Source organism: Lissotriton helveticus, chromosome 12 (genome assembly GCF_964261635.1).
Source record: "Lissotriton helveticus chromosome 12, aLisHel1.1, whole genome shotgun sequence".
Lineage (NCBI taxonomy): Eukaryota > Metazoa > Chordata > Amphibia > Caudata > Salamandridae > Lissotriton > Lissotriton helveticus.
In genome coordinates, this window is record NC_136073.1 from 525,710,474 (window position 1) to 526,863,906 (window position 1,153,433).

Consider the following 1,153,433-nt stretch of genomic DNA (forward strand, 5'->3'; position numbering starts at 1 on the left):
AAACATTGAAAAGAAGATTCCCTGAATGCTATAACTGATGTATTCTGATGCTTACCCTTGCAAAGCAAAGTGAGGTCAATTTGAATGGCCCTGTTTTGTAATTGTACTAGATGAGGATAGCTTCCTGAAGAGTGGAAGTGTATTACCTGAATTCGGATAGCTGGAGGGAGGATACTAAGACACTGAGGTGAGAAAGAAGAGATCAGGCTACATTTAGAAATTCCGAGTGGCCTTTTGTTTATCAAGGAGTTACAGAATACTCCTCCCGAGCAAAGTCACCTGGTGGATGGCTGTGACAAGGGTTGGGACACCAACTTCAGCTTTACTAAATAGTTATAGCTTCTAGGACAGACCTGTTGGCAGCCTGTCCCAAATTGCTGCATCAGGAAGATCCCAAACCACATTTTGTCCGCGGTGTGGGTGTTGAAGCTGAGAGTCACCTCCTTGTTTCCTATAATGAGAAACATCGTCCTATACAAAGGCTGATTCTCCACAGTAGTCTGAGAATGATACAATGTGTCATCCCGCCAGCATAAGACCATAGAAAATAATGTCCTGGTAAGTTTTAATCTGAGAAACATAGGGGATAACAAATATTACAGCTCATTGGTGACATTATATTTGGTATCACCTAAAGGAACCAGATGTGATAGTTTGTGGAATGATATTAAAAGTGCTAAACTATACTGTAATCTGCTGTCAAATAAAAGTCAATTTGAAAGTGGTGAAATGGTAACCCTTGAAAAAGAGGGTAGACAAAATATAACAGCAATGCTTAAGCCATAATAGTGGGTATCCCCATAGAATGAGAGAATGGAAAAGAAAAGGAAGGGTGCATAGTAACAGAAAAACAGTGTCTTCAACCTGCCAACATTAGGCCATGAGAAATTGTGTCCATGCTAATTTTAACCCTTAGAAAAATAGGCAATGGAAAATGTTATACTTCTATGAGGGATTACATTTGGTATCCACTCAAGGAACCAAATCTGAAAGCTTGTGAAATAAAAAGTGTGTAAATGCAACTTGAATTGGTCAGCTGCTAATAGGTAGCCATTGAAAAGTAGGGATACCAGACATTACAGCAATGCCGGAGCTGTAATGTGTGGTATCACCATAGTAAAGGATATTGGAAAACACAGGGCAGGGTGCTATTTGGCAGTAAAGTACTGTGTTCACCCGGCCAACAGAAGGCCATGTCAAACGGAAACCTTGTAATCTCTACCCGAGGAACATAGAGGATACTGAATGGTATATCTTTTATAAGGCAATATATTTTGTATCCCCTAAAGGAACCGGATGTAAAAGCTTGCAGAATGAAATTACAAATGTGAAAATGTACTCTAGTCTGCTATCAAATAAAGGCAACTTCAAGTGGTCAAGTGGTCAATGGCTAAATGGTCACACATGAAACGTAAGGGAAATGAGATATTAAATCAATGGTTGAGCCACAATATTTGGTATCCCCATAGTAAACGATGTTGGAAAGCAAAAGAAAGGGTGTTATTTGGCTTAGAAATACTGTGCTCATCCATCCCATATAGGTCATTATATTTGGTATCCCTTAAGGGAACCAGATGTAAAATGTTGAGTAATGATTATTATTTTTTTTATATATATTTTTATTATTTTCTCAACAAAACAATTGCAGTTTACGACATGGGCAACTGTACATTTAGCAACACATGGTGAAACACCTTTTCCCGGATACTACCTCTTGCTTCCGGTTGCACATCAGAAATGTATAAGAATGCTACCCATGCCAATTGACACTTCTTTACACATCATAACATCAATCCGAGTCAATGGAGATAGCATCCTCGTCTAGGTCATACAGTGCAAGCTATCCACTTATCATTAGTTCAAATAACACAAAGTGCAATCCTATTCCCTCCCGCTTATCCCTCCCACCTCAATGGGGTAACAAAAATGTATCAGCAATGATAACAACAAATCACATTAGTGTGTCCAACTCAGCTGTCCAGAAAACCATTCTGCACTGACAGGGGTAATTGCATGAGTAGCAACAGTGGAGCCGTCCTCTTAAAGAGGTGCAATTTCTCGAGGTGGAGTGTCTAACCCCGACGTGCCCGAATCGTCATCAGAGTCAGAACGTGGTGCCCTCAACAAGTGTACTAGTGCCTCCCTAGCCCTTGCCAGCTCCAGCACCCTATGACTTTTAAGGCGTGTTGCTAGCTGCAGACGCGTGGATGCCTCGCATTCTGCCCATTTAAGAAAGTCAGTACACCATCTCTGAAAACGAGGGCCCTTCTTGGCCTTCCTGTGGGCCGTGATTTCTCTCTTTGCCAATACAAGCCCCAAATTTAGAAATTTACTTGATATCTTATTCCGAGAGTTATGGTTAAACCAGTGCAGCAAACAAAGGCCTATAAGGGCTTTGATGTCCCTGTCTGTAATAGCCCGCAGAAGAGCAACCACCTCCTCCCAGAATGTGCCAAGTTGAGGACACAGCATGTGGCCGAAATCCGCTCCTACCCTACCGCAGCGCGGGCACATAGCCAAAGGCACATTAAAATACTTGCCCGATGTAGAATAAAAAAATTTACCAACTGGAAGCGCGCATTTCTAGTGCTTTTCCATGCACGTTCCACTAGCCCCGTGCATTTCCTCTCAGGGATTTCGTCACCTAAGTCCACTTCCCACCGCTGCCGAAGCACTACCAATGGAGTTAGTCGTTCAGTGGTCATTCGGCGATATAAACATGTGACTGCCTTGATGGTGCCAGCGGCCAGGACCACATATTGGCAAACCATGGAGGTGGCCGGTTCACTGAGTCCCAATTTCCAATGCGCCTGGATGGCTGTTACGAGCGCTAGGTGCAATAGATAGTCTCCCCAAGCCAGATCATATCGATCCTGCAACATCTCATACGGAATCACGGATCCATCTTCATGTAGATCTCCCATGGTGGCCAGCCCCCTCTCCCCCCAGTCCCCCAGCTCCGCCCAATTTCCGCCGTGCGGTAGAGCACTAAATATCGCCAATGGGAGTTCAGGGGCATACAGATGTTCTATTTGTGCCCGCCGTTGACTTCTATTCCAGGAGAGCTTAAAGGTCCCCATCTCTCGAGTCAGAAAGGAGGCTGGAATTGGCAATTGTAATAATTTTTTGGAAAGTGTTTATTTATTGAACTGAGTCCTTTTCCCCTCATCATCACCACAAAATGACCATGCCACTGCTTGAGTGAGCCACAGTAATTGCGCTACCAAATATTACGATTCAAAATCAGGGACCGCCAGACCACTCTCCAAACGCGGTCTCATCAGTGTGCTGAGAGCCAGTCTCCGTCGCCCCCCAGCCCAAAGTAACCCAACCACCATTGACTGAAGTTGCTGAAAGATCGACGCTGGAACCCAAATCAGCAGTTTTCTGAAATAGTACAACCATCTGTGAAGCGCCACCATCTTAGTATGGCCACGTACCCAGCTACTGATAGTGAAGGTGTGCCCCAGAACTCAATACTATCCTTAAGTGCTCTAATGGTCCTGCCTACATTGCCCTCCAATAAGTCAGTATGGGTATAATAAATGCGAGTGCCAAGATATGTCAGACATTGTGGCTCCCATTGTACCCCCTGCGTATAATCCCAGCTCTCAGGCTGCAGCGCTGCAGGGAACAGGCAAGTCTTCACCCAATTTACCTTCAGACCTGCAATTTTAGTGAGGTTCTCCAATAACTCCTTCGTGCCTAGAAGGGCACCGTCACAATCAGCCAAAAACATACGGAGGACGTCAGCATATAACGCAATATGGTAAATTTGCTCTTGTACTCTTAACCCTGGATAGTGCGAGCCCATCCTAGCCCGTGCCGCTAGTGGCTCTATGGCCAGAGTAAACATCAAAGGAGAGAGAGGGCAACCCAAAATCTTTGTAATGATGTATAAAATTTGAAAAGTTACTGTAGTCTGCTGTCAAATAAAAGGCAACCTAAAGTGGTCAATGGCTAAAGGGTAACACAATCTTGTGGAACAATGTAAAAAATGTGAAAAGATACTGTAGTCTCTCATCAAATAAAAGACACCTTTAAGTGGTCAATGGCTAAAATGTAACCCATGAAACATAGGGGATACAATATATTACAGCAATGCATGAGGCATAATACTTGGTATCCCCATTGTAAACGATGTTGGAAGCAAAAGGAATGGTGCTCTTTGCCATACAAATACTGGGCTCATCCATCCAACATAAGACCATGTCAAATTGAATCCTGGTAAGTTCTAACCCAAGAAACACAGGGGATACTGAATATTATAGGCGGTATGGGCCATTATATAAGGTATCCCCTGAGGGAACCGGACATACAATCTTGTGGAACAATGTAAAGAATGTGAAAGGTTACTGTAATCTGCTATCAAGTAAAACACGACTTCAAGTGGTCAATGACTAAAGGGTAGCCTATGAAACGTAGGGGATAAAAGATATTACAGTAATGAGTGAGCCATAATATTTGGTATCCCCATTGTAAACGATGCTGGAAAGCAAAAGGAAGGCCGCTATTTGGTATAGAAGTACTGTGCTCACCCATCCATCATAAGACCATGTCAATTTGAATACTGGTAAGTTTCTAACCCCAGAAACAAGGGGATACCAGATATTATAGCCCGTATAGGCCATTATATATGGTATCCCCTAAGGGAACCGGACATACAATCTTGTGGAACAATGTAAAAAATGTGAAAAGTTACTGTAGTCTGCTATCAAGTAAAAGGCGACTTCAAGTGGTCAATGGTTAATGGGTAACCCATGAAACGTAGGGGATACAAGATATTACAGCAATGTGTGAGCCATAATATTTGGTATCCCAATAGTAAATGTGTTGGACAGGAAAAGGAAGGTCGCCATATGACAAGGAAATACTGTGCTCACCCATCCATCATAAGACCATGTCAATTTTAATACTGGTAGGTTTCTAAACCCAGAAACAAGGGGATACCAGATATTATAGCCCGTATAGGCCATTATATATGGTATCCCCTAAGGGAACCGGAAATACAATCTTGTGGAACAATGTAAAAAATGTGAAAAGATACTGTAGTCTCTTATCAAAGAAAAGACAACTTTAAGTGGTCAATGGCTAAAATGTAACCCATGAAACATAGGGGATACAAGATATTACAGCAATGCATGAGACATAATATTTGGTATCCCCATTGTAAACGATGTTGAAAGCAAAAGGAATGGTTCTCTTTGCCATATACATACTGGGCTCATCCATCCAACTTAAGACCATGTCAAATTGAATCCTGGTAAGTTCTAACCCAAGAAACACAGGGGATACTGAATATTATAGGCGGTATGGGCCATTATATAAGGTATCCCCCTGAGGGAACGGGACATTCAATCTTCTGGAACAATGTAAAGAATGTGAAAAGTTACTGTAGTCTGCCATCAAGTAAAAGGCGACTTCAAGTGGTCAATGGCTAAAGAGTAACCCATTAAACGTAGGGGATACGAGATATTACAGCAATGAGTGAGCCATAATATTTGGTATCCCCATGGTAAACTATGATGGAAAGCAAAGTAAGGTTTATAATCAGCATAAAAATACTGTGCTCTTCCATCCAACATAAGACTATGTCAAATTGAATACTGGTAAGTTCTAACACCAGAAAAACAGGGGATACCAAATATTATTGCCGGTATAGGCCATTATATATGGTATCCCCTAAGGGAACCGGACTTACAATCTTGTGGAATGATATAAAAAATGTGAAAGGTTACTGTAGTCTGCTATCAAGTAAAACATGACTTCAAGTGGTCAATGGCTAAAGGGTAGCCTATGAAACGTAGGGGATACTAGATATTACAGGAATGAGTGAACCATAATATTTGGTATCCTCATTGTAAACGATGTTGGAAAGCAAATGGAAGGTTGATATTCGCCATAGAAATACTGTGCCCATCCATCCAACATAAGACCATGTCAAATTGAATACTGGTAAGTTCTAACCCCAGAAACACAGGGGATACCGAATATTATAGCCGGTATAGGCCATTATATATGATATCCCCTAAGGGAACCAAAGGTAAGTCTTGAGGAATGGTGCACAAAATGTGAAAAGTTGCAGTAGTCTGCTATCAAGTAAAACACAACTTCAAGTGGTCAATGGCTAAAGGGTAACCATTAAAACGTAGTGGATATGAGATATTACAGCAATGCTTGAGCCATAATATATGGTATCCCCATTGTAAGCGATGTTGGAAAGAAAAAGGAAGGGTGCTATTTGCCGTGGGAATGCTATGCTAATCAATCCAACATAAGACCATGTCAAATTGAATACTGGTAAGATCTAACCATAGAAACACAGGGGATACCAGATATTATAGCCGGTATAGGCCATTATATGGAGTATCCCTTAATGGTACCGGCTGTAAAATCTTGTGGGATTGATGTCCAAAATCTGAAAAGATACTGTAATCTGCTATATAATAAATGGTAACTTCAACTGGTGAATGGCTAAAGGGTAACCTATAAAAAATAGGGGATACAAGATAATATAGTAATGTGGGAGCCATAATATTTGGTATCCCCATTGTAAACGATGATGGAAAGCAAATGGAAGGTTGATATTTGCCATAGAAATACTGTGCCCATCCATCAACATAAGACCATGTGTAATTGAATCCCGGTAAATTCTAAACCAAAAAACACCGGGGATACCAGAAATTATAGCCGGTTTAGGCCATTATATTTGGTATCCCTTAAGGGAACCGGATGTAAAATCTCATTGAATGATGTAAAAAATGTGAAAGGTTACTGTAGTCTGCTATAAAGAAAAAGGCAACTTCAAGTGGTCAAAAGCAAAAGAGTAACTCATGAAACGTAAGTGATACAAGATATTACAGCAAGGCGTGAGCCATATTATTTGGTATCCCTTTGTAAACGATGTTGGAAAGCAAAAGGAAGGGTGCTATTTGCCATAGAAATACTGTGCCCATCCATGCAACATAAGACCATGTCAAATTGAATACTAGTAAGTTCTAACCCCAGAAACACAGGGAATACCAGATATTATATCCGGTATAAGCCATTATATATGGTATCCCCAATATGAACTAGATGTAAAATCTTGAGGAATGATGTAAAAAATATGAAAGGTTACTGTAGTCTGCAATCAAGTGAAAGGCTACTTCAAGTGGTCAATGGTTAAAGGGTAACCCAAGAAACATAGGTGATACAAGATATTACAGTAATGAGTGAGCCTTAATATTTAGTATCCCATAAGGGAACCAGACGTAAATCTTCTGGAATGATGTAAAACATCTGAAAAGTTACTGTTGCCTGCTATCAAATAAAAGACAACTTCAAGTGGCCAATGGCTAACGGGTAACCCATGAAACGTGGGGGATACGAGATATTACAGCAAGGGGTGAGCCATAATATTTGGTATCCCCATAGTAAACGATGTTGGAAAACAAAAGGAAGGTTGCTATTTGGCATATAAGTACTGTGCTCACACATCCAACTTAAGACCATGTCTAATTTAATCCTGGTAAGTTCTAAACAAAGGAACAATGGGGACACCACATATTATAGCCGGTATAGGCCATCATATTTGGTATCCCTTAAGGGAACCGGATGTAAAATCTGGTGGAATGATGTAAAAAACTGTGAAAAGTTACTGTAGTCTGCTAGCAAGTAAAAGGTGACTTCAAGTGGTCAATGGTTAAAGGGTAACCCATTAAATGTAGGGGATACAAGATATTACAGCAATGCGTGAGCCATAATTTTGAGTATCCCCATAGTAACCGATGTTGGAAAGCAAAGGAAGGGTGCTCTTTGGCACCGAAATACTGTGCTCACCCATCCAACAAACAACCATGTCAAATTAAATCCTGTCAAGTTCTAACCAGAGACACCCAGGGGATACCAGATATTATAGGAGGTATATCTAATTATATATAGTACCCCCAAAAGGAACTGGTTGTAAAATCTTGTGGAATGATGTATAAAATGTGAAAAGCTACTGTAGTCTGCTGAATGGTAGTCCATGAAATCTAGGGGATACCAGCCAGATATTACAGCAATGTGTGAGCCATAACATTTGGTATTCCATAGTAATCAATGTTGAAAATCAAACGAAAGGGTGCTCTTTGGCATAGAAATACAGTGCTCACCCATCCAACAAACGACCATGTCAAATTAAATCTTGTCAAGTTCTAACCAGAGAAACCCAGGATACCAGATATTATAGGAGGTGTATCCCATTATATATAGTATCCCCAGAAGGAACTGGTTGTAAAATGTTGTGGAATGATGTATAAAATGTGAAAAGCTACTGTAGTCTGCTATCAAATAATTGTCCACCTCAACTGGTCAATGGCTGTATGGTAGTCCATGAAATCTAGGGGATACCAGATATTACAGCAATGTGTGAGCCATAATATTTGGTATACCCATAGTAACCGAAGTTGGAAAGCAAACGGGAGGGTGCGTTTTGGCATATAAATACTGTGCTTACCCATCCAACATAACACCATGTCAAATTGAATCCTGGTAAGTTTTAACCCAAGAAAAACAGGGGATACCAAATATTATATGTGGTATTGCCCATTATATATGGTATCCCCTAAAGGAACCGGTTCTAAAATAGAAATATGTTATCAAATAAATGTCCACCTCAACTGGTCAATGGCTGAATAGTAGTCCATGAAATCTAGGGGATACCAGCCAGATATTACAGCAATGTGTGAGCCATGATATTTGGTATCCCATAGTAATTAATGTTGAAAAGTAAAATAAAGGGTACTATTTGGCATGGAGATACTGTGCTCACCCATCCAACAAATGGCCATGTCAAATTACATCCTGTCAAGTTCTAACCCGAGAAACCCAGGGGATACCAGATATTATAGGTTTTATATCCCATTATATGTAGTGTCCCCTGAAGGAACCGGTTTTAAAATCTTGTGGAATGATGTATAAACTGTGAGAAGCTACTGTAGTCTGCTATCAAATAAATATCCACTTCAACTGTTTAATGGCAGAATGGTAGCCCATAAAATGTAGGGGATAAGAGATATTACAGCAATGCGTGAGCCATAATATTTAGTATCCCCATAGTAACCGATGTTGGAAAGCAAAAGGAAGGGTGCTCTTTGGCACAGAAATACTGTGCTCACCCATCCAACAAACAACCATCTAAAAATTAAATCCTGTTAAGTTCTCACCCGAGAAACCCTGGGGATACCAGATATTATAGGTGGTATATCCCATTATATATAGTGTCCCCTGAAGGAACCGGTTTTAACCACTTGGATGCTAATGACAAGGGTAACTCGTCATGAATAATGGGGAAAATGAAATCTTAGCATCCAAGTGTGAAATGATGTATAAACTGTGTGAAGCTATTGTAGTCTGCTATCAAATGAATGTCAACTTCAACTGTTTAATGGCAGAATGGTAGCCCATGAAATGTAGGGGAGACAAGATATTACAGAAATGCGTGAGCCATAATATTTAGTATTCCCATGGTAACCTATGTTGGAAAGCAAAAGGAAGGGTGCTCTTTGGCAAAGAGCTACTGTTCTCACCCATCCAACATAACACCATATCTAATTGAATCCTGGTAATTTTTAACCCGAGAAACACAGGGGATACCAAATATTATAGGTGGTATTGCACATTATGTATGGTATGGCCTAAAGGAACCGGTTCTAAAATGTTGTGGAATGATGTATAAACTGTGAGAAGCTACTGTAATCTGCTATCAAATAAAGGTCCACCTCAACTGGTCAATGGCTGACTGGTAGTCCATGAAATCTAGGGGATACCATATATTACAGCAATGTGTGAGCCATAATATTTTGTATCCCCATAGTAACTAAAGTTGGAAAGCAAACGGGAGGGTGCTTTTTAGCATAGTAATACTGTGCTTACCCATCCAACATAAGACCATGTCAAATTGAATCCTGGTAAGTTTTAACCATAGAAACACAGGGGATATCAAATATTATAAGTGTATTGGAAGGTATATATGGTATCCCCTAAAGGAACCGGTTCTAAAATAGAATGATATATAAAATGTGAAAAGCTACTGGAGACTGCTGTCAAATAAATGTCCACCTCAACTGGTCAATGGCTGAATGGTAGTCCATGAAATCCAGGGGATACCAGATATTACAGCAATATGTGAGCCATAATATTTGGTAACCCCATAGTAATCAATGTTGAAAAGCAAAAGAAAGGGTGCTCTTTGGCATAGAGATACTGTGCTCACCCATCCAACAAACCACCATGTCAAATTAAATCCTGTTAAGTTCTAACCTGAGAAACCTAGGGGATACCGGATATTATAGGCGGCATATGCCATTAAATATAGTATCCCCTAAAGGAACCGGTTGTAAAATGTTGTGGAATGATGGGTAAAATGTGAAAAGGTGCCGTAGTCTGCTATCAAATAAATGTCAACTTCAACTGGTCAATGTCTGAATGGTAGTCCATGAATTCTAGGGGATACCAGATATTACAGCAATGTGTGAGCCATAATATTTCGTATCCCCATAGTAACCGAAGTTGGAAAGCAAACGGGAGGGTGCTTTTTGGCATAGTAATACTGTGCTTACCCATCCAACATAAGACCATGTCAAATTGAATCCTGCTAAGTTTTAACCATAGAAACACAGGAGATATCAAATATTATAAGTGTATTGCAAGGTATATATGGTATCCCCTAAAGGAACCGGTTCTAAAATGGATTGATATATAAAATGTGAAAAGCTACTGGAGACTGCTGTCAAATAAATGTCCACCTCAACTGGTCAATGGCTGAATGGTAGTCCATGAAATCTAGGGGATACCAGATATTACAGCAATATGTGAGCCATAATATTTGGTATCCCCATAGTAATCAATGTTGAAAAGCAAAAGAAAGGGTGCTCTTTGGCATAGAGATACTGTGCTCACCCATCCAACAAACCACCATGTCAAATTAAATCCTGTTAAGTTCTACCCCGAGAAACCTAGGGGATACCGGATATTATAGGAGGCATATGCCATTAAATATAGTATCCCCTAAAGGAACCGGTTGTAAAATGTTGTGGAATGATGGGTAAAATGTGAAAAGGTGCTGTAATCTGCTTTCAAATAAATGTCAACTTCAACTGGTGAATGGCTGAATGGTAGTCCATGAAATCTAGGGGATACCAGATATTACAGCAATGTGTGAGCCATAATATTTCGTATCCCCATAGTAACCGAAGTCGGAAAGCAAACGGGAGGGTGGTTTTTGGCACAGAAATACTGTGCTTACCCATCCAACATAAGACCATGTCAAATTGAATCCTGGTAAGTTTTAACCATAGAAACACAGGGGATATCAAATACTATAAGTGGTATTGCAAGTTATATATGGTATCCCCTAAAGGAACCGGTTCTAAAATGGAATGATATATAAAATGTGAAAAGCTACTGTAGACTGCTGACAAATAAATGTCCACCTCAACTGGTCAATGGCTGAATGGTAGTCCATGAAATCTAGGGGATACCAGATATTAGAGCAATATGTGAGCCATAATATTTGGTATCACCATAGTAATCAATGTTGAAAAGCAAAAGAAAGGTTGCTCTTTGGCATAGAGACACTGTGCTCACCCATCCAACAAATCACTATGTCAAATTAAATCCTGTTAAGTTCTAACTCAAGAAACCTAGGGGATGCCGGATATTATAGGTGGCATATGCCATTATATATAGTATCCTCTAAAGGAACCGGTTGTAAAATGGAATGATATATAAAATGTGAAAAGCTACTGTAGTCTGCTATCAAATAAATGTCAACTTCAACTGGTCAATGGCTGAATGGTAGTCCATGAAATGTAGGGGATACGAGATATTACAGCAATGGTTGAGCCATAATATTTGGTATCCCCATAGTAATCAATGTTGAAAAGTAAAAGAAAGGTTGCTACTTGGCATAGAGATACTGTGCTCACCCATCCAACACATGGCCATGTCAAATTATATCCTGTCAAGTTCTAACCCGAGAAACCCATAGAATTCGAGATATTTTAGGTGATATATCCCATTATATATAGTATCCCCTGAAGGAACCTTTTGTAAAATCTTGTGGAAATATATATAAAATGTGAAAAGGAACTGTAGTGTGCTGTCAAATAAAAGTCAACTTCAACGGTTTAATGCCCGAATGGTAGCCCATGAAATGTAGGGGATACAAGACATTACAGCAATGCGTGAGCCATAATATTTAGTATCCCCATAGAAACCGAAGTTGGAAAGCAAACGAGAGGGTGCGTTTTAGCATAGAAATACTGTGCTTACCCATCCAACACAAGACCATGTAACATTGAATCCTGGTAAGTTTTAACCCGAGAAACACAGGGGATACCAAATATTATAGGTGGTTTTGCCCATTATGTATGGTATCCCCTAAAGGAACCCCTTCTAAAATGTTGTGGAATGATGTAAAAATGTGAAAAGCTACTGTAGTCTGCTATCAAATAAATTTCCACCTCAACTGGTCAATGGCTGAATGGTAGTCCATGAAATCTAGGGGATACCAGCTATTACAGCAATGTGTGAGCCATAATATTTGGTATCCCCATAGTAACTGAAGTTGGAAAGCAAACGGAAGGGTGCGTTTTGGCATAGAAATACTATGCTCACCCATCCAGCAAACGACCATGTCAAATTAAATCCTGTTAATTTCTAACCTGAGAAACACATGGGATACCAAATATTATATCTGGTGTAGCCCATATTATATGTTATCTGCTAATGGAACCTGATGTAAAATAATGTGGAATGATGTAGAAAATGTGAAAAGCTACTGCTGTCTGCTATCAAATAAATGTCCACCTCAACTGGTCAATGGCTGAATGGTAGCACATGAAATGTAGGGGATACGAGATATTACAGCAATGCGTGAGCCATAATATTTAGTAAACCCATAGTAACCGAAGTTGGAAAGCAAACGGGAGGGTGGTTTTTGGCATAGAAATACTGTGCTTACCCATCCAACATAAGACCATGTCAAATTGAATCCTGGTAAGTTTTAACCAGAGAAACACAGGGGATATCAAATATTATGAGTGGTACTGCAAGTTATATATGGTAACCCCTAAAGGAACTGGTTCTAAAATGGAATGATATATAAAATGTGAAAAGCTACTGTAGACTGCTGTCAAATAAATGTCCACCTCAACTGGTCAATGGCTGAATGGTAGTCCATGAAATCTAGGGGATACCAAATATTACAGCAATATGTGAGCCATAATATTTGGTATCCCCATAATAATCAATGTTGAAAAGCAAAAGAAAGGGTGCTCTTTGGCATAGAGATACTGTGCTCACCCATCCAACAAACCACCATGTCAAATTAAATCCTGTTAAGTTCTAACCTGAGAACTCTAGGGGATATCGGATATTATAGGAGGCATATGCCATTAAATATAGTATCCCCTAAAGGAACCGGTTGTAAAATGTTGTGGAATGATGGGTAAAATGTGAAAAGGTGCCGTAGTCTGCTATAAAATAAATGTCAACTTCAACTGGTCAATGGCTGAATGGTAGTCCATGAAATCTAGGGGATACCAGATATTACAGCAATGTGTGAGCCATAATATTTCGTATCCCCATAGTACCCGAAGTTGAAAAGCAAACGGGAGGGTGCTTTTTGGCATAGTAATACTGTGCTTACCCATCCAACATAAGACCATGTCAAATTGAATCCTGGTTAGTTTTAACCCGAGAAACACAGGGGATACCAAATATTATAGATGGTATTGCCCATTATGTATGGTATCCCCTAAAGGAACCCCTTCCAAAATGTTGTGGAATGATGTATAAAATGTGAAAAGCTACTGTAGTCTGTTATCAAATACATTTCCACCTCAACTGGTCAATGGCTGAATGGTAGTCCATGAAATGTAGGGGATACGAGATATTACAGCAATGGTTGAGCCATAATATTTGGTATCCGCATAGTAATCAATGTTGAAAAGTAAAAGAAAGGTTGCTACTTGGCATAGAGATACTGTGCTCACCCATCCAACACATGGCCATGTCAAATTAAATCCTGTCAAGTTCTAACCCGAGAAACCCATAGAATTCCAGATATTTTAGGGGATATATCCCATTATATATAGTATCCCCTGAAGGAACCTTTTGTAAAATCTTGTGGAAATATATATAAAATGTGAAAAGGAACTGTAGTCTGCTGTCAAATAAAAGTCAACTTCAACGGTTTAGTGCCCGAATGGTAGCCCATGAAATGTAGGGGATACAAGACATTACAGCAATGCGTGAGCCATAATATTTAGTATCCCCATAGAAACCAAAGTTGGAAAGCAAACGAGAGGGTGCGTTTTAGCATAGAAATAATGTGCTTACCCATCCAACACAAGACCATGTAACATTGAATCCTGGTAAGTTTTAACCCGAGAAACACAGGGGATACCATATATTATAGGTGGAATTGCCCATTATGTATGGGATCCCCTAAAGGAACCCCTTCTAAAATGTTGTGGAATGATGTAAAAATGTGAAAAGCTACTGTAGTCTGCTATCAAATAAATTTCCACCTCAACTGGTCAATGGCTGAATGGTAGCACATGAAATGTAGGGGATACGAGATATTACAGCAATGCGTGAGCCATAATATTTAGTAAACCCATAGTAACCGAAGTTGGAAAGCAAACGGGAGGGTGGTTTTTGGCATAGAAATACTGTGCTTACCCATCCAACATAAGACCATGTAAAATTGAATCCTGGTTAGTTTTAACCCGAGAAACACAGGGGATACCAAATATTATAGGTGGTATTGCCCATTATGTATGGTATCCCCTAAAGGAACCCCTTCTAAAATGTTGTGGAATGATGTATAAAATGTGAAAAGCTACTGTAGTCTGTTATCAAATACATTTCCACCTCAACTGGTCAATGGCTGAATGGTAGTCCATGAAATCTAGGGTATACCAGCTATTACAGCAATGTGTGAGCCATATTATTTGGTATCCCCATAGTAACTGAAGTTGGAAAGCAAACGGAAGGGTGCGTTTTGGCATAGAAATACTATGCTCACCCATCCAACAAACGACCATGTCAAATTAAATCCTGTTAATTTCTAACCAGAGAAACACATGGGATACAAAATATTATAGCTGGTGTAGCCCATATTATATGGTATCCCCTAATGGAACCTGATGTAAAATAATGTGGAATGATGTAGAAAATGTGAAAAGCTACTGCCGCCTGCTATCAAATAAATGTCCACCTCAACTGGTCAATGGTTGAATGGTAGCACATGAAATGTAGGGGATACGAGATATTACAGCAATGCGTGAGCCATAATATTTAGTAAACCCATAGTAACCGAAGTTGGAAAGCAAACGGGAGGGTGCTTTTTGGCATAGAAATACTGTGCTTACCCATCCAACATAAGACCATGTCAAATTGAATCCTGGTAAGTTTTAACCAGAGAAACACAGGGGATATCAAGTATTATAAGTGGTACTGCAAGTTAGATACGGTATCCCCTGAAGGAACCAGTTCTAAAATGGAATGATATATAAAATGTGAAAAGCTACTGTAGACTGCTATCAAATAAATGTCCACCTCAACTGGTCAATGGCTGAATGGTAGTCCATGAAATCTAGGGGATACCAGATATTACAGCAATATGTGAGCCATAATATTGGGTATCCCCATAGTAATCAATGTTGAAAAGCAAAAGAAAGGGTACTCTCTGGCATGGAGATACTGTGCTCACCCATCCAACAAACCACCATGTAAAATTAAATCCTGTTAAGTTCTAACCCGAGAAACCTAGGGGATACCGAATATTATAGGTGGCATATGCCATTATATACAGTATCCCCTAAAGGAACCGGTTGTAAAATGTTGTGGAATGATGGGTAAAATGTGAAAAGGTGCTGTAGTCTGCTATCAAATAAATGTCAACTTCAACTGGTCAATGGCTGAATGGTAGTCCATGAAATGTAGGGGATACGAGATATTACAGCAATGGTTGAGCCATAATATTTGGTATCCCCATAGTAATCAATGTTGAAAAGCAAAAGAAAGGGTGCTACTTGGCATAGAGATACTGTGCTCACCCATCCAACACATGGCCATGTCAAATTAAATCCTGTCAAGTTCTAACCCGAGAAACCCATAGAATTCCAGATATTTTAGGGGATATATCCCATTATATATAGTATCCCCTGAAGGAACCTTTTGTAAAATCTTGTGGAAATATATATAAAATGTGAAAAGGAACTGTAGTCTGCTGTCAAATAAAAGTCAACTTCAACGGTTTAATGCCCGAATGGTAGCCCATGAAATGTAGGGGATACAAGACATTACAGCAATGCGTGAGCCATAATATTTAGTATCCCCATAGAAACCGAAGTTGGAAAGCAAACGAGAGGGTGCGTTTTAGCATAGAAATAATGTGCTTACCCATCCAACACAAGACCATGTAACATTGAATCCTGGTAAGTTTTAACCCGAGAAACACAGGGGATACCATATATTATAGGTGGTATTGCCCATTATGTATGGTATCCCCTAAAGGAACCCCTTCTAAAATGTTGTGGAATGATGTAAAAATGTGAAAAGCTACTGTAGTCTGCTATCAAATAAATTTCCACCTCAACTGGTCAATGGCTGAATGGTAGTCCATGAAATCTAGGGGATACCAGCTATTACAGCAATGTGTGAGCCATAATATTTGGTATCCCCATAGTAACTGAAGTTGGAAAGCAAACGGAAGTGTGCGTTTTGGCATAGAAATCCAATGTCACCCATCCAACAAACGACCCTGTCAAATTAAATCCTGTTAATTTCCAACCAGAGAAACACATGGGATACCAAATATTATATCTGGTGTAGCCCATATTATATGTTATCTGCTAACGGAACCTGATGTAAAATAATGTGGAATGATGTAGAAAATGTGAAAAGCTACTGCTGTCTGCTATCAAATAAATGTCCACCTCAACTGGTCAATGGTTGAATGGTAGCACATGAAATGTAGGGGATACAAGATATTACAGCAATGCGTGAGCCATAATATTTAGTAAACCCATAGTAACCGAAGTTGGAAAGCAAACGGGAGGGTGGTTTTTGGCATAGAAATACTGTGCTTACCCATCCAACATAAGACCATGTAAAATTGAATCCTGGTTAGTTTTAACCCGAGAAACACAGGGATACCAAATATTATAGGTGGTATTGCCCATTATGTATGGTATCCCCTAAAGGAACCCCTTCTAAAATGTTGTGGAATGATGTATAAAATGTGAAAAGCTACTGTAGTCTGTTATCAAATACATTTCCACCTCAACTGGTCAATGGCTGAATGTTAGTCCATGAGATCTAGGGGATACCAGCTATTACAGCAATGTGTGAGCCATAATATTTGGTATCCCCATAGTAAATAAAGTTGGAAAGCAAACGGAAGGGTGCGTTTTGGCATAGAAATACTATGCTCACCCATCCAACAAACGACCATGTCAAATTAAATCCTGTTAATTTCTAACCAGAGAAACACATGGGATACAAAATATTATAGCTGGTGTAGCCCATATTATATGGTATCCCCTAATGGAACCTGATGTAAAATAATGTGGAATGATGTAGAAAATGTGAAAAGCTACTGCCGCCTGCTATCAAATAAATGTCCACCTCAACTGGTCAATGGCTGAATGGTAGCACATGAAATGTAGGGGATACGAGATATTACAGCAATGCGTGAGCCATAATATTTAGTAATCCCATAGTAACCAAAGTTGGAAAGCAAACGGGAGGGTGCTTTTTGGCATAGAAATACTGTGTTTACCCATCCAGCATAAGACCATGTCAAATTGAATCCTGGTAAGTTTTAACCAGAGAAACACAGGGGATATCAAATATTATAAGTGGTACTGCAAGTTATATATGGTAACCCCTAAAGGAACTGGTTCTAAAATGGAATGATATATAAAATGTGAAAAGCTACTGTAGACTGCTGTCAAATAAATGTCCACCTCAACTGGTGAATGGCTGAATGGTAGTCCATGAAATCGAGGGGATACGAGATATTACAGCAATGCGTGAGCCATAATATTTAGTAAACCCATAGTAACCGAAGTTGGAAAGCAAACCGAAGGGTACGTTTTGGCATAGAAATACTGTGCTTACCCATCCAACATAAGACCATGTTAAATTGAATCTTGGTATGTTATAACCAGAGAAACACAGGAGATACCAAATATTATAGCTGGCATAGCCCATTATAATATGGTATCCCCTAACGGAACTGGCTGTAAAACGTTGTCGAATTTGTATAAAGTCTGAAAAGTTAATGTAGTCTGCTATCACATAAAAGGCAACTTTAACTGGTCAATGGCTAAAAGCTGACACATGAAGAACTGGGGATACGAGATATTACAACAATGCATGAACTATAATATTTTGTATTCCCATAGTAGGAGATGTTAGAAATCTCAAGGAAGGGTGCCAGTGGGCAGACAAATACAGTCGTTTCCAATCCAACATAAGACTATGTCCATTGTAATTCTGGTATGTTTTAAGCCTAAAATCTTAGGTGATATTAAATATTATATTCTGTGTTAACCATTATATTATGTATCCCCAAAATTAACTTGTTATGAAAGCTTGTGAAATACATTCGAAAGTACTAAAAGATACTGTTATTTGGTGTCAAATAAAAGACATTTTCAATGTGTTAATTGTTAAAAGGTAAACCATGAAAAGTAGGAGATACATAATATTATAGCACAAAAAGATCCGCATGGTGTCCACATCGAAAGAGACTCTGGAATACACATGAAAATGCTGTGATAAGGCAGAAAAACACTCTGTTCACTAAGGACATGTCCACTTGTGTCCTGGTAAGCTTTAACCCTAATAACATATGGAATAGCAAGTATTTGTAGCCCATGTTGGCCATTATATGTGTTATCCTCAAAGAATAAGTTGAATACTATAACATAGGGGGCGTGGGAAATCCCACGCTGGATCTTGAGGAGCACCAGAATGTCTTAGCCTTAAGAATGTCAAACTTTACTCAGGTTTGAATCTGAAATTTTTTTATTGTTCCAATTGTGTCCAAGTAGTTGTATATTATAAATCATATAAATAACCGTGGATGTATCATTGGTGTCAACATTTAAGTTTCAAACTGTAGTTGATCCCGTAGTTAATCCCAATGCATTTCGGGACATAGCGTCCCTTCATCAGGGGATCTAAGAGGAGATAGACATCGTATTAGAGGGGGAGCAGGGGAGAGAACCTCATTTCAACATTCATATGCGAAAGGAAAAGTGAGTGCTTCCCATGGTGATATAGCGGGTGACTTCGCGGGTCGAAAACGGGAACAGACTATAACGCAAATATCAAGTGAAAGATTGTGAACATGCTGATTATGCAAAATAAACGACTGGGTGATGTGACTGAGCATAAATGAAAGTCGGCGGAAAACGTGAAGGTGAAATAATTACGAACATGCTGCTGATGCAAAATAAATAGCTGGATGATATGACTGACCATGAAGTAGTCGGCGGATAACGTGAGAGACGATTGTGTTAGTGAGGTAACCAAGCGTAAGTGAGAGCCGACATGTTGTGGTGTTGGCATATTAATAAATCGGTAACATGCGTGTTAAGCGGAGGTTAAGTACTAAAGTGAATACACTGAAATTAAACCATAAAAGAACCACTAACAGTGCATAGAATCCGGTGTGGAGTTCCTGGTAAAGACTCACCCGAAACCAAACGTTCTACAAGTGATCTAGCGTTTCCGCGTTCAAGTCGAATAGTGGAATACGGTGGCATGCAAGACGGGTAATAACATAAAAAACGGACTCACAGGGAAGTTCGTACGCCCAACATAAACAAAGGACTCAAAGTAATAACGTGACAAACAGGCTTACGGGAAACATTCGTCCTGATAAACATAAACAAAAGACTCAACCTTGAGTCAATCCATATTACAAGTATGGGAAACCACATGAAAGAAAAAATAAATGATGGATAATTGATGAATAATTAATAGTGTTGTGTCAATGGTAAGAATGGAATGTGCTTTGAATGTGAATAAAGGTAAGAGAATTAAAACGGTGAATAAACAGAATTAATAATGAAGGTAGTCGGATGATGAACATCGATAAGGGAAGAACAAATTATAAAGGGTAGAGGCAATGGTGGAGAGAAAACAGAAGACAGTATTGGAAAAGATATTAGAAAAAATATTCAAAGAAAGAGTGATGTGAATGTAGGAGATTCGTTAGGATAAAGAAGAGCATGATAGACATAAGAGAAAAATATAATTATAAGAAACAACTATATTCAGTACGATCATTCAGTCCAAAAGGTTGGCAAGAGTCCAGTATTTTCATCCATATTAGTTCACGTTGCAATAATCTCTTGTGATTATCAACCCCCGGTCTCATGGGGACAACCTCCAGTGCAAGGAATCTCAGCTGGCTGATATTGTTTGAAGCTGATGTGAAATGTGCAGACAAAGGGGATTTCAAGTTCTGAGTTCTGATGGTGCTTTTGTGTTCCGTTAAGCGGATTTTCAGTTTTCTCTCTGTCTTTCCCACGTATGGTAAACCACATGGGCATTTTAGTAAATACACCAAATTCATGGAGTCGCATGTGGCATTGGTTCTGAGGTGTATTGTGTTTTCCAGTACGGGGATGATTGATGAAGTTGCCTCTGATTATATTGTGGCAATGACTGCAATTGTGGCATGGTTTAGTTCCAGAAAAGATTTCAGCTCTGTGTGGTGAAGTATGTTCTAGCATGTTTTTCAAATTCTTCGCTCTTTGATAGGCAAACAAGGGAGTGCTGTTGAAAATTCCCTGGAAATCAGGTTCTAATTGTACCATTGACCAGTTGTGTAAGATAATCTTTTTGATGTTTGGGCTGTTTGAAGAGTATTTAGACACAAATACCGGTCTCTCAAGTTTTTTCTGACGGGAACTCAACATTAAAAGTTCATCTCTGGTTTTCATCTTTACACGTTCTTGAGCAGCAGATAGGATTGTGTCAGGGTATTTTCTGTCTCTGTATTTGTGTATGATGTTGGTTTCGAATTTGAGATAATCTTGTGGATCTGAACAGATTCTTTTGGCCCGTAGTAGTTGGGAATACGGTAAATGTTTCTTCAAAGAAGTTGGGTGACAGCTGGTGTACAACAAGGCATTGTTGCGATCAGTTTCTTTGATGTACAAACTGGTTTTCAAACTGCCGTTGTCGATGGTAACCTGAATGTCTAGAAAAGGCAAGCTGTTGGAATCAATGTGGTGAGTAAACCGTATGTGGTCATCTACCTGGTTGAGGTAGGTCAGAAACTCAAGGATCTCTTCTGAGGAACCAGACCAAATTAAAAAAATATCGTCTATGTATCTCCAGTAGGTCTGTATTTTGCTGCACCTTTGGGGATTATCCAAGATGTTATCGATTTCTAGCCGATGCATGAACAGATTAGCGTAGCTAGGCGCTGCGCAATTTCCCATCGCTGTTCCGACTGTTTGGAGAAAGAAATCGTTGTTCCAACAAAAATAACTGTGATATAGCATGAAATGCATCAGTTCTAGAATGAGGACTTTCATTTATCCTCAAAGAAACCAGCTTGGAATGCAATTAAAAGTGCTTGAAGATACTGTAATCTGCTGTCAAATAAAAGGCAATTTTAACTTGTCAATGGTCAAAACGGCAGCTTTAAAAACTAGAGGATAGCAGATATTGCATAACTGCATGTTCCCCAATATATAGTTCCCCATTTAAAGAGATAATGGAAAACATAAACAAGTGTGCGATGTGTCAGAAAAGCATTGTGTTTCCCACAACATTATAAGACCATGTCAAATTGTATCCTGATACGTTTTAACCCAAGGAACATTGGATACCAAATATTATATCCCTTATAGGTCATTATATTTGGTATCCCCTAATGGAACCAGAAGTGAAAGCTTGTGGAAGTGTATCAAAAGTGCTAATAGATACTGGAATCTCCTATTGAATAAAAAGCCATTTCAACTGGTAAATAACTAAAAGATAAGCCTTGAAATGTATGGAATACAAGATATAGCAATTAATGAGCAATAATATTTTGCGTCCCAGTAGAAGATGATATCGGAAAACACAAAGAAGGGTCTGATTTGGGGGGAAAATACTGTAGTCAGCAGGCCAACATAAAACTGTTTCAAATCTTATCAAGGTATGTGTTAACTCTTGAAAAGTAGGTGATACAAAATATTATAGCAGAATACAGGTACATATATCCTCCACATGAACTAAATGTGAGGGTGCATTAAAAATGTCAAATGTAGATAGACCTGCTGTAATCCCCTGCCAAATAAAAGGTAACCCTAGAATAGAAGGGAATACGTGATACTATAGCAATGTATAATCTGTAATATTTGGTATTCTGATAAAATAGAGTGGAAATTACTAGGAAGGGTGTGATGTGACAGAGAAATACTGTGCTGAATTAGCCAACAAGTGAAGATCAGGCCATATTCTATGCCGGAAAATGTTAACACTTGGTACGTAGGGCTACCATATTTAGCCAGTATGGCACATTATTTTTGGGTACACTGTTTACTTTGCTAATATTGCCATGTTGTATTATCTACCATTTTGTAATTTTTGCAAAATGTCAAATACACAGTGCTATAGCACAAAGTAGGTGTGTGCTATAATCAGTGGCAAACCAGACTTTACTGCCATCAACTAACACAACACCATAAGCAAATGAATAGCCAGTGCATCCAACTGCAAAGTCCAACAAAAGATCTAGACTAAGGTTTTTCTAATTGAATTTGTTTTTTATGTAACAATAGTTTCCTAAATTTTGAATGCACTTTTCTTGGCTCTTTAAGAAGTCATCTAGTCCATCGGTGCATGTAACAATCCAGAGGTGTACTAGTGTACCAGACTGTAGCAATTCTCTGTTTGACTGAGGCTTGCACTGCAAGTGGCGGGAAGTACTGATTCTGTTCCAATTGTTGAATATTGCACTGTTGATGCCCACACATGATATTTAGTGTCCTTCTCATTTAGCCATATCAGTACTTTACGTGCTATCATTTTTCAGCTGTACTATCGTAAAGAGAAACTTTTCCCATCCCAGAATACAACATGATGTAAATTAAGAAGTGAAAGATGCTATCTCACATGACATACAGCTACTTGATAATCGTGTTACACAAAAAAAAATCTTGTTTGCTTATGTTTGATATTTTGGAACAGGCGAGACCTGGTAGGTGAAAACAAATGTGTGCAAAATGCTTAGCCCACATTGGTCATAATAAGTCCTCTGTTTCCTTTAATAAGTATTGAAAAATTAGACGCTTTTGAATGATTTATTTGCATACTTGCTGTTTTAGGTTTATATTCCAAAAGACAATATACAGAATTGTATGCCTTTACTTTGTTGGTCTTGCCTAGGCAGAAAGGAGCTGTGAATTAGAGATCGTTTGTGTTCTAAGAGTGGGCTTAAAGCCCGCTCATTGCTTAACATTTTTTGGCTTCAGTGTCACTCTCATTTGTTTATTTTTACTGGTAAAATGCCGTAGACTTCCTTATTTTTTAAGTGTTTGTCGCTCCACTTGAGCATAGGTACATTACCTTTATCTTTCCACTGCTAATGTTTTGTAAGCATTACTTTTTTTGCCATTAAGCACTATACTAGAGTGCTTATTGTTCAGCTGGCTCCCTCATTTACTTCTCCCCCTCAGGGTTCCTCCCTCATCCATGTTGTGTAGCCACAGTCCCTCCTTCCATTTGTCCATGTTGTTGCTTGCCCCAACTATCCAACTTCCTTTTGTTCTTGTCTGTGTTTTTGCTTGCAACACACCCGTCCCTCCTTTCGTTGTTGCCCATGTTGTTGCTTCCTCCACCCATCCTCCTTTCTTCCTTCTAATTCGCATGGACAAGTTCTACATCCAACTATCAGGTGTGGCGATGGGCAACTGCGCCGCGCCAGCATATGCAAACCTGTTTATGCAGCAGTTCGAATCAGAACACATCACTTCAAATCCAGCATGGCAAGATCATCTCATTTGTTACCATCGTTACATTGATGACATATTCCTCATTTGGGACGGTTCCGAATCACAACTCTTGACAGCCATCAACCACCTGAACAATGTTGACACCCTGATACAATTCACACACACCATCAGTTAAACTCACATATAATTCCTGGATGTTGACATCAGGATCAGGAACAACAATTTGGAAACCTCTATCTTTATCAAACCAACCGACCGCAATAATTACTTACATTTCAATAGCTTTCGCCAGTTGAGCCTCAAACAACATTTACCATACTCCCAACTGCTCAGAGCCAAACGCATTGCGTCTACTGACAACAAGTTTGAGCACGACAAGTCTGTCATCTTAAATAAATTCCACCAAAGAGGCTATCCCACCAATATCACTCAACTCACAGAGTCTTGAGTACGGACTAAAGAACGCACACAACTACTTACCAAGAAAGTCACTACTGAACCTGCGGACAGTCGCTCTGTCTTTGTTTCCAAATATTCTACTATCAGTGCTAAAATCAAAGCTGTTATCAAAAAACATTGGCAACTTTTACAATTGGAACCGGATTTTAATAACATATTTCAAATCTCACCGACTTTTGCCTACCAACGATCAAAGAACATCCAACAGATGTTGAAACCACGGAAAAACCCGACACATACTACGTTCAAGGGGACAGTACCCTGCCATAACTGTGGCAATTGTCACAGTATAATCAAAGGCAGAGTTATTCAACATCCTACTCAAGGCACGCCCATCAACATCCGTGTCAATGCCACATGTGACACTGCCAACGTGGTTTACCTATTGAAATGCCTGTGTGGCTTTCCTTACGTAGGCAAGACTGAAAGAAAAAAGAAAATTCGACTGAATGAACATCGCAGTAACATCCACACAAAAAATCTAAAGTCTTGTGTGGCTGCTCATTTTACCACCCACTCACACAATGTCAGCCAACTAAGGTTCCTGGTTTTGGAGGTCGTGGATAAAGCAGTGGGTAGAGATAACAGAACATTTCTACTCCAAAGAGAGCTGCGTTGGATGCATAAACTGAATTCAATTCACCCAAAAGGGCTCATTGAAAGACTTGAATATAGTTGCTACTTATGAAATCCTTTTTCTTGTGCCTCGCTGTTCTAACCCTGTGTTGAGACCCTTGCTGGTCTTATCAACCACTTGCCTGTTCTCCCTCTCACTTGTTCCTTTTTGTTCGAGCAAGGTTGTATAATTTGCGATATTTACCCACTATTCCGTTTGCTTTTGTTCCTTAACCTACCTGTATCTTTCTTTCACTTTGTTCCAGTTATCTGGCTCTACATTTGTGTTCCGTTTTGCCAGCCATTTCCTACTTACTTTGTATTAACACTATGCCCTCATGGCCCCATCCTTATTTTCTCACTTCACGTATCACCGCTATTATAGGTGCACTTTCCTTGCCACCTCCTTATTTTACTTATTCCTCGTGTTTAATCACACTCATCTCTCTTTTGGTCCTTTTTTTATTTTATTTTCTTTTCACACATAACTTGGTGTGCCAGTGCCCCGCTTAATTGCCTCATTGGCTCACATTGAAATTTTTCCTTTTGCCTTCAGGACTACCTCATTGTTCACCGAGCTCATCTATTATTGTTCCTTCCCCTTTTTTTATTTTATTCTTCACTCAACTTTATTGTTCGTTCAGTCTTACACACGTTTACCTCTCATCCATTCACCCAGTTTCTCTAGTCTTTCTTCTATTTTTACTTCTCATACTCAGATGACGCTGTATCATCGTCTCGTTTTACTGTTTGATGGTAATAATGCCTTTTCTCCACAGGTTCTAATTGTTTACTTTTTTGGCACGTTATGCAGAACTTTCTCAGCTTTTATTATGACTCTTGCTTGTGTTCGCTAACCCTGCTGTGTTAGCCCACGCCACAGTCCTCTTTCTATTTTCATTTTCGTCCCGTAGATAACACCGTCTCGGTGCGTCCACTTCGTTTGAATGCTTTTTTCACATAGCAGCACCCGGTTCTGTTCTTCCCCACTCACGAATGCGGTAAGATTATTATTTTAACCTTCTGATTACCCGCTATTCACTTTTGCATTATAGTCACTTGACAGACCTCAAAGTTTTCCGCACTTCGCTCTTCACTATTCAAGCCCGACTCCACCCTCAATCAGTTTCACACTGAGCACGTCGTGCTTCACTTACTATCGGATATTTGTCGTTTTCTTTCGTTGCACACCGCATTTTGCGTGGATTGTTTCATCACTCCTTGAAGTTACATGCGAGCATTAATGCACCCGGACCCCTCACACAGCTGTTTACACGTGCCACTCACAGCTGTACTTTCCTAGACGATTCATTTGGGACCTTTATTTACACCCTGACTTTTCTGATTTATTTTGTTTCTTCACATCACTGAATTTCACACCATTGCATGAGTGCTCTTTCATGCTTTGTTGCTTCGTCTTTCTTGGGCACCATTGTTTTTCTTGGGCATCATTAATTTGAGTTGCTACAGGCACCACTTTGTAATTACTGCGATACTGATTCCTGTACTTCGCATTACACCTGGATATCCTTGTGTTTTCTTTATACAACTTTCTCCCTGACGAAGAGCAGATGCTCGAAATGCATTGGGGACGCATTGACTGAGTTAACGGATACTTGCTATGTATGATTGTGATGGTTATACATTTTGACTTTGAAGAATGATATTTCACTTATGAATATATTCAACATATGACTACAATATGAACTGAATATCAGCTTATGATTAAAATCGTTTGTACCAAGAAACTTACCCAGCGACTACCTGATTATCTTTAATACTGTGAGGTCCTCGCATACGGTGAACTCAAGGTTATACTTTACACTGTGTAAGGTTACCCAATTCGATATTCCTTCTAATGTTGCCAGTGTTGTTGCTTCCTTGCCCCCACACTCCCTCATTCCATTGTTGTCTGCGTTAATGCTTGTTTCTACCTGTCCACCATGCTTCTATTGTTGCACTTGTTGCTTGCAACATGCAAACTCCATCCACAGTCTATTGTTGCCTATGATGTTGCTTGCTTCCACCCACCCTCCCTACTTCCATTGTTGCACCACTTAATGTTGATTTCACCCACTAACTCTCTTCTTCAGTTTTTTCCTGTGTAGTTGCTTTCAACGCCTAGCCACATTCATTTGCTGCCTGTGGTGTTGCTTACCTGCACCTATACTAACTTCTTCCATTGTTGCTTGTGTTGTTGCTTGTAAGCCCCCCCTCGCTCCTTCCATTTTTCTTGTGTTGTTGCTTACCCCACTTACCCATCTCAGTTGTTGCCTGTATTGTTCTATACCTTACCCACCCTCCCTCCTGTTGTTGTCTGTGTTGTTGCAAGTGTTTGCATGCACCAACCATGCTTTATCCATGTACTTGCTGTGAGCACTTGCCTTCACTCATCCATTGTACATGGTGCCCGCCTAATTCAGTCACTCACCCATGTTGCCTTCATAGCAGCTTAAGTGCGGCTTGTGTGTGAAATTTCCATGGTTTAAGCGTATTTATGAGTGACATTCAACAACCAAAGATGAGATCTTGTGCAGTGAAGAGCTCTACAACAATCTTGAAACAGCTGCTAAAATGGAAGGTCACTATCACAACCACTCTCCATTATAAAAATATGAGAAAATCCTGGACCGGCCACTCCTTACCAAGGGTGCCTTGAAATCTGCATTAATCATCAGAACCACAATATGACATACAAGCATGATCACTCCAAACATCACTGTGACAGGCAGGTCACTTTTTCTTTCTCTTAATAGTTATCCTGCCTGCAACTTACCCACTTTCTCTGCTGGCCCTCTGTGCACTGATGATCATGATATACCTGTGTGTGTACTCATACTGGCTGTCTTTTAACATTCAGCTAGTGCAGAGATGCTGCACTCTTGTCTTCTGTCATGCTTTACTGCTCACTGCTGCTGGTGCCGATTTGGAGTAAGAGTAGATGGAGACCGTACACTCTCTTTCATGGGCGTACACGGGGACAAACTCCCTGCCCATTGAAACTCTGCCACACTTTGCAGCCGCAAAAGCTTTTTAAAACATGGCAGCGTGGCACCTCATTACCATGACCGGTCACAAGCAGACAGCCATCCTGTGCCCTCCCTCTTTTGAATGCTTGTCCAGAGTAGCATGTGTGACACAAGTCACTTGTCATTTTTCTCCTGCGAGCAGGTTTGCCCTGTAGGCCCTATCCACTGGCAGCGATGCTGCTATGATTAAATGCAGGAGACAGCAGGTGACAATCTTCAAGTAGGGTTTATTTGATCGGAGAAAGCCCCCAAACGATGTCCTTGCCAGACACAGCTGGACCAACTGTCAATGATGCCACTAAAGTTAAATCATGCTGGAATGTAGAGTACATCACAGAGATGTGCCATTCCAGCCAGCATCTCAATACAATATAACACATCACCCCATCTTACAGTAAAACAATTAACTAAGAATGAAACAGAAGAAAAATAAAAGATACATCAAGCTATATGTAAAAAATATAATGAATAACAAAAAGAATGAAAAACACCCATCCTCATCGCCAAAATTGTTATGATTAAATGCAGGAGACAGCAGGTGACAATCTTCAAGTAGGGTTTATTTGATAGGAGAAAGCCCAAACGATTTCCTTGCCAGACACAGCTGGACCAACTGTCAATGAGGCCACTAAGGTGACATCATGCTGGAATGTAGCGTACATCACAGAGATGTGCCATTCCAGCCAGCATCTCAATACAATATAACAGATGCCTTCCTCAGGGTTGGCAGCATTCTGGTGCCAGTCTGTCAGTGTGCCAACACACTAGCGCATAAGGTAATCCAAGTACAGCACTGCCAAATTAGTCTGAGGGTCTGTAGCGCTGCATGGTCTGAGAGGTGCAGGCCCCCCTGCTCACTCTAAACTAGCGGGGGAGCATATGGCATGCTGTAACACAAAAACTTAGTTTTGCCCACCAGTTGCTAGGTCAATTGCCAATTATCCCACCAATATCACTAACCAGAGAGGATGAATTGTCAGAGTCTGTTTGAGAGCCTGAGCCATGGCATGCCTCGTGGATGAATTCCTGAGGCAAAGCTTTATGGTGCACTGTAGACTGAGTCTGAGGGTGGCACTGGGCCGTGTGATGACAAATTGTGTTCTTTATTGTGAGTGAAGAAACTCAACCTTGAGGGCAGCACTGTATAATGCAGGCTCACTGGCTGCACAGTATGCACACTACTGCCAGAAGGGATCCTGCTGCTCGCGCTTTTGCAATGGCCTGGTTCTATTTGCAGTTTCTTGTACCTCATAGTGCCGTTGTGTTCGGAGGTGCTAAAAATGCATGACCGCATTTTAGTGCGTGTTGAGGACAACTGCACTAAACTGGATTGGTCTTACCACTGATGCATAATACTAGGCAGAGCTGTGCCTCCAAATTGTTTTATTCCCCACACCTTCCATTGTCCATCTTACCCCCATACCCATCCCTTCACTCCCTCCTTGTGCCCCCTGCCTTTCCTTCTACTCCGCCAGCAATAAAAATTAGAGTTAAGACCATATCCTATCTCCTTTTCAAGTTGAGCATAGAGTCCACGAGCATGTGCTGCTCTGTGAGGCAGAATGTATCTACAATATGAGCTTTAACCAAAACCATTGATTGCCTTTCATTCTTTTTGTGCCTTTCAGAAATGTTGGCTTTTTATTGGTGCATTGCTTGTAATTGTCACTCCTATGCGTGCTTGGTTCACATTTAGGCGATTTCACTCATATTCCTTTGGATAGGCCAAAACGTGTTCTTGGTTCCTCCTGGTCGCCAATCACAATGTGCGCTTCCTCTGCTCTTTCCCCGTTGATCAGTGCGGCACGCAGCACTTTATGCATTCTTCTGCATGGCACGTTGAGCTTTAACTTTAAGCATGGGCGCATTTGCACTATAAACTTCATGCTTCAAACAGACGGACATCTTGACCTCTGCGTGTTTCTCTGTTTATTAGGCATGTTTCTGCTGAAGCGAGCGATATTGCAAGTTAGACTTACTTTCGTTGTTCACAGACGGAGATTGAGTCACGTGGGGGAAATTTGACATTGTGGTTGTTAGACTTGGCATCCTTGGCGTGGTATTCCCTGATATTTTGCCTCTATCTCCTGTATTTTTTGTGCTGTGCTAGACTTAGCTTTTGCTGGCTTAGATGCTTTGGGAACTTTGGCCTTGATCAGTGTCAAAAGTGCATGTGCTCCCTGTATAAATAGTAATTGCAATTGGTTATCCCTGATTGGTATATTTGATTTACTGGTAAGTCTCTAGTACAGTGCACTGTGTAAGCCCAGGGCCTGTAAATCAAAGGCTACTAGTGGGCTTGCAGCACTGATTGTGCCACCCACACGAGTAGACCTCCACTACAGTGCCTGTGAGCAGTTTAAACCTGCCATGTCGACCTGGCAAGTAAAACCACTTGCCAGGCCCTAACCCTCCCTTTTCTTACATGTAGAACCACCCATCTGGTAGGCCCAGGTTCCCCCATGGGTTGGGTGCAGTGTATAAGAAAGGTAGGCCATGTACTGCTGTGTTTTAAATGTCCTGAAATACTGCAAATTTAGTTTTTCACTATTGAAAGACTAGCTGTCACATAGGCTAACATAGGAGTTGCTTTATAACATCTCACAAAAATCAGGAAAAAATTATGGTTGATATTTTCATGCAATGTACACCAAGATGTGGTTGAGTACTCTGTGAATAAATAACACTGTGCTCCAAATCTACGTAACCTTTTCCTAATTTTTTCCTGATTTTTGTGTTTATCTGTCCTCCCGTTCTGGGACCCCTCTTCCTATATTACTGCATACCCAGGTCCCAGTGACTTCTTTTTGGGTTGACCCTATTTTGTAGCGTTATAACTTCTCAATCATAACTTTCCAATGGGACAAGAAATAGAAATGGAGTTTAGGCTCTAGAAAACTCTGAATTTAATAACACATCTTTTAGTAAATATGGTTTTTAAATTGTGTGTTTGAAAATGCCACTTTATTAAAGTGGCGCAAACACAAAAAGATGGACGGAGAACTGAAACTTTTTGGACACTAACCCAAGTCACAGATCTGAGTAGAATCCATCATCGTTCTTTAATTCACTTTGTGTAGCGATCGCGCATACAGGTGCAATGAGGAGAAAGGGAATCCTTGTTGGGCGTCCCACTCGGATGCACTACATCTACCAGAAGGCCGTGCGGCGCCAGAGGTCAGGGAAGTGGGCGGAATCCATATAGCCACCTCCCTCATCCCAGAACAGTGCTTGTCAATATGGATTCCTGAGCACTTCTCTTGTTTCCCGTCTTTGCCTTATGAGCGTCTCCAGCCCGTCGACGAAGAGCCTGCGCGGTCAGACCCAGCGTCTCCAGCCTGTCGACGAAGAGCCTGCGCGGTCAGTCCCAGCGTCTCCAGCCCGTCGACGAAGAGCCTGCGCGGTCAGACCCAGCGTCTCCAGCCCGTCGACGAAGAGCCTGCGCTGTCAGTCCCAGCGTCTCCAGCCCGTCGACGAAGAGCCTGCGCGGTCAGACCCAGCGTCTCCAGCCCGTCGACGAAGAGCCTGCGCGGTCAGTCAGGGATCTGCCGGCACAAGTCGAGTTCTGCACTGCAAGTAGTTTAGGGGAGTGCCGGCTCGCCTCCCAAACTTGTTTTTTGTTCTTTTTCGTTTTTTGGTCGTTTGGCATACAAACTGTTCTGTTTCAAATATACTTTGTGGCTTTCTCTAGGTCTCACAGGTCTTTGTTTGCGCCTCTTAAGTGGCGTACTTGTACAGGACTATAACCTTGAAACTTTTTGTACCGCAAGGAGTATTGTGGTTCCTACTAGACGTGGAGTATTAACGTCTAGTAGTCGGATAACTCGCTATTGCATCACTAACATAAAACATAAAAGGTGGATGTTGATATTGAGAAGTGGAGTCAACTTCTCATACCCTGAGGCTATCATCTCCTTCCCAAATCTTCCTGAATTCGTCAAGGCATTAGAAGTAGGGGAAAACGGTGAGTACAGCGACAGGGGGGAACTGGAGAACCAGTTATCACGATCTGTGGTACTAATAGACTGTCCTCTGTCTTCTACCCTACTTGCAGTGCTGTGATACCAGTGCATTCCTGTGTAGCCTTTTGCCTGAGAGCTCCGAGAAACACCATAAGTCCTTGTTGCCCATCCACCTCGCGGCCTCTTTTCTCACACACGCAGACCGTGGTGTATACACACTGTTTTGGTGTTTGTGTGAAGAGGTCGGGAGGACTGTCATCTCATCGTCTCTGCTGACCCTCCGAGTAAGGTTAGTGGCGCGTGCATGTTCTTGCGCTGCTTTCAATCGCGACAGATTGACAAGCCCAAGAATACTGTTCAGCCTAGACGATGGATACAAACACATTCCTAGCCTCCTTATTGGAGAGTTTATCAGAATTGCAGCATGAAGTTCAAACCTCTCGAGCAGAGAACCCAGCCCTTTACAAAGAAGTATCTGACTTACGTAGGGAGATGTCTGATCTTGCCCATAAAGAACCCGTTGTTAAACCATTGATAAGACCAGCCACATTGCCCCCTCCCCCCTCCTTCCAGCCAGGGGGTTCTTGTGCTGCTCCTTCTACTTCAACTGAGACTAATCCCACCATACACGTCATCCAGAATCAGGGTATACCCCTGGCTCCGCCGGAGAGATACTATGGAGACCCTAAAAAGTTTGAAACTTTCCTAAACCAATGTCGTCTCCATTTCTTATGCAAACCTATGGTGTTTCAGGACGAGGCTGCTAAAACAGCATTTATGATGTCCTACATGGGGGGGAATGCTTCCAGTTGGACGATTCCTTTGCTTGAACGGGACGATCCCGTGTTACGTAATTTTTCTGAGTTCTGTCTTGAATTAAGGAAATTATTTGACAGGAAGTATCACATGATGTCCTTGGACCGTGAATTGATGACCTTACGTCAAGGATCACAAGACCTGTTGTCCTATATCACCACTTTCAATCGCCTCATAGTAGAAACGGATTGGCCAGCACAGAAAAGAATATTGTTATTTTATCAGGGCCTGAGGGGAGAACTGAAGGATGTGCTAGCTCAGGTAGTGCAATTGCCTTCTACTTGTGAGGAACTCATCGATTTAACTGTCCAGCTGGACCATAGATTGATGGAACGAAAAGGTGACAGAAACAGGGGAGAATACAGGTTGTCGTATCCGATGGTCTGACCCCGACAGGGAGGAGAGGAAAAACCCAAGACTACTGAAGGCCCCGAACCAATGCAGATAGGAGGAATACGTGGTCCTCTCACTAAAGAAGAGAAGGATAGAAGAAGAAGACTCAAGCTGTGTCTGTATTGTGGTAAAGGGGGTCATTTCGTTAACGATTGCAGAGCTAGGAGTTATGTTCCAGGTCGGAATCCCCCCTCTAGAATACAGGCCACCATGAAGATGAATGAGCCGGCGGAAAACTAGTTGTCTCAGATCAGGTTGAGACCTCTGATTTGAGACCCCCGATATCCATGGTCTCCCCTGTCTTGGCGAATACCCTTCACCCTGCCGTTGCCCATATGAATGTTCGCGTGTCTTTATGGGTGACTACACAGAACTCTTTGCATGTTGATGCCCTGTTGGATTCCGGGGCTACAGGAAATTATATCGACCAAGACTACGCGTTTCGTATGGGCATCCCTTACGAAAAGAAACATACGCCTGAAACAGTCAAGGCCGTGGACGGAACGGTCCTTTCTTCTGGTCCTGTAGTGTATCACACCCTTCCCTTATTGATGGAGTTTGGAAAAGACCATTGTGAACATATTCAGTTTGATCTTATTGACGCTCCGCAATTCCGTCTGATCTTGGGTATGCCCTAGCTTACCTTACATGACCCTGTGGTGAGTTGGACATCAAGAACAGTCAGTATGACTTCCGAATATTGTAGAGAGCATTGTCAGGATATGGAAACTGTAGCTCTCCGCTTGACCCATCACCTGCCACATATCTTGCTGGTGCATGTACTGGTGATTTGTTTTGTTGTGCCACGGTATTACCGGTAGAGTATTGTGAGTTCACCTCGTTGTTTGACAAACAGAAAGCCACCCAACTGCCTCCGCATCGCGCATATGACTGCCGCATAGATCTTGTCCCGGGAGCAGACATCCCATGCAGTAGGGTGTATGCTTTAACGGAGAAAGAGACACTGTATCTAAAGACATACATTGAAGAGAACCTGGCTACGGGATTCATAAGACATTCCACCTCTCCTGCCTCTTCACCCATGTTTTTTATTCCAAAGAAGGATTGCGAAGAATTGAGGCCCTGTATCGACTACAGAGCCATAAACAGGGTGACAGTTAAAAATCGATACCCTCTTCCCCTGATTCCTGTCTTGATGGACCAGTTAAAAGGAGCCCGGTTTTTCACCAAACTAGATCTCCGTGGGGCTTACCATCTCGTACGTGTAAAGAAGGGAGATGAGTGGAAAACCGCTTTCAGAACCAAGTTCGGTCTCTATGAATACAGGGAGATGCCCTTTGGGCTTTGTAACGCCCCTGCCGCCTTCCAATACTTCATGGATGAGGTGTTACGGGGGTGTTTGGAATCCTTTTGCATAGTGTATATAGATGATATCCTGGTGTATTCAGCATCATACTCGGAACACATAACACATGTAAAGACCGTGTTGGAAAGGTTGCAACAGAACTCCTTATATGCCAAGCTAGAAAAGTGTCTTTTTCACGTACAAGAGGTGGCCTTTTTGGGGTATGTTATCGATGCCCAAGGATTCAGGATGGACATGAGTAAAGTGGAGGCCATTCTGTCGTGGAAGACGCCAAGAAACGTCAAGTCAGTGCAGAGCTTTCTTGGCTTTGCCAATTATTATCGACGGTTCGTTCAGGACTTATCCAAGACTATTCATCCTATTACGGCCCTTCTGAGGAAGAACGGTCCCTTCATTTGGGGGGAAAAAGCTGAAGAAGCATTTCAACTTCTTAAGGAGAAGTTCACGCAGGCTCCTGTTCTGAGGCATCCAGATCCTCAAATGCCGTTCATATTGGAAACTGATGCTTCCCAGTTTGCCCTCGGGGGAGTTCTGTCACAACGACACCCATCCACCGGGCAGCTACATCCGGTGGCGTACTATTCCAAGAAACTCTCACCCTGTGAAGTCAACTACACTATCTCCGATAAAGAACTACTCGCCATCAAAAGAGCATGCGAGGAGTGGAGACATTATCTTCTAGGGGCCTTACATACAGTGGAAATATATACGGACCATCGTAACCTACTGTTCTTAAAGACAGCGAAAGCATTGACTCCCCGTCAGTTGAGGTGGACTCTTTTCTTTTCTGACTTTGATTTTGTGATTAAGTACAGACCCGGTACACGCAATGGAAAGGCGGATGCGCTTTCTAGGCTGGGGAATGATGAGACAACAACCTCCACAGAAACCCTTCAATCCTCACAGAAACAGAGCCTTCGATCAAGTCTGTTGCCTTGATCACTTCCGAGGACTTCCTAGAGGACGTCAAAGTTGCCCTATCAGATCTGGATATTCCCTCTTGGATCCAAGAAGACCCAGCACATCGATGTGAGAAAGATCAACTCGCATACCATTACCACGCCATGTATATACCTCGGATAGAGTTACAACAACAGGTGTTACGCTGGGCCCATGATTCAGTTTTAGGGGGACACATGGGCATCTATAAAACCACCGCCTCTGTAGAGCGGTCTTTTTGGTGGCCTGGTATCCGTGCAGACGTGAAGGACTACGTAAAGAAATGCTCTGTTTGTGCCCAGGGTAAATCCAGGCATACTAAACCTTCGGGTCTGCTACGCCCATTACCGATTCCGCCCAAACCCTGGCATACCTTGTCGATGGATTTCATTGTGGAGATGCCCCCCTGTGAAGGCCAAACCGTTATCCTAGTGGTGGTTGACCATCTCACAAAAATGGGACATTTTGTGTCCTTGCCCGGTCTGCCGTCCTCCTGGGAACTGGCTAGAATCTTTTTGCAACACATAGTACGAGCGCATGGACTCCCGAGTGTCTTGATTACGGATCGTGGCACGCAATTCACGTCCCGTTTCTGGAAGGCTCTCTGTACCATCCTCCAAATAGATGCACGCCTATCCTCTAGCTACCATCCTCAAACCGATGGTAAAACGGAACGTTTGAACCAAACACTTGAACAATACCTCCGTTGTTTCACGTTGCAAAACACCACTGATTGGACCACCCTTTTGTGGTTGGCAGAATTTGCCTACAATAACGCAGTACACACCACCTTGGGGTGTTCTCCTATCTTTTGCCTTTACGGATTTCATCCCAACATGCTTCCCTTTGAGTGGCCTGTTGCCTCATTGGTCCCTACTATTCACGAACATCACGCCCATCTCAGAGCGATCCTTATTGACGCTAAACAATGTCTGGAAACGGCCCAAGCTGCCCAAAAGCATGTTGCTGATCGGAGAAGGTCCGAGGAGCCTGAGTATAAGGTTGGGGACAAAGTCTGGCTTTCCACCCGAACCCTGCGTTTGAAGGGGGTCAATAAATTGAGGCCTAAGTTTGTTGGCCCTTATGGTATCTGTGAGGTGATCAATCCTGTGGCCATGAAACTCTCACTTCCTGTGTCCTGGTCTATACATCCTGTGTTCCACATGTCACTCCTTCGTCCATGCCTACCGGGTGTTCGTCTGCCGGACCGCCCTCTGCCTCTGGAGATCGAAGGCCATGACGAGTACGAGGTCTTGTCTATCCTGGATTCCCGCATTGTGCGTGGGAGACTCCAGTATCTGGTCGATTGGAAGGGTTTCGGCCCTGAGGACCGCTCTTGGGAACCTGTGGGCAATCTCCATTGCCCTGACTTGGTGGCTCAATTCCATGATGCTCACCCTGGCAAACCAGGTCGACCGCCGGGACGGCTGTCCTCGAGAGGGGGTACTGTAGCGATCGCGCATACAGGTGCAATGAGGAGAAAGGGAATCCTTGTTGGGCGTCCCTCTCGGATGCACTACATCTACCAGAAGGCCGTGCGGCGCCAGAGGTCAGGGAAGTGGGCGGAATCCATATAGCCACCTCCCTCATCCCAGAACAGTGCTTGTCAATGTGGATTCCTGAGCACTTCTCTTGTTGCCCGTCTTTGCCTTATGAGCGTCTCCAGCCCGTCGACGAAGAGCCTGCGCGGTCAGACCCAGCGTCTCCAGCCCGTCGACGAAGAGCCTGCACGGTCAGTCCCAGCGTCTCCAGCCCGTCGACGAAGAGCCTGCGCAGTCAGACCCAGCGTCTCCAGCCCGTCGACGAAGAGCCTGCGCGGTCAGTCCCAGCGTCTCCAGCCCGTCGACGAAGAGCCTGCGCGGTCAGACCCAGCGTCTCCAGCCCGTCGACGAAGAGCCTGCGTGGTCAGTCTGGGATCTGCCGGCACAAGTCGAGTTCTGCACTGCAAGTAGTTTAGGGGAGTGCGGGCTCGCCTCCCAAACTTGTTTTTTGTTCTTTTTCATTTTTTGGTCGTTTGGCATACAAACTGTTCTGTACCAAATATACTTTGTGGCTTTCTCTGGGTCTCACAGGTCTTTGTTTGCGCCTCTTAAGTGGCGTACTTGTACAGGACTATAACCTTGAAACTTTTTGTACCGCAAGGAGTATTGTGGTTTCTACTAGACGTGGAGTATTAACGTCTAGTAGTCGGATAACTTGCTCTTGCATCACTAACATAAAACATAAAAGGTGGATGTTGATATTGAGAAGTGGAGTCAACTTCTCATACCCTGAGGCTATCATCTCCTTCCCAAATCTTCCTGAATTCGTCAAGGCATTAGAAGTAGGGGAAAACGGTGAGTACAGCGACAGGGGGGAACTGGAGAACCAGTTATCACGATCTGTGGTACTAATAGACTGTCCTCTGTCTTCTACCCTACTTGCAGTGCTGTGATACCAGTGCATTCCTGTGTAGCCTTTCGCCTGAGAGCTCCGAGAAACACCATAAGTCCTTGTTGCCCATCCACCTCGCGGCCTCTTTTCTCACACACGCAGACCGTGGTGTTTACACACTGTTTTGGTGTTTGTGTGAAGAGGTCGGGAGGACTGTCATCTCATCGTCTCTGCTGACCCTCCGAGTAAGGTTAGTGGCGCGTGCATGTTCTTGCGCTGCTTTCAATCGCGACACTTTGCCACACCAGTTCAGACCCAGCCATATGCAAATTAGTCTTGACCCTGTCTTTCATGGGATCAGTCCAGCCCGAAATGCCAAGCCAGGTCTTCCCTGGATGGGAAAGAAGCATCCTTGGACCAGTTTTGGGGTAACACCCCTCATCAGCAAGGCTAGTTTGAATCCAGTGGCAAAGTGGGAAAGGGACCCATGTCTGGGCCTACCTAGCCAAATTAGGGCGAACAAAACAAGCACAAAAAGATGATGGACAGAGCACTGAAACTTTTCTGAAACTCACCCCAGTCTTAGATCTTGGTTGTATTCATCATCGTTCTTTAGCTCACTTCACTACCCCAGTTCAGACCCAGCCATATGCAAATCAGTCTTGACTCTGTTCCTCATGGAAACAGTCCTGACTGAACTGCGAAAGCAGGTCTTCCCTGGATCGGAAACAAGCATCCTTTGGCTGGTTACAGGGTAACACCCCTCATCAGCCAGGCTTGCTTGACTCCAGTGGCAAAGAGAGCAAGCGACCAACGTCAGGGCATACCCTGCCAACTTAGGGCGAACAAAGGAAGCACAAAAAGATGATGGACGGAGCGCTGAAACTTTTTAGACACTCACCCCCAGTCACAGAGCTGGGCTGAATTGATTAACGTTCTTTAGCTCACTTGGCCACCCCAGTTTTTGCACTTTTAGAAAGTAGGCATTTTCTTGTTTAACCATTCTGTGTGCCTCTACTGGTTTGTGTATTGACTGTCTGGTGTTGGAGTGACAGGGGCTAGGGATGTGCTTTCACTTTAGACAGACACCAGGAGGGGTAGAGGAGTGACCTATATTTTCCTGGGAGACTCATTGCTGGGCTGAATAAACTTTGGCTGCCTTTAGAGTGGTGGGAAGAGTTTCCCTTGCACCTAAATAGGCAGTGTCTCCTTTGCACAATGCTGTCTCCACTTCCTGTGGGCCTGCTGCACCAGAGAGGACAGAATTGGTTTAGTCTGGGCTCAGAGACCCTTCTTACAAAGACAACATGGGGTATAAGTAGTGGACCTTACACCCCAGAGAATTAGATCACTCTTGGACTCAGGAGGAATCTCAAACGTTAAACAAGGCAATTACAGATTAAGAATGCAGCAAGGAAAATGTCAGTATTAACCCTACTCTGTGCGGCCAGAAGCAATGATGCATGTGTCTTTACTCTTTAATGGGACATAAATGTTCATGCTTGTTTTTTTACCTCACACAATAGCTCTCTAATGCTCAGGCATTTAATATGTTTACAGTTTCACAAGCAACCCACTCACTGCCTGCTGAGAAGTGAATGGATAAAAAATCCCATGAATCACATACACATCTATGGGTGCTTTGTTTGTACAATCGAAATCAGAATTCCCATCACAAATGTGCAAAGCTAAGTTTAGATGAACATAGCCCCGCCACAGATATGCAGCGCCCTAGCACCATTAGCAATCAAAACAGCACTCCACATTGTTCAAGCCCTCCATAAAATTCACCAACACAAATGTCACTGGGGATTCGATATGCATGTTTTATTTGAGATATTTGGACAAGTCTTTGCATAATATAAGGTTTTGTAAATTTGTGTGCAATGAAAGGCCGCTTTTCCTTCTAATTATGTGTCATCATTTTAAAACTTTGTAACACAATCCACACAAATAAACTCCATGCCATGCAAAATAATTCGAATCAGTATAATTTCACCCAACACCAGTCACTTCCACATCACACAATTCAGCTCGACACATTTTCATTCACCACACATAATTCGACAACAAGCCACATATTTCCTCCCAACAAAATTACACAGCACACTACATATTTATTTATTTGCGGGTTTATAACGCGCTTGAATAAACTCCCGAAGGAGTATCTCCGCGCTCCAGAAACAACAGTGGCAAAAAAAAAGGGGCAGTTAATCCTGAACAGAGAATCATATATGATTAAATCTCGGCCTAACTGGCTAGGCCTGAAACAAGAAGGTTTTCAATTTCTTTCTAAAAGCAAAGTGGTCCGAGCACTGTCTCAGCAGAAGAGGAAGTTTGTTCCATAATGTTGGGCCCACCACTGACAGTGCTTTACCTCCCTTTCTGGCCCTTTTAATCATGGGCACCCTCAAAAGGAGCTGGTTACTTGACCTTAGGGCGCGTGTGGGGACATATGGAACAAATTTCTCTGCCAGATAAGAGGGTCCTAAATCATGTAGTCCCTTATGTACTATACAACATATCTTGAAGTTCACTCTTTGGCGGACAGATAGCCAATGGAGTTTTTCTAGCAGAGGTTTAGAAGGGGATCTGGAAGGAGCATTGAGGACCAACCTGGCCACAGTGTTCTGTATCACTTGAAGTCGGTCCAGTACATCTTCATTTGCAGATGCCAGAAGGCCATTGCAATAATACAGCTGACTGAGCACTAAGGCCTGGACCACAGTCTTTCTAGTGGAGTCAGGGAGGAGCGGAAATACCTTACGAAGGAGTCCTATCATATGAAAACAGGACCCCACTGTGTAATTTCCATGTTGTTTCAAGGACAACTCCTGTTCAAGGCGGACCCCAAGGTTCTTGATTACTTGCTTTGGTTCAGGAACTGGTCCCAGAACTAGTGGCCACCAGTCAGGGGACCATAGTATCTTGGCCTCACCGAAAAGCATAACCTCAGTCTTACCAACATTACACTGAAGAAAGTTAGAAGACATCCACTAGGATACCGCTTTCATCCCTTCGGAGAAAGATCGCTTAACCTCCGAGGTCAGAGATTTAAATGGGAAAAGCAGCTGGGTGTCATCAGCATATGACACTGGACAGAAACCAAAGGCTCTCATAATATTTGCCAGGGGGGCCACATAGATGTTAAAAAGGGTCAGGCTCAAACAGGAGCCCTGTGGCATCCCCTTGGTGATCCTAACCTCATCCGATCGGAACTCACCCATGGTGACACATTGAGTGCGGTCGGAGAGAAAGCTCTTTAGCCAAGCCAGTGCCATGCCCTCCAGTCCGCTCTCAGCCAGTCGTTCGATCAAGATTTTGTGTGATATAGTATCGAAAGCTGCCGATAAGTCCAACAGCAGCAGGACAGCTGAGATACCCTTGTCCAGGTATATACGGAGATCATCTGTAACCGACAGCAAGGCCGATTCTGTACTATATTTCCGCCTAAAACCGGACTGAGAGGAATCCAGGCTTCCAGATTGTTCCAGGAAGTTATACAGATGTTCATTAATGTGCTTTTCGATGAGTTTACCCAAGAAAGTGAGCAGGGAGATCGGTCTAAGGTTGGACAAATTGGTCCATGGGACGGAGGCGTTCTTCCGGATGGGTCTTACTATAGCCTTTTTCCAATCTCGTGGGACACAGCCCGTGCTAAGCGAGAGGTTGACAAGGTTCTGGATTTCAGGACCAAGTACCCTGCCCACAACTCCCATAATTCTTGCTGGTATCTGATCTGATGGACTCCCACTCTTGATATTGTCAATCAGCCCCTCCACTTCCAACCGGGTGATATTAGGAAATTTGAGAAGTATGTCTGAATTTGCACCTACTCTCACCTGCGTGTGAACTATATGACTACTTGTAGGTAGGATGGACGCCCTAATTTTTCAATAGATAATGTCAATCTTATCAGTGAAAAAGCCTGAAATGTCGTCGCATAGTTGTTGCGATGACATATCCGTACTTTCACACGCCATCGGTTTTAAGAAGGTGTTTAAAATCTAATATAAAACTTTAGGAGCTTTGCCTGCCACCTCAAGTTGCAAGGTGTAGCATCCTACCTTTACACGTTCTATTAGAATTGTTATGGTTCTTTCTTACCTCAACATTCTACATACTTGGAGATGTACAGTTAGACTGAGTACTTGTAGTTGGTGGTTGTATAAGCTGTCTCCTGCCAATAAACTACTTCCAAACTTCTACCTGCCTCCGCTATTTACAACATAATCTTGGCGACGATCGGGATATAGAAGCAAGAGAAGCAAGAAAAGTAAAGAACTCACTTCTACAAGATTTTTTTTCTTGAAATGAAGTTTGGAGACAGCGTTCACCGTGTCAATTAAGGTACTTATTTTATAAATATTCTTCTCTCTGTGTAAATCGATAGCACCAGCGGCAGCTTTCTGTTATTTTATGTGCCCTGATTGCACCTGCGGCTGTTTAACTACCTGCATTTCATTCATAATCTTACTGTTGAAACGCCTAAAACGTGGTGTTGACTTCTCTGTCACTTCGTGTGAAACTGCTTCAAAATCCCTATTTTTTTTCCGACTTTCACACTATTTTTATAATTATTTTAGAGTGTCAATCTAATATGCATTTTTTTAAAACTTACTGAAACTGTTCAGCTCGTGTCTTCAACCTCGAGCTTGGAACTCGTTGTTCAGCGCGCCTGGATTTCCGCTCTTCTCAATGTTCCATGACTTGTTGTGTCATCACGTAGCGCAATCGTCATTTGCCACGTCCTCACGCATATTCCGACGTTTGCGTTCCAGCGGCCATCTTCAAGTCTTGGTATCCATAGCAACCTTCTCTAGCAAAGGTCGGAAGTCCGTGCAAGAGCGCTAAAGATCGAAAGTCCGCGCAAGAGTGCACTTTATAATCAGACATCACAACTAAAGCGTTTTCCCACAGTATTTCTCCACAAGTAGAACTTGGAACATCGTTTTCTTCAACAAACTCGCTTTGAAGCAGATTCGCAATTTGCATCTTCGACCTACATCAGACTTTACCTATTGCCTAGACATCGGTGACTACTTTTATTGTTTTTGTTCATTATTTTACTCATGTACTTTAAAAAAAAAAATGTCTAATAATATTACCTCACCTACACATTTTTTACCCTCAGCTGGTGATCCCAAGGTAGAATGGGATCTTTGGTTTCCAACATTTTTGGCATATGTAGACGTAATAGAGGAGGATGGTTGTTCTCCAAAAAGAAAGCTTGCTTTATTAAAGAACTGTTTAGGTGGTGCAGGACTAAAAGAATTAGAAAATTTGCCTCCTGTTGAGAATATAGGTTCTGGTGATTTAAATATTTTTGAAATTGTTGTTAAGCAACTTAGCATCCATTTTGGAAGGAAAATCAATATTGTCATGGAAAGATTTAAATTTTATTCCAGGGTACAAAGAGATGATGAATCCATTGAAAGTTATGTAGCTGCCTTGTGCACATTAGCTGGTTCTTGTTATTTCGAGACTATAAATTTTGAACAAGTCTTGAGAGATCAAATCATGATGCGCACTAAGAGTAAAAAGATACAAGAACGGTTGTGGATGGGCACCAAATCCTCCCTTAGTGCTGTGTTAAACATTGCCAAGGGCATTGAACAATCCGAGTTATTCGTGAATGAAATAAGAGGTCAAGATGTAAAAAGTAAAGTAATAATTCCTGAAGTTTCATTAGTAAAAAATACTTCCAATTATAGGAAACCTACATTTTTACCTTCTAGAAAAGAAAACTTTGGGAAAGATAACAGATTCTTTAATAAGAAGTCTCAAATTATATGTTACAGATGTGGAGCGAATGACCATGTAGGAAACTATAAAGGTTGTCCTGCATTGAACAAAATATGTATTAAATGTAAAAAACCAGGCCATTTTAACAAAATGTGTAAGTCTCCACAGAAAGTAAATTATTTGTCTTATGACGAATGTGATGATCTTGAACAACCATCTGATATTAACACTATGTTATGTGTGGGTGATACTGAATGTAAGGGTTTTCCTAGTGATATTATTTTCATTAATGGAGAAGAAATATCCATGCTTATTGATTCTTGTGCCTGGTACACCATTATAGGCAGAAATATTTTTGACAGATATTGGAGCACAACAAAGTTGTTACCTCCTGATATACATCCTGGGGGATATACTGGAAAGAAAATTGATCTTGAGGGTTACATGTTGGCTGACATTAAATTTAAAGATAGAACTATTAGAGGAAAGGTATATGTTGCCGCTAAAGGTGCATCTATCTTGTGTTGGCCTCACCAACATGATTTAGGGATTAAACTTGACCCCAATGCCTCTCCTCCTGTTTATGTAGTTCCACCTGAGAATGATTTTGTTGCTCGATTGAAGAATGAATTTCCCTCTATTTTTAATGATAATTTGGGGGTTTTTGCCAATTTTAAACACAGTATTGTCCTTAAAGAGTCAGCCATTCCCATTCGACACAAGGTCAGAAATGTACCTTTGGGCTATCGCGACAAATTAAAAGTGATCCTGTCGGATCTTGTTGCCAAGAAAATAATTGAACCCGTAGAATCATCTCCTTGGGTTTCGCCAGTAGTTTTATCGCTTAAAAGTAATGGCGAACTTCGTCTATGTGTAGACCTTCGCAGTCTAAACAAGGAGATTTGGATCGATAGACATCCCTTACCCCATATACATGAACTAATCTCCACTCTTTCAGGCGCGTGTATTTTTTCCACACTTGATTTAACCAGCGCCTATCATCAGGTAGTTCTGCACGAAGAATCAACATTTCTGACCACGTTCATTACACCTGAAGGCATGTTCCAATATTGTCGAATGCCTTTTGGTCTAGCCAGTGCAGCATCTGTGTTCCAACGGCTCATGAAAAATGTATTAGAAAGTTGTGAGGGAGCGATCGGCTTCCAGGATGATATCTTAGTACATGGGAAAGATCTTGAGGATCATGGTAAAAATTTGATAAAAGTTCTAAAGAGTGTTCAAGAAAAAGGTTTGACATTGAAATTGTCCAAATGCAAATTTAGACAAAGTAAAGTTGAATACCTTGGTCATGAAATTTCTTCTTTTGGCATTAAACCTAAACTCAATCACATCAAAAGTATATCTAAAGCACCAGCACCTTCGAATAAGGAACAACTTGTTTCATTTTTGGGTCTCACCGAATTTTACAGCAAATTTGTTCAAGATTATGCCTCTAAAGTACATCCTCTTAGGCTGTTATTAAAAAAAGATATAAAATTTTCTTGGAACAATGATCAACAACATTCATTTGATTTACTAAAACAGGAAATTACCAATGCTCCTTTCTTGAGGCCATTTAATCTTGGAAAAGAATGTATAGTGTGTGTCGATGCAAGCAACGTAGGCTTAGGCGCTGTTTTAATGCAGAAAGACTACTGAGAAGAATATGTAGTCTCTTATGCTTCAAGGACTTTGCGGGGAGCTGAGTACAACTATTCTACCATTGAAAAAGAGTTGTTAGCATGCACTTGGGCCTCCGAGCACTTTAGACACTTTCTCTGGGGAACTAGATTTCGTCTAAGGACTGATCATAAACCTTTAATTAACATGTTAGCGGCTGGTGGTGGTAGAACTCTAACTGCGCGTTTAGTACGCTTAGCAGCAAAGCTACAAGAGTTCCAATGTGTGGTTGAGTATGTCCCCGGTCGTTTAAATGTTCACGCCGATTGCATGTCCAGGTTGCCATTAGTCAACTCCATTTGCTCTGACGAATTAAAAGATGATTCCGATGTTGTTTTTAACATTGATGATGTTAACGAATGCAGTGCTGTAGGTTCTTCTGATAGCATTTCTGAAACTGATTGGATGGAAGCTATGGCAAATGATTCTCTCCTGCCTTTAGTTAGAAGGTATTTACAGTATGGTTGGCCCCAGGAACGAAATTTGTCTAGTGATATTCTCTCTTTCTTCAAGGTAAAAGATGAGCTTATGTTTGATCATGGTTTCATAATTAGATGCAATAAGATTGTTCCTCCTGTTTCCTTAAGAGTAAAAATCATTTCTATGGCTCATGAAGGCCATATGGGCATGTCAAGCACCAAAAGACGCATTCGTGAATTTTACTGGTGGCCCGGTATAGATAAAATGGTCGATAAATGGGCTCCTTGTGCTAAAAGCGACAAAACTGTCAAACCTTTAGCTGTAGATGTTTCTCCCATTGAATTTGTCTCTTGTCCCTGGAAGAAGGTAGGCATTGATATAATCGGTCCTCTTGATTTATCCACTCACAAAAATGTGTTCGGGTTAGTTCTAATTGACTATTATTCTAAATGGCCGGAATTAAAGATTGTTGACAAGGTTGGTTCCACTCAGGTGATTCAATTTCTAGATGAAGTTTTTTGTAGGGAAGGCATTCCAGCAGAGGTTGTGTCGGACAATGGTCCACAATTTGTTAGTGAAGAATTTTCATCTTTTCTTCAGAGGTGTGGCATTGTGCACAAAAGGGTGTCTAATTACAACCCCCAGAGCAATGGTCAAACTGAACGCTTCAATAGAGTCATCAAAGAGTCCATACAGTTAGCTATCAAAAGCAATTTAGATTGGAGGAAAACTTTACGTGCAACGTTACTCTCATATCGCACTTCACCTAATTCCGTTACTGGTTTATCTCTGTTTGAACTACTTAGAGGTAGGAAGCCTGGATCCAAACTACTCCCCTGGTGGATGAAGGTTAAGCTACCATGTGAATCCTCTTTGGATCCTGATAAGGTTAAGGATAGAGTTTTGAAATATCAGGAAAAAATGAGGGCTACATTTTTGTCATCAAAAAGTGTTTGCAGGAAGGTCAAAGTTGGGGATTTTGTGCGTGTCAAGTTTGGTAGGGTGTTCGGTAACAGATGGAACAAGTGGTCTGATCCTTGCAGGATTACCGAAGTGTTCTCCAAAGCTGTAAGGGTTGATGGGGGCAAAATATGGAACTTCAGGAGGATTTCTTTATGTAAAGAGTTGAATCCGAGCACAAAATTATCTCCCAGTTATCTTCCCGCCGATGATCATTCTGTCTCTAACCCTAATGGTCCTGTTGAACAAAATGATGACTCTTACTCACCTCTGTTAGACACTTTTGGATGTGAGAGTCATAATGTAGACAACCCTATTCCCATGTCTGATAATTGCGATCATGGGGAACCATCTAGTGGGGTAGACAATGTAAATAGTGACAATGTTATCATACAGAATGCTGACTTTTCCAATGATTTTGCTTTAAGAAAAAGTGTCCGTGTTAAACACTCTCCTGTAAAGTTGCGTGACTATTTTCATTGATTTTTTTTGTTTTATTTGTTTTTTTTCATTTCTTTCTTATTTTTTGGTTTTTTTTTTTAGGGGGGAAGGTGTGTAGCATTCTACCTTTACACGTTCTATTAGAATTGTTATGGTTCTTTCTTACCTCAACATTCTACATACTTGGAGATGTACAGTTAGACTGAGTACTTGTTGTTGGTGGTTGTATAAGCTGTCTCCTGCCAATAAACTACTTCCAAACTTCTACCTGCCTCCGCTATTTACAACACAAGGTAATGTGATTCTTACGTGCAACTCGGATGGCTTTGTGAAAAGTACTCAAAGTCGTCTGGTAACTGGATTTATCCACCTCCAGGTGCGATTTTCTCCAGGCTTTCTCAAGATTCCTGGCGGTTCGTTTAAGAACCCGCAACTCTTCGGAAAACCAGACTTCCTGTTTTTTGGCAGGTTGATTTTTAAATAATTTAAGTGGGCAATACGTTCTACCGCTGTATGTATAGCAAGTTCATATTTAGATAGAGTGGAATAAATATTTTCCGTGGACTGAAAAATCGGCGCAATGTATATCTCCTTGAAAGCTTCCTGGGATATTTTATGCCATTGTCTTCGCCGTACCGGTATCTGCAGAGAGCGACTGAGAGGTGCATCAATTTTGGGCATGGAAAATTCCAAAATAAAATGATCTGTCCAATTAGCCTGTATAGGTACAGAACACTTAATAGCAGGAGAATTAGAAAGGATCAGATCTAAGGTGTGCCCCGCCTGATGGGTGGGCCCGATGTTACACTGTTTTAGACCTAGCAGGGAAAGGTCATTCAAGAAGGGCTGGGCATCCATGCTATCCTTTAGCTCGCTGTGGATGTTAAAGTCTCCGAGCAATAGGAAATCTTTGTCCATATTGACATACGGAGCCAATACGTCCACCAGGGAGCTAGAGACTTTTTTTGTAGGGCCTGAAGGGCGATACACTAATGCTCCCTTCCTGCAATACTTGGCAGAAGTACCAATTTTAAAAATCATCATTTTAAAATCAGAATTACAACATTGATCTAGAATGCAAACGGCTATGCTACATTTATGAACAATCGCTATGCCCCCTCCTGCTTTAGTAGGCCGATCCAATCTGATGATCTTATACCCTTCCGGAATACCAAGGGTAATAACAGGGACCGAGTAAGGCTTAAGCCATGTCTCAGTGAGGAAACAGAGGTCAGGTTCATAAGTAGAAATGAGATCCCAGACATCAGTGAAATGTTTGGCCAGAGATCTTACATTGCACAACAGATTCCTCCGTCCCTGTGTTGTTTCGACGGTGATACCTACAGTCGTATCTTGAGGGTGTTCTGTGTTACATGGAATTGGGTAGCCTAGTGCCTGAAAATGACAGCGCCTACATGAAAACGGCCCCTCTGGAGGGGCTCGGTCTTCTGTCCCACATGTAGTCTGTGGAGCTTTCCTTATGTGCATCAAGGCTTGGGAGGAATAACTCACCCTTACCTTTGGGGCCCCACTTCCCCTTGAGGATGTTAGTTCCATGGCCCCTGGCCCCGTCCTGTCGCGGACGGGCGCAGACGGGCTTCTCTTAGGCTTGTCTTTGGCACGTCCCTTGGCGCTCCCCTGCGCGCGACCTCTGCGCGCTCGGTACGATGGGAGGGCTAAATAGCCCTGTCAGGCAAAGAGCTAGAGCGCTAACCGCTCGTGCGCTGAGAGGTCCCTGGCTCTGCCTGTCCCGCCCTCCGCTCTACGGTACTGGGTACCGAGTCGGACCGGGGCGGGCAGGCTGAAAAGACGAGCACAGGCTGCTTCAGGTAAAAAGAACCCCCAGTGACCCCTCAAGAACGATATCAGAATGTCAGGAATACTACATTTAAAATATCTTCAGAGAATGTGCACACAATTAAAATGCGGCAAAAATGTTTAAAAGCACTTGAATAATACAAATTAGTAAGCGTTTCTACAGGACATTCGATTTGCACAAAATAATCAATGAGTGGAGTAACGCTCCAATGTAAATAGCACTGGCCTCAGAAGTGGATCAGGAAGACACTGCCATCATCCTCCCTACCGTACTGGGCCGGCAGTTCTTTCCGGCCTAAATAGCCCCGTCAGGCAAAGAGCTAGAGCACTAACCGCTCGTGCGCTGAGAGGTCCCTGGCTCTGCCTGTCCCGCCCTCCACTCTACGGTACTGGTTACCGAGTCGGACCGGGGCGGGCAGGCTGAAAAGACGAGCACAGGCTGCTTCAGGTAAAAAGAACCCCCAGTGACCCCTCAAGAACGATATCAGAATGTCAGGAATACCAAATTTCAAATATCATCAGAGAATGTGCACACAATTAAAATGCGACGAAAATGTTTAAAAGCACTTGAATAATACAAATTATTAAGCGTTTCTACAGGACATTCGATTTGCACAAAATAATCAATGAGCGGAGTAACGCTCCAATGTAAATACCACTGACCTCAGAAGCAGATCAGGAAGACACTGCCACCGTCCTCCCTACCGCACTGGGCCGGCATTTCTTTCAGGCCTAAATAGCCCTGTCAGGCAAAGAGCTAGAGCGCTAACCGCTCGTGCGCTGAGAGGTCCCTGGCTCTGCCTGTCCTGCCCTCCGCTCTACGGTACTGGTTACCGAGTCGGACCGGGGCGGGCAGGCTGAAAAGACGAGCACAGGCTGCTTCAGGTAAAAAGAACCCCCAGTGACCCCTCAAGAACGATATCAGAATGTCAGGAATACTAAATTTAAAATATCATCAGAGAATGTGCACACAATTAAAATGCGGCGAAAAGGTTTAAAAGCACTTGAATAATACAAATTATTAAGCGTTTCTACAGGACATTCGATTTGCACAAAATAATCAATGAGCCGAGTAATGCTCCAATGTAAATACCACTGGCCTCAGAAGCGGATCAGGAAGACACTGCCACGTGCTCCCTACCGCCCTACCTGCATCCAAACCACACCACAGAATTCCACATCATGCCACAAAATTCAACAGAACACCACATAATTAAAATTCACAACATTCAACTCCACAGCACAAAATGTCATTCCACATAACTGCACTCGGTGACTCAATTACACTCCACATAATTCTAGTACACTCAATACACCACAAATCCACTATACACCACACAATTCCAACCCAACCCATATAATTCCACTCCACACCACATATATCCACTCTACTCCAATCGAAAACAGAAGCGTAAAAGACATTGTCAATTATAGCACCAATACCTCTAACTCTCACAAATGAAAGACCGATTTGTATTGTTTCTCCCGATGGTGCCGGGCACCGAAGGGCCCAGAGGAATGCCAACTGTGAAAGGGGGAGGAGGAGCCACGCGATGCTCGATGCCGCAAACCTACCTGGTATGGGGAGGCCTGACTGAACTGAGGAGGGAGCCCCGCGACACTCACTGCCACAACAGATCCCCGCGGGCATGCTGTCTCCCAAGAAGAGACCAACATGCGCTGTACCCTGTACCGTTAATTCAGGGGCGTGCCACACTTATTTTTAACTAGGAGAGGAGCCACACTCATTAAAATGGTTCTGAAGGAGGAGCTACGCTACCAACTAAGATGGCCGCTTAGACGCCCGGCTCCGCCGAACTCCGTCTCCAGCCGGATAATCCTGCAATCTATCCTGATCTCACTCCCGGCTTCCGTGAGGATGAATCCTTGCTGATTTGATCGGTTCAACCCCGAGAATTTTGTCGATTGAATTGACGGAGCTACATCGTTTTTTGGATTTCGGCCGACCTCAGCTTGTGAGCCGGGGCCTAAAGTGCGAGCCTAGCCAGGGCGTAGTTGAACAATGTCGGCCGTGGGACTAAGACAGGGTCCGGTCTCTGCTGTGGAGGTTCTCTGTGCATGATCAAGATGGCGGTCAAGGGGTCCTGTTGATATTGTCAGACGATAGGCCTGATACGTCGGTGGCTGTGTGGGGACTCCCGTCCCGGGGACCCGGTTAGCCACCGCCGGGGTCTGCTGGGGTGGGGCCCTCGCTCGCCGCTGCGGAGTATAGATCACTGCCATTTTTATTTGCAAGGCACCCTCTGTTGCTGTCCGGTCTGCTCTCGCCTATTCTCCCACGGGAGGGCCGGGCTCTCCGGGGAGCATGAATATGTCTGAGACCGACCGGGCGGAGACGGACCAGACGAACAGTCGTTGAGAACCGTGTTGGCCGCCGTCATGGAACTTCACGTGTATTTTGAAACCAGATTTCACAAGGTGCTCACTGATGTGTCCGACAGAGATTATATGAGTCCGGGCCCTGATCATTTATTGCAGAGATCAGGATTGACGTGTCCCGCTATGTTGGCGATAACTGATGACGAACGCCCTATGCTTGGTGATTTTGTGCAACCCTCGGATTTTGTACTATCGGAGAGTCGTGGACCTTGTCCTCCGGATGGCTTGTTGCACCCGCCATTGCTGTTCCCTGGGGTGGATCTATCTGGCCCCTTACTTCTTGAGTCTTTCATCGGAGCCGACTATACGGACACAACATCTTCTTCCCCCTTGGCTGTTTCTCTACTTTCACAGAGGAAATCATACTTGGGCTCAGTGCCGATGAGGGGAAACTTGTCGATAGTCGCAGACGGTAATGACTTTGTTTTCTGGGCCTTCCGTGGATTGCCGATTAGTGTATTCCTCTTGCATTCTGAGTCTTCAATGGCTGTGGTGTTTCTACTGGATGGTGATCGCCTAGAAGATCGGACGGGCCAAGGATGAGACTGATTGTATGGCTCTGGGCCTAGATGGACTTGGGACGGGAACCTTAGTTTCGATGAGAGGTCGGGAGGTGTTTAGTGCTTCCCCAGTCCTTTTTCTGTGTATATCTCCTGATACTGTTTGGGTTACTGCAGGGGGGGCCTGTGTCCGGCTGGGAGGGGTAACCCGGGGCTTATACGATTTCTCCTCCTCCCCTCTTTTCCTACTTTTAGGGCTTAGTTAGCTGGGGCGACAGGCACACTGCTAGTGGGGTTAGGCTGTAGCCATCTGCAGGGGTGCAGGGTGGGGGGATGGTTTTTTTTGTTTTGTCTTTATTTTGTTTCTATGGCCTTTTCTTCTTTCCCTTTTCTTTTCTTGTACGAGATGTGGGTGGATTATCCTGAGCTGATCTGTTTTCCAGATCCGGGTGTCATGTGTTCTGGTTTTAATTATCCTGATTTTGTGGGTGGACAGGCTCTGAAGGCTTCAGCCTAGCGGGGTTGTGGATTGTTATGTCCTTGTTCCTGTCAAGTATTTGCAAGTGTTGATGTCTCAGTCATCGTTTGATTGATATGTACCTCTTTAGTCTATTTGCCTGTTCACCTCTGTAATGTGTTCTGTTGTACGATACCCGATATGATTACTTCTTTCTCTTGTTTTTTCTTCAACTAATATAAATATATATAAAAAAAATTGTTCTGACTGGACTCCTGCCTCCTATTTAAACCTACACTCACCAGGTCTCTCACACGCACTGCACATTACAGCAAGGAACAAAAGATCTCCGCTAAAGAGCCCCTTCATGGGTGCCCTTCGGGTATTGCGGTACAAAAGGGGGTGGTGATGGACGGAGCATCTGAACCAATCAAACACTCACACCCAGTCAACACATCTGGGTTGAATCCATCACCGTTCTTTAGCCCACTCTGCCACCCCAGTTCAGACAGCTCTGTGACTGGGGGTGAATGTTTTGCCATTGTGCAACATTCCGTCCATTATATTGTGTGTTTTGCTGTTATATGTTATGTTATGTTATATTGTTTTGTAAACGCACAGCTGCCCCAGCGAAGGTGCGCCCCGGTGCTAATCCTGAAGAAGAAACAGAACTGAGTTCAGGGAGAAAGAGAAACAAAAGAAGGTTATTTCAAGGGAATAAATTAGTTTTAATGGCTTTCCTAAATTGGAACAGCTCCTCCATTTCCCGAAAATGGACTGGTAGAATGTTCCATAATTTTGCTGCTAGGAGGCTTCCTATGTGGGAAGGGTATCCCCAGACGTGGGTCCCGTGCTCACTAGGCCACTGGAGACAAGCTATCCTGGCTGAAGACGGCTGATAGCCAGAAAACGGTCCTAGGATGCTGGATTCCGGTCCAGGAAAGACATGGCTTGGCAGTTCGGGCTGGACTGTTCCCATGAGGCACAGGGTCAAGTCTGATTTGCATATGGTCATGTCTGAACTGGGGTGGCTTGGTGAGCAAAATAACGATGGATTAAACCCAGATCTGTGACTGGGGGTGAATGTTTTGCCATTGTGCAACATTCTGTCCATCATCTTGTGTGTTTTGCTCTTCGAGTATTGCAGCGCAGACCCGACGAAGAGCAGACCCAATAATGAAGCATGACACCTAGCGGTCTGGGCGTGTGAGGGTCCTAATACCGATAAGAGGATTTCCCTCCTCTTACTAGATTTCACTTTTTTTCACACCCTGTTTTTGACTGTCAGGAACTGCATACCTCTTTTGTAGTTATGTCTCGCAAGAAGCACCTTATCGGAAGGGGGGAGAGAGCTAGCAGCCGCTGCCCCCCCACCCGCAACCTCAGTCCTAACCGGGCCGGAGCCCGAGCCTTGGTGCTGATGCACACTCTGCTCATTCTTTACAAGAGTTGTGTCGGACTGCCCATTAGCACAGCTTGGAATTCCTGAGCCGCAACTGTCCGGCAGCAAGACACAGGGAACCCATGATAATGTAAGGGAAGAGGGAGCACCACCACGCCGCCCAATATCACTCTTGCTCCGCGACCGCCCCCCCCAATGAGGCACGCCAGAAAGCCCTGCCCGCACCAGGTCGCAGGCTCTGGCCCATGCTGACCCCCAACAGCACACCTCACCATGCCAAAAGAGCTCGCCCAGCTCGACCAATGCAACTAGGTTCCGACAGCCATAGCCCGAAGGGGAAAGACCTAAGGGGGGGGCCATGCCCTCACACTCACCGGAACAAAAACGAGGCTAAGGATAAGACTGCATCACCAGGATGAACTAAACAGCTTCAGGGTTGTGGGCAAAGAGGATTCCAGGTGGGCGGGAGAGGTATTTGTGCCCCGTCCTCCTCGCACTCCTGCCCGGATGTAATGCTGGCGCGCACACCCTGAGGGACTCCTCAACACTGGGCAGCTGCCTCGTGTGCCCTCATGTGGCACTAAGGCGGCCACCCTCTTAGGAGGGTCCCCTTCATGGACCCCGGGCAGCCTGCAGTGTTCTAACCACATATAGGACCTTTTTACAGGCAGTTTCAGAATCCCCCTTTCAATTCGAAGAAATTCTGTGTGTGTTGAGAAAAGGCAGTACTTTATTTCAGCCTTGAGACATGATTCAAATACATGCAAGTACCATTGGTGCTCAAGAGGGCTAAGATTTCAACTTCTTTCTAAAATTTAGTGTGCATTATGAGTCGAATGCCTGTGTCTTCAGAGTTCAAGCGCGAGACACGCCTTCTCTTTGCTTTCTCTAATCACCATGAATCAGTTTCTTACATTTAATAGATGTTTTTTATTTTACTGTTAAACTTAAGAATGGAGAAAATAAATTGTTTTATCCAGAATTCAGTATGTGTTTTTAAATCTGCTTTTGGGGATGTTACAAGTATTTATTATGCTAAAAGTGTAAAAAGGCAGAACTGTCTGAACAGACACTTTTCCTAGTGCGATCTCCCTCCTTGCCCAGGCCTGGAGGACAGGCCCTCTCCCCATATGGGGGAGTGAACTGTCGCGCCAGCGCCTTCCTAAATATCTGGACTAGGCAAGACAAGGATCTTGATTCTAGCACAGAGGGGGGCTGAAGACTGCCATCAATGTCACCATACACCAGGCACACTCTCCTTCTGAACTATTCATGAAGGCACTCACTAGTCTGAAGCGTGTAAAGCATCTTCCTAGCTCAACTGTGCAAATACCATCATCGACTCCCTCTCCCGGCAGATAATTCGCCCCAATGGCTCCATTGTAAGTGGGTGGGGTCAGCACAGAGTGCCCTTTTACGAAAGACTGCACGAACGCCCAACAACAGGGTGTGCCTAAAATTATTTTTTAAAAGGTAAAGATGAACTGGCGCGGAATGATGTAACTACTAACTAACTTCGTGCCATTGAGGTCAATATTAGACAATCTGAGCATTCTAACCAATAGCACTCTGGATGCTGGGACTTGTAGTTTTGCCTTTGCCATAATAAACGGGGGCCTACAAATACTAGCATGCTAGGTGCTTACGGCCAGGATACTAAGTGGCTGGAGGCCACCTTGCACCTGAGCGCTGGAAGAAGCATACTTCCTAACAAGTGCAATCAAGGGCAAGGTCTCTTAAACATGTACTGGTATTTGGAGATCATTTATAATCAAATAACACAGGCCAAGAGGGTCCACAAGGTGCAGCAAGCCAACCACATACATGTGTATTTTAAAACCAACTATACTTTATTTTATGATATCACTCATTAGCGTTTGGCGTTACAATTGCTACTTTGTGCAAATACATTGCTTTGTCGGTAAAGAGTCTATATCTTGGCACCACACGCAATTTGTTTAAACAATAAACTTGTGAATATAGCTAAGTGACATTACACAGCAAATAACTTGCGTGGGAGGAGTTGTCGAGTGCAGAGATCAAGTGCCTGTTTTCGTCAGTTACATTGCGTAAAATTGAATCTTTCTCTGGATGTTTTTCATATGCCAGTCTAGCGTGCATCTTGTTAAACAGTGTCCAAGTCAAGACGCCTTGTGCATTGCTCAACATATGCATCCGAAAGCTTATGTTACAGTGGCTGGCGGAGCATCAGGAACTATTTCAATCACATCCACTGTCACTCCTCTGCAGCCACCGGGTTCCCATAGCTGTGTCATTACTTAGAACAGCACAAAATAATTAAATGTAAATGAACTTAAGACAGTTTGTTTAATTATACTGTACTGGCGCCATTTTTCACTGACCTTTGGATCACTTGACAAATGCAGACACAACATTTTTCTCAAACTGACCATGTAGTATGTTTCAAATTGCGACGTCATCAATGTAATAATGTTACTAACAATGAAATCGACCTGGGCAACAGAGTAACCCATCTAGGGGACATCATAATTAAGCAAGCATTACATATTTTAGTTCTCTCATTTAACTCAATCACCTTATAAATGTTGCACTGTATTGGGCCTTATCTATGACCAGAGACCCTGAAATAATGCGATTTTTCGGCTGCAGCGATTTTCGCCTAAGTATAGATTTGACACGTGTCACATAACTCATTGCTGCATAATCAGCAGATGGTAAAAAAAAACTTTGTTTCTAGCTTAGACAGTTCAAAAGTTAGTAAAACAAGCATTTGCAAAGCAATAGGTCTCACAATTTTCGCAAGTTTGAGCTATTGTCCTTGTAAACGACAATGCCTTTTTTTGTTTTGCTTTTTAAAACAGAAATTAAAGGCATTGTCATTTACAATACCTTTTGTGAGACCTATTTCATTGCAAACGCTTGTTTGTTTGTGCTACTCACGTTTACTTCCTGTCTCTTTTTAAGTAGCATTTACTCCAATATTAATGAAACGTCGGGTAATTTAATTAAGAGCCTGAGCTCCGCGCCTGCATGCCTTTAACTTTTATGTATTTCAACTTTACTCGCGTTTCCTTCCTGTGGCCTCTTCAGCAGCATTCACTCCAATATTAATGAAACGGGGATTTTAGCGCCTGAGCTCCTCTCCTGCATGCATTTAATTTTGTATTTATTTCACCTATACTCGCGTTTCCTTCCTGTCACTTCTTCAGCAGCATTGACTGCAATATTAATGAAACGCCGGGTAATTAAGAGCCTGAGCTCCGTTTCTGCATGCCTTTGTGTTTTTCATTTATTTCACGTTTACTCGCGTTCCTTTCCAGTCTCTTGTGTAACTACTAGCCCGAGCTCCGTGCCGTCATGGTTCCCGTGAAACAGTGTATCCCTGCACTCAGCCCGAGCAGAGATCGACTGCTTCTGTCTGATCCTGCCCGGGGCTGAGTGTATTCTCCGAAGAGAGCCGAAGGCCAGGGGATACCTGATCCCAAGGGGATACCAGATAGTACACAACGCGGGGTTTCTCGTTTCCGCGTCGCCTCGGAACGCGCGGAACGCGTCAAATGCATGAAGTCCCAGGAAAGTTGGAAAATTGAGTCTCATACTGGGGTTTAATCTTGTTACGTGTTATGTTCGTGGCCAACTATTTCGTCTTTTTGGCCTCAGTACAAGTTGGTCAGTAGTCTGGGATATCATAGATATCTCAGGAATATATCATTGTTGTTCTACACGTTTTTATACATTATGATCAGTAAAGTTGAATTTGTTAAAAATACTAATCTGTCAAAGGGGAAATGTCACACAGACATTTTCCAGGAAAGTGTTCTCAATCAAACTATGTGTGATTACTTATTTCTTGTTAGCGATGGTGGGACTAACACAATTGGATCAATATGGTTTGTTTATCCCAAAGGACATGTTTCTGCGGTCCAGTCAGTTTGTAAACTGTCTTGTTAGTGGAGGTAGATGTCTAGGTCAAGGAGATTGCATTATGGTGTCACGCTTGTGTCCCACTTCTTCATGGTGACATGTTTGACATCTTAAATCATCTCTCAGCACTCAATAGTCTATTGTCACTATATTTCCAATATCAAACCGCAGGGCCATCATAGATGTTTTTCTCGTGGTGGTCCATTTGTACAGGAAAATGTGCTCATTCGTTTTTATTTTATTTTTTTCTGGCAGGTTCCTTGTCACTTAATGGCTCCTCCATGCCATCTGTTGAGGGGGTGTCTTTATGATTTTTATGTCTAAGTGGCCGCATCTTGTGATGGGTTTAAGCTACATTTTGCTATTCCCACGGTGGATGTTAATGATAGTGACGACCAGGGAATTTCTTCATTCAGTCATTGTGTGGTGCTGGAAAGCCTATATCCATCTCTCTTCTAATTTCCGTAGCTTTTGTCCAGCTTGACTTTATCTAAGAACTAAGAAAACACAAAGAGCCATTGTATGACATTGTTCTACATTCTGTCCATCAATTGTTCTTTTTGCACTTGTCACCCCGAGTGGGACTGTTATGCCCAGACATGGGTCCCGTGCTCTCCATGCCACTGGAGTCAAGCTATCCTGGCTGATGAGGGCTGAAAGCCTGACACCGGTCCTAGTATGCTTGTTTCCAGTCCAGGGAGAACATGGCCTGGCATTTCGGACTGGACAGTTCCCATTGGTCGAAAGGGTCAGGACCGATTTGCATATGGGTGGGTCCAAACAGGAATGGCATGGTGAGCAAAAAAACAATGCATTTAGGCCCAAATCTCTGTATTGGGGCGAATGTATGACATTTTTCTGCATTCCGTCCATCAATTGTTCTTTTTGCATTTGTCACCCTGAGTGAGACAGGTATGCACAGCCATGGGTCCTGTGCTTTCCATGCCACTGGAGTCAAGCTATCCTGACTGATGAGGGCTGAAAGCCCGAAACCAGTCCTAGGATGCTTGTTTCCAGTCCAGGGAGGACGTGACCTGGCAGTTCGGGCTGGACTGTTTCCATTGGGCACATTTCAAGACTGATTTGTATATGGCTGGTTCCAAACTGGAATGGCAGGTGAGCAAAAAAACAATGGATTTAGGCCCATATCTCTGTACTGGGATGAATAATTGACAGTGGTCTGTATTCTGTCCATCAATTGTTCTTTTTGCATTTATCTAAGAACTCCCATTCCATCTATGGTTGAGCCTGCCCTGGTGGTACCATCTGCCCAGGGTGTGGATAGGCTCAATGATGAAGCATATCTCGATAAGTGAGTGAGGCGTCTACTCCAATATCTTTGGATACTCCAATATCTTTTAATACTGCAGAGGTTATAACTAACATTCTAAAATAGAGAGGATTTCTTTCCTTCCTCGGTTAGAATCCTTGATTAATTGGTAGTTCTTCTTGGTGTCTGTCCTTTATACATACAAATTTTCCCTTTATGTTGGCTGTGAAGTATCAGTTTAGGGTAGGCCATCTTCTTTCTAAATCCATTTTCCTCTTTCCTCCATTCATTCTATAAAATGGTACTCTTTTTGTCAGCAGTATGTGTCATGTTAGTGTATCTTTCTTCTAAAGCTAATATGTAAATTTGTATAGGTCTCAGTAAACAGGTTAAATTGTCTTTATAAGCCTTTACACTATCTATGGGTCTATGAGGGTAGAAATAGTACCAGGCAGTAAACATTTCCTTTGCTTGTGAGTGTAAGGTTATGCTTTATATTAATGGCACACTGGAAAGTATTAGGTCATGATTAGAAAACAAATCCTCAAAACATCCTCTCCTATAGACTAACGATAATAGGATACTACAAGAAATAGCACAAGATAAAGGCACGTGATAGTGTGTGACCTCTTCTGACACTGATGTAGGTAAGTGTACGCAAACATAGCAGTCTTTTCTGATCATGACATTAGTGTATTCTTCTACTAACCTAGAATAGGCATTAGCTGAATGTAACTGAAGAGATCTTCTTTAGTGTTGTAAATATGCAAATTAGTAATGTTCTTTGCTTTAAACTCTAATTCTGATGTTTGGTAAAACCCCGTCAGTACTATAGTGATTATTATTATTGTTACAGCGACAATTTCACCCATATTATATTTACATTTATGTCTAATGCAACACATTCTCTGAGTCAGTTCAAAGCACTTAGTTAAATGGCTTGTGTTGAGGGGTAGTAAATAGCTTCTAGTTTTTGTTTGACTATATGGCCAGTGGCTTTTTGTTTTGTGAAGGAAGTGGCCCTTAGGGGCAACCCGGGTTACTTACAACCACCTGCTATGCCTTCCCAAGAATCGGTCAGACAGTAGAGAATACAAACTTACATCTTTATCAGTAATACTCTGCAGAGGAGTCCATCATTTGTATTTTTTTTATTGTCCTCACTTTGCCATCTCTCATGTTGAGTCTCCTCTTATCTCTCTATACTGAGTGTGAAGACCATCAGAGAGAAGAAGGAGTACTCTATATGGAAAATGCAGTTTCTGAACCGAACTCCGTTCTCTTTGTACTGCCCTTGGAGAGATATATAGAGACCCAGAACCACCGGCACATTCAGCATTAATCATCGGACCTGCTTTTACTTCTCCATTCCAACATCGGAGCCCAGATCTTATCCCTACTTCCTGGATCGCAAGCCATATCCGATTCACTTGTTGATATCACATTCTTTAGGCACTCTGCAAAAGATGGGGGACTTTCTGGTTTCCACTTCTTACAAATCTCACGACTTGCAAGAATGACAACATAAAAAATAAACTTAGAACCAAAGTCCTTCCCCAATTCTTCATCTTGCAGAAGCCCGAAGAATATCAAGTGTGGGCTTACTTTAGTTTGTTTACCTCGGACTTCTCCTAAAAAATTACAAACCTCCAACCAGTATTGTGTAATCTTTGAGCATTTCAACATGTGCAAATCATCCGCTTCATCATGTTTACAACTTGGGCAGCAATACTTATTGTCTGTGAACTTAGACAGTTTCTTCGGAGACCAATAAACTCTATGTACAGTAAATAAATGATTATGTTTGAGTGAAGCTGGTTTTACAACTGTTCGTAACAAGTCAAAGGAATTGGCCCATATGGTATCTACTGCTTCATCCTTAAACTCATTACACCATAGGTTTTTGATGTCAGTCTCTATCATGTCCTCTTCCTCTATGAAGGCCCTATACCAGTAAGCAATTTCCTTCCTCCACCGGTCAGTTCTTGTTAGCAGATCTAGCTTAGGGTCTTCCTCCTCCAATACCCAACATTGTTCTGCCCACCATCAACCCAACTGGTAGTATTTAAACCTTGTTAACTTCCCTCTGGTCAAAGAGCTAAGTATTTCCCAGCTTACTAGTTTTCCATCTATCATAAGGTCTGCCCAGTAAATGATACCCCCAACTTTTAGTGGTTGACTCAGTTGATCCTTTAAGCACTGGGGGGTACCCGGGGATTCCCAAATTGGAGCCTGTGTAGAATAATATGGTGTTCGTAGTTGTTTCCGAACGTATACTCAAGTTCTTAATGCTGTACTCAAGATCTTTAATCTGACCTTTTTAAAGAACTTAGGGTCTCCGTATTTAAATAAGAAAAAATGCTCGCCTTGGCTCACCTCTCCCAACAATGCCGAGAACAACAAACCCAAAGATGACCTATCTGGGATACTTGCAAGCATGCGGAAATTTTAAAAATGGAATGCATAATAGTAAACTAGCAGGTCTGGCAGTGCCAGTCCCCCTACCCCCAGCTTCCTCCTTAACTTCCTCCAGGATATCCTTGGCCCCTTGGAAGCCCAAATAAAACTACCAATTTTCCCATGTAACTTAGCTATATCTTCTTTTTTTAAAGTTAAAGGGATGGAATTAAAAAGTTACTTTAAGAAGTATGATCATCCTTATAAGATTTACCCTTCCATAAATATTCAATGGTAGGTTCGCCCATTTCAGCAACAATGCAGAGATTTCATGACTCACTTTCTTCCAGTTTATTCTTGGGCTATCCTCTAACTTCTGCATAATGATCACCCCCGGGAAACATATTTGTGTTTTAACTCCCTGCATACTTATTTCTTGGTAATGTAAGCTTTCTAGGGCTACTTCAACTTAAAACACTCCTTTACAATTAATTAAAGGAAAACATTAAAGTGACACTCTACAAAGATGGTGATGTTTTAGAAAAATACATTTACTTTATTCATATAATATTCTGATTATAAATGTGTAAAACACAATAAATTTACATAGAGACAATCACCTTAACCACACAATAATGATAGAGACTTTTACAAGCGCCCAACATACATACCACATTCATACTATCCCACATAGAACTCAACTCATACAAAAAAATGACAAAATTATGACAAAATGTGCATATATTAATGTTATACAATCTATATAGATCGATACTTATTTTGTTGGTTCCACTTCATGATCTCAATTTTGTCAACATTAACCTTATATCCAAATATTGACCCAAAGGCCTCTGCTTTTCTCATCAAACAGGGTATTGCCTCTTGGGGATTGGTTGTATAGAGGATCAAATTATCCGCATATAAACCCAATTTTACCTCAAACACATTAAAGATAAAGGGGAGAATCGTGGTATCTGCTCTGATCGAGAAAGCAAGAGGCTCTATGTACAAATCAAATAAAAGCGAAGACAAAGGGCTTCACTGTCTTGTACCTTTGCTAAACCAATCTGATAACTCTCCATTAACCAACTCCTTAGCTCTGGGACTCTGGTACAAATTATTAATCGCCTTCACCATATTTATCGGAAAATTAAAACCAATTAGAATCTCCAATAAGTATTTCCAGTTAACCTGATCAAATGGTTTGGCAGCATCCACTGCCACTATAGTCAGAGGGATCTTTCGTACTTCCGTCATGTCCACTACTCCTATCAACTGAAATATTAACTCGTTTAACTGCCTCCCAGGGATAAAACACTTTTGATCAACATGTACCACTTTTATCACCTTTGCTACTCGTGACGCCAAAATACCCGAATAAATCTTATAATTAACGTTTAAAAGGGATATAGGTCTGTAGGAGTCTACTTTCTATGGATCTATATTAGGTTTTCAAATTAACGTGATCGTAGCTTCAAACCATGAACCGGTAATATATTCTCCCAGGCTATATAGCCTATATCTAGCGTACACAATTTATTTATTTAAACTTTATTGTTTAGTTAATTAAAACCATAACAAGTTTCCATTCCAGTTCACAACCAATGTTTAAAGATAAAATTTCATGAAAAGAAGGATGTTCAGAACTAAGTTGCAACAAAATAAAATCCAAATGATCATATTCCTCAAGAAAAATAAAAATAAAAGTCTTAAAATGGAAAAGAGTTGGGAAACCAGAAAAACATAATACGATTTAAAAATATAAAATAGCTTTCAGGCGTTTTTCAAAAGCAAGCAGGAACTTTATAGTCTTACAGTTTATTTGTGGGTCCATTGAATCCAAGCAGCCAATGACCGCTGTCCTGCAAGTGCGAAATCTCTTAACCAGAAAGCAGTTCTTTAAGAAGAGGGTTCGCTCCTGATTCAGCTTCTAACAGTGACATATGATGTGAATTAAGTCTTCCTTAATGTGACCACAGAGACGACAGGCAACGGATGTAGGATGTTTCCAGGCAGGCTCGTCGGCCAACGTTGGATATTTACCAAATCTTAGAGCCATCAACCTTTTTTGAGTAAGTTGAATCCAAATCGGACGCCGGAGTAAGTAATTTGTAGCTGTTAATCACAACCCATGAGTGGGAGCGATGGGAAAAGATTTCCTTACCAGTAAGTGAATGAAATTTGGCAGCTTTATTTATTGCCTGTTTGATTGAAATAAATGGCAAATTTTTATCCCAAAGCTGTGCAGTACATGTTAATTCCAGTGCGCTGGACAGGAATTTGTTTGCCTCTGATTTTTTTGTGTTTCCAATTCCTGCCATAAAATTTTGTTTAGATTATTATCGATGGCATTCATCTTAATCCGGTACCATACCTTAATGCATGTATACAGTCTTCCCACTGACTCATTCATAAGTCCAAATTCTAGGCGCGTTTGCACTGGAGAAGCAGAGCTGGGAAGTTGAAAGACCCTTTGTAGATTTTGGTAATTAGTTTGTTTAGAAGAGCGCAATCCTTACCATGCATTGCTACACTTGCAAAAGCTTAGGTGGGAAGTGCTTTGCTGGCGATTACAGTTAGTAATGGTTTAAGAGATGGACCCTCCAATTTTTTGACATGGTGCTAAATGCAAAGATTAAGGCTCCAGATCTTTGTGTCAAGTAATTTTTCTGGTCTTTTAAATGTATCTAGCGTACACAAGTATACCTCAATTGGAAGACCATCCGGTCTGGCTGCTTTTCCCCCAGCCATTTTTCTACACTGCATCCTGACCTCCTCTTCTGTTATCTCCGCTCCCAAAGCTCTCTTCTGTTCATCAGCCAGCTGTGCAATGTTTTCCTGCCTTAACCAGTTATTAATACACTCATTGTCTGGGGAGGAAGTCTCATCATAGAGCTCACTCATAAACTCTCTAGCCTCCCGACATATATCTGTATTTGCACACAACTCCTCCCCATACTCTACTTTTTAAACTTTTTATTGTATTTCTGGCCCTGTTCACTTTCGCCTTCCAGGCCAGTATCTCGCAGTTAATTTTTTATCTAATTGGGCTTGGAATTTAACCTGTAAGTCTTCTAATTCTTTAGCCAAACTAGACAAGTTGCAGGCACCTTCCAGGGAGGCTATCTGTAAATATCTCTCTTTCATCTTAATCTCTCATATTTTATTTATTTTCCTCATCCTGCTTTGCTTTCTTTCTTTTTCCCCCAGCTACAGATGTCAGGATTCCCCTTGCATATGCCTTAAAGGCCTCCCAAACCAATTGTTCATTTGCAGTACCTATATTTACCTGAAAATACTCCTCAATTTTTTCCCTAAATTCTCCTACCACTTCCTCATCCATTAATATAGACCTATCTAGCGTCCATCTCCTTTGCCCTTCCCTTTGGTGAAGTTTCACAGACATTATTACTGCCGAATGATCCGATAAAATTGCTGGAATATGCGACACTACTTGAACATCCATCTATAAGAAAGTAATCTATGTGGGAGTGATGTCTGTACTTTTTGCTATAATACGTGAAATCTCTTATCCCTCCATTCATACTACGCCAAATATCTACCAAATTGAATTCACTAATCATGTTCTTAAGTCTTGCATATGCTTTTGGAGGGGTGACATATTTTGCACGTAATGTTCTATCTAATTCCTTGTTTAGGACCAAGTTAAAATCTCGTCCTAAAATTATGGGAGCATCAGTTTTGAATAGACAAGTTTCAAGCTTTACTAAAGGTCTCTGATTATCCTCGTTTGGAAACTGAGCATACCAGAGGCCTATCTTGTATCAATATAGTGACCACTAACCATCTTCCTGTATCATCTGTCTCATATTTTACCACCCTAATTCCTAAATTACTCCTTATAGTTTACTAAAGGTCCCTGATTATCCTCGTTTGGCCCATAGGAAACTGAGCATACCAGAGGCCTATCTTGTATCAATATAGTGACCACTAACCATCTTCCGGTATCATCTGTCTCATATTTTACCACCCTAATTCCTAAATTACTCCTTATAATGATGGCCACCCCTCTAGTGCTCCCCCTTTGGTCTGAACTCAACACCTCTTGGTCCCAACCTAAATTACAAAAACACTTTCTACATTCTTGCCTCTCTAAATGAGTTTCTAGTAAAAGGATGATTTGTGCCTCACTATTCTTTAGGAATTCTAATACCCCATGCGTCTTCCCCCCCCCCTTAAGCCATTAACATTCCAGGTTAAAAAACTTATTTTCTTAAACTTTTCCATAGTCTCATCTATTTCCCCCACTCCCTTCCATCTCCTTTAACCTGAAACCAAAATTGGATGTATTTGCCTTCTCCTTCTCTTTCCTAACCATATTAGGCCTTTTGAGGACAATTCTTTTTCTTCCCCTTTTTTCCCCTACACTCCCCACAACCTGTGCCCCTCCACCAACCTGGGAACCCCCTATTTTTTTTCTCTTGGCGTTTTACCCACCCTTTGTGACCCCCCCACGCGAGGCTCCTGCCCTACCATAGCAAACTACAGTGTCCCGGGGGTGGGCACCCCGGGACACTGCATGAGCCGGCCCTGGGGGGTGGCGGTCCCTAGAGCTACCACAAGGCTCCAGGATGGGGGCCGCGTGGCCCCCCTTTCAACATTTAAAAGCCCTGGAGTGGTGGTCTCTGGGGCTGGGGGTCCGTCACGGACCCCCCTATTTTGAATATTAGAGCCCCGGGGAGGTGGCGGTCCCCGGGGCGTGTGGGGGCTTGCACCCCCACACAGGTTTTTTTTATTTTACTAAAAAAGAGGCCCTGGGGGGGTGGCGGTGCCCGGGGCTGCGGGGGGCCATGAGCCCCTGCATACATAATATTAAAGTCCCGGTGGTGGCAGTCCCCAGGGCTGGGGGTCCCCTCTGGGCCCCCCATTATTATAACTAAAAGAAGCCCCGGGGGTGGCGGTCCTCGGGGCTGCGGGGGGGCCGTGAGCTCCCCTGCATACATAAGGTTAAAGCCCTGGGGGTGGCAGTCCCTGGGGCTGTTATAATTAAGAAAATTACCCCCACGATTTGGCCCCCCCGGGGGCTAATCACCAATAAAGCGGCTTCGGGTTTTTTTTTTTGGGCGGGATACGCATACCCTACGCGTATCCTGGGATTTAAAAAAATAAATACAATTTTGTGGGACCCCCTCAGCAGGCCTAGGGGGTCAGGGTGTTTCTACCCTGCCCCCTTTTCTTGTTTTTTGCGTTTCTTTTTCAGTTGTCTTGTGCCTCTGTTCCTCGTCCTCGCCTTTTTAAACCTAAGAATTTGAGTTGTCGAAAAACGTTTATGAATAACTTGTCCTCAAATGAGATTTTCTGTATTTTGTGTTTCCCTTACAAGTGTCTTCCATTTAATATGTCTTGGCTTGGGGAAGACTCGCTAGGTCTCGCGTCTCTAAACCGAGAATTTGGTTGTCGAATAACGTGTATAAATACTGATGCTCAGATTGTCTATGTGTTATGAAATAATTTGTTGTTGCGCATGCTTCACATCGGACAATTATATTATCATCGCATGCTCACACACGCACTATTTTGTCCCTTTTTAAGGAATAGAATCATTTTAATAACGTATATTCTCCCTTTTCTTCAGATTCGCCTGCAATTCTTAAGCTCTTCTCACCAAATTTTTTGGGGGTTTGCTACAATTCACATTAACGACTAACAAGTGACTCCTTTTCACGTCACCGTTCACTTTCTGACCGGAGTTCGATATGCCACATTCTAAACATTAGAGTTGACGTTCTAGTTCATTAACCCGGCACCGGAAGCCTACGTTATACATTAGGGTTAGCAGTCCAGTTATTTAAATACGGGCCCAGTTGCGACCCCCGGGGTGGGTTATTTATTCTCTATCCGGCCGATAAACTCTGTGACCACACCCGGTACACAGAACGAGAGGCAGTGTTCAGACGTACCCGTCCGACATTACAGTAAGTTCCTCTGATCAACTGACACCCGTAGGTTCACGGATCTTGCTTCAACCTATTTGCGTGTTGGCTTACTTTGCCTTAGACGTTTCTTTCATTTTACTTTTAAAGCACCCTCGTTTGGACACGTGATCTACGTTTTCACACTACATCCTGGATAAACTCGATACGGATATTATTAGTAAGTTCATGCCCCCTCCCGAGTGAATATTGCACCATGTCCTCTTTTGTACTGAGCTAGAACAATCGCCTTCTTAGTGTCTACCCTCGAACTTCGGTTTACCAATTAACATGTAGAGTGACCGTTAGTTATCGCACTTCAAATTGGGCCCCTTCCACTAATGACGTGTTTTGAAATCCCTTACAACCACTTATGCGCTGCTCCAAATGAGTCTTGCCCATAAGTTCACTTCAATATATCAAGCATGTATCCTGTTTGGGCCACACGTTATGCTACGCTCATTGATGCCCCCTTGCCGTACTTCTATAATGTTTTTGCATGATCACCATACAGAGTGTGAGACCCATTACTTGGGTACTCTCTTTGTTGTTTCCGAATTATTGACGGTCATCCAGCTCTGTCTTGCATGATCCCTATACAGAGCGTGAGACCCACTACTTGAATACCCTCTCTGTTTTTTCTGAATTATGTATGATCATCTAGCTCTGTCTTTTCTAGTAGCTTGAGTTAGGCACATTTGTTCATTACTTATACTCCTTTTTGATTTCCTCCTTGTTGATTCCCTCCTCTTATGTTTCCCTTCTCCAACAGGACTACCACATTTTAAAAAACTGTCAAACCTTGAAGTGTCTCACTTAACGACTCACCACTGTTCATTTAATAGGATACCCGTTGCTAGGTAAGCATTTGTTGACGCTTATTGCCGATGATCTGTATCAGTGCCCCGATCTCCCGTACCTTTACTATTTACAGGGCTCCTCATATATAATATGTGTTTTATTCCAATAGAATTTGGTTATAACCCGACGCCTTTCACCAGTCCAGTGCACTGTTGAGTCGGAATTATCACCGACAGAGGGGTGAGCATTTGTTCCCTTTCATGATACCTTTTCTGTTTATAGAAGTACACTAATTCAGTATACAGTGGACTGATTATTATAATATGCACACCAATTATGTCTTCCAGACTTTTCTACGTCAATCTACTTTAGTACAGATACAGTCTGGTCATAGAAATACGCCATACTGTTTGAACACTTGCACGTTTTTCCACATCACAACTCACACCACTGTTCATGTCCCGATGCTGTCCCTTGCCTGATGCGTTACCTAGATCACCTTCGTAATCACACAAATATATTCTTCATACCACGTGTGTTATCACTTAGTACGCATGCCGTTGAGTATGAGTATCCAAATGTTCACCTATGGATACACCATTTGGTCACACCACCCAAACACGCCATTCACCAGTGTATCACCATTTTCTACACGTGTCTCGTGGTTTCCTTTGGTATCGGTCCAACCCAGGATCAATGTGACAAACAAACAGAAAGTTGATATATGTTGTCATACTTCCCATTACTTTTCCTTGTATCCTCACCCAGCCATGAAGAGTCGCGGGAAGATTGTCCCATACGCGACGAAACACGTGTCGGGTGGTTTTCGTGTTAAGAACATAAAAGACACCGTACACCAATGCCTGAATCTTGAATTTAATTATTGTTGTTTTTAATCAGAGGCTTTGTCTCCTCTGCCTCATATGTCGACACTGACATTACTGTTTATACAATATTAGAGTGTGCCTGGGTATTTGTTGTTTAATATCCACTCAATCACCCTTTAAGGCTCTCACACACCCAGTCACTCATTAATACAGCCACTAACATATCCGCTCAAAAACCTATACAGCCACTCACACACTGAGTCAGTCAGCCATAGTTACTAACACACCTGCTTACTTACCCATACAGCCAATCACACAGCCAGGTACTCACCCATACAGTTATAAACACACTCACTCACTTACTCACACAGATACTAACACATACTCACTCACCTATACAGTCACTGACAGAAGCACACAATCACCCATACAACAACTCTTACATTCACTCACTCACCCATACAGTCACTCACATACCCTATCACTCACCTATACTGCCTTTCACATACCGGTCACTCACCCATATACCAATGACACAGACATTCACTCACCGACACAGCCATACACACACCCATAGAGCTGCTGACTCACCCATACAGGCAGTCACACACACCCTCACCCACCCACACAGACACTCAGACACCAATAGAGGTATTCAGACAACCAATCACTCACCCATACAGAAACTCACATACCCTCTCACACACCCATACAACCACTTAAACACCAACTGACAGACAGATACAGACCCACTGAATAATCCAATCAGACACTCATACACCCACTGATTCAACAATACACCTTGGTGTGTATATATACTTTTAGCAATCGTAAACCTATTTTAAAAAACTCACAATCACTGCATGATGTCATAAGAGATGTCATTTGAGATGTTAACTGTCCATGTCATGAGGGATGTAATATGTGAGGTCATAAGCAGTTCAGCAGTGCATTGCGGGGGTGCAAGTTATAGTTAGCTCAGCTACCTATAACTGCAGCTAACTGTATCTGCTGAATTTCTCTGGATTTGTACAAATGAAAGGAAAGCCTAACTATGTTATTCCTTTAACCTTTGGCCCCCGCCATGCACACTTTTCTCATCAATAATTTTACAGAAAATGTACCCGTGAAATTATCAATGATTTCATAGAAGCTGTCATAAATGATTACAAATGTGTGGTAATTAGCAGTGCATGGCAAGGCCACACGTTATAATTACCTTAGGGCAGGAGTTATAGTTACTTGAGATAACTCCAACTACAACTGCTGAATTTCAATGGTTTTGTAAAAGTGAAACATGAGCCTAACTAACAGAACGGTAACCTTTGGTTTTTTTCAGTAAATTTCTCAGGTTTTTTTAATTTTATTTCCTAACTACAACATCCCTGTAACCTTTGGTTTTTCAGTGAATTTCCAAGGCTTTTAAAATTGTATTTCCTAATTATAACATCCCTGTAACCTTTGATGTTTTCTGTGAATTTCCATTTCTTTAAATGTTATTTACTAAGTATATTGTCTGTGCAACATGGGATTGTGAATGGGTGTGAGTGTGAGGGGTAATTAATTGGTTGTGTGGGTGTGTAACTGCGTGTGTGAGTGTGTGGCAGGTTTATGAGTGTGCACGTGACTGGCTGTGTGGGTCCATGAGTGGGACTGGCTGCGCAGGTGTATGAGTAGGTGTGTGAGTGGTTGTGTGAATAGTTTGAGGGTCTTTGAGTGGGTGTGTGAATAGTTGTATCGGTGTGTGAGTGGTTGTGTGGTTGTGTAAGTGAGTGTGTAAGTGGGTATGTGAAAGCTGTGTGGGTCTGTTAGTGGGTATGTGATAGGTGTTTAGGGTCTGTGAGTGGGTGTGTGAGTTCCTGTATGAGTGGGTGTGTGAAAGCTGTGTGGGTCTATGAGTAGGTGGGTGAGTAGTTTTAAGGTTCTGTGAGTGGGTGTGTAAGTTGCTGTATGGGTGTGTGAGTGGTTGTGTAGTTATATACGTGAGTGTGTAAAAGCTGTGTGGGTCTGTGAGTGTGTGTGAATCATGTTTGAGGGTCTGTGAGTGGGTGTGTGAGTGCTGTATGGGTGTGTTGGTAAAAGTCCACATTTGTAAAGCGCACAATCACCCGTAAGGGTCTCTAGGCGCTGGGGGCCATCGGGAAGATTAAGCGAGCTATTGCCCAGAGTCACATGGTGCTGGGCTAACCTGCCACCGGAGCCGGGGATCGAACCGTGGTCCCCAGATTCCAGCGTCAGTCGCCCTGGCCGCGGCGCCACACCTCTTGCCGTTGGTGGGTATGTGAGTGCTGTATGGGTGTGTTAGTGGGTATGTGATGTGATGTGATGTGAATGGCTTTTATTATTTACCACACCAGGAGTCACGAATCCTCCTGGATTCAGGTGGATTCAAGGAAGATGCAGGAATCCAGACCCCAAAGGAATAAAAACATATACTTGCTCACAGATCCACTCACCTACTCACACACTCACACATCTACTTACACACCCACACAACAACTCCCACACCCACTCACACACCCATAAAGCCCCTCACACACCCACTTACTCACCCACAAAAGCACTCATGAAGTCAATTATAATGATACGGTTACAGTGAGCTCTCTGCTGTACGTCTCTCACCTGTCTCATTTTCTTATTAAAACAATATTTATGGTATTTTATGAAGTATATTGAAGTTTAGTTTTTTGGGTCAGTGATGTCATGGACCATGTCATGAGATTTGTAGTATGTGAGGGTATAAGCAGCTAATTTGTGGTGGGACATAAGTTATAGTTAGCTCAGATAACTTTAGCTGCCAAATTTCTATGGTTTTGTGTGTGCAAAATCTGAACCAAGCTATAAAGTTCCTTTAACCTTTGGATTTTTCAAAGAAAAAAGTCTATATTTTTTCAATGAATATGTAAATTTATTATTTTTATACAAAAAACGTTGAACTTTAACTACTTTTCATTAGTACCATTGGTGTAAATTATACAATTGGGATAACTAATGCAACACAATTTGCTGTAGATTAAATGGCATTTTTTCCAATCCACACACCAACTGTTGACTTTTCAGTACCCTGTAATTTATTAGCTGCAAAAATATTTGATAGTCAATTAGGATATCATGGCAAACTTACTGAAACACAACAACATACTCCCACACTATGTGAATGAACCAGGTGTATCACACAGTTCTGATGATTTGTAGATATTAATCATTTAGCCATATGTGTATGATGGGACTTTCATATTGCCCTCCATGCAATATGAACTATGCGGACACCCGCATGGATATTTACAGGTTCACAAGGAAACTCAAACTTAAAAAATTCTTTGAACTACATCCGAAAAAGACTACTGAACCTGAAATTCCATCCAGTCCCACTTTTTCCAGCAGCCAAAGCCAGGCCAACTTTAATACAATCTGGGATTTACAAAATCAGTCCTCCTTGGGGAATCTGAGGGATGTTCCTCTAGAATCAATTGAACAGGGAGTTACCCCTTTTAAGCCGAAATCCACCTTTCAACCAATCATGGTTCATGACAATCTGGACACATTTCAGGAAAGTGTGGTCCGTGACATTAAACATCTTTATACCGCCATCAACAAGAAAAAGTTTCACATTTCTAAACAAAATCAATGTTATAAACAACTAATTGTGAAACTTAAAAAGAACAATAATGTCATCGTCAAGCAGGCCGATAAGGGCGGCAACGTGGTCCTGTGGCCTTGGGACATGTACTTACAACAGGCGGATTCACAACTGAATGACATATCTTGTTACCGCAGAAGTAACATACAGATTGTTAAGAATACATGGACAGCACAACATCAAAAATTACAAGTGTGGAGAAGTGTGGGGTTACTCACACATGAGGAATTCAAATACCTTAAGAAAGATTATCCTGTCATTCCCTCTTGGTATTTACTCCCCAAGATTCACAAAGATACCCATGTACCACCTGGCCGTCCGATCATCTCGGCCATAGACAGCTCTCTGGAACACGTGTCTAAATACATCGACTTTTTTTTGCAAAGCCATGTTAAAAATCTTCCTTCCTATGTCAAGGATTCCTTTGATTTTCTTGAAAAAATTGAACACTTCATCTGGGAGGACAACATGGTACTCATGACTTTGGATGTTTCATCCCTTTATACCTCAATCAGACATGAGGATGGACTCAGGGCTTTGGACCATTACCTGAATAAAGACTTACCTCTCCCCACGGCACACAATAAAATGCTGGTTGACATGACCAGAATGTGCCTAGAACAGAATTTCTTCATTTTCAATGGCGCAATTTACCATCAGGTCAGAGGTGTGGCGATTGGGGCCTGTTTCTCACCTAGCTACGCGTGTCTTCACGTTGGGCTATGGGAGGAACAGGTCCTAGTCGGTCAGCACCATGATTTCTTTTCTTACAATATTGTTTTGTATTTGCGTTATATTGATGATGTTTTCTTGATTTGGAGGGGTAGTGAAGATGAGGCCAGAAAGTTTGTTGATTTGATTAATTTAAACACCATTAATCTTAATTTCACGGCGAACTTTAGCACTGAGTCTATCTGTTTCTTAGATGTTGAGGTACTTGTGGAGGGTACTAATCTTAACACCAGACTGTACAGGAAGCCGAGTGCAGGAAATACCATCTTGCACTCCAACAGTCAACACCCAGCACACTTAATTCGGAGCATTCCCTTTGGGGAAATGCTCCGAATAAGAAGAATCTGCAGCACAGATGCCGAATGCGCGGCTGCGCAGGAGGCATGCAGATTACGCTTCCTGGCTAGAGGCTATTCCACTGAAATTTTGGCCAAGGCTATCATACGTTCCAACTCAGTGGGCAGGCAGTAGGCATTAATACCCAGAATGGGGAATGCTCAACTGAATAATGATGTGACCAAGGATGCTCAAACTTGTTCCTCCAGAGCTATTTTAACATTTAACCGACAACACGGGGCTCTTCGTAAAATTATCAATAAAAATTGGAATTTAGTTCGCAGTGACCCTGTGATTGGTCACATGGTGGACACTAAACCGATTCTTACTTTTAGAAGATCCCCCTCAATGTCCAAGGCTCTGGTTAACAATACTTTAGAACCCAAGATTTCTACCACCTGGTCAGCATTGAAGAAGGGTTTTAAGACTTGCCCCCAATGTAAGGCCTGCCGCTTTGGCAGCAATAGGACACATTTTAAAAGTCCTTTTTTTGAGCATCCTACCGCCATTTCTAAGTGGCTCACATGCAAAACAGAATATGTCGTCTATGTGTTGGAGTGCCCATGTGGGCTACAATATGTGGGCAGCACTAAGCTGCCCGCCCACAAGCGGATACTCCAACACATACGGGCAATTTCTGGACATGACCAAAATTATCCGGTTGCCAGGCATTTCCAGGACAAACATCTAGGTGTCCCTGATTTACTTCTATTCTTTTTAATTGATTGTGTTGAGGCCTTGAGGAGAGGAGGTGACCGTGAGGCCAAGCTCCGTCTCCTGGAGACTCGATATATTCTGGAATTAAACACCAAATATCCGAATGGCCTCAATGACAGGGAAGACCTTTATACTTGCCTCTAGAATCAACTTATATGCCTGCCCATGCCTGTCCGGATATTTTAATAATCATTGAACTGTTCCCTGTAAAGTTGTTTCCTGATGTACATATGATGAATTTTTCTCTTTTTTATCTTCAGTATATAACCGTTTCTGATTTTAACCTTGGAATCACCAATGATTAATACTTTGCACTTTGCTAAACTTTGCACTTTACATTATGCACTTTATATGCCTATGACTATTATTGTGACTTGCCCACTTGGGCCCAATTCTGAATGCATATTTTTATTGTGTCATCCATTTGCTGCTATCGGATTCTCATTATTTGCACTATTTGTAAATATTATATTCTTTTATACATATCGGAATATTTGGGTTTTAACACTTCAGAATGTACATAGATGAATTTACTTATCGTGTGCATATATATGCTAGTGTTTCTTATTGATCAAGTTTTGCAATTTCCACATGTTTTTATCTTGTATTTATCAATTTACATATATAATTGGTTGAAAATATGTAAGTTGCTTAATCTTGAATCATGGTAGCCCACTAGGGCTTTATCCACTATTCCGTTGTATATGTTTGCAGCAATCACGTTATGAAGTATTTCCTTCATTTCTATGACACAATGTAATGCACTGTCACTTTAAAAGTCCAGCTCGATGCACGCTGTTTGTCATGTGATCAAGCCTCCCTGGAGGCGAAACGCGTCATGGCGGCAGCGCTGGCTCCTACGAAATAAACACCGTTCACCAGCACCTTTTGGGTCGGCTCTTTGTTACAAGCATTCGGACTTCTGTTGTTCTGTGTGACAAGATTCGCCATATATATATATATATATATATATATATATATATATATATATATATATATATATATATATATATATAGAACCGCCCCCACTTGGGGAAATATGTGGAACTACCAGTCCCAGCAGGCAATGGTTTGCTCACCTGAGCGTGTTGCTGATTAATTTGAATATAAGGCGGGATAATGACTGGTGGCTGTTGTTTCCTGTTTTGTGCACGAAGGAGGGTCCATGATGAAGGGCGTTGGCCCAAAACGCGTCGGACCAAGAATAATTTGCAAGGAGTGTGTTGGCAACATCTGATCCTGTAATTGTGCTATACCTACCTGCGAGTGTGGTCCTACCGCGGAGGACAACCTGTTTCTTTGCTTTTTGTGTGGCCAGCCTGGGACACAGGACTGCACCGCTACAAGATCTGAGCAGGTCCGCTGTGGCTGATGGCGGTTGCAAGTGCGGAGCAGGTGGGGCACTGTGAAGGCAGGAGGAATGTTGCGGGACGCTTGGCAACCTCATGATTAACTTTTGAATGTGTCGACAGGAACAGCCCCCACTTGGGGAAATATGTTGAACTACCAGTCCCAGCAGACAATGGTTCACTCACCTGATCGTGTTGCTGATTTATTTGAATAAAATGTGGGATCATGACTGGTGGCTGTTGTTTCCTGTTTTGTGCACGCAGGAGGGTGCATGATAAAGGGAGTTGGCCCGAAACGCGTAGGACCAAGAATGATTTGTGAGGAGTGTGTTTGCAACATCTGATCCTGCAATTGTGCGATACCTACCTGCATGTGTGGTCCTACCATGGAGGGCAACCTGTTTCTTTGCATTTTGTGTGGCCGGCCCGGGCCACGGGACTGCACCGCTGCAAGATCTGAGCAGGTTCGCTGTGGCCGATGCCGGCTGCAAGTGCAGAGCAGATGGGGCACTGTAAAGGCAGGAGGAATGTTGCGGGACACTTGGTAGCCTCATGATTAACTTTTGGATGTGTAGACAGGAACAACCCCACTTGGGGAAATATGTGGAACTACCAGTCCCAGCAGGCTTTGGTTCGCTCATCTGAGCTTTTTGCCGATTAATTTGAATAAAAGGTGGGATCATGATTGGTGGCTGTTGTTTCCTGTTTTGTGCAGGAAGGAGGGTCCATGATGAAGGGCGTTGGCCCGAAACACGTCGGACCAAGAATAATTTGCGAGGAGTATGTTGGCAACATCTGATCCTGCAATTGTGCGATACCTACCTGCGAGTGTGGTCCTACTGTGGAGGGCAACCTGTTTCTTTGCATTTTGTGTGGCCGGCCCGGGCATGGGACTGCACCGCTGCAAGATCTGAGCAGGTCCGCTGTGGCCGATGGCGGCTGCAAGTGCGGAGCAGGTGGGGCACTGTGAAGGCAGGAGGAATATTGCGGGACCTTTGGCAGCCTCATGATTAACTTTTGAATGTGTCGACAGGAACAGCCCCCACTTGGGGAAATATGTGGAACTACCAGTCCCAGCAGGCAATGGTTCGCTCACCTGAGCGGGTTGCCAATTAATTTGAATAAAAGGTGGGATCATGACTGGTGGCTGTTGTTTCCTGTTTTGTGCACGAAGGAGGGTCCATGATGAAGGGCGTTGGCCCAAAACGCGTCGGACCAAGAATAATTTGCAAGGAGTGTGTTGGCAACATCTGATCCTGCAATTGTGGGATACCTACCTGTGAGTGTGGTCCTACTGCGGAGGGCAACCTGTTTCTTTGCATATATAAATTGCAACAAAGTATCGATAAGTCTTCTTCACCAAACAGAAAGCACACGCGGGAGCAATTTCTCAAAGTATAAATACTGTATTAGTGCAGACCCACCGCTTACTAACAGACGCGTTTCACCTTGCGGCTTTTTTGATGTCCAACATAAATAAATAAATTAAAAAAATTAAAAAATGTTTTATATATATACACACACACATGCACACAGACACACTAATACAGAACAAATTTATCGATATGTAATTCTGAGGTATACAGGCAGATTTATCATCTAAATTTACAAGAATCACATTAACCTTTAAATAAATATTTTATTTTCAATTTCCTGTGTTTTCAGAACCTCTAGTCCGAATTTTGAATTGTCCAAATAAGAGAGGTCAAATGAGCACCGCAACGTTACTGTCAGTATGTAATTGTATACTTTCTACATCTAGAGAGTCAATAACTTTGATGGTGTTGAGATTACCTTATCTAACCTCTTTTCCATTCTAGTATCATGTCTCTGTTCTGTCAAAAATCAGAATTCTTAATGAACAGATTGGTACTCCCACAGGCAGGGAAGAAAAACATGCTCCTTATTCTCAGAATTCTTTATGCCTCCAGGCATTCTCCTGCCAAATGAGAACTTGTTTTATGAAAGTTGCCCACAAATCTATTCAAAGAGTTGTCATGTAGTACTTTATATTAATGATTAGAAAAAATCAAGTACAACCAACTCAGCTGTGTTTTATCGGTCAGTCTAAGAATAAAAAAAAGAAAATGAACAGGCTGAAAACTGTTGCAAGTAGAATCAACATTGATTCTTCTACATTAAGCTGGACTGTTCATGTCATAAAAGCACACAGGGTTTTAATGAGATAATTCCTTCTAAGACCAGGCAGCTTTTATTATCATAGACTTCTGCGTGAAAATGTTTCTTACCAGATGGCTTCCTGTACTGATTGTAACAATCACGTTTCAGACACGTTCCAACAGAAGCAACCTGACCATGTTGTTTGTACAGCACGTACACTTCAGATTTCAGGGTTACCAGGAGCAGAAACATGACATAGGTGTGTTTTGGCATTATTCTGGTCAATCAAACTTGGATTGGTTCTTATAGCTACTGTTTTATGGGTGGAAATGATTCATATAAGATTGTTTCAGCATTTATTAGAAAAACATGTTTTGATTTGAAATATAGCATAAGTATGCACCAAACGCACACGCATGTCGAGTGAATAGAGTACTTTCTAAAATCTGTAAAGTGGTCTGTTTTCTTTGATTCTGCCTAAATAGTCTACTATTAAGGATGATCATATTGATGGATGTTAAAACTAAACTGATTGCAAAAATTTCTAGTAGGAACATTTACAGCCCTAAGTAAAAGCCCCCATAGGCGGATGAATAAGCTTAGATTGTAAATTATTGAGCAGGTACACAACTGCAAATCAAAACGAAAATCCACTGACCAGAAAGGGTATCTTCAGGCATCTAACAAAAAGTCTAACACTTTGGTTATGAATCTGTGTGTGGGCGGGGGAGTAAATTCCATATTCTGCACACAATCCTGTTTGATCAGAAATTTGGATTTTGCATTAAACACCAATTATTACAATTTCTCTCTGACACACTGTAGCAGTGCAAACTTGCTAAATTTGTACATGGAGAAAACATGCCGGAAAACTTGATGAAGTGACACAAATTCTACATATAAATTCCCACTCGGAATGCACCCTGTATATCGGTATTTACTGGGTGCAGAAAATATTTCACCATGAACTTGTCCACTCAGATTCCAAAACCTTATTTAGAAGAAGTTAATTCTTACTTCTGTCTTAGATGTCAGTTAAAAGTGGGCATTCAGGCCTTATTCACAAAAAATGTTGTTAGTAGTATCCTGGGGTAAGACAGTGTTACTCACAGAAACCATATATAAGCATGCCTCACTCGAGCATATTCATGAGTATTTCACACCTCAATCTGAAGTAAGACACACCTTACTCTTTGAAAATGATTTGTGAACCAGCCCTGGATATTCAGGTGTAATACATACCTAAGCCTGGGCTAAGACATAGCTACTCATAGAAAAGGTTGTGTTAGTCAGATCACGCTTCCATCAACAAACACTTGCAATTTAAAATTGATTGCAATAAAAAGAAACCCCAACAAAAGCAAGACACACTAGATCTATTGTTAGTATTAATGGATGGATGGATGGATTGATGAATGGGTGGATGCATGGATTGTTGGATGGATGGATGGGTGGATGGGTGGGTGGGTTTAATGGATGATGGATGGGTGGGTGGATGTAAGGTAGGAACAAAGGAAGGAAAAACGCAAGTGTTATATTCCCAAGTTAAGCCCATATAGCAGGGCAGCTTATTCCTTACATTGTCCTAGAAAATAACATTTCAGCTGGAACCTTGTGCACACATTTGCTTGCACAACAATGATGGATTAGTTTCTCAAAAACTACTTTGTTTATACATCCAGCTTCGCACAACATTGTGACAATGCCCTGAACATCATGTACTAGACTTCTCTATGCCCTAGGTACAAAAGTTGTACTATATTCATCCATGGGGCGACAGCGCTATCCACGTAATAATATGACTAATCTATTGCGCACATTGTGAATGCTGCTTTTTATTATTAATAAGAGGCATCCCAATAGATTGGTACAGGAGGCACTTCTGCTGACACCGAAGGTCCCTGAATTCTGAGAAATCATCATGCACCGGTCTGACATTCCATGAAGGGTGTTCAACTCGAGACCAAGATAGGGGTCCTTCACTCTCTCCCATCACATATTGGGTTTGGATCATCCCTAAGGGGGGGATTCTTGGCTCTACACCTACACACACTCTAGGTACACTTTGAATAAGGGTTGCATCATAGAAGTACCTTAGATTACCATTTTGCATATATGCCTGCATATATCCATTGCTTCAGCATCATGGTAGAAATGTATCTAATGTTTACTCTTTTGGTGCTTGTAATGTCCTTTATTTGTTTCTGTCTCCTAATAATTGCAGAACAAGTATCTTATGCAAGAATAATGTTTGTTCAATAAATATTATTGAAAATGCCCCACTGTGTATTCTCTGTATATTTCTCTGAGAACAAGTGAGCAAGAGTGACTGAGCGAAAGTTTCCATACTCTTTCTACAATTCCGTAGGAATCAAGGTTGTCATGTTCAGTGGTTGTCAGAAACTGTTCGCTCCTTGGTAAGTTAGGGGAGCATGCAGTGGCACTGTGAGCTAGCTGGTCTATAGGCCAACATATCCTGCGGAGGTGTCCGGAATCAGTCGAGGCACCATATCCGTAGTTTATGTTGTCCAAACTATGTGCTGGTCCTATGGATTATTAGGAACTACACAACATGGCGCCGCCAACGTTGGTTAAACACTTATTTAATGATCAAATCTGAGTAGGTCAGTTGTGCTTTCTCAGAGACCCCTACTCACATTTTAACCGGAGACCTCCATAGTGGGAAGGGAAACAAATCCGCCTCAGCTGAGTAGGCATATCCTATGTATTAGCTGTTGGTTAGTTCAAGCTTGGAGGATTAGAAGGTTCCCACATTGTACATACCATATCTCTATTAAAAACAAATGTATACAACAATACTACTGTGACAATGACAGAACCAGATGATGATATTGGAGAACAGTTATTAGGACTATATATTTCAGACAATTGCAGACAGGCAGTTAATATGAAACTGTTACAACATGGCCTCCCAGCGATGGGTGGAGATTTTACCTTCGTGGTAGAGGCACAAAAAAGCTTTCAGAACAGAGGTAGTCCATTTATGGGTTAAATTCCCAGCTGCAGACGCATACACAAAATTGTTTCACACTTACATTGAAGATGAGACACCAGATGTGTACTTACCATACATGGACATAGAAGTCCTGTTAACTTACCAAGAGCACATAAATTGGTTTAATGGCACCCTCCACCATACCGTAGCAAATGTGAGACTCGGTCCGCTCAGTAAAGAAGGAGTGACCTGGTCGGTCTAAGCTTCGTATACAACATACCCCGATCTTCATAGATTAGGTGCAGCAGAAATGCGCACACTATAAGAAGATTTGGTGGACATTTACAGAAATCTTACACAATACATAATGCGAATACTTGGAGTTCAACCTGTGCAAGCTACTCGGGCTCCACAACCTCAATTGGCTACTATGGGTATCAGCCCTCAAACACTGAAAAACATATTGGGAAGAATTCCCACCAGTCAGGAATAAGTACCGTTCTGGATAGCACAAAAAATAGCACAGCTTGGAGCGTTTTTCCCCATACTGGCCTACAGTAAAAACACAAAATGTTAACAATTTGCTTGCTGATGGGGATGCCTCCCCCAATAGAAGATTGTGCCACTTGGGGTACAGTCTTTACTGACATCTACACAAGAACTCATGGTACCCCTCATATAGCTGTAATATCAGATGGGGAAACAACCTTTACAACGCAACTTTTACAGCGCACTACCATTACAACGAAACTTTTACAACGCAAAAACTTTTACAACGCATACCATTACAACGCATGTTTTTACAACGCAAGTACTTTTACAACGCATGCCATTACAACGTAAGTATTGGTAAGTATATAATTATATTTAATATTTTATATGTTTTTTTTTTTTTACGTTTTCAGTTTTTGGGTAAAGGGGTATTTTTAGGGTTTAGGGTCAGTTTTCAGTTTTTGGGTAAAGGGGTATTTTTAGGGTTCAGGGTCAGTTTTCAGTTTTTGGGTAAAGGGGTATTTTTAGGGTTTAGGGTCAGTTTTCAGTTTTTGGGTAAAGGGGTATTTTTAGGGTTCAGGGTCAGTTTTCAGTTTTTGGGTAAAGGGGTATTTTTAGGGTTCAGGGTCAGTTTTCAGTTTTTGGGTACAGGGGTATTTTTAGGGTTCAGGGTCAGTTTTCAGTTTTTGGGGTACAGGGATATTTTTAGGGTTCAGGGACAGTTTTCAGTTTTTGGGGTACAGGGGTATTTTTAGGGTTCAGGGACAGTTTTGGGTTTTTGGGGTACAGGGGTATTTTTAGGGTTCTGGGTTAATTTGGGTTTTTGGGGTACAGGGGTACAGGGTAAAAAAAACGACATTAATTAAATTAAATTAAATTAAATTATATTAATTACAATTAATTAAAAAAAAAATATTATATACTTACCAATACTTACGTTGTAATGGCATGCGTTGTAAAAGTACTTGCGTTGTAAAAACATGCGTTGTAATGGTATGCGTTGTAAAAGTTTTTGCGTTGTAAAAAATTCGTTGTAACGGTATGCGTTGTAAAAGTATGCGTTGTAACGTCATACATCCTATCAGATGTATTGTGGAAAAGTAAATTTTGCCATGTTCTGTGTCCCTACGCTTCATCCATCATATGTTATGTGTGCATGACCAATATGCATATGTTATTCCCCATGCCTGATTAATGACGCAATTCCAGTTGTGTCCACCTCTAGTATGCTATTTTCCAGTCCTCGTGAATACTACGAATATCAGGCCTATGTAAAGTAATGTTGCCACGTTTCTTAGTGTGCACGTTATTCCATTATAAAATCCCCGTTTCTAGGCCTCAAAAGGGCCCGGACCACAGATTCAGCTCCTGTCTCCTGAAAGCCTCGCTGAGGAGCGATACAACCCCCACCTGTATCCTCGACCCTTCACTTACTTCCTGCCTCGCAGTGCCCGGTGCAGCTTGGCTCTGCCTCTGAGTCTGCCAAAAGTATGTTATAGTTCCAGTTATCAGTTCAGTCCTCCTCCTCTGCATTCCTAAGCTACTGAACTGCATCAATAGTTTCCGTCATTGTCTAGCCTTCTCGTCTCCATGTTAGAGAAATACTGTATTTAATGGTCATTTAATATTCTTCATCACGCACTACATGTAGAATAATGCATGGTCCAGTCTTAGAATCAAGTTAGCTTTTCCCCTCATGACTTCTAGTTTATATCAACATGTTCCCTAAACATCAGACACCAGATAGGGTTTAGGTACATGTCGCTCCGACCCTTCAGACTCTAGTCTCTGCTCCTAGCACAGAGTTCATAGCCCCCAGCTTCTCCTAGTAACACGTCATTGCCAGTTTTCGCGCACCATTAGGTTAGAGGTCCAGGCTCCTTAGGTAGCCCCCTCCAAAGTTTCCGCCCATTCATGACATATTCTGTTACGTTTGCACCACATGTCTATGTATACTCCCAGTTACACCTCTTTTTACTGTTATCTCTCGCGACTGCTACGCGTCACGACTTCTGCTCCACCCACTGCTACGCCTACTGCAATGTAATGCTATGTGTTTGCGCTATGTATATAAGTCAATGTTTTGTTATTGAATGTTAGCGCGCTCATCCCAGACCCAGCCCCGGCAGCTGCCGGGCCTTATTGTCCTATTCCCATGCAGGTTGTCCTGATCCTGTCCTTATGCTGTAATAAACCTGCAGAAACTCCTACTACCTCGAATCTTGACTCTTATTTTATTGAGCTATCTGTTATGCTATAAGTCTAGTCAAAAATAGGGTATTATTTATTTATTTACCACATAATGGCGCCCGAATAGGGACTTGCCCTTTCCCCACGCGTCGGTGAAGCCACGCCGACCCCCTGACCCTCTGCAGTCGTGACGGAACCATACCGTGCACTGGCAGATATTTCTGCTCCAAGTATCCCTCAGGCCCACGGAGGAGACGGAGGAGGCGGTCCAGCATCCAAACGAGACGGTGGAGGAACGCGGCGAGTCCCGACCAGAGCCCAAGCCGAGAGTCCAAGGTCCGAGGTATCCGGAGGCCCACCCGTAACTGAAGTCCGAAGTCCGAAGTTCGTCGTCGTAGTCCAGTCCCGTTCGAGGTTTTCAGTTCCGTGCTGCCCGGTGAGTACCATTGCTGGGGTAGTATCTAGACAGGACCAATCTAAATTGACTCCTGGTCCGTGGGTTGGTGGTACCCAAGCCCACAAACGAAGTGTTCACCTAGGTGGATACGGGTCTTGATGCGTTCCTTTGTGGGACCGGTATGTTCCGTACTGTTACAGCAGTGCATCCAGTAACTCTAGTCTGTTCCGTTCTCGAGAATTCTGTTCTGTTTCTGTTTTCAGTATTTTCAGGTAGTATTCTGTTCGAACTGTTATGTTATGATATTGTTTAATGTATTTTCAATGTCGTGGTATGCCTGAATTGTTTTCCCAATTGTTATTGTTTTTCGTGTATTGTATTGTGTTCCGATTCAAGTTTAGAATGCCGCTCTTTTCCAAGTTACGTCAGTTAAAAACTAGAAAGGGTCTGTTAGAGGAAGCAGTTCCTGTCCCGCCTAGGGACAGTCCAGGTCATTTTATGTATCAGAAACATGGCATAAGCGCCATAATGTATCTAGATTTATGGGTAGAGTATACCAAACAGTTAGAAGAAAAGTATAGATGGCCCGTATCGGGTACATGGGATGCCGAATGTATCATGCGAGTAGAAGAAGCATTATGGAAAAAGAAAGCCAGACAGTCACAGAAAGATGCCATCGAGTTATGGCGCAAGGAAGCTCATAAAAGAACGGAAAAGGAAGTCAGAAAGTCAGAGTTAAGTAGAGAATCCCAAGAACGAGCCCAAGAAAGAGAATTAATCGAGATAGGTGAACAAGTCAAAGCCGAACAGTCAGACAGACAGAGGCATGCCCTTATTAAGGGTATGTATCCTCTTCTTGCCGAGGGCCTGCCAAAAGCGACCCCAGAGGCATCCAGTAATTTCCCGCCGCCATTAGTTCCGACCAAGCTACGTCACAAACCGACCGCAGCTGATATTTTTATTTCGTCCTATTTGGACGACACAGTCCCCGAATATGCAAATCCTGTTCGTGCTCCGCCAGTCCCTGTAAATCAGGCACTTCCCGCTTCTCCAGACCCCGGAGTACCTGTTACGGTGCCCCCGGTCCAGCCTACAGTTCCATTTCCCACTCTGCCAGGACGTAGAGCCTCAGTAGACGACTCCAGTCTAGGGGCCGCAGGAGGAGCTACTCCTCAAACCCCGCCGCCACACAAGCGTTTATCGGCACTCGAGTTACATGCTCAAGCATCACAGCGCACTCCTAAAAGTAATAAGTCTGTCACAGAAATCAGGCAAGCCCTTAACGAATGTGTCTATGATCCAGTTCCAGGCGAATATACTATGGTTTTATATTCCTTACGTGTAAGGAGAGTGACCGAGTATCTAGTCACCTTACCGAATATGAAAGAAGATCTAGACAGAATATATCGTTTCATCCGTACAGGGGATGATCCAGAAAGTATTGGCGAGATTATGTCTCAAAGGAAAGCCGAGATTCAGCTCATGATATTAAAGTTCCTGATCAATTGTCTAATAAGAGAACAAGATTACCCGTCTAAAGATCCCGCCGAAATGAGAATCCTGACAAGGTGGAGTGATAATATAGCCGAGGGTAAGCACAAGACCGTCAGTGCCATGGAGAGTATGTACAAGAAAATTCGTAAAGAAATAATAAGGTTACACGACCAGCGTAAAGCAGCACAAGTAAGCGAGAAAGAAAGTATCTCTGATCCTGAAGAGGAAGAGAACGAGAATCCCGCCAGAATAGCGTATGTAGGAAAATCCAGATTTCCAGATCGCCATTTACGTCTAGAACCCAAGTCTATTTTTCAACATCTAGCACCAGAACAAGGTTCCCTAGAACAAGTATTTCAAGCTACCGATCACATTCTGAAATCACGAGTCGGTTACAGTGAACTAAGTACTATGCATGAACAAGGACTAGCCCGATCAGCAGTCCGATGGATTACTGATTCTACCACTTTTCCAGACGAAATAGTGGCACAAATGTTTCTGAAATTGCCCCCAGCCGAGCAACGACTGGTGGGTATGTATATGATCCAGCACCTCATTACTCTGTATGAGGGTCAACATTCTGATCCAGGTCCGTTACATGATATCCTGAACGAGTTACTCCAGTATAGATGGAGAGGTCTAGGTACCGATTTAATTAGTGTCATTCTAGAACAGCGTCACAAGTATAGAACGTTTTTGAACCCGCATTTTGTTCATGTCTCACCCCCAGAAAGTAAATCATTCTACATAGACAGACAGAATCCGTTACGAGAAGTCCACCCAGTCCAAGGGGCGGGTGGCGTAATGCAACGAGTGTTTGTATACACTCCAATATCAAAGATGGAACTTCTTGAAATGAAGAAATTAATTCCCTGTCATGACAAAGATCCAGCAGGGTTCCATAGAGAATTAAAAGACATGCTCCGTATGGGAGAATACACGTACCCAGATATCATTAAAATGTTAAAGGTCCTGCTACCCGCAGGGGTGTATGAAAAGTTAAAGGAAAAAGAATGGGAGGTGGGAGAGAAAAAGATCGATTGGGCAGCTCTAGAAGCTGAAGACAAGGCACGAGTACCAGGTACCGGTCTTGGAGATAAATGTAAAGAATTACCAGAATTATTGATTCAAGTTTTACCCAGATTATTGACAACTAGGAAAGAAGACTGGGATGCAATCTCAGCCTGTAAACAGAAACAAGATGAAGACATTAGTGATTTTTATTCTAGATTTGAGAAATGTTTCAGTATCAACAGTGGTCTCAAGACAAGTAGTGAGTCATACCCTCATCTTTTCGTTACTAAATTAGTCGAGAATTCAAGTCCACAAATTAAAAACCGAGTTTTGAAAGTCGAAAGCACCTGGCAAGCTAATACTCCGTCCCAGATGCTCCAGATGCTCCAGTATCACCAGAATAGAATCAGGGAAGAGCAAGAACACGAGAGAAAACGTATGAAAGACACGAAAATGAAAGTGCTAGTTGCACAATCTGTTCCTCAAGACAGTCAGAAGAGGGGTCCGAATCAAGCCAGTCATCCTGCAGCTCCCGTTAAAGGGAACTGCAATTATTGTAAACAGCCAGGTCATTTTATAAACGAGTGTGCAGTTCTGAAACATAACATAGCTACTGGTAAGACTAAAGAAAGACCACGTCCGCCTAGACAAGAACAAGTTTCACAGATTCCTCAGCTACAGAATGCACAACAGACCGTTACAGTACCGCAGCCCATTGCTGCAACACAGCATGTTACATCACAGATGTACCAGTATGCACAGTCCGAGTATCCAGAGTACCAGTCATATTCATGAAACAGCCTAGAGAGGGAGGTAGGCTTGCCTCTCATCGAGATACCTGTAGATCAAGAAGGTCCCTATGTTCACAGTCAAGTATTAGGGAAAGACAGAAAGTTTTTGATCGATACAGGGGCAAGTAGGACCACAATTAGTCATGCCGAAGTTCCAGGGGCTCCGCTCTCAGGCTCAAGAAATGTTTCCCTTGGATTTTCAGGAAAACCAATAGTTAATGAAATATCTAAGCCAGTTACTCTAGAAGTAGGTCCATTGTCCCGTACTACTGATCTGTTACTTACTAAGTCATGTCCAGAAAATCTATTAGGTATTAAGACACTGAAAGAGTTAGGTGCAGTTATTTGCTGTTCCCCAGAGGGAATACGTCTGTTCCTACGTGACTTTAAGGGTCACTATGTATTACGAGATTTTGATTCAAGATTGTCTAATGTTCCGCAGCATTTATGGGCGCAAGGTCCAACTGATGTAGGTTACATGCAAATCACACCCCATCGTGTGACTCTCAAACCAGGTGTAGTGTTACCCCGAATCAGACAGTACAGATTGCCACCTGAGGCTGTAGCAGCCTTATCCAAAATTATTGACGAGCTCATGGCTCAAGGAGTAGTTGTAGAAACTGACTCCAATGTATGCAATTCTCCGATCATTCCAGTCATGAAACGTACTGATCCGAATGCACCCCCAGTATATCGATTAGTGATTGATTTACGAGAGCTTAACAAATGTATTATTCCTCAGTACCCAGTTGTTCCAGACATTTCTTCCCTGTTAACAGCCATTGATTCCGAAGCCATGTTTTTCACTGTCATAGACCTCAAGAATGCATTTTTTTAGTGTTCCAATTCATCCAGACAGCCAGTTTCTTTTTGGATTCTGTTTAAATGGAAGGAGCTATATGTTCACACGCGCTCCTCAAGGTTTCACAGAAAGCCCTAGTATTTACAGTCAAGCACTCAAGAGACAACTAGACAATATTCACATGCCAACTGACACTGCCCTGCTCCAGTATGTCGATGATCTACTGATCACAGCCCGTTCTGAACGTGCTTGCGAGCGAGCATCCCTTACAGTTCTGTATTTTCTAGCCGAGATGGGGCACAAGGTGTCACCTTCGAAGCTTCAATTCTGTGTCCAGCAAGTGGTATACTTAGGACACTTGCTGTCCAAGAGGGGTAGGCAGTTGACACCAGACCGTATCCAGTTAATAGCGAGTCTTCCCCAGCCCAGAACCCAGAAGGAGGTACGTGCCTTTATCGGCCTTACTTCTTATTGTAGACAATGGATTCCCCAGTATGCATTTCTAGCCAAGCCACTGATACAGTTAACGACACAGGAGGCAGCCGTATCGACTGTCCTCCCTTGGACATCTGAACATACACTTAGTTTTAACGAGTTAAAGAAAGCCCTATGTCAAGCTCCAGTTCTAGCTACACCGAACTACAGTAAGCCTTTTACACTTTTCGTTACTGAACGGGAAGGTACAGCATTATCTGTTCTCACACAAGATCAAGCAGGTCAATACAAGCCCTGTGCTTATTTTTCGAGCACACTAGATCCAGTCGCCCAGGCGTTGCCTGCGTGCCTCAAGTCAGTTGCAGCCACAGCACTAGCTATCAGACAGAGTGATTCCATAGTTTTAGGACATTCCCTGACAGTACAAGTCCCACATTCAGTAGAAGTTCTTTTAAACCGAACACAAACACAGCACTTGACAATTGCACGTTTAACAGGTTATGAATTGACACTGTTCCAGCCACACATAGAAATTAGACGCTGCAACGTTCTGAATCCTGCTACACTGTTACCATCAGTTAATTCAAATCCAGACCCACATGACTGTGTGGAAGTAGTTAACATTACGACAAAGCCAAGACAAGACCTGACAGACATTCCGTTACCAGATCCCGACCTGACACTTTATGTGGATGGTTCATGTATGAGAACTAGTACAGGAGAACTAGTCGCCGCGTATGCAGTGACTACTGATACTGAAGTTATTGAAACACACCGTATTGATACCCTGTCCGCTCAAGCAGCGGAGCTAGTCGCTCTGACACAAGCCTGTATACATGCCAAGAACCTGAAAGTTAATGTTTACACAGATTCACGTTACGCATTCGGAGTTGTACACGACTTCGGAGTGCTCTGGCAGGAGAGAGGTTTCATGACCTCTCATGGAACCAAGATTCAGCATGGTCTCCTTATTCAAGCCCTGTTAGATGCCATACATTTACCGACATCTATTGCTATTATGAAATGCAAAGCACATACGAAAGTCACTGACATTATTTCCCAAGGTAATGATCTAGCAGACCGCACAGCCAAGCTTACAGCACAGACTCCAGACATTCCAGTTAACATGACACATACTCCAGATCTGACTACATGCATGACAGTTAAGGACCCTACACAAGATGTCATAGATATTCAGTTACATGCTACCCCCGATGAAATCAAGAAATGGTCCGAACAAGGAGGGGTCCAGACAGATCAAGGATGGTTAACGAAGGGTAGAGCCACATGGTTTCTCCCCGATTCTATGGTTCAGGTCATTATCAATACTGCACATAGTCCAGCCCATTTAGGAGAAAAAGCTATGTTAGACAGTATCCAGAACATTTGGTTCAACAAGCATTTACGAGCTGCAGCCAAGCAGAAAGTCCGTACCTGTATGATATGTTGTCAGTTTAATCCAGGTAAAAGTGTCCCGGTGGAACAAGGTGGTTTCCAGCCCCCTGACCACCCTTTTGAGGTCCTCCAGATGGATTATATTCAGATGGAGCGATGTCGAGGTTTCAAGTATGTCCTTGTAGTTGTATGCGCTTTGTCCAGGTGGACAGAAGCATATCCAGTCCCAGATTACACAGCCGCGACCACTGCCAAGCAGTTGGTTCGTGAATTTTTCCCTAGATATGGACTCCCTAGAGTCGTATATTCTGATAACGGTCAGCCATTCTCCTCAGAGTTAATGAAGCACGTTTCCCTTTTGTTAGGGTACCAGTGGAAGTTTCATTGTGTACGCCATCCTGAAGCAGCCGGTCTTGTAGAGAGACATAATCAGACTCTAAAAATCCGTATTGCAAAAGTCTGTAAGGACAAAGGTGTAGACTGGTTAATAGCTCTGCCAGTCGCTTTATTTTATATGCGTATGGTCGCACATTCCAGATCAGGTCTGTCCCCGTATGAGGTCGTATTCGGCCGCCCCCCTAACATGTGGGGTACTCCTAGACCCCGAAGTATTACCGATGTTTCATGTAATATGCTGACAGATTACCTAGCTTCCTTGATGTCTGCCCTCAACTCATGTCGTTCACAGGTTGCCGCCGCATTTCCAGACAATACCGAGGTGGCACCGCACGAGATCGTTCCAGGCTCCCTTGTGATGATCAGAAATTTTGACAGATCAAGTCCGCTGGAACCACGTTGGAAGGAGCCACGCCAGGTCCTCTTGACCACCCGAACTGCCGTCAAGTTGGAAGGCAGGAAGGGGTGGGTCCACCTTTCTCATGTAAAACTTTTCAAAGGATTGAAACCAGCGTCTAAAAACATTTTCCAGGATTCAAAGGACTGCCAGAATATTGCTCTTAAGGACTGTCCCGCACAAGACATTATTACAACCCCTCCCTTGTTAGAGAAAACCCCGCAACAGGAGTATAAGTTAAAATTAAGGTCTAGTAAAATAAGTCAGTCGGTTTGATTGTATAAGTCCTCCCCTAGGTGAAACGGTTAAATTGTTTCTGACATGTATAAAATAGACCCCCATAGTGAGAGAGTCAGTCAAAGTTCAATCAAATGTATCGTTTTTCTGAGTTTCATATTATTTCTCAGCATAATGATTTCCTGCACTAGTTACGCACTTTTCCTGTGTTTTCCAGTCCCTCATGTAAATATGTCTGCTAATGCTACAGTAGAGCACACGTTTAGTGATCTGCCTCCTCACGAATATTCTTACCGCCTCGCTATGCGCAACAACACATTTATCCGTATGTTACATTATTCACACCAGACCAGCAATGCTACTAATTGTTGGGTGTGTGGTCGACTCCCCCCTTTTCAGACACCGAAGGGAGTTCTGCCACTCTTTCCTTATCCATTCTCACACAATGGTTCGTGTGGAGCATGGTCCACGTTAACGTCATCCTCAACAGATATGTTTTTTCTTAACAGTACATGTTTTCCAGACAAGCAAGGTCTCCCCCACAGAACAGGTTTAGATCTAGAAAATGAAGTATATAATTTAGGTAATTATTCGTCGAATTTCATGGTCCTGAATGTTCAGTCTGATACTACTCCAGACTTACCTGCTATTTCAGTACTACCTGTCAAAGGCGAATTATGTGTCCGTAGTTATGGTTCTGTACGCATAGGTCATAGTGAATGTACTACTGTTGTCAAGTATAGTGACAGTGGGAAATCTATTTTCAAAGCTTCACGTCATTCTTATTTTATTTGTGGTCAAACTGCATATGTCCGTCTGCCCCTCGATTGGGAGGGAACCTGTTACATTGCCTTCCTACTGCCACCTGTTTTCCTAGCCCCACCTGACTATCATAGGAATTCCTTCCTAGTACATACCAGACACAAGAGAAATCTCCCGATTGTCGATTATACTGAAACTGCTGCAGAGCAATTCATTGATATTGATAAAGGTGTGTTCCCTTATTTAGGCACAGTTGTAAACAGTAAGCTAATCCGTAGGTTAACAAAAACCCTTGAAGCAGTAGTAGATGAGACTGCCTCTGCTCTAGGTAACCTAACCGAAGAACAATCTGCTATGAGATTTGTCGTTTTGCAAAATCGTCTCGTCCTTGACGTCATACTGGCCGATAGGGGCGGGGCCTGTAGAGTCATCGGATCTAGTTGCTGCATTTTCATTCCAAATAACGCGCCGTCTGTTTATTCAGCTATAACCAGACTCCATAAAATTGCCCATCTGTTACATCAAGATCCAGGCACCTGGACATGGTCCGGTTGGTTCTGGAATGTAATTTCCGCATGGGGATGGAAAGTCCTGTCCTTTTTAGGTATTGCAGTAGCGATTATATTTAGCTGCTGCCTCTGTATACAATGTGGCCCTGCGATTTGCAGCATGTGTGCTACCTCTTGTATTCCTAGTCCCAAGCCCCGTTCTAAATCCCGTTCCAAGACAATTCGAGACGAGCAAATGGTACTGTATGAAATGATAGATGGTATCATGAAAATTGATGTTTCCTGATGGAAACGTAGTGACAAGGAGGGAATGTGGAAAAGTAAATTTTGCCATGTTCTGTGTCCCTACGCTTCATCCATCATATGTTATGTGTGCATGACCAATATGCATATGTTATTCCCCATGCCTGATTAATGACGCAATTCCAGTTGTGTCCACCTCTAGTATGCTATTTTCCAGTCCTCGTGAATACTACGAATATCAGGCCTATGTAAAGTAATGTTGCCACGTTTCTTAGTGTGCACGTTATTCCATTATAAAATCCCCGTTTCTAGGTCTCAAAAGGGCCCGGACCACAGATTCAGCTCCTGTCTCCTGAAAGCCTCGCTGAGGAGCGATACAACCCCCACCTGTATCCTCGACCCTTCACTTACTTCCTGCCTCGCAGTGCCCGGTGCAGCTTGGCTCTGCCTCTGAGTCTGCCAAAAGTATGTTATAGTTCCAGTTATCAGTTCAGTCCTCCTCCTCTGCATTCCTAAGCTACTGAACTGCATCAATAGTTTCCGTCATTGTCTAGCCTTCTCGTCTCCATGTTAGAGAAATACTGTATTTAATGGTCATTTAATATTCTTCATCACGCACTACATGTAGAATAATGCATGGTCCAGTCTTAGAATCAAGTTAGCTTTTCCCCTCATGACTTCTAGTTTATATCAACATGTTCCCTAAACATCAGACACCAGATAGGGTTTAGGTACATGTCGCTCCGACCCTTCAGACTCTAGTCTCTGCTCCTAGCACAGAGTTCATAGCCCCCAGCTTCTCCTAGTAACACGTCATTGCCAGTTTTCGCGCACCATTAGGTTAGAGGTCCAGGCTCCTTAGGTAGCCCCCTCCAAAGTTTCCGCCCATTCATGACATATTCTGTTACGTTTGCACCACATGTCTATGTATACTCCCAGTTACACCTCTTTTTACTGTTATCTCTCGCGACTGCTACGCGTCACGACTTCTGCTCCACCCACTGCTACGCCTACTGCAATGTAATGCTATGTGTTTGCGCTATGTATATAAGTCAATGTTTTGTTATTGAATGTTAGCGCGCTCATCCCAGACCCAGCCCCGGCAGCTGCCGGGCCTTATTGTCCTATTCCCATGCAGGTTGTCCTGATCCTGTCCTTATGCTGTAATAAACCTGCAGAAACTCCTACTACCTCGAATCTTGACTCTTATTTTATTGAGCTATCTGTTATGCTATAAGTCTAGTCAAAAATAGGGTATTATTTATTTATTTACCACAGTATTGAAACAAATACAGAATGAGTACGGGGCAGAACCTGCACTGGACTTAGGGATGAAACTAATAAGCAATTTTGCCCAGGTTTCTGCAATTATTTTAAGCAACATAAAAGGGGAGGCAGCACCGATGGCTATATGTCAACGCCTAAAGGAACTCACTCCTATACAACAGGAGAGGGAGTTACCTAAGATTATCTCAGAAACATACGTTTCCTTGGTGAGGGATAACCTGGGAGCCAAACTTGGAAGATCAATGGTCAAGGGTAATTCTGAAAAGGATAACTCCAAACAAGCACCCTATTCTTCTAAAACAAATGGGATAATAAACAAAAAAATAATAAACAAAATAAACAATCACAGAGTCGGTCTCCTTAACAGGATCAAACTGAAAATAGATATAATCGCAGAAACCGTGGTAACATTAGAAAGTCTGACAGATATCAGGATAATGATACATGTTCCTCTAGTTCCTTTCATGATCAATCTGAGAAACGCTCAAAGAGAGAGGAGGATGGTCAGAGCAAAGATCGAAAAAACCAACAAAGCCGAAAAGGAAGACACATCGCGCCTCAGACTACTGCATCAAACAAGATGATAAACAAAAATCTACAAAACCTCAATTTAAGAATAAAAAAGTAGCTGAGATAAAGATCAGAGATGCCCAGGCTGATGAGGACTCTGCTTCGGAATGGGGAATGGGCAGTGACGATGCTTGCCAGTGCAGCAGAAGTGACAAAAGCTCGCCAGAACATAATTGATTTTCTGGAAGTAGTAGCACTGAGTGTGTATTTCACGGTGAAAAAATTGATACAAAAGTGAGTGTCAGTCCCACACCATTTACACAGAATAACGCTTCAGATAGAAGAGGACATACAAAGAGAAGTGAAGAGTCTGTTTTGGAGGACCTGACATATGTTTACAACAGTCTTTTGGCTGAAAAGGATTGGCCACCTGAGTTCATAATATATTGCCCGATGGGGGAAGAAGCAATTTTACCTGCTTTCTCTGACCTCATAGCAGAATCATTTAAAAATGTATACAGGCAGAAGTGGGCATCAGCGTTAGCACCTGCTCTATACCCTCTCATGTTGGGTGGGATATTGAGTCTCCTCATCATGAGATCCATTAAAAACGATCCCTCAACTGCAGAGACAATAACCAAATAAACATGAAGCAAAGAAACAATCAGAGAGATCTTAGATCAACTTGAGTACCAAGGTTTAAAAGAGACTTGCAGCTCATTGTTGAACAATCCTTTAGTTTCCAGTAGTGAAACCTGACAATTCATATTGTTTAGTCTTAGATTACAGATAATTGAATGCATCCACAAGCACATTTGCAGTGCAGAGCACACACAGTGCGGCACTGAAGAATAACGTTATGCAGGGAAAAAAACAACACTAGACATGTCAAACGTTTTTTCTGCCAGAATATAGCACTTGGAAGTAGATATTTGACCACATTTTCAGCGCTAGGGTCTCAGCGTCAATTTTGTCATTTTCCACAAGGGTATAAGAATAGCCCTGGGTTTTATACAAGAATAACGTTAGTTCAATAAACATACCACTGTGTTTTCTCTGTCTATTTCTCTGAGAACAAGAGAGCATGAGTGACTGAGCGAAAGGTTCTGTACTATTTACACGATTCCGGAGGAATCAGAGTTGTCATGTTCAGTGGTTGCCAGAAACTGTTCGATACTTGGTAAGTTAGGGGGGCTTGCAGTAGCATTGTGAACTAGCTGGTTTATATGCCAACATATTCTGCGGGGTGTCTGGAATCAGTCTAGGCACTATGTTGACCAAACAATGTGCAGATCCTATGGATTAGTAGGAACTACACGACAGAAGAAAGGAAGGATGGATGGATGGATAGATGGATGAATTGATGGATGGATGACTAGATGGATAGATAGATGGAGAGTAGGATGGATAACAAATTAACTGGAAATTGATGTGCGAAAGGCAACATTTGTTCACATTGTTTTGAAAAAATTCCTCAGAGAAGCAACCACTTGAGTGTCTGACTCATTCACCTCGTTTACTCACTTAGTGCCTTTTAGTTAATTTCCGAAAGAGGGATTATTTTCTTTTACTGGCTACTCCTTTGCTAGATAGATGCCTGGATTCGTTCTTTGTGCCCCTTCGGGTAACCTTTAAGGGGCATATATACCAGTAAATGTCGGCGTGAGGGCTGCAGCAAATTTTGCAGCACCACGCTCCGCCATTTCCAAAACACAGGTATGCGACACATTTGCAACAATATGGTGCACCCCTGTGTTTTTGCTAGGGCTGGTGCCAAAAATAGTTGCCTGGCGCCAACACAAGCACCCTTACGCCATAGTGCCAGGGTGCCTCTGTTGCACAGAATGATTGTTTGTGTGCTGGAATGTGTTCCTTCCTGCACATAAACAATTAATAATGGCACCCACAGAAGTAGCAAATCATCATTATTTAATGATCATTTTGTGCAGGAAGGGACACCTTCCTGCACATAAACCATCATTAATGGTGTTTTGCTATTTCTATGTGAGCTGCAGAATGCAGCACACACAGAAAAAGAAAAATCAAGGCGAAAGAAAAGTATTTCTCCTCGCTGTTCCATTCTAACGCCTGCTATTACATGGTGCTTCGTTTTAACACTGCTTCAGATTTACAGATACATGTAAATCTGGGGCAGCATCAAAAAGCAATGGGTTTTGCAATGAAACAGCAACACTCATTGCACACCCCTTTCACGCAGACAACTGCGTGAAAGGGCACAATATTTACACAGTGGCGTTAAGCCACAAAACGTGGCTTAATGCCACTTTTTAAATAGGAACCAGGGCATTACACCAAAGAAACGTCGGTAAAAGTGGCTTTTCTGGGGCACAATCTCCTTGTAAATATGCCTTTAAGTTTCTTTGAGAAAAGGGAAAAGAGCCCAAGATATTAAGAAGGGCCTTCTTCACAAAATTCAGAGTCGTAAAGCAGAATTGTAGGGCATTTTCATTGAAGTACAACATGTACAGTCATTTAACATTTGCCTGTAGGGACCACTAATACAGCTTTTTTAAGCCACCCCCTCCTTACTTGAGCCACTCTTCCTGAGTGAGATCATTTATTTGAACCTTGACAATATCCTTCATAGATCCACTCTTTCTGAATCCCATTCTCAATGTCCCAGTTGAATCCACTGTGTATCAATCCTCGAAGAGGGATTTTCAATAACACAACCAAGCGGCAAGCTCCCCTTCCATCATTGCTCTTTTTTCCTACTCTGAAGGGAAATGCATACCTGAATCCCTCTCACCATGAGACTTCAGGGCAGATAGTATCCCTTCACCTAACAATGCACATTTAGCTTCAGTGGCCTTCTCAAAGAAAAGACACTTGGGATATTAGGATTAAGGGGCGGGCCCCTCCTCTGTTGAGCATCTTCTTTAACCCATGGGCACCTTTGTGCTCCACATAACCAGATGTTGTTCTTTCTGGGAGAGCGCACATCAGTTTTACCATGGGAATTAACACTGATAATTCCTCATGCATTTCAACTTGATTGTGGTGTTATTTGTAGGTGATACGGCGCCACTTACAATATTAACACAGTATATTTACATACATTTGCTATCATACAGTGCTATAAGGTAAAGAGAACCACAAATCTTCTTTAAAACAGGCCACTGCCTTCTAGAATTATACCACTCCTTAGCACACGTAATAGTTTTGTTAGACTCAAGTTAGTGAGTGTTTTCACATGTATTCAGATGTAATAAAAAACATGATATTTCTTGTCATTCTTTGTTGTCCACTTTTATTCCTGTGTAATTTATTCAGGAGATTGTTTCACAGCCAACACGTGTTTCGTCGTAACGGGAAATCTTCCCACGACTTTTTCAAGGCCATTACTTGTACGGTTCAGTTGTTTTTGTATGCGGTGATAATTCCAACCCGCATAGGGGTTCTGTGGTAGGCGTCTGTGTCTTTAAGTCTTGTATTCCTAATTGTGAACAGCCTTTAATCGGCTTCTTCTTTGTTGGTAACGCTTTCGCGTGTGTTCATATCGGTATGAAGACGTCTCCCGCCAATCTCAAAGCAAGTTCCTCATGCACAATGGACAATTCAGCTAGAAAAGGTGGTTATAAACCTTCCAAAGAGGGTGTTAAAGGTCTCATCATCATTTAAGGACCTCAGGGCAGTCGCTTATTAGAACCATTGCCCATACAACACCCTCTCTCACTGCCAAATTGTTTCTTTTAATTCACATTAAAACTAATCCGTACACTAAATGAAGAGAGGTGTTCCAAGAAATGCCTGTATTTCTGGCTAATCATAATGTTGCGCTTAGCGCGAATATCTCCAAAAGTTGGTAATAGGAGATAGCGATGTTAGCGACTGTTTCCATTCGCTAACATCTTGGCACGCCCACTTTGCATGTCATTAGTGATAAATATCACTGACATGCAAAGTGGGGCCCAAGACGGTCGCTATCTCCTACTAGCGGTCGCTAACTGGTGTTAGCGACAGCTAGGTAATAGGGAGATAATTTTATCTCCGCTTTCTTGACTTTTAAAGCCAAAAAAGCGGAGATAAACCCCCTTGATAATATGCCCCTGTGTCTTTCTAAAACAACATTTGTGGACTCTTTAAAATGACATCTAGTTTATCTAATATAGTTTGGAAAACATTATCTTCCTCTTCTTCAACACTAGCTTCATCTCAGTATTGCTCAATAATATCTTCGTACACTTTCCTGCCTTGAGCTCCTAAATTATGTATCAAAATGTGCTGTTTTCTCAGGGAAGGTCCCCCTGGTTGAGTGCCCCTCCACCATAGAGGCTGGGGGATAGGGGGGCTATTACAGCTGAAACATTTGCAGTGTATCTGAACATCGCCAGATTTTTGGGAGCTCGGGGCATTTATCAATGTTTGGGTCTGCCATGTGATAAACAGTACTTTAATATTGGCTTATAGCAAACAGTTTGCTAGTCTTAGGTGATAATGGCTTTGAACAGGAACCAAGCCAAGGGCATATGCTGCTGCCTCGAGAACTGAACTCAGAAAAGCAGCAATACTAATAAGGCTGCACATTCCTCAGAAGCTCTGACCAAGCCTGGGTCCATGTGTCAGTAGCTCATCCAGCCAATTTTTTTCTTTGCATTCTGGGACTTGCAGTTTTGATTTTTATATTAGTATCAAGTGGATTGCTAGTTGTGGTGTTGGGCCTCGGGCCCACATGGTGAGGAATAAATGACACAGGCACCTGGGGTATACTACAGTAACTGGCCACGAGCACGTGCACCCGGGCCCTTTTATTAGCGGGGTCACGTCACTTGTAACACCCGTGATGGATGGGTGTGGGGGTGCAGTGTGCCCAGCCCTCGAGGGAGTGGCTGGCATGACAACTTCCCTCGGGACACTAGAATGTGTCTCGCAGGATACTACACTAGTCTCCGAATACAAAGAAAAAAATGCAATGTATGAGTAACTCAGACATGGAACTGGAAAACCTAAGTTGACAACACTCTCGTAGGAGGGCAAGGAAAGGACAAAATGATTCATAAAGGACTAATAACCTGGGCGACAATGGTGGAGGAATTGCTGCTGTCTTTTGAGTTGAAGTTACCACTACTACTTTTGGGGCCAAGAGCCATTTTTAATGCTGTTGTTTTCCGGGAGAGGGGTACTTCAGATGCTGGGAGAGTCATGTTCACTGGTACCATCGGCTCAGTGGTGCTTCAGATGTAAGAGTGAGCCATGAGATTGTATTATTGGTCTGGCCATGCTGAGGAAGAAAGAAGCCGGAAGACCAGGCTCTCTGGAGCAGTTCACAAAGCAGAAGCCTCCTCTATTCTTTGTTTGGAACGCAGGTTTGAAAGTACATGTACAGTGGCAAGAACATGTTGAATGGCCCTCTAATGGCAGTACCTCGCCCAGCAGACTTCCCTGTTCTTACTTGTGCACACAGAGTTTTTGGCTACTGTATGCAGCTGGTATCTGTGTCAAAAACACGCACATGTGAGAATCGTCATGGAAGCCCCAAATTCTGGAATTATAAGGAACCCCAGAAATGTTAATTCCTGGGTAGAGAAATAACAGTGATTTTTCTGCATCACTTGTAATACCAGCAATATGAACCATTAAATGAAGTCATTTTTAAGGAAACCCCATTTTTTTTCTTGCTCCTATTGACTTTTCCATGCTTCTCTTCCTCCCTTGTGAGCTGACAATTGCAGTAAATATATATTTAAAGGGAATAATTTGTTTTTCCTTTTACAACACAACAAGTTCGTTTTTTTTTCTTTAGGATAAATGCTCCTCCTGCATGTGTATTTTTCTTTATGTTGCTGGTAAATGAGCCTGAACATTATGGTTCATCCATTGCCGGTCATGGGGGGGGGGGAGGCAGAACCTGTATGCCTTACACAACCCGTCCACCTGATCCGTCACCCTCCCTAAAGCCCCATACTCTTCCTTTGCTGGTTAAGCTTTATTGGTGCCCACGTCTCCATCTCCAATCCTCCTCCCCTCATATTTAAACTACCCTTCTAGGTGCTTTCAGTAGGCTTTGAAAGTAAAGAGTGACTTTCTTATTCGAACAGCTCAGCAGCTCTAAATCCTGTTTAGGCAGCTCTACATCCAGCATGACCCAGACACAATTACATATTACTGCTTATGCAATACTTTCCCTCTACAAAATAAAACTCTTTTTAGGGCCATTTTGTAGCTCTCTGGCTCCCCCTAGTGAACACGTATGGTGGCACTATCAAACAGCTGCCTGCAGTGGCTTTAGTACAAGACTACTCCTGACTAAATCAAAACTCCATATCACATATTTGCAGCTGCCACACACAGGAAAGCAAATGCTCTCGAATGTACTTGTGTTTCTCTCTCAGGTAGCTTGGGCAAGAACAAACTCTAACCTGCAATAGTTCATGTAGGTTTTAGAAAACCACAACTGCAATGCGTTTACAAGAATAAGGGAGTGCCCCCAAGAGGCCTAGTTGGTCACAGGGACTGACCGGTCATCGCACATTCTGTTGTAAAAGTGTACCTTGACCTGGACACTTGTCTGGTTCCATACGCCAGAAGTCAGAGTTTCTGTAAAACATCAGGTTCGGTCTTCACATCACCCAGTTATCTTCAATGTACCAACCAGTCAGGCTGACATGCATCTAGACTGAAGTAACAGAGTCCCAGCATGAACACAGAATACTTTTACAAAGATGTCTTGTTTCAGGGGATATCTCATGCCTTATTTGCCAGAATCACTGGGTAGGCTAGGCCTTGCAAACCAGGACTTTTTATCAGTGTTAAAACAGCTGCTTTTCGGGCCATCGTGGTGCAAAATACAGGATTTTACTCCATTTTTGTAAAAATATTCCGAGAAGAAGAACCTCCCATCCCTGGAATCCTCCTGCTTGAGCAGCCAGATTCAGAATTTGGTATTATGCAATTTCAAATTTCACCACACCTCTATTTAAATATTGACTTCTGTTAAAATTCAAAACCAACCTACTTGGTGGATGGCTCTCGCATCTCAGCTCTTTTTCACATAACTTATTGTGTAAATGAATTTGTATAACCCTGTACACGCATCCCTTTCTTTTTGAGGCATAATCCCACTTGAGACACTCTTTGAGACCGCATTTTATCATTGGTGAATTATATATGTTTATTCTACCTCTGCAAGATAAAAAATTTGCACTGGTGGAACAGACAAAACAATCTGTACTTTCAAGCACTCCTTCCAATACCGTACTAATTGATTGAGCGACTGGGAGTTGTTCTATAGTCCTTGCGACACTCATCATTAGATGTAGGTAGGTATTTGTTTTGGATTAAGTGCAAGGAAAGCATCCATGGACAGCTGTTGAGAGAAGGGAAGAGGCAGGCTCCTGGGGTAGGCATATTCTTAGGTCACTTGGGAAGTTTAATAAGAAATCAATGGGTGCTGGGATCTCTCTGGAGGTAATTGGATGCTGCTAGAAAATGTGTGTACATAGCCATCCTTACTGTTAGAAGTCACAGCTGTCTCTATAGACCCACTCACCTTAACCACAGCCTGCATAGAGATGACAGAGAAATCAGCAATAGGTACAGGGCCCATAACTCTGATAAGACCAACGGAAACAGATAATTCCACATATGATATGTGGGCAGGTAGTATTAGCAGTCACTTTTTTAGGGACACCATACTCAGAGAAGACCTTAGAGAGGCTCAGTCCAACAGTGATAGAGGGGGCCTTGGACAGACCCTGCACGTGACTGATAAGCACTTGAGCTCACAACAATAACATCTAAGGTCTCCTGAAATGTTGACATGATCATAATCAACCCTTCCTTGGATCCAGTCCCAACTTTTTGCTGACCAAAACACTAAAACCTTCATCTGTTCCAACATTTATATAGCCCAGCCAGCACTATAGCCAACAAATACCCAACAAATACCCAACAAATACATTCATTGATCAGTGGCTGCCTTTTATTGGATTGTGTCGTGCTGATTTCACTTTCTCTGGTGTGCTTAGACTCATGCAAATCTGCCCATCCTGCTGCTGTAAGTGCTTCACTGACTCATGCCAATCATGTAGAACATGTTGCTACTGTGAACTGGCACTCATCACCATTTCTATCTGCAGTATCACCATCAAACTTTGCCTGGGGTCAGCGACTGTTCTCTTTCATGCCTACTTTCAGTCTTCTCTGTGTGCTCCTCCAGGTCCTGAACTCCAATCATCTCAGCTTTTGCACTTTCTATCTTAGATGTTATGTTATGTTAAATTATTTATAAAGCACAAGGAATACCCATTAGTGTCTTGGCGCTGAAGCAGTAAGCAACGGGAGGGGTGTGAATGACCTATTGATTGAAAAGCCATGTTTTTAAAAGCTTTCTGAATTAAAATAGGAATGGAGCTGATCAAAGGTTGACTGGAAGGAGAGTCCAGGCTGTAGCAGCTCTAACCACAAAGCTGTTGCCACCCCATTTAGATTTTTGGAATCGAATGGTGTTTACTCTGAAAGAGCCTGCTGATCTTAGATTTCTTGAAAGAGTGCACCATGGTAGGGCTTTCTTGAGAAACAAGGGTCCTGAATCAGGGAGGGCCTCGTACATAAGTCAGAGGGTCTTGAATTTGATCCTGTTTTTGACTCGCAACCAATGGAGATCCTAGAGAGCTGCGGAAACCGAATGATGCCTAGGCAAGTCAAGGAGGAGTCTGGCCACCGAGTTCGGAAGAATCTGCAACTTATTCAAATATTGAGCTTGCAGGCTGATATATAGGGTGTCAATTATAGATAATAAAAATGTGGAAATAACAGACTTCCTGACTGAGATGGGCAGCAATATTTTAATTTGTTTAAGGATTCTCAAGGTGTAATATGAGGAGGAGACCAATGCGTTAAGTTGATTTCCCAAGAGTAAGTGGTCGTCAATCATGACGCCAAGACTAGGGTTATTGCAGAGTAAGATCACCTCAGTCTTTCCCGCATTAAGCTTCAGTAAATGATTGTTCGTCCAACCATTAATACCTTTCATGCAGTTATGTATGCTAGCACCAGCATTGTTGGCATCATGGGCGTCTGATAGCACGATTTGCATGTCGTCAGCATACGAGGTGAGGGAAACCCCAAAGGATTCGACCAAGGGGGCAAGGTCTGTGAGGTATTTATTGAAAAGAGTAGGGCTAAGCAAGGATCCCTGTAGAACCCTGCAGGGCAAGCGAAATGAGCCTGATGAGAAGGCATCAAAGTTGATTGTGTTTTCCCTGTTTGACAGGAAGGATGAAAGTAATTTCAAGGCAAGATATTTTATGCCTTTTGCTTCCAAACGGTGTAGCAAGGTGGAATGATCCACAGTGTCAAATGCCGCGGATAAATTCAGCAGGATTAGAGCTGCTGATCCCCCACAGTCTAAGATGGATTTGAGCTTGTCGGTGGCCTTAATCAGAGCAGTCTCTGTACTATGTTCAGATCTTAATCTGACTGGAGTGGGGTCAAAGCAACTGTACTCTTTGAAGAACTGATTTATTTGGATGTTCATAACTTTCTCTACAATTTTCACTGGGAAAAGGGCGCTAGGATATAGGTCGGTAGTTGGCTGGGTCCTCGGGATCCAAGTTAGCTTTGTTCAATAGAGGCAGGATGGAGGCACACTACCACTGAGAAGGGAAAATACCAGTTCTAAACATATTATTAAATATGTCTGAGAGATGGGTAGCAATAATGTCAGGGACTAGCTTTATGATTGATGGCGGACATGGGTCATCTGGGGAGCCTGACTTGTTTGCTAAGATAAGGTATTTTATTGATACTGAGGAAACTGGGAAAAAAAACAATTGAAACTTTTAGTGGACAAGTCCTTATTGGAAACTGAGTTCACTTCATCTTGACCGGTGACTGGCAAAGAGTTAGCCTGGGGCCCAAAAAATAAAAAAATAGAGTTGATTTTGTCCCTGAAGTGTAAAGCAATGTCATTGAATAAGGACTGGGTAACCCAATCTCTTTTTAGTTCAGGTTGTTTGGTTAATTTATTAATAACTTGATAGAGTTCTCTGACAGAGTTTTTGGAGGATTCAATTTGCGAGGAGAAGTAGGCTGCCTTTTCTGTAACTAATAGAGCTTTGTATTTAGCTAAAGAGCGTTTATAGATTTCTCTCTCATGTAAGTCATATTGGGCTCACCATTTCCTCTCTTGATGTCTGCAACCTTGTTTTTCTATTCTGAGAGCCTCAGAGAACCAAGGGGCGGACAAACACGTTTTACTAGGGCCAACTCCGTTTATTGGAGCGAGTTGAGAGAAGGCAGAGTTGAGCCAGGTGGAGTAAGTCTCGTTGCCAAATCGGGATTGTCCTCCACCGAGGTTCTTGAACTAATAAGAAGTTGCTCAATGTGAGCTTGGTCAACTTTTGCCAAAAATCTGTGCTGGGAGGCTTTAAACCATGTATTTGGGGTTGTATGGGTAGCACGACAGTTGATCTTAAAGAAGACGGTGGAGTGATCGAACCAAGTAAGAGAGAGCACTTCAGGAATTTAGATATCTTTGTTGTTTGAGAACAGTGCATCCAGCGTGTGACCCCCCCCAATGAGTGGAATCAGAACTAAAAAGTTTGAGATCACAAGCATCCATGACTTCAATTAATAAAGCTGTATCCTTATCTCCTATTTGCTCTAAATGAAAATTAAAATCCCAGAGGACCGTAAAGTTAGAATTACAGATATCTGCGTCGAGTAAAGAGCTAATGGAGTTTAGGAAGCCGGCTTTAGAACCTGGAGGATGATAAATTAAATAGCCTTGAAAAGTGTAATTATTTGTGAGGCCAAACTTGAACGACAGAACTTCACAGACTGTAAAGTTGTAAAATTTGCTCTAAATTTATCATGGTAAATGATCGCCAAGCTCCCTCTTCTTTTCAAAGGACGATCTTGCCTATGTAGCAGATAACTAGAGGGTGTGGCTATAATCAGTTCGGGTGATGAGGTATTGGTGGCCCAAGTTTCCATGATGAATAAAATGTCTGAATTGTAGGAATAGATCGGATCTGCTACTTCATAAGCATGTTTCATTAGAGAGCGTGCATTTATTAAAGTGCACAGTATACCCCTGCTGTTCTTTATGTCGGATAATATCTGGCTAGATCCAAGTGTTCTGGTGGAAACTACTCTATCATAAAGCCGAGAGCCACAGGAGGTACAGGAGCAGTGACAGTTAATCCTCTGCTTGTTCAATGCATACAGTTCCTTACTAGTGTAAGAAATGTTTTAATTAACACTGACAGGGGGTATGGCACTGGGTGCAGTCCAGGTGCTGATGGGCGCAGACGGGCTGGCCTTTGGCACGTATTCAGCACGCGGGCAGCGCCTGCGGCTCGCATCCAGTGCTCGTCCGCTCCCACATGCCTCCTAAATACTGTGGCTATGACAGCTGCTCGCCCCTTTCCGGAAGTGCGGGGAGCCAGGGGGGAGGAGTCGTATCCCTCAGCACAATCGGCAGGAAATGCCGTGGCGGACCGGGGACTAACGATCAGGAAAATGCAAGTGCCCTTGAGTCACTGCAGTAAGAATAGCAGCAACATGGTTATAAAAAAAACTGGGCGCCCTAGAGATAAGTCAGTGGTGCTGTTGTCATGCACATCTACACTCTCTCATTGTATCTGACCTCAAAATGACTGTCACTCAAATGTGTTCAATTGATAGTGTTTATCCCACACATACAATCTTGTTCACCTACACCTACATCAGAACTCCATCATCCAGCAGGGCCTCAGCATTACTGCACTCCCTTATATTTTGTCCTTTCTTCATCTAGAAATATTGTTGCTATGGGTTAACTTCACCCAGTGGAGACATGCTGACCTTGACAGCAGGCCCAGCATGTTCAAACATTGGAATTAGAGAAAATGGGTGACATATCAAAAGACATGCCATTTGGACAACTAATGGTATTCAACGGGCAATTATGTGAGGGACAATATGAAAATTGCCAACTGACAAATAGATCATTCAGGTGGGGAAAGTCATGCTCAAGAATAGATGGCAAATACCCATGATACAGTGACACTATTGTCTTACCTCCCTAGAACTTGACCTTTACTCCCATTCAATATACTTGGGGCAGTGGAAAACCAAATCATGAGGAAATGGTAGATGGAATTGAGAAAAATTGCAGGTAAAATATTTTGTGAATGGAAAAGGCTATGTAAGGGCTAGATGTGTTTCAAACAGATAGTACTGTTTTCCAGTTGTAGAGATGACCAGAGAATAGAGAGGTTGCAAATCTGATGTTACCACAGGAAAAAACAACATAAAAACATTAAGGAAGAGGGGATTGGTGAATGATCTGAGAGTAAAAACGGACACTCAACACAACAATGAGCCTTGCTAGAGAAAGAAGTGAGAATCTGACTCCCAGAAAATACTGCTCTGTCCAAAATGACTCAGAAGTTCAATGCAAGTGTGACTCTGAAGAGATTTCCTTGACTCATTGTGTGGTTTTCATCTCCAAATCACCAGTGGCACAAACGCAACATCTGAATGGATCGCTTACCTCCAACCATTGGAGAAATTGCACTGGATGGAGTTCTCAAGATTTTCCTAAATAGTAACAGTCCTGTGCACACATACAGTATAAGACTAAACAATGTAGGAGTAATTCGAATACATTTGAAACAAAATTCAAGTTAGGTATCTTAGGTTTCTTTAATTAGTCACAGCACAAAACAGCCAGCTGACACGTGATTTGTCAGAGAAACAGTGGTCTACCACTCATCAGGGCTGGAAATGATACAAAAAAACGACCTGAGAACAAGGTATATATGATAATGTCTAAAGAACAGACGTTCCTACATTCGTGGAAAATGGCATCACCCAACACTCATGGAAACCACTTAGCAAATAAAACCCAAACTTCTGGTGTGGGGTGAACTCCTTGCTAAGCTCAGGAATAAAAAATTAGAACTCTCAAGAAAAATAATGTACGCAAAAGAGACCACATATCTTTTTTGTAATGCAATGGTCAAGGGTAAAAGTGCCATCCAGAACACCAGTCTTCTAGCTCAAGGTGATAAACACACAATTCAAATCCACGCAAGTGTCAACCACACATGCCAAAGTGCAGAAAGAGTTGAGTATCCAAGGTGGATAAAGCACCGCCCGTCTAGGTTTGTCAAATACCTTAAAGGTTAATTCGATGGTATGTGATGTCTAGAAGACAAGTAAAGAAGAGGGGGGTAGGGGGAAACAAGGGATGGGGAAAGTCATTGCGTGCCATATAGCTAAAGAAGGAAATTATGAGACACAGAAAATTAGGTCAGACATAGGTAACACACTGGTATAATAAACTTACCCCTAAACAGGTGATAATTCCAACCCAGTAGGGTGCAAGTAGAAGTATGAACAGTAAGTATTGTCACGAGTTGATAACAGGAGCTAACAGTATAAAAAGAAATGAAAGGGTGAAGCTACATCCAGATCGTAATCCTTGTTAGGAATCATTATTTAATTAAGAAGGCATAAGGCAATACCTGCAAATTGAGGCCATAGATGGCGAGAACTGTAAAAAGGGGAAAAGAGAGACTGAGTCAGGATGGAGCCATGAACATCGGGGGCAATTGTCACAAAGTCAGATATGAGCAAGAAGAAGTGAGGGATAGAAAAATGGACGCTCACCGGGATGGCGGTGATAATTACAAAACAGCATCCACGTTGGTAAAAGTAGGATTATAATAAAGTGCAAATAATCTGTAAAGAAAGTAACAAAAATGCTGTGAGTCAAGAGGCTCTAACGCTATAGTACATAATATATGCACACAGAAAGGAAACGAGGCACACCGGATAAAAGGGAACCTCACCTTCTGTTAATAAATCAAAGCTATGCCGCCAATAAAAGCACACCATGGGACAAATCCTCCCAACAGCAACAAATTCCTACGTAATTTAAAAAAACATATATATAAGAATCAAGGTATTCACGATGATCTGGTGCAAATCCCTACCCGTGGCATACAGTTCTCAAAAGGTGCAACAGGTAATCAACACTTACGTATGAAATCGCACTTGAATCTGTGCCACTCAAAAGCGACACGTGTGTGTGCCTCTCATCTATCTGTGGATTACAGCAGGGGAAGGAGAAACACACGAAATGTCAGCATCGCATAGTACATAAAAAGTCTGGCAGTTCAAAGAAAACATAGGCGTGAGGGTATCAAAACGGCGTTTAGGGAACCATGGACTAACTAGGTATCGGTGTAGTGCTCACGTTTTGGCGGCTCCGAAACAATCAGGAAGTAAGCCTGCTGCCAGTATCAAGACCGAAGTGGGTTAGAACTCGTATATGAGATTGTCTCGGCTATGCATGAGATAATAGTAAAACCCGCAAGTCATTGCACGTCAAAACATAAAAACAAAAAGCCTTGCCGAACCAGGACCCGAAAAAAATGTCATCCTAGTACGGTGCCCTCAAGAATTAGAAGGCTTAAGACGGCGCAATAAAAATCATATTAAACAACTAAATCTCAACATGTCCAAAGTGTAGGAGAGTAGGGTCTGCGTCCTATGGTTACCCCCACTTTTTGCTGTGTTTCACTGTTTTTTCGACTTTAGTATTGCTGTGGCCCTGCTAATCAGGCCCACAGACGTAGCTGTTCTCTCTCTAAATTGATACCATGTACTTTAGGTACATACCAGATTGGTTACTGGGTCACCCTTATGAGTCCCTGTATATACTTCCTTAGGTACCCAGGGCATAGGGACCCCAGAGACCTACCAGGGGCTGAAGCATGTATTGTGCCACCCATGGTTAGCCTTCCAAATTGACACCACAGGTCTGTACTTGCAGCCTGGGTAAGGTGGTGTAAGCACCCCTTACATAGATATAGTATACCTATATCTACCTTTATATATAGACACATAGTAACTTATAAGTCACTCCTATGGCAGGCCTTGACAATCCTGAAGGCAGAGTGCTTGGTTTTGTGTGAGAGGGTGCCCTAGCATGAGCTGAGCCCCTCTGCAGCTTTCAGAACCATCTCCTTATAGCTGTTCTATGATATAGCCATACCATATACTCTTAAGTGCATTATAATGCGCGTGGTTAATGCTAACTTTGGTTTGGCTTTATCAAACATGTCGTGTAAGGTGTCAAACACTTTGGAAAACTACCCCCCAACAGTCTGTTGGTGGGGGTAGAATTCCACTCTTCTAGGGGGAGAAGACATGTACACACTGGTAAACCCGGTTAAAGTTAAACAGAGCCCCAGCATCACAAAATGGATGCTGCTGCCACAAACACGAGTCTGCCCTCCTCCTGCTGGATGAAACTCTGGCAGGGGAGGCCTGGACAATATGTTTCCTGTAGAGGGAGGTGCTAGCACCTCCCCAGACAGGCTTTAGTTTATTGGGGCAGGGTGGGTTGGATTCAGTAAATGATTTCCAATCACTGTCTGGGGCACACAAGATGCTCCATGCATTTCCCATTTCAAACTGGTTGCTGGGGCACTCAGCCCCAGCTCTGGTGCAAAACTGGACAAAGGGGAAGGGGTGTAACTACCGCTGCCCCAGGTCCACCCATAGGAGGGACCTTAGAGTTAGTCCAACCCCTAAACTTGCTATAAGAATATGATCCTATTCCCTAGGACTTTAGATTACCCTGGACGAAACTCTGCAACATATATCTTGGACCTTCGATATTCCATATCTACTGGAAGACGGAAGAAATCTCCCTTGTGGTCGAGGAGTGACCACCCTGTTCAAACAGGCAATAAAAACATCTTTCTGCCCGAAAATCCGCAAGATGGCGACGGATTGAAATGTACCTTTGTGTCCCTCCGGCGCCACGGTTTACCCAGCATTGAGAAGCTGCCTCCTGGGGCCAATATCAGGATCGATCCTGTGCCTGCCGATGCCCATTACCTATCGGGAGCGAGTCGTGTGATTTTTCGGCCTCCCAGAACGAGAGAACAGGCGATCCGCGGAAGAGCGGGAAGAGGCCTGGCTCGGCGGCCGCTGTTGCTTCTGCCCGATCCGGCTGCTTCTGCCTCTAGCGCCCGGCTATACTGCAGCGACGGGGTTCGGGCAGCCGGAAACTGAGCACGGACAGCTCGGGGCCCTTGCGGTGGGGCAGCATCACGCTTCGGCCGGAGCCGGGGCTCGCGGGCCCCCTGGTGTGGTGTAGGGTCTGGAGATCGGACAACTTCCGGGAGCCGACGCCCAATAATTGAGGCCGGCGCTTTTGGGTCTTTCCGGGCCGAGCGCCCCGCCGTGACTCACGGCCCTTCCGCGCCCCCGGCGGCGGGGTTGGCTGTGCAGAGGCCCTCTGATTGGATGATCGTCAGGAGCTACGTGGGGTCCCCGATTGGTTCGGGCGACCTCGGGCACCAGTGTGGCCGCAACTCCTAGTGGTGCCGGGGCCGGCCGACGAGGGTGCAGCGGTGTTCTGTGAACTGGCGGAGGGGCCACAGGGTCTTAACTGGCCGGTGGAGGATCGGGCATTGAGGGATCGGCCACTAACGGGAGAGCAGGGTGTCCTGTGCCTGGAGAAGGGCTGCCCTGGTGTCGGTGCCTGGACTGTTTCGTAGGGCCTGGCCCTACCACCGACTGCCCGAGGGAAGAAGTGGCGGCTGAGGCGGACAGTACCGACCTGTGGTAACACTGGGGGCCTTTACCCGGAGTTGCCAACCATAGCTGGTAGTGTGGTTCGGTGTGGTGGTTGGTGGCGGCCGGATTCTGCAGCCTGACGGATCTGCGCTTTTTGGGCCCTTCCGGTAGCGGCAGACTGGGGAGACTTGGATTCCGGGCCCCGACGACGAGTGCAACCGGAGTGAGTACCCGCCACGAGATCCCGGCTGCAGGTTGTAGGGGTATGGGCAGCGTAGCATCAAATTGCTTGCGGACAGCTGATTTCTGCCCCCGGAGTGTGCTGTGTAGGGGGGATCACTGAAAGAATATCGACGGACAGAATATCGACCATCAAAAATATCGTTGAGAAAATATCGACAGTCAAAATATCGAGTTTCTATCTACAAACAGGTAAGTACAAAAATATCGAGTTAAAAATATCGTTTACAAAAATATAGTTGTAAAAAATATCGTATTTACTAAAAACAGTGTTAAATTAAATTAATATTAATAATTAATTACTAAAATATACTTAAAATTACTTAAATTAACTTATAATAATTAAATAATTAATGAAAGTTACATAAATATTTTTTTTTTCCATATTTATTAAACATATACATATAGTAATAAAATATAATAAAATAATACCCAAAAACTGAAAACTGACCCTGAACCCTAAAAATACCCCTTTACCCAAAAACTGAAAACTGACCCTGAACCCTAAAAATACCCCTTTACCCAAAAACTGAAAACTGACCCTGAACCCTAAAAATACCCCTTTACCCAAAAACTGAAAACTGACCCTGAACCCTAAAAATATCCCTTTACCCAAAAACTGAAAACTGACCCTGAACCCTAAAAATACCCCTTTACCCAAAAACTGAAAACTGACCCTGAACCCTAAAAATACCCCTTTGCCCAAAAACTGAAAACTGACCCTGAACCCTAAAAATACCCCTTTACCCAAAAACCCAAAACTGACCCTGAACCCTAAAAATACCCCTTTACCCAAAAACCCAAAACTGACCCTGAACCCTAAAAATACCCCTTTACCCAAAAACCCAAAACTGACCCTGAACCCTAAAAATAAAAACGATATTACTTCACTTACCTTAAAAACGATATTACTTCACTTACCTTAAAAACGATATTTTGGCTGTCAATATTCTGTCCTGTCGATATTTTCTCCAAACGATATTTTGGAGTCAATATGATGTCCAAACGATATTTTGGAGTCGATATTATGTCTGTGTACCGTGTAGGGCGGGTCCAGGCTACTTCTCCTGTCTCCGGGTGGCTCTCTGCACTGGAGGTATGATGACCAGACCCCGCAAGGATAAACCGGGCAAGGATGGAGCGCCGAAGGGCCCGCCGCCTGCCTCGTCCCCTGGACCCAGCAAATCGCCCCCGCGGGGAGACGATGACGCACCCGCCACCAAGGCCTTTATGGTTGAACTCTTTACAGCTATCAAGGAGGACATTTCGGAGCTTCGCTCCCAGCTGGCATCGGATCTGCGTGATGTGAGGAGAGAGGTGGATGGCATCGGAGAGAAGGTGGCGACCTTGGAGGAACACAACCTGGGGCTAGCAGGTGATGTGCACCAGCTCCGCAGGAAGTGCTTAGGTTATCGGAGCAGAATCTGGACCTCTAAGCCCATGCGGAGGGCTTAGAAAACAGGTTGCGCCGAAACAATATCAGGATACGAGCGGTGCCCTGGGAAGGAGGGTGGGGGACTTGCGAGGCTATGTGGAAGCCCTCTTCCTGCAGATCTTGGCAGTAGACGACCTCAAGGAAATTCGTATGGACAGGGTCCACCGGGTGGGCTTGCCGCGAGGCCAGAGAGCACCACCCCCTGACATACTGGTCTGTGTCCATGACTGCCAGCTGAAGGTGCGCATACTTAGGAAGGCTCGAGGAATTAACCCCCTGCAATTTCGAGGCCACCGTCCTCAGCTCTTTCAAGATCTGGCTGCTTCGACACTGCAGAAACGGAGAGACTTCCGCCCGGTGACCGCATTCCTATGAGATCAGAATGTGGCCTACTCCTGGGGCCACCCTTTTCGCCTTATCTTCCGTTGGCAAAACAGACTTGTCCAGGTCAGGTCGCTATCGGCAGCCAGAGAGCTCCTTGGCCTAGATGACACCACCACGCCCCCCAGGGAGGGGGGCTCCCCTTCAAGACGTCGATCGCGCTCGCCGGCCTGGCAGAGAGTGGGTCGACCTGCAGCAACAGGGGGGCCGGACCTATCGGCTCGCCTGCACGAGAGAGGTACGGCGGTTGCCTCGGTTGCGCTGGCGACGGAGGCGGCACGATCTAACAGCTCGTCGGTGGCATGATGCCTCAGGATGGAGCTTCGTGGGAGCCGGAGGGGCACATTTCCATCAGGTACCACAAATGATCTATGAACTCCCTGGTGCGTCACCCCGGAACTGTGTTTTGGGTGGACACTGCCTGGTCTCGCCACCCCGACCCTTGCGGTCATTGCTGGGAGGCCCCCTGGCGGTGCCTTGCATTGTTTTCTGTTGCATGGCTTTTTCAGACTTGTTTTTTTCTAAAGGTTGGGGGGGAAGGGGAATGGTGGGAGGGGGAGAAGGGGTGGGAGGGTAGTGGTGGTAGCGGAGAGCCTTGTGTGTAGGTCTCTTGGTGGATGGAAGGTGTTGTTTGTGCTGTGCGGGGTGGCCTGGAGGGAGGGGGATGAGGTTCGGTCATTGCACGACGTGGAGCGGACATGGGCCTGAGTTACAATGCTCTACTTACACTTGCGGTGGTGGGATTGCTAAGAGGCACTGGTCCTGGCTGGGGAGGGGGGGGCTGCTGGACTGATTCTGATTGTTGAGCGGGGGGAGGTCCTAACTCCGTGATGCCTCTCACCTTAGGTACTTGGAATGTGAAAGGTTTGAACTCCCTCCAGAAACGCCAGAAGGTATGGAAATATATCCTTGACCATCAATTAGACATGGTGGGCCTTCAAGAAACCCACCTGGCACGAAAGGATGAAACCCGCCTTAAGCATAAGCAATTTCCCATTATTTATAGGTCCTCAGCCCCCACGAAACATGGGGGAGTAGCCCTTCTTTTCCGCTCGGCCCTACACTTCCAACCCATGGGTGTGCGTAACGATAGAGAGGGCCACTGGCTTATGGTTAAGGGTATGCTCCTTGGCAAGCTGAGCACTTTCTTGGTCCTATATGCCCCCAATGTGGGTCAAAATGGGTTTGTTCGGGACCTGCTGCGGATTGTTGAGGACTTCGTCGAGGGGGCCTTGATTGTGATGGGGGACTTTAACCTGGTATGGCATAAGGAATTGGACAGCTCTCATCACCAGAAATCCGACACTGGCCTTTTCGCCGCCGAGACACAACAGAGGACGGGGGATATGGGTCTTATAGACAGTTGGCGCTTTCTCCACCCCCAGACTAGGGACTTTACTTTCTTTTCCCACGTACATCACTATTATTCTTGCTTAGACCACATTTTTTTGAGTCAGTCCCTTCGGGGGAACCTGCGCGATGCCAGGATATTTCCTTTGTCTGTCTCTGATCACAGTTTGCTTACGCTTTGCTTACACTGGGCGGCGGGATGCACTGTCCAACGCAAGTGGTTGTTTACGGCCTCCCTGTTCCGGGATGACCCGTCCTGTAAGGCGATACGGAAGGCTATCCGCGACTTTTTTTAATTTAACCGCGAGGACGACACCTCTATTTTTATTAGGTGAGACGTCTTCAAGGCTTCGATATGGGGCAGGTGTTTGGCATTTAATGCCACCCTTAACAGGCTGAGAAAGACGGAACGAGAGGAGCTGGAGAGGGAACTCTCCGCTCTTGAGCTGGCGCATAAACAAAATCCCTCCAGACAGACGCTGAGACCGCTAACTGCTGTCAGAGGCAAACTCAGAGCTCACTACAATAACAGAGCGGAATTTACCTTGTTGAAACTGCAACGCCTTTCCTATTCGCAGGGGAACAAAGTAGGGAAACACCTGGCCCGCCAACTCCGGGACAAGAGAGAGAGGGAATATATAGGGGGGATCCGAGATGCGGCGGGGACCTTGGTACACAATGATGAGGCCAAGGCTGGCCTCTTCGGTGATTTCTACGCAGCACTGTACTCGGGGGATATCCTTGACCCCGAGAGGCAAATAGATTACTTAGACGCACTCTCGCTCCCTCGGGTATCCGCGGAATGGAACGAGCTGCTCACTGCTCCCTTCACCAGGGAAGAGGTCATGACTGCCATTAAAGCTCTGAAGCCCCATAAGGCTCCGGGAGCGGATGGCTTTACGGCTCTCTTCTATCAGACCTTTGCCTCTGAAGTGGCTGACTTTTTGGTGCAACTTTTTAATACCATGGCGGAGACAGGCAGGACTTCGGGCTCCATGGCGGAGGATATCATATCGGTCATCCCCAAGCCAGGGAAAGACCCCTCCAAGTGTTCTGCGTATAGACCGATAGCCATACTTAACGTGGATGCCAAGTTATACTCTTCCCTTATCGCTAACAGGCTACAGGACCTGATGCCGGCACTCATCCACCCGGACCAATCGGGGTTCATTAAAGGACGCCAAACTCATGATAACACCAGGAGAGTGATCCATCTAATAGAGAAGGCCAACAGGTTCAAGATCCCAGCGGTCCTTGTAGGCCTCGACGCTGAGAAGGCCTTTGACCGGGTGAACTGGGGCTTCTTGTTCCAAACTTTGACGGCGTTTGGCTTTTCGGCCAAATTCTTAGCGATGCTCAAAGCAAACTACAGCTGCCCTCGGTCTAGAGTGATGGTTAATGGGCATCTATCGGCATTTTTCCCACATTCGCGTGGTACTAGACAGGGCTGTCCCCTTTCCCCCCTGCTTTTTGCTTTAAGCATCGAACCTCTGGCGCTCGCTGTGAGGGAGAACCCGGATATTCGGGGACTGCCCTTCACTGGAGAACAACACAAGATCACCCTGTTCGCCGATGATGTCCTGCTTTCCCTTTCGGACCCCGCTCACTCCCTTCCCTACATTCTAGACGCCCTATCGCGCTTTGAGGAGGTGGCGGGCTTTAAAATCAATCATGATAAATCCTATATTCTCAACCTCACGCTCTCTTCTGCAGAGGTGGACCACCTCCGGCCACTCACACCTCTGCTGTGGACCCTCTCCTCCTTACTGTACCTGGGGATCCATCTGACTCCCACGATTGGAAAGCTATACTCTGCCAATTTCCCTCTCCTCGTGGAGAAAATGCAGGGTGACCTGGCCTGTTGGCGGCCACTGTACATATCTTGGTTGGGGCGGATCCATGCGCTCAAAATGACCCTTCTCCCTAAGTTCTTATACCTCTTCCAGGCGCTTCCTATTGTTCTTGACAGGGACTTCTTCCGCCGTATTAAAACACTGATGCTTCGCTTTATCTGGCAGGGGGGTCACACACGTTTTTCGTTTAATATTCTCCAATGCCCGAAGAGGGAGGGGGGGTAGGCCTTTCCGACATGCACTTATACTACAAGGCGGCACAACTGCGGGTATTGGTGGAGTGGTCCCAGCCTACTTCGGAGAAACATTGGTTGCACATGGACAGGAGTGTCACGGGGAGAACGATATGGGACTTGGTGTGGAAGCCCAAAGGTGACAGGCCCCTGAACGCTTACATTAGTACCCTCACCGGCACTACTTTGAAGGTGTGGGACTCGGTCTCTGGTGATGAACGTTGGACGTCATTCCCATCCCCCTTTACGCCTATACACTTTAATCCTGCCTTTCCCCCAGCTGCAAGTGAAGGTTCCTTTGATGCCTGGAGGAAGGGGGGCTGCCTGGCTCTCACGCACTTATTCCATGGCTATGCCCCACTCACTTTTGACAACTGTATGCGGGATTACAGGATCCAGCGGTCGGAGCGGTTCCGCCATGCCCAGTTACTCCATTGGGCACTGTCCACTTCGGTCAGAGATGCGGCCACCAGACCGTTTACCCCCTTCGAAACCTTCCTTACTAAGACTTCCACCATGCGGGGTGCCATTTCCTTCCTCTATAGCCTCCTGCTGTCTACAACCATTTCCCCTAGACCGCGTTATATGGCCCTCTGGGAGGATCTTCTTGGACGTAGTATCTCGGATGGGGAATGGTCCTACCTGTGGCATGATATAGCTAAACACAATCATTCGGTTGAGCTTAGGGAGGCCCATCTTAAAACAATGATGGACTGGTACTTATACCCAGCTAAGTTGAGCCGTATTTTTCCGGGCTCCTCGGATAGATGTTGGAGGGGCTGTGGTCTACTGGGAGACTTCAGAAACATATGGTGGGACTGCCCTGTCATACGTCCCTTTTGGGAGGAGATTCTATCCCACATTAAGGAGATTCTGGGCTACCCGATCGCGGATTCTATGGCCAACATATTGCTGGGCCTTCGAGATCCGGATCTTGAACACCAAACCAGGGCAGACAAAAAGATACTTTGACTTTGTATTGGAGCGGCCAAACTGACCCTAGCAGCGGCCTGGAAGAAGAAGGAAGCCCCAGCGCTTTCCCTGTGGCATGCGAGATTATGGAAGTTGTTGAGCATGGAACGGATGGCTGATATCTTCCTCAGCGACTTTCGGAACTTCACATTTTGCTGGGGCCCCCTAGTTCGCTTTCTCTCTAAAGGCTTGCCATCTGCGGTTTGCCCGCCTACGGTGCGAGCTCTTCATCTATTTCAAGTGTAAGAGCTCTTCGTCCAGTTGACTGTGTATGTGTGAGTATGGCTACCACCACTGGGGGGGGGAGGGAATGGGGGTGGGTATGGGTGGTGTTCGTTCATGTTCTAGCGACGTCCCGGCACATGGAGGAGGCGGAGAGATGGACAACGCTTACAAGACTGCAGGCCTTCTTCATTGTTCTGATTATGCAGTGGCACCTACTACAGCCGCTAGCCCTGACTATGTACTGCCTTATATCTTATTTGGGCTATGCTGCACGTATTTCCCCTTGACTCGAGGCCTCCTAAGACCTAGGTGCAAGTGCTGCCTTTGATCCATGCCATCTCTTCCGCCTAACTTAATATATGCCCCCTGCGTGGGAAGTTGTGCGGGACTGACGCAGTCTTTCTTTTTCTTCTGTTTTATAAACTATCAATAAAAATACCTTTGACAAAAAAAAATCTTTCCTGGTCTGCATTTTTGAGGCTCCCGCCAGATCCCGAAGAATCTGTGACACAGAACATGAATTTCCAGACATCTCTGAGGCTGACCAGAGGTCCCAGCAAATCTGAGACCCGTAGCTGACACAAGAGACGTGGGACTAGAACTCCTGTATATCCTGCATTTTTGCACCTGCACCTACTTCCCGAGGTATCCCAAAGTTGTGCATTGGCGTATTTGAAGCCCCTTCCCCAAGCACCTTTTGCACTGAAGTATAGAGGCCAGCACTCCACAAGTGACCCGTGAGTCTCCTTTCTTCTCTTCAGCTTGAGGCCCCTTTACAGTTCCTAGTCTGTTGGCTAGTGAGCCCCCATGAAGGCCAATCCTTGATTTCTTGAGCTTTCCTGATTGCTCCAGACGTGTTCTGACTCTCCTCCAAAGGAGAAGTCCCCCAGTCCTTGCTGGTCTGAACCGAAGCCAATCTTGTCATCTTGCATGGGTTGCTGTTGCCAAGGCTTGTTAGGTCCAATCCAGATTCTGATGCTGCAGCACTCGACATCCTTTGTGGGACAGCTCAAAGACAGCTCCTGGTCATCGGTGACACCTCCTGGTCCTTGAGGCTGAAGAGTCAACCTTCACCTCCTTCACCTGAAATCACCCGACATTGGTTGGCATCTTCCTATCGCCATCCTGGACACTGGCTAGTGACCCAGACATTGTCACCTCTGCTTTCAGGTTCTTCACAGCTCCGATCCACTCTTGGATCCACCCGGACACCTTTCCTCTGGTCGTCTGCAGCATTTCTTTGCAGCTCTCCATAGGAATCGACAACGAAACCCGACACCAAAAGACACCTATGCACCCGGCTTCCCTGGGTGAGGTAACACGAGTACTCGGGTGCTCCCATGGATATTGACTCCCGTGTCCTAGTCTAAAAGGGTTCCATCGTAGTTCACCTCTAAGAGCCCTTAATCTTTAAAGTTGTAACTTGTTCGTTCTCCATAGAAAGTCAATAGTGATCCACGGCTGTGCTTAGACACTGCACGCGTCCCCCCGTGGGCCTCCTGTGTCCCTACCTTGGGTGGTTCCTGGTAGCCCCAGCGGTTCTACAGGCCCTAGGCCTGCTTTCTAACCCTCACGTGGTTCTTATACCACTATTTTAGTATATGTTTTGTGAGGCCCCTAGGGCATAACGTATATTGTGCAACTTATCGTACGCTAATTAAGTTCCTTGTATTGTACTTTTATCCCTGACCTCATAAAGAGTCCAGAGGGGTTGTGTTTAGAATAAATACATATATATTTGATATATACCTTATGTGGTGTGCTTTCATTTGATCATTCAAGAGATTATAATTGGTAAAACAACTAGCTTAACTCGCCTCTAAGTCTTAGCCTGAAGGCTGCTCTCCACAGCTACCACTAGGATAGCTTTCTATAAAGGTTGACTTTAAACCTACCATCAATAAGGGTCACTTGGAATGGTGCAAGGTGCCCACTAGAAGAGTGGACTTCATATGCCAGGCCAACTTCTTACTCAAAGGAAGAGGGGGAACAACAATATGAGCCACGATAGTAAGCTCACTGATTTCTGGCTCTGAGTGACCTGTAGCTAAATATGAATCAGGAAATCCTATACTGTGTAAAAAGGGGGACATTGTCCACATCTGGTGCTTAAGAAAATGATTAGTGCACTGTAGTTTACATATAGAAAGACACCTGTGTATGTGTCCTCAAAGTAGTATCAGGGAAATGTGCAGCACATACATATATTAATGGGTTACAAGTAAGTGCTCACATGATGCATGCTCAACAAAAATAGGATAAAAACAAAGTCCAGTGTCTGGTGGATGCGCATCTTGTATCCCATACTGGGAAGAGAACAGGAACGGCAAGGTAGGAAACCATAATACGAGTATGTCGGGCAAAACTTTCCTTATATCTCTCTAAAGCCCGGTAATTGGCTTTACTACAACAACAACGTTCCTTGCTTGCACCTGAGGGGAATCTGAACTAAGACACATGTTAAAATAGGGCATAAGGAAACCCAAAGATGGAAACACACATCAGAAATATTAAGTCAGACAGCAAAGTCATGACATATTTCTCATAACTTGAGAGGACGTGAACATGACTGGGGCCAAGAGCAATCTTGAATGTTGTTGGGGGCTGCCACGACATTGTGGACCTGGTATTCTTTGTATCTAGTTTGAAAAGTGAAAACAGGAGTAGCAGCTTACCATTCTCTCCTACATTCCTATGGTGTCCAGATACTGTGGTCCCAAACTGATTGTCCATATCATTAGAAAGTGTGCCTACAAGCAGAGCATTAGAGAACATGTCAGTGTGTCAGGTAGTTCATTTTTTCCCCAAATTTGCATTATCCAGCTAGATCAAAACATCATTACCCAGTGAACACAATGAAGTACTTTTAAGAGATAAAATTCACTGTTGTGATACAAGCACAGGCTGCTTGGAGCTGTTTCTCCCACCACATTAGCATTGTAATTGGGAAATCTCATGCCACAGACCTCATTTGAATATTCTCAGTCCCTTCCAGGCACCATGACGATGAAGTGAAACCTTTCACAGGTAAGCTGTCAGATATTCTTCAATGTTTTATATTATCGTTGCCATGCTACCACAGGCCATGGTTTGGCCTGTGACGGGCAGATGCTGAAACTGTCACCAGCACATGGTGACACATTTGAAATTTTAGCCGTAGCTTACATTGTTGATCCATATCAATTGTAGACAGAGGCCGCACAGACTCATATCACCTGCATGTGCTGAAGGCTACAGGGATGCACATTAAGGGGCAGATTTATGTTAACTGGCGCATCCCCAGGGATGCGCCAGTTAACATGCGCCACAGTGCGCCACAGCTCCGCCACCCTTGGTGCGCCGCATTTATGATGCGGCGCACCATGGGGCAAAAACGGCACAGATGCGTGACGCATCTGTGCCGTAAAGGTGACGCATTGCTGGAGTTGCGTCGCAAGCGCGACGCAGCTCCAGCAAGGCTCGGGGGTGCCCCATCTCCACAATGTTGCGTCAAGACCTACGCCTGCTTCAAGCAGGCGCAGGCTTTTGACGCAGCATTGGCCTGAAAGTGACTGAGTGAAATCTTATAGATTTCACTCAGCCACTTTTGCGAGGCGCACCTGCCCCGGAACGCCCACCCTGCGCCGGAACGCCCACAAGCGGCGCAGGGCTTTACAACGTGACGCATCTGCCTAGATGCGTCACGTTGTAAATCGTTCGTAGGGATGCGCCACGTTTACGCCGCCTTGCGTGACGCAACAGCGGCGTAAACGTGGCGCAAGTGCCTCATAAATCTGCCCCTTAGTCTTCACTTGGCTTGCTTGTCTGCCTTTTGGCAAAGGCAGACTAGCAGAGCAAACAGTCCTATTTTACTGACCATTAGGTCTACTGTGGAGCCGAGGTATGCCTGTGTGAACCTTCTTTAAAACTCACATTAGGCCCTTTCGTTGCTGCTAAGATCATTTTAGTTACCCATAGAGACAAATGTAGGATTGTAAACACTGACATGAAGAAGATTTTCTTTTTTACCCCCATTACGTTACATTATGATTTGCTATTTACACTTCCTGTAGATTTTGTCACTACTATATTGTTTGTATTCATATTAGTTATTCATGATGTGTACTAGGATTTTGGTTTTAAAAATATATCTTTGAAAAATATACCTGGTTTTCTAGGATTCTTGAGTTTGTCATGCCATAATTAAAAATGATTTGAGTTCCATTATTTATCCTTGTGATAGCTCATAGAATTGATTGCTATTTGAACCACATCTCGCTCAGATATTGCTCAGAGGGTTGTGGATTCGTTGCAGTGCAGTTGGCTTTCTATCTCTGGTTGGTATGTTGACGAAGCCTGTATTGCCCTGAGGCGAAGAAAGACTACCCCCGGGCCACTGCCTGAAGAAAAACCTAGTAGCCTTATCAGACAGGTGGTACACACACCTTTTTGGCGGGGTTCTTGTTCCATTTTGTTATTGTGACGATGCAAATATTTATTGTTGCCAAAAATGTTTCATCAGATTTTTGGCCAATTGATCATACGCTCTCTGGAAGTGGGTTTTGGAAATAACTTGGTTGAGAGCTCAGTTCAAGTCAAGTCAAAAATTCTTTATTCGGCTAATAGTTCAGGTAATTCCAGTGTAACACTGCCTATTGGGACATTGTTATATTATCAATTTCAATACACAGTATTCATGTGTGTGTGTATGTGTGCGTGTGCACATTGTCTGCTGTGTTTAAATGTTTGTTGATTGTTCTTTTGCTTTCTATCTAGATGTAGATGTGGTTACAATGGTGCATTTTCAATGGTTCCAGAACCACTGAGAGTTTTTTGCATTTTCTTCACAGGAAGCTTACACAGCCTTTATCATTTAGTTATTTGCACAATTGAAGCACACCAGAGTTTAGATTGTTTTTATTTTTATTGATAAAGATTATATTCGGATTCTTGGATGCTCTAACACCCGAATCTTCAACTTGATAAATCAGACCATTTTGTTCCTAATCCACTTATTGCCACCAGATTCGTACTGGGACAGAAACTAGACCCGGGAACCAAAACAAAGATGAGCCTCTTTTAGCTAATCTGACATTGGAAAGGCGGGCAGCCAAACATGTATACCACCTACCTGTAACCATGGCAAAAACAGCCAACTCGGGCTGATACCCTGTAATGGTAAAGCACGCTTACCTCTCTGTAAAATTTAATAAAATACGTTGAAATAAAAAAAAACAAATAGCTAAAAAGGTGGGCCACATTTGCAAATCATGTCAGTTTTGAACTTGTAAAGATACGTTGTACACTTTTTTTTGCATGGTGTGGCCAACTGCATGCATTTGTATGTTCTACCGAATGTGTGTAGTAATATCTTGGAAATCAACATTAAGAATCCGCCTATTGGAGCTTAACCCCTTCTAAGCTGATGACGGCCCCCGTCCGTCATGCATCACGGTGGGCGTGTGGTGATGATGGCTGGGGGCCGTCATGATCCCCCCCACTCTTAAAAACGGCCACACAGGCGCAGAATCGCGGCTGCGCCCAAGGGGTTAAAACAAGCCCACAAACAGGCTTAAAAACTGTCCTGTCGGACAACCCTTCTGGCACTTCCAGATTGCGCTATAGGCACGTCGACCCTGTCAGTGGCGTAGCTGATGGGGGTGAGGGGCAGGGGGGCTGTCTGATGCGTGCAGCACTTAATGGGGGGCAGCGGCACTTCAATTTGAGGTGAGCAATTTCAGCAAGCGCAAGGTAAGTGTTTTTCTTTTTTCTTTTCTTTTCCTCGTTGTCATCTGTCAAACCCCCCCTTACCTGCTCTAGCTGTCACTGAGCTGCAAGCTCTAGCTAAGCCACTGGACCCTGTAAACCAGTATGTATGGGGTAAACAAGAGACCTTCAAGGATTATGCTAAAATATGTCACTTAGCATCAGATTATGTATATTTGTGCTTAATACCAGGTAAGTGAAAGAACTTCTAGCACTAAATATATATATGTATGCAGTTTATCTATCTTATACGTTCACGTTAAAGATCATCGCTCTAATTATTCTCTGCATCCATTTACTTGTCTTGTTCTTTTTTCCATGTTCGGTTCCTAGAACAGATTAAAATGTGAAGCTTGACATAATATCCACTACAAAGGAGATCTCGTGAATTCCAAGCCCGCGTGATGGAAGAAAAGTAACACATTAGCACTTTGCTTTCATAAACCATTCTCTGGCCCTCAGCATCTACATGAGATTGGTACTGAAATAGAGCTCAATTTGCTGCTCTGAATTGTATCTCAGCTACAGCTGAAAAGATACACGTTTCCTGCAAATCATATATTGTTCTTGTGAATAGGGTGGTAATGCGCATAAACTATAGCAATCAGAATAAAATACGTTTTAAGTTGAAGCTATGACTGGGAGGAAGGCAAATTGAAAAGCAAAAACCGGAAAAGGCACAAAGATCTGTGCATTTACTGCAATGTTAAATGAAATAGCTCCTAGCAGAAAATGGTGGAAGCAATAGCATGCCCCTCTTCACTATAGAATTGGCATGAGGCTGTGTACCCCAAAATAAGTATATTAGTTTACATGAATTGCTAATTATGTCATTTCGTCATTGTGAATTTGATAAAAATACCAAACGATTGGCTGTTTTATTTAAGAAAATGCAGGCTCGGGTTTTATTTGCTCATAGTAAGGTTGTGGGAACATCTGTCCTGAGCGGAGTGCGGTCGCGATATCATAATAAGCATGGTGGGCGTTAAGAGTTGACCTGAGTGAACAATCTGTCACAAATCATCAGAGGTTGAAGACACTATAGGAGCCATTTTCATATCAGTAACAGAGAAACAGAAATAACCTAACTGTGGCTCTCCAATCCACAAAATGAATAATTGCCATTTGAAAAATAATGCTTGGCACATGGCATTTACTTGTAGGTTTTGTCATTCTTCCAAACAGTATTCCCGTGACAAAGAATATTTGAAAGTTTACTGTTGGCCGTAAATATTGGTGTCCCCAAGCGATAACACCAAGAAGTTGGAGATATTTGATCCATAATGGTATTTCAAGTGGGGGAAGAAGCACTACAGTTAAATCGGCAAACACACCGACAAGTAAGCAAGTCAGGAATGAGGACGTCTCATTCGCAAAGGTAAACACACACCTACTCAATGAGTACTCCAGGGCTAGCTTGCTCAAGGTTACATATACACTTCGTAAAAAACAAGGTATGTTCAGAAATATCAGTGACGGCGTGGATTTTCACTCAAAGATGCAATGAGAAAAATGGCAAGCAAACTGGAAGTTGATTTATTAAAAAAAAAACGCAAAAAACCATTGAGTGGGAAATATCACAGCAGGTATTAGATAAGGCGGGCAACAGAACAGCAAAAACGAAATTATAAAAATCACATGTTACACATAATACACATATGTCAAAAGACCTTGTTGGAGGGATTCTGCTCTGGACCATAGACCATCAACCTCTAGGGACTGAGTCACTATACCACCTCGACTAGCTATAGTGTCTCACTAGCCCCCCCTAACCTTTCCAGAGAAACAAAGTATTTGGCACCCCAGAACATAACACCCTTGACCATCCCAGGGATCCTAGTAACAGGACACATGCTTTCGCTCTGTCACTCGTGCTTGTCCACAATAGGATAAAAAACACACACAAAGGAAGTTTACAAAGTTTATTTAAAACATTGTGTTCTAAAATGCAGCATTTGCACCACAATTAGACAACACATGCATTGGCATGGTTAAAAAACCATTTACCATAAAAAGCCTTGTCATGTTATAAAACAGATTAGCCTAAACCCCCTCTTTTCTACTGAAGCTAAGTGATTATATAATATAGATCTCTGGGATTAGTGGCAGACCCCGTACCTTAGCATACATAGGTGGATGCTCTTCATCTTGGCTGGTGTAGCCCTCTTGCTTCGGGACATTCGCTTAGTGTGTGTTTTTTCAGAACCCCTATCCTCAGTTACATGACAAGATATGTGTACTCACAAACAGAAGCTCCATTTTCTTGTTATGTCTGGGTGCTAGTGTCTGATCAGAGAGAATAACAAAGAGAAATGCTGTTTGACCTTGTCTAGGGTGTTCCTAATAAATCCCAGTAAAAACAATAAAACATGAAAACATGTGCAGGTTCTGTGTGAAATGACAATGTAGCATGAAGGCAGCAAGCATTTTATATAGTAGCATGTGCTAAATAAAGGCGGCCTACAACATGCACAATTAGGCTAACATAGGGAAAATGACAATGAGTCATGCAAGAAACACACGATGACCTGGAATCTCCAAGCATGTCATGAATAGTTAAAAGTCACGTTGCAAGATTCAAATCACTCATAAAATATCATAATACACATTATTGGCACACAGTTACAAAAAGCAGATGCCAGCAACCAGAGTCAAAAGGGGAAGCACTGTTGAAGCCAAGGTCCGAAGCAAGCACTAAAAAAAAGTCTAGATGGGGAACAACGATATTGATGCACAACGTCAGTGACCACATCCCACCAAATCTGCAGCACATTCCTATATGCGGTACAACAAAATCAACATTTTAATATTAAGCTGCAACATTATCAACTGCAAGAAATAGACTCATGGTGAGCATTTACTCCACTTGTAACTATCTTGACGATATGAAAAGTAAATCTACATTTATGTATATATATATATATATATTCACTGAAAAAACCATAGATTATACACCATATATAGTTAGGAATTAGCATTTACAAAACCTTATTTTACTCACACAAAACCATTGAAATTCGCATATATAGTTAGTTGCACTAACTATATATCGCGCACCCGCAATCCACTGCTGATCATGTCACATATTACATCATTCATGACATGGTCAGTGACATCACTGATGACATCACTGATGACATCTCAAATGACATCACTGATGACATCTCAAATGACATCACTGATGACATCACTGATGACATCTCATTTGACATTACTAATTACATCACTGATGACATCATTCATGTGATAATACGATGAACCTCTTCAGAATCTAATATAACCTTAGATACACTCAGTGTAAACAGAGACTCACAGACTGTCACTCATCCATGAAGTTACACGCACACCTAGTCAGTCATGCAAAGAATCAATCACACCTCCATTTTCTCAACTATACAGTTATACACACCTTACGTATTCAAACATATACTAACACATATTTACTCTCTTATACAATCCTGGATACAAGTTCACAATGATCCATACAGCCACTCACACATTCACTGGCTCTTATGCACAGTTATTTATATATGTCAACTCTCACATGTACTGTGTTTTACATATGTACTTACTTTGACATGTAGCACTGAGATATCCATTCACTCACCAATACACTCATGCACACAGTCAACCACCCATACAGCTGTTTCCACATGCACTTTTGAACCCATTCATCTAGTGAATCAACTGCTCACACATCTATGCACAGAGTCATACACCTCCCAGTCACCCACACACACACTCAGTCTCCTATACAAATACTTGGGCAACCAATCAATAACTCATATAGTTACTCATATAGCTACTGATCAACACATGCAGCAGTTTACAGAACAACAGACATAATGATGCACAAATTAAAACAGTTTAGTCACTAACCCATGCACTCAGTGAGACACATTTAATCACTCACTCATACAGTCAGTCATGCACCTACTAAATCCTTCATCCAGACACTTATACATCCACTCATTCTTCAATATGTAAGACATATTTTAACTTTACAGAAACATACAGTCACTGGATGTAGTCATCAGTGATGTCATCAGTGATGTCATTTGAGATGTCATCAGTGATGTCATCAGTGATGTCATTTGAGATGTCATCAGTGATGTCATCAGTGATGTCACTGAGCATGTCATGAATGATGTAATATGTGACATGATCAGCAGTGGATTGCAGGTGCGCGATATATAGTTAGTGCAACTAACTATATATGCGAATTTCAATGGTTTTGTGTGAGTAAAATAAGGTTTTGTAAATGCTAATTCCTAACTATATATGGTGTATAACCTATGGTTTTTTCAGTGAATTTTCAAGGTTTTGTAAATGCTAATTCCTAACTATATATGGTCTATAACCTATGGTTTTTTCAGTGAATTTCAATGGTTTATTAATAGCAAATATCAAAAGCTTTAAAATGTATACTTCTTTAAATCGAAAAATATATTTTATATGTTTTTAATATAATTTTTTTATGTATTTTTTTTTTAATTATTTTTTTTTGTTGCGCTACCGGTCCGCGAACCGGGTAGCTTTCCGTTAGCTCAATTTGGTGCCGCGACTCGGTCCGCGAACCAGTAAACGTTCCGTTTGCGCAACTGCCGCGTTAGAAAACAACATTGTGACGCGTCGCGTAAGCGCGACGTATCGCGTTGTCGCGTAATGCGTCTTATGACGCGCCGCGTTAGCGCACCCGGAAGTGCTCCGGAGCGCGAACTAAGGCGCGAAGCGCAGCACCCCGGAAGCGATCCGGGGCGCGGCACGGAGCGCGTAACGTAAGCATAACAGGTCATGTGACTTGTTAATAAAACTTTTCATTGGTTCATTTCACTTTTGGTTTCCTAATGATGTAAGGCTAGGTCATGTGACCTAAAAATAACACTTTTCATTGGTTTAGAACATTTTTTTTTCACAAATGATGAAAGCCCCCACCTTTTTTTCTCACTCTGACTTTCATCTTTGAGAGAGGAAGACCTACTTTCAATATTTGCAAAAATGGCAAGTCTTGTAGCTGCAGCTGCTGGAGCCAATCCACCACCACCACCACCACCAAAAAAGGATGGACCACCTCCTCAGGTTATCCTTCATCAAGAGGAGGAAGAAGAGGAAGAAGAGGAAGAGGAGCAAGAGACGAGGCAGTTTTTGCCTGAAGAGCCAAGGAGGTCCCATGTGAAAGAAAATTACATCTGGCAATTTTACACATTTCCCCGGGGCCAAAAAAAAGTAAATGCCCGCTACGTTACCTGTCTCATCTGTAAAAAAGATCTGTCCAGAGGGACTGATAAGAAGTACAGCTATGGCAATTACACCATGCATCGGCACATGGAGAGGTGGCACCCTATAAATTATAGTGCCTCGCAGGTACGTGACCTGCAGGATAATCCCCCTCCTGTGGCCAGTACATCAACTGATCAGGCAGTGACGGGCCTAGAGGCGAGGGAGACGGTCCCAAACATTCAGATGAACTTCTGGGTCGTGAAGCAAGTCTGCATTTTTTGCGGCAAATTAATTTGCTATAGGGAGAGTAGCATAAATCTTATCAACACAGCTATTGAAAATCATAAATGTCCCAAACGCCCCAGAAAGTAAATTATTAAGCATGGGCGGATTTTGCGGATTGGCAATCCGCGGATCTGCGTATTTGCGTATTTGCGGATTGCGACAATACGCAAAATCCGCGGATCCTAGCGTATTTTTTTTTTGCGTGTAGGCACGGGTTTCTGCAAGTTCGCGAGGGTTTTATTGTACAAAACGCTCGCGAACGTGCAGAAACACGTGCGAACACAATGTGCCTACTCATGGCCAAACAGACGGGGCTTCCATGCGAGTGCACATGCCTCTTGTGTGTATAAAAGGTCAGAGACCGATCAGAGCAGCAGATCAAGAGACAGAAGCTCCTGGTCACAGGAACAGCTCGAGGATTGCTTGCTGGTGAAAGTCAAGGATGCATAGGCCTCTATCCAGCATCACAGCTGATTTTCGACGGTAGATTTGGGAAGAAGGCACACCTGCCCTGCCTCCACGACGCTCACGATTGTTTCTGGGCTGATGAATGAGTCACTGAATTTAAGCTTCAACTAGGGCACATGCTTTATTGATATCTGTAAGTGCTTCCTCGTTGGGTAAATGTATAGTGCTTTTACTACACTACAGCTGCCTAAAGTGCCAGAGAGTTGTCTACAGCGACCATGTGTGTGTTACTATACAATCGCGCCGAAGGGCGCAGGGGTCACTATTTACAATGGCGCCAGAAAGCTGCCAGCGCCGTTGTAAAATAGTTACAAAGTTAGCTTGCACAGGAAGCACTTAGATAAAATAAAGCAGCACCTGCTTCGTTTTATCTAGTGGTTCCTGTGCAAGCTAACTTTGTAACTATTTTACAACGGCGCTGGCAGCTTGCTGGCGCCATTACATGCGTGGGTGGGGGTTCAACTTTTGAACCCGTTATATCCGCTGATTTTTCCGGATTTTTGGGAAAATACGTAAAATACACGGATTGCGTATTCACCAAAAATCCGAAAAATCCGCGGGCGTAACGGATTTGCCGCCCATTTTTTTTTGCTCCTGTTGAGCCCTTTATAATGAATGATTTTCGTGTCCCCCCCCCAAAAAAACAACAAAAAAAAAAATCGTTCAAAAAATACGAAACAAGTAAAAAAAGTTCAGAAAAATAATAAAAAAAATATAAAACAACAAAAACAATAAAAAAAAAAGTTCTTTTCAGAACTACCTCCCATTTATAAAAAATTGCTAGAATGTTTAGCACTCTGGCAACCTCTATTTCTTTTGATTCGCTTCCCGGTTCGCGCGCCACTACGCGAACCGGAAGCGAAACAAAACATTTTTTTTTTTTAAAAAGGAAGAGTGAGTATAAGGGAAGGAAACAGAGAGTAATGTTAAAAGAAAGACAGTTAGAGGGAGTAACACAGAGATACTGTTTAATAGATCTATTTACCAAAGAAAAGATGTAAGAGGGTATAATTGAAAAAAACAAAATAGATAAGGAAGTGAAATAAAAAAAGGAGAGTAGAAGAATATTAAACAAGAGTTTCTTAGAGAATGTGAGTGAATGTTCAAATTAAGAAGAAAAACAGTAAAGGATGTGGAATGAGAGGTAGGGATAGAACTGGACTAAAAGAACAACCCCGAGGGAAAGTGTTAAGAAAACAGTGAGCGAAAGTAAATAGGAATAAAACAAGATGTATGACAGTGACTAAGGTTAAAACATGTGGAATAACAGAGAGAAAAAACAGAAAGCAGAAAAGAAGAAGTGACAGAAAAGGAATAATTGAAACAGCAAAGAAATGTAAATAACATAGTGTGCTTGAACTACAGGGAGAAAGCATAATGAACAAGTAGTGAAAGAGTGATGAGTCAGAGACAGTGAGAGTAATAGAGACGGAGTGAGTGAACAGGAGTGAGGAACTTTGAGAACAGAGGGACTGAGAAAAGGAGTGGAAGGAGTAGAGTAAGTAAGTAATAGAAAAAGGAATGAGGGAAGTAGCAAAGGCAGGAAACTGAGGGTTAAAGAAATGAAGCAGTGGAACTAATAGAAGTTAAATGTGATAGAGATGTAACGAAAAGAGTACAAAACACTTACCTTATAATTGTCGTTAACTTAGTCACTTGTTATTTTTATACTTTCAATCTGTGAAAGAAAGAACAAAAATTTGAAAAATATTAAAAAATGTATTTGAAAATTAGAAAAGACAAGGGAAAAGATTGAAAATCATCCAATTTTACAAAGAAATAAAGTTAGAGATAAACATGCAGAAAAAAAAGAGAAAGAAACGGTGATATACAGTCAGAGACAAAAAGAATTTGTAATTGAGTAAATTACTAAGAGAAAAAAAAGGAAGATACTTTCAGTGACAGAAAAGAAGGATAGAAGAGAAAACTAAATTGAAGTTGTGTAAGCTACTAAAAGAAAGTGAGTAAGGTAAACTATATAAGTGTGGTATATAAATAAATAATACCGGATCTAGGTTTGAATAGGCATAACAATAACAGATAGCTCAATAAATAAGAGTCAAGATTCGAGGTAGTAGGAGTTTGCAGGTTTATTACAGCATAAAGGACAGGAACAGGACAACCTGCACAGGAATAGGAGGACAGGGCCCGGCAGCTGCCCGGGGCAGGATCTGGAATGAGCGCGCTAGCTTTTAATAACAATACACGAACATATATACTAAAACAGTTGCATTACAGTACATAGGATAGGCGGAGCAGTGGGTGTGGTCAATAGCAGTCGCGAAAGATAAGGGTAAAAGTGGGTGTAACAGGAGGCGTATACATAGACATGTGATGTAAACGTAACAGAATATGTCATGAATGGGGTGGAGACATGGAGGGGGCTACCTAAGGAGCCGGGACCTCTAACCTAATGGTGCGCGCAAACTGGCAATGACGTGTTACTAGGAGAAGCTGGGGGCTATGAACTCTGTGCTAGGAGCAGAGACTGAAGTCTGGAGAGTCAGGGCGACATGTACCTAAACAGTATCTAGTATCTGATGTTTAGAGAACATGTTGATAGAATCCAAAAGTTATCGGGGTAAAGGCTAACAGACTCTAAGACTGGAGCATGCATTATTCTACATGTGGTGCGTGATGAAGAATATTAAATGACCATTAATACAGTATTTTCTCTTACATGGAGACGTAAAGGCTAGACAATGACGGAAACTATTGATGCAGTTCAGTAGCTTAGGAATGCAGAGAAGGAAGGCTGGACTGATAACTAGAATCATAACATACTCTTGGCAGACTCAGAGACAGAGCCAGGCTGAGCCGGGCACTGTGAGGCAGGAAGTAAGTGAAGGGTCAGGAACACAGGTGGGGGCTGTATCGCTCCTCAGCGAGGGCTCAGGAGACAGGAGCTGAATCTGGTGTCCGGGCCCTTTTGAGGCCTAGAAACGGGGACTTTACAATGAAATAACGTGTACACTGAGAGACGTGGCAACGTGACTTTACATGGGCCTGATATTCGTAGTATTCACGAGGACTGGGAACAGGCATACTAGAGATGGACACAACTATAATTGCGTCTTTAATCGGACATGGGGAATACATATGCATATTAATCATGCACATATAACATATGATGGAGGACGCGTAGGGACACAGAACATGGCAGAATTTACTTTTCCACATTCCCTCCTTGTCACTACGTTTCCATCAGGAAACATCAATATTCATGATACCATCTATCATTTCATACAGTATCATTTGCTCGTCTCGAATTGTCCTGGAACGGGATCTAGAACGAGACTTGGGACTAGGAATACAAGAGGTAGCACAAATGCCGCAAATCGCAGGGCCACATTGTATACAGAGGCAGCAGCTGAATATGATCGCTACTGCAATACCTAGAAAGGACAAGACTTTCCATCCCCAAGCGGAAATTATATTCCAGAACCAACCGGACCATGTCCAGGTGCCTGGATCTTGGTGTAACAGATGGGCAATTTTATGGAGTCTGGTTATAGCTGAATAAACAGACGGCGCGTTATTTGGAAAAAAAATGCAGCAACTAGATCCGATGACTCTACAGGCCCCGCCCCTATCGGCCAGTATGACGTCAAGGACGAGACGATTCTGGAGCACGACAAATCTCATAGCAGATTGTTCTTCGGTTAAGTTACCTAGGGCAGAGGCAGTCTCATTAACTACTGCTTCGAGGGTTCTGGTTAACCTACGGATTAGCTTACTATTCTGGATAGGTCCTATAAAGAAGAAGAAACCTCTATTGAAATCTGTATACTGTTCTAGAGCAGTTTCAGTATAATCGACAATGGGGGACTCGATCTCCCTTTTGTGTCTAATGTGTACTAGATGTGTGTTTCTATGATAATCAGATGGGGCTAGGAAAACAGGTGGCAGTAGGAAGGCAATGTAACAGGTTCCCTCCCAATCGAGGGGCAGACGAACATATGCGGTTTGACCACAAACAAAATAAGAATGACGTGAAGCTTTGAAAATAGATTTCCTACTGTCACTATACTTGACAATAGTAGTACAATCACTATGGCCTACATGTACGGAACCATTCTTTCTGACACATAATTCGCCTTTGACTGGTAATACTGAAATAGCAGGTAAGTCTGGGGTAGAATCAGACTGAACATTCAAGACCATGAAATTCGAAGAATAATTACCTAAATTGTAAACTTCATTCTCTAGATCTAACCCTGTTCTGTGGGGAAGACCTTGCTTGTCTGGAAAACATGTATTGTTAAGAAAAAACATATCTGTTGAGGATGACGTTAACGTGGACCATGCTCCACACGAACCATTATGTGAAAATGGATAAGGAAAGAGTGGCAGAACTCCCTTTGGTGTCTGGAAAGGGGGGAGTCGACCACACACCCAACAATTAGTGGCGTTGCTGGTCTGGTGTGAATAATGTAACATGCGGATAAAAGAATTATTACGCATAGCGAGACGATAAGAGAGTTCATGAGGAGGCAGATCACTAAACGTGTGCTCTACTGTAACATTAGAAGACTTATTTACATGAGAAACTGGAAAATACAAGTAGAATGCATAACTGGTGCAGGAAATCATAATGCTGAGAAACAAAACGAAACTTAGAAAAACGATACATCGGATTGAGTTTTGACTAACTCTCTCACTATGGGGGTCTATTTTATACATGTCAGAAACCGGTCTAACCGTTTCACCTAGGGGAGGACTTAGACAATCAAACTGGCTGACTTATTTTACTAGACCTTAACTTTTTCTTATACTCCTGTTGTGGAGTGTTCTCTAACAGGGAAGGGTTCGTGTCAAAGTCTTTTGCGGGACAGTCCTTAAGAATAGTACTTTGGCAGTCTTTAGAATCCTCGGAAATGTTCTTTGAAACAGGTTTCAGTCCATAAAATTTCTTGATATGTGAAAGATGCACCCAGCCTTTCCTTCCCTCCAACTTCACGGCTGTACGGGTGGTGAGGAGGACCTGTCGGGGCTCCTTCCAGCGAGGCTCCAGCGGACTTGAACGATCAAAGTTCCTCACTAGGACCATGGATCCGGGAACGATTTCATGCGGTGCCACCTCGGTATTGTCTGGAAATGCGGCGGCAACCTGTGAACGACAAGAGTTGAGGGCAGACATCAAGGAAGCTAGGTAATCTGTCAGCATATTACTTGAAACATCGGTAATACTTCGGGGTCTGGGTGTACCCCACATGTTAGGGGGGCGGCCGAATACGACCTCGTACGGGGACAGACCTGATCTGGAATGTGCGACCATGCGCATGTAAAACAAGGCAACTGGCAGAGCTACTAGCCAGTCCACACCTTTCTCTTGACATACTTTTGCAATGCGGGTTTTCAAAGTCTGGTTATGTCTCTCTACGAGACCGGCTGCTTCAGGATGGCGTACACAATGGAACTTCCACTGGTACCCTAACAAAAGGGAAACGTGTTTCATCAATTCAGATGAGAATGGCTGGCCGTTGTCAGAATATACGACTCTAGGGAGTCCATAACGGGGGAAGAACTCACGAACCAACTGCTTGGCAGTAGTCGTGGCTGTGTAATCTGGGACTGGATATGCTTCTGTCCACCTGGACAAAGCGCATACAACTACAAGGACATACTTGAAACCTCGACATCGCTCCATCTGAATATAATCCATTTGGAGGACTTCAAAAGGGTGGTCAGGGGGCTGGAATCCACCTTGTTCCACCGGGACACTTTTACCTGGATTAAACTGGCAACATATCATACAGGTACGGACTTTCTGCTTGGCTGCAGCTCGTAAATGCTTGTTGGACCAAATGTTCTGGATACTGTCTAACATAGCTTTTTCTCCTAAATGTGCTGGACTATGTGCGGTATTAACAATGACTTGAACCATCGAGTCGGGGAGGAACCATGTGGCTTTACCCCTCGTTACCCATCCCTGATCTGTCTGGACCCCTCCTTGTTCGGACCATTTCTTGATTTCATCGGGAGTAGCATGTAACTGGATATCTATGACATCTTGAGTAGGGTCCTTAACTGTCATACAGGTAGTCGGATCTGGAGTATGTGTCTGTGTTGGATTAACTGATATGTCTGGAGTCTGTGCTGTAAGCTTGGCTGTGCGATCTGCTAGATCATTACCCTGAGAAATAGTGTCAGTAACTTTCGTATGTGCTTTGCACTTCATGATAGCAATAGATGTCGGTAAATGTATGGCATCTAACAGAGCCTGAATAAGGAGACCATGCTGAATCTTGGTTCCATGAGAAGTCATGAAACCTCTCTCCTGCCAGAGCACTCCGAAGTCGTGTACGACTCCAAATGCATAACGTGAATCTGTGTAAACATTAACTTTCAGGTCCTTGGCGTGTATGCAGGCTTGGGTCAGAGCAACTAGCTCTGCTGCTTGAGCAGACAGGGTGTCAATACGCTGTGTTTCAATAACTTCAGTGTCAGTAGTCACTGCATACGCGGCTACTAGTTCTCCTGTACTTGTTCTCATGCATGAACCATCCACATAAAGTGTCAGGTCGGGATCTGGTAATGGAATATCTGTCAGATCTTGTCTTGGCTTTGTCGTAATGTTGACTACTTCCACACAGTCGTGTGTGGCAGGATTCGAATTAACTGACGGTAACAGTGTAGCAGGATTTAAAACGTTGCAGCGTCTGATTTCTATGTGTGGCTGGAACAGTGTCAATTCATAACCTGTTAAACGTGCAATTGTCAAGTGCTGAGTTTGTGTTCGGTTTAAAAGAACTTCCACGGAGTGTGGAACTTGTACTGTCAGGGAGTGTCCTAACACTATGGAATCACTTTGTCTGATAGCTAGTGCTGTGGCTGCAACTGACTTGAGGCACGCAGGCAGAGCCTGGGCTACAGGGTCTAATGTGCTCGAAAAATAAGCACAGGGCTTGTACTGTCCTGCTTGATCTTGTGTGAGGACAGATAATGCGGTACCTTCGCGTTCAGTGACGAAAAGTGTAAAAGGCTTACTGTAGTTCGGTGTTGCTAGAACTGGAGCTTGACATAAAGCTTTCTTTAACTCATTGAAACTAAGTGTATGTTCAGATGTCCAAGGGAGGACAGTCGATACGGCTGCCTCCTGTGTCGTTAACTGTATCAGTGGTTTAGCTAGAAATGCATACTGAGGAATCCATTGTCTACAATAAGAAGTAAGGCCGATAAAAGCACGTACCTCCTTCTGGGTCTTGGGCTGAGGAAGACTCGCTATTAACTGGATACGGTCTGGTGTCAACTGCCTACCCCTCTTGGACAGTAAGTGGCCTAAATAGATCACTTGCTGGACACAGAATTGAAGCTTAGAAGGGGACACCTTGTGCCCCATCTCGGCTAGGAAATACAAGACTGTAAGGGATGCTCGCTCGCAAGCACGTTCAGAACGGGCTGTGATCAGTAGATCATCGACATACTGGAGCAGGGCAGTGTCAGCTGGCATGTGAATGTTGTCTAGTTGTCTCTTGAGTGCTTGACTGTAAATACTAGGACTTTCTGTGAAACCTTGAGGAGCGCGTGTGAACATATAGCTCCTTCCATTTAAACAAAATCCGAAAAGAAACTGGCTGTCTGAATGAATGGGGACACTGAAAAACGCATTCTTGAGGTCTATGACAGTAAAAAATAATGCTTCTGAATCAATGGCTGTCAATAGGGAAGAAATATCCGGGACCACTGGGTACTGAGGAATAATACATTTATTGAGTTCTCGAAGGTCAATCACTAATCGATATACTGGAGGTGCATTTGGATCAGTACGTTTCATGACAGGAATGATCGGAGAATTACATACGTTGGAGTCAGTTTCTACAATTACTCCTTGAGCCATGAGCTCGTCGATAATTTTGGATAAGGCTGCTACAGCCTCAGGTGGCAATCTGTACTGTCTGATTCGTGGCAGGACTACACCTGGCTTGAGAGTCACACGATGGGGTGTGATTTGCATATAGCCAACATCAGTTGGACCTTGCGCCCATAGATGCTGCGGAACATTAGACAATCTCGGATCAAAATCTCGTAATACATAGTGACCCTTGAAGTCACGTAGGAACAATCGTATTCCCTCTGGGGAACAGCATATAACTGCACCTAACTCTTTCAATGTTTTAATGCCTAACAAATTCTCTGGACATGACTTCGTAAGTAACAGATCAGTAGTGCGGGACAATGGACCTACTTCTAGGGTAACTGGCTGTGATATCTCGTTCACAATAGGCTTTCCTGAAAATCCAAGGGAAACATTTCTAGAGCCTGAGAGTGGAGCCCCTGGAACTTCGGCGTGACTAATGGTGGTCCTACTTGCCCCTGTATTAATCAGAAACTTTCTGTCTTTCCCTAGTACTTGACTATGAACATAGGGACCTTCTTGATCTACAGGTATCTCCATGAGAGGCAAGCCTACCTCCCTCTCTAGGCTGTTTCATGAATATGGCTGATACTCTGGATACTCGGACTGTGCATACTGGTACATCTGCTGTGTAACATGCTGTGTTGCAGCAATAGGCTGCGGTGCTGGAACTGTCTGTTGTGCATTCTGTGGCTGAGAAGTCTGTGAAACTTGTTCTTGTCTAGGCGGACGTGGTCTTTCTTTAGTCTTACCGGTAGCTATGTTGTGTTTCAGAACTGCACACTCGTTTATAAAATGACCTGGCTGTTTACAATAATTGCAGTTTCCTTTAACGGGAGCTGCAGGGTGACTGGCTTGATTCGGACCCCTCTTCTGACTGTCTTGAGGAACAGATTGTGCAACTAGTACTTTCATTTTCGTGTCTTTCATTCGTTTTCTCTCGTGTTCTTGCTCTTCTCTGATTCTATTCTGGTGATATTGAAGCATCTGTAACATCTGGGACGGAGTACTAGCTTGCCACGTACTTTCGACTTTCAAAACTCGGTTCTTAACTTGTGGACTTGAATTCTCGACTAATTTAGTAACAAAAAGGTGAGGGTATGACTCGCTACTTGTCTTGAGGCCACTGTTTATGGTAAAACATTTTTCAAATCTAGAATAATAATCACTAATATCTTCATCTTGTTTCTGTTTACAGGCTGAGATTGCATCCCAGTCTTCTTTTCTAGTTGTCAATAATCTAGGCAAAACTTGTATTAACAATTCTGGTAATTCTTTACATTTATCTCCAAGACCGGTACCTGGTACTCGTGCCTTGTCTTCAGCTTCTAGAACTGTCCAATCGATCTTTTTCTCTCCCACCTCCCAATCTTTTTCCTTGAGTTTCTCATATACCCCTGCGGGCAATAGGACTTTTAGCATTTTAATAACGTCTGGATACGTATATTCTCCCATACGGAGCATGTCTTTTAATTCTCGGTGGAACCCTGCTGGATCTTTATCATGACAGGGAATTAATTTCTTCATCTCTAAGAGTTCCATCTTTGTAATCGGGGTGTAAACAAACACTCGTTGCATTTCACCACCCTCTGTCTTAATTGGATGTACTTCTCGTAACGGATTCTGTCTATCTATATAAAAGGGTTTACTTTCTGGGTGTGAGACATGAACAAAATGCGGGTTCAAAAACATACTATATTTGTGGCGCTGTTCTAGAATGATACTAATTAAATCGGTACCTAAACCTTTCCATTTATACTGGAGTAACTCGTTCAGGACATCATGTAACGGACCTGGATCAGAATGTTGACCCTCATACAAAGTAATGAGGTGCTGGATCATATACATACCCGCCAGTCGCTGCTCGGCTGGGGGCAATTTCAGAAACATTTGTGCCACTATTTCGTCTGGAAAAGTGGTAGAATCAGTAATCCATCGGACTGCTGATCGGACTAGTTCTTGTTCATGCATAGTACTTAACTCGCTATAACCGATTCGTGATTTCAGAATGTGATCGGTAGCTTGAAATACTTGTTCTAGAGAACCTTGTTCTGGTGCTGGGTGATGAAAAGTTGACTTGTGTTCTAGACGTAAATGGCGATCTGGAAATCTAGATTTTCCTACATACGCTATTCTGTCGGGATTCTCGTCGTCTACCTCTTCCGTAGGAGAGTCATTTTCTTTCTCGCTTACCTGTGCTGCCTTACGTTGATCGTGTAACCTTATTATTTCCTTACGAATTTTCTTGTACATACTCTCTATACTACCGATAGTTCTGTGCTTACCGTCGGCTATATTATCACTCCACCTTGTCAGGGTTCTCATTTCGACTTGATTTTTGGTCGGATAATCTTGTTCTCTTATTAGACAATTAATCAGAAACTTTAATATCATGAGCTGGATCTCAGCTTTCCTTTGAGACATGGCTTCGCTAATACTTTCTGGATCATTCCCTGTACGGATGAAACGATATATTCTGTCTAGATCTCCTTTCATATCTGGTAGGGTGTCTAAATACCCGAGCACCCGTCTTACACGTATGGAATATAGAATCATACTATCATCACCTGTGACTGGATCATAGCGACATTCAGTAAGGACTCGTCGGATATCTGCAGCGGACTGATATTTGGGCGTACGCTGTGACGCACATTCATGTAACTCGGCCAACGTTTTACGTTGGTGTGGTGGTGGGGTACCAGGAGGACCTCCCCCTGCGGCCCCTAAACTGGAATCGTCGACTGATACTCTTCGTATTGGCAGAGTGGGAAATTGAAATGCAGGCTGGACTTGTATGGCGGGCTGGACCGGGGGTACCGTAGCAGGTACTCCGGTGTCTGGGGGAACAGGAATTGCCTGATTTACAGGGACTGGTGGAACAGGAACAGGATTTGCATATTCCGGGACTGTGTCGTCCAAATAGGACGAGATGAAAATATCAGCTGCGGTCGGTTTGTGACGTAGCTTGGTCGGAACTAATGGTGGCGGGAAATTACTGGATGCCTCCGGGGTCGCTTTTGGCAAGCCCTCGGCAAGAAGAGGATACATACCCTTAATGAGGGCGTTCCTCTGTCTGTCTGACTGTTCAGTTTTAACTCGTTCACCTATCTCGATTAATTCTTTTTCTTGGGCTCGTTCCAAGGATTCTCTACTTAGTTCTGACTTTCTGATTTCTTTTTCGGTTCTTTTATGAGATTCTTTGCGCCATAACTCGATGGCATCTTTCTGTGACTGTCTGGCTTTCTTTTTCCATAATGCCTCTTCTACTCTCATGATGCACTCGGCATCCCACGTACCTGATACGGGCCATCTATACTTTTCTTCCAACTCTTTGGTATACTCTACCCATAAATCTAGATACAATATGGCGCTTATGCCATGCTTCTGATACATAAAATGACCTGGACTGTCCCTAGGCGGGACAGGAACTGCTGCTTCTAGCAGACCTTTTCTGGTTTTTAACTGACGCAGTTTTGAAAATAACGGCATGACTGAACTGTAACTTAGACACAATACGTAATTACAATACACAATGAACACGATAATTACTCCACACTCATACCACGACATTAAAATACATGAAGAACATTTAAAATAACAGTTCGAACAGAACACTACCTAGAATACTGAAAACAGAATACATGAATTTTCTCGAGAACAGAACTGGCTAGAACAGAAACTAGATGCACTGCTGAAACAGTACGAAACTCACCGGTCTCATAAAGAGACACGTCAGGACCCGCATCCACCGAAATGGACACTTCGTTTCGGGATATGTGTACCACCAAACCCCACGGACCAGAGTCAATTAGATTGACCCTGTCTAGATACTACCCCAGCAACGGTACTCACCGGGCAGCAAGAACGGAAAGCCTCGGACTGGACTGGACTGCTTCGACGCCGGACGGACGAACTTCGGACTTCTGTTACGGGTGGGCCTCCGGATACCTCGGACCTTGGACTCTCGGCTTGGGCTCTGGTCGGGACTCGCCGCGTTCCTCCACCGCCTCGTCTGGATGCTGGACCGCCACCTCCGTCTCCTCCGTGGGCCTGAGGGATACTTGGAGCAGAAATATCTGCCGGTGCGCAGAAGAGTTCCGTCACAGCTGCAGAGGGTCAGGGGGCACGCGTGGCTTCACCGGCGCGTGGGGAAAGGGCAAGTCCCTATTCGGGCGCCATTATGTGGTATATAAATAAATAATACCGGATCTAGGTTTGAATAGGCATAGCAATAACAGATAGCTCAATAAATAAGAGTCAAGATTCGAGGTAGTAGGAGTTTGCAGGTTTATTACAGCATAAAGGACAGGAACAGGACAACCTGCACAGGAATAGGAGGACAGGGCCCGGCAGCTGCCCGGGGCAGGATCTGGAATGAGCGCGCTAGCTTTTAATAACAATACACGAACATATATACTAAAACAGTTGCATTACAGTACATAGGATAGGCGGAGCAGTGGGTGTGGTCAATAGCAGTCGCGAAAGATAAGGGTAAAAGTGGGTGTAACAGGAGGCGTATACATAGACATGTGATGTAAACGTAACAGAATATGTCATGAATGGGGTGGAGACATGGAGGGGGCTACCTAAGGAGCCGGGACCTCTAACCTAATGGTGCGCGCAAACTGGCAATGACGTGTTACTAGGAGAAGCTGGGGGCTATGAACTCTGTGCTAGGAGCAGAGACTGAAGTCTGGAGAGTCAGGGCGACATGTACCTAAACAGTATCTAGTATCTGATGTTTAGAGAACATGTTGATAGAATCCAAAAGTTATCGGGGTAAAGGCTAACAGACTCTAAGACTGGAGCATGCATTATTCTACATGTGGTGCGTGATGAAGAATATTAAATGACCATTAATACAGTATTTTCTCTTACATGGAGACGTAAAGGCTAGACAATGACGGAAACTATTGATGCAGTTCAGTAGCTTAGGAATGCAGAGAAGGAGGGCTGGACTGATAACTAGAATCATAACATACTCTTGGCAGACTCAGAGACAGAGCCAGGCTGAGCCGGGCACTGTGAGGCAGGAAGTAAGTGAAGGGTCAGGAACACAGGTGGGGGCTGTATCGCTCCTCAGCGAGGGCTCAGGAGACAGGAGCTGAATCTGGTGTCCGGGCCCTTTTGAGGCCTAGAAACGGGGACTTTACAATGAAATAACGTGTACACTGAGAGACGTGGCAACGTGACTTTACATGGGCCTGATATTCGTAGTATTCACGAGGACTGGGAACAGGCATACTAGAGATGGACACAACTATAATTGCGTCTTTAATCGGACATGGGGAATACATATGCATATTAATCATGCACATATAACATATGATGGAGGACGCGTAGGGACACAGAACATGGCAGAATTTACTTTTCCACATAAGGAAAGGGTGAATAAGGAAAAGAGAGTGAGGGAGAGAGGAGACAGAGGAAGTGAAGGAAAGAGTGTCAGATACAGACTGAGCGAGGCAACAAAGAAAGATAAATGAGTGAGGGTGAGTTATACTAACTGATTGCACCAAAAAAGGAGAACCCAAAAATATTTAATTTAGAAAACAAAGGGAGGAAAGATGGAAAAGACAAGCGAAGCAGAAGGTCTAAAAGCTGGAAAATGGTGCAAGGGAGAAAAGAAAAAAGCAGAGTTGGAATAGGGAAACAAAGGTTGAAAGATAAGTGGAGTTAGAGAACAAGGGTGAAAGAGAATAAAACAAAAGGCAATGTGAGTATGTAAAGAGGATTGATAGAAGGTAGTAAAAGACGAGTGAGCATGAGACAAGATGAGTACAAATTAAAATTCACTATACAAAGTACAGAATTAATTATACATGTTAAATGGTTTATTTTTGCTGTTCTCAGAATATATCAAATTTCACTAAAAACAGTGAGTTGAATGTATTCATCATATAACAGCGGGGAAAAAAAACACAATCAAAATGATTGTGTTTAAAAAACCCATATAACATAACCAATCAGAAATCAGAACTCCTTAAAAGTAACTTACTTCCCATGACGTCGAAGGATGTCCTATGAACAGCTTATACTCTGTTGTGCTGTTATTATTTTCTGCTCACCACTTTCTGAAAGAAAAGCTCCATCGTTTTGACAAATATGTTACATACAATAAATGACTTCTCGCTCTCAACCGCACTTCTCCTCAAGGCCAAATAGTGTAAGAGCCATTTATAACTCTTGGAATTCTTCTAAGCAAATCCCGTCATTTTCTTTTTCCACAACTTTCAGAAAGAAAACGTCCAAGATCACTTTCACAATCCTGTACTAGTAATATCTCACCCTTCTTGCTCACTCATGTTCCACATTAACTTTTCACTCTGTACTACACTTATCCTCAAGGCCAAATAGTGTAGGAGCCATTAGAACCTCTTGAAATTCCTCAGAGCAAATCCTGAGATTCCTTCCCTAAAATTTTGGTTGTAAAAACACCAGGTAAGAATTTTTAAGGTCAAAAGGCAATCTTTTTTTCAAAGTTAAAACAGAATCATTGCAGAATGACCAGCCATTTCCAGACTTCAAATAAGCTGTGTAATGTCCTGATGTTGTTGAAGGACCGTCATGATATATAATTGCTGCAGTTACAAAAGTCCTTCCTGATATTGACAACTGCGAAGCCACAACATTTTTAATTAAAGTTGTCAATTTTGTTCCATCAGGCCTACATCGTTGGAACATTAAAATGACATACTGGCCATAACTTCTTATAAATAATGTGGACAGCATTGCAGACTTACATTGGCTACACTCCATGTTTTGATCGGCTGCTTTTACTAGCTTATTAAAGGACACTGATTTACTGTCTGGCAAAGTTAAATATATAAATCTTTCTGAGTCTACACTAGTAGTACTTGATACCATACAGTTCTCGCAGTCATGCTGCCATTGATAAGAAAGACCAAACAGATGATCTACATCTACACCTTCATCTTGCAATACATCAAGCATATACATTAAAAACTCCTGACAATCTTGCTGAATATTTTGAGAGAATGGCATTTGACCTGAACATTTGTCTAACAGATTTCGAATTTCAGACACACTTTCTATTTTTGTTCTATCAGTACTACATTTCTCTAACACAGAATTCAACAAACAGCAAAAACTTTGATCCGAATTGATCACAATCTGTTCTTTTAAAGTTTCTAGAGAAAAGACAACATTAACCACTATATTAGCATAGCAATTGACACCAGAACTATTTTCATATTGAAAACCAACAACATCTTCAACAGAATCCATTTTCTTTCTGCTTATAATTTCGGGTTCATCGTTTTTTCGTCTTTTTGCTACAACCTCCCTATTATTGGTCACATTTCTTCGTTTCCGGCCTACCACACGTTTCTCAAACAAAGGATATTGAGGTAAATGTGGCGCATACTCTCTTCTTAACCTATTGTATTCCTTAACACAATCTAGATCCGCACAAATGTTTGTGACATCACACTCAATCAAGTACAATCCCGATAAAGTTCTGACTCGTGACAATGCCACATATGCCATACCCTCCTTGAACACAGAACTGCCAATATTCACCAATGCACTGTCTACACTTAAACCTTGCAATTTATGGATTGTCACCGCATATGCCAAGCAAACAGGAAACTGCTTACGGCGAACATATGTCTTTTACAAGCAAAAACCTAGCAGAGCAACGACCAATTAGCTGTACTTCCTCAATGCCATCAAATTTAATTTTTAAAAATTCAATTCCATCTCTATTTCTGTATTTCTCAAAATCAACAACATTACCCATTGATCCATTTACCAGACCTCTTTCAACATGTAAATTCCTTCTCAAAATGATACGGCAATTTAAGCACACATTCAGAGTCTTTTCAAAACCAGCAGTTTTAGATATAGTCTTCTCCAATGAATCCAATTTAGATTTCAAATTCTCAGACAAAATAATTGTTGCTCCCATATGCTCTATTCTGTCAATAGCTTCCAGTTTCACAATCTCTTGGTTTTCTAAATTCAACATTTTGTTGTTGAAGATGGCACATTCTGCAAGAGTTGGCATCAAACATATTCCAGATTTCTTCTCAGTAATTTTCCGAAAAATATTCTCTGGCAGAATGTCTTCTTCTGGATACAAATTTGACAGTAATCGTGCATGTAAAGCTTCTTTCCCATGCTCGGTCACTTTCCCGATTCTAACATCTTGTAGAATATTCTTGTAATCTTCAACCTTCGCCTGACGCATATTTTCACGCAGCTCAGCATAATTGAAGTTTAACCATGTGTTAACGTTGCCAATGCTCCCTAGGCACTTCCTGGTATCTTCATGCGTAAGCAGTTTAAACACTGGTTGTCCTTTCACTGGTGACAGCTGCAGAAGATCACCGAAAACAATGATGTGTTTGCCACCAAATAACACATCATACTCTGTTTTAAGAACTTCCTGCATTCTCAAATGCACAAAGGCAAGCATGACATTAGAAACATGCTTACTTCGTCAATGATAAGAAGTTTCATCTTCTTCAAAATTCTTGAAACTTCACAACAAGCATCTCCAGATAACTTGTGGTATTGTAATTTGTTATCATGCTCCACTGGCAGCATCAGTAGATGATGTAAAGTAATCCCTTTAATGGTATGTGCTGCCAGCCCAGTTGGAGCGGTGACAACACAAGACAGCGATGACTCGGTCCTTTTCTGCAGATAACATGAAATTGCTTTAATGAGGAAACATTTTCCAGTTCCTGCTTCTCCACTCACGTACAGTCAGACAGGCTTCAACGACGTACATGAGCACTCTTTCTTCTCATGACTTAATCCATGATCAATTTGGTTGGTAACTTCGTCATATATTTTCCTCTGCTCAACGTTGAATTGTCTTTCCAAATCTTCTAAGTTAACCGCATCCTCCTGAGCATGTGCCATGGCTCTTTCCACTTCAATCATGGCAGTGGCAGCTACATTTTCGATAACTGGTCCTCCTAGTGGATCCTAACTCAATGAAACAGAACTCTGACTGTCCTGAGAACTGTCTCTAGCAATCTCGGCTACAATTGTTGCTTCCTGCTCGATTTCCGCATTCAACATTTCTAGATATTTTGGAAAAACAGGACATTCTATGGTCTCCTTGGCTGCATTGAAAGAATCTCCGTATTAGAGGAAATCTCCAAGCAGTTCCTCTTCTGCACGCCAAGGCTTGAAAAGTTGCAAAAGAGCTAAATAGAAAAACTATTTTCTTTCAGGAGATTCGCCACTCAATTTTCGATGATTTACCAATTGGCATTTTCTTTGCTTGACCAGACATCCCTCACTTCCAATTACAGCATACACTCCTTTATCAATATCTTCCTTGATGTTCCTCTTGAATATGTAATTTTGTAGAACCTCATACAGACAAACATTCTCGAGGTGACTGCTTCTATTTGGATAATATGTATCCAACATTTTGGTCTTCAAAATATCTGTACTGTTTGGCTCCTTCTCCGCCAAATACTCAATTTCCCATACAGGTTTCAGAACTAGATTACGCGTTGCAGCAAGACCAAGACTCTCCCAAATGATACTCCTAGATTTGGCATAGAGACTTGCTGAAGATAACCGGTCAGAACATTCGTAAGCTCCGATTTCTCGATGCGACAACATCTTCAGACTGAAACTGTACAACTTCTTACTGAGGCTCTTTTCATGGGAAATGTCCTCCCACATATCCTTCAATTCTGTCTTTTCTTTTTTTGTGATGTAAGATGTCACATACCGAGCCACAGCCATACAGTTATCAGCCACAAACTGTATATCCATGTTAGCATTCCACATGGACAAAATCACTGGGTTGTAGTCGTTGATGTACTTGGACTCTTCGTTTCTTTTCAAATTGTATGTATTTTTGGGTGATTTCCTCGTCACATTATGTCACAGCGAAGACATCAAACTGTTCACTCTTCCTTTAGAAATCACCGGTCGTGAAAAGCCGAAACGACATTTTGTGTAGAACTTGTCCTAGTTTCTGAATTTACGACGACAGTACTTTCCACAACGATGGTTTTGAAAGCGTAAAACTTGTACTCTTAGGCTTTTGTCTTCCTTTGTCTTTGGAACAGCACATGTAGAATACTGTTCTATGAAACTCATCACTAAGTCATCCGGATCTGTTCCAAATTTGGGTGCATCTTTGATCCATAGCAGCATATGTATAAGAGGAGCACCTCTTGCTTGATACTCCTTTCTCCAGAAGAAATCCAACACCTCTCCAAGAGGTGGATTTTTCTTGTTCATGATGAAAGACATCATAGCTTCAAATCTATGATTGAAGTACCTGCATACATTCACTGGATCCAAAGAGCACAGTTCTCCGGGTGTCTTGAATTCGATATTTTCAATGTTTCCATTTGCCTCTCGTAGAAATTCAAGTAGGTCTTCCCAGCCATACTCGGCACAGCTGAGAGTGAGGAACCATGTGGGAGTTCCTAAGTTCCTCAGCATACATTTTAAATCACCATGACGATGGTACCAGTACTCATTAGTACCACGCTGACATGCCATGAGATTAATCAGGTGAGAATCCAAAATACTGTCTTGCACATTGACTTTATCCATAAAGTCCCTTGCCGAGATATTTTGCATCTGTACACCACTTTTCAAGATGTGGTTCACTGCATATGACAGTCCAGACAGATCACTTTCAAACAGTAGATGAAACAAATAGGGAATGCATTGACGAAACCTAGGATCTTCTGCATACAATCGTAAAGTCTGGTATTCAGAAGCAGGAATTTGATCAGGTCGCTCATCATATCTTCCTCCTTGACCTGTTGGAAATAGCTGTGGGAAACACCGAGCTTCCAAACTTTCCTCCCAAACACTAATGGGACTCCCTTTGGCTTGTTTCATTTGAAACCACTCAATAGCATTCCCCATGACTTCCTTGGAATGCAAAGGATGAACACTATAATGTTCATATATTTCTTCAATTTAAGAGGCTTCCACTTTCTCAATTTGTCCAGCACACAAATCGCTGTCCTCTTCTTCACTTACTTCCTCTTCTGCAACACATACATTCTTGTAATACTTATTGTTTTTCATCAAATACAATGTTGCCTTTTTGACTTTCCTAACATCCACTAAATCTTGCCAGATTTTCTTACTCTTTGTCGGAACCCCATTAACTAAGATAACCAGAGGTTCCTCTTCCACTTTCTCTACTCCAATTGTATTAATGTTTTTCTTCAAATCTAGAGGCAAATAAACAACTCTTCCCTTTAATCCTCTCTGTAAATCTGATGGAGGCAATTTCCCTGTCTTTGGCTCCATTCGTACAATAGCCTGAAAGGGATGGACACTTTGAATCAAAATAGATTCATAAGTATTTAAATCCTTCAATTCAGAAGGAATGTCAACCAATTCCAGATTATTATGAACCGCTCTAGCAGGCATCCGGTTTTGATTTAATTTGTTACAACAATAAGTACACACACGTTGATCCGATCCCAAATCAAAACAATTTTCTACCATCAAGTATGTTGCGAAATCCTTCCATTCACTATTATTTTCCCTTTCACTTTTTGCATATAAATCCACTAACTTAGTCTGATTCTTATAATAAGTGCGTCGACAACACACACAAGTGAAATTAGGCCTCTCACTTGATTTCACCTGAAACGTGGCAATTTCCTTCTGAAAATTATCTGTACTGGAAATCTGTACACTCTCTTCCACATTACCTTCTTCTTCTGGGTTAATTTCAACATTCTCCTTTTTACTTGCAAAGTAACAAAACTCAATTTCTTCACAAATATTCTTCACATCTACTTCAGAACCATGCAAAAGAGCACTGCTTAATTGTTTAAGCTTAATTGCTGGACTCTTAGCAAAATACAACATTCTCACTAATTTCCTCACTTTATTATGATGGACTGCTAGCATCCTGAAATGATGAAAAACACTCTGGCATACTCTCCTGGAAAGACAAGCCAGTGAATGACCATGTAAACCTGTCACTTCTCTCACTCTGCATGGATCTAATTCCTGCAACAACTTCATTTTCTGTTTTAAACTTGATGGAATCCTGTCGCACACTGCAAATACTACTACACTTCCAGGTGTACACTGGACCCTTAGGACGTCTCCCTAAAACTTCATCACCTAACACCTCTTCTGCCTCTGTTGACACAAGTTTTTCTTTTTCAACTGGACAACCGTCTTTCACCTCATATGCTCGACCACTGGTGTCAACTCCATGCACCAAATCATTGTCCTGGAAGTAACTCTCCTCATTGAAAAATGCCTCACAACTTGAACTATGCATCCATTCTCCTGAAAATACTTCACAAAAATGTGTACGATTAACTATTCTCTTCCATCTACTATTTGTTTTGAATGTTTCTTTTTCTTATAAAAAGCCAGTTTCTGTTGACCTTTCTTTACATTTTTCATCAAATTTACAATTATCCTGTTGCGGAACATTCGTGTACGAATGTCCCTAAATTGATTGTGCCTTCTACTGGCACTCAAAGAGTTTTCTCCTGCTCTACGCCTGGGTCAAATTCTTCAGTGAACAGTATTCTACTGGGGATAAGTCTGTAAATAGTAATTGCCCTACCTATTTGTTTGCTGAAGACAACATCTTCGCACAGATCGAAGTATTGTCTGCCCTTAAAACTGTACATAGTGGCCGAGCTCCTGGCATTGATAGGGTCCCAGCGGATGTTTTTTTAAATGATACTGGAAGGTGGAGTAAATACATTTATCTACTAATAAATAACATTGCCAAGGGTGCAGAAATCCCGGTATCATGGCGGGGTGCTGTAATCATCCCTGTATATAAAAAGGGTGATCGTGCCCAACCTTGTAATTACCGCCCAATCAGCTTAATTGATACTGTTCAAAAAATTGTGGGGCGAGTGATTATAAACAGTTTGCTTGATTGGGCGGAGGACCACAATATTTTATCTGCTTTCCAGGCTGGGTTCCGCAGGGCAACTAGCACTGTGGACCAGGTCTTTCGTTTTCAAATGATCCAGTGGAGGACCGTGGTGCTGGGTGGTGGCTGTCTCTATGCAGCATTTGTTGATCTGCGGGCTGCATTCGACCTGGTACCACGGGCAAAATTGTGGGAAGTGCTTGCGGCTCTGGGGGTTCCAGGGGCCTTGCTGACCTTGATCATGAGATTGCATGAAGGTACTTATGCCAAAATTCAATGGGGTGGGTACGGAAATGATACTGTCGAATTTCCTGTTGAGCGCGGGGTTCGACAAGGATGCTCAATGGCACCAACATTGTTTACCCTTTTTATTAATGGCATTGTCCCCCGCATGCAATTACAGGTAGTGGATGCTCCCTCTCTCGCAGGCGTAAAAGTTCCTATTTTAATGTTTGCCGATGACACCTTAATTTTATCTAAATCCCCAAGCGGTCTGCAAAAGGCATTGGCAATATTTGATAAGTTTTGTGGCGATCACGGTCTGGAGGTGAATGCTTCCAAGACAAAACTCATGGGGGTATATTACCAATAACTAGCGAAAAATATCGCAATCGATATTTAGCGGGAAAATTTTTATCGCGCAGCATCGCCTGGAAATATCGCCGCCGGAGCGAGGTATTACCAATACCCCGCAAGGCGGCGATATTTCCCCCTATATGCGATAAAAGCATGCGGTTAAAGCAGCGTGACGACGCTAACCCGACTCACGCTAACGTGAAAAAAATTCACGCTGGGCCTATCAGCGATGATTATCGCTAAACCAATAGGCCCAAGGCTACCATATAACGCGTTAGCGGGACGAAAAAATGCCCGCTAACCCGAAAATCGTTGCTAAGAATGGCAAATAATGAAAATGATGGTGAGCAGCCAGGGACTAGTGCAGAGGGCACAAACAACACCCAGGAAGGCCAGGCAGACACCCAGGGAAAAGGCAAGAGGAAGAGGAACCCAAAGTTCACTCCAGATGAGAACCAGGTACTGGTTGAAATGGTGACGCAACACCAGCAGGAACTCTTTGTGAGTTCCACCGTCACCATGGCAAGGAAAAGGGACATATGGCTGGACATCATGTCCAAGGTCAATGCCGTGGGGGAGCACAAGAGGACAGTGGAGGAGTGTAAGAAGCGGTGGCACGATACGAAAAGCAAAACAAAAAAGAAACTGGGGGCAAACCTAAGGGCAGCAAGTGCGACGGGAGGCGGTGGACCAGCTCCACAGGAGGAGCTGGATGAGCTGGAGGCGCAGGTGGCGAATGTCATCAGTGAGGAGACTGTTGTAGGAGTCACAGGCCAGGATTCTGCTGTACTGGACGTCACACAACAACACCAGGGTGAGTGTCAAAAAGGAACAGGTGGAAGTGGGTGGATGGCAGCCACGGCCGGTGGCAGGTGTAACTGCAGGGCGGTGACTTAGGGAGGCGGAGGTGCAGGGTGGGGGGTCATAAAGTATGGATTACGGACTTTCACAGGTAAGTAAACATATAAATTAATAAAACAATTTTTGTTGCGCGGACTGCATCGCATTTGGCGATGCAGTGCACACAACGAAATTCGTTAAATAATTTTATATGTTTACTTACCTGTCAAAGTCCGTAATCCATACATTACTACCCCCCACCCTGCCCCTCCCCCTCCCTACATCACAGCCCTGCAGTTACACCTACCACCAGCCGGGCTGGTGGATGGCCACAGTGGCACTCATGTACCATGCAAGTCATGACATTGCATACCCTCATGTACTGTACAACAAGTCCTGGAGAGCCCTGGTCATGCTGGCATAGGGACACATCACCAGGAGGATGAGGGCAGAAGTGTTGCTGTTGCACAGTTGGCTCATGATGTCGTCACTGGCGGACATGAGTTCTGGCAGGGTCCTGTGGACTTGTATGATTCAGGCCTGGGATGGGTACATGATGTTGTTATCTACCAGGTGTTGGGCCAGTTGCATGTTGACCAATTCCCAGTGATTGGCCCTGGAAACAGGAGCAGGGAAAAACGCTGGAAGCACATGAGGTCCTTGTGACCTGGCTTCGGCTAGTTGAGGAGGGTGTAGATTTAGTTGTGTTCCAAGCACCATGGAAATGTTGTTGTACTGTAGTCAGCTCAGATAGCAGCATCTGCCATGTTATATACGTGGTGTGGGAATAGGTGTGAAAGGGAGTGTGAGTGGATGGAGTACATAACCTTGTGTATCTTGTTGCTGTTGACATTGGCCTGGGAGGTCAGGTGGCATGCGCTGCTGGTGTACACAGGGGAGGGGGGCCCTGGCATAGTTTGGGTGGGTGTCGTGTTGAAGCTGTCATGGATATCAGCGAGCTAGCAGTGGAAGAATATGGCTAGTGAGTAGCACTGTTCTACTCAGGGAGTCATGTTGTTGGTGTTGGTGCTGGAGTCCGAAAGATCCCTTACGATGCAGAAGAGACCCTTGCTCCCGTGTGTGTTGTCTTCCAGTTAGGCTTTCAAGGAGAAACCCTTGGCCAATCACAAGAGGTGGAGATGTATGTGTATGGCATCCCTGTGGTCTGCGTGTTAGTCTGGAGTGCATATGGTGACCAATATCCACTCCTGTTTCCCACATCCAACTCTGGATACACACCAGCACATTGGTGAAGGTGGCAGCTGGCCTGCTGGTGTGGGGGTTACAGGGTTCCTTGAGTGGCATAAGTGTGTTGTCACAGTTGCACATACACTGCCTGAGGTGGCGGCCTGCAGCGTTGGAGTTGGTGGAGTTGTTGTGTGGCCTGTGGGTAAGGGTGGTGAGTAGCTGGTCTACAGTCACTCACCTCCAGCAGTGGTGAGTTACCCGTGGTGTGTGGTGGTCTGTGGACAGTACATTGAAGGGGGAATGGATGCAGCACGGTACTGTCCTGTGGAAACAGGTGGTGTGTACAGAAGTTACGTGGGTGCCTGTGTAGAAGGTGGTGTCCAATGTGTGACCAGCGGCGTGGATGGAAGGGTGGGTGGGTGGGTGGGTGGGTGGGGGGGTGACGAGTTGGCTGAGGCAGAGGTTGGCTAGTGTGGCCGAAAGGGTTCTGGAGTTGGTGTTGGTGTTGTTATTGTTCCTGAGCTGGAATGTCAGCTCCACGAGGAGGATGTAGTCTGTGGAGGTGACTGCATGGTTGCAGGCGACGTAGGTGAGGGATTTGCTGAATTGACAATGTGGTCTGGGGGTGCTGGACATGAGTGTACGTCTGAGGGTGGTGTTGGGGTCGGTGTGGATCTGGAAGTGGAGATGTGTGGCAGTGTTGAGGAATACATCTGTGTGGGTGGTGAGCTTGAGGGTGGCAGTGGTGACCCTGAGGGTGGCAGTGGTGAACTAGAGTGTGGCACAGTTGAACCAGAGGGTGGTGTGAAGAAAAAAATGGTGCCAGGTGTGAACCTGAGGGTGCTGTGAGGAACCAGAGGGTGGTGCAGCTAAACTGCCTGGGAGACCTGTGTGTCTGAGCCCCTTGCAGCAGAACTGCCCCTGAGCCCTCCCAGTGTGATTATATTATTTAGCACAATTGCGGGTAAGCCCTCAGGGTGTGAGCACATATTGTGCCAAGGTACCCCCTGCCCCCAGTACATATATACCTGTAACGCACAGCACGATCATGTTCTTGCACCATGAAGTCTTGTGGCTGGATACTCCATATCTGTGTAGGTGGTACCACCGTCAGTCCAGTCAAAATGTTAAGTCACAACGACCTACACAGCACCAATAAACATCTGTCCCCCTTGGCACAAGTATGTGCATGTACCATGTGTGCAGCACCTGCATGCCACTGCACCCTACTGCCCAGCGCCAGCATAGTCCTGTATGGGGCATTTAAGTATGAGATGGGATATTGTCCAGCAGCAGCTGCATGCGCATGAACACACTGAGCAGGATCAGAATGGCTAGTTACCAACACGTGCAGCAGAGCAATCTTGGACATCCGAAGGATTCTGGGGTCCAGACCAAATTTATATTAGCATCCATTACTTTCCCAAGCGCCATCCCTGTGAAGCTCATGTGACAAGGTGCCTGCACTCTCCGCACCTGATGCTCTGCTTGGTCTCTGACCCCTCCTAAACAAGATGCATGTGAAGTCCCATAGAAGCTCTCCCTGTTTGGCAAACTCCACCACACACTAGCAGTATGAAACATCTTGTCGGCCGTCCCCACTATAACGTCCAGTTCACTAAAGGGACCTCGTTGCATTATGGTGTGCTGCCAAAGTGACAGCCACATGCGGGCACATATTTTATTAAATAGCTACACAAGTACGCCAGCAAATTTGCTAACATGTGGACTGTCTTGCCATCTAGTGCAAAATAGCAGAATGGTAAGTTGCAGATTTGGCCCATACACAAATAATTCTATGTAATCTGTCAACCATGCAAGTCAACAGATACCACAGCTAAGGTTTACTTAACACTATACATGCATCCCAGTAACCGGTTGCATCCAAAGTCACACATACAGGGATCACAACACTGATGACCTGAAAAACATACTATGTGTGAAGACACACACTCAGCAACCAACCTGACACCAATGCAAGTAGTAACAAATTCTAAAATATTTATTTTATAACAAATTACCTATCTAAAACTACACTAAAACTAACACTATATCTAAAATCCCTACACACATATAAAACTAAACTACACATGTAATACTACCTAAACCCTACTACACAAACTAAAAAACTACATCAACCCCCCACCCAAAGAGAAAATAAACTTACCCCCAACACTATCTTAACCTAACAACATCTCACTACACTAAACTAACTATACATAATCTAACACTAATCTACATCAAAATACTAGAATACAACAATCAACAACAAAACAAGTCATAACAAGGAGGGAAGGCAGAAGAGGGGTGTGGGGCAGAAGAAGTCCAGCTTCATGGAATGCCTAGTTTCTGGCAAATGTCATTTACCCGCCGGCTCAGGTTCAGATAATCATTCCTGAGATCCAGGAGCAAGTTGTTGTTCCTGCCCAGCTCCGTCAGGATGTTGTTGAGAGTGTCTGTCATTCCCGGCGTTGTGGTGGTTGCCCCCAGATCCTGGCTTGGAGTGGCCAGGGCTGGTCCCTGGCTGGGTGCAGCTTGACCCGGCCCCTGGCTGCTTGTACCTGGAGTAGGTGCAGTGGATGGGACTGGAACAGGTGAGGCCATTGTGGCTGTGTGCCTGACTCGGCCAGCCTTGCCAGCAGCCTTGGAGCTCTTAGCTGCTGTCTTGTCCCCCACAATCTCTGGCATTGCGCGCCAGGTGCCATCCTGTCGAGCTGCCGCGTATTTACGGGCCATGGCTTGGTAGCCCTTCTTCACCCGGCGGATGTGGACCCACCGTTCCTTGGCCACATTGAACGCATGGGTCTCCTCTGCATTCATGTTGTCTGGAAAAAAAAGGAAATGTCAATCCCAAAACAAGGACACTGGGTCATTTGCCTATCATCATATTACTTGGCACTAATCACATACCACATGGGAGGCAACACACATGTGACATCCTGTAACGTCTCAAAGTGACCTGAACACATCATTGACAAGCCCTACTTTCCACAACACAGGCCCTGGGACGTGACATGACAGGCCATGGCAGGTGTGACGTAATGAACAAATAGATGCCAAATGAGACAGTGATAACATGTCACCATTGTGCATCCTGAGAGTGTGCAAGTAGACCAATTAACATCAGTAGTGTGGCACTACCCCTCCATGGGCAGCACCACCCTCATCTGACCCAGTGACACACTGCTGCTACTGCTGTACATTGCACATGTGCAGACATGTGTGTCTATCTGAAAATCTGTACAGTTCATGTAGTCACTGACAAGACTGGCACCCTTTTACATGGTTGCCAGTGTGGCTGTATGTATATGCCAATGGCAAGTGAATAGAAGCTCAGCCTACATGCACGGGAAGAAGACCGGGACACCCCTAGCAACAACAGCTGTGAAGAATATCAAAAAAGTACTCCACAATATTGCAGCGTACATCGGCAGGAAACAGATGCAAAACACGCTATGAAATCCTTGACAATATGCACCTGAGAAATCACATAGCTGTCCTGGTCATGGGGTTAAGGATCTGTCCTAAGTCCAATGCTGTTCAATGTATACTTGAGCCTGTTGGGCAAAGTTGGGAAATAGTACGGCTCATCTAAGCGTATTGTATGCTGGCAATAACCAGTAACTGAGTACGTGTGGGACAAACAACACTGACACATGTCTCTGTTGTACAAACAGCATGTTTTACATTAGCAACTAGAAGGGCATCAACAAACTCTAACTAAACAGTTGTGAAACAGACATCATTCAGTTTGGCAGCCCTGAGGTATCTTGGTCACCTGAAAGGTGGCAGCTGGAACTGTGCTCCAGTCCCCCTTGCAAACATGTGATCTTAGACATACGAATAACAAAACTACGGGGCATATTACCAAGGGCATTATCGCGGCATTAGCGTGAATATTCTCCGCTAATGCGGCGATAATTATCTCGCCCTATCACCAAGCAGCCCCTATCACCAGTTAGCGACAGCTTGTAGGCGATAGCGGGCATTTAGGGGCCCACTTTGCATGTCAGCGATAAATATCGCAAATGACATGCTAAGTGGGCGTGCCAAGATGTTAGCGACAGAAAACAGTCGCTAACATCTCTAACTCCTATTAACAACATTTGGAAATATTCGCGCTAAGCGCGAATATCTCCAAAAGCTAACGCCTGCTAAAAGCTGTTCTTAGCCATGTTATCCAATGGAAGGTGGATAACATGGCTAAGAGCATTGTCACGATAAAGCATGAATATTGCTGATTTTGCTGGGAAAATCATGCTTTTTGCTGGCTTTTTACGGCTTCAGAGATAAAGCTTGATAATATGAAGGTATCTCAGCTGTAAAAAACCTCGGTGCTCTGCGAAAATATTTTCCCGCTAACCAAGCTATAGCGATAATTATCGCAATTGCTTGGTAATATGCCCCTACATTCCCTGTCCTGGACAGAGGTCGTCTGCCAGGTAATTGCCACCTGCTACGGGTTCATGTGTAAAATATGGCATGTCTTCAAAACCCATCCTATTGAAGCAAGGAACCCTTTGCTGCAGGGCGTGCCCATCAGCCACACCGATGACAGCAATCCTCAGATTTCATTAGTAAAAACTAAAATGTGTGTTAAACAGCAGACCCTGCTGAATTTGGCAGACACACTGACTCACAACCTCTCGCCTATAACCCCTTCCACACCTACATAGAAAATACACCACATGCTCATCATGCGGCAGAAAAGGCAGTGTAACAATCAGAGTTGCATTCATGACATCCTGTCTAACCCTGGACCTAAAGACCTCCTAAAAGAGAAGAACTGGGATGGGCCAAATAGACCCCTTAGATCCTGGTATCAAACATTCATGACCCAGTCTTTTGTTAGACCCTCTCAACATGGCTACGCTAGTTAACTGCTCCAGCCCCTTGGCGGTGTAATGAACTTCCCCCTCAACCATTATCCATCTATCAACACAAACTCTCCTGTGAAAGTTGGTAAACTTGACTGTTCCCAATATGTGGTGCAACATTGCCAGGAACCTCTATGGCACAGTTTCATTTGATTTACACTGCTAAAGGACCTTCAAACCTTGTGTGGATGAAAAGTGATAGATTTATACCTTACACATGACATGACCTTAACCTGGCATGATATGGGAATGTCCAGGGCATATTAGTAAACCTCTATGTCTGCTTCACTGCCAGTGTACTGCAGATGAAGCCTGGATACCTCTTCTGGCTGGTATTGATAATATGTAGCCATGTGTGAGAATCCTGTAATGATCCCTGGCTCATTGCCTATTTTGCTATAATCAGTGCTGGATGTCATGCACAGGAAATCTGAGCTGTTGCATTGTCCCTTCATGGACAAAGTCACTACTTAGATAGATAAGCGTCTAACCACACTCTTATACATATTTTCTGAATTATAACCGAACAATACTCTGCACCTTGTGGCCTCGTGACAGGCCAAACACACCAGCATTGCTAAACGAGCGTGTGTTGCATTAGTTAATGACATCCTTTACATCACACATGGCAATTTACATAACAATTACTCACCAGTGGCATTTGGGTCCCTGAATCGATCCACGTCACCCTGTGTGAGGGGTCGCCGACCATCTGCAGCTGAAGGCAAATAAAATATGTGTCATTGCATGGCATCCAGAAACGTTACATACACATGATGAACAACTTTTCTGTCTCAGGAAAAGCTACATCACTTTGTAGGGGATTCACACATTGAACTACTGACTCTGTGCACTTTGATTGGCATGCACACATGGGCTAGCTAATGCAGTGGTGGGCAAACATAACATTACCGCGGACATACATGCACATAACATTTGGATTATGCCATTTCTAAGACCCATGTCCACACAGGCATCATGTCGAAGTAGTCCTGCGTATGATGGTAACTATGCATTTAGTAAGAGGCAGATACACAGTCCATTGCGATGTAAAACACTGTGCAGCTGGCAAACTCACACATTGCATAATCACCTGCCAAGGATATATCTACACATGACCCATGTACAAGGACCGTGTAGATACAGTCCTGCTGCTCATGGATTTGAGCATCTGTCATACTGTGTACTGTCCTGCACATAGGTCACACACACACAGACGCTGCTCAGATATGTACAGTTACACATACTGGCCACACACACATCATCCTGCACACAGTCACTGCTCACATCTCTGACTGACTACAGCCGTGATGGTCTCCTAAATGCAAACATCCTCTGTGTCTTGCCACCCTTACTGCCATGTGGTCATTCACCATCACATAGTAATGTGAATGAAAGTGACACACAGAAAACCTCTTTCCCACATCTGGTCTGCATACAGCTAATATGTATTCACACCTCAATGATAATGTGACTACTCACTCCAAATGTCAAATCATGGAGCTATACAAACCGGCGCATTTGCATTGACTACTCACACACCTACTGTACTGTAGCACACCAAGGGACAGTATTACAGGTAATGGTGCATCCCACAAAAAAAGCATGGAGGCAAGAGTAAATGTGCACATAGGAAAAAATACCTATGCGTAGGGTGGGATTAAACACTAACACACTAGGGATGTGTTTGACATGCTAACCATATCTATGTGTATGGGGGGGGCAACACTATTTGTTTTTAGTTAACCTCACACACCCTAGTGGTGTCATGCTTCATCATTGGGTCACCCCCGACTCCTACAGGTCGGGGTGGGCTCAACCACAGTGTTGGGAAGCTCTCATGATAGTGAAGGCAAAGCAGCCACAATCCGGGAAGCGAGACTGTTAATTCCGGTAGTGAGCGTCCTCCAAATAACAGAGTATGCCCAGCGTCCCGCTTACTGAGGTGCCTGCGCCCAACATAATTTTTATGGAGCCTTGCATTTCTCACCAATATTACCACACATACACGAGGAGAAGCTACTCTTCCCTCGACACATTGATAGAGTAGGGAACTCCCCCTCTTTAGCATCCCCACACATAAGGGGGTCACTGAATCTTGCCATGAAGAAAGTCTGGGAGCTTCATGGCCATACAAGGACTGAAACATGTTGGCACTTCACTAGGGTAATAGGACCATAAAAATCCTACTTGACCACTTTTTTCACTCCTTCATTTACAACCCAACCACACCCATGAATAAAGGAATACCAGGGGTCCGATTGAGGTTTCTCATATATACCCCTTTGCCTTCACTATCATAAGAGCTTCCCAACTCTGTGGTTGAGCCCACCCCGACCTATATGAGTTGGGGGGAACCAATGATGAAGCATTACACCACTAGGGTGTGTGAGGGTAACTAAAAACAACTAGTCTTGCCCCCCCCATACACATAGATATGGTAAGCATCTGAAACACATCCCCAGTGTGTTAGGGCCAGATGTAGGTAGGCGTTTACCGGGTGGTAACGGCCGAAATCGGCCGTTACCGACCGGTAAAAGCAATACCTGCCCTTAGGGTAGGTATGCCTGCCACATGGCACACGAGCCTCTTTTGGGGGTGCCAGAGGGTGTCAAAGTGACACCCCCTGCACCCTTGTGACAGTCGGTATTTTCCGATGCGGTAAATACCGATCGGTAAATGCCCAATCAATCCTATGGGCTTCAAAGCCCATAGGAATGAATGGGCATTTACCGGCTCGGTATTTACCGCATCGGTAAATACCGACTGTTTCCGATTAGTTAAATGCACATCTGTATTTACCTACATCTCGGTACTTTTATTTTACCACTTCTGAAATACCGAGTCGGTATGATGCGGTATTTAAGAGGTGGTAAAATACATTTTATCTACATCTGGCCCTTAGTGTTTAATCCCACACTACACATAGGTCATTTATCTATGTGCGCTACCTACACTGAACTATCAGTTCTCTCTGTAGGTTTCCTTTGGAGTATTTTTAGTAGTAACATATTCGCTGGGAGGACGTACTCCATATACCCTCTCATATCACCCAGGACCTCTGGATTAAGTTACAGTGGTCCCTTGTTTAGCAAGAGTAAAACTGCACCATGGGCCAACTCACATGATGAGCTGCATTTCCCATGCTGTGCACCATGCGGCAAAAATTGCACTTATGCTTCAGGCATCTGTGCTGTAAATGCAATGCAATGCAGGAGTTGCGACGCATGTGCGGCGCAGCTCCAGCAATGCTCCAGTTGGCCCTATCTTGGCAATGTTGCGTCAATCCTCATGCCTGCTTCAGGCAGGGCAAGAGTGAAGACGCAGCATTGCCATGACAGTGAATGACACAAACTTGATATATTTCACTCTGTCACATTACAGAGGTGTTCCTGTGCATGAATGCCCTCCCCTGCGCCAGAACGCACCCTAAAGGTGCAGAGCTTTACAATGTGAGGATTCTCCCAGAATAGTGATATTGTACATACCCTGCACCATGGCGCAAAACCTGCACTGACGCTTTGACACATAAGTAATGCAACTGCGCCGCAACATAACCACAAGTGGCTTGTAAATCTGCTAAAATGTGCCTGGAAGTGGGAGCCCAAATTAATCTTAACTGAAGCGAATCATGTGCAAATCACATTGGGAGCAATGTATCAACATTCCGTTTAGCGATTACTAAATAGCGATTTAGAAGGATTTGCAATTTTGCAAAAGCTAAATGCAAAGTATGTAGGAAAAAGCTTTTTGTTAGGGATCCATTAATATTCCATAATAGCGATTAGCAAATTCCTAATCTCAAACTTCACAATCATTTCTATGTGGCAGGAGGCCCATAGGAATTAATGGAAAATTAGCGAATAGCAAATTGCTATTTGCTATTTGCGTATATTTTCTAGGGTGCAGGTGTGTCATAAGAACACCCTGCTGCACCAGTGAAAATTACATGTGTGCGTATATGGCGCACATACATGCCCTAAGGGCATGTATGAGCGTCACATGGCACCTTTTGATGATTACAAAAAACCTACATTCTAATATTTTGCTACTTACCACCAACTAGAAGTAGGTGGCAATTTGTGAAACCTTAATGGCTATTAGGAATGTTATTAGCCTTGATACATTGCATATAAGGAATTGCTAAAGTAGCTATTCCTCAAATGCTATTGCTAAATAAGGAAAGTAAAAAGTAGTGAAGCCTTACTTTGCACCAAAAATGTCTCATAAATACCATTTAGCGAAAAAGTGTTTGCTGACGCCGGAAATCAGCGAATGTCTGCGTTACCGAACACATTTTGGCTTCAATCACATGGCCCATAGGGAAATGACATTGTCATCAACACTTAGTTACAGTATCACAGTAAAGAGTCAGCATGTACATGCCATACTCACATGTCAAACACGTAACTTACATTACATTTGAATATTAAAGTGAAATAATGGCTTTGAGACTTACCACCCTGGATGCCTGCCATCACTCCGGTGTAATCCAGGAGGTCCGCCTCCCGTGCAGTCATGTCCTGCCAGCGGTGCTTCCACTGCTGCACGGAGCGTACAATTTCAAAGTAGTGCTCCATTTGGAGCCTCACACGCTCCCAGCGCACATTCCGTGCCCCCACAGCATACCCCTGCAGGATCCGGCCCCCCGCCTCCAACATATTTGGCAGATAAAATTTTATCAGCCATAAAACCCCCCCCCAATGCCTCCTCACTCATCCTCCCTGACCTCCCAACAGCAGGCATCTCCCTGAGCCCCTTAACCCACTTAAAAGTAAAAAATAAAACCCCAATTAACTAACTAACTATAGAAAATTACAAACTAACCCCTAAATAAACTCTACAAAACACAGGACACTAGACACTCAAACTGTGTAAAATACTACAAATACAACAAACAGACACTGCAGACAAACCAGAGGACAGGAGACACACAAACAGTATAAAATACAACAACAACTATTAAAAGACACTTCTGACAGGACACAGCACACAGCACCACTCTCTAAAACCAACTTTCAACACACCAACTACCATACACCTCCTTCCCTCAGCCCATGCACCAGCAATGTGCTGAAAAGAGAAAGTGAAAGCAAAAACCACACCCATGTGACAGGAAGCAGTAATACACCACTTCCTGTGTTTGCTGCAAAAAATCCCGCCTTAGCGACAGAATTAATCGCGTTAGCGACGAATAGCGTGACATTAAACATCGCTATGGTATTTATATACAAAATCCATCGAAATGCTAGTCGTTTTTTTGAATTGCGACGAAAATATACTCGCTAACTGTCGCTAAGCATCAAAATATTAATATTGGAAATCTGCAATTATAAAAGTCATGGATTTCATGCAAAATATATTAATAAATAGCAGAAAACATAGGAAAAAATTGCAAATATTTTTAACACAACCAAAAAATATTTGGATGATTAATAGGTGTAACCACTAATGAGAATATTTAATAAATTAGAAAAATAAATATACACAAGATATAGGGGTCAGGGAACGTGATCATGCACAGATTTTCTACAGGCAAAATATTTACAAATAATGCTACAATACTGTTTCATCATGGTTCTGTGGAAAACTATGGCAGGACGTTCAATGATTCACGTCAAAATGCATTTAAATAGACGGGAATGGTCCAAATCTTTGTTTTGCCTCTACATGTCATGCATTGCGTGATAAGTGAAATGCCATCATGCAGACGTAGAAAGGCAACACACAATAGGGGAGATCAGCACACCACAAACCATACATCATGGTGCAGAGTTACTAGTTCCTTGCACCCCTGAAAATTAGCATCAGAGTAACTTTTAGTGCAGCTGCTGTGGCGCAATACATGTGCGGCATATGTGGTGCAAATGATACCCAATGCTGCGGCAAATCCTCAAGGTCTTGCCTCATAAGGAGATTTGACATCACTAATGGATGCCACCGGGGGTGGCACAAATGCACAGGAGGTAGTGTACTGGCGTTGCTATGCGTCATTCCATTGGCTAATGTAATATAGAATGATACCAGCCACTCACTCTTGGACCAATGCTGCGTCCTATCCCTGCACTTTCTTTCAGCATGCGTGATGCTTCATGCAGGGCGGTTGTGGGGTCACATGGTGCAGTCATTGATATCCGTGTGGTAATGTACATGTCTTGGGCCTCTGGTGGCGCAGGCTCGCACTGGTCTAGTGTGTGATTGTAGCCGAGGCCTCATGTATATCCCATGGTTGCTTAGTTTGCTCTGGGCTCTTACTGCCTTTGTACCTCCTGAGGATGTTGATGTTCCGGTCACACTGTGTGATGGTGGTGTGAAATGCCATATGTGTGCGTTCCCACAAATTGCACATGTTTTGTGGATCTTGCTGCAGGTTGGACGGGCTCGAGCCTGCTACGTGGGGAGGCATCGAGTTTGTTTGGGGCGGGTCTGACTCCCTACATTGTGTTTGGCAGTGGGGCCTTGCTGCCAGGCCCGGACTGACCGTTGTGGGCACCGGCCAATCCCCCAGTGCGCCGCTAGGGTAGTGGCCGGTTTAGGGCCCCTGGGGTCCGTTTTAGCTACAGGGCTGTTGATGCTGCATAGCTGCACACTCCTCCCTGTAAGGATTTTGGACGAATACCGGCCCTGGAAAGGAGCTCTGTTGCACCCCCAACCTCCCCAAGTGGGGCAGCCAAGCACTTTGCCTGGCCCAGTTTTGGTTCCCAGTCTGGCCCTGCTTGCAGCGGCTTGCCGGAGGTCCCTTGCTGTTTCACATCTCGGGGTGTCTGCTCTGCTTGTGGGGTGGCTGTGGTGTGTCTGGACCTCCTTGCATTAGCCTGTCCTCCTACTATGGGTGAGTTAGGACCTGGGTTTGGTAGCCCTTGGCCCCTAGGGTCACATGCCAGTCGTGTGGTCATTTTACCTGGAGTGCTGTCCGACACAGGGTGTGTCGGCATTAGAATCCGGGATGTGTGTAGGATTACGTGGTGTTTGGCTTCAACTAGGGTTGGGCTCTGTCCTCCCTGCAAGCTCTGTGTGTGGCCGGATGGCCCTTTGCCGGTTTGTGGGTTGAGTATGTGAGCCCCTTGTTGTCCCGATGGACCTTGAGTAAATTCCTCCTGGGGCAGGATTTTACTTCCTATGCACATTGTCAGAGTATATGGTTGTAATGTTGGTCTGTCGTGTACTGCTTACTGATGTGTATGTGCAGGTGCTCAGTTTGGCGTTTGTGCACCCTCTGGAGGTGTGCCTCATTCATGCTGTGCCTTTGTTGTAGGGAGGTTATCCCTTTTGGTTCCCTTTGGCCTGGCTGGTCATTAACTGTGGTATTCTGTGCCTACTCTCCATCAGTGGCTGTGTTGGCTGTGGGGCCTGTGTTTGGCCTTGTGGTGTGTTGGCACATGGGCCATTTGGAGGTTGCTTGCGTTGGGTGTGGCAGATCATTGTGCTTGCTTCTGGAGGGATTCCCTGGGCAGGTTGTGCATGGATGCTGTTGGGTGTTCTCAGCACACTCTAATGTCATGTGGACATAGGGTGATGTGTGGGACTGTGTTTCCTGGCTTTGGGAACGCTGTGTTGTTTAATGCTTGCGTAACTTGCTGCTTGTACTGCTTCTGTCTGTTTTGCTAATGTGTCAATCAAAATCTTGTTTAGCTATCTGCACAATTGTAAGGACTGGTACGTGGAGGGCTATGACTCCGAGTAATGTTCATTTGCATAGAGTCACCGACAATACTACTCCCCAACCTGCATATGTCAACACCCTGCACGTACTACCACTTGCATCTGTACCTGGCTGACTTGCACTTGCAAACACACTCCAGCAATGCCACACATTTACGGCATAGATGGCTCACACATACTGTTATTTTACGGACCAGGCTGCAGAACATTAAATACGCATCACATCCATGCTGGATGTTGTGTTCTGCCCAATTACTGTGGCATCCCTGCAGACATGCAGGGAGCCAACAGGTTTTGGAAGTCTGGGCCTCATTGTCGGACACTGTGGGGCATAGGCGACATGTGGTACGCCATAACATAATGCAGACAAGCATGGCATGGGCATTGTGGCTAGCTGGACACATAGCAACTCCCCTATTGGAATACTGATTTTAGAATGGGTGGTAGGTTTGCAGTAATTCATTATCACACCAGGACATGTATCAGACTTCCATTACTCTGTCCACACTAAGGATGTGTCTGGTGCGTCGAGATAGGTATCTTTTATCCAAATGACACACAGCATGAAATAAAAGCAGAACTAAGATGAGCCACCCACTAAGGGGGAGGTGATGTCAGTGACAGTATTGTGTGGAATGATGAGCATATGAGATGAAGTCCCACAAGGGCTGCCAGATAGCCAGTGTATATATGCATCACAGTCCAAATAATCAAGCATTGTGTTAACATACACTCCACACTCATTAGTCTATTTCCTAGTGCAAAGGCAGAGCCATTTTTGTATGTCCTATTGAAAATAGGGCACTGTGAGACCACCATGTACCACTACTACTTCTCATGTGACATCTTCTCCCATCATTTGCCATTTGTCAAACACAAGTCCTTACCTCTAGACAAGTATGATCAGACAATGGCATGCTGTATCAAGGTGTAATGAACAAATGCATGATTGTATGTGACAAACAGTGATGTAATTCATCTCCCATGTCACTTTGCAGAGGTCGAGACTGCACCTCCTGAAGAGCAACCTGGCTTGGCACCCACTGATGACACAGACGCCTATCCTACCATCAACATTGACGACCTGCAACTCCTGTTCAATGTCATTGCCTCCCCAGACTCCGGTGCAGGGCAACCCAGTAGCCCTCCGCAGAGCCCACACCCTGCTCACACCAACGAGCAGCAGGCATCCACCACCCCAACCACCACCCTGGGGCCAGATCCATTCCAACTGCGGATCATAGAGCTCCAGGAACGGTTGGGGGATAGGGTGGAGCAATTGGTAGCTGAAGTTGCAGGCCTACGTGGGTGGCTTACTGACACCCACGGCCCCCTCCATGGTCTCCACCAGTCCATGGCTGACATTGCTGGAGTCATGGTCCAGAGGCAGCAGGCTTTGTCTGCTCAGGGTGATACCAGCAGTGTCAGCAAGGATATTCACGACATCAAGAAGACCCTGGAGACCATGGGGCAGATGCAGGCCCAACATCTGGCTGCCAGGGCTGAACACATGCGCCAGGTTACTGGGATCTACACTGCCCTGCACCTTCTTGTTGCCTCCTTACTGCCACAGGGTTTGGCGCAGATGGATGCTGCTGCAGCCTCCACATCCTCAGCTCCAACACCAGGTGTGTCAGTGCCTCACATGGCTGCTGCCACAACACCCACTGACACCTGTGAGGCACATGACACCGATGATGATGGAGATGAGGATGACAGCGGATTTCTGCTGAGGAGAAAGCGGTAGTATCCCTCTGTGCCAAAGCCCCAGTTTCTTATGTTTTGCTGCACTCGGATTCGTGCCACCCATGAACTTCTTTCACTCACTTTCACTGTCCCCCGGAACATCCTTGGACCCCCACCATGGACTGCCATATGAACCCATTCCTTGCCACTTCAACCAGCCTGTGGAGTGAACTATGCCTCTTCCCTTGGACCTGATAACAACAATTGTCTCTGTCTGGCCATCCAACGGGCACCCTCTGCACTAGCCCTATATGCTCACCATGTGTAAATACTGTAAATAAATATATAATTTCGGTTTAATACGTGTGTTTTTCATATGTTGCTAAGGATCTAACTAGCTTTTTAGGGTCAAGAGACTGATACCTTAGGAATGTACAACAATGTCAATACGAGCTGTGTACATGTTGATACAGATCCTGAGAGGGTGGAAACTAATGTTGAGATGTGTAAACATGTGGAGCCAACATTGCACCAATGCTATGCTATGACATTGTCACAATGTAAATGGGCCATCAGGTAAGGTCATCTATTGGGACATGCCAGTGAACATACATTTGATAATTGTGATAGGAGAACGCCCCCTGGCCCATGTTTGGATGCAGCAAGGCAAGTACTACTGTCCTCATGTCTTGTTTGCCATGCACTGCTACATACCACTGGTTGACCTCCATATTGGCATCATACATTAGAAAGGATACACACTGTCTGAAAGAATATTAGTTCCTCTCCTGCATACACAGAGTATTCCCTGCCGTCACACTGTTATGTGTGTAGTCTGTGAATCATGAGTCTGTGGCCCTTAGGTGCAATGAGCATGCCTTTCATCAACATCACATTTGTAGAAGGGTTGCAGCAGGTGTGTAGTTGGGCCACAACTTACCAACATGGGCAGCAGCTCTGCATCCTACAGGTGTAGGTACAATTAGGAAGGTAGCTCCAGGCAGCCCCAAGCATGTCAGTACTATTTGTACACTTAGCCACCACACATGCCACGTCATGTTGCCATTGCTCACAAGTGCTCCATGAGTGATGATAGCCTCGTCTAACATGTGCTACTCCCCCATGGTGGACACGTGACATAGGATCATCACTTCCATGAAACATTGTGGTGTGTGCACCTGCATGTGTAATGTCAGATGTTGATGTTACGATGTCACGTAGTGGTTGAAATGCAATTACAGAAGTGTCGAACTGGTATCTATGAATGACCCAGGGGTCTGTGGGGCATATAATCAACACAGGCGATAAAATTATCGCTGCTTTTATCGGCAGAAAACTGCCGCTAAAGCCGCTTTAGCGGCAGACAACTGCCGCTAAAGCCGCTTTTGCTGCAGTTTTCTGCCGATAAAAGCAGCGATAATTTTATCGCCTGTGTTAATTATATACCCCGGTGTGTATACACATATACTAGTCTGTCCAGCTGTAGGAGGTGTCTTCACCAAGCCATGTTAAATATTTTGGATGTTGCAGTTATGCATGTCATGGTGATGGTAATGGTCCATCGATTCAGCAAAGTATCTGGTCAGCATAGTGATGTATGGCCTTGTGGATCTGTAGCTGGTACTTGTTTCCAGGCTGAGGTCTTGTGACAGACAACCTAATGTTGTACCCACATGAGACGCAAAATCAACTTGTTACTCTAATTTGTCCCATTACTTTTAAAGTGGTCTAATTCATAGTCCCTTTCCCCTGTTCATATGGCGCCACTTTTCACCGGCCATAGCTACATTTCTGGCCATTACATGACCTTATAGCAGCTCTTATCACATTCCACACATGGATCTTTGAGGCATATGTTCATGAACCTCATTGACAGTATGGCCATCTGTGCAGATATGTACTTGACATTATACATCAACAATGAGCTTGGTAATATTCTGGATATGTAAGTTCTACGGGCCCTGGTTATTTATACGGCACTTCTTGTGGCTGCTACAATGGGAAAAGAAATATGCTGGTCATCCGGAACATAGTTCACATCTTAAGGGTCAATTTACGGCTGCTACGACGGACATGGTTTGGACATGTGTCTTGATGATTGGCACCATTGTGTATTGGGATGTTGCTATGACTATTGGCATCCTGTACACCATTTCACACACTCCAAATTTGTGTGATTGACACAACATGCCCAATCCATCATACATGGATTGGGGAAATGGACTCAGAATAGGAATGAAATCCTCATCACACACAGCACCCTGGTTTGCTAGTATTTGAAGCATGTGACACAACCATATGACATAGTGTAGCCTACGTAGTACCTTGACAAGTAGAGTGTGATACATTAGACACAGTGCAGGGCATAACTGTACTGCGTACACATTCCCAAACTCTATTGAAATTTGTCTCTTCTGACCACTCATTGGGACACGTAACTGTTTAATGGGTACAGTGCCCATGCCAGACACTAACACATGAACATGTTATTTATGTGACTATTTTATTTAACAAACACCACGTGACAGACTCAGACAAAATAATTGTTGATGATGCGGTTCCTCCGTGCAAGTCCTGCAGCATTTGGTGTGGGGTGTACAGCACCAGCCTCTTCTTCTTCCTCATCCTCATCAGGTGGGTCTGGCACTTGGATCCATGGTGCTTTGGTACGGACACATATGTTGTGCAACACACAACATGCCATGATAATTTTGTTCACCATTTCGGGACTGTACCGCAGGCTGCCACCTGTGATATCCAAGCACCTGAACCTGGACTTCAAGACACCAAATGTCCGCTCTACAATGGACCGTGTGCGTATCTGTGCCGCATTGTACTGCCTCTGGCCAGGGGTGGTGGGGTTTCGTACTGGTGTCATCATCCATGGTCCCAGTGCATATCCTTGGTCCCCTGTGACATACAAGGGAAAGCGGAATTAGTATTTGGTTGTGCTGGATGTGTTGTTGATGAGCATGGATTTGTGTGTTGGGATGGATGTCAAGTCGTATATCAAGTTGCCCATCTGTTTAAGCTGGATTCTGTAGTGCATGTTAGCATGTGATCAAGGCTCACTGCTGTGACTACATCCAACATCATTTTAGTGTGCAGTTGAGTTGCATGTGTGGCTCTTTTCCCATCTGCAACAGACAGTGATCCACCTACTGCACTGTGATTTACCTTAGCTGTATAGGTGGCAAGATTACACACAACACACACTTGACCTACTGTGCGGCAGCATACAGCAATCGTGCTGTAGAACGTCATGGTCTGAACCGTCATGGTCTGAAACAAATCACCAGGCAGCTACCCGTTACATGCATGGACCATTGGGCCCTTGTTAGGTTCAACAACAACATCAACTCCAGCATGTGCTACACCATCCACTACCTGTACTGTGTGCTCCTTCCTGTCCTGGACTCAAAACCAAATGACATGAGTGCTCAACAGACATTATCAATGTTGCTATGTCACATCTCTTATGTTTCTGATCTTTTACTAATAAGACTTTTAGTTAATCTTAACACCATACTAAACAAAACTAAGGGCCTTTATGAATTAAGGCCATACACTTTCCAAGTTAAGACTGGACAAGTATGCTATAAGTGATAAAGCTTATTAATCACCCTCAGTCTCCGGGAAGGTGGCGGATGCGAGGGAGCTGTTAATGATGTCCCGGAGTTGGGGTGCCATGATGGAGTAGGCTTTGTTGAAGATGTGTTGTGGACAGGGGTCCGTTGCCGAGCCGGAGTGGATGGTGTTAATCATGCGGGTGGTGTCTTCTGAGCTGACCGAGGTATAGGTGCAGAGGGTGGTGGGGGTGGGGCAGGTTTTGTGGTTTGCTGTGTTGTCTGTGTGCTGATGCTGTTGTGTATGTCGGCAATCTTGTGGTGGAAGAACGAGGCAAGTGAGGCGCTGAGGTCTTGCGAGTGTGTGATGTCATTGTTGCAGGCGTAATGGTATGAGACCTCTTTGACGATGCTGAAGAGTTCCCTGCTGGTGTGGTTGTTGTTGTCTAGTAGTTCTCTGACTCTTGTCCTTTTGGTGTTTGTGATTAGCTGGTGTTGTTTGCGGGCGGCGTTCTTGAGGGCTGTCATTGACTCATGTTTCCTGTTGACTGGTCGTGGCGCAAGGCTTTCTTGAGGGTGCTGCAGGTTATCTTTGGAATCAGATTTAGTAGTACAATGAGGATTTGTTACTGCCAGGTCTGCTGGGAGGATACTTCATCTGTGCAAGCTCATTTGCTAAGTTGTTGATCCACTGTGTGAGGTTTGGGTCAGATTATTTGGTGTCCGTCGTGTTGGTGGGAGGGTTCTAGCTAAGGGAGGTGCTGAGCTGGTCAGAAGTGATCTTGCTCCGGCTTCTATGGGGTACCTGTTGCAGGTGGTGGTGAGTCGTTGTTCTCCTGAAGTAGAGTGGAAGCATCTGTGATCTGTCCAATTTAGTACGGTGGAGTGGTTGAAGGGGATGTGCTTGTTGGAGGAGAAGAAGGGGTCAATCGTGTGGCCCGCATAGTGGTTGGGGGTGTTCACCAGTTGCTTGAGTCTGGGGTTGGCGAGGTTGGCCAGCAGGGTGGTGGTGGTGTTTTTGGCATTGTTGTTCACCAGGTGGAAGTTGATGTACCCAAGGAGGTTGTACTCTGAGGGTGTTTGGCCCAGCGAGCTGACAAAGTCTGCGATGTGTTTGCAGAATTGTGTGCGTGGTCACAGGGGTCTGTAGATGAGAGTGCCTCTTAGGGTGGTGTTGGGGCCATCCAGAATGTGTATGGCGATGTGGGGGGCAGAGGAGGCATTCATCCATTTTAATGTGAGCATGGCAACATCTGGTGATGTTGTGTCCAGGAGGTTCCAGAGTTCACCAGTGTGCCTGTGGACAGAGCGGGTGTTGAGCAGGATGCACTTGAGGTGGTTGTTTCTGTGGCCTGGCCAGGCGGGTGCAGTGCTGGTCCAGAGGCAGGTGAACTTGCTGGGTTGCCAGGTGAAGGGTCCGTGTGTGCATTTTGTGCTGGCTTGGTGGCAGGTGTTGTTCAAGTTGGCGTTGAGTGTGTGGAGGGTGGTGGCATCGTTGTTCAGACCGGTGGCCTGGTGTTGTTGAGGGCAAGGGGTCCTGGCGCTGGGCACCATCCATGCGCAGACGGGCACAGACAGGCTACCTTTGTTGCCCCTTCGGCACAACAGCAGTGCGTCCGCTGCACAACAGCAATGGAGCAATAGTGTATGATGAATAATACCACTCAACACTCACACGAGGTACAAAATGAGAAGGGATGAGAGCAGGCACACAGGGACCCAGAAGGCAAGGGGCACAGGCACTCAAGGGGGGCCATGCAGCAATGACACAGGCGAATCAGCGTCGATCTGAGGAAGGGTCAAAGCTGGAAGAGCGGACAGGGCAGACAGAGCTGCAGCATTGGGTAACCGACCTATCCAAGGGTCAAGGGTCGCTGTCACCACTGCGCTGCAGCTGCGAAATAAGGGGATGAAGGGAGGAGGGGTCAGCTGGGAGGCGTGAGGCGTGAGCCAAGGTCAGCCAATGGCATCCAGGGTGCTGTGTGGCACGGGTAGCAGCATGGGGATTGACAACCCCGGAGGCGCTTGCACCGCCAAAGTGTGCCATCGGACAAGCTGCCTCACCCCCAATGTCAACTTTCTGATCATTACTTTACAAACTGGCCACCAAACATGCCAACCACCCGTGGGGCTCCATAGATTGGTTCTCAGGGGAAATGATCATTGCAAGTGCTGTGAACAATCCGGGCCAGTGTTTATTAATTTGTCCTGGGTCTGTATTCATGGTCACCTATGCTGGGAGGTAGTATTGAGATACTTGAGAACCACGATGGCTTAGCAGTTTCCGTGTACACCTCTGTTTGACTACTTCATCATACTCAGCACATTAAGGGACAGTGGCCAGGTTGGTCAGATTTGCTCTCAGACTGGATATACGCCACATCCTATTTACATGGGATGGTAGGGCGTAGGCAGGTATGGAGTGCTGGCTGGAAGACTTGGATTACTGTAGGGATCCTGTCAACTTATGCTGTAGAACTGGCAAGGACTTCAGTACCCAAGTACAACTGGGGTCAACTGCAGAGTTGCCTTTCTCCTCCATCACCTGTAAGTGTCACCATTCATTCTTCCACGACTCATACTTTCCATAGTTAATAGTCAACAGTGGTTGATGCGTCACCTATATCATCAGGCAAGCCATAATATGAGGTATGAACCTTATGTTTTTGTGCATGCCCGTGCTATATTATCCACTGACGTCTCTTGTTTTTCAAGTATGTACTGCCGTAGAGTGCAGTATTACTGTGTTATGTTGTAAATAAGTAAATTGACTATTTAATGAGGCAACAGTCCTGTATCAGATCCATATTTGAGGCTCAGTCTCCATATACCTAGAGGTGTACCAGGTAGTCTGCATCTGCCTCACATGTGTCGGCGTACTCCATACAGCCTTGGCAAATATGCACACATTGTAGTGTGCTACTGGGTCACGGACGGTAAGTGACATGCAGCAGTACTACACTAGCACACTAAATGGCAACATGTCAGTCTCTCCTGTGGTATTCATCATGCCTGTCCAGCACAGGACATGCACAGTGAGAGTTGTGTTGCAAGTTTGCTTGTGAGTGATGTTTCTCCGTCACACATGCATGTTTCACACATCTTGCAACTTTGGGGAGGGGGACAGGGATGTACAACTTGCAGTGATTTTGGTCTATGTATCTGGCAACAATGACCACAGTTCATGGTGTCAATGTGTCTGGTGTGGGCTGTTGTTTTTGGACATCTTGGGGCAGATTTAAACACCCCTTGCGTCTCATTTGCAACATCGTTGCATCACTTTTGTGCAGGAGTACTTACAACCTGAGGCATCTGGGAGATGCGTAACATTGTAATGCCCTGCACCACATGTAGGCCGAAGTCATCGAGTAAGCCGTCAACAGTCAGCTCACTGCCTTCCTAGAATCCAACAAATCCCTCAACTCCTCTCAATCAGGCTTCCGAGCCAAACACAGCACCGCAACCGCCCTCATCGCTGCAACAGATGACATCCTTACACTACTGGACAATGGAGAAACAGTTGCTCTCATCTTACTTGACCTCTCCGCAGCCTTTGACACAGTCTGTCATAGCACCCTCATACAACGCCTCAGCAACATCGGAGTACAAGGAAAGGCATTGGACTGGATCATATCGTTCCTCACCAGAAGAACCCAGAGAGTCTGCCTCCCCCCTTTCAAATCAGAGGCCACCGAAGTCTTCTGCAGTGTACCACAAGGATCCTCACTCAGTCCCACCCTCTTCAACGTATACATGAGTCCCCTCGCATCCATCGCGCGCCTACACAACCTCAACATCATCTCCTACGCAGTCGACACCCAGCTGATCCTCTCCCTCACAAAAGACCCAAACACCGCCACAATCAACCTACACGAAGGAATGAAAGAAGTAGCCGAATGGATGAAGAACAGCCGTTTACAACTAAACTTGGACAAAACAGAAGTCCTCATCTTAGGACCATCCCCCTCTGCCTGGGACAACTCATGGTGGGCACCAGCCCTCGGAACCGCACCCATACCTACGGACCACGCACGTAACCTGGGCTTCATCCTAGACTACTCCCTCTCGATGAGCAGACAAGTCAACGCCATCTCGTCATCTCGCTTCAATATCCTACGAATGGTAAAAAAGATTCTTCCGTTGGATACCCACCACAACAAGAAAGACAATCACCCAGGCACTGGTCACAAGCCGATTGGATTACAGCAACACCCTCTACGCCGGAACCACAGCCAAACTACAGAAATAGCTCCAACACATCCAAAACGCCTCAGCCAGGCTCATTTTAGACATCCCTCGGCAAGCTCACTTTTCCGACCACCTGAAAGACCTCCATTGGCTCCCTGTCAACAAGAGAATAACGTTCCCTCTCCTCACCCACGCACACAATGCCCTCTACAACCTAGGACCCAAATGCCTCAACACGCGTCTATCCTTCTACACCCCCTCCCGCCAACTACGATCGTCAATCAAGCCTTCGCCGTTAACCCGCGCATCCACAGATCCACCATGGGGGGGAAGATCCTTCTCCTACTTAGCTGCTAAAACCTGGAATTCTCTCCCCACCCACCTCCGCCTCACTCTGAACCACCTCTCTTTCAGAAAGCAACTAAATACCTGGATATTCGATTAGGAAATTCAGCTCCGTCCCTCAAGCGCCTTGAGACCCTCTGGGTGAGTAGTGCGCTATACAAATTTCTGAACTTGAACTAGGCGTTCCTGTGCAGGGGGGGCCTTCTGCGGCTGGGACACCTCCTAAAAGTGGCGGAGTGAACTCCTACAGATTTCACTCAGTCACTTTTAGGCCCATGCTGCGTCACAACCCTGTGCCTGGCTGAAGCAGGTATAAGGATTGAGGCAGCATTAACTAGATGGGGCCCACAGAGCATTGCAGGAGCTGCGTGGTGCTTGTGACGCTATTCCAGCTATGCATCACTTTGACGGCACCGTTGCGTCACACATCTGTGCTGTTTTTGCACCACGGTGCACGGCTTCGTAAATGAGGCACATCCATGATGTTGGGGCTGTGGCGCACAGTAACTGACGCATCCCTGCAGATTAACAGGAATGCGCCAGTAATTGTAAATGTGCCCCCTTGTATGTGATATGGTGACATAGTAATTGGTACATTTCTGTAATGCATCTATGTGCTGTAGATGGAAGTGGTATGTTGGATTACTACTTACCAACTAGGACTGCATTCCCATATTGTCCATCCTGGAAGCGCTGGTTGATGACTGACTGCTGGAAAATATAGGAATCATGCACACTCCCTGGGAACTTGGCAATGACATTTGTGAACATTCCACGGTGGTCCACTATTGCATGCACATTCATTGAGTGAGTGTGCTTTCGGTTTCTATATATGTGTGCCCTGTCCGCAGGAGGCACTAATCGGATATGTGTGCAGTCTATTGCACCCAGTACTTGTGGGATTCCAGCTATGGCATAGAAACCCTGCTTGACCAGGAGCTGTTCACGCACAGTATTGGGGAAGTGTAGTTCCTGAGGTATCAGGCTGATTATGCCATCCAACACAATTGGGAGGAATCTGGAAAAGGCTGCCTGTGAGACTCCACCCACTCTGGATGTTGTGGGTTGAAATGTCCCTGAGGCCAGGAAATGCAGCACAGCGAGTAGCTTTGTTTGCGGTGGAATATTGGTTATCCGCTGGGTTGCTGGTGTGAGCCGGTGGCCAATGTGGTTAAGTATATAATCAATGGATGTCCGTTTGAGCCTGTAGTGGAGTATGATATCCTGGGGTTGTAGATCTCCAAGGACAAGTCGTGTGCGCATTGGCCGCCGTCGTCTTTGCTGCTGCCTTGGTGGTGGTCCAGGAGGAGGCGGTGGTGGTGGTGGTGGTGGTGGTGGTGGTGGTGGGGGCTGTGGCCTTTGTCGGACTCCAACCTGTGTGGAAAATAAATAAATAATTACCGGTACTATTTTTCTATACATTAACTAAAACAGATAGCTCAATAAATAAGAGGCAGGATCCGTGATATCTGAGTCAGAATGGCTTTACTCGGATGGCTCGAGCCTAAAGACCATGAAGTGGCATGCAATGAAATGGAATGGCAGCTGCAACGTCTCATTAACATTACATAGTATATATAGAAAAACAGTACAATTGCATTGCATACAGTAGGCGTAACAAGTGACAAACGTAAGATAGGAACATATGGGCGTACAAAGAAGGCGTGCACAGGGCGTGCACGTAGACATGTGATGAAAACGTCACAGAAGTGTCATAAATGGGTGGATACATGGAGGGGGGTACCTAGGCAGCTGGAACCTTTAACCTAGTGGTGCGCGCAAACGGGCCATGACGTGTAACTAGGGAGAGCTGGGGGCTCTGACTTCTGCACTAAAAGAGGAGACTAAAGTCTGGGATGTCAGGACGACATGTACCTATAGCATATCTGGTATCTCGTGTTTGGAGTACATGTTGATAGAATCTAAAAGTCATCAGAGCAAAGGCTACTTGACACTAAGACTGGTGCATGCATATATTCTACATGTATTGCGTGTGCTATGAATCTTCTATGGATATTAATTCAGTAATTCTCTTACATGGAGACAGGAAGACTAGACTATAGCTGAAGATGTTTATGCGGTTCGTTAGCTTAGGAATGTGAAGCCGGGGAGCTGAACTGATAACTAGAGGCATAACATAATCTTGGCAGACAGGCAGGCAGGCCAGGCCGGCCACCGCGCTGCTTGGCAGAAAGTAAGCGAAGGGTCAGGGATGCGGGAGGGGCAGCATCGCTCCTTGGAGTGGTTTCAGGAGACTGGAGCTTGAATCTGGTGTCCGGGCCCTTTGAGGCCTAGAAACGGGGACAACTCGATGAATTAACGTGCACAATGTAAAACATGGGCAACATAGGCCTAATACTCGTTGCTTTCACGAGGACTGGAAACTGGCATACTAACGTTGGACACAACCATAATTGCGTCTTTATTCGTCAAGGGGGAACATATGCATATCGATCATGCACATATAACATATAATGGGGAACACGTAGGGACACATAACAAGGCAACATTCACTTTTCCTCACCTGTATGATTACTGCTTCCATGACGTCTGCAGGTCCTCAGCTTTGTGGTGGGTCTGGGCTGGCCTATGTCTCCTTTTATGGAATTTTTTATCTCCAGTTTTGATGTTTTAGAACTGCTTTTAGCAGTTCTTATTTATCTCCTGCTTAAGGGCATTAGCGGGGATTTTTCCCCTCTAAGCAAGTCCATGCGTTAGTTGATATTAGTGCGATATCGTTTTAGCGGGAATTTAGGTGTCATTTAGCGAGGGTACGCCTACCTTGCATATCATTAGCGATATTTATCGCTTCCGTGTATCGCGGTAATTTTTTTGGTTGCTAACGCATGGTAACAGTCGCTAACAGTAGTTAGCGGCCGCTTGGGCATAGCGCGATAGTTTTATCGCCGCATTAGCGGGAAAAATTTCCGCTAAAGCGGCGATAAGGCCCTTGGTAATATACCCCATGGTTTTTAATCCTCATAGAAATTTTAAATCCAAAATTACCATGAGTGGACGCAACCTAGAAGTTGTAAAATCCTTCACATATCTGGGGATCCTTATCTCCAATGATAATAGATGGAACCAACATCTAAATATTGCAGTATTAAGACATAAGCAACTAGCTGGTACCATCATAAAGGAGCATAGGAAATCGCTGACCAAACCGATTAAACCACCCTTGATTATATATGAGGCAAAAGCAATTGGGTCAGCATTGTATGGGGCTGAGTTGTGGGGGCAAGAAAACCTGCAGAAGCTCCAAACATCTGAGAACAACTTTCTAAGGAAACTTACAGGCACCCCACAGAGCAGACCGCTTTTGCCTCTGAGATACGAACTTGGCAGGAGAGAAATCTCGGAAATGGGTAAACTACGACCGATCTTATATTGGCGTAGGCTTTGGACTACACCTGAGCTCTCCCACTACGCGGATGGGTTTGTTGATGTCATTAAAGCGGATCGTTTTAATAAAATTAGATGGTTTAAATCACTAAAATTAGCATTATGTGAACTAGGACTGAAGGAACTATGGTCTGATCCAGCTGGGTCATCATTCCCCTCTAAGTCAATCCTAAAAAATATATTTTGGGAACGGGTTGCAAATAAGAGTTTGCTCAGTATTAACAACGGGTCCATGACTACCACCTTTCTCGAGGTTAAACTGTTCCCTATATATGAAATGTATTGGGATTACATATCGAAACCCATGGATAGGAAACTGTTTTTTCAACTAAGGGCTTGCTCTCTCCCTCTCCGCAATTTAACATCTAAGTGGAGAGAAGGAGGACCAGCTACTTGCCCAGTTTGTTTGGAAGGAAATGAAACCCTTGGTCATTTTTTTGTTTTCTTGCCATGTATATTCCGCTCCAAGGCGAGTTTGGTTGGCACCTATGTGTAGGAACTTGGGTACTAAAAGTAGTATGGTAGCTTTGCGTATTGTTAGATCTACTTCTTTGACCTGGATTATAATTGCGACTGCAAAGTACCTGGGGTGGGCGTGGGTAATTAGGCAGAGATTGCTAGTAGGGTAACTACTCTCTGCCTAGTTGATCAGAGACTGCTAGATTATCTATTCTCTGTATTGGCTCACTTTATGTGTCATTTCGGATTGTAATTGTAATGATTTTTAGCATTGATATTGTATCTGTTTTTAACCTGATTCTTAACAGTAATGAACTTTACACCTGTGATTATGCAAATTCTGCTGAATTATAATTGTTTTTTACTGTGATATGTGCTTATGTCAAATATGACCTCTGTAATTTAATTGTTTTTTATTATGTGTTTGTATGTCTGCTTTTATGAGTAACTCTCGAATAAAGCACTTTTGAAATTGAAATTGAAATTGTAATTCATCACACATATCTCTCATGTCACCCAATCAAAACTCTTCCCTCACTTTTTTCAAATCAACACCCTTCCCCCTCTACCCTTTCTGCCTTTTTTCCATAGCAACTACCTCCTGAAAGACCTCTCATGTTTACAAGTTCACACAACAATGTTTCAATTGAACTCTGAACTCTCAGTACACCTGCGTATCCAGTGCATTGTTTCTTAAAATGTTTTTTTCTTAACCATTCAAATTTCATCTTTCAAAGAACTCATCCATGCACCCTAACTTTCTGTTTTCAGCAATCAAAATCCACCAATCACTGCTACTGAATCATTAGCACTGAAACTCCACAGTTTTTTTCATTACAACCTCCTACTGTTTCAACTGCCATTTCATTCCCACACTTCATCTGATTGCAGCAGAACCTCCTCTCACCATGTTTTCTGTCTGGATTATTGGACATAGTTATATCCACTGGGCTCAAAGGTATGCTGATAACAGAAATTTACACAACCTCAATTTACAAAATGTGGAAATTAAATGGATTGGCCACAGAGGATTGAGATGTCACCAATTGATACCATTGGTGAAAACCTTTTTGCATTTGCCAAACCCTGATCTGTTAATTGTGCACTGTGGAGGAAATGATTTGGGCACTTTGACTGGGGTAGGTCTGGAAATGCTTTTAAAGGACACCTTTGAACAATTGATGGCACTTTTTCCTCAAACTGCCTTGGTATATTCAAATATATGCCAAAGACAGAAATGGAGGTGGTCCAAGCAATTTTCTCCACAAATTGAGAAATCGAGGAAGCATGTAAATAAGTCTGTTTCAGCTTACATGAGAGACCATGGAATGGGCTCCATCTACAACAATAACTTGCGTTACTACATGCAAGATATCTACAGAGGAGACGGAGTTCACTTCTCAGATGAGGGGAACATCCTGAATTTAAGACTATGTATTGGTACCTACTTATAAGTACCTAAATCTACCACAGACCCAAAAGCTCTTCTCAGAGCTACCCTAACTATGATCACTCTAAACAAATTTTAAATGTAACTTTTTTTTAAATAATTTTCATGATTTACGCTTTCCGGAGCGCTACCCGGTTCGCGCACCGGACGCTAACCGCGCGAAAATTTGAAAAAAAATGTGTTTTTTTTTCTCGCATATATGGGCCTCCTCAGCCACCCTCAGAAAACCTAGGGGGTCAGGATACGTCTTATACCCATTTCCCACATTGTCGCCAGTAGGTATATATAGTTAGGATTTTTTTCTATGGGATTTTTGAAAATTCTATGTCAAATAACTTTTGTGTTTGAGGACAGAATTGGCTGAAATTTTCAGGAAAATGGAACATTTTGTTCCTGAGCAGCCCCTGAAAATTTGGGGGGGTTTCGTCAAGGGGGGGCCGAGAAAAAAGGGGGGTCCCATAACGCATTTTTCCCATGCAATTTTCCATAGGGCGGTTGGACTCACTTTTAGCTCGAACGGCTGAATGGATTTCCACGAAACTTGGCAAAATTGTAGATATTGTTTTCCCGATGTGCCTTTGCTAGGTCTCAATATATGTGCTCCAGTGGATTTTGAGAAATTAACGTTCAAAAAAATATATATATCTGTGACAGCGTCCCGGTTAGCGCCCCGGTTCGCGTACCTGACGCGTAACGGAACTTTGCGAGGAGAAGCGGATTGGTTCTCCGGTGACTGTCAACATTCTAAACAGTCCGGTGCGGCCGCCATCTTGTCTCTCGGTAGGATCGAGAGACAAGAGGTGGAAATAAACGAAGGGGGAAATGAATAAAAGGGGGCAAGGTAGACCCCTCCTGATCCCCTAGGATTGATGTGGGGCCTATTGAAGGGCCCCGCGGGGCAAAAAAAAAAAAAAAAAATTAAAAAAAAAATGTTTTCGATTTTTCGCGGTGGAAGCGCTACCCGGTACGCGAACCGGGTAGCTTACCGGTAGCGTAACGGGAGTCCGCCATCTTGCATTAAGGTCTAATTTGGACACAAGATGGATGCTAAACAATGCTGGGAATGTGTAAAAGGGGGCAAGGGAGACATATCCTGACCCCCTAGGTTATGTGAGGGTGGATGAGGAGACCCATATATGTCCCAAAAAAATAAAAAATAAATCACATTTTCACGCGGTCAGCGTCCGGTGCGCGAACCGGGTAGCGCTCCGGAAAGCGTAAATCGTGGAAATTAGTAAAAAAAAAATTACATTTAAAATTTATTTAGAGTGATCATAGTTAGGGTAGCTCTGAAAAGAGCTTTTGGGTCTGTGGTAGATTTAACTGTATGGCTGTGGCTCGGTATGTGACATCTTACATCACAAAAAAAGAAAACACAGAATTGAAGGATATGTGGGAGGACATTTCCCATGAAACGAGCCTCAGTAAGAAGTTGTACAGTTTCAGTCTGAAGATGTTGTTGCATCAAGAAATCGGAGCTTACGAATGTTCTGACCGGTTATCTTCAGCAAGTCTCTATGCCAAATCTAGGAGTATCATTTGGGCGAGTCTTGGTCTTGCTGCAACGCGTAATCGAGTTCTGAAACCTGTACGGGAAATTGAGTATTTGGCGGAAAAGGAGCCAAACAGTACAGATATTTTGAAGACCAACATGTTGGATACATATTATCCAAATAGAAGCAGTCTCCTCGAGAATGTTTGTCTGTATGAGGTTCTACAAAATGACATATTCAAGGGGGACATCAAAGAAGATATTGATAAAGGAGTGTATGCTGTAATTGGAAGTGAGGGATGTCTGGTCAAGCAAAGAAAATGCCAATTGGTAAATCATCGAAAATTGAGTGGCGAATCTCCTGAAAGAAAAGAGTTTTTCTATTTAGCTCTTTTGCAACTTTTCAAGCCTTGGCGTGCAGAAGAGGAACTGCTTGGAGATTTCCTCTGTTACGAAGACTCTTTCAATGCAGCCAAGGAGACCATAGAATGTCCTGTTTTTCCAAAATATCTAGAAATGTTGAATGCGGAAATCGAGCAGGAAGCAACAATTGCAGCCTAGATTGCTAGAGACAGTTCTCAGGACAGTCAGAGTTCTGTTTCATTCAGTCAGGATCCACTAGGAGGACCAGTTATCGAAAATGAAGCTGCCACTGCCATGATTGAAGTGGAAAGAGCCATGGCACATGCTCAGGAGGATACGGTTAACTTAGAAGATTTGGAAAGACAACTCAACGTTGAGCAGAGGAAAATATATGACGAAGTTACCAACCAAATTGATCATGGATTAAGTCATGAGAAGAAAGAGTGCTCATGTATGTCGTTGAAGCCTGTCCGACTGTACGTGAGTGGAGAAGCAGGAACTGGAAAAAGTTTCCTCATTAAAGCAATTTCATGTTATTTGCAGAAAAGGACTGAGTCATCGCTGTTTTGTGTAGTCACCGCTCCAACTGGACTGGCAGCACATAACATTAAAGGTATTACTTTGTATCATCTACTGATGCCGCCAGTGGAGCATGATAACAAATTACAATACCACAAGTTATCTGGAGAGGCTTGTTGTGAAGTTTCAAGAGTCTTAAGGAAAATGAAACTTCTTATCATTGACGAAGTAAGCATGGTTTCCAATGTCATGCTTGCCTTTGTGCATTTGAGAATGCAAGAAGTTCTTAAAACAGAGTATGATGTGTTATTTGGTGGCAAACACATCATTGTTTTTGGTGATCTTCTGCAGCTGACACCAGTGAAAGGACAACCAGTGTTTAAACTACTTACACATGAAGATACCAGGAAGTGCCTAGGGAGCATTGGCAACGTTAATATATGGTTAAACTTCAATTATGCTGAACTGCGTGAAAATATGCGTCAAGCGAAGGATGAAGATTATAAGAATATTCTACAAGATGTTAGAATCGGAAAAGTGTCCGAGCATGGGAAAGAAACTTTACATGCACGATTACTGTCAAATTTGTATCCAGAAGAAGACGTTCTGCCAGAGAATATTTTTCGGAAAATTACTGAGAAGAAATCTGGAATATGTTTGATGCCAACTCTTGCAGAATGTGCCATCTTCAACAACATAATGTTGAATTTAGAAAACCAAGAGATTGTGAAACTGGAAGCTATTGACAGAATAGACTATATATGAGAGCAACAATTATTTTGTCTGAGAATTTGAAATCTAAATTGGATTCATTAGAGAAGACTATATCTAAAACTGCTGGTTTTGAAAAGACTCTGAATGTGTGCTTAAATTGCCGTATCATTTTGAGAAGGAATTTACATGTTGAAAGAGGTCTGGTAAATGGATCAATGGGTAATGTTGTTGATTTTGAGAAATACAGAAATAGAGATGGAATTGAATTTTTAAAAATTAAATTTGATGGCATTGAGGAAGTACAGCTAATTGGTCGTTGCTCTGCTAGGTTTTTGCTTGTAAAAGACTTATATGTTCGCCGTAAGCAGTTTCCTGTTTGCTTGGCATATGCGGTGACAATCCATAAATCGCAAGGTTTAAGTGTAGACAGCGCATTGGTGAATATTGGCAGTTCTGTGTTCAAGGAGGGTATGGCATATGTGGCATTGTCACGAGTCAGAACTTTATCGGGATTGTACTTGATTGAGTGTGATGTCACAAACATTTTTGCGGATCTAGATTGTGTTAAGGAATACAATAGGTTAAGAAGAGAGTATGCGCCACATTTGCCTCAATATCCTTTGTTTGAGAAACGTGTGGTAGGCCGGAAACGAAGAAATGTGACCAATAGTAGGGAGGTTGTAGCAAAAAGACGAAAAGACGATGAACCAAAAATTATAAGCAGAAAGAAAATGGATTCTGTTGAAGATGTTGTTGGTTTTCAATTTGAAAATAGTTCTGGTGTCAACTGCTATGCTAATGTAGTGGTTAATGTTGCCTTTTCTCTAGAAACTTTAAAAGAACAGATTGTGATCAATTCGGATCAAAGTTTTTGCTGTTTGTTGAATTCTGTGTTAGAGAAATGTAGCACTGATAGAACAAAAATAGAAAGTGTGTCTGAAATTCGAAATCTGTTAGACAAATGTTCAGGTCAAACACAATTCTCTCAAAATATTCAGCAAGATTGTCAGGAGTTTTTAATGTATATGCTTAATGTATTGCAAGGTGAAGGTGTAGATGTAGATCATCTGTTTGGCCTTTCTTATCAATGGCAGCATGACTGCGAGAACTGTAGGGTATCAAGTACTACTAGTGTAGACTCAGAAAGATTTATATATTTAACTTTGCCAGACAGTAAATCAGTGTCCTTTAATAAGCTAGTAAAAGCAGCCGATCAAAACATGGAGTGTAGCCATTGTAAGTCTGCAATGCTGTCCACATTATTTATACGAAGATATGGCCAGTATGTCATTTTAATGTTCCAACGATGTAGGCCTGATGGAACAAAATTGACAACTTTAATTAAAAATGTTGTGGCTTCGCAGTTGTCAATATCAGGAAGGACTTTTGTAACTGCATCAATTATATATCATGACGGTCCTTCAACAACATCAGGACATTACACAGCTTATTTGAAGTCTGGAAACGGCTGGTCATTCTGCAATGATTCTGTTTTAACTTTCAAAAAAAGATTGCCTTTTGACCTTAAAAATTCTTACCTGGTGTTTTTACAACCAAAATTTTAGGGAAGGAATCTCGGGATTTGCTCTGAGGAATTTCAAGAGGTTCTAATGGCTCCTACACTATTTGGCCTTGAGGATAAGTGTAGTACAGAGTGAAAAGTTATTTTTGAGTTTTAAGAAGTTCCTGAAAAAAAAGAAGGTTTTCTTACAGAAAGTGGTGGGCACGGATTAGTTAAAGGACAACAGAGTATTTCCCAAAGCAAACGGTGTTCTTACCATAACACTTGACGTCATGGAAAAATAACTGCACTCTCAATGAGTTCAGAAAAACTGTTTCTTTTAATAAGCTAATTCAAGCAGCCAATCAAAACATGGAGTAGAGGTAATGTAAGTCTGCAATGCTGTCCACATTATTTGTACAAACTTTTGGTTATAATGTCATTTTAAAATTCCAACTATATAAACCTGATGAAAGTAAGTTTTCAACTTTAATTACAAATGTTGTGGCTACACAGTCGTTGATTTTAGGAAGAACATTTGTAACTGCAGCTATTATATGACATGATGTTCCTTTCACAACATCCGCTTATTACACAGCTTATTTAAAATGTAAAAAAAAGCTGGTGTTTCGGAAATGATTCCATTTGACTATGAAACAATGTTGCCTTTTGACTTAAAATATTCTTACTTTGTGTTTTCAGAAGAGAGAATTTAGGGTAGGTAACTGGCCTATAATGATTCTAGGAGTTGATATAATTTTATGTACTGTTTTAAATTGCTTTGTGATTAACAGTGATCAAGAGAATTAAATAATTGTAGTAGTCATAGAGGTAGTGTAAGTGCCTCATAGTAAGCAGTATCAGTGTCATAGGAAATGTGGAACATGAGTGAGCAAGAAGGGTGAGATATTACTAGTACAGGATTGTGAAAGTGATCTTGAATGTTTTCTTTTTGAAAGTTGTGGAAAAAGAAAATGACGGGATTTGCTTAGAAGAATTCCAAGAGTTATAAATGGCTCTTACACTATTTGGCCTTGAGGAGAAGTGCGGTAGAGAGCGAGAAGTCATTTATTGTATGTAACATATTTGTCAAAACGATGGAGCTTTTCTTTCAGAAAGTGGCGGGCAGAAAATAATAACAGCACAACAGAGTATAAGCTGTTCATAGGACATCCTTCAACGTCATGGAAAGTAAGTTACTTTTGAGGAGTTCTGATTTCTGATTGGTTATGTTATATGGGTTTTTTTAAACACAATCATTTTGATTGTGGTTTTTTTTCCCCGCTGTTATATGATGAATACCTTCAACTCACTGTTTTTAGTGAAATTTGATATATTCTGAGAACAGCAAAAATAAACCATTTAACATGTATAATTAATTCTGTACTTTGTATTGTGAATTTTAATTTGTACTCGTCTTGTCTCATGCTCACTCGTCTTTTACTACCTTCTATCAATCCTCTTTACATACTCACATTGCCTTTTGTTTTATTCTCTTTCACCCTTGTTCTCTAACTCCACTTATCTTTCAACCTTTGTTTCCCTATTCCAACTCTGCTTTTTTCTTTTCTCCCTTGCACCATTTTCCAGCTTTTAGACCCTCTGCTTCACTTGTCTTTTCCATCTTTCCTCCCTTTGTTTTCTAAATTAAATATTTTTGGGTTCTCCTTTTTTGGTGCAATCAGTTAGTATAACTCACCCTCACTCATTTATCTTTCTTTGTTGCCTCACTCAGTCTGTATCTGACACTCTTTCCCTCACTTCCTCTGTCTCCTCTCTCCCTCACTCTCTTTTCCTTATTTACTCTTTCTTTATATAGTTTACCTTACTCACTTTCTTTTAGTAGCTTACACAACTTCAATTTAGTTTTCTCTTCTATCCTTCTTTTCTGTCACTGAAAGTATCTTCCTTTTTTTTCTCTTATTAATTTACTCTATTACAATTTCTTTTTGTCTCTGTCTGTCTATCACCGTTTCTTTCTCTTTCTTTCTGCATGTTTATCTCTAACTTTATTTCTTTGTAAAATTGGATGATTTTCAATCTTTTCCCTTGTCTTTTCTAATTTTTAAATACATGTTTTAATATTTTTCAAATTTTTGTTCTTTCTTTCACAGATTGAAAGTATAAAAATAACAAGTGACTAAGTTAACAACAATTATAAGGTAAGTATTTTGTACTCTTTCCGTTACATCTCTATCACATTTGACTTCTATTAGTTCCACTGCTTCATTTCTTTAACCCTCAGTTTCCTGCCTTTGCTACTTCCCTCATTCCTTTTTCTATTACTTACTTACTCTACTCCTTCCACTCCTTTTCTCAGTCCCTCTGTTCTCATAGTTCCTCACTCCTGTTCACTCACTCCGTCTCTATTACTCTCACTGTCTCTGACTCATCACTCTTTCACTACTTGTTCATTATGCTTTCTCCCTGTAGTTCAAGCACACTATGTTATTTACATTTCTTTGCTGTTTCAATTATTCCTTTTCTGTCACTTCTTCTTTTCTGATTTCTGTTTTTTCTCTCTGTTATTCCACATGTTTTAACCTTAGTCACTGTCATGCATCTTGTTTTATTCTTATTTACTTTCGCTCACTGTTTTCTTAACACTTTCCCTCAGGGTTGTTCTTTTAGTCCGGTTCTATCCCTACGTCTCATTCCACATCCTTTACTGTTTTTCTTCTTAATTTGAACATTCACTCACATTCTCCAAGAAACTCTTGTTTATTATTCTTCTACTCTCCTTTTTTTCTTTCACTTCCTTATCTATTTTGTTTTTCTCAATTATACCCTCTTACATCTTTTCTTTGGTAAATAGATCTATTAAACAGTATCTCTGTGTTACTCAGTCTAGCTGTCTTTCTTTTAACCTTACTCTCTGTTTCCTTCCCTTATACTCACTCTTCCTTTTTTTTTTTTTTTTTCTGTTTCGCTTCCGGTTCGCGTACCGGCGCGCGAACCGGGAAGCGAATCAAAAGAAATAGAGGTTGCCAGAGTGCTAAACATTCTAGCAATTTTTTATAAATGGGAGGTAGTTCTGAAAATAACTTTTTTTTATTGTTTTTGTTGTTTTATATTTTTTAATTATTTTTCTGAACTTTTTTTTATTTTTTTGTATTTTTTGAACGGTTTTATAATTTTTTTGTTTTTTTTGAGGGGGAACAACGAAAAACAGCCATTAGAAAGGGCTCAACAGGAGCAAAAAAAATATATATTTTTTGGGGCGTTTTGAGCACTTGTGGTTTTCAAATGCTCTGTTTATCAAATTGATACTCATATTTGCACATGAGAGTAGGTCACCACAATAAAGGCACAATATCTTCATGTGCACAAAATTCTGTTGGATGTTTGGGACCGTTTCCCTCGCCTCTGGTCCCGACAGAGTTACCTGTGCCGATGTACTGGCCACAAGAGTTGGTGGGTTGTCTTGGAGGTGACGCATCTCTGCAACGCTGTAATTCAGTGGATGCCACCTCTGCATATGACGGTGCATAGTATAGTTACCATAACTATACTTTTTGTCTGTACCTCTAGATAAAACATCTTTACAAATGAGGCATGTCACATGTCGGGCCTTCACTTTTTTTTGGCCTCGAGGAAAAGAATAAAACTGCCAAATAAAACTGTCTTTGTGGTGGGATTTCCGGGGCTCTTCACGTAAGAACTGCCTCGGCTCTACTTCCTCTCCCTCTTCTTCTTCCTCTTCCTCCTCAGGGTTGGGAAGGAACTGTGGAGGTGGTCCTTCCTTCCTAGGTGGTTGTGGTGGTGGTGGGGGTCCACCAGCTGCAGCTACTACAGATGCCATTATTTTAATAAGCAAAACAGGTCTTCCTCTCACAAAGATGAAAGTCAGAGTGAGGAAAGAAGGAGGGGTTTTCATCATTTGTGAAGCCCGGCGCACTTCCGGTAAGCTGTGCTTCGCGCCTCGTTCGCGCACCGGAGCACTTCCGGGTGCGCTAACGCGGCGCGTCATAAGACGCATTACGCGGCAACGCGATACATCGCGCTTACGAGACGCGCCCCGGATCGCTTCCGGGGAGCTGCCCTTTGCGCCTCGGTTCGCGCTGCGGAGCACTTCCGGGTGCGCTAACGCGGGGCGTCATAAGACGCATTACGCGGCAACGCGAAACGTCGCGCTTACGCGACGCGTCACGATGTTGTTTTCTAACGCGGCAGTTGCGCTAACGGAATGTTTACCGGTTCGCGGACCGGGTCGCGGCACCAAATTGAGCTAACGGGAAGCTACCTGGTGCGCGGACCGGTAGCGAAACAAGAAAAATATATATATATATATATATATATATATATATATATATATATATATATATATACATAAAAAAATTATATTAAATACATATAAAATATATTTTTCCTTTAAAAAAAGAATACATTTAACAGCTTTTAATATTTGCTATTAAAAAACCATTGAAATTCACTGAAACAACCATAGGTTATAGACCATATATAGTTAGGAATTAGCATTTACAAAACCTTGAAAATTCACTGAAAAAACCATAGGTTATACACCATATATAGTTAGGAATTAGCATTATCAAAACCTTATTTTACTCACACAAAACCATTGAAATTCGCATATATAGTTAGTTGCACTAACTATATATCGCGCACCTGCAATCCACTGCTGATCATGTCACATATTACATCATTCATGACATGGTCAGTGACATCACTGATGACATCACTGATGACATCTCAAATGACATCACTGATGACATCACTGATGACATCTCAAATTACATCACTGATGACATCACTGATGACTACATCCAGTGACTGTATGTTTCTGTAAAGTTGAAATATGTCTTACATATTGAAGAATGAGTGGATTTATAAGTGTCTGGATGAAGGATTTAGTAGGTGCATGACTGACTGTATGAGTGAGTGATTAAATGTGTCTCACTGAGTGCATGGGTTAATGACTAAACTGTCTTCATTTGTGCATCATTAAGTCTGTTGTTCTGTAAACTGCTGCATGTGTTAATCATTAGCTATATGATTAACTATATGGGTTATTGATTGGTTGCCCAAGTATTTGTATGGGAGACTGAGAGTGTGTATGGGTGGCTGGGAGGTGTATGACTCTGTGCATAGATGTGTGAGCAGTTGATTCACTAGATGTATGGGTTCAAAAGTGCATGTGGAAACATCTGTATGGGCGGTTGACTGTGTGCATGAGTGTATTGGTGAGTGAATGGATATCTCAGTGCTACATGTCAAAGTAAGTACATATGTAAAACACAGTACATGTGAGAGTTGACATATATAAATAACTGTGCATAACAGCCAGTGAATGTGTGAGTGGCTGTATGGATCATTCTGAACTTGTATCCAGGATTGTATAAGAGAGTAAATATGTGTTAGTATATGTTTGAATAAGTAAGGTGTGTATAACTGTATAGTTGAGAAAATGGAGGTGTGATTGATTCTTTGCATGACTGACTAGGTGTGTGTGTAACTTCATGGATGAGTGACAGTCTGTGAGTATCTGTTTACACTGAGTGTATCTAAGGTTATATTAGAGTCTGAAGAGGTTCATCGCATTATCACATGAATGATGTCATCAGTGATGTGATCAGTAATGTCAAATGAGATGTCATCAGTGATGTCATCAGTGATGTCATTTGAGATGTCATCAGTGATGTCATCAGTGATGTCATTTGAGATGTCATCAGTGATGTCATCAGTGATGTCACTGACCATGTCATGAATGATGTAATATGTGACATGTTCAGCAGTGGATTGCGGGTGCGCGATATATAGTTAGTGCAACTAACTATGGGGCCGATTAGGATGGAGGATTTTCCGCCTCCTCCGGGCCGGCGGAAGCCACCTCTGGCCCGGAGGAGGCGGAAAAGCCTCTGCGGAGTCACCAAAGACCCACCGCCGCATTACGATGGCTGATGGGTCTTGGTTTCTGTCCGCTGCTTTTCCGCCGCGGTCGGATTACAACCGCGGCGGAAAAGCTCTCATTTGGCTGGCAGTGTCTATCAGACACCGCCAGCCAAATTAGGAAACATTAGTAAACATGCTTTTCCGCGGCGGTTTTTCCGCCGTGGAAAAGCATGTGTACTTTTGCTTCTGGGGGCCCGTTGCGGGCCCCCAGGGTGTGGACGGGTGGGGGGGTGCACATGGGGGGTACCTATGGTACCCCCCAGCATTTACATGCACAAAGCGGCAGGCACCGCGCGGTGCCTGCCGCTTTGTGCATGTAAATGTAAAACATGCACTTTTAACATTGCGGCGGGTGCTGCTTGAAGCAGCACCCGCCGCAATGTTAAATATCCAGGATGTGACCGCCAGGGTGGCGGTCACATCCTAATTTGCACGGAGGGACCGCCGCAGCCCATGCGGACGGTCCCTCCACCTCTGGGATGGCGGACGGACTTGCGTCCGTCCGCCATCCTAATCAGCCCCCATATATGCGAATTTCAATGGTTTTGTGTGAGTAAAATAAGGTTTTGATAATGCTAATTCCTAACTATATATGGTCTATAACCTATGGTTTTTTCAGTGAATATATATATATTCACTGAAAAAACCATAGGTTATAGACCATATATAGTTAGGAATTAGCATTTAAAAAACCTTATTTTACTCACACAAAACCATTGAAATTCCATATATAGTTAGTTGCACTAACTATATATCGCGCACCCGCAATCCACTGCTGATCATGTCACATATTACATCATTCATGACATTGGTCAGTGACATCACTGATGACATCTCAAATGACATCACTGATGACATCACTGATGACATCTCAAATGACATCACTGATGACATCATCCAGTGACTGTGTGTTTCTGTAAAGTTTAAATATGTTTTAGATATTGAAGAATGAGTAGATGTATAACTGTCTGGACGAAGGATTTAGTAGGTGCATGACTGAATGTATGAGTGAGTGATTAAATGTGTCTCACTGAGTGCATGGGTTAGTGACTAAACTGTCTTAATTTGTGCATCATTATGTCTGTTGTTCTGTAAACTACTGCATGTGTTGATCAGTAGCTATATAATTAACTATATGGGTTATTGATTGATTGTCCAAGTATTTGTATGGGAGTCTGAGTGTGTGTGTGGCTGGCTGGGAGGTGTGTGACTCTGTGCAGATCAATGTGTACTTGTATCAATGATTGTATAAGAAAGTAAGTATGTGTTACTATATGTTTGAAAATGTAAGGTGCTCTATGTTTAACTGTATAGACAAGAAAATGGAAGTGTGATTGATTCTTTACAGGACTGACTAGGTGTGTGAGTAACTCCATGGATGAGTGGCAGAGTGTGAGTGTCTGTATAGGTGTATGAGTGCATATGATAGTGTTGTAAAGATGAGTGATTGTATGTATGAATGATTGTATGGGTGAATGAGTGAATGTGTGTGTAGACGTAGGAATCAGTGAGTACGTATGTAGTAACTAGTATTGGTGTGTCAATGGTTTCAAAAATTATACTCTGTATTTAACACTGGGTGAAACAGAGGTTATATTAAAATGTGAGGAGATGCATTGTATTGTCACATGAATGATATCATCAGTGATGTGGTCATTGATGTCAAATGAGATGTCATCAGTGATGTCATCAGTGATGTCATTTGAGATGTCATCAGTGATGTCATCAGTGATGTCACTGACCATGTCATGAATGATGTAATATGTGACATGATCAGCAGTGGATTGCGGGTGCGCGATATATAGTTAGTGCAACTAACTATATATGGAATTTCAATGGTTTTGTGTGAGTAAAATAAGGTTTTTTAAATGCTAATTCCTAACTATATATGGTCTATAACCTATGGTTTTTTCAGTGAATTTTCAAGGTTTTGTAAATGCTAATTCCTAACTATATATGGTCTATAACCTATGGTTTTTTCAGTGAATTTCAATGGTTTTTTAATAGCAAATATCATAAGCTGTCGAATGTCAAGTACGTGGTAAGTGAAAACATTTTCGTGTTTATGCACACTGATCTGCTTTGAATGGTGCCCCCCCCCTCATTTCTATTAGGAGTACTCTCTCTTTGCAGATAGTGAAAGGTAGTTAACGCAGGCCTTTGCCCCCGTTGTAATCCGTCGTGCCTGCTTCTCTCTCCATTTGATTGATTGTTATCCAAGTATTTACTGTTTTAGAATTAGTTCTCTTTGGTTCATTCTCTATTTACAAACAAACACAGAGTCGCAATACTCTGTTTAGTCTTTGCAGATAACGAAAAATCGTGTAAAAAAAAAGAAAAGGAATCGAGCAAAATCAGTAGGCCACTAATGGGATCTCTTTTTGACCTCGCTAAAATAGAAACATTAGGAACAACCCCTCATGACAAATACAAAACTAGTGAGATGAACTGAACTCCACACAATGATGGCTGCAAAACAGCTCGGCTCCGCCACCCACCCCGCCCAAAATAACGATAAAGAGCGGCTGCCATGATTGGTTGCGGAATGGCCACAACGGAGCTACGAAATGGTGCTGCTCTCATGCTAACCCCAGCTTCGGTCTGAAACATCCAGAAACACTGTAGACTACCAATTCGATCAGTTCCGGTAGCGCCCCAATGTAACCCGGTAGAGAAGAACTAGCCCTCCCCTCTTTGACTGATGGTTCTTGTTGCCTGTCCTTTCTGTTGTCATTTAACAGAACTATTTAGCCTGCTGAAAGGGGTTGTGTTTCGACCGCTGGTTGGTGGAGACATTTTGACTATATTCTGGACCTGCGTTGTCGCGTAATGCGTCATATGACGCGCCGCGTTAGCGCATCCGGAAGTCATCCGGGGCGCGCAGCGCGTAACGTAAGCATAACAAGTCATGTGACTTGTTAATAAAACTTTTCATTGGTTCATTTTACTTTTCTTATTCTAATGATGAAAGCCTTGGTCATATCACCTAAAAATTACGCTTTTAATTACTTCCGAACATTATTTTCTCTTAAATATATGTTATAATGTTCCAGGCTAATGTACTTTCCCGGAAATTTTACAACTGTCCTGCAAGTAAAATATATTCTTTTTTCGAGAAAAAGAGCGTTTCTTCGTCCCATGACGGAGCCGTTGAGCAAAAGAGGGTCGACCTGCTGTCTTAGTCGCCGATACGCCTGAATATGAGATTCTTATCGATCACTTTATGTTGCAGGAATAGAAAACACAACAGCCCTTGACCATTTATCTTTACTGCGTTCCTTCGTATTATACCTTTTACCCTTCATGTAATTGGTCTGCTTTATTTCACTTGCCTTTTAATGATTCTAAAACAGTGACTATTATTAAAAACTTTACCAATGTATACACTACTACCATGTTTTCTTTTAAAAACCTTTATTGTGAAAATTTCATTATACAAATACGAGCCTATAACCACGTGGGCCTGCCACGGAGCAAACTGTAATCGTATATGATGAATAGACATTTACACTGTAGAGGAACGTAACGGGCGGGCCATTAGGTTGCAAAAACTAAGGTGTCTAACAGTTACGGAATCGGTGGACGTACATTTTATAATTAAAATACGACAGGGCCAGTTACAATAAAATTATCTAGATATACATTTGCGGGCAAGTACCATGGGTGACGTTAATTCGAATTTTCAACAGTACAGTAATCAATAACACATCAGAACTTAATATCAATAGGGATGTCGAAATATTCAATCAATTCTCGTCCCCGCCCGCCATGTGCTTCAAAACTGCATACGTATCTCGTGATTTCAAGGTTCTGCAACCAGTACACAACAAGGAGTTACGAGTCCCATTTATTCCGGCGCCATTTTGGGCGAGGACGGGCAGGTCCAGGATATAGTCAAAATGTCTCTACCAACCATCGACTATGATGATGTTCATATGCTGTATTTATTAGAGTAACACTCATCTGCCCACATGAAATTAATTTACCACAATCTAAACATGTCATTTTAATCTTTCCAAAGTTCTTCTAAATATTTGGGACCGTTTCCCTTGCCTCTGAAGCTCTCAGTGCCACTTCTTTGATGAATGTACTAGCAGGTCAGGGGTTCTCCTCCAAATCTCTCTTTTATGCAGCACTATAATTAATTGGTGCCACCTCTCCATATGACGATGCATGGTATAGTTACCACAACTATATATTTTTTCGGTTCCTCTGGAGAGTTCATCGTGGCAGATGAAGCGTGTAACATACCGGGCATTTACCTTTTTTTGCATGTACAGGAAAGGAAAAAAAAATCGAGCGTTCGAGTTCTTAGGTGTCCCAGGGCCATTTTAGTGGACCAGGCCCAAATCCAAAGAACAGCTATCTCACAGGCTAATGGGGCGACCCACGCCGAGTTTCAGCATTGTAGGATGACCACACAAGTACAGCAACTTGCTAGACATCACCTCGGTGCCATCCGGATCTCAGCGCCCCACTGCAGATGAAGTGCCTCTCAACTATGAAACCACCACGGTGACATCCGGATCTTGGCGCGTTGTGCTGCCTTCGGCCTATTCGCACATCGGTCCGCTACTGACGCCATCTCACAGGCTAATGGGGTGACCCACGCCGAGTTTCAGCATTGTAGGATGACCACACCAACTTGCTAGACATCACCTCGGTGCCATCCGAATCTTGGCATCTCAACGCCTAGTGGTATCTTCCATACAGAAAATATTGTTACGCTGCCTTTGGCCCCATTCGCACATCAGTCCGCAACTTAGACATCACCTCGATGCCATCCGGATCTTGGCATCTCAGCGCCTTGTGGTGTCAGTCAGAAAATATTGTTGCGCTGCCTTTGGCCCCATTCGCACATCAGTCCGCTACTGACACCATCTCACAGGCCAATAGGGCGCCCCACGCCGACTTTTACCATTGTACGATGGCCACACCAGTGGCACAACTTCCTAGACATCACCTCGGTGCCATCCGAATCTTGGCATCTCAACGCCTAGTGGTATCTTCCATACAGAAAATCTTGTTACGCTACCTTTGGCCCCATTCGCACATCGGTCCGCAACTTAGACATCACCTCGGTGCCATCCGGATCTTGGCATCTCAGCGCCTTGTGGTGTATTCTCTTCAGAAAATATTGTTGAGCTGCCTTTGGCCCCATTCGCACATCCGTCCGCAACTTACACATCACCTCGGTGCCATCCGGATCTTGGCATCTCAGCGCCTTGTGGTGTCTTCTACTCCGAAAATATAGTAGAAAATATTGTTGCGCTGCCTTTGGCCCCATTCACACATCAGTCCGCTACTGACACCATCTCACAGGCCAACAGGGCGCCCCACGCCGACTTTTACCATTGTACGATGGCCACACCAGTGCCACAACTTGCTAGACACCACCTCGGTGCCATCCGGATCTTGGCATCTCAGCGCCTTGTGGTGTCTTCAAATCAGAAAATATTGTTGCGCTGCCTTTGGCCCCATTCGCACATCGGTCCGCTACTGACGCCATCTCACAGGCCAACGGGGCGCCCCAGGCCGACTTTCAACATTGTAGGATGGCCACAGAAGTGCGACAACTTACTAGACACCACCTCGGTGCCATCCGGATCTTGGCGCGTTGTGCTGCCTTCGACCTATTCGCACATCGGTCCGCTACTGACGCAAACTCACAGGCCAACGGGGCGCCCCACGCCGACTTTCAGCATTGTAGGATGGCCACACCAGTGCGGCAACTTACTAGACACCACCTCGGTGCCATCCGGATCTTGGCGCGTTGTGCTGCCTTCGGCCTATTCGCACATCGGTCCGCTACTGACGCAAACTCACAGGCCAACGGGGCGCCCCACGCCGACTTTCAGCATTGTTGGATGGCCACACCAGTGCGACAACTTACTAGACACCACCTCGGTGCCATCCGGATCTTGGCGCGTTGTGCTGCCTTCGGCCTATTCGCACATCGGTCCGCTACTGACGCAAACTCACAGGCCAACGGGGCGCCCCACGCCGACTTTCAGCATTGTAGGATGGCCACACCAGTGCTGCAACTTGCTGGACACCACCTCGGTGCCATCCAGATCTTGGCGCGTTGTGTTGCCTTCGGCCTATTCGCACATCGGTCCGCTACTGACGCCGCCTCACGTGCCAACGTATTTTCTCCTAATTTTACACCCTATGCCGCATAACAGGTCATGTGACTTGTTTATAAAACTTTTCATTGGTTCATTTTACTTTTGGTTTCCTAATGATGGAAGGCTTGATCATGTGACCTAAAAACAACACTTTTCATAGGATGAAAACTTTTTTTTTTCCCCAAACGATGAAAGCCCCACCTTGTTTCTGGATGTTTCAGACTGAAGCTGGCGTCAGCATGAAAGCACCACCATCTCGTAGCTCAGTCGTGGTCATTCCGCGAGCAATCATGGCAGCCGCTCCCCACCAGAAGCCTGCAGGAGTCGGAGCCCCCAAAACTTTTGATGAATTCTCAAGGCGGAGGGGACGCTTTCGAGAATGAGGTCCAAGACCTAGCAGACAAGCGTCCGATTTCCAAGGTGTCCCAGGGCCATTTCAGTGGACCAGGCCCAAAAAGGAAACAGCCTGCCGCCATTTTGAGAGTCCTGTGACAGCCGCCTATCGCTGCACCGCAAGAGTGGGCGCAACTCAGCTGAATTGCGGCTTTTGACACAGTGGACCAAAAACGGACGGAATGGCAACTGAAACGGTAAAGGGGCGCCCCACTACAACAGATGACACTCCACCTGGAGAGGCCCGTTCACGCCGCCTCCCCCGGGGCGCTCCACGCCGTTATTCGGAGCAGCATTGTAGGATACCAAAACCAGTGCGGCAACTTACTGGACATCACCTTGGTGCCATCGTTCTGCTGCCTTGGAACTATTCACGCAACAGTTTGCTACTGATGACCCACCCCCCGCGACGCCCCATGCCGTTATTTGCTGGGTGGCAACTTACTAGACATCACTTTCGTGTCATCTAGATTTCAACGCGTTCTGCTGCCTTGGAACTATTCGCACAACAGTTTGCTACTGATGACCCACCCCCCGCGACGCCCCACGCCGGAAATCTGGATGTTGTGCTGCGTTGGGACTATTCGCACAGCCGACCGCTACTTCGTTGTTTTTCCCTAAAAATGTTTATATGTTATTACTATTTTTGTTTTCTTGTATATATTTATAAATTATTAAAGTTTTATAATCTTACTACTTTGTCGGAGTGCTATATATTTTTAATGTGACACATAATTGTAAAAACTTTGATGTACAAACAGTCATCCCTGGAATCTTCCGCTTCAGGCTCGGTCCCCTCCCCAATCACAATACAGGATGGTTTTCAGATAATAGCAACGCTTCTGCTGTGACGAATCTCATCGAGTGTGGGCCTTGATCTACTATAACTCCTTTGAAGAGGGGTGATTCTTTACAGCTGTGGCCATAAACTACATCTGCAGGGCTAGCTGATACCCTAGGACCAGCCTGGACAATCGGACACAGAGGAAAAGGAGTGTCAGAGGGTGCGGTAGTGAATAGGGCGAAAGGGAGGTGTCGGGCGGGCACAGGGTGTGATTCTCAGGGAACAGCAGCGCAGATGGGGGAGGTTTATTACCCATGCATAAGACAGAGAGCGGGGGTGACCACTGCCTGGGGGAGATGTTTGCGAGGGTGGGGAGCCATGCTAAGGATCGACAGCGTGCACAGAGTGGGTCTGGTCAAGGCATCTAAAATGGCTGCCGTGCACGACAAAAGTGTGGCATTTGAAAAAAGACAAGATGGCGCAGACAATGTTTTTCAACACTTCCTGATTTCCTTCGAATCGAACGTTAACAGACGTTGGGGCATATTACCAAAGTTAAGCGATATTTATCCCTAACGATGCTTAGCAACGATTTTTTTACCGTCAGAAATTATCGCAGATAAACCTTGCTATTATCAAGGTTTATCGGAAATACGATAAAAAACGACCGCAATGCATTAATATCGCTGAAAACTCAGCGATATTCATGCATTACCGAGCTAATGCTCTTAGCCATGTTATCCACCTCCCATTGGATAACATGGCTAAGAACTGCTCAGGGCAGGTGGTAGCTTTTAGAGATATTCGCCCTTATCTCGAATATTTCCAAAAGTTGATAATAGGAGATAGCGATGTTAGCGACTGTTTCCAGTCGCTAACATCTTGGCATGCCCACTTTGCATGTCATTAGTGATAAATATCACTCACATGCAAAGTGGGGCCCAAGATGGTCGCTATCTTCTACTAGCCGTCGCTAACTGGTGTTAGCAACAGCTAGGTAATACACATATAATTTTATCTCCGCGAAGCGGAGCGCTGTTACAGATATATATCTTGTTTCTGAACGTTAATTTCTCAAAATGCACTGAAGCACATATATTGAGACCTAGCAAAGGCACATCGGGCTACCAGTCCCTACAATTTTGCCAAGTTTCGTGCAAATCCATTCAGCTGTTCGATCCTACCGAGAGACAAGATGGCGGCCGCTACGGACTGTTTGGAATGTTTACAGACACCGGAGAGCCAATCAGCTTCGCTTCGCAAAGCTCCGTAACGCGAAAAGTACGCGAAGCGGTGCGCTGTTACAGATATATACCTTTTTTTGAACGTTAATTTCGCAAAATCCACTGGAGCACATATATTGAGATCTAGCAAAGGCACATCGGGCTACCAGTCCCTACAATTTTGCCAAGTTTCGTGCAAATCCATTCAGCTGTTCGATTATTATTATTTTTATTTTTTTTTGCCCCGCGGGGCCCTTTTAAAACCTCCACATCAAACCTAGGGGGTGAGCGACAATGTACTATGCCCCCTTATGGTCATTTGCCCCTTCGCTTCGGCCTCCTCTTGTCTCTCGATCCTACCGAGAGACAAGATGGCGGCCGCTACGGACTGTTTGGAATGTTGACAGACGCCGGAGAACCAATCAGCTTCGCTTCACAAAGCTCCGTTGCGCGAAAAGTCCGCGAACCAGAGCGCTGCCCGGTCCGCTGTTACAGATATATATCTTTTTTTAAACGTTAATTTCTCAAAATCCACTGGAGCACATATATTGAGACCTACAAAAGGCACATCGGGCTACCAGTCCCTACAATTTTGCCAAGTTTCGTGCAAATCCATTCAGCCGTTCGGGCTAAAAGTGAGGCCAACCGCCCTATGGAAAACTCAATGTTAAAAACCCGTTTTGGGACCCCCCTTTTTTCTCGGCCCCCACTGGACGAACCCCCCCCAAATTTTCAGGGGCTGCTCAGAAACAAAATGTGCCATTTTCCTGAAAATTTCAGCCAATTCCGTCCACAAACGCCAAAGTTATTAGACATAGAATTTTCAAAAAACCCATAGAGAAAAAATCCTAACTATATATACCTACTGGCGACCGCCAGTAGGTAATATATATATATAACCATGAGGACATAGTGATAGATGATATTCTGCAGGCAATGTTACGGCAGCTTAATACATTTAGTTTCTATATTTGACATTTAACTATCCCAGGTGATGAATTTGCATTCCCTAGTGTGATTTTCAGGTGCTAAATCTCCTCCCGGTGAGATTTCTCAATGCGGGTGGTCGCGGCAGATCACAACAGGTTGCAACCGTTCATGTTGAGAAAGCTGCCGCTCAAGTAGAATATCTACTCGAGCAGCAGTGAGAAGCAGTGCCTTCTGGTGTGCCACATGGTGCCGTTTGCACTGATTTTACAGCACTTAAGAAGCTCCCAGACCTATACATCAGCATGAGCAGAGTAACGTGCCGATTTTGGCACACTCGCAGGACTAAATGGAATCTCACTGGGTTTTTATGTAACTCAGTAGAATTCTGCAGATTTAAACTCTGCAAGTTCTGCCCAGCCCTAGTAACTAAAGCCTTGATTATGAGGACAAGTCAGATGACAAGAGTGAAAATATACACAGTGACCATACCCTCTGTAATGATTGGGGGAGAAAAATTGTAGAAATATCACTTCCTTCCATGTCTGATCCTGGACATAGTGGTAACAGGAACTGGAGACAATTTTACAAAGAGTTCAGACCTATGACATCCTTTCTCATGTAAAGGTGCTCTCTGCACTGCATTTCCTGATACTGGTTCCTTCCAGAGCATTATGACAGGGATATCTCAGGCCAGACAACCCAGGGATCTGTGCTGGACCCTGAGATGCTTATAAGACTATGTACAGCATAACAAAGCAATGGGCATTGTCATCAGGATAGGAAATGTGTTTTCAGAAGATTTATCATTTAGCCCATTCCACAAATACACTTATTTGTAATGTTAATACCTATTTTACACTGCCATCACCTTATTCAATGCACACGTGTATCATAACAGCACTGTTGTCCCTCAATCCATGAGCAAGCCGCCTTTGATTCCAAGAAAAACTTCACAAATCTACATACATTATCCCTGAGTGCAACAGATGACAATGACATATTTTGACAGCTAGAGATAACAGTACATCTGTGTCCCTGGTGACTAAGTTAACTTGTGGGTCGTTTGTGAGAATCTATCTTAGTACGCGATGTCCATGGTCATACAGTGCATGTAAACCTGTCAACAGAAATAATTAGCTTAGCACATACTCACATGTTGAAATGCATTTCTAATGTTGTCTCAACCATTTTTCCTTTTCTCTTCTTAGTCTTTACAATCCACCTGTTATGCACAGAGGTGATTCTGCATATCCTCAATCTCTGCACACCTTAACAGCCTTCCATCATACCATCACATTTCTGAAATAATATACAACAGAGCATACTCAGAAGTACGTGTCATTTTAGAAAGGTCTTTTGATTTTCTGAAGTCATGCTATAGATGTCTATATCAGGGAGGGGATTTTTAATTTTTTACTGTGATGTTTTACATCCCTATCTTCAATGATTTCTTTAGGAGGGTGTTGCAGTACCGAAGTTTGGTCATGTGTGGTCGTGGACTTATTTTAGATCTGAGTTGCGTTAGTTTACTACTATTACCTATATTCTCTGTAGTAACTTTAGAAGAGCAGTTTGTGTACAGAAGTGAGCTCTTTTGAGGGTGGGTTCAAGCCCCTCGCTAAACCTCTTCTTAACTCTTAACACATTCCTCTTTTCCCCCAATCCCTCCCCTTTTATTCATAAGTATTCTTCATTTCGAGCCACTCCCCTTTTGCCCCGCCCATATTTACTGCTAAAACTTATACTTGCACCTGCAGAGACTCCACAATTTGCAGTGATCTCTGCAAAGAAAAAAATGGGAAAGGAGGAGGCGTAACCACTGCATGTATGTTTGTGAATAGAATTGTTTTTAGTGCATTTGTAGTACTATTTAAGCACTGAAAAACAAACTATAAAATGCAGGTTATGAATACGCCCCGATATCTTCTGTCTGGATAAATGCAGATTATGAATACGCCCCGATATCTTTTCCTGTCTGAATTTTCAAGGGAAAAATATTCTCCTACATCCTGGAAAGATATGACTCTATAACCATGAAGCAACTGACCAAATTCTGTTACATTTCTCTCAACCCACTCCTCCCAGTTCAGAGTTCTAAGGTTGAACCCAATATCTGGATTATTCCAGAAAAGTTACAAATCACCTCCACATAAAATGACTCCATTCAATAGAATCAAAATATGGACCTCGTTTCTTGTTTAATAGCAAACTCTGAATAATATGTCCTCTTTATTTTGAAAGGTTACCTAAAAAAGAAGGATGGAAATGAAATTTTAACTATATAGTATTTCACAGACACAGCCACAAAATAAAGTCCCCATTAGTTTGTAAAACTTGTTAGATGCCTGTTGAATCACAAAGCATGACCAATATCTTTAAATTCGGGAAACCAAATCCACACTTCCTCACTGGAATGTCAAGCTTTTTTGAGGAGATGAGAGTTTTCTTACCTTTCCAGAATAGATCTAAGCTGATTTTTTCAAATTCTCAAAAGTATTTTACACGTTTGATGGTCAATGTAACACGTAAGTCATTTTCAGTAACACCATCATTATAATGAGTTTAGTTTTTCCTAGAAGCTTAGATTTAACAATGTGTGGACTTCTTCTCTCAACTTATTTAACAAGAACTTTCTGTGATATTCAAACATTTTTATATTTTCTCTGTTAATCTTAATGGTAAATTGTTATGTAATATGTCTTCAATTTAAAAAACGTCTTTGTTCCTATTTTCTAATTATATCGACATCTAATTATATCATGTAAATCTAAGTTTTCCCAATCAATTTTACAGTCTAAGAGTTTCCTCAACCTTGATATTGATTCAACCGGAACAGATTTTGTTTAGGTCAAGATAAGAACTAACAGAGGTGTAGGAGATTTTTATTTGGAAGATGCTTTTGTTCTTATAGCCAGTCACTTATAATCAACTCAGAAGCTCATTTCGGGTTGACATTTTACCTCGTTTAGTGTGAAATGCTTCCTTTTTTTAAAGAGGCATTGTCATTAAGAGTCTGGCTGCTATACCTATAGTGTCACCTTCCTCTTCTCCATGTGTTTTGTTGAGTACTTACCTGCTCTGCAATCTCTACTGACTGTCATCATCCACCCTGGGAAATCAAGTAAGTTCAGTCCAGTACAGCAAAAAGTGTGAAGTTTGAGGGAGAGTAGGCACCACCATTGTTCACTTTTTGGGATTTCTTTTCTCATTTTGTTTGCTGCTTGATGTCCTGGATTTTGGAACAGGAGTGCAGGGCATGCCCAGGTGGTGATTAAGGGAAAGTGGTGCAAGGGCAATGAACATTTTGGGATGGTGGAGACCTTCATTTATATTACTCCTTTGTTTTTCCATTTTTGTCCAGATTTATGATTAAATTATGGGGCCTTATTGTTTCAGGGACCTAGTGTTCTCGAGGCATCTGATTGCTCTTAATAGAGTTTTCATATTCTCACTGCTGTTATTCTAGAGATATAAAAGGTGCTCATGAAGGCAGGTGATGTTTATCTCATGGTAAAGTATAAAGTAAAGTGATACTATCAACAATGTCATTTAAAATGTCAGCAGTGATTTAATATGTGAGGTCAATAGAAGTGCATGGCAGGGCGCAATTTATAGTTAGCTGAGTAAACTATATATGGTGAATTTCAGTTTCTTTTTGTCTTTTAAATATTGGATTTTTATTATTGCAGAACCTAACTGTAATGTCACTTTAAGCTTTTCTTGTTCCTGTGAACTTCTAGGGTATTTTTAATGTAAATAAAAACCGTATTACCTTACCTAACAATAACACCACTTTAACCTTTGTTTTGTTCAATGAATGGCAGAGTTTTGTTAATGTAAGGTAAGATTATATTACCATACCTAACTATAAGGTCATTTTAATCTTTGATTTTTTACAGTAAGTTTCTTGGCTTTTTTTCAATCTAAAGTAAAATCGTAATACCATAGCTTACTATGTCACATTGACCTTTGATATGTGTTTTTCTTTAAATTTCTGTTTAAAAAATATATATTTTCACCCAACTATCAAACTGCCCCCCTGAGCATTCCATATGGCAGTATGCAGTTATGTTTTGGACACAGGGCCGGAAATGGGATTGGTATCAGCGTTGGTAAAAGTGCCTTGTCAGTGCCCAAATATCATGCAGCAGACTTTCCAGCTTCCTGCTCATGAAGACATTATGAAAAGATGCTGGGGCTGGATAGGTCACACCCTCCGCAAGCCTGCATCTATCACAAATAGGCAAGCCATGACTTGGAACCCTCAAGAGAAAAGGAAACGAAGAAAGCCAGGTAACCCCTGGTGCTGAGGCCTTGAGGCTGACTGTAAGGAGATGGGTTACACCTGGAGTCACACTGAAAGAAATACCTAGGACAGAGATGGCTGGAGAGTCCTCGTTGATGGCTTATACACCAGGAGGGTTAGTAGTCATCTGTGAGTAAGTAATGGGTGGGTTGAACACAAGGCCTGAAATGGCATCTGCATCATGGTCAGTAAAAGGGCCTGGTCTGTATCCAAATCTCATACACAGGCTTTTGTTATGCAAAGCATGAGGTTTGACATAGTACCGACCTTCTGTGAGCAGTTAAACCCTTGTCATTTTCGGCCTTTAACTTTGCATGAAGTTGGTCTAAGGGGTGGTCTCTGGCCAGGCCCTGCGCCCAACCCCCTCTGGTTGGCCTGCCCTCATTGCACATGGTTGCTGTGCACTGCAGGGATTGGCCGCAGGCCCTGGCTTTGGCTACACTCTGTGCCCAAACCTCCAAAGGCACATTCTTCGGTCTTTAGCTGTGCATGACAGGTGTGGACTGTGGCCAGACAATCCCCACAACCGTCTATGGACGGGCAACCCCCACCAGGCACCCACCATACTATGAAGGCCCTGCAGCCAACCCTGCTGATGCCCAATCTCCTGCTATGCACAGCGCTAAGCCATGCATGGTGTGGGTTTATCTGCAGCCACACTTCCCAACACCATTCAGACTCTTTCACTGTGTGCAACTTTGGGTTAGAAGCAGGCACTGAAATAAACAGCATGCATGCTCTTTGCCCATGCATGGCAGGTATTTGTCACAATGCCTAGTGTGTAAACGCGCCCCATGATTAACCTCCAATGGATGGCCAACACCATGCATGGTGGGGGGTTGACGTCAGGGCCTGGCCTGAAGCTGGTCCCTCTGCTTAAATCCCAGAGGGTTTCTAATCCCCTGCAGCACACAGCCTTCAGCCATGTATGGGTGGGGTTGACCACAGGCACTTAACCCTTGCCATGAACACTCTTCAGATGTTATTTGAGATGTCATCAGGAATGTCATAAATGATGATATAGAACATGTCATGAGTGATGTCATATGTGAGATCATAAGCAGTGGATAAAGGGGCGCAAGTTATATAGTAGAGGCTGCTACCAGGCAGTAGTGGTGAAGCAGAGAATGGGGGTCAAAAAAAAGAAAAGTGGAAAAGAAAAAAGAAACACTTACCTTCCCAGTGGCCCCCTTTCCTCCGTTCTCATCCTCTTCAGGCCACAAAACAGGAAGCACCCAGGCTTCTGACTTCCGTGGCCAATCACAACGCTTACTTACAGCAGTATTGTGATTGCTCTGAGCGCTGTGTTTCGGTGCTCAGAGAGAGACTGGGAGGCTCCTATATGCAGGGAGCAGCATTGTTTGTGCAATCTTAAGTGACTGTCATGAGTCGGTTCGTTCTTGTCCTCTTCTGTTGAGTCTATGGTTCCCCCTTTAAATTACTATGAATATGCAAATAGGCAAAATCACCTGGAAGCGGCACCCATTTGGCTCCTCCCCGTCCACCTTAGTAGCATACAAAGGTCTTCCCTTACTTTGCCAGGATGATGGCCAGCTTACTAAAAGGTCCGCCAGTGAGTTTCCGGTTTATATTGATGACACCTTCTTGATGCCATGAATATGAGGACATCTTCACCTCTTTTCAGTCTTGTTATCTTCTCTATAGGAGAATTCATGTTATCACAGATTAGTTGAAGAAGACGCATGAAAAATTAACAGAAGGTCTCTGGAGACATTTCCTCCTGGTCCATTATGCAGCTGTCATGTAGAATATGCATTAGACATTTACCCAACAAGTTAGCACTTACTAATTAACCAGTAGAGAGCGCTCCAATTGGGATGACATTTTGTGCAAAACTGTGGACTCTTGTTGGACAAAGGGCCAGTGGGGTTCCTTTTTGGCACAGTCACTCACACAGTAACTGACACCCACACAAATACTCAGACAGCCACTTCCACACCCATTCACCCACTGTCCGATCCACTTAAAGACCCACACAGCCACTCACACACCCATACAATCACTCACACACCCACTCACTCACTCAGAAAACCACATACATACCCACTCACAGACCCACATAACCATTCCCATACATACTCACAGACCCATATAGCCACTCACAAACCCACTCACAAACCTACTCACGGACCCCCACAGCTACTCCCACACCCACTCACAGGCCCATGGAGCCATTCACACATTCACTCACTGACTCACAAATCCAATCAGATAGCCACTCACATTTCCTCACAGCTACTAACACACCCAGTCATACACTCATGCAGACATGCACACGCCCACACACAGACCCATACATCCACCTACACTCCAAGTCATTGACCCATAGAGCTACTCACACACCCATTCACAGACCCATACAACCACCCACACATCCACTCACTCACACACCCATACAGCTACTCACACACCCACTCACCTACCTATAAAACCATTCACACACCCGCTTTAAAAGGTTACAGGTTACAGCTATGAAATAAAATGTAAAATACATTTGAAATTAACTGAAAAAACAATGGTTACAGGGGCATTAACGTTAGGAAATAAAATTAGAGACAACCTTAGTAATTCACTGGAAAAAACAAAGGTTACAGAGACATTGTAGTGAAGCCCAGCTTGTACACACAAAAAACTTTAGAAATTCAGCAGTTATAGTTAACTGAGCTAACCTTAACTTACACACCTGCAATGCACTGCTTATGACCTCTCAAATTACATCACTCATGACATGGTGTATATAAATATATAATGCAATTTTTAACATCTATCAATGACAATCAACTCAATCTGCACTTCACCAATACTGTGAGTGAACATAGGGTAGAATTTCTTGATGTGGAAGTCTATATGTGTGAGAATAGCATTCAAACAAAGTTGCACAGGAAGAGTACCGTTGGGAACTCTACATTACATGCTACCAGCTCCCACCACCAGCACTTCATATGCAGTATAGCGCATGGGGAGTTTCTTCACCTACATCGTATCTGTAGTCTAGAGTCCGATCTAAAACAGTGCCAATCAGGGGCCCTTGATTGTTTCCTGGGACGTGGATACAAGCAGCCGGATTTACAAATAGCCTTGGACAAGGCTAACTCCCAACCACGTGAGTACTACTTGAAAACTAAAAGTGAAAACAATATTGAGAAGTGGAGCCTTCATTTGATGATGAAAATACTGAGACACAACCAATCAGACTATTAACAACTTTTAGCAAGCAGGAAAAGCAAATCTGTAAGATTATATATGCACATTGGCCCATTGTGCTAATGGATTTAACACTAAAATCTCTCTTGCCGTCACTTCCTGCCATTACTTGCAGTAGAACACCCTCTATGAGGGATGCTCTGGTCAAATCGAGTCCTGAATTGAAACCAAAATCCACCTGGCTTTCTAAATCTGGCTTTTCAAATGTTCATCTTGCCGGGCCTGTAAATCTGGGGACAATAGGTTTGAATATCTGACAGCTTTCAGCGTTACTCCTGTGCCGTTAACAGAACATTATACATGCCGTACAGAGTACGCAGTATATTTGTTTGAGTGCAGGTCACTTTAAATACATAGGCAGCACCAAGCTCCCGGTGTTCAACCGGATTTTACAGCACTTGCAAGCATTAATCAATTCTGAGCCTAACTATCCAGCTGCCCGGCATTTTAAAGCTATTCACCAGAATAAAGTCAGTGAGTTGCAATATTCTGTGATTGGGGCAGTCCCTACTTCCATTCGAGGGGGTAATAGAGAAAGGAAGTTGCGACAGTTAGAGTCTTTCTTTATCATGACTCTTGATACAAAGATGCCCAATGAGCTCAACACAAGCGAGGGCTTAACTTTCTATAGCACTGTCAGACACATGGCTGTACTTTGGGTTTGTCTTTGACGCTATATGGCTTGCTTCTGTGTCCCTGGCTCATTGTCTCTTCCTTTCATCTACACAATGTTGACATCTTCTTCAGGTTTCACTGTCCTTCAAGAATATCTTAAGTGATTAAGTGTGTTTTCTTTTATGATTAGATGGATATGTACTGTAGATTCTGGCACTGACTCTTTTATTTAGCACTGGCACTTTGATTACAACCTATGGGTTGTTTTTCAATAGCATTTTTGCGCCTTTTGCACAGCCCCCACTACACTTTGTTTGTATTAACTAGTGTATATTGGGCAATTAAATATTTTCTTGGCACTATTTGCACAGTCGTTTTGGATGGATTAATGCAATGGACAATCAAATATCTTGGAGATATTAGATTGTTGGGTAAATTGGACTTTATCATTCATTGGCACTGACCATGAATTTCCCAGTAACGGTGCCCTAAAATCGCTTTTACTCTTTGTGCAGATATATATGTTGTAGATAATATATTGCACACAGAATGATTTTAAAATCTCCTGTTAACATTAACCTATTTTTACCATGGGCAAACCTATTTATATTTTCCATCAACAGCATTTAGGTATTTATGTATTTATGTGCGCACATTGTGTGTATACTACTCTATTTCAGTCCGTTTTCCAACCAAGAGTCACAACTACAAGTCTTTTATCTTTATCCATGCACTGATTTATGACCAGTCCTGTGTTCTGATTGGTCACACTGAATATTTTAGTAGTGAGTCGTCACTGGCGCATCATGTGATCAAGATAGCCGTGTGCGATCGAAACACGTCTGGGGCGGACACTTGTCTGTTTCATTTTGTGGTGATATAAATATAAAAGAACTGCAAATCCTTTTTCTTGGACTCTGTGGAGATTTCTTTGCAGTCCATACCTGTGGTGAATCCCCCCTCAGTGTAGAAGGAGGGACAGGACTGTGGATTTAATATATATATAAAAGCAATTCTGAGCAGGTGAGCCCCGCCGCCACTAGGAGGGAGGAGCCAGAACACAGTATAAGTGAAGTGCATTCACAGTTTAAGGATGATAGCACGTGAAGAAGGCACACGCTGAAACCTGTAATTAAAGTACCAGTTTTTAAAGCCCGCAGTGTCCGGAGTGATCTTCTTAACAAAGAGGAACTTTGATTTTATATATATATATATATACACATATTTATATATTTAGTTTTAGAGCTCTATATAGAGCGAATTTGACCCGAAGTTACCAGAGGGCTTTACATGAGCATCAGTTGCATTACAGATGGACACATTCATTTTGTTAGGCACGGGAAGAATAAGTGCTTTGCCCAGAATCATGGGATTTTGAAAGTACCTTATTTCTTTTTTACATAGGAAGAGCATTTATTATTCCGGCCAATCACTTTGGCACTGTTTTATCAATCCTCATGAAACTTTTCCCAATAAAAAGTTCAGTCACATCAGCTACTTCTTGGAAAATTTTGATATGATAGTCAAGCAGGGACCAATAAAAAGGTGCTCCAAAACACAATGGATCCATGTAATTTTCATAGGGATTTTTGAACAGCGATACAGAGAAAATGGATGAACAGAATTGCACCAAATATGGCCGATAGATAGATATTTACTCAGAAATTGTGTCTTTTGTGATCTGATGTATGTCTATTCAGTAGGTTTTTACCAATGAATGTTACAAAAATAGAAATATCTTTTCTATATATGATCTGTTCGGTAACTTCAAAGGGTACTACTCAATCCCGATTGGTCAGTCACAACCTAAACAATGTTGTGTCATTTATTAAAGGACTCGGGCCATAGTCCCTGTGTCCTGAAAATAAATAAAAATATACATATATGTGGCAAGGTCAACACACTCTGACCCAGAGAGCATGTGGTGGGGGTCCCACAAGGACCTCCCCGTTGAATTGCTGTCCACAACATTGAAAAGATGTTTTGTGAGCCATTTCAGGATTCTGGGACATGGAAATGCATTGTAGAAAAAGCCTGGGTTGAGGGTCACAACAAGGAGCACAAAAGAAAAACGATTTTAGCCACAAGATAAATCATTTGTATGTGATCTCATACTAATTTTAGGAATTGTGATGTATTTACCCTGATCTTCTACTGCAATTCGATGACCCATGTTTGAGAGAAAACTGTTTTTGCTAATCATTTTCACATAGAGGTTATGAAAGATGCCACAGGAGCTTAATGAGAGCATACTTCCTGTAAATTCAAGCAATATTCCTCAGCTAAGTGAGAAAGAGTTCTGACATACTGTTAAAACATGCACTTGCAACAGAAGCAGCAGCCTGTCAGCTGATTCCCTAGAATTCTTATGCTGCCTCCTACAGTATTCAAAAGACTAACTAGCGCACTAACATTCTAATTTATTCCAAAGGTGTTGTTAACCTGAAGCCATCTTGATTGAACTAAAATGAGGTGTTTTGTTTTGTCATAGAAAATATGGTAAGAAATCGAAATTAGAACCCATTTTCAATGTGTTTTCAAATATCTTCCTCTTCCATTTCAGTTAAACATTCTGACATGCAGACTTAAATATAAACTTTCAGCACCAGCAGCACCCTGCCAGTTAACTTCCTAGTGACCAACTGCAGTTTTACTACTTTGTCTGATGAAGCAGGGGATTCCATATTTCAGAATTTGAGTATAATCATTAAATAACCCCAGCCACTTGTCATATGGACTTTTGTTGGTCAACAAAGAGAAATGAGGATCCAAAATATCCATAACAATGAATAATTGAAGACTTTAAATTCAGTTAGTAAACAGTTAGTGTGAGTTAAAGGGTTTTATTTACAGATCTTTTAGTCCTTCATATATGTATACGTTAGGCATTCATATTTAGATTTCAGCATTGAAATGAATTTGTTGTTAAGAAAGAAAAAGGCGTTAGTTTAAAAACCCAAAGAAGAGTTCTGATAAGAGAGAGATGAATATGCAAGCATAAAGCCTTCGCAAAGCACACTGAAAATTATTCACAGTCATAAATCTGCAGACATACAGAATTAGGCTAAAAATCACTCTGCAGAGAAGTCTAGAAGATAAGAGATGAGTAACTTGCCAGAATGTAGGGGAAGGAATGCCCAGCTCTTGTAACACATGCTAATATAAAAACACAAATATTATGTTTCAACATTATTTTCTTTCGGCTTATTCATCTACCAATAGAATATCAGCAACTCCTGGGAATATCCAAACTTTCCATTCTCTCTTCAAGATATAATAGACTTTCAGACATTTGTCCTTGAATAGTTACTGTGTTATTTTCTTATGATCCAAAATGTTGTTATCGTCTGCTTACCCTTAGTAACATCTGCAGCAAATGTTTTTAACAAAAAAAGCAACTATTTGTTGTGTCCATTTTTTGTTATATTGAATGTACTATTCGTATTTCCAAGAAGATTTTTTAACTGGCGTTTTATGAAATTATAATAAATATACATATTAAATATAGTCAGGACTCTTGGTGATATTCGGTGAATTTAGTATGAATGGTGTGTGATCTCCGTTTGGGCTTTGTCTAACATATCCAAAGGGAAGTTTTTGAATTTTGACTGAATAATAACAGTGTCATGATAGTGTACTTACAAAGTGGAATTGTACGCAATGTGGTCTCCGAGAAGCTAATCCTGCACTGTCATGCAAGCAAATGTGTCTAAAGTAATCGTTTGGAAAAGAAGGCAACTTAAAATACACATAAATTTAATATGGCACTGTTTCTTCCTGGGCCTAACATAGCCATTTGACACCCACTCCTTGGACATAAGTTGCTAAAGCTATCTAATAATAAGAAAGCTATTAATAGCAATGCTACAGCATGTGTTCATATAAAAAGTGCTAACATCTAAAAATATTTTAATAGCCATTCCTATATATTGAGAACCACAGCATACTGAAAGCCATTATTAAAAACAAAATAAGATCTAAAGTTAAAATGGATTTAGGATGTTAAAACAGGCTGAATCAAACTTTTCTCACAAAACAGAATAGCCAATTTTGTATGTGTTCCAAGTGGTAGATGAAACATTTCTGTTCCAAGTTCCCAGCAACCCAATCCCCGAGGAACAATTCAGAGCATATTGATGGAGCAAGCGTGTTTTCATCCAAGCCCCAGAGCAGCCACTGACGAAGTGATCACAGCCAGTGGAATGTCCGCAGAGACAAGATCCGACTCACCAGGAGCAGAAGCATACTAAGAAGGTTAGTAGAACACTTTCAGAAGCAATAGTCTATGTAAAGGACAGCAATACAAATGGGCCTTTAAGGAGGTTCACCAGTATGTCCATTTCCAGATGCTGAACCGATTGCATTCCTAGGCACAAGCCCAAGACACACTAAAAAGTGCATAGCAGACAGGGGAATACAGGCTGTGTGCTGTGCAAGCACACAGGCCGAACCAATGAAGCAAGGGTGCACAGAAACATTGTACCATGCAATCATGGCACAGGAGCACATGTGGTAGTGCAATTTCCCTTTCATCTCAAAATGCATGCAGAGCACAAAAATTAAAATTTTTGGAAGACCTCCAAAAATGCTTACGAGCACAGAGTGAATAAATGATGGAATGACTCCAAAGACTGTCTGGAAGCTACTAACCAAACTGGAGTCTACGGATTTAAAAAGTGTGCTACCCACGCAGTACGAGTCATGTTAAAAATGTTGTGCACCAATAGTCCAACATGTTTTAGGAATTTAGTATGGAGTAGCGACTATGTCTCAGAAGAAGACCTTGCAGCTTGCAGATGCTAAGGCCACACCTTTCTGACATAATAAGGCTTTCAGTCTGCTCAAATCATCAAAGCGCACATTTGAAAGCTTATTCGAAAGCCACAGTGAGACCTCCCTATATATACAGGCAGGTGTAAACAATATTTGTGTACAACAAGTAACCACGGAAGAAACTGTGACAAGATAGGCTATCGCTGATCTCATCCCACAGCAACCATGAAGGTTCAACATCAAATAACTCTCATTCAAGAGCAATTTAAAAGCCAGACAAATCATGGCAGCTGGGGAACCTTTCAAGTAGCAAGATAAGTTTGCTGCAGAAGCATTACAGGCCCTTTGACACGAAATGTCCTTGCACACTAAGGAACCATTCAAAGTATTATTGCAGCAGGAATCGATGAGAAAAACTTCAGTTTCTTTATTCCAACACTGGATTATGAGAGGTAATTCCCAATACTCATATACATATCCTTCTCCTAATGCTTCATATCTGCCTATTTGATGGTGCTCTAAGCAGTTTTGGCAACAAAATGTATAAATCAGCTGAGTAATGAACCTGTGGATTATCCAATCCGTGGAAGGTGTTCAGCAGCAGTGAATGCCAGCCTCTCTAATCTTTCTATGTGTATCATAGTGTATGTTTCATGCCATGAAAGCTATCTGTTTTGTCAGTAGGTAAAATGAAAACAGGCTAGTGGCATTGATATGTCATCATGGTATACACCAAGAACGAAGTATCTCAAGTGTCCAACTCAATAGCATGGTGGATCTAAGCTGAGCTTGCCCATGTTGTAATGTGGACATGACCTGTTGCATAATGTCTATTGCCGATGACACTATATTATTTAGGGAGTACCTTGTAGAGGACAAGTTAGTCAAGGCTTTGTCAACTACTGCTACAGCCTTTTCTAAATGTTCCCTGTCAATGTCATGCAGTCTTTCAGCAGCTTCCTGCTGAGAAACCTTCCATATTTAATTGTATATTGCATACAAGAAGCATTTTTGACGTGGCCTTGCAGGACCTATCAAGAAGTATCGTAATTTCAGGTCATTGGAAAGAAGGGACAATTGTTGTTTCACTCGGGACAATGTTGACGTTTTTATCAAATCAAGGTACAACTTTCAAACGATGTACATTGTTCCCACTCCGAGTGTTCTGTCTACACACAATGCAGGTCAAGCCTGCTGATTTTAAAGCCCTCAATGTTACCCAGGAACCATGTTTGACATCCATTAGTGTCTAACAGCCACAAAAGTCATCCTCTCCAATTGGTGTATGATGTATTGTATGTTCCATTACGCAGCATTATCTCAAGTGTTGTCTCCCTGTATTTTGCAAAACATGAAATGCGTGGTGTGTTCAAATCTTTTATCTCTAAACCAAGACATGACGTTTGTTGCACTGTTGAGGTCATGGAATATCATTTGTTGTGGTGCAAGGCATGCTCTAAATAAAGCCTCTTTCCCCTGAACCTGCCAATTCTTTGTCCCCCAAATTATTTTACATCAATAGTGTTCCTCCAAATCTCAAACCCTTGTGTGGACAGCTGGGAAAGAAAATAAGCAGAATAAATCACCTTAGTGTTTTTCTTTACAGGTGATGGTGGAAGCTTTTAACATGCCATAACATGTGTATTTGTAAAGCGCACATTCACCCCAACGAGGTCTCTTGGCACTGAATAAAAGATGTGTATTGTTACCCAACTCAATGGTACTCATTTTATCAACCTCAGATGGATAAATGGCTGAGTGGACCCACCAGGATTTGAACCTAAGATTATGAGGTTGAACACAGGCCCTGGTAGTGGATGCATTAGTCCACTGAGCCACCAGATCCAGCAGGTGATGGTGTAAGCTTATGATAATAAGACACTGGGTCTAATGTATCATAATCAGAAAAATAAACAAACTTCTTCGCAAATGTCTTTTTAATACACATTGGTGGTGTAGGGCAATGTTCCCATTGCCTGTAATTAAAAACTGCATATGGAGTAAGGCCTGGAAAAGTAACGCAATTGTAATGCAAAGGTGTGACCATGGAGGAACAAAGTATATTTTTTTCAGCCGAAGATAGAAAACCCGCAGTCTCATCTGAAACGATAGAGTTGGTTGTGCTGATGGATCAGATAAACCAGAGGACAAGTCATTAAAGTCAATGAAGCAGCTTTGCAGGTTTTGTAGAACTGAGAGATGACTTGATCTGTGGTACATTAATATAAACAGGATGCGTGTCAGGATTCTGAATTCAAATCTGTTTCTGTGTCAGTTGAGTGCACAGTTTGTTTAGTAACTGGTAGAAGGTATAATTCATTGTTGGTTACTGCAATCTCCCATTGGGGAGAGGATGCTTCATCAGTTATTAAATGTCCATCTGAATTTCCTGTTTGGTAATGAGAGAAGTCAGGTACCTACCCAAGAGCCCACGTGACCTACTGTTGAGAATAGGACACATAGTGAGGTTTAAGCCGATCAGTGGAGGAAGAAGTACAGTTCTGGTACCTTCTATGACGGTACAGGCACAGGGACTCGGTAGGATGGCCCAAATTCTTTCTTGTCTACAAATTCCTTCCTGACCAGATCCCCAGTCCTTGGGATACAGCCAGGCCTCACCGGTACCTTCTTCACTTCACCAGTGGTGGTGTGCTTTACTTTGATGCCACTTTGTTCATTCTGGGAATTGTTAAGTTCCTGTAAAACAGTCAGCTGTTCATTTAGATCAAATGGTGTTTTTGCTGCCACTGTGCTTGGTCTGTCAAGTTCTGGGACACAAATCTTTACCCCAAACAGTATTTCATAGGGAGTCCAACCATCCAGAGATTTTCTACTAAACTGCGACAAGCCTAGTACCCTAGCTGTTAAAGACTGCTTTAAGTCCTGTTTATTCCTCTCCACAACCAAATTGGGAGAAATACCGCAGGGTCACACCCATATTTCCCATGGCATCTTTGTAAGCCCTGGAGGCAAATGATGGTCTCTGGTCAGAATGTAGTGTGCTAACTGCATATGTCCCGATAAAGTTTTGCAGATCCTTTATAACAGTTCAGGCAGCAACCGACCGCTGTGGCCACACGCATAGCAATCAAGAGCAGGAATCCACTGCAACTAATATATATTTGTAAGCTCCAATAGATGACAATGGGCTGCAGCGTTCCAAATTAACACAAGCCAAAGTCTTGTTTAAAATTAGTAGAGGTGTCTTTGGTGTGCATGCCATGGTGGAACCCTTAAACCACTGGCAGATGTTGCATTTAAGGACAAAGGGCCTTATTTATGAAGGTTTTGCGCAGCCAGTGCGTTACTTTTAAAATGGGTAAAAGTGACCTACTAGTGGCTCAAGGCCTTCATAAATGAGGCCCAAAGTCCTTGTCCTGTTTATAGAGACAAGGTTACCAGAAGCGCTGCTGCAGAAGTTTAATTGTAGCAGCCACCCCTGCATGTGCTGATGCAAAACCCTGTGCAGCTAGAATTAAACCTAATCTGTAGTCTAAATTTGGTGGTATTCTATCTCCTACTCCAAGAATATAAGCAAATGGTATGTTTTGCACATCTAAATTGCAAGAGTACTTGAGTGGAAAACCTTTTGGCAAGTGGGTGTCACTGCGGGCAGCATTGTTAGCCGCCATTATGTCACTGTGTATTCTCGTACTAGAAATAGTTATTGCAACGACTTCAGCAGTTTGCACTGTTGCTTTTGCGGCTTCATCAGCCAATGAATTCCTTGCATCGTGTACACCAACAAGCTGATGACTCAATGTGTGGATTACATGAGTCCATGGCAATTAATATTTCAGCTTTGCTACCTGTTTCCAAAGCATCTTGTGCTTTTTTGAATCTCTGTATCCGTTCTGGCTGCAGTTGTGTAAATATTTATTATAAGACTGGACACAGTAAAACAAATCACACACTATGAGTGCGGGGAACCCAAAATCCGTATTCTCCAGAGCCAGTATTAGAGCCCTAAGTTCAGATAACTGAACAGTGCAGTCACCAAAGGACTGTGTGTAGGTTTTCTTGGAATGGAATTCTGCATCCTGCATGCACCCCTTCACGATAGCGCACACTGCTGAATATTGGAGCTTTGTACCTAAGGCAGGCTGGTCAGAACTATCAATTTATATGATGTAATCATTCTGATCTAGAAGCATGATTTGATTAGGCAGAGGATATTCTTCTTCATATTACAGAAAGGCTTGTGTTTGTAGTGTAGAGTCAAATTTGTGGTCTGCGTCTGTTGCAGTGAGTTAGTCCATTGTATCAAATGTGGGTACAATTTCTTCGCATTTGGAATGCTTGCTCTTGTGATGAAGTCGGCACTGGGGTCATGCCAATAATTTGTTTTCCCTGAGCCAGTGCTCTCCCACTTACCTGTACTGCTGTACTGCTGTCGGTGTCTTTTTTATCCGTGAAAATCGCATTTCGGCATTTGTGTGTAGGTGCAATTTATATGCAATAAGTACAGTGCACCTTCATTAAATGTAATGTAAGTGTACCCTGATCACCCCGCAATCAAGTGGATCACCAGGTTTGAAACTAGCATATCATCTTGTAGTGAACATAATATTTGTGTGTGTTCAGTGGCCCAGTGTGTGCTTGAGGAATATGGAAGGATCAGGACTTAGAATGGTTTAACACAAGTTCTGCCAAAATGTAGGAGTCCTAATATGGATTGTAATATCTTTAACATGGTTGGAGGTTGTAGAAGCACCCACTTCTCTAAGAAATATGTTGCAAGGCTTTTGCCTTCACTTGACAGCTTGTATTCTAGAAACAGGACATTAACCCCTTCGACGCTCATGACGAGCTGGGCTCGTCATGAGGTAGCCTCCTCGCACGCTCATGACGAGCCCAGCTCGTCATGTAAAGTGCGATATGAAAAATCTCAGCACAGGAGCGGAAATCATGCCGCACGCATGCGGTTAAGATGAGCAATTTCAAATGTTAGCCCTTGTGAGCAAATCCCAGAATTATGTGATCTACTCTTGTCAAGTGTACAGAAAGTTCCTCATCCATCAAATTGATGTCATCAACATAGAACAATGCCTGGTCATCAACATTTTCTAGAAGTCTATTCTTATACCCCTGTGGCAATCAACAGCACTGTTTGTCGAGAACCTAGAACACTGAATCTTGCTTCCAGTCGCTATATTTTTACACAAATATTAATTTCAGATATCTAGTGTACTTTTATATTTTTCTACATTATGTTGTTCATTATTGACACTCTATTCATGTTTTGTACTTCAAATGTGCAAATAGCTGTGTTTTGGTGTCTGTAATCTAAAACTAGACAATATGAACAATCTGATTTTATCATGGGAAACAAGGGATTATTCATTGAAGAGGTGCAACTTTCTATTCAACCCTGATATTCAAGTTGTTCTTTAATCTCTCTAACTTAATTTTTGGTCTAATTTTTGAAGGAGTTTTGTCTTTGAGGTTGTAGAGCAGTCCTCAGTGGTATCTCATAATAAAGGAAACATTAATTCCTCCCCACTTGGTTGCGGTATAACGCAAGACAAAGTGCTAACACTAACTCCCTGGCATATGAATGTGTAACTATTCTGGAAAAAGGTCGGAAAAGGCAGGTAAATTACTGTTTCTCCATTTGGGCAATCCATTGTAAATTTGGGGATATCATATCCGTATGTTAAGTCCTCCCAAATGAGAACATTAATATTCCTAGGTATGCCCCCAATTACAGTTGCATTTCCTATAAATGATGCAGGACGCTTACCCGAGTATCCTGTGTCTCCACCTCGATATATTCACTCCGCGCTACTCCCACAAGATAATCCCTCAGGTGAGCATGGTCCAGGTGAGGTGAGGTCCAGTCCCCTGTCATGTTGGGTGAGCAAACAATATTTTAAAACATTCTTTTGTCGATTTGTTTTCTATAAATATAAGAGAAGATGAGAGCTCGAGAGTGATAAGCTTTGTTACTAATATGAGTGTAACACATATGTTTTTCTAGATCGCGTTGAGCACCTACTGACAAGGAGGATGAGTAAATAACTGTAGATACAGGTTGTATCGTCCCTACTCTTGCATTCTTTTTCACTGATTTGTCAGATATATTATTGTTTTCAAACACATACAACAGTAGCAACTATTTTAGAGCAGTGGACCTGACGAAAGCCAAGGGACGTGTTGCCCGGTAGGCAGAAACATGTTGGCCCTAATTGCGACAGTCATTTGTTCCATACTGTCGTTTGCGCTGTTCCTATCTTTTAATTAGGGGATGTGCCTGGTTTCTATTAAAGTATTTGTTCAGACATATCACCCTATTTTAGACTCACCACTTTCTTGTATGTTGCACTGTATTTTCACCTTTCTCTACTGACCATCACAACCAGACCAACAACTGGAAGTACACTGTGGACCGCATCCAGTACTTACTACGACTGTGTGGCATATGGTCTAGATGATCTAAGGACCCGCCAGGTCACAGTGTGGATGACCAAATGATAGGACTGATCATTTGGTTTGTTTGATGGTTATCCACAAAATACACATGTGCTGGATTTGGTTTGACCAGTTTTCCAATTGATTACTAGATATCACCACTCCCTTTTTCTCCTCTTTCTCTTTATATATTGTTACATGGTGACTGCAGCACCAACTGACATAGAGATAGACCTGCCCGTTTTGCCAGCGATTTGCTTGGCCTAGGCTGTTGTTACTGGGGAAGCGAACCAGTAGTAGGTCTTTAAACTTCTTCCCTGTGACCCTATTCTCCCTGTTTGTTTTTGACAACATGGTCACTGCCCATTCAGAAGCAGTGTCCTTAATATACACGCATGCTTGACCTTAAGTCCAGCCACCTTCTTCCTTTTTAATTGAAGTTTGGATGTTTTTACATTTGTCTTCCGGTTTAATGATGTAGTCAGATAAGAGTGTGACTCCTTCTTCAGTTCTCCTCCAAACTGCGCTCTGACCATCCATCTCACTCCGGTAAGCTTCAGCGCGCTGACTGAGATTGCCAGCAATCCTCTTTTTAAATTATTTTAACCTGTGTGACCTAGTATTAGTTTTAGTGTGTTTTTACTGTGGTCTTGCTCGTCGTGAGCTGCTCCCCTACCTGCACGCATACTTTACCCTAGCTTGTTCCCGGTCCGCTGCGGCTTTTACAGCTGAACGACGCGGAGGGACGTGGCTCCACCTCCCAGCCTCCTCACTTCTGGATTCTAACATACTTATTCAGAATGCCAAAACGTCTGCACCCGTCTGCTTCCATTCGGGCCAGGGGCCGATACCCCTGCATCTCTCATCCCAAAAGGACTACACTACGAGCTAGAGGAGCTGCTGCAATTGTCAATATTCTATTCACCCAGATAGCAGCCCAACCAAATGCCCACACTGCTCCTTCAAATTGTCAACAGCTTCACATTTGAATCTACGCACACCTAACTCATATAAAATGTTCTTGCTAAACTGTAGGTCACAACCTAAGCATGTGGTGGAAATTTCCATCCTTTTGGAGGAAGAGAGGCCAGAGGTCATGTTCTTGACCGAATCCTGGCTAAGTACTGGCTTGGAGCCTGATCTTGTCAAGACACTCCCCTGGGGCTATACCATCCAAAGGCTTGATCGCACCACAGGGAAAGGTGGCGGGGTTAGCATAATAGATCAAAATCATCTAACCTGTCGCATTTCCGAAAGTCCGATATTGGATTGTGAGAATCTCGCCTTTTCTATAGGGTTCAAACCCTTGCTCACTTTGTCTGGTATTTTAATATACCGGCCCCCAGGGCCACTGGGACAATTTGGTTATTCCCTACCTGACCTAGCAGCCAACTCGGCCCATATCTCAGCTAATTTTACTGATTAGGAGATTTCAAACTACACTTTGATGATCTTTCACAGATGGCCGCAGTAGAGATTACAAAGAATCTAGCTGCCTATCAGCTTCACCAAAAAGCTAATCCTACTGACACGAAAGGGCACTTACTAGACCCTAACTTCTCCAACGTGGAGGAATTAGTAGGGGGGAATACGATCCCAGTACCATGGCCTGACCATTTTCTTACACCATTTTTCTGGACTCCCAATTCCACTGTATCCCTTGCTAAATCGACCAGCACAAGATTACGACCCACGTCCAAACTATCAGTGGAACAATGGACTTTAGAGCTAGAAAAAACAAAACCAGCACCAAATTCTGATGCCATCACCACTAATGAAAATTTTAACAAGTGGATAGAAGACTCCCTAGATCTGCTAATTCCCATAAAATCAATCCAGGTGGAAAAAAGTAGTAATAGAATGGCATGGTACTCTGCAAAACTTCGGGAACAAAAACAAACTTGTAAGAAGTTAGAAAGAACGTGGAGGAAAGATTTCTCTTTAGACAACAAACTGAAATATAGGGAGGCTATTAAATTATATAAAGCCGAAATCAAATCGGCCCAGGTGGCCTTCTACGAAGAAAAAATATCATCAGCAGGCAACTCTATGAGATCTTTCGCATCGCAAAAACTCTTCTTAGAGTTCCCCCTCCTCTAGTGACTCCTGACTCTTCAGGTTCCCGCTGCAATAAACTTGCAGATTTTTTCTGCAATAAAATTCAGACCATTTACACCTAATTTCCCCAGATTGAGAGACAAATTTGGGATCCTAGTCTTTACAGCATTGACTCCTACTTGAAAATCATTTCTCTGATGGATAATGAGACATTTGATCGCATCTTGTCTCAGGTGAAAAGCGGATCACCCAAAGATCAAGCTCCTTTAAAAAAATTGAAACAAGTGGCTGGAACAATTTCTCCTACCATTGTGGAATTGAATAATGCTTCTTTTGAATCTGGAGTGGTTCCCCCCACCCTGGAAGGAAGCAATGGTAAGGGCACTCCCCAAAAAACCCAGCCTAGACCCTGACTCTTTAGGAAATTACCGGCCCATTTCACTTCTCCCACGGATCAGCAAAATAGCTGAAAAACATGCAAATTCTGTGTTGTACACCTTTTTGGAGACCAACAAACTTCTTCACCAATCTCAAACAGGCTTTCGACCATCCATAGGCACAGAAACTGCCCTACTCTCAGTTGTAGAAGAGTAAAAAAAAAAATGTGGATTCCGGAGTCATCACCGTGGTTATACTCCTGGACCTCAGCGCAGCCTTCGACACAGTAGACCATCAACTCCTGGTCCATAGACTTAGGAGACTGGGGGTGAGTGGGGTCGCGCTTGCCTGGCTGCAATCCTTCCTGAGTGATACACTCTTTCAGGTCTTCGACGCTGGTGCAGCCTCAAAACAATAGCCTCTTGGCTGTGGGGTTTCCTAGGGGTCAGCCCTGAGCCCCACTTTGTTCAACGTTTATATGAACCCTTTAGCGAGGCTGGTGGTGCCGTTTGGGGTACACATAGTGACCTATGCAGATGATACCCAACGAGTGGTAGGACTCAATCATGCCGACAGCGCATCCCCAACATTCAACAGTGTTTGGAAGAGACTGCTAAATGGATGGATTACTCCTTTTTTAAGTGAAATCGGGTTCCAGTCATTCATTGACTTCAACGTTATATGGCCAAATACACTGGGTCATGTCCCTAATCCCAAGCCCCAGATAAAAAGCCTTGGCATCTGGCTAGATCAAGACCTGACCTTTAAGGCTCAGGCATGCAAGAGATAGACTTAACAAAATGGCGGATACTGGGGCAAAATTGCCCATCAGTTTCATACCCAAATGCAGGACAGGTGCTGCCCTGTACTCATTCTGGATCTGTTTAAGCACCTCCGGTAAAACAGGTAAAGAAGGGGTACCATGTGTTCTGGTATATACTGCAGCAAAGACTGTACCCCATGTGGTCTAGTCTTCCACAGGGGCAGCCATCCCCATCAGCCAGAAAATTGTTAATACTCTGTGTTTCTGCTGCAGTGCCTTTAGGGGAAACATCTCTTCAAGCTGACTTGTTCTTTTTGTAATCCAGACTGGAATCTCGTCCTGTCTGGTGGAAAGCTTGCCCATTACTGCATTTAGTGATTGTGGGCTGATGCCTGGGGTAGCCAATTATGGTTGTGAAGCTCAAGCAGTCAGCTCAGGGTTTAGTGTCAATGTTTGCATAACAAACTGTGTCAAACATCTGTAAATCATCACAGAGTTTTTGTATAATCTCTGCAATTACACTGCTAATAAATTGTCAACTTTATGATGTGGTCTGTATCTGGCTAAGAATGGCCATATTGTTCCCGCCTTGCTAGGGGGACCTAGTCTAATATCTTCTGGTGCGTGTGGTAGGGTGCCATCAAACCAATTTCTGTGTTCTTGGTACATTAAAGGTATTTCTATTTCTTCATAAAGCATATAGGTATTTGGAATTTCATCTTCTTTGTATTTGTGAAATAGCCCTGCTATGTTGTCTGCTGCTGGGAATGTAACCCATGAATAGAACGCCTCTGTACAATATGCTTTATGAGCCTCAACCACGAAGGTAACATCTTCACCAGTAAGTGTGAGACCATGTTGTAACAGGTTCTGAGTAACCACATGTCTGCAGTTATCAGCAATGTTAAGTGCTCCTGGGTCCTCTGTGTCAGATTTATTTTGAAATGGAATTCAGAGAGGATACCACAATGGGGCTGATAATTTGAAAAGTTGAAGCTTGAACAACCTACAGCCAATACAAAGGGGTTACCTCCTCAACTGAGGAGGATAGTCCCTACCACAGCAGACGACCCTGGTTAGGATGTATGTAGGGATTTTTGTATAAAATATATGTGCTGAAATGATTACTAGACAAAAGCAGATAAAAGAAGTTAGCAATATAAGGAAGGTAAAAAGTGTGAATGATTCCATCATCATGCTAAAACATTGTATAAATGCTGGCATATACGTACTGGGTATAGTTTATTCCTACTATGTGTTCCCTAACCGAGTTATCTAAGGTGCATGTTCTGCCAAGAACCCTCTACTGGATGATAAAAATCCCCATTACCTGAAGGCAAGGTATGTAGGTCCCTGTCTTGGTCACAAGTTGGACATCCCTCCTCACAAAGGGTAAACAGTAATCCGCTGAGCTGAGAGTCCAACACTGCGATGATCTCGTAATGACAGCAGAGTGCATTTATAACAACAGTATCCCTGCTGCAGCATCGAGGCTTCAGCCGAGCTGACATTGTTTATTGTCTCTGTGATAGCTCTGTTGTCTCATGGACGAATAATAAGCAACAACATTTGCACACACTGTGTTAAGGCCTTGTACTGAATGTTCAAGGTGTTGCGATGGTGTACTTACGGAGTGGAATTGTAAGCAATATGGTTTCAGAGAAACAAATCCTGCACTCTCACACAAGCAAATGTGTGTCAAACATCATTGTGTGGAAAAGAAGGCAACTTAAGAAATGCGTACTTGTAAAATGGCAGTGTCTCTCCCTGGGCCTAACCTAGCCATGCCAAATTACATGCAGAAAGTGAGAAGAGTCTCTGGTAACAGACTTCCCGGGGTACTAGGCAGTCACCATGTGTCCCTTGTAGACATCACTTGAAAAGCTTCTGCATCAAATGGAGCATCAGATTTTCTTTTCCGCATCTGGCAGATGCACTTGATCACCTCTTTTGAAGATAATATTTTTTGCATGTTGTCTTTTGTCAGCATGTGCTTTTATCTTTTGTTTATGAACAAAATCCTTCTCACAAGTTGCGCTCTCATCTTTCTCTCTCTGATTGGTCACTGAAGGATCTTAATTGTCATTGCTCTCCCGAACATCAATATTGCAGGACTTTCACCTGTGGCCGAATGAGGTGTTGAAAAAGAATCCCTTAAGGTAGAAGGTAACACAGTTTTTTTTAAAACAAGCTTTCCAAGAGTTGCATGATGCACTGCTTTCTTTAGCGTACCCATAAAGTGCTTGACAAGTCCATTGGCCTGTGGTCTCAGAGGTGTGCTCTGAAGTGGACTGAAAAAGTCAATGGCTTCTCTCTTGCAGCCATGCTATGAGAGTTCTGACATATTCAAGGTGTGCTCAGTAACTTTAGTAGAAAAGCAGTTGCACAGATGACAAGTCTTTAATTTCTTTTCACCAAGCTCACCGAGATTTGGAAACCTTCATGGGTCACTTCAATCACTTTCTATTGCAGACTCTCCGGAATCAGCATTCTTGACTCTTGCATTATAACTGCTTCCTGAGTTATGAACAGTTCATCTTTTACATTTTTGTATTTTTTATATTCTCCATCACTGGTGAGAGGTGGAGGGTGTTGGTTCCATGACTGATGTGTGATTATATCTTTCAACTTTAGCATATCACTTTCATCGTTCCAAAAAAAAAGGATAATCGGGGCTAGCGAAATGACAGCTGGTGTGGTTACAATGACATTTTATAGGCTTCAGCCATGCTGAATGAAGTACCATGACGATGTATGGGTACTTTGAAAAAGCAGTCAACAGTGTTCTGCTCCTTCCTTCCCTAGATGATGTACAATGTTATAATTGTAGTCTTGTAGTTGTAGTCCCCTAGGTGCAATAGGAGGAGGCATCTTGGCCTTTGGATTTTCAAATATAGTTAGTAAGGCTTGGTGATCTGTGACCAACATAAAAGGCTTTCCGCACAGGAATACACGGAAATGTTCACAAGCTCATACTATTGCTAAACTTTCTTTTTCAGATTGTGAATAAGCATGTTCTGTTTGGTACAAACTCCTACTTGCATACACCACAGTATTTCTTCGAGCATCGGGTGTCTACTGTTCTGTACAAGGATAGCACCTACCCGACTGGGCTAGCATCGACAACAACTTCTGAATGAAACCCTGGATTCAAATATGCTCTTTCAATAGCATTCCCACAACGTCTGTCATGTTCATGCGACCAATGAAATGAAAGATTATTTTTTGTTAACTCTCTCAGTGGGCATTACAGTAGCGAAGTCCTGTATACATCTAAAACAGTAGCTGGACATGCCAAGAAATGAATACACCATAGAAACATCTTGTGAGGGATCAGCATTTGACAGAGCTTGTACTTTCGGAGGATGAAGTGCCAGGTCCCCATCAGCAAAGATATGGTCAAAGAATTCTAACTTTGACTTGTGGAACTCACCTTTATCTACATTCCAGGTCAAACCTGCATTTTCAAGTAAATGAAATACTTGTGTGAGAGCTTCATCATGCTCTTTTTCTGTAGCTCCTAAAATCAATGTATCATCGCTATAATTGAATGCATTCATGACAGGCTGTATGGTACTTAGTATGATGTCTTGAAAACGTTCTGCATCTGCTGACATGCCAAAACGTAGTCTTTTGTATCAAAACAAACCAACATGTGTTTGAAAAGGTTGTAATGTACCTGCAATTATCTTCGAGTTCCAACTATGATAACCTTAATACAAATCAAGGTTAAAAAAAGACTTTCGCACCATGTACCTGCGTTATCATTTCAGTGATGTGTGGACCTAGATGTTGTTCTCGTTGAACGGCCTTGCTTGCCTGACAATGTTTGAATGACTTTGGTGCTTTAGCATGTCGACTTTTCTTTTACTGACATTTCTTTTCAACATCGACATGGCACAATCATCTTTTCTCTTTCACTTGACACTGCTATAGAGGAACCGTTTGGCAATAATTTAGATGACAATTCAACTTCGTTTAGTGTCAATTTGTCTTAACTAATGTTGTAGCTTGACCATGTGAGTGCACGTTGAACCTTGTTTGGAGTAACTTTCCTGTGGCTATTTTTTCTTCCCGCCATGACATACTTCCTTTTTCCTTTACTTTGCAAACCATCACAAAATGGTTCTCCATGCCATAGCGTTACATATCTGTCCAATGGCAGGACATTTACCTTATTGGGTAAAACAAAAATCTACATCTATAACACATCTTCTTTTTAAGTGTAGACATCGATGTGGAGAAGAAACAGCCCTTACCTCCCCAGGGCGGCGTCCGAGCCTGGGGTCCCTGACCTCCAGGACCGGTCATGCAGCGTCCCTATCAAACAGGACTCCTCCTCTCTCTCTTCCCCTACAGGAACCGGCAACAACAGCCGAGCCCGAAGGACCGGAAGCGATCTCCCTTGACCCCGGAAGTAAGGCGCCATTTGAGGAACCGGAAATGACCGCCTCTGACCCCGGAAGTGCTTTTCCGGAAACCTGCCCGGAACATAGAAAAGCCGTCAGGAAGGAAGGAGAGAGGTTCCAAGCAGCGGACTCGTGGCAGGAGGCAGCGGCAAGCGAAGAACCACTGACAGTGAACGGAGCGGAGCAGAAGAACCGAGACGAGGAGGAGGACGTCTGGACCGAAGACTGGTGTCGTCCTCAGGAGGTGGCTGGCGAGCGGCCGCAGCTCGCAGGAGAGTTGTGGCGGGGCACGTGAGTACACTCTATCCTTTCTCCTTGTTCCCCCTGTATTTAGCTGTAAAATACTGTAAATAGAGCCTCACGAGCACGAAAGCACTGTATATTAAATTCTATCACTGGCACTGTAGAGAAGACCCGAGCACCGTTGCCCCGCCACACGCAACACCCTCTTCCCGTTCCCTCTCTTGCTTGCCTTTTCCCATCCTACCCTACCGTCCCTTCCTCACATTCGGTTTTCCGATTCCCTCACTCCCCGGTGTAGGTGGAAGTACTCGTAGTGCTTTTTGCCCAGGACTAACAGCCATGTACTCTTCTCTCCCTTGTACACCTCCGAGGAGTACCGGTGCCCTACCTTGGAAAGACGACATCGCCCCTGCAGAGGATCCCATCCAGACGACCCCACCGCGCCAGACCCTCATCCCAGCTACCCCAGCCCTGCACATCCACCCGGGACTCATCCATCACCACTTCGATCCAAAAAGTCTTTTGTCCTGGACTTTCAATAAAAGCCGCTGACCAAAGCACACTATATCCGGCCTCCCCGCCTGTTATTCCGGTCCACCCACACCCCTGCTCCACAGTTGGTGTCAGAAGTGGGATACCCCGGAAGCATGGAGGCCGCAGTCAAACAGCTGGCGGAAAGCCAGGAGCAGCTAGGGAGAATGATGGAACGTTTCCTCAAGACGGCCGAAGACGATAGCGGACAGCTGCATGATGTCCTGAAGGGCCAGGGCACCGCGCAGGATCAAGCCCTTGAGAAACTTACCAACGTCATGGGGCAACAAAGACCGGTTACGTCCCTTCCCTCTGTGGTCTTGCAAAAATATGTGTCCGGTGAAGATCCCGATTACTTCTTCACGAATTTCGAGCGCCTAACCCAGGCTGCTGCCTGGCCTGCCGACCGCTGGGGCCACTACCTTGGTCCTCTTTTGACGGGTGAGCTGCAGGCAGCCTACCAGCAGGCCAACATCCAGGGACAAACCCCTTACAATGACATAAAAGCCTGCATCCTGGAGCGTCTGGGGATTGACGACGAGACGTGCAGGGTTCGTCTGCGTCAGGCACGGGAAGGACCCCAGGAAACGCCTCGGGCTTTGTCGTTCCGTATACAGGACTTGGCCAATCGATGGTTGAAGCCCGCCACGGCCACCAAGGAAGCCATCCTATCAAAAATTTACCTGGAGCAGTACCTAGCGTCTTTACATCTGGCCTCCCAGAAATGGGTGCGCCAACACGCTCGCCTGACGCTCGACAGTGCAGTGGAAATCGCCAGCGCCTACAGCAGAACCCAGGAAAACAGCGAACCAAAGATGAGCATCCTCCTCGCATACCACATGGCAGTCATCCCCGGGCCCAAAGGCCCCCTCCCGTGGCCAGGAAACCAGATCCTGTTCCCTTGTTGCCCTACCCTGTCATGCCTCGGCCAACCCTACCCGGTCCTCAATGTTACCATTGCGGTGGGTACGGACATATAGCTCGCATATGCCCACAAAAGGAAGAACCCATGGACACAGGACTGGCCAGGAACTATGTTTGTCTCACCGCTGAAGCCACCCCTCCGCCTTTTTGATGTCCAGTACGGATTGATGGGCACCGAATGATGGCACTTGCCGACACGGGGTGTCGGCATAGCGTTCTTCGACCGCAGGAACTGCCACATCCTGTCGGACCAGTGACAGGTACCGTGGCCATAAAATGTGTCCACGGTGATACTAAGAATTACCCGACAACCAGAGTGCGTGTGCAACACCCCACCGACGAAGGAAGCCTGCTAACGGTTGGTCTGGTACCCAATCTCCCAGAACAAGCTATCCTGGGTAGCGACTACAGTGGTCTTCCCCACCTCCTTCAGGACACTACAGACTCCCTGAAGAAATGGTGGGCGGAAGCCCCTTTTCCCCATGTCTCTCCTTCTTTGGACTCTCCGTCCAAACCGATCAAGTCTAAAAATCAAAAGAAGAAAGAAAAAAGGGACTTTACCATTGCCTACCCCGCTCAGGTAGACAACCATCCGTGGGAAACTGATAGGGAATTCCACGCGACCCAACAAGAAGACCCTGTGTTACAAGAAGCCTGGGGCCGTGCCCTGGACAATGAGGACCCACTACAAGTAGGTCCTTACTTCTTCCGAAAGAATGGACTCCTGTACAGGAAGGGAGGGCCCCAGCAATCCCCGAAGTTGGTTATCCCTGGACTATTCTGTGACAAAGTACTGTTTCTGGCCCACAGCCATTTACTAGCAGGGCATTTCAGCGACGAAAAAACGGGACAAACGATCCTGGAGAAATTTTATTGGCCTGGCGTGCACGGGCAAATACAACGGTATTGCCGGGAATGCCCGGTCTGCCAGAGAAACAGCCGGTATCGTCCACCGAGGGTTCCTCTCCAACCCCTCCCTCTCATTGATGTCCCTTTTACCAGAGTAGGGATGGACCTTATAGGACCCCTGCTACCCTCAAGGAGTGGGTTTAGGTATGCTCTTGTGTTGGTGGACAATGCCACCTGTTTCCCGGAAGCAGTCCCCTTGCGCCAACCCACCACCCAAAACATAGCTAAGGCCCTCATCTCCGTCTTCTCTAGGGTGGGTTTTCCCCGCGAGATCTTGATCGATCAAGGGACACCTTTTGTCTCCTCCCTCATGCGCCAAGTATGTTCCCATCTGGGTATCAAGCAAATAAGAACCTCGGCTTACCACCCCCAGACTGACGGGTTGGTGGAACGCTATAACGCTACCTTAAAAACCACCCCTAAGAAACTCTTAGGCTTGGAGAGCAAAAGGTGGGAGGAGATGCTTCCCCTTGCTCTTTTCGCCATCCGGTGTAAGGTTCAAAGCAGAACCGGATACTCACCGTATGAGTTGTTGTATGGGCGAGCACCCCGGACCATGTTAGACATGGCACGGGAGGCCTGGGAAACCGAACCGGACCAAACCCGGCCTCTACCCGAATATGTAGACAATCTCAGGACCCACTTAGGACAGATAAGGGAGATCGTGAGGCAGAACCTGGTGGCCGCCCAAATCACGCAGAAACATCAGTGCGACAAAGGAACCAAGGCCCGTTCTTTTGCCCCTGGGGACCTTGTGTTGTTACTCTTGTCGTCTTCTGACCATAAGCTGCTAGGGCAGTGGCAGGGCCCGTTCCCCGTCCTAAGACAAGTGACTCCTGTCACCTACGAAGTCGAGACGGACTCCTCCCGAGGGATCACCCAAATCTACCATGTGAACCTCCTAAAAAAGTGGGAGGGGCCCCGTCCTGTCCTGTCCGGTATGCAAACACTTCCTTTTGAAGGTTGCCTTGACTCAGACCTGCCTGAAAGAAACAAACAGGACCTCAGACTGTCCTTGTCCTCTGTGCAAACAGTGTTTTCCTCCCTACCGGGACACACCACCGTGGTGGAACATGCCATCCACACGGAACCGGGAAAAACAGTGAGACAAAGGCCCTACCGTATCCCTGAAGCTCGCAGAGCCATCATTAAGGAAGAGACAAACATGATGCTAGAATGGGCATCATAGAACCCTCCAGCAGCAGCTGGAACTCGCCCATCGTCCAAGTTCCTAAGCCCGATGGCTCTACTAGATTCTGTATCGATTTCAGAGAGGTGAATAAGATCTCTGCCTTTGACTCCTATCCCCTGCCCCGCGTCGATGAGATGGTGGAGCGCATAGGCAAGGCCAAGTATATAAGCACCCTTGACCTGTGCAAGGGATAGTGGCAGATCCCTCTAAAAGAAGAAGACAAACCAAAGACTGCGTTCTCAACCCCTGAGGGCTTGTTTCAGTTCCAGGTAATGCCCTTCGGGCTTCACGGAGCCCCGGCTACGTTTCAGAGGGCTATGAACCTGGTGTTACAACACCATTCACAATACGCCAGGGCATACCTAGACGACATCGTCATATATAGTGACAGTTGGGAACAACATCTACACCATTTGCAATCCGTTGTATCCTCCCTTGGGAATCATGGCTTCACCATCAACCCCTCCAGGACCACGTTAGTGGCACAGAGTGTGAAGTACCTCGGATACCTGTTGGGAGAAGGGGTCATCCATCCGCAGGACAACAAGATCAAGGCCATTCAAGCCATACCCTTCCCTCAAACCCCGGAAAGAGCTCCGTGCCTTTCTTGGTTTGCTGGGGTATTATAGGAGATTTATCCCCAATTTCTCCCAAACCGCGGCCCCATTGACCGACTTGTTAAAGAAGGCCACAAGAACAGAAGAGAAACTACGACATCCCTCTCCCCTGCTGTTACACGCATTCAACCTACTCAAACAATCCCTGATATCCGAACCAGTGCTAATCAGTCCCGATTTTACACAACCCTTCATCCTGCAGACTGACGCCTCCAATCAGGGCTTGGGGGCTGTCCTGTCACAGAAGGATCCGAAAGGGGTCGAAAAACCGATCCTATACCTCAGTAGGAAGCTCTTCCCACGAGAATTGAACTATGCAGTTGTCGAAAAAGAGGCACTAGCAATTAAATGGGCAGTAGAAAGCCTTCGGTATTACCTGGAGGGTCGTGAGTTTCTCTTATACACTGACCACGCCCCGCTAGAATGGATGGCCCGCAACAGGGGCCACAACGACCGAGTCCTTCGGTGGTTTCTCTCTCTACAGCCCTTTCGGTTCAAAACGTTACACCGAAAGGGGCTGGAACAGGGTAACGCGGATTACCTCTCCCGTTATCCACCTCCATCAAACCCAACAAGAAAGACTGCTAGGGAAAGGGGATGTGGAGAAGAAGCAGCCCTTACCTCCCCGGGGCAGCGTCCGAGCCTGGGGTCCCTGACCTCCACGACCGGTCATGCAGCGTCCCTATCAAACAGGACTCCTCCTCTCACTCTTCCCCTACAGGAACCGGCAACAACAGCCGAGCCCGAAGGACCGGAAGCGATCTCCCTTGACCCCGGAAGTAAGGTGCCATTTGAAGAACCGGAAACTACCGCCTCTGACCCTGGAAGTGCTTTTCCGGAAACCTGCCCGGAACATAGAAAAGCCGTCAGGAAGGAAGGAGAGAGGTTCCAAGCAGCGGACTCGTGACAGGAGGCAGCGGCAAGCGAAGAACCACTGACAGTGAGCGGAGCGGAGCAGAAGAACCGAGACGAGGACGAAGAGGAGGACGTCTGGACCGAAGACTGGTGGCGTCCTCAGGAGGTGGCTGGAGAGCGGCCGCAGCTCGCAGGAGAGTTGTGTGGTTCTCAAAATCCGGACCCCGTTGTTTTCCCGATATCGAGGTCCAATAGCCGTGTCACAAAATCTCAACGTACCAAGACGATTTTGGTGTCTATGAACCGATAATGATTAGGACATCATTCCTATGTATTTGCGTTACAATCGAGGGTTGCCAACACCCCTAAATCACAGTTTCCGTCCCATCCCTTAAACTCCATTTTGTGAACGGCATCAATCTTGCATCTTGCCCTCATGATAAGTCAATTAAAGGTCGAGCTTGATCCAAATAGACACGTCCACCTTTCGTGACTTTCCCCTGACCTGTCCCAACTGACTCCACTGTCTTCGGCCAAACCTGTTTAGGCAGCTCCTCGCCCAGTGGCCGAATGCGATAGCATCTACGCATAACATTCCACGAACCATTCACTACATACAGACCATGCTTTCTGCAAACATGCACCTGTCCACGTTCCTTGTTTTATGGGCAGGTTTATGACTGGGTTACACCTTTCTTTATTAAGGTTTCATCGATATCTGATGGGAGTTCCAGGCCTAACTGGGTAATCTATCAACGAACTGGACATCTAAAATATGGGCTTGCTTACATGACTTCGCTCTTTGTATTATTGTAGAAATATGTATATTGCCGTACCATAAAACTCAAGAATTCTTGCTTGAAGCCATATATCTTGTATATAAGGAGACTTCTGGTTCTGTAAAAACGAACAGTCTCCCAAAACCTACTCTCCGTGTGGTGTACTTCTGGGACACGTGTTACTTGGTAGCTACCAATAAAACTTGATCTTTGACTGCGATAGAAGACTCATTGTTTCTGTGGTCCGGAACAAGGGAACTCAGAGGTCTTCGGGTGTTATCCCCTGACACCAGCGGGTTCCAAAAAACCCGTTACCTCAGTTGGCGCCCAACTCGGGGCGATATCAAGCGGTGACGGTCCAAGCCAGATGTTCGTGAGGAGCTTCGTGTGAAAATTCCGGAGGGCGGACAGCCACTTCAGCGACCCCTGTATGTCGACGTGGTTCAGAAGGTCTTTGCTGCGAGGTTCCCCGCGTCCCGACGGCTACGAAGGACTGCTGCCCTGACTATCGCCTTGTTTTGGACACAGTGATCCTTGGTAGAGCGAAACGATAGACGAGTCTTCTAGCGACGTCACAGATCTTCAAATTCAGTTAAGTATAAGTGGAGCGTCTCCAAGTTCTTAGTTTGTCCTTAGTTTTTGGTATCCTTGAGATACGACTTGATTTGGTACTTGCAAGCCCCAAAGCCGAAGGACTCGTGTATTCACGAGAAATATCGTAACAGATAATCCTTTGAAGTTTGAAGCTAGACTAGTGAGCGAAGATGCCTGGTTTTAGCAGACTTGGAAACTTGTTTTGTCTTGGTTGTAGTAAGGACTCCCAATTGGAAGATTCTTGTCCGGTTCCTCCAATTGGAACTCCAACGTATGAACTCTATGTAAAGCACGGCGTAGGTCCTATAACATATAACGAGGTATGGATAAAATACACCCGCAAGGATGGTGTCTTGAAATGGCCCCAATATGGTAGTTTCGACTAAGAAATATTAGATAACTTAGAAGTCAAATTGTTCAAGAGGAAAGCCCGGCCGGCGATGTTTGACTCTTTCCGCTTATGGCGCAAAGAAGCCAAACAGAAAGAAATAAGATTAGCAAAAAAGAATAAAAGAGGTATGTCAATGGTGCAAGCTGCCGTTGCATACAGAGATAATGAGGAAGAGCAGGAGAGCGAACAGATGCTTAGGAGCAAGAAACTAGCGATAGATAAATGTTACCCGATGCTGCCAAAACAGAGGAAAAGGTCAAAACGAAGGATCCGAGAAAGATCCATTAATGTCCCACCTATTAAATTCTCCGCCACCCTATGCACAAAATGCCACAGCACCTCCGCAACCTTTAGTTGCACCTTTGGTAGCTGTAATACAGGCTCCTTTACCGCACCCACCGGCTACTCTTCAGCTGGCTCCTGTTTCTTTGGCGCAGCCTCCTCAAGGCTCACCGATCACGTCTACTTCTCCTACAGTTCCTTCTAAAATTTCGCCTAGCGCACCTTCTAGTCTCTCTGATACTCGTTCTACGAACATTTCTGTTTCTGCTTTGCGTGACTCTGTTCTACTACCAGTTATTCCTCCACTTTCACCTTCCGTCTGGCATAAAATGGCCAGCATTGTTACTAACTTTCCTTCACCACTTTTTCGGTCGCCTAAAACGACCCCTAACACGGAACGAAGACAATTACGAAGCCAAATGCCTGATTATCAGGAAAGGGAATCATTGAATAAGTTAGCACGAAATTGGGCTATGGATACAGCGAGATATGATGTAGAGTCTGTCATGAACGTCTTCCGTCAATGGGATGAACCAACGCAAAGATACGTCTTTGAGCAGATGTGTGTTTTCCTGTGTGAGGATTTGGAAGATAATGGTCAGAAGAGCAGCCAGCAAGAGTTGTGTAGTGTGCGATTTAAATTTGGGGAGGGTATGATAGTTGGTCCCGATGTTGAAAAAGCAGTTGAGATATTATTATCACATCGAAGTACGGGTGGTAATTCTGGGTCATCCTCTGACAGTGGTACGTCTAGTAGGAAAAGAGCGAGACAGTACCCCATGAGAGAGGTTCCTCCGGTTTGGAGGGAAGGTGATGCAAACGCAGTTCCACCGGTTCTGCCTCATTTCCAGCGTGTATGGGTACATGTCCCCTGGAAAAGATCCGAAGTTCTAGCGCTCAAACAGACACTACCCGATCCCCGTAAAAACCCGACTGGGTATTATAAGGAGTTGTCCCAAACTTCAAGCTCATGTATAATGAATTTAGCGGATATAGACATGTTGTTTGGGAACGTTGTTCCACATCCTTTATGGAGTAAGATACGTCATACGGATCATGACCAAGAATTAGGTGACTCATGGGCGAACATTGCGACTACAGATGCTAGACAAATCGGTGGTTTCAAGCCTGAGCCGTTAATAGCTGAACTTCCTGGTAGAATTATTGCGTACATGAAGACAATTATGCCTGAAGTACGCGTAAACTGGGACAAGCTATCCGCGTGCAAGCAGAAGAAAGACGAGAATGTGTCTGACTTCTTCACGAGATTTGAGGAAACTTTCACTGACCATAGTGGTCCGGATATGGCTACCGAGGGTGGCCAAAGACTGTTTGTAGACAAGTTTGTACACAATTTGCATCCTGAATTGTGTGCTAAACTAAAAGACTCAGAAAGTGCTTGGGCTGTCTCTACGTCAGCGCAGATTCTAGCAACAGCCCAGTACTATGAAAATAGGCGTAAAGACGAGTTAGACAAGGCAGACAAAAAGACGAAAGATTTAAAAACTAAAGTTCTTCTCCAACAGGCTTATCCGCCTCGTATGGCTAGCCAGCCCAATTATCAACAGAATCAGCAGTACTCTAGAGACGCGCAAGGAAACGAGCTTTCCCATCAGCGTCCTACGTATGGCCCGAATCAATGTGCATATTGCAAAGAAGAGGGTCATTTTAAAGGTAATTGTCCGGCTCTTGCACGACTTTTAAACGGTGCCCAAGGAGTAAGGGGAAGAGGTGTTCAGCGTGCCTCTAGAGGTAGAGGCCGTGGAAATTTCACTCAGAATATAACTTCTTTTCCGCCTCAGAAATCCATGAATAGCTTTGATCAACAGAGTAAATCATCGTCCAAGTCAGCTCAGTACTATGCTGACGACTATTACACCGAACACGATAATGAGGGTAACGATCGCTAGGACAGCCATGGACAAAGAGAGGGAGTTGTTTCAGTTCCAGTAGATCAGGATGGACCTTATGTCGAGGTAATTACCTCAGGAGTGTCAGAGCCATTTCTGCTGGATACTGGTGCTACAAAAAGTTCTATTATGCACTCAAAACTTCCTGGCGCACCTTTGTCTGGCGAAATGAATGTCTCAGTAGGCTTCTCTGGCGCCCCTGTTAGAAACCCGATCTCTAGTCCTGTTTCCCTTTCTGTTGGCCCCTGTGAATTAGAAGCACCCCTCATTCTTACAACAGGTTGCGGTGAAAATTTGCTAGGATTGGATTTGCTAAAGAGATTGTACGCGACTTTGTACTGTTCTCCCTCGGGAGTACAGCTTACTTTAGGGAAAAAAGTCATTTCTCCAATGTACTTGTCAAAAGAAGGTATCCCAAACGAATTGTCATCACTTCCGGATATACTGTGGGCTAATGGTTCCAACGATGTAGGTCGTTTAGAGATAGCACCGTATGTCATAACTTTGAAAGCCAACGTCAGATTGCCACGTATTCCCCAATACAAAATATCTAACGAATGCGAGAAGGCATTATTAACGATCATTTATGATTTGATCAATAAAGATGTTATCGAAGAAACAACAGGAAACATTTGTAATAGTCCAGTTTTACCGGTCTTAAAACGTACTGATCCTTCACAGCCCCCTGTGTATAGGTTTGTGATTGACCTCCGAGAAGTAAATAAGGTAGTTATACCGCAGTTTCCAGTTGTCCCCGACATTACTGCTTTATTGACAATGGTTCCAGCTTCAGCAGCTTGGTTCTCTGTGATTGACCTGAAGAACGCTTTCTTCAGCGTCCCGATCGCTGAAGAGAGTAGAGACCTTTTCGGCTTCAATTTAGGAGGACGAAGCTTCCGCTTCAAATGCGCTCCTCAAGGCTACTGCGAAAGCCCATCAATATTCAGTCAGGCTCTGAAAACACAACTAGACACAATTGTACTGCCAGATGGGTCAACATTGATTCAGTACGTAGACGATCTACTGATCGCTGAAGAGATTTGCAAGGAAGCTACGTTGTCGCTATTACGTCACCTATGTGACATGAAGCACAAAGTCTCCCTTTCAAAACTGCAATTTTGCCGACAAGAAGTAACCTACCTAGGTCACATCTTATCGAAGGAGGGAAGGAGACTGACACCAGAAAGAATACAGGCAATTGCAGAACTGAGTGCCCCAAGGACACAGCGAGAAGTTCGAGCCTTTTTGGGCATTACATCGTACTGTAGACAATGGATACCGAATTTATCACTACTAGCCAAACCCTTACTGTCACTACTCCGCAAAGACACGCCTAAACCTATGCCTTGGTCTGAAGATTGTCAGACGAGTTTCCGCGAGTTGCGCGATGCATTGTGTTCGGCTCCTGTGTTGGGAAACCCCAACTACAGTAAGCCTTTTACATTGTATGTCCACGAAAAAGAAGGTTGTGCATTATCAGTCTTAATGCAACTCTTTGGGGACAAACAGCGCCCATGCGCGTATTTTTCGGCAACTCTGGATCCAGTGGCTAAGGCACTGCCAAGTTGTCTAAGAGCAACAGCCGCAGCAGCTGTCTGCATTCGACAGTCTGCTGGATTAGTCATGAATAACACTCTGATCGTTATGGTTCCGCATGCAGTTGACATTTTGCTAAATAGGACCAAGACAGAACACCTTACTAGCGCTCGACTATCCAGTTACGAACTTACCCTGCTAGCAAGTCACATCCATATAAAGAGGTGTGATACACTCAACCCCGCTACGTTATTACCCATCCCGACAGAGACAGACAAGATTGACAAGCATGACTGTTGTTTCAGGACAGAGGAAGAGACAAAAGGGAGAGTAGACTTACAAGACACTCCCCTTCCCAAATGCAATGATACTCTATGGGTTGATGGTTCATGTTTCAAGTTGCCGAATGGTGATACGACTACAGCATATGCCATAACGACATTACACACCATTGTAGAGACTGCACGCATTTCCCACGGTTCTGCACAAGCCGCCGAACTTGTAGCGCTTACTAGAGCATGTGTGCTGGCGAAAGGGAAGCGAGTGAATGTGTACACTGACAGCCAATATGCCTTTGGTGTGGCTCACAGTTTTGGGAGATTATGGCGTGAACGTGGGTTCCTTACGTCCCATGGTGCAAAGATACAACATGGCCAGCTAGTTAATGAGCTCCTTGAGTCACTCACCTTGCCCCTACAAGTCGCCATTATAAAATGCAGTGCACACAGAAAGATTCAGGATGATGTTGGCCGCGGAAATGCATTTGCAGATGAGGTTGCGAAAGGAACTGCAAGGAACACAATGAGTCGGATGTATGTCATGGGTCCCGCTAGATGGATTGCTGATGTGGGAATGTGTGAGGACACCATTGAAAGCGTAAAATCGATACAAGCCGAGGCCACTGAGAACGAGATGAATGAATGGAGAGGAAGCACAGGTAGATTGGATGCGAATGATTGTTGGGTCGAATTATCGGAACACCAGCGATGGTTATTACCTAACGCATACGTACTTGCAGTAGTAACGATGGCTCACGGAATGGCACACATCAGTTTGAGAGGAATATGTAAACTCTTGGCCCCAGTATGGCAGAATAGCAATATCCCAAAATGTGCAAAGAATGTGGTTGAAAAGTGTATGGTATGTTTGAAGTACAATCCCGGTAGGGGAACCCCAACTCCAGCTGGTCATTTTGCGCCTCCAACGTACCCGTTCGAGGTTTTGCAGCTCGATTTCATCCACATGGAGAGGTGCAACAATCTGAAATACGTTCTCGTTGTTGTTTGCGCCTTTTCAAGGTGGGTGGAAGCGTACCCCCTTAAGGACAATACCGCCTTATCAACGGCCAAAGCCTTTGTCAAAGAGTTCTTCCCTAGGTTCGGTATGCCTAGAATCGTCTGGAGTGATAACGGAAGTGAATTCGTAGGATGCGTGATGAAGAGAGTGTGTGAGTGTTTAGGCATACACCAAAAATTCCACTCTGCAAATCACCCCCAATTAGCTGGATTAGTAGAGTGCTACAATGGCACTCTAAAACTCAAACTAGCCAAGATCCAAGCCAGTACAGGTCTTAAATGGCCTGACGCCCTGCCTCTAGCACTTTTGTCAACCAGGACGACTGTCCACTCCAGGTTAGGACTTAGCCCCCATGAGATCGTGTTTGGCCGCCCAGCCAACGTCTGGGGCGTGCCAAGACCCAAGAAACTAAGCGAGATAGAACACCCCGTACTGCTTGACTATTTGTGCGAATTGACAACTAAATTGCGTGTTTTACACCAACAGGTTCACAGTTCGTCTCCACCAGCCTCTGACGATCCAGGTCACCTCATCGAACCCGGTTCATGGGTTTTGGTGCGGAATTTTCAGCGCACCAACAACGGACAGCCGAGGTGGACCGGACCATACCTGGTGTTGCTTTCAACGAGATCTGCTGTTCGGGTTGAAGGCAAGAAGAACTGGGTACATGGGACCCACTGCAAACGAGTCCCTCTACCCCTTCCATACGACCGGTGGGTCAACAAAGGACTTGCCGACTCTGAGACAGAATCCGTACCTCGCTTCATCCCTTTCAGCGATGCCCGTTTGAAAGAAACTAGTACCGAAAAGGAGAGTGATCATATTTTGCAAGGACTTGTGTCACCATCTATGCAATTGGACACTACTGAACCTGAAACGCTGTTTGAAGATCACACCTTACCTGGGAAACGACGATACAACCTGCGGTCTAGACAAAAGAACTAATAAAAGTTTGATCTAATGTAATTTCCTTTTCCCCTAAGAACTATTTTTGGATTTTCAGCTCTCTCGTCCCAAGGGAACTAGCTCATTTTTGATTTTTCGAACCGCCATCCGGTTCTGCTGCTAGGGTCGCGGTTGAAGTCTGGGGAGTGCAACTGGGAAGTTCTAGGTCCACGGTTCTGATTGGTCCACGGGAGTTACCCCGGACTGAGCAGAGCGCGCTCCCTGGGAGAATCAATCAACCACCGCGGGCAGCAACTAGAGGATGGAGTTTCCAAGGGTAGAGAGACCTGTCAGGCTCACGAACTTCGAAAAACAGTTGTGCACGATACTGTCCAGAAGAAGATTCCTGATACTATGTGTTTTAATGTTATGTAGCATACTTGTGTTTTTTACTAGTTATACACTATTCGTTTTTAAAGTTACCTTTTCGAATGACACCCAGACACCACCTCCTCCCACTATTTCTCCACACTACTTTCACCCTTTACCTGAACACGAGTCTGCCCGAAGACTCGAATTTGTAAACAACTCTTTCATCCAGCTTCTACACCAACACCAGTCCATAATGAACACGTCAAACTGTTGGATATGCGGACTTATGCCACACACAACCGATAAGGGGGTCCCATACTTCATTTTGCCATTCAGCTACTATGGTTCTCTGTGGGCGTTCCAGACCTTGTTCTTATTCGCCCTTGAACCATACCCGACCCGTTCCGCTGCGAGCGATTCCAGTAACAAGGCACTAATCGCAGGGATAAGGAACATGAGTAGGGATATCGACACATATCTGACAATGCCCAAAGATGAACTGAGTCCCTACACCCGTTGGAATGTGACTAAACATGGGGTTTACCAGGTCAAGAGCCAGGCAGCACAGAAATCTCGCCCAGTTTGGATAGTTCCCCACCGAGGTCACTTATGCTTACAGGGTATTGGTAGGAACCCCACAGCGCAGTTGGGAAAGAGCGTTTGCACGGAAACATATGTATTTGCTTCCCGAACTTCCCCTATACTCTTGGCAGCCAAAGGCACGTATTTCGTTTGCCACGACCAAGCCTACACGTGGTTGCCCCCTGATTTCTCAGGTACATGTTTTATTTCATTTCTGCTGCCTCCTACCTACACGGCCCGAGCAGATTACCATCGGACAAGGACAGCTAGAGGTGTCGTGAGTAAAGACGACACCGCGGGTCAGGAATTCGCTGACTTCGCAAAGGGTTTTCTGCCATTTTGGGGGCCTATGGTGAACAGCAGAAATATTCGACAGTTAGCGAGGATAGTTGAATCCGCCGTGACTACGACGGCCGGAGCACTTGGCAATTTGACAACAGAACTTCAGTCGGATCGACTTATGACCCTTCAGAACCGAATTGCCTTAGATATCATACTCGCCGATCGTGGTGGTGTGTGTAGAGTCATCCAATCCAGTTGCTGCATTTTCATCCCTGATAACGCACCGACAGTATACCAGGCCATCTCCAAATTACACGAAATATCTGGTTCCCTTCACGTTGAGAAAGGGGATTGGTCCCTGCTGGGGTGGTTCTGGGAGCTGATCACTGCCTGGGGATGGAAAACCTTGATCTTCATTGGGATGATCTTGGCACTTCTGTTCATGTTTTGCTTGTGTATACAGTGTGCTCCTGCACTATGTGGCCTCTGTGCTACCTCGTGTGTACGGAAGCCTGTGTCGCAGGACGAGCTGAGTAACAGAATGATGCTACAGCAACATCTCCACGAATTTCTTCATACCGATTTGGACTCAGATTAGCATGAGTTATTGCCTTATATGAGGGCAAAAGGAGGGTCTGTGGTTCTCAAAATCCGGACCCCGTTGTTTTCCCGATATCGAGGTCCGATACCCGTGTCACAAAATCTCAACGTACCAAGACGATTTTGGTGTCTATGAACCGATAATGATTAGGACATCATTCCTATGTATTTGCGTTACAATCGAGGGTTGCCAACACCCCTAAATCACAGTTTCCGTCCCATCCCTTAAACTCTATTTTGTGAACGGCATCCATCTTGCATCTTGCCCTCATGATAAGTCAATTAAAGGTCGAGCTTGATCCAAATAGACACGTCCACCTTTCGTGACTTTCCCCTGACCTGTCCCAACTGACTCCACTGTCTTCGGCCAAACCTGTTTAGGCAGCTCCTCGCCCAGTGGCCGAATGCGATAGCATCTACGCATAACATTCCATGAACCATTCACTACATACAGACCATGCTTTCTGCAAACATGCACCTGTCCACGTTCCTTGTTTTATGGCCAGGTTTATGACTGGGTTACACCTTTCTTTATTAAGGTTTCATCGATATCTGATGGGAGTTCCAGGCCTAACTGGGTAATCTATCAACGAACTGGACATCTAAAATATGGGCTTGCTTACATGACTTCGCTCTTTGTATTATTGTAGAAATATGTATATTGCCGTACCATAAAACTCAAGAATTCTTGCTTGAAGCCATATATCTTGTATATAAGGAGACGGCTGGTTCTGTAAAAACGAACAGTCTCCCAAAACCTACTCTCCGTGTGGTGTACTTCTGGGACACGTGTTACTTGGTAGCTACCAATAAAACTTGATCTTTGACTGCGATAGAAGACTCATTGTTTCTGTGGTCCGGAACAAGGGAACTCAGAGGTCTTCGGGTGTTATCCCCTGACACCAGCGGGTTCCTAAAAACCCGTTACCTCAGTTGTGGCGGGGCACGTGAGTACACTCTATCCTTTCTCCTTGTTCCCCCTGTATTTAGCTGTAAAATACTGTAAATAGAGCATCACGAGCACGAAAGCACTGTATATTAAATTCTATCACTGGCACTGTAGAGAAGACCCGAGCACCGTTGCCCCGCCACACGCAACACTCTCTTCCTGTTCCCTCTCTTGCTTGCCTTTTCCCATCCTACCCTACCGTCCCTTCCTCACATTCGGTTTTCCGATTCCCTCACTCCCCGGTGTAGGTGGAAGTACTCGAAGTCCTTTTTGCCCAGGACTAACAGCCCTGTACTCTTCTCTCCCTTGTATACCTCCGAGGAGTACCGGTGCCCTACCTTGGAAAGACGACATCGGCCCAGCAGAGGATCCCCTCCAGACGACCCCGCCGCGCCGGACCCTCATCCCAGCTACCCCAGCCCTGCACATCCTCCCGGGACTCATCCATCACCACTTCGATCCAAAAAGACTTTTGTACTTTTTAGGGGGGTGGGAGCACACCCGACACGCCCCAACGTAATTACCTCTTGCATGATGGTTCATGTAGTTCATTATTTCTCGCTCAATTCAATTCAAAGTGTTCATAGCCAGTGCTGTATTATTAGTTTCAATTCGTATCCGTAGACACGTGTTTCTTGAATCTCAATCGTCAGTAGGGAAAAAAGCAAAGTTCATAGGTTGCAGGGCGTGCTGCCTCATCTCTCAGGACCAGTTCCACTCACAGCATGAAGGCGCAGGCTCCCGAGCTCGTCAGCTCACAGGAATTTTATACTTTTTAGGGGGGTGGGAGCGCACCAGACACGCCCCAACGCAATTACCTCTTGCATGATGGTTCATGTAGTTCAATATTTCTCGCTCAATTCAATTCAAAGTGTTCATAGCCAGTGCTGTATTATTAGTTTCAATTCGTATACCGAGATACGTGTTTCATGCCCCCCTAAGACCAAAAAGACTTTTGTCCTGGACTTTCAATAAAAGCCGCTGACCATAGCACACTATATCCGGCCTCCCCGCCTGTTATTCCGGTCCGCCCACACCCCTGCTCCACAATCAGCTTGTGTCCTTCAGTCTTTGGCTTACTTTCACACTCATGACTTATTTATTTTGGGCACCTCTGGCCTCCATGTCAGCAGCCTGTGTATCAGCATGCTCTTCAGCTCTGGCAGCCATTAACACTCGCTCCAGACTAAGAGTTTCTCTCAGCATTGGTCGTCTGAATTAATCTGACAAGCATCCCCCAATAACTCTAAGACATATAGCTACTTCAACATTAAATTCATTGAACTTACAGTGTTTGATGAGTGTGTCGAATCTCTCCGCAAATTCATTAATGGTTTCACCAACTTTTTTGTTATTCTTGCCTAGAAATATATTTTTCATAATTTACATTGAGCATTGGACTGAACTTGAGATTCAAAGTTTCTTTAATCTGACGGAATGTGGTTTCTTCTGTAGTTCACAGCATATTCCTTATGACTATGTTTACACCATTACTAGCAAGAGTTGTGAGGTATTTGCTTATCTTTTTGTTTTCATTCTCTTCAAGTGCATAAATAAAATAATCAAATGTCTCTATCCAAGCAATCCATCTATTGCTTATATTTTTCTTATGTTATCAACAAGTGGTGGTGGTTTTGGAAGGCAGCAGCATTGTAACTATTTATGGGAGTGACTGACATTGAGAGTGGAGCTCTCTCGGAGATTGTTGACTGTCCACTAGGACCTTTGTCATCTGCACCATTTCTGAGGCCCTGCAATGAACCGGCCTCCGGATTGTCTTGGACAGTCCGTGGTACAGTGACCTCCTTCTTGGTCTCCATTGGAGTCCTTCACTTTATGGAGATCTCTGAAGCTGTTCTGTGCCACTACCTGGCAGCTTTGGTGGAGTACCACTTCAAGTATGAACATCTTGGTAAGCACAACCATGCGCACATCTCTTTGAGCCACTTCACTGAATGCAGCGGTAGTATGACTCTCTTTAATGGTTTTGGCAAGTTAACTATTTCTTCTTTTCTAAATGCCAAGTTGCACTGTCTGGCACCTGCTTTATCCTCGCCTTGCAGTACTTCTGTTCACAGTGTTATTTTGAAAAATGTTATTATCAACCTGGTTGTATTTGCCTTCAGCATTAATACTCCATATGATGTATAACTTTAGCTGGTGTGAGGTACCTTTATGTATGGCCAACCAAGTGTAGATTCTCTGCAATGCTTTTATTGTCTTCTACTGCTTCACAGCAGCTGCAGCTGCGGTTTGACTCCACATGCATTAAGCATCAATTCTGTAATTCGAGGACGGCACACGTGGCAAACCTGAGCTGCTTGCTTGAACCATGGCAAACTGTCTGGGAGAGCACTATCAATCTTTGGGTTATTTATCCCCATCTCATCACCATTTGTAGCGTCTTTAGCAGCCTGGGTACCCGCCAATGACTATGCCACACAAGGAGCTTAGTATTGCACGCTCTTATTCTTCTGTGTGTAACTGCAAACGCAACATTCTAAATACGCCTTCCGCTCTAACACATCACAGCTCTACGGAGTCCATCAGGAGCCAAAAGTGTTTTGTCATTACTAATTCACAAGACACTTCAGTGGTGATGTGACCAAGAAGAAATCAATATTTCATGTCCTCATGTTCCCAGTGCAAAGTAAAAAGGCAGAGCATTGCATAATTAGGGTCCTTTTATAACAAACTAATGGGAATCTTCATGGTAAAACCACTCATCCTAATAAGTTTAGGGGTCATGCTCCCACACCTTTTGGCCACCATAAAGAGTGTCTGTCAGGCTGAGCAAAATTACTATGATTTTCTTTTTAATGTTTGGTGCATGTGCACATGAATATTTGGGAGTGAATGTTGGGAATCGATGTGTGTGTGTATAAGTGTGAGTTAGTGACTATATGTACATTTGTGCCTAACCGTCCCCTCCCTGATAAAAGTACAGGCCCCCACTGGGCAAGGCAGATGCATGGTATTATTAAAGACTTGGGGGCATATTACCAAGGGCATTATCGCCGCATTAGCGGGACTTTTTCCCGCTACTGCGGCGATAATTTTATCGCCCTATTACCAAGCTGTCGCTAACATCAGTTAGGGGCCCACTTTGCATGTCAGCGATAATTATCGCTAATGACATGCAAAGTGGGCGTGCCAAGATGTTAGCGACTGAAAACAGTCGCTAACATCTCTAACTCCTATTAACAACTTTTGGAAATATTCGCGCTAAGCGCGAATATCTCCAAAAGCTAACGCCTGCTAAAAGCAGTTCTTAGCCATGTTATCCAATGGAAGGTGGATAACATGGCTAAGAGCATTGTCACGAGAATGCATGAATATCGCTGATTTTTCAGCGATATTCATGCATTTCGCTGGATTTTTACCGCTTTTGAGATAAACCTTGATAATATCAAGGTATCTCAGCGGTAAAAATCCTCGGTGCTCGGCGATATTTTTTTCCCGCTAACCAAGCAATAGCGATATCGCTATTGCTTGGTAATATGCCTCTTGGTCTCTCTTGCCCATTTTGCAAACATCACTTATGACTGACAATGCACTAGAGGAAAATGAACATCCATGTTTACAGAGAAGAAAGCTAAGACCTCCAGCACAGGGGTGCCCACCTTCATAAGATACATTTAAAAATTCCAGTCCTTTTAGTTCCTCTTGTCAGCACTCCATCCATTCACCCAAAGGAAAAACTGAATAACTTTTACTTCATAAATGTGTATTGAATGTGAAGAACACCTTCAGCAAAGAGATTAAGTCCAAGAAATAAAAACATTCTCTTTTGCAAGAAATGATAGATCATACAGAGCAGGGTCTATAGGATTTCACCAGTAAGCCTCTAGAGAGTCCTAATCCAATCCATGATCATTGACCAAATAACCATTGCTTCATTTGAAGCAATGGTTTCTGGTGCTCGACTCCTGCAAATAATTGTCAACACTGGCACTTATGATGGTCTTCCACATGGTGGCAATGTTTATTTAATTTAGAGATGAGTACAACAGTTGTTTATTCATAATAATTAAAAATGACGAATACCTGCCACCTAAGTCATTCTTATAGCTTTGGGGTCCTAGAATAGTCCGAATTGTCTCACTTGTAGGAGGGTGATGGTTAGTCGTTGTGTTGATACTGTCATTAGAGAAGCTGGAAGGGGCAATGAGTGGTGCAAGCTTTAGTGGCCTCCCGAAGAGGGCCCTGGCACTTACCTTTTTCTCAAATTAAGAACTGCCAAAAACAGTCCATAAAGTTGAAACCTAGCTAGACATTTTACACAGTTTGACATTCCAGACCTGTACAAAAATCTGCAGCCACTGAACAAAACACCTTATCCTTCTCCGATGTCGGTTTTTCACCTTCACGGAGTAGAAACTGTGCTTCGCACATAGTGGGGTGGACAGGACACTTCAGGATTTAACATTTAGATAGAAAACCTACTCTGATGATGTATGACAACATCTGGGGCAGTATCAAGGATTGCTGCAGGGCCTCAACGCAGAGCTAAGCACCTGTGAATTTTCGAGAGCTAGGTGTCTAAAGTTCAAACATATGACTTGGAATTTCTCTGAGTTAATGCATGAACTTTAGACTCTAAAAGTCAGAAGGAGAGAGAGGCAATTTCTGATCACTGTTTCTGAATGGTTTTGTTTAAATGAAGTAATGAAACTTAATCCTGCGTCATATCTGTAAACTGTAGACTCTTCCCATGCAAAAACACAGGCACTTGACTCTGCCCTGAGCCAGTGCAACCTATCACGATACAGCCCGTATTGTATACCAAGAAAGCTCTATGATCTGGGTTGGGAAAAAGCACACAGAATTGTGGTGGAGTTGGTTACAAGCGGACGAAGCAGGGTTTTCTCGTTGATGTGTTTAAGACTGAAGTCCACATGTGTACAAAAGTTGAGCTACAGGTATAAGCAATTCAGATTTGCATGGTAATTGGCAACTTATATGCTATTGCCACAGTGTACACATAACTAGCACAAAGTAAACAAGAACAGGCATGTCCTGTGTATAGGTTTATTAAAAGTTGTGGAAAAAGTGCACAGATTCTTTGAGGGGTATAGAGATACCGGAGGAAGGACCATGTGGAGGACTGAAGACCAGGACCAGCCTTAGGGCAGTGTGACTGGTGCGGCTGCACTGGGCGCTGAACTGTGGAGGGGGCGCTTCCCTCAGGGGATGATGCTGTGTTTAGTAATAAATTATTATTGGAGAGATGAGGCGCACTTTTACCCAGTGGTAGTGAGAGAATCCGAGCAGGCAGTCATGGGTGTGGGGGGCACCAAAAGTATTGTAGCACAGGGCGCCACCAGCACTAAAGCCAGTTCTGCTGCTAGACTGTGGATACAGTGCATTGGAACCTCAGATCAGAGGGAGAGTACAATGATATCTCACAGACTGCAGTTGCTCTTTACAGACATTTAACAGACTATGATTGAACAGCATACACGCACCTTGCATGCTGTGGGAGGGTCACTTTCTTATATGGAATACAAATCTGTGACCTAACAAATACTGTTAATGTTTCAGAACCAGACTATGCGGCATTAAGAGTTACTATATAAACAAATTATCACTCACAAGGCTACTTAAGGATAAAACCATACCTGTTTCTAGGTGGGATCACATACAGGTGCTGCTAAAATAAAAGCCCTTGTTCATGCACAGGGCACTATGGCGTACAGTGCAGGGACCGATAGATGGCATGCAGCAGAAGAGCCTGAGAAATGCCAGTTTGAGCAGAGTTTGGGGGTTTGGAGTCAGGATTAGGAGTCTGTGGCCCTCTGTTGTACACGCTGTAGGAGCCTGTGCTCACCAAAATGAACCAGTAGCTTAATTTTGGGCGCATTTCTGAAGTTCTGTGTTGTTCATTGGGTCACTGGGGTCAGTATAAGAATGAGAGTGACAGACACAAGGAAAAACACAAATTTAGATCAGGCACGTGCCATAGCCTTTCTGGGTCCTGCCTGCTCCTCACAGACCTATGTGAAAAGTAAGTAACTCTCCAACTAGCATGTTACTACCAGACCTGACCATCACTGGTCGCTGTGACCTGCCTTATAGGGGCGGGAGTTCCACCTACATCCCCCAAAATACACCTTAGCAGACTACGCTCTATTTCTAGTCAAGCAGAAGTGGAGACAGTTGGCCAGGGCATTCCTGATATGTTACCATATCTGTATGGGAGCCCAAAACCCTGCAGAGCCAGAGAGCAGACCGAGCGATTAGGCGATGTATCAGTAGGAAGTGCACTGCACTGGGCTGTCACATAAAGGGGCAAAAAGGTCAATAAGCTCTTGGACTTGTCCAAGAGCTGCTGAGATTTACCCACTTTCAAACCAAACATCTGGCCTGTATCACCCTACTGTAGCAGTAGCGGCTCGCATAGGTAAGAGTGGCGACGTAGGGCGGGCTGGGGTAGGGGAGGTGGAAGTCGACAGACAATGGGATAAATAATATTAAATAAATAAATAAAACCACTTACCTTGCGCTTGCCGCATCGCCGAGTCGGCGATGCGACGATTGCACGGTAAGTGGTTTTATTCTTTGATGACTACTAATCCCGTTGTCTGTTGATTTCCACCACCCCCACCCCACCCCCACCCTACTGCTCTTATCTGTGTCAGCCGCTACTACATTGTAGAAAGCAGAATATGCTCAGCCCCACATCTTTTTTGTGCCTGTCTTGATCATTGCCAAAAGTTATCATAGACAAGTAATACTTATCCACACCAATGGTTAGGATAGTGGATTTTTTAAGCAGAAACATTCTAAAAGATAATTGATAATGGGAATATGAAAATGTTAAGACAAAAAATGAAAAGCAGTATAACTGATATTAGAATTACAGTGAAAATTAGATTGTCCTACACTCACCATAAGAAAAAAAATAAGTGTGATATGTCAAGACCCATCATTGTGGAGAAATGACATTAATATGGCGCACTAGCACTACCAATACCATAAAGAGCTGAGCATTATCTTCATCTTTGTAATGAATTATCATTCTTTGTAGATTGTGCTATTTGTTTGAGATATGAACAGCTTAAGCGTTATTCACACTTCCAAGCTGGCACTCAAATCAGTAACCTGTGAAACAAACGTGAATATATCATACATGGATGAAACATACTTTAATTTGCTGCTAATAATTGAACGAACCAGCTGTTATTTGAAGAGATTTTACTAATTCAATCAACTCATTTGGTTTACAAGTCTTTGCACTGCCAACATTATCATTAGCATTGTTAGGTATGTAGGTCGCTTATAAACATGTGAACAGTCTTGTTAAATAAATTGGGTGCTGCACGTTCACTGATAAATGTTATATTTTAAAGAGGTCTGCATTAAATGTAAATTATGCGTAATTTCCTTAAGTGTGGGAATTGTGTGTTACACTTGTTACATGAAATTCCCGAAATCGCACCGAACCGCCATATAGCGCAATTACATGCAATTTGTGGTAAAGGTTTAAGGCAAGGGCTCAGAAATACCATGAATGACCGGAATTTGACCAACTGCTACTTTGCCACTTGTGTTTTTTGCTTTCTTTTTTTACAGAAACATGTATCCTTGCATCAACATTTGATGCAAGGGTGCGTTTTGCTTTTAAATGTAGCTCTAAATGATGGCTTGCAAAAAGGCATAGAATTAGATTATAGAATAACTTGCAGACATCCATGCTGTAGCAGTGGTATACCTGCGGTGAGTAGCCCCACTCTGCTATATGCCTGTGTCTGGAGAGCTGCTTGGATAGGAAATCTGAAAGGAGAACCATCCTATATGAGTTCTGAATGTGCAGACAGTTGATCCACATCTCCAGTCAGCATAAAAGTGGGACCTACTAACCTACTTGTTTTTCACCTTCTACCTTGTCTATGACCAACAAAAAGTGTGCTACCCATAGTGCTCAGAGGACTGCTGTGCATTCAGAGCCGTTATCTACCTATTAGGCAGCTTCCCATTGTTGAAGAACAATAACCTTAATTTACTCTTTGCTGCAAGAGCTGATTACCTTCTTTGATGCACCTAGAAGCCACCCTGCCTGCTGGTAGAGGGAAAGAGCCTACCAACCTCGCAGGAGGAGTGTCAGATCAGGAAGAGCAAGGTTCTTATGCAGTCCATCTGTAGAAACGGAAGACTTCTGAGAGCATTATGTATGCCCTGGTGTGTCCCAGACTCACCTCTGCATTTCCAGCTGGGAATCATGAAGCGTGGTGTGGCATGACCAGCACCTGTGGACCAAAGACATGATGCTGCAGCTGGTCATGAGTTACTGTGCTCAACATGTGAAGCTGTGGCTTGTCCTTTGCTGTTGTGCCAAAAATGTGAGCCTGTGGTGTATCCTGAGTTTCTGTGGCCAGGTTATAAAACTTAGATATTTTTGACCTCCAGTGCTCTAGATTCTACTCACTGTATTCTAATGTTTATGTTTCTATTCATGTATGCTGTAAAGCGCTCCGATACCCCCAGGTCTTGTAAGCATTATATAAAACTCCAAAATAAATAAATACAACTGTGGTGTGACTTGAGCCTGACACTTGCCTGACGCGAAGTTGTGATGTGACCAGAACCATCAGTGACATCGCATTACATGAGCCGTAGTCTCCCAAGCAACTAGTGAGGCCTTCCTAACACCTTAATTGCTGGAGGAACCCGGTCTGTGCACGATCCAGATCTGAACAGCCCGAGGAGAGCTGTACCACCCGACCAGCCATGAACTGGCACCTTGTCAAGCAGCCTTCAACAGCTCAGACTCACCATGTTCTTACTGACATGAATTCAGAGGAGGCTGGGATGAACTCCTGGCTCATACTTAGCCCCACAAGAAGGTGAGGTGCTGAGTCGGTAAGGTACTGGGCATTCATTTGGATGCCGGCTGAATCAACTGACTTAGACTTGCTTGGTTGAGAAACTGTAACTAAAGCACATACTGAGTACTGTTACAAGAGTGCTTGGAGTAATCTGCAACTAAATCTAATCTTGTTACCCGTTTCCCAGGGGGGGGGGGGGCGGGGACTACCTTGACCATGAGGTTGATTGAGGCTAAAGCGGGTAGAAGTGTCAAAATTGTCTGTGCCAGAACACTAAATTGCACCTTCTGTGTCTAGCAATTAGCTTCCATTGAAGTTTTTTTTTCATGGTAGTCAAGTGCTGGGTTGGACGATCATTCATACTACTAATGTGTGATTGTTGAGTGTTGAGCTTGAGCACTCCAACACTACCTCCTTGAGAAGCTTATTACTGGTCACCAATACTACCGCTGAGGGGTTGTACTTCACCCTGTTTGCAGAGCTGTAGTAAAATGGACACCACAACAATAGAGGCAAACAACCCCACACACTATGGCTGAGGCCCAGTAGCCATTACTTCCCTTGTAGATTCCTGAATGGGGTCTGACCTATCTCACTCCGGAATAAATGAAAACAGTGTTATTGGTACAGCTGGATGTGGAATTACTGTACCTCAATTACTGCAGTGGTCAATATGAAGATCAGGGGTGGTTGAATACAAAATAATTTGCAGCAGTTTGACCAATTTAGGAACTTCATCAACAAAGCTCTACAATGTTTTCGGAAGCCACTGACTCGCCAATGCAAACTTTCCTGCTCGCAGCATGGACCGTGGTTTCCTAGCCGCAGAATGCAATTGATCCTGCAGGTGGGAATGGGAAATGATGGATTAAACTGAGAAGGAGAGGTAGGCAATGTGGTGGGACCAGTGTGTTGGGGATCTGGTGCCTTAGGGGATGGTGCACATGGGGATACCAGAAAGGGTACCTTTTTTAAGTTCAAAAGATAAGTTTTATTGATAGAAATAAGATAACAGTATGTAAGATATAGTTACAATATCAATAAGAAATAACATACAGTACAGTAATTGAAATTAAAATTGGCAAGCACATTAACCAGTAAGAAAAAACAGAATAATATGTCAGAAAAGACTGGTATCAAGTAATAATAAATTAAATATATTTAAAATGATAAGTGGAGTACAAAAAATAGTATCAGAAAAGTATCAACTTGAGGGAAGTCATGGGGGTTTAGGTACTTCTTGCTGAAGGGGGATTTGAGAGAGAGAGCGCCGAGCACTGGTATCAATGGAACAACGTAACTAGGTCCCAGAGGTCTTTTCATTTTGGTGCTAAATGGAGTGGATAAACAAAAGTTGTGTCTAGGCGGTGGTTATAGCAAACGGCGTACCACCACGCCTGATATGACAACTTGGTGAAATTTTTCCAATTGGTAGTTATTTGTTGGAAAGCTACTGATAATAGCAAGTCTAGTATTTTAATGTTAAAGTCACAAGCTGTCCAGAAAGGAGAGATGCTACCTAAGAAAATATGAGGAATAGAAAAAGCATGTTTAGAAGAAAAAATTGAATTAATTTGAGACCACACTTTAATCCAAAATTGACGAGTGAGGCTGCAATTAAAAAGTAGGTGAAATAAGTCTGCATGGGGCGAGGAGCAGGTCCAGCATTTGTCTGAGGTGTCAGGGTGTCTTGTGTAAAGAGCGAGTGGCGACAGTAGGAGTCGATTGTATACATAGAAGAGTGTTTGAGTGGTGTTTGCAGCTCTAGCGGACTTACGTAACTTGAGCCAGATTTTATCCCAAAATTCCACAGGCCAAGAAACTGCTGAGTATTCTTCCCAAGCAGTTTCAGTCTTGGTTTTAAGTCTTGGAATAGGTGAGCTGTTTAGGAACTTATGAATCTTAGAAGCACTAATATCATGGAGTAATAAGGATCGTTATGCGTAAGTTCAGGGCAAGAAGCCGAGGAAGGAGTGATGTGATTTGTATGAGCTAGTTGAAGTGTCTGTATTAACCTAAGATATTTGGAGCAAAAACTGGATGGGAGGTGAAAGGAAGTTGCAGCCTGAGAAAAATAAATAATTTGATCTTGAGTTTGGTTATATAGCTTCTGTACCCAAACAAGGCCACATTGTCTCCAAGATTCCCAAAAGATTGGCTTATTATTTATTAAAATAAAAGTATTATGCCATATAGGATTATCAAAGAAGGAGAGCAAAGAGGGAGGTGGGAGAATCTTAGATGTATGCTTAAGGATATGGGTAGACAAGGATTGTGGCTTGAGAGAGAAGGAAAGATATTCCTTAAAAGAAAATGGAGAAATAAATGATTGTTCCAATTTAATCCAGAGAGGATGATCAGCTAAGGGTTCAGAAATCCATTTTGATGCTTGGTTTAATAAGAATGATCTATGATATAGGATGAAATCAGGAAAATTGACCCCCCCCTCTGTTTTTGGCCGAATTAGTTTTGAGATGGACATCCGCGATTTCCTATGACCCCATAAAAAAGCAGACAAGAAAGAATTAATTTTCTTAAAATACTTTAAAGGAATGGAGAACGGAATTTTGGAAACGTATATAGGACGATAGGTGAAAGCATCATTTTAATAGTCTCCAATCTGCCCCACCAGGATAAATATAAAGGGTGCCATTTCATAGTGAGAGTAGTTAGTTTTTGTATGCAGTCTTCCATACATCGGGCAACTGTACCGGAAAGTGAAGGTGTAACGTGGAGACCTAGATATTTGAGAGATTTGGAATTCCAAGTAAAACCCAAATTTGCTAAATCTGTTCTAAAAGTGTATTTGGTGAGAGGCAAAATTTCACATTTGTCTTTATTCAATTTATAACCCGAAACATATGCAAAAGAATTAACCTCATCTAAAAAGGCAGAAAGAGATGATTGGGGTTGAGATATGAATAATAAAACATCATCAGCGTATGCTGCCATTTTGACTTCAGTTTGCTGAAAAGTAAAGCCATGAAATTTATCATTTTAGCGTTGTCGTAGTAGGAATAGTTCTAGGGCAAGATTAAAGAGAAAGGGAGAAAGTGGACACCCTTGTCGTACTCCTCTTCCAAGAGAGAAATATGAAGAAATGCCCCCATTCGCCGAAATCGCAGCTCTAGGATGGGAGTACAAAATAGAAATTAAAGCAGAGATTTTTCGGCCAAAACCGAACCAATCTAATGTACTGAAAAAATAGGGCCATTCAACTCTGTCAAACGCTTTCTCTGCGTCAAGATCTATGGCTGCCAGAGGATGAGAGGAATGTGAGGTCTTAGAGGATATAAAAAAAAGACGAGTATTATCCGTAAGCAATCTACCTTCAACGAAACCAGATTGTTCCTTACCCAACAGATCGGGTAACAGTGATTCCAAGCGTAAGGCAAAAGCTTTAGAGAAAATTTTGTAGTCAATATTGACCAGGGAAATTGGTCGGTAGTTCTTACAAAATTGCGGATCTTTACCTTCCTTAGGAATGAGGCAGATGAGAACATCCGAGAAAGAACCAGAGGAGGCACCAGATAGTAAGAAGGTGGACAAAAGCGTGTGCAGTTTAGGAATGAGTAAGTGTGAGAAGTGAGTAAAGAATTCTACCGTAAAGCCGTCCGGTCCAGGAGCCTTGTCCTTTTTAAGAGTTTTCAATGCAATGAGAAGTTCTTTCTGTGTAAGATCAGTTTCCAATGATAAAAGATCAGGACGGTCTTCAGGGGGAGCGTTGGATCTTGGAAAGAAATTGAGATATGCATGAATCAGAAGAAAGAGTTTCAGAAGAGTAGAGCGATTTGAAAAAGTGAAGGAATTCATTTAGAATTTCATCGTCATTGCGTTTCAATGAGCGGTCTTGGCCATAAGCCCCAGAAAGGGTACCTTGCAGAGGAGAAATGAGTGGCTAAGATAACTAGAGGCAGGGAATGAGTCAAGGGATGTGACTCAGGTTGGGCCACCCTGGGAGTATGTCTGTCGACCAGCACCAGTCACCTAGACGCCTGATCACTTCCCCTCATATTTCCTTATTTTAAACCTTGTGATGTTAGAAAATCACAACGTCCTCACTTCAAAAAACATTGTGAAGTTGTGAGTTGCACTGGTTTGCACTCCCATGTAAAATCAAGCACATTTTATCAACACTGTCAGAAAGAAAGCTTGGGGCGATGTCTCTCTATAAGGCGTGTTATGTGCATGTAAAGTATTTTACCATTGACAATTGGGTATATGGTGCTTTGGCTAAAGGCTTTGTGAGGGGCCATTGGATAAATATTTATCATTCCATTCAGTGGAGGGGTCTGATTCGATTAGTGCAGCTACTAATTCTTCCTTGAATGTTACTTGAGTTTTTCCTGTCGATCAATTATTGAAAAAAGCTATTCCCCTTTAATTAAAGACAAGTGTTTTAAAAAAACGTGGTTTGTCACCAACTTGTTTCATTATGGTGTTGTGAGCATAACATTAATAAAGCTCGCAGCCAGACAATATGTCTGCTTGCACCAACTTTGTTTAGCGTTGCTCTAATATAATTTCAATTGTTTCCTAAATAGCCTGAAAATGAATACTCCGAAGCTAAGTGGACTTTAGGCTGCTGCACTGTTGGTTGTGTGTGATACAGTACCAATACTGGATATTTAAATTACTTGATGCAGCGTTCTTTAGAGATTGGCCAGGGCAATGTGAATAGTTGATGAGTAATGCAGATGTGAGGCCGCAACTGATGACTGATCAGCTATTTTCCCAAACTCACTTTGATCCTTATTAACTCACTAGGCTGATCTATGTTTTGTTTAATTACATGTCTAACAGGATGAGTGTATCCTAAGGGATTACTCTACTGTATAAGATATATAATTGTCAGATCTCTATAGCCGGAGAGATAGCTCTGCAGTATGAGGCGTGGGAATCTTAAATAGGTGCACTGTCTGAAAGCTGAAGTTGCAACGTCTATCCCTTGGGGGATAGTTAGTCTGTCAGAGACCTGAAGCTGCAAGTTCTGTGTAGCCTGAGAGCTAGCTCTACTGTCTGAAGCCTTAACTTATACCTTTGGTATGCCCTTTGAATATTGAATCAACAATATGGATGGGACAGACTATCGAGGACAGGATATCGAAAATAAATGATAGAAACGTAAGTAAATCTAGACTTTCTAATCTTGACTCTACATATGTGTACCTAGACGGTACCTATGACTTCAACGTACGTAGATGTGGAGTTAGAAATAATCTATACTTCCCTATTTGCTCTTACTTTTGATAGTTTGTCCCTCAATATTGTGTCTTCGATATTGTTGGAGTCCATATTCAGTGCAATCTTATTGCTTTTGTGTAGCTTTACCTCAATTAAAAAGGATTTATATTGTGCTGCTAATCACCCACAAGGTATCCATACGCTTGTGTCTAGTATGTTTTTAGATCAAAACTGTGTCACTTAGATGTTCGCAGCAGGTGCATTGACGCACCAAGAGGTGTTGCTGCACAGTTTATAATGCGTTCTCACCTGAATAACATGTATAGTACTCACTTCTTCTCTGCTAGTCCCTTAGGTTTTCCTGTCTCTCACTCTCTCTCTATCCCTTTCTGTAGAGTTTACTACCTTGAGTTTATAATTTGTATGCGTGATGCTGCGTGATGCTGCCTGATCCTTCCCAACCTAAATAAACGTACAATTGCCTTTCAGTGGCAAACTCCCTTAGAAGATCATCAATGTTCATGAACCAGCGTTAAACTGTTTTCCTGTGCATTTTATAAGTACCAGATTTCTTTTTCTTTTTAGTAACACAATGAATTTTAATCTAGTTTAAGAATTGTTTAGGAATATTTGTAAGCCCACAAACATATAAGTTGCCGGGTGCTGTTGGAACAAAGCACTTCAAATATTTAAGCAGAGAGTGCACTCACTCTTCAGTGGTCTTAAACAAACTTGAGAAATATCCATGAAACATTCAATCATGCATTTTAAGCAAAGTATACCCTAACCGTTAACTTGAGGAGCTGTTTGTGCAGCACTGATAAAGTCACAGATCACACTGCTGGGAAATAGAAAAAGAGGGAACCTAGTAATGACGAGAAAGAGGGGAACCCAGTGCAATCAGAATTACAGATAAGTACTTAAGTCACAATATTTGCAGAATGAGGACATACAAATAAATAATAAAATAATAATAAGTGATTGATAAAGCACTTAAGAAATTCCAGTTTTGTATATTGTACCTTTTCACATTGTTGACTATGAAATCTCTTTTTTTATTTCTACCCATAAGGATATGGCATTCAGTGTGCATTATAATAAGGGAATTCTTTAAGTGCAAGCTTAAGGAACTGTATAGTAGAAATCACAAACTGGCAGAATCTGAACATGCTTCAATCACGGTCAACAGAAATCAGCAAGAGGTCATTGGGTTTCTGGACAGAATCAATCATACTCAGGTTTTCCAAATGTACAAATGATAGGTGTTGGTGGACACAGAATTCAGCATCAGACCCTAAACTGCTAAAATAAATGGTATCTTTGTAGCTGGTGGGTGTTACCAGGATTCACACATAATTTTTGTCAGGACTCAATTTGAGCTGTGACACATACCAAACCAGTGGTTTTACCTAGAGGCATGTGTGATTGTTTGTGCTCTTTTTAATCTTATATAGGGTGGACATGATCCCAAAATATTGTGTTGAACGTCGTATGAAGATAGGAAGTTGAGAACTCAGTTCTGATAGTCTTTTCTTCTTTATTTGAAGACACATACAAAACAAAGGATAGCCGACACGTGTTTCGCCAAAGGGTCAACAGGCCAGGGCTTTTTCAAGGCAGATATTATTCTCTTCGGTAGGTTGAGTATAACAATTTAGTATTAGATTCCATATAATCGCAACAAACGACCTCTTCGAGTCTTGACCGCAGAGATAACAAGACGCAGGTACAGAATAGAATGCACCATATGCTTCTCAAATTTTAAAACTTAGACTGATTCTCTTCAGCATACATTCATTATTCAGATGGCACACGTCCAAATTAGTAACTAAACACTAACCATTACAAGAAAGTATACTAAGAAATATTAACCTTACCTGCGATACTGATGATCCTTCTGAAAATGTATTCCAAGAAGAACATAAAATGCATCTGGATTAATCTGAAAATTTAATGTAGAGAAGACACAGATGGCTTAACAGACTCTCTTTCAAGCAAATACAACTTCTACACTTAAGTTTAGAAGTACTCTAGAATTGAACATAGAGGAAGAATCAATGTGATGTCAAGAAGACACCTTTACCATACGGAATAAATAACAGAGAAGATTCCACAAATCTACCTTGGTTTTTAAACCATTGTGATGCAGATAATGAAAGAGTGAAACTCACTCATTAGAAATAAAAACAGGTCTAATGGTCTATTTGCACAGTAATCATGTTGTAATATGTCACGAAAAACCTGCAAGAATGCGATGCGTGACTACTGGACCTATGCACTATAGGGTCTAATCATGCCTCTTTATATACAGGTAAGCTTATACAGCCTCTGTTTTCCCAAAATCAACTGTATCCTTCAGAGAACTATTTATTTTTTCAATATCACCCATTACACATTTCGCAACTCTTCCCAGGCTTCAGAGTCTTCCGTCGTCCATTTTAACTGAATTGTGGAATACTTTCACAGCTTACATGGGTTTTGTGTATTTCGACCAATTATCAAAACAGTTGAGGTTTTCATTTTCAACCAATCACCAATTCTAACTTCGGTATAACCAGTCTTATTCATGAAATTATATTCCTCTTTCTGTTATTTTTCTGTAACCCTTCTGCCATTTCATCCATTCAGGAGCAACTTTATAGTTGAACTTTCTGCCTCTAAACAACCCAAATGGTGATTTACTTGTAGGTTGACATGGAGTTAGTCTGTGAGCAGAAGTTGCTTCTTTAACACTTCCTTCCAAGTTAAGTCACTACTCTAGCTAGTTGAATGCACTCTTTGAGAGTTTTGTTGACACTTTCAACAACAACATTAGTTTCCAGAGGATGTGGAGCACAACAATGTTCTATTCCATTATGCTCAAGAAACATTTGTATCTCTCTAGAACAGAATTGTACCCCTTAACTAATTAAAATAGCGATAGGAAAACGTATTTGAGAAATACTTCCTCTAAAATAAAGATTTCATGACACTGCAAGTGCAAGTGTCATTAACAAATCTAACTTCTGGCCACAGCGAAAAAAACAAGACAATTAGATGAGAGGCATTGCCCTTACCCCTTAATGATCTCAAAATAACCATTGCCCCTTTTCCCAAGGTCCTGTTGGAAGTTTGTGATACTGGATTGGGGTTTCTGTGTATGCAATATTGTTATCAATGTTACAGCATTCCGGACACTCTTTGATCAATCTTTCCACTTAAAGATCACTACTTAGCTAGCAAAAAAAAAATCTTACTTCAGTCTCTTTGATTTTAATGGTACCAAAGTGTTCCTTAGGTGGGGTTCTCAATCAACTTCTCTCCTAATATCACTAACAGAATCATTTTCATACCCCGAAGTAAGTATGCATCCACTTCTGCAAGTTCCTTCCTCACAATCTAAGAAAAGTTCACTTGATCCTACTTTTGCTCTAAACCTTTCTTAAGCACCTTGTTGACTCTTACTACAACTTGATCACTTTCTAAAGCATTTCACAACTTATCCTCCCTTACTGCTCCACCATGATCACACATACTTTATCTATGAATGGCTGCTCATCATTAAGCATTACATCTGTTCTCCTTATCACTAGTTTCCTCTACAAGCCTAAACAAACAATCCACAGCTTTGTTTGTTCACACAATATACTCAACAGCAAAGGTGTATTCCTGCAACCAATTTACCCATCTTCTTTTATACTAGAGACTGCTTCCAAACTTTTATTCGTGAATACTTCCTTCAATGGTTTATGACCCATATGAACACAAAACACATTTCCCCATAGTAAGTATTTACATTTGTTAACTGCTCAGTGTTTGGCCAGTACGTCCTCAATCATGGAAACATTTATTTCTAAACTAAGAAAGGACCCAGACTCAAAAAGTATGGTTTCTTCACAAGCTCCCCCATATGTAAAAGTCCCTCTCCCAACCCTCTCAAGATAGCATCTACAACTACTACTACATCTCCTCCTGGCAGAAACACCTATAATTGTGGTGCTTGTGTTAAAACATTTTTACATCAGAAGACTCATGCTCACACAGTTCATTCCACTCAAACAGAATTTTGTTTTTCAACAACTGTCTCACTATAAAGTCCTGCTTGAAAGATTTTCTATAAACCTACTTAAGAATTCAACCATTCCTAGGAAGGCCTATAGCTCATGTTTTCTCATTTGGGCTCCCAGCTCAAAAATCATTTCAACAAGTTCTCTTTTTGACAGAGCCCCTTTAGATGTCACCAAGTGTCTGAGTGGAATGAATTTTTTGCAGTCAAATGTGCAATTCTCAGCCCTCACTGTCCAACCATACTCTTGAAACTTTCTCAGAAATATGATTACTCTCTCATCATTTTCAACCCCGGAAATTTAAAAAACAAGCATGGCTTCTTGAAAATACAATACACCTGTTATGCCCATCAGCATTGACAACATGGCGCTCTAGAAAACAGTGGCTGAAGAGAAAAGCCCAAAAGGCATTCACTTGAAATTGAATACTCATTTCAGTGTTTAAATGAAGTTTGTTCCTGAGACTCTGGATGTAATCAGATCTGATGGCATGCTGACGCCAAGTCTAATGTTGTGAACATCTAGGCACCAGCTAACATGGCTATCATCCCAAAGATGTTTGGTAGTGGAAACATCACTGCCATGTTATTGAGGACATATATATCTACACTTAAATGTATGTTTTGTGTGCAAGATAAAGCCCTTCTGTTGCTTTTGCCTTCATTGCGCCTTCCTTACTCAGTTGGTATTTTCTTACACATGAAACAAGTAGAATAGCACATCTTTTCAGTCTAATCTTATGCGCATAAGGTTTCAAACAAACCAGTTCCTTGCAGACAAATCCTGAAAACTCCCTCACTAACACATTTTTTTCCACTATTAGTTCTGCTTGTACCTGTGGCTCAGCATTCGGATCTAGATACTTCCAAATCTCTTTGAACAATTTTCACAAAGCTGAAACATACTCATCCACAGTCTCTCCTTCTCATCACATTCTGTTGCCAACGTGATATGATTCCAAAATTATAAAATGGAAGAAGAATAATATACTGCATTGTTAAACAACATTAGAATTACAAACTACACTAATATATCACCATGGAAACACCTTGAACAAGAAAACAATCTTTGTATTTACTTTGAAAAGACAAAAAACTTTTTGGAGAAAACATGCAGATGTATCCTCCAGTGCACATGCAAAAAGGTGTGTCTGTCACTGAATTTATAACAGGCAATAATTATGTGTGTCTGTCACAGATTTGAATATGGTCAAACTATATGTGGTTGTGAAAAGTTATTTTCAAGTGCATACAATAGAGGTGTGCCTGTCGCCGAAATCTCTTCCCTGAAGCTTGTGGTTTTACGGGCGATGACCAGTGCGGCCTCTTCGCACCTCTTCTACTTCATTCCTCTTGCTTCATGTGTAGTGTCCCTTTGACTACGAGTGCAGCAAAATAGCGGCATTTCCTAAAATACTATTGTGCCAGGTAGGAAAAGTCTCTACGTTGTTTATTTATCTTTTCCCAAAAAAAAACATGACAGGTATTTTGCTTGAATTACCTCTGAGAGCAGTGTAGAACTGTAGAATTCGTCCAGTTCATCACAATTCAATCCTTTCAATCAAGGTATGCTAGGGTTTCTTCTCTAGCTAGACATGCTTGTTGCCAATTGAAAAATGATTCCAAGAAGACCAGCAAATACATCCAGGTTAATCTGAAGATTTACCGTAAATGCACAGCTGTATTCCAGAATAGAACCTAGAGGGAGAATCAATGTGATGTCAAAAAGACACCAATTACAGAGAATAACGCCCAACACCACCCTTGATGGAGCATAAACACGTATCTACATAATACACGATGAGATGCAGAACTGAGAACATGAATTTGGAAATTACATGTTGCACCTTAGATAGGGACACATGTGAAAGAGTCAAAAGTAGCAGATGCACTAAAAAAGAGTGCTTTTAAACATAATATAGAGATACACATGCAAATTGACACTAATACAGCTAAAAAGGGTGGGATGTATTGCTATATGTGAAATGGCCTAGTGCTATTGAAATGTTTTTGTGAAGAATCCATTGTAAAAAAACATAGGTGTAGCTAGTAAACAATTAGATATTACCCTGAAACTTTGCAGACTAATCCGCGTGATTATATAGCTAATGTTAAAACATTTTTTATAGTATTAATTTGGGTGATCATAATGATAATTATTGTCTTATAATAATAAATGTAATTTCTTATGGTCACTATGATTTCTATTTAAATAAAGATGTTTTGGAATGAATAGAGCAATGTAAATGTGAAGCCAATTTACAGCTTCTTGTTGAGACATGTTTCTAGTATTTATATATTCTCTAAATTTTAACCGTGGCTCAGTGATTTTGTATATTGCTGCATTTCATGTACCTCAATTGTACATTCTTCTACTTTTCTGAAAGCTATTACCATGGGAATAGCAGGACTGAGAACTGTGATTTGTACGGTCCTATGTATTGATATTACGTCTCTTTTTCTGTATCAATAACTGGTGTGGACTTATGAATCTGTTGGTTCTCATGACAAGCATGGAAAACCATGTCGATGTTGCGACTATCTAGGTGACTTAATGCACATCATAGTCTCATGATGGTCTTTCGATGGTAGCGTGATGCCACATGACTCGGACATTGTAGAATGAACTTATAAAAGAAGAAACCCCAAAGGAGGGGTAACGCACTCAATTCTTTTTTGCTTCGTGAGACACTCAATTTATTTTTTCCTTTTGTTCTGACTAATTTTGGAGGTATCAAAACATCCTTAAGTTTTTGACTATTTGTCTATGCTACAATCTGTAGCAGATTGCTTGAGATCTTTCTTTCCAAAGTAGAACATTTCTCTTTGCTTAAGCTTTATGCTTAATGGACTCGCCCTTTGAGACTTTTAAATTGTACTTTCGCCTCGTCTGATAGGATACATTCTGTTAGTTTGAAGAACCATCCAACTGCCTTATAAGGTAGCAGGACTTTGCAACTCTGTAAGTGGATTTAGAACCACTCTTGCCCAAAAGCTGGGTACTTTAATTACATCTGCAATATTGTTATCTGAATTACTAAAGAGATTACTTTTTTAAAATATATTTCAAATCTTTAATAAAATACCAAACACATTTTAATTTGCCCGAGACTCCTATTGTGTCCTAATTGTTGTATCTTGAAACTGTGCAATTTGAGAAAGATTTAATGTGGGACCTTTTGGAAGTTGGCTGTCAATTAATGGTCCTCATTGAGCAGCTGACTGATGTGTCTGGAAAACCCTAGTTTTCACCCCTCCTATCTGTGGAAAAATATCCATTGGAAGACACGCACCTCTGGGTTAGATAGACTGAGAACACATTAGAACAAGAGAGATGCAAGGTGAGTTTACTAATTGTAGGAGGGCCCAGTGCGGCCAGAGTAGACCAAGAGGCCATGCTTCAGAGCACCAGCACCCTTAGCCATGGATAAACAAGCAATGATTGAGCCTCTGTTGCAGATGGAAGACTCAATGAGGGCAACAGAGATGAGACAAGTAGGTTCTAATGATCCCTCGGAGTGAGACTGCCATCTTGGATGTGGGCTCAGTGCCCAATCATAGGCTGACCCCAGTGGTTGATAGCTCACTGGAACTAAGAGAGACCAGACAGTGGACACCATGACACTCTAAGGCAGAGGTCTTCAAACTTTTGTATGCCGAGACCCCCCTGTCAACATTTTCAGACGTAAGGACCGCCTCCTGACAAACATTTCTAGAACTTGATGCTCCTCATTATCGATAACCACACACACTCCCAGTTCCCACAGAAAATCATTTTTACAGTGGGGAAATTTTATTTAACAGTGTTTAGCAAGCCAAAAGTTTGTGGGTAACAAATCAACAGTAAAAACAGTCCACCAGACCATAAAACAGGCCAGCAAGCAGCCACAAAAAGCCCACACACGGACCTGCCTGGCCACCCCTTTGGGCACTGCCACTGTCCTGTAGGCAGGGCTACTGGAATGATGAGGCAAGGGAGGACCAAATTATGTGGCAGTTTTAAACTTGTAAAAGTCGAGCTGTATAAGTGTTTTGCAAGGAATGGGAAACTGCTTGCATTTGTGCTTTCTGCAGACAGTATTTGTGGTCACAGCACAGAAATTAACAGTAAAAACAGTACACCAGACCATACAACAGGCGAGCAAGCAGCAAAAAAATAAAAGCCCACACACTGGCCTGACTGCCCATTACTTTGGGCACTGCCAGCCTGCAATAAAGGCAGGGCTACCGGAATGATGAGGCAGGGGAGGGCCAAATTATGCAGGAGTATTGATTGAGTTGTGTGGTAAGAAAATGTAAATAATGCTATGTGATGCAGCATATTTTGGGATAGTATTGTTTCATTATTTTGAAATTTTTATAAACACGGTAAAACTAAGCAAAGATTTTACCTCATCAGTACCAGTTTATTACCAAAATACAGCTATAAACAACAGAAAGCTGTCTAGTCATCCTTTGTGAAGGGCCTTCCACTCCGCAGTGTTGCCACATTAGAAGCTCACCTGGCCCTGGCCGGGAACAGCACGGGTCCCTTAAAACCCTGGCCGTCTTGTGCAGAGTCAAGCAGGTTCACACACACCTCTTTCCTCCCACCCCGTCCCCTTTCTCCTCTTGCAGGCCATTTTCTTTCACCCCTTTTTACAACTTCTGAACAATCCCCATTCAACCTCTTACTGCAAGTTTAATCATCAATCCCTTCATCTCTAACAGACTCTCTTATTTATCTCATGACCTCCCTGGCCCCATCTCCTCTCTCAGCCCTCAGCACTTCTCATTCACCTCAAGTCTCTCCCTTCAAATTTCTGTCTTATCTATTTGTATCTTACACTTCTCCAGTCCCACCATTCATCGTTCCCATCTCTCATTTGTTCTTCCACACCTTCTTGAACTAACGTTCCTGCCGCACTTTGAAAGAAGACTGCTCTGTATGCATATAGGACTGGTCCAGTCCCCGGGCACCAGCACCCCAAACTGTGCATAGTAATAAGGTGGTCTGTGTATCTACATCTACCTGGAGGATAGACTGGAGGCCCCAGATGGGAGTATCAGTACCAACTACAAAGTGCAGCTGGATACAGGGACAGGTGAAGTAGCCAGGGGAAGAGCTGAAATCTAAAAGAACTCCCCCCAGGAAGAATTTGCCCACTGAGACATCTCTCTGCGGACACTTTGGTGGGCTTGCTGCAACAGCAAACCACAAAGAAAACAACTTCACAACCTCCTAAGATGCCTTGAACATGGCAACCAGCAGAAGCTGCCAGGACTCCTCCATAAAAAACATACTGGCCAACAAAGGGGGACAAATTGGAAAAACAGGAGAAGATGGAGAAATACTGGATTTTCAACGAGAAACTCATGAAACCAATGTCAAGATGCGTAATATAAACCAGGACTTCCTTTTGCTAGTTCCTGAGGAAAATCAAGGAAGACGTCAATACCATTAAGGGGATTTGAAGGACTATATCAAATAAATGAAGCATGACTTAACTGAATTAGAGTGAACAAACTAGTGTGTTCCCGGAAGAAATATACCACATACTAGTATATTGAGAGTTGAAGATCAATATAATGAGCAAGCCTTAAAACAAAGAGTCCTCAAAAACAGCTCACAAGATAACATAAGAAACTGGGGTCTTCCAAAGGGAGCAGAGGACATACACACTTTGATCCAGGATCTTCTTCATTATATACAATGGGGCAGATTTACAAGCCCCTTGCGCCACTTTTGTGTTACTTATCCCATGTTAAAAGTGACGCAAATGTGGCGCAAGGGGCTTGTAAATCTGCCCCAATATGTCTCAAAAGAAACTTAACCACACATCCAAACCTGTGTATACTTCTTCCAAGAAAAGAATGAAATCATGTCATTGGTGAGGTCCATGGATAAGATCTCATACCAGAGCAACCAATTGCTCCTGTAGAACAACTTGGCTGCTTTGACTTTTCAGAGCCAGAAGGAAACATAACATTTCATATCAGTGGAGGCACCCTTTCAGATTACCTTCCACGTAGAAGGATCTGGTTCAAAGCTTGGTGACTTGATCCATAGCCCATAATTGGTCAGAACTGAGATGACAGTATTCACAAGCTAATTCACCATGAACCTGAACTTGACATGCCTGAGCTTGGATGACTGCTTAGGAAGCTAGCATTAGGAAAGTATTGTTCCTCTTATTATGAATAATATTTTTGTTTAGGGATTACTTGAGAAGAGATAATTTGTAAACAGATAGACATTCAGCCAATCAACCAATGTGCAATTTACAATATCAACGTTGTATTTTGCCCAGTGCAAATAATTAGAAATATGAATGATCATATGCTAACAATGGAATAGTATAAAGAGTGAGTTTTTCCCTTTTGGATTTAAGTCAAACTTCAGAGTCACCTATTCAGAATACATTTTTCTTTTGAGAATATTAAAATCCAGAGTCCAGAGCAGTCACAGACTGGGCCAACATGCTTCTGGAAAAGTGAAAATTAAAGTAGCTGCTACTCTTGTAGGAACATGCTGCAAATTCAGCTTCGGAAAGTGACCAGAGAGAGCATTCTCTTCCTCATTGCAGTCAGCGACCACAAAGTGGCAGACTGTTCTAATTTACTAGCATGCTCTCAGCACCTCTTGCAACTCACCTACAAGTTTCCACTTGCTGTGGTTGGGGATCAGTGTAGGGGACAACCACAGGTTTGAGGCAAAATAGGAGGTATATGGCTGCTGTGACCATGAATTGTGCAAAATAGTAATAACTGCTGTGGCTCAACTAGAAATTGAAATGAGTCGATTCCCATCCTGCTCTACCCCGCTCAAGTCCACGCAGGCTTCCTAGCGTTCCCAGTCATCTAAGTAGCTGCAACTATCCACAACCACCCTTAGAACACATGGAAACGTGTGATAAATAGTGAATGATGAGCATGATTAGACCTGTAACCTCAAAATTGTGGATGGGGCCTATATTGCATTGTGGCTGAGTTGAAAATTGTGCTATATTGGGCTGGGTGCAGCATCGAGCCCCATAACTGTTAAGCCCCCATCCAGTGAATTTCAACAAACCTTAATTGAGGGAAGTTAGAATATATTGGGCTAGATGGAGGGCAGATTTACTTGTTTCACATGACTCTATTTAAGAAGCCATGGGTGTTACATGGAATGTTTACACTCCCAGGTGCACCAGGAATTTAAACGCTTTCTTTCATTTATGTTATCATTGCCGCTGTTGGTGTGCTGTAGTATTCCTCATTATACCCAAGCATCAAGGTTATGGGCAAGACAGCATATCTACTAAGAGATCAAGGAGAGTAGCCTGGAAGTAATTGTGTGGCCTAAACTCTGCCTCTATGAAAAACTAGCAGCCCGTCCCGACGTTGTCCGGGTATGAAATAGAATGTCTGTAATGTGTGTATTTGGCAAGGGCAATTTATTTTAAAATCTCGCGGTAGACAACATTTTTTGTTTCATTAGAATAGGGACGGAGAAGGGCCAGCTACAGCCCTGGTTGATGTTAGCAGGCGCGTGTAATTGGTGTAGTGATCCGCCGCCTGAGCCCGGCTACAGCCCTGGTTGATGTTAGCTGGCGCGTGTAATGTCGTTGAAGGAGAGAGAGATCAATCGCGGGTAAATCCGTTTAATAAGAGAGTTCAGTGACATCGAGTAGGAGAGGCTGCAGTAATTGTCCCAGCAGACACGCTCATTTGCGTGTTCCCCCGCTTGAGGCCCAGCTGCAGCCCTGGTTGATGTTATCAGGCGTGTGTAATTAGTGTACTGATCCGCCGCCTGATCCCCGACTAGAGCCCTGGTTGATGGTAGCAGGCGCATCTAATTTCGTTGAATGAGAGAGTTCAGTAACAGCGCGCAGGAGAGGCTGCCGTAATGTTGCTTATCAGGCCTCCAGCTGAACGCGTTTGTCATGCCCCCAGCACACGGCCACAGCAGATGATCTTCTGATTAATGTACAACCCACATGGCATGAAGGGCGGAATGTAGCACATGCCCCCAGCATTTCTCACGCCCCCAGCGTGCCCCTTGATGCAGCGCAATTGCGTTCACATGGCATGAAGGCCGGACACACGCCCCCAGCGTTTCTCACGCCCCCACCGTGTCACGCCCTCAGCGTGCCCCTTGATGCTGAGCAGCAACGTAATTGGCACTTGTATGTACGACTCACATGGCATGGAGGGCGGACACACGCCCCCAGCGTTTGTCACAACCCCAGCGCTTTTCACGCCCCCAGCACACGCCCACAGCCCACCATGTGATGGCCGTACCACACGCCCCCAGCGTTAGTCATGCCCCCAGCCGACGCCCACAGCACAACGCAGACACGCCCACAAGGGACTACTTTGCTGGCACGGTTCTTTTACCTTTAAATGTATATGGTGTCCTACGGTACAATTGTATGTCTTGCACTGTATGATTGTGATGAACACCACTGTTTCTTGAAAAGTTAATAAAAACAATTAAAAAAAATGTATATGGTGGCCGTCTGCATAGCCTATGTCATTCTGCTGCAACTGCCCTTTCCAACGCCCTATTGAGTGTTGTGATTGGTGCTGTGGTTCCAGAGATTACCCGCCTCAAAGGTTTGGGATTTCTCTTTATAATATTAGTATGGATGGATGTGTTTAAATTGCAAGTATATATCATCTGGAGAAAATAGATATTACCAGTCATCAAATCTCTTTATCCGATTCAAAAAATCATTAGTGCATACAAACACATCCTTTAAAACATTTCAGTTTTGACCCATCTAATACAAATATATAAAACAGATTTTCAAGAATAAAATATTTAAGAACAAAACATAAAATTATACGTTTCTCTGGGCTAAAGCGTTACACCAAGATCATGACTTCTTTCAGGAATGTTGTAAATGCAGTACATAGATTACTATTCAATTGTCACATACAACTCCAATTATGTCTCAAGTGCAGAGAGAAAACTTTTGAATGTTTAAAATATTTAAGAAAATGTAAAAAAATGTGCCCTTATTTACTCCTTATAAGGCTGGCAGCCAAAAGAAATGTACTAACGCCCAGTACCACAAGTTGGGAGCTATAAGATTTTAATATTCTTAGTACCTCTAGATAACTTCTACTATTCAGTCTTCTTCAGAGGGGCTTAGTTTATTTTCGTCTAGGTATTGCATAAGCTGTGCAAAAAAAAACAAGACGTGCGCAATATCCTCGTTCATGCCTAATAGGCATGACGTGCATTTAGAGTCCCTTTCGGTCAAGTCAGATTTCACCCATTTGGCTGTGAAGGTATTGACTTGGGGGGGACTTGAATTATCCCATACCTAAATTTCAGGTACAGTGATTTTGCCAATTGCGGTTCGATCTCGTCTAAAAAAGGCTCAAAACTCGGATTCATTTTAAAAGACAGAAATTGTGATTTCAGTCTCCCTGCCTCGGGATTTAAAGTCATTTCATGTAAAATAAATTCCCAATATACATTCCTGATCTCTCTCTTTGAGTCGGGAATCAACAAGTTCGGGTTTGCCCAATACCGGCTCATGCCTAGTTCTAGAAGCCATTTACGGACATGGGCCAACCAGGGCAGGGTAACATATACATCCAGTTGCAGGAGCTCCCTCAGAGTCTGTCTATAAGTCTCTAGTTCTACTGTTAACCAGATTCTAATCCAGTAGGCCAGAAGTCTCCAAACAGCAAGATGATCCAGCCTTTTTATCCCAATATCGTATGTGAGTGGGGTCATTGGGGTATTTTTTGGTAAGCGTGTAAACATTCTCAGGATTTTATTTTCCCCAATAATTAATGACTGCAAATTGTCGCATCCCCATAGCTCCGATCCATAGAGTGAGGCAGTTTACGCTCTAGCTTTATAAACTTCTAGCGCAGGAGTAATGGCCTTAGATACAGTCGAATGCTGCTTCTTCACGATAGGGATAGAATTCTGCATTAACATGGTATTAGATTTGTTTATTTGTGTTTTCCATGTGAGTTTTGAGTCTATTGTGACGCCTAAATATACAAAATACACTCCAAAAGCTCCCCATTCAAAGCTAATCTTTTTTGGAAGATTTATGTGGTTTGATAGCCATGTACTTAGTTTTGGTAGGAGTTATCTCTAGTCCTTTTATTTTACAATATTTGTCAAGGCTATCTAGTAGGTTTTGAGGGCCCCTCTGGGTTTGTGACAGCAATATTGTGTCATCAGCAAATATAAGAGCACAAATATGCTTGCCTCCAAGCTTGGGTGCGTCGTGTAAGGCCAGTTGCAAGTGCTCTACCATATCATTCACATATAATAAAAACAGTGCGGGCGCCAGGACGCAGCCCTGGCGCACCCCTCTCCTAATCGGGATTTCCTCTGTGAGCTCCCCTCCTACACCCCAGCGGACCATTGCGAAGTTCCCCTCATGAAGCCTTCTAATCTGGGTTAAGATCTCCTCTGGGTCTCCCTGCTTCTGCAGAGATTTCCACAAACAGTCTCTCGGCATGGAATATAAAGCTGCCTTCAAGTCAATGAAGGCGACATATAAGTGTCCCTGGTTTATTTTAGTGTACTTCCACTCTATACAATAAAGTCTTGCTTATTTTCTGCCGAAAGCCGGCCTGGCATGGTGAGAGGATGTCTTTCTCTTCTATCCAAGTATTTAGCCTAGCCAGAATTTGTTTAGCATACACCTTTTGGATGTGTCTATCAGACTAATAGGTCTGTAGTTTGCGGGGTGGTCTCTGCTTCCCTTTTCATGGATTGGGATTTATCTCGGCCCCCTTCCAAGAATATGGGATAGCCTCTTCCCTAGCTATAGCATTACATAAACGGTTCATATATGGAACCCACACGTCTAGAGCGTGTTTCAAAAGGTCACCTGGGATCTTGTCAGGCCTAGGGGCCTTTGCTGACTTTTCTTTTTTAAAGAACTTTATTCGTGATCGTACTTGTTCAGCATGGTATACATTCAACAGAAGCATGGCATACATCACGGTTTTCATTTTTCCCCCAACCTACAGATAAATTCAAAGCGTTAAACATTTACTTTCAAGGCTCAGCATCATTTCCAATAGCTATAGATTCCGTGTTCTTCATATATTGCCCCCCTCCTCCCCGTACCCTCCCCAACCAGCCTCCCCCCACCCATCCAACTTTGGTGCTTCAGTCCTTCTGTCCCTTCGATCCGCGCTCCCCAGCTCTGTTCCTTCACTACCAGGATTTGCAGTGATTCATTCTCCGCCCAACCCCCACACATCTAAATGCCTTTCTCATGCTATCAGAATTCTTCCAGGGCTCAGTGCGCCTAAGTGACCTGGGACTGGGGCTGATCAATGTCCTCCAATGCTAGAAGCATAGTCTCCCAGTCCAGGGCCACCGGGATTTTCCGCCTCCCCCCTTCTTCCTCCTTTCTAAGGGCAACACTCTCTGCTCTACCCCATTTCGCTACTTCCGTTCGCCATTGCTCCACCCTAGGCGCTCCCAGGGATTTCCACTGCATTGTGATTTTCCAGACCGCTAGGAGTAGGGCCAAGTCTATAAATCTCAGTTTGGGCTTCAACTTCTTAGGGCGAGGCCTGGCTCCTATCAGGCAATACAATGCACTATCCTTCACTTGAATCTGGGTCACCTCTCGTAGCGTCTGACACACCTCACTCCAATACCCCCGCAGTCTCGGGCATGACCAGAGCATATGGAGGAAGTCCGCCTCATCTGTTCTACATCTCGGGCATTGATGGGAGGCATTGGGAAACATTTTATGTATCCTCTTCGGAGTAAGGTATGCCCTATGAAGGATCATGGCCTGAATGTATTTAAATCTAGCATTTCTGGAGAACCTCCTCGGGTGTTCCAGAGCCACCTGCCAGGTCGTGTCCGTGAGTTCCTCCCAAGTATCCCGGGACCAGAGCTCTCTTAGGGTATCAAGGGAGATCGCGGCCTGGGCCCTGATCCCGGTATACAGCCATCGAACCAAGTGTCCACCGGTCCCCATGTAGTGCAGTAGGTGTACTAGTTCGTGTTGCTGTGGGCGGGTGCGTTGGGGCGCCCATGTCGTCCTAATGTAGTGAGAGATCGTGGCGTGTAGTAAGTAGTGTCTGTTCGATGCCCCGGTCACCTGCACGAAAGTACGGTGATCTAGTAGTAAGTCGTCCCCAAAGAAGCTGCCCACCCCTTCAATTCCACTCGCCGTCCAGTCCCTAAGGGCATGTCTAGTGAGTCTTCCCTGTGGTGTCGGGATGCCGAGCAGTGGTATGTTGTCCGCGTATGGCAGGGCAGCGGACGTATAGGCCAGAGCCTTCTTCCAGCACAGGAGGGCAACGCGGAGCAATGGGTGGCACTCACGCGGAATTCTGCTTTTGGGTAGCAGTAAAGCGTGTAATTCCCCTCGGTCTAGACGGCCCGCCGTCCACCCTATCTCCTGGAGGTTCCTCCCCGCCAGCCAGTAAGACAGCCATTGAAGTTGGCTTGCATAAAAGTAGCCTTGGAAATCAGGAGCCCCCAGTCCTCCCTGTGAGGTACTGAGTTGTAGTTTCCGCAGGCCAACCCGCCGTCTACCCGGCCCCCATATCAGGGTAATCAGTAGGGATTTCAGGGACTCAAAGGTACGGCGCGGTACGCATATGGGTAGATTCACAAAGTAGTATAGCAGGCGTGGTAGCATAACCATCTTGGCTATCGCGACGCGGCCTATGACCGACAAGGGGAGCGAGGTCCAGAAACCGATACTACACCGGAGGCCAGTTATAGCCCTAGAAATGTTGCCCTCTAGTTGGTCCTCTGGCTTCCGGTATACATGTATTCCCAGGTATTTAAAGCTTATTCGGGCCACCTGAATTATATAATCGCCAAATGGCAGAGAGGGCGGGCGGGGTCCCTCATGGAAGTAAAACCCCGTTGATTTGTCCGGGTTGATAGCCAGCCCCGAGGCCGCTTCGAATCGGCGGAAGGTGTCGTATAGTATTGTATGGTCGGCTTCCAGATCCCGGAGGTACAGCAGCATATCGTCTGCGTATATTGAGAGAAGGTGATTCGAACCCGCCACCAGTATCCCTCTCTCCTCCGCGTGTTGGCGTAGGACAATTGCTAATGGTTCCAATGCCAGCACGAATAACAGTGGGGACAGGGGACAACCCTGCCTGGTGCCCCTGTGAACTGGGTATTTGTCCGACACATGGCGTCCCGTGCTCGCCCTAGCAGTGGGACCGGTATACAGCAGCGTAATCCATCGTATAAGTGGGTCTGGGAACCCGAATCGGTGCAGGGCCTCGAACATAAAGGGCCAAGAGAGCGAGTCGAATGCCTGCTTTAGATCCAACGCGATACAACCCGCTCGCGCCAGCATAGCCGGCATCGCCGTCATGACAGCGTGCAGGCGTCTCGTGTTGAGGGTAGTGCTACGTCCTGGGAGGGACCCGCATTGGTCGCAGTGTATAAGTGTGTTCAGGTGGGGCTGATTTCGGAGGGCAATGACTTTACTCAGTATTTTGTATTCCGTAGCCAACATGGACAACGGTCTGTAGTTCGCGAGCTCCAAAGCGTCCCTATCCGGATTAGGGATAGATATCACCATGATTGAATGAATGAAGTGGAATTTATACGTGCGCAACTTAGCCCAATGGGCGTCAAGGCGCCTAACTCAAAATCTAGCTGAAAACACCAGGTGACAGGAGCTTACTGATAGGCCTTAATGAAACACCAGGTTTTAAGAGCTTTCCTAAAGAGATCCAATGAGGGTTGTGATTTGATCTCAAGGGGAAGTGTGATCCATAATTGGGGTGCCAAGATGGAAAAAGCCTTACTCCCCCATCTAACCTTCCTAGAGCGCGGGACTACCAGTCTCTAGAGAGCGTAGACATCTACTCGGAACATACCGAGTAAGCAGGTCAAGTGTGGCAAGTGACCTTTCTCGAAGGCCTCCTTATAAATTCGTTCCAGGACCGGCACTAGTATGTCGGCATAAGTGGAGTAGAACTCCACCGGGAGTCCATCCATGCCCGGGGTTTTGTTTCTATTCAGGTGTTTGATTGCGGCGCGTATTTCGTGTTGGGTGATAGGGCCTGTTATAGATTCCTGTACTCCTGCCGTTAGTTGGGGAAAGGGGAGGTCCCGCATGAAATCAGTTAGAAGGGCAGGGTCTTCCGGTCCGGGTCGGGCATACAGGGCCTGTAAGTGGTCATAAAACGCCCGGTTTATGCCATATTGTGTGTCCACTAAATTGCCCCCTGGGTCACGTATCCGGGTAATAACTGGGGTGTCCGGTTTATCTCGTATGATGCGGGCAAGCAACGCCCCTGAGCGGTCTGCCTCTGTATGTTGCCGTTGCAAGTAGGTCTTGTAGTCTATATTACGCAGCGTTTCTAATGTCTCAGCGTGTAAGATATGTTGTGTCTGCAAAGCTAGCTTCCTCCCCGGGTCTTCCACTGCTCCCCGCTCAAGTTCCGCTAGGCGGTCCTCCACCGCACACAGCGTCTGGTGGATCTCCTGTCTGGCGCCTACTAACTTCCTGATCGCCTCTCCCCTCACTACCACCTTCATCGCATCCCAGACTATTAGGTTAGAGGAGGCTGTATCCCAGTTAATCTCCCAGTACCGTGACAGGGCCTTCGAGAGAGCTGCTTTAAACGGGCCGTCTTCTAAATGTCGGGGGTTGAGTCGCCACGTAGGAACGGGAGTCGGGATCCTACCCCAGGAGATAGCGCACCTGAGGGGTCTGTGGTCCGAGAAGGTCTTTGCTAGGTATTCTGGGGCGTTCATCAGTGAGATCAGTGCTTGGGAACATAGGAAGCGGTCTATGCGTGCGTGCAAGTCGTGTACAGGGGAGTAAAAGGATTATTCCTTATGTGTGGGATGTGCCTCCCGCCAGACGTCCCTGAGTCTCCAGCCGTCCACCCATGCTTTGAATGTGTCGGTGCGCTTAGTCGCGCCGGCCGCCTGTAGGGGCGGGTGCGACCTATCTAGGGCCAGGTCCAGCACAGCATTCCAGTCCCCGCCAAGCACCCAGGGAATGTCTGCCCATAGGGAGAGAGCCCTCCCGACCCTCTGTAAAAATGAATCCTGATCATAATTCGGAGCATATATACTACCTAGGACTATCAACTTGCCATCCAAGGCCCCTTTCACCAGGATGTACCTGCCCTGATCGTCCACTTTCTGTTCAATGGCAGTGAACGGTGTTCCATGTCGCACCCAGATGGTGGCCCCTCTGGAGAATGCAGAGTAGGATGTTGTGTATATAGTCCCTCTCCACTTTTTCCGTAGCTTCTGAGCCTCAGATACCGTAAGGTGTGTCTCCTGCAAGAAGGCGATTTGTGTATGCTGTCTAAGGAGATAGGCATGGACCCGGTGCCATTTGTGCACGGCCCCCAGCCCACGCACGTTCCAGGTGACTACCTTATATGTGCCTGTTCGGTCAGCCATGGTCGACGTGTGGGGACGTCAGTCTCGGGGTTTAGTCTATTTCGGGAACATCTGGGAGCTGAAGACAGAAGTGTGCACCTGTAAAAAGTGTTAACAGTTTTAAACCAAACCTGGCGCAGCCATACAACCTAGCTGGGCCCAACGTTAACAGTAACAACTTATAGAGCCAAAGGTATGTGCATTCGCCTTGGGGGGGTGGGTCCAGCACACATACAGTCATTTCATTATCAGTTCCGGTCTCCACCGGCTCAACTGTGGCCCGGCCGGGCACTCAATGTAAACAGCTTGTGTTCACGGACAGGGTTTCCATAATAGACCAGTATCGGCCATGAGCCGCGCCCCGGGGCTCCACTGTACAGTACCTGTTCTAGCAGTGTTTTGGTGGGGGGGACGAGTTCTTGTGTGTCCACCCTGCCCCTCCACCCCTCACCCGCCTCCACCACTGCTCCTTCGGGGTCCAGCCCCCGGGGACTAGGCATAACAGAAAAGGATACTCTTGGACATTGTAGGAAACTTGCTGCAGCTGCCGTAGAGAAGTCTATTTGGGGTAATATCCGGCAGGTCAGCTGTCTATGAGATCATCTGCAGCTCTCAGCGTGATGGTAGGGAAGAGCAGCACGCTGTTGTCTGAGTCCGAGTGACCGGTGGTGCCCTCGGAATCCGAGGTTATTTTCGCTGGGTCCTCTCTGACGGTGCCGGCAAGCGAGACGGCCTCCCGTTGTCCGTCCCTCTGATGGTTCCTTGACGGGCCGCGTTCAGTGTTTCCTTTTCTGGATCCAGTTGGGGATCGGCGGCTGGCGCCTTTGCTGACTTAATGGAGGATATGGCTAGTGCAGTCTCCTCTAGGCTAAATTGGAGAAATGTAATCTGTGCTTGCAGCGAAGGCTCCATATCGGGTGCTCGATGATCTTGGGTGAGCACATCTAATACAGCATAAAGTTTGGAGAAATATCTGTGCTATGTACCGGGGTCCAAGAAGTGATCAGTAGTCACCTTGTTTCCTTTGTTTCCCAGAGCTACTAATTTCCAGAACATAAACTGATCTCTTGTTTTTGCAGCTACAATCAGGTCACTCCAACTAGCATCCTCCCATTCTCTCTGTGCTATCTTTTGTACTTTGTTGAAGTCAGCTCTTTCTTTTTGGATCTCGCTTATATTCTTAGATTTGAAAGCACAGAGAAGTCTATGTTTAGCCCTGGCACATTCTTTATCGAACCATGGGTTTGAGGGCTCTAGTCTTAAGTTTGCTATATTAGTGCTCCTCTGTGTTTTGGTTAGCTGTTTTTTTTATAGTCTCAGCCATTCTTTGATGGATTTGAGTAAACAGTATCTTCCCCTGGCTTGACTCTATGTGACTCGATAAGAGGTCGCAGCAGTCACTATATATGTTGGTAAGGGGTTCGACCTGATCTAGTATTGTTGGCCATTTGACAGTTCTCCGGTTATTACTAATTGATGATGCCTCTCTCTTCATCATTGGGAAAAATAGATGATTCGTACCCCAACACCCCACAAGGTCTAAACACAGTGGGAAGTGATCGCTCTCCCCTCTTTTGTCAACCTTAAAGTCCAGAATGTATGCCCAATGTGCTGTGCTTTCATTCACGTAGTCAATGCGGGAGGAGGCATTTCCTCTTGAGAAGGTGTTTGAGCACTCAATATCTGCAGGAAACTGCCTGTTACATGCCCTTAGCCCTCTCTCTATCGTAAAATTAAAGATTTGGGTTGCTGATGTCGTACACGTGACCTTTTTGTTTAAATCTAACAGGGGGATTCCTCTGACTAAATCTTCCTCTTGGAGGACCATATCCATTCCAACCATTGGTTCGTAACAACAATTAAAATCACCCCCCACACTGACCATCCCATTTGGCACACTGTTATCTAATAAGTACTCTAACTGCTGAATGCCCACTGCTTCTTTTGCACGCTCCCTTGGCCTTAAATATATATTAAAAAGATATACATGTATCATGTTTTAGAATGTCATCTTTATCCCCAGAATATCTTTGGAGCCCGTGTCTATTGTCTCTGTAGTGGTGTTTAAATTAATTTTAACCCAGATAGTCAGTCCACCTGAGGCTCTACCTCTTTTTGATGGTATTGCCCCTGTATTAAAAGTTCTATAGCCTAGTTTATGTAAGGACTCTATCCCTCATGTTTCCTGAAAAAAGCATAGTCATGCCAGTCAGGCTCCGAAAGTTTTTGAGAAAGTCCAGTTATATTCCAGGATAGCATCTTTACGCTGACCGGGACTTGATTGGAGGATGGTGTGCCAACGGCCCTTCTTAAAACACTGTTTTTGTGGTTCTTTATGCACATAGATATTGCTTGTGGATCTTGTGAGTGAATATTCAATTCTACTTTGCCCTTCACTCGGGTGGGGGGTACTGCATCATTATTATTGTCAATAGTTACTATGGTAGCAGAGTAATCTTCCAGGTGGTGTTGATAGGGTGACTGGGGGACCATCAGTGGTGATTGTCAGTCCTGTGCATCTAAATAAAGAATACATTAAACCTGTTGGTTGACGGAAGCAAAGTGTAGGGATCCCTAGGGGGTTCAGAGGGTGGCTTATAAAAGTAACCCAGGGGGAGCGCACTAAAGTGGGTGTTTATTAAAAAGGGTTGCTCAAAAGTGCTTAATAATCGGCAGACCATCTGGGGTCTGCGAAAGTTAAGGACAACGCAGTCACCGTCTTTTCAGAGTGACCGACCCATCCTACTCTTCAGGCCATGAAGATATCACTCATGTTTGAGGGAGGGAACCTCTTATTTTTACAGAGCCAGTCTACAAATTTATTACGAAGAACTGCCCAGGATTCCCTTTGGTCTCCGACCAATTCGGGGACCCCAGCCAGGACTAACACATAAGGGCAGGAGGCGGAAGGTAGACTTAATACATGAGTGTTTTGTCTCACGGAGGTGTTTCTGGGACGGATTGGACAACCCCTGTTTGTGGCAGTGTTATTTGCGAGAGGATTCACATGTTTGGAAGTAGGGCTACTTCTGTCTAGGACCGGTGCTGTGTATCCCGGGGCAACACCCTGACTCATCCTATGTTCGGTATGGGAATTTGGCCCATCCACTCCATTTCTATTACTGTAGGTCATATGCGAAGTTGCAGGAATACTCTCCTCATTGGAAACAGTACCTGGGTGTGGTGCCAAACCAAGTGTGTTGCTCATGGATAATGTGGACAATCGATCCCTATCTATAATTTGAACAGGATTAGTGTTACAGCACAGGAGGTTAGGCAGTTCAGAGTTTAAAGATTCCATTTTCCCCCACAGCAAATTAAATTTCGTGTTGATTACGTTCCTAATGTCAGTCAAAGCATTTTCAATCGACTTCAGGGCCGACAAGGGAACAGCAGCGTCATCCTTGATACCAGTGAAGCTGGCATGATTAAAGATAGCATCAGTCTGTGTGCCTACTGCGACAGCGTGAGTAACCGCCGAGTTTGTTACATTACTGCATGGTGGACAACCTTTAGATTGTTTGGACTTGGTCATTCCAACAACCCTCTTCCTTTTTACAGCCCGTGCTCTGGTGCTAATGCCTGGTGCATCTAAAACTACCGAGTCAAGGGCTTCAGGGCACTGCGAAGATAAGTCTAGGGAGCCAGAGCGTGCTCCAACTGGGATTGATTTGTGGAGGGTTTCATGTATTGCACAATCATTATTCAGGCCTCCCAAGGATAGACGAGAGTGCAATGTGGTTGGGTCCATGGACAGACTGCGCTCTGTCAGTTCGATTTCATGCATGAGCAGGGACTCTGCCCTTACGATGAAGTCGTCTAATGTCCCGCCAGCTCCTTTGCGTTTGCTCATCATGACAATGGCATGGAGTGCACCAATTATTCCCACAAAATAAACACTAATGTGAAATTGAGCAATACCACTCGCTTTACCTTAAGTCTCAAGCTCTGTCCTTGGTTGGTAATATCAGGGGGATGGCCTAGTCCGGCCCCTGACGGCCGCTGACGGGCACAGACAGGCTTGCCCTCACGGAGCGGGAGCCGCGCTCACCTTTATGCACCTCTGGGTGCGGAAGAGTGGCGTCAGCGCCTCCTGGCGCCATAATTAGCAGTGGCAGGCAGTGTGGGCTTAGAAGTCTAAAAAAAGGCGGTTCCAGCAGAACGGGAGCCGCGCGCATCTTTATGCACCACGGAGGGGGGAAGAATGGCGTCGGCGCCTCCTGGTGTGATAATTAGCAGTGGCAGTGGCAGGCAGTGTGGGCTTAGTAGTCCCAACAAAAGTGGTGCCCGCGTAGCTGGAGCCGCACGCACCTTTATGCGCCTCCGGGCGCGGAAGAATGGCGTTGGCGCCTCCTGCCGCGATAATTAGCAGTGGCAGTGGCAGGCAGTGTGGGCTTAGAAGTTCCAACAAAAGCGATTACCAGTCAAAAGCACAAGCTTTAAACCACAGTCCATAAACAATGAGTTAAGATGGATTGTTGAGGCCCTAGAGAAACAAGCAATAATATGGCTTAAAAACCACAGGTAACTGTGCCCCAATCTAAAGAAAAGCTATCAGAAGCAACTGGTGCTAGCTTTCAAATAGGGAACATGTGCTAAAACTAAGATGGATTATATGACGTCTAGTGATTAAAATTGAGGATGAGATTTGGAAAGTGATCAATGGGAGGCCTAGTGATCTGGATATCAACAACCTTTATTGTCATTGCTGAAACCCTTCCAGTCATCAGTCCCAATGTTCAACATAGGCTGCATGTTGTTTATGTGATAATAATCCTACTTAAAATGTATATCACGACTGGAAAACCAATTGAAAAACATTATGTAATGAGACTACTATAGGATTATGTATTGAAATTAAGGTTCGAGTGCACATTCTTCTTCTTCTTCTTCTTATTATTATTATTATTATTATTATTATTATTGCTACTTGTAGAGCGCACGGCTACCTCCAACTGAGGTGTCCTGGTGCTAACAGCGGGTGCCGAGTGGAAGTAACTGGTGGGAAAAGCTCTAAGGTACGCCAAAGAGCCAGGTCTTCAAAATCTTCCAAAATAAAGGTTCTGATTTGGCCTTTCGTAGGGGCTCTGGCATGGAGTTTCAAAGAGAGGTGGTTTTAAGAGCGAACGATCGGCCACCAAGCCTGGATTTTGTGAAGTGTGGGATGACTAAGAGTTCCAGGTGATTTGACCTCAGACTTCTAGTCTGATGGTATTTGGGGAGTCTGTGCTTCAATTATTGGGGGTCAGTATCTCTGGGACCCTGTAGGCAAGGGTTAGAGCCTTGACTCTATCCTGCTTTTAACAGGCAGCCAATGTAGGCTACGCAGATGGAGAGAAATGTTGTGGCGGAGTGGCACCTTTCTGATGAGCCTGGCCTCTACATTCTGAATGACCTGCAGTATCCTGGTCAGATAGATTGGGAGACCCATTTACAGACTGTTGGCATAGTTTAGCTGTGATGTGCTCAATGCGTGGACCACCATTTTCCTACAGTCCATTGGAAGGAGATGAAGGAATATCCACAGGGTTTTCAGTTTCCAGGAGCATGAGGATGAGACTTGGCATATCTGGGCTTCGCCCAAGAGGGTAGAATTAAATTTAAACCCCAGATTTCTGGCAGTTGGGACTGGAAGAATTCCATTGGTCACCAGAGATCAGCTAGTGCAGGGGACGTCTGATTAAGAAACAAAACTTCTGTTTTATCCGTATTTAGCTTCAAACAGTTGTAAGTTATCCATGATGAGATGTTACTCAGACACTGTTTGAAGTTGGTGAAAGTTGCCTCGGAGTGATCCCTAAAAGAGAACACAAGCTGGGTACTGTCAGCATATGAGCCAACCTTTACACCAAGTGAGGCAAGTGGAGCGAGGTAAACATTAAAAAGGGTCGGGCACAGGGCCGAGCCCTGAGGAACTCCACAGACAAGAGGGTGGGGGGCAGAGACTGAGGCAGAGGAGAATTTTCTGGGAGCAGCCCTCAAGAAAGGAGCGGAACCAGGCTAAGGTGGTACCCATCACTCCCATCTGCTCAAACCTATCTAGGAGGATCCGGTGTGAAACTGTGTCAAAAGCTGCAGGTAAGTTCAACAGCACTAACAGTGCATAGCTACATGGTGGTCAAATCATATTGATATGTGGAGATTTTATCGTTAAACCCAAGCACGGAATGAAGTATTATGAGGTCGCCAAAAAAGAAAGTACCTGGAGCCGACCAGAGGCAGATATGCCCAGAGGAAGAACTTCCAGGAGAGGGAGCCAGGTTGCGGCTGGACTAAAAGTTCAAATGGCCACACAAGATCTGATGTGCCAGTGATGATTACTTTTGGGTATGTTTATCAGTCAAATGTTCTATTTTGGTGAATATTAAAGCCTGGTCTTATGTATTTGATATGTAAGTTGGCCAATGGGTGGAAAACCTTTGTTAACATACTGTTGCTAAAAAATTCACATCCAACTGTGAACTGGTTCGCCCTATGTCCCGACTACTCCATCTCCATCTCCTATATACAAGAGTCCTGTTAAATAGAGGCCTAAACTTTATGGAAAAGTGGCACCAAGCGTAAAATTACTAGCAGAACATGACATTTCATATATATTTAATTCTTTTTTTCTGTTCTCGAAGTGACTGCTGCTGTTGTAGCTCGAAAGCACCACAAACTCCCTGGTCCAGACAAATTTCCAATGGACCTATATTCCGCTGCCCCCCAAATGTGTGGTCCAGCGCTCTCCTCCATGTTTAACGTAATTGCCAAAAGTGTCAATGTCCCTAAATCCTGAAGGTCGGCAATATTAGTCCCTGTTTTCAAAAAAGAAAACCATCGCGCAGCCAACTATCATCCCATTTCTCTCCATACTAAGTGACATCCTGGATGGATAAGGAGCAGGGTTATGAACAATTTAATGCGGGTGTATCACATTTGTGTCAAGTATACTAAGCTTCATGACCTTTATTGACCTAGGGATGGTCTTTGACACTACTTAGAAATCTCTAGTGGCACTGCAGAGTCATGGGATGCCAGAGTGGATGACTGAGGCCCTGTGCTGCTTGCGGGAAACAACCTTTACAACACAACTTTTACAACGCACTACTATTACAACGCAGTCATTACAACGCAACATCCCTTACAACGCATGCCATTACAATGCAACCATTACCACGCATGACACTACAACGCATACAATTACAACTCATGTCATTACAACGTATACCATTACAACGCATACCATTACAACGCCTAGTACCCTTACACTATCCAACACATACCCTATTGTTGCACCCCCACCGGAGTAAGAATAGTAATTTTTACCCCTACACTATCCAACACTTACCCTACTGTTGCACCCCCCGGAGTTAGAATAGTAATTGTTACCCCTACACTATCCAATACTTACCATACATGCAATGTAATGGTATGCGTTGTAATGGTATGCGTTGTAAAGGTAGTATGCGTTTAATGGAATGCGTTGTAAAGGTAGTTTTTAGAAAATTTGTTGTAATGGCATGCGTTGTAATGGAATGCGTTGTAAAGGACGTTGTGTTGTAAAAAATGCGTTGTAAAGGTATGCATTGTAAAAGTATGCGTTGTAACGTCATACATCCCTACTTGCACTCAAGAAATGTAACAAACAGAGCGTTCTGGCAGGGCTGTGCCATGGCTCAGTTAAGGTTCTCTTTTTTATGAATGATGTAGGGGCATAGCTAGCCACCATACATTTAGACACACTAAAAATAGGAGGTGACAAGAAAGCTATCCTATTTCTTTCCGATGATGCAGTTGTATTATCTCTACAGAAAATTCGATATTCTCTCTATTGAAAGGTTTGAGACATACTGTTGCAGCAAGGATCAGACTATTAAATCAACCGAAGCTAAATGAATAATTACAAATTCCCATAGGTCCTTTCAATTGCACTTTCTCTGTCAGTGGCAATTTCCTCAAGGCAGTGAACAGGTTTGATCATATTGGCATTAGATTTGACTACAAGCTGTCGAGTCCCTACCAAAATTAGAAAGTAGTGTGTTCCTTAATTCAGAATACACGCATAGTCTTGTCTTACTTCTCAGACATTTCAACGTCTTATGGAATTCATATGTTGACAACAGTGAACTCTACTTGAATGTTTTAGTGCTCAATTCCACTCTCTCATTCTAATACATTTGTTATGGTCTGGATGACTATCATCTATTTCAAGATGAAAACCTGCAAAAAAGGTTTTACTGATTTCTTCACATTTTCAGCCGCTTTCTAAATCTTTGTTAAAACGTCGTGTAGATCCCTAATCAATTAATGCAGCAGATCAGTTCATTTGCATTCATTCATTCTTGAGAAAAATGTAATTCATCAGCTCATATCAGCACCCCAGTCAAAAGCGCCTGCATCAATTTCAGCTTCTTTGAAGACATAAGCCTTCAATCATTGGATCTTATTTTAAAACGGTGCTTAATTTTGTGTTAGAACTATGGTAACTCCATACACCTTGCACCTCTCTTTTTGGTGTACATGCTGCAGTGAAACCCGGGCCCAGAGAAATCACATTAAAATGGTTGCCTATCTAAGCAAAATGTATTTTGAAACTTCATGTATTGTCCAAAAAGTCCTCCATTCGAGAACCTCTAATTATTTAGCACAAACATTGATGACCTCGGAGGGCATTTACTTTCTATAGATCTCTAATTCGGTCACATTAGAAAGGTCAAACTACCAAAAATATAGTACACTTGGGGCCAGATGTAGGTAAATCTGATTTACCTACTCTTAAATACCGAATTTTACCGATTCGGTATTTAAGAGTAGGTAAATTAGAAGGGGTCAGATTTAGGTAATTCAAATTTCTGAATTACCGAATCTGTAAAAATCGGTATTTACCGATTCGGTAAATACCGAATCGGTAATGCCCATTGATTCCTATGGGCATTGAAGCCCATAGGAATCAATGGGCATTACCGATTCGGTATTTACCGAATCAGTAAATACCGAATCCTGCAAGGGTGCAGGGGGTGTCACTTTGACACCCTCTAGCACCACAAGTACAGGCTTGTGTGCCATGTGGCACACAGACATGCCCTAAGGGCATGTCTGTGTGCCACATGGCACAGGTGTGCATGCACGCATGTGCATGCACACCTGGATTCGGTATTTTACCACCCAATTGGATTGGGTGGTAAAATACCGATACTTAAAGCCCTGTGGCACTCTGACATGTGCCAGCTACATATGCATTTACAGAATCGGTATTTTACAGAGTCTGTATTTACCGATACGGTAATTTTACCGAATCGGTAAATACAGAATCGGTAAAATACCGATTCTGTAAATGCATGCCCTACATCTGAAAACCCTAATACCGGTCGGAAACGGCCAAAATCGGCCGTTTACGACCGGTATTGGGGCTCCTACATCTGGCCCTTTGGCTGTACGTCACAGCAAGAGTCTTGAACATCTGGCGCTCTGCTCCCCCAGAACTATGTATCAAGCTCTCATCCAGAAGTTTCAAGAAAGGGTTAAATCAGCTATTTCCCCATCATCATTTCCTTATGAAAATCCTCTTTTTCCCAAAGGCCCAACTATAGTGTATTTGACCTTTATATAATTGTTGAGTGTTTGAGGCATGCACAGCTATAAATATGGTTTCTCCTCTCATTTTCAAGTTTACCTGTTGTAAAAAGCTCTGACATTCATCACACTTGACACAAACTCGATAAAGCTGCTACTAAATAAATAATAAATAAGCAGGCAGACTGCAGCTAGTCTGTGCCTTTGACTGTTATGCTTTAGAGTAAGCATCTGTTTGATTCAGATCACTGTTTGCTTTTGTCTGGGCTCGCCTGCAAGAATGCCGTGAATAATTTCACTCAGGGAACATTCTATTGGCAGACAGAACTGAGGAGTGCTGGTGATGTCATACAAGAAGGTTGGGGCTGATTCAAACACTGTGTGTCCCAGCTTAGCTAAGGACTGGGAAGCAGGTGCTGATCCTGGTCCCCTAATAAGCCTTTAATATATTAGCCCCATGGTAGTGATATCATTTAAAAAACCTTCTGAGGGCCGCTCTCTTAAATCAGTCAGAAAATGGGCTGCAGATTCCTAAATTGGCTGGATTTCGTAGAAGCGAATCCTTTTAGGCAGGTGCAGTGAGGTGAGGGGTGGACCCATCAACCACAGCATCACAGGTGAAATATCACAATCCTTATTTAATCTGCAGTAATAAAAGGGTCATCCCCTGATCGATTGGCTAGGAGGTAGGAGAGAGTGTTTGAGTGATTAATTGTTCACTTAGAGGCCTGAGCCATTTAATAGCGCATAATCTGATCAATATGAGCCCCATGTGTATAATATAGTCTCATGTTTAGCAGTCTTCAGTGGAATGTGAAGTTCAGATCAGCTAGGCTGCATGCAGTAACTAGACAATCATTCATATGAAAGCCTCTCATACACCATTAGGGATACCGTTCTAAAGTTTAACCTTTCCAGAGAGTACAGGACTGCTGATTCTGTCAGCTGACTCATAATTTAAGTAAGAAAAAACATACATTGAAGGAGTTGTGGTTGTTTTCAAATTTAAACCCAGACTTGGCGTTATTGCATAAACAATTAAATTCAAAGGAATTACATTAAGGTCTATTTGAAGCTGGGAATAGTGATGGTTCCATTGAAGATGATGAAGCAGCAGCATGCTATAAACACTGGTATAAGAGACGATCTGACTTGTCAGTTAGAGCTGGACTGATCTTATTGGAGCAGGGCAAATACTGATTGACATAGTGTTAAAAAAAATGATGGGCTGTGATGCACCTCCAAATAATCCCTAGTGACTTAGATTAAGTCAAGCCCTCAACAATCATTTTTTTGCATTCTTCAATGTGACTCCCCCATGTGCAGCGAATATGCCCAAATGCGGGTCCAGTTTTTACTATACCACTGAAACCAAACTGCACCGGATTGGAGAAACCCAGATAGAGGGAAGCCCAGTAGCGGCTGGAAGGGAGTAAGGGTGGAGGGGGAGGGTGCGGGGAGGGTGCAGGAGGACAATATAAAAAAAAATGCTCTGAACCTTTTCCATCTCTCCTCCTCTTCTCCAGAGAGACCCGGAAACAGGAGGCACCCAGGCTCACCATAGCCAATCCAAACGCTGCAATGCATGACTGTGCTTTGTTCCCCTAAGCCAATCACAACACTGCAATGCCCAGATCTGGGACTGGGGGTGAATGTTTTGCCAATGTGCAACATTCCGTTCATCATCTTGTGTGTTTTGCTGTTCGCCCTATGTATGAAGGGTATGCCCAGACGTGGGTCCCGTGCTCACTATGCCACTGGAGTCAAGCTATCCTGGCTGATGATGGCTGATAGCCAGAAACCGGTCCTAAGATGCTTGATTCCGGTCCAGGGAAGACATGGCTTGTTAGTTTGGGCTGGACTGTTCCCATGAGGGACAGGGTTAAGACTGATTTGCATATGGCCATGTCTGAACTGGGATTGGATGGTGAGCAAAATAACAATGGATTAAACCCTGACCTGTGACTGTGGTGAATGTTTTGCCAATGTGCAACATTTCATCCATCATCTTTTGTGTTTTGCTGTTCGCCCTATGTGGGAAGAGTATGCCCAGAGGTGGGTCCCGTGCTCACTACGCCACTGGAGTCAAGCTATCCTGGCTGATGATGGCTGATAGCCAGAAACCGGTCCTAGGATTCTTGATTCCGTTCCAGGAAAGACATGGCTTGGCAGTTCGGGCTGGACTGTTCCCATGAGGCACAGGGTCAAGACTGATTTGCATATGGCCGTGTCTGAACTGGGCTGGCGTGGTGAGCAAAAAAATGATGGATTAAACCCAGACCTGTGACTGGGGTGAATGTTTGGCAAATGTGCAACATTCCGTCCATCATCTTTTGTGTTTTACAACACTGCAATGCAGCATTGTGATTGGTCTTAGAGCTGTGGATCGGATCTCAGATGGGGACCAGGGGCCTGAGCATTTTCCCCACCAGGCTGTGTAATGCAGTCTGGTGGGGAACATGCATAGTGTGCATGACTATTTGGCTGGGCCAAGACAGCCAGCCAAGTACTCATGTGCACTTGGAGTGTGCAAACCATTCTTCTCCTTGTGCCTCCACACCATCCCGCCCTTACCCAGCCCAAAACCAGCAAAAGTAAAATTAGAATAACTATGCTATTATCATTTCATTTTTCCTACTCAAAGAGCAGTGGGGCAACGCTCCTCCGCTTTAGCGGAGGAGCCGCCCCTGCTAAAACCATTCTTGGATTCGTTCGTAGAGGACCTGACTTGGCAGTAGGAGCTGGACTATTCCTATTGGAGCAGGACCAAGGTTGATTTGTACATGGCTATGTATAGACATTGGGAGAGGCTAGCGGCTTTGAACTTTTCAATATTCTATTCTGCAGCCCCTGACTCTCCTGCTCCCCTGTGTCTCCATGATATGTTGATTGTGCATGGGAATGAAAGAAACAGAAGCTGTAGCACAGCAAAGCACCACTCTGTCTGCCTCTGGTAGCTCACAGTGTCATTGGAGCTGCAGACGAAGGAAGAGGAGAAATCTCCTCTGCTTCTGTCTCTTCAGCTATACCAAAGTCAGAAAATAAGTTTGGCTGAGCACGGGGGAAGATTATGGCTGGCTTCTGCCTCCTTTCATGGCTCATCCTGCTTATGGTTGATATTTGTAGTTACTGCTGTGGACCTGTATGGGTGGCAGCTATTGTCAAACACACACAGCTGGAGCTGGAAAAGGCACTGAAAATTTGGAGCATTAAGAGGTTGTAAACTCCCTGTGCCTCCCAGGAGGTTGCTTTTTTAGTTAGGACACTCCATCTTTGGCTTAGGCTTTAACCAGAATAGGGATTCTACCATGTATTATGTGAATATATATGCACCCATGTGTGTGCTGCCATTTTTATTTGTATTTTTATTTGAAGTGTTTAGTCATTCGTGAAAAATGGTGCAAGGTTCCAATGAGCCACGAGAAGGAACTTCCTTTGGTGATCGCGCTCCTTCCAGGATTGTATATTTGAAGTCGCTCAACAGCGATTGTGTGAGCTCATGGAGCGATAACGATTACATTCTAAAGTTCTAAAGATATACAAGTGGTATATTTTTCTACTCCCATAAAAAGGGAACAAAGGACGGTGTTTGTGACTATCAGGCATATGTACATTTATTCTATCACCCATTGAGGTGTAACACGGATCGTTTTTTTGGTACTGAGGAAGAAAGTCAAGTGGATGGCTTCTGAAACATGTCGACCTTGTAGCAGGGGACTCATTATAGTATACCATCTACACCTCCCCACTTGTACTATTCTCAGCCAGGGAAGACAATAAAGTATTTTCGATCCACTAGCCAGAGCATTTTTAACCATCTCACATTTTCTTTTCACGGTCCAACGCACTACACATACTCACCAATCCATGAATAAAGTGCTCCTGCGTCTACGTAAGTCGTAGCACGCCCCGTCCCCTAGAGTGGCGGGAAGACCCCAATGATGAGGCATGACACTGAACCAGGTTTCAGTGTGTGAGGGGTATTTTACAATTTTTGGAAACATTGCCCTGCCCACAAATTGAGAGAAGGAGCTCTGATCCTTTTGCACTATTTTTCACATATGACCAAACACTTCAAATAAAAACAAAAATAGCAGCACACACATGGTGCATATATATTCACATAATACATGGTAGAATCCCTATGTTGGATAACAGTATCTAGAGGAGGACGATTTTACCTTTTTCCTCTTCACTCCCTCCTTTGATTTTTTGTTTAACCAGAAAAGCCTACTACAGCAGACTATAAGTCTATAATATAGAATCGTACTTTGAATATGTGGAATTCCCGGAGTTATATGGTGGCGTCATTGCTCCAGGACTTTCAGAGCAGGTGGTTCACATGTGATACATTTCTGCAGGAATAAAAATGTTTCTTTATTTTTCATTAAGCCTAGCACAATATACTGTTCACTTCATCTAATTTTTCAGAGCATTTCTTCCTCAATCTCGAACAGGAATGCAGGTTGTTATTAATCTGTGAGATTTTAACTGAATGATCACATGATTTTAGCCAAATATTCAATTATACTAGGGATCCTGTCCAAATCCAGTCCAAGAAAGACAGGGCTGGTAAGAATGATGACAAGAAAACATGAAGGACAGGACAATTATTCTCTGTATACTTTGTACAGTACAAGGTTCCCAGGCATCTTACTAAAATAGAATGCCTCACACTGAAAGGTATGAAGTGGGAATTAATTCTTCTGAGTCTGCATTTTATTTATTGCAGCTCATGATAATAGTTCTCTATTTTCTCACATTCTCTTTATCCAGTAGCTGAAAGAGCGGGTGCAAAATACATTACATACATCGCGTTATAAGATTCATAATATCTTCTCTTGAATTTGAAATTCTAACCTCCATCGGGACTGAAAATAATTATATGCATTTGTTCAGAAGGACTCATTTCGCCCAATCCTTGAGTGATCAAGAAATTGAAATTCCCCCTCTGTTGATACATTCTCAACAGCACCAAGGGACACATGTATCAAAATCCATTTTGCATTCTTTAAATAGCTAATTTTAGGTAATCGCTATTTAAGGAATGTTAATTGGTATGTAAGAAAATGGAGATTACCTAATAGCAATTGCTAAAATTTCACAATCACAATTAGATAATCGCTGTTAGGTAATAGTACTATATTCGTTCCCATGAGCCTTAAAGGCCCAAAGTTGTGAATAGTTTTGCATTACCTAATTTGTGATTACCTAATTGGTAATTGCAAATTAGATAATCCAATACCAACGGTGCTCGGTGGTCTAAGGCCTTCCTGAAGCAGCCCAAAGAATAAAGTCTGACTCACACGCACTCCTGAGGCGGAAGCCGGGAGCTTTTTAAACTGCTAAAATTGTTTGTGTCACCTGATTTACTTGTGTTTTTTAATTCACCACGCGCTAGCAAGGCGCCAGGGCACTCACCTTCTTCAAAGCACAGCGAGTAGCGGATTTAGCGCTGACTCGTTGACAAACAATTCCCTTGACAGAACGCCAACTCGGCGAGGACTGAGGCCACGCCCCCTGAAGGCCACACCCCCCTACCCCTTACATCATGTGCTGTCACCGGAAGCGCAGTTTGCGCGCCGAAGGCGCGCCTAAGGCAAGCCCGTCTGCGCCCGTCATCGCCACGACATCGCCATTCGCCAGTCCCCCTGGTCCTACCGGGTCCCACACACCTATACGGTACGACCGCGAGGAACTCCTTGCCTTGAACCTTAATCCAGGATGTCCTGATGCTACAGGGGTCCTTGGCCATTCGCAACTCCAGTGCAACTCCTGCCATTTTTTTTTCGATAATCCAATTCGCGTTCGGGGATACCGAGGCACAACCACCACCCCGCTCCTTACGATACTTCAACTTAATGTAAGATCACTCACTAGACACCATCTTGAGGTAAACTCGCTCATATTGGATGAAAACCCAGACATCCTCTTTCTCTGCGAAACGTGGTTACGAGATGGCACTTCTACCATCCCCAACCTTACACTCCCAGATGAGTATCTTTTGGCCACTTTAAACCGCGACTCGCGTGGCGGCGGCATCACAGTAATTTATAAAAAGCACTATAGCTGCTCGTTCACTAAAGAAACTCTCCCTGACTGTGAATCCGCCCAATTTAAAATTGGCATTAGTCCTCAATTCACAATATCAGGTCTGTATATCTACCGCCCACCTGGCCCTTCTTCCAGGTTCATTGACGCCCTCCTCGAAACCTCTACCGCGCTCATAACCAAATCCGCCAACTTTACTATTTTGGGCGACCTCAACCTGCATTTTGATCTTACTAACGATCATACCATTACCAATCTTCTCGCCGATCTCTCGGCTCTGCAGCTTAATTCTCTCATTCAGGCTCCCACCCACTTAGCTGGCCATACTCTGGACCCAGTCTTTACCAACATTCAAGAGGCAGTCACAGAAGCCCCCACACCCATGGGATGGACGGACCACTACCTCATCAAATTAACCGTCCCAGTTCCAGGACGTCAGTATAAAACTGAATCCAACCGTCGCCTCAAAAGACCATGGCACAAACTCTCCACCCCTATTTTTCATGAAACCCTGGGAGTATTTCATTGGAAAACCAATCAAGATATTGACACGACCTACACCTCCTTCAATAACTGGATCACTGGTGGACTTGACACTCTCATTCCAGCCAAATTAACCAAAGGTCGATCCACACCTTCTAATCCTTGGTATAATGACACTCTTAGAGCCTTGCGCAAGGACTGTAAAAGAGCCGAGCGTCAATGGAGAAAAAACTTTGACTGTCAGGAGAAACTAACTATCTATCCAAACTTAAAACATATCACAAAACCATCAGCACTGCCCGCGCAGCTTTCTATGCTGACAAAATCAGCTCCAACCCGAACCCATCTAAAATAATTTTCAAACTTGTCAAAGATCTTCAAAGTCCCAGATCACCCCTTCCCAAAATTGCATCTAACGAACAATGCGAACAGCTGGCTACATACTTTGTAGAGAAAGTCCAGAATATCTATAAAACCTTTTTGCAAAATTCTCCACACCCTGGGGAACCCTATAACCCAACAGCCACTATCACCTCTCTTACCCAAATCCCTGCCATCACGGCTACCGACCTGATCAAACTCTGCAAAAAAGTGAAATCTGGCTCCCCTGGAGATCCCATGAGCCCTTTTCATTTTTTGAACTCGCTTGACTTCTTCCTACCCCCCATGATCGATATTCTCAATCTTTCTTTTACATCTGCCACGGTACCTATAGCTTGGAAGCAAGCTTGGGTAACACCCATAATCAAAAAACCTACCCTGGACCCCTCAAAACCAGATAGTTTTCGACCCATATCCCTTCTCCCCTGGATATCTAAAATAGCAGAAGCCCACGTTAATGGCGTTCTCTCCAAACATGTGGACCGAAATGGGATTCTGGACCCATCCCAAAATGGCTTCAGACCGGGCCACAGCACCGAATCTGCCTTATTGGCCACCACCGAATATCTCCGGACGATTCTTGACTCCGGTCAAAGTGCTGCGCTGATTCTTCTCGATCTCAGCGCAGCCTTTGACACGGTATCTCATAACATTCTTCTGAAGCGTCTGGAGATGGCAGGTGTGTCTGGCCTCGCCCTAACCTGGTTCCGTTCCTTTCTTAAGGACAGATCTTTCCGGGTGTCGGCCCCCCCTTTCCTCTCCAAACCCTATCCGTTAGAACAGGGAGTTCCCCAGGGCTCAGCGCTGAGCCCCTCTCTCTTCAATCTATACGTTCAGCCTCTCACGGAAGTGGCCAAAGAGTGGGGGCTCACGTTGGTATCCTACGCTGACGACACCCAGTTGGTCGTCACCCTCACTGAAAGCCCTTCCAGTGCTGCGTCCAGGTTCAGAAATGGCCTGGCAGCAGTGTCTCAATGGATGACGGACAATTACCTCCAACTGAATGCCGGGAAAACCGAGGTGCTCCTTCTCGGCAGAAACACCAGCCAATGGAACGAGCACTGGTGGCCATCATCCCTTGGCACCACCCCACTCCCTAAAACTAGCGTCAAAAATCTGGGAGTCTGGATGGATGCCAACCTCAGCTTCCAGACACACACTAAAAAGATGGCAGCCACATGTATGGGCCTTCTGAGAAATCTCAGGCCCATACTTGGCTTTTTCGACTCAAAGGTTCGCCAGTTGATTGTCCAGGCAACCATCCTATCTCGCCTGGACTACGCTAACGTCCTCCTCCTAGGTGCAAATAAAGCAGAAACGGCTAGGTTTCATCGAGTCAAAAATGCGGCGGCTAGAATGTTGGTCGGTCTGCCCCGTAGATGTTCAGCCAGATCCACCATCCGCAAACTCCACTGGCTGCATGTGGAAAACAGAGTTAAATTTAAAGCTCTCATTACGATCTTTAAAATTGTCAAACAGGGAAACCCCCCTCTACTACAAAACCTGACATGCCCCTATGTTCCTAGCCGCGAGCTGCGCTCCTCCAACCAACTTCTTCTGAAAGTTCCCCGAATAAAACTAAGTCGCACTGGAGGCCGTTCCTTTAAGGTCCTGGGACCCAAGATGTGGAACGCTCTTCCTCTTCATATTCGCTCCATAGACTGCCTCTCGACCTTCCGTAAGGCAATTAAGACCCTCCTATTTCCTGCCCTCTAGAGTTGCTCCCTGATTCCCCCCCCTTTTTTCCCCCTCTGGGCAGGGTGTGTGCTGTCTCTTAGCGCCGGGACGCCCCATTGCTGGGGTAGCTGTTGCGCTTTACCAAACCCAGAATAGAATAGAATAGAAATGCGCACTCGTAAAGTGCACAAATACCCTCGGGCATGTGTGCTCTTCCTGGCACTTTGAAACATGTATTTTTGTGCATTTTTCAAAATGTGCACATTATTACCATGGAGTTAATTGTAATAGCATTTCCTAAATGCACAGAATGCATTTAGAAATTCTTGGCAAATGGGTTAAGGGAATCGCAAATTGCGTTTCATTATTTATAGTCGCAATTTTACGTAATTGCAATTTTTGCTATTACTTAAAATTGCATCTACAAAGCCTTTCATACATCTTGAAAGGCTACATTGCATTTGCAAATGGTCAAAATTACCAATTCACACTGTTTGCGAATGCAAAATTGTTTGATACAAGTTGCCCCAAATGTTTTCATATAAAAAACAAACACTTCCAAAAGAAGTTGTGAGATGGGCATATAGGGCCAGATGTAGGTGGTCCAATTACCGAATTTCGGCCATTACCGACTGGTATTGGGCCTTTGGGATGTAGGTGGCCTAAATTGCAAAATCGGTAATTTACCGATTCTGTATTTTAAGGAATCTGAAAATTACCGATTCCTTAAAATACCGAATCGGTAAATTACCGAATTTGCAATGTAGGGAGCACTCAAATGAGTGCTTTTCCCATTTTAGGATTCGTTATTTACCACAAACTAGGAATACTTTTGAAAATGCAAATCAGTGCATTTTCAACTGTGCCATGTGGCAGACATACATGCCCTTAGGGCATGTATGTGTGCCGCATCTGCACACAAGCACGATTCAGGGGGGCAACAGGGTGTCAAAGTGACACCCTGGCACCCTTGTATGTGTCCCCCATTTTACCGAAGGCCCATAGGAATGAATGGCAATTACCGAATCGGTAAATACCAATTCGGTAAATACCAATTCTTACCGATTCGGTAATTTTTACCAAATTTTTTGCTACATAGCATTTACCGATTCTAAAACACTGAATCTGTAAAATACGGTATTTTAGAATTGGTAAATGTACTTTACCTACATCTGGCCCATAGTGCCTAGAATGTAGTGTCACTCTGCTTCTAAAGGGAAAAGTATGCAAGCTGCAGCATGCCAGAAGAACGAAGGTGAAGTGTAATATACAACGAAAGTGTTGAGAATTTAGAAGGGTGTATTGCTTCAACCGAACAATCCCCTTTACTACATTAAACTACAGAAAAAGGCAGAGAAGAGAAAAAAGGAATGTCTCTCAGAGGGTGAGAAACTCGCATAATCTGCTTTTGTGTAATTATATGAATGTTGGAAAAATTAAATGAAATTATATGTAAGTAAGCACATTTCATAACGTGAATGTTGCGCTAACTTTTAGCACAAAATGCATCCTGATGTACATTTTAGATGCGTGGACACACTTGCCCCTAAAAATAGTGCATAAAACAAAATGACTTCACACATAGCAGCCTCTCATTTCCTGGTCGTTCGTGTTGTTCTCATGTGCTTGCACTGAATTTTTGACGTGAATGGTCATTCATTACACGATGTGATGTAATAGCAAAATTTCGGGAATTTAGCATAGCAAGAATAATGTGAAATTACGAGTATTATGTGAGATTACGCCTGTGTAGCAGACATTTCGCCCAGGCTTTGACTATTATGAAGGAGGAGGAAAACTAGCTCACCCTCTGAAAATGAGACCTAAAACAGGGTGTTGTTTTTTTCATCAATGCTTCTTAGAGAATGTGATGTATTCCTAAATTAAATGATTGCATGACTATAGACAAAAAGAATGTGATGTATTCCTAAATTAAATGATTGCATGACTATAGACAAAAATGATATAGTAAATTGGTTACCATTATATAATCCTACATTATTTGTTAATAAATACTAGAGAAATCTTGTTAGCAATCTGTAAAACACAATTTATTACTATTTCTCCATGCACTATGTTTGACATTGTAAATCTCTAATATTCACAGAGTTCATCTGATTTTATTAACATGGACAACTCTTAATAATTATGATAAACAGAGATTGCCTTTAAAAATCAGTAGAACTTTGATAAGATTAGGCATAATGCAATAAATCTCCTTTGCCCGAGGAATCTGCTCAATAAATTACCCTTAGGGCTCGGAAAGAGCAATGTGTAATTGAGCAAGATGAAATACGTGTTAAAAGTTGCTTATTTATATGCAAAACCGACTTTTTTGAGAATGATAAACTTGATGAAAACCCATCTTTCACTTTGAGTTATAAACTGAACACCGTCGTTCACAAACCACATCGTGCCTCGCAGTACAAAACATTTTGCTTAGCAATGATTGGACAGGCAAAAGTGACCTGCAAACGCAAACTACATTAATAGCTAGGAATCATAGTCAATTATATACTGTAAAACTGAAAAGTGCACTGAAGATCAAAGGGTAGGTCTGTCTTAATGTATTTGAGGTGAAAAAAAACAAATGGGGCTAAAACGTACTCTTTTCACTGATATGGGGCAAATTCCGACTAGCGGGCAGTGGTATCCCTTTAGGGAAACACTGCCACACCGATTCCAAACTTTACCGGTCGCGGGAATGCACTCAGAAAATAAAATAAATGTGTGTCCGCTCACATTTTAAATGTGCACAGAATCAAGCCTAGAATCGGGAGAAAATTCGCAGAATTGGATCCGGTTATTTTCTATCCTCCGTTTTCCTCTATTTCAGGTCCAGAAACTCAGAATGACTTGATACTGACAGTGCTTAATTTGTAAAAATGTAAGTGCCAGGGCCCTTCTCGGAAGGCCACTGAACCACCCATACCCTGCCAGCACTGCCAATGGCAGTACCATCATAACACCTAACCATGGAATTCATACAAGTGTGACAATTCAGACTATTTCAGGCCACACAATGCTATAATAATGGCATGCGAGGCCAGTATTGTTCATTGTCAGTTTATATTGACTTAATAAACACGGTTGTTGTGCTCATCTTGAAATTAAAAGCCGATGTTGACAATTAAGTAACGGTGCCTAGCATCAGAAACCACTGACCCTCGTAACTTTTGGACTGGAACTCGTTTGCGCCCCGCCATTTTGAGACCCTCTCCTGTTGTCGCTCTTGCCCTGGGTGCATCTTGCCATGTTGAGATGCTTTCCATTGATGCCCACGACCCAGGTCCGCCATTTTGTTGATTCCTGTCCTTTCCTTTGGTCCCATGGATTCCATCCTGCTGACCTTCAGACATTTCACTTACGCTGGACAGCCTTATCTCTTTCTCCCCCTCAGGCCCCCCTCTCTCCTCTCACCAATCTCAGCCTCCAACTCTTCTCCCCCACATACCGCTCTGTACCCCTTTTTATTTTAATTTAATTTAATTTATTTTTTATTTTTAGTTCTCTTTTCACTCTGTAAATATGTGATATATACTTGCCCAAGCCAAATCGCTGGTAAAATGGAATCCTGAGAAAATCCACTATTTATATATATATATGTATGTAGAGATAACTCTAACCACTAGTATATGTAGTAGACCTTTGTACTCACTACCATTCCTATGTGATTCTTAGAGTTCATCCATTTGTATCTCTTCCTTGAGTGACTTTACAACTTGTACATTTTCAATTTTCTCTATGTGTATCTCTTCCCTGTGTGACTTTAAAACGTGTACATTTGCAATTTTTTTCCTATTGGTATCTTTTATATAACTCATGTAATCCTAAGTCCTTATGTATAGATAGGTCGCCATTGATACTATAGCTGGAGGCCACACAATGCTATAATAATGGCATGCGAGGCCAGTATTGTTCATTGTCAGTTTATATTGACTTAATAAACACGGTTGTTGTGCTCATCTTGAAATTAAAAGCCATTGTTGACAATTAAGTAACGGTGCCTAGCACCAGAAAACCACTGTCCCTCGTAACTTTTGGACTGGAACTCGTTTGCGCCCCGCCATTTTGGGACCCTCTCCTGTTGTCGCTCTTGCCCTGGGTGCATCTTGACATATTGAGATGCTTTCCATTGATGCCCACGACCCAGGTCCGCCATTTTGTTGATTCCTGTCCATTCCTTTGGTCCCATGGATTCCATCCTGCTGACCTTCAGACATTTCACTTACGCTGGACAGCCTTAGCTCTTTCTCCCCCTCAGGCCCCCCTCTCTCCCCTCACCAATCTCAGCCTCCAACTCTTCTCCCCCACATACCGCTCTGTACCCCTTTTTATTTTAATTTAATTTTTTTATTTTTTATTTTTAGTTCTCTTTTCACTCTGTAAATATGTGATATATACTTGCCCAAGCCGAATCGCTGGTAAAATGGAATCCTGAGAAAATCCACTATTTATATATATATATGTATGTAGAGATAACTCTAACCACTAGTATATGTAGTAGACCTTTGTACTCACTACCATTCCTATGTGATTCTTACAGTTCATCCATTTGTATCTCTTCCTTGAGTGACTTTACAACTTGTACATTTGCAATTTTCTCTATGTGTATCTCTTCCCTGTGTGACTTTAAAACTTGTACATTTGCAATTTTTTTCCTATTGGTATCTTTTATATAACTCATGTAATCCTAAGTCCTTATGTTTAGATGGGTCGCCATTGATACTATAGCTGGAGATCAGGATGACAGTGTGGACCAGTGTGAAAAAAGTGTGCACATTATGATCTGTTGAACACCCAGATACAAATCCCATCTAATCTGGTCTGACGATAAGCGGCAGGAGACGTAGCAATCTTGAGGCAATCAGCTTGGCAAGAATCTTGTGGTAGAGCTTAATCATGGAAGTGGGCGATAAGACTTGCACTTTTGGGGGGTCCTTATCTGGCTTAAGTATTGTGACAATCAAGGCTTCATGAAGAGAGAGAGGCAAGGTACCAACCTGGAAAGACATACAGTGCAAGGAGGTGATGTGCAAGGTTCTGGCCATATCTTTTGTAGAGGCTGTGGTTAGACCATCTAGGCCTCTGCTCTTGTTGCCTGGTATTGCATTGATAACCTGTATGGTCTCCTTGTTAGTGATCAGCTCGTCAAGATATTGCCTGTCTGCTAACTATCCAAAGGAGTTGCAAAGAAGGTAAATAGGCAGTAAGGTCAGAGGAGGGCTGTGTTTGTGTGGTCGCATAAAGGGTGGAACAAAGCACGGTCATCTCCCTATGCACGGCTACCATGTCGACATGCCAGTGATTCATGTTGTCATGCAATTCAGTGACATAGTCACTGACCAAGAGTTTACACAATAGGTTGCCAAGAGTCTTGCCCGCCCTGTCACCCTCACCATCTCTTAAGGTGCATGCCTCTTCACCCAGGATAGTGGGTCTTTCCCTGTGCCGCTTCCTCATAGTCCATGTCCCTGATGTTCGCTAACATGTCGGGTGAGCAGTGCTGAAAGTATTGAGTCTAAATTGTGTGGCTTTCAAAGCAGCTTATTTCAGCCTGCAGCAGCCACAACACACTATAGCCTGCTTTGCAATTCAGACAGCGTAGATCACTGCTTTGAAAGCTCCCAAAGTGTAGAGGGGGAAGAGGCAGAATTGTGCTCGAAATAGTCTGCAATGGCATCTGTGTCTTCTTCCCTAAAAACGTGGTCCGCAAGTCTCCTGGAGGGAGCCAACATGTGAAGGCACACCCAGCACAATCTGATGGCCGCAGTTCCAGCAAAACCAGAGCATGGTCAGATAGCGTCCCAGCCAAATGCTTCACCTTAGTGGTCCAATCATGAACATCATGCGTCGCCATCCGGTAGTTGATGCGTGACCAAGTGGAATGAGTTGATGTGATACAAGTGCCTTCCACGTCTCGCACATGTCTGGCACGCCAGGGGTCCGAATGGTGATTGTCCTCTATGAGACTATGTAACTGAACAGCTGCGTTTGGGTGGAGTCGCCGGTTGTAACTGGAGTGGTCGGTCACGGGGTCCAGAATCACAATAAAACCTCCGCCCCACAAAATTTTACCTGGGCCCAGGGTGCCAGCAAGCCTCCAAACGTCAGTGAAGAAGGAGGGGTTGTCAATATTAGGGCCATAAATTGACAGCAGCTTCATTGGGGTTCCCTGCAGTGTGCCAGCAAGCAGTACTGGCTTAAGCGGTCACATAAGATCCTGCAAGTATGCCACGGGAGCCCTTGTGGAGTAGTATCGCCACACCTCTTGCATCACAAAAGCAGCAAGCTACAGGGTCTTCCAATATCTATCCCTTTCGCAGGTGCGCCAGAGTATGTTCAGCAAGGTGTTCCTCATGCAATATGTATCTGATGACGCTGCTGGTAGGCCAGCATTTGTCGTGCTTTACGTCTATAATTGAGGCCTCATACGTTCCACGTTAAACACTTAAGCGCATGTATAGAAGAAAGAGAGCAGGAAAAGAGAGCACATGATGTTGAGGGTGAGGGCTATCAGTTTGGGCATTCACTAAGTTGTGCTGAGTGGTCAGGGAAAGGAAAAGGAGAAAAATATCACATAATAAAACAACTGTGTACAGCAGTATTACCCCAACAGACCACCTCTCTATCACTTTGACCCCTGAAAAGGGTCGATTCTGCCCGACACTCCCACCTGACATTCCCAATATAGAGAACATGAAAGAGAAACCGTAACTCATTCCATGAGGGCACGCTAGAGGATCAACACCCTCCCATCCATGGAGTAGCCGGGAGACCAGAGTAGAGACAGGAGCCTGGTTGGGCACACCAGGGCAGGCCACCCACCTGGTCTGCAATTAGCATTGCCATCATAGAGTTTCAGCATGCCCAGCCGTGAGGCCTACAGATGGAGTCAGGACTGCATCACAAGTTTTGTCCGCAGATGAGACGTCCAGACTCAGAGTTTTCTGCCGCCGGGAATGGTCACGAGTATATGAGCAAATATTTAGCATCCGTCTGCCTCAGGGAACATTTGATTGGAAGGAAATTCCTCCAGGCAGACTGTACTGTAATTGTGAAGTCTGAGAAAACTAAGACCATGTTGTCCTGGTATTGTCAGGACTTTTGCTCTCCGGTCAGGCGCAGAATCATGTTACGGTCTTGGTAATTGAGAAGGCAAGCAATGATGGGTCTCGCAGGTGCCCTGGGGACAGCCTCTGTCTGAGCGATCGGTGGGCCCGCTTGACAATGAGCACATGGGAAAGAGCATCCCTAAGCATCTCCCGCAGCATTGATTCAACAACGTTTTCCATGCTGCCCATTGCCGTTGATTCCAGGATTCCTATGATCGGTATGTTGTTCCTTCTAGAACACTCTTACAAATCTTCGTTTTATTATCAATTACTTCCAGAAATGTTTCCATTTGCCAGAGTCTCTTGCCAGCAACTTGGTGGTTATCTTCTATGTCTGAGGTGCAATGTTCCAACTGGTTGATTGGTGGTTATCTTCTAAGTCTGAGGTTCGATGTTCCAACTAGTCGATACGTTCATCATGTTTGACTACCTTGTACTATAGGCGGTTGAATCTGTCTGTTAATAAATTGATTTTAGGGTTAATAGCTGTAAGCCTATGCTTCTATTCTAAGAACATGGAGTGGATGTCTGGATCTTGTGTGAAGCCATTAATTTGCGGTTGGCTTGACTGAGCACCGTCAGGATCCGAATCAGCAGCACGCTTCTGCTGCCACAGGTTAAAAAATATTTTAGGTAGTTTGGTGTCGGCTTTCCCCATCTCTGCTGGATATCTCAGTGGGGCAGTCCAGGGGAGAGTCCCACAGTAGATCTTCTCGCCAGTTGTCGCCACCAATCCTTGAGTCCCCCTCACCCCGAGAGTAGGAGATGTGAGGGGGCTCGACCAGTCCCAACATGGCAGACAACAGCCAGTGGGTTGTACAGCATGGTCAACAAGTAGGCAGGATTCAGGATCTCATTAGGGAGAGATTGTTGTTGAACAATATTTCCCAGAGGGGATGAAGTTAACCAAAGTTCCAGTGCCATGGGTTTTTCCCGGCCATGTGTAATCACAAATCATGCATGGTGCTGTTTGCCACACAATATAACTCTGTGGCCCAAGGGGGAGCACTACTGGCCCATTTCTTGCAGGATAGTCCACAAGTTGCACTGAATAGGACCCGCCATACCCTGTGGGGCACTGCAGGGTGCACGAAGAGGCCTGCTACTGCGTGAAGCACATGTGCTGTAGCTGCACCTTCTAGAATTACAGATGTCTTCTCACCATATCCACCTGATTTCACCAACAGGAATGGCAGCATTGCTCTGGGGGCGGGGGTAAGAGCAGGTGACCCTTCTGTTCCCATACAGCCGGCATCCTCCAGCCAGGGGCCACCTCTCAGGGTCCAGACCACTGCTATGGGTAGATCAATACAGTAAGTGGTCAAAGGCGGACACTGCCTCCAGCAGGCCTTCACCAGAAGCACCGGGGCTCAGTGAGGTATGACAGCCGAACCCCAGGGTTGTTGTGCGAAAGCAGCATGGGCAGGGGGAAGGAGAGGGAGCAGGATCCCATATGGAAGGAGAGCCTGTAGGACCAGTCCAGCAAAGATGTAATATGCCTCAGTGTTGAGGGTCAAAGTGCTCCCTACACTACAAGGGGTGGCAGCAGTGAGGGCCCTGCTTTGCCCTGAGGGCTCCTCAAGGGGCATGAGCAAGTCTGCCATGCCAGTGTCCCAGTGACCGTTAGTGCAACCCTACCACTTGTGCAGGGCTCCCCAACTCCAAGATGGTGAGTCCAACAGGGCCACAAGAGCTAGGCATCCAGCCATTTAAGCCAACAGGTGAGGCAGGGTTGAAGAGGTCCCGCCCTAGGCCATCAGTCAGAGGGCTAGTCTGGGCCTGCAAGGCAGGACACTTGGTCAGTAGCGTGCCCCACACCTACTGCTGAGACAGTGATGCTCTAGGAATACATTTGGCAGCAGAGTTGGAAACAGGCTTGTTAATTTCACTCTGCACACTGCCAGAAAACAGGCAATATCAGCTCCATCGGACCCCAGAAATGTGAGGGGCAGTGCGCACCTCCCACCTCCTCACCTGATCCTGCATTCTTACTGAGGGCAAGCAAGTGCTGAAATTCCTCCTGGCATCAAAGGTAAGCCGTTGGGCTGAAATTCTGTATTCGGGGGGCGGTCCATAAGGCGGTCAGCGCCGCTCTCTTTCACATCCAGCTGCAGTTCCAGTAGCAGGAGCAGCTGTATTGCGTTGCACTCCCAGCTGCCTCAGGCTGTGCAACCCAAAGCCACCAAAATCGAGACACCAACGCCATTCTTCGCAACCACAGTGGTCCAGTCCAACACACTTTCAGGGACAGCAAACCGCTCCCCTGTGCTCTTGGTGGCAAACACTCTGGGATGACAATGTTCAGCAGGGCATCATGGATGTGGGCAGCTTGAAACCAGTCCAAAGATATTCCCTCTGTTAGTGTATTGCTTCTCTCCAAAGAAAGCACAGTCTTCAGATGAAAGTTCCCAGACCAGGCAAAGATGTGGGGTGTCTTAACTGGACCACCCAAAACAGAAGCACATCCACTCATGAAGATCTTTCACCTGGCAGCCATCAAACTTTGTGAGTAGCACTTCAGCAAGAATCAAAGGGCCAAGAACTGCTTTGATGATTCCCTCACCACAACAGAGGTCCCCACTTCTGCACTGCCTCCATCAAGACAAATGTTATTTGGGAAAAGACAATCAGAAGGCCTCTGCTAAAAATGCCAGTGCTGCATAACTAAAGCAGCCCTGTCTCCACCCCACTCACATCACTTTTTGACATGAAACTTAATGCTCAGGAATAACATTAAACAAAATTCCAGTCTGGGTAGGCTCTCCGTCACAATCCATCATGTGTCATGATGTACCAAGGTTATTCTAAATGGATCCCATTGGCCTTGGATTCACACATTTGCATTCATCAAGGTGTGTATGTATCCCAATCTTCAATGAGATGAATAAGGCCATTCCTGCACTGCAGATTAAAAGAAAAATGCATTCTGTCACCACTGCTTCATGACTATGTACCGAAACACAGACTGTAGTCCTGTGTAGGAAGATGGAATATTTGTGGTGAAGCTTGTTAGTCTTCACCATGCAATACTCTCACAATACCCCAAAGACAGTCCTTGGATTCACAATAATAAATCCTTAGCTCAGTCCTGGTGGAGTGGCAAAGAGCAGTGAGGCTTTATTAGGAACATGTGTTAAGCATTTCAGAGTACTAACATGGACAATAAGTAATTGACACGACTTGAAAGAAATCCTACAAAAATTTATAATTAAAAAGCTTATTTTTATCTTAGTTTAGGCATCAAATGAATGAGGTCAGATACATAGAACTTGAGTTATGGATTTGATAGGAAAATAAAAATAACAACAATTCACTACTAAAGGACTTTTGCATTACGGTCAAAGGGTAAAAACGTGATAGTGACAATCGGTCACTTGAAGGTCGAGATGCGTGGAACTCAAGAAGAGTAAAGGTGATGCGGGTCTCCTGACCAAGCCAAGACAGTCAGTGCAATTTTACCTGACTCGAGAAGTGCAGGTGCAGAGTTGTCCTGCCTGTCCTTGGTGCTGAAGTGAGAGCTGCTGGTTTTACCTCTTACACTGTGCTGGTAGGGAACAGGATGCAAAAAGTAAATAACGAAGCCACTGTTGACATCGGGATGAAAGCTTTGTGGAGTTCCCTCAAGGTATAGTGTTGAGTAAAGGGGGTGGTTATCGAACTGAGAACCCACAAGCCTTGGCAGTGGTAAGCAAAGCAGAACGTTTTTTAGACGTCTGGGAGTCCTAGAAAACATAGTGGCTGCCTGAACCTTCATGGAGGTCAATACTGTGTTTCTCACAATGCACTGGACCATATAGTTCTAGGTGATTTCTCAAAGGGTCCTATGGCCAGTGTTTATTCGGTTCTGGTACATTGCTTTTACCTGTGGTTGCAGGGGACTAGCATAATATACACGTAGAGGGGTGGAGAGGAAAGAAAAACATATAACAAAGCGTCCAAGCAGTAACACAATTGTGTATTATGAAAAACTGCCCTCACTCACACACAATTTGTGGGACATGCTTCATCATCGGGTCTGATACAACGCCCAGGCGTAGCCACGCTCTGGGTGGAGCATAGGGAGGGGAAAAAATACAAAATATACAAGGACAATGTACAACACAAAACTGAAAGTGACAACAATGTTCAAAGCAGGAAGTGACAATCCAGGACTGGGTACAGTGACAGAACAAAAAAGTGCAGTCAGAAATAGTGTGGTTAAAACTGGCTCCTGGATACCTAATGTAACTTTATTGGTAGGTTCCAATGTCAGGATTACAACTAAATTACGGATGGAGGTGTTAAAGTAGGAAATTAGGAACCCCTAACACCCCTCCTTTACTGCTAAAGTCAACTTGTTTCGACCTAAGCGTACCCTCAAATGGTCTGTCACATCTGTCTTCTTCAGGACGTCTGGCTGTCCCAGTCTCATATAGTACCCCCTTACCTTAGTATGGTGCTATAGAGGTACTAGTAGATTTCTCAATCAGTTAGGTCCATGTGGAGGGAATTCCGCCAGGACGGACAACATGTACGAGTTTGTTAGGAGATTAAACCCGACCTGACGTCTGGGGGGTGGAGTTCCAAGGAACACAAATGCTCGGGCGGAAAGCTCCGACACCACTTGTGCCCCTCACAACGACGCCGCGAGGGGACTAGTGCCACTATTCCAGGGGAGTCTGGTGATGCCTTTGGCTCTCAAAGGGGTCCCTCTTTCTGGAGGAACCAAGCTTTGGGACAGGAAAAGACACATTCGTTCAGGTCCAGGAAGGTTGCCATGGGTGCAGCGTATCATGCCTTTGGTCTGTGCAGCTCCTATTGTGCAGACACAGGTGTCTTCTTTTGGCCTTCTTGCAAGTCAGATCAGAATTGAGGTTCTGGTGTAGCGTTAGCCCTTGAAAACTAGATTTAGGGGCTCTAGAAGAGTGGTGAAAGTGGCCAATGAGCTACTAGCCCCAACAGCTAATCCGCTCCTGAAGTAAAAACATCAGGGGGTGTACGTTACCTTTTCTTCTCAGAACCCTCTATTCTACTATTTTAAAAAATGGCAGAAGTCTTCCTCAGCTTTACGGAGGTTTGTCAGTTTTCTGGGGGAGAACACCTCCTGAATACCTAGTTTTCCCACCTGCCTGCGTCGAAATACGCCTGGGGACAGGGGAAAGGCTGTTTCCTCCTTTGGAAGACATTCTGGTTGCATGTCACAGGCGAGGCAGCCTTTGAAGCTCACCACCTTGATGAGCCATTCCACTAGCTCGACTGTCAGCGAGGGAGGTGTAACCTCCTTCCTGTCCAGGCCTTTGTTTCTGAAGCCTTAAAGAGATCACAGCTCCTAGCAGAGTCCTGTCTTGGCAGCAGCAAGTGTGGGCTGTCAGCCAGAGCACAGGAAAGGCTGGAGCAACCAGGTGGGCAACATCTTATGTAGCCACCTGGGTGCATGCCACATCTCCCTCGACACAAGATTCATCACAAGGGTGATGCGGCACGTTGTTTGATACCAAACATGACACATTTGGGCAGTACCATAATGGAGTTGCCAACTTCAGGTTTGCCGTGGTTCTAGCCTATGTTATCCTATGGACCATCTATCACTTATAGTGCCCTTTAATGGCAAAGGCCACCATGGGGACATATAAGCTTTCACTTCCATGTCCACACTTTTTAATATAATGTAATCTGCCTCATGGGCTTAGAATACCTTCCTTAGGGGTGACTGGTATGTATCAAGGATAGTGTAGTGACTTTGCCTCACATTGTGAGGGCAAAGTCAAGTTTCACCAATTTGCTCTGCTCCTTCATTCTGCAATGGCAGGTTTGCTGTCAGTAGTTTCTTTGAGTCACTAAGGGTGGCACAAACAGTGCTTCAAGCCCTAGGGACCCTTTTACCACTCATGTCCTGGGTACCACTGGAAGCATGTGCCAAGGAGTTGTGAGGGGGTAAAGTCCTTCTCAATTGGGATTGCTAATTTACACAAAACTGTTTTAGGGAGAGAACACTGGCACTGAAGCCTTGGCAGCAGGCTCCAGTACACTAACAGAGTGATAACGATCAGCATTGAAAAAAAAATGGGGGGGGTCACCATCCAAAAAGGGCCCTTTTTGCTACAAGGGTGCCCAAAGCTCTGTTTAGAAGCCCATGGCTGGTGCTTTTACTTGTCAGTGGGCCAAATACCAATGCTACATAGTTGTAAATTCACCTAAGATTACTTTAACTACCAAACACCCCTTTATCTAGCTCTTGCAAGTTCCTGCTTTCTACCGTTGTGATGTTTTTCTGTATTTCTCTTCCTCTGTCTTTCTGCTGTCTATGCTTTTCCCTCTCGTGCACTCAGTAAATGCCTAATTCAGAAGAATAAGGGGGTTCCCCAAGAACGAGTGCAGCATGTGGCCCCGACCGACATCCACCCGTTGAAGTTAAGAAATGACGATTAGAAATCAAAATCCAAGACTGCATCTCCTCTGACTTAGAGGCTCTTCGGTGAAGTCAGATAACACATCCATACTCATATTGATTTACTACTCCTCTGGTGAAACACTTCATCTGAATTCCTTATAAGTCTATAGGTTCTGCAGATTCAGTTAGAGATATCATTTACTGAACAAATTGAGGTTAAAACATCTGAAGTAACTCCACAGGTTGGGAATATTTCATCTACACACTTCACCTTCCCAAAGAAGATGAAGTGCCCAGTTGAAATGCAAGGCAAAAACATGTACAAAACACTTTCTCTTCCATCAGTAATTCCACACGGGATAGGAAATAACGAAAGAAAACTGCTTTCCTGATAATGAGACACATAACTGTTGTAAAGCATGAAGTATCCACACAAGGTTTAGTCTTCATCTGATAGGTTTATTTGTAGGCAAGGAACAGCTTAGACAACCACCAACTGCCCAACAGGACAGTCCAGCTCCAACTGACCCATAACAGCGTATGAACATTCCACATTCTAGAAGCTTGCGTGCTGGGACACACGCAAGCAGCATACAACACACCTCCCCCCCCAAAACACCAAAAAAAAACTAAGAACAAACATAATCTTTCATTTTTTCAGGTGGCCGCGAGACACGCACACTCCTTCTGGGTACCACGTCTGCATTTCTTTGCACAGACTCATCTTGAACCACGGGTGCCAATTCAACGACATCAACTGAGCCATCTGAGTCATTGAAAATCTCCTGCGGGCCAAGGGTGGTGACAACAGGTACACCAGAATTCATAGGCAAAGACACCTGAGAGTTTTGCACAGTTTTGAAATCATCCAAAAACAATTGAACATTATCCTCAGCATAAGAATGAGTAAGACATTTCCTAGGATCCATCAACAATTTGTCAGATCTAACAACAGAGACACGTCTGAAATTCCAAATTTTCCCCCCTTCAACACGTACAGCCTTACTAAATACCTCAAGCACTCTGACAGGATCCGACCACTTAGCCCAATTCCTAACAGACGAACTTCCAAATTTCACACGCACCAAATCGCCAACTTTGACCTTGTGGCGTGAAACATTTTCCACAGAACGTTTGCCCATTTTTTCTTGATAAATCTTGATTCGTTCTTCCATTTCCTTGGCATTGAAAACAGACACACTGGGGCCATTGGATTTCAACCACCAAGGTAGCAACCTAGATCCAGGTTTGCGACCTCTTAACAATTCGAAAGGGGAACACCCCGTCACCGAATTGGGTGATGTACGATATGTGAGCAAGGTGGCACTTAATGCTCTTTTCCAATTCAAATCGTTCCTGACCGCTAACTGAATAGATTCCTTGACCACTCTATTAAAGCGCTCGGTCTGGCCATTGGCTTGAGGATTATAATTGGAAACCCTCTTGTGAGATATGCCATGATCTTTAAAAAATGTTTCAATCTCAACACTAGTAAACTGCGTTCCATTATCTGATATAACCTCAGAAGGGAGGCCCTCCCGACAGAAAACATTGTTAAGAAAGTCAATGACCTGCCTGGAGGTGATTCTTTCAACAATTTTGACCTCTGGCCATTTCGAAAAATAGTCTATTAAAACTAATCCATAGACTTCCTTGCAGCCAGGCAAATTTAAAGGACCAATGATGTCAATGCCTAACCTTCTCCAAGGTCCTTCAGCATACTCAATGGGAGTGATCGAGGAGGACAATGGTTTCACACTCTTGTCACTGTTGGAACAAGAAACGCAATTCCTGACCCATCTATCCACAACAGCATCTAAAGAAGGCCACCAATAGTATTCCCTTAACCTCCTCTTGGTGGTGGACATGCCCATATGACCCTCGTGAGCAATCTTAATTAATTTCTCCCTGACTGACAAAGGAGGAATGATTTTGTCACCCCTGGTGATAATGTTGTTAAAACACATGAGCTCATCCTTAACCTTAAAAAATGAACTTAAATCACCCGACAACTTCCTTTCTTCAGGCCACCCACATTTAAGATAAGTTTTGACCAAACTCATAGTATTATCCTCAGACATTGCCTCCACCCAATGATCTTCACTGATGACCTCTGAAACATCCACATTAATGTCTTTCATGGTGTACGCTACGTCACACTCATCAGATTGTTCAACTTCGTGATGAGGTAAAGCTAACCTTGACATGCAGTCGGCATGCACATTGAGTCTACCAGGGATATACTCCACCGTGCATCGTTACTCCTGTAGTTTGGCCGCCAATCTGGCCAATCGGGCTGTAAGAATCCTTCCACCACCCGCAGCCAACATACTCACTAGCGGCTTGTGGTCGGTTCTAAGCACAAATTTTGTGCCCCACAAAAACTGCCGGAAGTGCTGGGCTGCCCAAGTGCACGCTAATAGCTCCTTTTCAATCGTCGAATAGTTACACTCAGCACCTTTCAATGTCCTTGAAGCATACAAGACAATACTTTCTTCACCCATACCTTTCTGCATCAGAACTGCACCCAATCCAGTATTACACGCATCAACAGAAACAATACATTCTTTACCCACAACAAATGGTTTCAAGAAAGGAGCAGAACAAATTTCCTTCTTTAACACATCAAATTGTAGTTGCTGTTCGTTTCCCCATACAAATTTTGCACCTTTCTTAAGTAACAGTCGAAGAGCAGCCACTTTGGAAGCATAGTTCTTCACAAACTTGCTAAAATATTCAGTTAAACCAAGGAAAGAAAACAATTGATCCCTATTGGTAGGAGGAGGAGCCTTTGAAATACTGGACACATGATCAAATTTGGGTCTTATTCCTTCCTTGGAGATCTCATGTCCCAAATAATCTACCTTCTCCTGTCTGAATTTGCACTTAGCCAACTTGAGGGTCAACCCTTTAGATTGTATCCCTCCCAACACAGCTTTGAGATTCTTATCGTGTTCCAGAACATTATTGCCAAAAACCAAGATATCGTCCTGGAATGCAATAGCTCCTTCACATTCATTCAACACCTCCTTCATTAAGCGCTGAAACACTGATGCAGCACTGGCAAGGCCAAACGGCATCCGTAAGTAGCGAAACATACCCTCAGGCGTGACAAAGGCTGTCAGATTCCTAGAATCCTCATGCAAGACAACCTGGTGGTATGCACTAGCAAGATCTAATGTTGAGAAAACGCTTGCACCAGAGAGGGTGGAAATAAGCTCATTGATTTTGGGTAGGGGATGCATGTCAGACCATATCTCCTTATTAAGGCTTCGAAGATCCACACATAAGCGGAGCTCGCCATTGGCCTTTAAAGATAAAACAATAGGGGAAACCCAAGGAGAAGACTCAATAGGTTCGATGATGTTGGATTTAACTAGATCATCAAGGATCCCTTTCATTTTGCTTCGATAGGCTAAAGGTACATTCCTAACCCTATGCCTTACAGGTACCGCATTGTCCTTAAGGATGATCTTATGTTTGAATTGGGCATACTCGCCTAACTTCTCCTCAAATACTTTTGGGAATTCTTTCTTGATGCTATCTACAAATTCACTGTCATTCGGGGCTACCATGCAAACTGGCCATGGAATGGTTGGGTCAATATATACAGGGGGTGAGGCATTGGGATCTAGCTTAATGCCCATCTCTTTCTGATGGGGCCAGCCTAAAAGCGATTCCCCTTTATTGGCAATATATATTTTAGCTTGAGTGAACCTGTCTTTAAATTCAACCTTTGCCCAAAAGAAACCAATTAATTCAATCTTGTGGCCAGAATAGCTGCCAGGTTTGATATCAGGACTCGTGAATTCTCTATTTGGCCACAATTCTTCAAACAAATCTCTCCCAATTATGGAATACCAGGCACATGAATCTACTAGCATGGAAATCTCTTTTCCGTCTATGTGAAATAAAGCAGAAGGAAAACTTTTGCATTCATCAGAGGATACACAAGAAATACAGTTGAACTCACTAAATTCTGCATCAAACTCTTCTTCGTCTACAGAAATACAATTAACTTTTTGTGGTGAACGACACATCTTCCCAAAATGACCAGTCTTTTTACATTTAACACAGATCTTATTCAAAGCAGGACAACTTTTAAAATTCCCCACATGCTCAAAGCTTCCACATCTGTAACAGATTATGAAAGAGCGTCTACTGTTGAACCTATTTTCTTTCGTGAAAACTTCATTAGACCTGTTATCTCTCGTAAAACCTTCTCTCTTAAAATTGGATGCAACAGGTTTCTTTTGAAATGCTTGACTTCTGACAACGGAAACTTCAGGTACGGCTTCTTGGATCTTGACTGAAATGCCCTGACTCTGACCTCTAATTTCAGACACGAACTTTTCTGACTGTTCGATCCCTTTGGCTATATTGACTACTGCTTTTAGTGAAGTTTCCGTCCCCAGCCACAATCTTTCCTGTATCTTCTTGCTCTTTGTCTTCATCATTATCTGGTCCCTAAGCACCTGTTCATAATTAATTGTGTCGAAGGCACAGGAACCAGCAAGAGCACGTAACGCAGAAATGTAGTTCTCTATAGTTTCATTTTCCTTTTGCGCCCTTGAGTAAAATTTAAAACGTTCCATTACTGTGTTTACTTTTTTCCCAAATCTGATGGTAAGTTGCTTGACTGCAATTTCAAAAACATCTGTTTCAGAGTCAGAATCTTCCAAGGGAGGCAAATCAGATAACTCCTTTAGTCCTTGTCCACCTAAAGACAAGCGTAATAAATCTAATTTTCTTTTGGCCGAACAACCTTCCTCCTCTAAAACACTGACATAGGCCAGAAACATGGGATACCACAAATCCCAATCCATTTTCGGTTCTCCTGCCACTGGTAAAAAATGTGGTGGAACCATAATATTAGACATGGCTTTTAGGGTTAAAAACCCAATTAATTCAATAAATGTCCCTTAATGTAGGTTAATATCTATTTTCCCCCAAAAATTATTATTTTGCACAAAATATTGTACTTGTGAAAAAAAAAAATTAGCGTTTTGTCAGTCTTTCTATATATTTTCCTCAATATGCTCGTTGAACTCTCCCTAACCAAGATGGCCGAACCATAAAGGAGATGTGAACCTTCACTCCCAGAATGCACTGCGATCTGACCCTGACGTCAGTGCAGCAGAGGGAGAGAATGGTGGACCTCGACGTTCTACTGCGCAGTTGGAATTACAGTGCGCTCGCGTAAGTGGCCTTGAATACCACAACGTTTTCCCAAAGTCAAACGTTTATTCTTAAAGTTCACTTCCCTTCATTTGAGTAGTCCTTTGTGTTTCCGCACTTAAATATCAGCCGCGGGTGCCATCAAGTGCACAGACATAAACCGCCGCTGAGCAGAGACACGCAGAATGCTTGCGCTCGCACAATATTTAAACTGAGGCGAAGGTCCCACACTGCCGCAGGTGCTATCAAGGCACAAGGGGTTTTATTTTAAACCTGCCGCTGGCGCTTTCAGTGCGCATACATGAAATAAAATGTAAAGTCTTACTTTTTGTCAGAACCGACGTGAACGCTGTTTCCTTTTCGAACCTGAAGACTCGTTTCCTTCTAGGGTTGCTCCCGCTGTCGCCAGTATGTTGTAAAGCATGAAGTATCCACACAAGGTTTAGTCTTCATCTGATAGGTTTATTTGTAGGCAAGGAACAGCTTAGACAACCACCAACTGCCCAACAGGACAGTCTAGCTCCAACTGACCCATAACAGCGTATGAACATTCCACATTCTAGAAGCTTGCGTGCTGGGACACACGCAAGCAGCATACAACAATAACCTACTAGACCAGAGTATGCAACGGGAACAAGGAAGGATCAAAAGAAAGAAGGACAAAAATAAGTTAGAAAGGAGTGAAGGGAGAAACAAAGAAGTAATGATGGCAGAAAGGGATATTGTATTAATAGGTGGACAGAATAATGGATGTAGTGGTGAATGAGAATATGTGAGAATGATGGGATTGGTTAGATGAATGAGTGAGTGACCTGCATATTCTTATTAAAGGATGTCTTTCATATTCCACAGAGGACACCTAAACAGCTGAGGGTTAAAGATAATACATAGTGGGATTAACATAACCCTCTACTCAATGCCATCCACTGCTCTACCTAAACCACTATGTATGTCATTCTCGCCTGCTGCCTATCACTAGGGCTGATGTGAACTGTGTGACCCTTGAGTATTTTAACCCCCCCCTTCCTTGTCAGGTCCACTTACTGCGGTCCTCATACTTTCCTCTAACAGCAAAGAAGGTTGTATTTATGAGAACTTGAACATTTACTAATGAGCATTCATTCATTTTTTTCATTTTTGTAAACCATAGTCCATTGGGTATTCTCTGTTCAGTTTTATTGTCAGCTATCAGGACCTGATGGTCACATCCAAACACTGTATGTTGTGGTCTAAGGTTACAAATCTTTTAGGAACAGTCAAGGTGGTAAAAAAGGATTCAGATTGATGTCATCGACATGGCATTAAAATAGAAGGCAAATAAGTTGTCCCATCATGCATATTGCTTAAGCACAGAAGGGAGAACATTTACCTGCTATGCTCATATCAGTGAAACTGAGGGCAGATTAAGCTACCCCTTAATCGCAATGGCCTTCTTACAGTATTCATCTCACTCATCACAGTCATGTGGGATGTTCTGAGAAAGTTAAATTAAGTCACTGAACACCATTTTAGCCTTAAAGGAATAGAGTAACCAAATCAAATTTATTTTTCCTATTTTTAACTGTATTTTAATTGCATGAATAGTATCTTGTGTGGAAATTGTTTTCTTTGACTACGTAGATATGACTACATTTGTGTAATGCATACCTCTCCACTTTTGTCATTGGAGAGAACCGATACTTTAAATCTATCAGCGGGCCAGCTGACGTCTATATTTTTCTCCTGCATTTTATGTTTTATTGTATTTGCAATTATATAGCAATTCGCACACCAGGGAAGTCTAGGAAGTTCATTTGTCAGACAGACGGTACACTTCAACATAGCTTGTAATTGCTTGATATGATAATTAATCTGAGCGAGGCTTATGTGACAAATGTTTTGGTGTTGTGTATGATGATCAGATTATGCTTTCATCCTTCCATCTGTTGCCCCATTTAACTTTTTTTTTTTTTGCTGAGTTTTATATAGCGCGAACTTGACCCAAACCGAATCGGGTATCAGAGCGCTTTACATAGCACCAGTTACGTTACATGAGGACACACATTCATTTTTTTTGTTAGGCACAGGGAGATTAAGCAATTTGCCCAGAATCACAGGATGTTTGGTGGCGTTACCGAGACTCGAACCCAGATCCCCAGGTCCGAGGTCGAGCGCCCTAGCCGTTAGGCAAAGTCCTTGACAAAGTAAAGCAGATTGGAGTATTTGTGTCTCAATTACTGAGTGGGCTAATACAAAACTAGGTCGGTGAACAGTCTTGCAATGATCCTGAAGTGTACCAGTGACTGACAGTTCAATATTTGCATGTTTAACTCTCAGAGCTAAGGCACTACTGAGGTAGGTTGGGGACTGGAGCCCAAGTCTAAGTCGTCTCAGAATATAATAGAGATTGACTGTAGTAGTAGTACTGTATTACTTTATGTGGATGCATTGGTTAAAGCAACATGTGCTCCTCATCCACTTGATTTTTAGGTTGAGCCTGGGTAGTGCATGCACTGCTCTGCGAGGCATGCTGTATTGAGGTAAGGACTAGAAGCTCTGCCCACTCTCTGCCCATATTTTTCATTGACTTGTGTCATTCTCCACTGTAAACTGTGGCTGCTCATTGGTCAAAAGGCTTAGTAGTCACTCCTTAGTACCGCCTTGTCCTATTTTGTAACCTCCCAAGGCGACACCCCTGTTACATGTGTTATTACTCGATAGGCTTTAATTACAACCTCCGAGCACTATTTTCTCAAACAGCAGGACACGCTCTCGCCTAACACATTTTTTATTTTTATAGCACACATTTGCAATGGAATAGGTCTTGCATTTGCGAGAGTTTTAGCGAGCGGCATTGTAAATGACAATGCCTTCCATTTATCTGTTTTAAAAACAGCACATAAATAAAAGGCATTGTAATTCACAATGCCAATAGCTCAAACCCTCGCAAATGTGAGACCTATTGCATTGCAAATGCTTGTTTTCCGAGACTAGCAAGGACGGAGAAGGAGGGCGACTGTTCAGGGACAATCAGATTTTGTTATGGTGGGAAACTAAAAGCTCAATAAAAAAAAAAACAACAAGATTGAGGAACTTTCACTTTGACCTAAAATATCATAAAAAGGCTACTGTGTACATCACTGAAATCGCAGACCTCTATCTCGCTTTGACTCGCTGAGCTTTACTGCTCCAGGACAGAATTTACTGTTAAACATGCAAAACTCATTAGGCCGAGGGTGAAACACTTCATGCGCTGACTTTTTATTTAAGTATTTTAGCTGCCAATTCACTTCACTCTTTAAGTGAAGTTATCCCCTTTATTTAGTATTTTCACTTACTCACAACACCACCTCAACATGCTCCACTCACAAGCAAGGCGACCAACAGACTTAGCATCTCAGGAGGATTAACATTCTGAGGTTTTCATGGGGTGAAGGCAAATAATTCAATGTCTCGGCAAAGCCTTGATGGCCAAGGGATGGAAGAGGAGTGAGTAATAAATATTTTAGCTTCATGGTATTTTGTTGTGTATGGTTAGAAGAATGCAGGCTATGAGTGGCCAATCTGAGAAGGTTTTGGTTTCTTGAATAATGATTAGAAGACTGCACTTCCATTCATGTGATAGTGTAGCTATACTTGGGAGTAACATGGCAGATAGGTGCCCCTATGGGCATGCCTAGGATCCTTGTGGTGGCATTAGGTTCTGGTTCTTTGCGTTATTGGCAATAGTCATCTGATGTTCAGGTGTACATTGTGTAGGCAATTTGATCTGTTAAGTGATCAGTGCCATTATTCAGCATCTCTTGGAGTAATGACCAGTCTAGAACGCAGGTTTCTGTTACTTCAATGAAGCATGAAATCTATTGGCACTGTGGGCAGTGAAGACAAGGGATCCAGTCAAATATTGGGTCAAAGATGGCATTTATTCCCATGAGCAAAAAATTAGGATCAGTCTTGCTGCAACGCTGTGGTGTTGCACGGTTTCCACTTTTCAGTAGGGAGTGTTTGTTATTGGACAACATAAACGTTGGGATGGTGCCAGACTGATTCAGTGCACCCCCTCAGGATACGTTGGCCTATATACATTCTTGCTCACAGTGCAACTATAAGCACCCCTAAGCCTAGTAAGGTAGCAAATGGTTTGGACAACCTCATAACATGACAACTCTGACCCCCCTAGGAATCACGGTAACAGATCTAGAACCCTTTGGCTCAGTAACTCGTGCTCTCACAGAGATGTACAAGAAATACACAAAGGGGCGTTTTCAATGTTTATTGAACCATTGTGATTCTTTTATAAAAAGAATATGTGCTGCAGTGATTATTAGACAGGAGCAGACAATTGATGATATAAATATGAGGACAGTGAGGAGAATGAGCAATTCCACCATTGGGTAATGCAGGTTATATATGCAGACATTCTGGGTAAAGTGTACTACTTATGCATACCCTAACCTAGATATCTAGTGTGGGTGTTCTGCCAAGTATTCCCTACTGGATGATCTAAATCCCCATTACCTGAAGGCAAGGTATGTAGGACCCCATCTTGGTCACAGATTGGACATCGCGTCTTTCAGAGGGTAAACAAGGAATTAGCTGTGCTGAAACGCAAACGATTACAATGACCTCACAATTACAGATGAGTGCTCCTCTAATTAGAGTATAGAAATGTGAAGGTAATTATAACAATACATTCAGTCTTCCGTGTTGAGGCTTCAGACAAGCTGACATTGTTTATTGTCTTTGTGATAGCGCCATCGCCTTATGGATGAATAATAAACAACACCATTCACACAATGTATGTTCAGGCGTTGTACCAAACGTTCAAGGTGTCGAGATAGTGTACTTATGAAGTGGAATTGTAAGCTTGTCCTACACTTTCAAGTACACAAATGTGTGTCAAAAGTCAGTGCATGGAAAAAGAAGGCAACTTTCGAACGCTTACATGTAAAATGACAGTGTTCCTCTCCTGTTCTAACCTAGCTACGTGAAAATCACTCCTTTAACATAAGTTGACTGAAAACTATTACAAAATAAGAAAGCTATTTATAGTGATGCTATAGCATATATTTAAGCAAAATAGTGCCAAAAAGGTATAAAAGATTTAAAAAGGCAATCATACAATTTGAGAACCAAAGCACGCAAAAAGCCAATATTAGAACTATAAAAGCTATAATAAAAAGTCAATTTAAGGTGTTCAAAGAAGGCCAAATCAAACTTTTCCCCCCAAATTGAATATGCCAATTGTTTTTGTGTTCCGAGTGGCAGGCAAAACATTTCTGTTCCCAGCAGCCACGGACAATGATCCCAAAGGCAAACCTTGGAGCAAGTTTATTGAGCAAATGTGTTCCCATCCAACCCCCACACCAGCCGCTGATGGAGAGTTCACAGCCAGTGGAAAGTCTGCAGAGCCAAGATCCAATTTACCAGTGTCAGAAGCATCTCAGGAAGGATTATAGAATGGATTTCGAAGCAACAGAATGCACAGAGGACAGAGGTACAAGTGGTCTTTTAAAGGGTCGACCAGTACATTTATGTCCAGAAGCTGAATTGATTGTGTTTCTACGCACAATTCCAGGGCACACTTGAAAGTGCACATCAGACAGCAGAATACAGGCAGCATGCAGTGAAGACACACAGTCCGAAACAATAAGAACCACTGCTTATTCAAAACTGGAAGAAAGAGCGTGCCAAAACATTGTACCATGCGTTCACGGCACAGGAGCACATGTGGTAGTGCCAGTTCTCTTCGATCATGAAATGGGCCATCCAGTGCACAGAAGGAAAATTAAATTCACAGTCCCGATTATAAGGAACAGGACCAATTGAAGACCTCCAAAAATGCTTCAGAGCACAGAGTGAATAAATGATGGAATGACTCTGAAAAAAGTGTGCTACCTGTGGTATGAGACATGTTAAAAATGTGGTGCACCAATTCTCCAAAAGCTGTGGGAAATTAGCACAGAGTATTGATTGTATATCAGAAGAAGTTAAATCTACATCTTTCTGAAACAATAAGGCATTCAGTTTGCTCAGGGCATCAAAATGCACATTCGAAAGCTCTATCAAAGGCCACAGCAGCGCCTCCCTAACTGTCTGGCCAGGTGGAAACAGTACTTATGAACAAGTAACCATGGAAGAAACCATGACAAGATAGGCGATGCCCGGTCGCATTCCACAGCAACCTTGAACATTCAGCATCTTTACTTGTGTTCGAGAGTAATTTGAAAGCCTGATGAATTATGACTGCTGGGGAACCTTTCAAGTAGCAAGATAAGTTGGCTACAGTAGCATTGCAAGCCCCTTGGAGTGAATCTTCCTTGCACAATTAAGAACTTCTTAAAACCTACTCGTCACCTGGAACCCCTGAGAAAGACTTTTTTTTTCTTATAAATATTTTCATTAAACAGACTCAACAGAAAGCTACAGTTCCACAACGCTCAATACAAAGGGTACAGCGAGAGCAAGTATACATACAAATACAGTAGTATGGTGCATTGGAAATCACGGGGAAGGGGGGTCATCACTGTTCAGGTCACGAGGAAGAGTACAAATGTTGCCAGGGTATGCATTCCAGGGGGCCCATATCTTGGACGATTTTCGGGGGCAGCCTCGGGCCATATATAGAGTCTTTTCTCTTAGCATACACCAATCAAGGTCTTTTTCCCAATCTGCAATTGTGGGTGCATGCAAGGTCCCCCAAAGCTGCGCGATATTCCTCTTAGCGATCATAAATATGAGTGTGACCCACTGTGTGATGTGTGTTTTGAGGTCGGTCGGTTCCCAGATATTAAGAAGGCATCTGGGCGCTTCTGGCTTGATCTCGACCTCCAATGTTTCGCTGATGACTGTGTGTATTTTACGCCAATATTCCTAGATTGGTTCACAGTGCCATATAATGTGCATGAATGTACCTAGTTGAGTGAATCCCTGTCTACAAGACCTGTCTGTCTGCCCACCCATGTGTACCAGTTGGGGACCTGTTACATAGATTCTATGCAGGATCTTTAGCTGCAATAGCCATAACCGCGCCGGAATAGCAACTGTTTTGGGGGAGGAGACCGCCGTTTGCCAACTTTCATCGTCCAAGTCGATGCTGTCTCCAGTCCATTTCTCACGTAGTGATAGTAGGCGATAATCCATATTGTTGATGAGTTTTCGATAGGTTAGGGAGATAGCGCTTTTGGGTAGGTGGCCATCTAGCAGTCTGTCCTCCAGTTGGGAGCTATCTGGTGGAGAGAAGTCACTGGGCAAAACTGTCTGTAGTGCGTGACAGACTTGCAGATATCGGAAAAGCTCCATACTCGCCAGTGAGTATTGACTTTGGAGAGTTCCGAAAGGCTTCACGCCCCCTGTACCTCATAGGTCCCTAATGTGGGAGATGCCAATGAGGTCCCATTTATCGAAACCTTTGGAGTTACCCATGTCTCCTAGCTTTTGTGAATCCCACAAGGGTGTGGCGAGGGTCAACCTATTGTTCCAGCCAAGCGATTTGGTTGCAGCATGCCAGATTCTAACTTTGTGATTGGTAGGTCCAGTAAGTGGGTATCTGTCAGGTTTGGAGTATAGTGCACAAGTGTAGGCCCCATTCGGAAGGAGCCAATTATCCATATGGAACCCCGGGTCGTCAGGTCACCCGTAAGTGCCGTGGTTTATTGCTGTCAGGTGTGCTGACCAGTAGTATTTTTTAATGTTAGGTAGTACGATTCCACCATCATACCAATGGAGCGTGAGTTTTGGTAGAGCAATGCGTGGTCTATCACCCCATAGAAGGTCCCGTTGGAGCCCTTCAATTTCTTTTAAGTTATAGTTTGGGCCCGATCAGCCGAGTTTTGTAGGGCATAGAGGATACGGGGCAGGGACATCATTTTAAAAAAGGCCGCCTTGCCTAATAGAGAGAGCGGGAGTGACTTCCAATTTGTGATGTCAAATTTGAGTCTCTGCAGGGGGGCACGATGTTATGGGCGTATCTGACCGAGGAGTCGAGAGAAATAAATATGCCTAGGTATTTGAAGTCTTCTGAAACTATCGGTATGGGGCAGTCCAGGGGTAGCGGAGGAGGGCCCCCACAGAGGACATATAGGACAGATTTTTGCCAGTTGACACGAAATCCAGAATATCTGCCGAAAACGTCTAGGATGTTGAATACGACAATCAGGGATCTCTTGAGGAATCTGAGATAGAGAAGGATATCATCCGCATATAAAGAGATATGGTCTTCCCAGTCTACCGACCATCGCATCCCTTTCACCCTTACAAATCCATGCTACAAGGGGTTCGAGGGCCAAAGCAAATAGTAAAGGAGAGAGCGGACACCCCTGGCGGGTTCCTCTACTAGATGTGAAGGTCTCAGATTTTTGTTTGTTTACAACTACTTGTGCCATGGCCGCGCTGTATAGTAAGCGTACCCATCGGCTGAAGATCGATCCAAATCCAGTACGGCAAAAAGATACGGCCATTCAAGTGTGTCGAATGCCATAGTGGCATCAAGGGAGACAATGACTGCGTCTTCACGTATGGTCGGTGCCCCTCCCAGTACCCCATGCACTATGAGCAGATTTAGAGAAGTATTCCTCCTTGGCATAAACCCTGATTGATCAGGTTGTACCAATTCCCCTATTATCTTAATTAGTCTAGTGGTGAGTACTTTAGCTAGGATTTTGGGTTCTGCGTTCAGCAATGAAATGGGGCGGTAGGAGGCGCAGTCTGTTTTGGGTTTTCCTTCTGGTCGCGATTCTCTGACCAGGGGGCAGTGATACCTGTTCCAGGCTGTTGTTATACATGGATTTCAAATATGGGGCTAATTTGTCAGGACAGAGTTTGTACAGTTGAATTGGGATACAGTTTGGGCCAAGGGCCTTACCTCGGTGGAGCCCTCCTATCGCTAGTTCTATTTAGACAGTGGTGAGGGCGCTATCCATAAATGTTCAGTCAGCATCAAAGAGGGTGGGGAGGGAGATATCTTTAATAAGGTCTGAGGAATCTGCTTCTGTGTCTGGTGCCACCGAGCTATAGACTGAGTGAAAGTGGGCTGCAAACTGATTTACTATATCTTGTGGGTCCATTATGGGGGACGTGTCAGCACCTCTAAGCTCCGGGACGAGCCTACTAGTGTACTCACTTATATCAAGCCAGGCAATAAGCTTTCCAGCTTTGTCTCCCCAGTCATAGATCCGGCCCAGTCTTTCCTGCCCCATTAGTTTGGCATGGTCGGTGACCAGAGCCCAGTATTTGTCCTGGCGCAAACGGAGTGAATGAAGGGCTTCAGGCATGGCATCAGAGTTCACGTCTTCTTCAAGACGATAACTCTCTTGTTCAACGTCAGAGATGTCCTTTATCCTGTCTGGTTTTGCTCCTGCTATTAGGGAAAGGGCTTGACCCCGGACCACTGTTTAAAGGCTTCCCATAATATTTGAGGGTACTCGACGGTGTGTTAATTTTCCACAAAATAGTTATCAATAGAATTAATCAAGTCTTTATGTATTTTTGGGTCTTTGAGGTGCCAAGGATGTATTGGGGCAATGCATCCTACCTGTGTGTGATCTAGAACTATATGGACCCATAGTGGGAATGGTCGGAAATACCTCTGGCAAGATGTTGGATCTCGTGGACGTCTGTGACTTGTGAAGCTGGGACAATTATGTAGTCAGGATGGGAGAGACTGTTGTGTGCCCCAGAGTGAAAGGTGTGCTGGATCTTGTCCGGGTTGTACGTTCTCCATCCGTCCACTAATCCCATTGCCTCTAAAAAACTAGAAAAAGATTAAGCAGCCTGGGGCATTGTGCGAGGGGCAAGTCTATCTAGCGAGCCCGATAAGACTCAGTTAAAGTCGCCGCCGAATACTAGGTGCCCATCCGGCAGCGTCAGCAGCATAGCACTGAGGTCAGTGAATGTTACAGATTGTGGCCCTAGAGGTGCATATACCAACAGGAAAGTAATGGTTCGGCCCTCCCAAGTGCATGTGACCCCGACATATCTCCCTCGGTCATCTACGTAGGTGGACGTAATAGATAAAGGGAATGATTTTTTTGCATAATGCCCACTCCTCTTGAGTTAGATGCAAATCCCGCGTGTGCCACCATTGAGTATCCCCATCTGTGCGTTGCTTTGCACATATTGCCTATAAGGTGAGTTTCCTGAAGCAATACAATGTCCGGTGATAGTCTCTTAATATATTGCAACACCACATTTCTCTTAATTTTGTCCCCTACCCAATTTAAGATTTTGACTTCTTTTTTCCGCTGTATACCCATTGACATATATGTAGAACGCGACAATTTGCCTCACAAACAGGGACTATACCAGCAAGAGAACGCAAAAAATAAGAAACAAGAAAAAACAATCCCTCCCAACAACCCCCCACCCTGCTTCCCTGCACTCTGGGCTCAGAACTGCCCATATTAATAAAAATGCAGAGTGCCTGTCGCCCAACAATATTTCAAAAAGAAGAATGTGGGGGAGGCTATAGCACCCCGTTAACCCCCTTCCTACCATTGCAAATTATTGGTGCATTTTGTGGAAGAAAGCCAAAATAGAGAATATTAGGTACTGCAGTATGAAGGTGTATAGTTCGGCATCTTCAAATGTCAAGAGGCCGTGAGTGGAGCCCAGCTAGTGGAGAGAGAAGATGGCCCGGAACCATCAAAAGACACCCGATGAGGTTTTACTATCTGTTTCAATGGTCGCAGGAGCTTCTTTCCGGCGAGCCTCTGCAGCTGTCCAGCCAGCCAGATGCCACCTCTGGTAAGTCGAAGAAGGGGGTTTTTCCATCGGCCTCGACACGTAGACACGTAGGGAACAGCATGGCGTATTTTAGACCTTTGTCCCGCAACCTTCGTTTGACATCCAGGAATGAGCGTCGACGCGTCTGCACTGCCTGAGTGAAGTCAGGGAAGAAGGTAATGTCTGAACTGTCCAGTTGGACCGGAGGAGCGACCCTGGCGGCTTGGAGAATTGTATCCCTGTCTCTGTAATTCAGCAACCGGGCTAGTATCAGGCGGGGTGGAACTCCCGGCTTCGGGCGACCTCTGGGTACCCTGTGTGCTCTTTCAATCACAAACAGCTTGGACAGTCCCTTCGGTTGTAGTTTTGTCGTGATTAGGTTTTCAAGGAACAGGTCTGCGGCCCTCATAATCGTCCAGCTTGTCCTCTGCGAATTTACGGAACGCTTGGAGGTCTTTGACGTCAGTCTGCACTTGCGAAGTGTCTTCTACAAAGCTTGCAGTGGTGAGCTAAAGTTGATTGAACTTTTCCCTATATTTTGTGAGGTCTGCCCTGATTTGTGTCACTTCAGAGGATAGGGCACGATGGATGTGCGAACCCCTGTGATTGCCGCCATTAAGTCTTTCATTATGGGCTCAGAAGGATCCTGCTCTGCGCTGCTATGAGGCTTGTTGCTTGTTCCCTTCCATTCGGGTAGGTCCGCCTTTGGACTGGTGTAACGGTCAAGCCTGCTTTGTTGGGATGTCTTTGAACCTTTTGCGTTTGACATGGTGAGGACTTTGGTCACGCGTCAGGCCAACGACGCACTGAGTGATGAATACACCGGGTCAGACTCACCGCTCCCAAGCACCAGCACAGGACAATGTTCAAAGAATCACTTGAGGCAGGGCACCCAGTGCGTAGCTAGCAATTGAGGCACCTTAAAACGGGCTCTCATAGTGATCCAAGAACTCCTTGTAAGTTGTGGAGGCCTCCTCACCTCCAACCAGCAAGCTTGACGTGACAAGCGTCCGGGAACCGGAGTTGGTGTTGCTCTCCTCAGCGTGGGCCAGCTGCAGAGGCTCAGATGGAGGAGCAGGAAAAAGGCAAGGGAGGGAGGGGGGCAACACAAGGGGTCCAAGGTGATGGGCGCTTGGTCTGCCCATACAAGCACAACCTGCACGAAGAGTAGTCCGCTTCGCCCAAAGGAGCCCAGTCAGATGAGGTCCCAGGGTCATGTGCCGCTAACGTCATAGTCCAGGCGCTTTACTTGATCTCTGTGGCCCTCCCGGGATGGCTCAAAGGTGGCCCGTCAGTCCTTTGAGGGTCTGCTGCAGAGGATACAGCCGCACCGGGTATCGACCCGGACAGCTAGGAGGCCCCGAGCAGCGTGCCCCACATCCTTGGTTCAGGCGAGTCAGCTAGTGCATAGCAAGGTCTGGCACCGCTCCGATTGTAGCTTTCAGGGCCGCCACTCCGCTGAAGGTCTCATGCAGCTACTAGGTCTAACGTTGGGACCCCGCTCTGTCACGTCCAGCTCGCAGGCTTCAGGCCCTCAGGTGGGGTGCGTGGTTGCAGCACCGCCATATTTGAGGTGTTGCGAGGCATTGGTGAGCCTCGCGTACACGAGCAGCTGCCCCCTGGGGATGGAGGCATGCCGGCACCATCTGTGTCTGTAACGGCAGATGCTACTAAGCATGGCCCCGGCATTTCCACGTTGTCGGGCCCAAGCGCCAAGCAGGAGATCTCCGGCCCACGATGGCCGTTTCTGGTCAGGGTTGTGGCGCTGGGCACCGCTACTCCTCCGGTTTTCAGATTGGCAGCGGAAGTCAGATTTATGCGGCGGATTTATGGGGTAGGGAAGGAGGGCTCCAGAGAAGCCCTAGTAAGCAGCCATGTTGGTTTGCCACAAAGCCACACCCCCCCTGAGAAAGACTTTAGTTTTCTTATTCCGACACCGGTATCTCAAAGGTAACTGCCAATACTCAAATACATACCCTTCCCCTAACACTTCATATCTGCCCATTTGATGGTGTTCTAAGCAGTATTGGAAATAAAATGGCAAAATTGGCATAGCAATGAACCTGTGGTTTATCCAATCCACAGATGGTGTTTCAACAACCAAGAACAGCAGCCTCTCTAATTTCTCTATGTGTAAGAAAGTGTATGTTGCATCTTTGTGTGCCATGAGCATTCACTGTTTTATTATTTGGTAAGGTGAAAATAGGCTTGTAGCATTGATGTGTCGCCAATGTATGCAACCAGATCAAAGAGTCTGAAGCGTCCAACTCAATAGCACTATGGATCTAAGTTGTGATTACGCATTTTGTAATGTAGACATATCATGCTGTATGATGTTGATCGCTGATAACACTATGTAACCCAGGGAGAAGATTCTAGATGACAATGTGGTCAAGCTGTTGTCATCTACTGCTAAAGCCTTCTCTAAATTAGCCCTGTCAATCTCAAGAAGTCTTTCAGCAGCTTCCTGCTGAGAAACTTTCCATATTTCAATGTATAATGCATACAAGAAGCATTTTTGGTGTTCAGGGACCTAACAAGAAGTCCTGTATTTTTAAGGTCATCCGAAACAAGGGTTAAGTGTTGTCTTACCTGGGACAGCATTGAGGTGTTTAGCCAATCAAGGCACAATTACCCAACACTGTATATTGTTACCTGCTCAACATTGTACGTTGTTACCTCCCCGACTGTTTGTCAGCACTTAACGCTGGTTTGGCCTATTGATCTTAAAGCCATTGATGTTACCCAAGAATAGTGCTTGCCATCCGTAAGTATCTAACAACCACTCTAACCATCCCCTCCAATTGGTGTCTCTTGTATTTTATGTTCCATTGTGCGGAATTATGTCAAGTGTTTCCTCCCTGTATTTTGTAAACTGCTGCTAATTTGCAAAACATGCAAATGTGGGAATGTGTGGTGTGTTCAAACCTTTAATCTTAGTTAACCCACGACAAGACGTTTGTTGCACATTTGCATTCAGGAAAATCATCTGCTGTAGTATTACGCATGCTCTAAATAAAGCCTTGCTCCCCTGAACATGCCAATCTTTTGTCATCCGAATCGATTTTACATCAATGGTGTCGCTCCAAAAGTCAAACCCTTGTGTAGACAGCTGGAGAAGAAAAAAAGCAGAAAATATCAGCTTGGTGTTTATAAGTATTTTTTTTCCAGGTGACGGTGCAAGTTTATAATATTAAGACAATGGAGGAAATATATCATAGACAGAAAAATAAGCGAACTTTTGTGCAAATATTTTTTAACTACCTTTTGGTGGTGTAAGGCAATGTTCCTATTGTGTGTATTTGAAAACAGCACATGGAGTACTTGCCTTATGCAGGAAATGATGACCGTAATGTTGAATAAAAAACATTTAATCATAATTAGATGTACGTTCATACAGTTCCTCAGACGAAAAAACAGTAGAATGCACTAGATCTTCTAGCATTTCAGGTACTGTGTTTACATCCCAATCATCAGAGATAGTACTTGGGATAATAATGTTATTTACGATACTTTAAACAACGATAGAGTTTGTAAAAGTTCTGTGGGGCCATACACATCACACAATACCCTATCTCAAATAATCCCGTCAGGAATTGAAACCTCTGAAATGTTTACCAGGGAATGGTCTCTACGCTTTTTGTGTGATGACGAGTATGGTTTGCAAACCAGATTCACCAGTTGCACAGAGGAGCATCTGGGAGATAGTGTCCCTTGAGAAGCAGGATGAAGACTGTCACAAAACCTCTCCAAAGTACCAGGCAAGGGCTAGGAAAAGTAACACAATTGTAATTCAAAAGTGTAACCATGGAGGCACAATGTAAGTCTTTTTCAGCCAGAGATAGAAAACACGCAGTCTCAACGGAAAGGGTAGAGGTGGTGGTGCAGGTGGATCTGATAAATCCAATGAGAAGTCATCAAAGTTGATGAAGTAACCGGAGGCAGTCCAATTTATTTGGCAACTCTACAGGTTTTGTAGAACTGGGAAATGACTCAATCCATGGTACGTTGACATAAACAGGAGACATGCCCGAATTTCGTATTGAGATCGATGTTTCTGTACTAGTTTAGTTTACAGTGACAGTATGGTTACTGTAATCTCCTGTCGGGGAGAGGATGCTTCATCAGTTATCAAGACTTCCATCTTAACTTCCTCTATGGTAGCAAGAGGAGGCAGGTAACTACCCAGGAGCCCACAAGGTCTGCTGTTAAGAATCAGTCATATAGTGTGGTTTGATCAGATCAATGGAGGCAAATCTCTTGTTTTTGCAGCCGGCAAGGAAAGTAGAAGTACAGTTCTGGTACCTTCAACAGCCAGGACAGGTACAGGTGCTATGTAAGATGGTCCCGTTTAGTTTTTGACCACAATTTTTTCCCCTGACCAGATTCCCAACCATCGGGATCCAGCCAGGTCTCGCCAGTATTACTTTCACTTCTCCAGTTTTACTTGGACCTTGCCTTGTTCGTCCTGGAAGCTTTTCAGTTCCCATTTAGCAGCCAGATGTTCTTGTAGGTCAAATTGAGTATTCACCTCCAATGTGCTGGGATTGTCGAGGTCTGGGATCCACATCTTTATCCCAAACGGTATTTCATAGGGGTCCGCCCATCCACCCAGGGATTATCTAAGCAGATAGTTGAGTGCTCTTTGGACCCCACGTAGATGATGGACCCAACTGCTACCTGAGCTTAATTGTTAAATACTCTTTTAAGTCCCAAATTGTTTCTCTCCACTGATGAATTTCCCTCAGGATGGAATGGGGAGGAATACAGCAGGGTCACCCCCAAAATGTCTATGTTCCGTTTGTTAGCCCTGGAGGGAAACGCTGGACCCTGGTCTGAATGTAGTGTTCCAACTGCATATTTCCCACTAATGACTTGCAGATCCTTTATAACAGTTTGGGTGCCTGCTGATTGCTGTGGCCATACCCATAGGAATCAAGAGCAAGAATCCACCTTCACCAAGATATACTTCTAAACCTTATCGGATGACAGAGGGCTGCAGTGGTCCAAATAGACACAGTCAAGTGGCTTGTTTGAGATTAACAGAGGTGTCTGTGGTGGTCGTGCCACCGTGGAGCATTTCATCAGCTGGCAGATGTAGTGTTTAAGGACAAAGTACTTGGTCTGTTTATAGAGACCTGGCCACCAGTTGCATTGCTGCAATAGTGAAATTGTAAAAGCCACCCCGGCTTGTTCAGATACAAGACCCTCACATGTAGCGCGATTTAATCTTCATCTGCGGTCCAAATTTGGTATCACTCTATCCCCACCCCAGTAGTGAGCATATGGTATGTTTTATGCATCTAGCTTGTGGGAGTACTTGAGTGGAAAACCATTTGGCAGATGGGTGTCATTGCATGCCGCACTGACAGTCGTCATTATGTCATTGTCTATTCTCATGCTGGAACAAGTTATTGTAGTGATTGTAGCAGTTCACACTTTTGCGGCTTCAGACAGTGAATTCCCAGCAACATGTACAACACGCTCCAGACTCTTGGTGTCGATTACATGAGTCCGTGGCAGGCAATCTTTCAGCTTTGTCACCTTTTCTCAAAGCATTCTGTGCTTTATTGTGCACCCTTTTGAATCTATATATCTATTCTGGTTCCAGTAGTGTAAATATTCATTATAAGACTGGACACAGTAACACAAATCACACACTAGGAGTGTGGGGAACCAGGATCTTTATTTTCCAGTGCCAATATCCGAGCCCTGAGTTCTGCCAACTGTGCTATGCAGTCACCAAGTGCGTGTAGGTTTTCTTAGGACAGATTTCTTCATCCTGCATGGGCCCCTTTACTATGGTGCACTTCGTTGAGTATTGATACTTTGTCCCTACAGCAGGTTGCGCAAAACCATCAGTACATATGTTGTAATCATACTGTTCTAGAGGCAATATTTCATTAGGCAGAGGATATTCTTGTTCATATTGCAGAAAGGCTTATGTGCGTAATGTAGAATAAAATCTCTAGTCTGCATCTGTTGCGATGAGTGAGTTAGCCCATTGTATCCAATGTGGGAGAGTGCTTTTGTGTTTGAAACGCCTGCTCATGTGACAGCCTCTAGGGTCGGCACAGGGTCACGACTAGAATTTGTTTGCCCTGAGCCAATGTTCTATCTCACCACGGCAGTCTGTACCACTGTCAGTATTATTTCACTAGGTGCAGAATGCATTTCAGCATTAGTGAACAAATGTTACTTATATGCAGTTGGAACACTTTCACCTTCATTGAATGTCACGATGGTGCACCCTGATGTCTCCATAATTATGTGGATTACCAGGTTTGCTGTGTTCACAAGTGTGTGTAAATGTTTAGATGCTAACATGTCAGCTTGTCCTGAATGCGATATTTGTGTGTGCTCAGTGGTCCTGTGTGCCCCTGAGAAGTCTGGATGAATCAGGTTGTAGAACTGTTTAACGCATTCTGCATAATCTGGAATGTAAATTCTGCTAAAATTTAGGAATCCTAAAATGGATTGTAACCCAACAATGTTGTTGGAGGCTTTAGAAGTGCACACTTCTATAAGAAGTGCGTCACTAGGCTTTTGTCTTCACTTGATAACTCATATCCCAGAAATAGGACATTGCGGCGGGCAATTTTTGATTTTTTACAGTTACATTTGTATCAAATGTGAGCAAATCCCAGACGGGTCCTCGACCATCAAATAGATTTCATCAACATAGGACAATGCCTGGTAGTCCACATTTTCCAGCAGTTCTGTTCTTTGCATGATCCAATGGTATTGGAAGCTTGCTTCACCATCCATCTTGCCAAAGAGCGAACACAAACCAATGGTATTAGAGCACTTTAAGTACTCAACAGTTACATTACACAATGACACATTAATTTTTGTCGCTGATCCTGCTTCAATTAAGGGGTTATTTTCCCATTGTTTCTTGCCATTCTCCCCATCCCCTCCTACCTCCCTGCTTGACCTATCACCCACTACCTTCCTGCATTTCTTTACTCTGCACGAACTGATGGTATTGGGGCACTTATTCTGTCCTCCATCTTTCCATAGTGGTAACACCAGCCAATGGTATTGGAGCGCTTTAACCCCTTCGCAGCGGGGGGTAATTCCCCTGCTGTGCTGGGGGCGCGCACAGCGCCCCCATGCTCATGACGAGCTCAGCTCGTCATGAGGCACAGAGCTCCGGTGCTCATGATGAGCTGAGCTTGTCACAGCTGCACCTGTTCCCGTGGAACGCTCAGCACAGCAGGGAAATTATCCCCACGTGTGAGCGTTCCACGGCTCATGACGAGCTGAGCTCGTCATGAGCACCAGAGCACCGTGCCTCATGACAAGCTCAGCTCGTCATGAGCATGGAAGGTGTTAAGTGCTCATCAGCTACATTACACAATGACGCATTCACTGTCATAGGCAGGTGGAAGCATAAGTGGTTTGCCCAGAATCACAAATTGTTCAGCCTACCCTGAAATCAAACCTTGTTCCCCAGTTCCTTTGTTGGCAGCTCTGGCCGTTACACCACATCCTCACTTAACTTCAAAGCTCCTCCCCTGTTTTTCCCTATCTCTTCCACATTTGTTCAGCAAGAACCTGTCAACACCGAACAAGCATTGGCAAAGCCAATAGATCTCGGCAATGCCACATCTATTGGCCTTGTGCATGTGAATGTCTTTTAGCCATATTGTCTAGCAGCCTATCTGCTGTTCAGCATGGCTGAAAGTCACAGTAAAAAGTGCTATGATGCAGCCAGCACAGACCACATCATAGCACTTTTTGTGGTAAGAGGGGCAAGACAATGAACTCAACATGGGAGCGACGTGACTCAGTGTCGGCTCAACATCCTGTGATTCTGGGCTTTCTGTAACTTTCAACAACTTTCAGCCATGCTGAACAGCAGATATGCTGCTAGACAACAAGGCTAAAAGACATTGACAAGGCCAATAGCTCGGTCCTTGCCGAGACCTATTGGCTTTGCCAGTGCTTGCCTCCTGAGTAGCAAAGGCTCTGGCAAGGAGACACTGATCTCTACAACTAGATCTGAAAAGGGACACATTTTGAATTCTGCTTTTCATTGTAAAGTAATACAATATGTCAAATATTAGGTATTCTCACGTGGAATACATTTTTTACCTTTGGGTCATTACTCATGCCACACTTTCACACTTGAGGCCATCTTTGATACAATTGATGCAATAAAGTTTCATATCATGAAATGTCCACAGCAAAGCATAGGGCAATTAAGTTTTCATTTTATTCACTATTATATATATATAAATCAGGCATGCATGCAATCATGCATATAGGTGCTCACAACTTTAATGTCAATATCATACACACATTAGTGTTGACAACATAACTCCAATATTAATAGCAGTTAGAAACGATTGTGTCAGTCACATTGCGCGTTCCAAAAACACTTTTGCAGTGAAGGATAAATGAAATTTGATAGAGGCAAATATTAGAGGTTTATGGCACGGAAAGTGATTAAAGTATTTGGAAGTCATCAAAAGAGGCTTACATCTTTCTTAAAGTACTAGTCTGGCAGGAGCCTTCATGAATACATACATAGAAATGCCCAAGGACTGTCTGTTTGATGCATTTTCAATGTAATATATCAAAATAAGAGAGTTGATGAATTTCTCTAACATTGGGCATGGCAGATGAGGCTGTGCACAATGTATTATCTATTTCACAACAGATCCAAGCTGGAAGAATATCTTTATCCAGATCCAATTTATTTCTAATGCAACAGCGCCAGATAGAAGCAGGTGTGTCTTGTTGTCTGAGGAGATGAGGGGCATTTATGAAGCGATTCATTTTCACATTAAAGAATCAATCATGTATGAAAAGAGTGCTTTAAATGGATAAAAAATGAATTTCCGATCAATATAACTTCAACTTCGCCTCTGTATTGGCCTATGCCTGTGGAGGGACCTGCTATCAATCATGTAAGTGTTTTTAATTTGATTGGAAATAAGGCGAGCTTAAGCACTATCGAACAAACATAAGCCCACGCTCTCATTTGGTGTTATAAGTGGTTCTGGATTTTTAAAAATGCATTTAACGAAAGAAAAAAATTATCTTCCCGGATTTCAATGTAAAATGAATGCTAGTAACCTGCTTTCCTCAGTATTTCACAGTCGCCTGTTGCAGAACTCTGCGGTTTGAGGCACCCATTAATTGGCCGATAAGTAGAGTAACAAACAAACAGAAAGGTTCATGTGCTACATTTAGGGCAGTGATATTTTTTAGTCCTACACAGGGCCGGGGTTGTAAAATAATTAAAATCCTCTCTTGTATGAATAAAATGTGTGCACCACGGTCTTACTGAGCCACAGGGCAAGCTGGCAGTGCCCGGAGAACTGGTCTGATAGGTTAATGCGTGGGCCTGTATTTGGGCAGTTAGTGGGGCTGTTTCATGGACAGGTGGACCGACTTGTACTGTTTATTTTCCTGATACTACCACAATTATTGCCTGCAGCGAACACAAACCTATGCAGTCTCCCATATCTTGCTAAATACCTATATACGTGTCTTTATAAGTTCAAAAGCAACCTGATTTGCAAATGTAGGTTACTTTTTGGCTATCTGGTTCACTAATGGGGCGCACTTTTATTTTGGTGACTGGGTCTATTTTCTGTCCCAGTACAACCCTGATGCACACAAATGTACTGTTTTTTTACCAGTTTTATATAGCACAAACTTGGCCCAAAGGTATTGGAGCACTTTACACGAGCACCAGTTAGATTACCCAAGGAAACTATAATTAATTTTTAGGCACTGGAAATTAAGGGATTTGTCCAAAGTCCCAGAATGTTGAGCAGACGCCGCAGAGCTGTTTTCACCGATTCAAAAGTCCGCAGCTCTGGAAACAGTGCCACCCAATTCACCTTGAAATTCAAGGTTACCGGTGTTGCATGGTTCAAATCCCATTATCCAAGCTTGTATTGGAAAATACAAATTTGGACAGCAGGTTTCCCGGTGTGAGATCAGGTCGGATAAAGCCATCAGAACAGCCAATTGTGCATGTCCTGGTGGAAATTCTGGTTGAGCTGTTTAATATAGTTCATCTTCCATTGATTTCAACCATGTTGGTTTTTAGATGGACAATGAAGTACATGCAAAACTTCACATTTGTTTCCAGTTGTAGCATGGAAACAAATATTGAGATTTAAAAGTGTCTCTTGATTTTTTTCAAATTCTTATTTAAGTGGGAGGTTTTGCTCCACTTTTCAGAAGCGCAAGTATGGCTCCATTCTTTTTATATTTGACTAAGCCACATATATATTTACACATGGCCTCATGTATTTGTGTGACTTTATATCAGTAACATGATGTGGAGCACTGAACAGCCATGGAAAGTGCCGCTACGGTGTAATCTCAACATTTATACAAGTGTGCATACTAATAGTTTGTTTACCGTAACTTTGAATTGTAGTTCTCATATATATCTGCTTTTGTTTAGTTTGAATAATATTGTTAATTATAATATATTCATGTACTCATTGGAATAGTGATCTGCATTTATTTTGTAACTGCATATGTATCTATAACCATGCACTTAAACTTGTAACTAAGATGCTTGCCATGTTAACTTGACCGAAGGCCTAAGCATTTGGATTGTATGTTTAACCTTCAACTTGAAAGTTTGCTCAAGTTGCAATATTTTTCTCTCCTCTGCAAGTGCAGTCGTATGATCTCATGTATAGAGAAAGCACATTGTGTATGAGAGACAATGACGTTCAGGAGAAGTACTTGTGGCAAGGACGAGTAGCCTTAACGAACAAAGGGTGGACTACTCTCCGTGCTAAATTGGGAGATGGGAGGAATCCAAGAGTATTCTGATGTGTGGACCAAAGGAAAGAAGTTTCAAGTGTAGTTGCCAAGTCTTACCATATGAAGTTGGAAAGTAATAGGCAACGTGATATGGTATTCTTGAATGTGCTTTTGTGGGTTTTAATTGGTGATCATACTTCAGCTTTAGTCAGATTTGTTTTAGACTCAGAGGGGTTTAGACCTCTTTGCGACATCTCTGTTGTGTGGCTTTATGCTGTACAATGCTCTTTATCTTGGAGAACATCTACAGAAGTTCCTTCCTACTTTACTGGATCTCATTAGGGTTTTCTCAATCAGTGCTTTTCGTTCAGGCTTTGTTTAGGAGATTTAGATTTCCTTAATCATCATTGGCAAGAGGCCAGCAAATCTTATAGTGCTCATGATATTGTATTCCTTATTTTCTGCATTGCTATCACAGAATTCATTGTTTGCTTTATGTTATTAAGACTGAATTTTGTTAGACGATTTGGCCTGCCATTAGTTATTTAAACTTTTACAAAATTTATTTTTGAGACTTGGATACATCAGTCTGGCTTTGAATTTATAATACACCCATACTTAATCTTATTTACCGACTGTGGCTCCTCACTGTGTAGCCGCATTGGTCACACTCTAAATTGTGCTTATGGATGATGTTGACTCCCTTTTATTCCTCAGGCTCCTATAAAGGTCAGTTGCAGAGAAATTAGGGCAGAGGGATCAAGGCTCTAGCAACTTGATCCACAAGTTTATGGAGGTGAGTGTCAGAATACAGATATTTTGTAACTGGTCATCATAGGAAATATTTGCAAAACCTCAACTGGAATTTTAAGAAGCCAGTATTCATCTATTTTATGAGAAATTAGGCATGTAAAGATAAATTCATAAGGAAAACCTCATCCCAATTCAACTGGATATGTGGTGGCAATATATCTGCACTGACAACGAAGAGATTTTGGGTCAGTTAATCAATATTTCACGTAAGGCAACGCATCAAGAAAACTTGTTGTACTGCGTGAAAGGGAGAGGGCAGGATTGTGCCAAATTTGCCAATATATGATACATTCCGTCCCTCTGCCTGCACGTGTGCATAATCTGCTGACTAACAATGTCAACACAGGCACACTTGTGACATGGTGTAAGGTGCCTGTGTTTCAGGAAGGATTATTTCTGTGCAGGAAGGGACGCCTTCCTGCACAATAAACAATTCTTAGAGGCTTTTTCCTCTTTCTAAGTGTACTACGGAACGCAGAACACTTAGAAAGAGAAAACAACTAGGAGAAATAAATATATTGTTCCTCATTGAACTTCTCCTCTAAAACTGTAGCATTTTGCATTTTGACGCATTCCCAGGTTTACCTGTATTAGTAGGTATGGGAATGTGCCGAAATCCATGGGTGTATACGTGGGAACACCAACACTTCACCCATGGAATGCCTTGCCAGGGCAAAGTAACGCAAGGCAGCAACTTGTGCTGCCTTATCCTATTCCAGATTTACCAAGGAAGGAACAAGACCGAGAAGCATTTACTTTTCTTTTCTTTTGCCCAGTTTATTCACCAAGATTCACTAAATTGATAATACTGCATGTCGCAAATTGGTTCTACTTGATTGAATATCTGCGCTGTTGGTTTTTCAGAAAGGACAAGACCTCCTTGATGTGTGTGCTGTAGTGAAGTACTTGCAGGGTGCATGGAATAAGCAGACACGTCTCTTAATGTAACTTTTAAATACATCATGGTTGCACTTTACTGCTAATTTCACATGTATTTGCACTTGAGCTCCCATGTATTGTTGCACAGCTGGAAGTTTTATCTGGTACCTAAATATCACACAGTTTCTTTATTTCTTGTTATAAAATGTTTTAGCTTTGTACTGTGTATTTAACATGTTGTAGAACTGGGGGTCTCATTTATTGTTGTTAATACAACGCTTCCCTGTGCTTTTAAAATGACGCTGCTCGGCACAGCAAAATGGGTTGCCGTGCTGTGCGGTATATGCTTTTTGTAAATGAAGCCCTAGATCTTCAAGTCGAGAAGGACGACTTCACATTGTAAGCCCTCCTGGCATAGTGGAAGAAGTTCATGATGACCTCCAAGCGTGATTGGATCTTTCATTTGCCCTTTGTTGATTGGTTCATTTTAGACTTGACATTTGAATTCCATATCTGCTTTTGTTATATTATATAGTTTTATCATGTTTTGTGCACTTTAATTGTTTGTAATAACCAAATAGAATTATGATGATGATGAAAATTTATCCTATCCAAAAGTATCATCAATCGATACCAGTCATTAACATTCAGAACACAATAATATAGCTATCAAGTGCCCATTGTCAGGTGTAATACTAACAGCCTGCATTGACCTTCTAACCAATATCACTTTGCATTTCAGGACCCACAAGTTCATATAGATCTTGACCTAAAATTCATAGCAAGTAAAGACCTGTTGGATAAAGTGTGATTAGGCTGAAGATTTCAAATATTACAAAAGGCCATCTTGCAGCTATGCATATAAAATGGCAGATATGGTAAAAGCCACAGTTTGAAACCCCTATTATCATATGAAGCTAGGCACAGTCAAAGTATTAAAGTCATGGTGATTTAGGGTGTGAGCTTCGTTAACAGCACAACAGAGATGGAAGGAAACAATTTAAAAAACCTACTCTCCACCTTCTAGGTCAGAATAAATATAATGATCAAACTGACTCTTTATTTCACACTAAATCAAATAAATCCTATTCGTTGTAACTATATACAACTTGTTTATCTCTACAACATTCTATGTATGTTAAAAGTAACATCCACCTTCTTTATGTTAAAATATGTTGCCAACAGTAAAGCACTGTGGCACCCTGATAAAAATCACCAATGTTCTATAAATAACGAGTAAATAATCAATATAGATTGAAGCAGTAATTTAATCTGGGAAAGATTATATCTAAATTTAAATGAATTTAGCTAAATTTAAATTGATGTGTGCAATCAATGCAAAATACAATTGATGTTTATTCAGATCACCTTTATCATTTGTTTTAATGTTGTTTGGTAGCTCAGATCAAACATGTCATCAACTATTTTAACTGATATCTGAAAATATAGTTAACAAATAACTGAAATTGGCTGCAGTTACGTAACCCTGACTGAGGATATTACATCATCAAAAGTTCTCATTTTCCAAACTGATTTTTTGTTTGTCATGGTGGTTCTTGCCAATGCATTTTCGCTGTTTGGGGCATGGCTGTGTCAGCACGGCATAGCCCTAATCCAAACAACTTTCTTTTTTTTTCCTTCTTTTTTTTAAATCCCACATCTAAATTTTCTTCTTGAAATTAAAAAAATACAGTGTTTGAGTCTCTTTGAGCAAGCAATGTAATGGCATGTTCCCCTCCTCATACAACTGCTGCCCTACTGGCTTAGAGCAAAGTATTTCTTTCTCAACATAAAATTGTCTGAGACGTCATCTTGCAACTTCCTATCTCTTGTGAGACTTAAAGCTATTAAATATGCACCATGTGAACGTTGTTCTCTGGAGCTCACTTCTCAACTTTTTCCATCGTTGATTTTTCTGTGCCTGGGGATGGAGGTGGATGAGGGATCCTTGATTATGGCATGCTGGTCGTAACGCCTATGACACTGGACAAGGGTACTTTATGTCCCGGATATTCAGAGGAGTAAGTCGCTGCCAGTTTGTCCCGGTATGCGGGTGGATCACTTGGCTGCCAAGCTCTCTGACTGGTTGTCTAATTGGGGGTTAGCTGACATAAGGCACACAATGCATCCAGAGGAATTCTGCACTCTGAATATATAAGTAAATGATCTCAGATCATGGTCCAGTTAAATCAGCATTAGAATGGGTACATTTACTGCTAGAAAAACAGAGGAACATTTACAGCTAGCTGCTCTATTGGATGCTCCATATAGAGATTCTCTTTGAATTGCTGTAACCAGGCCCGGACTGGCCGTTGCGGGCACCGGGCAATTCCCCGATGCGCTGCAAGGGTGGGGGCCGGTTTTGGGCCCCCTGGGGCCGTTTTTGTTACAGGGCCGTTTTTGCAGCAAAACGGCCCTGTAACCAAATCGGCCGAAAACCGGCCCTGGCAAAGAGCGCTGTCGCACCCCGACCCCCCCTGGGGGGTGGGGGGGCCAGCCGAGCACTTTGCCAGAGCCGGTTTTGGTTCCCAGTCCGGCCCTGGCTGTAACTTTGGGCCCGATTACGGCTTTGGTAGTGCTGCACCAGCTCTCCGCCAGCACAGCATCTTCAAAGCTGCTCAAGGACCGCCCGCCTGATTACAAGTTTAACTTATGCCGGCGGAAGGTCGTTTTGCCATTACCTGGTGAAGCCGCCGAAACACCGCCGGAATGCCTCAAAGTTGTAATCTGGCCTAAGGAACACCAACACAACAAGTCTGGCGGTCCATGGACCTCCAGACTTGTAACAAGGTCCATAGTTCTTCAGCAAGAATAAAGGCATGTCCAGAAGTCTTAAGACAGTCTGGGAAGCTTTCAGTGTAACAGTAAGAGGGCAGTCTGTGGGTATGGCATACAAAGTAATGAAAGTACAAGAAAGAGATATAGAGTCTCTAGAGAATATGCTGGCCACTCTAAAGCTGGCTGGTTTGAACTGATAACATGCAAACACTAATTACAGCAATAAGTGCTGGCAAAGACATTGTTGTTAATACAGAAATGGGCATTAATGAGTCTCTATTTGGGTTGTACTCTGATCTGTATGTGCGGTTTGATTAACAACAGATGGCGAGTTAAGGAGAATATGTTTGCAAGGCGAAATTTGTAGAGGATAGACCTAGACAGCAGTTACAGCTGAATTCTCCGATCACAGTAGAGGAAATTACGTTTGCTAATTAGAGGATAGCGTCAGGCAAATCTGGCAGTGATGGATTGCTGCAATAATTCTGTGCATTATACAAAAGTGCAACGAGAGAAGCTATTGTGATTATCTTGCTGGAGCCTGGCAAAGAGTCACTGGCATTATAGTCTGACCAATCTTTTCCATGTTAAACATGGACTACAAAAGTGGGGCCAAGCTATTGACTGGACTGTCTGACTTTCCTCTCTGTGGTCTGGACTGATTCATCCTGTTAAATCGGGCATCACTGGCAGAAGTATTTACCCTGATAATCGCCAACTGTGGCATGTGGTTAAACATCCATTAATGGGTACTACCCAGCCTGCGGCCAATGATGCTGACATAGAAAAGGCATTCAACACTTTCAATTAGAGCTCCCTACAGGTAGTGATGGAGAAAATGGAGGAGGTGCACACCGACTTCTTTGCAGATGGCGGAGTTAGGATTGTGGCATTGGTTGCAATGATGACTACAATTCAAGCATAAACATTAATCTAATGTGCTTGAGCTAATGTTGAGCAAACTTCCTCCTATAACTAGGAATATAGAAGTGACTTTGGCAAAGATGGCCTGAGAATAGGGGTTTGGGGGCACCTGACAGGAAGGAGGTCTGTCCCCTGGGCAGAGAGGGAGGGGGGTGCAGTCCAGAGGACTGTAATTTTGTGCTTAGTTGGGCTGCATCTACGTAGCCAAAAATAGCCCAATGACTATACAGATTAAGGGTTTGGCCTCCCTACCATAATTTTAGGTTTTGTGACCTGGTGGCTGCTGGTGGCAGGGAGTAGTGGTAGAGGATTTTTGCCCGCCTTCCCGTCCCAAGAACCTTCGGTTTGGGGGGGTTGTATTGGGGGATGTTTGATTCCTTTAACCCCTTGCGTGCGTCGGCCGGCCGCCGGCCATCCGACGTCACGGTGGGCATGTGCAGAGGACAGCCAGGGGCCGTCCAAACCCCGCCCACGCCATAAATCACCCGCACCGCGGCGGAATTTCCACCGCGGTTAAAAGGGTTAATTGGCTGTTTTGGTTGGGACAGGTGTGCAAGGGGTAAGTTGCAGTTGTTGCTAGGAACAGGAGTTTAGCTGGGGCATGCAAAGTTTGCCAGGGATTGATAATAGTTTGGTTAGCATTGAAAGGTAGGAACCATATGGATGGAAAGGGTCTTTAAGTAGTTCAAGGTTTAGGTTAGGATGTTTGGTTATTTACAGTTTCATATTTGCAGGCATAGGATGTAGGGTTAATAGAATTTTGTATTTTTAAATGCAATACATTGTAATTTTGTAATGTGTTAATTGCAGGGTGGGGCAGGTTGGGGGGATCATAGGGGTGGGGGTGGGGTAGGTGGTAGACTAACGGATGTATAGCAAGGTTTTAGTGTTGTAATGCAGTTGCCAAGCTATTTTGTTGTAATATGCACCTGTTTCGAAAAAGCAGCCTTTTTCTCACATGTAAGTGGTCTGTGTCTTGGCTTCATCTTCTCTACAGATGGGTGGATCTCGCCTCCTTCCATGAGTGCATTGTTGAAATGTACTCAGGTTCCATTCAGTGTTTTATTGTGATCCCACTTATCTTAAGGAAGCTGCTACTTATCTTATAGATAGATAGGTATAATAACCCTGCCTTGCTGTTGAAATGCAATGTATTCTTTTGTTGTTTTGATGAATGGTATTTCTCGGCCAGTATTATTGTAAAATCTCTGAGATGATACTTGAAGAATGTTGTATGCAATTCAGACGAAAATACCAATAAAACAATTAAAAAAATAGTATTGAGTGCCTTGGTGATGTCTACTGCTAGATACAGGATTGTGTCCTTTGCTTCAATAAGGCGAAATCTGTGGTTTAACTGCTAAATGTCCTAGTTCTAAATCCAACAAACCGAATAATGTGGCCTTTCATAGGATCGGATTTACTAACATTTATGCAACTCAATGCTGTATAAAACCTACTGTGTGTTTTTAATGCAAACTGAGCAGTGCCTTATTTTCCATGGCAATTACATCATTCCTACGTAAATGAAAATAACGTCACACGCACATAAAGCTAAATGTGATCCAGTGTTGTGCTAAGGTGAAAATCCTATGAAACTGTACCATGCATTACTTTTGTGTTCGAAGCACTACCTCTTGTAGAATTATTTTCACAAACACAAATGCCCAAGGGTATATCCTGTTGTTTGTGTACTTTTTGTGATTTCTGCATGTATTACACATCCCATCCCAGCTTTTGCCCATGGTATGAACCTGCTTGAATTTGGCACAATCAGTCCACGCAACCCTCTGTTGTGCTAATTTGCAACGCTTCATTGCATTTGCACTCTAACATTGATTGATGTTATAATTTGCAGCATTATGCATCATTCATGTAAAACTTTTTTTAAATCTGGACCAACGACTGATCTTCTCCCCCATGCCCACCTTCCTTAGTCATTTTACAGGCTTCGCCGAACCGATTCCAAAAACTAGTTCAACATACCAGCCTGTATCACTGAAACAGCCACTCTTGAAATTGCAGCTGATGTGATCCATATATTTCATGATATAGAAGGTGCCTGCTGATATTTTGGTGCATTTAATAATACAGACCATGCAGCACTCTTCTAAATTATGAAGCCATGCATCTGCATTACATGATTGTGTCTTCAATTAGATGTGGTTTTTTTTTTTTTTTTGGGGGGGGGAGGGGGTTTTAATTTTTTTTATTGAGATGATTCCGGGTATCGCAAAAAAAAAAAAAAAAACATAAATACATAACTTTAACAGGATACACTTCAGGTATTCAAAAATACAACATAACATAATGTAGACACGATCAAAAAGATTCAAACAGATCAGACATTAAAACATACAATAGTATATACAGAGTGAATTCAATATCTTCACTTAATCTTTAATTTCTTACTCATCTATTTACTCTCCAATTTTTAAGCGGAGCCCATATCTTAATACCCAATTCCCTCGTCCTTCTTCCTTTAAAGTCATACAAACATTCGTCAACATTATGTATCCCCAGCAATTTCGTTAACCACAGCTGGAAAGTAGGGGCTACAGGATCTTTCCACCCAGCCGAAATTAGAATCCTCAGAACAGCCATAGAGATAAAAATAAAGGCTTCCGCTTCATACTCTAACCTTAGGCTAGCATCCCTACCAATCAAAACAGTGGTAGAGGATAGAGTGATCTGTTTCTTTAACAGCCCCGTTAAAAATCTTTCAATTTCTTTATGAACAGGATTTAAATTCTGACAATTATAAAACATATGTGGTAAGTCTGCCGGACCTTGGTCACACCTAGGGCATCTATCATTATCCCTCTTACCCCACTTATACAACTTAGCAGGTGTATAATAAAGATTGAAAATGGTCTTATAATGCTGTGCCTTTAAATTCGAAGCTCTTAAAACCCTTTTATTCATTGCAAGGACATAATCAATATCTACATCTGGATCGTCAATTCTTTCTGCCCAATCTGATTCAATTCGACCAATATCATCCCCCAAGCCCTGAAGGAGATAGCTGTAACCAATTTTTATCCTCTTACCACCATTCCTCACATATTTCAGAATTGGGCTGAGCTCCTGAATCAGAATCCTGGGTCTAATTAGATGTGTCTTTATAAAAGCATGTTCACATACATTAATAACAGAAGAACCTAATCTGATCGGCTGCAATATACACAAGGTGCGCACTGGCTTAATAAAAAAAAAAGACAAATTATTCTCATACACAAATATGTGTCAACAAATACTGTGTCACACAGTAACTATGGAACAGGATAACATTCATCTGGCGAATGATAGATGCAAACTCAGAATTGTATTTGCCATGCGAAATACGTGTTGAGTAATTTACAGATAATTGTAGCTGAATGATTAATCATCATAGGAGAGAGTCAAACAGTGTCTCTAATGCACAAAATGCACGACTATTATTGGCAAAGCCAATCAATCCAGATTTTCACATAGCAACAGTAATTCAAGCATGTATTGGATGTCCTTTCGGAGTCAGAAGAAACAGTGCGATGTCTTTAACAAGACGTCAGCATTTCAGAGCTTTACTAGATGTTTTCCTCAAGGAACTGCTTAACAAATCTGTCATAAAGCTGCAATAGCTGATGGGGTTACTAAATGTCCCTCTTGAGTAAGATCCAACTGCTTCAAATGTCTTCAACAAAGTTGGGGGTGTGTGGTTTCAACATAAAAATCGATATGCCCACTTTTGCTAATCTAATAAATTGTGCTTGATTTCAATAGGATCAGGTAATGTTGGTGTATGTTTATGAATCATTATTACAACTTTCAATAAATGTCTTATTTACCATAAAACATTTGTAAAGACAATCTAGTATATATAGGTACTAGTAATCACTGGTTAAGTCAAGTGCCTTCTCCCGAATTGTTGGAAAACTGTTTTACTTAGTGGCACTATATTCAAGTCCCAGTAAAATGGCCACTGGCGTAAGCTTATGCAATCTTATATATTATATATCTACATTTTGAGTACATATATGTTTGTATGTGTATATATATTTTCATATATATATTACCTACTGGCGGTCGCCAGTAGGTAGTTATAGTTAGGACCTAGCTACCATAGGAAATCCGCAACATTCTATTGGGAATAACTTTGGCGCCGGTTGAGGAATTTGCGTGTAATTTTCCAAAATTTTGGCCAGCTCCGCTCCGCTCCTTCCCTGTAAGTTTCGGGTGGATTCGTGAAGTGGGGTCCGAGAAAAAAGGGGTGTCCCAAAACGTGTTTTCCCCATGTTAATTTTTATAGGACGAATTGACAAGGCTACAGCCCAAACCGCTGAACGGAATTATGCCAAACTTTGCAAAATAGTAGGAACTGGTACGCAGAAGTGTCTTTGCTATATTTGGTGAAAATTGCCCCAGTGGTTGTTTCGAAAATTAACTTCAAAGACACATATATATCTATAGGCGCGCTCTGAGCGCTCTCCGGTACGCGTACCGGGGAGCGCACCCGGCGCGCTACGGGAGTGCGCGAGCGGAAAGCTGATTGGCTGTCAGATGTCTGTCAACATTCTAAACAGTCAGGAGAGTCCGCCATCTTGTGTCTCGGTAGAATCGAGACACAAGAGGTGAAAATAAAAAGGGGGAAATGATTAAAAGGGGGCAGGTTAGACACCCCCTGACCCCCTAGGTTTTCTGAGGGGGGCCTAGAAGGACCCTGAAGGGCAAAAAAACTAATTTTATATTAAATTTTCACGGGGTAAGCGCTGGGTGCGTTCCTATGTACGCTCACCGGTACGCGCACCCTGAGCGCACCACGGGGAAAAACAGTGTAAAAAATTAGAGTAAAAAAATAATTTTGAGTGCTTAGAGGTAGGGTAGCTCTGAAAAGAGCTGTTGTGTTATGTGGGTGTTTTTGTACCTACAAGTAGGTACCAATGCAGAGTCTCAAGTTCAAGAGGAAGATTCTATTCCCCTCATCTGTAAAATGTACGCCATCTCTCCTATAGATGCCCTTCCATGTTGTAACACAAGTTGTTGTGGTATATGGAACCCATATCATAGCCTCTGAGGAAAGCAGAAACAGTTTTATTCACATGTTTCCTTGCTTTCTCAATCTGTGGACAAAATTGCTTGGACCAGTTCCATTTTTGCCTTTGGCATATATTAGAAAATACCAAGGCAGTTTTTGAAAAAAGTGACATCAATTGCCCAAAGATGTCCTTTAAAAGCATTTCCAGACCTACCCCAGTCAAAGTGCCCAGGTCATTGCCACCACAGTGCACAATTAAGAGGTCAGGGTGTGGTAGATGCATAAAGGATTTTATCAATGGTATCAATTGGTGACTTCTTAATCCTCTCTGTCCAATCCACACAATGTCCACATTTGGTAATTCAAGGCTGTAAATACCTCTGTTACTTGCAAATTTTTCACTCCAGTAGACAAAGCTATGACCCACAAACCAGACTTTTGGCATCTTGAAGGTAGATGTGCTTCTATTCAGATGAGTTGTGGAAATGAAAAGGCAGTTTGAAAGTAGGTATTATGAAAAAAAAGTGGTTGAGATTCAGTGCATTTGAAAAACAAGAAATTATTGGTGCTTTCTTAAAATTCACCACTGAAAATTAGGGTGCATGTGGTTGAGAAAAAGTCATTTAAAGAAACATTGCACATGATTAGATAGTACATTGAGAGGTCAAACACCCTTGCTGGATTCTTTTGCAACATAGTATGCTGAACTTTTGAACTGTGTGCTGGGTTAGGTGGGAGTTACCATGGTAACAGGGTGAATGAGCACTGGGGGATGGCTGAATATTATGTGAGTTTCAAAGTGTTGAAATGTACAACCAATTAAAATGTGCAGTTTGGATTTGAATTTGTGTGGGAAGAATTTTGATTGGTTATGTACAAAAATATGGGTCTGAAATGAGAGGGAATCTGTGCCATTATTCTGAGGCTGCAGTGACAGAAGCATTATTCAGAGATTCTGCTTAAGAAAATCTGGTGTGGGTGACTGACACTGTTCTACATCTTCCAAAGCATTTTGAAAGGTGGGTAATGATTCTTTTAATAAAGATAGACTGCTGTATGCACTATGGGGAAGATTAAGAAGCATATTGTGCTTCTTTATTCTTGCATTGAGTGTCATTTTTTTTGTAATGCTGTTTAAAAATTGAATGGTGCATATTGGAAATGTATTTTGGAAATGAGTTAGGTTTCTGCTTTGTTTTTGTAGTGGTCATTTAAATGGGCTGTGCATTGTGTCAAAAACGATTTACTATGGAAAATGTTTTCTGGTAAAATGTCTAGCTTTTAAATTTTGGTCAAGGATCACACTGAGTGTCTGTTTGAAATAAGGAATTACATTTTCACATTTTTCAATAATGTCACCTGTGCCTTCTAACAGTTTGTCTCTCTTAGCTGAAATGGTACTCTTTGCTTGTGTCTCACCTTACTCTGTGGCTGTGTGTTATCTGATATATGATTCATTTAATGTAGATAGACTATTGTATGCAGTATGGGGAAGATTAAGAAGCATATTGTGCTTCTTTATTCTTGCATTGAGAGTCATGTTTTTTGTAATGCTGTTTAAAAATTGAATGGTGCATATTGGAAATGTATTTTGGGAATGAGTTAGGTTTCTGCTTTGTTTTGTAGTGGTCATTTAAATGGGATGTGCTTTGTGCCAAAAACGATTTACTAGGGAAAATGTTTTCTGGTAAAATGTCTGGCTTTTAAATTTTGGTAAAGGATCACACTGAGTGTCTGTTTGAAATAAGGAATTACATTTTCACATTTTTCAATAATGTTACCTGTGCCTTCTATTAGTTTGCCTCTCTTAGCTTAAAGGGTACTCTGTGTCTGTGTCTCATGTCACTTTGCACGTGCATAATCTCTCTTTTTCTGTGTGTCATTTCTCTCTTTGTGTGTGTGTCATGACATGTGTCTCATGTGCCTAAGATCACACTGTGAGTCAAGCTTGATTTTAAATGTATCTGGGTGAATAATTTGCTTAGTTGATGTCTTTAAAAATATGGAAGTACATTCCTTTTTTTATAAAGTCAGTTAGGCTTTAGCATATGTGCTAGTAGGGAATCTTAGGCAGCATGTCTGTTAGGCCTCTTACTTCAGAAATAGGCTCTAAGCTGTGCAATCAAGATCCAGGGTGTGCCTTTGAAAAGAAAAAGGAATGTTATGTCTTGCTTATGTATATGTGGTCTGTTTTTTTGCCAGTAGAGACAGTGAGATAGTATTAGCACAAACACACATATTGCATGCAGAGACAGACATGGTAGATTACATGTAACATCATGGTCATGTGCCTAAGATCACACTGTGAGTCAAGTTTGATTTTAAATGGATCTGGGTGAATAATTTGCTTAGTTGATGTCTTTAAACATATGGAAGTACATGTTTTTTTAAAGTCCGTTAGGCTTTAGGATATGTACTAGTAGGGAATCTTAGGCAGCATGTCTGTTAGGCCTCTTACTTCAAAAATAGGCTCTAAGCTGTGCAATCAAGATCCAGGGTGTGCCTTTGAAATGAAAAGGCATATATGTGGTCTGTTTTTTGTCAGTAGAGACAGTGAAATAGTATGAGCAGAGACATACATATTGCATGTAGAGACAGACATGGTAGATTGCATGTAACATCCTGGTCATGTGCCTAAGATCACACTGTGAGTTAAGCTTGATTTTAAATGGATCAGGGTGAATAATTTGCTTAGTTGATGTATTTAAAAATATGGAAATACATGTTTTTTTAAAGTCAGTTAGGCTTTAGCATATGTACTAGTAGGGAATCTTAGGCAATTGCAACGTATCTGCAGAAAAGAACGGAGTCATTGCTGTCTTGTGTTGTTACCGCTCCAACTGGGTTGGCAGCACATAACATTAAAGGGATTACTTTACATCGCTTATTGATGCTGCCAGTAGAGCATGATAATAAATTACAATACCACGAGCTATCTGGAGAAGCTTGTTGTGAAGTTTCCAGAGTCTTGAAGAAAATGAAACTTCTTATCATTGATGAGGTAAGCATGATATCAAATGTAATGCTTGCTTTTGTGCATTTAAGAATGCAAGAAATTCTTAAAACAGAGTATGATGTTTTATTTGGAGGCAAACACATCATTGTTTTTGGAGATCTATTGCAGCTAACTCCAGTGAAAAGACAACCAGTGTTTAAAATGCTTACACATGAAGATACAAGAAAGTGCCTAGGAAGCATTGGAAATGTTAACATATGTTTAAATTTCAAATATGCAGAACTGCTACAAAATATGCGACAGGCAAAGGATGACGATTATACAAAATTGGAAAAGTAAGTGAGCATGGGAAAGCAGCTTTACATGCACGATTAATTTCAAATTTGTTTCCAAACGAAAACATTCTCCCAGAGAATATTTTTAAGAAAATTCCTGAAAACAAATCTGTCATATGCTTGATGCCAACTCTGCAAGAATGTTCAATCTTCAACAACAAAATGTTAAAGTTGGAAAATCAAGAGATTGTGAAACTGGAAGCTATTGATAAAATAGAACATGAAGGAGCAAATATTATTTTGTCAGAAAAGTTGAAATCAAATTTGGATTCTTTAGAGAAGACAATATCTAAAACTGCTGGTTTGGAAAAGACTCCATATGCATCTTTAAATTGTCGTATAATTTTACGACGTAATTTACATGTGGAAAGAGGTTTAGTAAATGGAGCAATGGGTCATGTTGTTGATTTTGTGAATTACCGAAATAGAGATGGAATTGAATTTATAAAAATTAAATTTGATGGTATTGAAGAAGTACAAAACATCAGTCGTTGTTCTGCCCGATTTTTGCTAGTGAAAGATTTATATGTCCGCAGAAAACAGTTTCCTGTTTCTTTGGCATATGCAGTGACTATTCATAAATCTCATGGTTTAAGTGTAGATAGTGCTTTGGTGAATATAGGAAGTTCTGTGTTCAAGGAGGGTATGGCATATGTTGCTTTATCTCGAGTCAGAACTTTATCTGGATTGTACTTGATTGATTTTGATGTGACAAAGATTAATGCAGATCTAAATTGTGTAAAAGAATATAATAGGTTAAGAAGAGAGTATGCTCCAAATTTACCTCAATATCCTCTATTTGATGTGATAATATTCAAGAGATTGCGATAAATGATGTAGTAATTAAAACTTTGGCCTATGCTGATGATGTGTTATTGTTTATTAATAATCCACTTTCTTCTGTTCCCTCCCTATTAGACATTATTGAAAAATATTCGGTTGTTTCTGGTTATAAGTTAAATGTAAGTAAAACAGAATGTTTTCCTTTAAATGCTCGTTGTACCCCGGATATGCTACCAAACACAGATATTCTTTGGCAGAGCAGCAAACTGAAATATTTAGGTATCCTATTTGCTTCCTCGTTACCTGCCACATTAAAACTCAATAGTGATTTTATTCTTGAATATATTAAGAACAAAACGTCCAAATGGTCTCCCCTTTTCCTCACCTGGTGGGGTAGAATGGAGGCTATAAAAATGAATGTTGCACCAAAAATTTTCTACTCGTTGGCCATGATTCCCACTCAGTTTCCTCTCAAATTTTATAAAGATATTGACAAACTGTTATCTAAATTCCTCTGGTCTAATAAGGTTCCTCGTATTGCCTATAAGAAATTAAAACTCCCTAAGTCCCAGGCTGGCTTTGCTATTCCGGACTTTTACCTCTACCATAAAGCTTTTATTTCAAAGCAAAGTTCCTTATGGTTCACAACCTCCCATATGGTCAAACCTCCAATTTGGCTTGATATTGAATCTTCAATTGTTAGTCCCTTTTCATTGCCCTCTTTGCTGTCAATGTCTTCTTCATCCAAGGTTATTCATAAGTCCTCTATCATCAAAACCTCTAGATTAATAATTAATGATTTGGATTCTAATTTTGAAGTACCCTTACTCTTCACAGTTCACTTGTCTTTATGGCACAGTGCTTTACTTAAACTAAATAGGAACATTAACTTTTGGTCCTCATGGATTTCAAAAGGAATTTTGTATCTCAAAGATGTCTTTTGTGGAACTGCTTTTATTCCTTTTGAGCAACTACGGTTAAAATTTGATATCCCAGCTTCTGATTTTATAAAATACCAATCCTTATGTAATTCAATTTTGGACTCTTTTCCCACTGGTATTCCTTCTTCCACTATTAATGACCTATTAATTTACCTTACAGCTGTTACATCATCCCCCAAAGCTGTCTCTGTGTTTTATAAAAAATTTACTTCCTTTCAGGGTTCCAATGTTGGTACAATGTCCTCTTTTTGGAATTCTGAATTGTCCATTTCCCTATCAGATGATACATGGTCTTCAATATGGCTTAATAGTATTTCTGGTTGGCTTCCAGTGTCTCTGTATCAAACTAATGCTTTTATTTTATTTAATGCCCTATGGACCCCATTTCGATTATGCCATGCAAAATTGTTACCATCTGATGTTTGTTGGCATTGCACTTCTAGTTCTGGATCTCTTCGTCATATGTTATATGAATGCCCAGTTATTTTGAAATTTTGGTCGGAGGTTTGGAGTGTAATTTCGCAAATTTTACCTGTGCAAGATGATATTTCTTATGCCATGTTAATATGTAAATCAGTTGCTCTTTCCCATCCTCTTACTGAGTTAGAAGGACAGTTATTTCATTTCTTAATTACAGCTGCCTTAAAATCCATTACTTTTTGTTGGAAAGATGCTTCTTCTCTTTCAGTTCATGCCTGGTGGTCGTGGATTATCTTTACTAGAAAAGGAGCTCAGCTGTTTCTTAAAGGCATTGTTCACAACTCGCAGTCATTTCAATCTTTTTGGTCTCCTATTGATTCGTATGTTCTGCAATGATTCGTGGGTTATGTACTACTGGGACCTCAAGCTCTATTCTGTATTTTGATATATAATTTCCATTCTGTTACCAGCCTTTATAATCCAAATTAATTGTGACTCTATTTTGTTGTATTTTACGATTCTCTAATATGTCCCCTGCCCCGTCCCTTCCCTCCCTTATTCTCCCCCTTTCGTATTCCTTGGATTATTGCATTTTATATTCGCAATTTCACCCTTTACGCATATGAGAATTATTCTTTTGTATTGTATTTGTCTACTTCTTCTGTTTGCATTTTGTTTCAATAAAATCATTTTGAACTAAAAAAAAATATATATATCCTCTATTTGAAAAGCGTGTGGTAGGCCGAAAAAGAAGAAATGAGAAAAATTGTAGTGAAGTTGTAGCAAAAAGAAAAAAAGTAGATGAACCAGTAATTGTAAGCAGAAAGGAAAAGGATTCAGTTAAAGATGTTGCTGGATTTCAGTTTGAAAACAGTTCTGGTGTCAATGTAGTGGTTAATGGTTTTTTTTCTCCAAACTGTACAAGAACAGATTGCTGAAAATTGAGATCAAAGATTTTATTGTTTGTTGAATTCTGTGTTTGAGAAATGTGGCAGTGATAGAACAAAAATACAAAGTGTTTCTGAAATTGGAAATGTTTTAGACATATGTTCTGGTCTAAATCAATTTTCACAGAATATTCAGCAAGATTGTCAGGAATTTCTAATGTATATGCTTGTTGTATTGCAAGATGAAGGTGTAGATGTAGAAAATCTTTTTGGCCTTTGTTGTAAATGGCAACATGACTGTGACAATTGTTCCTTTTCAAGTAGTACTACAATAAACACTGAAAGATTTATATATTTTACTTTACCAGACTGCAAATCAGTCTCTTTTAATAATCTAGTAAGAGAAGCAAATCAAAACATGGTCTGTACTCGATGTAAATCTGGAATACTATCAACATTATTTATACAAAGATATGGAAAGTATGTAATTTTAATGTTCCAACGATGTAGACCTGATGGAACTAAATTGACAACTTTAAATAAAAATGTTGTGGCTTCTCAATTATCAATTTCAGGAAGAACCTTTGCAACTGCAGCAATTATTTACCATGATGGTCCTTCAACAACATCAGGACACTACACAGCTTATTTAAAATGTCAAAAAGGCTTGAGTAATTGTAATGATACTCAATTGACTTTCAACCAACGTTTGCCTTCTGACTCACAAAATTCTTACCTAGTGTTCTTACAACCGATATTTTAGGGAAAGTAATTGGCCTATGAAGATTGGAGCAGTTAATAAAATTTAGTTTGTTGTTCAAAATTACTTTCCGAGTGAGATTGATGAAGATAATAAAAAACATGTAGTTGTAATAGAGGTAGTATAAGTGTATCACGTAGTGTGTGATGTGAGTATTGTAGAAAATATTAATCAAAAGTAAGCGAGGGGTTGGAAATAAAACTATTGTTTCATAATGTAAAAGATGTTGGAGCTTTTCTTTCAGAAACTCGGGCAAATGGGAGATTAAGAATACTCTTGAGAAATTTCCAAAGAAAAGGACTTTCCATATACTATTTGGCCTCGTGGAAAAGTACGTGGATCAAAAGTGACTTAAGATACGTTTTTTCTAAATTTTATATTATTTATTGAAACGTTGTATGGGTTTTTTAAACACAATCATTTTGATTGTGTTTTTTTTTGCCCGCTGTCATATGATGAGTAGTATTGAAGTCACTGTTTTAAGTGAAATTCAATATATTCTGAGAACAGCAAAAATAAACCATATAACATGTTGTACAAATTATTTTGTATTTTGTATTATCAAATATATATTATTATCCCCTTGTCTTATGCTCACTCACCTTTTGCCACCCTCTATCACTCCTCTTAACTCACCCTCACTGGCCTTCTCTCACTCTCTCTCACCTCCCTTTCCTTATTCCACTTCCCTCACTTATCCTCATTCCCCATCTCTTCACTGCCCTTTCCCTCTCTCCCATCCACCACTTTCCAGCTCTCAGTCACTCTACTTTACTCCCCCTCCCCTTCTTTCCTTTCTTTGCTCCCTGAATAATTCCCGTTCTCTCACTAACCTTACTTCACTTCACTCACTCCTTCTCTCACTCCCTCTGTCCTCTCACATCCTCACTCCCCTTCCCTCACTCCCTCTCTCTTAGCCTCACTCTCTCGGTCCCCTCACTCTCTCACTCCTCTTCCATCACGCTCACTCCCTATAACTCACCCACACTCCCTCACTTACCTTTCTTGGCTCCCTTACACAGTCCTTTTTTCTCACTCTTTCCTTCACTACCTCTATGGCCTCACTCCCTCAGTCCCCTTGTCTTGCAATCACTCACCTTTATCCACCATCTATCACTTCTCTTTCCTCAACCTCACTGCCCTTCTTTCAGTCTACTTCACCCCCGTTCCCTTACTCCACTTCCCTCAGTTATTTTCATTCCTCATGTTAACTGCCCTTTCCATAACTTCCCTCCCACACTCAACTTCTTTCAGTCTCCCTACTTCACTTCCCTTCCCCTCTCTTTCCTTCCTTCGCTCCCTCACTCATTCTTCTCCCTTTACTCACCTTACTCAAATTCTCACTCCTTAAGTCACTCCCTCTGTCCTCTCACTTCCTCAGTCCCCTTCCCTCAGTTCCTCTCTTTTAGCCTTACTTTCTCCGTCCCTTCAGTCTCTCACTTCTCTTTTGTCTCGCTCACTCCCTATAACTCACCCACACTTCCTCACTTACCTTTCTTTGCTCTCTCACTCAGTCCCTTTCTGTCTCGCTTTCTTTCACTACCTCTATGTCCCACTCCTTCACTCCCCTTGTCTCATGCTCACTTACCTTTATCCTCTCTCTATCTTCCCTCTTTCCTCAACCTCACTGCTCTTCACTCACCCTCCCTCACCCTTGTTCCCTTACTCCGGTTCCCTCAGTTATCCTCATTCATCATCCTTAACTCCCCTTCCTCTTTCTCTCCTCAAGCACTCACCTTTTCCCAGTCCCTTTGCTTCACTTTTCTTCCCCTTCTTTCCTTCCTTTTCTCCCTCAGTCATTCCTCTTCCCTCACTCACCTAACTCCCCTTTACACACTCTTTGTCTCTCTCCCTCTATTCTCTCATATTCTCACTTGTGTTCCCTCACTCCCATTGTCCCCTCACTGTCTTACGACCCTACATTCACCCTCACTCACCTTGCATCCCTCAATGTCATGAATCCACCATCACTCACTCCTGCTTCCCTGTCACTCACTCCCCTTTCTTTACTCCCCTTTCTTTCTTTAGTTTTCCTAATGCACATTCCTTTAGTATCTTACTCACTTTCACTTCATTTCTCTCTCATTCTCTTGTTCTCTGTCACTGAATGTATCCATGTCATTATCCTCTTAGTAATTTGCTCTCCCTCTATTTCTTTTTCACTCTCTCTGACCTTCACCATTCCTTTGTTTTCCTTTCTGAGTCCTTCACTGCTACTTTATCTCTTACTACCATTTTATGACTTTTAATCTCCTGCTTTCTCTCTTGTATTGTGAAATATATATTATAAATATTATAACTTACTTTTTTTTCTCTTTCACAGATATTAAATTTACTGAAAATATGTAATTAAGTTTACATTACTTATAAGGTAAGTTTGATATACAAAATTTTGTTTCTCAATACTCTTTTCCTTAACCTCACTACTCTTCTCTCAACCCCCCACACCCCCGTTCCCTTACTGCGCTTCCCTCACTTATTCTCAATCCCCATGTTTACTCCCCTTTTCCTCACTCCCCTCCCACACTCACCTTCTTTCAGACCTTCTCCTTCATTTCCCTTCCTTTCTCTTCCCTTCCTTCGCTCCTTCACTCTTTTCCCTTCCCTTACTCTCCTTACCCCACTTCACTAACTCCTTCTCTTACTCCCTCTGTCCTCTTACTTCTACACTCCAGTTCCCTCATTCTCTCTCTGTTAGCCTCATTCTCTCCGTCCTCTTAGTTTCTAACTCCTCTTCTGTCACGCTCACTCCCTATAACTCAGCCACACTCCCACACTCACTTTCTTTCAGATCTCCTGTTTCACTTCCCTTCCTTCGCTCCTTCACTCTTTTCCCTTCCGTTACTCTCCTTAGTCCATTTCACTAACTCCTTCTCTCTCTTTCCCTGTCGTCTTACTTCCTCACTCCCCTTCCCTCACTCTCTCTCTCTTACCCCCATTCTCTCCGTCCTCTTATTCTCTCACTCCTCTTCTGTCACGCTCACTCCCTATAACTCAGCCACACTCCCTCACTTATCTTTCTTTGCTCCCTCACTCAGTCCCTTTCTGTCACTCTTTCCTTGAGTACCTCTATCCCCTCACTTCCTCACTCCCTTTGTTTTACCCTCACTCAATTTTATCCACCCTCTTTCATTCCTCTTTACCCATGCTCTCTGTCGTTCTTTCACTCCCATTCTCTTAGTCTGGTTCCCTCACTACCCCTCATTCCCTATCTTTCTCTCCCTTTCCCTTTACTTTCATCCCCCACTCACCTTCTCTCAGTACCTATGCTTCAGTTCTCTTCCCCTCTATTCCCTTCATTCGCTCACTCACTCATTCCCCTTACCTCACTCACCTTACTCTACTTCACTCACTCTTTCTCTCACTACCACTGTCCTGTCACATCCTCATTCTCCTTCCCTCAGTCCCTCTCTCTTAGCTTCACTACCTCCATCCCCTCACTCTCTCACTCCTTTTCTGTCACGCTTACTCCCTATAACTCACCCACACTCCCTCACTTACCTTTCTTTGTTCTCTCACTCAGTCCCTTTCTGTCTCTCTTTCTTTCACTATCTCTATGTCCTCACTCCTTCACTCCCCTTGTCTCATGCTCACTTGCCTTCATCCTCCCTCTATCTTCTCTCTTTCCTCAACCTCACTGCTCTTCACTCACCCTCCCTCACCCTTGTTCCTTTACTCCGGTTCCCTCAGTTATCCTCATTCATCATCCTTAACTCCCCTTCTTCTTTCTCTCCTTAAGCACTCACCTTTTCCCAGTCCCTTTGCTTCACTTCTCTTCCCCTTCTTTCCTTCCTTTGCTCCCTCAGTCATTCCCCTTCCGTCACTCACCTAACTCCCCTTTACTCACTCTTTTTCTCACACCCTCTATTCTCTCATATTCTCACTTGTCTTCCCTCACTCCTTCTCTGTTACCCTCACTCCCATTGTCCCCTCACTGTCTTACGACCCTACATTCACCCTCACTCACCTTCCATCCCTCAATGTCATGAATCCACCATCACTCACTCCTGCTTCCCTGTCACTCACTCCCCTTTCTTTACTCCCCTTTCATTCTTTAGTTTTCCTAATGCACATTCCTTTAGTATCTTACTCACTTTCACTTCATTTCTCTCTCCTTCTCTTGTTCTCTGTCACTGAATGTATCCATGTCATTATCCTCTTAGTAATTGGCTCTCCCTCTATTTCTTTTTCACTTTCTCCGACCTTCAGCATTCCTTTGTTTTCCTTTCTGAATCCTTCACTCCTACTTTATCTCTTACTACCCTTTTATGACTTTTAATCTCCTGCTTTCTCTCTTGAATTGTGAAATGTATATTATAAATATACTACCATACGCTACCAATTTTCAAAAGCGCTTGTACCTGGAGGCGCTTGCTCTCGGGACACCGCCACTGCCAGCTGAAGCTCGCAGCACCCGCTCCGCGGGTGCCGCTTCGTCGTCCACGTGAGGGGCTGAACCTTGGACGCTGTAGTCGGCTTGGGGCAGAACTTGGGCTTGGGCGTGAGGCTTCAGCGGGGCTGCGAGCGTTTGCAGGGACTCCATTGCCCAGGAGTCCCTGCGTGACCGTGGGAGACCTTCCGGTCCGCTCTCCCTGTTGGCCCGCCCACCGCCCACTGGAGGGTTCTTAAACCCCTGTACTTTCTTCCTCCCTGGGACGCTACCAATTTTCAAAAGCGCTTGTACCTGGAGGCGCTTGCTCTCGGGACACCGCCACTGCCAGCTAAAGCTCGCCGCACCCGCTCCGCGGGTGCCGCTTCGTCGTCCACGTGAGGGGCTGAACCTTGGACGCTGTAATCGGCTTGGGGCAGAACTTGGGCTTGGGCGTGAGGCTTCAGCGGGGCTGCGAGAGTTTGCAGGGACTCCATTGCCCAGGAGTCCCTGCGTGACCGTGGGAGACCTTCCAGTCCGCTCTCCCTGTTGGCCCGCCCACCGCCCACTGGAGGGTTCTTAAACCCCTGTACTTTCTTCCTCCCTGGGACGCTACCAATTTTCAAAAGCGCTTGTACCTGGAGGCGCTTGCTCTCGGGACACCGCCACTGCCAGCTGAAGCTCGCTGCACCCGCTCCGCGGGTGCCGCTTCGTCGTCCATGCGAGGGGCTGAACCTTGGACGCTGTAATCGGCTTGGGGCAGAACTTGGGCTTGGGCGTGAGGCTTCAGCGGGGCTGCGAGCGTTTGCAGGGACTCCATTGCCCAGGAGTCCCTGCGTGATCGTGGGAGACCTTCCGGTCCGCTCTCCCTGTTGGCCCGCCCACCGCCCACTGGAGGGTTCTTAAACCCCTGTACTTTCTTCCTCCCTGGGACGCTACCAATTTTCAAAAGCGCTTGTACCTGGAGGCGCTTGCTCTCGGGACACCGCCCCTGCCAGCTGAAGCTTGCCGCACCCGCTCCGCGGGTGCCGCTTCGTCGTCCACGTGAGGGGCTGAACCTTGTACGCTGTAATCGGCTTGGGGCAGAACTTGGGCTTGGGCGTGAGGCTTCAGCGGGGCTGCGAGCGTTTGCAGGGACTCCATTGCCCAGGAGTCCCTGCGTGACCGTGGGAGACCTTCCGGTCCGCTCTCCCTGTTGGCCCGCCCACCGCCCACTGGAGGGTTCTTAAACCCCTGTACTTTCTTCCTCCCTGGGACGCTACCAATTTTCAAAAGCGCTTGTACCTGGAGGCGCTTGCTCTCGGGACACCGCCACTGCCAGCTAAAGCTCGCCGCACCCGCTCCGCGGGTGCCGCTTCGTCGTCCACGTGAGGGGCTGAACCTTGGACGCTGTAATCGGCTTGGGGCAGAACTTGGGCTTGGGCGTGAGGCTTCAGCGGGGCTGCGAGAGTTTGCAGGGACTCCATTGCCCAGGAGTCCCTGCGTGACCGTGGGAGACCTTCCAGTCCGCTCTCCCTGTTGGCCCGCCCACCGCCCACTGGAGGGTTCTTAAACCCCTGTACTTTCTTCCTCCCTGGGACGCTACCAATTTTCAAAAGCGCTTGTACCTGGAGGCGCTTGCTCTCGGGACACCGCCACTGCCAGCTGAAGCTCGCTGCACCCGCTCCGCGGGTGCCGCTTCGTCGTCCATGCGAGGGGCTGAACCTTGGACGCTGTAATCGGCTTGGGGCAGAACTTGGGCTTGGGCGTGAGGCTTCAGCGGGGCTGCGAGCGTTTGCAGGGACTCCATTGCCCAGGAGTCCCTGCGTGATCGTGGGAGACCTTCCGGTCCGCTCTCCCTGTTGGCCCACCCACCGCCCACTGGAGGGTTCTTAAACCCCTGTACTTTCTTCCTCCCTGGGACGCTACCAATTTTCAAAAGCGCTTGTACCTGGAGGCGCTTGCTCTCGGGACACCGCCCCTGCCAGCTGAAGCTTGCCGCACCCGCTCCGCGGGTGCCGCTTCGTCGTCCACGTGAGGGGCTGAACCTTGTACGCTGTAATCGGCTTGGGGCAGAACTTGGGCTTGGGCGTGAGGCTTCAGCGGGGCTGCGAGCGTTTGCAGGGACTCCATTGCCCAGGAGTCCCTGCGTGACCGTGGGAGACCCTCCGGTCCGCTCTCCCTGTTGGCCCGCCCACCGCCCTCTACGTCCATTACAACTAGGGTCAATACTCCCGCAGCGCGGGACACAGCTCGGGGCGAAGACCGGGCAAAGAGCGGGCCGTTTGAGGCCGTTCAAGGTCTAAGAGGTCTGGTCTGGGCCCCCCTCTTTCGCCCTTTGCTCTGCCACCAGTACAGTCCACATTGCTTCCACCTATTGTTTATGCTGGTTGCCTATATCGCTATACATGTGCACACGGGCTAGTCGCAGTAGGGCTTCTAAGGGGGGGTTGATACAGAATGGTCCCATGGATGACTTCATTACACGCACAAACATTGCTATAGACAATGAAATTACCAAATTGCAAACTAGAGTCTCCTTAGATTTGGCTGCTGCTAGAAAATTGTCGCTGGAGTTTGCTAATTCTAAAAAATCATCTTTGGGCCACATAGCATCTGCTATTACTCCGGCGCGTCTGGACAATCAGCGCTGCGTAATCACGCAGGCGGATGTCCATTACACTCCGGTTTCGCTTGTCTCTCCCTTACCCCTGTGCCCCATACCTCCGCTTGTAAGCCAGCCCCCATCCGTGGTTATCCTTGACCAACAACTCACCACCATTCCCCATTCCCCAGATATTTCCGATGTATCCATATGTAATAGTACCAAGGGCAATCTACACAAAAGGAAACATACCTCAAGGTCTGCATACTCACGTAAGAGGGCTAAAATTGCTGGGGCACACCTATTCAACGTTGGTAATATCCCCGTGACAAGCGTTATTGGAGGGTATGCTACTCCGTCACAGGTCCCCCGGGGAAAAGATAGTGATGGTACAGCCTCTGCAACCACTACAGATAATATAATTGCAGAGGAAGTTGGCCCTCATTCCAAGGATCAGGAAGGGAGGAATGGGGAATTTATAGGAATAGTTTGGGAAACCCTAAAAAAGCTCCTATCTCCCCTGGACCTAAGACTTTCTCGCATTGAGAACCATCTGTTAGAGATGGAAAAGAGCATTATAGCCTTGGCCACTCTTGGCTTGCGAGGTCTAGAAAACCAAGGTCTCCTAGAGAATAATATAGTCTCACAGACTCCAATCCTTCCCCCTCCAGCACCAGTTATAACACAGCCAATTCCCAAACCTCGTACTAAGGGAGTTGATCATAAAATCCCTGATCCCCTGCCTAGGGCGCCAAAGTCAAAGGACCCCATTCCTCAAGCCACCATATATACTAATGGGCGTGCTCCTCCGAGGCAGAATGCTAGCAACACTACCCACCGACCAACTCAGGGCTCACATAACAAGAACAACTTTAAAGGGGGGTATATTGATCTCCCCCCAGAGGCCAATGACTACGTGGTGGTGCTGACGGGTGTGCCGGAGGTCGTGAACGGCCATTACGAAAATCATTGGTCTCTAAAGAACAAAGTCATGCACTGGCTTAACGTGCACAGACCGATTCCAAATGGTCAGACAAGTGGAGTTAAAATGGTGCGAAGAGTTCCCTGGGTGGGTCCCTCACGGAAATCTAGACCTGGCGATTGCATAGTCGTGACGTTTGAGGACCCAAACACCGCCCAACATATCTGCTCATGGTCTACTGAGGGTGAGGATTCATCCATTGCACCTAGGCCACTAACTTTTTTTTATCCACCACGTAATGCGCACACTTATGGGGGAAACTGGTTCATGGTACATCATCAGTCCGGGAGGGGGTTTTCTACTAAAGAGCAAATTCCAACGAGACGCTGGTTCGGGGTATCAACCTCGAACAGGTACAGCTGTCTCAAAGAAGTAGATTGACTGCTCAAGCCCCTTGATCCTCCACTGCCTCCAAAGATTTCCTTACCTCATGGGGAACCTGACCCCTTTTCTTTGTTAATTAATCCTGACGGGACTAGCTCCACCTCACTTGTCCAACCAATGGCACATCCCTTGCTAGTGCAGGGAGCGCCGTACACCTCTAATACCCATAGAACCCATGCAATTGTGCATGAGATAGTTGCACCACCAACGACTTCTATGCTATCCCACCAGCTGTCCTTGCCTGCTGCCAAACGAATTACCGTCCCCAGGGCAAATACCCAAATCCAGAAAGAGGCCACTCAAACACCATCCAGAGCCGCTGGAGTAGCGGCAGTGTCTGATCATGGCTCAAGGGTAGGCCTTGGCTCTAACATTGATCCCCTTGCATCTGCCTCCTTGGCCATACAGAGAACTATAGGGAACCCTCAGCTGAAGATCTTAAGTTGGAATGTGGCAGGGCTTGCACGTAATGTTGACAACCCAGATTGGAATTCCTTTGTCGATCCTTTCGGGATTTGTCTCCTGCAAGAAACATGGTGCTTGGAACCCTGCCACAGGGTAGGGTATACAACCTACTCTGTCCCAGCATCCCAACCACAGGGCAGTAAAGGCCGCCCGTCGGGTGGCCTTCTTATTTGGGTCAGCATTGCATTGGGTTTAACCATAAGGCACATAAACACACAATCTCCTGATCTTCTGAGACTCACAATACAATATCATGGGGGTAGAAAGCTAGAAGTGCTTAACCTCTACTTAAGGGGGGCCAGGGGGGGGGGGGGAACTCAAAGTTATCCTCATCTGGAGTAGAAGTGGAGCTTAGAGCCTGCAATACCTATTCCCTTGTTGTCCTAGCAGGAGACTTCAACTTCTGTTTCGAACCTTTAGCCAGTGAGGACATCCTGGACACCTGGGTAGACGATGCAAGGAGAGGCATTCCTCTGCTCTCTCTAGATCCGATTAAAAAATGGACCCAGAGTGCCATAGATATCAACTCACTTTGTTTGGAATACGACCTTAGAGCTACTAATGGTCGATCTAAGTCAGATTCTGGGGGAGCGCACACCTACAACAGGGTGGGACGCACTTCTAGAATTGATTATATACTGCTGAACCATAATCTATGGTCGTATTTCCATGATATGGAAGTCTTATTGACATCTGACAGTGACCATAACCCTTTGGCCCTAACCCTTACCCCCCTGTGGCAAGACGGGAATCCAACTACGTCTCCACCTATATGGAAATCATCCCACGAAATTGTTCCTTCGAACTGCGGCAGGCGATTAAAATGGGCTAAAGTTGCTGCGGACGAGGGAAGGATGGCTCAAGCTAAGACCATAATGATAGCTGCGAAGCTCCGTTTAGACACATCGGAACCCATCAATCATGATGTCCTTACGGCCTTCACAGAAACTGTCTCAGCTCTAAGTGAATTGTTCATAGTCCCACAGGGTAGGGCAAGGGCCGCAAGCAGAACCGCAACCAAGGGTAGAGACAAATGGTACTCCTCTGCATGTCGCACGGCCAAAGGTGAACTCATCCTAGCTGTGAAAGTAAATGATCCAGTTCGAATTAGACTCGCTAGGAAAAGCTATAAAAAAACTATTTCCGTGGCAAGGGAAGCGCACGAAACCAACTTCTGGAGAGACCTAATGGATGCGAGCTCTAAAAAGGACACAAAGAGGTTCTGGGATTTGCTCAGAGGTAGGGATAGGCCCGTTGACTCACAATTGACTTGCAACATTACAGGGGAGGCTTGGTTCGCCCATTTCTCTAAGCTCTACTCCATGCCATCAGGTGCACTAGATACAAACAGGGTTCTTTGCATAGAGCGTTGGTTACTAATACAAGCAATGACTACCCCTTTGCTGCTAAGGAAGTTGAAGGGGCAATTAGGAGCCTTGTTTCTAACAAGGCTGCAGGCCCAGATGGCCTCCCAGGTGATTTGCTGCGGGTCAATATAGAGGTTTGGAGCAGGCTTATTGCCTTACTTCTGAACGAGGCCGTGATGGGAGGACGTCTTCCGGACTCTTGGAGGGGTGCGGAGGTCGTCCCGATTTTTAAGAAAGGCCGTCGGGACGACCCTGCTAATTACCGTCCAATTAGTTTGCTCGATTCCACCCAGAAGGTAGCAGGCAAAGTAGTCCTAGGAAGGATTTTGCACTGGGCTGAAGAAAATCAGGTCTTGTCTGACTTCCAGGCCGGCTTTAGATCAGGAACTGGCACCATTGAACAGACATTTCGCTTTTTAATGCTCTATTGGAAAGTGGTTGTATTGGGCAAAGGCAGTCTGTATCTCGCATTCATAGACTTACGGACTGCCTTTGACCTGGTCCCACGTGGCCAATTGTGGAATGTCCTAGAGGGTTTGGGTATCCCCCCGTATTTGCTGGGTTTGCTTATTAAGTTACATGAAAGCAATTTTGCTCAAATCAGGTGGGGTGAACAGGGTCAAAAAACATCTCGCATTCCTGTAGATAGGGGTGTCCGCCAGGGTTGTGTGCTAGCCCCCACTCTGTTTTCACTTTATGTTAACGGAGTGGTGGAGCACCTTCTTAAACATCCAGCAGATGCACCCTCCCTGGCGGGCAGGAAAATACCTACGCTCCTATTTGCAGATGACACCCTCCTGATTTCAAAAACCCCGATAGGTCTTCAAATGTTGCTTTCTAGGTTCAAGGACTTTTGTGATTCTAGGGGCCTAGTCATCAATATAAGCAAAACCAAATTCCTGGTCCTAAACCCCCCTAGGAAGACAGTCATTCCCCCAACCTTAGACTCAGTCCCACTTGAAAGGGTAAGGGAATTTGATTATCTAGGCATCCGACTCTGTGACTCCATGAGTTGGAAGGCTCACCACCAAAAAGTCTTTCTGACTCATAAGAGGGTTACAGGGGCTTTACTAAAAGAACATCGTGCCTCGTCTCTTAAACCCATTGGGGTGATATTAGACATCTATAGGGCAAGGGTGGTGAGTGCGGCGCTGTATGGGTCGGAATTGTGGGGCACTCAGAGAGTTGATACCTTGACTCATCTTGAAAACAAATTTCACAAAGATCTTATGAGGCTACCACATTGCACTCCCACACTCCCTCTTTTATTAGATGCAGGTACACGCCCAATATGCGAGCAAGCAAGGTTACGTCCCCTCTTATTGTGGGCTCGAATATGGAACGTACCAGAACTGTCGAGTTACGCAGAAGCCCTGAGTGAACTTCTTTCATCCCCTGGCTGGCACAAGGTTGGTTGGCTCATGGAAGTAAAGCGGCTTCTCTGTGAACTGGGCCTTGGAGACGCTTGGGCTAACAGAACAGCTCCACCCAAACAGATGTTAAAGAAATTATACTGGTCATGGGTGGCAAATGAGAGAATGAGTAATTCTAAATTATGCAGATCTGCTGTTGAGTTTTTGTTAATCAAGGACCTCCCCCTTAGAGAACCTTATCTGGACTTGATCCTCAGCCCGATGGATAGGTCATTGTACTTTAAATTTAGGGTGGGAGTTCTACCCTTAGGACAGTGGACAGCAAGCTGGAAGCCACCGCTGCAAACTACACCGTATTGCCCTTTTTGCGAAAAAAGGGATGAGTCCATTGCCCATCTAATGTTTGAGTGCCCAGCCTATGTAGCACCTCGGTGCAGATGGCTGAAACCACTATGCTTGAGCCTTGGCACTCGATCGCATGTGGAGGCTCTACGCATCTTAAGATCTGATGCTCGCCCTTTGTTCGCCTGTTGCCTGGCAAAATTTCTGGGTTGGGTTAGGCGGATAAGATCCGTGAGGAAACTGCTTCTCCAGTAACAAGACCTACATTGATTTAGCTTGTCTTACTAATTTTATGGTGAATTAATTCCTTCCTATGCTATTTTATTGATGGTTATAAAAAACTGCAGAATTGATAAATGGTATAAATTGTATAGAGGGATGAATTGTTAAATTGTATTTATTTTTTTTAAAACTGTTTTTGTATTGCAATGCTATTATGATATGATACATATATCGAAATAAAGCTATTCAAATATCAAACATTATAAATATTATAACTTACTTTTTTTCTCTTTCACAGTTATTAAATTTACTGAAGATATGTAATTAAGTTTACATTACTTATAAGGTAAGTTTGACATACAAAATGTAGTTTCTCAACACTCTTTTCCTTAACCTCACTACTCTTCTCTCACACACCCACACCCCTGTTCCCTTACTGCACTTCCCTCACTTATTCTCAATCCCCATGTTTACTCCCCTTTTCCTCACTCCCCTCCCACACTCACCTTCTTTCAGACCTTCTCCTTCATTTCCCTTCCTTTCTCTTCCTTTCCTTCGCTCCTTCACTCTTTTCCCTTTCCTTACTCTCCTTACTCCACTTCACTAACTCCTTCTCTTACTCCCTTTGTCCTCTTACTTCTACACTCCCCTTCCCTCATTCTCTCTCTGTTAGCCTCATTCTCTCCGTCCTCTTAGTCTCTCACTCCTCTTCTGTCACGCTCACTCCCTATAACTCAGAAACACTCCCTCACTCACTTTCTTTCAGATCTCCTGTTTTACTTCCCTTTCTCTTTCTTCCCTTCCTTTGCTCCTTCACTCTTTTCCCTTCCCTTACTCTCCTTACTCCACTTCAATAACTCCTTCTCTTACTCCCTCTGTCCTCTTACTTCAACACTCCCCTTACCTCATTATCTCTCTGTTAGCCTCATACTCTCCGTCCTCTTAGTCTCTCACTCCTCTTCTATCACGCTCACTCCCTATAACTCAGCCACACTCCCACACTCACTTTCTTTCAGCTCTCCTGTTTTACTACCCTTCCTTTCTCTTCCCTTCCTTTGCTCCTTCACTCTTTTCCCTTCTGTTACTCTCCTTACTCCACTTCACTATATCCTTCTCATACTCCCTTTGTCCTCTTACTTCTACACTCCCCTTCCCTCATTCTCGCTCTGTTAGCCTCATTCTCTCCTTTCTCTTAGTCTCTCACTCCTCTTCTGTCATGCTCACTCCCTATAACTCAGCCACACTCCCACACTCACTTTCTTTCAGCTCTCCTGCTTTACTTCCCTTCCTGTCTCTTCCCTTCCTTTGCTCCTTCACTCTTTTCCCTTCTGTTACTCTCCTTACTCCACTTCAGTAACTTCTTCTCTCAATCCCTCTGTCCTCTTACTTACTCACTCCCCTTCCCTCACTCTCTCTCTGTTACCCCCATTCTCTCCATGCTCTTAGTCTCTCACTCCTCTTCTCTTACGCTCACTCCCTATAACTCAGCCACACTCCCTCACGTATCTTTCTTTGCTCCCTCCCTCACTCAGTCCTCTTCTCTCACTCTTTCCTTCACTTCCTCCGTCTGCTCACTCCCTCACTCCCCTTGTCTCACGCTCACGTGCCTTTATCCACTCTCTATCACCACTCTTTCCTCAACCTTACTGCTCTTCTCTTACCCTTCCTCACCCCCGTTCCCTTACTCCACTTGTCTCACGTATCCTCATTCCCCATCTTTACTCCCCTTCCCCTCACTCACCTCCCACACTCACCTTCTTTCAATCCCCCTACTTCACTTTCCCTCCCCTCTCGTCCCTTTCTTTGCTCCCTCACTCATTTTCCTTTCCTCTCTCACTGCACTCCACTTCACTCAGTTCTTTTGAATTTGTAAAGAATATAGCTCTTTTTGGAAAATTGGAGGTAGTTCTAAAAAGAACTGTAATTTTTTTCTTCTTTTTTTACTTTTTCCGAACATTTTAAATAGTTTTTTTTTTCAGAACAAAAACAAAAATAGGCAATGCCAAACTGCTCAACAGGAGCAAAAAAAGGGGAAAAATTAGGGCTGGGGAGGGCAACGGTGTTCTTCTCTTTTGCAAACTATTAGTAGGATACTCTGCTCCCCATAACAAAGCAGTTCATCACTTCTTACACTTAATGGTAATGTCAGTAAAAACAGGCTGAATGTTGGGTATCAGCACCACTGCTCTTCCTCTCCCCGATGATGTTGCTCCTCCGGTGGAATTCGAGGCGCCATCTCTCGGGGCATTCCGTGCCAGGTCCCTGACACTCTCCCAGGCATAGTTCTGGGGGTGCCTTCTTTGCACATGCCTTATCATGGTAGAGTTCCCAAAACTATATTTTTTGGTGCGGTCACCACGAGAAAGAACAGTGTGGCAAATCTTGCACTCCACATTAGGAGCATTTACCGTCTTCTCCCCTTCTGGAATTGTAAAAAATTTCCAAATGAAGTACTCCTTCACTTTTGGCTGAGGAGGGTCCTCCTGGAGAAAGTCATCAGAGTCATCACTGCTGCTTGGTGGTCTAGCAGCCATTCTTTGCACAGAATTGAAGAGAAGAAGGGAATAGGTCTTGCTCTCTCCAAAGTGAAAGAGGTAGTGAAGGAAATGGGTGGGGTTTTCATTAGTTGCAAAAAAAAACTGTTAACAACCAATGAAAAGTGTTATTTTAAGGTCACATGACTTGACGCGCTTACGCTGCGCACACCGGAGCGCTTCCGGGAGCGCTTACGCGGCACGTACGAGGCGCTTCTGGGGGCGCTTACACGGCGCACCTGAATGACGTTTTGTTAAATTTTAGGAAATGCGTTTCAAGTTAAAATACGGTTATTTAAAATCAAAAATACTACTTTTATAAGTATGCCACTGAATGTCTTGTATTATTATTTACTTTAAATACATACTTTTTTTTTCACACACGGGAATAGCGCTCTCGCTGCGCTCTCGGGTGCGCTTACCGGTGCGCGCACCCTGAGCGCTCCGAGCCAAAATGATTAAAAAAAAAACACACATGAAAAATACATTGAAAAATTAATTTTAGAAAAAAAATATATATATAAAAAATATAATAATTAATAGTTATAAAAAACAGCTACTAAAAAAACGTAATAATTCACTTTAGAAATCGTGTCTAAGTTTAAGAGAGAAAGAGAAATGATGTCACAGAGAGTGATAGAGAGAGAAAACAACATTAAAACTGTGTCGCAGAGTCTGGAGTTGAGATTTTTTCTTTAAAAGTGAGATGTAGATTTATTAACTCCTTGCATCACTTCACCCATGTTAAAAGTGACTCAAAAGCGGCGTAATAAGGTTGTGGATCTGTTTGTCAGACTGTTGAAAGCTATCTGTTGTCACTGCCCGGAGGTAATTATAGATTTTACAAAGAAGCTACTGTACACTACGCACTGTGGGCCATAATATCAAGCCTGGGCAACAGAATTATCGCCACTTTATTGGCAGGAAAGTGTCGCTAAAGTGGCGATAATGGGTTTGATAATATGCTCTATGGAATTCCAATCGAAGCTCATGTTAGATGTCCTTCGCATCTAACATGAGCTTCGATTGGAATTCAATAGAGCATATTATCAAACCTATTGTGGCCACTTTAGTGGCAGTTTGCTGCCGATAAAGTGGCGATAATTTTGTTGCCAAGGTTTCATAATATGGCCCTCTCTCGTTTCACAAATAAAGCTATATTTCTGGTATATTTCAGTTGTTATAGTGCCGCATTCAAGTGGTGTCTATATGGAAGTGCCTACTGCGTTACTGATGCCCGTTATGGCGACTGATTTCTAATGTATTGCTATGAAGGCTTTGTAGATCTAGGCTGCTGTGCTTACCTTGTATAAAGAGTGCGGCCACCGGAGTTCACCATTCGACTTGAACTCTGCTTATATACATCAAAGTATATGCAATAAGTTGCAGAGAATTCCATTGCTGTTGCTCAATAGGCCGTGGTTGCTTCTGAAGGATGTTTTCTGAAGGAAACAAAAGGACGCTTTAATTAGGCATCGTAAACTGAGTTGCGTAACTACTATCAAAAGCGAATTTTAATGTGGGTTCTTAATATTTCATAGTTAGACTGTTGCAGCTCCAGCAAACAAAGGAAGATGAATAAGTTAATAGAGGCTTGGGACGGCCTAGTGACGCAGAAAAAAAAATACTATCATGGATGCACAATTAATAATAATAGAGGCCTAAGCACGTGTCGTAGTACAGAAATACAGCACATAAATTTAAGCACGCACAATTTTTGAGATTAGAGGTGTATAGGACCTCGTGACTTATAAAGAAATATTTGAATTATGGAAGTACAATTTTAAACCATTGAGGGGTAGGAAAGCCATATGAAGGATAAAAAAATAGCATTATGCATATACAATTTACATTGGAGGTTGATGTTGTGACGTCTTCTCTTACCTTTGCTTCTGTCGTCTTTTGTCGTGTCTTGAAAGGCTATGGTTTCGCTGAGTCTGGGGTGTTTCTGACAGTCTGTCTCTCACCGCAGCAGAGGCAGGCAAAAGAGAGCGTGCTCACGTCAGTGTCCGCATTATATGGGAACCGCGGGGGCTGACCACACCAAGGCCAGGGCGGTCATTGGTAGCGTTTTCTCGGTCTGTAAGAATGATGGCCCAGGGGGACATGCCATTGGGTAATGTATTGGTTTCCAGGCTAAATGATAGCAAGCATGCTAGGTGGTGGCATGTGGGGAATATGGGCGGGCGTGCACCGCGCAAGTACAAGTATGAGTGTGTGCACTAACAATTAACAACAGAGAGAGATGGGGGCAGTGTTATCATGTACGCAGAAGCAGACCCAGAATCATATCTGCAATGAGTCAGCACTTCTAATCATTCTCCTTAGAGCGCCCTGAGCTCTGATTTGTCACTGAGAGGGTTATCGCACCATAGATTGTACTGCTTATCATACTCAGCGTGTACCCGCGCATACGGTACAAATATGCTTTGACGTTACGCGTTGCATTAAAGCTTCGGTGTGACGTCATATACGGCGTTCTGTAAGCGAAAGGGGGCTATGTTTCTACTTGGTTTAAAACATGTATGTATTTAATGTACATACTAAGGGCAGACATTTGGGATAACTATGATTTTTTTAATACTTGTAAAATTCATATATTACTTTTAAAACATCATGCGTATTCGTATTGAAAGAGCTGCGCAAGCGCATCATAAGCGTACGCAAAGCCATGTGATTTTAAAAGTAGAGATTTGATTGGTTCATAACTTTTCCTATTGCGACTGTTGAAAGTTCCGTCCCATTATAATTATTCGACTTTGACTTTCAAAGAACAAGCATTTGTTCTGAGAATCTTCTCAAATAGAAGGAAGATTACTATAATAAGAGCAATGGAGTCATCTTCCAGCAGTTCTTCAGAGGGAGATTTAATTCCTGAAGAACGTCCAAAGAAGAGGAAAGAAGCTCTAATTTGGACGTTTTTCACTTTTCCAGAAGGTCAAAAAAAGGTTAATGCTCCAAAACAACTCTTTCAAGGGGTGATCCATGTAAAAAACACTCCTTTGGCACAGCAATTATGGTGCGACACGTGAAGAACTTGCACCCCAAGAAATTTGCTCGAGCTACAAGACGGAGGTTGCACGAGAATCCACCTGCTACTGCAGCAAGCACATCAACTGCGGCAGCAGCATTTTCAGCAAGCATTCCACACCCACGAATTGATTCTGACTTTGCTAAAGTTAAAATTCTATGCATTTATTGCGAAAAACTTTTGTGTTATGGGGAACAGTCTATAGACTTGATGAAACGCAGGAGGCAGGATCATTGCTGTCCTTGACATTAGTTGTTCTTTTTTTCATTCTTTTGTTCCGCTTGGAATTTGTTGAGAAAAAACCCAAAAAAAAACCTGTTCTTTTTAGGACTACCTTCACTGGTCAAAGAAAGAACTATGGGGCATATTATCAAGGGGGTTTATCTCCGCTTTTTTGGCTTTAAAAGCCAAGAAGGCGGAGATAAAATTATCTCCCTATTACCAAGCTGTCGCTAACACCAGTTAGCGACAGCTAATAGGAGATAGCGACCATCTTGGGCCCCGCTTTGCATGTCAGTGATATTTATCACTAATGACATGCAAAGTGGGCGTGCCAAGATGTTAGCGACTGGAAACAGTCGCTAACATCGCTATCTCCTATTACCAACTTTTGGAGATATTCGCGCTAAGCGCGAATATATCCAAAAGCTAACACCTGCCCTGAGCAGTTCTTAGCCATGTTATCCAATGGGAGGTGGATAACATGGCTAAGAGCATTTGCTCGATAATGCATGAATATCGCTGACTTTTCAGCGATATTCATGCATTGCGGCCGTTTTTTATCGCATTTGCGATAAACCTTGCTAATAGCAAGGTTTATCTGCGATAAAAATCGCCGATTTGCGGCGATAATTTTTGTCTCTAAACAAGTTAGAGACAAAAATTATCTCTATTGGTTGGTAATATGCCCCTATATTTCTATGGTAGTGTGCAAAAGTTTGTTAGAATGAATGTGTAGTTCATAAATGAATGAATGAATATGTTACTAGTGTATGGAGAATGTGAAAGTGCAGAACTATAAGGAACTTTTACAGCATAAATCTTTAAGGTGTTTATCTATAGTATACTGTAGTATGTCTGAAGTACTTGAATGTGTCATATGTTAATAAATATGTTACAAGTGTATGCTTCAATTTGCACTGCTGGTGAAAGTGCCTGAGTGAATTTGTATGTGTTAGGGGCGGATTTACAAACCCCTTGTGCTTCTTTTACACAACCGTTGCGTCACTTTTGTGACACAGCGGTGGTGCAAAAGATGTGCCATGGTGTGTGCTATTAACAATGTGATGCATCTGGAGGGTGTATTACATTGTAAAGCGCTGCGCCAGAAGAGGCTTTCTTGTGCAGCAGGGTTTGCAGCAAGGCCTCGTAAAAGTGACTGAGTGAAATGTATAACATTTTATTCAGTGAGTTTTGAGCTTATGCTGCGTCAAAACCTTGCATGTGCTTGAAGCAGGCGCAAGGATTGATACAGCATTGTGAGCATAGGGCCCCAAGAGAATTGCTGGAGCTGTGTTATACTTGCAACCGACATCAAGCAATAATTCATCCCAAAAATACTTTGCAATTTAGTTTTGTTATTATTGTATAATAAGAATATGAAATATAATCTAAAAAATAAAATAAATATAAATATTTATATTAAAAATATAAGAAATTAGTATAAAAAGAAAGACATAATAATTAATACATTTATAAATTATCAATTTACAAAACCTTTGCAATTCACTGAAAAAACCATAGGTTTCACACACGTTATAGTTAGGAATTAGCATTTAAAAAACCTTGCAAATTCATTGAAAAATGTCATCAGGGATGTCATTTGAGATGTCATCAGGGATGTCATGGGTGTTCATCTGAAAGAAGGTGAGTGTGGGAGGGGAGTGAGGAAAAGGGGAGTAAACATGGGGATTGAGAATAAGTGAGGGAAGTGCAGTAAGGGAACAGGGGTGTGGGTGGGTGAGAGAAGAGTAGTAAGGTTAAGGAAAAGAGTGTTGAGAAACTACATTTTGTATGTCAAACTTACCTTATAAGTAATGTAAACTTAATTACATATTTTCAGTAAATTTATGTCACTGACCATGTCATGAGTGATGCAATATGTGACGTCATCAGCAGTGCATTGCGGGCGCGCAAGTTATAGTTAGCTGAGCTAACTATAACGGAGGAATTTCAAAGGTTTTGTTTGAGAGAAATGTTCAGCTAACTATAACGTGTGAAACCTATGGATTTTTCAATGAATTTGCACAGTTTTTTAAATGCTAATTCCTAACTATAATGTGTGTGAAACCTGAAACCATTTTTCAATGAATGAATATATATATATATATTGTGGTCCATTGCAACACGGTGGGCCATCTACACAAAGACACACCTACTCACTAGAGACTACGGTGCGAAGGTGGAACCAATCAGTGGGAAGGAGGACTAATTAAAGGGAGAAGGGACCTGCCTCTTGGTAATGCTCATCGGGCACTGAAGAAGGCAGGATTTGCCGAAATGCATTTGCTGAGTTTGTTTTAATAAAGTTTTCTCCGACCTGATCCCCCACAGTGGCTTCTCTCTTTTCACGAAAGGAGGTGTTCCTGTATATATATATATATATATATATATATATATATATATATATATATATATATATATATATATATATTGCCTACTGGCGGTCGCCAGTAGGTATATATAGTTAGGATTTTTTCCCTATGGGATTTTTGAAAATTCTATGTCTAATAACTTTGGCGTTTGTGGACGGAATTGGCTGAAATTTTCAGGAAAATGGAACATTTTGTTTCTGAGCAGCCCCTGAAAATTTGGGGGGGGTTCGTCAAGGGGGGGCCGAGAAAAAAGGGGGGTCCCAAAACGTGTTTTTCCAATGTTAATTTCCATAGGGCGGTTGGCCTCACTTTTAGCCCGAACGGCTGAATGGATTTGCACGAAACTTGGCAAAATTGTAGGGACTGTTAGCCCGATGTGCCTTTGCTAGGTCTCAATATATGTGCTCCAGTGGATTTTGAGAAATTAACGTTCAAAAAAAGATATATATCTGTAAGCGCGCTCTGGGCAGCGCTCCGGTTCGCGTACTTTACGCGTAACGGAACTTCGCGAAGCGAAGCTGATTGGCTCTCCGGTGTCTGTCAACATTCTAAACAGTCCGGAGCGGCCGCCATCTTGTCTCTCGGTAGGATCGAGAGACAAGAGGAGGCCAAAACAAAGGGGGAAATTACCATAAGGGGGCATAGTAGATCCTCCCTGACCCCTTAGGTTTGATGTGGAGGCTTTAAAAGGGCCCCGCAGGGCAAAAAAATTAAAATAAAAATTTTTTGCGTGGGGAGCGCCCGGTTCGCGAACCGGGAAGCGTTCTGGGGAGCGTACTATAAGGAAAAAAGAATGATAGACTTTTCAAATACTGTATGTTAATTGATTGTTGGTTTTGTTGATTATTTTTTTATTTCTTTATTTTTTAAGCAATTATTTATTATTGTGATTGTGTTTCAAAATTTAATAACATTTCTAACATTTCACTGTCTGAAATGTCGTCATTTTCATTGAACATAGTTTGTAATCTCTGAGGGTGTAAAATGTCCTCATTTTGAAGGAGGTTATCCACTGCTTGCACACATTGCAGTAGTTCTTGGTCCCAAGTTTCATCCATAAATTCTATATAATTTGGACCAATTAATTCTTGGCTGCTCTCTTGCATGACAATTTGAAATGAAACTTTCTGTTCGCCTTCCATGTTGCCTGAAATTTGGATACAAAAAATATATATTAGTAGAGATAGGGCAGTGTTGGGATTAATTTTAGATAGGCAGTTTTTATCAGTGAATTTATCTTTGGGCAGTGTATAGTATCAGAGTGGAAGTAGGAATATAAAAAAGTGTATGTGATTTAACGTAAGTAATTTCATAATTATACAAGAGAAACCTAACTCCATCCATAACTATAACAGAGAAGTCTATCTAAATCTATAACTACTACAGAGGGATAGTATATAACTATCAGAAAAAGTTTACCATATTAACTTTTGGTGCACAATATACTTCAGTTTTAAAAATAACAACTTACCTTTACAAAGAAGTTGAAGTGATTAGTGAAAATCCAATTGAAATGTACACCAGGAAGTAGTAGTCAAAATGGCTGTGTTTCCTTCTCTTCCTTTATATATATTCAGGTATATAACCAATCAAATGTCAGGTAATAAAAGTAGAAAATGAAAGTAACATTTTCATTGGTTGTCAATTCCAACACTTCAGATGTGTTTTGAGAAGTAATTTACCTCACGGTATTTAGAGAGGTCTACAGGCTAAATGGCTAAATGGAATTTCAATCAAATTTGTGAAAATGATAGGGATTGGTATGTAGTATGAGCTAATCTATATTTGTTGAGAGTGTCTCCAGTCGTTTTTCTGTAAATTACTTTCCCACCTTTTTTGATGGTGCGCTTCCCGGGGAGCGCCCCGGTACGCGAACCTGAAGCGTTACGGGAGTCCACCATTTTGTGTTTCGGTCGACTTAAGATACAAGATGGAGGGCAAATAATGTTCAGAATGGGTAGAAGGGGGCACGGTAGACTTATCTTGACCCCCTAGGTTTTCTGAGGGTGGCTGAGGAGGCTTATATGTGCGAAAAAAAACATTTTTTTTAAAAATTTCGCGAGGTTAGCTTCCGGTTCGCGTACCGGGTAGCGCCCCGGGGAGCGTACTTTGTTGAAAATTAGTGAAAAAAGTTAGAGAAAAATAATAATTGTGAGTGATCAGATGTAGGGTAGCTCTGAGAAGAGCCTTTGGGTTTATGGTACATTTAGGTACTTATAAGTAGGTACCAATGCACAGTCTTAAATTCAGAATGAAAACTCTGTTGCCCTCATCTGAGAAGTGAACTCCATCTCCTCTGTAGATATCTTGCATGTAGTAACGCAAGTTATTGTTGTACATGGAGCCCATTCCATGGTCTCTCATGTAAGCTGAAACAGATTTGTTTACATGCTTCCTCGACTTCTCAATTTGTGGACAAAATTGGTTTGACCACCTCCATTTCTGTCTTTGGCATATATTTGAATATACCAAGGCAGTTTGAGGAAAAAGTGCCATCAATTGCTCAAAGGTGTCCTTTAAAAGCATTTCCAGACCTACCCCAGTCAAAGTGCCCAAATCATTACCTCCACAGTGCACAATTAACAGGTCAGGTTTTGGCAAATGCATAAAGGTTTTCACCAATGGTATCAATTGGTGACATTTTAATCCTTTGTGGCCAAACCACTTAATTTCCACATCTTGTAAATTGAGGTTAGGTAAATTTCTGTTCTCAGCATACCTCTGAGCCCAATAGATGTAACTATGTCCAACAATCCAGACAGAAAACATGGTGAGAGGAGGTTCTGCTGCAGTCAGATGAAGTGTGGCAATGAAATGGCACTTGAAAAAATAAGAGTTTAAAATGAAAAAACTGTGGAGTTTCTGTGTTAATGAAGCAGTAACAGTGATTGGTGGATTTTGATTGCTGAAAACAGAAATTTAGGGTGCATGGATGAGTTCTTTGAAAGATGTATTTTGAGTGGTCAAGAAAAAATCATTAAATGAAAGAATGCACTGGATATGCAGGTGCACTGAGAGTTCAGAGTTCAATTGAAACATTGTTGTGTGAACTTGCAAACACCAGAGGTCTTCCAAGAGGTGGTTGCTATGCAAAAAAGGCAGAGAGGGCAGAGGGGGGAAGGGTTTTGATTTGAAAAAAGTGAGGGAAGAGTTTTGATTGGGTGACATGAGAGATATGTGTGAAGAATTACAGCATTTCTGTGCTTTTGATAGCTGCAGACTCTGGAGTGCATACCTTTTGCTCTGCTGAAGACAAATTGGTGTGTTTCTGAGACTGTTTTGAAACTCATAAAGTATTTGCTAAGGTGAGAAAAGATTTCTTTAATTTAGATAGAGAATAGTGTGCTTTAAGGAGAAAATTATGAAGAAAGTTGTGTTTTTCAAATGTTGCTTTGTCTCAAGTTTTTTACAAATAGATTTTGTTTCTTTGAGAAATTGTAATTGGAGAAAATGTGAAGTATTAGTACTGACAGGGTTTTTTTGTGCATAGGAGCTGTGGAGTGTTTTCAATTTATGACTTGAAAATCGTTTTTGAGGAAAAGGAATGGTTTTAAAATTTATTACAAGGACATAATGGTGTATGCTTCTTTATAAGGCAATTGAGTGTCTCTGATGTTATTTTTCCCATTTTAATGTAAGACCTTTCCCTGTGGAGCAAATTGCTTGTAAATATGCTCCCACCTGTGCATGGCAAATTTAGATTTTGAATGTTTGCGTTACATAGCCATGTTAAAAGTGACCCAAACATGCTGCAAAGGCAATCAAAAAACGCTTTCATGTGTCTTAAGGACATTTTAAGTCATTTCCCCATGTGGAGTGTTTTCAAATTATGACTTGAAAATCGTTTTTGGGGAAAAGGAATGGTTTTAAAATTTATGACAAGGACATAATGGTGTATGCTTCTTTATAAGGCATTTCAGTGTCTCTGATGTTATTTTTCTCATATTAAATTAAAAGACCTTTCCCCGTGGAGCAAATTCCTTGCAAATATGCTCCCACCTGTGCATGGTAAATTTAGATTTTGACTGTTTGAGTTACATAGCCATGTTAAAAGTGACCCAAAAAAGTTGCAAAGGCTTTAAAAAAACACTTTCATGTGTCTTAAGGACATTTTAAGTCATTTCCCCGTGGGCAGTGTTTTCAAATTATGACCTGAAAAAAGGTTTTGAGGTAAAGGAATGTTTTTAAAATTTATGTGCGCCATATGCCCCCAAATTTCTTTTTCAGGGGTGCAGCAGGGTGTTCTTGAGACACCCCTGCACCCTTGGAAAAATTCCTAATTTGCGATGAGCTAATTGCTAATCGCAAATTGCACCTTCATTCCTATGGGCCTCCTGGCCCATGGAAATGAATGGGTAATTTGCAATTAGCAATTTGCTCATCGCAAATTAGGAATGGTAAAGAATCGCTATTTATTCCTTAAAATTCGCTATTTAGGAAATGCAAAATAGTTTGATGATACATATGGCGGTTCATCTCTAACAATATAAGAAGCTTAGGGATAGATTAATGATGACTGGCGCAATGAAGTGGACATCACTTACTTCATTGGTAGGCCTTTACATGTATTATCTCCTCTGTATTCTTCATCAAGCCTAACTTTGATCTGCAATCCTGAGTAGGCCTCACCTTAAACAAACCTCTGGATAGGCCACACCTTATCGTCATCCTGAATTAATCATTTAAAATGCTAGGGACAGATTTATGATAGGTGTATGCCTCTTTTGCGCCACTGTGCGTCACTTTTGTGATGCAGCGGCGGTGCAAAAGATTTGCTATGAGGCGACAAAATTACAAATTGATGCATTTAGGCAGATGTGTCATGCTGTAAAAAAAACGTGCCACATGAAACCGATGCAGCAGTGATGCAAAAGATGCACCATGTTGCAAGACAGGCCTCACTTGGGGCCATATGTATCAAGCTAATTAGCATTCGCAAAGGCCGAAATTCTGCGAATTTCAGCCTTTGCGAATGCTAATTAGACAAATGGTATGTATCAAACAAGTTTGATGCAAAATAAGGAATAGCAAAATTTGCTATTCCTTATTTTGCGATTGCACTTAAGGATTTGCAAATTTTGCGATTCCTTAAATGCAATGTATCAAACAAAAAATATGCAAAAAATGCCATTAAGGATTTGCAAATTACCACCAACTTCTAGTTGGTGGTAATTTGCGAATTCTTTTCAAAAAGCTTTTTTTCCAAAAAACAAAAGGTGCCATATGACGCCCATACATGCCCTTAGGGCATGTATGTGCGCCATATGCCCCCAAATTTCTTTTTCAGGGGTGCAGCAGGGTGTTCTTGAGACACCCCTGCACCCTTGGAAAAATTCCTATTTTGCGATGAGCTAATTGCTAATCGCAAATTGCACCTTCATTCCTATGGGCCTCCTGGCCCATGGAAATGAATGGGTAATTTGCAATTAGCAATTTGCTCATCGCAAATTAGGAATGGTAAAGAATTGCTATTTATTCCTTAAAATTCGCTATTTAGGAAATGCAAAATAGTTTGATGATACATATGGCGGTTCATCTCTAACAAGATAAGAAGCTTAGGGATAGATTTATGATGACTGGCGCATCACCAGGGATGTGCCAGTCATCCTGCGCCGCTGTTCCGCCACCCATGGTGTGCTGCATTTACAATGCGGCGCACCATGGGGCAAAAACGGCACAGATGCGTGACGCATCTGTGCCGTAAAGGTGGCGCATTGCTGGGGTTGTATTGCAAGTGCGATGCAGCTCCAGCAAGGCTCAGGGGTGCCCTATCTCCACAATGCTGCGTCAAGACCTATGCCTGCTTCAAGCAGGTGCAGGGTTTTGATGCAGCTTTGTCCTATCTGATTGTAAATGCGGCACACCATGGGTGGCAGAGCAGCGGTGCACGTTAACTGGTGCATCCCTGGGGATGTGCCAGTTAACATAAATCTGCCCCTTTATATTAAAGTATGTGCAGGGGACACAGAGTCGGTGAGGCTTATCCAAGGTTAAGAAGAGATGAGTCCTGTTCACTGATAAATTGGACATAGGCTTCACCTCCTCACCATCGCTGGACATGGCTAAATAATAGCTGCAAAATGTTACTCTTGTTAAACAATTTTACTATTATAATCTCTGAGATTTGTCTCTTACTCTGCAACATCTCATTGTTGTTATCTTTCTTTAAAGATAAAGACATTATCAACATGAGCGACAATCAGCAATCAGTTGATTTCGACCTCATCATTGAACTCGTAATTGAAACATCAGTGGATGTTGATCCCTTGGATGATTTAAATCCTGAGGATGAAGAAGAACGTGATGAGGATGCAGATTTGTCAGAATTGTATGACATAGGATGGGAAGCTGACGTGCTTGAGCCTATGGAACTATAAACATTTATTTTAAAAATGTATAATAAATAAAAAGTAAAAATGTAAACCGTTTAATTTAAAAATAAAGACACCTTCAAAAACAGGTTATGTGTAGTGTCTTCAATAAAATATTAAAATATGCTCATAAAATTAGATCAGATTCACATATAAAACAGCACAGGTAAAATGAATATAAATTCCATTTCTTTTCTGCTATTTCTGTATTCTAAATTTGCCAAGCACTAAAAAATCTTCTATGTAAAAATGTCAAGTAGTGTTTTAAGTTTTTGATTACTGTTATTGATTTACTGTTGGGTAATAGTGGTTAATAACATTTTTTATTATATTTTACCACAGATTCAACTGCAGATCATTTCAAGATTTCAGCATGCCAATCAAAAAAAGACTGAGAAAGGCTGCAAAACGTCAAAGACAGCAGGTCAATGAAAAAAAGCAGCAGTCCTCTAACAAAAAGATTTGTCAAGTCACCAAGAAAGCACCGGGTAAGAGTACAAAAACATTCATAAGAAATATCTGTAGTAAAAAAAAATATTACTACAGAAAATGTTTCAGTCCAGAAAAAGAGAAGCAATTCAAACGGAAAGGAAAGGCCAATGAAAAATGTTACTGCTAGAGCAAGAGATAACTCTGTGCATGATAGTAGAAGGAAACAACAGTTTAGGGACATTCGTAAACGAATGTTCCGCAACAGGATAATTGGCAATTTGTTAAAAAATATTAAGAAAGGTCAACAGAAAGTGGTTTTTTATAAGAGAAAAAAAATAGTTGAGAAAGTTATTGATCAGGCATTTGAAATTAAACGTAAGTTATTTATTTTGATAATCAATAGAATTAGGAAGCTAAACAAGGCAATTTATGATTTCAAAAGAAATAGTAGATGGAAGAGAATAGTTAATCGTAGTAATTTTTGTGAAGTTTTTTCTGGAGAATGGATGCATAGTTCAAGCTGTGAGGCATTTTTTAATGAGGAGAGTTATTTCCAGGATAATGATTTGGTGCATGCAGTTGACACCAGTGGTCGAGCTTATGAAGTGAAAGATGGTTGTCCAGTTGAAAAAGAAAAACTTGTGACAACAGAGATAGAAGAGGTGTTAGGTAATGAGGTTTTAGGAAGACGTCCTAAGAATCCTGTGTACACCTGGAAGTGTAGTAGTATTTGCAGTGTGCGACAGGATTCCATCAATTTGCTTTGTGATTTTGTACGGTCATTTAATAAGAAAAGTTTGAAGCAGAAAATGAAGTTGTTGCAAGAATTAGATCCTTGCAGAGTGAGAGAAGTGACAGGTTTGCATGGTCATTCACTGGCTTGTTTTTCCAGGAGAGTATGCCAGAGTGTTTTTCATCATTTCAGGATGCTAGCAGTGCATCATAATAAAGTGAGGAAATTAGTTAGAATGTTGTATTATGCTAAGAGTCCAGCAGTTATGCTTAAACAATTATGCGCTGCTCTTTTGCATGGTTCTGAAATAGATGTGAAGAATATGTGTGAAGAAATTGAGTTTTGTTACTTTGGAAGTAAAGAGGAGAATGTTGAAATTGACCAAGAAGAAGTGGGTAATGTGGAAGGTAGTGTACAGGTTTCCAGTACAGATAATTTCCAGAGGGAAACTGCGACGTTTGAGGTGAAATCAAGTGAGAGGCCAAATTTCACTTGTGTGTGTTGTCGACGCACTTATTATAAGAATCAGACTAAGTTAGTGGATTTATATGCAAAAAGTGAAAGGGAAAATAATAGTGAATGGAAGGATTTCACAACATACTTGATGGTAGAAAATTATTTTGATTTGGGATTGGATCAACGTGTGTGTACTTATTGTTGTAACAAATTAAATCAAAACCAGATGCCTGCTAGAGCAGTTCATAATAATCTGGAATTGGTTGAGATTCCTTCTGAATTGAAGGATTTAAATACTTATGAATCTATTTTGATTCAAAGTATCCATCCCTTTCAGGCTATTGTAAGAATGGAGCCAAAGACAGGGAAATTGCCTCCATCAGATTTACAGAGAGGATTAAAGGGAAGAGTTGTTTATTTGCCTCTAGATTTGAAGAAAAACATTAACACAATTGGAGTAGAAAAAGTGGAAGAGGAACCTCTGGTTATCTTAGTTAATGGGGTTCCGACAAAGAGTAAGAAAATCTGGCAAGATTTAGTGGATGTTAGGAAAGTTAAAAAGGCAACATTGTATTTGAAAAAAAATAATAAATACTATAAGAATGTATATGTTGCAGAAGAGGAAGTAAGTGAGGAAGAGGATAGCGATTTGTGTGCTGGTCAAATTGAGAAAGTAGAACCCTGTACTAGTGAAGAAATATATGAACATTATAGTGTTCATCCTTTGCATTCCAAGGAAGTCATGGGGAATGCTATTGAGTTGTTTCAAATGAAACAAGCCAAAGGGAGTCCCATTAGTGTTTGGGAGGAAAGTTTGGAAGCTCGGTGTTTCCCACAGCTTTTTCCAACAGGTCAGGGAGGAAGATATGATGAGCGACCTCATCAAATTCCTGCTTCTGAATACCGGACTTTGCGATTGTATGCAGGAGATGCTAGGTTTCAACAATGCATTCCCTATTTGTTTCATCTCCTGTTTGAAAGCGATCTGTCTGGACTGTCATATGCAGTGAACCACATCTTGAAAAGTGGTATACACATGCAAAACATCTCGGCAAGTGACTTTATGGATAAAGTCAATGTCCAAGACAGTATTTTGGATTCTCACCTGATTAATCTCATGGCGTGTCAGCGTGGTACTAATGAGTACTGGTACCGTCGTCATGGTGATTTAAAATGTATGCTGAGGAACTTAGGAACTCCCACATGGTTCCTCACTCTGAGCTGTGCCGAGTATGGCTGGGAAGACTTACTTGAATTTCTACAAGAGGCAAATGGAAACATCGAAAACATCGAATTCAAGACACCCGGAGAACTGTGCTCTTTGGATCCAGTCAATGTATGCCGGTACTTCAATCATAGATTTGAAGCTATGATGTCTTTCATCATGAATAAGAAGAATCCACCTCTTGGAGAGGTGTTGGATTTCTTCTGGAGAAAGGAGTACCAAGCAAGAGGTGCTCCTCATATACATATGCTGCTGTGGATCAAGGATGCACCTAAATTTGGAACCGATCCAGAAGACTCAGTGATGAGTTTCATACAACAGTATTCTAAGTATGCTGTTCCAAACGCAAAGGAGAAGAAAAGCCTAAGAGAAAAAGTTCTACGTTTCCAAAGCCATCGATGTGGAAAGTACTGTCGTCGTAAATTCCGAAACAAGGACAAGTTCTACACCAAATGTCGTTTCGGCTTTCCACGACCGGTGATTTCTAAAGGAAGAGTAAACAGTTTGATGTCTTCGCTGCGACATAATGTGATGAAGAAATCACCTAAAAACACATACAATTTGAAGAGGAACGAAGAGTCCAAGTACATCAACGACTACAACCCGGTGATTTTGTCCATGTGGAATGCTAACATGGATATACAGTTTGTGGCTGATAACTGTATGGCTGTGGCTCGGTATGTGACATCTTACATCACCAAAAAAGAGAAGACAGAATTGAAGGATATGTGGGAGGACATTTCCCATGAAAAGAGCCTCAGTAAGAAGTTGTACTGTTTCAGTCTGAAGATGTTGTCGCATCGAGAAATCGGAGCTTACGAATGTTCTGACCGGTTGTCTTCAGCAAGTCTCTATGCCAAGTCCAGGAGTATCGTTTGGGCGAGTCTTGGTCTTGCTGCAACGCGTAATCGAGTTCTGAAACCTGTGCGGGAAATTGAGTATTTGGCGGAAAAGGAGCCAAACAGTACCGACATTTTGAAGACCAACATGTTGGATACATATTATCCAAATCGAAGCAGTCACCTCGAGAATGTTTGTCTGTATGAGGTTCTTCAAAATTACATATTCAAGAGGAACATCAAAGAAGATACTGAGAAAGGAGTGTATGCTGTAATAGGAAGTGAGGGATGTCTGGTCAAGCAAAGAAAATGCCACTTGGTAAACCATCGAAAATTGAGTGGCGAATCTCCTGAAAAAAAGGAGTTTTTCTATTTAGCACTTTTGCAACTTTTCAAGCTTTGGCGTGCAGAAGAGGAACTGCTTGGAGATTTCCTCTGTTACGAAGACTCTTTCAATGCTGCCAAGAAGACCATAGAATGTCCTGCTTTTCCCAAATATGTAGAAATGTTGAATGCGGAAATTGAGCAGGAAGCAACGATTGCAGCCGAGATTGCCAGAGACAGTTCTCAGGACAGTCAGAGTTCTGCTTCATTGAGTCAGGATCCACTAGGAGGACCTGTTATCGAAAATGAAGCTGCCACTGCTATGAATGAAGTGGAAAGAGCCATGGCACATGCTCAGGAGGATGCGGTTAACTTAGAAGAGTTGGAAAGACAACTCAACGTTGAGCAGAGGAAAATATATGACGAAGTTACCATGCAAATTGATCATGGATTAAGTAATGACAAGAAAGAGTGCTCATGTACGTCGTTGAAGCCTGTCCGACTGTACGTGAGTGGAGAAGCGGGAACTGGAAAAAGTTTCCTTATTAAAGCAATTTCATGTTATTTGCAGGAAAGGACAGAGTCATCGCTGTCTTGTGTTGTCACCGCTCCAACTGGACTGGCAGCACATAACATTAAAGGGATTACTTTACATCGTTTACTGATGCTGCCAGTGGAGCATGACAACAAATTACAATATCACAAGCTATCTGGAGATGCTTGTTGTGAAGTTTCAAGAATCTTGAGGAAAATGAAACTTCTTATCATTGACGAAGTAAGCATGGTTTCCAATGTCATGCTTGCCTTTGTGCATTTGAGAATGCAAGAAGTTCTCAAAACAGAGTATGATGTGTTATTTGGTGGCAAACACATCATTGTTTTCGGAGATCTTCTGCAGCTGACACCAGTGAAAGGGCAACCTGTGTTCAAAATGCTCACGCATGAAGATACCAGGAAGTGCCTAGGGAGCATTGGCAACGTCAATATATGGTTAAACTTCAATTATGCTGAACTGCATGAAAATATGCGTCAGGCGAAGGATGAAGTTTACAAGACTATTCTACAAGATGTTAGAATTGGAAAAGTGACCGAGCATGGGAAAGAAGCTTTACATGCACGATTACTGTCAAATTTATATCCAGAACAAGATGTTGTGCCTGAGAATATTTTTCAGAAAATTACTGAGAAGAAATCTGGAATATGTTTGATGCCAACTCTTGCAGAATGTGCCAAATTCAACAACAACATGTTGCATTTAGAAAAGCAAGAGATTGTGAAACTGGAAGCTATTGACAGAGTAGAGCATATGGGATCAACAATTATTTTGTCTGAGAATTTGAAAACAAAATTGGATTCATTAGAGAAGACTATATCTAAAACTGCAGGTTTTGAAAAGACTCTGAATGTGTGCTTGAACTGCCGTATAATTTTAAGAAGGAATTTACATGTTGAAAGAGGTCTGGTAAATGGATCAATGGGTAATGTTGTTGATTTTGTAAAATACAGAAATAGAGATGGAATTGAATTTAAAAAAATTAAATTTGATGGCATTGAGGAAGTACAGCTAATTGGTCGTTGTTCTGCTAGATTTTTGCTTGTAAAAGACTTATATGTTCGCCGTAAGCAGTTTCCTGTTTGCTTGGCATATGCGGTGACAATCCATAAATCGCAAGGTTTAAGTGTAGACAGTGCATTGGTGAATATTGGCAGTTCTGTGTTCAAGGAGGGTATGGCATATGTGGCATTGTCACGAGTTAGAACTTTATCGGGATTGTACTTGATTGAGTGTGATGTCACAAACATTTGTGCGGATCTAGATTGTGTTAAGGAATACAATAGGTTAAGAAGAGAGTATGCGCCACATTTGCCTCAATATCCTTTGTTTGAGAAACGTGTGGTAGGCCGGAAACGAAGAAATGTGACCAATACTGGGGAGGTTGTAGCAAAAAGACGAAAAGTCGATGAACCTGAAATTATAAGCAGAAACAAAAAGGATTCTGTTGAAGATGTTGTTGGTTTTCAATTTGAAAACAGTTCTGGTGTCAACTGCTATGCTAATGTAGTGGTTAATGTTTTGTTTTCTCTAGAAAATGTAAAAGAAGAGATTGTGGTCAATTCTGATCAAAGATTTTGCAGTTTGTTAAATTCTGTGTTAGAGAAATGTAGCACTGATAGAACAAAAATAGAAAGTGTGTCTGAAATTCGAAATCTGTTAGACAGATGTTCAGGCCAAACACAATTCTCTCAAAATATTCAGCAAGATTGTCAGGAGTTTTTAATGTATATGCTTGATGTATTGCATGCTGAAGGTGTAGATGTAGATCACCTGTTTGGGCTTTCTTATCAATGGCAGCATGACTGCGAGAACTGTAGGGTATCAAGTACTACTAGTGTAGACTCAGAAAGATTTATATATTTAACTTTGCCAGACAGTAAATCAGTCTCTTTTAATAAACTAGTAAAAGCAGCTGATCACAACATGGAGTGTAGCCAATATAAATCTGAAATGATGTCCACATTATTTATACGAACATATGGCCAGTATGTTATTTTAATGTTCCAACGATGTAGGCCTGATGGAACAAAATTGACAACTTTAATTAAAAATTTTGTGGCTTCACAGTTGTCAATATCAGGAATGACTTTTGTAACTGCAGCAATTATATATCATGACGGTCCTTCAATAACATCAGGACATTACACAGCTTATTTAAAGTCTAGAAATGGCTGGTCATTCTGCAATGATTCTGTTTTAATTTTCAAAAAAAAATTGCCGTATGACCTTAAAAACTCTTACCTGGTGTTTTTAAAACCAAAATTTTAGGGAAAGAATCTCGGGATGTGCTCTGAGGAATTTCAAGAAGTTCTAATGGCTCCTACACGATTTGGCCTTGAGGATAAGTATAGTACAGAGACATAACTTCTTACCATAACACTGGACGTCATGGAGAAATAATTGCTCTTTGAATGAATTCAGAAAAACTGTTTCTTTTTATAAGCAAATTGAAGCAGCCAATCAAAACATGGAGTAGAGGGAATGTAAGTCTGCAATGCTGTCTACTGTTTTATATTGCTTTGTGATTAAAAGTGATGTAGAGAATTAAATAATTGTAGTAGTCATAGAGATAGTGTAAGTCTGCTTCATAGTAAGCAGTATCAGTGTCATAGGAAATGTAGAACATGACTGAGCAAGAAGGGGAAGATCTTACTAGTCCAGGATTGTGAAAATGATCTTCAACATTTTAATTGTGAAAGTTGCGGAAATACAACATGACGGGATTGGCTTACAAGAATTCTAAGAGTTATAAATGGCTCTGACATGATTTGGCCTTGTGGAAACGTGTGGTAGAGAGCAAGAAGTCATTTATTGTATGTAATATGTTTTTCAAAACGATGGAGGTTTTCTTTCAGAAAGTGGCGGTCTGAAAGTAATAACAGCACAACAGAGTGTAAGCTGTTCATAGGACATCCTTCGACGTCATGGAAAGTAAGTTAACTTTACGGAGTTCGGAATTCTGATTTGTTATGTTGTATGGGTTTTTTAAACACAATCATTTTGATTGTGGTTTTTTTTCCCCGCTGTTATATGATGAATACCTTCAAGTCACTGTTTTTCGTGAAATTTGATACATTCTGAGAACAGCAAAAATAAACTATTTAACATGTATAATTAATTCTGTACTGTTTGCATTTATGATGTACATTTAGAACTGTGTAGGAGGCATGGAGAAGGAGAGGCTTCTGTAAGTGTCAAAGTTGTTGCATACAGTGCTCATATTCTACGTAGTCTTTCATATGATAGACTACATTTCCACAATGAGATACCTAAGCAAAGGAAACACAGGTGATATGATTGTGGAATGAGCAAAAAAAATTGCACGTTTTTCAATTATATTACCTGTGTTTCCTAACATTACACATCACATTGTGTAGATGAGGTTTAGGCCTGTTCCTGGAGACAGAGGAGGTCTGACATTTGTTCAAGAGTGCAGTGGACATGACTCACTTCGTTGGTAGGCCTCCACATGTATTATCTCCTCTGTATTCTTCAACAAACCTAAATTCCATCTGCAACCCTGAGTAGGACTTACCTGAAACAAATCTGTGGATAGGTTACACCTTATTGGCATCTTGAAACAATCATTTAAAATGTTAGGGTCAGATTTATGGTGGCCGTGCGCCTCTTTTGCTCCTTTGTGGGTCACTTTTGTGTAAAAGATGCACCATGTTGCAAGATAGGTTTCAGTTCATCTCCAGCAAGATACCATCAGTTTAAAATGTATATAATTAGCACTGTGTAGGGGGCATGCAGAAGCTGAAGCTTTTGTAAGTGTCAAAGTTGTTGCATGCAGTGCTGCACTTCTGGGTACTGTTTAATATGCTGCACTACATCTGCACTATGAGATACCTAAGCCTAGGCAACACAGGTGATGTGATTGTGAAATGAGGAAAAGAAACTCCACATTTTTCAATTACATCACCTATGTTTCCTAAGTTTACGAATGACATTGTGCAGATGAATTTTAGGTCTGTCCACGGACACAGAAGAGGTCTGGCCTTTGTTCAAGAGTGAAGTGGACATGACTTACTTCATTGGTAGGCCTTCACATGTATTATCTCCTCTGTATTCTTCAACAAGCATACATTTGATATGCAATCCTGAGTAGGCCTCACCTTAAACAAACCTCTGGAGAGGCCACACCTTATCGTCATCCTGAATCAATCATTTCAAATGTTAGGGACAGATTTATGATAGGTGTATGCCTCTTTTGCGCCACTGTGCGTCACTTTTGTGATGCAGCGGCGGTGCAAAAGATTTGCTATGAGGCGACAAAATTACAAATTGATGCATCTAGGCAGATGTGTCATGCTGTAAAAAACCCGTGCCACATGAAACCGATGCAGCAGTGATGCAAAAGATGCACCATGTTGCAAGACAGGCCTCATTTCATCTCCAACAAGATAAGAAGCTAAGTCTTCTGTAAATGTCAAAATTGTTGTATATACTGCTCAACTTCTATGTACTCTTTGATATGCTAGACTCCATCTGCACTATGAGATACCTAACCAAAGGCAACACAGGTGATGTGATTGTGAAATGAGGAAAAGAAACTCCACATTTTTCAATTACATCACCTGTGTTTCCTAAGTTTACGAATGACATTGTGCAGATGAAGTTTAGGTCTGTCCACGGACACAGAAGAGGTCTGGCCTTTGTTCAAGAGTGAAGTGGACATGACTTACTTCATTGGTAGGCCTTCACATGTATTATGTCCTCTGTTCTCTTCAACAACTCGAAATTTCATTTGGAACCCTGAGTAGGCCTCACCTCAAACAAACGTCTGGATACGACACACCTTATTGCCATCCTGAAACAATCATTTAAAATGTTAGGAACAGTTTTATGATGATTGTGCACCTCTTTTGCGCTGCCATTGCGTCACTTTTGTGAGACAACAGCAGTGCAAAAGATGCACCATGTTCCAAAATAGGCCTCACTTCATCTGCATCAAGATACTGTTAGTTTAAAATGTATATCTTTAGGACTGTGTAGGGGGCCTGGAGAAGCAGAAGCTTCTGTAAGTGTCAAAGTTGTTGAAAAACTGTTTCTCCTTCAATCTTTTCCCTTGTCTTTTCTAATTTTTAAATACATGTTTTAATATTTTTCAAATGTTTGTTATCTCTTTCACAGATTGAAAGTATAAAAACAAAAAGTGAGTAAGTTAACGACAATTATAAGGTAAATGTTTTGTACTCTTTTCGTTACATTTCTATCAGATTCACCTACTAGTAGTTCGACAGCTTCATTTCTTTAACCCTCAGTTTCCTGCCTTTGCTACTTCCCTCATTCTTTTCTCTATTACCTACTTACTCTACTCCTTCCACTCCTTTTCTCAGTCCCTCTCTTCTCATAGTTCCTCACTCTTGTTCACTCACTCCGTCTCTATTACTCTTAGTGTCTTTGACTGATCACTCTTTCACTACTTGTTCATTATGCTTCTTCTGTGTAGTTGAAGCACACTAAGGGGCATATTATGAACACAGCCAATAAAATTATTGCTGTTTTTATTGCCAGAAAACTGTTGCAAAAGTGGTTTTAGCGGCAGTTTTCCGCCGCAAAAGCGGCTTTAGCGACACATTTCTGCCGATAAAAGCTGCAAAACTTTTATTGCCTATGTTGATGATATGGCTCTATGTTATTTACATTTCTTTGCTGTTTCAATTAATCTTTTTCTGTTATTTTTTCTTTTCTGTTTTCTGTTTTTTCTCTCTGTTATTCCACGTGTTTTAATCTGATTTTGAACATTCACTCACATGCTCCAAGAAACTCTTCTTTGTTATTGTTCTACTCTCTTTTTTTTCTTTCACTTCCTTATCTATTTTGTTTTTCACAATTATACCCTCTTCCATCTTTTCTTCGGTAAATAGATCTATTAAACAGTATCTCTGGTTTACTCCCTATAGCTGTCTTTCTTTTAACATTACTCTCTGTTTACTTCCCTTATACTTACTCTTCTTTTTTTAAATTTTTTTGGGTTCGCTCCCGGTTCGCGAACCGGGAAGCGAACGGGGAAGCGAACTAAAAGAAATAGAGCTTGCCAGAGTGCTAAACATTCTAGCAATTTTTTTTTGAAAGGGGAGGTAGTTCTGAAAAGAACTTTTTTTTTAATGTTTTTGTTGTTTTATATTTTTTTTTTATTTTTTGAATTTTTTTTGTTTTTTTTGTATTTTTTGAACAGTTTTATGTTTTTTTTGTTTTTGATGGAGGGGAAACAACAAAAAACAGGCATTGAAAAGGGCTCAACAGGAGCAAAAAAAAAAATTACTGTCTGGGGCGGTTAGGGCAATTGTGATTTACATAAGCTAAGTTGATTAACGTAATGCTCATGTTACCACATGACAGCAATGCACCGCAATACATACAAGTAAATTTCATATGAGCAAAGTTCTCCTGTATGTTTGGCACGGTTTCCCGTGCCTCTGCTCCTGTCAACGATATCAGTGATGTTGACCTGGCCACAGGAGTTGTTGTTGGGTTATCTTGCATGTCACGTATCTCCGCCTGGCTGTAGTTCAATGGATGCCACCTGGTCATGTGACGATGCATTGTATAGTTTCCGTAGCTATACTTTTTGTCAGTGCCTCTAGATAATCGGTCTTTACAAATGAGGCAGGTGACATACCTAGCATTTACTTTCTTCTGCCCTCGAGGGATTTTAAAAAACTGCCAAATGAAACTGGCTTTCCGATGGGAAACCCGGGGCACCTCTTGTAAGAACTGTGGTCCTTCTGTCTCCTCTTCCTCTAGTTCATCCTCTTCCTCCTCTGTGTTGCTGATGAACTGGGGAGGTGGTCCTCTCTTCCCATGAGGAGGCGGAGGTGGTGGTGGGGGTGCACCAGCTGAAGCAACTAATGAAGCCATTGCTCAACTATCCAAAAAGGTCTTCCTCTCACAAAGATGAAAGTCAGAGTGAGGAAAGAAGGAGGGGTTTTCATCATTTGGGAAAAACAATAGTTCTAAACCAATGAAAAGTGTTATTTTTAGGTCACCTGACCTAGCCTTACATCATTATGAAACCAAAAGTGAAATGAACCAATGAAAAGTTTTATTAACAAGTCACATGACCTCTTACGCTTAAGTTACGCGCTGCGGAACGCGCCCCGGATCGCTTCCGGGTCGCTGCGCTTCGCGCCTCGGTTCGCGCTCCGGAGCGCTTCCGGAGCGCTTCCGGGTGCGCTAACGCGGCGCATCATAAGACGCATTACGCAGCAACGCGATACGTCGCGGATCGCTTCCGGGGAGCTGCGCTTCGCGTCTCAGTTCGCGTACCGGAGCACTTCTGGGTGCGCTAACGCGGCGCGTCATGAGACGCATTACGCGCCAACGTGATACGTCGCGCTTCCGCGACGCGTCACGATGTTGATTTCTAACGCGGCAGTTGCGCTAACGGAACGTTTACCGGTTCGCGGACTGGGTCGCGGCATCAAGATGAGCTAACGGGAAGCTTCCCGGTTCGCGAACCGGGAGCGAACAAAAAAAAAGTATAAAAAAAAATAAATTATTAATAAACATATAAAATATATTTTTGGATTTAAAGAAGAATACATTTTACAGCTACAGATATTAGCTTTTAAAAAACCAATGACATTCACTGAAAAAACCATAGGTTATAGACCATATATAGTTAGGAATTAGCATTTACAAAACCTTGAAAATTCACTGAAAAAACCATAGGTTATAGACCATATATAGTTAGGAATTAGCATTTAAAAAACCTTATTTTACTCACACAAAACCATTGAAATTCCATATATAGTTAGTTGTACTAACTATATATCGCGCACCCGCAATCCACTGCTGATGATGTCACATATTACATCATTCATGACATGGTCAGTGACATCACTGATGACATCACTGATGACATCTCAAATGACATCACTGATGACATCACTGATGACATCTCAAATGACAAGAGGTGAAGAAAAATGAAGGGGGGAATTAATGAAAGGGGGCAAGGTAGACCCCTCCTGACCCCCTAGGAGTGATGAGGGGGCTATTAAAGGGTCCTGCGGGGCAAAAAATAAAAAAAATAAAAATTCCGTTTTTTCGCGGTAGAGGCGCGCCCCGGTTCGCGTACCGGGAAGCTAACCGATAGCGTAACGAAGTCCGCCATCTTGTGTTTCGGATGAATTTAGACACAAGATGGAGGATAAAGAATGTTGGAAAAGGGTATAAGGGGGTACGGGAGACGTATCCTGACCCCCTAGGTTTTCTAAGGGTGGCTGAGGAGGCTCATATATGTCGAAAAAGAAAAAAAAATTGAATTTTTCGCGAGGTTAGCTGCCGGTACGCGAACTGGGTAGTGAACCGGGAAGCGAACAAAAGTGAAAATTAGTGAAAAAAGGTACATTTGAAATTTATAAAGAGAAATCATAGTTAAGGTAGCTCTGAAAAGAGCTTTTGGGTTCTGTGTAAGTTCTAGGTACTTATAAGTAGGTACCAATACATAGTCTTAAATTCAGGATGAAAACTCTGTTCCCCTCATCTGAGAAGTGAACTCCATCTCCTCTGTAGATATCTTGCATGTAGTAACGCAAGTTATTGTTGTAGATGGAGCCCATTCCATGGTCTCTCATGTAAGCTGAAACAGATTTGTTTACATGCTTCCTCGACTTCTCAATTTGTGGACAAAATTGGTTTGACCACCTCCATTTCTGTCTTTGGCATATATTTGAATATACCAAGGCAGTTTGAGGAAAAAGTGCCATCAATTGCTCAAAGGTGTCCTTTAAAAGCATTTCCAGACCTACCCCAGTCAAAGTGCCCAAGTCATTTCCTCCACATTGCACAATTAACAGGTCAGGGTGTGGCAAATGCAAAAAGGTTTTCACCAATGGTATCAATTGGTGACATCTCAATCCTCTGTGGCCAATCCAGTTGATTTCCACATTTTGTAAATTGAGGTTGTGTAAATTTCTGTTATCAGCATACCTTTGAGCCCAGTGGATGTAACTATGTCCAACAATCCAGACAGAAAACATGGTGAGAGGAGGTTATGCTGCAGTCAGATGAAGTGTGGGTATGAAATGGCAGTTGAAACAGTAGGAGTTTGTAATGAAAAAAACTGTGGAGTTTCTGTGCTAATGATTCAGTAGCAGTGTTTGGTGGATTTTGATTGCTGAAAACAGAAAGTTAGGGTGCATGGATGAGTTATTTGAAAGATGTAATTTGAATGGTCAAGAAAAAATCATTTTTATGAAAGATTGCACTGGATACGCAGGTGTACTGAGAGTTCAGAGTTCCATTGAAACATTGTTGTGTGAACTTGTAAACATGACAGGTCTTTCAGGAGGTGGTTGCTATGGAAAAAAGGCAGAAAGGGCAGAGGGGGGAAGGGTGTTGATTTGAAAAAAGTGAGGGAAGAGTTTTGATTGGGAGACATGTGAGATATGTTTGATGAATTACAGCATTTCTGTGCCTTTGTTGGTTGCAGCCTCTGGAGTGCATACCCTTTGCTCTGCTAAAGAAAAATTGGTGTGTGTCTGAGACTGTTTTGAAACTCAAAAAGTATTTGCTAAGGTGAGAAAAGATTCATTTAATTTAGATAGAGGATAGTATGCTTTAGGGAGAAAATTATGAAGAAAGTTGTGTATTTAAAATGTTGCTTTGTGTCAAGTGTTTTACAAATAGATTTTGTTTCTTTGAGTTACATAGCCATGTTAAAAGTGACGCAAAAATGGTGCAAGGGCCTTAAAAATACGCTTTCATGTGTGTTAGGACATTTTAAGTCACTTCCTCATGAATCTGGGTAAATAATTTGTTTACTTGATGTGTTTAAAAACGTTTCTTGAAGTCAATTAGGTTTCTTGATATGTACTGCTAGAGTTTCATAGGCTGCTTGGGGCATAGAATAGTATGCTTTAGGGAGAAAATTATGAAGAAAGTTGTGTATTTAAAATGTTGCTTTGTGTCAAGTATTTTACAAATAGATTTTGTTTCTTTCAGTGACATAGCCATGTTAAAAGTGACGCAAAAATGGTGCAAGGGCCTTAAAAATACGCTTTCATGTGTGTTAGGGCATTTTAAGTGACTTCCCCATGAATCTGGGTAAATAATTTGTTTACTTGATGTATTTAAAAACGTTTCTTGAAGTCAATTAGGTTTCTTGATATGTACTGCTAGAGTTTCATAGGCTGCTTGGGGCATATTTACAAGGCCTTTGAGTCACTTTGACGTTATTTTCCCCATTTTAATTTAAGTCATTTCCCCGTGGTGCAAGGTCCTTGTAAATACGCCCCCATGTGTGCTTGGCAAATTTAGATTTTGTTTCTTTGAGTTACATAGCCATGTTAAAAGTGACGCAAACATGGTGCAAGGGCCTTAAAAATATGCTTTCATGTGTGTTAGGGCATTTTAAGTCACTTCCCCATGAATGTGGGTGAATAATTTGTTTACTTGATGTATTTAAAAACGTTTCTTGAAGTCAATTAGGTTTCTTGATATGTACTGCTAGAGTTTCATAGGCTGTTTGGGGCATATTTACAAGGCCTTTGAGTCACTTTGATGTTATTTTCCCCATTTTAATTTAAGTCATTTCCCCGTGGTGCAAGGTCCTTGTAAATACGCCCCCATGTGTGCTTGGCAAATTTAGATTTTGTTTCTTTGAGTTACATAGCCATGTTAAAAGTGACGCAAACATGGTGCAAGGGCCTTAAAAATACGCTTTCATGTGTGTTAGGGCATTTTAAGTCACTTCCCCATGAATGTAGGTGAATAATTGGTTTACTTGATGTGTTTAAAAACGTTTCTTGAAGTCAATTAGGTTTCTTGATATGTACTGCTAGAATTTCATAGGCTGCTTGGGGCATAGTTACAAGGCCTTTGAGTCACTTTGACGTTATTTTCCCCATTTTAATTTAAGTCATTTCCCCGTGGTGCAAGGTCCTTGTAAATACGCCCCCATGTGTGCTTGGCAAATTTAAATACTGACAGGGTGTACTTGTACATAGGAGTTGTGCTGTGTTTTCAAATTATGACATGAAAATAGTTCATAAAGAAAAGGAATGCTGTGAATCACCTGTGTTTCCTAACATTATGAATCACATTGTGCAGATGAGGTTTAGGCCTGTCCAGGGAGACAGAGGAGGTCTGGCCTTTGTTCAAGAGTGCAGTGGACATGACTCACTTCATTGGTAGGCCTGCACATGTACTATCTCCTCTGTACTCTTCAACAAGCCTAAATTTCATCTGTAACCCTGAGTAGGCCTCACCTCAAACAAACCTCTGGATAGGCCACACCATATCGTCATCCTGAATCATTCATTTAAAATGTTAGGGGCAGATTTATGATGGCCGTGCACCTCTTTTGCGCCGCTGTTGCGTCACTTTTGTGACGCAGCAGTGGTGCAAAAGATGCACCATGTTGCAAGATAGGCCTCACTTCATCTGCAACAAGATACCGTCAGTTTAAACTGTATACATTTAGGACTGTGTAGGGGGCATGGAGAAGCTGAATCTTCTGTAAGTGTCAAAGTTGTTGCATACAGTGCTCACCTTCTGCGTACTCTTTGATATGCTAGACTACATCTGCACAATGAGATACCTAAGCAAAGGAAACACAAGTGATGTGATTGTGAAATGAGCAAAAGAAATTGCACGTTTTTCAATTACATCACCTGTGTTTCATAACATTACGAATCACATTGTGTAGATGAGGTTTAGGCCTGTCCAGGGAGACAGAGGAGGTCTGGCCTTTGTTCAAGAGTGCAGTGGACATGACTCACTTAATTGGTAGGCCTGCACATGTACTATCTCCTCTGTACTCTTCAACAAGGCTAAATTTCATCTGTAACCCTGAGTAGGCCTCACCTCAAACAAACCTCTGGATAGGCCACACCATATCGTCATCCTGAATCATTCATTTAAAATGTTAGGGGCAGATTTATGATGGCCGTGCACCTCTTTTGCGCCGCTGTTGCGTCACTTTTGTGACGCAGCAGTGGTGCAAAAGATGCACCATGTTGCAAGATAGGCCTCACTTCATCTGCAACAAGATACCGTCAGTTTAAACTGTATACATTTAGGACTGTGTAGGGGGCATGGAGAAGCTGAATCTTCTGTAAGTGTCAAAGTTGTTGCATACAGTGCTCACCTTCTGCGTACTCTTTGATATGCTAGACTACATCTGCACAATGAGATACCTAAGCAAAGGAAACACAAGTGATGTGATTGTGAAATGAGCAAAAGAAATTGCACGTTTTTCAATTACATCACCTGTGTTTCATAACATTACGAATCACATTGTGTAGATGAGGTTTAGGCCTGTCCAGGGAGACAGAGGAGGTCTGGCCTTTGTTCAAGAGTGCAGTGGACATGACTCACTTAATTGGTAGGCCTGCACATGTACTATCTCCTCTGTACTCTTCAACAAGCCTAAATTTCATCTGTAACCCTGAGTAGGCCTCACCTCAAACAAACCTCTGGATAGGCCACACCATATCGTCATCCTGAATCATTCATTTAAAATGTTAGGGGCAGATTTATGATGGCCGTGCACCTCTTTTGCGCCGCTGTTGCGTCACTTTTGTGACGCAGCAATGGTGCAAAAGATGCACCATGTTGCAAGATAGGCCTCACTTCATCTGCAACAAGAAACCGTCAGTTTAAACTGTATACATTTAGGACTGTGTAGGGGGCATGGAGAAGCTGAGGTTTCTGTAAGTGTCAAAGTTGTTGCATACACTGCTCACCTTCTGCGTACTCTTTGATATGCTAGACTACATCTGCACAATGAGATACCTAAGCAAAGGAAACACAAGTGATGTGATTGCGAAATGAGCAAAAGAAATTGCACGTTTTTCAATTACATCACCTGTGTTTCCTAACATTACGAATCACATTGTGCAGATGAGGTTTAGGCCTGTCCAGGGAGACAGAGGAGGTCTGGCCTTTGTTCAAGAGTGCAGTGGACATGACTCACTTAATTGGTAGGCCTGCACATGTACTATCTCCTCTGTACTCTTCAACAAGCCTAAATTTCATCTGTAACCTTGAGTAGGCCTCACCTCAAACAAACCTCTAGATAGGCCATACCTTATCGGCATCCTGAACCAATCATTTAAAATGTTCGGGGCAGATTTATGATGGCCGTGCGCCTCTTTTGCGCCGCTGTGCATCACTTTTGTGACAGAGCGGCGGCGCAAAAGATGCGCTATGTTGCGACATATTTACAACTTGATGCATCTAGGCAGATGTGTCACGCTGTAAAGTCCTGTGCCACATGAAACCTGCGTCAGGTTTCATGTGGGCGTTTTGTTGCAGGGTGGGCATTCATTTGGATGAAAGCCCTGTAAAACTAACACAGTGAAATTTACAAGATTTCACTGAGTCAGCTTTATGGCATTGCTGAATCAAATCCTTACGCCTGTTTGAAACAGGCATAAGGAGTGATGCACCATTGAATGTGTGGCTTGCCCCTGTGCATTGCAGTAGACATGTCGCGCTTATGACGTGATTCCTGCAATGCGCCGCTTTTGCGGCACAGATGCGTGACGCATCTGTTGCTCAATGGTGCTCCGCATTGTAAATGCAGCACATCATGGGTGGCAGAGCAGCAGCGCACGTTAACTGGTGCATCCCTGGGGATGCGCCAGTTAACATAAATCTGCCCCTTTACATTTAAGTATGAGCAGGGGACACAGAGTTGGTGAGGCTTATCCAAGGTTAAGAAGAGATGAGTCCTGTTCACTGAAAACTTGGACATAGGCCTCACCTCCTCAGCATCACTGGACATGGCTAAATAAAATCTGCAAAATGTTACTCTTGTTAAACAATTTTACTATTATAGTCTCTGAGATTTGTCTCTTACTCTGCAACATCTCATTGTTGTTCTCTTTCTTTAAAGATAACGACAACATCAAGCATGAGTGATAATGAGCAATCTGTTGATCTCGATCTTATCATTGAACTTGTCATTGAAACGTCAGTGGAAATAGATCCCTTGGATGATTTATATCCTGTGGATGATGAAGAATATGATGAGGATGCTGATTTCTCAGAATTGTATGACACAGGGTGGGCAGCTGACCTGCTCGAGCCTATTAACCTATAAAGACTTTTAAAAATAAAAAAAAGTTACTGAAAATGAAAAGTAACCATGTTAACCGTTTCATTTAAAATTAAATACAACTTCAAAAACAGCTTGTGTGAAGTGTCTTTAATAAAATAGTGAAATATGCTAATAAAATTAGTTCAGATTCACATATAAAAGAGCACAGGTCAAATGTAGAAGCATTCCATTTCTTTGCTACTATTTGTAAATTTTAAATTTGTCAATGCACTAAAAATTATTGTATGCAGAATTGATAACTAGTGTGTTAATTTTTGGACGACTGTTATTGATTTACTGTTTGGTAATAGTGGTTAATAACATTTTTTATTATATTTTACCACAGATTCAACTGCAGATCATTTCAAAATTACACAATGCCTTCGAAGGAAAGAAGGAGAAAGGCTACAAAACGTCAAAGACAGCAGCTTACTACATGCTTGCAGCAGTCCTCTACAATAAAAACTTGTCAAGTCACCAAAAAAGCTCCGGGTAAGAGAACAAAATCATTTTTAAGAAACATTTGCAGACGAAAAAGTATTACTACAGAACATGTTTTAGTCCAGAAGAAGAGAGCCAATTTAAACGGAAAGGAAAGGCCACTCAAAAATGTTACTGCTAGAGCAGGAGATAACTCTGTGCATGGTAGTAGAAGGAAAAATCAGTTTAGGGACATTCGTAGACGAATGTTCCGCAACAGGATAATTGGCAATTTGTTAAAAAATATTAAGAAAGGTCAACAGAAAGTGGTTTTTTATAAGAGAAAAAAAATAGTTGAGAAAGTTATTGATCAGGCATTTGAAATTAAACGTAAGTTATTTATTTTGATAATCAATAGAATTAGGAAGCTAAACAAGGCAATTTATGATTTCAAAAGAAATAGTAGATGGAAGAGAATAGTTAATCGTAGTAATTTTTGTGAAGTTTTTTCAGGAGAATGAATGCATAGTTCAAGTTGTGAGGCATTTTTTAATGAGGAGAGTTATTTCCAGGATAATGATTTGGTGCATGCAGTTGACACCAGTGGTCGAGCATATGAGGTGAAAGATGGTTGTCCGGTTGAAAAAGAAAAACTTGTGTCAACAGAGGCAGAAGAGATGTTAGGTAATGAGGTTTTAGGAAGACGTCCTAAGGGACCAGTGTACACCTGGAAGTGTAGTAGTATTTGCAGTGTGCGACAGGATTCCATCAATTTGCTTTGTGATTTTGTACGGACATTTAATAAGAAAAGTTTAAAACAGAAAATGAAGTTGTTGCAAGAATTAGATCCTTGCAGAGTGAGAGAAGTGACAGGTTTGCATGGTCATTCACTGGCTTGTCTTTCCAGGAGAGTATGCCAGAGTGTTTTTCATCATTTCAGGATGCTAGCAGTGCATCATAATAAAGTGAGGAAATTAGTTAGAATGTTATATTATGCTAAGAGTCCAGCAATTATGCTTAAACAATTATGCACTGCTCTTTTGCATGGTTCTGAAGTAGATGTGAAGAATATTTGTGAAGAAATTGAGTTTTGTTACTTTGCAAGTAAAGAGAAGAATGTTGAAATTGACCCAGTAGTAGAAGGTAATGTGGAAGAGAGTGTACAGGTTTCCAGTACAGATAATTTTCAGAAGGAAATTGCCACGTTTCAGGTGAAATCAAGTGAGAGGCCTAATTTCACTTGTGTGTGTTGTCGACGCACTTATTATAAGAATCAGACTAAGTTAGTGGATTTATATGCAAAAAGTGAAAGGGAAAATAATAGTGAATGAAAGGATTTCGCAACATACTTGATGGTAGAAAATTGTTTTGATTTGGGATCGGACCAACGTGTGTGTACTTATTGTTGTGACAAATTAAATCAAAACCAGATGCCTGCTAGAGCGGTTCATAATAATCTGGAATTGGTTGACATTCCTTCTGAATTGAAGGATTTAAATACTTATGAATCTATTTTGATTCAAAGTGTCCATCCCTTTCAGGCTATTGTGCGAATGGAGCCAAAGACAGGGAAATTGCCTCCATCAGATTTACAGAGAGGATTAAAGGGAAGAGTTGTTTATTTGCCTCTAGATTTGAAGAAAAACATTAATACAATTGGAGTAGAGAAAGTGGAAGAGGAACCTCTGGTTATCTTAGTTAATGGGGTTCCGACAAAGAGTAAGAAAATCTGGCAAGATTTAGTGGATGTTAGGAAAGTCAAAAGGGCAACATTGTATTTGATGAAAAACAATAAGTACTACAAGAATATATATGTTGCAGAAGAGGAAGTAAGTGAAGAAGAGGACAGCGATTTGTGTGCTGGACAAATTGAGAAAGTAGAAGCCTCTAAAAATGAAGAAATATATGAACATTATAGTGTTCATCCTTTGCATTCCAAGGAAGTCATGGGGAATGCTATTGAGTTGTTTCAAATGAAACAAGCCAAAGGGAGTCCCATTAGTGTTTGGGAGGAAAGTTTGGAAGCTCGGTGTTTCCCACAGCTATTTCCAACAGGTCAAGGAGGAAGATATGATGAGCGACCTGATCAAATTCCTGCTTCTGAATACCGGACTTTACGATTGTATGCAGAAGATCCTAGGTTTCGTCAATGCATTCCCTATTTGATTAATCTACTGTTTGAAAGCGATCTGTCTGGACTGTCATATGCAGTGAACCACATCTTGAAAAGTGGTGTACAGATGCAAAATATCTCAGCAAGGACTTTATGGATAAAGTCAATGTGCAAGACAGTATATTGGATTCTCAGCTGATTAATCTCATGGCATGTCAGCGTGGTACTAATGAGTACTGGTACCGTCGACATGGAGATTTAAAATGTATGTTGAGGAACTTAGGAACTCCCACATGGTTCCTCACTCTCAGCTGTGCCGAGTATGGCTGGGAAGACTTACTTGAATTTCTACGAGAGGCAAATGGAAACATTGAAAATATCGAATTCAAGACACCCGGAGAACTGTGCTCTTTGGATCCAGTGAATGTATGCAGGTACTTCAATCATAGATTTGAAGCTATGATGTCTTTCATCATGAACAAGAAAAATCCACCTCTTGGAGAGGTGTTGGATTTCTTCTGGAGAAAGGAGTATCAAGCGAGAGGTGCTCCTCATATACATATGCTTCTATGGATCAAAGATGCACCCAAATTTGGAACAGATCCGGATGACTTAGTGATGAGTTTCATAGAACAGTATTCTACATGTGCTGTTCCAAAGACAAAGGAAGACAAAAGCCTAAGAGAACAAGTTTCACGCTTTCAAAGCCATTGTTGTGGAAAGTACTGTCGTCGTAAATTCAGAAACAAGGACAAGTTCTACACAAAATGTCGTTTTGCCTTTCCACGACCGGTGATTTCTAAAGGAAGAGTGAACCGTTTGATGTCTTCGCTGCGACATAATGTGACGAGGAAATCACCCAAAAATGCATACAATTTGAAAAGAAACGAAGAGTCGAAGTACATCAACGACTACAACCCAGTGATTTTGTCCATGTGGAATGCTAACATGGATATACAGTTTGTGGCTGATAACTGTATGGCTGTGGCTCGGTATGTGACATCTTACATCACAAAAAAAGAAAAGACAGAATTGAAGGATATGTGGGAGGACATTTCCCATGAAAAGAGCCTCAGTAAGAAGTTGTACAGTTTCAGTCTGAAGATGTTGTCGCATCGAGAAATCGGAGCTTACGAATGTTCTGACCGGTTATCTTCAGCAAATCTCTACGCCAAATCTAGGAGTATCATTTGGGCGAGTCTTGGTCTTGCTGCAACGCGTAATCGAGTTCTGAAACCTGTACGGGAAATTGAGTATTTGGCGGAAAAGGAGCCAAACAGTACAGATATTTTGAAGACCAACATGTTGATACATATTATCCAAATAGAAGCAGTCACCTCGAGAATGTTTGTCTGTATGAGGTTCTACAAAATTACATATTCAAGAGGAACATCAAAGAAGATATTGATAAAGGAGTGTATGCTGTAATTGGAAGTGAGGGATGTCTGGTCAAGCAAAGAAAATGCCAACTGGTAAATCATCGAAAATTGAGTGGTGAATCTCCTGAAAGAAAAGAGTTTTTCTATTTAGCTCTTTTGCAACTTTTCAAGCCTTGGCGTGCAGAAGAGGAACTGCTTGGAGATTTCCTCAGTTACGAAGACTCTTTCAATGCAGCCAAGGAGACCATAGAATGTCCTGTTTTTCCAAAATATCTAGAAATGTTGAATGCGGAAATCGAGCAGGAAGCAACAATTGCAGCCGAGATTGCTAGAGACAGTTCTCAGGACAGTCAGAGTTCTGTTTCATTGAGTCAGGATCCACTAGGAGGACCAGTTATCGAAAATGAAGCTGCCACTGCCCTGATTGAAGTGGAAAGAGCCATGGCACATGCTCAGGAGGATGCTGTTAACTTAGAAGATTTGGAAAGACAACTCAACGTTGAGCAGAGGAAAATATATGACGAAGTTACCAACCAAATTGATCATGGATTAAGTCATGAGAAGAAAGAGTGCTCATGTACGTCGTTGAAGCCTGTCAACTGTACGTGAGTGGAGAAGCAGGAACAGGAAAAAGTTTCCTCATTAAAGCAATTTCATGTTATTTGCAGAAAAGGACTGAGTCATCGCTGTCTTGTGTTGTCACCGCTCCAACTGGACTGGCAGCACATAACATTAAAGGTATTACTTTGCATCGTCTACTGATGCTGCCAGTGGAGCATGGTAACAAATTACAATACCAAAAACTATCAGGAGATGCTTGTTGTGAAGTTTCAAGAGTCTTGAGGAAAATGAAACTTCTTATCATTGACGAAGTAAGCATGGTTTCCAATGTCATGCTTGCCTTTGTGCATTTGAGAATGCAAGAAGTTCTTAAAACAGAGTATGATGTGTTATTTGGTGGCAAACACATCATTGTTTTCGGTGATCTTCTGCAGCTGACACCAGTGAAAGGACAACCAGTCTTTAAACTACTTGCACATGAAGATACCAGGAAGTGCCTAGGAAGCATTGGCAACGTTAACATATGGTTAAACTTTAATTATGCTGAACTGCGCGAAAATATGCGTCAAGCGAAGGATGAAGATTATAAGAATATTCTACAAGATGTTAGAATCGGAAAAGTGACCGAGCATGGGAAAGAACCTTTACATGCACGATTACTGTCAAATTTGTATCCAGAAGAAGACGTTCTGCCAGAGAATATTTTTCGGAAAATTACTGAGAAGAAATCTGGAATATGTTTGATGCCAACTCTTGCAGAATGTGCCATCTTCAACAACAAAATGTTGAATTTAGAAAACCAAGAGATTGTGAAACTGGAAGCTATTGACAGAATAGAGCATATGGGAGCAACAATTATTTTGTCTGAGAATTTGAAATCTAAATTGGATTCATTAGAGAAGACTATATCTAAAACTGCTGGTTTTGAAAAGACTCTGAATGTGTGCTTAAATTGCTGTATCATTTTGAGAAGGAATTTACATGTTGAAAGAGGTCTGGTAAATGGATCAATGGGTAATGTTGTTGATTTTGAGAAATACAGAAATAGAGATGGAATTGAATTTTTAAAAATTAAATTTGATGGCATTGAGGAAGTACAGCTAATTGGTCGTTGCTCTGCTAGGTTTTTGCTTGTAAAAGACTTATATGTTCGCCGTAAGCAGTTTCCTGTTTGCTTGGCATATGCGGTGACAATCCATAAATCGCAAGGTTTAAGTGTAGACAGTGCATTGGTGAAAATTGGCAGTTCTGTGTTCAAGGAGGGAATAGCATATGTGGCATTGTCACGAGTCAGAACTTTATCGGGATTGTACTTGATTGAGTGTGATGTCACAAACATTTGTGCGGATCTAGATTGTGTTAATGAATACAATAAGTTAAGAAGAGAGTATGCGCCACATTTGCCTCAATATCCTTTGTTTGAGAAACGTGTGGTAGGCCGGAAACGAAGAAATGTGACCAATAGTAGGGAGGTTGTAGCAAAAAGACGAAAAGTCGATGAACCCGAAATTATAAGCAGAAACAAAATGGATTCTGTTGAAGATGTTGTTGGTTTTCAATTTGAAAATAGTTCTGGTGTCAACTGCTATGCTAATGTAGTGGTTAATGTTGTCTTTTCTCTAGAAACTTTAAAAGAACAGATTGTGATCAATTCGGATCAAAGTTTTTGCTGTTTACTGAACTCTGTGTTACAGAAATGTAGCACTGATAGAACAAAAATAGAAAGTGTGTCTGAAATTCGAAATCTGTTAGACAAATGTTCAGGTCAAACGCAATTCTCTCAAAATATTCAGCAAGATTGTCAGGAGTTTTTAATGTATATGCTTGATGTATTGCAAGATGAAGGTGTAGATGTAGATCATCTGTTTGGCCTTTCTTATCAATGGCAGCATGACTGCGAGAACTGTAGGGTATCTAGTACTACTGGTGTAGATTCAGAAAGATTTATATATTTAACTTTGCCAGACAGTAAATCAGTGTCCTTTAATACGCTAGTAAAAGCAGCCGATCACAACATGGAGTGTAGCCAATGTAAGTCTCCAATGCTGTCCACATTATTTATATGAACATATGGCCGGTATGTAATTTTAATGTTCCAACGATGTAGGCCTGATGGAACAAAATTGACAACTTTAATTAAAAATGTTGTGGCTTCGCAGTTGTCAATATCAGGAAGGACTTTTGTAACTGCAGCAATTATATATCATGACGGTCCTTCAACAACATCAGGACATTACACAGCTTATTTGAAGTCTAGAAACGGCTGGTCATTCTGCAATGATTCTGTTTTAACTTTAAAAAAAAATTGCCTTTTGACCTTAAAAATTCTTACCTGGTGTTTTTACAACCAAAATTTTAGGGAAATAATCTCGGGATTTGCTCTGAGGAATTTCAAGAGGTTCTAATGGCTCCTACACTATTTGGCCTTGAGGATAAGTGTAGTACAGAGTAAAAAGTTATTTTTGAGTTTTAAGTAGTTCCTGAAAAATAAGAAGGTTTTCTTACAAAAAGTGGTGGGCACAGATTAGTTAAAGGACAACAGAGTATTTCCCAAAGCAAACGGTGTTCTTACCATAACACTTGACGTCATGGAAAAATAACTGCACTTTGAATGAGTTCAGAAAAACTGTTTCTTTTAATTAGCTAATTCAAGCAGCCAATCAAAACATGGAATAGAGGTAATGTAAGTCTGCAATGCTATCCACATTTTTTGTACAAACTTTTGGTTATAATGTAATTTTAAAATTCCAACTATATAAACCTGATGAAAGTAAGTTTTCAACTTTAATTACAAATGTTGTGGCTACACAGTCGTTGATTTTAGGAAGAACATTTGTAACTGCAGCTATTATATGACATGATGGTCCTTTGACAACATCCGCTTATTACACAGCTTATTTAAAATGTAAAAGAAGCTGGTGTTTCGGAAATGATTCCCATTTGACTATGAAACAATGTTGCCTTTTGACTTAAAATATTCTTACTTTGTGTTTTCACAAGAGAGAATTTAGGGTAGGTAACTGGCCTATAATGATTGTAGGAGTTGATATAATTTTATGTACTGTTTTAAATTGCTTTGTGATTAACAGTGATCAAGAGAATTAAATAATTGTAATAGTCATAGAGGTAGTGTAAGTCTGCCTCATAGTAAGCAGTATCAGTGTCATAGGAAATGTGGAACATGAGTGAGCAAGAAGGGTGAGATATTACTAGTACAGGATTGTGAAAGTGATCTCGAACGTTTTCTTTCTGAAAGTTGCGGAAAAAGAAAATGACGGGATTTGCTTAGAAGAATTCCAAGAGTTATAAATGGCTCCTACACGATTTGGCCTTGAGGAGAAGTGCGGTAGAGAGCGAGAAGTCATTTATTGTATGTAACATATTTGTCAAAACGATGGAGCTTTTCTTTCAGAAAGTGGGGGGCTGAAAATAATAACAGCACAACAGAGTATAAGCTGTTCATAGGACATCCTTCGACGTCATGGAAAGTAAGTTACTTTTAAGGAGTTCTGATTTCTGATTGGTTATGTTATATGGGTTTTTTGGTAGTTAACAAGGTTTGGTATTGCACTCAAATATTCAACAGTTTTTATTCTTGTTATTCAAGTTATATGGGTTTTTTTAACACAATCATTTTGATTGTGTTTTTTTTCCCCGCTGTTATATGATGAATACCTTCAACTCACTGTTTTTAGTGAAATTTGATATCTTCTGAGAACAGCAAAAAATAAACCATTTAACATGTATAATTAATTCTGTACTTTGTATAGTGAATTTTAATTTGTACTCGTCTTATCTCATGCTCACTCATCTTTTACTACCTTCTATCAATCCTCCTTACATACTCACATTGCCTTTTGTTTTATTCTCTTTCACCCTTGCTCTCTAACTCCACTTATCTTTCAACCTTTGTTTCCCTAATCCAACTCTGCTTTTTTCTTTTCTCCCTTGCACCATTTTCCAGCTTTTAGACCTTCTGCTTTGCTTGTCTTTTCCATCTTTCCTCCCTTTGTTTTCTAAATTAAATATTTTTGGGTTCTCCTTTTTTGGTGCAATCAGTTAGTATAACTCACCCTCACTCATTTATCTTTCTTTGTTGCCTCACTCAGTCTGTATCTGACACTCTTTCCTTCACTTCCTCTGTCTTCTCTCTCCCTCACTCTCTTTTCCTTATTCACCCTTTCCTTATATAGTTTACCTTACTCACTTTCTTTTAGTAGTTTACAGAACTTCAATTTAGTTTTCTCTTTTATCCTTCTTTTCTGTCACTGAAAGTATCTTCCTTTTTTTTCTCTTAGTAATTTACTCTATTACAATTTCTTTTTGTCTCTGACTGTCTATCACCGTTTCTTTCTCTTTTTTTCTGCATGTTTATCTCTAACTTTATTTCTTTGTAAAATTGGATGATTTTCAATCTTTTCCCTTGTCTTTTCTAATTTTTAAATACATGTTTTAATATTTTTCAAATTTTTGTTCTTTCTTTCACAGATTGAAAGTATAAAAATAACAAGTGACTAAGTTAACGACAATTATAAGGTAAGTGTTTTGTACTCTTTTCGTTACATTTCTATCACATTTAACTTCTATTAGTTCCACTGCTTCATTTCTTTAACCCTCAGTTTCCTGCCTTTGTTACTTCCCTCATTCCTTTTTCTATTACTTACTTACTCTACTCCTTCCACTCCTTTTCTCAGTCCCTCTGTTCTCATAGTTCCTCACTCCTGTTCACTCACTCCGTCTCTATTACTCTCACTGTCTCTGACTGATCACTCTTTCACTACTTGTTCATTATCCTTTCTCCCTGTAGTTCAAGCACACTATGTTATTTACATTTCTTTGCTGTTTCAATTATTCCTTTTCTGTCACTTCTTCTTTTCTGCTTTCCGTTTTTTCTCTCTGTTATTCCACATGTTTTAACCTTAGTCACTGTCATACATCTTGTTTTATTCCTATTTACTTTCACTCACTCTTTTCTTAACACTTTCCCTCAGGGTTGTTCTTTTAGTCCGGTTCTATCCCTACCTCTCATTCCACATCCTTTACTGTTTTTCTTCTTAATTTGAACATTCACTCACATTCTCCAAGAAACTCTTGTTTATTATTCTTCTACTCTCCTTTTTTTCTTTCACTTCCTTATCTATTTTGTGTTTCTCAATTATACCCTCTTACATCTTTTCTTTGGTAAATAGATGTATTAAACAGTATCTCTGTGTTACTCCCTCTAGCTGTCTTTCTTTTAACATTACTCTCTGTTTCCTTCCCTTATACTCACTCTTCCTTTTTTTTTGAATTTTTTTTTGTTTCGCTTCCGGTTCGCGTACCGGCACGCGAACCGGGAAGCGAATCAAAAGAAATAGAGGTTGCCAGAGTGCTAAACATTCTAGCAATTTTTTATAAAGGGGAGGTAGTTCTGAAAAGAACTTTTTTTTAAATTGTTTTTGTTGTTTTATATTTTTTTATTATTTTTCTGAACATTTTTTTACTTTTTTTGTATTTTTTGAACTGTGTTATATTTTTTTTGTTTTTTTTTGGGGGGGGGAACGAAAATCATTGATTATAACGGGCTCGACAGGAGCAACAAAAAAAAGATAATTTACTTTCTGGGGCGTTTTGGACAATTATGATTTTCAATAGCAGCGTTGATCAAATTTATGCTACTCTCCCTGTAGCAAAGTAATTTGCCGCAATAAATGCACACTTGCTTCACTTCCCCGAACTTCAACTGGATGTTGGGAACCGTCTCCCTCGCCTCTGGTCCCGTCACTGCCTCTCCAGATGATGTACTGGCCACAGGAGGGGGGTTTTCCTGCAGGTCACGTAGCTGTGCAGCACTATAATTTATAGGGTGCCACCTCTCCATGTGCCGATGCATGGTGTAATTGCCATAGCTGTATTTCTTATCAGTCCCTCTGGACAGATCTTTTTTACAGATGAGACAGGTAAAGTAGCGGGCATTTACTTTTTTTTGGCCCCGGGGAAATGAGTAAAATTGCCAGATGTAATTTTCTTTTACATGGGACCTCCTTGGTTCTTCAGGCAAAAACTGCCTCCTCTCTTGCGCCTCTTCCTCTTCTTCCTCTTCTTCCTCCTCTTGATTGAGGATTACCTGAGGAGGTGGTCCTCTCTTCTTAGGAGGTGGTGGTGGTGGTGGGGGTGCACCAGCTGCAGCTACTAATGAAGCCATTTAAAAAGTAATGAAAATAGGTCTTCCTCTCACAAAGTTGAAAGTCAGAGTGAGAAAAAAGGTGGGGGCTTTCATCATTTGGAAAAAAAAATGTTCTAAACCAATGAAAAGTGTGATTTTTAGGTCACATGACCTAGCCTTACATCATTAGGAAACCAAAAGTGAAATGAACCAATGAAAAGTTTTATTAACAAGTCACAGGACCTGTTACGCTTACGTTACGCGCTGCGCGCCGCGCCCCGGATCGCTTCCGGGGAGCTGCACTTCGCGCCTCGGTTCGCGCTCCGGAGCACTTCCGGGTGCGCTAACGCGGCGCGTCATAAGATGCATTACGCGAGAACGCGATACGTCGCGCTTACGCGATGCGTCACGCTTACGCGATGCGTCACGATGTTGTTTTCTAACGCGGCAGTTGCGCAAACGGAACGTTTACCGGTTCGCGGACCGGGTCGCGGCACCAAATTGAGCTAACGGGAAGCTACCCGGTTCGCGGACCGGGAGCGAAACAAAAAAAATAGTAAAAAAAAAATACATAAAAAATTGTATTAAAAACATATAAAATATATTTTTCGATTTAAAGAAGAATACATTTTAAAGCTTTTGATATTTGCTATTAAAAAACCATTGAAATTCACTGAAAAAACCATAGGTTATAGACCATATATAGTTAGGAATTAGCATTTACAAAACCTTGAAAATTCACTGAAAAAACCATAGCTTATAGACCATATATAGTTAGGAATTAGCATTTACAAAACCTTATTTTACTCACACAAAACCATTGAAATTCGCATATATAGTTAGTTGTACTAACTATATATCGCGCACCCGCAATCCACTGCTGATCAAGTCACATATTACATCATTCATGACATGGTCAGTGACATCACTGATGACATCACGGATGACATCTCAAATGACATCACTGATGACATCACTGATGACATCTCAAATGACATCACTGATGACATCACTGATCACATCTCAAATGACATCACTGATGACATCACTGATGACATCATTCATGTGATAATACGATGAACCTCTTCAGACTCTAATATAACCTTACATACACTCAGTGTAAACAGACACTCACAGACTGTCACTTATCCATGAAGTTACACACACACCTAGTCAGTCATGCAAAGAATCAATCACACCTCCATTTCCTCAACTATACAGTTATACACACCTTACTTATTCAAACATATACTAACACATATTTACTCCCTTATACAATCCCTGATACAAGTTCACAATGATCCATACAGCCACTCACACATTCACTGGCTCTTATGCACAGTTATTTATATATGTCAACTCTCACTTGTACTGTGTTTTACATATGTACTTACTTTGACATGTAGCACTGAGATATCCATTCACTCACCAATACACTCATGCACACAGTCAACCGCCCATACAGCTGTTTCCACATGCACTTTTGAACCCATACATCTAGTCACACATCTATGCACAGAGTCATACACCTCCCAGCCACCCACACACACACTCAGTTTCCCATACAAATACTTGGGCAACCAATCAATAACCCATATAGTTACTCATATAGCTACTGATCAACACATGCAGCAGTTTACAGAACAACAGACATAATGATGCACAAATTAAGACAGTTTAGTCACTAACCCATGCACTCAGTAAGACACTTTTAATCACTCACTCATACAGTCAGTCATGCACCTACTAAATCCTTCATCCAGACACTTATAAATCCACTCATTATTCAATTTGTAAGACATATTTTAACTTTACAGAATTATACAGTCACTGGATGTAGTCATCAGTGATGTCATCAGTGATGTCATTTGAGATGTCATCAGTGATGTCATCAGTGATGTCACTGACCATGTCATGAATGATGTAATATGTGACATGATCAGCAGTGGATTGCAGGTGCGCGATACATAGTTAGTACAACTAACTATATATGCGAATTTCAATGGTTTTGTGTGAGTAAAGTAAGGTTTTGTAAATGCTAATTCCTAACTATATATGGTCTATAAGCTATGGTTTTTTCAGTGAATATAAATATATATATATATATATATATATATATATATATATATATATATATGTATATATATATATATACCCAGTACAAAGTGTGGTTGCGGGCATAGGGCCATACTTAACCCTGCAAGTCCTCAAGTTGTTATTAGATCCCCCTCTCAAGTCAAATGCTCAATCTTCAAAATGCCTGCAGAGAGCTGCAGTTCCTTAAGGCCCTCTTAAGTCAAATATAAAAGCATTCATATTCTTTAGTGAAGCTGCAGATACTCTAGTCATTACTAAGTGTTCTTCACAAGTCAAATGCAAAAGCATTGAAATGCATTAATTAAGTTGCAATTCCTCTGTTATTAGGTTTCCTTCAAACATGAAATTCAAAGCATTTTGTGACCAGCAAGTATCATTCCTCCCTCAAATACAGAAGGTCTGGACAACAGCACACAGCATCCTCAAAACCTTCAACAAAATGTGTCTTCTTCTCTCAGTTTAGAGATTTGGTCAAATATGGTTGGTCACATATCATGTGGGTTATTGTAATGCTATGTGCAGGGGTCTGCCTAACAGTGCTACAGTAAAAGTACAGTGCCTCGATAATATGGCAGCCATAATAGTGCTTTGGCAGAAACTTCCATCATGTCTCACATGCCAGGGGCCTTTTGGGCTAGCTAACCTTAAGAAAGATGATCAAAATAAAGATAAGTTGTCTTTTCCACAGACCGTATTAAAAACATAACCTCTTTGTTCTCTCCGAGCCAGTAACACCCTACCATCCGGTGACAATCCTCGGTTCAGCTATATTGGACAGACGTTATGTCGTATTATCTCATTGCAATTACCACTTTCACCTTCAACAATTATTTTGCATGATTTTAGAATATTTCCACATCTTTCTAAACCTCAGAGTAGACTTATGCACACAGCATTGGCCACTGCTAAAATTTGCATACTTAGATTATGGAAATCTCCATCTCCACCTTCTCCAGAAATTTGGCTTACAGCAATGATACAAACTGCCTCCCATGAAAGAATTATATATAATATAAATAATCAGCTGGATTTATTTAATCAAATTTGGGCTCCTTTCCTCACCATGGATGGTGTTTCTGTGGGAAATCATCCTTCTACCTCTTTACAACACACTTCTTCACCTTAACTCATCTATTATACTTTATTTCCATTTCTTCTTCTTCTCTATTACAATGTATTTGCTACTGCTATTAGATATATTTACAGCTCTGTTTTTCAATTGTACTGATATTATGATATTTAGATCCTAATAGATTTAGGCTTCCACACTTAGACTGATGACATTGTCTTCTTTCACATTATGTACATTTAGCTTTCTTATTCTCTTATTTCGATTTTATATTGTATAGTATAGATATTGTCTGATTGGTCACGATCCATGGCCTCCTGACTTTCAATGCGAGGTTTTACTGATGGTGCTCTTCAGTTAATGAATGTCTGAATAACTTTATTTCATAATATATCATATATTTATTCTCTTTTTCATAACGTATTGGAATAAGATGTTTATGTAATTTGATATTTATTTCATGGATGGATTGAGATATTGTTATATTTATATATGAAATTGTCTTTAAATATGAAATGCTAATAAAAAATTATAACACAAAAAAAAAATCCTCGGTTCAACTTCTGCTGAAAGTGTCTCAGCGCAACAAAGCAGGCAGAATGGATTTTAAGGTGCCACCGCCAAGAATCTGAAATTGGATATTCAGATGACCTGAAACTTCACTGCATTTAATATGCACTATGCCGTTGTCTCTGCTTAACCTTAGCCACAGACCCTTCCCTCCCCATGGCAGTGTGAGGTATTATATGATTTTTTAATGCATTTTGGTATTCAATTTGTCATCCTTTCTTCTCTTGTCTATGGTTGTTCCTAGTGTTAAGATGTTTTGGTGAACATGTGCTGAATATCATAATAATAATAATTATAATAATTGCAAGAAATGTGAGTAATAGTTGAGGGGATAACTACCCTCCTTACATAATAATTACAGTCCTTATCAGGGAGAAGCACTAAAGTCTCTAAATAAATCTGAACTCAATGCCTTGGAAGCATTGCTGACAGCAGACAGGCTTAACTTAAGGCAGTGTGTAAAGTATTTAGCAGTGCAAAAACAGCAATACAGTTGAAATACAGAACAATACAAATCCAAACCCAATTCCCAAAATAGAGTAATATTTAATAAACAAAATGACAAACATCCAAAAAGGGGAACTGGAGATATGATTTTTTAAAGTTTTATGTAAGAATAGTGCCAAGAAGAACATTATGCTAATGATAGTCAGTGGGCGCACTAGACTGGGATGTGGGCACAATTTAATGCTGATCATGATGGAGTGCGGGTCAAATACACCAACCAGTTTTATCCTAGTCAAAGATTTTGTGACTTCAACCGCTTAAGTCACAATCCATCACTAGATTACACTTCTAAAGCCCCACAGGATCTAAGGGCAGGTACTTGAAGACTCACAGGGTGTCAGGCTGGGGCCAACTGCAGGGTCCACTCCAGATCCAGTTGCCACTGGTCAGCTAAGAAGTTGCAAAAGAACAGCATCTTGTAGCTTGTTGTGCCCCTGTAGCTTTAACAGGAGGTCAGCTTTAGAGTCCACTTCTTTGTCCTTGGTACAAGAGGAATCAGGTACAGTCCTGCAGGTCTCCTCTCAGATCACAGGCAGGATCTCTAGTCTTCGTCTGTTCTTCCTCAGGTCCAGTAGTGTTCTGAATTGGGTGCCTAGAGGTGCCACATTTATGCATGGCATAAACTAGTGTGTGGAAATAACTCCTGGGCATGGCTGAAATGATGGGATAAAATTTCCCAGGGCCAACCCTAACGTCTTTGGGCATTTTTAAGATGGCAAAAATCTTCAGCCACATTCGACTTGGGGGCCTGAGAGCTGGAGGTGTGTGTGGGGAGTGTACTATGGTAATCATTGTGTCTTTGCACATCTAACATTAAAATCCAGTTAGAAGCAGCCACTGTACTCACAATAAACCCAAAACTTGTGGATCAAGAACTTGTCCTGCCATTCAGTTCGCATCCTTTTAAGTGCACCTCAGTGTTAAATGTAAAACCCAGAGACAGATGTCTGGTGGGACATAGCAGTGTCCTTCAGCAACCAGACAGCAGGTACACAAGAATTATCTTTGCATTCTGTTTTCTGCCTTTCAAGTGCACCCCAAAGTGCTATATGTAAACCCAGGAGATCTGTCAAGCCGGATTTGACACACAAGCGGGATCAGACATTGTAATTCCAAAAAAGGATGCTGACAACACCCACCCTGCAAGTTCTGAGAATCTCATTCTCTACCCATTCAGGGCAGTCTTGTTGCTCCTGAAAGGCATTTCACACTCTTTTCATACTTTTTTTTCACATGTATTCATTTGCTGGTCAGTGTCTGGAAGAAGTTTGAGAGCAACTGCAAATTTCTTCAGGAAAATCAGGCAAGGAAAAGCTAACTTTCTAAAAGTACATTTTACTAAATAATCATTACAAATATGACCACCATTGAATTCGATTTTTAATTACTTTTAAAAAAGAGCTTTAGGTGCTAGCAAGTGTAAGGAGAAGTTAATACTAAGAGACTGATTATGATCTTGGAGGATGGTTTACTCAGTCACAATGGTGACGGATATGCCTTCCACTGAAATATAAATGCCAATATATCCTATGAGATTTATATTTCGGCAGACAGGATATCCATCACCTTTGTGATGAAGTAACCCATCCACCAAGATCGTAATCAGGCTCTAAATGTACACGTTCCACTTTTCAATACCATTGACCATTCCTTGTGTACTAAAAAGCCTACATAGGGATGGCTTATCAAGATTTAAAAGGTAGGATAGGTTTAATTGTTGTGGTGGGTAAGCTACAACAGTCAATGGTAGGCCAGTCAATGGTATGTCTGAAGCCATGTTTTACACTGTCACTTTAGTGGATGGTATAATAGGTGCTTCAGTCTATTAGTGACATTTAACTTTAACTAGGTATATTTTGTACCACATACTACAGATGTTTAGGTAATTTAAATATGCAAATTAGAAAATATGCCAATTCAACCATGTTTGAAGGGGGGCCACATACACTTTACCATTGGTGAGAAAGGTTAAAGTGCACATAGGTGTAACACCAGCAAAAATGTAGCCCTCTGTAAAAGGCAAACAATACAGGGTGACCACACAGAAAAGGTGAATTTCCAATAATAATAATAATAAAAATAATAATAATAATAATAATAATAATATTAATGTATCTGGATAGGGTGATCCATTAATGATTACTACACATTATCTTCTCACGATCAGTATCTATATCAATTGCTATGTTGTTCAAAGACAAGATAATAAAAAAGTGAACTCAATTGGCATCCAAGCTCCGGAAGAGGTTACAGATTATGGCAGTCACCATGAAGGTCGATCATTTTAATGTGGCTCAACCATTAGCATACTCAAAAAAGGAATTAAAGAATCTGGGTCAGAGGGTTTCAAAAGAAAGGGACCTTTTGCATTTGTGCCTTAAGCCTTCTATGCTAGATGTAAGTGATTCCTGGGAACCTAAATTTTACTTCTTGTATTTTTATGAGTTCATGAATACTCATATGCGTAATGGTATGATCAACTGTTGAACAAGACTTCACCCACTTTATGCTTACCCATTCAGAAATTTCATTATTTAAGAATGCAGATGGGTTGTGTGGATGCTGGTTGGGGATGCACTGTACTAAAGAACATGTCTTGCTAGATTGCTGTCGTTTTTTAATGACTCGCTGTAAATTGTTAAAGCCTATCTTTTTAAAATACAATATAAGGTCTAGACTGATAACAAGGAACTTTTAATTTCAAACACATTATTTGGATGTTACTTGTGCCCGGGCAAGATATTTAATGATTTTAAAAGAGTTTCTACCTTGACTGTGTTTTATGATGGATGTACCGGATAATATTGATAGTTTTAGATATTGTTTTTTATCATGGAAATTGAGTTTTGCTTATTTAGTGTTTAAGAGCTTGCGGCTCGAATGAACATATTATTGACTGACTATCATATTGCACCTCACTCGATCATGCATTAGTGCCACTAGTGTAGCACCTTAAATGCTTGTATAATTGGTGGGTATACAGATCAGTTTTTGAAAATGTAGACAGTCAGGGAGTGGCTGAAGCTGGCGGGGCAACATATGGGCCATGGAGAAGTCTGGCTAAAATGAATCGAATTACCGTGTTCACACTCTACACCTTCCCCATTCAGCAGTCACCTCCTGATTGTAAGCTCAGCCTTTTGTGATCTCATATCAAACTCCATCTTCTGAAGTACCTTTGAGCAGCCACCTGTAGGGTGGTGACTAAGCCTTTAATCATTGTGTCACATTGTTATTGCATACGTTTGTAACTGTTGATGTTTTTCTCGAAAGCCCGCCGTTCTCTCATATTCTCTGAGACATGTTCTGCATCTCACTCAGTCACATTTTAACTTATTATAGTTCAGTAGGCTCACTTTTAGACTTATCTCTAATGATCTTCCACTTTACCACATTACCTTATTCTCTAATTCATTCACTTATCATTCGCTTTCTCGCTTACTTTCTATTCGTCCCACTCTTTCACTTAGGCACGCTCTCTAACACACACACACACACACATACTCCCTCGACCTCTTGAGAAATAAGTAAATGCAGTGGAATCAGGCACATTAAATATATGTTGAAATGTGCAATTACTGCGCAGGTAAACTCTGCAATACATTCAAAACCTGTCCTCCAGGCTAGCTAGAAAATAACCTTCAGATAACAAGGTTAGGTATGGTTTGGAAATTCTTAAGATTGTGAAAAGTAATAACTTATAAACACAGGTTGATGCAAGGCAGTAAGGAAACAGAAACTGACCCACAATAATTTTTGATGTTTCTATTCTTTTATTCCAAAATAATTGACGATGGAAGAGCTGGAAAATATGGGTTCATTAGACCCCTGAAAATGGCAGCCATAAAATGAAAATGAGGTCAATCTAATTTTAAACAGCATATCTGCGCAGTGTGTATTTAATACCATTTCTATTTAAATAACTCTTCCCATGCCATTTGTGAGGTATGCAGCGTTTTCTCTTTTGTTGAGTAAACTGCCAGTCCATATTTAGACCACAGGGACAACTTTGCATTTTTATGCAGCTATCCTATGTAATGTAGAAAATAGTAGTCTGTGGTAAAAGTGGATGGCCAAATCATTAGATTAATAGGAAGAGCCACGCTGGATCCTAGCCAGGGGTCTGACCTGGCCCTAAAAGACTAAGGGCTATATTCACAAGAAGGTGTGATAACTACCGCAAGAGTAGCGTAACGCAACTTTCAACATCACAGCCCAACACGGGAAAATAACCCTGTGGCAATGTGGAATTCGCAACACGGCGGTAGCATGCAATAGGCTGCCGAAACCGTGGACAACGTCCGCAATACAACCATCTCGATGGGGACAAAAACACAAACCACAACACCAAAAAACCTGCAATGGGCCAAAGCGCGATGAGGAAACCAGCGATAAGCAGCGCCAGGCCTGCAACACACACCTGGCAGGCGGGAAAAATCAACATAAAAGTAGAAAATAAAACACAAACACAAACTAACCAACACCCTACCACCATGGAGGCTGCCGGATCAGGGGCAGAGGACGTGCGCAACCCCACACGCACCCCGCACGACCAGCCCGGGACCTCGGGACAGGGAAGGGCAAGCACAAGAAGAAGAGGTAGATTATGTTGAGTTCGCAGGCACACAGGATCATAGTCACGGAGATGATGGAACACCATCAACAACTGCTCGTCACCTCCAACGTGTCCTTGGGCACCAAAAGCAGAATATGGCGGGACATCGTGGATAATGTGAATGCCATCGGGGAGCACAAGAGGACAATGGACGAGGTCAAGAGGCGATGGAATGACATCAAGCGGAGGACCAAGGAGAAAATCTCTGCCAACGGGTAGGAAGTAATGCAGACTGGAGGTGGGGGCCCAGCGCCACAGCTTGAGCTGGATGACATGGAGGAGCTTGTGTCAACAGTCATCAGTGTGGAGACTGTGGCAGGAGTCGCGGGATCGGAAACTGCTTGACAGGACATAACACAACCGCAACAAGGTGAGTCACCACTAGGTACTGGGGAGACGGGTGAAGATGGGCACAATGGCACACATGCACAACCAAGCAGAGCACAGTGCACACCCACAATGACTCTGGGTCCGCGCCCAGATCTACAGACTGTCACAATGCACAATTCCATGCTGTTTGAATGTCAACATGTACCATGTGGCTTCATACATGTGGACACATTGTAATACACCATCTCCCCTTCACATTGCAGGGGCACCATCATGAACACCTCCTGCAGAGCAGTCCTAGCCACTCTTCACTGATGACTCCAGGATCAGGGCAGGGCAGGCCAGCTGCGTCGGGGAGACCCCACCAACTACACAAAGCACCCAGCAGGAGGCACCCACAGCCCAGCACCCCCTCAAGACCCACAGGAATAACACACGGCCTTCTAACTCCATGTGCTGGAGGGTCGGAGGGAGACCGCAGAGCAGGAGCGGGTGGGTTTGAACCTCATGGCTACCAAACTTGACGCCATCCTTGGGTGTGTAGCCCTGCTCCATAGTCTCCAACGATCCCTGACTGACATCGCTGGAGTCATGATGCGGAGAGAAGAACACCTGTCCACTCAGAGTGGCTCCAGCGATACCAGCAGTGAGCTAGCACACATGTGGAGGCTCACGGAGGACAGGGTGCGGATGGAGGTGAGAAGGATGGCCGCCACTGCTGAACATCTGTGGAATGTAGCAGGGATCTATCATGCCCTGCAGATCCTCATCATGGCATTGCTGCCACAAGGCGTGGCGATGTTGAATGGTGCGGCCCCCACACCAGACACGTCCCCCCTGGTGTGCCTATTCCTCCCTGTGCGGCAGACCAAACCACTCTGGCCCCTGAAGTGTCAGTGCCCCACAGTGTGACAGATAGACCACCTCCGGCCGCTGAGGTACAGTGCCACAAAGTGCTGCAGCCGGTACAGCAACATCCACAGGTGGGGAAGGGCACATATCCTGGGACGAGGACGTGGATGGGCCTGTGATCAGAGGGGCTCAGTAGTATTCATTCCCACCACATGGCCTGTATGTGCCTTGTCCCGCACATGGCCTCATGACCTTCCACTGACCCCCAATTCACTCAAATGCACTCACCTTGGACAGTGACATGGACCGCCACATCCTGTTTGATGACCAATGACACGGCAACCAGACTGCGGACTGCACCCCTCCTCTTGCGCAGTACTTGTCTTCCATGGATGGACTCTGGCTGGCCCGCCACAGGCCCAAATAGTGTGGTGTATTCAGCAGTACCCTGTGCCGCTCCAGCTGAGGACCAGCACTGGATGTGTAATAAACATCCAGTGACACACTGCTGTGTCATGTCTTTCATCATTGATATATGTATGTGTGGATGAATGTAGGGACAGTGATTTCCCTATCGTAAATGATGCTCATCCTGAGGGATGCCAGTCAGAGGGTGCTACATATTAAATTGGGTCAGGGTCTTGTGGACACCACAACAGGGACACACGCACCAGCCACTTTCTTGTCCGGACATGGACTGATCCACGGCCATTGCCCATGAGTCATTTTTGCAAGCCCTGCCCTGTTCCAGTGTATGGCAGGCCAGACCACTCCGCTCACGCTCCCAGGAGGGGGACCTCATTGCTACCCATCGCAGGTGTACTCGCTGGTGTTGTGCAGGTCACTGGTCTAGTTGTCAGCATGTCACAGCCACTTCCTGAGGACAGGTCTGCACGCACACCACACCCACCGGGCACAGGCAAAGGCATGACAGGCCATGTGACCCTGCAAATATACCCCTCTGCCACTGGGCACTGAATAACGGACCCGAGGCCCTGTGGTCGGCATGGGCCTAGCTAGCTCCACTTGGCGCTGACTGGGTTGGACAGGGTTTGTGGCAGATGCTGCATTGTTGCCACCACAGGCACCCCACAACAGGACGGTGACTTAGGGTGCACTGAGTCATTGGCACCTTAAGCTGCTGAACGGGTGTGCAGCATGCGATGATGGCCCGTCCTGGCAGTCCGGACTGTCCAGGATTTGTGTGCCTTGCTGTATTGCAGTGTAGGCCGCGCCAGCATCCTGCGCGGGTCTCCCGCTTCCGGGGTCACAGAGTTAGTGGCACCCATTGGGCTGAGCGGCTGTACAGGCAGCGATGTTGCTGGGTGCCTTAGTATGTCCTATGCCATTGTGTGATCAAGTCCCAGCTCCAGATATGTGACCTGGTGGCCTGTGCAGCGTGGATTTATGGTGTTGACGGTGCCATGTCTGCGGGCCATGGACCGGTGGCGGAAGGTGAGCAGTGTCACCCGGGTGTGCATGGGCGGGCATGCTCCGATGGGTGGTGGGAGGGCCTGGGATGCCTCTGGCTGTGTGTGCCGGGGCAGGCGGGTGAGGTTGTCTTGTGCTAGTGTGTGTACTGTGGCAAGCATGTCCCTGGACTCTGTTTCAGATGAATGCTCTGTCTCAGATGTGTGACCTGGTGTGCTGCTATTCATACCGGCAAGTGCTTAGAGACACACCGGTGGCAGCAGGTGAGCAGTGGGGCGTGGGTACGCTGGAACGTCTCTCTCTCTCTCTCTCTCTCTCTCTCTCTCTCTCTCTCTCTCTCTGTCTCCTCTCTTCTTTTCTCTCTCTCTCTCTCTCTCTCCCCCTCTCTCCTTCTCTCTCTCTCTCTCTCTCTCTCCCCACCTCTCTTTTTCTCTCTCTCTCTCTCTCCCTCTCTTCTTCTCTCTCTCTCCATCTATCTCCCCTTCTCTTCTTCTCTCTCTCTCTGTCCTTTGATGTGCACAGGACACACCTTCTCATCATGTTTTTTGTCTTGCAGGCTGTGACCTACGGATTGTGTCGAGGGGAGCTGCCTTGTGTCTTCATTTAACTTCTGTGTTGTTTCAATAAAGTTTCATTGTTTGCTTCGAAGGTGAATGTGTGATGCCCAGGTGGGGCTGTGGGCTGTTAGCACCTGATTGTGAATGGTGGGGTAAATTTATCTCAATTTTGGCTGCGATAAAGTGCAGTTAATTCCGTGATAAGAACGAGAGAGCCAGCAAGACATTGAGCTTATAAATCATAAAATAATCTCCATATGAAAATTATTTAAAATTTAAGGGATGTTAATGTCTTTAACATTTGTATTCCATTAGGGTGCCTTAGGTCTTATCACTTCATAGAGTGACATGTATTAAAAGTGACAGTCTAACATGAATTTTAAAATATTCGTAAACTTTCTGTGCCCTCATGATGATGACCTTTGTGAACCAAGATTGACAAGCCAGATTGTAATGTGAAGAGAATGTATGGAAAACATTATTACGAATGGATTTACAGTATTCTCTATTTACCATATACAGGTGAGTTATTTGTGTAGCACACATCCTGACCTTAAGAGATTTGCAGTGGGCCATACACGTTGATCAAGTGGGCAAACTAGGATTTCAGCCCATGTCTCCTGATCAATCTATGTGCAATTTACCCACTAATGTCTCCTTCTCTCCCATATAACTCTAAAGGGCAATTTTGAATGTTTCATTCTTTCAGTACTTAAATTAGTATACCAACTGCATAAATAATACATAATAGCAGGTTTAAAATCAATCTGCCTAAATAGATATTTTACGTACAAGCGTAAAGGGAGGGAAGGCACAATGACGTTTTAGTGAGAATACAATTTCCTTTCCTTGACAAAGCAAACAAATCGACTTCAGGATGGGTTCAACATAGCATAGAAGGTAGTTGCAAAATGTTGTAAAACTGGGAGGACTGCTGATTGTATAGTTTGTTCACAGGTAAATAACGGTCAGTGGGAGACATGCAAAATGAACTTTACTGCAGCCATAGTCCAGTGTAGGAGTAGAATAATCGACTATGGGGGTAGAGAGAAATAATTTCAAAGTTTAACAAAATCCTGTCAAGAAAAGCCACAAATTAAATCAAAATCAAAACCTTGCTTTACATTTCTGCCTCTGTCTTGCTCCTGTCTTTGCTTTTTTCTGCACCCCAAATAAACACAAAAGACTCTCATGCAGGTCACTGGGTTGACCCTTTAAGAAGCACGTGCCTGATAGCTCCCTGCAAACGCAGACACTGGAGATTTGGTGGCTGTATCATCTTAGAGGTAACAGTGCTTGCCACTACTGTGTTAGCAATCTTGATCTGAAACCGGAGGTATGCCTCTGGAGTGCGTAATGCCTTCTAGATATGGAATATCAGGTGTTATATGTCATTATAACTCTATCCCACTCTCCTCTCATCCCTGATCCCCTACAGGATTCTACTGATGGTTTGTGTGAACAGCGATGAAGGAATATAGGCAGAGCCTAGCCACTGCCCTTTCTGAGCTACACCATGTCCGTGCTCCATTACCTTGCCTAACTGTTATCATGCAGTAAACTCTTTGTAAACAAGAAAGTAACCTATGCTAGGATTCTGTCAATCATAGCAGAGTGTCATGTTCTTTACTCCTTTCCCCTCTTCCATTTGTTTTGTCCTATAAGCACTTTGAAAACTGGTCTCATTTAGAGGTTGATCGATGTGTTGTATTAGTAAACAAAAACAGTAGACGGCATGTCTGCCAGCCTTGTGGTTGTCCACCCCATTTAGAGGTGGGGTAACTGCTGTGTTTCTTCAAGCAGACCCTCGCCTGCTGCACCATTGATCATTCTGGACCTAGAGACCAATCTCTTTTATGGCTCCAAGGTCACAGGGCATTAGCCCCACTCTGCTGCCAGTGATTTTCCCTGACAGTTTTCACCTTATTAGATGCAGGAGGAGAAAACGAAAAATGGCTCTGACACAAGGACACGACTCATCACGTTAGGTCAATTTTTTCGCCCATAAAGGTAAAGTTTAGGGGTGTGTTTCAGAAAAACAAAAATGAATGCTGAGTGGGCCAGACCAATATGACACAAACTCCACATTCATATGTGTCTTTAATGCCCCCACCTCATGTGTAGATGCATTGAATGGAAAGAGATCCCTGTAGGGTGATGGAGCAAGGATTTGCATACAAGCAACTTGCTGTATGAATCTTCTTGTATAATCATAATAAAGTATTAATAAATGTCTGTCATACTAATTTACATGACAGTCGTACAGAATGTAGAAGCAGGGAAAGCTTGCCTATTGTCTACTAACAAGTAACTGGACTGAGACTAAAATGGCCACAAAAAAACATAGGAAACTAATTTGGCATGCACTAACGGCATGCACTAACGGCATGTTGTCATAATGCTTGGAGGGAAATGCTTTGCTTCTGCGCACTAACGTGCAAGATGGCCACTTCAGAACTCATATGCTCAGCATCTGCTTGTAACTAAACTGTGTTTTATACTAAGTGCTAATGCATAAAGAATTCTTTTGATTAAATGGGATTATAGTAGACATAAGTGGTATACAGTAAAACCATTTTATTTGAATCTAACATCTTTACTTTTTGACTTCTCTGTTAGTTCGTAAACCGGCCTAAATTTGAGAGACAAGGCTACACGTGGTTAAAGCAAGCAGTCGCAGTGAGGGGCAACCCTGGAGTCGTGATCACAAGTCTTGGAACCTGATCAAGGACGAACTTTTCTCATTGGCAGAATATGATGGAACATCCTGAAGACTCAATGAACAACTGTATACATGATATACAATGTTTAACTTAATATGAGAAACGGGGAAATAAAGCTTGGCTGAAACAAATTAAATGGGTGGGAACATAAGACAATGCTCTTAAGAAAAGTAATAAACTTAGTATTGTGACTTGTCCAATCAGAATACACTTTTTTCACAAATTTGAAACATTTGGGGGTGGAACATGCCACTAGAAGGTATAACCGAGATAGTTATCTAAATGAAATAGCTCTTTTGCTGCTCAATCCCTGCAAAATTGCTGCCTGATCTCTGCCAGAATGCTGAGAGACCGAGATGCTGTCCGATTGCTGATCGATTTACTTGAAGCAGACTTGGAAATTTCCAAATTAAAACTTAGGAACGAGATTGTGGAAGAGAACCGAGGAGGCGAGGGAACTAGGAACGAGATGCGGAAGATAGTCGAGGAGATAAATTAGTATCAAGAGAGGGGATTGATGCTGGTGTTATATCCAAAAGAGGTGACCTGTTTTGTCTCAATCCTGTCCTGAACCTGTTGCCTGATATTTCGTGGGGTCCAAGCTCTTGGCCAGAGGGGTCTGATTCTCACACCCTTCTAGGTAAATATAAACGTATTGTGTCAATGTGCTTTTTCTCTCTATCCTCTCTTCCTGAGGTACTCGTCATTAAAATGCATAGTCTAAATTAGGTAACTGAACCGTACCTTTCCGGAATGATGGAGTTTGCACTGTAATTTGTACTTGATTCACTAAAATATTTCAGATAAAACTCAAAATGTAAACTGAGTCTGTGGTTATTCAATGAAATAAATAGGTATTGTTTGAATGTTGTTAATCACCATCTCTAACTCAAATAAAATAGAACCAAGAGTAAGGAAGGGCTTAGGAAATAAATACGTTTAAATTCTTTAGGCAAAACGGACATATTGAAAAGCCCCATAATTGATCTCCAGTAGGGTTTTCATCAACCGGATACTGTAAGTGAGAGCGGTTTATAGGCCCGAATGTGTGTATTTTAGTGATACTTGCCCGCAGGTTGGTGTCCTGCTGGATCAGTTTGATGGTAGCAGAGGTATGGTTTTTATTGATTAGTTTGGTGATTATTGGTTATAGATTTAAGTATTTACAAAGTTGTTTGTGTATTGTTTAGTGTTGTTTGGAAATTCCCAGGAAATGTATAGCGGGAGATGAATCGAAATCACAATGCAGTGAGGTTACTCGTCGATTTTTGGAAAATAAGTTGTGAAACAGTGAGAGTAATTGATAGTAAAGGGTTCACTGATGACATTTTAGTGTTATATCACCTAGAAAGGGTAACACTGAAAGAGTAGTAGGTTCTCCTGAGCTTACTTGAAGCGTAAACAGAAGACTTTTGCTTGTAGTGTCTGAAGAGTAAGCAGAAGGTTTTACTCATAGTGAAAGAATCCAATCATTGATATTGTAAAATCGACAGAGTAGCGAATATATCTATGTTGTCATCTAATGACATTTTTGTAAAAAGGTTAAAGAAAAAAAGTTTTTGTATTACCTTGTGAAGGGATGGTCAGTTGCCGGAGTTGCACTGACATCACAAAGTGATGCGCTGGGATTGGACTGTGGGTTTGGGTGAGACGACAGGGAATTGTAAAGAAGAGGTTGGTTGCCCTGCTGGGATTAGTCAAGACAGCAGGCGTGTGAGTTATGAAGGGTTTGTAAAGGAGAGGTCAGTAGTGAGGAGTGAATACTGATGTTTCACTAAAATTCGCGCTAGCATTGAGCAAAAGTGTTTTGGAGCAACAAAATAAAAGCATCAATAAGATTGGAGAACAAGGTATAAACCAAAAGGTACGAATTAGAAAGTAAAATAAGAAATGTATGTTGAAAAACAATCCAACTTTAATAGTAATCGCCCGGAAAGGGGACATCTAAGTTTTGTTAGACAAGAGTTCATAAGGAGAAGAACTTATAACGTACGTAGAAAAGAGAACAATATCTTTTATGCAGAAAATAAAAAAAAATATTTAAAAAAAGATAAACCTGTTAAAACTAGAGAAGGAATTCTTATCCTACCACCCCAGACATCAGCTTCATTTATGATGATGGAGAAGGGGTATCATACGTGTTTATGGTTAGAAAATTGGATTGAATACACAAAAGGTGATAGAATATTGGCTTATCCAGAACATGGGACATTTAATTACAGAATCCTTTATAATTTAAGAAATAGGATGAATGAACGAGAGCCTAGACCTAGATTAACACAGTATGAAGCACTAGGGGAATGGGAAATGGAGGCATTTGACCGAGACAGAACTAGGAGTTCTAGGGGACATCGAGGATTCTTTCCCAAGACCTTACACATAAAGCGTGAAGATCAGATGAAACAATGGAGACAGGCAATGGTCGCAGAAGGATTGTATCCTGTATCAATGTCAGATGAATAATCAGGAAGCAAGTGCACAAGGAAAACTAAATATGACAAGTTGGGGTGAATCTGAAGATGAGTTTATGGAAGATATTTAAACAAAGTATCCTCCGCCAGATCAGGAAAGACATAATAGAAGTATACCAAGTGCACCAGCTTTAGAGATTCCTTTGGTTCCACCAGTATTGCATGATTCATTAAATGAGAACATTTTACAAGAAAAAGAAAGTGAAGTCATAAATAAGAATACAGAATAATTAATACAGAAAATAACCCAATTGAGTGTAAATCCAGAAGCATTAACTATACCAGTGACTCTAGGTCCTGTTGTCCCTTTATATGGGGATAAAATAAATTGTCCTAATCCACCAGTTATGACTACTTCTGTAAAAGAGCCAATAAAAGAAAATATAATAATTGAAGATCAAGCAAGTGAATGCGAGTCAGTAATATCATTAATGGACTTACCAATCAGAGAACAAGTAAATGAGACTCCAAAGAGAGTTACCCCAAATTGTTCATGAGAAATATGAATGGAGACTTCCACAGGAACTAGAAGCGCTACCCTAGTGTCACCAGAAGAATTAGAAAGATGGGCACAGGGAGTAGGTAAAACAGTACCACCACCAAAGATTTCAGATATTTATAGATTAAAAATAGAATTATAAGAAATGGTAGCTGGAAATGTAGGGCTAGAAAGAATAAATACATATTGAGAGGAATTACTATTATTTATATGCAGAAGCATAACAAGAAATGAAAAAGTATTTCATGAAAAATTAACAGAACCTGCTTCCGAAATGGGAATTGACGTAGGGAAATCCAACGCATTGCAAAAACCCTACCGAGCAGAGTTCACTGACAAAAAAGTTGAAAATATGAACATGCCCGGTAGAAAATTGCAAACTAAAGAATTGATGACAATTTTTGCAGAAATGGGGGGAATTAGACAGGTTGAAGGCAAGGTGGACTTAAAAGAAGGAGGAAGCTCAAGTAAGGAAAGCCACATAAGAAAATATGTATTAATATGTATTAAGAGAAACTGAAAAGACAGAAAGATTGTGCCCAATGAGAGAAGTACCCAGAAGGGGATATGTACATGTTCCATGGACAAGGCAAGATATTTTATCATTTGCAAATGATTTCACACAGTTAAGAGAGAAGCCTGTAGAATGGTATAGACAAGTTGAAAGGTTTGTGAACGTTTTAAAGGTTTTGCTGAAGGTTCTGGATGGTTTGTTTGACATAGTGGTACCTACTGATTTATGGACAGAATGTAAAACTACAGTAGATTGGCCTAGTGATGAATATCCAAGAGATGAGAAAACAGATGCTCCAGGAGAAGAGGTAATGAAGAAATATAATCAAACATTTGTGAAAGGGAAAATAATTCCTAGAGAAACTGATTGGGTAAAAATAGATAGAACAACAAAGGAAATAAATGAGACTGTCCATGCATATTACGAGCGTCTATTGCAAGTGTTTAAACAGTACAGTGGATTTGAAAACATGGGTGATAAAAGTATGGGACATTTTGTATATCGATTTGTATCTGGACTAAGACCAGAAATTTGTCACATGATTCAGACGTACATGCTGTGCTGGCAGATTAAGCCCATAGATGAGGTTTAGAAAAATGCAAAATATTGCAGGGATGAAATAGATCATAGATGAAAAACATTAGAAGAAAAAGTAATGTGGGCATAAGTAAAACTGGCGGAACAACAAGAATTAAAAATAAATAATGAACAAAATAGAAGATCAGGACAGAATGAAAATAATGAGGTTAACCAAGAGGGAAAATGAGTAGAAAAGAAGCAAAGAAAAAGTTTGCTTGTCATGTGTGTGGAAAATTGAGGCATTGAAAAAACAAGTGTAAAAATATACAAACTAATAATGGCCCAAATCAAACTTTAAATCAACAGATGCAGAGGTGAACAGACATAATATCGACCACAAGAATATCGACCGGACATAATATCGAGGTAAAAATATAGAATAGACAAAATATCGACCAGACATAATATAGACTACAAAAATATCGATTACTATCGATATTAATAGCCAAAATATCGAATCAAAAATATAGACTAGACATAATATCGACTAGATAGAATATAGACAACAAAAATATCGAAAATAAGGTAAGTGTTTTATAATTTGTAATAATTGTGTAATATAAATCTGTAGCGGGTTGTGGGTTTATAGGGGAATAGGGTGGGAAGTAATTTAAATATAATTAATTAAATCTGTAATATAATAGTAATTGTTAATTAATTATTAATTGTTAATTAATTAAAATATAATTGGTAATTAATAATAATTGATTAATTGATCAATAATTACATTTTCGTAAAATACTTTCTGTAGCGGGTTGTGGGTTTATAGGGGAATAGGGTGGGAAGTAATTTAAATATAATTAATTAAATCTGTAATATAATAGTAATTGTTAATTAATTATTAATTGATAATTAATTAAAATATAATTGGTAATTAATAATAATTGATTAATTGATCAATAATTACATTTTCATAAAATATTTTCTGTAGCGGGTTGTGGGTTTATAGGGGAATAGGGTGGGAAGTAATTTAAATATAATTAATTAAATCTGTAATATAATAGTAATTGTTAATTAATTATTAATTGTTAATTAATTAAAATATAATTGGTAATTAATAATAATTGATTAATTGATCAATAATTACATTTTCGTAAAATATTTTCTGTAGCGGGTTGTGGGTTTATAGGGGAATAGGGTGGGAAGTAATTTAAATATAATTAATTAAATCTGTAATATAATAGTAATTGTTAATTAATTATTAATTGATAATTAATTAAAATATAATTGGTAATTAATAATAATTGATTAATTGATCAATAATTACATTTTCATAAAATATTTTCTGTAGCGGGTTGTGGGTTTATAGGGGAATAGGGTGGGAAGTAACTTAAATATAATTAATTAAATCTGTAATATAATAGTAATTGTTAATTAATTATTAATTGTTAATTAATTAAAATATAATTGGTAATTAATAATAATGTATTAATTGATCAATAATTACATTTTCGTAAAATATTTTCTGTAGCGGGTTGTGGGTTTATAGGGGAATAGGGTGGGAAGTAATTTAAATTTAATTAATTAAATATGTAAATGAATAATAATTGTTAATTAATAATTATTTGGTAAATAATTAAAATATAATTGGTAATTATAAATATTTAAAGAATAAATAAATAATAATTAGTCAATTATTTTCTGTAGTGGGTTGCGAGTTTATAGGGGGATAGGGTGGGGAGTAATTTAATAATAACTAATTAAATATGTTAATTAATTAAATTTGTTAATTAATTAATAATTGACCATTAAATAAAATTTACTTCGTAAATAAAAGTAATTGGTTTTGGAAATTAAGTTTTGGGTTTTTGGGTAAAGGGGTATTTTTAGGGTTCAGGGTTAGTTTTGGGTTTTTGGGTAAAGGGGTATTTTTAGGGTTCAGGGTCAGTTTTGGGTTTTTGGGTAAAGGGGTATTTTTAGGGTTCAGGGTCAGTTTTTAGTTTTTGGGTAAAGGGGTATTTTTAGTGTTCAGGGTCAGTTTTTAGTTTTTGGGTAAAGGGGTATTTTTAGGGTTCAGGGTCAGTTTTCAGTTTTGGGGTAAAGGGGTATTTTTAGGGTTCAGGGTCAGTTTTTAGTTTTTGGGTAAAGGGGTATTTTTAGTGTTCAGGGTCAGTTTTTAGTTTTTGGGTAAAGGGGTATTTTTAGGGTTCAGGGTCAGTTTTTAGTTTTTGGGTAAAGGGGTATTTTTAGGGTTCAGGGTCAGTTTTTAGTTTTTGGGTAAAGGGGTATTTTTAGGGTTCAGGGTCAGTTTTGGGTTTTTGGGTAAAGGGGTATTTTTAGGGTTCAGGGTCAGTTTTTAGTTTTTGGGTAAAGGGGTATTTTTAGTGTTCAGTGTCAGTTTTTAGTTTTTGGGTAAAGGGGTATTTTTAGGGTTCAGGGTCAGTTTTTAGTTTTTGGGTAAAGGGGTATTTTTAGGGTTCAGGGTCAGTTTTTAGTTTTTGGGTAAAGGGGTATTTTTAGTGTTCAGGGTCAGTTTTTAGTTTTTGGGTAAAGGGGTATTTTTAGGGTTCAGGGTCAGTTTTTAGTTTTTGGGTAAAGGGGTATTTTTAGGGTTCAGGGTCAGTTTTTAGTTTTTGGATAAAGGGGTATTTTTAGGGTTCAGGGTCAGTTTTGGGTTTTTGGGGTACAGGGGTACAGTCTAAAAATAAAGTAAAATTAAATTTAAATTAAATTAATTTAATGAAATTAAATTAAATTAAATTATATTATATTAATATGTTTATTTAATAATATGTTTTATATATATATATATATGTATTATTTCTGATAATATAATTTTTTTATTTATATTAATTATTTATTAATATTACATTTATTTAATAATTATTTCTAAGTTTATATTAAATATATTTATATATATTATTTTTAACTTAATTTTAAGACATTTTAAAAAATCGATATTTTTACAGTCTATATTTTTGTAAGTCGATATTTTGGAGTCGATATTTTAGTACTTACCTGTTTGAAGATAGGCAGTCGATATTTTGTCCCTCGATATTTTAGACTCGATATTTTGATATCTCGATATTTTTGAGGTCGATATTATGTCAGTGATCCAGATGCAGAATGAGGTGATATTGAGTAAACCGCAACTGGTTTTAAGCCCACAGAATCAATTACCACCTGCCCCTATGCCAAATGTTTTGAACAGAGCAAAGTACAGTGTGGACGCCGGAATTCAAAGAGAAAGTGGTAAGCCAAATTCTGTAACTTCACAATTTCTTTTGCAGAATAGTAGTTCATCAGAGGATGAATTATGACTGTGCCTGAGGAGGGGGAAAGAAAAATGCGTACTTGGCATATTCGGTAGATCAGTCAGGTCCATATATTGATGGGAAAGTAGAAGGAAAAGATATAACCTTTTTATTGGACACTGGTGCTACCCGGTCTACTGTGAGAACAGAAGACATTCCAAACCCACCCATCTCAGGAGAAGCCATCCAAGTAGTTGGAGTTTCTAACAGACAGATCAGAACCCCAGTTACAGAACCAATGGAAGTTTGTATAGGGAATTTTTAAGAAATGCACAAGTTTGTGGTCTGTAATTCCAGTCCTGTAAACGTGTTAGGTAGGGATTTACTTTGCAAAAGGAACTATACCATATATTGTACACCGGATGGTGTGACAATCCAGACCCCTGATGAAGTTAGTATCTATAAATTGATCTTAGCAAAACAAGGAACAGAGGTAGATGAGATGTACACCATGATGACAAAAGATGAACTACCAGAAGAGCTCAAATTAACAGTGAATCCATAAGTATGGCAGATGTGGACCCAGTGAAAGTGACTGTAAAGGAAGGTCCCACTTACCCAAATACACAACAATATAAAATGAGTCCAGATATAAAATCAGGTGTAATAGCAGAAATAGAATGAATGATTCAACAAGGCATTTTGAAAGATATAATGAGCAGCCCTTGTAATTCACCCATAATTGGCATTAGGAAACCTAACGGAAAATATAGGATAGTGCAAGACCTGAAAAAAAAAAAAAAAATAGTGGTACCTTGTTGTCCTGCAGTGCAAAATCCAGCAGTGATTTTATATCAGATACCATGGAATGCAGGATGGTTCAGAGTAATAGATTTATGTCATGCATTTTTCTCTATCCCATTACATTCAGATAGTCAGTACCTCCTTTCATTCAAATTTGAAAATCGAATTTATGTGTGGAATCGTGTTCCTCAAGGGTACACTGAAAGTCCTTCAATTTCTAATCAGATTCTAAAAAAGTGTCTTTAATCATCGATAATGCCCAGAAATTCAGTATTGGTCCAGTATATTGACGATTTGTTAGTGGCCTCAAAAACACGAAAAGATTGTGTCTTGGATTCAATTGCATTGTTAAACCATCTGGCAGATGGAGGGCACGAAGTGTCACCCGAGAATTTACAGTTTTGTCAACAATGTAAAATATTTGGGACGTCAAGTAGAAAAAGAAACAAGGAGGGTGACAACTGAAAGAATCAGAATATTAAAACAGTTGCAGTTACCTCAGACCCAGAAGAAAATCAGAATGTTTCTTGGTGCTGTAGGATATTGTAGGCAGTTGATTGCAGGGTTTTCCGGACTGGCCAAGCCTCTGATTCAGCTAACAAAGAAACAAGCAAAAGATCCTGTAGAGTGGGATGATGAAAGCATGAGACCTTTTGTAAAATTAAGACAGTGCCTATGTAAAGCTCCTGCTCTGGGAATGCCAGATTATACAAAAGAGTTTGAATTATTTTGTCGTGAATTAGATAATTGTGCCTTGTCAGTGTTGACCCAAAGGCCTGATTTAATGAGACGTTCAGTGGCGTATTTTTCTGCCACCTTGGACCCAGTAGCTGCTGCATTACCTGGTTGTTTGAAAGCAGTAGCTGCTACTTGCACAAGTCTTGAACAGAGTAAACCAATAATGGTGGGACATCCTGTTAAAGTATATGTCCCACATTCAGTTGTAATTCTTTTCGAACTCAAACCCAGTATCTCACACCAAGTCAAATGACAATAAGTGAGAGAATTATTTTGGGAGCTGAAAATGTGACCGTAATCCGGTGCACAGTTTTAAATCCAGCTACACTTTTACCTGATGTGTATGGAAAAGAAGTGAGGGATGGCGTTGATCATGATTGCTTAGATGTTACAAAATATTGTACAAAACCTCGCACAGACATTCAAGAAGAACCATTGATCAATTGTGAAAGTGAATTATTTGTAGATGGCTCATGCAAGAGGCATGAAGATGGAGGATTGAGTGCTGCTTATGCTGTGTGTACATTGGCTAGAATAGTCGAAGCATCCTATTTACCAGGAGTCAGGTCTCCACAAGTAGCCGAATTGATTCCTATAATTAAAGCATGCAAAATTGGGAAAAAATGGAGAGTAACGATTTACACTGATAGTCAGTATGGTTACGGGGTTGTGTATGACTTTGGCCAACTTTGGATGCAAAAGGATATCACGACTTCTTCAGAAATTCCTATCAAAATGGACAATATGTGAAAGAGCTTTTAGAAGCTATACAGTTGACAAAAGAAGGAGCTGTGGTCAAATGTGCTGCACATCAGTCAGGATATGACTATGTGCCTGCGGGAAATCGTTATGCTGACCAAGTTGCTCAATATTGTGCTCAAACAAAGATGGCAGTAAACAAGAAAATTGAAACTACAGGAATCTGATGCCAACTTATGCTTATTTCAGCATTAGAAACATAGGATGAAGTGACAAATGTACAAGATGAGGTAGAAGTAAGCGAAAAGGAAGAGTGGATCAAAATAGGATGTCAAAGAAGAGAAAGTGATGGTATCTGGATTTATCCAGATGGCAGACTAGTCTTGCCAGATTGTTTACTTTCACACTTAGCCCAAATGTATCATGGAGATACACACATAGGTAGGGATGCTATGAGAAGACTCTTCAGACAAGATTGGTACAATTCAAAGTTTAGAACTGTTGCAGAGAGCCTTTGCCAGAGATGTTTTATTTGTCAACAGAATAATCCAGGTAGAAAAACAGTGGTCAGCTGGGGAAGAATTGGAGAGGCAGAAGGACCATGTGTGAGGTTGCAAGTTGATTTCATTCAGTTACCACCATGTAGAGGACTAAAATACATACTAGTCATAGTGTGTTAATTCTCACAATGGGTGGCAGCTTACCCAACCAGGAAAAATGACAGTATAACAGTTGCCAAATTATTGTTCAGGGAGATCATTCCACGTTTTGGTTCTCTAGTAACGGTGTAAACAGACAGAGGATCTCACTTTAATAATGAAATAATTTGATTGATCCGTGAAGCATTCAAGACTGAACAAAAATTGCACTGTGCCTATCGTCCAGAGTCTTCTGGGATAGTGGAACAATTGAATGGCACAATAAAATCAAGATTGGCGAAGGTGTGCGCATCCACTTCACTGTATTGGCCAGATGCACTGCTTCTTGTTCTGATGGGACTCAGAAACATTCCTGACAGAAATACCGGGTGGAGTCCCCATGAAGTGCTCATGGGAAGAACTATGAGATTTGCTTTTATACCTGGACACAGATTGTTAAGCATAACTGATGATCTGGTATTGGATTGGCTGACCTAGTGCATTCTGTTTCTCATCAGGGTGGAGAAGAAGCAGAAGCCAGGCAGCCGGATCAAGCACATAATCTAAATCCAAGTGACTGGATGGTAGTGAAGAATCATACCCGGGAAACGTGTCTTGCACCCAGGTGGAGTACCCCAAAACAGGTCATATTGGTTACAACAACCATAGTGATATGTGCAGGATTGCCTAACTGGATACATACCAGCCATACAAAGAAAGTACCAGCTCCTGATGAAGAAAATCAACCACAAGAAATTGAAGTTGAAAGTACAGAAGGTTGTATAGCTGAAGAGCCTAGCATGACAAACTCTGAAGTAGCTGATCAAGAACAACCAAGCGCTAGTCAGGAGTATTGGGTACCAGCAGTCGATTTACCTGATGCAGAAGTAAGAACAAGAGGCAGAACAAAAGTAGAAAAGCTAGAAGTAGATGAGGATCAAATAGAGACAGGAGATCAAGTTCAGGGAATAGAGAATGAAATTGAAGAAGCTGAACAAGAACAGAAAAGAACAGGAAAATACACACAGACTGAATTAAGAGACCATCCTGAAGAAGAAAAACATGAACAAAGCCAAATATGAATAGGGAAACAAGAACACGAAGAAGAACAGGTTCAAGTGAAGAGTAGAACTTCAAGAAGTCCTGAATTCGGTCAACTAGAGAGGGATTCAGAAGACGAAGAAAATCAATTTGTGCCACAACGAAATACAAATAAAAGAACACTTGAAAGTGACAAAGAAAGTGAAAATACAGTGCAACCCAAAAGAGTCAGAAAAGGTGATAATTGGCCCAGATATGTCAAGAGATTGAGGTATCACCTTAAGACTATTGATGAAGAACCAGAACAAGTGAATGAAGTCACTAATCATTGGGGACAAAATGGTGAAAAGCAAAGGCGAAGAAGCCAGAGACCAAGAATATTGAATAGCAAAATGAATGGAATGATGTGATTCTTGAAGAACTTGAAAATCTAGATTTAAATGAAGAAAGTGATGAAGAAATATTTGTAGATAAGATTGACGAAGCAGAGGTGAGAACTTCTTAAAATGGATAAAGATGGAGTTGCTGAAAGACCAAAACGAAATTGTTTAAAGAAATGTTGTACAATATGTATATGTAGTATCCTATTAGTAATCCTAGTATGGTTAGGTTTATCCATAGCAATACCATATTTGATGAGTATAGAAAAGAAACATGTTACAGTTATAGATGGAAAACTAGCTAACATAAACAGAATTAGAGTAGAACTAGAAGCATCAGATGAGTTAGAAATACATCACACAGTAACAGATAATTGCACAGATTTAAATGTTTTCACAAAGTTATTATTTGAATATGTAGATACTATGGGGATTAGTGATTGCTATGTATGCATGAAATTTCCAGCTTCAGTAGCAGGAGTTATATATCACCTCCTACCGTTAACCTATGGCATATCATGTAGTATACTAACAAGTTTATTCTATAGAACAGGAAAATTGCAGTATCATTATTCAAACTTTGATGTGATGTTTTAAAAAGTTCCTGTTAGAAATAATATGAATCCAGTACTCACTAGTCTAGCTGCACAGTTTATGGGAGTATTTTTCTTAGCACAAAATGCAATACATATAGCAGAAGCTCATAAACATAATCTAACATGTTTACTAAAAGAAGAAGAAAATATATTTTTTAATTTAGTAGAAGACAGGAGACAAGATTTCCAGAAGAAAGCCAAAGACAAGAAACCCAAAATTCCATCCTGGGTGGAGAAAGGAAATTTGTATACACCTGGCAAGGCTCAGGCTGCAATGGCACTAGATTTTAAAAAGAAGGGGAAGATTTGTCTCCACGGGTTGAAAACTGACTATAACAATGCATGTATTGATTCCAGTGGACGTGAACATCATTTCTTTATTATTAGAGGTTGGGGACTAAAAGGGGGAACAGATCCAGTATTTCCCGGAATTTATTATATATGTGGGAACAAAGCTTATTTTAAGCTACCTGAAAGATGGTATGGGAGTTGTTATTTTGGAATAATATTTCCTAAAGTTTACCATGTAAAAAGAATCCCTGGAAGCAATGAAAACAATAATGAACTAATACGTAGCAAAATAGCTAATTTTGCAGAAATTGTAGGAGATATATTCAGTGCATTGATACCTTCAGTGGGAGTGATTCAGAATACACAAAGGATTTGTAAACTATCCACAGTAGTTGATCACTTATCGACTGACACTGCTGGAGAGTTTCCTATGATTACTACGGAAATGGTTGCTCTCAGATTTATGGTTTTGCAAAATCGACTTGCCCTTGATATATTATTAGCAAAAGAGGGTGGAGTCTGTAAAATGTTGAAAGTGCAACATTGTTGCACTTACATACCTGACAAACGTATAGAAATAGGAAATCATATTAAGAATAATACTAATTTGGAAGAAGAATTAAAACCACTGGAAGTTGATAATGTACGGAAAAAACTAACAAATAGTTTAACTACAATAGGGTCTTGGTTTACTAGTTTTGGTGGAGGAGTAATAGCTCTAATAATACTACCTGTACTTGGAATAACATTGATATGTTTTATACTACTGAGTTGGTGCAAATGCATTAGAAGGAGAAGAAAATATGAGATAAATAAGCAGGGAAAGAAAATGAAATATGAAGAAATTAGGCTTGAAGATCGAAAAGGTGAATTATACAAGAAAATGAAGAACATGGAAGGGAAAGAAGAAATAGAAATGGACAAATTAAAGAAAGGAATGGAAATATGCTAAAGTTGGCATTTTATTTGGGTATGGGTAGTTGTTGATGGCATAAATGCCATCAGAGAGGGTATTGATGGAGCAAGGATTTGCATATAAGCAACTTGCTGTTTGGATCTTCTCAAATAATCATAATAAAGTACTAATAAATGTTTGTCATACAAATTTACATGACAATCGTACACAAAGTAGAAGCAGGGAAAGCTTGCCTATGTGTCTACTAACTAGTAACTGGAATGAGATTAAAATGGCCGCTAAAATATGCGGCAAATGAATTGCGCATGCTCTAACGGCATGATGTCATAACGCTTGGAGGGAAAAGCTTTGCTTCTGAGCACTACCTTGCAAGATGGCTGCTTCAGAATTCACATGCCCAGCTTCTGCTTTGCTTGAAAGTAAACTGTGCTTTATACTAAGTGCTACTGCACAAACAATTATTTTGATTAAATGGGATTATAGTACATATAAGTGGTATACAATAAAACCATTTTATTTGAATCTAACATCTTTTCTTTTTGACCACTCTGTTAGTTCATGAACGGGCCTAAAATTGAGGGACGAGGCTACACCCACGTGGTTAAAGCACGCAGTCGTAGTAAGGAGCAACCCTGGAGTCGTGATCACAAGTCGTGGAACCTAATCAAGGATGAACTTTTCTCATAGGCAGAATATGACGGAACATCCTGAAGACTCAATGAACAAATGTATAAATGATATACAATGTTTCACTTAATATGAGAAACGGGGGGAATAAAGCTTAGGTGAAACAAATTAAATGGGTGGAAACATAAGACAATGCTTTTAAGAAAAGTAATAAACTTAGTATGGTGTGATGATCATCCCCTTGGCTTGTCCAATCAGAATACACAGTTTTCAGAAATTTGAAACATTTGGGGGTGGAACATGCCACTAGAAGGTATAACTGGGATCGTTATCTGAATAAAGTAGCTCTTTTGCTGCTCAATTGCTGCTAAATTGCTGCCTGATCTCTGCCAGAATGCTGAGAGACCGAGATGCTGTCCGATTGCTGATCGATTTACTTGAAGCACACTTAGAAATTTCCAAATTAAAACTTAGGAACGAGATTGTAGAAGAGGACCGAGGAAGCGAGGAAACTAGGAACGAGATGCGGAAGATAGTCGAGGAGGGAAACTTGTATCAGAGAGGGGTTTGACGCTGGTGTTATATCCAGAAGAGGTGACCTGTTTTGTCTCAATCCTGTCCTGAACCTGTTACCTGATATCTCATGGGGTCCAAACTCTTGGCCAGAGGGGTCTGATTCTCACACCATTCTAAGTAAATATAAACGTATTGTGTCAATGAGACTTTTCTCTTTGTCCTCTCTTCCTGAGGTACTCGTCATTAAAATGTATAGTCTAAATTAGGTAACTGAACCTTACCTTTCCGGAATGATGGAGTTTACACTGTAATTTGTACTTGATTCACTAAAATATTTCAGATAAAACTCAAAACTTAAACTGAGTCTGTGGTTATTCAATGAAATAAAAAGGTATTGTTTTAATGTTGTTAATCATCATCTCTAACTCAACTAAAATAGATCCAAGCGTAAGGAAGGGCTTAGGAAATAAATAAGTTTAAATTCTTTAGGCAAAACGGACATACAGAAAAGCCCCAAAATTGATCTCCAGTAGGGTTTTCATCAACCGGATACTAAGTGAGAGTGGTTTATGGGCCTGAATGTGTGTATTTTAGTGATACTTGTCTGCAGGTTGGTGTCCTGCTGGATCAAGGGAAGGTGGACCTCTAGATATAACATGCAGTTCTCTGTCATGGAAGTGGTAGCCACCAGGGCCCCCACTGACCTGGTAGCATGGCAAGCTACCCACCAGAAAAATTACATCATAGCTTGTAATGGTTGTCACTTCTAATCCAAGACTTTTTCAGTTCCAAGTATCTTTTCCACCCACGCTTCTCTTTTCTAATCCCACTCCTCCATGGATGTCAAACAATTAAGGTAGAACCTGTGCATGTGTTCTTGAAAAGAGATTTACAATATTATTACAAAAAAGACAATGTTTGGAGTTAAACTAACCTATTCACAACAATATGTTTTTTTACACAGTTGAATAGCCCCAGCCTCACATTCAGCATCTCAGTTGCTTTTCCACAAATCCCTGCACTTCAAATTCTCCATTATATAACTTTTACATACACAATAAAATACAATGTTCCATTTCCGATATTTAATGTTGTTGGAATATAGAAGAAATAATTATAAAACCTTTTCCTTAGGTTGAAAGACATGCTGTGTATTGCTATTTCAGTTTTTTCTGTTTCCAGTGCACCAAGCCTATTATTTAGATTGAGGGTTTCCACAAAGTTGGATAACACCATCTCACATTAATTTTCCTTACATCATTGAGCTTTCAATACAGCATAATCTCACCTTTGAATAAAGGATAAATTACAATGTGTCACTCATAGTGTCTTGCGAGTTAGAAATGATGCAATCCTTTAGTTTCCTGATGGACTCTGCAGAAGTGTGACGTAAGGGTTAGAGTGGAATGCACTGAAGGCTGGTTTAAAATGCTGAGTTCGCTGTTACACGCACCAGAATAAAGACTTGCAATACTAAGCTCTGTGTGTGGCATAGTCATTGTTGGGTACTCACGCTGGGAAGGACGCTCAACATTGTTTCAGCATTATTTGTTTTTTACACAAAAGCAATAGTCCAAATGTAGAATTTGATCCGAAATATCAAATGTACTCAGGCCCTTATTTATTCAAGTTAAGTTTTGCGACTCCCCTGCGCCTCGTAAGGGGGCACAAAGGTGACACAAAGTCTAAGTGAGGTTTATCAAGACACGCAAAGCCACCTTTCTGTGGCCATGCATGACTTGATAAATCTAGAGTAACGCAAAGCAGCATAAATCGCTACTTTGAATTACTGTGCTCCAGAAGGTGTGCCATGGGTGGGGAGTGGGTGTTCCCACGCATCCGCCCAAGTATATTGGCGCATTCCCAGATTTACCATTAGTGGTAGACCTAGGAATGCATCAAAATGCTCTGCGTTGCGATGTGTGGGATAATGAGGAAAAATACATTTATTTCTCCTCGTTGTTTCCTCTTTCTAATTGTGTTACATTCTGCTGCGCACATCAAAAGAGGAAAATGCATCTCAGGCTTAATTTTGTGCAGGAAGATGTCCTTTCCTGCACAAAAACAATCCTGCCGACATGCAGGCACCCTTGCACCATGACGTAAGGGTGTCTGCATAGGCTCTAAACAGCCAAAAGTGCATCAGCATAAGGGAAATACAGGAATGTGCCGTACGATGGTAAATACAGTGCATTCCTGCCCTTCCACTCAGCGCAGCAAGGTGAGTTGCTGTACTGCGCTGGGTGAAAGAATGATGAATCTGACCCTCAGCCTTTCCTGTTAAAAACTAAGCTTAAAATCCGTGTGAAAATTCCATGAAGATTGCTATTGTATAAACTAGCCTGTGAGGTTGGAATACAGCTAGTACTTGGGAAATCTCCTTTAACAGTTTAATCTTTCCTTCAGATTGTTCATTAAGTATTAATATTTCGATTTAAATCTAACATATTTCGTTTTTAATTGGGCTTTAATTACTTCTGCCTGTTCTCTGATGACCAAAATAGCCCAAAAAGCTTATAGAATATACAAAGGAGACCGTCAGAAAGAGAGATAGGGTTCTAGCTATTAATAGTGCAACAGGTGCAGTGGCACCGGGGTCTCAAAGGCACCAGTTGGCAACCGCCCCCGATTATTGCCTATTTTGTACTACCCAAACAAGCAATGTAGCGCCCAATTAACATGCATACTTTAGGATACATGCCATCACTGCAAAGGGATCAAGTAAGAGAGAGAGGACATTTCCTCAAAATCAATGAAAATTCAATCACAAATAGTTGCCACATAGCATGGGACCTCAGCACAGGAGCAGAACAATCAATTCACAGAAACTCCTATAAAAAAAAGAAAGCAACAAAAGCGGCTATCAGTGCTCCTGCCTATTACAGTTGTCATGCGATGGGTCCATGCATCACCTCTCTGCTTTCAAATTACTGTGTTTCACAATGCTGCTCTCTGGTACCAATGCTTTTATTGATCTCTTAGAGCGCAGCCTTATTAAAATGATGAATTATCAGTTTTTGTTTTCTTGTGACAGCATACTCCTTAAGGCAGATGTCTCTAGAAACGTTTCCATAAATCTGACTCTGAAGAAACGTAAACGTGTCAGGATCAGGCAGGTGTTAAGTAGCTATTGTGCAAATCACAAAACGCAAAAAAGCAATTTGTGAAGAAATAAAGTAGCGAATGGGGTTGCATTTTTCAGAGTTCAGCTCGATGCTGTAAGAAGGCTAAAGCTGTTGTTCATACTGAGCAGGTATTTCCTAGGAGTTACCTGGAACAACCTTTTTAATGCTAGACATTTGAGGCGCATTTTATTGGACAAGTAGACCTCACTCTTTCACTTATACTATTCCTAGGTTGAGGCAAGGCAATGTTTAAGTGTAGTTAGCATAACTGTGAGCTGTGCTTAATTTGAGCCAGTGGTTTCTGGTGCTCGGCACCGGCACTTAATTGTCATAACTGGCACGTATGACAGACTAGAGGGAGAGGTGTGGCGCCGCGGCCAGGGCGACTGACGCTGGAATCTGGGGACCACGGTTCGATCCCCGGCTCCGGCGGCAGGTTAGCCCAGCACCATGTGACTCTGGGCAATAGCTCGCTTAATCTTCCCGACGGCCCCCAGCGCCTAGAGACCCTTACGGGTGATTGTGCGCTTTACAAATGTGGACTTTACTATCATATGGTGACACTGTCTGTCTAATTTAAAGATGAGCGCAACAACAGTTTATTAATTCAATATACATTACAAATAATTGATACCTGTCACCCAAACTATTCTTATAGCTTTGGGAGTCTGGAATAGTCTGAATTGACACACTTGTAACAGTTTTATGTTTGTAGTTGTGTTGGTACTGTCATTGGCAGCGATGACAGGGTCAACATTTGGTGCAAGCTTCAGTGGCAACCTGGAGAGGCCCTAACACTTATTTTTTTACAAATTAAGTACTGACTGTGAGGCAGGTCGTTTGAAGACTTAGAGAATTAAAAACTGAAATGTGTACCCTGGGCTTCCATCTTTCAGTAATTACCTTCAGATCCTTTCATAAGCTTATATTGTAATGTGAACAGTAGATGTGCATGTTGGGTAATGTTTTAGAATTTTCCAAAAGAGTTCTCTTTTATAATTGTTATTTGACTCTCTTACTCATAGGAGTGGCTGGTCCATGCCGGTCTTTGAGGTTAACCCCTGACTGTGGACCTGGTTTCCCTTTTTTTGTGTAGTATATAAGCTACCTCATGTGGCTAGCTTGACATTTTGGCAAGGAGCTTGTTCTCATGGACCAATGTTGGACACCCCGGCACTACGTTTTGTCCGAATTTGCAACACAAGGCTCATCTCTTCATTTTCCTCATTGACATTGCTGTGCAGAACTAGGGCATATGCAGGTAGACCCAAGCAGCAATTGAACATTCCTACCAACCAAATTACATTAGGGGGTTGATGTCTCGCAGATCTGGTATTAGCAGCTAGATTCATCATAGTCCCGTTTTGCGTGTCCTTAATAGCGATTATTAAGGAATCGCTTTTAAGGACTTGCAAAACGGGATTCATGTAGGAATGGCACAAAATATTGCGATTCCTACATCATCCTTATTTGCGATTAGCAAATTGCTAATCGCAAATAAGGAATAACTCCCCATTCATTCCTATGGGCCTACAGGCCCATGGGAATGAATGGGGAGTTATTCCTTATTTGCGATTAGCAATTTGCTAATCGCAAATAAGGATGCGATTTCAAGGGTGCCAGGGGTGTCCAAAGGACACCCTGTAGCACCCCTGAAAAGCAAATGTACACAGGTGTTGCGCACACACATGTCCAAAGGACATTTATGTGTGTAACATGCAACTGAGAAAAATGCACTAAAGTGCTTTTTTCAATTTTTTCGCTATTTACCCCGAAGTTAGACTTCGGGGTAAATAGCAGCCGCAAATTGTGAATTCGCATTTTTTTAAAGTTTCCTGAATTGCATTTAAGGAATCTCAAATAGAGATTCCTTAAATGCAATTCCTCGCAAATATGCGATTTCGCTATTAGCGATTTTTGCATTTGGGATGATGAATCCCAAATGCAAAAATTGCGCTCGCAAAGGGCCAGATTCTGAGAATCTGGCCCTTTGCGAGCCCATTTTCCAATGATGAATCTAGCTAAGTCCCTAATCTATATGATTTGTTTGCATTAGATTTTGTGAATTTTGTAATTTTGGAAAATTATGATAACTTGAGGCTGCAATTTTTTCTTTGTTCTGTCTTTTTAATATTTTGGATGAAGGCTCAACAGTCACATTTCAGTTTAGCACAGAATGGCATTTTGAGCAGGCATATTTCACCATTCCTTTAGCTATTCCCCATTGCATAGGGACATCTAGGAATAGTGTTGAAATAATGCACCCAGAAAATACCACATTATGCAACAAGATGAATTGCTGGTGCATTTTGACAGTGACAATTCTGAAGAATGGATGTCAAAACATAGCTGTGTCTAATTTAAGCCACCATTGCAGGAGGGGGCAACCAGCACTTGTTTTTGGGAGCCAGCACTTTTCCTCAACAGGCTTTGATACAGAGCAAGTGAAAGATAAGGACAGAATAGGGGGAAAGGAGTCCGTGAAAGACAGGAAAAATAGTGCCAAAGGGAGGAATAAGCGATGACAAAAGAATAGGCAGGAGTGAGATTAAGAGGCTGAGAGTGAGATAAAGAGGCTGGGAGGGTCTGTGGTTGATTAAAGAGGCATGAGGTGGAAACAAGACTATGCACCTTTGGTATTTTGCACCCTGACCTTCAATAGTGCCAGTCGTGTGCTTCTAAAAAAAACGAATTAAATCAACCTATAGGACCTATAGGAGATAAACAACCGTTAACACCCTCAAAATATTTGGAATCATACCTGGGATATCAAGACCAAATCTTTGAGTGCAACAAAAGATCATTACTAGAATTTGTTGGTATACTGCACATAAATCATATTTTAAAGCTGGGCTGGGAAAATTAATGTCATGTCTTCATTTGTGCCAAATGTTCACCTTTTTTTTTCACAACAAATTTTATTGGTTGATCAGGTAAAGGCATATATGCAGTTCTCCACAATCAGGAGATCACTGCCCAATAGCAACACATGTCTCAATATCTGGAAAAGCCCAATCAATAAAAAGAGCAACTCCCCCCACCTCCTCCCACCACCCACAGCCACCCAAAGAACCCCACTACCCACCCCTTATCCCCCCTAACCCAGTGCACGTGATCACAGTAAGCCTCCCGTAAGTGCTGACACTAAGCCAGGCGCCATGCGTCTCTCTAGGCCTGAAGTCCATCGTCTAAATCCGGACCGTCGTCGGGATCTGCTAGAGGCTCCAGAGTCAACCCCCTAAACTCAGCCCACCTTTTCCAGATTTTGTAATGTTTCCATGGGCATCCTCTGGCCTCGAACACTGGGTGCTCTAGCCCCATAAAATAATCCATTCCAGCCTTCCACGCATTCAGAGGGGGGGGGCTTGTTCATTCTTCCACGCCTGTGCCAAGTCCCGCTTGGCCACCACTAGGCCCAACAACAAAAGATGACGTTTGTAAACATTCCCTCCCACTCCCTCCAGCACATGAAGAAGACCCAAACGAGGGGTACGGGGGAGATCCCACCCCAGCACGTCCGACAGACAGCTCCATACACCATTCCAGAACCGAGTCAAGCCAGCACAAGACCATACAGTATGCAGCAGGGTACCCAGTTCGGCTCCACATCGCAGGCACTCCGGGGACACAATCAGGCCCGCCTTCCACAGTCGCTCCCGTGTATAGTAAGCCCTATGCAAATATTTGAATTGGATGAGTCGGAGTCTTACCGCAATAGCGGTCCCAAGCGGGGACTCCAATGCCTCCCTCCAATCATCCTCATCCAGGGGTCCGACATCTCCTTCCCAGGTGTCTTTTAACAGAAGTAGGGAGGAGGAGCAGTGGGTGACTAGCGTTTGATAGATACGGGTCACCTTCTTATCTCCGAGGTCTGCCATGAAAACCTTCGCTTCCACGGGGCTGAATTCCGGCAGCGACTCCAAACCAACCAGGCTAGGCGCGAGTGCATGGCGGAACTGTAGATACCTGAAAAATTGGGTCTTGGGCATGTGGAATTCATCCCGTAACTCCTGGAATGACTTGAGATTTACGCCGGACATAACATCTCTAAGCGATGAGATCCCGATAGAATCCCATCCGCCAAACCCCCGCTGCGAGGCCAGCGCGGAGAGCCGTCCGTTATACCACAATGGTGCCTCCGCCGTCATCCTACCCCACCAGCCCATGCGGCGCAGCACTTGTCGCCAAACCGCAAAGACTACTTGTGTAGCACCCGGCAGCTGCCTCCGGAGTCTGGCTGAGTATAATATTGTGTGCAACGTGCTGTCCCCCATCAGTGAGCGCTCCAGAGCATACGCCGGGTCTCCTCCATCACCGTACCACCATTTATTCAACACTAGCAAATGGGAGGCATGGTAATATGACAGCAGGTCCGACGTAGCCAGACCACCACAATACGTGGACAGAAAGCACGTACGCAGCGCCACCCTGGCGGCACCCCCGGCCCACAAGAAGCGGCCTAGGACAGAATTGACCTGCCAGAACCACTGAGGTGCGATCGGGTGCAGATGGTTCTGCAACTGATATAGGAGGCGTGGAAGTGCGACCATTTTAAAGATCGCAGACCGTCCATAGATAGTAAGGGGCATCCGGGACCATGTTTTAATATCCGCTTGGACCCTCTCCCACACCGGTATCACGTTGCGCTCCCACGAGGTCATTGCGGACTCGGACAAGAATACTCCAAGATACATTATGCCCCCGGCCGCCACCTGCAAGGCCGACGCCCACGAGCCCGCACTCGCCCCATCTCCCAGCACCCATAGGGTGGACTTCCGCGGGTTAAGATAGAGGCCCGATACCTCACCAGATACACGCATGATTTCAAACACTCGGGGGCCTGATCTATTTAAATTCGTGAGAAAGTAGAGGGCATCGTCCGCATAGAGCGCGATCCTATCCGTGAGTCCCCCGTCCCACACGAAGCCCCGCAGCTGCGCGTCGATGCACACCCAGGAGGCCAGGGGCTCCGTGGCCAGTGCAAATAAATACGGAGACAGCGGGCACCCCTGACTGGTCCCCCGGCCGATGGGAAACCCCTCCAAGACCGCTCCGGAGACACGCACGGACGCCGTAATGTCGGTATACAACAGCTTGACATATGAAATAAACACTGGGCCTAGAATAAGACGTGGCAGGAGCGCGAATAGATAGGACCAAATCACCGAATCAAAAGCCCTATCTATATCTGCCAGCAGTAGGGCAGCCGTTCTCCAGTGGCCCCCATTGCGGCCACAGCCGTCTGCGCCCGTCGTATATTGTGCCGCGTCGCCCTACGCGGCATAAAGCCAGCCTGATCCGGGTGGACCAGATCGGCCACGTAGGGGAGAAGACGGTTCGCCAGCGCCTTAACCAGCAGCTTAGCTTCAAAATTGAGCAAGGATATGGGGCGATATGAGTCGTGGCGATCAGGGGGCCTACCTGGCTTCTGAAAAACCACCACTTCGGCGTGGCGCCAGTCAGCCGGCAGCCGACCCACCTCCCGCGCCGCCTGAAGTGCAGTCCTGTAATGGGACCCCAATTGGAGATGGAACTTCTTATAGAACTCACACAGGAAGCCGCTCGGTCCGGGCGCCTTCCCTGTGTTGAGCTGTCCCAGTGCATCTCCCAGCTCCTCCGCCATGAGGGGGAGGTCCAACGCCGCTCGCGTCTCAACGGAGACAGCCCTCGGGGGCAGGTCGGCAATAAATTTGTCCACCGCATCGGCCGGAAGGCAATCCTGCGGCGCATACTGCCCTGCGTAATAACGAGCAAAACTAGCTGCCAGTTCAGCCGGGTCCGTTATGGTTACACCGTCCCCGTCCGTGAGTCCAGGCAGGGCAAGTGGCTGCAGAGTGCGCTGGCACAGTCTGTGGAGCATAGTACAGGACTTGTCTCCCCACTGATATATCCGGCTCCGTGTGGCCAGCCACGCCTGCCGGGCCTCATCGAGTAGAACGGATGCATAGGATTGTTGTGCCTGCAGGAGCAGCCGCACCGCCAATTCATCTCCCGTTCCCTGACACCGCCGCTCCAGAGTCTCCACACGAGCCGCCGCCGCAACTATGGCCTCCCGACGCCGGCGACGGGCCGCCGCACACCACGCAATGTCAATTCCCCTCAAAGTAGGCTTCATGGCTTCCCAGACCACCATCACATCAGTATCCGCTACTAAGTTTTCCTTCCAATAGTGAGCAATCGCGCCCCGCATGTGTTGTACATAGTCAGCTTGCTGAAGGTGCCACGAAGACATCCTCCATCGGAACGGCTGTCTCTGCCTATGCAAGTCAACCACCACGGCCACTGGGGAATGGTCAGACAGCCCTCTAGGCAAGATGCTAGCCTCCCGCACTCTACACAGAAACACACAGGGCACAAAAACATAATCCAGCCGCGAGAAGGAACCATGCACAGCAGAGACATAGGTATACTCTCGGGCCCTAGCATGCATGTGTCGCCAAGCATCCACCCAGCCCAATCCGTCCACCATCGCATTCAGTCGGGTAGGGGCGGCAGCAGTCAACGTCCCCCGCAACCTCCCACGATCCACATGCACATCCATCACGTCGTTCCAATCCCCACCCAGCACTGCTAGGGACTCCGGGATTTCCGTCCACACCGCAAACAATCGTTCAGCCAGGGACCACTGCAACGGGGGGGGCATAAACACTACCAAACACAACTGATTCCGTACCCACCATCCCTTTAACAAAGATGTCCCGGCCCTGCGGGTCAACCCACTGCCTCTCATGGATATAAGCCAACCTACGATGGACCAAAATGGCCACCCCCCTGGAGCCTCTGGAAAACCCAGCATGGAAGACCTGCTGGTAACCAAATCTCTGCAGGCTGAGCACTTTCGTCCCCATCATGTGCGTCTCTTGGAGCAGTAAGACGTCCGCCGCCTCCCTCTTCCCCCACCGTAAAACCGCCCCCTCTTGATTTTATCTAGCATCCCCCTAACATTCCAACTCAGTATGCGCATGGACTCCCTAGGAAGCCCCAGAATTGACGTATCAGCCATAATCCAATGGTATCCAACACAAACGCCCCCAGCACCAGGCCCAGGCGCACAGCACAGTCTGTAACAAGGCATTAGAAATCACGTGCTCCCCCCAGCTACCCCCAGCCCCCCACCCACATGTCCCCTTAACACTTCCCTCAACTCCCAACCCCCTATCCCCTGCCACCCACCCCAATACCTCATAGAACTCTGAAGTACCTGTTGCGGTATGGGCAACCTCGGGCCCAAAACAGAGCGCCCAAGGCCAACCATACCAATGGATCCCAACTACCCACTCAACCAACAGACCCCCCCCATCAACTCCAACTCATGTAGGAGGCAAAGAGCCCCTGTAGAAGAGCATCCTGAACCCCACCCCGCAGCCCCACACAATCCCAAGAGAAGAAAAAACTAGCAATGACTATATACTCAGTTAGCAAGCGGCAGTTCAGGAGGACACAGTAAAGCACCCCCTCCCAGCAGGAGCCTGTGGTATCCGCAGACAAGTTCAGTCCCCCGGGGTCCCTCAATGATCCTTGCCAGAGTGATCGGAGTCAGTGGGCGCGCCATCTTGTTTCCCACTGCGAGAAGAGGAGCGTTTCCGCGATCTGGATCTCCTATTCCTCTTGCCCCGGGTACCTTGGTCTTCCCGTTCCTGCGACGGGCCTCTCGATTGGCCCGGGTTCAGACCCGGTTGGGCATGCGGCCTGACCCTCACTGTCTCTTCCGTCCATTTAAAGACATCTTCTGGTGTATCAAAGAAGTGGGTTCGCGACTGGAAGACTACCCGCAGGCGGGCTGGATAAAGTAAGGAGTATTGGATCTTCAGACCTCGTAGTTTCGCCTTGGCGGCAATAAATGAGTGACGTTGTTGTTGCACGATTCTGGTATAGACCGGAAAGATCATGATCTTCTGATTCTCAAATAGAACAGAGTCCTTGGCCCTTGCCTCCCGTAAGATAGTGTCCCTAACATGGAAATTCAGGATTCTAGCTATCACCGGCCTGGGTCGCTCCTCCGCCGGCGGCTTCTGCGTCAGGGCTCTATGTGCGCGTTCTATCACAAAACAGCGCGACAGAACATCCGGAGAAAGCCAACACTCCAACCACTGGGACACGAAGAGTTCCATATTCCCTTTCTCACATCCTTCCGGAAACCCCACAAAGCGAAGGTTGTTCCTGCGCGCCCGCCCTTCGGCATCCTCCACACGAAGCGCACGGCCCTTCTGGACATTTTCCATTGCCGCCATTTTCCGCTTCAGGGTCCCAACGTCGTCCTCCACTACCGATATTCTGGATTCCGCCTCCGTGATACGCGTCACCGCATTTCGCAGGTCCTGACGCAGTAGGGTCATGTCTGCTCCAACTGCCTCTATCTTGGCGTCCAGCATGTCCCTGGATTGGGTAATCGCCGCCATGAGCGCGGAATTGTCAGACCCTGTTCCTTGGCCACCACCAGATGCTCCGGGCACCGCACTCGGCCCCGTGAATTTATCGATGGGCCCCTGCTTGGCGGACCCACTGCCCCCTCCGCCCCTGGTCATGTCTGTGGCTCACCCGGAGCCTACTGTCTGCAGATTGTTTGTAAAATGCCGCAGTGCCGACACCCCGCACCACCAATCGCGACCAAGTGTACACCACACGAATATCCCCGGGTACACAGCTCCCCCACACTGTCGTCCTCTGTTGCCAGGGGGTACTCCGGGTTCCACAAGACTGCTCCCCAATGCAAGGTGTACAATGCGGTCCTGGCCGGGCCCAGCCCCTGCACCATGAGGCCCCTGGTCCGGCCTCCGCTCTGCAAGGGGGGCCCCGCGTCCCCACTCCAGGCCACTCAATGACCAGCTGCCGGCCCCGGACGGAGGAGCCCCCTCGCCACACAGTCCAAGCGCTCTGGGCACCCACCGGCACTGCAGTTGCTGGCCACGGCCCCTTGTCACCTTTCGGTCACACACGCGGATGGGGCCACACGGAATCACCCACGACCTTCACGCCGTCTCCACTGGCGCCGCCACAGGACCCCCCAGGCTGAGTCACGACTCTCGCCGGATTCTCAGGCCGCCCACCAGCTCGTGGGCCAAGGAGGCACAGCAGCGCTATGCCCGTCTTGTCGGGCGGGGTCTCACCTCGGGGGTCACAGCACCGTCGGTCTCTCCGGTTGGTTCCCAGGCCACCGCAAGTCACCAGCACTCGCAGCCGGGAGCCTCCAAACTCGAGGTCCCGGTCTCGCGGCACTGAAGTAGGCCACAGCTCCTTCCGGACGTCCTCGCAGCACAGATCGTCACTGCCCCTGCAGCGGACAGGTCCGAGGACTCGCCCACAGCTCCGCCGCTAATGAAGGGCACCGGGCCCAGGATGGATGTTGGCACGGCTGGCCGGCGCGGAGATCTCCCGACTGGGAGGCGGCAAAATCGAGGCCCCGGCTTCACTCCCCGGGACCAGGCCGCCGGCCGCTGCTGCCGCTGTCTCCGATTCAGAGGGCCCGGGAGCGCCGAACACTGCACCGGGTGAAACCCCCTGCCCTCCGCCACAATCGCTGCAGGTGTGGGCTACAAAGCGGGTCCAGGAGCCAGGATAAATCGCCGGATAAGAGTCGGGCTGGTGGGAGCTCTAGAAAGCTGCGTCCACCATCTTCGCCCGCAAAGCCACGCCCCCCAAATGTTCACCTTTTAACCGATTTTTCCAGAAAGAAGAGAAAAGTGGCTCAAATGTCACAATTATCTCTTTTCATTCCAATCACTAGCATTGAACTCATTCAAAGCAAAAAAGGAATTTCAAGCTCCAGACATTTTGATGCATTATAATGTTTATCTCATCTTATGAATACACATTTGATTAGGAACTGAACTGAATGATATCCTATGTGACAAAGCATGGCCCGAATACTTAAAATCATACTTAAAATATGTTCTAATCTACAATCTGCTCTTGCAACAACACAATATCCCCCATGAACACGCTCAACAACAATGTAGACAAAGGTGGAAACACTGGGCTTAAAAAACTAAATTAAATGTGGGAGTTATCAACGAACACAATCAGAAAAGCTAAACTTGCATACACAGTATTCAGTTACAGTAGCATTCTGGAGAGATGTTAGCCTCAGGATAAATATATTATTAAATACAAATGTAATTCTATTACTTAATGACATTCTCTTGATATTGAAAAATGCTGACAAGCAAACTGGGCTCAAATGATTGCAAAAAGTTTGGGTTTTTGGAAGTCGGAACTCGCTGTGCAGTTTTAAACATGGTTTTTGAGCTTGATTTGCTTAGCCCAGAAAGTTTACTTCAAAATTTGGAGCGACTTTTTAAACCAGTGCGATTGTACATGATGCTGTTAAATGTGTGATATATTTCAAACTAAATTAAACTTTGTATTATTTTTATAGATACTGAGTTTATCAAGATAAATATTCGAGTATCATTTTCAAATATTCTTCTTTAATATCGTACCTATTGTGCTCAACTGAGTGTCATAGAATTAGATACATAATGTACTATTCCCATTCTCAAACCAGGGATTTGCAGTTTGATTTGCGGACATTTCTCGGCGGAGCAAACACTGACGTACTCTTGACACCAGTGTTTTCCCAACGGTGATTGCCATTTTTGTTTTCATTTTTTTACACAGGGTGCACCCACTCCCCATTCTGCCCATGGGCATTTTGTCAACTCCAACTACAGAGCTGTTTAAACATGGTTTTTGAGCTTGATTTGCTTAGCCCAGAAAGTTTACTTCAAAATTTGGAGCGACTTTTTAAACCAGTGCGATTGTACATGATGCTGTTAAATGTGTGATATATTTCAAACTAAATTAAACTTTGTATTATTTTTATAGATACTGAGTTTATCAAGATAAATATTCGAGTATCATTTTCAAATATTCTTCTTTAATATCGTACCTATTGTGCTCAACTGAGTGTCATAGAATTAGATGCATAATGTACTATTCCCATTCTCAAACCAGGGATTTGCAGTTTGATTTGCGGACATTTCTCGGCGGAGCAAACACTGACGTACTCTTGACACCAGTGTTTTCCCAACGGTGATTGCCATTTTTGTTTTCATTTTTTTACACAGGGTGCACCCACTCCCCATTCTGCCCATGGGCATTTTGTCAACTCCAACTACAGAGCTGTTAAGTTAGGCACTGCTGTGTAGATGGCGAAATGTCTGTCGCAGCAGCGGCCCGTGCAGGTAAAAGCAGTGCGGCGGTGGAGCATTGTTGTGGGAGGGGATTTGGACAGATGACAGTGAGGGAAAATTAATTATTCATTTCGATTTCTCTCATGGTCGTCTGTCGAAATTCCCCCTGCCTGGCCCCACCGTCCCACTGCTCTTACCTGCACGGGCAGCAGTGGTCCGTTGGCAAAATAAATGCGGCACGAAGTCCTCATACCATGCAATTTGACCATTAAATGGGTTGCGAATGGGAATGCCATTTGTGATGCAACTTATATACTAAGGGGTAGCATTGCAGATTGTACATTTGAAGAGGGTCACAAATTGATCTGCCTACTGAATATTAATTTGGCAGGTAGCAGTGTGCATCCCCTATGATTGATTGCAAATGCAGGAATGGAGGTGTGCAAACGGACTGCAAACCTCTGACCCTGCATATGCACTCCCAAATGGGAACGTTTTTTTAAAACGCATCCCGTGTCCATTAAAGGGATGAGTGCTGCTTTTAAAAAGGCCAATCTTTCAAAGGACAATCATAGCACATTTCATGATCTTCAAATTTTAGATCTGTCCAGAGCTATTTCTATGGAAGCTTGTGTCCATTAAAGGAATTGGTGCTGCTTTAAGAAAAAAAAGATTACTTTTGGGACGAAATTGGGGACAGCAGGCAGGGTCCAGGATCACTATTTGCTCCCACTGAGGCCTTCAGTATCTGATCCATGTTTTGTGACTGACATCATGGTCATAAACCATTGTTTGATTCCTCTCCCAATCACAGATAGGAGACAGGCGCCCCTCCTGTTTGCGATTTAAAGATGGTTCCGAAACACTTTTTACAAGTCAGAAAGGCTTTTTCCACTCATGAAAGGGCTTATGTAAATAGTTACAAGGTATATTGTGACCATGAAAGAAATTCTTACAGGCCCCTAGTGCTTAAAATAATTTCTGAATTTGATATAATGTTTTACATCTATTTACATATTACATATACACGTCAAATGACTGTCATATCACAAACTTTAGGTCAACCTTGATTCCTCTGAATCCCATCTATGGAAGCCTATTTAATAAAACAGGACAATATTCAATGGGTGAAAACTACAATTCATCTAAAAAACACATGATTACCATTTGAAATATGAGTAAATCAGTCTAAAAAGGGTCAGTGCTTCTAGAGTTACTCACACTTACTCATATTATGCATTTCACAGCAACTTTAATTTAGCAATTTATCGTATTATCCATCTGAATGTTGCTATTTTACTATTTGTGTTATTCATCAAACTCGCTGTATGGTACTTAGAAACCGCTGATAATCTTGGAATTTCTTGGACATCAAGAACAATAAAAAAGCTAAATTTATCACCAGGAGAAAACCCACAAGGTGATTATTAATTATGATTTATTTTCTAGCACCTTGTGTCACGTTGGAGTCACATAAGGTTTTGAAAAGGGTGCCCTCTTGAGACAAATAGGCTAAGATTAAAAGTTTTAATCTATAACTTGACACCTACTATCTACACTGTGTAGCCAAACATTCCATCCTCAATTACCTATTCAACATTCATAGTTAAAACCCAAGTGCCTTTCTTGAGATTATTTTTTTGAGGCATACTTTATTCTTCATGCCAAATGCACTGGCAGATCTGGGAATGGTCCATTTCTTAGTGCCCACTGACACTCCCTTTAACACACATATCCAATGCACTGGTCAATCTTTAAATTCTAATGATTATCTTTGTAAGTCATTCCTTCTTATTCTCGGGAGTCAAATTGCGCTAGACCGTGTCCGTCCTCGGGACAAGGATTGAGCAGTAATAGCTATGACTGCTCTCCAGTTGGATAATCGAAGACTCTTCATTCCCCAAGCATAGTGTGTGCAAGACGTCCAGTTAGTGCTAAAGGTTGAGGAAGACACCAGTGACTTCACTCCGTAAAGCAAACATCCAGTCAGGGCTATATCATTTAGAAGTAAATCTTTTGTTATCACATTTGTATTAGGACAATTATGGAGCTTTCAAACGAAATATCGACATAGTAAGAAGTATTGCACCCTAAGATTGCTGTCATTCTATTGTCAAATGTTCAGCATGTTTGGCTATGTCCGGAAATCTTGAAGACATCTTAGTCCTTTCAATCAACAGTATCTAAAATTACTATAAGTTCTTGTTAATGGGACCAAGTGTAAATTGTACAATTAAACTTCTTCTACATTAGGCCTACCTGTTGACGCAGTTTCTTCATTGGCTATGGGTGCAAAGTGTGACAATTGAGAGCGCTTAAGCCCAGTCATCTGAGAATTTTCTAAAATGTATAAGAAATCATAGGGGCATATTAGCAAGAATCTCGTTAAAATTATCGCTGTTTTAGCGGCAGGAAACTGCCGCTAAAACGGCGATAATGGCCTTGCTAATATGCGTTATAGAATTCCAATAGAAGCCCAGGTTAGATGTCCTGCACATCTAACCTGGGCTTCTATTGGAATTCTATAACGCATATTAGCAAGCCCATTATGGCCGTTTTAGCTGCAGTTTCCTGCCGCTAAAACGGCGATAATTTTAACGAGTTTCTTGCTAATATGCCCCATTGTTCCTTATGCTACCATCAATAACCAACCACCCACAATGAATATGGCAACCAATCCTGGTCAATTGTATGAATCTGGTGTGCTAATGGACTGTATTCAAAAAGTCATCATGTCTTCACAACAAAGCCATTATACTCCAGTAGACAGTGTCTGGATCAAAGGAAACAGATTAGGGAAGAAGAATTCCTTAGAATGCAGCATCTACGTTGAAAATTATAGAAAGAAGGAAAATGGGGGACAAAATTAGGTTAGTACCAGAGTGCTTCACACAGATTTATTAAAGTTCAGTGGTCTCTATCATGAAACAACCTTTCCAAAATGGTTTTCCTGATGGAGAGATGGCACATTGTACATGGGATAGCCACTAGACCCAGTGCCTGACAGCTGGACCTGGAGAATTGGGATTTATAGTAAGGGTTCATCTGTATCTTTAAATAATGAAATATCTTTGGCCATAGAGAGGTGTTTCAAACAGTTTTGCTATCAAGGCACCCACCCAGAGTCAAAAGAATGTTAATATTAGCTGCAACTGATGAGAAATGGTGGATATGGACTCTGTCGCAGGGGATGTGGTGAAGCGGGCACCTTCTTTCATACCCTATGGGGGTGCCAAACAGTGCAACGGTACTGGGGGAGAGTGGTGCACTGCATGCAGGAGGTGTGGGAGGTTGAAATTAGACCTGAGGCCAAGAAATGTCTACTCAACATTTGGGAACCCACTGACCTGACGCACAGAGGGAGGTTGTGGGTGACACTTGGGATGGTAGTGGCTAAAAGGAACATTGCAAGGCTATGGGGAGACCCTAACCCGCCAAAACTGAGGGACTGGCAATGTGACACGGACTGGTGTATGCTGCAGGAGAAGACGGTATATGTCTCGAGAGGATGTCCCCGCAAATGGGTAGAAATATGGTCCAGATGGAATGACTACAGGGGGATTATATGCGAGCCTCCTCCAACCACGCAATCCAGCTCCTTGGATATATAACACTGGCCATTGCTGACTAAGCCACGACACTTGAGGAGTTTGAGTCTCTATACACACATCGGCACTGCCTAGAACCTAACAGTACTTTACACTGACGACCAAGCTACCGGGGGGTTTGTTTTTGTTAGTTTCTTTTTCTAGATACAGAACTTATTTACTATGGACCTTTCTCTCCGCACAATCTGTAAAATATGACCTTCTTTCTCCTCCACAATCCTCCGGGATCTCTTATACTTGAACTCCACTGCGTCGCCGTACCCCCGGGTTGACGGCATGAGGCTGTGTCACCGTACTATTATACTGGAATGTTTCATTGGAAGCTGGCCCGATGGGTTGTAGGCGAGGAATGTCAAAAGTGATCTATGCAATAAAGGTCTTTAAAAAAAAGAAGAAAAAAATATTAGACCTAGAGTGTAGAGAAAAAAAAATCCGTTCTGAGGATGGAATTGGGGTGAAAACTGCTCCCACACATTCAGAGATCAAATACAGTATGTCAAGAACAATATAGGCCTACAACACTTGCAGGTCCGTAATCCACTCACTACAAACTCAACCCTCTTGATTTTGAAATTCTTAGTGTATTGCTGTCAAGCTGGATCCATAGTCCTGTGGTTGGGATCAGCTCACTTCATGTAGATCACCTCAATGCAGATGGTAGTTTTTTGAGCCTTTAACGTTATCATTCTCTTCATGGGTTACCTCCTCTCCTGTTACATAGCATTACAGCTTCCTCCAGTTCCTGGCAGGTGACAACAGCAGGGTGTCTTCCAGAGTCCGAAGCTGGGTCCTAGCCTTGATGGAAACTGAAACCCTCAAAATACTGCTCCCTGCAAACATTCATCTGTGCTGGTGCAGCTTCCAAAGGGCAAGTAATTATACTACAGTGAGGTCATGGTTACTGAATTTAAAAAATCTCATACAATCATAAATAGGCCATCAAATCAGCATATTGTGGATTCCAGTTGGAGGTGGGCTAGGCACTCAAGGCCATGATAATTGGTTGCCAAATGTTGCCCAACACAGCACAAGAAAAGGTTGAAGTTGTGTACGTTTTCTGTGCAGAAGCCTTCTGCCTGCCAAGAGAGTGGTGTTTATAACCACAAACCATTGAGCTCGAGCTGGATCTTTGAGCCAAATCTGCAAAACATGTAAAATATAAAATGGCATTTCCACACAAATAATCTCTGCAACAATCACAGTGTCTACCATAGGACAGGCCATCTCTTAGATCCTTTCCCTTTTTCTAGTCATCCGGAGTTAACGTGAACTTTGTAAAAACACAACCTCTAGTTGCCAAATCACATTATTCCAAACGCACCAGTCTACTTCATTATTACCTACATCAACAAAATATTTTCAAGCCAGTACGATTTCATGTACGTAGGTGCAAAAGGAGGAAACCAAATATGAGGACTACATTTCCGGAGAAGAAATAATATTTGTGATGTGGAGTCTATGTTCAAATATCTTATTGGCCCCCGCAGTAAAACACACAATCATTACAAGGTTGAAAATGCACCTTTTACCTTCGAAAAATCCGTTCATCTGACACCTGAAGTTTCTAGGGTCTTTGGAAAGCACTTCCTGTGATATTGTTGTGTCTGGGAGGCATTGTAATGTCATGTTCTTTGATCTCATGGGGTGTTCAAAACATTTGTGATGTCACTTATGCCACTGATTACCTTTTGGTGAATTGACATCACTCCTCAACCTATAATAATTTGCCAGCAATCATGCTCATGTTGTCATTTTAATTTTGGCTATTCTTGTTTTGCTTATTTTGTCAATTAAATAAGTGCTATAGCTCACAGTTTTCTAAAGATGGTGCCGGTCATTACCACTGCTAAGACAGTCCACTTCCATTTCTGGCACCGCCTGCTTCACCCTGTGCCTCACCCAATTGGTTTGGTGATAGTACCTCACAAGTCTACAGGCAGTGATAGTTGGTGACTTTTTAACCTGATGGGGTACAAATACCTGCCTCCAAAAGGAACATGTGAGTGAGTGAATGAGTGAGTGAGTGAGTGAGCACAACTTAGTTTTTAATTAGCCCCATTTTATATATTTGGCAGGGGTCTAACATAGTACTTTGCAGCCCCTGCAGTGTAGGGAGGTCCCCAACACCTCTGTGAGCCCCAACCTTTCAAAAGGACTACATCTGGCCGAAGGACAATGAATATCTTTGAAGTATAGGATACCAAGGTGGCCCCTCTTCACATTCTGCAGGGTTTTGCATTACACTATTAATACTTGGAATATACTTCATCTTCCTAATACTTAATTATCTGTTTTTGTATGAGGATGAGAATTAAGTGTGATTCAAAAATATGTTAAAGTACAAGTGAGGAGGTGGGTACAAGTGAGGAGGTCGTGAGAGGGAGAGAGAAGGTACAGAAGAGCATATCAGTCCACATGCCTGGGCAGTGGCAGTGAGGAATGTGAATGGGATAGCATGAGGAGACAGAAGAGTGAATAGGGAAAGGGGGTCTGATTCACAAAGGTAAACTTTCTCTTTTGTGTAAGTTTACCAATTCTTGCTATTTAAGAGTAGATACTTCACGAGTGTGGAGTGTCTGCCCATAAAAAGACCTATCTTTTTATATGCAGAGACTCCACACTCTTTAAGATACTAGTCGTAAATCCCTTTGTGAATAGCAAACAATCCTAAACATACAAAAAAGTGTAAGTTTACCTTTGTGAATCAGGCCCAAGAAGTCTGAGAAGGGATGAGAAAATATGGTGAAGAGGAGAGTGTGAGAATGCATTGTGTGACTGGCATGTGTTGGCAAGTGAAGAATGAATATAGTATGGGCAAGAAAAGATCGTGAAAGACTGGTCAAAGAGTGTACATGAGGAACCACGAAGCATGAGTGAGAAATTGAGTGACACAGAAGGAAAGGAGAGAGAGAAAAGTAGAGACAGAAGATGAGTACAGTGGGAGCTGATAGAAAGTGTGAAGGAAGGTGAATAAGGGTGAATCCAGAGTTTGAGGGACAGCATGGGGGCAGTTTATGAAGAGTGCAGACCCAACAAGAGGGAATGCTAAATTAGAAAGATAAAACACTGGACAAATAATTGATAGGTTCTCAGCTAGTTATGTCTATCAGTTTTTTCATCCAATTCAACTGGTGAAACTATTCGACCAGAACTGGCAAACTCCAGACTTCAAAAATTTCTAGACCTTAGATCACCCTCTGGTTCTTTGCTGTAGATACTGAGAGCCCAATCCAATCCTCGCCTATTTTGTCTATTTTGAATTGGCTGTTTGTTGCACATCCAGCGATAGGAAAATGTTCTGATTGAACGTGGCAGCCTGCAGTCATTTAGAGGACTCTAGTGATCTAGGGATTCTTTTACCAGTCTCTTAGTGCACGCTCCAGTCCTTGGCCACTAAACACTGTCCCTCAATGCACATTCCAGTCTCCAAGTCTGTACCTTTCAAGTACAATTTGGCCATTTATTTATTTATGAGATTTGTAAAGCGCGCAAATACCCGTGGGTGTCTCGGCGCTCGGCCATCATGAACGGGGTCCATGCAATGGACTTCAACATATACAATGACAGTCCCTCAGTGGGCAATGGGTCCCTCAGTGGATCTTCAACCCTTGATCAGGGACTTTTAGGTCATAGTCAAGCCTTCAGGCTGAGACATCAATAGTGCATGGCCAGTTGCAGCAAGCACTGTTTTCCCTCAGACATCTAATGGTTGATGAACAGGTTTGGAAGTTTCCAGTTCACCTTGGTCAGGCTGCATGCTCCTCTGTTTCACAGGCCTATTTCAAGAAGTTCAGCTGCAGTTCCTGCTGCAGTTCCTCCTCCAGCCTTTCAGAACTCCCAAGTGCACATCGGAGAACCATATTGTTTTCTTAATCGTTTTCTGACCAAAGGAACATTTTCTTCAATGGTTTTATGAGCAGATTTACAAATTTGTGTACCAGAATCTTTTCAGAAAATGTTAACTAAAGAGCAATAAATGTCATAGGTTCACGATGAAGTACAAATATAAAAGTGAAATAAACGCCATGCTAAAGCAAGAGAGGTTGGCACTAGGCATCCGGACTGAGGAAGAAAGCAATCTGGGGTTGCTTTTTTCCCATCTATAGGGACCTGGCCTGGTAGTTCGAGGTGGAATGTTTCTATTGGAGCATATTTCAGTCCATTTAACATATTACTGTTTGGAATGGCAGAGTGGGCATAAAACACAGGTCGGGGAATTCCACACATCGCTTTTTTAGTTTTTCTGTTAGAATTTTAAAATACTCTCTAGTTGCCTTGAAGTTAGAGCAGTGTTAACAATGGTGTTTTTTTTATTTAGGAAAATGCAGGCATCTTGAGTTAATAAAACCATAACGCATTTTAATGGGATGAAGTGAAGGACATAACTAAGAGGGCAACACTTGCGCCCATTAGCATTAGTAACTCAAGTTACTTCCTGCCTACAATTGTTCAATGCTCTCAAAGCACATCTAGTATAAAATAACATGCATTTATTTTTTTACTTCAAAAAAACTCTGGCTCTTATAGGATTATTAGCAGGTCTGGTGCAATGTTGAGTCAAAACGACCTGTTTTGGCAACATCAGGAGTGGGGGGGATATAACACCCATAAAACTGTTCCTCGGTGAGCGGGTTGTGGTTGCAAATTGCTTTTCAGCTAGTTATATTAAGCCCATGCAGTGTTCATGATTATAGATAGAGAGCTGTCAAGCAATTGAAATTTGTTTTTGTTTGTGGTAGCACTATGTAATTTCATCATTCATTGACATTTTTTGACATATGGCTCTCCTTTGAATCCCAAGTTAAAGATGTAGGCCCCTAACAGCATGAAGAGATCTGTCCATCATTGCATGCTGAATTTTAAAATAGAGCAACTGCTTCCGCAAGAAGGTTCATGCACAATGGAAAGGTTAAACAAACCCCATTTGGGTCAGTATTGATGAGCTAACACAAGTGTTTTATTGAAAACTAAAATGTGTTACTGACATTTCGTAATTACCAAGGGATTATACTTTCCATCTGCAAGCACACAATCGTTTTAAGACATGTCAACAAATTATTAAGCCTTGGTAGAAAGCAAAATCCTTTGGTTGGAAAATAATGTGTCAACAGTCTTAGGGCCAAGTTTAAGGATGAATTTATCTAGGCATCCTCGTCGAGTATCGCATTTTAACAGAACTTCAACTTTACACTATTTATGTGAAATGTTGTCTATATAAATTGACTAATAATTGCTCATGTAACAGTTGTGTATTTGAACTTTATAATATGTATATTATTTCCATATAATGCAATGTGTTCTTATGATTGCATCCCTTCAGATATTTAGCACCCAGAGGCTCATAATAAGAATAACGTATGTAAATGTGCATTATACAACTATTTATTCTCAATGCTGGATGAGGATAAACTAATGTGCATTGAAAAGATGGCGAACTAAGGCAAATATAAACGTATTCAAAGTTAAATGTCAACATGAATTCAAAGTCTTTCTCTCATTTCTCTGAGATAAAGTATACACATTAAATGAAGCCATGCCAAATTGAAATATAATTTATGAGACAATATCAGTCTCGTATTGAAATGGCTTTATTGGTATGCTGAATTAGTTCTATGAGGATTTTCAGTCTGAAGGGTCAATCATTTTATGACCTGCTCCTCATTTGTAAAATAACACAAGAGCAGTCCTAATGTCGAACATAGAAATGATCCTGTCTTATTGATTTCATGTACTCTTTGTTTTCCCAAATGATTCACTTAGGGCCGTTTACTTTTAACACACTACAACAATTACTACATAAATAGTTTTTTAAATTATTTTTTAAATGAGTTGTGGGTTAAGTAGGACACATACACTACAAATCTGCTACGTTTAACTTTTTTATAACCTTTGCACTATCTATAATGCATTTTTTTTTCCATGGACACTATTTTCCTTTGTCTTTACCTGAAATTTTCAATTGCATCTTTCAGTTTATTTTTCCAATTTTAGGCACTGATCAAGCAAACGGAGAGACGGCAAACAGCACATCATGATGAGCAGTCCACACCTCCATTTTGTAGCTCCAACTTCTCTGAACCCTAAACAGCCCAGTGTGCAAAGACAAAGAAGGTGGTAAGAGCACAGACTTTGTGCTGTGTATAATGAAAGTTTAAAACTGCTCTTTTCCTCTTCCTGTGACTCTTTACATTTATCTCTTGGTTTGTACTTTTACTACTGCTGTTTTCATTTACCCGTGACCTTTAAACGTTCTCTCCTGGTGTTCCCCTGTACTGTACTACTGTACTAAGGTGTCTACAAGGCAATCCACTCCCTTGTGTCCTCCTTTTGTACAAGCTAAAAAGGCAAGATACACCACAGACCCTAACCAGAGTGTGTTAGGAGACTGCTTTTTCTACTTTGTGGTTACAATTGTGTATGGAAAGTGTATGTAACACTAGCAGTTGCTTAGAAAAAGTGATTTGTTTAAGTGCACTAAAAGCAGATACATTGATTGACAGCTCTTAGAAGATGAATTATTCAAGAATTCTTCTTGAAGTAGGATTATTTGTGATATTTTTACTACAAGAAATATTTTCGACTAATTAAGTCACACCTCTGAGAAGGATCAGAAACGTATGTTAGCCTAAATTCTTGTTTGTCAGACGGGGAGGTAAGAAAGTTCATCAAAAGTGTTTTTCAAGGCACTGAGGTCTCAATCACTCAATCAATCAGCTTTTTATAAGGCGCGCTACTCACCCGTGAGGGTCTCAAGGTGCTGGGGCTGGGTGGGGTGCAGTCGAAGAGTCAGGTCTTGAGGCTCCTCCTGGAGGTGTGAAGAGTAGGGGAGCGTCTGATGTTGACTGGGAGCTCGTTCCAGGTCTTTGCTGCAACGTAGGAGAAGACTCTTACGCATGCTCTGGTTCTCCAGAAGCTTTGGGTCCCTGCCAGGGCAAGGTCGGCGGAGCAGAGGTTCATTTGGGGACGTGGACGGATACTCTCTCGTTGAGGTATTTGGGTCTGATGTTGTGGAGGGATTTGTAGGCGTGGGTGAATAGCTTGAAGGTTACTCTCTTCTCGATGGGGAGGCAGTAGAGGTCTCGTAGGTGCTGGGTCATGTGCTCGTGTCATGGGGTTCCGAGGACGAGTCTGGCTTGGGTGTTCTGGATGGTTTGGAGCTTGCACACAATGGTTCTGTTGGTTCCGGCGTAGAGAGTGTTGCCGTAGTCCAGTCTGCTGGTTATGAGTGCGTGGGAGACGATCTTTCTGCATTCGGGGGATCCACTTGAAGGTCTTGCGGAGGATGCAGAGGGAGTTGAAGCAGGTGGAGGCGACGGCGTTGATCTGGTGGGTCATGGTGAGGGTGGAGTCTAGGGTGATGCAGAGGATTCGGCATGGTAAGTTGGAGTGAGTGGGTTTCCGAGGGTGGAAGGCCACCAGGTGTTGTCGAAGGAGGTGGAGGAGGGTCCGAGGATGAGAACCTCTGTCTTCGCCGAGTTGAGCTTCAGGCAGCTGGTGTTCATCCAGGCTGTGATGTCCTTCATTCCTTCCTGGAAACAGAGTCTGGTGTCTTCGTGGTTTTTTGTGAGGGAGAGGATGAGCTGTGGGTCGTCGGCGTAGGATACTATGATGAAACCATGCTGTCTGACGATGGCGGCGAGGGGGGCCATGTAGATGTTGAAGAGCGTGGAGCTGAGCGAGGATCTTTGGGGTACTCCACAGTAGATCTCTATGGGTTCGGAAAGGTAGGTTGGGAGTCTGATCCTTTGGGTTCTGCTGGAGAGAATGGAGCAGATCCAGTCAAGGACGGTTCCTCATATACCGGCATCGTGGAGTCTGGCTGCGAGACGTCTGAAACAAACAACCAGAAAAATCACCCAAATAGTGAGTATGGGAGATCCCAGTCATGGGGCTGATCCCTGCCTTTAAATGAGTGGTGAGAGAGACACAAATCCTGAAGACAACTGTCCTACTCAGCAGATATTGATATGTGCGAAAAATCACAACCCTACCACGGGTCGTCTATCTAGTCTGTGCACTAATGTTCAAACCCTGAAAAACGTGTCATAGAGATTATTACGTGTTTTTAAACAAAAATTGTTCCTATCCACATATAGAAACAGGAGCATACTAATTGATGATGAGGCATACATTTACATTCAACAAGAAGGAAGATATTTTTGGGTGAGTAGTAAATGTAATTTTTACTCTTAAACAGAGGGGCCATCAACATGTTGCTGAAATGTAGATTTTTTAGGATGACTGTTTTCTAGATATGAGCTTATCCTCATGGCATAATGAATGCCGAAGGGAAGGGAGGATGATGGGAAATCATTGTATCACATTGCATACCACGTTTAATCATTTCCAGGCTGATCATAATTTAATTCGCCATAAACATGACTTTATAAAATGTTAATCTGTCCGAATGTGCCACCTTACCTTCCTTAACTACACAATATATCTCTACTCAAAACATTGTTTTAGTGTGAGAGAGTTCATTGTGCAACAAAGTGCATATCTTCTTCCTTACCACTGCTTGCATGACCCTTGTATTCAGCAACAGTATCTATTTGCTGTGCCAGTATTTCATAAATGATAACAAGATTTGTGCTTTCAGGCCACAAACACTCCATGATTTCATTTATTGTTGCTGTCGCCTATGCCAAAAGCATATCATTGTCTGGATATGTTTCCACTGGGATGAATTTCCTGAAGAATTGCTTCGTTTCCTGACGCTGTGTGAAAGCCCTGTGAGTTTCTGCTAGCTGTCATAAAATATGTTTTCTCGTTTATTGTTCAGGTCGGACTTGAGGTTTGTTATTCAAATACGATTTTTTTTACGATGTTCCCCGTTTCTCACACAGCCATCATATGCTGCTTACTGCGTATATTGTATTCTTTAAAGTTGTTAATATACATTTCTCTGGCAAGTACACAAACGACATGAACAGCCATTGAATCAGTGTTTATCTAAACTAAGCCTTAATCAGCCTGCTGAGTCAAGGCGCCTTTCGTACAATGCTGTCATGTCCTGCGAGTCGGAGTTTTTATTCATTCCGCCAAGCCTTGTTCTACTGTGGACATTCTGCCAAGAACTAATTAAAACTTTGTTAGTGATTTGGTTGGAACGCTCGTAAAGTTCATTAAATCTTTTGAATGGTGCGGCCTCAATCTTACAGAGTTATTATAAACACACAAGCAATTTATGTGACCGCATCACAGCCCCCCGGCATGCAGCCTATTTACCAGGGGCGTGGCTTCCATTGGGCCAGCAGGTGCAGTGGTACCGGAGACCGGGGGCCTGCGGGGCCCACTGAACCCTGAGCATCGTTACATTTAACAGTTCAATTAGCAGCTCTGGGGTTAATTTTCTTCCTTGGACTAAGTCCCATGACACACTGGGGGCCTCATTTATGAGAAATGACGCATCGCTGCGTGAAAGCAGCGATGCATCCCTTCTCCGTGCGCACTCCTTGCGACATTCCTGATGCGTCATATTTAATGTATGACGCATCATGTCGCAAGGAGTTACAGATACGTGAGTATTTCTGACGTATCTGTAAGCGCAAAAGTGACGCATTGCTGGAGTGTCTCACAAAAGTGAAGCAAATCCAGCAATGCGCCCTTTCACATGGGGCAAGCCCCATGTGAAAGGGCCTGCATTAGTCTTATGCCTGCTGTGAGGCAGGCGCAAGATTTTGACGCAACGGCGTCCTAAAAGTGACGCAGTGAAATCTCATTTCACTGCGTCACTTCTACGACCCTTCCTTGCGTCAATACGCCCCCCTTGTATACATTATACCTGGCGCAGGTATAATGTGGCGCTGGGGTTTACAAAGTGACTCATCTACCTAGATGTGTCACTTTGCAAATATGGCGCAACAAGGCGCATTTTTTACGCCACTGGTGCGCACCGGCGGCGTAAAAGTGACGCACAGCCTCATAAATGAGGCCCCCGGTACATATCACTGCTTGGAGCACAATAATTGCTTGACATCGGCTAAAAATAATTGTATAATCCGGAAGAAGAACGTTCTAGGCCTTCTTAAATTATACACCAAGGTAAGTAAAAGAATTGATTGCAAGATGCAGAGATCTGATCCATACATTTTAGTGAAGTTTGGGCATATCTGTGTATCAGAATGAAACCATTGTTTGTTTAGCCCATATTTTAGCTCCCATTACAAATCAAGATCTGTGATGAAATTCAAGATAAAAGATCTACAAATATAGGCATTTGCAATGTAGCATTCTGGTCTCAGGGTCATGTGGCTGTGAGAGAAACGTTTAGGGAAACAAACGCAATGAACATGTTATGATCCACTGTGTGTTTCGGTATGATGTTTGCTTTCTGTATGTCACTGTCCTAAGGAAGTGTGTACTAGGCAGTATATGTGGTGCAATACCTCAGCCGGGGCTCGCATGAAGACAGAGTGCTAAATTACAACAACTCAGTGCTTAAACTCTAAAAACAATAGAAATACACTAAAAAATCAATAAGTTTAGGAGCCCAAAGATTTCTTTGTGCCTGACCTGATGCTGCCGAATTTGGGGTTGCACAAAACCATAGCTGCCTTGTTTTGATCCCACCTTATTCAATTTGTTCCATCCACCGACATTTCTTGTTTTGTTCATTTCTTTATCCCAATCTTGCGAGGTGTTATTCATAACCACTTTCACCCTTTGATACTTTTTTCCTATCATTCCCTTCCTCCTCCCTTTCTGACATTCTCTCATTTGCTCAGGGTGAAAATCTGATGAAGAAAAATAAATAAAAAAACAGGACCAAAAACCGAGTGCCGGTGCCCATTCTGTAACCACCAATACACGTTATGCACTGGTTTCAGTCTCCTACTTTACGGATTTTGATAGCAATCATAAGTAATTTAACATTGAACAGTTTCAGTTAGGTACACATTAACAACACTATCTGTATTCAAGGACAGAAAATATTCAGTGCAAATGAAAAAGTAGCACGTTTTAAATTGTAGAATAAATAATGTGAGATTAACTCATCTGTTTTCATAGTGTTCCACAAGATAATATGTATATCCTGTCTGCAACCTGTTCTCTGGCAGATTCTGAAATCTATTATTTTGTTACTGTTCTTGACTGTATGTTACACTGTTTATAATCAGGTTGTCATTGCACGCTTCTAAAGACAACCATTTTTAACATCTGCAATTATATTCTTACATCTCCAACATAGAGATGTAGGCCCCCACCTTCCAAGCCCTCCTCCCTCCCCAGAAACTTACATTTCTCCAGCTCTATCTCACTTCTGTCGATTTCTCTATCACCACCTCTCTTCCTCTCTTTTTATGGTTCTGTGTCTCCATATACAGGGCTCTCAGGCGGTTGTTTGTCATTTCTTAGGAAAACAATTTCACGGAATACCATTACAGAGAGCCCATTTCATCTAAACAGCTTATTGGAAATTTTCACAATGAATGGCATGTACCTTTTCATAGAAACCAATTAACAGAACGTTTTTGGGGTCGAAATTGGCTTTTGAATGCTTAAAAGTGTAAATGGAATGGCTGCAGGTCTTACTTTCATAAACAGTTTTGGCAGTTATTTATTTCAGTGCATTATTTCAGAGGACATTATTTCACATTTATATTGTTTACATTGTCAGACAATTACTTTGACCCATAAACACCATCCATCACCGACTCCACACCTAAACTGCACTCATCCCTCGATCAATCAATCAAATTTATAAAGTGAGGCTAATCACCGGTGAGGGTGTCCAGGTGCTGAGAACCTGATGCTTAGGGAGGGCCCAGTTGAACAGCCAGGTTTTGGGTCACTTCCAGAATTCCAACAGAGAGGATGAGGTCCGGAACTGAAGGGGAGGTTGTTCTATGACTTGGCAGTGAGGTGGGACAAGGAGCATTCTCCTCCGTTGCTTTGGCGGCTGCAGGGAGTGAGAGAGGGAGAGAGAGGCAGAGCGGAGGTGTCTGCAGGGTTGGTGGAAGTTCAGTCAGGGAATAATACATGCTGATCCTTGTGTGTGTAGGGCTTTGTAGGTGTGAATCAGCATCTTGAATTGACAGCTTTTCTGAATGGTGAGCCAGTGGAGCTTCTTGAGGTGGGGAGTGATGTGTGTTCACTTTGGGAGGTCAAGGAAGAGTCTGACCTCTGAATTCTGTATGGTTTGCAGTCTCTTCTGGAGGTGTGAGGTGATTCTTATGTAGAGTATGTTGCCATAGTCTGGTGACTAGGGCTTGAGTGATGGTTCATCTGGTATTGACAGGGAGCCTTTTGAAGTTCTTACGAAGCATGCGAAGAGTGAGAACGCAGGCGGAGGAGACTGTGTTGATCTGTTTTTTCATGGTGAGCCTGCTGTCCAGGATTTTGCAAAGTTGCAGGCATGGTCTTTTGGAGTGGGTGAGGGTCATACTTTGTAAGGCTACCAGGCGTCTCTCCACGGGGAGGTGTTTGTTCCCAAAGTGAAGCACTTTTATTTTGTCTGTGTTGAGTTTTAAGCAGTTGTCTTTAATCCAGTCAGCAACAGAAGCCAAAAGCCCTTTCTACTCCAAAAATCCACCATCCATGCACTATAAAATCAATCTCTATCCCTGACTCAATCCATATCTGAATAAAAAAAAACTTTCTATGCCTAACCCTACTCATCCCATACTCCTTAAAACACCTCAGCAGACCCAAACTCCACCCATCCCTGAACCCTAAAAACCCTCACCACCCTTAAACATCATCCATCCTTGACCCATAAGATCACTTCACCCTAAACTACTCATCCCTGAACCCTAAAGACGACTTTCTACATCTAAACTCCACCCATTACAGATTCCTTAAAACTCCACCCCATCCTGAACCCTAAAGCCTATTCACCACCCCAGTAGATACTCATAATTAAACCTTAAACACACTCACCAGCCCTAAATTCTGCCTATCCATGAACCCAAAATCCCCTCGACAACCTTAAACTCCATCCCTCCCTGAAACCTAAAAACCCCTCACATACCTAACACCTCACATCAATGAACCCTAAAAACACCTCTGCATACCTGCACTTCACCCATCTCTGAACCCTCAAACCCCCTTTCTATGACTGAACTCCAATTGTTCCTCAACCTAACAACATCACCCTAAACATTACCCATCCCTGAGACCAAAAACCCCACAGTAGTCCTAGACTCCACCCAAGTTTAATGTAATTTTGTATTTTCCTCAACGTTATTTTTCCTTTAAAATGTTTCTTTAATTTTAAATTTTTTTGCATTTTCTTAAAATTGGGTTTCCATGATTTGGTTTCCTCCAGTGTGGTTTCTAAGTTTTCATTTTCCATTAATTCCCACACAAGACATATTTTGTATGACCCTGTTTCTGAGAGGTTAACGTATATGTAAATATAATTTGGCATTTCGCTTGCTTGAATTTCCCGAAAATGGCAATCAAATAAAAAAAATTCCTAAACATCGGTCCCAAAATAGGTCTTCCTGGGGGACGGAAAATCCTTAAGATAACGCTCCTCCAACATACACAGCAACATCATACACAGTTAAATTAATAATGTGAAGATCGAGCAGGAAGCCACTTCTTAACACTGATTTCCACAAGGAATTAAAAACAAATCAAGCAGAATAACTACCTACAAATTCTGTGAATATTACAAATGATTGCCTTCATTTCTAGATAGAGTGGTTCTCTATAATGGGGGCAATATTAAATTCTACTGAACAAGTCAGTTGGTCTAGCAATGGCATGTCAAATCATCCTTTAACATTTCCCTCAGAGCTTCAATTCCAATTTCATCAAAGTATATCTGGGAATTATAAAAGTCATACTAAGCAAATTTTGCTTGAGAGTGAGTGCTTCTTTTCCAATATGGAGGCCAAAAGACTCATTCAAACAAAAGAGTATTTCATAGACAAAAAACTCGAACAGGTAAATAGTGAATGACAAATCAAACAAATCAATAAAAGTGTAGGTCGAACACTTTGGGTAGGCAAAAAAGTTTGCACATTAAACCTGCTAATAAAAATAATCTAATGATCACTTAATGAAAAACGTATTTGAGAAAAAATAATAGCCACATTAAAAAAGCAAGATTAAAACATTAGCCTGCAATAAATTGATCAAATAAATAGTAGAATTTTTTAACAAATCATGTTGGAAGGAAGGCTGTCTTGCTGGCCACCATCACCGTTATTAATTAAGAGCTTTGAGAGTTCCTTCTAGTCGATGATCATCCTGCAGAATTATTTTCCTTGACACCTTGCAAGGGAACAATGGAAACAGAGACAGACATGATTTTCAAGGGAACATGGTTAATGAAGTTGTCATGTCGCTGCTGACACTGTTGAGTCAACCATGTACACATGTCATATGTCATCTATGTAACATGATATGAAAACTGCTGTTTCCCTTGTTTGCCCATCACTCACAAGGCCTCTTACCTGCCCTGTTATCAGCATTGGATCTGTGTGCACACTGGAAACAATATCCTCTTCTGACCTCCTTGACCTCTGCAACTCCTACCTTCCAAATCCCTCAATTCATGCTCCTCCTACTCCTCCTCATGCCAACATTCCTGTTATTTTGGGAACAAGCAGAATCCCCTCCTCCCCAGTCACCCACAGACCACCTCCCTAACTTAACACCATCCACTCAGACTCTTTCCCTATAGACAACCCTAAACCCCTCTCCTGCATGCTTGTGAACTGCCGTTCGACATGCGATCGAAATATCTGAAACTATCCTAAGCGAAGCTATTGACATCGCCTTACTCACAGAAACCTGGCTCAATGACCACTCGACTCCCAGTCTTGACTTACTTTCTCCCCCCGGCTACTCTATCATCAGAAAAGATAGAACTGAGAGAATATGGGGTGGATTAGCGATTATCTTTAAAAATTAACTTAAACTTTCCCTTGTCAAGAACCCTGACCGCAATACCTTTGAATACCTTGAAGCCGAACTTCAATTTCAAGGATCTCCCCGATTCTACTACATAATATCTACCACCCACCTGGTGATCCTCTTCCCTTCGCCGAGGAATTTTCTGACTCAATCCTCACTCTCTAACTCTAAAAATCTCTTCCTAGCTGATTTCAACCTCCACTAGAATGAGACTGATGACCCCGCAGTCAACCTCCTCTCTAATGTTCAAGAGATAAATGACCTCAATCAACTCTGTCATTCGCCAACCCACACCAAAGGGGCCACTCTTGACACCATCATTGCCAGCAAGGACTTGGCTTCCATCTCCAACATCATCCCCATCAACTGGTCTGATCATCACCTCATTCTGTTTTCAATCACCACCGCAGCCCCTTCCCACTCTAATAACGTCAAAACTATGAAAATGGACCAAGCATCTTAATTGTATCCCCCCCTGGTGAATTGGAGTCTAAACTCCAAGCACATCTACGTCTCACCCCCCTCTGCCTTAATGCCAATGGTCTCGACAAACATTTTAACAAAACTCTCATCGATGACCTTGACCAAATTGCCTCGTCCAAACCTAAAACCCAAAGAAACATTCCATCCAAATCTTGGTTCACTTCTAATCTCTGCGTCAAAAGATGTTCTCTTAGACTAACTGAGAGAACAGGGAGACAACATTCTTCTTCTGCCCATCTTGCCCTCCTCAGATCAGCCAGAACTACTTGCAAGAAACGCATTTTCTCTGAAAAAAGCTTCCTTTTTCCGCACACAGCTTGATCGTGCCAAAAACAGATCCAGGGAGCTGTTCAACATAGTTCGAAACCAATCATCCACTCTAATCCAACACCTGTCTCCCTCGGTGTCCCCCATAGATCTATTCTCTCTCCCTGTCTCTTTAACCTCTTTATGGAACCCCATACCCTCATTATAAAACAATTTGGAATCAACTACCACCTCTACACTGACAACACCCAACTTTACTATAAAATTAGATCCCACTCTGATGTTCTGCACTTTAACAACACCTTGACTAAAATCCAAACCTGGTTCCACTCCAACAATCTCAAACTCAACCCTAAAAAACTGATATCTTTCTCTTCTATCCAAAAAATAACTCTCCCTATCCAAACATGGAGCTTTGACCTTAATGCCCTCAATTGTCCTCTCTCTCTTTCCAACTCAGTCAAATCACTTGGCATCACCATTGACAATAACCTAACTCTTCAAAACCACATCAAAATCTCGGCTAAAGGAGCTCTCTTCTCCCTCCGTCACCTCTAGAAAATGTAACTGTTCATTCAAGTTGACGACTTTATATCGTTTGTCCAATCTCTTGTACTTTCAAGAATTGACTATGGCAACGCTATCCTCGTGGGAACTCCTAAAGTTCACCTTGCCCCACTCAAATCTGTGCTCCACCTCGCTGCCAGACAACTCACTGACTGCAAACGCTTTGACCACATTACCCCAGCCCTCAAAGCCCTTAAATGGTTACCAGTCGAAGGCAGAGCCTCGTACAAGATTGCATGCATTACGCACAAAACCCTTCATCAAAAGGCCTGTTGTATCTCACTAATGAACTCAACAAAGCAGGCTGCTTCCGACTGTTGAGAAGCAGAGATGCTCTCCTCCTTATTCCACATCTGTTAAAAAAGAAATCCAGTCAATCGCGCTCTATCTCCGGAAATGCACCTCTGGAATGCCATCCCTTAAGACTTGCTTTGTAACCCTTCTTACATCAGCTTTACAAAAGTCCTCAAACTGCACCTGCTCAACAAATATTGGGGTCAATAACCCTTCTCATTTCTTCTTTTGTCCTCCCTCCCCCCTTTCCCCCCCCTGTCCCTCACCTTTTTCTTTCCCTACTCCTTCCATTCTCTCTCCCTCCTAGCCTCCTCCTTCTCCTGCTACTGTTTTAATAATTGATTACCTGTACCCTTATTATTTATTTAGCTTGTTCACCCTTTTGACATTTGTTAATGGTACTAAGCTATTTGTTCTTTGTTTTCCATCCTGTTTTGAAGTGTACGTTCTTGAACAATTGTTTACTCCTGTACTTTATCCATACTCCTGTAAAGTGCTCTGATTCCCCCGGTCGAGCCAGCACTATATAAATCCTTCTAAATTAATAAAATAAATAAATGCACACACGTTTGTCAAGCACAGAGTGTCATCATGCACACACTTAGCTTTAATGCAGATAGTTACTTTAATTTTGCTGTACACCGGTTTGCATTCTTTGGGGGGCAGGAATAAGACATTGGTTCAGTCATTTGTGTCATCTACATGCGTGGATACTAGCATGGTGATGAAGTCTGCCTACATGTCCTTGATGATGCCTTCAACCATTGTTATGATTATGTGGGGAGTGAGGATGACTGTGATAGATGGGAAGCAAATTCAGCTTGCAAGACCAAAAAGGCATTAGGGTGATTCAGGGAAAGTAAAATGAAGCAATTAAAGTTGAATTGCCAAAGTTAGCAATTCTAGTCAGGTTGTCTCTTTAAGCTTAACCTACCATAATCTGTTTTAATGTCAAGAAAAGTATCCTACTGCAGCTGTTGTGTACTCATTATCTTCAATTTCATGCATACCAATGATCTGCACTAAATATAGGTATATTTGATGACTCTATCAAAGGTTGTTCTCACTGATGGAGTTCTGTAAATCTATTCAATCTGTGTTGAGGGGAATGCTAAGTAGTGGTTTTCAATGTGAGTCATGATGGGGAGAGAGGTAACCTATTCTGATACATTATGCAAAATTGACATGTAATAACATGATGGTCAATTGCAAATACAGTACACACTTTGATGTGAGATATCACTTGATTTCAATGGCGGATAACTACAACAAAGATTTTCATGCATGAGATGGGCAAAGGACAATGCTTGGCATGTTTCAATGATGTTGATTTTGAATGATAATACTTATGTGTTTCACAATGAAAATTGATATTGAAGCGTAATAATATTTAATGAATGATGCAAAGTCTTCGGAATGGTGTACAGTTGTGACCCTCTGCCCTTCATGCCTAACAGTGAGTATCTGTCAGAAAGGTTTTTGATTTGTCCCCAGCCTTCAGTTAATACAGTGTGTGCATGAAAGATGGGTGCACCAAGTGTGTCCTCATTTGTCTGATAGTAGAACACTGTCCCTGTCATGATCTTAGCATGTAGAGCAGTATACCGTGTACAGTGAATGAACAGACCTTTTTATTAGTGTAATTGGAGTGATAGCCTACAGGAATACTCTTGTAAAGTTCCACTTCGATGTGCTAATCCATAAGCTAACATGAAGATTCAGAGTGCATGTTCAGCCAGTGAGTGTATATGGCCTGTGTGATACATGAATTGTGTGTATGAGTCAACCAGAGAAATGGTGCTTGGCTGTTGCTTAGCGCATGTTTGAGGTTCAGTAGACACTGAAATGAGGAAAGAGGAGACAGGTCTCATAAAAGAATTATAATAAGTCCTTTTGCTGAGGGGACTACCCTGTGGTAGATGGCAGGGGTAAAGGATGGGGCTGCAATCACTGTTCCTTAGAAGGAGAAGTGTCATTCAGACGGGGGTAACCTTTTGTCTCTTTCCTGATCCCTGTTCAATTCAGCTATTAATAGCCAGGAGAAGAAAGATCGCACCTCGTTGTGCCAATGTTATGGATATTCCAGAGTGGTCACTACTCTTCAGTGTAACAAAGGCTGTGTCTGAAAAACACCTTTAAGAGGACACATGAAAAAAGAACCACCACAAAGCGGTTCTGAGAAGGACTGAGGGAGCATGAAAGCATTCTTTCCAGATGTTCTGTTCCAGTCAGGAACCACAGCGTCTATGAAGTGTGAAAAAGTCAACTGTGCTGTAGTATCTACGGATTTTACCCAAACAGATTGTGCTACTGTGTACTAGAGTAGACCATGCTGCTGCAACTTCAAACTGTGCCTTAGAAACACTGTGATGCTACTGTGAGTAATAAAATGTGAAATAGTGTGGTTTCACACTTGAGACGACTGCATTTAGGTGACCCTTAATCCCATAGTCCAAATACCTATCTCTCCTGAAGCCCAGAAGCAGACTTGTCATCAACTGGCGGTGCAAGCATGAGAGCACCTTCAGCTGGCATGCCTCCTTCCAGAATAGGCTGCAAACCAGATGCATTCTGCAGGTCCCTGCCAGCCACACAAGAGGTATTGACAGACTCCGCTGTGGTGGACACAGTAGGACAGTGTGATGTATTCCTATAGGTTCTGTATTGATCCCCCTATTCCTGACCCTATTCTGGTTAACAAATTAACAAGTTAACTAGCAGCCATCCCATGAGGCAGAAAACCCCCATGATGCAGGAACCGTTATCTGATAAAGCCACACTACGGCACAGGAACGTGTTATCTGATTAGGTCATAACGCTTGCCATCTAATTAGACAAGCGATATTCCTCCAGCCCCTGATAAGGCATACGGAGTTCTCAAAACAAATCAAACCTATGACAACCTGGGAAAAACCCTGCGGCCATTGTTTTGATTTCACCGAGAACTTCAGCAAAAGAATGTGCTAACGACCTGGTCGTATGACATCCTTATTGACGTATCTATGTCCATCCTTATGTCAATCTCGGCACCTTAAAGGTATAAATATTACCGATATTGCCCTATGCAAACACACGCGGTGGTGACGAGATCGGAGCAGCCAGACTTGCCGAAGCCCAGAGCAGAGCAGACCCCGCTGGCGCAGCCCCGCCTTCTTGACGCGCTGAGAACGAGCAGCTGCGTATTTCTCCTGCCGAGAAATCCAGCTCCGGCGCTTCCGGGTAGCCCTCGCAGGCGGCCTGGAATATCGAGACCAGAGACGAGAGATACCATCCCTCATCCATCCTAGTTTCCAGGTACAGAACTGAATAACCCCTCGCAGAGAATTCCTTAGTCAGTCACTTGGCAAAACAAACTTAACTTAAACTGTAACTTTCAATTCCCGCCCACGTATTAGGCTTAGGTCAGGTACACGGGGTAGGCGTAGTTAGAAACACCAGTTGAGTACGATTAGTCAAATGTATATGTGTATGTATCTATTTTATTCATTTTAAACCTTCATATGGCTTAGAAACCATATCAATGTTTTTACAGTATTATTTTATACTTCTGCTTTTAATGTATGCACTTTACTTAACCATAAGTATTGCAATAATATCGATCCATTTCTCTTGTATGAGAAAAGAGACTGATCAATAAATAACATCTTTTATTGAACACGCCTGTCTCTTCCTTTTCTCTACAATCTGATGAGACTAAGAATGCACGTACTGACTGAGTAAAATAAATTGCCTTTTGTTCACACAACTCTTGAGATACACTCTTGATTAGGGGAGAACAAAGTTGTCATGTTCTATGGTTGTCAGAAACTAAATCCCTTCTTGTCTATCCAGGGAGGTTCAACTCCTCCTTGCCTATTCGAGAAAGTTTCTAGTGAACTCTGAGCTAGCTGGCAAACCCAAAACTTTAAGTCTAATATCGACAGTAGTAGACCTAGTTAACGTCTGGTCTAGGCCTATACTATTGAAGGTATTATTCCAATGCGCAGAGCCTATTGGGATAATAGGAACTACACTACATGGCGCCCAACACGTTTGGAAGGGCGATAAAACTAACGTAAGACATTTAGAGTAACTCAGTCGTGCTTTCTCACTCAGACCCCTTTCTCCCATAATACTCCAAAGACGTCTGGAGTGGGTAAAAGGTAATATCCGCCAAACCTCGCAGGAGGAAACTCCTATGTATGGTACTTGGTTTAGTCAATGTTGAAGGATACACAGTTCCAAAATATTGTGCACCTAATCTTTGTTTCCATAAGAAACCTGATCTGCAAACAAACAGAATAACCATCCTGTCGGTAAAATGGTAGACAGTGATGATGAAAGAGAGGCAGTTAGATTAGCAACTGAACTCGCAGCAGCTGATACTGCATTGCAAGAAGCAGACCAGGATATAATACTCATCCCGGTCATCAAAAGGAAATCTATAACCTTAAAACTTATAGAAAATGGACTGACAACTAGAGGTGGTACAGTCATATTCGTAATTGAGGCACACGAATATCGGCAGACAGAGGTATACTATTCATGGATACATTTTCCAGCAGAAAATGCTGTAACAAAGTACTTCCACTATTACAAAATAGAGGAACCTCCTGAAATGTACACTCCCTTCGAGGAGGTGGAAGTACCACTTAAATTTCAAGAGCACCTGCTCTTATTTAATGGCGCCCTAAAACATAATAATCACATCACCAGGCTCGGTCCTTTAGGTAGACCAGGAGCAACGTGGCCGGTCCTAGCCGGATACACACCACATCCAGACATCGACGGGATGTCTGCAGCAGAGCTTTTAACACAGCTAAAACAATTAATAAAAATACATAGACAATTAGTCCAGTATGTGATGCGGACGTCAACAATTCAACCAGCAATTAAAATTCCACAGCTGACCCCTCACCAGGGGAACACAAATAAAATTACACCACAGAACATACAATCCTGCCTAGGTAAAGTACCAGCTAAACGGGAACAAATACCATTCTGGTTAGCACAAAATCACCCAAATAGAGGCGGTGTTTCCAGACACCACCCCGTTAGAAAAACACAGGATTCTGACTATCTGTCTTCCAATGGGAATCGCACCACACGTGGAGGACTGTGACACTTGGGGTACAGTCTTTGCTTCCATCTACACAAAAACGCACGGTGTTCCATCCATTTCGGTAATACCAGATGTGCTAAAACAAATTCAAGATGAATACGGTCCAGAACCCGCTTTAACTCTTGGTATGAAACTACTAAAAGACTTCAAGCAGGTTTCGGCTATATTATTAGCCAACACAAAGGGAGAAGCAGCAAACGTGGCGATCCGCCAGAGGTTAAAGGAGACAGATATAGCAGACCAACCAGCTGAAATTGCCAGAATCATAGAAAAATCCTATGAGGAACTAGGTAGAGATAGTTTAGGTGGAATACCAGTAAAACCACAACTAATTGAAAGTCCTGACAAAATATTTTTTAATAATAATTCAACATCACAAAAAAAGAGCTGGGATGGAAACAAACAATCCAATCCTAAAGAAAAGAAATTCCAGTCCAGAGGAAGGTCGCCTAGGCGAAGAGAAAAATCTCCGAACCAAAGACACAGGTCACCCCAGAGTGACCCCTCTGGGAAAAGATATAACCTTAGAAATAGGGATAATATAAAGAAGCCTGATAGATATCAAGACATTGATACACGTCCCTCTCAATCTTTTCAGACTTCCTCGCAGAAATCGGAAAGAAGAGGACGATCAGAACAAAGAGAAGAGCACGCCAAGTCCAAAGACAAGGAACCTGCTCAGCTAAAAAAGAAATTACAATTTCCAAAAAAGAAGGTAGCCAGTATCAAGGTAGTTAACAATGCCGAGAATACTGAGGACACAACTGAAAAACGGAGAATGGGCTCAGACAATGCTAGACAGCGCAGCAGAAGTGAGCATAGCTCGCAAAGTCCTTATGAATCATCTGGAGACAGTGGACACGAATGAATATCTTCAAGTGGAAACTGCAGATACCAGAGTTAGCAAACTTCACAAAATATATGAAATAACATTACGTATAGAAGGGGATAAGACTAGAAAAATAAGGGGACTATTTTGGGATAATCTCTCCAAGGGCTATGACATCCTTCTAGCTGAAAAAGACTGGCCACCAGAGTTTGTCAGGGAGTGCCCTCATGGCGAAGAAATAATTATGCCTGCCTTCTCGAATCATATCCCAATTCATAAAAAATATACACTTGCCAGAAAGTGGGCAGTAGCTCTAGCTCCTGCTTTATATAAAAATCACGTAGGATGGGATGAGGACTCTCCTCCTCACAAAATCCATTTAAAATCACAACCTACTGCACAGAGGCAGTACCCAATTAAGCAAGAAGCTAAAAAACAGGTAAAAGAAATCCTAGATCAGCTAGAATACCAGGGGGTGATTGAAACTTGCACCTCACAAATGAACAACCCTTTGTTTCCGGTCTCCAAACCAGACAATTCATATCGTCTAGTTTTGGATTACCGACACCTTAACTCATGTTGCAAAACTTTTGCAGTGCAAAACTCGCATAGTGCTGCACTAATGAATAACATAGTGCGCAAAAAATACAAAACAACATTAGACATCTCTAATGGATTCTGTTGTCAAAACATAGCACCAGAAAGCAGATATTTGTCTGCGTTCTCAATAAATGGCACTCAAAAACTATTCTGTCGGTTAGCCCAGGGGTACAAGAACAGCCCGGGAGTATTCTCAGCGAGAGTAACAGAATTACTACAAACATATGACGACGAAGCATTATCGTATGTCGACGACATATACTTAACAGATGATTACTTGGAGACTCACTTGAAGAGAGTGAACACCATAATACTTGGGTTCGCAGCAGAGGGTTACAAATTCAACTTTAAAAAATCCAGAATTGCCCATCTGACAGTCCTATTCTTAGGATATGAATTATCAAGTGAAGCCAAAAGCCTGGCTGACAATTTCCTAGAGAAATGTGCCGTACTCCAAGCACCTAGAACACTAAAAAACCTACAGTCAATTCTAGGCTTCCTAAATTTCGGAAGAACATACATTGCAAATTACGCAGAAAGGGTCAAACCCCTTTATGATCTAATAAAACCAGATTTTAAAAGAAACAATTGGACTCAAATACACACAGAAATTCTGAGATCCTTACAAACAGACATGTTAATTAAAACAAAATTAGAAACACGTGATAACACACGCAATCTTGTGATTCGAGTCATCCCAGGAAGATGCGGATTCACATACCTGACCTCTAATGAGGAAGAAAAGGTACCAATTGCATTCAAATCACACTTGTACACAGAAACTGAAAAGAAATTCAGCATTATAGAAAACATTGTTCATGCAGTTCAAACCGCAATAGCTAGAGAAAAAGATCAAGCTGACGGTAGACGTATCACATTCAGAACAGCAGAATCAGCCTTTGAGGCATTAACAACACCGTGTAATTTACCAACAACAACATTGAATCCGGAATGGATACAATGGGTGAATTCAATTACAAAGGACAAAGTATACTACTACTTTGATCCAGAACTAGAAGAATTAAAAAATCTAGAATATGAAAGAACATTCCCTCTGCCAATCGACATTCTGCCCTTACGACAATACGCTTGTGTAATCTATACAGACGGACATGCTCAACCCTCCGTTTGGGGAGAACAAGCATACAACCCCACATGTGAGATTACAAAAGAAGTGTGGCGCGGAGGTAAACTAAAACCTCTATTAACAAAAACACACTCAGTAGAAACTAATTCAGAACAACAGACTGAAATAATAGCATTGAAAATGGCGCTAGATAATGCGGATCGCGAATTCCCGACACTTATAGTGTCCGATTCATATTACTGCGTCAAATCATATAACAAGGATTTGCAGACATGGATTCAAAACGGTTACAAAGATGACACAGATGCAACAATAAAGCAGAAACTGCTTTGGGAACAAATAGCTCTTTTACAAAAAGAACTACCAAAGACTCACGTGATACATACACTGAGTCATCAGCGTGATGGCGTTCACGTTGCAGGGAATTCATTGGCTGAGACAGCCACAGCGGTAGCAACTAAATCGGCTTCCGTAGTTCGAAAAAAGCGTACAGTGAAGTATATTGACGGTGAAACAGTGCTGGCGGTGAAAACGTCATTAAAAGGCGACTGCTCAGCACTACCGATCAACTATCCACTCAATTATACATACATAATAGATGCAAACTCGGTCCCTTTTGCTCGAATCCCTGGAGTGGGGGATAGAGTGATTCCAAACATGGACAGGAGAAACTTGTTAATCGCAGACGCACATATGGGCGAGGGTCTCAGACACCTCAAACTAAAAGATTCTCTGGAAGAATTACAATCAAGGTACTGGTGGCCAGGCATGAGCCTGCATCACACCATGTTTGTAAAAAACTGCCCGAACTGCAACAGGAATCGCAGTGGTGAGAGAAACGGTGTAATACCGTGTCGTTTCACTCCAGAAAAAATCAACAGTAAAAAGCAAGGCTTGCGATTAACATATACAGGCTAGTTTCCACTTATAATGTAGAATCACCGGCACTCGGCTGACGTCTGGACTGTTATACAAAGATTTGCGAGTCTAAATGGCATATACGCTAAGAGCATGCTACGTTTGACCATTGTTTTCACTCTAGCCCTCCAGCCTGAGGGGAAACATGGCCAAATGAGCATAGCACAGCAGGAATCTTCTCACTTCCTTCCTGAGGGATACGGGATGGTGTAAAGAAAAAACCAAGGCAGAAAGCAATCTATAACGGAAAGGATATTAGGTTCGGGAGCTGGGTGGGTCAAACATCTAATAAGTGTCCAACGTAGTCTAAATAACCTGCCAAGAAATTCTCTGAAGGGATTCAGTCCGTACGAATTATTATTTGGAACTAGGATGTTAATCTCTGACCTTGACAGTCAGACTTCAGTGGTAAAGGAAAAAAGCTTTGATATCAAAGACCGTTTGGCTATTTTACAGGACTTAAATAAACAAGAAAAGACCTGAGCAACATAAAGTTGAAACAACAGCCAACAACCACTGAAGAACCACCACCTGTCCCAGCAAGACCTGTCTGGATTCCAAAAGTCGGGGATCTAGTCAGAGAAAAGTTTGCGGTAAAGAAGGAATTTGGCCCTTCTTACAGAAAAGCCGTTCCTGTCTTGTCTATCAAAGGGACAAGATCAGTTGTACTACCGCCGCTTGCTGGTAAAAAGGAGAACCGAGTTGTATCCATCGACCTGGTAAAACCACAATCATGTGGCCGATAACAAATAGTAGGCCAAGTGGACTCCCAATGAGTAGCAGAACACCAAGGTTTGCTACCAGTACAGAGGTCCTAACAAAGAGGCTAATCACATTCGAAACGCCTACAGAAGAACAACAAGGACTATGCAACAATGCAATGGAACTTAGACCTCTGAAAACCCAAATAAAAACATTTAGCAGAGACACACCAACCTATAATGAAGTAACAAACGACTATGCAAGAAACAGTAATCCTGAAGCAATTGGAACTATTGACAGAACTGCATCCGGCTACTTCATAAACTTCGATGATTCCTCTGAAGACCTCAGTGAATCAAAGACACAGCCATCAACAAAAACCTTTAAAGATAAAGCTAAAGAACTTTTGAAACAACTGAAAGAAACATATCTGATTTCTCCATGGATTGAATTTTGGGTGGGTTTTGGTGCATTTATCCTCATACTTTGGCTCATCATGGTACTTACTTTGGGACGCTTCATTGAGGGAAAATATGCTAAAATGGACACAGCAAGTCAGAAAATCAACTTGATCCTCAAACCACACACATCTTCACACGTCGAGAAAAGAGAACTTTCTTCAGTCAACTTCACAGCCAATCCTATACCGGGTGGGGTAGCATGGGACAACACAGACTACGAAATATATGGTCCGGTTGAAATCCTGAAATATCCACACCAAATTAAGATCTCATTGAGTGACTTTGTAAAACCAAGCTCATTTGCTGATGATTGGGACTTCGAAAGTATAAATAACATGATGTCTGACTTAGTAATGTCTGCTAAATTTACCAAACATGATTATTTGCAGGGTTCTACAAATTATGATAGTATGTATTGCTACAACCACTATGGTAACCATTTTTGGAAACAGTGGTTGATCTGGCCCACAGATACTAATAACTGTCAAAACAGATTCCTGAACAAAACACAGGGGTTCAAAATGACCAGGCCAGACCCTAGATATTCCCAAAGACAACACCCAGGAATAATAACCACCTACAGTTATGCCTTCAATGGCTACAAACTTCCACACTGCCAGAAATTAAGCAACACCTAACTTTACTTACTGATGGTGCTGACTTGCGTGATTTCATTATGGGACCACGCAAACAGCGTCAAAAGCGTTTCATAGCAGCCTCTGTATATGCAGCATACAATGAGGCCTGGAAGGTTACTCAAATTGAGACAGCAGAAAGGATACGGGAAATTGACCGTATTAATTTGGAAAAATCACTTTCTGTAGTGGACAATGGGTTAATGACTCTGTCCTCCAGAATTTTTTCTTTGGACAGCATTGTGTCTTCAGCAATCGACATATTATCACAAGACTTACTGTTATTACAACACGGTCAGTCCCAATTGCGTTCTATTGTACAGCTTGGCTGGACGTTACAAAATCTGCGTTCAGGCTATGTGCCTTGACGTTTAATCAACACAACGTCACTATTCCATATCTTTAACCTTACTGATAGACAAATCAGTATGGCACAAAAGGGTGCTGATTATACAATCCTGAGCATTGAGAAACTTGAGAGATTACCAGTGACAATGTCAGAACGACCTGTCAGTGAATGGATAATACATGGGATAATTAATATTCCAATATCAACCTTCAGGTTTCAATACTGCCAAAAATATATACAGGCTGGCATGTATGAAAAATTAGGAAAAGGGTACATTAAAACAACATGGAACTTGCCCTATTCACATGCATGTGTCAGTAATAAAGGACAGAAAGTGTTTCTTAGTGGCAATAATTGTGCGATGTCACTAAGCGGTACACTTCTGTGTAACGGAATTAGTTTGCATGGAGCCTGTGAAGGGAACTCAAATAACCTTTCATGTCACCAGCTAGGCAGACCTGCTACAGAGATAGAACCATTCTTTCAAAGACTCTATAATGGGAGTTACATTCTAATTGTGGACCGCAGATGCTGTAGTCCTATGCCCGGGACTCCTTATCTCGTAACTACGACTGCGAAGGTCAAGTGCTGTGGACGCTTATTGTTCCCCAGCTCCTTTCCAGACAGGGAGGCAAGGGCATGGCCCAACTTGAAAATTACTTCTATTCGAATAGATACTTTAAGCAGAATGAAAACAGTGCTTCTTCGGACGCCGACAAGGCTCACGTCATCAAAAGAAACGTATGATCTCCAAGTCGCAAGGACGACTGCAGAGATACATTCATTGTTATCAACTAATTCCCCCATACATTTCGCAGAAATCCTGAATGAAATCTTAAATATTTCTGATACCAGTGGAGTCTCAAGAGTATTTAAGACAGTATTTTCGATGGCATTAACACCATTCAAAGCCATACTGGGTATTTTTCCAGATTTCGTCCATTCGATTTTTGGCGGACTTCCCCTCATTTTGGGACTGATTGCAGGAATCCTATTCCTAGTCCTTATATTTCGTTATGGCAAACCATGTCACAGACAAAACACCTGCGACAAGGGAAGAAACAATCCTAGCCATTGGATACCGGGACCGGATATCAAAAATCCTGGGACTATCCCGGCTTAGAGACCTGAACATGACTTGGTTTCTATCATTTCGACCAATGTGGCAACGATGTGTTTTACCTGTATTAAGGTGCCGGCTATGCGGAGAAGAATGCGTGTTAGACACCTGTCTGACGCTACAATCGGATGCGCCAATGGATGCAGAAACATTGTTGAGTCCAACAAAGGCTCATGCTTTGTCCTGCCCTCAAAGGCTACCAATCCTGATGACGGCATTCGTGGAAGCTTCACCACTACGATTAAGGGGTAGTGAAGTTCAAGATGAAAGCAGCATCGATCAGGTACGACCTTCTGTCAGCAATCCAAATCAGAATGTCAATGGAGACAATCATGCGCACGAATGCATGATTACACCTATTTCCGAGTTAGTGGAACTCTCCCAGGAAGCTGTTGACAACTTTTTCGAGAGTCTGAATGATATGATGTTCTCACCAGAGCAGAAATAGAGACTTTTGAGCAAGCTCGTACACGGCGTTCCCTGAATTTGGCCTTCAACTAGAAAAGCAAAATACCATGAACAATTTTCCCTCCAGTTCACGGACAGCAGTTTTTTCAGCAGCCCCAAAATATTTTTGCATATTTTTCGGGACACTATCTTCTGCTTAAAGTAAGAACTATTCTTAGAGAACTAAAATTTCTAATTTTAGATAGCTTATAGACATTAGCTGCCCGCTGGTATGTTCATAATTCTTTTATTCTGTGATGGAATGGTCTCGAACCTTTTTTCTGTATTAAGAGCCATTTCATGTGTAAATTCTCATATACCAATCAGCAATAATGTATACAAATGCGTGATTACTTTAGCATTATTCTACAGCTTGAGTGCATACAATACATGTAACTGCTTCTTTTCCGTATATTTGATACTTTCAAAATGCATTTATGTATTTTGGGGTGGTAAGGTATACACGATACTCTATAGTATGTTTTACTATGCATAGATTAGTAAATATGTCCATAGTTAGCGTGGAGTGGGTGTGATGTATTCCTATAGGTTCTGTATCGATCCCCCTATTCCTGACCCTATTCTGGTTAACAAACTAACAAGTTAACTAGCAGCCATCCCATGAGGCAGAAAACCCCCATGATGCAGGAACCGTTATCTGATAAAGCCACACTACGGCACAGGAACGTGTTATCTGATTAGGTCATAACGCTTGCCATCTAATTAGACAAGCGATATTACTCCAGCCCCTGATAAGGCATACGGAGTTCTCAAAATAAATCAAACCTATGACAACCTGGGAAAAACCCTGCGGCCATTGTTTTGATTTCACCGAGAACTTCAGCAAAAGAATGTGCTAACGACATCCTTATTGACGTATCTATGTCCATCCTTACGTCAATCTCGGCACCTTAAAGGTATAAATATTACCGATATTGCCCTATGCAAACACACGCGGTGGTGACGAGATCGGAGCAGCCAGACTTGCCGAAGCCCAGAGCAGAGCAGACCCCGCTGGCGCAGCCCCGCCTTCTTGACGCGCTGAGAACGAGCAGCTGCGTATTTCTCCTGCCGAGAAATCCAGCTCCGGCGCTTCCGGGTAGCCCTCGCAGGCGGCCTGGAATATCGAGACCAGAGACGAGAGATACCATCCCTCATCCATCCTAGATTCCAGGTACAGAACTGAATAACCCCTCGCAGAGAATTCCTTAGTCAGTCACTTGGCAAAACAAACTTAACTTAAACTGTAACTTTCTATTCCCGCCCACGTATTAGGCTTAGTTAGAAACACCAGTTGAGTACGATTAGTCAAATGTATATGTGTATGTATCTATTTTATTCATTTTAAACCTTCATATGGCTTAGAAACCATATCAATGTTTTTACAGTATTATTTTATACTTCTGCTTTTAATGTATGCACTTTACTTAACCATAAGTATTGCAATAATATCGATCCATTTCTCTTGTATGAGAAAAGAGACTGATCAATAAATAACATCTTTTATTGAACACGCCCGTCTCTTCCTTTTCTCTACAATCTGATGAGACTAAGAATGCACGTACTGACTGAGTAAAATAAATTGCCTTTTGTTCACACGACTCTTGAGATACACTCTTGATTAGGGGAGAGCCAAGTTGTCATGTTCTATGGTTGTCAGAAACTAAATCCCTTCTTGTCTATCCAGGGAGGTTCAACTCCTCCTTGCCTATTCGAGAAAGTTTCTAGTGAACTCTGAGCTAGCTGGCAAACCCAAAACTTTAAGTCTAATATCTAGGCCTATACTATTGAAGGTATTATTCCAATGCGCAGAGCCTATTGGGATAATAGGAACTACACTACAACAGCACCAGGGACATCAAAGAAAAATGAACCCAATCCCCATGACTGAGGCCCAGTAGCCCCTGTTTTCTCCATTGCCCCCTAAATGGGGTTTGATAGTGTACCACTATTTTGTTTTTTAGTTGTCTGGTCTGTAAGTGTACAGGACTCATAACTATCAAATTTCTGGAGTCTTTCGTTTGATGTGGGGTATGCTTTCATAGTTTTAAATGGGACATCTGTGTCAATTAAAACAAGTTAAGAATATGGGTCCAGCATACCTCATGTTGTATATTGCCAACTAATACGTGGCCCTGACATTGGTATTACAAATAAACAAATGTATGCAAAGGAGGGACAACTTTGCCTCTCAAGTGTCTCGCTGACTCAGTAAGAATACATTCAGATTAGATCCTCCATTAATGCCTACATGAATTTAGCCATGATGCCTTTGCTCACTGTGATTGACAGCATAGTGATCTATGTCACAGTTCATGTAATTTACACTTACTTTCTGAAAGATAAAAAAGGCACACAGTTGATGTGCAGAAAAAAATATTTTACGCCAAAAGCAAAGATGGGGACTGTACAAAAAAACTTAAGATATAAAAATTCACAGATAATAAGCTTAAAGTTCTGTTGGGTGAGATTTACAGAGGAGAGCTCATCTTCATGGTTCAGAGATCCTCCCCATCCTACTCAGTCAGTGGAGAACAACAAGGGTGAGAATGGATGCAAGGTTAATATTGTAGCCATAGTTCTACACACAGAAGAAGGCCTGGCAACTTAAGACTTCATTTTTGATTGTTAGTAAGGGGGGGCAGAAATTGCAGAGTTTCACTCCATTGAATTCAGAACAGTTACATGAAAACTCTGTGAGACTCTGCAGAGCTCTACAAACTTGCAGGAATTGGCCCATAGCGCTGTTTGCACTGATTGTAGGCTCTGGGAGCTTGTTCTATGCTGAAAAATCACAGCAAACTGAGTTGGTTTTGCTGCCACTCAAGTAGATTTTGTACTCAATCAGCCGCTTTCTCACCGCAAATGGTCTTGACCACCTGCATTGGAAAACTAGATATGGCTTGCCTGTCCACTTGTGCAGCTGCAAGATGATTCAACATCCACCTCAGTATTACTGTGTTGTGACTAGGGGTAGGCAGATCTCTCAGAGTTTCATTACATGGAATTCCACAGGTTAGACAAAAACTTTGTGAGATTTCATGGAGTTCTGCGAATGGAAAGATAAAATGCATGTAGTGCCAGAAACACCTGCAGCGTAGAAAAATCAGCACAAATGACACCATGCAAGTGCAAGCCCATTTAAGTTAATTTTGCTGCACCTCGAGTAGGAAATTGACTCAAGTAGTAGCAAATCTACACAAGAAGCAGGCCTCTGACCGACCATAACTGTCCGTGTTTACAAATGGGGCTAGGGGATGCCAAATCTCGCTAGTGTTCAGATATCTGGAGCCTCATGGGAAAAAAAATCCGCTATGCAGAGATTGGCAGAATTTGGCTGGGCTCTGCATTACAAGGGTAACACAGGGCCGCCAAATTCCCCTATTCCGCTGACAGAATGAAACATTCTGCCCACCCCTCGTGGTAATCGGTTGGTCAGGGAGTTTAGCTAGGAATGAACCAGTATCTAAAAGTCCACATAAAGATTGTCACATTAATTCTCTAAATATGTACATAGATGTGAAGTTAACAATGTTTCAGAGACAGAATATCGAGTACAAAATATCCAGTTGAACAAATATCAAGTCAATAATATTGTGGGTCAGAAAATCGATGCCAAGAATATCGACTTAAGGTAAGTAATATCGATTCTGAAAAAATCGAAGTGTTTAATATCGTTTGCAAAAATATAGTTGTTAAAAATATCTGTTTTTATTATTGTATGTATTTTAATATATATTTTAAATGTATGTGATAGATTTTTTTTATGTAAGAATTGTTTGTAATTTTAATATATGTGTTAGATTTTTAGTAGTTATTATTACTTTTTTATTTGAATTTTGCGCTTTTAGTTCCATAGCGGGTTGTGGGTTTATAGGGGAATAGGGTGGGAAGTAATGTAATGATATTAAATATATTGATTCATTTTTATTAATTTATACTTGTTTAATTGAGATGTTATAGTGTTAATTGTGTAAAGTAATTCATTATTAATTAATTTATTAATAATTGGTTGATAATTACCTGTAATTATTTAATTGGTAATTAATTATGGTAATTGTGTCATGAATTTTAGGTGTGTGTTGTGATGCTCATGGGTGTAAAGGGTGGGAAGTAATTCTTTTTTAAATTAATGAATGAATAATTGGGTATTAATTGGTGTTAATTAATTGATTGTTGATTAATTCTGGTAATTTTGTAATTAATTTTAGGTGAGCGTTATGGTGTTTATAGATGTAAAGGGTGGGAAGTCATTTATTTTTAATTTATGAATGAATGATTGGTTGTTAATTAATTCTATTAAAATAATTTGTAATTAATTTTGGTAATTGTGTAATTCATTTTAGGTGTGTGTTGTAGTTTTTATAGGTGTAAAGGGTGGGAAGGTTGGGAAGTATGTCATTTTTAATTGAAGAACTCATAATTGGTTGTTAATTCATTTTAATTAATTGGTTATATATTTTGGTAATTTTGTAATTCATTTTAGGTGTGTGTTGTGGTGCTTATAGGTGAAAAGGGTGGGAAGTAATTTATTTTTAATTTATGAAGTAATAATTGGTTGTGAATCAATTTTAATTAATTAATTTGTGATTTTAGGTGTAGATTGTGGTGTTTATAAAAGTAAAGGGTGGTAAGTAGTTTGTTTTGAATGAACTAATATATAGTTGTTAATTTTAATTATTTGATATTTTCTTTGGGAAATTGTTTATTTTTGTGTGTTTCTTTTACTTTTTAAGGGAAAAGGGTTGTTGTTTATCGTTTTTAATTTTAAAATACTTTTTAATAGTGTTTTATTATTTTGTAAAGGTGTGTGTAGTCAATTAATCTTTATTATTATTTTTATTATTAATATTTTTAATACAATATTAATTATGTTAATTATGTAAATACATTTAATAAAAAATGTTGAAGTGTTTTGTTATTGGTGTGGTGTTATAGGGTAGGAAATAAAATAAACACTGTTACGAGTAACAGCTTTATACTCACCTGTTTAGATTGTGTTAACAATATACTGGTATCGCAATATTACAGACTAAAGCCCTGATAGGGAATAGTTGAAGGAAGTAATGTCTTCCACGATTCCCCAAGTTGCAGGGGTCTAGCTCATTTTTTCTATAGTTTGTGTCCACACCTTTAACACAGTGCCTCCGCTCTCTCTGCACATACTATTGGTATCAGAATAATTAGTGATTACTGCATTCCAGGGTCTCAATCTTATTTTGAGCCTGGAGTTTTACCGGGTCAGTGCAGCAGGGGTAAAAGAGACTTTGGGTACAGACAACACAGGAGACTACTCGCTCACAAATGACTGCATATGCCATTCGGTTTAGTCTTGTCTTATGTGTGCATAGCGTGGGCTCTTCCACATCCACCTCTTGGGTTTTCCACTTTCTGGGACGGGCACATCATCTCTGTTCTGTCCAATGTGGTAATTTTATCCTATTTTACTGGATCTTTCTTCTCTGCTGGTTAAGGGCCAGGATCTGCTGGCTCTCTTTCTGTCACAACCCTAGAGAGTGCAAGACCGCTGACACCATTACAGGCAATGCCCTGGGTTAGACCTGACAGGCTAAGTGTGGTCTCCCCCAAAAATCTTTACCTTCACCCCTGCTATTTTCTGCTGATCTTGTTTTTGCTGGACTTAGGAATCTGGAATAGGCTGTTTCCTGCCTTCACAGAAAGGATTGCATACCCCCTGTAGTTAGTCTGGAGTTAGGACAGGGGGTGAAAGAAACCTTCTCACTTCAAAGGGACACCTCTAGAAGCTTCTCTCACTTCAAAGTAGGTACCGGGTGCAAATATTGGGCCTTAGACACCAACTCTTATAGTAAATTTCTGAGCCTGTGGACTTTACCAGGAGGAAGGACTGCTGTGCTGCCGAAAGGACAGCTACTCTGTTGGACTACTGCTCTGAAGGACTGCTGCCCCGTGTACTGCCTGCTGCCATCTTGCCCGGGTGAGAAGGACTGCACCTGAATATTCTGAACTCAGGATATTAGACTGGCTCTAAGGGCTACTTGGTTGGCCTCTTAATGAGACACTCAGGGACAGAAGGCTCCAACAATCTGGAATGCAACACCTGGACTCCGCAATCCATGAGTCTTACCCTGACAAATAGTACCACCCCAGGCCTGGTCCCTTGGAAATGGGCCTAAAGATGCTCTACCAGGCCATGTGTGGATCCAGCAGAACCAGTGCATCTGCTCTGCTACATGGCACAATCCCAAGCACAACTGACACATAACCACTGCTGTATGAATTTCACAATGCAAGGACTCTACATCGCAGCCCTGCAGCTCATTGGAACCCTCACTGAGTGACTCATTCCCAACGCATGCCCTATAATTGAAAGCCTCTCATCACTGTGATCTTTGATGACACAGGACCTTGCATCGTAGCCTCACAGCTCCTCGGGCCTGATGCATTTCCATGTCCATCTAATCACAACAGTATTGGATGACTCTGATAATGACCATTTAACACCACTCATGGTTGCCCAGGAATTAGGTATTGCAATTAACTATACCATGGACACTGATGCCAAAACACAATCAATATTCTGCCCACAGTTACCACCAGGCAACACAGTTGACCTTTTTCACACAGCTGTCAGCAATGATTTGTCCAGGGAATTTCACAAGTATCAAAAAAAGAGACGCTTTCTCCCAAGAAACTTGAAGAACCCGGAGATCTGAGCACTAAAGGAACTTGAACACAGTCAGGATATAATCATAAAAGAAGCGGACAAAGGGGCAATGTTGTCCTAATGCACCCAGATGATTACATCGCGGAAGCAAAATGACAACTAAGTGATACAGACTGCTACAGGAAATTGGAAGCAAACCCCACCAAACAAATCCTCATGGAACTGAAAAAGAAACTTGACAATTGATATCATAAGAACTTGCACACATTGGAAGAACACAACAATTTGTATTTTGAACATCCCACCATGGCTACCCTATAGCTACTTCTGAAAATACTCAAGAACAGTCACCCACCACCCTGTAGACCAACTATAGCAGGGATCAACTCCATCTGTTCCAAACTAGGGGAATTCATTTACTTCCACCTACAACCACATATGAAAGACCTGCTGTGATTTATAAGAGACACCAAAGACATTCTGCTTAAACTGGACAATATACCTTGGGATTCTGACTGCACACTTACAACCATTGACGTGGTAAGTCTATATACCTCCATCAAACATGAAGATGGCATGAATGCTGTTAGAAAGGCACTATCAACAAAACCAGCGCACTTCTTTGAATTGAATCAAATGCTACTTGAGATGCTATTCTTTTACCTAACAAACAACTTGTTCTCATTCAACTTTGAATACTTTTTACAACTCCAAGTCAGCACTATGGGAGCCAAATCCGCCCCACCATATGCATGTATATTAACGGGAGAAGTCGAAAGATACTGGTTATGGGATGGAGCAGAATACACCTCCAAGATACTATATTGGGGATGTTTTATAGATTATATCCTATGCATCTGGCAGGGATCACATGAGAGTCTACAACTTTTTCTAAACAAAATCAATGAGAACCGATGGAACATCAAAACAACATCCGATTCTTCGGCCTCAGAAATAGATTTCCTAGACATAACAATCTATGTACAAGATGAGAAACTACACACTAAGGCATTTCGGAAACCCAGAGGGGCCAACTCAATCCGGAGAGCAGACAGCTGCCACCCCAAAACAACAATCAAAAATATCCAGAAGAGGGAATTCAGGAGACTAAGACATAACTGCAGCACCTTGGACATCTACAAAGAGAAAGCAACCAACCTAATGAACAGATTGGAACAAAGGGGCTATAATTGTGCACAACTGTAAACAGCGGCTTCTGACTATACGAAGATACCACGCCAGGAACTCTTACAAACCAAGACTGCAGAAGATGGAACACAAAAAATCAATAAAATCTGCTTCTTAACAGACTATCACAATGGACACTACTACATTCGAAAAACTCTCTAAAAGCACTGGTATCTCCTGTCAAACAATATGACCCTCAGAGACCAGATTCAAACCTTCCCACAAATGGGTTTCACAAGAGCAAGAAACCTGAGACAGACACTCTGCCAATCGGAATTCATTGGTAAAAGGAAAAAACCAGAAGCACACTTCATGTGCAGGTCCCAAGGATTTTACGCCTGCCACAATTGTAATGCCTGTAAACTAGGCATAAACAAACAGAATGAATTTACTGCACCAGGCAAATATACAATAAATTCAAAGAGTGGATAAATTGCAACTCGAACCATTTAAATTACATCATCATCTTGACAGTACCATCAGACCACTGAAAACCAGAATTCTAGAACACTACCGCAACATTCACAAACCAGAAACGGGACCACTACTAACGGAACATTTTCAGGAACATCACTCACACAACAAAACTTTAAAATTCTTTGCATTCGAACATGTGAAGCAACGACCTAGTGGTGGAAACCGAGAACTCCGTATGAGGCAAAAAGAGACTGAACTCATTTTACGCATGGACACTGTCAATACCGGGCTTAACAAGGATGCAGAAATGCACTATCGGCTATATAAGTGAATGAACTAATAATCGTCGTGTGTATTTTACAATGGTTGCACCGGCTTACCACCTATCATCCAAGCCATCGCCTTCCTATCCTTACATAGATCTTCCTTCTACTATTCCAGGTCCCTAATAACATCTCTAACTACCTTTTGCTTTGGTTTTGAGACCTCTGCTTTTTATCTCATAAGCAGTTTTATTCGGACGACCCATCTTTTTATAACTGGCATAGCTTTATCGCGTCCATCCTTGCTATTTCCTAGACGAAACTCCTCCCACCACGTGTTTTTCTGAATGTTGCTGCCTCTTTTTGCCAACACGCTTTCGGACCATCAGCCCTATTTCAAACTTTAGCGCCTTTCCAGAGCACATTGGCTGCTCTTCTTTTATTCCCCACTCCCAGTGTGTTTTGGACAATTAGTTTCCCTGGTATCCTTTCAACCTGTGACCTACCTGTTAATACTCATTTCCCCTCTCTTCTCTACATTATGCTGAGCCTTCGGGATTTAAAGAATGAGATTTCATGTTACCCTCCCAACCGTGACTTAGGGGCCCGATGTAGGTAAAATAGATTTACCGATTTTTAATTACCGAATCATACCGATTCGGTAATTAAAAATCGGTAAATCTAAGGGGTTGAGATGTAGGAACATCCAGATGTTCCTTCTACCGAATCGGTAAATATCTGTATTTACCGATTCGGTAAATACCGACCGGTAATGGCCCATTCATTCCTATGGGCTTTGAAGCCCATAGGAATGAATGGGGCATTACCGGTCGGTATTTACCGAATCGGTAAATACAGATTTTGACAAGGGTGCAGGGGGTGTCACTTTGACACCCTCTAGCACCCCCAAAAAAGATTCGGGGGCCATGTGGCAGGCATACCTGCCCTAAGGGCAGGTCTGCCTGTCATATGGCACAGGTGTGCATGCACACATGTGCATGCACACATGAATCGGTATTTTACCATCAAATATATTTGATAGTAAAATACAGAATCGGTAAGGGTTGTGGGACTCAGAAGAGTCCCACCTACATATCAAAAATACCGAATAGGTATAAATACCGATCGGTAAATTTACCGAATCTGTAAAATTCTGGGCCCTACAGACCAATTCTGATTTTCCGGTCGGTAACGGCCGAAAATACCGATTTTCGGCCATTACCGACCGACCTACATCTGGCCCTTAATCCCTACTCAGTACACCTCTCCCCCTCCTTGCCTCCACCCTAATGCTGATCTATACAAAATATTGTTATATATCTTTTACTATTCTGTATGATCTACACAATTGAATCTTTATCCTTACTATGCTTGACTGCAGCCTCGAACCGCCGAAGCAGGTCCAATGACCTAACACTTTTACGGCATTCAGCCGTCACTGTTCGCTAGTTGCCCGTGTCCTGTTGTGACCTAGCTCATTCAGACCACAGTAACCCACATTGCAAAAGACGTTCCTACCTGCCACTCCGAACTACAATAAGTAAGTGCTCGGACCTGTTCCGGTACCACACGGCTATTCACCCACATTATGGTGCTTTACATACCTATCCTGCGGATGCTTTCACGCGGTTAATAGTCATTACACTTATCACCGTCGCTCCTCGCCGACCAGGCTTACAAGATCACAATAAACGCAAGCTTAACCAAGGCGGCCCATTTTTCATTATCATCTAATGGCTACACCCTTTACCCTCCTTGTTCTCCGCTCGGTAACGCTATTTATGGGACACATATTCTCAATTTTGACGAGGTCCAACCGCTGTACCTTTGACCTCCTACTAAGGTCCTTATTTTCCTGCTACACTGCTGCCCGCCGCCTGTATAACCAAACCAGGCTCTTGTCCATATATTCTAGCGGACTGGCATCTGCACTTTTGCTAATCAATGAGCCTTTTCTCCAATTCTGACACCACTGCTCCCACATGTCTTCAAATAAAGAATAAAAGACCACCGCAAACAAGTACTCAACCTATTCATTTACCTTATAAATCTATATGAACAAAAAGAGCACAAAACCAATCACACTTGTCAATGCATTTCCTCGACTGCGCAACCCATCCTCGATGCCAGACTTTACATCGCAAGCCCTCATTGACAGGATCCTTGGCAATGACACATGATCTTGCATTGCAGCCATGCAGCACTTCGTAACTGACGCGTCGCCTTTGCAGTACAACGCATCCTTGACGTAGAACACTGCAACTCTCTATAACTGAAATTTAAGGTATCCTTGTTCAGCAGGCCTAACTTGGTCCCTATCGCCGGCTTCAGCGCCATCACAGTCGGCCTGAACCTGTACTTTGTCCTCGTCTCACACAATCAGATATACTGTTAGGGCTTTGTGCTTTTTAGCGCTATTTTCACCTAAATATATAAAATTGCATATCTCAGGGGCTGCTTATTGGATTTTAGTTTTTTGGGTCTTAAATCATTGATTAAAATATACTATATTTTTGGAAATTGATGTGGGATGTGTGCAGCTATAAGAGAGTTGAGCACAGGCTAATTTAGGGTTTGCTTGTGACTTCTCCCTGACAATGATTGTGCTTTCTGCTTGGGTAGAGTTTCACCACCATCTTTCCCTCAGGTAGGTGAACAAGGCAGCACAGATGTCCTCAGACTACAGAAGTAAAGGTGTGCTCCTTCTGTAGGGGTAGGCAGAACTTGCAGAATATTACTCTGTGGAATTCCACCTGGTAAGATAAAAAACGTGCAAGATTCTTGGAGTTCCACGAGTGGTGGAATTCCGGCACGTTGTGCTGCTCATGCTGATTTTTTGTGGCAGGGGCTTGATGCATGCTGTATATCAGTACAAATGGCACCACGCACTGTGCCAGAGGGCGCTGCTTCTTTATGCCACTCAAGTAGAATTTCTACTTGAGGGGCAGCATCAACGCAAATGGTAGTGGCCTGCCGCATCCGCCCATGTTGAGAAATTGCACTGGGACTTGTCCTAGCACTCACTCTTTCTCACTTGCATGCCATCTTAACGTTGGAAAATGTATGTGAGAAAGACTGTGCCCGTGGCAGTTTGCTGAGTTTTTGCGGAACTCAACTCTCCAGGCAGAGCATGGAGTGGGCAAAACCCGGATAATTCCGCCTGCAGATCAGAGTGCATCACCCACACCTAACCCCTGCAGCACTGGTCATTCTAGGCTGTCAGACCACTGATCACACTCAGAAAGCACATACTAGCGGAGTGGTTCTGGGATCGCCTCAACCCGGTGATCCAGAGTGTACCGCTCTCACTCTGCTTCCCTTATTCACTATGCCTGGTATAACCTCCAATCCTTTCTTCTTGCTTGACCTACGGCCCACTCCAAACAACCCTTCTTTTTGGCAACTATACTGCCAGCCTGCTGCGTGATCACCAGGTACTATTTTGTCCATGGCCCATGTTGCAGCAAAGTCTGAGATCTGAGGTCTAAGGTACCAATTTGCAATCTCATGTGTTTGTCAGGCTTGTTAATATATCTTATTCTTTTTATGGGTAAAATTTGGATGATAAGGGCAGTGTTTGTGGTAGGATGTTGATAGATAAGCTATGGGCCTCGGGACCATCATGCTTTGCTGTTCTCTGACACTGCTAAGGCGTTAGGAAAGTTAACAAATTGTTAGAAGTGTACTCTACCCAGAATCAATCCTTTTGCAAAGAGAATATGTTTCCTCTAAAGGGAAGTACTTCTACTCACAATCAAGGAAAGAATAAAGAGACAAACTAACCAAGAAAGCGACTCATTGCTCATAGTGACTCAAGGTTGTAATTCGATTATTAGAACCACATTGATTGAAATATTTCCTTGCTCTCATCCTTTAGCTGAGTTTCATAATGCTGATATTCTGAAAGGTTTTTTAAGTAAACAAGTACATTGCTAGCAGTCTGAGGGTCAACAAAAATGTATGCAGTTCCTAGGGGGAACAGGAGGGTTTGTAATATCAGGTCAGTTGTATGGGAAACAAACGGCAGGGATGGTTCCGTCTTGGTATTAGGGCCCTCACACACCTTTTCGACTGTCATGCTTCATCATGGGGCTGTTCTTTGTCGGGCCAGTACTGTAACACCCAATGTGCACCCTCAAGGGGGCCCTTTATTGGAGATCTTTTTCCAAAATCCCATTGGTGAAGTGCAAGTATAGGGCCCTAGGTGTAGATCGGTGCAGGTGAGAGTCAAGGAATAAATTAATAAAAAAAGATGTGGCAATTCTCTAGAAATTACATTTTTTAATCAGCGTGTATGCCTTTCTAGTTAGAAAAGGGAGTGCCACCTGTAGATGCACTGATTTTGTGTGGCTTCAAAAGTATCAATAAGTCAACCAATTTCTTGCCATTTAATTGTCAAATAAAGATCAGGGGCTATCATTTAGGACCAAGGAAATCAAAAACTAATCTACACAATGTTTAGAACCAATAGTGCAGTGTATATAATCCAAACAAAAAAGTATCCTTAATAGTATGCCTTAATTAAGCCTATAAATGCTGATCTGATAGCGTAGGGAAAAAAGAACAAGTAAAGTCACATTTTGACAAGCAATGCATTTTGTCTATATTGTGGCATACAGCAATGCATGCTAACAACTATGGTGGTCTCACAGCAATGTGGCAAAACAAGCAAGACGATAACATGTGACACGTAAGTGACAAACATATATACAGATAGGTGGTTTCATACATTGTAAACTAGGGAGGATGAAATACCTACCCAATGTAGATAGTGTTCTTGACCCTCAAGGGCATGCTGAGAGAACGCTATGATGTAGCGTACTGAAGAAAATATAAGTTAAACAAAGTGAGAGCTGGGTGAGAAGGGAGGAAGAGGAGAAAATTGAGAGGGACCGAGAAAAGAGTGGCCTCGTCTCTCGCGGGAAATGCCAAAAAGAGTATAGTATTTACATTGTCCTTAGGACATGTAGTCGGTGACCTACCCCATCTCAGGCACCTCGGGACTGTGATCCAAGGAGAAGGGATCAGCTTAAATACAGGATTAGCTACTGTCTAATCATTCGCAGGTGTCTGTCAGTATGTGGAGCACTAACTGTGAACCTTGGGCTAAATTGGCTGCCTTTTGAAGCAAGGATACAGCTAAAGATTGCCTGCCTGTCCCAGAAAGCTCTCCATTTCTAAACCCCCGAGTATCTTGTCCAAAAGCTAGAATTATCTGGAGGTGGTAGGCCCTCAAGAAGCACTAACTTCTTCCTCCTGAAACCACAGATATTTCGCAAAAAGAGAACTTGTCAAAGAGCTTTCTCCAGCTCTGCCCCGACGATCTGGAACTCTCTCCCTCCTGAAGTTCACAGACTCACCTCCACGGTTGCATTCAAACTGGAAGTAAAAAGATTCCTTATGAGCAAGTTCTAACCTTAATTGGTTTGGATCTTCTGCTATACGATACTGAACGTATACCTTCATGTCTTGTACTGATTTATTATATTTGTATCTTTTATTTAATCTTTTCTTCCCCACCCAGGTCCGCACATTTTAGCCACTGTGTTGCTTTCATGGACCCTTGTAACTGTCTTGTTGATTTGTATTTAATGCCTGTACATCCCATATCAGCTGTAACCTGGCACCCTTTGTAACTGTCTCGTTGATTTGTATTTGACGCCTGTAAGTCCCTGATCATCTTTATTGTGAAGCACTCTGATATCGCTTGGGATCTTGTTCGCGATATATAAAACTTTATAAATAAATAAAATAAAGTGTGCACCATCTTGAGATGTGAACCCTTGTGACCCTTTCGTGAGTATGGATTTAGTGGAACCCCTGGGTCATGTTGCAGTGTTGTCTCAATCAAGCCCGCCCTTGTTAACTGCTCTCCTTGCATGTGCGTGCAGTCCAGCAGGAATGGATGGGGGGTGTTGGTAAAGTGCTGGCATCTCTGACGGGCAGGGGTGTGGCCGCCTTCTCAACCAGGGAGGGTCTGGTGAGTGTGTCACCAGTGCTGGCTAAACAGGGTTGTGCGTACCACCCATGGATTGTATTTACAATACAGGGCTCAAAATAGAGGCAAATAGAGTCACAGAGTGCAATGGGGACATGGTAGAAATCTATACTACTATAATAAAGGAAGAACTTTCAGCCTTTGAGGCGGGTAAACTCGGGAACCACAGCGCCAATCCACACACCCGATACACCGTTGGAATCGTCAGGGTGTGTAGATGGTTATAGGCTATATAAATAAAAAAAACGTTATTTAAATAATTTAAAGTAAAAAAAAAGTAGTCCCTCCGAAGTAGCGCCGGCTGCGACGTACGTGCTCACGTCAGGAGCGCGGGGAGGAGCGGCATCCAGGAGCGCGACGAGGAGCGGCGGACATGGCGTGGGGGAGGAGCGGTGACGTGAGGAGCAGCAGACAGGCCAGCGGCGGTGCGAGCAGCGGACAGGCGGGAGGAGCGGCGGATCAGGTAAGGGGACCCATGTCGGGGCAGGCGGGGGTCGGGGTAGGCGGGGGTCGGGGCAGGCGGGGGTTGGGGCAGGCGGGGGACAGGCCGGGCGGGGGCCCGGGCTGCTGCACAATGTCGGGGCGGGCGGGGGTCGCCGAAGCCTGTTGCACCCGGACAAGGTCGGGACGGGCTGCTAGTCATGTAATAAAAAGACGGTTAAAAGACACTATAAGTGTAAAATAAAAAACTCCTGTCATTTAAGCTGTGGGTCATTTACAAACAGGGAGAATAGCTCTCTAGTGTGTATGGCTTATGTGAGCAACAATGAGGCTGCTCATAAATAAAGAAGGGACTGTAAGTATGGTGGGTGTTACAGGTTGATTTTACCCCAGGATATGTCCTCATTTAGTTCCTGGGTATGTGTGGACAATCAGATAATCCAATTCTGTTCTCTCTTGAAGAGAGTGCCCTTTGTTAGATGTGATGACCATAAAGATGCTTTCATGTACCCCTAACCAATTCATATATACAGCAAATCCTATCATGAAAAAGCCAGAACCAGAGAGTAGTAGACAGCAGTAAGAATAATCTGTGGCTCTTAACTTAGCAAATAAACTGAAATTGTAATTATATTAAACTATTAGCCACAACAGAAAATGTATCTGAGACTTGTGGTATGACAGGGCTGGGTACAGATTTAAATCTGCGATCTGAGTTCACCATATCAGATGTGACGGGTACCAAAGACAACAATTGGCTAAAAGGATGTTCATACTGAGAATCCCCCTAACAACAGCATGGTACAGGGTGGTGATCCACCCAACATTGATTTTAACTCATCATCAAAATTGTAAGTTGAAAGTTGGCAGTACTTGCATATCCATATGAGATCACTTTTATATGAAAATATCTGTGTTGGACAAGCATAGGTATAAACGTAGCCCATCTGTTGGCCGCACTGTTAGTGCTTCAAATATCTTATTAAGTTCTTCACTCACCTGTAAGATGGCCAAAAGAAAAGTTTTATAGATGTGTGTCATCAGATGGCAAGGTCTCTCAACTTGGAGGTTTTTACCAGTAAGTCTAGGTTTGGAGGTTTTCCAAGTTCAAAATAGATCTCAGCTCTCTCAACTCTAATTATGCAGGAATCCGTCTGATGGAAATTCCTATGTACATTGCCTGAAACTAGCAAGCGTCATGATTCAGTCCTATGACGTTGCACCATTTTTCAGTTTTGAAAACTGAAGCTATGTCCTTGGTGAATAATAAATATATTTTGCCACTTGCCAGTGATCCAACAATTAAAATTGAAGCATAGGGATTCCTTTATGCTACAATCAGTTTACAGTTCTCTAATAGTTTGAGATCTTTGAAGTGAGCTACTTGTAACAAGGAAAAGAGCATATCCAAGATCTGTCAGAAAATGACGTTTAAAATTTCGATATAGCTATTTCCATTATTATCAAGTGCTATGATTATATTAGATCATACCTAAGATAATTCAAGTCCATATCAGACTTCTGAACCTGCGTAAGTATCTCCTCAGAACTCCAACCCATTGTTTGATCAAAACTCCCTTCTAAGGAAGAAATAGTTTCATACTCTCTTAATAGAATGTAGAACTACTGTCAATATGAAAGAAGGACTTAGTGAAAGTAAATAACATGACCACCAGGCCTAAGCTTTGGAGCTGCTTGATAAAGGGGCCACAGACAAACATAGTCAACTTTTACAAAATGAGTTAGCCTCTTGTTCTGATACTAAGTTTTCTTGAATGCTAAGTGATATTGCCAAAAATAGCTGAGTAAAATATTTTCCTTGCTTCATCAAAGTATGTTCGGAGGCACCTCCATCTGTGGTCACTTACTTGAACCTTAAAGATAAAATGTCTCCATTTCACTTAATTGATTTCCACACAGCACTAAACGCACAAAACCATACACGGCATCAAGGCCTGAAATAGATTTTTTATTCGCTCCAGCTTAGATACTTAAGCTTTAGCACAGATGCAGATCATAAATGATCCCTCTTGTCTTGTAAAACACCCATTGTAGTTGTTGGACTTGGCTCTTTCGGCCGGTTCACCCCTGAACTTTTTGCCTTAAGCTCTGACATAGTGGTAGTTATTTTTGGCCTCTGCGCACTTTACCACTGTGGCCCAATGTAAAGTGTGTGCGCACTCTGAGTGCGTGTGGTGAGATTGCCATGCCCTCCCATAGGAATGCATAGGGGATATGTGTGTCCATGGTAATTCCTGGTATGAGAGGAGTGCAGGGGCGAGTTTGGTATGTATGAACTCGTGAGGTTAAATGATGCGCAATGGTGTGCGCAGATTTGTGGTGACTGATGGAGAAATGCCACTTTTAGAAGTTGGCATTTCTGTGTACTGTGTTTCTGGCTGCCTGATGTGAATTGCATGTCTGGCTTGTGAGTGACAGGAGCTGTGAGGTGTGGGTGGCTCCAGGAGCCAGGGGGAGTCAATCCAGTGGTGAATGGAGAAATCTGCATGCAGATGGGAGGGAGGAGTTGCACCTGGGACCTGAATAGGGATGTGCCTTCCCTCCAAAATGCTGGCTCTGCCCCCAGTGGTGCATCTGATCCGTGAGCCCCCACCTGACAAAGGAGAGAGGATCTGTTCAAAACAAAGTGCTCCAAAGCTCCCCTGAACCAGTTGCATCTGGTTCTCCCATGCCCTGCACTTTTACACAAATGATTATGTGGTATAAATATAGGGGCTGTGACCCTATGAGTTTGTTCAGTTCTTGGTTGCTGTTCCTGCAGGGGCGTGCTGCTGCTGGGGCCCGGGGGGACTGCCATGGGGGTTCGCCTCCCTGGGCCCTGCATTGACCCCTTGATGCCTTAAGGACTTTTTGGGACCCTTTTACTTATTCTTGTTTCTACAGGACCCTTGCCTGCTTCTAGTTCCTTGTGAGCGCTTAATTTTAGAGGAGAAGAACTTCTTGCTTGGACACTGTGCTTTTTCTTTCATAGTCTAAGACCTCCAGAGCTTGGACTGCCTTTTGTGCCCTGCGAGTGCTGAAATCTGGCTCCGGGAGGAGCCCTGGAGCTTTGCAGCGCCGAGCTGCCTATCGCCATGAGGGAATCCCCAGCGTAGGGATTGCCCTGAAATTGCCAGGATTGAGCGGGTGCCCAGCCCATATTCATCTGCTGCTTCGTCGGTGCCCACCCCACATGGCCACTTTATATTTATTTCAGAATAGCGGGTGCCCACCCCGCTTTATATCTTTAATTCAGAGGGAGCCTACCCCTCATTCCGCCAGGAGAAAGGGAAACTGCCGGGCCGTGGTCTCAGCGTGACCTAGAAGACAGGCGCCATTGCCTGATTGTGGGCGGGGCAGCAGGCGTCACTTACTCCTTCCCCCGGCCGGAGGAATGCGACCCGAAGACCGGCCATTGCCCCAACGGGGCTCCTCTGGTGAAGAGGGAGCCCCGCGCGCCTCACCAGGATGCCGGGTTCCAGATGGGGCTCTCCTAAGCAGAGAGGGAGCCCTGCATGTGCAGTCTGGGCAAAGAGCAGAGTGCAGGCGAGAAGAGAAGCCTGCAGGCAACACCCCTATGAGTGGAGCTGCCGCATGGCCCATTGCGAGTGCCTCTTAGTTCTGAGCGGACCCGCAAGAGGAAGCGGGCCGCTCCTACAAGTGGAGGCTCTAAGGGCGCCTTGTTGGTACCGGTCCAAGCCCAGCCTACTGCCTGAGCGGCCCCCCACCTGATAGGGGGTCGCTCCAACGAAGGAGGCACATTGTTGTTTAAAGGGCCAGAGGGGCCCCTGAGCATTTTCAGTGCCCCCAGTGTGGTGCTGATTCTCACAGCAGCGCCACAGTTGCGGGCCGCTGCAACGTCTAGGGCATGATTATTTTTAGAGCCCGTGTGGCTTCAACGAAGGACGCATATTTGTCTTGAGAGGGCCGGAGGGGCCCGTGTCCCTACCAGTTTGGCAATTTTTACAGCTGCCCCAACAGACAGAGCGCAGCTGCAACATTCTGGAAATTGTTCCAGAAGGCACAGTGGTGCCAGGCCTCATTTTAACATTCCCAGCTGCCCAGCAAGTAGTGGAAAGCTGCACCGTTTAGTTTATTCTTTCTTTGGGGGCATGTTTGAAGTTAGGAGTGAGATGCACTCCTGCGCCCCATACTTTCCCAGCTGCGCAGCAATTAATGCCAGCTGCAACGTTTAGATATGCGCAATTGTGCACCCCTGACTTCTGCTGCATTGGCAGCGCGCCCTGACTCTTGGGACATAGGGCATTTGCGCCCCTTTTGAGATAGCCAGTTGGCCAGGGGGACTATTAGGTGTGTAGGGCGCCAGGACCTGATGTGATTTATAGGGTGCTAGGAAATATAATGTATGTAGTATGATTTACACACCCTGTGTTATACCTCTAAATGTGTTTTTTATGATTATGAGGTGGTTTCGCATATTATGGTTTATTCTAGTGAGATTATGTTCCACTGTGTGATTTAAGCCCCTAATGTGAGTTACGCTTAGGAGGTTAGGGTCTAAGGTGTTTAGACTTATGAGAGGATTGCATAATGTGTTTATGCTGGTGAGGTTGGCGCAGAATGTAATTCACGCCTGATGTGATAATATGCATAATGTAGTTTATATTACAGGCTGATGCTAAGTACAGTGATTACCAGTGATTACTTGTTGTACGTTCATGATTGGTTTTACTTTTACTAAGTTTGCTTTATGATGGTTCTGACAGTGGTCCAGTGGGCCCTGTCAGGTGTAAATAATCACTTGTAAATATGACCTAGTGCCAGGTGGCACCATGTATATTATGTGTTTACTATTCCAATGTGTTACAAAGGCTATTTTTGATATAACCTTGTGTGGAGTTCCTTTTGTAGTGTGCCTGGGATGTTTTTGCTGCGTAAATGCTTTACACATGGACTCCGGGAAAAGCCTGACTGCTCGTGCCAAGCTACCAAGGGGGTGAGCAGGGGTTATCTTTGGAGTGTAACACCCTTGCCCTGACTAGAGTGATGGTTTCTGCCTGGCTTTGGTGCAAGCCTTAGCCAACCAGAGATCACTTTTCTAACAGTAGTCCAGATATATACAAAGGGAAAGAAATGAAGAATCCATATTCCTTTTGGATGCCATGGGCACAAATTTTGATAAAATCCATCTGACTCCCAACCACAAGATTGTCTTGATAATGGGAAAATATCTATTAATGATCACAGGTTTAAGACAAGGGATATTGACTATTGATCAATGACACATGCTTCTCCTTATCTGTATGAAATATCTGGCACTCAAGAGATTAGCAATTTGTATTAAAGAATGTTGTCCTCCCACCAAAAATTGTAACCTTTATATTATAACTACATACTTAAACCTTATCCCAATTCGTATAAGGACCTAGCTGCAAGGTGATGTACATGGCTTCTTTTACATTTACAGTCAGGCGGGTCGTATAATGCTCTAACACCGTTTAATATTTTTTTTATGATGTGGATGTTCATCTCACAGGGCTCAGCTGGACAACCCAAGAATTGACTCACAGCTTGAATTGTACTGGGGTGATTGGCTAATGTAGTATTCTGCAGTTAGGTATAACATCCAACAGAACGTAATGAAGGTAATGTGAGTAACTTATTCTGATAAATACTTCAAACAACCAATATCTCACAATGTGAATCTAACAGAACAATGCCCACAGAGCAGTGCCCACTCCTAGAAAATGGGTCAGAGGAGTGGACTTTCCACCTGGAAGTTTTGCAGAACTGAGTTGGCAAAATGGCCCTGCTGCAGACTATAGAAATGATGCAGGATTGTCTGGTGAAAGTATGTCATAATCAATAGGGGAAAGGATCACTTGTCCTGCATAAACCAAGGTCTGCAGGTAGGTAAGTGGGTGTCTCCCAATAAAAGACCCTCATACACGCGTTTTTTTGGGTATCTCGTAGCGGTATATGATGTGTCCCCGCTCATTTAAACACGTGAGTGCGTAATCCTTGGGTCAGTTTTTTGTGTGCACCCTCCGCCAGGAGGCTTTACCTTTGGTTAAGGCAGTAGTGATCGTGGAAAGGTGAGTGAAAAGGTGGTGATAAATTAAAATTGTCCAAGGCTACCAGAAAATTGACTTTAATGGGTCTGGAGTTGGACAAGTATAAAATTACTTTGTGCAGCTATAGAATCGGTTATGAATTCTAGCGCACTCCATTAGTTTTTTAAAACACTAATGGAGTGCGCTAGAATTCATAACCGATTCTATAGCTGCACAAAGTAATTTTATACTTGTCCAACTCCAGACCCATTAAAGTCAATTTTCTGGTAGCCTTGGACAATTTTAATTTATCACCACCTTTTCACTCACCTTTCCACGATCACTATTGCCTTAACCAAAGGTAAAGCCTCCTGGCGGAGGGTGCGCACAAAAAACAGACCCTAGCATTATGCACCCACGTGTTTAAATGAGCGGGGACACATCATATACCGCTACGAGATACCCAAAAAAACGCGTGTATGAGGGTCTTTTATTGGGAGACACCCACTTACCTACCTGCAGACCTTGGTTTATGCAGGACAAGTGATCCTTTCCCCTATTGATTATGAGTAACTAATGGAGACTGAAAGGATCCGATATCTCTCTCTCCCCCCTTCAATTGATCACTGGTGAAAGTATGGACAGATGCTTTGTGACTACCTGCGGAGGTCCAAAAATTGGAGCACCATGTGTCAGTACAATAGTGTAGCCTTCCCTCTAGTGGATTGGGATCTAGGACCTTCAACGGGATTATGCTTGGAGAAAGCTTAGCACATCTTAATGAAGAGGACAATTCATCGGATAAGGTCCTTTTCTGAACTGTTCTACCTTTCTTCATACCAGCAAACCAGAGGAATAGCTGATTGTCTACACTGTACTGGTTAGTCCTCTCAACGTAGATGTTAAGGGCACACCTAGGATACAACCAGTGTAGTCTTTGCTCCTCTTTAGCTTGTGAAATGGAAAAAAAAACGCAGTGAGTACGAGGGTCTGCCTACATGGAAACGGGACTGCATTTCAGTAAAATAGAAGCAAGATTCCTTCTTGAGGAACTAGGCTGAAATGACAAACCCTACAGCTCACTGACACGACATACAGATGTAGTTGTAATGAAAAAGAATCATTCAAGGTAAAGAATATCACATTACATATATGAATATACTTTAAAGGAGCACACTTCAAGAATATCAGAATCAAATGTCCCATCATGAGATAAAGATGAGAGAAAAAGCAACATATGTGAAAGTTCTTTCACGAAAAGGTGATTTTTTTTTTATAATAATAATCTTTATTTGGATATAAAATAACATCCTTAAAAGAAGGGCCAACAGCAATACACATTGTAAGAGCAAAAATAACATCAATGATCAACTTTACGTGGATAAAAGTTCCCACATTGCATTGTGCAGTTCCCTATTGAACAATCCAAGTGACGTTTAAAAATGACTTTTTTTTAAAAAAGAAGATAAAAGATACGGAGTTTGTTATACAGTGATTTACCGTGTTGAACTTGTAGGCCCACCCGCCGTTAATAAATAATTACAAATGTTAAAAAATAGATCAGATAAAATAGCAACAGCAGGTCAATAGCAGCAAATCATGATAGTGCAAAGGTAAATAAAATCAAATTACAGATGATACAACTTGGTTTAGGCTGCTCCCAACATGAGGGGAGCATGCAAAAAGTTGCGGTATGCAAAGCGTGTAAACAGTATAAGGCCGATATTTAAAGCTGTGTTTTCTGGGCATAAGGCAACAATGATTGCCTGTCTCCAGGACCGGATTCCCAACCTATTCCACTCCACTTTCAATTTACGTCTGCGCTGTGCCATGAGTGCTGGGCAAAGACAAACCACGTGCTCCAGAGTTTCAGCCGTCCTGCCGCACCCTCTGCACCATATTTCATCTGACGTGCGACGCCAGCCTGGCAGATCTTTTAAAAAATGCCAGTCACCAAGTCTGATAGCCATAAAACTGAGTTTTAGGTGCAGGGAGTAGGTGCAGGACAGATAGGTTGCAGGAGCTAAACGCCTGTACGAGTTCATAATGGCCCAGGCGTGTCTACGTTTGGCAAGGTGATTTTTATCCATGATGAGGGAACTTATTCGGACGCTTTTCTAAATGGTGGATTTAAATACTGTCATACTGGGGTTGAGATCCCATAGGTCACCCACTGAGAGTTCTTGAATGTACTCCTTAAAGAGGCGCCCATACGTGCCCCCTGGGTTTTTCACAAAGATATCTTGCCAAACTAGTGACTCCAATGAGCCTATGTCTGCTTGTCTGAATTTGTGGCAGAGATTTAGAAATGTGCCAATGCTGGAGGCTTCATAGTTTAATAAACCAAATTCTAGCCTAATCTGGGCAGCAGAGGCATTTTTGGGCAAACGAAGGACTTTTTTATAAATTTTAGTCACGTGTTGGTTTAAATTCATGTTCAGTTTACCCCTGAAAATCTCATTACCATATTACAGTGTCGGGCCTATTTTTGCTCTCATGACCTCTAGTAGAGGAGTTAAACTTGGGCCAGACCATTTTTTGAGAGCTTGGAGAGGGTCACCTGTAGGGTCACAGCTTTAGCAGATATCTCCTTACGCTGTTTTGCAAAATTGCCCCTTGAGTCGAGATTGACCCCTAGGTATTTGTATACACTTCCTACTGCAATGGTCATGTAGTTATATGACCATCCTCCCCCGACTTTTCTTTTTTTTCCAAATGTAACCACTTGAGTTTTCTTTAGGTTAACCTCTAACAGGTTTGCAGTGGTGTAATTGTATAATTTTACCAGGAGCCTTTGTAAACCAACGCGTGTTAGACTGAGAAGCACTCGGTCATCAGCGTAAAGCAGGTTGCTTATGGGAACACCACCCACGTTTGGGGGGTGACTATTAGTTTCATCTAAAGTTGTCATCAGGTCAGCAATAAACAGATTAAAAAGAAGTGGGGCCAGCACACAGCCCTGTTTGACACCTCTAGTTGTCATGATTTTCCGAGAGAGATGTGTGCCGAACCCCAACTTCACCTGAACCCATGTACCTGAATGTAACTGAATTATTGCCTCCAGAAGTTTTCGAGGGATTCCCTATCTCCTTAGCTTTTCCCATAGGGCTGCCCTGGGGACCCTGTCGAAAGCGGCTTTAAAATCAACAAAGCAGCAAAAAACAGCCCTAGATGTTAAGCATGCTTTATCAACAATGATGGCTAATGTCAATAAGTTAGTCATGGTTCCGGATTTGGCACTGAAGCCGGTTTGGTTCATTGGTATCAGATTCTTCTCCTCCGCCCACGCTCTCAGCTCGTTCAGGAGAATGCTTGCGTAGTGTTTGGCCTCAATATTCAAGAGAGCTATCAGTCTGTAATTGTTTGGTGATGAATGGAGACCTGATTTGTAGATTGGGTGGATTATCGCTCCACGCCAAGAATCCGGTATAATCGAGGTTCTAAGGGAATAAATAAAAAGGTTGGTTAGATAGCCGGACCAGAGGTGTACATTAGATTTAAATAAGTTCTGAGGTATTCCATTGGGACCCGGTGCTCCGTCCGCTCTTGCTTTCAACAGGACTTTGGTGACCCTTTCTTGAGTTGTCTGAAGATCGTCGGTGCTGGAGTCCAAGCTACCAGTGGACCTGCTCCCACTTTTGCTCGGGCTTGTCGACGCCAACCTTGGCGTACATGCGTCTATTGGCACAGTTCCTTCTGGGGACTTAAAGTGATCCACCAAAAAAGCGGACCAGCTGGACTTACCAGAGTTTTGCCGGTTAATTAAGGCCCAGAATTTTCTTGCATTGTGGTTTTTGCTCTCCCATATTAGTTTGCACCAGAATTCATCTTGTTGGAGTTGCTTTTCTTTTTGTGCTGCCTGCCTAAACGTTTTTTGGGCGAGTTTATACACCTTAAGAAGCTCGTTATCTCCTGGGGATTTCATCAGGGACCGCAAGGCGCTATTTCTAAGTGTCTTCAGTGCCCTTGTCTCTCCTGAAATTACGCCCTGGCAGGTAACGGAATCTGTCCGAGAGAACTGTTTGGTTGGAAATAGCGTTATAAGTTTTAAACAAAACGTTGACCATGCAGCAACTGGAAGAAGCCCCAGATCGGAGCCGGCTGAAATTAGGGCCAAGCTTGCCTCCGTGACAAGGGGTATTATTTCGTCACTCAATCTTAGGCGTTTCAGGTTGTCACAGTGCATTCCTGTAAATGTAATTGGAGCAGATTTATGGAACTCTGGCTTTATTTTAAGGGTTAAGAACTGGGGACGATGGTCACTTTCAGTTCGCGGTTGAATACTGAAGTTGCCCAGATGCTTCAGCAGAGCCAAGTTGCAAATAGTGTAATCTAAGTAGGAACACTTGCGGTCATTCGTCCAAGACCAGTTTGGTGTTGTATCATTAGTGGACCTTCCATTTATTACCAAAAATCCTGCACTGTGTAGTTGCAACACACAGAGTTCCCCCAAACTGCAGTAGGCTTGGTTTAGCGGTTTGGATTGCGCCTCAACTTCTGCAGATGCAAGTGGGGTTAGCCCTTCAAGATCTTCCATATTGTCCTGGAAGAGGTTGGTATTAAAATCCCCTGTGATTATACAATCGGCATACTGTAGGTCCACGGCCAAGTCCCTCACAATTTTCATTAAACGTGTTAGATGTATCTTTTTGATGTGGGTACTGGGATTGATGTAAATATTAAGCAGTAGAAGGGGGCGTTGGTTACTCCATGAGTTGATTTTGACTCCCAGGACCCAGTCTTCGTCGATGTTCAATGGCACAATCGGGCCTTTTAAATTGTTAAATCGACAGGCCCCCTTTTTTGGGTGGCCGTAGAGACAGTCTCTGACCGCCGGTTTCCGAAATTCAATAAAGCCGGTCACTGGGATGGTTTGGGTGGCCCATGTCTCTTGTAGTGCTATTACGGTGTGCCCGAATATAAAAGAGTGTGTATCTAAGTTGGTGATTTTATTTTGGAGGCCACTAATGTTCCATGAGCACAAAGCGAATGGAGGGGCTCGTTCCAGAATTGGGAGTTCTATGGATGGAAGTGCTTGAGATGCCGTTTGAACAGAAACCTTGACATTTGGATGTCGAGGATGGAGCTCCAGGGGTCAGGCCATTTTATTGCAAGCCACCGCAGCTGGAAGCCACCCCCAATCTTGAAAATTATCCGGATTAAAATTTCTGTCCAGGGGAGTTAGATTCCCCTCTGTTATGCCTAAGGCGTTTTTTAGAATGGAGTAGGGCCTACTTTTGATTCCTGGTGCGGTACTTTCAACTTTTTGCTGGGTATCCTGATGGTTTACCAGTAATGAAGGGTAACCTGGGGGATTGTACGGGTACATTTTGATGCCCCATTCCCGAAAGATTGCCCTTTGCTCGATGAATACTTGCGCCCAGGTTGATGATTTGAATGACACCAGAGTTACCTCTGATGGTTGTGAACCTCTTGGTGGAAGGAATTCAATAGATTCAATGCAATGTCTTCAGATGTAAGGGCCTCAAATCCCGGTACCCCATTTGCTAGTTTTATTATATTTGATCTGTTCAGGAAGTTGTGCCGACCCTTGGAAGTGTATTCTGGGGCAAGGAGTATTCTGGCAACCTCGGTGCTGCTTTTAGCACTCTTACTGCTGGGACTTGCGTTGGGATGAGGGATTCTTTCGATTAGACAGCCTACGTCTGGGCCCGATCGAGATTGAAGTGAAGTTGATGGGCCTGTGCCTAGTGACTCACAGTTAGGGGGTGAAGTTGATTCATTGTTATGAATTTTTTTTTATAGGACTAAGTCCAGGTGTTGGATTTACCTGAGTTAGTTTATTATTATGTATAACTTTTACAAAACTGTGACCAATGATTCGATTAGCCTGCAGGGGTGCACTAGGTATGCGGGTAGGTTGAGGTTGGTTTCTCACAACTGTACTCGTTGGCTGGATCGGGTCGCTAGGGTTGACCCTTAATGGTTCAATTATGGATTGACACTCAGTTGCTGCTGGTTCCAAGGCTGTAATGATATGGTCCTGTCTACAGCCCGGGGTCTGTTGACAGACACTTGGGGCTGAATCATCCTTAAGTATACATTGACTAGTGTTTGCTGTCTGAGGAGTGTTTAGATCTTTTTTATTACTAGCGTTTAAGAATAATGGAAATAATTTAGGAGGATTAATTATTGGGTTTAATCTTGTTTTATTCCTCTGTTTGCGCTGGCGTTTGCGCTCCCTCTTACTAATATGCGGGGGAGGGGCAAAGGGTGTGTCTGAAAAGGGGGTAGCCACAATGGCCGCCGTGGCTTCGCTCACAGGCACCGTTTCCCTCTTGTCGTTGGTAGAGTGCGGCTCCCCATGTACTGGGCCAATGTGTGTGGCTGGAGGCGCACATGGCGCCGCTGCCGTAAAGAGGTCTTTGGGGCAATGATGCCCGTCTCGCTTAGCGATCTCAGTTACCAAAGGGTCTGACCCCCACTCGAGTATGGCCTGATCACTTGGCCTTTCACAGAGTTGGATGGTTCTGGGATCACAGTTAAAAGGTTTTGATTTGGCTGAAGCAAACATTCGGGTTGGTTACCTCCCTTCAGTAGCTTAACCTCACTTATGACCGTGGATAAAAAGGCCGGGAGCGAGGACAGCGAGTCAATGATGGGCGAGCAGCAGCAAGCAGATTGCACTAATTTAGAGGATGATTGTGCTCCTGTGATTAGATTATTTAATTTATCTAATTTGTTGTCGATCCCTGCTGTGAACAGTGCTAGAGTGTTTAGCAGGTCGACCTGGGTGTCCAGTTTATCCGAATGATAATTTAAAGCAGTGACTGTTGATTGAAAGGTGAGTAATAGTTGGGGCCAAATACTCGAATTGGTGGACGAGTCTGGCTGTGGCTCTATTTTTGGTGTTAAGTTAGGCGGGTTCTGGGAATCTTTAAAGAAGAGTGACAGATCCGCTAGCAGTTGGTCATTGAGGTCTGTTTTTTGGGAAGGTTTTGTAGGGGCTATTATTTCCACTGGTGAGGCGCAAGGAAAGCATTGTGCATTTATCGAATGTGCACTTCCCTCTAATGGACTTAGGGCATGTGAAATGGGGGAACTGAGTAAATCAGAATTAAATGCCGGACCCTTTTGTGCGTGTATTTGTGGAAAAATTAGCTGAGTGTGAGTCACTAAGGGGCCCTCCCAAGGGACTCCATGGGTTTGCGGTAAACAGGCAAGGAATTTCTCTGGTTGCTGAGATTGCCGTGTTTGGGTGCTTTGGTTAGAGATTAAGGACGAAGGGAACAGTTGACTGGAGCAGACCTCTTGCTTACCAGGTTCAGGATGTAAAAGAGGCTGGGATGGAGCGGGGTAGTGACTTGGTTGTAAATTTTGAGAGTCTCTTCCCGTGCGAGTCGGAGATGGTGGATGGCTTAGACAAGCCTGTTGATTAACAAGGTCATTTTGGGGGGAAGGGGGGTGATGTGGATCTGATTGAGAACTTGGAGATAAGCTTTTGAAGGCTCTCTGTGGCAAAGCCTCCAAGGCAATGTTCTGATCGACGAGTTGAGAGCCAAAGATATAAGTGGTCATGACGGGGACAGACTTGTTGGTTATCGATGGTTGAGGGGGATGCGTATTTGGGGCTGCGGCTCGCTCGAACTCGCAGGTCTTGTTTACCTCTAATCAGTGATGAAGAGGAGTCGAGCTAACCTTCCCCGTTGCTTTTTTAAAGTAATCCAAGAGGGTGAAGGCTTTTGAGCCATTCGAGGATGGGCCACATGAGGGAACCGTACTCGTGTTGTAGGAGTATTGCCATCCATTTTGTGAAGGTTTGGGGGTCTTCAATGTGGTCTTAACAGTCGGTCGACTCACATGGTCAGCAGAAAATTGCTCCGCCGTATTTGCCGAGGATTTAAGTTTTTTCCGTTTTATTATAGACGGGGGTTTTCTTATTTTCCCTGATCTCATCCTCTTGGCGGTGGAGGGGCTGTTCAACAAGTTGTTCTGGTTAGTGACGATAGAAAAAATAGTAAGGATGTAAGTTTGGTCAGGAGGCGATGTCTTCCAAGCACTCTCTACGTTGCTAGCAGTGTTTGGTTATATTTGGCTGCTTGATTATAATCACTAGGTTGCAGTTAAGTTTGCTTAATGTTTTCCTTGGATCGAAGTGCTCTAAAGGGTCCTTCAAGACGAGCTGCTGGGCTGCTGGGCTGCTGGGCTGCTGAGCAGGGCTGCTGGGCTGGGCTGCTGGGCTGGGCTGCTGGGCTGCTGGGCTGGGCTACTGGGCTGGGCTGCTGGGCTGGGCTGCTGGGCTGCTGGGCTGCTGGGCTGCTGGGCAGGGCTGCTGGGCTGGGCTGCTGGGCTGGGCTGCTGGGCTGCTTGGCTGGGCTGCTGGGCTGGGCTGCTGGGCTGGGCTACTGGGCTGCTGGGCCGCTGGGCTGCTGGGCTGCTGGGCTGCTGGGCTGCTGGGCTGCTGGGCTGCTGGGCTGCTGGGCTGCTGGGCAGGGCTGCTGGGCTGCTGGGCAGGGCTGCTGGGCTGCCGGGCTCCTGTGCGGTTGTGCAGCTTTGTTGGGTTATCTTATTTAGGAATATATTATCACAGTCCTAGCCAATCACGTTGAATTACGAGGCGGAAAATTGGGCTTTAAGCTTGGGGCACCCCCCCACACACTTAACTCCCTACCTTTCCCGCGCCTGCAAGCACCTATCTGATGGTCTGTTACCACCTCGCCGCAGGCCGCGCTGGGCTCCCACCCCCCGTTGCAGTCCCACCACCAGGGGGATCGCACGAAGGGGGAAAGAGCCGTCACGGACCTGCTGCAACCGGACCCAGGCACCAACAGTGATGGGAGCAGACAGAGGGTGTTGGGGGAGGTGCGGGGGGAGCAGGACCAAGACTTAAGAAGGCTTTTGCGAGAGGAGTCACTAGGCGTTCAGACTGCAGAGGAGGGAGGGAGATTGGTAGGGGGGGGCTCAGGCAAAACAGAGCATGGACCAGGGGCAGTGGCGCAAGGAACCAGGCTCCAAGCGAGGACCGAGATGCTGGTGCTTTAATAGAGCGTAACGGGCAACCCCTTAAGGGTAACTGCACCTGCTCCAGTAGAGGGAGAAGGGACCAAGCGATGCAGGACCTGCTGGGCAAAGTATACAGAGGGAGGAGGAGCTTGCCTGGGGCTTGCTATAGTCCAAGTACACTCAAAATGTGCACAGACAAGCAGACGCCACCTCCGCTCCACTCCCTCCTTACTTAACGGGCCGAGGGACTTGTCGACCCCCCACCTTACCGTCTGTGTGTAGATGCCTGCAGAGTCCTCACCACTCGCCGCCCTTTTCCTCAACCTCGACCACAATGCTTTCTCGGCACCCCGCACTCGATCCCGACCTGCTATGGGACTCACACCTGCAAATTTTGCATAAGGTCGGTCCCGGGCCGCTTCCGAGCTTCAGAACTGCTCACCGCTCGCCGCACTGCTCAGAGCCCCGCCCCTCGACCGTCACCTCCTACCAGCGTGCGTCTGTGTCACGTATCGCGCTCACTCTCAAACCCTGCCTCCTACAATCCAAGATTTCAATAAAGGGAAATGATCAGGCAAATGAAGGCAGGCCTGAAGGACCTAAAAGGCCCATACATGAACCTAATTAGTGCCTAGAGCAAAGCTTTTAAGGGCCAAACATAATTTAAACAAAATAACATCAGACAATCTAGCCTGTAGCAAGTCAACCTGCATTTCCCCATACCAGAGAAAATGCTTGGACACGTTACCTGCTAGACCCTCCTACCTCCTTCCAAGGCCACCAGAATCAGCTGTACTCAATCTGGCATGACTTTCATGAGGAATCCTGGAATCAGCAGTGAAGCCTGAAATGCTTATATGAGGCTGAAATCCAATAGAAGGCTAAACACGCCTCCTAGAGACAACTCAAGAGTGCAGAAGTTTGGACATTGGGCATTTTGTAAGGCAGCAAATGGGTCTCCTGCGGACGTGTCCCATTGGGCGAAGAGAACCTGCACCACCTCAGCATGTTGATGCAACTTGTGATCGGTTGAATTATGCCTGGGTATTTTGTCTCCCTTGATATTGATGGGTTGCACCATCAAGAATTTCCAGTAAGGTACCAAAGTCTTAGAGAGTTCAGATAGAGAGCACAAGACCCTGCACCAACCTGCTTGTTGCAATATTAAACAAAGAGCAAGTTGTCCATTTGCTCTTGGAACAACCTGCTGTTGATGGAAGGCAGTAAGGACTTCTGGGCCATGCTACTATTTCTAGGAGATTTATATGATGACACTGCCCTGTCCTGTACCATTAATTTCGACTTTGTTCAGGTGACTTACTAGGTATGTTGCATGTGTCACTACTATGAGCTCTGGAAGAAGATGGACCTCTGATACATCATATTATTATCAATCTTCTACCATGAAAGCCCTCAGTTACCTATTTGAATGCACCAATTTTGTCAGAAAGGCAGCTCTGGTTTTGAGCTCTCTTCAACCACAAATTCCGTCTAAGGGTTAGCATGTGCCAAAAGGTATAAGCACTAGTTGGATGCATAACACCTGAGTACAAGACATCTCAAAACCATGATGGCTAGAACAGCTACCCTTGCCTGAAACATCAGGATCATAGCCTGAATGACTTTGAAGGGCTTACTGGTGACCATTCTCAGAACTGCCCTGTTTTTATATAGCGCATGGTTACCCGGAGGCATCCCAGTGCTGCGGACACGCGGTAAGGAGCAGATGGAATTTATGGGAAAAGCCATATCTTCAGTTGTCTGCGGAATCAGAGGTGGTTGGTTTCCTGACGGATGGGAAGAGGCATGGAGTTCCAGAGCCTGGAAGCTTAGTAGGAGAAAAGACGTCCTCCTGTACGGGCCTTCCTGATTCTAGGGACATCGGACAAATGCAGTTCATTAGACTCGAGACTCCAGGTAGCTTTGTAGGGTTTGATAAGATTATTAAAAATGGGAGGACCTTTGCCCTGGAGATTTTTATGTGCGATGCAAAGAGCTTTAAAGTGTATTCGCTCTTGCATCGGGAGCCAGTGGAGTGTTTTTAGGGCCGGCTTAGCTGAGCAGCGGTTGTTTGTGCCTGTGAGGAGTCTTGCTGCCGAGTTCTGGAACACCTGAAGTTTGTGGATAACTGAGGTGGGTGCTCCTAAATAAAGGGCATTTCCATAGTCCAGCCTCAATAGAATAAGCGCCTGGATTAGGATCTATTTTGAACTATCAGGTAGAAGGGGCAGTATTTTGCGTGTTGACTGGAGCAGGCCGAAGCAAATGGCCACAGTTTTTCTGGCTTGGGCTCTAAAAGTGAGCTCGTGGTCGAGCAAGAAGCCCAGGCTCTTTATTTCCTTTTTTTGGAATTGGAGCAGGCCCCATACAGGACGGCCACAGAGTATGTGGAATTGAAAATTTCTTGGCTTCCCAGCAACATGAGCTCCGCCTTGTCGCCATTGAGTTTAAGATGGGACATACTCATCCAGTATCGTCCACGTAGCTGATAAGTTGAATTCCGAAGGGTGCAACTATCTCAGCCAATGGGGGCATATACACGTTAAAAAGTGTGGGGCTCAGGGAAGACCCTGATAAAGGAAATACTCCTGACAGGCCACATATCAGATTTTGTACTGCTGACGGAGAAACTCAGGATGGACAGCAATGATAAAGTTACCTGAAGGTGGTATAAACTAGCGGAGCTTAGTCCGTCTTCAGCAGTCTGTCATTGAAGCATGTAAATACGTGAGGCTGCAAAAATGTGCTGCAACCACCAACATGACCTTAGTAAAGACTTGAGGGTCAAATGAAAAGGGGAAGGGCAGAAAGGTGAATTGGAACTGGTCTTACCCCATCACACAATAGAGGCACCTCCTGTGGGACTGTTGAACTGGCACATGAAAGCATGTGTCATTCCCATCAAGAGGACTATGCACTTCTGGAGAGCCAAGGCCAGGGGACATGAGCAAGTATCATAATTTTGAGCTTCTCATTCTTAAGGAAAGAATTCAAGAATCGTGCCTGAAGGCCCAAAATCCCTTTACGCACTTGTCCATTTAGGGGACCATAAATAAACTATAGTACCGAACCTAGTCTTCTCCCTGCCTTGGGCGCGAGCTTGATCACTCCTTTAGCAAGCTCATCAGGAACCCTATTCGGCGAATATTAATGTGAGCTGTGATGTACGAGTGCAAACTGGGTGAGGGGGGGTTATAGCTCTACTGTCTTTAATTTCACAGTCTTCTCACTACAGAATCTAAATTCATCAAAGGGCAAGTCCAGGCCTCGAAGTCCATGGAGTATATCTGACAGTATTCCTATCCCTTCTGTGAAGCACCTTGTGTGCACCCCTCCAAGTCGCTGTAGAGTTTCTGGGCCTCACATTACCTGGGTCAGGCCTAGGCACACGCTATTTTAGTGTGATGCGAGTGCGAAACAAAAAGTCAGGATTCCAGTTTCAGACCCATTTGGACACTTGGGCAGCAGTTCACCTTGCAGGGAACATTCCTGATCCAACAGTTTATCCATATGATTGTACCTACCATCTTTGTAAGGAGATTTGGTTCTGCAACTTGGATATGTATGATCCTCTGTCCTGACTGACTGCCCCCCCCTTAGTTTTGTAAAAGTCTATATCCTGGTTGATGGGATTCTTTATTGCTGCTTTCACCAACTCGTTACTTCCATTCTATTAAAGTTTGCACTGCAAATTTACACGTTTTGTGCTCATTTAGAAGTTGCTAGTATCATCAGCTGCAGCCTGTGCAGGTGAGAGTGGTGGCGCGGTGGGGTCGGGTGGGGGATTTCGACAGACGACTATGAGGGAAAATGAAATAAATACTTAGGGGCAGATTTATGAAGGCCTTGCGCCGCCGGTGCGTCACTTTTCCCATGTTAAAAATGACGCACCGGCGGTGCAAGGCCTTCATAAATCTGCCCCTTAATTTTGTCTCATCCTTGTCTGTCGGAATCCCCCTCCACTCCACCTGGCCCCACCTCCCCACCGCTCTTACCTGCATAGGCCGCGGCTGTGTATCGGCCATTTTATATGTACAAATCTAATAACCAGCTTCATAAAAACCTCCATACAAATTAAATGTGTTTCTATGCATCTTTTAAAAACAATTTGTTACAATGTTTGGCAGGGAATACATTTAGGCAAACACAGGCTTAGCTCAGCCATTATGCAGAAAGACTGTAATTTGAAGGTGTCCAGACGAGTTAATTAATCGGCATGCTTTTCTGCATTTAGCACATCCACAGGGAGTACATCTCCACCAGAGCTAATTGATTTTTCAATGGACGTGTTGAACGAGAAAGAAAGTGAAAGCCCGCCTACTTCTAAAAGCTTGTGGTATACAGGTACTAGGGCACTGCACAGCATGTGACTGAGTGTATCAACCACTACAAAACCACATAGACTCACAAATAAGACTGACATTTGTAGGAATGTTTCCTACACTCCAGTTGTTTTAGAAAGAAAATGTGCTAGTTTGATGTTTAAAGCACATATGAGCATGTTTATACAGACTGAGCACCTTTTACATCCTTCTGGACAATACAGGCTTCGTTGCCCATGGAGGACAGGCCTGTCCATCAAAAACTGACTAAAGAAAGAAGGCAGTTTGAAAGTACAGCCAGAGATATAGGTGTTTACAAATCCATGTGATCTACATTATGGATCCTTTGCATCTGTAAAATGGTGTTTCTGTGATATGGCTACTTCTTCATTATTTAACAAACAGAGCGTGGGAAGGCTTCCGTGGGACTTTTCCTTCTGACCTCCAAGGGCAACCTTCCATTCTTAACATTAGATTATTACTTGTTTATATTTCTAACCGAATATTTCTAAGCCCATTGTAAGCCTATCTGTAGGTTGAACCGTTTACTACTTTACGCAATGGAAAGGGATTGGCGAAATTGCATTTTTTCCATTAAAGACGTGCAATTTACACCAACAATAAGCATAATCACACCTTTCGGCAGATAGGTGCTTAGGGCCCGGTTTACAAAAGTAATCAGAGACAAAATCCTAACTTTACGACTTTCGGTATTCACAAAAGGCATTTAGGAGTAGTAAAGTTAGGAATCACAAAAGGCATTTAGGAGTAGTAAAGTTAGGAATCCTAACTTTACTACTACTAAATGCCTTCTGTGAATACCGAAAGTCGTAAAGTTAGGATTTTGTCTTAAACTACTTTTGTGAATCGGGCCCTTGGTCGGTATCTGTGATAAAAAAAATACATGATAATAGGACGCCATTGTTGCATACATAGGGGCATATTACCAACAACTAGCGATAATTATCGCTATGTTGGCTTAGCGGCAATATTTTTATCGCCGAGCTGTGGCGATTTTTATCGCTTAGGAACCTTGCTATTATCAAGGTTTATCTCCTAAGCGATAAAAATCGGCCGAAATGCATGAATATCGCTGAAAAGTCAGCGATATTCATGCATTACCGAGCTAATGCTCTTAGCCATGTTATCCACCTACCATTGGATAACATGGCTAAGAACTGCTCAGGGGCAGGTGTTAGCTTTTGGAGATAATCACGCTTAGCGCGAATATCTCCAAAAGTTGGTAATAGGAGATAGCGATGTTAGCGACTGTTTCCAGTCGCTAACATCTTGGCACGCCCACTTTGCATGTCATTAGTGATACATTTCACTGACATGCAAAGCGGGGCCCAAGATGGTCGCTATCTCCTACTAGCTGTCGCTAACTGGTGTTAGCGACAGCTAGATAATAGGGAGATAATTTTATCTCCGCTTTCTTGGCTTTTAAAGCCAAAAAAGCAGAGATAAACCCCTTTGATAATATGCCCCATATTTCCTACTTGGTACTGACTAGAGTCCTGTTCTAGCAGGAAATTTGTGTCTGCTGATGTTTACTGTTGCTGCAAGACAGTTGCTGCTCGCACCAAGATGTGAAATAGTACAGCAGCTTAGTGGCAAATATGTAATGACATTGTCGAATTTCATGTCATGCATCACATGGTGTGGAAGGCCAGTCAGGATTAACAATCCAGGCATGCGGTACATTGGAGGAAGTAGTACACACGTGTTCTGTGTCCTTATAGCAGTATTTCTATGATCATGCACTTCAAAAATTCCCTTCCCTCTGAAATCTACATGCGTCAAGGGTAGAGTTCTGGGGAAAGAACTAGTCACCTCTCCGAAGGAATATTTGCTTCAGTGTCCTCTAGACTAAATGGTTGAATTGTGATATGTGATTTTAAGGGCAAAATGTATTTTTGGATTGTCATCATTGTAATTGGGCAATGTTAATTTCACAAGAGATTTGAGATATCAATAAGGCATCTGGGCATCAAGACATGTGGGAAGAAAAGAAAAACGTACACACTTGTTCATCGAAACAAAAAAATCACATCGCATATATCCACCCATTTTCGTATTTTGGTTTCCACCTCAATTGGTTATTGCCTGCATCAACCTGCCAGGACAGGGGCTAGTGGAGCAGTCAAGGAGTAGAAATCAAAGGGAAATATGTTGATAGGTTAGAGAGGGAAGATCTACATGGATTTAGGAAGAGTTGGATTTTAAAATCATTCAGTACGTCCCCACAGAACACATCAAGGAAAAACGTTTAGTTCAATGTAGAACCAAATGGATGAGTGTCAAAAGTGTTCTGAAAAACCATCTTTAGGTTTCTGGTTGTTCTGTGTGGAGTGAAAAGTTTTGACAGATACTCAGTAGGAGCGGGATGAAATGGTCATGAGACTATATCTAAGTTTACATGATTTCTTGCATAGAATATTATATTCATCAGTAGAAGCAGCTCCTTGTATCTACATTGTTTTCTAAATGTACTCTTTCTATAACTCAGATAGGTTAGGGACTCAATTTGAAAAAAGGTGATTTTTATTATTATTGTTATTATTTGTATTATACATTTAATATGTGCTTTCTTGGTATTTGCACCCCTTTTGAAGCATTTTAGTAATGCTAATGCTTGTTTTGTCATGTTTTTCTTTAGATTGTAAGATTGTATTGCTGGGGTGTCTGAAGGAGGAGCATTATGTGGTGATGATGGTTAGATATCACCATGCAATACTGTCACAAACCCCAAAGGTAGTCCTTAGATTCACAGTATTACATCTTTAGCTCAGTCTTGGTAGTGTGGCAAAGAGCAGTCAGGCTTTACTAGAGGAACATTGGTGAGCATTTCAGAGTACCAACATGGATGATAAGTAATTGACACAAATCAAGAGAAATCCAACACCAATTCATAAAAACGGAGTGTATTTTTATCTTTATTTAGTGAAGCAATAGCTAATCAGTGCAAAATAATACAGTGAAACTTTATAATTCCAGTCAATAGGAAAACCACTTGTGACATTCGGTCAACTGCAGGTAGGGCTGAGTGGTTCCCTTGCAGGATAAAGGTGATGCGGGTACCAAGACCAAGCCAAGACAGTCTGTTCAATTTTACCTGACCTGTGGAGCCCTAGTTCAGAGTTGTCCTGGCTGTCACTGGTGCTAAAAGAAAGCTGCAGGAGAACTACTGCTTTTACAGCTGAAACAGTGCTAAGGGGGGGAAAAAATGCAAAAACACAACACAGTGGAGTGGCTGATGTTGGTCGAAGGTCGCATGAGGTTTCCTCTAGGTTCTGCATCGAGAAAAGGGGATGGTTGCTGGACTAGTGACCAACAAGCCTTAGCAGTGTTAAGCAAAGCAGAAAGGTAATTCAACTATGGTGGTCCAAGGGAACATGGCAGCTGCCTATAAGTTCATGGAGGGCAGGACTACAGCTCCCACAATGCGATAGACCATATGAATTTGGGCGATTCTTTGGAGGGCCCAATGGCCAGAGGATATTCTGATCTGGCAGGTTGTTTTACCTGCAGTTTGCAGTGGGCTAGTACCACAAGTCGAGGGAAGTCAGAGGGTTCTTGAGGCTTTCACAGGGACCCCTCTGTCTGAGGCAGCAAAGGGAGTGTTTAGGGCAAGTCTCGATAAGGCAGTTAATGAGGCGTTGCCACTGAAGCAGTGTATTCTTCTTTTGCTTTGTGCAAGACCTGTTGTCGCAGACACAGGTCTCTTCTTCTATCCTCTATGATGCAGTTTGTTCAGAACTGAGGTTCCGGTGTCAGGGGTATCCATGAAACCCTAGACTTAGGGGAGTTAGGGGTGTGGGAGAAGGTAGCCAATGGGTAGCTAGTCCCTTTAGCTAGTCTGCTCCTAAGATGACCAGATCCGGGGGTGTGGGTCACTTTTTCTTCACAGAACCCTCTATTCTGCCACTTCTGAAAATCACAGAACGCTTCTTCCAGTGTACAGACTGATCTGCCCACCCTGGAGGTGTGACTATCTAATTTCCTGCCTGCCCAGGTGCAAATGAGTACGTTTTTGTGTGGATTTGTATTTGTTAAGTAAATGGACTGGCATGGTTTTTTAAAAATGTGAAGCAAAAATCAAATGAGTGGACACTGGAAGCAAATCACACTAAGTGTTGAAGGAGAAGGGGCCAATCACAGTCAGGAATAATGATCACCCATCAGGCCACAAACATTGCAAATCACTACAATCAAGCTTACAAATTATAGTTAAACACCCTCTCTTACTGTCTACCACCACATGAAACCTCACTCACAAGCACTGATATTGTTACCTGTTCCATTCCAAGCACAGTGGTACACAATTGTCAATCCTCTTAGATGCACGCAACATACATTGGGCTGTCTCGTAAATTAAAAATGTTCTGGAGCAGTCATGCTAGGGGATAAAAAAAAGGATAGGCACTGGATGGAGTCAGGCATTGTCTCTCCAATGTCCTTGAAGGGAATGGAGGAAGGTTTTTTCACTGCACACTGGTCCATCTCCGATCTGGCCATACATGTGCCTAAAACGGTGGGGCAGCATGAATAAGTCAGACATAAACAAACAAAATATATAATGTTCCCATAGCATATTCATTAATTTTTTTGGCAAAGCAGTTTGGTGTTAAAAAGTTCTATGGTGGCCCAGGCATCCTCAGTCAGGGAAGTAGAGTTTGTCTTCAAACTCAGGTGGTGTGACCAGACGTTAGTCAGCTAATACACTACTATGACTCATTCTGACCAATCACCCTCATTGTCCTCTTGTGTTATTTCAAGTATTATGTAATGCAGTGGTATAAAGTGTTGGTTCATTTCGTCATGGTCAATCTCTCCACGTTTTGCGGTGAGACACTGGCTCTTCCCACTTGGACTACTGCACCAGCCTCACTGAACACACAATCAGCAGACAGACTGGATACTGGACAACCCAAATACTTTATTGTCTGTCTGCTAAACAAGGATATTGGTGCCTCTTTCCATACCAATACACCACTGGGTTTCGATCCAGATAGACCTCCTCTGTATGGTCATTGCTGCTGCAACTTTCTCAACCTCTTTTAGATTTCCCTCTGCACGGGACGTAAGACCTGCCACTTGAAACCAAGCCATTTCAGAGGTTAGTGCTGATGCTTCTCTTCTGGTTGCAGGTGTTCTTGTTGCTGGGGATGGTTGCTGTGAGCCAAGAGCAGTGCCCTCTTTGGAAGTTGTAGACTACACCCCAAAACGTCTGCCTGGGAGTTAGCCTCTAATTTCCATTAGCTCTTCTTCCAGGTTGCTGGCTTGCTCAGCAATCCATGTCTTGTATTGTGAAAGATCCCGTTCTGAAAAAGGAATGAACGTGGTCAGTAATTGTTTATACCATGGATCAAAAATTGTGGCACAGATCTACTGTTTAGATGACACAATGTCTCTTTGCAACCTTGTATTATCAGTTACCAACTCATGCGCATCTTTCTTTTTGTCCACACCTGCGTGCATTTCAGACACCTTCTTTACCTGGTACTGTAGCAGATGCAACAACGGATAGCTTGGCCCGTTATACTGTCCCCCTTGCTGATTTCCAGTGTGAAAACCTCAAAAGGAATCAGCATCTCTATCAGGCAATTGACTAGGCCCCATTAACTACTCGTAAATGCACTTTGTGAATATGGAAAGTCATAAAGTTCAACTTTTGGTATTCAGAAAGGCCATTTTTGTATAGTAAATGCCCTTTGTGAGTAACAAAATTCATTAAGTTAGACTTTCTTCTCACTTTTACCTTTGTGAATCGGGCCCCTAGCACTGAAAAAAGTGTGTTTCATTTGTAAAATTAATTTTTCATCAGGGACTTGGAGCGCATCATAAATGAACAAGCTCTTCCTCCTGATACCAGAGGGACGAGAAGTTGAAACATGTTGAAGCCAGTTAACCATGCAGGCATAACAGCGTAAAAAACATTCCTTCAAACTGAAACCTAGCCTCTATTTACAATTAATGATGAAGAGAAGAGTATAACGTACCAGATGATGTGAGTAATTAGGTTGAAGAGTGCTGTAATTGTAGTCTCTTTTCAGTGTCTATGGCCATTGTAAACAAGTTGTATTGGTGAGCAGTCCCAGTTCTTGGTTTTGAAGATTTAGAAGAAACAAACTGGTTTACTATCACTACTGTGTTCTGCATATTCACTGTGTTCATGCTGCGACACACAGGTGGGACTTGGTTAACTTATAACACTTTGTCTTGATGGGGCACTGAAAGGAACACAACAAAACCTGTCAACATTAACGTCCAATGAGAGGCCATGATATATACGAGCTGCCCAGATGCCATTGTCACATGATCATTCAGATTTTACTGATTTGTTTAGCAATGGAGCGGGACAGTGAAGCTGATCTGCATGTTGTTCACTAATTGTCTCGCCCAGGATGAGCCATGCCTTTCACCAGGCAGCTGGTGAGTTTGCACTTTGCAGGAGGGAGTGGACAGTAACATTGAAAGAGCTGTGCTGGTCGCTGTTAACCAGTCACTGTTGTTAACTAGTAGCTGCGACCATTGCCACTGTGTGAGTAAGAGAGAGCACTAGTGGCGAGTCTGGTGACAAGTTTGGACTATAGCATAAAATCCAGTCCAGATCAGTGTGCAAGATGTTTATGTGTGATTGTTTGGGCTTGAGTAGGTGGTAATCCAACTGCCGGCAAAGTCAAATCCATATTCTGTCTTTTTTTATTCAATAAAACCTGTGGTGCACTAACATAAATAATTCTTTGGGACGTCAGTCACAGATAGGGCAGAAAATTAACCCAACAACATGCAATATTCTGCCCACTTGAGGGACTCAGTGCAATTCCACTGAGTATTTCGGTAACCATGCAGAATTCCAATGGAGTTTAATTCCGCAAGCTCCACCCAGGTCTAATTCTTAGCTGAACTCTAGAGCAAATGCCCCTTGCCTTGCACAAAATGCTCAGATCACTAATCCTCAGGGCAGAATGACAGACGAGTCAAGAAGTTTACCAGCCTCTCTTATGCCTAACTATTTATGTGTAAGTTGGGACCTTTTTAAAAATGTAGAAAAAAAGTTTAAAGCTTTTCCCAACTCACCTGAGACATTAAAATGTACTTATTAGAATGTGGGGTCTACATAGGGCCCCAACAATCCAATTAGATAAAAGAAAATCAGGAAAAACAATTTTGGATGCAAAATCCCTTATGACCATGCGGTACAACAAAACATAGGTTCAGGATCCCCACCGCCTAACACCAGTGTAGGAAGGTGGAGTATTATGTGGCGATGCTGGTTAGGCTTCACAATGCACTTTTGTCACAAACCCCATAGATGGTCCTTGGATTCACAGTAATAAATCATTAACTCAGTCCTGGTTGGGTGGGAAGAGCAGTTAGAGGAACATGTGTTAAGCATTTCAGAGTACCCAATTGGCTGATAATTAATTGACACGGCTCGAGATAAATCCAACACCAATCTATAAAAACAGTGTGCATTTTCATCTTAATTTAGACATCAAAACAAGCATATTAACATACGTATAACAGAGTTATAGATTTTTGAAACAATATAAAATCAGTGAAAAATAATACAGTGAAATGTTATCATTGCGGTCAATTGGAAAAAACACTATTTACAATCGGTCACTTGCAGGTTGAGTTGTGTGGTACCCTTGCAGGGTAAAGTGATGAGGGTCCCAGGACCAACTCATGACAGTCAGTTCAGTTGTACCTGGCCTGTGGAATCTGGTGGAGTATTGTCCTGGTTGTCCATAGAGCTGAACAGGCTGCGGGAGACCTGCTTTTACAGCTGAAATCGTGCTGCAGGGGGAGGGGAGATGCAAAAAACACAACAGGGCAGTTGCTGATGTGGGTCAAAGGTGAGATGGAGTTCCCTCTAGGTGCAGCATCGAGTAAAGGGTTTGGTTACTGCACTGGTGACAAACAGGCCTTGGCAGCGGTGAGCATACAGTTACTTTAACGTACAGTGGTCCTGGGAAATGCAGTGCCTGCCTGTAACTTCATGAAAGGCAGGACTACAGTTCCCGCATTGCACCAGCTGATCTAGATTTGGGCGATCCCTCAGAGGGCCTAATGGACAGCGATTCTTCAGCTCTGGAGCATTGTTTTACCTACACTCTTCCTGAACTTTCTCCAGCTATCCTTCCACACCTTTCTGAATCATGTTACCTTTCAGAAGCAATTTAGGATTTCCATCTTGTCATTACTCATTGTTTACTCAGCTGTTAAAAATTCACTAATGAATTCCATTCATGAGATACCTGGATGACTAAAGAACATCCTACATCAAGCTTCTACAGTCAATCAACTTTCTGCTAATCATGGATTACATCAAGGGTCAACATCTCCCTGCCAGTGCCCAGGGAGGCAATGGCTCTCACTGCTATCAGAAATCTCTATCATTGCCACTTTGTTTGACAACAGTATCAAGAAAGCATTAAACAAGATGTTGTGTTGGTGCTTTTGTACCTCTGTGTTGAATGTTATTATGGTTCATTACCCTACCATCCTCAAATATTTATGGGGCATTAAAATTCAAGCATAGCTTTGTACTAAACATTTCCCCTGATCATCTCAACCAACCAACCACACTTTAAATTGACAAATTCCTGTTTATCGTCTATCTCAGGCTCCTGCCCTATCCCATGAATTATTTTCAGCCTAATATTTTGCAATTATGCAGATGACACTTATGTACTGCTGAAATTAGAAAGCCAACAACACAAAATCCCTATCTTTCATATCCTCCATGCACAAATGTATCACCTTCTTTAATGCAAACCACACTCACATTATATCTACTTAACGTTTCAGCACACACTCTTGTCCAATCGTCTAAGGCATCCCACAGAGATTGTGACTTATCCATTTTATTGTAAGTCTATGTGAGGTCTCCATCCCATCTAATTGAATCCTTCAGTGTAGCTGTTGTATCTATGCCAATGGCAAACACATTCAAAGAAAAGAAAGAAAGAAAAACCATTTCAATTAGGCTGAAAAGTATGATATACTCTAACTTAGCTGCATCTCCCCCACTGCACTATGATTGGAACACATTTCAGTTTGGCATACACATTCACACCCACAGATCTTCCCCCTTAATCATGCACATGTTCATCAGAAGCTAGTGGGTGCTCTTCCACCTCTGTAGAATGATAAGCCTATCCATCCACTCTATAAAGTCTATGCCACACACATTCAATGCATTATGCTTCTTTATTTTACAGCAATACACTAGGACATATCCCCTCTACTCCCTAAACAACATACGTTATTCAATATAGGCAGTACCATCCAAGTTCCTTCTCGTTAACACAAGCATGCCTCTGAGTGCAAGGTAACAGCCCTTAGTGGCTGCAATGTACTTTAAACCTATGCATGAATTGCAAGGAAAATCATTGTCATTATATTCTCTGTAATATTATTCTCACTGTTATTATTATCATTAGTATTATTAGTAGTAGTCGTAGTAGTAGCAGTAACAACAGCAGTAGTAGTATATTATTACAATACATACAATACATAAAAGTCTGTGGTTTATTGTTCCATATAAAAGTTCTTTTGGTCAGAATATTTTATTAGCATATATAAGTATATAACATAATACTGAACAAACACAAAAATACTGAATATGAACTTCAAATTATATAGTTTTAGATATCTCAAAATGTCATTATATTATGGTAATGGAATAGTATGTAAGCAAATGAAAGCAAAAGGTAATTATAGAGTACTAAGCTACTTCAGTCATACCGATGTACGCATAATATGGAAAAGGATGAGACATTTGTTATGCTTATCCAACATTTGAGGAAGATTAATAGTTGATTGTCTGTCACCCAATCTTGTAAATCCAAACTAGACCCATCAATTATTAATAGACAAGGTATTGGAAAAATAGGGATTATGGGTATTACTGCTGATGAAATTAAAAAGTCAAATATTTTCTGATTTGCATGACATAAAGAAGAGGAGTAAGTAAATGACCTATAAATAACAATAGAATATAAGATATCATCAACAGTGCTTCCAGTGTTAGATATGCCATTTCAAATCACAGACCAAAGCTGCAATATAACCAGACAATCAAAGAACAAATGTTTTATTGAACAATTGTGCAAGTTAGAATGCCAGTATACATGACTTTTAATTAGTTAAGCTTTTAACAGTTTGATAGGTTACCAAAAAACATTATAGAGAATAAAAAGGTTAGAGTGGTATAAGGAAAAAGGCAGCCATCCAGAAAGATTAGAAATCAACAAATGCTACCATTCGTTAGAGGAGAAATTGACAGATAATTTGTTATTTTAAAAATTTAGAATGTTCTGTAAATTGGAAGATGAATTTGCTGTTAACGTATTGCACACTCCAGAACCAAAATGACCAGCATTATTAAATATGTTTACACATAAACCTATTTCTGGTATTTTGGCTTAAGGAAAATCATTAAAAAATAATTTAGATACTGAGCTACAAAGAAATTAATGTTACATCTGTATTATGGCAAGGTAACAATTTTTTGGGATGTACTTAAGAGATATATTAGCATTTCCAAGAGCTTTATCATATAAGTAAACAATACCAGCATCAATCCACATTTTCCAATACTTAATAGTGTGATTTTATTTGGTAGTTGAAATCAATTGTTGTGAGAATATTTTAGAATATTATAATATTTGAGTAATTTTAATTTAATAAAGACCTAAGCTCCTTATTGTGGCTGTACAAATTGAGAAATGGGCGAGTACAGAAATGGTTAGGCGTGCAATGAGTAGAAAAAGGGAAACCAGTTGTTCATCGCTCCTAATCCCTGTAGGTGGAGGTGCTAAATTACAAGGTTGGAACCACATGTATCCTTGTCTTTTGGGAAAATTGGCATTATAGAAATTAAAAAATCTGAGACCTCCATTGTCAAACGTATGCTGAAGTTTTAAGTAACTTACCCTAGGAACTGTATTATTTTATTTTTATTTAGAATACAATAGAAAACTGAAGGGTAGCATAGACAAAAAATGCAATATTTGTGGAACTATACCCATTGTAACGGAATGAACATTTCCACTGTATCAGAAATAAAGAAATTATTAATTTTCAATTCTGATTTTAAGTTTGTGAAAAATATATTTACTACTGAATTCTAACATATGTTGCAGAGTATTCGCAAACATTACTCATAGATATTTTATTTTCTTTAGACACCAATTATATGTGGTGTAGACTTCACATTTTAGGGAAAGAATTCTATCTTGTTAATGTTTAGAGTGTAACCAAAAATCCTGGAATAATCTTTAAGTATATCCATGATCACTGGTATGCATGTTAGCAGATTTGAGATAAATACTAAAACCTCATCAGCATAGGCATAGGTTTTAATATAGGTATTGCCAGTCTTAAGACCTTTAATATATGGGAAGCTTTTAAGAATATTGAGGAGATTTTGAATTACTATCAAAAAAAGATAAAAACTGGTAGAGGAAAGACTATTAATAACATATTTTCCCAAAGGTTAAACATAAAGGGCAAGATGTAGGTAGCCCAATACGGTCGGTAACGGCCAAAATTACCGAATTTTGGCCGTTACCGACCAGTATTGGGCATTTGAGATGTAGGGGCCTAATTTAAGGGTTCGGTAATTTACCAAATCAGTAATTTAAGAAATCTGTAAATTACCCATTCCTTAAAATACCGATTCAGTAAATTACTAATTCCTTAATGTAGGGAGCACTCAAGTGAGTGCATTTCTGAGTTAAGGATTCGGTATTTACCACCAACTTAAAGTTGGTGGTAAATATCGAAAATCTTTGAAATAGCAAATTTGTGCTTTTCCAAAAGTGCCATGTGGCAGACACACATGCCCTTAGGGCATGTATGTGTACCACATGTACGCCCATGCACTATTCAGGGGTGCAACAGGGTGTCAATGTGACACCCTGCCACCCTTGTAAGTCTTCCCCCTATTACCGATTCGGTATTTATGGAATCAGTAATTCCCATTCATTCCTATGGGCCTCCAGGCCCATAGGAATGATTGGGAATTACCGAATCGGTAAATACCGAATCGGTAATTGCCAAATTTTACCGATTCGATAGAATTTACAGAATCAATACCTACATACCAATTATTGATTCTGAAATACCGAATCGGTAACATTCGGTATTATAGAATCGGTAAATAGTATTTACCTACATTTACCTACACCCCAAAGAGCTTTAACCACGTGTATAAATTGTTGAGCAAAATCACAGGATTCTGTAACAGAAAATTTAAATTGCCTGTTACCTTTGTCAAAATCCTTTTCTACATCTACTTCTAATAAATCAGAAGTAATATTGGTATGAGAGTTTGATATTAATGGGTGACAAATGAGCCTGGTGTTTTGAGGAGAACGTAAATCCAACCTGGACTGGGTGTATTAGATCATCTAAGATTCTAGAGAGCCTTTTAGCAAGCATTTTAGCGTAGGTTGCACAATCCTGATTAATTAATGAGTGTGGTCTGTAATTAAAAATTATAGTTGATTGTTGTCCTGTTTGGGAAACACAACAATTAATACCTCAAACAATTATCCTGCCACTGTAGATATCAATGTGAATTCTATGAAAAGAGATAGGAGATACAGTGTTTGTTGAGTATTAAACATTTGATAAAACTAAGTTAGAATGCTATCCGGTCCTTGAGCTTTCCCTGAATTGAGCAGCAAATTGAATTTCATCAAGAAATATTGGAATGTCTAAGAATGATTTGACAGCCTTGGGTAAAACAATAATTTAGCATGATGACAACAAATCATGGAGTATTTTAAATACATATTTTCCAGTGAATATTATACATTTGAATAGTGAGTTTGGAATAAATATAATATATATTTAGAAGAAGTCAGTAATTGACCAGAATCTGAGCATGTTGTTATGTTTTGTCAGTCTTAATGGGTGAATAATTAGCCATCATTCTACCTGATCTGTTATTTTAAGAATATAACTTAGCTTTAGAAAATTACTTAAGCCAGCAATCTTAATAAGTAGATGTTGTAGTCATGTTGGAGCTTTTGTAATGTAGATTGTTCAAATTAATAAAAGGTCTTTAATTTTTAGATATAAGTTTTCCAAATTCAGTTATGTTAGAGTTAAACAGTTTGTTAAACAAAAACTCTCTTTGGGGATCTGCCACCACTCATTAACAACCCCTCAGGTATAAATACATACCTCATCTGCCTTTTCATACAGATCAGTCTCATATCCTTTCAAAGGTTGGGTATGACTAAAACGGCACCTAGCTGGGTTGAGCTGCTATATATATTTATATCACTCACTAGTTATAGTTAGGATCAGGTTTCCATCATAGGAAATAGATTTTTGGTTTGCTTATAATGTTGATGCCGGTTGACAAATCCTCATGAAACTTTCCAAAAAAATGCTAATCCACTTCAGCTTGTTCCTGTAAAGTTTCTTGTTGATCCATCAAGGGAGGGGTGAGAATAAGGAGGGGCAAAATGCTTTTTCCCCATGCAGTTTTCCATACAAAAGAGTGATACTGCAGAAATGGCAGAAAGGAATCGCACCAAATTTTCCAGAAAGCAAGATCTTAGTCCAAAAAGTGTGCTTTTCATGATTTGGTGTAACTATTTTTAAAGGTTTCTGAGAAATTAAAGTTCAAAATGTATGTAGGTATCGTAGGATGAAGGCTGTAAATAATAGGTACTTGGCCACCTCATGGGACTTCATGAGCAGGGAGTGGGCTCTCCTTGAAGAACTCTGCACATAGCAAACGCTGTACATAATAGGATTTTGATCACCTAATTTGCTTGGGTGTCCACAAAAAGTGGACAGTCCTTGATGAGTTTTGTTCTGAGTGAAGGCTGTGTGTAGTAGGAGCTGGGGCACTTATTGGGGCTTGGACGTCTAAGGTTAGTGAACTCTCTGTGAAAACGTACGCACTTAGCAAAGGATGTGCTTAGAGAAGGCTTCGCCTCGTTTTGGGGCTTGTGTTTCTAGAGGGTTTGGACTGTCTTATAATTATTTTAAATAACCATATATGTTTACGTATGTTGTGCTTGAAATAATTCTGCACCATTTAATACTTATTTACATATTTCTAAAACTGTAATGGTCTGTAGAGTACATTGAACAGAATGGAAGATGTTGTCAATGACATCATTTAAGATTTCATCAATAATGTAATGGATAATGTAATTGAACATGTGATAAGCGATAAATTACATCATAAGTACTGCATGTTCAAATTTAATGTATGTGTTGAAGCATCTTTATTTATTTTCTCTTTCTATGGGCTTTCAGTACTCTTGCGGTACTCCCAAAGCTAACAGCAAGGCTCTGTGGGAACTCAAAGAGAGTTTCACGTCCTCCTTCTAGTCTTGCTCTACTACTGGAAGACCACCATAAAACTAAAACGGTTGTGTTTAGTATGAAAGACTCATCGTAATGAAACTTTGGCCCCAGGGATTTTCTAACGAGATCATATTATGAAAATCCCTTTAGTAGTTTTTGTTACAATTAGTTTGGTTTTGCTTTTCAAGATCCAGCTGGCGTACAGTCGGAGTATCACAAGTGTACCACGAGACTCATAACACAAAGATGAAATTCTTCTATTTGGTGAAGTCATGGTCTTTATTTTCTTACAGGAAGGATCTGTTTCTTTCAAACTCATTTAGGATTAGAAGTATCATCCTATCAATCTGGATTTGTAAAGCACAGCTAATCATCTGCGAGGGGCTCCAGGGGCTGAGAGCGAGGATACTTAGGTGTCATCAGTTGAATAGCCAGATCTTGAGTCCCATTCTGAATTCCTAGAGTAAAGGTGAGGTCCAGAAATGTAGAAGGATGGTGTTCCAGGACTTCACGGCAAGGTAGGAGGAATGTCCTCCACATTTGCTACAGCAGATGCGGGGTGTGGGTGAGGGAGAGGGGGTAGAGCACAGGAATCTGGAGCGTTGGTGGAAGCTTAGATGGTCTTTGAAGTATGCTGGTCCTTGGTTGTCCAGTGCTTTGTAGGTATGGGTCAGAATCTTGTTGATGGGGAGCCAGTGGAGTTTCTTCAGGCGAGGGGTGATGTGGATGCTTCCATCTATCACATAGGTATGTTCAATTGCTGTGCTAAGCTCTGTCAGTTTTTAATTTGATTATGTCAAAATGTGTGGTAGCTGGACATAGGGAAAAACGGAGTAAGTTAAGATTGTCACCTGTACTCTCTGCAACAGGTAGTTCAACAGGGGGCACCAAAAAGGTATTATTTTAGGGCATCATAAATGTTCAAGCATATGAGGACCATGCATCCTTTGCACCATAGTCGGGGTGAACACCAATGTCACCAACAAGAACAATCGGACGTTCTAGTTTAAAAAAAAAACATTATATATCATGTATGTATCTTGATGTTTCTATATCATGATACTGTGCTACAGCAGTCTATTCTTCATAATAAAAAGATAAATATTGTACAGGTGGACCTCAGCAAGGCCTACCAGCGCTAGGGGTTCGCCCTTCTCTGCACACAAGTCCTCAGACCAGTAAATAGAACTTGGCATGGAAACTGAAATAGCAAAGAGATATTTTATTAACCTCATGAGGTGGAACTACATTTACACAACACCCTTCAGTAGTGTATGAAGTAGCACACGGAGTAGAAGAACCAGGGGTCTTTTATACCCACACAGGACCTCAAAAGAAGGCAGTACAAGCACACATAGGATAGGAGAGTTACATACATAAATGGTCATACAGAAATGCACAGTCAACAAAAAAGAAGCCAACAGTTGCTGACTTTAGTAGAAACATCGTGACAGTAACAAACCTAAGCAGGTGCATGGGCAGCTACAAACTCTTCTGAGCATGTGCAGAGTAGCAGAGGCTACGTATAGCTAGTTCTTTAAGCAAAGCAGAAGGGGAAAGGACCGAGAAGAAGGGAAGAGCACATGGTTGTCAAAATGGCTACCGGAAACAAGATGGCTTCAGCTTAAATGCAAACATCAATCTCTGCCAAATTTCCACAGATAACCCTTTTAGCATTAGCTGAAGATATTCATACTCTAAAGGAGTCTAAATATACATCATGTATATCAATTTTCATCATGTCATCAACTTCTTTGTCTAGTATACGCTGGGTATTCATTTGTGTAACATCACGTCTGGTAGGTGTGCAAGTAGTGATACAGATGGAGCAAAGCATTGGACGTCATTGTATAAATAGGCAGCATGTGAGTAGAATTGCAAATAATATACACTGAACTGTCAATAGTTTCCAGCCCCAGGTAGCGAGCAATGTCCAAAACCAACTGGCAAAAGTCCATGTGCTAGTATCAGGGTGGATCTCAGCAGCAATTTTGTGAAGTTTGGAGATTGCATCAAAACTGAAGGGGCATGATCTGGTATACACAACAGCTACTTCCGATGATGCGACATGCACCACCTCGATCAGCCAAAACCACATCTAGAACCATATGACTTTGGTGTGCCATAATCCTAGCAATTTGCATTTCCGCTGTGATGTTTCCAAGTGCCATAGCTCTCTGGTTGGTCATAGCTTCCACTACATGAGTCAATCGTCTGATTTACCTGCTGTTCAAGACAGCACCAACAAAAAAGAACAGCCCCAAATTAAAATCAGCATATTGCTGTAGTGCAGTGTCAGTCTGGTTCACCTCATCATTACTTATTGTTCTTTTGTATCTATTTTTAGAAATGTCATCAAATAATCGATAGTCCTTATGATATGATGCAGGTGCCAAAAACACAAGATGTAGCAAAAAGGACATGTAACAGACTCCAGACCATCCAACAGGTAGATGGTAGTAGTCCTTGTTTCCACAAATAAACTATGTATTATGAGAAGACGTAAAGCTGCTGTTCTTTATACCATCAATAGTCGAAACCTGAGTACATTTGCTTCTTCCTACTGGTATTTTTCCAACACTACTCACACACAAATCTGCTCGGGCTCTAGTGACAGCTATAACAAATGGTCCATTACCCTTAGCAGTTCGAGAATGTGGGTAAACTTAATGTGTAGAAGCATTTCCTCGTTGGTACTCCTCCATCTCCCATTTAGTCCCTTTAGCTTGCGGATCACCTTCTTCATCAGGATAACATTCTTTACTAAGATAATAGTTTATTCTCCCTACAGCCATATCAGTAATATTAGCCACTTGAGAAGCCAATAGAAGATAAGTGCCATTGACAAGAGCCATTATGGGAAAAGGGAAGAGGAATGAAAGGTGTTCCTCTCTTTTTCTGATGAGCTGGCATCATTGCACACACTCAACAGTTAGTAATGTTCATAGCATTGTGCATGTGGTGCAACATCTGGATGAACATGCTGTTCAGATAAGACTGTCTATGCTTCTGCTCATGATAAGGGAGAGTAAAATAGTGGTGTTCAATGGGTGCTGGAGTAGTGGTTGTCAGTATTTGTCGAGCAGGAGCCACTTCCTCTACAACCCAAGTTATCACTACCATAGTGACCACAGTGACAATACATCCAACAATGCACATTATCTTTTTATCACAGATCCTTGCAGCAGTTGATATTTTCTCCAGAGGCATATTCATCTTGTTGTTGAAGTAACAAAACCGTTGGAGCTCTCAAGTCCTGGGCAGCCGCTGGTTTCTTCACTGAGGGTTAAGACGGGTGTCACTACACAGAAGATCCCCCCCCCCCTTTTCAGCTCAGTTTCTTACTAACCCAGGACGGTTGCTCAACCGGTCTTTTTCAACAATAAAGTTTCTTTCCGGCCCGCAGTTTATATCGGGATACATCAGGGATCGTATGGTCCAGAAGACTTCCTCAGGATCTTCAGGTGATATGGCTTGGCCCTTCTCCATATCCAGAATGTCTCGATGATCTATCAGGGCAGCAGGTTCCACCAGGGTAGATGGCACCTTCTTGCAGTGGGTAGAATGCACCCAGTTCCTCCTGTTTATCACTCAAACCTCAGTTCTCGTTGCTAGGAGGACTTGCTCTGGGCTGCGCAACCCCGGCTTCAAGCAGCTCGACCTCTGGAAGGATCGGACCATGACATGGTCGCGGGCTCGTAATTCGTGGCTCTTACCTTCAGACCTGTCAGGAAGAGCTTCTTGAACCTGTTGATTAATAGAAATCAAACTGTCAGTAAACTGTGATAGGTAGTCACTCATGTAGACACATGGTACATCATGTATGGGGCGTGGCTTAGGAATTCCCAAAATATTCATAGGCCTTCCAGATACCACCTCATATGGTGTAAGACCAGATCGTGAATGTGGCACTGATCCAATGGACAACAATGCCAAGGGTAGTGCATCAGGCCATTTCAAGGATGTAGAAGCCTGGATTTTAGCTAGCTTCAGCTTGAGAGTAGCATTGTATCTCTCCACTAGCCCTGCTGATTGAGGATGGAAGGCAGCATGAAACTTCTGCTTAATCCCTACTCCTTTCAGGACAATTTCAACAAATTGCCCAATAAAATGGGGTCCGTTATCACTCCATAAACGTTTGCAAATACCAAATCTGGGGAAGAATTCTTTTAGAAGCACCTTTGCTGTAATAAGAGCTGTATTATCTTTTGTAGGGTACGCCTCTACTCTATCCACTTACTGAAGGCACATACCACTACTAGGACATATTTCAGAGTATTACAGCATTCAAGCTGGATGTAATCCATTCGCAAAATTTCAAAAGGTGCAGTTCGTGTAGCAAACTCTCCTGTAGGAGTTTGTGTCCCTTTTCCAGGATTGTACTGTAGACAAATCAAGCAGGACTGCACTATCTTTTTAGTTGTGCCAGCAATTTCTGAATGCTCCCAAACTTGCGTAAGCATTTTCGTTATCGGGGAAGCTCCAACATATGCTGGCCCATGTGCCATATGAATCATAGGTTGTAAATAGGCTGTGGGCAGTTTCCACTTGGTCATGTCTTTATTTCACCAACAGCCCTCATCATCCAATGTTCCCTCCTTAGACCATTGCTCAAGTTCTTCTGCAGAAGCAGATCTCTGCATGTCTAGCACTTCCTGCCTCACATCATGCCAACGTTCAGCCTGTACCTTCACTACGTACATGAATGTGGTGCTTCACTGCATTGCAGTTTTACGGGCTGTGTGATCTGCGAAGGCATTGCCTTGTACTATTTTATCGGTCACTTTCTTGTGTGCGCTACCTTTAACAATCGCTATTTTCTTCGGGTATGTCAAGGCAGTCAGGAGATTATGTACCAATTCTCCATGCATTAATTTCATCCTATGGGATGTAAGAAAGCCTCTTTCATTCCAGAGTAACTCAAAATCATGAGCCACTCCGAAAGCATAGCGGCTGTTGTAGGAGAGTAGGGTCTGCTTCCTATGGTCACCCCCACTTTTTGCTGGGATTTTCTGTTTTTTCAAATTTAGTGTGGCTGTGGGCCTGCTAATCAGACCCACAGCCCAGCTGTTCTCTCTCTAAATTGATACCATGTACTTTAGGTACATACCAGATTGGGTATTGGGTCACCTTTGTGAGCTTCTGTGTAGTGTACCGTAGATACCCTGTGTCTAGGTGCATCCAAGTTCTACCAGGGGCTACAGCATGTATTATGCCACCCCTGGCTGGCCCTCCAAACTGACACCACAGGCTGATCACTCAGCTTGGGTATGGTGGTGTAATCACCCCTTACTTAGATATAGTATATCTATATCTACCTATACATATAGACACATAGGCACCTATAAGTCACTCCTACAGTAGGCCTCAACAATCCTGGAGGCAGAGTGCTTGGTTTTATGTGAGAGGGTGCCCTAGCATGAGCTGAGCCCCTCTGCAGATTTCAGAACCATCTCCTTATAGCTGTTCTATAATATAGCCATACCATATACTCTTAAGTGCATTAAAATCCTTGCGGTAAATGCTAACTTTGGTTTGGCTTTATCAAAACATGTTGTGTAAAGTGTCAAACACTTTGGAATACTACCCCCGCCAATTCTGGCAGCGGGGGTAGCATTCCATCCTTCTTGAGGGAAAAGACATGAATGTTGCTGCTTTACCTGGTTAAAGTTAAACAGAGCCTCAGCATGACAAAATGGATGCTGCTGCCACAGACACGAGTTTGACCTCCTGTTGCTGGTGGAAACTCCAGCAAGGGCGGCCTGGACAATAGGTTTCCTGTCCAGGGAGGTGCCAGCACCTCCCCAGACAGGGGTTTTGTGTACTGGGGCAGGGAGGGCTGCATTCAGTGAATGCATCTTGACACTGCCTGGGGCACACAAGGTGCTACTTGCATAGCCCGGTTCAAACCAGTTGCTGGGGCACTCCAGCCCCAGCTCTGGTGCGATACTGGACAAAGGGAAAGGGTTGTAAACACCCCCTTCTCAGGTCCACCCATAGGAGGGACCTAGGCAGGTAATCCAGCCCCTTACCTTAGTATAAGTATAGGAGCTGTGTCCCCAGGACTTTAGATTATCCTGGAAAGAAACTTTGATACAGAACTCTTGAACCTTCGACATTCTATTCTAACTAGAAGATGGAAGACATCTCCCTTGTGGTCAAGGAGTGACCACCCTATGCAAACAGGCACCACCAGTAACTTGCCAGTCTGCTTTGTCGATGTCCCGCTAGAACCCGAAGACTCAGCGACACAGGAACTAGACTCTCAGACTTCTCTAACTCGGACCCACATCCACTGCAAAGCTGAGACCCGCGGTGGACACGAGAGATGTGGGACTGAACACCCTGGACATCCCACATTTTGGTAACTGCTCAACTACCGAGGTACCCTTGCAGGTGTGCATTAGAGTACGAGAAGCCCCAGACCCGAGCGCCATTTGCACCAAAGCTCAGCCCTCCACAATCCATGAGTGCCACCTGGGGCCCACTCATGTTTTTCAGCTTGACGCATCTTCCTGGTTCCTTGACCGTTGGCTAGTGAGCCCCCTGAAGACTTTTCTTTCAAACTAAACTGTTTTCCTGATTGCTCCAGACTTGCTTCAGCTTCCCTTCAGAGGAGAAGCGCCACAGACCTTGCTGGTCTGCAACAGAGCCAATCTTGACATCATGTGTGGGTTGCGGTTGCCAAGGCTTGTTGGGTCTAATCTGGATACCAACACCACTGTCAACTAGATGCTTTGTGGGCAGCTAGAATTCAGCGCCTGGTCATCGTCAATGCCTCCTGGACCTTGTGGCTGAAGAGACAAACTCACCTTCTTCATCTTCAAGCACGCAACATCGCCTGGTTCCTTCCTGGTTCCTTCCTGGTCACTGGCTAGTCACCCAGATGCTGTCCCCTCTGCTTTCAGGTTCTTCACATCACTGATTCACCCTTGGATCCACCCGGACACTTTTCCTCGGGTCGCCTGCAGCACTTCTTTGCAGATGTCAATAGAAAACGACAACGAAACCCGACACCAAATGGCACCTATGCACCCGGCTTCCCTGGGTGAGGTAACACGAGTACTCCGATGCTCCCGTGGGTCTTGACTCTCGAAGTGTCCTAGTCTAAAGGGGTTTTATCGTAGTCCATCAGGAAGTATCCTGAAACGGTAACTTTGTAACTTCTTCGTTTCCCATTATAAGTCAATGGTAACTCGCGACTGTGTTTAGACACTGCACACGTCTCCCGTGGACCTCCTACTTCCTAACCTTTGGTTGTTTAGTGTAGTCACAGCGAATCTACAGGCCCTAGGCCTGCTGTCTAACTCTCACCGTGGTTCTTATACCACTTCTTAAGTATATGGTTTGTGAGGCCCCTAGGGCATAACTGTATTTGTGCAACTTATTGTATGCTAATTGAGTAACTTGTAATGTACTTTTACCTCTGACCTCATAAAGAGTGCAGAGGTGTTGTGTTTAGAATAAATACATATATATTTGATATATACCTTGTGTGGTGTCCTTTAATTTGGTATTCAAGGGATTATAATTGGTAAAACCGCTTACTTCACATGCTCTCTGAAGTCTTAGCCTAAGACTGCTGGTCCATGCTACCACTAGGATAGCTTGTCTATAAGGTTGACTTTACAACCACCATCAATAAGGGTCGATTAGACTGGTGCAAGGTGCCCACTAGAATAGTGGACATCATATGCCATGCTAACTTCTCACATTGGTGTGCAGCGGATGGGATAAGAGCTTGCTGTTATTTTACCATATAATCTTAAGATATCATTTGAAAGATCACATTAAGGTACCTGTAGGTACATATGAATCAAGTTCTTATAATACATACGTTCTACTGAACTTAGCAGTTGTAGGTGGGAAGGGCCTAGCACACCATGACTACAACTGCTAGAGAGGTACTAGTAGGAAACCATTTAGTGTAGGTAGGTGCACACACCACACCTCACTAGAAAATGTCCTTGGAAGCAGGCCCTAGTGGACCTCTTCAAGAAGAAACCCAGAGGCTGCCTTCTAAGTGTGACTCATTCACTTTTCATGAACTGAGAAGCCTGTGTGCAGTCAGAAAGTTGAGACAAGGACAGAGTCCAACCTTTAACCTCCTGGTAGATATCTTAGTGGCTCATGATGTAGAGAATGCATCAGACCCAGCTAACCAAGAGAGTAGACAGGGGGGCCATCTCTCAACAGAGGAAAATACTACTGGAGATGATCCAGTGGTCTCTGATGAGGATGATGACCAGGATGCAACTAATGAAGCTCACTTCGGCAACCTAGGACTGTCTGGAGGTGGAGAGGGCCAAGGTAGGCCCCCCTCTAACCTTCCAGATAGGCTTAACAATGGAACCAGAGGCCCAGATCACTGTCCAGCGGTTCTGATCATTCTGATTCCTCAGTAGGGTCCATGTATCTGCTTTGAGGAGGATGACTACCCCTCAGAGGAGAGAGCACAAAGCTAGGATGAAGAAAGTCAAGCTTAGGATCAAGAGGCAAGACGTTGCCCTTGCAAAAGAGACCCTGGCTCTTGAAAGAGAGAATAAGTTGTGTGGGCTTGAGCCCACTGGTGGCAGCATAGTACCTAGAGATAGGGAAAGGTCTTTTGACCATAAAAACCTGAACAAAATTGTCCCTCCCTACAAGTGTGGGGATGACATCCACAAGTGGATAACTGCTTTGGAGAGAGCCTGCAAAGTACAGCAGGTACCCCAGAGTCAGTGTGCAGCAATTTTGTGGCTCTCCTTTGCAGACAAAGGTAGAGATAAGCTCCTGACAGTTAGTGAACAGGATGTTGAAAACTACAATGTCCTGAAGAGTGCCCTGATAAATGGGGTTGGCTTAACCACTGAGCAGTACAGGTTACTGTTCAGAGATACTCAGAAGACACAGACTCAGGACTGGACTGACTTTGCAGATTGTGCTACTAAGGCTCTGGAAGGCTGGTTACTGGGCAGTAAGGTTAATGAATATACAATATTGTATAATTTGCTCATGAGAGAACAAATTCCTAACAACTGTCAGAACCAGTTATTGCATCAGCACCTGGTTGACTCTGATCTGACCTCTCCCCAAGATTTGGGAAAGACGGCAGACAAATGGGTCAGAACCAGGGTGAAGCAGAAGGTACAGAACCAAGGTGGTGATCAGAAGAAGCAAGACCAAAAGGGTGGGGAGAAAGCAAAAGACCAGAAGTCTTCTCAAGGTCCCCAAAAAGCTTCTAATGGTGGGGGTTCCCAACCTGAAAAAAAGAAAGAAGGTCCTAAGAAACCATGGTGCAAAGTATGTAAGGTAAATACTCACTGAACCAGTGAATGCACCAAGAAGGAGGCCGCTCCAGCCATCATTGCCGCTAAGGCAACTGTTCCCCCTAGTCCAGCTAATAGTGGTGGTTCTCAACAGAAGGGTGTAGTAGGGTTAACCCTAGGAACTGAGATAGATTCTGGCCTAGTCAGAATACCAACTCAAGCTGTTCTTGTCTGTGATGTGGACTTGGCTATGTCCTCTACTGTGAGCCCCAGTAACTTGGGCAAGTACAGACAGACTCCTTTAATTAATAACACAATTGCTCAGGCCTACAGGGACACATATGCTAGTTTCACAAAGGTAACACCCAGCTTTGTGGACCCTGGACAGATAATACTAGGTGACAATTAGCTAGTGACCAATGCAAGCAATGTCACTACCACCCATAGAATGGCAATTGTTAATTTCTTCTGGGGAGGGGTAACTAGCCTCAAAAGAGTTGTTGTTAGTTCAGACCTCCCTGTAGAATGTTTGCTTGGCAATGACCTAGAATCTTCAGTCTGGTCTGAAGTGGAGTATAGGACTCATGCAGAGATGTTAGGTATATCAGCACATGTCCTTGCTGTGACCAGGTCACAGGTCAAAAATTGCAACACTGAACAGGCCCTGGATCCTGAAATAATGGACCCGTTGCCTACCAGGAGGAGAAGCAGTAGGGTTAAGGCAGTGCCTTCACCCTTGCCTTAGGAAGAGGATCAGCCTTCTCATGAAGCTGATTGTGAGACCCAGAAGGAAACTGTCCTAGAAGAGCTGGAGCCTGATCAGGTTGAGTTTCTTCGGACAGGGGGACACTCCAGGGCAGATCTGAGGCAGGCGCAGTTGGACTGCCCTTCTCTTGAACCCCTCAGACATCAAGCTGCTGCTGAGGCTGCTGGGAATGCTAGTGGGACCCACAAAGTCTATTGGGATGATGGGCTCCTGTATTCAGAGGCTAGAGACCCCAAGCCTGGTGCTTCCAGGAGGTTGGTCATACCTTTGGCATTCAGGGGCGTCCTTCTCACACCAGCCCATGATATTCCCCTTGCAGGACATCTTGGCCAGAACAAGACTTGGGACAGGCTTGTCCCTCACTTTCACTGGCAACACATGTCAGAAGACACCAAGGAGTTTTGTCGCTCCTGTGTCACCTGCCAAGCCAGTGGCAAATCAGGTGGCATCACAAAGACCCCCCTAATACCACTACCCGTGGTGGGGGTTCCCTTTGAAAGAGTAGGGATTGTCATTGTTGGACCAATGGATCCCCAAACAGCCTTTGGGCACAGGTTTATTCTGATGGTAGTGGATCATGCCACCAGATACCCAGAAGCTATTCCCCTAATGATCACAACGGGAAACATCCATAACAACGCGGGCATTACCTCGCACTGCTATTACAACGCTGCTATTACAACGCAAGTCGTTACACCGACTTGCGCTGGAGGGCGCTGTAGGATAGGGAATAGTTTAATTTTCTATCCAACACCTTCCCTACTGTCAACGTGGGCTGGAGTTGGAATAGAAAATGAAACTATTCCACTATACAGCGCCCCCAACGCAAGTCGTTCACAACTGCTCACTCTGCCTGCCAGCCGTGAGGGAAACGGCCAGCGTGTCGAGGCATTCCGCCGTGAGGGAAACGGCCAGCTTAACATCACCGCCGGAGGCCAGGGACCACATCCCCCAGCAGCCCCGGACCCACGGCGCTCCTGTGACGCTCCTGCAGCGCCGGCTGGCGCTATAACAACGCGGAGCTCCAGCAGGGCGGTGGGGTTCACAACTGCTCACTCTGCCTGTCAGCCGTGAGGAAAACGGCCAGCGTGTCGAGGCATTCCGCCGTGAGGGAAACGGCCAGCTTAACATCACCGCCGGAGGCCAGGGACCACATCCCCCAGCAGCCCCGGACCCACGGCGCTCCTGTGACGCTCCTGCAGCGCCGGCTGGCGCTATAACAACGCAGAGCTCCTCCCGCCCCGCGGGACGCGCGCGGGCAGCGCCGGGCTGAGCCTGGGCAGAGGGCGGGCCGTCTGTGGCCGTCTGTGGTCTATAGTGGTCGGGCGGGCCACCCCCTTAACAACAACATCGCGACTGTGGTGAGTTCAATACCCGCCATCATGGAATCAGTAAATAGAGTTGTTGCCCAGGATGATTTTCCATTTCCACCTCCTACATTTGAGTCCCTACTTGAAAATGCCCTTAATCTGGTCACTAACGAAATCGCCGATACAGAAAAAAGAATGTCCTTGAGCTGTACCAACATCATTACACAGCCAATATCTTTGCCAACTAGTCCAAGATTTCCCTTATCACCAGCTGTTGTAATTAAAAAAACGGTATTGCCACCCTCATCCCCCCAGCCTCTATTGGCAGAGGCAGCCTCCACCATAACAATTGCTTCTCAGGAAGATGTAAATGTTATTGGAACTTTGGAAGCAAATAACAAACCGGGAGGGGAAAAGCGTAAAAGAGGTACAGCCAAGCCAAGCGCTAACAAAAGAAAACAACTGTCAAATAACAAGAGTCAGCCCACGCCACAGAGTCTGTGGAACAAACAAAAAACCTCTAGGGCACAAACTATTCATATTGACGATAAAGATGTAGCGAATGCGGATGAAATTCCCACCGCAACCACTAGTAATTCAAGGGGGAACTCTAATACGATATGGACACAAACCACACTAATGGGAGATAATTATACCATATCTAAACAAAATGGAAATCTTATAGAAACTATAGTTGATACTATTTTTAATCGGTTAGAGAAGCAAATGATCAAACAGTTTAATAATGTTTTTAAAAGACTTGATAGATTAGAAAACCTGGTAAAAAATGAAGAGGTAAAAAGAAAGGGGACTGTTACTCTGGATCAAATTAGGGCAGATCGCCTGTTAAAAGAACTCGAGTCTGTCAGCAACACTCTGTTGCTTGGAAAGCCGGAAGCCTCCCCCTTAGTGGGTGGGGGCCCTAGTAACCCTGGATCACTACCACTTATTGTACCATCCACCTCCCAACCCAGAGACACCATTGGCGGGAAGAATTTGGCGAAATCCACTCTACCTTCCAAATCCGTATCCCCGCCCGTACCCCCAAAAGCAGCTCCTCCTGCCACTGTTAACTCAAAAATCATCAATCAGAACAAAGGTTCTATCCAGCCAACCACAGCAGAGAGGCTTACCTCTGTTAACAACAAAGGCACGGGGCAATCTGGGAATGGCAGGCCATTTAAACATCAAGGGCCTGCCCTGCATCTGCCACCTGATGCCTGCCCCTTTGTCCTGGTCCTTGCAGGAGTACCACCATTGAGGGAGGAACAGGGGGAATCGTGGGTCCAACTACGCAATAAATGTATCGATTGGCTAACCAAGCACAAAGGGGTCGGACATGATATCTCTGGAGAGATATTATCGGCTCGTAGGGTGTCCTGGGTTGGGCCATTATTCAAAGATAAAGAAGGTGATTGTATAGTTCTTAATTTTAAAAATCCGGGTACTGTAAGATTCCTACTTAACAGAAATAACAACTGCTCTGGTATTTCCACCGTTGTAACTTTGCTACCTCTAAGCTTTTTCTACAGACCACCTCCAATGCAATTTCAGCCAGCTCCCTTTCCATTCAAGATGTTTAACAGATTTGCACCCTTATCAGATTTGGACATGCTAGACTGACCATCAGTAATCAATCTAGACGAACCCTCTTTGGTACCCAATCTTGATCTATCTGATGTTGCACCACTTTCCCCGCAAACTGTTGTCAGCCAAAAATCTTCAGACCTAAGAACTATTGTCCAGGACTCTGAACTATCTCTTGTAAGCAGGAACATAGCGGGTCTTAACTCAAAATTGAAAACCATAGAGTGGACAGATTGGGTCACTGTAAATTGTGATATACTGATGTTACAAGAGACTTGGTGCACGACCATGCCCACATTGGAGGGCTTTAGTTGCTACAATTTAAAGGCATCCTCTTCATCTACGGGTCGCCCTAGTGGCGGCCTATCCATTTGGGCGAAAATAAAAACCGGGGTACAAACTAAACTGATCCCTACTCAGGGTAAATGTTTTATAGCCATAAAATACACTAATAGGATGAAACTATGTTTAATTAATTTTTATAATAATGATTTTGTCACCCGTCCTAATAATAATTTTTTGATTTTATTTAATTTTATTGATGAAATTATAGAGGGGCAGAAGCATGGGACTTTTTATGGCATTTGTATTGGAGGAGATTTTAATGCCCATATGTACCGCAACAACCCACCATGTAGAAATGGTGAGGAATTGAGAGACTATTTAGCCTCCCATGATTTAATGAATGCCATGGAAATAGCGGGCACACGAGAAAATTATATGCTGACACCCACATATATTGGCCAGGGTTGTGCTTCTACAATAGACTATATGTTCATCTCTCCCTCATTAAGTGACATAATTTTAAAAGCAGAGGTCATCTGTTCGGCATATAGTTATCACCATCCACTTAGAATATACTTAAAAAATTTGCAGAACACTAAGGATGCGTCGAGATTAGAAACTGTGGTACAAAATCTGGCAATATCTACTGATAGATTAAGACTGATATGGAAAGGGGTTGACAATAAAGATATTTTAGCAAGAGTCATCAATAAACATCCGATGCTAATCGAGATTTGTCTGTCCCATGATAGATCAGGCCATGACGTGGTTGTTTCCTTTAGTAATATCTGTTTGGCTATCAAAAGAGAATCTTCGAAACCAGCACGGCCTAATAAAGATCGTGGCCCCCGCTGGTTTGATTCTTCATGCTCTAGGGCTAACAGAGAACTGAGGGAGGCTCTAAAAACTAATCCAAGGGATCCCCTACTTGTAAGAGACCTAAGATCAAAGTATAAAACTACGTTACGTATTCGATCTGAGGCTCTAGTGATAGACCATTGGGAATCTCTTGCTCGCACCGCCACATTAAAAGATACGACGGGTTTTTGGAGAGAGGTCAAGTCTCTTAGATCTTTTGGTTCAAACATCCAACCAATTAACTGTAATATAACTGGAGAGGCGTGGGTGGAGCATTTTTCTAAAATCTATGCTACATCTGGGCCTCTTCCAGACATTGTCCCCCTATCCAAGACTGCCGGACCACTGAACATCTTACTATCCGAGGTCGAGGATGCCATAGTTGAAAGCGCTAGTAATAAAGCACCCGGCCCGGATGGTCTCTCGATAGATCAAATTAAATCCGAAATTAATTTTTGGGCCCCTTTACTATGCAATTTATTTAACAATTTATCTGATAGTTCACTTCCTGAATCATGGTCAAATAGTGTTATCGTACCTATATTAAAAAAAGGCGATAGGATGGACCCTGCCTGTTATCGCCCGATTTCACTGATTGACAACACACTAAAGGTCCTTGGAAGGGTAATTTTTAATAGGATCAGGAATTGGGCAGAGGATAATAATGTTTTACACTGCAGTCAACTAGGTTTTAGAAGTCATGTGGGCACCATTGAACAATGTCTTAATTTGAATCTGATCATGGCCAAGTACATTACTATAAAAAAAATCACCGCTGTACCTAGGATTCATGGATTTAAGTTCTGCATTTGATTTTGTTAATCGTTCTAGTTTGTGGTCACTCTTGCTTAATTATGGTTTGGATGATTCTTTGGTGTATTTTCTTTCCTATTTACACAGGGATCTAAAGGCCAGAGTACGTATTAATAACGAGGGCGAAGTCTCAAATGATATTTTAATTAGCAGGGGAGTTAGACAGGGCTGCGTACTCGCCCCACTGCTTTTTATCTTATATATTAATGGGTTGAGCAGCAGCCTGAGTAAGATCACTAAGGATGTACCAATTATAAATGGCTCCCTCATTACTGCCCTGCTCTATGCGGATGACGCAGTATTAATGGGGCGTACACCTAACGCTTTGCGAACCATAATTTCTGGGTTTGTTGTTTTTATGTCTGATCTGGGTCTAAACACTAACTTTAAAAAATCAGTCATTATGAACTGCGGATTTAAAAAATATAACATCACCTCAATTAAGTCAGGTGAAAACATCCTAAAATGCACTAGCACTTTTCCCTACTTAGGGCTGTTATTTTCTAATACAGGTTCGTGGCAGCCACATGTGGCCTATGCGAGAAATAAAATTGGTAAATCCATCAACTCAATCTTATCTCTCCGGCAACCTAAACAGGCTGATGTCACTACCCCTCTGCTAAACATCTATCGTACTCAATGCCAACCAACGGGGACTTATGGAGCAGAGGTCTGGGGCTATTCTAATAGTACGCCTGTTCAATTAGAGGAAAACAGATTCTGTAGGAAGGTCTTGGGGGGTGTCCCCTGCGCCCCAACATTTATCTGTCATAATGAGCTTAAGCTACTGTATATTGAGGATTTTATTCGATCCAGGCCCGCTCTCTTTTGGTTAAAAATATGGCTAAACCCAGCGGCATCTTTAACCCGCAGCATATCTGACTGCTTACAAAGTGAAATATCTCACCTTGTACCCTGGTTAAAAGCCGTTGAGAATAGTCTGTTGAGCGTGGGCCAGGGTTCTCTGTTTAGCTCCCCTAACACTGTTGTTCATGCTCACAAGAACTTTGTCAAACGGGCATTGCTTGACTTATATAAGGAGGAACGGATAAGATCTGAATTCCCTAAATCTGCAGTTACTAAATACTTGTCCTATGCTGAATCTGGCAATGATAATCCAAATACACCTCGTAGATATTTGTCACTAACAATAGGAAGATGGAATCGGAGCCTTTTGTTCCGATTCCGAGATGGAAGCATTGTAAATTTATTAAGCTTCCCCCTTGGCTATAATAAAAATATAGAACAGTTGGACTGTCCCTGTTCTGAGGGTGGGAAACAAAGTTTGCTACATTATTTTTTCTTTTGTGGCTATTATAAATTATATACTCGCCAATACTTAATGCCGTACTTCCGCAAATATGACCAACCGGACTTTATTCAGGCAATGAGAACTTTACAAATGTTGCCTACAGATGAGGCGATATGTATTGTGAGCTGTTTTCTTAAAGCCAGTGTGAGATCTAGGGCGAGTATGGAATATGCCTGACGAACTTTAGTACTCTGTTACTTGATGCACATTTGCACTTTGCTATTATGATATAATTTGCACATAGTCTTTTCTACATGTATGGCTGGATGCAATGATTACTATAACGGAAAATATAAACTGTAATTTGTAATTAATATATTTGTATATTAGGATTTTTTCTTTGCACTATGCATTTTGCACTTTTTGATATACATGCTGCTTTAACTACTCTGGAAAAGATTGTTTTTATTATAACAGTTTTTTAAATGCATGTTTTTATTAGTTTTTAACGCATTTTAACCTGTGTGTACTTTTATGGATGTTTTAATTCCGAATAAAGATCATTTGACTTTGACCTTGACTTTGACTTGCGTTGTAAAAACTGTGTTGTAATGGCATGCGGGGTAAAAGCCCGCTTTGTAATGCCGTACAACCACCACAACAGCACCTGTTGTTGCAAGAGCCCTCCTGGGAGTGTTCTCAAGATTGGGTTTTCCGAAGGAGGTTGTCTCAGACAGAGGTGCAAACTTTATGTCTGGATATTTGACTGCTATGTGGAAGGAGTCTGGAGTGAACTACAAGTTTACCACACCCTATCATCCACAGTGCAATGGTCTGCTGGAGAGATTCAACAAGACCTTAAAGGGCATGATCAAGGGTTTACCTGAAAAGCTTAGGCGAAGATGGGACATCCTGCTGCCCTGCCTTTTGTTTGCTTACAGAGAGGTCCCACAGAAGGGGGTTGTCTACAGCCCTTTTGAACTTCTGTTTGGGCATCCTGTAACGGGACCCCTTTGTCTGGTGAAGGAGGGATGGGAGTTACCTCTCAAACCTCTCAAACAAGACATTGTGGATTATGCACTTGGTCTCCGCTCCAGGACGGCTGAGTATATGAAAAAGGCATCCAAAAACCTTGAGGCTAGCCAGTAATTACAGAAAACCTGGCATGACCAAAAGGCTGTGCTGACTGTTTACCAGCCAGGACAGAAAGTGTGGGTGTTGGAGCCAGTTGCCTCAGCAGCACTCCAAGACAAATGGTCTGGACCCCACACTATTGTTGAGTAAAAGGGAGAGGTAACCTATTTGGTTGATCTTGGAACTTCCCCACAGGGTGCTTCATGTCAACAGATTGAAACCATATGTTGACAGGGCAGACATGGGCTTGCTCATGGCTACAGATGAGGGACAGGAGGAGGAGAATTACCCTCTCCCAGACCGGCTTTCTCAGAACCCCGATGATGGTTCAGTTGATGGTGTAGCCTTGGCAGGCAGCCTCACTGACCAACAGCAACAGGACTGCAGACAAGTTCTACAGTCATACAGACATATATTTTCTCTGACTCCAAGCCAGACTACCTGGTGCACTCATGAAGTGGACACTGGGGACAGTCTGCCTGTTAAAAGTAAGATTTACAGGTAACCTGATCATGTCAGGGACTGTATTAGGACAGAGGTCCAAAAGATGTTGGAGTTGAGAGTCATTGAGCCCTCAGAGAGCCCTTGGGCCAGTCCAGTAGTCCTGATGCCTAAACCTCACACCCAAGATGGTAAGAGAGAGATGAGGTTTTGCGTGGATTACAGAGGCTTCAATGCTGTCACTAGGATAGATGCCCACCCAATACCAAGGGCAGAGGAACTCATTGACAGATTGGCATCTGCCAAGTTTTTGAGTACATTTGACTTGACAGCTGGCTACTGGCAGATCAGACTAGCTGATGATGCAAAAGCCAAAACAGCATTTTCAACCCCAGGAGGACATTATCAATTTGTGGTAATGCCCTTTGGTCTGAAAAATGCACCTGCCACATTCCAAAGGTTGGTGAACCAAGTCCTCTCAGGTCTGGATGACTACTGTGCAGCTTAACTAGATGATGATGCTGTCTTTCGCTCCACTTGGGAAGATCACCTGATCCACCTGAAGAATGTTTTGGAGGCCCTGCAAAAGACAGGCCTAACTATCAAGGCTACCAAGTGCCAGATAGGGAAGAGCAAGGTTGTTTACCTGGGCCCCCTTGTAGGTGGAGGTCAGGTTCAACCATTGGAGAGCAAGATCCAGACAATAAAGGACTGGACTGGTCCCACCACCCAGACACAGGTCAGAGCTTTCTTGGGCCTGACTGGGTACTACAGGAAATTTGTCAAGGGGTATGGTTCCATAGTGACACCTCTTAATGACTTAACTTCCAAGAAAATGCCAAAGAAAGTTCAGTGGACAGTAAGCTGTCAAAGGGCATTTGGTGACCTGAAGCAGGCCATGTGCATTGCTCCTATTCTGCCAAGTCCAGACTACTCCAAAGAATTCATTATTCAAACAGATGCTTCTTGGTTGGGGGTAGGTGCTGTTCTTTCACAACTGAATAAAGATGGTCAAGACCAGACAGTAGCTTTTATTAGCAGAAGGCTGACCCCTAGAGAGAAACGTTGGTCAGCTATTGAGAGGGAGGCCTTTGCTGTGGTTTGGGCACTGAAGAAGCTGAGGTCATACATGTTTGTTACTCAATTCAGGATTCAGACAGACTATAAGCCCCTCTTGTGGCTAAATCAGATGAAGGGTGAAAATCCCAAACTGCTTAGGTGGTCCAGCCCGCTGTGGGCTGACGAGCTCGTGGAGAGGCACCTGCGCGCCTGGAGAGATACTACGTTCCAAGGATACGGCAGCCTGCTCAGCAACCCCGATTAATTTTGCCTAATCTCTGCTGATGACGAATAATAATTCAGAAACACGTGTCCAGAGATGGCCAGCACTAATCTGCACCCACCTGGTGAAACACTCAAGACTTTCCAAGTGTACTCGCTTGTCGATCTGAACTGCATCTACCATGATGCTCAGGGGCGACTCTGCTGGGAGGTGAAGCAGTGTGCTCCCGCACCGACTCTTTACTTAAAGGCTCCCTTGAGCCGCTGTGGGCTGACGAGCTCGTGGAGAGGCACCTGCGCGCCTGGAGAGATACTACGTTCCAAGGATACGGCAGCCTGCTCAGCAACCCCGATTAATTTTGCCTAATCTCTGCTGATGACGAATCATAATTCAGAAACACGTGTCCAGAGATGGCCAGCACTAATCTGCACCCACCTGGTGAAACACTCAAGACTTTCCAAGTGTACTCGCTTGTCGATCTGAACTGCATCTACCATGATGCTCAGGGGCGACTCTGCTGGGAGGTGAAGCAGTGTGCTCCCGCACCGACTCTTTACTTAAAGGCTCCCTTGAGCCGCTGTGGGCTGACGAGCTTGTGGAGAGGCACCTGCGCGCCTGGAGAGATACTACGTTCCAAGGATACGGCAGCCTGCTCAGCAACCCCGATTAATTTTGCCTAATCTCTGCTGATGACGAATAATAATTCAGAAACACGTGTCCAGAGATGGCCAGCACTAATCTGCACCCACCTGGTGAAACACTCAAGACTTTCCAAGTGTACTCGCTTGTCGATCTGAACTGCATCTACCATGATGCTCAGGGGCGACTCTGCTGGGAGGTGAAGCAGTGTGCTCCCGCACCGACTCTTTACTTAAAGGCTCCCTTGAGCCGCTGTGGGCTGACGAGCTCGTGGAGAGGCACCTGCGCGCCTGGAGAGATACTACGTTCCAAGGAGACGGCAGCCTGCTCAGCAACCCCGATTAATTTTGCCTAATCTCTGCTGATGACGAATAATAATTCAGAAACACGTGTCCAGAGATGGCCAGCACTAATCTGCACCCACCTGGTGAAACACTCAAGACTTTCCAAGTGTACTCGCTTGTCGATCTGAACTGCATCTACCATGATGCTCAGGGGCGACTCTGCTGGGAGGTGAAGCAGTGTGCTCCCGCACCGACTCTTTACTTAAAGGCTCCCTTGAGCCGCTGTGGGCTGACGAGCTCGTGGAGAGGCACCTGCGCGCCTGGAGAGATACTACGTTCCAAGGATACGGCAGCCTGCTCAGCAACCCCGATTAATTTTGCCTAATCTCTGCTGATGACGAATAATAATTCAGAAACACGTGTCCAGAGATGGCCAGCACTAATCTGCACCCACCTGGTGAAACACTCAAGACTTTCCAAGTGTACTCGCTTGTCGATCTGAACTGCATCTACCATGATGCTCAGGGGCGACTCTGCTGGGAGGTGAAGCAGTGTGCTCCTGCACCGACTCTTTACTTAAAGGCTCCCTTGAGCCGCTGTGGGCTGACGAGCTCGTGGAGAGGCACCTGCGCGCCTGGAGAGATACTACGTTCCAAGATACGGCAGCCTGCTCAGCAACCCCGATTAATTTTGCCTAATCTCTGCTGATGACGAATAATAATTCAGAAACACGTGTCCAGAGATGGCCAGCACTAATCTGCACCCACCTGGTGAAACACTCAAGACTTTCCAAGTGTACTCGCTTGTCGATCTGAACTGCATCTACCATGATGCTCAGGGGCGACTCTGCTGGGAGGTGAAGCAGTGTGCTCCCGCACCGACTCTTTACTTAAAGGCTCCCTTGAGCCGCTGTGGGCTGACGAGCTCGTGGAGAGGCACCTGCGCGCCTGGAGAGATACTACGTTCCAAGGATACGGCAGCCTGCTCAGCAACCCCGATTAATTTTGCCTAATCTCTGCTGATGACGAATAATAATTCAGAAACACGTGTCCAGAGATGGCCAGCACTAATCTGCACCCACCTGGTGAAACACTCAAGACTTTCCAAGTGTACTCGCTTGTCGATCTGAACTGCATCTACCATGATGCTCAGGGGCGACTCTGCTGGGAGGTGAAGCAGTGTGCTCCCGCACCGACTCTTTACTTAAAGGCTCCCTTGAGCCGCTGTGGGCTGACGAGCTCGTGGAGAGGCACCTGCGCACCTGGAGAGATACTACGTTCCAAGGATACGGCAGCCTGCTCAGCAACCCCGATTAATTTTGCCTAATCTCTGCTGATGACGAATAATAATTCAGAAACACGTGTCCAGAGATGGCCAGCACTAATCTGCACCCACCTGGTGAAACACTCAAGATTTTCCAAGTGTACTCGCTTGTCGATCTGAACTGCATCTACCATGATGCTCAGGGGCGACTCTGCTGGGAGGTGAAGCAGTGTGCTCCCGCACCGACTCTTTACTTAAAGGCTCCCTTGAGCCGCTGTGGGCTGACGAGCTCGTGGAGAGGCACCTGCGCGCCTGGAGAGATACTACGTTCCAAGGATACGGCAGCCTGCTCAGCAACCCCGATTAATTTTGCCTAATCTCTGCTGATGACGAATAATAATTCAGAAACATGTGTCCAGAGATGGCCAGCACTAATCTGCACCCACCTGGTGAAACACTCAAGACTTTCCAAGTGTACTCGCTTGTCGATCTGAACTGCATCTACCATGATGCTCAGGGGCGACTCTGCTGGGAGGTGAAGCAGTGTGCTCCTGCACCGACTCTTTACTTAAAGGCTCCCTTGAGCCGCTGTGGGCTGACGAGCTCGTGGAGAGGCACCTGCGCGCCTGGAGAGATACTACGTTCCAAGATACGGCAGCCTGCTCAGCAACCCCGATTAATTTTGCCTAATCTCTGCTGATGACGAATAATAATTCAGAAACACGTGTCCAGAGATGGCCAGCACTAATCTGCACCCACCTGGTGAAACACTCAAGACTTTCCAAGTGTACTCGCTTGTCGATCTGAACTGCATCTACCATGATGCTCAGGGGCGACTCTGCTGGGAGGTGAAGCAGTGTGCTCCCGCACCGACTCTTTACTTAAAGGCTCCCTTGAGCCGCTGTGGGCTGACGAGCTCGTGGAGAGGCACCTGCGCGCCTGGAGAGATACTACGTTCCAAGGATACGGCAGCCTGCTCAGCAACCCCGATTAATTTTGCCTAATCTCTGCTGATGACGAATAATAATTCAGAAACACGTGTCCAGAGATGGCCAGCACTAATCTGCACCCACCTGGTGAAACACTCAAGACTTTCCAAGTGTACTCGCTTGTCGATCTGAACTGCATCTACCATGATGCTCACGGGCGACTCTGCTGGGAGGTGAAGCAGTGTGCTCCCGCACCGACTCTTTACTTAAAGGCTCCCTTGAGCCGCTGTGGGCTGACGAGCTCGTGGAGAGGCACCTGCGCACCTGGAGAGATACTACGTTCCAAGGATACGGCAGCCTGCTCAGCAACCCCGATTAATTTTGCCTAATCTCTGCTGATGACGAATAATAATTCAGAAACACGTGTCCAGAGATGGCCAGCACTAATCTGCACCCACCTGGTGAAACACTCAAGATTTTCCAAGTGTACTCGCTTGTCGATCTGAACTGCATCTACCATGATGCTCAGGGGCGACTCTGCTGGGAGGTGAAGCAGTGTGCTCCCGCACCGACTCTTTACTTAAAGGCTCCCTTGAGCCGCTGTGGGCTGACGAGCTCGTGGAGAGGCACCTGCGCGCCTGGAGAGATACTACGTTCCAAGGATACGGCAGCCTGCTCAGCAACCCCGATTAATTTTGCCTAATCTCTGCTGATGACGAATAATAATTCAGAAACATGTGTCCAGAGATGGCCAGCACTAATCTGCACCCACCTGGTGAAACACTCAAGACTTTCCAAGTGTACTCGCTTGTCGATCTGAACTGCATCTACCATGATGCTCAGGGGCGACTCTGCTGGGAGGTGAAGCAGTGTGCTCCCGCACCGACTCTTTACTTAAAGGCTCCCTTGAGCCGCTGTGGGCTGACGAGCTCGTGGAGAGGCACCTGCGCGCCTGGAGAGATACTACGTTCCAAGGATACGGCAGCCTGCTCAGCAACCCCGATGAATTTTGCCTAATCTCTGCTGATGACGAATAATAATTCAGAAACACGTGTCCAGAGATGGCCAGCACTAATCTGCACCCACCTGGTGAAACACTCAAGACTTTCCAAGTGTACTCGCTTGTCGATCTGAACTGCATCTACCATGATGCTCAGGGGCGACTCTGCTGGGAGGTGAAGCAGTGTGCTCCCGCACCGACTCTTTACTTAAAGGCTCCCTTGAGCCGCTGTGGGCTGACGAGCTCGTGGAGAGGCACCTGCGCGCCTGGAGAGATACTACGTTCCAAGGATACGGCAGCCTGCTCAGCAACCCCGATTAATTTTGCCTAATCTCTGCTGATGACGAATAATAATTCAGAAACACGTGTCCAGAGATGGCCAGCACTAATCTGCACCCACCTGGTGAAACACTCAAGACTTTCCAAGTGTACTCGCTTGTCGATCTGAACTGCATCTACCATGATGCTCAGGGGCGACTCTGCTGGGAGGTGAAGCAGTGTGCTCCCGCACCGACTCTTTACTTAAAGGCTCCCTTGAGCCGCTGTGGGCTGACGAGCTCGTGGAGAGGCACCTGCGCGCCTGGAGAGATACTACGTTCCAAGGATACGGCAGCCTGCTCAGCAACCCCGATTAATTTTGCCTAATCTCTGCTGATGACGAATAATAATTCAGAAACACGTGTCCAGAGATGGCCAGCACTAATCTGCACCCACCTGGTGAAACACTCAAGACTTTCCAAGTGTACTCGCTTGTCGATCTGAACTGCATCTACCATGATGCTCAGGGGCGACTCTGCTGGGAGGTGAAGCAGTGTGCTCCCGCACCGACTCTTTACTTAAAGGCTCCCTTGAGCCGCTGTGGGCTGACGAGCTCGTGGAGAGGCACCTGCGCGCCTGGAGAGATACTACGTTCCAAGGATACGGCAGCCTGCTCAGCAACCCCGATTAATTTTGCCTAATCTCTGCTGATGACGAATAATAATTCAGAAACACGTGTCCAGAGATGGCCAGCACTAATCTGCACCCACCTGGTGAAACACTCAAGACTTTCCAAGTGTACTCGCTTGTCGATCTGAACTGCATCTACCATGATGCTCAGGGGCGACTCTGCTGGGAGGTGAAGCAGTGTGCTCCCGCACCGACTCTTTACTTAAAGGCTCCCTTGAGCCGCTGTGGGCTGACGAGCTCGTGGAGAGGCACCTGCGCGCCTGGAGAGATACTACGTTCCAAGGATACGGCAGCCTGCTCAGCAACCCCGATTAATTTTGCCTAATCTCTGCTGATGACGAATAATAATTCAGAAACACGTGTCCAGAGATGGCCAGCACTAATCTGCACCCACCTGGTGAAACACTCAAGACTTTCCAAGTGTACTCGCTTGTCGATCTGAACTGCATCTACCATGATGCTCAGGGGCGACTCTGCTGGGAGGTGAAGCAGTGTGCTCCCGCGCCGACTCTTTACTTAAAGGCTCCCTTGAGCCGCTGTGGGCTGACGAGCTTGTGGAGAGGCACCTGCGCGCCTGGAGAGATACTACGTTCCAAGGATACGGCAGCCTGCTCAGCAACCCCGATTAATTTTGCCTAATCTCTGCTGATGACGAATAATAATTCAGAAACACGTGTCCAGAGATGGCCAGCACTAATCTGCACCCACCTGGTGAAACACTCAAGACTTTCCAAGTGTACTCGCTTGTCGATCTGAACTGCATCTATCATGATGCTCAGGGGCGACTCTGCTGGGAGGTGAAGCAGTGTGCTCCCGCACCGACTCTTTACTTAAAGGCTCCCTTGAGCCGCTGTGGGCTGACGAGCTCGTGGAGAGGCACCTGCGCGCCTGGAGAGATACTACGTTCCAAGGATACGGCAGCCTGCTCAGCAACCCCGATTAATTTTGCCTAATCTCTGCTGATGACGAATAATAATTCAGAAACACTTGTCCAGAGATGGCCAGCACTAATCTGCACCCACCTGGTGAAACACTCAAGACTTTCCAAGTGTACTCGCTTGTCGATCTGAACTGCATCTACCATGATGCTCAGGGGCGACTCTGCTGGGAGGTGAAGCAGTGTGCTCCCGCACCGACTCATTTCCCTACAGGGGATGGACTTTACAGTGGAACATACACTTGGGACTGACCATGCCAATGCAGATGGACTCTCCAGATATTTCCACTTAGAACATGAAGACTCAACTGGTCAAGGTTAGTTTAATGTCTCTGCTTTGGGGGGGTGTAGTAGAGTAGGGTCTGCTTCCTATGGTCACCTCCACTTTTTGATGTGATTTTGTTTTTTTGACTTTGGTGTGGCTGTGGGCCAGCTACTCAGACCCACAGCTCAGCTGTTCTCTCTCTAAATTGATACCAGGTACTTTAGGTACATACCAGATTGGTTATTGGGTCACCTTTGTGAGCCCCTGTATAGTGTACGATAGGTACCCAGGGCATAGGTGCATCCAAGGCCTACCAGGGGCTGCAGCATGTATTATGCCACCCCAGGCTGGCCCTCCAAACTGACACCACTCAGCTTGGGTAAGGTGGTGTAATCACCCCTTACTTAGATATAGTATATCTATATCTACCTATACGTATAGACACATAGGCACCTATAAGTCACTCCTATGTTAGGCCTCGACAATCCTGGAGGCAGAGTGCTTGGTTTTATGTGAGAGGGTGCCCTAACATGAGCTGAGCCCCTCTGCAGCTTTTCGAACCATCTCCTTATAGCTGTTCTATGATATAGCCATACCATATACTCTTAAGTGCATTATAATCCTTGCGGATAATTCTAACTTTGGTTTGGCTTTATTTATCAAAACATGTTGTGTAAGGTGTCAAGCTCTTTGGAATACTACCCCCCCCGCCAATTCTGGCGGCGGGGGTAGCATTCCACCCTTCTAGAGGGAAAAGACATGTATGTTACTGCTTTACCCGGTTAAAGTTAAACAGAGCCTCAGCATCACAAAATGGATGCTGCTGCCACAGACACGAGTCTGGCCTCCTGTTGCTGGGGGAAACTCCAGCAAAGGCGGCCTGGACAATAGGTTTCCTGTCCAGGGAGGTGCCAGCACCTCCCCAGACAGGGGTTTTGTGTATTGGGGCAGAGAGGGCAGAGAGGGCTGCATTCAGTGAATGCATCTAGACACTGCCTGGGGCACACAAGGTGCTCCATTTTGTGTGTATCAATCCTAGGCAATCAAAGCAACAGCAAAGGGAACAAGGTTGCAGAAAAAGGACATGCAAATAAACACTCTATTATCAAACTTTGTTCTTATTTATTAAACATTCATATTAAAATCATAATTCATATATAACATAATACATATTAGTGAATACACCATAAAATTTAAAACATGACTAATGAAATATAAAAATTATACAGAAAATCAATTAACAGACACTCATTAATATCAAAAGTGGCAATTAATGTACTCGACGCGCGTTTCGGCGTTAGAAGAACGCCTTCTTCAGGAGCCACAAAATATTCTGAAATACATAATAACAACAAAAGAGAAAAAGTAAGACTTCAATATTTAAATAATGTTTTTACATTCACAAGAAAAAAACATATACAGTTCATCAAATTCATTTAAATCCAACATGTAAATACAAAAATTCAACTTTAAAAGCAAACCTTATCCCTACCTTTTCAGATAAAAAGTATATGGTAAACATATTACTAAGAACATCTGATAAAATATCTGAGTAGTCACATTCAAAAATAGGAAGTCATATGCACTTCATTGAGTCCAATACAATAAGTCCTAAGAATATCTCAGTATTAACCAAATTATGAGATAAAAAGGTGAAATGGCACATTTATAGGTTACCGTTATACTTCAAGCATTTATCTTATTACTAGAGAGAAACTTAGTTTTAAAGGTGACGCAATAAACTAAACTACTCACCTTTCTAAGAGCTACTCAAGGTATTGCAATAACAATTCCTCCACATAGACACAATCGGGAGATGACTGTAATGATGTGTCCCAATAAACCGTGTTTCAAGATACTGCACGTATGATATCTAAGAGAGGAACATAACGCAGGATGAAACTACCTTTATATATATCCGCTAACAACAGGGAGTATCATGATAACCTAATATGCTCACCTTTCTAAAAGCTACTATAAGCGGTCCAATGATGGTTCCTTTGCACACACTCGATCAGAAGGTCACCGATAGCATAAACCCCAAAGTGGTGTGCTACAGAAATACTCTACATGTTATATCTAGAGGGGAAAAACACAACGAGGGAGAATGTATCTAAACATACGTCAGTTAAGAACGGAGGATATTCAGGCCTTAATGTTTATAGAACAGGCAAAATAATATCACTCACCAGAAGGTTAAAAAACGATCACACACTTAAAAAAAGGTTTTTCGGGATGTTTAAAATGAGACGCACACGGGCGTAAACTGGAAACGATGTAATCACAGAAAACGGCGTGTTACTCGGTTAGATGCCGAGGATGAAGACCCAGATTATGCGAGTCTAAAATAGTAAGTAAACAAACCAAGTGTTATACTACGGAAATAGCCACTCGGAAAATAGATTGTTCGCTAAGTACAAACCGACAGAGCACTCCATCGTAGGCTGCTAGTCGGGTAACAAACATTACACTATGCCACTTACCGGATTACGGCAGCGTGTTTACCAAAGGAAACGCCAAAGCAGGAGATGGCTGTTGGTGTCTCACGGCGGTTTAAAGATGTATCGCCCGAACCACGCCCGGCGAGATTTTAAATACACCGTAGAAACGGGTCATAGGTCATGTGATTGACCACAAATGGGATTTTAAAGAACCAGCAACAATAAACTAAAGCATTGCTCGGTTCAACTCCTCAAGCCCTGAAAGAGCCGATCCATCTATCCAGCATGAACCCATTACACACACCGCAGAAATGCAACAATACGAACCGTGGTAATGCAATAATATGCATAAAAATGTACAGCTCGAATGGCCAGTTGCCGATGATGATAACAATCAGTAAGCAAGCACATGTAGCACCATGTCACACCCGCTGAAGGACAATGTGGAAAAAACCCAACGCTGCCAATCGAAACCCTCTTTTTTTTAAATTTTGCACTTCTGATGGACTCTGTTGTGACTCCTGGAGGGTGAACTGTCAATATGTCTGTACATTTTTAACCTTCTCAGAAACTACTGAAAAGATTTACTTCACTGAAGGCATGTATTATGAGTAGTAGTTGTGTACATCTTTGTTCAGTTAAAATCTAAACATAAAAGATACACATAATCCATAAAAACATATTATAAAAATATGCATTCACTAAAACATCAGTTGACGTAGTGAATTATCCAGATCCCAGAGCCACCATTATAACGTTCATTACAAACGGATGTATGACATTACAACGCATGCTTTTACCACGCATGCCTTTACAACGCGCTTTTTACAATGAAAACCTTTACAACGCATAGCGCCTTGGGGTGCTCGATAGTGAATAGTTTAATTTAATATTCCAACTCCAGTCCCCGTGGACACTAGGGAAGGTGTTGGATAGTAAATTAAACTTATTCCCTATCCTAGAGCGCCCCCCAGTCTAATGCGTTGTAATGGTTTGCGTTGTAAAAGTTGCGTCGTAAAGACACTGCGTGGTAAAAGTTGCATTGTAAAGGATGTTTCCCATTACAAACAGCTTAAGTCATACAAAGAAAAGACGTCTCAGACATTACAAAACCAGATATTCAATACATTTCATTGTCCAACTCCCAAATACACCAAACTAGCATCCATTTATATACAAAATATAACATAAAAAGGGGTTTCAAGCATTTCTGATGGTACAAAAAGCATTTGTTCAAACCTAATGAACAGAACCCAAAACAAAATTAAGACCATGCCTCCTGTAGCTTAATTAAACAGCTAAATAAATTAGCTCCACACACACAGTGTGATCATCCCTGAGCAACATACAGTGTAACATAGCAGCCTTACTTTTGAAAATTTTAGGTTTTAAAGAAGGGATATTAAAAATCATTTCCTTGTCCAGGTAAAATAGAAGCAAAACAGAACAAACTTATCAAGTGAGAAAAATGATCACACTCACAGGGGCTCGGTGTGCCCGGAGCAGACCAGCCCTTAGGGTTATTAATCAGTTGTTCAAAAAGATTAAACCTGAACCTTGCTAACAACTGCAGATGATAGACATTAGTCACCCATGTCAGGTAAGGTTCTGTAGAGGGTAATGTTTTAATTAGGCAAAAGGCATGGGTGGCAGGTTTCTGCGGTTCGTCACTTTCCTTTGTGGCAATAATGCAAGTGATAAAAGTGCGTTCAACCGAATCTTAGGGCCGGATTTAGATGTTGGCAGATCAGGTCCTGCCATAGCTTTTTCCTAAGTCTTCCTACCCGCTGACTTGGTTGTCTTCCCGCTGTATTTAGATGTTAGCGAGTCTATGGAGGGAAGACCATCAGAGTCCCTTCCCCAGAATGTTGCTCCGGCATGGACAGCATCAGAGGCAGAAGGAGCTATCAGAGGGAGTCCAGACAAGATTCCCGCCATCCTGATTATGATGTGCCTTTCCATTGAGGCAACTGTGGTTGAAGAAAACCTCCAAATTTGAGTTGGCGGAATGGAAGAAAAAGAGGTGAAAACATATCTTTTTTTCAGTTCATTTAGTTTCCTTCTTGAATCCGATTGTCCAGGTCGTTTCTGTCCTGCAGCTACTTCAACATGATACTCAGCAACCTCGATGTCGTTGGAATCTAAGGTAGACTTCTATGTCAATTTTCTCACTATGATTTGTGTGTTGGGCTTGTGGTGCATGCAGGTGTACATTCAATACCGATAGTATATGTTGTTGATGCATGATTAGATATTTATTACCTACATTTACATTGTAAATGTGTTTGTATTTATATAGCGCACTTCTACCCAGAGGACTCATAGGGCTGTATTCATACCGCTGTGGAACCCATCCTGGCTTTCCTGTGAAATGAACACTCCTGGGCACCCCCAAGGTGAAGCCAGGCATCCAAGCGCTGCTGGGGCCTTTGTGGAGATTAAGCAAGCTATTGCCCAGAGTCACAGAATGGGGCCCAGGATTAGTCTAGGCACCGAGGCGAGAATTATCAGGTCCAGGGAAATTGAGTCCAAGAGCCGCCGAGGCGGGAACTGAACCCTGGTCCCGGGCCAGACCTCTGCATCAGGGTCTGCCGCTCTAAACCATTGAGCCACGCTTCTCCACAATTATGACACACTTACAACAGATATGTGTAGTAAGATAATGATGAATAGTACTTACTAGTCTCCATACCACCATGACCTCACTTTATCAGTATTCTGCCGCCAGGACACCGCCAACACAACAGGAACATCTAAATCAGCTCAATGCAAACCCACAGGCATGACGGGGACGGGGTATGACGGGGAAGGGGGAATGTGAGACAGCATGCAGCATGCAGCAGCTAGAAGATAGTAGTCCTGCCAAGATCTAAATCAGGGCCATAGTGTGCTTCAGTAAGGTTTTACAGGGTAAAAAATACATCTGGGTGACCCATGCTGGTGACCCTCAATTTTATATAACCAAACCAAGAGATTTATTTTACATTGTCTAATAAAAGACACTAATGATCAGTTTGTTCAGTGTTGGCTCACTTTTGTACTACACCAAAATCAAGCATACCAAGGGCCTTGATGCGATGATGTCTGAAATATTTTGAACTCAGTTCTTTGTGGACAGCAAATGTTGAGGTGCTCTGCGGGACCACCAACAAGCTTCTGGCAAACTTACTCTCCTCAACCTGAATGATATGACAATCGTTATACCTCCTAATGTCACTGCCATAGGTAGTAGAAGACACACATTTAGTGCTATACATTTGAAAATGTCCATGATCAGTTTCCTGCCTAGCCTAGCAAACTCCAGTACTGCTCTAATGTATGAGCAATAATTATTCTTTAAGACATAAGAAGGGACCCCAGGCATTCCTGTTATCAAACAAAATACCCAGGTGATTGCAACTGGGTACTTGAGCAATTGTGAGCTTATTACAATAGAAAGCCTTATGTTCTGTGGGCTTATGGCTAACAACTATTACTTATGATTTCATATGATTTATGGAAAGAACTGAAAGATCCATAAAATCTGAAAAGGTATCTAGTAAAAGTTGCATCCCCACAACTGTCCTCAACAAGTGGACGGTATCTTCTGCGCCGAGCAGCACTGGTATTGCATGCTGACCTACGCATGTGACATCACCTTTCATAACAGTTAACCCCACACACAAATAATGTAGCTAGTAAACAATTAACAGCCAGGATACATCCCTGCCTGACACCCAGGTTATTGGTAAAGATCTTGAGCAATGGCCATCCATTCTAAACCTAACAGATTCAGATATATCCTTTTATAAATCACCTAAAAGGACACCAGTACCGGATCTACCTCCATTGACAACATCATAGCCTATAAACTAGTGTGGTTTATGTGATCGAATGCTGAGGGAAGATCCATGAAACTTAAGGATAGGGTGGCCTTTTTGGCCACAGTATCCTTCTGAGTTAGCAGTTATAGGTTCAGGGACTGGTCGATGATACTAAGACCCGGCCTGAACCCAAACTGTAAATCGGAGATTATGTTATTCTTTTTATCCCATAAGTATAGCCTTTCCAGGATCACCTCATCCAAAATCTTTACAGTTATGTCAATCAAGGAACTGGTTGGGCATATTAGCAAGGGCAATATTGCCGCTTTAGCTGCACTTTTTGCCACTAAATCAGCGATGTTTGTATCGCCCTATCAGCAAGCTGTCGCTAACAGCAGTTAGCAACTGCTTTCAGGCGATATCGACCGGTTTGGGGCCCGTTTTGCATGTCAGCGATATTTATCGCTAATGACTTGTAAAGTGGGAGTACCCAAACTGTTAGCGACTGAAAACAGTCGCTAACACAGCTATCACCTATAAGCAACGCAGGGGAAGCGATAAAAAAAAGTCGCACTAAGCGTGATTATCGCTAGAATCTAACACCTGCTAAAAGCATGACTTACCTGTTTTTTCAATGGAAGGTGGATTGTCAGGTTAAGTCCCCATTGGCATTAATGCGTGAATATCGCTGGATTTCCAGCAATATTCAGGCATTTTGCCGATATCGCTGGATATATTAGCACAATGGAGATAAATAGCATGTTTTCTCCGCTAACATATCCAGCGATAGGCAGCGGTAACAATAAATGTGATAAGCGCGTTTTGCAATAAATATCGCAATTCATTGCTAAATGCTCCAGGGTTTTTAACCTCTTGGGTCAGCTTGATCACTCTTTTTAAACACGGGGACAATGACGTACTGTGCCAACTAGGTGGGCAGAGTAGTCCTAAAGAGGTCTGCTAGGACTCCGTCAGAGCCTGGAGACTTATTTCCAGTCAATCTCAGGATGGCCCCAGTTACCTCAGCAACAGCAAAGGAGAGGTTCAACTTCAGCATAATGTACTGGGAAGGAGAATCTAACCCTGGCTCTAGAGAATATATATAAGAGAAATAGTCAAACCATTTTTCTTTTTATTGACAGAAATCAGAGAGGCCCCGTCTCTACCCCTAGAAAACGGATGTTGATAACCCACCAGAAGGTGGCACTACCATGAATATCATACACACACTAGTTCTTCCCAAGCCTCATCCTTTAGGGACTCTTTCCATTACTTAGTAGACTTCTTACACTGGTTACGAAAAAAACTCACTTCCACTCCATCCCTGGGGGACTTCTTTAAGTTACATTGACCTTTAGAGCATGCCTGGTCAAGCCAACATTCTCCCCTAATAACAGTATGACCTCTACTAGGGACAGTGCTGGCATTACTAACAGCTGCACGAAGTACATTAAACACCCTCAGGATGGCTTTATGCTCAGATTGTAAACTTAAGCACCATTCTAGCTCGTTACTCCTCTGACAAAGCAAATTTCAGAGAAATTTCCTCTGGGGTTATTTTAGACTATTTCAGCCACCTGATCTGGTCCACAGGGACAGGATGTAAGAATGCAGGTGCTGTAATATCCACGTCTTGAATAGAAATCATCATAGGGATAGGACAAATGGGTTGTGATCACTACAAGCAGACTCTAACACCCTATATTCAACTTGGATATATACCAAGGACGAGGAGGTTTGAATATAATCCAGAATTGTCTCATCACCCCTTCCATCACAGGTAGGTGCCGCCAGGTAGCTTGGTATAACCTGATTGAAACACTGCGCTAAAAACCTAGCCTGTTACCCTTGAGGTGAGTGCTCAAAATGAGCACCAAACAAATTCTTTCTCAAGGATACATCCTTTATTATCTGGCAAGGTTTTTTTACAGGGATGAATATTAAAGTCATCCATAATTACTATTGGAATACAAGAAATAAGGCTTGAGCCAGATTCTGGGGGACATGTCTTCAAATCTCAGGCAAGGTATTTGGCCATTTGTGTTATGAAACGTTAGAACAGGGAAATTTGTTTTGTCAGCGAAGGTGAGGGAAACAGCTCCTAAATTAGGAGAATTCATTTTCAACTTGTCCTTTAAACAATTCAAAAACAATGATGTGAAAATGCAACCCCCCCTTTGGTACGCCCCAAAGGCGAAGGAGTAGCAAGACTGATACAATTAGCAAAACCTTCTAAAAAGGGAGTATTTCTACCTGACCAGGTTTCGTGAAAGGCCAGAATGCAGTATTATTTAATAAAGTCTAGCAAATTTGATTGTTAACTTTCTCCTCAAGCCCAGCTATATTCCAGGACAAAAAAACGAAGGTGATTGAAAACATTGTCACCTTTAAAGGTTGGGATCCTCCTGTGAATCATTATTTTCAGGGCAGCCAGCAAGGGGTAGTCGACCCACTTCTTCCAGCGTAGTAAGTAAATCAAATCTATTTAAAAAATGGAAGACTTAACTTTGCAGTAATAAACCAGGACAAAGCCCAGGTTGAATTTGGCCCCTCATAGGTGGAATGGGTCCTAGTGTACTTGAATTAAGGGCAATGGCGTGGTCTGTAGAAAAACCCAAGTGGCTGAACTCCAATACTCTTGTTTAAATTTTGACATGAGGCAGGGATTCTGCCGGTGTTACTGAAAAAATTCACTATGAAGTCTCCTGGAAAGGTTTTCGGACCATGCCCCATCCACCCTATTCTGCGGGCCATGTTGATATGATCATGAATACTTGCATCAACCCTCCCCTTGTATTTAGCTAGTGTGTCAATTGATTTCTCAACTGGTGGAAACTTTCACTCACATTTGCCTTGCATTAAGCAGGAGCATGTTTACTAGGCATAGCACGTAAGGTGTACAATAAGGTGGGAGGTCCAGTTGATCAGTGTTAGGCATTAGTACACTTGGTAGGTCCCTAAGGGCAGGCACCAAGCAAACCCTACTTGCCACTTTTGGAACAGGCTTAAGAGATGCTCCAGACACTAATGGCTCCTTGGGCACTAGCAGCAGAATAAAACTTCTCGATGCCTGCTGCACTTGACATGTGATGTTGTAATCGGTGTTATCTATGGGTGGGGCGTGGATGGAAGACATTGGTCTAAATGCTATGTAACAGTTACCCTGGGATACGCTATTCAGACATGTGAGCTGATGAATTTGACATGCCAGATGATTATAAAATCTGGTGCAAGAACATTGTCTCAATCAAGCCATTAACAAAATCAAAATAATTCTAGACCTTCAAATCCAAGCAGGGATAGCATTCTTTACAGTATTAAGATCAGTTCTCAGGCTACCCACAATAACGTTAATGGCTTCTAAGCATGAAGTGAAAGGAAGCAAGTCATGGGTGGCAAAATTATACTTTTTTCCAGTTGAGAGTGTGGAACAATTGGTAGAAGCTACCACAATCATGATTCTAGGTTCAATCTGGGTTCCTAGTGTGTCTGCCCCTTAATAGGAACAGACTGATGTGTTTGATCATAACAGGGAACAGTGGTGGTTAGAGCACTTCCCACTTCTATATGCTGTGAATGCTGCAATAAAGGAGTTGTGGAACCAGGTCCGGCATCCTTTGATTTCCCCTTGTAGAATTGTGTTATCTGTGTTTGGGAATCTTTGAAGTATGCACATCCGTCAGATGGCTCCATCTACTAAGAATGTTCTACAATTCCATGATTAGCTTATCAATTTCCAGTAAACTACAGTTATCACCCCTATGTCTACAAGCTGCCATGGGCTCTTTCCCCATGTCCTAGGGACTCTTAGTTGCCTTCCTCCTATTGTGAAGAAAAAATCAAAATTCAAGGCACCAAAGACTTAGGGCAGGATTTGCCAGTCACAGCAAAAGGGCAACACACGCAGAAAAGGCAACTAAAAAGCCTTGCTTAAAAGCCCTCTAAGTATTAAAGAACATCCTTACAGAAGATGACCAAGTGGTACCCAAATGCAGAGCTAAGTGGGTTGGTCCTGCCCTGCCTCTTCCTGTCACTGATGAGCATGGGACGGGCCTGTCTTTAACAGGGGCTTTGCCCAGACACGTCCCACGTGAGTCTCGTGCAGTAGGAGAGCACATTGCACTTTATAGCACTGTGGGGATGTAGCCTCTAGTCCCAGTCAGTGTGGGGTGGCACTTCCAGAGTAACCTACGAAATGTAGTTCCTTTCCCGGAGTCCCGCACAGTGGGAGAGGACATCGCGCTTTATAGTGTTTTGAGGGGTGTAACCTCTCCTCCCCCTTGGTGTGAATTGGCACCTCCTGGCACAGAGTAGCCTGGGACACATAGTTCCCTCACCAAAATCCTGCACAATCATAAAGCACGGTACGTTTTATAGTGCTTTTGGGGGGTGTAGCCTCTCCTCTCTTTCAGTGTGAGTCGGCTCCTTCTGGCGCAAGGTAGCCCGGGACACGGAGTCCCTTCACCAGGGCCTCACACATCACTTTATAGCACTGTGGGGGTTGTAGTCTCTCCTCTGCCTCGATGTGAGTTGACGCCTCCTGGAACGGAGTTGCCTGGGACATGTAGTCCTTTCACCAGAGTCCTGTGGAGCAGGAGAGCATGCTGTGCTTTATGGCTCTGTAGGGTGTGTAGTATCTCCTCCCCCCAGCTTGAGTTGGCACCACCTGATGCACAGTAGCCTGTCCCACGTAGTCTCTTCACCAGAGGCCGCAAAGTGTGAGTAATGATTTCGCTTTCTGCCAAATTTGATGCAATTCTGTTTTGCTGTTTTGCCCGTATTATCTAAAGTTTCCAATGGAAATTGCATCGGGAAAAATACATTTTCAGACCCTCTTGTTTCTCAGCCACTGCTTGACAGGCCATTCCGAAACTACAAGTAAGGAGCTGAGGGGGATGAACAATTTTTGGAAAGTTTTTGAAGATTTGTTACTCGGACCCAAAGTTAAAATTAATTAAACAAATAAATGCTCTTCCTAGGGAAAGTCAGACCTAACTATAACTATAGGGCCAAGACCGCCACTATGTAACATATACTTATATACATATATATATTCACAGAAAAAACAAAGAGTGATGTTATAGTTTTAAATTGTATTTATAGCTTTAGAAAAAAAACTTAGGAATTCCCTGAAAACAAAGATTAAAGTAATGCTATATTAGGTGAAAATGTCAGTCAAAACATACCGCTGTAAACAAACAAAACTACTGAAATTCACCAGTTATAGTTATCTCTTGTAACTGTAACCCATGCTCTAAAGTAACTGTAATTCACACACCTGTCATCCACTTTTTATCATAAATTATGTCATTTCAGATGATGCAGTGATGTGATCAATGGTGTCATAGAACATGTCTTGAGTGATGGAAAATGTGATGTAATTAAAAGTGCATCTTGAGGGCACAAGTTATAGGTATTATTAAGGCATTTTACATAAATCACTGAGCTGAGTTGAACAGAACAGATTTTTGCCAAATCAAAAAAAGCACACTGTCTAGGCCAAAATTAGCTTTCTGCCAAATGTGGTATAATGCAGTTCGGGGATTTTTGCTGTAGCTTGGTCTAATTTTGCTATTGAAAAATAAATGAGGAAAATGCGTTTCTGCATCCCTTTTCTTTGGTCCCCGTTTGACAAATCACCCCGAAACATGCAAAGAGCTGTGGTATAGGAACAGTTATTTTGGAAAGTTTAGTGAAGATTCATCCAAATGGAAAAGTTAAAAGCAAACCAAAAAATGCTCTTCCTATGGAAACATGGTCCTAACTATAACTACTGACTGTTGAGTAACTAGGAATGTCGAGTTTTGTATCTAAATATTTGTAATGTAAAACTCACTTTAATGGCAAAATTGGATCTTAAGTTACAATTCTGAAAATGCACTTTTAAAAATTTTGCATTTTCTTGTTCCATCCATTTGGTGCCTGCAGCCTGTACACTGTAGCCACGTGACTAGGTGTAACTGGCAGATGATCTTTGTGTATTGCTCCCGGACAGAGAGACAAAGGGTAGGTGTTGCCACTTTGGGTCATCTCTGAGTTGATGGGGAGCAGAGGTGTCACCTCCCACTCTTTCACATCACAAAAACTCTGCCTGAGCATTCTCATAAAGCATATGACACTAGTCTTTTGAGCCCTGAGACAAGAATTGTCTCCAGCTGGAAAGCAGGCACCAAGGATAAACAGTTTGCTCTAAGACCCAACTCTTCCGCACACCTCTGGACCTCTGAATACTACAGAAGAAAGACTGTTGTGTTGCTATGTTACCAGAAGGACTGCAACTCTGCTACCCAGCTACTCTGCTGCCCTGCTACCTGCAGCCCTGCTATATCCTGCCCTGCTTGCTGAGAAGTAAGACTGGACCTGCACCCTTCATTCCATGCTGAGGCGATTCCAAGGGTTAATTGGCTGACCTCCTGTTCTGAGATACAGGGGCATCATAAGCTCCAGAGGCCTCTCTGCATCTATGTCTTTGACCTGCTGCCTGGACCTGTGACTGGATCTGCCCGATCCCTACTGGCTCCTGCTGGAGTGAGTTCCTGATCCTCAAGAGGTGCACTTAGGTGGTGGACCCTTGTTGTGGTATCAGTTGAGCACTCCCTTCAAGAAAAGGAAAAAACTTGACATTTTGGACTCTGTGCGATCTCAAGTGGACTTATTTGTACAAAGACTTTGCCACCCGCTATGTCCTCTAACCCGAAGCACCAGTGAACCTGACTCTGCCCAACAGCAGCCGCCAGCAGCGACCGTCAAAGCGAAAGCTACACTCATCACTACACAATTGACAGTTCATGTTGACCGCCAATGCGAGTCTCCAGCACCAACTATTTGCAACCCTCTACAGTATCTTCGCACTACAGCAAAAACCGTGCGGGAAGCCTGGTGTGCTCTTCGTGCTACAGCAACAACTATCTGCGACACTGTCACTGCTCCTCGAGGCCCCTCCACTGTGAACGGAAGTACTCGTGCTGGACTTTAGAAGGTAAATCTTTGAGCGGGACTCACCTGTACCCTCTATCCGGCCCACTCTCCTTCGTGGTCACTCTGAACTTGTGACTTTCACCCGCTCTCACATGACCAGATAGCCAAGGGTGGAGCTTTGTGCTTTTAAGAACTATACGAACCTTACATCGTTAAAATGGCTTCTCTCTGTTTCTACTGATTGAAGTTTTGTTGTTTTGGTCTCAAACAATTTAATAAATTACTCTATTCTTCTAAATTGGTGTGGGAATTTTCTTGGGTTGTGTTTGCACTCTATTACTGTTTGAGGTGCTGCATAAATACTTTACACATTACCTCAAAGTTAAGCCTGACTGCTTTTCCGCAAAGCCACCAGACAGTTAAGCACCTGTTAATTTAGAGTTTGCTTTTAAATTTCCCTGGCCAGGAATTGTGGATGCTGCTGGAATTAGGTTTCAGCCACTCAACCAGCAACCCAATTTCCTACAGGTAATAAACAAATATTTTACTATGTGCATCTTCATATATTGTTTATATCATAGTATTTTTTTAATGTGTACTTTTTATAACAGAAGATATTTATTCAAGATGTAAAGTATCTAAGGTATGCAGGAGAGGTGTTTCCCTGTGTAAAATAATGTTTGCATGCAATCTGTAATATAGTAAAATGTCTGTTTCCAATGTCAGTTGTGCGCTGCTGTAGTAATAAACTTAAATGTGACTTTTGCACTGTAAGTAAAGAATATGTGAATGTGCATTTACTAGAACAACTTCTCTAAAGATTTATTATTGCTCCACAATTATTTCTCCGCCATAGTGCACGCATGTGGGCAGACACCCACGTGCACACAACTTCACTCTATATATGGAGCCTGTATTTTGTCCTTGTTTTTTTCATATTACCTTTTGCGGTTCAATGTTCTGACTTACCTTGTACATCAGGCTACAGCGTGGGAAATTAATACTAAATAGAAAAGCTCGTGATCACGTTTAGTTAAACATCTGAGTTCTTCAGTCTTTTATTTTGTCTCCCTTCTGTCTGGTTTCCTATGCACCGTAGAACCGGCATATGGGGAATAATCATTTTGTGTTACCTGTAAACATAACACTGCTCTTGAGTCAGCTATTCCTGTGAATTATTTTGGGAAACATCGGGTGCAGTTCACCTCACTCGCGCACATGAATACTAATACAATAGCTAGCTAATATGATATGATGGGAAATTGCTTTCATGTCAGCATCAAAACCATTTCTCACTTCGGCGCGGCCTGGGGCTAATGGAATAGTGGTGTATGCCTTTCTAGATGTGTTAGCAGCTGTGTGGGAAGCGGCAGATCTTTCGAGCAGTTTCAGTGCTGGCGCTGTTAATGTTATAAACAGACTTCTTCCACCTGCTTATCTGTTTGCTGAGTAAGACTGTCCTCGAAACATTTATAAAATGCAACCAACTACTCAAAGCAGTGATTTACAGAACATGTTTAGTGAGAAAATTATTTTAAATATTTATAAATATGAGACATAATTGAGAATTAATTATGGCGCTAATGAATTTTTGATATTCTCAAATAAAGAGTGTCGAAAATACACAGAGCTCGAGCTATGTAAGAAATTTGCCAGAAATTACTGTGTTCACTTGAAGGAGCAGTAAACCCCCAGGAAGTAAACAACGGCATCTTAGTAGCAGGGCCGGACTGGCCGGGCACTGGGCAATCCCCCGGTGCGCCACACGGGTGGGGGCCGGTTTTGGGCCCCCAGGGGCCGTTTTTGCTACAGGGCCGTTTTTGCAGCAAAATCGGGCCTGTAACAGGCCGAGTACTTCGCCAGGGCCGGTTTTGGGTCCCAGTCCGACCCTGCTTAGTAGCATCACTGGTGGCTGACACAAATAAAAAGTGGTGAGGCAGGTGGGGGGGGGGGATTCGTGGGGAAATCGCTGGCGGGGTTAATAATGAATAAAACGTACCTGATGCTACCAGCTGCCTCGCACCTCGGTGCTCCTCTGCTTCCTGCATCCAGCAGTCCTTGGGACAGCATCAGAGACTCCACATCGAATCCCAGTGCTGCTCTGATGCTATATATACAAGCAGGGTCGGCTTTAGGGCAGTGCGACCGATGCGGATGCACTGGGCGCTGACTTATGGAGGGGGCGCTGACCTCAGGTGGGGGTGCTGTGTGTAGCAATAACTTATTATTGGGGAGATGAGGGGCACTTTTGCCTGGTGGTAATGAGAGTATCCGAGGAGGGGTCATGGGTGTGGGGGCGCCAAAAATGATTTTTGCACCTGTTGCCACCAGTGCTAAAGCCGGTATACAAGCATGAGAGCAGCACTGGGATTGGCTGGAGCCTGAGCGGCTGGTTTAACGCTTGACCAGGCACAGGGAGTCAGTGCCGTTTCTCCAACCTGGCTCTGCAATACAGCTGGGTTGATGAATCCTAGCTTTGCATGTCTTTTTGGCCAGCCTAAGACGGCTGGCCAAACTGACATATGCACTTCGCAGTGCCCATCAGTCCACCCCATCTGCCATGGCCCAACCCCCCCTCCCCGAACATGCTGACTCAGTTCGTAGCGAAAAATAAAACGATAATAAAATATCGTTTTATTTTTCAGCCTCTGACTCTGAACCAGAGGGGCGAGTGGCACCACTGAGTGGCATCAACATTAAAAACAGATTGGTACAACGAAATATAACCTTAACATATCTGATATGTTTGTGTAAAATCCAAAAAGTATGCCTCAATTCACAAATAGAAGGGTGAAAAAGGAAAAAATCTTTTGGAAGAAATTCCTTCTATACTTTAATGCAATCCTTAATGAGTTCCACAAGTAGTTCTGGCATATAAGTGACTTACCTTCTGTAATACTCTTTCTCGTGTATACTAATCACTTATTTCTCAACTGTTAAGTCTTCCTGAGCACCATACTGGAGTTGGAAAGTATTGCAATAGCTCCATTTCCGTGACATGTGAAACCATCAACCTCCATTGTGATACTGTCCTGCCTCCAAACATGCAGATACTGACCCACACAAAGGTGTCACCCTTATTAGCTGACATTAACTAAACGTTAGCCATTCTGTGCCCAAGAACGCAGATCTTAGCTAACAAAACTATTTTTTCACTGGCACTGTGCGACAGCTAACTTGTAATCTTAAGAAATACCAGAAAGTCTACTCCACAGAATATGAGATGATCAGGTAGTAAGAAATCTCTCACCCTAAAAGAGAGTTATCACGGATACGTAATATTTTTCTGCTGAAAGATTCTTCTAAACACAGATTCCTCACCCTGTGAATAGATAGCAAAGCAAAGTGGAGATAGGTATGAGGAGTGAAATTTACACATTGAAGTTCTGCAGCACCAAGCGTACAAAAGTACCCCCTCTGCAATCCATAAGTGCATTTCTAGACCACCTTTTCTTTCTTTGCCCCATTTGGCAGGATTAGCTTCTCCAAGGAAATAAAAGGAGCACATTATAAATTTTCATAGAATGATTTGCTGAAACTCACTAAACGGCATGGGCATGTCTTACTAACAGGGACAAACAGTGAGTACGCAGAACTCTGGAAACAATCTCACCACAGGGTCCCTTTAATTTCTGGATGAAAGAAACCAGCTTGTCAGTGGCAGTTAATAATGGAGCTAAACTAAATGAAGACATCATAAAAATCACTACTTGATTCAGCCATCAAGGATTCTTTTCAGGGGTATGAACCAAGCTATTTGATGCTACCAGGAAAAGAAAGTCAAGTGTGGAGGAATAATGCATCATTGCTGGATTGGGTAGGGATGCACATCATCTAGAATGATCCACCTCCACTTTTATAAACCTGCAGAGCTGCAGAGACTTGGAGGGTAGATTACACATAGCAGGAAAAGTAGGATGGATTGGCTCACCAATGAATCTCAGCCCATAAAGCACTCTGTGCTTGCATTCTTGTAATTCTTATGAGGATTTTGTCTCCAAAGCTAGTGATACAGGCTACCCCCATTCACCCTTAAGGAGAGCATTCCCTGGGATGTGTGAGGAATGGGTCTGTGGTGAGGACTCATAGAGAAGGTTCCACTGACTGCTAATGGACACATAGGCACCATGTAAATGATAAGAAGGCAACTGGGCTTGGGGAGTGCAGGCCAAGAGTATAGTCTGCCTTGAGGGTCATGGAGTGCTGCAGCAGGATGACTCTGGGCTAAGGAGACTACCAAGAATTGGGAAATGATGGCTAAGAGGAGCAGCAAGGTCCAGGAGATGTGAAAACATCTTGCTTAAATCAAAGCTGGAAACCAGCAACAATTGTACAGGGTAAGAGGCTCTAGGTCAACACTCATGGTGGCTTCAGTGTGCCACTACCAGGATCACAGAAAAAAACCCTGTTAAAAGTGGTCTAACCAGCCCAGAGAATCCGCATTTGTATTCAGCAGAGATGTGTGGCTTGCCTGGTGGGTCAACTGAGACAGACAACCTGAGGAAATCATAGCACATTCAATAGGTACTGAACTACTCCTTGCAGAACCTGCCAGAGTGGCCCTGTAAATTGAGGCACTACCTCAGATCAAAGATTTTTGGATGCACTACTTTCTGCCTTGCTCCCACACTCAAATCCAGGAATGGGCAGCAGCTGTGAGAGAGAGGGGAGGAAGGAGGACATCTGGCTTCTCTGCAGGCACAGAAGACTGATTGTGGAGTGGGTGGAGAGCTGACCTGAATGTGTAAGCTTGAGCTTCAACGCAGTGACCACCAGACTGTGCGAGTGCGACTCCAGGATCAGGGCCACCCACTTCAAGAAAAAGAATGCATTGGCAGGTGCCAGTATTTGAGCAAAATATAAGAAAAAGAAAAATACAGTGGCCTCAGTTGTATAAAGAGGTACAAAAGGGGGTGGTAATGGAAGGAGCATCTGAACCAATCAAACACTCACACCCAGTCAACAGATCTGGGTTTAATCCATCACCGTTCTTTAGCCCACTCTGCCACCCCAGTTCAGACATGGCCATATGCAAATCAGTCTGACCCTGTGCCTCATGAGAACAGTCCAGTCCGAACTGCCAAGCCATGCCTTCCCTAGACCGGAAACAAGCTTCCTAGGACCGGTTTCTGGCATTCCAGCCGTCTTCAGCCAGGCTTGCTTGAATCCAGTGGCAAAGTGAGCAAGGGACTCACGTCTGAGCAAACCTTGCCAACTTATGGCGACAAAGCGGTACAAAAGGGGGTGGTGATGGGCGGAGCATCTGAACCAATCAAACACTCACACCCAGTCAACAGATCTGGGTTTAATCCATCACTGTTCTTTAGCCCACTCTGCCACCCCAGTTCAGACATGGCCATATGCAAATCAGTCTGAACCTGTGCCTCATGGGTACAGTCCAGCCCGAACTGCCAAGCCATGTCTTCCCTGGACCGGAAACAAGCTTCCTAGGACCGGTTTCTGGCATTCCAGCCGTCTTCAGCCAGGCTTGCTTGAATCCAGTGGCAAAGTGAGCAAGGGACTCACGTCTGAGCATACCCTGCCAACTTATGGCGACAAAGCGGTACAAAAGGGGGCGGTGATGGATGGAGCATCTGAACCAATCAAACACTCTCACCCAGTCAACAGATCTGGGTTTAATCCATCACCGTTCTTTAGCCCACTCTGCCACCCCAGTTCAGACAAGGCCATATGCAAATCAGTCTGACCCTGTGCCTCATGGGAACAGTCCAGCCCGAACTGCCAAGCCATGCCTTCCCTGGACCGGAAACAAGCTTCCTAGGACCGGTTTATGGCATTCCAGTCGTCTTCAGCCACCACTACCCCCTTTTGTACCACTTTGTTTGCCATAAGTTGGCAGGGTATGCTCAGACGTGAGTCCCTTGCTCACTTTGCCACTGGATTCAAGCAAGGCGGGCTGAAGACTGCTGAAATGCCAGAAACCGGTCCTCGGAAGCTTTTTTCCGGTCCAGGGAAGGCATGGCTTGGCAGTTCGGGCTGGACTGTACCCATGAGGCACAGGTTCAGACTGATTTGCATATGGCCATGTCTGAACTGGGGTGGCAGAGTGGGCTAAAGAACAGTGATGGATTAAACCCAGATCTGTTGACTGAATGTGAGTGTTTGATTGGTTCAGATGCTCCGTCCATCGCCATCCCCTTTTGTTCCACTTTGTTCGCCATAAGTTGGCAGGGTATGCTCAGACGTGAGTCCCTTGCTCACTTTGCCACTGGATTCAAGCAAGCCGGGCTGAAGACGGCTGAAATGCCAGAAACCGGTCCTCGGAAGCTTTTTTCAGGTCCAGGGAAGGCATGGCTTGGCAGTTCGGGCTGGACTGTTCCCATGAGGCACAGGGTCAGACTGATTTGCATATGGCCATGTCTGACCTGGGGTGGCAGAGTGGGCTAAAGAACGGTTATGGATTAAACCCAAATCTGTTGACTGAATGTGAGTGTTTGATTGGTTCAGATGCTCCGTCCATCGCCATCCCCTTTTGTTCAACTTTGTTCGCCATAAGTTGGCAGGGTATGCTCAGACGTGAGTCCCTTGCTCACTTTGCCACTGGATTCAAGCAAGCCGGGCTGAAGATGGCTGAAATGCCAGAAACCGGTCCTCGGAAGCTTTTTTCAGGTCCAGGGAAGGCATGGCTTGGCAGTTCGGGCTGGACTGTTCCCATGAGGCACAGGGTCAGACTGATTTGCATATGGCCATGTCTGACCTGGGGTGGCAGAGTGGGCTAAAGAACGGTTATGGATTAAACCCAAATCTGTTGACTGAATGTGAGTGTTTGATTGGTTCAGATGCTCCGTCCATCGCCATCCCCTTTTGTTCCACTTTGTTCGCCATAAGTTGGCAGGGTATGCTCAGACGTGAGTCCCTTGCTCACTTTGCCACTGGATTCAAGCAAGCCGGGCTGAAGACGGCTGAAATGCCAGAAACCGGTCCTCAGAAGCTTTTTTCCGGTCCAGGGAAGGCATGGCTTGGCAGTTCGGGCTGGACTGTTCCCATGAGGCACAGGGTCAGACTGATTTGCATATGGCCATGCTGACCTGGGGTGGCAGAATGGGCTAAAGAACGGTTATGGATTAAATCCAGATCTGTTGACTGGGTGTGAGTGTTTGATTGGTTCAGATGCTCCGTCCATCGCCACCCCCTTTTTGTACCACTTTGTTTGCCGTAAGTTGGCAGGGTATGCTCAGACGTGAGTCCCTTGCTCACTTTGCCACTGGATTCAAGCAAGCCGGGCTGATGACGGCTGAAATGCCAGAAACCGGTCCTCGGAAGCTTGTTTCCAGTCCAGGGAAGGCATGGCTTGGCAGTTCAGGCTGGACTGTTCCCATGAGGCACAGGGTCAGACTGATTTGCACATGGCCATGTCTGAACTGGGGTGGCAGAGTGGGCTAAAGAACAGTGATGGATTAAACCCAGATCTGTTGACTGGGTGTGAGTGTTTGATTGTTTCAGATGCTCCGTCCATCGCCACCCCCTTTTGTACCACTCAGTTGTATAAAAGCATTACTTGATGTTAATTGCAATTTTCATACTGTGTGTACAGTCCATCCGGAGGATAAGCACATTTCCGAAGAGGTAACATTGTGATGTGGGCCAGGCAGGAGCAATGGAAAGTTCCCCTGATGTCCAGAGGAGGGAAAAGTGAACCCAGGATCAGTGTTTGGTTATTCCAAGAACTCGAGCTGGGGATTTTGTACAGATGTTCTGGGGTGCATGGAACTGTGTTTTAGCATCTTTGTGGTACTAAGCAGCATTGTACAAAGAATACAGCTATTGAATTTCTTATAATTTTGAGTTTGGGACAATTGAATTAGCAGCAGGTTGACAAAGGAAATGCAGTTTATACTTCAATCAGGAAAATCGTAAACTTCAGCTGATTACTTGAGAATCATTACAGATTTGACATTTGTATAGCTGGTGGTAGAACTATGGCAATTATTTGTACAACAGCGAGAGTGGCCAGGACAAGAGCTAAAGCGAGTGAGCCAAGCCCCAGCTCCAAGAAGTTACACGAAGGCACTGATTTTCACATTTTGCTTTGTAGTACGCTTTATGGTGTGAAAAGGTAGGGCCGACTTCGACCAAGAACCCTTCATTATTTGCCCGGCGTTAGCCGCCTCTCATACCATTCGAGATTACCAAACAAGGAGGCAGGCGCTGGAGACAGGAAGGCAGGAAACAGGAGTTTATTCCGACGGAGCAGAACACGTCAAATCAGACAACAGGGTATCTTCTCGAGGTGCTCTAGCCGCATCTCTGAGGCCTGGCCTCTTATACACAGGTTTATGGCTTTATTACATACATTGCATCCGTAATGTTTCTTTGAAGGACAGAAAAGACATCCTCGGAATCCCCGGTCCAGACCCGTTCCCACACATATCTACAGTAGAGTTCCCACCCCGATCTCAGCATGTGGTGGTTATCGCGCAGCTGGACATTCCGATGGGAACGGGAAAGTGGGCGATCGGTCGGATCTAGAGGTGTGAAGGTATTGATTAACCCCCGTTCCTTTGAAGTGGGGTGAGTTCCTACTGTAGGGGCAATAAACTGCAGCTGCGAGGCTAGGTGGTGGCCTGGGAGCGGTTCGGACAATGGACGAGGAGGAAGAGGTTATCAAAAGGAGTGAGATGAAAGGAGTGTGGGGGTTCAGCACGGGATGTGGCTCTGAGGCAGGGTCGCGCTGGAAGTGCATTTATGGCCCAGGCAGCAGAGATCGGGGGCTGGCAGGGCGCGGGGGATGCTTGCGAGGCCGGGGAGTGAGGGGGAGAGACGTGCAGGCTATTGGCAGTGGGCAGAGAGGCCAAGGCACACAAAATGGCTGCTACTTTCGTACATGAAGGGGCATAAAAGGGACAAGATGGCGTGGCCACTGTTTCACGATTTTCACTTTACTTTCAACAGTGGCTGTGGTGAACATAAATGAATGCCGCTTATATATACCTAATTTTAGTCATTTTCCACAATGGTACTACAAAACGTACTACAAAATGCAATTCAAAAATGATGTGTGGAGTTTTACCATCCCACACTCCCTATTCCTTAGTGTGCAGAGTTCTCCAACCTGACTGCTCGTTCTCCGGGTATGAAGTCCTTCACAGAAATAAATATAGGAAGTGTGAAGTTATAAAATTCTGCATGTAGCTTATGAATACCGAATCATAGCTAACTTACTAATAAGTGTACGTGTACCTCTGAGAATCAAGCCAAAAGAGCAAAGAGTTAGGTGTCTAGCTGTTAGGGAGTACGCAACACACTTCATAGAGTCTGTAAATGGGAATATGATATGATTTGTCCAAGTGTTGATTAACATTTCTACTCTAAGAAGTAGACTGCGGTAGACATCCATGGGTGAATATAGATCCTGGTAATACAATGGCTTCAAACTATACACATGTGAATGGCTTTCTACTTCCTAGAGTGTAGTGAGATCTATCACTAGTTCCAGTTATAATGTTAGTTATCATACTATATCACTGACATTATCCGAGTAAAGCTCTTGCATGTGATTTTCTCACACATATTTTTCATCCTTTGATCTTTGAACTCCGTGTACTTTTCCAATGATGCTAGAATAAACCTTTTTCTCTTAATTTTGTTAGTGTTGTCATTATTTTTTTAAGTTTCCATGTCATTCCCTAATAATATTTCCAGATATTACAGTAACTTTAGAGACTTGTTGCTATTAGGTTACGGCCCTCATTTATTTGTCATTCTTTCTAATATTGTTTTCCTGGATTATTTTATTATTTGACTATTGTTACAAATGGTGCATATTGTTAGTCACTGAGAGATTGTCCGACTATTGATCCAAGCTCCTGATACAACAGTGTATTGTCACTGCACTCTTCAATTTGAGACTCATTTCCTTGCCACTGTGTGGCTGGCCTTTAGTCTGCATTCTATAAATAATATTGAAATGAAACATTGAGAAGGTGTTATCTTGACTACCTGCTTTGGTCAGACAATAATCTCAGCATAATGAATGCACCAGTGATGATAATTCCTCATTGATCAATAAACATGCTCAAACATTTGTAAATTGGATAGCATGCAAGGTTGATCTTGGTTTAAAGGCAAGGTTGATCCTGTTTCTGGTACTGGTGGTGCCGGTGGAATTTGCTGGTGAAAAGTAGACAGTGACTCTAATGGAGGATATATATGTGGTAAAGGTTACTGGTGTTGCTGGAAAATGTGGTGATAATGTCACAACCGCCAGTTCCACACAGCCAATACAATAGGCAGTTGCCAATGGACAGCTTGAGTGGGTGTTACTGTACATTTTTCTTTTGATATCTCTGTTGGTTTCAGTTGTCATACTGCTACTTAGGTCCTTTAGAGTCTGGATAAGGAAAATGGGGTATTGATGTCTCAGGCAGAGATGAAAGTAGCATAGTTTGTGGTGTTTTTGCTCTCATCTCTGGTAGTATCAGTACTAAACTGATGGGAATGACACTTGTTTTCAATGGAGCAGAGATGATGCAGTCATTTGGTTGAAAGAAGCGATGGATGAAATGCTTAAATTAATCTCAGTCACTGGTAATTATTCAGGCCACATTCCAGTCTTTCATTTTAACCTATTATGACACTGTAGACAACGATTACTAACATGCGGATCAGTAATAGTTCTGCTCCAATAGGAAAAGTCCAGCCCGAACTGCTTAAACAGGCTATTCCCAGGGGGAACCAAAGCTACCAGAAATTGTCTTTTGCCTTCAGGACCTTCTCAATAAAGTGAAGGTTACATGCTGTGACACAAAGAGCATACCATTTTACTTTTACTTACAAAATATTAAGGTGATGGGTAAACGCTTGAACCAGTTTCCGCTTATATTAATAACTCATTTCCACATTGCAGTGCATCATTTTCTTGCCATCTATGTAAATCTAGCCAGTGGCTGAGAACATTTCAAGCATACCTGCCACTACCTTGTTCTTTGTGTAATTTGGGTAAAGCCAGAGGGGTTGATTTGGAGTTTGGTGGAAAGAGACCTGCCTATTTAGAAGCAGGCACACTGAAATATGATGAGGATGTAGCCTACACTGACTCCTTTCCCAACATACTCCTAAGATGTGCAGGTGGAGCATCAATTTAGCGTCTAATATAGAGTGGGCAATTGGGCAGTTTTTTTTGCTGTCCTTCACTGCCAGGTAAAACCTGACGGTGAGGGACTGTTAAAAAAAAATAATGACCCCATACTATTGGAAAACACACCAATAGTGTGGGTGTCAGTAGTTTCCAATTTTTCAAAAACAATCTCCTGTCTTGGTGGTTTGTTTTTGAAAAATGAAAAACTGCCACAGTGAGGGCAGTTCCTGTCAATGTTAAGAGTTGTCCAAATGGCTGGTGAACAACTCTAAATTTGTAATGTAGCTGTGGCAGCTGTTGTCCTCTGTTGATTTGATCTTGTGTGAGCAAGACATGCTGCTCCCATTGCACTACAAGTGCAGATAGTACTGTTGCAGTGCCAGAGGTCCACTGCATTGCCTAATTAGTCTTACTTCACTGTAGCTGGTGAGATCCTGAATGGGACTCTTCTTGTTTGGGCAAGTGATGCTTGCCATGGCCTCATTCCTGGTCATCTATTTCAAACAATCCTACAGTGAGGAATTATTTGAAGGCTAAACAGGTTCTCAATTCAAGATGGCCACCAATATTTGTTTCTATAGAGTTTTCCAAATCCTTTATGGAGGAATCACATGGCCAATACCAACTTTCTGTCTATGGGGAGAAATATTACTACGCTTCAGGTAGTGGATTCATCATATTCCTCTTGACCCTATGGACACCTGTAACCTTTGCCTATACCACCAGCACCTTTACATACTATCTCTACTGATTTCATCAACGTCCTGCTTCCCTCAGAAGGAAAACCTTGGTCTTCATGGTCACCATTGTGCTCTTTTCCAAGATGAGTTATTTCACAGTCCTAAGAAAATTGCCTTCTGACAAGATTTGGTCACAAACATTTTCATATACATTATTTTTCATCCCGGATCCCAGTATATTTCTTGCTTTTGGAAGACTTTTTAGCAAGTCTCTGCAGATTGATGTGGCTTTGTTGTCTGGCTTTCACCACACCACAAGGGTCAAATGCATCGGATTTACCAGGGTCTTGAACAATATTTTCAATTGTTTTGCAACTCTACTAAAATTAACTGGTCTTCATTCCTTGCCCTTGCTGAGATTTCCTGTAATAATCCTGTTCATAGTGCTTTTTAGCTTTGGCATTTTTTCATCTTCATGGTTTTCATCCTTGAACCTTTCCATCTGGTTTACAAGGCTCTATTATGGTGTCTGGGGCCTCCAGGTTAGTAAGCGAGCTTCAAACCAGTAGAAGTAAAATTCTGTCTAATTTCCAAGATTCTAAGAAAAAGATGAAGTGCTCCAACAATGCTGAACCATTATCAGGTGGATCTTTTTCAATGCCTTATTTTCTCTGTCTCCGCCTATTTATCTGAACAGTTAACTAGAATTTGAAGTGTAAGAAATGTGTGATTCTCAAATCTTTAAAAAGAGGCTACAATTACAATTCATTGGAAGGGATATCTGCCTAAAGAAAAATCTCTCCTCGATATAAGTTCCAGTTCTGGTGCAATGCTTCTAGACAATTCCCAGACAAACAAGAAGCCTCAAGAGGTGCAAAAACTGTTGTGCAGTTGTGGCGGGTGCTATCTCACCTACCAGCCACTATGGATTTGGCCTCGGGCTGGACGTGCTACTCCTTTTGCACTTCAATTACAGGGAGTTCTGTGGCAATGCCAAGGACTGCTGAGTTCTCTAATTTGACATGTCTTTTGCCGGCTGGAACAGCAATGTGATAATTTTTGCGCTCTGCTCCATGGGGGAGGTGATGCTTGCCACAGCCTTATTCCTAGCCATATCCTTCACAGAATCATACTGTGAGGAATTCCGGAAAGGGTTTTTACAAACTTTAATAGAGGAATGAGATTGTCAATAACAACTTCCTGTCTCTAGAACTGTAATACGCTTTGCGTCACAATGTTTTGAGGAGTGAATTCCTCGTGTTCCTTACTCCTGGCTCTGTTCCAGTATTTTTCTCCTGTATTTTTAACAGTTTTTTTCACCTTCTTTCTCAGTTCTTAATCAACCTTCCTCATTGCTTATCAGTGTCTCTTCTTCCACCTGCCTGCTGATTCCCCTCGGGTGTTTGGGAGTCTGACTTTTACTCCTAGTCAGCATAAGACTTCAGCTGGTCTTAATTGTTATCAAGTCATCCAACAACTCTGAAACCTTCTCCACCAGAGTACAGGAGTTTTTTTGCTTCACCTACATTTTCCTCCTTGGGGCTCCTTCCGAAACGCACTAACTGTTAGTCACTTTTTGTGTCAGTGGTAACGTGCCTACTGCAAAAGAATTGCCCTTACCTCTAGCAGACCCCATCTGTGAAGACAACCCTGCCTAGCTCAAAAGCAGTTTTTAGACATCGATCCAAGCGTTATCAGAATGACAAGATTTGGCTGCCAGAGGCCCCTTCCGATAGCAGGAGCAGTGTACTGTGCTAGCCCGACAGTCTGTCCTCCAACCCTAAACTTTAAATTAACCACATAGTTTTCATTTTTTACTCATCATGTGTTCCATATTTCATGTTCATGTGTGAATGTTTAAATAGCAAGCAAACAAGTAAAAAGAGTTAAATTTAGACGCCATTTGATCTACTTAAATACATAATTATTGACAAATTAAAGCCATACACTCTTGCATGTCATTCAAATATTCTTCAGTGAACAGGAACAGGTGAACATGATGAGAGAAATATGTGAGAGCATCACTTGAAGCAGGATCGGGTAACCTATGCTAAGAGAATAAATATGAGAGCAAGAGACTAGTTGTCCATGCCTCCAGCCCAGCTGCCCAGTGAAAATTATAGAAGTCTGCTCAGGAGGTAATCAAATGGTTCCTCTTGTCAAAAGGAGTGACATTAAATTAAATGAATGAAAAAACCTAGAAAGTGTTCTTAGCCAGAAAGTAGCAAGGCACTGCGTCCAGGAATTCCAGAACCCTCTCAGTAGAAACCTGAAATAAAAGAATGAAAATAAAAAGAAGATCCTGTAATCTGAGAGAACATGAGGTCTAAACTAAGAGGAAAAGAGCCAAGTTTTTAAGTGTTTCTGAAAAGAGGCAAAGGAGTTGATCCCAGTGATGTAGCTTGGCAGGGTGTTCCAAAATTTGGCAGCTGCCACAGATAAGGAGCATGCATCCCATCTCACTTTTCGAAACAGTAACTTTCCTACTTAAAGGTGATCTTAATTGCCTGGTTGGCCTGTGCAGATGAAAGGATGACCTGATGGCCAGTGAGCCCCTGCCAGGTAGAGCCAGGTGGACTGTGCTAAGCGCTTTAAAAAACACCCGCTTCCTGACTTTAAGGTAGTGAGGATTTCAAAGGCCTTCTTTCACTGAAAGGCATTTCTGACTGTTGAAAATGAGATGCGCTGCCACAGTTTGCACAAACTGGAGTTTATTCAGGGAGTAGCTGTTGATGTTAAGATACAGAGCGTCAGTGCTCAGTGTGATAGCCACTGATTTGTGAAGTTCCTTAAGAATAAAAGGGAAGATCTTCCTGAGGGCTCGAATAATGAACAAGGTGCTATTTACCTACAGATTGAAGTTGGGGAGGTGTCAAGCAGAACTCTAAGGTTTTTTATTGACTCCACAGGGGTAGGGAGGGGCCCACAGGAATCCAGCCACTGTTGCTCTGACCAGATAGAGAGCTTGGCTCCAAAGACCATAACTTCGATCTTATCAGCATTAAGCTTAAGGAAGACATCCTTCATCCAGCTAAGCACACCAATCATGCAGAGTTCAAACTTCTCGTCAGTCTCAAGTAGGCTGGCAGTGAGGGACGCAATAATTTGTGTGTCATCGCCATATGATAGTACCTGGAATCTAAAGGATTTCACTAAGGCTGCTAGAGGAGAGACATACAATTTAAAAAGTGTGGGGCTGAGTGAAGAGCAATGCACCACCTCATATGGTAGACTGAAGACATTGGCCCTGAACTAACTGTAACTTACATTCAGACACCTCCTCACCAACAAAGAATGAAGCCATTCTAGTGCCTTTGCACACACACCTACTTGTTGTAGCTGTTTCACCACATGTCAGGGTGAGACAGTATCAAAAGCTGAGGACAAGTCCAACTGGACTAGGACAGCAGTTCCGCCCTGATCTACCTGCATTCTCATCGAGTCAGTGGCAGCGATGAGTGCCGACTCCGTACTGTGACCACTTGTGAGGCCATTTTGAGAGGGGTCCAGAAGGTCAAGATCGGTAAGGAACTTAATGAACTCTCTGTTCAGATAATTCTAGGAAATGTTCTCAGGGGTAGGAAATAGGGAGATCGGAGGATAGTTCTGCAACTCGTCATGATCTACATTGGGTTTATTAGGAAGTGGCAGGATAATAGTTTCCTTCCAGCTCTTGGGAAAGATTCCAGATAACAAGATGTGGTTGAAAATATTTCCCAAGAACTCATCTACTGGGTCAGGGACCAGCTGTAGAAATTTAGGTGGAAAGGGTTCAGTGGGAGAGCCTGATTTAACCCTCATCAAAATCTCCTTGACCAGGTATGCTGTAATTGGCTGGAAATTTAACAGAAAGGAGGCTGCTGAGGCTATATCCTGCGGAAGATACATATCCTCATGTATCTCAATGTAATGAAATTCTAAGTATAGCATATGTTGAGAATGTTATCCCTGAAAAACATTGCCAGGTTATCACAGAAGGCTTGGGAGGGATTGGTATTTTGCCTATGATAGTGAAGCCTCAGCTCTCTGAGTTCATTGGTGAACCATGGGGTTGACTCTTTCCTCTTGTTGGGGCGCTTGACCCTCATAGGAGCTGCCTTTTCTAAGCTGGCCTTGAGCCAGTTGGTGACAACTTCCACCAGATAATCCAAGTGAAAGTCTACAGCACCTGCTAAGGGAATGAGAGCTAATTAAAACTCTTCTGGGTTAATCTTATTCCAGTTTCTATAGGATTGAGGCCCATTTTGTAGCCGTTTCATATAAACAGTCAGGTGGGGAAAAGAAGATGTGAAGCGTACCATCAGATGGTTGAACCAGCTAAGGGGGATCGTGACCATCAAGTGAAAGTCAGTTGAGTTGGTAAAAATGCCATCTAAGGTGTAGACTGCAATATGGGTAGCAGTGTCAACCAATAGAGTGAAACCAAAATTGGCCATTAGCACCAATAACACAGTGAAGTCTTTATTGGAGGAATCCTCCAGAGGAAAGTGGAAGTCACCTTAAATGGTAAAGTTGGTGTGTGTGCTGAATGATTCCAGAACCTGTCCCCATGCTGTGAGGTTCTTCATCCTTAAGCCATATTTGGCGCTAAATCAGTAAGTCTGCCAAAGTTGCCTTGGCATGAGGTTTGAGTCTAAAAAACACTGTTTCATAAACCTCACAAGGCAGATTTGCTATTTGCTCAAGAGAGCAGTTTATGTATTATTTACTAATTATAGCTAAGCAGCCCCCTGCCCAGGCCAGGTCAGTCTAATCAAGAGATTGTATAACCTCTTGGTACTGCATCTACTAGATACAGATCTGAGTCTTCTTTTGCCCAAGTCCATGATAAAAAGGCAGTTGTGATGTCAATATATATATATCCTATTTCACTTCCTCCAAAATTTGCCGGGACGCCAGGACAGCGGTGCACCACAGGGTTAGAGGATTCCCTGTCATTACTATCCAATTTCACCCAGCATAAACGTTATGCCAATGCACTCCAACCAAGCGAAATTATCACTCAAATGCGCTTCTTGCAGTTCAAGGTTTATTCGTTTAGTTCATTCCAGCGTGATGAATCATGGCAATGAAAAAACAACCCAACATGTTTCAGCGATTCACTCGCCTTGCTCACGGGTTGTGGGTGAAATTGGATATATATATATATATATATATATATATATATATATATATATATATATATATATTATTTTTTCACTGATAAAAACAAAGGTTACAGAGACGTTGTAGTTAGGCTCAAGTTTCACTCATACAAAACCAGTGAAATTCAGCAGTTTTAATTAGCTGAGCTAGCTATAGCTCTGCCCCATGCTACAGTGCTTATGATCTCACATATTACATCACTCATGACATGCTCAGCACCATCACTCATGACATCACTGATTACATTACTGATGACATCTCAAATTACATTACTGATGACATCATCCAGTGACTGAGTGTTTTCAAAATGTTTATGAGTTTTAAGTATATATACCAAGGTGTATTGGTAAATCAGTGGGTGTATGAGTGCCTGTATTGATGATTCAGTGAGTGCGTGACTAACTGTATAAGTGAGTCATTAGGTGTCTTAGTGAATGTATAGGTGAGTGACTGCGTGAATGTCTATATCAGTCTGTCAGTTGGTGAATATGTGGCTGTATGGGTGTGTGAGTGGGTACATAACGGGCTGCAAGGGAGATTGCTTGGTTGGCTTAGTACCTGCATGGGGTCTGAGCGTCTGTGTGGGTGGGTGATGGGGTGTGTGACTGCCTGTATGGATGAGTGAGTGGGTGATTCAGTGGCTGAATGGGTTAGTGAGTGCATGTGTGAAGGGCTGTATGGGTGAGTGAGCATTTGTATGGCTGTGTGGGTGAGTGAGTAGATGTGTCAATGGTATATATAGGTGAGTAACTAGGTATGTGAAAGACAGTATATGTGAGTGATGGGTATATGAGTGACTGTTTGGGTGAGTGAGTAAATGTGAGAGTGGCTGTAAGGGTGAGATTCCTCTTGTGTCAGTGACAGTATAGGTGAATGACTACATGTTGGTATATGTATGAGTAAGTAAGTGGGTGTGTGTGTAGCTGTGGGGGTGAGTAAGTTGATGTGTGATTATCTCTATCAGTGAGTAAGTGAGTGAGTACCTCTATGGGTGACTGACTCACTGTGTGAGTAGCTTTATAGGTGTTTGAGTGGATATCTCAATGGCAGTTTTAATGAGTGAGTCGTGTATGAAGGCTGTGTGGGTGAGTGAGTGAGTGAGTGAGTGAGTGGATGTGTGTGTAGATCTATGAATCAATGAGTGGGTGTGTAAGTACTGGTATTGGTCTGTGAATGGCTTGGTGAATGGTTGTGTGGAAGTGGGAGGGGGGTATGAAAGGTTCTATGGGGTGTGAGTGGGTGCATTAGTCACTTTCTGGATAATGTCATCAGTGATGTCATTTGAGATTTCATCAGTGATGTCACTGACCATGTCATGAGTGATGTAATATGTGAGATCATAAGCAGTGCATTGCGGGGTGCAAGTTATAGTTATCTCAGCTAACCTTAGCTGCTGAATTTCATTGGCTTTGTATGAGTGAAACTTGAGCCAAACTATCAGGTCCCTGTAACATTTGGTTTTTTTTCAGCAAATTTCTAAGTTTTTTTTAATTAACTTTCCTAACTATAACATCACTGTAACCCTTGGTTTCTTCAGGGAATTTCTCTGTTTTTAATTAATAATCTTGTTTGCACAGTAGTGGAGAAAGGGGGTGGGGCTTTCAGGAATCCCACTATGTAGGAGTTACAGGATGTACCAGGAGGACTTCTTGTCCCCCAATGCCACTCAGCATCCAAGAGGACTTCATTCCGAAACCAGTAGCTCACCAGGAGGAGCATTTGCAGAGTGGTGAAAAAAGGGGGTGTGACCACCGAAGACCTATTAGCAATCTTGCTGTTTGGGACTTAATGGAGGTAACAGGAGGGCTTGTTTGCCCCCAAGGACTCTCAGCAGCCAAGGTCCCGAATCTGTGGTGGAGTCCATGCATGCCTCCCCCGCACTTATTTAAATAATGCCCCAGGGAGGTGGCGGTCCCCAGGGCAGCAGGGGGCAGTGCTGCCCACTGCATAACATTACATATGTCCCTGGGACTAAGCCCACCTGGGGGCTTTTTTAAACACAAGCATGACACACCATGCTTCTGTATAAATAAAACCTAAAATGACTGTGATTTCACAAATTCATTGCAACCTCGTGGTAAAAATGTAACAAAAAAATGCTTTTCTTGCAGACACCAAGACCGTGGCTTGGGGGTCAGGGTATTCCTACCCTGCCCCCTTTTCTTTATTTTCACTTATTTTGGGGGGGACTAAGGGAATCTGAAACCCAAGATGGCTGCCACCACTTACTGACTGAAGTGTTGGCAGCAAATCAGAGCTGTGTATTTCCCTCTCCAAGCTCGTCTTTTTACGTGAAGGCTGCACAATCACAGATATCACTAACTTTTTCTTCTTAAATTTCTCAAAACCTACTGAATGGATTAGCATCAAATAACAAAAAGCACAATCTGTGTAACAACATCAACCTTTCTGCCAAATTTGGTGTAATTCCATTCAGTGGTTAGGACTGTAGTCGTGTTGACAGGTTCCTATGGGAATTAATATTTCAATTCCAACGTATCTTATACCCCGCATTACATATCCCCCAACATTTTCCAAATGCAACAAATCTCAACTGAGAACTTCTTGGGAAGATTTGTCAAATGCCCTGCTTATCACCTCACATATTACATCACTCATGAAATGGTCATTGACATCACTGATTACTTTTCAAATGACATCATAAATTACATCCCTGATGACATCATCCATAGAACCACTCACACACTGATACACACCCAGACAACCTTTCATACAACCACTCACACACATTACAACCAGTAACCAGCCACTTACTCATCCACAGAACCAGTCATACACCCACTCACTCACACATACAGCTAGTGTCACTGCCACTCACTCACCTATACAGTCACTCACACACCCACTCACTTATCAATACAGCTACTCACACATCCCCATCACGCACCCATACAGCTTCTCAACAGAGCAACTCACACACCTACACAACTACTCACATACCCATTCATTCACCCATGTAAGCACTCACATCTACTCACTCACCCATACAGACAATGAACAGCTACTCCCACTCCAACTTAATTACCCAAACACACACTTAAACAGCCACTCACTCACCCATACAGCCACTTACACACTCAGTCACTCACCCAAACAGTCACTCACATAGCTTCTCACTCACCCATACACTCACACACCCACACAGCAACTCATGCAGCTACTCACTCACCCATACAGCCACTCATGCAGCCACTCACTCACCAATAGAGCCACTCACACACCCACTAACTCAACAATACAGCTACTCACACAAATACGCACTCACCCATACAGCTACTCACACACCCATGTATTCATCCATTCAGCTACTGACACACCAACTTATTTACCCATACAGCCACTCACACACCTTCTTATTCACGGGTACACAGCCACTCACCTGCCATATGTTTGAAATAGTATCACCCATTAGTAGTACACAAGGTATACTAATTAGACTTTTGTAGTACCTTAATATATATTTTAACACTCAAAAACTGTTATGAAACAATCGCCTTTACCAGATGATGTCATTGCTGATATCATTTGAGATGTCATCAGTGATGTCATCAGTAATGTCACTGACCATGTCATGAGTGAAGTAATATGTGAAAACATTAGCAATGCATTGTGGGTGCGTAAGTTATAGTCAACTCAGGTAACTACAACTGCTGAATTTCTTTGGTTTTGTTCGAGTGAGTTCTGAGCCTACCTGTAATGTCCTTGTAAACTTTTTCAGTATATATATATATATATATATATATATATATATATATATATATATATATATATATATATATATAATAGTTATAGTTAGAATTGTTTTCCATAGGAAATCCGCAACATTCTATTGGGAATAACTTTGCGCCGGTGGATGAATCTTCGCGAATTTCTCAAAGAAGATGGCCCGCTCCGCTCTGCTCCTTCCCTGAAAGTTTGGGGGGGATTCGTCAAGCGGGGGCCGAGATATTTGGGGGGTCCTAAAACGTGTTTTCCCATGTTAACTTCCATAGGGCGGTTGGACTCACTTTTAGCCCGAACGGCTGAATGGATTTCCACCAAACTTGGCAAAATTGTAGGGACTGGTAGCCCGATGTGCCTTTGCTATGTCTCAAGATATGTGCTCCAGTGGATTTTGAGTAATTTAGGTTAAAAAAATATATATATATCTATATGCGCGCCCTGGTACGCGCACCGGGGCGCGTACCAGCGCGCTACGCGAGTTCGCGAGCGGAATGCTGATTGGCTCTCGGGTGTCTGTCAACATTCCAAACAGTCCGGAGGGCCGCCATCTTGTGTCTCGGTAGGATCGAGACACAAGAGGTGGCAAAAACAAAGGGGGAAATTACTAAAAGGGGGCAGGATAGACCCCCCCTGACCCCCTAGGTTTGATGTGGGGACCATAAAGGGCTTCGTGGGGCAAAAAAAAAAAAAAAATTCGCGGGGGGAGCGCCCGGTACGCGCACCGGGGAGCGTACCGGGGAGCGTACCATAGAAAAAAAGGGATGACAGTTTTTTAAAAATTTACCTTTTTTTTATAAATTGGAGGTAGTTCTAAAAAGAACTTTTTTTTATTCTTTTTGTTGTTTTATATTTTTTTATTGTTTTTTTAACATTTTTTACTTTTTTTGGCTTTTTTGAACAATTTTATATTTTTTTGTGTTTTTTATGGGGAGAAACAAAAAACAGGGAATTGTAAACGGCTCAACTGGAGCAAAAAAAATCAGGAAAAAATTAAGGTTTCTTTGGGCACTTGTGGTTATCACCAGCATGGTTGATGAGTGTAATACTTTGCTCACCATAGGTAATTGTTTTTCCACAAAATATACAAACGATTTTGTATCCACCAAACTTGGTTTGAATGTTTGGGACCATCTCCCTTGCCTCTGGACCCGATGGAGTGGGTTCTTTGCTTGTTGAGGATCTGGAAGATGATTGGGGAAGGTTTCTCGACAGTTCTCTCACCTCTGCCGCAGAATAGTTGTTAGGATGCCTGCGTTGCATGTGGCGAATCATGGTGTTATTACCAAAAGAATATTTTTGTAGGGTTCCCCCTGGAAAGTACAGTGCCACAGATTAGACAAGTCACTTTTGCTGCATTGACTTTTTTCTGGCCTTTTGGGAATTTGAAAAACTCCCACACAATGTGCTCTCTCGGTTTGTAAGGGGGATTGTCTTCAGGTAGGAACCTCCTCTCCTCATCCTCCTCCTCCTCCTCCTCCTCTTCTTCACCACCAATGTGGTGTTGTGGTGGTCCTTGTGGTGGTGGTGGTGGTGGTGCAGATGCACCTGCTGCTGCTGCTACTGTAGCCATTTCTTAACTAATGAAAACAGGTCTTCCTCACTCAAAGAACAAAGTGAGAATGAGGAAAAAAGGTGGGGGCTTTCATCATTTTGAAAACAAAACTGTTCTGAACCAATGAAAAGTGTTATTTTCAGGTCACATGACCCGGTCTTTCATCATTTGGAAACCAAAAGTGTTCTGAACCAATAAAAAGTGTTATTTTCAGGTCACATGACCCTACGCTCTTATGCTACGCGCCCCGGTGCGCGCCCGGGGATGCGCCCCGGTGCGCGCCCGGGGGCGCGCCCCGGGTCGCGCCCGGCGGCGCTTACGTTGCGCGATCGCATGCGCTCGGGCGCTTCTGGGTGCGCTTACGCCGTGCGTCATAAGACGCATCACGTGACTACGCGATACGTCACGATGATGTTTTCATTTGCGGCAATAGCACTAACGGGACGCTCACCGGTACGCGCACCGGGGTGCGCCACAAGATTGCGCTTACCGGTGTGCTCACCGGTACGCGCACCGGGAGCGCACCAAAGCAAAAAAATAAAAAATAAAAAGGGAAAAATATACATAAAAAAATAGTATTACATAAATATACAATATAAAATTCATTATAAAAAATAATACATTTCATGCCTATAGAGATTTGCTATTAAAAAACCTTTGAAATTCACTGAAAAAAACATAGGTTTGAGGCCCTATATATAGTTAGGAATTAGCATTTACAAAACCTATGAAAGTCACTGAAAAAACCATAGGTTTCACACCAGTTATAGTTAGGAATTAGCATTTAAAAAACCTATGAAATTCACTGAAAAAACCATAGGTTTCACACCAGTTATAGTTAGGGATTAGCATTTAAAAAACCTATTAAATTCACTGAAAAAACCATAGGTTTCACACCAGTTATAGTTAGCTGGAAATTTTACTCGCATAAAACCATTGAAATTTCCACGTTATAGTTAGTTGGACTCACTATAACTTGCGCGTGCAATGCACTGCTGATGACGTCACATATTACATCACTCATGACATGGTCAGTGACATCACTCATGACATCACTGATGACACCATCCTTGTGACAGAGTGACAGACCTCCTTTCACTGTAATGTAACCCTTGAAACACATATTCAAAAATAGAAACTAACATTTTCAAAAAAATGGAGATACCCATACCAGTTACAACAACCAATTCAATAATCCACCATCTATATACACATCCACTCATTCACCAACAGTTCTATATGGTCACTCATACATATACTCATTTATCATATGTAGTAATACACCTATACATCCTGTTACACACCGACAGTCATCCAAAAGATACTCTCACACATACTCACACATGCAAATAAACTATTAAACATCCATTTATTTGCATATACAGCTATACACACACTACCACTTTAACTTCTAAGGAAACTTACACATACTTACTCTCTTAAACAATCACTTATAGAAACACATACTAATTTAAACAGGAACTCTTACAATCCCTCACTCTCACATATACTCACTTATATACATCAATATTCACATATACTAGATTAAAACATATGTAGTTACTGATAAAGACACTAGTGAGACAGTCATTCACTCACTAACACACACACATATACACACTCATCCATCCATACAGTCCTGCACATATGCTGTCTTCGTTCTCCTGACTCTAAATCTAATTTCAAGTCTACAATGCTCTTTATCCGGGACTGGATGAATCACAACCACATGAAACTAAACCCTGATAAAACAGAGCTGGTTTTGACAGGTGGTTGCTCCAGTCCCTGGTCCCCCCTCTTCTGGCCCCCTTCCCTTGGGCCCCCTCCACCCCCCTCTTCCTCTGTTAAAACCCTCGGTATCAAAATCAATGATCAACTCACTTTGCACTCCCAGGTGAGTTCGGTGGTCTCCTCCTCTTTCTTATCTCTCTGCACTATCCGCAAGATTTCCCGCTTCTTCTCCTTCACGGCCCTAAAACTCATTGTACTTGCCATGGTCGTCTCTCGCTTGGATTATGCCAATGCCCTTTACCACGGCATGCCTGCATACAATGTACGACGACTACAGCTGGTTCAGAACCAAGCTGCCCGCTTTGTTTACAACCTCACCAAGTCCCACCACGTCACCCTCCTCTTAAAATCCTTGCATTGGCTCCCCATTCGCGAACGCTCCCAGTTCAAGGTGGGCTGCCTCGTCTTCCAGGCCCAGCTAGGCTCTTCTCCTGCCTTTATCTCTTCAGAGATCAAACCCTATGCCCCCGCCAGGGGTGAAACCTATGTTTTTTTCAGTGAATATATATGTGTGTGTGTGTATGTATATATATATATTCACTGAAAAACTATAGGTTTCACACCAGTAATAGTCAGCTGGAAATTTTACTCGCATAAAACCATTGAAATTGCCACATTATAGTTAGTTGGACTCACTATAATTTGCGCGTGCAAAGCACTGCTGATGACGTCACATATTACATCACTCATGACATGGTCAGTGACATCACTCATGACATCACTGATGACACCATCCAGTGAATGTGTGTCTTTTTAAAAAATAAATATGTGTTATATATGTATATGTAAAAGTTGATGGAAGAATAAATGTTTAAATAAGTGTTTACATGGATGTTTTAAAAAACATTTTTTATTGGTTAACTGTTTTATTAAGTGTATCTTAGTGAAAACATATATTAGAGAGTAATGTTTAAATATTCAAATATATGTATTAGTGTTTCACTTTGTGTATAAGTACCTGCATGGGTTGGTGAGTTGCTACATGTGTATGTATATGGGTTATTAGATGTTTTTCTTAGTATCAGTATGAGTGTTTGTATGGTTTGGTGGGGGTATTACTTAGCACATAGATGCATGAATGACTGACTCTCTGTTTGTATGTGTTTTGAAGACAGCATATGTGCAGGACTGTATGGGTGGATGAGTGTGTATATGTGTGTGTTAGTGAGTGAATGACTGTCTCACTAGTGTGTTTATCAGTAACTACATATGTTTTAATCTAGTATATGTGAAGATTGATGTATATAAGTGAGTATATGTGAGAGTGAGGAATTGTAAGAGTTCCTGTTTAAATTAGTATGTGTTTCTATAAGTGATTGTTTAAGAGAGTAAGTATGTGTAAGTTTCCTTAGAAGTAAAGTGGTAGTGTGTGTATAGCTGTATATGCAAATAAATGGATGTTCAATAGTTTATTTGCATGTGTGAGAGTATCTTTAGGATGACTGTCGGTGTGTAAGAGGATGTATAGGTGTATCACTTCATATGAAGAGTGAGTATATGTATGAGTGACTATATAGAACTGTTGGTGAATGAGTGCATGAGTATATAGATTGTGGAATAATTGAATTGGTTGTTGTAACTGGTATGGCTATCTCCATTTTTTTGAAAATGTTTGTTTTTATTTTTTAATATGTGTTTCAAGGGTTACATTTCAGTGAAAAGAGGTCTGTCACTCTGTCACAAGGAGGTGTCATCAGTGATGTCATGAGTGATGTCACGGACCATGTCATGAGTGATGTAATATGTGACGTCATCAGCAGTGCATTGCACGCGCAAGTTATAGTGAGTCCAACTAACTATAACGTCACACCAGCTGACTATAACTGGTGTGAAACCTATAGTTTTTTCAGTGAATTTAATAGGTTTTTTAAATGCTAATTCCTAACTATAACTGGTGTGAAACCTATGTTTTTTTCAGTGAATTTCATAGGTTTTTTAAATGCTAATTCCTAACTATAACTGGTGTGAAACCCATGGTTTTTTCAGTGAATTTCAAAGGTTTTGTAAATGCTAATTCCTAACTATATATAGGACCTCATACCTATGAAATGTAATATTTTTTATAATGAATCCTATATTGTATATTTATATAATACTATTTTTTTATTAACATTTTTTGTAATTTTTTTTTTGCCGTTGAGCGCTCCTGGGGCGCATACCTGGGAGCGCCCCGGTCAGCGCAATTTTGCGGCACGCCCCTGGGCGCGTACTGGGGAGCGTCCCGTTACCACTATTGCCGGGAACGAAAACATCCTCGTGACGTATCGCGTAGCCGCGTCGGCGTGATACGTACGGCGTAAGCGCGCCCGGAAGCACCCACGCCCATACGAACCCGCTACATAAGTGCCCCGGGACGCGCCCCGGGGGCACGTCGCGTAAGCGCGTCGGGTCATGTGACCTGAAAATAACACTTTTTATTGGTGCAGAACAGTTTTGGTTTCCAAATGATGAAAGCCCGGGTCATGTGACCTGAAAATAACACTTTTCATTGGTCCAGGACATTTTTTTTTTCCAAATGATGAAAGCCCCCACCTTTTTTCCTTATTCAGACTTTGTCCTTTGACTGAGGAAGACCTGTTTGGAGATCTGTGACTAATATTTTGTACTTTAAAATGGCTACAGTAGCAGCAGCAGCTGGAGCATCTGCACCACCACCACCACCACCACCACCACCAAGAGGACCACCACAACATCACATTGGTGGTCAAGAAGAAGAAGAGGAGGAGGAGGAGGAGGAGGAGGAGGAGGGGAGTAGGACATTCCTGCCAGAAGACAATACCCCATATAGGCCAAAGCAGCACATTGTATGGGAGTTTTTTTCCATCCCAGAGGGCAAGAAGAAAGTGAATGCGCCAAAGGTGACTTGCCAAATCTGTGGCTCTGTACTTTCAAGGGGGAACCCTAATAAGAAATATTCATTTGGCAATAACACCATGATTCGGCACATGCAGCGCAAGCATCCCAACAACTATGCTGTGGCAGAGGTGAGAGAACTGGCCAGTAACCCTCCCCAATCTTCACCCAGCACCTCCAAAAGAAAGCAACCCACTCCATCGGGACCAGAGACAAGGGAGATGGTCTCAAACATACAACCACAGTTTGGTGAATTCAAAATCACTTGTATTTTTTGTGGTAAGACCATCACCTATGGTGAGCAGAGCATAAAGCTCATCAACCGTGCTGGTGACAACCACAATTGCCCCAAAAAAACATTATTTTTTCCATATTTTTCTTTGCTCCAGTTGAGCCGTTTACAATTCCCTGTTTTTGTTTCTCCCCATAAAAATAACCAAAAAAATATAAAATAGTTCATAAAAGCCAAAAAAAGTACAAAATGTTCCAAAAAGCATTTAAAAAAATATAAAACAACAAAACGAAGAAAATACCAGTTCTTTTTAGAACTAACTCCAATTTATAAAAAAAGGCTACATTTAAAAAAAAATCTGTCATTCTTTTTTCCCCATGGTACGCTCCCCGGTACGCTCCCCGGTGCGCGTACCGGGCTATCCCCCCGCGAAAATCGGAAAAAAAATCATTTATTTTTTTGCCCCGCGAAGCCCTTTTATGGCCCCCACATCAAACCTATGGGGTCAGGGGGGGTCTACCCTGCCCCCTTTTGGTCATTTCCCCCTTTGTTTTTGCCACCTCTTGTGTCTCGATCCTACCGAGACACAAGATGGCGGCTGCTCCGGACTGTTTGGAATGTTGACAGACACCCGAGAGCCAATCAGCTTTCCGCGCGCGAACTCGCGTAGCACGCTGGTACGCGCCCCGGTGCGTGTACCGGGGCGTGCTTATAGATATATATATTTTTTTGAACCTAAATTACTCAAAATCCTCTGGAGCACATATCTTGAGACATAGCAAAGGCACATCGGGCTACCAGTCCCTACAATTTTGCCAAGTTTCGTGGGAATCCATTCAGCCGTTCGGGCTAAAAGTGAGTCCAACCGCCCTATGGAAATTAACATGGGGAAAACACCTTTTGGGACCCCCTTTTATCTCGGCCCCCGCTTGACAAATCCCCCCCCAAACTTTCAGGGAAGGAGCGGAGCGGAGCTGGCCATTTTCTTGGAGAAATTCAGCCAATTCCGTCAATCAACGCCAAAGTAATTCCCAAAAGAATGTTGCAGATTTCCTATGGAAACTAGGTCCTAACTATAACTACCTACTGGCAACCGCCAGTAGGATATATATATATATATATATATATATATATATATATATATATATATATATATATATATATATATATATTCACTGAAAAAACCATAGGTTATAGACCATATATAGTTAGGGATTAGCATTTAAAAAACCTTATTTTACTCACACAAAACCATTGAAATTCCATATATAGTTAGTTGCACTAACTATATATCGCGCACCCGCAATCCACTGCTGATGATGTCACATATTACATCATTCATGACATGGTCAGTGACATCACTGATGACATCACTGATGACATCTCAAATGACATCACTGATGACATCATCCAGTGACTGTGTGTTTCTGTAAAGTTTAAATATGTTTTACATATTGAAGAATGAGTAGATGTAGAAGTGTCTGGATGAAGGATTTAGTAGGTGCGTGACTGACTGTATGAGTGAGTGATTAAATGTGTCTCACTGAGTGCATGGGTTAGTGACTAAACTGTCTTAATTTGTGCATCATTATGTCTGTTGTTCTGTAAACTGCTGCATGTGTTGATCAGTAGCTATATGAGTAACTATATGGGTTATTGATTGATTGACCAAGTATTTGTATGGGAGACTGAGTGTGTGTGTGGCTGGCTGGGAGGTGTGTGACTCTGTGCAGATCAATGTGTACTTGTATCAATGATTGTATAAGAGAGTAAGTATGTGTTAGTATATGTTTCAAAATGTAAGGTGCTCTATGTTTAACTGTATAGATTAGAAAATGGAAGTGTGATTGATTCTTTACAGGACTGACTAGGTGTGTGAGTAACTCCATGGATGAGTGACAGAGTGTGAGAGTCTGTATAGGTGTATGAGTGCATATGATAGTGTTGTAAAGATGAGTGATTGTATGTATGAATGATTGTATGGGTAAATGAGTGAATGTGTGTGTAAACATAGGAATCACTGAGTGCGTATGTAGTAACTAGTATTGGTGTGTCAATGGTTTCAAAAATTATACTCTGTATTTAACACTGGGTGTAACAGAGGTTATATTAAAGTGTGAGGAGATGCATTGTATTGTCACATGAATGATATCATCAGTGATGTGGTCATTGATGTCAAATGAGATGTCATCAGTGATGTCATCAGTGATGTCATTTGAGATGTCATCAGTGATGTCATTTGAGATGTTATCAGTGATGTCATTTGAGATGTCATCAGTGATGTCATCAGTGATGTCATTTGAGATGTCATCAGTGATGTCATCAGTGATGTCACTGACCATGTCATGAATGATGTAATATGTGACATCATCAGCAGTGGATTGCGGGTGCGCGATATATAGTTAGTGCAACTAACTATATATGGAATTTCAATGGTTTTGTGTGAGTAAAATAAGGTTTTTTAAATGCTAATCCCTAACTATATATGGTCTATAACCTATGGTTTTTTCAGTGAATTTTCAAGGTTTTTTAAATGCTAATTCCTAACTATATATGGTCTCTAACCTATGGTTTTTTCAGTGAATTTCAATGGTTTTTTAATAGCAAATATCATAAGCTGTCGAATGTCAAGTACGTGGTAAGTAAAAACATTTTCGTGTTTATGCACACTGATCTGCTTTGAATGCTGCCCCCCCCTCCCCCTCATTTCTATTAGGAGTACTCTCTCTTTGCAGATAGTGAAGGGTAGTTAACGCAGGCCTTTGCCCCCGTTGTAATCCGTCGTGCCTGCTTCTCTCTCCATTTGATTGATTGTTATCCAAGCATTTACTGTTTTAGAATTGGTTCTCTTTGGTTCATTCTCTATTTACAAACAAGCACAGAGTCGCAATACTCTGTTTAGTCTTTGCAGATAGTGAAAAATCGTGTAAAAAAACTAAAGGAATCGAGCAAAATCAGTAGGCCACTAATGGGATCTCTTTTTGACCTCGCTAAAATAGAAACATTAGGAACAACCCCTCATGAGAAATACGAAACTAGTGAGATGAACTGAGCTCCACACCATGATGGCTGCAAGACAGCTCGGCTCCGCCACCCACCCCGCCCAAAATAACGATAAACTCTATGCAAATATTACAAATATATACAACACACCAGCAAAGTAACAGGGTAAAACATTTTATTAAATAACTATTTACATAACTATTTTATACTTTTTGTTGCCCGATCCGGCTAGCTCAATCGATCGAGCATGAAACTCATGCACTCTGATGATTCAAAGTTTTGAGGAGTGCTTGTAACACTGGCTGAAGCCTATTTACACTTGCTACAGCTTCACTATTCTCAATGTAAGTGGGGGCTGTTTGAGGACGTGACTGCATTTGAAAACAATGTGATGCGGTGCCACCCTGAACCGCTTGACGGAGGCCCCCGAGGGACGGTGTCATGGCGCGGACTCGGAGGGGGCGCTTGGCTCCGGCCCCCTCCGCAAGTCGTGTTGCCCTGGTGTGGCCTGAGATCGCCCCCGACATAGGTGGCCGGCTCCCGGGGTCAAGCGGAACTTTTTGCCTTTTGGTGACTCTTCCATTCTTGACCTTGTCCCACAATCCGTTTCACCTAAAGACACGCTGTAGTGGGGCGCCCCTTTACCGTTTCAGTTGCCTTTCCGCCCGCTTTTGCTACACTGTGCCTCTTCCGCTATTCAGCTGTTTACCGCCTGCTCTTTTGACTACAGCGTCTCGCTCACCATGTACTTGAGTTGCTCCCGCTCTTGCGGTGCAGCGATAGGCGGCTGCCACAGGACTCTTAAAATGGCGGCCGGCTCTTCAGATTTGGGCGTGGTCCACTAAAATGGGGCTGCAACACCTTGGAACTCGGACGCTTGCCTGCTAGAGCTTGGGCTCCGTTCTCGAAAGCGTCCCCTCAGCCTTGAAGATTCTACAAAAGTCTTGGGGGCCCCCGACTCCCGCAGGCTTCTGGTGGGGAGCGGCTAGCATGATTGCTCGTGGAATGGCCACGACGGAGCTACGAAATGGTGGTGCTCTCATGTTAACGCCAGCTTCAGTCTGAAACATCCAGAAACACTGTAGACTACCAATTCGATCAGTTCCGGTAGCGCCCCAACGAGACCCGGTAGAGAAGAACTTGCCCTCCCCTCTTTGACTGATGGTTCTTGTTGCCCGTCCCTTCTGTTGTCATTTAACAGAACTATTTAGCCTGCTGAAAGGGGTTGTGTTCCGACCGCTGGTTGGTGGAGACATTTTGACTATATTCTGGACCTGCGTTGTCGCGTAATGCGTCATATGACGCGCCGCGTTAGCGCATCCGGAAGTGCTCCGGTGCGCGAAGCGCAGCTTCCCGGAAGCGATCTGGGGCGCGGCGTGCAGCGCGTAACGTAAGCATAACAGGTCATGTGACTTGTTAATAAAACTTTTCATTGGTTCATTTTACTTTTCTTATTCTAATGATGAAAGGCTTGGTCATATGACCTAAAAATTACGCTTTTTATTACTTTCGAACATTATTTTTTCTTAAACATATGTTATAATGTTCCAGGCTAATGTACTTTCCCGGAAAATTTACAACTGTCCTGCAAGTAAAATATATTCCTTTTTCGAGAAAAAGGGCGTTTCTTCGTCCCATGACGGAGCCGTTGAGCAAAAGAGGCTCGGCCTGCTGTCTTAGTCGCCGATACGCCTGAATATCAGATTCTTATCGATCACTTTATGTTGCAGAAGTAGAAACACAACAGCCCTTGACCATTTATCTTTACTGCGTTCCTACGTATTATACCTTTTACCCTTCATGTAATTGGACTGCTTTATTTCACTTGCCTTTTACTGATTCTAAAACAGTGACTATTATTAAAAACTTTATCAATGTAAATACTACTATCATGTTTTCTTTTAAAAACCTTTATTGTGAAAATGTCAGTATGCAAATACGGGCCTATAACCACGTGGGCCGGCCACGGAGCAAACTGTAATCATATATGATGAGTTGACATTTACACTGTAGAGGAGCCTAACGGGCGGGCCATTAGGTTGCAAGAACTAAGGTGTCTAACAGTTGCGGAATCGGTGGACGTACATTTTATAATTAAAATACAACAGAGCCAGTTACAATAAAATTATCTAGATATACATTTGCGGGCAAGTACCATGGGTGACGTTAATTTGAACTTTCAATAGTACAGTAATCAATAACACATCAGAACTTAATATCAATAGGGATGTCGAAATATTCAATCAATTCTCGTCCCCGCCCGCCATGTGCTTCAAAACTGCATACGTATCTCGTGATTTCAAGGTTCAGCAACCAGTACACAACAAGGAGTTACGAGTCCCATTTATTCCGGCGCCATTTTGGGCGAGGACGGGCAGGTCCAGGATATAGTCAAAATGTCTCTACCAACCATCGACTATGATGATGTTTATATGCTGTATTTATTAGAGTAACACTCATCTGTCCACATGAAATTAATTTGCCACAATCTAAACATGTCATTTTAATCTTTCCAAAGTTCTTCTAAATATTTGGGACCGTTTCCCTTGTCTCTGATGCTGTCAGTGCCACTTCTTTGGTGAATGTACTGGCAGGTCGGGGGTTCTCCTCCAAATCTCTCTTTTGTGCAGCACTATAATTAATCGGTGCCACCTCTCCATATGACGATGCATGGTATAGTTACCATAACTATATTTTTTTTCGGTTCCTCTGGAGAGTACATCGTGGCAGATGAGGCAGGTAACGTACCGGGCATTTACCTTTTTTGCATGTAGAGGAAAGGAAAAAAAATTCGAGCGTCCGAGTTCTAAGGTGTCCCAGGGCCATTTTAGTGGACCAGGCCCAAATCCAAAGAACAGGCCGCCATTTTGAGAGTCCTGTTGCAGCCGCCTGTCGCTGTAGCATCAAGAGCGGCCAAAACTCAGCTGAATGGCAACTGAAACGGTAAAGGGGCGCCCCACTACAGCAGACGAGCCTCCACCTGGGAAGGCCCGTTCACGCCGCCTCCCCCCCCCCCTTCGGGCACCCCACGCCGACTTTCGGCGCAGCATTGTAGGATGGCCACACCAGTGCGGCAACTTGCTAGACACCACCTCGTTGCCATCCGGATCTTGGCGCGTTGTGCTGCCTTTGGCCCTATTCGCACATCGGTCCGCTACTGACGCCATCTCACAGGCCAACGGGGCGCCACACGCGGACTTTCAGCATTGTAGGATGGCCACACCAGTGCGGCAACTTGCTAGACACCACCTCGGTGCCATCCGGATCTTGGCGCGTTGTGCTGCCTTCGGCCTATTCGCACATCGGTCGGCTACTGACGCCATCTCACAGGCCAACGGGGCGCCCCACGCCGACTTTCAGCATTGTAGGATGGCCACACCATTGCGGCAACTTGCTAGACACCACCTCGGTGCCATCCGGATCTTGGCGCGTTGTGCTGCCTTCGGCCTATTCGCACATCGGTCCGCTACTGACGCCGCCTCACGTGCCAACGGATTTTCTACGCTTTTTATACCCTATGCCGCATAACAGGTCATGTGACTTGTATATAAAACTTTTCATTGGTTCATTTTACTTTTGGTTTCCTAATGATGGAAGGCTTGATCATATGACCTAAAAATAACACTTTTCATTGGATGAAAACTTTTTTTTTTCCCAAACGATGAAAGCCCCACCTTGTTTCTGGATGTTTCAGACTGAAGCTGGCGTCAGCATGAGAGCGCCACCATCTCGTGGCTCCGTCGTGGTCATTCCGCGAGCAATCATGGCAGCCGCTCCCCACCGGAAGCCTGCAGGAGTCGGGGGCCCCCAAGACTTTTGTAGAATCCTCAAGGCTGAGGGGACGCTTTCGAGAATGGGGTCCAAGACCTAGCAGACAAGCGTCCGATTTCCAAGGTGTCCCAGGGCCATTTCAGTGGACCAGGCCCAAAAAGGAAAGAGCCTGCCGCCATTTTGAGAGTCCTGTGGCAGCCGCCTATCGCTGCACCGCAAGAGTGGGCGCAACTCAGCTGAATGGCGGATTTTGACACAGTGTACCAAAAGCGGGCGGAATGGCAACTGAAACGGTAAAGGGGCGCCCCACTACAGCAGACGAGCCTCCACCTGGGGAGGCCCGTTCACGCCGCCTCACCCCCCCCCCCGGGGCGCCCCACGCCGTTATTCGGAGCAGCATTGTGGGATACCAAAACCAGTGCGGCAACTTACTTGACATCACCTGGGTGCCATCCACATCTCAGCGCGTTCTGCTGCCTTGGGACTATTCGCACAACAGACCGCTACTGACGAGCCACCCCCCGGGACGCCCCACGCCGTTATTCGGAGCAGCATTGTAGGATACCCAAAACCAGTGCGGCACCCAGGCAACATCACCTGGGTGCCGTCCAGAACTCAGGACGTTGTGCTGCCTTGGGACTATTCGCACAACCGACCGCTACTGACCATTGTTCCTTCTTTTTTCCTAAAAATGTTTAAATGTTTTTACTGTTTTTGTTGCGTTGTTTATATTTATAAGTTATTAAAGTTTTATAATCCTACTACTTTGTTGGAGTGCTATATATTTTTAATGTGACACATAATTGTAAAAACTTTGATGTACAAAGAGGCATCCCTGGAATCTTCCGCTTCAGGCTCGGTCCCCTCCCCAATCACAATACAGGATGGTTTTCAGATAGTAGGAACGCGTGTGGTGTGACGGATCTCATCGGGTGGGTGCCTTGATCTACTGTAACTCCTTTGAAGAGGGGTGATTCTTTACAGCTGGGGCCATAAAGTACATCTGCAGGGCTACCTGATAGCCTGGGACCGGCGTGGACAATCGGACACAGAGGAAGAGGAGTGTCAGAGGGTGCGGTAGTGAATAGGGCGAAAGGGAGGTGTCGGGCGGGCACAGAGTGTGATTCTCAGGGAAGAGCAGCGCAAATGGGGGAGGTTTATTGCCCATGCATAAGACAGAGAGCGGGGGTGACCAGTGCCTGGGGGAGATGCTTGCGAGGGTGGGGAGCCATGCTAAGGATCGACAGCGTGCAGAGAGTGGGTCTGGTCAAGGCATCTAAAATGGCTGCCGTGCACGACAAAAGTGTGGCATTTGAAAAAAGGCAAGATGGCGCAGACAATGTTTTTCAACACTTCCTGATTTCCTTCGAATCGAACGTTAACAGACGTTATCTCTCCCACACTACCGGTCCCCCTGGGCTTAAACGCCAAGATGGTAGGGACTGCATCCCGTGGAGATAGGCTGAGACGTCACTCAGCAGAAAAAAAGTAAAACAATGTCTATAAACATACAATAAGTTAAAAGTCAATCATTCTTGTTTCCTTGTAGTACGCTCCCCAGTCCGCTTCCCGTTACGCTAACCGGGCGCACCCCACCAAAAAAAGCGGTTTTTTTGTTTTTTTTTGCCCCGCGGAGCCCTTTTAAAGCCTCCACATCAAACCTATGGGGTCAGGGAGGATCTACTATGCCCCCTTATGGTCATTTGCCCCTTCGCTTTGGCCTCCTCTTGTCTCTCGATCCTACCGAGAGACAAGATGGCGGCCGCTCCGTACTGTTTGGAATGTTTACAGACACCGGAGAGCCAATCAGCTTCGCTTCGCAAAGCACCGTAACGCGAAAAGTACGCGAAACGGAGCGCTACCCGGGACGCTGTCAAAGATATATATCTTTTTTGGAACGTTAATTTCTCAAAATCCACTGCAGCACATATATTGAGACCCAGCAAAGGCACATCGGGCTACCGGTCCCTACAATTTTGGCAAGTTTCATGCAAATCCATTCACCCGTTCGATTTTTATTTATTTATTTTTTTTTGCCCCGCGGGGCCCTTTTAAAACCTCCACATCAAACCTAGGGGGTCAGGGAGGATCTACTATGCCCCCTTATGGTCATTTGCCCCTTCGCTTTGGCCTCCTCTTGTCTCTCGATCCTACCGAGAGACAAGATGGCGGCCGCTACGGACTGTTTGGAATGTTTACAGACGCCGGAGAACCAATCAGCTTCGCTTCGCAAAGCTCCGTAACGCGAAAAGTACGCGAAGCGGAGCGCTGCCCGGAGCGCTGTCACAGATATATATCTTTTTTTGAGCGTTAATTTCTCAAAATCCACTGGAGCACATATATTGAGACCTAGCAAAGGCACATCGGGCTACCAGTCCCTACAATTTTGCCAAGTTTCGTGCAAATCCATTCAGCCGTTCGAGCTAAAAGTGAGTCCAACCGCCCTATGGAAATTAACATGGGAAAAACGTGTTTTGGGACCCCCCTTTTTTCTCGGCCCCCCCTTGACGAACCCCCCCCAAATTTTCAGGGGCTGCTCAGAAACCAAATGTTCCATTTTCCTGAAATTTTCAGCCAATTCCGTCCACAAACGCCAAAGTTATTAGACATAGAATTTTCAAAAATCCCATAGAGAAAAAATCCTAACTATATATACCTACTGGCGACCACCAGTAGGTAATATATATATATATATATATATATATATATATATATATATATATATATATATATATATATATATATATATATATATATTACGCTCCATGGGGTTATCCAAGTAGCGGGTAGCACCCGAGCCTGCGTGCGCCTTCCCCAAAGCGTTAGTTGGTATGGGCAGTTGCGTGTTTGAAATAGGCCCGACGCGTTGCGGAAATTTATTTTCCTCATCAGGGGCCAGCAGTAAAGTGCACGACGTCTACCATCTCTCTGTATGAAAACACATATTGTGCTTGTGGGAGATGTAGTCCATATATCCTGGATGGATGCACTTTCAAATTACTGCTCGTTCCAAAGGCTCTACCATGAGCCCCAAACATCACTCCTGTCCTCATCCATCACGCAGCTCCACTTACGAGACTCCTTGGTTAGCGAGTCTCGTGGCCCCCGTTTCTTCGGAGTGGTGCAACCCAGCGGCAGGACCGCCGCTAATGTATTACGCTCCATGGGGTTGTCCAAGTAGCGGGTAGCACCCGAGCCTGCGTGCGCCTTCCCCAAAGCGTTAGTTGGTATGGGCAGTTGCGTGTTTGAAATAGGCCCGACGCGTTTCGGAAATTTATTTTCCTCATCAGGGGCCAGCAGTAAAGTGCACGACGTCTACCATCTCTCTGTATGAAAACACATATTGTGCTTGTGGGAGATGTAGTCCATATATCCTGGATGGTTGCACTTTCAAATTACTGCTCGTTCCAAAGGCTCTACCATGAGCCCCAAACATCACTCCTGTCCTCATCCATCACGCAGCTCCACTTACGAGACTCCTTGGATAGCGAGACTCGTGACCCCCGTTTCTTCGGGGTGGTGCAACCCAGCGGCAGGACCGCCGCTAATGTATTACGCTCCATGGGGTTGTCCAAGTAGCGGGTAGCACCCGAGCCTGCGTGCGCCTTCCCCAAAGCGTTAGTTGGTATGGCCAGTTGCGTGTTTGAAATAGGCCCGACGCGTTTCGGAAATTTTTTTTCCTCATCAGGGGCCAGCAGTAAAGTGCACGACGTCTACCATCTCTCTGTATGAAAACACATATTGTGCTTGTGGGAGATGTAGTCCATATATCCTGGATGGATGCACTTTCAAATTACTGCTCATTCCAAAGGCTCTACCATGAGCCCCAAACATCACTCCTGTCCTCATCCATCACGCAGCTCCACTTACGAGACTCCTTGGATAGCGAGTCTCGTGGCCTCCGTTTCTTCGGGGTGGTGCAACCCAGCGGCAGGACCGCCGCTAATGTATTATGCTCCATGGGGTTGTCCAAGTAGCGGGTAGCACCCGAGTCTGCGTGCGCCTTCCCCAAAGCGTTAGTTGGTATGGGCAGTTGCGTGTTTGAAATAGGCCCGACGCGTTTCGGAAATGTATTTTCCTCATCAGGGGCCAGCAGTAAAGTGCACGACGTCTACCATCTCTCTGTATGAAAACACATATTGTGCTTGTGGGAGATGTAGTCCATATGTCCTGGATGGATGCACTTTCAAATTACTGCTCGTTCCAAAGGCTCTACCATGAGCCCCAAACATCACTCCTGTCCTCATCCATTACGCAGCTCCACTTACGAGACTCCTTGGATAGCGAGTCTTGTGGCCCCCGTTTCTTCGGGGTGGTGCAACCCAGCGGCAGGACCGTCGCTAATGTATTACGCTCCATGGGGTTGTCCAAGTAGCGGGTAGCACCCGAGCCTGCGTGCGCCTTCCCCAAAGCGTTAGTTGGTATGGGCAGTTGCGTGTTTGAAATAGGCCCGACGCGTTTCGGAATTTTTTTTTCCTACTCAGGGGCCAGCAGTAAAGTGCACGACGTCTACCATCTCTCTGTATGAAAACACATATTGTGCTTGTGGGAGATGTAGTCCATATATCCTGGATGGATGCACTTTCAAATTACTGCTCGTTCCAAAGGCTCTACCATGAGCCCCAAACATCACTCCTGTCCTCATCCATCACGCAGCTCCACTTACGAGACTCCTTGGATAGCGAGTCTCGTGGCCCCCGTTTCTTCGGGGTGGTGCAACCCAGCGGCAGGACCGCCGCTAATGTATTACGCTCCATGGGGTTGTCCAAGTAGCGGGTAGCACCCGAGCCTGCGTGCGCCTTCCCCAAAGCGTTAGTTGGTATGGGCAGTTGCGTGTTTGAAATAGGCCCGACGCGTTTCGGAAATTTATTTTCCTCATCAGGGGCCAGTAGTAAAGTGCACGACGTCTACCATCTCTCTGTATGAAAACACATATTGTGCTTGTGGGAGATGTAGTCCATATATCCTGGATGGATGCACTTTCAAAAAACTGCTCGTTCCAAAGGCTCTACCATAAGCCCCAAACATCACTCCTGTCCTCATCCATCACGCAGCTCCACTTACGAGACTCCTTGGATAGGGAGTCTCGTGGCCCCCGTTTCTTCGGGGTGGTGCAACCCAGCGGCAGGACCGCCGCTAATGTATTACGCTCCATGGGGTTGTCCAAGTAGCGGGTAGCACCCGAGCCTGCGTGCGCCTTCCCCAAAGCATTAGTTGGTATGGGCAGTTGCGTGTTTGAAATAGGCCCGACGCGTTTCGGAAATTTAGTTTTCCTCATCAGGGGCCAGCAGTAAAGTGCACGACGTCTACCATCTCTCTGTATGAAAACACATATTGTGCTTGTGGGAGATGTAGTCCATATATCCTGGATGGATGCACTTTCAAATTACTGCTCGTTCCAAAGGCTCTACCATGAGCCCCAAACATCACTCCTGTCCTCATCCATCACGCAGCTCCACTTACGAGACTCCTTGGATAGCGAGTCTCGTGGCCCCCGTTTCTTCGGGGTGGTGCAACCCAGCGGCAGGACCGCCGCTAATGTATTACCCTCCATGGGGTTGTCCAAGTAGCGGGTAGCACCCGAGCCTGCGTGCGCCTTCCCCAAAGCGTTAGTTGGTATGGGCAGTTGCGTGTTTGAAATAGGCCCGACGCATTTCGGAAATTTATTTTCCTCATCAGGGGCCAGCAGTAAAGTGCACGACGTCTACCATCTCTCTGTATGAAAACACATATTGTGCTTGTGGGAGATGTAGTCCATATATCCTGGATGGATGCACTTTCAAATTACTGCTCGTTCCAAAGGCTCTACCATGAGCCCCAAACATCACTCCTGTCCTCATCCATCACGCAGCTCCACTTACGAGACTCCTTGGATAGCGAGTCTCGTGGCCCCCGTTTCTTCGGGGTGGTGCAACCCAGCGGCAGGACCGCCGCTAATGTATTACGCTCCATGGGGTTGTCCAAGTAGCGGGTAGCACCCGAGCCTGCGTGCGCCTTCCCCAAAGCATTAGTTGGAATGGGCAGTTGCGTGTTTGAAATAGGCCCGACGCGTTTCGGAAATTTATTTTCCTCTTCAGGGGCCAGCAGTAAAGTGCACGACGTCTACCATCTCTCTGTATGAAAACACATATTGTGCTTGTGGGAGATGTAGTCCATATATCCTGGATGGATGCACTTTCAAATTACTGCTCGTTCCAAAGGCTCTACCATGAGCCCCAAACATCACTCCTGTCCTCATCCATCACGCAGCTCCACTTACGAGACTCCTTGGATTGCGAGTCTCGTGGCCCCCGTTTCTTCGGGGTGGTGCAACCCAGCGGCAGGACCGCCGCTAATGTATTACGCTCCGAGGGGTTGTCCAAGTAGCGGGTAGCACCCGAGCCTGCGTGCGCCTTCCCCAAAGCGTTAGTTGGTATGGGCAGTTGCGTGTTTGAAATAGGCCCGACGCGTTTCGGAAATTTATTTTCCTCATCAGGGGCCAGCAGTAAAGTGCACGACGTCTACCATCTCTCTGTATGAAAACACATATTGTGCTTGTGGGAGATGTAGTCCATATATCCTGGATGGATGCACTTTCAAATTACTGCTCGTTCCAAAGGCTCTACCATGAGCCCCAAACATCACTCCTGTCCTCATCCATCACGCAGCTCCACTTACGAGACTCCTTGGATAGCGAGCCTCGTGGCCCCCGTTTCTTCGGGGTGGTGCAACCCAGCGGCAGGACCGCCGCTAATGTATTACGCTCCATGGGGTTGTCCAAGTAGCGGGTAGCACCCAAGCATGCGTGCGCCTTCCCCAAAGCGTTAGTTGGTATGGGCAGTTGCGTGTTTGAAATAGGCCCGACGCGTTTCGGAAATGTATTTTCCTCATCAGGGGCCAGCAGTAAAGTGCACGAGGTCTACCATCTCTCTGTATGAAAACACATATTGTGCTTGTGGGAGATGTAGTCCATATAGCCTGGATGGATGCACTTTCAAATTACTGCTCGTTCCAAAGGCTCTACCATGAGCCCCAAACCTCACTCCTGTCCTCATCCATCACGCAGCTCCACTTACGAGACTCCTTGGATAGCGAGTCTCGTGGCCCCCGTTTCTTTGGGGTGGTGCAAACCCAGCGGCAGGACCGCCGCTAATGTATTACGCTCCATGGGGTTGTCCAAGTAGCGGGTAGCACCGAGCCTGCGTGCGCCTTCCCCAAAGAGTTAGTTGGTATGGGCAGTTGCGTGTTTGAAATAGGCCCGACGCGTTTCGGAAATGTATTTTCCTCATCAGGGGCCAGCAGTAAAGTGCACGACGTCTACCATCTCCCTATATGAAAACACACATTGTGCTTGTGGGAGATGTAGTCCATATATCCTGGATGGATGCACTTTCAAATTACTGCTCGTTCCAAAGGCTCTACCATGAGCCCCAAACATCACTCCTGTCCTCATCCATCACGCAGCTACACTTACGAGACTGCTTGGATAGCGAGTCTCGTGGCCCCTGTTTCTTCGGGGTTGTCCAAGTAGCGGGTAGCACCCGAGCCTGCGTGCGCCTTCCCCAAAGCGTTAGTTGGTATGGGCAGTTGCGTACCAACGAACGCTTTGGGGACATGGGGTTGGCTACTTGGACAACCCCATGGAGCGTAATATATATATATATATATATATATATATATATATTTATATATATATATATATATATATTATTTTTTTTTCTTTTTTCTTTTTTTTTGGTGCAATGTGGTCTTGTAACAGGATCGCTCTCCAGCGGGTGCCGGCGTTGGGCCAGACCAATGGCCAAAAAACAATTTTTGGTACAAAGGACGCCGTAAACAGCAACTTCAGTTCACAGATTTATTTCAGTGCCCAGTCTAACACCAACGCGTTTCAGCCTGACGGCCTTGCTCAATAAATCTGTGAACTGAAGTTGCTGTGTGCGGCGTCCTTTGTACCAAAAAAAAGAAAAAAAAAAAGAAATATATATATATATATATATATATGTATATATATATATATATATATATATATATATATATATATATATATATTCCCACGTTATAGTTAGTTGGACTCACTATAACTTGCACGTCTGCAATGCACTGCTGATGACGTCACATATTACATCACTCATGACAGTGTTTTTTAAAAAAAAATTGATTGGTTAACTGGCTTATTAAGTGTATCTTAGTGAATACATATATTAGCGAGTAATGTTTAAATATTTACATATATGCATGAGTGATGTAATATGTGACGTCATCAGCAGTGCATTGCAGACGTGCAAGTTATAGTGAGTCAAACTAACTATAACGTGGGAATTTCAATGGTTTTATGCGAGTAAAATTTCCAGCTAACTATAACTGGTGTGAAACCTATGTTTTTTTCAGTGAATTTCAAAGGTTTTTTAAATGCTAATTCCTAACTATAATTGGTGTGTAACCTATGGTTTTTTCTGTGAATATATATATATATATAAAATTTCTATGGCAAAATGAAACCCCTCATTTTGTTCCTTTTCAAATTAAATGTATTAAGTGTTACCACTTTATTCCAATCAAGATGACTTCAGGTGTGCCATACTTTTGTCATAAGTAAGACTGTTAGCGTTCTAGTTGTTCTTTAGAACACTCTGGGACATTCTGTCATTGGGCTATAGTTGGGCTACATCTGGCTGATATGTGGGCTACATTTGGGCTCTTTTGTCTCTGGTGGCCATCTTGGGAGACTGCATATCAGATTTTTTTTAATGAAATATAAGAGGATTTGAGAAGTCACTCAAAATGTGCCCTAATTTTTCTTTCTTCAGCACTAATCATAATTTCTATGGCAAAATGAACCCCCTCATGTTGTTCCTTTGCAAATTAAATGTGTTAAGTGTTAACACTTTATTCCAATCAAGATGACTTCAGGTGTGCCATACTTTTGTCATAAGTAAGACTGTTAGCGCTCTAGTTGTTCTTTAGAACACTCTGGGACGTTCTGTCATTGGGCTATAGTTGGGCTACATCTGGCTGATATTTGGGCTACATTTGTTTTTTTATGTCTCTGGTGGCCATCTTTGGGCTACATTGGGCTACATTGGGCTACATTTGGACTCTAACATATATATAACCCAATGTAGCCCAATATATATTTTTTCAAAGTTAATTTTCGTAAAAACCACTGGAGCATATATCTTGAGACATAGCAAAGGCACATCGGGGTACCAGTCCCTACAATTTTGCCAAGTTTGGTGGAAATCCATTCAGCCGTTCGGGCTAAAAGTGAGTCCAACTGCCCTATGGAAATTAACATGGGGAAAACACGTTTTGGGACCCCCCTTTTATCTCGGCCCCCGCTTGACGGATCCCCCTGAAACTTTCAGGGAAAGAGCAGAGCACAGCGAGGCAAAGTTAAGGAAATTTACAGGCAGATCCCTCATTTGGCGCCAAAGTTATTCTCAATAGAATGTTGCGGATTTCCTATGGAAAACGATCCTAACTATAACTACCTACTGCCAGTAGGTAATGTATGTATAGATAGATATATAGATAGATAGATAGATATGCATGGATCTTTAACTTATAATCATTTTGATGTTTTACAATGTACCTATCAGAATATCAGAATTTCGAATCGAAAAATATCAAGCATGAGATCACAAAGCAATAAGAATTTACACTTTTCTCGGTTAATTCTAAATTATTAAAATGAATATTCTCGCTTCAAACAACAATACCCCATATAAACATTTATGTTACAAACATGCAATAAAAAGAGGTAAAGAAAGAGGGTGTTAGGTCACCCACAAAAATTACCCATAACTGTTTGATATTGTGTTTTTCGTATCCTTTTTCTCACATAACCGAATATGCTGCGGTAAATTACCCTTGTACTTTGTATCGCTGTAAAAGAGAGAGGGCAATGTGTGCCTTCAAGAACATTTGGCTGTTCTCTGCCTGGCTTTAAATAGATGTAAGTGTATGCTATTTTAGGTTCGATCAGGAGTCTCCAACCTTTTCTGTAGTGAGGGTGACTTCTGCTAAAAAAAAAATCCTCAAGAGCTACTAAATCTCTGCATCTCTTTAAATAGATGTAAGTGTATGCTATATAAGGTTAGTTAGATAAAGAAGAAAAGGCATGTCTTCTCTTCCACACCTATGCTGATTTATTGAAGGGAATGTTAGTGGTAATACATGAAGGTGGATTAGAAGGAGTTTATTTTTGAGAAACAAAGAATTTAGATGGGTTTGTTCTTCAGTGTGTCTAGTATAAGTTAAGAAGAGAAACCGCAATATGTATTAGTAAAACGCACGTTCACCTAAGAGCATCTTGGTGCTGAATAACAGATGTCTATTGCTACCCAACTCAATGGTACTCAATTGATTGACCTCAGAAGGATGAAAGGTTGACTGAACCTCTGACCATGAGGTTGAACACAGGCCCCTCCAGTGGATGCTTTAGTCCAGTAAGCCACCTGACCCAGCCGCAGAACGTTATCAAACACAATCAATAAAATTGGATTTATCATTAGGTGAGCTCGGTAATAAAATAATAAATTGTTAATGCTAATTCTATTGTATTCTTATGGATTTGTTGAGTGTATGGCTACCCAACGGCTTCCCAGAGCTAAACTGAACCAATACAGCCCGCACCATACCTGCACACAGATCAACAGCAGCTAATTCCCAAACAACCAGGTTATCAGGGGCTTTCTGGAGGTGGATTTTTAGATCCATTTGGCACAGACTGCACTGCAAAGAGTTCCATAATTTTGGCGCCAGATACGCAAACAAGTGGCCTCCCTATCTTGCCCTGCAGATTTTCTGTATCATCATGTAGGGTGCATGTAGGGTGCAACCAGCGATTGTAGTAGCGGAGGGCCTTTGTTGTAGTAGGCCCTATGAACAATACACAAAGCCTTAAACTGCACCAGCGGTTCCATCAGGAGCCAGTGAAGTTCTGCCAGGTCCCTTGTTGCTGACTGATGCCTGGGGGTGTTTAAAAGAAGGCGAGCTGTCGCATTTTGTATGACCTGAAGCCTTTTTTATTACCTAGCAAGGGGATCCAAAATCCCAAAAATGTGTGTAGTCCAAATGAGAAATTAACAAGGCCTGTTTAATGAGCCTTGAAGGTAAATCATTGATAAGTAATCGAAAGTGTAAAAACTTTAAGAAAAATTATAGCTTTATCTAGCGACTGTGGCCTTGATTGTGAGCCAGGTGGCATTTCACTCTACCTGATCATGAGTCCTATGGTGTTTTTCACACCCCGTTTTCCTGGGTTTTGGAACTCCGGAACTGATTTTACTGAGCAAGATTTCAAACTAGTAAAACTGCGTAAGGTTTTGGCGGCAGCAGTGGCCAAGTCTGCCCCTTGTTTTTTTTCTTCTGGCACCAAGGAACATTCAATGGTCCCCCTGCCAAAATGTACTTACCCCTTTCCTTTCTACCCCTAAACCCCCCTCCTTTGGTCCCACCCCACAGAGAGACCTCAGCATGCATTTACCAGCTGCCCAGAGCAAACTACATAGATTGGGAATTCCTTGTGTGGCATTTTTCAACTAGTAAATCTGGTTAAAAACTGTAATCCCCCATTTCAAGGGGTTTTATTTGAAAATTGCAAAGTACTGTCATGGAGTTACTGCACTTTAATGTAAATTTCACATGCAGATTTACCACTTCATCACTATTGTGCAACTCGTTATCAGGCCTTGTGTAGATTTTGTCAATGTGCATTGTGTGTGTAACCCACTCGCTATATTTACCTTGTTTTCATGGTAAGTATGCTCATATGTTAACCGAAATGTGAGTCTGAGCCTCTGCCCTCCTTATGTACATTTCTATCAATTCACAGTGCTCTGAAACCTTTCACTCAGCACTATAATAAACAACTATAAGTAAACAGTAACAAATAATATGCTGTGTCAATGAGGGGGGTTTTAATAGCATTTTAAGAACGAGAGTATTATCTTCAGTGATGTAGAAAGAGGGAAGAAAGATAGTCACCGAGACTGTCCCACTGAGAATTGCTAGTTCTCACATAGGTAAAGTCATAGGCTTTGAGCAACTGCGTTAACGACAAATGTGAGGATTGTCAGAATCAACCTATACATTTAACGCAAACCTATAGATAAAATTACCCCATGGAATTCTGGATTTGATTTGCAGCAGGAGGAATCCTGTGGTTTCGCAGGAATGCCAAGCTAAACTTAGAAGTGGGCACATAGACCTCCATCTGCTATCTGTCCTGGGTTTGTATGGACATCCGAGTAAGACAATCCCCCCTCTGTCCTAATCCGCTCCTCCTTTCATCCTGCCTTTGGTTAGAGGGTGGCTTGTATCAATCACTCCGGGTGCCTACAGCGCGATACATATCTGCAAGCGTATGTTTGTCCTTAAATCTTCTTAAAGCAATATTGAAATGTTGAGTCTGCAGCGCCTGCCAGGAGTGTGAATCTTGATGGGGCAATGCTAGCTGTCCTTTGATGTGCCGGGGCGGCCACAAATGTCTGTTATTTCTGGCTTTGCCTAATTATTATTCTTTCTGCTAGACTTAAGCCGTGCAATATCGGCTTTCAGTGGAGGCTGCCTCGTATTTCCATTTATGGCAATGCTTGCTCTGTGGAACATGTGGTGAGGCTAAGGGGCTGCATTTAAACAGTATATACAAATACAGCGCGAGGCACTTGGTCTAATGCTCGGTTCCCTCAGCTCGGGCTGCACCACATTTCTGAAGCTTTGTTTAGCAATCTTTAAGTATTATGGCTCAGCGGTTACATCCAAATACACACATGGCTTCAGTTACCAAACAGTTCAGATGAACGCAAGAGGAGTTTTTACAGAGCCGAGCATTTCTACTGCTAAGGTTACTCTTTACAATCAGTTGGGGTGTTAGTCTCATTATGTCATTATGTCGCACCTTCAAGGTTTAATCATCTCATTCACCGAATTGTGGGGCATATTAGCAAGGGCCATATCGCCGCTTTAGCTGCACTTTTTGCCGCTAAAGCGGCAATATTTTCATCGCCCTATTAGCAAGCTGTCGCTACCAGCAGTTAGCAACAGCTTTTAGACGATAGTGACCGGTTTGGGGTCTGCTTTGCATGTCAGCGATATTTATCGCTAATGAAATGCAACGTGGGCGTACCCAAACTGTTAGTGACTGAAAGCAGCAGCAAACACAGCTATCGCCTATTAGCAAGGCAGGCATAGCGATAAAAAAATTGCGCTGAGCGCAATTATCGCTATAATCTAACGCATGCTAAAAACATGACTTACCTGTTTATCCAATGGGAGGTGGATTCTCAGGTTAACGCCCCAATTGGCGTTAATGCATGAATATCGCTGGATTTCCAGCGATATTCCCACATTTCGCCACTATCGCTGGATATTTTAGCACAATGGAGAAAAACGTTGCTAATAGCAGGTTTTCTCCGCTAACATATCCAGCGATAGGCAGCGATAAAAAAAATGCGCTAAGCGCATTTAGCTATAAATATCGCTATCTGTGGGGCATATTTACAAAGAATTTGCATAGAGCAGCGCCATAAGTAATTTTGCTGCGCTGTCCTACGCCAATTCGAAAGGGCAGGAATGCACTGTATTTCCAAGATATGGTGGATTCCTGTCCATTCACCCAGTACCAGTACACAATTAGGAGCCTTGCGCCAACGCAGGCACCCTTGCAACATGGTGCAAGGGTGTCTGTGTTGTTGGTGTGATTTTTTTTTATGCAGGATGTACACCTTTGTGCACAAAAACAGTAATTGCAGGTGCTTTCCTCTTTCTTTGTGTGCTGCAGAATGCAGCACACATGGAAAGAGAAATAAACAAGGGAACATTTTGTTATTTCTCTTTGTTGCGCCACCCCTGGGGTAAGCACACAGTTTTAACGCATTCCCCAAATTATGCCTTTTTGTTGTTAATCTGGGAATGTGTTAAAAGCTATGGGCATTGTGTGGGAACTCCCACTACAACTTCCATGACACTCCTCCCTGACGCAGTGTGAGGCAACGCAGCAACTTGCGCTGTGCTACCTCACTCCGTATCTACAAGGCCATGAACCGTTGCCTAAAGCAGTTCCTTTAGAAATTAACAAAATGAGGGGGGTTTGTTTTGTCATAGAGATTAGGGTGTGTGAAATTCCAGTAATTTGCTTTTGTGTAATTATGAAATATTATAGCAAAATTATGCATTATTATGTGCAATCACATGAAATGGAAATCATTCAGTTCATACCATATTTTAGCGTGAAATGCACCCTCAACTCCATTTTTTGGTGTGAGGATGCATTGAATTAGCACTGCCATTAGCAGCTGCCCAGACTCTGGTTTTTGTGTGAGTTCAGAATATTTGAAAGGAACAACGGTCTCAATAAACAACAGTCATACTTACAATAATTCAATACATTTAAACATGACACAGTATCTTCATATACAAATAAAATCGCAGTTAATAATAATTATGTAGAGTAGTGGATGGTGTCAAGAGAGACCAAACAACATACAATAAAACTCATAGAGTTATATGTGATGCAAATCAAAAATGAATGCTCTTAATCTCTATCGGAAAAGCACCTCGGCGAAAGAAAATGAAAAAAGAGTGAAAGTAAAAATGAGAAAAGGTTAGTTGTCAAACAAGAATGTCATGTTTACATTTATCGAATTATTGTAACTGTGACTGTTGTTTGTAGGGACCATTGTTCCTCTAAAATATTATGTGCCCTTGTCCCTATGCATCCTCTAGTTTTCCCTTTTGTCTTTTGTAGACTAATTTATGTCATTCATAGTCAATTTATTTCAGTTAATTGCGACATTCCCTGTAAGTTTTTATGGTGGATGCAACATAATTATGCACTGGGGTCATTTTGGATGAGAAGCGTAAAATGAAGTTCTTAAAATTACGTGAATAAGGCCAGCATAATCTAAATTACACCCAGGATTAAAGGAAGTTATGGTTAGAGGTCTAGAAAGCTCATATTTTTTTTATTTTATATACAACAAACTCCACCCAAAGGTATCACAGTGCTTTACATGAGCACCAGTTGTGTTACAGACAGATACAATTATTTTGTTAGGCACAGGGAGAGTAAGTGGTTTGCCTAGAATCACAGGATGTTGAGCGTCCCTGTCAAGACTCGATGCCCTGTTCCCCAGCTTCAAGGTTAACTGCTCTAGCCAGTAGGCCACATCCTCTAAACTACCTTCCTCATCCATTTCAGTAACACATTCTGACATGCTGAGTCAAACATGCTTCTCGCACCAGCAGCTGTCTGTCAGTTAACACCCTAGTAGTCGACTGTAGTTTCTCTCAGTTTTCTAATGAACAACTAAAGCACAAACATTTACATTGAGAGCAAAGTCAGTGTCCAGATGCATCAAGGGACTTGGCTTTGTGTGAAAGTCAGGATTTAAAACCATCAAAGTCCATGTCATTGAGAACATTTTGGACAAGATGTTACTTGTTGTTCTTGACAAAGCCAGGTGTAAATAAAGTGCAGGAATTATTTGAGGTTTGGATATCTGTTGGGAAATATACTTTTGTAGAGTTGTGTTTCATCAGTGTATTGTTGGATTATGATGCTGTTATCAGTCAATGTTCCTTGGTAGGAACAAATAGCTTTTTCCTATGAAAGAATAGACCTTCACATATGGTATGATTTTTCTGAGATAACCATTGGTTGTGAACCCTGGTCTTTAACTCTGTTCTTGTGCTTTCTAGGAATTCATCTAAATGGATTACCGCAATTATCTTTTCTGAAGGAATTATGTTTTGAGTTTTACTGTCAATATCATTGTGTTTGTCGCAAACCAAACAGGATAGAGTATCAGATAAAAGTTGTTTAGTTCCTGGGTGATAAGTGATTAGAAAATCAAATTCGCTAAAAAACTGTAACCAACACATCTGTCTCGGGGTGAGGGCTTTTACTGCAGAAAAGAACTGTAAGTTCTTGTGATCTGAATATATTCTGATAGTGTGTTTGGCACCCAATAAATGATGTCTCCGTTCTTGAAAAACAGCCTTGATAGCTGGCAACTCACATTCAGCTATGGTGTAATTTTGTTCTGCAGATAATAGTTTTTGTGACTAAAAGGCAATTGGATGTAAATATCTTGTTTTCTGAGTCTTTCTGCATTAACACCCCACCTAGGGCAGTTTGAGAGGCATCCGCCTCTATGAAAAATGGTCTATCAGGATCTGGGTGAATCAGAATGGGGGCTGAAGTGAATGCCTTTTTTGAAACTTCAAAAGCCTGAGCAGCTTCAGAAGTCCATTGAAACTTCTTTCCTTGTTTTTAGCAACTGTGTGATCGGGATTACAATTTCAGAAAACTTTGAGATGAAACGCCTATAGAAATTTGCAAACCCCAAAACTCTTTGCGTGTCTTTCACTGATACCCGAGTGGGCCAATTCAAGATTGCTTCTACCTTTTTAGGATCCATGATTATGCCCTTCGGGAGAAAGCCAGTAACCAAGGAATTCTACTTTAGAAGTGTTAAACACTCATTTCTCTAATTTGACAAACAAAGAATTATCCTGTAGCTTTGGTAAAACAGCACAGACATGTTGTGCGTGTTCTTCTGGATTTTTGGAGAATATTAATATGGCATTGATGTATACTATGACACAGATGTCCAATAGGTCGTGCAACACTTCATTGATGAAATACTGAACAGCTGCTGGAGCATAGCAAAGGCCAAAGGGCATCACAGTATACTCAAACAAGCCAAATTTAGTACAGAAGGCCGTTTTCCACTCAGCACCTTCTCTAATGCGAACAAGGTGATAAGCACCCCATAAGTCCAATTTCGTATAAATTCTCGAGCCCTTCACCTGATTTAACAGAACCGGAATCAGAGGTAAGGGGTACCTGTTTTTAATTGTGGCTTTGTTTACAGTGTGATAGTCAATGCATGCTCTCAAATCGCCTGACTTCTTCACCACGAAGAAGAGAGGTGACAAGACAGGTGAGGTTGAATGCCGAATAAAGCCTATCTCTAGCAATTCGTCCAGGTAGGATCTTAAATACTGATTTTCAGGCTCGGTTAGAGCATAGTTCCTACTGCAGGGTAGAGTGGCTCCAGGGATTAAGTCTATTCTACAATCTTAGACCCTGTGTGGTGGTAGTTCTGTTGCTTTAATAGGATCAAAGACATCGGAATACTCTGTATTTTTCAGGAATACAGGGGGTTTCTAGGTTCGATGCGACACAGAAGAGGGGCATCACAGGATCTTGAGTCTCTTGATAACAATGAACTCGACAAAAAGAAGAGTCCAAGGTCACTGTGCGTTTAATCCAATCAATTTTTGGGTTGTGTAACTCCAGCCATGGAATTCCAAGAATCACTCCAAAGGTTGGAGTGTCTATGAGATCAAAAACCACTGTTTCAGTATGACCGTTGTCTGCTATTATTATTAAAGGGGTAGTGTGGAATCTGATTAGACCCGAAGACAAAGCTGACTCGTCGACAGCCCTAACAGGTTCAGGTTCTTTTTTAGGCACATGAGTAACATGTAATTTCCTGGCAAACTCTAAATCAAAGAAATTGCCGGTTGCCCCATAATCAATATGAACTGGTATGCTATGCCTTTGTAGGTTTGTCAAAATAAAGGTCAGTCGCACTGTGAAGTGTTTTGGGGTGCAATTGATTATATTAGTCGCATAGTGAGAGATCTGTTGACCATTAACTCCCGAAGAAACGATCTCTACTTTCCTCAAGACTTTTAGTTTTCCTCCTTTTTAGGTAAATCACTAACTACTGCCAGTGCTTTTCTTTTGGTGGGCTTTACAGGACATTCCCTAGGAAAATGGCCAGATTTTCCGCAGTACAAACATAAGTTACCTTTACCTCTTCGTTTTTTTTCTTCTGCAGAAAGTGGCCCTTTTAAGCCACCTCTGTTTCTTTCTTATCTAACTTGAAATGCAAGTGTCTATCTCCTGTGGATCTTTCCGACTTTCGCTCCACCAGCCTGTGATCTAGTTTAACTACCAAGTCTAAGAACTCGGTATAATCTTCAGGTAAGTTAATTATATGTGCTAAGGAATCCTTCAAGTCCTCTCTAAGACCCCTATAAAATAGTGATATTCATTTTTCTTCAGGCCAATGTGTCTCTGCTAACAACCTGTTAAAGGTAGTTACGTATGTTAACAAATCTTTGGTCCCTTGACGTAGGTTCAGAAGCTCGTTATCAGAGGCTTGTATGAAGACATGCTTAGCAAACAAACCGGACATGGCAGCCTTGAAATCCACTAAGTGATGTAATAAAGGATCGTTTGAGTCAACAAGGGGCATTGCCCAATCGGCCGCCACACCCCCTAAATAGGAAATTATGAATGCTATCTTGAATGTATCATCTGTAAACACCCGGGGTTTACACATAAAATGCAAATGGCACTGACTCATGAAAGTCGAATATCGACTGCTATCTCCTGTGAATCTCTCTGGGTTAGCAAGAGAAACTGGACTAGGCGTAACTACAGTAACTTGTAATGGTTGTTCTGTAGTTTGGCCGGAAGTACTATGTGAAGTAAAGGCAGCTGAACCAAAAGTTGGAGGGGAGAGAATAATTTTTTCATTCTTTCCTGACGGATCCCTCCAGCCGCGGAAGGAAGCCAGCCGCTTGTTGCGGACCCGTGATGGCACCCAATGGTGCTATCAGTATACGGAAGACCGGTGTCCAGGCGTAGCTGAATAAAGACAATAGGACACCCAGCGCAACATTTTCATCAGCCCACAGGGGTTTTAATAATTTAGTTATTTTCTGCTTCAATGATGAACTCACTCGAGATAATTAGCTCAAGCACTACAAGATCCAGTGGGCCATTTTATGAGACCACGCCCATGGAGGCAGGCTATTTAAATACAGTGCATGCTTCATCATCATTGTTAGCAGATGCCATTGAGAAAGGGAAAGGATTCCCGAAACCGGTTTGGTTGAAAAGACAGATGGTGACTGTTTTCTCTGCGTCTGCTGTTGCAGTTGCTCCCTAAATGAAACGGATGCAAATTTTACCGATCGTGTGGCTTCTTCCTTTCAGGGCCAAACTCTACGTTGGTATGTTTGCAGCTAAAGCCCAGCCGCGGAAGGAAGCCAGCCGCGTGTTGCAGACCCGTGATGGCACCCAATGGTGCTATCAGTATACGGGAGACCGGTGTCCAGGAGTAGCTGAATAAAGACAATAGGACACCCAGCGCAACAGTTTCATCAGCCCACAGGGGTTTTAGTAATTCAGTTATTTTTTGCTTCAATGATGAACTCACTCGAGATAATTAGCTCAAGCACTACAAGATCCATTAGGCTGTTTTATGTGACCACGCCCACGGAGGCATGCTCTTTAAATACAGTGCATGCTTCATCATCATTGTTAGCAGATGCCATTGAGAAAGGGAAAGGATTCCCGAAACCGGTTTGGCTGAAAAGACAGATGGTGACTGTTTCCTCTGCGTTTCCTGTTGTAGTAGCTCCCTAAATGAAATGGATGCAAATTTTACCGATCGTGCGCGACTCCTTCCTCTCCAAACTGGGAGAGATTCTTTGCTCATACACAGCGACCTGGTCCGGTCGCAGAGAATACGCACCGCCAGCCAGAGCGCCGCAGTTTCCCCGACTTGGACCAAAACCTGCAAAAACACGGCAAAACCGATTCGAGGGAAAACAGGCTGCCGCCGGACAGTGGAGTCGGGTATGGTTCCCCCGTAGCCCCTGAAAATGATGGGAAGCGACTGGGAGCTACACAACACTGGAAACTTCAACGTTCCAGGGAGACAGTCAAGAACTCACCAACGCCTTGCAGAGAGCCGCCAAACGAACAGCACAATGTGGAACTACAGGGACCATCAAGCCGAGCAAACTCCCACACTAAGGGTGTCCACTAGAGGGCTGGTACTGACAATAAAAACCCTCCCTGTAATCCACTCGTGACTCTCACTAACTGGGGCGAGACCTTTGAGAAAGTTTTTAGTCAAAACGAAACGCGTCAGGTGCCTCAGACTGCTCAGAAATAAATGCTGTTTGCATCTTGTGTAGCGTGTGCGACTCCTTCCTCTCCAAACTGGGAGAGATTCTTTGCTCATATATAAATATATATATATATATATATATATATATATAGATATATATATATATATATATAATTCAAGAAACAAAGTCCGCCAATCCCTCAGCCTTCTTAATGGCGGCAGGCTCGAGGTAGGAGGCGATCCTCAATATTTCTTCACACCAACTTTCTTAGTTCAAAGAAGGAAACTCGAGCCTCAAATTCATAAGCGTGATGAATTTAATTAAGCGAAAATGGTCAAAAACGCCCGACGCGTTTCGGTGCAGCCGCACCTTGGTCACGGGTAACATCAGTTCGTTCATTTTGTGCTTTATAAAGTGATTCAAAATTCAATAACATAAACATAAAAGTAGGACTACCCGTCCCTGGCAAGTAAGTTTGGGATCATCCATGGTGGCCCTCTTTGAATGTTTTATCAGAATCAACCAGTGTCACTATTGTATATTATTCACATTATGTGGGTGATGCTAGAAATTGACAGCACATGCAAAAAATGACATTTAAACATCATGATATTATAACATGTTGTGCAAATCACAAACTTAAATACCAATTCAAATGTGTCCCAGCTAATCAAATTAAGTTCATATAAAGTTCGCCCAAGTGGGCATATTCAATTTCTTTTTCATACATAATTATTGGTAAATGTATTATATGGTGTTGGACAGATTTTTACTTTTGGTAAAAAATTTGATCATCTAAGGGAACTAAATCGAAAAATATTAAAAACTCCGGAGAAGCAACAGTCAGGCCAAGAGCAAATGACGAGCCTGAATATTGAAACAAGTGCTCGGCCAGAAACCAGTACAACAATTGATGCAAGTGATACAAGCAATACAGTTGGTGCTACGAGTAAGGAGACAAGTGGAGTAAAAGCCAATATTTTAATGGAGTTCTCCTTGATGGTACAAGGCAGGCAAGGTTTTACCAGCCCAAGACCACAAGAATCACCAAATCGAGGTCGCGGAAGAGTCGGCAGAAGCGGCAACAGGAAAGCCGCCAAAAAGCAAGGAGTGTTAGACGCCTTTGTGGGAGTGACAACAAGAGGCAAGACGGCCAAACAATGAAGAACACCCACACTGTGGTAAATTTATCCAACTTGATTTTATCTGTAGATCAGATTGAAGTACTATCACTAGGAATGACTTTCTGTCCGTCTAGCCATTTTAACTATACTGAGGGCAGAATTGACCTATTTCACTTTGTACGGAAATTAAAATTGAAAAAATCGTTTTGTAACAAGAAGCAGAATGTGGGGACAACCCCGACTCAAGGCACTGGTGTAACTATTGGTGATGTTAGTCTTCTGCAAACAATGGTAGGTCTGAATAGTGACAGTGATATTGTTCCGAGTACTATGGAATGTTTAATTCAGGAGAATCTCAGTTTTGACTGTTCGAGTGGGAGTGGGTTTAAAGCAAAATCGAGATTTTTACCTCAAATCCATAGTAATGTAATTGACGTTTTTGAAACTGGAGTGATCAAGGAATTCAAGAGACTAGATAAAAGCAGTAAACCGAAGTATGACAATTTGACAGCCAAACAACGACAGGCCTTATTGGATTACAAAACACCTCGGAGGTTGTTATAAAAATGTCAGACAAGGGCGGCAATGTCGTTGTGTGGCCGGTTGAAATGTATTTGAAGGAAGGTAAAAGACAGTTAGATGATGAAGGGAGTTACACAGTCAGCAATAGAAATTGCTATGAGAAAAGCAACACAGATTATCAAGAACGACTGTCTAAATGGAAATTTGAGGGATTACTGTCAGATGACGAATTCAAGTTCTTAAAATGTGATCACCCGAAATTAGCGGTACTATATTTATTACCCAAACTACACAAAATTCAAGAGAACCCCCCTGGACGTCCTATTGTGTCCTCCATGGGGAGTACATTTGAGAATACGTCAAAATACATTGATCACTTCTTGCGCCCGTATGTACAGAATTTACCTTCGTACCTACAGGACACTAGAGATTTTTTGAGAGTAATTGAACCAATTGAGTGGGATGACAGTCTGTGGCTGATGACGCTTGACGTCAACAGCCTATATACATGCATACCACACAATCTGGGATTAATTGCTAACCAACACTTCCTCAAACAGCGTGATGTTAAGTATCTATCACACACTAGCATGCTCATTGACATGATGCACACCTGCTTGTCTAACAACTACTTCCTGTTTAATCACGTGGTCTATTGCCAGGCTCGGGGGACCGCGATGGGAACCTGCTTCGCCCCCAGCTACGCAGGATTGTTCCTGGGCTGGTGGGAGGAGCAGGTGGCCTGTAACATCTTGGCCTTTACCCAAAACGTGGTCCTCTGGGCCAGGTATATAGACGACGTGTTTTGTCTCTGGAAAGGCACTAAGGAGGCCGCAATGCAATTCGTCAGTGACCTAAATGTCAATGACTGCAATTTGAAATTTACCTGTTCTATTGACAAACAGTCGATTGAATTTTTGGATGTGGTGGTATTTGTTGATAATAACAAACTAAGCAGCAAACTGTTCCGAAAACCAACTGCGGGCAACAGCTTGCTCCATGCGTCGAGCTGCCACCCAAAGAACTTAATTTGCAGTATACCATTTGGCGAACTGTTGCGAGCCAAACGCAATTGTGGTACATCCACAGAATTTGCAAATGAGATGACAATCATGAAAACAAGGTTTCAGGAGAGGGGTTACTCAACTAAAATTGTAGAACAAGCATGTACTAAGATCAAAAGTATAGCTAGAATTGATCTCTTGAACCCGAAATCCCTAACTGATGCAACCAACACAGAGGGTCCTATTAGGTTCATTACCGCCTACTCCGACCAATCCTGGCAGGTGAGAAAAAGTCTAAAAAAGTATTGGCATGTTTTGAACCTTGACCCCGTCCTAAAGCAAGTGGTTGGGAATCAACCCCAGATCACTTTCAGAAAGTGTACAGCACTAAAGGATGTGCTTTGCAACAATGTTATTAAAGAAAAGAAAGACAAGACAGCCATTAAAGGCTTCTTCACTTGTCAATCATGCAAGGCATGCAAAAATAGTGTGAACAGAAAAGTAATAAGCTTATCAAAAAATCATAAAGCTTTCATAATTGAGAAACACTTGTCTTGCAAATCTGACTATTGTGTCTATGCATTATGCTGCCCTTGCCCTATGGTGTATATCGGTAGCACGATACACCAGGTGAAGAAAAGAGTCTTGGAGCACACCAGGGCTATCACAAATGAGGACAAGAACTACCCTATTGCCAAACATTTTAAAGACTTCCACCAGAAAAATGTAAAATTATTACAGTTTTGTGCCCTTGACAGGATTCCCATTTCTGAGAGGGGAGGTAATAGACTCAAACAGCTCCGTCAACTTGAATCAAAAATGATAATTAAATATGACACGGTTCAACCGTTGGGTCTGAATAAGGATGAGGAGTTATCTGTTCATCTGGGCTAATGTATGTACTGTCTTAACCAACTCCGTATGCAATGATCTGAACACTGTAAGAATCGAAGTTTTTTATCAGTTTTTATCTGTATTCTAGTTTTAGTGATTGCATTCTTTCTTTGCTTATGTTTGTAGGAGACAAATTGTCCACAGGCAGTTGGAAAGTGGACCTAGTGGCAGCCAAAGGAAAGGAAATTGAATCTAATAAGGTGTTAAGTCAAAAAGGATGTACAATTGGTGATGATATCATAAGGACGCAATAAGAGCCCACTTGGGCAGTATTAATCAACAAACAGACAGAACATCATGCATGGTGTCGGATTATGCCCACTGGGGCTAAACACCATATAATACATTTACCAATAATTATGTATGATAAAGAAATTGAATATGCCCACTTGGGCGAACTTTATATGAACTTAATGTGAATTCAATATGAATTTCAATATGAATTCAATATGCTATTTTGATTAGCTGGGACACATTTGAATTGGTATTTAAGTTTGTGATTTGCACAACATGTTATAATATCATGATGTTTAAATTTCATTTTTTGCATGTGCTGTCCATTTCTAGCATCACCCACATAATGTGAGTAATATACAATAGTGACACTGGTTGATTCTGATAAAACATTCAAAGATGGCCGCCATGGATGATCCCAAACTTACTTGCCAGGGACGGGTAGTCCTACTTTTATGTTTATGGTATTGAATTTTGAATCACTTTATAAAGCACAAAATGAACGAACTGATGTTACCCGTGACCAAGGTGCGGCAGCACCGAAACGCGTCGGGCGTTTTTGACCATTTTTGCTTAATTAAATTCATCACGCTTATGAATTTGAGGCTCGAGTTTCCTTCTTTGAACTAAGAAAGTTGGTGTGAAGATATATATATATATATATATATATATATAGATACATATATATCCTACTGGCGGTCGCCAGTAGGTAGTGATAGTTAGGACCTAGTTTCCATAGGACATCCACAACATTCTGTTTGGAATAACTTTGGCGCCGGTCGACAAATCTTTGCGAAATTCTCCAAGACGATGGGGCGCTCCACTCCACTCCTATCCTGAAAGTTTCGGGTGATTTGTCAAGTGGGGGCTGAAAGAAAAAGGGGAGTCCCAAACGTGTTTTCCCTACGCAATTTTCCATAGGGACCTTCAGACACGGCTACAGCCTGGACTGCTGAACGGAATTACATAAAATTTGGCAAAAAGGTAGAGTTTGGTTTGCAGATTATGCTTTTTGTTAAATGATGTAAATCCATTCAGTAGTTCCTGAGAAAATCAAAAGACAAATCATAGTTATATCTATAGATGAAGTACCGAACGCGTATCCTCCCGAGCACAAGCGTTATGCTAATTGGCTGTCAACACTCCAAACCAGGAAGTGTTGGCAGTCATCTTTTGCCTCGGTATAACCGAGGCACAAGAAAACAGAAAAAGAAACGCGAAAACGCAAAATTGGGGCAGGGTAAACACACCCTGACCCCCTAGGCCTGCTTAGGGTGTCCCAAAAGGCCCTCCAAGGCCCCACAAAAATTATAATTTTTTTTTAAATTGCAGGATACGCATATGGTATGCGTACCCTGCTGATAAAAAAAAATGAAGCGCTTTAATGTAAATGAGTCCCGGGGGGGCCAAATCCCGGGGGCTTTATGTAAATAAAGTGTGGGGGGGCAATCCCCCCACTCTGCCCCGGGAACCACCACCCCCGGGGCAAAGTTCATATTATAGCGGGGGCACATGGCCCCCCGCAGCCCCGGGGACCACCACCCCGGGGCTTCTTTTCAAAATAAAATTTTGAAAAACCTGTGTAGGGGGCTCAAGCCCCCCCCACACGCCCCGGGAACCACCACCACCTCGGGGCACTACATATTTAAATTTGGGGATCCGCGACGGACCACCCAGCCCCGGGACTTTACAAATGATTGGAGGGGCGCGGCCCCCCTCCTGGAGCCTGTGATGGCCCTGGGGACCACCACCCTCCTGCAGTGTCCCAGGGTGCCCACTACCGGGACACTGCTGTTTGCTATGGTAGGGCGGGAGCCTCGCGGCTCCCACCCTACCATAGCAAACTGCTTTGGTTTTTGAAAGATAGAGCAGGAAACCTGCTCTCTCTTTCAAAAACCAAAGCTGATTGCTTTTCTGCATGGGGATCAGCATGTTCGCTGCTCCCCAAGCAGAAAAGCAATGCCGGCTCCCGCAGGATGCGGGGAACCGGCAGGGACAGTGGGGGGTTTGGGTCCCCAGTGGAGAGGGCATGCCCTGGGGTATGGGGTCCCCGGGGCCAGAAGTGGCCCGGGAGGGGGGCCACGCGGCTCCCTCCCCAAATAATAATAAAAAAAAAAAGATGTAGGCCGGCCCCTGGGGATGGGTTCCCCAGGGCCTTAAGTGGCCTGAGGAGGAGGGCGATGCAACCCGCCTCCTTCAAAGTTTAAAAAGAAATGTGGCATGCCCCTGGGAATGGGGTCCCCGGGGCCTAGATTAGCCGTGGGAGGGGGGCCACATGGCCCCTTCCTGTTAAAAAAAAAGAAATAATCATTTTTGGGGGTCAGGCCCTGGGGGATGGGGTCCCCAGGGCCCAAAAAAAAGAAAAACAATAAAAATAGAAAAAAACAGGATCTGGCAGGAGGCCATGCCCCCTGCACCACTTTGCAGACGCGCCCCCTGGTGCATTTGCAGAGGGGGAAGTAATTCTCCTTGAATGTTGGGGGTCCCTGGGGGCCAAGTAGCCCACCTGGAACCTCCAGTATGTGACACCTCTCTGCAACGCAGCCCCCTGGCGCATACTGGAGGTTCCTGGTGGGCTAGTTGGCCCCCAGGGACCCCCAGTATTCAAGGGGATTTAGTTCCCCCTCTGGAAACGTACCAGGGGCCTGCGTTGCAAAGAGATGTAATGAGGCCATGCCCCTTTTTACACCTCTCTGCCACGCAGCCCCCTGGTGCATACCGGAAATTCCTGGTGGGCTACTTGGCCCCCAGGGACCCCCAGTATTCAAGGGGATTTAGTTCCCCCTCTGGAAACGTGCCAGGGGGCTGCGTTGCTGAGAGGTGTAATGAGGCAACGCCCCTTTTTACACCTCTCTGCAACCCAGCCCCCTGGCGCATCCTGGAGGTTCCTGGTGGGCTAGTTTGCCCCCAGGGACCCCCAGTATTCAAGGGGATTTAGTTCCCCCTCTGGGAACGCACCAAGGGGCTGCGTTGCAGAGAGGTGTAATGAGGCCACACCCCTTTTTACACCTCTCTGCAACGCAGCCCCCTGGTGCATACGGTAAGTTCCTGGTGGGCTAGTTTTCCCCCTTGGACCCCCAGTATGCAAGGAGACTTAATCCCCCAACTTAGAACGTGCTACGGGGCGCGTTTGCACAGTGGTGAAGGTAGGTGGCGGGGCTTGAGGTGATATGTGTGCAAACATGCCCTGTGACGTGTTCAATCCAGAGGTCCCCTAGGAGCCAACTAGCCCAACAGGTACCTCCAGTAAGTGCCACGGAGCTGCGTTGCAGATTGTTGTAAAAAGGGGGCGTGGCCTCTGAACACCTCTCTGCAACTGCAGCTACCTGGCGCATACTGGAGGTACCTGGTGGGCTAGTTGGCCCACAGGGGACCTCACGATTGAAGAGGAATTAATTCCCCAACTTAAAACGCACCACAGGGGATGTTTGCACACATGTCACCTCAGGCCCCGCCCTCTTCCTTCACTATTGAGCAAAATATTCTTCTAAAATCAGCCGAACTACGAATTCTGATTTACTCACCTGTTATCGCGAGAGACATCAGTGCTGCATCTTTGAGCTCAGTACGGACCCTGAAAAGTAAATCTAGGTGTACTTACCAGTAACTTGTATTTCCTTCCCTAGGAATCTATTGTGTGGTTTTCACCAGAAAAGTTTCTAAGTATTTTTGAAACGTACAAATATTCCTCTAAAATCAGCCGAACTACGAATTCCGATCTACTCACCTGTTATCAGGAGAGACCACAGTGCTGCATCTTTCAGCCCACTACTGATCCTGAAAAGTAATTCTAACCATACTTACAGTAACTTGAATTTTCTTCCATAGGCTAACATTGACTAGTTTCACTTGGAAATTCTTCAAAGTGTGGAGTTTTGAAACTTTAAAAAATTCCTCTAAAATCAGCCGAACTACAAATTCCGATTCACTCACCTGTTATAAGGAGAGACCTCAGTGCTGCATCTTTCAGCCCACTACTGATCCTGGAAAGTAATTCTAACCATACTTATTTCCTTCCATAGGCTAACATTGACTGGTTTCACTTAGAAATACTTTTAAGTGTGGAGTTTCGGAACTTTCAAAAATTCCTCTAAAATCAGCCGAAGTACGAATTATGATTTACTCACCTGTTATCAGGAGAGACCTCAGTGCTGCATCTTTCAGCCCACTACTGATCCTGAAAAGTAATTCTAACCATACTTACAGTAACTTGAATTTCTTTCCATAGGCTAACATTGCCTGCTATATAAAATATATACAAATAAAAAAATAAAATATATATATATATATATATATATTACAATTTCAATATTTTTAAAAACATTTTTTTCCAATTTATATTAAAAATATGTAATGTACTTTAAAAAATAAAATATCTAAAAATAAATACTTTAAAACAATGTCGTGAATCAGTATAAAAAATATAACAATTAATACATTTAAAAATGATCATTTACAAAACCTTTGAAATTCACTGAAAAAACCATAGGTTTCAGCCACATTAAAGATAGGAATTAGCATTTAAAAAACCTTAGAAATTCACTAAAAAAAACATAGGTTTCACACATGTTATAGTTAGCTGGACATTTCACTCATACAAAACCATTGAAATTCCCCTGTTATAGTTAGTTCAGCTAACTATAACTCGCGCGCCCGCAATGCACTGCTGATGACGTCACATATTACATCACTCATGACATGGTCAGTGACATCACTCATGACATCACTGATGACATCTCAAATTACATCACTGATGACATCACTGATGACATCATCCTTGTGAAAGAGTGCAGACCTCCTTCACCCTAATATAACCTTTGATACACTCATTCAAAAATAGAAACTAACATTTTCAAAAAAATGGAGATACCAATAACAGTTACAACAACCTATTCAGTAATTCCAACATCTACATACACAGCCACTCATTCACCAACAGTTCTATATAGTCACTCATGCATGTACTTACTCATCAAATGTACTTATACACCTATACATCCTGTTACACACCGGTAGTCATCCATAGAGTTACTCACACACATACTCACAAATCCATTTACTTGCCTATACAGCTATACACACACCACTACACTTACTTCTACAAAAACGTAAACATACTTACTCTCTTAAACAATCACATATAGAAACACATACTTATTTATACAGGAATTCTTCCAATCTCTCACTCTCACATATACTCACTTATATACATCAATACTCACATATACGAGTTTAAAACATATGTAGTTACTCATAAAGATACTATTGAGACAGTCATTCACTCACTAATACACCCATACACACACTCATCCACCCATACAGTCCTGGACACATGCTGTCTTCAAAACACATACAACCAGTGAGTAAGTCATTCATGCATCTGTGCGCTAAGTAATGCCTCCACCAAACCATACAGACACTCATTCTGATACTCAAAAAACCAACTAATAACCCATTTAGACTCTCATGTAGCTACTCACCAACCCATGCAGCCACTTATACACAAAGTGAGACACTGATACAGATATTTACATATTTAAACATTACTCGCTAATACATGTATTCACTAAGATACACTTAATAAGTCAGTTATACAATCAATTTAAAAGAAAAATCCATTTAGACACGTATTTACCCATTTATTCTTCCATCGCCCTTTAGATATACATAAATAAAAAATATTTATTTTTCAGAAAGACACACATTCACTGGATGATGTCATCAGTGATGTCATTTGAGATGTCATCAGTGATGTCATGAGTGATGTCACTGACCATGCCATGAGTGATGTAATATGTGACGTCATCAGCAGTGCATTGCAGGCGCGCGAGTTATAGTTAGTTGAACTAACAATAACGGGGGAAATTCAATGATTTTGTATGAGTGAAATGTCCAGCTAACTATAATGTGTGAAACCTATGGTTTTTTCAGTGAATTTCTAAGTTTTTTTTAAATGCTAATTCCTAACTATAATGTGGCTGAAACCTATGTTTTTTTCAGTGAATATATATATATATATATATATTTCTTTTTTATGCACGTACGCTAACTAGAAGTGTAAAAAAAAGTAAGCCCGTACTCAAATTCAAACGCTTATTATTACCAACTCTGAGACCCCACATTTGTCGCTGCACCTCATTACACAAACTAATAACGTTTCTTTCATAAACAACAGTGCAACCGTTTTCTGAAATAGCCGAAATAATGGTATAGAATTCTTTGGCATCTCCTACTGGGCAGGTGACATACATTTTCTGTTTGCTTGCTTTTAAGAGCCCTGTACACTCTAAGATACACAGTCATTCTGTATGCAATGACATCTCTGCCCCACAGAAGTTTTTCTGCCTGTTTATCTTTGCTTCCAATCTGCCAAGCCACTTAGCATTCCTAGAGCTCATCACTTGTGCTTAAAGCTTATTACCTATGCTAATTGAACCTCCCCATTTAGACACTGCATTTAACTTGTCAGCTATTTTTAATGTTAACATATCACCAACACAGAGGGACTCTCCGAGTTAGATTCATCCTCCTCCAATGAAAATGGTGCATTCTGCTCCTTGCAGTGGCAATCTGACTCCCACAAGAGAGTGCCATTTTAGACAGCAACCTTGTGTCGTGGTTTATAAGGTACAAAGTGTTTTTCTGTTCTCTCGGAATGTTAACTTTTTTACTTTAGTCAGTGACACAATAGTGTTCAGATAGGGCACAGAGTGTATTTTTTATGTTTACATTTATACATAATCATCCAAAAAGTGAAAGTCAACAAGAAATGAAAGTGTCACATCTGCTGGTTTGAATAATTGCATTTTATAGAATCTCTCACAAGTTTGAGTACACAGCTAAAACCCTACGTTGTGCTCATATTTTAAAAAGTTTTCTATGTAGCCATTACATTTAAAGCTGTGTAACATCCATAACTGGGATCATGCGTCTTTGTGAGGGAACTGGTTGATGAATGGATATCCCTTTACACATACACACTGCTGCAGTCTTACATTTTTTTGTCCTCTGTTCACCACAGATAAGCACCAACTAGATTTCGGACATTCCTCATGGTCAATATCAGGCTCAAATTCAATCAAGATGACTGGGTTATATCGAGTAATCACAACCTCCCCAGACTTACTGATTTGAGAGAGTGTAATCATTGGATGGAGATAACTCATCTAGGGCCACATGTACAACCCATCAATTTGCGACTCGCAAATTGCGTCGCATTTGCGACTCACAATTTGAGACTCACAAATTGGGATGCACTACAGTGTCTCAGACACTGTTTACAATTCCTAATGGGGTTGCAAATTGCATGCCTCATTAATAGTAATGAGGCAGGTAGAATTTGCCACCCCATTAGGAATGGCTAGCAGTCACAGTGATGGTTGCCTGCTGGGGTCAACAGACCAGCATGTCTGTGACTGCTTTTTTATTAAAGCAGTTTTTTTTAAATGCAGCCCGTTTTCCCTGAAGGAAAACGGGATGCATTTAAAAAAGCAAAATTAAACTTTTCTGTTTAATTTTTTTAAGGGCAGGCAGTAGTCCCTGGGACCACTGCCTGCTCCTAAAACATATTCTCACACATACTCACAAAGGGGAAGGGGTCTCCAGTGGACCCATTCCTTTTTGAAAGTGGTTTTCCACCTCCTTGAATTAGGTGGTAAACTGTGAGTGTTTTGTGGCCGCAAATGCGGTCGCAAAACAAAAATACTTGGCATGGTGACTCGCTATTAGGAAGGGACGCCCCTTCCTAATAGCGAGAGTCTCAAATGCTATTTTGCCAGTCAGTGACTCGCAAAGTGGTATTTGTGCATGCCATTACCCTTTTTTGTGGTTGCAAACAGGAGGATCTCTCATTTTGGGCTGCAAAAAAGGGTCATACAGCCGGCCCCATATCTTTAGCAATTCCAAAAAACCTCCTTCTTCACTCCCATTATTCCTCCTCTTTTCCAATTCTTTAAATAGGACCACAGATCTCTTCCAGGATTTCCAGGTAGGGGTCAGAGCTAGTGCCCAAAGCTTATATATTTCCCTTATTACTAACAAAATTAAGTAAAAGATCAGGTGTCAACACTTTACATAGAAAATAGGCACTCCCACGTCCCACTGTACTATCCTAAACATGATTAGAACAGTGCTTACCTCCATATTAGTTCTCAAAGAGTGTGAGATAGTCTTAGCTACCGCTGTCCAAAATTCTTCCAATTTCAGCATGTCTCAAATATGCATATCGCCAGCCTCTCCACTGCCACACCGCTTACACTTTGAGTCTCACTTCTCCTTATTTTTGCCAATTTTTTCAGAGTCCAGTATATTCTATGCAGGGTAAAGAAGTGATTTTTCCACAGTGCAGCAGGTTTAACCACCGGATTAAGTGTAGATAAAGATACTTGCCATAACTCTTCCAGCTACGCATTCTGCAAGTATCCATCCCACGCAGAATATGGTACTTTCCTCGTATCCTCTTTTGCCATCAGTAGATGCTGATACCAGTGTACCACTTCCTTCTTCATGACCCGATGGGTCTGGAGATCTATTTCCATTTCCCAGATTCAGCCCCAGACCAACCCTAACTCTTGAGACATGTATTTACTTGATACATTTTAAACCTGGAAATAGCCCCATCTGTCTTCCAAAAGCCCTGAGTTATCGAGCAGGCACTCCTAGGGAATCCCATATGGGCGACAATATGCTATAATAGGCAATACCCAAAAGCAGGGGTGGCTCCTCCGTAATGGTGGAGGAGCGTCTCCCCAGTCATCAGAGTCAGTGACAGAAAAACAAAATGATAATAAAACAACATCATTTTATTTTTCTGTGACTGATTTAGGCATGCGTGTAGGGCAGAGTGGGTCGAGATGAGTGGTGGAAACTTAGAAGTGTGCATGTAAGTTTGTCTGGCTGTCTAAGTCTTGCAAAACAGACATGCAAATTTCTATTTCTCCAACTCTGCTGTGTTCACAGCTGGGTCCCAGGGACTGTCTGAGTGGTAGACCAGGCCACTTAGACCAATCCTGGCACTGCTCTCATGGCATGAGAGCAGTGTCTGGATTGTGTAGGGAGTCTGCTTTCCCATAAAATGCTGGGAGAACACCGAGGTGGGCGTCAGAGGCAGTGGCAGCGAAAGGAAAGATACGTTTTTTTAAATTATTATTTTGCTTTCCCTTCCCTTCCCTTTTCCTCGCCCATCCATTCTTCGCCCTCCCACTTTTGTTTCATGGCAGCCACTTCTCTCCAAAAGTGATCTAGCCTCATACCAAGTTCTTGCTGCAACCTGTAGACAATTCAGTCTGACCTTTTTGAAAAATGTTGGTGCCCCAAATTTTAAGGAGAAGCCTTCCTCTGGCAAGCCACCAAGCATAGCCCTGAACATTACACCTTATAATTTCTCATCTGGACTTAGAAGAAGCGTTCCATTGTTTTCTAGCTGAAAAGCCCAGCAGTAAAGTTGTAGATCTGGGAGTCATAGCCCTCCTACCCCTGATTTCCTCCTCAACTTCTTCCAGGAAAGACATATTCCCTTGCTAGCCCAAATAAATAATGTTTTTTTCTCTTGCACTTTCAGAATAACATTTTTATCAAAATGTTATGGAATGTTATCGAAGAAAACGGTAAGCTATGGTAGAAAATACATTCTTACTAAGGTTCACCTGCCCATATATGGAGAGTGGAAGATTCTTCCATTTTTTTAGAAACTCTCCTATCTCACAGCCCACCTTATCAAGATTTACTGCTGCAGTTTTCCCTATATCTTTGGTTATCTTTATCACCAAGTACCTCTTTTCAGGAACACTTATCATCTCCCCATTACTCTGGTTCTAAGTCATTATTTTTGTTTTCTCTTCATTAATCTCATATCTGGCAAACCTACCAAAGTTCCTTGCTTCTGTCATGAGATGTGGCAAAGCAGAAATTACTTCTGAGGAATGGACCATTTTAATAATTTGCTTATAAAGAGATTTTCCAGGAGTATGCACCTACTTCCAAGGGTTTTATCCCTTGATTCAATCTTACACTTTGAACGAAAGGTTTGATATAAAGCTCGAACAGGATGGGGGAAAGAGGGCAACCTTGCCTCGTCCCCTTTCTATTCTTACTGGTGATGATAAACAATCATTCACCAGGATCCAAGCAGGTTTGGCACTATAGATCTTAAACAATGAGTCTATAAAAATGCTACAGATTTCAAAGTGTTCTAAAATATTCATGAGATACCTCCAATTAACTCGATCTAATGCCTTAGATGCATCCAAGGTAATACCTGTGAGTGGAGCCTCTAATGTTGTAGCTAAGTCTATTGATCCTATGAGTATATGATTATGTTCTCTCAAGTGTCTCCCAGGTAAAAAGCCTTTTTGATCCTGATATATCATACGCCCCACCACTTTATTCAAACAAACTGCTGGGATACTGGTGTAAATTTTATTGTCACAATTGAGTAACTCACTTGGACGATAAGAATTACACTGTGTAAGGGGTTCTTACCGGGCTATGGAATTAGCAAAATTACTGCTTCATTCCATGACTCCGGAGTTGTTATACCATCTATCAATATAGAGTTCAACAACTTAACCCAAACTGAGATGATCCTATCTGGAATTGTGGAATAAAGTTCACCAGGAATTCCATCTAGCCCCATGGCCTTTCTTCTCTGTACTTTTCTCCCTACCGCCAAGGATTTCACTACGAGTCATTTCTTGAGACAGGTATTGTTGTTGATCCTTAGACAGTTTGAGAGAGGTTTTTGTCAAAGCCCGTGTTCCAGTTCTGCTTTGTTTACAACTTAAGGCTCATTACGATGTCTGTCGGAAAGGCTCCTAACAGCATTTGGATTTTCCTAACCCGTGTCAGAACCCAGGTTTACGACCAACTCGGAAACATTTCTAACTGACCGATTATGATAGGTTACAGTTCGGTCTTTCTGACTCGGTTCCGACTGGCATTCGGAGACTCTGAGTTGGTCAGAGTTGAATCGTATAGGTTTATGGACCACGTTTCAGACTGATGTATTACAATTTGGGATTCAGACAGCCTTTCCGAATCAGTCTGCCCGTCAGGAAACGGCTGTCGGACACTGAATTTGGGGGCTCGTAGCAGGCCCCACTTCACCCGGGGGCCTCCGATTGTGGCCCGTGGGGGTACTCATGGGACCCCTCTTTACAACCATGCACAGTGTGGCAGGCACCATGGGGTGCCTGCAACAGGGTGCAAGGTTTTCCAGTACCAGCCCTTTTTTCAATGGGAGCATGTGTTGTCGGTCGGGATACCGGCTCCCATTAAAGTCAATGGGTGTCTGACCGAACGGTGTCTGGAAACATTGGACAGTCGGACTCGCCGAACCCGAGTCGGTCGGAACTAATTCCGACAAGGAGTCAGTCTGAATGCTTTCCGACCGACATCGTAATGAGGCGGTTAATCTTCTGTGTATAACTCCTGAAAAAATATATTAAATACAGCTTTAATCTTGTTACTCTCTTCAGCTGTCCAGCTGTTTCCCAATTGATGATCTTCCTAATCAATGTATGACTTCATTCCAGCCTTGATTTCCAAGCTAGAAGTTTCCCACAACACTCCCTGTGTTTGAAATCCCATACTCTGCGAACTTCCCTATGCTGCAACACCTTCTCCTCAACCTTAACCCTAAACTTCTAGCGTCCACTTCCTTTTCTCCTCACACAATAAGGTACCTTTAAGCACCTCCTCTGATTTCACCATCTCCACTTCTAATTGCAAAAGTTGCACCATTTCTTCTCTCACCCAGTTCACTGATATGTTTTAAAGAGCCCCCCTAACCAGACCTTATATGCATTCTACACTACATGCATGTGTGATGACTTCATATTCCAGGAAAAATCTCTACTGTGCCTTGACATCTCTATGCCCCTATCTCTGCCTGCTTCAAGATCCTTCTATTAACCGTCCACCTTCTAATGCTGTAACGATCATTTATCTTGATTTTTAAAGCTTAGCTTTTGACAGACGTTCTCCACTTCCTTCCTATCCATAAAGAAATGGTCTACCCTAGAATAATGACCATTCTCCTTGCTGTGAAAACTGTAACCCCTGCAAATACCTTTTATTCTATGCTAGGACATCACCGATATTAAAATGTTCCACCATATCAATCAAATATGCCCTCATCTTTGGGGAGCTTATCCAAATTTGTGCCAAGGATCTATCACTGTTATTATCAAATTAGATATTAAAATCCCCACCTATATTGATGGGAGCATTAAAGTTGGAGTCAGCAGAGACAACTTGTCAATATTTGGGCCATGATAGCTCACTAAGGTGTAGAAGATTTGGTACACTTTTATTTCAGCAATTATCCAATGTCCTCCATCATCAGCTCTGTGCCATACTAACTCCACCCCGATTTTGCTTTAAATAATAGGGCTACGCCATTCTTGCTGTGGGATTGGTCTGTGGTGATTATATTCACCACCCATCTTTGTATTAAGGAGAGATCCCTACATTCCCATCTCAAAAGGTGAATTTCCTGAAGCATGATAATTTGGGATTAATACTCTTTTAAATATTGTTGAATTAATTGCTGCCTCTTATTTACCCATAGCCCATTTATTTCCAACAGAGGATAGCTAGAGACTCTGTCATAGTTATATTTTCTTTTCCCTCCCCTTTTGTACTCTTATTTAGAAGCAAACCTAATGTTCCTGCTTGGTGATTCTTTATATGTCTTTTTCCCTGACTTGAGGATGTAAAACTTCTTTTAAATTTCCCCCATTCTTCCCACCATAAGTGCAACCTCTCATGAAAACTCTCCCAACTACCTAACTACTCCTTCCTAATTCCGATTTGAACTCGTCCCTTAGGAGCGTCTGTAATATCTTCCTCCTTTAAGAATCATTTTTCTGGACCCCCCCACCGCTTTGCCTGAGCTATGAAGTTGTCCACATCTTCTGGATCTAGAAAGTTGTGTATCTTATTCTGCTATATAACCGTCAGAATTGCAGGAAACCTCAGTTTTATACTGGCTCTCAGCCTCTTCACCTCCTCCGTTTTGTTTCCCAATTACCACTGTGTATCCGCTGTCTCTTTAGAGATATCTGAACTAATCCTAAATGTGGCCCTAATGCTTGCAATGTTTTTTCCTTCAGAGTCAAACTCATATTTTTTTCTTTTCACAGAATAAGATAAAAAATTCACCAGAAACTTTCATGGTTTTTTTTCCACCCGGGATGCAACTTGAAAGGATCTCAGTGTACTCGCTGGATTTCTATGTCAAGATTATTATTTTTAAAAATATATTTTTATTTGCTTTTTTTAAATGCATACACATAACAAGCATGTCACATGAATCCATCCTCCATACCCTGCCTCCCTTCCACCCTCCTCCCTCCACCCACCATACCCATAATCCCACAAGTAACACTACATATTGATAAAATGATGCCCCATCTGTCTCTATATTGCACAAATCATTCGGTGAGCTCCCCGAATGTAACCTGGATAACAGAGTGGCCCTTTCTACTCTTTTTACAGTCCCCCATCCAAGCCATGGTATCGTCTCCATTTCCCCCATACTCTAGTGAACTTCTTGGGACAATCCCTAGCTTTGTATGTGACCCTCTCCGCTGCCATGTACATGTCCATGCCCCTTCTCCATTCATCTAGCTGATGAGGTATGGAAGCGCCCCATGCCCGGGCCACGTCCCTTTTAGCCACCACTAAAGCTAATGCTACAAAAATCAGAAGTGGGCGATTCAGATCCACATCATTTGTTATTCCCAACAGGACCAATTTAGGCTCCACCGGGAGTGCCGTCTCCAGTATCTCACTTAATTCTTTTAGTATCTTAGTCCAGTATTTGTGAATTACACGACAATCCCAGATAGTATGATAAAAGTCTCCCTTCACATGCCCACATCTCAGACACTTAGTATCACTAGCTCGCCCCATTCGATGCAGTCGTTGTCTATCGTAGTAAATCCTATGCAGAATTGTATATTGTATGAGCCGAAGATGGGACTTTATTGCGACTTCCCTGGGATGCATCAGGGCAGTCTCCCAGTCGAGTGTGTCCACCTCCCCCAGGTTTAGTTCCCATTTTTCTCTCAGCTTCACTATTCCGTCAGGCATATTATTGATCAAAGTTTTATAGGTCAGGGAAACTAATTTGCTCGGTACGTGCTCCTGCAGCAGACGGCCCTCAAACGGGACATACTCTGGCAGGGGAGATGAGAGCCCCTTCGCCGCCCTCCATGCATGACACAACTGTGCGTATTTCAAGTACTGAGTGTGATGCAGTCTGTGGTCCACCCTCAGTGCCTGAAAGGACTTCAGATCCCCCCTTTTCAACAAATCACCTAGTACGGAGATGCCAATGTCATCCCACCTTTTAAACCCCCTCAGCTTATGCAGTTCCTTTAGCCATGAGCAGTGCAATATAGGGGTCTGTTTCGTAGGTTTGTGTGTCCAGCCAATCGTCCTGGTCGCCCTCTCCCACACCTCCACAGTAACCCACATTGCTGAGAGCAGTCTCTCTTTCTCTCTACCCCCATATATATAGTGCAAACAGGTGCATTGCGCCATTGTCCCTCTCTCCAGTTTATACGTGGGGTGATCTGCCGGGGCGTGGAGCCAATCATTTATCGGTGATAAGTGTTCTGCCCAGTAATACGCTTCGATATTTGGCAAGTGTCATATAGATAGGCTTTGCCTTCACACTGTGTTAAGTTAGCATGAGCTAATTAGAAGTTTAAACGCCATTTTACCTTTCTGCTGCTTCTGCACACGGCACATATTGTTATTAGAGCTGTGAGCCTATTAGAATGTTTTGCTTCACACGAGAACAATATGTTTTGCTATTGTATCAGCTTTGCTTGGTAAGCTATGTCTGAACAGTGAGTGCCGAGGCCTTCAAGGTTATTTCAAAACAGCGGTTGTTGTGAGGTCTGATCTGTGCACGTGCCAGACATAACAGATATGCAGCTGCGGCTAACTCTGGCTTTAGGCTCATTTAATAACGCACTGCGCAGAGCATGCACACACACTTGATGGATATTCGCATGCAGAGAGCTGGTGGAAGATGATGTGATCCCTTCCCACTAAGATCAGAGGTATGGGGCCGCCCTTCTAAAATCCAAAGAGACCTTCTTTAGATATAATATAATATACTAGCAAGGGAGGGTAAGACTTAGGTGTCATTTAGCCTTCTTCCCTTTAGCATTGTAACATGCTTTCTCCCTTTGTATTTTATTGACTAGTAACTATGCTGATAACCTTGTTGCTTATAATATGTATGCTTGTATTAGCTTCGATACTGCGCTTGAGAACACAGCATTAGAAATAAACATTTCAAACTTGCATGTGTCTTCATTTACTCCTCGTTTTGGATTGGTATGTTAGTATAACGAAAGAGTGTTCATGTGTTCCACGTGACCAAAGGTGTTCTACGTCCATGTTCTGGGTTGTGTAATCATTGGGGGTATGGAAGAACCAATGAGACACTGATTGCTAGTCTGGTAGGGGATTTTGGATACTGAGGTGGGTTTTGGTACACCCTAATTCACTGAGGTTCTAGGTCTCTCTGCACAGTTCTGTGCATGAGCAGAATCCCTGCGACACAAGGAGATCCCCCCGTTATACTGGTTCCTTTGCAATGTATATAGGGCTATCCTGGATTGTTTCCCCAACCAGAGCAGTGACCGCAGCTCGGCATTTATATCTTTAAAAACCTGTCGGGAGGGGGAAATATTCATTTTGTAGGGCATAGAGAAACCGCAGCAGCGTTATCATGAAGAACATTGCGGCGCGGCCTAAAATCGTGAGAGGGAGAGTCTTCTATCTAGCAGCATCATTAACAAAATTTGTGAGCCATCGCTGAATGTTTCTCTGATATGAGATTGTATTATCCTTTGCCACGTATATCCCAAGATACGTAAACCCTTTGCCCGTGACCCGAAGAGCGCCAGGCAAGGGGGGTCAAACCTCCCCCTGTCTGGGGCTATACAAAATTGACTTGTGCAAATTTATCATGTATCCTGAATAGGAACCATAGCGGCCCAACAGGGTGAATAGCACTGGGATCGTAGTAGCAGGGTGGGTAACATACAGGAGGATGTAATCCATATAGAGCGATATTTTCTCCTCGGACGCATCCGCCTGCTCGATTTTAAACCCTCTTATACCTCTTTCCTATCTTATTTCACATGCCACTATCTCTATGGTAAGGGCGAACAGTAACGGGGATAGGGGACATCCCTGCTCACCCCCTTGGTAACCTGGCACGAGCAGTCAGGCTTATCAGGGAGGCAATGTGTAAAGCGTTTGCGCAATGCATACACACAGCAGCAACACACTAGGCACACCACAAAAAGGAACTCCACACAAGGTTATATATGAAAATAGACTTTGTATTACCATAACACATTAGATCATAATCACACATATACACTGTGGCAACTGGCACTGGGCAGTATTTACAGGGGATTTTTTACACCTGACAGGGACACGTGGGCCACTGTCAGAATCAGCACTTAGTATAAATAGTAGATGTAGAACATAGAATAACTGTAGCACAAAATAACAATTGTAGAACACAACCAGTAACCACTGATAAAAGATAGGAAAACACTATGCAATACTAATCACCCTAGGCACAGGTAACACAGTGAAACATAAACTGACTAGCATAAACCATACTAGGCAAAACAACCTCCTAATCATGAAAACACATTTAAAGGTCTAAAACAGGGTGCATACATACATTACGCCAAAGGCATAAAACATATTATACCTGAAACACAGGATGCAAACACTTTGCCCCAGAATCACTTTAGGTACTGACCCCAGGCCAACTGGCCTTCCATGGGGCTCAAATGCCCTTTGTCCCAAAAGTCAGGGCTGGCTGCGCCTGCAGCAAAAGAAGAGTGTGCAAGAGTGTTAGGCCTAAATGTGGCAGCTGCCCCCTAATTGCTGAGCAGCTGTAGAATCCAAATGATGTGCACGGCCTTCACTGTGCCCCCTGTCCCCCACTGGGACTCTAGCAGAAACCAAATGTACCCTCAAACGTGGCAGCTGCCTGCGCGCTCGCAAGGCAGCTGGGGAACAACAAACACTGGCACTGGCACTGCGGGGGCTTTTAGGGGTCCACACTGGGACCCTCTAACTGAAATGGCCCCCACATCCCCCTGAGACTTTTACAGTCGATGTGCCTCAAAAATCGTGCAGTTGCCCACTGTCACGTGGGGCAACTGTAAGGTTGACATACCAATATGGTGAACAACAGGGGCTCTCCTGGTGCCAATCGAGGCGCTGATCAGGCCCAGAGGCACGCCCCCTCCCCACTCACCGGGAGTACTGCAGGACTCCGACCACTCTTTCTCCGGTCACAGAACTCCGCATCCCGCGGTCTCCACTCTTTGTTGCGGGCTGGTATGCGGCGGGGGCAGGCACCGACAATGTGCCTCGGGCCCCCTCCGCTGCACTTCTTAGATCCCTGCAGCACTTGCGGGGCTCTCCTCAATGCATAGGAGCCCCGCCGCCATACAGGCTGCTTCCCAACCCGGCCAGCACGTCCCAGTGCGGGGTGGGCTCCTGCCTGGGTCTCTTAATGCGGTGCTTCCCAGGACACCGGCACAGCTCCGCTGGTGTCCCGACCGGCTCACTTCTCCTTTGGGCACAGGAGCGCGGGGTGGGTTCCCGTCGGCTTCCAGCTTCCTCTTTTCTCGCGGCCCCTCCCACGTCACCACACAGGTTGCCTGGCTTCCTGTTTAAGCCGGGCCGTGGCGGTGAACTCGGCAATTCCTTCCTGGCCCAATACGGGGTAGGCTCCCGTTAGTAAGCACCAAGCCCCTGGCGGGGTGGGCAACCACTAGGGGTATGACAAAGCAGCACAAGGTCCCTGGCAGAGTGGGCACCCGCTAGGGATATGGAAACGGCAAATATGCGGGGTGGGCACCCGTGCTGAAATCAGTCCGAAGGTCACCGGAAAATGCGGGGGCAATCCCACACGATGCAGCTGCGTGCTGCAGGCCCTCAGCAGTCCTCCTGGGCTGAGCACAGCACTCCTCAGGGCAATAAAGCACTTCTTCAGTAAGGGAAATAAAAGCGCTCTTCAGGAGAAGAGATAAAGTGCTCCCAGGCGTTGGAGTCACAAATCCTGGGAAAGTCTTTCAGAATGCAGTGGGGGGCAAAGAGCTGGGCCCAGGGGCCAGCTCACAGGGCCCTCCAGCAGGGAGGCAGTCCCCAGTGGCGGTACCTCCTGGAGCCCGGCAGCAGCAGTAGGCCCCCCTTCTAGTTATGAATACAGAGAGAGAACATTTTACATGGGTCACAGCCCCTTCTTATACACACATTTCCTTTGTCACACACTGTAGGGCAAGGGGAGAACCAGTTACAACTGGTTCTGGAGCACTTTGCTTTGCTTAGCCCCTCTCCCTATTCACAGGACAGGCTAGGGAGGTGGAGCCAGCATTGTGTAGGGAAGGCACAGCCCTATTCAGGTCCCAGGTGCAACTCCTTCCTCCCATCTACACGCAGATCTCCCTATTCACCACTCATCCTGGCTCCTGGAACCAACCACACCAGCCAGCCCCTGTCACTCACAAGCCAGACAGGCAATTCACATCTCACAGAACACAGAAATGCCAACTTCTAAAAGTGGCACTACTCCACTAGACACAATAAATCTGCGCACACCATTGCGCAGCATTTATTCTCATGAGTTTGCACATACCAAACTCGCCCCTGCACTCCTCTCACACCAGGAATTACCATGGACACATATATCCCCCATGCATTCCTATGGGAGGGCAGGCCAATCTCACCACACGCACTCAGATTGTGCACGCACTTTACACTGGGACACAGTGCTAAAGTGTGCAGAAGCCAAAAACAACGGACATCAGGTCACATTAAAAAGCAAAAAGTTTAGGAGTGAACGTGCCAAAAGGGCCAAGTCCAACAAGGACTCTACAGCTTTTGGTGAAAGATTATGGCCTTGTAGATGTATGAGCTAAATGTAAGGCCGGGGTACCAGATTTTACATTTTACTTATGTCCACATAATAAATTAGCCTTGCTCGACTATTTTTGTCTCCACTGCTCTGACTGCTCAGACCAAGACATAAATGTTTCCTAGGGCTCTTTTGGATCATAGTCCTCTGGTTCTTGAAGCTTCGGTAGCGGGGATCATTAGACCTTGGAGAGTATGGACTTTTGATAGGAAGCTTCTTGTGGATATAGCTTATCGGGATCATATGTGTAAATGAATGAAGCAGTTTCTGAAGATTGCTAGGGGGATGGCTCTGGTTGGTCGAGTGTGGGATGCTCTTAAGGCTGGGGTTAAGGGGAAAACCATCAATTTTAGTTTGTATCACCAAAAGCTAAGACACAGGGAGATCCAGGAACTTTATAGCGAGCTTTCTTTAGCTGAGGAAGAACTTACCCAGAGGCTATCTTAGGGGCAAAATACCCAGGAATCCCAGCATGAGATAGCTATCTTAAAATCTAAAATTAACCAGCACTTTGGTACTGAGGTGGCAGCTAAATTCTATCAGCACAGGTCCGCCAGTTATAAATTTGGAGAGAAATTGGGCATTTATTAGCTCAATGAGTTAGGAAGAAGGAGGTTGAAAACACAATACCTGTTTTATAGGATCCAGAAGGCCACACCTTTGATTCGCCATCTGAAATCCTTAAGGGTTTTACGGACTTTTATGAAGCTCTCTATATAAAGGGCTCCAATCTCCAGTAAATGGGTATGAGCACTTTTTTTACAGACCTAGATAGCGTTAAATTAAATAAGGAGGAACAGGCCTCTCCGAACACTCCAATAACTTTGGAGGAAACAGATGTGGCAATAAAATCCTTAACAATATGGGAAGGCCTCGTGTCCTGATAATCTGCGGAATTTTTCAGAGCTTTCTTTGGGGAGCTGCGGAAGGGTATATTACAGAAATTGCAGCAAGCACAAGTAGGGATAGTTACTCCATCCTGAAGCCTACTAATATAATTGTGTTTAAAAAAATAAGGAAAGCCGGACCTGCTGCCTGGGTCTAACAGGGCAATTTCCCTAATAAACTGTGGTGGGAAGATATATGTCAAAGTACTGCCAAAAGAGTTAAGAAGGGTCATCTCGCCATTAGTCCCAACATGTCAACATGGTTTGATTCCTGGACGCGGCAGAGTGGACCATGTTAGAAAAGTCATTACCTATTGGACATGACCGAAGGCACTAGGTCACCGATGGGCTTAGCCTTATTAGATTTCGAAAAGGCGCTTTACCATGTTTCATGGGGATTTCTGTGGGCGATCATATAGTGCAAAGGTTTTGGCAGCAATTTTATTCAGTCCCTGAGGGATATTATATGAATAATGGGGTAGGAGCCAGATGTTATACGGATCTCAAGAGGTACTAGACAGGGCTGCCCTTGCTCACTTTCGCTATTCTCATTATATATTGACTTTTATAGGAAAAAGGAGAGCAACCCTCATATTAAGCCCGTCATTGCAAATCAGGTGTAGTGTAAGGTTCTCGCAAACGTGCATGAAATTGCGGTCACAACCACCAATCCCGCATCTGCGCTTCCCAAAATTGAAGTCTTAGTGAGGCAGTTTGAGGCATACTCAGGGTATAAATTGAATGATGGTAAAACATGGATGTTATGCACTGAGGGAACGGGATGGAGTGACTTACTGCTAGTGTCTCATTCAACGTATCTTGGTGTTAAGCTTACAGCTGCCCTGGATAGACTGATGGAACTAAATATGGCACCATTCTTAAGTAGTATTAAGCAAGATCTTGATAAAAATGAATCATTCACACCTGTCATTATATGGAAGGTACAATGTCTTGAAAATTACCATCTTGTCGAAGGTATTATATATTTTTGGAACCAACCCGTTAGAGAGATAAGCAAATTTTGTCTCTCTCTAATTTGGAAAGAGTGTGCTTACATTTTTTGTGGAGATTTTGGAAACCAAGGCGGGCGGGCAAATATATGGTTCTGCCAAGGCAGCATGGTGGATGGTCGGTTCCCAATCTTACATTTTACTATTGGGCTTGCATGTTACAACACATGGGGATACTAATTTCAGGTGGTTCATACGAGGTTATTATGAATAGAATAGTATAGAAGTAGCATTTATAAAGCGCATGGCTACCCATGGGCATCCCAGCACTGAGGGCTGCATGAAGCTTCTGAGATTTATATGGGAAAGAGCCAGGTTTTCAACAGCTTGCGAAAGTTCAGATGGTTAGTTTCCTTCCACATGCTGAAGCGGGAGCGAGTTCCAAAGCTTGGTGGCATTGTAAGAAAAAAGCTGACCTCCGCTTCTGGCTCTTTTAATCCTTGGTACACAGGCCAAGTGAAATTCATCTCATCGTAAAGGCCTGTTGGCTTTATATAGTATGGCTAGAGGGGAGATGATCTGAGGTCCATTTCCCTCTAAGCAATTTGTGAGTAATAAAAAGCGCTTTGTAGTGGACTCTCTTTCAAATGGGCAGCCAATACAGAGCTTTTATGGCAGGTTTGGCTGACTGTCGGTAGGGAATTCCCATAAGAGTTCTTGCTGCACAGTTCTGGAAAATTTGAAGTTTAGAGAGCACCGCCTCTGGGGCACCCAAGTAAAGTACATTGCTAAAGTCCAAGCGTGATAGACTAATCGCCTGGACTGCAAGTTTTCTGGCTTGAAAGGGAAGTAAAGGAAGTACTTTACGAAACATTCTAAGCATGCTGAAGCAAGAGGCAACTACTTTTCTGGTTTGGACTTTAAGAGTAAGGTCTGAGTCCAACCAGAACCCCAAACTTTTTATATATGGTTTGGGGGTGGGTGCTGATCCTATTACAGTTGGCCACATATCAATTGGTTGGAATAAGGACAAATTACCAAGGAGCATAAGCTCTGTCTTGTCTCCATTTAGCTTCAAATAGGAATGGTTCATCCATTTTGCCACTTCTTCAAGACAAGTGCAAAGGCGGGGAGTAGATGTATCAGGAGGGTTTAGTGAATCCACTAGCTGAGTATCATCAGCGTATGTTACTATGTTCACTCCATAGGGCTGTATGATCTCTGCCAGTGGTGCCATATAGGCATTAAAAAGCATAGGCTCAACGAAGAGCCCTATGGGACTCCACATAAAAGAGCCCAGGGCTTGGAAGTGGCTTTACCCTCAAATACCTGGAAGGATCGTCCCTCCAGGAAAGACATCAGTCAGGTTAAGGCTGTTCCCAAAACACCCACATTTTTGAGTCGGTCAATTAAGATACGGTGATTCACCCTATCAAAGGCCGCGCTCTGGTCTAAAAGGATCACGGCAGATGATCCTCGTGAATCGAGCATTTTCTCGAGTCTTCCATGACAGCTAGGAGAGCTGTCTCTGTACCCTGACCGGGGCGAAATCCTGTTTGGGTAGGATGAAGAAGGGGGTTGGATTCAAAATAGGCAGAGAGTGTAATACTTACATATTTCTCCAGGATTTTTCTAATTCCCTGAAGGAGGGAAATTGGACTATAGTTGACCAAACAGTCAGGGGCTAAGGTGGATTTCTTTAGTAAACCTCTGGCCATGGATTTTTTTCCGGAGGGGGGGGGTGGGTGGGTACTACTCAGGACAGAATGGATGAATTAATCAGATCTAAAATTACCGGGACAATTGTCTCTGTAGCTTGTTTAAGAATCCTAAGTGAAGTAGGGTCATTTGGTGAACCACTTTTTACTCGATCAGCAGTGGCCAACAGGTAATTATAGTCCATTGTAGGGAAAGCTGCTAGGCACATTTCTTTGTCCACTGCATGGGGCTTATCATAGTGGATAAGATTAGGATCTTTGGTGGAAGAGATTTATAGATGTTCTTAATTTTATTGTGAAAATATTCCACCATTTCATGACAGCGTAATTCTGAAGTAGCAGGGGTTCAGGAAGAGAGGGAACATTTGTTAGTTTCTTAACAATTTTAAAGGTGTCATGGAAAGAGTTGGGAGTGGAGGCTATAATCTTCTCATAATAGCGAGCTTGAGTATTACTAATTTCAATTTTAGAAGTTTTAATAGCGTTCTTATATTCCTGCTTCCTATCCAGGGAGAAATTCCTTCTCCAGCCTCTCTCTGTCTTTTTACAGACTTGTTTCATTTCTCCGAGCTTTGGAGTATACCAAGCCGCTTTATTAGGTCCTTTATGCAGCTGGGTTGTTGTTTTAGGAAGAACTGAATCTAATGACTTATTGATCCAGTTGCCGAATTTCTTATTGACCACTGTTGGATCAGAGTCAGGAGCGGGCCTATATCTCTACAAGGTTGATATCCAGGTGTCTAATGGGAGTTTTGACCAGCATCGGGGTTTAGTTTGTACAAGTCGGGTTGGGGGAATGGCCTGGGTTGGAGACCAGGAAAAGGAGATAAGAAAGTGATCTGACCAGGGGATACGTCTTGGGACTTGACAGGAAAGTTACTTCAACCCCTAAAAAATGGGGTCTAGAGGTGTCCTTTTATGTCTGTTATTGATGGTACTTTTTGAATAAGCTAAATAGCCGCATAATCTGAAATCAATTCTGTTGCTATTTTGGAAGTTAAATCATCAAAATGGATATTAAAATCTCCAAGAATAGTGAAATTGGTAGTGGAACTTGCTAGTTTGGGAACCGTGTCTGCAAGTGAATTACAGAATTGACCTATGGATCCTGGGGGGCGGTAAATCAAGATCCCCGATAAAGTTAACGTAGGTATGAATCCTATTGAAAAGTAAAGGTTTTCACAGTTTAGGAGAGGGCTCCCAAGCATTCTACAAATAAGATGATTCTTTAAGATGATGGCAATACCACCACCTTTACTATTTGTTTGGTCTAATCTCTGTATTATATAACCCGGAGGGAGGGCTTGGACTAAATTGGGATCAGCGGTTGTGTTTAGCCAAGTTTCCGTAAGAAACAAAATATCAGGGTTTTCCTCCATGAGGAACAGGGATGCTTCCTCAGCATGTTTTGGTAAGGAACGGCGGTTTAATAAGAGTAACTTAAAAACTTGATGCGGTATGTCTGCATGAGGGTCAATGGGGCTGAGATGCTGGAAGTTGTAAGAACAATGCTTACATTTATGATTCCAACAATCAGGAGCAATAGAATGAAGGCAGGCAGGATCTGAGGCAGAATTCAGGAGTTTAAGTTGGTTTGTACTATACCTAGGTTTTCTCATGGAAGGCAAGCAGAGATTCTGGCCCCTGGTCCCGGATGGGCGCGGACGGGTGCAGACGGGCGCGGTCGGGTGCTGACAGGCACGGACGGGCACAGACGGGTGCAGACGGGTTTCCCTTTGGCACACCTTCGGCACGCCAGCGGCACGTCCGCTGTGCATGGTTGCGTCATCAGGCTTAATATAGCCCTGGTGAGTTCAGCGACTAGAGCTCTAACTTGCAAGATGGTGGCAAAAACTGCGGGCAAAAGTTTCCCCCTCAATTCCCACACAGAGCGAGTAAGAGCAGTTGTGCAATAGTACAGTTTAGCCTAACAATTAAAAACGATGTGTTTCTTTTTTTATGGCAGAAATTCCAACAAAATATGGGCTGATTTTGGGAGTGAAGTCAACGGATGACTGGTTCAAACCATCAAACCTAGCTACTATAAGCAAACTAGGTTCAAGATTATAAAAGCAGCATATAAGAGTTGGGTTCAGGTCAGGATTAATTTGTATACTCTGATGGCAGATTTGTCACTTCATCTATCTGTATTTCAGGGCACAATTATGGCTAGATAAGCACAGAAAGGTCTCACAGCCTTGCCGAACATGTACTTTGACAGTCAACTTTGGTCTGGTATTGAGTTGCAAGAGACCTTTGGAGTGGATAGGTATGTAAGGAGGATTTTTTTTTATTTCTTCAATTAGTAGATTTTCAAGTATGCAAAGGTAGTAGTCAGGATTCCCTTAGTTGAAGCGATTAGTCAGAAGGATAGGATTATCTCAATCTATAATCTTTTGATACAGGATTTACCAGATGATATCTGCGAGCCTCCTTTACTAGGACCCAAGCTGCACTTTTGAAATGCCGGAGCATCACTTTTTTGACGCTCCGTGGCTACTGTGCTGCAGCATTCCTGCCCTTTTCTTTTGATGCAGGGCAGCTTAGCAAGATTCCTTCATAATGAGGCTCTAAATGGGGAGCTAGGATTAGGGTGGAGGGGCTCTACATTCAGGAATCATTTGATATAACTGGAAGAGTGTTGTTAACGGCCAGTCTGTGAAGCCAACATTTTTAGATGATTTTTTATTTATATCATACTCTGCCAAAGGTAGGAAAGTGGTTTGGGAAAGTCTGGTTGCAAACCTGACAGGTACAGTTCGGAACCCACTGAAATCATTCATGTTTTTTCATGCCCCAAACTAGATGTATTTCTGGAGGAGATTGTGAGTTTGTTTGGGATAATCACTGGTGGGCATATTGAAATCACCCCAGCATTGATGATTTAAGGAGGGTAAGGATTGTTTAAGCTGAAATTTATATCTATTTTGTGTTGCTATGGCGGTTGCTCACCTATGTATTACATCAGAATGGCTAAGCCCTGACCCCCCATCATTTCTAATGTGGAGATCAAGAGTGTTCGCAATCTATCACATGGTAATTTCTTTCCACAGATGCAAAGGGCAAAGGAAACAGCGATGGGGGGCCAGGGTATGGGCCTGTTTATTACATGGATGAAAGGTCAGTAGGATGGCAACGAATGGGTGAGAAGGCAACACATTTAGTGGCTAATAGGTTTATTCTCACTTCCCACCTATATCTTTGGCACTCAATAAATCCTTTGGTATTCTTGGAGTAATGGAAATGCTACTTTGAAGATGGATAGGCAACACTACTATGACTGCACTTTAGGGGGGAGAATCAGCACATGCACTTTTAGATCTAGATTAAGTACTGGTTCTTAGCATCTGGGGCATCATAGTTACTAATCCTAAAACCTTTCTGATGGAGCTGGTTTGATGATTATGATCAAGGCGGGATGTTCTGTATTTTGCGCCTGCTTATGAATTGTATGTTGATAGCATAGATTGGTATTGTATACTAAAGTTTCTATTTATGCTGTTATAAAGGTATCAGATTGATTCTATGTATTTGTATTCAATGTAGACATGGATGTTACAGACTTGTTTATTGCAAGATTAGGATGTGTTTGCACTGTATGTCCCAGGGCCTTTTGATTATGACATATTATAGACTTACTTTGAGCACATGTACTAAAGTCAGAACTTGTGGTTACCATTGAGGGGATATACCTATGGACGGGCTGTTTTTAATGACTTAAGCGATTCATTGTGTATTATTTAATGAAACTTTCTGCTGTGTATAATGATGAATTGCGTGATTAAATTAATACAAATAATTACAATAAAATATAACAAAAAAACTATTCCATAACTTATATATTTAAAATAAATGAATTATTTATTGGCCAGTTAATAATTAATTGCTAATTCATGTTTACTAAATTAGCTTCCCACCTTAGATGCCTGCAAGCCTAGCATCCCACAAATAAATTAAAATTATTATAAATAAGCATTTCACAATTTACATATTTAAACTTCATTTAAAGTATTAATTTAGGAGTAATAATTCTTAGTTCATTATTTTTTCGTTTGTTAATCTTCCACCTTATACCCCCTACAAACCTAGCAGGCTGCAACTAAAATACAAGTAAAACTAATAGGTATTCCATAAATTACCTAATTATATAATTAATTAACAATTAATAATGACTTGTTAATTGCTTATTACTTAATTAACGTCCCACACTATGGGGCATATAACCAAGCAATAGCGATAATTATCGCTATTGCTTGGTTAGAGACAAAAATTTACCGCTGAGCTGCGGCGATTTTTATCGCAAATAAACCTTGGTATTACCAAGGTTTATCGCAAATGCGATAAAAATCGGCCGCAATGCATGAATATCGCTGAAAAGTCTGCGATATTCATGCATTACCGAGCTAATGCTCTTAGCCATGTTATCCACCTCCCATTGGATAACATGGCTAAGAACTGCTCAGGGCAGGTGTTAGCTTTTGGAGATATTTGCGCTTAGCGCGAATATCTCCATAAGTTGGTAATAGGAGATAGCGATGTTAGCGACTGTTTCCAGTCGCTAACATCTTGGCACGCCCACTTTACATGTCATTAGTGATAAATATCACTGACATGCAAAGTGGGGCCCAAGATGGTCGCTATCTCCTACTAGCTGTCGCTAACTGGTGTTAGCGACAGCTAAGTAATAGGGAGATAATGTTATCTCCGCTTTCTTGGCTTTTAAAGCCAAAAAAGCGGAGATAAACCCCCTTGATAATATGCCCCTATATCCCTACAAATCTATCAGCCTGCAAGTAAAATATAGTAAAAATAACTCAGCATTGCATAAATTAAATGATAAATATCAATTGTATGATTAAATACAATTTTTATAATAATTCTTAATTAATTATTGCCTACTTAACTTCCCACCCTATACCCTTACTAACCGAACTATTCACTACAACACTAAATTAACTAATATAAATAAATAAATCTAAAAAACTTAAAATTACAAGCTATATTTTAAAATCAAGTAATAACGTTTATAAAAATAATAGTAACATAAAAGTTATATATCAACTAAAACACATTGAAAATAATTTTTTAACTATTTTATTTACACGCTATATGATTGAAAACATTATAAAAATTTCAATACTATTTATACCAATTGTACTTAGCTAAAAAATATTCTTATCAATGAAATTTGTGCTAAAAACATCAATGGGGTTGGGACAGAGAAGCATAAAGGGGCTCAATCCATTTCCTAATGCAATCTTCGAAAATCAAAAGAGGAGAGAAACCACACCATTCTAGATGCCAGAGTCTCATAAAGAATATTTTCAATAGGTCTATAAATATATCCACTGATATACTTGTAGCAGATTATATCATCAACGGGTCTCCTAACTGGCATGGGGTAGTCCAGGTAGGTAACACCTCCACTAGGAAGCAGGGTTACTGGGAATCGACATTTGGGTGTGAACTGGAATTGTAGTTAAAGTTGACTACTATCCTCAATAAATGCTACTTTAATAAAGTGGAGATGCGGGTAAGATAGAAAAGGGATGTATTTGGGATATGTTATCCATATTAATCATCTCACAATGGTGGTCTACATGTTTCAGCCAACTTACACCTAGGTAGATTGGGAGGCTTTCTTCAGAACCTATAATTTTCAGATCCCAGTGTTCACAGTAAAGACACTCCCTTCCAGAGCTTTATAAAGCTACTGGTAAGTATATTTCATTACATATTCTGTGAAAATATTATGCCTTTCCCTGGGGAGATAAAAAGAAAGAAACATTGTAGTCCTAGGTCTCAGATGCTATTTTGCCTCCTTATTTCATCAAGGAGAGATAGGCCCATGTTGCTTGCCTTTTTTTCTACAAGTGGTAAAATGTATTTGTAAAACAAAGGTAACAATAAGATTGTAGTGCTCCAGATTGTATGGATGCCCAAGTTACAGCGCTGGTCATCGTTTTTTAATTATGTAATGGATTCCATATGTTTTTGTACCAAGAGGCAGGGCGCTGGAGTGTGATGCATGCGTCACACATGGTGTTGCAACACAACAGGTCAGAAAACTATCCTTTGGCCATCGATACTGATGCAGCCCCCCAATGCAAGGAGACCCGCTGCTTCGCCAATAAAAATTCGATAGCAACAAAGCGCCTGGCACCAGTGTCAACTGTGATGTGTAGTAGGAGGTTTCTAAAGTGGCACTTCTGTATAAATATTGACCTCCCGCGATATATGGGGATCAAATTACTTTTAATTTCTAATGCATTGCATCTCTCAACAGGAGACTACTGTGAATTCCTATGTCAAAATTAAGTGATTAAACCCTACCCTTGCTTTGGTATTGTATGTGCTAATTAGCATCCATTCTTGTGTATAAGCCCAAGTGTGTTGCTTGTTTGGGAAAACAGAGTAAAATGTGGAATGGCACTGGGTCCTATATACGTATGCAGTGTATTTAGCAACAAAGTGCCGTACATGAGGGAAAAAGGTTGAAGGAGCATGGTGGCCATGAACCATGATATGATGGATCCCTGAAAGATAGAGCACAGTGGTGTTTGCAATACATGGATTTGTTAGCGTGCCATATTTAGGGTTTGACTAGCCCCTCAGGAAGTGGGATTGAGGCAGGGAGTCTTGTGACTAAGTACTAGATGGCAAAAGAAGAAATATATTAATTGAAGGACAGCTTATATACAAAAGTGTAAAAAGCTAAAGCTTTTGACCGTCAATCTATTACTTACATGGAGTAGAACTTGCCCGGTCACCTTTACCTACAATTTACTCCCCATCCTAAATGCTATAGGTATCAGGGCTAAAGGGGGTTTTAAGGATGCTACCGGGCATGTTTAATTGACAGTGTTCATGCTAGTGACCTCATTAGCAGGTGGGTGTGCTTACACGATTTGCAGCATCAGGTTAGGGTGGAGTCTGTTCTTCATAAAATGAAAACAGATTATATCGCGCAGTGTTCTGTATTATAAATGTACTTGAAATGTTTTAAATAGGGCTTATATTTCAAACTGGCTAAGGGCTTTATTTTGATCTTGGGAGTCCGATGGACTGCCAACCCCAAGATAGTGGGGCGGCTACCACCACACCTGTGGTCTGACTACCCTATAACAAGTTGGGCAGTCGGAAAACTGCTGCTGCCAGGGATCACAGCTGGTGGTCTTTCAGTGGTCCGAGGCCCCTAACATGCTAGTGATGCCACTGCAGCAAGGCCAAGCATATTAGGAGTTTCCTCACTGCCACAGTTTTCATGGCGGTACACCTGCCAGGAAAAGTGTGGCGGAGAGGAAACAAAGGGGGCCCCACAGGGCTCCCTGGTGCCTCAGCAAAAAAGGACTCTCATTTGTACCTACAATTTCACCAAAAATATTTGGGAATTACAAACAGAACTACTCTGTTTCTTTAGACGATACGGTTACAAGCCTTTTTTCAACTGAACCCCACACCGTCTAGTTGCGCCAACACCCGATTTAGACCACCTTCCACTTTTTCTCCCACTGCAGGAATGATCCCCTCTGAGGTTCTCACATTTGAAAAAATGGTACTCAACCCTGCAGAATACCTTTCATTCCTTCCATTCCTTATAACCTATATACCTTTCATTCCTTATAACCTATCCCTAGATGAAAAACATGCTATCAACACTCTCAAAAACAATGACTGCCTCATTATAGGTATATCATTATCGGGTGCAGGATTACGTCCCTTTGTATCTTCATTTGATTGTGGAAAAATACCCATATCTGCATATTAAAAATCCTTGCCCAGCTGGGTATTGACACTTTTTAGTACATATTAAGGTCCTTATTGCATTTGTGTGTGTTTTCTATACTGTTTCCTAAGGACCATTGTTTTATATAATAATCAGCACCAGGAGATGGATGCAGGGGGGCCAATGGTGAGCCCCCTTGTCTGCATACACTCCCAGTTCCTGCAGGACATGGACTTGACAGTTCATACCCTGAAGGAGTGTGCAATGACGTTCCCATTGACGTGCCTTGCACTGCACCGCCATGGGCCAGCCGCAGCAGGACTGCCCGACCTGTATTCATTTCGGAATCCTGCGGGTGTTCGCATTATGGATTTGGCTGTGCAGCAGTCGGGCGCTGGCATGACGGCCCATAGCTATATTGCCAAAGTCAATAAGGCCATAAGTAAGAATACAACTTAAGTCAAGTATTAAGAAATTTAAAAAAGAAGGGGTTTTATGCCAATAGTTGGAAATAGAGATAGAGAACAAGATACAAGTCTTTTTGATATATAAAAGATCCTTTCTCAAGTGAAGGAGAGGCGGAAATATTTACCTATCCAGTATAAAATTATGCAGCCAGGCTAAATTCCAGTTGTTGGACTGGACTGAAGTCAAGAAATTAAGAAAATTGAGAAAAGAGCCAGTCGGGATGTAGATGTTGGAGACCAACAGTACATAAGACTCTCAAGGATCAAACATATGTGTGGTGTATTCCCATCAGGTTTTCTAGCTTCAAGCCTCCACTTTAATCCAATAAGGTTGGCAGTGAGGGTTGTCTGTATTTTGCATCATATTGTTAGACCATTTTAAGTATGGCATTGTGCTCCTTCTAATTGGTTCATAATCCATATAACCGGAAAATGCTAACCAAGGTATGTTGTCATTCAGACCATTGTGGAACATCCTCAGACGATAGACCCAGCTTTGTTTTTTCTGTAGAAGGATGTGTTTAGCATGACTATTTATATAGCCCAGTGTCTCTAGAACCACCCATTTCACTTCATTTTCAGTGTGCTTTGCTGTTAGATAATGACTACTCATGCGTGTTGATATTTTTGTAGATCTAATATTGCTTTTATGCTCACATATACAAGTATTACTTTCCTGAAAGTCATCCCTACATATCTAATGTTGCAAGGGCAGGTAATCGCGTAGATGATGCGGGTAGTGTTACAGTTTGCGCATCATGATCTTTATGTTTCACAATTTTTTTATTTCAGATATTTATGTTTCTCTATATTTTTTTATTCATATTTTGTCCAAGCACCCCTTCCACTTTTGGCACCTCTCCAAGTACAACAACACAGTGGTCTGTGAGACAGCCATATGTCATTGGGCACGCTCATGATCTGTGTTATCCAATGACAGCAAAAATCAGCATTAGTGATCAAGACAACAGTACAGTTGGACACTCAAGGCAGCGGTACACATCCATTACCATGCAGAGGACTTTTCCTTCAAAACAACGCTCTAATAAGTATGCCAGTAGGTGCATAAAAATGTTGAGGAGTAGTGCTGGCGGAGATACTCCACATGTCAGCCCTCATGTTTTTGATTCCTGCAAAGCAATACCCATTTGCTCCCTTTAATTATCCTCGTAATACAATTGAAGTCACCCCGCCCAGTCACTGAATCTTTTTAAATAAATCCATTCGGTTCACAGCATCACAGGCGGTGGAATGATCAAGGAGGACTGTAGGAAAGTAGGTTCTGCTTTTATGGTTACCCCTACTTTTTGCCTGGTGCAATGTTTTTTGTGACTAGTCTGACTGGGAACTGCTAATCAGGACCTTAGTCTCTCTGCTTTCTCCCCTAAATTGTTATGGTGGTAAGTACTTAAGTACATCCCAAATTGGATAATGGGGCACACTTATAAGTCCCTAGTATACAGTACTAAGGTACCGAGGGCATAGGTACCCCAAGGGGTCCCCCATGGGCTGAAGCATCTATTATGCCAGCCATGGGAGATCATTCAAACTGTCATTACAGTCCTGCCATTGCAGCCTGTGTAAGCTGGTGCTAGCACCACTTATGAAAGTTATAGTTTCCCTGTATCTATGGTCACTGCACTTAAAACCTATAGGTAAATGTGAATGTAAATGTAAATGTGTTTGTATTTATATAGCGCCTTCTACCCAGAGGTCTCGTAGCGCTGTATTCATACCGCTGTGGAATCCTTCCTGGCTTTCCTGTGAAATGTCCACTCCTGGGCACCCCAAAGGTGAAGCCAGGCATCCAAGCGCTGCTGGGGCCGTTGTGGAGATTAACAGAGTGGGACCCATGATTAGACTAGGCACCGAGGCGAGAATTGTCAGGTCCGGGGAAATTGTGTCCAAGAGCCACCGAGGCGGGACTTGAACCCTGGTCCCGGCCCAGACCTCTGCATCAGGGTCTGCCGCTTTAACCATTGAGCCACGCTTCTTCAACCGTACAGCAGGCATTTTCAATTCGGAAGGCAGGGTGCTCGGTTCTAAGTGTGAGGGTGCCCCTGCATGATCAGGACACTCAACACCCTAAGGAGTCCATTCTCCCAGGTTGTAAGTGCAACCACCAGATACCATATAGAGTGGTACACTGGCATTACCAGAAGACCATCTTGAAACTGGCTCGAATGAACACTATGTTGTTTGGTATAAAACATTTTGGAATCATACCCCCAAACCGGAATCATACACCTACACCGTAAATGGTGTGGGAAGTATGATTCCAAGCACCACAAAGGCTCTCCATTAGGCCCTCCATGCCCCGGTAACAGTCTTTTAGACCCAGACAGTACAACATGGCTGCTGCCGAACAGAGAGACAATTATGCCCTCCTGCTGCTGAGCCAAGCTTGAGCAGAGGAATGCAGGACAATAGGTTTCCTGTCATAGGGCGGTGTGACCACCTACCAGACAGGATTTCGTCTAAAGGCACCGGGTAGGAGTGCTTGCCAGCACCACTCAGTCTGCTTGAGGGGCACATTTGGTGCCCTCCTTGCGTATTCTAGTTCAAACTAGCTCAGGGAGCCGTTGTCTCCCGCTCTGGCACGCAACTGGGAACCCTGAATCAACCCAACCCGTTCCTTAGGGTACATAAGGGCTTACCTAAGGGTGGGTCCCTAGATTCGTCATGGGACAAGATTCATTTCACCACACCACTTCTACTTTGACTGTATGGGCACTTTGGACTTCGCTCTGGGCTTCAAGACTGCAACTAGGAAGACTCCTGTTGCTCCTGGTCTGCAGCAACGTCCATGCCTGTGCACCATAAAGGAACCTTCCAAGGCATATGGGCATCCAAGACACCTGAAGGAATCTCCCTTGAAGTGAAGGAGTCACTTCCGTACATCGGCAGACACCGCAACTAAGCTGAGCGGCCTGCTGATCATGGGCTCCCAAGGACTCCTATAGGTTCAACAACACAGGTGGGGGTTCTTTACATCCCACGAGGCCTGCCCAGTCCTCTCACCGAGTTTCAGGCCAGTATCCCTCGTCAGTCCTGCAGGAACCAAACCCCTGTGACCTGTGTCAACTTGCCACTGCCAAGGCTTGTTGGCTTCCTTCCATCAAGATCTTTTGTCTCCAAGTATGCCCAACCTCAAGCATCTAAAGTGACCAGAATCTTTGACCACACCACAATTCTTGCACCGTGGCCTGTATCTTTTAGTGAGCTGCTCGAGGTCCTCCTGCGACTCCAGTGCCCCCAGCCTTTGAGTCCTGTTGAGAGTCTCCTTTGAATTCTTTGAGGTACCCTGATTGCTTGGGGACTGCCCTGACTCCCCTGCTTGTGGTAAGTACCCTGGACCTTTCTGGTCCTGACACTGTACCTTCTTCGCTTTCCATCTTGTTTGCAGTTACCAAGGCTTTTTGACACTCCCGACAGACACCGACCCCTCAGCTCTTGACATCTGACATGGGAAAGGTCATTAGCAGATCCTGATCTTCCACAGCATTGCCTGGTCCTCACATCTGCAGCTCCAAGGTCACCATCATCTCTCCTGCAACATCAGACATTGGTGGCCATTCGTCTACCAGGCCCCCTGGTCACTCCTGAGTGACTAAAACTCTCTCCCCTCTGCTTGCAGGTGCACTTCACCTTGAATCTACCTTTGGATTCCACCAGACGCTTTCACCTTCCCCAGCAGCAGTATCTTCCTATAGTCCTCCATTGAGTTTGACCGCTGATTCCGACACCACTTCACACCTATGCACCCAGCTTCCCTGGTGTAGGTAACGTGGATAGTAGGGTATCCACAGGTGGGGTGGCTCTCCAACCTTCTGTCTTCCACTGGGTTTTGTCAGGGTCCACTGGGAAGGGTCGTTTGCCTTTAAAATTGCAACATGTTCCCACACTGCACACAACCTCAGTGGGGTTCCTAGATAGATACTCACCATGAGTTCCCAGCACTTCTATGTCCTCTGGGTATTGTCTTGACTCGAGTCGTGGTTTGCATACCACTATTTTAGTATATAGTTTGGTCCCCCTGGGGTGTACTGTGTATTCCATGCTACGTACGTGTTTCTATTACAAAGTATTGTGTGCATTGTGCATATCTCCAGTTAGGAGATAGCTGCATGTGTTAGTGAGTGTCTTATAATAAATACATATTTTTATAAATACACTGTGTGGTTCCTTTTCCCTTAATAAATACCTAAAAGATTACGTTCTAGTAAAACAAGCTGCTTTACACTCCTGGACTAAGCCTGAAGGCTGATCTCCACAGCTACCACTTAGAGAGCTTTCTAAAGTTGTCTAAGACCACTACAATCACCATAAGGGTTGCCTGGATTAGTGCAGGGTGTTCGCTTAGACAATTGTACATCATATTCTAAGCCAGCCCCTCACAAGGACCATGGCCACTTGCATTCTTTGAACCTGGAAAAACAATAATATTACCAAGTGCACTTTTGGTTCCTTACAAGAGACTGAAGCATTATTTTAGGGCATGATTTAAATGATTAAACTCAGCAAATTATTGTAGTTACTAATTTCTTTCCTCAGGTTTGTGCTTAGATGAGGCATGTCAGAAATTCGCGCTAGCCACTTCCTATGCCTTATTGTTATGCTGTCGGTTGTTAGGTCTGTGTTTACAAGACAACAATACATCATGTAACCATGGATGTTTGCCAGAAAGTCTTGTGTTCGTCTCCAAGGTTTACTCTATAAAACCTGGTAAGAAAATCCCTTTCTCTTCAAGTTATTGGCTGTTTAGCGTATCATTCTGTCCCCCTGTGAAGTGCTTGCATTAAATTTAATAAGGGATTATTTTACGGTTGAAAAGTACATAGTCATATTATTCTTCATCTCAGACATACATTGTATACATACATTGATCACTTCTTTTTGCTTTAAAGAAGAAGGCTTTTTTTTTGGACGGGGCAAGATGGCCGCAGGTGGGTTGAGGTGAACAGTCGCACTAGAACCTCTCTCCTGTCGGGACTATTGATGCTGGCTTAATGGAGTGCTAGTCTCCCTCACTAGCTGAAATAATTTAAAAAAGGATTACTAGAGTCGTGCCTGGAGATCAAAGTCGGGATGCTGTGATGCTGGAGTCGTTCTTTCTTCAAAGAGCAGCACCGTCAAAAACCAGTTTCTTCAGAGATTTAGGTAACGCGGCGGCAGCTGGAATTGGCAGGTGGGCAAGGAATCTAGAGCGGAGATTCGGATTTTTAAAAATCAACCTAGCCAAGCTCTCAGTAAACTTTGTAGCATCGGGCTTAAAAGGCTGGAGTAGCACGATCCCAGACAAAATGCCGCCAAAACCGATAAAGACTGACAAAAAGAAAAGTAAAGAAGATACCGAGCCTGAACAGAATGTCTTAAACCTCACTGCATCGATAACACCTGCTACGAGGAAGGCGCAGGAACCAGCCAAGAACCAGGGTGCAATAAGGAAAACGCTTGTGCCACTTACCAAAAAGAAATCGGACGCGAAAGAAAAAACGTTGGGAGACGAGCGAATTAAAATAAATGAGAAAGCAGCGATCTCCAAAACCAAAAACAAAGCAACCCCTCTTAGGCAGCCTACCCTACCTGAAACATTCACCCGCCCTGGTTGTGCAGACAGTGGAGCAACCAGCAAGAGTCCGGATGTAAACAACGTTACAGAGCAAGTGCCCAATCCTGGTATAAGGCAGGGAAACGTCCTCGAGGACGCTGCAGCGGCGGCCGAGGCAGGAGCTCAGAGCGTGGGAGACGCCAAGGCAGTAGTTGCTAGGCAACCTACAGCGGAGCCTTCAGTGAGACACGAGGAGGACGCCAGCAGCAAGGTAACAGCTGGGCATACGGGACTGAGGGTTGGGGGAAACGCAAATGCTAATGCTGTAAAGGATGATGAAAGGGAGTTGGCTCAGAGGGGGCTGCTGGAAGGCAAAAAGATGGTGGCTGCAGAAACTGGTAAAGATAACGACAAGGAGTTGGAAGCACTAAAGGAGGCTGAAGGGCCGAGTGCCCACGAGAAAGCCGACGATATGATGCAGGCGATCATGCAGGTGGAAGCAGAGCTAATGGCTAGACCACCTAACCCTTCATGGGGAAGCACAGCCAGCTTGGTGCATGGAAAGTCAGCACCTGGGTACCCTAAAGAGAAGGAGAAGGAGGATATATGCTCACTGGAGGGAGACCGTTTTTTTTCAGTGGATGAGGATTCCGACCCAGCTCAGCAGGGGAGAAAAGGCTCCGAGCTGGAGGAGGAGGATGAGGAAGAGGCGGAGAGGGAGGATGAAGACGATGAGGAGGACGATTCATGGACAGCCTCTACCTCCTCAGAAACAGATATTGATAAGGAGTCTACATTGAAAAAGACAAAGACAAGGAGGCATAGGCGTGAAAGGTCACCGACAAGGGGCGCTGAAAGGAAGCTGGTTTGGGACTATTCAGCTACATCACAGTCATATCAAGAAGAGCCAGAAGTAGGTTTGAATCAGGGAGATGCGTTTGGAAAAGTGTTTAGCATGTTGAAACAAATCCAATCTGAAGCGAGATCTACAAGCCGAAAAACGAGGCAAGACTTCAGGAGAATACAAACGACGCTCAGGAAAACTAACAAACTATACGAAGGCTTAGCAGGGAGAGTCTCTGAGGTCGAGGAGAGAACAGGCAAAATGGAGGATGACTTTCGTAGCTTTGGCGAATTTAAAGAACAACAAGAGAAGAAAGTAGATGACATTCTATGGAAAATGGAGGATTTTGAAAATCGCCAAAGGCGAAACAACGTTCGCATTTTGGGAGTGGCAGAAGGGCTGGAAGGGCAAGATCCAAGGGGGTTTGTGATCAAGTTACTAAGGGGGGCATTCCCTGAATCCCAGTGGCAGTGGGAGGCAGAAGTGCAGAGAGCCCACAGGTTCCCTTTTGTCCAGCGGAAGGTATACGGAGCCGAAGGAGGGTCGAAACCTCAACTCCCCCGAGCAATTTTGGTCTGTGTTGGGAACTTCCTACTCCGTGAGGAACTCATCCAGAAAGCTAGACCAGATAGCAAAAGGTCGGCGGAGGGAGTTACATTTTTTACGAGACCTGATTTCTGTCATGTGACAGTAGAAAGGAGGTGGAGACTCAGAAGACTGATCTCGGAGTTTCAGGCTCTAGGTTCGGAAGCATATCTGCTATTCCCTGCCAGGCTGAAAGTAGTTACGAAGGGCAAGGTCAGGATGTTTATTTCAGAGGTAAAAGCGCAGGAGTTTATTCAGGACTTGGAAAGGGCGAAGAAAGAGGGACACTGAGGGACAAATGGCTCAATTTTTGAGAAAGGGGGAGACATATTAGGAGATGGGAGAGGGGTGCGACTAACTCAACCAGGAAGCATCCACACATAGGTCATGAGTGACCTATTTGCCTGTAGGGGGAGGGAAGGGGGGGACAGTCAGGGGAGGCGGGGGGGAAGGGAAGGTAAAAAACAGTTGAAGCGTACGATTTTGATAAGACAATTAGCACACATTGACTATGCATTTTGTTTGTTGTTTAAATTGTTGTTTAAATTTTGGGATAAAGAAGGAGGGAGGAAGGGTGAAGGAGGGGGGGAGAAGCTAGAAATGATAGTTGGGTTAGGAAGAGTTGGCCCTTTTTTCTGCATAAAATGGCATGTAAGATTGTCTCATTAAATGTATGTGGCTTGAATGACCCAAGGAAGAGGACAAATGTAGCAGCGTACTTAAGAAATCTGCAAGCAGATCTAGTATGTTTACAAGAAACACACATAGAGGAAAAGCAGATTTACTTAATGAATCAACTGGGCTTTGATGTACTTGCAGCTAGCAGGCAGGGTTCCAGGACAAGGGGAGTCGTTATCCTAGGGAGAAGTAGAGAAGTGACTGTCAGAAGAAAGAAAGAGGATCGCTAGGGAAGATGGGTTATCACGGAACTAAAGGTTAAAGGGCTCAACGTCACATTAGTAAATATATATGGCTCTACCGAGGACGATTCAGAGATCTGGGAGTTTTTAGATATTGAAATGGCACAGTGGCCTGAACCAATAATCTGCTGTGGCGATTTCAACATGCATGATCCTACAAGCTCATTTATGAATACAGGAGCAGTATATAATGGTAGAAAGAAAAAAGTAAGCAGGGCCATTACTAACATGGTCAAAAATAATCTTCTGGCAGATCCCTGGATAATACAACACCCATTTGTAGATGGTAGTACCTTTTTTTCGGCACCTCACCAGGTGTTGGTGAGACTTGACTACTTTTTAGTTTCTAGGTCCCTGGTTCACGCGACACAGATCGAGAAATATCCAAGAACTATATCGGACCATAGCCCATTGTTATTATCAATCAAGGTTACGCAAGCACAGAGAACGAGGTCCACATGGACGTTTGAGAGGAGTCTGCTCCAAGATCTTGAATATAGGAAACATATGGAAGAGTGGATCAGGATTTTTTGGGAGATTAACCATGGGACAGCTTCTGTAGGGCAGACGTGGGATTGTTTTAAAGCAGGCATTAGAGGAGAAACACTAAGCTACGTGTTGACTAGACGTAAGAAAGAGAGGTTAAGGTATGAAACTTATCAGCAAAAATTGATCACTGAGGAAGGAAAACTAGTTTCTGCAGTAAGATCTAAGTCCAGCTTGGAAAATATACTATTAACAATAGTAGCACTAAAGGCGGACGCAGTTGAAAGCCTCTCGAAAAGGTCTGCTGAAAAATACTTGGCTAAGAAAGAAGAACTATATGAATGTAGTGAGAAAGTGGGTCACATACTTGCGGTTAAAGCCAGACAGCAAAGGGCGGATGCTGAAATAAAAGAGATACTAGATTCAACGGGTATCACTGTTACAGGCTCAGATGAGATAAGAGAGGTTTTTAGAGGATTTTACGAAAAATTGTATATACAGGGCAATACTGAGGACATGGAGGAAGTTAGGAACTATCTTGGAGGTGTGCGTTCGTCACTTGTCACAAAAGAAGAAGGTGAAATGCTAGATTCTACCCTATGTCTGGAGGAACTTATAGATGCATTAAATAGCCTACCAGCAGGAAAGGCAACTGGTCCTGATCAAATTCCGGTTGAATTTTATAAAGTATTTCGTGACTGTTTTTTGATTTATATGTTTGAAGTTATGGTATATGTACAACAAGGAGGGCTTTCACCAGATTCTTGGCGCGGGGCAGATCTAATTGTTATTGCCAAAAAAGGAAAGCCCGCAACCCTACCTGGATCCTACAGACCCATCACATTGATGAATTCAGATAGCAAGGTCTATTCTAAAATGTTGGCAAAGAGATTAGCAGGCTGTATTGAACACTTGGTGAGCCCGTCACAACACGGTTTCATACCCGGGAAGGGTACCACTCAGCACAATAGGACGCTGATCACTACGATCGATGTGGCAGACGTCACAGGCGACCCTTTTTCAGCATTGTTTTTAGACGCCGAGAAGGCTTTTGATAGGGTCGCCTGGGACTATCTATGGGAAACTATGAAGTGGTGCGGTATTGGGTCAGGCTATATAAGAGCTATACAAGCTTTATATAGAGACCCAGTGGTTAAAATCAGAGTAAACGGAGGGCATTCGGATTTAATACATGTACAACGGGGGACTCGTCAGGGCTGCCCATCTTCTCCACTATTGTTTGCTCTGTACATTGAGCCATTATTACGTAAATTGGAGGGAAACCGGGCTATTCAATCCATGTCACTCAATGGCTGCACTGTGAAAATTCTGGCCTATGCTGACGACGTGGCTATATTGACTTCAAATCCGGATATGGCTATGGTTGGAGTAGAGGCAGTAGCGCATGAGTTTGGGTTGATTTCAGGCTATAACCTAAATAAAACTAAAACACAGATCATTCTGAATAGGTTTGCATCAAGTCTAGATAGTAGGGTGGTCAGCAATGCAACCTATCTAGGGATTGATATTACTGTAAAATTGGAGGAATTAGTAGAGCGCAACATGGAACCATTGCTTGCTAAGGTTAAAAAAGACCTGGAAAGGATAAGCAATCTACATCTTTCATTGGTTGGAACCACAAATGTGCTGAAAATGATGGTCCTGCCTAAATTTTTATATCTATTCAGGTCAATACCTCTGATTTTTGACAACAAATGGTTCAATAGGTTGGAAAGCCTGGCCAATAGATTTATTTGGGCAAGAGGGAAAACGCGTAGGGCATATAAATTTATTTCCCTGCCAAGGGATAGAGGGGGGTGGGGTGCACCAGATTTTAGATTATATTTCTTGGCTGCTGCACTTCAGTACATGCAGGGATTAATCGGAGGAGGTGGTGGGGCATCAAAGGCCATGAACATGTCAAATGAAACCTATACAATGATTTTAGGACTAAACACTGATAACGGATTCCTGTACTATACGGATCTGGGGTATCTTAGAAGGCAGACCTACAAGACCCTAAGGGCAGCACTTAAAATCTGGAGTATTTTTTTTAAAGAAGACTGGTATGGGCAGATTTAATAGGTACACCAGAGTCTATAAAAACAAATCATTCCCTGAAGAAATCTTTTCTGATGCAATTATGGCGGAATGGGAGGGTAAAGGGATACAGCAAGTTGGGGACTTAGTCAAATCAGAGGGCATAATACAATTTGATGATTTGGTTAGAACATATAAAATAAACAGAAGGGACTTCTTTAAGTACCTTCAGATTAGGAGTTTCCTTAGGAACAAACAAGGAGGTCCATTGGGCTTTCAGCCAACTGAATTGATGGAAGGGCTAACTACAGGGGAGGAATACTCCATCAGGCTAATATATGCTGCACTGGCAAAGAACAGACCTGACGATCTAGACAAACATAGGGCCAAATGGGGGGAAAGGATAGAGGCCACAACTGAATCATTTAACGATTCACTGGAGCTAGGTCGGTCTATCCTATGCTCCGCCCCCTTGCAATCCCAACACTACAAAACGCTATTCTCGCTATATTACACCCCAGCCAGGATTGCGAAGTGGGGGGGTACAGAAGGCACTACGTGCCCCAGGTGCAACTCTACTGAGGCAGATATTGTCCATATGTTTGCTACCTGTCCTCAATTATACACACTAATCAAGGATGTTGAAAACTTTTTAACCTATTCATTAAGGATTAGGTTAACCTTTTCTGTAGGCCTAATCATGTTGGGCGTGGATATAGGAAATGAGTATTCGGATTCAGGTGATGCAATGTTTTTGTTTATGGCAGCGGCTGTTTTTAGATTAATGTTAGCCAGGGTATGGCTAGATAAGAATCCTCCGACTCTGCAAACATGGTTATCAAATCTCATCGCCATACATAATTTAGAAAAATACATATATGCAAGAAAGGGTAGGAGTGGGAGAGTACGAGGTATTAAGATATGGGGACCGTTGGAGAAATGGAGAACAGGAATAGGTTGATTTATTTATTATTGATGTAATATGACTATGTTTACTATATAATTTGATACATGATATATGTTTTCCCCCTTTGGCGGTTAAATAGCTTCAATTTGGAATTTATTTGGTCGTATTGTAAGAGGAACAAATGTATGAGCAAAATGCTGTATTCCTTTTTTTTCTTTTCTTCAGAAATGTGTGCTTTCGTGAAAGGTAAAATAAAAAATATATTTTAAAAAAAAGAAGAAGGCTTTTCTTGTTCTTTTGATCGGCGTTTGAATGTGAACTTGGTCTTAGGTAGCTACCTAATATTGTTTTCATGTTTACATATCAAGACAGCCCATCACAAAACGGACATCTGTCTCACAAAGTCCCATCTGCTGATCCACCCTTGCCCACACTATTAATGTGGTGGTGATTCCTACTAGAGACCTTTGCAAAGTCATTATTACAGGAGAAATTGTTTGTTTTAAATGCAGCATGGTGTCCATCATTGCCACCTAAGATGTGCCATGCAATCAATGTAGTTCTTTTTTACATACAGTTTAGGGACTTTTTCTGTGGCTGTTCTCTTCGCCGAATTGCTACCTGTTTCATATTTTGACTCGAAAAACATCTGGCTGCTCCATGTGTGTTCTTTCATGCAGGATCACAATTCTCAAATAAAAAAGAAACTTTTTGTATAACAACTTATTGTGTAATGCTTACAACGTTCACTCATATGGCAAGGACCATGAGACACATATTTGAGCGACATTCATACCAACTTTTTAAAAGAGTAAAGTGGGAAATGAAAAATAAAAATAATCAGGAGATTGCATTTACTGGTTTCTATTGAAGCAGAGGCAATTTCAGGTGGGAGACAGCTAAAACAAAGCCAAAACGTGTGTGTCTTCAGTGTGAATCATGTCTGTTAGCATGTATAGATTGGCGTTTTCTCTATGAGAATGATCTAGAGGTTCACTCCAGCTTTCATAAAATTGCCCTGAATCAGTAGCATCGTTGAAACATGCACCTCGAAGATACAGTCCAACACATTTCTGGAAATATAACACTGTTTGATAGCACTACAGTGGAGAATTGGGCTCCTTATTACATGAGACTCAAACTAAAACACTAAGTGAAGGTGCACCAATTATTTAATGTTCAGACATCAAGCAAAGAAGATTATATAATGCTATTTAGTTCATGTGCCTCAAAAACACATGATAAGAAGGACTTACTTTCCTTTGTCTTATCTTTGTAGTGGGCAAATATGGAAGCTATCTTGGAAGGTGGTTGCTCAAATGGTTTACAGTAGGAAAATGGTTGGCAATTCAATTAAGTTTCACCAATATAATACAGTTTGATCTGTGTAAAGATACATTTTTAAACTTTCTGTCTTAAAACAATGACTTTGGAATCTTCAAAAAGTAGCATGTGTAATAGAATACTTTTTGATTCCAAGACAGAACAGTTTTACACTATCACCAAGTCATCCCATTCCATACGCCCAGTCCCTGTTTTTCAGGTAACTATCATAAGGGATGCATACATTACCAGTACCTAAAAATAATTACATGTTTCTGGATGAGATGTAGTGATAATTTTTTTTTCTTTTTAATTTGTCCTCATTTATTTTCAGGAACAAAGTTTTAGCAAAGTGAGTAGATCTGACTTCATTATGATAATGTATGCAAACACAGGGATACACAATAGTTGTTTTCATAAGTTACAGATATTAAAACCATACCTATGGGCTTTGGGATTACGCGGTACGAGATGTGGTAATGATAGCATGTTTTATTTGATCAAAAGCAGTTCTCCAGGAAAGTGATGCTTTTATCATGTTTGATGACTGCAGTTCACTAATCAAGTAAGAAGCTTAAGTGTTTTTGGAGAAACAGGCATAGTTTAATCCTCACCTCTTTGAAAAAGCAGAAGTAGTCCTGATGAGGAGGGAGGTCAAAGAATATACAATGTTGGTAAGTAGGTTAGTTAGAAAGAATCACAGTTCTGATGCCGGCAACTTCAGCAATATGAGTCGTTATATCCTATTGCACTTCTAATCAAGCATGGGTTATCTATCAAATTCGTAACAGAGCACCCATCTGCCAAACGCTAAATGAGGCCCATAGTTTTAATGGGTGTACATAGAGACCACAAGGGTATGGGCTTTTACAAGCTAAAGCTGAAGTTTTTAACAGTGGTATGGCATAGAGGTGCGCAAACACATTGGCAGTGAAAATGTTAACAATACATTAAAAAATGACCAGTCCTTTTAACCTACAACTCACAGATCTTGTAATTTACAAAAAAGGATTATCTGTGCTACCATGAGAACTAGACTGTTAAAAACGTTTTCCCATTTTCATACTTAGTAGAAGCTATTAATGCATTCTAAGTTTGGAATTGTTTTACAAATAAATATTGGGCATACATGGGAAATATACATTATTAGTATAATTGAAGCTAATAGTCAAATTCTCCATACAGAATCTTGAAACACTTAGATGCCTCAATTTGGATTACGTTGAGGCAAGAAAAGCATATGTGTTAGACCTGGCATCTTTGGCGTGGTTTCCCCTGTCTTTTTTGCCTCTACCTCCTGTATTTTTGATGCTGTACTGAATTTCTCTTTGCTGGTTTAGACGCTTTGGGCACTTTGCCACTGCTGATCAGTGTCAAAGTGGAAGTGCTTCCTGAGTAAATTGTTATTGTAATTGGTTATCCATGATTGGCATATTTATATCACCAAGAAGTCCCTAGTAAAGTGCACTGAGTGTGCCAGGGCTGGTGCTACAAATGCTACTAGTGGGCCTACAGCACTGATTGTGCCACCCACAAGAGTAGCCCTAAGATGGTGTCTCAGGCCTGGCACCGCAGTGCCTGTGTGCAGTCTGTGAACTGCCATGTCGACCTGGCCAATGTCCCCACTGACCTGGCCTAACCCTTCCCTTTCTGTACACATTGGTCACCCCTATGGAAGGCCCAAGGTGCCCCCTTGGGCAGGGTGCAGTGTATGTGAAAGGTAGAGCATGTACTGGTGCAGGTGACATGCTCTGGTAGTGAATTGCAGCCATTTACGTTTTGTCACTATTGTGAGGCTATCTTGCCCATAGGCTATCATGGGGAATGCTGGCTACAGTGGCTACCTGCATATCTTTCCATAGGAGCACGATAGGACATAAAAGGATGGCATCCCTTAACTCATAATTTTAACAACACATCTTTTAGGAAAGGTGGTTTTAAAATCCTGTGTTTGAGAACAGCACTTTTAACAAGTTGCTGTTCTCTTGTCTGACCTTTCTGTGTGCCTTGGCCTGTTTGTGAATTGACTATCTGGTTTGTGAGTGGCAGGGGCTGGGTGCCTCCCAGAGGCTGAGTGGGACATCCCTGGGCTGAATAGCTCCATCTGCATATAGAATGGTGGGAGGGGGTAGCACCTGGGCCTGAATAGGGCTTTGCCTGCCTTCCACAATGCTGGCTCCACCTCCTGCTGGGTGGCTGACGATCCTGCCCCTCTCTCTGAAAGGAAAGGAGAAGCCAGGAAAACAAAGTGCTCAAGGAACACCCAGAACTGGTTCAGACCGGGCTCAGAGCCCTCCTGCACAAAGGGAACAAAGACCTTTAGGGGTGTAAGTACAGGACCCCAGACTACAGAAAAAATTAGATCATCCTGGAATCAAGAAGGAACCTCTGCCAAGGAGAAAGCTGGAAGACTGAAGAGGAAGGACTGTCCTGCTGTGTGTTGGTGGGCTGCCCTGCAGTTGCTTTGCTGCCAAGGAGAGGGGAAGGACTTTGCTTTGTGCAGTGTCCCCTGGCTTGAAGAGATCTCCAAAGGCCTGAGTTGAGCTGGCTCCCTGTTAAGAAGTCCCAGGTACAAAAGGACTTCACCCCCAGCTTCCCCCCTGAACTCTATTGAGAGAGTTCTGTCGTTCTTAGAGTGCTTGGGCCAGTTGTGGTGCCTCTGGAAGTTGTACCTGTGTTTGGGAAGCTGAAAAAGAAGATACTAAAGACTTTTTGCAAAGTTTCACACATCACTCACTTGTGGAGCGCATCACCGTCAGTGCGAGGAAATTCCCGCCGCCGCGAAGATCGAGCTAGTCACAGCGCCTGTTGCTGCTGCAAGAACCGATGCTTCCTTCGCTTGCAGAACGCATCGCTCCAGTGTGGGAAGAGTATCATCGCTGCGAGTATTGTGGCAGAGCCTGTCATCACTGGGTGAGATCGTCGCACCGCTTGCTTGCGGACCGCATCACGTCACTGCGAGAGTCGTCGCAGAGCCATCGCATCGAGGGGCCGCGAGAGGAAAAGATCGACACTGCGCTGCCACACTTGAGATCGTCGCCGTCCCAAAGATCGTCCCATCATACCTTTGCGAGACGCTTCCTATGACTCCTGCGCACCGGAATCCACACAAGGTATCGCATCCCTCCCCATACTGACCAGAGTCACCCCAACACGCCCGCTGCATCCAGCGGGGTTGTCGCATCGCCTCCCCAGGGTCTCAGGAGTAACGCATCACTTGTTTTTCAATGCTGAAGCTTTCACTTGGAACTTTTGTCACATCTATAGGTACTGTTGGCTAAAACATGACGAAACTTTGAATTATTTTAAGGCAACCTTAAGAACTCTTTTGAAACCATTTTCTTGAACTGTGTATGTTGGATTTTTGTCGTTTTCCTCTTTGTTTAGTTTAGAATAAATAATTCTATTTTTCTAAACTGTTGTGGATTCCATTGGTGGTATTTTCACTGTGTTACTGTGAGTGTTGGTACAAATACTTTACACATTGCCTTTGATAAGCCTGGCTGCTCGTTTCAGGCTACCAAGGTGGTGAGCAGGGGTTATCTAAAGAGTGTATCCTTCTTACCCTGACTAGAAGAAAGGGTCCCTATTTGGACATTGGTACCTACCTCTGCCAACTAGAGACCCCCAGATCTAACAATATGATTACGACTATAGTTGATAAAAAAATATCCTAATCACTGATCAATTTTAAAACCATTTGAGGTAGTAACAATATGACAAATTTGGCTCTCTCGGGTTGACCCCGGGGAAGAGTCGAGCATGAGGGAAGCCAGATAAAAGAGTTACAGAATGGGGATGGAGCGCTTTTGAACACATCTAATAATAACCTGAGTGTACTTAAGTGGAACATCACTGGGTTAATATCATTATTAGCAAATGAGCAGGGGCTGGATTTATGTAAATGATATGGAATAGTGTGTTTTCAAGAGACCTCGGATGTAGAGTGGATTTCGTTTATGGATGGGTTCACCGCCTTTCAGGCTAATGCCATGGTTTCACTGCATGGTAGAGCTAAAGGAAGCATGGCAACGTACGTAAGCTTAAGGCTATAGTGCGTCTTGGAGCAGGTCTCTTTTGACTCTGGAGTCATTTTGGGCGTTTTACTATCCTTCCCATATAAAATCAGGATCCTGATTATTAATATTTAGAAGTCCCCCATCTCAGAGGTAGTATTGAGAGTTGAGTTAAAAAGATTCTGGGAAAAGACACTGCTAGGGTGGTCTTTTTCACCTATAATCATGCTGGTGGGGGACTTTAATCTATACCAGGCATTACATGAATTTAACAGGAGGGAACAAGGCCAGTGTGAAGTAGCAGAGCAGGTTCATTTTGGCCACACATGTCAAGGAGATATTTTTTTATCTTGTGGTGTCTAAATTTAATTTTATTAATCTTTTAACTAAAGTAGAGTATGGTTCCCAAATGTCTGTACCTACTTTTAAGGGAGGAGGCTACAACTCAACTATTGACTATATTTATGTGTATGCACACCAGATTCCATTTGTGAGGAAGTTTAAGATGGTGTGGAGCATTTTTAGTGACCAAAGCCCGATAGTGACTGAGTTTAATTGGTATGAATTTACACCCAAGACTATCATCACATATAAAGATCCTCTTATAACAAAGGAGCAAGGAAGACGCATTAGCTGGGGTAAGAATATTTCGGAGGACCTCTTGAGGAACTTGTACAAGTGTGCAGCCAAGATTTTGAGTTCTGTCTGAATACTGATTCCTCAGATCAAGCAATTGTCGACTCATTCTCTAGTATTTGTAAAGAGGTAAAGTCTGCCCTTACTAGAAAAAGCTTTATACCAAATAGTCTTGGTCCCAAATGGTTCGATAAGAGCTGTACAAGGGCTTATAAAGAATTAAAGGTGGCTCTTGAACAAACGCCAAGGTCAACAGTAGTAGTTAAACAGTCTTGAAGGAAATATGTGCAGGTGCGCAGGAGCTGGAAGTGCGCCTTAAAGAGAGAAGCATGTGAAGAGCTTAAGGAGGCCTGTAGCTCTAGGGATAGTTCACCTTTCTGGACAGCCATGAATCAACCACTACTTGATGAGGTAGCAGTACTGGATATGAGTCAAACTATTCCAGAACAGAAACCGGGTGCTCATTTGGGACATATATGTGCTAGCAGCCTTGATTCCACCCTCCTAGTACCTCCAGTCAGAGATATAAACTTACAAATTGAATTGGAGGAGGTGAAGGAAGGAATAGTGGAACTTACAGCTGGGAGGGCACCTGGTTCTGATGGGGTACCTGGCGACCTTTTCAAAGCATGTATAGATCTGTGGGCCTCATTAATTACTCAGCATTTGAATGCTGTAGCCCAAGAACATTTTCCTTTATCATGGAAACAATCAGTTATTTTCCCAATTTTTAAAAAAGTGAATCAAGCAGATCAACTTGTTATCACCCAGTTTCTTTGATAGACACTGGAGTAAAAGTATTGTGTAGGTTCTTGCTGAAATGATTATCGGACTGGGCAAATAATAAGTAAATTATGTCAGAAATACAATGCAGTTTCAGACCAGGATGAGGAACAATTGAACAAAATCTGTTTCTTTATCTTTTGTTGAATATATAAACTAAAGAAAAAGTATACACCTAGCCCACATGGACCCCACTACAGCGTTTGACACACTGGTTAGATAGAAACTGTGGACTGTGCAGAGGGACATGGGAGTGGAGGAAGCCCTTGTAGCTTTTTTGCATGATTTGCACATGGGACTTGAAGCCTCTGTAAGATATGGTTCATCGAGGGAATGCACTACTTACTTTCATTTAGGGATGGGGATCAGCAGAGCAGCATATTGGCCTCCATGCCTTTTATCCTATATCTTCATCAATTAGATCAGATTTTTCAGGAGTTTATTTCAAAGATGTACCAGACGTAGGAAATAGAATGGTCCCAGCTTTGTTATACGCAAATGACTCTGTTCTAATTGCATGAACAGACAATAGTTTACTGTTCTTATTGTGCCGATTTGATGATTTTATAGAGAATTTGGGTCTGAAAATTAATATACTAAGTCTTATACTATGATATTAGAACCGAAGAATGTTAAAACTAAAACTTACATAATTAAGGACCATTGTATTAGAAATTCAGAACAGTTGTGTTATTTAGTCATTTTACAGGATCACAAATTGAATTGGGACTCCTTGTTGAAATCACATGTTCAATCTTTTAACCGGGTACCCCATAGCATTGGTTCTTTTTCTAGGCCACTAGGTTATAGCCAAATATAGTCCTTATTGCATCTTTATAAAGCAAAATGTTTTCCAACTGTAGCTTTTGGGGCAGAGATAAGGGGGATATAAATCTTGCCCTCCCATACAAGTTGCAAAAAACACAGTTGATGGACAGAATGTAGAACAATGTCATACATTCACCCCAGTACAAGGATATGGGCCTAAATCCATCGTTTTTTTGCACTCCACACCACACTGGGTTAGACACTGGCTATATGCAAATCAGCTCTGAGCCTGTGCCTCATGGGAACAGTCCACTCCGAACTACCAAGCCATGTCTTTCCCAGACCGGAGTCAAGCATCCAAGGACCGATTTCTGGCTATCAGCCTTCATCAGCCTGGATAGCTTGACTCCAGTGGTGTGGAGAGCCTGGGACTCACGTCTGAGCATACCCGGCCCACTCGGGGTGAAAATTGCAAAAAACACAGTTGATGGACAGAATGTAGAACAATGTCATACATTCACCCCAGTACAAGGATCTGGGCTTAAATCCATCGTTTTTTTGCACTCCACACCACCCTGGGTTAGACACTGGCTATATGCAAATCAGCTCTGACCCTGTGCCTCATGGGAACAGTCGAGTCCGAACTACCAAGCCATGTCTTTCCCAGACCCGAATCAAGCATCCAAGGACCGGTTTCTGGCTATCAGCCTTCATCAGCCTGGATAGCTTGACTCCAGTGGTGTGGAGAGCCTGGGACTCACGTCTGAGCATACCCAGCCCACTCGGGGTGAAAATTGCAAAAAACACAGTTGATGGACAGAATGTAGAACAATGTCATACATTCACCCCAGTACAAAGATCTGGGCCTAAATCCATTGTTTTTTTGCACTCCACACCACCCTGGGTTAGACACTGGCTATAGGCAAATCAGCTCTGACCCTGTGCCTCATGGGAACAGTCCAGTCCGAACTACCAAGCCATGTCTTTCCCAGACCGGAATCAAGCATCCAAGGACCGGTTTCTGGCTATCAGCCTTCATCAGCCTGGATAGCTTGACTCCAGTGGTGTGGAGAGCCTGGGACTTGGATGCTTGATTCCGGTCTGGGAAAGACATGGCTTGGTAGTTCGGACTGGACTGTTCCCATGAGGCACAGGGTCAGAGCTGATTTGCATATAGCCAGTGTCTAACCCAGGGTGGTGTGGAGTGCAAAAAAACGATAGATTTAGGCCCAGATTATTGTACTGGGGTGAATGTATGATATTGTTTTACATTCTGTCCATCGACTGTGTTTTTTGCAATTTTCACCCCGAGTGGGCTGGGTATGCTCAGACGTGAGTCCCAGGCTCTCCACACCACTGGAGTCAAGCTATCCAGGCTGAATGAAGGCTGATAGCCAGAAACCGGTCCTTGGATGATTGATTCCGGTCTGGGAAAGACATGGCTTGGTAGATCGGACTGGACTGTTCCCATGAGGCACAGGGTCAGAGCTGATTTGCATATAGCCAGTGTCTAACCAAGGGTGGTGTGGAGTGCAAAAAAACGATGGATTTAGGCCCAGATCATTGTACTGGGGTGAATGTATGACATTGTTTTACATTCTGTCCATCAACTGTGTTTTTTGCAATTTTCACCCCGAGTGGGCTGGGTATGCTCAGACGTGAGTCCCAGGCTCTCCACACCACTGGAGTCAAGCTATCCAGGCTGAATGAAGGCTGATAGCCAGAAACCGGTCCTTGGATGCTTGATTCCGGTCTGGGAAAGACATGGCTTGGTAGTTCGGACTGGACTGTTCCCATGAGGCACAGGGTCAGAGCTGATTTGCATATAGCCAGTGTCTAACCCAGGGTGGTGTGGAGTGCAAAAAAACGATGGATTTAGGCCCAGATCATTGTACTGGGGTGAATGTATGACATTGTTTTACATTCTGTCCATCAACCGTGTTTTTTGCAATTTTCACCCCGAGTGGGCTGGGTATGCTCAGACGTGAGTCCCAGGCTCTCCACACCACTGGAGTCAAGCTATCCTGGCTGAATGAAGGCTGATAGCCAGAAACCGGTCCTTGGATGCTTGATTCCGGTCTGGGAAAGACATGGCTTGGTAGTTCGGACTGGACTGTTCCCATGAGGCACAGGGTCAGAGCTGATTTGCATATAGCCAGTGTCTAACCCAGGGTGGTGTGGAGTGCAAAAAAACGATGGATTTAGGCCCAGATCATTGTACTGGGGTGAATGTATGACATTGTTTTACATTCTGTCCATCAACTGTGTTTTTTGCAACTCCCATACAAGTGGCAGGTCTAAGGGCCAGATGTAGGTCACCAAATACCGGTCACCGACCGGTATTTGGTGATTGAGATGTAGGGGGCCTACATTTTACAGAATCTGTAAATGTACCGATTCTGTAAATTTACCGATTCTATAAAATACCGATTCTGTAAATTTACCGAATCGGGAAATCCATATGTAGGTGGCACTGGAAACAGTGCCACAGGCCCCTAAGAATTCGTTATTTACCGTGACATACTATGTCATTGAAAATAACAAATTCCTGTGTACATGCACATCTGTGCATGTACACCTGTGCCATGTGGCACACGTGTGTCACATGGCACCCAAGCCAGAATCAGGGGTGCAACAGGGTGTCAAAGTGACACCCTGTCCCCCTTGTAAATTCGGTAATTTTACCGAATCGGTATTTACCGATTCGGTAATTGACATTGGTTCCTATGGGCCTCAAGGCCCATAGGAATCAATGGCAACTACCGAATCGGTAAATACCGATTCGGTAATTACCGAATGTTACAGATTCAGTAACAAAAACGGTAAAAACACCTACATAGCATGTACCGATTTGTAAATACCGAATCGGTAAAATTCGGTATTTACGAATCGGTAAATGCCATTTAGCTACATCGGGCCCTAAATTCTTTAGAAGAATGTTGCGGATTCCCCAGAGTGTTCCGGCAGAGATAGTGCATGATGAGCTTGGAGCAGGCTTTATTGCTGATTACATACAATTGCATCCCATACTTTTAAGGTATTCCATATGTCTCAAATATTAACCAGAGTTTAACAGGAAAAACCTGAGCGATTGTGTGAGTATGAAATATGCAAAAAACACACAAATGAAGCACGGAATGCAGAACAAATCAAACATTCTTCCCCAGTCAATTGATCTGGGTTAAATCAATCGTTCTTTTGCTCACTGTGCCACCCAAGTTAGACCCAGTCATATGCAAATCAGTCTTGACCTTGATCCTCATGGGAAGAGTCCAGGCTGAACTGCCAAGCCAGGTCCTTCCTGAATAAACCCCAGCTCTATAATTCTCCAGAGTTGATTTCTAAATCAGATATTGTGTGGGCACATGCGCAAAAACCAAGAGCCTTTTATTCTCAGCATAAAATCAGCTACACCAACTGTCATGGTGAAATCTACGTACAAAAAAGAACTGTAACTAAGGCTGGATATTCCTGTTTTGCACAGAAGGTATTTAACGTGTTTTTATCTGAATTTGTTCCCTCAGCTATTAGCAGAGTGGCACACGCCATCCAGCCCCCAATCTTTGCATATGTAATATCAACTTCACACTAGACACTTTACATAATGTTTTATATCTTCCTTAAATGGGCTGGTTTGCTTCACAAGTATATGTGCCGTCTTCTGTTGCCTTTGAGTTTTAAGCAAGCTAGACCAGCTTTACTCTATTTGCAAATGTTGGATAATTCTAATGTGTGCTGCTATTTCTCTAGGTTCTTATCAGGGGTGTTCCATGCTCGTTTCTAAAAACTGTATTTTATGGACGGAACATGAATTCATTTATGATTTTACATTGTTTTTATTGTACTTTTATGATTTCTATTTGAAATGGAATAACGATATTTTGATTGGATTTGACAAATTTAGCAGTAACCAAAGACTTTAATAAGTTTACAAGCAGAATTCGTTAACTGCAGTAGCATATTCAGTGAAAGCTATTTTGCACGTTTTTAGTCGCTCTGACAAAGTGCTAGGGCACTAGCTTTGCCAAAACAATATTTATGTCCCTGAATACAATTACCACTAATATTGCAGGTGCAAATTGCATTTCCTTTTATTATCGCTACCTTGGGTGTAATAATTAGCTAGACTGTAATTTGAGACACATTCTAAGTTGCATCCTCATTCCCATGGAAGGGAAATTGTTCACTATTTGAGCATATTTCATTACGCCCAGGGGTGCAAAACCGACCATGCATGCAATTTGCATTCACAGGAGTGCTTTGCAACATAACAAGAACAGAGAAGCAAAATTCTTACATCAAATAATAAACAGTATGAACTAGTGAAACCAGAAGACTGACATGAGTCAATGGAAGGGTAGGAACTAAAAGAAGTACAGATTAAGTTTTAGGGAGCCTATTCGGGCATCTTGACCCCACAGCTCACACCTTATTAAGCTTTATACTGCTTGCTGAAGGGGGCGCCCTGGCACCATCTGTGTGTGAGACCCTACTGGTGTCAATCCCAAAACCACACATAGTTCCCATAAACAGCTCCTCATATAGGCCAATGTCACTGTTAAATACAGAGTACAAAATTCTGAAAAAAGTACTGGCCAATCGGCTACTGCCCTTGATGACTGACTGATTTACCCAGACCATTCTGGGCTTATCCCGAGCAGGAGCCATCCAAAAAATAACATGTTTATTTAGGGTGCTAGAGGAGACACCTGACTTAGACAGGGCAAAAGGCATCATTCTGTCCATAGATCTCGAAAAGGTGTTTGACTACCTGAGCTGGGGATTCCTTTCAGAGGTCCTACAATGCATTCAAATGGGAGCGAAGTGGACCCTCTGGATTCAATTGTTGTATCACATCCCACTGTGAGGGTTAACACTGGTAAAATTATTTCCCGCCCTACGAAATCAATAGAGGGACTAGACAGAGATGCCCGCTATCTCCAATGCTTTTTATGCTGGTAATGGAACACTTTGAAGAGTCAATAGACTGGAAGCATTCTGCCAAGGGCGTAAGACTGCCAGATGGGGTGCACATTATCTCCTTGTATGTTGTTGATGGTAATATTTCTCCATGACGGCAGTGCAGACTTGGAGGGAACCCGGTAGACGCGAGTAACGCTACCCCACCTGATCAATTGGCACTAAGGGGAATCGAATATTGTCATCATACTTTCAGGTGACTATGGGTTTGAATTTACCACATTGATGTGGACATCTTGGAAGGTAACCTGGGAGTAGCATTGAGAGCTCACCAGGGCCATATTTCCTTTTGGAAAACCCTACCGATATTGGTGTTGGGCCAGGCAGCGCTATCTAAAATGATCAGGCTCCTGAAACTACTTTATTATTTCATGAATCTCCCGGTGTGGATCAAGCCCCGGTGTTTCAGGACCTGGATGCCTTGTTAGAGGCCTTCATTGGGTAACACACCAGCATAGGATGAAAACAAGGGCCTTGAAGATTCCTATAGTGGAGGGTAGTTTGAGTGCCACTGATTTTGAGACCTATTCTCTGGCATTGCAGGTGCGATGGCAATCTCAGTGGTTGGATGAGATGTGGAACACATGGAGGGCAATGAGAAGATTACTACCATTAAAGCCCTCACCATAAGCAGACCCATTGTGGGCAGAGAGTTTCTTAAGTTGGGACATGTAAACATGAAATGCTGGCTTCGATATATCTTCAAAAAAAGGCGAGACCACTCTATGTACCAACAATTCCCCTGGAGGCCTGTTGTTAAGTGGGTTGCCGGACTAGGTAGGCCACTTATCCCACTAGGACGAAGCTAGGTCCCTCACCCCTGGGGACTGTTATTGGGATGGGACATTTCTCATGCAGGATAAAATGGTGGCAGACCTACAGCTCCCTGAAGTTCATTTCCTTACATATGGCATGATGGAAGGACGGTCCGAGGCATGATCGAGGAGGAGGAGGATGGTGAGCCGCAGACACACAAAGCACTCCCGTTATTATTCACAATAGAGGAGGGTGCACAAAATTGGTCTCCTGGTTTTACAAATCCTTAACACACATGACTAGACTTTCAGTAGCGGCAACTAGAGACAGATGGGACCGTTACCTAGGGTGGAAACTCACAGGAAAAGAAGGGCATAATGGTCAGTAGCTACATGCAGAGAGTATAGAGAAATGCTCTTCTAAAATACATGTAGTTTAATTATCTTAACGCCACCTATCTCATTCCCAGGCAACTGAATTGCATGCTGAGTGTTGATACGAATACATGACCACACTACCAAAAACCAGACACTAACTTCAAATGGAGTGGCAGTGGGTGCCCTGCGACACTACTGGGAACAGGTGACAGCAACTCTTAACAGAGTGGCACTTGCAGGTTAGTGTCCCACTCCAGATGTGTGTATACAGGCATATATACTGGAATGGCAGCTTACAGACCCAATGTCAAATTAGTGGGCTTGGCCCCAGTCCTTGCTAAGTAAAAAGTGCATTGCAATGCACTGGAAAGTGACAGTAGCTCCTGGAATGGAGAGGCATGTTAAGGCTGGCCAGCAGTGAGCACCGCACACATTTTCCCTATACTTTTCAAAGGGCAGACTCTGTAGTTGCGGTGGAGATATCTGGAAGGCCATTGTAGCCTGCCAATCACATCTACACCAGCAAGCTCTGGTCCAGAGTTCCCCAGAGGCATATCTCTCAAAGAAGCATACCTTTCCACAGAGTCATTTTAGTTTAGGATACAAACCAGCTGCTCAGATAACACCGGTGAGGGATAGGGATCGTTACCCACACACTGGAGCAGCAGGCTCAAAGCTCCCATGAGAACCATGGGTTGACATAGCTCTGTCACCAAGATTTTGATTAGTAACCATATCACAGGACCCATAAGTCTCACACTGATACCTTCAAGCTTTGTATAATGCTGGGATTGTATTGATATATTATGACAGCTATGAGAGAAAACATTTACATATGTACACCTGAATGCCCAAAAATATCTCTGTCTGCCTCTGCATGTACCATGAGATCGGAACCCTTTTCCATGATTCACTGTATCTAAAGTGTTAAAATTCAATAAACAAATTTAAACAAAAAAATCTTTCCACAGAGTCATCAGGCAGGGTAGGACGGAAGAAGACAGGACAGGAAAGAAGCAGTAGCAGGTTTCACACTTCTCATAGCAGCTTGAAGTGCAAATCACTCAGTAGTAGGTCTCCATATTCAAGGCTTTTTGACCAGCTCTGTCAGTTTGTAGATAGTTATAATCAGCAGTTTTTGCTGCATACAAATTGTTTGGCGGCAATCTATTGGCAAACCATTTTTTCAGCTTTTGAACTAGAAAACAAAGTAATTGTTTTTTCTTCATTGATCCAAAATCCCAATGTGAACTTATCAATCACCGCAGGTCAATGTGGTAACACATCTTCACTCATTTAAATGTATTCAACCTGAGCTTAAAATTGCACGATCATCCCAGTTTTTAATATAGATGACAAGAGCAAGGCTTGGCTACTGGGGATGGGGAGGGGGTGGTGTGACACCCACCAAATTAATACATTCTGTGCTTAGTAGTTGGGTCGGGGGGCCCTGAATAAGGTCTGCTGTGTCTCTGTCAGTTTTTCTTGTCATCTTGATTTCACTAAGTATTTTAACTTGTTAATTTTTTGGATCAGGAACCTACATATATAAAGGCCCAGGCTTACAAATATTTTGTGATGGGGTTGCATCACTTTTTTAATGCACTCTGAAACAAAATACTTTTTGGAATTTTTAAAGCCACGCAAATGTCGATTTGCACAGCTTTGTAAGAAAAAGTAATGCAGAGCATTGCACTGCCTTACATTGCTATGCTTCAGGTGTACCTTTCTGCACAAAAACTCTTGTCATTATACCAACGACACTCTTGCACTGTAGACTTGGGCGTCGATTCCGAACCGGTAAAATCACCGTCCGTACGATTCGTATCCGGAGCCATTTCTGTATGACTTGTACACACACCGTACGACTCGGCGAGTACGATCCAGACCGGGTGATCAGGACGCGATTCGTACGGCCACATCAGGTAAGGGCGAGTCCTACGGAAAAGCACACAAACACATACACACCGTACGGTCCGTACACCCCATGATCGCTGGGGTACGGTGTGTACCCAAGCAATCATGGTGTGTACGAGCCGTACCCCATGTACGATGGGTGTACGAGCCGTACCCCGAGCCGAACCCTATGTACGATGGGTGTACGAGCCGTACCCTGAGCCGTACCCCATGTACGATGGGTGTACGAGCCGTACCCCATGTACGATGGGTGTACGAGCCGTACCCCGAGCCATACCCCATGTACGATGGGTGTATGAGCCGTACCCCATGTACGATGGGTGTACGAGCCGTACGCCATGTACGATGGGTGTACGAGCCGTACCCCATGTACGATGGGTGTACGAGCCGTACCCTGAGCCATACCCCATGTACGATGGGTGTATGAGCCGTACCCCGAGCCGTACCCCATGTACGATGGGTGTACGAGCCATACCCCCATTGTACGATGGGTGTACGAGCCGTTCCCCCATTGTACGATGGGGGTACGAGCCGTACCCCATTGTACGATGGGGGTACGAGCCGCACCCCCCATTGTACGATGGGTGTACGAGCCATACCCCATTGTACGATGGGGGTACGAGCCATACCCCCATCGTACAATGGGGGTACGGCTCGTACACCCCATGATGGCAGGCGTACGGTGCGTACCCTTGCGATCATGGGGGGTACGCACCGTACCCAGGGGGGCGTTCTGTACCTGTTTCGGCACAAACTCTGCTTTTACGTCTGTTTTCAGCTCCCGTAGAAAAAGGGTCGTACGGTGCGTACCCGACACGTATCGTACTTGCTGGGTCATAAAAACCAGCCACGAACCGTACAGATGTCGCGTACTGCGGGTTCCGAGGGAGAATCGTACGGAGATTAGAGTCGTACGGTGTCTTGTACGACTCGTACGGAGTACGGCTCCTGGTACGAATCGTACTTCGTCGTACGTACGGGGGACATTGCAGGGTACGATTCGTACGGGAAAAATGCTTCGAACGGCTATTCAGAGCGTTTTTTCCCGAATCAGAATTGACCCCCAAGTGTGCCTGTGCTGGAGCTTGGCAGCTCAAAGTGCTCCAGTGCATGGAGAAAGCCGAACAGCGCTATTTCTTTAAAGATATTGTCCAGTTCTGCTCTCTTACGGTGATGCAATGCAGAGCACTAATTTTCCTTGGTGAGCTTCATTGCCCCATTTCTTTATAAATATTTGCACTCATAGAAATTCTCCTTGGATGGATGCAAATGTACCACTTTTTAGAATTCATTAACATTAGTAGTAGTAGGCTTGGAAAGATACACGAGTATCAGGTTTCCAGGCATACTACTGGCAATCAAACAGTCTAATGGTGATGGGAAAAATTCTTGCAAATAATGTAATCACTGGAAATCTCTTGGGGTAGCATTCCAAACCATTCCTTTTCACCCATTCTGCCACCCTAGGCAAAGGACCTGATTCATTCATTATTTAGCAAACAAAGTAAAAGCAGACAGGGTGGTGGAGGGCTTCACCGCCTTTACCCCGCCTGCCAAATTTGGAGATAGATTGGCGGGAACTGCCATCATGGTAGTTCCTGTCACTGTAGTAAAGGTTTTACAGGAGGCTCCATCAACCATGATAGATGGGCATCAACTGTTTCCAAAGTTTTTTTTTATTTTTCAAAACGAACTCTCAAAGTGGGAGTTTGTTTTGAAAAAAAAACAAAAAACTAATGACCCCTACATCAGTTTCCTCCCATGGAGTGAGGGTCATTTTTCTTTTCTAATGTCCCTTACACCCATGAAATACCTAATGGTGAGGGGCAGTAAAAAAATAAAAAGCCATCTGACCGTTCACTCTAAATAGGGTGGACAGTCAGGTGGCTTACTTCTGATGGTACCTACTCCATCAGAAAACCATAAGAAGTTTTACATTGACAGAGTACATTTGACTCTGTTGGCATAAACATTGCCGTCCACCCAACTCAAAATTGGCAGGTGTACCTTGAGTTTGACAGAAAGGGTACGACATTGTCATTGCAAGAGAGTACCTAATCGCCAAACTTTAAATCTGCCCCGAGGTCCACCTAAAGAAAATCGGTACTGAGCCTGATCCTCATGGAAACAGTTCATCTGGTAACTTGGTCACCTCACACATTCAACATGTGACCCACCTATCTGTTTCTTTATTTATGAGACCCAGGTCTACAAAATATGTGCTGTCTCATCATCATCACTCCTCCTCAACAATTCTTTTGGCTATCTGGCATTTTCATAAGTTCTGCTTAGGAGGCAAATCCTTCTTTGTGTGTGCTCCACTACTATGAAACAGCCTTCCTTACAATATCTCTAACTTTTTTGCCTTCAGAAATAATCTTAAAACTTTTCTTAATCTTTCCAGTATGTTAATATTTTCTATATCTGCTTTGTGCTGAGACACCTGCAGTTCCATGTTGAGCTGTATAAACACAAAATAACATACCATAACATAACATAGCATAGCATAGGCTAGCATAACATAACATACATACCACATTAGAACGTGAATAAGATCAAGGCAATGAATGTGAGCTTATTTCTTTTCAAAGAAATGTCAATGATTTCAAATAATTCGTAAGACTTTCCTGGAATCCTTTGATGAAAAATTATCAAAGTCTTTTGATTTTTTATCCAGCATCAGCAAGATATGTGATGCAGTTTTGCGAATAACTTTCACCGTCAGATAAAAGGAAAAATTGGTTTAAATATACGTTTAATGCAGATAACAAAAAATCGATGTGAAAGAGTGTCACAGAAGGAATAGTTTGATTAAAATATATCTGAATAGTGCACTAAAAATGTAATTCAAAGAAAATTCTAATGTCAATTTTTGTCTGCTTTTATGAGCAAATTCTCCCAAATGTTCTTGCAATACAGTGAGCACCAGATATACTATCGTTTTTTGCAGGCGCAAATGGGATTTAGACCCGTTTGCTACCGCAAAAAACGTGTGGCCCATGTACTAATACTATTTTGCGAGTCACAAATCAATTTGTGTCTCGCAAAAGAGGATTAGTGACTCACTATTAGGATGGGCGCTCCTAGGGCATCCCTTCCTAATAGCGACTCCTGAAGCTATGTATGGCTGTTTTGCAACCGCAATTGCGGTCACAAAATAGTTTCAGTTTACCAACCTTCACAGAATAGTGGTAAACCACTCGCAAAAGGGAAGGTGTTCCCAGGGGACCCCTTCCCCTTTGTGAGTGGCTCTCAAAATATTTTTTAAGGGCAGGCAGTGGTCCCAGGGACCACTGCCTGCCCTTTAAAAATGAAACTGAAAAGTTTCATTTTCATTTTTTAAACCATCCCGTTTTCCTTTAAGGAAAACGGGCTACATTTTCAAAAACAAATTATTTATTTAAAAGTAGTCCCAGAAAAGGTGTCGCAAATGTGACACAATTTGTGACTCACAAATTGGTGGGTTCTACATCTGGCCCTGCATGTTTTCATTTCAATTCTCACCACGTATTTATGCAAAAATCATTCTCCACCCTTATTTATTTAAATAAATCAGAAACCCCTTGAGAAGTATGTAATCTGTCCTGAGACTTCAAAATCCAGTAATTTAGCAAACTATTGAAAAGCTAGTATCTGACATGCTGCATCTATGCTTCCTTCCAAAATAAATTTCCAATTTCATTATATAGTTTCATTTGTGGAGCAACTTACTTTGTATTTTGTTTGCTTCTTGTATATTTCTGTGCACTTATTAGGTTTAATTGTAAAAATGGCTTAGGTTGTGTTACATGACTTCCAGGAGTGAGTCAATGGTGGTTTTCAAAAGTTTAAGAACCCCTGTCTTAGGGCACCCAAACGGCCTCATTCCACCACTGGCTCAAAACAATAACCAATCACATTGCACGTCATGCTTGGTTCACTAAAAACTACACTGCTTTGCACCTTAGCAATTCTAACCACCACTTTGCACCATGTCCAATGGACTACTGCCCATCAACATGCACAAAGTTCTAGGAATGCTAACTCTTCATTCCAAATGGCAAAATCTGAACCCTAGTCATATTGACTGTGCCTTAGAACATTACCACAACCTTTGTCCCAGAATAAAATGTGCACCAACACTTTACAATGTAAAACATTTGTGTGGCAAGAACCCGCAACACTATACCACAGCCTGGGTGAACTAACATACGCCTCTGCATCTAATAGAATAGAAATCTAAAGATTGTACCTGCCCACATTACTTCAACATAGTGAAGCTAACAACACTGAAACACATAACAGTCATCTACAATTCATTGCATCCTAACATAACAACTAACAAACAATTCAACACTGTATCATAGGAACAATAAAGAACTACACTGAAGTGAACTACAGGTGTACTTATAGAGCATTGTCCACTACCTCCTACAAACACTAATACATCACACTGCACAGTATCATATTAACAATATTCCATTACACTGGACTACATGTTAAAGGGTCAGGTTCAGCAATTCTATTGCATCCTCACAATGCTCACATACTGCTCACAGTGCAGTAGAAAGGCACTAAACCATTGCACTGCATCAGATGAGCATCTACCTAACATGAGGCATCATGCCACAAGAAAACTGCACTACATTTTGAGGACGCCAACCTACCACCCTACACAGAAGGGACCCTAACCCCACAACACTGTTTTGCAGTAATTGCACACCTACACAATACATCACACTGCATTCTAAAGCTACTAGCCACCCAACCTTCACTGCTTTGTTTCCTATCCTACCACACTGTATCTTGAAGATACCAACCTACCTCACACTACTCCATGTTGAGGATAATACATCATAACATTGCACTGGCTTTAGGATCACTAGCAGGTCACAATGTAATGCATTGTATGAGCTTGAACCCATGTATGGGGCTAAATCTTCGGATCATAAGCTGCCAAGTTAAATTGAAACCAAGAGACACAGTTGCACTACACTGTCCTGCATCCTAAGGAAAACATTTTAGGATAATGCACTCTAGGGATGCTAACAGACCAACTCAATCGACATTCTTGGGACAATAACACACCAACTTTGCACCCTGGAACAGTAATCTATTACAAGGCAAGTTCATTCTTCTTTAGATGCACAGGAAGGAGAATTATTTGCCACACTGCATTATATCCTAGAATGATATGCCCATCATACTGAACTACACCCTAGGAGCTACAAAACATCACACTGCATTTATTCCTTTAAAGATTTATCTTCCACACCAAGCAGAGTTAGGGCCTTATTTGGAGTTTGGTGGATGGGATACTACTTATTGAGCATGACAGATGTCCTGCCTGCTGTATTACAAGTTTATTATAGCCTATAGATCTTGTAAAACAGAAGGACACCATAAGTCACGTTTTGATGGAGAATCGCATCCGTCAAGTTCAAAATTAGGCCCTGAAAGGAAATTTTGCACCACTTCAACTGGCACTACAGCCTGTAATAAACTGCATCCTATGGACTCTATTCCTCCTACTGAACTGTACTCTGGAGACACTAACCTACTAGAATGCACTGCTTCAAAGACTGTAACCACCCATAGTGCACTCTCTCGTAAGGGCCATAAAAATCACATTGCACTGCACAGCATCCTTTAGTGCACACAATACCCCTCAAATGACTATATAGGAGCAAACTGTCATTATTATGTCATCACAAAACACTGATGCATGCCATAACTACACCGAAAACACTGACTTTCAATTCTGACCACTTTATAAGCAAAATCTCAGAAAATGAAACCTTGAGGCATTTACCAACTATAAACACAATGCACTATAGCTCTTAATATGTAATCATGACATGCAGGTCCTTCAGTGCTGTCTCCAATGTTATGCTTGTTTGCACCGCACTTGTATTCAGCATCTGCTTCAGATGCATTTATAACAATGTCTCTTTTCCTGACCAGACAAAATTTCAACATAGGTGAGCTAGAAAGAAAGGATGTCAAATAAAGTCTTTGAAGTCAAGGCTCTGAAACACTTACTGGGCAACCCTACAGCCCACCATATTTAGAGACTTCTGTTAGCCCTGCAAAGATCTCTATTCATTCAGAAGAGCAGCCACAATAGAGATACAAAAAGTTTGTTGAGTGGGTGCTATGTTTCATGTGGCTGCTCAGCAAACATTTTTGTTTTTCAAAACTAAATTTCCAAAGCGGGGGCTAGTGTTGGGAAAAAACACCAATAACCCTGACAGACTTGCAGTTTGTAGAGGTCATTTTTATTGTTTCTGTCCAGGACTACCTAGCTTACATGGCAGTCCCAAGCAGAAAGAAAAAAATAAGACTGCTTTCTCTAAATAGAGTGTATGGTCTGTAGTACTTATACCGCTGGCTCCAAATCCATTAGCCCATCAATGTAGGATTTGCACTGTCGAAGCCAGGGATGCCACTACCACTGGACACGTGATGGTCCACCCAACTTCAAACAGAGTGGGTGGACCATCAGTTTCCCGCACAGGGGGCTTTCCATGTTTCTAGAGAGCACCCAGTCCACCAAACTCTAAATCAGACCATAAATTATAAACAAACCTTTCACAACCTGCTTTAAGATCGATTTTTTGCTGATATTTCATTTTCCATTTATCCGTTTGTGAGTGAATAGCCAATATTGATCTCAAGCTACTTACTAGGGCAAACTACACAATTTGTAGTAAAAAAATCAACACAATCACTGTAACGACCATTTTGGGGGCTAACTTACATTGTACTACATAAGAAAGCAACCCTTCCACTAACACACACCTGTGAACTGTAGCACAACGTAAGGCACTAAAGATTTCATAAATTGTAAACCCATCCTCTCATAAAATGTAATGCTGTTTTCCTTACTTGAAATGTAAGCTGGTGTGTTTCTAAAAACAGAACAGATGAAAACATATATTGCTTTACACTACTCATTTTACATATTCAGCGGAGAGGTGTGGTGCAGCAGGGTGTCTTTGAGACACCCCTGCACCCTTGAAATTATTCTCAATTTGCGAATTCGCAAATTGCGATTCGCAAATTAAGAAATATTTCACAATCATTCCTATGGGCCTACTGGCCCATAGGAATGCATGGGAATTTATTCCTTAATTGCGAATTAGCAAATTGCGAATTCGCAAATATGGAAGACTAAGAAATCGCTAAAAAATAGCGATTTTCTACATACATTCAATTTTGCGATTTCTAAATAGCGATTCCTTAAAAATCGCTATTTAGAAATCGCAAATGGAATCTTGATACATCTACCCCTAAATATTTTACAAACATGTTTTATTAGTAAGCAAAGGTTGAAAGGATGACTGCCTACTCCTAAAAAAATGTTTTTTTTTAACATTCTCCAAGGGGAAGGGGGTTACTTGACGACCCCCCCCTTTTTGAGACAGTGGTAAAATATTAATGTTTTGAGACCAAACGAATTTGGGATGTAAAACATAAACACTTACCTCAATGAATAAGTATTTGGTAGGACATCCTTAACGAGCTCCTTCCAAATACCAATATGTAAATGTTTCCTAAACCCACTTAAAGATTCAGAGAAAACATTCTGAATCATTAATTTGGCTTTGTGCTTTTAAAAAAATGTCTTAGAATTTGCAAACCCTCTGATTTATATACATAATCTGAGGTTTCTGAATGCTAAAACCTTAGTACATGAGGCCCAAGATCTCTTGAACGTTGCTGTTCTAAAGACTGGCAAGTTTGCAGGGTCAAAGGACCCAAGATTAGAGGCAATCAAATATATTTGTGAGTTATTGCACTCTGCATTTTGATAGCAATGTTCTATTTTTTAACTAATTGGCAATAGAAATGTGCTACTTCGTATAGTTTTTCTTCTGGGAATATTTGAAGTTTACCCTGAAGAAATCCCATCTGCTCATATTTAATTTATTGTTTGAAATTATATTAACTTTCTTTTGAAAATCTTTAAGGACTGCCATATACAAAAACTAAAGCGGCGCTCTCCCTGCGCATCTCCAACCTTTACCACAGAGAATAGCATGACATCCCTGACAGAAAAGACAAAGGTTAAGTGTGATGTAAATGCCAATGTTCTTTGAAATACAAAGGCTGCCATGGTTTCATGCCCAAAGACGCAGAGTCAAAATGGAGTATTACGGTAAACCTCTCAGGGACTGGCGATTTTGAAGTTGATAGAAGGATAAAACTGGGGTGAGCAGTTCATGCTCTTTGATATTCCTGAAGAGAGGCTAATCCTATGGAGTGTGTGAGACACTTACCTGCCCTCAGGAGAGACATGTTGTTGCAGACCCATTGTCAGTTAATTCATGATTAGGAGAGTCTTGAAATGGCCATTGAGGTGGAATTGTGAACATATGTGTTCTGCAGTTTAACCTTGAGAGAATCTGTAAAGCGTCACATTTGAAAATAGCAGCCCTTTGAATTATTGCTAATTCTAAATTTTTCATTCTTACAGATTGTTATGCATAAATCCAAGCAGGAAACAAGCATTGATGAAGCCAATAGGTCTGGTTTTAAAACGGTTAGTCAGCCTTTTGGTGTTGCTAATGTTTGTTAATAAATCAAAATCATCAAATAAACCCTCCCCACCTTGCTGAAGTGTGCTACAAAAGCACAACCGTATATTGTGAGGCATTGACCAATTATTTTAAATTAACCATTCCAAGATGGAGGATTCACAACTTGGAGAGTTATCTTAAAAAAACAAAAAGGTGTGTGAAAGTGTGCTTCGGGAAAGGAGCATACTAGTAGCAAATTGCGGCTGCTAGGACCTCCTAAAAAGTTTTTTTTTTTTTAAAGAAGAATTTAAAAAAGGATGCAGAGCAATGGGGAAGAAACAGAGGAGCAGAGGGAGGAGTAAGTCAATGCTGCTGGCAAGCTTTGATGAGCAGGCAGGGGTGGGGGATCATCATATAAGCCTTAAATGGCAGTAGACAATAAAGTAGAGCAGGATGTGCAAGGGAAGAAACAGACAAGCTAGTGGGACGGAAAAACAACAAACAGCGCAGGGGACTTGTGAATAGGGAAGCGGCATAGAGAGGGAATAGTGATTTCCTGAATGTAAGCAGTGGAAAGATACAAGTCCTCCAAGCAAAAGGATAGTAAAGAGGCTATGTTCCAGGGGAGGCCTAAACACAAGAAGATTAATGAAACCCGTTGAATGAGAAGCAAGCAGATGTGATTTACAAGAAAGCCAACCAATGATAAGCAATGGACTGACCCAAAGTGCACTGTAAGTATTGCTACTGTACACAATAGGTCTTTCACAATAGGTGTGTCATACATGCAAGTTATCTAGTCAAAACACCATCCAGTGGTTTCTCAAATGCACATAATATTTCAAGGAGGTTGAATCCATTACTTGTTCCTTTGTGGGAAGGTTCACATGAGGAGGAGCTGCGGGCACATCAGACTTCTTACAGTTCTTAAAAGCTGTGTACGGCACTACAGATTCACGTCTCTTGCAGTACCATGCGGTCCAGGAGGACCTCAAAGCCTCTCTGGCTCAGATAATTCATGATGTACAGGGTGCAGTGATATATGTTGTCTACGCAGGCCTAGATACTACCGAAGATACTGGCACAGTGATAAACATTAGTGTTGTGCATTTGAAGGCATGTATGCTGAGGTCAACCAGAATATCTGATGCTAATGTTTATTGCAGAGAGTAATACTCATAAAACTCAACATACACAAATATATATCAAGCAAATACATCAATAAAACCAATATGTCAATAATTTTCAATGTTAGAACCAGTCTAAATCTACATAAAGTGCAAACTTACTGAATTTATATGGCTGCATGACAACATTTTGTTCCCCACAATATCGTGACACATGAATACCTTGTCGAAAATATTGTCAACAAAATGTGGGGTTTACATACCATGTACTCATAAAATATTGTGTCAAAAATATTGTGGAATAGAATGTCATACAAATGGTAAGCATATTGAAATATTAATAAATACCCAGAATTATAAGTAATTTATTTAAAATTACAAAGAAATAACCTATTAAAAAATAGCATAAAAATGAAAATTAACAAACAGATGTATAACAAAAACATTTATAAAGCCTAAAAAAAATACATGAATGTAAAAAAAGTTAAAGATTTTTTTTAACATAATTGAAAAATATACAATAACAAAAACTAACAACAATCCAAAATAAACAGAACTATCAAAGGTGTTGGAATTTGAAGGAGTCAGAATTACTATTCTCACTTCAATTTAAGCAAAACAAGGGAAAGTAATGGACTTTCCAAACTAGGCAACAGTAGGGAAAATGTAGGACTTTCGAGGGGTTGCAGAAAGGGAAGTGCATTTATTGTAAATGTATTTATTTTATTTTAGATTTGCTACATTATTTTGCGTTTGTTGGGGCTTAAAAAACGTTGATGGCTGCAGAGAAGACACCAGATGCTTCTGCCATCTCCTAGACAAAACCCAGCGCTCCCTTGTAGCTGCCCTTCAGCTATCTGTCGATGCAGAGAAGGTACCCGACCACGTGCACTGGTCATTATTTCAATTAATCCTCAATAAGATCAGCTGTGGGCAGCAGTTCCGTTGCTGGATCTGGTTTAGCTACATTGGCCCCACTGCCACAGCTAGTGTCAATGCACTGATGTCGTCACCTTTTGACCTTGCTCGAGGTACCCAATAGGATTGCCCCGTGTCCCCACTCCTCTTTGCCCTTTACATGGAGCCATTTGCAGAACGAATTTGAAGAAATCCTACTATAACATGATTACCAATGTGGGTAGTGAGCACATACTCACACTATATGCTGTGGATGTCATGATATCCCTCCCGCACCTGGCCACTTCTTACCCCCGTGATGAGAGAGTTGGAGTCTTTTGGGAAAGCATCAGAGTTCAAAGTCAACCTTCTGAAATCACATGCACGTAAACTCACCATTTCAAAAACGAACCAACCTCTACTCAAGCGCTGCTTCCTGTTTATATTGGCTACCCAGTGGGTTGTATATCTGGGCTTATACAACCATTCTACACCTGGCAGAACCGCCGATAGCAGATACACAGGACTTGTATTTAGTGTGCTGTCAGTCCTCCTTTCCTGGAAGGAATATGCTCTCTCCTGGCTGAGACGGCTCATGGCAGTCAAAAATGACCCTGCTGCACAAAAGAATCTATGTCATGCAGACCCTGCAATTGCAGCCCCCCACACATCCTTATCAAATTGGAGGCCCAGCTCCAATATTTGGTAGAGTGGTCTAGGCCCGCATGAAAAAGCATTGTTGCTTTACAGAGCAGGAGGTAGCTGGGATTCGTATCTGGAAGGGGCCATGGGTGACCAAACCTCATAGGCCACTTAGGGTATATATTTCCCCTGTGCTCAGGGCTATGACGGGCACTTGGGACAGGGTGCAAACATCAAAAAAGGAAACACCCGCATCTTGCCCCAAACCCCGATACTGGGGAACCCTGACTTCTCAGCTTCATATCAGGAGCTAGCATTCACAGAATGGCAACATCTAAACTGTAAAAGGATATGGGACTTTTTTGATTAGGATGGGATAATGGACTTTGGACAGATCAAACTTAACTATGATATCCCTCCTATCTCATACTGGCAATATGTATTGATCCGCCATTGGGTTACACAGCCAATCATATGCCCACGCGGTAGCCCACATCTTCTGCTGTTCAAAATGTGGCTACTCACTTGGCACACAGACAAGCTCCTTCTCTCTGACATTTTTGCCTTTCTCAAAGCCCCGTTGTCACACACCAAATCGGAGGCACAGCAATGATGGGAATTCGAATGTGAATTCCCCTTTACTCCAAAAGAATGGTCTGACATTTTGCGACAAGCCCATACCTCGGCATGCACTGTCTCCGGTAAAGAGACACTACTTTCCCTCACACATTATTGGTATTATACCCCAGCTTCAATGGCTAAGTGTAAGCAAGGCGGGATATAACTTGTTGGAAAGAATGCTGACAGATACCTATGCTCACACATATCTTCTGGCACTGTCCCAAAACTGCAACAATACTGGACAGAGGTCCTAGCGGAAGATGTATGCTACTAATCTCCCCAGGTTTCCCAGCTGCATATTCCTAGGTCTCCCAAACGCATTGACCTACCCCTTGAGGTTTGCGAATGGATGGACTATTACCTTAGCCCTTTGCGCAGGCAAACAAGTAATGATGTCATGGTGGGGCCTGGCCAGAATACCTACAGAGCTTGGTCGAATGTATAAGCTATGGACACTCCTTGTCATGTAAAAATTGAAGGCTGTTGTTGAGCAAAAGTTGCTACAATTTGATACGTTCTGTGGACTGTGTGTTCAGTTCCTCTCCCACAAATTCAGGGATTTAACATGCCCTGCATACTTGTGCATACCTTGCCTTACCCATGCAGAGCAAAGTGCAGATTGAGACATCACTGTTCAGACTTCACATGCACTTGAATCACAGTTCAGGTATTGGGATTGCCTTCCCACTTGCATTGCCATGCAGAACCTAATTGCTCTTTTGACTCCCCTCCCATCTGCCTATGAGCACTCCCCTTCCCTTGCTGTTTGTCCCTTACCCTCCATTTTTGTCTTGCCTCCTATTGTCCCTCACCGGCCAGTGGATGTAGTTGAGAGGTTTTTGTAATGTCTCGCCTTAAACGAATAAAACAGATTTAAACATAAAAAGGGGAAGTTGAGTCCCCAAACATTTGTCATCTGGCAAATAGCCAGAAGAGCTACGTGCGAAGGGGAAAGTCGCAAGGCTACTTCCTGAGACCATCACTCGGGGCCAAGATTTTGCTAGTTTCCCCTCTGGGTGATTGGACATCACTCAGGAAAACCAAGAGCACCTGCCCTGGAGCCTGGAGCACCAGTGCATGCCTGCTTGCCAAGATCAGTGCACCCTTTGAGGAAGAGGAGAGTATTGAATGGAGTGAGTTTCAGTGGAGGGCCCTACCGTGAGGACTCCCTATGTAAGGTGTGAGGATCTGGCTCTGAAGCGATCTAGCCATTGCCCATTGGCAAGACTGTTTTTTGCGGCTCCGTATGCCAGGGTATGGCCACCATAGACTGTGCCAAATATCAAGCTCTGTTTGGAGGGAGTTGAACCCACACAGCATCATTGTTGAGACCCTGTATGCCAGGGCGGAGCAACCAGTAAAAAAAGCTGTGTGACCATCAATCATGCCAGGACTTGTGAATGCCTGAGCGGCAATCCCATGTGCCATGAGGGGCCACCGTGGTGTCGGAAATTGCACTTAAGCAATCTACATTGCTTCCTGAAGGTGCTGCACAAACCCCGTATGCCACAGGTGGTTGACGGGATCAAATCATCAAAGTCTTCGGGCCGTTTCCTGGGACTGAAGTGAAACTGTGACCGACGGGATGAGCCACATCAAAGGATTTCCCGTGATTGCTCAACGCAGATCGGGAATATGACAATAAAGACAACGCACCCTTGCGGGACTTCAGTCAGGAACCAAAGGACTGAATTCCCTGGTGGGTGAACTTGGCTTACCGCATCCTGTGAGCTGAAAGCTGAGCCGATCACTGGAAAGAAGAGCCACATCACTCCGGAGATGAGCCTCCACCCACCCTATGCTACTACATGTACAGTGAGCAGCATGTGTTTGCTTCTGAATGTAGAATTTCCTTGCATGTGTAGAGTTATAAATAAAATACTAATTTTCTTATAAAAGCAGGCATTTGGCTGGACATTGATTTATACTTCGTAAAGTTTGCTCTCTGAGTTATAAGTCCTGCTCACTGACCTGTATCTACATCCTCAAAGGGAGCCTTGACTGCTTGACCACAGCTACCACTGCTAGTCAGGTACAGAGGGAGTACCTGGGGCAATTGAACAGGATCCATAGTCGGCCGGTCTCCAGGATATTAAAAGCAAAAGGCCTCATCCCCCAGGGTTATGCCAAGTAGCCCCTGCATGCTCCCTGGCCCTCTGAAAAGGGTTCTGATAGCATTATCAAATTTTATTTTTTCTATTAGATTCAATTGTATGTATTTATAATTAAGGCTCCTGGTTTTCCGTTTTTACAGATTTTTACAGATAAATACAGACAGAAAATAATGTGTTTTCTGTCTGCATTTATTTTTACAAGTGGATAAATACAAACAATTGGTTTTTTTTTAAACAGGCTCTAAATCACCATACTAGTGATGAGAACAAACAAGACTCAAACGCACTTGGCATCCCTCCAACTGGGATGGCGTCAGCATTTGTCAGCACACTGTTCTTCCACAGGCCATTATTTAGAGGTGGCCAGGAAATTCAGAGTAACACCAGAAATTGTTGACTGCACTACCACACCCGATATTCATGCCCAGATTTAGAGGCTTTCAAATGCTCATGCTTTTTTTTGCCCTCAAAGCTGCAGATTAACACTGCTGGCACTAATCGGCATGCTGCCCCTGCGCTATTAGGTAGGTTTGAAATATTGATCAATTGCTAATACCAATTATCTTTAAATCTCGAAAGTTGTGGTACATGATACATTTTTTATTTAAAATATATATATATCTTTATGTTGTTAAATTTGTTTAGAAGCATTTTGGGAATTGAAAAGGTATAATGGTATATCTGACTTCTGCAAACTCTTTCCCTACATTTTTTAAATAATCTTGTAATGCTGAAATAAACATTGCAGAAAAGAAAACAAAAGTAAATTCACTATCATTACAACTTTGCAAAGGAAGAAAATATGAACCTTTTGAAAACTTTGCTGGCAAAGAATTCTTCAAGCACACCCATTTAAAGTACAACCAGCCTGCCAGAATGGTGTACCTGAATAGTGGTTCTTAGAGCAATGTTTGCAAATATGTAAATATTTTGCATTAGATTGAAGTAGTAGTTTAGTTCAGACCTGGAATGGATTTACGAGTGTTATTTTCCGGTCCTCCTAAGGGACATTTTAAGACGTATTTTTTATGTTTTTTATTGGGGGAATATAGACCAGAAACAATCTAGTTTCAAGGTGGAAGGGGAAAGGAATTGGTCGAAAGAGGAGGTAGAGAAGGATGGAAAGGAGAGGGCATCACCGACAGTCCAGGCGCACTCTAGGCTTCAGGAGAGAGTCTTTACATGCAACTCAGAGGCACTCTAGGACTCTGGAGTGAGTCTGTGTAACAGATGTTTTTTTCTGTGTACTTTAAAGTACTTTGGCATGAGGGAGGAAGTTCATTCCATAATTCCGTGCCTGCTGTGGTTAGTCATTACACTAGATTTTTCTTTGTTATTCAATTGTAGAGAGCTTAGTATCTTTGTAAGAGGAGTGAATATGTTTCTATCAGTTTAAATCTGTCTTAATAGATCACTGAGAGAGTTTAAGGGCATAGCAGTGAACACATTTCCTGTTGATACCAAGAGTGTTTAAGATAACATGTTTGGGTAACCATTTAAGTTTGGTAGTGATGGAGCAGGGTTTCGCAAAAATGAATCCTGCTAGAATCTATACCCCCATAATACATACTAACAGTAAGTAGACGTAGTGAACCTAACGTACACCAACATAAACTCAAGGGAATAGCTTTGCGCATGCCTGAATTACCAAGTAATCACACAGTATTGTAATAACTTTTACGTTTTTGAAGAAACAAAGACGTTGCACAGATAGGCTGCATGTGCATTATCATTTTTGCACGTTGCATCCTGCTTTAATGTAATAATGAATGCTGCTTTTGCACTAAGCTTATACTAGGTAACATTAATGGTAAGTAGTGAATGGTGGGAGGTAAACAGTGAAGGTTTCATTTTCATTTTCAAATAATTAATAAATGTTCATTTGTCATTTACTTTAGTATGCTGGACGGAGCCTCCATTTTCAAAAGTTGTCCAAGATGGGAGGGTGGAAGCTCCGAAGAGTGATTCTGCTTTGTCACGAGGCAAGCAAGATGTGCACCGCAGATGACATGAAGGAGTCAAGGCCAGTGTGACAGTTGTTTGCCAACTACTGTACACAAGTGTGGGACCGGAGATGTTCTCTGCGAATAACTTTAATTCATGAATAAGAGAATGTAAAAATGTTAACTTATGTGGGGAACATGCGAATCAGACCATGGGAACTGTCTTCCACAATAAAGTTGTTGAATAAAGGTGAATTCATGGTGGCATGACAACGCCACCTCTCCAGCCCACCAATCCCTATGCAAGTTTGATTGTAGAATGCAACATTTGTGGGATGGACATGTCAATTTAGACTATAACTAAGGTGCCTTTAGGGGTGTGGCAAAGAAGCTTAGGCTGACAGGAGAGAAGAGGAGAGATGCGTCGCTGTCCGTCTGTTTGCAGAGAGACCTAGCTGTTCCTTTCCTGTTCTGTTCCTGTCCTTATATCTTTTGTTCCCTGATTCCCTTTTGGGGAACCCCCATCATCCCCTGGGTCCAGTGGGTGGTTTTTCCTACAGACCGATAGGTTTCTATTTAGCTTATTTCATCCTCAGAATCTAAGAATTAATGTATGATGTCTTTGAATCTTTTGTCTCTTCACCTATCTACTCAATCAATAATGTATTGAAATGCATTTTTTTAGATGAACCTATTGTCTCTTTATCTATCCCTCCATTAGGTATATTATTATCTGGCATAATTATTTGCTGAAACATTTGTCTCTTACCATATCCACTCCTTCATTGCATAATGTCATTGCATAATGTGTCTGTATAAATTGTATAAGTTCTCCTTTCATGCGATTCGATGTTTGTAATTGTGACTTAATGTAACTGAGCATTTATCTTTACAATTGAGATTACATTTCATTATTAATCTTACCGAAAGTCTGTAATTAATTGACTAAATGGTTGGTAATTCAACTAATTGGTCCATCGACCAAGTAGAAAGAAAGTTGATATCAACATTAGTTATTTAACTGATGTCCCAAAGGGATCTATAAAAAGAAATATTTTATGGAACGAACAAATTGACCCCAGCTCATCAGGGATACTGAGAGAATGTGTATGGGCCATTGTAGTGATGTTGTTGAGTATCGATCCCTGATCAATTATTGGTATTGGCGCTGGATCAGTAGAATAGGTGAATATGTAGTAATGTTTTTGACCAAGGATCATTCTGATAGCTCTATTTTGGAACATTTGTAGTTATTCTTACAGTCTTCGTTATAGATGTCTGTATAGATCTATCTGTGTATCTCTATTAAGCGGATCTATGGTAATAGGTGTATTTTTTTAACACCCCACGCCAGATTCAGTGGTCACAAAATGGAACAGAAGTTAAAGAGAGGCTTCTTCCATCATGAATTTATAGACTTGTTGGAATGGTGTGTAAAAATATGTATTTTAATGGTAAAACGCATTAGAAACACTCAATATTAATGTTATTGTAAAAAGGTATTCTTTGTAGGCCTTTTTGAGCCTTAGCCAGGGACTATTTAGGAAATGTAATAGTAAATACATCATTTCTAAACTCACTTTAGTCAGTAACATTGGTTAGCACTATTATTTGATGAAAACTTTTTTTACATCTTGCTAGGAGGATATTATGGACACCAATGGCAATTTATTTTTTAAGATATAATGTTAGTTAAGGCCCTCCCTCAAATGTATGTTTGGGAAATTTGAGGAAAAACTAATATTTAGAGAAACATTTGGTCTAAAGCATGAATCATTAGTGGTGCAAGCCTACAGGGCAATTTGAAAGGCTTCTTAATTTTGTTAGCTAAATAATATTGCAATTTGTATAGTCCCTGTAGAAAGTTCTAGAGGCTTTCAGTACCTCTGACAGGAATCTAAAATAGCAATACTGTTAGCAATCCTAATGTGAACCCTACAATCAATGCCAGTAAGCCTTAATGATGTACAGTATACTATAAAAATAAATAGTTACTCTGAAGCCTCCTAATTGCTCTCAAGCTTGATAACCAAAACTGGGCACATAACTCCCTCCTGTCCTTGGCAAAATATTATCATTTTCATGCTAGAACACCATTTCATGCTTAATATTATCCTTTTGTACAGCCCATTTCAGCCCAGTACCATAATATATGCAGCTGCATTTCAAACTGTAATATCCATTTTCAGTGCAGTGCCTTTAAACTGTTTTTCTTCTAATACTCTGAGGTATATTTAAAGTTTTATACATTTACTTGCAGTGTTTGATAGTATGGAGTATACCAGATAGTGTAAGAGTGCTTTACAGTAGTTACTAGTGACATACAACACAAAAGACAGATAGAAAAACAACTTCTAGCAGCAGGCATATATCTAGTCTACTACCATTAGAGGGACAATACATTATAGACTATTTACATGGTCTGACTGAGGCAGGAAGTTAGTTAATTAGGTATTTCTGGATCAGTAAAGGTTTTAAGTCCTTTTTTAGGTCTCTAATGAGGGATTGTGTGAATTTACGGGTGGATAGTGCTCCATATTCTGGCTGCACTTCCTGAGAAGGATGGCATATTAGTTTTTTGTTTCTTGAACCTGGGTGGTTCTTGAATTAATGAGTTAGTACTGTGCAGAGAGCAGCTACTGCCAGACAGGGTGAGTATCTGAGCCACGTATTTCTTGGTTCCAAAATGCAAGTTTTTGTGAATAATACTAGCTACTTCAAAGATGCTGGGGTAATGTGATAGTAGTGTCTCACTTTGAGGCAAGGTATACCTTGGGGATTCCAGTGAGAAGTTCATCTCCATAGTCAAGTCTAGAGAAAGCAAAGCATTGTAGTAGATTTTTAAACTTTGGTTCTGAGATGAAGGGTGTGATGTTCTTTATTAGTCAGGGAGAGTGATCAGCCCTTTTTGGAGGGGCATTTATATGTGCTTGTAGACTTAGGTTCATTTTGTCGGCAATCCTAAGAGATCTAGGGCATTCAGTGATTTTAGGCTTTGTAGATTAGGGCGTTTAGAGAAACCAACCAATCTTGGACCTGGGTTACAATGTGGAGGGGGGAGAATCAGAGGAATTTTGCTGTTAATGGATTAAGCTTGAGGGGATTGAGGGATAGCCAACCTTTTTGTCAATTGGGATTTAATTTATTGATAAGATGTCTTCTTGAGATGGCACTTTTAGATGTAACTGAATTTTATCCATGTAGAGATGGAAAGTGATGTGTGGGGATATTTTAGGATTGTTGTCAGAGGTTCCATGCACATATTGGGATAGAATAGAACCTTGTGGATTTGCAGTCAGATCTTTTAGCATCTCACTCAGCTTGATTTGCTGAGATAGGTTGTTGTTCAGGTAGGATGAGAACGACCTAAGGTCTATTCCATTTATCATCATTCTTTCTTTGAAAGTGCTTATTAAGATATTGTTCTTTACTGTATGCCAAGGATAGTTTGAGGTGTATGAGTAGGCAAGAGTCTCGCTTGTCCTGGAGGTGCAGAGTGCCATCATGATCTCTAGATTAGCTGTTACTGTGCCATACCCAGGACTAAAGCTCAAATTAAAATTGTCTACTAGGGTGTGCTCTTCCATCTACTGTTTTTCTTGAGGTTAGACCCAGCTTTCAAGATGCCTTTCAGCAATTGAAGATCAGTTACTGGGTGAGAATTGTTCAGGTCATATAGGTCAAGTTCTGGGTGTCTGGGTATAAACTTGTGCATTAACCAGAAAGTTATTACTTTCCATCTCATTAGATTCTGTTGATACTGTTAAAAGTAAATAGGTCTTTGCCTCTTGGGCAATGGTTCAGAATGTAGTATCAAATATGTAATATGGAAATGTAATGCTGCTTTTTACTGTTTATCTCAAACATTGCTTTTTGGTTCTTAAAAAAAGATGATTGGTTCTATTGCACAGTTTGTATTGTGTCTCTACTTTGTTCTAGTTGGCCAGGTGTTATTGGACTGTTCTCTAACCCACACATCTAATGGAGAATGATAAACCTCAAGCTCAAAAACGAGTGTTTAAAAAAATGATATAGAATGTATCATGAATATATGACCAACTAAGCAGTAAACTAGCCCCCAACCTTCTGGCCAGATGACATGATGAAGAATGCAGGTTGCATGGTTTCAAAGTAACATCACACAGCAAAGCGATCAATTTGCAAATTTGCTGCCAAAAAAAAAGTGCAGCTGTTCTGAGGTAACTGATATTTATTGTGAAAAATACTGTTTAAATGTTCAATGTTCAAATTTTTACTAATCAGGTAATTAAGTGATGAAGTTACTTATTCAACTTCTTTTATTTGGGGGTGCTCTGGGAAACCAGTATGCAGCCGAATATACAGTGCACTTGTGCTTTAGAAATGTAGTATTATTTTACCTATAAAATATTTCCTTTCTTATAAAGGCTTTTTTATGACATTAATGCTGTATTTGATATTCTTTGTTCACAGTAATAATAATACTAACTAGATATGAAAGGTTTGAACAGGCAGTGCCCAGAAATCACAAAGTGGGTTTATTCAAGGTAACTAGACATACAATATGAGGTTACAGAGGCATTTAGTTGATTTTAATCTCATATAGCCTATTCAGCTTGAATGAAATGCTTATATTTATTGCAGAACCATGCTGTAGAAAGAGAACAAAGGGAACTAGAACAATGCTGGATCAGATCCCCAAAAACCTACCCACAATGGGATTACATATTTTTTTACAGAAACCATCTGTTACATTGATAATGAGGTGGTTCTGTTACATTTGATAATGAGGTTGCTGCTAAAGGCTAGCACCAGGGTAAAGTAAAAAGCTTATTTCTGAGAGTAAAAAAAGACTATGAGACTTTAAGTAGACAAATAGCATGTTGGAGGACAAGGGATAACAAAAATGCTTAAGACTAGCTGGCACTGGATTTCAAGTGGCAAATGGCACCACTGGAATAGTGGCGGCAGTAGTCCCAGCAGTTTGGATGAAAATGAATTAGTGAAGTCCAAATAGAAGCTTAAGCATCTTAAGTCTCATATGAGAGGATTTAACTGTAGATAACATGTTCCAACCAGAGCAAATGTTACCCTGGATTCTTTTTCAAGATGAGAGTTGCAGTTTAAGATTAAATTCATGTTTTTCTACCTTTGGCATTGTGCTACATTTTTTTAATTGGCAATGATATGTGCATGAGACCATACTCTGCGTTGGAGAATGTCCTAAGAGTGAAAATGGGAGAAGCCAGGGTAAGACCTGCTTTGGAGATACTTCAGTTGACTGAGTTGCAGTCAGTAAGAAGGCATATCCAAGCAGAAATGATCAATATACTTAAAAGGGTGCTGCCCTTTAAAGAACATCAATAGCCCACACAGAAGGACAATGTAAAAGATGAATGCACTGCATTAAAAGAACAGTTCAATTTATAATGAGCCAAAGTATCCTGGTCCTGGGGAAAGAAGGTAAATTGCCCCTTGTGTGGAGTTAGCTGATTACATTATTTTAGAATGGCATATTTGTTTCACTAAGGCCAATAGAAGAATGATTAGCAATGTTACTGGCCATAAATCTCTGTGATTCCTGCCCAGTTTTCCAGGACAGTGGGATTACAGGAAGGAGGTTCTCACTTATGAACACTGCCTGTCATGGGGATCACAATTTGAAATAGTGAAGGTTGGCATCATAATTTTCCCATTCCTTCCTTAGGCACTTCTTTATTGTAGTTGCATTGAAACACCGATGGAAGATCTTTGACTCTGTACTTTGCACAAACAAGATTGCCCTTTAGTTGCCATATATTATCAGGTAGTCATGTTTTTGAAGAATCTGGTTCCCAACAGGTGTTGTTTCAAATATAGGAACACATGTCAGTTTAAATTTAAGCATGGTGTAATTAGTGTAGCAGTTCTTTATAAATTTTACCTGCTTTTCACCCACAGACCAATGGTGTGTTGACATATCGATAAACAGCCCGAAACTAAGGCATGATGGCCTGACAAATTTGAGCCCCTGATAAGGAAGTTGTATATTTTCCTGCCTAGTCTCCATTCACAAAGATAGCAAATATAAGACTATATATATATAGGGCCTTTGAGATTGAATTTGGACACTGTTCTAAATGTACTGTTATTCTAACACAAGAAGTTGGGAAGGCACTCTCCATAAAACCTCACAGAATGGTGACCTATGTACTAGGACTTGGATTTATGATGGCATAGGTTTTAACAAGGACTCACACTATTTTCAAAACAAGCTGTAATTTGGCCCTACACAGCTCAAATAAATAAAGCAAATTTGACCAATTACATACCTGGACAAAAGCCTTTGTCTTGCTGAACATGTATGGTCAGGGCTTTTCAATATTAGTAAACTGGGTCATAAACAAATCTGGGAAAGATGTATTGCTTAATTAATCTAATGACAAAGGGAATACATCAGAACTATACATGTTAAAAGGTGACAGTGCCAAAATTGTGTTGCTGCTGTACGAAGAAGTAAGCCCCATTTATTTTGGAAGTATTTAAAACCTTTAAAGAATAAAGTCAGTTGCCTCGAGTCAGAAGATAAGTGGCCATCAGAATAGTTCCTAATTTGTGGTAGGCCCCAAAAGATAGCAATCATACAAGCCATTATCCTTATTTAATGTCAAGGTCAAGGTGCCAACCAAGATACTCACTACTCGTCTACAGACTAATTGTAGATCAAAGTAACTTTATGCTGCAACAATCGACCAGACAAAACATTACACAACTGAACATCACACTGGTGATGATGCTGAGATTCAGGGAAACACTCACAATCCTACGTGTGGATTTTAAAAAGGTCCTTGACAGGCTTGATAGGAAATATTTGTTTTTCCTTTTGAACCTCTGCAATTATGAGCTAGGTTTATTGTCTTTATGCACCATTGTACACGAGCATAGGTGCTCATAATACACTTTCCAGATGAAGGCCCAGGAAGGAGTTTTTAGACCCTCTGACACTAAATAGTTATTATATATGTCAATATGAGGAAGAGAACTGTGTGGATTGTAACACACTGACATTACTTGAATAAGGTGCGTATTAGGTAACAGTCAGTCCGGTGAGGCTCAAAGGAAAAAATTGGGAAAACAAGCCTTCATACCATTACACACGATATGGACAATGCATATTATAAAAACAAGCAAGATGGTGGTAATGACATTTGTAAGTAGACAGAACAACTGAAAAAACTGTAACATTTAGATGGTATTTTAGGGTTGATCTACATTCATATACTCAACCCATTCTTTCCTTTGGTTAACAAAGATGATCGTAGCACCAAAAAGGGGCCTACTCAAGTTTAGATCTGCATACTTTTTCTGAACAACAGAAGCAGCGTTCAATAATAAGACCACGGATATTCTTGTCTCTGCACTTCAGGGACAAGATTTCCATTGAACAGGTTTATAAGCCTGTCTAAATGTGTGTTTTCCACCGACTTCAACAAGGAAAGGTGTTTACAGGTACTCCATGACTCCCAGCCTGGATCATATTTCCTTGATTTCTAATAATACTTTAATCCAGTTTTAGTTTATATACTCTGTCTGATCATTGTTAACATTTTTCAAATGTTCAAACAAATACTTCTCTAGTCTTTCACCTACTTATGTTCTTTGAAACAATATTGTTGATTGTTTCCGAATAATAACTAGAAAATCAAAATGTCAAGCCATGCTAAAATATGAGGTAAATTTGAACAAGATGAAATATTACTTTGCAATGAATCAAATGCCTCAATGGTATTTAAAATTGTGAACTTGCACTTTAAAAACATGCACATGAATAAATGAGCATATATAATTCAAAAGGGGAACATCCAAAATCCAAAACATATGAAGAATACATCATCCCGGAATGATAATGAAGTCTATGCTATAAATGTATATTGGTATTTAAAAATACACAATAATAAAATCCCAAAAATGTGGCCATAGTGACTTATTTCTATTTCAATTATTGCAGGTTGGAGCAAGGAACCCAAAAAAGAATCCAAAGTGATGAGAAAGCAGAACGCAGGCTGAGGAAAAATAAAGAATGACTCTATAGACAAACAGTAAACACTTCCAAATGTCTCTTTCAAATTTAGATTGCTGTGTGAACATTTGGACATTGTCAAAGCTACAGCACCTAAAAGATAATGCTGAGATGAGAATTGTGCTTGGTAAGAAATTGAGTTACTGGTTGAGGGGGGTGAAACCGTTCTCAAGCAACAACTAGTGAAAATAGCTCCAAAGAAGTTAAGCACCAACTGTGGATATCTGGTTGCACTGGACTGGCACAAAGTCACAAGTTTAGGCAGAGCACGATGGAGCACAGGCCAGCTTCAGGGACCCAGTTAGGCCCACTGAAGAGAGTACATTAAATACTATTTTGAGGAGTGTACTGAGGATCCTCGTCGAATATGTGTTGCACAGCCGATGCGATGTACCGGTTCTGAGACTTTGGGAGGCTGTGGTGTGAGGTCTTGCAGCATTGTTGAGGATCTCGTCAAACGAGGGCTTGTGATGCAAAGTCGGGCTTTGAGGATGTGTTGTGCAGTTGGGGTGATGCGTTGCTTCTGAGGCACTGCGAGGCTGCAATGTGAAGTCTGGCGTCATCGTTGAGGCTGCCATCAACAAGAGATGCGAGGGCATGCACCGATGATGCATCGTGCAGCAACGGTTACGATACGACATCAGACTGTGATGAAATGTGGATCTTGGCAATGGTTACCACCCACGCTGCAGCAGAGGTGCATTGGTTCAGCTGGATACACAGAAGTTGGCAGAGCACCTTAAGCCCACTTCCAAGAATTCAGGACCGGGGTTGCACCACTTGGAAGGGTAGACTTACAGATGGCAGTGTCCAAGTGCAGGTGCAAGATTGTTGGAAACTTGTTGTGTCCCTGAGGCTTAAGATCAAGAGGCCAGCTAACTAGCCCTTGGAGTCACTCTGGGGTTCAGACTTTAAGAGACGCAGATCCCATCCTTCTCACTCAGACAAGAGACCAGCAGGCAGCAGGTCATCACAGCAAGACAGTGGGGCAGCAGTCCATTGGAGCAGCAGTTGTTCAGCAGCATAGCAGTCCTTGTTCCTGGAAGAGTGTCCACTGGCATAGATGTGTACTGAAGAGTTGGTGTCTAAGGTCCAGTATTTATAACCAGGTGTGCCTTTTAAGTGGTGGAGAGGCTTCTAGAGTTTTCCTTTAGTAGTCCCCAGGCATTCTTCCTTCCTGCCCTGGCTCCAGACTGACTGCAAGGGGTATACAGCCCTTTGTGTGGAGGAAGGGCATAAATCTATTAAGATGTAAGTAGGGCTGTGCCCAGCTCCTCCTGACCATCTTGCCAGTGATGGCCCAACCAGGCACACCTAAGCTGTCTATTGTGTATGGCTGTCTAGGAGAATACAAAAAGTCCAACAGTCAACTACACCCACTGACTTGACCCAGCAACAGACTACAGGCACATACATGACTAAGATGGGAAAATGCCAAAGTGGCATTTTCAAAACTGTAACTCAAAATCCAACTTCACCATACATTAGGATTTTTCATTACAATTCCAAAGAAACCAAACATGAACTGGTGCCTCCTCCAATGTGGGAATTGCAGCGTATTAACTGTAATAAGGTAACACCAATGTTATCCTATGGGAGAGGTAGGCCTTGCAGTAGAGCCAAATTAATTTTATCACTAACAGGACATGTAACACATTGCACCATGCCCTGTGGGCTGCGTAGGGCCTACCTGAGGGATTACTTTTATGTATTAAAAAGGAAGATTTGGGCCTGAAAATTTTTTATTTTGCAAGATTGAAATGGCAGTTAAAAACAATGACAGGCCTGAGACATGTTTGAAGGACTACTTAAGTGGGTGAAACAATCAGTGTTGCAGGGCTACTAGTAGCATTTAATTTACAGGCCCTGTGGTGCCACTTTACTAGGTAGGGACTTAAGTAAATTCTTCTTCTTCTTCTTCTTCTTCTTCTTCTTATTATTATTATTATTATTATTATTATTATTATTATTATTAACATTTGTAAGGCACACCTTTTACCTCAAATGTATCTTGGTGCTCGCCTTTGAAAATTCCTACTCAAGCCAGAGGACATTTTAACCCATTAATTCAATTTATGCAGGCAAAAGCCATGTTTTAGGTGCTTTCCTGATTTGAACCAAGGCCTTATTTGCTTTCATATGGGCTGGTAACTTTTTCCAGTGCTGTGCAGCACTAACTGAGAAAGCTCAACCCCTTTGGCTAGCAGCCTTCCGATATTTAGAATGCAAAGGAGATTTGCAGTTGAGGAGAGTAGATTCCTTGATTGTAAATACCACTTGAATTTTCTTTGCAAAGTCATGTGGCATTTTTTCTGAATTGCTCTAAATACTATGCATAAGGATTTATGTGTAATCCTTTCCTTTACTGGAAGCCAGTGGCACACTTTAAGAGCTCAAGAGGAAGATGAGAATCTCGGCTTACTCAGCACCTGCTTTGTAGCTGCTGCTTGTACTCCATGGAGTCTTTTAATTAAACATTCTGGTGCTCATAATAGCAGTGCGTTGCAGTAGTCAAGTCTGTTTAGGATGGTACATTGTACTATCAGTGCCCTTTCGGATAGAGGCAATAGAGGTAACATTTTCCTTAAATTATGGAGAAGTGCAAAACACATGGCTGCCCTCTTATTAACATGGCTCTCCAAGGATAACTTATTGTCAAATAGAACTATAAGATTATGGACGGTCAGTGATACTTCTAGGTTACCACTGGTTGTCCATGGCCACAAATTGGAAGGCAGTCCACTAGAGGATTTGTTTGGTGAGAAAAAAGTTTCTGTTTCATCTCCATTGAACATTAGGAAGTTGTTGCTCAGTTAATGCACTACACCACATCCATCCCTCAGACAATTATGGACACCTTTTGGAGCCTGAATCCCGTGTGGAGGAAGAGCCGCCCGTGGAACCTTTACTGCTGATAACCTATCTTGGGTCTGCTTACTGCTTGCCGGACCAGCTTCGCGGATCCCGCTTCGCAGTGCGAGGAGATTGTTGCCTGTCTCAGGAGAGGAGCGTCAGGGGCAAGAACTGCAGCAGGGCTGCGAGTTGCGAAGCGGGGACTCCATATCCCAGGAGTCCCTGCATTGACCATCTGCACACCTGGTCCGCTCTCCCTGCTGACACGCCCCCCGCCCTCGAGGATTGAAGAGGAGCGCTGCTTCGAGCGTTGGTGGGACACCTTTTGGAGCCTGAATCGCGTGTGGAGGAGGAGCCGCCCGTGGAACCTTTACTGCTGATAACCTATCTTGGGTCTGCTTACTGCTTGCCGGACTCGCTTCGCGGGTCCCGCTTCGCAGTGCGAGGAGATTGTTGCCTGTCTCAGGAGCGGAGCGTCAGGGGCAAGAACTGCAGCAGGGCTGCGAGTTGCGAAGCGGGGACTCCATATCCCAGGAGTCCCTGCATTGACCATCTGCACACCTGGTCCGCTCTCCCTGCTGACACGCCCCCTGCCCTCTCCTCGCCCTTTATTACAGGATCAGCATACCGCTGCGCGGGAGCGTCCCGGGAGAAGCCCGGGCAAAGGGCGGGCCCTCTTAGGCCCTCAGAGACCGAGTGAGGCCGGGCTGGGCCTACTCTCTTCCGTTTACCAATTCTTACTGTTATTTGGTCCGCTTATCCACAATGCTCCTAAGCCCGGAGCAACCACTTCCTGAGAAGCTTGGGTGTAGTTTTAACGGCCCTCTTGACAATTATTTCACAAAGGCTCTCATCGATCCAGATAGGGAGAAGACCCTGGCAGAGCGTAGGGCAGAGCGCCGTCGCTCTGTCGAGAGTATGAAGAATAAGATTCCCGTAGATTCCCCGCTCAACGCCCTTCCCCTCACTCTTGGATGTACTCCCAGCAATGAAGATCTTTTATCTCTGGAAAGTTTTCCACTTTTGTTACGACACTGCACTCCAACACCTTTGGCCCATATAGACCAGCCTGTAAGTGACATCCCTCCGTCTAGTCCGATACTGCTCGATGCTGACTTGACTACTCGGACCTTGGCCCAGGCAAAACATGTTCAAAATAAATTGAAAAAACCAGTGCAGGCAAAGATTCATGGCCCACCACCTGCAAAACGAAGACGGAAGGGGGGGGACCCGCAAAAGCCAAAGATTAGTCACACTGATTTTGGAAAACCTTCTAAGCCTATCATCAGAACTGCTTTGGTCCCAGTGGTCGCTCAAGTTAACACGCCAAATCCGGCACCCTTGCCACCATTGGTACAATTTGCGAACACTAATGTCCCAATTGATATTCCTGATGACACCTCCCGAATGGATGTTTCTACTCCCGCCTCACTGGATAACATGGAACACCTAATAAGGTCTTTCATTTTACCCATTATAGAGAGGTTGAGGAGGGTGGAGAAAAAGCTTGAAGACATTGAGGCTGTAGTTAATAATCATCAGGGACCATCCAAGGTATTGGTTGGTGGGGTTCCGGCACCACCAGCCGTGGTGACTCTGTGCACTCTCGGCGTTTCTAAATGTATTTCCCAATTCACTAAATTAACGAACCCCAAGCAACAGAAGGTTCCTTCCCCCAAGCAGAATAACAACTCAGTTTCTAAACCAGTTAGTGCAGCCATGATGGGACCTGGAAAACCATCTGCCGGTAACCCACAGCAGACCATAAGGGGTTCCATTAGACACACTAGGTCATCCTCTCGTAAAAGCCCCCTTGTAGAACTGCCTCCTGAAGCTGCCCCGTACGTGGTTGTTCTGACGGGGGTTCCTAGTCTGCCAGTTAATAAGAGGGAGGGGTTTTACCAGCTCAAAAACAAAATTATGCACTGGCTTGCTCAATTTAGACCACTCACTCATAACATCAATGGTGAAATTGTGCACGTTAGACGACTCTCTTGGCTGGGTAGCAGGGTCAAGGACAACGATGGAGATTTAGTTGTCGTAAATTTCAGAGACCCTCGAGCAGTCAATTATATATTAAATTGGCCCCAGGGTGGAGGCAGTAACTCCATTGTCCAGCGTCCCCTGACTTATTTCTACCCCATATCCCTGGTGTTTCCCCCCACCTACATTGGCGGCCAGGTACCTAACCAGATCGCTCCCCTAATGTCATACAATACCGGGTATCCGTCACAAGCCCCACACCCTCATCATGATGCTGACCCTTTCGGGTGGAATACGGTACCTCCCAGGTCCAATTGGAACCCTATTAGGAGAATGGAACACCTGAGACCTTTTACACCCCTTGAGTCAGTAAACAGGTTTGATGTCTTCTCTGGTCTGGACGACTGCGATTGAAGATTACAGTCTGACCAGTGTATGGGTGGCCAAATAAATGAAATGGGTGAGGGTGTGATTGGTGGGGAAGTCCAATCTATTGAACCCCTTCCCGAGCTGTCAACCATCACTGTGGCTATGTTACCTGATTCCCCTGTGAGGTCACCCGGCAAGCGAATATCCTGTTTGTCTATTCTTTCCTGGAACTTAGCCGGACTCCAGGGCAAATTAGACTCCCCAGATTGGTGGTCTTTTATTGACACTCAGGATGTATGCATGTTTCAGGAGACATGGGTGCGGTAGGACAAATGGCGGTCAGGCTATGCATCCTTCTCAATCCCAGCCAAATGGGAGGGGAGAGGACGGCCTTCGGGGGGCCTTTGTATTTGGGTGGCATCCCATTTGGGATGCACGGCTAGGGCCCTTAATACTAACTCCCTGGATGTTCAGTGCGTGCTGTTGGAATGGTCGAACCGTACACAACTCGCGCTGATAAATGTATACTCCAGACCGGTGGGCATAACAAGGCCATCGCCCACCTTTGATGAGCTCTCCTTATTTTTGCCCACATTACCTAAGGGTGCTAGGATTCTGCTGGGGGGAGATTTTAATTGTCAGTTTGAGCTGCTAACCCTGGCTATGGAGGGAGCACTTCTGGAGGAGGATGACCAGTGGGGAATTCCGCAACTAGTTGGCCCCCCAGCTAAGCCATGGACTTCCCTAGCAACACAAATTCTGGCACTTACTCTCAGTAATTCTTTGAGGGCTTGTAATGGCCGATTTAGGAGTGACATCCCTTCACAACCTACTTTTAATAAACCCGGGCAGGAGTCCCACTAGGATTACATCCTTGTTCAGACCTCGGACTGGAACAAGGTCTCTGACTTCGAAGTAGTCCAAAGAAGAGACAGCGACCACAACGCGCTGATTCTCTCGCTGGTTTCGCCCAGTGGTCCTACGGATGATCAGCCGGTTGAGGCACTCCCAGACCATATTTAATTTTAACTAACGATAGGCGTAGAATTCGATGGACTAAGCTCCTGGATAACCCTGCCCATATCTCCGAGCTTTATGCACAGATCCTTCCTACATTCGAATGTGTAGGGGCCCTTATTAATCAATCCTCTTCAGAAGATCTTTTCCCCAAGTTGAGTACCCTCCATGTGGATTTGGTGGATACCCTTGTGGAACTTTTAAATCCAGTTGCGAGGAAAGGGCCCCGTAGGGGGCAAAGACCCTCATGGTTTAATTCAGCTTGTAGGAAGGCAAAGGTCAAACTGCTCGCTGCATTCAAGCACCCCAGGGACATGGAGATAATTAAGGCGAGGATGGCGGAGCTGAGGCAAGCCATCCACCATGCAAAGGTGGATTGGGATTATTCCAATTGGGAAAACATGTTGGCCTCCCTTCAGGCTAGAGACGCTCGTAAATTTTGGCAGATAGTGAGAACAGGGTCTGCCGAGCCGACTCAAGCTGTGGAGGCCAACATAGCGGCTTCGGTGTGGGAAGATCACTTCCGTAGTCTTTACGAAGAGGTTGGCCCGGGCCTGCACAAGCCCCAAGTTGGGTCATTATCTGAACATCTTTTATTCCCTGGTGGGTCAACTGCGCAAGTTTCAACTTTGGAAGGCGCTGAACCATTGCAATTTTCATTAGGGGAGGTCTCTGACGCAATATCCAAACTCTCATCAGGAAAAGCCCCCGGATTAGATAAAATCCCGGGTGATCTATTCAAGCACCAACCTGGGGTTTGGGCTCCCTATTTGTTAGTAGTTTTAATGCAATCCTTGGGGGAATGGTGGTCCCCAGTACTTGGCTGGGAGCAGAGATTGTACCTATCTTCAAGAAGGGCTCTCCTCTGCTCCCAGCCAACTACAGGCCAATCAGCCTCATTGATGTTTCACAAAAAGTTTTTGCGAGGCTGATCCTCGAACGCCTGCAGGAATGGATGACGGACCACTCAATTTTAAGCACATTCCAGGCGGGGTTTAGGAGTAAGGTGTCAACCACGGATCAAATCTTTCGGCTGGCCCTTCTCTTTCGGAAGACGGTGCGGGTGGAAGGGGGTACATTGTATACCGTCTTTGTCGACCTCCGCGCAGCGTTTGACCTGGTTCCGCGGAGCAAACTTTGGACGGTACTTGCCAAACCTGGCATCCCCCCCGCTCTCCTAGACATCATTGTTCGCTTACATACACATAATTATGCACAGGTTAGGTGCGGGAGGATGGGTTGCCTCTCTAAAAGATTTCCCGTTGGCAGAGGGGTAAGGCAGGGCTCTGTATTAGCACCGACCCTGTTCTGCCTCTTTGTCAATGGGGTAATCGACTTTTTAAATAATGTCACCAACACAGATGCTCCTAGGCTCGGCGGAAGCAGGGTGCCCGCAATTATGTTTGCGGATGACACCCTGCTGCTGTCGAAATCCCCTATGGGGATTCAGCGCATCCTGGAGGGGTTTGAGGCATTCTGTGGAGAGCATGGTCTCGAAATAAACGCCATGAAAACTAAGTATATGATCTTCAATCCCCCTAAAAAAACACGACCTAATCCATCTATAGGCCTGAACAGATTAGAAAGAGTCTTTACGTTTGAGTACCTGGGCGTGACCATCAATGATAAACTGGAATGGGGTGATCACCAGGCTAAGTTCCAGCTCAGATTTGCTCAACTAACAGGGGGAATAATTAGGCTAGTAAATTCCAACAGATCTTCTGTCAGGCCGCTAGCCCCCTCGTTGTAGATTTATTGACTCCAGGCCAGAGGAGCGATCCTCCACGGTAGCGAACTCTGGGGATATGCCTGTAAAAAAGAGTTGGTCATTTTAGAAAACAAGTTTCTTAGACAACTCCTAAAGTTACCGGTAAGTACACCACTTCTGCCTCTTAGGCTGGACCTGGGCCTGAAGCCCTTGGATGAAGTGGTGGGTGTAAAACCTCTAACTTTTTGGAGAAGATTGTGGTCCACTCCTGAGTTAGCCAATTATAGGCAGGAATTGCAGGAAGTTCCCTTTATGTAAAAATTTAGGGTTTCGTAAATCCTCTGAGGCCTTCAGAATTCTCAAAACTGACTTATCAAATGCATCTGTTTTCGCAATGGCTAAATTTCTAGAAGCAGCATGGCACAAGAGATTGCTCTTAATTCCCAGGGTACTATATTTCTGAGCCTCTGTATGTGCTATTTTGTGCTAAAATTCTGTGTTAGGTTACTATATGGAGATTTTAGTTTTTTGTTAAAATTGTTGTTATTTCCCAATTCGTAATATTTTAGACTGTTTTAAAGAATCAGTAGTGGTTTACTGGATTGTTATATAGAATAGGTGACGCATTCTCTCTTTGTACTTATGTGCTATTCGGCTATTGATGTAACAATGATGTTTGATTCTGTTTGTATCAATTTTATGCTTATCTTTTATGGCAAAATTGACGAAATAAAGATTAATGAATGAAAATGAATTAAGATGTAAGTAGGGCTGTGCCCAGCTCCTCCTGACCATCTTGCCAGTGATGGCCCAACCAGGCACACCGAAGCTGTCTATTGTGTATGGCTGTCTAGGAGAATACAAAAAGTCCAACAGTCAACTACACCCACTGACTTGACCCAGCAACAGACTAGAGGCACATACATGACTAAGATGGGAAAATGCCAAAGTGGCATTTTCAAAACTGTAACTCAAAATCCAGCTTCACCATACATTAGGATTTTTCATTACAATTCCAAAGAAACCAAACATGAACTGGTGCCTCCTCCAATGTGGGAATTGCAGCGTATTAAATGTAATAAGGTAACACCAATGTTATCCTATGGGAGAGGTAGGCCTTTCAGTAGAGACAAATTAATTTTATCACTAACAGGACATGTAACACATTGCACCATGCCCAATGGGCTGCGTAGGGCCTACCTGAGGGATGACTTTTATGTATTAAAAAGGAAGATTTGGGCCTGGAAAATGTTTATTTTGCGAGATTGAAATGGCAGTTAAAAACAATGACAGGCCTGAGACATGTTTGAAGGACTACTTAAGTGGGTGAAACAATCAGTGTTGCAGGGCTACTAGTAGCATTTAATTTACAGGCCCTGTGGTGCCACTTTACTAGGTAGGGACTTAAGTAAATTCTTCTTCTTCTTTTTCTTCTTCTTCTTCTTCTTCTTCTTCTTATTATTATTATTATTATTATTATTATTAACATTTGTAAGGCACACCTTTTACCTCAAATGTATCTTGGTGCTCGCCTTTGAAAATTCATACTCAAGCCAGAGGACATTTTAACCCATTAATTTGATTTATGCAGGCAAAAGCCAGGTTTTAGGTGCTTTCCTGATTTGAACCAAGGCCTTATTTGCTTTCATATGGGCTGGTAACTTTTTCCAGTGCTGTGCAGCACTAACTGAGAAAGCTCGACCCCTTTGGCTAGCAGCCTTCCGATATTTAGAATGCAAAGGAGATTTGCAGTTGAGGAGAGTAGATGCCTTGATTGTAAATATCACTTGAATTTTCTTTGCAAAGGCATGTGGCATTTTTTCTGAATTGCTCTAAATACTATGCATAAGGATTTAAATGTAATCTTTTCCTTTACTGGAAGCCAGTGGCACACTTTAAGAGCTCAAGAGGATGATGAGAATCTCGGCTTACTCAGCACCTGCTTTGTAGCTGCTGCTTGTACTCCATGGAGTCTTTTAATTAAACATTCTGGTGCTCATAATAGCAGTGAGTTGCAGTAGTCAAGTCTGTTTAGGATGGTACATTGTACTATCAGTGCCCTTTCGGATAGAGGCAATAGAGGTAACATTTTCCTTAAATTATGGAGAAGTGCAAAACACATGGCTGCCCTCTTATTAACATGGCTCTCCAAGGATAACTTATTGTCAAATAGAACTATAAGATTATGGACGGTCAGTGATACTTCTAGGTTACCACTGGTTATCCATGGCCACAAATTGGAAGGTAGTCCACTAGAGGGTTTGTTTGGTGAGAAACAAGTTTCTGTTTTATCTCCATTGAACATTAGGAGGTTGTTGCTCAGTTAATGCACTACACCACATCCATCCCTCAGACAATTATGGAATAACTCCAATGACTCTGGTCTAGCATTATCTAAGTAGAGAATCAACTGTGTATAATCTTCATAATTAACTAAACTGATACCATGAGATCAAATAAGAGTCATTAGAGGGTGCAGGTAAATATAAAAAAGAATAGGGCTTAGGGCTGAGCCTTGTGGTCCTCCAGAATATTCAGCTTTGAACTCAGAGCAAAAAGGGGGAGTGAGTCCTCTTGAGTTCTATTTGTTAAACATGATTTGATCCACTCCAGTAATTGCCCATCAGCCTCAATACTTGCTATTCTGGACAGTCATTTCTTATTTAACCATGTCAAACATGGCTGATATATCGAGTAATATCAGGACTGCTATTTGCCCTCTATCCACTACCATCTGCAGCTCATCTTTGCCCAAAGCCAAAGCAGATTCAGTGCCATGCACTGGCCCGAATTCTAATTGCTCTTCTTCTAAGGGAATATGGTCTTCCAGATATGTTGACAATCTCTTGATAACATATCATTCCACAATTTTCACTCAGAACAGTAGTTGAGATATAAGTCTGTATTTGCTAAGCACTGTGGTGTCCATTGTGGTCATTTTTCATAATGGGGTTATTAGTGCTCTTTTCCAGGCACAAGGGGCTCGACCTATTTCCAGTGAGTTGTTATAAATCCTTAAAAATAATAGATGCTGGTCATCTGCCAACAGTTTCCACATTTTTGGTGGTAATGGGTCTAGTAGAGAGCTCATGAGATAGGCTTTGCTGTGGACATAAGGATTTCCTCAGTCATTGGTTCAAAGTACTCCACTTACCAGTGCAAATGTCCATTATATCAGCCACGGTGATATCTACCTCAAATGACTGACTAATCATTGGTGTAGTAGGTTTTATATCTACCATATTCTTATTCTCGAAGAAAAGTCATAAATTATCACAGAGCACTTGAGATGGCTTGATCATTTATAAAGCACAGTTAGGGTCGATTAACTCCTGAACGATTTCAAATATCTTTTTTGAGCTGATTGGAGCTTCTAAGATTATATTAGTGTAATAACTCACTGTAGCCTAACGCACATCTTTTTCCTATGCATTTAGCGCAGCATTTGATTGTCATTTACCTGCCTCTAGATAGAGTCTATGCCATTTTCTTTCCAGCTGTTTACATATTAATGTAGCTTTTTTTAAGGGTTCTGTATACCAGGGTGCATAAAACCTTTGACGGGTTTTACTTTCGTTATATGGTATGATCTTGTCTAAAGTCTCCGGTATCTTCTCATGTAAGGCATATTTATTGTCTATTGTCTCCTTAACATCAAATGCTTATCCAAGTCAAATACAATCCCATCCACAGGTCTAGTCAGTTTATACCAAGCTCTACATAGAGTTGTCTTGGTTGGTTCTTTATCCTGAGCTATATGTTTTATCCCCTTAATATGGAAGACCCCAAAGCATGGTCCATCCAACTGAGACGAATAATGTCATCAGAGATCAAATCTTCCGATGAGAAAATAGGAGCTATTGTATGCTTATCCTGATGCATGGAACCTACTCCAATTATCTCACATGACCCTCACAGATCTTTAAAATATTGCAGTATCTCATCCCAAATGAACAAATTGGAGTGGGAAAGGGCAAAGTTTGAGATTAACTCAATAAAAGGATGTGTGAAGGAATTTGCTGAGCCTGGTGGTTGACAGAATAAGATTCCGGAAAACACACTACCATATTTCACCGCAAGGAGAAACCTAGAATCTCAGCACCTCCATTTTATCTAGGTATAACATGGTATTTCTCAATGCTCTTTAAACTTTATTGTTAACCCACCCCCTCTTTTGCCTTCTCCCAGTCGATGCAGGACCTTATATCCTGGAGGACATGCCATTCCAAAATCAACCTTCCAGTCTTGTGAGGCCCATATTTCAGTAATAACTAAAGCAAACCCAATCATTAGTCTCTTATAACATTTTAATCTCTAGACGTGTTTCACCAGCTACTGAGCATTCATAAACCCACATCAGAGCTTATCAGGCCTTCCCTTGAGTTGAGTGGGGGATTAATGGATTCTTTCACCATGATAACCATTTCCCTTCTTAAATAATTTTTAATACAGTTCTTACCTATCTGCTTTAGTTGATTTGTTGACAGGCTAATCCTTTCCCTCCATACTTGCTTTCTATACCAAGTTGGCTAAAGAGCATGGCTGGTGCTGTGCATGGGTGGTGCGCTGATGGATGCCTTAAATGGGTCTTCCTTAGTCAAGAACAATAGACCACTAACAAGAAATGGCGGCTGTCGAGTGCCTCGAATCTCGAAACCTGATCATAATGTGATATTCCTCACTCAGTAATTCCCCAGTTTCTATGTTAGAACAGTCTCAATTCAAATCCATACAATACTTTAAAATCAGTTAAAACCATTTATCACAGTCCCCCAAATGAGTTTTTGCTAAAGTAGCCTTGGTACAGCTTTCTTACCAGGTAAGTGTGATTGCACCACAGTCCACCTTAGATGGACCTTTCTTACTCAGAAACAGTAGACCGCTAACAAAAAATAGCAGCCGCCAAGTGTGTCTCAGCTCAAAAGCCACCCGTATTGGGATATTCCTCCGTCAGCAGTTCCCCAATTCCTATTTAAGATCAGTCTCAATAAAAATGCATACAATACTTTAATAAAACTTAAAACTATTTTTCAAAGTCCCCCCAAATGATTTTGCGCAAAATATCCCTGGTAGCAGCTTTCATAAGAGTCAATGTCAATTGGGTATAAACTAATTACACCATGATTTAAGGAGGAACAGAAGCACGTTATCACTGGTTAGCAGTGGTAAAGTGTGCAGAGTCCAAAAGTCAGCAAAAAACGAGATCAACAAAACTGGAGGAGGTGGGCAGAAGTGTGGGGTAAGACTACCATAAGGCTCACAGGTCTAACATTCTAAATGAGATAAAATATAAGACCCCAATGAAGGTTAATGAGTTTTCACTATTGTATAGAAAATGATTAGAAAGCCATAAGTCAGTCAAAAAATGACGATACGGAACCCAAAGTGAGTAAGGTGCTGAGAGTGTTTGTGATGATGTGGAGGACAATATTTAAGCATTTTTCATAAACAATTGCATCCAAAAATGCAGAAACAATTGGTGTACAGATGCTTACAAGTGTAGACACAGGTGACAACCCAGGTGAATCCATTGGAGCATTATCTTATGTAGCTTATTTTGTGAAGGGCAACTGCACTGCAGTACAAAATGCATAATTCATTCTGACTGTTTGAACGTTTTTATTATTTATTAATGGTCCCCACTATTGCCATTACTATTTGCATAGTGATCTAGTCACTTGCTGCATTGATTAGTGAATACTTAGATGTTGAGTTCCCCTGAAGTGATAGATAAAGTCTCATTTTATGCATTGGTACAAATTGAATGTTAATGAGTGGGCCATGCAATCACGGCTAAAGGTGGTAACAGCAGGGTATTAAATACATCGGAAATACAGGTGTCTGGGCGCTATTGGCATGGTAACATCTTCTTTTTCATGGAACAAACAAAAAGTGATCTACAACACTGGATGCCCTTTCCTATCTCATTCATGGGGGAACATCCTTTTCAACGCGGATGTTACCCCGCAGTGCTTATACTATTCCCTATCCGCGCCCAACAACGCAAGTCTTTGTAACGACTTGCGTTGTTAAAGACGCGCTGTAAAGGCACGTGTTAAAATGATACGTGTCGTACCATCATACATCCCATTCATGGGTAGAGAAGCAGTGATAAAAATGATTGAGTTTCAGAAGATGCTATATTTTCTACAAAGTATCCCACATCAAATACGAAAAGTGATTCTGTCTACGCTTGACAGTGGTCCACTCCTTTATATGGAGGAATGGGACGTCCAGGGTTAGAATTGCCAAGTGCTCCAAATCTTTATCTTACGGTTAGGAGTGGCTAACTTAATGGCTTTCTACTGTGTGGCATATCTGCTTGTACCTAATGACTGGATTCACGAACATAGTGCGGATCCAGCTTGAGAGAGAGATGGGCATTTGGGATATACAGACCCACCACCATTTTTATGCAGGGAGCATCAGCTGCTAGAGATATGACCAGTGAAAATAACAGCCATTAGACCATTAGTGTCAAGAAGGATTAGTGAAGGACATTGAATGGCAAGGTAGGCTAGCACTACAAACCCCATTATGGAGGGAACGGTTAAGCTACAATGAGTGGCAATAGAGGGTATGAAAGAGTGGGGCCTATCAGGGATGTCAACACTAGGCATTGTGGTCTCATGCAGTGCTAGTGAAGCATTTGATTAAAGGTAATAGGGTAACCCTGTGTCCCTCAGAACCTGGGTATTGGTACTATGGTAAACAATTGGTTCTGTTGGGAGATGCAACTGCTGTGCTCTAAGTAATTAAAACAAAAACAATCGAGGGCGTGGCCAAGCACGGACGGGCATGGCCGCGTAGTCCGAGTGCTCCGTCGCCAGTATTTGCCCTCAACCATCCTGACCTGCTATCCGTGACCCCCAACTGCAGCCCCTGACGCCTGATCGACGGCGGAGTCCATCCCGCCAGCTCCAGTGCGCGGGGAGTGCAGACTAAAGGAGTGCTTGCCCTTCCCGAGTTGGGGCCCACGCAAGATTCCGAAACCGGAGCCCACAGTGACAAGGTCTCCCACGTCAGTTATTCAGCTGGCTCACTTCCGCCTGACAGTGGCGCTGCGGCACAGGGCGCTGCTGCGACTTTACCGACACCGGAGCTGCCTGACATAGCCCCACATGCCTGGGGCTGCGGGAGGATCAGCACTGCAGGAATGGACATGCCGGCATGAAGGAGAGGGGCTAAGGCAGCAGAATTAAAGTGTGCGCCGACCGTGAAATACAAAATGGTGGCGGCGCGAATTATATAGTGGAGCCCCTCACTGTCCCACTGCTGCCGTCCACATGCACCTACATTCAGCCACGGCCAGAGGATGGTGCCCACAATCTGTCACACGCACCAGCGAGATGACCTGTGACCCCGCTCTTGCACAGAAGTCTTGGGGAACTCTTTGACACATCCAGAGGGGCCACCACAGCCCAGCAATCAAGGTACTTTTGGGACCTGAGGGCGCAGCTGTTGGGGTGCGAGGCACGGTGGCCCTGGAGCAGCAGGGGTGGCAGCGTGCTCCTAGTGGTGGGGCCCCTCTACCTGCTGCATCACCAGGCTGACTCCCCTTGATATTTGGGTGTCGGGACACACACAGGAGCCTGAAGTCGGGCCCTGAGCAGCAACCCTTCCAACTGAAGGCCCCAGATATCCTCCCACCTCACAACAGTGGCGCCGAGACCCTGCAACACTTTGGCGCTCCGACCAGGTGGGGAGTCTATGACAGGAGGGTCGCATGGAATAATATCAACAGCACTGATTGTGGCCTTGCTGGATACACTGTTCGCACATGTCTGCACTCCATTCTGAGGCCAATTGAGAAGCACCAAATGTAGTGCGCTAGACGGTGGCAACTGGGCTTCTCTTTCTCTACCATCGTTGTTTTCCCATGGAACCCGCTCACACAGAGATCGGTGAGTCACCCACATCCCCTCACCCCACTGGTCCGATCAGGAGCGGATTGGACTGTGGCGGGAGGCTTCAGTGTGCAGATCCCTTTGTTGTATTTAACTGCACTGCCTTCATCCTTGTGGTGGTTGGGATAGGGTGCGAAACTTTCAATGTCACTCTCATCGAGCCTGTCCTAGAGCAGAGCACTTCCTCACCTGCCACCCCCAATAACCTGCATTCAATTGTGATCCGCCTCAGTTGCTACTATGGATCGCACTAAGGGGACGGGGACTAGATGGCCGAAACCAGTCCAACCAACAAGCTGGATCGATACACAGTAACCAAAGAAGTGCAACAGGGCCGTCCATCAGATGAAGCAGTACGGGGGGGTCCCGGAGAAGAGAACCAGAGCCTTCCCTCAAAGACGTCATGATGGCCATCACAGGTATCAAACCTCCCTGGACTCGGTGGCCAGCGACGTCAACCTCATCAGAGCTGACATGGGGAAACTCAAAAAGTAAAGCAGGTTGAAATCACGACAGCCAGCTTAGTAGGGGATGTCACACAGCTACAGAGGGAGGTCCAAGAACAGCAGGAATCCCAAAACTGCGCAGACCTCATGCTGGATGATTACAAAGGCCGACTTTGCCGCAACAATCTCCACATTATAGGAGTTCCGGAGAAATCGGAAGGGCAATCTCCTTACCTGTTCGTTGAGGACCTAATCCTCAAGCACCTGCAACCCAAATGCCTCAGTAAATTCTTTGTGATCGAGCGGGCTCACAGGGACCCGGGCGGCTGTCCCAAGCCGGTCACTCCCCCGTGGCCCATGTTGGCTTGTGTCTTAAACTACTGGGACAGGGATGTGATCCTCCAAAACTCCAGGGCCAACGCCCCTCTCCGATATGACAATGCTGAAATCTCCTTTTTCCCTGACTTCATGCAAAGGGTACAGAAGCAGAGGAGATCATTCCTGTCAGTCAAGAGTGACCTGAGAGAAAGGGGCCTGAAATACTCAATGCTGTTCCCAGCTCGCCTCCGAGTCGAGGCGGGGGGGTGGTGTTTTGATCGTCCTGAGGAAGTTGCATGCTGGATTGACCACCATGGAACTAAACAATCAACGGAGCGAGAAGCTGGGCCAGCCTGAGTTGGAGTTTCAAATGATGGTCGCCTTTTTGAGAAGTAAAGGGAACAATGATGTGGGGCAGGTAGGAGAGGGGGGATATCTGTACATTATTTTTCGGGGTCTGCTGATTTCTCTATGACCTTACGTTTAATGCTCAACAAATGTGTGAAAGTGAAGTAATATAGGGCAGGACGCGGAGCACACTGCTTTCCCCCCCTGTTTTTTCTTCCTTTGATTTCTAGGGCGACAGCTCAGTGTGCAGGGCAGCGGGGTGGGGGTGGTTGGGTTGGGGTAATTTGGTTGGTTGTTATGTGTTTTTTGCTTATTATACTCAACAATTTTTTGATGGTACAGTTCCGGTCTGTGGCGGATGCCACTATGGTGTTTAACATGATGTATAAACGGAACCCCACTATTTGGGACCTGTCTAACTATCAATGGGAGTGTAGTGTAACAGGGAAGTCAAAATTTTAAGTTGGAATGTTAACGGATTGGGGGACAAGATCAAAAGAAGTGTTGTGTTGAAGTATAGAGACTATCGCCGGACATGGTGTCGCTCCAGGAAACGCATCTCATTGGCAACAAGTGCAAAGCAAGGCACAGATTGGGATATTCGATGGTGGCACACGCGGGCTTCACTTCTAGCTCCAGGGGAGTAGGTATTATGCAAAAAAAGTCATTTCCTTTCTCACTCACCTCCACATATGTGGACAACAGAGGCAGATATGTTAGAATGACCAGCTCTTGGGAGGGCAGGTCTATCACCTTCCTGTCAACATACGTGCCCCCGGGGATGCAGGGCATAACATTCATGGACTTAAGTTCTGTACTCTTGACGTTGCCTGATGGACACCTGCTGCTTGGAGGCGACTTTAATTCAATAGCGTTGGGCGCTCTAGATAGACACCCCCCTCGCATCACCCCCCAATCTGCACATGCATTTTCCAGTTTCTTGGAAGCGATGGGACTCATAGATGGCTGGAGGATATACAATTCCGATAAGATACAGCACACTTTCCATTCCAAGGTGCACAACAGCCTATCCTGCCTTGATCCCATACTTGTCTCCACAAATCACCGGTATTCATGAAATCCGCCACCTGGCAAGAGGTATTTCCGACCATTTCCATCTGTGGGTTCATATTGTTTTAGACCAGACACAGGTGGGTCGGGTTGCCCCAATAAACCCCTGGTACCTCAGAAACCCCCAAATATGGAAAGAACAAATCAAAACTATTGGTGCATACTTTTTAGAGAACCAACACACAGTTGAGTCCCCCCAAATATTGAGGGAAGCGTTCAAAACGGTGGTCCGTGGGCACGCCCTTTCCTTGGTGGTGGGTTCAAAAAAGGACAAAATGAAAGAAATCTCCGACATAGAAAAGGAGCTTTACCGTCTGGAGCAGGACGTGGCCTCAGACGCCAAACCTGAAGTCCTTAACACCCTCCGTCTGCGCCAGGATGAATACCGGGCGTTGGTCACTGACCGTTCCCAACTACTGGGACAGGATAGGCTGGGGTGGGTATATGTGGAGAAGTGTGGCTCAATGGTTAGAGCGGCAGACTCTGATGCAGAGGTCAGGCCCGGGACCAGGGTTCAATTCCTGCCTTGGCTGGTCTCGGCGGATCTTGGGCTCATAATTCCTCGGACCTGATTTCTCGCCTCAGTGCCTACTCAAGCATGGGTCCCACGCTGCAACTCTGGGCAATAGTTTGCTTAGTCTCCACAACGGCCCCCTACAGCGCTAGGGCTGCCTGGTTGCACCCTGGGGATGCCCAGGAGTGGACATTTCATGGGTAAAAACCAGGAAGGGTTCCCTAGCGGTATGAGTACAGCGCCAGGACACTCAGGAGTATCAGTGCGCTTTACAAGTACGTCTACATTTACATATGGCTGGGGTGACAAGGCTGGCAAATTACTCGCATGGTTAGACAAGAGGGAGCAGGGCAGCAGGCTCATGCCAACAATTAAAAGGTCTGATGGGTCCCCTGTGACAGATCCCCCAAGACATAGTTGACCACTTTACATCTCAATTCCAAACCATAGACAGCTCAGTGGCACCATACACTGAGGCAGACTTTACAGATCTTATCAAAGACATCTCTTTCCCGAAGCTATCAGACTCAGACTACACATTCATGGACAGTGCACTATCTGCTGATGAAATAGCAACAGCGATAAGAACGTTACACTCCAGGAAAGCTCTGGGCCTAAACGGCATTCCAATTGAGCTTTACAAACTTCGACCAGATAAAGTGGCCCCATATCTTAAATCCATGTTTGAGGACAGCCTTGAACTGGGCTCATTGCCATACGATCAGAGGATTGCCACTATAGTCACAATCCACAAGGAAGGGAAACCCAAAACGGAGTGCACCTCCTATCGACCTATATCGCTGCTGAATGTGGAACCAAAAATTCTAGCTAAAGTACTTGCCACTAGACTGATTAAGGTGATAGGCGATCTAGTACACCCAGATCAATCAGGGTTCATGCCTAAAAGAAACACTGCTCTCAACATACATAGACTGTATGGAGTCTTGGGCAGAGTACTGACGATACGTGAGGACGCCATAAACGTTTCCCTAGATGCCACGATGGCTTTGATACACTGGAATGGCCTTAACTTCTTGCAGTACTTGTCAAACTAGGATTTGGGCCAAATTTTTGCCGCTGGTAATGACTGTTGTACAACGCCCCTTTGACTCAGATAGTTGTGAATAACAGGAAGTCAGAGGCCATTATACTCAGCCGTGGGACCTGTCAGGGATGCTCCCTTTCTCCCTTACTCTTTGCTTTGGCCCTTGAGCCACTTGCAGCGTGGATCCGTAAAGATGTAATGATCTGCGGCATGCGCTGGTCGAAGGACTGAGAGGACCGGATATCCCTCTATGCGGATGACATTCTCCTTTATCTCACGTCTCCAAAGAGATCACTAATAGCAACTTTTGACATACTAGATCATTTTGGGAGATATTCTGGGTTTCACGTCAATTGCCAAAAATCACGTCTGTATGTCCTATGGGGGACTTCTCCCCCTCTACCCCGAAATTGCCTGATTCCGGTAGTCTCTGAAGGCTTCAAATACTTAGGCATATTTATTTCCCTAGACCTCTCAGTCCGATACGCCCGCAATCTACTCCCCCCAATGCAGCAGCTCAAAAGCGACATAACACACTGGAAGTCACTCCCGCTCTCCATGTTGGGCAAAGCTGCACTATTTAAGATGATGCCTTTGCCCCATTTTCTGTACGCGCTGCAGAATTCAGCCGACCTCGTCCCAAATTCGTACTTCAAAGACCTCGAAGGGCTCCTGAGGGACCTCCTATGAGGGGGAGACCACGTATTGCTATGAAAAAGCTGACACTTAGGGGGACATTAGGATGTCGGGCGGATTGCCTCCGCCAGGCTGGCGGTGGCCACCGCCAGCCTGGCGGAGGCAATCCACCCGACATCCATCCATGCATTCCCCTCCGCCACATTACAATGGCGGAGGGGACCGCAGCGGCAGTAAACACCGCCCACCTAAGGCGACCGGGGCGGAAAAATTTCAATATGGTGGCGGTGTCTAATAGACACCGCCAGCCATATTACAATGGGTTGTGTGTCATGCCTTTCCGCGGCGGCAATGCTGCCACGGAAAAACAGGCGGTGTTGACTCTGGGGGCCCCCTGCGGGCCCCCAGAGTGAAGCAGAATAGGGGTATGTACACGGGGGGTACCTGTGGTACCCCCCCACATTTGCATTAACAAAGCGGCAGGCACCGCGCGGTGCCTGCCGCTTTGTTAATGTAAATGCTGCAAATAATTTTTAATATTGTGGCGGGCGGTGCAGAGTGCACCACCTGCCACAATACTAAAAATACAGGATGTGCCCACCACTGTGGCGGGCACATCCTAATACCCCCCACGGGACCCCTGCCTTTATGGGGGGAGGTCCCGTTTGCCGCTAGGGTGGCGGGCGGGCTTTAATGGACCCCTTAGCTGGTATGATGAAGGATTCGGCTTGCTTGATATTAACAAATACAATTGGGCTGCACATCTAACAGCTATCAATCACTGCACTTATGGCCGTCCGGACCTTCTCAAGGGTGCTATATTCAACACCTAGCAAATACCCACTCACCGGCCCCACCGTCCTCACAGTTAAAATTTGGAACTCTGCTACCAAATCACTTGGCTATCACTCTTGCCACACCTCTGTGGGACTCACAAAAACTAGGATATATGGGAAATACAAAAGGATTTGATAAATGGGACTTAATAGGCATTTCCCATGTCAAAGATCTTTGGAACGCTGGGGGTGTGAAACCCTTTGACGCTCTACAAACTCAGAATGCCCTAGCGGATTCAGAATATTATTGATACCTACAAATCAGACACTCACTGCAAACTGCATTTCCCGCTGCCTCGACTCCATCGGACACCTCCCCACCAGAGGACAGACTGCTGGATGGCCACCTACCTGACAGGGCCATTTCCCTAACGTATTGGAAACTCATTAACAATATAGACAACCCCCTACTGAAACTGTGTGACTAATGGACGGAAGACGGAATAGAGTTAGATGACGAAACTTGGCAGGAAGCGGTCTCCTCTCCTAAAAAGGTCGCTATCCCAGCGCAACTCAGAAGTCTCCATAGAATTTACTTAACGGGTCCCCAGCTGGTGCACATGGGTGGGCTGACAGACGGCTCTTGTAGGAGGGGATGCACACAACTGGGCACATTCATACATATACTATGGCACTGCAAACAAATTCAGGAATACTGGCACAACATCCACACGGTCATGAGTGAAGTGTTGGGGGTAGAAATCAAACCGGAAGCGCCTAGATGCCTCCTTAACATCTTGGAACCTATCGACCTCAACACTTACACCAGAAAATGGGTCACGCTTGGCTGCATGATCGCCAAGAGAAATATAGCACAGCTTTGGGGAGCCCCGCAACTGCCCACGGTCATGGCTTGGGAGCGAGATCTTGACTGGTGTATGCTAAGAGAGAAAACAGTCTATGTGGCCCGGGGGTGCACCCATAAATGGTCCAAGGTTTGGGCACCCTGGAATTCCTACCGGGGCGATATGTGTACCCCTCCCCGTGATGCCGATGATGATGATCCCCCATTAACGTAAATTTCAATGAACCATGATTTTGTATTGGATGTAACCTGATTCCACTGTAACCCTCAATTGACTCTGTGAATTGGTACCTCTTGTTGAGATTGTTTAATAAAAGAATTATAAAACAAAACATATTTTATAAGTTACTTTCAACAAATGAAATTGAAGAGAACACATATATGATAAGAACACACCAAAAAGACAAGAGTTGGGAAAACAGAGTGTTTTTTTCTCTTTTCTTTTTTTTTAAATTTTCAAAGGAGTTAAATATGGCTGTCACAAGCACAACTGAATCGTGGCAAAACAAAAAAGTTGACTATTGTGAAATTAGGTGAAATACAGTGACAGATGAAGTCAGTGATGGGCTATATACATGACACACATAAGTGACATAAATAAATGAATTATTTTTGATTTTTCTGTACTATATCCAATTTCATAACATGAATTTACAAGACCCAGTGGTGATTTTTTGAGTATGGTCAAGGAGACTGTTTGGACATGAATAACGGTGGCATCAACGTTTCGACCAAGAAAGCAGCACAGATTGGCATGAGTCAATTCGGGTCTTCCTCAGGACTGTGAAAAACAATGTGGACAGCCACATGAAGAAAGAATCTGACCAGTGGATTATAGTGATGCGTAGTAAGGAAAGAGCCTCATAAACTTGCGGTGATCCAATGCAGATGTCCACCAGAAGGTATGAATCCGGTGGTCCTATGTAAATGGATACAGGAGAAATCAAAAGCTGTCTTCAATTTAATTTAGAAGGACCCTTTGGTATACCTCAATGTCTAGTTTTAACTGTTTAAAGAAGCCAATATGGATAACTAGACTAGTAAAATCCAGATATGGCAGCAATTGCATTGATATAATGCATTGTTTAAGGCAAAGATCCAAACCATTTGTAGATCAGTAATATCCAAAACGTTCTCTGAAGAACAGCGAGAATGGGTATATTAGACTGGGTACTAACGCCAGAACTCAGTTCACAGAAGAATCACTAAGACATGTCTAAAGGCCTTTTAGTCAATGAATGAGACAGACTGTCATTACAAGCCAGAGACCTAAAGGCTTCATACAACGGAAGTAGACACTGTCCTGGCATCAATCCTCAAGCAGTACTTATTCCGAGTGGATCATTTCCACGGAAAGTGGAATGAAAACCACTGAGAGGAATGTATGTGCTGTGATTTTGTAATCTTTTTAATCAGTGGTGAAGACTAAGTGACATACATTGAAGTGCAAATACAGAGGACAGATGAGAAAGCAAAGCTTCAAGAATGAGGCCAAATCCCATGCTCTATAAAGTTGGTTTTGAGAACAAAGCATCTCATGCCTTGCAATGGAAACACAGTCTAGGGGATTCATACTGAAACTAATACCCAACCAGATGGCAGCAGCATGTTAGTCAATGTCAATGTCAATGTCAATGTCATAAGTTTTTATAGAGCGCCATTATCACCGCAAGGTCTCAAGGCGCTTGCAGCACAGGTACCGGGTGGAAGGAGACAAACACTGAGAGGGCATCACAACAGAAAGAGACGGGCCACATGCTAGGGAAAAAGCCATGTTTTCAAGGCTTTGCGAAATTGCTGATGCTCCTTGATGGAAAGAAGGTGGAGAGGTAGCTTATTCCAAAGGGCAGGTGCAAGAAATGAAAAGGAACGTTGTCCATGCCTAGAGGTTCGCACGCGGGGTTGCACTAGCAGAGACTTGAGGCTAGATCTTAAGGCCCTCTTGGGGGCATACCAGTTCAGTTTTTTTTAAGATACTGAGGCCCCTTTTTGTACAGTGCATTGTGGGTCAAACATAGGATCTTAAATTGACTTCTTTGCCGTACAGGCAGCCAGTGTAGTTGTTTCAGACATGGGGCGGATGCTGTTCTAGGCGGCAAATCCAGCACCAGTCTTGCCGCCGTATTCTGCAAGGTTTGTAATTTTGACAACAGGTCCTCATTCAGTCCATAGTACATGGCATTACCGTAATCAAGATGGCTAATGATCAGGCCCTGAACCAGTGGCTTTCTGGCTTCAACCGGGAGCCATCTAAAGATTTTTCTGAGGCTGCGCATTATACCATAGCAGGTGCCCGTCACCTTGGCTACATGATTTTTCAAGGACAGAGCGCTGTCCATAATGATTCCAAGGTTTTGGACTACCGGCTTAGGGGCTGGACAGGCTCCCAACTCGGAAGGCCACCATTCTGGCGTCCAACATCTGTCTGCTTTACCGAACAGAATGATTTCGGTCTTGCCCGCATTGAGTTGGAGTTTATTCGCTCGCATCCAGCTACTGATCTCAACCATACATTTTTTTAAACGTAGGCAGGTATCGGCAGGATCAACGCCGCATGTGATCAGCAGCTGCATATCATCTGCATATGACACCGTTCTAAAGCCAAAAGATTTAATTAATTTAGCCAAAGGTGTCAAATACAGATTAAAAAGCAGCGGGCTCAAAATCGAACCTTGAGGCACGCCTACCGTAACCAGACGTTTCCGGGCAGCCAGGGAGTCGACTCGAACGGTGGTGAGGCGGCCAGTAAGATAGTCCTCAATCCACCCCAGTGCCCCTCCACGGACACCAATCTCCCAAAGCCGATGTTTCAAGATACCGTGGGAGATGGTGTCAAATGCTGCGGAGAGGTCTAGGAGGATGAGTACAGCTGAATCACCCCTGTCCACCGTGAGTCTGATGTTATCCACAATCTCCACTACAGCGGTCTCAGTGCTGTGCGCGGCCCGAAAGCCAGACTGGGAGGGATCAAGGGCTCCACTGGCTTCTATAAAGGCTGTCAGTCGGTTATTCACAAGGAGTTCCAACACCTTCTCAAAGAAAGGCAACAGTGATATCGGCCGGTAGTGGATGGTTAATGCAGGATCGTCACATGGCTTCTTCAAGATAGGCTTTACTTGAGCCTGCTTCCACTTAGAGGGAACCTCGGCTTGCTCCAAGGAAGCGTTAAAGATAGCTGTAAGGGGCTCAGCTAGCAGAGGCATAATTTTTGTGCAATGTCGTGGCGGGAAAGGGTCCATTGGGGAGCCTGACTTTATTCTGCTAAGACCTTCCAGAGTCTCCTTGACCGTAATCGGCGTAAATTTTGTCAAGTATAGACCTTGATTATCAACCATCTCAGATTGCGGCGTCACCAAGTAACCATCTGGGATTGGTTGGGCCAAATCAGAGGTAGGGAAAGCGGAATATATTAAATTGATTTTATCCTCGAAAAAATGTGCCATTGACTCCATCCATTTTTGTGAAGGGGTAAACAGGGATTGTTCAGCACGGGGGACGTAAATTCCTTCAGTATTTTAAATAATTCTCTGCTTGAATTAGCTGAGATTTTTATCCGCTGCGTTAAGTACTCTTTCTTTGCTGATTTTATTTTTTTCATGTAGTCTAAATGGAGTGACTTATATTTAGCTCTGTCCTCCTCGGTTCTGGTTTTCCGACAGGTTCGCTCTGCAGCTCTGCTGGCCAATTTCACTTTCTTAAGATCAGTGGTAAACCAGGGGGAGACCACCAGTTTGGCTTTAATAGTAGTTTCCGGAATGACATGGTCTAGGGTTTGTAAAATGGAAGACTCCAGATTATCTACCCTTTGCTCTAGAGGGAGACCCAAATTATTTTCATACTTAAAATGAGCCAAAAATGCTTCCGAGGTAAGCTTCCGCCATGGGCGGATCCGCATTCTTAGGCCGCTCACAGGCATGGCCGGAGTTTTACTTAGGAGGTTAATCTTTAAAAGATAATGATCCGTCCAGATCATTGGGAGGGGATCCGAAATGCTTAATCTAAGGGAGCTCGTAAAAATGAAATCAAGAGTGTGGCCTGCACAGTGGGTGGGACCACTGACTCGCTGGGACAGGCCGAGGCTTTCCATAGTCCTTATTAGGAGACTTGTCTCTGGATCGACGGAAAGCTCTGCATGATCATTAAAATCGCCTAATAAAATAAAATTCTCCGTGGTTAGGGCATGGGTAACTACTATTTCTAATAATTTATTAACAAAGCCTGTTTTAGTACCCGGGGGCCTGTATACTAGAGCGACCCGCCAGTTATCTAAATTGGGAAGCTGCACGTTAACGATCATAATTTCGAGTGTGGGGCAGGACAGAGATTCTAATACCTTGATCTTAATAGGGGATCTAGCAGCAATAGCTAAGCCACCTCCCCTTTTCCCCACCCTTTCCAGCCTTGTGACAGAATATTCAGAAGGAAAGGCAGCCGCTACGTCTGAGACCGCCATGCTGTGGAGCCAGGTTTCTGTAAAGAAGCAGAGTTCCGGCCTGTCTGCCTCAAGTAAGCTCCGTAACAGACCTCCGTAACATGTTTGGGTATAGAACGAGCGTTCAGGTAGAGTGCGGAACAAATCGCGCGTTCTACAGGGTCATTCCTAACTGGTGATTTTAATGAACCAGTTAGCAGACCGGTCTCTGTACTACCCTTTATGATGGATATGGGGGGACTTCTATGCGACTCCCAGAGGGAAAGCTTCCCCGGGAGCGTTGGTGACTGAGTAAGTTGGGGGCTCGATTGTAGCTTAACAGCTCTACCAGGGTTCCATCTCTTTAGTTCCCCGCTAGTATAAGTTAGCATTGTGGCTCTGTGTATTTCATGAACGGTCCTCAACATGTGGAGGATATGAGACGGAAATCTGGGCAGCAAGCAGCGGTCTGGCGCAGACGGGCTTGCGTTTGGCGCGCCGCTGCACGCGTCCGCGCCCCGTATGTGTTTAAATTGGGAGGGGGCGTGGCCGTGGTGTGACGCCGGCCAATCAGTGGTAGATTCTTTCGTTAATCCTTCCTACGTCCCTCCGCTCAAAAGGCACACGCCGCGGCGGACCGGGGACCGGAAAGCAAATGAATACTGAAACCAGTGGAGATGAACACAGACAACACACGGGTTTAACAAGTTTTAAAAGAATAAAGTGATTTTAAAAATAGTGGCCTCTAAGTCAGGCACACATCAACATTAATTCAATGGTCCCCAGCTGACCCCATAAAAGGCTAGCGCAACAGCCAGGAATATATAAACACAGATGTCGGTAACCTTAGCTGCGCGCGTCCGCGCCCCGTAGGTGTTTAAATGGGGAGGGGGGCGTGGCCGTGGTGTGACGCCGGCCAATCAGTAGTAGATCTCCTTAGTGAGAACAAAATACTCTTCTAGACTGATTACGGTCTACATATGGTTGAACAGGTCTGACCAGGAATCTTTCCCCCTATAGGTTTTCTCATCATGATCAGGATGACAGATCAGGCTGCTCTACAACTAAAATAAATGTAAAACAAAAATGTGCTGTCTCCTATGTGCCTTTGTCTTTTTTCAGAAGTTCTGCCCAGTGTGTTTGTTTCTATTACAACAATGTGCCTTCTCGCCACACAGTTTCTGATTCTTAGCTCTCCTGAATACTGCTTTTATTTTTGGAACAATATCAAGCCTGACACTCCAGCATTCTTTCTTGAAGTACACCCAGGCCTCTTTCTCGCAGTTTATCCTCTCTGTACCTATATATGAAATAGTGACAAGTCTGCCTCTTCTGCATTGGCAGCCTCAAGTTCAACTTCACGTGCAACCATCCTAAAGCCACACTAAATAGAATGCATGATGAAACTGCAGGGCTAAACATCCAAACACCTCAAGTGCAATCTTGTCTCTCAACTATCAAATCCAACGTAATGTTCATTACCAACATGGTATATGTGCAAAGGGTGAGGTAAGTATATTAATTCCTAGTAACCATAGAGGTAGTGAGGATCTAAACGAGAAACTTAAGAAGGTCATATTTTTCAGGCCTTTGACTATCATGATCATCCACATCAAGCCGTAAATGGTAGAATTCAGACTCAGCAATAGTGAATGCCTGATGCACAATTTCCTGTTCTGTGATACTGAAACACATTTTACTGGATCCTCAGAACAAGTTCTATTCTAGATGAGCTGTACTAATGAGCTCTGATATTAATACTGTAATCATGGATTAAGTCTTATTTTTAGCATACAGCCACACAATCAGACTCAAATGTGTTCATTTAAGTGTATGGTTGTACTCTTAAGTGACCAGAAGTCAGAATGTTGATGCAAAATAAGAAATCTCTTGAAAATAAATATATACATAATTGGATGATAGTCACGACATTCAGTGCATGCTCCTTATAAGTTATCAGTGCAACCCAGACAAACAATGATCAAAATGCAGAGAAGAAACTTGATTTGCTTTTACACATTGTCCTCCGTGCTATTATGTGTTAAAATGAGATGTGAAATGTCTGGCCAGCCCATGTGATGAAAACATTAAAAGTACAATAAGAAGTAAAGAGATGGAAATTGGTCTTCAAAAGTTTGTCATGGCTTGTCTTTGTTGGGATGTTGTCCATCAAGGCCAGGGCATGTCATGGAAGGCAACATTGTCCCATTACTGTTCATTTAAGGTTTAGGTGATGACCTTTAAAAACGTGTTCCATATATCTCCGCTCTCTGTTCCTCTCTGTGCTTTTGCTTTGGAGTTCCATATCATTCTTTCCTCCATCACTCCTTGACCCCTTCAGGCTTTTACTTACCTTCTCTTCAACATGTGTTTTCATTTTGCGTCTTCTGTTTCCTTTTACTTTCCACTGCTTCCAACCTCGCTTGTTACTGTCTTTTCCATGTTCTTAGACAGTCAGTTAAATAACTTTATTTGCTAGACATCTGTAGCATAAAAGCACAATAAATAGAGGCACATGAAAATTACTCATCCAAATTAAACACCATAAAAGTCCATCCAGCTTATGATATTACCACTAAGATACCATAAATCCATACTTTTTAAGCCAATCTATCACGACAGAAAAACCAATGCCCCGATATACAGCATCTAAGGCAGATCACCCTTATACTAATGCATGCTTCCAAATTTTTATAAACCGTCAAATAAAAGAGACCATTGAGCAGCATATCAGGGAGCAATGTAATTATTTCAAAAACAACAAGGCAGGTCTGCACTGTCTAAACTATAAAAATGTCCTTCTAGCCATGTCTTAAAAGGGGCAGAAGACCAAGATGTGTAAATTAGACTGCGAGGAAACACCATCGCATAGACAGGGACTAAAGTTCTATAAAGTGTGACAGTTAGCAGGAGGGGTCAAAGGTTCAAACGAAATCTGGTTAAGGCAAATCAATGTTGTATTTTCTGGATCAAGGATAGATAGAATTGAATAAATACGCAAGCATTAATCTGGTGAGACAAATAGATCTTAGAGCCGAATTTCCTCACAGACAGACTTTACATAAGTGACCCATGTTAGAGCAAGGACAGAATGCAATTTAAGGCAACTCTTAATACAAGTTTATTTACGGCAGTATCATCCCGCGTCCAGATTGAGAGCCAGAGTAATAGAGGTGCTAATTTAATTCTATGCATAATGTATGGGTGCCCAGTTTGTCATGGCAAATAGCATTGGTACAGCTTCGTGGGACCATGAGTAGATTTTTCATAAAATAATTTTCAAACTGTTGTATTCCTTGCAGGTCCACCATGGCCCAAATACCAGTCTCATATGCAGCAATTGGCTTGCATTTACTTGCATAGATTGTTAAAAGCTCTCTCACTGGTTTAAAGCCCAGTTTTGTACAGAATCTTTGTAATCCAATGATTGATTTCTCAAATATAGCTATCCTATTTAACAGCATAGATTTTCAGGTATATTGGCTGTCAAATAGGATACCCAGATAAGAGAAAGAAACAACCTCGCAGACCTTGATAATATTAATGAAATAATTGGGTCTTTTCATTGGCTTAGCCCCACAGATCTTACCTTTAGGTCCAAATCACGTTAAACATTATATAATCATCAATTAATCCTTGGAGCACTCTCTCCAGTCTAGTCACTGAAACTGCATCATTGGCATGTAAAAAAGGGGGAAAGGTCTGGACCCAATGTATGGTGTATTCTTAGCTCTTGTCTTTAAAACAATTTTTCAGAAAACAAAAAAGGGCAAAAATGCACCCTTGTCATATGCCCCTTCTTATTTTAAAATACTCAGTGCATTTGAAATGTTTTCCAAAGTGGACACACGCATTGGCGTCCATATACAGTTGTCTAATAAAATCAATAATACCCTTTTCTACCCCTAGCTCAGTCATAATGGGCCATAGTTTTGAGTGTGACATGCAGTCAAATGATGCTGGTAGGTCTATAAAAGCAAGAAAGATTGAGACCTTCTTGGCAACCCTATATTTGCCTATAAGTATTGTCAAATTCAGGTATTGGTCAACTGTGCCCATCCATTTTTTAAATCCATATTGGGTATAAGTTAAAACATTATTTGCAGTCACCCGATCCTCCAGTCTGATTAACAAAATTCGACCTATAACTTTAACTGTGGAGTATAAGAGAGATATAGTCCTGTAATTCTTGTGCAATGATTTGTAACCTGTTTTATAAATCAGACTTATAACAAAACTATTCCATGTTGATGGTGGGCCAGCCCCTTTGTATTTCACCTAAGACAACTACCAAAAGACTTGGGCAATTCCAAGGGCTTCCTTTGTCCTTCTTCATCTGGGTCCAATAGCAGGATCTGGTTGGAAAATATATTAGATAAATATTCAACCCACTTAGCTTCCCGTATTTGGACTTCGGTAGTGGGGTCCGAGAATTCCCTAAAATATGGAGCATGTATTACTCTCCAAAAGGCGGCATTATCTTGTTGAGAGCTGGTCCTCTTGAGCACATACCACACTTCCTCCATAATCAAATTTTTTCCTGAGTGACTGTGCTACCTTAAAAAGAGCTCATGCATTCTGAAATAGTGCCAATGCTTTAGGCTTAATGCGTAAGGCGTTATGTAAATCTATAAGGGCTTTGTTACAAGCAGTATCAAACCAGCCCTGCGTTTGTGGTATGAATGTGCGGATATCACAAGTTAATGACTGCATAACATAAGCCGTGATATCCGAAAAAGTTCATCTAATCTCTAAGGCCTCTGCTTGCATATCTAAACATATTGCCACCTCAGTCTTCTTGTGTTAAAGAATCAGGGAGATGAAACTCATATTGTCCACCTTACCCCATTTGATAGAGAACCCATTTTACTTAACCAAGACTGGTTTAAATCCCACTTAGGGACATGATGTATTCGTGCCCTCTAACCTCACCCTACAAGTCAGGATCGCATGGTCACTATACCCCATAAATTCTGCCTCAAAAGCCACCACATGGTTAAACAAATTCTCTGTGTTTAAGACATACTCAATGGTTGATTCGTAAGCATTACTCATAATGTTGTGTAGTTCCTAGGAATCCCCCATGTTTTGGATGACCTAAACTGAGGGCTTGGTGTCCAAACCACATCCGGACACCCCCAGAGGATATGTCAGCAGTTAGATCAGCTAGCTCTACAGTGCCACTACTACCACCCTGTATTCTACAGTGGTGTAGGTAGTCTCTGGCAGCCACTGAACATGTGAACTCTGATTCCTCATGAATCGTGGAAAACAGTACTGTACGTTTCGCTCAGACACTCGTGCTTGCTTACTCTAAAAAAAATATACAGGATGGGGATGAGGACGTTTCAATAATAATTTATTGGTCTAGCTGTAGAACATATAAACCTTCTCAGGGGTCTCACTGATACTTGGTCCTTTTAAACCGACAAAGAAGAAATTGGCACAGAAGCTGAAATATAAAAGTAACATCTTTATTAACCTCAAATGAGGGAGACTATGCCACACAGAAGCCTTAGCAAATGAATGAGGCAGCCTAAGGAGTACAGAAAACAGAGGCCTTATATATGCTTAGGGTTACATAGTCAGCATAAGACCAAGGGGCAGTCCTGGCTCATGTAAGCATGCAAAATGACTAATATGGGCATCCAAGATCTGCTTGCTCAACAAAGTGGGAGGAGCTAACAGTTGCTAATTTTGGTGAACACATCCTGACATTTACAGACTAGGAACAGTTGTAAGGACAGCTGCAAGCTCAACTGAGCATGTGCGAAGGTGGAAGATGCTAAATATAGTTAGTTTCTAGGCAGATTACAAGAGCAGTCAACACTGAGGGAGGACAGAGCACATGGCGAGCACGTGGCAGCACATGGCAAACAAGATGGCTGCCAGAAATACAAAATGGCTTTCAGCTCATGCTAACAAATCCCTGCAATATTTAACATAGCGACAGTCTTGTGTAAACATGTGTGCTGCGACAATCAAGAGACAGAAGCATACAAAAGAGATTGCTGGTATCAATATAGTAGATACATTTCTACCATAGTGCTAATAAGATGAACAGAAACAGTTCATATAAAAACCGTAGCACTTGCATATTTCTACGATGCGCGCCATAAGTAACTTACTAAAATGAACCTAGCCTAACCTAGAGCTGTAGGTGTATATGTGTATAGATATGTGTATCTGTAGTTAAGAAATCCCTTGTGATGAACCAGCCCCCTCACCTGATAGTTTAGAATGAGGGACCCTGTCTCTGCGTTCAGGATAACAACCCGCAAGGGATGTCATACCACTGTATGTCGAAGATTCGGCATGCAGGACCCCGTGTCAGCCTGGAAGGAATTCTCCCCTAATTTGTTGGAGGGGAGTGAGGGTCTTTTATACTAAAGTGGTCACTCCAGGTTTTTTTCTAGAATTAATATGTTTTTAAAACAACCATGGATGTTTTGAAAACAATCATAAATGTTTTGAAAACAACCAATGATGCTTTTCTAAACAAGTGTGACCATGCACAGCTGGCTATTGGCCAAGGATGAAAAAAAAAGTGGTGACCTTATACAGAATAAATCTGCCGTACCTGGGGACGTGTTTATGTACTTCAGGTACAGGTATTCTGATAGAAGACTAAGAGCCTGGTGTCGAAGAAACAGGAGAAAGCTATTAGGTAAAAGGTCTCCTGTTTAGAATCGTTATAGTCATGTGGATGGGATAATGTATGTAAAACAGGGTATACATGATGGGACTATCCTAAAAGACATGACAATAACGCAGGGGTCTAAATCCGCTTATGCTACCCTTTGATTATTTACCATCATGAGATTTACTTTTACCAGGAAATTGATTAATGCATTTCCATATTCATCATGGCTGAAATGGACATGGAACTCTTCATTGACATACATAAACCGATACACTAAGTTTGTATTCAAGAAACAATGGAGGGATGAAAAAACAATTGCTCAGATTATACGCAGGGGTTTGAGATTGTTCATTACGCATTGTCTACATAGATGTATCCAGAGCCACAACTACCTGGGATCTCTTCCCATCAAAGCAGTTATTGAAAAATGGATTATAAGCAAATCACATTCTTCCAATATATCACACACCAAAAGGTGAAAAAAGGCTGAAACATCTTTAAACTTAACCACCTTCCCAAGAAAAGTATTGTTAATGTAGGTGGCTAACCCCCTCTTGACCTTTTGCACTTAACCAACGAGCCGGGGTCTTACATACCATATACCCATCTATACAACTTCCCTTGCTCTCCCATGTTTCCTGTAAACATATACTATGGTATCTCGCTATCAACTCCAACCAATCAGCCAATACTATCTTTTTCCTCAACCCTGCAATGTTTAATGATAGGAACCTGACTGTGTTGACGCTGCTAATATTTGATTTCTTAGGATTCTTCTGCGGTACAGTCTCTAACTCCCTTGAGGGCAGTAGGCTTACATCAGGGACAGGTAAGTCTGACACTAAGAGGATGTGCTGCAGAACGTTAGCTTCGCTGCCTAAACTAGATGATGAAAGTCAGTCCTGCTCATTCAGATCACTCAAGCAACCAAATCGAGTACCCCTTCTCCAGTCATTATTAGGTTGCATGAACGGACTTTCTGACATTCTGCAGGGGTTACCGTTCTCAGCACAAAGACCCACCTTACTCTGGGATAGTTGCCGATTATTTATTTAGGGTCGTCTCTTTAGGTGGTATTTAGAAGAACTCTAAAGGCACAAGAGTAATAGATTTTGATATGATTTTAATAGAGGAACAGGCATTCAGGATCCTTTCTACCAATGCGAGCTTGGGGAAATTAATCACAATAGAGTCCCCAGCAACTGACTTTACACCTCTGCCCTCCGCCTTATCATTATCACAACTTGAAACAGGGTAGTAGTCAGACCTACCCTAGAGCCCGGCTATTGCATGTATTTGTTTTGAGTTTTCTCAATTTTTTATGATTATTTTTGAAAGAGTTGGAACCCCTACCATCCCTGCTACATATGGAACTGACCCAGGTGGGAGATCCAGACAGATCAAAGAGGGGACAGTAAACGTATCTGCCTGGTGCTGGGGGGAAAATGCAACTGTATCCAATAATGCCTGATACCTTCCCGCCCACGGAGGAACAATGCCTCTGCCCATTGGAGCTATGTGAGCTATGTGTTCTTCAGTGTTGCTCACCCCTTCTTTCACCACATCTGCAGTTTGCACTACAGCTGAGTCTAAGGGGCCGTTTACGATGGAGGGCGGATTTGAGTCTGCTCGCCATCGTAGCGGGATCGGGTCCGCCCGCCTGTAAGGTGGCAGTCCCGCACCCCTAATTATGATGTGACCGCCTCCGCGGCGGTCGCATCTGGCAATTTAACATTGCAGCGGGTGCTGCTAGCTGCAGCACCAACTGCAATGTTAAAATGCCCATGTTGTGCATTTGCCTGCACAACGTGGCAGGCACCGCGTGGTGCCTGCCACATTGTGCTTGGAAATGTAGGGGGGTTCCATGGGTACCCCCCCAGTGCATGACTGGCCCCCTCACCACACCCAAAGCCAAGCTCCGCCAGCCTTTCATTGGCGGTTCCACTGCCATGTGAAGGCTGGCTGACACCAGCATTGTGATCGGGTGGGCGGTGCCTGCTAGGCACCGCCACCATATGCCCGGTCTGATCCGCTCTGCCAGGCAATCACAACGATTGCCTGTGGCGGAAGCATGGCAGGCGCTCTTTGCGCCCGCCATGCTTGCAGATCAATTCCCCTTGCCATCCAGATGTGTCGGGGGAAATGGGCATTCAGATGGCGGAAGGACCACGACCGCACGGCTGGCGGTGGCGATCCCTCCGCTATTGTAAACAACCCCTAAGTCTTTACAAATCATGCAGTGCTCCGTCATTACTAATTGACCTACGGAACCAAGACATGACTCTACAAGTGTCTCAACAGTAGAAAGCCTAGTGGTGATCAATTTTAGAAGCATGATAATGTGTTGTTCCATAGCAGAAAGAATGTCATTGCCCTTTGTCAGAGCCATGTCCTTGGAGGCACTTGAAACAGGATTATCTGTGGACCAATCTCTGTGAGTGACATCCCCCAAAGTAGTAGGTTGCTTGGTCGTCTGTGCACGTACCCCCTTGATTTCATTTTCTTTTTAGGAGGAGAGCATGGAACCTGAGTAGGGGGGATCAGGATTGCATTATCTGCAGCACTGTTATTGCTTGCCCGTCCCAAGCTGGGGTCAGGGGCCTCCAGAACATCCTCCGAAGTTTCTGCCTTTGATGAAATATCTAGAGATCTGGATTGGCTCCCTCTCCTCAAGTTTAGCCTCTGTGCTACTGATCTCCTTATTTAATGCTCCACAGCACCGGGCAGGAATTTTTCAAACAAGTCATCTCCCTCTATGGCACTAGTATGCATTCTTTTTCCTACGTGCACCCCAAAGGTCCTTCCAGCCCACCTCCACACGAGCTTACGTGACCACAAACTATTGCTTCCTTAAACACAGATGATCACCTCAAACACTTAAAGACTACACTTACTCACAGTTTTTAGACGGTCGATTCCAACACAATAAAGATTAAAAGTAGCAAGCAAGAAAATCCAAGTGAATGTGGTCAGCATTGTGAGAAATTAGCCTGGCTTATGATGTCCACTAGTTCTAGTGGGCACCTTGCACCATTCTAATCGACCCTTATTGATGGTGGTTGTAAAGTCAACCTTATAGAAAGCTATCCCAGGGGTAGCAGTGATGAGCAGTCTTCAGGCTAAGACTTCAGAGAGCGAATTAAGCTTGTTGTTTTATCAATTATAATCCCTTGAGTACCAAATGAAAGCACACCACACAAGGTATATATCAAATATATATGTATTTATTCTAAACACAACCCCTCTGCACTCTTTATGAGGTCAGATGTAAAAGTACAATACAAGTTACTCAGTTCAGTTCATAAGTCGTTATTGCGATTCTTCATCATAAAAAGACAGTATTACATAGAAAATGCCATATTACAAAATTCATCCATAAACACTACACCAGAATTATAAAAATATAAATTCAGAAATATTACATCATCACAATAATAAATACATCCATATAATTTAACATTTACATAGTTAAGAGCAGTTAAAATTGTATTAAACATTTAACCCTGCAAAAAGACTTAGAACATACAATAAATATCAACAACTATTAATGCTATATAAAAACAAGCCATGAAGTGTAGCAATAGGAATAAATAAACAGATGCCAGGACCATAAAATTTCACTTTGCACGCAACACCCATGCCCAGCTTAAGAATTTAGCAACTCCTATTACTGCAAAGTCGGAAGTATCAGATTTCAACAATCTCTTTGCTACAATGGCTGATCTAGTGCCCAAGAGTTTGCAAACAGGTTTCAACCAGGTGGTTCTTGGTTTATGGTAAACAAGTTACTCAATTAGCATACGATAAGTTGCACAGTATACGTTATGCCCTAGGGGTCCCACAAACCATACACTAAAATAGTGGTATAAGAACCACGTGAGAATTAGAAAGCAGGCCTGGGGTCTGTGGAATCGCTGGGGCTACTCTAAACAACCAAAGGTTAGGAAGTAGGAAGCCCACGGGAGACACGTGCAGTGTCTAAACACAGCCGCGGGTTACCATTGACTTTCTATGGAAAACAAACAAGTTACAAGTTTAACAATTTAAGGCCACTTACGGATGGACTACGATAGAACCTTTTTAAACCAGGACACGTTGAGAGGCAAGACCCACGGGAGCACTGGAGTACTCATGTTACCTCACCCAGGGAAGCCGGGTGCATAGGTGCCTTTTCGTGTCGGGTTTCGTTGTTGTTTTCAATGGTGAGCTGCAAAGAAGTGCTGCAGGCGACCAGAGGAAAAGTGTCCGGGTGGATCCAAGGGAGGATCGAAGATCTGTAGAACCAGAAAGCAGAAGGGACAGAGTCTGGGTCACTTGCCAGTGACCAGGGCGGCGATAGGAAGATGCCACCCGATGTTGGGTGATTTCAGGTGAGGAGGTGAATCTTGTCTCTTCAGCCACGAGGACCAGGAGGCGTTGATGACAACTAGGAGCTGGATTCGAGCTGTCCCATAAAGGATCTAGTTGACTGCAGTGACTGGACCCAACAAGACTTGGCAAACGCAACCCATACAGGAAGTTGAGATGGGCTTCGGTGCAGACCAGCAAGGCTTGAGTAACTTTTCCTTTGCAGGGAAGTTGGAGCAAGTCTGGATCAACCAGAATAGTAAGTTAGAGTCAAAGGAAGATCTTTGGGGGCTCACTAGCCAACAAGCAAGGAACCGCAAAGACGCATCAAGCTGAAATTCAAAAGTGGGGCCCACGGGTCACTCATGGAGTGGGGGCCTCAGAATTTTGGTGCAAATGGTGCTCGGGTCTGGTGCTTCAAGCATTCCAATGCACAACTTCGAGATACCTCGTGAAGTAGGTGTGGCTTGCAAAATGCAGGATGTCCAGGAGTTCCGGTCCCACGTCTCTCGTGTCCACCACGGGTCTCAGCTTTGCTGTGAGCAAAGGTCGGGGTCAGAGATGTCTGGAAGTCTGTGTCCTGTGTTGCAGATTCATCGGGATCCAGCAGGAGCCTTGAAAATGCAGACTGGCAAAGTTGCTGTTGGTGCCTGTTTGAACAGGGTGGTCACTCCTTGACCACAAGGGAGATATCTTCCGTCTTCAAGTCGAATTGGAATGTGGAAGGTCCAGGATATATGTTTCAGAGTTTCATCCAGGGTAATCTAAAGTCCTAGGGACTGGGTTCCTATACTTTTACTTAGTTTAGGGGCTGGGCTACCTTTAAGGTCCCTCGTATGGGTGGACCTGGGAAGGGGGTGGTTACATCCCTTTCCCTTTGTCCAGTTTCGCACCAGAGCTGGGGCAGAGTGTCCCAGCAACTGGTTTGAACTGGGAAATGCATGGAGCACCTTGTGTGCCCCAGGCAGTGCCTGGAAAGCATTCACTGAATGCTGCCCTCCCTGCCCCAATACACTAAAGCCTGTCTGGGGAGGTGCCAGCACCTCCCGGGACAGGAAACCTATTGTCCAGGCCTCCCCTGTCGGAGTTTCATCCCGCAGCAGGAGGGCAGACTCGTGTCTGTGGCAGCACCATCCATTTTGTGATGCTGAGGCTTTGTTTAACTTTAACCGGGTAAACCAGTAACTACATGTCTTCTCCCTCTAGAAGGGTGGAATGCTACCCCCACTTCCAGAACTGGCTGGGGTAGTATTCCAAAGTGTTTGACACCTCACACAACATTTTCTGATAAAGCCAAACCAAAGTTAGAATTAATCGCGAGGATTATAATGCACTTAAGAGTATATGGTAAGGCTATATCATAGAACAGCTATAAGGAGATGGTTCTAAAAGCTGCAGAGGGGCTCAGCTCATGCTAGGGCACTCTCTCACATAAAACCAAGCACTCTTACTCCAGGATTGTTAAGGCCTGCCATAGGAGTGACTTATAGGTGTATATATGTCTATATGTATACATAGATATAGGTATACTATATCTAAGTAAGGGGTGATTACACCACCTTACCCAGGCTGTGTGAACAAACCTGTGGTGTCAGTTTGGAAGGCAAACCAGGGGTGGCACAATAGGTGCAGCCTCTGGTAGGCCTAGGGTGCACCTATGCCCTGGGTACCTATGGTACACTATACAGGGGCTCACAAGGGTGACCCAGTAACCAATCAGGTATGTACCTAAAGTACATGGTATCAATTTAGAGAGAGAACAGCTAGGCTGTTGGCCTGATTAGCAGGGCCACAGCCAGAATAAAGTCGAAAAACCAGAGAATCACAGCAAAAAGTGGGGGTAACCATAGGAAGCAGACCCTACTCTCCTACAAGCATAAACAGAGCAAATCTTCAGAACCAAGGAGGGTGACCCTGCCCTGCCTCTTCCTCGCAATGATGGGGGAAGGACAGGCCTGAACTTGGTTCAGGCTTTGCCTGGGTGTGTACCACACTGCGCAACTCGTAGAGGCGCTTTATTGAGCAGTGAAAGGCCACAGGTGGTTAGAAGCTAAGGGCCACTTCTGAGGCTCTCCAAGGAATCTGAGAAATGTAGTCCACCCGATGCACACATATTCCTTCTCAATATTCTCACTTTCGCTCTTGGTTATGTTCCTTACTATTTCCCTATCTCCTGCACGAATCACCATTCCCTGACGTACACTGCCACATGCTCTCACACTGTAGATGGCTTGGGGCATATGGGCCCTCTCTCTGGTGGAAAGAGAAGGTGTTCCTGGAATATTGAATACTAAATGTGCATGTGTAGATCTGGTCCATCTAATTCATTATTTAATGTACCAACCCCTCCTCATCCTAATCCTGGGGTTCTTGGCATCTCTTCATTCATTGATGCTAGTAAATGTATGCCAGCCTATCCTTGGAGTGGATCCAAAACCATACATAGCCGCTCACAGGTACTAAAACATTGCCATGGAAAATAATGGAGGCAGGTACTTAAAATAACACTCCACAGGAAATAATGTTAAATAAAATCAATCAGGTCCAATAAGTGCCCAAAAAACCTCAATGTAAAAAAATGTTTTACATAAATAATGTGATATTAACATTATTATTTATAATAATTCCATAAAGATTTTAAACTCTTAATGAAAATGTAAAATCAATTACAATTATTTATGCAAATACATTTTACTTACTTTACTAAATAATAATACAAAATAAAATGTTGGTTGGAACTATCTCTTTGCAGTACTCACCCACCTGGGATTTGGCCCTAAGTTTTGTGCGTGGATCCGCCTCCTGTACGCCAGACCACTGGCACGTGTGATGGTCAACGGTCACATATCAGACACTATACCCCTGGCAAGAGGGACGCACCAGGGGTGCCCCTTGTCGCCACTCCTTTTTGCATTGGTGTTGGAGCCTCTTGCGACATGGATTAGAGGACATCCGTTATTAATAGTTATCCAATGGATGGAGGGATGGGAAGACTGTCTTTCCCTCTATGCGGATGACATTTTGGTGTACCTAACGGACCCTGAGCACTCAATACCAGTGCTCCTTGAAATATGTGATGGGTTCGGGAAGATATCAGGGTACACTATCAATTGGGCTAAATCGATCCTGTATGTACTGCGGGGCCCTCCTCCAAGGCTCCCTGTGACCTGCCCACTAGTAGTTTCACAGGATACGTTTAAATATTTAGGTATCCACATTACAGCTGACCCAACAGAATTTTTTTCCAAAAATGTGGTGCCCCTTTTGGAGCGATTGAAGAGGGACGTGACACATTGGGAATTGCTTCCCCTGACGCTCCTGGGGAAAGCAGCCTTATTCAGGTGATGGCCTTGCCTAGGTTCTTATACGCCCTTGAAAATACACCATTTCCCGTACCATTAAAATACTTTAAACAAATAGCAGCGCAGGTATCTACACTGTTATGGGGCAACAAGCCAGCTCGCATAGCCCAAGTGAAACTGCACCGCGGGTGGTACGACGGAGGCATAGCGCTCCCCAACATACAAATGTACTACTGGGCTGCACATCTCAAGGTCATTAACCAATGGATACATGCCTCGCAGACTGACCCGGCATACAGGGCGGATTGAGCACAGTTGGGTGGGGGAAGCATGCTTGGGGCTCTTGTACAATAGAGGGCAAGCCATGAAACTGAAGGGCCCAACAAAACACACTGCAATGCTATGGCACACAGCACAGGCGCAGCTGGGATGGAAGGATGTGATTACACGACTTACCCCTCTCTGGGACACAAAGCAATTAGAGCATTTGAGAAAGGGCTTTGACCAGTGGGATAATATTGGCATTTCCACGGTGGGAGACTTGTGGGACAAGGGGAATGTACTGCTGTTTGAGCAACTCAGGCAGCAATACGATATGGCTCCGGCTGAGGCTTTTCGATATGCACAAATACGACACGCCCTGCTAGCCACACTGCCACTGGACTCTGAAGTCCCTGAATCTTCCCCCCTGGAAGATTGATTGCTTACAGATTACATGCCGAAGCGCGCTACATCCTTCACCTATCGCAAATTAATCAATAATCTACCAGACCCAACGGGTGCTTTGAGAAAGAAATGGGCTGTTGATGTGGGAGGCATGGACGACACAGAATGGCAGGAGGCCTCGGCCTCACCCAAGGAGATAGGCATACCCTCACAGTTCAGACTCATACAACTCAAGATATTCCACCGCACATATCACACTAGAAACACGCTATTCAAAATAGGTAGGGCGCAGCACCCCTATTGTCTTAGAGGGTGTGGGGATGAGGGATCATTCTTCCACACGATATGGGACTCCTCATTGATTGCTGATTATTGGAGAAAGGTACTACTTACGATATCGCAGGCGACGGGAGTGTCACTTCTTCCGGAGCCGCGCAGGTGCATCCTGAACATATGGGAACCCAACGACCTTACGAGACATGGGCAAATATGGGTCACATTTGGTCTCATGGTGGCGAAACGCAATAGAGCGCAAAAGTGGGGAGCTGTAGACGCACCGTCACTGGTGGCCTGGTGCAGAGATATGGACCTCATTATGTTGACTGAGAGAACAGTTTATGTCACCTGGAAATGCCCCCAGAAATGGACTAAGATATGGGCAGCATGGAACACCTATAGAGGGGATATCTGTGAGCCAGTGCCGGAGGCCTGATGAAGACAGTTCGGATGACGAACCCAGGGATGAAAAGGGAATAAAGCTGATAAGACTGTCTAATGTTTTAAGTACTGTAAGCCAATTCAATGAGAGTATTATTGTGGAATTATTGAAAACGTATTATATCAAATTCATGTCGTATAGCTATGTGTATTATGCGATTCATGCCGATGTTATGACTGAAATCAATATAACAGATTTTGAAAAAAAAAAGATGTTGGTGAAGGTTTTTTTAAACTCTTAGTAAATATTGATAATTATAAGTGGAATTAATATGATTTATTGGTTTCATTCACTATTATAAAAATGTTGATGACCTAATGTGTAGTATCATTCGTTTTTTTGTTCTAGATTAATAATAATTACTTTAAGTTAATTTTCATATACTTATTTTACACTGACATATGTTAATATTTATTTAAATATTAAACTTGATTATTTTTCCATACTTTGCCATAAGGAGATCTCTGCCTTGGCCAGGGAGACCTCCACCTACATGTACAAAGTTAATAGCAGTAACTTTACACCCCTATATCCTGTTCTGCCAGGTTCCACCCCCAATTTAGAGGGACTGGAGACATGTGAGTCTACATCTAATAGTAAATTTAAACACTGAAATGATGAATAGCTAGATGGTAAAGTTACTGCTAAGTTCAATCGCATGTTTACACTTGAGTGAATCTACATGTGCAAATTTACCGTTGTGACTAGACCATCTGTCTCAATCCTTCTATGGCACCCTCTGCTGGAGGTGTGACGAATGTATGGGGGCAGGTGGGATTTACAGGTGTATTTGCTGAACTTCCAGTCCTTTTAACTGCCCTGCCCGTCCTTACTTTCTAAGAGTCGCTGTTGAAAACAAGCACTCAACCTTCAGGGCTCCGAAGCCATTGCCACCATCAGCAGTGTGGGGATACACAGTGATGTGTGCATCAGGTCTGGCAAGTGTAGAACTGTGAGTGTGTGAACACAAGCAAGCAAAGAAGTGGCATAGACCCAGCTCAAGGAGCACACTCTCATCTATTGTGGTAAGTGACGATAACTGGTCCAGATAAGCTGCATGGCCCTTCTGTAAACTCACTCTTGGCTTTAACTAGGAGACAGAGAGAGAAGGTGGTTCCACAGTGACACTGCACAAATGATCTGTGTATTTTTGCTTGCCTTTGTGCAATAGCATATAAAAACAAACCTACTGTCTTTGTCAATGTTTGGAATAAACCCTGTTAGCGACCTAAGGTATGCCGCCTGCTTCAAGAAGCTACCGATTGCATTATTTGAAAACGTTGACAGCTTGTGAATGCCACATTTGCTAGAGGATCTGCACGTGTTTTCCGATTAAATTTCACTTCTGTGGAAGTTACTGCGCACAATAGTTATAATGAGTGTGATTTGAGTCTAAAAAATAAAAAAACACTACCAAAAGTGAAAGGTTTTGCTTACATTTTCATTCACAAAATAGACCTCGGGCTTTGGCAATGTTTGCTTAATAATGGCAAGACCTATTGGCTTTGCCAGTGCTTCTTTTTATGAAAGAGTTCTTTGTTCAGAGGTTCTTCTGCCAGCGTTTCTGAGAAATGCTTACAGAACATTGGCATCCCATTGTTAAAATGCACTTGAAACACTCAGAACACGTCTTTTCTTCGAAGTAGGCTTTTGTTATTTTTTTTTCTAGTTTTGAAATAAAGCAATGCCCACATTCTCATGCGTTATTCCGCAGTTTTAAAAGGTAAATCTAGCTGTGTTAACTGCAGGGCTCATAAAACATTGGCAGGCACAAGTGCTTCTTTCTAAACCCCTCCCCCTTGCTAAACATAATGCCAATGGTTTGAAAAGCAACATTGCAAAACTAAGTGACATCAAAACCTGCTAAACGGTTAATCTTCAACCCTGCGGGCCCCCAGAGTGAAGCAGAATAGGGGTATTGACACAGGGGTACCTGTGGTACCCCCCCACATTTGCATTAACAAAGCGGCAGGCACCGCGCGGTGCCTGCCGCTTTGTTAATGTAAATGCTGCAAATCATTTTTAATATTGTGGCGGGCGGTGCAGAGTGCACCACCCGCCACAATACTAAAAATACAGGATGTGCCCGCCACTGTGGCGGACACATCCTAATACCCCCCACGGGACCCCTGCCCTTATGGCGGGAGGTCCCGTTTGCCGCTAGGGTGGCGGGCGGGCTTTAATGGACCCCTTAGCTGGTATGATGGAGGATTCGGCTTGCCTGATATTAACAAATACAATTGGGCTGCACATATAACAGCTATCAATCACTGCACTTATGGCCGTCCGGACAACCCGGGGTTTAATATGGACCATTGGCTTTTACCCAACGGGACCTTCTCAAGGGTGCTATATTCAACACCTAGCAAATACCCACTCACCGGCCCCACCGACCTCACAGTTAAAATTTGGCACTCTGCTTCCAAATCACTTGGCTATCACTCTTGCCACACCTCCGTGGGACTCACAAAAACTAGGATATATGGGTAATACAAAAGGATTTGATAAATGGGACTTAATAGGCATTTCCCATGTCAAAGATCTTTGGAACGCTGGGGGTGTGAAAACCTTTGACGCTCTACAAAATCAGTATGCCCTAGCGGATTCAGAATATTATTGATACCTACAAATCAGACACTCACTGCAAACTGCATTTCCCGCTGCCTCGACTCCATCGGACACCTCCCCACTAGAGGACAGACTGCTGGATGGCCACCTACCTGACAGGGCCATTTCCCTAACGTATTGGAAACTCATTAACAATATAGACAACCCCCTACTGAAACTGTGTGACTAATGGACGGAAGACGGAATAGAGTTAGATGACGAAACTTGGCAGGAAGCGGTCTCCTCTCCTAAAAAGGACGCTATCCCAGCGCGACTCAGAAGTCTCCATAGAATTTACGTAACGGGTCCCCAGCTGGTGCACATGGGTGGGCTGAAAAACGGCTTTTGTAGGAGGGGATGCACACAACTGGGCACATTCATACATATACTATGGCACTGCAAACAAATTCAGGAATACTGGCGCAACATCCACACAGTCATGAGTGAAGTGTTGGGGGTAGAAATCAAACCGGAAGCGCCTAGATGCCTCCTTAACATTTTGGAACCTACCGACCTCAACACTTACACCAGAAAATGGGTCACGCTTGGCTGCATGATCGCCAAGAGAAATATAGCACAACTTTGGGGAGCCCCGCAACCGCCCACGGTCATGGCTTGGGAACGAGATCTTGACTGGTGTATGCTAAGAGAGAAAACAGTCTATGTGGCCCGGGGGTGCACCCGTAAATGGTCCAAGGTTTGGGCACCCTGGAATTACTACCGGGGCGATATGTGTACCCCTCCCCGTGATGCCGATGATGATGATCCCCCATTAACGTAAATTTCAATGAACCATGATTTAGTATTGGATGTAACCTGATTCCACTGTAACCCTCAATTGACTCTGTGAATTGGTACCTCTTGTTGAGATTGTTTAATAAAAAGAATTATTAAAAAAAAACATATTTTATAAGTTACTTTCAACAAATGAAATTGAAGAGAACACATATATGATAAGAACACACCAAAAAGACAAGAGTTGGGAAAACAGAGTGTTTTTTCTCTTTTCTTTTTTTTAAATTTTCAAAGGAGTTAAATATGGCTGTCACAAGCACAACTGAATCGTGGCAAAACAAAAAAGTTGACTATTGTGAAATTAGGTGAAATACAGTGACAGGTGAAGTCAGTGATGGGCTATATATATGACACACATAAGTGACATAAATAAATGAATTATTTTTGATTTTTCTGTACTATATCCAATTTCATAACATGAATTTACAAGACCCAGTGGTGATTTTTTGAGTATGGTCAAGGAGACTGTTTGGACATGAATAACGGTGGCATCAACGTTTCGACCGAGAAAACAGCACAGATTGGAATGAGTCAATTCGCGTCTTCCTCAGGACTGTGAAAAACAATGTGGACAGCCACATGAAGAAATAATCTGACCAGTGGATTATAGTGATGCGTAGTAAGGAAAGAGCCTCATAAAATTGCGGCGATCCAATGCAGATGTCCACCAGAAGGTATGAATCAGGTGGTCCTATGTAAATGGATACAGGAGAAATCAAAAGCTGTCTTCAATTTAATTTAGAAGGACCCTTTGGTATACCTCAATGTCTAGTTTTAACTGTTTAAAGAAGCCAATATGGATAACTAGACTAGTAAAATCCAGATATGGCAGCAATTGCATTGACATAATGCAATGTTTAAGGCAAAGATCCAAACCATTTGTAGATCAGTAATATCCAAAACGTTCTCTGAAGAACAGCGAGAATGGGTATATTAGACTGGGTACTATTGCCAGAACTCAGTTCACAGAAGAATCACTAAGACATGTCTAAAGGCCTTTTAGTCAATGAATGAGACAGACTGTCATTACAAGCCAGAGACCTAAAGGCTTCATACAACAGAAGTACACACTGTCCTGGCATCAATCCTCATGCAGTACTTATCCCGAGTGGATCATTTCCACGGAAAGTGGAATGAACACCACTGAGAGGAATGCATGTGCTGTGATTTTGTAATCTTTGTAATCAGTGGTGAAGACTAAGTGACATACATTGAAGTGCAAATACAGAGGACAGATGAGAAAGCAAAGCTTCAAGAATAAGGCCAAATCCCATGCTATATAAAGTTGGTTTTGAGAACAAAGCATCTCATGCCTTGCAATGGAAACACAGTCTAGGGGATTCATACTGGAACTAATACCCAACCAGATGGCAGCAGCATGTTAGTCAATGTCAATGTCATAAGTTTTTATAGAGCGCCATTATCACCGCAAGGTCTCAAGGCGCTTGCAGCACAGGTAGCGGGTGGAAGGAGACAAACACTGAGAGGGCATCACAATAGAAAGAGATGGGCCACATGCTAGGGAAAAAGCAATGTTTTCAAGGCTTTGCGAAATTGCTGATGCTCCTTGATGGAAAGAAGGTGGAGAGGTAGCTTATTCCAAAGGGCAGGTGCAAGAAATGAAAAGGAACGTTGTCCATGCCTAGAGGTTCGCACGCGGGGTTGCACTAGCAGAGACTTGAGGCTAGATCTTAAGGCCCTCTTGGGGGCATACCAGTTCAGTTTTTTTGAAGATACCGAGGCCCCTTTTTGTACAGTGCGTTGTGGGTCAAACATAGGATCTTAAATTGACTTCTTTGCCGTACAGGCAGCCAGTGTAGTTGTTTCAGACATGGGGCAGACGCTGTTCTAGGCGGCAAATCCAGCACCAGTCTTGCCGCCGTATTCTGCAAGGTTTGTAATTTTGACAACAGGTCCTCATTCAGTCCATAGTACATGGCATTACCGTAATCAAGATGGCTAATGATCAGGCCCTGAACCAGTGGCTTTCTGGCTTCAAGCGGGAGCCATCTAAAGATTTTTCTGAGGCCGCGCATTATACCATAGCAGGTGCCCGTCACCTTGGCTACATGATTTTTCAAGGACATAGCTCTGTCCATAATGATTCCAAGGTTTCGGACTACCGGCTTAGGGGCCGGACAGGCTCCCAACTTAGAAGGCCACCATTCTGGCGTCCAACATCTTTCTGCTTTACCGAACAGAATGATTTCGGTCTTGCCCGCATTGAGTTGGAGTTTATTCGCTCGCATCCAGCTACTGATCTCAACCATACATTTTTTTAAAACGTAGGCAGGTATCGGCAGGATCAACGCCGCATGTGATCAGCAGAAGCGTGTCATCTGCATATGACACCGTTCCAAAGCCAAAAGATTTAATTAATTTAGCCAAAGGTGTCAAATACAGATTAAAAAGCAGCGGGCTCAAAATCGAACCTTGAGGCACACCTACCGTAACCGGACGGCTCCGGGCAGCCAGGGAGTCGACTCGAACGGTGGTGAGGCGGCCAGTAAGATAGTCTTCAATCCACCCCAGTGCCCCTCCACGGACACCAATCTCCCAAACCCGATGTTTCAAGATACCGTGGGAGATGGTGTCAAATGCTGCGGAGAGGTCTAGGAGGATGAGTACAGCTGAATCGCCCCTGTCCACCGTGAGTCTGATGTTATCCACAATCTCCACTACAGCGGTCTCAGTGCTGTGCGCGGCCCGAAAGCCAGACTGGGAGGGATCAAGGGCTCCACTGGCTTCTATAAAGGCTGTCAGTCGGTTATTCACAAGGAGTTCCAACACCTTCCCAAAGAAAGGCAACAGTGATATCGGCCGGTAGTGGATGGGTAAAGCAGGATCCTCAGATGGCTTCTTCAAGATAGGCTTTACTTGAGCCTGCTTCCACTTAGAGGGAACCTCGGCTTGCTCCAAGGAAGCGTTAAAGATAGCTGTAAGGGACTCAGCTAGCTGAGGCATAATTTTTGTGCAATGTCGTGGCGGGAAAGGGTCCATTGGGGAGCCTGACTTTATTCTGCTAAGACCTTCCAGAGTCTCCTTGACCGTAATCGGCGTAAATTTTGTCAAGTATAGACCTTGATTATCAACCATCTCAGATTGCGGCGTCACCAAGTAACCATCTGGGATTGGTTGGGCCAAATCAGAGGTAGGGAAAGCGGAATATATTAAGTTGATTTTATCCTCGAAAAAATCTGCCATTGACTCAATCCATTTTTGTGAAGGGGTAAACAGGGATTGTTCAGCACGGGGGGGGACGTAAATTCCTTCAGTATTTTAAATAATTCTCTGCTTGAATTAGCTGAGATTTTTATCCGCTGCGTTAAGTACTCTTTCTTTGCCGACTTTATTTTTTTCATGTAGTCTAAATGGAGTGACTTATATTTAGCTCTGTCCTCCTCGGTTCTGGTTTTCCGCCAGGTTCGCTCTGCAGCTCTGCTGGCCAATTTCACTTTCTTAAGATTAGTGGTAAACCAGGGGGAGGCCACCAGTTTGGCTTTAACAGTAGTTTCCGGAATGACATGGTCTAGGGTTTGTAAAATGGAAGACTCCAGATTATCTACCCTTTGCTCTAGAGGGAGATCCAAATTATTTTCATACTTAAAATGAGCCAAAAATGCTTCAGAGGTAAGCTTCCGCCATGGGCGGATCCGCATTCTTAGGCCGCTCACAGGAATGGCCGGAGTTTTACTTAGGAGGTTAATCTTTAAAAGATAATGATCCGTCCAGATCATTGGGAGGGGATCCGAAATGCTTAATCTAAGGGAGCTCGTAAAAATTAAATCAAGAGTGTGGCCTGCACAGTGGGTGGGACCACTGACTCGCTGGGACAGGCCGAGGCTTTCCATAGTCCTTATTAGGAGACTTGTCTCTGGATCGACGGAAAGCTCTGCATGATAATTAAAATCGCCTAATAAAATAAAATTCTCCGTGGTTAGGGCATGGGTAACTACTATTTCTAATAATTTATTAACAAAGCCTGTTTTAGTACCCGGGGGCCTGTATACTAGTGCGACCAGCCAGTTATCTAAATTGGGAAGCTGCACGTTAACGATCATAATTTCGAGTGTGGGGCAGGACAGAGATTCATACCTTCATCTTAATAGGGGATCTAGCAGCAATAGCTAAGCCACCTCCCCTTTTCCCCACACTGTCCAGCCTTGTGACAGAATATTCAGAAGGAAAGGCAGCCGCTACGTCTGAAGCCGCCATGCTGTGGAGCCAGGTTTCTGTAAAGAAGCAGAGTTCCGGCCTGTCTGCCTCAAGTAAGCTCCAGACCTCCGTAACATGTTTGGGTATAGAGCGAGCGTTCAGGTAGAGTGCGGAACAAATCGCGCGTTCTACAGGGTCATTCCTAACTGGTGATTTTAATGAACCAGTTAGCAGACTGGTCTCTGTACTACCCTTTATGATGGATATGGGGGGACTTCTATGCGACTCCCAGAGGGAAAGCTTCCCCGGGAGCGTTGGTGACTGAGTAAGTTGGGGGCTCGATTGTAGCTTAACAGCTCTACCAGGGTTCCATCTCTTTAGTTCCCCGCTAGTATAAGTTAGCATTGTGGCTCTGTGTATCTCATGAACGGTCCTCAACATGTGGAGGATATGAGACGGAAATCTGGGCAGCAGGCAGCGGTCTGGCGCGGACGGGCGCAGACGGGCTTGCCTTTGGCGCGCCGCTGCACGCGTCCGCACCCCGTAGGTGTTTAAATTGGGAGGGGGCGTGGCCGTTGTGTGACGCCGGCCAATCAGTGGTAGATTCCTTCGTTAATCCTTCCAATGTCCCTCCGCTCAAACGGCACACGCTGCGGCGGACCGGGGACCGGAGAGCAAATGAATACTGAAACCAGTGGAGATGAACACAGGTAACACACGGGTTTGACAAGTTTTAAAAGAATAAAGTGATGTTAAAAATAGTGGCCTCTAAGTCAGGCACACATCAACATTAATTTAATGGTCCCCAGCTGACCCCACAAAACGCTAGTGCAACAGCCAGGAATATATAAACACAGTTGTCGGTAACCTTAGCTGCGCACGTCCGCGCCCCGTAGGTGTTTAAATGGGGAGGGGGGAGTGGCCGTGGTGTGACGCCGGCCAATCAGTAGTAGATTCCTTCGTTAATCCTTCCTATGTCCCTCCGCTCAAACGGCACACGCCGTGGCGGACCGGGGACCGGAAAGCAAATGAATACTGAAACCAGTGGAGTTGAACACAGGTAACACACGGGTTTGACAAGTTTTAAAAGAATAAAGTGATGTTAAAAATAGTGGCCTCTAAGTCAGGCACACATCAACATTAATTTAATGGTCCCCAGCTGACCCCACAAAACGCTAGCGCAACAGCCAGGAATATATAAACACAGTTGTCGGTAACCTTAGCTGCGCGCGTCCGCGCCCCGTAGGTGTTTAAATGGGGAGGGGGGAGTGGCCGTGGTGTGACGCCGGCCAATCAGTAGTAGATTCCTTCGTTAATCCTTCCTATGTCCCTCCGCTCAAACGGCACACGCCGCGGCGGACCGGGGACCGGAAAGCAAATGAATACTGAAACCAGTGGAGTTGAACACAGGTAACACACGGGTTTGACAAGTTTTAAAAGAATAAAGTGATGTTAAAAATAGTGGCCTCTAAGTCAGGCACACATCAACATTAATTCAATGGTCCCCAGCTGACCCCACAAAACGCTAGCGCAACAGCCAGGAATATATAAACACAGATGTCGGTAATCTTAGCTGCGCGCGTCCGCGCCCCGTAGGTGTTTAAATGGGGAGGGGGGTGTGGCCGTGGTGTGACGCCGGCCAATCAGTAGTAGATCTCCTTAGTGAGAACAGAATACTATTCTAGACTGATTACAGTCTACATATGGTTGAACAGGTCTGACCAGGAATCTTTCCCCCTATATGTTTTCTCATCATGTTCAGGATGACAGATCAGGCTGCTCTACAACTAAAATAAATGTAAAACAAAAGTGTGCTGTCTCCTATGTGCCTTTGTCTTTTTTCAGAAGTTCTGCCCAGTGTGTTTGTATCTATTACAACAATGTGCCTTCTCGCCACACAGTTTCTGATTCTTAGCTCTCCTGAATACTGCATTTATTTTTGGAACAATATCAAGCCTGACACTCCAGCATTCTTTCTTGAAGTACACCCAGGCCTCTTTCTCACAGTTTATCCTCTCTGTACCTATATATGAAATAGTGACAAGTCTGCCTCTTCTGCATTGGCAGCCTCAAGTTCAACTTCACGTGCAACCATCTCAAAGCCACTAAATAGAATGCATGATGAAACTGCAGGGCTAAACATCCAAACACCTCAAGTGCAATCTTGTCTCTCAACTATCAAATCCAACGTAATGTTCATTACCAACATGGTATATGTGCAAAGGGAGAGGTAAGTATATTAATTCCTAGTAACCATAGAGGTAGTGAGGATCTAAACGAGAAACTTAAGGAGGTCATATTTTTCAGGCCTTTGACTATCATGATCATCCACATCAAGCCGTAAATGGTAGAATTCAGACTCAGCAATAGTGAATGACTGATGCAATTTCCTGTTCTGTGATACTGAAACAAATTTTACTGGATCCTCAGAACAAGTTCTATTCTAGATGAGCTGTACTAATGAGCTCTGATATTAATACTGTAATCATGGATTAAGTCTTATTTTTAGCATACAGCCACACAATCAGACTCAAATGTGGTCATTTAAGTGTATGGTTGTACTCTTAAGTGACCAGAAGTCAGAATGTTGATGCAAAATAAGAAATCTCTTGAAAATAAATATATACATAATTGGATGATAGTCACGACATTCAGTGCATGCTCCTTATAAGTTATCAGTGCAACCCAGACAAACAATGATCAAAATGCAGAGAAGAAACTTGATTTGCTTTTACACATTGTCCTGCGTGCTATTATGTGTTAAAATGAGATGTGAAATGTCTGGGCAGCCCATGTGATGAAAACATTAAAAGTACAATAAGAAGTAAAGAGATGGAAATTGGTCTTCAAAAGTTTGTCATGGCTTGTCTTTGTTTGGATGTTGTCCATCAAGGCCAGGGCATGTCATGGAAGGCAACATTGTCCCATTACTGTTCATTTAAGGTTTAGGTGATGACCTTTAAAAATGTGTTCCATATATCTCAGCTCTCTGTTCCTCTCTGTGCTTTTGCTCTGGAGTTCCATATCATTCTTTCCTCCATCACTCCTTGACCCCTTCAGGATTTTACTTACCTTCTCTTCAACATGTGTTTTCATTTTGCGTCTTCTGTTTCCTTTTACTTTCCACTGCTTCCAACCTCGCTTGTTACTGTCTTTTCCATGTTCTTAGACAGTCAGTTAAATACCTTTATTTGCTAGACTTCTGTAGCATAAAAGCACAATAAATAGAGGCACATGAAAATTACTCATCCAAATTAAACACCATAAAAGTCCATCCAGCTTATGATATTACCACTAAGATACCATAAATCCATACTTTTTAAGCCAATCTATCACGACAGAAAAACCAATGCCCCGATATACAGCATCTAAGGCAGATCACCCTTATACTAATGCATGCTTCCAAATTTGTATAAACCGTCAAATAAAAGAGACCATTGAGCAGCATATCAGGGAGCAATGTAATTATTTCAAAAACAACAAGGCAGGGCTGCACTGTCTAAACTATAAAAATGTCCTTCTAGCCATGTCTTAAAAGGGGCAGAAGACCAAGATGTGTAAATTAGACTGCGAGGAAACACCATCACATAGACAGGGACTAAAGTTCGATAAAGTGTGACAGTTAGCAGGAGGGGTCAAAGGTTCAAACGAAATCTGGTTAAGGCAAATCAATGTTGTAATTTCTGGATCAAGGATAGATAGAATTGAATAAATACACAAGCATTAATCTGGTGAGACAAATAGATCTTAGAGCCGAATTTTCTCACAGACAGACTTTACATAAGTGACCCATGTTAGAGCAAGGACAGAATGCAATTTAAGGCAACTCTTAATACAAGTTTATTTAAGGCAGTATCATCCCGCGTCCAGATTGAGAGCCAGAGTAATAGAGGTGCTAATTTAATTCTATACATAATGTATGGGTGCCCAGTTTGTCATGGCAAATAGCATTGGTACAGCTTCGTGGGACCATGAGTAGATTTTTCATAAAATAATTTTCAAACTGTTGTATTCCTTGCAGGTCCACCATGGCCCAAATACCAGTCTCATATGCAGCAATTGGCTTGCATTTACTTGCATAGATTGTTAAAAGCTCTCTCACTGGTTTAAAGCCCAGTTTTGTACAGAATCTTTGTAATCCAATGATTGATTTCTCAAATATAGCTATCCTATTTAACAGCATAGATTTTCAGGTATATTGGCTGTCAAATAGGATACCCAGATAAGAGAAGGAAACAACCTCGCAGACCTTGATACTATTAATGAAATAATTGGGTCTTTTCATTGGCTTAGCCCCACAGATCTTACCTTTAGGTCCAAATCACGTTAAACATTATATAATCATCAATTAATCCTTGGAGCACTCTCTCCAGTCTAGTCACTGAAACTGCATCATTGGCATGTAAAAAAGGGGGAAAGGTCTGGACCCAATGTATGGTGTATTCTTAGCTCTTGTCTTTAAAACAATTTTTCTGAAAACAAAAAAGGGCAAAAATGCACCCTTGTCATATGCCCCTTCTTATTTTAAAATACTCAGTGCATTTGAAATGTTTTCCAAAGTGGACACACGCATTGACGTCCATATACAGTTGTCTAATAAAATCAATAATACCCTCTTCTACCCCTAACTCAGTCATAATGGGCCATAGTTTTGAGTGTGACATGCAGTCAAATGATGCTGGTAGGTCTATAAAAGCAAGAAAGATTGAGACCTTCTTGGCAACCCTATATTTGCCTATAAGTATTGTCAAATTCAGGTATTGGTCAACTGTGCCCATCCATTTTTTAAATCCATATTGGGTATAAGTTAAAACATTATTTGCAGTCATCCGATCCTCCAGTCTGATTAACAAAATTCGACCTATAACTTTAACTGTGGAGTATAAGAGAGATATAGTCCTGTAATTCTTGTGCAATGATTTGTAACCTGTTTTATAAATCAGACTTATAACAAAACTATTCCATGTTGATGGTAGGCCAGCCCCTTTGTATCTCACCTAAGACAACTACCAAAAGACTTGGGCAATTCCAAGGGCTTCCTTTGTCCTTCTTCATCTGGGTCCAATAGCAGGATCTGGTTGGAAAATATATCAGATAAATATTCAACCCACTTAGCTTCCCGTATTTGGACTTCGGTAGTGGGGTCCGAGAATTCCCTAAAAAATGGAGCATGTATTACTCTCCAAAAGGCGGCATTATCTTGTTGAGAGCTGGTCCTCTTGAGCACATACCACACTTCCTCCATAATCAAATTTTTTCCTGAGTGACTGTGCTACCTTAAAAAGAGCTCATGCATTCTGAAATAGTGCCAATGCTTTAGGCTTAATGCGTAAGGCGTTATGTAAATCTATAAGTGGAGTAGTGTGGCTCACTGGTTAGAGGCGGCAGGCCTGAGAGCAGAAGTCAGCCTGGGACCAGGGTTCAATACCCGACGCGGCAGGGTCGTGGACCTTGGTCAGCGGACTCGATAATTCTCGCTTTGGTGCTTACTCTAATCAGAGGTTCCACTCGGCAACTCTGGGCATTAGCTTGCCTAATCTCCACAACGGCCCCACCAATTCCGGGGATGCCTGGCTCCACCTTGGGGACTCCCAGCAAGGGACCATCCCACAGGGAAAGCCAGGACGGGTTCCCCAGAGTTATACAGCGCCGGGACGCCCCGTTGCTGGGGCAGCTGTGCGCTTTACAAGTATACTACATCTACATTTACATTTACATAAGGGCTTTGGTACAAGCAGTATCAAACCAGCCCTGCGTTTGTGGTATGAATGGGCGGATATCACAAGTTAATGACTGCATAACATAAGCTGTGATATCCGAAAAAGTTCATCTAATCTCTAAGGCCTCTACTTGCATATCTAAACATATTGCCACCTCAGTCTTCTTGTGTTAAAGAATCAGGGAGATGAAACTCATATTGTCCACCTTACCCCATTTGATAGAGAACCCATTTTACTTAACCAAGACTGGTTTAAATCCCACTTAGGGACATTATGTATTCATGCCCTCTAACCTCACCCTACAAGTCAGGATCGCATGGTCACTATACCCCATAAATTCTGCCTCAAAAGCCACCACATGGTTAAACAAATTCTCTGTGTTTAAGACATACTCAATGGTTGATTCGTAAGCATTACTCATAATGTTGTGTAGTTCCTAGGAATCCCCCATGTTTTGGATGACCTAAACTGAGGGCTTGGTGTCCAAACCACATCCGGACACCCCCAGAGGATATGTCAGCAGTTAGATCAGCTAGCTCTACAGTGCCACTACTACCACCCTGTATTCTACAGTGGTGTAGGTAGTCACTGGCAACCACTGAACATGTGAACTCTGATTCCTCATGAATCGTGGAAAACAGTACTGTACGTTTCGCTCAGACACTCGTGCTTGCTTACTCTCAAAAAATATACAGGATGGGGATGAGGACGTTTCAATAAGAATTTATTGGTCTAGCTGTAGAACATATAAATCTTCTCAGGGGTTCACTGATACTTGGTCCTTTTAAACCGACAAAGAAGAAATTGGCACAGAAGCTGAAATATAAAAGTAACATCTTTATTAACCTCAAATGAGGGAGACTATGCCACACAGAAGCCTTAGCAAATGAATGAGGCAGCCTAAGGAGTACAGAAAACAGAGGCCTTATATATGCTTAGGGTTACATAGTCAGCATAAGACCAAGGGGCAGTCCTGGCTCATGTAAGCATGCAAAATGACTAATATGGGCATGCAAGATCTGCTTGCTCAACAAAGTGGAAGGAGCTAACAGTTGCTAATTTTGGTGAACACATCCTGACATTTACAGACTAGGAACAGTTGTAAGGACAGCTGCAAGCTCAACTGAGCATGTGCGAAGGTGGAAGATGCTAAATATAGTTAGTTTCTAGGCAGATTACAAGAGCAGTCAACACTGAGGGAGGACAGAGCACATGGCGAGCACGTGGCAGCACATGGCAAACAAGATGGCTGCCAGAAATACAAAATGGCTTTCAGCTCATGCTAACAAATCCCTGCAATATTTAACATAGCGACAGTCTTGTGTAAACATGTCTGCTGCGACAATCAAGAGACAGAAGCATACAAAAGAGATTGCTGGTATCAATATAGTAGATACATTTCTACCATAGTGCTAATAAGATGAACAGAAATAGTTCATATAAAAACCGTAGCACTTGCATATTTCTAAAATGCGCGCCATAAGTAACTTACTAAAATGAACCTAGCCTAACCTAGAGCTGTAGGTGTATATGTGTATAGATATGTGTATCTGTAGCTAAGAAATCCCTTGGGATGAACCAGCCCCCTCACCTGATAGTTTAGAATGAGGGACCCTGTCTCTGCGTTCAGGATGACAACCCGCAAGGGATGTCATACCACTGTATGTCGAAGATTCGGCATGCAGGACCCCGTGTCAGCCTGGAAGGAATTCTCCCCTAATTTGTTGGAGGGGAGTGAGGGTCTTTTATACTAAAGTGGTCACTCTAGGTTTTTTTCTAGAATTAATATGTTTTTAAAACAACCATGGATGTTTTGAAAACAATCATAAATGTTTTGAAAACAACCACTGATGCTTTTCTAAACAAGTGTGACCATGCACAGCTGGCTATTGGCCAAGGATGAAAAAAAAAGTGGTGACCTTATACAGAATAAATCTGCCGTGCCTGGGGACGTGTTTATGTACTTCAGGTACAGGTATTCTGATAGAAGACTAAGAGCCTGGTGTCGAAGAAACAGGAGAAAGTTATTAGGTAAAAGGTCTCCTGTTTAGAATCGTTATAGTCATGTGGATGGGATAATGTATGTAAAACAGGGTATACATGATGGGACTATCCTAAAAGACATGACAATAACGCAGGGGTCTAAATCCGCTTATGCTACCCTTTGATTATTTACCATCATGAGATTTACTTTTACCAGGAAATTGATTAATGCATTTCCATATTCATCATGGCTGAAATGGACATGGAACTCTTCATTGACATACATAAACCGATACACTAAGTTTGTATTCAAGAAACAATGGAGGGATGAAAAAACAATCGCTCAGATTATACGCAGGGGTTTGAGATTGTTCATTACGCATTGTCTACATAGATGTATCCAGAGCCACAACTACCTGGGATCTCTTCCCATCAAAGCAGTTATTGAAAAATGGATTATAAGCAAATCACATTCTTCCAATATATCACACACCAAAAGGTGAAAAAAGGCTGAAACATCTTTAAACTTAACCACCTTCCCAAGAAAAGTATTGTTAATGTAGGTGGCTAACCCCCTCTTGACCTTTTGCACTTAACCAACGAGCCAGGGTCTTACATACCATATACCCATCTATACAACTTCCCTTGCTCTCCCATGTTTCCTGTAAACATATACTATGGTATCTCGCTATCAACTCCAACCAATCAGCCAATACTATCTTTTTCCTCAACCCTGCAATGTTTAATGATAGGAACCTGACTGTGTTGACGCTGCTAATATTTGCTTTCTTAGGATTCTTCTGCGGTACAGTCTCTAACTCCCTTGAGGGCAGTAGGCTTACATCAGGGACAGGTAAGTCTGACACTAAGAGGATGTGCTGCAGAACGTTAGCTTCGCTGCCTAAACTAGATGATGAAAGTCAGTCCTGCTCATTCAGATCACTCAAGCAACCAAATCGAGTACCCCTTCTCCAGTCATTATTAGGTTGCATGAACGGACTTTCTGACATTCTGCAGGGGTTACCGCTCTCAGCACAAAGACCCACCTTACTCTGGGATAGTTGCCGATTATTTTTTTAGGGTCGTCTCCTAGGTGGTATTTAGAAGAACTCTAAAGGCACAAGAGTAATAGATTTTGAAACGATTTTAATAGAGCAACAGGCATTCAGGATCCTTTCTACCAATGCGAGCTTGGGGAAATTAATCACAATAGAGTCCCCAGCAACTGACTTTACAACTCTGCCCTCCGCCTTATCATTATCACAACTTGAAACAGGGTATTAGTCAGACCTACCCTAGAGACCGGCTATTGCATGTATTTGTTTTGAGTTTTCTCAATTTTTTATGATTATTTTCTGAAAGAGTTGGAACCCCTACCATCACTGCTACATATGGAACTGACCCAGGTGGGAGATCCAGACAGATCAAAGAGGGGACAGTAAACGTATCTGCCTGGTGCTGGGGGGAAAAATGCAACTGTATCCAATAATGCCTGATACCTTCCCACCCACGGAGGAACAATGCCTCTGCCCATTGGAGCTATGTGAGCTATGTGTTCTTCAGTGTTACTCACCCCTTCTTTCACCACATCTGCAGTTTGCACTACAGCTGAGTCTAAGGGGCCGTTTAAGATGGTGGGCGGATTTGAGTCTGCTCGCCATCGTAGCGGGATCGGGTCCGCCCGCCTGTAAGGTGGCAGTCCTGCACCCCTAATTATGATGTGACCGCCTCCGCGGCGGTCGCATCTGGCAATTTAACATTGCAGCTGGTGCTGCTAGCTGCAGCACCAACTGCAATGTTTAAATGCCCATGTTGTGCATTTGCCTGCACAACGTGGCAGGCACCGCGTGGTGCCTGCCACATTGTGCTTGGAAATGTAGGGGGGTTCCATGGGTACCCCCCCCAGTGCCTGACTGGCCCCCTCACCACACCCAAAGCCAAGCTCCGCCAGCCTTTCATTGGCGGTTCCACTGCCATGTGAAGGCTGGCTGACGCCAGCATTGTGATCGGGTGGGCGGTGCCTGCTAGGCACCGCCACCATGTGCCCGGTCTGATCCGCTCTGCCAGGAAATCACAACGATTGCCTGTGGCGGAAGCATGGCAGGCGCTCTTTGCGCCCGCCATGCTTGCAGATCAATTCCCCTTGCCATCCAGATGTATCAGGGGAAATGGGCATTCAGATGGCGGAAGGACCACAACCGCACGGCTGGCGGTGGCGATCCCTCCGCTATTGTAAACAACCCCTAAGTCTTTACAAATCATGCAGTGCTCCGTCATTACTAATTGACCTACGGAACCAAGACATGACTCTACAAGTGTCTCAACGGTAGAAAGCCTAGTGGTGATCAATTTTAGAAGCATGATCATGTGTTGTTCCATAGCAGAAAGAATGTCATTGCCCTTTGTCAGAGCCATGTCCTTGGAGGCACTTGAAACAGGATTATCTGTGGACCAATCTCTGTGAGTGACATCCCCCAAAGTAGTAGGTTGATTGGTCGTCTGTGCACGTACCCCCTTGATTTCATTTTCTTTTTAGGAGGAGAGCATGGATCCTGAGTAGGGGGGATCAGGATTGCATTATCTGCAGCACTGTTATTGCTTGCCCGTCCCAAGCTGGGGTCAGGGGCCTCCAGAACATCCTCCGAAGTTTCTGCCTTTGATGAAATATCTAGAGATCTGGATTGGCTCCCTCTCCTCAAGTTTAGCCTCTGTGCTACGGATCTCCTTATTTAATGCTCCACAGCACCGGGCAGGAATTTTTCAAACAAGTCATCTCCCTCTATGGCACTAGTATGCATTCTTTTTCCTACGTGCACCCCAAAGGTCCTTCCAGCCCACCTCCACACGAGCTTACGTGACCACAAACTATTGCTTCCTTAAACACAGATGATCACCTCAAACACTTAAAGACTACACTTACTCACAGTTTTTAGACGGTGGATTCCAACACAATAAAGATTAAAAGTAGCAAGCAAGAAAATCCAAGTGAATGTGGTCAGCATTGTGAGAAATTAGCCTGGCTTATGATGTCCACTAGTTCTAGTGGGCACCTTGCACCATTCTAATCGACCCTTATTGATGGTGGTTGTAAAGTCAACCTTATAGAAAGCTATCCTAGGGGTAGCAGTGATGAGCAGTCTTCAGGCTAAGACTTCAGAGAGCGAATTAAGCTCGTTGTTTTATCAATTATAATCCCTTGAGTACCAAATGAAAGCACACCACACAAGGTATACATCAAATATATATGTATTTATTCTAAACACAACCCCTCTGCACTCTTTATGAGGTCAGATGTAAAAGTACAATACAAGTTACTCAGTTCAGTTCATAAGTCTTTATTGCGATTCTTCATCATAAAAAGACAGTATTACATAGAAAATGCCATATGACAAAATTCATCCATAAACACTACACCAGAATTATAAAAATATAAATTCAGAAATATTACATCATCACAATAATAAATACATCCATATAATTTAACATTTACATAGTTAAGAGCAGTTAAAATTGTATTAAACATTTAACCCTGCAAAAAGACTTAGAACATACAATAAATATCAACAACTATTAATGCTATATAAAAACAAGCCATGAAGTGTAGCAATAGGAATAAATAAACAGATGCCAGGACCATAAAATTTCACTTTGCACGCAACACCCATGCCCAGCTTTAGAATTTAGCAACTCCTATTACTGCAAAGTCGGAAGTATCAGATTTCAACAATCTCTTTGCTACAATGGCTGATCTAGTGCCCAAGAGTTTGCAAACAGGTTTCAACCAGGTGGTTCTTGGTTTATGGTAAACAAGTTACTCAATTAGCATACGATAAGTTGCACAGTATACGTTATGCCCTAGGGGTCCCACAAACCATACACTAAAATAGTGGTATAAGAACCACGTGAGAATTAGAAAGCAGGCCTGGGGCCTGTGGAATCGCTGGGGCTACTCTAAACAACCAAAGGTTAGGAAGTAGGAAGCCCACGGGAGACACGTGCAGTGTCTAAACACAGCCGCGGGTTACCATTGACTTTCTATGGAAAACAAACAAGTTACAAGTTTAACAATTTAAGGCCACTTACGGATGGACTACGATAGAACCTTTTTAAACTAGGACACGTCGAGAGGCAAGACCCACGGGAGCACTGGAGTACTCATGTTACCTCACCCAGGGAAGCCGGGTGCATAGGTGCCTTTTCGTGTCGGGTTTCGTTGTTGTTTTCAATGGTGAGCTGCAAAGAAGTGCTGCAGGCGACCAGAGGAAAAGTGTCCGGGTGGATCCAAGGGATGATCGAAGATCTGTAGAACCAGAAAGCAGAAGGGACAGAGTCTGGGTCACTTGCCAGTGACCAGGGCGGCGATAGGAAGATGCCACCCGATGTTGGGTGATTTCAGGTGAGGAGGGGAATCTTGTCTCTTCAGCCACGAGGACCAGGAGGCGTTGATGACAACTAGGACCTGGATTCGAGCTGTCCCATAAAGGATCTAGTTGACTGCAGTGACTGGACCCAACAAGACTTGGCAAACGCAACCCATACAGGAAGTTGAGATGGGCTTCGGTGCAGACCAGCAAGGCTTGAGTAACTTTTCCTTTGCAGGGAAGTTGGAGCAAGTCTGGATCAACCAGAATAGTAAGTTAGAGTCAAAGGAAGATCTTTGGGGGCTCACTAGCCAACAAGCAAGGAACCGCAAAGACGCATCAAGCTGAAATTCAAAAGCGGGGCCCACGGGTCACTCATGGAGTGGGGGCCTCAGAATTTTGGTGCAAATGGTGCTCGGGTCTGGTGCTTCAAGCATTCCAATGCACAACTTCGAGATACCTCGTGAAGTAGGTGTGGCTTGCAAAATGCAGGATGTCCAGGAGTTCCGGTCCCACGTCTCTCGTGTCCACCACGGGTCTCAGCTTTGCTGTGAGCAAAGGTCGGGGTCAGAGATGTCTGGAAGTCTGTGTCCTGTGTTGCAGATTCATCGGGATCCAGCAGGAGCCTTGAAAATGCAGACTGGCAAAGTTGCTGTTGGTGCCTGTTTGAACAGGGTGGTCACTCCTTGACCACAAGGGAGATATCTTCCGTCTTCAAGTCGAATTGGAATGTGGAAGGTCCAGGATATATGTTTCAGAGTTTCATCCAGGGTAATCTAAAGTCCTAGGGACTGGGTTCCTATACTTTTACTTAGTTTAGGGGCTGGGCTACCTTTAAGGTCCCTCGTATGGGTGGACCTGGGAAGGGGGTGGTTACATCCCTTTCCCTTTGTCCAGTTTCGCACCAGAGCTGGGGCAGAGTGTCCCAGCAACTGGTTTGAACTGGGAAATGCATGGAGCACCTTGTGTGCCCCAGGCAGTGCCTGGAAAGCATTCACTGAATGCTGCCCTCCCTGCCCCAATACACTAAAGCCTGTCTGGGGAGGTGCCAGCACCTCCCGGGACAGGAAACCTATTGTCCAGGCCTCCCCTGTCGGAGTTTCGTCCCGCAGCAGGAGGGCAGACTCGTGTCTGTGGCAGCACCATCCATTTTGTGATGCTGAGGCTTTGTTTAACTTTAACCGGGTAAACCAGTAACTACATGTCTTCTCCCTCTAGAAGGGTGGAATGCTACCCCCACTTCCAGAACTGGCTGGGGGTAGTATTCCAAAGTGTTTGACACCTTACACGACATTTTCTGATAAAGCCAAACCAAAGTTAGAATTAATCGCGAGGATTATAATGCACTTAAGAGTATATGGTATGGCTATATCATAGAACAGCTATAAGGAGATGGTTCTGAAAGCTGCAGAGGGGCTCAGCTCATGCTAGGGCACCCTCTCACATAAAACCAAGCACTCTTACTCCAGGATTGTTAAGGCCTGCCATAGGAGTGACTTATAGGTGTATATGTGTCTATATGTATACGTAGATATAGGTATACTATATCTAAGTAAGGGGTGATTACACCACCTTACCCAGGCTGTGTAAACAAACCTGTGGTGTCAGTTTGGAAGGCAAACCAGAGGTGGCACAATAGGTGCAGCCTCTGGTAGGCCTAGGGTGCACCTATGCCCTGGGTACCTATGGTACACTATACAGGGGCTCACAAGGGTGACCCAGTAACCAATCAGGTATGTACCTAAAGTACATGGTATCAATTTAGAGAGAGAACAGCTAGGCTGTGGGCCTGATTAGCAGGGCCACAGCCAGAATAAAGTCAAAAAACCAGAGAATCACAGCAAAAAGTGGGGGTAACCATAGGAAGCAGACCCTACTCTCCTACAAGCATACACAGAGCAAATCTTCAGAACCAAGGAGGGTGACCCTGCCCTGCCTCTTCCTCGCAATGATGGGGGAAGGACAGGCCTGAACTTGGCCCAGGCTTTGCCTGGGTGTGTCCCACACTGCGCAACTCGTAGAGGCGCTTTATTGAGCAGTGAAAGGCCACAGGTGGTTAGAAGCTAAGGGCCACTTCTGAGGCTCTCCAAGGAATCTGAGAAATGTAGTCCACCCGATGCACACATATTCCTTCTCAATATTCTCACTTTCGCTCTTGGTTATGTTCCTTACTATTTCCCTATCTCCTGCACGAATCACCATTCCCTGACGTACACTGCCACATGCTCTCACACTGTAGATGGCTTGGGGCATATGGGCCCTCTCTCTGGTGGAAAGAGAAGGTGTTCCTGGAATATTGAATACTAAATGTGCAGGTGTAGATCTGGTCCATCTAATTCATTATTTAATGTACCAACCCCTCCTCATCCTAATCCTGGGGTTCTTGGCATCTCTTCATTCATTGATGCTAGTAAATGTATGCCAGCCTATCCTTGGAGTGGATCCAAAACCATACATAGCCGCTCACAGGTACTAAAACATTGCCATGGAAAATAATGGAGGCAGGTACTTAAAATAACACTCCACAGGAAATAATGTTAAATAAAATCAATCAGTTCCAATAAGTGCCCAAAAAACCTCAATGTAAAAAAATGTTTTACATAAATAATGTGATATTAACATTATTATTTATAATAATTCCATAAAGATTTTAAACTCTTAATGAAAATGTAAAATCAATTACAATTATTTATGCAAATACATTTTACTTACTTTACTAAATAATAATACAAAATAAAATGTTGGTTGGAACTATCTCTTTGCAGTACTCACCCACCTGGGATTTGGCCCTAAGTTTTGTGCGTCGATCCGCCTCCTGTACGCCAGACCACTGGCACGTGTGACGGTCAACGGTCACATATCAGACACTATACCCCTGGCAAGAGGGACGCACCAGGGGTGCCCCTTGTCGCCACTCCTTTTTGCGTTGGTGTTGGAGCCTCTTGCGACATGGATTAGAGGACATCCGTTATTAATAGGTATCCAATGGATGGAGGGATGGGAAGACCGTCTTTCCCTCTATGCGGATGACATTTTAGTGTACCTAACGGTCCCTGAGCACTCAATACCAGTGCTCCTTGAAATATGTGATGGGTTCGGGAAGATATCAGGGTACACTATCAATTGGGCTAAATCGATCCTGTATGTACTGCGGGGCCCTACTCCAAGGCTCCCTGTGACCTGCCCACTATTAGTTTCACAGGATACGTTTAAATATTTAGGTATCCACATTACAGCTGACCCAACAGAATTTTTTTCCAAAAATGTGGTGCCCCCTTTAGAGCGCTTGAAGAGGGACGTGACACATTGGGAATCGCTTCCCCTGACGCTCCTGGGGAAAACAGCCTTATTCAAGGTGATGGCCTTGCCTGGGTTCTTATACGCCCTTGAAAATACACCATTTCCCGTACCGTTAAAATACTTTAAACAAATAGCAGCGCAGGTATCTACACTGTTATGGGGCAACAAGCCAGCTCGCATAGCCCAAGTGAAACTGCACCGCGGGTGGTACGACGGAGGCATAGCGCTCCCCAACATACAAATGTACTACTGGGCCGCACATCTCAAGGTCATTAACCAATGGATACATGCCGCGCAGACTGACCCGGCATACAGGGCGGATTGAGCACAGTTGGGTGGGGGAAGCATGCTTGGGGCTCTTGTACAATAGAGGGCAAGCCATGAAACTGAAGGGCCCAACAAAACACACTGCAATGCTATGGCACACAGCACAGGCGCGGCTGGGATGGAAGGATGTGATTACACGACTTACCCCTCTCTGGGACACAAAGCAATTAGAGCATTTGAGAAAGGGCTTTGACCAGTGGGATAATATTGGCATTTCCACGGTGGGAGACTTGTGGGACAAGGGGAATGTACTGCTGTTTGAGCAACTCAGGCAGCAATACGATCTGGCTCCGGCTGAGGCTTTTCGATATGCACAAATACGACACGCCCTTCTAGCCACACTGCCATTGGACTCTGAAGTCCCTGAATCTTCCCCCCTGGAAGATTGATTGCTTACAGATTACATGCCAAAGCGCGCTACATCCTTCACCTATTGCAAATTAATGAATAATCTACCAGACCCAACGGGTGCTTTGAGAAAGAAATGGGCTGTTGATGTGGGAGGCATGGACGAAACAGAATGGCAGGAGGCGTCGGCCTCAGCAAAGGAGTTAGGCATACCCTCACAGTTCAGACTCATACAACTCAAGATATTCCACTGCACATATCACACTAGAAACACGCTATTCAAAATAGGTAGGGCGCAGCACCCCTATTGTCTTAGAGGGTGTGGGGATGAGGGATCATTCTTCCACACGATATGGGACTGCTCATTGATTGCTGATTATTGGAGAAAGGTACTACTTACGATATCGCAGGCAACGGGAGTGTCACTTCTTCCGGAGCCGCCCAGGTGCATCCTGAACATATGGAAACCCAACGACCTTACGAGACATGGGCAAATATGGGTCACATTTGGTCTCATGGTGGCGAAACGCAATAGAGCGCAAAAGTGGGGAGCTGTAGACGCACCGTCACTGGTGGCCTGGTGCAGAGATATGGACCTCATTATGTTGACTGAGAGAACAGTTTATGTCACCCGGAAATGCCCCCAGAAATGGACTAAGATATGGGCGGCATGGAACACCTATAGAGGGGATATCTGTTAGCCAGTGCCGGAGCCTGATGAAGACAGTTCGGATGACGAACCCAGGGATGAATAAGGGAATAAAGCTGATAAGACTGTCAAATGTTTTAAGTACTGTAGGCCAATTTAATGAGAGTACTATTGTGGAATTATTGAAAACGTATTATATCAAATTCATGTCGTATAGCTATGTGTATTATGCGATTCATGCCGATGTTATGACTGAAATCAATAAAACAGATTTTGGAAAAAAAAAATGTTGGTGAAGGTGTTTTTAAACTCTTAGTAAAATATTGATAAATATAAGTGGAATTAATATGATTTATTGGTTTCATTCACTATTATAAAAATGTTGATGACCAAATGTGTAGTATCATTCGTTTTTTTGTTCTAGATTAATAATAATTACTTTAAGTTAATTTTCATATACTTATTTTACACTGACATATGTTAATATTTATTTAAATATTAAACTTGATTATTTTTCCATACTTTGCCATAAGGAAATCTCTGCCTTGGCCAGGGAGACCTCCACCTACATGTACAAAGTTAATAGCAGTAACTTTACACCCCTATATCCTGTTCTGCCAGGTTCCACCCCCAATTTAGAGGGACTGGAGACATGTGAGTCTACACCTAATAGTAAATTTAAACACTGAAATGATGAATAGCTAGATGGTAAAGTTACTGCTAAGTTCAATCGCATGTTTACACTTGAGTGAATCTACATGTGCAAATTTACCGTTGTGACTAGACCATCTGTCTCAATCCATCTATGGCACCCTCTGCTGGAGGTGTGACGAATGTATGGGGGCAGGTGGGATTTACAGGTGTATTTGCTGAACTTCCAGTCCTTTTAACTGCCCTGCACGTCGTTACTTTCTAAGAGTCGCTGTTGAAAACAAGCACTCAACCTTCAGGGCTCCGAAGCCATTGCCACCATCAGCAGTGTGGGAATACACAGTGATGTGTGCATCAGGTCTGGCAAGTGTAGAACTGTGAGTGTGTGAACACAAGCAAGCAAAGAAGTGGCATAGACCCAGCTCAAGGAGCACACTCTCATCTATTGTGGTAAGTGACGATAACTGGTCCAGATAAGCTGCATGGCCCTTCTGTAAACTCACTCTTGGCTTTAACTAGGAGACAGAGAGAGAAGGTGGTTCCACAGTGACACTGCACAAATGATCTGTGTATTTATGCTTGCCTTTGTGCAATAGCATATAAAAACAAACCTACTGTCTTTGTCAATGTTTGGAATAAACCCTGTTAGCGACCTAAGGTATGCCGCCTGCTTCAAGAAGCTACCGATTGCATTATTTGAAAACGTTGACAGCTTGTGAATGCCACATTTGCTAGAGGATCTGCACGTGTTTTCCGATTTAATTTCACTTCTGTGGAAGTTACTGCGCACAATAGTTATAATGAGTGTGATTTGAGACTAAAAAATAAAAAAAACACTACCAAAAGTGAAAGGTTTTGCTTACATTTTCATTCACAAAACAGACCTCGGGCTTTGGCAATGTTTGCTTAATAATGGCAAGACCTATTGGCTTTGCCAGTGCTTCTTTTCATGAAAGAGTTCTTTGTTCAGAGGTTCTTCTGCCAGCGTTTCTGAGAAATTCTTAGAGAACATTGGCATCCCATTGTTAAAATGCACTCGAAACACTCAGAACACGTCTTTTCTTCGAAGCAGGCTTTTGTTATTTTTTTTCTAGTTTTGAAATAAAGCAATGCCCACATTCTCATGCGTTATTCCACAGTTTTAAAAGGTGCATCTAGCTGTGTTAACTGCAGGGCTCATAAAACATTGGCAGGCACAAGTGCTACTTTTTAAACCCCACCCCCTTGCTAAACATAATGCCAATGGTTTGAAAAGCAACTTTGCAAAACTAAGTGACATCAAAACCTGCTAAATGGTTAATCTTCAACCAGAGATCGGCTGTAAGAAGTGCAGGAAACATTCAGAATGCAAAATAAATATTTCTTTACGAAATGTAATTAATTTTCTTTGTGCATGGTGTGCGCTGTGGAGCTTTGGCTCAGCCCACGCGCATGTTGTTAATAACCTTTGTAGCATTATCTAAACAAGTGTTGAAGTAGGATGAAAAAAAAACCTCTCTCGGATTCCCTAATGGTTTCCTTGAGCGGCTAGAAATGAGTCACCTCGAAAATGATAAGCATAAAAGCGAGTAAGAATTGAAAGAATAATAAAATAAAAATAGCTGAGCAGAAGCATTTTTATAAGAGTAGAATTTGTAGTAAATTGCTCCGTCTTTATTATTGTCTAAAAGCAATATAAATGAGGTGGCCAAAGGCCCTTCAGGTCCGAACAGAGCCGCCATTTTACCGGTGCCTTGGATATTCCAGTAGAAACATTTCAGAATTGCTTGTCTATAAAGCGACACGCCAATTAGCACTAATTAGCAGAGCATGCAAGTGATTTAACGTGTATAACTTTGATCATTGCTAATGGGATCTCGCACCTTTCATGGCAGCCATTGCGGAAAAGATGTATTAACTTTTGGTCTCGATTGTACTTTCTGATTATGTGAATGTCAGACAAATCTTTCCGTACATTACAATGTCAGTGCACGCAGAATCACTCACGTTAGGTTTCTGTTGCATAGCTTGGGGAGAAATAAAATGCGAATGATTTAGTACTTGGTTTATTTGAGGAAAAATCATTTAACCCTTTCACTGCCAGGGTGTTTGAGCATCTCTGTGAGGGAGCATTTTCTATAATTTGGAATTAGTTTGCTTGAACGCCCATACCTCTTTGTGTCCGTGTGCACCCACACAAATTGTATGTTTTTTCAAACCATTAAGGGCTAAGGGCCTTATTACAGCCCTAGTCGTGGTGGCGGTCCATGAACCCCCAAACTGGGGGTCCACCCGCCATATTCTGATTATGGCGGTTGGACCTCCACAGAACCACTACTACCACCTGGCGGTCTTGCAGGTGTGTGAGGCTGGAAATATGCTGGCAGTGCCACTGCCACTGTGGCACTGCCAAGCATATTACTAGTTTCCTCTTCTCCACAGGTTTCATGCTGGTGTGACAGCCATAGAAAGAGTGGCGGTGAGGAAACTAAGGGGAACCTATAGGACCCCCTGTTGCCTCTGCACCAGGTGATGCATACAGGGGGGCACATGGTGTGCCCTCCTTTGTGTATGCACCTCCAATTCCTGCAGGGCATGGACTTAACATTCAATGCCCTGCAGGAACATCCAATGGCATTCCCATTTCTGTGCCTTGCTAAGGCTCACATATGAGGGTAAACATCCTTTACAACGCAACTTTTACCACGCAGTGCCTTTACGACGCAACTTTTACAAAGCAAACCATTACAACGCATTGCGCTGGGGGGCGCTCTAGGATAGGGAATAGGTTTAATGTACTATCCAACACCTTCCCTACTATCCACGGGGACTGGAGTTGGAATAGTAAATTAAACAATTCACTATCCAGCGCCCAAAAGCACTATTCGTTGTAATGGTATGCGTTGTAAAAACCGCGTTGTAAAAGCATGCAATGTAAAAGCATGCGTTGTAATGTCATACATCCCATATGAGCTTTAGCACAGCACAGCTGTGGTCTAGCCACCGCAGGACCTCTCAACCTGGATTCCAGTCGGAATCCAGCAGGCGGTCTCATTATGGGTTTGGTGATCTTGGAGCGGGGCAATGGCTTGGCTGCCGGCTCCAAGACCGCCAAACTGGTAAAAAGGCCCTAAGTATTGGTGAAAACCCTGCATCATTATCTCATTGTTGTCTGAAAATATAATGAAGCATGTGGAGACATTTTCTTTTGTGTTTAAATATTTGTATTAAAGTTGCTGCGATCAACCAATCATAAACACTGTAAAAAAAACAAGATAAACACTCGGCATCGAACATAAATCTTTGTGCAGGATAATGGCCAAAATACCAAGAAGAAGAAATATCCATAAAATAAATCAGCAAAAATACAGGTAAAAAGAAAGAAATAAGAAATATACAAAGTTACAAGATTCAAGGCATCATGAGAATAGATTGACCCAGCCATTATTTAACTGTGCTCAACCCTTGGGGCCTTTGACCTTAGGAAGAGCAGACTCAAGTTTGTAAATCTGTAGAATTAATGACCACCATTCAGAGGCCGTGGGAGCAGTAGGTTGTACCCATGCTCTGACAATGCACAACCGAGCTGCAGGGACCGCAACTGTTTATACCGAACTTAATCTGGGGCTGATATCAGGTTTGTAATCCAGCACAAAATCCATAACCGACCACTCAATATGATAATCCAGATGAAAAGATAATAATTGTGCTACAACAAACCAAAAAGTTCTGAGTGCAGGGCATGCCGTAAACACATGAATTATATCAGCTGTATGTTGCCACATGTGGAACAGTAGGTCTTATGATTCGAGCTATTCTTAGACCATTTAAATATTCTGTTTGGGGTATAGTATACCATATACACTGTTCTAATTTGCTGCAATTTAACGCTAACTGGGCAGCTAGAACAATTAATAACATGAAAAGCAGTCGTAATTTCATCAACTGAAATATACTGACCAACCTGAACACCCAATTTTGCAGTCAGGGTAGATCTATCATTCTCCCTATCTCTGGAAAAGATTCAACATAGAATTCTAATTGAAGGCTTGCGATTTAGAGTGAAAAAGGAAGTCAGGATATCATCATCCTTATCTCCAGTCACAAAAGTTGGACTATGTAAAAATATATCTCGAATTTGTAAATTTTTAAAGATGGACTACTGGGGAAGGCCATACAGTGTTTGCAGTGTAGTAAAAGAATAAACCCCGTTAAGAGTCAAAAATTTGGCCCACAGTCTTGATGTCCTGGTTGACCCAGCTTTTGAACACACATTGTGGAAAATAGATGAAAAATGATGATTCCTTCACAGCGGTGTGAATGAATGAATAGCCTGTAAAGAATATCAAGTGCTCATTTCCCCCCAAATTCAGAGAGCACCCAGATTGATCGTAAACCGTGTCCGCTTGAAATAGTTTAGATCAGGACATCTACTCAAAGCAAATGTCAGTAAAATCAGGGGACCGGATGTAGCCTTACGGCTAGAGTGATTGACCTCGAAGCTGAGGAACCAGGATCGAGTCTCGGCAATGACGCTTAACATCTCGTGATTCTGGGCAAATCTCTTAGTCTCTCCGGGCCTAACAAAAAAAATGAATGTGTCGTTCTGTAACGAAACTAAGCGCTCTGATACCCGATGGCTCGGGTCTAGTTTCGCTATACGAAAAAAAAAAAAACCTCAATCTGGCCTTAGGACCGTTTGATACCCCTTAGAAAGGCAGTCTGATATTCCTAATGCAAAAAGCAGCTAAAAAATACAGCTTCAAGTCTGGGAGAGTAGGAGTGGCTAAGTAGGAGTTTAAAAAAGCTAATAGCTCTTCTGGCCTCTTACACCCCTAGATACTCCCAGATGAAAATGCCAATTGCCTCCTCAGGGCACTTAAAAAAGTGATTCGAAACCTGTAAATGGAGTGTCCAGGAAAGAAAACAAAATTTGGGCAAAATGTTAATTTTGAAAATATCTGATTGTCGAATGATACTGATTGTTAGGCAGTTCCAGGATTGCATCTTCGCGATAACTGACTCTAAGAGGGGTTCATAATTCAATGAAACAATAAGATCCACATTGGCACAAACATTAACCCCTAGTAGCAGCAGTAACCCTACTTGGCACTGAGGAGACAGGTTGAAAATTCAAAACAATTTGCATTTTAGACAGGTTACGTTTGTAGCCAGTAAATGTCTTGAACCTTTCAGCCTCAATTGTAATTTGTTCCATGGTCAACAGTTCAATAGAGTAAATTGCAACATCATCAATCATCAGCATATGCGCTAATTTTCAGTTCATTTCCATTAAAGATAGCAGGAGAAATTAAGTGATTTATGCTGAGATTCTGTAAATAGGCTTCAATAAAATGTGCAAATAATAAAAGGGATAATGGGCAGCACTGGCAGGTGCCACAGTACTTATTGAATGAGGGAGAGGTGTATCCATACAGATCCAGCCTAGCTGTTGGCTTTTGATAAAGAGACCTAACAAGTGCTGCAAATCAAATACCAATACCATATGCAGACAGGGCAGACCAAAGAAATTACCATGCATCTCTGTCAAACACCTTCTCAGTGTCCAACAAAACCTCATCTAGCCTTCTGCTGATGGTCTTAGCTGCATCAAAAATGGCAAATTGGTATGACTGGTAGTATCCCGACCTGGAGTGTAACTGTGCTGTTGTGACAAGACTAAATACTGGATCAGAGTGGCCAGACGGGCTGCCAAAAATTTGGCAAAGATTTTAGTATCAGAGTTGATCAACAAGATCATCCTGTATGACCCTCTCTCCTGTGGCAGTTTCTCTTTTTTGAGAAACACGATAATGTTAGTAAGATTCCAAGAGGCCGGAATCTAGAGAAGTGTGGCTCAATGGTTAGAGCGGCAGACCCTGATGCAGAGGTCTAGCCCGGGACCAGGGTTCAATTCCTCGCCTCGGCGGGTCTTGGGCTCAAAAATTCCACGGACCTGCTAATTCTCGCCTCGGTGCCTATTCCAATCATGGAGTCCCACTCTGAAACTCAGGGCAATAGCTTGCTTAATCTCCACAACGGCCCCCACAACGGCCCCCACAATGCTAAGGATGCCTGGCCTCCACCTTGGTGGTGCCCAGGAGTGGACACCTCACAGGGAAAGCCAGGATGGGTTCCACAGCGGGATTCGTACAAGCGCCTTGAGACCCTTGCGGGTGAGTAGTGCGCTATTCAAGTATCAATTTACATTTAATTTACATTTAATCTCGGAACCATTCTCAATACTTGATACCAAGTTCAAGAGAAGAGGAAGTAAAACAACTAAACATCTTGTAGAATTCCAGCGGCATAGCATCCTCCTCATCTGCCTTTCCTGATGGTAACACCATAATAGCCCCTTCAACCTCCTGAATTGTTATATCCCACTCTAATTCCGCAGTTTGTGATGGGCTAAGACAGGGGAGACACACACCCTGAATATAAACATTAATTCTAGATTGTACCATAGATAGGGCATAACGATAAATGTCCTTATAAAACTCAGAAAACTGGTCCAGTATGGCAGGAGCACCATGGTGAATGCCATCATTGCCCTTAATGCTTTTAATTATGCTGTTTGTTGGGCAAGAACACACCCAATATTCTCCCCATACTCATATTGAAGCGCCCTATGGTTTAAATACTTAATTGCGTTTATTTCTCACAATCATCGCTCCAGCTTGCAATGAAGCTCCACTAAAGTGGAATAGATAGAACACTCATCCATGCTGGTATTCAACCGCATGGTGCTGGGCACGGCATTGAATGTCTTCCTCTTTAGTAAGTAAGTAAGTAAAAAAACATTTGTAGAGCGTGTGGTTACCCGAAGGCATCCCAGCGCTAAAGGCAGCCTCTCATAATCTAGGTGCAGACTTTATGGAAATAGACACATTTTATACGTTTCCGGAAGGCCAGATGGTTGGTCTCACAACGAATGTCAAGGGGGAGAAGATTCCACAACCTTTCTGCATTATACGAAAAGAGACGACCACCGGTAAGTGCTTTCCTGATCTTAGGAACAGTCGGCAACTGTTTATTGCCTGACCGCACAGTCCTTTTCGGGTGGTAGGATGAAATAATGGACTGAATATTAGGTGTGCCATTTCCTAGCATTGCCTTGTGTGAAATGCATAACGCCTTGAACTGCAATCTCTGCTGAATTGGCAGCAGTGTAGTGTGGCCAGAGCAGTCCATGCTTACTGTCGATTGGGGATGTTCAGAAGCAGACGCGCTGCGCAGTTCGGTACAATCTGAAGTTTCCTGGAGGTACTGCATGGTGCTCCTAAATACAGGGCATTAGCATAATCAAGCCTGGGAAGTATGAGCACCTGGTCCACTATTTTTATAGCAGGGAAGGGGAGCAGGGGGAGAATTTTCCGTCACATCTCCAACAGCCAGTAACAGCTACCTGCAACCTTCGTGCTTGCTCCCTAAAGTCCAAATTCCGATCAAGCCAAACCCACAGGCTTTTAATCTGTTCCTTGGGGGAGGGGGTGCGGCCAAAGCAGCTGGGCCATTGTAAACTTACATTAGGTGAAGGAAGTTTACCTAGAACCATCAATTCCATTTTGGACCGTTGATTTTCAAATATGAACCGTCCATCCATGCTGAAACTTTTTCTAGGAACCTGGCTAAATCAGGGCCAGTATTGTTGAGCTGGATTAGAGACACCACCAGCTGTGTGTCATCAGCATATGTAACAATCTGAATGCCGAATGGCCGAATCACAACACTGGCCAGAGGACTCCTGTAAACATTAAAAAGAGTGGGGCTCAGGAAAGATCCCTGGGGGTCCCCACATCTAAGTGGTTAGGTTTGGAGATAAACTCATCTTGGAACACCTGAAATGACCTGTCCTCCAAAAAGGAGTGAAGCCACTTGAGGGCCATACCAGTCACTCCTACATCTCTGAGTCTCTAAATAAGCAGCTGGTGGGTAACTGTATTGAAGGCTGCGCTAAGATCCAAGAGCACAATAGCAGCACAGCCTCCGTTATTTAAAATGTTCCTGGTTTCCTCAACCACTGCCAAAAGGGCAGTCTCTGTACCCTGTTGGGGCCTGAAACCAGTTTGGGAAGAATGAAGACGGTTATTGCTTTCCCAAAACGCAGACAGTGTGAGGTTCACATGCTTTTCGGCCATTTTGCTAATTCCTGGCAATAGTTATATAGGACAGTAGTTCCCAAGTGCCTCTGGGTCTAGATCTGTGTTTTTTAAAAGTACTTTTATCATCACTCATTTCCACAAAGGAGGAACCAGACCCACTGAGAATGTACTATTAATCGTGTCCAAAATGACAGGGGCTACAGTATCAAAAACTTGATTTAGAATGGGGGGCGCCACTACATCCTTGGGGGAACCTGATTTCAACTGACTAAGAATACCTTGCACAGCAAGCTGATCTAGAGGAGAAATTAGATAGCAATAGCTAGTGTAGCCTCCAGTGCTAATTAAAGGAGCATTTGGTTGTGCATAGGCCTGGGGAAAGGCGGAGTAAATATGTTGGAAAAAAAGATTACCAGTTCATTACAACGAAATAGTGTGTCATCAACAATAGTGGGAAGAAGGGTTTAAGAAGAGATTTCAGTATAAAAAATGTTTGGCTGGAGGAGTTGGCGGCTGAAAGGATTTGACCTTCAAAATGAAGGGCCTGAGCAAGTTTAATTTCTTCCTTATATATTTTTATATCTTCCCTACAGATCATTTTTTAACCTGCAGTGAAATCTTTCCTCCATATTTTTTCAGACCGTTTACATGCTTTCTTAAGTGAGTGAAGCTTGGCTGTTCTATTTGCTCCTCTCCTATCATTGACCTGCTTACTTGGGAGCACAATATCTAGGAAAGATCCAAGCCATTTGTCAAAATTATCATTCTCTATTACAAAGTTAGAATCAGGTGTCGGTCTGGTGTCATTAATTATTGCTGCCCCCCAATGCTCTATTGGGAGTTTGGACCATAAGCGAGTCAATTTAGTGGATTTTACCACTAGCATTCTGATGGATTGATGAGCCCAGGAGAAAGAAATGAGACAATGATCTGTCCAGGGCAGGGGAATAGGGCTTCCCACCTCCAAGTCGTTAATGTTAGAGAAAATGGGATCTAGCAGATGGCCTTTGGAATGGGTCTGGCCTTTCACTTTTTGATTGAATTGAAGGGCTCCCATACTGTCAGTTAGCTCACGTGGGGCAGGTACATAAGCCTCATCAAAATGCATGGTAAAATCTCCTAGTAAGGAGAAATTGGATAGGGGGCTGGCTAACCTGGCAGTAATCTCAGGCAAATCCTTGCAGAATTACCCCAAGGACCCAGGGGGACGGTATATCAGAATCCCAGAGAAAGTGCAGGTATGGGAGAAATCAATAGAAAAAGATAAACTCTCGCAGTCAGGTACAGAAATCGCTGACATGTGACAGTTAAATCCTATTTTATGAACAATTGCTATGCCACCTCCTCTCAGGGCCGGACTGGCCGTAGCAGGCACCGGGCAATCCCCCGGTGCGCTGCACGGGGAGGGGCTGGTTTTGGGCCCCTGGGGGCAGATTTATTACAGGGCCGTCTGCAAAATCGGCCGAAAACCGGTCCCTTTCAAAGAGCTCGGCGGCACCCCCAACCCCCGGGGGGGGGAGGGGCGGGCGGCCGAGCACTTTGCCAGGGCCGGTTTTGGTTCCCAGTCCGGCCCTGCCTCCTCTGATATGCTCTCTATCACGTCTTTGAATGGCATTCCCAGGGGGGGGGGAAGTTGGATGAGGCCGGGTCAGCCTCGCTCAATAACCCTGTTCCTGTCAAAAACAGAACATCTGGGCGCTCCTCCTCCAACAATAACAGAATTTCCATGGTGTTCTAAGGCAGCGAGCGACAATCAAGTAGGAGTATGTTGAAAACACTCGGAGTGGGCAGGGTTGTGTCCTCCTTGATGGTGGGCAGAAGGTTAAAGAAGCAGTGGGGCATTGAGTTACCTTACAGTCGGGCCAGATAGCGTGGGCACAGTTATTCCTCATTGCCCCTCTGTACTGATGGAGTTGATCGGCGATATAAAAGACCATTTCCCTCGTCCAACAAGCAGGGGTCCTGGCACCTGGGACCAGTCGGGCGCGGACGGGCTCGGACGGACGCAGACGGGCTTGCCTTAGGCGTGCCTTCAGCACGCCAGCCGCATCATCAGCCCCTTATATAGTCAGCGTGTGAGTCACTGCCAAGAATACTAGAATGCTCATTTCCCCAAAAATGTCAGAGTGCAATGGCGACCCCCGGGCTATTCTGCAATCTATTAGCTTGCCAGATAAACTGAAGGGTAATGCCATGTATGTAAACCTTCATTGAATCCCAGACTATGTGTTGTGCAGTTGAGTTAGTAATAGCTAATATAGATTCCCCTCAGAGAATCCATCATCTGATCATTATATCCTGGGTTAGAGAACAGAGATCTAAGAAATCTAAAGTGCAATAAGAACAGATTATGATCCAAGGTGATCTTGGGACACACTTCCATACTTGCAGAATGAATCAACCACTAGAGTATAAAATCCATGTCAATCCATGAGTAATGTCTATGTGGTACAGAAAAAAACTATAACCAGGACTCTTGGGATATAGAGTATGCAAGAGATTAACTAATCCATGAACTTGTGCCAAATCACAAAGGGCAGCACTAGTTTTCACCATCCACGTATAAGCCACCAAATTAGTGGTGTCCTCTTCATAACTCATAATGCAATTAAAATCCCAAATGAAAAGTATATTCCCAGACCACTCCAACAGTTCCAATTTCAACCAATCAAGCAGGGCAGCATCATCAATATTTGGCCCATAGATCGTGACAATATTAATTTTACGAGAGCCAACATCAACTTGAGCAATCACCCACCTACCCATAGTATCGGAAACCTGCCTTTGAATCAAGTATTCCAGATGTCTAGTACAAAGAATTATGACCCCGTATCTAAGTCAACAAGCTGTAATAAATGACAAGATCCAAACCAGGCTTTTAATAAAGAGCCTGATCCTTATAAGCCAATGAGTCTCAGTTAAACAGACAATCTGTGGCTTATAATCCAGAATCTCTTCCCTAACCAGCCACTGCTTAAGAGGGCGACTGAGACCTGCTACATTCCAACACATCAGCATTAAATAAGGCATAGAATCTTTGTAACCGATGAGCCGGCCATTCATGTGATACCAACATGCTGCACATGTGCTAATCTAGAACACATGTGATCACAGCAACTGACTTTAATTATTACACCCCTCCCAGCCCACCTACCCGACCACCCATCCTCTTGTTCAACTACCCACCAAACCACCCCTGAGATTAAAATAAAACACAAAATTAAATGACACATAAACCTGACCATACCATGGGGAAAAATCATCCAACCCTTGAGCTATCAAAACACTAGGGGGAACATTAGGATGGTGGGCAGACTTTATCCGCCCTCCATCCTATCGCAAAATGGGACCACCCACCATAAGGGCGGGGGGCCCCGTGGGGGCCATTAGGATGCACCCGCCACAGTGGCAGGTGCATCCTGCATTCCTGAGTGCACCGCCCGCCACAATGCCAGGAAGGCATGTAGTGCACTTCCATGCACAACATGGCAGGCACCGTGCGGTGCCTGCCATGTTGTACATGGACCTGCAGGGGGGTACCAAAGGTACCCCCCCACTCCCCAGAATCCCTGGGGGCCCCTACTGGCCCCCAATGTCAAAAACCACCTGCCTTTCCGTGGCAGTGTTGCTGCCACAGAAAGGCACCACCACCATATAAACTGCTTTTCGGGTGGATTGCTTACCGGCGGAAAACCCGTGGTAATGTGATGGGGGGTAGTTAGAAGCGGGCGGAGGTTTTTGGCAGGCGGGCGGTGGCAATCCGTCCGTTATCATTGGGGCCCCCAAGACAGCTGCCAATTTCCCCACAAATTCATATCGCCCCATGCCCCAATGTCTCCCATTAGATAAGCAACATTGTAAATACATCCCAAATGTATATACCGTAGCAAATAATAAAGGGAGTCAAGATGGCGGCCGTGAGTGCGGTCGTGTGAGCTCACAGCTCCCGAAGTTTTCGCCCCCTGTCCAACTTACCGCGCCGATGGTGCCAAAGTAGCCGAAAGCAGCGCTCTGTCGGAGCTGGCCATTGGGCAGGGCTGTGAGGGTTCTGTAGTCTCGGCTACTGGTTAGGTGCGCGACGGCGGCAATGCTGTTGAGCCTTTGCTGGATTCCCCGAGTAAAGGTCAAGAGGCTGCTGACCCTAGCTGGGTGGTCTTCCGTGTGTGCGCGCAGAGGTGTGTGCGGATTACTGACGAGGTCATCTAAAATAAACATGAAAACACAAAATGCAGAAGCTGACACACTGGGGGAGAAGCTCTCTCAGGACTTAACACCGGATTTGATATTGGATAAGGACAATATAGTGGATGACAAACACCAAGAAATGTGGAAAAAGGAGGAAGGAAGAGGAGAAGGAGCCAAAACACACAAGGAAAGCGCAGAGCTGGGGCAAGTGAAAGTAAGACTGACAAACGAGACAATGTAAAGGAAATTGACTCAGGAGATTATCCTTTCTTCTCAATGTCCGAACCGTCTGATACCTCGGGGGATGAGACAAACGTGAGTACTCTGTCCAAACAGGGGAGGGACCTCCATAATGCAGTCCGTAAAAAGGTTGATTCAGGGCAGAATGCAGGCCCTAAGATGACGGAAAGTACAGATTCTTTCCAGTGGGATTATTCATTTATGGGTGACACCAGGGTAAATGGGGCAGCCTCTGGGGCACAATTCAATCTGAATGAGAAAGAGAACCCCGAAGATATCTCCTTGGCTCTCATTTACTGCAGCATCATGGCCCATTGGGAGGAGACCCGCACAGAAAGCAACAACCGAGGCACTCCACACTGAAAAGGACGATACACTTTGGAAGATTACGGACTTGGAGAATCGCCTACGGCGTAACAATCTTCGCATATTGGACATTCCAGAGGGTGTGGAGGGGCAAGATGTGCAAAAGTTTGTTTGCGAATTGTTTTCTGAAGCCTTTCCTGGACTGACCCATTGGGATTGGGATTGGGAAATCCTCCGAGCACATAGGTTCCCCTTTACAGTGCGCAACAGAGTGGGGCAGAATGTAAGCAGACCAAGGGCAATCTTAATATCAGTCAACAATTTTCTGGCAAGAGAGGCAGTATATGACCTGGCGAGACCAGATCGGAAGAAAAAGGGGAAGGGAATAGAGTTTTTTGTGCGCCCTGATTACTGTCCCCTTAACGTTTAGAAAAGATGGCAATTGGGTCAGCTCATTACTCCATTCAGGAATGAAAAGGCGCAGGCCTTTGAATTGAACCCTGCCAAGCTTAAGATTGTATATAATGAGCAAGTGCATTTCTTTACAACAGAAACACCAGCTATGGAGTATTTGCATTCATTGAAGAATTGATATTGGGATAAACCTAGGTAAAGTGATATGGGGTACTAGATGTGTCACCTTTACTTAATAACAGTGGTACGTAAGGATTAGACTAGCTTTTCTATTCATTCTTTTTGCACTTTTCTAGTGGCTCTTTGGGGATTTATTTCCATTTTTGGCAAAGCGGGGGCTAAAGGAAAAAAGCGTGGTATTGCAGACAGTGGAACAGGGGGGCTCCGGGGGGATCAAAGCTTGTTCCATCAGAGAGGCCTTAGGTCTCCTTGCCTTTTTTGGGGGGAAGGTGGGGAGAGGGAACGGCTTCGGATGAAACCGTGCGGGAGAAGGAAGGGGTAAAAGAATCCATGAAGCGACAATGAGAGTAATCAAGAAATTCAATGGTTTTGGTCATATGGTCCTAATGCTCAAGATTGTGATGAATATAAATGGGGGATAGGCGTAAAGATGCTGGCATTCGGCTTGGTTCCCTGAATGTTTGTGGATTGAATAGCTATGACAAAAGACAACGGATCTTGGCAGAATTGATATTGCTTCAATTAGATCTGGTATGCATTCAAGAAACTCCCATCCCATGGAGCAAACGTAATTTGTTGGCAGAACTGGGGTTTAAGGTGTTGGCATGCCCAGAGCAATCCACTACCATAAGGGGGGTAGCTATTTTAGCTAAAAATCATATCCAGGGGACCGGAAGAGTATTAGCAGATAAAGCCAGGAGATGGGTCATTGTAGAATGTATGATGGGTAAACAAAAGTGCACTGTTTGTTCAATATACGGGTCGAATTATGACGAGGCTGCAGTATTAAAAGGTTTAGATGTGGAACTTGCATTATCAATCAATCAATCAATGCATTTGTAAAGCGCGCTACATACCCGTGAGGGTCTCAAAGCGCTGGGGGGGCCTGCTACTGATCAAAGAGCCAGGTCTTGAGAAGTCTTCTGAAGGCCAGCAGGTCCTGGGTCTGTCATAGGCTGGTAGGGAGAGCGTTCCAGGTCTTGGCGGCGAGGTAGGAGAAGGATCTGCCGCTGGCGGTCGTTTTCCGGATACGAGGAACTTTGGCGAGGGCGAGGGTGGCAGAGCGGAGGTTGCGGGTAGGGGTGTGGAAGCTGAGTCGGTTGTTGAGGTATGTTGGTCCGGTGTTGTGTAGCGCTTTGTGTGCGTGGGTGAGGAGTTTGAAGGGGATTCTCTTGTTGACGGGGAGCCAGTGTAGGCCTCTCAGGTGGGGTGTAATGTGGCTGCGTCAGGGGACGTCGAGGATCAGTCGTGCCGAGGCATTCTGGATTTGTTGTAGTCATCTCAGGAGCTTGGTTGTTGTTCCTGAGTAAAGGGCGTTCCCATAGTTGAGTCTGCTGGTGATGAGGGCCTGGGGGACGGTTTTTCTTGTGTCGGGAGGGATCTATTTGAAGATCCTGCGGAGCATTCGGAGGGTGTTGAAGCAGGACGCGGAGACGGCATTGACTTGCTTGGTCATGGAGAGGGTGGAGACGAGGATGAACCCCAGGTTGCGTGCGTGGTCGGTGGGTTCCGGGGCTGTGCCTAGCGATGTGGGCCACCAGGAGTCGTCCCAGGCTGATGGGGTGGTTCCGAAGATGAGGACCTCCGTCTTGTTTGTATTCAGCTTCAGTCTGCTGTCCTTCATCCAGTCAGCAACGACCTTCATTCCTCTGTGGAGGTTGGCTTTGGTGGTGTGGGGGTCTTCGGTGAGGGATATGATCAGCTGGGTGTCATCGGTGTAGGAGATGATGTTGAGGTTGTGCTGTCGTGTGACGTGGGCGAGAGGTGCCATGTAGATGTTGAACAGCGTCGGGCTAAGGGAGGATATCTGTGGGACGCCGCAGAGGATCTCAGTGGTTTTTAAGCGGAAGGGTGGGAGGCGGACGCTCTGGGTTCTGCCGGAGAGGTAGGATGTGGTCCAGGCCAGGGCCTTCTCTTGAATTCCGGTGTCATGGAGGCGCGATGATGGTAACTAGTCATAATATCTACTCCAAAATATCGAAAGGACAAAATATCGAGTCAAAAATATCGAGTATAGGAAAATATCGAAAAAATGAATATCGAAGTAGAAAATATTGTATTATTTAATGTGAAAAAAATATCGAGTACAAAAATATCGAGTCAAAAATATCGAGTAGTATTAATAGTGATATGTAGTAATAGTAAAAAATATCGAAAAAGTATAGATAAAATGTTAATAAAATATTATTAATAAATATAAAAAATAATATATATATTTATATAAATATAGAAATGTATGTTAATGTTTAGGAGCGGGATGTTGGGTTAATAGGGGATAAGGGTGGGGAGTAATTTAAAAATATGTAATAAAAAGTGTAAAAATCTATAAAATATTTGTATACTTTAAAAAAAAATTTAAAAAAAAAAATTCACTGAATGTTTTCTTTTATTTAAAAATATAAAAATCTACTCAAAAATTGGAAAAAAACTTAAAAAAATAATAAAATATATGTTAGAAAATTAGATATATATTTATATAAATATAGAAATTAATGTTAATGTTTAGGAGCAGGATGTTGGGTTAATAGGGGATAAGGGTGGGGAGTAATTTAAAAATATGTAATAAAAAGTGTAAAAATCTGTAAATGTAGTATAAAATTAAAAAAATACAAATGTTTATAAATATAATTATTTTATATAAAATATTTATTAAAAATTAAAATTTTTATATAAAAATCTTCACAAAAATAGGAAAAAAATAGATAAATATGGGATAATATATGTAAAATACCTAATTAAAAAAAAGAAAAATTATTTAAAAAAAATATATTTAAATTTTATTTTAATATTTATAAATAAATATTAATAATTTAATCAAATACTTTCAAAAACTTTTATAATTATAAATAATTATTATTAATTTAATCAAATATTTATAAAATAAAATAATATTTAAAAATAATTATTATTAATTTTATCAAATATTAATAAAAACATTTTTTGCTAATAAAAGAAGAAGAAAAACGATATAAGAATTACAATCATAAAATATGTAAGAAATAGTTAAATCTATTTAATTTTAGAACAATATACAGATACATTAAAAAACAGATTATAAAAAAATAAAAAGGATAAAAATACAAATAAAAAATATCAGAAAATAACATAAATATTATTTTATAACACAAATAAAATAATTGAATATGTGAAAAATAATTACAAAAATAGGTCATACAAGATACAAATTTGCACATAAATTTAAAACATTTAGAATAAAAATATTAATTAAAAGTAATATTTTTAAAATAAATTATTACCAAAAATAAACGTTTTTATATAAAAAATACGAAATAATCAAATATTTTATATATAGTGTAAATCACAAATAATATGTGGGAACATTTATTTAGAATCAGTGCCCAACACCTACCCTGATATATGCCTGACTGGAGTTGGAATAGTAAATTATAATGGGAAACAACCTTTACAACGCAACTTTTACAACGCACTACCATTACAACAAAACTTTTACAACGCAAAAACCATTACAACGCATGTATTTACAACGCATGTTTTTACAACGTAGGTACCTTAACAGCGCATACCATTACAACGTAAGTATTGGTAAGTATATAATTATATTTAAAATGTAATATGTTTGGGTTTTTTTAAGGGGTATTTTTAGGGTTCAGGGTCAGTTTTGGGTTTTTGGGTAAAGGGGTATTTTTAGGGTTCAGGGTCAGTTTTGGGTTTTTGGGTAAAGGGGTATTTTTAGGGTTCAGGGTCAGTTTTTAGTTTTTGGGTAAAGGGGTATTTTTAGGGTTCAGGGTCAGTTTTCAGTTTTTGGGTAAAGGGGTATTTTCAGGGTTCAGGGTCAGTTTTTAGTTTTTGGGTAAAGGGGTATTTTTAGGGTTCAGGGTCAGTTTTTAGTTTTTGGGTAAAGGGGTATTTTTAGGGTTCAGGGTCAGTTTTTAGTTTTTGGGTAAAGGCCAGGTCAGTTTTGGGTTTTTGGGGTACAGGGGTACAGGGTAAAAATAAAATAAAATTAAATATAAATTAAATTAAATTAAATTAAATTAAATTAAATTAAATTATATTAATTTCAATTAATTTACATTTAAAAAATTAATATATACTTTACAATACTTACTTGACTATTTATGTATCATTTTATATATATAATGTGTATAATCCGAAGTCGATAAATCACAAAAACGATATTTTAGTAGTCTATATATTGGTAGTCGATATTTTTGTAGTGTTAGGGTTATTTAGCTTACAAACGATATATTTGTAGTCGATATATTGTTTGTCTATATTATTGAAGTCGATATTTTATAGACTCGATATTATTTACTTGATATTTTTATAGTTAGTTAAATAAGTATATAAACTCGATATTTTTGTAGTCGATAATTAGTCAACGATATTTTGGCAACTCGATATTTTGGCCGTCGATAATATTTCAGTGATCCGCGATGATAGGGTGCGGTGGTAGACCGTGTCGAAAGCAGCAGACAGGTCGAGGAGGATGAGGGCGGCTGTTTCTCCTTTGTCCATCAGGATCCTGATATCGTCGGTGGCAGCGGTGAGGGCGGTCTTGGTGCTGTGGTTGCTGCGGAAGCCGGATTGGGAAGGGTCCAGGATGTTGTTGTCTTCGAGGTATCGGATTTAGCTGTTTGTTGACAATTTTCTCTGTCACTTTTGCCGGGAACGGGAGCAGGGAGATTGGCCGGAAGTTCTTGAGGTCCTTGATGTCCGCCTTGGGTTTCTTCAGAAGGGCGCTGATCTCGGCGTGCTTCCAGCTTTCCGGGAAGGATGCTGTCTCGAAGGAGATGTTGATTGTTTTCCGGAGGTGGGGTGCGATGATTGTGCTGGCTATGTTGAAAACATGGTGAGGGCACGGGTCGGATGGGGATCCGGAGTGGCTGGAGTTCATGGTTTTGATGGTGTCTTCGTCGCTGACGTTGGACCAGGCGGTCAGGCGACTCGTGTGGATGGAGGTTGCGGGGATGGTGGTCTTGGTTGTGGGTGTGGGGGTGTCGTAGCTAAAGCTGTTGCGGTGAAAGAAGGTGGCCAGGGAGTCGCACAGGTCTTCTGATGGTGGAATGTCGTTGGTGTTGGAGCTGGGGTTGGAGAGTTCTTTCACGATGCTGAAGGGCTCTTTGTTGTTGTGTGCGTTTTTGTCTAGGCGGTCCTTGAAGGCGGTCCTTTTGGCGGTCGTGATGAGTTGGTGGCGTCTGCGGGTGGCGTTCTTGTGAGCTGTGAGGCTGTCTGGTGATCGGTCGCAGAGCTATTTCTTCTCCAGCTTCCGACAGGTGTGCTTGGAGGTACGGAGGTCTTTGGTGAACCAGGCGGCTTTCTTGTTGGTGTGGTTGGTTGTGGAGATCTTGAGAGGGGCCAGGGTGTTGGCGCAGTCGTTGATCCACTGTTTGAGGTTGGTCGCGGCGGTATCGGGGTCGATGAGGTCGGCGGGTGGTCTCAGGGCGAGGGTGGTGGTCAGTTGGTCCTTGGTGATCTTGCCCCAGCTGCGGCGTGGCAACTGTTGGGTGCAGTGGTGTGTGGTGGGTTTCCTGAAAGTGAAGTGGACGCATCTGTGGTCGGTCCAGTCGGGTACGGTGATGTGGTTGAAGGAGACGTGGGGGCTTGCCGAGAACATGGGGTTGTGGAGAAGATGGGGCATTATGGCCCACTCCACTGATTGTATGCGGAGATTTAAATATACATCTAGAGGTAGGGCTGTTACATGATAATAATAAGTCTAACAAGGAAAGAAAACCAAAAGCCTTTAACCTTTTCTGTGCGACCGCGATTCCCCCTCCGGTGCTGGGCCCTAATAGAAACGGGCGTGGTCATGACGGAACGGTTCCGTCATGAGCACAGCTCAACCGTAGCTCATGACGGAACCGTTCCGTCATGAGCATGGAAAGGGTTAAGGCACTGCAGTTTCTAGTAGTAGATCATGGCCTGGTGGATGCATGGGCAACACTGCGGGGATCATAGTCCAGGTACACCTTTTTTTTCACTTCCGCACCAGAAATTGGTAAGGCTGGATTATTTTGTTTTTTATCCGGGCTGCTACTGTCAGGTGCTAATATTAAGGGTCACCCGCAGATTTCCACAGACCACGGCCCTCTTGTATTGAATCTCAACATGTTTAAAACTGGAATTAGACCTCGAACATTTTCATTTGATAAGAATCTGCTTCTGGATAGCGAGTATGTGGCACATATGAAAGTGTGGGTTGAGCAATTCTTGGCTATAAATCGAAGTATGGCTCAGATTGGGTCGGTGAGGGATGCCTTAAAAGCGGGTTTCAGGGGTGAAACCCTGAGCTTTGGGCTACATAAACAAAAGCAGCTACATACATATCTGCAGGAATTATGTGGCAATTTGTCTGTAGCGGTAGAAAGACTCTTGCAGGGGATTCAGGCTGGCCTTGAGATCTCTGATATACAGGTGCACGTAGATAGGTGTAAGGCTAAAATAAACCTACACTGGAGTGAAGAAATAGCCAAGAAGCACGTTATAAATAAGGGTCAAAGCTATGAATACGGGGAGGCAGCCGCCCGCTGCTTGGCACAAAGGGTGCGATCCAGGGTAGTGGCCCAAACAATTCGACCAGTAGTAGATGCCGGAGGGAACTTGGTTGATATGGACGAAGGGATATTGAAGGTGTTCCAGGGATATTATGAGTCACTTTATACAGGCGAACCTCCTGATATACAGGCCGCAGAAAAGTTGTTACAGGGCCTTGACTGCAAAAAATAGATATATTAGATGCAGAAAGACTTGAGGCTACCGTTAGAAGTATATAAAACTTTTTTTTAAGGAACTCAAAACGGATTGCATACGAAGTTACTTCAGGCACAGACAGGAGCCCCCCGCTGTCCTGGGATGAAGGTAGCATAATATCGGCCAATATCATTTTTGAATGTAGATGGCAAAATGTATGCCAAAATCCTCGTGACCCGGTTGGCTGATGTTATTACCCCGCTAGTCTCAGCACGGCAACATGGATTTATACTGATGAGGGGGACTACTAATCATATTAGCTGTGTAATTACTTTGTTAGACATAGCCAATACTATGGGGTATAAATTCAGTTTGATTTTATTAGACGCCAAAAAAGCGTTCGACTGGGTCGCGTGGGAATTTTTATGGGCGGTACTACGGCAGGCGGGTTTTCAACAACACTTCCTTAAAGCTATTCAAGTTTTATATAGACACCCTTCGGCTAAGATATGTATTATAGGTCTTGAGTCAGGTTCAGTTAATATAACACGGGGGACAAGGCAGGGGTGTCCCTGTTCTCCCATGTTGTTCTCCTTGTATATTAACCCCTTTTTAATGATGCTGGAGCAAAGTGCAGGAATAGAACCAGTAATCTGGAAACAAGAGCATTATCGGGTTCTTGCATATGCTGATGACGTGGCGGTGGTCACTCCTAATCCTAGGGGGGCTATCTCCAAGATAGAACAATTAGCAGCAGAGTTCGGAGCCATGTCAGGATACAAATTAAAAGTGTCTAAAACACATATATTATGTTTAAACCAAGAGTGTTTTAATGATCAGCGGGTTGCAAGCGAGGTATCTTATCTAGGGGTTACAATAAGAACATGTTTGAAATCCCTAGTTGAGGTCAATTGGGGTAATATTCTAACAGCAGTACAAAAGCAGCCAGACCGGTGTGAATGTTTACATCTGACACTTGTTGGGCGGTGTAACGTTCTTAAAATGCTTATTTTGCCAAAGGTCTTATATTTGTTTAGATCCGTTCCTTTACAAATCCCAGGTGCTCAATTGGCTATATTACAGTCGCAGAGCAATGCGCTATATCGTTCTACCACAGGAAAAGGGGGGATGGGCAGTGCCTGATTTTACTTTATATTATCTGGCTTGTATGTTGCAGCGCATGAACATTCTATTCACAGGGACAGAACCTTTTGATATTGTCGATTCACCTTCAATATATCAAATGTTATTGAGTAGCGATGCGAAAAACCGGTTGTTTGTCAACGTGGAACCCAGCTACTATAAAAAAAAACAGATTCAAGGTTCTGAATGCTGCGTATAAGGTGTGGAAAGTGCTGAGAAAGTGGTACAGATTCGAGAGGGACTCTCAGTATACCCTGTGCTCTGCCACCATGCTTTTGCCCCCGATATTCTGGGACCGTATTACAGATAGATGGTGGACAAAAGGTATTCAATACATCGGGGACCTTTATGAGACTGGGGATATGATGTCATTTGAGATGTTAGTCGAGAAGTATCAACTCCCCAGAACTGAATTGTTAAAATGTTTGCAAATCCGTGATTATTTACTTAAGAGCCAATGGAAGGTTGATATAAATCCCGTAATTGAAGGTGTAAGGAAAGTGGCATGCATTGGCTTGTAATATAACTTATTACTAGAAACTAAGGAAGGGGATTTAGATAGACAAAATACTAATTGGGATAACAGACTTGGGTGTCAAGGGACACGGGTGGAAAACTCCATTAAATTGGCGGGGGGATTATTGATGTCCACCAACCTTCATGCACAGCACTACAAGGCCATTTTCAACCTTTATTAAACTCCAGCTAGGTTGTTAAAATGGGGTGGTGTTAATGATGGCAAGTGTTTTAGGTGCGGAGCAGAGGATGCAGGAATTGTCCATATATTTTTTATATGTGCGCACTTAAGTAAATTCTTTAGGGACATAGAAAAATTATTGGCCGAACTACTCGGGGGCCTGATTAAATTGACTGCATCCCATGTGTTGTTAGAGGTAACGGAGGGAGATGGATGCGACCATCTGGCATACAGGCACCAATATCTGATTTTTGTAGTCACAGCTGTAGCCCGGCTGTGCGTGGCATCAATGTGGTTGCATAAGGATGCCCCGATTTTCGAGCTATGGAGGGCAAGATATTTTTCCATCTTTAATCTAGAATACAGCTTATATGCATTAAAGGGGGCCCGGGAGAGGAAGCTAGGTAGAGACATTTGGGGGCCGGTGGTCTCCTATTTGGATGACTGAAATGCTAGTAATAAACATTTGTATTTCATGGAATTATGATGCAGCTTATATTGCACCTTGCACTTTGTTTTCTTCTCCTCTTCTCCTTGGATCAAAAGCAATATTCAATATATTTTTTACACTGCACCAAGCACTTTAGTACTTTTTTAAAGAGGGGATAAAATGCTAGAGTTGGACATATGAATGACTCTTTTCCTCTGCTTTTACTAAATGTTTTACGCTAGCACTGCTGGATCTTCTTTTTCACTTTTCTTGTATAGGACCATGCGAGTGGGTGTTTTTTTTTTTAACCATTGATTGTATAATTGAAATGTATTTATTGTTCTTTGATGTGGCTTCATGGATTAATAAAAAAAAAAAGCAAATAATAAAGAGGGAAATGAATATAAATACTAAAAATGCCAATAGTAGAGAGAAAAACATGGAATAATAAGGAAAACCCAAACAACCAGACAGTAAAGGTACATCATCAATTCTAGCCACTTCTTAATTATTTTTGTGGTATTTGCTTCTGTATAGTAGTACTGAACTTGGCCTTCTCTAAGGATCTTCAATCAGGTGAGTTCTTGTAGAAAAGCCTGTACGCCCACTTCCTTTAATGGGCCAGTCATCTGTTGGAACCAGCAGCGTCTATCCATTGTAGATTTATAAAAAGTAGAATGATACTGCATCAACTGTTATGGGAGCTATGGGAAGGGCCTTCAAAAAGATCGCCTGCCAAAGTCAATAATTGACAATATATATCAGTAGCAGCCAAGGGGGTGCTTTATCCGATTTAGTAATATCCCGTTGAGGTGAAGCTATGAGGCAGTTGAGTTTGACAGTCCATATCCTGTTCTTACAGATCCGGAAAGGCCTTTATAAACAATTTAATAATAAACTGTAGGGGATCGTCTCCTTCTTTCCCCTCAGGTTCTCCAATCACTCTTAAGGTTCTCCAAATCTTTAATCTTGGCATGCAGCTGAAAAAGATGATCCTCATGATCTCGGATTGATTTAGATGAGGCTGTCACAACCTCTTCTGTGTGCACCACTCACTGCTGAAGGTCCGAAACGTGCGTTGTGAGGGTGGAGTCTTTTCTCTTATTCTCCGCAATAGATTGCTATAACTGTAGATTATCACTCCTGATCTGGCCATAATGCTGAAGTGCCTCTGCTCACTTGAATTGCATCAGCTGGATAATTGTAGAGTGAGAGGGTTCTGTAATGGAAGCTGAGGATATTTTCTTTTTTTAAAGCAAGTTTGCTGATTATATTGTTGCAGTTCCTAAACTTACAATTAAAAATGTAATGCTAGCTAAGAAAGGTTTGCCCTAAATTCGTCCTCCATCAAGTTTTTTGTTTTCAATAAAAGATGTATCTCTTGTGTCTATGTTGCATTTTTCCCCCAGGGAGTGTAGACCAGAAGTGAATCCCTGAAGACTGACAGTGCTTTAGGAATTAGCGGTGTGGCTTGATGCCAGAATGGGCCATTGCCTACACCTTATATTTTGAAAATAAAAATATATGCCTAGTATATAATGTACCACCTTGTGCTATCCTTCCCAGGAAGTGCAGATTTCAAGATAAATCTCTCAAACTGTATGCATTTTAAGGGTGGGAGTTTTGGACAGATGCCAGGATGGGCAGGCCCAACTCCATCTTTTTTGTTTTAATCAATCCATCCCAGCTATTGAGTGTGCTTTATGCCCCTGGGGAGGGCAGATAGGGGGTTAATCACTTAAAATGTGCAAGTATTAGGGATGAGGACTCCACAACCTAATGTCAGAATGGGCTGGCCCTCATTGAATTATTCTGTAAATTCTGTAAAACACAAAAAAAATCAATCCCTTTTATCTAGTGTGCTTTCTGCCTCCTCCTAGAAAGGGGTTTTGGGACAAATTCCCCAAATATTATAAATTGAGTTCCATTTTATTTGGGTGTACTTTCCCCGCACATTTGTAGACATATGTCCATCTGCCTATGTGATTTTAGGAAGGTGCCCTCTGGCCCCCTCAGCCCTACCTACATACGCATATGCAGACACTGTTGAAGGAGATCTAACTTCTAGAAAGGTTTCTGAGTCTTAACTTAGAGGGCTTCATTGGCACCAGCATCGAGCAACAACACATCCACGTCAAGGTCTTCCAAGCCACAGACCTGGGACTTTGACTGCTCAGAGATTTCCTGTCTTCAACAGCTACCACACTGAGTCCCTACTCTTCAGCAAACTGCTGTCTTTGAGCCTCACTTCAAGTACAGCTTTCAGCATTTCCCACTGATGACTCTTCAACAACTACTTTTTCTCAATAATAGTTTCTAAGTCACAAGGCAGGCTTTTCTCTGAGATAAACCTGCCACCTGTAACAATTGGGGATGGCCTTAGTGTTTGAATTTGTCCTGGTCTAGCACAACCAGATAACCGTGCTTGGCATTTTGTGCTTTTCTGTGCCATTTTAAATTCAAAGTTTAAAATTCATATCTCAAGTTATAGTTTTTGAATATTTTTTAGTGTGGTGTCATTTTATTGATTAACATTTAGTCTAGATCCAAATTTAGGTTGGGATTTTTCTTGTGTTGTGTTTTCACTTTATTACTGTTTAATTGCTCCATAAATACTTTACAAATTGCCTCTAAGTAAACCTCATGGCTTTTTGCTATGCTACCAGAGCGTTAAGCAGAGTTTTTTAAGCCAATTTAGTTGTTCACCTTGACAAGGATAGTGATTATTATGCGCGATGAATTCTCACCACCCGTCAACTAATGTTCCAATTTCTTACAGGGTTCATTTTTATTTCGGTTACCCCCCACATTTGTGAAGACAGGACCATCTGCCTATGCGATTTAAGGAGGGGGCCCCCTTGCACACCCTGCCCCCACCTACATGCACCTACCAGCTAGCTTAAAAAATTATTTTTCGCTTGGCATATTTAAGCTACGGTCCTAATGTTACACTTAATGTAGTAGTATTTCTTTCTCCAGCCTGTTCACAATTAATTGGAATGTGCTTTATCGATTAGTGTGGATGAGTACCAACTGATTTCAAATGACCTTTGCTAAGAATGCATAAATCATCCCTTATTTCATGCAGCTATATGCATTCTGTTTCTTGCACAGTATTTGTGAAATTGATATTTTGAAATGTTAAAAAAAGAAAAGAGTGTAAAATGGACTGAAGGAATAATACAGTAAACCAGCAAAAAATGTTTAACAATGTGAATTATGTCTATCACAAGATGATACACGTTTTGACCAATTAAATGCTTCCGTGTGTTTTAAAGAACGATCTGAAACTCAAATAATGAATTGGCAATGATAAACATTTCAGTTAGATAGATATTTCCTTTCGCTCTTCACAAGTACCATCTCTCCTCTGTGGTTCCTATAAAACAATCCATTTTTCATCTCTAAGGTGCCCTTGAAATTCAAATTCATTTGGTTAAGGTAGTTCAGGAATGGTTCAGAAATTCCCATGCGCGAACCTTATGGAAAGTTATTTGTCTAAGTGTGCTTCGGCGACTTGCACTGACAGTGACTCTATTGTATGTTAAAAAGGTTTCAGTGCATAATGAAGGAAAACAAGCATGACCCAAAATGGCATCCTCTCTGAAAACACATTGTTGTTGTGGCGGTGCTGTTAAATACACGCTGTTTATGTACTGCTGCAGCATTCAGACTCAAAGGCTTGATAAAAATCTGCAGACTCAAGGAAAATATGGGATTCTAATTAAGGCCTTTCCATAAATGCCTCAGCTGGTTGTGAGACTGTATCAGCAAGCACTGTAATCTTTTCCCAGTGGGCCTTTTTACCTGAAATCCAATGAGAGATGTGGGATTAAATGACCCTTAGATTTTCCGTTAATTTTTCCCTTGGAAATTGTGGCCACCAACCCCTGCATGATTAATTCTGAACAAGGTTCTTCTTTAAATGTAAGATAGCATTTGTTTTATTGATGTGCTACACTGTATTGTATTGTAACGGACAGAATCAAAATGTCTGATATATGTATATATACTATCCTTGCTGCTATGCATTGCTTTGCACATCCTGTAAAAAGCCCGAAAATTATTTATTTAATTTCTGTAATCAAGCAGATAATTTATTCTACCTGAATATTGCAAGAAAGTACTGCATTATCGGATTTAACCGGATATCATTTTACTAGTAATATTGCATGTTGGAGGTTTGAGTCATTTATGACTCTGTTGGTATTTACACTATTCAAATATAGATGAATCGTGGAGCAATTATCATACCATAATTTATGAATTATGCAGGAATTGTTTTCAACACACCGTATTCATGGTAGATGTGTTTACTCTATTATTTTATATATTTATCGTGTTTAAATATATTATATACAATAATTAGATTATACAGCTGGCAAATCTGTAAATTTGATGAATTTGCGAAAATTATATAAGAGTATAAGAATGAGACTCTCAGTCTTGGGTTAACAAATGCCGTTGTGGGAGGGGGGCTGGGAACGGGCGCTGTGCTGGGCGCTGTGCTGGGAACGGGCGTTGTAGCAGGAACAGGCCGCAGACCAGTATGTTTCTTTAAACTCGGCTTTATTGTTAAAGTGCGCCTGGTTCTAAACGTTAGTCTCTCCCTTGCAAACTCCAGCTTGTCCGTGGTGGTGGTGTCTTGCTGCCGGGGTGTCTTCACGTCGTCTTTTCCACAGTGCAGCGTCTCCGGAACCCAAGGAGAAAGGAGACCAACAGAGGGAAGCCGTTAGTTTCAAGACTGATACCGTCTTTCCCAAAGCAGGACCGTGTGATTGTGAGGGAGCACCCGTGATACAACTCCAAAAGTGCTCGTGCATACGAGGGGGGGAGTGTTGTGAGGAATGGAGGAAGGGTAAGGGGGTTTGGAGGTAAGCAGAAAGGACACAGGAAAGGTACGCACTGGGGTATCTACACTATTTACAGAGGGGCGCTCTTTCTCCCCACCCAGGTTGCCCAACGCCGCCGTACCTGAGAAAGCCACACTCCTCCCTCGGGAGTGTGGCATGGCGATTCACGGGGTCGTTGGCCTCCTGGCTCTCCTCCGCTCTCGGTTCTCCCGTCCTCTCGGTCTTCACCTCGCTTCGCCTCCGGTCTCTCTTCTCCGTCTCCGTCTTTCTCCTCTCCGTCTCCGTCTTTCTCCTCCGCGGTGACGTCACTCGCCGCATACAGAGCTTCCGTCCCTTTCATCCATCCAGGGCCTCCTCCGTCATCTGGGGGCGTGGTCTCGTCGTAGTCATCACACGCCCACTTAAAGGCGCCCGCCTCGTAATCCTCGTCTTGTTCCTTGGGTGTTCCCCATTCTGCCCTCGATGTGCCAGTCTGTGGGGAAGGAGGGGAGTTAGGGTCAGGGGTCCACCAGTTCTCCGTGCCTCCCGTCCTGACCCTGTTACAGCCGTAAGTCTGTTTTCTAGCTTGATTGCAGTTGAATGTATCATGTGACATGGGCGGGATATCTAGCAGCACTTAAAATGGCAAAAATTTCAGACAGTCTCTATGTGTTCAAGGGCTCTCGAGCCCGAAACGCGTCATCTGCCGTAAGCTGTACTGGATGTAAAAGGTTAATAAAGACATCTTGCCTATGGAAGAGGTCAGTTTCTCCTTCTTTGCTGCTGTGCTGTGGTGGAAATAGCTGGAGTTGCAGTCGTGAGATATATATATATATATATATATATATATATATATATATATATATATATATATATATATATATATACTACTATTATAAAGAGAGAAGTCTGTCCTTTGAGCCAGGTAAACTCGAAAAGTACACCACCAATCTAAACACCCAAGACATCTATGAAAACCTCAGGGCAAGCAGAAGGACATAGGCGATATAGAAATAAAAAATATACGTTATTTAAAACATTTACGATACTACTATTATAAAGAGAGAAGTCTGTCCTTTGACCTAGGTAAACTCGAAAAGTACACCTCCATTCTAAACACCCAAGACATCTATGAAAACCTCAGGGCAAGCAGAAGGACATAGGCAATATAAAAATTAAAAAAATATACGTTATTTAAAACATTTACGAATAAAAATAAAGTAGTCCCTAGAAAGTAGCGCCGGCCGCGACGTCTGCGTGATGACATCGGGAGCGCGGGGAGGAGCGGCGTTCAGGAGCAACAGGAAGAGCGGAGGACATGAGCGCGGGGAGGAGCTGCGGAGGACAAGCGGGAAGGAGCGGCAAGAAGCGGAGGAGCAGTGGCAGCGCGGGGAGGAGCGGCGGATGAGGTAGCGGACAAGCAGTCAGGAGCGGCGAGAAGCAGGGGAGCGCTAAACACAGCAGCGCGGGGAGGAGCGGCGGGTGAGGTAAGTCAAGCAGCCGCGGGTGCGCAGCGAGGGACGGGCGGGGGCCATGAACAGAGAGTGAAAGTCGGGACGTCGGAGGAAACAAAGTGTGGCCAGAAGCGGCCGCTCTGCTGCACCTCTCCTGCTGCGATGCTACCCCCAGCCCCTTTCTGCCCCGGGCAAGGCCGGTGCGGGCTGCTAGTATATATATATATATATTCACTGAAAAAACCATAGGTTTGACACCAGTTATAGTTAGCTGGAAATTTTACTGACATAAAACCATTGAAATTCCAGTTATAGTTAGTTGGACTCACTATAACTTGCGCGCCTGCAATGCACTGCTGATGACATCACATATTACATCACTCATGACATGGTCAGTGACATCACTCATGACATCACTCATGACACCATCCAGTGAATGTGTGTCTTTCTGAAAAATAATTATGTTTTGTATATGTATATGTAAAGATCGATGGAAGAATAAATGTTTAAATAAGTGTCTAAATGGATGTTTTAAAAAAAAAAATTGATTGGTTAACTGGCTTATTAAGTGTATCTTAGTGAATACATATATTAGCGAGTACTGTTTAAATATTTAAATATATGTATCAGTGTTTTACTTTGTGTATAAGTGGCTGCTTGGGTTGGTGAGTAGCTACATGTGTGTGTATATGGGTTTTTAGATTTTTTTTAGTATCAGTATGAGTGTCTGTATGGTTGGTGGGGGTATTACTTAGCACATAGATGCATCAATGACTGACTCACTGTTTGTATGTGTTTTGAAGACAGCATATGTGCAGGACTGTATGGGTGGATGAGTGTGTATATGTGTGTGTTAGTGAGTGAATGACTGTCTCACTAGTGTCTTTATCAGTAACTACATATGTTTCAATCTAGTATATGTGAGTATTGATGTATATAAGTGAGTGTATGTGAGAGTGAGAGATTGTAAGAGTTCCTGTTTAAATAAGTATGTGTTTGTATAAGTGATTGTTTAAGAGAGTAAGTATGTGTAAGTTTCCTTAGAAGTAAGGTGGTAGTGTGTGCATAGCTGTATATGCAAATAAATGGATGTTCAATAGTTTATTTGCATGTGTGAGTATGTGTGTGAGTAACTTTTGGATGACTGTCGGTGTGTAACAGGATGTATAGGTGTATCACTACATATGATGAGTGAGTATATGTATGAGTGACTATATAGAACTGTTGGTGAATGAGTGGATGTGTACATAGATGGTGGAATTACTGAATTGGTTGTTGTAACTGGTATGGGTATCTCCATTTTTTTGTAAATTTTAGTTTCTATTTTTGAATATGTGTTTCAAGGGTTACATTACACTGAAAAGTGGTCTGTCACTCTGTCACAAGGATGGTGTCATCAGTGATGTCATGAGTGATGTCACTGACCATGTCATGAGTGATGTAATATGTGACGTCATCAACAGTGCATTGCAGGCGCGCAAGTTATAGTGAGTCCAACTAACTATAACTGGAATTTCAATGGTTTTATGTCAGTAAAATTTCCAGCTAACTATAACTGGTGTCAAACCTATGTTTTTTTCAGTGAATTTAATAGGTTTTTTAAATGCTAATTCCTAACTATAACTGGTGTAAACCTATGGTTTTTTTAGTGAATTTCATAGGTTTTTTAATAGCTAATTTCTATTTTATAATGAATCCTGTATTGTATATTTATGTAATACTATTTTTTATATATTTTTTTTTTGCCCTGGAGCGCTCCCGGTGCGCGTACCGGTGAGCATCCCTTTAGCGCTATTGCCGTGAACGAAAACATCATCGTGACGTATCGTGTAGCCGCGAGATGCGTCTTATGACGCACGGCATAAGCGCACCCGGAAGCGCCCGAGTGCATTTGATCGCGCTACGTAAGCGCAACGGGTCATGTGACCTGAAAATAACACTTTTCATTGGTTCAGAACAGTTTTGGTTTTCAAATGATGAAAGCCCAAGTCATGTGATCTGAAAATAACACTTTTCATTGGTTCAGGACAGTTTTGTTTTCCAAATGATGAAAGCCCCCACCTTTTTTCCTCATTCTCACTTTGTTCTTTGGTTGAGGAAGACCTGTTTCCAGATCTATTTGTACCTATTTGTACTGAAAAATGGCTACAGTAGCAGCAGCAGCAGGAGCATCTCAACCACCACCACCACCACCACAAGTACCACCACAACACCACAGTGGTGGAGATGAAGAAGAGGAGGAGGAGGAGGAGGAGGAGGAGAGGCAACAGTTTCTGCCTGAACATACTACCCCCTATAAGCCAAAGGAGCACATTGTCTGGGACTTTTTTAAAATCCCAAAGGACCAAAAGAAAGTTAATGCGCCAAAGGTTACTTGTCTGATCTGTGGCACTGTACTTTCCAGGGGGAACCCTGCCAAAAAATACTCTTTTGGCAACAACACCATGATTCGCCACATGCAACGCCAGCATCCAAACAACTATTCTGCGGCAGAGGTCAGAGAACTGACCAGAAACCTTTCCCAATCTTCTCCGAGCACCTCCCAAAGTAAACAACCCACCCCATCGGGTCCAGAGACAAGGGAGATGGTCCCAAACATCCAAACCAAGTTTGGTGGATACAAAATCGTTTGTATATTTTGTGGAAAAACAATTACCTATGGTGAGCAAAGTATTAAACTCATCAACCATGCTGGTGACAACCACAAGTGCCCAAAGAAACCTTAATTTTTTCCGTTTTTTTTTTTGCTCCAGTTGAGCCGTTTACAATTCCCTGTTTTTTGTTTGTCCCCATAAAAATTACAAAAAAAATATAAAATTGTTCATAAAAGCCAAAAAAAGTAAAAAAAATTCAAAAAAACAATAAAAAAATATAAAACAACAAAAAGAATAAAAAAAACAGTTCTTTTTAGAACTACCTCTAATTTATGAAAAAATGCTACATTTTTTAAAAACTCTGTCATTCTTTTTTTCTCCAGGGTACGCGTACCGGTACGCGCACCGGGGCGCGCCCCCCCCAAAAAAAAATAAAAATAAATAAAGGAGTTAGCATGAGGGAAGGACACAGAGAGAGTGATGTTAAGAGAAAGAGAGCTAGAGGGAGCAACACAGAGGGACTGTGTATTAGATAGTAATGCGGAAAGAAGGTGTAATAGGGTGTAAGTGAGAAAAGGAAAATGAATAAGGGAGCAAAAGAAGGGAAAAGAGAGGAAGAAGACTAAAGCAGAGGTACTGGGAGAATGTGATTGGGTGTTGAAAGTAAAGGGAAGGACAGTAAAGGATGGGGAATGAGGGGTAGTGACGGAACCGGAGTAAAGAAACAGCGGTAAGGGAGGGTGAGAAAAGAGCAGTGAGTGTAAGTAAAGAGGGGTGAAAGAGGGTGGATAAAAGTGAATAAGGGTAAGACATGGGGAGTGACAGAGAGAAAGGACAGAGAGAGTAAAGGAAGGAGTGACTGAAAGGGACTGAGTGAAGCAGCAAAGAAAGGTAAGTGAGGGAGTGTGGGTGAGTTATAGGGAGTGAGCATGACAAAAGAGTAGTGACAGAGTGAGGGGACAGAGACAGTGACGGTAAGCGAGACAGAGTGAGGGAATGGGAGTGAAGAATTGTGAGGACAGACGGACTGAGAGAAGGAGTGAGAGGAGTAGAGTAAGTGAGTAAGGGAAGGGAATGAGTGAGGGAGCGAAGGAAGGGAACAGAGGGTAAGGGAAGTAAAGCAGGGGGTCTGAAAGAAGTTGAATGTGGTAGGAGAGTAAGGGAAAGAGGAGTAAACATTGAGGATAAGAATAAGTGAGGGAAGCAGAGTAAGGAAACAGGAGTGAGGTACAGTGAGAGAATAGTAGTGAGGTTAAAGCAAAGGGTGATGACAAACTACATTTTTTTATTCACACTTACCATATAATTAATGTAAATTTAATTACATGTTTTTACTACACTTTGTATCTGTGAAAGAGAGAAGAAAAAATAAGTTATAATTAGTAAAATATATATTTTAAAATAGAAGAGACAAGTCAAGAGGTTAAAAATCATAAAAGTGTACTAAGAGTGAAGGACACAGAAAGGGAAATGAAGTAATGTAGAAGGACAAAAAGAGAGAAAAAGAAATAGAAGGAGAGCAAATTACTAAGAGTAAGGCAGATACATTCAGTGACAGAGAGGAAGAGAAGAAGAGAGAAATGAACTGAAGGTAAGAAAGATACTAAAAGAATGTGAGTTAGCAAAACTAAATCAGGAAAGATGAGTAAGTAAAAAGGGAATGACTAAGAGGGAAAGGAGTCTGATTGAGGATGCATTTACAAGAATGAGGAATGGAAGATGACTGAGAGTGAGTGAAGGGGAGTCACAGAGTGAAGGAATGAAGGGAGAGAGAATAATATAGAACGATTGAGGGAAAAGGAGAGAGGAAGTTAGTAGACAGAGGGACTAAGTGAAGGACTGAGTGAAGTGGAGTACAATGAGTGAAGAAAGGAAAATGAGTAACGGAGCAAAAGAAGGAAAGAGAGGGGAAGAGGACTAAAGCAGTGGAACAGAGAGAATGTGATTCAGTGATGAAAGTAAAGAGAAGGACACTGAAAAATAGGAAATGAGGGGTAGTAATGGAACCGGAGTAAAAGAATTTGGGATGAAGAACGATGAAAGAAGAGCAGTGAAGTTGTTGTAAGATAAATGATAGAAGGTAGATAAACACAAGTGAGCATAACACAAGGAGAGTGAGGGACTGAGGACATAGAGGTAGTGAACGAAAAACGGAGAGAAGAGGACAAAAGAAAGGAGCAAATAAAGATAAGTGAGGGAGAGTGGGTGAGTTATAGGGACAGAGTGCTACAAAAGAGGTGAGTGAGTAAAGAGGAATTACTAAAAGAGCAAAAGAGGAAAAGACGGAAAAGGGAAATAAAGCAGAGACACTGAAAGCTGAAAAGTGGTGCAAGGGAGAGAGGAGATGCAGACAGTTGAAATGGGAATGAGGGGTTGTGAAACAAGTGGAGTAAAGGATTGAGGGTGAAACAGAGTGAGAGAAAGACGGTGTGAGTGAGTAAAGAGAGCTGAAGGAGGGTGGAAAAAGGAAAGTGAGTGTGAGACACTGGGAATACAATTTAAATGACACATTACAAACTATAGAATAACTTGTACAACATGTTAGATAGTTTATTTTTGCTGTTGTCAGAATATATTGAATTTCACTAAAAATAGTGAGTTCAAACTGCTCATCATATGACAGCGGGAAAAAAAACACAATCTAACAGATTGTGTTTAAAAAAAAACATATAAACTTAAAAATCACATATGTACACTAATCTTTGATTCACTTACTTTTCTTTTAAGCCAAATAGTACATCATGAAGGTCCTTTTCATTGGAAAATACTCTGCTGTTCTCTAAAACTTCCATTTCATCGACTTTCTATAAGAAAAGCTCCAAGAACATCTGAAATATTTTTCAATGTTTTCATTTCCTCCTTGTGTTCATTCATGACTCTTTGCTCATTCCTTCACTTTTCCTTAAGGCCAAATAGTGTCAGATGTATCAGCATGTTTTCAAATTAGTCAAAACAAACACTGAAATTACCGTTTTCCTGACGTTCTGAAAGAAAAGCTCACACAACATTTTCACAAAGTTTAAATATTCATATTTCCATCTCTGGGTCACTCATATTCAACATTTCCTATAATACTGATATCACTTACTATGAGATCCACTTACAGTACCTAATGACAACTTGAATTTTTATATTATCTTGATCACTTTTACTCACAATATAATTTTAAACAGCAGACTAACTTTTAGTAACTGCTCCCGTCTTCATAGGCCAATTACCTTTACTTAAATTTTGGTTCTAAAAACACTAGGTATGAATTTTTTAAGTCAAAAGGCAAACGTTGTTTGAAAGTCAAATGAATATCATTACATAGCTTCCAACCTTTTTGGCATTTGAAATAACATGTGTAATGCCCTGATGTTGTTGAAGGACCGTCATGATAAATAATAGCTACAGTTGCAAAGGTTCTTCCTGAAATTGATAACTGAGAAGCCACGAAATATTTAATAGAAGTTGTCAATTTAGTTCCATCAGGTCTACATCGTTGGAACATTAAAATGACATACTGACCATAAGTTTGTATAAATAATGTGGACAGCATTGCACACTTACATTGGGTACACACCATATTGTGATCAGCTGCTTTAACTAGATTATTAAAAGACACTGATTTGCAGTCTGGTAAAGTCAAATATATAAATCTTTCAGTGTCTATTCTAGTACTACTTGATAAACTACAATTGTCGCAGTCATGCTGCCATTGATAAGAAAGGCCAAAAGATTTTCTACATCTACACCTTCATCTTCCAATACACCAAACATATACATTAAAATTCCTGACAATCCTGCTGAATATTCTGTGAAAATTGATTTTGACCAGAACATATGTCTAAAAGATTTCGAATTTCTGAAACACTTTCTATTTTTGCTCTATCACTGCTACATTTCTCAAACATAGAATTCAATAAACAGCAGAATCTTTGATCCCGATTTTCAACAATCTGTTCTTGTAAAGTTTGAAGAAAAAAAACAACATTAACCACTACATTAGCATAGCAGTTGACACCAGAACTGTTTTCAAACTGAAATCCAACAACATCTTCAACAGAATCCTTTTCCTTTCTGCTTACAATTACAGTTTCATCTAATTTTTGCCTTTTTGCTACTACCTCACTGCAATTATTCTCATTTCTTCTTTTTCGGCCATGCCAAACAAACAGGAAACTGTTTTCGGCGAACATATAAGTCTTTTACAAGCAAAAATCTAGCAGAACAACGACTGATTTGTTGTACTTGCTCAATGCCATCAAATTTAATTTTTAAAAATTCAATTCCATCTCTATTTCTGTAATTCAGAAATTCAACAACATGACCCATTGCTCCATTTACCAGACCTCTTTCAACATTTAAATTCCTTCTCAAAATTATACGAAAATTTAAACACACATTCAGAGTCTTTTCAAAACCAGCAGTTTTAGATATACTCTTCTCTAATGAATCCAATTTTGATTTCAAATTTTCTGACAAAATAATTGTTGCTCCCATATGCTCTATTTTATCTATAGCTTCCAGTTTCACAATCTCTTCATTTTATAACTTTAACATTTTGTTGTTGAAGATGGAACATTCTTGCAGAGTTGGCATCAAACATATCCCAGATTTGTTCTCAGTAATTTTCTTAAAAATATTCTCTGGAAGAATGTTTTCATTTGCATACAAATTTGAAATTAATTGTGCATGTAAAGCTTCTTTCCCATGCTCACTTACTTTTCCGATTCTTACATCTTGTAGAATATTTTTATAATCTTCATCCTTTGCCTGTCGCATATTTTGAAGCAGTTCTGCATATTTGAAATGTAACCATATATTAACGTTTCCAATGCTTCCTAGGCACTTCCTGGTATCTTCATGCGTGAGCATTTTAAACACTGGTTGTCCTTTCACTGGAGTCAACTGCAGTAGATCTCCAAAAACAATAATGTGTTTCCCTCCAAATAACACATCATACTCTGTTCTAAGAATTGCTTGCATTCTCAAATGCACAAAAGCAAGCATTAGATTTGAGACCATGCTTACTTCATCAATGATAAGAAGTTTCATTTCCTTCAGCACTCTGGAAACTTCAGAACACGCATCTCCAGATAGCTTGTGGTATTGTAATTTGTTATCATGCTCCACTGGCAGCATCAGTAAACGATGTAAAGTAACCCCTTTAATGTTATGTGCTGCCAGCCTAGTTGGAGCGGTAACAACACAAGACAGCGGTGATTCAGTCCTTTTCTGCAGATAAGTTGCAATTGCTTTAATCAGAAAACTTTTTCCAGTTCCCGCTTCTCCACTCACGTATAGTCGGACAGGCTTAAATGATGTACATGAGCACTCTTTTTTCTCATGACTGAATCCATGTTCAATCTGTTCTGCGACTTCGTCATATATCTGTTTCTGCTCAAGGTTTAGTTGTTTCACCAAATCTTCTAAGTTAACTACATCCTCCTGAGCTTGTTCCATAGCTCTTTCCACCTCATCCATGGCAGTGGCAGCTTCATTTTGGATAATTGGTCCTCCTAGTGGATCCTGACTCAATGAAGTAGAACTCTGACTGTCTTGAGAACTGTCTCTAGCAATCTCTACAGCAATTGTGGCTTCTTGCTCTATTTCTTCGTTCAACATTTGCAGATAATTTAGAAAAACAGGACATTCTATGGTATCCTTGGTTGCATTAAAAGAATCTTCGTAACAGAGAAAATCTCCAAGTAGTTCCTCTTCTGTACGCCATGGCTTAAAGAGTTGCAAAAGACCTAAATAATAAAATTCCTTTTGGAGATTCGCGACTCAATTTTCGATGATTAATCAAATGGCCTTTTCTCTGCTTCACTAGACATCCTTCACACCCAATGACAGCATATATTCCATTATTGATATCTTCTGTGATGTTCCTCTTATAAGTATAGTTTTGCAGAACTTCATACAAACAAGTGTTCTCAAGATGACTACTTCTATTTGGATAGTATGTATCCAACATGTTTGTCTTCAAAATATCTGTACTATTTGGTTCTTTCTCCGCCAAATACTCAATTTCTTGTACAGATTTCAAAACTCGGTTTCGCGTTGCAGCAAGACCTAGACTCGCCCAAATGATTGTTCTCGATTTGGCATAGAGACTTGCTGATGATAACCGATCAGAACATTCATATGCTCCAATTTCTCGATGTGACAACATCTTTAGACTGAAACTGTATAATTTTTTACTTATACTCTTTTCATGTGAAATGTCCTCCCACATTTCCTTCAGTTCTGTCTTTTCTTTTTTTGTGATGTAAGACGTAACATATCGAGCCACAGCAATAGAGTTGTCAGCAACGAACTGAATATCCATGTTAGCATTCCACATGGACAAAATCACTGGGTTGGAGTCGTTGATGTACTTGGACTCTTTTTTTCTTTTTAAATTGTATGTATTTTTTGGTGATTTCCTCGTCACAGTATGTCGTAGAGAAGACATCAAATGATTTACTCTTCCTTTAGAAATCACTAGTCGTGGAAACCCGAAATGACATTTTGTGTAGAACGTGTCCTTGTTTCTGAATTTTCGACGACAGTACTTTCCACAACGATGGGATTGAAAGCGTAAAACTTGTTGCCTTAAACTGATTTCTTCAGTAGTTTTCGGAATAGCACATGTTGAATACTCTTCAATGAAACTCATCACTGTTTCATCCGAATCTGTTCCAAATGTGGGTACATCTTTAATCCATAACAACATATGTATGTGAGGAGCACCTCTCGCTTGATACTCCTTTCTCCAAAAGAAATCCAAAACCTCTCCAAGGGGAGGATTTGTTTAGTTGGTAATAAAAGACATCATAGCTTCAAATCTATTATTGAAATATCTGCATACATTCACTGGATCCAATGAACACAGTTCTCCAGGTGTTTTGACTTCTATATTTTGTATATTTGCATTTGCCTCTCGTAGAAATTGAAGTAAGTCGTCCCATGCATACTCAGCACAGCTAAGAGTGAGGAACCATGTAGGAGTTCCTACGTTTCTTAGCATACATTTCAATTCCCCATGACGACGGTACCAATACTCGTTTGTACCACGCTGACATGCCATGAGATTGATTAGATGAGATTCCAAAATATTGTCTTGCAGATTGACTTTCTCCATAAAGTCCCTCGCCGAAACATTTTGCATATGTGCTCCACTTTTCAGTATATGGTTTACTGCATAAGAAAGCCCAGTCAAGTCACTTTCATACAGTAGATGAAACAAATATGGAATGCATTGACGAAACCTTGGATCTTCAGCATAAAAATCTTAAAGTCCGGTATTCAGATGCAGGAATTTGAACTGGTCGATCGTCATATTGTCCACCTCGACCTGTTGGAAATAAATGTGGAAAACATCGAGCTTCCAAACTTTCTTCCCATACACTAATGGGACTTCCTTTTGCTGCTTTCATTTGAAACAAGTCAATTGCATTCCCCATTACTTCTTTGGAATGCAAAGGATGAACAGTATAATGTTCATATATTTCTTCACTTCTAGACACATCAACTTTTTCAATTTGGCCAGCTGAACAATCACTGTCTTCTTCTGCAGCTGTTTCCTCTGCTCCAACACATACATGTTTGTAGTACTCATTGTTTTTGACCAAATACAACGTTGCCTTTTTGACTTTCCTAACATCCACTAAATCTTGCCAGATTTTCTTACTCTTTGTCGGACCCCATTAACTAGAATAACCAGAGGTTCCTCTTCCACTTTCTCTACACCAATTGTATCAATATGTTTCTTGAAATCTAGAGGCAAATAAACAACTCTTCCCTTTAATCCTCTCTGTAAATCTGAAGGAGGCAATTTCCCTATCTTAGGCTCCATGCGAACAATAGCCTGAAAAGGATGGACACATTGAATTAAAATAGATTCATATGTATTTAAATCTATCAATTCCGGATGAATGTCTACCATCTCAAGATTATTATGAACAGCTCTAGCAGGCATTCTGTTTTCATTTAATTTATTATAACAATATTTACAAATACGCTGATCAGAACTCAAATCAAAAGAATTCTCCACCAACAAATAAGTTGCAAAATCGTTCCACTCATTATTATTTACCTTTTCGCTTTTTACATATTAATCAACTAATCTAGTCTGGTGCTTATAATGAGTTCGTCGACAACACACACAACTAAAATTTGGCCTTTCACTTGATTTCACCTTAAACTTGGAAATTTCCTGGTCAAACTTTTCTGTACTTGAAATCTGTACATTGTCTTCCACATTACCTTGAATTTCCGTGTCAATTTCTACACTGTCCTCTTTTTCACCAAAATAACAAAACTCAATTTCTTCACAAATGTTCTTCACATGTAATTCAGTTCCATGCAAAAGAGCACTGTTTAACCGTTTTAGCTTAAATGCTGGACTTTTTGCATAATACAACCTTCTCACTAATTTCCTCACTTTAGTATGATGTACTGCTAACATCCTAAAATGATGAAAAACACTCTGACATACTTTTCTAGAAAGACAAGCCAGTGAATGCCCATGCAAACCTGTGTTTTCTCTCACTCTGCAAGGATCTAAGTCTTGCAACATCTTCATTTTCTGTTTCAGACTTTTCTTACTATATGTCCGTAAGAAATTACGAAGCAAATTGATTGAATCCTGTCGCACACTATAAATACTACTACACTTCCAAGTGTACACAGGACCCTTAGTACGTCTCCCTAAAACTTCATCAGCTAACACCTCTTCTGCCTCTCTAGACACAAGTTTCTCTTTTTCAATCGGACAACCGTCTTTCACCTCATATGCTCGACCACTGGTGTCAACTGCATGCACCAAATCATTCTCCTGGAAGTAACTCTCCTCATTAAAAAATGGCTCACAACTTGAACTATGCATCCATTCTCCAGAAAAAACTTTACAAAAATTAGTCCGATTAATTATTCTTTTGCATCTACTGTTTGATTTGAAAACATCAATTGTCTTGATAAGTGTCCTAATTCTATTGATTACTAAAATAATAATTTTTTTTCCTAACTTCAAAAGCCTGATCAACAATCTTTTCTACACTTTTCTTTTTCTTATAAAAAGCAGTTCTCTGTTTATCTTTCTTTTTTTTTTATATATATTTTTATTAATTATAACACAAGAGTAGAAATGCACATTTCGGGTATCGTTGGTAGAACATATTACAGTGGCGAACGGGCAGATGAAATGAAGAAATACAATACAATTGTAGGCGTCCGGAAAGTATCAATACCAGCAGGAGCTGGGTCAAAACAATACAATACAAATAATCATAAGCAAACATTATCAGAATCTGCCCACCAAGGATACAGGATATAAAAATGGACACTCGACACCCGAATATGCATACCAACAGGCTCAGGAGAATATGCCACATCTCTTGTGAAGAAGGGAAAAGAGAGGTCATAGAACAAAATAAAGGAACCTCAACCCCCCACCCTGCACCCCTGCGGATGGCTACGACCTAACCCCACTAGCAGCGTGCCCGTCGCCCCCTAAACTACACCCCAAGGAAGGGAAAAGATGGAGGAGGAATATCTTACGATACGATGCGGGCTCCCGGACTCTCCTCCCCCCCGCCGCGAGCAGATGTTCCCTACCATGTTACTAAGCGAGGTAAAGCAGGCGTATAAGCAAACTGATAGGGTAATCACCAAGAGAGAAAAGACCATCCCGCCCAGCCCCAGACACCACAGAGGCAGCAGATCCCATTGTCGAACACAGTCAGTACACCAAACCCAAAAAAGCAAAATCCCATCTGGCCCTCACTCCCACCGATACCACCCAGCAGTGTCAAAGGAAGTCCCTGTACAGAAATAAAACAGTCAAGTTCAGCCCTGGCCTCTACGATCCATCACACAAACCCTTTTTGATGGGACCAGCATAATAGCAAAAGAGTCAAAACGTTGTAGAAAAGGGAGGGGATCAATATAGCATGAAAGGGTCAGAAGAGTCAAGTCTCGAAGTCTATCAGAAACACGAAAGTCAATCCAAAGAATATCGATGGAGGTCTCCAGAAACGAAGGAAGAAATAAGTCCTGTGCGGGCGATGACTTTGCCGAGCTTGCTGGCTGGTCAGGGGCTCCAGTGGCGGGCTGCTGTAGTTGCGCAGATACAATAGGCATCAGATTATAATGATGCTCGGAGTTCTCCTCTAGGATAAAATAAAGCTTCGCGGGGGTCACCATATGTTGCGGGTCTGACTCTGGGCTAGGGTCCGGTCTCGAACAAATAGTCTCGATGCGCACAGTCAAGTTGTGGAGAGCAGCCTCCAATTGCCAGTGAAGAGCCCCGATGGCGGCCATTACAGTCCCCAGTGTCAGTCCATACGCCGTCCGATCCATCTCCGCTTAATCGATGACAAAGCAGGTCATCAACCCCGGAGGCCGGCTACTCCGGGGAAACCAACTGGAGTGGGGTGGGCGAAGGCGACTGGCGACTTTCAGGCTTTGCGCTCTTTACACTGCTGCCGAGAGCGGGCCCCCCCTCTCGGACCCCGAGGGCTGCAGCAGGGTCCCAGGGACCGGACCCCCACTCACCGCGGCATCCACGTCTCATCGCCGTCTGGCCAGTATACGCAGGGACTCGAGAACACCACCAGGATCGAGAATTCGTGTCACTCCAATGAGACCGGACCCTGCCAGGTACCTGCGGCCGATGTTGTTCAACTGAAACCCGGCTGGGTCAGTACTCGAGGCCCCGGCTTATAGTCTGGAGGAGGCCCGAAAATGACAGACGGTGTAACTTCGTCAAAAAAGGTGATAAAGACTCCGGGATTGCGCCCCTGGACTCAGAGACGATTCAGACACACGGGAGTCTGGCGGGAGGTCAGGATTAAGTTCAGGATAGATCCGCCAGTGACGGAGGTCGACGGAGCCGGGAGCTTATGCGGCCATCTTGGTTGCTAGCGTAGCTCCTCCTGTTTACCTTTCTTAATATTTTTTAACAAATGTAAAACTACCCTATTGCGAAACATTCATTTACGAATGTCCCTAAATTGGTTTTGCCTTCTATTCCTATACATATTATTCTCTCCTGCTCCAGTAGTAACATTTTTGGGGGGCCTCTCCTTCCTTTTCAAATTTGCTCTCTCCTTCTGTAGATTCACATTCTCATTAACATTTTTTTTGTATCTACATATGTTCCGAAAGAAAGACTAAGGGGCCGATTATGATCGCACTGAGGAGGAGGGAACGTCCGCATGGGCTGCGGCGTTCCCTCCTGTGCGATTAGGATGTGACCACCACCCTGGCGGTCACATACTCTATTTCTAACATTGCGGCGGGTGCGGCTTCAAGCGTCACCCGCAGCAATGTCAAAAATGCAGGTGTTGCATTTGTTTGCAGAAAGAGGCAGCCACAGCGCGGTGCCTGCCGCTTTCTGCATACAAATGCAGGGGGGTACCATAGGTACCCCCCATGTGCACCCCCCACCCCCCCTTCAACTAGGGGGCCCGCAACGGGCCCCCGCAGTGAAGTTGCACATGCTTTTCCACGGCAGAAAAGCCGCAGCGGAAAAGCATGCTTCACATCCCATCCTAATCTGGCTGATGGTGTCTGAGAGACACCGTCACCATATTAGAGCTTTTCCGCCGCGGTTGCAAGCCAACCGCGGCAGAAAAGCAGCGGACTGAAACCAGGACCCACCAGCCATCCGAATATGGCGGTGGGTCTTTGGTGAGTCCGCAGCGGATTTTCCGCATCCTCCGGGCCGGCAGTGGCTTCCGCCGGCCCAGAGGATGCGGAAAATCCGCTATCCTAATAAGCCCCTTAGTTGGCTTACCAGGAGCTTTTTTCCTGTTTTTTGAAGTATTTGTTGTAGAGGACTGCTTTAATTCCGATGCTGTTTTTTATTTTTTCCGCTTGGCATCTTTTCTTCTCCTCTGCCTTAAGGGCATATTTCCTTACTAGTTTACAACATATCTAAGTTTATATCACAGCAACTATGTAATTTGGAGTAAGACAGAGAAAAAGAGCTAGAGGAACTAACACAAAAAGACAGAGAGAGTCAGACAAAGAAACAGGTAGAGGGAGTAAAACATAGAGAAGGAGTAAGACAGAAAGAGTGTATAATATGTTGTAAGACAGAAAAAGGATGTAATAGGGAGAGGAAGTAAGTCAAAGAAAGAGAGAAAGGGAGTAAGTCAGAAAAAGAATGTAACAGGGTGTAAGACAAAGAGAGGGTATAAAACGATGTAAGACAGAGAGAGGGTGTTAGAAGGTGAGAGGATGTAAAAGAGACTAAAACAGAGAGAGGCTGTAAAAGGTAGAGAGAGAGTAAGTTTGAGAGAGGGTGTAAGAGGAAGTAAATCAGAGAGAGGATGTAACAAGTAGTAATGAGAGAGAGGGAATAAATCAGAGACAGGGTGTAAGAGAAAGTAAGTCAAAGAAAAAGTGTAAGAGAGTGTAACACAGAGTCAGGATGTAAAAAGGAATAAGTCAGAGAGAGGGTGTTAGAAGGGGACTGGTGGAAAAATAGAGTAAGTTAGGAAGAGAATATAAGAGAGACTTATACATTCTTGATAATACTTGGTAAAGAAATGTTGGTGCATAAAAGAATTGTATTTTATAAATGAGCGAGGTTTCAGTAGTGTAATGAAATGCTTATACATATGACCTTTTCTCTGTTTTTTAAATGTTATTCTAAAAAAAGATTTCCGGCACATGAATTGGTTTTACATTATTGACAAGGATTATATAGTATCTACATGATTTAAAAAATATATTAGCACATTTCACAAGCATGTCACCTGTGTTTTCTCAGATTAGTAAGTACATTGTGCACATGAGGTGAGGCCTGTCCAGGGGTGCAGAGGAGGTGAGGCCTGTGTCCAAGAGTGCAATGGACAGGACTCACCTCCTCTGACCCTTGAACAAGCCTCACCTCCTCCGTGCGCCCTGGACAGGCCTCAATGTATTGGGTATAATTGATGGTAACAGGATGCAGATAAGGTGAGGCCTAACCAGGAGTGCAGATGAGGTGAGGCCTGTCCAGGGGAGCAGAGGAGGTGAGGCCTGTGTCCAAGAGTACAGTGGACAGGACTTTATAAAGCCTCTCCCCCACTGCACTCTTAGACACAGGCCTCACCTCCTCAGCAACTTTCACAATCATGAAAGCCATTTCGACTTTCCTCACCTCCTCTGCACCTTTCGCAATCATGTCAGGTGTGTTTCCTCATATTATGAATCAGATTGTGTTTTTTTATTGTTGCTTTCTGTTATTTTTTGTTAATGCTTGGTATAAATTTTCTGCTGCATAGAGGAATTGTAGTTTGTAAAAAAAATGAGGTTTCAGTAGTGAAATGGAATGCTTGTACATATGACCTGTGCTCAGTATTTTTAATGTTAATATAAAAACGATTAAAGGGCAAATGAATGGCTTTAGCATTTTTCAGAAGGATTAGAAAGTGTCTGCATGATTAAATAAATATACCTGCACTTTTCACAAACATGTCAGCTGTGTTTTCTAAGATTAGGAAGCAGATTAAGCTTTTTTATTCTTCCTTTGTGTCATATTTCTGAATAATACTTGGTAAAGAAATGTTACTACATAGAGGAATTGTATTTTGTAAAAAAAAATGAGGTTTTTAGTAGTGTAATGAAATGCTTCTATATATGACCTGTGCTCTGTTTTTTAAATATTAATTAAAAATCGATTTAGGGCACATGAATTGGACCCCTGGACAGGCCTCACCTCATGTACACCCCTGGACAGGTCTCACCTCATCTGCACCCTGTTACCATCAATTATACCCAATACATTTAGGCTTGTTTAAAAAACGATTTAGGGTTGCAGATGAGGTGAGGATTGTCCAGGGGTACAGAGGAGGTGAGGCATGTGTTCAAGAGTGTAGTGGGAGAGAGGCCTGTCCTGGAGAGCAGAGGTGGTGAGGCCTGTGTCTAAGAGTGCAGTGGGCTGGACTTCATGAAGCCTCTCCCCCACTGCACTCTTAGACACAGGCCTCACCTCCTTTGCACCCCTGGACAGGCCTCTCTCCCACTACACTCTTGAACACAGGCCTCACCTCCTCTGCACCCATGGACAATCCTCACCTCATCTGCAACCCTGAACAGACCTCACCTCATCTACACCCCTGGACACGCCTCACCTCATCTGCACCCTGTTACCATCAATTATACACAATACATTGAGGCCTGTCCAGGGGGCACAGAGGAGGTGAGGCTTGTCCAAGGGTCAGAGGAGGTGAGTCCTCTCCACAGCACTCATGGACACAGGCCTCACCTCCTTTGCACCCCTGGACATGCCTCACCTCATCTGCACAATCTACTTCCTAATCTGAGGAAACACAGGTGACATGATTGTGAAAGGTTCAAATATATTTATTTAATCCTGCAGACACTATTTATTCCTTCTCAAAAATGTAAAAGCCATTCATTTGCTCCAAAATCGTGTTTCCAGTAACATTTACGAAACAGAGCGCAGGTCATATGTACAAGCATTCCATTTCACTACTGAAACCTCACTATTTTTCAAAATACAATTCTTCTATCTAGGAAAGGTTGATACCAAACATTATCATTAAACTTAACAAAAAGCAACAAGAAAAAAGCTCAATCTGCTCCCTAATCTAGAGTAACACAAGTGACATGATTGTGAAAACTGCAAATAAATTTATTTAATCATGCACACACTATTTATTCCTAGTCAAAAATGTAAAAGCTATTCATTTGCCCAAAAATCGTTTTTCAAATAAGATTTAAGAAACAGAGCGCAGGTCCTATGTACAAGCATTCCATTTCACTACTGAAACCTCACTATTTTACAAAATACATTTCCTCTCTCTTGCAAACATTGATACCAAGCATTATCGAAAACCATGACACAATTCAACAAGAAAAAAGCTCAATCTGCTTCCTAATCTGAAGTAACACAGGTGACATCATTGTGAAAGCTTCAAAATATATTTATTTAATCATGCAGACACTATTTATTTCTTCTCAAAAATGTAAAAGCCATTCATTTGCCCCAAAATCGTTTTTTAAGTAACATTTAATAAACAGTGAGCAGATCCTATGTACAAACATTGAATTTCACTAGTGAAACATTACTATTTTACAAAATACAATTCCTCTATCTTGCAAATGTTGATACCAAGCTTTATCAAAAAACATGACACAATTCAACAAGAAAGAAGCTCAATGTGCTTCCTAATCTGAGATAACACAGGTGACATCATTGTGAAAGGTTCAAATATATTTCTTTAATCATGTAGACACTATTTATTCCTTCTCAAAAATGTAAACACCATTCATTTTCCCCAAAATCGTTTTTCACATCACATTTAAGAAACACAGCACAGGTCCTATGTACAAGCATTCCATGTCACTACTGAAACTTCACAATTTTACAAAATACAATTCCTCTATGCAGCAAAAACATTTTACCAAGCATTATCAAAAAACATGACACAAAGCAACATTAAAAATCCACATTTTGCATCCAAATCTTCTCCATAGAGTATACAAGTCTCTATCTATATTAAATGAGTCATTACTCACCTTTACAAATGCTTTGGGAGATTGAGAAAAGTGTCAGACACACACACCAATATTTCTTTAGCAGAGCAAAAGGTATGCACTCCAGGCACTGCAACCATGAATGGCACAGAAAACCTCTAATTCTACACACATAACCCTCATGTTAACCAATTAAAACTCTTCCCTCTCTATTTTCAAACCAACACCCTTCCCCCCCTCAGCCCTTTCTACCTGTTACCATAGCAACTCCCTCCTCACTGAACTCTCAGGTTTAAAAGTTTATTCTACAATGCTGAAAATGAACTCAGCAAGGATGTTTGACCTCCCAATACACCAGCTTATCCTATGCAATGTTTCTTTAAATGACTTTTTCTTAACCATTCAAATTACTTCTTTCACAGAACAGAACCATGCAACCTAACTTTCAGTTTTCAACTATCTGAATCCACCAATCATTGCTTGTGATTCAAGAGCACTGAAACTCCACAGGTTTTTTTTGCAAACTCCTACTGTTCCAACTGCCATTTCATTCCTACACTTCATCTGACTGCACCAGAACCTCCTCTCACCATGTATTCTGTCTGGATTATTGGACATACCTACATCCACTGGGCTCAAAGGTATGCAGTTATCAGAAATTTTCACAACCTTGATTTACCAAATGTAGACATCAAGTGGATTGGCCAGAGAGGATTGAGATGTCATCAATTGATACCATTGGTGATAATCTTTCACCATCTGCCAAACCCTGACCTCATAATTTTGCACTGTGGTGGAAATGACCTAGGCACTTTGACTGGGGTAGGTCTGGAATTGATGACACTTTTTTCCACAAACTGCCTTGGTATATTCCAATATATGCCAAAGACAGAAATGGAAGTGGTCCAACCAATTTTGTCCACAATTTGAGAATGCACGGAAACATGTGAATAAATCTGTTTCTGCTTACATGAGAGACTATGGAATGGGTTCAATATACAACAATAACTTGCGTTACAACATGCAGGATATCTACAGAGGAGATGGTGTGCACTTCTCAGATGAGGGGAATAGAACATTCCTCCTGAATTTAAGACTGTGCATTGGAACCTACTTGTAGGTACCTAAATCAGCCACAGAACCCAAAAGCTCTTTTCAGGGCTACCCTACCTCTGATCACTCAAAATGTTTACTTTACTGTAACTTTTTTCACTGTTTTTCACCAAAGTACGCTCCCCGGTACGCTTTCCGGTGCGCTCCCCGGTGCGCTTCCTGGTGCGCGTACCAGGCGCTTCCCCCGCGAAAATTTAAAAAAAAATATTTTACTATGGCCACTAAATTGCGCAAAAACGAACTAAAGAGTAATGCTTGGGAAGAATTAATGGATAAAGCCACCCTAAAAAACAGTGCTAAGTTTTGGTCAATTATTAACACTCCCCTACTTTCAGGTGACCAAAACTCTGCACTGGAACTTAATATATCAGAGGAAGACTGGCTTAGCCATTTTGAAAAAATTTATGATAGTAATAGGGAGCTGGAACCCTTTGTAGTCCCTACTACTGAGATTCCCTTGGAGCCCGTGAGTTTTGATACAATTGAGGTACTTAGAGCCATAGAGGACACGGCAGGACGTAAGGCCCCGGGTCCCGATGGAGTGCCAGCGGATATGTTTAAGGCAAATCCGCTGTTTTGGGCCAATATTTTATTGAAAGTTTTTAATGCTTCTGCTGCAGTGGGATTCCCTCAGACCTGGTCTTTAGCTACGATAGTACCAATATTTAAAAAAGGGCAGAGAGCAGACCCAAGATGCTACAGACCAATATCGTTGCAGGACTCCTCGGTAAAAATTTTAGGGAAGGTTGTCCTGGCGACAATAGCCGCTTGGGCCAAGGGGAATAATATTCTGTCCGAGGCACAATATGGATTTAGGACAGGGAGGAGTACAGAGGATCAATGCCTCAACCTCCACCTCATAATTTCCAAATATACTAGAGCAAAAGGGGGAAGTATATTCCTTGGCTTCATGGACTTGTCCACAGCCTTTGATCTTGTCAATAGATCTAGACTGTGGGCAATGCTTCTGAAGATGGGCCTCGATAGCTCCTTGGTACACTTTCTGGCGGAGCTCCATAAAGATCTGAGAGCCCGCATCAGAATGACAACTGACGGAAAGTGTACGGAGAGCTTTAGATCAACTAGAGGGGTCCGTCAGGGATGTATACTGGCGCCAATGTTATTCACGTTATACGTGAACTCTTTGGAGGATGACTTAATGGCAGCCACAAAGGATATTCCGAGCATGGGGGGTGCACCAATTCCGGTGCTCCTCTATGCCGATGATGCGGTGCTAATAGCCAGGACCCCAATTGCCCTGCAAAAGTTACTTGACTCATTCGGTAACTTTATGTCCAGTCTTGACCTGGTGGTTAATAAGAATAAATCGCACACTATGTCAGCAGGATGCGGCAAATTTAAAGAAAAAACCTTCTTCTGCGAAGGTGAGGTCATCACAAGCGTTAAAGTTTTTACTTATTTGGGAGTTATTTTTGATCAAAGGGGAACTTGGACACCGCAGTTAACATCAAAAGCGAACGCGGTGAGAAGTTCATACTCTGCAATCCTGGGGTTCGCAAAGAGATTGGGTGGAAAACCAATCGAGGCTATCCTGGCCATTTACAAAGCCAAGACCGCCACGATTGCTAGATACGGGGCTGCAGTCTGGGGATATGTTAATTCTAAATGCATTCAGATAGAGGAAAACAAATTTCTTCGTTCTTTGCTGGGACTACCCCAGTCGACTGCTACTCATTCTTTACATCTTGAGCTGGGTCTGGGTTATATTCTAGATATAATTAATCTAGCTCCGCTTCTGATGTGGATTAAGCTCTGGCTAAATCCGAACCTTAGCCTTAACCACAGGATCATTAAAGATTGTCTTAAATTAGACCACAGGAGGGATATTCAGTGGTTGTCATATGTTGAGTCCCTGGCCGCAAAGCTGGGACGCCCTGAAATCTTTGATAGTCCGGATTCCCTGTGTAAAGCTGACTTATTGTGGGTGAAGACCAATTTCATCAGGTTACGTATGGCCGAGCGCGAAGCGGATGAGCTATGTAAACCCTCAGTGAGGGCACATGTAATGATAACCCTATCATCTGAATTGGCTCCTTACCTGGCAGTGGTCACTAATTCTTTTCATAGGTGGTTACTGTCTAAGTTCCGCTTTAATCAAATTTATATGGTTCTGTGTGACGAGAAAGATTGGTGTAAGCTTGAGGAGTCGTCCCCATGTAAATGTGATGGTTTTTCCACCCAGGATAATGCGCATTTTTTGTTCTTCTGTTCTTTTTATTGTGAACCTCGCATTCGATATTTAAAACCAATCCTGAAGGAGATGGGTTTCACGCAGTACAAGCTTGCACTGTTATATTTACAGATGATGAATTCCCCTGTAATTATGTACTGCACTGCTAGTTTTTTGGCTGCATCTGTTAGATGTAAGAGATCAAGGTTAAGATTGGAATTACAATTGAGGACAGATACCTAAATTCATGTCTACTGTACTGTTGAGCGCAAACTGTAATGAATTTTGTGTAAATAATGCCCTTTTAACTTGCTTTTTAATTCCACTTAATGTTTAATACTGTATTAATTGATTTTAAGACATTTTGAATGTATGATATATGTTGTAGAATACTTTTATGATTTTAATTAATCGAATAAAGTGGACTTTGACTTGACTTGACTTGATTCAAGAGCACTGAAACTCCACAGTTTTGTTTGCAAACTCCTACTGTTCCAACTGCCATTTCATTCCCACACTTCATCTGACTGCACCAGAACCTCCTCTTACCATGTATTCTGTCTGGATTATTGGACATAGCTACATCCACTGGGCTCAAAGGTATGCAGCTACCAGAAATTTTCACAACCTTGATTTACCAAATGTGGACATCAAATGGATTGGCCAGAGAGGAGTGAGATGTCATCAATTGATACCATTGGTGAAAACCTTTTTGCATCTGCCACACCCTCACCTCATAATTCTGCAATGTGGTGGAAATGACTTAGGCACTTTGACTGGGGTTGGTCTGGAAATGCTTTTAAAGGACACCTTTGAGCAATTGATGGCTCTTTTTCCTCAAACTGCCTTGGTATTTCCCAATATATGCCAAAGGCAGAAATGGAAGTGGTCCAACCAATTTTGTCCACAATTTGAGAAAGCACGGAAACATGTGAATAAATCTGTTTCTGCTTACATGAGAGACTATGGAATGGGTTCAATATACAACAATAACTTGCGTTACAACATGCAAGATATCTACAGAGGAGATGGTGTGCACTTCTCAGATGAGGGGAATAGAATATTCCTCCTGAATTTAAGACTGTGCATTGGAACCTACTTGTAGGTAGCTAAATAAGCCACAGAACCCAAAAGCTCTTTTCAGGGCTACCCTACCTCTGATCACTCCAAATGATTATTTTACTGTAACTTTTTTCACTGTTTTTCACCAAAGTACGCTCCCCGGTACGCTCCCCGGTACGCGTACCGGGCGCTCCCCCCGCGAAAAATAAAAATAAAAATTTGTTTTTTCGCCTATATGGGCCTCCTAAGCCCCCCTCAGAAAACCTAGGGGGTCAGGGGGTGTCTACCGTGCCCCCTTTTACCCATTCCCAACGTTGTTTGTCCTCCATCTTGTGTCTCTATTCTTCCAAAACACAAGATGGAGGACTCCCGTAGCACTGCCGGTGCGCGTACCAGGGCGCGCACCGGTAAGTGCTCCCCAAAAATTTTAAAAGTTAATTTACATAAAAACCACTGGAGAGACTTTCACGAAATATAGAATAGGCCCTACTACATACCAGTCCCTACCATTTCCCCAAATTTGTTGGAATTCCATTGAGCCATTTGGGCTGTGGCCCTGTCTAAATATCCTGAGGTAAATTACATGACAAAAACACATATAAAGTGTTAGAATTTAAAACCAATTAAAATGTTACTTTCATTTTCTACTTTTATTTCCTGACATTTGATTGGTTATGTACATGAATATAAATGAAAAATTAGAGGGAAACACGGACATTTTGACTACAACTACCTGAGGTACATTTTTAAAGGATATTCTCATAAAACTTCAACAGCTTTCTGTAAGGTAAATTGTTAATTTGTAAGGGGAACTATATTGTGCACTTTAAGTTAATTTTGAAAAAACTTTTTCTGATAGTTATTTACTGTCCCTCTGTTATAGTTGTAGATTGAGGTAGGCTTCTCTGTTATAGTTATGGATTGAGTTAGGCTTCTCTGGTATAATTATGAATTTACTTAGGCTTCATCACATGCACTTTTTTATATTTCTACTTCCTGCCTGATACCATACACTGCCCAAAGATAACTTCACTGTTAAAAACTCAGAAGTACCTGTCTGAACTTAAACCCAACAGTGCCCTAACTCTACTGATATAGTTATTTTTTATGCAATTTACAGCAAGAAAATGGAAGGAAGACAAGACACAATTAATATTTCATTTGAAATTATGATTGAGAACAATCCTGAAGAAGATATTGATGACTTGGAATTTATGGATCAGTCTCTGGACCAACAATTAATTGACTGTGTTGAAAGCATAGAATCATGGAATCAAAATGAGGAGATTCCAGATGATCTAATGTTGGAAGTTCTTTTAAATTTTGAAAAATCAGAACAATAATTTTATATTTAATAATTAAAAATAGTTTGAGACAATATTCATTTTTATATGTAATTCATGAAATAGTACCAAAATGATTATAATATAAAGTGAGACTTATAGTATACTATGCAACTTTTTTATGTTACATAGTAATTTTGCTCATAGTTACTTCCTTTCTCCCACTATATTATCTCCAATGTGTATTTGACATCTCTTTTTCATCTCCTGCCTCCATGTTGTTTCTGCTTTCCTGACAGACTATGGTATAGATTCCATATACCACAATAACTTCCGTAACAACATGCAAATTATCCACAGAGGAGACGGTGTACATTGAATTTAAGACTCTGCATTGGTACCTACATGTTGGTACTTAAATCACCCACACAACACAACAACTCTATGCAGAGCTACCCTACCTCTAAGCACTTTAAATTATTATTTTACTGTTTCACTGGCTTTCCCCATGGTACGCTCCCCGGTGCGCGTACCGGGCGCTCCCCCCGCACATTTTTATTTTTTGCCCCGCGATGCCCTTTTATAGCTACCACATCAAACCTAAGGAGTCAGGGGGGGTCTACCCTGCCCCCTTTTGGTCATTTCCCCCTTTGTTTTTGCCACCTCTTGCGTCTCGATCCTACCGAGACACAAGATGGCGGCCGCTCCGGACTGTTTGGAATGTTGACAGACACCCGAGAGCCAATCAGCTTTCCGCTCGCGAACTCGTGTAGCGCGCTGGAGCGCGCCCCGGTGCGCGTACCGGGGCGCGCATATATATATATATATTTTTTTTAACCTAAATTACTCAAAATCCACTGGAGCACATATCTTGAGAGATAGCAAAGGCACATCGGGGTACCAGTCCCTACAATTTTGCCAAGTTTGGTGGAAATCCATTCAGCCGTTCGGGCTAAAAGTGAGTCCAACCGCCCTATGGAAATTAACATGGGGAAAACATGTTTTGGGACCCCCATTTTATCTCGGCTCCCGCTTGACGAATCCCCCCAAACTTTCAGGGAAGGAGCAGAGCGGAGCGGGCCATCTTCTTTGAAAAATTCGCGAAAATTCATCCACCGGAGCCAAAGTTATTCCCAATAGAATGTTGCGGATTTCCTATGTAAACTAGATCCTAACTATAACTAGTAGGTAATATATATATATATATATATATATATATATGCGGTACGTAGCGCCAACAGCCAAATTCTGACAAGGACGAGACGAGACCCAATTCGTGGTGTTTCTAAAGATTTATTGCGCCCAACACCAGTCTGCCACGACGCGTTTCGGCTCCCAAAGAGCCTTGATTACATGACGCAGTCAAGAGGCCAGGTCACCATTTTTAAAGTGCACGAATGCGTGTTAGACATAAAAGACATACTGCGTGCCTAAATGCTTTTGTAGTTCCGACATCAGTTGAGTCTTTAATACTAACATAGAGAATATCAAGGTAAAATACCCAATCACAATGACATTCACAATAACTGTATAAATACATGATGTCCAGCACTGTTCCTAATATCTAAAACTATTATGCACAAGATAAAAGCAACATGAGCAATCTGCATCAAGGGGGTCAGCAGATAAAAGAACATATAAATAAAAATACCCCAATTGACAATTTACATACATATGTTCATTAATCATGATTAACTCATTTTGCAAATATGAATATAACAATTGCCTACTATTATTATTATTAAAGGGGTTTATAAAGCGCCTGGTGGCGTGTCCCCTATGAGCACATATTAAAATTGTCAACCGTGTGTTTGAATAAAACAACGATAAAACCAATTTTTATACATATAAATGCAATATCTTTCTATCTATCTATCTATCTATCTAGCTATCTATCTATCTGTCTGTCTGCCATAGGGTTGTTTGTCTGTTTGACTGTCTCTCTGTCCATCTGATTCAGATTCCACTGAACAGTAATGTTTTTCTCTATTTGATGGAACTGGACGATTCTCTATAATCACATAGAATAATTGTCTAGCTCTTGGCATGTTACGTTAATGCAGATCTATCCCTCAGGGGATACAAGAGAGCAGAAAAGTTTCTTTTTCAACACTAGCTTGCACATTAAAGTTTGCTGTCTGTTCCTACAAAAGACATTGAGCAGAATTGCCAACACTTTGCATGAATCTTTACTTGATTTGATACAAATCCATTCAATTGTTTATGAATAGTGGAATCTATGACATAATATCGACAGACAGAATATCTACCTACAAAAATATCGATACAAAAATATCGAAGTCAAAAATATCAGAGGTATATCTTCATAAAGGTAAGTACAAAAATATCGAAATTTTAATACCGTAGTACAAAAATATCGAAAGTAAAAATATCGTTTTTTTAAATGTATTAATAATACTGTAAAAATAGTTTAAAAATACATATAATTTTACAAATATTAAGTAAAAACATTAAAACATATTTAGAAAATTATAACTAATACATATACATTTAAAATAAATCTAAAACTAGGGAAAGCGTTGGATAGCGTAGGGGTAAAAATTACTATTCCCACTCCAGAGGGTGCAACAGTAGGGAAAGCGTTGGATAGCGTAGGGGTAAAAATTACTATTCCAACTCCAGAGGGTGCAACAGTAGGGAAAGCGTTGGATAGCGTAGGGGTAAAAATTACTATTCCCACTCCAGAGGGTGCAACAGTAGGGAAAGCGTTGGATAGCGTAGGCGTAAAAATTTCGATATTTTCGATATTTTTAACATACATACCTTAAAAAAAACGATATTCTGTCTGTCGATATTTTGGACATCGATATTCTATACCATCGAAATTAAAACATCGATATTATTGTATATCGATATTTTAATTTCGATATTTTGTCTCACTACCGAATAGTGTGCTTTACAAAAAGAAGAAAGGCAGGCTTCAAAGAGTTCACTTGAGAAAGACGTTTGTATATCTTGCCTACTAATTTGTGGAAAGTTCACAAATTTGAAAATCCGAACACTATGATTTGAAAAATAAATAAAGGCTAGTGGGTGAGGGATCATTTTCCCGCCTCACACCAATGAGCGTTTGTTGAGTCAAACTTGAGTCAGTGAACCCAACTGCTCCGATTTGCTGGCTGTGACAGGCGAATTTCTGTTGTGGTGGCCATTACATATTGGAGTACTGTGTATCAATGTCATTAAAAAGAATGAAAAGAGAGCATCCGTGGCTCCAGGCACGTCTGTGGGGCCCTAGGGACTTAAAAGTATTTTAAACAATGCACATTTTCTAGCTGACTTCGCAGACCTTGGAGGTGCTGCAGATTCTGTCCAGGATTTGAACAACAAAATAAAAGTAACTGCAGAGGCCAGGCCATGTAGCCACAGAGAAGGTTAGGTGCAGGTCCTGACAATAGCTATGTAAGGATCTAAAGCAGTAGTTGGTCTCTCATCACCTGTTTCTGTTTGGCTTGGACAGACTCTGCATCCAAAGACCATTGCACAATAATGTAGCTGTGCGATTTACTATCGTGGTTGGCCCCCCACAGCTGTGTGGGCTGAGGGCTTGGACATAGGACGGACCATCTAATCTACGCCCATGCACATGGCAAAAGCCAAACAAGTGATTTCATCATCCCTTACAAAGCGAGTAGTGCCCTCCGTTCAAGCGGAGAGAACTTCATCACTGTCCGCAGAGTTAAAAAAGCCCGGTCCGGAGGACGCCGCTTCTCGGTCCACACGGCCAAACACTGGAACAACCTCCCCCGGAGACTGAGAACTGAACCTAATCTTCTTCAGTTCAGGAAGGCACTGAAGACCCTTCTTTTTCCTTGACCCTTAACCCCTTCCGATGCTGACCCCTCCTGAGTTCAGGTTCAAGCGCTGGGATGCTCTAGGGTTACTACGCGCTCTACAAAACCTTAAAATAAAATTAAAATAAATAAAAGTGATTGGTCACACACTGACAGTTGTGTGTAGGGCCTGGTTAAAGATCAAGCTATGATTCCCCCCCACATCGTCAAACAGAGCAAAGGGTATTGGTAAAACAAAAAAAGACTTTAATTGGAACTCTGGCCTACCTATAGCTATACACTGGCTATGGCCATGTTAAGTTATGTTATTTTAATTTGTATCGCGTGCAGATACCCCGTAAGTGTCCCGGCGCGGAGCAAAGCGAGGTAACCGACAGGAAATTAGGCGAAGAGACACGCTTGAAGATGCACAGATCCTGAATATTCCGAAGTGTGAGAGGAAGAGCGTTCCAGGCAGCCGCCGCTTTCCTTGCAAGGAGCTGCCTCTAGCCTCTGACTTTGGAAGCGGGGGACCAGAGCCACTGTATCATATATAATTAATTTGAAAGAAACATGTTGAAAGATTTCAAAGAAGCAGCATTCATAAATGATAGCAGGGTCTACTGAGGTATTATACCCAACTCTATTAATAAATTCACTTTACCCTTTGTTTTTTATGAGATACAATATCCAAGAGCTCCTTACACTTAATCCTACCAAAGCGATTATGCCCAGCTGCAACCAGCTCTTAGCTGTCCACAGCGGGGTGGTTGAACACCTCGATGCCAGCCAGGATCGGCAGCCAACTCCCCAAGAGTAGCCAACACTCACAGCACACAGCCTTTGCCAAGGCAAAGTAGGCGTGTGCTCAATACTCTGTAGTGCTGTCCACTGCATTAGGCTACAGGCATGGTTGCATGCAAGACATTTACTCCCGTCATTTGGCTGTTAATAATGGGGTTAGTCACAGGACCTGTACATCGATCACAGCCTACTCCCAACATTCCACTGGTCAGTAAATGCATTTATTAATGGCCTTTGACGATGTACAGTAGAGGGGTCTGCCGCAGGCCCTGCCTTATGGCCAACCTCTGCACCCAACTTTCTACAAGCAGTGAACACCCACAGCATATGGGTTTCGGCCATCTGCAGAGTTGGTTGACCTCAGCGTTTAGCCTTCAGCCTTATGCAGTTAGAGTGTACAGCATGGCCTTGCCTCCAGCTAAACTCTATGCCCAACTCACCACAAGCTGCCATCGCCAAACTACAAGCTCTTGCCTCTGTTCAGACACTGTGCCAACCTTTCAGTGGGTAGCTAACATGAGGAATGTACAGCCTTCAGCCATATGTAGTAGGGTTTTGCATCATGGCATGGCCTCCAGCCAGGCCTTGTGCCCATTCCTCCAGCAGCATCCAAACCCTACTGTGCACAGCCTTTTCTTGCCCGCAGCTGGGTTAACTGCAGGGTCTTGCCTGCAACCCACTACAGTGCTCAGCTCTTCATGGGTGTGCAGCAGTGTTGGTCACAGGGTGACCCACTATCTATAAATTAGAAATTCCACTGTGCACAGCCTTCAGCCATGCACTGTGCACGGTTGGCCATATGGCCTTTACTGTGACCAGGCCCGCTTTCACCCCTGCATGTGTTTCCAACCCATAGTTGTGATTGTTGGCTAAGCATAGCATTAGTGCGCCAAATATTTTATTTATACCTTTTTTCAGGACTTGTGAATGCTATGATGGATTCAGTTCCTTTAGCATGGATTGCAGAGTAGCCAACAGAGGCAGCCCCTGGCATTTGGCCATGTGCAGTATGGATTAGCCAAAGCGTGTGGTTAGTCCTGATGCTCAAATCTCTTCAAACAGTCAGCACTGGCAACACTGAGCCTTTGTCATTGCATGGTGGTGATTGGCTATAGAGACTGGCTTCTAGTCAGGGCCTGTACTCAACACTCTCCAGGCCTTCTGCTGTGTTCAGCTGAGGGTTGGTTGCAAGGCCTGGCTTCTGGCCAGGTCCTGTGCCCAACCATCAATGGGTGGACAACACATGCAGCTCTAGACTTTTAGCCATGTGCAGTAAGGGATGGCCACCGTTCCTGGCCAGAAGCCAGCCCTGTGCCCAACCCTATCTGGGCAGATAACCTCTTCTGCAAATGGCTTCTGGCTGTGTGCAGCAGGTTTGCTGCAAAACCTGGCCTCCTGGCTCTGTGTCTGACCCTCTGTAGGTTGCCAACCCCAATTGCAGACAGCTTTCAGCTATGCACAGTGAGTAATTAACTCGTTGGCCTGGTCTTTAGCTAGACCCTCTGCCCTACTCTCCATAGGTGGCCAACACTTACTGAACACAACTTTTGAGTATGTGCCGCAGGGTTGGCCACAGGACCCGGCTTCCAGACCCTATGCCCAACTATCCATAGGCTTCCAATCCCTGCTGTACACAACCTTCAGCAATCAGCAGTGGGATTGACCCAGGAAATGTGCCCAGTTTGCCACAGGAAGCTATCACACACAGCAAACAGCCTTCGGTTATGGGCAGCAGAGGTTGGTTGCTCAGACTGGGTTTCTAGCAGACCCTGCTCCCAACACTCTGGGGGTGGCCAACCCCGGCAGCACACAGCCTTTGGTCATGCAGCACAGTTGGTGGTCTAGAGAGTTCATACTGCAGCCATGACCTGTACGCACTCTGCCATGTGCAGCCATCTCCCATGGGCGGTCATTGTCAAAACGCAGTAGTAGTGCACTGAATACTCAATGGTTAGAGCGGCAAACCCTGATGCAGAGGTCTAGTCCGGGACCAGGGTTCAATTCCGCGCCTCGGCGGGTCTTGGGCTCAAAAATTCCACGGACCTGATAATTCTGGCCTCAGTGCCTATTCCAATCATGGAGTCCCACTCTGCAACTCTGGGCAATAGCTTGCTTAATCTCCACAACGGCCCCCACAACGCTAAGGATGCCTGGCCTCCACCTTGGGGGTGCCCAGGAGTGGACACCTCACAGGGAAAGCCAGGATGGGTTCCACAGCGGTATTTGTACAAGCGCCTTGAGACCCTTGCGGGTGAGTAGTGCGCTATACAAGTATCAATTTACATTTACATACCTTTTGTTCCTTTTTTGTTACAAAATTCACAAATTCTGTAATGGGCAGCCAAACAGAGCAAATCCAATTTGCGATTCCTCAATTAGATCATGATTCTGCCATGCACTATGGGAGAAAATGATCCTGAGTCCAACTGTGTGCCTTGACTTCTGGGCATCTACCACTGAACTGCTGAATGAATTTAAACCAAAACAAGTAAAGGCACGTTCTTGAGCAAAGTTTTATTTAAATTCCTAGTTTGGTGTAATTTGATTTAGCCATTTGTCCGGATCAAAGAACATAGAATCCCGGTGGTTTTAAAATAGGAAATGTCACCATTATACACTTGACTGGAGTCTCACTCATTGCATATTGCTACCATTGTACACGTCACTGGAGTCTCACTCACTGTGGTTCAAGGCCCTAAAAGTGTGCTGCCACTGTTCCACTCTCTATCAAACATGTCTCTGCGTTTGTATATCAAGTACATTTAAAAAAAAAAAATGTTAACTATTGTTCAAGTTCAAAAGTTCAAAAGACCTTTATTCGAATTTCATAAAATCCATAAAAGCACAGAATACATTTCAATCGTCCCTAAAACTCTTTGTAAGGCAATTTACAATATCAAAAATTTTAAATCATACAGTTTTCATATGTCAAATTTCATGGGGTTTCCATCATTTTCCTGGCGCAAATTGTCAGTTTCAAAAAAGTGCTCGTGCGGAAGACCAATACATCAGTGTCCAAAGAAAGCAGCAATATATACGTATGTTAACTATTGATTTTAATTAATAAAGATCATATGTTCATTTTAACCTTAAATAAACATGCAAATAAAATAAATAAACAGCGAGGCATCATGCTCATCACTAAAGTATCCTACATGTCATTGTCCTCCTACACGACAATAAAGCATCACTTCCTCATCTCTGGCCTCGTACATTTAAAGTGAGTCTGTCTCACTGCACCTCACTAACACCAATGCACTTCATGAATGTATCACTCTGGATAAAGGTCTCCACCCTGCAGTATCTGAAATATGCATGTGATACAATTTGTCTCCTCCCTGAACCCATGAACGTAACATTAGTCGCTCCTGCCTTTGAGCCCAGTACCAGTCCTTACCCAGCACTGGTCTCAGCCCTGTTAAACTTCTTTCACACTGTACTTAAGGGCATGTGCTCCCTAATGAAATGTTATCCAGTAGTCAGCCTTTGTATGCTGCAAAGGCTGAATTATAAACCGGCCTCCTCTGTTATGTGACGTATTTTTCCCTTCATTAATTCAAAGAAATGACAGTAACGTTAACAACATCTCCTGTGATACCCAACAGTCCATTTCCAAGTACACGTTTGTTGCTTTGGAGAAATACAATCAGTCTGGGGCAATAACCCTTCAGCGGGAAGCAAGGCCTGCGACTCACTATATCCCAGTGCTTTCGGAGGTGAGTTTTGGATGCAGTTATCCCTGTACTCATCCATTCATCCGTCCAGCCAGTCACTGATCTATCCACACATCTACAATCATCTGTTAACACAACACCCGCATACATCGACTCTCCCATCCATACAATCCCATACAAAGATACACACAAACCCGCCTATCAATTACCAAGCCCTTTCACTAACAAAATGCCAGACCTATTGGCTTTGTCAATGTGTGTTTTATACTCCCTGCTATACCCCTCCCTTCACCTTTCTCCCCGCCCTCTCTCTCGGCTTTCCACTTGCCCAGTTAAATTTGCAAATTCAATTCTCACTTTTCTTATGCGTTTTTCTCACATTGCCTTCTTTCCAAATTTAAAAAAGTAACAAACGACAGTCTCAATGTCTGATGGAATGTGTGGTGTATATACGGATGCCACAGCCGTGAAAAGTGCTTTTCAATCTATAAAAAACCCGTGTGTGCACATTCTACAACGCCATGTTTTAGTCATAAAAAGCACATGTTGCAGGTGAAGACTATGCTCCATCTGTAAAATATAAGCCAGTCTTTAACTTTTCTTGGAAACAGAGCATTTGCCAAAAGCCAAGTTAACTCTTCGATGACCATTCTTAACGAGTATCCATGTGTGATTTACAGAGCAATCGTGTGACTTTTTCACATGACAGACCCTTTTATTAAATACCGTCTTTTCTAAATTGCCATGCTCTCGAATGAAATGTCTTATAATGAACCATTAAGCATTGTGCCCTCAGGTTCAGTTATGCTGGGGATACAATGCTTGATCCTATTTGCACCACATTTCCCTTAAAATAGTGCTTCTCAAATTTCATGCCAAAATAAATAAAATGTAATTAAAATTTAGTGTAGTTGTAAATGTGTAAAAATACAGTGATTGCAGTGAAAGTATGAGCAGATCCTTGGTGGTGTATTTTACGCTCGTCGAGGCATGGAGTGCTTTATAATAAACACTGTTACGTTTCGTCCATGGGAGAAAAATTATTTAGAAGCTGGAAAGACTGTGCAAAGCATTAATTACAGGTCTGACAGGACCACAGAGACTTCAAACGTCGTGTCCAGTGCCTAAGATCCTGAAGCGATTCACCTGGGCTCATGGTTGCATATTTGATTTTGAAAACACCTTTTATTTTTTTGGAGTAACAATTCAATTGTTTTGGGTAGCCTCGAATTTCTCAAATGATATGATATGTCTAACTAGTTTCTTCTAGCCTCTCCATACCAAACGGGGTTAGTACAATATTCAAATGACGTTCAACATGACAACAATGCAATATAACATTGTCTGGAATCCCATTTTTTGGTATGGCTTGACAGCATGTCGCCAAAGAATTATGAGAGAACACCAGCAGAAGGGCATTGGCTCTGCTCACAGGTTAGAAGCCAGGAGTACATGTTTTGATTGGGTAGAATTTGTGTGCTTCCACAAAAAAGTGCTTGCTCTTCACACAACTGTGCTCATTTTGCTTATTCATTCAGCTGCTTGAGGTAGAACCTCCAAAGGCACACCCAGCCTAATATCAAGGTATACACTTGTAATACTTTAAATTATCATACCCCATTCTTTCAAAGCCAGACCTATTGGTATTGCCAATGCTTGTTTAAAAATGTGCAGCACCCGGACCTTTCAAACTGAATATGCAGTACTTCATGTATGTTAGAGAGTGAAGAAATCTACAACATGTTGGAATTTTTCCATAGATTATGTTTTTGCTGATACATAAGAACACACAAAGTGATGCAATAACTTCTGTATAAACACCAAAAGAAACAGAACACTACAGACATGTACACACATTCATACATACAAGTTCTCTCTCTCTTATCTACATACCTACCAGGGGTGGATGTGAGGGGTGGGTCCACCAAGGAGGGGTGGTGGGGGTAAAGTTAAACAAATAAAAGAAACAATTACCTTGCCACGCCGGTCCTGCGTCTCTGCTCCTGCTCTCCTCGTAAGACCGAAGCACAGGAAGCACAAAAAATGCTCCCCTGACCAATCACAAGTCTGCAATGCAGCGTTGTGATTGGTAAGCACACAGGCTCCCCTGACCATTCACAATGCTGCAATGAAGCGTTGTGATTGGTTTTGAGCATCCTGGTTCGACACTCAACCAGAGAATGGGGGCCTGGGCTTGTTCTCCATGCAGGCTGTAAAAAGTGTGCATGATTTGTTTGGGCATCCCGAGAGGGCCAATCAAAAGTCATTGCGCACTTAGGAGTGGGCCAACCACTCCTCCTCTGCCCTGCTTGCAGAGCAGCCCCGCCCACCCGCCCAGCCGCAAAGCAGCAGGAAACATGAAATGATAATAACTCAGTTATTATCACTTTATGTTTCCTTTACTTTGCAGTGCCCTGCTCAAAAGCAGTTGGGTGACGCTCTTCCACCATAGCCGAGGAGCCACCCCTGCACTAGACAAAAAGGATTGTCATGCTGTCACCATTAATTAAATGTAATATATGTTTAGAAAAGATGGCCAAGAAAGTTGTGGAGGAGGAGCATCAGCCCTTGTGCCTATATCGCTAAACCATTGTTGACAAACCTTTCTTTTACCATAGCTGTTAACCAGATTGACAAAACCAGACTGTAAAAAACCATTGGGAAATCTTTTGTTTCTGTATTACTCCCTTCATTTTTTTAAAACCTGTTAGTCCCCCTCCAGCTGTACTCACTTTCTCTCTAAACCCCTTTCTCCTAATCTTGCTGTACTCGCTTTTACTTCAAACCCCTTGTGGCCTTTCTTGCCATTTTTATTTTTATTTTTATTTATTTATTTAAAGTTTTGTATAGCGTGAACATGACCCAAGCGGGTATCAGAGCGATTTAAATGCGGGTTAAGGAAGACACAGATAGATAGATGCGGGAGCAAATTAAGACAATATACATCAGGAACAACACTGACATAATGGTGGGTGACACTGGGCCATGAAAGAGGCCAGGTAGCAGTTACGCTAATTATTTTTCTTTTACACACCCATTAGTCGGCATCCCACTTTACTTTCTTTTATACAAACCTCTTACTGCCAGTCCTGCTTTAATTCCTTTTTTAAACAACTTACTCCCACTCCTGCTTTGCTGTCATTTTTTTGCAATCACACCACCCTCACTTAACTCATTTTTCAAACCCCTTACTGCCTCTCCACTTTTATTACTTCTTTTAACAACCGCTTAATCCCATTCCTATTTTAATCCCTTTTTCAACCCCCATCCTTCCCTTTCCTCTTTACTTCCTTTTTTTTTTTATAAAGCCCTTCACCCCACGACTGCCCTATCGCCTTTTGTCAAGCCTCCTACTCCCCCTTTACTACTTTTGTAATGCTGACAATTTACTCTCTCCCCCACTTTACTTCATTTTTTGCAAACCGCTGACCCCTATTCCTACTTTACTTGATGTTTTGTAAAGCCCTAAATCCATTCAGTTTTAACAAACCTCTCATTCTCCCTTTGTTCCCATTTTTTACACTTGTTAGTCACTCTACCACTTTACTACCTTTTCAACAAACCACTAACTATTCCCCCTTGTCCATCCATCCCGCCCCCATCCTATATACCCACCCTTTTTTCCCTTCTTACCTCTTTATCAAGCTGCCCTTTAAAATAAACAGTAACCTTCCACAAGAACAATATATTTTTGCAAAAAAAGTTCACTTGTCTTTTTAACTTTTCTCTAAAATTACTTTTCATCACCTTGTTTCTCTCAGAAGGACAATTTTGAAATTTGTCAACATGACAAATTTCCCTCTCTCCATCCTTCTCTTTCCCCACTGACCAGCAATACAGAGAAACCTCACCTCTGAAACCATTGGTTCTTGAGACCGGCAATGACTGGGCATTGAGTTACCATCCCCTCTGGTTCTCAACAGTGACGGAGGTGTGCTGCAAGACACTCTGGATGGAACCACTGAAGGAGCGAATAAACAGCAACAGCGGCTTGGACGGGGATGCATGTTTATTTCCGTCAAGATCCTTTTTGAGAGAGATCTCCAGGAATCTGAGATATTCCTTGAAGACAATCATAAGGATCCCAGGTTGTTGTTGGCTCTGTAGGCTTGTTGTACAGCTAGCCCAATAACGAAAATTGTAATCATTGTAATCATTACCCCCAGGTCCCTACGTCCCCGACTGTCTCTGACTGCGATTCATATTCGGGGAGTTGACAACTGTGTGGCGGATGTCCTGAGTCGTTGCTTTCCCGGGTTCTCTGGAGTTGTCTCTCATCCCGGTTGCATTTCGGCTTGTGTGCGGGAAGTTTGGGCATCCCTTTCTGGACCTCGTTGCCTCCAGGCACAATGCTCGGCTTCCTCGCTTCTGCTCCAGGTTTGTGCAGGAGGGTTGTTGGGGGGTGGATGCCCTATCGATTCCTTGGCCATCCTGCCTTCTGTATGCCTTTCCTCCTTTGGCCCTGGTTCCCAGATTTCTGGCCCGCCTGTGTCTGGAAGATTGGGAGGTGGTGGTGGTCCTGCCCTTTTGGCCTCGGAGGTCGTGGTTTTCCGACTGTTCGTCTTTTGGCAGTGCGGGGCCCCTGGTTTCTCCCCCTGTCCCCGTCTCTCCTGAGATCTACCCCATCCCTGTCTCTTCTCTGGTTGCGACTGTCGGTGTGGAGGTTGAGAGGCAGGGGTGGAGGCGATGCGGTTTCCCGGAACATTTATTGGTGGCCCTTCAGGGTTCCCGTCGTCCTTCCACTCTTAAGTCTTATGATCGGCATTGGGGTAATTTCAGTCGCTGGTGTTCAGCGTTGGGCCTTTCCCCTTTGCACTGTTCTTTGCAGGCTTTGCTTCAGTTTTTGTGGGAAGGTTTCGAGAAGGGTTGGGCTGTGTCCACTGTGCATGCTCAGTGGGCGGCTGTTCGGGCGTTTCGTTCCCCGTGGGGTAACCTTTTAGATGGTGAGGACTTGGTTTCTTGTCTGCTCCTCAGCTTTTCTCTTTCTCGTCCTGTCTCGCGCCCTTCTTTTCCCCTGTGGGATTTGCCCTTAGTTCTTCGGGCTTTGATTAATCCTCCTTTTGAGCCCTTGTCTGAGGTGGACTTGAAGTTCGTTACTCTCAAGGTTGTCTTTCTGGTGGCCATCACCTCTGCTCGTCGCCTTGGCGAGCTGGGGGCTTTGATGGCGCGTGAGCCTTTCTTGTCCTTTTCGGAGGTTGGGTAGGTGCTTCGCCTTGATTCTTCCTTTGTTCCGAAGGTTGCTTCACAGTTTCACAGATGCCAGGAGTTGGTCTTGCCTGCTTTGGGCTCTGTTCTGGATTCCCCTGGTGGTCCCAGTTGGTCTTTGTTGGATGTGTGCCGGGCTTTGCCCATTTATCTTGAATGCATGGCGGCTTTTCACTTGACTGATTCGCTTTTTGTCTCCTTTGGGGCTGCTTCCCGTGGGAGTAGGGCTTCCTCTGTGTCGATCGGTCGCTGGCTGAAACAGGTCATTTCCTTGGCCTACTCTCTTTCTGGGTCCCCTCCTCCTGTGGGTTTGCAGGGTCGTTCTACGAGGGGGGTGGCGGCCTCTTGGGAGGTCTGAGATGTTCCTCTCTCTGAGATCTGTAGGGCGGCCACTTGGGCTTCTTCCAATACTTTCATCAGGCATTACTGCCTTCTCAATCTGCTGGAGAATGAGGGCGGTTTTGCTTTAGGGGTGTTGGGTTGTGTTCGCTCATGATTCTTCTGTTTGTCAATAAACCTCCGTTTTTTTTTGCTGTCCTGATGGTTGGTTGTGTGTTTTTCTGGATGAATGCCGGGGTCTGCTTTGGTATTTCTCACTTTGTTTATGAAGATTTCGAGGACGTAGGGACCTCGGGGTAATGTCCTATTACTTACCGTAATCTTCATTACTCCGGGTCCCGTAGTCCTCGACACCTTCATGGATTCCCTCCCTCCCAATCTGCCGGCCTTCATCCTTGGCTTGGTATTTCAGAGGGAATGCTGGGACCTGTACGCTTATGTGCTCCCGGCGGGAGAGGGAGGGTAGGTCCAGCATTCCTTTTTTTTTTTTGTGTCAGTGAGATGGAATATCTCACTTTGTTTATGAAGGTGTCGAGGACTACATGACCCTGAGTAACCAAGATTAACGGTAAGAAATAGAATATTACTAGCCAAGGAGTTGGACTAGATCTGCTTGAATAAGGGATGTGACACAGCTGGGTCTATGATGGAATTACCTTCCTACATACAAGTAGAAAGGAACGCAACCAGAACTGGCAGCAGGCGATTATCTTCTAGGAAAGTGGAAAACTAATGTCTGGACATTTTCACAAATGTCTGGCCTGTCTGATGGCCAAACAATTGGAACTTGAACTGCAGCTCTATGTTATATTCATCTATTCCGCCTCAAACTATCGCTGATGTATTGCAATGTACCTGAAGAGTGTATGAACTATGACTGTTATTATGTATTGGAAGTGTTCTTATGTAAAACCCTTGTTGGGTTTATTCACACAAAATACAACCACAAAAATAAATAAAATAAAAGTAAATAAACGATATGTGATCCTCAGCAGACTATTATCTACAAACGTCTCAGGGGCCCATCTACGTCCGTCTCCTGTGTTTCCCAAACTGTCTTGGTGCCAATAGTGTATCCAAGATTCTCACACCAGAAAGGTAGAACATTTCTTTGCAAATTCCAGACCAGGCCAGAAACTTTGCCTCAAGGGTAGAACCTTGTTTTGGTCAACAGGCATCCTTTTTTTCAACCGTATAAAACAACATAAATAATATGATTCAGACCTCTGGAAAAATGGTTTGGCATGTTTGCCTTTATACCAAAAATCATCAGTTTCTCTTTACTAATCTAGCGTCCTATCCAATTTCTGTGTTGTTTGCACCCCTGCTGTAATCTCTGATGGACATTTAACAAGGAATTTTGTTTCAAGTGGTTTCTATGTACAAGAAAATGCCGGAGTGCAGAATGGAGCACACATAGAAAGAGCAAAAAACAAGGTATTCCCTGGCCTTAGTTTTTGGATCTGCCCCAGCCTTGTAAATCTGGGGAAGCATCAAACAGCAATGGGTGTTGCGGTGGAATGCCCACAGCAACTTCCATTGCATGCCCCTTTCACGCTAAGAGCCTGTTTATGAGTTTGGCAGTATGGTGGCGGGTCCACCCCGCCACTGGAACGCCAAACTCGTGTTGGGCCACCTCCAGATAATGAGTGTTTCTCGTATTGGCGAGCATTTTTTCCGCATTCCCGCGGCGATGCCTCAGAAAATGGGCAGCACAATGGGAATGCCAAAAACTGTTTGTGAACGGCACGGACTGTAAAGTCCCTGCGGTGCAGGAACTTATGTGAATACAAAGAGTGGGGCACATGTTGTGCCCGCCTGTGTGTATCCACATGGTGTGAGGCACCAGAGGACCCTCTAGGCCCCTTTTGTTTCCTCTCCACCATGGTTTTCATGGCAGTGGAACCACCATGAAAAGTGTTGTAGAAAACTAAACTTGTAATAAGCCCGGCGGGACTGTGGTGGTCCCGCCAAGCATATTACTGCCTCTGCACTGCCACACCACTGTGAGGGAATGGAGGGTCCCTGGCGGCTGCGGTGGGGCAATGGTTGGGCCAACCACCCTAATTGCAATAGGGCGGTGAGAAGATCACTAACGCCGCACCTCCACAAGTCTGGCGGTCCGACAGACTCATAATCAAACCCTAAGTGGTGCGTAAAAAGGGGCCCTATTTACAAGGCAGCGTTAAGCCACAAAAAGTATCTTAACACCACTTTGTAAATACGGGGAAAGTAATATCACCATCAGAATTTTGCTAAAAGTGAGATTCTAGTGGTGATACCCCCTTGTACATATGTCCCCTGGTTTCTAACCACATCCATTGAGAAAACCAGCACGGTTCTACACGCTAAATACATTTCACAACTGGAAGCAAATAACCACACAAAATACTAATAACCAGTTCCAAGATGCAGCAGGAATCAGCTAGTAAAGTTTTCATAGACACTTTTCCCAAAGAATCAATGTGCCAAGAGCTTGTGGTATATGGACATCTCGTTAAAATCTACGACATCGTTAAACCTATCAGTTTTCCTTTTTTCTATTCCTTTTCCTTTGGTCTTCATTTTTGTCCTCTTATGTTTTAGAATTCCTTTAGTTCTGTCTTCTCAAGTACTTTTTGTTTCGATGCATGTTGTCGAGAAACACAGTGCTAATGTAACTAAGGCAGGGCAATAACGTTGTGGGCTATGTTACTTCTGCCTCGATTGTAAAATGCTTTGCTTTCGAATCCCCTATTGCAATATCAAAGGAACTACGGAATGTTTAACTCATTCCAGCATAAAAAAACACACCGAAAACCTTCACAATTTCGGAGAAACAGATGTGAGGGCAGGCACCCAAGAGACACGTAATTCTGTTATGTTTGCAAAATATGAGCAATGTTATTTTGACTTTGCTCCCTGCAGGTATTTTATTCTTAGAGACTTGCTAAAGGTGACCTTGGTAATTGTTTCCTTGTTCTCATTGATGGTAATATTTCAGTTTTAAAGAAACAGAAAGTTAAGGAAAATAGAAATCACAGTTAACATATAAGTTTGAGGAGACTTTATTATAACCTCTTAAAATTATTCGTAGACTGCTTTCATGTTATGAGACATTACGTTTCAGTTTCTGACTAGTTTACACTATTATTTTCCTATGACTTAAATACGTCTTTGGCCTTAAACAAGGCACAACATTTTTTCCATTACTCCAGAAGGTATACGTTGTTGTGAAATAGATTTTCACACTGTAATTGAAGAATCAGAGCAAATTTAGTATGCTCCACATGAATAAGCTGTAAAAGCCAGCAAAGTTGTACTTAGCATCGATAACTAACCGCTGAAAGGTCCACCGCATGTGGTACCTAAATACAATATTTGGTGCAGATTCATTCATCCTACCAGTATGTAGTGTGGTTTAAGCACATGCATGGGGTCAGGCCAAAATCACATATTCAATAGTACAGAAATCATAGAAGAACACACCATGACATCAAAAGAGATAAAATGAATGAAGACCACATAACGCCTTTACTGTGTGTCTCTACTACAGTAACTGCAAACAACAACAGTTGATGGATAGAATGCAGAACAATGTCATACATTCACCCCAGTGCAGAGATCTGGGCCTAAATCCATCGTTTCTTTGCACTCCACACCACCCCAGTTCAGACATGGCCATATGTAAATCAGCCTTGACCCTGTGCCTCGTGGGAACCGTCCAGCCCGAACTGCCAAGCCATGTCTTCCCTGGACCAGAATCCAGCATCCTAGGACTGGTTTCTGGCTATCAGCCATCTTCAGCCAGGATAGCTTGACTCCAGTGGTGTGGAGAGCACGGGACTCACGTCTGAGCATACCCGTCCCACTCGGGGTGACAAATGCAAAAAACAACAGTTGATGGACAGAATGCAGAACAATGTCATACATTCACCCCAGTACAGAGATCTGGGCCTAAATCCATCGTTTCTTTGCACTCCACACCACCCCAGTTCAGACATGGCCATATGCAAATCAGCCTTGACCCTGTGCCTCATGGGAACAGTCCAACCCGAAGTGCCAAGCCATGTCTTCCCTGGACCAGAATCAAGCATCCTAGGAACGGTTTCTGGCTATGACATTGTTCTGCATTCTGTCCATCAACTGTTGTTTTTGCATCTACTACAGTAACAGCATGAAAAAGGCATGCTATAGGAACACATATTTTTGAATGGTTTACCTAGATTGTTTTTACCTGAAATTGTTCTGGAATATTTTGACCTGTGTGCAGAGATGGCTTGCTAAACAACTCCTAGATGCACTTGTCCTTGTATAAACAAAGAAACCGTTTTTACTGTAAAATTGGCATATTGTTTGTTAGCTGTAATGTGCACACAGATAAGACCGGTTTAAGGTCAAAATCAAATTGTGAAGGAGCATGGAAAGGTTACCCCACTGATATTTGGAGGAAAGCCTGCAACATGGGCTTAATACAGGTAGGCAACAATACATTCCAGAGCGTGGGTGTCAAAGGTAAAGCAAAGCCACTTTTGCACTTTTTGAGATAGATTTATGAGTTTGGACATAGCAAACAAACAGCAAACTTGAAATAAAGTGTGTTTGCAATCTGCATTAAAAAAAAACACTTTGTTTAAAAAAAATTGTTAAATTCACTTGCTAGGAAATAGACAAAAATTATATTCCTGCAGCGATTACGTTCCTGAGGAAAATACAATGAACATGTTTGACATTTATTACCCTGATTGTAAGAATGTCTTTGTAAGGTGGTTCAATTTCTGCCTCAACGTTTGACCAGTTTAAACTGATTTCTGAATCCCCTTCCTTAGCTGGCCATTGAAGAACTGAGGGCTAATTTCTTGTTATCTCCTCTCCGGAGTGGTGACAAATTGATTTACTTCACAATCTTCTCTAAACAAAGACATTGCTGTAATCGGAGCTTGTATTCCGAGCCATAGATCAAGTGTAGTGAGGAGTAGGTCACCTGTGCTTCATAAATAAAAACATTCACTATAAAGACCCACACCTAAAGGTGTGTTAGGGTTCAGGGACACTACAAGCAATGGAAGTCACGACTCGTCATGCTCAACATACCCTTTGCCAATGGCACATTTAAATAAAGTATTAGAAATGCAGTAGGTCTCTCATTTGTTTGAATTAGAGCTATTAACATTGTAATTGGCAATGCTTTTACTTATGTGTTATGGAGTGTATGTATGTGGTGTGTAGTGGAATTATGTGGCTGGATTGGATTATTTATTTGTTTAGTTGTGTGGTGTGGGATTGTGCAGTGTGGAGGGGATTTGTATAGTGGAATTATGTGGCATGTTGTGTTATGAAATTATGTGGACAGTAATTATGTGGTATTGAGTGTAATTATGTGGAATGGTATTTTGTATTATTGAGTGGTATGTAGTGGAGTTTAATTATGTGGTGTGCTGTTGAATTTTGTGGCATGATGTGGAATTGTTTGGTGTGGATTGGATGTATGTGGTGTGTTATTTAATTGTGTTGTTGAGTTGCATTATGTGGTTTGGTGTTAACACTTTCCGTGCTCATGATGAGCTCAGCTCATCATGAGGCACGGTTGCGCTGTGCTCATGATGAGCTGAACTCGTCATAACCGTCGCACCGCACACATGCGGAGATAATTTCCCTGCTGTGCTGAACGTTTGAAAACGGGAGTGGTCATGACGAGCTCTGCTCGTCATGAGCACAGCGCCACGGTGCAGCACGACGAGCCGAGCTCTTCACAACCACGGCGTCGCCGCACACGGCCCCCTACCCCCCTGCACCATGGGGAAATTAGCCCCGCAGCAAAGGGGTTAAAGTGGTGTGGATTGGAAATGTGTGGAGTTGAATTATGTGGCTTGGAACTGTGTGGGTAGCTTTGCCTTTTTGGTGATGAAAAAGAACAAATAGGTAGGAGCTAATGTCGAGGTCTGCTTGTTTGGCTGTTACAAAAATGTTAGAGCTATTGGTGTTGTAAATGTAAATGTTTCTTGCCTACGTGTTATGGAGGGGAGGGATGTATGTAGTGTGTAGTGGAATTATGTGGGTTGGACTGGAATTGTTAGTTGTGGCATTGTGTGGCGTGGAATTGTGTGGGGTGGGGTGGAGTGGATTTGGGATTATGTGGCATAATGAGTAGTGGTATCATGTGGTTAATAATTCTGTGTGTTTGAATTATGTAGTTGGAATGTGTGTTGTTTAGGGGCACACATAACCTATTTGTTAATTTTGGGGCAGCAAAACAGGGTTGTAAGCCGTCAGTTCAGACACTAATCAGATGGTTTAGGTCTACTATTAGTTTAGCCTATAGGGAGTCTGGTGAGCCTCCTGCAGATGGGGTGGAAGGCCATTCTAACAGAGGAAGATCCACTTTGTGGGCAGAAGCACAAGACATAGGAGGAAATAGCTTTGCAATTCTTGGATGTTAAGTGTGCACTTCTCCTGTATCTTAAAAGGATTGCATCAATACAATCTAGGGTTACAGATAGCCTATTTGTAAATGTTGGGGTGGCAAAACAGGGTGTAAGCCATCAGTTCAGACACTAAGCAGATGGTTTAGGTCCAGTATTAGTCTAGCCTATAGAGATCCTATTAAGCCCCCTGCAGAAAGAGTGGAAGGCCTTTCTATGAGAGTGATGTCCACTTTGTGGCCCGTAGCACAAGGGGCATCCTTGGTGGATATCTGTTGTAAAGTACTTTAGTGTTCCATTCTGCATTTGCAAAACACTACAGAATGTTATAGCAGACAGATCCATAATATCTTCGGATCGAAAGTATTGTCGTCTGTGCTGAATCGTGACAAACTGATTTATGAATAAATCTTCTTTTTGGCTTGCATACCTGTTGTCCTGGTGCTGTTTAGTTTCTATATTTTACTTAGTTATTGTCATAGGCAGCACAATGAGGTAATGAGGTAAAGCTTGCTCCTGAGGCGGAAGCCGGGAGTTGTTTTAATTTGCATACTGCACTAGCACTCGCAATGAAATTCCGAATTTATTATCTGTACCTGTTATACATTTTTAAACCCGGACTTACTTCTTTCTCTCACCCAGCTGACAGCCGATTAGGCGCTGTCAGGCCGGGTAACTGGGTGGATCGGGAGATAGTGATTCCCGAAGTGGCCACCATCTTGGTACGGTCAAGCAGGTAGCAGGCTAGTTTCTTTCGCCCTACCTACATAAAAGCTGCTTTACCACGCCTGCGCAGCTTCTTAGCTTGCTCCTGAGGTGGAAGCCGGGAGCTGTTTTAATTTGCATACTGCACTAGCACTGGTGCTGAAATTCCGAATTTATTATCTGTACCTGTTATAAATTTTTAAACGTTCACTTACTTCTTTCTCTCACCGAGCTGAAAGCCGATTAGGCGCTGTCAGGCCGGGTAACGGAGTGGATCGGGAGATAGTAATTCCCGAAGTGGCCGCCATCTTGGGACGGTCAAGCAGGTAGCGGGCTAGTTTCTTTCGCCCTTTCTACATAAAAGCTGCTTTACCACGCCTGCGCAGCTTCTTAGCTTGCTCCTGAGGCGGAAGCCGGGAGCTGTTTTAAATTGCATACTGCACTAGCACTCGCGCTGAAATTCCGAATTTATTATCTGTACCTGTTATAAACTTTTAAACCTGCACTTACTTCTTTCTCTCACCTAGCTGACAGCCGATTAGGCGCTGTCAGGCCGGGTAACGGGGTGGATCGGGAGATAGTAATTCCCGAAGTGGCCACCATCTTGGGACGGTCAAGCAGGTAGCAGGCTAGTTTCTTTCGACCTCCCCCGCATAAATGTCAGCGGTCGAATGTTCGCGCAGCGGGTGCGCCGCAGGCGCGCCAAAGGTGCGCCTAAGGCAAGCCCGTCTGCGCCCGTCGGCGCCAGGCCGGGACTCGGGGCTCAAACCCATGCCCCCAGGAACATCGTGACCACAAAGTTCACCCCTGCCCAGATGCTTAATCTGCGCTGCTACCCTCATTCCTGCTGTACCAGCCTCAAGACAGCAGATCATTTTGGCAGGTGGCCTGGTTGTAGCTTTACCTTCAATGCCCACCTTGATGGCTCAGCTAAAGCTATCATAGCCAACTTGACTACTCCCCAGTCTACATATTGTCCCCTTAAAGTAAGGTCAGAATCTTCTAAGAAATTCTCCTTTCTAAGCATTAACTGCTGTTCCCTCCCTAAACATCAGGCTGAGATTTTTTATCTTCTTACTGACCTGCAACCTGACGCCATTTTCCTAATGGAGACCTGGCTCACTGACTGTTGGGCCCTGATCTGGCTCGTGCCCTGCCTTCCAATTATGTCATCGTGAGGAAGGATAGAGAAGTCAGGGCCGGCGGTGGGATTGCCTTAATTTTTAAAACTAATTTCTGTTGTAAATTTGATGCTCTCTTACTCCCAGACTGTGAAGCTGCTTTTTTAAACTCACTTAACTCCACACTTTACCCTTTCGGGTATACTCGTGTACCGTCCCCCAGGACCGGCCGGCCCTTGGGTTACTAAGTTTCCTGACTTTATTTCCCCTTTGCTGCTTCAAGCAGCCAATTTTTCTATCTTGGGTGACCTCAATCTCCACTTTCTGGTGAGCTGCAGTCTGGAAATACCCAGTCTTGCTTCTACTAACTATAACACTTCTGCTACTCCTTCCAGGAATTGGACGAAGCTGGACATTACTAAGTTTAATTCCCTGTTATCTTTAAACCCTCCCACATATCAAAATAATGTTACTTCAGATCTAGTAGCTTTTCAAAGTTGGATTCAATCGGCCCTTGATATCTGCCTCCCCACCACTGGTAGAAAATGTAATAACCACCGTCCCCCGGCCCCCTGGTTCTCCGATGAGTTAAAGATAGAAAAAACTAAATGCAAAAATTTGGAGCGCCGGTGGCGCAAGCACTACTCAGTTGAAGCAAAATTGGCCTTTACCACTAGTAAACTGGCCTATCACTCCCTTTGTCATGTTGCGCGAGTTAATTATGTCTCCGCATCTATTCTACAGGCAAAAACTGTCCCTAAACTCTGTTCAAAATGGTTAAGGACCTTTCCGGTTCAGCCACCATACAACCTTCGCCTATACTTAACTCTATTCAATGCGAAGATCTTGCGCAATTCTTTGTGAATAAAGTAGAGATTATTTACTCCTCATTGGCTAATTCTACACCTGTCTCCCTACTTCCTCCCACTATTTCCACTGATTGTCCTGATCCTGACAATTGTATAAACTTGGCAATGGTTTCCACCCTTGAATCTCGGCCACTCCTGGACATGGAAGCACTTTCGCATCATCTTGGTCACATCAAATCGGGATCCCCATGTGACATACAGCCCATCTCAGTTTTGAGACTAATCACCCTTTCCTCTCTCATCTATGTTCTCAACTTGCTTAATACTAACTTACTGACTTCTACTGTTCCTCTAAGCTGGAAGCGTGCAATGGTGGTCTCATTGTTAAAAAAAAACAATGCGGACCCTGCTCTTCCTTCTAACTTTCGTCCAATCTCTCTTTTACCTGTTTTTTCTAAGATTCTTGAGAGACATATAAATGGTCATTTGTCCAAATTTATTGAAACGAAAGGGCTGCTTCACCCTACTCACTCTGGTTTCAGGAACGGTTACTCTACTGAGTTCACTTTACTCGGAGTTACTGAAGCACTTCGTCACAACATCGACAAGGGTAAGACCATGGCCTTAGTGCTCCAAGACCTGAGCGCGGTGTTTGATACGGTCTCTCATACCGTACGGGTTACACCTCAAAGAGGGGCTCTTTAGCGGAGATCTTTTTTCCAACTGCCCTTAGGTGAAGTGTGGGTGAGGGGCCAGAGTAGTAGTAGACAGCACGTGCCGTTGGGTATTGCACCGCCCACCCAACGAGGAGCACTGCCAATGATGAAGCATGACACCTGCAAGGGTGTGTGAGGCCATTATATCCAACAAAATGGATACCCATAGGTAGATTACCATTTAACCTCCTCTACATATCCACTCCCCAGTGACCTGCACCCCCAACCCAGGAACAGCCCAGTCCCCTCTTTGGTACTAGTTATTGAGGGCCCATGCTGCGTTCTGGACCTTCCACTTGTCCCGAGGGGTAAATTGGCCCTCTGGATCTAAAAAGATCCCCACTGCCCCCTTTGTTGTATACAATCCAGCAATGCTCTCAATTTTCAAAAGTCCTTGTAAGAGGAGCTCAGCATTCCAGATACAGGTCTTTAAATTCTTGACTTCAGAGTTTTCTATATGACATCATAAATGGAGTACTTGAAGTTCCAGAATGCAAATAAGTACATCTGCACCGGAGCACCTAGTCACGTATCGATTTAGAAATATGGCGTTTTGGAAACAAGAAGAAACACTTATCTCTCTAGAGCACTGTGATATGTGGAGGAGAGGCTAGAACACGGGTACTCATAGTACAGCCCACGGGCCGGCAGCGGCCCGGCAAGCCTTCCCTGGCGGCCCGTGGACCTTGCAGACAATTTACCCATGTTTTATTAAAAAAGAAAATTAAAGCGTCCTGCGCGCCGTGACTTTGAGACTCTGTTGCTCTGTGGGGGCCCTGGCATTCCAGGGATAGTCAGAGTGCAGCTGCAGGGGCCTAAGAGGTGAAATACAGAAGCCTCATGAACATACAAATGGCCTTTTAAAGACATGTGAAGAGCTCGGTGCGGCTGTGTGTGTGCCCAGGCTGGCTCAGCCCGGGCACACACAGGCAGGATGAGATAAAGAGGGTGACAGAGGGAAGGAGGGAACGGGAGGCAGACAGAGGGAGAGTGAGGGAGGGAGGGAGAGCGAGAGAGAGCGAGGGAGGAAGGGAAAGGGAGGCAGACAGAGGGAGAGCGAGGGAGGGATGGAAAGGGAGGGATAGCGAGGGAGGGAGGGTGTTGTACAGTGCTTTGCTCTCCCTTGAGCCTGCACTCTAGATCTCTTCTTGCGTTCTACATTCTAGAGTGTTTTCCCTGCCTTCTTGGCAGTTGGAGCCCTGGTTGGACTTGGAGCTGACCTACTATCTCTGTGCTGCAATAAAGCTCACTTAAAAGCTTACCTGTACCTGTGAGTCTTAATTATACATTACAACATTTGGCGACTTGAGTTGGTGTGAGGTCCGACCACCGTCTCCTGTGTCCGCTGCAGCCTAAGCTCGTTTTCCAGAGAAGTAGTGCCTCAACTCCATCAAGAATCTACGCGTGTGATTCAGCGTTGGTGAAAAAGAGGAGCCCCCGTTTCTTCAACGACAGCGACTTCGTGGTGAAACATTTGTGGTATTTATGCCCATTTCCTACTCTCCACACAACGTTGACGTCATCTTTATCAACGTCTACTCTGCTGCAACACGTATCCTAGCAACGCGATATTCTCAAGCAGCGACGTCACCTGAACCAACTTCCTTTGTTGGTGAGTTACTAAGCAACGCTTTGTTTCTGAACACGTTCTTGAAGGGCGCATGAGCAATTGACTTGTAACGTCGGCGTCTGACACGTGACGCACGACGCCACGACGTTGTCGGCCATTTTGGAGGACATTACCGTTGCCTTAGTAACGCGCCGAAGTAACGCGCCGAAGTGCACAAGTCCTTCACGTTCAACGCGAAACCAGCAACCAGTACAAGTGCCTCCCAGCTCCGTTTTAACGCATATAACACTTCCTCACTCGTAAGGATTGGTGCAAACGAGCGTTTCTAAGCGCTTGAAACGAGTGTGACAAAGCAACAAGCAGACCTTCAGCTGCACTAACAGTAAGCGTTTGCTTTATACTCTTGTTTGCTCCACTGTTGGGTGTACCTTATTCTCTGTACCTACTGACATTTGCTAATAGTCATGTCACAATCAATCAATGTTGCCCTTCCTCCTCAATTTTTGTCAGAGCCAGGCAATCCTCCTATAGCATGGGAGGACTGGATAGTTATGTTCCATAACTATATTGAGGCTCTAGATGGAGAGGATTATTCGCCTAAACGAAAAAAAGCACTGTTGATGACCACGTTGGGTAAAGAGGGACAGCGTTTGTTCAGATACCTACCACAGGTACTACCTGCAGGTTCACAAACCGATTTTGACGAATTTAAAGAGGCTGTCACAAGACTTGAAACTCGTTTTGACAAGGAAGAGAATCTCATTCTCCAGAGATATAAATTTTATAAAAATAAGCAATTGGCTGAAGAAAGCATTGACAAATTTGTAGCAAGACTGCGTGAATTATCTATTAAATGTAATTTTGGGCAGATGGCAGATGAGCTAATTAGAGACCAATTGGTTGTGCAAGCCAACAATAAGAAGGTGCAAGAACGTCTGTGGGCGGCTAAGAACCCAACATTGAAAGACGCAATAGAGCTGGCCAAAGTCGTAGAAGAAAGTGAAAAATGCATGAGAGAACTGCAAAAAAGTGGCTTAGAGACCAAAGTGGCTGAAGTTTCTCATAAGAATATTGTAAGTGATTATAGCGATGATGAATCTGCCGCCATCGCAATCGTCAGAAAAAAAGGATACATTCTTCAAAGAAAGAATGTGCAAGCAACATCACTCAACAAGTTTAATCAGAAAATGTGTTCGAAATGTGGTACTTCTTCTCATCCTTTAGATGGGAAGTTTTGTTATGCAAACAACAAAGAGTGTCTAAAGTGTGGTAAAACGGGACACTTTGCTAAAATGTGTAAGAATAGGAATTACTCTAAAGTTACAGTTGTTGATGAATGCGATGTTTTAAGACGTGATGTGAACAAAATTTTAGTTCTGACTGACACTGTATGTGCGTGTGATAACCAGAGGGGCAATCCTTTCAAAGATGATTTCATAATTGATGGCAAAACTGTTACACTCATGGTTGACACAGGATCGAAGTGGACCATAATTCCCTTTTCCCTGTTGAAAAATGTTTGGGGGAAAAGAGCTTTGAAAGTGTGTGACATCTTCCCGTCTGGTTACCAGAGGGAGAGAATAGACATGCTGGGTTTCTTTGAAGCGGAAATTGTATTCAAAGGCAGATCAGCCTATGGGAAAATTTACATTTCAGCTGATGGTCCAGCAATCTTGGGCCGTCATCACCAATACGACCTCCATATAGTAGTTGATCCCAGGTCAGACAACCCAGTTTCCATAATTGAGACTTCATCTGTAGAAGACATTTTGGCCAGATTTAAAAATGTTTTTAGAGACCAGTTAGGTGAACTAATTGGATACTCTCATCGCATAATTCTTAAAGAGGGCAGTTTGCCTGTACAGCACAAGGTTAGAAGAGTGCCCTTTGCTTTGAGAGATGAGGTTAAGGCTACTCTAGAGGAAATGCTCCAAGGGGGGATTATTGAGCCCATTGAAGCATCTCCTTGGATTTCGCCTGTTGTGATCTCGCAGAAACCGGACAACAAAATCAGGTTCTGTGTGGATCTTCGTTCCCTCAATAAGTGTGTGGTAGCTGACGTGTTTCCCCTTCCCAACATTGGCGAATTGGTGTCAACCCTTAGAGGTGCAAAGTTCTTTAGTAAGTTGGACCTTAAGCACGCCTACCACCAAATTTGTCTGGACGATAACTCAAAGCATTTAACTGCGTTTATCACTAGTGAGGGCACTTTCCAATTTACTAGACTACCTTTTGGGCTAGTCTCAGCTGCTAGCGTGTTCCAGAGACTTGTCTCTGAGGTTTTTAAGGGTCTTGACAAGGTACTATTTTTTCAAGACGATATTTTGATTTATGGTAGTTCTTTACAGGAACACAATAAAATTTTACAGGATGTTTTACATAGAGTAGATGAAGCTGGATTGACTTTAAGGAAAGAGAAGTGTGCTTTTCTCTTGAAAGAAATAGAATACCTTGGTTTTTGTTTGTCAGAAGATGGCATTAAACCCAAAAAGAATTTGATTGAGGCTATTGAACTAGCACCCTCCCCGGTTGATAAGGATCAACTTCGGTCCTTTATGGGCTTAATCGAGTTTTACTCGAAATTCGTAAGAGATTTTGCCTCTAAAACAGCTTCTCTTAGATCCTTGCTCAAAAAAGGTGTTAGGTTTAACTGGACCTCTGATCACGAATCCTGTTTCAATTTGATTAAGAAGGAACTCAAATCTGCCAATGTCCTCACCCCTTTTGACACTACTCGGTCCTCCATCCTGATGGTAGATGCAAGTGCCATTGGTTTGGGCGCTGTTCTTCTACAGAAGCATGGCGGTGTCGAAAAGACAATCGCATTCGCTTCTAGACCCTTGTCCTCTTCTGAGTCTAACTACTCAGTAATAGAGCGCGAAGCTCTTGCTGCGGTCTGGGGTACAAGTTACTTTCGAACCTACTTATGGGGTTATAAATTTGTTTTACGTACCGACCACAAACCCCTTGTCAACATCCTTGCTCCTGGTGGAGCTGGTAAAGGTTCTCCCAGGTTGGCGAGACTAGCTTCTCGGCTACAGGACTTCCAGTGTGAGGTTGAATTCATTCATGGGTGGAAAAACATCCAAGCGGATTGTCTATCTAGACTCCCTATGCCTTCCACTGACTGCAGTTCTGGGGCCAAGTCCGACGATCTCGCAGTTGCTGTAATAGAGGATGTCTTGTCTGTGTGTGGTGGCACATTTACTCGTGATGACTGGTCCAAAGGTATGGAGGAGGATCTGACATTGAAGGCCGTCATCAGTCTCATTTCTAATGGTCCCAGGAGAGAAAGTGCGGTAAGTCCTTCTGTCAGACCCTTTTTAAAAATTTTGGATGAACTTTCCTTAGAAGGTAAAGATATTCTCATGAGGGGTGATCGTTTTGTTCCCCCTGTTTTGTTGAGAAAGAGAATTCTAGACTTGGCCCATGAGGGACACCTGGGTCAAAGCCTCACGCAACGTCGTGTCAAATTGAACTTCTGGTGGCCCTCTATTGATAATGACGCTGTGGATTGTGTGTTGAAATGCAGTTTCTGCAAGGAGGGTGAGAAGCGCCTCAAAGTTTTAGGCTCCCACTCCACTCACAAGATTTCTTTTGCTAATACTCCTTGGCATAGTGTGTGCATTGACTTCATAGGCCCCATGTGTGAACTTCCTACCGATCACCGGTTTGCAATTGTCCTTATCGACTGTTTTTCAAAATGGTTGTGTGTACAGTTTGTAAGGGAAATCACTACAGATGCCACCATTAAGTTTTTGAAGGGTATTTTTAACAACGAAGGGTATCCTTCTGTTCTCATTTCTGACAACGGGACGCAACTCACGTCCTCTAAGATGACTTCCTTTGTTAATGATTGTGGCATCAGGCATCAGAAGACGAGTCTTTACAACCCACAGGGCAACGGCCTTTGCGAAAGGGTGAATCGCCTGATTAAGGGCGTGATTCAGATGTTTGTGGAGTCTGGCTCTTTTTCAAATGAGCGTGTCCAGGAATTGGTTTGGGCTTACCGCTCTACACCCCACAAGTCTGGCGAAAAGTCTCCTTTTGAGCTAATGCGGGGTCGCTCACCAGCAAGCAAATTGACCCCTTCTTGGCTGAGTTCTAGCAGTGAAATTCCTTTGGTCCATGACAATGCCTCCTCGCCCATTTCTGTGGGTGACTTGGTCAAAGTTAAGCCGGGCAGACTTACTAAGGGCCTTAGCAAATTTAGGGGTCCTTACAAAGTTAGGAAGGTTTTTCCCAACTTCATTGTTCTATCCAATGGTGAGAGTTGGAATTACCGGAGAGTAGCTCTCTACCAGAAACGTAAAACTTCTTCTTCTGATGACCTGCCTCCTGCCAATGTTGATGGTTGTAATGGCTACTTATTGTCCTCTGGTTGTCCTGCTCCTCCCATGCCACTGTCAGCTAGTCGGGGGGAGGTGGGTGGTGGTGATGCTTCCACTTCCTCGTGTACTTACCACAATAGATCTGTACGTGATTTCAGTTCTACTACTCCTGCTTCTTCTTCTGTACCTTGTACTCCTGCTACTCCTTCCTCTTCTTTATCTGATGTCTACTTGAGGAGCCCTCGCTCCCGACGCCCACCTATGTATTTGGATGACTATGTACATTAGCATTTCCTTTCCTGGTGCTCTTGTCTTTTCTTTTATTGCAAGGAGAGGAGATATGTTGTACAGTGCTTTGCTCTCCCTTGAGCCTGCACTCTAGATCTCTTCTTGCGTTCTACATTCTAGAGTGTTTTCCCTGCCTTCTTGGCAGTTGGAGCCCTGGTTGGACTTGGAGCTGACCTACTATCTCTGTGCTGCAATAAAGCTCACTTAAAAGCTTACCTGTACCTGTGAGTCTTAATTATACATTACAACAGAGGGAAAGGGAGGGAGAGGGAGGGAGGGAGGGAGAGCGAGGGAGGGAGGGACAGAGAGGCAGACAGAGGGAGAGCAAGGGAGGGAGGAATAGGGAGGGATAGCGAGGGAGGGAGGGAAAGGGAGGGAGAGCGAGGGAGGGAGGGAGAGTGAGGGAGAGCGAGGGAGGGAGGGAAAGGGAGGCAGAGAGAGGGAGAGCGAGGGAGGGAGGGAAATGGAGGGATAGCGAGGGAGGGAGGGAAAGGGAGGGAGGGAGAACAAGGGAGGGAGAGTGAGGGAGAGCGAGGGAGGGAAGGAAAAGGAGGCAGACAAGGGGAGAGCGAGGGAGGGAGGGGAGCAAGGGAGGGAGGGAAAGGCAGGCAGAGAGGGAGAGCGAGGGAGGGAAAGGGAGGCAGACAGATGGAGAGCAAGAGAGACTGAGGGAGGGAGTGTAAGGGAGGCAGACAGAGGGAGAGCGAGGAAGGGAGGGATAGCGAGGGAGGAAGAGCGAGGGAGGGAGAGCGAGGGAGGGAGGGAGAGCGAGGGAGGGCGAGGGAGGGAAAGGGAGGCAGACAGAGGGAGAGCGAGGGAGGGAGGGAAAGGGGGATAGCAAGGGAGGGAGGGAAAGGGAGAGCGGGGGAGGGAGAGTGAGGGAGGGAGAGCGAGGGAGGGAGGGAAAAGGAGGCAGACAGAGGGAGAGGGAGGGAGGGAGGTAGGAGCAAGGGAGGGAAAGGGAGGCAGACAGAGGGAGAGCGAGGGAGAGAAAGGGAGGAAGACAGAGGGAGGGAGGAAGGGAGAGCGAGGGAGGGAGAGCGAGGGAGGGAGAGCGAGGGAGGGAGGGAGAGCGAGGGAGAGCGAGGGAGGGAGGGAAAGGGAGGCAGACAGAGGGAGAGCGAGGAGGGAAGGAAAGGGAGGGAGAGCGAGGGAGGGAGGGAAAGGGAGAGCAAGGGAGGGAGAGCGAGGGAGGGAAAGGGAGGCAGACAGAGGGAGAGCGAGGGAGGGAAAGGGAGGAAGACAGAGGGAGAGCGAGGGAGGGAGGTAAAAGGGGGGATAGCGAGGGAGGGAGGGAAAGGGAGGGAGAGCGGGGTGGGAGAGCGAGGGAGGGAGGGAAAGGGAGGCAGACAGAGGGAGAGCGAGGGAGGGAGGGAGGGAAAGGGAGGGAGAGCGGGGAGGGAGAGCAAGGGAGGGAGGGAAAAGGAGGCAGACAGAGGGAGAGCAAGGGAGGGAGGGAAAGGGAGGGAGAGCGAGGGAGGGAGGGAAAGGGAGGTAGACAGAGGGAGAGCGAGGGAGGGAGGGAAAGGGAGGCAGACACAGACAGAGGGAGAGCGAGGGAGGGAGGGAGAGCGAGGGAGGGAGGGAAAGGAGGGATGGAAAGGGAGGCAGACAGAGGGAGAGCGAGGGAGGGAAGGAAAGGAGGGAGGGAAAGGGAGGCAGACAAAGGGAGAGCAAGATAGGGAAGAAAGGAAAGGATGGAGGGAAAGGGAGGGAGAGCGAGGGAGGGAGGGAAAGGGAGGCAGAGAGAGGGAGACAGAGAAAGGGAGACAGAAAGAGGGAGACAAAGAAAGGGAGAGGGAGGGAGACAGAGGAAGATAGACAGAGGGAGGGAGACAAAGAGAGGAAGGGAGACAGAGAAAGGGAGAGGGAGACAGACAGAGGGAGACAAAGAGAGGGAGAGGGAGTGAGACAGAGAAAGGGAGAGGGAGGGAGACAGAGGGTGACAGACAGAGGGAGGGAGGAGGGAGGGAGGAGGGTGACAGACAGAGGGAGCGAGGAGGGAGGGAGGAGGGTGACAAACAGAGGGAGGAGGGTGACAGAAAGAGGGAGGAGGGTGACAGACAGAGGGAGGGAGGTGACAGACAGAGGGAGGGAGGGCGACAGACCGAGGAGGGCGACAGAGTGAGGAGGCCGACAGAGAGAGAGGGAGACAGAGAGAGAGAGGGAGGAAAAGGGAGGAAGGCAGAGGGAGGGAGGGAGGGAGGTAGAGCGAGGGAGGGAGAGCGAGGGAGAGCGAGGGAGGGAGGGAAAGGGAGGCAGACAGAGGGAGAGCGAGGGAGGGAAAGGGAGGAAGACAGAGGGAGGGAGGAAGAGCGAGGGAGGGAGAGCGAGGGAGGGAGAGCGAGGGAGGGAGGGAGAGCAAGGAAGAGCGAGGGAGGGAGGGAAAGGGAGGCAGACAGAGGGAGAGCGAGGCAGGGAGGGAAAGGGAGGGATAGCGAGGGAGGGAGGGAAAGGGAGAGCGAGTGAGGGAGAGCGAGGGAGGAAGAGCGAGGGAGGGAGGGAAAAGGAGGCAGACGGAGGAAGAGGGAGGGAGGGGAACGAGGGAGAAAAAGGGAGGCAGACAGAGGGAGAGCGAGGGAGGAAAAGGGAGGAAGACAGAGGGAGAGTGAGGGAGGGAGGGAAAAGGAGGGATAGTGAGGGAGGGAGGGAAAGTAAGGGAGAGCGGGGGTGGGAGAGCGAGGGAGGGAGGGAAAGGGAGGCAGACAGAGGGAGAGCAAGGGAGGGAGGGAAAGGGAGGGAGAGCGGGGAGGGAGAGCAAGGGAGGGAAAAGGAGGCAGACAGAGGGAGAGCAAGGGAGGGAGGGAAAGGGAGGGAGAGCGAGGGAGGGAGGGAAAAGGAGGTAGACAGAGGGAGAGCGAGGGAGGGAGAGAAAGGAAGGCAGACACAGACAGAGGGTGAGCGAGGGAGGGAGGGAGAGCAAGGGAGGGAGGGAGAGCGAGGGAGGGAGGGAAAGGAGGGATGGAAAGGGAGGCAGACAGAGGGAGAGCGAGGGAGGGAAGGGAAGGAGGGAGGGAAAGGGAGGCTGACAAAGGGAGAGCGAGAGAGGGAAGGAAGGAAAGGAGGGAGGGAAAGGGAGGGAGAGCGAGGGAGGGAGGGTAAGGGAGGCAGAGAGAGGGAGACAGAGAAAGGGAGACAGATAGAGGGAGACCAAAAGACCGAGACTGAGGGAGACAGAGGAAGATAGACAGAGGGAGGGAGACAAAGAGAGGGAGAGGGAGGGAGACAGAGAAAGGGAGAGGGAGACAGACAGAGAGAGACAAAGAGAGGGAGAGGGAGGGAGACAGAGAAAGCGAGAGGGAGGGAGACAGAGGGTGACAGACAGAGGGAGGGAGGAGGGAGGGAGGAAGGTGACAGACAGAGGGAGGAAGGTGACAGACAGGGGGAGAGAGGAGGGAGGTAGGAGGGTGACAGACAGAGGGAGGAGGGTGACAGACAGAGGGAGGGAGGAGGGAGGGAGGTGACAGACAGAGGGAGGGAGGAGGGTGTCAGACAGAGGGAGGGAGGGCGACAGAGTGAGGAGGGCGACAGAGTGAGGAGGCTGACAGAGAGAGAGGGAGACAGAGAGAGAGGGAGACAGAGAGAGAGAGGGAGTGAGACAGTCAGAGTGAGTGAGACAGAAGGAGTCAGGGAGGGAGAGAGAAGGAGTGAGACAGTCTGAGTGAGACAGAGGGAGAGGGGAAGGGAGAGAGGGAGAGAGAGGGAGAGAGAGGGAGAGAGAGAGAGGGAGAGAGAGGGAGAGAGAGAGAGGTGTGTGTATGCCGGGTCTGGTGGCAAAGCGGACGAAGGCATCCGCTGCAGGGACCTGTGTTTAACCTCAGTTCTTTTTGTTTCTCTAGCCCCTTCCCCTCCCCCACTTACCCCGCCCTCACCGGTGCGGCCCTCGGACTCAGACCACACTGTAAATTTGGCCCCCGAGAGAAAGTTGGTACCCTTGGGCTAGAGGAAAGTGAAAGGAGACGCTGTCAAGCCACTTTTGTATTACCCCATTATAGGTAATACAAACAACTCTACATTGGTCCCAAGAGCCCCTCTGTAGTAACTAAAAAAAGAAAAAACAATAAAAAAAACAATAAAAACGTACTCAATCAATGTCAGCATTTCATCAAAAGTGCTGCTCCTCGAAAATCCAGGTATGCACTGTAGACTGGTGGGCGCTCACGGCTTTCCACACAACTCTACTCTAGAGGGTCAAACATCCATCCCCAAATAAAAAACAAAGTATTTAGGGCCGACAGTCAGAGACATAATGACAAATCAACAATCAACCGAGGCAAACTCAGATTGACTTGAAAGCAAATGCTTGAAGGGGTGCAGCCCAGCCCTGGAAGGAATATGAGCAACAGATGTAGCACATGTCTAGTCTACCTACAACCTTATGAGAACCTCTGTGTCCAACGTTCTTGCACCATAAGCGGCGTGCCGATTCAGAGGGAAGGGGGCTATCCTTTACACCACTCACAGACCCCGCACTCTGGTGCCCGATTCACAAATATCCAATGATGACCTATTGAAGTGTCTCCTAGTGCACGTTGTAGTGCAGAGAAGAACAGCCACTCAGAAGGCGTGAAAAATGATAGCACAATAATGCTATTTTATATCAAAATGGAAAATAAAGTAGAAATTGGAATATGTCCTGGTGACCCAGTCTACGTTAAGATGCTTCAGACTCATGCCACACATTTCCTGATGGTGTGAGACTAGTGTCCCACGTGACGTCCTCTAATTTTCACAACAAAACAAAAGAAAAGCACAGCCACCATAGTTGAAGATACAGTTTGGTGTGCCACGCTGCAACAATTATAAAAAAGAGTTCTCAGATACAACACATAAACAATGGAAGCGGAAGGAAACTGTACTAGAGTGGTGCTACTGTGGAAAAAAAAACTTAAATGACATATCGCTGCAGAAACAATTTAGGAAGCAGCAAAGAAGAGTGACTCTGCACTAAACCAATGGGGAGGCAGCAGGCGGGCACAAAGTCCTTTATCAAATACAGCAGGTCTTGCACATAGCGCATGCGCACTGCCTAGGCTCGACCTAAGAAACAGATCTCAAAGAGAAACACATGGTGGGTTGCATGAATTATAGCGTGTTCCGATTGTCAGGACTACTTCGGTAATGTGGAATAGAGGACATAGTTATACTGGAAAAGTATCTAAAATATGCACCAAAATGTGAATTATTCAACACATTCTGTGACAGTATGTTCATCTATTTGACAGTATGTTCATCTATTTGAGCTACAAACAAAATTTTTGTGAAATCTGCAAATATGTGTGTGTGTATTTTTCAATGAAAATAACAAAGGATAAAGTTGCATTTCATATGGTATAGTGCACCGAGCTAGAGGGCTGACTTACCTATGCTAGTGCAGTGGATTGTAGGCATGGCACACGACAAGGATGTGTGCCATGTCGACTCTTCACTTTGTTCTGCACCAAAACATGCAGCCTGCAAGGGCAGTGTGTGTGTGTTAAGGTTCAGGGCCTCTAAGGGTGGAACAATAAGTGCTGTAGCCCTTAGAGCCTTTCCCCGGCCGCAGTGCCCTTGGAATGGACTGACATGTGGCCAAAGAGTGCCAACTGGGTTTTGTTTTAATGCAGTTTTAGGGAAAGTACATATGCCCTGAGTACCTGGTTGGCAGGAACGCAGGGCACACTCAGTCAAAGTACATCAACAGTTTGGCAAAAAGTGAGGTTGTCCATTAAAAAAAAGGGCACTTTCTTACATACTAAAATTAAATTAACTTGTAAAATTATTTATGCGTACTCTCAGGCAACTCATCAGAGTTCAATCTTTAAGTCTGTTGATTGACCCTATAATTCTGTGTCTGATAATGAATAACTGATTCTCTCTCCCTTGTATTGATTTGGACCTATGATTCTACCCTCACACAAATGTTTTTGTGTGCACAAATGTATTCTCAAACAAATAATACACAGAGAACTATCTGGCTGCTATAATCTTTAGGTTAGATTTTAATGGAAAGGTACTGAATTCCTAAGCTGGAGACCACTTACTTTGAAGACCACTGACCAAAACATTAGCAAATTGCTCCCCAACGATTCTTCTAGATCACAGAGCAATCATGTTGAGAGAAAAGTTCATACTGAATCCTCTAGTATTTCACTTAGTAGATGGAATATAGCAGGGCTTAAATTGAAATGAGTGGATCCAGACTGGGATACATTTACAGACTCAGTTAATATGTGCTTGTTTCGGAAATCTGAGCCATCTAACCCATACACATGGTTCAGTTTAAAACATTCAGTACTGTGGCCCTTCCACCCAAAGTTGGAAGACTGTCAGGAGACTTGATTATCTGTTTAGAAATTGGGATACTGGCCACAGGAACTGTATGTTGCATCTGTGTGGTTATGATGCAATGTTACACTGATGACATGTTATTGCTGTTTGTGTCTTCATTCTGAAAACTTTAAATACATTTTTTTTAGAAATTGTGTTACTGATTAACTGGGATGCGAGCCCTTGTGAAGCAGCAACCACAATCCTAGTCAAGGTAGTACAAAAGCAAACCCCAAATTATCCAGTGCTCAACCCCCTGGTACCTTGGCATAGAGCAGTCAGGCTTAACTTAGAGTCCTTGTGTAAAGGGTTTTTGCAACACTTTAAACAGTAAAACAGTGAAATACCACAAGAACCAGAGTTATGAACTTGTAAAGGAAGAATTGTAAAAGAGCTCCCAAAACATAAAGAATCAAACAGGGATACCTGATCACACTGAACCGGGTCAAAGTGAAATGTTCAGGCCAACCACAATAGAGCGTGGGTCAGATGCAGTCTCTTATTAGTCCTGCTGAAGTTGAAGCTTCTCAGTTTATGGGCCATGTGTCCTGTTCATGTGCAAGAAGATTGCTGGGAACAAGGAGAGTTCTGCGGGCGGCGAACTGGTGTGGCGCGAATAGCCGGCCTGGTTTCACGGACAGGCGGGCTGGAGTTTCACAGTGGCGGTCCTCTGCGACACTGATGCTGGCTGCGCGAGGAGATGGGTTGCTGGAAGCTTGTGCTAAACTTTGGTGGTGTGTCATGGTTCCAGTGCATATGGGCCAGTTTGTGGTAAAGAAGAGCCCAGAAACTTGACTTGGAGAGCTCCAGGACCTGAGAGGCACCATTTGGGGGTCAGGAACTCATGAAGACGAGTCCAGGTGTTGTAAAGGAGCCTGCTATGTCCCTGAAGCTCATATCAGGAGGCCAGTAGACTGGCCCTTCGAGTCCCTCTGGGGTTCAATATGGAGTTGCAGTCCCAGGCAAGAGGACAGCAGGCTGCAGGTGAGCACAGCAGGACAACGTTTCTTCCAGAGCAGCAGTACAGCGGGGGCAGTACTTGGAGCAGCACAACTCTTGCTGGAAGAGTATTCACAGTTGCAGAAGTGCAATGAAGTGGTGGTGTCTAAGGTCCTTCTCTTATACCCTGGTGTCCTCGTTCTGGAATGATTGCTAACTTGGCGGTAGAGGTAAGCCACCAAGAAGATCAGATACTAATTTCCAATAACCAGAAAAAATGTAGGTGGACCAATATAATCTCCTCAGAAAAGGTAATTCAGGAATTCTGTGCAACTCTTATTTCCCTTCTCTCATCTAACTCTACAGAATAGAAGCACCTGAAAGATTGGTAGAACAATTAAAAGTTATTTTTACAAGGGAAGCTAGAGTGCCTCATGCAATCTTGAACAAGAAGGACTGGTATAATAGAGACTCCAAAATGTCAAAAAAAGTCTTCATTTCTGTTATTAAGAGCAAGAAAAAAGTCAAAACTTTTGTAGCAAGGGAAGATTACAAAAGGAACCAACAAATTGCAAAACTCAGTTGGGAAAACAAATATTGGGACAACCTTTTAGATGGATTTAAACAAAAAGATGTTAATGATTTCTTGGCATAATGTTGTCAATGGAGAAAGGTGTTATTTTAGGTAACCTAAGGCCCACATACAGCTGCGGTCTGTATTGGAAGTACCTGCTGGGCGGTGACGTGGGGAGGGGGAGGGGCAGGGTGGGGGATAGTAATCTATGGATTACGGAGGTTTACAGGTAAGTAAACATATAAATAAATAAAACGAATTTTGCTGCGTGCACTGCATTCCCAAATGCGATGCAGTGCGCATAACGAAATTCGTTTTATTTATTTATATATTTACTTACCTGTAAACCTCTGTAATCCATAGATTTCTACCCCCCCACCCTGCCCTTCCCTATGTCAACGCCCTGCAGGTACTCCCACTACCGACCGCGTCTGCCCACACACAGCATATGCATAAATGATTAATGAGTTTTAATAATCTCTATGCGCAAACATGGTTGAATTCTTCCCTTTTTTTAAATTTCATATAATAGGTATTCTTCAGACCCCAATGAGTATGATCAAAGTTTGGGAACAAAAATTTCAATGAGCAATATGCTTAAGGCTATAATTGCCCACAAAACAGGGAAAGCCCCTGGCTTAGACAGGATTTCTAGACACTTATTCCATTCTAAGGTGATTATATGTGACCCTAATATAAATAAATTGTTTAACACTATAGCGTTCGTAGCCCCAGTAGTGGATACATTGTGGGGCGCCTAGGTTCTTCCGAGTTATAAAAAAAGGTTCATGTTCCATCTCATGGTGTTACCATCCCATTAGGTACCTGGATATTTTACAAAACCATTATTGTAAGCTGGTTTTAGACAAATTGAAAACTTGGATAGAGGAGAAGCAAGTACTCTTGCACCTCCAAGCAGGTTTTAGGCTGAAAGTGAGCACAGCTGATTAAGTATTTTTGCTTCCTTCTGGTCAAGTGGGAAACTGTTGACTTAATGCTGGTACTTGGACAAAATATCAAATTAAAATTATCATGATACATTAATAGTGTGTCAAGAATATCTTGATGTAAAAAATATCCTGGACTGGAATTTCGAAAATAAGAACATCATTTCAAGTGTTATTTTTAATGTCATTGTAAAAATTGTCATTTAAAAAAAATCCCATTGTGTATATATTGTTGTTATGGATTAATTTCTAAGTGGTTGTTTGCATTGTTTATTTTTAGTTGTATGTTAATTTTTGTGTTAGTATGTTTTGAAAATTTGTTTTTGTAATTCAAAAATTGGTAAATAATTATTTTATTATAGATTTGATCAAATGTTTATAATTGATATGTGTGTAATTATGTTATGGAAGCAGGATGTTGGGTTTTTATATGAAAAGGGTGGGGAGATTATTAAAATAACTGAATATTAATTTACTAAAATATTACATGTTATTTATTATTATTATTATTATTATTATTATTATTATTATTATTAATAATAATGATAATAATAATAATAATAATAATAATAATAATAATAATAATAATAATAATAATAATAATAATAATACTGGAGTTTGTATAGAGCAAACAGCTCCTCAATGACAGAGGTGTCCCGGCGCTCCAGCAGCAAGTATGCAGGGAAGTTTTGGTACTGGGGCAAGAACTAGTCATTACTAAAAAGCCATGTCTTCAACGCTTTTCTAAAACAGGTCTCTGTTTTAGCTTGGCAAAGGTACCCAGGCAGGGCATTCCACATTTTGGATGTTCTTGCTGAGAATGCCCTACCACCCAGACGGGCTTTCGCCAAGCGGGGAACACAGAGCAGAACACAGAGATCGAATTTGCTTATTGCAGCAGAGTCTTTGTTTAAGGTAGCTGAGACATTTTCCCTCAAGAGCCCAATAGGCCAGAGTCAAAGCCTTGAATTCTATTCTTTTAGCCACTGGGAACCAGAGTAGCTCCTGTAGGTGCGGAGAGACATGATGCCGAGAGGGAATACATCTAATCAGTCTCGCAGCCGCATTTTTCACCATCTGCAGACGTCTAATCGAATATTTAGGTAGCCTGAGATATAAGCCGGTTGCGAAGTGCAGCCTGGATGTCACAGTGGCATGGACTACGGATTTGCCGCAGTCTTCTGACAACAAATGTAGAAATTTATGGAGTTTTTTAATTTGTTAAATCAGCTAGCAGAGACCTGTTGGATTTGGGCTGAGAAAGAGAGGTTGGACTCCCATCTCACCCCCAGATTTTTGATACTAAGAGCTGGGAGAAGGTGGAGGGCCCATTTCTGATGGCCACCACAGATCTGGAGCAGGCACTGAGCCCTTTCCAAAAAACAGCACCTTTTCATTTTCCCGCATTGAGCTTTAGTTTGTTTATATTCATCCAGAGGGCTATGTCTCGCCAACAGCCTTTAAAATTCTTAAAAGTCTCGGCCGTCTGCTCTTGTAAAGAGAAAGCCATGGGTGTCATCAGTGTAAGAGATTGCCTTCACCCCCCGTTGGCAATCAAAGAAAAGAGTGGGGCTAAGTACAAATTGAAAAGTAAAGGGCTCAGCATAGAGCCCTGAGGGACGCCACACCATAGAGGTTTAGGTTTTGATGTAAAAGGTTGTAAAGAGACTGTTTGGGTACGGCCGCTGAGATATGATTTCAGCCAGGTCAGCACCTTCCCCCAAAAGCCTGTATCTTTTAATCTCTGAACCAGCAGGGTATGGTCAACTGTGTGAAATGCTGCAGACAGATCCAGGAGCACCAGCAGTGCTGATGCCCCTGAATCTAACGCCCATCTCACTGACTCTGCCACCTCAAGGAGGGCAGTCTCTGTGCTGTAGCCCACCCGGAAGCAATATTGTGTACCATGCAGGGCGGCATTACACTCAATAAAGCTGTTCAGTGGACACTGGACCATCTTCTCTAGCAATTTTCCTGGGCGGGCAGCAGGGAGATTTGCCTGAGATTGTTGAGGTCTCCTGTGTCACCAGTAGGTTTCCTTCTCAAAGGGAGAAGGGTAGCATGCTTCCACTAGTCAGGAAAGACGCCAGTTTCAAGGGATGCGTTCCAGACATGAGCTAGCGTATCTGTAAGAGAGTGAGATAGCATTTTCCAGAGTTTAAGGGGGCATAGGTCATCTGGGGCACCTGATCTACATTTTTGAATTTCAGCCAGTGCATCCTGATGCGAAATAGGTAGGAAATTTGTAAGCAAAGGAACCTCACCACCTCACAATGGTGTGTCCGGTTTCTCTGTTGCCTTTGGTGCTGGAAAGGAGTCATAGACCTTTAGGATTTTGTTATCAAAAAAGCTTGAAATGTCTTCACACAGAGCTGGAGAATGTTGCACTTCAGTCTCTATTGCTTTTGGCTTAAAAAATGTCTGTACTACCTTAAACACGTCTTTATTGGAGTGATCTGCCTTGTGGATACAGGAGACAATGCAGTTTCTCCTGGCAGTTTTTAGCGACTATGTAAACCTTTCAGAGCTTTTTTTTAGAGTACTTTAGCTTGGTCGCAATAGTTTATTCTCCACAGGCGTTCTAGTCTTTTGCACCTCCTCTTTTCTTCTCTGAATGATTCAGAGAACCATGGGGCCAATGGGGACAGTCTACAAGATTTCACCATTCTGGCTGGGGCAACGGCCTCCACAGCCGTAGAGATCGGATTGATTAACTGCAGTCAGATTGTTCCATTTTTTTTTATGGTGGAGCACTTGCCTCTGGCCTGGACGGAATTGGTCAGCATAACTGTGAAAGGAATCAGATAGTGATTCGTCCAAACCAGGGGACAGGGTGTCTCCATAACCATTGAAGGGATGTTAGAAAAGACTAGGTCCAGAGTGTGGCCTGATTGTGTGTAGGAGCAGACACCATTTGCAATAGATTGGCACCTGACAAGGAGGAAATCAGCGGAGCTGCTTGAGAGCAGTTGGGGTCGTCTGCATGTAAATTAAAGTCGCCAAGGGCCATGAAGTTGGCATAGGCTAGCGATTTTTGAGCAATGTGGTTACAGAGATCCTGACAGGTGTTTGCTACACAATCAAGTGGTCTGTAGATGAGTGTGCCCGCAAAAGATGAAGAGGGATTGATTTGGAGGCAGAAGTTAAGGCCTTCAATGCCTTGTATATAGAGTGGGGCGGAGGAGACTAACTCCCCTGAGTCTTTGAAAATAATAGCCACTCCACCCCCTCTTTCATTACCCCCTCCATTTGCATGGCACATTTTTAAACCTAGTGGGATGGCAAGGGTGATTGCTGCCACTGTATTCACATTGAGCCAGGTTTCTGTTAAAAACATGGCGTCCCAAGTGGACTCAGTTGGGGCCAGCCAGACATCTTCAGCATGTTTTGGGAGGAATCTACAGTTGACTAAGCACGCCCTAATTGTGTCAGTATGCTTCGGCGTTGTGCCCAGTGGGCTTATTATCCCAGAGTTGTTCTTTTTATGCACCCCTGCCGCATAATTTAGCACTTGACCATAGGAGTGGCAACTGTCTGGCAGGAAAGTCATAGTAAGATCAATCTGGTGTAGTTCAGGATAAGCTTCATTTTTGCAGGACAACAGCTCGTCTCAAGTCCAACATAAAACCTTCTCCTCGCCATCCCAACCGGCAGCATGGCAGGCGCTGGCCGCATCTGCTGCGTGGCCGGGCCCCCATCCTCATTAAATAAATTGTTGGCAGTAAGTGGGGTAGTTGTGGGAGGGGTCGCGTCCCTCCATGCAAGCGGCACTAAAAGCCACGACGGACCGGGGACAGCGAAGCCAGGCAGGTAAAATCAGCATCAAAGTGTAGACTGCAAATGTACGGCAACTTTTTAAAAACTAAGAGTTTAAAACTGCTACAAATCAAAAAAACACATGGCACACGCTACTCACTGCTGCGCGGCCGGGCCCCCATCTGCATTAAATAAGCTGGAGGCAGGAAGTGGGTTAGTTGGGGGAGGAGTCATGTCCCTACGTGCAATCAGCACTAAAAAGCTGTGGCGGACCAGGGACAGTGAAACCAGGCAGGTAAAATCAGCATAAAAGTGCAGAGTGCAAAGTTACAGCAAGTTTTTTAAAAACTAAGAGTTTAAAACTGATACAAATTAAAAAACCACGCGGCACGCACTAATCACTTACTGAAATAGTTTTTAAATATTCACAATTCTTGAATGTATTTTTAAATTGCTAATTAAGCTTTTAATTGTATTGTTTTAATGATGTTTAATTAAATATTAGTATACATCTGTGTGTATGTCAAATAGGAATTTTAGAGAATATTTTCAAAATGTGTAATTTTTTACATGTTTTATAGAAAAACAATTTTTATGGAACACTGTATAACTTCTTTTTATGTTACAAATGTGCAATTTTGATAGACATATTTACTAATGTTAAAATTTATATTTCTGATTTGCATATTTTGTTTTAAATGTAATGTCAATAAATTATGTTATGTTTAGTTTAGGAATAAATAAGAATGTACATTTGTTTTATTAATTTATGTTTGAAATAAGTGAATATAACATTATAAAAATTATTTAATACAAATGATAAAGGCGAGCATGAACAGCATTGCCTAGTGCACCTAGCAATGTTTATAGCATCAGAGTTTATACCACACCAACATCGTAACTGCCTCACCTTTCTTTTTAAAAACAATTATTTTGGAGGTCTCCCAAGATGGTGGAATTTTCCATGTTTGTGCTTGCATAAAATTCTGTAACATATCTTGTCGCAACTCTTTAAAAAAGGATCTAAAGAATTCCAGCTGGAGGTTATCAGGACCCGAGACCTTCCCAGATGCTAGAGATTGTATTTTGCTTATAGTACTCATCCAGAGTTATTGCGCCATCCACAACAGCTCGTTCCTCCTTATTTAATCAGACCATGTCTAGGTACGCAAAAGAAAAATACATAGCCATCAGCCAGAGGTTCAGCCTCCTCTGTATGGAGTGTTTCTCTAAACAGAGGAAGCTCAAAGGTCCGCCCTGCCTGATACATTATAGCTGGTATCCCATTTCCACCCTCCTTCTGTCTAAGTCGCTTTGCTAAAAGCTGCACGGTACTTTATCCAAATTCATAACATTCAGGCCTAGACTGATGAAATTTTGCAACCACCTCAATACCAAAATGATGGTTAATCTTTGATTTCAAATTCGCTATCTCTTGCTGGGATTCCTGAGCATCCAGCCCCCTAGATAACTTCCAGATAAGTTCTTCTTTGGCTGAGGACAGTTGATCATATAGACTCCAAGTCTCACCCTGTCTCTGCTTTTGTTGATGCAAACAATAACTGACAGTCTCTCCTCTAACCCTGGCCTTGAGAGCATCCCACATCATGCCCTCCGAGGCCGTCCCTCTATTAGTTTCTAGGAATTGTTGAATTTATTTACAAATGTGGTCCCGAAATGCTGTATCTACCAAAAGCTTCCTATCAAAAGTCCAGCTCCTCCTATATTTAGTGATACCTGCAACTCGAATTTGCTATGATCCAAAGGGCCCTCAGAAAAAGCTCTATCCCAGCCTGGTCCACCAAAGTAGTTGATGTAAAAACATAATCCAACCGGACTCATTTATTATGCGGGTATGAATATAATGTAAACCCTGGGTCTGGGGTCTTGCATTTAGCCCTTCATCAACAATACCATGATTCTTCACCTCCTGCTGCAGTCCCCTGTACATCCCAGCTTTCTTCCCTAAATAGGGCTGGTTCTCATGTAACTCATGATGCACGTCCACATGGATGTTTAAGTCCCCACAAAACATAGGAGAGAGTGGCCACAAAGCCAGTTCTGTATTAAAAAAATCAAACACTTCTCCCTCATCTGTATTAGAGCAATATATTGAACAAACCATAAATCTACCACACTCAGCTATGTCCCAGAGACCTAAGTTATCCATGGTTACAGGAGTAGATAGATTTATTTGCCAAAAACATCACTCCTCTAGATGTGAACATTTGCTGTGTGCATGCTAACAGTGGCAGACTATCCTTCAGCCTCCCTATCTTGTCCCATGGGATGTGCATCTGCTATATGCAAACAAGATCTGGCCTCAAAACCCTCAAACCCTACCTCTTTTGACCCTATCATTAAGGCCCAAAATATTAATAGTACAAATACGTAACTTAAAACCTGCCATTTGTAGATAAGCTTCTCCTGCTGCTACTGGTGTTGTTCCTTAATGACAACTTTGACTTGGCCATTACCAAACAAACCTTACTTATTGGTTGATCTTGTCTGCCTTAATATTTTACCAAGAATTTCCTCCTTTTCGCTGAACACCCCCACCCCTTTCCCCCCAAGTCTCATGAAACCCCTTACTCTATACTTACTCCAACCCTCCCATCATCTCCCACCCCCACCCCTCCCAGCTCCTGAAAGCAGTTGGACTGCCCAGGTCAGGTGATGGTGCTTTGCCCCCCTCGCCCCTACAGAGTTAACACTGCAGATTTTGAACCAGTAATCAGGTAGCTTCATAACACAAATGTGCATGAAAACACCACTATCTCCGTGCCCATACACCAAAAACCGCAACAGAGTCAGCCCCATAGTGGCATACATACATAAAAACACCAGAACACCCTCATTCACCCTACAGGCATATTAATACATCCTTACAAAGGGATATCCAGGAACAGCCTGAAAACACCATCAAAAGCCATTGAGATTAAATTCTTAGGAAATTATATTTAGGTCTAAAATGCCTTCACCTGAAAAAAACCACTTTGCCTTAATTTGAGATGTAAAAAATGAAATGTATCCAGCCAGATCACATTTAGCTTAGCCAGATTCTTTAAATAGGCCTGCGCACCCTTAACTTTGAAGGTATGTATCAAGTGACGCAGGCGTAAATGCTGTTCCGCAGTAAAATGGCAAAATTCCAGCTGAACAGAAAAATATACATCCCTCTGCTGATCATTTTTATTATGGCCACTCAAGGTCTGACACTGCCTGGCATACAAAAAAATTGCCAAGATAAATCAATATTGTTCTAGGTTTTCTTCCTTCCTGGCCAGTCTGGGAGTTCTGCCTAAAGGGAAACCTGTGGGCCTGTTGTATCTTCTGGTCCCAGTCCCAATTAAATAATTCTGGAAAGATCCCCCTGAAAAACTTCACTACATATTTGCAGACATCCTCTCCCTCCAATCCTTTGGGGATGCCAAAATATCTGTTATTATGCTTGCATCTGTTCTCAAAATCTTTCAATTTCCATGGGGGGTGTCGAACATTTGATCTGCCAGGGTTTCAGTTGCTTTCTTGTGTGTCTCTTCCTCACTTTCCAGTGTTGCAATCCTGTTCCTATTCTCTGCTCCTCCTCTGCTTGTATTGCGATTATGGAGAAAAAAGCGCCAGGATACCCTTTGAGTGAGAGTGGCAGTTTTGTCACTACCTGCCTCAAAATGTGTGGCCCCCGTCTCCCAAACTGGCTGCTTATGTAACTCAACATGCTGTCTACCAACTATTCCCTAGAATGCCCCATGCTAACCCCTGGCTTTCCTCATCAGACTAGTCAGAGTGATCTGAAAGTGACAAAAAATTATCTCCTGAGTACTGATCCACACATACATTAGTGGGAGTGCCAGAGGACAGTTGCTGAAATCTATATGTGTCCTCAAGCTGGTTCTATTGCCAGACTCTGGGGTACAGCCTCTCCTTCCAAATTGTCATGCACACTTGCCCCAGTTGCTGAAAACACAATCGCCATACCTTTTTTGGTTATTAGCTCAGTTGATTCCTCCGGACTCCGAAACAGTATAGCCTGGTTTTCAAGTATTAAATCTGTTGTTGCCACTCAGGTGGAATTTAACCCCCTTGCATAAACAATTGACATTGTGATGGTAACCACTGACCCATTGACCTTGCTTTCTGAAATCGAAGCTTTAGCTAAGTATTTTGGGGGGTGCTCCTGATATAAATTTAATGAGAGTAAAACCCACGGGTAGTAGCTGACATGGTGTACCTTGGTGTTAAAATCACAGCAGCCTTGGATAAACTGGTGGAAATTAATTTGGCATCAATACTAAGTAACATCAAGCAGGATCATGATAGAATGTACAATCTGATCTTGTCACTTTATGGAAGATGGAAGGTTCAATGTGCACAAAATTATCAGACTGCCAAAAGAGCTTTATATCTTTAGGACTGTCCTGTTGGGAATTTACAAACTTTGGCTGAATAGCTTGGAGAATGTTTGCTTTAGATTTTTATGGGGATATTGGAAACCTAGGAGGTCGGCCAAATATATGATTCTGCCAAGGCAGCATGGTGGTTGGTCAGTCCCTTATTGCACATTTTACTATTGGCCATGCCTTTTACAACATATGGGCATAATAGTATCAGATAGCTCAGGTGGGGTTAGTATATCAGTAACTCCAACAATTTATGAATTGTGTTGTATATATAGTTTATGTCTCAGAAGCATGTGACGGGGCTTACCCTTGTCTCGTGCTCTCACTCTAAGGGAGTCCTCACACGGGAGGATTCCACATTAGAGGTTCTAGAGCAAGCGTTCTGTGTTGGGCAGTTGGACACTGACCAGCAGGGAAGCAGCTGCTCTTAACAGTTGTTCCTTAATAAAGCCAAATAAAGCCACTTACCTTCTACCTTCGTCAGCCTTGTGTTTGCCTGCAGTCCTTCAAAACATGTTGGCGATGATCAACTGGCCAGTCTGGTGAAGGAGTAGTACATTGAAAGCGAGTGGTGCTGTGCAACAACAAGAGCAATGGAGCAGCAGAGCAGATGGAAACACATTGGAGCAGTGGCTGGTCTCCAGGAGTGCTCCAATGTGTGTGCCGTACCCACACCGACTTGTATGCATGTGAGCGTCGCAGGGGCACATCTCTGAGCCCAAATGACTGGAGGGCAGTTAAGGCGGTGTAATATAGAACACCAGTTATGCACATGACAGCCATATTTCATCTTTCACATGAGTTGAGAGCATGCAATTTTGAGAGCACTCAATTTAGCTTTCATCTTAAGCATACTAGCTCTAACCCTGACATAGTGGTGGTGGCCATCTTGGGACTCCTGATTAACGAGGGAACCTAGTGGTCCAGTATTGCGGTGACGCTTGATGTCAAAATTGCATGGCAGCCATCTTGGGAGAAACAAAAAAAATGTACTTTAGGTACTTTTATACATGGTGATGCACACACCTCGTTAAGGCACACACACAAAAAAGGGAGCTTTTTTGAGTTTTTGGAATGGCACACTTACTGAAGTAGTGTGTTATTTACGCAGTTGACCACAGTGATGCGCACACCTTGTAACTGATCTTTGGATCAGCGCGCACACAGGAATTACATTGGAAGGTAAATTTCCTAACTTTGTTCCCAGTGCATTTCACAGTGTTAGCACACTATTCTCGGCACTTTCTATGTTTAGAGATACGAGGCACTTCATAGTGGCTTGCACACTGGTGTTTGAGTACAGTTACATACTCTGTATGTTATTGTTTTTCTGTAGCTTTTGGGGTGTAAGTGGTTATTATGGAAACATCCAAAAGCAGTAGTCACAGTGAAGTTGCCCCTGTAACCTCACCTGCACACCTCTGCCATTCCACCACCTTCCTTTTGATGCAACCAGGCTCCCAACCCATGCCTTGGTAGGATTGCGTTCTAATGTTTGATAATTACTTAGAAGTTTTAGAAGGAGAAGGCTTTCAACCGACAAAGAAAAAGGTGTTGCTATTAAGTGCTCTTGGCAAAGAGGGTCAGCGAGTCTTTCGATAGTTACCCACAGCTATAGAAGTGAATGGTCAACCCTTCACTGACATTTGTTATGCCAAAGAGGAGAATCTTGTTGTGACTAGGTATAAGTTCTATACGCAACATCAAAAGGTGTAGGAGATTATAGACGAGTTTCTAGCTAGGTTACTTAAGTTGTCTACCAAGTGTTTTGGAGCCATGACAGATGAACATATTAGAGATCAACTTATTGTGCAGCGTAAAAACAAGAAAATACAGGAGAGATTATGGGTGGCCAAGAACCCCACGTTAGGTGATGCCATAGGAATAGCCAAAGTGTTAGAGCAGTCAGATTTGTGCTTGAAAAAACTGAAAAAGAAGAATCTAGGTGATGTTGTGTCTGAAATTGAAGCTTCCACTAGGTCAGGTAGTGCGTCTCCTACCACAGTTAAGCCCAACAATGCTAGGGGAGGAGTTATGTGCCATTCAGACAAGGGATCCAGAGCTGCAATAGGTTTTGGGAGTGCAAGTCATGATTCTGAATCATAGTTTTGCTTCTCATGTAATAGAGAATGCAGGAAATGTGGTCGACTTTGCCATTTTGCAAGAGTGTGTAAAGGGGTTGGTCATGTAAGGGTGACATGTGTCTCTGACATACCTACAGAATCACCAGTGATGCCTGAAAGAATCTTGAGTATTGAGAGTGAAACAGAAGAGTTGGATGAGACCAATAGGAGGTTTAGGATAACTAAGCATTGTAATTATACTTCAGATGCACCTTGATTGAATATGCAATTTTTTATTTGCTTATAGCACAGAGCATTGGACAAATCTCCATGAAATTTGGCACTCGCACAAGTAGGAAACTTTCAGCAAGCTTTATGCACATGCATGTAGGGACAAAAGTAAATGGTGGCAAGAAGAATGCATTTCCTGTAGCAATTGTGCTCTGTTCTGCATAATAAATGCTGAACTGTTTTTGTCATGCCACAAGTGATATAAAATTAGAACTTCAATCCCAAAGTGTTATTTTTGTGGTTTAGGGTAAACCTGTTCAATAGCTTGTAGGGGTGTTTGCATCTGAAAATATCTAGTGCACGCTTACAAGGTTCAAAATTGACCTTTCTTGTCTGTTAAGCTCCAGCACATAAAACAGAGGAGTTCTGTCAATCGCATTCGTGTTTTCATGAAACAAGATTAGTTAAGTAAGGGTTAGATTTTTTTTTCCCCTGATAGCTTTGAATTTATGAATGTGTCTAGATTTGCAATTTTTGCAGCATGGAAAAAAATCAGAGTGAAAAAGGAAGTTTAAATGACCACAAAGCCACAAAGGGTGGTGGACAAGTACCTACCGATATAGAAAATTGCTAAAAAAAATTAATAAAAGAGAAAAGCATCTATCATTTTGAACCTGAAAAGATAGCTTTATTCCATCAGTAGCAACACTCAGTGAAATTGCAATTTTCACTCAAATAAAAAATATGACTAGTCATGTAAGGCACCACTGTAAGCAGGATAGGAAGACAGAGTGAATGAGGGTAGATGATTAACAGCATAGGGAAATCACTGGGGTATAATAAAAGAAACGTTCAAGCTTGCAAATCAAAAATGTGAGCTTAGGTTTAAAGAGTTTCATGAAATTCAGAAAGGTAAAAAATATTTTTAAGAAAGGCAGATTTAGCACCTTTCTTACGATGATGGTGGGATGTATCCTGTCATCTTGTTTTCTGCGGTCTGACCGCCGCCTCTTGGCGGTCTGACTGCTCAGTTATGATCTGTGCAGTGACACCACCACAAGACTGCTGCCAAGCAACAATTTCTGCTGCCACATTGGCGGTGGGACAGGCAGAGACTGTCAATGGAGGGGTTTCTGCCAAGTTTCCCACCAGCCCAAGGAGGAACTGCCTTTCATTCAACCTTATCCTGGCAGGGACACCGCCATGCGAGAGTCAGCGGAAAGGCAGGGAGTGAGGTGCATACCTGGCTCAAGTGTGAATGTGCCCTTGTGAAGTGCGACTAGTACTCATGTTTTGCCCTCCAATGCCTTTGGGTCAGGTGCACGCACTGTTTCTCTTGAACAATGTAATGTAAGGAAGTGGTGTGCTTGACTTACTGGAGATACTATAGCAGGGCCTGCAATGGTTTCAGGCCCATTACCAGAGCTGAACCGTGCCACCACCATGACTCTACCACCCACACACCATCAGCCCTGTGAGAGCCTCATGATACGAAGGGTGGGATTTTTCCCAATTAGCAGCATTTTCTAGAGTGCCACTGCAGTGGGCTGGTGGTCAGCAGTTCTATGACGGGGACCAAGCCATGCATTCTTCCTCTGGAATGCAGGGGCAGGTGGCCAGAGGGCTTTACCACAGGCCACACCGTGTGTACAATTGCTGGGACACATGGGTTATCTGGAAACTGGACTTATTGCAGGCCAGACATGCATTTATTCTCTGCTGTACAATGCAATATGACCAGACCTGGAGATTGGCTGCATGGGAAGCTGGTCAAAATATTGGCCATGTGCCAACTTCCATCCAACCCTTGTGCAGCAAGGCCATGCACTGTATGCAGAATGGGTTGAGCACATGGGCATTTAGATGCATGTCCTGGCTTACGGTCAATCCCGACACCCAACCACCTGTGTATCATCACGGATCAAGGTTGAGGCGCACACCAGGGAAAATATATTATTGTCATTTTATTCTGCAAACAAAAACACCCGACAGACACGTTTTGGCTACATGCCTTTGTCAATGTCCTATATATATATTCAGTGAAAAAACCATTGGTTTCATGGACGTTATAGTTAGTTTGACATGTGACTCATATAAAACCAGAGAAATTTGCCCGTTATAGTTAGTTGAGCTAACTATAACTCACGCGCCCACCATGCACTGGTGTGACGTCACATATTACATCACTCATGACAGGGTCAGTGACATCACTGATGACATCTCAAATGACATCACTGATGACATCTTGATCAATGTTCATGGTCTGTACAGTAGCCTTCCACGTGTGATGGCCATGCATCTGAAACGTTACATTAAAAAACAAATGTGGGTTAAACAAAGCCCCTGGTGTGTGTGTGTGCGCATTATTGTGCTAAAAAAATATACACGCGTCCCAGTGTTTAGTTTTATACAGGACCTCTTGTATATACCCTATATAACTCAAAGAACCAAACGTAATCAAAACCATATACTCCAGACAATTTTACCAATTGGGCACACACAATACAATCAATAATAATCAAAAAGCATTTTCTTAAAAAATATAAACAATTTATTACACATAATCCATTAAAATATTTAGTAGCAACAATGCACAATGAATCAGTTTAAAAATGTGCCTTTCCACATAAAAACATTAAAATCATAGAGTTCAGGGAAGTCGACGCAGCGTTTCGGTTTATATTGATGGCACCTTCATCAGGACAAGGTTCTTCGATTGATAGTTCATCCTCGCTTTTAAGTTGGAGGTTTCTGATACTCGGGGCCTCGATCAATAGAGGTTTTTGCTTATACTTCTGCCCGGATTAGTTTGCTTTCACTTTCATATACTTTGTGAAGCAGATAGGACCGGAGGGGGGCCACCGTTTTGTGATTAAAAAGTCACTATTGTTCTGGTGAATGAGAACATCAGGGGTGGGTTATCCGTATTGTCAGGTGCACAGGGATCCTGAAAACAGGGATATAGGGCCCTCAATGCAGCGTGACTGGGTTCTTTTGAACTCTACCAGTGCTGATTTTTTGAGTTGTGGTCTCTCTTTCAATTTGACGTCATCAATGGTGACTTTTTGGATTGTGGTCACTCGTTCAATTTGACCTGCTTTATGTACTACGGCCTCCCTGCTCCCCTCACGGTTCCGATTCCTTCGCTTTTCCGCAAAAATGAAGGAATCGGAACCGTGAGGGGAGCAGGGAGGCCGTAGTACATGAAGCAGGTCAAATTGAACGAGTGACCACAATCCAAAAAGACACCATTGATGACGTCAAATTGAAAGAGAGACCACAACTCAAAAAATCGGCACTGGTAGAGTTCAAAAGAACCCAGTCACGCTGCATTGAGGGCCCCATATCCCTGTTTTCAGGATCCCTGTGCACCTGACAATACGGATAACCCACCCCTGATGTTCTCATTCACCATCACAATAGTGACTTTTTAATCACAAAACGGTGGCTCCCCTCCGGTCCTATCTGCTTCACAAAGTATATGAAAGTGAAAGCAAACTAATCCGGGCAGAAGTATAAGCAAAAAACCTCTATTGATCGAGGCCCCGAGTATCAGAAACCTCCAACTTAAAAGCGAGGATGAACTATCAATTGAAGAACCTTGTCCTGATGAAGGTGCCATCAATATAAACTGCAACGCTGCGTCGACTTCCCTGAACTCTATGATTTTAATGTTTTTTTTGTGGAAAGGCAAATTTTTTAACTGATTCATTGTGCATTGTTGCTACTAAATATTTTAATGGATTATGTGTAATAAATTGTTTATATTTTTTAAGAAAATGCTTTTTGATTATTATTGATTGTATTGTGTGTGCCCAATTGGTAAAATTGTCTGGAGTATATGGTTGTGATTACGTTTGGTTCTTTGAGTTATATAGGGTATATACAAGAGGTCCTGTATAAAACTAAACACTGGGACTCGTGTATAGTTTTTTGAGTATTTTCTCCCCGTCCCTAATTGGACTATTTAGGAGACCTCCCTTCTTTTCATATTTGCAACTCACGGTTTGTCAACCGGGGAGGTGTTGAGTTACACCTACGCATTATTGTGCTGCCTTTCGGCCTGGGTATTGGTGGCTCAAAGGGGTATCATCAGCCACAGGCAGAGTGCACAGCCGAGATCACATGTGACAAACAGTAAAGAGTAATGTTTAGATTTGTGTTGCAGTATGCTCTGTTGATAGGCTTTACCAGTATAGTAGTGTGTCATATGTGAGACTTTCAGATTCATGTTTGACATGCATTGCTTGACTGTAATGAGCTTTATCACTGTGTATGACATAGCCTCACTGCTGATCCTACCTCCATCCGATCACATTCACATGTGTGTGCTTCGCGATAGCAACCCTTTCAATAATACCACACACCATTGACATGCGTTTCTGCGCATATCCACAAGCTTGACAACGTCAAGTGATGTTGGCCTTTCAATGTTTTTAGACTGCATCTCATTAGTGATAGTTGCCGCCCTCCTGGTATATGCTACATTAATGTAAATTGCGGATTGTGCGACGTCAAAACTGCAACAGGGACACACACATAAGTACACTTCCTGGCCAGGCAGAATCTGGACCACACCCAGGTCCCTGGAATATTTATTCACACCCCTGTGCTGGCCTGGCGTACACAAGCCCAGCCCACTCTGCTTCCGTATAAATAGGATAACAACAATGCCACATGTCCCAGTTCTTCCACACTGCCTCAGGTGATATGGCAGCATCCACCTCGCATATCACAATGCGCAATAAAAAAGAGGGATCCATGAGGTGTACACCATTCTTGCAAACAAAACTTGATTTGAATTGTGAACCCTGTTGGCCGTCGTGTTTGGGCACACAACAATGACAGCAGGTGAGCAGTAGGGCTTGGATGCACAAGGGCTGCAATTGAGAGAAGTGGGCGGGAGGGGTGGGGTGCATCAGCCTGGGTGCGCAGGAGCGAACAAGCGATGTTGCTGTGCATAATGATAAGATCTCTGACCTCATTCAGTCACATCTCTGTCTCATTTTAGGGACCTCCTGGACCGTTCTCAAGGCCTGAGCCAACGGGCAGTGCTGCCCTACAGACACATGGAGTTGGCTTTTGGGGCACTGTAGTGAGCTGATTACTAAGTGTACATTTACACAGGCTTGGCCACTGCATTACACATTCACATTATGCTTCTAGCATGTGCTCTGTTCCTTTGTATGTGAACGTTGGCATAACATATTATTATTTAACCATGTGTATTCTTGCGCACTCCAACTCCTCTTTGAACCACGATTACCACTAACAGTTAGTAGGTCGTACTTCAAGAAGGAAGGGTGCACTCAACTGGTGTTCTCTATTAAGTTTGAAATAAACCTTTATTTTCCTCAAGACGTTTCCAGCATTATATTATTTCTCCCTTTTCAGACACTGAGTAGGTTGCGCCAAAATGTGCAGAGTGGGTGCTCATCTCGTGAGGATGCCCTGGGCATTCTGACGCCTTCCATCGTGGTATCAAGACACCGTCCCCAACCGGAAACCTGCTGTGCCACCCTGAGAGTAGCACCCCGGAGTTGAAGCCCGCACGGGCTTGTCGTTGGACACACCGGTGGTGGCAGGTGAGCAGTGAAGCCTCGGTGCGCAGGAGCTGCAATTGAGCACTGTGTGGGGGAAGGGGCTGGGTTACAACAGCCTGGGTACACAGGTGCTGGCAAGCGATGTTGCCGTAGATAATAATGTAATCTCTGGCCTCATTCATATCTCTGTTTCATTTTAAGGACTTGCTGGACCGCACTCTTTCTCGCGGACCCCAGCATCCCAGACACATGGGTGACGAGATGTGAACAGTGAGGGCTGGGTGCAGTAGGCCTACGCTCTGTCGCCTCCTCCCTCTGTTCTATTGACTCTCCATCCCCTTCTCCCTTCCACCCACTTGCTCTCTGTCCCATTCTCACTTTCTTCCTTTCATTCTGACTACCTTTCTTTTTCTCTTGGACATGGCACACATATTTATGTTTATTTTTTGTCTTGCAGGTTTTGTACACTGCTTCCGGAGGAGTCCCACCCACTTATTTAATGTTATACTGTTGTTTGTTCGAATAAAGTTGCATATCCATTTATTTGTGTTCTTTTAGTAAAGGTTATTCTTTTACCAATAAATACGTGAGTGTATGGGTCTTCTTAGTGGAGTAGTGTGGATCACTGGTTAGAGGCGGCAGGCCTGAGAGCAGAAGTCAGCCCGGGACCAGGGTTCAATTCCCGACGCGGCAGGGTTGTGGACCTTGGTCAGCGGACTTGATAATTCTCGCTTCGGTGCTTACTCTAATCAGGGGTTCCACTCGGCAACTCTGGGCATTAGCTTGCCTAATCTCCACAACGGCCCCACCAATTCCGGGGATGCCTGGCTCCACCTTGGGGACTCCCAGCAAGGGACCATCCCACAGGGAAAGCCAGGACGGGTTCCCCAGAGTTATACAGCGCCGGGACGCCCCGTTGCTGGGGCAGCTGTGCGCTTTACAAGTATACTACATTTACATTTACTTTACAAGTATACTACATTTACATTCTTTCTCTGACAACACTTGTCTGTAGTTTATTGTGAAAATTGGAAGTTGGTAGTAGGTTATGAGGGAAAACATTTGTAATTTTGTGGTGCACCCACCAAATATAAACCAACAGACTATTACATAAATGAAGCCTGGGTAATTCTACAACTGCAAGGGTTCTATGAGTGTATCACTTTATAACACCATGAGTACCACCCGTGTGATTACAGAACCAATAATGCATTGCTTAGGGCAACCGAGGCTCATGGACTGGTGAGGCCCAGCCTGCATATTTAAATAAAGCCCCGGTGGGTGGCAATCCCCGGATGTGAGGTGGCCTCGAAGCCCCGTGAACAATTAGTAAACAATACCCAGGGACGTGGCGATCCCCTTGGCTCTTAAACATCTCTGTGCCCTCCTGTGCCTAATTTACAGGTGAGATTAAGGTCCCCAGTTCTGCAGAGACCCCGCAATATAATAATAGGATTGGCCTCAGAACATTACCCACCAGGGGGCTCATTTAAATGAACGGGTGAGACCCCGCTTTGTTTTGTTTTTCCATTTTTACCATCCGGATCCGCTTTATTGAAACAATACGAGTTTTTCCTCCTCTCACGTCAACGAGGCAAACAAGGATTTGCTATCACAGGGTGGAAACCATGCTCCTGCCCTGTAATAGCAAACATAAATGTCCCGCGGATGCACACCCTGGGACATTGTATCAGCTGCACCTGGGAGGTGGTGCTCCATAGGGCCATGATGCATTGGTTAATGCATAACTACAGAAATTGGTATAAACACATACTAACACTACTTGCACACTTGTAGTACAGTAACCAGAGTGTAGTGAAGAGGCAGAGGAAGCCCAAAATAAAAAAATATAAATCCTACCAGAGTTCGGATGACATAGTTCGATGAGCCGATGACCCTGGAATGAGTAGAAACAGCTTCATGAAGAAAACGAGTCTTCAGCAGAATGCAAGGAAGCTCAAAATAGTGGTGAGTGCTGAATTCTTTTTACCATATCCCGCTCGCCGCCAAATTTATGTAGTAAAGAGGCAGACAGCAGTGGATCCGATAAGTAGATTTATTGCAGGAAAACAAGACAGCTTAAACAGCCACCAACAGGAGCAGACAGCAAGTCAACTGTCTTCTCCAGCACCGTGTACAAACTCCCCAAGATTCCCCTCATGACAGCCCTGCATTTTAACATTACATATTTACATTCTAGTAGCATTACATATTAACATTCTACTATGACTTACATTGGAATACTACACAGAGCACATACATTTACAGCAATGAGCTCATGGTTTCATCCACGAGTCTTCAGACCGGTAGGGGTGAGTAGTTTGCTTCCTACTCCCTGTATTGTATGAATGCAAACTAACACTACTTCCACAGGTATGCTTCAGCGCCCAGAGCACATCACTTTACAGCAATGAGCTCACGGTTTAGGCTCAGGATTTAATCCCTGAGTCTTCAGACCAGTAGGGGTAAGTAGTTCGCTTCCCACTCCCTCTATAGTATAAACGCATACTAACACTACTTACACAGTTATACTACAGCGGCCAGTATGCAACAGCGCCCAGAGACCATCACTTTACAGCAATCAGCTCGGTTTTATCCCCTAGTCTTCACACCTGTAGGCATGAGTACTTTGCTTCACACTTCCTGTATAGTAAAAACACATGGTAGGGGTCAGTAGTTCGCTTCCCACTCCCTGTATGGTATAAACGTCAACTAACACTACTTGCACACGTATGCTACAAAGACCAGAGCACATCACTTTACAACAATGAGCTCACGGTTTACGCTCTTGGTTTCATACCCCAGCATAGCAGCATCTCATCTCAGCATCATGTCACTCTGAGCAATACCGCACTTTCAGACCGGTAGGAGTGACTACTTTGCTGCCCACTCCCCCACAGAGGTTAAAGGGCTCCAATCTGTGAAAAGTTGGTCTGGTATATGATGTCCACTATTCTAGTGGGCACCTTGCACCAGTACAAATGACCCTTATTGATGGTAGGTTGTAAAGTCAACCTTATAGAAAGCTATCCTAGTGGTAGCCGTGGAGAGCAGCCTTCAGTCTAAGACTTAGAGGCGAGTTAAGCTAGTTGTTTTACCAATTATAATCTCTTGAATGAGCAAATGAAAGCACACAACACAAGGTATATATCAAATATATATGTATTTATTCTAAACACAACCCCTCTGGACTCTTTATGAGGTCAGAGGTAAAAGTACAATACAAGGAACCTAATTAGAATACGATAAGTTGCACAATATACGTTATGCCCTAAGGGCCTCACAAACCATATACTAAAATAGTGGTATAAGAACCACGTGAGAGTTAGAAAGCAGGCCTAGGGGCTGTGGAACCACTGGGGCTACCTAGAATCACTAAAGGTTAGGATGCAGGAGGCCCACGGGGGACGCGTGCAGTGTCTAAACACAGCAGCGGATCACCATTGACTTTCTATGGGGAACAAACAAGTTACAATTTTAAAGATTAAGGGCACTTCTAAGTGAACTGAGATGGAACCCTTTTAGACTAGGACACTTCGAGAGTCAAGACCCACGGGAGCTCTGGAGTACTCGTGTTATCTCACCCAGGGAAGCCAGGTGCATAGGTGTCTTTTGGTGTTGGGTTTTGACGTCGATTCCATTGGAGAGTAGCGAAGAAATGCTGCAGGCGACCAGAGGAAAAGTGTCTGGGTGGATCCAAGGATGGATCGGAGATGTGAAGAACCTGAAAGCAGAGGAGACAGAGTCTGGGTCACTAGCCAGTGACCAGGATGGGGAGGAGAAGATGCCAGCTGATGTCGGGTGCTTTTAGGTGAAAGAGGTCAAACTTTTATCTTCAGCCACGGGGACCAGGAGGCGTTGATGACAACCAGGATCGGGATTCAAACTGTCCCACAAAGGATCTAGTTGAATGCGGTGTCGAATCCGGATTGGACCCAACAAGCCTTGGCAACGGAAACCCATGCAAGATGACAAGATTGGCTTCGGTGCAGACCAGCAAGGTCTGAGGGACTCCTCCTTTGGAGAGGAGTGGGAGCAAGTCTGGAGCAACCAGAAAAGCTCAAAAAATCAAAGATGGCCCTTTATGGGGGCTCGCTAGCCAACAAACTAGGAACTACAAAGGGGCCTCAAGCATAAATGCACAAACCGGGCACACGGGACACTTGTGGAGTGTAGGCCTCTGAGCTTGCGTGCAAAAGGTGCTCGGGGCAGGGGCTTTAAAAACCCCAATGCACAACTTCGGCATACCTCAGGAAGTAGGTGCAGTATCAAAAATGCAGGATGTCCAGGAGTTACGGTCCCACGTCTCTTGTGTTTGCGACAGCTCTCAGCTTTGCTGGGAGTGCAGGTCAACGTCATAGATGTCTGGAAGTCTGTGTCCTGTATCACAGATTCTTCAGGATCTGGCGGGAGCCTCAAAACTGCAGTCCGGCAAAGATGCTGTTGGTGCCTGTTTGGACAGGGTGGTCACTCCTTGACAACAAGGGAGATTTGTTCCATCTTCCAGTCAAAATGGAATGTCTAAGGTCCAGGAATTATGTATGAGATTTTTGTACTAGGGACCGGGGTTCTAGAGTTATAGTAAGTTTAGGGTTTGGATTAACTCTAAGGTCCCTCCTATGGGTGAACCTGGCGAGGGGGTTGTTAAACCCCTTCCCCTTTGTCCAGTTTCATGCCAGAGCTGGGGCTGAGTGTCCCAGCAACCGGTTTGAACTGGGAAATGCATGGAGCACCTTGTGTGCTCCAGGCAGTGTCTGAAAAGCATTCACTGAATGCAACCCACCCTGCCTCAATACACTAAAGCCTGTCTGGGGAGGTGCTGGCACCTCCCTGGACAGGAAACCTATTGTCCAGGCCTTCCCTGCCGGATTTACGTCCAACAGCAGAGGGCAGACTCGTGTCTGTGGCAACAGCATCCATTTTGTGATGCTGGGGCTCTGTTTATCTTTAACCGGGTTTACCAGTAACTACATGTCTTCTCCCTCTAGAAGGGTGGAATGCCACCCCTGCTGCCAGAATTGGTGGGGGGTAGCATTCCAAAGTGTTTGACACCTTACACGACCTGTTTTGATAAATCCAAACCAAAGTTAGCATTAACCGCTAGGATTATAATGCATTTAACAGTATATGATATGGCTATATCATAGAACAGCTATAAGGAGATGGTTCCGAAAGCTGCAGAGGGGCTCAGCTCATGCTAGGGCACCCTCTCACACAAAACCAAGCACTCTGCTTCCAGGATTGTCCAGGCCTGCCATAGTAGTGACTTGTAGGTTAATATGTGTCTAAATAAATAGATAGATAGATAGATAGATAGATAGATAGATAGATAGATAGATAGATAGATAGATAGATAGATAGATAGATAGATAGATAGATAGATAGATATAGGTATACTATATCTAAGTAAGGGGTGATTGCACCACCTTACCCAGGCTGCAAGTACAGACCTGTGGTGTCAGTTTGGAAGGCTAACCAGGGATGGCACAATACATGCTGCAGCCCCTGGTAGGCCTAGGGTGCACCTATGCCCTGGATACCATATACAGGGGCTCACAAGGGTAACCCAGTAACCAATATGGTATGTACCTAAAGTACATAGTATCAATTTATAGAGAGAACAGCCAGGCTGTAGGCCTGATTAGCAGGGCCACAGCCATACAAAAGTCGAAAAACCAGTGAAACACAGCAAAAAGTGGGGGTAACCATAGGAAGCAGACCCTACTCTCCTACACTAGCCTCCTGTGTCCTACTCTTTATGCTCTTTTTTCCCCTTACTCGTGTCAACAGAATCACAAAATGGCTGCCAACACTTCCTAGTTGCAACACCTCGCAGCCTCTAAGCAGCGAGCTTGTGTACGTAACGCCTCAGCCAATCAGATAGCAGAATCCCCAAATATCGATAATTGTAAATGTTGATATTGCTCCAAAACTACTAAACGGATTTACACCAAATAAACAAAAGCATGCTTTCTAGACCAAGACCCTTCTCCCTACCAAATTTGGGGTAATTCCAGTTACCCATTCAACCTGTAGCCTTGTCTAAAGTTTCCTATGGAAATTGCATAGAGAAAACACATTTTGGGACCCCCCTCTTGTATCGGCCCCCCCCTCAACAAATCACCCCCAAACTTTCAAAATAGGAGCTAAAATGAACACAGAATTAGTTTAGAAAATGTTATTAAGATTCAGCAACTAACTATAACTACCTACTGGTGACCACCAGTAGGTAATATGTATATATATATTCACTGAAAAATACCATAGGTTTCAGGCCTTATATAGTTAGGAATTAGCATTTTAAAAAACCTTTGAAATTCACTGAAAAAACCATAGGTTTCAGGAGTTATATAGTTAGGAATTAGCTTTTAAAAAACCTTTGAAATTCACTCAAAAAACTATAAGTTTTAGTGGTGTTATAGTTAGCTGGACATTTTACTCATACAAAACCATTGAAATTGCTCCTATATAGTTAGTTGTACTAACTATATTTCGCGCACCCGCAATCCACTGCTGATGATGTCACATATTAGATCATTCATGACATGGTCAGTGACATCACTGATGACATCTCAAATGACATCACTGATGACATCACTGATGACATCATCCATTGAATGTGGTTTGCTTCGTTATTTAAATATGCATTATATATATATAGCAATTTGCATTGAAGAATAAGTGGATATATATAAATAAATATTTGGATGGAGGATTTAGTAGCAGTGTAATTGACTGTTTACTTGACCAATTATAATGTCTCACTAAATATAGTGGATAGTGACTAAACTGTGTGAATATCTGTATCACTTTGTCAGTTGTTGTGTAAACTGATTCTACAGTTGGTTACTAGCTATGTGAAAGTCTATATTAGTTATTGATTAGTTAACTGAGTATTTGTATGGGAGTGTGAAAGTGTGTGTGGTTCAGTGGGGGGTGTGTGACTGTCCAAAGATGTGTGAATAGTTGATTCAGTAGATATATGAAGTTAAAACTACATGTTCTAACAGTTGTTTGGGTGAGTGAATCTCTTTATGGGTGTGGTGATGAGCAAATATATTTCTCAATGGTACATGTCCAACAAACTAGAAAAATAAAAGGCAGTGTATGTGTCAGTTGTTCTATATAAATAAGTATACATAAGACACAATGATTGTGTGAGTGACTGTATGGATAACTGTATACATGTAATAATGATTTTATAATTCACTAAGTATGACTTACTATCTAAATGAATAGAAGAAGTGGTGTTTGTATAAGTGTTTTACTAAGTAAATATGTAAGTATGATCCATTGTTTGCATAAGTGAGTAGGATGACTTCATATGTGAATAGGATGCGTGCTGTTGTTTAATGTCGATATAGATGTATAAGTATTTTTGATAGTGTTCTATTGTTCATTGACAGCATGTATGAGTGAATCCATAGGTAAGTGATTAGATGTGTGTATACATCTATGAATCACTGAGTGGATTTTTAGATACTTGTATTGCTGTGACAATGGATTTAAATATGATACTCTGTATTTTACAAAGAGTGATGAAAAATTGTAATAGTGTATGAAAAGGTGTATGTGATTGTCACGTGGATGATGTCATCAGTGATGTCATCAGTGATGTCATTTGAGATGTCATCAGTGATGTCACTGACCATGTCATGAATGATCTAATATGTGACATCATCAGCAGTAGATTGCGGGTGCGCAAAATATAGTTAGTACAACTAACTATATAGGAGCAATTTCAGTGGTTTTGTATGAGTAAAATGTCCAGCTAACTATATCACCACTAAAACTTATAGTTTTTTGAGTGAATTTCAAAGGTTTTTTAAAAGCTAATTCCTAACTATATAACTCCTGAAACCTATGGTTTTTTCAGTGAATTTCAAAGGTTTTTTTAAATGCTAATTCCTAACTATATAAGGACTGAAACCTATGGTTTTTTCAGTGAATTTCAAAGGTTTTTTAAATGCTAATTCCTAACTATATAAGGCCTGAAACCTATGGTTTTACAGTGAATTCGCAAGGTTTTTTAAATGCTAATTCCTAACTATATAAGGCCTGAAACCTATGGTTTTTTCAGTGAATTGCAAAGGTTTTTTAAATGCTAATTCCTAACTATATAAGGCCTGAAACCTATGGTTTTTTCAGTGAATTTCAAACGTTTTTTAAATGCTAATTCTATTAGCGGATAACGTTTAAATATATTAATATCCTAGTGGGACCACCTGAGCAGCCCTAAGGGGTCAGGGTGTTTCTACCCTGCCCCCTTTTTGTGTTCTACACGTTTGTTTTTCTGCTTTCTTGTGCCTAATTCCTAACTATATAAGGCCTGAAACCTATGTTTTTTTCAGTGAATTTAGGTGTGCCATACTTTTGTCATAAGTAAGACTGTTAGCGCTCTAGTTGTTCTTTAGAACACTCTGGGACATTCTGTCATTGGGCTATAGTTGGGCTACATTTGTTTTTTTGTCTCTGGTGGCCATCTTTGGGCTACATTGGGCTACATGGGGCTACATTGGGCTACCTTTGGGCTCTAACATATATATAGCCCAATGTAGCCCAATATATATTTTTTCAAAGTTAATTTTCGTAAAAACCACTGGAGCATATATCTTGAGACATAGCAAAGGCACATCGGGCTACCAGTCCCTACAATTTTGCCAAGTTTGGTGGAAAACCATTCAGCCGTTCGGGCTAAAAGTGAGTCCAACCGCCCTATGGAAAATAACATGGGGAAAACACGTTTTGGGACCCCCCTTTTATCTCGGCCCCCGCTTGACGGATCCCCCCAAACTTTCAGGGAAGGACCGGAGCGCCGTGAGGCAAAGTTAAGTAAACTTTCAGGAAGATTCCTGAACCGGCGCCAAAGTTATTCCCAATAGAATGTTGCGATTTTCCTATGGAAAACAATCCTAACTATATATACCTACTGGCTATCGCCAGTAGGTAATATACATATATATATATATATATATATATTCACTGAAAAAACCATAGGTTTCACACATGTTATAGTTTGGAATTAGCATTTAAATAACCTTAGAAATTCACTGAAAAACCATAGGTTTCATATATGTTATAGTTCAGTGTTTCCCAAACTGTGGTCAGTGGCAGCTTTGATTTAACTAATGTAGCACAGAGGGTTAATGTGCCTACTGCAAAGAACGTGTAACATGCATCTTAAAAAGCAGTATTTTATGTGCCTAGGTTCGTGGTTACTGCTTTTGTCACAGAGATTCTTTTGTTACTGTGCACTTCATAAGTGACAATCATAATCTAGCAGAGGGACCTATAAACAGTCATCAAAGAGCTGCTTGCAAACTGCATGGTACCAGTTAGTAACTTATATTTTATCCCAGTTATGCATTATCCTGATGCTGCTAAAAAGATATATTTGGGTGGAAATACATTTTTAATGTTAAAGTCAATGCTAGCCACTGTGTTATGTTCTGAATCCTGAGTTTGTGTTTTTCCTGACCAAGCACTCTTTAAACATTTTATATACACACTGATTTACATGTATGATTCAATGTCTCTATATGTGTGTGATGTAAAGTGCTCTGACATCCTACAATGGATTGAGAGATGCTATAAAACAAATGAAATACATGTGACAGAGGGGCTATTACTTCAATATAAAATACTAAGGGCCAGATGTACGATCTGTTTTTATATGCGCCAACGGGTTCGTGAACCCATTTGCGCATGCAAAAACCTATTGGGCCATGTGCACAGCATATTTCGCGAGTCGCAATTTGTTTGCGACTCTCTAAATAGGTTTTCCAACTTGCAATTTGGAAGGGGCATTCCCTTCCAAATAGCAAGTCTCAAAACCATGTACAAACGTTTTGCGGTCGCAAAACAGTCACAATTACCACCTACTTCAAGTAGATGGTAATGCATTCACAAATGGGAAGGGGTCCCCAGGGGACCCCTTCCCCTTTGCAAATGCATGCAAAATTATTTTTTAAGGGCAGGCAGTGCTCCCAGGGACCTCTGCCTGCCCTTAGAAAATGAAACTATAACGTTTCATTTTCTTTCTTTTTTTTTAATGCATGGTAAAAAGGCTGCATTTTGTTTTTAAACTTCTTTATTTAAAAGCAGCCCGAGATATGGTGGCCTGCAGAGCCCAGAAGGCCACCATCACTAGGAGGGCTGGCATTCCCAATGGGCTCGCAAATTGCGAGAGGCTTATTAATATTAATGAGCCTTGCAATTTGCGACCCCATTGGGAATCCCAAACAGTGTTAAACACACTGTTGTACATTTCATTTAGCACCTCGCAATTCACCACTTGCAATGTGTCGCCAATTGCGAGGCACTAAATGAAATGGTCGTATATCTGGTCCCAAAATCCTTAGTACTTTGAGTATTTGTTTTGTGTGCACACGTGTGTATTTTTTTCTAATTACTGTTTTAATGTTTGAAATTTAACTCATACAAATTGCTTGGGGGTCCCCGGCTTCCAGTGGTGACTCAATGGGGGTCCTCAGGAGTCAAAAGTTTGGGAACCACTGTTATAGTTAGCTGGACATTTCACTCATACAAAATCATTGAAATTCCCCCGTTATAGTTAGTTCAGCTAACTAAAACTCACGCGCCCGCAATGCACTGCTGATGACGTCACATATTACATCACTCATGACATGGTAAGTGACATCACTCATGATATCACTATATATATATGCACTGGAAAACTAACACCCACTTCCCTTACAAAGAAATGGAAAGTTTGCATCTCTGCAGCCTCTCTTATTTTTCACCATATTCATCTTCCGCTCAATCAACACAACATCCACAAATACACACACCTACTTGCTACCTTTCTTATCTGAGCTTATCAATTATTCTTCTTTAATTCAAATTCAAAGTGCAGGCCCTTTATTCAGCCGTTTTGGTAACTACCACCCGTGAATAGCGTGGGTAATTTGCACACTTTCGTCTTTCTTGCAACTTTTCTACCACACACTGGGGCAGATTTACAAGCCCCTTGCGCCACTTTTGCGTCATTTTTCCCATGGGCTTGTAAATCTGCCCAACTGTGTGTACTTTATGCACTAGCTTTCTTCCTTAGATGTGGTACTCATTTCTCTTGCTCCCACTGCGGAATCCAACACCCTATCTGTGTAATGAGATGGAAATCCAAAGATCCACTTCACTGACAATGCAGTGGGTAGTTTGCGTCTCTCCAGCCTTTCTTATTTTTCACGTTTTTCACCTTCCACTCAATCAACACATCATCCACACATACACACATCTACTTGTTGCATTCCTTAGCTGTGATTATCAACTATTCTTCTATTTTATATTCATATTAAAAGTGCACGCCCTTTATCGAGCCTTTTTGTTATAACTGCTGTTCCAGGAATTCTGCTCCTACACAGAACTGTGCATAAAGACTTAGGACTTCAGTGAATTACGGTGTACTAAAACCCACCTTACTTCACAAAGCTCCTACCAGACTAGCAATCAGTGACTCATTGGTTCTTCGTCCTATAACAAAAACACCAATGACTAATCAACCCAGAACATGCGACTTAGATTACCTCAAGTAAGGTGGATAACAAGATCACTCTTTCGTTATAGTCTTACACCAGTCCAAAACAAGGAGTAAATAAAGACACGTGCAAGTTTGAAATGTTTATTTCTAACGCTGTAATCTCATGCACAGTACCGTAGATAGTACAACCAAACATATTACCAGAAACAAGGTTGTCAGCATTGTTACTATTCCATAAAATACAAAGGAAAAAAGCATCCTATAATGCTAAAGGTAAACAAATTTAGAATATACCTAAATTTCACCCTCCCTATGTTATGTTATGTTATGTTATGTTAAAAGCACTTATTAAGCGCACGTACACCAACAGTTTCTTGGCGCTGAAGTGAGGATAAAGGCCATGGCAAGAGGGAAGCTCAATCAGGGTATGCTTGGGTAAACAGCCAGGTCTTAAGCATGCCTCCTGAATTGGGCAAGAGAGGATGAGGACCTTAGCGCTCAGAAAGAGAATTCCAAAGTTGCGGTGCAAGAACAGAGAACCAAAGTCCGCCGTACTTCTTCCGTTTGGCTAAGGGAATTTGCAGCAGATTGAGATAAGAAGATCTGAGGTTACGAGAGGGAGTGTAACAATAGAGACACTCCGAGATGAAAGCCGGACCATTACCGTGTAATGCTTTAAAAATAGTGCAGCCCATCTTAAAAATGCACTGCTTGCTCACTGGGAGCCAATATAAGCTTTTCATTAGTGGGCTGACGTGATGCCATTTAGGCTGATGAAAAATCAGCCTGGCCGCCTGATTTTGAACTAGCTGAAGATGCCGAAGCTGGTAAGCATGAATGCCCACGTATAATGCGTTGGCATAATCCAGATGGGAGATCACTGAAGTCAGAATGACCGCAATCAGGGCTTCCCTGCTCAGAAATCTGCTGATCTTCTTTATTTTCCGCAACTGAAAGAAGCCAGCAGAGACTACCAAGCTGATTTGGGCTTTAATAGACAGATCATTACAGAAAATAATCCCCAGACTCTTTGAGGAGACAGCTCCCTACCTAGCAGGTTGGTTTATAACTACAGAAGGTCTCATAGGATTACATGGGCAGACCCATACCTCTGGTACTCAGCAGTAGTGGATCACATTGAGTTCTGCACAAACTGTCAGGATACGAATGTTATCCAACTGTGTGTAATTATGCCTCCACAATTCATTATTAAACGCGCCAGTATCAGAGGTGTCCACAGCTGCATATGTGTTATGGCTCGAACGTGCGAGGATTATTTTGAATAACAGACACAGTATTCAAGATAACCTTGATGTTCCTTGCTCTCACTATAAACACTAAACTAGCGAGGCAGTCTAAAAATGTAGCATACCAAATTATTCTCATGTAAAGCAAAATACTCAGCCTTCTCTAAACAATATCACAAGTGCATGTTGTGTGCAAAGCAGAGCAGGAAAGAAAAAATGGCGTTTAAGCTTCAAATAAACCCATGCCAACTCAACACGGTGTGAGTGCAAGGCTCAGCCCAAGACACCCTCCCTCGATTGAAGCACGTGATATAAACGTGGGCGAATTAGGAACGCAGATTCCAAGCCTGAAAAGCAGAGTCAAGTTCAAACTTGCAAAAAAAATTATTCGCTGTTTGATAGAAAATAGTAGCTAAATAATAAAGAATAGGTAGAAAAACCAAAGAGTCGTAATCCAACAGCGTATAAGCACAGTATGTAGCAACAGCCTCCAACAGGAAGTCATTGTTCTCATCTGAAAACATTTCAGCCATCCAATTCAATATTGAGAAGGAACATACATGTTCCTCAATGACCGGAGCCTCTACCACCATCGGAGGAAAACTCGGGTCATCTTCAATGTAACTGCGTGCCAAGAACTCAAGCGCCGCTGCAAAAACATTCCAACGTCCCAATATTCCATGTATCGCTGCTAAGGCCATAATCCCGCCGCCAGAACAGAGCAAGTCATGAACCACTAAGGGGCTCATCAGCTGGTCATAATCCGCGTTGGGAGACACCGTACAGCAGAGACAGAAATCCAGGGCCCAGTCGAAATCGCAGCTCAGGCAATGGAAGACAGGTTGAACGCATGTGAAATGATAATCCATAAGCTGCACTCAATGTAGCCAGAGGCAGTGCTCCGTAATAACTAAGCATTCGGTTGCGGACCAGCAAGGGCCGGGACATATTGTCGTCTGCTACAGGATGTGCATCCATATTTAAGTAAACAAATTAATAAAAGCACACTGGCAACTAATGCGAGTATTAAGCGGAATCCACCAAAGATGCTGGAAAAAATCAAATGAAAAATCCCAAAAGGCACCAAATATAGTTTGAAAAGAAGTCTCAAGGCCACTGCTTCTAACTTAAAAAAAGTAAGGTAACCCCATAGTCAAGGACGCATTGAAGATACTCTGAATTAACTCCCCGAAATTCAGGAGCACGTCTGTATTTAATAAAGCATGCACTTCTGTGCGGGTGTTTCGTGCATGAAGGACAAATGTTTCTCTACCAGATGTAAGAGCGACCTCTTTTTGAGACAATAGCGCTCTTATACGACTCATTTGGTTGACTCTGCTTTCAAGGTCGGAATCGACGGCCAGATGGAAACATCCAGCTTCCCATGCAGAGGAGTAAACACAACTTTTTTTATAGCAAACCACACGCTTAGTTACCGTAATCATGTAAGCGATGTCTGCTAACATCGCACAACAATCTGCATTATTTCAAAGTAAATAATTCCCGTTTCCAGTAAACTGAACGTTGGTATGATAGCAGGTGTCGGAGTGCCTTTCAAAACTCAGTCCAAATTAGGCGCATCTTCATTACAAGAGCCATGCAATTGTATGTGTCTACAAATTAAGGAGTGATCTGGTGCTATTGTGCAATCCTCGCCATTCAGATAGACTTCTTTTCCCTCCCTCAGGCACCTATATGTAAATGGTAATAACAAAGCTTCATGGAGATAAGCACTGGCTAAAGATCCATATCTGCCTATAGCATGGTATTTCATGCAAACGTCAAACTTAAACAGGCTAAAAAGTAACGTTATGATACCGTGGATAAGCCACATAGCTGAATTGGATCGCCAATGAGTGACCACTTCTAACCATTCTCATAGCCCGCCCTGTGCTCTGATTTGACAGTGAGAGAGTGATCGCACCATAGTTTGTACTGCTAATCATTCTCAGCATACGCTACGAATACGCTTTCACGTTACGCATCGCATCAAAGCTTCCGTGTGACGTCATGTACAGCGCCCTGTACTCAAAAGACGCAAATATTTTTAATTGTTTAAAAACATATATTTATATATTTAATGAACATACTAACAGAAGACATTATCTAGGATAATTATGAAATCATTTTTTTTAAGTTTCAATAATCCTATAAAAGTAATTACACAAATCGCGGTGGAACGTCATGCGTAATCTCATCGTAAGAGAACGGTAAGCACAGCGTAAGCGTACACAAAACCATGTGACTTTAAAAAAAGACATTTGATTGGTTCATAGCACTTCCTATTACAACTGTTGAAACTTCCATCCCATTATAATCATTCTACTTTGACTTTCTAAGAAGAAGGAACTCTTCTGAGAATCTTGTCAAATAGAACAAAGTTTACCATAATAACTGCAATGTACTCATCTTCCAGCCATTCTTCAAAGGGATATTTCATTCCTTAAGAATCTCCAAAGAAGAGGAAAGAAGCTCTAATTTAGCAGTTTTTACTTTTCCAGAAGGGCAAAAAAAGGTTAATGCTCCAAAAGTAACCTGTAAAATTTGACAAACAACTCTTTCAAGGGGTGGTCCATTTAAAAAATACTCCTTTGGCACAGCAAATATGGAGCGACACATGAAGAACTTACACCCCAACAACTTTGCTCGAGCAGCAACACAGAGGTTGATGGACAACCCACCCACTGCTGCTGGACCAAGCACATCAACTGCTGCACCAGTATTTTCAGCAAGCAGTCCACACCCACAAATTGATCCTGATTTTGCCAAAATTAAAATTATATGCATTTATTGCAATAAACTTTTGTGTTATGGGGAACAATCTATTGGCCTGATAAAATGCAGGAAGCAGGAGCATCGCTGTCCTCGGCATTATTTTTTTTTCATTCTTTTGTTCCTGTTGGACACTTCCAAACCCCCTATTATAGAAAAAAATTACCTCCGGGATTAGGCCCCCGGGAGCAAATTAAGAATAAAACGGACTTCGAGTTTGCGTACTAGTACCATACGCGTACCCCGCAATGTTTTTAATTAAAAAAATAATCATTTTTGCGCCTAAAGATCCATGTCGGACCCCCTGAGCAGGCCTAGAGGGTCAACATGTTTCTACCCTGCCCCCTTTCCTTATTTTTCAACTTTGTTTTACTGTTTTCTACTGACTCGGTGCTACCGAGGCACAAGATAGCTGCCAACACTTTCTGGTTTGGAGTGTTGACAGACAGTTGACATCCAATCAGCATGCAGCTCGTGCTCGTAATTGTACGGATTTCTGTACGCGTGCAGTACTTCGTCTCTAGATATCGCTATGATTTTACTTTTGATTTTCTCAGTAACTACTGAATGGAATGTCACCATTTAACAAAAAGCACAATCTGTGAACCGAATTCTACCCCTCTGCCAAATTTGGTGTAATTCCGTTCAGCCGTTCGGGCTGTAGGCTAAAGGTCCCTATGGAAAATTGCATGGGGAAAACACGTTTGGGACCCCCCTTTTTTCTCTTCCCCCACTTGACGAATCACCCTCAACTTTCAGGGAAGGAGCAGACCGGAGCAGGCCATTTTCTTGGAGAAATTCGCGAAGATTCATCCACCAGTGCCAAAGTTATTCCAAATAGAATGTTGTGGATTTCCTATGGAAAGTAGGTCCTAACTATAACTACCAACTGGCGACCGCCAGTAGGTACTAAATATATATATATTCACTGAAAAAACATAGGTTTTACACCAGTTATAGTTAGCTTGAAGTTTTACTCGCATAAAACCATTGAAATTCCCACGTTATAGTTAGTTGGACTCACTATAACTTGCGCGTGCAATGCACTGCTGATGACGTCACATATTACATCACTCATGACATGGTCAGTGACATCACTCATAACATCACTCATGACACCATCCAGTGAATGTGTGCCTTTCTAAAAATAAATATTAGTGAGTAATGTTTAAATATTTAAATATATGTATTAGTGTTTCACTTTGTGTATATGTGGCTGCATGGGTTGGTGAGTAGCTACATGTGTATGTATATGGGTTATTAGATGTTTTTCTTAGTATCAGTATGAGTGTTTGTATGGTTTGGTGGGGGTATTACTTAGCACATAGATGCATGAATGACTGACTCTCTCTTTGTATGTGTTTTGAAGACAGCATATGTGCAGGACTGTATGGGTGGATGAGTGTGTATATGTGTGTGTTAGTGAGTGAATGACTGTCTCACTAGTGTATATATCAGTAACTACATATGTTTTAATCTAGTATATGTGAATATTGATGTATATAAGTGAGTATATGTGAGAGTGAGGGATTGTAAGAGTTCCTGTTTAAATTAGTATGTGTTTCTATAAGTGATTGTTTAAGAGAGTAAGTATGTGTAAGTTTACTTAGAAGTAAAGTGGTAGTGTGTGTATAGCTGTATATGCAAATAAATGGATGTTCAATAGTTTATTTGCATGTGTGAGTATGTGTGTGAGTAACTTTTGGATGCCTGTCAGTGTGTAACAGGATGTATAGGTGTATCACTACATATGATGAGTGAGTATATGTATGAGTGACTATATAGAACTGTTGGTGAATAAGTGGATGTGTATATAGATGGTGGAAGTATTGAATTGGTTGTTGTAAGTGGTATGGTATCTCCATTTTTTTGAAAATGTTAGTTTCTATTTTTGAATATGTGTTTCAAGGGTTACATTACAGTGAAAGAAGGTCTGTCACAAGGATGGTGTCATTAGTGATGTCATGAGTGATGTCACTGACCATGTCATGAGTGATGTAATATGTGGCGTCATCAGCAGTGCATTGCACGCGCAAGTTATAGTGAGTCCAACTAACTATAACGTGGGAATTTCAATGGTTTTATGCGAGTAAAACTTCCAGCTAACTATAACTGGTGTAAAACCTATGGTTTTTTCAGTGAATTTAATAGGTTTTTTTAATGCTAATTCCTAACTATGACTGGTGTGAAACCTATGGTTTTTTCAGTGAATTTCAATGGTTTTTTAATAGCAAATCTTTATAGGTATAAAAAATAATACATTTTAAAACAAATTTTATATTGTATAATTATGTCAAATTTTTTTAATTTTTTTTTATTTTTAACCCCGGGGCGCTTACTGGGGAGCGCACGGGTAAGCGCAATGTTACGGCGCGCCCCGGGGCGCGTACCGGGGAGCGTCCCGTTAGCGCTATTCTCGTGAACGAAAACAACATCGTGACGTATCGCGTAGACGCGTGATGCGTCTTATGACGCACAGCGTAAGCGCACCCCGAAGCACGCGTGCGCATACAATCGCGCGACGTCCTGACGCGCTTACACTACGCGCCCCGGGGCGCGTAGCGTAAGGCGCGTAGCGTAAGCGCGTCGGGTCATGTGACCTGAAAATAACACTTTTGATTGGTTCAGAACAGTTTTCTTTTCCAAATGATAAAAGATCCCACCTTTTTTCCTCATTCTACCTTTGTGCTTTGAGAGAGGAAGACCTGCAGTTATTTCAGTAGAAAATGGCTACATTAGCTGCAGCTGCTGGAGCTTCTGGTACACCACCACCACCACCACCACCACCCCAAGGACCACCACAACTTCACAGTGGTGGAGATCAACAAGAGGAGGAGGATGAGGAGGAGGAGGAGAGGAGATTCGTCTGAGAGGACAATATTACCTGCAAACCTAAAGAGCACATCATCTGGCAGTTTTTTTCAATCCCCAATGACAAGAAAAAAGTAAATGCGCCTAAGGCAACCTGCTTAATATGTCATCAGGAGCTGTCAAGGTGGAATCCCAACAAAAAGTAACCCTTTGGCAACCACACCATGATCAGGCATATGCTACGCAGGCATCCAAATAACTATGCTAGGGCAGAGGTCAGGGAACTGGCCAGAAACCCTGTCCAATCTTTTGCCAGCACCTCCCAAACTAATGATCCCACCCCATCAGGACCGGAAGTTAGGGAAATGTGCTACACCATACAAAGAAAGTTTCACAATTTAAAAATGGTTTGTATTTTTTGTGGACAAACAATATGCTATGGACAGCAAAGCATCACACTTATTAACCTTGCTTGGGATAACCACAAGTGCCCAAAGAAACATTGATTTTTTCCGCCTTTTTTGTTGCTCCTGTTGAGCCCTTTAGAATTCCCTATTTTTTGTTTCTTCCCTTAAAAAATACAAAAAAATATAAAACTTCAGAAAAGCCAAAAAAATAAAAAATGTTCCAAAAAACAATAAAAAAATATAAAACAACAAAAAGAATAAAAAAACAGTTCTTTTTAGAACTACCTTTAATTTATAAAAATAAACCTATAGTTTTAAAGAATCTCTGTCAATCTTTTTTCTACAGGGTACGCGTACCGGTAAGCTCCCCGGGGCGAGTACCGGGCGCTCCCCCCGCGAAAATTGAAAAAAAATTACTTTTTTTTTTGACCCGCGGGACCCTTTTATGGCCCCCACATCAAACCTAGGAGGTCAGGGGGGGTCTACCCTGCCCCCCTTTTGATTATTTCCCCCTTTGTTTTTACCACCTCTTGTGTCTCGATCCTACCGAGACACAAGATGGCGGCCGCTCCGGACTGTTTCGAATGTTTACAGACACCCGAGAGCCAATCAGCTTTCCGTGCGCAAGTCGCGTGGCGCGCCCGGAGCGCTCCCCGGTACGCGTACCGGGGCGCGGCTATAGATATATACATTTTTTGGAACCTAACTTACTCAAAATCCTCTGGAGCACATATCTTGAGACATAGCAAAGGCACATCGGGCTACCAGTCCCTACAATTTTGCCAAGTTTGGTGAAAATCCATTCAGCCGTTCGAGCTAAAAGTGAGACCGACCGCCCTATGAAAATTAACATGGGGAAAACTCGTTTTGGGACCCCCCCTTTTATCTCAGCCCCTGCTTGACGAATCCCCCCCAAACTTTCAGGGAAGGAGCGGAGAGCCGCGAGGCAAAGTTGAGAAAAATTAAGGCAGATTCCTCAACCGGCGCCAAAGTTATTCCCAATAGAATGTTGCGATTTCCCCATGGAAAACAATCCTAACTATAACTACCTACTGGTGACCGCCAGTAAGTAATATATATATATATATATTGTAAAATGACACTTTTAGGGGCACAGCATGTGATGTTTGTTTTGCGGATGAAATGTTATGAGCAAGTAAGACCTGCCTTTCATGAGGGGGGCGCCATCTAAATTCATTCTCATTAAACAGTGCATTTGTACTTAATATCCATCAGTAGGAGGAATCTTGATTTGCTCCTATAGTTAAACCCCTTCCTTTTATAATGAAGAACTTGCAGTTTAATTAGCCTTACCTCCAGTGTACTAAACCCCCCAGAGGTTACCACATTTAGTCAAATTTAATTAACTTGTCAAAATATTCTAATTGTTTTTATGTCACGGGTCCTTTGTGGGCCCAAAATTAATACCCTTCAAATGTAACAACTGCATTAAACCTTTTTGTAGATGGCCTAAAAAAAAGATGTATGCTCATTACATAAGGCCAGAGGAATGCAAATTGTGTTTTAAACGTGAAGGTTTATTTGCTTTTTGAGTTAGATTTAAGAATAATACATTTCGTCAACAAGCTGCTCTATCTGCATTCTTTCTCAGAGAATAACGTTATTGTTTATTTTTATATCTCATGCTCACTATTATTCATTAAATGACTAATATATGTATATATTTTGACGAAAAGTACATAAGATACAATACAATTTAATAACATGGATTTATAGGATGAGAAATCGTAAGACAAATACATTAATATAAAATAAATAATTCATCCCCTTGCGTTCTGTAGTGTGTTAATAAATCAGCCATATAAGTTTGATGAACATTATCGATGAAAGTGATGATACCAGCCGTTTATAAATCTTGAACACAATCAAAGAGTAAACATTGAAGAAACATAATTAAAACTTGATTGATAATCCTTCTGCTATTTCCAAGGAACAACATTAATTTTGGGCAAGATGTAACAATATATTAAAACCATCCTGATATTTACCTGGGCTGTAGAACAACAGAAATTGTTATTAAATTCTCAAAGTGATCACTCATGTGTCTAGTGGCAATTACAGTACATTTGTGAGGACAGATTTCAACCTGATTTCTATAAGTCCCAAGGCCAAAAAATAACAATATGTAGTGTTTTGCCCATGAGCTGTAGTGGCTGGGAATGTTGTATTTTTTGTGCTGTTCTAAAATATTTTCGTCATGTTCTTGATCGTTTACTTCTTGAAACCATGCATTGCAAAGAAAGATGGATTATTTTCATTTTTTGTGACAGAATTGCAATAGAAATAAATAATTCTGTCAGTTTGGTAATACTTCTGTGCTGTCTCTAAAGCAGGTGCTCTGGCTTACCATTTCTCACCCAGAAAATGTGTTGGTGAAAGGTAACAATCCTACAGGTCTTACTGGAAGAAGACAACCATGAACAAAGATCAGCTGCCCCTGACACTATTCTATGTCACTTTTCCTCAGCTCTTACAAGGCCTCTTCTGCGTCTCGTCTCATTTCCCCTTTCACCACTCCACAAAACCTCTAATCCATTCCTCACTTTTTTTTGGGTACAAAAGATGAAACATGCAAACAATTATAGCATCAATAAACATTAAATATATGAATGAAGTATAACAAGGAGACTTTCCAACAAGAAGTTGGCGGTACCCACCTGCCCTATTAGAATGAGACCCCCAGCATGGTGGTCGGAAAGTGCTTTTTTCTACTGCAGCTTGTGCTGTGGACCATTAAATGCCTACCACATGGTGAATTTCCAGAACAAATACGTTTTGGCTCGAAGGCAAAGCATCCACACTGGTACCGTCCTGGTATACTCTATTTTACAGAATACTAGTGGCCCAAAAGGTAAGAACAACAAATCAAACGAACTAGCAATAGATGAAATCCAAAGGCAGTGGCTAGTGTCAGCCTTAAATGCCCCAAATGACCCGCAAACCAATTGATAAACAAACTGAATGAAAACACCCTTAGTGTCCTCTCCTGGAACATTGTGGGAGCAAAGTTTAAACTTACAGTTAATGTATTGCAAACCACCTGGGGCAAATGTGTAAAATTATAGGCTTACAAGAGACCTGGCTGTTCGGCCCACAGCAACTGGCTGACTACACTCATCACCAGGTGGACGCAAATAAAACACATTAGTTTGGAAGGCCTAAAGAGGGTTTAACAGTCTACATAACAAATGCTTTAAAGGTTGAATCGGAGCAACTAAATTAAATTAAAGAAAAGGCTGGGCACACCGTTTTTTTTATCTGTACAGGAGAGTATTCAGTGTATACACTATTATTACATGCGTGCTGCTTAGGTTGGCACAATGTCCATGATGTGCTTAATCAATTAACAAAAATACTACAAGCGAAACCGCTTGTCCTAATGCGCACAGTTGCTATACCTGCTGGATTGCTGCTGTTCAAATAATATACCTTACTGAGCAAACATTCGGAGCAACTACCAACTACAACCTCAGATATACAGATTATTAAGCTTAGCCTCTACCATGACCATTGGAAAACACCAGGAATTTTGTTCAACATTTACGTTCATCCAAATACACTGAAAAAATCTGCACTATTTGGAAAATTAGTACATGAGATAGCCAAAGTAAGGTTCAAGACTCCTACTTGGGAAATAATAATAACAGGCAACCTCAATACGCATCTAATATATACACTGAAATGAAATTTGGGCAGTTAATCAAGAATCCAACCAGCCCCCAAGACGACCTAACCGCATCGGGAAAAAATTGGTTACAGCACTAGAACACTTGGGCTTGAGGGTAATTAATGGCAGAACGAAAGACGATAACCCCCGTATTCAACACATTATGGACCAACATCAGGATCAATAATAGATTATACACTTCTCTCCTTACCATTATAACAGCTGAGAAAGTACAAAATGGCTTGGCGGATAGTGATCATTCATATCAACATGTGGAGATTGTCCTAAATCCTGACAGACATCATTTGGCACTGCAGTAATCGGGGGAAGGGAAACAACAAATTTAAAATGATTAAAGTGGTTGCATCATTCACTCCCAAGATTGGCTGCCAAGGTTTAAGTGATAATGGTGGATAGTATAGCATCTTCTTCAACTCCAAAAAATGCCTGTATAGGTTTTACGCATTACTGCTAAAGCATGCTTCAGCATTAACATCCAGAGCAAGCCGAATATCCCAACAGCCAGGGTCATTGATGAACAAAACCCTTGATCTAAGAAATAATCTTAGAAGGGAAATCAGGAATGCCAGGAAATCTGGTACAGCAATGATTGCATGGGAAAACAATGAAAACATTGAAAAAGCAATATAAAACAACTCTGGCAAGAGGGGAGAAGAAAGCCCAAAGTGTTCTGGGCTAAGCTTTTGTTCAACTGTAAACAATCAATTACCAGAGCCATCTGGACAACAATTAATGGCATTGGCAGGAATGAAGAGTAATAATCACAGTGTGTGTCACAGAAAAAGGCTGGACGGCTTACTTGATGAAAAGCGCTCCTTAAGGCACATAAATTGTAAACTAGTCGAGTCAGACAGTGTCAAAAACCCAGTAACGTTGCCATGGAGCAGGAGCCCAACTGCTCTACTCCCACTGTGCACCAGCAAGAGTGCTAAAAGTTATCATGGCTGGTAGAAGAGATGAGGTGCCAGGCCCTAACAGCATTCTGCAAGCTATATTTAAGAAAAATCCGAAATACTGGGCCAGCCCGATAACGGTACTATTCAAATAGGTGGAGTCCATGGGAATAATCCCATACAACTGAAGGGGGTTGATAATAAACCCAATTTTCAGGGGGGAGGAATAGAGCAAATCCAGCAATTTACAGGCTAATTGCGCTTACCAACTCAGAAGCTAAATACTATGCCTCGCTAATCCTGGAAGATTTAATCTACTGGTCTAACACCAATAACTTGATCCCACTCCACCATACAAGGTTCCAGAAAGGTTACGGTACCACCACCAACATGCTAGCAGTAACAACAATTGCTGAGAAATGTAAACGTTGGAAGAAAAAACTACTTCTCTGTTATGTAGACCTAGAAGCAACTTTTGTTTAAGTAAACAGAGCCCTCTTGTGGGGAAAACTAAGGTGGTGGGGCCATCCAGAAATCAACCTTATGAGCTATTGAGTTATTATACACTGATACATGGATTCAAATCAAAGTGGCGGACGGAACAAAACTATCAAGGCGAATACCTACAGCCATTGGCCTCAAGCAAGGGGTGTGCTCTTGCCCCACACCTGTTTAACATTTTCATGGCTGATCCATCGCCCCAGCTCGACCAGGTAAATTCTCACCCTCCGAGATTGGGACCATTAACCCTGGTACACCTCTCATATGGTGATGACATTGTACTGTTGAGTTATACAAGGGTGGTAATCCAAAGATCAATCAAGAACTTGTGCTATTGCCTAAGATCAATAAATTAGAAAGGAATGCAACTAAGACAAAAACAATGTCAATATGGAAAAGAACCAGCACCCCTCTTAAAATCAAACTAGGAAATGTAAGCATAGAAGAGGTTAACAATTACAAGTACTTAGGCTTTTACATTGATAAGAAATGTAACTTCCAGACACACAGGCAGTATATGGTGGGAAAAAACAATTCTTTAACTCACACTTTTTGTACTCTTGCCAAGAAAGTGGATTGGCCTTCCTTCAGCCACTGTTAGCAATCATTACTGCAAAATTGCTACCAACGCTGGCCTACACAAGTGTGGGTATGCACGGAAATGATGCAGAAATCCTGAAGAAACTCCAAATAAATATCTATAAATGCTTTTTTGGGCTTCCCCATAATGCTTGACCTGTGCAAGTCTGTCTGGAATTTAGACTAACACAACAAAGCGTAGCAAGACGATATCACACAATAAAACTTGGCACAAAATTTGAATCAATCGATCTAGCAATTTGGTCACTGCTTTATGAAAGTCATTGAGTAATGATGCAAACTCTAACTACAATAAATACTTGGTCGTCCCTGGAAAAAATCAATACAATTTATTTATGGAACTTAAATCTATCACACCCAACGTTTTATTGGGCAAATCAACAAAGCAGCTAAAGTCCACTCTCTCCTTGATGACAAGATTAAATTCAAAGTTCGGTCACATACCTGGATCATAATACAGACATATGCCATCCAGCAGCATATCTCTCCACTACCAATCCAGCATATTTAAAGAAAAAGCTACTGGCCATCTGGTTAGTGGTGCTGCTGTTCCCAGCAGACAAACCTGCATGGAGATATAAAAGATCAAAATCATGCAGGCTATGTGGCGCCTTAAAAGAAGATATCACACAGTTGATCTGCATATGTCCTGCCCTAAAGGGAGGCCTTGCTTTATTGCTTAAACACAACTTCAATGATCACGGGATTCAAACTTGCTGAACAGCCATAATGAAGAGCCTAGATCCCACTAATCACCAGATGAACTGAAAATTCCTGAAATTTCTGACATTACATGGCAAATTACTTAAACAGACGACTATGGGCACAGCATAAACATCAAGTAAGTACATTCGTAATGAAATAGACGACTAAGAAAAACAGTTTTAAGATCTTCTAAGATGTTCCTGATTTGCAAGGACATATCCTGTTTTGCAGCATTCTGCACAATTAGAACTAATGTATTCATTTGATATGCGTATGCACAATGACACTTTAATTAGTCTTCATCCTTTGAGAGATGATAAATATTGCAAAGTATGATAAAAACAAAGGACATTTTTGGATTTTAAGAGTGTCTAAGTGATTTTAGATCTGAGAGTTGATGCCTATTATGTAACATTTTTGTACACTTAGAAGTAATGCAACAATGATATGCATTTGCACAATGGCACTTAAATTGCACTTATAGTTAACCCCTTCCATGCTCATGACGAGCTGAGCTCGTCATGAGTTGCGCCTCTCGCATGCTCATGACGAGCTCAGCTCGTCATGAAACGCGTTTTAAAAAAAAAAGCCGCACAGCGCGATAATCGCGCCCGCACGCATGCGGTTAAAGCGACGATTTTAATGCAACACAAATTAAACACTTGTCTACTACGGTATGATTTTATATTTTAATTTGTCGATTGTCAAATATTATTCTATGAAACCAATAATTGAAGAGGACATGAAAATTTCTGGGAAAATTGGCAAAGCACACATATTTTTTTATTTTAATAGTTTACCTTCTATACAATGTAGCTTTTAGAAATATTGTGATGTTTTTTATTAACTTATAACAATAAAATTGACTTGAGTCTTGAGTCATGTCTAAAGTTTTGCGCAGGCTTGCATCACTTTTGTGACCCACTGGGAATTCTGACAAAATATTGAGTTAAAAATATTGAATTGCAGAAACAGCAGGTATTTGATATTGCGATACAGAAATATCATGTGCAAAAATATAATTGACAAAAATATCAATTTTTGAAGGCAAAAAATTGTTTTTTAAGTTTCTTTATGTGTTTAAAAAATATTTAAATTTTATATGTGTTATATTGTTTGTGTAAATGTTGCTAATGTTTTTAAATATAGTTTGTAATTCTAAATCATTTATATTTTTAATGTAATTATAAAATAGCAATTTATACTGTTGTAGCAGGTTGTGGGGTGTGTGGGGTACACGGTGGGAAGGTGACTAAATATAATTAATTAATCATAAAAAATATGAATGTATTTGAATATTAGGTATGTAAATTATGTAAATAATATTTTTTAAGATATATTTTTGGTGTGGTTGTAAGATTTGAAGGGTATAGGATGGGAAGTTAATTAAATACAAATAGATTAATTATGAATTATTGGTAAATATTAATTAGTTAATTAATTATATAAATCGTGCTATTATTAAACATCTTTTAACTTACATTTTAGGTGTGGAGTGTTGGGTCTGTAGGGGTGTAGGGTGGGAAGTTAAATAATTAATTATTTATTATCAATTAATTAATTGTTTGTTCTGTAAATTCTGTAATTATTATTATTTTTTAATTTAGATATAAGTCAAATGTGCATTGCTAGGTATCTGAGAATACAGTGAGGGAAATTAAAGAAAAAATTAGTAAATGAAAATAATTCCTATATTAATTATTTTAGAAAATATATAAATATTTTAATTGCTGTTTTTTTATGTATTGATCAAATTTTAGGTTAATACTTTTATTACTTTGGGAAATTAATACTAGTATTAAAATAAGGGATGAATTTAAAATGGAGCACTTTCCTTACTGTTGCACACACTGGAATGGGGATGGCAAATTTTACGCCTCTAAGTCCAACAATTTCCCTACTGTTTTTTGTTTTGCTTTTCTTTTTGTCCTCATTTGCAAAAATGGTTCCAATTGAAACCTCCAGGCTTCCCTTTTCCCTTGATAGTCTGTCCGACAAGAAAGCCTTTGAGCCGACAACATTATGAAAAGGGAGTCTTGACTACCATGTCCTGTTCCCAAATGGCTATAAACATTGGACCCAATCAATAGCATATCAACTCTGACCCTTCCTAAATAAGCTTGAAAGTTATATTCCATCAAACCTTTTCAGACAGGTTGTCAGGGGTCCTATAAATTAGCCACTTTTTTGAAGACGTACAATTCAAATCCATCCTATGAACATAAAGTATTGAGTTCTAAGCCATTCTAATTTTGAGGGCGGCAACAATTAAATCCAATATTTACAGATCTGTCTTCTTGCCAACAAAATGCACCAAAATGTTAATTTGTTGCGATAGTCCAAATGATCTCCCGCATCTGTTGGCAACCCAAAGATAATTCATTCTAGGCTTACCTGAATTTGAGTATGCAAGATATAGTTCAAAAACGTACACACATTCTTCCAGAAGTCCTGGATATTGGGGCATTATACAAACATATGGACAACATTAGCACTCTTTAAGCCACATTTCTTGAAGTAAACCTCTTCAGTATCCCTCAGTTTTGCTAACCTTTTTGGTAACCAATAACCTCCGAAGAAGGAAACAAGATGATTCTGTCTTAGGTATGTTGGTTTGACCACACTATATAATAACTGGAAGGATACTTGCCATAGCTGGTCGAGTCTTATATTCGGAATTATTTCTCTCCATAGAGAACTGGGTGAACTCTGCTCTTTCTCTGAGTTATCCATTATTAAAGCATACCAGGTTGCTACCACCTTCTTTTGTTGTAAGTTTTTAATCAAGTGTTCTTCCAAATTATTAGTGTCGCCTTTATCTTCTTCCTCAGATCAGGTTCAGCTCTGTAGTTGGAGAAATGTAAACTTGGATACAGATTTTTGGGTTACTTGTTGAAACTGTGCTCAGGAGCAGAGCTTCCCCTCTTGGATGATACGACTCCATTCAGTATTGCTTGATTCCCTTTGGGTCACCGCCAGCCTGTCTTTCAGACATTCAGGGGAGCCATTCAGGGGAGCCTGGCGAGTCCCATATTGGTGATTTTTTTGTACGATTGATTGTATAACTGACTGATTAAGTATGTCTTAGTGAATACATGGGTTAGTGAGTAATGTTTAAATATGTAAATATCTGTATCAGTCTCTCACTTTGTGTATAAGTGGCTGCATGGGTTGGTGAGTAGCTACATGAGTGTCTATATGGGTTATTAGTTGGTTTTTTGAGTATCAGTATGAGAGTTTGAGTGTCTGTATGGTTCGGTGGGGGTATTACTTAGTGCATAGATGCATGAATGAGTGACTCACTGTTTGTATGCGTTGAAACCAGCATGTGTGCAGTACTGTATGGGTGGATTAGTGTGTGTATGGGTATGTTAGTGAGTGAATGACTGTCTCAATAATGTCTTAATGAGTAACTACATATGTTTTAAACTAGTATATGTGAGTATTGGTGTATGTGAGAGTGAAAGATGGAAGAGTTCCTGTATAAATAAGTATGTGTTTCTATAAGTGATTGTTGAAGAGAGTAAGTATGTGTAAGTTTCTGTAGAAGTAAGTGTGGTGGTGTGTGTATAACTGTATATGCAAGTAAATGGATGTTTGATACTGTGTTTGCATGTGTGACTATGTGTGTGAGTAACTGTATGGATGAGTGTCGGTGTGTGACAGGATGTCTAGGTGTATGAGTACATATGATGAGTGAGTACATGTATGAGTGACTGTATAGAACTGTTGGTGAATGAGTGGATGTGTGTGTGTAGATCTTGAAATTACTGAATAGGTATGTTGTAAGTGGTATTGGTATGTCCATTGTTTTGAAAATGTTAGTTTCTATTTTTGAGTGTGTGTATCAAAGTTTATATTAGGGTGAGAGGAGGTCTGCCACTCTCTCACAAGGATGATGTCATTTGAGATGTCATGAGAGATGTCATGAGTGATGCCACTGGCCATGTCATGGGTGATGTAATATGTGACGTCTTCAGCAGTGCATTGCGCGCGCGAGAGTTATAGTTAGCTGAACTAACTATAACGCAGGAATTTCTATGGTTTTGTATGAGTGAAATGTCCAACTAACTATAACGCCCCTGAAACCTATGTTTTTTTTCAGTGAATTTCTAATGTTTTTTAACCCCTTCGGGGCTAATGACGAGCTGGGCTCGTCATCGCGCTTACCTGTCCTGCGCGGATGACAAGGCCAGCTCGTCATCAGCCCCACCCTCGGGGGAAGCGCTGGCGCTCCCTCCGAGGCTCTCTGATCTTCGTTTTTGCAATGGGGGCGGCAGCGGAAGAGCTTCCGCTGCCGCCCCCGCCCCCCCCCATGGTAATCCCTGATGACGTCAGCGCGCACAGCGCGCGCTGACATCATCAGGGATTCCCAGCGCTCGGGAAGCCATTTGCTTCCTGAGCGCCGGAGAAGAAGGTAGGTGTTCTGGACTTCGGCGGGGGTTTGGGGCAGCGAAGAGGCATCAGGGGAGAGGAAAGAGATTTTCCTTTCCCCTGATGTCTCTTTGCAGGGCATTTCTGCCTCACGATCGCGCACAGCGTCGCGATTGTGCGGCGGAAATGCCCCCACTAGACACCAGGGATATCATTTTAGTTTTTAGGAAGTGACCCCTTGGGCAAGGGTCGCTTCCAGGCTGGCTGGCAATATGTTTTCGTTTTTCTGCCCCCCCTGGGGGGAAATCGGCCCGTTTTTTCGGCCGTTTTGCCCCCAGGGGGGGCAGAAATTCCCCACTAGCACCAGGGATATTGATTGTAGCCAAGATGGCGGCCATTGATTTTGTTTACGTTTTTCTGTCCCCCCTGGGGGCAAATCGGCCCGGTTTTTTTTGCCGTTTTTCCCCCAGGGGGGACAGAAAATGCCCACTAGACACCAGGGATGTAATTTTAGTTTTTAGGAAGCGACCCCTTGGGCAAGGGTCGCTTCCAGGCGGGGTCTGAGTATGTTTTCGTTTTTCTGCCCCCCCTGGGGGGAAATCGGCCCGTTTTTCGGCCGTTTTGCCCCCAGGGGGGGCAGAAATTACCCACTAGAACCAGGGATTTTTGTTGGGGCAATGTGTTTGTTTTGGGAAGCGACCCCTTGGGTAAGGGTCGCTTCCAGGTGGACATGATTGTGTTTTTGTTTTTCTGTCCACCCTGGGGGCAAATTGGCCTGTTTTTTTTGCCGTTTTGCCCCCAGGGGGGGCGGAAAATGGCCACTAACACAAAGTTTTTAGGAAGCGACCCCTTGGGCATGTTTGCTGGTGGTGTGTGTGGGGAGTGGTACTTGGCTGGATGGTGTGCGTGGAGCGGTGCTTGGCTGGCGGTGTGTGTGGAGTGGTACTTGGCTGTCGGTGTGCGCTGAGTGGTGTTTGGCTGGCGGTGTGCGTGGAGGGGTACTTGGCTATCTATGCACGGAGTGGTGCTTGGCTGGCGGTGTGTGTGGAGTGGCGCTTGGCTGGTGGTGTGTGTAGAGTGGTACTTGGCTGTCTGTGCACGGAGTGGTGCTTGGCTGGCGGTGTGTGTGGAGTGGCGCTTGGCTGGTGGTGTGCGTGGAGTGCTACTTTGCTGTCTGTGCACAGAGTGCTGCTTGGCTGGTGGTGTGTGTGGAGTGGCGCTTGGCTGGTGGTGTGCGTGGAGTGCTACTTTGCTGTCTGTGCACGGAGTGCTGCTTGGCTGGCGGTGTGTGTGGAGTGGCGCTTGGCTGGTGGTGTGCGTGGAGTGCTACTTTGCTGTCTGTGCACGGAGAGCTGCTTGGCTGGCGGTGTGTGTGGAGTGGCGCTTGGCTGGTGGTGTGCGTGGAGTGCTACTTTGCTGTCTGTGCACGGAGTGCTGCTTGGCTGGCGGTGTGTGTGGAGTGGCGCTTGGCTGGCGGTGTGTGTGGAGTGGCGCTTGGCTGGATGGTGCTTGGCTGGCGGTGAGTGGTGCTTGGCTGGTGGTGCTTGTGGAGTGGCGCTTGGCAGGTGGTGTGCGTGGAGTGCTACTTTGCTGTCTGTGCACGGAGTGGTGCTTGGCTGGCGGTGTGTGTGGAGTGGCGCTTGGCTGTTAGTGTGCGTGGAGTGCTACTTTGCTGTCTGTGCACGGAGTGCTGCTTGGCTGGCGGTGTGTGTGGAGTGGCGCTTGGCTGGTGGTGTGCGTGGAGTGCTACTTTGCTGTCTGTGCACGGAGTGCTGCTTGGCTGGCGGTGTGTGTGGAGTGGCGCTTGGCTGGTGGTGTGCGTGGAGTGCTACTTTGCTGTCTGTGCACGGAGTGCTGCTTGGCTGGCGGTGTGTGTGGAGTGGCGCTTGGCTGGTGGTGTGCGTGGAGTGCTACTTTGCTGTCTGTGCACGGAGTGCTGCTTGGCTGGCGGTGTGTGTGGAGTGGCGCTTGGCTGGTGGTGTGCGTGGAGTGCTTCTTTGCTGTCTGTGCACGGAGTGCTGCTTGGCTGGAGGTGTGTGTTGAGTGGCGCTTGGCTGGTGGTGTGCGTGGAGTGCTACTTTGCTGTCTGTGCACGGAGTGCTGCTTGGCTGGCGGTGTGTGTGGAGTGGCGCTTGGCTGGTGGTGTGCGTGGAGTGCTACTTTGCTGTCTGTGCACGGAGTGCTGCTTGGCTGGCGGTGTGTGTGGAGTGGCGCTTGGCTGGTGGTGTGCGTGGAGTGCTACTTTGCTGTCTGTGCACGGAGTGCTGCTTGGCTGGAGGTGTGTGTTGAGTGGCGCTTGGCTGGTGGTGTGCGTGGAGTGCTACTTTGCTGTCTGTGCACGGAGTGCTGCTTGGCTGGCGGTGTGTGTGGAGTGGCGCTTGGCTGGTGGTGTGCGTGGAGTGCTACTTTGCTGTCTGTGCACGGAGTGCTGCTTGGCTGGAGGTGTGTGTTGAGTGGCGCTTGGCTGGTGGTGTGCGTGGAGTGCTACTTTGCTGTCTGTGCACGGAGTGCTGCTTGGCTGGCGGTGTGTGTGGAGTGGTGTTTGGCTGGCGGTGTGTGGGGAGTGGTGTTTGGCTGGCGGTGTGTGGGGAGTGGTACTTGGCTGGATGGTGTGCGTGGAGTGGTACTTGGCTGTCGGTGTGCGCTGAGTGGGGTTTGGCTGGCGGTGTGCATGGTCTGGTGCTTGGATGGTGGTGTGGGTGGACTGGAACTCTGCTGGCGGTGTGTGAGTAGTTACTTTCTGTTGGTCACTACACACACTGCTAGTTGAGTGACACTCTACGCAGTCCATCATTTTCTGTAGTTGCTATGTCAGATATGTGGGCGTGTGAAAGTGATGGGCGGCTGGCGGTGTGAATGTTTTGTATGTGTCACACGTACAAAAGGTGTATGAATGTCCTTACTGCCCCTGTGTGATATGGGTACTGGTAGTAGCAAAAGACTGACTGGCACCAAAGTGGTCAGGCACTTTAAAAAAAATAAAAAAATTATCCAGTGTCTTGATGTTAAACCTCATCTAATCTCATTTGGTCTAAGCCCTAATTGATGGCCCATCTGGCCGAATTTTAATTTGGGGGGCAAATTTGTGTGTTGTTTTTTTAATTGTTATATTGTTTGTGAAATGTGGTAGTAATTTTTTTTTCTTCTCTATTTTTGTCTTGTTCCAGGCTTTTGCTGTTTGGATTGTTGTAGGTTGCGTGTCTGTTTGCAGCTTGTGTAGTTGCTTGTGCTTGGTAAGTGAATGTATTTTGTACTACTTCCCCTTGATGTTTGTCTTTTTGAAAAAGGTTGTACTTCTAGCAGTTTGTGTGGCTCTGTGTTTTTTTTTCAGCATTAGTGTTTGATGTGCACTTTGTTTTCTAATGTCATTTCTTTTTTTCTTTCTAGTGGGATTTCATTTCTTTTCGCTGTGTCTCAACAGAGTAGGTGCTGGTGAGTGTAGCTATATTTTGTAAGAGTGAAATTGTTTTGGATTGTATTTATCTTTTAGTGAAAGCCTTACCTTGTTTACTTCTTACTTTGCACAGTGTAGGTTGTTGTTCACTTGTGTGTGCAGTCTTCTTGCTTTGTAAGGATAATGGCTAGTCGCAGGATTACTGCTCAGCAGGTTCTTGGTTTGCTTTTTGAGTCTTCCTCGGACCATGGTTCAGAGTCTGAGTCCGATTCGGACTCCCAGGAAGCGGCAGAAGATTCAGGCAGTGAGTTTTCTCTTCGCATGGAATCATCATCATCGGATGATGACTCTTCTTCTAGTGCTGATGAAGGGCCTATGGTACAGGAGGACATTGTGTTGCCGGTAGTGGGCCAAGAGGCACCTGTGTTGCTGCCTAGGGCTGCAAGGTTTCCTTTCTTTTTACGTCGGCAAGAGGCAAGTGGGCTGGAGCCTGCACCCAAAAGGCTTCACATTGCTGTGGTGCGCAAAGGGGCATCTGGTGCTTTTCGTCTTCCTGCTGGTGTAGTGCAGCAAGAGGCATCTGGGGCTGTTAGGCTTCCCATTGGTGTAGAGCGGCAAGAGGCATCTGGGCCTGCTGGGTTTCCCGGTGGTGTAGTGCAGCAAGAAGCATCTCAGGCTGCTGGGCTTCCCGTTGGTGTAGTGCAGGAAGAGCCCTCTGGGGATGCTACGTCTTCTGTTGGTGTTGTGCAGCCAGAAGTATCTGTGGCTGTTAGGCTTCCCGTTGGAGAACAGCAGCAAGATGTTTCGGTGCTGCAGGCTGGGGTGGCTGCTCCCCCCGTTGATAGGGATGGCCTCTGGGTTCCCCCTGGCTTGGTGCAGCCGGCATTGCCAGAGTTCACTGGTGTTCCTGGGTGTAGAGTGAATACAGAGAATTTTCTACCAATTAATTTTTTTCAGTTGTTTTTTGACGATGTGTTTTTGCAAGAGATTGTTGAGCAAACCAATTTGTATGCAGAACAATATTTGAGGGCCAACAGTGCCAGCCTTAAGCCCTATTGTAGAGCAATCCGGTGGACTCCCACCAATGTTGAAGAGATGAAGAAGTTTCTGGGATTAACTTTTTTGATGGGCTTGATAAGAAAGTCATCAATTACTTCATATTGGTCCACTAGTCCCTTGATGGTAACAGCTATATTTCCAGCAGTCATAAGTCGTGATCGGTATACGCTTCTTCTTCGGATGATGCATTTTGCTGATAATAGTTTAGCGTTGTCACGCGATCACCCTGATTGTGACCGTTTGTTTAAAATTCGGCCTGTCCTTGATCACTTTGTTGATCGTTTTTCTGAGATTTTTGTCCCTGGTAAAGAAATTGCAGTGGATGAGTCTTTGGTGTTGTTCAAGGGCCGCTTGGTTTTTAGGCAATACATTCCTAGTAAGAGGTCACGCTATGGAATCAAACTGTATATGCTGTGTGACAGTGAGACTGGATATGTCTACAATTTCAGGGTGTACACTGGTAAGGAGTCCCGCATTAACCCTCCTGGTTGTCCTTCTACTTTTGGAGTAACTGAGAAAATTGTGTGGGAACTAGGTAGAGGATTATTTAACAAAGGCCATCATTTATATGTAGATAACTTCTACACTGGTGTGCAGTTGTTCAAGGAGTTGGCCAAAGTGGGCACTGTTGCTTGTGGCACAATGCGCAGTAACCGTAAAGGTTTCCCAAAGGAACTTGTTTGCAAAAGGCTTGTGCGGGGACAGTCTACGGCATTGCGATGTGGGGAGCTTTTAGCTGTGAAGTATTCAGACAAGAGAGATGTGTACATGCTGACTACTATCCACGATGAAAGTACTGTACCTGTGCCTGTTTGGGGTCAGGGTGCTGAAGTGCGCAAACCTGTGTGCATTCTAGCTTACAATAAGTTCATGGGTGGTGTTGACAGAGTAGATCAGAGGTTGGAACCTTATGCTGCTCTTCGAAAGGCTTACGTTTGGTACAAGAAGTTGGCTATCCATCTGTTCCACTTGGCATCATTTAATGCTTTCGTTGTGTACCAGAAGTCTTGTCCTGAGACGAAGATGACTTTTCTTAAGTTTCAGGAGTCTATAATAGGCAGCCTTGTACTTGTGCAGCAGGCAAGTGTTCCTAGATTTGGAGTGGTGGAGGAAGTGGCTAGATTGCAAGATCGCCACTTTCCTGAATCTATTCGTTCCACTACTGCTAGAGACTTTCCGACTAGAAGATGCAGAGTCTGTTGGCGAAGAGGCGTGCGGAAGTGGTCTCGTATATACTGTCCTGACTGTCCTTCTAAGCCTGCATTGTGTATGTCAGCTTGTTTTAAATCGTACCACACGCAAAAGAACTATTGGGAGTTTGAATGAGCTGTAAAGTGAATTGCCTGGTCTGCATTCTGTAAAACATTTTTAGTTTGTTTCAAGGATTGGCATTAGTGCAAAGTTTTTATTTTAAGAATTTGTGTTACCTGATTTGTAGGTATTTCCATTTGTTTAGTGTTATTTTCAAAAAAAGAATTCTAAATGTGTTTGTGGTGTGTGCCGGCTGGTGCTTGGCTGGCGGTGTGTGTGGAGTTGCGCTTGGCTGGCGGTGTGTGTGGAGTGGTGCTTGGCTGGCGGTGTGTGTGGAGTGGTGCTTGGCTGGCGGTGTGTGTGGAGTGGTGCTTGGCTGTCTGTGCACGGAGTGGTGCTTTGCTGGCGGTGTGTGTGGAGTGGCGCTTGGCTGGTGGTGTTCGTGGAGTGGTACTTGGCTGTCTGTGCATGGAGTGGTGTTTGGCTGATGGTGTGTGTGGAGTGGTGCTTGGCTGGCGGTGTGTGTGGAGTGGTGCTTGGCTGGCGGTGTGTGTGGAGTGGTGCTTGGCTGGCGGTGTGTGTGGAGTGGTGCTTGGCTGGCGGTGTGTGTGGAGTGGTGCTTGGCTGGCAGTGTGTGGGGAGTGCTGCTTGGCTGGCGGTGTGTGTGGAGTGGTGCTTGGCTGGCAGTGTGTGTGGAATGGTGCTTGGCTGGCAGTGTGTGTGGAGTGGCGCTTGGCTGGTGGTGTTTGTGGAGTGGTACTTGGCTGGAGGGTGTGCGTGGAGCGGTGTTTAGCTGTCTGTGCACGGAGTGGTGCTTGGCTGGCGGTGTGCGTGGAGAGGCGCTTGGCTGGTGGTGTGCGCTGAGTGTTTGGCTGGCGGTGTGCATGGTCTGGTGCTTGGCTGGTGGTGTGGGTGGACTGGCGCTCGGCTGGCGGTGTGTGAGTAGTTACTTTCTGTTGGTCACTGCACACACTGCTTGTTGAGTGACACTCCACGCAGTCCATCAATTTGTGTAGTTCCAGTGTCAGAAATGTGGGCGTGTGAAAGTGATGGGCCCTTGAATGGCGCTGTTTGCTGGTGTGAGTGTTGAAATGTGATGGGTCCGCGGCTGGCGGTGTGAATGTTTTGAATGTGTCACACGTACGAAAGGTGTATGAATGGCCTGTAAAGAGGTTGGTGCCTTGACGTGGCTTTACAGCTCACGAGCTGTGAGTCAGTGGTTCAGTTTATCATACTTGCAATTATACACAGTGTATTTCATTTTTGTGAAATTACTTGCGTATACAATTGTATGTACTGAATCATCACTCACCCTCGTGCCAAATCCAACCAGTATGTGTGTGTGCTTGCGGATTAGATGGGTGTGCAGTAATAATTGGTTTTTTTCTCTTTCTGCATTAGGGTGTACCTTGTCCCTTATTGTGATTGTTGTAATGTGTTGCTTTTATTCCAGATGGTGTCAGTGGTCTTGTTTGTATCAGGTATGAAAGGTGCGTGAATGGCCTGTAAAACGGTTGGTGCCTTGTCGTGGCTTTACAGCTCACGAGTTGCGAGTCACTGGTTCGGTTTTTATGCATTTATTTATTGACAGAGCATTTCATTTTTTTTAAATATCTTGTTAATAAAATTTTATATACTGAACCATCACTCGCCCTCGTGCCAAATCCAACCTGTATGTGTGTGTCTTTGAGGAATAGATAGCCGTGCTTGAATGTTTGACTTTTGAGTAACTCTGTTAAGGTGAGGTACCCTTTTACTCGGGAGAACAAGGGGAACGCTGGGTGGTAGGACATTTTTGCCGGCACGGCGATCCCACGGGCAAATTTTTGGAAAAGTGCTATTTTTACCTAATTAAGGTTTGCAAGGAGTTCTGGGTAGGAAAACATTGGGGGACCCACGCATGCCATACCTCCCTGGACTCCCCCGGGTGTCTACTTTTCAGAAATGTGTGGGTTTGGTAGGTTTCCCTAGATGGCTGTCTCGCACGTGGCCAGAAACCCAGGTAGCCCCTCTTGCAAAAGCTGGAGAATTCATGTCCACCAGCTTTTGCAAGAGGGGTTACCCGGGTTTTTGGCCCCGTGCGAGACAGCCATCTAGGGAAACCTACCAAACCCACACATTTCTGAAAAGTAGACACCCGGGGGCTTCCAAGGAGGTATGGCTTGCGTGGATCCTCCAACGTTCCTTTACCCAGAATCCCTTGCAAACCTCATTTTTTGCTTGGAAAAAATCATTTTTTTCACACGTTTTAGTGTGGGAAAGCGTGGCATCACTGGGCTCACACAAATTACCTCCCACCCAGCGTTCCCCAAGGTCTCCCGATAAAAATGGTACCTCACTTGCGTGGGTAGGCATAGCGGCTGCTTTAGGAAAAGGCCCAATTCATACTGTGGAGACGAAAACATTACCTTTAGCCAAATAATCTTATTTTTTGAGGGGGTCACCTGAGCTTTTGGCCCGGGGCTTGGCAGGCATCTTTGGAAACTACCAAACCCAAACAGTTCTGAGAACTAGACACCCGGGGGAGTCCAGGGTGGTATGGCATGCGTGGGTCCCTCAATGTTTTCCTACCCAGAAACCCCTGCAAACCTGAAATTTTGGTCCAAAAACCAACTTTTCCATACTTTTTTGGGTGGGATCTCGCTGCCGGAACAAATGTCCTACCACCCAGCGTTTCCCTTGTTCTCCCGAGTAAAATGATACCTCACTTGTGTGGGTGGGCCAAAGGCAAGTGACTTAGGCTGGGGTGCTTAATTTGTAAAACGTAAATATGAGTCAAAACTACTTTTTTCAAAATTCATTTTTGGGGTGTTCTGCTTTGGGGCACCCACACAAGTGAGGTATCCTTTTACTCGGGAGAACAAGGGGAACGCAGGGTGGTACGACTTTTTTGCCGGCACGGCGATCCCACGCCAAAAAGTTTGAAAAAGTGCAATTTTTACCTAATTTTAAGGTTTGCAGAGAGTTCTGGGTAGGAAAACATTGGGGGACCCATGCATGCCATACCTCTCTGGACTCCCCCGGGTGTCTAGTTTTCAGAACTGTTTGGGTTTGCTACTTTGCAAAGAATACCACCGAGCCCCGGGCCACAAATTCAGATCCCCCCCCCCAAAATCAAGGTAGTTTTGCAATAAGGTAATGTAAATTCACCACCGTACGATTTGAACCGTTTCCTGTTGCAGCCACTATGTCTACCCACGCAAGTGAGGTACCGTTTTTTTCGGGAGACCTGGGGGCACGCTGGGTGAGTGGAAATTTGTTGATCCACGCAGATTCCAGAACTTTCCACCACAGAAATGTGAGGAAAATGTGTTTTTTTGGTCACATTTTTATGTTTTCAAGGGATTCTGGGTAACAAAACCTGGGGGTAGGCAGACGAGTCACCCCATCCTGAATTCCCCTGGGTGTCTAGTTTTCAAAAATGTATAGGTTTGCTAGGTTTCCCTAGGTGCTGGCAGAGCTACGGCGCAAAAACAAAAGGTAGTCTTTTTGTCCGAATCGTGCTAAATTTCACTGGGAAATTGAGGTGCGACCATGCTGGGTTTTGCGCTGTTTTATGTCGCAGCCACTATGCCTACCCACGCAAGTGAGGTACCGTTTTTTTCGGGAGACCTGGGGGCACGCTGGGTGAGTGGAAATTTGTTGATCCACGCAGATTCCAGAACTTTCCACCACAGAAATGTGAGGAAAATGTGTTTTTTTGGTCACATTTTTATGTTTTCAAGGGATTCTGGGTAACAAAACCTGGGGGTAGGCAGACGAGTCACCCCATCCTGAATTTCCCTGGGTGTCTAGTTTTCAAAAATGTATAGGTTTGCTAGGTTTCCGTAGGTGCTGGCAGAGCTACGGCGCAAAAACAAAAGGTAGTCTTTTTGTCCGAATCGTGCAAAATTTCACTGGGAAATTGAGGTGCAACCATGCTGTGTTTTGCGCTGTTTCATGTCGCAGCCACTATGCCTACCCACGCAAGTGAGGTACCATTTTTTTCGGGAGACCTGGGGGCACGCTGGGTGGGTGGAAATTTGTTGATCCACGCAGATTCCAGAACTTTCCACCACAGAAATGTGAGGAAAATGTGTTTTTTTGGTCAAATTTTTATGTTTGTAAGGGATTCTGGGTAACAAAACCTGGGGGTAGGCAGACGAGTCACCCCATCCTGAATTGCCCTGGGTGTCTAGTTTTCAGAAATGTATAGGTTTGCTAGGTTTCCCTAGGTGCTGGCAGAGCTACGGTGTAAAAACAAAAGGTAGTCTTTTTGTCCGAATCGTGCTAAATTTCACTGGGAAATTGAGGTGCGACCATGCTGCGTTTTGTGCGGTTTCATGTCGCAGCCACTATGCCTACCCACGCAAGTGAGGTACCATTTTTTTCGGGAGACCTGGGGGCATGCTGGGTGGGTGGAAATTTGTTGATCCACGCAGATTCCAGAACTTTCCACCACAGAAATGTGAGGAAAATGTGTTTTTTTGGTCAAATTTTTATGCTTGTAAGGGATTCTGGGTAACAAAACCTGGGGGTAGGCAGACAAGTCACCCCATCCTGAATTGCCCTGGGTGTCTAGTTTTCAGAAATGTATAGGTTTGCTAGGTTTCCCTAGGTGCTGGCAGAGCTACGGCGTAAAAACAAAAGGTAGTCTTTTTGTCCGAATCGTGCTAAATTTCACTGGGAAATTGAGGTGCGACCATGCTGCGTTTTGCACGGTTTCATGTCGCAGCCACTATGCCTACCCACGCAAGTGAGGTACCATTTTTTTCGGGAGACCTGGGGGCACGCTGGGTGGGTGGAAATTTGTTGATCCACGCAGATTCCAGAACTTTCCACCACAGAAATGTGAGGAAAATGTGTTTTTTTGGTCAAGTGTTTATGTTTGTAAGGGATTCTGGGTAACAAAACCTGGGGGTAGGCAGACGAGTCACCCCATCCTGAATTGCCCTGGGTGTCTAGTTTTCAGAAATGTATAGGTTTGCTAGGTTTCCCTAGGTGCTGGCAGAGCTACGGCGCAAAAACAAAAGGTAGTCTTTTTGTCTGAATCGTGCTAAATTTCACTGGGAAATTGAGGTGCGACCATGCTGCGTTTTGCGCTGTTTCATGTCGCAGCCACTATGCCTACCCACGCAAGTGAGGTACCATTTTTTTTGGGAGACCTGGGGGCACACTGGGTGGATGGAAATTTGTTGATCCACGCAGATTCCAGAACTTTCCACCACAGAAATGTGAGGAAAATGTGTTTTTTTGGTCAAATTGTTTTGTTTGAAAGGGATTCTGGGTAACAAACCCTGGGGGTAGGCAGACGAGTCACCCCATCCTAAATTCCCCTGGGTGTCTAGTTTTCAAAAATGTATAGGTTTGCTAGGTTTCCCTAGGTGCTGGCAGAGCTACGGCGCAAAAACAAAAGGTAGTCTTTTTGTCCGAATCGTGCTAAATTTCACTGGGAAATTGAGGTGCGACCATGCTGGGTTTTGCGCTGTTTTATGTCGCAGCCACTATGCCTACCCACGCAAGTGAGGTACCGTTTTTTTCGGGAGACCTGGGGGCACGCTGGGTGAGTGGAAATTTGTTGATCCACACAGATTCCAGAACTTTCCACCACAGAAATGTGAGGAAAATGTGTTTTTTTGGTCACATTTTTATGTTTTCAAGGGATTCTGGGTAACAAAACCTGGGGGTAGGCAGACGAGTCACCCCATCCTGAATTCCCCTGGGTGTCTAGTTTTCAAAAATGTATAGGTTTGCTAGGTTTCCGTAGGTGCTGGCAGAGCTACGGCGCAAAAACAAAAGGTAGTCTTTTTGTCCGAATCGTGCAAAATTTCACTGGGAAATTGAGGTGCAACCATGCTGTGTTTTGCGCTGTTTCATGTCGCAGCCACTATGCCTACCCACGCAAGTGAGGTACCATTTTTTTCGGGAGACCTGGGGGCACGCTGGGTGGGTGGAAATTTGTTGATCCACGCAGATTCCAGAACTTTCCACCACAGAAATGTGAGGAAAATGTGTTTTTTTGGTCAAATTTTTATGTTTGTAAGGGATTCTGGGTAACAAAACCTGGGGGTAGGCAGACGAGTCACCCCATCCTGAATTGCCCTGGGTGTCTAGTTTTCAGAAATGTATAGGTTTGCTAGTTTTCCCTAGGTGCTGGCAGAGCTACGGCGTAAAAACAAAAGGTAGTCTTTTTGTCCGAATCGTGCTAAATTTCACTGGGAAATTGAGGTGCGACCATGCTGCGTTTTGTGCGGTTTCATGTTGCAGCCACTATGCCTACCCACGCAAGTGAGGTACCATTTTTTTCGGGAGACCTGGGGGCACGCTGGGTGGGTGGAAATTTGTTGATCCACGCAGATTCCAGAACTTTCCACCACAGAAATGTGAGGAAAATGTGTTTTTTTGGTCAAATTTTTATGTTTGTAAGGGATTCTGGGTAACAAAACCTGGGGGTAGGCAGACGAGTCACCCCATCCTGAATTGCCCTGGGTGTCTAGTTTTCAGAAATGTATAGGTTTGCTAGGTTTCCCTAGGTGCTGGCAGAGCTACGGTGTAAAAACAAAAGGTAGTCTTTTTGTCCGAATCGTGCTAAATTTCACTGGGAAATTGAGGTGCGACCATGCTGCGTTTTGTGCGGTTTCATGTCGCAGCCACTATGCCTACCCACGCAAGTGAGGTACCATTTTTTTCGGGAGACCTGGGGGCACGCTGGGTGGGTGGAAATTTGTTGATCCACGCAGATTCCAGAACTTTCCACCACAGAAATGTGAGGAAAATGTGTTTTTTTGGTCAAATTTTTATGCTTGTAAGGGATTCTGGGTAACAAAACCTGGGGGTAGGCAGACAAGTCACCCCATCCTGAATTGCCCTGGGTGTCTAGTTTTCAGAAATGTATAGGTTTGCTAGGTTTCCCTAGGTGCTGGCAGAGCTACGGCGTAAAAACAAAAGGTAGTCTTTTTGTCCGAATCGTGCTAAATTTCACTGGGAAATTGAGGTGCGACCATGCTGCGTTTTGCACGGTTTCATGTCGCAGCCACTATGCCTACCCACGCAAGTGAGGTACCATTTTTTTCGGGAGACCTGGGGGCACGCTGGGTGGGTGGAAATTTGTTGATCCACGCAGATTCCAGAACTTTCCACCACAGAAATGTGAGGAAAATGTGTTTTTTTGGTCAAGTGTTTATGTTTGTAAGGGATTCTGGGTAACAAAACCTGGGGGTAGGCAGACGAGTCACCCCATCCTGAATTGCCCTGGGTGTCTAGTTTTCAGAAATGTATAGGTTTGCTAGGTTTCCCTAGGTGCTGGCAGAGCTACGGCGCAAAAACAAAAGGTAGTCTTTTTGTCTGAATCGTGCTAAATTTCACTGGGAAATTGAGGTGCGACCATGCTGCGTTTTGCGCTGTTTCATGTCGCAGCCACTATGCCTACCCACGCAAGTGAGGTACCATTTTTTTTGGGAGACCTGGGGGCACACTGGGTGGATGGAAATTTGTTGATCCACGCAGATTCCAGAACTTTCCACCACAGAAATGTGAGGAAAATGTGTTTTTTTGGTCAAATTGTTTTGTTTGAAAGGGATTCTGGGTAACAAAACCTGGGGGTAGGCAGACGAGTCACCCCATCCTGAATTGCCCTGGTTGTCTAGTTTTCAGAAATGTATAGGTTTGCTAGGTTTCCCTAGGTGCTGGCAGAGCTACGGCGCAAAAACAAAAGGTAGTCTTTTTGTCCGAATCGTGCAAAATTTCACTGGGAAATTGAGGTGCGACCATGCTGCGTTTTGCGCTGTTTCATGTCGCAGCCACTATGCCTACCCACGCAAGTGAGGTACAATTTTTTTCGGGAGACCTGGGGGCACGCTGGGTGGGTGGAAATTTGTTGATCCACGCAGATTCCAGAACTTTCCACCACAGAAATGTGAGGAAAATGTGTTTTTTTGGTCAAATTTCTTTGTTTGAAAGGGATTCTGGGTAACAAAACCTGGGGGTAGGCAGACGAGTCACCCCATCCTGATTTTCCCTGGTTGTCTAGTTTTCAAAAATGTATAGGGTTGCTAGGTTTCCCTTGGTGCTGGCAGAGCTACGGCGCAAAAACAAAAGGTAGTCTTTTTGTCCGAATCGTGCTAAATTTCACTGGGAAATTGAGGTGCGACCATGCTGCGTTTTGCGCGGTTTCATGTTGCAGCCACTATGCCTACCCACACAAGTGAGGTACCATTTTTTTCGGGAGACCTGGGGGCACGCTGGGTGGGTGGAAATTTGTTGATCCACACAGATTCCAGAACTTTCCACCACAGAAATGTGAGGAAAATGTGTTTTTTTGGTCAAATTTTTATGTTTGAAAGGGATTCTGGGTAACAAAACCTGGGGGTAGGCAGACGAGTCACCCCATCCTGAATTGCCCTGGGTGTCTAGTTTTCTAAAATGTATAGGGTTGCTAGGTTTCCCTAGGTGCTGGCAGAGCTACGGCGCAAAAAGAAAAGGTAGTCTTTTTGTCCGAATCGTGCTAAATTTCACTGGGAAATTGAGGTGCGACCATGCTGCGTTTTGCGCTGTTTCATGTCGCAGCCACTATGCCTACCCACGCAAGTGAGGTACGATTTTTTTCGGGAGACCTGGGGGCACGCTGGGTGGGTGGAAATTTGTTGATCCACGCAGATTCCAGAACTTTCCACCACAGAAATGTGAGGAAAATGTGTTTTTTTGGTCAAATTTTTATGTTTGAAAGGGATTCTGGGTAACAAAACCTGGGGGTAGGCAGACGAGTCACCCCATCCTGAATTGCCCTGGGTGTCTAGTTTTCTAAAATGTATAGGGTTGCTAGGTTTCCCTAGGTGCTGGCAGAGCTACGGCGCAAAAACAAAAGGTAGTCTTTTTGTCCGAATCGTGCTAAATTTCACTGGGAAATTGAGGTGCGACCATGCTGCGTTTTGCGCTGTTTCATGTCGCAGCCACTATGCCTACCCACGCAAGTGAGGTACCATTTTTTTCGGGAGACCTGGGGGCACGCTGGGTGGGTGGAAATTTGTTGAACCACGCAGATTCCAGAACTTTCCACCACAGAAATGTGAGGAAAATGTGTTTTTTTGGTCAAATATTTATGTTTGCAAGGGATTCTGGGTAACAAAACCTGGGGGTAGGCAGACGAGTCACCCCATCCTGAATTGCCCTGGGTGTCTAGTTTTCAAAAATGTATAGGTTTGCTAGGTTTTCCTAGGTGCTGGTTGAGCTACGGCTCAAAAACAAAAGGTAGTCTCTTTGTCCAAAGAGCTTAAGATTTCACTGGGAAATTGAGGAGCGACCACGTTGCATTTTGTGCCGTTTCCCGTCGTAGGCACAAGGCCGACCCACACAAGTGAGGTACCATTTTTTTTGGGAGACCTGGGGGCACGCTGGGTGGGTGGAAATTTGTTGATCCACGCAGATTCCAGAACTTTCCACCACAGAAATGTGAGGAAAATGTGTTTTTTTTGTCAAAATCTGAGCTTTGCAAGGGATTCTGGGTAACAAAACCTGGTGGTAGGCAGTCGAGTCATCCTATCCTGAATTCCCCTGGGTGTCTACTTTTCAAAAATGTATAGGTTTGCTAGGTTTCCCTATGTGCCGGAAGAACTAGGGTGCAAAAACTACAGGTAGGCACTTTGCCAAAAAAGGGTCAATTTGTAACTGCAAAATTTAGGTGTGACCACGTTGCATTTTGCGCCGTTTCCTGTCGCAGGCACAAGGCCGACCCACACAAGTGAGGTACCGTTTTTATCGGGACACTTGGGGTAATTCAGATTTGTAAATCAACTGTTATTACCAATTGAGCTTTCTTGCATTTCTCCCTTTGAATGAAAGATATTGTGTAGAAAAAAAAACTTTATGAAAAATGACCAATAATTCTCATGCTAGTATGAGTATTCCCAACTTTGAAAATGTGCAATTATATACTGTTTCTGAACTCTATAATTTGTACCCAATTCATACATACATAGGTGTCTTTCATACAGATTATTCCATGTGTACATTTTCCAAGACAAAGTGCACTATACCCAGTAAATGAAAAAATACCATTGCAAGTTGCTGCTCAGTTTTTGGATCTGGGTTCGTCGGGTTCTTGGTGAAACTACAAGTCCCATATATCCCCACAACCAGGAAGGTCTAACGGATGTAACGGTATATTGCTTTCCAAGAGCTGTCAAAATTAGAGAAAGTTATAGGTGAAAACGTTGAGACAAAAGGCTGTTGTTTTCAACAGATTTTCAAATATTCCAATATCTAACTGTTAGTTTCTATAACGAAACCTTCATGGATTTAGACAAATGACCCCTTTCTGAATTCAGAATTCTGTCTATTTTTCGGAAATGTAAAGCTTTCCAGGATCCATTATTGCTTTCAAACTCATTTCTACCATTAACTGGAAGGAGGTGGAAATCTCTAAAAATAGCAAAAATAGGCTATGTCCCAGAAAAATGCCAAAACTGAGTGAAAAATTGCGGTTCTCTGACAAAACACTGTCATTCCCTAAAAGCTGAGAAAATGGAGAATTCAGCCCCACAAACCCTTTTTTGATACCATTTTCAGGGAAAAAGCCAGAGGCTTTCATTTGCAGCCCGTTTTTCCCATTTTTCTGAAAAAAACAAAAAAAACACTATATTTTGGTTAATTTCTGGGACCCCTCCGAGGGAATCCACAAATCCCCATGATGTTGGAAGAAAAGGACGCAAATTTGGCGCGGATCCCTTATGTGGTCAAAAAGTTACAAGGGCCTAAGCGCGCACTACCCCAAAACACCAAAAAAAGCCTTAGCACAGGAGGGGGGAAAGGCCTAGCAGCGAAGGGGTTAAATGCTAATTTCTAAATAGAACGTGCCTAAAACCTATGTTTTTTTTCAGTGAATTTCAAAGTTTTTTTAAAATACTAATTTCTAACTATAACGTGCCAGAAACCTATGGATTTTTAAGTGAATGTCAAAACATTTTTAAATGCTAGTTTTTTACTATGCCTACAGAAGTAGAACATGTGAGAAAGAAGAAAAAATGCACAGAAAGAAAAAAAAGAAATGCAGGAAGAAGCAACAGAAGTCCACAAAGAGGAAGAAAAGTGCAGGAAGCAGAAGAGATGTACAGAAAGATCCAACAGAGCAGAAGAAAGTCCTCCTATAACCACAACTTTTTCTGACTGGTACTGATGGTAACTGAATCTGACTAACCAGGCCTTGAGCCAGTGCTATGCTAAAAGACACATAGAATACAGTGAAAATACCTACATACACTAGGGAACACTATGCATTGGGGTACCCCTGTGATTACCATGACCTCTTCTATAAGACCCTAGTACCCAATAGGGCAGGGGGGTTAAAACTACCTCTTAAAATGCAACACAGGGCACGTTTGCATACTGGTGAGGGAGTGGAGGGTGCCTGAGGTGACATGTGCACAAACACAACCTGTGGGTGTTTACATTTGGGGGATAAAGTCCCCTTGAATCCTGAGTGTCCCTTGGTCCAACTAGCCCACCAGGTATCTCCAGTAAGCACCACAGAGCTGCTTTGCAGAGAGATGTAAAAAGGGGCACCTCTCTGCAACACAGTGCAGTGGCACTTACTGGAAGCACCTGATGGGCTAGTTGGCCTCCAGGGGCCCTCAGGATGGAAGGGGAATTATTTTCCCAACAAAAAGCATGCCACAGGTCGTGTTTGCACACGTCATCTCAGGCCCGTCCCCTCCCTTCACCATTGTGTAAACATGCCCTGTGGCCGTTTTCATTTGGGAGATAACTCCCCTTGAATCCTGAGGGTCCCTAGGGCCTACTAGCCCACTACGTACCTCTAGTAAGCAACACAGAGCTGCATTGCAGAGAGGTGTAAAAAGGGGCACAACCCGGACCACCTCTCTGCAACGCAGCACAGTGGCGCTTACTGGAAGCACCTGGTGGGCTAGTTGGCCCCCAGGGGCCCTTAGGATTGAAGGGGAATTATTTCCCCAACTTAAAACGCTCCACAGGGCGTGTTTGCACACATCACCTCAGGCCCCATCCCCTCCCTTCACCACCGTGTAAACACGCCCTGTGGCCGTTTTAATTTGGGAAACAACTTCCCTTGAATCCTGAGGGTCCCTAGGGTCCAACTAGCCCACTAGGTACCTCCAGTAAGCGCCACAGAACTGCGTTGCAGAGAGGTGTAAAAGGGGCGTGACATCTAAACACCTCCCTGCAACGCAGCTCCCTGGCGCATACTGGAGGTAACTGGTAGGCTAGTTGGGGAATTAATTCCTCTTCAATCCTGAGGGTTCCTGGGGGCCAACTAGACCACCAGGCACCTCTAATATGCGCCAGGGAGCTGCGTTGCAGAGAGGTGTTCAGAGGCAAGCCCTTTTTTACAACACTTTGCAACGCAGCTCTGTGGAGCTTATTGGAGGTACCTGGTGGGCTAGTTGGCCCCCAGGGGACCTCAGGATTGAAGAGCAATTAATTCCCCAACTTAAAACGTGCCAACAGGCGTGTTTGCACACGTCACCTCAGGCCCGCCCCCTCCCTTCACCACTGTGCAAAAGCACCCTGTGGTGCGTTTTAAGTTGGGGTATTAACTCCCCTTGAATCCTGAGGGTCCCTGGGGTGCAACTAGCCCACCAGGTACCTCCATTAAGTGCCTCAGAGCTGCGTTGTGGTCCCTGGGGCTGTGGGGGAGGGCCATGTGCTACTCGCAAATCATTGTGCAAGGGCCTGTGGGATCCCCGGGGCAGTGTGGGGGGGATTGGGGCCCTCCCTAGACTTTTTTTTCTGCCCCCAGCACCTGGCCCACCTGGGGGCTTTATTTAAATGAAGCATGGGAGCCCGCGTTTCTACCCTGCCCCCTTTTCTCCTTTTGGGCATTTCTTTTACTGCTTTTTTGTGCCTTGGTTCTACCGAGGCACAAGATGGCTCCCAACACTTCCTGGTGTGAAGTGTTGACAGCCAATTAGCATGCAGCTCGTGATCGGGAGGGTGCGCGGATCCGCCGTGCCTCTATATATCGATATATTTTTTAAAGGGCTCTTTCTGAAACAAGGGCTACCTTTTTGCCAAATTTGGTGTAAATAACATGGAGAAAACACGCTTTGGGAGCCCCCTTTTTTCTTGGCCCCTGCTAGCCGAATCACACCAAAACTGTCAAGATAGGAGCGGACCAGAGCGCCCCACCAGTTTTGAAAATTTTGCGAACATTCGTCAACTGGCGCCAAAGTTATTGGGAATAGAATGTTGCGATTTTCCTATGGTAACTAGGTCCTAATTATAACTACCTACTGGTGACCGCCAGTAGGTAATATATATATATATATATATATATATATATATATATATATATATATATATATATATATATATATATATATATATATATATATATATATATATATCCACAGCAGCAGACCGATCCAGTGTTAGTCGACACAAAAGAAAGCACTCACAGGAATTTGTGTTAAATACTTTTAATATGCACAACCTCCCCGCACTGACAGACGCGATTCGGCACTCTGCCTTTCTCAATGTCAGTGAGTCAACATTTCAAACACCATTTTAAAGTGAAAAGTGCATATCATTAAAATTATATCATGAACAGAGGAGAAGGCAAAAAAATCTCACATCAATGTGTCATTTTTGGCGGCCATCTTATAACATGCTACTGGCACAGATTAATTATTGGAATGCATTTGTGAAAAATCAATTCATCCTCAAATAATATGGAAATTGGGAAATCGAAATCAATCCTGACAGGGGTCACAATAATATCATGAAATGATTTATATTTTTGAGCCTAAAATATACATTTCATTCTGTCAACCATTTCAGTTGCAATCATCATGTTCTACTATTCTGCCAACCCCATTGTTCGTATTTTATACCGCCCTGGATGGGCAAATCGTAAGTACAGTTATGGACATTTTAGAGGAGGCAGAAAGATGTAGAGGCCTGCGTCATATAGGTAATTTTACAATGAATGAGATATACTCCCCTATGTTACATATATATGCGTGTTGCATTATTACATTTGAAAAGGATCAATACATTTTATTACAAATTAAAATGATTATTTTAATAATAGTTTTACATTTTATATATTTAAATAAACATACAGCAAATACATATATATGTATGTGTGTTTGTTTAAATAAGAATGTATTTATATAGATTTTTTTATATGATCTAAATAAATGTAATTCAAATTATATTACTGTTACATGTTAATATATTTAGGGGCTGATTATGATGCAGCCACAAAAGGCTCTGACCATCAGCCTTTACGGACGCATCGTAATTGGCCGGCCGGTTTACTTTACGGCCTCCTCATTACAATGAAGGCAGTCGTAATCTTAACCTGCCACTCATTCTGGCTGGCTTCCGAAAGGCTTGGAGAGCCCGTCTGCCAGTCGGAATCCGGCCTGTAATCTCAAGGGTGGGCGTTTTCGCCCTTGACCTTAGAATGTCAGGTTTCGGCAGACTTTCCCTGCCGGCCCTACTGACATGGAAAAGCTATCAGAATTCGACTTTGGGGGCCCCTAGCAGTGTCCCCTTGGGTGCATGGCCTTTGGTTGGAGGCCGAGGGGCACCATTGGTGCCTCCCTGTCGATCCCTGCACACCGTGGGAGGCACCTCAAGGTGCCTGCCATGGAGCGCAGGGATGAACAGCACCACCCTTTTCTTAATGGGAGCTTGTGTTACAGACAGTTTCTGACCGTAGACGCAAGCTCCCATTGAGAAAAGTGCATTGTAATGGGCCGGTTGGCACTGCCGACTGAGTGTCGGTCTTTTACCAGGACCAAGTCGGTGTCAGGCAGAAGGAATTCCGACTGACATCAAAATGAGGCCCTATATGTTTACCAGGTTTAACAATATATATCTTAAAATATGTTATATTTTTATATATTTTTCGATATTAGTGTAAAATTATATTTCTTTTTGCAATATTTGTGTAATATATTTTATATGTATCGGAAATACGGTGTTTTTGGGCTCAATATTTTTTATACGATATTTTTTACCACAATATTTAGGATTCAGTGAACGGGCTCACTTACCCGGTGCAAAAGGTTTGTAAAGTTGGCCCCAAGTTTGTGTCAGCAGCTCAGGTGGGACATCTAAATCATATATATTATGGCCTGGAACAAATGTATCTTTTAGTTAAGTTAATATTTTGGGCGATTACCTTCTTAATTAGTTCTCCAACTCTGTTCATTTGTTTGCCAGATGTTGTTAATTATCTGTCTATTGCTCAAGAAACGTATGGTGCATGACCAATTATGCCTTTGCAGAACTGTATGGAAAGTTAATCTATTAAAGTAAATAATGTGATATTTAAGATTGAGAATGAGGTTCTTGCAAGGAGCTTTTGTGCATCTGTGAATATTTTTTAAAACACCAGTTGTTGGAATGGATTATGTGGTAACCAATATATTAAAAGAATGGATGAGCTGCAAAGCAGATATTCAAATGCATCATGTGAGAAATTGTTAACCAACAGATTGTGACAGAAGGAGGTATATTTTGTGAATTGATGGACCTGAACCTTTTGCTTGATTGAGGACCAGATGTGAGCATAAACTGCTACTGTCTTAAAAAGTGGATCGTAAAACGTGGATCATAGAAAGATAGGTTGCACTATTATGCTCCAACTGCTCGTAAAGGCCAAGGAATATTCATAAGGCCATGTAAAGGTTCTAGCTTCAATTTAGATGCAACTGTAAAGTTTGCCTCTTTGACCCACTCTTACTGTAGCTACCTGGTGTTTCTCATATGAATACATTTCCAACTGAATCTAATTGAATTTCCAAGTAAGATAAAGCACGCACTTTGCAAATCTGTGTACCATATGCAGTGTGGTGGCGAGTCTTCACAACCTTAGGTCCACAGGTCATGCTAACATTTTTACTCACATTTATTTCAGATGCATGAAAGTTATGAAGGGATCCAACAGTTTCTGAAGTTTGTTAGCCATTCTTGACATCAACATAGCATCACCTGCAGAAAGCTGAGCCGGGATTGGGCCAGCTCTTACCTGGGGCATATCCTGTCCCTTGACAAATGAAAAGCTTTCCAGATCGTTATTAGATCTGATGAACAAAAAAGGAGCAAGAACACAACCCTACCTGACTCCTTTCCTAATCCTAAAGGACGCAGAGCACTCACCATTTGAGCCAAAACGTACCTTTGCTGAAATGTCTGTATATAATTGTCTTGAGAACATGATGAATCATAACTTAGAATGAATAACTCAGTGAAAAGCACTGCTGAGGACCATAAATGGCAACTGGATAAAGCCTTCCCTGGCCACAAAATGCTTACTGGATTAATAGCTGCAAAGTTTTGCATTGTTCCACTGTACCCAGGAATTTCCGGAAAGCAAACGTCACATTTGATAGGATGAAGTTTTCTTCTGCCCATCTCTCTAGTCTAGAAAGGAGAGGTGTGGCGCAGCACCCAGGGAACATGGTTCAATCCCTGGCACCAGTGGCAGCTCAGCTCAGCACCATATGACTCTGGGCAATAGCTCACTTAATGTCCCCGATGGCCCACACCTTGAGACCCTTAGGGGTGAGTAGTTTGCGCCTTACAAATATAAGATTTAGATTTTAGTCTTGCCAGTAATTTTCTCCTCACCACCTTAACAGGAGAATCTATTGTTGAAATTGAAATTGGATGATAGTATTTGGTATCTTCTCTAATCTCCTTTTAAAACAAAGGGATGACTATACCCTGAAACCATGTACTTGGCATATCACTTCTCACACCTGTCCTCAATACAGTTGTTAAAATGGGGGCCCAAAGAGCTGTTTTCTTCACATAGATATCCAGGGAGACATCATCCACTCGTAGGTCTCTACCACATCAACTCTGGTTAATTGCTATAAGCACCTCAGACAGTTTAAAAGCGAAAGGACCACTCGCAGATTCTGAAGGTAAGATCTTATCATTATTAATAATATTCTCAAATGGTTGCTGAGCATAAATACAGCCAAAATAATCAACTACCTTAGTTGAGGAAATCTTAGCCTCAATTGATGGGGCTGAGCCTTCTCTAAAGTGCAGTGAATTACTGACTTTCTAGAAAGCAGTGTTATCCTTTGTCTCACTAGCAGGCACTAGAAAAGCTCAGGCCTCTGCTCCAATGAAGGCTTTCCTGAACTGACAGGTTCTCTTATGTCTCACCCTGCAATCCTTTCTGGTTTTGGCATATTCCTTCCAATACCAGCTGATCAGGGTTCACTTTAGACCATCTCATTGTTGCTCCAGTAATTATGGTGACCTCTAAATTCTCAACTATTTTATATATTTTTTTCAGCCTATTTCCCAATCGAAACTTAACATATACATTGGTAAAGATAGAAAAGGGATATGGTTCATGCACAAATACTAGATTGTATCAATATCATCACCATGCATGCAATGATCAAGATGTGGCTGATACTCCCTATGTGTCAACCAGCTCACAAACCAATTCAGGTGGCAAAGGGCAAAGATGAGGGTTGAGGTACCCAGCACAGATAATAACTGTTTCTAGTTCCAATTCCTTATCTAGGGTGTTAACAGCATCTGCACCATGATGGCCAAACAGGCTGTTATACAAATTGAGGGCTAAGACTTCAAAGCTGTGGATACAGTCAAACTGCAAAATTTGATAATATGTACAATCTGGCCAGAACCTCAAGATATTCTCTGGAATACCACCATGCTTGTGCACCGCCAAGATTCACTGCCACCCACCTGCCAGATTACAACTTTAAAGTGGTCTGGCAAGAGGGCAGTGTGGCTGTTCCCACTGTGATGCCTCTTGAAAGGCAACGGTGCCTTTGAAAATGGCACGGCAATGAGAACGCTACACAAGGCTCCTGCACAGCATGGACTCGAAAGTCCATGCAGTGCAGGAACTGGTGTGCATGCCTACTAGGGGGCACATGTTGTGCCCCCCTATATGTATTCACATGTGAGGAGGTCCCTGTAGGGCCACATTTGTTTCCTCTTTGCCACGGTGTACATGGAGTAATACCTCCATGACACAGTCGGTGGAGAGGACATGTAATATGCTTGGTGGGACAGGCAGTCCCGGAAAGAATATTGCAGCCTCAGGATCACCGCACCACCACTGGGGACCGGCAGTTCCCTGGCGGCGGCAGTCCGGCCGCCCAAGTCATAATGGGGCAGACGGACCGCCGGTGTGTTGGAGGCTGGACTGCCACTGCAGCACATCCACGAGTCTGGCGGTCCTTTGACCGCCAGACTCGTAATTGAACCCTTAGAGGAGATCAAGAGATATTGATCAGGTCTAAGAGAGCAGTTCATGGGATATGCATTTACTGCATATTAGAGCATGATAGTTTAAATAAATATTGTAAACATCTTTTGTGCCTCTTTTCTATTTATTGCGGACAAGTACGAGTAAGGGGTGACCTGCTACCATGATCGTTGAAAAGGTTGGAAGTGTTGTGTTTTGGGTTGCCAAATTTCCTGTCTCTCTGGAAAGGTTAGGAGGCATTATAACCTAGTAAGATTCGAGCCTATAGATACTGATGTGGTATGGTGACTCAGTCCCTTCATGCTGGTGTTCTATGGTCCCAAACATGGTTTTGTTCCAGAGCAGAATCCCTGCAACAACAGTTAACATCTCACTGGCAGATACTTCAGATACTGATTGGGAAACAGAGGCCATATTTGACATAGAAACAGAAATGCTGCCCTTTGTTCCCTACTGCCTTTCACTACATCAGACTCAGATCTGGCCATGTGCTTAGTCAATATGTGCTCTATTCGACTGCTGTAACTTTTAAACAACTCTTTAGGGTGATTTTGTTGTATATCATTAACAGATTCCATTAGGACTAATAAAGTGGATTTGAGCCATTTAGTTTACAAAGCATGGGATCACACTGATCTCTAATGGACCCTTAAGGGCCGGTAAACAACTATTTAACAGTTTATACAATGATTGTTGTAAAAACGTCAGCTCTTCACAACCAGTCAATCCTGACTGCCCTCCCCATTGACATTTTGACGACCCATTCACATCTAGAGCAGATTTAGCTTTCTGGCATATGACAAACGTATCTTCATTCATTTGTTTTCAACATTTGGGGAACAGTAGAGGGAAGAAGGAGAAGCTGGATTGATGAACAAAGGTTTGTGTGACACACATGGATTTTTCTCAGCCATTCAGCTTATCAACATTATCAGATTCCAGTCCCAGAGCAAGACCACTGACTCATTGTCAGTGAAATTGCTCTCCCACCCTCGCAGCTCCACCATTAAGTGAGGTGCCCCTGCCCCTGCACTCTTGAGTGTTAGTGATCGAGGCCCTCCTCCACCCGCAGGTTTCCCTGCGCCTCATCCCTGGTGGTCCAGTGGACCTCTGTCTCCTTTCTCTCACTCTGCTCCTTCACTCGTTTTTCAACCCTTTCTATCTTTCACCTTTCTGCACCTTTCTGCATCTCTGCTCTCTTGTGCCTTATTTCTGCCCATTTTCCCTTTCTCTCCCTCTGCTCCTTCACTCGTTTTCACACGTTTTTCTACCCTTTCTATCTTTCACCTTTCTGCACCTCTGCTCTTTTGTGCCTTATTTCTGCCCATTTTCCCTTTCTCTCCCTCTGCTCCTTCACTCGTTTTCACTCGTTTTTCTACCCTTTCCATCTTTCACCTTTCTGCCCTTTTCTGCATCTCTGCTCTTTTGTGCCTTATTTCTGCTTATTTTCCCTTTTTTCTTTATCCCTTCTTTCCTCCCTTTACCTTTCCCCGCCGCTGCTGCCCCGCGGCCCCTCCCCCCCAGCGCGACCGCCCAATCCAGCTCCTCTCCCCGCTCCCGCCTCCCAGCTGTCCAGCCCTCCTCGACCCCTACTTAATGGCGGCCACGCTGGTGCGTCAAAGGCAAGCACGTCTGCACCCGTCCGCGACCCGTCCGCGACCAGCACCAGGAACCCTGGACCTCCGCCCCGCCAACGCTACGACCCAGCAGCACTCCACGCACTCAACCCAGGCTGCAACAACAACTGCCAGCTAGCATCACCAGCCGACACCCATGGACCCTTCAGCTGTCACCGCTGCCGGCACACCTGCAGCACCGCCAAGAACACGGATCCAGCACAACCCGCCCACAAGAACACAACCGAACCGAAGACCCTGCAATGCATCCTCCTCAATGTCCGATCCCTCCACAAACACGCCACAGAAATCTGGGACCTCCTCGACAGCACCACCCCGGACGTAGCATTCTTCACTGAAACCTGGACCAACGTCACCTCGGGACCGGACATCGCCATCGCCATCCCCCAAGGATACAAGATCTCCAGGAAGGACCGCCCCACCCACCCAGGAGGAGGAATCGCCATTGTCCACAAATCCAGCCTCCGCCTGAGCACACTCCCTGACGAGTCCACAGAACTGATGGAACACCTTCACTTCAAGATACTGGCCAGCCCCACCGCCGCCCTCCGAGGAACCCTCATCTACCGACCCCCTGGACCCCGCGGACCCTTCGCCAACTCCATCACGGACATTATCTCCCCGCAGGCCATCGCATCCACCAACTAACCCTGCTGGGAGACCTCAACTTCCACCTCGACAATCAACTGAACCCCAACACCACATGCCTCCTGGACAATCTCCACAACATTGGACTCTGCCAGATCGTGACCGAGCCCACGCACTCAGCAGGACACACCCTCGACCCCCTCTTCACTACAGGAAACTCCATCACCTTCAGCCACACCACCAAACTCCCATGGACCGACCATCGTTGCGTCCACTTCACCTTCAGAACACCCACCATCCACAGACACCAGCACCTGCTTCCACAAAGAAACTGGACCAAAATCACAGACGACCAGCTCACCTCCTCACTCAACAACTCCACCCCAACCATGGCGGAAAACGATGACCCCAACACCGCAGCCCGAACCCTGCATAGATGGATCTCGGACAGCACCAACACCATAGCCCCCCTCAAGAAAAACAACAATACCCGTGCCAAGAAAGCCAGATGGTTTACCACCGAACTTCGAGAGTCCAGGCGCACATGCCGCCGCCTCGAAAAGGCCTGGAGAAACACCAAATCCACAGAAGATCACAACAACTTCAGAGCCGCCACCAACGCTCACCATCAACTCATCAGAGAAACGAGAAAAAAAGCGATTGAAGACAGAATCTCCACCCACGCACACAACAGCAAGGAACTCTTCAGCATCATCAAGGAGTTCGCCCAACCCACCAGCGAGTCTACCGACATCCCTCCCTCACAAGACCTCTGCGACAAACTCAGCACCTTTTTCCACCACAAAATCAAGAGCATCTACGACAACTTCGATGAAGACAACCAACACACTGAACCCTCACCAACCACCCCCGACACCCAGAAACCAGCGATTGATGACTGGACAGCCCTCACCACCGAAGACACACTGAAGACAATGAAGTCAATCCACTCAGGGACCCCACGGACCCCTGCCCCCACCACATCTTCAACAGAGCCGCCGACACCATCGCACCCATGCTCCGCCACACCATCAACCGCTCCCTGGCGACCGCCTCGTTCCCCGACGACTGGAAACACGCCGAGGTCAACCCCCTCCTAAAGAAACCCTCAGTGGACCCCACCGACCTCAAAAACTACAGACCCATCTCCCTGCTCCCTTTCCCAGCGAAAGTCATCGAGAAAGCCATCAACAGCCAACTCGCCACATTCGTTGAAGAACACAACATCCTCGACTCCTCCCAATCCGGCTTCAGAAAAAAACACAGTATGGAAACCACCCTCCTCGCCGCAACAGACGACATCCGCACCCTACTGGACAAAGGAGAAACAGTAGCCCTCATCCTCCTAGACCTATCAGCGGCGTTCGACACAGTCTCCCACCGCACCCTAATACGCAGACTCTACGACGCAGGAATCCAAGACAAGGCCCTCGACTGGATCTGCTCCTTCCTCTCCTGCAGGACGCAACGGGTCAGACTCCCCCCTTTCCTTTCAGACCCCACACCTACCACCTGCGGAGTCCCCCAGGGCTCCTCCCTCAGCCCGACGCTCTTCAACGTGTACATGGCTCCACTTGCCCCCATCGTCAGAACCTACGGACTCAACATCGTGTCATACGCAGACGACAACCAGCTCATCCTCTCCCTATCCAACGAGCCCAACACCGCCAGACGCAACTTTCGAGAAGGCATGGAAGCTGTCGCCAAATGGATGAAAAATAGCTGCCTACAACCAAACACCAACAAAACAGAAGTACTCATCATGGGCCCAAACCCCGACGCCTGGAGAGACACCTGGTGGCCCACCGCCCTCGGAAACCCGCCAACCCCCACAGACCACGCACGCAACCTGGGAATCATCCTGGACTCCGAGCTCAAAATGGACCGCCAGATCAACTCTGTCTCATCTTCCTGCTTCCACACCCTCCGCCTCCTTCGTAAGACCTTCAAATGGATCCCCCTCGAACACCGAAAGACAGTCACTCACACCCTGGTCACCAGCAGACTCGACTACGGCAACACACTCTACGCCGGAAAAACCAAAAACCTCATCCGCAAGCTACAGAACATCCAGAACGCCGCCGCAAGACTGGTCCTCAACCTGCCAAAACACTGTAACATCTCCCAGCACCTGCGCACACTCCACTGGCTCCCCGTCGAGGCGAGAATCACCTTTAAGATGCTCACCCACGCACACAAGGCCCTCCACGGCACGTCTGCAGCTTACGCTTCTTCCGGGTTAGACAAGAGAGAAGACCGGAATAATTGAGAATTCTCGGACATTTCTAACCAGAATCTCTACCCGCATGTATGGGGTGAGTAACAGAATAAAGACCTTACTTATATATTTGTGTGATCGTTAAAACACAGGAGTCCCCTAATTGCATTATTCTCATGTCCAGGACGAGATTTTATAGATAAAGACTCTAAGGGGATGAGCTATATCGAGCACCCTTTATCAAATACGGTGGTTCCTCCGTGCATATCGACAATCCTCAGTCCGCAACATAAGGTAAATTAACCTGTCATTGCCGAATGAATTAAGGCAAGTGGATGATTAGCATTAATATTAAAGAGTGGCACTGTCCATTTTTTGCATTTAGATCTTATGTTTATGGATGGAATATCATGAAGATTCCTTGGTGATATGACAATCAGAAAAGAGTGAGCGCAATTGAAAAGCCTCCTCAAATCAAGATAAAAGGTAGATCAGTTCTTTTTCACTCACCACTCACAGGGCTAAATTCACATTTGAAACCCTGTATGTTTTGACTAACTGGATTGTAACTAACTGAGAGGCTGACAAAGGGGGAGCATAATAAATATGAGAAGATTAGACAATCGATGTTATATATATAAACAATAGACAGGGCATGTAGAAAACGTAATGATAATAGACCATGATGTTAAATCTTGTTATCTGTTTATAGATAAAGAAGTCAAATGTTTGTGTCCTGAAGAAGGTGTCAAGACCAATAACACCGAAACGCCGCGTCGACTTGTTTACAATACTTTGACTGTATAAATTTTATAAGGTTGCCAATTTTTCAATGGTTTTTTATTTCTGTATATGCTGCTGCAAAAATTTTAGATTGTAACCCAGTTGGGAGGTTTCCTAATAAATTGTGTACAAATTTTTAATCATTTCAGTACTAGCGTTTTTTACTTTATATGTTGTGTGAATTTGATTAGTTTAATCCCTGTATTATTGTCTATTGTGTCCAGTGGACAATGTGCTGAGTATCAGATTAGCCCTACACCCCTGTTCAGCTCTCCTACAGCAATCCTAGCCTGCGACTATTTTAACAGGGATTTGCTTTTTTGTATGTTTGTATTTCCCCTACCCTGAAAACAAAACAGGGGACCCTCCATTTTTTTTTAATCTGAATTGTACAGCTTGTTAGCTGGGAGGCACAAATCTTCCGATCACATCAGATCAAGGCATAGTCCGACATAAGCATCTGAATTAATTAATGGATGCTTTAAAAACTTATGGGTTCTCTGAAGAGGAATTTAATAAAATTGTAAATGGCACCTCTAAAAACTTTACATCTATAGCCACCTCTAATAATGATGAGGAAAAATGGAAAGAGTTGTGGAATAATAAAAAGAAATTAGTCCGCACAGAACTCCATGCTGATTTCTTAATTGATTATCTTAAGAAAGGTATAATTCCTAGTGGCCTACAGGTGAAAAATGAACCTGGAGTGTTTATACGGCACGAAAAGTTCATTGAAAACTGGACCCTGATTGCCAACAGGTGCAGCAGGGATTGGATGCTGCTAATAATTGAAACTGCCACTGCCATTTTAATAATAGAGAGAAGGGAGATAGAAGACCTAGAAGCTAAACTGGACACATCTGCGTATGAAGACGCCAAGAAAAAACTAGACGAGATCCAAAAGGATGTCTCTGGCTACAGGGACTACCTTTTTGGCAAAAAAAGTAACAAATTTAATAAAGATGTGACCAATTATAATACCGAGATAGTCTACCCATACACCCAAAAAGACTTCTTTGACCGCCCTAGGGAAAACTACTCTAACAGGAACCAATGGCAACAACCTAGGCATAGATATCCAAAGAAAAGGGTGACATTTACAGATTCATCGTATACAAGTACAGATTCTGAAAATGAAAACCCACATGATAAGAACAAATCAGGAGAATCAACCTCAACACCCAACAGAGACTCACTATCTTTTTTAGGACAGAGAGGCAGAGGGAATCCACAACATCACCAAAACCAGTCACGAGGCAATGGGAGGGGCAAGTTTTTCCCTCAACCTCAACAGCAGAGGAGGTATTACACAAGGAGCCAACCCAAGTGGGACTAGATCATAAAGCGGCAATCATAAATCTCTCGGAATTTTCCTTAAGTAAAATAGAAACAGATGTTCTAGAAAAAGGGCTGGGATTTGCCATTAGCACTAGAGTTGATAAATATAATCTAGAACGAGATCTACAGGGATTTTTTAGAAAAATCCGCCTCCAGGACTACTTTAGAGATAAACCCCCAAAAGAGGGCCCCACAAATAAATCGGGTTTAAAGCCAAAATCCGAATGGACCCCTAACATAAATATGGTGCACAAACAAGTAGACCTTTTTGAAAAAGTTGTAGAGAGCAATATTTCTAACCTCTTAAGTCACCCTGTGGCAGGTCACAATAATTTAAACTCTGCTGAAAGATCAGCACTTACAAATCTAGAAAATAATAAGAATATAACTATTAAACCAGGAGATAAAGGGGGCAGCATTGTCCTGATGAAAACAGATGATTATAATAATAGGATGATGGGCCTTCTAAACAATACTGAACATTATTGTTCATCCTCCAGACAAGATTGGAATGCGTTAATTGTAAAAGTTAATAACTTACTGGATTTTGCCAAGGAAGACGGAGTGATCTGTCCTGACGAATATAGGTTTTTAAAAAACGAGGCCCCTGTTATTCCAGCACTCTATGGACTTCCTAAAGTCCATAAGAGTCTATCCAATCCACCCATGCGCCCCATTGTCTCGAGCATTAATTCTGTGACTGAGCCACTGAGTAAATACATCGACAAATTCCTTCAACCCATGGTAACGAGTCAAAAAGCATATATCAAGGATACCACCTGCATGATCGACAAAATTGAAGGGCTAGTATATGATATAAATAACCAGTGGTTAGTCACCTTAGACATAGAGGCCCTCTACACTAATATCCCGCAGGATGATACCATCAGAATGTTAGAGGGTCTCTTACAAACAGGATATGAAGATCTTAGCAATCACGCAACATTTATTTTGGAATGTGCTGAAATAATTTTAAAAAAGAATATTTTTTTATTCAAAAATGATTTTTATAAACAAATCAAAGGGACCAGCATGGGGGCTACCTGTGCCCCAAGTCTGGCATGCCTATATGTAGCGGCCTTTGAGGACCAACATATTTTTAATGAGATGGCACCATTTAGCGAGAATGTAACATGTTGGTCGAGGTATATTGACGATATTTCTTTTATTTGGACTGGCGATCTAGAAACTCTTACGGAGTTTATTGCTTGGCTAAATTTAGGCGATAATAATCTTCGCTTTACCTCTAATTATAATAAGGAAAGCATAGAATTCCTGGATATTAAAATCCGTGTGGAGAATGCAATTTTAGGTGTCGATCTTTACACCAAACCCACGGATAGAAATACATTACTTCATTACGAAAGTAACCATCCAAGATGCCAAAAGGATAATATACCATTCGGCCAATTTTTAAGAATTAGGCGCAATTGCACCAATATAACTGATTTTAACAAACATGCCGATGCCTTGTCAGAGAAATTAAAAACTCGAGGCTATCCCAAAAGTCTAATTAGAAAAGCCTATAAACGGGCCAAATATTATAACAGGGATACTCTGTTCGATAAGGACAAACAAGGAAATGATAAGAACCAGGACAAATTAATTTTCGTTACAAACTACAGTGCAGCAAGTAACAAGATTAAAAACATCATTAACCGCAACTGGGCATTGCTCAACGATAGACAAGAAATGAACATCCCTAAACCTATGTTTAGCTTTCGACGGAACAAAACTATAAAAAATTGTTTAGTCCATACCTTTCAAGATGATATCAAGGGCAGTCAGGGAACTATTGACAGGAACCCTTTGCCCACCGGGAATTTTTGCTGCAACATGTGCACAAACTGCCAAACAATGATGAAGGGTAACAGTATCACCCACAACGGGATTGATCATAAAATCAAAAGTTTTATCAATTGTAGAACCAAAAATTTGGTATACATGATAAAATGTCCATGCGATAAGGCATACATAGGAGAGACAGCGAGAGAAGTAAAGGTGAGGATAACAGAACACAAGTCTGCAATCCGAACCAAAAAACTGACTGCTCCCCTGGTGGAACATTGGATTAAACATGATCATAAAATAGATGATTTAAAATGGGGAGGAGTAGAAGCCATCTCCCATAGTTTCAGGGGGGGCAACGAGAATATTAAAAGAAAGAAAAGAGAACAGTTCTACATGTCCCTTTTTAACACCTTCAGAACAGGACTGAATAACAGAGAGGAGTGGGAAAGACTAATCCTGTAGATAAATGGAAATTCTGAAAGTAAAAATGGGAATTTAGTGTAACCAGTATGATAAGTTCCTTCCTGAATATTTTTTACCCTGAACTCCCATCCGCAAGAATATTATGAACTGGCTGTATCAATGATTATATAATGTTTGAATATGTTCAAGTATTGTCATTGTAATATATAAGAAAAGTGATGCATGATCGTGTCTGTTTGCATATATGATTTGTATATATACATCCACAAATTATTAGCGTGTTTGCTCCAAATTTGGTCTCTGATAGTCTTATTACGACGGGAAAAACAGTGAACATCTAACCCCACGAGCCAGCTTTTTTTTTTTTAAGGATTGCTTATGTTCATGTAGCCAGAGTAGACCATTCTGTATTACTATTAATAGTGCAAAGTAATTTCTTGAACGTTATAGGAAGGTCTGCTCCGTAGATAGGATAATGTGTTCCCATACCAAAATGGCCGCCACATAAAGTCGTTCGTGATCACAGTAGACCGGGTACTTTATAATACATAACCAGCACATAAAAAAAGAAAAAAAGGCCCAATAGGTCTCTGAGATGTATAGTACTGTAAAGATCACGAATATTAACAAATCTTAAGATCACTTTAATTAGTGCCGCCACGAACGATCAGAGTTGAAATTCTTCCGGCACAACAGCCCTGGGTCGTGACTTAAAGAATTAATACCAAAGGAAACAGATTGCACTTATAACTTGAATTAAACCCGAATTGTATCTTTGAAAGCCCGTAGAGTAATTGAATAGAACCACTTCCGGGTTAGTCCGGTCCGGAACTGAATAAAAGTGCCCTGCAAGGTATCGGTTCATTCCTGTCGACTGATGCGAAGGAGGAGGACACGGAGGAACAGGGAGGCCGATCTGAATAATTAAGGTATGTGCACAGACGAGCCCCTAGATACTTGTATTTAGATACATAGTAGGCGGCAGCCCGCTGTATGATAATCATACAAGATGGAACATTATGCCATCTGTATGATTTAAATTTAGCGTTGTGTAATCACGACAGTGAGAATAAGATAACCTGGGATCTAGGATAGTCCGCCCAAACAGGGCGCTGACTATATAAAATGAGCGTCATGTTTTAAGTTGAAACATACTATTGAGATTACATAGTGGTCATAATGCCTTTACCAAGTTAAATATATTAGCGGGATGCAGACAACAGAAGCACAACCTACGGAGTATGGGATAGGAATATTAACTCTAGGCGTGCTTCAGAATAAGAGCTAAAAAATTCCTTTTTAATGTTTATGTCTGCAGCTTACGCTTCTTCCGGGTTAGACAAGAGAGAAGACCGGAATAATTGAGAATTCTCGGACATTTCTAACCAGAATCTCTACCCGCATGTATGGGGTGAGTAACAGAATAAAGACCTTACTTATATATTTGTGTGATCGTTAAAACACAGGAGTCCCCTAATTGCATTATTCTCATGTCCAGGACGAGATTTTATAGATAAAGACTCTAAGGGGATGAGCTATATCGAGCACCCTTTATCAAATACGGTGGTTCCTCCGTGCATATCGACAATCCTCAGTCCGCAACATAAGGTAAATTAACCTGTCATTGCCGAATGAATTAAGGCAAGTGGATGATTAGCATTAATATTAAAGAGTGGCACTGTCCATTTTTTGCATTTAGATCTTATGTTTATGGATGGAATATCATGAAGATTCCTTGGTGATATGACAATCAGAAAAGAGTGAGCGCAATTGAAAAGCCTCCTCAAATCAAGATAAAAGGTAGATCAGTTCTTTTTCACTCACCACTCACAGGGCTAAATTCACATTTGAAACCCTGTATGTTTTGACTAACTGGATTGTAACTAACTGAGAGGCTGACAAAGGGGGAGCATAATAAATATGAGAAGATTAGACAATCGATGTTATATATATAAACAATAGACAGGGCATGTAGAAAACGTAATGATAATAGACCATGATGTTAAATCTTGTTATCTGTTTATAGATAAAGAAGTCAAATGTTTGTGTCCTGAAGAAGGTGTCAAGACCAATAACACCGAAACGCCGCGTCGACTTGTTTACAATACTTTGACTGTATAAATTTTATAAGGTTGCCAATTTTTCAATGGTTTTTTATTTCTGTATATGCTGCTGCAAAAATTTTAGATTGTAACCCAGTTGGGAGGTTTCCTAATAAATTGTGTACAAATTTTTAATCATTTCAGTACTAGCGTTTTTTACTTTATATGTTGTGTGAATTTGATTAGTTTAATCCCTGTATTATTGTCTATTGTGTCCAGTGGACAATGTGCTGAGTATCAGATTAGCCCTACACCCCTGTTCAGCTCTCCTACAGCAATCCTAGCCTGCGACTATTTTAACAGGGATTTGCTTTTTTGTATGTTTGTATTTCCCCTACCCTGAAAACAAAACAGGGGACCCTCCATTTTTTTTTAATCCTCCACGGCACCGGACCAGCACACCTGAACAGCCGGCTCAAATTCCACGCACCCCAAAGGACCCTACAATCAGCCCAGCTCTCCTACGCCGTGGTCCCCCGCACCAGAAAGACCAGATCGGGAGGCCACTCCTTCTCCTTCCTCGCGGCCAAAGCATGGAACGGCCTTCCGCTCCACCTCAGACAGACAACATCGCTCCCCATCTTCGCAAGAAACCTCAAAACCTGGCTCTTCAACAGACCCCCTCCTTGATGGAATGGAACCTGCACCCCCCCCATCCCTAGCACCTTGAGACCCTTACGGGTGAGTGGTTGCGTTTTAACAAACTCTTGATTGATCTTGATTGATAGTGCAGTAACAGGCATTGGAGCACAGTATCAGTATTAAGGGCTTCACTCTCATCACGCTGAGTCACCTCAAGTCTCTCCTCTATGTTTGCAATTTCATTATTATTAGCCCCCAATGCACTAGAAATGAAATTGCCAGTAGAAGAGGTGGTAGGGTGATCCTGCCATCTAACATATTTGCAGACTTTCTCTTGCCCAGATGAGTAGTTGGCCTTATTTGATGTAAAATGATAACCTCAAATCTGATAGGCAAAGGGGGTGGCCCAACCCAGTCTCTTCCAGCACCTGACAGGATCAGATGTGCTCGTCTTGGCAAGGTCTTTGCCAGGGCACAGCCCAGAAGCATCCTGTATGCATCCCTTGCAGCAGGAATCCGTAGTGCACTTTATAATGCCAGAGTTCTGCCTCCTCCAAAGCAAAGTGCAATGTGGGCCGCATAGTTCAGCCTTGACCCCAAAATAACATTCTTGCATCCATGTTTCTATTAGAGAAGAGGTTTGCCTGCCATAGATTTCTTGCACATCTCCAATTATTGAGACTTTATAACCATGCCTGGCTAGTTAAGGCATTCTCCCTGCATCACATTCTGGACCTAGCCTGATTGTTCGTGTACTTTCTTGTATTTGATGATGTTTTTTATGATGTATTATTGATGCTGTATAATATTATGATTACTGCTTTTAAATTGGACTGATTATTTTATCTTAATATGTAAACTTTGTACTGCTGTATTTCGCATTAACTTTAATTCGGTCAAATGACCATAACAGTGCAACATGCAAAGAAAATACATAATAGAAATATAATATAATAAAATGCATAATAAAATTACACATATTACAAAACACAGAAGCAAGTGTCACAAATTAAAATAACAGTAAGTGACAGCCACCACGCATTATCAAACCATCTTCCCGATCATTCAGATAGAACCATTAGCAGCAAAATACCTAAAAAAATGGGCTGAGAAGGGTTCATTGTGTTGTCTGGTTAGTCCAAACCAGCAGGTGATTGGAGGAGCCCTGATGTCGTTTATGTATCACTATAAACCTCATATCCCAAGACATTTGTTTCGCAAACAAGCCCATAAAATGTTCAACAAAAATTAATGCGTTTACTATAAAACATCTTAATATCAGAATTCATCATTAAAATACAGAAAATAAGCAGGACAACAATAATAAAACAATCCATAGGGTGCAAATCTACGAATCAAAAAGCAGTAGATAAAAACATATCAATGAATATTATTTGCGCCAGGAGTGCAAACCCATACAAGATGACAGATTATGTTATTCAGTTCATATGTTTGGTAAGTCACGCTTCACACTGTATTCACTCAAATCAACAGCAACTATGCACAGTATTTACATTAAACATTATGTAAAACAATCATTGTCACTAGTGCAATACTTGATCATTGATAAAAATTTGATTATTAAAATATTCATTCAATATTACAATTTCAAGCATTCATTCATTCAAGAGATCTTTATTTCGGCAGTGTGCCATAAAAGAAGACAGTGATTAATAAAACATTGTAATATTGATAACAATATAAATTCCTTGTGTGAGAAGCAATTACAACGGAATTTAACGGCATAAAAAGGTTATACAGATTACATAGGTATCAGCCGCAGTTATAAATATTAAAACAATAAATAATATCATTTAGCATATAAGAACATATAAAAAATACATTAAATTATGCCATGGGCTAGAAGTACAGGATTAAGTGCGTTCAGTCAATGACCTGCGCTTAAACCACATAGCAGCCAAAAATTTTGCAATAGCAAATACGGTTGATACTGTTGTGTCAGTTTTTAATATTATGAATGCCTGCATGCATCTTCGAAGGCCCAGGATTTTACATAGGGGAACCAGCCAATAGTTCCTGGCCTTAGAATAGCCTGGGCAGAAAAAAAGCACATGCAGCTCGTTTTCAATGGCAGATTTACGAGCTGGACAGCTGGACGGGGCGGAGGGAGACCACTTGCAGGTAAATGCTCGGAGCGGTAAAACACCGTGCCTCCACTGCACGTATCGTTTTTTTGCCAAAAGAGGGTAGATATTATCTAAAAATTCCTCATAAAGATAATCTTTAACCAAGAGAAAAGAGGCTGTTGTGGAACCAGTATGTGGGTTGCATTGAGAAGCGGTGAGACTATCTGCACGAAAAACATTCGTGAGCTGAGTACGTGAAGTTTTTTTACACCCCTGTTCTGGATTGAACCAAAGCTCTGGAAGTTTTAACCTTATGAATTCTTTCTTTATGTAAGCAAGCCAAGGGAATTTTCCCGAACCGGGAAAAGACAGAATCTCCTTGAGTTCATCTCTATAGTGTAGCAGCTCCGGGGTAACCCAGAGTCTGCGCCAAAATCTCAAGGGTGCGAGTGCAAACTCTTCGTGTATTGGTCTTATACCCAGGTCGAGCCTTATGGTAAGAGTGGTGTACTCGATGGTAGAGCTAACAGCCCTCTTAGGAATTTGTTTTCGGTCGTGGTGATTTCGGACCTCAATGTGTAACCCCACAGTTCACCCCCATACATAATAGCATCCCTAGCTTTTGCCTTATAGATCTCAATGGGTGGTCTCAAAGGTTTGATTGTAGTTTTATTATATACTTTGAGAATACCGCCCGAAAGTTGGGCCAGTTTCAGCTGGGATTTTGTCTGCTGGGGGCCCCAGGTAAGGTTTTCATTTAGTGTGACCCCAAGATAATCAAAGATACTGACCCTTTCCAAGGGTATCGGCCCTAAGCTGGTATTCGCCCTGGACATTTGTGGAGGACTGAAGATCATGTATTTGGTTTTTAAAGAGTTGATCTCCAGGCCTCGAATAGTGCAAAAATCTTGGAAACCATCCAGTATTTTCTGAATCCCCATAGGGGTTTTAGACAGCAAAAGGGTATCATCGGCAAACATAATTGCCGGTACCCTGTTGCCTGCCAACTTTGGAGCATCGTTGTGGGGGACTCCATTGAGATGCTTGATTACTCCGTTGACATAGTGGCAAAACAGGGTCGGTGCAAGGATACAGCCCTGTCTTACCCCCCTGCCAACAGGAAATCTAGATTAAAGTGAGCCATTTTTCCCACACCTGACCTGCCCAAAGTTCACCAATTTCAAGCACATTTTTCCGTGTGCAAATCCTACTGCCAATAAATATTTACACAGGCTAAACATTATGTATTGCATTTTGCCATTTTTCATTATTCTTAGGGCTTCCCCATACCTCCTAAACCCCAACCTTTTACATAGTGGGCAAATTCATTTTTTCCTCAGTTTATCATATGTTGTGCAAAAAAAAACAATTGTGCAATGTCTTCGATTTGACCTAACTTACATACTTAGCAATTCATAGTATAGGCCATAATCTAATCCAATATTGCAATGTGCTCTATCTGTTTAATGTCTAAATCATGAAACATGGGAACAAGGGGTGTTGCCACTGGTAAGCCTGATATCCTTCTCATTAATTATTCTCACCGGATGCAAGTTGTTTGACATTTCTGATGCACCACAACTCAGACCCATATAGAGCAGATGGTTGCACTTTGTGTTTATAAATGTCGAGGGCCGGTGTAATAATTTTAGTTGTGATCACATTATATTTACTTAAAACAACCCTAGACCCTTGAGTGAGGACTACTCCGGAGTGACTTATTTACGGGTCCATGACAACCTTCATTTAAGCGTTATGCCCAATTAGACCAAATTTCATACTTGCTCTAGATTTTATTTGCCCACCTTGATATTCCTCCTAAGGTTCTTGTGTGTTTTTATGCACATGTATTTGGTTTTCCAGATATTTATTTCTATGCCCTTTTTACTGCAGTATGGATTAAAATCATCCAGCAAGGTTTGAAATCCCTTCAGAATCTGTGAGGTCAAAATGGTATCATCTGCAAAGAATAATGCAGGAATAGGGAGTTCCGGTGAGCCATGCTTGGATTTGTTAAGATGATCAACCACATCATTAATATGGAGTGAGAACAGGGTGGGAGCAAGCAAGCATTCATGTCTCACTCCACTTTTAATGAAAATTGGGTCTGTAAGTTTGGCATTCAAACCCCAGCGAACTCTCGCATAATTGCCTTGATTTTATCTTACTATCTGGTTCAAAATTTCTTTTGTTTAGAAAGCTTTATTAAAACAGGTAAAGAGAACATGGTACAAAGTTATAATAAAGGGCATAAAAAACCAATCCAAAGGGTAAAAAGAATATAAATGGAAAACAAATGCTGAAAAACCTGATAAATCATACATTGTCACAATTAAAAACGAATGTTAAGGATAAAATAAAATCCAATAGTACCATATTAAATTTAGCATTTTTGCTTTTGAATTTTAAAGAATAGAGAAGGGGTAAAAGAAAGAAAGGAGGCGGAAAGTAAGGGGGAAGAGAAGAAAAGAAAAAGAAAAGGAAAGGAGGAAAGGAGATAAAAGATAAGAGATAACAGCAAACCAATCTGATAATCTAGTAAAACATTTCCAATAACAAATGGAACAAAATCGCAAATAGCAATATACAATCTAGAGAATCAGAACATTATAATAAAGAAATAAGTGCAGCACTCACAGCGGCTGAAAAACAAAGTTACTGTCTTTGGCAAGCAATGCTGAGGAAGAAATATAATTAGTGAGAGGAGACCAGAAGGTCTCCTTACGAATAAGCTGGTGCGAAGAGGTAACATAAGCTCTGACAAGCCTGTGATGGTGACATAAAAGATTCTACCAAGCAGAAAAGGTGACTTTAGAGGCATCCTTCCAAGTTCAAAATGTCTTCAGGTATACCTTAGTTCTTTAGCAAGGCCCACTACGGTCCTCTGGGTATGAGATCAAATATCATCTTTAAATCTATGGATGCAATATAAATGTGGCCTCCCTTTATTTTAACATGCTTCCATAAGATACACAAAAGATGTTAAGATACTTCTGTCATCTATCCATTCGTTTAATCTATTCAACACCTGGTTGGTATATATTTTCCGCAAGAAATCGATTACACTAATGGGCCTGTAATTCCCCCTTCTTGAATACTAGCTTTTTTTAATAGGGACTATTTTGACCCCCTTCCATATAGCGGGAATTGGCGCTCCTGAAGCGACTGCATTGGTGAATCAAATTATCAAAGGGGACCCACACCTCTTTTTTTTTGCTTAATCTTATGCTTAAACAAGTTCCAAGTTCCTTGGTAATTTATCTAAGACGGGAGATTTTCCTGGTTTGATGGTGTCAATCATCTGCGTTGTTTCTTCCAGGCTAAAGTAGGCTTTGTATCCCATAATATTGTCAGAGAATTGGGTTTCACAAGTAAACAAGTTAGTGTCTGGGTAAAGGGTGGCAAAATGTTCAGTCCATGTCGCAGGGTCCAAATAATGTTCTATGGAAGCAACTCTGTTTCCGTTAGACGCTATTCTCCAAAATGTTGTTGTATATTTGGACTTTGCTGCCTTAAGAAGGTCACTCCAAGTCATCTTCTCCCATCTCCTTTTGGCAGTAGCTAATGTCTTTTTATAGTTATCCTCAGCTTCCCTTACCAACTGCGTGTTCCCATACCTCAACTTCTCTATTAGTATTTTTTTGGCCTGCTTACAATCCATACTATACAAAGGGTTTCTTTTGGATTCGCTTTTTACCTGGCATTTCTCATTAGTGGCTTTAGTTAGGAGAGGCCCTAAAGTTATCTCCAATGATTGGTATATAGCCATTATCAAGGATCCAGATGGTGCTTGATTTACACATGGAACTATTACCTCAGCAAAAATGTCATAAATGCTAGTCTAGGGGCCTGATGTACGACCATTTTATTTTGCGCCCCGCAATTTGCGAGGCGCAAAATAAAATGTACAACAGTGTGTTTAACACTGTTTGCAATTCCCAATGGGGCGCAAATTGCGAGGCTAATTAATAATAATGAGCCTCTCACAATTTGCAAGATCATTTGGAATGACAGGCCCTCCCAGGGATGGTGGCCTGCTGGGCTCAGCAGACCACTATGTCTGGAACTGCTTTGAAATAAAGCATTTTTTTTAATGCAGCCCGTTTTCCTTAAAGTAAAACAGGATGCATTAAAAAAATAATTAAATGAAACGTTTTTGTTTCATTTTTTAAGGGCGGGCAGTGGTCCCTGCTTTTCCATGGGGACCCCTTCCCATTTACAAATGTAATGTAATGTAACATAGCATTTGTACCGCGCTGCAGTCACTCCAAGGAGCATCAAGGCGCCAGATACTGATTCAGAGATGAAGGAAACAGGTAGGGAGTGGATGGAAACTCACCCAACTGTTACACTAGTGCTCTAACGCAGGAGTCCTGTAGCTTGAAAATCCAGGTTTTCAGTCCCTTCCTGAAGTCTTTTTCCTTGTCTAGGGCACGAAGAGCGGGGGGGAGAGTGTTCCACGCTTTTGCTCCGAGTACTGGTAGGGATTTGCCACCTCTCGTGCTGAGCCTGAACCTAGGTACTGACAGGAGATTGGAGCTAGATGAACGGAGATTGCGAGAGGGATGGTATCTGGCGAATCTCTGCTGTAGGTATTTTGGTCCCAGAGCATGGGTGGCTCTAAAGGTGATAATCAGTATTTTGAATAGGACTCTCTTGTTAATTGGGAGCCAATGTAGAGTATTTAATGCAGATGATGCAGAAGATTTCTTCGGCCATTTAAGGACTAACCTAGCTGCGGCATTCTGCACCATTTGAAGTTTATGTGTGGTGGTTTTTGTAGTACCTGCATATAGACTATTACAATAGTCTATCCGCGACGTCACCAAAGCGACTGTTACCGTCTTCCTAGCCTCTAGAGGAAGGAGGTCGAAAAACTTCCTGAGTCCTTTAATAATGGCAAAGCAGTTACCTGCCACTTTCAAGGCTTGCTGCTTGAAAGAGAGATTGCTGTCAAATGTAATCCCTAGGTTTCGTGCCGATTGAGTTGTGTTCGGTGGGATTTCTGCCTTTTCTGGCCACCAGGTTTTGGGCGTGAAGTTGTTATTTGGGCCCATTGGCACGATTTCTGTCTTGCCTGTGTTGCATTTTAGATGATTGACTTTCATCCAATCAAAGGTTGCCGTGAGGCAGCTTTTAAGTTTTTCTTCCCATTCCTGTGTGTCTTTGTCCAAAACCAATATCAATTGAGTATCGTCGGCATAGGCGACTACATCAATTCCAAATGACGATATTAGTTTGATTAAAGGGGCGGTGTAGACATTAAACAGTGTTGGGCTGAGGCTTGAGCCCTGTGGAACACCCATCTTTATCAATTTTTCCTTGGAGCGAAATTCTCCGAGAGTAACTACTTGTCTCCTGTCACTCAGGAAGTTTTTGATCCATTCCAACACTGTGCCAGAAATGCCAGAGGTTTCAAGTCTGTTAATCAGAATGGCGTGTGACACAGTGTCGAAGGCCGCCGACAGGTCTAATAAAATCAGGACGGCCTTCTTACCCTGGTCCAGGGCCATGCGGATGGTGTCTGAGGTGAGCAGGAGGGCAGTTTCCGTGGAGTGTTGAGCCCTGAAACCCGATTGATTGGGATGCCAGGCTTCATTTCCTTCCAGGAATTTGGTGATCTGTTTGTTTACACAGGCTTCAGTGATTTTACACAGCATAGGGAGAAGGGATATTGGTCTTAAGTTGGATAAGGTGGTAGGGTCAGGGAGTGGCTTTTTTTGCAATGGTTTGACTGCCGCTAGCTTCCATTCAGCTGGGACTGTTGCTGTGGTCAAAGAGGAGTTCACAATGCTGTTAATCACAGGGTTAGCGACCTCCACCATCATATGTAGCAGTGCGGGAGGACATGGGTCAAACGGGGAACCTGACTTGGCCGCTAAGATAGCCTTATGGGTCTCGTCCAAGCTAATGGGAAGGAAAGTTTCCAGTCTGTCCCTTTCCACGTTTTCCTCATTTACCCTAACTTCAGAGGTGATGAAATCCTTGGTGAGTGCTAATACCTTGTTTTCAAAGTAGTCTGCGATGGTATTGCATAGTTGTTCCGAAGGCGGGATTTCTTGTTCTAATATTTTGGGTTTATTAAAACTATTGACAATTTTAAAAATAGTTTTTTGTTTGTTTCTGGCATTTTCTACTTCCGAGGTGTAAAAGTTGGTTTTGGCTTGTTTAATCAGAGCATGATATGCGCATCTGGTGGATTTGTAGTTATTCCTGTCTTCAACGCAGTAGTTAGTTCTCCATCTGCGTTCGGCTCTACGCACCTCTCCTTGTTTTATTTTTAACATGGGGTTAAACCATGGTGCTGATTGTTTTTTAGCCGTTGGTCTAGGTTTACGGTTGGTCGGGGCTGCTGTTGCTTTCAAGTCTGACATCCATTTCCTGAAGTTGTCATTATCAGCTTCAGGATGTCCTGACCATGAAGGTTCGTGTTCTTTTGCTATGTTAAGCAGTTCTGGATGTTTCATGGCGTCTTTCCATTCTAATTGACTGCTGTGTACAGTTTTCCCTGCCAGTTTATTATTTCTAGGCATTTTAAATGGTAGTACAAATGGAATTAATGTATGATCTGTCCAGGTTAGGATTTTATGGGATTTAATTTGAATGTCTTGCAGGTTAGTTGATATGCAGTCAATCGTGTGCCCCGCCTCATGTGTGGGCTGTGTGACGCATATAGTAAGGCCCAATACGTCCATGGTGTCCCTAAAGGCAATTGCTGAGGTATCCATAGGTGAGTCAAGATGGATATTGATATCCCCTAATACAGTGAAATTGGAGAAGCGCGTCGCCAGGGGGCTCAGTGCCTCTCCTATGCTTTCTAGAAAGCTTTTGCAGGGGCCAGGGGGGCGATAGATTAGAGCACCAGCAAAGGTAAAAGAGTCTGTGAGTTTAAGTAAAAAGCACATCCCTTCCGCGTCCTTAAGCTCTTGAAGTTTCGTTGTGGTGCAGTTGAGGGAATCTCTATATATTATTGCTATTCCACCCCCCCGAATCTCCTCCCTGTCTATTCTTTGGATCTGATATCCCAGGGGGAGTGCTTGCACTATGTCTGGCGTAGACCATGATTTTAGCCACGTCTCAGTGACGAACAGGCAATCAAGATTTTCTTCTACAATGGTATCATATATGTCAAGTGCGTGTTTAGATAGGGATCTAGCATTGATCAGTGCCCCTTTTAGAACAGCATTATTATTTGCATAAGCAGCAATCTGCTTCGGATAGAACACTATATGGCATTGACAGCAATTTATTGTGCCATTTAGTGTCGCCATGTCAAGTTTACAGCAGCAGGTCGTAGCAGATCTACCGATAGCCAATAGCTCCTGACTGCTGTAGGTAATGAAGGGTCTAGTGCTGACAGCGATTCCAGCCCTATGCCCGGTCTGTGCACGGACGGGCACAGACGGGCCTACCTTTGGCTTACCTTCGGCGCGCCTTGGGCGCGCCCGCTGCGCCCATCCGCTGCGCTCCTTGGAGGGTGGTCCCATTTTGTAGCTGCGAGGGCGGGATGTTCCGAGCACTAGTCTGCTCGTTTGCTGTTTCCCTCACCCAAGATGGCGGCGCCTAAAACGCGGTCCCCAGGTAGTCAATAACTCTGCTACTGGGTCGGCGTTTACAGCGGGAGGGTAACGGGGATCCCTTACGAGTCAGGAATCAAATGCCAGTTACACCACAAGTGAAAACTAATTAAAAATCGGCGCAATTACAATTTTTAAAAACGATGTAATGTGGGTGAATGTGCAAGCAAACAGTTCCACAAGTACATGCAAATTTCCACAGTCCCGGCTTTCCGCCTCAGGACACCACAAAGCACTCAATCAGTCTGTGCTTGTGAATTCCTACTTCCTTTTGTAGCTGCGAGGGCGGGATGTTCCGAGCACTAGTCTGCTCGTTTGCTGTTTCCCTCACCCAAGATGGCGGCGCCTAAAACGCGGTCCCCAGGTAGTCAATAACTCTGCTACTGGGTCGGCGTTTACAGCGGGAGGGTAACGGGGATCCCTTACGAGTCAGGAATCAAATGCCAGTTACACCACAAGTGAAAACTAATTAAAAATCGGCGCAATTACAATTTTTAAAAACGATGTAATGTGGGTGAATGTGCAAGCAAACAGTTCCACAAGTACATGCAAATTTCCACAGTCCCGGCATTCCGCCTCAGGACACCACAAAGCACTCAATCAGTCTGTGCTTGTGAATTCCTACTTCCTTTTGTAGCTGCGAGGGCGGGATGTTCCGAGCACTAGTCTGCTCGTTTGCTGTTTCCCTCACCCAAGATGGCGGCGCCTAAAACGCGGTCCCCAGGTAGTCAATAACTCTGCTACTGGGTCGGCGTTTACAGCGGGAGGGTAACGGGGATCCCTTACGAGTCAGGAATCAAATGCCAGTTACACCACAAGTGAAAACTAATTAAAAATCGGCGCAATTACAATTTTTTAAAAACGATGTAATGTGGGTGAATGTGCAAGCAAACAGTTCCACAAGTACATGCAAATTTCCACAGTCCCGGCTTTCCGCCTCAGGACACCACAAAGCACTCAATCAGTCTGTGCTTGTGAATTCCTACTTCCTTTTGTAGCTGCGAGGGCGGGATGTTCCGAGCACTAGTCTGCTCGTTTGCTGTTTCCCTCACCCAAGATGGCGGCGCCTAAAACGCGGTCCCCAGGTAGTCAATAACTCTGCTACTGGGTCGGCGTTTACAGCGGGAGGGTAACGGGGATCCCTTACGAGTCAGGAATCAAATGCCAGTTACACCACAAGTGAAAACTAATTAAAAATCGGCGCAATTACAATTTTTAAAAACGATGTAATGTGGGTGAATGTGCAAGCAAACAGTTCCACAAGTACATGCAAATTTCCACAGTCCCGGCTTTCCGCCTCAGGACACCACAAAGCACTCAATCAGTCTGTGCTTGTGAATTCCTACTTCCTTTTGTAGCTGCGAGGGCGGGATGTTCCGAGCACTAGTCTGCTCGTTTGCTGTTTCCCTCACCCAAGATGGCGGCGCCTAAAACGCGGTCCCCAGGTAGTCAATAACTCTGCTACTGGGTCGGCGTTTACAGCGGGAGGGTAACGGGGATCCCTTACGAGTCAGGAATCAAATGCCAGTTACACCACAAGTGAAAACTAATTAAAAATCGGCGCAATTACAATTTTTAAAAACGATGTAATGTGGGTGAATGTGCAAGCAAACAGTTCCACAAGTACATGCAAATTTCCACAGTCCCGGCTTTCCGCCTCAGGACACCACAAAGCACTCAATCAGTCTGTGCTTGTGAATTCCTACTTCCTTTTGTAGCTGCGAGGGCGGGATGTTCCGAGCACTAGTCTGCTCGTTTGCTGTTTCCCTCACCCAAGATGGCGGCGCCTAAAACGCGGTCCCCAGGTAGTCAATAACTCTGCTACTGGGTCGGCGTTTACAGCGGGAGGGTAACGGGGATCCCTTACGAGTCAGGAATCAAATGCCAGTTACACCACAAGTGAAAACTAATTAAAAATCGGCGCAATTACAATTTTTAAAAACGATGTAATGTGGGTGAATGTGCAAGCAAACAGTTCCACAAGTACATGCAAATTTCCACAGTCCCGGCTTTCCGCCTCAGGACACCACAAAGCACTCAATCAGCACTCAAATGGGGATCCCTCTCCATTTGCGAATGCATTATCACCTACTTGAAGTAGGTGGTAATTGCAAGTGTTGTGCGACCGCAATTGCGGTCCCAAAACATTACTACATGGTTTTGAGACTGCCTATTTGGAAGGGAACACCCCTTCCAAATAGCGAGTCGCAAAACCTATTTAGCGAGTTGCAAATAAATTGTGACTCGCTAAATAGGCTTTGTACATGGCCCATGATGTTTTTCATGCGCAAACGGGTTCGCAAATTCGTTTGCGCATTCAAAAACTGGTCGTACATCTGGCTCATAGTCTTTAAATTTCATATGACACAAGGCCGTTTAACTGTTGTTGCCAGCCATTGGCTGGATTGATAGTATGCTGCATTTGTTTTATGCACTTTTATATTTTCTTTAAATCTAAAAAGTATTTTAATGACTGAATTATACATTTTTATTAATTAATTAATAAAAAGGTACAAGACAAAATGTTTTCCTCTGGGTTTTTACAAATGAAAAAAATATAATTAATGGTAGTAGTAAAAAGTTATTGTTTGTCTAGAATGAGTTAGTTGGCTAGAAATGATGGACTGGAGTTATACCTAAGTAGTTACCCACTGAGATTAATTTAAGCATTCCACACATCATCAATTCTTTTTCTAAGCCATCTGCGTTAGTTTAATACAGGATGAATGTTTTACCATACTCCACAGAAGATATTGATGACCATTTTACCACATGTGTTAGGTTAGGATGTTGGTAGTGTGTGTGTACGTGTACTGCTGCCAGGATATTTCAAGACTGTCATCAAGATCACATGATCCAGGAAGTACCATCTCTTCATCCCTTGCAATGGATTTTCTGATTTTAGTGTGTTATGTGAAGGTAGACAGAGCATTATAAAGGGTTTCCTGCTCTAGTGAGTCATAGCATTCGGATATTCACCTGTATCAGGCTATGATGTCTCTCTTATCAGCATTCTTGCTTGCACTTCATTGACTCTTGTAATGTTAAAAAATGACTCCGTCCTCTCCTATTATTCGCAGATCAGCTCTGATTTCGAACCACCTCCTGTTGCAATGGGCTCCTTATGCATCAATTAAGGTTTTTCTAGGATTTCTACATCTTCAGCTCTGTTCATCTATGAGAAAATCCAGTTTTTTCTGTGATCGCCCCTTTTTTTGCTGACTGGTATTGCCGTGTTTAAACTCTGTACACTCTGGCTTGGCTGCCCAGTCCCCAGTTATGTTTTGGCATATTTAACTTTCCAGAAAGGCCATAGCATGCGGTGCAGGAAAACACACCAGTGGTAGAAGAAGTTAAATATCATCTGTGACCTGCAGTACCCTTTGTACCATCAACTAGGCTGACTAGGAAAACAAATCTGGTTTCAGGCCTACATGTTGAGCCTGACTGCTGCAGATTTTAACTCTTCAGGTCAACATATTGAAATAGCCCTTTTTGACAGAAAGGAACCCTACTTTTAAATATGAATTAAGTCACCCCTAAATAGCCTTGTAGCCCACAAGGTAAAGTGTCAAGTATTTAAAACCTGTCATAACCACCCAGTACAATATTTAAACAAGGTTGAATATGAAAAGTTATTCAAATCCATTGGTTGGACAGTACAGTAGGCTTTGTGATCTCTGTCGAAAGCCTGAGTGTTTCTAAAAACATTAACTCTTTCCTTGTAATGGTGAACATGGTACTTGGCTTAGTGTAATTTTGTTGGTGGCCCAGGTCACACATAAACCTCCGAACGTACCTTAGCTTTGGGATGGTTAAGGCCCCTTCCAATTTAAAACTGTACTTTAAAATATACTGATTGAGTACAGTTTTTGTCGATGTCCCTATCCTGTGCCATAAATTAATGGGTTCCATTTTTAGAAGATCTGCAATGTATGGCAAACTCAATTCTGAGTGGCAAACATAAGAAGATATGCTATTCGGGACTGCTAGAATATATCTTAAAAACACATTTTCCATTTTTTGTATTGGGTGCCAATCAACATATCCCTAAACCCCTGCACCATACATCGCAGTGGAAACACATTTCACCTTATAAATCTCCAAAAGCTCCACCGGTGGCATCCTACCCAACTTTCTTGAAAAATTAGCAAGGACAGCTGTGGCCTTCATAAATGCCATTTTTTTAAATTGCGCCGCTTGAGACCAAGGGTCACTCCTATCAAATAAAATGTAACCCTGGGTGAAGCACTACGCTACGCTCGCGGAGTTTGCGAAGTTTTTGCAACTTCGCACTACGCGAGCTGCACGTAGCACAGTGCGAGCATGCGTAGTGCAGCGTAGCGTAGTGCAGCGGTAATTTTTTGCTTGTTCGTGGTCCTGAACGTCATGTTCGCGACCGCGAGCAAGCAAAATGACATCCCGGCGAGAATCTCAACGCGAGGAGGTCAGGTTTCTCATTGTGAGTGGTTGTGCATGCTCGCGACCGCTCTCAATGAGAAACTACCTGTTCGTGTTGAGAAAGCTGCCGCTCGAGTAATAATCTACTTGAGCAGCAGAAAAGTACAGCTCGCACTGTGCAAGATGCCGTTTTCAATGCTTGCACAGTGCCGGATGCTTGTCCGCACTGTGCAATCATTGAAAACGCATCTTGCACAGTGCGAACATGCTACTACGCAGCTCGCGTAGTGCTACGTGAAGTTCGCGTAGTGCGAAGTGCACTTCGCGTAGCTTCGCGTAGCGCTACTTCGCGAACTACGCCCACCCTTAATAAAATGCCAAGATATGAAAAACTTTTGGTAAACTCTATCTTTTGCTTGTCTATGTACATGTCCCTACACTTTTGGCTGCCACTACCAGATCTCATACTGAAAGTTTTAAATGTGTTTACTCTAAAGCCGAGATCGGACATAAAAAGTGAAAACAAATGTAAAACTCTTTGCAGTCTCACTTGAGTACGAGACATCAGGACGGCATTGTCCACATATAGGAGTGCCGGTATGGGGCGTCCACCTACTTGTGGGAGATCTTGGCAATCCCTTACCAGTGCCTCGCCCAAGCCATTAATATAAAGGTTAAACAGGAAGGGGGCTAGCACGCAACCCTGCCATAACTCTCCTTATTGGGAACTGGGCAGAACATTCACCACTTACACCAAATTGCACTCTACCCTTAGCATCATTATATAATCATCTAAGAAAATGGATAATTTGGTTGTCCACTCCCAGATCCTCAAGTGTCCTCCAGAGCTTACTGTGCCTAACGCAGTCGAAGGCTGCTGTGAGATCCACAAATGCTAAAAACAGCCTACCCTTCATGGCCCGGATGTTTAAATATAAACTCTGTTCTACGGTTCCTAAGCCCTCACGAAAACCATACTGAATATCAAAGACGACCTTGTTGTCGTCGGGCCAGTCCTGCAATCGTTCTAGAATAATTTGGCCAGTCACTTTTACCAGGGAGTCTAATTCGGATATTGTCCTATAGCAACCAGAATTCTGATGATACCCATTTTTAAAAATAGGCACTATGATAGATTCTGACCAGCTTGTTATAAAATGAGAGGAACAGCTCATGTTGATAACCTGGGTTAATAATGGGTCCCATAACATCATGTTTAACTTATATAGGACTACTCGGACCCCATTAGCCTTGGCCTCCAAACTTGCCAATATAGCACGGTTGACATCGCCCTCAGTAAACTGAAGATCGTTCTGGTTTATCAGGGCTGCCAAAGCAACATCTCCATGTGGTTGGCTATCTGAAGGCTCTGCACTCCCACCGCAATTGTACATCATGGAGAAATGCTCGATCCATTGCTCTTCTTTAATAGCTATTTCAATGGTCGGGCCATCACCAGGTATCAAAAAGGGGGACTTCACAGCTTTTCAAAAGGCTGAGCTGTCTTTGGAAATCTCTTGACTGGGTGAGAGTATTCTGCTTAATTCAGAGACTCTGTCCATCACCACCCCTTGTTGTAAATAGTCTTTGGAAAGAGAGCGGTACAAAAGGGGGTGGTGATGGACGGAGCATCTGAATCAATCAAACACTCACACCCAGTCAAAAGATCTGGGTTTAATCCATCACCGTTCTTTAGCCCACTCTGCCACCCCAGTTCAGACAAGGCTATATGCAAATCAGTCTGACCCTGTGCCTCATGGCAACAGTCCAGCCCGAACTGCCAAGCCATGCCTTCCCTGGACCGGAAACAAGCTTCCGAGGACCGGTTTGTATCGTCTTTGGAAAGAGAGGCATCAAGCAATGCTATCCAAGCATCATTTCTCATAGTAGATTTGCATTCCTTAAGTGCTAGCCTATAGGCCCCTCTTGCCTGTCTCATTTCAATTGGATTTCTGGGAGTCTTATGTGTTTCCCGTTTAAATTTAGCGTAGCCTTGTCTACATTTAGAGTCAAACCACCCTTATTGCTTTCTCCCTCTTTTACTATATTTTACAAATAGGGTCGCTTTAATGGCTCCTGATATTTCTTGGAAAGAAATTAAAACATTATCAGGTGTAGATATATAACTCAAACAGGCTTCAAAGGTTGATTTGCACCTTGTTATCACTTTTTTTTAGAATATCTGAGGGATTCACCATCGACCAACGCAATAAGTAATCATTAGTTTTTGTGCAACATGTGCAACTTTTTTCCCACTACCAAATTGCCATTGGAAAGTATATGGTTACACGTTGACAACTTAGATGTGCTAAGTTCAAAATGGGACTACTAAAGTGGGTACTTCAAAATGTTAAAGAATTGTTACTTTTAACCTGACCTGTTGCTCAAGTCGAATTTAATTGAAAATTTGCAGAATTGGAAACCTTAGAAAGTTGTCACTTTGTTGCCCAAGTTGTCCTGTGTCCGTTTACAGTTGCACAAAAGCTGCTGTCCTTAAACCTGCCTTCTATCCTCCTGGGGAGAAGTGTGAATAACTCTCAGGAAGGAAAACAAAGGTTCTACCAAGACAGGAGGTGTGACCTCCCCCTGACAGGAAGGCCACACAAGGTGTAAGCCCAAAAGGTGAGCTTCAAAATGGAAGGTTCCTTTGAAGGGCAAACAGTGATCACAGAGGAGTATCTGCTGTTTTGTTTTTGCAGACAGTTTGCATTTTGGGCAGAGATGGAAAAGCTGTAGCCTCTGGTATAGGCTAAAGTTTTTGCCATGGTGAGAAAGAATAGGCATAGTATTGCATTCTGGGGCCGCTAGATGTCACACTTGACAGCATGTTGTCATTAGCCATGCTGGGAACTGGTAGCCCATTGACTACTAGCCAGGTAACTGTCCTGCCAAATCTCATTGGTTCTGTGATATGTTCCCTCTCATGGTTGGTCACCCAAAGTGGGCCAGAGTTGTCTAACACAAGATTATAAAATTGTTCAAAGGTTTTCCTAGTAACCGCTTGTAGTGTCCTGTGACTTAGAGATGATGGCACTCCTTTGGTCCCTGACAGACTCCGTAGAATAGTGACGTAAGTGCTTAGGTTTGGTTATTAAAATTCATGACGCAGAATTTCTCAGTTAACTGATACACTCTGAGGAATACAGATGTGTAATACCGAGCTCCGTGTGTGGTGTAATCATTTATATGCTGCAGTGCTGGGTAGGCTGATACACCGCTGACTGAAAAGCAGTGATGTATTATTTGCTTAATAATATATCTCCTGAACCCTCCAGTTGATTTTGCTTGTTTGGTGTCTAAAAATTCATTGAAATAGGAGCTATTTTTATAAATTAGTTTCAGATTTTCTTTGTGTCATGTTTCTCTCTCATTCAAATGTGTTAGTACTTCTAAATGCTTTGCACTTGTTCATTTGGAAAAACGTGTAGAGTCCCACTCTACCATCTATAGAGTCTCTCACCACATAGATTCCTCTAGTTAGAGTTACAATAAAAATTATATCACCAGCATGGACAGACCAGCATACCGACATGTATTCAGTTAAAATCTCATATGATGTTTCATATGAGGGTCAGCATGAGATGTTACGTTTGAGGATTAACAGTGTTGGTCCATGTTAAGTTCTGAATAGATACCAAGACTGTACTTGTAGACTGTGCATCATACACAAACCACAGCTCATACCACCATTAGGCCCTAATGACAGATACACAGTTTCCCTATGGCAATCTATAGTGATATAATTAACACAACACATATGGCGACAGAGTAATGCAAGTAGGACACATAAAATGGCAACTGATGTATTGGGAGCTTTAAGATATAAAGCCTATATCTCTCAGACAGTAGAGAATCCCAACAAGAACAAGAACACAAGGCTCAGCCACCAAACAGCTTGGGGTGATAACAACTTACATGTGGTGGTCTCAGCAAGTATGTGGAAACAAAAGTGGAAGTCAACTCCGTAGATGGTAGAGTCCGACTATACACATTGATCTTAGGTAAGATCTCCAAACTTGATTGGGAAAAGGCATTCACCAGAGTGTAGGGTGACAGCGCACATTTGTGTTTTGTTATACTTCCTTTGATATATATGTTGTTCTTACTGTTCTCTCGCAAGGCCTTCTGACCGATTGCATTGATTGTTACTGCAACGGATTGTTGGTCAAGAATTGAGGCCTGAGTATCTTTTTATTTTACTTTTGCACGTTATTGCAGCAGAGTGACATAAGATCCTGGTCCTGATGAATGCCTCCAACATAATAGTCATTTAAGGTAGAAACATGTGGACCACCTTACAGGGTACAGATCCAAAACCCTGTTTCACATTACTTTTATCCCCTAGCCCATAGGACGTAAGAATAAAGTTGTTGTCCTTATGGAGATAGTTTTAATACACACACATTTTTGTTGCACTCTGCCCCTCACCATTGAAACCATACGTGCTTTATACAAAACACTCCCACTCCTTCCCTTCGGGGTAAGTTGCAGCCCACACTGGGTACCTTGCAGTCCCAGTGTCTTGGAGGAACCCAATGATGAAGCATGTCACACTCTGCTACCCTATATCTTGTGTGAGTAACTATTGTTGGAAGTAGTATAGGATAGATGATTATATTTTGTAGCACATTCTGCCTGTTGACCCGCCTGTGTGAGGACTGAATTTATTCTCTGGAACATGCTTTGGCTCGATGCACTTCCTCAGAAAAGCCATTCAGTGGCTACCCTTGCAGACCAGCAAATCACTCATCCAGACAACCATTGTGAGTTCTCTTGGCTGTGGAAACTCTCTAATGGTTGTAAGGAATGAGGGTCTTTTCTCCAAGCTCCAGGTGATACGGAACACAGCAGCTTTGTTGGTCTAAAACCTGCCCTCTCATTCTCCCTCTGAACCCACATTGAGATATCTGCACTGGCTACCTATAAGAAAGCACTCTCTTTTTAAGCGTTTATGTTTTGTCCATAAGTCCCTCCGTGGAAGTGGCCCTCACTACCTACCAAATAAGCAGCAACCCTACATTTCTACCCGCAGCCTTAGATCCAGTGAACAAGCGCTACTACGCCCTCGGCGTATTCATATGATTAGGTACGGGATGCTCTTCCTATTTTTGGGCCCTCATCATTGGAACCTGCTACCACTAATCTATGCTTTAGTGTTGATTTAGTCTCATTGAAAAAAAATTCTAAAATATTGGCTTTTTAATCTTTAAATTTCAACAAAGCTTGACCTGTGTGGCCTGCTTGAGTGACGAGAGACCCCTTGGAGAGTGATTTGTGCTCTTTACAAATATCTATAATATTAATGATGTGCTTACAAATGTAACATTTGTCACTACATTTTTCTCAATTTTCCCTCCACATACCCGCTTGCAGCCTGGTTTCTCCCACCACTGCAAATCATTAAGACCTTTTTCACATTCACCATGTACATTGAGGTGTTTTCGTATAAATTGATTTTGATATTCTAAATGTAAACACTTCCCATGGTTTTTAAGTAAAAGGTAGATTACAATATTACTCGTCAAGTCATTATCATTTGCCCAAAAAAGGAATTTTCAATCTTTATGTGTGCCTTCAGGAAATTAAAGACAAAAGACCTTGGAAAAGACGAACATCTAAAAATAATCTATGCAACTAAACTCTGAGACACAATCAAGAAAAGATAGCCCCATGCTGGGTTTTTCATTCTGAAATTGAAAAGAGTCATGCTAATGGGCTTGTAGATTATACTGTCATTTAGGATGTGAAAATTGATAGACAGAGATCACTAGCAGTGTGATCATCGCTTGGAAAAAAGACCAAATAAGTTGGCACACATGAATTTTTCATTTTTTCAACGAGATTCCTTATGGTTGTGTTTTTTTTCTATTTCTGCTCCTACCTACACACATGCATCAAGCTGGGCAGGTAAACTCATCTTCAAACCAAATCATAAAATGTCAAGTTCTTGAAGTTGCACTTCTACGTGCTAAGATGACTATCATAGATTTAAAGTGTGTATGTTTATTGTTTGAGTTTACAAAATATGTTTAGATATACCTTTCAGTTCTATGTAAACACAATCGAATAGCAATGTATGTTTTTTCACTTCCATTTCCAAAACATTTGTTTGTCAGGAAATCTGTTAGCCCTACACTACTCTGGCTTGGCTATGGAAATCACGTTGTTATGCTGTGTTACTAAGAATTTGAACCTCACTGGGTACAAATAAATACCAGCGAAACTGAGTTTATAGTAGAGTAGTCATTAATGCATTCACTTTCTCCTGTTAATTTTCTTCAATCTATGCCTTGAGGGCCCTTGCCCTGGAACTGAGCAAACCTAAATTCCCCTCTACAACTACAAACGCAGCCGCGGCCGGTAGTAGGTGTAACTGCAGGGCGGTGACGTGGGGAGGGGGAGGGTATAATGTATGGATTACGGACTTTAACAGGTAAGTAAACATAGAAATAAATAAAACGAATTTCGTTGTGTGCATTGCAGTGAGCGAAACATAATTCATTTTATTTATTTAAATGTTTACTTACCTGTTAAAGTCCGTAATCCATACATTACTACCCCCATCCTACCCCTCCCCCTCCCCACGTCTCCGCCCTGCAGTTACACCTACTACCGGCCGTGGCTGTACAACAACCAGCCTGCAATTCTAAAATTACAATAAAAAAACTAAAACTCTTTACAGCGCAAAACTGAACGAAATTAAACTTTACATAACTCGAAAAGATGGCCCTCCTGTTCTTTGCACATATATACGTACTTCCATCAGTCAGACATTTTTAGGTGGAACCTTTGGAAAAAGCAAAAGACAGCCACCCATAATAACTATCAACTCACAAAACAGGTCATCAGTGAAAGATAGAAAAAATCCATATAGGAACTGAATAAAATGATTAATTGATTTTATTAAACTTAGCAGAAGGTAATTATAACAAACAACCCCTTAAAAAGAAAAGTGTCTGAAAGAAGAACTACCGAAGAGAAGAAAACAACATTGTGCTTAGTCTCATTAAACAATCAGTGATAAGTAATAACTAATGAGGTGGCTTCCTCAGCAAATATTGGTAAAAGCAACAGGGCGGGCTTTAATTAAATATGCGATGTTACATGGCAAGCGATACATTGCATGCCATTACAACGTGGTTGTTACAACGACTGCACTGTTACATCGCATACCTTTACAATGCAAATCGTTAAAACAACTTGCTGTAGGGGGCGCTGCATGTTGGAATAGTATAATATACTATTCCAATTCCAGTGTGTGCTACAGTAGTGAAGGTGTTGGATTTTAAATCCAGCACATTGTGCCCCCTAAAGCAAGTCGTTGTAACGACTTGTGTTGTAAAGGTATGCGACGTAAGAACGCCGTCGTTGTAATGACCGTGTTGTAATGGCATGTGATGTAAAGGTCATCTCCCACTTGAATTTTCAGTTAAAATTGAGAACGTTTAGCTCTGCCAAAGCCACCAGGTGCAACAAATTAGTAAATCTACAGCATCCTGACTGTAGAAAAACACAACCACTTGAAGCTGGAACCCGGAAAATAGGCCTACTAGAGATATTTGAAGTGTCATCCCTCTGAGGAAAATCATTAAAGGAATGACCATTCAGCACCATTGTATCTTCAACTAAAAAACAGAACTCAAAATGATAGTTTTTTTAATGTCATCTATCTATGGCATACGGCGCATTCCTCTCCTTTCACCATGTGCTGTCTCCGTTTTGGCAGCCTAGCATCAATGCGGGCACCTTTGCACCATGGTGCAAGGGTGCTTGTGTTGCATGCAGGATTGGTTTTGTGCAGGAAGGGGCACTTACCTGCATGACCAATCCTGGGAGGATTTTTCCTCTGTCTGTGTGTGCTGCGGAACACAGCACACATATAAAGAGGACAAAACAAGGAAATATAAAGTTATTTCTTCTTGTTGCACCTCTCCGGAAGAGGTGGAAGGATTTGGTGCATCCCCAGGATTACATGGTCTTGTAAAATCTGAGGATGCATCAAAATCCATGAGTGTTGCATGGGAGCACCCACAGCAAAGCCCATGGAACCCTTACCTAGTGCAGCGTAAGGTAACACATCGATTGCACTGTCATGCCTTACTCGATATCTATCAGGTCATTCAAAGCACGTAAAATGGCTATGCATGGCCTCATAAATATGATTATTGGTGGTTTGCATTGCTGTTGTGTCACAAAATGTGATGCAACTGCGGCGCAAGCGGCATGTAAATATGCCCTTGAATACATGTGCCCTTTCAAGTAGTAACAATTCTTCTGCAATGTTGGGTTGGGGCTGCTTGAACGCCAATATGTTTTTGTTCAAGTCACAGAGGTCTACATACATATGGATGTTCTTCCTGCTATTTTTAGGTGTCAACACAACTGGTGTCAACCCTTCTAAACATTCAATTTCTTCAATCACTCCCAAACTTTTCAATATGTTCAACCCCTCTTTTAATGGTGGCAACATCTTATGGAGAAATGTGACTACCATGTGAACCACTGCCCTTGACCCCTTTTTACAAAATAGCCAAATGTTTGAACCTTTGCAGTAGCCCAAGTTATTGTCAAACATATTGGGAAAACAATGAATTATGTCAGATTCCTCACTCACATGTGCAAACTATATAACCTGATCTGGTGAAGTTAGATTCAAAACAGTTGTTTATTTGAGCTGGAGGTTTCCCGTGCTTGACACCTGCAATTAATTGCAAAAACCAGCACTTATGACAGTCTGGCACATGGTGGTGCTGTTTGTGTTAGTTAGAGATGTGCACAACAGCAGTTGTTACTTAAATCAATATACATTTAAAATATGACTACTACCTGCCATCCAAGCCATTCCTATAGCGCTGGGGTCCTAGAATAGTCTGAAGTGCCACACGTGTTGTAGTGTGATGGTTAGTAGGTGTGTTTGCACTGTCATTGGCAGCTCGGGTAGTGACAAAAAGAGGTGCAAGTTGCAATGGCCTCCTGATGAGGGCCCTGGCACTTGTTTTATTTACAAATAAAGCACTGATTAAAAATAATACCCAAATCTCGTTGATTGCACCACCCGAAGAGATTGTCACCCATCTTCGCTACATATATCTCACGAACAGTTTCTCTCCCCGTGAACATTATTTTCATTGGAACATATCCCAGTAGGTCACTGTAACATCATCATAACCCACTGAATTTATATCAGGCTTAAGCAATATGACACCTTCACTCCCAAATATAGTTTCCCAGTTTTTGTCTCCTATCAAAGTATAGGGAGAACCAGAATCAGCTTAAACATCGCCTCTTTACTTTCTATAGTGAGTTTACACGTTGCCATAATTAACGTACCGATTTCACACTCTGGTCCCTTTCCAGGAACATGTGTCACTTCAAAAATAAATTGTCTCAGGCCACCCTGCAACTCTTGTATTTGTTGGACAATATCTAGATCAGATACTCCTTTCTCCATTTGACCTTTACATACTTGTGCATAGTGACCCTTCTTACCATACTTCCTGCAAGTGGATGATCTGGCAAAACAAAATAGGGCTATTATGTTTATGGCTAGAGTTCTCACGTTGGTGACATTTACATTTCCTTAACATGTTTTTGCACATCAGAATTAGGGTGGGTGGAATTGGCAGAATTTGATTCCGTGGAATTCCATGGAATTACATTAAGAGTCTGTGAGTAGTTTCACAGTGGTTTCACGATTATCGCGAATGCAAGTGCCAAAGGGAATGCTCTGATTGGCTGGATGGAACCTGAACAGAATGTTGCGGCTGCCATTTTATAAATCAGGAACTGTTCCCGGGGCTCAAAATGTCTTGAAAATGCTAACATAAGGGCTCAAAGTAGAGGTACCCTCACCCCATATTTGAGAATTGGGGATGTTAGTGACACAAGGTATGTGTCCAAAATTTATTTTTTTCATTGTGCGTGATACTTGAGACGATGCTGTGACTGCCAGTGCGACCCCTGTGTACTGTCACTGGGACACCGCGACTATCACAAAGTCATCGTGAATATTGGTGGAAATATCAAAAAATATTTTTGTACATACTAGCCGGTGGCTGTCACACACTTATGTACCTACCCACATATTCACTCAGACACTTATCCGCCCCTTCTTATACCTGCTCAAAGACATATATCTAGTCACATACCCACTCAGATACTGATGTACCCACTGTCATACCCATTCAGGTAATCATACATGCACTTACAGATGCACTTGGAGAGTGATGCACCCATGTAAAGACCCACTCAGACAATCATACACCCACTTACAGACCCAGTGTAAAACCTTGCTTCCACTGACACATTCACTGATAGACAGGCTCACCCAGACACTTATACACCAACTCATGGTGTATGAGTAGGTGTATAAGGGTCTGTGTGTGTCTGTCTATCAGTGAGTGTGTCAGTGGAAGAAAAGGTTTCACACTCACAGACCTATTCAGACACTGAGGCACCTAGTCAGAGACCCCCTCAGACACTCACAAATCCAGTCAGAGACTCACTCAGGCATTCATGCATCAACTCACAGACCCACTGAGAGATTTATAATTCCACTCACACACCCACTGAGACATTGGTTGACTCAGTCATAGAAAGAGTCTGACAATCATGTACTAACTCGCAGAGCCACTGAGAGACTAATACTCCTTATCATACATTCACTGATAGAGATGCACTCAGAGACATATGCAGCCAGTGACACATTTACTGAAAGACTCATGAGTCTACTCTGATATCCTCTCATAGACTTATATATGCAGTGACAGACCCACTCAGAGACGTATGCATGCACTCACATAACCAAGTGAAACATTAGTACAGACTGTTACATGGATATTGAGATATTAATAAATGTTTTTATGGAATTTATTAGATAGTGATTTATCTAATGTAATGGTTAAAATTAGAAATATAGTTATAATTGTTGAATATGTTAGTAGTTATTGAATTCCTGCTTTTGTGTTGCATTTTCACACTGGGATCGCGATTACCAACATCATCGGGATCTTTGGTGTCACCACAAATACAGAAAATAGCTTTTGGAGATGTTTTTTTATAGAAACTCTCTAGAAAAACATGATTTTAGAGAGTACTGTAAGAAATCCCTAGTGTGCAAAATATTGTAATATGTATGGATATATGTGTTTTAGACTTTATGGAAAAGGGATGATTGTCTCAGTTAATGACGTCATCGCAACATCCCAAATAACTGCGAAAAATGAAAAAAGGCTGAAAGATTTTTTTTAAAGACACTTTGTACAAGAATATGAGTTTAAACATGCTTTGAAAGAAGTATATGTATAGTAATATGTGCAGTACAATGTTCAGAATGGATTTTTTTACGTATTATTTTTGGATATGTTGGTGGTCATTGAATGTCCGCTTTTGTTTTCCATTTTCATGACGTATCCACGGAGATCATGTCATCACCACAAAGATTGTCAAAAAAAACTTTTAAAAAAATCTTCACAATTTTTGGGGCGCTAAGGTGCCTCTGACAAGAGCCATTGCGTTGGTTGTGTGTATATGGCTGCTACACGTAAGACCGGATGCAGAGTTTCTGGTTACTTAGAAAAATCCTGTTGCCTTCATCTGTAAAGTGCACTCCATCATTTCTATAAATTTAATGCATGTCAAAATGAAGATTGTTGTTATAGATATAGCCCATGCGATGGTCGCTGAGGAATGCAGAAACAGATTTATTGGCATGTTTCCTGGCTTTGTCATTCTGTGGACAGAATTGATTTGACCACTTCCATTTCTGTCTTTGGCATATATTAAAGTACACCAAGACAGTGTGAGGGTAAAGCGGCATCAGTTTTGTGAAGGTTTCTTTCATTAGAATTCCCAGCCCTATCCCTGTCAAGGCATCTAGGTTGTTGCCACTACAGTGTACAATCATGAAGTGAGGAGCTTGGGAATCCACAATGGATTTGACCAAAGCCAACAACTGATGAAACTCCCTGGCCAAACCAAGTAATCTGCATATTTAGTAAACCCAAGTCCCTGTCAATACCTCTCTTTTTGCAGCCTCTTTAGCCCAATAAATATAGCTGTGGGCCACAATCCATACTCTAAGCATTTTGAAGTGAAGGAGCAATAGTAGTTAAGAGAAGGCTGGAACTGAATGAGTCAATTTTCCAAAGGAAAAGCAGTTAAAATGGAGGTTTTTTTTTTAAACATATATATTTCATTGGATGTTGTCAGCATGAAAGTAAAAAAATTAGGCAGTGTGTCGGATGCCTTAGAAAGAAGTCTTATTATTGGCCAATGTTTTTTTTTTAAAAATGTAATGCCGACATGGATATTCTTTTGAATCTGTGAATTAAACCACCCCTGCTATATCTCATTTGGAAGTAGCATGTTCCTTCTAGAACGTGCTGTGAACTTGTGACCTACTGGTTCCACTGGGTTGTTAGGTACACTGAGCTAAGAGTGTATTCGGGGAAAGGGTGTTAAAAAGATAGAACTTTTTTTTTTTAAGTTGAGGCGTGATGACACAATTTAAGTAATGGCAAGATTTAATTTTCACCTCAGGACTATGGAATAAACTATTGTGCAGTATTACATTTTTTTAATGAAGTTACATATGGTTTTTTCGCGATTTCTTTGCGATGATCGCGCAGACATCACAAACACACATAGATAGGAAACTCTTTTTGAAAGCGAGGGAAATGGAGATAGAGTAGTTTAAAATGAAAGACATTATATCATTTGCTGCCTTTCGCATGATCACAGAGTGCAAAGTTGAAGAGGTTGACATTTTATGGTTGCTTTGTATGAGAGCGGTGTACCATTCTTGTGTTTAGTTTTTACAAATCCTAACAGTGTCAAAGCTATCCATAAAGAGCTAAAACAACAATATAGTCTATAAACTGAATTCCCTGGTATGTACATAACATTTTAATCCTTTATAAAAAATAGAGCACTTTTGCATGGTACTGTGGCAGAGGTAGAAAAGGTTTGTGATGATGTGCAGTTTTGTTTCCTTGGTCCAGAACAAGACTGTAGGGAAACTGAAGAGCTGATAACAGGAAGAGTTGCAGAACAGGACACAGGTACTACAGTTGATAATTTTGAAGAAGAGATTACAAAATTTAAGAAAGTATGTTCAGAAAAAACAGAGTATGTTTGTATACGTAGTCGATGCACTCACTGCAAGAATCAAACGCACACTGTTGACTTATATTTAAAAAATGAGAAAGAAAATAATGATAACAGGCAAAAGTCTGCACTGTAATTATGTGTAGAATAATGCTTTGACTTTTCCTCATGACAAGTTATATGTAAGTACTGCTACAATACATTAGCGGATAATAAAATGCCTGCTAGAGCTGTGCATAACAAGTTAGAACTGGTACCCATTCCAGAAGCACTTCAAGGTTGAAATATTTATATGTGCATTTGTATTCATGCTATATATCCATTTTAGGCTATAGTAAGTATGGAGCCAAAGACAGGCAAGTTACCCCCAAAAGAGCTGCAGACAGGTCTAAAAGGTAAAGTAGTGTATTTGCCATTAGATGCCAAGAAAAACATTGAAACTGAAGGGGTAGATACAAATTTCGTGGAAGGACTAGTAGTTATTTTAAATGGTGTGTCTACCAAGAACAAGAAAATATGTCAGGAGTAAGTAGATTTTATCAAAGTTAAAAAAGCAACTTTGTATCTGGTACAATTCAATGTTTACTATAGAAATGTGGAAAGCCTGCAAGATGTCACACATATGGAGGATTAGACATTCCCATCGCCAGGTCAGAATAGGAAGGTGGATCAGTCAAGAAAAGAAGAAATTTATGGACATTAAAGCATCCACCCTTTGCATTCTAAAGAGGGTTTTGGTGATGTCATTGAACTGTTTCAAATGAAGGAGGCAAAAGGAGATCAATTAAGTGTCAGAGAAAATGTTAAGAAGCTTGGTGTTTCCCAAATCTTTTTCCTACTGGATTAACTGGCAGATATAGCGAGTGACCTGTGCAAATACCTGCAGCGGAGTATAGATGTAGTAGACTTTATTAACAAAGACCCTGGATTTTGTCAGTGTACTCCAAATATATTTCACCTATTATTTGAGAGTGACTTGTTTGGCCTCCCATATGCTGTGAATAATATTCTAAAAACAAGAGTGAATTTGCAGAATATATCAGCGAGAGAACTTTGGGAGAAAGTTCAAGGAAAAGATGAACACTTGGAATAAAATGTAATAAACATAATGGCATATCAGCATGGGTTTCATCAATATTGGTATCGGTGTCACGGTGAACTCAGGTGCATGTTGAGGAACGTAGTTGGGATGAACTTGGGGGTATAGGTAACAGGTAGTAGGCGCCAAAAGGTAATTAAACCAATTATTCTCAAAAGTAAATTTTATCATTGACGGTGCTCTAAGGTTAGAGAGAACCACCTGCCTCTCTAGGTTCTGTGGCAAAAGCAACAAGACATAATAGATTATGAACCATGTTGAGGAACCTTGGAGCACTTCTTAGTTCCTGAGACTGAGTTGTGCTGAATATGTATAGGAAGACCTGCTAGAAATCTTGCAGGAGGCAGATTCAAATATAAAAGACATTCTTCTAAAGACGACTAGAGAACTATGATAACTAGACCCTGCAAATGTTTGCAGATATCTAATCACAGATTTCAAGCAAAGATGTCTATCATCTTGAACAAAACAAAACCTCTTCTTGGTGAAGTGAATGATTTCTTTTGGTGTACAGGGAACCAAGCGAGAGGTGCTCTCCATATTCACATGCTGATGTGGGTTAAAGAAGCCCCAAACTTTGGAACAGACAGTGACAAGTCTGTTTTGTCTTTTACTGAGAAGTATGTAACTTGCTCCATCCCAAAGAAGAGTATTGAGAACATATTAAGACAAACAAGTTCTATGATTCCAAAATCATTGATGTGGAAAATAATGTCAATGAAAATATGAAGCAAAGGGGACATTTTATACAAGATGTTGTTTTAGATTCCCACAACCTGTCATCTCACAAGGAAGAGTCAACAGCTTTTTGTCTGCATTCGGACATACACTTACAATGAAATCACCAAAAATACATACAACCTTAGAAGAACAGTGGCCTATAAGTACATTAATGACTACAACCCTGTGATTCTGAATATGTGGGCTGCAAACATGGATGTACAGTTTGTTGCAGACAACTCAATTGCTGTTGCTCTGTATGTTACATCTTATGTAACCAAGTCAGAGAAAAGTGAGCTGAAGGAGATGTGGGAGGAGATTTCAGCAAAAAAGAGTCTTACGGAGAAATTGTACAGTTTTAGTTTGAAAATGCTTTCTCACAGAGGGACAGATTCCTATGACTGTGTAGACCGGTAAAGGTCAGCTAGTTTGTTTTCTAAATCTAGAGGAGTTATGTGGGTGAGCTTAGGACTTACTAATACCCGTAACAGAGTACTGAAGTCTTTTTCTGAAATTCAATATCTTGTAGAATTTGAGCCACACCATACAGATATTCTGAAGAGCAGCATGCTAGATAGGTACTATCCAAGAACAAAAGGACGTGTCTCTATTAAATACTTTACCATTATACTTTCACAAGAAATGTCAGTTAAAACATAGATAAAGGTAACTTTGCTGTGGCTGGATGTGAAGGATGTTTAGTGAGACATAACAAAGGAAATGTAATCAACCATCGAAAGCTAAGTTGCCAAAATGCATCTAAAAAAGAGTTTTTCTATATAGCCTTGTTGCAGTTGTTTTAGCCATGGCGAACTGGAAGTGAGGCACTTGAAGAATTTGACAGTTAAGAAGACTCATTTAACACTGTGAAAGACAGCATTGAGTGCTCTGTGTTTACAGTGTATCTTCAAATGTTGGTAGAAGAGATTTAACAAGAAGAAACAATTGCTGCTGAGATAGCAAGAGAGAATTCTCAGAGCCGGCAAAGTTCAGCACCTGGAAGTCAAGATCCTCTTGGACAGTGAATCATTGAAAATGAAGCTGCAATAGCTATGAATAAGGTGGAGAATGCAATGCAGCAAGTAAGACAGGAAACTGTGAAACTAGCAACACTAATACAGCAATTGAATGCAAATCAGAAAGACATTTTTAAAGAGGTGAAAAGTCAAATAGGACATGGATTTCTGCATTAGCAAAAAGTGTGCATGTTATACATATAAACCAGTTCAATTGTACAAAAGTGGTCAAACTGGAACTGGAAACCGCTTTTTGATTGACGTAATGTCAAGGTACCTACAGAAAACAACAGATTCCAACTTGTCGTGTGTAATCACTGCAACAATAGGTGTAGCTGCTCATAATGTTAAAGGAGTTACCCTTCATTGATTATTAATGCTGCCTGTTGAACATGACAACAAATTACAATACAACAAATTATCCGGTGATGCTTGCATGAAGTGGCAAGAGTATTAAAGAAAGTAAAGCCACTAATTATTAGTGGTCAGCATGGTGTCTAACCTAATGCTAGAATTTATGAATTTAAGAATGCAGCAAATAGTAAAAACTGTCCAAAATGTACTTTTTGGAGGAAAACACTTAATAGTCTGTGGAGACCTGCTACAACTAAATCCTGTTAAAGGGCAACCTTCATTCAAGAAACTACTATATAATGAAACAAGGAATTCATTAGGAAGTATTGGAAATGTAAATATTTGGGAAAACTTTCAATACAAAGAGTTAATCCAAAATATGTGCCCAGCATCAGATATGCATTATGAACATACACTAAAGAGCATAAGAGTGGGAGTCCTCAATATAGAGGAAAATACAGTATTACAAACCAAACTCATCAAAAATGTGTTTTTCAAGTAATGTTTCAGCTGCTGAAGTAATGTATAATTGTGTTTAGAAAGAGAAGTCTATTGTTTGATGCCAACTCTTGAGATGTAGTAAATTCAATGAACAATAATTGTAACTGGAAAAAGAAGATGTCATCGAAATTAGAGCAAATGATAAAATGGAACATCAAGTAGTTACGGTGCTACAAACAGAAAAACTGAAATCAAAATTTGATAGTTTAGAAAAGTCTGTGTCTAAAACTGCAGGATTAGAAAAACAATTACGTATCTGTAAAAATTGTCATGTAATCTTACGTCATAATTTAAATGTGGAAAAAGGGCTAGTGAATGGCGCAATGGGTAAAGTTATGAAATCTGTTATTTATCCAAACAGAAATTATGTGGAATACTTAGCCATAAAACTTGATGATAACACTGAAGTTAAGCAGATTGGTAGATGCGTTGTACGTTTCCTACTAGTGAAATAATTGTATGTCAGTGAAAGCAGTTCCCATTATCTTTAGCGTATGCAGTAACTATTCACAAATTGCATGGTTTAAGTGTAGATAGATGTCTTCTTAATATTGATAGTAGTGTATTCAAAGAAGGAATGTCATATGTTGCTTTGTCGCAAATTAGAACATTGTCTGGTTTAATTCTGATTGATTTCGATGTGACAAATGTAAGTGCTAATGTGAGCTGTGTAAGGGAATATAATCAGTTAGGAGCTCAATATGAATTATGTGTTTCTGAGACATTATTGCCTATTAGGGGTGTTGTCTACAACAAGCAACTAGAAATGAAAGACTCTTTTTAACTGTATTGGAAGACTACATTGTGTTACTACAGATAAAAAGTAAATGGAGGTACTATAACACCAGTATCCTTAAGTTCATGTGAAAAGTCTCTTAACCACTAAAAAAATCCCTTTTTGTTTCTACTACAGCAACTTCTATATATTAGTATGCATTATGTTTTTTGTACATGGATTAAGAACATGTTAATCATCATTTGGCCTAACAGGGATGATGTTTACAAAAGGATATCCAAAAATGAAGACTGCTTCATAATTGCTGGACATTTTGTAGCAGATATAAAAATATCAGAAACGCATTTAACATATAGTCGCTTTCATTGAGGTAGCAACCTATCAGCAAGCCAGTATAAAAACACATGTAGTGAGTACAGTGAACAGTATGACATAGTTGTAATGATGTACTGTGCACATCAAAGATTTTTTTCCACTCCATTGATTGTTTTTCCCACTGTTTAATGATAATGCTACATACAAAGCAGTATTGAAAGTGAAGAAGTATGAAAGCTGAAAAGAGTAAAAAACAGTAAAACATTTTTCTACATTGAATTTAAAAAAATTGGTAAAAAAAATATTGTATGTAGTTTGGTTGCCTAATGTTCAAAATGAAATTCTAATACATTTTTGTCTGTTTATATTTTTTCACAGTGGTTGAAGGTCGGCATATATTATGTGTGTCAAATCACTAATCTATCACTACCCATATATCCATCCCATCTCTCACGCACTACAGTTTCACTCATCCAATCATCCAGCCACTACCTATGCAGTCATCCAATCACTCGGCAACTGCACTTGCATTCATCCAATCTCCCAGCCACGGCTCAGGCACTCATCCAATCACCCAGGAGGTACCCATGGAGTCAGGCCTTCCCTTAGTCACTAGTAATGCAGTTATGGAATAACCTGGACACTACACTTGCATTGCTTCATTCATCCAAGCACTCTACTAGCCCTCATCCATTCACCCAGGCACTACACTTGCAGTCATCCAATCACCCAAGCAGTACCCATGGTGTCATGCATTCACTCAGGCATGCACTTATACATTCACCCAGGTACTCCCCATACACACATACAATCACTCAGGCACTAACCTTAAACTCATCCAGTCACTAAGGGCCCGATTCACAGAATGAACTTAAGACTAAATCCTAAACTTACTACTATTTGGTATTCACAGAATGCACTTACTACTTTCGGGATTCACAGAGTGAACTTACTACTTTCGGGATTCACAGAATAAACTTACTACTTTCGGTATTCACAGAATAGATTTAAGACTACTAATTCTAAGTCCGTACTTGGGCCGTAAATTCCAGCCCGGAGGCGGAGCTTCTGGCTTGGGGGCGGAGCGTATGGCCCGGAGGCGGAGGTTCTGGTCCAGAGGCGGCGCTTGTATTGTATTGTACTGTATTGTTGTATTGTATGTTGATTTGTATAGCGCGATTGCTGCCCAATGGGCGTCCAAGCGCTGAGTATGTAGACAGAGGTGGGCAGTGCGGAAGAGGTTAGAGCTCGGTGGACCTTGCAAACAGAAGGGTCTTCAGTTGTTTGCGGAATGAGAGCAGGTTCGAGTTGGACCGGAGTTGTAGAGGAAGTGAATTCCATAACTTCGAGGCGTTCAGGGAGAACATCCTGCCTCCGGTCCTAGCTCTCCTAACTCTGGGTACCACAGCCAAGAAAGCCTCCGTAAAGCTTGTGGCTTGGAGGCGGAGCTTCCGGCTCGGAGGTGGGGATTTTAGCTATGGCTGAAATCTCCACCACCTCATGTGTCTTCCTCCCAAGGAAAGAAATAGATAAACTGTTAGAATAAGGTATCATTGATCCATAGTGCATTCACAGTGGCTAGCACTGGTAGTCACAGCCACCAAAAAGGGGTGGGGAAGGATATTAGACTATGTGTTGACCTACATGGTTTAAATGCCAACAACTGGGTTGGTAGGAACCCGCTTACCTGTATTAAAGAGATCCTACCTTTGGTGAGAAATGCTTCTCTATTCAGTGTACTTGACTTGTCATCAGACTGTTATTAGGTAGAGTTGTACCCATCTTCTCATCATTTATTACACCCTTAGGAGCTTACTGGTATATCAGAATGCTGTTTGGGCTGGCTTCAGTGGTGGCGGCATTTGAGCACATCATGCAACATGTTCTTAAAGGATTATACAATGTCCTGTACTTCCAGAACGATATACTGGTATTTGGAAAGGAGGAAGAAAACCACAACCACGCTTTGAGAGATGTTTTGGGGAGTTTAAGGCATGCTGAGTTCACCATAAAGAGAGAGAAATGTCACATTGGTATGGAATCATTGGAATACCTTGGACATACCATCTTGCATGATGGCATTAAACCTAAATTAGATCTATTAAAGCCATCATCAAAGTACCTGTACTTTTGAACAAAGAAGAATTCAAGTCCTTTTCAGGACTTGCAGAATTGTTTTCAAAGTTCGTAAGAGATTTTGCTTGCATTATTGAACGTTTGTGCTCTGTCTTTAAGAAAAACACACATTTCACATGGGAACCAAAGTGTCAGGAAGCCTTTGAACTGATGATATCAGTAATGCAACTTTGCTCTGTAAATTCGATCCCAACAAACTCACATTTCTTAAGACCGACACAACCAGTATAGGTTTAGGCACAGCTCTCAGCCAATCAAGCGATAGTGGTGAACATGTTGTTTCTTTTGCCTCCCGCTCCCTTAAGGGTTCTGAACTGCACTATTCTGTGGTTGAACATGAAGCTTTAGGGTGTTTTGGGGCATTGAAAGCACGTTATATAATTTCTATGAGGCATACTGTTTGTGATCCGTACGGACCATAAACCCCTAATCTTTGTTCTGACAACCAAGAGTTCTGAATGTACTGCGCACAAAATGTCCTTTTGTATCTAGTAATGGAAGGGGGTACAATTATACCATGCAGTATGTGCCAGGCAACAAGAACTTTGTTGCTGATTGTTTATCAAGGATGCTGATCAATAGAGGCACATGCACTGAAGAGGGCACAGAGATAAGTTTGTACTAGCAAAGTATGGCACGGGTAAATAGGTAGAAATGGGGAGGAATCCATGAAAAAAAGATAAAGAATTGCAATCTTTGAAGATTTATACTTTAAATTCCTGCCATGATCTACCAAATTCCATACTGAAATTATGGGAAGTGAGATATAAACTCTGTATTGTAAGGGATTCCATCTGTCATGGGGGGAAGATCGTCCCTCCCACTGATATGACACAACAAATTGTACAGTTAACACAGTAGGACATCTAGGTCACATTTTAACTAAAGGCAAAGTCCTTTCTGAATACTGGTGGCCAAGCATAGATAGGTTCATAGACAAGATGGTGAAATGTTGTGTAGCCTGTGTTGAGCCTGTGTACTCACTGAGGCCCCCTTATCACCTATTCAAATCCCTGACAAACCTTGGGTCTATTTAGCATTGGCTCTCATAAGACCTATCCAAAATAGTTCTCTCAACTTAAAGTATATCATTGTCTTGGTAGATTACTGTACTCGCTGGGTGGTGGCAAGATGTGTGCATAATATAACTACTTCAGTCAGAAATGTAGGGTGACCTTAACCTCCCTTCAAATATTAAACAGCCCTGATATCTGTTATAGCATGTGTTGTTTTCTTAAGATGACTATCTGCAGCAGAAAATCCATGGATGTGAGCTAGTAGTGTAGGTGAGGCATTTAGAGGGGCAGTTGTATACTCTCTTTTAATTTAATTTGCCGTATGTGATGAATTGGTGTGATTGTAATGTTTTAAGCTAGCCACAAATGAATTGAGAATGTTATTTATGGTACTGCATTTATTTCATATGTTTTATTGTATTGTTTTTATGATCTTTTTAAGATTGAATACAAATCTATTGAATTGAATTGAACTACTGTTTTCCTGATAAATTTCTTACAGGACATTTTCTTTGAGGAAGGCACCACTGAAATTCTTATCACCACCAATGGGGTACAATTTACTTCATAACCCATGGAAGTCTTCTTAAGGAGGTCATCTGATCACCATGCGGGTTAGACGAAAGAATCAATAGGATGGTCAAAGAATGTCTCCAACGGGTGGAAGTAGTGAAAGCATCCGCTAAAGAAGCTCTACATGATGCTGTGTGGGTCTACCACACTACCCCTAATAGTATTAATGGCCTCTCCTTTTTTAGCCCCAAAGGAAAGGTATCCCAAAACTTTGATTACATCATCCTGGATCAAAAAAGAAAGCTTAGTTGACGTTGACAGAATGATGATCCAGAAAAGAATCCATTCTCACCAAGGGAGACATAAAGGGGCATAATCACAAGGATGTATCGCCGAGTTAACAGCACTTTATCGCAGCCAAAGTCGAGATAAATGTATCGCCCCATTCACAAGCTGGTGCTAACTGCCCATATCACCAGTTTACCTGCGATAGCAGCTGCTAAAAACATTGCCACAGATGACCCCGGCAACTATCACTAATGAGATGCAGAGTAGGCGTCCCATGAAAAAAGCCGCGACAACATTACTCGCAACATTCTCAACCACCAGCCAAATCGTCGATAAGAACCCAAAACTGGCGATAAGGCACGTTAGCAGCTGGAATTTAACACCTGCTCTCACCTGGTGCGAAGTCGGACGACAGCCTGCACCAGAAAAGGTAGCCCAGGCCAGAGCCACACCTGAAGGGCAACAGATGCCATGGAGCCATAGATCATGCAGCTGGGAGCCCCACCAGGGCCACAACACCCACCGCCACAACCCCCAGGACCCCCCCGGGCACCCCCACTCAGGGCACCCTCCGGGCAAAGACATGTCACATCAACCTCATGAAATCATGAACATAATTCGCCTGATGTCGCACAATCACAACAAGTAACATGCATGTGTTGTCACAAAAAGGAGCATCACACATTCCCCTTCGAATTACCAAACCAAACATTTAAAAAAAAAAAAAAACTACAATTTTGAAGACTCATGGCGGATCTCCTCCGTACAATCTGTATGTCACAGCCTGCAAGACAAGAATCCAGATAAGAAAGTATGACATGCGCTCATCAAAGGACAGAGAGAGAGCAAAAGAGAGAGAGAGAGATACACAGAGAGAGAAAGAGAGGGAGAGAGAAAGACGGAAAGAGAGGGGGAGAGAGGGGGAAAGATGGAAAGACGGAAAGAGGGGGAGAGAGGGAGAGAGAGAGAAAGACGGAAAGAGAGGGAGAGAGAGATAGACAGATAGAGGGGGAGAGAGAGAAAGACGGAAAGAGAGTGAGAGAGAGAGAAAGACGGATTGAGAGGGAGAGAGAGAGAGAGAGGGAGAAAGAGAGGGAGAGAGAGAGAGAAAGACAGAAAGAGAGGGAGAGAGACATACAGTGAAAAGAAGAGAGGGATAGGGAAAGAGAGTCTCGACACTGCGCACCCAGGCCTCACTGCTCACCTGCTGCCACTGGTGTGTCTCAAACCACGTGCCGATATGCACTGCAGTGCAGCAGGTCTCTTATTTGACACAAAGTCCAGATACATGAATGGCAGAGTACATACAATTGCCCACTCCATCATCGCTTGTCTGCCCCTGCGCACCCAGGGAGCTGCACCCCAGCACCTCCCGCTGCCCAGCGGTGCATGCCCGCCCCTGCACACCCAGGGCTCAATGCTCACCTTCCGCCACTGGCGTGTCTCCAAGAGGGCTCACCACGTGCTGGTGCAACCCCAAACCCAGAGTCCGCAAACATGGCACCCTCCACATCATGCAGCCCCGCTCCGCGGCCCACCAGGTCTCACACTTGATTCTGGGTCTTGATTTCATTATGACAGAGGACATATCAGTGCACACGGCATCGCAGGCTGCACACCCGCTCAGCCCTTGAGGTGCCACTAACTCTGTGACCCGCGAGGCAACACCACGTGGTGGTAGGCCAGCACTGCCCACTGGCTCAGGCCTACACGGGGGTCCAGCAGGGCTCAAAATGATCCTCACTAGTCCGGGCCACCAAGACGGGACATCATCGTAGGCTGCACACCCGCTCAGCACTTAAGGTGCCCCAAACTCAGTGCACCGAAAGTCACCGTCCCGTGGCGGTGTGCCTGTGCCGGATGCAGTGGATCCGGTGCCACCAAGTCTGTGCCCCGCAAGTCATGGACTCTCTATGATTGAAAATCGTGGTGGGGACGGCATCATGTCACCTCCGGCCCTGGGGAATGTGATGTTGCAGGGCCCTATGCCCTCATGCATGAATGATAACCACACGGATACACCCAGAGAGACAGTGGAAATGGCGTTGAGCACCTGCGCCCGGCCCTTTTTATTGGCAGGGTCACATGTCCTGTGACGCGTGTGCTGGATGGGTGTGGTGTGGCTGCAAACCAGCTGTGAGGGAGTGGCTGTGGCATGCTGACAATTAGACCTGTGATCAGCAGACCACTACAGAGTAGACCTGGGACTGTAGCGTTGTCGTCCCCCCCATGTGAGCATAGGGGAGTGGGCTGACCTGGCATATGCCAGTCCAGGGTAAGGGTTTGAACAATGACCCCGGGGCTCTGGGCATGTTTCCATTCTGGGCTTGACAAGGAAGTAACTAATGCGTGTGTCCTTGTTGTTGTGTCGGTGCCACCCAGACTGCAATAGGCAATGTGTCACCCTGTGACCCAAGTCCATCAACTTGAGCAAAGTGGACGTAAGGGTGATTCAATGACCCAACATTCATCCATACTTCCGCACTTGAAAGATCATAGACATGACACATCTGTGTGATTATGAATGTTTAATGCACATTCAGTGGAGTGTTGCAGCTGGAGCAGTACAGGGCCATGCAAACCCCTCTTTACAATGTTGGCACATGGAGGGCCAGCCAGAGTCCTTCACGAATGACAAGTCCAAAGAAGAGGAAGAGTTCAGTCCGCAATCTGATTGCTGTCTCATTGGCGATCAAACAGAATATGGCAGTCCATTGCGAGGTCCGAGGTGAGTGTCGCAGAGTGTATCGGGGGACAGTGGAAGGTGATGATGCAGATGGCAGAACCAAGCAGAAACCGACCCTAAGGAGGAGAGGAATGCTACTGCATCCTTCTTACCACGTAGGCAGATTCATCCGCATCTTCGTCCTCTGCTGTTTCATGTGCCTCACATGTGGGTGGTGGTGTTCTGTCCCCAACACTGTGTGGCAGTGACACATTAGTGGCAGGAGGTGGAATGTATGCCACACTGTGTGGCACTGACACTTCAGGGGCCGGAGATGTGGATGGAGTGGTAGCAGCTGCATGCATCAGCGCTATAGCCTTGTGGCAGCAATGCCATGAGGATGGTCCTGAGGTCATTGAGGAACCCAGCTACCTCTCATTGGTGTGCAGCCATGGCAGCTAATCTTTCCACCTGCGTCCGGTCCATGGTTTCCATTAACCTCTGCATGCGTCCCAACTCCCGTGTGACATCTCTAGAGCTACTCTGACTGGACAGTTGTTCTAGTCTCTGAGTCAGGGCCCCAGCAATATCAGCCACGGTCCATTGGAGAGCATGGAACAGACTGTGGGTGTCCATTAGGGACCGTGAGTGGTCCCTGATGGGACTTAGACACCTACTTATGGAATCTAGTTTGGCTGCCATGCAGTTGAACTCCACCTGTTCAGCCAGATTCTCCTGGCACCCCAACACATGGCGTTGGAAGGCCATGTGTTCCTCGTGGGTGTCCTGGGAGGCAGCCCTGGTGGAGGATGCTGCCTGCTGTATGTCCTGTGCAGGGGGTGGGTTCTCCTCATAGCAGCTGGGCTGCCCTGCTCCTGGAAGTGGGCTGCGGAGGCTCTCAACGAGCTGTTGGAGGGCATAGGAGTCGAAGCTGTGGTGGTCCTCTTCGTCATCAGAGAAGAAAGGTTCAGCCTGCTCTGCAGGTGGTTTTGGATTTCCCTCTGCAATGTGAAGGAGATATGCAGTTTAACATTGTGTTCACATGTATGTTGGCGCATTGTACATGTTTTCATGTAGACTGCATGACTGTGTACATTGTGCCTGTTTGGGAGAAGCAGCCTATTTGATGTGGGACAGTGGACATTTCGACAACATCACCGATGTGTGTTAGTACTTATCAACTCACATTTCCCTGCAATGCCAAATGCGATTGGCAAGTTTCTACACCCATGCAGCACCAGTTGTGTCCTGTGTTCTGTTGTTGATGTGTTGCGGTTTGTACCATATCGTTGTCAATGTTGATGTGCTAAGCATGTTATGTGTTTGTGCTGCATTTTGGGGGGTCGCCCCTGCAGCACTGATTTTGCGGCCCCTTCTCCCTTACATGCGTGTGCCTTTGACTTATGTGCTTATACTGTGCTGTGATGTTGCATACTTCGGCACATTGGTCTCTTGGTGGGAGTTGGGGGTCTGGGGCATGGATTGTCTACAGATATGCTCTACTTAATTGTACATGTGTGCCATTGTGCCCATCTCCCTCGTCTCCCCAGTCCCTGGTCGTTACTTACCCTGGTGCTGTTGTGTCTGGTCATGTTGAGCAGTGTCCAGTCCCCCAACTCCTGCCACCATCTTCCCACTAATCATGGTGGACACCATTTCCTCCATCTCGTCCAGCTCCTCCTGTGGCGCGGGACTCCCACCTCCAGTCTGTATTTCTGCCTTTCGGTTGTTGACGCCTTTCTGCTTGGTTTTGCGCTTGATATTATTCCAGCGCCTCTTGACCTTTTCCATTGTCCTCTTCAGCACTCCAACTGCATTCACCTTGTCCACGATGGACTGCCATATTACATTTGTTGTTGCGAATGACACAGTGGAGGTGAAAAACAGTTGTTGATGGTGTTCTATCACCTCCGTTATCAGGATCCTGTTTTCCTGCAGTCTGAACTGCTTCTTCCTGCTCTTCTTCTCCTTGCCCTTCCCTGACCCCGAGGTCCCAGGCTGGTCCTCTGGGGGGCGTGTGGGATTCTGGTTGTCCTCTGTACTTGCTCCGGCAACCTCCATTGAGCTTCGCTGTTGTTTGGCTTTTGTTTGTATGTTTTTTTTCTACTTTTATGGTGATTTTTCTCGCCTGACGTGTGTAAATTGCAGGCCTGTCACTGGTTTTCACTGATTTTTGTATCGCAATTGGCCTCATCGCAACTTTTTTTTCATTCATTTTTTGCATTTTTGCTCCATCGCATTGACTTTATCGTGGACATTTGTAGCGTTATCGTGGGCCTATCGCATGGTATCGCTGTGTTGTGAAAACAACGTTATAACACAGTGTTATTTTCCTGCAATAGACTGCGATGTGGAGAGTTGCGTTAAGCTAATTTTGCGGTATTTATCACACGTTCTTGAGAATATCCCACAAAGAACGATATGAATGTTTGAACTGTGCAAAGAAACCTACTTTGGCTGTAGGGGATTGGGTGAAAATAAAATTACCTAAGAGCCATATGGAGGGAAGTAGCAGGTTCTCCTCTCCTTATAGAATTAATCGGCTGGGACACAATGTAGTTAAATTGAGTAATGGACAAATGTGGAGTGTAGATAGGATATCCAAGCATAATCTTGTATCTCAAAGTACTAGGGGGGCTGCCAGATAGGATGCACCCTAGGCCTTTCGAGAACAGAATCCCTGAACAACGTTAGAGTTTGTCCAGGATGGCACAAAGATTCCATCCTTGATTATTGGGGTCCACCTCTTGCGATGTATGCATCCTCAGTTCAGGATCAATATTCTGGGGACATACGGTTTCACCCTACCACACATACATTTCTTTTGAATTTGGGAACCTGTATAATTCTCCATCCTCTTTCACTTTCCTTTTGGCCGTTTTTAGTTTTCGCCCCCCGGCCGTAGCACTGCGAAGCAGTGCTCCGCCCAGGGCGAAATCTAATGTTATCTCAGTAGTGGGGACTTGAAACTGCCCCTTCTTCCATTGGCTAGCTCCATAAATGGAGGCTAGCCATTGGAAGACATGGTTGTCCATCACTCTTTCCCCGTCAGAACGCGAATCGTGGGCGTTTCTGACTCTTTTTTTAAGTCCCGCCCCCCACAGCCTCCCTCTCGCCATCCCGTTGTCCGTGCCTTCTCAAAGTTCTCCCTCCCGCCCGCCCACTGTCCGTGCCTCCTCCCTCCCGGCCGCCCACTGTCCGTGGCCGTTTGCCCGGGAAGTGAGGTCAGAGTGTGGGGTTTGCCCAGCAAGTGAGTACAAGTGTTGGGGGTAGCCCGGCATAATTTTAGACGCATCTGATCTGATGTTGCTTAATGATTCAATTAATTGGCCACAACACTTGTTGCTGACAGTCTAGGCGGACCAAGAAATACGGTGGCATGCCAATGGAATTCTAGCATAACAGTTTCGGCAGCTGTTGTGCGCATCGCTTCTGTGTACAGCTCACCCGCCGCTAAATATAGATTACTGCTATTTTACTTGAAATCTAGTAAACGCAAATATGGGCGATAGTGTCGTGTTAAATTAGAAGCAGAGTCATCTAATCACGGCGTTTAAGGTAAAATGGTACGGCAGTCGATGGTTACAAAAGGCGACAGCCGGTCAGTGCTCACTGATGGAAGGTGCAGGGGCACTGGGCTTTACCATCTGGCAATCTTAAAAACGAGCGCAATACACATTTTTTAGATGGGGAGGGGCGAGGAGGGGGCTAGAGAAACAAACTGCAGACTGTTGTCAGACCTCTCTGTCCCCCGTCTTATCCTCCTGCAGCAGACACCTTCCAACAAGCCTGTTTCCCTCCTGGCAGGGTGCTGGACACCCAGGGGTCAAGAGTTCAGCTTGTCCATTTTGTTTGTCCCCTTCCCCGTGAAAGGGCTGGGGGCAGGCAGGGGGTCGGGGAGTGCAGCAGGAGTTGTATAAGAGGGCAGGCCCCTCCCCTCGCCTTTCCAGGCCTCCGCCTGCCTGCCTTTGTGGGGTTGGAGGCAGGGCAGGGCAGGGCCTGGCTGTTGGGCGACTTCAGAGAACAGACAAATTAGACACAGCTTGAACTTGAGAGGGAAAACAGTCCCGGGCGAGGTGGAACAGCAGGGCGCCCCCTCCTAATGAAGTGGCAAGTTCAGACTTCACTCGCTGCTGCCTGCCTGCCTGGTGGCACTGCATGTACTGTGGCTTCAGCCATGCAACCCAGTAAGCGGCAGTGGTTGCACCCTCGCTGTACGCGCAATCTAAAGCTAATATTCCTTTCTGGGCTGGTGAGCCCGGCCTCAAGCATTCTTCTGGCTGTGAACGCGACAGAAGCTCCCAGTTTGGGAGTTGCCCCTCCAAAGGTGCGGCGCATCCTCCCGACCCAGCGCGCCCGACTCGCACTATGCCCGGGGCAGGCGTCGAAAGAGTCTGGAAATGCTCGTCTTTCGTAGACAATTAAAATGTATATTTCAATATAAAATTCAGTGCAGATTTATTTAGCAATCCAGATTGCTTCAGTTTTGCTAACGCAACAGTCTGCTCAGGAAGGGGAGGTTAGGTAGCGTTCAGGTCGTAACTCGTCAACATCCAGCATCGATCTCCAACTACAAGGCTTGAGCGAAAGCCAGATTAAAACACGAGACATGAAAATGATGTCCTTCTGGCAGTGAGAGTCAGCGTTTCGGAATCAGTTGAAAAATTACCAGATGGCTCCAGTGTGATAGGGAACAACACCGGGTTTCCAGTCCTGCGGTTTCGGTTTACAAATCAATATTTGCAAGTGTTAATCTAGTTGGTGAATATGACATTGACAAGACTACAACTCCCACAATGCAGTAGATTCTGGGGCGGAAACGCTCAGGATTACAAAATAGTTTCTCGCTGACATGCTATCGCCTGGTAATCCCACATCTCGTACAGACTGGTCCCTCTCATACTTGGTTTCTTGGGCGAGAGACAGCCTAGCTAGGTAAGCGTGCTCGGTATTTTCAGCCCAAGAAAATGACTAACTAGGAGATGCACAAATGGAGTGCTGTGGTTCAGTCGCCGTTGGTAAGACGTACAAGGCCCCTCAGTTTCGAGTGAGTTATGTACATGGGCATGTCCAGGTTTTGACAAGAAATTCAACAATGTGATGCTTCAGTTAATCTCAGCAAGAGAGAGGTCTGTGGTGCAGGGTATGTCGCGACGTGGGCCCCGTGCTCGCACCATAATTGGACTCTTGGTGCACGTGACAAAAGAGGCCCAGATGGGCTCGAAAGCGGCCTGTGGTTGCTTGTGGCCCTGTAAGGTCCACCTGGCCTGGTAGCTCGGGATGGACTCCTTTTGCCCGATGGTCAAGTTTAATGTGCAGCGTGGATCTGGGCTGTGGATTAAAAAAAGCTATGGATTGGGATGCGCCCCTTACCGGTGGCTGAGATAAACTAGAACATATTTTATTCTATGCACGTGTTTTACGGGACAGCATTGTTTCTGTTACTATGCGCCACCAGTGTGTCAGGTGAGTCACGGGGCCGAGGACATTATTTGACTAAAAGCACTCAATACAGCAAACCGAAGGAGCCGGGGACTACGTGCAAGAATGATTATAAACGGTAACAGTAACGGACAGCCATTTCACACGAAGCAATGAAGCGACATGGCAACTTCTATGAACTTTCCTGTGAAATCACAATAACAGTCTTTTTACGTACGTTATTTAAAACCACGAATCATGTTACTCTACGACCAGTATCAGGTTTCTAAAACGGGCTCCTCTTGCTATCGGGCTATCATACATTAAGTACTAGACTAAAATAACTTGTGAAGTTGTGACTATAAAGTTTTATCAAGTGACAGCATTACCTTTGCATTCATCTGGATAACGACGTCAAACACTGTCCTCTTTGACAGCTAGTGTTCAAAAACATCCAATGATCCTTTAAGGCAAATACTTAGTACAGAAAAGGCAGTTTTAGTTATCGAGAAATGGAAGCACGAGACGCAGAATGTGAACTGGCGACGGCCACAGGAGAAACGTTTGTCACTTTACAGACACGAAGTTATTCTGGGAACTGTTGGCCACGTGTCTGTCAAGCATTATACTTCATTGGTAGCACACCATGAAGCAAATAGATGGAAGATCCTGGATTACGTGAACCGTCTGAGGAGCGTTCATTTGCAGCAAAGTAATATTTAACAATTTACTCATTTTTATAAACATGCGTGCACTCATTAGAGCACCCAGTGTGTCACGAGCCCTAGTGCTAGAGAGGAAATGCATCCCCCCACCACACTAAGGCACTGGGCATCGGTGCCACTGCACCTGCTGCACCAATGGATTGCGGCGACGAACAGCTCTATGTTCATACTGTCTTGTACTATGGAAGGAACAACTGCGCCGAGAGGGATGGAGCGCATCGGGTGTGTGAACACGTTGTTTACAGTGACAGCGGTCACATTGTGCTAGTGACAGCACCACCCCACCGTCCTTTAGAGGGAAGGTGACACACAGCTTCTATCTGGGCACAGTGCAACTTTTCCGACAGCCTCCCATGTCACCGCTGCAACAGGTGTCACAGGCACAGACGCACCTGTATCTTCGGTACCCTTCCCTGCCCCTTCGTGCACCGGCCTTTACAACTTTGACACACATATATATCTGAACCCTTTCCCCTCACACAGGGTCGTGTTGCTAATTAAGTGTTGATAAATATGCACAAGTGCACCAAAGACGCAAGAACCATTTACCATAAGGGCAACCAACATCAAAGAGTGACCCGCAAGAAAACGACACACATGCAGCAAGACACTGAGCGCGTGTTCCGCTTTATTGGTCGAGGATCACACGTGGCGGAAAGGCATTTGAAAATGAGTAGGGGAACCACATCACTCAAGCTGAGTGTGGCCATTAAATCAAATGTTTAGGGACGTAGCTGTCATAAGCACAGCAGGTACTGGCATTTATGGCCGCCTGTAGCTAAAACCAGAGGTAGGAGGTTAGTTTGTCTTCTTGCGTGGGGACCATGACCAGTGCCCCTCAACTGCATCTAAAATCTTCACCTTGAGTCGAAGTAAACGTGGTAGTTTATTAAAGTGAATTCTTCTGTACTGTTCCATCCTTAGATGCACGACCTGGCAGTGCCGAGGCATTGCAAAGGCGAAACCGTTGCATTGTAAATGCTTGTTTTTCTTCCACGCCGTTCGTTGGGTTGTTCTCTCTTTATAAATCTTTATAATTTTAGATTTTCTAAATTAAACTTTTTTTAATCAAGTCAAGTCAAGTCAAGTCAAAAGGCTTTATTTCGATAAAAACTTATCATAAAAGCTTCACAGTAAAAAACACACAATTTCATTTAAAAAAAAAAAAGGAAGATACAGAAATTTGATTACATTTAAACTTAAAATCTTAATTTTCAGATAAAAGAAGCATATCATAAATTAGTTAAAAAAGAATTAAACATTTCCTTTAAGCCTTTTGCTTCTAATGAACCAGGCCCATGATAAGAATCTAGAAAGAGCACAGACATACAGTGGGCGACAGTCCGACATTAAAATGCGTAGTGCCTCAATGTAATGCCTAGTCCCTAACAAATGGCACAATTGCTTAAGCCATCTTCTTCTTGGTTGGGCATACTCCTGACACTCAAACAGAAAGTGTGCCACTGACTCTTGTCTAGATATACAAGCGGGGCAATACTCTGTAGTCTGTGCTGGTGGTTTCCACCGAGATGTAAAAGCATGCAGAGGAAGAGTCCCAGTAATGAATTTAAAATAAAGGGTCCTATCAAATGGTCTCTCAATTATATCTAAGTAGAGTTCCCGAATTGGCAAGTCCTTGAATTTCAAAAAGTCCTCCGTAAGTCTGCCCAATGTACAATTAATGCTCCGTTGGGTCAAAATCCAGTTCCAATACAGACTCTTGAGTGTTGCCTTTGGGGGAGAAGACCTATTTGCCCAGGCTTCACTTAAACCCAAGTTACACAGGAGGGCTTTCATATCTCTCAACCATTTTATTCTGTGCCACCCCGGTAATGACATTATTTCAGAGAGCCCTTTTGCATATTTGGAAAGCTCCGGAACTCGCCACAACCGGGCCCATAAAAGTAAGGGCCGGAACTTTGCCAAATCCCCAATAGGGCGGCAACCTAAATCAAGCATTAATGGAACTATAGGAGTACCCTGGGGAAGTGACATAATGGCCCTACAAAACTTCCTCTCAGATCTTGACAATTCGCTGGTGTTACATGAGCCCCATAGCTCTGCCCCATAAAGAGCAGAGCTAACTCCTCTTGCTGCTTAAATTTCAATAACAGGGGCTATAGGTCTAATAGCACAGGAGCGCTGCTCCTTCAGAAGAGTCCTTGTTACTCTCTTGTGGGCTAGCAGCATTTTGTCTAAGTGAGGAGCCCACTGCATATTGTGCGACAAACGGATGCCTAGGTAGTCAAATACATCCACCCTCCCCAAAGGTACAGCATTCAACTTTGGGGGACGCACAGATTTTTTAGGGGGATTCATCACAAGATATTTTGTTTTCTCGGTATTGATTACCAGGCCCCGTTCTGCACAAATAGACTGGAAATTATTGAGGAGTTTTTGAAGACCCATTGGGGATTTAGATAGCAAGAGCGTATCGTCCGCAAAGAGAAGGGTGGGGATACGCTCCCCCGCCAGGGATGGTTCATCTGAGGGATCTTTCAACCGATGCTCAACCATGCCATTGATATACAAAGAGAAAAGGGTGGGAGCTAAAACACATCCCTGGCGAACCCCTCTCTCTACCGGGATACTGCTGGTTTTCTCTTCCTCTGTACCCCATCTAATCTGGGCAAAGCTATTCTCATGAAGCCTTACAAGTAGCAATAAAATGTAATGTGGTATCCCCATGTCAGTAAGGACTCTCCAGAGAGTCTTCCTAGGTACAAGGTCAAAGGCAGTCTTTAAGTCAATAAAAGCGAGATAAAGACTGCCTTTGCCTATGACCACCACCTTCCAATACACTAACATCAATCTAAAGGCTTGTTATATTGTGCCGGTGCCTACTCTAAATCCTGCCTGGTAGTCAGAGAGGATGTTGTTTTCACTGATCCATTGCAGTATTCTAACCAACAACACCTTGCCGACTACCTTTTGGGTTATGTCCAACAAGCTCATGGGTCTATAATTCGACGGGTCGTCCCTAGCCCCTTTTTTAAAAATAGGGACGACCTCCGCCCCTTTCCAGGATGTGGGAATCGGTGCACCCCTGCAGATGGCAATGAGCAGGCAGTGAATAAATTCCCCCCATTTCGGGATATCTGAACGAAGCAGGTCCCCCGGAATGCCATCTAGACCGGCCGCCTTTTGGGGCATAATGGTACTAATGGCATACTCTACTTCTTTTATTGAGAAGTCAGGGTCTACAAGATCTACCTCCCAGTCCTTTTGAGACATGATAGTACCAGTAGCATACTCTACTCCTTTTGTTGGAAAATCAGGATTTATTAGAGCCACCTCCCAGCCCTGTTCATCCTTGGGTATATCTGTGGTGTTATTTCCAGATTGGCGAGTATACAATTTGGAAAAGTGATTAACCCACACTTGGCTAGTGATGTTACATGTTATGAGGTCACTATCTGGTCTGTTTCTGGCTCTGATTGTATCCCAGAAACACCTTGAATCTTTCCCAGAGCTTGCTTCTTTTAAAGTGCGCCAGTACTCTTCTTCCCACTCCCTTTTTGCACTTGCCAATATTTGCTTGTGCTCTTTCCTAGCTCCCTGTATCAGGGCTTGTGATTTACCTTTAATAGCCTCAATCAAAAGAGATTTTGCATGCCTACATGCGGATGTGTACCAATCATGCTTGCCCCTTTGATTCCGGGTTGCCATATTCCTGCCCACACGCACCTTTTTCAAAAATACGTCCCCTATAGACCTGAGTGTGTCCTCAAAGATAGATGTGACTCTTCCAGTTGTTAACAGGGCCGGATCGATAGTATCCAACTCCATTTGTGAAGCCATAAGCACTTCATTGATAATATTAAGTTTAGCTTCATCAGCTGAAATTTTATTCCACTTCAAGCGTCTCCCACAAGAGGAAACAGAGATTGTGTGAGTTTGCTTAGGGGACATTTCAACTGTTTTACTAGGCCAAGGATTTTTAAGAGACAAAGAAAGCGAATTATGATCGCTTTACACAGTAGGTAAAACTACCATATCCTGCACTAATCCCCAAAGTGTTAAATCTAGCAGAATGTAATCGATCCTTGAGGTGTGGTTAGGTCTATTAAATGTAGCAGCACCCCTGGGGTCTGAATTTGTACGACCATTTGTGGCTCTTAGGCCAAACTCCAACGTTAGAGCATTTAGCTGGATCGCATTTTGGGACCATCTTTTGATCGGGGGAATAGTTAGGGCTGGAATACCCCTTCTAGTGTCATCCTCACCCAGGTCCAAATGCCATCTGTTGAGAGTGGCTCATAGGTGCAGTTAAAGTCTCCCGCAACTAAGACTTGGGCACCAGCAATATTTTCTCTGAGCTCTGCTTCAAGAGTTGTTACTATCGGGGACATAGACCCATGTTTAGTACCTCTGACATATATGTTAAACAAATCGAGGGTTAACCCCCTACGGGGACCTCTCAAGGAGATTCCTAGGATATCTGGGCTATTAATCTGCTTAGATATTATACGGCAGTTAAGGGAGATACTTACCCAGATGAGAAGGCCCCCCGAAGGGCGGCCCTTCCCATTTCTAGGATGTGCTGCGGGCAAAAAATATGTGACATATCCAACACGATGGAGTGGTTCTAAACTCCAGGTCTCCTGGAATAAACAGATCTTATGCGCCTCCACCAAAGCATTCCACTTTGGTGGACCCAATTTCCTGTGGATACCTGCTAGGTTCCAACTAAGAATCGTTAATGAACCCTTGGGATCATGACCATCACTATTTTGAAGACCCAAGCATTCGATTGGAGGCATGAGTACAATAGAAGGCGTGGACTGAGCAGTACTAGGCCCTGGTGCAGAAAAAGGGTGGGGGCATAAAGCTGAGACCTGTAAGATGTCCGTATTCCGCCTAATTTGATCTACTGTTGTCAGTTGATTTATTTGGTCTGACAAATTAATTTCCCCTTTCTGTTTTTTAGAGTTCCTTGTGCTAGCCATCCTGCCCCCGCTATCTTCTGTTGCAATTGGTATATAGATTCCTATCATTGTGAGCCCTTCCTCATCTGATCTCGTATCGGATAGTGGGATGCTGGTTTCCTCAAGTGCAAGTCAGTCCACCTCGTCCAGTGCACAGAACCTGTTCCAATGCACGTACTGGGGTAAGAAAGGATCATAATCTGGGGTCCCTTGCCAGGGCATTTGCCATTGGGGAAATCTATGCTGGGGTGCTAGCTGGTGAGTCCTACTCATAGGTATCCTATTTCTCGGCATTTGGCTTTGGGGTATGATCGGGTAGAAATATGAGAGATGTAAAGGGTGGATTTGTGTATTAGTTCCACTGGGGGGTGCATTGCATATGTAATTTACTGCGGTCGTGTCTCTGAAATTGATAGTTATAATATCCCCTGCTATTGTTTTTATACCTCTCCCTATCCATTCCCCTCTTCTGACCGTGAGTATTTCCCCAAAGATATTTGGAGGTAGGGGTCTATTTAACTTTAGCCATTGCACACATTTATTTTTTAGTTCAAGTTGTGTTTCTTTTTTTCCCTCTTTCAGGGGTGGCACTCCTGTCAGTACAACCACAAAGGGCAAAGCTTCCGACAGAAGATTAATAGTCTGGAAGCGAGCCAATCTTACTTTTTCCGCTTGATTTTTTAGTAGAGTGGTATTTGTGCTTATACTCTCTTTAGGTTTTTGGCCCGTTTTATCGTTTGAGACTAAGAGATTACCATTTCCTTGCTTCGATTGGACCTGTGGGGTGGTACTGAGTGAACTAGGGTTCAGGGATACAGGGGCTTTCTTCACAATCGGGATGTTATTTTGCGTAACTTCCTTTGGTCTATTAGCTATGGGTTGGTTAACTGGTGCTACCTTATCTTTTAGTGTGTTGTTAGGGGTTCCCCCTTTTGACCCCCCTTTAGTTAGTGTGCCATCGTTTCCCACTTGTCTAGTGGGGCCCATCCCTTTGTTATTTATTAGGGATGTTAGCCTGTCGATTTTTGACATAAGCGGTTTGATGTGGGCAATGATCGTGTCTTCAAGGTCTGCTTTAAGATCGGCTACCATGTTTGCCACCCAGCAAGGTATTCCTGATGTAGAATTGGTGATTGGAGCCACTAAGTTATGGTTTAGTGTGTTATTTTGCCCCTTTTTTTTCTTGTGTACGCGGGCTTCACTAGCTCTTTTTGACTCTATATTGCTTGAGTTCGCCTTCTCTCTACCCCCCGCGGTGCTTAAATTGGGCTGAGTATTTTCTATATCCCCTGATGTCTCAATGGGGGCCTGAGCACCCGGGAGTTCGGCAAAAGAGGAAGTAACACTAAGACTTAAATCTAAATCGTCTGTTACATCTATAGTGACTACTAAAGAATCGTCTACTACATCTTGTGGGTCTTGAGGGATTGTCATCGATGGTAAGGACAACCTCTTTTCTGTGTTCGCTATTGCAGTAGATACTGCCCCTGTAGTCTGTTTCAACATTATGTCTATCGCTGTAAGTGTGGGAACTGGTTGAGGGGTGTCCACCTTCTGTTTGGAATTAGATCTTAGGGTGGGCATCCTGGTGGTTTTAGTTACCTTCCTCATACTGCACAGGTCTAAAAATTGTGTAATTAACACTTGATAATTATCTATTCTTCAATTACACTGGAGATAAAACACTCAATATCAGTAGAGGGGACTCGGGGCACAAGATATTTGTGAGGTTATATACGTACCTTCTACGGTGCAGGAGGCGAGTTAGGGAGGTGGCCAAGCCCAGCCTCCTCTGGCATCGGAGGGCCGTAGAGGGCCCGCCCTTTGCCCAGGCTTAGCCCGGCGCGTTCCGCGCGCGTCCCCGCGGGACGAGGATGTGGGCGTAGCTTTATGCACCTCCTGTCGCTGCAAGATGATGGGGGAGGCGTCCTGGCGTGAAGGCTGCTGGGGGCTGTAGTTCACTTATTTTCCCGACCGGCTGAGCCAAGCCGGCCAGTCGGAAGTGCAGGAAGATGGACTGCGGCGGAGCAAAGCCCGGCCTCCCCACAGCCACGAAGGACAGACAGCACGCCTCAGCGGAGCAAAAGGTGGGCTCGGCCGGCGTGGTAACCCTCCCGGAAACTGCCACCAGGTCCTCGGCAGTGGGCGTAGCTTTATGCGCCTCCTGGCGCTGCAAGATGATGGGGGAGGCCTCCTGGCGTGAAGGCTGCTGGGGGCTGTAGTTCACTTGTTTTCCCGACCGGCGGAGCCAAGCCCGGCCAGTCGGAAGTGCAGGAAGATGGACTGCGGCGGATCAAAGCCCGGCCGCCCCACAGCCACGAAGGACAGACTGCACGCCTCAGCGGAGCAAAAGGTGGGCTCGGGCGGCGTGGTAACCCTCCCGGAAACTGCCACCAGGTCCTCGGCAGTGGGCGTAGCTTTATGCTCCTCCTGGCACTGCAAGATGATGGGGGAGGCGTCCTGGCGTGAAGGCTGCTGGGGGCTGTAGTTCACTTGTTTTCCAGTCCGGCGGAGCCAAGCCCGGCCAGTCGGAAGTGCAGGAAGATGGACTGCGGCGGAGCAAAGCTCGGCCGCCCCACAGCCACGAAGGACAGACAGCACGCCTCAGCGGAGCAAAAGGTGGGCTCGGCCGGCGTGGTAACCCTCCCGGAAACTGCCACCAGGTCCTCGGCAGTGGGCGTAGCTTTATGCGCCTCCTGGCACTGCAAGATGATGGGGGAGGCGTCCTGGCGTGAAGGCTGCTGGGGGCTGTAGTTCACTTGTTTTCCCGACCGGCGGAGCCAAGCCCGGCCAGTCGGAAGTGCAGGAAGATGGACTGCGGCGGAGCAAAGCGCCCCACAGCCAGGAAGGACAGACAGCACGCCTCAGCGGAGCAAAAGGTGGGCTCGGCCGGCGTGGTAACCCTCCCGGAAACTTTTTTTAATCATATCTTGTGGTTGTATAACATTTTCCATAATGTTCATATAGGGTGAAGGATGCGTTGTAATCTGTTTCTAGTTTCTATACATGACATTACCTCACCTCAACTCATTGTATAAAAAAACCGACCTTCTCACTCTTCCCTCCCTACCCTCGTACCGTACTGTTCTTTGGATCGTTCGACCAGCTGTCAACTGTCACCTGAACACGATATTGGGATTTCTTGTTATCAGCTGACTGGATTGGTGAAGTGAAATAAAAAAGCTTTAATAAACATGCATTCGTTGTATCTTCTTAAAATTGTAACGGGATTTTGAATGGTTAACGCTTCCTGGCAGTTCTAGTTGCAGGTTTTTATTACACCACAAGGTGGCACCAGTGGAATAGCAGAATCATATTTATCAGGTCTGTTTCCTTGTAATCTTTAATAGTTGGGGCCCACAGACAAATACAAACTGTTCCGGGCGCCTGAAAAAGGGCACCACAATAACCACAGGTTCAAATTAAATGATTCAGAAAAGACTCAGTCAAAAAAAGATTAAGGCTCGAGCCTCAGCCTCGCAGAGGTTATCGATGTGTCATATTTTTTTTCAAATTTTGTTCTAGCGTCAGTATTAGACATCAGAGCAACCATTTGGATTAAATAGGTCCGGCATGTCTATGATTTTATTCCTCAGAGCTTGGCGCAGGTTTCACAAACTTTACGAATTCAGGTCTCAGAGAACAGTTATTTCGCCGGTGTCACAGATGGTTACCTGAGCCTTTAATCAGTAATTCTATGGGTCAGGATATTGCTGCTTCTATGTCCAGACTGAGTAAACGTAACAGATATCAAAGTATTTTGCCCAGAATCACACAGTTTATCAGTAAGTAAATAGAAACTCATTTGAAGCCTTTCAAAAGAATGTTTTTATTTTTTTTAATAATTTGCAAGACAATCACAGTGCTATCTTGTTACATGCTATAAAAGTAAAAGTTTTGAATACCATCTTCCGCAGAGACCCCCATCACCTTTACGCCTCTACTATCTTTATAAAACAACTTCTTCTGCTCACCAGCGTCAAGGTGCACCAGACAGCAAGGTAGAGTGCCACAAGCCAGAGTGTTTTCGAGATGCGGAACCCACAGACTCAGGCCCTCTAGATTGTCAACACTGCTGTGGACTCGACGATTTGCAGTGATGCCTGGCCCTCCAAGCCAGGGGCAGCTTCCATTGGTGCAGCAGGTGCAGTGGCACCAGGCCCCACAGTACTGAGAGTCCCAATGATCACTGATTATAACTGTTGGTGCACATCTAAAGGAATAGGGCACTCCGAGAGGAGGCAGGTCAAAGATAATAGCAAAAGGGAAAGCGGTCTCAGCCTGTCACTAAGCAGGGAACAGAGATGAGAAGAGACGAAAAGTGCAGTTCACCTGCCTGTGATTCCAAAATGAAAACAGAACATAGAAAGAGGAGGCCGTGTATACAAAGAAGTAGTCTGAGAGACTACATAGAATATCCTATAGGGTGCAGACACATAGACAAGACAGAACAGGGAACAAGAGGACATGCCACAAGACAAGGAGGACAGAAGACGGCGCATCCTGCCATAGGACAGAGTCCCCCTGAGAGACGAAACCACCAAACTAGGAGACAGCTCAGAAAGAGACGTCATGCCACGAGTAGAAAAGCAAAAGAGAGTGCAGCAGAACACCTCCAAGTAGAAACCGACAGGTGCTGAGAAAGAAGACAGGCCACAGAGGGAAGTGAAAAAGACTTCAAGGTAATCTGCCAAAGCAGATAGATCTTGAGAGCAGACAGCACAGCAAGGGGAGAAAGACAGTGGCGGCCGGCATGGATCGGGGTGGCGGGGTGGGGAGGCGGGGGTTGTTAAGGGCGTACATACAAAATAAAATGTAACTTCTTCCTATCTGGGTCCGCCTCATCACGCTGGCCAGAACAATAGAAATCACCCAACTGGGGCTTCCCTGAGCCAATCACAACACTGCATTGCAGCATTGTGATTGAGAAGCAAACAGGCTCCCCTGAACAATCACAATGCTGCAATGCAGTGTTGTGATTGGTCTGAGTGCCGAGGTTCGGCACTCAGCTAGGGAATGGGGGCCTGGGCATGTTCTCCACGCAGGCTGTAATGCAGCCTGCGTGGAGAACAGGGAAAGTGTGCATGAATGTTTGGTAGGCCGAGAGGGCATGTCAAACATTCATGCGCACTTAGGGAGTAAAAACCACTCCTCCCCTCGCCAGCTCTGTTAGCAGAGCAGCCCCGCCCCACATAGCCTGGCAAAGCTGCAGTGTCCACAAACAGGAAAAAATAAAATGAAAATAACTTTTAGTTATTATCATTTTTTTCTTACACTGCTGAAAAACAGTGAGACGATGCTCCTCCGCCTTAGGGGAGGAGCCGCCACTAGAGAAAAAGACCCTGAGAGGAGACAGGGCTTTAAAATGAGCCAGGTCCCTGAGAAAGGAGGCTAGATCATGAAAGGAGATGGACTTCTGACAGAGGATGAAAGCCATAGAGAGGCACCAGTGTGGCACAAGTGCACAGATGTTTTTGAAGCATGACACCCACAACCACGGCTGTATATGGCACCTCTGTGTCTGTCAGCACAGAAGCCTGGTTACAGACTGTCTGATCTAGGAATCCAAGATTGGGTGAATCATAATATAGGCTCCTTGTTTTCCGTTTTTACTGATTTTTTTTTCAGAAAAACACAGACAGAAATCCATTTATTTTCTTATTTGTATTTAATTTTAAATGTGGATGGAAATTGGGTTGTTTTTTGAGCGATTCTAAATGCTGTCAGCCATGGCTGCCAAGTGAATATTTGTGTGGGTTGACAAGCAAGGGGGTTAAAAAAAGAAGGAATTCTGGTAAAGATGCTTAAAGAGCAGAAGATATGCACAAGATTGATACCGGTATGTGTACGTTTTCATAGAAGTGCATTGATTTATCACATTTGGGCATGTATGCTTGAGGGCAAATTTATCATTAAATACATGTGGAAACATACTATTTTCTGCTTTATTTTTCACAAAACTCAAAATAAATTTGGATAAATGCAGATAAAATTAGCAAAAAATAAATATGGATAAATACTGACAGAAAATGTGCGGTGCTACCCTCCACATGTCAAATATGAGGTATCCCATGTGGCACTGGCCATGTTTCTGACTGACGATCAAAGCCTAGTGTTTGAGGTGCTGGGACAGCTTCACTGCAACCGTAAACAGCGACAATACAGATATCACATCTCTGCACCAATCATAGTGCTCTGGAGATACTATTAACCAGACACCCAAACAACTACAAATGTGGCTAAATCCATATAATTTATAAATTCATATAATTTGTTAGTCTGACCTATGGTATGTGACACTAGGCAGTGCTGTAAAAGACCATTTATAATCCATGCTACATAGTAGACACAAAGAAAAAATTGACAAATTGGTCATGGGCCTCAGAAACAGATAGGAACACACATATAGCCCATACGTTTCATGACTGTTCATTTTATCCCATTTTTGAGGATTTTCAGGGACATTGACCTTATTTATCCTAGGAACTTTGCAAAGCCTGGAATACAGCAATGTGATGAGGTGCTAAGCAAAGTCAAAGGAACGACAGAACTCTTAATAAATGACACGTATAATTAGGGCAGGACAGGACATGGACTATGCCAGAGGTGCATGCGGCCATAAAAGCAATGACGGATTATTGGTGTTTCTGTCTTACTCTGTTACTGCTACACTGCATTACATAATATTCTATTAACATTCTAACATTCTACTTATATATGTCTTGGAGGTGCTGAAAAATGAAAGAAATACAATACAATTACATGTAGTCCTGTTTTGCCCAACCTACATGAAAGCTAGGAAATATTGGCTTCTCCCACTTATCAGAAACCTTGGTTGTAGGGAGTATCTCCCGATGTACAGAATTTTAAAAACCGATGTTTCGAGTCTAACCGTCTTTGCACTGGCAAAATTTCTCACTAATGTTTGGCATATCCGCATTAGTATTTTGAAGTCGCAGCCCTTGATTTAATTTTAAGTCTTTTCTAAATGTAACTTTGGTAGTTTTAATTTCTAGAAACGAATGATTTTATAGTGTATAAATATGTATTGTTGTTATTGATGGTGATTTTACTATGGTGCATATGGTTTACTGTTGTTGTATATCTTTGATGGCCATATGGCCGAAATAAAGATTAAATAAATAAATAAACAATACAATTGATTTTTTTCACTATAATATTTTGTGTTAACATCATGATTTCCTTACAGTAGTATGTGGGTGGAGCTTCCTTGGGCTACAGCACCAGGGATGCTCTCTCTCATCACTCCCAATTGTTTACAAATATGCCTCTTCCCAAAATAAAGACATAGCAAGAGCTATAGTGAAAGGGGAGCTGAGACCCAACAAAGACACCATAACTGTAATGCACAAAAAAGGTAAGCTGAGGGATGAATGTTCCTCATATCCTTTAAAATGATTGCAGTATATTGAGACCAAAATACTTGCAAATATATTGACAATGAGGCTCCCAAATTTTAAAACATCTGTGGTGCAGGTCACTCAGGGGTTACAGTGGGCCTTCAATGACTACACAACTGACAGGACAAAATCACAACCATGGCTGAGTCGTTATGTCAACCAATGCCAAAAAGGTGTTCGATTTAATTGATTGAAAGATACCTGGCAGTGGTATTAAGATGTTTTGGCCTTGGTTCAAACTTTTAGAAAATGGGTGCTCATCCTATTCAAACCCACGACATCCAGGATCAGGGTCAACAGAACATTATCATTAGAAATGACCCTTGGAAGGGGAACCAGGTAGGGGGCCCGCTCCCCCTGCTGCTCTTTCACCCGCATGCGGAACAACAGGCTTGCTGTCTTAGAACCAACATAGTGTTTTTTTGTCTGTCATGAGTATAGAAGATAAAGCATCACTGGACACAGACAGCATACTTCTTTACTGAGCTAACCCCACCAAAACAATACTAGTTGTAATAAACCTGTTTTGGAAAGTCACTGATTACTACAGATACAATATAAACTCTGCAAAGACAAGAATATTTAAGATAAGTGATTGGAACATTGAGGTCGGGCAGAATAAAGATTCATAATAACCACAGAAGGATTTCAGTACTTTGGAATTAATGTTGCACCCCAAAAACTGTTATTCATAGAACAGAATATAGGGCCTGATTGGATGTACGACATTACAACGCATGCTTTTACATCGCATGCTTTTACAACGCGAGTTTTACAACGCATACCATTACAACGCATAATGCTTTTAGGCGCTGGATAGTGAATTTTTTCATTTACTATTCCAACTCCAGTCCCCGTGGATAGTAGGGAAGATGTTGGATAGTACATTAAACACATTCCCTATCCTAGAGCGCCCCCCAGCGCATTTCGTTGTAATGGTTTGCGTTGTAAAAGTTGCGTCGTAAAGGCACTGCGTGGTAAAAGTTGCGTTGTAAGTGATGTTCCCCGGCCTGATTACGTTGGTGGTGGGACCACCAGCTTCAGGCCAAGGGTGGTGGTCCTACCGCCATCTGCTCCTGCAGTTCCGCCTGCTGCATTACGATGGTGGGTGGGCTGGTGGAGATACCATCCGCCATTCACCTGACGGGCTCAAGGAGCCCATTGGATCGCCGGGGGCTGTAATCCCTACATTAGTGGCGGTGCCTGCTCCCGCCGTAGTGATTACAATGTCTCTTTCCACTGACCGTTTCATGGCAGTTAGCCCGCCATGAAAAGGCAGGCAGAAAGTGACATGGGGGCCCCTAGCGGGCCCCCCTTTACTCCCAGGCCCTTCCTGCACCATGTGGCAGGCACCGCATGGTGCCTGCCAAATAGTGCAGGAATATTTTAAATTAATGTTTTTGTATTGCGGCGTGTGCTGCAGCCCACAGCACATGCCTCAATACAAAGTATGCACATTGCGACCACCGTGAAAGCGGTTGCATCGTAATGTGGCCAGCGGGACCTCTGACTCCGAGTCGGGCGGTCCTCCTTCTGCGTCGGTATCAAGTGGACGTAAGTCCACCCGACATTGTAATCAGGCCCATAGAGACCTTACTTTAGAATTCAAAGCTGATGTGAATGAGTTGTACGCTGTCTCTGTTATTACTAGGAAGAACAGCGTTATTTAAAAGTAATTCTTTACAAAAAGTTCCAAATAGGATTGAAAATATCCCATATGTGGTACCTGAATCCTTATGTAAAAGGCTTGAGAGACAGAGCTACAGCTTTTAGTGTGGGATGAATACACCATTAGGACTGCATTAAAATAACTGTACAAATCTGCTTTTGAGGGTGGAAAAGCACTTACTGAATTAATGGCCTACTTGGGCCACCCAGCTGATAGTAGCCAATGACTCGGTTCCCGAGATGACCAACTATAGGACTAGATAGGCTGGTGACGAGAGACCTACATATTTGCATTATGCATACAGGGAAGAAGGGGAGCACAATCTCCCAATATCAACTCCAATAGCGATTAAGCCATGAGTTTAGGCCCGATCAGCCCAAATAGGAACGAGTGGCAAGACCAATAGGGAGACATAATTGTGAGAAGGGAACTATTTTAATGAAATATGCAGACTAGATGGAAGCAAACAGTGGGTATTCATAGGCAAGGCATAATGGATGACAGTGATCTAAAAAAAGTTGAGAGCCTGCAGGATGAAAACAAACTAGGGCAGAACTAACCATACTGAAATTCCCATCTCAGACATGCTCAACATACATGGGACAGCAATAATGGACGCAACCCTAACAGAAAGCAGAGTTGTGAAAGAGAAATTAGAAAAATAAGGACTGTCTATGCGCATTCACACTTTTATCACTAGCTTGAGATGTAAATACTTGCTTGCATTAGAACTGTGCAAGTGAGACAGATCAACATTGTTTAAGTAATCAGGTGAGTTCTCCTGACCAACAACCTCAGAGAGCATTTAGGAAACAACTCTGCAACTTTGTCCATTTTATCAAACAAATTTCATATTAATTAACTAAAAATATCAGAGGTTCTGAATAAGTGTATTGTAAGGTAAGCAGTCCAGGAGACCAGGTAAGTTGAATTATGGATGGTTTATTGAAGTATCAGACAAGTCGTAAAGTACCTGCCTCAGCAACCGCCCTCGCCAGAATGAAAGGAATCTAGAACCACATACATTCTAGTACATGATCCCAAGTTCCAATACATCCCCACACCAGGCAAAAGCTGAAACAAGCAAAAGCAAATACAACATATCTCCTTTTCTCATTAAAACAAAAGAAACAACAAGGAATAGAAACGCAGCTCAATTACAATATAACAAGAAAAAGAAGTGAACCATTTTACAATATTATAATATAGCAAGTAAACCTGCAAAGTGTATAATAGACATTATACAATCAAAACAACAAACACCCTCGGAAAGGAAAAGAAAAGAAAACTAATACATCATAAAATCATCATACTTCCTGGGCACACAACGCTGCCGAGCAAAACGTAAACACTCTTGAACATTTTTATTAGGAAAAACACTCTTAGGACCAACAGGACCTGAAACAATCCTACATGAAACTTCCTCTCTGGGCATATCTTCCTTGACAATCCTACTTGAAACCTTCTCCCTAGGCATGTCTTCCTTAAGAGCAACAGAACCAGAACCACAACCACCATGTCCTTTCGAATACAAAGCAATCCTTCTAAAATTCCAACTTTGTCCATTCTCCAAAACAACATGCCACCTATGCACTTCTTTAACCTTAAAAGGTTCCGAAAACTTGTTTCTACCAAACTCTTTCCTACCCAACGTAATCTTGAAAAAAAATCACCAACATCAACTATACCTACCTTATCTTTTGAACAACTGGAAGACTTCCCAAATCTACCACAAGTCGCAATTGAACAACCACTGAGGAACCATTTTGGTCTTTGGAACCCTACCACGCATACGCTCAAACGGAGCGGCATTAGTGACACTATGAACAGTGGTATTATAAGACCAAACTACCTCCTCTACAGCACAACGAACATCACGTTGACCTTGCACTGCCAGTTGAATTGTCCCTTTGACCACCCTTTTCATACGCTCCACAATACCGTTACCTTGAGGATTGTACAAAGATGTACACATATGCTTGATTCCATGATTAGACAAAAACAACTGCATAAAGAAGAGGTCAATTGAGTACCATTATCTGTTAACAGAATACAAGGAAAACTTTCTTTCAAAAAAATAGATCTAAGCTGCCTAATAACACTTTCAGTAGTAATGTTTTCCACCAAAACCAAGGCAAAACGACAATCTCCAGGCAAATAATCCATTGGACCAATAAAATCCAAACACACCTTCCCCCAAGGCAAATCATCATCACAACCAATGGAACCTTGAGTGCATGAATCAATCTTTAATCTCTTCTCACTCTCTCTGCATAAAGAACAGTTCTCAACCCATCTTCTAACATCTTCATCCATTCCAGGCCACCAGAAATTAACCTTCAAACGTTTGATAGTCATACTCTGACCAAGGTGACCCTCATGTGCCAACATAAAAAGTCTTTTCCTAAGAGAATTGGGAGGTATGAATCGCTCACCTCTCATAACCAAGTCATCAGAACTACCCAAACTAAGTTCCTCTTGTAACTTCACAAAATTACGTAAAGAAGGCTTCACATCACCCTCCCGTTTCCAACCAAGTCGTATAGCACTAATCAATTCTCCAAAATCAAGGTCTTCAACAACAGCTTTATGCCAATCATCTTTAGAAATAGAGCTGAAACTACCTGAGCAAACATCATTAAAATCAGCAACCAAACAGACATTCTCATCATTAAAGTCAACACAGTCTTCAGATTGAATGGGTAGATGGGACAAGCAATCCGCTTGTACATTTTTCCATCCAGAAATGTGTCACAAAGTGTAAGTATATTCTTGCAATTTAAGCAGCAAATCTCATTAGGCGAGGAGAACCGTTATTGGCTCCTCCAGGTGATAGAATCCTAAGGAGCGGTTTATGATCAGTTCGCAAGGAAAAATGCGTGCCCCACACATATGTACGGAAATGAGAAACTCCCCAAACAGCAGCCAACACTTCACGCTCAATCACCGCATAATTGCGTTCAGAAGCACTAAGAGTGCGTGAAGCAAAGGCAACTGTTTTCTCCAAACCCTTTTTCCTTTGTGACAAAATAGCACCAATACCATGAGCACTGGCATCAACAGTCACAAAAGTATCTTTGCCTGGTTCAAAAGTTGTAAGAATGCCAGCATTCTCAATATCCATGTTAATCTTCTCAAAAGAATCAGATTGCTGAGGACCCCAATCAAACTGCACTCCTTTTCTAAGTAGTAACCTCAAAGCCTCAGTCTTATGAGCAAAATGTGAAACAAACTTAGAGTAATACTCTACTAATCCTGAAAAGGATTTCAACTGATCCTTAGTCGATGGAACTGGAGCACACCTAATGGCTTTCAACAGGTATTCTTTTGGCTTCACTCCAGAATGGGAAATGGTATACCCTAAATAATCTATCTCAGTCAATAGAAACTGACACTTATCTTTTCTAAGGGTAAGACCAGCTTTAGTAAAAACGTGCAAAACTTTGGCTAAGTTAGCATTGTGTTCTGATTCATCAATACCAGTAATCAACACATCATCCTGAAAAAAATGAACATGCTTTATATCCTTTAACAAAGAATGCATCATGCGTTGGAAGACGCTGGCTGCTGAGGCCAGTCCAAACAGTAACCTTTTAAATTGAAAAACCCCCTCAACAGTTACAAAAGCAGTAAGCTCCCTGGAATTTGGATGTAACACAACTTGATGGTAGGCAGATCTAAGATCAAGTTTACTAAAGAACTTAGCCTTGTCCATCAAAAGTACCATCTCAGATATGTTAGGGAGGGGAAACTTATCAACAATAATATTCTGGTTGAGGGATCTGAGATCCACACAAAGCAGAGTTTGCCATCCTTTTTTTGAGTAACCACAACAGGGTAAAGCCATTCTGAGGCTTTTACAGGTTCAATAATATCTTGCTTCTGCATATCATCCAGCATTTCCTTGACTTCATTTCGAATAGCAATAGGAATTCTTCTAAGAGAATGTCTCACATGAGAAGCATTTTTCTTAAGTTTTATCTCATGCATATAGCCCTCTAATTTGCCTAAGTTTGACTGAAAAAACATTGTTGTATTTAGTAAGAATAGCATCAACATTGGGAAAATCATCAACGACAAGTACTTTGTCTACAGACCTGGGATCTAAAATAATGTGCAAGTCATGTTGTTGTATTCAGCCCAGAATGGCCGGACCATCATCAGAAACATACATTTTCCCAGACGAAAATCTGCCCTTGAATTCGAATGAAGCATCCATAACACCCTTAATATTGATAACTTGGCCTCCATAGCCTTTTGGAGTGATATCACTTTTGTAAAGTGACAAATCAGACAAACACTCATTAAACAAATGAAAAGGAATAATAGAAAACATGGATCCAGAGTCAACTAAGAGCGTTACAGCAACTCCATTCACAACGAAGACAGCTTTAGGCCTTTGAAGACCAATGCACAAACAGATCTCCATACAAGAAGAATCTTCTATGCATAAAGACATCTCATTTGGAATTGTATCATCTTCAACATAAGCAACCTTGTTGACTGAAGGATTTCTACATGCTTTACTGATGTGACCCCTTTTTCCACATTTCATGCAAGTTTGGCTCTAGCAAAACATCCCACAAAATCTGCTGCATCAGACATGCTCCCACAGCGATAACAACCCAGAAATTTATTTTTCTCTGGAGGAACAAAACCCCTAGGTTTGGGCTTAAAAGTGGAAAATTTTGGCTTAACATCAGAAGAAGCAAAGTTTTTAGACTTAATGTCAGCAGAAACTAAATTTTTATCCAGTTTGTTTACAATATTAACAGAATCTTCTTTCTTTAATTCCAAAATATGCATTTCTTCCATGCACTTATCGGATTCTTCCACAACTTTGGCAATGGCAATAGCTTCCATTAATCCAGGATTTTTTGCCGCCCACAGTTTTTGTTGCATTCTCTTATTCTTGCACTGAACGATCAACTGGTCTCTAATCATTTGATCAGTCATGGCACCGAAATCACATTTAAAAGAAAGTTCTCTTAAGCGAGTGACCATCTGATCAACAGTTTCTTTTTCTTTTTGTGGTACAGTATAGAATTTATGTCTTTGCATGACGATATTCACTTGTTTGCCAAAGTATTTGTCAAGTCTCATCTTTGCTTCATTATATGGATTATCTACCGGTTGTCCGTCCGCACCAAGTAATTCTGGAAGGAATTTAAAGGCATGCTGACTTCCTTTACCCAAAGAATTCAATAGAATTGCTTTTTTGCGAGATACAGGAAACCTAAGTCCATCAATGGCTTCCAAATAGTTTTCAAAAATACCTAACCATTCTTCCCATTCAATGGTAGGAGTATCGCCATCAATTAAAAATGGAGGCGGTGGTGCAATTGTAGAATTAGCTGTGGTAGCCATTCAATTATAAATAAGAATATTGTATGCGGAATTAAGCTAAGGCAGGAGAAATAATAGAATGGCAAATGGCAGAAGTAAAGGTTTGCACAATATCGATGTTTATGATGTCAAAAAAAAATAAAAATAAATAATAATAATATTTTTGTAAAAATAATATTTCGCTTATTGAGAAATAAACACACATAAACACGTTAATTCCGTGTTTGTTATGGTCGCGTTATAAGTGAAAAATGAATGACAGAAGCAAAACAGGTAAGGATACACCATTACTCAATTTCTCCGTGTGAAATGGTGCGTGGTTGGCAAATAGTGGTTGGCAAAATGGGAGAACCTTTAAAATGGCCGCCGAGCTTAATGACGCGATGACGCGATGACGCAATGACGTTGCCAGAAGACGTGATGCCGTTGATGCCACTGCCTGATGCCTGCTAGCGGTGGATGCAGGACGAGTCTGGCGGCAAGAGGATTCTCGAGAACGACAAGGGAAGTCTCGAGAGCGTGGCAACGTCTTTTAAAACAAATGCCAAAAATAACCAAAATTTGCTCAATTACCTGAAGTCGAGGACTCAAAACACAGGATTCAATTACCAAGTCACTGCCAGGTGTTAAAAATCTGCGAATTGTCAAAATGCTGAGTTGCCAAGTGCCAGGAACCATTCAAGGAAAGTCACAACAGGAGTCCCGGACGTGATGTTCGAAGCACAGGATCGTCAACAAATATTGTAAGGTAAGCAGTCCAGGAGACCAGGTAAGTTGAATTATGGAGGGTTTATTGAAGTATCAGACAAGTCGTAAAGTACCTGCCTCAGCAACTGCCCTCGCCAGAATGAAAGGAATCTAGAACCACATACATTCTAGTACATAATCCCAAGTTCCAATACATCCCCACACCAGGCAAAAGCTGAAACAAGCAAAAGCAAATACAACAAAGTGCTTATGTACTATTCCGATAATCTTGTATTGTGCGAGGAAAGCCATACTCTCCCAAGAGTTATTGGTGCCTAACCTCCCCAAGAAGTCTTTAATGAAGTTTTGGCAATCAGTGGATTTCTTTGCATAATTTCACTTAAGAATTGCAAAATATCATGTGTTACAAGCATTTTTATTATGCAATTTCAATTTTATAAAAATGCATTTCACATCTTTATGCGCTTCATTTTCCCATTCTGTTTCTTCCAAGTAGATTCAGAGAATTTGCTTCAAAAGGAGGCAGGGGAGAAATCTAAATTGTACAAGCATACCAATCACATGCCATAGGCAGCAGTGCTAGACAAATTCAGGAATCTTATACAGCAACGCTACTGTTCAGTTACACAAAGCTTGCATGGGTGGAAGCAGTCAGGTCAGAGGTGTATCACATTCTCAAGCGGGAGACAGCAGAGATGATGTCATAGAAAATATGTGTACTAAAGATGCTGCAATGGCTTCGCAGCTCAGGTCATAAAATAGCATCTGTATAGTTGTATCAACAATAATCCATCTGAACTATCCATGAATTATACCGCAGATATAAAAAGATTATATAAATCTGAACTCTAAATATGAATTTCGCCATTTTGCCGCTCTGTCAGCTTCAGAAAGTATTGAACATTCTTGTGAAATACAGGGGTGGTTCGTCCATATTGACGTGGGGGCGTTGACCTCCTGACCTTCCCATTGCAGCAAAGCAATTTAGTGGGATGACCTGAGGCTGTAATAACTGAACTGGGCATGTCAGAGTGGTCAGTGTTTTTGCTGTGGTCAGCCTGCCATGCGCAGTTCAGGCTTCTGTAATCAACAGCTGAAAGGCAGCTGAGACGTAAAGGCAAAGCCCTGTAGTTCTCAGATGGAGCACTGTATTTGCCTGCTCGAGCTAATCCTAGCACTGCTCTTATGCTGTTTAGCATTGTAAGCAGCAAGAGAGCAGTGCTTGGATTGGCTCAGATGCTACTGTCCAGCAAGCAGCGTGAGGCAGGAGGAATTTCAGGTGTAAGTGTGCTGCAGAAGATCATCAAGCAAGGTAAGTTTATTTTTAAATGTAATGTAATTTTTTTATGTGCCTCACCACTTTTGAAATGATGCAGCCACCACTGGTGAAAAACAAAAAAGTAGCATTTTGCATAAATAAACTATTGCTTACAAAAAATGTGTTTTTCTGAATTGGCAGATCTTCCTGTCACTCGTATAATATATCACAATTAAGTGTGTTTGACTTGAAAAATAATTACAGATATTAGAGGAGATCCAAACATAAAAAACAACTGGGTATAATTTCTGACAGCAACTTTTGTATTACCTACTTCGCATTTTATTGTATTGGAGATATGATTACATTCTTACTGACCCCTCCATTCATTTTAAATAGAGAATCATTCATTTTCTCAAGCATTCTTTGTATCAGCAACAGATAGATGGGCATACATGTGTGGTTGTCAACATACGTTGTAAGTCAATTATTTATTCAAACATATAATGTATAATGCACAGTTTGCAACTCAGCTATGACCGCAAAGTAAGGTAACGTTATTTGACGTGGTATCATGCCTAGGCTCATTTATTTCCAAACTCCATCCCACATTGCCTCTTCCCTGCACCTGAATCCTAGCCTCTCTCCACTCTCTGACTTGTCTTCTCTCCTTCACATTTTCACTCTGCGCCCATAACTCTCATTGCCCATGTCTGCTCACTCTCTGTCTGCCTTCCGCGCTACCTCCACTAATCACTCTATATTCTGTCCATTGTTCCCCACCTTCCTCCATTTCTTCCCCTTCCCTCTAATATTTTTATTCTGTGACATCCCCTTCTGGATTTCTTTCTCCTCAACCTACTCTTCTGTCTCCCCTCTTCACTTTGCCACCTCCCTCCCTAAATAAAACAGTGTTTTTATCCCCCAGTATGCAGGTCCTCATCTCAAGTTTATATACTCAAGCACAAGCACGCTCTCTCTCTCTCTCAGAATAGAGGAGGAGCCACCCTAACATCCTCTCAAATTTAGAGATGAACTCCGGCCCAGAAGTGATCTCTGTACTGTCTATATGATTATCAGTTGTTACCACCAACAACGTGTGGAAAGGAGCAACAATATAATACAATGTATTATGAAGGACATTTTGTTGTATTGCATGTGTTGTAAAAACATGTATGGTAAATGCATGTATTGTAACACTTGATATTCCTCTAATAATAATGCTATTACTACTGCTGCTGTTGCTGTAAACACTACAACTACTTAGGATAAATCTGTTGCTACTACAGCTACTAATTATATACTGCTATGAGTAACAGTATAGCTGATGTGATTACAAATTATACCTCTGCTACCACTTCCACAAATAATACTACTAATAATAATACTACTATTTCAACAATTATTACTACTATTACAATTTGTAATGTTAGTACAAGTCCTAATGCTACTTCACCCTTACTGGGACTGGTAATGTGGCATCATTTCTGAAGCACTTGGGACATATTTTGCTAGATAAAATATGTGTTGCCAGTCAATAAAACACAGCAACCTATAGTAATGTGTAAACACTACGCTCCGTAATGTACTTCTGCTAATGTCATCTGCTGACAAAGGTTTTTCTGCTGTTGTTTGGATAATGAATAATTGAATAACAAACAGTTTCCTCAGTTAGAAAGCATTTTACAAAAGAGAATACATTTGAAAAAAGCACCAACAACTGAGAATATCAATGATGTTTTTGATTTAGTTAAAGACAGAATATAACTCAGATTTTCAACTGAAAAGGCCACCTGATGCATAGAATTTGTATTACAAACAACTAGTACTGAAATAGTTTATTTATACATCTCAATTATTCATTTCTTTTATACAAAATGTGTTTTCACATGCATAAAATTACTATTAAGGCGCAATTGCCTATTAAACAACAATTTACATTTAATTCAATATTTTTTTGCATAGCTAAATAATCATCTTCTGCCTTTGATAACCCACATTTTGCATTTCATGTACGCGTGTGCTGGCTTTTGCACAATCTCTTTTCTTTCTTCTTAATATGTACAGTACAACATAATACACTACATTGCATCACATGCCTTTTGGGGATCTCATTACTGCCATCTCTCTTTAGTGAGATGTTTATTTCTTTTTTTTGGTAACATGTGGACTTAAATGAGGGAGAGGGTTTTTTCCATTAGTCATCCTCTGTAAATTGCTAAATTGAAATCTGCAGGTATAATGTAGATCATATATTTGGTCATCATACCATCTCCAGGTGCAGTAATACAACAGTGATTTCTGGGATTATGTCATGCATAGTGGATTTCTGACTTCACTCTGATGCATAATCTGTGCAAAATAAACAGAAACATATGTAGTTAAACAAATCTATAATGTTCATATTACCATCCAGGTGTGATATTACTAGTCATCTGTAATAAGAAAATAATGTAGCTATTGTACTGTAAAAAGTTAATACATTGGAATTGTGAGATCACAATACCTGTTACCAGAGCCAGCAGACAAAGTGAAAGGCAGGAGTCGAATTACAACTACTGTTTAATTGGCTGCTAAGGGGTTTTCCCCTCCCGTGCTGCAGATTTATGTTTTCCATTATACATGACGAGTTGATCTTGTCATGAGCACAGATTCAGTGTGCCTCATGACGAGTTCACCTTGTCATTAGCATGCAAGTGGTTAAACAATGACATAGACAGCTAGTATTTCAGTCTTCTGGACAATGTTTCTCTGTAATTAATGCCATTAACAGAAAGGAGTAATTTAGAACATTATGTTAATTTTTTGCATGGCTAAAGTTCTTTAAAAAAAGAAGTTACCAAACGTTCTGAACTACAGCTATTTGGAATGTTCTTTACATTAAATTGCATACACTATGTCTTTGCAGCAAATTAATAGCTGTATATCGGTATGTTTAATTCCACACTTAAAATTATGCACATATTCTATATTTATTCAACCATACTATCTCATTCATTTGAAATAACAAGCCTTTTGTGGTAATGATAATGATTTGACTATGTATGAAAAGAAATATAATATTATCTATTGCCTGTTGAAAGGCTATTACATGTCCCAAGTGACTCCTGGCCCATTTCAAATGTATCCCTCGGTATTGTCACCAAAATCTTATTGACTTGCACTATCTTTGTAATGTTCAGTAGTGGGTGCTTTATTCCTTAGATGCATAATATGTGAAGAGGGTAGTGTGGTATTTTTGCATTTGGCAAACTCATAACATAATTGATCATATGTGTTCTTTTTATCAGTGGGGTACCATTTAAGATATGACTTAGCAGGAAGACTTATTTGAACAAGACAGCAGTGGTAGTTATGGATGAAGATGAGTGGTTCAAATCAGAACAGTTAACTGCAGAAAAGAATAATCCAACAACAAGCTGCCTGCTGGTGTTTCCCTTTAAGTGAAATGTGAAATGTTTTTTTTTTTAAACAAACATTATTGAGTTTTATTCAGTATTCTCAGTCACGTAGCTCGGCATCGGTTACCACATCGCTGTTCTCAAATTTTCAAGATATATTGCATGCTCAATGAGAATAGCAGTGTACATATGTAACATGTACAACATGCAATCTCCGTATTCAGTATGCACTGACAGGAAGAAAACAATTTAAATTGTATTGGGGGCTGGGAAGGGGAAGAGGGATGGTGGGAAGTGGAGGGTGGGATTTCCCAGGTGCATCTACTAGAGGGGTTGACCTCAGCTGTAATCATGCATGGTCGAAATATGGGAGCTATGTGGGTGGGACTGGCACGGCAGTCTGAGGGGCAGCCCTGGAAACAGATGTCACTTATAAGGGAGAGTCTCGGGGAATTTAAACAGAGGGTGGCAGATAGTGGAAACCATCTGTGGGATCCAGCACCAACCCACAAGGGGAGGATGAAGCCCCTCGCGGCTAGAGGTCATCCTTAGTGACCAGGTTTTTATGAGCCTGGACCAGGGTACAACATACGTCTGAGATGGGAAATCTCTGAAGTCCTCCCTTTAACACTCTGTGAAGTGATGTGCCCTCAGTCTGTGAGCAGTGTTGGAGTTCTCTATGCCACTATGACAGGAGATGGTGGGAGGGTTTTCCGCTTTCCAACGGCATGCAAGGTTAAGGAACCTGGTAGTGAGCTTTGCTCCTTCCGGCTTGGGGTAACCTCCCAAGAGGTTTGATCTCAGAGTGTGCTAGAGTTACCTATCTATTTATTTTATTTTATTTTATTTTAGGAGTTTTATATAGCGCTACCCTGACCCGGGGGAATTTGAGCACTTTACAACAGAGATTCATACAAGATACTTAATAAAACTGAATTAGACAGACAATCAATGTCCACGAGTTCTGCTTGTTCTTAAGATAGTAGTAGAGCCTTGAGGTGTCCTTGTTGTAAACATGGCTGAGGTAGTTCAAGGGACTTGAGGAAACCTTGGTTGTTGGCTGAGGTGAGTCAGTTGGTGCGGAGCCAGAACGTAACGGGGATAGAGTTTGGCATGGGGGCGGGTGTTATCCCTTCAGGATGGAGCGGTTGAGGAGGAGGGCTTTAAGGAGAGTTTTGAATTTTGTGAAGGACGGGATTGTTCTGATGTCTTGACGTACCATAGAAAATAACATAAGGAGCTATACTTACCAATAGCCCCAATACCAATTACCCAATAACCAGTCAGTTGGCAATGAAGAAAGTTCAATCGTTTATTATACAGAATAGTCTATAGAGGAGCCTCTCCCATCCTCACCCATCCAGGTGCGTGGAGAAGACTGCTGGCTTACATTCAAAACGACACATATATACTTTCGACATAGCGCATGAAACACCGTAGATGGAAAAACACTACTTGGCTCTTGGCCTTCGAGGAAGGACCATATATGGCATACATGATTAGTACAAAGCTCTGTTTCAGTTATTATTGGGGAGGTCAGGAGGGGTGACTCCCGTTCGTCTCAGTGCCCGAGGGTGCAGGCACGGCGCCTTCAGGAATGCGCTTATCGCACCCAAAGCCAGATGCGTCCTTGAGTCCCAGGATAGGGGAAGAATAGCGTGTATTCAGCTATCTACAGCGAATCAACTAAGCTAGGGCCTGACAGCCATTGGAAGGTAGCACCTGATCACTGTTCATGCCTAATGCAGAAAAGATGGCGTCTGTATAGTTTTCGGCCTACCCGATGAAAACAAAACACACACAGCATATAGCCTTACTAACTTAACTAAAGAAGTTATAGATTACATTCTATTCATACCTGAATACTAGGAATATATAGATACATCATGCTAACACAATGTACCTATGTGACCCATACCACTAACATAGGGGAGTTTTATCCCTCAGTCTGCGGGAATGGAGTTCCAGATTTTTGGCGCGTTTCCCGCGCATGACCTGGCCACTGTTGATTGTTTGCGTGTTCTCATGGGGATGAGAAAGAAGGAGTTTAAGCTCCTGAGGTTCCTTGTCTGACCTGCCCTCTTGAGCTTGGCAGCCAGGTAGTCCGGTTTCCCTTTGTGTAAGGCTTTGTGTGTGAGGCAGGCCGTTCTGAAGTACGCTCGCTTATCAATTGGTAGCCATTTTAGTTATTTTAGTGCCGGAGAGATGTGATCATATTTCCTGATTCCAGTGACCATTCTGGCTGCTGCGTTGAGGGTTGTTGTAAGGGGAGCTAGGTGGGTTTTAGCGGTGCCGTTTAAGGCTGCGTTACTGTAGTCGAGTCTGGATAGCACCAGTGCTTGGGTGGCTTGTTTGAGGTCTTTGTTAGGAATGAATGGTTTAATCTTGTAGAGAAGCTTCAGGTTGAGGAAGTCGGTCTTTGCAGAGTTTTTGATGTCTTTGGTTATGTCCAGTTTGGGGTCCAGGGTGATTCCTAGTGATTTTACTGAGTTAGCCAGGGTGAGATTGCCGTTTAAAGTATCCAAAGTTTTAAGCCATTCTGCAATTAGTGGGTTCTCAACTTTATTGGATATGAGGAGGATCTCTGTTTTGTTCTGATTAAGTTTAAGGTGGTTTAGGGAGAGCCAGTGTTGAATGTCCTTTAGGGTGTTGTTTAGTCGGAGGATGTCGTCTGGGGAGGAGGTTTCCAGATAGATCTGGGTTTCGTCAGCATATAAGTGGAAGGGGATATTAGCATTTTTGAGTATGACGGTGAGGGGTTTATTTATTTTATTTATTTATTTATTTATTGGGCTTATTGAGCGCGACAGCTACCCAAAAAGGGTTTCCCGGCGCTAAAAAGATACTGAATCAGGAGGGGAGAAAGAAAGACTCGGGAAGTAGACATGGGTTGATTATTGGCTGAAAAGCCGGGGTTCCGTGTATATGTTGAACAGTTGTGGTAAGAGCACTGAGCCTTGGGTACACCCCTGTTGACGGGGTGAAGGTCGGAGGTAAAGTTTTAGATTTTTATCCTTTGCGATCGGTTGTGGAGGAAGGAGGTGAACCAGCGGAGTACCGTCTCATCGGCACCCACCCTTTCTTGTAGGGCCTTGATGAGAAGATGGTTGTCCTCCGTGTCAAAGGCTGCTGATAGGTAAAGGAGAATAAGAAGACAGCTGTGATTGTTATCTAGTGATTTGCAGATATCATCTGCAATGTTTAGGATCGCTGTCTCCGTGCTGTAGCGTTTTCTGAATCCCGATTGGTGGGGATCAAGAAGGTTGATGTTGTCCATATGCTGAGTCAATTGTGATAGGATGCATTTTTCGAGAATTTTGAACAGGAGGGGGAGATTTGAGACTGGTCTGAAGTTGTTCAGATCTGTGCAGTCCAGGCCTGTTTTTTGTAGTGGTGTTATTTGGCGTACTTTAAAGCATGGTGCCTGTTCTCAGGGACCTGTTGATGATCCGGCACCAGAACGGAGCTATTGTGAGTTTGAGTTTTTTGGTCATTTGAGAAGGTATGGGATCAAGGACGTGAGAAGCGGGTTTGGAGGTGGAGATTAGCTTGATGATCTCGGCTTCCGAGATTGGATTGAAGGATTTCCAGGGATTTTTGTGGTGCCAGTAAGTGTTTTCAGTTGGGGGTGAAGGCAGGCTATCGCAGGCGTGGTTGTTGGTGATGTCTAGTGAGAGCTCAATCTTGGAGATTTTTTCTTGGAAGAAGGTGGCAACATTTTTTCGCACTGTTCCTTGGAGGCCTGGGTAGAGGACACGTGGGGCTTGGTGGTTTGTTGCTTGATGATTTTGAAGAGTTCGTTGGGCCTGTTTTTTGCATTGTCCAGGGCGGAGCAGAAGAAGTTAGATTTTTCGTTACAAATGTGTTTTTTTGTAGTTTCTTCGAACCACTTTGAGTTGCTCGAGTAGGCTCGCTGAGGGGTTGTTTCTCCACCATCTTTCTGTGGTTTTGAGTTGTCTCCTTTCGTTATTGATGTCAGTATTGGACCAGGATCTGGATGGGATGTTCCTGGCTTTATTTAGTTTCAAAGGGGCTATCTGGTCAAGAATGGATGTCATGGATGTGTAGTAATGGTGGGTGAGTTCTGTTGTGGCAAGATCCCCGTGGAGGCGGTGAGGAGGAAGTTGACTTTTTCTTTCGAGGTCGGACATTTTGATCTGGGTGAGGTTTCTGGTCCATTTGGGCTCTTCTTGGATGGGGGTTGTAGAGTGGCTGGCTGAGTGAGATGAAAGAGGATTAAGTGGTGGTCAGACCTGTCTACGGGCATGGTGTGGATTATCTTCACTGTGTCACATTTAGCGATAATGGCATCAAGGGTTGCTCCTTTGTTGTGAGTTTCTTCTGTGCAGTGTTGGGTGAGGTTGTTGTTATGTAGCAACTCGCTCAAGTTTTGAATTAGTGGGTTGCTCTCTTCATTCCAGTGTAGGTTGAGGTCTCCCAGATTAGGTTGTTCTCCTCTCGTAGTGAGCAGTGGGCAAACAGTTCCGACAGGTGTTCGGCAAACGTGGTGGGGTTGCCTTGGGGGTGGTAAATAAGGTGGCAGGTTAGAGTTTTGTTGTTGCTCGTGTTGATGTTGACTGTTAGGCATTCAAAGGTGTTTTAATTCAGGGAGTTGGTTTCCGACACTGAAATATTGTCTCTGTGGATGATTGCTATGCCTCCACCTCTTTGATCTTTTCGGTCTTTGTTAGTGATGGTAAAGCCTGGGGGAACGAGAGTGTCCAGGAGAGGTGCGGAGGAGTAGTTGAGCCAAGTTTCAGTGATGAATGCTATGTCCATGTCGTGAGTGAGTATGGATTCTGCTAATTCAGTAGCATGTTTGATGGCTGATCTGCAGTTTATGAGCATGCAGTTAGTGGGGGTCTCAGCTTTGGGGTTTTTCGTTAGGGGGCTGTGGGGATGCTCGTGCGGGTTGACAGCGGTCTGGGCGAGTTCGGAGGGGCTTGGACTCTTCCTAGTCCGGTGATCACCTGGAATTTGGATTGGAGGGTGAGAACTAAAGGAGACGCTGCTCAGTATTGAGGTCACTGAGGTATCGGGACTGTTCCTGAGTGAGAGTGTTGGGTCTAGATGGTCTACAGGGGGGGAGTCCTGGGGTATTGAGTGGCTTAGTGGTGGCTGAGTTGTTTGTTTTGGGTCCTGGAGGGGGGAGTCTCAGAGAAATGGACCACCTTGGTTTGGGTGTGCTGTCCGTGTGGGGTCTGGGCAGGTCTGAGAGAACAGGATGGCTGGGGTCTTGTTGGGGCGTGGGTTCAATGTTGCCTGTGGGGTTGGGAAGGTGGGCATTCAGGTGGTTTGGAGAGTGTTGGGCTACTTGGAGGTTCAGCGGGAGGTGGGGGTGGAAGCCAGCAGGTGTAGAGTTGGGATGGGAGCTGTAGATGGGGGTGGTTGGGTCTTGTTCTCGATGGGGGTGAGTGGGGTGTCATGTGTCAGGGGGTCTTGCTGGGGGGTAGGTGCTTTATTGCGATTGGGTTTGGGGAGGTTGGTGTTCGGGTTGCTTGTAGTGGGTTGGGGTGGGTGGGTCTTGTTCTCTGTGAGGGAGAGGGGGAAGCCATGAGATGTGGGGACTTCCTGGGGTGTGGGTGTTGTATTACCTGTATGTTTGGGGGGTTAGCGTTCAGGTTGTTCGTGGTGTGTTTGGGGAGGTAAGCGTTCAAGTTGTTCAAGGTGGATTGGGGAGGGTGGGAGGGAGGTACTTTATTGCCTGTGGGTTTGGGGAGGGTGGAGTTTGTGTTGCTAGGAGTGGTTTGGGGTGGGTGGGAGGCAGGTAGTGGGGGAGGCTGCGTGCCTGTAGGTGGTGGATGAGAGAGGCGATCAGAGGCTGGAAGAGGAGGGGTCCTATTTTCTATGGGGTGGTGAGGGGGATGTCATGTGGTGGGGGAGTGAGGTTGTTAGGGAGAGTCGGTTTGGTAGGTGGCGGGTGGCAGTGGGAGCCTTCAGGGGGAGGAGGAGGGGTCCTGATCTCCCTAGGGGTGGTTGGGGGATGCCACATGTAGAAGGGTGTGTATGGATGCTAGGGATAACCAGAGCGGAGGGTGGGTTCTGTTGGCGCATTTGGTTCTTCTGAAGGGGGAATAGGGGAGGTTGCGGGTCAGGTTTGTGGGAGGGTGTATTCTGGAGAGAGAGGAAAAGGGCATCGAAGGACTCTAGATTGTCGTTGTTGGCTTGTATCAGGACTATGCCATTGGTGTAGATGGTCACCGTGGTGTATCCAGTGTGTCTTGAGCGGTACGGGGGTGAGATTGACAATCTGCAGCTATGTGAAGTGTTGGTGGTTTTTGAAATGTTGAGCTGTGATCTGAGGATGGATTTCCAAGCTTCTTGTCTCTCAGTGTGAAAGATAAGGTCCCTTTGTACCTTTCCTTTGGAGGGGCAATGGTAGATGTCAGCAAAAAGTGATTCAGGGTGCTGCCTGATCAGTTTCTGCTTGTAGTTCTTCTTCGCTTTAGGTGAGATGTCAGGCGGGAAACTGATCGTGAGGGAGTTCAGGCTGTGCGGAGTTACATGGTTCACAGAGCGTAGGATGGCGTGGGTTGCTGCGGCGGAGGGAATTTTGTGAGAGTGGCACCGTGGAACTCTACCACTCGGGAGAGGCAAGGGTGGTTGCAGGATGTGGTAAGGGATGGTCATGCTGCATCCAAGGACAGGTTGTGGTTTGCCGACAGTAGTCAACGCTCCCCGACTGCGGGTTTTGGAGGGATTGAGCCAGGACCAGAAGTTAGGTCGAAATTTGCCCACAGTAGTTAGCGCACCTCAGCTGAGGGTTTTGGAGGGGTTGAGCCAGGACTTGATGTCAGCATGCAGTGGTGGCTCGTCTATGCAGCTCTACTACATCATTTACGGGGTAGCAGAGAGCCAGTGCAAAGTGGAGTGGCGCGTAGTAGTCTTTTCCATTACTACTTGAATTCCAGGTGGAGCAAAAGATTTGGCTATTTCGGGTGGTCCCTCCGAGGCCCTATGTGCGGCTAGGTCCACACCTGTACAGGACCGAGCAACCTTCTTGGGTGTGAATGCTCTCTGCGGATCTACAGGACATATCCGCCAGAGGTGCATGGGAGTATCACAGAATCCAGCCTAACACCACGGAGGTATTCTACTGTGAGGAGTTAGCCGTTAAGTAGTTTGGTCTTCAGAGAGGAGGTCAGTAGCTTGTCCCGAACACATCTTGTGTGTCATGGGCGCAGAAGCCGGGGCAGATGTTGAAAGTCATATGGGCCTGTTCATGTCCGTCCCCACTATCCCACGGTCTCGGCTGTTACCAGTATCCACCTTTCAGGTGCAGACTCACAAAAAAAAAATTCCGAAATAATCAGGAATTTAACTGCAGGTACTTGTTGTTAAGCGTTGTCATGGTAGGAGGATGTCAAAAACAATGGGAGAGAGTTAAGGGATTTTATCCACCAACGTGGACGGAACAATACTCCTAGTCCCCTCACTGAACCTTTAATGGTGACACCCGCTACTGGAACGATGGATGAAAAAGAGCCTCCAAGTCCCCAGGTCAGCACAGACTCTCACAGGCCCCAGCTGCCTGACTTCAAAATGGCCATTCCGCCCAGCAACTAGCTACCGGACCGGCTACACTACAAGAGTCACCAAGTGAGTACTAGCAGCTGTTTTTTTCCCAGTGGGGCGCGCCCCCCCTCCTGCATAACAAGCCCTAAGCCTGTGTACAAACCCACGAGCTGACAACATCCCCCACCACTTGCCTGTCTTTAAGATGGTCGTCATGCCAGCATAGGCACAACAGTTAACCCATACAACCCTGAATCCTCAACCTAACTACACCATGGGCAAATGAGGATAAGCAGATCATCCTCCTACCATCTGAATTAACAAAAATAATAAGGAGTATCACCAGAAAAAAGGCTCAGAGAGCGATTTCTGCGGGATGATTCACTATCAAAGAGAAGAAAGTCCTTCTTTGCTTATTAGTAACCCCTCACTCACCACCCTGGTCGGTGACATGCTTCATCATCGGGGCCACCCTGATGGCCGAGTGCCATCAAGGTGTGCTTCGACACCTGAACTACAGTGGAGCTGGTATGTGAGTGATGAATGTGAAAAAAAGATGTAGGTGAGTTAAAAATTGTCCTGGTATGACTTATATGAAAAAACTTTATTCTTAAAGCTACTGGACAATACTAAAATATAAGTGTTGATACAGTTAATGGTATAGTTATGACCAAAAGTATCTGGGAAAATGTGTGGTGGGTCTACATGTTTCAAACCGTAATGGGAATTACCGGTTTTTCTTCAGGACCAAAACAAGGAATAGGGTGGTCAGGGTACACTAACGCCCTGCCGTGCCTGCAATTCCTTGTGCCTTAGCAGCAAAATTCGTGGTGCTAGGCAAAAGAATGAAAGTATAACCCAAAAGTGGTTAATCAAGAAAAAGACCTGTGGAGAGAAAAGAATAATAATCACAATCAAACTAGTTACAAGCCTGCAACGTAGTGAAGTGACGGTGTCTCGTGTCTTCATATCTCTTGAATCATCCCATACTGAAAGATATATGGTCTGTGCAGAATTTTCGGAGTGCACAGTGCAGCTCAATGAGTATCGTAACTGATTCATGGCGCAGAAGAGCCCTCAGTTATAACCAAGCACACCTATCAATTGTAGCGTGCTATTGTGGTATTGGGCGTAAATTTATTATTCATTCACACGCATCCAGAACTATCGGTGCGTGACTATGCAACACTCGTACCATATTTAGGTGGGAGGCATAGCGAAGTGATAACTGTTTCTTAACTAAACATATGACAATACCAGACACACACGACAAAAACACACAAAGTAGACCATGCTTACTCCTAATGGAGGGTCATAGGGCAGCACGGGATTTGGGAGGGGCGGCCTGGTTTAGAAACATATTCTGAAAAAGAGATCATTGGAGTAAAAATAGTTAGCCCGTTAGGGAGACATCCGGGGAATGGGGCCGTGCCCCGACCAGAGGCACAGAGCTCCTTCTTGCCCTGCTGTTCGTCGAGTCTCTACTTACAGTTTCGCAGGCTAACGGTATCAGTGTACCTACGAGGTCCCTCCACGCCCCCGTAAAGGAAGTGAAGACGGGGCCGGGGATAAGAGGGCCGCCAACGCGGAAGTTGGGGGCGTGGCTAGCCTCACGCGCTGACGTAGTGACGTCATACCATTGCGCTACGGAGGCCTCCCGGGGACATTGGTTCCCATAGTAACAGCGCTCGTTTTGTTGTTGTTCTTAGTGGGGATACAAGAGGAGCGTGTCAAATAATTAAAACAAAGGGAAATGAAATGTTTAAGTGAAAAAACGGGGACATGGATTTTAATAGTTACATTGCCCTTTCCATGATGGGTTCATATAATTAATTTGCCCATTCAGTGGTTCATTACTAGAGAACCTACATTTAAGTTTGTACACAGGGTGACAGATTTTTGGGAAAAGAGTTATTCAAAGGTAGTCAGTTTCAGGACATTAGAAGAACGACTGGACCTACCAATCAAAAAGGCTGAGGAAAAAACAGCCCGGGCTACTGAGGGCATAGGGGGGTCATAGAACGTTGGCCCATTGTATATTATCGTTAAGACCATTGATGTGTGTTGACAGTCTATACACCCATCTTTGCTCTTTTTCATATAGGCGTTTTTGTAAGTTTGGCCCAGTTGGTAGTTGTTCGATGACAGTCCATACCATGTCGTTTGGTGTATGATTTTTCTCCAGTAAATGGTCAGTTAATCTCGTTGCACTTTTTTTGCAGCGGATGGTGCTGCGGTGCTCGCAGATCCGTTGCTTGATCTTCCTGGTGGTCATTCCAACATACTGTTTTTTACAGGTGCATTCAATCAAATAGACAACATTGCAGCTATTGCAGTTTGTGTGAGCAATTTGTCTCCATTCTTTGCCTTCTTCCAGCTCCAGTGTCTTTGTATTCCTGGTTAGGTGGCAAACGCAGCAATTGCCACAACGATAGTGACCTGTCACATTCGGGAGGCCCCAAATTTCAGTGATAGATTGGGTAGTTGGGGCTGTCTTAGCTTTTGGTCTGGTTTTTACCAGAGTGTCCTTTAGACTCTGTGATTTTTTAAAAGAAAAAAGGGGTTTTTCCCAATGTAGTTTTCCAGAGTTTATGATTGCCCAATGTTTATTTATGCTCTTAGTCACCTGGTTTGATATTGCGCTGTATGTTGTCACGCAGGTCAAAGGTATGGGGTTGTCAGTTCTTGATCTTTCTTCCAGGAGTACATCTCTCGGCTGATTTCTGGCCCTTTTCTGGCATTTCTTTATGATCTTGTCGGGATAACCCCGACTCTGTAACTTCTCTGTTAGATCAGTGGCTTGTTCCTTATATTCAGACAGTTTACTGCAGTTCCTTCTTAGCCTGAGGAACTGTCCATATGGGAGATTTTCCCTAAGTGGACGTGGATGAAAGCTCTCAAATCTTAAGAGGTTATTTTTTGCAGTGGGTTTGTAATGAGTCCGGGTCTCTAATTTGTTGTTCTCCTTGCTAATCACAACATCAAGGAACACAATTTTTTCTTTATCATAGCAATGGGTAAATCTTAAGTTGCCATCGCAGGTGTTAATCCAGGAGATGAACAGGTCCAATTGCTCAGTGGGTCCCTGCCAGATTGCTAGGACGTCGTCGATATACCGTTTCCAAAAGATCAGGTTATCGCGAAAAGGGTTAGTGTCAGTAAGAATGAATCTCTGTTCAAAGTCATGGACATAAAGTCCGGCCACGCTGGGAGCAAAGACACTTCCCATTGATGTCCCCCCTGTTTGTAAATAGAGGGTGCCTTCAAATTCAAAATAATTACATTTCAAAGCCAGACGTGCACATTCCAAGATGAACGCTCTTGGGGTATTGTGTGGCCAGTCAGTGTTTGCCAGGGTTTCCTCAAGGACTCGGATGGTGTCATCCTGGGGTATGTTTGTATAAAGGCTTTCTATATCAAAGCTCAAAAGTACTGACTGGTCGTCTACCCTTAGGTTTTGAAGTAGGTTGAGTAGGCTTTTAGTGTCTTGTAAGTAAGTTGTTGTGCTTTGTACAATGGTCTTCAAGAAGAAATCGCAGAATCTCGATAGAGGTTCCAACAGAGACCCAATACCGGATACGATTGGACGTCCAGGTGGTGGTAATCTACCCTTGTGCATTTTTGGAAGGATATAGAAGTAGGGAATTTTTTCTTCAGTGTTGCAGAGATAGTCGGCTTCCTGCTTTGAGATTTTGCCAGTAGCTTCTGCAGATTCTACTAGTTGTATGATTTCTGATTTCAGATCACTAGTGGGGTCCGTTTCCAGCCTCTGGTAATGTCCATCGTTACTTAGGAGTCTGAGGCATTCTTCACGGTATGTAGTTACATCCATAATCACCAGGCCTCCACCCTTATCTGCAGGTTTTATTATGATGTTTTCACAACTACGCAAGTCACTGAGAGCTCTGTTTTCAACATTGCTCATGTTTTGAAATTTTGTAGTGTTCTGCATCTTTTCAACATCGTTGTAAACAGCTTGTTCAAACGTAATTAATTCCACAGGTGTGGTATGTGTGGGTGGCGTGAAGGTAGATTTCATTCTTAGTCCGGTTTCATTTTCAACCTCATTCTCTTTTGGAGGGCCCTGTTTTTCAAAAAAGGATTTCAGTCGTAATTTTCTGAAGAAACCGGCCAGCTCACAATGTAGTTGGAACTTGTCCACACGTGCTGTCGGGACATAGCCTAAACCCTTGTTCAAGACAATCTCTTCGGTTGTTGTCAAAGGTCTAGAGGAAAGATTGGTTACTAAGGTTTCATGCTGCTTGGGCCTGCTTTGCTCTTTGTCCGGTTGCTCACTGGGTCTACCTCTCCCCAGTGTACTTGATTTGGTTGTCTGTTTCTTCCTCTTCCCCGTCGTCCCCTGTGAAAAAAAGGGTTTTGAAACTGGTTCTGTTGAAACGGGGGTGGTTGGAAATGTGGCTGGAACGGTGGTTGCCATCCATACATGGGGAAATTAGGTGGGTGGTTGAACGGGTCTTGAAACATAGCAGGATTGAAGTTGGGCCAAGTATTTTTGCCTCTTCTCCCCCCTCTGCCTCGTTGTCTATTACTGCCAGTGTTTGACCCATTGCTACTGTTCGATGAGTTACTAGAGACATCTGAATCAGACTGTGTTTTCTCTGGTTGTTTAAATTCTGGGTCTGAATAAATAGGTGTTCTTGAACGTAAATTTTTTCAAGTCTTTTTTGAATTTGGTAACTTTTTGTTGAGTCAGATTTTCTTTGTATTCATTGATTTCCTTATTTACTTCATCAAGCTTCTTTTTATACCCAGTAATACTAGTCTTGATGTGCGATTCAGTCTTTTGGATTTCGATCTGGATAGCCTCCGACAATCTCAAAGCTGTTTTTAGGATTAATACAATCCAATCGTGGGTACAGTGCCAAGCTATTAGTGCCCAATCTTTCAGGAAGGTGGGGTCATTAAGAAATATCCGTGGAGCGTTTGTAACCAGCAACCCTTTAGGTGCCATGTCATTGGTTAGGTATTCTTTCAAGATAGTGCCATGTAGAATGGTTCTTATACGTTCTCTCTTCATTTCTGACAGCTTTTCCCAATCATCTGTCTGTGATATAGTTTGTGAGATATTTGCATCTGAAAAACCTGAGATTTCGCCCATAATGGCGTCTATCTCTTCAGTGGAATATGTGAGGCCTTGGTTTTCTTCCATAGTGTCTACTGTGTGTTGAGTGTGAGGGTTGGAAAGACACAGTTAGAAAGAAGGACAGTAAAAACTCTCACAGCTGTGCGCTGCCAAGATATGTCAAAAACAATGGGAGAGAGTTAAGGGATTTTATCCACCAACGTGGACGGAACAATACTCCTAGTCCCCTAGGTTAGGTATCAGAATTAACAAAAATAATAAGGAGTATCACCAGAAAAAAGGCTCAGAGAGCGATTTCTGCGGGATGATTCACTATCAAAGAGAAGAAAGTCCTTCTTTGCTTATTAGTAACCCCTCACTCACCGACCTGGTCGGTGACATGCTTCATCATCGGGGCCACCCTGATGGCCGAGTGCCATCAAGGTGTGCTTCGACACCTGAACTACAGTGGAGCTGGTATGTGAGTGATGAATGTGAAAAAAAGATGTAGGTGAGTTAAAAATTGTCCTGGTATGACTTATATGAAAAAACTTTATTCTTAAAGCTACTGGACAATACTAAAATATAAGTGTTGATACAGTTAATGGTATAGTTATGACCAAAAGTATCTGGGAAAATGTGTGGTGGGTCTACATGTTTCAAACCGTAATGTGAATTACCGGTTTTTCTTCAGGACCAAAACAAGGAATAGGGTGGTCAGGGTACACTAACGCCCTGCCGTGCCTGCAATTCCTTGTGCCTTAGCAGCAAAATTCGTGGTGCTAGGCAAAAGAATGAAAGTATAACCCAAAAGTGGTTAATCAAGAAAAAGACCTGTGGAGAGAAAAGAATAATAATCACAATCAAACTAGTTACAAGCCTGCAACGTAGTGAAGTGACGGTGTCTCGTGTCTTCATATCTCTTGAATCATCCCATACTGAAAGATATATGGTCTGTGCAGAATTTTCGAAGTGCACAGTGCAGCTCAATGAGTATCGTAACTGATTCATGGCGCAGAAGAGCCCTCAGTTATAACCAAGCACACCTATCAATTGTAGCGTGCTATTGTGGTATTGGGCGTAAATTTATTATTCATTCACACGCATCCAGAACTATCGGTGCGTGACTATGCAACACTCGTACCATATTTAGGTGGGGGCATAGCGAAGTGATAACTGTTTCTTAACTAAACATATGACAATACCAGACACACACGACAAAAACACACAAAGTAGACCATGCTTACTCCTAATGGAGGGTCATAGGGCAGCACGGGATTTGGGAGGGGCGGCCTGGTTTAGAAACATATTCTGAAAAAGAGATCATTGGAGTAAAAATAGTTAGCCCGTTAGGGAGACATCCGGGGAATGGGGCCGTGCCCCGACCAGAGGCACAGAGCTCCTTCTTGCCCTGCTGTTCGTCGAGTCTCTACTTACAGTTTCGCAGGCTAACGGTATCAGTGTACCTACGAGGTCCCTCCACGCGCCCGTAAACGAAGTGAAGACGGGGCCGGGGATAAGAGGGCCGCCAACGCGGAAGTTGGGGGCGTGGCTAGCCTCACACGCTGACGTAGTGACGTCATACCATTGCGCTACGGAGGCCTCCTGGGGACATTGGTTCCCATAGTAACAGCGCTCGTTTTGTTGTTGTTCTTAGTGGGGATACAAGAGGAGCGTGTCAAATAATTAAAACAAAGGGAAATGAAATGTTTAAGTGAAAAAACGGGGACATGGATTTTAATAGTTACATTGCCCTTTCCGTGAAGGGTTCATATAATTAATTTGCCCATTCAGTGGTTCATTACTAGAGAACCTACATTTAAGTTTGTACACAGGGTGACAGATTTTTGGGAAAAGAGTTATTCAAAGGTAGTCAGTTTCAGGACATTAGAGGAACGACTGGACCTACCAATCAAAAAAGCTGAGGAAAAAACAGCCCGGGCTACTGAGGGCATAGGGGGGTCATAGAACGTTGGCCCATTGTATATTATCGTTAAGACCATTGATGTGTGTTGACAGTCTATACACCCATCTTTGTTCTTTTTCATATAGGCGTTTTTGTAAGTTTGGCCCAGTTGGTAGTTGTTCGATGACAGTCCATAGCATGTCGTTTGGTGTATGATTTTTCTCCAGGAAATGGTCAGTTAATCTCGTTGCACTTTTTTTGCAGCGGATGGTGCTGCGGTGCTCGCAGATCCGTTGCTTGATCTTCCTGGTGGTCATTCCAATATACTGTTTTTTACAGGTGCATTCAATCAAATAGACAACATTGCAGCTATTGCAGTTTGTGTGAGCAATTTGTCTCCATTCTTTGCCTTCTTCCAGCTCCAGTGTCTTTGTATTCCTGGTTAGGTGGCAAACTCAGCAATTGCCACAACGATAGTGACCTGTCACAAATAGGGAGGCCCCAAATTTCAGTGATAGATTGGGTAGTTGGGGCTGTCTTAGCTTTTGGTCTGGTTTTTACCAGAGTGTCCTTTAGACTCTGTGATTTTTTAAAAGAAAAAAGGGGTTTTTCCCAATGTAGTTTTCCAGAGGTATATCGACGACGTCCTAGCAATCTGGCAGGGACCCACTGAGCAATTGGACCTGTTCATCTCCTGGATTAACACCTGCGATGGCAACTTAAGATTTACCCATTGCTATGATAAAGAAAAAATTGTGTTCCTTGATGTTGCGATTAGCAAGGAGAACAACAAATTAGAGACCCGGACTCATTACAAACCCACTGCAAAAAATAACCTCTTAAGATTTGAGAGCTTTCATCCACGTCCACTTAGGGAAAATCTCCCATATGGACAGTTCCTCAGGCTAAGAAGGAACTGCAGTAAACTGTCTGAATATAAGGAACAAGCCACTGATCTAACAGAGAAGTTACAGAGTCGGGGTTATCCCGACAAGATCATAAAGAAATGCCAGAAAAGGGCCAGAAATCAGCCGAGAGATGTACTCCTGGAAGAAAGATCAAGAACTGACAACCCCATACCTTTGACCTGCGTGACAACATACAGAGCAATATCAAACCAGGTGACTAAGAGCATAAATAAACATTGGGCAATCATAAACTCTGGAAAACTACATTGGGAAAAACGCCTTTTTTCTTTTAAAAAATCACAGAGTCTAAAGGACACTCTGGTAAAAACCAGACCAAAAGCTAAGACAGCCCCAACTACCCAATCTATCACTGAAATTTGGGGCCTCCCGAATGTGACAGGTCACTATCGTTGTGGCAATTGCTGCGTTTGCCACCTAACCAGGAATACAAAGACACTGGAGCTGGAAGAAGGCAAAGAATGGAGACAAATTGCTCACACAAACTGCAATAGCTGCAATGTTGTCTATTTGATTGAATGCACCTGTAAAAAACAGTATATTGGAATGACCACCAGGAAGATCAAGCAACGGATCTGCGAGCACCGCAGCACCATCCGCTGCAAAAAAAGTGCAACGAGATTAACTGACCATTTCCTGGAGAAAAATCATACACCAAACGACATGGTATGGACTGTCATCGAACAACTACCAACTGGGCCAAACTTACAAAAACGCCTATATGAAAAAGAGCAAAGATGGGTGTATAGACTGTCAACACATATCAATGGTCTTAACGATAATATACAATGGGCCAACGTTCTATGACCCCCCTATGCCCTCAGTAGCCCGGGCTGTTTTTTCCTCAGCCTTTTTGATTGGTAGGTCCAGTCGTTCCTCTAATGTCCTGAAACTGACTACCTTTGAATAACTCTTTTCCCAAAAATCTGTCACCCTGTGTACAAACTTAAATGTAGGTTCTCTAGTAATGAACCACTGAATGGGCAAATTAATTATATGAACCCATCACGGAAAGGGCAATGTAACTATTAAAATCCATGTCCCCGTTTTTTCACTTAAACATTTCATTTCCCTTTGTTTTAATTATTTGACACGCTCCTCTTGTATCCCCACTAAGAACAACAACAAAACGAGCGCTGTTACTATGGGAACCAATGTCCCCGGGAGGCCTCCGTAGCGCAATGGTATGACGTCACTACGTCAGCGCGTGAGGCTAGCCACGCCCCCAACTTCCGCGTTGGCGGCCCTCTTATCCCCGGCCCCGTCTTCACTTCGTTTACGGGCGCGTGGAGGGACCTCGTAGGTACACTGATACCGTTAGCCTGCGAAACTGTAAGTAGAGACTCGACGAACAGCAGGGCAAGAAGGAGCTCTGTGCCTCTGGTCGGGGCACGGCCCCATTCCCCGGATGTCTCCCTAACGGGCTAACTATTTTTACTCCAATGATCTCTTTTTCAGAATATGTTTCTAAACCAGGCCGCCCCTCCTAAATCCCGTGCTGCCCTGTGACCCTCCATTAGGAGTAAGCATGGTCTACTTTGTGTGTTTTTGTCGTGTGTGTCTGGTATTGTCATATGTTTAGTTAAGAAACAGTTATCACTTCGCTATGCCCCCCACCTAAATATGGTACGAGTGTTGCATAGTCACGCACCGATAGTTCTGGATGCGTGTGAATGAATAATAAATTTACGCCCAATACCACAATAGCACGCTACAATTGATAGGTGCGCTTGGTTATAACTGAGTTATTTACAACAAGGGGTGGTGAGGGACAGAGTCTCTGAATTAAGCAGAAGTTTTTTAGCTCATTGCACCATCCCAGTTTCAGAACCTGGCTGTATGCAAATTAGTCTGTTCCTGTCCCAGTGCATGATGGGAACAGGGCAAACCAAACTACAAAAGCCAATTCTTACACTGGGAAGGAAACAAGCTTCCGGGGACCGGTTTCTGGCATTACAGCCGTCTTCGGCCCGGCTTGCTTGAATCCTGATGGTGCAATGAGCAAGGGACTCATGTCTGAGTATAACCTTCCACGCTTAGGGTGGACAATTGTTTTTTAGCTCATTGCACCATCCCAGTTTCAGAACCTGGCTGTATGCAAATTAGTCTGTTCCTGTCCCAGTGCATGATGGGAACAGGGCAAACCAAACTACAAAAGCCAATTCTTACACTGGGAAGGAAACAAGCTTCCGGGGACCGGTTTCTGGCATTACAGCCGTCTTCGGCCCGGCTTGCTTGAATCCTGATGGTGCAATGAGCAAGGGACTCATGTCTGAGTATACCCTTCCACGCTTAGGGTGGACATTTGTTTTTTAGCTCATTGCACCATCCCAGTTTCAGAACCTGGCTGTATGCAAATTAGTCTGTTCCTGTCCCAGTGCATGATGGGAACAGGGCAAACCAAACTACAAAAGCCAATTATTACACTGGGATGGAAACAAGCTTCCGGGGACCGGTTTCTGGCATTACAGCCGTCTTCGGCCCGGCTTGCTTGAATCCTGATGGTGCAATGAGCAAGGGACTCATGTCTGAGTATACCCTTCCACGCTTAGGGTGGACATTTGTTTTTTAGCTCATTGCACCATCCCAGTTTCAGAACCTGGCTGTATGCAAATTAGTCTGTTCCTGTCCCAGTGCATGATGGGAACAGGGCAAACCAAACTACAAAAGCCAATTCTTACACTGGGAAGGAAACAAGCTTCCGGGGACCGGTTTCTGGCATTACAGCCGTCTTCGGCCCGGCTTGCTTGAATCCTGATGGTGCAATGAGCAAGGGACTCATGTCTGAGTATACCCTTCCACGCTTAGGGTGGACATTTGTTTTTTAGCTCATTGCACCATCCCAGTTTCAGAACCTGGCTGTATGCAAATTAGTCTGTTCCTGTCCCAGTGCATGATGGGAACAGGGCAAACCAAACTACAAAAGCCAATTCTTACACTGGGAAGGAAACAAGCTTCCGGGGACCGGTTTCTGGCATTACAGCCGTCTTCGGCCCGGCTTGCTTGAATCCTGATGGTGCAATGAGCAAGGGACTCATGTCTGAGTATACCCTTCCACGCTTAGGGTGGACATTTGTTTTTTAGCTCATTGCACCATCCCAGTTTCAGAACCTGGCTGTATGCAAATTAGTCTGTTCCTGTCCCAGTGCATGATGGGAACAGGGCAAACCAAACTACAAAAGCCAATTCTTACACTGGGAAGGAAACAAGCTTCCGGGGACCGGTTTCTGGCATTACAGCCGTCTTCGGCCCGGCTTGCTTGAATCCTGATGGTGCAATGAGCAAGGGACTCATGTCTGAGTATACCCTTCCACGCTTAGGGTGGACATTTGTTTTTTAGCTCATTGCACCATCCCAGTTTCAGAACCTGGCTGTATGCAAATTAGTCTGTTCCTGTCCCAGTGCATGATGGGAACAGGGCAAACCAAACTACAAAAGCCAATTCTTACACTGGGAAGGAAACAAGCTTCCGGGGACCGGTTTCTGGCATTACAGCCGTCTTCGGCCCGGCTTGCTTGAATCCTGATGGTGCAATGAGCAAGGGACTCATGTCTGAGTATACCCTTCCACGCTTAGGGTGTGTCCATCACCACCCCTTGTTGTAAATAATTTTGTCCACCCTAAGCGTGGAAGGGTATACTCAGATGTGAGTCCCTTGCTCATTGCACCATCAGGATTCAAGCAAGCCGGGCCGAAGACGCCTAAAATGGCAGAAACCGGTCCCCGGAAGCTTGTTTCCTTCCCAGTGTAAGAATTGGCTTTTGTAGTCTGGTCTGCCCTGTTCCCATGATGCACTGGGCCAGGGACAGACTAATTTGCATACAGCCAGGTTCTGAAACTGGGATGGTGCAATGAGCTAAAAAACGGTGTTGGATCTAGCCCTGATCTCTTGACTGGGTGAGAGTACTCTGCTTAATTCAGAGACTCTGTCCATCACCACCCCTTGTTGTAAATAATTTTGTCCACCCTAAGCGTGGAAGGGTATACTCAGATGTGAGTCCCTTGCTCATTGCACCATCAGGATTCAAGCAAGCCGGGCCGAAGACGCCTGAAATGGCAGAAACCGGTCCCCGGAAGCTTGTTTCCTTCCCAGTGTAAGAATTGGCTTTTGTAGTCTGGTCTGCCCTGTTCCCATGATGCACTGGGCCAGGGACAGACTAATTTGCATACAGCCAGGTTCTGAAACTGGGATGGAGCAATGAGCTAAAAAACGGTGTTGGATCTAGCCCTGATCTCTTGACTGGGTGAGAGTACTCTGCTTAATTCAGAGACTCTGTCCATCACCACCCCTTGTTGTAAATAATTTTGTCCACCCTAAGCGTGGAAGGGTATACTCAGATGTGAGTCCCTTGCTCATTGCACCATCAGGATTCAAGCAAGCCGGGCCGAAGACGCCTGAAATGGCAGAAACCGGTCCCCGGAAGCTTGTTTCCTTCCCAGTGTAAGAATTGGCTTTTGTAGTCTGGTCTGCCCTGTTCCCATGATGCACTGGGCCAGGGACAGACTAATTTGCATACAGCCAGGTTCTGAAACTGGGATGGTGCAATGAGCTAAAAAACGGTGTTGGATCTAGCCCTGATCTCTTGACTGGGTGAGAGTACTCTGCTTAATTCAGAGACTCTGTCCATCACCACCCCTTGTTGTAAATAATTTTGTCCACCCTAAGCGTGGAAGGGTATACTCAGATGTGAGTCCCTTGCTCATTGCACCATCAGGATTCAAGCAAGCCGGGCCGAAGACGCCTGAAATGGCAGAAACCGGTCCCCGGAAGCTTGTTTCCTTCCCAGTGTAAGAATTGGCTTTTGTAGTCTGGTCTGCCCTGTTCCCATGATGCACTGGGCCAGGGACAGACTAATTTGCATACAGCCAGGTTCTGAAACTGGGATGGTGCAATGAGCTAAAAAAACGGTGTTGGATCTAGCCCTGATCTCTTGACTGGGTGAGAGTACTCTGCTTAATTCAGAGACTCTGTCCATCACCACCCCTTGTTGTAAATAATTTTGTCCACCCTAAGCGTGGAAGGGTATACTCAGATGTGAGTCCCTTGCTCATTGCACCATCAGGATTCAAGCAAGCCGGGCCGAAGACGCCTGAAATGGCAGAAACCGGTCCCCGGAAGCTTGTTTCCTTCCCAGTGTAAGAATTGGCTTTTGTAGTCTGGTCTGCCCTGTTCCCATGATGCACTGGGCCAGGGACAGACTAATTTGCATACAGCCAGGTTCTGAAACTGGTATGGTGCAATGAGCTAAAAAACGGTGTTGGATCTAGCCCTGATCTCTTGACTGGGTGAGAGTACTCTGCTTAATTCAGAGACTCTGTCCATCACCACCCCTTGTTGTAAATAATTTTGTCCACCCTAAGCGTGGAAGGGTATACTCAGATGTGAGTCCCTTGCTCATTGCACCATCAGGATTCAAGCAAGCCGGGCCGAAGACGCCTGAAATGGCAGAAACCGGTCCCCGGAAGCTTGTTTCCTTCCCAGTGTAAGAATTGGCTTTTGTAGTCTGGTCTGCCCTGTTCCCATGATGCACTGGGCCAGGGACAGACTAATTTGCATACAGCCAGGTTCTGAAACTGGGATGGTGCAATGAGCTAAAAAATGGTGTTGGATCTAGCCCTGATCTCTTGACTGGGTGAGAGTACTCTGCTTAATTCAGAGACTCTGTCCATCACCACCCCTTGTTGTAAATAATTTTGTCCACCCTAAGCGTGGAAGGGTATACTCAGATGTGAGTCCCTTGCTCATTGCACCATCAGGATTCAAGCAAGCCGTGCCGAAGACGCCTGAAATGGCAGAAACCGGTCCCCGGAAGCTTGTTTCCTTCCCAGTGTAAGAATTGGCTTTTGTAGTCTGGTCTGCCCTGTTCCCATGATGCACTGGGCCAGGGACAGACTAATTTGCATACAGCCAGGTTCTGAAACTGGGATGGTGCAATGAGCTAAAAAACGGTGTTGGATCTAGCCCTGATCTCTTGACTGGGTGAGAGTACTCTGCTTAATTCAGAGACTCTGTCCATCACCACCCCTTGTTGTAAATAATGGTTATAACTGAGGGCTCTTCTGCACCATGAATCAGTTACGATACTCATTGAGCTGCACTGTGCACTCCGAAAATTCTGCACAGACCATATATCTTTCAGTATGGGATGATTCAAGAGATATGAAGACACGAGACACCGTCACTTCACTACGTTGCAGGCTTGTAACTAGTTTGATTGTGATTATTATTCTTTTCTCTCCACAAGTCTTTTTCTTGATTAACCACTTTTGGGTTATACTTTCATTCTTTTGTCTAGCACCACAAATTTTGCTGCTAAGGCACAAGGAATTGCAGGCACGGCAGGGCGTTAGTGTACCCTGACCACCCTATTCCTTGTTTTGGTCCTGAAGAAAAACCGGTAATTCCCATTACGGTTTGAAACATGTAGACCCACCACACATTTTCCCAGATACTTTTGGTCATAACTATACCATTAACTGTATCAACACTTATATTTTAGTATTGTCCAGTAGCTTTAAGAATAAAGTTTTTTCATATAAGTCATACCAGGACAATTTTTAACTCACCTACATCTTTTTTTCACATTCATCACTCACATACCAGCTCCACTGTAGTTCAGGTGTCGAAGCACACCTTGATGGCACTCGGCCATCAGGGTGGCCCCGATGATGAAGCATGTCACCGACCAGGTCGGTGAGTGAGGGGTTACTAATAAGCAAAGAAGTACTTTCTTCTCTTTGATAGTGAATCATCCCGCAGAAATCGCTCTCTGAGCCTTTTTTCTGGTGATACTCCTTATTATTTTTGTTAATTCAGATGGTAGGAGGATGATCTGCTTATCCTCATTTGCCCATGGTGTAGTTAGGTTGAGGATTCAGGGTTGTATGGGTTAACTGTTGTGCCTATGCTGGCATGACGACCATCTTAAAGACAGGCAAGTGGTGGGGGATGTTGTCAGCTCGTGGGTTTGTACACAGGCTTAGGGCTTGTTATGCAGGAGGGGGGGCGCGCCCCACTGGGAAAAAAACAGCTGCTAGTACTCACTTGGTGACTCTTGTAGTGTAGCCGGTCCGGTAGCTAGTTGCTGGGCGGAATGGCCATTTTGAAGTCAGGCAGCTGGGGCCTGTGAGAGTCTGTGCTGACCTGGGGACTTGGAGGCACTTTTTCATCCATCGTTCCAGTAGCGGGTGTCACCATTAAAGGTTCAGTGAGGAGGTAGGCCCTTTTCCCCCTTGTTTATTCACTCATTCTTTTTCCATTCTTTCCTTCCACGGTCTGCCGTAGGGGTCGGGGCTGTGTTCTTTTGCTGCTGGGCTGTGCCTCTTTGTCAGCGGGGGCTGCTGGGGACTCAAGAGTTCCCCGATGTTGTTCTTGTCTTCCTTCTCGATTCCCTTTTTATGCCACCAAGGTGCCAACGAACGCTGTGCAGGGTGTAGGGAGCTAGCGAGACCCAGGCTCTTTCACTTTCGTTTCCGGGTCTTCGCTCCCTTCGTGCTGATTCCCGTGGGCTTTGGCTGGTGGCAGAAGCAGTGGCTTTTGAAGCGGTTCTGCTTCCAGGTGGTCCAATGGAGGACTGGTAGATGGGCCGTGTGGGGGGGAGGGACGAGCAGGGATTTTCACTGTGTGCCGGTGATCGCAGTGTCCGGGACCCAGGCACTTTTAGTCTCAACTTCAGCTGCGATCGTTCTTCCGATTTTCTTTTCGAACGTTTCGTACATGGCTGCGGCGTTAGGTCAGGATGCAAGGTTCTTTATTGCCTGCTCCGGTGGGGAGCGGCAGAAAGAGGTGTGTAGGGGGGGCAAGCAGGGATTTTCACTAGTTGATGATCCTAGCGCCAGGGGGCTCTGTTGAGGAGCTCCTTCCCTGCGGCCATCTTGTTAAAAAAGAGGTGCTCCAGGGCTAAAAGGAGATACTGGAGCAAAAGGGCTGTAACTTAGTACAGTCCCACCTCATATTGGTTAGGTGTGCTGGTGACTGTTGACAGCAAGTACAATTCAGGGAGGCAGTGGGGAAGAGTGCCTGCAATTTGTATAACATTTACATTTGCATTCTGGGGAATTTGTGAGGGGTATTGGAGCATGGCTTGCCATTCCTTATCATTGAATGCTGTACTGACTTTATCCTCCCATTCCACCCTATTTCTGTTTAGGGAGATAATCCAGTGTGTCCGAATTCCTCTGTAAAGCTATGTCACTAATCTCTTCCTGTGTCCCATTGTATATAATGATTGTAGGGTCACATGTGTAGGTGGCTCCTGTCAAGCCATCTGCTACGTCTGGCTCATAGTCAATTGTATTTTACCATATGTGAGGAACTCCCCAGCTGGGAGCTTAGTACATCTGGTGAGAGCCTTAAAGTCTGTGAGGGGTCCTCTCTCAAACCGATTCCCTACAGTGGACAAGAAACAGCCTACAGCATGACAGGTCACCCGAGGAGGGCAATGATGGGTGAGTCAACATATTTTTCAATGGAAGGGCGCAGTCATAATTTATAGGTGAGTATTGTGAAGGCATGTACATGCTATGCTTAGAAATAGGAAACACTGGGGGCGTGGCTGGATGCCAAAGAAAATGGCAGCAAGCTGACGGAGCTCTGCAGCAGTTCGGTAGGAGTGTCAGCCTCAACGCGCTCCTAGGACCACACAACTGTACAAAAATGGAGTCCTTCGTGGTGTGAAGGACCACAGAAGATATTTCTTTGCTTTTCCTGTGCCTGTGAGTATTTTCTCTTTTTGTTGCGGCCGGCGCGTTTTTCCCTCACTGGACTCTCTCCCACCATTTTGGTAATGTGCTTTTCCCTTCACACATTTCAAAGCACAGCAATGCTTAATATTTCAGCTCCCGGCTACAGTTTAAACCACTGTCTACATTTTTTGTTATGAAATGCTGCATTTATCTATGGAATGAACTTGGCATTTACAATAGCTATTCATGTTACAACACTATACAGCAGTAGCAGTGGTACATAATATTTTTACCTGTGAAGACGCAACTAACTTGAGGATATGGGCCTTTTGTGCTAAGGGTGAAGATTTGTATCCTTGTAAAGTTTGATTAATCAAATGAAAACGTGTGTTCACATCAGCTAAAGTTGGAAAGCTGCACAAATGTGTTGCTTTGATCATTCTATCCATTTGTGTGTGTGTATCATATTCCTAATAGAGATGGATAGCAAAACCACATGTTCTGACCTCTGATATACACCCAATCTGTGTTGGGTCTATTTTTGTTTTGTTTTGAGGGAGTTTTTCCACTATGCAGTACAGACTGAGTGCTTTTTCTAGGAAAGTTCAACACTTCAATACTCTTTTGCTGGTTTCCTCTCCATGTACAAGATTTCTGCTTATATATCATTTTTTATTGTGGCTGCACTTTCATCATCAGAAAGTTTTTGTCTGAAGGTTTATGGGGAGAACGAAATCTACACGTCGTGTCTCCAGTAAGTCTTCAGCGTCCTCATCTTTGGTGGATAATAATTCTTTTACTATCCTTCAAACATACATGGAAGACTCTGAATGCAACACAATGTCTCCTCTTGTAGGTGCAATGTCGTCCAATATTCCACTTTCCACCAATACACTTGCTGTGATGTTCTCTACTACAGATGTCAAAAAGGACCCACTCTCACCTGCTACTTCTCCTGCACCAGGAACCATGGAGTTACTTATTGAAGAAGTTTGTGCTCTTCGGCCTTATATGGAGGTAACTAACAAGTGTCTTCAGGCCTTAGATGACAAATGGTCTACTATGGAGCATAATGTTATGCAAATTGAGAAATGTGTGGACTCTGTTCAGGAAATGGTAAATCAGGTCTCCTCTATGGAATTGGAAATTACACAACTTAAAAGCCAAGTGGAACATCCTGAAAATCTCAGAAGGCACAACAATTTGCGCATATGTAGTTTAGCGGAAGGTTTGGGAGGCTCAGATCCTATTTCATTTCTTTTAAAACTTTCCTCCCTCAAATTCTTGGTATTCCTAATTTTCCTCTTTTCAATATTCAAAGAGCACATTGTCTGGGCCATGGTACAATTTTGGCAACCTCCTCTATTAAACCCAGAGGTGTAATATTCTATTTTTTGGAATATACTGACTTACTGAAAGTACTGCAAGCAGCCAAAGTTAAAGTACACATTTCTTGGCAAGGAAATTCTCTTTTCTTTGCTCAAGAGGGAAACAGAACTACTTTTTGGATATGAGACCAGCACTTCGAAGTCTCAACGCCAGATTTGGTCTCTTTCATCCATGTATTTTTAATGTTGTTTATAAGAATAAAACCACGACTTATGAAGATCTTGCTTCATATAAACAACAAAAAGAGCATCACCATTGGACCAAATACATGGTTTCTAATGGGAAGAAGGGAGATGGAGAAATGAACAAAAGAAAGGGTTCATCTTTTGTTAAAACACCCCTCATTCACCAACCTGGTTGGTGACATGCTTCATCATCGGGGTCCCACCCGGATAGCCGAATGCCATCCGGGTGTTCTGCGACACCTGATTACAGTGGAGCGGGTTTTTTGTGAATGTAGTGCAAAAAAGGGTGGTTTTAAAAACTGTCCAAGTATATCTTCTATGAAAAATTTGTATTCTGAAGTTACTGGACAGTGTTACAAGCAGTGAAGAAACACTAGTGTTGGTTTTAATGACCAATAGTATCTATGTGATTGTGTGGTAAGGTCCTTACCACACAATCACATAGATACACATAAACCCTTTCTTTTGTTCATTTCTCCATCTCCCTTCTTCCCATTAGAAACCATGTATTTGGTCCAATGGTGATGCTCTTTTTGTTGTTTATATAGTCTTAGGTCCAGGGTACCAGGAGTATCTCCTTCCACTCTTGTGGATAATCCCTCACTCTCTCCCTTTGTTATTACCATCCTGCTTCATAACAACATTTTTTGAATCATTGCAGAGAAGAAGATATGGACGTATTTAGGCTCTCTAATGTTTAACCTTCATTGTATTGATCGTTCTAACATGCTTTGTTTCCTAGTGGTTGTTTGTCAATGCATGTTATAGTGTTTTGGCGCCCCTATGTTTTATGTATCCTTCATGTTTAACTTTTTGTTAGGTGCAGTTTTTCATACATGATATTTGTGACCTTTGTACAAGAGCTTTGTGATTCTCGATCTGCGTTGGATGGTTTCCTCCCTCCCCGATCTGTCCCGGGTTGCCTGGTTAGTTGTGTCATCTTCCTCATGTGGCTTCACAACCCTTATCTTGTTCATGTTAGCTGTAACTGGTTAACCTGTTCACATAAATTATAGTTTGTGGTTATTCTTTTTGTCCATAGCTCTCCTTTCCTGTCTTCCCTTTTTTGTCTTATTTTGGATATTCTTTTTTCTCCACTAAATACTTTCTGTTTCTTCATTTTCCCTATTCCTTTTTTCTATTCCTAACCTTATATTCATTTGCCATTTTTTCCTTTCCATAACTACTTATTTCCTTTTCTATGCTATTCAGATGTTGCTGGTATATTTCTGCAAGTTCTTTATTAACTATTATTGCTAATACACCATTATCGAGTCACAACTTTTATGTTTTATGCTATTCACTTTTTATATTATTTCGATTGATTTAAATGGCTTTAAAAGTTATTTCTTGGAATGGTAATGGTTTGGGTTCTCCTATAAAACATCACAGGTACTGACTCATTTACCTAATTTAAATTGTGATATAGCTTCATTACAAGAAATTCATGTTTTAGAGACGGACATTTCTAAACTTAAAAGACAATGGGTTGGTCATGTCTTCTCTGGCCCGCAATTTTATCTAAATTAAGGTCCTTTCAAGATGAATACCTAATAGTTGGTGGTGCCTGTAATATGGTTATTGACCTCAATTCTAAATCTAAATTCATCCCCTCCCATTTGCACTCTCAGTTTACATCTACTATCCAACAACGATCTCTAGTGGATGCTTGGAGACTATGTAATCCCTCAATTTTAGCGCATACCTTCTTTTCCCCTGTCCATTTCTCCAAATCTCTCCTAGACTATCTTTTTATCTCTAAAGCACTTGCACAGCATATTACTCATTCAGATATTGGTTTGATACTAATTTCTGATCATGCTCCTGCTACTTTAGTTTTGTATCTTCTTCCATTTACTCATGGTACCCGAAGAAGGAGATTCAATAATTCCCTCCTTTTAGATTCAAATTTTACAAAAAAATTGAAGTTTTGATTACTACTTTCTTTTTTGAAAAAAAACCTCATCCTTGTCTCCGCAGATTACATATTTAAGGCGGTCTCTAGGGATTTTATCATCTCTTTTGTATCCCAAAGAAAGAAAATCTCTATACATAATTTAAAATTACTTATGGCACGAATTCAACACTTAAAACAGTCTTATTACCACACAAACTCTAAGACCTGTCTTGATGAACTTATCAAAACTAAAGTTAAATTCAATCAGTTATCCACAGAAAATGGCAATTTATTTTTACTTAAATCCTCTGCCAAATATTATGTGCTCAAAATAAGGCGGGGAAACTTTTAGATAATTATCTCAGAGTGAAAAGAGAACGTACTACGATTGAGTCTATCCTAACCTCAACTAAGCGTATGGTTTATAAAAATGAAGATATATTGTTAGAATTTACCCAATCAGTTTTTTCATTCTTTTTATACTCCTAAATCCCCTGAACTTCAAGAAGATATTTGTTAATATTTGTCTTCTAATGCTCCACCTCTTTCTTCTAATTTAGATTTTTCAGCACTAGATGAAGTTAAACGGTAGCAAGGCGGAGGTGCTCGTGGTGGGGGGGAGCCCGTCTGTGTGGTCATCGGCGTGGTGGCAATCTTGCTTAGGCCCAGTCCCTACCCGTGCTCCCAGGCTCAGAACCTGGGTGTATGGGTGGATTCAGACCTTACATTCGCACCTCGTTTCAGACGTGTGGTGGGGACCTGTTTTGGGGTCCTCAAGGATCTACGCAAAACTATGGAACTTCTGCCTATAGAAGCTAGGGGGACGCTGGTGCATGCCCTTGTCACCTCGCGATTAGATTACGGCAACATACTGTATCTAGGTGCCACAGTCAAGAGTCTTGACCGGCTGCAGGTGTTGCAAAATGCAGCAGCATAGTTGGTCCTTAGGCTTCCAAGAAGGGCCGCCTCCAAAAGGGCCTCTGACGCTCTTCACTGGCTTCCTGTCAGGAAGAGAATTGGGTTTAAGGCCCTTTGCACGTGCCACCGTATCATTCAAGGCATTGGGCCTGGGTACTTGCAGAATCCCATCACTGTCTATAGGCCCGTCCGGTCCCCTAGATCTACTGAGACTGGTCTGATGGTGATTCCTAAAGTTAAGAAGGCCCAAATGGGTGGCAGATCTTTCCGGCTCCGGCCGGCCAGGAGTTGGAATAAACTCCCTCTTGAGCTTCGGTTGGAACCTTCTGAGACCAGGTTCAGAAGAGAGCTTAAAACACACTTGTTCCTTCACTGACGAGCCGGGCGCCTTAGTCTGGATAGGGGTCTCTGGGATCTCTCACTTACCAGGGCACGGGGACACACCGGTGGGCGTAACCAGGTGCTTCACAAGCTTCCTTATTATTATTATTATTTTATATTGGAGACCTCGTAAACGTACTGCCAGTCGTACTATTAAAAATGGTAAAGCTCCAGGACCTGATGGTTTTACAACTTAATTTTATTCTCATTTCTCTAACTTTCTTGTTCCTAAATTACTTCAACCCTTTTCACATTTAAATTTCTTCCCAAAAGTCCAGTGGCTTTTTTCAAGGTGCCTTGATATGCCTTCTCCCTAAAGATGGTAAAGATCATACACTCTGTAAAAATTACAAACCTATTTCTTTAATTAATCCAGATTACAGAATTGTTTAAAAATGTTGGCTCTTCGTTTATAAACTTTTCTTCCTCATTTGATTGGACAGGAACAATGTGGGATTATCCTTTAATGTTTTTAGTAAGTCTAAAACCTACAAAGAATCTTTATCAGCCATCTCACTGTATGCCGAGAAGGATTTTGATTGGGTTAGGTGGCCTTTTATCTTTGCTAACTTATCCTGGTTTGATTTCAGTAATATATTTACAAATTATATCTCTCTTTTATACTCTTCTCCTGGCTCTTCTATATTAGCTAATGGTTTTATCTCACTATCTTTTTCTTTACATCGTGGAGTTAGACATGGTTGTCCTATCCCCCCTTATTTATTCTTGCTCTTGAGCCCTTCTTGATCAAAATTCGTCTGAACTCTCAGATCACTAGTTTTCAATATGGCGTTCATCAATTGAACCTTTCTGTGTATGCCGATGACATATTGCTCTTTCTCTCACAACCCTAGACTTCCTTACCAGTTTTTCTATCTGAAGTACCCTATTTCGCCTCTGTGTCTGGTTACAAATTAAATGTTGATAAATGTTACATACTTCAGTTGAATAAATTATGTTTTTCTGAAGAGTATATCTCTTCTGGAATTCAGATAAAATCAAATAATTGGGTTTATGGTTTAAACATTCAATTAAAGACACCATAGTTTTAAATTTTAAAGAATTACAGGCAATATTACGGTCTCTTACGTCCAGATGGAACCACATGTTTTTATCCTGGTGGTGCCGTCTCAATACGATAAAAATTATGCTCGTCCTATAATACTTTTTATAGCTCTGATATCCCCATAAACATTTCCAACTCTCATTTTAAGATTGTTTACTACATTTTATCCAAATTTCTATGGAATATAAAAAAAACGCTGTATGTCTCTTCATATGATTAAAAGGAGGCGTTAACTTTCTGGACTTTCAAATATATGAAACAGCATTTTCTCTTAAACAATCATCTTTGTTATTACAAGAAGATGAGGAATCATCTTTACCATTATGGACTACTATTGAAAAATCTTTTCTTTATCAATTCTCACATCAAGAATTTTTATCCTTTACACATAGACCTTTGTCACTTTCCCTTCTGATTTGTAATAGTACTTGTAAAATTCTCCACCCCACTTGTATAACTCATATTTCTGATAGAGACCAATTTTTGCAAGCTTCAATATGGCATAATAAATATCTTAAAGTGAATGGTAAAATTATTTGTTGGAAAGACTGTGTATTAAGGGAATCTGTTGGGTTCATCAACTCTTTCAAGGTGATTTGTGTATATCTTTTTGGTTTCCCATGCACGCCTTTCTTTAACTATTTCTTATGCATCTAAATATGCATCTTTAATTTTGTTGATTCAATCAACTTATACTCGTTCTGTTCATATTTCTACCTCTTCTTCTTCATCTCCTGCCATTCTTGTGGCTTCATCTCTTTCCCCCTCCATGTCTCAATTGTATAAACATTTAACCTCCTCTCCAGCTATTTAACATAAAACAGAAGTGGAACTTTCTTGGGAGGAAGAGCATCAAGTTTCCTTTTCTACTTGTGTTTGGACAGGATCTGGACAAAAATAAGGAAATTCTCTAGAGCAGCTAATACCACCCAAACATTTTTTCTTTATTTACAATAGACTCCTGTTTGCTCCTTCTACATTACACAAAATAATTCTTAATTATTCTCCTTCTTGTTGGACTTGTCATACAATTCCTGCAGATTTAAAACACGTGCTATTTGACTATCCCCATATTCATGCTTTTTGGGTACAAGTCTAATGACAAATTAATGATATTTTTCATACACACGTGCCTTTTACATTCATCAACATTTTTCTGGGTATCATCACTGAGTACTGGGTCTCTCAAGCTACTAATTTTCATATAATAGATATGCTTCTTGCAGTTGCTTTCCAACAGATTACCAGGGCATGGAAAGATGCTATTACTGTTTCCTACCAGGCTTTGTGGTATGGAGTTTGTTACAACCACAGATTAGATAGAGCATAGGTTCATCCTTGTTCCCTTGCTATTAAAAAAAGATTATCTTTGGCCACACATCACTAATTTCCTAGATGTATCTGTAAATTCATTATACTCGCATAATCCCCAACTTGAAGAAGTACCTAAACCCCATGAACATGTTTATTGTTGTATTTCATATAAATATCTTTAAATTTCGTTTTGACCTCTTTCCCTATGCTTTTTTAATAGAAATGGTAATTGCATAGGTGAATATTTTAAAATTAGATATATATATATGATTACTAGGTAATCCTCCCCTTTTCCTCCCTCCCCCCTTTTTTACTTCTTTTTCTTTAATTTGTTTATCATTTTATCTAATTTGATTTCATCTTGTACTTTACTATATTGTATCATAATATGATGTTTTATATTTTCAAATAAAATCTTCTTTTTTCACCATAAAAAAAATAGAAATAGGGAACACTTTGAGGGGGTTTTAGTAAATGGGAAAAGCAGATTATGAAGCAAACCGGCTTGCAGTTGTTCGAGTGTAAGGCTGGTTTCAGCCATATGGTGTCCCCCAACCAGAGTGTTGGCCTCTGTAGCTGTGCTGCATTGTAATTTGCATGAAAGTCTGGCATATTTAGTTCAACTTGCTTGATGGAGAGGGATAATTTGGTCAAGGAGAAATGCTGTCTTCTGCTACCCTATATTAAGTTCACTAAAGATTTGTCCGGGCATTAACACCCAGAGCTTTGCAAAACAATAGAGTAAGTGTGGAAAAAACACAATTTTAGAAATTGTCAGCCTCCACACGACCGCAGTTACAATGCCCAGGAAGCTCTCCAATATGTCTTGCAGGGCGATGAATATGTTGTTGATACCCATGTATTTAAATGATTGAGGTGCCCACTAAATAGGATCTGCCCCAAGTTAAAGCAGACACAGGGCTGACTTCTGTCCTAGTGAGAAAGTAAAAGTATGGAATGTGAAATACTTGATATTACACCAATACACCATATCGTGTAATTAAAATGTAGTTTTAGTGTTGTGCACATGTGAGTTTGCACTATTATTTTTAGCAAGAAATGCATCCACGTGTAAAAAATGGATGCAATGATGAACATTGCACAAAAAAATTAGCAAAATGTGAAAGCTTGCAATAACGTCGTTTTGCATAATTCTTGGGGTGTTGTGTGCAATTTCACCAAAGAAAGTCACCCAAATATCTTCTGGGCCTAATATTGGCTTCGTATCATGTATTCACATGAAAGTTAGCATATTAATTTAGTAATTTAATCTACCTTCCATTCCATACGAGTTCAAAAATGCACTCTCCAAAATCTGTAGAAGGTAATGAGAATTCAAAATTAATTTTTGTCTTGGATTCATCTGCCCAAAGGTTTTTAAGAGCAGGCTAAAAGCATGAGCACAGGATTTAGTCATTAGTGTAAAATGTGGTAGTGTGTGGTAAAAGGAGTGTTTTATTTTCTGCAATTTGCTATGTTCCTTTCTGACTAACCATTCCTTACAGAAAAGTTTGTGCTAACAGTTAACATTCAATTTATCCCCTGCACCAAAATGTAGGCGCATTTAGGGACTGATGTAAAGTGGCTGATTTTTCAGATAAGATAAAAATGCCACTGCACAAGAAAATCAAAATCTGCTCCTGTCATTGAAATGCAGAACTAAACCTGTTGTTGCTGCTGAAATATTAATTGTAAGAATGAGAAAACAAACGAAACATTTTCACGCCCTCTTATCTGCCTTTCATAACCTAGAATATGTTAGCTGATATTACTTCATACTACATAATTTCTCATGTTTATAGTTTATTAACATTCTCTTCTATGTTTCCTGCTCTTTTCAACAAATGTTTTAATTACAATTTAGCAGCAGCAACACGACCCTCACACACAAAAAACATGGCCTAACAGAAAAATTCTACAACAAATATATTTATTGATGATCACAGCAGAGACTTGTGTCTGTGGATAAGGGGCCACATTAGACTACATTTCCTGGGATCATATTTAGTGCATTGGTGGTGGTGAGAATCACAGACTCATCCATACTAAAGAAATATTAGTTGTTTCTAGCCTTTGGACAACCTTAATGCTCATTCCACTCACATTTTAACTGGGAATATTTATGTATTTGTATTACAATGATTATTAACTAAAGTCTGTAACCAATGTTCGTTAACAAACATTTTTGCAGAAAATGCAAGTGAAATACTGAGCAGGTATGGAGAAAAACAGTTTTGTTCAGTAATATATTTGGCTCTGATGAACGAATCTGCAAGTAAGAGAGATATCAGACATTACTTCGCATTTAGTAAGTGGTGAACAAAGTAATGGGATGGGGTAGAACTTGTATTACAACTGTCAGGAATGGCCTAATTGCAGTTGAAGACCCGCCCTCCACCTCCTCAAACAAGATTAAACAGACGACCTCAATGCTTGATGTTCCAATCAGTTGGAGGGCTTTAGTGGCGAGATTCCGCTCCAAGAGGGCTGAAGCGAATTCCAAGTCAGCAGGCAGCATTGCTGATTAGCGCTCTAGTGTTGCACTCCTCGCGCTGCTCTGCCTTTGTGAAGCGCGAGTGAGCGTTCTACTGCGCACTTCAACCGACGATTTTGAGAGACGGTAGCTCCGTGCTCTCTCTCCCTCAGGAATTCCATAGTTCAGTAATATAAATATAAATATCAGCTTAGGTGCCCTTTCTGGTCATTCCCTAACTCTCTTTTGGTCCCGCCTTGCGGTCTGAGCTTCCTTGAAGCTTCCGCTGCGATCCTGTTCCAGGGACTCCTCGTATTCTCTCCGGAGCCTGTATTTCTTCACTGCAAGCAGCGACAGCGGACAGCAGGTGGCAGCCTTGTGAAAGACTTACCGGGTTCAGTCTCTCTGTGAATTATCCTCCGGTAAGAACTTTCCAATCTCAGTAATAGCAGCTGGAAGGTATTTGTCAGCTCCAGTACCCCAGCAGTGATTTCTAGCGTTTCAGTCAGGCAAATCCAGTGACGCTATACAGAGCAATTCCTTTAACATTGAGAGGCAGTCACCGGGTTGTGCTAGCTCATATTTACCGCAGTGTTCCTTAAATAGCGCTATGAACAATTTATGAGCCTCTGACCAGAACAATGTTTAAGACGTGAGGCTTAGAATCACATTTTGGAAAAAACCTTCTAGGCGCTATCTTCAGTCCAGTTTCAAGTGCCAACCTGAACTTCAGACTCTTTCTTGTGGTTCCATTGGATTATCAGACAGTGACTGATGACAACTCCATTCAGATTTATTTCTGTATCCAGAAGTAGATAGAAATATATATATATATTTTTGCTTACCACCTTTAGCCTTCTTAAGGAACCTTCTAGAACTAATCAAAGTCTTCGTGCATTCCAGTTTTTCAGAATCAGCCATCATAGATAAAATTAGAGGGAAGCTAAAGTCCACACTCCTACAGGTAAAGGAAGGTATTGAGTAGCGAGATAGTAGATTCCAAAAGTCACGATTGTAGGAATGTAGTAATGGTGTGTTAATTCTTACAGGTGTACCCTTCCTCTTAGAAGAAGAAGAATTGAAGGCACCAGTGTGGACAGTCTCTCTGTTTTGTCTTCCACTTCCCCTTTCCCTTTCGCCTCTGAGACTAGAGAGATCTGGTTCAGCGGTGTAGGGGAGTTGGGAGATTAGCTTCGAACCTCAGTCTGACGTCCCCACGGAATTCAGGAATTTCAGGTACTGAGTTCTGACAGATTGAAGTGCCCGCAGTTGCCTTCCGTCTGGGCGTCATGGCTGAAGGTTTGGATCTAAAGGCCTTGGGGTCAGTGTTGGAGGGGTTACAGAAACAGTTGAGTGAGACTAGGGAGGAGGTTAGGAAATCCAATCAAGAAACTAGTTATTTGCGTCAACGCCTCAATGAACTCTCCACTAGTCCAAGTCCCAATTTTGGGGGTCTGAGATCTCAAACCTTTAGTCCTTCCCCGTCATCTTCTGAACTTACCACTCAGGTAGTGCATGCCATGTCGCCAACCATTCCGTTGGCCCCACCAGAGAGGTTCATGGGGGATCCGAATAAGGCTCAGGTGTTTGTCACTCAATGTTCCCTACATTTCCTGTGCAAGCCTATAATTTTTAAAGAGGACCAATCCAAAGTGGCGTTCATGCTGTCTTACTTGAGTGGAGATGCTGCGGCGTGGTCCATGCCTTTAGTGTCCACCAATGATCCAGTGTTATATAACTTTGAAAATTTCAAGACTGAATTTTTGTGAATTTTTGATCGAAGAGCAATTGCCCAGTCAACTGACAATGAACTGTTGGATTTGAAGCAAGGGAACAGAGAATTAGTGGCCTATCTAGCTCAGTATAACAAATTGATTGTAGAAACAAAATGGCCAGAGGCCAAAAGAGCAGCCATTTTCTATTGAGGGTTGAGGGACGATTTGAAGGATGGTTTAGCCCAAATTCCAAGAAGGCCCACAGAAGTATCGGAATTGATAGATTTAGTTCTTCAAATTGATCAGAGACTATCAGAAAGACGTTCTGAGCGACGGAAGGAAATTCGAACAATTCCACCTAGGTTTGATCGAATGCGTTCTGATGTTGGAAAAACCAAGGATGAGGTTTCTGTGGAAGAGCCAATGCAGATAGGCACTGTTCGAGGACCACTCAGCAAAGAAGAAAGAGAGAAGAGACGTGTGGGGAAGTTGTGCATGTATTGTGGTGGTTCCGGCCATTTTCTGAAGGAGTGTCCAAGACGTCCTAAGACTGCCCCATGGGTAAAAGACAGGCTCCACCAGTAGACGGAGTTGCTCTGGTGGAAGCGGAATCGAAGACAACTCCAAATCTACAAAGTTTAGCCAACACCTTGCAGCCCTCTGCGCCGCATCTCATTCTTTCATGTCAAATTTCTTTTGGAGAAACAAAATGTGCTACGGTGGCGATCATGATTGATTCAGGAGCCACGGGGAATTTTTGTGACCTCATGTTCGCTCGGAGTCTGGGCATCCAGTTTATTAAGAAGTCCAAACCTGAACCCGTACGAGCAGTTGATGATACCCCCCTTTCTTCCGGTCCGATTTCTTTTGATACAGAGGAAATCACCGTCTTGGGGCCAGGAGAACATCGTAGTAGCATTAGTTTCAACCTAATAGATTCCCCGCAATTTCAACTGATTTTAGGGCTGCCCTGGCTTACGGAGCACAACCCCAAGATTGATTGGGCAAGGCGTACAGTAGAGTTAAGTTCAGATTATTGCTTGGAAAATTGTTTTCATGCCATCTCTAAGGAGAAAAATTTGTTGAATTCCTATTGTCTGGCCGACCAACCTCAAATGATATGTACTGTGGAAATCCCTGAAATCCCGCAAGAATATCAAGACTTGAAGGCGGTTTTTGATGAAAAAGAAGCACAAAAACTTCCTCCTCATCGGGAATATGACTGCAGGATTGAGTTGGAGCCTGGAGCTTCTCTGCCATGTAGCCGGATCTATGCTTTATCTGAGTCTGAGAATTTACACTTGAAGGAATATCTGGATCAGAATTTGGCCAATGGATTCATCAGGCCATCTCAGTCTCCAGTCTCCTCTCCTCTATTTTTTATTCCCAAGAAGGACAAGAGTTTGAGAACGTGTATAGACTATAGGGCTCTAAATCTGGTTACAAAAAAAAATCGTTACCCGTTACCACTCATTTCTGAGCTTCTGGATCAGGTGAAGGATGCCAACATTTACACCAAACTAGATTTGAGAGGGGCGTATCATTTGGTCCGGATGGCGGAAGGTGATGAGTGGGAAAACAGCGTTTCGAACTAGATTTGGACTATTTGAGTACCAAGTGATGCCTTTTGGTTTATGCAATGCTCCTGCAGCCTTCCAACATTTCGTAAACGACATTCTTCTGGAGTTTTTGGATCGGTTTGCTGTTGTCTACATAGACGATATTTTGATTTTTTCCAAGAATACAGAAGAGCATGTTTTTCATGTACGAGCCATCCTGAAATGCTTGATGGAGAATCAACTTTTTGTCAAGTTAGAAAAATGTGTGTTTCACTCCTCCAGAGTAGAATTTTTGGGGTTCATCCTGTCTCCCCAAGGAGTGTACATGGACGACTCAAAATTAAAGGCAATCAAGGATTGGCCTACACCCCGATCTGTAAAAGAAGTCCAAAGCTTTTTGGGGTTTGCCAACTTCTATCGTCGTTTCATCCAAAACTTTTCAGAAAAGGTTAGTCCAATCACGCGTTTGCTTAGAAAGAACGAAACGTTTGTGTGGGGGCCAACTACTGAAGAAGCATTTCAATTCCTAAAGAGATCTTTTGTCACAGCTCCAATTCTTCAACATCCAGACCCAAAGGAACCATTTTTTGTTGAAGCTGATGCATTAAATTGGGCTATCGGAGGTATACTTTCGCAACGTCACAAGAGTACTGGACAGCTTCATCCGGTGGCTTATCATTCTCGGAAGTTATCTCCTGCAGAGATTAATTATTCAATTGCTGACAGAGAGTTATTAGCGGTGAAAGAAGCGTTTCAAGAATGGCGACATTATTTATTGGGAGCAAGACATGTGGTAACGGTCTTTACTGATCACCGAAATTTGCAGTTCTTAAAGTCAGCTCGAACCTTGACCCCACGGCAGCTCAGATGGTCCCTTTTCTTCACAGATTTTGATTTTGTTCTGACTTATAAACCTGGAGTGGTAAACGGAAAAGCTGATGCACTCTCTCGTTTGAATCTGGAAGAAGATTCAGAAATAAAACCAGAGTCAAAATCAGAGGAGTTTATTATTCCGATAGAAAGGATTGTGGCAGTCTCCGTGGTCAGCCAGTTGGAGGAAAAAATTAAGGAAGAATTTCAGAAAGAGAACTATTTAAATTGGGAATCTGAAGGACCGGATCGATTGGTGAAGGATGGAAAACCGTTGATTCAAGGGAAAATATTTGTTCCAGGAGCAAAGTTACAAGAAGAGACTATTGGCTTGTTTCACAATCAGCAATTGGCTGGGCATAAAGGAATAACTAAGACCTTGGAGCTTTTGAAGCGAAATTTTGATTGGCCAGGCATGGACGCTCAGGTGAGACAGTATGTTGCCACTTGTGAACTATGTTTAAAAGGGAAAAGTCTCAGACAACCATCTCATGGTCTTCTTATGCCTTTACCAGTCCCCCCTTATCCATGGCATACAGTGTCCATGGACTTTATAGTAGAGTTGCCTTCTAGTCAAGGGAGTTCAGTCATCTGGGTGGTGGTTGACCTTTTTACCAAGATGAGTCATTTTGTCCCCCTTAAAGGCCTTCCAGATGCAACGCAATTGGCTACCTTATTTATTCAGCATGTGGTAAAATTACATGGGATTCCGAAGGTGGTCATTTCTGATCGAGGCCCACAATTTGTGTCTCGCTTCTGGAGATCTTTCTTGAGAGGGTTGGGAATTGATTCTCGTTTGTCCACCAGTTATCATCCGGAAACGGATGGACAGACTGAGAGAGTAAATCAGGACCTAGAACAATATCTTCGGTTGTACCTATTGGAACAAGCTGGAGAGTGGCCTTCCTTACTTAGTACTGCAGAGTTTGCATACAATAACTCCGTACATTCAGCTACAGGATTCTCCCCATTCTTCCTAAACTATGGTAGGCATCCCAATATGTTGGTGGGTCAAGTAGAAGTGGAGGTTCCGGCAGCAGGGGAGATAGTCCAGAAATTACAACTAGCATATCAGTTAGCTTCTGAAAATCTGGCTAAGACCAAAGCAGCGTACAAGCGACAGGCAGACAAGAGTCGTAAGGAGGGACCCGTTTTTGAACCTGGGGATCAAGTTTGGGTCTCAACTCGTCATATGCGACTGTGGGGGAACCGGAAGTTTCAGCCTAGATTTGTGGGTCCATTTTCAGTGGTTCGAATGATAAATCCAGTGAGTGTCAGGTTAAGTTTGCCTAAGACTTTAAAGATCCACCCAACCTTTCATGTGTCTTTGATCCGACGATCTCCACCAAATCTACGTAAGGTCCTACCCCCAGACCCAATTCAGGTCCAATCAGCTGAAGAATTTGAGGTTAAGAGAATTCTAGACTCCAAGATTAAGAGAGGTCAGGTGTATTATTTGGTTGACTGGAAGGGTTTTGGTCCTGAGGAAAGATCTTGGGAACCCAGTGTAAACGTTCATGCCCCAAGATTGGTGGGAGAATTCCATAAAGCTCATCCTCAGAAACCTAAGGAGGGGGTTTTGGTGGGGGGTACTGTCAGGAATGGCCTAATTGCAGTTGAAGACCCGCCCTCCACCTCCTCAAACAAGATTAAACAGACGACCGCAATGCTTGATGTTCCAATCAGTTGGAGGGCTTTAGTGGCGAGATTCCGCTCCAAGAGGGCTGAAGCGAATTCCAAGTCAGCAGGTAGCATTGCTGATTAGCGCTCTAGTGTTGCACTCCTCGCGCTGCTCTGCCTTTGTGAAGCGCGAGTGAGCGTTCTACTGCGCACTTCAACCGACGATTTTGAGAGACGGTAGCTCCGTGCTCTCTCTCCCTCAGGAATTCCATAGTTGAGTAATATAAATATAAATATCAGCTTAGGTGCCCTTTCTGGTCATTCCCTAACTCTCTTTTGGTCCCGCCTTGCTGTCTGAGCTTCCTTGAAGCTTCCGCTGCGATCCTGTTCCAGGGACTCCTCGTATTCTCTCCGGAGCCTGTATTTCTTCACTGCAAGCAGCGACAGCGGACAGCAGGTGGCAGCCTTGTGAAAGACTTACCGGGTTCAGTCTCTCTGTGAATTATCCTCCGGTAAGAACTTTCCAATCTCAGTAATAGCAGCTGGAAGGTATTTGTCAGCTCCAGTACCCCAGCAGTGATTTCTAGCGTTTCAGTCAGGCAAATCCAGTGACGCTATACAGAGCAATTCCTTTAACATTGAGAGGCAGTCACCGGGTTGTGCTAGCTCATATTTACCGCAGTGTTCCTTAAATAGCGCTATGAACAATTTATGAGCCTCTGACCAGAACAATGCTTAAGACGTGAGGCTTAGAATCACATTTTGGAAAAAACCTTCTAGGCGCTATCTTCAGTCCAGTTTCAAGTGCCAACCTGAACTTCAGACTCTTTCTTGTGGTTCCATTGGATTATCAGACAGTGACTGATGACAACTCCATTCAGATTTATTTCTGTATCCAGAAGTAGATAGAAATATATATATATATTTTTGCTTACCACCTTTAGCCTTCTGAAGGAACCTTCTAGAACTCATCAAAGTCTTCGTGCATTCCAGTTTTTCAGAATCAGCCATCATAGATAAAATTAGAGGGAAGCTAAAGTCCACACTCCTACAGGTAAAGGAAGGTATTGAGTAGCGAGATAGTAGATTCCAAAAGTCACGATTGTAGGAATGTAGTAATGGTGTGTTAATTCTTACAGGCGTACCCTTCCTCTTAGAAGAAGAAGAATTGAAGGCACCAGTGTGGACAGTCTCTCTGTTTTGTCTTCCACTTCCCCTTTCCCTTTCGCCTCTGAGACTAGAGAGATCTGGTTCAGCGGTGTAGGGGAGTTGGGAGATTAGCTTCGAACCTCAGTCTGACGTCCCCACGGAATTCAGGAATTTCAGGTACTGAGTTCTGACAACAACCTTCATTTTTTTCAAATTAATTTTTATTCGATTTGTTTAAAATAGAAAGAAAGCAGGCAATTCCCGGAGCAAGCAGATGAGAATACATTCCATATCCAGCATAGCCAGCAAGCAAAAGAAAAAAAGAAAAAGAGAAAAAAACATGCATCAAAAGCAAACCAATACTGACAAACCAATTAAGGAACAGCAGGCATAATAATTACATAGAAATAGACACGCAACATAAGACTAAGGAGAAGGAGAGCACCTTAGGATAAAAGAAGAGGACCAATACGCTAGAATAGATGGATCAGCCCTGGGTGGCATCCACCTCAGCCAACCAGCCCCGAACAGAATCCCAGATCCGACCCATATTTTTCCTCTGACGATCTTTCTTGATTAACACAATCTCCAGCCTGCTCATATGCAAGAATCCCTGCCACTAGAGCCATGAATCGGTTGGCTCACTGGTGAGTCAGAATCATACCAATACCAGCCTAGCTAACATGATAGAAAAGACATATACCGATAGGTAGGGGGAAATAACTGGTTAATGACCCAGCATCAGTGCTTAATTTGTGCTGGTGGTTTCTGGTGCTCAACACCAGCACTTAATTGTCAGCACTGGCTCTAGTGACAGTCTACCACATGGTGGTGATGACTATGGCATTAGCACAACAATCATGTTTAGTAAGTCAATCTACATTTAAAATAAATAACACCAGCCTCTCATGCAGTTATTATAGGTTTGTATGGCCTGAAATGGTGTGAATTGTCATAGTTGTAAGAGTGCGATGATTAGGTGTTTTGTTGGTGCTGCCATTGGCAGTGCTGGCCAGTTATGGGTGGTGCAAGCTGCAGTGGGGTACTGAGAAGGTCCCTGGCACTTCAGTTTTTTCATAAATTAAGCCCTGCCCAGCATAATAAACCTCGGATCTACAGCAACCGCCAGATTAGATATACCACCTAATTTACCTAAGACGGATTGTCAATACAGGAGTAGCAGGGGCAAGATGCAAAAACATGAACCACATTTGCTCCCACCAACCCCCAGCGGAAGCACTTATCATCTGGCAATAACTTCATATTAAACAATTATACGGGATATAATACCAATCATCGATCCATTTAAGGGGATATACCTTGATAAGAGAAATGCTCAGAACTGAATGCGACAACACATTGCTATGCTAGGGATCAACAGCAGTAACTTGCACGCTAAGCCTAGAGCTCCACTTATTAGCCCTCAGATGGAACAATTCCTTGATGTGATTATGTATAGCCACATAAATTGAATTGTACGCCAGCCTGAAATTTCTTGTATGTGGTGTTTTCATAATACGATCCAAAAAGGGATTATCAGAACAATTTGTATCCTCTTCATTAAGGCTGAAAATATAATGCTGCAACTGTAAATAGCTAAAGCAAAACATAGACTGAGGTAAGCCTGATGCTGTAGGTTACCGACTGAGGAAAAGACATCATCATCAAAACTTGTCCTTAGGTCAAAAGATTGACCTCTCCCCATATAGTACATAAACTGATTAAACTGGGTAATTCCAGAAAATAATCCCTTAAAGTACATTGTGTTAACAATACCCGAACTGGGGACTATCGATTCGCCCACCGGAAGAAACTCTGTGAAGATGCCACCCAGTATGAAGGGTGTCCACTGCATAACCAACCAGACTCATGTGAGGAATGAGGCCAGAAAGTAACACCTAAGAATAGGAAATAATACCCCACACCCCATCTTCTTCAGACTGCTGTAAGAACTGGATCTTACATTGAGATTTACAATATGACTAGATAAACTTCTGCCACAGTGCCTCAACTCTCATAAAAAGGCAGCTAGAAGAAAAAGTGGAATACAGAGAAAAAAGTAAAGATACAGAGGAAGAATAATCATCTTTATAAGATTGCAGTGACCTATAAGCCCCAGATGCAAATAATTCCACTTAAGAAAAACGGCTGCTGAATGTTGATACAACTTTCCATAGCTATTCTCAAGAATATGAGGGATATTGATTGTTAAGATGACCCCTAGATAAATTAAGGACAGCACCCAGCTCTGATGCTGGGCAAGCGGAGCCACATCGGAAAAAATCTGGGTCTTGTCTGAATTCCGCTCATAGCCACCGACCTCCCCAAATGATTGGGTTGCTGCCAGCACTGCGCTTAGGTCTCGAATCAGGGCAGGTGTCAAGACAGCGAAGTCATCCGTTTACACAAGGATTTTAACTTCATATTGGTGCAGCCTAAAAAATTGTAGCTCATCATTGAATAAACGGTTCAATGTAGAGCACGAATAACTAAGGGAAGAGAGAGCACCCTTGTGAAGTACCGTGAAGAATAGCAATACAGTCAGATAATAGGTCAGCACTGCATATCCCTGCCCTAGGGCCCGAGTTAAGGTGCCTAACCCTTGAAACAAATATGAAACCTAAGCCAGTGGACTCCATGACAACCCAAAGGAAGGGTCAGGAGACCCTATTGAAGGCCTACTCATCCTCGAAACAAATCATACCTACTGGGCTCCCTCCAGCTGAGGCTACCTCCAAAGCTGTACTTGGTGTATTGACATTCAATGTTGTATCACTGTCTGGGATGAAACCATGGTGGTTTGGACCCAACGATTCCGAGATAACTACTGACAGCCGATTAGTGAGGACGTACGTCTAAATTTTGGAATCCACATTGATTAGGGAAATTGGGAAGTATGACCCGCAGAATGTAGGATCTTTCCCGTTTTGGAAAGATGACAATATTTGCCTCTCTCCAAGACTCAGGAGTGCTATCCCAAAGATCAAACTAATTAAAAAGATCCCTTAACAGGGGCCAAAGTCTGTAAGAAGGTGACATAAAACTCTAATGTTATCTCGTCAGGACCCGAGGCCTTCGTGCTGGCCAGGGGATCAATGGCATCTTTGACTTCAGAGAGAGTAATAGGTGCCTCTAGTTTAGACCACTGGGTAGGGGTCGCCTTGTGGTCTTGCTACCGCCAGATACAGTGGGAGTTATTCTTGGTGGAAAAAAAGCAGTTCTCCCCATAGAGGTCCTGACAAAACCATCAAACGACTTCACACACTGAAGCCGGATCGGCAACTATAAACCAGTTCTCATCCCTGATTTGCTGAATGCTATTCGTGCTAGATCTGTCTCTTACCCTGAATGATAAAAGCCTCCCCATTTCCTGACTATTCTTGAAATTTGTCATCTGTTAGGCCCTTTTGTTTTTGACCACCCTCACCCAGATAATTCTTTTAAGGGAGGCTCTGAGAATGGTGGACTGTTCAAAAAGCTGGTTAGCCCAACCTTTACACTAACACAATTTTCCCGCTCAGATTCCACGGCCCTGAAGGTTCGCCGGATCACAGTTTCGTCTACCAATGCCATCCTCCATTGGTAAAGGGCAGATTGGAGAGTCTGACCTCGATATGAGGCATTAAGGGTGTCCCAGTCCACGGAAAGTAATGCAATTCCTATATTAAATTTGAAAAGCTCCCTTATGTGAGCATTCATGGAAATAACATAGCCATCTTCTGACAGTAATCTGCTTACAAGTGTCCAACTCCGGGGTCTGATTCCTGAGTAGATTTGCTGAGTTGTATACACAATGACAAGAGGTTATGGTCCGAAAGGACCCTCAGATTCTGTGTGGGCCAAAAATCAGAGCACTGTTTACCAGAAACATGTCTAGTCTTAACATGACCTTATGGGGAGCAGGATAAAAAGTAAATCCCTGATCCGTAGGCTGCTTGATACACCAGAGATCAACCAAAGCATATGAGGAAATTAACTGCAGTATAGCCCTAGCCCTACAAGCCGGTTCTTGCCCAGGTCATTAAATGTCCGGTATAAGGACATGAGCTACGACACTTAATAGTTTTTGGGGCACAGTGTGACGTTAAAATCACCACATACGGTATAGGGTGGGACCCAGAGATACAGCTCCAATAAAAGAAAATCCAAAACCTTCAGGTCATCCGTTTTAGGTTCATATAGAATGCAAATGATGAAGCGATCCCTGTCCTTCTGAATAGTTGCCACCAACCAGCACCCCATGATCTGTCATTTGAACCAGGACTGTCCACCAACTATCCCGTGCCAGAAGTGCAACCCTCCCCTGGGAAGAAGTATAGCATGAAAGGGATAACACCTGATATCCGAGTTCTTTTAATGCGGGGCTCTCAGTCTGAGACAAATGAGTCTCTTGGAGAAATAGGATTTGTAACCTAAGAATGTTCAATTCTTCCTGTACAAGTTTACTCTTATGTAGCTACTTAACCCAATTGATGTTCCATGATATAATATGCTGCTGTAGACCAGGACCTCCGCCATAGCTAGTTGTTGCCATCACCCCACGAAATCCATGGGCTTCTCCTCCATCCACCAAAATAAAATGTACCAACTCCATAAATCTTTAGTTAGATTAAAATATACATATTACTTACACTGTGATCAAACTTGCTCCCAACCAAATTGTCAGAAGAAAGGACCCTAATGCTCTGAAAAACAGATGCATTATCCCCGTCCAGCCCCTCGGCCCCCGACCCACCCTTGACTCACATGGGGGTGATCCTCCCCACCCCTACATGCTATGCCCTCACACCTAGGGTCCAACCCCTATACCTGGGTTGTTATTCAAAAACTGCTGGCCATGCAAGGGGCCCAGCCCCCGACCACCCGAGAGTCCAAGACTGAGACAAAAAACTGAAAAAAGGACAGCCCCGGAAAGAAAGCCTACCATAAGAAGATACCTTGACCCAACCGGCACCCCAACCACTAACGCACTACATCTTTCAAACAACAAGCAGAGTGATTACTCCCAGTCAAGTTTGAAGACCAAGTGAATTAATAAGGAGAAGTGTGGCTCACTGGTTAGAGGAGGCAGACCTGGAAGCAGAGGTCAGCCCGGGACCAGGGTTCAATTCCCGGCTCGGCGGGGTCTTGAGTCCTAAAATGTCCATGGACTCGACAATTCTCGCTCCAGTGCCTACTCGATTCACGGGTTCACACTCTGCGACTCTGGGCAATAGCTTGCTTAATCTCCACAACGGCCCCTCGTGGTGGGATGCCTGGCTTTCACCTTGCGGATACCCTGCCGGGGTTATCTCACAGGGGAATACCAGGACGGGTTCCCTAAGCAAGCGCTTAGAAACCGCTCGGTGATTTGCGCTATATAAATTCCTGTACATTTACATTTACATTTACATTTACAGGAGATATAACAAGGAGAAAACCCCTCTAATCAAGCATACACTTAAATCAGCAATAAAACCTCATCACCCAACCCCGGATGCCACTTGGTTAACAGTTCCTGAAATTTGTCCCTATCATTAACAGTAAAGAGTTTGGCCATCCTTACAACTCTGCAGAGTTACAGGCTTCATTAGGGAAACAAAGGCACCAAGCTTCTGAAGCACTGGAATGTACTCCAGCAGATGCCAACTTCTTACAACTGTTTGACGACCAAAGTCTGAGCAAAAAAATCAATGCCACATGCTTTGGCAGGCAGCTTAGGAGTTGCCGCCTGAAATATCTCTTGTCAATGATTGAAATTCCCAATATAAATCCGTATGGCCCTAGGGTATCCAGGAGGGTTTGCTTGGAGGGCGAAAGGGAAAATGATGTACATGCTGTATCATAAATTCATATCCCAGTCACTTATAGCTGGGAATGCCTTTCAGAACTAGCATACAGCAAAGCCACGGAGAGCGTCGCCTTCTGCCCCTTCTGGGACACCCAGAATATGCGGATTATTCAGATGTGACCTGTACTCCAGGTCTTCCATGCTTGACAGAGTGGTAATCTGAAAGTTGTGCTGAGCTATCCCCGAGCTATTGGATTCCACTGCCTTTTAAGGTGGGCAGCATTCAATGCAATTGAGTCCATGTGATAGTTCACTCTGTGCTGCATGAAAAGATGATAGATGGCCTGAGCATGGAGGAATCCTGTACCGAGACAATAGGTAGATATCCAGAGTAGGGTGGGGGAACAGCCCAATCATTAGAACAAGATGATACAGTAAGAGATGAGCCCACCAAGGGAGAGTGGTTCATAGGCATCAACTGAGTTCCAACAGAATTCCATAAAAGCTCATTTTACGTCTCCAGTAGGGCAACAGGATCAATTAGACCTTTATCAAGCACTGCTTACACAAGGCCTTCCGCTAAATCAGCGGGCAGGCCATTGCCCTTACAGCTACATTGTTATGGAATAGTGGAGGGAGCAGAACAGAGCACCTAGGTGTAATCCTGGAGGGGTAATTGCGGGCATTAGAGGTCAATATTGACTAGGTCTCCTGTTTGAAACCTTCGCCCAGATCACTGTCAGAAAAGTCTGAAAAAGAGAAAAAGGCCTCTTGACCATTACCCCCAGTTTCAGCCAACTACAAGATTGTGGCATGATTGACGGTATCCGATAAACACCTGAAGGTTCTGCTTCATGAGCCACTGGGATCTCTGGAGGATCTGTAAGAGGCGGTAAGACAAGGATCGATGGGATCATCATCTCACTGCCAGGTGTACCTTCACTTGAACAGAGGGAAGGAGTTGTGGCTGCTGATAGAATCATATGTCCATTATCCTCACCTGGCTTGGTAGTTGCAGCAGAGAGAGGAGGTCCAAAAGTGAGAAATGCAACCATTGTACATTGTCTGTGTTTTTACAGGCTGTCCCTCCCCTCTCCACCAAACCTAATTCAGCAGTGTACCCAGGTACCTTCTCATTCGAGGATATCTCCAAAGTGGTCAACACAGGGGGAGTTTCTACCTTCTCCTGAACCTCTAGGGGAGAGGTTGAAAAGCAGGTGACACCTTTTTCCCCCTTTAACCCACTGCAGGTGTTCATGCTACCTTGACCCACCTTTCTGGGGTCAAATATTTATTTTCCAACTACGAGGAGGTATAGGAGGTATCTGCTCCTAGTCGCCCAGCCTTCTTTGGGGCACCCCTTGCAAGCATCCTGTCCTGAATCCTTTTAGCAGGACTGGGAACACCCCACTGTGGATCCAGAGCCTTTTTCCACTGCAATGGAGGCTGCAGGCAAAGAGCTAGGCTTCCTGCCGGCAACAGTGTATTAACCAGAGGGGCAGCCACTGAAATGAAAAAGTAGAGACTGGAGGGAAAAGCCAGCAACACAGTGACAACTGCTGCCGGCACACGCCTTCATCTGCACTGCCAACTACCCAAGACCATGACCACAAGACAGCCAACAACCAGCGTCCAAAAAAGCTACAGGCCCAGAGGTCCATGCTCCATCCACTCGAACCTTAAGCTGCGGCGTCCAATAAGGCCCCACCATGCTCTGCCGTCGAAAATGCAAGTGGGAGCCAGTCACTGTGTCTGTTGCAGCCGGCTCCTTTCCTTGAGGCTTGTAGCCAGGCCAAAGACCGGGAAGCCGCCGATGACAAGCAAACCATCTGTGGGCCCCCAGTAGACAAGATAAGTGAACAGAAGGGGTCTGAGGTTGCCTTGCTACATAGGCACCACTAGATGAACTTCAAGACTCGGGGGGCCGGACCTCCAAGCCGAGTCAGCCACGAGCCACCTTCTCTCCCCCTTGGAATCGTATTTCAACCTTCAATATGTATTTTTTTATCAAGTGCACAGCAAGGCACTGGACAAAATAACGCCAAATCTTGCAGTAAGGAAAAACTTGGCATAACACGAGATCCCTTTGCTCGAATCTTGGTGGGCACAGTCAAAAGAAAGGACCAGGGACTCTGGTTGAGGCCACTTCGTTCAGTCAATGGCCAAAGTCCACAACGTGAATACAGAACCCACTAGTCTTGGTTGAGTTATGAGTCCTATGAGCCCTGATGACATATATTCTCACTAATTACAGATGTTTTTGTTCCTACATGATATAACATCGCCCAAAATAAGTGACAAAATGAATGCTCGTTATCATTCAGCACTAATGATAATGAATTATTACTGTTATAAAAAATACATGCATATAAAAATACAAACACTTAATTTCATAATGTTTCATATTAATTTCAATCAACATTATGTCCAGAATCCAAAATATACAGTAATGTTAGTTGCAGTTCCAGTGAATTACCCAGTAACAACTCCATCACATGTTCAAGCGTGATGCCACAGATGGCATCGAAAATGACATCACTATTACGTCACTGGTGAACATTAATACTGTCACTCATGATGCCATCTGTGTACACAGAGAAGACAGGCTGGTGTATTTATGCCATTGTAGTTGGACATTTCCCTACCTCTTTCAACAGGTATCAATATAATGGAAAGATATAGAAGCAAGACTGTATTTTTCTGTAATTAAACATGTCTAAAACTAAAACAAAACTATTGATGCAATTTCATTGTTGATGGGAATTTGGATGTGCTATGTAGTCACCACGTTTGCCCACTTTATCCTTGTACAAGGCCTGTCAATACATATTTGACAGATTGTGTGCCATACAAATGCAGAAGTCATAACACATAAAAACTAGTGGTGTGCAAATTTAAAACTTAGCCCAAGTAATCAGATGAAAATGTTTGCTTAGAGCGCACCAGCATTTTTATTAAGCAAGCATAATTTCACACAGGTCCCTGTATCTGCTGTATTTTCTTGTTTTACTTGTACTTACCAATGGTGTAGCTTTACCTTGTGGGTGAAACCACCTCCTATTCATTGCAGACAAAGGTCCCAAAGTGTGGTGGTGAGCCTCAGCAAGGCCTACCAGTGCTAGGGGTTCTCTCTTCTCTGCACAGAGTCCTCAGACCAATAGGAAGAAGTTGGCACAGAAGCTGGAATAGAAAAGACAGAGGTGGAACTACATTCACACAACACCCTTCGGTAGTGTAGGAGGTAGCACACTGACTGGAAGGCGCTTGGTCCTTTTATACCCACACTGGGGCTGAAATGAAGGTGGCACAAAGTACAGAATGCTGGTTTCAAATACATATAAGGTCATACAGAGAGTGTGCTGGCAACAAGTGGGAGGGGCTGACAGTTAGCTAATTCTGGTGGACACATCCTGACAAATACAAGTTGGAGACAGCTGTAAGCTCAACTGAGCATATGCAAAGCAGAAGAGACTAAATATATCTCGTATCTGGGCAGATTTCAAGAGCAGTTAACAGGAAGGTAGGACAGAGCTCATGGCGAACACATGGCAAACAAAATGGCCAACAGAAATACAAAATGGATTCCACAAAATGGACAAGATAGTCTCTAAATACAAGATGTCTTCTGCTAATGCTTAACCTAATCACTGCTAAATTACAACAGATGACCCTTTCAGCATTAGCTGAAGACATTCGTTTATTTGGGGTAATCTAGATATGCATCCTGTACATTGATGTTCATCATCTCAGTAATTTAATTTTTTAACATTTGTTGTGCTTTTATGTTTGCAATATTTCTTGTGGCAGGTGTACAATCAGTGATGCACATGGAGCAAAGTATAGGACCACATTGTATACAAGTACAGCATGTAAATAGTATCACCAGTAGTATACATAGAATAGACAGTAGATTCCAGCCCCAAGTAGCAAAGTGTGTCGATATATCCAGTTTGAAAATGTCCATGTACCAGTCTCTGTGTGAATTTCTGCAGAAATCTTATGCAGTTTTGAGATTGCATCATATACTGAAGGTGAGTGATCCGGTATAAATATGCAGCAACTGCTACCGATGATGCGACATGCACCACCTCGATCAGCCAAAATCACGTCAAGCACCATCCTATTTTGAAGTGCTACAATCCTTGCAATTTGTTGTTCCTCTGTAATGTTCCCAAGTGCCATAGCTGTTTGATTGGTGACAGCTTCCACAACACGAGTTAATCGCCTTATCTTTCTGCTATTCAATGCAGCACCCACAAAGAAGAACAAACCCAAATTGAAATCAACATATTGTTGCAAAGTGGTATCTGTCTGGTCAACTTCATCTGCACTTATTTTCAGGTGATATGATGGAGGGGCCAAGAACACAGGTGGTAACAAAAATGATATGTAACATACCCCGGACCACCCAAAAGGCAATTGATAGTATCCTTTATTACCACATACGAAATATGTATTGTGTGACAATGTAAAACTACTATTATTAGCTCCTTCAATAATCAATGTCATAATACATTCACTCCATCCTACGGGAATTCTCCCAACACTACTTATACACAGTTCTGCTTTAGCTCTGGTCACAGAAATTACAAAAGGTCCATTGTCTTTGATAGTCCTCATATTCGTGAAGACATATGGTGTTGAAATATTGTCCGGTTGGTACTCTTCCCATTCCCATTTATTCCCCTTAGCTTGAGGATAACTATCTTTATTTTGGTAGCATACTTTATTCAACCGAAAGATGATTCCACCTACTGGGGGCTTTCCGAAAGCAAACAAAAGGGCATACCAAGCTTGACATGAACCATTGTGGGAAAACAGTAGAGGAATAAAAGGTGTTCCTCCTTTCTTTTGGAGTGCAGGTATCATCCCGCACACCGAACAATTGGTAGTATTCGTGGCATTGTGTGTATGATGCAACATCTGGATGAATGTGTTATTTAGGTAGGATTGTCGATGTTTCTGCTCATGGTAAGGAAGTGTAAAATATTTATGTTCCAATGAAGTTGGAGTAGTGGTAACAAGAAGCTGTCGAGCAGGAGCCACTTTCCCAACAAACCAGGTGATTATCACCATAACCACCAGAGCAACAACAAACCCTACAGCACAAATGATTCTTTTGTTATTCATTTCAGCAACAGCGATAATTGATCTTCCTAAAAACTCGTTGAAAACAATCGTTGGAGCTCTTATCCCTTGGGCAGCCGCTGATTTCTTCACCACGGGCCAAGACGGGTGTTACTACACTAACGCAGGGCTGATCCCCCCCTTGCCACATCGGCTCTCCGTTTCACTAACCCAGGGCGGTAGCTCAACCAGTCTTTGTCAACAATGCAGATTCTTTCCTTGGTCTCAAGTGGTATCGTGATGCTCCAGGAATCGTGTGGTCCGGGAAGACTTCCGCAGATTCGGCAGGTTAGATAGCTTGACCTTTCTCCATCTACAGAATCTCTCGATGGTCGGTCAGCACAGCAGGTTCCACCAAGGCAGGCGACACACGCTTACAGTGTGTGCTGTGGATCCAGTTCTTCTTGTTCGTCACTCGAACTGCTGTCCTTGTAGTCATGAGCACCTGCTCCGGACCTCGTCACCTCGGTTCCAAGCTGTTTGATCTGTCGAAGACCTTGACCATCACATAATCGTCAGGACGGAGTTCGTGGGCCTCATCTGTAGATCTGTCAGGAAGCTGTTCATGAATAGAAGCCAAACTGTCGGTTAACTGTGCCAAATAATCATTCAACAAAACACAAGGAACATCATGTATGGGGCGTGGCTTAGGTACTCCCCAAATACTTATTGGTCACCCAAAGACCACTTTGTACGGGGTGAGACCTTATCGTGAGTGTGGCACCGGTCTTATGGATAATAATGCCAAAGGTAGTGCATCTGGCCACTTTAGGGACATGGAAGCCAGTATTTTTGCCAGCTTCAATTTTAAAGTAGCGTTATACCTTTCCACCAATCCTGCTGATTATGGGTGTAAAACTATATGGAATTTCTGTTTGATCCCTAACCCTTTCAGGACAGGCTCAACAACTTGCCCAATAAAGTGAGGTCCATTGTCACTCCACAAAAGCTTACAAACACCATACCTAGGAAAAAACTCCTTCAGAAGCACCTTTGCTGTAGTGAGAGCAGTATTATCCTTCATAGGGTATGCCGCAATCCATTTACTGAAGGCACATACCACCACTAGGACATATTTTAGATTATTGAAGCGTTCATGTTGGATGTAATCTATATGCAAGACTTCAAAAGGTGCAGTTAGTGTAGCAAACCCTCCTGTAAGAGTCTGTGTCCCTTTTCCAGGATTATACTGTCAACAGATCAAACAGGACTGTACTACTCTTTTAGCTGCGCTGGCAATTTCAGGATGCTCCCAAACTTGCGTAAGCAGTTTAGTTATTGCTAGAACTCCAACATGTGCCAGCCCATGTGCCATTTGAACCATAGGTTGTAAATAGACTACAGAGAATTTCCACGTATTCATTTCTTTGTTACGCCAACAACCCTAATCGTCTAACATTCCTTCTTTAGACCATTGCTCAAGCTCTTCCACAGAGGCAGATCTCTGTATATCCAATACTTCCTCTCTAGCGTCACGCCAACGCTCAGCTTGTGATTTCACTACATACATAGATGTAGTGCTTCGTTGCATCGCAGTTTCACGAGCTACGCGATCTGCAAAGGCATTGCCTTGTCCTATTTTGTCAATGATTTTCTTGTGTGCGCTACACTTCACAATAGCAACTTTCTTTAGGAATGTAAGTGCAGTCAAGAGGTTATGTACTAATTCTCAGTGCATTATCTGCATCCCGTGGGATGTAAGAAAGCCTCTTTCCTTCCAGAGTAGGCCAAAATCATGAACCACTCCAAAAGCATACCGGCTATCCGTGTAAATGTTCACACACAAGTCAGTGCTAATTTCACACGCTCGTGTCAAAGCTATTAGTTCAGCTGCTTGAGCCGACTTCTGAGGTATGCGAGCTGTTTCCACTACTGTCTCAAGTGTGGTGATTGCATAAGCAGCTGAAGTCGTGCCATCTGGTAACTTCAGACAGGACCCATCAACCAACAGTTCCCCATCTACATCTGGAAGGGGCATATCTTGCAAATCGATGCGACCCTTTGTTCCTCAGTAAGGAATATACAACCGTGAGGCTCCTTTGACTGGGACTGAGTCGCAGGATATGGCAACAAAGTGGCTGGGTTCAGTGTCGTGCACCTCTTCAAGGTAATATGAGGTTCTAACAGTGTCAATTCGTATCCTGTCAAACAAGCCCTAGTTAAGTGCTGTGTCTTAGTCTTATTCAAAACGGCATCTACTGCATGGGGTACTAGCACCAACAGTTTGTGTGACAAAACTATCCCTTCACTCTGACGTATGGACACAGCTGTGGCTGCAACTGAACGGAAGCATCCAGGCAACGCACGAGCAACAGGATCAAGAACTGCAGAAAAATATGCACAGGGACGCTGCTTGTCACCGTGTGTCTGTACTAAAACTGACAATGCACATCCATCTTTCTCGTGTACATAGAGTGTAAAGGCCTTTATGCAATCTGGTGTGCCTAACACTGTTTCAGAGCAAAGAGCTTGTCTTAACTGACGAAAAGCATTTTGGCCTTCATCTGTCCATGGAAGGGGGATCAGAGTGTTTTTAGTCAAAAGTGCTAGCAGGGGTTTAACAAAGTGTGAAAAGCCCAATATCCATTGCCTACAAAACGAAGTCAACCCAATGAATGCACGGACATCTTTCTGTGTGGAAGGTACTGGGGTGTCTAAAATTGCTTGAATGCGATCTGGTGTCAATGCACGGCCCTCCTTAGACAGAAAGTGTCCTAAATAGGTCACCTTCGGTCTACAATATTGCAATTTCTTCCGTGATACTTTATGGTGGTGTGTAGCAAGAAAAGAAAGCAAGGACAAGGTACATTTTTCACACTGCTCAGGCGTATCAGCTGCCAACAAGATGTCATCGACATATTGTATGAGAGCCACTCCTTCAGGCAAAGTAAAGGAATCAATCTGTCTCTTCAATGCTTGACTGTAAACACTAGGACTCTAAGTATAGCCTTGAGGAATTCTACAAAATCTATATGATCGGTTATTCAAAGTGAAACCGAACAAATATCGGCCATAAGGATGAATAGGAATCGAGAAGAAAGCATTCTTCAAATCGATTACAGAAAATTTAGTTGCTGTCGGAGGGACCAGGGTAAGTAATGTTGTTATGTCAGAAACCACAGGGTACTGAGGTACTATAATCTTGTTGACTGCTCTTAAATCAATGATGAATCTATAAATCCTGGTGTCAGCATCTTTTTTTAAAATGGGAAGAATCGGACTATTGCAAACATTGTAAGGAACTTCTTCCACAACCCCCACTTTAACCAAATCGTGAACAATGCGTGTAAGTGCTTCTTCTCCTTTAGAAATGTTATACTGAGGCAGCCTTGGCAAAGAAGCACCCTCCTTGACACTAATATGCACTGGCGGAATAACCATTTGCCCTACAATGGTGTCTGAAGTAGCCCACAAAGTACTAGGGAGTGAGGCTAGTCAATGTCTTCTTTAACAATACAAGATCTCTCAATCACAGGGTAGTTGTCATTCAAAATAACCCATACTCCTTCTGGAGAACATCGTATTGTAGCCCTGAAATATTTAAGGATATCAAGACCCACAATATTGTCTGGTGTGTTTGGAGAAAGCTAAAACAGACTGGGAGCAGTAAACTTATCAACATGAAATGCGAGTGGTTGTGACAATGGGCTAAGGGAAGGTGTTCCATCGAAACCTATCGATGTAATGGTTAAGCCAGACAGGGGAGCCCTTGGAACCAATTGTTTAGACAAGGCGCTACGAGTAGCTCCTGTATCAACCAGAAACTGATCAGTAGAACCCAAAACATGTGCTGTAACATAGGGACCCCTCTGATCTACTTGAACTTCAACTGATTCCTTACCCCATCCTAGGCAATCCTATGCATAAGCAGAATCTTGTAAATCCGACGGCACATAGTCGGACGTTTGATATTGGTTCCTTCTATCAAAAGTGTTAAACCCATCCTGCCCACGTGTATTAGCATCAAACCTAGCACGATTATTTGTGCTTCCTCTAGGCCCTGAATATCCTGAGCGATTTCTCATTTTGTAGGGTAGTTCCTATTATTCCAATAGGCTCTGCGCATTGGAATAATACCTCCAATAGTATAGACCTAGACCAGACGTTAACTAGGTCTTCTACTGTCGATATTAGACTTAAAGTTTTGGGTTTGCCAGCTAGCTCAGAGTTCACTAGAAACTTTCTCGAATAGGCAAGGAGGAGTTGAACCTCCCCGGATAGACAAGAAGGGATTTAGTTTCTGACAACCATAGAACATGACAACTTTGCTCTCCCCTAATCAAGAGTGTATCTCTAGAGTCGTGTGAAAACAAAAGACAACTTATTTTACTCAGTCAGTACGTGCATTCTTAGTTTCACCAGATTGTAGAGAAAAGGAAGAGACGGGCGTGTTCAATAAAAGATGTTATTTATTGATCAGTCTCTTTTCTCGTACAAGAGAAATGGATCGATATTATCGCAATACTTATGGTTAAGTAAAGTGCATACAATAAAAGCAGAATTATAAAATAATACTGTAAAAACATTGATATGGTTTCTAAGCCATACGTTATTTAAAATGGACAGAATATATACATACACATATACATTTAACTAATAGTACTCAACTGGTGCTTCTAACTACGCCTACCCCAGTGTACCTGACCTAAGCCTAATACGTGGGCGGGGATAGAAAGTAGCAGTTTAAGTTAAGTTTGTTTTGCCAAGTGACTGACTCAAGAATTCTCTGCAAGGGGTTATTCAGCTCTGTACCTGAGATCTAGGATGGTTGAGGGATAGTATCTCTTGTCTGAGGTCTCGATATTCCAAGCTGCCTGCGAGGGCTGCTCGGAAGCGCCGGAGCTGGATTTCTCGGCAGGAGAAAGCAGCGTCTCGTTCTCAGCGCGTCAGGAAGGCGGGGCAGCGCCAGTGGGCTTCGCTCTCTGCTGGGCTTCGGCAAGTCTCGCTGCTCCGATCTCGTCACCACCGCGTGTGTTTGCTTAAGGCAATATCGGTAATATTTATACCTGTAAGGTGCCGAGATTGACGTAAGGATGGACATAGATACGTCAATAAGGATGTCATACGAGCTGGTCGTTAGCACATTCTTTTACTGAAGTTCTCGGTGAAATCAAAACAATGGCCGCAGGGTTTTTCCCAGGTTGTCATAGGTTTGATTTGTTTTGAGAACTCCGTATGCCTTATCAGGGGCTGGAGGAATATTGCTTTTGCCTAATTAGATGGCAAGCGTTATGACCTAATCAGATAATGCGCTCCTGTGCCGTGGTCTGGCGTAATCAGATAACGGTTTCTGCATCATGGGATGGCTGCTAGTTAACTTGTTAACCAGAATAGGGTCAGGAATAGGGGGATCGATACAGAACCTATAGGAATACATCACACCCACTCCACGCTAACTATGGCCATGTTTACGAATCTAGGCATAGTAAAACATACTGTAGAGTATCGTGTATACCTTACCACCCCAAAATACATATAATGCATTTCGAAATTATGCAATGTACGGGAAAATAAAATAGCCATATGTACTATATGCACTTAAGCAGTAGACTAATGCTAAATTAATCACGCATGTATACATTATTAGTAATCGAATATGAGAAGTACACATGAAATGGCTCTTAATACAGAAGAAAAGTTCGAGACCACTTCATCACAGTTCAAGAAGAAAAAATTTTTATGAACATACCAGCGGGCAGCTAATGTCTATGAAGGTTCTAAAAACAGAAATTAGTTCTCTAAGAATAGTTCCTACTTTAAGCAGAAGAAAAGTGTCCCGTAAAATGTAAAAAAAAATATTTTGGGGCTGCTAAAAAAATTGCTGTCCGTGGACTGGAGGAAAAGTTGATCTTGCTACTTTATTATTAAAGTTGAAGGCCAAATTCAAGGTGTCGGGAACGCCGTGTGCTAGCTTGTTCAAGAGTCATTATTTCTGCTCTGGTGAGAACATCATATCATTGAGACTGCTGAAAAAGCTGTCAACAGCTTCCTGTGAGAGTTCCACTAACTCGGAAAAGGATGTAACCATGCATTCATGTGCATGATTGTCTCCATTGACGTTTTGAGTAGTATTGCTGACAGAAGGTTGTACCTGATCGATGCTGCTTTCATCTTGATCTTCACTACCCCTTAATCGTAGTGGTGAAGTTTCCACGAATGCCGTCATCAGGATTGGCAGCCGTTGAGGGCAGCACAATGCATGAGCCTTTACCGGACCCAACAATGTTTCTGCATCCATTGGCGCATCCGATTGTAGCGTCAGACAGGTGTCCAACACGCATTCTTCTCCGCACAGCATGCACCTTAATACAGGTAAAACACATCTTTGCCATATCGGCCGAAATGAAAGAAACCAAGTCATGTTCAGGTCTCTAAGCCGGGTTAGTCCCAGGATTTTTGATATCCGGTCCCGGTATCCAATGGCTCGGATTGTTTCTTCCCTTGTCGCGGGTGTTTTGTCTGTGACATGGTTTGCCATAACGAAATATAAGGACTAAGAATAGGATTCCTGCAATTAGTCCCAAAATGAGGGGAACTCCTCCAAAAATCAAATGGACGAAGTCAGGAAAAATACCCAGTATGGCTTTGAATGGTGTTAATGCCATCGAAAATACTGTCTTAAATACATTTGAGACTCCACTGGTATCAGAAATATTTAAGATTTCATTCAGGATTTCTGCGAAATGTATGGGGGAATTAGTTGATAGCAATGAGTGAATCTCTGCAGTCGTCCTTGCGACTAGGAGATCATACGTTTCTTTTGATGACGTGAGCCTGGTCGGCGTCTGAAGAAGCACTGTTTTCATTCTGCTTAAAGTATCAACTCGAATAGAAGTAATTTTCAAGTTAGGCCATGCCCTGCCTCCCTGTCTGGAAAGGAGCTGGGGAACAATAAGCGTCCACAGCACATGACCTTCGCAGTTGTACTAACGAGATAAGGAACCCCGGGCAGTAGACTACAACATCTGCGATCCACAATTAGAATGTAACTCCCGTTATAGAGTCTTTTAAAGAATGGTTCTATCTCTGTTGCAGGTGTGCCTAGCTGGTGACATGAAAGGTTATTTGAGTTCCCTTCACAGGCTCCATGCAAACTAATTCCATTACACAGAAGTGTACCGCTTAGTGACCTCGCACAATTATTGCCACTAAGAAACACTTTCTGTCCTTTATTACTGACACATGCATGTGAATAGGGCAAGTTCCATGTTGTCTTAATGTACCCTTTTCCCAATTTTTCGTACATGCCAGCCTGTATATATTTTTGGCAGTATTGAAACCTGAAAGTAGATATCGGAATATTAATTATCCCATGTATTATCCATTCAATGACAGGTCGTTCTGACATTGTCAATGGTAATCTCTCGAGTTTCTCAATGCTCAGGATTGTATAATCAGCACCCTTCTGTGCCATACTGATTTGTTTATCAGTAAGGTTAAAGATATTGAATAGTGACGTTGTGTTGATTAATCGCCAAGGCACATAGCCTGAACGCAGATTTTGTAACGTCCAGCCAAGCTGTACAATAGAACGCAATTGAGACTGACCGTGTTGTAACAACAGTAAGTCTTGCGATATTATGTCGATTGCTGATGACACAATGCTGTCCAATGAAAAGATTCTGGAGGACAGAGTCATTAACCCATTGTCCACTACAGAAAGCGATTTTTCCAAATTAATACGGTCAATTTCCCGTATACTTTCTGCTGTCTCAATTTGAGTTATCTTCCAGGCCTCGTTGTAAGCTGCATATATAGAGGCTGCTATGAAGCGTTTTTGACGCTGTTTGCGCGGTCCCATAATGAAATCACGCAAGTCAGCACCATCAGTAAGTAAAGTTAGGTGTTGCTTAATCTCTGTCAGTGTGGAAGTTTTGTAGCCATTGAAGGCAGAGTTTGCCCACACTGTAGGTGGTGATTATCCCTGGGTGTTGTCTTTGGGAATATCTAGGGTCTGGCCTGGTCAATGTGAACCCCTGTGTTTTGTTCAGGAATCTGTCTTGACAGTTATTAGTATCTGTGGGCCAGATCAACCATTGTTTCCAATCAGGATTTGTTCTGTTTTGGTTTAATACAAAGTTTACGTCTATCTCTTCATCTGCAGAGTTATTGCTGTTCATTGTTGGTTTTGGAATAGACGGTTTATTTAAGTCTTTGATTTTGGCTAATCCAAGACAGGTAGTTTGTTGAATAGTTTCATTCAAGAATATAATTTGTTCTGGGATCATGCAGGCTCTAAACAATGATTCTATACCTTGTACTTGCCATTCTTTTGTACCCCAAACACTTTTGACTTCAACATTTTTGTCCCAATAATTAAAACCAAATGTATTCATTTGTTCAAAAAATGAGTCCGAATATATCAATTTCGTGTTTGTAAGCATGGTTTTTGTTCCTGTCCTATTTGACAATTTGAAATAAAATGTTTCAGCATTACTTGTGTTGAACCCTGAAAAGTATGAATATTTGTCATAAAAGGTTCTTGAGCTTCCTTTTGGAGGGGTTGCACAATGTTCCCATTGATTATAATTTAAAACATTTCTAGGTTGTGCTGATTTATGTAAAAAATGGTTACCATAGTGGTTGTAGCAGTACATACTGTCATAATTAGATGAACCCTGCAAATAATCATGTTTGGTAAATTTAGCAGACATCACTAGGTCAGACATCATGTCATTAATACTTTCAAAGTCCCAATCATCAGCAAATGAGTTTGGTTTTACAAAGTCACTCAACGAGATCTTGATTTGGTGTGGATATATGAGGATTTCAACCGGACCATAAATTTCATAGTCAGTATTGTCCCATGCTACCCCACCCGGTATAGGATTGGCTGTGAAGTTGACTGAAGAAAGTTCTCTTTTCTCGACGTGTGAAGACGTGTGTGGCTTGAGGATCAAGTTGATTTTCTGGCTTGCTGTGTCCATTTTTGCATATTTTCCCTCAATGAAGCGTCCCAAACATAGTATCATGATGAGCCAAAGTATCGTGATAAATACACCAAAGGACACCCAAAATTCAATCCATGGAGAAATCAGATAGGTTTCTTTCAGCTGTTTCAAAAGTTCCTTAACTTTATCTTTAAAAGTTTTTGTTGATGGCTGTGTCTTTGATTCACTTAGATCTTCAGAAGAATCATCAAAGTTGATGAAGTAGCCGGATGCCGTTCTGTCTATTGTTCCAATTGCTTCAGGATTACTGTTTCTTGCAGCTTCAGCATATTCATTTGTTACTTCATTGTAGGTTGGTGTGTCTCTACTAAATGTTTTTATTTGGGTTTTCAGAGATGTGAGTTCCATTGCATTGTTGCATATTCCTTGTTGTTGTTCTGTAGGCGTTTCAAATGTGATTAGCCTTTTAGTTAGCACCTCTGTACTTGTAGCAAACCTCGGTGTTCTACTACTTATCGGGAGTCCACTTGGCCTACTGTTTGTTATCGGCCACATGATTGTGGTTTTACCAGGTCGATGGATACAACTCGGTTCTCCTTTTTACCAGCAAGTGGCGGTAGTACAACTGATCTCGTCCCGTTGATGGACAAGACAGGAACTGCTTTTCTGTAAGAAGGCCCAAATTCCTTCTTTACCGCGATCTTTTCTCTGACTAGATCCCCGATTTTTGGAATCCAGACAGGTCTTGCTGGGACAGGTGGTGGTTCTTCAGTGGTTGTTGGCTGCTGTTTCAACTTTATGTTGCTCAGGTCTTTTCTTGTTTCGTTTAAGTCCTGTAAAATAGCCAAACGATCTTTGATATCAAAGCTTTTTTCTTTCACCACTGAAGTCTGACTGTCAAGATCTAAGACTAGCATCCTAGTCCCAAACAGTAATTCGTACGGACTGAATCCCCTCAGAGAATTTCTTGGCAAGTTGTTTAGACTACGTTGGACACTTATTAGATGTTTGACCCACCCAGCTCCCGAACCTAATACCTTTGCTGTTATAGATTGCTTTATGCCTTGGTTTTTTCTTTACACCATCCCGTATCCCTCAGGAAGGAAGTGAGAAGAATCCCGCTTCGCTATGCTCATTTGGCCGTGCTTTCCCACAAGCTTGAGGGCTAAAGTGAAAACATTGGTCAAACGTAGCATGCTCCTAGCGTATATGCCATTTAGACTCGCAAATCTTTGTATAACAGTCCCGACGTCAGCCGAGTGCTGGGGTCTACATTTATAAGTGGAAACTAGTCTTTATTTGTTAATGGGACGCATTATTTACACTTGTTTCACTGATTATTGTTTAGCCCTTATTGAGTGAAACGCCATGGTATTACCCCGTTCCTCTCGCCGCTGCGATCTCTGTTGCAGCCCGGGCATTTTTTTACAAAAATGTGATGATGCAGGCTCATGCCTGGCTACCAGTACACTGATTGTAGTTCTTCCAGAGAATCTTTTAGTTTGAGGTGTCTGAGACCCTCGCCCATATGTGCGTCTGCTATTAACAAAGTTCTCCTGTCCTTGTTTGGAATTACTCTATCCCCCACTCCAGGGATTCGAGCAAAAGGAACGGAGTTCGCATCGATTATGTATGTATATTCGAGTGGGTAACTGATCGGTAATGCTGAGCAGTCGCCTTTTGATGACGTTTTCACCGCCAGCATTGTTTCACCATCAATGTATTTTACTGCACGCTTTTTTCTAGCTACGGAAGCCGATTTAGTTGCTACCGCTGTGGCTTTCTCAGCCAATGAATTCCCTGCAACGTGAACGCCATCACGCTGATGACTCAGTGAGTGTATCACGTGAGTCTTTGGTAGTTCTTTTTTTAACAGAACTATTTGTTCCCAAAGCAGTTTTTGCTTTATTGTTGCACATGTGTCATCTTTGTAACCGTTTTGAATCCATTTCTGTAAATCGCTGTTATATGATTTGACGCAGTAATACGAATCGGACACTATGAGTGTCGGGAATTCGCGATCTGCATTATCTAGCGCCATTTTCAATGCTATTATTTCAGTCTGTTGTTCTGAATTAGTTTCTACTGAGTGTGTTTTTGTTAATAGAGGTCTTAGTATACCTCCGCGCCACACTTCTTTTGTAATCTCACATGTGGGGTTGTATGCTTGTTCTCCCCAAACGGATGGTTGAGCATGTCCGTCTGTATAGATTACACAAGCGTACTGTCGTAATGGCAGAATGTCGATTGGCAGAGGGAATATTCTTTCATATTCTAGATATTTTAGTTCCTCTAGTTCTGGATCAAAGTAGTATTTTACTTTGTCCATTGTAATGGAATTCACCCATTGTATCCATTCCGGATTCAATGCTGTTGTTGGTAAATTACACGGGGTTGTTAATGCCTCAAAGGCTGATTCTGCTGTTCTGACTGTGATGTGTCTACCATCAGCTTTATCTTTTTCTCTAGCTATTGCGGTTTGAACTGCATGAACAATGTTTTCTTTAATGCTGAATTTCTTTTCAGCTTCTGTGTACAAGTGTGATTTGAATGCAATTTATACCTTTTCTCCCTCATTAGAGGTCAGGTATGTGAATCTGCATCTTCCTGGGATGACTCGAATCACAAGGTTGCGTGTGTTATCACGTGTTTCTAATTTTGTTTTAATTAACATATCTGTTTGTAAGGATCTCAGAATTTTTGTGTGTATTTGAGTCCAATTGGTTTTTTTAAAATCTGGTTTTATTAGATCATAAAGGGGTTTGACCCTTTCTGCGTAATTTGCAATGTATGTTCTTCCGAAATTTAGGAAGCCTAGAATTGACTGTAGGTTTTTTAGTGTTCTAGGTGCTTGGAGTACGGCACATTTCTCTAGGAAATTGTCAGCCAGGCTTTTGCCTTCACTTGATAATTCATATCCTAAGAACAGGACTGTTAGATGGGCAATTCTAGATTTTTTAAAGTTGAATTTGTAACCCTCTGCCGCGAACCCAAGTATTATGGTGTTCACTCTCTTCAAGTGAGTATCCAAGTCATCGTCTGTTAGGTATATGTCGTCGACATACGATAATGCTTCGTCATCATATGTTTGTAGTAACTCTGTTACTCTCGCTGAGAATAATCCTGGGCTGTTCTTGTACCCCTGGGGTAACCAACAGAATTCTTTTTGAGCGCCATTTATTGAGAACGCTGACAAGTATCTACTCTCTGGTGCTATATTTTGACAAAAGAATCCATTAGAGATGTCTAATGTTGTTTTATATTTTTTGCGCACTATGTTATTCATCAGTGCAGCACCATGCGAGTTTTGTACTGCAAAAGTTTTACAACATGAGTTAAGGTGTCTGTAATCCAAAACTAGACGATATGAATTGTCTGGTTTGGAGACAGGAAACAAAGGGTTGTTCATTTGTGAGGTGCAAGTTTCAATCACCCCTTGGTATTCTAGTTGATCTAGAATTTATTTTACCTGTTTTTTAGCTTCTTGCTTGATTGGATACTGCCTTTGTGCAGTAGGTTGTGATTTTAACTGGATTTTGTGAGGAGGAGACTCTTCATCCCATCCTACATGATTTTTATATAAAGCAGGAGCTTGAGCTACTGCCCACTTTCTTGCAAGTGTATATTTTTTATGAATTGGAATATGATTTGAGAAGGCAGGCATAATTATTTCTTCGCCATGTGGGCACTCCCTGACAAACTCTGGTGGCCAATCTTTTTCAGCTAGAAGGATGTCATAGCCCTTGGAGAGATTATCCCAAAAAAGGCCCCTTATTTTCCTAGTCTTATCCCCTTCTATACGTAAAGTTATTTCATATATTTTGTGAGGTTTGCTAACTCTGGTGTCTGCAGTTTCCACCTGAATGTATTCATTCGTGTCCACTGTCTCCAGATGATTCATAAGGACTTTGCGTGCTATGCTCACTTCTGCTGCGCTGTCTAGCATTGTCTGAGCCCACTCTCCGTTTTTCAGCTGTGTCCTCAGTATTCTCGGCATTGTTGAATACTTTAATACTGGCTACCTTCTTTTTTGGAAACTGTAATTTTTTATTTGGATGAGCAGGTTCCTTGTCTTTGGACTTGACGTGCCCTTCCCTGGGTTCCGATCGTCCTCTTCTTTCCGATTTCTGCGAGGAAGTCTGAAAAGATTGAGAGGGACGTGTATCAAAATCTTGATATCTATCCGGTTTCTTTATGTTATCCCTATTTCTAAGGTTGTATTTTTTCACAGAGGGCTCCCTTTGGGGAGACTTGGGTCCTTGGTCCGGAGATCTTTCTCTCCGCCGAGGAGACCTTCCTCTGGACTGGAATCTCTTTTCTTTTGGATTGGATTGTTTGTTTCCATCCCAGTTCTTCTTTTGACTGTTTAGATTATTTTTAATAAATATTTTTTCAGGACTTTCAATTAGTTGGGGCTTTACTGGTATTCCACCCAAACTATCTCTACCTAGTTCTTCATAGGATTTTTCTATAATTCTGGCAATTTCAGTTGGTTGGTCAGCTATATCTGTCTCTTTTAACCTTGTTAAAGATCAATTCAAAATGGTCAGGCGATTTCAGTAGATGTTTCGTAAGTTAAATTTGCCCGGCGTAAAACGCCTCTAATACCATACGAAGTTATTCAATAAAGAGGCAGGCGCTGGAGACAGGAAGACAAGAAACAAGTTTATTCCGTCGGAGTAGAACACATCAGATCAGACAACAAGGTATCGTCTCGAGGTGCTCTCTCAACCTCTCTGAGACCTGGTCTTTTATAAACTGGTCTAAGACATGTGAACATTCTTTATTACAGCAAGGACATTGTGAAGTATGAGAACGACATCCCCGGCACCCCCCCCCCCCCCAGTTCCGGCCCATTCCAACGCATGACAACAGTAGAGGCCCTTTCCCCTCATATGATTGGGAGGGGCCATCACGCAGCTGAGTGTTCTGCCGATTCCTTTGGAATGTGTGCGCCTGATCGAATCTCAGGGGGTGGGGACGTCATGATCAATAGTGATCTCTTTCAGGAGAAGCGAGTGCATGCAGTAGTGGGCAATAAACTGTATCCTCGGGCTAAGGGATGACCAGCGGTTCGTACAGGCAGTCGGGCTCAGAGGAAGGGGTCATCAAAGGAGGGGTATTCATGGGCGGAATGGAGGTGTTGGTCAGGCGCGGGGTGTGATTCCCTGAGACAGAGTCATGAGGGGTTTCATGGCTTGTGCATGTGAGCGCGGGGGCAGCCAGGAGGCGCGGGGAAGGCTTGCAAGGTTCAGGGAAGTGTGCTGACGGGCGATCGTGAACAGGGAGACCATGGTACCTAAAATGGCTGTCGTGTATGCTCATACGTGAGTCTGCAAGATGGCGTAGATGATGTTCAGTACACGAACTAAAATTCCACAGTCCTCCCTTTAACATGTCTCGCCAGCTTGTCAGTTCGGATCAATCCCCATGAGACCACGCACCTCTATCTCGTATAGGGGACTCATGTGCTCAGGTTTAAAGTTCAAAGTCTTTGGGCACATACAGTTGGAAATGAGTGCACATAAAGGTGGTAAACATTGAATACCTAAGCAACACCCACATAGTATCATGATTGGTATCAATAAAAATGTGAACAATCTCCACCCCCAGTTCTTCAAAGTGTCCCAGAACCAGCCTCCAAGCGACCATCCTTCCTGCTCCTGGTGAACCTCCGAGGACAGTCTGTGGAGGTGTTCGATTGCTTTGTAGACTGAAGGTGAGTTATCTGGCACGTAGGTGCAACAGCTGGAGCCGATGATGCGGCATGCACCTCCGCGGTCGGCCAGAACCACATCTAGAACAAGACGGTTTTGAAGAGCCACCAGGCGGACGGCCTGAAGCTCAGCCGTGTTGTTAGCAAGGATGCCAGCGGTGATGTTAATGGTTGTTTCTAATGCCTGAGTCAGGTGTCGGATAGCGCAGCTATTTTGCCATTGGTCCCCACAGAGGAACAAGTCCCTTTGCTGCATCCAGGAACTGTGCTCCGGTGGAGTCGGCTTGTTCAACATCTCCGGCACGCTTTTGCCGGTGGTGGTTGGCTGAAGCCACATACGTGGGAGGAAGAATGAAGGCGATGTAGCACGTACCCCTCCAGCCTCTTGGGAGCCAAGTGTAAGCTTTGGTGCCACAAACAAAGTACATATTCGGGGAAGCAACAAAGGTGGGGGGGTCAGTTGAGACCAATGTTTTGGTGATGCGACAAGAACTGTGACCCACCAGCTGCGTTCCTTGTCCTTCGAGGCATACGAGTCCTGTGACATTGATGACAGACAGGGCCACGGTCAGGGTGGCAGCCGTTTGTTTCCGCAGGTGGGAGAAGGTGGGTCTGGCTGGATTGTGGAGCACTTGCATTTCGACCCTTTCTTTGGCAGGGATGTTCGTAAGGAAGGTTGAACCTGAAATTGCAGGACAAAAGGGCTTTCCTGTCTTGTTCAGCCAGAACCCATAGTAGAAGTGTGACACGGTTTGACCAGAAGTGGCGTTGTCCTTGTGGCTTTCCTGCATGAGGATCAACCAGGCGAGGCAGGAGCCGTGAACTGAGAAAGGAGAAGGGATGAAGGGGATGGAGTGTCCGGTAGCATGTGGGAGCAACCCACAGATCCAGCAGTTCGTGGCATTTGCAGCAAGGTTGTGCTGGTGCAACAGTTGTACGAAGGAATTGTTCCAGAACTCCCTACGCCTTTCTCGGAGCTGAGGTGAAAGGGTGATCAGGTGGTGCTCTTTCATGGTGGTTGGCTGGACAGTGGTTGGCAACATCTGGTGAGCGGGTGTGCTTTCCTCCAAGATCCAGAAGGAAGTCATGAGGAGGAGGCAAAAGAGGAAGACAATGAAGAGAGCGATTGTCTTTGATTTGTGCAAATTGTCAGTCTTTGGGTTCCTGTAGTGGGTATTTCCTGTTGCTTCCGACGTCTTCTTATCTGGCGCTCCCATCATCTTCTTATCTGGCGCTTCCATCATCTTCATCTTCAAGGTGCTCGGTAGTGGGCAGAACCACAGACTTTGTTTAGCTTCTCTCCGGGTAACCCTTGGTTGCTTTGGGTCACCGTTCTGAGATTTTTAACTTAGTCAGTGGCCTACTTAGCCGAAGCTCCCTCCTTTCGACGCAGGAAATACCCTTCTCGGGATGGCACAGTGGGATCAGAGTGTTTTGCAAGTTCAAGTGCCTCGGTATCAGGATAGCAGTTCAGTGATGGTCGGTCTTTGTTCAGGAGCACTTCTTGGGTGCTGACGTTGTCTGTCGTGGCCAGGGTCGAGGAAACTTTCTTGCAGTGGTGTGCATGCAGCCAGTTCTTTTTCCCCTCCACTCGAAGAGCCGTCCGAGTGGTGATCAGTACTTGCCAGGGGCCCGTCCACCGGGGTTCCAGACTCTTTGCTCGTTGAAAGTTCCGGATTAGGATGTAGTCCCCCGGTTGGATATCGTGACCGGGACCCCTGGAAGCATCGGGGATGGCCTGCTGCACCTGTTGATGAATGACAGACAATGTTTTAGTTAATTTGTACAAATAATCTGATAGCAGGACGTCGGGGACGTCGTGAATGGAGGTCGGTTTGGGGGCAGTCCAGAGGTTCATAGGCCGCCCAAACACAACTTCGTAGGGGGTCAAGTGGTGCTTAGTGGGAGTGGAGTGCATCGATAGTAATGCCAGTGGAAGGGCATCTGGCCACTTAAGTCCTGTGGTGGCCACTATTTTTGACAGTTTCAGTTTCAGTGTAGCGTTGTGTCGTTCAACCAGGCCAGCGGATTGGGGGTGGAACACTGCGTGGAACCTCTGTTTTACCCCCAACCCCTTCAGGATTAGTTGGATAACCTCAGCTATGAAGTGGGGGCCATTGTCGCTCCATAAAATTCGACAAAGGCCGTAGCGAGGGAAAAACTCTTTCAGTAGTACTTTGGCAGTAGTCATGGCAGTGTTATCACGGGTCGGATAGGCTTCCACCCATTTGCTGAAGGCACATACAATGACCAATACGTACTTCAAGCCTTGGCACCTCTCTAGCTGGATGTAATCCATCTGAAGGACCTCAAAGGGGTGGTCGGGGATCCCAAACCCTCCCCGGGGTACCACAGTTCCTTTCCCGGGGTTGTGTTGTAAGCAGATAAGGCACTGCTGGACTAGGCGTTTGGCCGAGTCGGGGATCTTGTTGTTGTGCCAAACTTTGGAAATGAGTTCAATCATGGGGGCAGAGCCTATGTGTGCAGGGGAGTGTGCCATTGTCAGTATGGGGATCAAATATGCATCAGGCAGCAACCATTTGTTTGTGTCTTTTGTCCGCCAGCAGCCTTCATCGTCCCTTAGACCCCCCCGCGCCCACTCAGTCAATTCGTGTGGTGTGCTGGCCGATTGGATGTCCCTGATTGTTTCCCTAGCGTCGGTCCATTTTTCTGCTTGTGACCTGGTCACATACATGCGTGTCGTTGTCCTATTCTCAGCTGTGGTTCGGGCAGTGGTGTCGGCTAGTGCGTTTCCCTGTCCAACTAAATCTGTCACCTTCTTGTGCGCCTGGCATTTGATCACTGCTAATTGTCTGGGGAGAAGAACTGCTTCAATCAGGGCGGAGACTAAATCTCCGTGAAGGATGGGTGTACCGTAGGACGTCAGGAATCCCCTTTCCCTCCACAGGAGCCCAAAATGATGAACCACCCCGAAGGCGTACTGGCTGTCCGTGTAAATGTTTGCCGTGGTTCCTGCTGCTATGATACATGCTCGTGTGAGGGCAATTAGTTCTGCTGCCTGTGCGGATCGTTGTGTGATGCGAGCGGTTTCAACTACTGTTCGAGCTGTCGTCACCGCATAGGCAGCAGAAGTGGTGCCGTCTGGGAGTTTGATACAAGAGCCATCTACCCATAGTTCTCCATCAGGATCTGTAAGAGCAATGTCTCGGAGGTCAACTCTACTCCTGGTCTGTTCGTCCGTGAGGGTCACACAGTCGTGTATAGGGGGCACATCGGGGTCATTTTCGGGCAAGGGTAACAGTATAGCAGGGTTCAATGTCGTGCATCTCTTCAGGGTGATGTGGGGTGCAAGTAGAGTCAATTCGTACCCTGTTAGTCGTGCGCTAGTCAGATGTTGAGTCTTAGTCTGGTTCAAAAGGGTGTCAACTGCATGGGGCACTAATACCGTGAGGGAGTTTGAAAGCACAATTCCCTCACTCTGGCGGATAGAGACAGCAGCAGCGGCTACTGCTCGAAGGCAGGCAGGTAGAGCTCTGGTGACTGGATCAAGAGTGGCAGAGAAGTAGGCACAAGGGCGTTGTTTGGCGCCGATGGGCTGAGTTAGAACAGACAATGCGCATCCCTCCCTTTCGTGAGTGAAGAGGGAGAAGGGCTTGGAGTAATCTGGTGTTCCTAGAACGGGTGCCGAGCAAAGGGCATCCCGCAACTCCTCAAAGGATGCTTGGCATTCGGGAGTCCAAGGGAGTGGGAACGGGACATCTTTGGCCAACAGGGAGAGTAGGGGTTTTATAATGAGACTGAAATTTGGTAACCATTGTCGGCAGAAAGAAGTAAGGCCCACTAATGAACGGACTTGCTTCTGTGTTTTTGGAATGGGGGTGTCTAAGATGGTTTGGATTTGGTCGGGCGTAAGTTTCCTCCCTTCTTTGGACAGGAGATGGCCTAGGTATGTTACTTGGGGCTGGCAGAACTGCAGTTTCTTTTTGGAGACTTTGTGGCCATTCTCTGCAAGAAAGTGCAAGAGTTGGATAGTGGCTGTGATTGCAAGTGGAGTGGTGTCGGCCGCCAGAAGGATATCATCGACATATTGGATCAACACCACTCCATCTGGTAGCTGGACGGTGTCCAGCTGTCTTTTGAGGGCCTGGCTGTAGATGCTGGGACTTTCAGTGTAGCCCTCGGGAGCTCTACAAAATCAGTACGAACGGTTTTTTAAGGTGAAGCCGAAGAGATAACGGCTGTCTGGATGGATGGGGATAGAGAAGAATGCATTTTTAAGATCAATAACGGTGAAGGTGGTGGCAGTGGACGGAATGAGAGTCAGAATGGTGGCGATGTCTGAGACTACGGGGTACTGTGGTACCACCACTTTGTTGACTTCTCGCAGGTCGATGATGAAGCGGTACGCTTTCTCATCTCCCTCACCTTGCTTCTTAACAATGGGTAGGATAGGGCTATTGCAGACATTACTAACCACTTCCTCTACCACTCCTGCATCTACCAAGGACTGAATAATCGCTACCAATGCCTTCTCGCCTTCGGGCGATATCCGGTACTGTGGGAGTTTCGGGAGTATTGCATCTGGTCGAACGGTTATGTGTACAGGATCGATCATCATTCGTCCTACATCCGAGTCGTTTCTGGCCCATAGGTACAGGGGTAGGGTATCGAGCAAGAATAGGTCAGCATCTGTTATGGCGTACATATGTCGTGCGGGGTGGGGTCTGGACATGCTCGGGTTGTCGTACAGGATGACTCGGACTCCATCCGAGGAACACCTAATAGTAGCTCGGAAATGTTTCAGTAAATCAATACCCATAATGGCGTCAGGGGAGTTGGAGGAGAGCAGAAACGTTGTGTCAGTGGGATTGTTTCCTAGGTCAAAGGAGATAGGTACAGACAGGGGATTAGTGGAGGGCGTTCCATCGAAACCTATCGAGGTAATGTGTGAGCCAGACAAGGGTGCCCTTGGAATCAGTCGTTTTGATAATACACTACGTGTCGCTCCAGTGTCTACCAAAAATGGAGACTTTGTACCCAGGACCTTAGCAGTGACGTAAGGACCTTGCTGGTCAACACAGAGCTCGACTGGATCCCTCCCTTGCCCCTGGCAGTCCTATGCAGAGTCGTGAGCATTGTTGCAGTCGGACTGTTGGCACTGATTCTGTCGGGGGCGGTCAAATGTGTTTGGTCTGTCAGATCGGTCATTGGTGGTGTCGCGGGTCTGCCCTCGTCCCTGCCCTCCAGTTTTGGAGCCATTTGTCATGTCCCTTGTTTCTTTATTTTTAATCATCTCCCGAAGGGCCAGGCATTGAGACTTCCAATGCCCAAATTCTTTGCAAAATGCACACTGGTTCTCATCGAGGTCGGTTCGTGGAGTGCCAGGTGTGGGGTTGTGGTCTCTAGGGGCCGAATTCCTAGGGGCATTCGACTGGTAGTTTCCCCTATACCGTTCCCTTCCTGTAGTCACTCCCTGCAATTGAGCAATCATTACTCGTTCCTTTAAGTCCTTTTTCTTTTTCTCAGTTGCCCTTTCGTTCTCGTTCTTTTGGTGTTCGTAATACTGAGCCATCTGAAGGATAGCTGCAGGTTTAGAGGCTCCCCAACTACTCTCGCTAGTCTGTAACTTTTGGGAGACCTCTTGCGATAGCCCCTTTACGTAGTTTTGCACGAATAGGTGTTGTCCGGTTGCGGTGGTCATATCTTGGCCACTGTAGTCGGAGAACACTGTTTCAAATCGTGAGAAGTATTCTGATACATTTTCCTGAGGTTTCTGGCGACAAGCCGTGACTACCGACCAGTCTACCTTCTTCTCTGGGATCAACGTCTTTAGCTTCTGCACTATTTTGTCGGGGAGTTCCAGTATGTCTTTTACAGGTTTCTTTCCGGGCTCTCGCTGCCTATCTAGGTCATCGAGTTGTTTCCAGGTGTGTCCGAACAGGTCTGTGTGGTCGGCTTTCCGGATTTGCTTCCACACATCAGCCGGCAGACACAACCCGAAAAACAAATCAATGTCCGCTAGAGTCATTATGGTTGAGTGCAAGGCTGTGCCTAGTTCTGTATAAAATGCCGTAGGGTTCTTTCGTAGATCGGGCAGGGTTTGCCTAAAAGTTAAAATATCTTGCCGATCCCATGGTTGGTAAACCCAGTTGTACACAACCCTCCCTTTTGCATCTGCGTGGTTGATATCATCGTTTGTTCCCTGACCTCTTGGGGGAACCCAATAGGGGGCGGCTTCTCTGATGGGCATCATCGTGTTGGCTGCTTCTACTGAGGGCTCAATCGTCTCAGGGACTGTGATCTTGACCTCTGGTTTCTGTTCCGTGAGGTGGCGGAAGACCTCAAGCGTTTGCATGAAGAGGTCCGTCACATCGCTCTCAGTTCCATCTCCAACATCGACCCTTCTATATAGAGCCGTCAATTTAGCAGGACCTTTATTCTGGTACCTATCCTCATACGCGTTCAGGGTATGGTAGCTGAACCGTAAAATGAAATGCCGTCTGTGACTACCGGCATGTGAATTATGCATATTCATCGTATATTCTTCGTTCTCCTTCCGTTCTACCAATGTTTTTGCTATCTTGTCGATTCCATCCCGCTCATCTTTGCTCAACCTATTTTGTCTGGCTGTTAGGTGCCTGCTAGTCTCATGTTCATCTGCTGTTGTTACCAATGCGGCTGGTGCGAAGGCCGTAAGAGCCGGGGCACTAGCGCTAGAGTCACCCACGCCTGCACTTTGAACTGGTGAGTGTTGTGCTAGAGGCTGGCTGGGAGCATAAGGAGGAGGCATGTAGATAATTGGAGGACCGAGTAGTAACTCGTCATTTGCCCGCTGTTTGGAGGGCATCTCCGGGTAGAGCGCAGAGGTGGTCCTGACAGGGCATTGGCCTGCCAGTCCTGATTCTTGCGTTTGTTTAACTTCCTCTCTTCTTCTTATTTCTTCATCTAGTTCTTTTGCGGCCAGATGGGCTGTTTTTCGTAACTCTTTCACTATTTTCGCTTCCTCTCTTTTCCTGCGATGTTCTGCTTCTTTGCACCACATGCCAATACTATCAAGCATAGTGGGCGTTGCCTTGTTTATTTTTACAGCTGCTTCTAGTGTTTTTATTTTATTTTTATCAAAAGAACCTATCAGTGGCCACTGATTTTTAGGATCCTTTTTTGTATATTTATGCCATAACCTACTATAAGCTATAGCGACTAGTCCTTGCTTAGTAAACATGTCCTTATTAGGGGTGCCTTCCAGTGGAGCTGGATGCTTCATCTCTAATAAGCGGTCCGGGTTGACCCAACTATGAACCAATGGGGAGAAGATAGGCATGACGGATTACAATGGGGGGCAAAAGCCTGCACTACCTATCTTTTCACTACTTGCAAAGACTGGACAGAATATTCTATTCTACGCTATTTGCAAATAGAGAATACCTCCGAAAAGAACCACTTCCCAAAACAGTCAATGTTTGGGCAAACAATCAATCAATGAGGAACGAAATAGGCACGACGTGTTAAAGGTTTGCGTTACCTACCCTTCACTATCGGCAAAGGGAGAGAGAATATTCCTATTCTTCCCTGTTTGCAGACAGAGAAGATCCTTAAGAGAACCAACTTCGAACAATTCAATGCTCGATTCAATCAATCAATCAATGAGGAGTAAAAAATAGGCACGACGTGTTAAAGGCTTGCGTTGCCTACCCTTCACTATCTGCAAAGACTAAACAGAGTATGGCGATTCTGTACTTGTTTGCAAATAGAGAATTCCTCAGAAACAGTCAATAAGTAATACTAGTATTTTCAAACAATCAATCAATCAATTTCGCAATTTGTCGTGTATCACGACCTTACCCGGACCGCATGGACAGTTTCTCGTCTTTCGCTTCCAGCGCCCGATCGTCCTCTACTCTCTGTTGCTATCGCGGCACTCCTGGTGGTTCCCAGTCAGGACCGTAGATCACTCGGGAGAGGTCAGCTCGGAATCAGTGAAGTTCAGATGATCGGCTGTCAGACGAGGGTCTATCGGACAGGAGCTCTTTCCGATCGTTGCAGTTGTTCACTCTGTCGTCGGGACCTCTCCCACTGGATCCACGTGTCGCTGATGGGCCCCGCGTTTGGGACGCCAATTGTTAAAGATCAATTCAAAATGGTCAGGCGATTTCAGTAGATGTTTCCTAAGTTAAATTTGCCCGGCGTAAAACGCCTCTAATACCATACGAAGTTATTCAATAAAGAGGCAGGCGCTGGAGACAGGAAGACAAGAAACAAGTTTATTCCATCGGAGTAGAACACATCAGATCAGACAACAAGGTATCATCTCGAGGTGCTCTCTCAACCTCTCTGAGACCTGGTCTTTTATACAGTGGTCTAAGACATGTGAACATTCTTTATTACAGCAAGGACATTGTGAAGTATGAGAACGACATCCCCGGCACCCCCCCCCCCCAGTTCCGGCCCATTCCAACACATGACAACAGTAGAGGCCCTTTCCCCTCATATGATTGGGAGGGGCCATCACGCAGCTGAGTGTTCTGCCGATTCCTTTGGAATGTGTGCGCCTGATCGAATCTCAGGGGGTGGGGACGTCATGATCAATAGTGATCTCTTTCAGGAGAAGCGAGTGCATGCAGTAGTGGGCAATAAACTGTATCCTCGGGCTAAGGGATGACCAGCGGTTCGTACAGGCAGTCGGGCTCAGAGGAAGGGGTCATCAAAGGAGGGGTATTCATGGGCGGAATGGAGGTGTTGGTCAGGCGCGGGGTGTGATTCCCTGAGACAGAGTCATGGGGGGTTTCATGGCTTGTGCATGTGAGCGCGGGGGCAGCCAGGAGGCGCGGGGAAGGCTTGCAAGGTTCAGGGAAGTGTGCTGACGGGCGATCGTGAACAGGGAGACCATGGTACCTAAAATGGCTATCGTGTATGCTCATACGTGAGTCTGCAAGATGGCGTAGATGATGTTCAGTACACGAACTAAAATTCCACAACCTCTGGCGGATCGCCACATTCGCTGCTTCTCCTTTTATGTTGGCTAGTAATATTGCCGAGACCTGCTTGAAGTCTTTTAGTAATTTCATACCGAGAGTTAAAGCGGGTTCTGGACCGTATTCGTCTTGAATTTGTTTTAGCACATCTGGTATTACCGACATGGATGGTACACCATGTGTTTTTGTGTAAATGGAAGCAAAGACTGTACCCCAAGTGTCACAGTCCTCCACGTGTGGTGCGATTCCCATTGGAAGACAGATAGTCAGAATCCTGTGTTTATCCACAGGGGTGGTGTCTGGAAACACCGCCTCTATTTGGGTGATTTTTTGTGCTAACCAGAATGGTATTTGTTCCCGTTTAGCTGGTACTTTACCTAGGCAGGACTGTATGTTCTGTGGTGTAATTTTATTTGTGTTCCCCTGATGTGGGGTCAGCTGTGGAATTTTAACTACAGGTTGGATGGTTGAAGTCCGCATTACATATTGGACTAGTTGTCTATATATTTTAATTAGTTGTTTTAGTTGTACTAAAACATCTGCTGCAGACATTCTTTCGATGTCTGGATGTGGTGTGTATCCGGCTAGGACCGGCCATGTTGCTCCTGGTCTACCTAGTGGACCGAGCCTGGGGATGTGATTATTATGTTTTAGGGCGCCATTAAACAAGAGCAGGTGCTCTTGGAATTTGAGTGGTACTTCCACTTCCTCGAAAGGAGTGTAGGTATCCGGAGGTTCCTCTATTTTATAATAGTGGAACTCCTTTGTTACAGCATTTGCTGCTGGAAAGTTTATCCATGAATAGAATACCTCTGTCTGCCGATATTCGTGTGCCTCAATTACGAATATGACTGTACCACCTCTTGGTGTCAGTCCATTGTCTATAAGTTTTAACGTTATAGATCTTCTTATGTTGACCGGGATGAGTTTTATATCCGGGTCCGCTTCTTGCATAGTATTATCAGCTTCTATTAGTTCAGCTGCTAATCTAGCTCTCTCTCTTTCATCATCACTTTCTGGCATTTTACTGTCAGGAAGGTTATTCTGTTTGTTTGCAGATCAGGTTTCTTATGAAAACAAAGATTAGATGCACAATATTTTGGAACAGTGTATCCTTCAACGTTGATTGAACCAAGAACCATACATAGGAGTTCCCTCCTGCGAGGTTTGGCGGATTTTACCTCTCACCCACTCCAGACGTCTTTGGAGTATTATGGGAAAAAGGGGTCTGAGTGAAAGAGCACGACTGAGTTAATCTAAAGTCTTGCGTTAGTTTTATCGCCTATCCAAACACATTGGGAGCCATGTAGTGTAGTTCCTATTATCCCAATAGGCTCTGCGCATTGGAATAATACCTCCAATAGTATAGACCTAGACCAGACGTTAACTAGGTCTTCTACTGTCGATATTAGACTTAAAGTTTTGGGTTTGCCAGCTAGCTCAGAGTTCACTAGAAACTTTCTCGAATAGGCAAGGAGGAGTTGAACCTCCCTGGATAGACAAGAAGGGATTTAGTTTCTGACAACCATAGAACATGACAACTTTGCTCTCCCCTAATCAAGAGTGTATCTCTAGAGTCGTGTGAAAACAAAAGACAACTTATTTTACTCAGTCAGTACGTGCATTCTTAGTTTCACCAGATTGTAGAGAAAAGGAAGAGACGGGCGTGTTCAATAAAAGATGTTATTTATTGATCAGTCTCTTTTCTCGTACAAGAGAAATGGATCGATATTATCGCAATACTTATGGTTAAGTAAAGTGCATACAATAAAAGCAGAATTATAAAATAATACTGTAAAAACATTGATATGGTTTCTAAGCCATACGTTATTTAAAATGGACAGAATATATACATACACATATACATTTAACTAATAGTACTCAACTGGTGCTTCTAACTACGCCTACCCCAGTGTACCTGACCTAAGCCTAATACGTGGGCGGGGATAGAAAGTAGCAGTTTAAGTTAAGTTTGTTTTGCCAAGTGACTGACTCAAGAATTCTCTGCAAGGGGTTATTCAGCTCTGTACCTGAGATCTAGGATGGTTGAGGGATAGTATCTCTCGTCTGAGGTCTCGATATTCCAAGCTGCCTGCGAGGGCTGCCGGAAGCGCCGGAGCTGGATTTCTCGGCAGGAGAAAGCAGCGTCTCGTTCTCAGCGCGTCAGGAAGGCGGGGCAGCGCCAGTGGGCTTCGCTCTCTGCTGGGCTTCGGCAAGTCTCGCTGCTCCGATCTCGTCACCACCGCGTGTGTTTGCTTAAGGCAATATCGGTAATATTTATACCTGTAAGGTGCCGAGATTGACGTAAGGATGGACATAGATACGTCAATAAGGATGTCATACGAGCTGGTCGTTAGCACATTCTTTTACTGAAGTTCTCGGTGAAATCAAAACAATGGCCGCAGGGTTTTTCCCAGGTTGTCATAGGTTTGATTTGTTTTGAGAACTCCGTATGCCTTATCAGGGGCTGGAGGAATATTGCTTTTGCCTAATTAGATGGCAAGCGTTATGACCTAATCAGATAACGCGCTCCTGTGCCGTGGTCTGGCGTAATCAGATAACGGTTTCTGCATCATGGGATGGCTGCTAGTTAACTTGTTAACCAGAATAGGGTCAGGAATAGGGGGATCGATACAGAACCTATAGGAATACATCACAATTTGTCCCCGACCACGTGGACACTGCTGAGCACGCAGTACTGGACAAACAGAAAGCCAATGTCCAAATTTCTTGCAGTACGCACACTGGTCAACAGATAAATTCGAACGAGTATAAGAAGGAAAAGACGAACCATAAGATCCACGTCCGCCTCTATCATTTTTATGAGGAAGTTGAGGTAATGATAGAGGGGACGTGGATCTTATGGTTTGTCTTTTCCTTCTTATGCTCGTTCGAAGGCGGTCCATATGCTTGAGCTAACATAACCTTTGTTTTCAACTCTTTAGATTTTTTATCCTCATTACCTTTAGCTTCTAATTCTTGTCGCTCATAATTCTGAAAAAAACACAGTTGATGGACAGAATGTAGAACAATGTCATACATTCACCCCAGTACAAGGATCTGGGCCTAAATCCATCGTTTCTTTGCATTCCACACCACCCTGGGTTAGACACTGGCTATATGCAAATCAGCTCTGACCCTGTGCCTCATGGGAACAGTCCAGTCCGAACTACCAAGCCATGTCTTTCCCAGACCGGAATCAAGCATCCAAGGACCGGTTTCTGGCTATCAGCCTTCATCAGCCTGGATAGCTTGACTCCAGTGGTGTGGAGAGCCTGGGACTCATGTCTGAGCATACCCAGCCCACTCGGGGTGAAGATTGCAAAATACACAGTTGATGGACAGAATGTAGAACAATGTCATACATTCACCCCAGTACATGGATCTGGGCCTAAATCCATCGTTTTTTGCACTCCAAACCACCCTGGGTTAGACACTGGCTATATGCAAATCAGCTCTGACCCTGTGCCTCATGGGAACAGTCCAGTCCGAACTACCAAGCCATGTCTTTCCCAGACCGGAATCAAGCATCCAAGGACCGGTTTCTGGCTATCAGCCTTCATCAGCCTGGATAGCTTGACTCCAGTGGTGTGGAGAGCCTGGGACTCACGTCTGAGCATACCCAGCCCACTTGGGGTGAAAATTGCAAAAAACACAGTTGATGGACAGAATGTAGAACAATGTCATACATTCACCCCAGTAAAAGGATCTGGGCCTAAATCCATCGTTTTTTGCACTCCACACCACCCTGGGTTAGACACTGGCTATATGCAAATCAGCTCTGACCCTGTGTCTCATGGCAACAGTCCAGTCCGAACTACCAAGCCATGTCTTTCCCAGGCCGGAATCAAGCATCCAAGGACCGGTTTCTGGCAATCAGCCTTCATCATCCTGGATAGCTTGACTCCAGTGGTGTGGAGAGCCTGGGACTTACGTCTGAGCATACCCAGCCCACTCGGGGTGAAAATTGTAAAAAACAAAGTTGATGGACAGAATGTAGAACAATGTCATACATTCACCCCAGTACAAGGATCTGGGCCTAAATCCATCGTTTCTTTGCACTCCACACCACCCTGGGTTTGACACTGGCTATATGCAAATCAGCTCTGACCCTGTGCCTCATGGGAACAGTCCAGTCCGAACTACCAAGCCATGTCTTTCCCAGACCGGAATCAAGCATCCAAGGACCGGTTTCTGGCTATCAGCCTTCATCAGCCTGGATAGCTTGACTCCAGTGGTGTGGAGAGCCTGGGACTCACGTCTGAGCATACCCAGCCCACTCGGGGTGAAAATTGCAAAAAACACAGTTGATGGACAGAATATAGAACAATGTCATACATTCACCCCAGTACAAGGATCTGGGCCTAAATCCATCGTTTTTTTGCACTCCACACCACCCTGGGTTAGACACTGGCTATATGCAAATCAGCTCTGACCCTGTGCCTCATGGGAACAGTCCAGTCCGAACTACCAAGCCATGTCTTTCCCAGACCGGAATCAAGCATCCAAGGACCGGTTTCTGGCTATCAGCCTTCATCATCCTGGATAGCTTGACTCCAGTGGTGTGGAGAGCCTGGGACTTACGTCTGAGCATACCCAGTGCACTCGGGGTGAAAATTGCAAAATACACAGTTGATGGACAGAATGTAGAACAATGTCATACATTCACCCCAGTACAAGGATCTGGGCCTAAATCCATCGTTTCTTTGCACTCCACACCACCCTGGGTTAGACACTGGCTATATGCAAATCAGCTCTGACCCTGTGCCTCATGGGAACAGTCCAGTCCGAACTACCAAGCCATGTCTTTCCCAGACAGGAATCAAGCATCCAAGGACCGGTTTCTGGCTATCAGCCTTCATCAGCCTGGATAGCTTGACTCCAGTGGTGTGGAGAGCCTGGGACTCATGTCTGAGCATACCCAGCCCACTCGGGGTGAAAATTGCAAAAAACACAGTTGATGGACAGAATGTAGAACAATGTCATACATTCACCCCAGTACAAGGATCTGGTCCTAAATCCATCGGTTTTTTGCACTCCACACCACCCTGGGTTAGACACTGGCTATATGCAAATCAGCTCTGACCCTGTGTCTCATGGGAACAGTCCAGTCCGAACTACCAAGCCATGTCTTTCCCAGACCGGAATCAAGCATCCAAGGACCGGTTTCTGGCTATCAGCCTTCATCATCCTGGATAGCTTGACTCCAGTGGTGTGGAGAGCCTGGGACTTACGTCTGAGCATACCCAGCCCACTCGGGTGAAAATTGTAAAAAACACAGTTGATGGACAGAATGTAGAACAATGTCATACATTCACCCGAGTACAAGGATCTGGGCCTAAATCCATCGTTTCTTTGCACTCCACACCACCCTGGGTTTGACACTGGCTATATGCAAATCAGCTCTGACCATGTGCCTCATGGGAACAGTCCAGTCCGAACTACCAAGCCATGTCTTTCCCAGACCGGAATCAAGCATCCAAGGACCGGTTTCTGGCTATCAGCCTTCATCAGCCTGGATAGCTTGACTCCAATGGTGTGGAGAGCCTGGGACTCACGTCTGAGCATACCCAGCCCACTCGGGGTGAAAATTGCAAAAAACACAGTTGATGGACAGAATATAGAACAATGTCATACATTCACCCCAGTACAAGGATCTGGGCCTAAATCCATCGTTTTTTTGCACTCCACACCACCCTGGGTTAGACACTGGCTATATGCAAATCAGCTCTGACCCTGTGCCTCATGGGAACAGTCCAGTCCGAACTACCAAGCCATGTCTTTCCCAGACCGGAATCAAGCATCCAAGGACCGGTTTCTGGCTATCAGCCTTCATCATCCTGGATAGCTTGACTCCAGTGGTGTGGAGAGCCTGGGACTTACGTCTGAGCATACCCAGCCCACTCGGGGTGAAAATTGCAAAATACACAGTTGATGGACAGAATGTAGAACAATACCATACATTCACCCCAGTACAAGGATCTGGGCCTAAATCCATCGTTTCTTTGCACTCCACACCACCCTGGGTTAGACACTGGCTATATGCAAATCAGCTCTGACCCTGTGCCTCATGGGAACAGTCTAGTCCGAACTAACAAGCCATGTTTTTCCCAGACCGGAATCAAGCATCCAAGGACCGGTTTCTGGCTATCAGCCTTCATCAGCCTGGATAGCTTGACTCCAGTGGTGTGGAGAGCCTAGGACTCACGTCTGAGCATACCCAGTGCACTCGGGGTGAAAATTGCAAAATACACAGTTGATGGACAGAATGTAGAACAATGTCATACATTCACCCCAGTACAAGGATCTGGGCCTAAATCCATCGTTTCTTTGCACTCCACACCACCCTGGGTTAGACACTGGCTATATGCAAATCAGCTCTGACCCTGTGCCTCATGGGAACAGTCCAGTCCGAACTACCAAGCCATGTCTTTCCCAGACAGGAATCAAGCATCCAAGGACCGGTTTCTGGCTATCAGCCTTCATCAGCCTGGATAGCTTGACTCCAGTGGTGTGGAGAGCCTGGGACTCATGTCTGAGCATACCCAGCCCACTCGGGGTGAAAATTGCAAAAAACACAGTTGATGGACAGAATGTAGAACAATGTCATACATTCACCCCAGTACAAGGATCTGGTCCTAAATCCATCGGTTTTTTGCACTCCACACCACCCTGGGTTAGACACTGGCTATATGCAAATCAGCTCTGACCCTGTGTCTCATGGGAACAGTCCAGTCCGAACTACCAAGCCATGTCTTTCCCAGACCGGAATCAAGCATCCAAGGACCGGTTTCTGGCTATCAGCCTTCATCATCCTGGATAGCTTGACTCCAGTGGTGTGGAGAGCCTGGGACTTACGTCTGAGCATACCCAGCCCACTCGGGTGAAAATTGTAAAAAACACAGTTGATGGACAGAATGTAGAACAATGTCATACATTCACCCCAGTACAAGGATCTGGGCCTAAATCCATCGTTTCTTTGCACTCCACACCACCCTGGGTTTGACACTGGCTATATGCAAATCAGCTCTGACCATGTGCCTCATGGGAACAGTCCAGTCCGAACTACCAAGCCATGTCTTTCCCAGACCGGAATCAAGCATCCAAGGACCGGTTTCTGGCTATCAGCCTTCATCAGCCTGGATAGCTTGACTCCAATGGTGTGGAGAGCCTGGGACTCACGTCTGAGCATACCCAGCCCACTCGGGGTGAAAATTGCAAAAAACACAGTTGATGGACAGAATATAGAACAATGTCATACATTCACCCCAGTACAAGGATCTGGGCCTAAATCCATCGTTTTTTTGCACTCCACACCACCCTGGGTTAGACACTGGCTATATGCAAATCAGCTCTGACCCTGTGCCTCATGGGAACAGTCCAGTCCGAACTACCAAGCCATGTCTTTCCCAGACCGGAATCAAGCATCCAAGGACCGGTTTCTGGCTATCAGCCTTCATCATCCTGGATAGCTTGACTCCAGTGGTGTGGAGAGCCTGGGACTTACGTCTGAGCATACCCAGCCCACTCGGGGTGAAAATTGCAAAATACACAGTTGATGGACAGAATGTAGAACAATACCATACATTCACCCCAGTACAAGGATCTGGGCCTAAATCCATCGTTTCTTTGCACTCCACACCACCCTGGGTTAGACACTGGCTATATGCAAATCAGCTCTGACCCTGTGCCTCATGGGAACAGTCTAGTCCGAACTAACAAGCCATGTTTTTCCCAGACCGGAATCAAGCATCCAAGGACCGGTTTCTGGCTATCAGCCTTCATCAGCCTGGATAGCTTGACTCCAGTGGTGTGGAGAGCCTAGGACTCACGTCTGAGCATACCCAGCCCATTCGGGGTGAAAATTGCAAAAAACACAGTTGATGGACAGAATGTAGAACAATGTCATACATTCACCCCAGTACAAGGATCTGGGCCTAAATCCATCATTTTTTTTGCACTCCACACCACCCTCGGTTAGACACTGGCTATATGCAAATCAGCTCTGACCCTGTGCCTCATGGGAACAGTCCAGTCCGAACTACCAAGCCATGTCTTTCCCAGACAGGAATCAAGCATCCAAGGACCGGTTTCTGGCTATCAGCCTTCATCAGCCTGGATAGCTTGACTCCAGTGGTGTGGAGAGCCTGGGACTCACGTCTGAGCATACCCAGCCCACTCGGGGTGAAAATTGCAAAAAACACAGTTGATGGACAGAATGTAGAACAATGTCATACATTCACCCCAGTACAAGGATCTGGTCCTAAATCCATCGGTTTTTTGCACTCCACACCACCCTGGGTTAGACACTGGCTATATGCAAATCAGCTCTGACCCTGTGTCTCATGGGAACAGTCCAGTCCGAACTACCAAGCCATGTCTTTCCCAGACCAGAATCAAGCATCCAAGGACCGGTTTCTGGCTATCAGCCTTCATCAGCCTGGATAGCTTGACTCCAGTGGTGTGGAGAGCCTGGGACTCACGTCTGAGCATACCTAGCCCACTCGGGGTGAAAATTGCAAAAAACACAGTTGATGGACAGAATGTAGAACAATGTCATACATTCACCCCAGTACAAGGATCTGGTCCTAAATCCATCGGTTTTTTGCACTCCACACCACCCTGGGTTAGACACTGGCTATATGCAAATCAGCTCTGACCCTGTGTCTCATGGGAACAGTCCAGTCCGAACTACCAAGCCATGTCTTTCCCAGACCGGAATCAAACATCCAAGGAAAGGTTTCTGGCTATCAGCCTACATCAGCCTGGATAGCTTGACTCCAGTGGTGTGGAGAGCCTGGGACTCACGTCTGAGCATACCCAGCCCACTCGGGGTGAAAATTGCAAAAAACAGTTCGGGCTGGACTGTTCCCATAAGGCACAGGGTCAGAGTGATTTGCATATAGCCATGTCTGAACTGGGGTGGCAGAGTGGGCTAAAGAACGGTGATGGATCAAACCCAGATCTTTTGACTGGGTGTGAGTGTTTGATTGGTTCAGATGCTCCGTCCATCACCACCCCCTTTTGTACCGCTTTGGCCGCCATAAGTGTGGCAGGGTATACTCAGACGTGAGTCCCTTGCTCACTTTGCCACTGGATTCAAGCAAGCCGGGCTGAAGACGGCTGGAATGCCAGAAACCGGTCCTCGGAAGCTTGTTTCCGGTCCAGGGAAGGCATGGCTTGGCAGTTCGGGCTGGACTTTTCCCATAAGGCACAGGGTCAGACTGATTTGCATGTAGCCATGTCTGAACTGGGGTGGCAGAGTGGGCTAAAGAACGGTGATGGATCAAACCCAGATCTTTTGACTGGGTGTGAGTGTTTGATTGGTTCAGATGCTCTGTCCATCACCACCCCCTTTTGTACCGCTTTGGCCACCATAAGTGTGGCAGGGTATGCTCAGACGTGAGTCCCTTGCTCACTTTGCCACTGGATTCAAGCAAGCCGGGCTGAAGACGGCTGGAATGCCAGAAACCGGTCCTCGGAAGCTTGTTTCCGGTCTAGGGAAGGCATGGCTTGGCAGTTCGGGCTGGACTGTTCCCGTAAGGCACAGGGTCAGACTGATTTGCATATAGCCATGTCTGAACTGGGGTGGCAGAGTGGGCTAAAGAACGGTGATGGATCAAACCCAGATCTTTTGACTGGGTGTGAGTGTTTGATTGGTTCAGATGCTCCGTCCATCACCACCCCCTTTTGTACCGCTTTGGCCACCATAAATGTGGCAGGGTATGCTCAGAAGTGAGTCCCTTGCTCACTTTGCCACTGGATTCAAGCAAGCCGGGCTAAAGACGGCTGGAATGCCAGAAACCGGTCCTCGGAAGCTTGTTTCCGGTCCAGGGAAGGCATGGCTTGGCAGTTCGGGCTGGACTGTTCCCATAAGGCACAGGGTCAGACTGATTTGCATATAGCCATGTCTGAACTGGGGTGGCAGAGTGGGCTAAAGAACGGTGATGGATCAAACCCAGATCTTTTGACTGGGTGTGTGTGTTTGATTGGTTCAGATGCTCCGTCCATCACCACCCCCTTTTGTACCGCATTGGCCGCCATAAGTGTGGCAGGGTATGCTCAGACGTGAGTCCCTTGCTCACTTTGCCACTGGATGCAAGCAAGCCGGGCTGAAGACGGCTGGAATGCCAGAAACTGGTCCTCGGAAGCTTGTTTCCGGTCCAGGGAAGGCATGGCTTGGCAGTTCGGGCTGGACTGTTCCCATAAGGCACAGGGTCAGACTGATTTGCATATAGCCATGTCTGAACTGGGGTGGCAGAGTGGGCTAAAGAACGGTGATGGATCAAACCCAGATCTTTTGACTGGGTGTGAGTGTTTGATTGGTTCAGATGCTCCGTCCATCTCCACCCCCTTTTGTACCGCTTTGGCCGCCATAAGTGTGGCAGGGTATGCTCAGACGTGAGTCCCTTGCTCACTTTGCCACTGGATTCAAGCAAGCCGGGCTGAAGACGGCTGGAATGCCAGAAACCGGTCCTCGGAAGCTTGTTTCCGGTCCAGGGAAAGCATGGCTTGGCAGTTCGGGCTGGACTGTTCCCATAAGGCACAGGGTCAGACTGATTTGCATATAGCCATGTCTGAACTGGGGTGGCAGAGTGGGCTAAAGAACAGTGATGGATCAAACCCAGATCTTTTGACTGGGTGTGAGTGTTTGATTGGTTCAGATGCTCCGTCCATCACCACCCCCTTTTGTACCGCATTGGCCGCCATAAGTGTGGCAGGGTATGCTCAGACGTGAGTCCCTTGCTCACTTTGCCACTGGATTCAAGCAGACCGGGCTGAAGACGGCTGGAATGCCAGAAACCGGTCCTCGGAAGCTTGTTTCCGGTCCAGGGAAGGCATGGCTTGGCAGTTCGGGCTGGACTGTTCCCATAAGGCACAGGGTCAAACTGATTTGCATATAGCCATGTCTGAACTGGGGTGGCAGAGTGGGCTAAAGAACGGTGATGGATCAAAGCCAGATCTTTTGACTGGGTGTGAGTGTTTGATTGGTTCAGATGCTCCGTCCATCACCACCCCCTTTTGTACCACTTTGGCCGCCATAAGTGTGGCAGGGTATGCTCAGACCTGAGTCCCTTGCTCACGTTGCCACTGGATTCAAGCAAGCCGGGCTGAAGACAGCTGGAATGCCAGAAACCGGTCCTCGGAAGCTTGTTTCCGGTCCAGGGAAGGCATGGCTTGGCAGTTCGGGCTGGACTGTTCCCATAAGGCACAGGGTCAGACTGATTTGCATATAGCCATGTCTGAACTGGGGTGGCAGAGTGGGCTAAAGAACGGTGATGGATCAAACCCAGATCTTTTGACTGGGTGTGAGTGTTTTATTGGTACAGATGCTCCGTCCATCACCACCCCCTTTTGTACCGCTTTGGCCGCCATTAGTGTGGCAGGGTATGCTCAGACGTGAGTCCCTTGCTCACTATGCCACTGCACTGGATTCAAGCAAGCCGGGCTGAAGACGGCTGGAATGCCAGAAACCGGTCCTCGGAAGCTTGTTTCCGGTCCAGGGAAGGCATGGCTTGGCAGTTCGGGCTGGACTGTTCCCATAAGGCACAGGGTCAGACTGATTTGCATATAGCCATGTCTGAACTGGGGTGGCAGAGTGGGCTAAAGAACGGTGATGGATCAAACCCAGATCTTTTGACTGGGTGTGAGTGTTTGATTGGTTCAGATGCTCCGTCCATCACCACCCCCTTTTGTACCGCTATGGCCGCCATAAGTGTGGCAGGGTATGCTCAGACGTGAGTCCCTTGCTCACTTTGCCACTGGATTCAAGCAAGCCGGGTGGAAGACGGCTGGAATGCCAGAAACCGGTCCTCGGAAGCTTGTTTCCGGTCCAGGGAAGGCATGGCTTGGCAGTTCAGGCTGGACTGTTCCCATAAGGCACAGGGTCAGACTGGTTTGCATATAGCCAGATATAGCCGGATCAGGCAATGCATTTTTAAGGGCCATAACATCTGCTCTATTCCAAGGAGTGTAAACCCAAATATAAATAAAATACCCTTTAGCATCTACAGAATTCTTATCATCATTTGTACCCGTTCCTTAGGAGGAACATATAAAAGCGCGGCTTCCCGCATGGGTTTCACATTAATTACAACATTCTTATCTGTTTTAAGAGTAGAAGTTCGTGCCATGCTGATCTGAAATGTTGGTGCAGCTGCGTCTGCTGCCTTTTTCTCCTCTTGCAAACGGGCTGCTTCAACACGCAGTTTAACCAAGCGTCTGATTGTGTCAGCCACCTGGGAGAAGACAAAAAGACACGTAATTGTTTACAATCAGCTGCTACATCATCGGGCTCCAGTTCTACCGAATGTTTCCTAACTCGTTCAATAACCTATGCAGCAAATGTATTGGTAAAATATATTCGCTCCCTTTCCTGCCAACCTTTTATACTATCTAAAAGTTCAGAAGCAGTGGCAGTACTACGAACGGCTTTACGCGCAGCAGATCTAATGTCAGATGCACGCCCAGCAGATAACATTGAACGAGGTTCTCGAGCTTTGTACTGGTCTGTAGGAGAGTCCTCATCTGACTCATAAGGAGCAGTAGGAAGAGTATACGGAGGTGGACAACGATCTAATAAGAGAGAATCATCTTGGGGTTTATTAAGAATAGGATAAAGAGGTCTACGAACAGCGTATTGGCCATTTACCTGTAAATGATGCTCCCTATCTTCCCTCTCTTTAATTTCTTTCAGTTCCCTATTGTTCATTTCCAATGGTTTCGCATGGATGTTCTTTCGCTGTTCTTTTTCAATCAAGGCTTGCTCATGCTTCATTTGTTCACACACTTCTTTCGCCCACATTCGTACGCAGTCAAACCTATCTTGCCTAGCCTTTCGCTTAAACATCCGTTGCTCCACATACTGAATCTTTCGCAAATCAAATGACTGATGCATAGGCCAACGCAACTCAGGATCCTTACTAGTATATTTATTTCATAACGTGCTGCACATTATGAAAGAAATACCATACTTAACATACAAGTACCTATTAGGTGTCCCCTCCAGGGGGGGGCGGTTGTGCTTCATCGAGTTTCAAATTGGTACCACTACAAAAGCAACACATCCTACGAAGTGTGCTGGAAACAGGCATGCCAAAAATAGTGAAGAATATGCAGTATTATGATCAAAGTAGCGCTTAAAGTACTCTTTGTACGTTGCGCCATTCAAACAAATTAAAATAGAGAGAAACATCTCCTCATTACCTGCCTATATGTATTGCAACACATTTATATATATTCATTAAACGAGATTCAATATTGGCCAATCATACAAACAAAGCAGCAGTACGTGTTACTAAACTACCTTACCAATCAAAGGCGTCAAACCAACAGCAAGTGCCGCAGAACGGATCTTACCAATCAAATGGTGTCCAGGTTCCAACTGCCAAGTTCTCAAATCGACCAAGTGGTCACTGCACGGCGAATCAACAGAAGAGATCTCAGTCGAGGACTGGCGCCACCTGGACGGTCAAATCAGAAAGAAAGGAAAAACGCCCTGGGTGCCAAGACTTGGGTCTCCTCAGGCAGTGATCGCGTCAAAAAGCAAGATTCCAATCCTTCGTCTCGACCAGTCCTTCGGGCATCTGAGTCGCGATGAGCCCCGCGTTGGAAGTGCCAATTTGTGGTGGTGAGCCTCAGCAAGGCCTACCAGTGCTAGGGGTTCTCCCTTCTCTGCACAGAGTCCTCAGACCAATAGGAAGAAGTTGGCACAGAAGCTGGAATAGAAAAGACAGAGTTTATTAAACTTCTTGAGGTGGAACTACATTCACACAACACCCTTCGGTAGTGTATGAGGTAGCACACTGACTGGAAGGAGCTTGGTCCTTTTATACCCACACAGGGGCTGAAATGAAGGTGGTACAAAGTACAGAATGCTGGTTTCAAATACATATAAGGTCGTACAGAGAGTGTGCTGGCAACAAGTGAGAGGGGCTGACAGTTAGCTAATTCTGGTGGACACATCTTGGCAGTTACAAGTTGGGGACAGCTGTAAGCTCAACTGAGCATGTGCAAAGCAGAAGAGGCTAAATATATCTCGTCTCTAGGCAGATTTCAAGAGCAGTTAACAGGAAGGTAGGACAGAGCACATGGCGAGCACATGGCAAACAAAATCGCTGACAGAAATACAAAATGGATTCCGCAAAATGGACAAGATAGTCTCTAAATACAAGATGTCTTCTGCTAATGCTTAACCTAATCGCTGCTAAATTACAACAAAAGGAAATTCAGCTACAGGAAATAGTTTCAAAATTCTTACCCAGTGCTACCATCCCATAGTTATAACAAGAAAACACTTTAACCATGCCCTCCGGTAGGGAATGAGGACCATGCTGGTAGTTGGTAACTGGTGAGCAACGGCTTCTGAACTGCACTCTTGTGGTTCTCAATAGTAAAAGGAAAGTTCTTTCTTACTTGAAGTTCCCCATTTTTGTGTGTTTTTTCCTCAACAAAGATTTACCCTTCAAGAACCTTACAAAGTTTTAAAAAGAACACAATGTTGTTATACACTAAGAATAACAACTTCTTATACCCTCTCAGAAACTAGCCTTATCCCCAAGCAGATATGGAAAAATGAAGGCTTCAGTGATTTAATCTATTGGTCTAAAGATGATGGCACATTTGAGGACAACCGTTGTATCAGAAATAATATTGTTGTTGACAGAGATGCTGAAATTACACAACAAATTGTCAATCACATCCTCAATGAAAATCCTGTAATTAGAAATAATTGCTCTTTTGTAGCACTTCTGCCCAACAGTGACAGAAATCTGCTCAGAAGTACCTAAAATAATTTCTAGAGAGTGATTTAAAAATTATTTAGGACAGATCAACCATTTCTCTAAGCCACAAGATTTATAAAAAAGGATAGCATCTGGATTAAAATATTGTATTTTGATGGGGGCAGCAGGAAAGGGAGGTGGTGGAGTTGACTAAGACCCAGAATTGAGAATATGTTTTAATACAAACCACTTTAGGACTTGTGCCATACCAGGATCACATGGAATAGGACTCTCAATTAAATTCAGGATGGGAATCATTAGAAACCATTTTTCTGTTTCCCTTTGACAATATGATTGTTCATCCATTCTTGTTTGTCCCTGCAGTGAAAGATCCCCACAGAGGCTCCTTGATTTTATCTTTTGTTTTCTAAAGTTTACTTTTGTTGTACTTTGACCTTTCGAGTCCCCATCCTGAGGAGTCCAGGTCTGTCTAGGTGCAGGATATTTGCAATTGTTGAGCACACCTGAGATTTGTTTTAGTGTAGATTATTTTCTTAAAAATTCCCTTTGTGTTAGAAAGTCAATGCATTTATGAATTAGGGAGTGTGTTTTTTTAATGTATAGTCTTATTTCTAACTGTGTGATTTTTTTAATTAATACGTTGAACTTTTTATTTGTTAATGATGATATGGTTCAGATTTTAATATCTATTATGCTGAAATATGAATTGTAACTGCCTTTATGATCATCAGTTGATTGTCGTCAAAATCTATTTGATTTGATTTGAATTTGTTTAGATATAAAAGTCCACAGATGTGTGAGGGATAAAATATTTAGAATAAACTGAATCAAAATAAACTCCTTATTTGCTGGTCAGTTCCGAACATCTTGCCTTGTCTGCAACTTTGTGCTGTTGAAGCACATTAGCCACGGTCATAAACCTGCTGTGATTTTATTCTGGGAACAAGGGGGCAACTTTTGAGACATACCCAAATCATAACAAAGACTTAAGTATACCCTAGAGCAGTGGCCTCCTGAGGGTCTGCGACTGCTTAGAAAATGAAATAATATTAACATGAAATATTATAACAGGCTAATAACGTGTATATTACTAAGGAAGCAAAATGTCAATTTGAAAAACTTTAAAAGTTCTGTTCTGTAAATGTAATGGAATTTGTTGTTGTTGTAAAAGCTTTTATTCGACACTTGGTCATAAAGCCAACACAAACATATAATACAAACAAGCAAACATATACACAATTAAAAATTGTTATCCAATTAGCAAAAACATTCATAAATGCAAAAGTACAAATAAGTGCAAACCCCGATCCGTATTTATAATTTGTTTCTGGTTTTAGGGAAATACTTTAGTCATATAAAAATATAGAACCTACAATCAGCAATATTACATGACCCGGTATTAAAAACAATTTTTATACAAATATAAATAATTAAAAAGCCAGCAATAAAAACGTTTAATATTCTTACAATATCATTCCAATTTTCTTCCTAAATAAACAAACACCATGAAGGTACCTGCTCACACCAAATGTTATCAATCTAGCAGTTGAGGATCTAAGTAACCGCTCTGCCTCTATATAAGAGCGTGTGCCCAGGTTTTTGCAAAGTGGTATGATCCATTTCTTACGTTGTGAACTGTATGACGGGCAAAAAAAGAGAATATGAGCCTCATCTTCTCTCTGATTTAAATCACACAGTTTACAAGTTGGATCATGTTTAGCTCCTCCCCACCGGCAAGTATTCGCATTAATCTGTAAAGCCCCGTATCTATAGAGGAGATAAACAGTTTTTGCCAGGGGTGGCTCAATTTCATCCATAAAATATTCAAATGTGGGATGGTCCTTAAATTGTAAAAACTTATGCGTTAGTGAGCCAGTAGCACGTTCATATACATTAATGTTCACGTAGTTCCAATAAGCAGATTTTACTTGTTCTTTACAAATGGTTAACGAAGTAATTGACAGCGCGGGTGTTTCCCAGAAGTGTGAAAGGCCTATTTTTATGAGCCAATGGGATACATGTCTCAACCACTTGATTGAATTAAAAGAGTCTAACTCCCTAACTTCCAATAGTCCTGCTTTGTAATCATCGAGTTCCGGGGTGGACCATAATCTTACCCAATAGAGCAATGGCCTCAGCCAACTTAAGTGACCAGTGCGTTTTAAGCTAATGTCTAGGTATACTGGTACTAGGGGCGTTCTTCCTGGTAGTCTTAATAGACGTCTAAAGAAAACATTTTCATCGGTGTCAAATGTTGTCTTTGTATAAGGCCCCCAGATCTCAGCCCCATAAAGGGCGGCAGATTGTGCTTTGGCTTTAAACACCTCAATCGCAGGAGTTATAGCTTTTGAGCTACTCCCACCATGGATTTTTAAAATTGGGAGGGAGTTTTGCTTGAGTGTTAGCCTACTCTTTTCTAGTTGGTTTATCCAAGATAATCTGCTATCCAGCCTAATACCTAAGTAATCAAAAAAGTCCACATAGTCCAGTTTGGTGTTGTTCAGGGCCAGATTCTTCTTAAAAGTTTTAGGAGGGTTGATTGCCATATACTTGGTTTTAGAAGAATTAATTTCTAACCCCTTTAGCTCACAATAACTATTAAATTTGTTGATTAAATTTTGCAGGCCTTTTGGTGTTTGGGATATTAAAATGGTGTCATCGGCAAATAACAACGCTGTCACTGCCTCGTTACACAACTTGGGGGAATCATGATTGCATTGTGCCAAATAGAGGGGAATATCATTAACAAATAAAGAAAAAAGGGTTGGAGCCAGCACACACCCTTGCCTGACCCCCCTTTTTACCGGTATGGCTTGGGTAAGTTCGCCATTTCTTCCCCATCTTACTTTGGCAAAGTTGTCAGTATGGAGCTTTATAAGGTTAATCAACAAGTCGTCTGGAACCCCCATCTTCCTTAATGTTTCCCATAAGAGGTGACGGGGAACAAGATCGAACGCTGAGCATAGGTCCACAAATGCCACGTATATACTACACTTCTTTATCTGGATGTATTTCCAACAGATACACATGAACCTATACACTTGATCCACGGTGCTTGTTTTAATTCTGAATCCTGCTTGATATTTTGAGAGGATTTCAAATTCATCTACCCAATTTAAAAGTCTATTTAAAATATGTCTGGCAAAGATTTTCTGTAAAATATCAATTAAACTTATTGGTCTATAATTACCCGGATTGTAGCGATCCCCTTTTTTGTAAATAGTAACTATTTCAGCCCCTTTCCAAGTTTCTGGGATCGGGGTTCCCAGCAGGATAGAGTTACACAGGAAGTTTATGTAGGGGCACCATACTTCAATATTATGGGTGAATAAATCACCGGGTAGTTTATCTGGCCCCGGGGCCTTTCCTGCCTTAATTGATTTTATTGCACACAGAGTTTCGTTAATGCTAAATTTCTCTATATTAGAGCTCATAGGGAAAGATCCAAGATTATTGGACTCAGGAAATGGCCCAGCCTGGTTGTAAAGATTTTCAAAGTGATCAAACCAGATTTTTTCGTCCAAAAAGAAGTCTCTATTTGAACTGCCTGTTTTATTATTTTTAGCAATTAAATTCCAGAATGTGCATTGGTCGTGCTTCCTAGCCGCATTTAAGAGATCTTCCCAGATTGAATCATCCCATTCCTTTTTTGCGTTATGCAAAAGTCTTTTATATTCTTGTCTGCATTCTCTAACCCTCATCTGAACTTTAGTTTTTACGGCATTAATTAGATTAGTTTTTGCTAGATGACACTGTTTATTATACCAGGGTGTCTCTAGTTCCAATTGCCTTCTTATATTACCATGTTTAGTATTACATGGCTTGCTCAGGAGGGGAGTTAAAGAATCTATTAAGTGTGTATGCATTGTCAAGACATCATGAGAGCCCAGCCTTAGGTTTTCGTGTAAGGGGATGATATCTGAGAAAGTGTTGTAAATGCCCACAAGCGTATCTTCTTTTGCTAAAATGTTAGGCCATTTTACTGCTTTTCTATTATTGGAAACAACAACCTCAGCCACCTCTCCTTCTTGTTCAATCTCTCTAGCAATTATCCCAAAAGGACCTGATTGCAAACCCAATTGTAAGGGGAAGTGATCACTTTCTGATCTATTCACGACCTTGAAATCCAACAATAGGTACCAAAGATTGGTTGAAATCAGCATAAAGTCAATCAACGATTTTGACTGTCCCTTACTGAATGTATCATTAGCTGGCTTATCTGGATCCAATCGACCATTACAGGCGCTCAAGTTATAGGATACAGTCATTTCATAGATTTGTATAGCCGCCACTGTACTTTTTACTAACTTAGCACTATCTAGAGGCGGGATATTTTGGGCTCTATCTTCATCTTCCAATAGGTTTTCAAGCCCCAATATGGGCTCGAATCGACAATTGAAATCCCCACCTATGATTATTTTCGAGTCTGTCTCTAGATTACACAAATAGGAGCTAAGTTGTTCTATAACTACTGATTGCTTTTTTTTCTGTGGATTTGGTCTATTATAAACATTTATCAAGTAAATGTCGCCCAAATCTTTCGTAGCTATCTTTACCCCAAGCAAATCTTTAGAGGCAAGGTACAAGGGTGATACAACAACATCCAGAGATATACTGATCCAGATTATTAAACCACCTGATGGTCTTCCTCTTACTGACGCAATGGAATTTGACATTGGAGGCTAAAAAATCAAGAGAATATCTTCTAATTGATTTTTGGAAGCAGTCAAGCAACATTAACATTCACAATATGTGGCCTGATTAGAAATTAATAAAGCTCTAACCTTCCTTTGAAAAATATATATATATATTTATATTTGTTTATGAATTTAAAAACGAAATCATAATTTTCATATTTGATGAATGCTTGTTTCATATTTTTTGTGTAGTGTTTTGAGCTTCAAATCATCGACATTGCGTAGGTCAGAGTCCCCAGATTTAGAAAATAACTCTTAGTGGGGGTCCTAGATTCCAATAATGATTCATGGGGGGGAATCACTGGATTGCAATAATGATTATATAGGGGTCCAAAGACTTTAAAAGGTTAAGAACCATCACCATAGTGGAGAATGTGTATGCCACATCCATGGAGCCAAAAAATATTTACAAATTAAAAAAGTTAAGGTACCAAAACCTTCACAACCAAGGACCAGCATACATAAACCATCATCTGAATTTCATTAACCCACCAGACATCTGGACTCCGCCTCCCTCTCCATTGCTCACACCCCCGCATCCGCAGAAGCAACAGTAGAGGACACTCCTTCTACTACCTCGCTGCAAAGTCCTGGAACCACCTCCCCATTCACCTCCAAAACTCATCCTCTCTGCTGGAATTCAAGAAATGACTCAAGACCTGGCTGTTCAACTAAACCTGCCCATGCAGCAGGGTTCTCAGCACCTGGATACCCTTGTGTGTGATTAGCGGCGCTTTACAAGTCTTTTTTGATTGATTGATTGATTGATTGATTCATGTGAACCCAAGAAAGAAAGAAAAAGAATTGGGAACGGGGTAGTGGACATGAAACATGGCTGAAAGTTTTGCTCTTGCCAGTTGTCGAAGGTTTTTGGCCTTTGTAAGCAAGCACTGGGGGAGGAGTAAGATGCAAAGGATAAGACCAAAGGACATAAAATCTGCTGGGTATGATGTAATGAATGAGCAACGGGGGAGGATGTGCAGTATCTGCCTGAATACATGGGGAACATAAATAGCAGACAATAAGGTCAGAGGTAGCAGTCTTGGGCATGCCAAAGAATATATAATGTGTCTTCTGTGAACTATGGAACACTGGAGGAATAGTAGCAGGGCAGTATAAAACCATGTGAGTAGATCATGTACTCAATTAACACTGTCCAAGCCCTTAGAGACTGCAGTAAATAGTAACAGGCACAGGGTATGGCAAAAGACCATGCCCTATACAGACAGCTCAGCCGATGCCAAAAAGGCACTGAGGGAAGTGATTGCTGGTATTCCAATTGAGCCTGTGTCTGAAGTATATGTCCCAACTTACTGGGTACAGTCACAGACTATACCCAACAATCACTGGGTGCAGACAAATATAGCAGACACTCTTCCCTGCTGCTCAGTGGTGAACATTGTGCACTGCAATCCTGGGGAGATGTTGAATGTGACTGTCGTATTCTAGAGCCACACCTGTGCCCGTTTGGCATCCCCACATACTTCCTTCAGTTGCTGTTGGCACTTATGGAGGAGTGGTAGCAGGTTTTAGCCCACTATTGTTATTCTAAGTCCATTCACAATGGCACTGGAGGAAGCAGTAACAGCCCAGGTTGTGACCACAGTTTACAACCCATACCTAAAAGGCATACACGGCAGCAATAACAACCAGGGACTGGATGTGAGAATACATTGAGCCCAATGGGCGTTGTAGTTCGGTATGTGACCTTTGATGGACAAATGTGACCTAACTTTGGGGCCGATTATGATGGCGGACGGACCTGAGTCCGTCGGCCACCATAGAGTGGGAGGGAACCTCCGCATGGCCTGCGGAGTTCCCTCCTGTGCAATTAGGATGTGACAGCCACCCTGGCGGTCACATCCTGTATTTTTAACAATGCGGCGGGTGCAGCTTGAAGCTGCACCCGCCGCAATGTTGAAAATGTATGCACCTCATTTGCGTGCACAAAGCAGCAGGCACCGCAAGGTGCCTGCTGCTTTGTCCACACAAATGCAGGGGGTACCATAGGTACCCCCCATGTGCACCCCCACCCCCCCCTTCATCCAGGGGGCCCGCAATGGGCCCCCGAGGTGAAGGTCTGTATGCTTTTCCACGGCGGAAAAGCATACATTTTACTCAATCATAATATGGCTGGCGGTGTCTGATAGACACCGCCAGCCATGCTAAAGCTTTTCCTCCGCGGTCGGAAGCCGACCGCGGTGGAAATGCTGCAGACTGAAAAACGATCCCCCAGCCATCCTAATCTGGCGGGGAGTCTTTTTCAGTCCGCAGCGGTTTTCCCGCATCCTCCGGGCCGGCGGTGGCTTCCGCCGGCACGGAGGATGCGGGAAAACCACCGTCATAATCGGCCCTATGTCCATCACTAAGCTATCAGACCAGCCAAAAAGTTCCAAGCTATTAACTTTTTCATCAATCATAACTATTGTTGAATAAGAAACATAACACCCATGGTCCAAAAACTGCCACAAAGAGGCACATTCACTTTTGCACTATGCAAGGTAGTAATCAAAGTTGCTGTGCTGCATTGCATAAAGGGAGAGATGAGGACAGCACCATATCTACGAATATATGGTGTTGCTGCTGCAGTGCAAATGTGGATATGTGAGCCTAGCATAGATTTTGAACTGGAATGGTGTACTTCCAATACGAAAAATTAGGCTTAGACCAACATTAACACTTCTTTCACATTGTATGAGCTGTATGGGGAAGCACAGATAAATTGGAAAATATTTGGAGAAAATAGGACTTTTCGTCAATGTTGTGCCTGTCTCAAGGATGCATGTTTCTTGGTGCAAAACTGTGTCTACAAAATGTTAGTAGATGGGCTATTGTCTCAAACGATATGAGACGTAGGCGGGAATGTTGATGCAGCACCAATGGGACATTTCCTGATGCAAAGTAGGGGAAGGTACAGGAAACTACTTTGCAATAAGAAAGAAGATGACGATATATGATGCAGTTAAGAAGACAAGGGACACATCCACACGCAGAGCTAACATGGAAAAGACACTAACAGGACCTAATTGCAAGTGAAGGAAACTAATATGGGATGATGTGGAAAGATGTAATACTGATACCTACCATATTAGCATCATCCATCCAATATGGTAACCTTTCGCCATGTTCTCTTGGATGGTAAACAGCGCCATGAGAAAGAGGATTGCTTGGAAACAGACCTAAGCCTCAATGGACATGGCCAAAATGGAACTGCTTCAGGCATAATATGAGCAGTTGGATTAATTTAGACAAATGTTTTTCACAATCTACACTAACATTAGAATAAATATAAATACAAATCCTCCTAATTGAAGTAATTTATAAAGTCGCTGTTTTTCGTTAAAATAAATTCTGCAGATTTGGGCCTGTAATGGATATCAAACCTCAACAAAAAAAGCTTTAATGTTGAGTAAATTCTTTTACATATTGAAATACAGAATTAATAACAAAAACATGTAGCATGTAGGAGGCATAGTACAATTAAAGTATTTCTATCATGAACCACAAATAACGTAAATCTATATTTCTGATGTCTCAAAACACATAAATAAAAATTAAGCATTATCGCCATTATAATTCTAACTACAAGTTCGTCAGCACACGTTAGTCCAAAGCATTTTTAATTTCTTTCTTAGAGCAAAAAATATGATGCTGCTGTAGAGAGGGAGAGAAGTAATATCATCCATCATTCAATCTCCAGAAATTTGGAACCCCTCGTTCAGTGTCAAAGAATCAATTACCTCTGCTTTAAGAACAACACTAAAACCAAATCCCATTGCAAATACACTGTGTGATAAGAATTGACTATGAAGCATTTCAGTACTCACTGGGAATAGACAATCAAGAATATCTACGAATGACGTCATGCCCCCAGATGCATGGGGGAGTAACACTCAGCTAGGAGGCAAAACATAGCTTTCCTTCAATTGGAGAGCTACCCCTTGACTGCCAATAAAGTGTTACAGAGAGTGCTTGTCATCTAACAAAAGGCACCTTCAATCAATTTTGAGAAATGGAGTGTGGTGATGGATACTAAAAATCAATTGGCAAAGGCTCTTTAGTGCATTTATTTCATATCCAAATTAGTAAATTCTGACTGAGGAAAACACAGCGCACACAGCTGTAACCGTAATGCGCTTTGGGCAAAATCCCAAAGTTTTCTTAGGTTGAGGTTGCCACAGAAGCACTTCTTGGATGCATTATTAATCTCTCTATTTATAGAACCAACAAATGTACTTAATCAGTATGGTAATGTGTGAACACAGCAAACCGTGGGACAGCTATCAGGTTAAAAAGCTGTTACAAATCACATTTAATTGGCAAGTATGTTATCACTTCAGTGGGCCATGTTGCACAGAAGAGGTCACTTTGCCAAGACTTCGAACAGACACCTTTAAATGGAGACAAACTCGATTTCAAGTAGAAAATGTTTTTTTCTGGTTTTCTTTCTAACTTGAGAAACGGTCTGATATTGACAACCGCATTCATCTTTGAACTGTAGGGAGATGTGCTATTTATTTGAAATCTTTCTGCATAATTATACAGTGATTACAAATATAAATGAATAAACTAATTTTCCTAGAACATTGTACATTGTCCTTGGGATCAGCAACAATGGTCTATAACAATAGAATTCCAATGACTTTGAGACAGGCATTTCGGGCTCAATAACTCAAACAATGTGCATTAAACATCAAGGGGCTGATTTCGATGTCGTGAGGAGTTTCCTCAGTCGGACATAGTCTTGGTCATGGGACCGACCAACACCCGGTTAGCGGTCCCGACCGACTGATTAGGTCACATTGCTATACTTTTCAATGGGAGCATGTATTACGGCCGAAATGCATGCTTTCATTGTAAAAGGGAGGTGCAGTTCATCGGGGGGTACCATAGGTATCGCTTCGGCCTCCAACCAGAGGCAGCGCTCCCAAGAGGGACCTGCTAGGGGCCCCTGTATTGTAAAGGCCAGCACGAAGAGGCTTCTGAAACCGGATATTGAAATCCCAGGGGCAGAAACAGCCACCCTTGGGATTACTGGCAGTATTCCAACTGGCGGTCGGGCTCTCCGAGCCCATCCGAAGCCAGTTGGAATGCCCGTTTGGATTAGTTTCCGACCGCCTCCATTGTAATGATGTGCTCAGAAAGAAATCACACTGGCATATTACGATGCAGCCGGAAAGGCCCAACCGATGGTCGGAGCCATTTTGGACCACATCTTAATCAGGCCCTAAGTGTTATTGTCTCCCTAACAATATTGATAAAAATATGTATACATTTATTTAAATTAATTTTAAAAAAATCACTATATATAGACATTGGATTCATCACCCTGCTCATACGCACTGTGTGCCCTTGGTCTACGTTGGAGACCACTGGTGTGGCTACGCTGCATGGGTGACTGTGTTTCAGGAGACTGTGCTGGCTCTTCAGGCATGGTCTGTGGAGCTCCCGTGCTCTCCTCCCCTGCCCCCTCCATCTACTGTAGGCCTCCTACTGTGTACCTCCTAGGTCTGGGTGGGGGTTTTGGTGTGACATCTTTGGGTGTCTGGGACTCTTCCTCCTGAATTTGGTGTTGCCCAGGTGCCTCATGTGTCTCCTTCTCTTCTGCCTGGGGTGCAGGTTCGCCTGTGGATACAGAATGTCCATTTACTGACTTGCCTTGCAGCATTTGTGTTACATTAAATTACATGAGTTGCTATTCACACTAACAGTCCTCTGCTTGGTTATTGACTGATGTGAGCCCCCTGCAATTGTGTTCAGAAAACTCACTGGTATGCTATATGGGTATTGGGGCTACATCTCCCATGATGCATTGCTGGTTGTTTGCAAAATATGGACTGGAGTGAAATTCTGACTTGCTCATGGGGGATTGGTGATGCATCTTACCTTGTCTGTTGTTTTCTCGGGCTGAGGTGTCCATGTCTGTCAAGTTACTACGTTGTCCCTTACCTTAACTTGCTCGCAGTGACGTAGTTGAATTTTGCAGGGACGCAAGGGACCAACTTCCCAAATAACTAACTTAAAACCTGTGATTTAACTCACTACAAGGTAAAAATTTGAAATTAGGGAGGAGGGCCAGGTACTGTACGTGGTTAGATTCTTGCTGTCGACCTGCGAATCAACAAGTGAAGGTCTATCAGACTTCTAAGATTTTCTTTATTCTGCAACTATCAGTTTTCTAGTACTTTAAAAGTTGTTTTTCAAAGAAAATCTGTCTTTTGCCTACCTGCGATCAGTGTAGTCCGGCCTACGTCCAGTATTTCTTGTTGATAGGAGATTAAATGGGTTGTCAGGCAGATCCCTTGGTTGTGCGTCTTTATATGTGCATTAAATAGTGCTGAAAAGTAAAATAAGTAATTACTCACTTATTTCTTAAACTTCGTATATAATCATTAACACCAGATAGCCTAATCACTTACTTATTATTGATAAAACTTGTCTTGCATTTCTGTGATCTTGTCTAACTGTTCAAAAGAGAAATGGACAAGAGAACATTAAAAAAATTCTAAATATACTGCACACTGTAAATATCCCTAAAACTCTTCTCGAGTTTATGTTAAAACATTCCTGTTAAATAAAACATTACTTTTAAACAAGCTTTATTTTTAAACAAAGTCTTTCCAAAGTCTCTCTTTGAATCTCTAGAGGGATTGTCCTGTGAGCCAAAAATCTTTTAACCTTTCTTGCGAAGGGCACCTGAATATTTCAAAGTTACTTATCTCCTTCGTTCTGTTTCATTTTGCAGGTTCCGTTGTTGCGGGATAGGAGGAATCTGAAGGCCGGAATCTGGGGCCAGATGTAGGTAATTCATATTTACCACTTCTTAAATACCGAATTTTACCGATTCGGTATTTAAGAAGTGGTAAATATGAAGGGGGAGATGTAGGTATTTCCAGATGTGGAAATACCGAATCGTTAAGATTCGGTATTTACCGAATCTGGAAATACCGAATCGGTATTTCCTATTGATTCCTATGGGCTGTGAAGCCCATAGGAATCAATGGGCAATACCGATTCTGTAATTACAGAATCGGTAAATACCGATTTTAGCAAGGGTGCAGGGGGTGTCACTTTGACACCCTCTGGCACCCCTGTTTTAGGCTTGTGTGCCATGTTGCACACATACATGCCTTTAGGGCATGTATGTGTGCCACATGGCACAGGTGTACATGCACAGATGTGCATGTACACCTGCATCGGTATTTTACCATGCAATTGTATTGCATGGTAAAATACCGATCTTCAAAGCCCTGTGTCAATGTGCAACTTGGCACCTACATACCGAAAATGCATTTTCGGTAATTTTACCGACCGGTATATTTACCGATTCGGTAAAATTACCGAAAATGCCTGTTTCCTTCCCCCTACATCTCAAAATCCAATTACCGGTCGGTAACGGCCGAATTCGGCCGTTACCGACCGGTAATTGGCCACCTACATCTGGCCCCTGGAGTCACCGAAGACAGCTCCCAAGATCACCTGGTACTTTCAGGAGGGTTCTAGAGCCGCTCCTAAACGGGAAATAGCAGAAAGCAAAGCGCCTTCCAGAACAATGGGTGCGGCTTTTATAGCCAGCCGCACCCAAGCACTTGCCCGTACCGTAACGTCCTATGTGCTGTGCGCTAATAATTCTTGAACTGCACAGCCTCACAGAGTAACAGCGAGTCTTCCTATTTTAAAATGCTAGCGAAAGGCGGCAAAAATAAGCGCATCTCTGTTCTTGATTTCTCCTGAGCACGGACATGTCACCAAGATGCCAAAAGTTGCCAAACATTCAGAAGTCTCATTAAAAACAAAACAACACTGGCCAAAGCATGAAATAAAGCAAGTCATTAAATAAACATACAAAACAAATTCATATTAGTTGCAATACACTATAGGTATTCACTAAAACATACTGACCAAATGGAGTGCTGATGCACAGGAAAGGAGTGGGTTTTTCTCTAAATAAAATTAACGCTGATTCTTGAGCCATGTGAGCTGTGGGACTAGCGTAGGAAATTAACACTGGTTCTTCAGCCGTATGTGCTGTGGGAGTATTTTATGAACCAAAGCGTTCTTCATGAAAATGTCTCCTATGCCACTGATGGTCTCAGGCTGGAGGGTGTACTCCACCAAATCATCCAGGGGTGTGGTTGCAGGCGCTGTGAATGGTCCACCACCTGTCTTCTTTGCTTCTTTCAGCCTGTCAGCTACCCTCTCCTTTGCCCTGGAGCGCAGGTCATACCAGCGTTTTTTCAGGTCGTTGATGGAGCGCTGGGTGACACCAATGGCATTAATCTTGACTTGTATTTCCAGCCAGATCTTTCTCTTCTGGGATTCAGGGACATGCAGGGATTTCTTTCCAAATACCTGGTCATGTGTCTTCAACACCTCTTAAATTAGGACCTCCAACTCCTTCCCACTAAATTTCTGCTTCCTTTTCCCCTCTGCAGGCCGTTTTGTCTTTTCGTGTGTGTCCATCCTGGAAACTCCTGTTCAGCTCCTGGGTGTGTGCTCCTGCTCTCTGCCTCTCCCACAGCCTCATGCACTGAGAAACAGCATGGGTGTGGCCACTTCCTGTGTGTGATGTCATCAGGGTGCACCTAAATGGCAGATTCGCAAATTTGCGATTTTTTAAAATTGCGATTTTGCTAAATCTGAATTGGTAATACCGATTCGGTATGGGGGTTTGCGAGTTTTACAGAATCGCAATTTTTTTGTAATTTATTTATCTACATAGCGGTTTGCAAGTTCTTAATAGCGATTCGGTAAAAATCGCTATTAAGAACTTGCAAATATCTTTTTACCTTCATCTGCCCCCTTATCACTTGGAAAGTCACTCAGGCACTCTATGTGTGATTCAGATGCCTGCTTAGGTAAACTAACTCTATTTACACCATCCAAATTCCTGCCCACATATGGGAGTACGTTAATTGTCAAATAGATGTGGTAAAGCTAAGCCAACTATTTCAATTCACCAAAATGCCAGGTGTAGCAGAAATAATATCACTTCCCTATAACATGGCAGGAAATTACTTCACATGACCATTAACCCTGATGACATCAATCAAAACCATGTGACTTTTGTCTCTGGTGACATCACAGGAGGTGACATCATTGAAGTCAAATTATTATTAAGTGCAGGATTATTGAAATCACAAAACTTCCACTGAATCGGATAAACATCAACTTTTGTTGCTACCTACATATTAACTATCACACTGTTCACTCATTGATGTTGCAAGGATGCCATGAGCTCCAAAGTCAGCTGTGAAATGGGACTCACAAGCTCCCTGCTGGATTGTTGAAATATCCACAATTGGGTAGAAGTGGGTCCTCTATATCCATTTGTCCCAGTTAAACTATTGATAGCTACACCCTTGTGTCTACCCAAAACCAAAACAGGTGAGGCTCCTATTATGATAGGACTTGGCCTATTTCAGAGCTTCAATTTAATGGGTCAGGGATTAGTTTCAGTTCACAGGTCAGAAATGTGAACATGGATGATTGCAATGAATTACTAACATGCAACCACTTTTTCTGTAATGCACAATTCAGAAATAATTGTTAGGTTGTTTCCCCCACTCAAGCTCATTCTCTCTTAAAAGCATCTTCAACCATTGTCAAGGCCATAATTCTCTCTATTTCCCAACACATTGCACTGAACATTAAACAGTGTGTTTAAAGTTGCACGCAATAACCAAAGCTGCAAGGAAGCTTATTCGAGCTTTGGACGAGGGGGGTTACTGGGTGACCAGAGAAGTGTGATAGTGGTAAAGTCCAACTGTTTGTGAATCTCTTGTGAGCTCACCCTCTGGGTACATTTTCTTTTAGTAGAAGGAGTTGGACCCTGGAAACAGCTTTCACCTTTCAAAACCAGAGGCCAGGATCACAAGGGGCAAGATTGGAGCTGAAGATGAGAACTATAGAGACTATTGACCACTAAATGATGCTCATAGGTGAAGCTGGGACCTGCACTGAACTTGGTCTTGAACAATACCTTTTCAGTGTCCTAATCAGACTTTGTAGAATGGGCCAAATTGGAATGAGGTCATGCTGTAGAATCTCTGAAACCTGAATCTAAACAGCTTATTTTAAACCAACTCCCTGGTTCTCGTCTGCTCATACGTCCTGGAATAAGGCTAATGAGGCTACAGACTGCAAGTAGTGAGTGCAATATAACTCACTTGCATGAGATTAATATAGATGTATTCTTAAGAAACTTGAAAGCCAGGTGTGCAAATCACATAACTTGTACTTTTTCAAAAGACATGTTTGAAAAAAAGCAACAGACAGTTGGAAAACTTCTAAATAAATAAGGAGATGCCCTGCCATCTTGCTGTTGGTGTGACTGCTGTCCACTTGCAGGTATTCTGTGATTAACAATTGACATTATTTTTTATATTAAATAACATATTATAGGGGAGTATTTGAAGACGACATCCTTTTCCCCACCTGACCTCGAAAAGTGGCATGCTTCAGAAGGTTACTGTCATTTTGAGCTAGATAAGGAACTTCTGTTTTGCACTATGAGAATACCTACACTCCTGAGGTGGAAGCCGGGAGAATCGCTGACATTGCTTTTTAACTTGTTTTTGTTATATTATGTGTTTTTAAACTCACCACTCCCCCTGGTACTTGATTCTGTGACAGGGCACCATCTGGGCTTCCCCGTACAGCGGATTTCATCGCTGACGCGGGGCTCATTTCTTTCTGCCGCCATCTCCCCGGGCCACGCCCAAGACACGCCCACTATCGCCAGGCCACGCCCCTTGCTCTGATGTATTAAAGTCGCGCTGATTGCGAGCGCGCTCAGAGAATACCTACACTCCTGAGGCGAAAGCCGGGAGAATCGCTGACATTGCTTTTTAACTTGTTCTTGTTATATTGTGTGTTTTTAAACTCACCACTCCCCTTGGTACTTGATTCTGTGACAGGGCACCATCTGGGCTCCCCCGTACAGTGGATTTCAGCGCTGACGCGGGGCTCATTTCTTTCTGCCGCCATCTCCCGGGGCCAAGCCACGCCACTATTGCCAGGCCACGCCCCCTTTCTCCTTATAATCATGTGCTTTTCAAGGACGCGCAGCGGACGAGCGCAGCGGGCGCGCCAGTTGCGCGCCGAAGGCGAGCCTAAGGCAAGCCCGTCTGCGCCCGTCCACACCCTGCCGGGCCTAGGGACTAGGCAGAATGGCGAAATCCGCAGCTACACCTCCGTCGAACTCTGCTCTTTACAATACATCGATCCCGCCACACGTGCCTGCTTAAAGGCTAATAACATCTACCTCCCTCATTTAATTCAGGACTCCTCTGCATCCACGCCTTATGGCTCTTATTCCACTAGCCCTACTCCAAAGCATAATGCCCTAGCACTTCGCTGCCTATATCTTAACACCAGATCGCTGGTAAAACATCAACTAGACATCTTTCTACTGCTTAAATTGGATAGACCAGACATGCTACTCGTCTCTGAAACCTGGCTTACCGAGGACTCCCTACCGGATATCCTTGCAGCTCTTCCGGCAGACTATTACATACTATTAGCAAACAGAGAACCAGGAAGGCTTGGGGGTGGCGTTGCCGCCATCATCCTTAAAGATCACAAGTTCACCACCTTACCTTCCTTGGATCTACCAGACACTGAAAACCTGGTAATTAAATCTGACACAGATATGGGATCTATGGTCTTGGTATTAATCTATCGTCCACCTAAAACTATGCCTACACTCCCAGTCTCTCTGACTGAGCAAATGGCCAGCCTAGTCGTTGATTACGATAGGGTAATGCTGATTGGGGACTTAAATTATTGGTACAATGATCCGGAAGCAGGACCTCAGGCCACAGAACTCTTCGAGTCTCTTTCCCATTTGAACTTCTCTCAATCTGTTCTGACCCCCACTCATGAAAAGGGACATATATTGGACCATATTTGGTCACACAATGTCTCATTGTCCACTCCGACGACAACGCCTTGCATATGGTCCGATCATCATCTACTGCAATTTTCCATCACCTTTCACGGCCATACAAAGGCCCCCGTTTCGGCGGGGGGGTTAGCAAAGAAATGGAGCTCTTTAAATATCCAAGATTTTCTGTCCACCTTGGCTAATTCTATTCCAGCACCTTCCCCAGACATTAACTTTATGGATAAAGATCTCTCTGACTGGCTCTTGGCGGCCTGCAACGAGCATGTTCCACTTACCAAGTTCTCACGTGCCCGCCGCATGGACGCCCACAGGTGGTTTGCAGCAGATCTAAAAAAACAAAAATTAGAATTGCGCCAATTAGAGAGAAAATGGAGACATGGGTACTCTGATGATGACAGATCATCATACACATCTGCCCGCAAGAAGTATAAGAAGTCCATCCTATCTGCTAAGGCAGTTTTCTTCTCTGAAAAAATTTCTAAGGCCCAAAATAAATCCAGAGAAATTTTCAGGGTCGTGAATGACCTATGTAACGATGTCAGAACCTCCCTTTCTCAACCCTCCACTCAAATGATGTGCAATCAGCTTAATAATTTTTTCAAGGATAAGATTGCCATTATAAAAGAAAGTATTCAGACCAGCTCTATCATGGCGGACAGTGCGGACATTTGTAGAAATCCATCTGAAATGGAGGTTGTCCCTCCCATAGACCAATCTAGGTTAGCAGAATTGATGAATCGTGTGAAGTCTGGGTCGCCTAATGACCCCTGCCCCCCGCATGTACTAAAGGAAGTTTATTCTGCACTTCCACGAGGGATACTCCCCCTCTTGAATGAGTCCCTATTGCAGGGAATAGTTCCCAACTCGTTTATAAACGCTACGCTGGTCCCATTAATCAAAAAACCAGGTGCCGATCCATCTAATCTATCGAACTACGGGCCCATATCCCTCCTCCCTTTTGGTGCTAAGATTCTAGAAGCCCATGTGGCTAGTTGCATCTCTAACTTTATAGAGACATCTGACTACCTGGAGTTCAACCAAGCCGGCTTTCGCCAGGTGCACTCTACCGAGGCGGTGATCCTCGCGGTTCTGGACACAATGAGGTCAAATGCCGATAAGGGTATACATCAGGCCCTGGTGCTCTTGGACCTGTCGGCAGCGTTCGACACGGTGGACCACAGCATCTTATTACACCGTGTCGAACAAGCCGGCCTTCGAGGCGCAGCCCTCGGCTGGGTTAAGTCCTTTTTGAACGATCGATCCCAGGCAGTCAAACTTGAGAATTTCACAGCGCCCAAACTGTCCACCACCTGCGGCGTTCTGCAGGGCTCATCATTGTCCCCCCTTCTATTTAACCTGTACCTTAAACCCCTACTACACTCTTTAAAAAACAGGAAGGTTACAATATACAACTATGCGGACGATCAGCAACTTATTTTTCCTCTAAACTTAACAGACTCCGTCGAGGAATTTCAGGCCACTATGCTGCACATTCAAGGGTGGATGGAGCTGAACCACCTAAAACTCAACCCAGGAAAGACCGAGCTGGTACTCCCGGGTAAAAGCTCAACCAGCTGGGGCCCTCACTTTTGGCCGTCATCAATGGGATATCCTCCATCTCCCTCTCTCTCTGTGAAAAGCCTCGGAATCACCCTCAACTCCGATCTCTCTCTGAAAAGTCAGGTGGGAGCGGTGATCTTGTCTAGTTTCTTCCAGTTACGGAAGATCAAGAAAATTTCTCATTTACTTACGCATTCTGCCCTCATCCAGGTGGTTATCGCCTTGGTCCTTTCCCGATTAGATTTTTCCAACTCCATCTATTTAGGCCTCCCCCTGGTTCTGTCTAAACGCCTGCAAATCGTGCAAAATCAGGCGGCTAGACTAATTTTCAAATGCAACGGTAGGAATTGAGCGAAACCGTTGCTGGCCACTCTTCACTGGTTACCTATAGTCCAACGGGTAACTTTCAAGATAGGCTGCTTGGCCTTTAAGGCTCTCCATGGAAAAAGCCCTAAGTTTATTAACAACCTCATAAACAAACACAAACCGACTCGCAATCTCCGCTCTGCCCACCTGTCCCTTCTCACTCTGCCTCCCTTCAAAAAGAAACGTCTTGGCGGATGTTGATTTGCTCATCTAGCCCCAAAGGTCTGGAATTCTTTTCCCTTGTCACTCCGGAGTTGCACTAATCTTTTGGAAATCAGGGGTGCACTGAAGACATGGTTATTCAAGCAAGCACACGGCTAGGTTATTGTTTTCCATCCTTCTCTCCATTAGCGCCATGAAACCTCTGGGTGCCCGTGCGCTTACCAAATCTTGAATAACATAACATAACATAACTATTTTGAATAAGAAATGTTTTACCTAAGGCTCCTTTTCAGAATGCATGCTTGGAAAATCGATGCTCATTTCTTTAGGTCCTTTTATAAATCAGTCACTTGCTTTGGAAATTGGGCCTTCTCACTTCAAGCTTATACTGGATCACCCCTTTTGGAAGGGTTTGGCCAGGTCATAACTGAACCCTCTAGTTTCAGACATTTTCCCTTTCACTTCTACCACTATCAATAGCAATACAAATAAAAAACGTTTGAAATTCAACAATAGCTAGTTAGTTTTCCAGTTGGTTTCACAAACAATTGCATCATTCAATAAGCCCAGCTAACTACTTTGGGAAATGCATGTTTAGCAGCTCATGCCTATGGTGCTACCCCTCCTTTGCGTGTAAAATCTTTCACACATTGTTTGTTGCTGTCACTCCTATTTTGCTAATAACACCTAACAAAAGGTTCAGGTACAAAGATTAAGTAACAATTACAAATTCATACGAAAAGGATTTGTAAAGAAAAAGAAAGGAAGAAAGAAGCCTATATTTCCAAACTAGTTTAAAAAAAGACTCTTAATTTATTAGACATACAAATTCAGATAAAACAAACTTCAAGTAAAACAAACGCTCAAAGAAAAGTGTTGGCAAAACAAAAACAACCAATTCATATTACGAGACACGTGGCTAACATACAAACATTACATGTACAGAAAGAACAACAAAAACAAATATAATGTGTTCTTCACAAATTATGGCCACAGAATGCGTAGACGGCGTTTCAACCACTGGTTGACTGTGCGATCATCATCAGGACAAACAGTGATTTGAGCATTTTCAATAACAGCATTAGAGGCAGACCATTCAGAGTTTGAACGGCAGGTGCAATATGTTAAAATTTAATAAATAAGTCAAATATCCTCATAGCAAAGGTCGAGGAATGATATAGAGCTTGCATTCCGGTATATCTTCAGCAAGAAAAGAAAGTCCGTGGAGAGCATTTAATTATGGCCCAGCATTAGCCCAATCAATCGGCGTAAATCCGTGGGTTAGGCGGGACAATTCGCGGCACTGCTACACTCTACACTCCTATTTTGCTGGCCATTTTAGATGCCATGAGGTTGAGGGGTGTTGTATTCCAGAGGTTCACTTTCTTTTATTACCTATTGTGTTAATCTTGTGTCTATTTCTGCTTTCATTTCAGATGTGTGGATTAACAGAAGGTTCTAGGTTGTGAATGACTCTATGTAACATTAATTTAAAGCTAATTTTATTTATGTACCTTGGTTTATTTTTGTGTATGTGTGCAGGCAATACCTAGTTTATCATCTCATTGAATGAGGATCTAGGTTATTGTGCAACACAATCTCATCAGTGTATAATGGAGGCCCAGGTGTGAATTAGTAACAGCTGGCTCAAACATTCTGAACATAGGTATGGAAATAAAACCTTAACTTGTGTAAAAAATAAAAATAAATCACCAAAAACGATCATATTTGAGATGTCATCAGTGATGATCCATGATGTCAATTAACATCTAATGAGTGATTTAATATGTGAGGTCATTAGCAGTGCATGGCGGGGTTGCAAGTTATAGTTAGCTCACTGAACTATAACTAGCAAATTTCAGTGCTGTTTTGATTCTAAAGCATGATTCTTTTTATTGTAATGTCTGCATTGTAACCTACCCGCATGGTATTACCCACATTGAAGCCGCTGTTTTCCATGTTGCTGTGAATGTTCAAAAGTTACAGCCATGCACAGGACCATAGCTCAAACTGTTTAACATACATAATAATAGCTATGCAAGAAGTCTGTAGTTAGCCCCTTGTTCTACCGGGCTTAGTCAAACAGCTTTTCTTTTTCATTTAATTTTTCCTTTTTCATTCAGCCAAACCATCGAGACCCATGAGCTGACCAAAAAAAAATACCTCCCTCCTTCCCAGGCTGTAGTGAAATTTTGAGCGACTGCAGAAGGGAGGGGGAAGGCTCCTGTATGTCCTTGTCTACAGCCTTTACTGACCTCTTTCCAATGCACAATTCATAAATCCTGGAGAGGCAGGAGAAAGCGAGAGTGAGATGTTGTAGATTATAACATTATGTTAAGAGCAGAGGGGTTATGCCACCTTTTTTAGCTGCTGATGATCCACTGTCTTCAATGAAGTTATCAACATTGCAATGTTTTAATGGTGAGTAGAGTCAGGCACAGTGGATTTTAAGGCTTTTTATTAAAAAATCAGAGTGTTGAAAGTTCTATTGAAGATTATGGAGCAGCCATGGCGTATAAATGCTGGTATAGGTCTGCTCTTTTTAATATTATATTGTCCTAATTAAGAACCTGTACACCTCTCTCTCTCTCTCTCTCTCTCTCTCTCTCTCTCTCTCTTTCGCTCTCTCTCTCTATCTCTCTCTCTCTCCCCCCCCTGCCTTTCTGGAATATGTGGATGGTGCACAGGAAAGAGAGGGGCAACGACTGCAGACCAGGGCCTTCCCCTCATATTTTCCATACCTGACAATGTCAGTGCAGCCTTGGACCAGGTGAGGGGGAATCCAGCTCAGGCCCTGTCTCATTTCGCTCTGTAAGTGATGACAACCACTATGGCAGAGCACAAGGAGAAATGGGCTGACTGTTGGCCACTTTTACACCTCTTTGTGTATGTGTGCTAGTAACTTCCAGGCACACATAACAAAAGTTGAGAAAGGCACTCAAGTCTCGGGTGCATGAGGGGTTGTAAACCTCTTGTGTCTGCTTTTTTTTATCAATTCGGACATTCCACTCTTATGGTGTGGAATGTTCTAATACTTGTATAGTCTGTCATGGCAGCCTATCCTAGCCATAAGCCCACTCCCTTGTTATAAGGGCTTGCTTTTGACTTGGGTCAAGTCCTCGGGACTCGCTTTTAATGGCCAGTATAGCATCGTACGGTGGGCTTTAAGGCTATATAAGGATATTCTGTCATCATACAGAATGTTTTTGTACTTTTATTGCACGCTGTAGCTGATAATTGTAGACAATTTGTTATAGGTCTTCATCTTTAACTTGAAACTATAACAGTAGAGGGGGCCTTTATTGGCCGGTATAGGCTGCTATTAGTGTCACGGTCTCTTTTGAAAGGGTATTTGATTTTAGCTAGCAAATATAATGGCAGAGTGGGCCATTATGGCTGGTATACTCTGCTACAGTAGGCTATAAAGGTATCTATATGACAATAGCCTGCCATCATAGTGAAGAATTATTTTATACCTTTATAGACTGCTATCGCAGGCAATTATAGCCATTAGAGGCACAGTCTGTTGTTATAGGTGTTTGCTTTGAGCTTGGACCTGTAACAGTAAAGTGGACCTTCAATGGCTGGTATAGCCAGCTATGGATGACTAGAAAGATATATAAGTATAATCTTGTATCATAGATCAGAATGTTCTTATACCTTTATAGTCTGCATTAAAAGGCTATTTTAGCCATTAGAGTTACTGTCTCTTATTATAGGTGTTCCCCTCTAGCTTGGCACATAAGGATAGATATTGTATGGCTGGTATAGCCTGCTGCACTAGGCTACAAGAGTATATAATGATATTCTGTCATCATAGAGCAGAATGTTTTCATACCATTATAGTCAGCTGTAGCAGGCTATTGTAGCAATTGGAGTCCCATTCTCTTATAATAGGTGCTTACCTTAAGCTTAGAACTATAACAGTCAAGTGGATCATTAATGGCCACCATAAGTCTGTTGGACTATACAAACAAATGTTTAAGTGGGGTTACAGTTAAGTATGGTAAGAAGACCTCAAATTATGTTTAAAAGAAAACAGAAGAAAACAAAGTTTAAAGTAGCATTGTAGTTAGGTTTTTCAAACCACCTTAACTTACATGACAAAAACTCAGAATTTCACAGAAAAAACAAAGGTTACAGAGACTTTATAGGTAGGTGACAATGTCACACTCAATGTACACAAAAAACAAGCAAAACATCAAAATGTCTACCTGCAGCTCAGTGAGGTATCTATAACTATGGGGTGGCAGCATCTTTTAATGGGAGCAGTCAAACATTTTGCAGTTTGGACTGACCCTCAAATTCTCCAATTTTTGCAGAGAACACAATGTAGAATCAAGATTGCTGGGCCTACTTCTTTTCATAATATGAATGTAATACTACTCACATCTCGGGGACACAGAACATTTTTGCTGCTACCTTGTCTACATGTAACATTGTGGTTGAGAATTCCATGACTCTTCTCCTTTTGCTCCCTGACACAGTTGTCTGCCTGGCAAGATTTTTTGTACAGTGTGTGAGAGATATGCATGCAGAAATTTCTCTGTGAGACCTTGATGCCCTGCAGAGTCAAGTATCCATGGTGTATTGCCAGAACCTATATTTTTTCCAACAGGCCCTGTTGATCACTTCTAAGGATCTTCAAACCACTGTCCTAGTAATGAGGCATGACAATGCATTGGCAGGTTATCAGCTTTGTAATCCTTTGGTGGCCCAGAGTTTTCCAGGTTGCAGTTTTATATGTAATCTCCTGTTCTCTCTGCAAAATATCCAAGGCAGTCCACAGTAAGCCTTTATGGGTTTCTCCAGCCCTTGCCATGTTCGTCTCATCCATGGCACAATATTTCCACTAATGGTATTGTGAAAGTACAACATTCTGAGGGGAATACGTGATGATTCTGGTTATTATTGCACTCTTTTCCAAGGTGCTTAATGTTTCCTTGTTCCATAAACTTCCATCTCCCAGCATGGTAGCAAAGAGATTTCTGGCTTACTTATTCTGCATTCACAGGATCCCTCACACCATATTTTCAGACAGGAGATCTCCTTACATTTGAAGATTTTGATGTTCAATTTGTTCTTCTGGTGAATCTGTCAAGCTTTGTCCCTGGGCTCTCAGGTTACCATCTGCAATCCAATGTACAGACTGAGAGAGTGTCTGAGGTGATTTTGTGATGTCTCTCAAAACACTTTTGGAGGAATTCTCTTTAAATTACTCTATTCACTCTGCTGTCAGGGTTTCTCCTTGTTACTGCATCCATGGTTTCCATTGTCATTCCTTTCCGGCTTCTCCACTTTTCACTTCTCTTGTACCTGCTGTCCCTGACCTTATGAAGAGGCTTCATTCTGAGAGAAAAGTAACTGCCCAGAATTTTCAAGATTTTAAAACTGCTCTGAAAGCTAGAACTAATAAATTAAGATGACCAATTCCACACATTAAAGTAGAAGATAAGTTGTGATTGTCTCTAAGGTTCTTGCCCGCTCAAAATTTACCAGTCTGGTTTCTTGTCAATATTTTGTTCCCTTTGTTATAAGCAAACAGATTAACCCTTTTGTGTTTAGGCTCCATCCTTCTGATTCTAGGAAGATTCCCCCTCCTTTTCATGTTTCCCAGATAAAGCCTTATGTGCCTGATCCTTTTCACTGGAGTTATGTTACTCCTCTGCTATGGTGGTTGGGAAATCAGAATATGAGGTTTGTGAGATCTGTGATTCCCAGATTTCCAGAGGTCAATTGGAGTCTTTGTTCACTTAAAAAAGATATCCTGCTAGCGAATATTCTCAGGTTCCTGAATTTTCAGGCAATGGCTTTAAATTGGTTTGCTAATTCTTTCTCTCCTTTCCATTAAAACTTGGAGCCTCTGGAGGAGGGCTTACAGTTACAGTTGTGGCATTTTAGCCATCTGGGAGTTGGAGGTCTGTGGGCTTTAAATGCCATAAGTCTGCAGCTGCAGGCTCGTAGTCTCACTCACCTGGGGGTGCCTTCTCTTTTGCTCCTGGTCTCCATTCCTGTTCAAAACCATCATAGCTGATTTATTTTACAATTTATAGCTTAATCGACTACTGTATTGTCAAAAAGTGGAATAACAGACACCTCACTTGCACATCCATATAGTAGCCCTAATATTACATAGTATAATGCAAAGAGACATCTGTACACTACAACTTTTCTAGAATATTGCAAAAAGCGAGGTAGATGCAAGACTGTCTGATTTAGAATAGATTTAAGATTCAAGAAAGAAACCCGCCTCTCTGTTCTTAAAATGTAACTCATCACATCTCACACTAGGGCAAAATTAGCTAATTTCTATATTTATTTTCATGGTTTATCCTATCTTACCATGGTTTTGACATATACATCTCCCTGATGACTTCTTTATTTGTGTTGTGATTGCTCTCATTTTCATGCAAATGCTGATGATCAGTGATGCAGAAAATATTGGAACCAAATTTTAAATAGTGTACTCTGCCCTAGCACTGTTTTAAAACCTGGACTTCTATGATGACAACCTCTTATCATTAAACCTCTGCTTCTTGGTGTTATTGCAAGCATCTTTAAAATCACCAAGATCTCTCTTGTTCATATTACTTTCCCTCTTCCTTGAATGAATTTCAAGTTCACCTGTTTTAAAAAACCGATCCTTCGCCCAAATCAACTGAAAAACTGCTGCCCTTCATTTGCGTTTCCTTTGCAGAGAATATTCTAGAGAATATGGCACCTAAACTGCTTAAAACACAACTAACTTGAACTCTAGAACCTCTTGAGCCTCCTTAACCAACATGGGTTATAGACCAGCTGCAGTACAGAAATGGGTATAATTCCTGTAGCAGAAGACATCCAATAAATTACTAATGACATTTAACTATGTTCTTTCATTCTATGCAGCGTGTTCTGTTTTTGGCCGTTGACATTGTCAACCTGCAGACCTTACATAAAATTCTTCATGAGCATCATCAGTATAATCCTAAATTGGTAAACTTCCAATCACTTTGAAAAAAAAATGTTTATACATATTCCCATCACAACTGTTGTGGGAGTAAGAAGATTCAGTAAAGATGAAGCAGGATAGAATAACCTCATCTTTGTAACCCTGATAAAGTTCAAGATTTTTAGTTTGACTTTGTCTTTAATCAGGTCAGCTAAGCTGTAAGAATCTCTTGGCTCCTGGGCAGTTTGCCACTTGAACAAATCTTCTATATATTTGTTGATTAGCTTTATCTTGTGCAGCTCCTCTACAGATCCAGGGGTCAAGTCCTCTCTTCTTTCGAAATTCCACCTCTTTTTCCACCACACTAGCCCAACATGAGAAAGGAATACCCACAATACGCTCTCTTTCTGGCCAGTATTTGACTGGAAAAGGTACCTAAAGTCAAGGTGATGAACAAGTAACTGTCTAGAAAGGGATTGCAAGTATTCATCCAGTTTTTGAGCATGGGCAATTAGATTGAGCAAAGCAAATTCAAGCTTTGCTTAGAATGTTAAATCTTACTATGCATTTTGGCCATCTTTCCACATTTTTCAGGGTTGTATTTGCAGCTACCCATAAGTAAGACCAGTCAGAAATAGTCAGGGTGAGGATTGGTGTGTGAGTCAAAATATTGCAGCTCACATTCATAGATGACAGCCGACAAGTCAGATTAAGGGGAAAGAAGTGAGGTTTTTTAAACAGAGTTTTATATAGTGCACTTGACCCGAAGGTATCGGGTACCAGAGCACTTTACATGATCACCAATTGCGTTACATAAGGACACATTAATTTTTTTGTTAAGCACTGGGAGATTAAGGGGCATATTACCAAAGGTGGCGATAGGCAATTATCGCCGGTTTAGCGGCTGTTTTCGGCCGCTAAGCGGCGATAATTCTATCGCTCTATTAGCAAGCTGTCGCTAACTGATGTTAGCGACAGCTTTTAGGTGATAGCAAGCGGTTTGGGGCCCACTTTGCATGTCAGCGTAATTTATCGCTAATGACATGCAAAGTGGGCGTACCCAACCTGTTAGCGACTGAAAGCAGTCGCTAACGTCGCTATCGCCTATTAGCAAGGCAGGCGTAGCGATGGAAATATTCCCGCTATCGCCAAAAACCAACGCCTGCTCAGACCAGTTCTTAGCCATGTTATCCAATGGGAGGTGGATAACATGGCTAAGAACATTTCGTCGCTAATGCGTGAATATCGCTGTATTCTCAGCGATATTCACGCATTTCGCTGCTATTACTGGATATTTTAGCACAATGGAGAAAAAGGTTACTAATAGCAGGTTTTCTCCGCTAACATATCCAGCGATAGGCAGCAATAAAAAAAATCGTCGCTAAGCCTATTTAGCGATAATTATCGCTACTTGTTGGTAATATGCCCCTAAGTGATTTGCCCAGAGTCACAGGATGTTACGCATCCTTGCCGAGACTCAAACCCGGTTCCCCAGATTTGAGTTTGACTAAAAGATTATAAACATTAGCATTGCATATGCTGATTCAAGAGCCACCTCGACCTTTGTATCAGTGGTACGGACACCAGAATCTCAGGATATTTGCATGCATACATTGTGAACATTGACGTGGGAACTATATTTGTCCCTGAATCTGTGATACGCACACCTGACTCTCTGGAAGTTTTCATTTTTGGCAGCCATTTTCCTTGAGGCATGAAAGTGATGATGATTTTCATTACTCACATCTAAATCTGAATTGTGGTATAATTGCATAAAAATGTCACTAGTGTATAAATTACTAGCTTGCGTTGATTATCAACATGGGATCAAACAGTTCCGTTGTTTTACATCCCTTATTTTCGCCACAAGCAGGTTCATAACCTATTGGGTGGGAGGATTGGATAGGAATGTTTGAGACCTATGTTGAGGCAATGGATGCCAGAACTTTCGTTTGCCTAGGAAGAAAGCTTTATTATTGAATACGCTAGGAAAAGAGGGTCAGCACATATTCAAGTACTTACCAATAGCGACAGAGTCCAATGATGATCCTATACAGGGTATATATATTGAGGCAAATAGATGACATGAAATCAGATTTGGTAAAGAGATCAATTTAGTTATGACCAGGTATACATTTTATACTCATCCACAAAGTGACAATGCATCAATGGATGAACTTTGTCTCTACGCTCAGGGAGTTGTCAGTTAAACGTAAATTTGGAGCTATTACTAACAAACTGATTCGTGACCAGGTAATTGTTCGATGCAAGAGCAAACAAATGCAGAAATGTTTATGGGCAACAAATAATTATTTGCTTAATGATGTTATTGACATTGCCAAGGAGCAATTAGAACTATGTTTGAATGAAATGGAAAAAAAGATACTGGCATTAATGAGGTTTCAAAAGTAGGTAGAGGGGGGTCTGATGTGAGTGCTATGTTAAAATCTAGCAGCAGTAGGGGTAAGAGTAAACAACATAACAAGATGTGTTACCAGTGTGGGAGCAATTTTCACAATGCTAACTTCAGGAGGAGCATCGCAATCAATAAGGATTGTAGGAAATGTGGACGAAAAGGTAATTTCGCAGTGGTTTGTAAACAGGGAAACAAAACTACGGTTGCGACAGTGGGCAATGAGTTAATCGCAGATGTACCTTGTAACAGAATCTTAAGTGTGGGGGATATAGAACAGGAGAAGGGTAGGAAGTCCAGATCAAATGCAAAATTTGTGATTAATAGTGAAGTTGTGGGGTATATGCAATCCACTATCGAATTTGAAATGAGGAAAATAAGTGGAAAGGTATATGTGGCAGAGGATGATCCGCCCATTTTGGGTTGGTTGCATAAGTATGACCTGAATATAGTCATCAGTCCCAGAGAACCCAACAAGGTAATTGTGGTGGAAGATATTTCCTTGTCAGATATATTAAAGGAGGTGCAGGAAGTTTGTAACGAATATTTAGGCAACCTAAAGGGCTATGTTCATAAAATAGTATTGAAACTGAATGCAACACAAAGTGAGGAGGATTCCTTTGATTGCTCAAACAGCTGTAAAGGAAATGTTGGAGGAAATGTTGAAGAGAGGTGTGATTGAACTGATTGAGACATCGAGCTGGATCTCTCCGGGAGTGATGACAGAAAAGTCAGATGATCGTAGCAGGTTCTGTGTGTATCTCAGATCTCAGAAACAGAACATGATTGTGAACACCTACTCTTGACCAAATATAAATGAATTAATATCGGTCTTGGGTAGAGGGAAGAATTTTTCAAACTTAGACTTCAAACATGCTTATTACCAAGTCAATTTGCATGAGGAGTCCACACCACTGACAGCTTTCATCACCATGGAAGCTACTTTCCAATTTACACGCATGCTGTGTGGATTATGTTCGGCTGCTAGTATGTGACAAGGAATGATGAATGAGATTATTAAGGGGATGAGCAATATTTAATACTTTGAGGATGGCATTTTGGTTTTTGTGGAATCGCTCGAGCAACACAAAACAATCTAATTCTCAGGCAAGCTTTACATAGATTGAGAGATGCAGGCCTTACCCTTAACTCACCTCAAGATGTCGTGATCTGGAAAGTGACATGTGAGAAGTTGGCCTGATATGTGATGTCTACTATTCTAGTGGGCACCCTGTATCAGTCCAAACAACCCTTATGGTGATGGTTGTAAAGTCAACCTTATAGACCAGCTATCCTAGTGGTAGCATGGACAAAGCAGTCTTAGGCTAAACTCAAGAGGGCATGTGAAGTCAGCTGTTTTACCACATGTAACCCCTTGAATACCAAATGAAAGTACACCACACAGGTTATATATAAAATATATGTATTTATTATAAACACAACCCCTCTGAACTCTTTATGAGGTCAGAGGCTAAAGCACATAAAATGAAACTTAATTATCATACAGTAAGTTGCACAATATACAGCAGGGCCCTAGGGGCACGTAAAACCATATACTAAAATAGTGGTATAAGAACCACGTCACGGACAAAGGATAGGCCTAGGGCCTAGGGAATCGCTGGGGCTACGCTGTACTAATGAGAGTTAGGGAGCAGGAGGCCCACGGGAGGCACGTGCAGAGTCTTTACACACGCGAGTTACTATAGAGTTAGAATGGGAACGAAAGAATTAGAAACTAGCTCTTTTAGGGCACTTCCGGATGGACTAGCAGAAAGCTACTTAAAACTTAGACACTAGGATAGTCAATACCCACAGGAGCACCAGAGTACTCGCGTTACCTCATCCACAGGAAGCGGGTGCATAGGTGTCAAAGTGTACCGGGTATCGTCGCTGAATCCTATGGAGCCTTGAAGAAAGATGCTGCAGGCGACCAGGAGAGAAGTGTCCGGTTGGATCCAAGGGTGGATCGAGGATGAAGAGTACCTGAAAGCAGAGGGGACAGAGTCTGAGTCACTAGCCAGTGACCAGGAAGGAACCAGGAAGGAACCAGGCGATGTTGTGAAGCAATCAGGTGATGTTGTGAAGCTTGACTCTGCAGCCACGTGGAGCAGGAGGCGTCGACGACAACCAGGAGCTGTATACAGACTGAACCACAAAGGATCTCGCTGTTGGCAGCATCGGCTTCGGATTGGAGTCAACAGGCCTTGGAAAATGCAACCCACGCAGGAATCGAATATTCGCTTCGGGATAGACCAGCAAGGTCTATGGGGCTTCTCCTTTGCAGGGAAGCAGGGGCCCACCTGGAGCAACCAGGCAGGTGGTGTAGATTCAAAGGTTCTTCATCACAGAGGCCACTAGCCAACGGGCAAGCAACCGGACAGACGCGTCAAGCAGGAAAATGCAGAAGGGCCCCATGCAGAAATTGTGGCGTGTGGAGGGCTGATCTTCGGTACAAATGATGCTCGGGGCTGGGGCGTCTCAATTCCCAATGCACAACTTCGAGGGTGCCTCAGAAGCTGTACAAGTAGCAAGGAGCAGGCTTTTCAAGATGGGCGGTCCCATGTCTCTTGTCGCCTCCACGGGTCTCAGCTCTGCAGGGACTGTGGATCGGGGTCAGAGAAGTCTGGAAGTCTGGCTCTCGTTGGACTCTGTGCTCGGGCTCCGGCAGGAGCATTGACAAAGTAAACTGCTGATCGCTGGATGGTGCATGTTTGCACAGGGTGGTCACTCCTTGACCACAAGGGAGATTCTTCAGTCTTCTTCTGTAAGGAGATCGTCGAAGGTCCAGAGTTTCGTTTCAAGTTTCAGATCAGTATAAAATCTAAAGTCTCTAGACTCAGCTCCTACCTTTATACTAATCTGGTGGGCTGGATTACCTGCTAGGTCCCTCCTATGGGAGGGACCAGGGAAGGGGGTGGTTACACCCCTTTCCCTTTGTCCAGTTTTGTGCCAGAGCTGGGGCTGGAGTGCCCCAGCAGCTGGTTTGAACCGGACTATGCATGGGACACCTTGTGTGCCCCAGGCAGTGTCTCATTTCATTCAACCCTCCCTGCCCCAATACACTATGGACTGTCTGGGGTGGTGCTAGCACCTCCCAAGACAGGAAACCTATTGTCCAAGCCTCCCTCACTGGAAGGACTCCCAGCAGCAGGAGGTCAGACTTGTGTCTGTGGCAGCAGCATCCATTTTGTGATGCTGAGGCTCTGGTTAACTTTAACCGGGATTAACAGGAACAACATGTCTTCTCCCTCCAGAACTGGTGAGGGGGTAGTATTCCAAAGCGTATGACACCTTACGCGACATGTTTTGATAAAGCCAAACCAAAGTTAGCAATAACTGCGAGGATTATAATGCACTTAAGAGTATATGGTATGGCTATATCATAGAACAGCTATAAAGACATGGTTCCGAAAGCTTCAGACAGGTTCACCTCATGCTAGAGCCTCATCTCACATAAAACCAAGCACTCTGCCTTCAGGATTGTTAAGGCCTGCCATAGGAGTCACTTATAGGTATATATGTGTCTATATATAATGGTAGGTATAGGGATACTATACCTAAGCAAGGGGTGATTACATGACCTTGCCCCAGCTGAGTGATTAGCCAGTTGTGTCAGTTTGGATTGCCAGCCAGGGGTGGCAAAATATGTGCTACAGCCCCTGGTAGGCCTTGGGTGCACCTATGCCCTGGGTACCTATGGTACACTTGCACAGGGACTCACAAGAGTGACCCATTTCCCAATTGGTGATGTACCTAAAGTACATGGTATGAATTTAGAGAGAGAACAGCTGAGCTGTGGGTCTGATTAGCAGGCCCACAGCCACATTAAAGTCGAAAACCAGTGAAGCAAAAAGCAAAAAGTGGGGTGACCATAGGAAAGCAGACCCTACTCTCCTACATGACACACGAGGACAGCCTATAGTTGTGAACACATTGTCCCACATCATTCATGACGAATAGTGTTGCAGCGCCCCTGGGCCCATTTAATGTGTCTACCTTTATTTCGTAACTGTACTCCTCCAATTCATTTACATGGTCCTGTGATCCAATGAGGACCAGGATTGGGTAACTGACCTACAAGCTCATAATTAGATTCATATATATAATTCACAACCTATGATATACAAATACAGCATTATTACAGCTAGTCCAAATCTCCTGAAGAAATTCAGTCAAACTAAAATCATCCAAACCAATAATTCTGTTAGAGATATGCATAATAGTAACACTAGAATCTGCTGTCCAGAGAGCTCTCTATTAGTATTCCGATCCCTTAATTATTGGAGACAAATCATGAAGAGACAGAAACAGGATTTAGCTAAAGTTATATTTTTTTCAGTAAATTAAGAAGAGGAAATGCATTAATATCAGGCATTTAAGTTTAGGAGTGCAGAATAATCAAAATAAACAAAATAATCTATTAAGGGCCATCAATTACCAGTGCTCTAGAAGAGTTCAGGTAAGGGTGTGAACAAATAAGCTTAAAGGTACTCTCCCACGAGCGAAAGAAGTTCGAAAATAGAGCACAGAGTGTATGCGTCAGCAAATGAAAGCCAATAGAATCTGCAAAGAAACTAATCATGTGTCCCACAGTCCGCAAAGAAAGAGATCTTCCCTCATCTCTCCATCAAACAATGTATAATATAATCGTTAAGTTCCGACATGACACCTCCTCGGCCGCCTCATCTGGTCGAACCACTCAGTCCATTGGTCAGTTCGTATAGGGTGATTGTCATGCAACACGAAGAAAAAGCATATTATAGCAAAAAGGTGGTGATCATCACGTAAGCTGTCGAACCATCCAGTATGTATAATTTCTAAACAATAGTCAATTAACTAAGGAACATGAGTGAGTTCAAGAAGACAGTTTCTCACAGCAGATGTTCCCAACGTAACAAAGTTATTGCAAGCAGTCCTAGTATGTACAAGGGAACTCTCCCTGTGAAACATAGTTTGACTTCACATTGTAAGTTTACAAAGCCTTTCTATGAGAACAGAATCAAGCAAAGTAGGAAAAATGCAGGCCTAAATTGAATTTAGTTCATGAAATACAGAATATAAAATAATAGAAATATACATTATATTCTAGAGTCTTGAGACCTTATATATATCTCTTTAACTTATTTGCACTCACAAAACATTTAGTTTCATTGTAATTAGCACATGTAACTATGGCATATTACTGCATTTTGAAAGTACCAACGTCTAAAATCATTTCAAAGCAAACATAAAATTGTTTCTAGTAATTCCGATTAGTAAATATATGGAGATTATTCCCTAAAAGTTTTGTAGCATTTAGTCTTATTATAAACATGCAGCACCATTTTCTCTTTTCTCGCTTGGTGCACATATTCATGTATGCAAATATGGACTTTAAAAATGAAACCTTTTCAGTATTACATGTAATCTTGGAACCATATTAGACTTCATTCCTTCTTCACACACATCATTATTTTGATAAGAATCGTTAGAAATCTTGTAACACCTAAATACATCACATTTACCCTTTTTATTGACACACATACCATTAGCAACTGAAACAGGTTTAACTATGAACCAATGTTATTTAATGTATGTTTCCATCTACTCTACAATTTGTCTCCATGCTTTTACGATGCAGTAACTAAGAATTTTCATGATCTGTTTCTCATGTTCATTCAATGTATAGTTAGCACAATTTGTGCACGTTTGTCATTTTCCTCTCAAAGGTGTCAACATCGGTTTTATGTCTCAACTAAAGGCGTTCAGCAGTTTATCAGCTTCATCAATAGTAAAGCACACACATTCAAACAGCACACATAAAATCCATGCATGAGAATTTACAAGTGATTCCAGTTATGGGGGACTAGTGGACAATTACACAGAAAGATGTGTTGTGAAACAGCTCTCTCGTCATATCAAGGACAATGATCTTCTTGACAATTTTCAGTCCGGCTTCATCCAAACTGCAGCACTGAAACAGCTCTGCTGCAAGTGATTGATGACGCGCTGCGGATACTCGATTCGGGGGGGGGGGGGCCTTGGCTTCTAATTCTCCCTGACCTTTCTGCAGCCTTTGACACTGTCAATCACAACTCCCTCCTCAACACTCTTCAACAGAGAATGGGCATGGAGGGCACTGTGCTTAAATGGTTTTCTTCCTTCCTCTCTGATAGATCCCAAATGATCAAACTAGCGGACAGTCTTTCATCTCCTTTGGCGGTGGGTCAAGGTGTTCCTCAAGGCACTATACTTGCACCCACATTGTTCAATCTCTATTTGGAACCACTGGGAAATCTCCTAAGTAAATCCGGGGTCCACTATCACCTCTACGCAGACGACACACAAATCTACCTCAAGGTTGCCTCCACTCACGATCTCTCCGTCCTAATCTCTCCGTCCTAAGCTCTACTCTGGATCCATTCAAAACTGGATGTCAACACATCAACTGATTTTGAATCCCTCCAAAACTGAATTCCTCCTCCTCTCCTCCTCACTTTCTCCTCCCCCGGTTCAATCTGGATGGACCAGATGAATCTACTGAACAATAAACCCATCATTGTCGACAGCGCAAAATCCCTTGGTGTCATACTCGACACAAAACTCAATCTAGTCTCCCACATTAATTCAATTGCAAAGTCTGCTCGATACCAACTGCGCCTTCTTTGGGGGATTCGTCGCTTCTTCCCAGAGCATGACCTTAAAACCCTGGTCCAATCGCTGGTCCTCTCCAGACTGGACTACTGCAATTCTCTTCTTACTGGCCTCCCTAAATCCCACCTGTCTCCCCTTAAGTCTGTTCTCCATTCAGCAGCTCGTTTCATTTATGGGGCCAAAAGAAGCGACCACATCACACCCATGTTATCCACCCTCCGCTGGCTTCCCATCGAGTCAAGATCTATCTACAAGACTGCCTGCATCACCCACAAAGCCTTGCACTCCTCTTCGCTACCTAGCGAATAAACTGAAACTCTCTGGAGGCTCTAGACCATCACGAAATGCGAAAAATCTACTGCTTGAACCTCCCACTTTCAAGAAGGAAAGATCGATGGCCCAATCCTTTTCAGGCAACGCAGTGAGAATCTGGAACTCACTTCCGCCTCAGCGCCGGACCACCACCTCCTCCCAGGCCTTCAAAACTGACCTCAAAGTTCTCCTCCTTCAAAGACACTTCCAAAGTTAATTCATGCCCTCTCTATTATCTGAAGGAAGACCTTTTAGTATAGAAAATTTCTATTCTCCATGACTATGGAAGTGTCTTCCCAGTGTGTTCTTGTGGTTTGAGAGTCTGCCATTTATTGCAGTACTACCCTTTTACCTACGTTTGGTACTCTTTTGTAACATGCACATGTCACTTTTCTCTTGTAAAACACTGTTTGCTACCTCTTACATTTTGTTTGCTTCCGATACTTGCACAAGAGCCACCATTACCTATGTAACGTTTGTTCTTATGTTTGAGTGTCCTCCGTTTATTGCAGTATTATACCTCTACTTGTACTTGTACGCTTTTGTAACCTGCACACATGTCACTTTTTCCTCCTGTAATGCACCGTTTGCTGCCTCTTGTATTTTGTTTGCTCACGATTGTCACTTTTGCCTCATGTAATGTAACGTTTGCTTTTGTAATTTGTTCACTTGTAATGTGCTCATGTATCAGTTCTGTTCCTATTGTGAAGCGCTCTGACACCTTCGGGTAAAGTCCGCGCTATATAAAAACGCATAAATAAAATAAAAAATAAATAAATGATGAATTAGTAATCAAAGGGACCCGAGGCTTTTCATCCTTGCCAGAATTAGTCCAGTGTGTTCCGATGATTCCTGACTCATGGTGGGAGAAAAATGTGCCTGATACTTTCAATCACATCTGAAAAAGCCTCATTCTGAGTTCAAGTACAGAAAGCAACTGCAGGCTGGGCCAATGCCATGCACGTGACCAGGGCTGCATATAACCTTGTGAGATAAAAAGGAATCCCCGGGAAGCTCGTGAGTGTCATCATTGGGAGGAGGGATCTCAAACAAAAAAAAAAAACAAGTTAGGTGATGAACAAGATTGCAGTGAGTTGTCTTGCCTTCTCAGACTGGCACACAAGAAGGTTAGCAAAAGAGAGGCAGAGAGCTTAAGAGGATTGCCTGAAAGGAAAATGGTAGATGCTATCAGATTGGAACAGATTGAAATTAAGCTAACACACACAGTCTCATATGTACCCTATCCCTCCAGTGCAAACACCATCTCTGGGATGGTTTAGTAGGCTGACTGTCCAGAGGACAATGAGTATGCTTTTCTTATGCCCCCGGCAAGCATCTGGCCACTTTCTGTGATGCCAATGTGTCCTGGGCACATATAGAAGGAGGCCATGTCCATTACATCCTGGAGGCACTTTTGATGATACAGCCCGTGGGATGTGGGAGTCATAACTAACATTTTGTTTTCTAGACATTATAAGTAAATGGTGTCTTCACTTTTCCTCCAACTTAGCTAGAGTTTGATGTACCATTGATCTTGCTGATTATGATAGTAGAGGGATGTGTATGCAGTCATTTGGTGTTGTCTTTATAGTGATTTTTTAAAAGTTATTGAGGGCCATTGTAGCACATGTACAGTTGGTCACTTTGGGCAACCATATACAGGAAAACATCCATGGGGCACTGCCAATGTTGTTGCCTAATCCAATTTTTGAACCACTATCCTGTCTAAGAAGAGAAGTGGGAAGGAGGTGGGACTCTCCTCTATCACCCTTGTTCCTGTAACACAGCTGCACAACACCTGTCTCCTCAGATTATAAATGCTAAACAGAAAGATATCAAAAGTAGGGTTATATGAAAGCATTACTTATAAATATGAACGTCTTCAAATATCCCCGCTTTATTTAATATCCTTTAGAGATCCAATGTGTTTGAAAATTACAAATTAGGATGTGTATAACGAGGCTATGGCAATTTTTGTGCTTTCTCTTAATGTATTTCATCTTTTTAAATTCCTTTGAAGTCAAGGCACATGATTCTTTTTGAAACTATGATGTGCGCACCATTTAAAGAACATATTTCAGGCACAATATTTTCCGGCTTTCTGCAGCTGAATCCTTAATTCCCCCGCCTGCTCCTCAATCAGGGTAGAGGCTTCTGTATGTGAAAGACATCCCTTTGATAACAGATGTCTTGTACTTTGTGTTGCAAGCCTCAAAATACACACCAGGTGCATAGGCGGCTTTTATGAAGCTGATGTCAGAATAGGGCTGTTGATTAATGGCTCCCTGGGACATTCTGACACCTCGGTATAGATCAGAGAGCGAAGAGACAGCTCCAGTCTGCCAGAGTGCATTGCTTTATAGACTCAAGGCAAAGGTTAGCAGACTTGCGGAATCCCAGAGAGGAGCATTAGATGTAGAGCTTCCTCTGGGGCAGGATAATGGTCTGCGAGGGCTAGTAAGAGAGTGAAAGATCACTTTGTAATACTCACACAAAACAAGAGGCATGCCAAAAGATGTTAAAAGGTGAGAAAAGGAACAACAGCGGGATTCCACGGCGAGTAAGGCTTAACATATGTCAAGGTATATTGAATATTTAAATGCATGCTCTAATTCACAAGAGCCGGGCTTGTTTCCTTACCACATTGAAGTAAATGCACGGATTGATTTTTCTGCTGTTTATTCTTTGAAGAATCATCAAAACCCACAAGTTATGCCTCTCTGTGTAAGCTAAAATCAGCGCAATGAAATGGCTGATTTTATATTCGCAGATGTCACTGCTAAATACATTGGGCCTCATTTATAAAAAGTGTTGCATCGATGCATGAAAACAGCGATGCAACACTTTTCAGTGCGCACCCCTGGCAACACCATGGATGCGGCGTATTAACTGTACAGTGCTTCATGTCGTAAGGATTTACAGATACCTCCGTATTCCTGACGTATCTGTAGGCGCAAAAGTGGCGCATTGCTGGGGTGTGTTTGAAAACAGACTCAACTCCAGCAATTTGTCCTTTACAATAGGGCAAGCCCATGTGAAAAGCCATGCGTCACTCCTTACGCCAGCTTCAAGCAGGCGTAAGGATTTGACGCAGTGGCGTCCTAGAAGTGGCGTAGTGAAATCTCATAGATTTCACTGCACCACTACTACAATCCTTTTTTGCGGGGGAACGCCCACCTTGCATTCATTATACCTGACACAGGTATAATGTAGCGCAAGGGTTTAAAAAGTGACGCATCTGCCTAGATGTGTCACTTTGTAAATATGGTGCAGTGTGGCACATATTTTACGTTGCTGGAGCGTCACAAAAAGTGAAGCAGCTGCAGTGTAAGGGCCTCATAAATAAGGCCTATTGTTGAAAAGATGAATCTATTAGGATCATTAACGTTTCTCAGATTGTATAGTATATATGACCATTTAAGCAGTAGAACGTGCTATTTATTAGCATTGCTGAGTGTGGAGCGGGGTCAAGTATAAAAAAAAACTAGACTTAAGTGGCTTATTATGCCCTCCACCAAATAATAGGTAGTAAACAGCAAATTACTCTCTGCAGATCTTCATTCATGGTTTATGCCATTTTTCCAAGAGCAGAAGTTATCAACAGACACATTTAACCAAAACCAGATCACTAGATGCAGTAGTACTAGACCCATCCAACCAGCAGTGTTGTAATAACATTCACTTTGACCTTTGCACCATGATCATAAATATATGTATCTTTATTTATTAGCTCATTAACAAATATTACTAACACAGTATCAAATGCATTGGGTATATTATGTATCAATAACTGAGAGGAAAATAGAAGATAGTCACACTCCCTAAAACACAGAGTACCTGTCACTAATCCACATATGGTGGCATACTTCAATCTCAGAATCTCCCATCTAGCATGGAGGATTGTATTTGCTCATAAGTTAATTAGGCAAAACATTCCTAACATTAATGAGCCTTGCAATACTATTTTAATGGTACAATATTCATATGACAACCTCCTAAATGTATTAATCTATATATTGAAGATAGGCAAGGTGGATTAATTCCTTTTTTATTACCAACCCCTCCCCAAAATTTAAAAGCTCTAATCACAAAGTTACACACATAGCTACAAAGTGGAGGAGTGAATAAGCTATGAACTCACCTGCTGCTCCCTGGCCTGCAGCGACGTCCACTGAGGAAAGAGGGCTGCTTGTACCAGCTACCTCATCCTGTTCGCTATGTAACAGTGTTATTTACAATAAAACAATATTTAACTCCATCCATTTTGTTGCTTGTTTGTTTCTTCACAGAAGAGAAACAATGGCAAGAAAACAGTTTTCTCTGGATTCAATTGATATGAACCATGTGTAATAGTTCTACGTCTTTATTCTTAGATTGGAAGAGGACCAAGCTATGGTAATGGCCTGCAGTAGTTCTTTGGAGACACTCCATGAGATTGTTAGTGTACTGGAATGAACAGGGTTAAATAATTACTCTTTTAGCATGGTTACCCCTATTTTTTGCAGACTACTGATGCTGGTTAATGAAATCTGTGCACTGTGGCGCTGCTGTCCAGGCTCCAGTTGATGTACGCTGACCCCAAAAACACGATATAACTGGCTAATCCCCAGATGTAGTGGACTGCAATGAATATTGTTAGAAAGTGCCTCTTTTTGTGTGGTCACCCCTATTTTTTGTTAACTACTAATGCTGTTTTTTTAAGTCTGTGCAGTGAGGCACTGCTGTCCAGACCCTAGTTTACATGCTCTGACCCTAAAACATGATAAATCATCAAATCCTCAAATGGCACATTTAACTTTCCCCTAAGGTCTTAGTATATGATGAAGAAAATATAACTAGGGGGTGTAGGTTAAATGCCACCTGTGGACTGCAGCACATACTGTGCTATCCACCAGGATAGAAAGAAAAACACATCTTCAGCCCTTCATGGGATAGTTTGCAGCTAAGCAAACAGAATGTGCTACAGAAGTGGAAAGGTGTGCCCATGGGATCTTTTAATCCATTAGGTAGGGAGTGTCCATGAGAAACCCTCACCTACTTGATGGGGTATTGAACAAAGTAGCACCCCTTCCCCAGTTTCTCAGAAGACATCTTGTAAGAAAACAGGCACTTTTTGAAGCTGTCCACCCACTTTTTGACCCATTTGGACTACTAGATGCTGGTTTTCAACTTTTCAACTCTGACAATGCACTGAAGCCTGCTAACTAGTTACAAGTGCCCATACTCTCTCCCTACAACTGATATGTGAGAATTGGCAACCCTAAATGGCAAGGACTTTAGACCACTTATAAGTTCCTCTATATGCTACCAGTGGTTCCAAGGGCATGGGTGTTAAAGGGGTCCCCAGGACCCTAAACACTGTTTGTGCCACCCTTGGTGACCCAAATAAACTACTGACAACAAGTCTGCCATTGCAGACTGGAAGAGCAGAGCAGATTGCTCAAACTGGACTTTGCCCTCACCATGTGTGGTAAAGTCAATGCACTATTTTAAATATATGCCAGTCACTCCTAAGGAAAGTCCCCTAAGCCCAGGAGGCAGGGTGCATAATATTAAAGGTTGTGACATGTCAATGCAAGCTTATATGTCCTCATAATAGTCTTTACAATTAAAGGACACTATACGTGATAGACAGCCTATAGGATAATATGGACTGACACTCAGGCAAATCTGAGGTTGGCAGCTCCATTATGGTACCACCTAATTATTACTAGGAGTCAGAGATCACATATCCCTCCCTAAGAGGATGGCTAGTGAAGTGGCACATCAAGGAGTTGAGCTTTAAGGGCTGCACCACCTGTAATACGCAACAGGCTTCCTCCCAAAGGAGGAAGCAACCTTACCCTAATCAAGAAGGCACAACTGCACCAAGGCTGGTAGGAAAATTAAGTATTCAGGAGGTGTAGACTGCCAGAAGGCTAGCCACACCTCTAGTGTGGGCTACCTGGTCTGTCCAGCTGAGGAAGACCTCTGCCCTTTTTAAAAGTGGTTGAATAGAGGATTTTGGATAGAAAAGGTGACCTACACTTCTAAACTACGCTTTTAAAATCCATAACTCAGGTTATACTTATCTGATTTACTTCACCAGTATGCACCTGGACACCTAGCCTACCCCTTGCCTGTGGCCTCCAGTTCCTGCCTTTTTACAACTGATCCAGTAAAACCGCTGCTCTATGCGTTTTCCAGCCCCAGAGGGCAGATTAGCCACTGTGGCTAGTAGCCATTGGCCTCTCATACCCACGCCCTAATGTACCTTAACCTAGTATTTAATGATTACCTGTGACACAAGAATCTCAGTTCTGATCTTACTTCCTACAAGGACAAAAGAAGAGACCTGTGTCTGTGACAACAGGAACTGCACCAGTGACAACTTTCCTGGCACAGAACGACCGCGGCTCGTTCTGGACCAAAGCTCGGTTCCCCCAGAAAGAGGGACACTTGTGGGAGCCAAAGCTATCACTAGATTTCCCTGGACTAGTGGCACTAGTCCCCTCAAACGGCAGGTAAAAACAACGTACTGGAACCAAAGAATCATTAACTTTCGGGGCCACCAAGGGATTGCTCAGTGTCGTACAGGCCTCAGCCTGGCCCGCTAGTGCAAGGGGTTCGCCCTTCTGCGCACAAAGTCCTCAGACCCAAAGGAAAAAGTTGGCATGGAAACTGGAATTGCAAAACATAGAATTTATTAAACTTCATGAAGTGGTGCTAAAGTTCAGACAGTACCCTTCGGCACTATGAGAAGTAGCATAAAGGGCTACCGGACACATGGTTTATTTATACCCACACAGGGGCTCAAAAGAAGGCGGTACAAAGCACAAAAGCACATTTTATGACCATACAAGGTAATATCGAGAAGCACAATCGATCAGTGGGAGGAGTTAACAGTCTTGGGGTCTCGGCTAACACATTCCAATCTAGGGCTAACCATTAGCAGATGTGGACCCTAACGGTCAGCGGCAAAACACAGAAATGCTATTATTAGCCTGTTGCCGGGCAGATTCAACGGCCATGAGCAGAAAGGTAGGACAACGCACATGGTCGACACGAGGCAGCATGTGACAGACAAAATGGCCGCCATGAATCCAAGATGGACGCTGCTAAACGTCAAGATAACAGTCAGAACTCGGATGTCTTTTGCTAACGCTCAACTTAATCGCTATCAAACTTACAACAGACGACCCTTTTAGCGTTAGCTAAAGACATATGCTCTTCTCGGGTAATCTGTGCATTCATCTTGTATATCTATGCATATTATATTTGTCACCTCCTTATCCAACGATTGTTGCGCTTTTACGGCATTTCGTTTGGATGGTATACAGGCATTTATGCACATAGTGATGCGTAATCAAGAGAGAGAGGTAGGACCAGAAAGCTAGTCCATGTCCCCGGTTAATATATGGTTTAATCAAAAAGAGACTAGCTCAAATTACTTTTAGGGGAGGGGGAAGACTCTGGTATGTTTTGTCACGGAGTGTGAACACCCGGCAGGTGTGTTCATAAAGCCCTCACCCACCAACCTAGTTGGTGGCATGCTTCATCATCGGGCCCACCCAGTGGCACCTAGCGTGCCCCGGGTGTGCTTCAACGCCTGACTACAGCGGAGCTGGTATATTACTAAGTGTGCGGTGAAGATAGTTAAGGAAGTGATGTTAAAACGGCTGAACGGTGGTCCCAGTACCCGAGGGTAAAATTAGATTTTACTACCTGGGCCTCCGTCAGCGGTTAAAAATAAGGCAAGGGGATGTAAGGGGCGAGTTACGACCTCTCACATCCAATGGGTCAACATGTTTCAGCCAGTACCACGCTAGTTTTTGCTCAGTCTGACCTCAAGGTTGGGAGGTGGCAAAGGCTTGACCAGCAATTCTGGGTAGAGCCTGCTCTGGACCTGTAGTGCCTCCTTCGCATACGAGGTCAGACTGAGCAAAAACTAGCGTGGTCTTGAGAAGGGAATCCCCCTCTCACACATAGATACACTTTAGGGCGTGTAGACACATAGTCTCTCCTACACCCCCACTAGTTTACTTGCACTCACCTTTTTATTTAGGTCCTGAAGAAAGCCAGCTTAGTCATAAGGCACTGGCTGAAACATGTTGACCCATTGGATGTGAGAGGTCGTAACTCGCCCCTTACATCCCCTTGCCTTATTTTTAACCGCTGACGGAGGCCCAGGTATTAAAGTCTAATTTTACCCTCGGGTACTGGGACCACCGTTCAGCCGTTTTAGCATCACTTCCTTAACTATCTTCACTGCACACTCAGTAATATACCAGCTCCGCTGTAGTCAGGCGTTGAAGCACACCCGGGGCACGCTAGGTGCCACTGGGTGGGCCCGATGATGAAGCATGCCACCAACTAGGTTGGTGGGTGAGGGCTTTATGAACACACCTGCCGGGTGTTCACACTCCGTGACAAAACATACCAGAGTCTTCCCCCTCCCCTAAAAGTAATTTGAGCTAGTCTCTTTTTGATTAAACCATTTATGCACATAGAACATAGCATTGGACCACAGTATATACACATACAACAGGTGAAAATTAATGCAGCCGCAATACACAAGATAGTCAGCAGTTTCCAACCCCAAGCAGTAATCAAAGCCCAAAACCATCCAGCAAATGTCCAGGTACCGTTTTTCTCATGAATATCAGACGCTATCTTATGCAGTTTGAGAATTGCTTCATATACAGAAGGTGAATTATCAGGGATGAAAACACAACCACTACTTCCGATAATTTTACAAGCTCCTCCTCTATCTGCTAACATAACATCTAAAACCATACGATTCTGAAGAGTTACAATTCTAGCAACTTGTAGTTCCTCTGTAATATTACCAAGTGCTACAGCTGTTTCATTGGTGACAGCTTCCACAACCCTAGTTAATCGTCGTATTTTCCTGCTGTTTAATGCAGCACCTACAAACGAAAACAGGCCTAAATTGAAGTCAACATATTGCTGTAAACTAGTGTCCGTCTCATCGACGTCATCAACTCGGATTGTTCGCTTATAATGATTCATGGAAATATTTCGAAACAGTTTAAAATCTCGGTGATAGGAAGCAGGTGCAAGAAAAACAGGGGGTAATAGAAAAGATACATAGCAAATTCCAGACCACCCTATTGGTAATCTATGATATCCTTGACTTCCACATACTAGATATGTGTTATGTGAAGCTAGAAAAGTACTATCATTTATTCCATCCATGTTTAATACAGTAACACATTCACTGTCTCCCACTGGAATTCGTCCAGTGCTTTTCACACACAAATTCGCTTTTGTCCGTGTCACAGTAATTACAGATTCATTGCTCGTAGCAGAGTCTCTTGTATGGGTGAAGACATAAGGCGTAGAAGCATTGTCCGGACGATATTCCTCCCATTCCCATATAGTTCCATTCGCTTGAGGATAACCATGTTCATCTTGATAACACTCTTTATTCAAACGGAAGAGAAGTCCACCTACTGCAGGTTTTCTGTTCGAAAAGGGAAGAGTGTACCAGGCTCTACAAGAACCATTATGCGAAAAAGGAAGTGAAATAAACGGCGTTCCACCTTTCTTCTGATGAGCTGGAAGCATACCACAAATCCAGCAGTTTGTGGTATTCGTGGCATCATGAATATGATGGAGCATCTGAACAAAAGTGTTATTTATAAAAGATTCACTATGCTTATGCTCATGATAGGGCAGAGAAAAATGCTGATGCTCTTCCGGAATTTGAGTAGTAGGAACCACAAAAAATTTCCGAGCAGGACTCACCCTCTCAACACACCAGGTGATCACTGCTATAACTGTTAAAACAACAAAAACACTTAATACTCCTAGAATCTTCTTCTTAGTAGCATTCATAGTCACAAACCTAAATCTTCAAAACTAAAAATAGAAAAAACAAAAATAGTCCATGAGCTCTTTACCCTGGGCAGACGTTGGTTTCTTCGCCACAGACCAAGACAGGTGTCACTACACTACACAGGGCTGATCCCCCTCCCTTGTCATATTGGCTCTCCGTTTCCACTACCCAGAGCGGTTGCTCAACCAGTCTCGCAACAAAAAAAACCTCAAATTACTTTTCTCGATCTCAAATCATAGCGTGATTTTCCAGAAGTCGTCTGGTCCGGGAGAAACTCCGCAGATCCGTCAGGTGATACAGCAGGGCCTTTCTCCGTGGTCAAGATCTCTCAATGATCGGTCAACACAGCAGGTTCCACTAAGGATGGCAGGACCTTCCAGCAGTGGGTACTATGGACCCAGTTCTTCTTGTTGGTCACTCTGACTGCAGTTCTCGTAGCGAGGAGTACTTGCTCTGGTCCACGCCACCTCGGTTCCAAGCTGCTTGACCTCTCGAAGATTTTCAGCATAACATAATCCCCGGGACGGAGTTCATGGCCTTCACCTTGGGATTTATCAGGGAGCGCTTCTCGAACCTGTTGATGATTAGAAACCAAGCTGTCAGTTAATTGTGCCAAATAGTCATTCATTAAAACACAAGGTACATCATACACAGAACTTGGTTTCGGAACTCCCCAAATATTCATTGGGCGGCCAAACACCACCTCGTACGGGGTAAGACCTGTCCTAAAATGTGGTACTGATCTAATGGACAACAACGCCAATGACAGCGCATCTGGCCAAGTCAGATTCGTGGAGGCTTGAATTTTCGCGAGTTTGAGCTTGAGAGTACCATTATACCTCTCCACCAATCCTGCAGATTGTGGATGGAACACAGCATGGAACTTCTGCTTAATTCCTAATCCTTTCACGACATACTTGATAACTTCCCCAACAAAATGAGGTCTGTTATCGTTCCATAAAAGTCTGCAGACACCAAATCTCGGAAAGAACTCCTTCAGTAACACCTTAGCAGTAGTAATAGCCGTATTATCTTTCGTAGGGTATGCCTCAATCCATTTACTGAAGGCACAGACCACCACTAGGACATACTTCTAATTATTACACCGCTCAAGCTGAATGTAGTCCATTTGCAGGACTTCAAAAGGTGCAGTTGGTGTGACAAACCCTCCAGACGGAACTCG